The sequence below is a fragment of the Ictidomys tridecemlineatus genome, chromosome X (assembly GCF_052094955.1).
Source record: "Ictidomys tridecemlineatus isolate mIctTri1 chromosome X, mIctTri1.hap1, whole genome shotgun sequence".
Taxonomy (NCBI): Eukaryota; Metazoa; Chordata; class Mammalia; order Rodentia; family Sciuridae; genus Ictidomys; species Ictidomys tridecemlineatus.
Window position 1 is genome coordinate 25,405,813 of NC_135493.1, and position 1,055,348 is coordinate 26,461,160.

A 1,055,348-nucleotide genomic window follows, 5' to 3' on the forward strand; every position below is an offset into this window, starting at 1 on the left:
ATACTGTAAACCACTGAGATATTTAAATTCTGGAAATTGATAAATGGAAGTTAGGAATAAATTATTATCTTTTAAAATATGGAGCTACATTTTCATACTTAGGGAGTTTCTATTCATTCTAACTAAAACAATATGTTCCATTGTTTAACATTCTGGAATCAGAAATATTGCATCAGCCATGCAGATGGAGAAAGCACTAGACTTTACAATGAGATTTTAAAAAGAAAAATTAGTTACCAAAGAGCGGTAGGGATGAATGCACACAGAAGGGGCAGAACATGCCAGATCAGAATTGACATATTGTTAAGAATAAAACTGAGCAATAGCAATACAATGATATTCTTTTTCAATAGTTTTTTCAAGTTATTTGTACTTATAGGCTGTGACATGTTTTACATATATAGTTGGTCAATTTCCAAGTGTATGTCAGGTACCAAAGAACATAGAAACTAGAGTTCTATGTAAAGGTGACCTGACTCTAAAAGCGCCAGACAAAACTTCAAAAGAGCAGGATGCTTGGGAAAATTCACAGGTACTCCAGGCACAGTGGTTTTCTTAGTTTTTTTTTTTTTTTTAAAAAAAAAGGAAAAAATGGGCAGATTATCTCTAGCCAATTCGAAGTAGGCCCATGCAGTTACAGCCTTCTGGGGATATCCTGCCTTGTCCAGGATTTTTCTGTCCAGATAATAATGCACTTTTCTATTGCCTTCATATTTTTGACCAAATGATCTCAATCTTCCCCTGACAGATCCACATCCTGTTTCGGTTCTTGGTGTATTAAGAAGTTCTGAGTGGGATCTGTGGACCCTAAAGATGTACACAGGCAACTTCAGAGGTGTGGCTCTTAAATTCCCTGAAACCATCTGCAAAAGGTTTGCATATATTTCCTTGAAAAAAAAAGATGTGTAACTTTGCCCTAAACCCTAATTATCACTAATTAATTGCATTCCCACATGTATACATGACATACTTGATTTTGGTCATGCAAAATCATATAATAATGATGATTGTAGTATTTTCAATCGTACATACTGTTACACATTACATGCCTTATAAACTACTTTAATACAAAGGTCTAGTCTTGAAAATATTATAGCTCACTTGGGACAAAAAATACTCTTTAATTATTTATTAAATATTACTTTTTTCTACATGCAAAACTGTTCTAAAACACTTAAGGTGTATCAGTTAATTAAACAATGATCTATACCTTAGATTGGCATTAACAAATGAAAAAGTTGGAAAGCAATATAAACTCATATAAAATGAACAACAAAATGCTTATAGGCTGCAGAGTACTTTCATTTAAAGTTTTACTTTTAAGAAGATTACTTGTTTTATAACAGAAATACCCTGTCTTGAACAGTGCTTCCTACTCTCAAATAATGTTATGGAATAGAGTTTAAAACTTGCCTGGCCTTGAATCCTGTTCTAACCTTAATAAATTTTATTTTTGATTTAGGTCCTCTCATTTAAGTTGATCTTAGAATATCTGCTCATTTCAGCACAAAAACATAGAGATGAAATTAATGACAATTTCTTTTTTCTTACCCCTTTCCTGGAATTACATGGTAATTCGTAGTGGTACAAACTTACACCATGTATTGTATGGTCAACCCTTCCTGTTTGGATTTTAGTTGCTGCTGGTCCTGGGCCTTGTACAAGTGGTAACAACACAATATCATTTTTTTCCTTCCAATTAATAAGAGGTAGCAATCTATTTTAGGAGCACAGTAAATAGAATGTTCACATTTATTTGAGTTATGAATAATACCAGGAATAAAAGCATTAGCAGGCAAAGTCTAAGAACTTTGGATGATAATGTATATTAAACAAAGCAGATAAAAGAAATTTCAGTTAAACATAATTATTAAATATGTACTTTCTGTGTTCTTAAAAGAAATTCATGCTAGAGAAGGAAAAGCTCATATGTTAAAATATTATCATAATGTTTCATTTTAAATGTGTATGTAATTGTTTTTTAAAATATTTATATTTTAGTTGTAGTTGGACACAATATCTTTTGTTTTATTTATTTATTTTTATGTGGTGCTGAGGATAGAACCCAGGGCCTCACACACACTAGGCGAGTGCTCTAACACTGAGCCACAACCCCAGCCCTTTAAATGTTCTTACTAGTGGACTTCCTTTCTCTTTGTGTGGACTAGTTATTCTATATTTTGTGAGCTTGAATACAAAATTTCCAGTTTGTTCCTTTTACAGGCTATTTGATAATCATAAAATCACTTCTCCCCTGCTTCAGGCTATACCCATTACCCACTGTGCCAATGTAAGCACTTAAGAGGGTCTGGAGGGCTCAGAACAGAGTATTCCCTGGTCTAGGAGATAAATAATGCTTCTGATAATGAGTCAGAGATGCCATCTTTGTATATGATGGACAGTACATATTGTCTTTGATTCATGCACATGCCTCAAGAATGGCAGAATCTTACAAATTTTATTCTGCCTACCCACTCCTCTTCTACATAAAAGATATATTCATTTATCTCTGAATTCTTAATTCATGATATCACAGAAGGTATTACTTTTTTCTCTAAGGTCAGAATGGGTTCCGGTAAATCATAAAACTGATGTTCTGGGAAGAATTGCTGTAATTGCTGTTCTGACAGAGTTCTTTGTGCTTTTGTATCTATGGAGGGAAGGAAAAAATTTCCCTTTACTAATTGTCTTTCCTTCTCCTTAGAGTGCCAATTTCATTTAGTGGGACTATTTTAAAACTATTATTTAGAAAATGATTTCTGTCATTCTTTATAAAATCTCATTCTTATGGGATTCATTACACAGGTTCTCCACTGCTGCTTTCTATCTATGTGACACACAAACATTTTCTCATTTCCATTTTCACATTCTTAATATGCCTATACTCTCTACTGCAAAAACATCTCTACTTTTCCTTTAATCCTCATCTCTTTATCTGTTGTAACCTTTAGGTCTAACAAGAACTCATTTTAAATCCAATAAATAAAAACTCATTTAAAAAGTGTTCAGTGTCAGAGCAATGCTATTGCTGAGGAAGTAGCTATCAGAACCCACCTAATATAACCTTGAGGCATTTCAGCCCTAATAAACCAGAAAAGCCAGAGGTAAGAGCCCCCAACTCAGCACTTCAGATGAGCTCACCATCAGAATCAATTATCTCTTTGGCTCCTCTCCAACTGCTCAGGTTCATGGATTATGTACTTGTATTAGTCTGCTGGGGCTACCTTAACAATATACCACAGACTGGATGACTTCTGTACCAAAATTTATTTTCTCACACTTCTGGAAGCTAGAAGTCCAAGATCAAGGTGCCAAGACTGATTACTAGTGAGGCTCTCTTCCTGGCTTGCAAATAGTTCCTTTACACTACAGGGTCTTTTCTCTGTATATTCGGAGAGATAGTGGGGTGCGGGAAAAAGAATTTCTTCTTATAAGACTATCAGTCCTGGGCTAGGGTTGTGGCTCAGTGGTAGAGCTCTTGCCTAGCACATCTGAGGCACTGAGTTTGATCCTCAGCACTACATAAAAATGAGTAAACAAAATAAAGGTATTGTATCCATCTATAAATAAAGAATTTAAAAAAGAATATCAGTCCTATCAATCAAATTAGGGCTCCACCCTATGACCTCATTTAACCTTTACATCCTTAAAAGCCCTATTTCCAAATAAATTCACTTTAGGTGTTAGAGATTCAACATCTGAGTTCAGGGGGAACAAAATTCAGTCTATAACAGTAAATCTGTCCTTTCATCTCTATTTTAAGGATTTGGCTCCTATCACTCGTTTTCTCTAAAACCCGATTTACTTTGGCATGCCTCTTAAGTGACTTTAACTGGACTTGATTTTTTACCCTATTGTCTTTGTATTTCTGGTTCTTGGTTCCTCTGCCTCCATGATACAAGTACTATTTTTATATCCAGCTGTGGTGGTGCGTGCTGTAATACCAAAGACTCAGGACACTGAGGCAGGAGGATACAAATTTGAGACCAGCCTGGGAAACTTAGTGAGAATCTGGTTTAAAATAAAAAATAAAAAGGGCTGGTATGTAGCTTAGTGGTAGAGTGCCTCTGAGTTTTATCCCCAGTATCATAAAAAGTACTATTTCTATAGATCAAACTGTATAATCAAATTATCTATCCATTCAGTTGTCTCCCCACCTCTTTCCTCAGATTAAAGCTTTTCCTGAGAAAGGATAGAATGATTTTCCATTTGAAATTCCTTAGATGTTGGTGAACTCACCCACTATATACCTCCTACATACTCACTCCCTCCAAACACACACACACAGATGTATGGCCTGTTCTCCTCTTTACAAGCCACAGTCGGCTGCTGGAGGAATCCAGCAGTGAGCAAACCATTCCCTGTCTTGTCCACAATCTTTAAATCCCACATTAAATTTCAAGAAACCTCATACTCTATAGTTTTGTTTGTTTGATTTTAATAATAATCAAATTACCACTGCCATTTAGTGGTGATCCATAAAAACTACAAGTTCGGGTTTTTTAAGAGATAAAATAATATTTTTTTTTAACATTGAACCTGAACCTAAAGAGCTGAAGTCAATTGCTGACAAAACCTTCATGAGTTTTGTTTATTTTTAGTACAGGGAATTGAACCCAGAGACATTTTACCATTGAGCTGCAAACCCAGTTCTTTTAACTTATTTATATATTTAATTTTGAGACAGGTTCTTGCTAAATTGTCCAAGCTGGCCTTGAACTTGTGATTCTCCTGCTCAGTGTTCTGAGTTGCTGCTATTACAGGTGTATGCCACCACAGTTGGCTACTATGGGATTATTTATGATAATTTTGTTATGTTTTTTCACTAAGTTTCAATATATCATTGTGTCTACCCCCATCAATTACATTTTCTTTAAATTGAGCCATATGTATCACATGGTATATCTCCACACATTAAACTTGAGTGTGACAAAATAAATGTCTCCATGGTTTTATGATATGCTTTCTTCCTTGTCAGTTTTTGAACTCTTTCTGCTATCAAGTATTATGAAAATTTCAATTAAATGTCTTATATATTTTGAGGGATTGCACATGGGTTGGGAAGAGAAGAGAAAAGGGAGAAAAAGAATCCTCTGAAGAACTTTATATACTAGTGAGTCCCAAAGAGAGAATAGAAATTGATGTCTCTGGGGCAAAACAGCTCAAGTAGCCATAGGCAAAATTCTACCAACCTATCTGAGCACATCTAGTTGATGAGAGACTATGTTGCCTGAGATTCTTCTTTACTCCCAAATGTGCTTAACTTAGATTTCTATATCCTTTGTGCTTTCAGTGGAAATGCTCCAGGAAGAGTTGCAGTGATTTAAAAATAGATACATGCCACACTTTCCTTTCCATATTTTGTGGCAACTGACTGCAGATTATTTGAAGAATTCAGATTCCAATATATCTTAAACTTGCTGTGAAAACAAACAAAAATCCCTGAGTTTTGTGTGTTCATTGTTAATGTACATTCTCTGAAACCCAGAATTTCATGTGTCTGTCACAAAATTCAAAGAAAATATCAGTCTTAATTCTTCAGTATCTATATGGCTACCTAATACTGAAAGTTGAATAAAAATTCTCTTCAAATTTATTTCTGCTTTAATCATACTGTTTCTTTAATTGAAAAATGTTTTTTTTAAAGAACATATATGTTGGGCTGGGGGTGTGGCTCAAGCGGTAGCGCGCTGGCCTGGCATGCGTGTGGCCCAGGTTCGATCCTCAGCACCACATACCAACAAAGATGTTGTGTCCGCCGAGAACTAAAAAATAAAAAAATAAATATCTTTTTAAAAAAGAACATATATGTTACATTACAAATACTATAGCAAATGTTTTGTTCATGGACTATTTTATGTTTTTATTTTTATTTTTTATTTTATTTTTGGTACTAGGCATTGAACCAAAGGGCACTTTACCACTGAGCTACATCCTGAGTCCTTTTTATTTTTTATTTTGAGACAGAATCTTGATAAGTCATCAGAGTTGGCCTTGAACTTATGTTATCCTGCTTTAGTAGCTAGGATTACAGGTGTGCTCCACCATGTAAAACATCTTGATACTTAAATTTCTAAGGAAATTTCTCATAATTTCCTGAGGATAAGTTCTTAGAAGTAGAACTATTGGAATAATAAATAATTCTTTTTAAAAACAAGAAAACATAACGCTAAGGTTCCTAACCTCTTTGGATTCTCAAACCCCTCTGAGAATTTGAAATAAATTTTGTATTTTGTATTTCTTTCAGAAAATGCTAACAATTATATTGTTTCCTTCCCATAGTATAATATAAAATAGCATTTTAAAAAAATTATGTGTCTCTTGCTCATAAAATTACAGTTAAATTTGAAAAATAAGAAAAAATTAATCTTGCAGAAAGTTATATTTCAGTAAGGATATATTTGTTTCAAATAAGAGTTTAAAGTTTACAGAGCAACACATGCAATTTGAGATCAGCAAATAACATGACTTTTGATGGCTACAAATAATGAAAACACTTACTAATAAAATTATGTGGTATAACAGATAGAATCAGAGCTCATGCAGCTTTGCCAGATGATAGTAAACTTGTATCAAAATGCCTCAAAATTCGCCAAGTTTTTTCATTTGAAATCATGTCCCAACACGTCCTTTGTTCTCAAATGAAGAAAGCCTTCTTCTGTCAAAATTTTCATTGTTGATGCTATCCGTTTTAGTAAAAGAGTTTTTAAAAATCAATTTTTTAATTTCAAAATCATTTGAGCAAAAAGAAATTTCAAAAGAATTCTGTAATGGTTTTAGGTATGCACAAATTTCTACCTGCAGAAAAATTGACCAAAATTTAGCTATCTTGGCTCCAGTCAGCAGAAAGAATTTTTCTAAGTTTACAGAGTTTATAGAGTTTCTGGCTTCCAGTCTTCTCTTCCAGAATAACAAGCTTGGCCAAAAAAAATAATTTAAGAAAAGTATTGTAAATTATTTCCATGGTAACAACAATGGGTGACTGCAGGGCCTTGAATCAAAAGATTTCTCTTATTGTTATCACCAGAAATCATCAAATAAGCCAACCTATTGTTATGAAAGTAAGCTCTCTCTAAGTAAATATATAAATAAATAAAACTTTTTCATCTATTTCAATCAAGCACTTCAGGACTTGTTTTTTAGAGAGCCAGGAAAACCCTCTGTAGTCAGGAAATTCAAATTCTGTTTCCATTTCTTTTACTACCTCTTTTTTTTAAAAAGGTGATTTAAGGCCAAGCTATCAGAAAGTTGATAAATTTTACCATATCCTAGATGTAGCTAAAAGAGAGCAGTAGGAGACATAAGTTTCCTGTTACCAATACACAAAGGCACAATAAATAACCTAGCTTTTGCCAAAAAGACCTGAATAGACATTTTCCCAAAGAATAGACAAAAATGACCAACAGGTGTATATAAAAGATGCTCAACCTCCTAATCAAGGAAGGGTAATCAAAAACCATAACAAGATATTACCTCTCGTCCATTAGGATTTGCTAGTATTAAAAAGACAAGATATTAGTTTTTGACAAAGGCATGAAGAAAAGGCATCCTTTGGTGGGAATATAAATTAGTGTAGCCATCATGGAAAACAATATGGTGGTTCCTCTAAAAACTAAAAATATAACTACCACATGATTCCGCTATTGTACTACTAGGTATATATCCAAAGGAAATGAAATTAGTATATCAAAGAGATATTTATACTACCATTTGCATTGCAGCATTATTTAAAAAAATAGTTGTAGATGGACACAATACATTTATGTTATTTATTTATTTATTTATTGTGTGCTGAGGATCAAACTCAGTGCCTCACATGTGCTGGGCATGTGCTTTCCCACTGAGGCACAACCCCAGCCCCCACTGCAGCGCTTATTTGTGAATATAGTTAGATAGGGAATCAAACTACATGCCTATAAACAGATTAAGAGATAAAGAAAATGTGGTATATGTACATGACAGAATACTATTCAGCCTGAAAAAAAGAGGAAAATTCTGTCATTGGCAGCAACAAACATGAACCTGGAGGACATTATACTTAGTGAAATAAGGTAAGCACAGAAAGACAAATACTGCATAATCTCACTATGTGTGGAATCTAAAATATTCAAACTCACAGCTGTATAGAATAGACTACTGGTTATCAGAGGTTGGGGAAGGGGAGAAAATGGGACATGTTAGCCAAAAGATAACCATTAAGAAGAAGAAAATCATAGCATTTGCAGGAAAATGGAGCAGGAGATCATCATTTTAAGTCAATTAAGCCTCAGAAAGATGAGTATCATGTTTCTTCTCATATGTGTAATCTTAAAAAAAGGCAGCATGAAAGATGAAAGTAGAAGATGAACTTTTAGGAAATGGAGAAGGGTGATAGGTATGGGAGGGAGTAAAGTAGGAGGGGAGGGTGGATACAGTCAAATACATTATATGCATGTATGAAAATATCACAATGAATCACATTAATTTTTACAATTCATATGCACCAATAATTAAATTAAAAATTATTTTAAAACAGATATTTTTTAAAATGTATAAAATTCCAGTTAGGTATGAAGAATTATTTTTTGAGATCTATCACACAAAAAATGATCAGTATGTGAAGCAATGGATATACTAATTAGGTTCATTTAATCATTCTAAGATGACATCTATGTAAAAATATCCCATTCTACCCTATAAATATGTGCAATTATCATTTTTTGATTAAAAATTTAAAAATTAAAAACTAAAAATATATTTAATCATAAAATAAATAAATATAAATATATGAACATATTGTACATAAATAAAAATAAATATTAAATAAATAGGTAAAGTTTTAAAAGAAGTTGACCTTTGCCAATTTAGCTGCACTATGACCACATATAGAGACAGAGGCTCAGATCCTTTCAGTCCTGAGGCAATCTTTCTCTTCAGGAACCTGGCTGAGCAACAGGTGTTCAGAGCAGTAGACAAGACTTCTTTTTTTAAAAATATTTTTTTAGTTGTAGATGGACACAATAACATTATTTTTTATTTATTTGTTTTTACGTGGCGCTGAGGATCAAGCCACAGCCTCACACATGCAAGGTAAGCATTCTGCCACTGAGCCACAACCCCAGCCCTAGACTTCTTTCAGACTGTTTTCTGACTTTGATTTAGAAAGATTCCTTCTTTACCAAAGTGGAAAACAAGATTTGTGGTAAAGCACAAGAATAACTCCAATTGTATAAAAATGTACCAAGTTTTTTTTTTCCCCGTTGAAGTATTGCTTGGCAAATAATTTCCCATTTTGAAGATACCAGTAACATCTGAGTTTCTAAAAGGGGTTCAAAACACAGAGATTATGTTATTCTAATAGAATATGTATGACATAAATATTAGATGCAGTCTACACTGAAAGATATGAGTGGTTCTATCCAGTCTGTGGCTTACTTAATGAAAAAGAATTTCAGCATGCTCCAGTTAGAGACACAGACAGATTTATGTAAAAAAGCAGTTTCACATTCAAGGGAGAATGTGAGTCATCTTGAGAATGATGAGCTTTGGGGGCAAAGCAAGGAATGATATATTCAAGAGAGAATGCTGGCCATCTCCAGAGGGAGAGACAGCAACACCTTGGTGTGAGGTGTTAATATTTACAGAGGGATAATTACTAGGGGCTAGACTAGAAGTGAAACCAAGGTGGAGCTATACAATTTGGATTTAAGTTTTTCCAATACTTGCACATCGTCCTCATGTTACTTTTTGCAGGCAAGGGTATAGGTCAAGGATACAGGCCAAGGGCACCATGAGTTGGATTACTCAGGAACAACACTCTATTTTATTTTAAAGGTTCATGGGCATTTCCTGCATTCCAGTGGCTCATGGTGCTTCTCTTTTGAGACTCAATCTTTTACTGTATCCCAAAATTCCTATTTCAAGGAAATGAGACAGCCTCTCAACCTTTACTCTCAACATGAAGATATTGCTCTCAATTTTACAGAGGCCTTGTATAGTCAGTTTCAGTAATTTTTTTTCAGAAAATATGGGTGCTTATTTTCTCATTCCATTCAATAAGTTTAGTGGAGGGTACCACAGATTGAACTCAGGGCACTCCACCACTGAGGCACATCCCCAGCCCTATTTTGTATTTTATTTAGAGACAGAGGCTCACTGAGTTGCTTAGCACCTCACCATTGCTGAGGCTGGCTTTAACTGATTCTCCTCTTTCAGCTTCCCACTGGGATTACAACTGTGTGCCACTGTGCCCTGCCCATTCAATAACTTTTTAAATGGTATTAGGCCAAGGAAACAATTTCAGTCAGGATTTTACTTCCTTTACTGACTTTTCTTTATGTAATATGGGTTACCCACAAGAAAAGCAAGGAGTACATGCCAAATATGACTAAAATTTTAAAATAAAAGTAGTTTTTCTACTATCTGAATGCAAAGGGTCCAGATTTTCAGTTAATCGGCGTTATTGGCAGTAGTCTTTCAAACAGTTGCAGATTCCAGGTTTCCATGGGAGAAGAGTGCAGACTTACACGGAAAAGCAGTGATGATAAATAGGAAAGTCTAATGATAATGATAGGTAGCAAATAGACATGAGCAGTAGGAACATGAAGTTAAAGGATTTATTAACTGGGCCTACTGTGCTGGCCCCTGCTACATGCTTTTGTTTTAAAAGTAATTTGCCTAAGGCCACTCTGGCCCTGGGTATATTATATTCCTCCAAACACAACCTGTCATCTGTAGAGCTATTCCCAGGTCTGTGGAATTTAAGGCTCGTCCCTGTACATAATAACACGAATTACAAAGAAGATGGGACTTTTATGACCCTTACTTAGACCAAAGATTCCAAGAATGAGGAAGACAGAATAATTGAAAAGCAAAACCCACCAACCATAAAATCAGTAAAAAGAGCAAGATCCAATTAGAACCAGTCAGGGTGGATCAAGGTGACCAAGAGAGTTGCCTTTAGATATTTAGCATATGATTTTAACCTCATTACAATAGTAAAATTCTCCCCATGAGTTTTGCTTGGGCACCTGTGGGTAAGACCATTTGCAGTAGGTACTTAAAATCTGATGCAATCCTATTGTCCGTCAAAAGTTAACAGTGCTGAGGCTGGTTTTGAACTTGTGATCCTCCTGCCTTAACCTCCCAAATCACTGGGATTACAGGAAAAAAAATCCAGCTTTTCTACCCTCTATAGAATGTTTTCTTTCTTAATAACCTTTGCTTTAATCTTGCTACTTGTTATGATTTAGATATGTGTGAGACAATGCAAGTATCTTCAGAAGTAAATTAATTGTATTATGAGACCTTTAACCTAATCAGTGGATTGCTCCACTGATATGGATTAACTTGGTTGTAATTGTAGGCAGGGAGGGTGTGGCTAGAGGAAGTAAGCCATTGGAGATATGTCTTTGGGGTTTATATTTTGTCCCCGGTGAGTGGAGCTCAGCTCTATTTCCTGATTGCTGTGTCCTGAGCTGCTTTGCTCTGCCATGCCCTTCTTCCATGGTGTTCTGCCTCACCTTAGGCCCAGAGCTATGGAGTCAGCCAACCATGGACAGAACCTCTGAAACCGTGACCCATAATAGACTTTCCCCTCCTCTATGTTATTCTTCTTGGGTCTTTTAGTCACAACAATGCAAAGCTGACTAAAACAATTCTTTTTCTGTCTTGCCTGAAATTTTCTCCTGCAACACAAGACCCAGGAAACAAAATGCAATCCCTGACTAGTGCCATTAACAATAATATGTAAACACATTATTTGGAGTCTCTCAACTATATGAAATATTTGATCTTACTTTTCCCATAATAATCACTTTACTATGGAGTAAAACAGTGACTACTTCAAAAAATACATAGCTATGTGAATGTTGATCCTTCTCATTATCAAAGACCCTCTCTCAACAGAGTAATCAAAGATGGGAGTTTGAAAAGGCACTAGTGAGACATAAGATTAGCATGTGTTACCAAGATTAACTAAAAATGAAGAGAAGGAAGACAGGAAAGAAGTAAATTGATACATACCCTCTGCATGGGGTGAAAAAAAATGAGCAAAAGCTTGATTTTTTTAAAAAAATCTCCAAGTCAATAAGACTATTTGAACAAAAGCCACACTTGAACAAGATGAAATAAAATACCCAGGCAGAACACAAATGGTTAACATTGGAAAGCTGACATTCCCCAAAGAAGAAAACTCCCCAGAAATTCAAAATGAAGATAAAGGCATAGACAATCAAAGTGCACATTAGGAATATTAAATTCTACTAAGTGAACAAAGTGCTTAATTCATAAACAAGTACATCAAGAAAACTCTATATAGGCAGTATATTTTGTCTGAAAACAAACAAGCACACATGCCACCCAGAGATGAACTCCTTACTATGACATTGTCTTTGGGGTTCATTTCATGGGACTGCATTATAAATGAAGTGGTCTTATAATAGGGTTCTTTTAATACCATAAGGAAGTGCATCCCCCACGGTTCAAATCCAGAGACACTAGATGGAGCTCACTTGAGGTGTTTTGTATGTTTTTTGAAAGTTTTGTTGGGTATTATTAATTTTCATATTTCCTTCAATTCAGCAAATATTTACTGAGCACCAATATCTGCCAGGCTCTGTGCTAGTAATAGGGGATATAAAAATAAATAAGGCTTGGTACCTATCTTAAAATACTATAAAACCTAGTAGAGGAGACTGTAAGAAAACCAATAATATTAATATATGGAAAAGATAAAGGTATGATACCAGTGATACAAGTATAAAGCTTGTCCCTCAACTAAGACTGTTAGAAGAAGTCTCCTTACTTTTAACAATTTAAAACCTTTGGCATCTTGGTCATTGACTCTTTCTTTTTATGTACCACTTTTGCTTGGTAAACATATTGCTGTATGTGAAAAAATATATTAAAAAAAACCCTGTTTTGGTCAGCTTTTCATTATTGTGACCAAAAGATCTGGGAAGTACAAATTAGAGGAGGAAAACTTTATTTTGCTCATGGTTTCAGAGGTTCAGTCCATGGTCAGCTGACTCCAAAGCTCTGGGCAGAACATCATGCAAAGGGTGAGATGAATGGTGAAGGAAAGCTGTTCAGGATGTGGCAACCAGGAAGGAAAGAAGAGAGAGAGAGAGAGAGAGAGAGAGAGAGAGAGAGAGAGAGAGAGAGAGAAACACACACTCACTCAAGCACCACTCTCTGCCTACTGCCTACTAGGGTCAAAATATAAACACCAAAGGCACACCTCCAGTGACTTACTTCCACCCTACCTGCCTACAATTACTACCCAGATAATCTATATCAGTGGATGAATCCATTGATTAAAGCTTTCAGAATATAATCCCTTTACCTCCAAATATTCTTGCATTGCTCTGGGGAGGCTCCTCATATTTAAACCACAACACTAATCAAATGGAAACCTTTCTAAAACAAAACAAGAAGAGTGCCTTAGATGGGAAAACTAAAGTAATCTTAATACCCTTGATTCCATGGATAGACAAGATTGGCCTCAAATCACATTTCTAGGCCAATGAAGTTTCTTTTGGCTTCTTGCTGTTTTCAGAATTGTCCATTCAGATTCTAAATTACTTATTGTCCCTCTCAGAATCCAAAATTCCTCCCTAAAAGCAGCTTTTCATTCCTCACCCTGTTCTTTTTAAAAATTGACCATTTGTTGGAGATTACTGTAAATATAACTAGGGCTACCATTTGTTATTTACTACATACATATAATGTCTCATTAATTTTCACAACCTTGGAAAAAGATATTTTCTTCCTCCTCTTCAGACAAGGAAAATGAGGCTCAGTGAAGTTAATTTGGCTGATATTTCATAGCTCCTAAGGGGAACAATAGCATTTCAACCCAGATCTATCTAACTTCAAAGTATCTTCACTCTAAGTGTGCTGAGTCTGTAGACAAATTCCTGTCATTGTGTTAAGGGTTAAGAATAAAAGAAGGCATTATCTTCTCCCTGTGAATCTGCATTTCAATAGGCAGCATTGAAGAATCCAAATCATTCATTCTAAATGAATGAGTCTCAAATTGTTGAGTTGCTAGGACTAAAAAGGGAAAGAGTAAGCACCATTTTTCAGGCCCTTTGAAACATATCACTAAATGTGTAAAGATTGATATCCATTCTCTACCTATCCCATTTTTTCACCAGCATTGTTTCTAGTAAGTATAGTGATTGTTTAGTTAATCCATTCATTTATTCACTTATCCATTCATGCACTCAAGAAGTATTATGAGGCAGGCATTGTGCTAGGCACTGGAAATGCATGGTTAGAAAAAGACAGATATTGTCTTTGCCCTAGGGTTAGAGGATATTTTCTAGAGCACACAGAAATGGCTATTTCTGTGTGCTGATAAGTGTATGGAACTGGAGAATATCAAGATAAGTGAAATAAGCTAATCCTCCCCCCCCAATAAAGGCCCAATGCTTTCTTTTCTTTTAAAATATTTATTTTTTAGCTGTAGTTGGACACAACACCTTTATTTATTTATTTATGATTTATTTATTTTTTGTGGTGCTGAGGATCAAACCCAGGGCCTTGCACGTGCTAGGTGAGCACTCAACCACTGAGCCACAACCCCAGCATCCCCAATGTTTTCTTTGATATGTGGATGCTAATTCACAATAAGGGAGGGGGGCTAGGAAAGAAGAGAGTTATTTTGGGATTAGGTAGAAGGGAGTGAAGGGAGGGGAGTATGTGGGGAGGAAGGATAGTAGAACCAATCAGATATTATCACTCTATGTACATATATGACTACATGACCAGTATGATTCTACATAAGTTACAACCAGAAAAATGAGAAATTATATTCCATTTATGTCTGAAATGTCAAAGTGTATTTTAATGTCATGTATAACTAATTAGAACAAATTAAAAAAGAAATGGCTACTTCTGTCCATATATATAACATAAGCAAAGCAATTCTTATAGCCTTGCTGTAAAATAATTTAAAACATACTGGAGATATGCTTTGTTTTCATAAAGAGGTAGAAACTGATGAAAAAAAAAACCTCTAAAAGGAAGTACTGTGAGTTAGAAAACATTCTTCTACAATGAATTTCTTTTTGAATGAGCAACTTTGGAAAATGTTCACATCAATATGGTCTATTGGGTTCTGTACATGTGAAAAAGAACATTGACTAGATTGTGTAAGAAAAATAAGGAAACTACTTCCCTACTTCTTGATAAACTCTGAAATACACATTTCTTTATTTAAAGATGAGCAAAGGGCCAGGTATTTTCCAACTCATTCAGCCTTTAAATGGATCAATCTTGCTGAAAACCATTGAGATTCAAAGATATTAAATGTTAAAGTAAAGATATCGCTGAATGCAGAGCTTACAGTAACAGATCTGTAGCAACACATTAAGACTACTTCTTTGACATATCACTTTTAGTACATGCCCTTTTCAGAAGACCACTTAACTCTGCCCATTTAACAATCCATTCCTTGCCTTTGCTTCTGAAAGAGCATTGACATTTGCCCTTCTTATTTCTGTAAGCAGTGTCATAAAGCTTAATTTCAATCACAAGGTTCAGCAGCTCAGAAAATTTGTACCCTTCCATTCCTCTTGTGATGAAAAGAAATATTTTTTTCCTAACAGGGAACGGGTAATGAAGTAATGGTTTGGTGTTCATGATTGTCATTGGTTTCTGAGGTTAGTAGCCTTGTCTTTTTAAAGAAGTGCTTTTGTCTATATGTCATAGAATCTCTTACTAGAATTTCTATTAATTTTATAACATTTTTATCATTTGTTAATTAGCATTAACAAAATGAGTTATATGCATTCAACCATAATTCATATTCATTGAAGGCATAATTTAAACTTTTTGCTTTCTCTAAATATTATGTATGGATCTTTCTTTCATCAATGTTCATTATGTTGACATACTATTTTTTAAGTACAAATGGAAAAAAACTATATTTATGGAATGAGCAATTCAAATTAAAGTTGAACACTCTTTGTATTAGTCCCTTATGGTTGTTATAAAAATGTACTATAAATTTAGTGGCTTAAAACAGCATGCACTTACTCTCTTACAATTCTGGAGATCAGAATTCCAAAAACAGTTTCACATCACTGAGGTGAAGGTGTTTACTAGTCTGCCTTCATGGCCACATTGACTTTTCTGTTCCATGTATCAAAATTTCCTCTGCTTCTAAATTATAAAAAATATGTGTGATTACATTTAAGGCCTACCCAGATAATCCAGAATGGTCTCTCCATCTCAAAATTCTTAATTTACCAGGATGATGGAACCCTCATGTAATCCCAGCAGCTCAGAGGCTAAGGCAAGAAGATTGCAAATCCAAAACCAGCCTCTACAATTTAGTGAAGCCCTCAGCAACTTAGTGAGACCCTGTCTCAAAATAAAAAAATTAAAAATGGCTAGCGATGTGGCTCAGTGGTTAAGTGACCCTGGATTCAATCCCCAGTACTCCCCTAAACTCTTAATTTAAGCACACATTCAAAGTCCTTTTTTGCCATATTAAATAATATTTACAGGTTCTAGGAATTAGGACATTTTGATTCCATCATCAAGTCAACCATATCCTTTTATTTTTTAAAATATTTTCCCCTTAATTGTTGATAGATCTTTATTTTATTTATACATGGTGCTAAGAATCGAACCCAGTGCCTCACACATGCAAGACAAGTGCGCTACTGTTGAGCCACAACCCCAGTGCCAACCATACCCTTTTAAAGGGCATACAAGGCCACATTATAATAACTTCTGTGGACCATAAGCACTTTTGCCTTTGTGGTTGTCTCCTGAACAAGATGAAATTAAAAATTACATTTTATGACTACATTGATATAAAGATGGTTATTCCCTGCTATCAGGAATACATATGCATTATTATCATCTATCTTCTGGTTTTAAAATAAATTAAAATGAAAACATTTTTGTGAACCCCTTAAATATTATGGACACAAGGCATTGTGCCTAATGGAAGAGTCAGCCCACATATATAAATTTCTTAATTGCACTTGGATTTTCAAAATTTACAAGATTTCTATTCCTATTCATATAAGTGTTCCATTTTCTAAACTCTTTCATTTTTCTATCATGTGACCTGTAAAAAAGGAAACTAAAACATTTTAAAAGGTCTATTTCCCTCATACCTCATTGAAGAAAAAATACTGTGCAAGATCTTTTAAAATGTGATAAAAATGGTTTCATTCTGTCATCCCACTGCAGATTCTGTAACAATACATAGTCCATTTTGTTGGTTTTTTTAAAAAAATTTAAAGGTTGGAGGTAAGATATAAGTAATACTAATAACATTGAACTAAAGCATACAACTGCAATGTGACCTGGTTGGACACCACCCAATTTATGCTTCTTTCAAATTAGGTTTCTCAACAATAAGGTTGTTCTACTGTCAAATGGTTTATAATTGCTAACACAGTTCATTTGTGGTTTGCAGAACTATATTTCCTTTGGCAATACAAGGAGAGTGAGAAATCATACAGATTTTTATTTTCAGTATGTTTTGAAAGATTATGTTAATCAAAGAAATCACAGCTTGGGTAACTAAGAGCAAATCAAAGTTTGTTTTTTCTCCTTTAGTAGGAAAATGCTATTATTATCATGCCCTGCTTTCTGACTAGTAATTCTACAACCAAACATTCTCTAACATGTAAACTTTGTTTCAAAAGCTCAGTTCATTTGTTTCAATAAACTCCTTATGATTTAGATTATGGAACAGATGATATTTTATTGTATTTTATTATTGCCAGGATAGTTTTAGGTACATCTAGACTAAAAGGCATTATTGCTGTATTCATCCATTGCTTTCTTTGGGAAAACAGAATGTATAACTTTTTAAAATATGAAATAAGATAAAGGAACATATTTTAAAATATACTTATAATTTCAAGTTGAATTAAGTGTCTTGTGTTATTATAATACACTACAGAACATTTTCAGTTTCACATACTTATGAAATCTCATGTACTATCCCATTCACTGCTCATAACAAAAATTTGAGAGAGGATGTGAGGAAGTACTGGGAAATGAAATCAAACAAATTTTTGCTATGTCCATGTAAGAATATGTCACATGAAATCCAACTTTTATATATAATTTTAATGTACTAATTTTAAAATATAATAGAAGGAAAATAAGTTGAATGTAGGCAGGGGATTGAGGGAGAGGGAGGGGAAGAAAAAGTGTATACTGTGGAATGAAATTGATCAAATTATACTGTATGCATGTATGACTATGGCACAATGAATCCCACTATTGTATATAATTATAATACACCAGTACAGATTTTGAAACAAGTAGTTTTATTATTCTGTTTTACAGGTGAGTACACTGGGGTACAGAGCAGTTAATTTGCCCAAGATCATAGAGCTAGTAAGTAATAAATTTGAGACTTAAATCTAAACCAGGTTTGTGTGAATACAATCTACACATGTAATCACCATATTACACTATCTCCACATAGAGTATTTTTAATGTTTGCTTATTCTAATAACCTATTTTTAGGGAAATTCCAATGTTTATAAAACTTTTTTGATTGACTGTAAACTACCAATAAGTTCAACTAAGGACACACAGACATGTCATGCATCAAATACGGAATATATAGGAAATGTTTACAAGAGTTTGCATTGGATAGTGTATATTCAGTTTAGTTGAATGTAGAATGCAAATAAAAAGTAAAAGTTTTGATACCTTTGTGTGTAAAGTTCTTAGTTTAATTCTGTTACAAAGCCACAGTCTTGTCTAGTAATTCCAGTTAATTTCATAAATGTATGAAACACACAAAGAGGATTTGGGTAGAAAGAATGAATAACTCATAGTAAATCTATTCTATCTACTGTGAAGAAAACCAATCAAAGATTATGTCCCATTGAAGAGGTGACAGTAATATCACATATTTGAAGGATAATATTAATGTGTAAAGGAACTATAGACTTCAAATGAAAGCACTGTGTGCTCTGCATTGCTACTTTAAAGCTGGCAGTGTCTCTATTACTATATCATGCCAGAAGAAATAAAACACAACACTAAAAATAAAAATAATAATAATATTTGCAATATCCCAAGCACTCTTTGGCTTCACCTGTCATTGTCCCCATATTCACAAGTTATTTTGATGCTATAAAGTCTAGGAATAGGATGAGACCCTACACCTGACAGGTAAACATACAGTTTCTGTTTAATGCTGCCAATAATGAGAAGCTTATAGAACTACATGAATTGTAATCCATGCCATTATTACACAGTAATAATATTAAGATTTTGTTGCCCTGCTAAACTGTCTGTATTTCCATTTAGTATGTCTATTTGGGCTTTGGAAAGAAAGAAAGATGCTTAATCTCTTCTCTCCATGAAAGTATTTGAAGGTAGCTATTATGTTCTTTCTATTCTTTGCCTGGTCACCCCAAGTGCTGTGGACCATTCGTCATGTGAAATTGTGTTAGTCAGATTTCCATCACTGTCACAAAATGCCTGAGATAAATAAGTTAAAAGAAGAAAAGTTTTATTTTGGGATTATAGTTTCAGAGGTTTTAATTTATGGTCAACTGGCTCCATTGCTTTGAGGTCTATGGTAAGGCAATATATCATGGTGGAAGCAAGTGGCATAAGAAACTGCTTACCTAACAGAAGCCAGGAGGCAAAGAGGAAGAAGCCTGTGTCCCAATATTCTTTTCAAGAGCACACCTCTGGTGACTTAATTCCTTCTACTTGACCCACCTCCTAAAAGTTCCACCACCTCCCAATAGTGCCACAGACTAGGAATGGGGACTTCAACACATGAGCCTATGAGGGACACTCCAAGCCTTAGCAGGAATGTTTTCACAGAAAGAACAAAAAACTTAATTTGCCAGCTAATTTATTATGGGCCAAAGGCCATAAGATGAGCCTTGTAAATTATAAATGGGGAAAGAAGTCACTTGTTTCATCACTGCAGTTTTTCTTCCATCCTGAAGTTATTGTCTGTTCTCCCCCACCCTGATCCAAATTTGATGAGAAAAACATCTTCCTCTGATATCTCACTGTGTTTGTCCTTAAGCAATCTAAAAAGAGAAAACCTTTGCCAAATCATTGCTCAATTCATAGGCATTTGAATTTATTTTATCTGATTGTGCATCCATGCAGTCAAAGGGTTTTCCACCTCATGTATATGCCCAGCCTCATGCATGCTAGGTAAGGGCTCTGTCACATAGCTATATTCCTAGCTCCAGCATGTTCTTTTTTTTTTTTTTTTAACCATTGATTACATTGGCCTTGTGCCTTCTCTACATTCTGGCATCAGCCACAGTCATAAACATGGATGATGTCATAAGCATGAGGTTTTGTTTTTATTGCATGAATCCTACTCTAGACAAGATGGGGAGAAGGCTTCAAAGTCAAGCACTTGAAAATTAAGGACATAACCTATGTATTCTCTTCCATCATTCTTATAGATGCAGTAATGCTGAAATAACCTGAGACCAACATTTTGTTTAGAAAACTGAAATCATTTATTTTTAACTAGTTTCCAATATCTTCATCTTGTATGTTTTCTCATCATTTTTTACCATCTTCTCCCTTTTTCAATGCTTTCTATCATGCCTCTATTTCATGAAATACTCCATCCACTTCTCTTACTTTATTTAATCCTTTGTTCTTTTCCAAGGACCTTCACCAAGGAGTCCCTTAGAAGGAAAGCTACTCATAATTACACCTTGGATGAGTGGAAGGAGAGGGTGTTCCTGGGAAGCAATATTTTTCTAGGTCCCCTTTTTATGTGGTGCTGAGGCTCGAACCCAGGGCCTTGCACATGCTAAGTGAATGCTCTACCACTGAGCCCCAGGCCCAGCCCAATTAAAGTTGATTTTGTCACCACCTAAACTTCTCATTACTGATATACATTGATTTCATCACTATTGGTCATTTTATTACTATTAAGTTTTTAGATGCCAAATAAGATTTAGATTTTTTTCTGGAATATAAGGCTAGTAATAACTGAAAGAATAAAACAAAAAAATTATAAGACTGGCCCAATTCTATTGCTACCTGCTATTGTCTATCCTAATATCTAGCATATATTCACTCATTGTTTCCATATCTGCTTCCTTTCCACATTTTGGTAAACTATATATCCTAGACCACAATCAGGCATTTGTACTACCCTGACAAATAAATGCTTTTCAACAAGGTCTTCTTTGACTACTGGTGGACAAATCCAATTTATTTTACATAACAATAAAAATTGTAGGCTATTCTTCATTCTTAAATGATCTCTTACTTTGTCTCCCATAAACTATTTCTAGGTTCTCCTTTCTCTTATAGACTTCTGACCCTGCCCTACACATTGATGTTCCTCAGGATTCTGTCCCAGTGCCAGGTACAATGACACAGGCCTGTAATCCCAGTGGTTTAGGAGACTGAGACAGAGGATCCTGAGTTCAAAGCCAGCCTCAGCAACTCAGTGAGGCCTTAAGCAACTTAGTAAGATCCTATCTCTAAATTAAAAAAATAAAATAAAAAGGGTTAGGCATGTGGCTCAGTGGTAAATCATTCCTGAGTTCAATCCCCAGTACCAAATTTTATTTTTATTTTTATTTATTTTTTTTCCAAATTTTATTTTTAAAAAGTAAAAAAAAAAATTCCTAGGATCTATTTTATTTTTGCTTTCTTTTAGAAACAAAATCCCGTTTTCCTCATCTCTTTCCATTTACCACTATTTACTCCTAATTCAGGACCTGTCTAATTCTATCTGAGCCTTAAGTTTCAGCCCAAGAAGTCTCTTGACTAATTTCAAAAGGTCTAACTATACATTTTCCTTCCCACTCTGCTTCCAGGGAAAAGGCCCTATAAATGTAATAATCATCCTTAATAAGGAGCCCAGAAGCAGTTCTTGCTTATCCCTGAGTCATGGGTGTCATTTCTCTGGCAGTCCTTAAAGTTATTCAAACAAGCCAACCCCTACTTCCTGTTTGGACTAAGGGAAGCACTTGGACTAACCCTCCCAATACTACAAAGCATGCTTCCCATAGCCCCTGGTCCTTCACTCCATTCCAGAGTGCAACCCTTGTCGGGCTCTGTATGTCCTGTGGTATCCTTCTTCCCTAGGCTGTGAGTATTGTGATTAAACTGCTTCCAATCTCATCTCTTCAATGTGAGGTGTTATATGTTCAACCACATCCATAAACCTAAAATGAAAATCCCTTTCTCATCAATGGAGGTAAAGAGGAGAGAAACAAAATACAAGTGGTGTATAGAGAACCTTATTATCAGAGCTAAATATTAATAAACCATTGATAATCACATAATTCTGGGTAGGAGATGGCAGGAGTTGGAATATAGATAAAACTTTCATTTTTTTCCATTTGAATACCATGATTTTGGAAGAATTAAAGGAATACAGTTGTCTGTCAGGTGGTTCCATAGTTATTGTCAAATATGATTTTTCATTTTTCTGGACCATGGAATAAACCAGGATGTCCAAGTTTAAGATGCACTAAAAGGATTTATTGTTAAACTAGGTATTTTTCCCATAAATACATTTTATTGCAACATAGCCATGTATAGTCATTTATGTGTTGTCCATTAACTTTCATACTACAACTGCATAGTTGAGTAGTTTTAACAGAGACTGTGTGACCTGAAAAGCCACAAATATTTATTATCTGACTCTTTAGGGAAAAAATTTTGTTGAACCCTGACATACAGGAAGGATATAAGAAATAGGTTTCGCTGTATAGAATTGTTATTAGAGCACATGATAGCTTAGTTTAAAGAGCAAAGCACTCAGTTTTATCCAAATATCTTGAATATATATATCATATCTCTGATTCTCCAACATTTATTATGGCACAGAGTAGACAACTCACTAATAGTTGAAAGAAAGGCTGGATACAGATAGGGCCTGGCTTACATACATATAAACACTTTCCTAAAATATCAGAGAGAGGTGGATGGCCATATAAAATTTATTTACCTCTTTCAAAGAATGAAGATCATGAGCTGGGGCTATAGCTCAGTGGCAGAGCACTTGCCTAACACATGTGAAGCACTGGGTTCAATCCTTAGCAAAAGAAAGAAAGAAAGAAAGAAAGAAAGAAAGAAAGAAAGAAAGAAAGAGAGAGAGAGAGAGAGAGAGAGAGAGAGAGAGAAAGAAAGAAAGAAAGAAAGAGAAAGAAAGAAAGAAAGAAAGAAAGAGAGAGAGAGAAAGAGAGAGAGAGAAAGAGAGAAAGAAAGAAAGAAAGAAAGAAAAAAGAAAGGAAGAAAGAAAGAAAGAAAGAAAGAAAGAAAGAAAGAAAGAAAGAAAGAAAGAAAGAAAGAAAGAAAGAAAGAAAGAAAGAAAGAAAGGAGGGAGGGAGGGAGGGAGGGAGAGTCTCCATCTACAACAACAAGAAAAATTGTAAAAAAAAGAATGTAAATCACAACAATCTGGTTTAAAGATCTTAATTGGCTTTGGCTTTCAATTCTAGAATGGAGTAATATTTAATTCCATAAAATAAACATTTCAATAGCTTGAAAAAAAGTTGAACTGAGTATTAGGAAAGTAATTACTAGGCATTGGAAAGGGTGGGGTTGATAAAGGGAGGGCAGATAATGGCTACAGAACACAGATAGAAAGGTGTAAGTTCTGGTGTTCTACAGCACAGTGGGATGAATATAGTTCAGAAAAATCTATTATCTATTTTATTTTAATAAGATCTAGAAGAGAGAAGCTTGAAGACTCCAAAACTAAATAAAAGATAAGAGGGAAATGTTAAATCACCCTGATTTAAATTGTGTATGCTGTATGCATGAGTTGAAATATTGCACTAAACCTCACTAATACACATAATTAATAATGTTCATGAAAAAACAAAACAATAAGTGTTCTAACGGTCCAAATAGAGGAGGCTGGTTTTATAGACAAAGAAGTATTTGAGAAAAACATAGAAAAAAAACAGTTTAGTCATTTCAGAATCGCTTTCCTTTTATGGCAGGGACAAGGTGCCAGGACAATAGAAAAATCACTGATTAATTAGCATCCAATTACACTGTTTATTTATTTATTTATTGTTATTAGTTTTTATTATTTATTTTATTGGCTTATTTTAGTTATACATGACAGTATTATTCATTTTTATATAATTATGCAGGCATGGAATATATCTTATGCAATTAGAACCCCATTCTTTTTTTTAATTTTCATTTTTTTATTGATTGTTCAAAACATTACAGAGCTCATGATATATCATCTTTCATACATTTGACTCAATTGGGTTTTGAACTCCCATTTTTACCCCAAATACAAATTGCAGAATCACTTCTGTTACATACTCAAATTTTTACATAATGGCATATTAGTGACTGTTGTATTCTGCTACCTTTCCTATCCCCTACTATCCCCCCTCATGACTCTATGCTTAAGTGTAGCCATGAGTATGCCTGGAAGCAGAGAAATTGATCACCTCTGCACAATAGTATATAGTATTTCATTTCCCATTCCTCTCGTACTTTTTCTCATACCCTCCTTTTTTCCCTTTCTCTTCTTCCTATCTTATTACTGTTGCAAGTTAATGAAACTTATAGGAAAGACTTCAGCTGCAAGTTATAAAAGATGGCAGTAAGATAATGAATCTTTAAGCCAAAATTCTTGTGTCCTGGAGTTGCAAAAGGGTAAAAGGTAAAGTATTAGAACTTAAAGCTTCTCCAAAATGGCTATAATTCTAAGACACCATTGAGGGTGATATAGGGAGTAGTCTAATCAAAATGATTGAAGTAGCATTAAGGATAAAGTGTCATTTCTGCTAAAGAATTGTGAAATATTCAGAGATTTTCCTCTCCAAAAGCTTACATCATAAATGTAATCTTTACATGTTATATGTTTAAAGCCTGTCAAAATATAGCTTATAAAAATGGGAAAATATATCTGAGACTCAGTGTACATCATTATTGTTTGGTAATGTATTATTATTAATAGTACTTCTGCCAACTGGGAGTAGTTTATTATATTTTTAATAAAAATGATTAAAGAAAAAAAACTTTAATGAGCTGAATTTGCAAACCTCAGGTTTTAAGTAATCGCAAACATCATGTATGTCAATGTAATTGTTGAAAATATGAAAGATGATCTAGTTTAAATCATTTAATCAGAGATGGGCAATGGTTCAGAAATGTAATGTTTCCATTTTAAAGATGTTAAAATTCATTACTATATTAGATTCGTGTTTTTAAAACTTTGTGGACATTGGGATTAGGCCCAGAGGAATTTTAAAAATCAAAATTGACAGTACATATTTAACTATCATAACCACTCAGCAATTATGCTTAGCTGCTATAGTCTCATCCAATAACTCCACAATCTAGGAACTTGTGTGCATATTGAGATTCCTATGGAAGTTATAGCATTAATGAAATTGAGTTTTAAATTTCCCTAGGCTCAACCTAGACATTAAGAATATAAATGTAAATTAACAGAGAAGAACTAGCAGCCATGAATACTAACACTCAAATCACATTCATTTTCATTTAAATTTTACACAGACATCAGGGAAACAATTTCTCCTCCTTTCCTCTAAAGAAATTATATTAATAATTTTGGCAGTCTTCCTGTGATGGAACAACATGCAATGCAACATCTTTACATTACTAAGATAAGAAAAGAGGCATACTGAAAACTAATGCTTGATAGAACATATTTGCTTTGTTTGTGGGATAATTTTAGAGATTGAACCTAAATAGTCTACCCCTGAAATTAAGGATATCCAAAGGCTTAAAAGTATAAATTGAATACACTTATTAACCAACATTCTGTTAATAACATATATCATTATATGTGTTTTGTATCAAGTAGAAGAAAAGGAGGCATAAAATAAGTAGATGAAACAACAACAACTCTATAAAATGATGTAGCTATTAGTTTTCTCCTTATTTTTAATGAGATTCTGCTATGACCAGAGAGGATTATGTGTTATTTATGTGGCTTTATTGCCCCCTTCTTTCTTTCTTCTTTCCTTTTGTTCTTCAAATCATAAGGAAAGAAGGAAACAATAACAAACTGCCAGTTATTCAGTGTTTGGTTTACTTACATTTGCTAAAGGCAAGAGTCCCCTACAGGTGGATAGTCAGGTAAAAAGAGTTTGGGGCTCCTTGGTGGATAAGTGGATAGTGAGGGTCAAACCCTGCTGAAAATTAAAGTTAAAGATGTCTGGTGTGTGACTGTATTCCAAGGCAGTCTCCCCACCTAATTTCTTGTGGATTTCTCTTGTGGATACTCCCCTCTGATATAAGTTTGTTCCTTGGTATTACAGACAACTTTCCTCTAGTAAATACAAATACTTTCTTAAATTTAATTCTCCTTTTATGATAATCTAAATCTACAAACAATTTTCCATTACACCTCTGAAAGAGAAATTATATCAGTAAAAATTATATCAGTAAAAAGTAAATTCTAGGTGGTAGGAAGCTTTTCTTCATATAGGTTCATATGGGTGAGTTGCATGTGGAGGCACAGGCCTGCAATTGTAGATACTTGAAAGGGAGGCTGAGGCAGGAGGATTAATTTTGAGGCCAGCCTGGGCAACTTAGTGAGAACCTGTATCAAAATTAAAAAAAAAATTTAAAAGGGCTGGAGATGTATCTAAGTGGTAAAGCACCCTCAGGTTCAATCCCCACAGTTCATATAGGTGGGAAAGGCATACAAATAACTTTGTAACTACAAATAATTTTTATAAAAAGAGTGAAAGAGAAAGAGGAATGTTTTACTTGAGAGATGTCAAAACATAATATGAAAAGATAATAGAGCATGGTTTTAGTTCAAAGAAAGTCACTCAAATCAGGGGAACATATGCAAGATTTTTTTTTTAAAAAAAGATCACACTTAAAAAGGTGTGCTAATTTTGGTTCATAATGAACTTCAGATCACTGAGAAAAAGATGGGTTTGTCAAAAAAGAACAAGTGACCTATCAAGTGGAGAAAGAAAATAGTCGGCTCCCTAATTAAAACCATGAACAAAAGTTATGATTTTTACAAAGTATTAAAAACAATAGAAGAAAATAATGGATATGTTTAAAATTTGCTGGGTGTTAAGTTCTTCCTAAGCAAAGTATATAACCTAGTCTCCATGAAGAAGACTGAGACAGCTGATAACAATAGGTGATAGAATGAGAGAAAATATATACAAAAGATTATTGAAAATTTAAAAAATAAATACATGTAAATAACACAAAATAAACATGAAATTTATTTTGTGTGATAATTCATTACCAAAATAACATGAAATCTATGAGAAAATAGACACTTTACAAAAGAAAAAGTCATACATAGTAGTATCAGGTTATTTTTAAACGAGGTAGATCTATACTTATTGATGTGGATATACTATAATTTCTTTAACCATTTCTCTATTATTTGGCACTCAGGTTATTTTTAAATGACATAGATCTATACATATTGATGTGCCATCTTGCTGTATTTTGAGTTACAAAAAACAAGTATCAGAATCTTCCATATAAGGTGATCCAATTTAGGCAAGAAAATGCATATGAACATATTAGATACATAAATGTATAGAAATACATAGATTAAAGAAATGCATGCCAAATTATTGTAGGGGAAAACTAAGAGAGCTATAGCAGAGTAGATAAGGGAATAGTTATGTGATCTTTGGCAAGTTATGTAAGTTCTCTGTGAGTCGGTTCATCTACAAAATGCTTATTTCAAAGACTTTTTGTGAGGATAAAATGAAGCAATGTATGTAAAACACTTAAAATGAAGCCTGGCTATCAACTTCCTTAATAAGACTCCCAAAGTGCATGAAGTTAAACCAAAAACAATAAGTGGGACGGCATCAAATTAAAAAGCTTCTGCACAGCGAAGAAATGACTAAAAGTGTAAAGAGATAGCCTACAGAATGGGAGAACATCTTTGCCACCTGCTCTTCAGATAGTCGGTTAATATCCAGAATATATAAATAACGCAAAAACATCAAAAAACCAAATAACCCAAACAATAAAATGAGCAAAAGAGCCAAACAGATACTTCTCAAAAGAAGAAATACAAATGGCCAATAAATATATGAAAAAAAAATCTTCTACATTTCTAGCAATCAGAGACCTATAAATCAAAACCATATTAAGATTTCATATCACTCCAGTCAGAATGGCAATTATAAAAAATACAAGTAATAATAAATGTTGGCAAGAATGTGGGGAAAAATGTGCACTCATACATTGCTGATGGGACTGCAAAGTATTACAACTACTCTGGAAAGTGGTATGGAGATTCTTCAGAAAACTAGGACTGAAACACCCATATGACACAGTAATCCCACTCTGAGGTGTATATCCAAAATATCTAAAATTTGTATACTATAAGGATTCAGCCACATCAATGTTTATCGCAGCACAATTAAAAATAGCCAAATGATGTATCCAAATTAGGTGCCCTTCAACAGATAAATGGATAAGGAAAATGTTATATATATATATATATATATATATATATATATATATATATATATATATATATATATATATATACATACATACATACATACACACACACACACACACACAATGTATACTTATTTCAGAAGAATGAAATTATGGCATTTGCCAGTAAATGGATGAAACTGAAAATGATAACACTAAGTGAAATAAGCCAGACCCAGCAAGTCAAAGGTTGAATGTTTTCTTTGATATGCACAAGCTAGACCAAAATAAGGAAAAAAGAAGAAGAATATGGGGGGGGGGATTCTATGATAATGGAAGAGAGATGAATGGAGTGGAGGAATGTTATTAAAGGGGCGGGAGGAGGGACAGGAAAAGGGAAAATTGGTGGAATGTATCTGATCTAAATTTTCTATGTACATATGTGAATATACCACAGTGAATCTCACCTTTATGTATATCTATGGCATTAATTTAAAAAATACTATAAGTAAATAGAAGAAAGATCAGTAGAGTAGAGGAAAGGGAACAAGGAGAGGGAGGAGGGAAGGGAAAGGGGAAAAATGGGTATTGGATTAGAACAAATTATATTTCATGCTTTTATAATTATGCCAAAATGAATCTTAATGTTATGTGTAACTTAAGTGAACTAATAAAAATGCAGACTGAACATAGTATATGCTTACTATGTAAGAATTTGCTATGATTATGTTACTTAAATATTTTTCAATAAGAATGCATTCATAAATTGCCTATGCAATAAAAAAGAACAAAATGAGAAATGAAAATGAGCATGGAACAGAAATATATCTAAATTCAAAAAGAAAAAAAAGGAAAAATAATTTGCCTATACTGGAATTTAACTATACCCTATCCCAGGAGAACATGAGATTCATGTTACATATCTTTCTTCTCCTCCTCCTCCTCCTCCTCCTCCTCCTCCTCCTCCTCCTCCTCCTCCTCCTCCTCCTCCTCCTCCTCTCTTCTTCTTCTTCTTCTTCTTCTTCTTTTTGTACTTGGATTGAACCTAGGAGTGGTTTACCATTGTGCCACCTCCCCAACCCTTTTTTATGGTTTATTTTTAAACAAGGTCTTGCTAAGTGGCTTAGGGTCTCACTAAATTGCTGAGGCTGGCTTTGGACTTGTGATCGTCCTGCCTCAGCCTCCTGACCTTCTGGGGTTACAGGTGTGCACCACCACGCCTGGCCAATGATATATATCTTAAATTGTTCCTTTGATAGAAAGAAAACCATGGCTACAATATTTTGCAGCACCTTTTATCAAGAGATAAAGGCAATTCTCTACCCTTTGGGTCCAAATTACTCCTGTGATTTTCTTTGAGCAACAGAATATGACAGAAGCAATATATTATGTTCTGGAGCCTAGGCCTTTTGAGGCTTTACATATTCTACCTTTGCTATCATGGGATGCTGCCCTGACTCTGCCATATAAGGCAATTAGTGTGGCCTATTAGGCAGTGAAAGACCATATGGAGGAGAACTGGGATCTAAGACATCCAGGCAACACCCAGAACATCTTGCCAGGCAAGATTGAGTCCACATTGTACATTCCCTGTTCATCTTCCAATTAAATGTAGCTAAACAAATGTATGTGTGGGGAAAAAAAAGTAGACCAAAAGTGTGGTTAACCCACAGAATCATGAGAAATAATAAATTGCTATTGTTTTGAGTCACTAAGTTTTAGGGTCATTTGTTATGCAATAATAATTAACTGATACACATGATATGAGCTGTCACTGAGTGGGACCATATGGAGAGAGAGGTCAAGAAACCTCAGTTATTCCAGCCACTATAGCCGAAGCACTAGACATATAGGTGAGGCTACGTGGGAAGAGCTCAGTTCCAGGATACCTGAAGGCAGCCACTTTCATAAGCCCAAACAAGTCCAACAGAAAGATTCCCACAAAGCTGCGAGAAATGGTAGGTTGCTGTTTTAAACTATACAGTAACTTTTATTAAGCAGCAATATATAAATGACACCATAACCAAGAAGCCTAATTTACTAGATACATAGGAAATACTATAGTTTTGATATGGCTTGTCGCCTAAGGTTTCTTATATTCAAAGCTTGGTCCCCAGTGTGTTAGTGTTGGGAGATGATGATTAGGTCATTGGGTGTGCTGCCTTTGGAAGGAATTGATGTAGTTCTGCTGACACCCTGGTTAGTTCTCATGTGAGTGTTGTGATAAAACAACAAGCCTAACTCCTACGTGACTCTGGTTTCTTGTCTCATCATGTAATCTCTCCACCATGCACATATTCCTTACATGATGACATCTGCCATGAGATCCTCATCAGAGCTGAGCAAATGCCTGCACCATGCAATGTGGACTTTCATCCTTCAAAATTCTTTTAAGTCACCAAGTCCAAAACTGTGTGCTAAATACACTGCTTTTCTTTTTTTTTCTTTATTTTTTTATTGGTTGTTCACAACATTACAAAGCTCTTGACATATCATCTTCCATACATTAGATTGAAGTGAGTTATGAACTCCCAATTTTTACCCCAAATGCAGATTGCAGAATCACATCGGTTACACATCCACATTTTTACATAATGCCCAATTAGTAACTGTTGTATTCTGCTACCTTTCCTATCCCCTACTATCCCCCTCCCCTCCCCTCCCATCTTCTCTCTCTACCCCATCTACTGTAATTCATTTCTCTCCTTGTTTATTTTCCCATTCCCCTCACAACCTCTTATATGTAATTTTGTGTAGCAATGAGGGTCTCCCTTCATTTCCATGCAATTTCCCTTTTCTTTCCCTTTCCCTCCCATCTCATGTATCTGTTTAAAGTTAATCTCTTTTTTTTCCTGCTCTTCCTCCCTACTCTGTTCATAGTTGCTCTCATTATATCAAAGAAGACATTTGGTATTTGTTTTTTAGGGATTGGCTAGCTTCACTAAGCATAATCTGCTCTAGCGCCATCCATTTCCCTGCAAATTCCATGATTTTGTCATTTTTTAGTGCTGCGTAATATTCCATAGTGTATAAATGCCACTTTTTTTTTTATCCATTCATCTATTGAAGGGCATCTGGGTTGGTTCCACAGTCTAGCTATTGTGAATTGTGCTGCTGTGAACATCGATGTGGCAGTATCCCTGTAGCATGTTCTTTTTAGGTCTTCAGGGAATAGTCCAAGAAGGGCAATAGCAGGGTCAAATGGTGGTTCCATTCCCAGCTTTCCCAGGAATCTCCATACTGCTTTCCAAATTGGCCGAACCAATTTGCAGTCCCACCAGCAATGTACAAGTGTACCCTTTTCTCCGCATCCTCGCCAGTACTTGTTGTTGTTTGACTTCATGGTGGCTGCCAATCTTACTGGGGTGAGATGGTATCTTAGGGTGGTTTTGATTTGCATTTCTCTGACTGCTAGAGATAGTGAGCATTTTTTCATGTACTTGTTGATTGATTGGATGTCCTCCTCTGAGAAGTGTCTGTTCAAGTCCTTGGCCCATTTGTTGATTGGGTTATTTGTTTTCTTATTGTCTAATTTTTTGAGTTCTTTGTATACTCTGAATATTAGGGCTCTATCTGAAGTGTGAGGAGTAAAAATTTGTTCCCATGATGTAGGCTCCCTATTTACCTCTCTTATTGTTTCTCTTGCTGAGAAAAAACTTTTTAGTTTAAGTAAGTCCCATTTGTTGATTCTTGTTATTAACTCTTGTGCTATGGGTGTCCTATTGAGGAATTTGGAGCCCGACCCCACAATATGTAGATTGGAGTCAACTTTTTCTTCTATCAGATGCAAAGTCTCTGATTTGATATCAAGCTCCTTGATCCATTTTGAGTTAAGTTTTGTGCATGGTGAGAGAAAGGGACTCAGTTTCATTTTGTTGCATATGGATTTCCAGTTTTCCCAACACCATTTGTTGAAGATGCTATCCTTCCTCCATTGCATGCTTTTAGCCCCTTTATCAAATATAAGATAGTTGTAACTTTGTGGATTAGTCTCTGTGTCCTCTATTCTATACCATTGGTCCACCCGCCTGTTTTGGTACCAGTACCATGCTGTTTTCGTCACTATTGCTCTGTAATATAGTTTGAAATCTGGTATCGCTATACCGCCTGATTCACACTTCCTGCTTAGAATTGCTTTTGCTATTCTGGGTCTTTTATTTTTCCATATGAATTTCATGATTGCTTTATCTATTTCTACAAGAAATGCCGTTGGGATTTTGATTGGCATTGCATTAAACCTATAGAGAACACTGCTTTTCTTTATTAATTACCAGCCTCGGATTATAACAATGAAAAATGGACTAATACAGAACGAATATCTTTTAAATGCAGTATTATCTCTTATATATTCCATCACATAGAACAATGTTCTACTAAGGTACTCGATTTTTCCCCCTGAGGGAAAAAGTATATATAGCTTTATCCCTGAGCTATATCTCTACTCATTTCTATTTTTTTTTTAATTTAGACACAGGTTTTGCTAAGTTGTTTTGGGCTTTGCTAAGTTGCTGAGGCTGGCCTCAAACTTGTGATCCTCTTGCCTCGGCCTCCCAAGTCATTGGGATTACAGGCATATAACACTGTGTTAAACAAGGTATCAGATTTTAAAGAAAATTTCTTATATGGGGTAGGAAACATGATAATTCTAATTATTTAAACTTAATCATTCTATTTCCCCTGAGTTCTTTTCATTACTATTTTAATTCTTTGTCTTAGAAATAAAGATGTTAATTCAAAACTTACCTTTACTTCTTTCTAAATGATGTATGATGTATAACCAAATTATACTAAGGACATAGCCCTACCGTCAAGGAAATAAAAGTACAATAGGATAAATAAGCATGTAAATACCTATGATACAAAAAAAGAATGGAATAAGAGTCCAGAAAGGAAAAGTGTTTTTGAAGTTCAGAAGAGATCATTTCAGGATGGAAGTTCAGGGAGGGCATATTGGAAAACATAGCAAAAGATATGAGACTGACAATTATGGATAGACAGCTAGAAATGAAGAAGGGCATTCCAGGGCAGATGAAAGAGTGCTTTGAACTATGAATTTTTAGGTTTTATTCATAATGATATTTAAACAAAAGGACAGATGGTTCCATTTTACCCAAATATCTGTCTGATGGCCTGTGGTATAAACTATACTTCACATAATTTCAAGACAGGGCAGTAGTAACCTGCAGCATCTAGAACTTCAATTAAGGCATTAAATACCATAAAAAATGGATGAGCCTACTTCTTTAGTGTTAGGTAACTACTGTCTATGCCCATCCTGTGATTGAAATTACTTTGGTGATAAAACATAGTGGTCTTGGAGGAGTCTGCATTACTATAATGATATTAAGTAAAAGTGTGTTTATAGCAAATTTTGAGATAAATAAAGTCTTGCCTTTAAAACAAAAGTCAAGGAGAGGTAAAGATTTTGTGAGGAAGAATAGTTATGTCTTTATTTTTAATGTGTAACTTTCTGAATATGATATGACACATATTATGGAAAATAAAATGCAGAATTATATAAAAAAGAAATTTTAAATCACCAGAAAATTTCTGATACCATTAATACTGTAATTTCTCTCTCCTAGCTCTTTCTCCATTCACCTATTTATAAATATTTTATTATAGTCTACTCATGCAAAGATAGGATTATACACTACTGAAATCTCTCATTTTTTATTTAAAAATACATGGGGAGCCAGGTGCAGTGGTGCACACTTGTAATCTCAGTGGCTTGGGAAGCTGAGACAGGAGAATCCCGAATTCAAAGCCAGACTCAGCAAAGGTGAGGTGCCAAGCAACTCAGTGAGACCCTGTCTCCAAATAAAAAACAAAATAGGGCTGGGGATGTGGCTCAATGGTTGAGTGCCCCTGAGTTCACTCCCTGGTATCTGTGTGTGTGTGTTTGTGTGTGTGTGTGTGTGTGTGATGGACTGGGCAAAGTCCATGCCAACCTCAGCACTTTCTTGAAAACATCAGCAACTCAGAGAGCTATTGTCTCAAAATTAATGAAAAGGTTTGGGGATGTAGCTCAATGAGAGAGCCCGTGGTTTGTATCACCAGTACTATATATATGGTGTGAATATGTATATATATATATATCAGTTCAGTTTTAAACATTGAATTTGAGTTAATTATTAATATTGAAATATTAATAATGGAATATCCAGTTAGCTGTTACAGATGCAACCAAGGAGGAATGTTGGGATAAGGGGTATAATCTGGAAGATGTCAACCTAGAAAAGTAACTGTTGATACCAGGAAATGGGTAAGTTCATCCACATGTTATCAGTTGTGAGTTAGTGGGTCAAGAAAGCAGTTGATTCAGTTGGAATAGAACAAGTAATTTCTGAATGCATCATATGGTTGCTGTAAGTATTCATACTGTATCGCAATATAAAAATCAATTCTTATTGTGAGTCTAATGACTGAACTTTAGGAGCAATAAAGAAACTGACAGGAGGGCAGTCACAATTAGTTTTTCTTTTTTAATCACACTTTTTGTATTTCTGTTTGTATATAAAGTATGTTGACAAATAGTTTTAAGAAAAGAAGATTGACGGTGTCATTGGTCTTTAGACCCCTTGTATGCTTTTTTAATTTAAAAAATTATTTGTTCTTTTTAGTTACACATGTCAGTAGAATGTATTTGGACATAAACATACATGGACTATAACTTCTTCTTAAACTCTTAAAATTTGTTGAGGTACCCAAAACAGTTGTCTTTGTAGATCATACCTACTGATATTTATGTATTAGAAGTTAAAACACAAATTAAAATAACAGTAATAAATCAATAATATGTTAACATAAATATCATTTTCATGAAAATTGCTATATTTTCCAAAACAAAGTGTTATCGAGAAGAGTAGTATTATTATCTTTATTGTCTGGGCTAAAAGGACATAGTTGTGTTCTATCTAATTCTTCTTTTTTTTGTTAATTTTTTCACACTGGGGATTGGAACATTTTCCCACTAAGCTACAACCTCAGCCCTTTTTATTTTTTGTTTTAAGATAGGATCTCACTATGTTGCTGAGGTAGGCCTCAAACTTTCTATCCTCCTGCCTCAAATGTTCCCAGTCACTGGGATTACAGCATGTGTCACTCTATCCAGCTTCTGCTTTAACTTAATTGATGTAGACAGGCAAGACAATGTGAATAAAAGGCAAAGAATAACTTAGTATTATTATGAAAAATAAATTTGACTTCACAGACACCCTAAAAGTCTCTAAAGAAACCTCCCTCAGGAATTTCTGGACCACACTTTGAGAATTATTGGCACATGTTACAAAGAGAAAAGGAAGAATAAGGATAGAAAATGTTTATTGAGAATTAATGAGTAATAAGGATTTGATTGACATGAGTAAAAATTATTCGAACTGTACACCAGATCATATCACACATGCCATGACTTTCCATTGTCTCTAAGGGTAAAACCCAAAATCCTAATCAATGTCCCTAAGGCTCTGGATGATTTAACAATTTTCTGCCTGTCCTTGTCTCATCCTACATCACTGCTTCACTGAGCTACTCATGCTCATGACACTTTACATACATAGGTTGTCCTTGTAGTCTTTAATGTGTCCAGAAATTTCTCATATCAATTAACATTGTTTCTCTTCTCTCTGCCTGGAATGCTAAATACTATACATTCTTCAGGCCTCCAATTAATAGTCACTGTCTCAGGGAATCCTACCTAACCATCTCAAGCCCAATTTAAATCGACTCTGCTCTCTTGGAGATACCTTGTTCTGTTCCTTCAGAACATCCACCAGTTTAGAACTATGTATTTGATTAAAGAAGTGGTTATGTTTATCCTCTGCCAATAGACTGCAATCTCCACAAGAGAAGGAACAGGTGTGTTTTGTTTTCCACTGCTTTCCCAATACATAGTACTGAATATGCACATAGTAGGTGTTCTGAAAAATTTTGCTTAGTGAAAGTAGGAATGAGACAATTAAGACATATAGGGAGACTATTCATCTGAGAAGAAATTATGCACATTTATGTGTTGTATGGAAAATGATGAGATCCTTGTTCTGAATTTCCAAATAAATTTTATTTTAGAATCCAATAAGGTCTGTGATACACTATCCTAATAATTGTTAGCATCTAATAGCAATTGTCAATGTATGTGACTATAAAGTCTTCTTTGGGCCATTATTAAACATGTGTTTTAGAAGCACTAAATGCCTTATTATTGCAGTATAAAGTAATAGTTACCTGTAAGTCAATCATAATAATAATTCACTTAAAAGGTTATGATGATGAGGTCACAAAGTTAGAGAGAAGTTCAAGTGCATATAAATGCCAACAGAACAATCTTAATTGTTCTATACTCTTTTCAAATTCTTTATTCTGGAGTGCAATTTCACCTCTCAAAAACAGAAATCATAGTACATTTTGAAACCAATTTTCCCCTTTTCAACAACTGTGATAGTTAAAAAGTGCCAGAAAGTAATATTCTTGAAAGTATTTTCAATAAAAAGACAAACACTAGCATAAAGCCAGCTTTCAGATCTGCAAGGGAAGACACTATATTAACTTTATGATGGTACAAATTATTGTTATTGCCATATTTGTTTATGTGTATGAATATCAAATATAAGTGAATATTATATAAATTAAAGACCAAGGTACTTTTCTTTTAACTGTCTATAATTTAACATTTAGGCAGTTATTTGAATCAATTATAGCAATAATACAAATGAATTGCCACTGCATCCTATTGAGAAGCCTTGGTTCCTGAAGGTTATGATTAATCTGTATTAGGGATACATTTTATTCTGAGTGTAAAGTACAGCAGCACTGATGGAGCCTTTCCATTGAAGGATATGCTATATGAGTGTACACTTACTTCTTTTAAGTGAGGTTTGCTATAAGGAATACAAAATGACTTGCTAAAGCCCAAAATTAGAACAAAAAGTATTTTGCTTTTCCTTGGTAGTTTAGCCAGAGAAGAGGCTCCACAGGGTCTATTTGGATACTAAATAGGAATAGGTAAAGAGAAGACTTTAATTGGTTTGTCAGTTGTTCTCCTGAGCCTTATTTGGGTGTATAAAAAATAAGTCATCTGATTCTATTGTGAACAGATGGATGCAAAATCCTGGCCACCAACTGTTCCCATCCAAGTGAGCTTCCTCCAAAGTGGCTGCTTTCCCCAGAGGGGCACAGTGGCGGGATATGGGCACTTCCTAGCAGCAAGCTGGTGAATGCAGTTTTAGAGACCTGTTTATGAAGAAGCTGTTTGGATAGAAAATCATTAAGCCACCTTTCCTGCTTCTAATCATTGTAGCCAAAATTTAAAGTGCCAGAACCATTCATAATCTCTGGTAGATGATTTCTGGATGGTATTACCAATTGCAATAGGAAATAATGGCTTGCCACAACAAGTACATATCGAAAGTATGCCTTTGAAAACATCTTTCCATTAGTCAAGCAACCAAACAAAACTTCATTTCAGATGGTACACATTGATTTTTTTATGTAATTGTTATTGACTTTAGTCTTCTAATATTATTGTACTTACACTCTTACTTATGAGGGTACTTAGAAACAAGATTGAAATAAGTGATATTTCCATTATGCATTCTTCTCACAGAATGCAACCTATGTGATTAAACAAATACATTAAAAAACCCCAAAGCCAGAAGATCTAAATATTGTTCTCTAAGACTGAATTGTTCTAGGCACATAGTAATAATTTCTCAATATATATTTGTTGATAATTGAACTGTTCACAAATCATTGAACATCTCTTAGATTCTTTGCCTATTCCCAGTGCTGGCACACTTCCTGGAATACAGTAGATAATCCACATTTGCTGATTTAAATTTATGTAATTACATTTGTTCTGGGATTAAACATATAAAAGTATATAATACAAGTGTTTGTGTGTCTTTGTTAACAAAAAGACATATATCTTGTGAATTCCTAGCACATTATTTAAATAATATAAAATAGGCAACTGGATGACTGTCATATAGAGATTGCATGCTCCATTACAATTAATTACATTGCCCCTTACATTGGCCATTCCAAAACTAGCAATTTAGTGTGCTTCTTCATGATATCCATATTTGAAATGGAAATACTTGATCCCATGAGCAAAACTACTTAAAATTCTGTAATTGTCTGTTGCTGAAATGTGTCTGGGACATCTCTAAAGTTGAATAAATGCTTTAGGAAATCCACCTACAATAGCAGGATATGGATCACTAGAAACAGAAAATCCATTCTTAGGAAAAGGAGAATGTGACACAGCTTTCTGTATTTTAGAATTGGAACAGAAAACAATGTTTTGAAGAAACTTAAGGGAGACCAATACAGAACAAGTGAATGAGGGACATCAGAGAAACTTAGGAGACCAGTAAGTAAAATGAGAGAAAGAATGTGAGAGAAAATATCAAGAGACAGTAGGGGAAAGTTTTTTTTTTTTTTTTAATGATAAAACAGATTGCTAGGGAAGGAGTTGTAGCTCAGTGGTAGAGCACTTGCCTAGCATGTGTGAGGTACTGGGTTTGATCCCCAGCACCACATAAAAATAAATAAATAAAAGGTATTGTGTCCATCTACAACTAAAGAATATCTATTAAAAAATAGGTTGCTGAATTGCCAGGAAAGAAGCAGAGTCTCCTTTCGTGAAATCCCAGGTATTAACTGTCCATTTCCCCAATGTCTTCAAAGAGTAACAAAGAGAATGAAGGTGAAATGATCATAGTTTTAAATCCTGTATTACATTTCCATTGCTGTCATGGGTTGTCTATGTCCCATTCTGCCAGCACCTTCTTTTCCTTAGTAGGAAACCCTTTCCTGAAGTAATGGTTACAGAATTTCCTTAGAATATCTCCAGTTGAAGAAGGGACTGGCCAGATGTTTTTTTTTTTTTTTTTTTAACCTCCTTCTAGAACTTTGAGGTGGGGATAGAGGAGGTAACCTGAAAGTCTTTTCCCTCCACAGTTTAGGGTTTGGGCAGTTCTTAATGTGAAATCTTTCTTTTTTAGGATTTATAAAAGTATGGATATTTATTATATAAAGATCTTGTTTTTATTTTGAAGGAGGGTAGTGGGTTTTAGGAAGGTTCATTTACATACTGGAGACAAGATGTGCTTTATAGTCATCCTTTCCCCCACTGCTTTTTCAACAGCCCAACAGGGAGACCACGGAGGAAGCAGTTGCTACGCCCCATACAGAGTCTGGTTGTCATCTTTTGTTTCTTTGTTGGCAGGGCGGTGGGGCGGGACGGGGTTGGGGGTGGTGGTGTTAGGCCTCAGGGATCCGAATGATTCCCGCCTGAAGCTGAAGGCAGTGTTGGAAAAAGGACGGTGGGAATAAACGTGCTCTTGATTCTCTGATTCTTGCCCGCCTCCCCCCCTCCCCAGTGTTCAGTTCCATGTATTTCCTCCCCTTAGTGGTGTGATGGGCTGACAATGCTCCTTCTCTGCAAATACCTGTTTCAAAAGCCGGGAAGATGGGAACACCGGGTTCCAAGATCTCCCCCTGGCGTCACCCTACACTACCTCTCTTTGGGAAACCGAACCCAGTCCCGCGGTTCAGAAGCGCAGAGACCAATCCAGCCCGGAAGCCTTCTTCTCCGGCAGCTGATGCCACCCAGGGAGGGGGGAACAGCTGGAAGCTTTGGTGCGCGCCGAAAGCAACTCTTCCCGGTAATTAGCGCCAGCCACTGCTCCAAACGCGCTTTATTGCAACCCCTGGCGGGCTCTCAACTGGGCAATAGCTTCATGCTCTCCTTTCTGTTTTTGAGGAGGAAAATTAAAAACGCGCGTGCACACATACACATTCATACACGCCCTTCTTTCTTTACTCAAGAAAAGCATCAGCAAACGTCCTTCGCCCAAAGACGGTTCGATGCTTCGCGCTATTATTTCTTTACTAAGAGGTTAGCGGTCCCTACGAACACAACCAGGGATCTATCTCTGCTCTGCACGCCCCCTACCTGGCTATGGCTGGGGTGGCGCTGGGGGGTAAGGGGCTTGGGAGTCCGCAAGACTCTTGATTTTTTTTTTTTTTTCAGTTGGTCTGTCTCCCCTGGCTTGGCACTTGGTATCTCCCACGGTCTAGCTCTCGCTAGGAAGCCGGGAAGAAGGCTGCTGTGGGCGTCGCCACCACCCTTCCCGGAACAGGAGCCTGCTCCAAGAAGCGGGCGCCAACGCCTCCCACTTCGGTCACATCTGGCCCAGCCATGCAGATGTTAGGGGCTGGAAAGTGCCTCGATTCGAGGTGCCCCCAAGTTCCGAGCATGCCCAGTCGGACTTCTAAGGCTCCTGAAGCGAGTTTCTGGGTGTGCAGATTCCACTTCTCCGCTTTTTCGAGGAAGCTGAGGACAGTGGGAAGGGAGGGATCCAGGGCTTTGGGCCATGCACTGGGTTCTCCGGGGTACGTGCCCTCGTGCCCGAGTGGGTGAGGGGCAGAGCTGTTTGGGGAACCCAAGGACCTGGGCGGCCAGACTGGAAAGAATCCGGAGAGCTGCTATCTTCCCCTACCCCCCTCCATGGGGACTTTCTCGATACTAACCTGACATACCACCAGCAGGCTGCATGCGGCTGGCCTTGGCTCGCTGGGGTCATACTGTTAGCGGGAGGCAGTCGGTGGTGCTCTCTCGCCCTCCGATGCACGAGAGCTTGTGGGTAGCTTCTGCACCGCATTCGCGGGCTTAGCTTTTCTGGAAAGCAGGGAAGACGGGAAAAAGAAGAGGAACACAAACAGTTTCCCTCCTCTTTCCCCTGAACCCCGAAGTTATACTGACAAGACTTCCCATTCTTTCTCAGTCCTGAGGGTTTTACACATCAAAGCAGTGATCGCTGTCGTGTGTGTGTGTGTGTGTGTGTGTGTGTGTGTGTGAGCGCACGCGTGTGTTTGTGTATGTCATGACTAGGAAACACTGTCCCAGATTGATAGTGGATTGAGAAATACTCCTCCAAAATCCCTCATCCCATCTCACCCTCAAGAGAAAATAACGGTAAAAGCTGACCAAGCCAGCCGTCTGGTCAGGAACCTATCCACCGTGGTTCCAAATCTAAATTTTGTTGTTCTTCATTTCCTTCTGTTCCCACAGCCAGCTTTCTCCTTCCCTCTCTCCACCCTCTAATAACACTCTGATCTTTCTCATCTCGACTTCTCTTCTGCCGGCTACCTGCTCCTTCAGCCCTCCACCTCCTCCTCCTGCTCCTCCCCCCACCCCCACCCCCTTCTCAGCTGCGGCTAAAACCTGGAGTCTTGGGGAAAAAGGAAAAAAAAAAAACTCAGCTGTGGAGCTGTCAAACCGGGCATGCTCAGTAGACAGGGCAGGTTTTTTGGTCTCGAGTAGCGGAGAAACATTTTTTGCACCACCGCGACCAGCCTTAGAGCGCGGCGGCGGCGGCCACGGCAACATCAGCACAGCCATTAGCCGTGCAGACGCCCCGCACCCGGGAGCGCGGCGAGCTCCGGCTCAGCCCGGAGTTCACCTCCGAGTGCCCCAGGGGCTGAGCTCACGCTTTTTGCTTACACACACACGCACACACTCTTTCATACATACACGTATACACACTATCTCTTGCACACATAAGACCTAGGCGCAAGCACTCTACTGGCAGCGGTCATCCGCTGGCGCGGTAGTAGCCAGGTTCGGTTCCTGCCTCAGGCGGCCGCCGGCTATCAACACCGCCGCCGCCAGCCAAAAGAGAGCGATGCGGGGGCCAGAGCGGCAGCTCGAACAGTAATGTGGATTTACAGTCGCTTCCCGCAGGAACCAGCCGAGACACCTGAAGTCCTGGACACTAGCAGCACCCAGCGGAGCTGAGCACCTGGCTAGGGGGCGGGCGGACCGCACCTGAGGACACCACCGAAACTTGCACTTGGACTAGGTAGGTGCGTTTCTTCTGGCTCCTACCTCCTTCCCTTTCCCTCCCGCCCACCATCCCCCATCTTCCACCCCGAGGACTCTGGGCGAACTTCGCCCCAAGGCTGCAGCGGCGGACGCCTGCTCCCAGCTGTGAGCGGCGGGTTGCGCCTGCTCTGGGACTCCAGCCCGGGGTAACGCAGCCTCCGCAACCTTCTTCTTGTGATTTCCACCAGCCCAGGGCTCTGGACCACTCGGGGGAGGTGGCCTTGTTCGCAGTTCAAGCTTCCAGCAGGCCCTAGGGACACTGCCCTCCAAGGGTTTGCTGAGCTCTGGCGGCACTTTTACCAACCAACTCCTCCACTTTAGAGAAGGGGGCTCCTCGCTTAGGCTCTCGCGCAGACCAGGCGCTCTAACAAGTGGATTTGGATGCTAGGGGTGGGGGTGAAGGGCTCGATTTGAAAAGAAATAAGGGGACACCACTCTTCCGGCATCCGTCCCACTTGGAATGTCCACCCGGGGTTGAACCACTCAGGTTCGGCTCTGTCATCTCCCCAAGAGAAGATACCTGGGGGCTAGGACGCACTTGAGTACCTGTTTGCTTCTGAATTTCTATTCGAACCTCAAACAGGGAGCTCATGTTCCAAGGGAAACTCCAGGACCCTTCGACCTAAGCCGTCGAGGGCCCCACCCGTAGCATCCTCCCTGTAATCCAATTTTTGTTAAAAGAAACGGTCATTACAGGGCAGTCGGTGCTCCAGGAGCCGTCGGTGTTTGCTTTAACCACGCGCCCAACTGCGCGGGCTCGTATGTTTTCGCATCTTGAGATGTGGTCCCTGGGATCAGCAGCGGCCAGCACATCTGCCGAGAGCCAAGCACCCGCTAGGCATGCCTGGGGAAAATGTAACTTCACTTTCTTCCACTCCACAACGGGCAGATTGCCAATTCAGTTTTAGGATGCTTTGCCTAGAGGTGGAGAAAGGGAGACTGTTAGTGCTACTTGGTGAGTGGATGTGTTTGCAGACAAGAGTGTATTTAAACATTTCAGTGAACCCAGTGCAGTCAGTTGTTTACAATTGCAGAGACAGACTATCTCACTCCACTAGTAGATGTCTTCTCAACGTCTATTTCGCCACTGGGAGAGTAGGGGCGGGGGCGGGGGCTGGTTTGCAGCTCATACTCGCGGTCCGCAGCTTCGGGTTTAGCAGATCTGCATCACTGCTACTGGCAATATGCTAATATGGGTAGGAAACTCTTCATCTTCGATATGAAACAACTGGTCAGGAGACGCCTTGAACTTTATCGTTTTTTCCTTGGATACTAATCTAGAGTTATATTTAAGGTGGCCCCAAGAAATACAAAGAGAAGTTCCCAGTGCCACAGATGGAAAATTAGATGCCATTCGGTTTTACAAACCAAAAGGAAACGAAATACCCCAGTGGACTGTAATAGGTACTGTTAGATTAGTATTTAATTGATTGCGTTTGTGGTAAGTAAGGATCATAGACAGCTTCCTTGAATTTTAGACTGCTATTCTGTGATTATAATTAAAAAGCCAGGTACACTGTACTCGGAGAATCAATTGCTACTCAGCCTGTGTGAGGAAGACATTGCAAATGTCTGCTTTATTATATCTTTTTGCTGAAATATCCTGGTCCACCTTTCTAGTCCAAAGTCTTCCAATCTAGAGCAGAGAGTACTCTAATGTTGCTGAGGAAGAGTACAACCTAAGAGGGAATAGCTTTTAATTAATTTATTTTTTTAATGAAAAGATGATCCACAGCTTTGACTTCTGCTCCACGATTATCCAGCATTTGCTTGCTGGCTCACCCCCACCCCTTGTTCTTTGTATCTGCAATGTGGGGAAAAATGAATTTTCATAAGGCGTAATATGACCCTTAAAGTAAATAACTGGAAAGGCAAAAATCCCAGTTTTGTCAACTTCAAAGACTTTTTTGTGATGTTAAATAATTTTGTATTGCAAAGTTATTTTTTTAAGGGTGAAAGCTTTCAGGTGTGCTAAAATAATGTTGGAAACTTTTGATGATAAGAAAATGAAGTCACAATATGCATTTGAAAGGGGGTTCAGGTTATTTCTAAAATGAATCTATGCTCTAAATGTTATTTGAAAGTTTTCAGGTTGTCCACCAGAATGTTTTTGAAAAACAGGTGTTTCTGGAAGACAACTCCATGAAGAAATGTTTAATATTTTCATCATAGAAGTAATAAATCCCAGCCCCTAAAACAATGCCAAACACATAGTAGAAAAACAATAAATAATTTTTGAATACATGAGGTAGAATTTATCATTAGGTCTAGATCCCAATTAGGAATTAGGATTAGTCATGTCATTGACAAAATATACAGTGAAGAAGAAGAAAAGATTGCTTTGTAGAATCATTGTGTTGTAAGAATGATTAAGTGAGATACCAAATATTCAAACATATTGATAAATTATAAAGAAAAACTATATTAAATGGAACCATCATTTCATTCAAGGCCTAATTTTAAATTTGAATACCATAAAAAATCTCAGTGTTTCAATTCAGCTATCATAAGTATAAATAACACTGACATGATCAGTTTCCCTCATAAGCATTGTACTTTTCTGAGGCCTTTAATACAAAGATTCTTGCTGAAACAGAACAGTCTAGCATTCAAGTTTATACTGTACAATATCATTTTGAATTATCAAACTGCAAAATATTATTTGATGTTACTTCTAAAAGCAGAAGGCTTAGTTGAAATTTATTTTCCAAGACAGTCTTAAAAACTTGAAAGTGGTAAGAAATTTTAGTGTTTATTAACATAACAACATTTTTTTATATTTGCTGTTAGAGATAGGCATTTAGCATTCATGTGATGTTTGCTTGAAGCTTGCTTTTCCTAAAAGTCCATCAGTTTCAAATTTAAGTATTGTTATCAAATGATTGGTATATATTGTGATTAATGAATTTCTTAAGATTTCCCAAACACATTAATTTATTGTTGTTTATGCATTTATTTATTTACTTGTGAATGACCTTGGGTCAAAAGAAGATCAGCACTTTGAATACCTCACTCAATTATTAATTTTTAAATGAAAACAAATATTCATATACTGGTAATATTTGTCCCCCTCCTCACATTTACACACACACACACACACACACACACACACACACACTCCAACATACATACACACAGAAGTAATTTCATGTAAATGCTGTGCATCAGGTATAAAACATGTAGGATAATTTTATTTAAATTATATATGTATTTTTAAATTGCTGTCAACTTTAATCTCAAAAGTTATAATCCGTGCATACTTCAAAAGAGCTTCCCATCATTTACCTTTTGGAAAAAGGTTTGAACTGAATTCCTAGAACAACTGCAGGCAAATGAAATGATGAAAAATATCATAAGATACAGAATTTAGCAATTCTGATTAACAGCATAACTGGAAATATAGCTCCTGATTATGAAAATAAAAGGAATCAAATTTAAATATTGTTCACATATTCAATAGTTGCTTTAAATCATGTGCAGATTCTGAGGATTAGATTAGATCACTATATTGACTGGAGATCATCATTATTTTTTTCTTCCTTTAAAAGGTAAAATTTACTTTTTTAAACATAATTTAAAAATTATGCACTATTTATATAATATAATTAAGGTATTTATCCTGACTTCACATATTATTTCTATTCCTTTCAGTTTTCCATTGATTTTTGTTAGAACAGAGGAAAGTAAATATCAAATAGAACCAGCTAGAACCATGCTTAGATTTGAGCAGGTGAATGCTATAAAAGGCTTCACACAGCTTTTGATTATTCTTAACAACCTTGATGGCTCAACCATAGGCATCTCTCTTCAGTATTGGCATCCTGTTATGACATTTATATAATGTATAGAGATTTTGTAGTTTGCTAGACATGCTGTGGTACAATTTAGCAAGACCAACGATATTGCTTACATTTGGTACTCATGAAAAATAGGGCTGTATAAACTGGAGTATGATGGCATAAACTAAAAATTGTTGTAAAATAAAATATTCATATAATTGCTCTGCTAACATTTCTCTATGTAATTTAAGCAAACTAGTTTTAATTGGAGATGGTAAATATTTTTAAAGTTGATAAAGATTCCAAAAAATAGTAACTTAGAGACTAATAAATGTAGGCTATTAAATTCTTATGTAATTTCAGGACTCATCTCTAGACCTGAAAGTATAACCTTGGATAATTTACAACTTAAAAAAAATATTCTGAATTGTACTTCCTGTCCAAGCCTCTGCTTTAGGTAAACAATAGCATATGGTGAAACTTGGATGATGTTTTTAATGTGATGTAATGATTCTGGAATATTGGGATCTCCACCCCCGCCCTACTCTAACTGTAAGAGTGGAGAAGTTAATTGGCAAATCAACACATGAAAATGTGTTTAAAATCTTTTTTCATGTTAGTGGATCATCCCTGTGAAGCTCCTACTCTGAGTCTTCCTATCTGTGTTTGTGGTAGGTCTGTGCCAAGGTTTGTATTTTTTTTTTCTATACTTATGACTCCTAGACCATATCTGGATGACACCTAAATTTGTGAGTGCAAAGTCCCATCAACCATCCAGGTGTTTGGGATGACACAAATAAATATTTGGTTGATTGATAGAATATTTTACTACACAGGCTGATGATCCTTAAGATCTATGTAAAAAAGTAAAATAAAAGTTTAAAATACATGTAAAGTATCTTAAACATGCTTGGATTACTATAAAATACATAATGAACCAAATGTCATTGTGAATCTTTAGCCTTCTGTTAAACATATATGAAGATGTTGCTTGCATTCCTCAACAGTTACAAAAACAGCAACACACTGGCCTTTTCAACAAACAAACAAACAAACAAACAAAATTTAACTTCACTTCTATACTCTCCTGCCCCTCCCACACTGATTCATCAGTTTAAAGAAATCAACTCAAAGGGTTTGATATATTGGCTTCTTACAATTTCCTGTGCCTCATTTTCCACCAATTCTTGTACTGCCATGGAAACTAGATGGGACAGACAGCTGGGAGTCACTAATTCAGGATGGGAACCTGCTTGTTAATTGAATTTCATGCCAGCCTGTTGGTCCCTGAAAGTAACTGTAAAAGGCTGGGGAATTGAATTTGCTAGAAATAAATGATTAAGCAGAACAAAAATCAGTCATTTTCCTGAAGATCTTTCTGCTATCTTCTTTGTCCCTGCTCAAGCAGTTCTTTAAAAATAGTCACAGAAATAAAGGTTTGATTTGTGTATTCTTATTGGTATTTATGTATTCTACAGTGTTTTCCTTCTAATAGGACATTCACAGCTCTAAAATAGTTTCCTAATAGCTATTACATTGAAAAACTACATTCTTTTAAATTGTGATTTTTGTATATTTTGAAGAACCCTAGTTAGTGATAACAGTAAAAATAAATATAAAATATGCATGAATTTTCCAGTAGGTAGGTTATTTTTTTCTTTCAAATAGAAAAACAGTTTTGTGAAAATATCTACTCTCAACCTTTTTTTTATTAGAGATTACATGGATTTCAATACATTTATTTGAAATCTGTTATACAGTCACTTTCCCCATCACCATAAAGCATACTGATTGTTTTAATTTTAATCAACTAAGTTGTCAGTTGATAAGTAGTCAACAATGAGGAAATTGCCTTTTAATGTTTCTCATATTTTGTTGTACCATTTTTGCAGCTGATTACAACTTATGAAATTGGATTTTGGAATCATAATCCCTAATAGGAGATGCATTGCAACCCGTGTTAAATCTTTTGCAATACCAGCTATAGGTCCTGAGAAATCATTTTTCCCTGTGAATTATAGCGGCAAACGAATTTATTATGTCTAGAAAAAGCAATTCCCAAAAGATTTTGGTAATGAAAATAAGTGTGTGTGTGTGTGTGTGTGTGTGTGTGTGTGTCTTGTGTGTGTTTACATAAAGTGCAAAAGGTCCTTTTCTGTTTTAAAGGGCATATAAATTCAAAATACAAATATTTCAGAATTATTAATGATAGATTGAATCCAATCAAGCAATTATTTAAAGGTCTAAGAAAATAATAGTTTACACTTTCACAATTAGGGAATACTAGGAGTATTCTTATCCAGTTACTGGATGTTGAATTGCATGTATTTTATTCACTGGTTTATTTTGTTACCTGAGCTATATCTGGGTGATACAAAAATATCTGATTAAAACAATAAAACCAATCATTATCAGTAAAATGTGTATTTCTCAATATCTGTATCTTCTTGATTTCATGTGATCTATTCAGCAAATGCTTGGCATTTGGATGCACAATGAAAAAATTCAATCATCTGAAAGGTTCCACATATCTGACCAATAAGTTGTTTTTCACCCAAATGCCCAGTTTTTTATGGAGTAATAGCTTCAGTTTCCCTTCGGAAATTACTATCTTTAGTTTTTGATTGTTGTTTTGTTTATCTGAAATGTTTTACAAATATTTCTCATGTTGATTCTAATATCTATCTATCTGTGTATATATACCTATCTATCTATCTATCTATCTATCTATCTATCTATCTATCTATCTATCTATAATTTGTAACTCTCAGTAGAATTTCAATGTGGTTGTACTAAAGAAAATCCACTCTCATTTGTTTGGAATCAATGTAATGTTTTTAGCTGCTTATATGAATAAGGGTTTGTAAAGCAGCCAAAATAAAAGTACATGGCTATCAGTTTTCATACTTCATGGGAAATCTGATTACCATCTAAGGTCAAAGAGAAAATTTCCCAGTTGCATGGTTTTGCATAATTGGTGTGTGTATTACCTCTAATGCCTCTATCTGGTTTAGACACCTGTTAAAGAGAAGGTGCCAGATTAGATGGACAATTGGTTTATTATATACCACAATCCCTGTGTCCCAGATGCATACACACATTTTAAGAAAACTCTTCAGTTGTTCAGAGAAATTAGAAAAAAAGTTACTGCAGATGGCCTATCTCAATAATTCAGGTTTTTTTCAGGTATATTTAAAATCAAATGTCCTAAGAGATGATTAATTCAGTAAAGTTATTGATAATGAACTCATCTTATGCTACACATCCTTTGCACCTATGATGATGCTTTATTAAAGGTGTCTCAATCTTGCTGATTACCACCTGTGTTTAAATATAGAGGAGTATAAATACACTACAACCACACAGTTTCTGGAAGACTTCTAAACCAAAAATTTTGGCTCTGTTCCTAGCTAACTCAAATTCTATCAACAAAATGTTTCTAATCAACATTTTGAATTTATACTCTCTGCATTATGCCCCCCCCAGCCTTTAACATTAATGATTTTCTTTTTCAAAGCTGTTCTATTTAATTGCAGGCGTTCAAGTGATATTGATGTGTGATATCCTGCTCTATTAACTAGGCCAAAATGTGTTTATGTTTCTGTGTGAATGGAAGTTTTTCTTTTATTTTTTAATTTTGTTTTATTTTTTGGTGCCAGGGATTAAACCTGGGGTGTGTATCCACTGAGCTCAATCCCCAGTCCTTTTTATTTTTATTTTGTTTTGAGACAGGGTCTCACTAAGTGGCTAGGGCCTTGCTAAATTGCTGAGACTAGCCTTGAACTTTTGATCTTCCTGTCTCAGCCTCCTGAGTTGCTAGGATTATAGGTGTATGCCACTGCACCTAACTGTATGGAATTTTTTCTAAAGGGATATTTATTAAATGTATATGTATATTCTGATATGGATTTCACAAGCGTATGTACAGAAACATATAAGTACATCACCTGTTTGCTTACTCTATACTTCAAACAAATGTTTCTGTGAATGTGACTCATTATATGTTTAAAGTTTTAAGCAATGTAGGAAAGCACTGGCAGAATTGCTAAGCAAGTCAAATAAAGAAATTCTGGGAAGACAGTATTATTTTCTGTAATGAGATCTACTGACCTCTAAGTGAGGAGGCTGTGCAGTTGATTGGGCAGTCAATACTTATGACTTAGTCTTGAGAAGACTTTTGTATTTCAAGATATCAGTAAAATCACTCCCCTTCTTCCCTCCCTCCCTCTGTCCTCTTCATGCTCCCTTTCTCCCTCTTCCTTTCCTTCTCCTGCTTTTCTCTTTCTTCTTCTCCTTCTCTCTGCTATTTCCAAGGGTTATGGTGGCATACAAATTTATGAGCTCTAGGTTACTCACTAAAGTATTGGTATTGATTTCTCTTTTTATTATTTTTCTGATTCTGACCAATTCTTTATGTATCTCCTAGAGAATTATAAAGTATAATGTGAGATATAATTATTTATATTGTCTTTGACTCATACATTCTTTCAATTAACTTAGGTAGGTGCTAAAATTAAATTACACAGCAATTTCCTGAGTTGGTGGTGTTTTTTTTTTTTTTTTTTTTTTGGTACCGAGGATTGAACTCAGGGGTACCCATCCCAGCCCTATTTTGTATTTCACTTAGAGACAGGACCTCAGTGAGTTGCTTAGTGCCTTGCTTTTGCTGAGGTGGCTTTGAACTCTGGATCCTCCTGCCTCAGCCTACTGAGCCGCTGGGGTTAAAGGCATGTGCCACTGTGCCTGGCCCTGGGTTGGCACTCTTTGTTACAGTTTTACTCTGTGCATTTGTTCATATGTTATTAGTACATTTGTGATTTATCTTTCATGTTTAGTCTAATAAAACTCCAACACTTAGGTGTGCCACCATTTATTTTTGGTTTGTAAACCATGAAGTGTTAACACAAGGGTGCTACATTTTTTTCATTGTTTTGTTTTCCCCATATTTGAAATATTGCCTAGATGAAACATTGGACAACTTGTGAAAGTGAGGTAATTTTAATGTAAACAATTAGAATTCAGTGCAAGGGAAATATTTTAACGGTTAATTTAACACAGAAGACAGGAAATTTTAACAATATATTTCTGTAAAACATTTAATAAAACCTGTTTATGAAAATGTGTAAAAGAGCAGTAGACATAGTGAGAGAACACTGGTACCATACATTTAGCAAAATATTTGGTGCTACCTTATTATTATTAAGGCAGAAAAATATATTCAACATTTACACAAAGCTTTAGGGCAATGAGTCTTAAAGTCTCAAGTGTTACTCACAAAAGCTCTTGAGGTCACATGTACTGACCTCTTCTTTTATTGAACACTAGTATTACACAGAATTGGTCATACATCATAGAATAGACTTTTTATTTTATTTTTTATATTTATTTCTTATTGGTACATTATAATCATATGCAATAATGGGATTCATTTTGCCATATTTATACATGCAAATAACATAATTTCATCAATCATATTCTCAGTGTCTTTCTTTTTCTCCCTTCCTCCTTCTCCAGATCTGCTTATTCTACTCTACTGATCTTCTTTCTATCATTGTTGTTACTAGTACTACTACTACTATAGGGCATTATAATAATATATAAAAGCTGGATTTATTGTAATAGTTCATACATGAACACAGAATAATTTGGTAGATTTCACTACCCAGTATTTCTTCATGCCCTCCCCTCTTCTTCCTTTTGTATCTTCTTCCTGTACTCTGTTGGTCACTCTCTTCTATATTCATAATATCTCTTATTTTATTCCTTTTTCTGATGTCTCTATTCACACATGAGAGAAAATATTTGACTAACTTATTTCAGACATAATTTCATTCTTCTTTATGACTGACTAAAACTCCATTTTGTATATATGCCACATTTTCTTTATCCTTTCATCTGTTGAAGGGAACCTAGGCTGGTTCCATAGCTTGGCTATTGAGAATTGCACTGCTATAAACATTGGTATGCATATATCACTATAGTGTGCTGATTTTAGTTCTTTTGGATAAATACTAACAAGTGGAAAAGCTGGGTCATATGGGGGTTCCATTCCTAGTCTTTTGAGGAATCTCCATACTGATTTCCATCATAGAACAATCTTTATGAAAAAAAATTTTCATCTGATAATTCTTCTATTCATTCATTCTCTAATTTAACAAACTTTTATTAATTCCTCTGTTCAGGTGAATTCAAAAACATTCAAAAGACTTACATTTAGTGAGGAAGACAGACACAGAAGTATGTTCTGATCATGTAAAAAATGCCCTCGTAGAGAAATAGAGTGCTGTGAAAACTTTAAGGCTTATTTAGTTTTGTAAAGGATAGGTTATTTGAATTCATTCTTAATCAGTAGTAGGATTTTTTTAGTCAGAATAAGAAGTATCTACTTGACATAAAGGGCACAAGGATAAATCAGCAATAGAGAATAGTTATCCAGGACTAGAGTAACATTTTTATTTCCTATCCAGGTATGGGGAAGAGAGGTCAGGGATACATTTTATTTCCTTCTAGGTGCCTCACATATTGAAGATGTTTATTTCGTACTTGTTTAATGAGTGAATGGGTATTATCCTGTATGAAGAGTTAGCCCTTAAATTGGTGAATTTCCTGATGTTTATCCAAAATAATGTAATGTTCTATATTGTAGTAGAGCCTACTGAATTAGATGAGAGGCTTTAAAGTGAGGGAGGGGTGATCAAATTTGAGTTTTAGAAAGGTAATACCAGTAAGAAAGATAGGTTGAAGTGGAATAAGAGTAGAAGTAGTGAGACCAATGAAGAGACTATATTGCAACTGTGAAAAATTATGATGGTACAGACCACGGCAGTAACAGTGACAATAGGGAGAAAGGGACAAATTTGAAAACTATTCTAAGGGTAAAATCAATGAGACTTTGAAATTGATTATTTTTAGGGAGTTAATGGGAAGAAAGAGTGATACTGAGGCTTATTATGTGATACGGAGAACACAAAAGAAAAAGTCAGTTTTGGTGAGGATAATGAGGTCAGGTTTGGACTTTTAAAATGTAAGACACCACCTAGATATAAGATGGAGATGGATTGTGACAGATGGAGATTATATATCTGAAGGTCAAGTCTGGAGGTAAAGGTTTAGGTGTCATCAGTCAATGTAATAGTTGAAATTGTAGGAATAGGTAGGGGAGCTCATCTAGGGAGTATATAGAGAATGAGAAGAGAAGCAAAGATAAAATTTTGAAAAACACTGTACTTAGAGGTTAGTGAAATAAGATGAGCCTTAAAAAGAAGAAGTTGTAATAAAAAAGAGAGGTAGGAGGCAATCAAGAAAATAATGAAATAGAAGCTAAGAAAGGAAAGGATCTTAAACATGCCATCTGGGAAAAGACATGAAAAGATAATTCTCAAGAGAAGAAATAAAAATGGCCAATAAATGTGAAAAATGCGCAGTCTTCAGTAATCAAAATAAATGCTATTCAATGTGCCTAAAGTTTCAATTATGCAAGGTAAAGAAATTCTTGAGATCTGCTGTACATCATGCCTATAGATAATGATACCATATAGTACACTCATACCAGTCAGAATGGCAGCTATTATGAAGACTAACAACAAGTGTTGGTGAGGATGCGGTGAAAAAGGCACACTCATACATTGCTGGTGGGATTGCAAATTAGTTCAGCCAATTTGGAAAGCAGTATGGAGATTCCTTAGAAAGCTGGTTCTAGCTAAACTATGGAACCAACCTAGATGTCCTTCAGTGGATGAATGGATAAAAAAAAAATGTGGCACTTAATCAATAGGATATTACTCAGCAGTAAAAAAGGATAACAAGATCATGGCATTTGCAGGGAAATGGATGGCATTAGAGAGATTATGCTAAGTGAAGTTAGCCAATCCCCAAAAGCAAATGCCGAACGTTTTCTCTGATATAGTGACTCAAAGTGGGGTAGGGAGGGAGAGCATGGGAGGAAAATTACCTCTAGATAGGGAATAGGGGTGAGAGGGAAAGGGAAGGAGAAGGGGAATATGTAGGAAAGTGTAAGGAGACAGTCATCATTATACAAAATACATGTATGAAGATGTGAATTTGGTGTCAACATACCTTATATACAAACAGAGACATGATAAATGGTGGTTTAAAGGTGTATTAAGAATTGTAATGCAAAAAAGATAAGAGAGCTCATGTATGATGGCATAATTTGATGTGAACATACTTTAAAAACAAAGTTATGAAAAATGGTGCTGTGAATGTATAATTATAAATGTAATGCATTCCAATATTGTCATGTATGAAATAAATAATAAATAAATAAACAAATAAATCGATGAAATCTTAAAAAATTTTTGTTAAGAGGGTAGATACATTAAATGTTCTCACTACAATAAAATGCATACACATATACAAGTTAGAAACAATAAATATAAGGATTTTGGGGGATAAGATAATGCTTAGTGTAATTGTTCAAGTTCCAAACCTTGGAGTCATTTGTGATTCTCCTTTTTTAACACTTGACATTGAAGCAATTGGCAAATGGTTAACTCTGTTGACTCTGCCTTCAACCTCTATCCTTTATCTGAGTCGTTTTCTCCTCGCTCATTGTTAAGTCTGTACACCAAACCACATCTGAACTACTGAAATAGTCTTCTCATCCATGCCTCTACATTGAGTTTTTGCTCTCATATATTTTCAACTCAGTAACCAGGGTAATTTTAAAATTTAATTAATATCATGTGATTTGCCTGTTCTTTGTCCTCCAATAGATGGTTTCTTATCACACTTAAAATGCAATTTTAAAAAATATTTTCCATGGCAACTGCCATACATTATTTGGTCACTATTTATTTGACTTCTTGTCTTACTCTCCCCCTCAAACCTTGCTCTGTGAAATGAGTCCTACTTCATTTACTGCTTTTATTTCTTCATATTTCTTATTACTAACTGGTATCACACACCGGGTTTTGTTTATTTACAGTTTGTCACCTCTTCTAGCATATGCACTCCATGAGTGTATGGAATTTTTGCACCTTTTGTTCACCACTACTTCCATATCACTAGAATAGTGCCTGACACATACTAGATCATTAATAAATATTGGTTGCATAAATGAATGAATGATAAAGACATGATAAAATATCAGTATAGGTTTGGCAGTTTGCAGTAAAACCCTTAAAAATGTACATACTAGTAGAGGGAAAGGAACAGGGGGAGAGAGGAGGACAGGAGGGAAAGGTGAAGTACTGGGGATGGAATGAGAGCAAATTATCATTTTGGGGATGTACTGGGGATTGAACTCAGGGGCACTTGACCAATGAGCCACATCCCCAGCCCTATTTTATATTTTATTTAGAGACAGAGTCTCACTGAGTTGCTTAGCACCTCACTTTTGCTGAGGCTGGCTTTGAAATCAGGATCCTCTTGCCTCAGACTCCAGAGTTGCTGGAGTTGGGATTACAGGCATGTGCCTCTGCATTTGGAAAGAGCAAATTATATTCCAGGCTTTTATAATTACATCAAAATAAATAGTAATGTTACACATAAATAAAAGAAACTAACTTAAAAAAAGAAAAGAAAATACTGAAAAAAAATGCTCATACTAGTTGACCCAATGATTCTCTGCCTGGAAATTTGTCCTGAAGAACTGATAAGAAGCATAGAAGTAACTTCATTTGCAAAGATTTTTACCAAGCATTATTTGTAACCATAGAAAAAGTGAAAAAGCAAAATGTTCAACAAGGGAATTTCTATTTAGAAAATGACATATTTTATGGCCATTAGAGATGATGTTTACAAATATTTTATGATAAAAGGAAAATGTTTATGCTATACTATCAAATGATAAAGGTGGATAGAAAATTGTATCTACTCAATATGTAAGAAAGAAAAGAATACTGGAAAATGCCCAAAAGTGCTAAAAATGAAATGGTCTCTGGGGAATATGGATAGTAGGTGATTTCTTTCCTTTATACTTACTGTATTTTCTAGATTTTACATAATAATATTATATAACTTTCATTTTCATACAGAGTATATTTACAAGGCAAAAAGAGGAAACAAAGAACACAAAATAATTACTGTCACGTGAGAAGTGAGGATTTGGTGACAAATAACAAGAATATACCCATTTTTTTTTTGAGAAAATGTACTGGAGGTAAAGGAATACACCAGTTCTGACTGTACCATTGTTCTCTGGCTGCTTTGCTTTGGAAGAGGTTCACAGATAGGGAAATAATTGAGATTCACCAATCCAATCTAGTCTTCATTCACTACAGAACCAAAGAAGGCTGAGTTTATTCTGTCAGGATTTGGACAGCAGGTTCAAGGGAAATTAGACATGTTAAGTCTTCTTCAGATTGCTGTGGAAAGCACTAGCATTTTGCCTCATGTAAAAAAGAAGTGATTACTCACTATATTTCTTCATGTCATGTAGTAAAAACAATTAAGTGAAGTTAGACTATAGATTACTTAGCTATTCAGCCACAGTCACCTCTAATGGAAAAGAAGAAAAATAGCATTGACAACTTTTGGCAGGTCTCATCATTAGAAATGCCCATATTGCCAGAAAGAAAAGAAGCTGCAGCCAATAATATAAACCTAGAAGTTCTTTAGGCCCTGAGGAAGAAAGTGACAATAAAGTGTTACAGCATTAATTGTTTAAGAGCACTGATCATTGTAATGGGAAAACTGCCTCCTTGTTAACAACATTATTTTCTACAAGGTATTTGAGTAAATGTCCCATTAGAAAAAACAGCATTAGGGGTTTCAATATGTAAAGCAATATGTAAAGATATACTCATTAGCAAAATAATGTGTGACCTATGTGCAGCCCAAGGTCCCCTAAAAATAGAGTGTTAATATAGATGTTATAATTAGTATATAATTGAGTAGTTATTGAAAAACAAGTAAGAATTTTATTTCCTAAACCAATAGAAATTATACTTTTAAAATCCATTTGAGAAAGAGAGCTATTCGTACACGTATACACATATTTACATATGTATGCATATATATATTCACACACATATATATTTTCATATCAACATCTTAAAAAAGACATTTAGACTTTCTTCTGCTCACCTGCAATTTATGCATTTCAACTCCATAGTCAACCTTGACTGATAGATCATTTTAAGAGATGGAGAACGAACTTTCTTTTTGAAGGAAGTAGATTTTTCTCTACATAGGACTAAAGCAACAGCAGTGGCACTGTTTAAATGGTGCTGGGCTAAATGATCTCTCATTTTTCTTTTTTCAGTCTTGAGGATCAAAGCCAGGGCCTCAGTGCATACTAGGCAAGCACTCTACCACTGAACTACATCCCTAGCCCTGGGCCAGATACTCTCTTAAGGAGCTGTCTAGATTTAGATTTAATACTCTGCTTGTAGGATCTAGCAAAACCTAGTCAGTTCTGTGAGATACATTTCTAACATTTGTGGCTTCAGTTATTTTTGCCTCTGGAATGCATTATTTGGTTAAGTCCAATGATGGTGCTGTCAAAATTTTTTTCTTAAAGGGTAGTTTAGTCCACATGCTATATTAAGACTGCCAACAGTTCCTTTTTTGGAAATGAACTCTTGAGTGTAATAGAGAGATAAAAGTGAGAGAAGTGGTACATATTGGGAACTGTTAAGTGATGGCAAGTAACCTGGGTATCTGATATAGATCAACTTGTGAACTGGCCTTTTCTAATCATAAATGGGGTGATACACTCCTAAAGGCTCCAAGTTGAAGTCAATTGAGAAGCAAGAAGAGAAGAGCTATATCTTTTTAAAGCACTTTTGCTTCCCAGACCTCTGTGTATCTCACCAAGGCAAAAAGCTACATATAGGGCAGTTTATTTTTTAAAGCATTTTTTGCTAGCCTCCTTGCAGAATCAGCCTGATGGGTACGATGCCAATTTCTACAGACTTGTTCTGGTATATGCAGCACAAGAGCCAGAAATGTTTTTGTAGTCTGGATGTAAGTACTTTCTGAAATTTCTTGCCTTGAAAGATTCTAACTTAGCACAATTATGGAACCACATCAACACTTGAACAGAACTATGTCTTTTCTGAGCAACATTAACAGCGATGAAAAATGCACATCAGGCAATTAGACTGCAACTAATCAAGAGCACCACTTCAGTCTATTATGAATGATTTATATATAGTGCATTGGATCTGGAGATCATTAGTAATAATATGATACTCTATTATAATTATAAGGTCACCTTGGTGATCATTGTCAAAGGTGACAATAATGTTATTGACCTTCATTTTTGAAAAATTGCATTTAAATGTCTTATTCTGCCTCATTTTGCTGGTAGAAAAATTAAATTGTTCTTACTACTGCATTTTTCCTCATATGTAAAAATAATAGATTTGGGGATTACTTGATTGATAAATTGGGGCCACAAGGTTAATTAAGTGTCAATCATACAGTATTGGAATGTTAAAGTTTAAAGTTGTCTTTTTTCTTTTTTTTTTAGCTTTAATTCACTACACTACGTTTTCTAAATTGAGTTTTGAAAAATCCAAAACATGTAACTTTTTTTATATATGGGTAATATATGTTCATTTTAGAAAAGTTAGAAAATATGGATACACAGATAAAAGAGAATCATATACTTTACATACATAACATTTTTCTACACTGGACACACTTCATAATGTACTTTATATTGTACTTTTCCATTTATCAGTATTTTATGAACATCTTTTTGTCAATAAAATGTTAATACACACACACATTTGTAAAGAGTAGAGAGAGACAGAATTGAAAACAAAAACAACCAAATATGTAAGGAAAAAATTATAGTCTCTCTCTCCCTTAACTCTTTCAAAGCATAATTTAGGAGCAGCAAATGAAAGCTATGGGTAGAAATTATATGAAGTGACGATTAAGTTCCCTTAAGTGTTCCCATGTCATATTTAAGGGTTGGTTAGTTAGTAATCATGTGGCTGTTCCTTGATCTGTTTAATCGACTTTTATTTATTGGATATTTAGATAATTTCCAATGTTATTATTAAAAATCATGAAAAATTCTTACACACATTTGTTTACATCTCTGATGATTCCCTTATAAATGTATGGATATAAAATAACTGGATCAAAGGAAGTGCGTATTTTAAAGGTTTGGTCCCTATTGACAAGTTGTCCTCCATAATACTGTACCAATTTTACATTATTGGTGAAAGTTTTTTAGAGTTTGTATGTTAAAATTCTCTGTGACTTCATATAGACACTATAGAAACTACAGGAAGAAGTGTATCTCTTAAGTGGAGTAGATAGTGGGAATCATTATATAACAGCACAACTCCTGCTTCAGACACATGGAAGACATATTTTACATTCATTTTTAAACTGTCAAATAAGAGATATCATGTGGTCCTTTGAAAAAAGGAATGAATCGAAAGTGATAAGATATGAATTTTAATCCTGGCTCTGCCAACCAACCATATATGTGACTTTGTGCAAGTTATTTAACATTTCTGGGTCTCAGTTTCCTAACTGAATAACAGAGTTGTTTTGAGAAATAAATGAAATGTATATGATTGTTTTCTTTAAACTATAAAGGACTATATATTTTAATTTTTTTGTAGTTGTAGAGGGACAGTATGCCTTTATTTTATTTGTTTATTTTTATGAGGGCTAAGGATAGAACCCAGTGCCTCAGGCTAAGCAAACATTTTGCCACTGAGCTAAAGCCCCAGCCTAAAGGACAATATTAATGTAAGAAATTACAATTGGTATGCACTTTACATTGCTATAAACATCTTGAAATCATGGACATTTCATCTCAAAATGAGTAGTATGTTGAATGAATATTGGATAGTGTTTTGTTGGGAGAATGTGGAGCAGGCAAGAGTTCCACACTCTTCAAGGTATACTTTGCTACAAATAAGAAAATCTTTGAGAATGTGGATGTGGTTCAGTGGTAGGTGCTTTCCTAGCATGCCTGAAGCCCTGGGTTTCATTCACCTGCAGAAAAATGGAAATTCTTTAATAGCAGCAAAGTTAATATAATTGTTTGTAGTTACAAGCAGAACTTTTTAAAAAGCCAACTTTTCATCCCTTATGAATCACAAAATGGAATTTTTGTATAGTCAATACACTCATCTCACATGCCCATGCTACATGTATTTCCTCTTCTCCCTTAATATAAGCTTTACTCTGGACTTGTTTGTACATATGTTTGAAGGATAATTTGGCTTAATTTGTTTACAGGATCTACAAGGGTGACCATTATTCAGCTGTCTCCTTTTTGATTACCTTAACTTCTGGATCTATCAAGGTATGTGCATTCTGCACTGAACTTTACTTTGGAAATTGAACATATAGCTATAGAATGTGAAAAGAATAGATAATTCCACTGGTATTATCTTATATATATTGAGTTTTATGTAAATGAAATGCATTGTTTTAAACTTCTTGCCATCTATTTGTACATGTCATAGATAAGATTGTGCCTATACCCCATAATTGTCTTTGCAAAACCAGATATGCAGGCTGTCCTATATGTTTGAATAATTATGTGCCTTTTTCATGTACAGATATTAAAACCAGGACACTCCTTGACTAATGGAACCATTAAGAGTGTGTAGGAATAACAATGGCCAGTGAGAATGTTTGCAAAACTATTTAGTATTTTTCACTGAGTACAAATAAATATGACATTTCTCCATATCAATGGAACAAATGTTTTCACTCAGAAAATTTACCAAGGAAATATCTGTCTTTGATTTTTTAGGAAAGTCACAGTAAAATATTGATATTGACACAGATTTTGCATTAATTTATTTATCCTTTTGTTCTTTCACCTATTCATTTATATGCCCAATAAATATTTATTAAGCAACTATCAGGAAAAAGGTGCTGTGCCTTATCTCTTGGTAAAGTGCCAATGAAGATAGAATTCAACTGCAATATTGGAAATGTGTTTTCTTCTATAGTCAGACTTGTCTCAGATGTAAGATGTAAGAAAACATGGCAAGATGGGGAATCTCTCTCATTGGTTTTAATTCTTATTAAGAATATTTGTCAATATTTAATTGGTAGTAAAGAGGGAATAGAAAACATCATTTTTTCACTATTTGTTTCCTATATTTGGCAGTACTATGCCTCATTGATCAAATATGAATTCACATTCTAAGTTATAATAAAGTCAAAGGATGATCTGAATTTGTGGAAAGTTGGTTGTTGGCATCATTTGATACTTTCTTTAAGTGCGAAATATGGAAGTATATTTAAAAATAAAAATTCTTAGACTTTGCATTGCCTGTTGAAAAATATTCTAAAAATATCTCATTGAGTGGGGCTGGGGCTGTGGCTCAGGAGTAGAGCACTTGCCTAGCACGTGTGAGGCCCTGGGTTCGATCCTCAGCAACACATAAAAATAAATAAATAAAATAAAGTTATTGTGCCCAACTACAACTAACTAAATAAATATTTTAAAAATTTCATTAAGGATTTCATTAATTGAGTTCCAATTCAAATTAGTCTGTAATGGGAATTTAAAATATATGTCTCACTTTTAACTTTACTATACATAGTTTTATTTGTCATTCTTCCAGAGGTTCTGTTTTTAAGAGGATAATAATTCATATCACTTCAAAACAAAAAATAAGATCATAGAAATTTATGGAGGAAGGAAGCCAAGATTTTCAGATATTGAGTCTTTTGTGAAAATAGTTTTCTTAATTTTGGAATTATGAGTTTTTCTGTTGCTTGATACTAACTGCAGGATTTTTTTCAAACTAAGAAAGTTTAAACGTGTCACAGATCTTAGCTAATGTGAATGAATAGAACAGAATGGAGGGGAAAATTCCTGACAGGCCCCAAGAATGCACACTTATAAAAAATAAATGACACTGAATATTTAAAAGGTTCAGACAGCAGCTAGTTTTCCTTCTTTAGAGACAACATGGCATAGTAGAAAAATTCTTGCCTGTCAATCACAAAGCCTGGGCTCTACTCTCAGCCTTATATTTGTAATATGTTACTCCCTTGGCACACTTCTCCTCTCTGAGCCTTAGTTTTCTCCTGTATACACTAAAATCTTTGGGTTGGGTAGTTCCAATTTTCTTCCTGCTCAAATATTCTATAGTTTTTGGAAAATTAAGGATTTATCTCAGGTATGTGATATGGAATCAAGATGGATGATTAAATTGGAACACACGCACTAGTTCTTTTAAAGATTGCAGCTTATTTCAGTGGTTTTCTGAGTTGGTAAAAGGACATTTATTTTTCTTTGACTTAAAGCAATTGTGTATCCTAACACCACTACCACCCACTCTTCCACCCCCTCATATGCCAGTACTGGTATTATACTAAATAGATTGAAGTCTAAGTTTAGCTAGTCATTTCAAGTTTTCTTCCTTGATAAAAATGCTTAACTGGGAGATACTTCCATGCTGCTCCACTTACAGTCTCTTAAAGTTTAGCAAACTCTTTCTACCCTCTTGCAAGGTGGTCATTCAAGGTCAAGCATTTCTCTGTATCTTGGAACTAGCCAAGTGCATAACCCGATGACTTCAGACTCCAGTGCTTTCAATCTGGCACCCTTCATGAGCATTGAATTTGCATTAAAGCATTTAAAATATATTCTCTTTCATCTACATATCACAGCAATAACAACCCGGGCACAGGACAGTGTCTGGGAGCAAATAACCACTTGGAGTTAATGATCTGAGGGGCAGATGAAGGACCATTGACTCTTCCTAGTCAGTCCTTCATCCCTATAAAATGCCTATTCTTGAGGTGCCAAGCTTTCAATAATTTTTTTTTCTGTCTCACATCAGATTAAGTAGAGGCCATAAATAATAGCATTTAATACATAATAATGAGATGTGGCAATGCAATAAAATATCAACAATTCTAGCACTATATAAAGATGGCTATTCTGATCAAACCAAAAGAGAGAGTGGTAAATGAAGTTCATGAATCATAGTATTTTGGAAGTGACTCTCACCTTACTGATTTAATAGGAAATATAAGTAAGAATTCATGTGGTTTGAGGGAGCAGTTCCTTTTCTTTTGCTTCATATTCCACTGATGGATGATCCAATTTGGAAATAATAAAAAATGCCTCTGACATCTATTTTAAGTGGATTTTTAATATAGTGTATGTTGAGATTCCCCCTTTAAAGCCTTAGGTTAATTTTATGAAATCTCCACAGTTCTGAACTAAGTTACAAATACAGCTTGACAAATGTTCTTTTCCAGATGAAGCAGTGTTCGTGTATTTATTACTATGACAGACATTGTCTCTACAAGGTGGCAGACATTGTGCTAGATGTAGGGGAATAAAACCCATTAGGGTACACGGTCCTCACTCCAAAGTTCATGGTAGAAAGTTGAGGATTGACCTATACACAGAGAAATAAAATAATCAATGTTGTAGGTGTGTAGCCATATGAATTCATTTGCTCATGGCATTTATTTTTCTAATGAGAAATATTTAGGGCTGGGAACATAGCTCAGTGCTGGAGTGTTTGCCTAGCATGCATGAGGCCCTAGGATCCATCTCCAGTACCACAGTTGGGAAACAAGGTAAATGAGAAAGATTCATCTATCAAAACCTACTTGGTAGGGCAATGTTATATATAATCTAAAATAGCCCCCCCACTCAAAAAATTTATAGGTATTGTTGGTTATGGTAGGCAGAGTACTTGTGAATATGTTGTATTACATGGAAAAGAGTAATTAATGAGACATATGGAATTAAAGTTACTAATCAGCTGGCCTCAAGATAGGAAGATTATTCTGGTTATCTAGGTGGGACCTATACAATCACAAGGGTCTTAAAGTAGAAGGAGGAAACAGAAAAGAGAGAAACAGAGAGATGGCAACATGAGAAGAACTCGACCTGACATTTTTGCCTTTGAAGATGAAGGAAGGGGACAAGGAGTATGGGTAGCTTTTAGAAGTTTGAAAAGGCAAGAGCACAGATTTTCCCCTGGAGCCTCTGGGAAAGAATTCTACCCTGCTGACATCCTGATTTTGGCTTATCAAGACCCATGTCAGATTTCTGACCTCCAGAACGCTAAGATAAATCTGTGTTGCTTTATGCCATCAAATTTGTGGTAATTTATTACAGCAGCAATAAAAAATTAGTACACTGAAGTTTATCCAGTACAGAAAATTTGAGAAGTGTCTAGTTTTCAGCCAGGCATAATAGCTGAAAGGTATGGTTCAGATCATGGGATATCTGTCCAGTGACCATTTTTTTTTTCTGGATATATGTAACAGGTCCTTCCATATGAATTACAGCCATTTGTGAGGTCCCTGAAAAACTTCAAAACTTCTCTCACTCTTGTTCCCAGTTTCAGAGAGTACTTAGGCTTCTTTTCCTCTCCTGTGGGCCACTTGTGCTTCTTCCTCCCTTCTCCTTTGCCATGCATCTCTTTTGTTTCATGTCTCGGATATAGATGAGAAGTAAAACTTTTCCTTCCTTCTTTCATGAGGTGTCTGCAGTAGTGAAAAAGATACAGGTAGTACTATTACAACAGATCATCCTGACTTATGTTTTATGACAAGCAAAATACTGAGAATTACATATAGTGTGAAACAGAAGTCTCAAGCTACTGGCCTTCTGCTCAGGATTAGTCTAAAGAAATGTTTTGTTTATAACTCAGGATTGTTCCTACCCTCCTCTCTTCCTCTTCTCTCCTTCCTTGTCCTTTGTAATTCCATAGAACCTGCCACTCCTTATTTTCTTATTCCATGCTTACATGACTGACGTGTTACCAGCTTGATCTTTGGGCTACAGAAGTTAAGTGCATATGCTTTGGGGGTTAAGTACATGAGAAGATCTAGTGCTGCTGCATATTGGCTGTATAACTTGGGCAAGTAGATTAAGGAAAATAGTTAAACTTCAGTCTCTCCAGCTCTAAAATGGAGATAAAATTTTTACCTGTTACATCATCGTGTTGTAAGATTTAACGTGGCATATACGTGACCCATAAGGAACTTTGCACAATGCCCGCCATAGAATATAGTATATTCTCATTGAATACTATCTATTACTTCCACTACTATTATTGCTATAGTAATGGCACAAAGGAGTCTATCAATGTTATCTAGTCAGGGAATGAGAAGCACGTATCAGGAAGGCTTCATGGAAGAGGTAATGCTTGTAATATTAGAGCCAGTGTGGACTCTAGGGAAGTAGAAAATGATAGTTTGGTATTATCAGATGAACAAATGATAGAGATAGGAAGATCTTCTAAGGAAAAGAAGCCATGACACAAATATCAAATAGCCTGGTGTCTTAGAGGAATTGCATATTGTTTTATACAGATTGGCATGAGTGGAAGGTAGGCATGAGAAGAGAGAGGTATGCTGAGGATCATGTAGAAGGACTTGTATGGTTTGTGTCCTACTAAACAGCATCTCTCTTTTTTCCTGTTGGCTAGTTTTTTTTTTCTTTTTACTTGTTCTTTTTAGGTCTACATCACAGTACAGTGTATTTTGACATATACATACATGCAGTATAGTTTATTCTAATTAGCATCCCATTCTTGTGGTTATACATGTTGTGGAGTTACACTGATCATATTTTTGTATATGAACATAGGAAAGTTCTGTCTGATTCATTCTACTGTCTTTCCTATACTCAACCCCTCCCTTCCCTTCATTACCCTTTGTATAATCCACTGAACTTCTATTGTTCCCTCTCCCATGGCCAGTGGTTTTTAAAATGTCACTTGTGAAATTCCAAGTTTGGTATATTGCTCGTTAAGTCTCTGTCTTGCCAAAGGACAACCACAGAAACAAGTCCTTCTAGGAACACAGTCTAAAAGCCACTGCTATAGGAAAAGAGGAACAAGGGAAGAATTTTTTTTTTTTAACTGGGGATTGAACTCAGGAATACTCGACCACTGAGCCACATCCCCAGCCCTATTTTGTATTTTATTTAGAGACAGGGTCACACTGAGTTGCTTAGCACTTCATTGTTGCTAAGGCTGGCTTTGAACTCTTAATCCTCCTGTATCAGCCTCCGAAGCTGCTGGGATTACAGGCGTGTATGTGCCACTGCACCTGGCTGGGATTTTAATAATCACTTTTGTGACAAAGAGAGTTCACCCTGGTTGTAGTGTGGAAAATGGATTGGAAGAGTCAAGACCAGAAACCAATCACAAGACTATTGCTATGGGCCACATGGAAGATAAGACTCAGAAGGAAATTAGCAATGTGGATGATGATAAAATGATAGATTTGATTAGTGGTTCTCAAACTTGAGTGTTGTGTCAGAATTACTTGCAGGGCTTATTGAGACATAAATTGCTATATTGTACATCTGACTTTCTGCTTCAGTTGATCTGGGGTGGGACCCAAGAATTCAAATTTCTAACAGATTGCCAGGAGATGCTGATACCACTGGTTCTGGGACTATATTTTGAGGACCAGATGATTTTAGATATGCTAATTATGTAGAGTGACAGACATGGATCAATCATTAGATATGGGGATCAAGGGAAGTGTTTTTTGCTTTGGAAAACTAGATAATGGTGATACAATTCAACATCACTAAGAGTAAATTTAGACTGAGTTGAACTAAAATGTCCATCACCCTAGCAAGGGCAGGGCAGCTAAAAAATCTTTAAACAACATGACTACAGTAACTCTGCATCATGTACAACCCCAAGAATAAAATCCTAATTAGAATATGTTAGACTTCATGTATGTATAATGTGCCAAAATACATTGTACTGTAATGTATATCTAAAAAGATCAATTAAAAAGAAAAAAGATAAAGAAAGATTCATGATCAGATCTTGGGCTGCCTTATGGACAACTTGACCCTGTACTTCTGTACTAGCTTCTCCTATTTCCACTCCACCCCCATTTATCTGCCTTGGTGCCTTTCACATTCAGGAAGTGAAATGATAGGTCTGGGGTAAGGGAGGCTAATGGTTCCATTTTATGCCTGTTAAGTTTGGGGAACCTATGGAACATTTAAATGAGAGAACGTGAAAAAATAATTAGGCTTTAGAGTTTTGTTTTTGTTTTTAGAAAGAGAGAGAGAGAGAGAGAGAGAGAGAGAGAGAGAGAGAGAGAGAGAGAGAATTTTTTAATATTTATTTTTTAGTTATCAGCGGACACAACATCTTTGTTTGTATGTGGTGCTGAGCATAGAACCCGGGCCACATGCATGCCAGGCGAGCGCGCTACTGCTTGAGCCACATCCCCATCTCTAGAGTTTGTTTTTAATTTAACAAAAGTTTATATCCTTGTTTCAGTTTGGTCCTTGACTCCTCTTTATGCAAAACTAAATATAGTCAAGATATATGTCCAAATGTGGTTTGATTGAGATTTAATATAGTAACTTTCTGTATGCTTACAGTCAATCCTATAAAGATTTCTGAGTGTTAAATTTGCTTATAGCTTACAATAATCACTTTTGTAGTATCGATCAATGAATCCAAAACATGTTCATTTTTAAATTCGCCTTGACCCAACCTTTTCTATATTACTGGTTTACCAAAAAGAAAAACCAAAGTATGGAAGAATACCCATTGCTGTTAAGTAAGGGAGAATAAAGGAGTACTATATAAATTGTACTTTTTTCATTTTTCCTAGTTTCATTTTATTTCTATTCTCTCTCTCCCCTCCATCCTTCCCTCCCTCCTTTCCTTCTTTCCTTCCTTCCTTCTTTTCTTCCTTCCTTTCTGGCTTATTTCAATAGTGGTCAGATTTTTCACCAAAGTTATAAGCTACTCTTTAAGGTTTGGTGTAGGCAGAGAAAATATCTTATAAAAACATAAAATACTTATATCCAGTGGTGAATGAGGAATAAAACAGGGGCTATTAGAATTTAGCAAAAAGGATTAGATAGGCTTAAATTTATTTTTAAGAAGCAGTTTTAATGGTAAGTTGATCTTTTCTGGCTCACAGTATATCCTTACAGATGCACACACACATATGTGTGTGTGTGTGTATATATATATATATATATATATATGCATATGTATGTATACACATATGTACACACTTATGTTGATATATGTATGCATATGTGAGTATGTGTGTGTGATTATATATATATTTTCTGATATATTAAATTTCTCAATTCACTTGTCACAGTTCTGTGAAGCTGTGGAGTCATCTTAATGTGGAGAGCAGAAATATGGTAAGCTGGTCAATTACAGCCATTCACTGCCAAAAACTTCCGTGAAAAGATATACTTAACAGTGCCATTCATTTTCCTTTGGAGTCTGCTCATCTTAGAGACTGATTACATACTTGTAATTTGGGGATAGGACAGCCATTCATATGCTTCCATCTGCAAGGCTCATAATGAAACTATCTTGTATATTCAATTCAGTTTCTTATAACATTTAGCTCTGATCTTTCAAGGAAAATAGAAGCATTGCTCAGTTGGTACTTATTCCTCTAGCCCAAACACACACATATACTCACACACACAGAAAGAAGAACAACCACTAAACTGAAAAGAAAGTGTAGGCAGTTTGCTAAATACATACAGATAAGCTATGATCTGAAATGTATCCATATTTACCAGCAAGTCCAATACTAGATACTTAGGAAACGGGATTGGAGTTAATAGAAATGGCTCTTATGGATTTTGGAAAATCTGTCAAGGAGAAGTTCTTCCTTAGGGGTATTATTTTGATCCCATGATATTGCTAACCTGACATCTGAATGCAGCAATGTGTCTTTTGGGTGAGGCAAAGCCTGGCTTTTTAGACACCCATCTCACCGTAATAAATTTGAAATCACTATTTCTTCAGCCTTACAACACTTCCAAAGCATATTGAGAATCGGTTATGTATTTTTTTAAAAAACAAAAGTGCAAATAAGAATTAAAAAACGGCAAAAATTTTTAAATAAGTATAAAGAGGAAATGTAATCCCTTGCCATGTGCTACACAATCTGAAGTAGGGAGGGCCTTCTCTATAGAACGGATGTTGAATTGGTGGCCTTCAAATATTATTCTATTTTCACTGGATACCTGACAAATGTCAGATGAAACTATTCAACTTATATGACTTTAAATGGCTGTTTTCTGAAAACACATCAGCTACTTATTTTGTCCCAGACTCATCTATACTACTGCATATGGACTTCAAAGCACTTTAAGTGACATGGCTTACTGTCATTGTGAGTAATAGATGGCCACTTTTGTTCCTTTTGTTTGGAATATGTTCACCTTGTTAAATGGATTGGGAATAATACATGGTGTGTGAGGTAAACCTTCAGTGATAAGTTCATATAAATAATATGAGCTTTCAATTACCTTAATTTTCTTTAATTTTATACCTTGATTCGTTCAAAAGCACCTTGATTGATGTTTTAATATTTTCATACAGTCTATGAGTACAAAATTAAAGATGTACTTATGCCATACCCTGATCCAAGTTACATCCCTGATGTAGCCTGTGAGTACCATCTATTAGCACTAATTTGCACCAAGATTATAGTTTTAATAATAAAAGAGAACATGAAGTTATTTTTCATTTTATTGCTGATAGTAGTTTGAGGAGGCAGAGGAAGGAGCTCAAAGAAGATTCTTTGGTAATTCTAAGAAAGGCTTATTTTCAGTTAAGTACATTTTTGTAAGTCATTTTGTCATTTGGTAAACATACAATGATCATTCCTTCAGACAGATGAAATATTCATTAGAAAGATAAGTGAGTGAATCACAGTACTATTAAAGAATAGCAATGGAGTGGGAGGCCTGTGAAGAATATTCTGACCCCAGAAAAAGAAATCAGAATTGCCATAGAAAGGGAACATAGAATGCAAACTTTTTAAAAGGTTATTTCCATAAAGTCTGAGAAAACCTTGGCCTCCATTAATATTTTTGTCCCCAAGAGCCTAAACTGTAAGTATGGTAAATGCTTTGTCTGCAAAATAAAAAAGGAGATCCTCCCTTAATCATTATCCTGGGAGCTGAACATCCTGCTACATTTGAATAAAAATGCCTGCTTCATTACTTATGGGAACACAGAGTTTGGTGTACCAAATGATTTACAGTAGAACTTACTAACAGGGCTATCTCATAAATGAATGGTCTGTTTAAAGAATAATACTAGTTGTTAATGTGTATAGTATTGAATAAAGTACATAATGTTCACAAATTCTAAGAAATCTACCAAATGAGTACTGGCTATTAAAAAATTAGTCCTATTATTTATATTTTTAGTTAAAATGGAAAGTGATGACATAGAAAATAGAATTCTGATGTGTTGACAATTCCATCAGTTTTTCCCTCTAGTTAATATCTCTTAAAATAATGTAAAACATAGAACTATGGAATCACTGAGCTGTCAAGGACCTTGAAAAATCATTCACTCTAGGCTTCTTCTTTCAAGTACATGGGTATCTACACAAATGTTGGTAGAATTATGAATACATAATTATTTATCAAAATTTTCAGCAATTAATTTCGTGTTCAGCACATGATAAGTACTTTACAGGTACCTAATGGAGCACATTTGTCATATTACTACTTTTTCCTCCTTCTAGTCCTTCTTTTTTTCCTCTATTTTTTTTTGCTACATATCATTTCCTGTTTTCTTTTCCCATTATTTGATCCTTAGTATTGTTCCAGGTTTGTTGGGGCTCTCCAGTATAATGTGGTTACTAAAATACTGTCTATGCCTCTTTTTTCCTCACTATCTTTGGGACTGTCATGGAATTTATGTAAAAATTTCTTATAGAAATCAAAATTATTTTATCACTTATCCTTTATCTCTGTGACTTCTCATTTTATCATAGAAAGAAATAAAATTGCCCTGGAATAATTTGGTATACCTATAACATTCATTGATGGCTACTCCCAGTATCTTAATAAGATTTGCTCAAATGATAATATCTTTGGATGTGACTAAAATTGTAAAGAGGACTGTATATAGAATATTCTTAATTAATAATTTATCATTTTAAATGTCCAGTTTGCCAAACCACATGAAAATATTCTCTTGTGTCTAATTCCTTAAAAGATATCATGTTTTCTTAATTTTTATTTTTCTCTTCTCATACTTGAGTTTGTTTTTTATGTAATAAACTTAGTAGATATTTAGAAATGAATGCTAACTTTACCCTTTCTACTTTTCAAAATCTTGAGGACATAGATAAACCTATGTGACTGACATATTTTAGACAATAGAAAATTCAATTTCCAACCCACTTTTTCCCTTGTTCATTGACAAGTTGTGTGTGTGTGATCTTGCAAGCCACAAACAATTACTATGTGCCAAGTACTGTGCACCTCATTTTACAAGATTTTATCTCTTTGAATTCCTACAATAACTTTATGATAAATTTGTACAGTTTTCATCTTCAGTTTTCATGTTTAGAAGACTGAGGCTAAGAGAGGTTAAGTAATTTGGCTAAGGTTACAGAGTAAGTAAGTGATATGGTCAGTATTTAGAGTGTTCTTAGCTACTATTCCCTAGGTCTCCATTTGTTACTAAATCCATGAACAGGAGAATTCTGGTTTCTATAAGTACTGATTCATTGTTTTTTGTTGGTTTGTTTACTTGGTTGCTCAAATTGAGGTATTCCTAAGGGCATCCCTAAGATAAAACATCTTAATCTTAAAGTAGACTTCAGATACTGCAGGCAAATATCAGACCCATCCACAGATACTGCTCTTATTGTGGATACCTCAACTAAAGGAGCTAATATGACCCCAGTAAAATTATGAGTCTAGTAGGTATATTTTGCAGTAGCACAAGCTGCCATAAAGTGAACTGAGTAACATCATTTTCTGCTTTGCCATTATCTTTTGCTACTCATAATACCATTCTAAGAAAAACTGTTTGTCTTTTCTGTGTCAGTGTTGGTCATTTCTCATAAAGTTTCTGTGAGTGAAGAACATAGGCATTTCTTCATGGATTGTTTTCTGTTTCCTATGCTCAAATTATGGATATAATCAAGATCCATCGTTAACTTTATGAGTCTAATTGCTATTTTGTGTATAAATGACATTTTAGAATAATTATTCATGGAATGGCACCATATTTCCAACCTCCCATCACACATGTGCACTTGGATATTCTGATCTTTGAAATTCATTGTGTTTCTACAGGTAAGCATGATGTATTTCCAAGGTTAGATCTCCTGTTCACCTTCTTAGTTTCTGTAGGGATACCATCATTCTCCTAGCTACCCAGGCTTATAACCTTAAGATTTTGTTTGCTTCCTTTCTTGTACATTGTGTTCCATATATAATAAGTCATTATGGCCCATCAGTGTTTCTTGATGTCTTTCATCTCTTCTTTTATTTTTGTACTACTGCCATGAGTTTACATATAGTTTTGACAGTTTAACAGCTTGCTTATTAATCCCATGCTAAAGCATACCATATTGCCTTATTCATAGTAGGGATTCAGTCTATTTTGGTTTTTTGATTGATGGAAGTACAGGTTACCTCCTGCTTCCAGCAACAATGAGCTAATCACTTTTGGAAGTAGACTTTTTGGAGTCCATCTTTTCCTGCACGTGTGCTTTATCTCTTTGGTAGTGTGGTGTATATATTTCATCAGGATCAGTATTATATACCTGTAATTCATGAACTAAGTTGATCCTGAATTAATGAGTTCCAATGCTTTAGAAGAATATTTTATCCAGGGAGGGTGGAGATAATAAGTTCATGACAATGGTGATGATATAGGCTCTCTAATTGATGCATACCTAGTATGTTGTATCATACCTCACACTTGTAGGTATTTAACAAATGTATATTGAATGTATGAATGAATAAATGCCAGTGATAGAACTGTGCTATCTCAAAAAGGGAAAATGAAAATCTCATGAATTTTCTTATTTGCTCTAATATATTCTATTGAGGGGTTTGTACCTAACATGTTGAGATTTTTTTTCACACAGTCATATATCTAAGGCAATAATTGAATAAAATTTATGTTCATGCTAAATTATACTTCTTTTGGGACAACATGGCATGATTGTGCTTGGGTACCACAAATTATATTGATGGGGTAACATGTGTTTTCATGTCTGTTTGTAAAATGTGGAATATTATTGAATTACTTTAAGTGTCATGTTTGAGATGAGCTTGGGCTGGTTTCTTTGGGTTTGACACATTTCAGTCTGTCATCCTATCCTTAGAGATGTTGAAAATTAAATGGGGATACTTAAATAATTTAATTTATAAGCTTGCTTACAGCTATGTGGTTTATCAAGCCAGATGTCGGTACCCTCAGTTTCTTGCAGCTCAGATGCTGCCAGAACATAAATTAAAATTGGTGTCTCATATCAAGGATCAGCACATAAAAAAGAAAGAAATCTTTTAGATAGCCATTATCAGTGTAGTCTCTGCTGGGGAATCCAGTTTTTAAACCATTGGTTAATTTTGGGGAAAATGAGTCTATTTCATTCATAAAATAAGCTCAATTATATTTCAGGGGAAATCCTGTTCTCTGTATACATGATGACGTAACTCACATCTCCATAACACAAAGTCTATAATAGATATGTTATTCTAGTTTCACGCCTCCTTCTCCTCAGAAGACATTTTCTGTTGCTTTTCAACTGCAATAGATTTATTCGAATTTTTATGATTATACCGTCAACATTTCCAGTTTCTCTTTTAAAAATTGGTCTAGAGGATGTTTTAACAGGGCGTTTTTTCCTAGTGAGAAATTATGCATCTGAGATCATCTTCCCTGACATAAATGGAAAACAAACAACAGCATCTATGTAATTTAAGCTAGGTTGTGGGAGACAACTGGAGGCGATAGGAGCAATGCAGGATCTCTCCCAGCACTGCACCCATCCACAGTGGGACCGTGGGTAAGTCAATTGCTCTATCAAGGTTCATTTCTTCTCATATAAGATGAGGAGTTTAGGCTGAATCAGCTCTCAGTTTCCTTGCATGCTCTAGAATTCTTTGAGACATTTTAAAGTCTTAAGGCAGCCTCTCTTTCAACTCTTTTTACATTATTAAATTCTATCCACACTTTAACTCCCATGAAATATTCCAAGGTTCATAATTCCAACTTGACATTCACAGATTTTTTAATTCCTACAGCATTTATATAGTCAGAATGCAGTATTTTGCATGTTTATGTAGTCATGTTTACCTTATTCTTTTATGTATTTTTCTCTTTTTCTTTTTATGCCTTAGTAATTGTCTCCCCAAATAGACTGCAAGAGTCTTGAATACAAGCACTATGTCTTATAATTCTCCTATTTTCTTTATGGACTTTGTTACATTATGAAGTGCATAAAATTATCAATTGATTTGGATTAAAGGCTAATCACTTATTACCTAGGTTGAAAGAACTTACTTTGTGAATAAAGGCAACCTTTTTTCATGGGAGGCTGAGTCACACAGTAGATAAAAAAAAAAAAGAGTATAGAGGCCTCTTGTCTTAGTGTCTTTGGGATTCTATAACAAAAGTACCATAAGCTGTCTGGCTTATGAATGGTAGTAATTGAGATTAACATTATCTCTCATAGCTCTTGAAGCTGGGAGGTCCAAGATCAAGGTACTAGCAAACTGTCAGGTAAAGGACCACTTTCTGTTTCACAAAGGTCTACTTTGTGGGCATTGATGGCACCTTCTCACTGTGTCATTCCATGATGGAAGGATAAGGAATCTTTCTGGAGTCTCTTTTATAGGGCATTAGTCCAATTCATGATGGCTATGCTTCATGACCTAGTCACTTCCCAAAATCCACATCTCCTAACATTCAACCTGGGAGAATTTCAACATATAATTTTGGAGGAGGGGACATAAACATTGAGACCATAGCACGTCCTCTGAAATTATTCCTTTAGAGTCCTGAAACTGACTCTTTCTTTAATTACAATAAAACGATTGTTTCTGGTTATTTGGATCTTGGGACACCATTTCTGAAAAGCAAAGTCCTATTTGACGGGAAGGAGTTATTTTGGTAATTTTTCTTTTCTGGACCTTTAATGTCAACTTTCTAATTCAATCTACCCTACATAAATAGAGCACACATTATGTGCCTATTATTGTGATAAACACTGTGGTGGGTTGGAAAGAGATTAGTGTGTATAAAGAATAATTTTTACCCCCAAGGAGTTTACAGTGAAGGAGTTGGGGTATAATGGATATAAAAACACACAAAATAGCTCCTATAATGTAATGCAATAAGAAGAGTAATACAGGTATATATGAAGTGATTTGAAATTATAGACAAACAACATCTATCTTAGGGTTTATGTATCAGAATATACTAGTAAATAATGACAATTTCTTGAGGTCTAGAAAAATTACTAGAAATCTATCTGTCGTAAAAGGTGGGGAAGTGCATTCAAGATGGATGTATTAGAATAAGTAAAATACCAAGGCATGCAATATATGAGGGACCATCTGGTATTATTATGTTGTAAGATATTTAGGGAAAGCAGTTCTGAAGAAGGGACTAGAATGGTAGGTTAGCTTCCCAGCTTATTAAACTTCCAAGTTCATTTGTTTCCCAAGAGGGAATATATTGTTAAGTGTTTTTAAAAAGTAAGAAAGTCCATGGGTTAGGAGAGATGATCCTCAAGAAGAACTTGTGGAATTACTTTCCTTCTCTCCTGAAATTTTCAGAATTAGCTTCTTTGATTTTCCTATATATTCAAGACAGTAATTTATGTCATTTTCTCTTACATATGTATTAGAAATGCTGAGATTGTCTTAACTAATTTTATGACTAATTAAAGCAGGAAAAAATCTAAGTTTTCATCTGAGACAGAGCTATTATAACTCATAACAGTAGACAGCAGTATGGACAACTGACACTATATTGTATTAAGGCTTGAATACAAGAAGTGTATTCAGCCAGTTTGGAATTTAGACTCTTTCTTGTGTACTTTTTCAAGTCCCAGTGGTAGACATCTTCTATTAATTTCAAGCAAACAGGGACTTTACATTTATCGTCTTATTTTGTGCATATTCTCTTCTCCATGAATACAAGTTCTTCTCTAAGACAAGGAACAGACAAACTTAGTCATTTGGACCTTAAGTGACTTTTAGGACTTAGTGGGATAGTCTCCCAAAGCTGTTTGCATTTTAAGAAGGAAATAAAGTCAATGCTTAACTTAAATAATAAGCTTTTCCATTTCTAACATCACCATGGGTTAGTCCACAGAGGGAGGTATTTGGTGTCTAATCCTAATGGGAATGGTTATCTCAACATTAACATCATCAAATCTTTGATAATACCTCCTGTCCTTTTATCTTACTTAGTAATATTAACCTATTTAAGGTTTCATAGTTATTGCAACTGAAATGAAAATATATAGCTAAATTTTCATGGAAAAATAATGTGAAGGATTTGAATTACGACCTTTGCTATTACCTTTTATAATAATGAATAAAAAATTTAGGCATTATCTCAGAGAAATAGAGTAAGTGAAAATGGCACAAAAAAGTAAATTGAAGGAATGACTTTCTGGCCCTTTGGTTTTTTCCTATGCAAACTTAATTTTGATTTCTCTGCTTTCTCTAAGAAAGTGACTTTCAATTGGCAAGGAGATTTTAGCATTTTGAATAGAAGCTTAGCTATTAAAATATTGTATTTTAGATGAGCAAAACAGGATGACCTAAGGGTGTTTAGTTTTGAGATAAAACTAAATCTATTAAAAATATCTGGGGGTCAGATATAAACTAGATATCTCAGTTTCTTTACAAGCAAAGCCAAAGCCGAGTGTGAAGCAAATTAAGAAAGAGGAAAATAACTCTGATTTATACCAGCCATGTGTGGCCACCATAGCCAGTTTGTTAGTCAGTTCATTGTAATTGGATTTCTGAATTATTTTTTTTCATCTTACATTATTGCCATCTTTAAAAGGAATGTGGTCATTTTTCAGCTTCATGCATTGATAAGTAGGTACACAACTCCCACTGTTTTTCATGTGTGTCTAATTTTTGCCACTCTGCTGAAAAATATGTGACAAAACAGAAGTCAGTACATTGCATTTTACTTCCTTAGTAGAAACCAGTTTCAGCAGGAGGGACAGTATAATATCTAGTTCACCCAAGTACAAACAACTCATTTTAGCCTATAAGTATTCTTATGGTTAATTGGCTGGGCACTAGGCACGCACAGGCAAAGCAAAAGACATAGCTTCTTCCCTCAAAATGCTTACCCTCTAGAATGACAAGCATGACCTGTATACAGACAGGGTGTATTGGTTTTCTTTGACTGTGTAACAAACTATCAAATATTGAGTGACTTGAGATGATGCCCATATATTATTTCACAGTTTCTGTAAGTCAGAACTCTGGGCATAGCATAAATGTTTTTTCTACTCATTCCCACAAGGCCACAGTCAAGGTGTCAGCTGGGTTTATTCTCATCTGAAGGTTGGCTAGGGAAAAATCCATGTCCAACTCCCTCAGGTTGGTGGCAAAATGAATTTCTGTGTGGATGTAAAATTTATGACAATTTATTTCTTCAGGGCCAGAAATGGAAAGGGAGTTTCTGCTGCTTCAAATCTCTAACTTTAGGGATTACCTTAACCCTCTTTTAAAGGGCTTTTATGATTAGGTTAGGTCCACTCAGGATAATCTCCCTTTCAATAAAGTCAAAGTTATCTGATTGGGGCCCTAATTACACCTGAAAAGTTATTTTGCTTTTGCCATATTATATCGATTTGAAATAAGTTATATGTTCTGCCTGTACTTAAGAGAACAAGGGCACAACTTATCAAATATTACCCAAGGATGTATTTGCCACCATGGCAAACACTAAATACAAGCAATGATGATACAGGTACCTTGGTATGAATAACTAATCTAAGTGGAAATTATTTATAAGGACTTGAGGGAACACAGGGCAAAGGGTGAACCTTGCATGGGGGTGACATTTATTCAGTGAAAGTTTACTATGTATTTAATCATGTACTAGGCCCTGTGCTAAGTTTTGAGGCTAAAAAAAATGCTGAATGCCAAGTGTTTTAGGCAACTCTTGAAGATATACAATGTCCAACTCCAGAAGACTTCAGAATCCTATTAGATGCTGTTGTCTGAAAAAGAGACTGAAGAAATAGATGATAATAAGTATATAAATATGTTAACTTATAACCATGAGTTCCTTATATTTTGCTGTGTAAGTACAACACACACACACACATAGACACACACACACACACACACACACACACAGTAGCTTGTTTACGCAGGAAGGTAAGTGGGTTTGGCTGAATATAACTGTTGCCAAATATATCCTCTGACACAAAACTGCAATTGCTTTATGCTGGCCTCTTTATCTACTTTGTGTGGAAGGTGGAAAATTCCATAAGCCCAGGGTTTGGAGATCTCACTATTGAACTTATTCAGGTATTGCTCATAGTGAGAAAAGCAGCTTCTTAGTTCAGTCAGGACATTTACATATCTCTTAAATTTGGTTTGAATCTCTGTTTATTACTTTATTGAATTTGGACACTAACCCTATCACATACTTTGACTTTTTGTGTGTGTGTGTGTGTGCAGAGTTTACCACTCTCACGTTATAGAGCAATTATTTTTTTCAGATTTGGATAAGCTGGATAGTGGAAAACAAGGGTTGAAATGTAGGTCTTGTCACTCTAAATTAAGAGTTTTCTATACCACACTTATAGTTAGCAACAGGAAGTACTTGTAAGAAAACAATAATATAGAAAACAAAAGTATCCAACCTCACTAGTTCTATGGTATAATATAAGATATATCATCTCATTCTGTGTTCAGTGGGGCTTTCTCCCCTCCTTGTGGACTTTAAGATCCAGATCACTAAGCCTTATAGACTCAGAGTATTGTACTCAAGAGTTGATGAAAATAAATGTTGTTGAGCCTAAAAAGACCCTCTGACTCACGTGGAGGGACAAATTCCAATGAGTCAGTTCTCTGTGCCCCATTAGTTAGGTGATCTCTCTACTGAGAGTGCAAACAAGCTTCCCATTTCCACAATAATTGTAATGATGTGAACATTTGCCCATTGGGAATGAGAAACTAAAATCAAATCACTTCACATAGGCTATTGCACAACTGACAGTTGGGATAATAAATTTCAGGACACTGCTGACTGGTTGTTCAAATCTACTGGAATGTTTTCACTTCATTCAGTTTCCCCTCAGATTTTATGTTCTTTCTATTATTCCAGCTACTTTAGGCAAATGTTTGGTCAGTTTTTCATTTTGTAGATTCAGTGTTCACATCTATGTTTTTAGGTGTACTGAATAGCTCCATAATGTGAATAGAAAAGTGAGTTGACGCCTGGCATGCGTGCAGCCCGGGTTCAGTCCTCAGCACCACATACAAACAAAGATGTTGTGTCCACCGAGAACTAAAAAAATAAAATAAAATAAAATAAAATTTTCTCTTTCTCAATCTCTCTCTCTTTAAAAAAAATCCATGTTTAAAAAATAAAAAGAAAAGTGAGTTGAGCACTAAATTCCAAAAGGAACAGGCATTTGTTTCATATAGTTATCTCAAAAGCTAATTGCATGGCCTCTCTTAGGAGTCAACTGAAATGTTTGTTTTTTGCAGGTAAAACTCAAAAAACAACCATGTCCTTTCTGACTAAAACTAACATTGCTAAACCAATCTATTTATAGGAATTTGATTATAGGGAAATGGAATATATAGTACCAGCTAATATACAATTTCATCTGATTTAAATTATTTGTAAGTCATTTCACAGACATATTAAAGACACACCAAATTATCTATCCAAGCATTTTAGTACCCTGTTTATCCAAAATTTTCTTCACAGATTAAAATTTTTCTAGCATTTCTGTATTTAATTTGTTATAGCATATAGCTCATGAGCTTCTCTTTTTACCCTTTAAGAACATTACACTAGTAACCTAGGTCCTTGGATTTTAGTTACCTGTTTTGTTACTGATGAGCTATGTGGTGATGAGAAAGTCATTTAATTTTTCTAGGCTTGGTTTTCTAGTCTATCTCCTAAGGCTCCCTGGCAAAAAAAAAAAAAATCAAGAACTATGTATAGAGAAGCTTTTTCAAGTACAATGGACAGAGTAGTTATTAATAATAATTATTATAAGTGTTGGTAACTTGGATGAGGTTGCTGCTTAAATTCAGCACATGGTAAAACTTTTGAAAATAATCACTTCTTATCGTGAACATGGCATTCTTAAATTACTTTTTTTTCATTTGAACTTAAATGTTCTTTTCTTAGGAGGTTGAGATACTTTATGGTTAACAGGTGTAAATCAAAAGGCCTAGTTTTAAAAAATATTCCTAATATATTTTTATATAAAGTACTAAATATAATTAGAGTCTACTCCTTAGCAAAAAGGGTACAAAATAAGGTACAGGTATTGGTTTGTTCTGCTTGTAATGCTATATTATAGGTCCATATGCATTTTCAGAACACACTTTTTCTCTACATATATCACATGCTCAAAACTCAAGTGTCATTGATGCCAAATCATTTGAGTTATTCTTTACTACAATTATTTTTCTCTCCAAAGGAAAGAATTGTGGCTGTTAAAAGCACTCAGAAAGTAACTCAGGCCCACCATGATGATTTTATTAAGTCATGGCAGTGATAAAATATATGATGAACAGGAAGATGGCAAAATGTTTTCCAAAAGAAATGGCCATGAAATTTTCACTACCTGTTAGGTTAAGAAATTAGCAAGGTTAAGAAGTTAGCATAATGTTCTACCTGAATTGTGGGCCTAGTGCCATCAAGCTTTCAAAAGCTGAGCAGAAAAGCAGTTCAGCTTTTGTCTACCTACTGTCATTAAAAGCATCTCTGCTTCTTTCCCCTACCTGAATCCATGGGAATCTCACCACATCAAGGAACATTATCTGTCATTGTGATGCATTTATGATGCAGGTGTCTAGATTTTTCTTTTTCTACTCTCTTATTTCATGCAGTGCAGTAAAGTAAATTTTGACTTCCTATGGAGACGACATCTTATAAATAAAATAATATCTCAGATATACATATACATTTCTTAATGTTAGTGTCTAATGGTTTTGTTTTGAATCATAGGTATATTGACTATTAATAGTGCCAGATAATACAGTGAGAATTCTACTTCTTCCACGTTTCTGTTTAATATGCAAAACTAATTTTTCTCCATCCTGTTCTTTCCTGCCTTCTCCTCCTGTTTCTTCCATACTGATAATGGTGTTAAGAATTGGTATAATTTAATTAACTAGAAGTTGTGCAAATTAATACAGAATGTTTATTTTGATGACCTAGATAATATGAATGAGAATCACTTTTTCACTGAAAACTAATCTGCAATGACAGACACTCAATGCCATTTGTGTTCCTGACAGCTTTTGTGCCAGCTTTAGCAACTCTTGTCCTACTGAATGGGTTTGTTTTCTAGTCATGAACATGATGTTCAGTCATGAACACTTTTTTCTGAAGGAGTCAAGAGAAGGTGATGGTTAGTGTTAGAAGTAAGCCATGCACTAATGACTCCCATATGTGGATGCTAACACACAAGGGTGCGAGGTAATAGTTCAGTGAATTAGACCAAGGGGAAGGAAGAGAAGAGAGGAGAAACAGCAATAGGAAAGACAGTGGAATGATTCTACATTAGTTTTCTATGTTCATATATGAATACACCATGGTGAATCTCTACATTATATATAATCATAAGACTGGGATCCTAATTAGAGTAAGATGTGCTCCATGTTTGTATAAATATGTCAAATTATACTCTACCGTCATGTATAACTAAAAAGAATAACAATAAATAAATAAATTTTTAAAAGATAAAATAAAAAGAAGTAAGCCATGATCCCTTTCCAGAAACTTCCTATACTCAGGATCAATGAAAATTGGCTCCGTTTAGTTCTAGTTAAAACAGTGCCTACAACTATGGTGTACTTGTCAAAGCTAATGAGTCAGAGGAGAATACTAGAGACAGAGGAAAAGACTTTTCCTTGAATTATAATTTGTAAGGTTGTTATGCCTCTGGTACATTCTTGGTCCAATGGTAAGTAAGTAAAATGGTAATTCCATGGGGGAAAGTTTACAAGTGTTTATGAAGTGATTGTGTGCTGGGTGCTCTGCCAAGGGCAAGGTGATAATTTTGACATTTCAAGTACTAAATTTATGTGTTTTAGACTACTAGTACAATATGAATTCAGAGAAGAAAAACTTAATGAAGCCTGTAGTATTTCTGGATGGCTTTATAGAGGAATTGAGACACTGGGGCTTGGGGGAAATCTATAATTTGAAGAGATTAAGGAATGCAAAACATTCCACTTGGGCAGAATGACATAATTAAAGGCTCAGACTTTGTTGCCTAGGCAAGAAGAAATTACCTGAGGATTTTAAGCAGGTATGTGACATTGTAAAATAATATTACAAGAGATATTAAAAGTGACTGAAAGGGGGTGAAGTTTAACATTTAGAAGGGTATTATAGTAAGCTATGCCTGTGACCACTTAAATAAATGATAAGTTCAGGCTTTGTGTACATACATGGTGTACACAAAGTAGTTGTTTGTGAACTAGTTATTTAAAAAATAACTGACTTGGAACTATTTTGAAAATAACCAGTTTCATTGAATTCAGTTGCTTTTCCCCCAAATCAGCTGATTCTTATAGAAGCACTGTGTTAATTACATGCAGAAACATCACTTGAGCTTATTGTTTCACAGTTTATAGGCAAATCAGCTTGTGGATTACCTAAAATTTTGGCTTTTCAGCTGGAATTTTTAGTGGTGTGTCAATAGTGCCTTTTAAGAATTGTATAGATATTGGCAGGTGGTACCTAGATATGTTGGAATCACAAGGTGTTAGGAAACAGATTTAATTTATCACCCATAGGAAAATAAATTCTTTGGCAAGGCAACCAAAATCATATGGTATATTTTATTAAATTATTTTCAGTGATTTAGAATTAAGTAACTTAAAAATTAGAGAATGAATAATGATGAATGAGAAGAAAAAAGTGACCAAAACACACTTTTATATATGTTTAAAATAATCTGCATTGAAGAACATGGCTATTGTTAATAAAAAGGCTCTTTTGAAAAGAGGGAGAACATTTGTCAAAACCACATTTCTGATTGTTAGTGTCAGGCTAAACCTCAAGCAGAGGTCATGGATATTTATTAAACATTTATTGTCTCAGATCTGAATGTTCTTTCAAACTTACCTTTCCTGAAAGAACATGAATCATTCTATTTAAAAAAAAAAAAAAAATATATATATATATATATATATATATATATATATATATAGAGAGAGAGAGAGAGAGAGAGAGAATTTTAATATTTATTTTTTCTTAGTTCTTGGCGGACACAACATCTTTGTTTGTATGTGGTGCTGAGGATCAAACCCGGGCCGCACGCATGCCAGGCGAGCGCGCTACCGCTTGAGCCACATCCCCAGCCCCCATTCTATTCTTAATGATGGATATGTATATTTCTGCCCTTAGAATCAACCTCAATAGAATATTTATATTAACCTCTCTGGATCATTAGTTGTTGATAATTTCTAAATAGTTAGTATGGTGGCACTGGCAATCCCAAGTAAGTTATGTGATAGTGACAACATGGAAAAGGATGGCTCGTTGACTCATTGATCCTAGGGTGAGTGGGGCAATATGAGGCAAGCAAGTCCCTTTGAGAAAAGAGCCACTTCTTTGTGGCAATTCTTGTCCAAGAATTCAACTATATTCTTCTACTATTGATTTTTTTTCATTTTCCAGCTTATAATTATATCAGTAATATGGCATCCAGAGAGACTAGAAGGAGAAATACCATTCAACAGACCACTGGCACAGCCCAGGGGAAAAGTTGATGGCAGCCTGAATTAAGATTGCAGCAGTAAGGGTTGTAAGAGATGGACATATGGAAGAGAAATTGCGACAGTTAAATTTTCAAGTGTTGGTATCTCCAGTAAGATGAAGAGTAAGAGAAGAGTAAGGGTCATAATGATGCTAAATCATTGGGGACTGAGAGTATGGGTACTGTTAAAAGAAAATGGATATTCAGGCGGAAACTGGATTCTAATAGGTTTGTGATGAGGAAAGATGTTCCATTGCAGTCATGTTGTCTTTTAGATGTCCAAGAGGGTGACTTTCAGGATTGTAAGATTGGAGTTTAGGAAAGAGATTGAAGTTATGGATGTAGATATGGGACTTACCAGTTTCATCAGAATTTAAGTGTTAATTGAAACTGTAACAATGGATACAGTTGCCCATGGAGAGAATATAGAAAGCCAACAAATTAAAATGAACTGAGAAAAAGACCTGAAGTGCTGGTGGAGTAAGAGTAGTCAATAAAAGTTTTAGAGAAGGGTTGGTTAAGAGTGACATAATGAGAATAAAGAAAATGTAATGTTTTGGAATCTAAAGGAAGACGAAAAAATTAAGAGCTGTGGTGGTGATTAACATCATCAGCAATTGCAGAAAAGTTAAGAGGCCAAAGATTGGAAAAAGTCACTTCAATTTGGCACATTGGTGAACTATATTTAAGGAACAGTTTCAGTGGAGTTGAAAGAGCGCAGATCAGATTGCAGTGAGTTACTGAAGAAGTAAAAGAGGCAAATATATTCTGTAGTACATATTATCATTGATAGGAGCTATAACAATAAAGCAAAAAGAAATAAGAAATTTGTAATAAATTTTTTTTTGATTCTTTTTTATTATTAGTTGTTCAAAACATTACAAAGCTCTTGACATATCATATTTCATACATTAGATTCAAGTAGATTATGAACTCTCATGTTTACCCTGTATACATATTGCAGATTCACATCGGTTCCACATCCACTTAATTCTGACAGTGCACAAATTCTTCATTAGGTGGCATTCCCAGTCTATATGCTTATCCACCATTAATTCATTGTAGTCCAGTGGAATTCTGTCAACAATCACTATAATTTTCATAGTTAAAATAGTAAGCATGCACTTCCATGTTAATTGCAGCACCTTTCACAGTACCCAAGTTATGGAATCAAACTAAGTTTTGAGCAAAGGATGAATAGATAAAGAAAATGTGGTATATTTATATACAATAGAATACTATTCAGCCTTTGAAAGAAAGAAATCCTGTCATTTAAAAAAGATTTTTTAGTTGCAGATGGACACAATACCTTTATTTATATATGATGCTGAGGATTGAACTCAGTGCCTCACATGTCCAAGGCAAACACTCTGCCACTGAGCCACACCCCAGCCCCAAATCCTGTCATTTTTTACATCACGGATGGAGTTGGAGGATATTATGCTAAGTGAAATAGGCAGACACCAAGTCAAATGCAGCGTGTTCTCATCTATATGTAGAATTTAAAACAGTTGAACTTACAAGATCAGAGAATATAATGTGAATCGTTTTCAGAGGCTGGGGGTTTGAGGGGAATGGAGAGATGATTAGATCAAGGGATACAAAATGTCAGTTACATAGCTGGAGTAAGGATTTTTTTTAATGATCTTGGGGATTTGGGGATTGAACCCAGTACACTCTGTCACTGAACCTTTTTACTTATTTATTTGAGACACTAAATTGCTGAAGTTCTCACTAAGTTGCCAAAGCTGGCCTTGAACATGTGATCCTCATGTCTGACCCTCCTGAGTTGTTGAGATTACAGTTGTGTGTTCCTGTGCCTCACATGAGGAATATGATTTTTGGGGTCCATTGTTTGGTGTGGTGATTATAAATAATCAGTAAGCACTGCAAATTTCAATATCACTTAGAAGGTAAATTTTAAATGATCTCATAAAAATGTTAAGTATTTGAGACAGTCACTAAGTTTGTTTAATCGTTCTGCAATGTATTAAAATTATAACACCATTTTGTATCTCATATGTATGTATATGTATATATGTATATAAGAACTGTAATTTGACAATATATGATAAAGGAGGAAGCAACAGAGATGGAGTCAAGGATGCCAGTCTTTATTGAATTCATCTGTATCTCACAGTACCTAGCACATAGTAAGCACTCAACAACTGTTAGTCAAGTTGATGAAAATCCTTCTAGAATCTCAACCTTAATATGCTGATTACTTTGGGGAAAAACAACTAAATAAGTGCTTTTCTGCTGTCCAGGGCTACACATGCTACTATGTCTTTTGGGAAAGAAGTTTATGTTTTAATTCTTAAGTGCCAGTATTTGGTACTTGGCTTGTGATACAATAGTCCCAGTTTCTTCATTGTCTATTTTTTAAATGAATTTTTGTAGTGCTGGAGATTAAACCCAGCAGTGTTCTACCAAAATATACCCCATTCCTTTTTTTTTTTAGACAGGGTCTTGCTAGGTTGCCAAGTCTGGCCTCAAATTTGTTATCTTCCTTCCTCAGCCTCCCCAGTCAGTACGATTACAGGTGTGCCACCATGCCCAGGCTTCAAAGAAATTTTAATAACCAAGAACTTAATGTGTATCAGCAAATGATCTTAACTAAAACTTCCAGAAATGTCTTCACATAAATACATACACAGAAACATACAGGACCATAAAGTCTAGTATGCAATGACTGATTTTCTGTCTGGAACTTAGTATGATTTAGATATTTTTTCATTAAATATTTGTTGTGATTTCACAGACAAAAGATTGTTGAAGTCATTTTATCTTATTGAATTATCATCTAGCTTTAGGCATCTGTGCCAAATCTACTTAACCTTATTATTATGCTACTTCTCAGCTTACAGTTCTAAAAATTTGTAGTGCATTAACTTCATATTGACTAAGTTTTTTGTGTGTTTCTGTATCATGCTAAGGCTTTCCACATCAGTTTACATACAAGGAAGAATTTTCTGGGAAACCTGTTAAATACTGAAAAGTGATGGAGAGAGACAGAGACTAAGAAAATTACATATTCACGCTCTAGACAGATACTAATGGTTTAAACAGCTATCTCTCTGGTAATGAGATATGAGCATCAGTGGTCAAATAGAGTTGATGGCCATGGTAATATGACCTCATAAGGATTTTTCAAGTTCTTAATTTTAAATGATTATTTACTCATTTCATGTATTTTTAAAATAAGATGGAATGTAAATAAATACATTTTATTATTTAGGATGCTCTTGATAATTAGTTGAAAAAAATTCAACTCAAAATAGCTAAAACAATAAAGAGATTTATTATCTCATATAAGAATTCCTAAGGTAGATTAGCCAATTCTATGGATTAAAGACATCATTTTAGTCCCTGCTGTTCCTTCCCCAGTATTTGGAATAATTTGTCCCACATAATATTAATATGACCACAATAGCTCCAGGCATGACATCCTCCTACAACACTGTAGGAAGGGGCAGGAAAAAGAAATGTTTGTTTCATCTGACCCATTAAATGCTAAACAAAAATGTTCTCATCACAAGAAGCCTTCCCCTTACATCTCATTGGCCAAAATTAGGTCACATGAATCTTCCTTATCCTTTTACTGCCACAAGAGCGTTGAATTACCACAACCTACTTACATTGTTCAATATTAACACTCTGTGATTGAAGTTGAGGCTATAGCTTTAGCTGAGACAAAATCTGGGGCTGGAGATAGACTCTTTTTATGAGCTTTATTTTATTTTTTATTTATTTATATTTGGTTTGGGGGATTGAACCCAAAGGGCCTTTACCACTGAGCAACATCCCCAGCTCTTTTATTTTATTTTAATTTTATTTTGAGACAAGGTCTCATTAAGTTGCATAGTCCCTTGTTTAGGCTGGCTTTGAACTCATTGAGACTGGCTTTGAACTTGGGATCCTCCTGCCTCAGACTCCTGAGTCACTGGTATAATAGATGTACACCACTATGCCTGGCTTAACAGCTTTATTGATATATAATTCACAAACAATAAAATTTACCCTTCAAAATATATAATTCAATGGATTTTGGTCTGTTCACAGAGTTGTGAATCCATTAGCACAGGCAATTATAGAACAATTTTATCACTCCTAAAGGAAATCCATACTCATTAAACAATCACTTTTTTTTCAAATATATTTTTTTTTAGTTGTAGATGGACACAATGCACTTATTTGTTTGTTTTTATGTGTTGTTCAGGATCAAAACTAGCGCCCTATACATGCTGGTCAAGTGCTCTATCACTGAGCCACAACCCCTGCCCTAACAGTCACTCTTCATTGCCCTTGAAAAATGCTAATATACTTTCTATCCCCATGAATTTTTTCTCTGTGGGATATATCATATGAATGGAATCATATAATATGTGATCCTTTAAGTCTGGCCTCCTTTACTTAGTATAATATTTTCAAACTTCCTCCATAGTGTAGTGGGTATTATTAGTCTTCATTTTTTATGGCTCTATAGTATTCCATTGTGTGAATATGCCACATTTTGCTAACCCATTTATCAGTTGATTGGCTTTTGGGTGTTTCTATGTTTGGGTATTGTAAAAAATGCTATTGTAAAGTCAGTGTATAAACTTTGTGTAAACATATGTTTCAATTATTTGTGGCATATAACTCAGAGGAATTGCTGAGTCATATGGGAACTTCACATTTATAATTTTGAGGAACTACTAAACTGTTTTCCATGATGTCTGGATCCAATTTTACATTTCTTTCTTGTGATGAGCAATCATGTGCCCAGAGTGCTGTTTTTTGGACCATCCTGAGCATTTGTGGATCATTATATCAAATTTCTTTTTGACATAACTCAGCTTCCTATTGGTTGGTTGTGTTCCTTTAGAGTCTCAGAATCTCACCCTCATGCACTTATAGACTATTTCTGCCTTTGCTCTCCAACATAGTTTTATCTTCAGAAGCTGATCTACCCTTTCTTATTTAAATAAGCATACAGTATATATTTGGTATTAGACATTCTATTTCCCTATCCAACAACCATTTGTTTTTTCCTTTGTTGTTAGCATGTTGTATTTTTTCAGGTATCTTGGAATCCTAGAGTCATAACCATAGTTTATTTTACAAATGGAAAGGAACTTAGAAGTCATATTTTCCTCATTTTCTGTGGAAATTGCATTTAAGCCTATACCCTCCAGTTGCACCTGGCATGTCAAGCACTCACTCATTAGTACTCATGTCCACAAATTGGAGTTCTTTGGTTCCTTGACATCAGTATGGGCATCAGTGTGGATGACTTTCCTACTAATACTCTTTCTTGCTATCCCTTGGGACCGTATTAAAGCAGAATTTCTAGGTGTAAAACCCAAATACCTCCAAAGAATGTTTAAATGTGCATCTGGTGTTGAAAATCTGTGGGTGAGGCTAACTTCACACACAAAAAAAGATTTTGAGAAGCACGGATATTAATGTCATTGAACCACAATCCTTAGATACAACCCTAAATTTTCTGGTTGATATAATTTAGACAACTGTAAACCCTTATCTCTATTCCGGAATGCTCCTTCCTGTCTCTATAAAGATTATTTTGACTGCCTGAATACCATGATTGACTCAGTTTGATATTTTGCATGATTTTTAAAATGTATACTTATTATCTATGTCAGGGTGTAGGTAAGAACATACCCAAAAATATTCCTTCCCCTTCACAAATTTGGTGGCTCTATTTTCAGTTTAAGGATATGTGTCTTAGAAAGTTAAATACCTTCATTTTGGTGTGATATATACTAGATATTTTGGTTTAAAAGATGGATTCTAGGAATCCTGAAGCAGATCAAATATCCTTTCCTTTTGCCTTTAATCAGTGAGTTTGTTCAAATTATGACACTCCCTGATTTTGGGAGATTATTGTTCAGTTAGCTGTTCAACCAAAGTGTTTCAGGAAACATATTTAAGAAGGTCCAGGGTTTCTTTAATGAATTATAGCCTAATTAAGTTCTGAATAACATATACATTTTTCTACCTTGATGTTGAACTCCTCTCACTTTAGGAATGCATTCTAAACATGACAGTGTTGAATTCATAATGCATTTGTTTGGAAATCAAGGCCTGTTAGTTTCTTCCTATCAAATAGACTTGTTGGGAGGTCAGCCATTCTTGGAAATTGCTGCTGGAGAAACCAATCATCATCAGAGTTTATTACATGTGCTTGTTGTAAAGTGTTCCAAAGATCTATTACCATAACAAAAACATGGTATCAATTGATACATACAAAAGCATGTGTAATATGTGTCTGCCTGCATGCAGCATTGTGCTGAGTACTTGCACTGTGACCTCCTGCTGACATTTATATTTTCAAGCTGTATGGCATATTGGGGTGATTGCTTTAATAATCTAGTTAAACAGAAGCAAAAAACTGTCCCAGAACTTCTAATATTAAGCAAACAACCTACATCATATATGACTATAGAAGCATTTTCCAAGTGATTAAGTAAAAATGATCAGCTAGAGCAGCAGTTCTCAACTCTGACTGCATATTTTAAGGATCAACTAGGGAGATTTTTTAAAAATAATGACAGTCAGTCTCTACTCTCACAGATTCTGATGTATACAGTCTGGAATGGGGCCCAGACATTGGTATTTTAAATCCCCCAGGTGACTCTCCTATGCAACCAAAGTTGAGAATTACTGAACTTGATTATATGCCTTGTGAAGATAGGGACCATTGTGTGTGTTATTTACTACTGTATTCCTTGTGTCCAAGCTAGTGTCTGGCATACAGTAATTCAACAAATATGTGTTTCATGCAAAGTTACCAGATGTAGAATTGGGGGAGAGCTAAACATTTAGACTCTGTTGTTCATGCATTCAAATAGCAACATTTGCTAAATGTTTAGAGTACTCAGAGGCCTGTGGATTGTTACAAAGAATATTTCACAAAACCCACATTAGGAAAGCTTCTTAACTAATCCTGTATTATGCCTGCCTTTTGGGTAAAATGCAAGTATCCAAAACAAAAGTTACCCAGGATCTGACCTTAAATTATTTGTCATCTACACAGACTTCTAATTCACCACATTCTCCTGTGTGGTCTTCTTCCTGCTCTTAAATCCATTCAGAAAGTGGAGAAGGCACAGAAAGACAAGTTGCCATATAATCTTGTTCATATGGAATCTAAAAAAAAGGTGGTCTAATAGAAGCTGAGAGAGGAAGAATGGTGCTGAGAGGCTGAGGAGAGTAATGGTCTGTACATTTCAAAAAGCTAGAATAAAGAATTTTAAATATTTATACTACAAAAATGATAAATGCTTATAGAGATAGATATGCTTAATGTAATTTAAAATTACATAATGCATACATGTATCAGAACATCATGAGACTGGATGTAGTGGCACATGCCTGTAATCCCAGCAATTTGGGAGGCTGGAGGATTGCAAGTTCAAGACCAGCCTCAGTAACTCAGTGAGGACCTGTCTCAGAATAAAACATTTTGAAAAAGGTGTAGGGATATAGCTCAATGGTTAAATGACCCTGGGTTCAATCCAGTAGCAACAAAAACAACAAAAAAAAATCATGTGTTAAATGTTTGTTTTATAGTATCAGTTAAAATACACTTAAGAGACAGCTGGATGTGAGGCACATGCCTGTAATCCCAGCAATTCAGGAGGCCAATGCATGAGGAACACAAGTTGGAGGCCAGCCTCGGAAATGTATCAAGACCCTAAAACAATTGAGTGAGAGTTTGTCTCAAAATAAAAATTAAAAAAACAATAAAGAAAAAGTAAATTTGGACAAATACTATACCAGGTAGTCTTCCTGTTTCTTTTCATAATAATATGAAGGGAAGAAAGGGAAAATTTTGTTGACCTCTGTGTAATTTTCAAGGAAGTTTGCTAGTCTGTTAGCACAGTGAGGTCTTTCAGTTATAATCTTGCTATGTCTTCCTTCTTGGAGATCTGGTATACTCTTAATTGTGTCTGAAAACACTTTTCCAAACAGAAAACTATCAAACTAATTTTCATCTCATACTCTTTTGTCAGGACTTCCATGACTTTGGAGTCTTATCCCAAACCCCAGGGTTATGACTCCAATTTAAATATGTAAATTGAGAAAATGTAATACCAGTGCCCTTTCTTTTTAGTGTAGATATGTTTCCAAACACTGGCATAGCTGGGACTTGATAATTACTCTGGCCTATAGTAAATCTAGTTTCGTAGTGCATCAGGTAACATTTAACTAATTGATTGTATTTTCTTTTTATTAATTCCATGTTTGCAATTGAATTGAGTTATGTATGAAGCAGTAAAAACATCCCGCTGTTCTTCGAAAATGGTGTTATATTTTATAACAGAGTCTTAAGAATACTAATGTTTAGAGATGACTTGAGGATTAGAATGCAGCTTTAGCTGATGGAAGAAGTTCCCCTTAACAATAGTGGATACAACATGCATGTGGTGAAAATGACAATCAACTGATCTATTAAGTGCAGAAACAGATGTCCTGTGTAAAGATTTCTGTGTCAGTGCTGGGAAACGTGTGTGTGCATTATTCATCTTTACTCAGGCACAACATTCAAATCATTTCCAAGTGTTCCCTTTTGAAGCACTTTCATGCTGAATTGCTGTCTGCAAGTTGGTTTCTTATATTTAACACCCAATTGGTCTCTTTGCAGAAGCACAGTAGCAAAGTAGGGCAGAAACTAAGGGTCAAAGAAGAGCTTAATCTGAAAATCCCAGCTTTATACAGTTGGTCTAAAAGGACTCCAGTGAGGAAGTGCTTTGTGAAAGTAAAAGCTCTACACATGTTAGATGGGATTATTTTTACTCAAGTATGCTTGGCATAAAACACCCTCTGTTTTGCTGATTATTAAACTTTCTCTAATTACCCATCAAGAAAGGAGAAAAAAGAAATAACTTTCAATCCTATTTTAGTAGTCTCACCTGAGGAATTTAAGGTAGTTAGGTTTTTGGGTTTTTTCCCCCCTCAGGAGATTAATTCAGTTTATATGCATAAGAGCAAAAGAACTTTTTTTTTCTTAAAAAGCTGAACTTGTGTAGAAAGACCTATAATTAATGTAGTAAGTGATTCTGGAAATTGCTTTTGAATAGAATTGCCCTCCCCATCCCACCAGTCATAAACCCCAAGGGTGTTCTAATGGTTAAAGCTCAAGGAGAGACCTCTGCTTTTTTCCCCCGTTTTTTCTATGTTGAAAGAGAACACATGGTAGCAGTTGTCCTTAAGCACCAAATTTTCTTGATTTAGCTCTTTCGTGGGGGAAACAAAAGAGTCTCCTCAACCTTCTCCTGGACTCCTGACAGATTCCTTTCTCCTTGAAACAGTAAGTGAATATTACTAAGATATTTCCTTCAGCAAAGAAACAGTAGTTGGGGGCTCTAGCCTTATGATTGCTTTTTCATTGGAGACTCAACTTGCTTAGAAAGGAACTACATCTTTTGTATTTAAAGACACACTTCTATTCTTTTATGCCATCACTGATTTAATTGTCCTCTTTTCCTTCTGTCCCTTCTCCTGAGCAACTCTTTGTCAGCTAGTGTGATTTGGATTAGGCTTGTGGTACTACTGCCCTCTTCAATAGCATCTGCCAGCCTTTTGACAGTCTAACATATCTACAATCCAGAAGGTATTTTTTGGAGGCAATAATCTTGGCCCTCACAAGCTTCTTTATTCACAATGTCATAATTTGTACAAACAATTCAGGCAAGTCTAGTTCTGTGTGTTCCAGAATTTATAGCTATGGCTTTCCTCAGAAATTTCCCTATGGAAGTGTGACTCCTGAGTTATACAGAAATGCTTTATCTGAATACTGCAATCAGAGAATCTAGGTATATGTGTTGGTTTTGACCAAATGAACAAAAATCCCTTTTTTTTCTATGATTAACATCTCATTCTTTCAGTGCAAATAAGAGTTACTTTTTCCCCTTTAACTACTCTTCTCTAACCATTTTATACCTGTAGGCATTTATACACATTCCTCTGAACACTCACACTTTATTGCCTTCTGTGGAGGATAATGCTGTACTAGATGAATACCAAATAATTTTATTATAATGCTTTCCAGGAAAACCCATAAATTAAAAGGAAAGTCAATTTATAGGCAAACACCTTTTAATATGTTAAAAGTGCTTGGATATGAGATCCAGGAAGCTTGGACATGACATCTGGGATAATATTCTTTATGGTAATTTTCGGTCCATGTTAATCTAAGGTTGTTGTGAGGTCTTAATATATTCACTTAGGCCAGTTTCTCCACTTCAGCACTGTTGTCATTTGGAGCTAGATAACTCTTTGTTGTGAGGGAACTTTCCAGTGCATTACAGGACATTGGACAGCATTCTTGGCCTCTGTGGCATGCTCATCGCACACTTCTCATTAACATGTGACATTCAAGAATGTCTCCAGCATTGCCAAATGTCCCCAAAGTGGGGAATATAGGACAAACCTGAGAAATACTGGTTTAGGATATATGTGGCCTGATCTTTCATTGAAAAGATAAAATCACTTTTCAATATAAATAATTTATATAATTTTCAATTATTGCAACTTCTTCTGTTTCTTGGTACCAACCCAATGAACCTCCATATACTTCCTATATTTGAAGACTTAACAATAGCATCACATAGCTGGGTGTGGTGACATATACCTGTAATCCCAGTGACTCAGGAGGCTGAGGAAGGAGGATCACAAGTTCAAAGTCAGCCTCAGCAACTTAGTGAGGCCCTAAGAAACTAGCAAGACCCTGTCTCAAAATTAAAAAAGGGCTTGGGATGAGGCTCAGTGGTAAAATGGATTAAATCCCCAGTACCAAAAACAAACAAACAAACAAATAAATAAAATATAAAATATAAAAAATACCATCACCTATTTTTTATGTTTGTGACAAGATTATATAGTAAATGATAATATCCTCACCCAAGCCCCTTTAATGACTATTTTCTCTCACAAAGCAATCATCTATGACATATCACAAATAGTTTGTCTACGTTGTTTTCTGCACTGGTCTCTGATCTATTGTGTTATATTGTTTTTATATTTTTAAAAATTTTTTTAGCTGTAGATGGACACAATACCTTTATTTTATTTTTATGTGGTGCTGAGTATTGAACCCAGTGCCCCCCACATGCAAGGCAAGTACTCTACCACTGAGCTACAACATCATCCCATACTGACTTTATTTTTAAAACAGGGATGTTAAATTGTTTTGCATGAATATTTTCACTGCTTTGCAAATTCGTTAGAAACATTAAGGAACCAAATTATAATATTTTGGGAGATTTATTTTCTACTAAGTATTTTAACTGATACTGATTTTTAAGAGATTTTGTTCTGATGATTTATTTGTTGTTTATCCTTTCAACATAACTGTTGCTAGAAGCTTGAGATACATCATATGTTTTCTTTTTTGGGGGATGAGGGGTATCATGGATTGGATCCAAGGGCACTTAACCACCGAGACACATACTCAACCCTTTTTATATTTTATTTGAGACAGAGTCTCACTAAGTTGCTCAGGGACTCAATAAATTGCTGAGGTTGGCCTTAAACGTGTGATTCTCCTGCTTCAGCCTCCTAAGCCACTGGGATCATAGGCATGTGTCAGCATACTGGATATACATTTTCAAGGCCTGTAGGTACTCTGAAATTTTGATCCCCCCCCCTGACATTCACAGGAATATTACATAGACAGATTTTCTATTTAAAGATAACTTTGATTTTGTATAAACCTCACCGTGCCATTTAAGTAATAAATATTGGTGCATGAACTGGTTTGACTTTCTGCTGAGAACTGCTAAAAGCCTTTTAATAGAAAACAATAGGGAATGTCAAATATTGAATCACGATCTCACTGAAGCAATTTTTCTTAGAAAGACTTTCATCACACAGAAGTTTTATCCTTGCTCATATTTTGCCAGAAATTATGTCTGGTTAAAATCTTTTGTGATGTCTTCTATAGCTTGTTTATCAAGTTTTTTTGTGAAAAAAAAAGGCATGCTTTAAATATGGTGCTAGCCTTAAACTTACTTAATTTTATGTATAGATATATTCTGAGACAAAACAGGTTAGGTGTTCACTAGGAGAGGTGATTAATAGCCACACGTATGCTTAATAATATGGTGACTGCTTGCTTTGAAGCAAATAAACTATAATTCCCCCAAATGAGCCACTAATTTTCACTCTGTCTTCTTGCCAGTCTGTGGCCTCTAACCCAGGCCAGCTGTCTCACAACAGAGATGATGTGAAAGGAATGTAGGCTCATTAGAGTTCAGTCACCACTACAAAAAATTGCTAGAATAACATAAACTACTAAGTTTATTTATTTGGGTATTTTTTAAGCACAATATGCTCTAAGTTTTGACTAAGTCTTAATCTGTCCAACTCATAGATATATATTTAGAACAATTGAGAAGGGGAAACAAAAATAAAAACCAAACAAGTAAGTAAGATTACCCATTCTGACTTCATGTAAGTATGGTCTATATGTCTGAAATGTGCAAAACCCCTTTTCACTGCTAACCACCATTTTGGACTTATCATTTTCTTCCTACTTTCTTTCCTTGCTTCCTTTCTTCTTAGCATTTTTTTTGTGTGTGTGTATACCAGGGATTGAACTTAGGAGCACTTAACAACTGAGCCACATCCCTAGCCCTTTTTTATGTTTTATTAGAGACAAGGTCTCACTGAGTTGCTTAAATCCTCACTAAGTTGTTGAGCCTGGCTTTGAACTTGCAATCCTCCTGACTCAGCCTCCCAAGTCACTGGGATTAAAGGCATGTGCCACCACAACCAGCTCTTCAAAGGAGTTTTTAGCTGGTGGTGATCCTCAACATTTTTTGTTCTTTAATATTATGTCTATGGGCTTGAGTTGTAGCTCGGTGGTAGAGTAGTTGCCTAGCATGTGTGATGTACTTAGTTTGATCCTCAGCGCCACATATAAAGAAATGAATAAAACATAGGTCCATCAACATCTAAAAATATATTTTAAAAAGTATATTATGAATAAAATTTTAGAAAGTATATTATGGGAGTTGTGGTTCAGTGGTAGAGCGCTTGCCTAGCACGTGCAAGGCCCTGGGTTTGATCCTCAGCACCACATAAAAATAAATAAAATAAAGATATTGTGTCCAACTACTATATACAGCTGGGTTTTCAAATGGTGGTTCTATTCCCAATTTTCCAAGAAATCTCCATACTGCTTTCCATATTGGCTGCACCAATTTGCAGTCCCACCATAGTGTATGAGTGTGTCTTTTCCCCCACGTCCTCAACAACACTTATTGTTGTTTGTCTTCAAAATAGCTGACACTCTGGGCTGGGGCTGGGGCTAAAGCAGTATGCGTGGTGCACTGGGTTCGATTCTCAGCACCACATAAAAATAAAATAAAGATGTTGTGTCCACCAAAAACTAAAAAATAAATATTAAAAATTCTCTCTCTCTCTCTCTTTCTCTCTTATAAAAAATAGCTGACATTCTCACTGGAGTGATATGATATCTTAGAGTAGCTTTGATTTGCATTTCTCTAATTACTAGTGATGATGAACATTTTTTCATGTATTTGTTGATTGATCGTACATCATCTTCTGAGAAGTTTCTGTTCCGGTCCTTGGCCCATTTATTGATTAGGTTATTTTTGTTTTGTTTTGTTTTGGTGGTTAGCTTTTTGAGTTCTTTATATACCCTAGAAATTAGCACTCTATCTGATGTGTGAGGGGTAAAAATTTGCTCCCAAGATTTAGGCTGAGATGCTATTCCTATCCTCAGGAACTAACAATCTAGTGGAAGAGAAAAAGACACAAATAACTATGGCTGGTGGAACAAAGGCTATAATATAGACATACACAATGTGCCATGCAAACAGAGAAAATTAATTTTGTTAATGGGGACACAAAATGGGCTATAGAGGGAGAAGGTGACATTCAAGTTGGTTTGGAGAAATGAACACGAGTTTGTCAATTAAAGAAATAATCCTCAGCTGGGGATATAGCTGAGTTGGTAGAGTGCTTGCCTCACATGCACAAGGTTCAATCCCCAGCACCACACACACAAAAAAAAAAAGAAAAAGAAAGCAATAAGAATGTGTGCTAGAGAGGGGATTAGATCCATTCCAAGCTGTTGGAGAGTATAAAATAAAGGCATGGAAGTACATGACCTATTTGATATATGTGTCATGTGACCCACTGTGGTATTGGGACAACTAGAAAGGTAGACCTTGAATACCTATTAGTGAATATGAACCTTATCCTGCAGATGAAGGAGAGCCATTAGTGGGATTTAAACAGGGTTTTGGCATATTCCTGTTTCCAGTTTAAAGAATTGAGTTTGGTAGCAATATTGACAGATAGGAGGGGAAATGGATTGTAAAGCCAGCACGAGTTTACTGCAATTATCCAGACAAGAGAGGGTGAGTGCCTGGATTAGGACAGGAATATTGTAAATGGAAATGAAGAAATATTTTGTAGGGGTGGGGTTGTGATGGAGCACTTGTCTAGCATGTGTGAGGCATTGGGTTTTCCATCCTCAGCACCACATAAAAATAAGTAAAATAAAGGTATTATGTTCACCCAGAACTAAAGTAAATAAATAAAAAGAAACATTTTGCAGTTTTGATAGAAAAATTATGTGTGAAGAATAAGGAGTAATAGAGAATAATGATCCTAAGGCTTCAAGCTTCAGCTTACTATCCAGGAAAATAGAGGAGGATGAAGAACACTGTTGATTGGCAAAGGTGGTTTGGATGTGTTTGTAGTAAGATTACTGTATGATGTTAGGTATTCAGAACATGGAACTTGAATCTGAGAGAATTCAGAATTAGAGATATAGATTTGGGAGTCATTGACATAAATGAGGTTGTTAAAAACATGGGCCTCAGTGAAGTTACTCAGCAAGAATATATAGAAAGGGAAGAGGACATGTCTCAGGAAAAAAAGACAGCTTTTAAGAAACTAGTAGAGAAAGGAAGCAGAGAAAGGAATCAAGTAGTTGGACTGTGAGTGTAACTGGGCTAGAGGTCAATGAGCATACAGTGCTTTTGAGCAACTGAAAGAAGAGAATGAGTGGAAATAGGAGAAAAGAGAGAGAAATTAAGAAATGAAGAAAGACCAACAAGGAAATTGATTTAGAGAGATTAAGAAAGTTTGAGTTTTGGGACAAGAGAGAGAGATTGAATGCTGGGACAAGGAAAACAAGAAAAGATTAAAAAGGAGAGCAAGAGGGATAAAAAGGAAGGATTGTGAGAGGGAATATAATACAAGTCTTCAGAAGCCTTTTCAGGTTAAAAGCAAAGATGAGTGGTAAAAAGCACAGATGAGAAAGATTCTTGGAAAATTAGGACATTTCTTTCTCTGATGCAGAAGACAAAGGAGTAAGAATAAATAAAAATACATTTTGAAAGTATAGTTGAGAAGATGAAAGTTCAGACCTGATGACTTGATTTCCATATGAAAGAGAAAAGTCATGGATAGCCAAGAGCTGAGTTTGTACAAGTGAAGTAGGGTAGAGAAAAAGCATCAATTATAGGTTTTTGAGGAATAACTGGTATTAAAAAACTCATACACCTGCATTGGAACCCATTAGTAAGAAGATATGGGTTTTCTCTTGCTTTCAGCTGCTTGTGAGCAGAAAGAGGAAAAATATAATGGAGGAAGGATGAATGTAGGATTGTGAATTTTCAGGTCAGATATGGTACCAAGTAAGGTGTATAAAGGACCTGTGAATGAGAGTCAGGTAGGTATAGATGTGAAGTCAGGAAGAGGCTAATAGGCTAGGAACACACAGACAGGGATGTTATTGGAGGTCTCGTTGAGGTTGAAGAACAGATTTAGTGGAAGTGAAGAAGTATATTTTAAAGTCTAATTATAAGGTTAGAGTCTTGCAGATTTAAATAGAGACTCTATTATGGCTCAGCTAATTTTTATAACTAAAGAGTAATGTTGAGTAAAACATGAAAAGAATCTTTAAACTCCTGTGAGAATGTCCAGTGATTAGAGCTATGAAAGCTTATAGGAGTAAGATCAGAAAAATTGAAGCTTAAAATGAACTGTATTTCTCTCTCTCTCTCTCTCTCTCTCTCTCTATATATATATATATATATATATATACACACATACACATACACACATGTGTATTTATGAATATACATTTTTACATGTATTTTACATAAAATATTTTTTCTTTCAACTTATTTGAATAAATACATATGTGAAAAAATGGAAGAATCTGTGTTCAAGTGAAAAGTGAAAGATGGTCCTGTGAGGCAATAATGAAATTATCTGAGACTATGCTAATATTGCAGGTGGGTACAGAATTGAAAGTGACTTAATATATTGAAAAATTATTAAAAGGTAATCAAATTCAATTATGGTATGTTTTAGAGAGTTGAGGAAGCAAAAACAAACCATGAGTAGGGGATATCTGGCTTGTTAATTATAAGCCATTTAATTTTTTAAATGCCTCCATAATTATGTGTTATAGTAACTTTAAATGGGAGTCAGTTCAATGGCATTTAAAAATGTATTTCCTTTTTAATAGGAAAAACTACCAATTAACTCTATCCTTCATTCTATTTACCCTTAACTCTCTCTCTCTCTACCTCAGAAATATCTTCTCAAAAATCAATGTCATATCTTCAGTGGCACATGTCAGTGTCTAGTGTATTTACTGGTACCTAATTACAAATATAGGTAAAAACCTCAATAACAACAAAGCATTATACATGCTATAATAAATGTATAAAAATTTCTATGGTATCTGAAATAGGAAATGGCTAATTTTATATGAGCAGGTTAGGGAATATTTACCTTTAATTCCAAAGCTATTGATGTTTTTATTTTGCCTCTCAGATCTTAACCCCTCTCCCTACAACTCTGTTTTCCACTTTGGATTCTTCCTCCTTAATCTTTCATCTTCATCCAAATTTATCACATTTTTGCCCAATTCACAATAATCTGGTAAAGTAATTGGTACCAATGAGATGGTATGTTGAATTATTGATGAGCCTTCTGGAAAGCTTGTTTCAACTCAAATGACAACAGGGGCATAAGTCTCAAATATCATGGCCAACATGTATAAACATTATTTCCTTTGAGTAGACAGGTTTTTCAATGACTCTGTCATCTTATCACATTAATGCTTATGCTACTTATAGGTAGAACTGGCCTTGTGATTGTACACAATTTGCATATAGCACCTAGTAAAATTTTGTAGTCATTTGTGCAAATTAAAAGGTAGTACTCTAGATATAAAAGTTCTCTCTGAATGGGCACAATGTTTTAGTAGTTTTACTATCATGATTTCATAAATCAATAAAGTTTGTCATTAAGAGCATTAGAAAGCAAGTTATAAAAAATTAACTGTGTCCTATGCTAGTGAACTCAACCTCAATCAAACCTAACTCAAGTTCTCAGCTCCAAAAAGGCATTTGTTCTTACTCTGTTTTCTGCTTGATTTCCCTCAGTTGAAGTGAAATGGATGAAGAATTTTAATTTGTCTTTTTTTGCATTCAAATATAAAAAGTCATTGGGTGTTAGTTGAAAATTTATGAAGTGACAGTCTTGTTAATAAAGATAAATGAGATGGCTTGTTTTATTAATATTAATGTTGCACATAATATAGCTTTGCTAAATAAATATAGGGTTACATTTTGCAAACTTTGCAAATTAAGTATCTGTAGCAATTACAGAGCTTAAGGCCAAGTCATAATTTTTCAGGTGTATTTTAATTGTTGGCAATTTTTTAAAAATTGAAGAATAACATGGATTTTATCTGAAATATTTGTGAGGAAATTGAGTAACAACCTTGATGATTTCCAGTATTTGTAATGATGTACCAATCATCATACTTACAATAATGAGAACTAATGGTAATTGAGAAGAGAATTTGGTTGGGTTTAATACAGGTCAATATCATCACTATATACTCCATAGGGAAGCCACATGTTCTGGCTGCAATGAAATTCTTACAGTCTCCCAAAAGAAATCAGCCCCAGCTGTTCTATGGGACATGGGATTAAATTAATTAAATTAATACTTAGGTAGAAGATGGAAAGGGAGAAGGTCTTGGATATGCCTTTACTTCCACTCATTCATTTATTAAATGTTTGTGAACACTTCTCATATGCCAAGACCTGTGCTGGGCTATGAATATGACAGATGAGGTCCTTGCTCTCATAGATATTCATCACTCTACTTCTCAGATGTGAATGCTCCTGTAGTGTTCTGTCAATGGTTGAGGAAAGTTTGTTGGTTCTTTCTGATCTATAACATAGTTTAGTTAAGATGATTAAGATGTGAGGTGCAGAGAGTTGTAGCTGAACAAAAGAGCAGTGAAGAGCTGAGCTGTTTTGTCCTTACCTCTTCCCTTCTTCACTGCCTGCCTAGCTTTCGTAATAGATAGGCTAATGGGAAATTCTCTGTAGGCAGCACATGACTCCACTTAAGTTTTTCATGACCATTTTGGAAAGTAGTAGGAATTAGAAGCCCAGCATAGGCAGGACAGGAGATTGGGGGTAACATTTATCCCAGACCATGCTTTCCCTTTCAGTTTTATGGTGTAATCTATGAGTACAATTATATTACCTAGTATTTAAATTTATATGTCATCAGAACAAGTATTAATGTATAAGACAGGCATGCAATATAAAAATTACATCACCTGAATTTATTGAGAGGTTAGTTTTCCCAACAAATTTATAAATGACTCAAGTTTACTGACAATGCTAATTAATTTGATTAAAAAATTATCATTAGATTGATCCTCAGAACTGTGTATATTTGGACTTGATAACACACCATCAATAGGGGAAAAAATCATTTTTTTTGGTACTGGGTATTGAACCAGGGGTGTTCTATCACTAAGCTACATCCCCATCCCTTTTTATTTCTTTCATTTTGAGACAGAGTCTTATTAAGTTCCCTAGGCCAGTCTTGAACTTGGGTTTCTCCTGTCTCAGCCTCCAGAGTTACTGGGATTATAGGCGTGCACCACCACTTCCAGCTAAAACCAGTTTGTTTGGAGTGATTTTGTTATTTCCTACTTTCTTAAGTGAAGGGTTTTGCTTTAGGACCAAAGTTTCTTTGTGTTGATGAGACATGAAAAATACCTATGAAAAATAAAAATCTATAAGTTATCCAGATTTTTGAAACATCCAGATGTTTAATTAAAGATACCTAAAATTGGTATTTTAAATTTTTTAATATTTATTTTTTAGTTGTACACAATACCTTTATTTTGTTTATTTATATTTATGTGGTGCTGAGGATTGAACCCAGGGCCTCACACGTGCTAGGTGAGCGCTCTACCATTGAGCCACAACCCCAGCCCCAAAATTGATATTTTAGATAATGTAAGGGAGAATAAGTAAATGTTATGTCAATCTCTTTTCCTGGAAGATTTGTAGCTGTTTTTTTCCCTCAGTATTGGAAAAAATCTTATTTCATGATCAAGATCCTGTGCCTTTGCCTTATGCAAAAATTTTAGTTTCTCTTCCACAGGATTTTTAATTTATAACACCCTATGTTAGCATACAGGTATTTGGTGATAGGTCCTTTAAAAGAAAGATCCAAATGGTTGCATTACTTTTACCTGTGGCAAAAGATATGTAAGCTATTGTCAGTCTTGACAATATAAAAGTAGGATCAGCTTTGCTCCAGAAAGTTTTCATTTAGGTTAATAATATTAGAGGAAAATCCCAACTGAGTCTATATCAGGAAATCTTTTATGCTTTGATATCATTACACATTCAAGAATAACAACCTTTCTTTTAAATAAAATTAGAGTGAGTCAGTTTGAGGCTGAATAAAAAATACACAGGAAAACTGTGTATGTTAGAGATACATACTCTTGCTCTGTTGGGAACCCATTTATCTCTGGCTCTGAAACTAATCATATTATTAATAGACATACACACTCTGAGCAACTTGAAAAACAATCAAGATTTTTTTCAGTTTCAGAAGGACTGAGATAACTCCTCTTGCCTGAAAATCCCTCAGTTTAACTCATTTTTTATGAGATTATCAAGTTATTTTTTGCTTTTTCCATTTTGCCTATGTATGCATTCCATGTTGATGTTTCATATTTGAATTGTATCTATTGTTCTTATTATTTTATCTCATGCTCTCCCTGGTAGACACTGTCAAGTATTACTGATCAATAACAGATAATTTCTTGGTGGGCCAGTTCAGGGACCTACATCTTATTTCCAAAGGGCTTTTGCATACTAGCACTGCTATTTCCTTTAGATAAGTTTTTTTTTCTCATGGTAGTGTATAGACAGCATACACTGCATTGATATACTTAAGGTTAGTTATTATATTTGCAGATGGCAGTTTATTAGAATGAGCTGAAACCTTATGGTTTTAGCTGTATTAGTATGAGGTGACTAGCAAGTGAAAGAGTCAGACTTAAGTACAATTGCAGTACAGGCCTGAATGTCTGTGCTAACATAAAGGAGCCATATAATATTGCAGTGGGGTTTTACAGCATCTTTTCTTAAAGAAGTACAACTGTATTTTTAATAAGATCTTAGGGGAATGCCAAAACAATTAAGAAAATAGAGTTGCCTGGATTAGAGAGAGAAGGCCCACTCTCTCATCTGCTCTGTCCTCCTCTTCATCCCACACCATAATCTTTCAAGAACTTCTGTGAAGTCCTAGAGTTCTGAAGATTAACATGCCAATCTCCTATGGTACTAATAACATATTTTTAAAAATATTTTTAATTGTAGATGGACACAATATCTTTATTTTGTTTATTTATCTTTTTGTGGTGCTGAGAATTGAACCCAGTGTCTCATAATACTAGGCACGTGCTCTACCACTGAGCCACAACCCCAGCCCCCAACATTTTTTAAAAAATCATGTATTATTAACAATGGATTTTTTTGCTTTTATATTTTTATATTTCAAAGTTGGGATATTAGTGAGCTAGGCAAATCGTATGAATTCACTTGAAAATGCACCCCCTATACAAACTGGAATCCGGAAGAATTAAAAACCTATTTGTTTTTTATCATCCTAACAAAAGTTAGATAAGCATAAAAATCAATGAATTTTTAAGTAATATGAAAGAGTCCATATTCCACCCCTATATCCATGTGTGCACATAAAGGGATGAGCATCTACTAGATCTGCTAGGTGCTCCACCATGTGCATTATATTCTCTAATATTTAAAAATATCATAATAACTCTGGGAGGTGGAAATTTTTCCTATCTTACAAATAATGTAAATTTTGCTGGTGGAGATAAAAAAGCAAACTTTACCTAAGGTTACACAGATTCCAAATTCTAATCTAGCTACCTTAAATGTTCATTCCCCTTTTCCAATGCTATATTGTCTTTCTAATAATAAAGTGATGGTAGGCAAGGATGCCATGAAAAGGTAAACAAAAGGTTATTCTGAGAAATGTTTACTGATCAGAAATGTTCTTTGATCACAAATACAATGTTTTTCACTCACTACCTATATACCACTATGTCCTCATCTTTTTATTTTATTTGCAATATATTTGATATATTTTACCTTCCTCTTCTCCTATGGCTTTCTTTTCTTTCTCCTTTTTCTTGTCTGTTTCCTATCACTTTCACAGTTGCATAGTCTTGAGAGCTAGGTCCTCCCCTCTTTGAGTCAAAGTTCTTTTGGCTACAAGAATTGAATACTTACTTAATGTAATAAAGTGGAAGTTTCTTAAAAGAATATAGAGACACCTCACAAAATGTAAGGGCAGAATGTAACTGCCATCTCAGGGACTGAAGGGCTCTTTCCATGTCTCTGAGAAGGCATAGCTTTTCTTTTTTCTTCCTCTCTCTCTCATGGCTTCTTTTTGCATATTTTCACTGAATCCCTCTCACTTTGCCCCCTCTGCTTAGTCATCTACAGCATTGCTCACTCAGTATAGATGTCCAAGCCCTAACTCTGAACAAGCTTTCATGTCAAGTACCTGGAAATTTCCTCTATATCTCTAGTTTTAAATTCCTGTGGGTATATAGTTGGTTCATATGATTTATTGATTCATGAGTAGGCTCTGATTTTGTGCTTTTCCCTGATCCAGTCAGCTATTTGTATGGCATCCCGCAGGTTCAAATACGGTCCCTTCAGTAGAGACTAAAGGTAGGGCCTAAACCCTCAAGGTAAATACGCTTTCATTGATACTAGATTTTGCTTCTAAGTATACTCTCCTTTCTTTTACCGTAATTATTCTAGAAAAAGAAAGAAGTAGAGACTATTGTGGCTAGTAGATATTTTCCTGCAAAGGAGGTCAAATTGTTTCATCCAAGACGTGTGGGAGACATTTAGTTTGTCCAGACTGGACATTCCAGAATATAGCAGAGATGCAGAAGCCTTTGTACATAGGAAAAAATGATAGTTTTTACATAGTCAATCTTTTTTAAAAAAGCTTTTTGAATCAGAATGAACAATGTGAAGAGCTTTTATCATTTGTTCCAGTTTCTTTAGACATGGATCAGACTCATAGATATAGAACACCTTGCCTGAAATTTTTTAACCTGTGTAAGAAACCAGATTTCTATGAATCAGATATACTGCATAATTTGTTCTTAATTGATGCATCCATATTCAAAAGAGAAGAACTTATGATGCTACTATAGTTTGAGGCCCAATAATAGAAAATTATTTTTAAAAATAATGTCAAAGATCATCTGCAAACCATTGTGCAGTTCTTTAATACGATGTGTGTGTGTGTGTGTGTGTGTGTGTGTGTGTGTGTGTGTGTGTGTGTGTGTATGTGCTGGGGATGGAGAATTGCAGTACATAACTGGAGTAATGCTTATGTTGCAGGCTAACTGTGTGTCTATGAATCTGATTTCAATAAATTTTAAGGATAATGATATAAAAGGACTTTTAAGATAACACTAGGGTACATTATTCTAGTCTTAATGTATCATTTGAGGTAGCAACACTCAATCTTGACCTTCTTCTTCTTCTTCTTCTTCTTATTATTATTATTATTATTATTATTATTATTATTATTTTAACCATGAATTGAACCCAGGGGTGCTTAAACAATGAGCCACATCCTTTTATTTGAAAAGCCACAACTTTTTAAATTTTTATTTTGAAGCAGAGTCTCAATAAGTTGCTTAGGGCCTTGCTAAGTTGTTGAAACTGGCTTTGAACTCATGATCCTCTTGCCTCAGCCTCCTGAGCTGCTGGGATTACAGACATGCACCACTGAGTTGGCTGCAACTCTCAATTTACTAAAGAAAACTAAAAAATCTTTCCTTGAAATGATTCACCATCTTTTATCCTGAACATTTAGCTAAGGAAGTAAAAAAGGAGTTCAAAGTCAATAAGCCCCCAAATCTGGAAGCATCTCATTTTGAGATTTGAAAGTATTTTCTGGGAATGTTTTCTTCTAGACTCCCCAAATTCCCCTCTTTGCATTCCCCACAATCCTATCAGGTTTCATGATAGCTTAGGAAGGGATAGACACTCTGTGGTTGCTCAAGATTTTCTACTTCAGGATCTTCATATATGGTGATTCTGTAAATTTCATAGATGATGACCTCTCACTTCAAGAAGGTCCTCCCTAACCATCCTATTTAAAGCACACTACCTCATCCTCTGTTCACTCTCACTTTATAATCTATTTTATTTTCTATATTTTACTCATCACAATCTGAATTTATTTTAATCATTTATGTGCTATTGAATGTCGTCCTCATCTGATGGTAAACTCTGAGAGGGCAAGGATCATATATGTGTCAATCACTATTGGTATCCCCAGTGCCTTACACAATGTCTAGCACATAAAAAGTGCTCAATAAATATTTGAGGGATGAATGAATGAAGAAAGCAGTAGAACACTATTTTCCACGAGCATAAGAGCCACTTAAGCCATTGTTTTCACTTTGAAAAACATGTAAGAAACCTAATGCCATATTGGTTGTGTCTCTTATGTTCATGTGGTTAGTATATGGCTCATCCATGGATAAAGGGGTAAGGGATTTGAGCAAGTCATAGGAAATCTGCACATCTACCTTTTTCAAAGAATAATTGCTGATATTTAATATATTTATAGAAAATTACCCTTAGTATGAGTGTGCATGGTGATGATTTTTCATAAACTGAGGATATACAATTAGCTAGCTCCCAGATCAAAAAGCTAAATATTCTCAGTACCCTGGAAGCTTGTATCATTGTAGTTTCTAGTCACTGTTTTGTTGAGATAATCACTATTCTGTCTTCCAACAGTATACATTAGTTTTGTCCATTTTCCCTTTCTATAATGGAATCATTCTAGATTCTACTCTTTCCATTTTATATTTGTGAGATTCATCCATCAACCATATTATTGCTTTACTCACAATATTTTTAAACAGGTAGAAACTAATCCTAAGATACAATAAGAGGACAATGTGGTAGAAAAAGGAGATTGGTCATATAGTGAAGACTGGAGATTTATGTGTTGAAGTGAGCCATTTTCTATAATTCACTTTGCCTTCTCTGCTTCCTCTAGCCTTGCTTCCCAAATCCTAAACATGCAGCTTACAAATATCTGCCCTTGGGAAAACACTTACTGATCCACTGAAAATCCATCTCTGCTCCTGAGGAAAAAAAATCTTTTGAGCCCATGCACTTTCCCTGATGTGTGTCACTAGTGCCATTTCTTTTTACCAGGGGCAGCATTTAATTATTGATTCTTAATGCATATATCCTGAAGGTGTTTATTAAACTGAGTTTAGGGACTTTGTTCTTTCCATCTCAGTGCATGAGTTTATGAGAATACCTACCAGGGAGGGGTGATGAAAAAAAATGATTAAATTTCTGGACTTTACACAGAAACAGATAAAAATAGGAGACTATGCATGATTTAAAATTGGCAAGGACAAACCTTCAGTATGAAAAAAATCTCTTTGAGTTATTAATCATGAGTTATATATTTTTTGTGACAGTGAAAGGGAGAAGCCTTAATTAAACACACCTTAATAACCTTCCCTTAGAAAATCCCTTTTTAAAAATAAATGTGGCATCAATCTATGGAAGCTGTAGAGTAACTCTTCTATAGTCCTATATAATGAGGAAACACTCCCTGACAGAGAAGGTTGCCAAGCACTTGCAAAAATTACTAAAGAAGGCTGGGGAATCGATGGCCATCTGTTCAGCATGGTTCTCATGCAAGTGTGTTTGGAGCCAGGGGGCTGGATGACATGATCTTTTAGAAAGAAAAGATCTTTCCTTTTTCATTTGATGATTATCAGATTTCTTCAAGCTTAAAAAAATGCCTTCAAACTTAAGAAATAAAGTGTTCCTCTGGCTCATGCCATGTGTCTGTCTCCCCCTCCCATGAGGCAATTTTCACACTTTATGCCAGAGACCACTTGGAGGCAAAAGACATCATTAATTTCACCATTTCCACTCCTAGCATCACACATTTTTTAAAATGGAGGAAAAAAGAGAAAAGTATTGTGCTACCATTTGGGTAAAGAGCTATTATTTACTAGGCCTCATTTTAAAATGTTTTTATTGCTTTTTAAAGTGGTCAAAATGACACTTTTAAAACCCACAATTTTGTGTGACCTGCATATTGAAACAGTCCAGACACCACTTGCAAGATCTTTGTAGGACGCTGTGGCTCCATACACAATAATAATCAATACCACTTAGTGTATTTATTGGGTACACACTAGGTGCCGGGAATTGGTAGGCATTTTACATACATTATCTCATTTAATTTACTCAAAAATCTGGCAAGGCAGATATCACTATCATTGCAGCTATACATGACGGAAGTGAGTCTTGGCCAAGACAGACAACTAGCCCTTGGTCACATAGATACTTCATTCAAGTACTGAATAACAAACTCAGGTGTGTCTGACTCCAAGGCTCATATTCCTTCTCTTTGCTGTACTTTCCCAATAATTTGAGAACTTTGGTCTACTTCAAATAGGATTATGAAACAAGTGCAACTTCTGATTTTGACTGTATTTCTAGGTTCATCTGTTTTGTTTACTAGCTACCTTTTTTAAAAAAAAGTTGTATGTGTGTGTTTTAGAATTGTGCGGTCCTCAGGTTGAATGTTGAAACTTGCTTTTGCCACTTAGCACCTATGTGACCTGTAACACGCTACTTAACATCTCTGAATTTCAGGTTCCTCTTTCAAGAAGTTGATCAAATAATAGAAATAACTTCTTAGAGGTGTTTCAGAGATAAAAGAGATGATGAATGTGAAATATCAAAATGATAGAGAGTGTATAGTAGAAGTTCAATAATTATTATTAATAATAACATTGGGAGTTGTTTTTGAACTAGAATCTTGGCTGTCTGTCTTTCCCTGCCCAGGAATTAACTCAGTTACTTCCTACAGAAGCAATCAGGGCCAGAATATATTTCCTTCTATGTTTTCTGGATCATCACTCCAACCTTAAGATAGAGGTAAAGGGCTGGGGATGTGGCTCAAGCGGTAGCGGGCTCATCTGGCATGCGTGCGGCCCGGGTTCGATCCTCAGCACCACATACAAATAAAGATGTGTTTGCCGAAAATGAAAAAATAAATACTAAAAAATTCTCTCTCTCTCTCTCTAAAAAAAAAAAACAGATAGAGGTAAATATGTAAACCTCTGTGTGTACATTGGACAGAGGCTGACATCACAAAAAAACCTGGGTTCTCATATTTAGATTTTTAGTGGCCTTGCCTTTCATCCTTATAATATAAACAATAACCATGAAAATAAAATCTAACTTCAACCAAAGCAAATTATATATACTCTAGCATCTCAGATCATTAAAATATTATAATAGGGAAATTTGGGCCTATTTACCTAGCCCTGTGATTCTCCCAAACAAAAATTGTGATGCATGGTCCAACAATGAATTTATTTTTGCTTGTAATCTGATTTATAGGATAAGATTTATGAAAGAATAAAAATCAAAGTACATTTATCTGTACATTTTATGAATCACCTTCATTGAGAATAATATAGGACTTTGTAATATTGAACTCTCCTAAAACATAGGGACATGGGCTCCTCTGCATTCTTCTTTGTGTAAAAGTATATCATTTGAATATCCTTGAAAAGTACTAGGGTAGAAGGTCATTAGCATCCACTGCATTGTTAATAACTTCAATTCAGAATTTCCTTTGGTATCTTTATTTCACTTTGCTTATAGAACTTCTGTTAATGCTAAGTTTACAGAAACAGATGCTTTATGTAATTTTTGGTGTTGGTAAAAGTGATGCATATTCAGAAGGGGGAAAAGATAATTAGCCCCAGGGTTTGATAGACATCATTTAGTAGTTGTCCTGTTAATCTAAAATACTACACATAACCAATTACCATTGTAATGAGAACTTTAATTTTTAAACCTCCAATCCAATTTCTTTCAATCATTGCTGCAAAACATTTGAAAGCCAGCAATGCAGAATATGCTTTATAGATCTGTTAGAAATGGTCACATCCCCAGGAAGCTAAAATCACACCAGATCACACACATTAGGATGATCTTTTGGGGGGCCACTTTACAATTTTAGCTTTGGAAAAAATTCTGTTTAAGAGGAAATTCAGCAAATTTTAGTCATTAAAATTTTTGTAGCCATTATTCATAGAAGCCATATTCAAGACTATTTCTCTCTGATCTTTTGAAAAAAAATTGTACTATCACAAGTGAATCTAGATATAAGAGATTTAAGGCAGTGAGTGTTACTAAAATTCTTGTCAGGATTCTGCAGGCATCTTTGTGGTTTTTGCTGTTTAGGGTATTCTCTGTTCGCCTCCCCCATTGACTTTCCTCTTCTACCTGTTAGTTGAAGGTGATTAATTTCTACTAGTGGTGAAAAAGCATTTTCATCCACCACTATGGGGTGGTATTAATCTGCTAGCCCTTCATAAATTTCATTGTGAAAGGACTTAATTTGTTTCCATTATGAGAACTTTTGTGCACATTCAGTTATCATAATCAAAAAGCACTTAACTGCATGTGTACTATGCCAAGAGAATTACAAAGATGTTTTCTGCCTTCTGAGTATTCAGGTTTAAGGGTGAACACCAGGTTGTGTGGATCAATGCTGAAGAACAGGATGATGCATGATCTCAGAGAGCAGGCTTGGGGGCAGAAGTGTCAATCCAAGCCAGAGGTCCTTTGTCACAATAGAGAATTTCAGGGAAACTAGTAAAAGTCTAGCCTTGCCAGGGGCAGAAACCATAGCCCAGTTAAGATGTGGATACTGGTGAACTGCTTTGAGACAATCAAGCCCAGTAAGGGTACAAGCAGGAGTGGAGTCCAAACATACAAGCAAACTGGTCAGAATTCATGTTAATCTAGAAGAAATGGAATAGTTTGGACCCAGATTTAAAGTGGTTATGTCTACTAGTTATATAACCATGGGAGGAATCTATATTCCTTCCTTTGCCTTTGATTTTCAAGAGACGTTTTCGTATGTTTTGATCAGGAACATGGGTTTGGGCTATTTCCTCGGTTGAGGCAGGCTGCTATAGATGCTGAATGTTGCAACACAGACTGAAATCCTGCAGTGAACTCTTGTAATCTTGCCTTTGAGACAATATAAATATGAACAAAACATTCAATTGAAGGTCAGATTATATCTAGTGTCTCAGAATTGCAGTGTATCCAAACTTTTATTAAGATTCCCTCTTTTTGGCAATGAGTACAAACTGACTTCCATCAGAGTAGCTTTTAACATTTATAACTGAGGAAACCAATCGCTGTCTGAATAGAACTTTTTCTCCCAATTTTTTTTTCTCCTAAAGGCAATAGACTTCCCAGAAAGGAAATTACTCTTCATGGAATTATACCTCTGTGTGTATGTAAGGATTATCTTGAGGTTGGAGTAATGATCTGGAGAGTATTGTGTGGAATTCTGGGATACAGGTGAGGTGGTGTAGAGATTGTTCTAAAGAACTCTGAGGGCAAACAGTTCAAGAAAAGTTAAGTCTGAGCTTGAGTTTGGGAAAAAAATGTTCTCAGTGGTACCTGGAGAATTGCCAGTTTTCTGGGTTTCTAAGAATAAGGGAGAAATGGAAGAGAAATGATCCTGGTGTTTGTACCTTTGATCTTCATCTAGTACTTTGTTGAATACTACTGTGTACAATATCCATAAGAAACAACATCAAAGGTCATGCAAATTATGTGCAAAAACATTTATGAGTTGGTATGTACCATCAACCTCATTTTATAATTGAGAAAACCAAAGCTTAGAGAGGTGAACTAATTTGTTCAACCACTGTGGTTAAGAAATAGGGCACTTTCAGGGACATGGCTGTGGCTCAGTGGTAGCACACTTGCCTGGCATGTGTGAGGCACTGGGTTTGATTCTCAGCACCATGTTTTAATAAATAAAATAAAGATCTATCAACAACTAAAAAATATTTTTAAAAAGAATTAGGGCACTGGAGGCATAAAGTGAACTTGAATTCTGGCTTCTGCTAATTAAGAGCAGTATGACCTTAAACTAAAAAGATACTTAAATTTCCTCTTTCTTAGTTTCTCCATTGATAAAATGGGAATAATAATACATAGAATCATAGGATTTGTAGCTCTTTGATGAGATAATGTATGTAAAAGATTCACAAGTGTTCTGGATTCTTAGTAAGTGTTCAAAAAAGGGCATCTGTTTTATATTTATTATCATCGTCATCATTACCATCACCTTAATTATCAGAAACCAAAGCTCATACTATTTCCACAACATGATAGTGCCTCCTAGTGGTAGTGAGAATGGTGGAGCCAGAGAAAGTGGATTTGTACAATTGGAAGATGAAATGATAGGGATATGAGGTGAGGGGAAAAAAAAGGAAAGGCAAAATTTAAAATGAAGGATAAAAGGAGTTTTATACTTTGAAATATGGTTATTAGAAGGTCACTGGTCAACAATTGTCTCCGATGCCACATTCAATGTGTCCTGTACTAGAAAAAACTTTGCTTTCTGTTTGACTAAATTCATTAGATTGTGGAGAAAGGAACTTCAGTGTTCAATCAATGAGATTGACGGACAGACTGTCAGTAAGCTATTCTAGAGAAATCCACTAGGTAGAGCCCATCTAATCCTCAGAGTTCTAACTCAAAGAAACTAGTTTTAAGGCCATGCACATATCATGAAAAACATGGTCCACCTGTTATGTTCACTTGACTTAATAAGTTTCCTGACCTGTAAGATACAAAGAATGATTGATCATTAAGATAATAAATTAATTTATTAAATCTATTTAACCCCTCATTCACTCCAGCTGTTAAGTGCTTCATGCTCCACAGATTTCCTGTGTGCCAAAAAAATGTTCAAATCATGCAAATTCTGTGTGAAAAGCATTGTGTTGGCCACTTTGACTCAACTTCACATAATGTGCATGAACTTTGATGTTGTTTCTTATGGATATTCTACACAGTAGTATTCAACAAAGTACTAGATTATGTGCAGCCCTCAGAATAGGAATGGCTATAATATGTCTTGAGGTATAAGGAAGCTAAATTCTTGTAGGCCATGTGGAGTTAAGTTAGCCTGATGAACTCATCTTCCCTGTGATTATTGGTTTGACCTTCATTTCAATATAAGAGTGACAGTAAATAGGACTCTTTTTACTTGTTTCTCTAGTAATTTGGATCACTTTTGGACTGATTAATTCTCAATATCTACCCCATTCTCTCAGGGAAACCACCAGATGCCTTCCACCTGAGAAGTCCCTGGTTCCAAGCTTGAGTTACCTTCATGAGTATTGAACTTTAACATACAAAAGTATCAGACAATAATTGATGAGGATTTAACTCTAACACTCTCTCTCTCTCTCTCTCTCTCTCTCTCTCTCTCTCTCTCTCTCTCTCTATCTCTCTCTCTCTTTTTACCACGAGGGACTTTTAAGTTCTGGATAGAAAACTTCTGCAATTCTGAAATTTGGATACCTGTTGAGGCAGATTTTAACCAAAGCAGTGTTTACTTTGTTCACTAGGAACTTCTTAATATAAAAGGGAGAGATTTCTATAAACACGTTTAGACTAGTGTATCAGTAAAGCTGTCTTTTAGAGAAAGGAGAATATATGAAAATGTGAGTCCATGAAATATTAAAACAGAGCTTGTGAGGAAAAGAATCCTCTCTGTTAAGCACAGCAGTTGAGGATTTAATAGGAGTAGAACAAGATAATTGTTCTTTTAAATAATACCAATTTGAAGAAATTCCAGTAGTAGGTTAGCCAAAAGGGAGTAAATTAATAAAATACTTTATTCTTCTGTGTTTTGCTGTTTGAAAACTTACTCCCTTCATATCTCTGCTAACACGTCATTTTATCAGAAATGCCTTACCCCTTCTGGTACATCCTAACCCCCTGACAATTGCTTTTCCCCCATAGCATTCACTGCTATTCTGACATATTTTATATTTCATTTGCTTATTTATTGTATGTCTCCACTATCCCCTCTAGGACGAAAGTTTCCTGGGAACAGGACTTTTGTTTTATTCATTATTGTACTCCCCATACCTAGAACAGTGACTGGCACATATGGGTGTTTGACATGTTTATTGACTGAATGGATGAGTGACCAAAAAGAAATTAATGTAATGACAAACTGACTTTAAAGTTGAATTTAAAATTATCTTTTAAAAGTTAATTTCATATAATTATAATAAAAAGTTAAGTATAATCAACATAAATTGTTTTATCATATACATGTCCTAATCTTGTTTTTCTATAGCCATAAAAATATAAAATACTATAACCTGAGGGGATAAGTCTTCATGTTAACAGTTGATGGTATCTCAAGTAATTAATTTTAAGTAATTATGCCAAATTTACTTGCTATTCTTTATCATTAATCAAGATAATGAACCTTGCCGCAGATAACATTACAATTTACTAGCATTTTGCTCTTTGATTTCAGTTTGTTTTTCTGTTTTGAGAAGTAGATTAAGATTTTAGGAAAAATAAGAAATTAAAATGGTGGTAAAATTAAATAGGTGAATTTAGAGCATGCACGTCTTACTAATTTTTAAGGATCCAAACTGCCTCTGCAAATTCATCTTTAAAATTTTAGTTGAAGTGTGGTAAAAGGTTTACCAGCCATATGACTCTGGACACAGCACTCTGAACATATGACTCAATCCAAGCCTTGATTTTCTTTTATATAAATTCATGATAATTATTTCTGTCTTTCTCATTCATATGATTGAGAAGTACCAGAAATTTTCTGTGAAATGTAAAATATTATTCAAATATAAGGAGTCATATGATTCTAGTAAATAATTTCAAATTTATATAATGATTTGGCCTTCATTAAGAGATTTTATTTGAAAATGTACAGTATTCTCAAATGATTCTTTAGAATGAAAACAAAATGAATGGAGGAGTATGTTAGTGTTGGAAGAAATGCAGGGGCAAAGAAGGTATTTCCGATTGGGCATGCTTTCTAAGGATATGGTCATCAGATTGTGCTTCATTAGAGAGAGGTAAAGAAAGGTGAAAGCTAAAAAAAAAGCCACTGGGTTTGTCATTGATTTCAATATTGTGGCACTGGAAACTAAATTTCAGAAGGTCAAACATAAGATGGAAATAGAGAAGCAAAAAAAGCAAAAGCACTTTATTTTGTGGTTGGATAATATAAGAAGTCTGATACTTGCTCATGAAGCTGACAATTTCAAACCTGGCTGAAAGATGGGGTAGGAGGGTTTTTGAGTCAGCTTACTGAAAAATGGTCTGAAGTGAGGGGTCAAGTTGCTATTATCTAAAATATCTCTAAGGCAAGGTGGAGAAAGATTATGTAAGCCTAGATGGAAGCCAGAGTCAGAGACTTAAGAAACCAGATCTCAGTCAAAACAGACGGTGACAAGGTTATTAGCCAAAGTCGTTAAGGCAACTGAGAAGGAATACTGGGGAGGGGGGTAGTTGGTGGTGTCATACAGCATATCAGCATGTGGTAGGCAACTGCTTCCATGTGAGTCTAGGTATTTTGCCTGTGGAAAAGCATGTCATGTATCTTTGCGATTTGCTGAACTAGTGTAGATAAGCAGCAGAGATAAGGAGAGGTTTTGGTTTTGCCTAGTCTGTCACAGAGAACTTTGTTAAATTACAAAAGACTAGTATGTGTGATAGCAATAAACTTTGAACTGCATCTCAGGTTCTTATTGAATATTCAGCATAAATGAACCTTACTTAAATTTATCTTCAGTAGTACAAAATCTCTCAAATAACTTTATTTCTTTTTTTCAATTTATTGGTTCTTTTTAGTTATATATGATGGTAGAATCCACTTTGATATAATTATACAAACATGGAATGCATCTTATTCTAGTTAGAACCTGTTTTTGTAGATGTACATGATGGTGCGATGGTGCGATTCACTGTGATGATTTTATATAGTCTGTGGGAAGATTATGTTGGATTCATTCTACTATCTCTTTTTCACACCCTCCCTCCCTCCAATTCATTCTCCTTTGTCTAATCTACTGAATTAGATTACCGTTATCATGGTTTAGCTTCTGCATATTAGAGAAAACATTTGACCTTTGGCTTTTGAGGACTAGCTTATTTCACTTAGCATGATAGTCTCCAGTTCTATCCATTTACTGGCAAATGTCATAAAATCATTCTTTTTATGTGTGAATAACATTCTATTATGTATATATACCATATTTTCTTTATCCATTCATCTGTTGAAGGGCATCTATGATGGTTCCATAGCTTAGCTATTGTGAATTGTGCTTCTATAAACATTGATCACTGTAGTATGCTGATTTTAATCCTTTGTATGTATACCTAGGAGTGGGACAGCTGGGTCAAATGGTGGTTCTATTTCTAGTTTTTTGAGGAATCTCCATGCTGCTTTCCACAGTGATTGCATCAATTTGTAGTTCTACCAGCAATGTATGAGTGTGCTTTTTCCTCACATCCTTGCCAACATTTATTATTACTTGTATTCTTGATAGTTTCCATTTTGGGTGGAGAGAGATGTAATCTCAGTGCTGTTTTAATTTGCATTTCTAATTACTAGAGATGTTGAACATTTTTTCATATACTTTTTAACCATTCATATTTATTCTTCTGTGAAGTATCTATCTGTTCAGTTCCTTTGCTCATTCATTAATTTAGTTTCAAATACTAGAACTCTGTTGTAGGACTTTGAGTATGAATCCTGGTTTATTTCAAGCTACCATAACAAAATACCATAGATGGGTGATTTCAATAGCAGAGATTCATTTTTTCACAGTTCTCGAGTCTGGAAGAACAAGATCAAGGTTTTGGTCAATTCATTTTCTAGAGAGGAAACTTTTCCTGGCTTGTAGGTAGCCTCTTTCTCATTTTTTTTTCACATGGGTTTTATTCTCCTTGGGGCTTGTGCCACTGTCTAACGTCTCGTTTAGTGAAAATATGAATTCTTTTGGATCAGATTTCAACTCTTATGACCCTTTTTAACTTTCATTACTTCTTTAGAGGCCTCATCTGCAAGTATATTCACATTGGGGATTAGGGCTTCAACATGTGAATTTGTTTATAACGAATACCAAGAGCATCACCACAGTGTTTATAGTAATTACTTTTTATTGAGAATTTTTATGTGTATCCCAGGTACAATGATAAGTACTTTTAGTGATTATCTTATTTTATTTGTCAAATATTTCTCAAGATTTAGTCTATCATAATCTCATCAGTACCACTGGTAGGTGCTTTTCTCAGTGTAATTATTTAAGACCCAGCTTCTTTCCATCTTGTGTTCTCTGGCCTCTTCTGAGTCCTAGGAATCACCTCCATTTAGCCAATTAGTGGATAAAGAAAGTGAGGGTTGCATATAGAAGGTTTTTAAGGTCCATGAGTAAAAGAGAAACATGACCACTTTTCATTAGCAATAACTTACTCACATGGCTATACTTAATGGCTGTTCAATGCAGTCAACATGTATGTCAAAGAACAGGGAAATATGAATACTTGTGAATATTAGCAGTGTTCTAGCACACTCATTTAATCTCCATAGTATCCAATGTGGTAGGTATGTATGTTCATAGTTCCTATTTTACAATGAAGAAAGGGTGAAAGATTTGCTCATTATCCCACCACCAGTAATTTGCATTTGAACTCCATCTAGTTCCAGAGGTTTGCTTTTTTCTTTAAATATTTATTTTTTAATTATAGGTGGATGCAATATTTTTATTTTATTTTTATATGGTGCTGAGGATCAAGCCCAGTGCCTCACGCATGCTAGGAGAGCACTGTACCACTGAGTTACAACCCCAGCCCCATCAGAAGTTTGCTTTTAATCCCAGTGCTGTTCTTATGAACTAGGGAAAAAGAGTATCATTTCATTATTATAGTGACTCTTTGAAATGTTTTACCTTTCCTCAAAAATGCTTTAACAAAGCACAACATTTGGCTAGTAGATCAAGGATTTTGTTTTGTTTTGTCTTAATTTGTTTTGTTGTGAAAAGAAAAAGGAAGGGAAGGAGGGAGGAAGAACAAACAAGAGTAATGAGCTTTTCGGCTGGGGATGTGGCTCAAGCAGTAGTATGCTTGCCTGAAATGCGCGGGGCACTGGGTTCGATGCTCAACACCACATATAAAAAATAAAGATGTTGTGACCACCGAAAACTAAAAAATAAATATTAAAATTCTCTCTCTCTCTCTCTCTCTCTCTCTCTCTCTCTCTCTCTCTCTCTCTCTCTCTTAAAAAAAGAGTAATGAGCTTTCATGGGAGAGGCTTGATACCATTAATTCCATATGATCTTATGTATACTTGTTGTTGCTAACTTATTCAAAATTAGGATTGTTTCCTTTATTGATGTGAGTTATAGAGAAACTTTGAATATGTTTAGGGAATAGTGATGATATCAAGGTATGGGTTGTCCTTTGTTTGTCTAAGCATAAGTGCTTTTTCAAAAGGGAGTGTGTACTGTCCAGAGACCATATGAATTTATCTCAGAATTGAAATACTTTTGTCCACATTGAACACACATTGGAAGGTCAAGGACTAGAATACTATTCCCTATTAAACTAAGGGTTACTGAAGTGATCCAGGACAGAAAAGATGGGAGATGTACCTTCTCTTTCATCTAAGTGGTTACAGTGCTGAACATAAATTACATTAGGCTTCCACTTGTTTATTGGGTCTCCCAAGACCTTATAGCTACCTGGACCAGGTTGCCTCTCCATTGTATCCTATTACATGGTGTATTGGTTGGTTTGTAATGTTCAATCAACAAGCATCTATTTTTCTCTATTAATCTTTTCTTGAGAGTTTTTTTTGGTAAATAATACAATACTACTCTAGTTCTAGCTAAGTTACACTAACAAACTACAGAATATAAAATTCTAAGCTTCTAAAAGTTATCTTCCTACCATTCAGATGGTATGTTTCATAAAATGTCAGCATATCCCCAAAACAACATAATTCAGCTTTCCTAAAGTACAAGAAGGAATTATTTCTCTGACAAAGCTGTTCGTCTGCCATATTAAGTCAAATTTCTCCAATATTATAATAGTCCTGGTGGCTTTTGAAGATGGTGTGGTAGTAGGCGGGGGATTGGACTATTTAGAAAGAATGTGAAAGAGCTTAAATGTTTCCTTCCTATATTAAGAAGAGTAGCACTCTGGGATGGTTTCATCTTAAAATAAATTTGCATTCTGTGGTTGATGGTAAAGAGGTAGGGAAATGAACTTGACTGACCTGTTCCTTTATTAAAAGCCAAGTCAGGAGTATTGCATGTGCATGTATATATATATATATATATATATATATATATATATATATAATCTCCAAATGAAAATTCATGGACAATGATATTACATTAGGCTTTCATCTGCCAGTGTTGATAGTCACAATAATATAGATAAAGATTTTCTTACCAATCTGAAACACCCTATAATCTGAGAAAACATTGAAATCAGACTTGGAGAACTGAATTAGAGATGTGTGGGTATTAAAATACTCCATCCAACCCATTTCCACATGTACCATCTGTTGTTTCCAGATGCACTACTTCCTAGAGGCAGTATTCATGGGTGCGGTATTACAACACCAACAAATCGGCATTCCTAGTTCTGGGACCTAATTCCCAGAAATACAAATTTTCATTGGCTGCGCTTCAGGGAATTAGACTCTTCTGTGGCCAGGGATATGCCATTACAACCATGGTAACGGAAATAGACCAATTCAGAGCTTATAAGGCAGCAGGGAGCCTTCAAATTGGGAGCAGTATAAAGTTTCTCTGATGTGTCTGTAACTCAAGATAAGTTGAGTAGCACTATTAATGCTCCCCACCTTGGTGGTTAGGTATGCCTAGCTCATTGCAGATAAGGTATTGGAGGTACCTCATCTATGTTAAGTTTGATAAGGGAAGTTAGAAATTGCTCCAAAGGCTCTAGAGTAGAAGCTTGAAACTATATATATATATATATATATATATTCCAGCACCTTAATCTGGTGCTGTCTGTAAAGCAATGGGCTGTCACCTCCCTCAAGACCACCGCTTGCCTCATTAATACCACTGGAACAAATTATCACTTCACAGCCCAGAAATCTTCTATAGCAGTTGTGGTGATTGATGTAACAAGGCTAAAAAATAATGATGAAATGCATGTTCCAGAAGACAGATTCAAATGGCAGGAGCTTCAAAGGCAATTAAATATGACACAGAAGGAGTCTTCCTGGAATAAAGTATTTTCAAATAAATGGTAAGATAAGTGTGATAATCTCCTAGACTCACATTACACATAAATTAGTTTGCTATGAATAATTATTTCTGAAGGTTTAGTATGCATTGAAGTCAAAGTTTAGAAACAGCCAGTTTGAACCATTTAAGTATGTTTGTGTGTGTGTATGTGTGTGTGTGTGTGTGTGTGTGTGTGTGTGTGTGTGTGTGTGTGTGTATATATATATATATATATATATATATATTTAAGATGGGGGGAAAAGCAATGCTTTGGGACTGGCATATTTGGTCAGGATAGGATTTATTTATTTGAAACCATAGTATTTGAATGACATCTTTTGATATGCTTTAAAGTTTCTTGTTGGTTGGAAAGTAAAGAATCGTGACTGCAGATGTCAAGTTTAACTGCCTTCCTCCAGAGTGAGTCAAACAATTCTTATGATGTATTGATTCTATACCACTAAGTTACTAACTATGTTGTGGGAGGAACCTGCCTACTCAAGAGAGTGCAGTTGTACATTAGATAGGCACATCAAGGTCATTGTGAAGGGAAAATTTAAGACATAGAGGTAACTGGAACAGCTGGGCAAGGTTTAAAGTGCTCTGGCATGCACCAACAAAGGCAGGCCACAAAGTGTGCATCTTTCCAGAGGAGGCGAAAAAACCTAAGCCTTGGATTTATTTCCTGTAGAAAAGGTAAACCTCAAAGTGTCATTTTGGATCTGTAAGTACTATTTCCTTGTTTTTTTGAAATTTGAACACAGGACAGATAAGAGGAGTAACAATTCAACTAAAGCAAGACATAGGTTCTTTTTAATAGGGATTCTTGTCTAAAAGGTTAGTTAATCATAGGATGGCACTCCCAAAGAGAGTTGTAAGAATGAATCCTAGATACTAGTTTTGAAAAACACATGTTTGGGATAGGTGTGAAATGATCAAGAGCTGTAACTGTATTTTTGTTTAAAGTTATTTTATTTCATTAATCTACCATTAGCCAAACCTGATGAAGTTATATGTTCATTTGTTGACAGAATCAAAGGAACACTCTTATTTAAAGTAAAATATGTGTTGATCTCATCGAGAACTCTCTAGATATGACTCAATGTAATTTAAACCCCATTAATTTAATTTCAATAATCTTTTTGACATCTACTTTTTACAATATCTTGACCAGACTCGTCAATGACACGATCAAATGACTCAGAAATTTGGTTCTATTTATACAGACCATCATTAACACAGTTGTTTACTCTGAGCAAGTCATAGTATCCTTTTGAAATACAAATTAAAAGCCATTTTGACCTAGTTATTTAAAACAAGTAACACTTGGTTAATTTTCAGAATGCAGACAGAAATATTCACCAACTGTCAAAAGATGTTGAGAAGTCATTTCCACTCTAAGATGTCTACAATTCATTAGATTAGCCAAAGTGGCATGTTCAAGAATCAAATGATTTTTTTTTAAATAGGTTTGCCCTAATGTCTTAAAAACTTTGAGTTCAGACTTGAAAAATTCTGCCTTTTAACTACCTGTCTTATTAATTAGTTGGAAATACTGAAAATACAAACTTATGCATCATGAATAGCAGAAAACACATATGACTAATATGACAGCTGCTTGAAATAGAAAAGCAATAAAGTAGTGAGTTTGTACTTTTATGACACATTTATAGATTGGTAATAAAGCTCCTTCCTAATCTCATTCTCTCATCACAGCACCCAAGTGATTTTTGTAATTATTATTTTATCTATCTTTTTAAACAACGGAAAAGCCAGAAGATGAACCTAATGACCCAGCATTCATTTTTATTGTTACCATCCTTCAACCACATACACATAGTCATTTTTTTAAGAAAACTGATTTTTTTTTGTCCTGCCCTAAAAGCATGGCACTAAGTTTTTGTATCTTGTCACAACCGATAAATAATAGCTAGCACACATTTTTTTTGCCCTAATTCTGATTTTAAACAATGTTAAGAATTGGTTGCTTATACAGTATACAGTTAAACTTCTAGATAAGCATTTTTAATTGAATACTTGGAACCAATGAATTCCAAGTTAGTGCTGTAGTATTTTAAGAAGGGAAAAGTACTTACACGCACTGAGTGCCTTCTCTGTTACACTGTCATATATGTAAACTTATTTAACAGCAACCTCACAAAAACATTGAGCAGGAGTTATTTTTATCCCCATTTGTATGGAGGAAGAAACCCAGTCTCAGAGACGTTAAGTAGCTTTTCCAGCGTCATACCAGCTACAGAGCCAATATTCAAATGTACATCTGCTTGGTTTTAACTACTACATTACGAAGCTTTTAAATAAATGTGGGAAGTAAGTTTGATAATAATGGCTAAATCAAAATACATTGGAGTAAATTTGTATAATATTGTTCATCAAGGTAAAAGTATGCATTCAGTTTGTTAAATTGTTGTATCCAAGATACTGGAATAAATTAAATGCATGAGTGATATCAAAATTTAGAGAATTGTGCTTATTATGTTAATGCTGTTTTACAAATTTTCATAATGACTTCATCTAGGAACAGTCAACACAAATATTTAATAGGAAAAATAAAGTTAGTTAAGGTTATTTGCACCCATGTTTTCATAAAAGTATGGTTTTCAAAGCCAGTGTTTTTATTTTCTTAACCTCATATATAAAATAAGCCAACTACCAAAAGTGAAAAATGATATGCCTTCAGATTTGAACTATCTGTTGCTAGGTATGAGACTTGTTAAAGATATTCTGATGCAAATTAATCTTTAAAAGAGGGCTTAAGTTAAGTACGTTCAGTTGCATAATACACTTTTGGCTTTAGGTTATAATGCAATCAATTATTTCACTGTGATTCAATATTGACTTATTTCTGTTGGAATAAAAGCCCAATCACTATGGAATGCAATTGTATGATTCTATATGTGTAGAAATATTGAGATATAATTGCATTCTTGTCATTTTATGCTAATCATTTATGAAGATTTAAGACTTTTTTTCAAATTCAGTCTAAATGATATTTTTTGGAGAATGACAGGCTAACTCTAGGAATGTATACTGTTTATTAGAAATAGTAATTATTCCAGAATGAGAAGAAAATAAGTTCCTATTTCCTTACCAAATCAATCAGTGCTAATTACTTACCATGGTCTTCCAAGTTCTTATGACCATCTAGTTCTGGAACTTCCCTGAGCCCAGAGTTTTCTTATCTATGAAATTAGATAGTAACTACTTCTCTAGGTAACTATTGATAATTAAATAACATAAAGTATGGAAAGGGCAATGAATAGTCTAGTGCATGGAAATTAGTAGGTATCACATTGTTATTTAATCAGTTAATATGTTGTGTATGTAATTCAGCATATTTGAAATAGGATTTAGGAACATCTATAATCTGACCCAGAAATTGATTTTAAAAAAGAATGAAATGTCAATTACAGTGCAGCTGCTTATCACATTCCTTTGATTGCTTCCTCAATGTTCATCAAAATGATATAGACCTCTCAATAACACACCTCCTTAGTTAGATCTTACCCTATACTCTCTTCTGTTTCATTAGTTTCACTTTCAAAGTAGAACACTTTGATATGGCTGTTTGACATGACTATTTTGATGGAACCATATTGTCATTACCATATCCAAATAGCTCTACCAAATATAAAATTACTATTTTTCTTCTAAAAATTGTATTGCATATCAAACATTTCTGAACCTAGATCTATCTATAAGTACCACCCACACTTCATAGTTTGCTTTACTCATATATTTAGTTTGATTTTTCATTAAAATGTCATAAAACAGGAATATTTTAAATACATATCAAATTGAAATAACTTTCAAGAGGAAGGATGGCTTTATTCCTCAAAACCATCCCTATAAAAGAATGTTACCTTATTATGCATGTATTCCACCATAGAAATTTTTAGAAACAGTGTTCTCAGACCCCATCCCTAGTGTCTTATGGAGTTAGAAAAATTAAGAAGTCTACTTCAAAAAAGTAACCATTTAGAAAAATATTTTCTACTGAAAAAAGGGACAAAGTACATAATTACATTGCTAAATCTGTATGTAAATAGAGATTACATAGGTATGGTAATTGTAATTTTAAGAGATCAGATCATTTGAAATGATGACCCTTCAGCAAACAAAATGAATAGTGACCAATGCCCCATTATGAGAAAATTAGGTGGAAAAGCATGTGGTTCCTAATTTTATGTCATGAGAATGCCAGATGGTTCTTAATCGCAACCTCATTCTTTACCCCATTTCTGAGCTTCTTGTCATCCTATATTGTTCTGGTCTATAGATCAGGGATAGGGTGAAGTTCAAAGATATGTTGAGGGTGTTGCTTCACATACTATTTATTTAAAATAATATGAATATAAACCTTGTCATATTATCAAAATATCAGTTACCTCCATCTGTTCTTTTCTATGTACTTGTATCTTCTCTATAACAAAATATCAAATGGTAAAGAGATGTACTATAAATCAGGGTATTTTTTCTGTCTGCATATGTCCTGGTGGGTGAAGTGACATGGAGTGTGGAGTAGACAGTTGGTCTGAGGCTGGACATCATTTTTCTTGATTCTTTTCATTTTGGCTCCTTGTTTGTTTGTTACAAAACAAATAAAAATTCAAAAACTTTGTAAAAGAATTGCTTGATATTAATAAATTACAAGTAATAAAGGATGCCTATTGAGAAATGTTCTTTTGAAACTAAACAATAATCCCAATTCAAAGAAAACATTTTAGATAATACAGTGGAAAGGGCAGAACATCTGTAAAGGATAAAATTTACTTAAGTCATTATGGGAAAGATGTGATCAATTCAGAAAGATATTTGCATATAAAACAGGCCATACTTTTGTAAGTGACCTGCCTGAATATACATATATAATATTAGACAAAAATTTGAGTGAGTTGAATGATAATAAAAATGTTCCGGTGTGTGATAAACTGGTGATACATTCTGTAAGGCCACATTCACCACCATATATCCCATACAATGGGCAGATGTTAAGGTTGTGTTGGTAATTATGCATTTGTTGGACATCTGTGAGCAATGTGCTTTTTAAATAAAATTGATGTAGAGATTTTAAACTCCTGTCTTTAGAAGGCTTCCAGCCTAGATAAACCATATGATACACTGACATACTGATCATAAAGAATAATGCATATTTTAAATGTTGTTTAAACAGATATATAATTCATTATTACTATATGGAACTGATGTAGACTCTATTACTTTTGAAAAGTCTCTAACCCAGATGAACCTTAAGGTAAACCTTATTTGGCAGAGGAGAATTCTACCACTGAACCAACAATGCTTCTTTATTTGGAGTCTTATCTTTGAAGTGGAGATGTTAAAAACTGCTCCAGGAACCCTGCATCTGTATTATTTTTCAAGTCAAGAGAGGAGGAATACTGTCATCAGAAAAAGTTTATGAAGAAAGACTGAGGGAAGATTTGGTTGAATTTAGAATATGCTCATATTAAAGTAGCACCATGTCATAAACTAGTTAAAGGCAATTACATACTATCCACAAAATTAGAAGATTCCAATGTGATCATCTTCATTTTTCTAGGATATTCGTAGTTTATAGAGTAGGAAAACCTGATTAAATTTAGTCCTTTGAATCACAAGGAATTCTAGATTATTTCCTTTTTAATTCTGAGAGAACTTAAGCCATCTGTTGCCTTGAAGCAGAGAGATTTAGTAATCAGGCACAGCAGTAAGAAGATATTTGTCTAGGGATGCTATTAATTAACAAACTTGGAAAGCATTTTGCATTTCTTACCTTAAAGTCAAAGCACCCCTCACAAGTACATTGGACAATTAGATTAGAAAACCTGTCTTGGGTCTGATCCTCTTTATGTTCTGCAGAAAACAAATGTGAATAGAAGGTGTTGGGTCCATTACCATAAAAAAGCAGCAAATGACAAAAATGATTTATTTTGAGACCCTAAATAAGTGTGTATTTAAAAAATTACACTAAGCAAGTATTATAATGTTTTACATAATTCTTTTTTAATTTAAAAATAACTGTTCCATGTCTTTTCCACTTAACTTTAAAATTTAAATTGAAAAACATGAACAACAAATTTTGAGGAAACTAGAACAATCTTTTTTAAAAAATCAACTTTATTTAGGCATAATTGGTATGCAATAAAAATGCACTCATTTTAACTTTATACACTGAAGAGTTTTGACAAATACATATATACCCATAGAAACATCACCACTACTCAGGACATAGGTTGTTCCCATCATCATTTTGGATTCTCCTGTGCTTCTTGGAGTTGATTCTCACTATCCCCAGAAGCAGGGAATCGCCAATCTGCTTTCTGTCACTACAGATTATATTTGTCTTTTCTGGAATTTCATACTGACGGAATAGTAAGATATTTACTCTTTTGTGTATGACTTCTTTCACTCAAAAAAGGTCGTTTTGCTTTTTGTTTCCACATCCTTATAACACTGGCATTATCAGGCCTAATGTCAGACCTCAAATGGATGTGTATTTGTATTTCATTGTGATTTTAATTTTCATTTCATTAATGACAAATGATGTTGGGCATCTTTTTATGTTCTTACTGGCCATGTGTGTGGATTTGGGGTCACTTCAAATCTAATGCCTGTTTTTGAAAATTGGGTTATTTCCCTACGTATTATTGAATTTTGAGTCTTTTATGTATTCCAGATATAAGTCCTTTGCCAGCTATGTGTATTATGGACATTTTCTCCCATTACCTTTTTAATTTTCTTAATGTTAACTTTTGAAGACCTAAACATATTAATCTTGATGGAGTTCAACCTAACTTATTTTCATGGATGGTTGTTGCTTTTTTGTGTCTTTGTATATGACAATATCATAACAGTTTTCTCTTGTGTTTGCCTCTGGTAATTTTATAATTTTATAATTTTAGTTTCTACATTTATATCTATAACACACTTGAGGTAATTTTTGTGTGTGATGTGAGGTAAGAATTTAAGTTTAATTTTGCCATATGGCTTTAATGCTAGTATCATTTATTGAAATATTGTGATTGCCTCATTGAAGTTTGCCTTTGATTTTTATTTAAAAAATCATTTGGCCATCTATAGGTGAGTCTATTTTAAAATTCTCTTTTATTTGGGTGGGGGTACATGGGATTGAACTCAGGGGCACTTGAATCCTCCTGCCTTAACTTCCTGAGCTGCTGGGATTTAAGACCTGCGCCATTGTGCCTGCCTTGAGTTCCCTGCTTTCTTCCATCAATCTACATGTGTGTAATTATGCCAGTGCTATGCTGGTCTGATTATTGTAGTTGTAAGTTATTAAATCTGTCCCCCAAATTTGTTCTTTTTTTCAAAACCATTTAAGTTATTCTAGGTCCTTTCTATTCATCATTATTTTTCATTATCTTTCTATTCATCATTATTTAAAAAATCAGCTTGTCGATTTCTAGTACAAGAGTCTAATGGGATTTTGACTGAGTTTGCTTAGAATATATAGACCAATATGAAGAAAATTGATACCTTAACAACTTGAGCCTTGCAATCCTGGATCATGGTACATCTCTCCAGTTTTTATTTAGATCTTTAACTTTTTGACAGCATTTTCTTTTGTTAAATTTATGGCTATGTATGAGAACAAACTTTTGAAATTAAAATATATTCATTATATATATATATGTGTGTGTGTGTGTGTGTGTGTATGTGTGTGTGTTGTGTGTGTGTGTATATATATTTATATGTGTGTGTGTGTATATATATATATATAGAGAGAGAGAGAGAGAGAGAGAGAGAGAGAATGTTCAAGGGGCAAAGGGAAAGAGTAAACAATTTATCCTACATAATTTTGTAAATTTGATTAATCTTTTCTTGACATCAACAACCTTTCTATTTTTTTATTTGTTTTAATTAGTTACACATGACAGTACAATGAACTTCTCTGTTTTGACATTTCAAATGTTCTCATGAATAATCCACATTTGTGTATATATTTATCTTCAAGCTTTTGATAGAATGTCTTTTAAGAAACAGGCATGTGTTTTTCTTAAGGAGAATCTCCAAATGAACCTATCATTCTCTCCTAAAAGGATTTTACTTTTATTTGATTTATGCCTTCTTTATATTATCTGTTCAGTGACCTATCAAAATAAAGACAATAAGAATACTTTCCCCGTCTTCAGAAGTCTCTCTCACACCTTTAGCTGCCAGTAGTTACTGAAAAGCACAAGCCTTCATGTCCAGACCAATATTTTACCAAGCTTAAGTTCTAAATTACCTACTTCTTCCTAGGTCATTTCCACATGTAAGAGTTTGTTAATTTAAGCGTATGTGAAACCAACACCTCATGCCACACACACACACACACACACACACACACACACACACACACATACATTAAATCAACATATTGCTAGTATGTGGTATACAAAGATGAGTTTATATCCTAAAGTGAAAACAAATGTAAACCAAATTTACTTGATAATTTGAAAAAATAAATAATGGAGGTAAAGAGAGATTATAATGAAAGCACCTAACTTTGATGGGATGGTTCAGGCCCTTTACAAACAAGTTTATGTCTAAACTGGCAACTGTTAGATACACTTTTGTCCATCATACGGAATAAATATTAAAATAAATATTTCTGTAATTAGTACTATTAGTCAACTCCATGTTTCCATGTTTGAAAACTCGGAGTCATTCTTGATTCCTTTCTTTCTCTTGTACTTTGTGTTCAATGATCAGATTTTATCAATTTTATGTAGTGTAGCACAGCCATTAAGAAGGCTGATTGGAGCTAGACAGATTGGATTTGAAACCAGATACCATCCTTTAATAGTTATGTCTTTTGGCAAGTTCTTTAACCTCTGTAGGCATCAGCATTTTTATCTGTAAAATGTACCTAATAATGATCTACCTTATAGTGTTATTATTAAGATAAAGTAAGATAGTGAATACTAATACCTCCATACTTAGCACCCAGCAAAACATTCAATAAATATTTGAAATTTTCAGTATAATATCATAAATATTTTCCTTCCTTTCAGGCCCCCTTGAAACTCTGTGGTTACTCTTTATCTTTACTACTGCAGTACTGAATCCATACTAAAAAAATCATATGCATGTGATTGTTTGATACATCACTTAAATTTTGTCATAGAATAGTGTTGTAAATGAAGATGAAATTGTTAGATCAATCCCTAGCTAAAACAATTTAATGCAAAATCTATTAACTATATTTTTATGTTGAGTACTCTATAACCCAGTTATTGCATAATAACTTTATTCAATTATTCAACAAATATTTATTGAGTGCTTACCATGTGTCAGGCATAATTAAATGCTTAGCATATATCAGTAAACAAAGATTTTGCACTTGAAGTGTTAATTTTCTAGAGGGAAAATATAGGCATTCTTTACAACAATTTTACAGTTTCTTACAGTTTTCTGCCTCCACTTTTCAAACTTAAAGCCAGCACACAGATCTTTGGAGGATCCCTAAGGAATTTTCATGGTAAGGTGGTAAGAAAGATAACAAAGATTGAAGGAAGCTCCCTTCCAAACTTTCTTGTTCTCTTCATTAACTTTGTCTCTGGAGAAGCAAGTTGGCACACAAAAACTAGCACTAGATCTTTGGCTACTCAAGATGAAGTTAGTATTAGCTTCATTTTAGAGAGGAAATAGTTTTAGGCTATAATACACAGAACCTGGATAGAGCTTTGGCTGTGGGTGGGAAGAAATGGGGACCTGGACAGAAGTAGCTAAGAGAGTATTCATGAGAGCCTTGCCACTTCAGACCTTTTGGTGGAATGTTCTGAGTAAAAACAGGAGGAAAACATACACATACACACACACACACACACACACAGAGAGAGAGAGAGAGAGAGAGAGAGAGAGAGAGAGAGAGAGAAGAATGAGATTTCAGACTTTCAGGATGCAAAGGGAATAAAAGGAATTTGCAAGAATATACACGACTGAATTAAGGGATTTCCTATTCTCAGGAATGTCCAGGGTATATACATAAGTCAGGAAAAACCATTTTAAACTTTGATATTAAACAGAACAGTGTTTGAATCCTAGCTTGTACATTTTACAACCTTTTTAATTTTGGCAAGTTCCTTAACCCCTCTAAATCCTTCCTTCTTCAATTCAAAGTTAATGAAAGCACGTTATGGACACTGTCCATAGTTGTATCTCATTCAATGAGATAATGTAAATAAAGTGCTTACAAGAATGACTGGCACATAGAAGGTCCTTGCAAATGTTCATTCTTTTCTTCTGGCCCTTTAAGAATTAACTTGATTCTTCAAAAAATGCTTACACACCTTGTCCATTCCTGTTCCAAACTATCTTATATACTATAGCCATAGGAATCTCCTAAAAATCTTTGTATTATGTTATACCATGCCAAACAATTTCCAATGGCTCCCTGTTACCTTCTGGGGAATACTCAAACTTCTTAGGTTAATATTCAAGGTCCTCCATAATCAGTACCTAAATATTTCTTCTCTACCATTCTACATGAACATTTCACTCATGCCCCATTAGTCTACACTAGTATTTCTCTAGTAGGTCTGAAAAGTTGTTTAAGGATAGTGAGAGCATTAATTTGGGGGAAAGGCTGGTGGTGTGTTAGGAAGGCTGCTGATAGCATTTCAGACAATGGAGAGGAGCAGCAGAGAGAAAAATTTTGAAAATATTATCTTAGCCATGAATTGTTTCTTTATAAGACCAGTTCCTGGCCACTGACTCTACGCAAGACATTATTCTTCAAATGAAGACTCTAGTGACATTGTCATCAATGAGTTAATCACAAAGAGGAGAAGATAGACATGAAAACAGTACTTTTTATAAATTGTAGTATGATTTGATACTGCTTTTATAGATATAGATGCAAGTATATGTGTGCACAAGTGTCTCTCTGTCTCTCTCTCTCTATATATATATATATATACACATATATATGTATATATATGTATATATATGTATATATATATTTATGTGCATGTGTATATCTGTAGAAACATAGAGGGAAGTGTGACAAATAGATGTAGGTAATCATACACAAAGGAGGTAACGGTTGAATGTGAGATTGAGGTATGTGACATTTAACAGAGAATAAGAGCATTAAATAATGGTGAGGGGGAAGACATTTGAGACCAGGGGAAGCAGAAGATATAAAGGGATAGGAGCTGTAAGAGGCACTGATGTATTCAGGGAACACAAATGTCTAATGAGGCTTCAGCACAACATTAGGATTAGAAGCATCAAATAATGAGAAATGAGGTTATGAGCATAGGTTGGAGCCAGTTTGGGAATTATACTACAATAATAGTTGTGACTTTTATTTTTATTTATTTAGGTGCCAGGCACTGAAGCCAGGGGTGCTTAACCACTGAGCAAGTACCTAAATATTTCTTCTCTACCATCCTACATGAACATTTCACTCATGCCCCATTAGTCTTTTTAAAATATTTTATTTAGAGACAGGGTCTCACTGAGTTGCTAAGTGCCTCAGTAATCTGCTGAGGCTGGCTTTGAACTCGTGATTCTCTTGCCTCAGCCTCCAGAGTTGCTGGGATTACAAGTGTGTGCCACTGTGCCTGGCTATGATTGTCATTTATTGAGCACCTAATATATTCTGTATTTTACTATGTAAAATGCCATATATTCCTTACCTATTGATGATGACTCTAATGTTTCTAGCTTAGAAGATGTAGTGTGGGAGTATACACTAATCCCATTAGCAGAGATGGGGAATTTAGGAGAAAATAAGTGGCAGGGGTATTAACTAATTTGAGTGTTTCATGAATTTCAAGGTCTGAAATGGAGTAAAAGTAGTTACCAGTTATAATACTGGTCAAAAGGTCTAAACTGGACATATGGGTCTGGAACCACCAATACAAGGAGGTGTGATTATGGATGATTACAGATCAGATTACTCAGGGAAAATGTGTAAAGGTAAATGTAAAAAGAAAAGAGCGTCCAGTATGTAGTAATCCTTTCTCTGAATTTTATTTTAGTGTTTTCCTTGCTAAATAGTATATACTTCCTAGTGTTATATAGGGCTTTTTAAAACTTTTTTTGACATCTATTGGATTATTAGGTGCTGGAGGACAGAGAACTCTATGATTAATTTCTATAAGCTAACCAATGTTTAGCAGAGAACCTTGTATGTAGTGTCAATTCATTTTATTGAATTATCCCAGATCATTGAATGTTGTTAGGGATGGGACCATGAAGGACCTAATCTGGGAGGCTTTAGTTGTTAGCTAGGAGCCAGAGTGCAAGCTATACATTAGGAGTAATACAAATGAGAGGAAAGCACCTACTACTGTTCTAGCCTATTTCCCCCATTCAAATGTGGCAATGTAGTTATGAAAAAGTATAAATGTCATGTTTTATTTTCAGGCTTGGTGTTTGATAGATTTTAGTGGAGGCAGGGAGAAGTCCTTCAACTTCAGCTTCTACATTTTGAAGCAAACTTCCAATTGTAGTAAATAACAAGCTGAGCAAGCTGAGCATTTAATTTTTTTAATTTAACAATTATATTTCAACTATGCATCACAATGTGACAGCTTAAATGAACTAGTCACTGATTATTCTGAGATTTGAGAAGACGCGGGGCACTGAATAAAAGCCAAGTATTGTTATTTCATTGTAGCTAAAAGACAAAATCAATACTTGATTACTCTGAATTAGTATATCCAGCCATGCAAATCTTTAACCTCAGATTAACTAAATGTAGGACCATGACCCAACCCACAATGGTAACATTTAGAAATAGAGAATTAACTGATGCAGAGCCTATTTGTAAATTGTGGAGTTGAGCTGCTGCCCAAGCTACTTTACTATCATTTTGTCTAGAATAGCTGCAGAATTATGTCAGCAGAATTTTAACTAATTGGCATTTCTATGACCCTTTCATTTCTCCTACTTCTAATACTCAATTTATAATACATCTCATAAATGAGGACTTCCTACCCTCAGTGGTACTTTACATTGCATTAAAGGTTGTTTCCTTTGTTAATATTCCAAATAGGTTTTAAAAAATATTTTTTAGTTGTTGATGGACACAATACCTTTATTTTATTTTATTTTGGGGGGAGGAAGGTACTAGGGATTAAACTCAGGGGCACTCAACCACTGAGCCACATCCCCAGCCCTATTTTGTATTTCATTTATAGACAGTGTCTCACTGAGTTGCTTAGCACCTTGCTTTTGCTGAGGCTGGCTTTGAACTTGTGATCCTCCTGCCTCAGCCTCCAAAGCTGCTGGGATTACAGGAATGTGCCACTGTGCTCAGCTTTTTTTTTTTTTTTTTATTGTGGTGTAGAGGATCGAACCCAGTGCCTAACACATACGAGGCAACCATTCTACTACTTAGCTACAACCCCAACCCCTTCGAATAGTTTTACAAATTACTGTTTTTCATATTCCTAAATATTCATTAAATTATTCAAAAATTTTTTAAATTTTTTATTTTATTTTTTTTTAGTTGTTGATGGATCTTTATTTTTAATTTATATGTGGTGCTGAGAATTGAACCCAGTGCTTCACACATTCAAGATAAGCATTCTACCACTGAGCCACAACCCCAGCCCAAATTATTCACAATTTAACAATTATGTATTGGAAATCTGCTATGTGTCATGTAGTATAGTAGGCATTTGGAGCTCTAGCAGTTTACAAAATTGGCAGAGAAATTATCCATACATTGTATAGTGGTGGAGAAAACATGCAAACAGATAAGTAAACTAGAAGAATTCAAATAGTTACTCATACTATGAAGACAATATACCAAGATAATGGGACAGAGTGGTTTGGTGGTGGTGATAAGTGGATTGCTGTGAAAGATTAACTAAACTTATTATCAGAGAGGTTTCTCTGAGGAGGTGACATTTGCATTGAAATGTGAGTGATGGAAGGGACTTGACCAGACAAATATATGAAAGAAGAATGTCCTTCATATAAGGAAAAGCAAGTGCAAGTTCTTCAAGCTTGGAGAATTGTGTAAATGAAGTGTGGTGAGGTAGGAGAGGTGTGAGCATCTCATTTGATATTGGAGAAGCAGGTGGAGTTCAGATCACTCAGCCTCATGGGCCATGATATGAAGGATAGTGGGAAATCCCTGTTAGGTTTACTATACTGGCTTCTGAAATTTGCCTTAGGTCTCTCTTGTTTCCTTACATCCTGCTTCTTTTCTATAGCGAATTATATCTGTTTTTCATTGTCCCAGAGGAGTGACTATATCTCCATACATTTAGAAGCATCCTTTCTCTGTTGTCACCGCCTTTCCCGGGTTTCACCTTTCCCTGTACTGCCTCTGAATGGGGCTTCCTTGTTGTTTTCAACAGATGGGCATGCACAGAATTTGAGAATAAGGTCAGAAAAGGACTTCCCTTGGAATGAAAGGCAACATGAATCTTCCTGATGTAGATAACTGCAGTTTCCTTCAGCAGCCTCCCTCAGACAGATGCATGAAGGGGTACATACCAAGGTCAAGAAATGTCCCCAGGAAGGCCTACATCTTGGAAAGGATTCATGATTTCAACATGTGCTTCAAGGGGAAATGTCAGGATGATAGAAGCTTTTAATATCTAATAAGAATTTTGAAAAAAAAGTGAGCTAGAGATTTGAGATTCCTTCATATCTCCAGCTTGGTCCAAGGACAGAAACTATATCTGTTGGTTTTGTGTCCTTAGAAAGTCAATCTTTGTCATTTGGAATTCTATCAGAGTGGGGAAAATTCACTTATAAAATTCTATAATTCCCCTTGTTCAGATTCTGTGTGCACCAAAGTGCCTTTTTATTGTCAAAATAGTCCCTTCAATTGTGATGTTCTCTCCTGTTCACCAATATTCGAACATATATAACCTAATTTTGTTATCCAAACAATCCTACAATGTATGTTTTACTCTTTGTTAAAGATTATGAAACTGAGGTCTATAAAAAAGACTCCCTACATAAAATGCAGGGACATGAACAAATATGGTAAATACCTTGGAAATAGAATCAACAGGATTTTTTTAATTTAGTGGTGGAAGATTAATAATATAGCATTTTTGTAATTTCTAGAAACAAAAAAATTGAATTAGGTTAAGATTAGCCCAGAATTGTTGCTATAAAGTAACTATTAATTCTTCTAACAGCTTTTTTATGTTCAGATTTTTAGCAGATAAAATTAACTTTACAAAGGGATTTCATTCTTTATATCTTTATTTTATTTATTTACTTTTATGTGGTGCTGAGAATCAAACCCAGGGCCTCACTCATGCTAGGTGAGCGCTCTACTGCTGAGCCACAACCCCTGCCCCTTCCTTTTCTTTATGTATATTTTTCTTTCTAGTTATTTCATCCTTGGTATAGCTCTAGATTAAGTCATCCAATTATACATATTGTTTTCTGATATTGAGTACTCTGTTTAATAACACAGAAACTTTTTGTTTTAATGTGAAGAAATTGGCTATTTCATTTGGTAGGTCAGGAGATGTGGTTGGAATGGAAGTAATGAATCTCAGAATTAATAATGAAGGGTAGACTTCAGTTGTACAATGACAAATGGGACCAAACGAGGCCCAGAATTTGTTTTAGTTGGAGGGATGGAGTTAAAGATAGATCTCAGTTTCCCTAGGTTTCTGTAATCAATGTTGTGCTCTGTGTAAATCATATCCTTTTCATAGAATTTGTGGTTTCAAGGGAGAATATGGGAAGTTACTATGAAAGAGGGATTGAATTCATATTTGTAGACTTCCTACAATGTGACAGGAACTGTGGCAGGATTTTAATTTTTAATGCCATTCTATCTACTTTACACACACACACATACACATACACAAATACTGGGAGGGCACACTAAGCCCAATTTACAGATTAGAGAATGCTACTGACCTGTAAAAAGCTAAGTGCCATGCTTAACAGACAAAGCTGGTAAGCAGAAGATACAATGTTCAAACCAGGGTGACTCCAAAGCCCATCTTCTAGATTTTGGTGACATGAATGGATTTCTTGTTTTATTTTTTATTTGTTTTAATTAGTTACACATGACAGTACAATGATCTTGACATATCATACATTTGAATCAGATGGGATATAATTTTTCATTTTTCTGAGTGTACAGGTTGCAGAATCACATTGGTCATGCAGTCACATATATACACATAGTAATAATAATAGTCTGTTTCATTCTACTATCCTTCCTATCTCCCCAACCCCTCCCCGCCCCTCCCATCACTTCTCTCTACCTAATCTAGGGTAATGCTATTCTTTTTATTCTCACATCTTCATACATGCATTTTGCATAACAATGAGGGTCTTCTTCCAACTTCCATGCAATTCCCTTTCTCCCTCCCTTTCCCTCCCACCCCTCTTCCTTATGTAGATGTAATCTTCTTCCCATGCTCTTCTTCTCTTCCCCATTTTGAGTCACCCCCTTATATCAGACAAGACATTCAGCATTTGTTTTGTGGGGATTAGCTAACTTCTCTTAGCATAATCTGCTCTAATATCATCCATTTCCCTGCAAATGCCATGATCTTATTATTTTTTAGTGCTGAGCAATATTCCATTGTGTATATATGCCACATTTTTTTAATCCATTCATCCACTGAAGGGCATCTAGGTTGGCTCCACAGTCTAGCTATTGTGAATTGTGCTGCTATAAACATTGATGTGGCTGTGTCCCTGTAGTATGCTGTTTTTAAGTCCTTTCGGTATATACCCAGGAGAGGGATAGCTGGGTCAAATGGTGGTTCCATTCCCAGGTTTCCAAGGAATCTCCATATTGCTTTTCAAATTGGCTGCACCAATTTGCAGTCCCACCAGCAGTGATGAATGGATTTCTTAATTGTGACTAATAATTTATTTGTATTTTATATGTATACCATAAAATAACTTTTTTATTCTTTTAGTTTTATTAGTTATTTTTAGTTATGCATGACAATAGAATTCATTTTGACATAATTACAAAAGCCTGGAATATATTTGTTCTAATTTAGTCCCCAGTATTTCCCCTTGCCTTCCCCTTCTCCCACTCCCTGTTCTCTTTTCTCTGTTCTACTGATCTTTCTGCTATTTACTTATATATTTTTAAATTAGTGTCTTGTGGATGTACATGATGGTGAGATTCACTGTGGTGTATTCGTATTCATATATGTTTATGGGAAGGTTAGGTCAGATTCATTCCATTGTCTTTCCCTATCCCATCCTTCCTCACTTCCCTTCATTCCTCTTCATCTACTCTACTGATCTTTCTTCTATTCTCCCTCCCCCTTATTTTGGATTGGCTTCTACTTATCAGAGAAAACATTGGACCTTTAACTTTCTGGGACTGGCTTATTTCACTTAGCATGTTAGTCTCCGGTTCCATCCATTTACCAGCAAATACCATAATTTCATTCTTCTTCGAGTAATACTCCATTGTGTGTGTGTGTGTCTGTGTGTGTGTGTGTGTGTGTGTGTGTGTGTGTGTGTGTGTATATATATATAATCACATTTTCTTGATCCACTCATCTATTTAAAGGCACCTAGGGTCCATAGCTTGGCTCTTGTGAATTGTGCTATGAACTTGGTGAGGCTGTATCAATGCAGTATTCTGACTTTAAATCCTCTGGATATATACTGAGGAGTAGGTTAGCTGGGTCATATGGTGGTTCCATTCTTAGTTTTTTAAGGATTGTCCATACTGCATTGCAGAGTGTTTGCACAAATTTCAGTCCAACCAACAATGTCTTAATGTATCCTTTTCCCCACATCCTTGCCAACATTTATTGTTATTTGTATTCTTTATTTTTGTTATTTGTATTCTTTATTTTTGTCATTTTGACTGGATAAATTAGGTTTTGATTGTAGTTGTCTTAATTGTACATTAAGCAAGTAAAATTGACCTCCCTAATTCTATAAACCAAATATTTGAATTATGGAAAGATGCTTTATGGAACCACTTTATATGATACTTTTAACTGTTAAGTTTAGTAGGATAATCCCCCTTAATACCATGGTTTCTGGATATTTGATTAGTTTTAGGGGGAATTGTCAAACTAAAGTGAAATAGAACCTTAAGATGAATACATTCACACCAGGGGATGTGAGTAAAAACACCCATCAATGTGGGAATCAAGACACCTGATTATGCATTTTAGGTACCATTTAGACCTCAGTGTTAGCTCCAAATGAAAACAAAATAGAACTAGAAATGTGCAGAGCTTTTATGATGAATTTCTAACATTATCACTAGATTAATTTATGAGGCTAGTTTACAATATCTACATCAAAAGAAAAATTACTAGAGCTAGGATAGTCTAGGAAAAGTCAATAAAACCTAAAAAGGCAAATCTTTATGATTTGATTTTTAAAACTAGAAGTATATAAATTCAAAACAAGCACCTGTTTTCTGTGTTATAGTTATAAAAGGTTTTTATTACAAAGGAAAATATATTTGCATTATTACAAAGGAAAATATATTTGCAATGTCAAGTTTGCTACCTCAGGGAGAAAACTTTATTAAGATTCAAACTGGAATTTTAAAATAATTTGAAATTGGAATTATTTTCATCCTTAGCATTTGCTGGTTTGTTTCTTATATTTCCTCACAATTTTGGCTTAAGTTTCCATCTCCAGGACATAACCTTGTAAGATCACCTCTCACCTTTATCTCTTGGTGACTGGGTGCTGAGATGGGACATTATGAACTTGATCTGACAACTTAATAAGATGTAATAAGACCTGAAATAGGGGCAGTGCCCTTTCAACTGAGAAGATCTAGATAGCTACAGAATCTTTTCAAGGGTATGTCTAACTAAATTCCTTTTAAGACTTCCTTTTAAAACATTAAATGTCTTTTCCTGTTTCAAACTAGAATGTGATCAGTTGGAATATTGGCGAGGAACAGGTCATTAGCAAAAACTCCAATGAAGACAATTGGCTTTGGGTTTGATTTTCCTGTTTTTGCGGTTAGCTTAGCACCAGATGGTGCCCTAGTGAGTTCTGTATAAATAATACAATCATAGGGTTGAGTGATTCTCTACCAGTCACAGACTGAAGCAGAAAATAGCACTTGTCTTTCCACACAAGCTCATGTAGATTCTCTTATTGCTGAATTGTTCTTACACAGATCTGACTCTTAAATTGTTGTTATGGTTGAGTTTTTCATTGTTGTTTATTTATTGGGTAGGAGAGCAGCCAGATCCTTACTCTGACCCAGAGGGAGGGGCTGTTGCATTTCAGAATCTTTAGCTGATATATCCACCCATTGCAGAAAAAAAAATATGCAAAGAAGCACAAATGTCTGCATTCCCTCTGTTCTTCATGAAAGAGAAGGGTAGCCCTTACATTCCCTTGACAGTTGGTGCACAACAGGGGGTGATGAAACTGGCTTAGCTTACTGAAGCCCTGTGGCAACCTCTTAAGGCTTTCAAAGTCTAGTTTAAGTGCCAACTCTAGCCCATGATGCTTGATGATCTTCCTCTGGGCTCATATGAGCTCTTCTGTTTGTTATTAGGCCTTTCCTAGACTTCTCCCTTTAGATTTAAGTCTCATCTACAAGATTGTAAATAGCTCAAAACTATTTTTTTCCAACTTGCACTGCTTAACACAGAATTGGCATTTAATAACTATTTGTTGACTTGATAACATATATGTAGGTCACAGTTACCACACATTGGAGCAAAGATTTAATGGTCAGTATCCCATTAAATGAACAGAATTCATACATTGTGACAAAGGATTCTAGTTTCTTAAAACTGGTAAAAATAAATAAATAACTAAAAATCTCCCTGCTCTTCCATTTCTCTTTACTTTCTTGAAGATTTGAACCATATAGTAGCAAATCACAGAAAATATTAAATAACACATTGGGGGAAAATAAACAGAATCACTAAGAAACTTTCTTCTTTTGAAAAAAGTCTCTATTTTTATTTTGGAAGCACAAATAGTCATACAATTTTTCCAACCTTCACATAGATCTATGATAAAATTAACCCATTCTGGTATCTTTTCAAGCAAAGTTGGGGATCCATTTTCAAGTGACTATTATTTCCTATGTATTAAATGTTTCAGGTGACCTCAAAAAGGTCATTAAGGTATTCAGACCAGGTTGTTTAAGCCAGTGATTTAGTAATCATTTCCAAATGACACATTTCACACATTCCCCAAAGCATTTTGTAGTCTGTAGCACGGTTCCCATGGTGTTTCCAATGGAATATTATACAAATAGATGCCACCTGGAAAAATTATTTTTGGTTGTTTAGAGAAATGTTACAAGTTCTTCCTCTTGGGTCATTATGAAGCATATTAAAGGTTCCAAGCAATCCTTCAGTAAAAAGATTTATTCAATTCATTTAACTTGGCATTTAGCAGACATATTTGATCCTAGGAAGAGAAATAACTTTTTGTGGGAACTCTATACCAGGCATATATTAGTGTTATAGTTGGACCTGGAATGTCTCCCAAAGGTGTATGTATTGAAGTCTTGGTCCCTAGTGCAACAGTGTTTAGAATTGGGGACTTCATGGATTCTAAACTAATCAATGGAGTAACCCATTGATGGATTCTAATTTGATGGAATTATTAGAAGGTGGTGGAAACTATAGGAAGTGGGGTCTATTTGGAGGAATAAGTCACTAAGGATATGTCATAGAATGCTATATCTTGTCCCTGGCCCTTTTCCTTTCTCTCTCTCTTTTCTCTATCACCCCCTCCCTCACTCTTTCTTTCTCTCTCTTTCTCTTTCCTGGCTATTCCTCTACCTCTCTGGGTTTCACAAGTTGAGAAACTTTTCTTTGCTATACCCTTCCATCATGATGTTCTGCCTTACCTTGGGCCCAAAGCAATAGAGGGAGCTAACAATGGATTGAAACTTCTGAAACTATGAGCCAAAATAAAATTTAACTCTTTTAAGTTGTTCATGTCAGGTATTTTGGTCACAGCGATAAAAAAGGTAACACAAATAGCTTATTGAATCTTTATGTTAACACTCCAAATTTGGTATTATTATCTATATTTAAAGATGAGAAATTGAATCTTTGCTGCTGAAGGACATTTTCCAAGTCCTACATTGACTGACTTTTGTATAGTGAGTTCTTAGGTGGACTCTGCAGCCAATTAGCTGTATATGATCATTCTGTACAAATAAGTCAAACTTGCTTAATATTCTTGTTAATTACATTTAAATAATAATTGTTATTTTTATATACAGATATGCCACAATGAAATCTAGTATTCTCTATACTTAATATATATATCAATAAAAATTAATAAGTAATAAGGTAGGTTTTAAAATGAAACAAACTTATATTTATATTATTGCATTCTGAAAGAAAAGGTGCCACACAAGTAACAAAATTACCTACTTTGCAAAATTACTAGGAGGAGGAGGGTAAAATATAGTCCTAGGAAACAACATATTCACTCAAAACATTATGCTAAGTGCTAGATTTTCAAGAACAAATGTAATCAAACACATAGTTGTAAGTGCCCCAAATGGTCACCAGAACACATCCAGTTTCATTTCTAAGTATTGTGCACTTTTGGAATAGTCAGATTCATGAACTGATCAAATTGCATAGTGTAGTATTAAGGCACCCAGTGGTGCTGTTTTGAAATGTTAAGACTAGAAATACATTATGACTAGATATTGGAGCTTTGATCCTTAACTGTAACCTCCCTTGCTTCTATGGCTTTAGGCAAGAAGCTGAGCTTCTTGCATTTTATTTTTATCATTCCTTAAATTCATGCAACATAACCCACTTGTGACTATGTCTCACTCTATCAATACCCCTGTAGAGTACCTAATTCTTTGGATTCCATTGTCTCTCTTGGCTTGTCAAAGTCACCATCTGAGGTAAAACAATTTCTACTTTCCCCTTTGTAAGGTTAATTTTTAATGATTTTGCTGTAGATACAGTTTCCCCCTTAATTTTGAGAGTCTTTAAATATCGTTCTACTTATAAATTCTATAAATAAATAAATAACACAATATATAATGTGTGCTAATTCCAGCTCTCTCTAGGCTTATTCTACATACCAGCCTGAATGTGGAGATGGGTTTATGATAAAGACAAAGAGGACTGCTAATTAAACGTCTACCTTTCCAAATTGTAAACTGATTTCCTTGTTACCCAAGTTGAACTAAATCCCATTTTCAATCTAGAAGTAATTACCTAGGCAGTGCACAACTGAACTGAGGCAGACTGCTTTTTGCATTCTGCATCCCTGAACTGTCATTAACTGATATCATAAATATTGATATATAGTATAATACTCCACCAAGTTTATTAAAAGAATAATTTAGAAGTCCATAGTGGTTTTATCATCCAGGGTCCTACCATTCTCAGAAGTGTGATGAGTGCTTCCGTGGTTTTCCTAGATTTTGTTTTTATGAGTTGTTTATGGCTCTGACATTATTTTATGCCAGAATTCATTAACCTTTAAAAAGTTTCTGATATGGTAAAGCACTATTGTCACCTCTGGTTTCTAGACACACAGAATGCATCACTAAAAAGGAGGAGATGGGACTGATAGCATTCAGATTCATTGGAAGCTGCTTTCTTTGGCCGCTGGGTCTCTGAGGGGTACTGCTGGAGAGGGCAGAACTGCTGCCTGGGATGTGATGCCATTCTGATTCCTTTGTTACAGCCCCAAATTACAAGCTTCATTCTCTGATAACTGATGTCTTGAAAGGTATATCCATCTCTTTACTGTAAAAAAGCAGAAGAGAAATAATGTCGTTATTTAAAGAATGGTTTCAATGTATATAAAAGGGGTGATTACTACGCAATCTGTACATTGCCTAAATGAGTTTATACTCTGACAAAAACATTTCTCTAATGGCAACTCCTTGGGTACATTAATGATTCTGTTGGGATCTGCTCAACAGAGCTTAGGGGACTAGATGAGATAGACAATGAAAAACAGGCAAACAAAAACTGCCACTCCTTTCAAAACTCTTTGTTCATCTAAAAAAAAAAAAAGTAAAGCAACTATCAGAAGTACTTATTAAGTACTGAGCCTTCTGCTGCTAAGCAGTGATTTGGAAGGACTGAGGCTGAAACTAGATCTATTTCAATATTGATTCTGGCTTGGAATAAATGTTTATGTCCTTGAAATAATTTGTTGGTGGTTGTTCATTCATTATTGTCTTTATATATTAAATGGGAAGTCCTTTGGTCTCCTTCAAGTTCTGGATAGGCTAATTAGCCATTTTGTAAACCGATATGGAACAGTATTTCATCTGGATAAATTAATTTATAATTTTGCATTGAAATGTAATTAAAATGTTGTTACAACTAGTTTTTAGTCCCTAATCAGCAATCGCTGTTACTCTGTACATGAATTGGATGGTAAATTTCATTAGCTTGTTTTCCTGGGCAAAAGGTAGTGTCTAATAACAATCTCTGATCCACAGAGCTGCAGAACAAACCCTTGACTTCAGTTTGCTAAGCAAAGTTGTCTACACACAATTTTTAGGATATAGGGATGAAGATGCTCCTATTTGTTTTGGATGATGCTTTTCTGTTTCTTGATATTGTGTTTATGATTGAAAGTGTCTACCTTATTAACTTGAAAAGGAGTTGGTTTTGTTGCAGTTTTAGCCAGCATTCACTTATTTTGTTCTTCCTAAATAAATGTGATGACAATCGCAATCAATCCATCAATTTGTCTGCTAATGCTACTTTAAAAGAAATGTCAACATTGAAGCTTATCCATTCATTCATTTATTCTGTCACTCAACAAATATTTATGTATGCCAGTACTCTTTAAAATATTGAGCTAAATAGACCTTAAGGTGTTATTTGAGGTCACAGCAAGAAAAAGACAATATGAAATTAGTCAAATTAAAATTTTTAAATGTCAGATTTTTAGCAGAAGGAAGCTAAGTTGATGACAAAAATCAGTAAATATGATGCATTTTCACAACTATAATAGTAAATAATTGTGACATCACCAACATATTTGTTGAATTAGTGACATTATTGGGAATTTAAATTGCTTGACTGATAGCCCTTAAAAAAACACTGATACATTTTTCTGTAAGGGTCTGTGCAATCATGTGATTCAGATTGCTAAGCTTTTTTTTTCCCCCTGGGAAGTCCATTTCCTCAAAATCAAATAATAAATGTGGGGCTGGGGTTGAGGCTCAGTGGTAGAGCACTTGCCTAGCATGCATTAGGCACTGGGTTCGATCCTCAGCACCACATGAAAATAAAATAAAATAAAATATTGTGTCCACCTATAACTAAAAAAATAAATATTTAAAAGAATAATAAATATGTAGTATGTTTGGGTTACATACCTCAATTTTAACACATTTAGTAGTATGAATTGAAGGCATTAAAATTCAGTGGAATGTTGGGTTGCCAGAAGTTTTCTTCAGGATTTTTTGTAATAGCTCTTTGTGACTTAGGTGAGATTTAATAAAATGTTTTGTGTTTGACAACATTACTTAAATTTGTAGAAATAAGCTTTTGCAACTGTTTTTACATGTACACATGTGAACATGCTTGTGTGCGCGTGCGTGCACACACACACACAAACACACACACACACACTTATTGAAAAACAGAAGATTGGATCTATTTAGGACCAGTAGAGAAAACAAGTTAATGAATGAATATATCTAATTCAGAATATACCTTTCTGATTGATTAAGGTATAGGGTAGCAAAATACTCTGGAGTGTGAACTAGTTTATAGAATGGAGTAAAGAATGGAGTAAAGAAAGAAAAGAAATCACCTTCTCATTAAACTTGTTCTCAGCCATCAGATCACAACTATCACTCAGTACCAAAACCTGGTCTTCAGTAGGTAAGACAAGATGGGTAATAAGCTTCCTAATATGACAGTATAGTGGTGGTAGGTACTGAGAAAAGCAACTGATCAGCACCAGAGAGGCTCCAGAGTTCACTGACCTCCAACACCTTACTGTTGTGTTAAAAACCTGGTCACATATCTGGCTATATGGCATCTGAGTACTCATCACAGAATACCACTGTTTGACTAATTTCTCTGTGTTACCAGGCTCTTGTTTACATACTGCTATCTCTAATGCCTTTTACCAAAGATGAAAATAATTGAAAGGCCAGCCTTCTAAAGTGCTCATCAGAGGAATTCCACCCCCCATCACTCTACTATGGTAGCTCTCTAGAGGAATTTTGGTCACCAGAAACTCACTCAAGTTACCATGGGGAATTAGAACTATTCATCAGATAAAAGTAATCAAGCACTACAGACTCCCAAGGTAGGAGAAAACTTTGTGGTTTATCTGGACACTTGTCTGATGTTCAGATAGCTTCCATTTTTAAACAGAGTCCCACTTATAAAACTGTTGCCCTTATACTGTTTCCTCAAGGGGGTTATCTTTAATGTCATTCCCAATTAGTACTCTGCAAAAAGAAGTGTTTCAAGGTCAAATAAGTTTGAGAAGCAATAGTTACCATATAGGCTCTGAATATTCCTGCCAAAAATAAATCTACTTAAATTAACCTGGATTTTGCACCAACCGATTTGGTTACAGAAACTTTCTTTCACATGTCATGTTTTAGTATTCTATTTACAGAAAATGTTTCAGTGTATGTTTTTTCCAGATAGTACATATTTATTGAAGCAACTTGAAATTTCATTGGACTCATGTCAAGCTCTTATTTGACTTCTTGAGTTTTATTCTATAATACACTTACTATTTAGCCACATCTTCATATTTTACTTTGCTTGACTTCTTGGTCTTAAGTACCAGTTTTCTTTTGTCCCTTTCTTTTAAAAAACTTTATATTGTTGGAGCCAATTCATTTTTCCAGCTTTCCATTTTGGATCCTGACTATATTATATTATACTTTCATTATCAGTTTGAGATCTGTGCTATTTACTGATGTCATGAGCATATTTATTCAAATTACAGAATAGAGATAAGGAGTAGGAATAGGCAATATTGAAACCATTCTATAAACCATCACCCTTTGGTTGTGACTATTGATCTCATTAATTAGTAACAAATCCTTCAGAAGGGAATTTCCCATAGCTCATGCTTCTAGTCTTTGTGATTTGCAAACCTTTTATTCAAGAGGCAAATAAATCATCTTTTTTCTATTTTTTGCTCCCCCCAGTTTTTCCATAGAAAAATTGTTAGCAATCTGGTTTCTAAGGACAATGGATCAGAAACCCTTCAAGATTGATTCCATCTCTTTTAAAGAAGTAGTGTTGGTCAAGATCTTGCTTCTTACTTTGCAGAAAGTATGTCTGGGATGTCTTATAATATCCATTGTCTTTCAGTGCTTAGATAATATAGTTTGTGTGATTTCAATGTATTTGTATTGTAAATTTCTGTCTGAAAGAATTGACACATGAAATTGTATACACTAATTAGTGTAATGTAATTTGTTAAATACTTTTGAATGCGTGGGATGTAAGGCTTTCAAATTAAGCATTTAAATATAATTGCTGTTTAAACATCATTTCACTTAAAAGATGAGTATTAATTAATTTTTCTTGTAACTACAGATTTGGAGTGGTCTGTTGTTAATTTATCTATACACAAAGCAAAAAAAAATCTAATGTGTTGCTTAAATTTGCCCCAAACATCCTATTTTTAATGTAGTTTGTTTATATTTATGTAAGTATATTTGCAAAGGTTTAGCCCCAACTATTCATTTCCACTAACATGAATCCTGGAGAAGGAGTTTTGCTTTTGTGCAAATCACTAGGGTGGTATTACTGAGATTTTGAATCTACTTTTCAATAGCATAGCATCTTTAAATTCTCATTGTTAACATTAATTTAGAAAGGAGTATGTCAGAAGTAGTAGAGAGATAAAAATCTAAGATGGAAAAATCCTGAGTCCATGATTGACATTATGCCATTTCCTGGCTGAGGCATCTTGAATAAGTTATTCCATGTGTTTAAATCTCAGTTCCCTATTTGTAAAATGGGCATCAGGATGGTGATGGATACCTACTTCATGCTATTGCTTTAAAGACTACATGGGATGTATTCAAGTAAAGTGCTTACTACATTGCTAATACACATTAAGAATTGGTTACAGTCAGGCTGGGGTTGTGGCTCAGTAGTAAGCCCTCGCCTAGCATGTGCGAGGCTCTGGGTTCAATCCTCAGCACCACATAAAAATAAATAAATAAATAAACAAATAAATAAATAAGTCTATTAAATAAAAAGAATTGGATAAACTCATTACCAAGCTCTTAAGTTTTATTTGTAAGCAAAATCCCTAAAATGTCCAGAAAATGTTGACATGGCAAAAATTAAACTTTATTTGCATGGGACTCTGGCAATCAAAAGGGACATATTTCTCAAAAGTATTCTATTTGATGATTACTGTGGATTACAGTATCTAATTCATACAACATCAGAGTATATTTTAAATTCAGAATATTCCAAAAGTATTTCATATAGCCACATACCAATAGTATCTAAAACATATTTCAATCATGACACCACATTGGGCTTAATTGTATATTGTAAGTGAGATGATAGAGTCTACTGCCTTTGCATGGCCCACGCATGGCCCAAACAGTTTGTAAGAAAATGAACAAAATAGTGATTCCTTCCCATTGGACACACAACTATCTGAATTTGCCAAGTTGGAAATGAGCTTCTGTAAAATAATTTAAGTTTAGGACATGTTTCTAGATATTTTCTCTTTTAGGGCTAGCTGATTTGATTAAAATTTCATTTGCATGTTTTTCTTTTCTTAAATATAGCAGAAGTTACAAAAATATAATGGGAGGGCTCTGGGTAAAATGTCTTTGGTTGAAACATGCTCCTATCTAATATTACAAAGACAATGAGGTTTAATGATGATCAGTCCTGTAAGGACCCAGATAAGCAGACTAGCCATCAGGCCAAGTCCTGAGAGACAGCCTCAGAGAAAACATCCAGTACATAGGGTCCATACAATCAGCAAGTCCTTGGGGACACGAGTACAGATTGTTTTCTGCACAGGGAAGCATTGTTGAAGGGACATGAGTTTGGACTGAAATATAACTTGCACTTCACTCACTGTGGGTCCTTAGTTATTCTGCCTGAAGGTGGTAATTCTTCTACCCAGAGGGGCTATCTTCTATTTCATGCAAAAGTGCTTCAGGGGGAATGCACACTTACCCTCATCTCTGCTCTGCCTTTAACTCTTCTGCCTTCTGACTGTATCTTAAATGGATAGGACCCTTCAATAGAGAACTTTATGGTAGGGACTAAGATAGGATGACCTGGTTCCTTCTCAAATGTTGCTCTTTGTTTCACAACATTTCTGGAAATGATACAAAGATTACTTTAGTATTCTGATGGAAAGAACTGAGACTTTGTAGTTAGAAAGTCCAGGATTTTCATCCAAATTCTAACACTTACTGGCTTTGTGACCTTGGTTAAATTAATGGGAAAATGTGGAGAACATACATAAATCAGATTGACTATAACATTTTAGATGGTCATATACATTGTAAATTTTATTAAATGAAATTCGGTACCTGAATTGAAAGAAATGAATGATTTATAAATCAAGGAAATGCTTTTTTTTTTGGCTAGTGTAAAACAAAATAGTTATCCCACCTGGAATATTTACCTTAGGTAAAAATCACCTGTGGTCCACATTGACTGATAGAATATATGTATGATTCCTTACAATTGTATGAATTTAGGAATTCTGAGAATCATTTCTTTGGTAATGACTGCCTCTGGGACATAGAGGAAGTAACTATCCATTTTGTAATATGGCCTCTTAGAGTTTGAACTGCAACCAGGAGATATCCCACAGCACTACAGTTTGAATATTTTGAGTTTTGAGTGTAGCAAATGAAATCATAGAAATTAGTTGATGTTATGTGTTAACCCTACAAACACATTTCAGAAGTTGATAGAAGGCCTAAAAACTCCTATTGTGCTAACAAAGTTCTTTTTCTCTCATTTCCCAAGTAGGAATAATTCTAGGGAGAAGAGCCCCTTGCATATAGAATGCACTTGTCAGCAGTAGTATTCTAATGCATTATTTACACAGAAATGGGAAAAGCAATGGGAGGTTCTAAGTAGCTTTCATTAGTAGTATATACACAACATTAATAAATTCTGCCTTGGTTAGCCAGACGTGAATTGTTCTGCTGAAATTCTAAAAAGTAGCCTAAGAATAAATAACTATAAAATCAAGCTCCAGTAATATCCATATAATTCGTATTGGCTCTGAGATTATGAGAAGAAGCCCTATGGAAAGTGATTGCCATAAATTATAAACACTTTTAGTAAAAAATCATATGGATATTCTGTGTGTTGTTTGCTAGTTGTGTTTATAATTTGATCTGTGACTCACATAATTTTGTTCCCTATCTGTTCCTTGTTATTTTCTGGTGGGAGTTGGGTCAAAACCCATATTCATTTATGATTTCCCTGGCTCACAAATTCCTACTTCTGTGGAACACTTTGCTCCCATATTATACCATAGAATTAAGTTTTATCTTTATATTGTTCTTTTGAATACCTACATCCTTTGATATCACATCTGTGATTAGATTTTAGTTCCCTTAAGAGCACTGCTTTTTATATGACTACTTTTAATGTGTCTTTGGGTTTTTGTTACTGTTTTCATTGATATTTATAACATTTTTGGAATAATGTTTAATTAACTCTATACATTTTTTGGCTACTATAAAGTCTTGAAACTTTAACTGCAAAGTAATATCAATAATAATAATAATAATCTTATAATGCATAAAATAAGGAATATTACCATGACATTCTCTCTTTCTTTTCTTGATTGAATAGCTTCCTTCTTTTGGGAATCTTTAATTTGACAACCCTGTGAAACAGGAATATGTTTGTTGGGTAGACTCAGTTTTCACATTTTAGAGAGTTGTAGTTTGACATGTGTTTTGATTAAAAGGAATTTATATACAAGGATAGGATATAATTTTTACAGTTAGTAGAGACTATCTAGAAAAAATAGATTTGCTACTTTTGTGAGGTATATTTCTTTTCAAAACATCACAATGGCAGATAGTGGTGTAAATTTATCCCAAGCCTAAAAGAAAAAAAAGGGGGGAAAAGCTTTAAACCATCTATTGCCTTAATAACCAGAAAATCATCCATTTCTCCCCTAAAATAATATTCATGTTTTAAATTATAGTTCTTTATTAGATACTAAAGAAATTTTTCTCTTCTGTTTAGTTTGGATGGTGGGTATCCCTAGCAAAAAGATTTGCATCTAATAAATGTATATTGTGAATGCACATTGGGCTAGTGCTTCTCATCTCTAAAAGGATTTCTTGGTTTTATATCTACTGAGGGCAGGTTTCTGGGTTCCTTCCTTATACTCCCTCAGGAGTGCTCAACTACTAAGCCACACCCTAGCCCTTTTTTTGTATTTTATCTAGAGAAAGGGTCTTGCTGAGTTGCTAAATGTCTTGCTATGTTGCTGAGGCTGGCATTTAACTCACAATCTTCCTGCCTCAGCCTCCTGAGTCACTGGAATTACAGGCGTGCACCCTGCACCCAGCTAGCGTCATTTTCTTAACACACTCAGCCTACCTGGTTTCCTGTTAGTTGGACATGCTACAATTTAAGGTGTCCAAACTTAGCTGAATCCTTTGGGTTTCCTTATATACCTCCACGATTAAGCTTATTTTCCCTTTCCATCTAATAGCTATCTCTGGCTATGTCTTCCTCCTTTGCAGTAGATGATTAAGCCTTCCAACTTCTCCAAGAGAGTAGAAATCATCAAGCATAAACCTCTTCAACTTTCCTCATCTTTAATTTCAAAATATCATCAAGCATATTTTTCTCATTTCCTCTTGTTTACAAGTAACAAGCCTGTTTTGCCAGTATTTTTTCATCTGTCTTTTACTTTGTTGCTGCAGGTTCCTTAACTCAGGCTGTCATCACCTGTCATTTTTTAACCATCATTGTCTCCCATCTTGCCCCTCAATCTTCCAGTCCATTCTTCACAATGTAGCCAAAGCAATTCACCATTCAAATTATGTCACTCCTCTACTTCCAACTCTTCATTGCCTGCAAATTAAAATCTAAAATATTTAATGTAATGAACAAGATCTTTCATAATCAGGCACATTCTAGAGGGTTGTGCTTTGTGTTTATAATCTTATTTCCCACCACTGTCCTTGAAGCACTCAGTTTCCTGGCCATGTCATGTACTTTTATATCTTTGTTGTTTTCTCTATGCATCTGTCTCTATTCCCTTTACCTAGAGTATTTTGGATATCCTCTGATCACAGTGAGCTCTTGCAAGAAGTACCTAAAATATTTTCTCCATGTGAAGTCTTTTCCAGTTCACACTGAGAAACATTAATTTGTCTATATTTTCATGATCCTCTTTGCATAGTTTTATTACAACATCTCCACCCTACAATTACATGTTTACTAGCCTTTCTGTCCTTACTAGGTGAATAAATATGTGTCAAAATTTTGTTTCTCCAGATTCTAGTGTAGTGCAAAACATACAGTGGACACTCTGTACATATTGGTAAATGAACAAATGGAGAAAGAACAAGTGAGCAGCTTGGGTTTAATTTTGGATAGTCAAACATAGCTTAAAGCCTCAAACTTCAGTTCCTTAAAAGATTAATAGCATTACAGAAAAAAATGGCAAAATTAAAGAGGGAGATAGCATTGATAGTGACAGAGGTGATTACTGGATTTCTAACACTAGCTGAGGATTTTGTGTAGTATGGAGGGAGTAGGGAAGGAAGCAATGGTAAGAGAAGTAGGGAAACAGAATAAGTGACTGGCAGTGATGGGACCCTACACACACACACACAGCACACCACACCACACATCTAGATTATCTATCTGCCACCTTTTTTATCCTCTAAAGCACTAATATAATAAATAGATATAATTATGATAATATGTTTTTGTTATAAATATCATATATGATATAATAACTCAGTGTCTTCCATTTCTCCACAGTAGTATTTTCTCAAAGGGCCATGTTTACCACTTGACTTTCTGATTATCCTTCTTTATGTTCCTCCATGGCAGAAACAACAAAAAGAAGATGGATTAACTTAGTCTCTTTCATAACTACTATTATCTTCCGTCTCCTCCAATTTGACTTTATCTCATACAGCATGCCAAATACTTTTCTTGAATTCTTTGTATCTCAAAAGGCTCTAAATAGATCAGCTGCCAAATACGAGGCATGGCATATGTTTAAATTATGAGCCTTTAAACCAAATCTGTTGAAAGACTGCCCATTTATTCATTTATTTATAAAAGCAACAATTAGATTATGAGTGCCTATTGTTTGCCAAACCACACAGTACTCAGAAATATGTTCATCATATCCTCAGGGGATGATATGTTTTCACATATCAACTGAAATGATGTATACCTTCTGCTTTTTAATTTTTAAGCATATTTTGCAGTTTAGTTACCATCCATGGATAAAGTTAGGTGTTTCTAATCAATAATCTTAAACCCAGAAATCTTAAAATGATTTTATTGTACTTACCTCCAGGAAAATTTGACAAAATGGGGTCTGACAAAATAATTGGTTTCAACAAGCAAACTACAACAGAGGAACTTGAACTTTAGCATGACCTTGAAGGTTTATGAACTTTCTTTGAAGATCTTTATAAGATACCAATACCTCAGTAAAATATTATAGACAATCACAAACTTGGATAAATTGGTCTTCTTGAGTTCCTTTGAACATTTAGACCCTGTGGTTAGAGTCTGTGTCTTGTGTCACAGATTTTAAGTCAAAGCACTAGTCAGTTCTTGGATTTAATTTTCGGCATCCCCTTTAGAAATGTGAACTTAAGTAAGTGGTCTTTGTGCTAATTTGGAGTACATTGAGTTCTCTTTACATCACTGGTGATGGTGAAAGAGGTGTTTCACATCAATATTTAACGGTGTATAGGTACTTTGAAGCTATAATTTGATTTGAGATATCTCATTTCCTATTATAATGAGCTATGCTATTGGATGTTTATATGTAGTAGATTTGTTGTTAAGAAAGACATGCCTGGTGTTGTATGTGTACCCACTTTCCTGCTACAGTTTAATATTTCCTGTTTCTTTGCTTTGGCATCTTAATTTTTCTGTCATCTTTGCCATTTTTATTTTTTATTTTATTTTTAAAATATTTTTTAGTTGGTGATGGACCTTTATTTTATTTATTTCTATATGGTGTTGAGAATCGAACCCAGTGCATCACACATGCTAGGCAGGCACGCTACTACTGAGCCACAACCCCATCCCCAAATCTTTACCATTTTTAAATAAACTTAAGATAAAGACTTTATTTCTAAATTAGCTTTAAGTTTGCAGAAAATTCAACAGTTTAAGCAGAGATTCACTGTGCCATTTGCATGATTTATCTTACTATTAGCACCTTAAATTGATATATTTGTCAAAATTAATGAACAAATATTGATATATTGTTATTGGCTAAATTCCATAGTTTATTCAGTTTTACTTACCCAGCATTCTTTTTTAGTTGTTGCAGGATCCCATCCTGGGTACTGCATTACAATTGGCTGTCTCTTAGGCTTTTATTGGCTGTGACAGTTTCTTGTTTTTAATGAATTTAGCCATTTTGAGGAGTACTGATTGGGAATCTTGTAGAATGCTACTCTGTTGCATATGTTTTGTGTTTTTATGATTAGACTGGGGTCAGAACAGCAATTATCAAGAATATAAGTAACAATAAGTGTTAGTGAGATGTAGGGAAAAAGGTACACTCATACATTGCTGGTGGCATTGAAAATTGTGTAACCATTATGGACAGCAGTATGGAGATTCCTCAGAAAATTTGGAATGGAGCCACCATTTGAACCAGCTATTCCACTCCTCAGTATACACCCAGAAGACATAAAATCAGCATCCTACAGTGACACAGCCATATCAATGTTTATAGCAGCACAATTCACAATAGCTAAGCTATAGAACCAACTGAGGTGCCCTTTGACAGATAAATAGATAAAGAGAATGTGGTACATATACACAATGGAATATTAATCAGCCATAAAGAAGAATGAAATTATGGTATTTGCTGGTAAATGGATGGAACTGGAGACTATCATGATAAGTGAAATAAGCCAATCCCCCAAAAAAAACCCAAAGGCTCAATATTCTCTCTGATATGCGGATGCTGACTCACAGTAGTGGGGGAAGGGGGACTGGGGGAAGAAGGAAAGGTTTATCAGAATGGACAGAGCAGAGTGGGGGACAGGTAGAGGGATGGGAATAGGAAAGGTAGTAGAATGAATCAGCCATAACTTTCCTATGTTCATATATGAATACACAACCAATGTAACTTCATATCATGTACAACCACAAAAATGGAAAGTTTTGCTCCATGTATATATGACATCAAAGTTTATTCTACTATCATGTATAACTAAAAAGAACAAATAAAAATTTTTAAAAAAGAAAAATCACATATAAAAATAATTAGACTGGTGTTCAGATTTTGGGGAGGAAGATCACAGAGGCATGAAATATGCTATTTACTTCATACCATATCCTGATAGAGATGATCTACATGTCAGTATTTTTGATGTTGGCCTTGGATCACCTGGCTTAGGTAGTATGTTTCAGATTTCTCCACTGGAAAGTTATTCTCTTCTTCCTCCTCCCACATTTCTACATAGTATTCTTTGGAAGGAAGGCATTATGTGCAACACAGTTAGAAGGGAGTTATACTCCATCTCTGTGAAGACAAAGTATCTACATAAATCATATGGACTACATCATAGTATATTTGTCTTTTCTCTATTTATTTACTTAACCATGCACTTATATCAGTATGGACCTATGAATATTAATTTTATACTTTGTATTCTAATCCAATACTACTTTATTTTTGTTCCTGCTTTAGCCTTTGGGAGTTCTTTCATTTGGTTCTTGTGTCCCTTTGACATATCTGTGCAATGTAGGGCTTTGAGGTTTTATTTGAGCAATTACTTTCTGTCATAACAGGATGTTCCCAGCTCATTTTGTGTATTTGCTTCTTTGTTTATAATCTCAATGATCATTATAGAAGCTGCTAGATTACAGATGACTAGACAACATTGAATAATGACTTAGAAAACCAGTGTGATCTCATGCCTTTACTAGTTTTTCATCTTTCTTCAGATTATAGACAATAAGAAATTTTCTTGTGTTTTACTTGCCAAATTTATCTGCTTTCTATATTAGAAAACTAAAATTTGTTGTTGATGGCTTTCATAAATTTACAAAGCTTTTAGTGGATTTTAGATTCACTGAATTGATACTTATCTTTAGAGGAAAATAGCTAATATGGTTGCACCCAGATAGCATAGGCATTAGTTATGATTATTGAAAAGTTAGAAGAGAACTAAAATTATTTTAGGAATATTTTATATTTTCTAAATAAATTATTTATGATCCATTTTAAGTAATTAAAAAGTTAAATAGGAGTATGAGCTAATAGTAACTGAAGTAAAGAAAGGCAATGGACACTGAAGATAGTAAATAAGGCAGTTCTTTTTAAAAAGTTTGTGTATTCTCCCTATGAATACAAATATTCTGTTACTTTACAATGATTCACATTAGAGGTGCTCGTGATATTACAATCTTCTCTCGTAAGGTCTGTCAGCATTTTCATTATAAATCTACTTTTCAAAGGCATATAATAGCTCCTCTAAAATTTCATTTGGGATTTAAAGTTGCCAAACACAATTGTAGACTGAAAATTTCTTTTGAAAATTTAATCAGAATCATTGTTTTTGTCTCAGTGCTTTGACTTGTGTGATAGCTGCTTTCTTTCTTCCTGTGTCTTGATAAATGGTCTCTCTCTCATCTGAGAATGATGACTTTTGAATGAGAACATGGCCTTAAATTCTCTGAGTTTGATGGGTAGTGTGTAATATCATAACTCTTTGATTCTGTGGCAGGCAACTTCTAGCAGTGAATGTGTTTCCTAAATGGCAATAAATGTTTCTTTTTCTTTTTTAATGGCCTATTAATATAGTCCCCATGGCTTATACTGTACCTCTCTGCTGATGTGCCAGTGACAGACAGATAGAAATTATAAGAAATTTATAGAGAGAATTTAAAGAATAAATATCTTTAAATTCAAGGAATAATATTATTAAGAAAAATGTAAGGCTTACATTTCATTGAATACTACCAAGATTCCATAAGGAGCATAAAGTAAAATTTCAAGAAAGTGGAAATATACACTGTGATCTTGATTAGGATGTCTGAATATTTTTAAATATGTTAGTTTTTCCAATTTAACTGGTTTATAGGCTGTAGGTATAGGACATTTCATATTAATTCATAGGTTTTATATAGATTCAACAAAAAATCTGTTCTCTTTTTAATTGATGATTCTGAGATTTATTTTGGAAGAATAAACAGATTATAAGAGTTATAATACATAGTAGTATGCTAAAGTGGTAAGAATGGAGAGGTGAATAAAATGAACCAGATTGCCTGGAAAAAATATTTTTTGTAATAAATGAAACAAGATGGGGCTGGGGATGTGGCTCAAGCGGTAGCGCGCTCGCCTGGCATGCGTGTGGTCCGGGTTCGATCCTCAGCACCACATACCAACAAAAATGTTGTGTCCGCCGAGAACTAAAAAATAAATATTAAAAATTCTCTCTCTCTCTCACTCTCTCTTAAAAAAAATTCTCTCTCTTTCTCTCTCTCTCTCTCTCTCTCTCTCTCTTAAAAGAAAAGAAACAAGATGGACAATAAGGAAAAGAAACATTTAATAAATAGTTCTTTGAAAATTTGTTGTTTTGGAGATAGAAATAAACCATAAAATCTCAGATTAAATTATTAAATCACTATGCATATAAATAAAATTTTGAAATATTTAAGAACTAAAGGTCTAAATTTTTAAAATAGAAACAAATAGAGTTGATTGTTGGTTTTTAAGGTGAGAAATCACCCTCAAATCATAAGTATATGGAAAAAATCACAACAAAATGATGCTGGATTTCAGTCAGTAAGAACCAATATTTTTTCTTAGCCAGAAAGCATCATTAGAATAAAAAATGCAAATCATAAACAGGGAAAATATACTAATTCACATAAAAAACCTACGGTCTATAATGTATGAATATCTCTTATAAATCAATTAAGAAAAAGATGAACATTTATACAGGAAAATGGCAAAGATATGACTAGGAAATTGGAAGGAAATACATATAGAAAATAAATATTTGAAAAATATAAATTAAAAGCAATTTTTGGCAAATCATATTCATAGAGATTAGAAATAAATTAAGTTCTTGTGAAGGTGCTGCGAGTCAGGTGTTCTCACAGACTTCCAGAGGAGTATAAATTAGTATAATCTTTCTGGAAAGTAAATAGTAATATGTTCAAGGAGTCTTAAAAGCTATTAAACTTTAACCCAAGAGTCTTCTATAGTGAAAATTATTAAGAAGAAATAACCAGGTTGTGGATGAATATCCATATGCAAAATCATTTTACTAATGATAATCATCTTACTAATGATGTAAGACTGAAAAAATCTAGATGCCAACAATATGGAAACACTAAAAGCATAGTACATCTATTATGATAGAATAATGAGGGTATTTACAATCATCTTGTATACAAGGTTTTAGTTGTCATTAGAGTAGATAACTTTCTTTTCTGCATATTGCATCATTGACTCTGTTCAAATTAAAATGAGAGATAGGAATTTTAATTAACGAGACCTCACAGAATTTCCCAAACTCTAAAGCATCACTATATCATGGTTTCCTATTGGCTCCTTTGGCCTGGGAAAGAATGGTACTTTTTTAAGGTATGAAATTATACTTGCCAATTGCTTAGAGAACCTAACCCTAAAATGACTTCAGAAATTATATGCAAGCAATAAACTCAAGTTCCATTCCAAAATAGTCATATAAAAAGGTTGACCATTCACTTTTCTGAAATTCTCTCCTATTGACTTCTGGGTCAGTACTTACTCTCTCCTGGTCACTTACCAGGAGACGTCATTTGTTTCTAATTGATCCTCCGATATCTTCCTAGTATGATGTGGGAAGTAGCATGTAAGTCTCTCAAACAGCTGTCAACCAATCAAAATGGCTGTGCTTTGGGTTAAGACACCTAATGCTTCATTATGTTAAGACATCTAATTCATCATTATATGGTATAGTGAACTTGGGGTCAGACAGTCTACATCTCTGCTGCTGGTTAGTTGAGTGGCTATGGAAAAATTACTTTACCTCTCTGAGCCTTTGTTGTTGCAGGTTAAGAGGTGAAAACCATATAAAACACTTAGTTATGAAACACTTAGTATATAGTAGGCTGTTAAAATGGTAGCTATTACTATTATTACTATTATGTATTATATGGGAGAGCAGTTGTTTTAGTCAAATTTTTTGCCCATATGACCAAAAGACTTGACAAGAACAGATAGAGGAGGAAAATTTTACTTGGTGCTCATAGTTTCAGAAGTCTCAGCCAACAGACAGTCAACTCAATAACTCTGGCCCAAGGTGAGGCAAAACATCAGGGTAGAAAGTGTGTTGCGGAGAAAGCTACTCAGAATGACCATCAGGAAGCAGAGAGAGGTGTGCTTACCAGGGACAAAATATAAACCCCAAACACATACCCCCAGTGATCCACCTACTCCAGCCATACCCTACCTTCTTACAGTTACCACCCAGTTGATTTCTATTAATGGATTAATGCACTGATTAGGTTAAAACTCTTATAACCCAATCATTTCATCTCTAGACCTTCTTTCATTGTCTCACACATGAACTTTTTGGGGACCCCTCATATATAAACCATAGCACCAGTGAATTTTTAAATAAAATGGTATTGTTTTTAGGGAAACGTATGTTTTAAATGTATCTTTTTTCATTGTAAATGGACACAATACCTTTATTGTATTTATTTATTTTTATGCGGTGCTGAGGATGGAACCCAGGACCTCACATGTACAAGGCAAACACACTACCACTGACCCCCGACCCCAACCCAAGAAAATGTATTAATAGTTAGTGCTACCAGTGGGACACAGTATTAGCCAAACTAAGTATGTAAGGCATAAAGGAAAGAAGTAGTTCTCAGGAGACTCTTTAATCAAGGTTACTCTTATAGACCAAGCTTTATACACTGCTCTATCCCTACCACATAGCACAGGTCCCAGCAGATAGTAGTGCTCAATAGAGATTTATTGAATGGATGGATAAATAGATGAATGGATATCTGAGGTTCAAGGAATCACAACCCTTGGTAGTTGGGAGGCAATGTGAAGAAATCTAGTGCATGTGCATCAAGAAAAGATGTAAGTATGGAGAAGAGAAGGGAGGGGAAGAGTGATATAAAGGGAGCTAGAAAGGCATTAAAAAGACACCTCACAACCCTTTGAGCTACAATCATTTGTGTCTTTTATATTGTTTAGAACCCTGTTTTCACACCCAGCTAAAAAACAGTTGATACCACATGATAAGAAAGTTCCTGTGGTCTTACTTATGGGCTTGAGAATACCCTCTTTTACTTGTATGATCCTAGTAAAACTCAGCAACAAAATGACAAGGTAGTGACTACTCCTGGGAGCTATTTCTGAAGTCTATGGAGATCCAGAATCTAGGCTAGCAGGGCAATGGGACCATGGCTATAGTGACCTATTTTTCTAGCCCTAAATTGGGACACATGATCTGACCAAATTTTTTTCCAATATATGGATGGATTCATGTTAACAATCTCAAGAGATACCTGTATCTCCCTTAAATGATTTTTACCATTATTGGAAATAATAAGTTCTCTGAAATTAGGGCTGTTCTAAAAAAGATAGAAGCATATGGTTGCCATGGTTTTGGGAATCTTTTTAAATATGAGTTGTTTTTTTTTTTAACTTTCAAAATTTTGGTAATCTCATGGATGATAGATGTACTTGTGCACACACACAAATGCATACACACATAGTGTAGGAAGTTTTGTCAGGATTTCAGATTTTTTAAAATTGCTTTTGTTTTTTAAATACATGACAGTGAAATGCATCACAATTCTTTTTACACATATAGAACACAATTTTTCATATTTCTGTTTGTATATAAAGTATGTTCACAGCAATTCATGTCTTCATGCATGTACTTTGGATAATGATGTCTAACTCATTCCACCATCATTCCTAACCCCTTGCCCCCTCCCTTCCCCTTCCACCCCTTTGCCCTATCTAGAGTTCATCTATTCCTCCGATGCTCTCTCTCCCTACCCCACTATGAGTCAGTCACCTTATATCAGAGAAAACATTCACCATTTATTTTGGGAGGATTGGCTAACTTCACTTAGTATTATCTTTTCCAAAGCCATCCATTTACCTGCAAATACCATGATTTTATTCTCTCTTATTGCTGAGTAATATTCCATTGGGTATATATGCCACATTTTTAATCCATTCATATATTTTTTTCCATAGTCATGATCAGGGTACAGAAGTCCTAGTAAAAGAATGGAGGGACATATTGCAGGTTTAGGGATAGTAAAGGAGCAGAGATGAGTAGCTGTGGTTTAGGTATAGTTGGTCAATAAGAGTACAATCTAGAATCTAGAGTCCATGAATTAGGGAATAAAAACAGGACTAGAAAAAAAAGGATTAATCAGCTGGACGCAGTAGCACACATCTGTAATCCCATCAGCTCAGAGACTGAGGCAGGAGGATCATGAGTTCAAAGCCAGCCTGGGCAACAGTGAGGTGCTAAGCAACCTGGTGAGATCCTGTCTCCAAATAAAATACAAAAACTGGCTGGGGATGTGGCTCAGTGCCAAGTTCACCTGAGTTCAATCCCTGGTACAAAAAAAAAAAGAAAGAAAAAAAGAATGATTGAAGTATGACAATTATTTATGCTACATAAATAAGCCACGACATAGATGCGATTTTTTTTTCAGTGGGAAACTGATTTTCGTGGAAAGATTTCAGGAGTTGTTGGGCTTTATGAAAGAGCCAAAGTACACATATTCAGTTGGCTTGAAAGGGAACCAAATATAGGAGGTTACAAAGATAAAATTGGTGTCCAACAACACTATTCATTCAGTCAACAAAGTTTTTGGTGTGTCTACCATGTGCCAGATAGTATTCCAGGCACCAGAATAAATCAGATTGCTCAAGTTTTTGCTGTTATGGAACTTGCATTCTAATGGCAAGATAAACAATAAATGAATAAAAACACATATATAATGTGTTAGATAGTGATACATACTATAAAGAAAAGACAACCAAGACAAGAAGATAAACAATGGTGTAGTACAGCTTGGGCATTATTTTAGCTATGATAGTCAAGAGCCTTCTCTCTGAGGAGATAACACTTAAACAGACTTTAATAAATGCAGGAGCTGGTGATACAAAATCTGTATGGAAGGAGATAGCATTTCAAAGAGATTAATAAGTGAATATCAGTTCCTGAGTTGAAAATAAGTTTTATTATTAAAAGAACAAAGAGCAAGCCAGTGTGGTTGGATCTTAGTAATTTAGGGAGGAAAGTACCAGTTTGTGTGGAGCACTATAGATAGGCCATTTTGAGATATTCATTTTATGTTAAGTATGATGGAATGCCTTTGGAGTCTTTCTTACAGAAGAATCAAGTGACACAATTTATATTTTAACATGATTATGCTGGCTGCTAGGTAAAACAAGATTTTATAGAGTCAGGAATTGAAACAGTGTGGCCATTTAAGAGCTTATTACTAAAATCCAGATGCAGCCCAATGAGGCCGTGGCTGAGGATGGGTGTGGTGGAGGTGGGGAGGAGTGACTACATTCAGAATGCATTTTGAAAGTAAACTGGATATATATTTTGTATTGTAGAGTTATAAGGTTAGGAAGTTGAGAAACAGATTTGTGATATGTTACATTTCAATCTTCTATACTGTGACCAAACATATTAGGAGTAAGCAGCTTATTATCTGAGTATAAAGTTCAGGACATGGTTAGGATTAAAGTAATAATTTGAAGAGTGAACACATATCATTTAAACTATTGAACAAGATAAGGTAATCTAGGGAATGAATGTGGAAAAGAGGTCCAAAAGACACACAGAGAATCCCATAGACATTGCTGTCACCAAGACAGTCGAGAAATAATTTTGAGTGCTTATTATATGCTAAGCATTGTTCTAAGACCTGAGAATATAATAGAGACCAAATAGATAAATTGATGCCCTAATAGAGCTTAGAATACAAAATTACATGACTGATAAGAGGATCAATGCAAAAGTATAGCAGAGAATAATGGGTTAAAATGTTGAGTTTTTCAAATAATAAAAGAACCCTAATAATCATTAAATCAATATGCTCTATTGGAGCCAATAGGACAGAGAAAATGATCATGGGATTAGTGGTTGGAATGGGGAAGCAGGAGAGGATAAGAGCCAGGAATACCTCCAGGGGTGGGGTTAGACGCTACTGTGATACATATATACCAGCAAAATTGGAATCTTGGATAGGCATTTTGAGCCTATTGGGGAAATGTCTTTCTCTGAGTAGATACAGAAGTGGCATAAAAGAAAGCCTAGAGTTACAAGTCAAGGAAATACCAGAAAGGCAGAAAATGATTATCAGCTAATGATGCAGAGGCAGAAATGAATGACTTTATATTTGACACTGTTAGCTGTGTAACTTAGGTAATTTTTTCTTTCTGAATCTCAATTTTCTCACCTGCAAAATTGGGCAGGGGGAAGTATAGGCTATACCTCACAGATATCTGGTATATACAAAACACTAAATAAATGTTAGCTTATAATAATACCAATTCTGATGATGATAATAAAGTTTGAGAATCTTCCACATCTGGGGCACAATGGGTCATGTAAGGTGAATATTTACTCTCAAGGTACAGAGAAAAGAAGTAGGGTTAACGAGGCTCATAAGTAAACTTTGTCAATCAGAAACTTTGATGCATGCTTTTGAACTTTGCATTTGCTATGTAAATATGACTGACTTTCTGTTTGAATTTTGTAAGTTTTGTTAATATCACCCTTTTGTTTTTCATGACATATTGGTTAAGATCTTTTCATATAACCCTCAGATAAGAGATATAAAATATTTAGTTCATCTGGGAATCTTGTCATGTCTAGAGAAGTGCTTCTTGAACCTTAATGAGAACAGAAGCTTCCAGGTGATGCTTCCATACACCAAACGTTGAGTAGCACGGAGCTAGGAGGCCTATCTAGAGAGCACTAGAAAAAAATAGCAGATTTGGGGCAATCAGTGACTTGAGTCACAAAAAAAATGAGACTGACTCCTGCCTCTCATTTTGACCTCAAGGGGTTGTCTTACATTACACCCAGTATAAAGAGAATATTTGGTTAGTGAGTTATAAAGTTAAAAAAGCAGGAGTGCTGCATGTTTCCTCCAGCCTCCATATTGTCCTGAAACAGATGTGAGTGCACATCTGTCTACTACAAAGAGAGCTTCTGAGGAAAGTCTCCATGGAGCAATATATCTTGCTTTTATCATTTTCCTCTTTATGATGTTTTCTTTTCTCAATCCCTTGAAAAATCACATAATGGGATTTTATTGTAGCCTGTTTGAATGGATAGGACAATGGAGAAATAATGTAGTCAAGAAAGTGTTCCCACAACCAGAAGAAGTTTATCTGAGGAATGTTTGTGGCAGAATGTAACAAACATTAGAAATGAAATTTGGACAAGATGAAAAATCATTTGATATCAATCATATATTGTTTATCAGAAATACTTGTAATATACAGAAACATTTTCATTATGATTTATTGAGATTAAAAATGTGGCTTTCAAATATACTGTTCCAATATGACCAGCATATTTTATTGCAAAAATAGTCCTTCCTCAAGACTTTGATAAATGCAGATTGAAACAGACAGTGTATCCAGATGCTACTGAATACCCTCAGATATCTTGCTTTTCAGCAAGTAAACCAGAAATTGATGGTGACAGTGTTTCTGGTTTGTTGACTTTTTCAAAAAACTGTGATCCACCCTTTTTATGAATGAAATGTTCAGTTTCATTTGCTTATTTTAGATGCATTTATTATCTTTATATCTTACTCAGTCTTTCATTGCTGTTTAAATTCATTTAGTATTCAAGCTGCAAGACTTTTTTGGTATTTTGTCTCTATTTGATTGATTAATACCAGAGGCAGTATAGTAAGGTTTTGAGACCATGAGCTTTAGAGACACACTGGTATCCTGACTCTATTACTTGTGTGACTTTGGAGAACTAATTTAAACCCCTGGTGTCAGTTTCTTTATCTGTAAAATAGAATAATAGTAGTCCTTACTTACAGAGTTTGTGTGGATAATAAATGAATCAGTACATGTAAAATAACCAAAATTGTGGCTTGCATAGTTGAGAACACTTACCAAGCATTCAAAATTTATTGACTGATCTTATTAATGATGCATGGTAAACCATTTCCTATCAGTGTCCATGTTTATCTCCTCAGCCAGACTGCAAACACATTTTAAGTATGAGAGCAGTATCTTTATTTTCTGTATATTTTCTTTGAACATTTATTACTTCTCTAAAGTTTGCCATCATCACTATGGATTTGGTTTGCAGATGCAACTACCAAGAGGTGCATTATAAATACAAAAATGGAAGCTGCAATTAAGAAAAACTGCCACCAATAAGCAGTAAGTAATGAGCTAGGGTAAACGGAAAGCATATATTTTACCAATAATTAATACTAATTATAATAACACCTATTTATCAAGCACCTATTTTTCTGTATTGGAGACTTTATATCATCACTTTTATTCTTCACAGCAATTCTATTAGGAAACTGAAACTCAGAGGTTTAGTAACACAAACTGATTCTAATAGCAAACATGAAACTGCTTCATCCTTTTTTAAAAAATATTTTTTAATTGTAGATGGACACAATACCTTTATTTTATTTATTTATTTTTATGTGGTGCTGAGAATCAAACCCAGTGCCTCACACGTGCTAGGCAAGCGCTCTACCACTGAGCCACAACCCCAGTCCCCTTTTTAAAAATTTTTGAAATGGGATTTGTAGTTAAAGCTGATAAATTGTGTTAACATAACAGTTCTGCTTCTCACAAACCATGTGACAACTTTGAATTCAGAGCCCTTATTTTTACAGAAAGATACTTTAAATCTAAAACTAAAGCTTCTTTCTAAGAGACTTCATCCTCTGCCATTTCCCTGCTAGACTGCTTTTCCTTCCTCCAGAACCACATGAGTTGATCACTTCCTCCAAATCCTCTAGTCACTACCAACCTAAGACTGTGCATCCTCTCTTATGCCTCAGGATTTGTCCTCCTTTCCTCTGTAGGTTTGAGTTATGATAATGCATTTCTGATTTTCCATGCAGTGAGAAATAATGCAAATATGAAAGCATTGTCTTTCTCTATCTGTTTAAACACTAGGGCTATCACATTTTAATTAGTAAGTACTACTCTGAAGCAGTGGTGTAGAATAGAAAGAGAATGATCAATACTGCTGGTTCAAGTCCAGATGTACTATAATGAGCATCTTAGACATAAACAAGATAAGTTCACTTGATTTATAGGTTTAGAATTGGCGTATTATTAAGCCACTAATAATCTCCTTGTTCTAGTTTGCCTGGGGACCAATAATGTCAACAGATTCCCCTCTCTCCCCTATCACTTCTGTTTTGTCCTATTGTGAAGTGTGTATGGGAGGAGAAAGTGATTGAGGTAGGAGTAGAAATCGTGTTATGTCAGACAGCAGGAGGATCTATGAATGTCCTTTTTAGTCTGAAGCATTCTTTACATGGGAATACGTGTTGCCTTATATTATCTCAGTCACCTGAATCATAGGGGTCTTTAAGGTTTTGATTACAATTCCTTCATTCTTTGCTTTTCTTCCAATTTGAGTATCATTTGCAAACTAGAAAATGTTTTCAATATCCTCATCCAAATAATTACATTCATATAAAAATCTGGTAATGAAACATTAGAGCTCAGGGCTTAATTGCTGAAAAATCAACCCTTGGAGCTAGAAAATTCAGTTAAGGTTCCATGGCAACAGGATCTATTATTAACTGTATAAATGTTATCTAATAACATTTTGAAATTAAGATGCTAGTTTAGGTACTTTCAGGACTATATATAAGGGAAGGTGCTGTTTAAAAACAAAATATCTTGTTTAAATAGTTTCTCTGGATGAAAATTTTGGAAAACTTCCAGTTTCTTCAATTATTTTATTGCTTATCAAATTTAATGCTCATTTTTCTATCAGTTAATGAGAAAATGCTCCATTGCTTTTGAAATACGACAGCTTAATGTCCATGAGTTGTATTTATGCCTTCCCTATTTTTAAGGAAAAAATCAACAGAAAAGAAAAATGAAATCAAACTTAATGAAGTAGGAAAGCTGTATACTAAGGATGTATCCTAAGGAGGGATCTGGAAGAACAAATTATCCTATGAAGAAAGGAGTTCTAGATACGAAAAATATTCTTGAAACTTTTAAAGTAGGATATGGATTCCAAAGACATTTCAGGACAAGTTAAAGACATTGTACACTTATAACAAAAATATGAAAATTATTTCATATTAATAAAATAAATGTAAAAAGGTGATAAAACAGTTTTTGGTAGGCAAATCATTAATGTCAAGGCAGAAATGATTGTTTATTGAAATCACTAGATGCATTACTGAGAACTTGTAAATGCACTGGGAAGAAGATTCAGGAGTAGGAAGCAGTGATGAGATTTTCTTGGGGAGGGCATGGGAAAAAAATGGAGACATTTTCTCATCTAAACACTGTTCATATTGCTGATAGCAAAACAACGGCTCAGGGTTGGACAGCAACTCCAAGTTCAGATAAAATGCAAAGATATAAAAGACTACATCATGCAGACCATATTCATGTTGCTGGAACAATGCTAAGTAAAGGAGAGGTTGTTATGGGGTGAGGTGATGCTAGAATGTGATGGAGCTACAACTGCTGATGCTATGTTGTTACTAAAGGAAAAGACAAAAATGACCTTTACTAGATTAGAGATTTGTGTTAATCATAAGGAATGATTTTCACTGACTATGAAAACAACATTGAGCTCTTAATTTTTCTGCTGTACTTTTTTTTACTACAGTACTTTTGGGACTGACAAATAGTGAAAGGAAATATACACTCTATGCTGTCCAATAGCTTATACTTTAGTTGAAGAGAGAATATATTCATTTTGAGGTGTAATATAAAAATAAGGAAATTGATTATGTGGAAAAACAGGGATGTAAGCAAAAAATCAAATGAAAATTCTAGAATCATTTCAGTGAAGAGGGACCCAGGATTAGTGACAAGAAAATGTGGAAATTCTGCAAGCTATGGAGTCAAACAGATTAGGTTCTAATGCAGACTTTGATATTTATCGGCTGTGCAGTTTTGCTAAGCCTCTCTTTAACTGTACAACTAGTAAAAGAATAGCTAACCTGTAGGGTTTCTGGGAAAATTGTTAATAATACATGTAAGGATATGGGGTCTCTTTGGGGAGTAGTGTAAATATTCAAAAATTGGTTGTGGTAATGGTTGCACAACTCTGTGAATATATTAAAATCCACTGAATGTTCATTTAAAAAAGATGAATTGTAAGGTTGTATACACATGTATATTTCAATAAATCTGTTATGAAAAAAGTTAAAGAAAATCACTGTATGAAAAATTTACCTTTTGATTGAGCAATTCCTCTCCTATTACAAAAGTAATAACATGCTTCCACACAGAAGTTATAATCCAATGTTAATAGCAGTATTGCTCCTAATAGCTGAAAAATTACCACAATCCATATATCCAACAACTGATGAATGGATAAACAAAATATAGTATATTCAGATAATGGAATATTATTTGGCCACAAAAAAGAATGAAGTTTTGATATGTGCTATAACATGAATGAATCTGCAAGTGATTATTCTACGTAAAAGAAAACAGATACAAAATAGGATCATAAGATCCCATTCATGTGAAAAGTTCTGAAAAGGCAAGCCTAAAGAGACAGAAAATAGGTGAACGATTGCCAAGGGCTGGAGGTTGGAACAGGGACTACAAATGAGCTCAAGGGATGTTTTAGGGCTGGCATTAATATTACATTATTGGTTTGTGGTTTGTTGCAAAACTCAATACATTAAAATTATTAAATTGTAGATTTTAAATGGGTGAATTTTAATGGCATTCTGATTATATCTTAAAGGTATACTGGATTGTAAGCAAGAAGTAATATATACTTAACAAATGGTAGCTTTTTATCATTGTTGAAACAATCATGGAAGGTTTTCTGAAGGAACTGAATTTTTTTAATGATAGGTGATGGGTAGAGTTTGGGTAGATAATGAGGAAATGGGGATAAGAAGAACAAATGATAGGGAAATAATATGACCTCAAGTGAGAAATAAGGATGATGTTAATTTGTGTTGCTATAGAACTTGCTAAAGTAGGTAGTCTGTACTAGGGGATGTTGGGAATATTGGGAGATAATAAATTGTTGGAATCAGACCTGAGACTAGAAAAGTACTAGTAGGACATAGTTGACATGTTGCCATTGATGATTAGGTAGAAATTAGGATGTTTGAGTGATATATGCCTCGGTGATAGAGTTAAAAAATGTATCCTGTGGAGGAGTAATGATGCTAGGAATAGAGCTATTCTGGCTGAAGATGGAAGTCAATAATCCAAATCATTTAGAGGCCAAGTTGGGAAGAACTTGGTTAGTAGGATGTGATGTGCTGTATTATGGCAGGTACCCAAGCAGTAATTTATGTAAGATCAATTTTACATCTGAACAACAACAAAAGGGCCAGCATGAGGAGGAAAAGCCCAGAAGGTCCAGCTTGGGTGTCTGTCAGGTAAATATAGTATTGTGGAGCCATGTATGTGAAAAGAATGGTGATACCACTGGCTATCTTTTTTTCTGATGGTTGGTGGAATCATAAGCTCTGACTAAGCTGCCTTCTAGTCTTATGAGTTATTTAAGTAAGCAGACCTGTCAACATTATGCCCTCCGGCTTTTGAAAAAACTTCAGTGAGGTCAATGGGAGAAATGTTTCTGAATGTGTTCTCGAAGTTGTGTCGAATTTTCAAGATTTCACACCCAACTTGAAACAAATATTTACAGTGCTTAATCTAAGTGTTGTGATAAGATCATGACCTTTTCAGAAATACCTTTGATGTCAATCCTAATTCTGCTAAATTCTATCTGACAGAGTAAGAATGAAACATTATAAGCTAGTTTGTCAAGCATCTCAGTAATCTGTTGTGGCAATAATCTGCTCTAACTCAGCTCTGTAGTGATGGGCCTAGTGAATAATGTAGCTTGACTTGGAAGGAACTTATTAAGTGTTTGACCATTGATAAATGAAGGGAAAACGCACTAGGTAGACCTTGAAGTGATAAACTGGACAGGAACCTTGGCAGACATTAGTGCCTCCTGCCTACTATCATACCATGATTTATTTTGAAAATGATGACTGCTCATTTTCTTACCCACATCCCCATAATGCCACAGGAAAAGCAGTGTTGACAATCAACAGACACAGTAATGAAAAATATTGCAGGTTACTCCTATTTTGAGTTTTAATCACCATTGTAAAAGTGAAAAATGCTCATAAAGGATTAGCCTTGTGAAAGCCCATTTTCCTTAGATAACTTTTCTGATGTATAAATTTTAAAACTATGCTATCATTTTTGATAATATAAGCATAAAAGATCAAGAAAATTGAAATTGCATTTTTATTTTTTCAGGTACACTTTATGATTGGCCATAACGGCAAAGTAAGTATGTGATATTTTTTAGTTGATCATCCATTAAGTTTTAGAATGCTTTTAATCTCTTCTCTATCAATGTATCCTATTTCCCCAAAGATCACAGACACTACAGTTCACAAACTGAAAAAAATGGGATTATTGTGTCTTTATTGCTTTTCTTAAGATTTTCATAAATTATCAGGTTTCTTTCTTTCTGGTAAAATTTACTTCTATGTCCACATAGATTATTGAGTGCTTAGGGGATTGGCAACATGCATCATGCTGATTTTCCTTTCTTATGATTTTGTGCTTCAATGTGATACACAATGTTTGATATGAAATATGTGCTATTTTATAAATTAGTAAATCATAAATTCCTATTGAGACTTGTTTACCACAAGTATCCTTTTTTTTGTCCAGGTTAAATTTTATCTTTTAATCTTTGAAGCCTCTTTTTAAAGATAGCCTCTCAATATAAATAACAAGGCAAATGGATAAGATCTCCCTCTGAAACAACAAAAAAAGACTATACACAATATTGTTATGTGAACAAAACATAGCTTTCATTTTGTTCAAACCCAAATAAAGTAAAAAACCAAGGGGCCATGACAAATTCCATCAGACCCAAAGGGTTTAACAATTGCAATTCTTCCTTGAACTTCTGAAGATTTCCTGTTCACTACAGCCCTCAAAACTTGTAATACTTCTGGGTGTGGTGGAGCATGCCTATAATCCCAGGGGCAGTAGGCTGAAGAGGAGGATTGCACATTCAAGGCCAGCCTCAGGAACTTAGTGAGGTCCTAAGCAACTCAGCGAGACCTTGTCTCAAATTAAAATAAACAAAAAGGCTTGGGATGTATTTCAGTGGTAAAGTGTCCCTGGGTTCAATCCCTAATCCAAAAAAATAAATAAATAAAATAAAACAGAACTCGTAATACTACAAAAAAATACCCCTTAATACTACAATCCTAAACCTTGCCTCATGATAGTCCCTGTGTGATCAATTCGTTTACCAAGAATTACAATTTTTAAAAAATAAAGTGAGAAGTTATTAGTTTGATAACACAAAGCAGCCTTTCATGTCTTGATCCCCAACAGGTACTCTTATAAATTACTGACAAATTACAGTAGATGGCAATTCATGTACTGCTGCCACTGATAGATAAATCTATGTCATATTATTCTGGCTTTTATTGTCTCTTAAAACATCGTCAGATTGATTTTAGAGTAGCAAGAATATAAAATAAATACACAAGATACCTTTCCAATAAAGGAGAGGAAAACCAGCCTTCTTTGTGCCTGAGAATTCTACAATCAAAAGGGAATAACATTTCTGAGTACTTCTTGTTTCAGTACAAAAATTGTGTATCTGTTTCCTACTTGAGTATACAGAATACAGAGCCAATTTTTTGTATAAGAAAAAATCACAGGATCCAGAAAAACTCAATATTTTCATCCAACGATTGTCCTAACAAGGTATACGATCTTAAACATGGCATCTAAGTTCCCTGTGCCTTAGTTTCTACCTCTATGAAATTAGATGGTTGAATTTGATGACCTTCAATATCACTTTTAGTTCTAATATCCTTTAGTTTAAGAGGATAAATGCAGGGCTGGGCCTGTAGCTCAGTGGCAGAGTGCTTGCCTAGCATGTGTGAGGCACAGGATTTGATCCTTAGTATCACATAAAAAAATAAAATAAAATAAAAATAAAGGAATGTTGTTCATCTACAACTACAAAAATATTTTTTAAGAAAAATATGATAAATGCCCACAACCCTCTATGTACCATACAGATAATTATGAATATAATTTATGTGGCTTGACAGCAATGCATGAGTACAGAGATAACAAGTTTTTGAAGATCAAAAGAAGGAATGTGGCTACTGAGGCAGATTAATATAGTAACTAATATTTGTGTTAATACACTCAAATATTATTCATTCAAAAATATTTATGAATACCTGAGTGTCATATCAGTGGTAGGTATTGAGGTGAAGATGAAATATTCTTTTTTTCTTCACACATAGGAGTGCATGACCTGGACACACTTGGATCTGTAAAATAGAAAAGTCTTGATTAATACTCAGGGAAGGGGATGTTAATTGAGACTTTTTAAAATTAAGTGGCACATTTTTTTCAGTCTTTGTGGTTGAAATGTTTTATAAAACTGTAGTCTATTTTGGACTAAGGTTATGGCTCAGTGGTAGAGTGCTTGCCTAGCAGGAGTGAGGCACTGGATTCAGTCATCAGCATCACACAAAAATAAAATAAAGGCATGTGTCCACCTACAACTAAAAATTTTTTTAAATGTAGTCTATTTTATTATCTTAATGACTACAGTTTAGTGAACATAATTGGATTTTACTTTAGTTTTTGGAATATTTTTTCAGAGTCTCAAATTCATTATTCCCAAATCAGTTTTTGTTGTGCTGTAAAAGTAGATTGAAATGAATCTCTTCTGGCAGCAGATCACTTCTTGGGAGATTAATTTGTTTTTCTTTCAGTAAATCCAAGATATCTTCTTGCTTAGTCACGATGTTTCTTTTTCTCATAAAAGTTGAGTATAGCAGCCAGACACGGTGGCACACATCTGTGATCCAAGTGCCTCAGGAGGCTGAGACAGGAGGATAGAGAGTTCAAAGCCAGCCTCAGCAACTTAGCAGGGTCCTTAAGCAACTCAGCAAGACCCTGTCTCTAAATAAAATAGGGCTGGGGACTTGGCTCAGTGGTCAAGGGCCCCTGAGCTCAATCACTGGTACAAAAAAAAATGAGTATAGCACATGAAATACAGTGTCTCATTAGTTGAGCTTCAGTTAATTAAGATTTTGCTGTATGTAAGATCTTAATTAGTAACAGAGATTTAACTTCTTTTTTAGGAAGTATTATGCTCAGTTTTTAATGTGAGAATTGGTTAGGAACATCCACTGGCTACATGATGGTATTTAAAAGAGACCAACCAGTAAGGTGGAGGTGAAGCATTTAATATGAATAATAGTGAAATGAGGTTAAATTATTTGTAATGAAGAAAAAATGATGAAAGGGAAATAATATCTATTTGACAAGCTCTTTTGTAGAAGAATGAATAGAATGCCCAGTTTGGAAATGACCAAAAGTTTATCTGGTCTAATTTTTCTCATTTCATGGATATTCACAGAGTATTTGAATACCTTCTTTTAGGGACTAGGAATATCTGGAGAACTTCTAGAGCAACCATTTCATTCATGACTGCCCTAGTTAGCCTATTTCATATGGAGCTCAAATCTGTCAAATAGTTCGAGATATAAGGGTACATCTAACTCCTTTCCACACCATGATCCTTTAGATATTTAAACACAGTTTATCATGATCTCTTTTGTTATAGTTTTTAAATTCCTGAATCTTGTCCAGAAAGTAGAGCTAGTACCAAGATTACTCTCCTGCTCAAAAACTACTTTCTATAGCCCAAAAGATAATGTGAAAGTCTTTTATCATGGCATTTAAAGCTCTGCCTGCCTTTGACCTTGATTTTCATTATTTCTCCCATGGAGGCTACAATCCACCTACCCTGAACCTTTCTTTTTCATTAATAAGTCATTCATTTTGCCTTCATTCATGCTTTGCTGATGTTTTTCTTCTTCTCTAATACCCTGCTTTTCCTTCTGAGACTAGTGAACTTTTAAGTAATTAAATCTTTAAGGCCCTGGCCAAATGTTCTATCTTTTGTTAAATTTTCATAGAGTTTTCTCCAAACTTATTTCCTCCACACAGAAAAAAATTCCCAATGTTTCTTTAACCCCCCCCCCTTTTTTGGTACCAGGGATTGAACTCAGGGTCACTCAACCACTGAGCCACATCCCCAGCCCTATTTTGTATTTTATTTAGAGGCAGGGTCTCACTGAGTTGCTTAGGGCCTCACCTTTGCTGAGGCTGGCTTTGAATTCACAATCCTCCTGCCTCAATCTCCTGAGGCCCTGGGATTACAGGTGTCTGCCACCATGCCGAGTGTTTCCTTAACTCTTGATTATTATGGCCCATGCCTCTATTAAATCATTTCAAATATTTTATCACATTTCATTTTTGTCTGTTAGCCCAGATAGAAGGCGAACTCTTGATTTTCAGTACCAAATTTGGTTTATATTTTCCCCTAAATTTAACATATTTGAAAAAGTTAATATAGAAATGATATTTATAATACCTTATTCATTGGTCATAAACTCTGTTCATCGATTTCATGGGAGGTTACCTACCTTTACCTGTCTGAAAAGTGATGACCTTTTAAATCTTTCCATCCATAACTTCATTTATTATACTTCCATCATATACCTTTCTTCTTAGCATTCGTCTTTCCAGGTTGAAGAAACATAAATTCTTTTTTTTCTGTTCCTTATTTCACTATTTTTTCCTGGATTTTTTTCCTTATCTATCAAGGAACAGTACCTTAAGCAGATCTAATTGGGGAGCAAGTGGCAACTGGTAGCATAATTCATTCCATCTGAAAAATCCTAGACTTTATCATACCACCATTCCTACTTCTTTTCATTCTGGCCTGCTTTTCCCAGAACAGTTTATAATTCTCACTGAATCACATAACTGTTGTGATTATTTCCAAGTCAGTGGTTTATTATTGATTTGTATTTCTTTGCTCAAAAATGCAAATCAGAGAGTGTTTTACATAAACTATGTGCATTTCAGTGTATGATACTAGAATGTTAGTTCTTACTTCTGCTTTGAACATGTGTCTTTCACAGCATTTCAGGTCAATTCTGAATTAACTTTTTACTGGGATCTTAGAAAATTATAGGATGTTTCAGAGCCAACTCTTATTCTTACAAGAAAAGGAAGGGAAGGGTCAGAAGGAGAATATAAAGGGTTGAATTGTATCTAAAGTAATTTCTTTAGGTAAAAGTTTGAAAATAAAAACAACCCCATTCTGAAACAAAAAGCAAAACCAAGAAGCAATCACTAGGCTGTGATTGTAGTTTAGTGATAGAACATGTGCCTAGCATGTGTGAGGCACTGGCTTCAATTTTCAGCACCACATATAAATGAATAAATAAATAAATAAATAAAATCTCCATTGACAACTAAAAAATATTTTTAAAAATATAACAAAAAGAAGCAATCAGCTACAGAAGCCACTCCATATGGTAGCAGCATTAAGAAAGTTATGTGTGCTATCTAGTTCAGCTACGACAGAAGTTTGCCTGCCTCACCAATATTCTTTTTGAGTTTTCTCTTTGATAACTGAATTTGAGCTACTAAAAGCCCAGAAAGATGACATAATAGATCAATGAAACCCCAAAAAATTATGAGCAGAAATTAATTTTAAAAAATAGAGGGGGGGCTGGGGATGTGGCTCAAGTGGTAGCGCGCTCGCCTGGCATGCATGCGGCCCGGGTTCGATCCTCAGCACCACATACCAACAAAGATGTTGTGTCCGCCAAGAACTAAAAAATAAATATTAAAAATTCTCTCTCTCTCTCTCTCTCTCTCTCTCTCTCTCTCTCTCTCTCTCTCCCTCTCTCCCTCTCTCCCTCTCTCCCTCTCTCCTCTCTCCCTCTCTCTTTAAAAAAAATAGAGGGGAGCAAGAGGAAAAAGTTTCATTACTAAACCATGTACTCACCCTCCCCATCAACAAAGAGCATTTCAAATTCTTTCCCTTGGAGTTTCTGGTGAAATTTCCCTTACCCAAAAGGCTCCAGTATAATAAAGTGAAATCTATTTGAGCACCAATGTTATTTTGGGTGTAAATGGTCTAAAATGCTTGGGAAGCTACTCCTATCATTGGATTTTTGATAAGGTTGGATTTTTCCCAAGATGACTTGATGCAGAATCTAAGGAAAATTAACCCTTTCCTTGGGAGTGTTGAAACAAGAGCGAGCTGTTAATATTTGTTGTTCATCTCTGCAAACCAATATTCTCATATGGTAAAAAGTGAGCAGTGATTCTCTGAGCTACCATTTCTGTTTCTGAGAAAAACTGCATTTGAAAATCACTGAAAATGAAGCATTTGAAGCATTTCAGCCTTAAATTCTATGTGTATAAATAGTATATCTTTGGGTATTTCACTTTTGTCATATGCCAAGTATTTTTGCCTTTAAATAAATGACACATTTTACCTCAAGTATGTAAATTGAATTAAAAAAATTAGAAGGTGCCATTGTGATTTGAAGAATCCTTGCTTGGGGAAGGTCAGAATAGGAGGTCCTAGGCTTCCACTTTCTCTGTAGTCCTCTAGGGCCTTCTTTCCTAAGCACTGAATTGTGGCCAACTTTTTAAAAACTATTTTTTTTTTTAGTTGTAGTTGGTCACAATACCTTTATTTTATTTATTTTTATGTGGTGCTGAGGATCGAACCCAGTGCCTCACATGTGCTAGGCAAGCACTCTACCACTGAGCCACAACCTCAGCCCTGTGGGCACTTTTGTATGATCTGGCATTTATCACATAAGGAGGCAGTTGATTAAAGAATGACTGTGAAATCCCACCAAATTGAGATAATGTTTATAAAAACGCACCTAAGTTGAAACAAACTAAGCGAATAGCAAATAATAAAAATTGAGAAACAATTAAGACTGGAAATAAAGCTGTATTAGCCAGAATCTCTGAACTTAAAGTTTTTAGCTTCCTTTGAACTGAATATATACTATGGAGATATTTCATACAGTTTAATTCATTAAATGAAATGATAGTTGATTTCATGCTTTTACTATTGCCTTATAAAACATTCTTTTAAAGTTAGCACAATATTGACATAATTAAAATACATTTTCAACCTGAAACTGACCTTGGTGACCATTTAATCTGCCTCCTTTTGCATATGAAAAAATTGAGACACAGAAAATGAACAAATAGCATTCTTACATAACCTTGATATTCTCTCAGTTCACTGAACTTCCTAATACTGCATTATGGGTCCCCTATGCAGTCTACTCTTCAGGGATTGTATTGAAGGGAATAACAATGAAGGGAATTAAAAATTGCTACTAAGTCTCTGCTTCTATTCATAGACATAAGTAGCTAGGTTCAGACTCATAATTTTGGGAGAGGGACTCCGAGCTGCAAACTAGTAGGAGGTGGAATTGAAGAAGTAGTCCCAGACCATCTGAGTTTCAGAAAGAAGCTGACCCATACAGAAGTTGTCCATGGAATATCCTTAATTTTGTGGCAATCCTGTGTTTCTTGGTTCCCAGCTCCTGACCAGCTGGGACAGCTTCTTATATAAATTTGCCCTCTTTTAAACATATACTTAGGCTTAAAAGAATCTATAGAAGTAAGTCATCTATTCCTCTTGCTTGAATCCTTGACTATCTCGACAAATAGCCATTGAATTTGTGCAAAGATAACACAACTTCATGCTATTCAACTATCATAGTCACTCTCTTCTGTACACATTGTTTGGTCTTTTGAAGACAAAAAGCTCACAATTGAACAAAAAATTCAGGTCTGTTTTTCACAACAAAAATCAGATCAAAAATCCATTTTTTTCTTTCTAGATTCTACATTTCCATTCATACATCTTATGTTCATATCACCCTCATCATCTTGCTATCTTATCGTGCTTACAGTCTCTATACACAGATATTTTAAATCAGTTTCTACCACCATGTATTTATATAATATAGATATTTTTAATGTAAATGCAAGACTCTAAATATCTGTCGTTGAAATTACAACAAGTTATCTTTGGATCATAGTTCCATTCCTACATGAATTTGGAGTGTCATTATTATGTCATACAATAGGTTAGATGCTCTACTAGTTCTGTTATCTACAAACTTTGCTTCCTCATCTATGGCATGGATGAAAATGTTAAGTGGATCAAGGGAAATCAGATCACTAAAGACAAATTAATTGCGTATCTTGGAATGGTTGTTCATTTAATTATGTGTCAATCTAATTTTACCATCCTTAATCCCATCTGTATATTCTTTTTTTAAATATTATTTTAGTTGTTGATGGACCTTTATTTTTTTCATTTATTTATATTTGGTGCTGAGAACTGAACCCAGTGCCTCACACATGTGAGGTTCAAATCTCAGCACTGCATATAAATAAATAAATAAATACCCATCAACTAAAAATAATAATAAAAAAGTAAGCATTTTTTTTAAAAAAAATCATCCAATAGTACATCATGAAGGACTTTGCAAAATGCCTTATGCAGTATGAAACATATCTACCCATCTCCCTGCCCTGTTAATTTAGTCAATCTGTACAAAAGGGAAGCAAATTAGTCTGTTAAGGCATATTCAGATTATGCCTATGCTAGTTTATGGTGCTAGTTGCTTCCTAGTCTCAGAGATAAATCAATATTCTTAGAAATCTTTCAAAAGGCCCAGAAACATGAATTTTTAACATTCTACTTCATGGTGAATCCCAGTCTTCAATTTATTCTTATTAATGATCCTGTTATTCTGTCTAGTCCAAAAATAAATCTCTTTGACAGAAAAGACAGATGCAAAATAGGGGTTATCCACTTATTGATTGTAGGATTTGTTTGACAACTATCATCATTACATCATTGACTTCAGAAGTGCTCTTATTCACTCATTTTTAATTTAGTCCTATATGTATCTAGAAAAGCCTCCATCCTTGCCTTTTTTGGGCAATACCCATATCTTTTATAATTTGTAATAGGTTTAACTAGTTTAACTAGTCAGGTTATATGCAATTATTTTTATCTTTTAACATCACCTTTTAAAAAAGTTCTCAGTTACAGCTATATCTTAATCCTAATGTAATTTTCCCCTTTATCTCCTGTCAGTGTTACTAGGATAATGATGATGATAATTATGGAGATGTCAATGACAACAACAAAAGTATTATAATAGATAACACCTATTAAGCACTTACAGTGTGCCAGGAACTATACAAAGTGCTTTTATCAAATTCATTGAAATAAATTCTATTATTATCTCCATCTTATATATGAGCATAATAAGACATAAAGAGGTCAAATAACTTGTCCAAAATCTCATGGTTAGTTAGTGTCAGAGCTGGAAGCCCTGCATTCTGATTTGATAGCCTGGGATCTAAACCTTTCACTGTATTGCTTGAGGACACAGGTTAGACACTGAATGTTTGAATTGTTAAGAAAATCATGTTGCAGTCTCAGAATATCTCACAGGCAAACTTGTAGAGTATGCAGAATTCATTTTTTGGCATGCCTCCCTTCTGCTTCTGCACATTTAACTAGGTTCACTGCTTCTTGCTGCCAACCTCAGGGTTTCCTCTACTTGTAGGCTATCTTAGCTTTTCAGCTGAACTGTAAGGTTCTAGAACATATTTTTCTTATAGATATTCATTTGTCTCCCACATACCATAGGCCACCACAATACTAAACACAGGGCATATGTGATATCCTTGTGAAATGAAATAAGTGACAAACTTTGCAATTCATTCCTATAGGAGGTGTGTGTGTGTGTGTGTGTGTGTGTGTGCGTGTGTGTGCATGAACATTTACAAGCTCAAATGCATTCGAAGAACTGTGCATGGTGAGGGAAAACATGGAACCTAAAATAGAACAAGTACTCTGTGTCTGGTAAATGAGTAAATGAATGAGAGGAGGGAGGGAAAGAGGGAGCGGGGAGAGAGAGAGAGAAAGAGAAAGAAAGTTTTCCTGGAATAAAGTCAATACAATTGTCCTCATGCCTTATTTCTACAAAACCTATACTCTTTTGAACCATTAACTATTAGATGCATTGCCCTGGTTGTTTTGCAGCTCTGAGTCATAGTAATTGTGCTAGAAATTTTCAATACTATTTCATTAGAAGTTCAATTAAAATATGAGTGTGGATCTGTGTGAGATACATATCCATGGGATATTTCTGGTTCCTGGGACCTCCCTCCAATGCTAAAATCTGCTGTACTCAGGTACCTCATATAAAATGACATAGTATTTGCAAATAACTGATATACATCAACACATGCATTCTAAATTATCTCTAGATTACTTATAATAACTAAAGCAGTGAAAATGCTATGTAAATAGTTGCTATGCTGTATTATTTAGGAAATAATGATGAGGGAGAAAAGTCTATATATGTTTGATACAGATGCAATTTTGGAGGAATTTTTTATCTGAAGATTGTGGAGGTGTGTGTATATGTGTGTGTATGTGTGTGTGTGTGTGTGTAAATACATGTACACATATGTATATATATATATGTGTGTGTGTGTGTGTGTGTGTGTGTGTGTGTGTATGTATCCAAAGATAGGTATAGATATTATATTTCATAGGTTTTTTGTTTGGGTAAACAGATTGACTCTGGTATTTTTCATCTGGGTGAATATGTTTTATTATTTTAGTATCTGGGTAAATCTTGAGGTACAAATTGACTCAGACCTATTCAAATTTAATATCAGACTTTAGACAAATCCTTTCATAACAAAAAATAAATGGAGAACATATGATGGCTTAGGTCTTTTATATATAATTATATGGTTCCCAGAGGGGAGTTATAATTGAATTATAAGCTGCCTCATGGAGTATTCTAGCTGGTGTTTAGAGAACCGCAAAGCAGAGCTGAACAATTTTTTTTCACCAGCTAGAACGTGAACAAGGCACCCTATAATTCAATTATAACTAGCCTCCAGGAACCATATAATTATATTATAAAGTAGTTTGAGGAAACTAGGAAACTGAATGTTTTTAAACACATTGTATATGTTTTCGATGATAATTTAATAATTTTACTTTACTTCTCCCCTTTCCTAGCCACATAGGCTTGGGGATACCTTTGTGACCTTATTCTCTTTTACTATTCAAAACTTTCAGAACAAATTATCATCCTAGGAGGTCCTTAGATCATTCTCCTTTCACTGTAGTCTGTCTGTACATGCATACTCTCAAACTCTTTGGTCACCAGTTTTCTCAACTATCAAATAATTAGATTTGATTTAGATGATCTGTAAAGTACTTCCTAACACCAACACTCATTGAATCTTGTATTAGTCAGGGTTCTTCAGAGAAACGGAGCCAATGAACTGTGCAGTTATAGATAATATTATAGATATAGATATACAGGGAGAGAGAGAGAACATCAGTCTGAAGAATTGGCTTATGCAGTGATGGGGCTCACAAGTCTAAAATCTGCAGAGTAGGCTGACAGACTGGAGACCAAAGAAAGAGTTGATATTGCAGTGTGAGTGTGAAGCCAATCTGGAGGCAAAATTCTTTGCCTGATTGGATGAAGCCCACCAATATTATGGAGGTAAATATCTACTGACATAAATGTTGGCTACATCTATAATATTTCTTCACAGCAATATTGAGACTAGTGTATGACCAGAAGGTAGGTAGGTACTAGGATTTAGCCAAGTTTATGTAAAAAATTAATAATTATAAGTCCATACAGTGAAAGAATGTGGAATTACTCAGGTCCATTTTTCCAGATGTGGATTATCTTTTAGAGATGTGAATAAAAATCATGAAGGTGAAGCTTTAACTTTGAAACTTTGTTATGTTCTTATCAATACATTACAATGAAAGAGGTTTTTATTTTTAATAAATTGGTCTTAAGAAATCATTTCAGAATCATTTCAGAATAATTATTGTACTTTATGGGATGAGGTGTTGCTCAATTCTAAAATTGAAAATGAAGCCTTTTAAAAAGCTTTCCAAAAATGAAAATGATGTATTTAAATTTATTTTCTATTGAAAACTTCTTCAAACTTTCCATTTCCTAAGTTGACTGATGGCATAGTAAGTCTACAGAGAAAACCCACCTTATCTAATTTTCCACCATCTTACTATCTTACATGTATTTTCTCTGAGCAACTAATAGTTATCATGGCCATATTAATTTTTAAAAACTTTAAACTAGTTTATATTAAAAAGTAATGCATACATAGGTATATGAATGCTAATAACAGCATTATTCATAATAGCCAAAAAGTAGAAACAAACCAAATGCCCATCAACTGATAAATGGATAAGCAAAATGTGGCATATACTTACAAAGGAATATTATTTAGCCAGAGAAGAAATGAAGTTCTGATACATGCTACAACATGTGTTAACCTTGAAAACCTTATACCCAGTGATATATGTCAGACATAAAAGGCCATATATTATATAATTTCAGATATATGAAGTATCAAGAATGTAAAATAAGCTTGTCATAGAAAGCCAAATATCTCATGATCTCATTCAATGCAGAATCTAAGAGTTGATCTCATAAAAATTGAAGGTAGATTGGTGGATACTTGAGGCTGAGACAGTTTGGGAGGATTGGGGGAAATGTTGGTCAAAGGATACAAAATTATGGTTAGATATGAGGTGTAAATTTAAGAGATCTATTATTGTACAGTTGTGACTATAGTCAACACTATATTGTATTCTTAAAAAATGCTAAGAGACTGAGTGTGAAGTGTTCTCACCACAAAATGTTAGCTATGTGAGGTAATGCATATGTTACTTAGCCAGATTTAACCATTCCATAAGGCATATAGACTTTAATACATCATGCATTTGTATGATAAATACATATAGTTTAACTGTCAATTTAAACAAGAATAGGTAATGAAATTGACTGAATTATACTGCATGCATGTATGAATGTGTAACAACAAGTCCCAGTATTTTGTTCCATATAAAAGGGAATAGAAGGAAGGAAAATAGGTAAATCCATAATCCAGAAATTATATTAGTGGTTGTGAGGGTAGGAAATTAGGCGAAGAGCAGGAAATGGGATAAACTAATTGATACAGTTTTCCTTTTGAGATAATAAAAATGTTTTAAATTTGATTATGGTTGTGGTTGCATAATTCTGTGAATATACAAAAAAATTGAATTTTACTCTTTAAATGAATTCTATAGTATGTGAAATATATCTAAATAAAGTATTTAAAGTAACATATGCATAGGAAAAGATTCAAATAACATTGAAGAGTATATATTGGAAAATTAAAGTCTCCATGTCACTACCACCCCAATTTGTACTCACGACACTTGATCCCACTGCTTACTAGAAACCACTGTCAGTATTTCATACTTTTCCCCAAACACTTAAGTCTTCTGATTTTTTCACCCTTGTATGTTTCGGAAACTTCCTGTATCAACATATAAACATCTTTAGCATTTGTACAAACAGCTGTGTAGTATTCCTTTATGTGGATGCATCAAAATCTTTATAAACATTTTCCTCCTGAGGAATTCTTTGTTTTTAAGAGTGCTTGCAAAAATGCTGCATGTACATGCTTTGATTTTTTTCCAAGAAGGTGCAAAAATGTATCTATAGGAAAAATTGTTACACATAGAATTGTCTTATCCAAAGAAATGTACATTTTCGATTTTGATCAATATTGCTACCTTGCTCTATACAATACTGGGACCAATTGATTCTCTCACTGAATGTACTTGAAACTAAATTGTTTCTCCAAATTAATATTGGATATTATCAAATTCTTTAAACATTGTTGATAGGATGGGTAAAAACACTTTCACATTTTAGTTTTTAAATATACTTTTGATTATGAATGAAATTAAACATTTATTTTTATATGCATTTATATGTCAATTTATAGCATGCTTTTGTTCACACTCCTGTTGAGTCATTGGTCTTTTTATATTGAGTCATAAGACCTCTTCAAGCCTTAAGAAATTTATTAGCCCTTTGTCTATTAGAGAAGCTGCCAAAATTCCCTACTTTTCATTTGTCTTATATTGTTTTTATGGTACTTTTTGGGTGGGTACTTTTTGAGGTATTCATTCTGTTGCTTTCAAATGAATTATAATACACAATGGAACATATTGTTCAAACCAAAGTCACAGTTTATATGACTATTTTTTAGTAAGTCTATGGAGGCCCTACTAGAGGAAACTTTGGAATTACCAGTGGTGTCAATGTTTCACTGCACAGACCCTTATCCTCATGAATATCAGATATCCCATAATTTTCATCCTGAAGTTTCCTCTTAGATAAGGGTAATTTTTGTTGTTTATTTTTTAATTTGTAACAGATTGATCAATAAAAACATGATAACATTGAACAGATTTTGGATCTTTTTTTCCCTTTGCCAGGGCATTCTCACTTCATTCAATGTAACAGCTGTCACAGTGCTTACATTATTAGCTAATTTAACTCTGTTACTCCTTTCTCATACCACAGAAGGGTCTTTACAACACATAATTTTAAAATGAAGATGAAATGACATATAAAATGGTTTAATGTAGAAAATGCAATTATAAACATCAAAGACCTGACAACAGGATATTAGCTATTAGGACTAATTTTCATTTCTTTTCCTTCCTTCATTCCTTCCTTTTCCTTTCTTTCCTTCCTAATTTCTACTTTCATTTTTCCTTCCATTTTTCCTTCTCTTCTTCTTTGTTATCATGAAAGCAATACATACTCACTACAAAATATGTATGTGTACATGTGTACATATAGTTATATCATTACAATGTATATAATGTAATAATAAAGGCTCCCTTACTTACCCCCAACTCTCAGTTTATTACAGAAGGTGTAAGTTTTCTTTATGCATATTTTTGAAATTTTTTTTATGGGAATGCAAATGTGCCAACTGTAATATATTATATTGCAAGAATATATGCATACAAATGAGTGTGATTTCCACTAGGAATAATCACGTAAGAATAATTATCTTAGAATGTACACTGATTTCAATGCTGTCTTTACTAACAATTTTCTTGGGACTTTTTTGTGGTATTACTTTTAGATCTTGGATCTTGGGAATTGCCATTAAATATTTTTACTAGGAGGATTTTTTTTCAAGGATGGAAGTGATCTTTGGGAACAACTAAACACAATTTAGAACCAAGTGTGTTGAATATATGTATTCAATATATGTAGTATAACTTCTGATCAAAAACACTAGAATATAAATTCTGATTGTGTTAAGCAACTCATAAACAAACATTACAGATACTCATCAACGAGTAATCCCAAAAATGTTTTGAACAATGACAGCATTGTTTGTATGTTTATAGCATCACAAGGTGACTCACTCAATTAAGGAACTGGAGTTCATTTGAATGTGTGAATTTTGCTGTGCTAGTTTTTGGATGTCAGAATCCTGCTGTTCTGGTTACAAAATTCACCTTAGTTCCCCTCCCTAAAGAGCCTAAGAAGCATCATTCTAGGTCAGCAATATGGTACATCCAGCGCAGACTTTGGCTTCTGACAGTATCCCTGAGGGGTATAATGACAATCTTAGAGATGAGGAAGAGCCCCTGGATTTTTCCACAGGTCTTTAATTACCCATTATGCAATGGCTCCCCACCCACTCTCTCTTTTACTTATCAATGAAAATTCTGAAAAAAGTATTTGTTTCTGGAGCAGCTATATTGTTTTAATTCAACTTCACCTAATTTCTTATCTTTTCAGAAAAGATACACATCTTAAGACATTTTCTATCACCATTCTCATTATTCACATTGAGACACTTTTTTTAAAAGCTTTTCAAAACTGTCACTTAATAAAATTATTATAATGTCCTAATGTTCCAAGAATTCCTTGCTTTCTTAAAGTCAGCCTCTATTTTCATTGGTTTTAATGGCCAGTGTAGAAGTTTACAATTTAAATTAATGAAGGGCCCAGTAATAATCTGATAAATATTGCCTAGTTTAGATAAGATTGTGGCAAATAATTGTTTTTTTAAATTTTTGTAATATATGCAAATGCTAGGTACAAAAAATAGGAAAAACATTACAGTATGATTTGTAAAGAGGATTTGTCATATTGTGTGTAGAGCATAAAAGAAATCTTAAAAAGCTATTCAGAAAAAGTGAACCTTTATTTTTAAACATGATAGGATAGATATGAGAAAGCCGATGTTTCAGACTCTTAGTAGTTCTGAAAATAGTCCCTGATTTCCAAAACGAAGAGTGGTGCTCTAAAATAAAGCAGCAGTGCACGTTTCCTTCCATATTTTTTTCATAAAAGACATTATATGGCAACCAAATGTTGATTAACTTTTGTTTTAAATGCATAATTATTCAGGTCTATAATGAAGACTTTTGTCAGGCAACTTGAGCTTCTTGTCGTTTATGATACCCATGATCCTTTGCACTGATTTGTTCCTTTTTTGAAATGTGGCTTGTCGCTGCAAAGCGATAGGCAAACTGTGGGTAGGAATGTCTTCAAATGATTTTATTGAATTCATATTTACAAAAATGTCGTTCCTTTCTTTACAGAACATGTATTGAATATCTACTGTGTGCAAGACACTGGTAGCAATTGGGAATATAGAAATGAAGAAGGTGGCATCTGTCCTTGAGAAGCTTCTAATCTAAGCATACAGTTGAAGTAGAGATGTGGTAATCAGGGCAAAAACATATAAAACATGCTGGGAAAGAAATATCTCATGGTATTGACTGGATATTTCAAAGGCTTTCTCAATCTCTTCTTTCATTAGAAGAATAAGTAAAGGCAATCCCAATTTAGAATCCCTAACCTTGCCACTTGCTAGTTGCAAAACCTGGTGCAAGTTAAATCAAATTGTTTTTGCCTCAGTTATCTCTTTGTAAAATAGGAATAATTATATATTGAGATTGGTGGAGGATTGTAATTTATATATATACTATGATTAGTTTTTGTGAATAATCAATAAATGACAGCTATAATGATGCTTATTTATACATAATTTGCTTATGTGGATTGCATAATATGTGACTTAGGGTTTTTTTTTTTTGCCTTTTTGGAAACAAGATTTTTACAATTTAAAAAGTGACAGACATTGGAGAAGAAAATGACTGTATTTTCTCAGAGCATTATGAGCACTTGTAGAATACACCAAGCATGCTTTTATGGTGATACATTTTGTATCTGTCTAGCATGGCATGCATATTATGCTTTCCTTAAACACAATAATTTCACTTGCCACTTAACTTCTGTCTCACACATTTTCCCTTCATATTTTCCTTGTAAGGGTCATGCCAGGAATGGCAGTGCACAGAAAAATGGTACCCTCTCCTCTTCTACATGTCTCCTTTCTATTCTCTGACATCTTCCCTGTCAAATTGAAGCCTTAAAATTGGACTCTCTTTATGACATCAAAAGCCAGCATTGAATAAAGAAACAAAAATACTTCAACCTGACTTATTGTAGAAACTCACTTCTCTTTATGTTTTCTTCTTTCTGTCCTTCAGGTTGCTGCTTCCAAGCTTTCTCTATTTAATGTTGAAATGATTAATCATTTGAAAAAAAAATCAGCTGAGTTAGTTGGCCACTTGCAGACAGAATTTTTAGCTGACTGAACTTTCAGAACTTTTTGACTTTATGATATACTTAACTGTGTCTCTCTAGTGAAAGATAATATTTTCCCTGGGGCAGGAGTGTCAACTTAATCACATTTTTTGGTTAACTGAACATAAACCTTAAATTCACTTTTAATTTTCAGTAATTAAAAGTCTAGTAGTACTTTTAATTCTTAAGTTCACTAAAGGATTGGAGAGCATATCATATACTATATGATAAGAAACATGTGTCTATCATGGGTCAACTATAGTGATTCTTAACTGAGTGAACTGATGTTTTCTCCTTTCCTCATCAAGAAGAAGGGGTACTGGGGTTGTGGCTCAGTGGTAGAGTGCTTGATTAGCATGTGTGAGGCACTGGATTTGATCCTCAGCACCATACATAAATAAATAAAATAAAGGTTCATCCACAACTAAAAAAAAAAAAAGAAAGAAGAAAAACCTTTAAAAAAGAAAGAAGGAGGGTCATGGTACAAACAGAAACTTGCTGTAGAAATTTGATGAATGTTAGGAATATAAACAGAAAGGATAGGGTAAATACTTTTGAGCATCTACCATATGCTGCTTACCATGCAAAGAACTATGGACAGAACAATGATATTGATAGACGCAATATCTGCCTTCATGGAATTTAAGGAGACATAGCTATAAAATTAAAATTGTGATAGTACACTAAAGAATAACTATCAGATGCTATGAGAAAATATACAAGGGACATTAAATATAGTCTCATGGGCAAGAAAGGCTTCCCTAAGTAACATTTATGATGAAAGGTGAAAGGAGGGCAGGCAATAGGCTGCATTCAAAGAAGATAGGATAATTATTGGTTGCATTAGAACAGTAATTTTCAACTGAGGGACGATTTTTCCCTTACAGTGCACATTTTTATATTCCTGGAGACAAGTTTGATTGTCACAGCATGGGAAGAGATGCCACCAGAATCCAATAAATAGAAATCAGGGATACTGCTTAACCTATTGCTCCTCCAACAAAGGGACCCCCCCCCAAACAAAAATTTCTTACCCAAAATGTCAAGAGTGCAGAAGTTGAGAAACTGTATTAGATTACAGAAGAAAAGAGGAAGGTCATTGTCCTGAGGGAAAGTAGAGAAATAGTACAAAAAATATATGAGATTATTTCATCAAACCTTATTGAATACCAATTATGTCCTAGATGTGTGTTGTGGGCAAACATCATTCCATTCTTTTTTAAAAAATATTTTTTAGTTGTAGTTGGAAACAATACCTTTATTTTATTTATTTATTTATTTATTTTTATGTGGTGCTGAAGATTGAACCCAGCACATTGCACATGGTAGGTGAGCGCTCTACCACTGAACTCCAACCCCAGCCCCATCACTCTATTCTTTTTTTTTTATTTCAAAACTGCTGAATTGACTTTTATTCATGCTTTCAAGGATTTTTTTTCTTAAATATGTTCATTAACTTACATGCTTACTTTTTTTAAGAGAGAGAGAGAGAGAATTATTTATTTTTCAGTTTTCAGTGGACACAACATCTTTATTTTATTTTTTTATGTGCCCAGCACCCTGAGCATGCCAGGCAAGTGCGTTACCGCTTGAGCCACATCCCCAGCCCTACATGCTTACTGTTAAGGCCATCCCATGGATATCATCCACTCTTAACACAATATCCTTCTGAGGCATTTGTTTTTTAATTTTTTATTCTAATTTGTTATATGACAGCAGTATGTATTATGGTTCATATTATACATATAGAGCATAATTTTTCATATCTCTGCCCTTCATGTCTTTATACCTGTACTTAGGGTAATGACATCGATCTCATTCCACCATCTTTTCTACCCACATCGCCCCTCCCTTCTCCTCCCACCCCTTTGTCCTATCTAAAGTTCGTCTAATCCTCCCATTCTCCTCCTCCCAACCCCACTATGAATCAGCCTCCTTACATCAAAGAAAACATTCAACATTTTGGGGGGGGATTGGCTAACTTCATTTAGCATTATATTCCCCAGCTCCATCCATTTACCTGAAGATGCCATGATTTCATTCTCTTTTATTGCTGAGTAATATTCCATTGTGTATATATACTACATTTTCTTTATTTTTTTATTGTTTGTTCAAAACATTACAAAGCTCTTGACATATATTTCATACATTAGAATCAAGTGGGTTATGAACTCCCATTTTTACCCCAAATACAGATTGCAGAATCACATCGGTTACACATCCACATTTTCTTTAAACATTCATCTACCGAAGGACATCTAGTTTGGTTCCACCGTTTAGCTATTGTGAATTGTGCTGCAGTAAACATTGATGTGGCTGTGTCCCTGTAGTATGCTGTTTTTTTTTTTCTTTTAAGTCCTTTGGGTATATACTGAGGAGTGGGATAGTTAGGTCAAAAGGTAGTTCCATTCCCAGTTTTCCAAGGATCTCCAAGGATTTCCATATTGGCTGCACCATTTTGCAGTCCCACCAACAATGTATGAGTGTGCTTTTCCACCCACATTCTCACCAAATCTTATTGTTGTTTGTATTCTTAATAGCTGCCATTCTAACTGGAACGACATGAAATGTTAGTGTGGTTTTGATTTGCATTTCTCTAATTGCTAGAGATGTTCAAATTTTTTTTTTCATATATTTATTGATTGATTGTATATCCTCTTCTGGGAAGCATCTGTTCAGTTTCTTGGCCCATGTATTGATTGGGTTATTTGTTTTTTTTGGTGTTTACCTTTTTGAGTTCTTTATATATCCTAGATATTAGTGCTCTGATTTGGAAGTGGTAAAAATTTGCTCTCATTCTGTAGGCTTACTATTCACCTTACTGATTGTTTCTTTTCCAAGAAGAAGCTTTTCAGTTTGAATCCGTCCCATTTATTGATTCTTGATTTTACTTCTTATGCTATAGTAGTCTTATTAAGGAAGTAGGGGCCTAATCTGATATCATGTAGATTAGATGCAGGGTCTCTGATTTTATTCTTAAGTCCTTGATCCACTTTGAGTTGAGTTTTGTGTATGGTGAGAGATAGGGGCATAATTTCATTTTGTTACATTTGGATTTCCAGTTTTCCCAGCATCACTTATTGAAGAGGCCATCTGTTCTTCAATGTATGTCTTTGGTGTCTTTGTCTAAAATAAGATAACTGTAATTATGTGGGTTAGTCTCTGTGTTCCCTATTCTGTACCATTGGTCTATTTTGGTGCCAATGCCATGCTGGTTTTTTTTATTATTATTGCTCTGTAGTATAGTGATGCCACATGTTTCACACTTTAGCTATTCTGGGTCTCTTATTTTTTCCAGATGAATTTCATGACTGCTTTTTGGTAGGCTTCTGAGGGTGTCTTCTATTTCATCACTTGAAATTGATCTATTAAAATTATGTGTATCATCCTCACTCAGTTTGGGCAAATCATATGACCCTATAAATTTGTCAGTGCATTTGATATTTTCTATTTTATTGGAATACAGGTTTTCAAAATAATTACTAATTATCTTTTGAATTTCTGTAATGTCTGTTGTGCTATTTCCTTTTTCATCATGTATGTTAGTAATTTGAGTTTTCTCTTTCTCTTTGTTAACATGGCTAAGGGTTTGTCAATTTTGTTTATTTTGTCAAAAGAACCAACTTTTTGTTTTATCAATTTTTTCAATTGTTTCTTTTGTTTCAATTTCATTGATTTCAGCTCTGATTTTAATTATTTGCTGTCTTCTACTGCTTTTGGTGTTGATTTGTTCTTTTACTTGGGCTTTGAGATGTAATGTTAAGTCATTTATTTGTTGATTTTTTTCTTCCTTTAAGGAATGAATTCCATTTAATGATCTTTCCTCTTAGTACTTCATAGTGTTTTTGATGCATTGTATCTGTGTTTGCATTCACTTCTAAGAATTTTTTTATCTCTTCCTTGATGTCTTTTGCAAACCATTTGTTCATTCAGTAGCATATTATTTAGTCTCCAGGTGTTCGAGTAGTTTATTTTTATTTTATCATTGATTTATAATTTCATTCCATTGTGATCTTATAGAATACAAGGTAGTATCTCTACTTTTTAAATATTTGCTATGAGTTGTTTTGTGGCATAATATATGGTCTATTTTAGAGAAGGATCCATGTGCTGCTGAGAAGAAAGTGTATTCATTCATTTAAGGATGAAATATTCTGTATATGTCAGTTAAGTCTATGTTATTGATTGTATTCTTGAGTTCTATAGTTTCTTTGTTCAGCTTTGGTTTGGATGATCTATATAGTGGTGACAGAGGTGTGTTAAAGTCACCAGTATTATTGTGTTGTTGTCTGTTTGACTCTTGAAATTGAGAAGAGTTTGTTTGATGAACATAGCTGCACCATTTGTTTGGAGCATATAAATTTGTTATTGTTATGTCTTGTTGGTGTATGGTTCCCTTAAGCAGTAAGAAATATCCTTCTTTATCCCATTTGATTACCTTTGGCTTGGAGTCTACTTTATTTGATATGAGGATGGGAATCCCTGCTTGCCTCTGTTGTCCATGTGAGTGGTATGATTTTTCCCAGATTTTCACTTTTAGTCTGTGGATGTCTTTTCCTATGAGTCTCTTGGAGTCAGCATATTGTTGGGTCCTTTTTTCTTAATCCAATCTGCCAGTCCATGTCTTTTGATTGGTGAGCTTAGGCCATTGACATTCAGGGTTATTATTGAGACATGATTTATATTTCAAGCCATTTTTGTTTATTTTTGAGATTTAACTTGACTTGGTTTCTCCTTTGAATAGTTTTTCCTTTAGTGTAGTACCTCCCTTAGCTGATTTTCATTGTTGTTTTTCAATTTCTCTCCATAGAATATTTTGTAAAGAATGTTCTATACTGTAGGCTTTCAAGTTGTAAATTCTTTTAACTTTTGTTTTCATGGAAAGTTTTTATTTCATCATCAAATCTAAAGCTTAGTTTTGCTGTATATAAGATTCTTGGTTGGCATCCATTCTCTTTCAGAGCTTGGTATATGTTGTTCCACAATCTCCCGGCTTTCAGGGTCTCCATTGATAAATCTGCTCATAGTATAATTGATTTCCTCCTATATATAATATGATTCCTTTCTCTTATGGATGTTAATATTCTCTCCTTATTCTTTATGCTAGGCATTTTCATTATAATGTGCCTAGGTATGGATCTGTTGTGATTTTGTACATAGTGTCCTGTGAGCCTACTGAATTTGGTTTTCCAATTCATTCTTCATGCTTGGAAAATTTTCTGCAATTATTTCATTGAATAGATTGCTCATTCCTTTGGTTTGGAACTCTATGCCTTTCTCCATTCCAATAAGTCTTAAATTTGGTCTTGTTATGCTATTCCATATTTACTGAATGTTCTGCTCTTTATTTCTTACCATTTTCATTGTGTAGTGGTTTATATTCTTTTTAAGATTATATATTTTCTCTTCATTGTCTGTGGTCCTGTCTTCCAAGTGGTCTAATCTGTTGGTGATGCTTTCAATTGAACTTTTAATTTGATTTATTTTTTCTTTCATTTCAAGGATTTCTGTCTGTGTGTTTGTTTAGAATCTCTGTCTTCCTATTGAAGTAATCTTTTGCTTCCTATATTTTTTATGTAACTCTTTGTCAAAATTAACTCTTGCTACCTGTATTTGCTCTCTTATATCATCCCTTAATTAACAGAACATTTTAATTATGTACATCCTGAACTCCTTCTCTGTCATTTCATGTGCTGTACTGGCCATGGATTCTAATAATGTGGTATTTTTAATTGTTTGGGACACTTTCTTCCTTTGTTTTTTCATTTTGCTTGTGTGTTTTCCCTTCTAGTTCTTTGGATCTGAAGCATTACTGTTTTTACCCTGTAGGCTTATAGTGCCCCTGTTGGTATCTAATACCTCTCCTTTGAATGTATAGATAATATATATCCTAAAAACAAATGTTGGCTCTTAAGATGTTTACAGTTTGATCACAATGTACAGAAATGGTGAATTCAGTCATTATCTACAATATACTCAGTAGGTTTGTAAAAGGGTTTCAGTATCTGATTGTGGACAAAGAACCCAGGGTGAGGAGTGGGATGATATGCTGAGGAGGTAGGAGGTGAGGATATAGAGTTATTATATCTTAGGAGTGTGAAAGAGAAATCTAAAGAGGAAGGTTAGTAGCAGAAGAAGGGAGAGGAAGTAATTTTGGGCAGACAAGTAAGTGAAAAGACAGTAGAGTACATAAACACATATTTTTAAAGAAAAATAAAAATGTTAAAATAGTAGAAATTGGTGGGAAAAAGAAAGAAAGAATATACAACACAACTGTAATATAATATTCAGACATCACAGACTTCAAAATCCTAATTCATGCAAAGTACTTGCTTTCATATATGTTGGGGATGTGAAGGCAGGAGAATAAAGAGAGAGAGGGGAAAAAAATCTTGAAGAAACAGGTATTGTTTGGGGAGATCAGTATCTTTCCTGCTTCCCTTCTCATCTAATAGGTGGGGTCCTCTGTTGTTAGGTGTTATCTCAGCCCTCAGGAATGTGAAGGTAACCAGGGTGACACTATGCTGGGGTAGCAGCTGCTGGAGAGAGGGGGAGTTAGAAACTGTGTACCTGGCCAGCCAGAGTTCCAAACTGAGAGTTGCCCCCACTGAAGATGGTGATGAAGGTAGCCCAAGATAGAGGCACCTGCTTTTAGCGGTTGAGTGTTGGGTCAGGTGGGGGGAACTGAACGATGGTGTTAGATGATGAGTTCACAGAGGAGCTCTGTAGCTTGCAGTGTGTGGCTGTCAGCTGACTTCAGAGCCTGTGTGAAGTTCTTGGGTTTAGGCAGGCTACTGTGAATAGGGAAATATTTCCGCTCCTGCAGAGTCCCAAGATGGTGGTAACTGGGGGAGCCCCATAATGGTAGATGGGGACAGGGGAATAGTGGCTGGAGTTCCTGCTTTTGGGAAGCTGCTAGGTGTCCTGTGTGGGAGTAGTGTTCGTGATTTCTGCTCGGGTGGGTGACTGACAGTTCTTTGCAGGTGCTGCTGCTGCCGCAGATAGTCTCACTTGGATACCGGGTAGTCCTGCGTGGGCGAGTAGTTGGGAGACCTAGTCTGACACTGAGGTCTGGAGCCTGAGAAGGGCACTAAGATTACTGCATGGGGGCAAGAATATCATTCACAGAGAAGTAGTATTCTCAGTTCTTTAATCCCAAGTCACAGAGCAACATAGTACTTCCTCCCTCTGGCCTGCCATTTTGGATCCTGCCATCATTCCATCCTTAGTGAGCTCAATCTAGTAAGGAAACTCCAGGGATAGTACAGTAAGTGATAGAAATAATCACACTGTGCTAAGAAGTATGAAAGAAGGATACTTAACCTATCTCTAAGGTGTCATGAAAAGTTTCCTCATTGACACAACATTTCAATGTATTTTAAATCGTGGATAGGAATTAATCATTCTGAAAATTGTAGAATCATTGGTGGCAGGGAGTTGCAGATATAGAAATTTAGAAACAGACTATGGAGCCAAAATTAAGACTTTGGAACATAAAACAAGAATATGACATGCCTTAATCTAGCAAGCAGGCTCATCCCAATGGGTCCTGGACCAAAACCTTTTATTTGCCATCTCCAGTTCTGTGTGGACCATTTGGGCAGAGAATTGTGCCCACAACCTAGTCAGGATGGAGAGTAACAGCAAACTTGGTGTGGGCATAGCTCCCAGGCTTTGTGGAATTTTCATCCTGTGATCAGGGAAGTGTCCAGATGAAAATGAATTTAGGGTTTTCAAAACAGGAATTCCACAGCAACACAGCTATCAGCCAAGACCCAAAAAATAAAGCTTGATAAACAGGTTAATTTTAGTTAATAGGTGTATTCTGGATTTAGAACAACTTCAGGTTATAATCAGGAAACATTGCTAGCAAGGAAATTATTGTATACTTCTCCTAGCAAAGGAACCAATGCAAAAGTATAAGCAAATAAGTCGGTATGTCTCCAAAATAATTCTGGATTTGAAGTACCTACTATTCACCCTTCTGATTTCTTTCTCTCTCTCTTTTTTTTTTTTTTTGCTGTATAATAATTGTAGCTAGTGCTGATATAGGAGATTAGTTGATCTTGGGCCTATTCTGTGTCTAAATTCTGAAATTAGTTTACTTATATGATTATATAACTATGGAATTTTTAAGCTCTTTATTTACAAGTTTACCTTTCATTTTTGAAGCAAGAAAAACTTTCATTTGGGGACATAGTGTACCATAGTAATTATAAGTATGGATAGTGGAACCAGATTGACTGGATCTCAATTCCATGTATTTCCTAACTTTGCAAACTTTGGTAAGCTATTTGACTTCTCTGTGCCTCAATTCTCATCTAAGAAATGGGGATCATATTAACTCCCACTAGTGGTTTTTGGGGGGTGAAGATTAAATCAACTGATACACAAATTGCACTTAGAATACTGCTCAGCATGAAGAAAGGACCATTTATATGTTTGACATTTCCAAAATAAAAGTATTATTTTATGAAACCCAAACTGATACATGATATACCAGGCATAAGAAAGTATACTCTGGTTCAATCAGAGAGAGGCAGAGGTAAGTAACAGTGTTGGCCTGCCCCAAGCTACACTCTACACTGTAGTCACTACCAGTGGGTTTCCATTCCTTTTTCCATCAGTATAAGCAACCTGGACATACTTGGAAAATCTGAAAATACTTTGATAGTCACTAATCTAAGACAGTCACTTCTTTTTACAAATGAGAAAATTGCTTTAGGCATATTAACTTATTTTGCCTAAACAATAGTTCCCTTTTTGGAGATTAGGCTCAAGATCACTAGCAAACTACAGAGAAAGAATTTGAATCCATGCAGAAAAGCTAGTCAAGGTGTATAAATTTTACATGCTGGATTTCAACTTCAAAGAACATAGGAATTTTCCCTAAAGAAGTATCTGTCAGCCACGGATTAGCTATTTGACTCTGGAGTCATCTGTTAATTTGTTGAATCTCAATTAAATTAAAGCATACTAAACTAGAACAGAATAATGGTTTAGTCATTATTCTTGATGATTTTCACAGTCTCCTACTTTTTTGTCATAGTCTTAGAAAGAGTAATGTCAACATGCTACCTTAAAATTTTTAATTTAAAAAAGGTAGCTATGTGAGATAATGGGTATGTTAATTAGTTTGTGGTAATTATTTCATAATATGTATGTGCATCAAAACATTATGTAAATATATACCTTGAATATATAAAATTTTACTTGGCAGGAGCTGGGGATGTAGCTCAGTGGTAGAATGCCCAGCATGTGCAAAGTTTCAAGTTTCAACAGAATAATAATAATAATAATGATAATAATAATAATTTATCTGTCAGTTATACCTCAATAAAGCTGAAAAAAAGTAATTATTTAATTAAAATTGTGCCACTTTGGAAATTGTGCTTGAGGGAAGAAACATTTTTCTGCATCTGTTTTATGCTGGCAAAGTCTGAAATTTCTCTCTCTTAAACATACTTGGTGCTAGTGGACAAAAGAGTGGGAGTTGTATTATCTGTTTTATTTGAGGGATCTGTCTATTGGGTAAGAGGTTTCTAAAAATATTTTAATAATGTCAGTCTTTACATGAAAAATGAACTGAATATTCTTTTCTGCATTATTACAATTATTAATATTGCACCCTTAAAGGAAGTGAAAAATGTGGTCATTTCTTTCAATTAGATATTTGGGTGTATAGCACTATGGCAGGAGTTGTGTTTCTTCCTATAAGAGAGCAAGCAAGGTTTTGGTAATTTGGGTTGGGCTCCTCCCAGTATAAAGTGCCCCCAGTTAAAACCAAATGCATTAAATTTCTCCACTGCATCCAATTACTTAGTTAATTGAAAAGGACAGCATCCCAGTTTAATTATATGTTCTCGTTTCTGCATTTCTTTTAATTTATGGAACGATAAAAAGTAAAGCAGTGCAGAAAACAACCATTTGAAGAGCCATTTGGTACTGTTCCTGTTTGACCCTGTCCATTTGAGATTTCCAGATTTTCTGTGATTTTGGTCCATCTCCCTATGCATGATTGTTAGCTTCACTTGTTATTTTCAACAGCACATTAAACGTCCCCTGAGATGTTGCTTTCTGGCTGACATTTGATATTGTTTCTGCTGTCGCTTTTAAGATTCTGTATTCTCCAGCTGTTGGGTTCTGGAGTAATCTGCTTGTGTTGCCTACCTCAGAATCATTTAGAAATTACAAGGTTATATGAATAATGATGCCATTGCATTGATAGTTTTAATAAGCACTCTCACTTTCTAGAGATGGTAATAAATTTAATAATAATAAAAAGAAGGTATACAGCATAAAGAAAAAATGTGGATGTGTAACCAGTGTGATTCTGCAATCTGTAATGTTTTGAATAACCAATAAAAAAATAATAAAAAAAGAAAATTAAAAAAATTAAATGACAGTGCACAGAATGGAAGAAAAAAATATTTGTAAACTATAGAGGGGACTTTGTTTCCAGAGTCTATGAAAAACTCATAGAAGTCAATAATAAGAAAATAAATATGACAAAAATGTGGAAAAGACCCTTGAAGAAGATAACACTTCTGACCAGTAAGCACACAACAAAAGGTTCAATATCATTACCCGTCAAGGAAATGCAAATCAAAGCCACAAGGAGATACATATCACTCTCACTAGGATGACTACAATAAAAAAAAGATAGACAATAACATGCCTCATTAAGGATGTGGAGAAATTAGAAATGTCACACATCACTTGTGTAAATGGATGATGGTGTAGCCACTGTGAAAATATTTTTGTTAGTCCTTTACAAATAAAATGTTAAACAAAATTTCTATATGGGCTAGAAATTCCATGAACATGTATATATCCAATTAACAACATGTACACACAAAATTTGTACTCGCATGTACTTATCAGCATTATTCATGATAGACAAGAAGTGTAAATCCACCTAGTAACCATATAATGGAACATTATTCAGCCATCAAAAGGAATGAAACTTGAAACATGCTAAATGTAAGAAACCACAGACAATATTGATAGACAACATGCTGTATGTTTCCATCATTTGAAATATATAGAATAGCTAAACCATAGAGATAGAAAGTGGATTAGTGTTGTCATTGGTGGTTAAGGGGAATGGGAGTGACTGCTTATGAGTATGGGGTTTCTTTTTGTAGTGATGGGAATATTCTGGAATTAGATACTGGTAATGGTTGCACAACTGTGAATACATAAAAACCATTGAATTGTGCACTTTAAAATGGTGAGTTTTATGGTATGTGAATTATATCTCAATAACACTAGATTTTAAAAAAAGAGAGAAGAAAAATACTCAACACTGAGCACTTACTGAGTTTCAGGCATTAAACTAAATATTTTAGCATGCATGCTCATATTTAATGTTCATAACAAGTGCATGTGCATAGGTGCTGTTATTTCTTCGTGTTATAGCTGTGAAAATTGAAGCTTAGTAATGTTATTCAGGTTACTTAAAAATTTACTTGAGATACCAAAGACTAAAAGCCTCCAAACTACAATTTAGAATTTAGGTAGCTATCCTGAAATACATTTACTTCTTGCCTTTATTTTTTTTAAGTTTTTGTTTATTTGTAGATGGTAACAATGCCTTTATTTTATTTATTTGTTTTTATGTGGTGCTGAGAATCAAACCCAGTGCCTCATACATGCTAGGTAAGCACTCTACCACTGAGCTACAACTCCAGCCCCCTGCCTTTATTTTTATGACGGCTTTATTGATATAATTATTATAAATATATATGATAAACATATCATGACAACAATATAATTATTGTTTTTAGTATATTCACAGATATGTGAAACTATCCCCACAGTCACTTTCAGAACATTTTAATTATCTTACAAATAACCCTCATTTAAAACAGGTGAATTGTATGTGAACTATATCTTGATAAAGCTGTTTAAAAAAAAAAACACACCTTGTATTCTTGAAGTATCACCTCCCTATTTCCTCACCTCCTCCAAGCCCTAAAAAAACCCACTAATCTGTCTCCATGGTGGTAGAATGATACTGCTGCCTATAGTTATTTGCATTGTTGTATTCTCTGTTCAAACTGTGTCATTCAATGTAAGATAGAACCAAGGAATTATGAGACAGTGGGATTCCTTTTTAAAAAGGCTTGGAAACATCTGTTCTTAGAAAAGAGAAAAAAATGAATATCGTTTCAATGGACTCCTAAAGGCAAAGGGGGAACATTACAGGTTTTGATTTGTCCTGTTTTTGGAATTACCTGTATTGTTTTACTGAGGAGCTGAGCCTACTCAAGAAAAAGGAAACTTGATTGCACAAATATATTTTGCTCCTGAGAAAGATTGCAGAAATTGTCAGGAACTTTCTTTGCCTTTAAAATTGACACAATGCCCTCTAGCTAAATGGTTCTGCTAAGTGGCTTTGCTTGAAACCTTTCCTACCCTCCTTGTCCTGAAGCTACTGCTTTTCCTCCTGACCCTCTTGACTTCAGTTTGAGTGTATGTCTTCCAGTTAACAAGTAATTTGGGGGAGTGTCAAAAGGTAACTAGTGTCCCCTGGGTTACAATTAACCTAAAAATTAAAAGGTGGAGTTTAAAATCCTCATTAAGTATAACAAAAACATAAAAGGGAGTTCTTGAATTAGAGTTGGATTTAGAAAGTCACCTTCGAATTAATGAAACTGACCGTACTTGACTATGCACCAAGCAAGGTATTTGAGGGAGGATATATATATATATGTTAGTTTAGTGGTGATAAGTGGCTAATGCAAAGTAGAAAAATTCTTTCTAGGAGCATTTTTCTGCGATAATACTCATGTGCACATAATAATGTCCTTCAGTTTTAATTACCACTAATTTCTGAAATATGCTTGTGAGTGTTACATTATTTGAATTAAAAATTATGCTTTCTCATTTAACCTGGTCAGATATTTGGCAACATCATATTTCCATGAGAAAATTCTTTGATGATTTATTTTTAAAGGTGACATAATAAAAGCAGCTGGGGTCTCTAAAAATGATTTATAGTGAACTTTTATAGCCTAGTAGTAAATTCTAACTAATATGTATTTCTGGTAATGGATGCCTACAGCCTGTCAATCTGAACTAAAAGTGGGAAGCAATATTGTTATTGTTCTTATTATGTAAACTTTAAACATTTATGTTGTGCTGGGTAAGTTCAAAGCATGGTGGATGCTTAAAATATTTAAGAATTCAGAACTGTTAATGTTTATCTTTAAATATTTCTAAAAACTGGTCCTAAAAGCAGCAAGGTTCTTGGTCTAAAAATAACATTTAGAATCCCATTTTATCAAAGTCAGTTTGTGGTCTCTAGAAGTAAAGTATTATAAATATCATAAACATCTACTGGATAGAAAGTTTGGGGAAGGGATTGATAAACATCACTGTTCATTTGTGAATATTCAGTATGGAATTGTTCCCACAGTTGTGCATACCCTCTCTCCAAATATTTCTAAATAAGCCTCATTTATTTATTTAAATGTATTCCTCTTGCCCCAACACATACACTTGGATGAGTAAAACTGCTATCTGCTGTTGCTTTCTTAATCTCCTCAGTTGCTTAGATTTTAGAGAAGTTAGTTCTTTGGGGGGTTTAGAGGTGAAGCCATAAAGATCCTGTTGACCCACAGTCAACAGAACATTCCTCTTAGTTGTTTAGAAATGCAGATGGCCTTTTCAGGTCCTTTGTGACCTGTGGCACACATTTCTACAATTGTTGCTTGTAGTTAGGTTTTCTTCTATATCCATGGAACAAAAATAAGTGGTCCATTGGAGTATTGAATCCCAATCTTGGTCACATTAGTGCTAGGCTTTAACCAGCAGTTATATGATTATAATAAAGAGAAGAAGTATCAAAGGACAACTGTAAGAATTTTATGACTATTAACAGAGGCATAGGGTAGGTATCTAGGATATATTATTTCTCGTTAGAAATGCCTATGAAGGATCATACATTTCTTCAGTGAGCCGTCTATGACACCATATGTCTAAGCTCTCGACAGCATTCAGGTTGTAAGATCTTTTTTACTGGAAAAGATTTTAAACTGATGCATGGTTTTGAATTTTTGAAAATGCATGCATGGGAATAAAAATAAAGTAAAAATGAAACCTTTTAAGAAGATAATGTATTTGTACTTATTTTCTTCCTTCTTTAATACATCTGTAAAAAATGAACAGATTTGGCTACTTAGTGGACCACCCCTTGATTTAGTTTATATCGCCATAAATAGATCAGAACTGTTTAAATTTCTTTGGTTTTATGTTTTAACATTGGTTTTTCAATATTTTGTTTTTTTCCAAACTACCGCCTACTATCAGGAGTACAAATGAGGGAACTGGAAGTTTTGCTTGTACAAGAGAGAAAAAAATAGTAGAGTATGCTTCAAGTGCTTTGTAAATGAAAAATGGTGTAGTAATGCATATGTAGGGGGTCTTTTAATTGAAATTAATTGGTGAAACTGTTTTTGGCTTAAGCTGAATGAGTCACTGATGTGTTTTAAACTCTTGCAATAAATTAAGAACTTGATGGTAAAAAAGGATATGGAGCTGACTGAAAATGATAACTCACTATCTTGATTGTTGGGAACAGATAATTTTCTACCTGCATTGATGTCACAATGTATGGTAAGAATATCCATGGGAAAGGATTATGCAGTGTAATTTAGATGAAGCACTATGAATCCAGAACGTAGATTTTACGATTTCTCTGGCATTTAATACAGATGCACAGTAACTACTGGTTGTAAAATACTTTGGAATAAAGGAAAAAAACAAAATGCAAAAATAGTTCCAACTTTCCTTCTAGATATGTGCATAGGAACAGACTATGTCTTAATCTACAATCTATTTTTGCCATTATACATGTATTCTTTTTTGCATTACAATTCTTAATACACATATATACCACAATTTTTAATATCTCTGTTTGTTATAAGGTATGTTGACCCCAAATTCAAATCTTCATACATGTTTTTGTATAATGTTGACCATCACATTTCACCATCCTTGCTAATCCCCTTCCCTCTCCCTTTCCCTCCCATACAATCTAGTCTCCTTGCAATCAGTAATAAAACCAGAGTCTACTCTACAGCTTTGCTATTTAGAATAGCATTAATTTTAGGTATATTTTGGAAACAAAAAAAAATCATTAAGAAATGAATCACTAATGAAATACAAATATAGTGTTAAAATCATAAAATAGCAATTGTCATATCTTCTAACAAATTTCAAATTATTCATTATGATACAAGATTTGATGGTATGTTAGATCTCCATTTCCTCATATAGTTCATTTGCCATTCATAGAAGTATATCTTTGTATAGGATTTAATAGAAAGTGTGACTGTTTCCTAGGATGACAATATGGTACAACCAGGAATTTATATAAACTATGTTGTTGTTATTGATGAATAATACTTATGCTAAAGAGATGCATTCTATTTTTTATTTTTAATTTTTTTAAAAAATATTGGTTTCTTTTAGTTATACTTGGTAATAGAATATACTATGACATAATTATAGAAGCATGGAATATAATTTGTTCTAATTCAGTCCCCAGTATTGCTCCTTCCTCTCCCTTCCTCCCTATCCTTGTTCCATTCCCTCTACTCTCTTGAGCTTTCTGCTGTTTACTTATAGTTTAGTTTTTAATTTGTGTCTTGTGGATGTACATGATGTTGATATTCACTGTGGTGTATTCATATATGTACATAGGAAATCTAGGTCAGATTTATTCCACTGTCTTTCCCTATCCTATCCCCTCTTCCTTCCTTTCATTACACTTTGTTTACTCCTCTGATCTTTTTTTATCCTCCTTTGTTCTGGATTTAATTTGGTTTTATTAAGGAAGATACCATAGAATGTGATGATTGTATATATATATATATATATATATATATATTTAAATCTCTGTAATCTGATAAATACCTATTCACCTTTAAAGGTCAAGGTCAACATCACTTGTTCCTAATATTTCTACCCAGATTCAATTTTCTTGCTGGGAAACACTCTAGTTTACTTACTGTACTGACCAACTCATTGTTCAAGTCTCGGCCTGAATTTCACTTTTGATATTTAAAAATATTTCAGCATCTAGTAACACCTTTGGACTTTGTTATTTGATATTGCCTGATATCCTTTACTAAATGGTGAGTCATATTTATTTTATCAGGCTTGTTTGGTACATACTGTACTACAAAAAAGAAGGATTTGACATTAGTACCCTCCTTTTTGGTATTTGCATCTTTGTCTTGTTTTTTCCCTCCCCAAACAGCTCCCACCTATCCCACTATGATGACTGAAATTCCATTTTTAGAGTTAAGGCATTATTGCTTTGAGAGTCCCATACCAAAATAAAATTACAAATATTGACATATTTTGTCTGATCAGTTCATCAAGGTCATTTTTATCATTCTTACTTAGGCAGGTTCCTAAAGGGAAGGTAAGTTTTGGCTTGGCTCTGGAGTGAGAGATAAAGAAAGGGACATATCTGGAGATTTCACTGTTAACTAAAATGAATGTGTAAAATTACCTACTAAGATTAACAAGTAGAGGGATATGGAGATAGGAAAGAGCACTTAGGAAGGAAAAGCAGAGCTATAGATACCAAAATTACTCACATTTTGTTTTTTCCAAGCCCATCCAAGCACCTAGAAATAACTCAGTTCATCACTGGCATTTACTTCAAGTTATATTGTTCCTTTTAAAGCTAAATTCTGTCTATATTGCTCCTTTTAAACTTAAACTCTAATTCTGTGATGAAGAGAAATTAATGAACAACCTCAGCTTTCAAGTAGTTTTTTTTTTTTCCTCTAAGAGCACTGAAGTCACACTTAAAGCTGTTGAATAAAAGTACCCATTAAGTACAGGATATATCCAGATATGAGAGGTTTATTATCCAGTGAAAAGTACAATGAATACTATGATCTCTAAAAGTTGTTAAAGCACACAGATTCTACTTGACCTGCTGTATTTACATAAGCTTTATTAGCATTTACCCTTGTTATATCCTCTTCAATTTCTTTCGTCCATTTTTGCTCTTTATCTTCCATACTGTTTATCCATGCTTTCTTCAGCTGTGCTCAATACCACTAACTTAAAGGAATATATAATCCTGTGTGTGGTACATTTGAAAGGCTGCTGCAAGATCTACTTACTAGAGAGTCTGTTCTATCTTACACTAGTGCTTTAAATTCCCAGCATTTTAGTTATGATTGTGGTTAAGGCACTAGCTCCAAAAATCATAAGAATAGTACAAATATCCAAATCAGGCACACTCACATTTATTCCTTAGAATGTAGAGAGAAGAAAAAATGTTCTATTTCTTTTTTAAAAAAATATATTTTTTAAAGAGAGAGAGAGAATTTTTTTTAATATTTATTTTTTAGTTTTCGGTGGACACAACATCTTTGTCTGTATGTGGTGCTGAGGATCGAACCTGGACCACATGCATGCCAGGCCAGCGCACTACCACTTGAGCCACATCCCCAGCCCCAAAATTTTGTTAGTTGTTGATGGACCTTTATTTATTTTTATGCAGTGCTGAGAATTGAACCCAGTGCTTCACACATGCTAGGCAAGCGCTCTACCATTGAGCCACAACCCCAGCCCCCAAATGTTCTATTTCCCTATGACTTAAGTAATCTAGAATGTTAGAGTTGGAAAGAATCTTTGAGGTCATCTCCAGTTTTTAGTTAAAGTTGAATTGTTTTGTTTCAGAGGTTTTTTTTTCTTTAAATGATATTTGATGTGAAAGTTCAATGTTTATGAGAGAACATTAGGTCTCACTTTCTATTCTCATTATTGGTTCTATGGAAGATTTGAGTTTCCATAGAATTTGAAATGAACCCACAGTCTGAGCCATTTTGTGAAGAAAGTGTGTGACCAGAATCCCATTTTTATGATTTGTAATCTAGAATTCTTTTTATCCTTTGGATTGGTCCCAATAGTTGCTTTTTTCCCCTAAATTTTGCCCTTTTATTCTGGAAATATTCTTGTTAGCATAGATGAATGATATTATAGCAGTACTAAATAGTGAAATGGTGACCACAAGGAAAATAATCCAAAGGAGAAGAGGACAAGTGATTCTGAAACATAACCCTCCTGGAAGGATCTATACTTTCTAAGAGAATCTCTGAAATACAGCTGAGAATAAAGTTTGGGTAGGGGTATTATATTATTGGTAATTTTTGTTTTGTTTTAATGACTCCCCAATTGACATTAAAGCAATATCCAAGTAAAGTGGCCTTTAATAGAAAAGGGAATGAATTGTAGGTCAGATTCTCCCAACTCCAGAAGATCACTTTCTGAAAACAAATAGCAATATCTGGTGAAAACCAGTTTATTGAGGTCATGAGCCTAAATTTTATTGCAAAGCTCCAAATGATGAATAGTATCAATTTATTTCCTTCAGCTCAGATTTTTAACATCAAAAGGAAGAAAGGAAGGATGTTGTATATGGCAATATATATAATCAGAAAATCCAAATACAATTTTTTCTAGTGAAACACTGTATCAAAATGGAATTTTATTAACCAACATACGTTATATTCATTGGGATGACAGTTGATGGTATAACATACATCTAGAGACATTTTAAAATACTCTGATGAGAGTTGACTATACTAGACTTCTGGATGGGTATTTGTAATGAATGGACATTTTCAATTTCATAGTTTGTGGGGAACTACTCTATGAGTGTTAGAGAGGTACTGACCATGAGACAGAAAAATAAGTTTCACATCATGACATTTTATGGTCCTAACTTTCATAGAGTTCCAATTATTTGATTTTTGTTTTCCTGAGTTCTACAGCTTTTCTTTCAGAAAAACTTTTTTTTCTCTAAGACATGTAGACGGGTGAAGATCCAGGGTTTGCATATGTTTGTATGTTTCCCTGTTTAAGAAAAGAACACAAGATAACAAATGCCAAATTAGATATGAAAGTTAAGTATGTAGAATTGGTGTATGCAAGTGAGGTTTCCTGAGGTTTATTTATACTTCAAGGTAAATCCACCCCTTAATGCAGAACACAGCACTAAATAATTTAGTAGTTGTTCAGTAAAGGAAAGAGAAGTTTCAGAAACCACAACCCTTTGATATTGGAACAGTTTGATATGTTAATGACATGTATAAATATAAGTGACAAGATTGCAATCATTTGGTCAAAGAAAGAGAATTATAATGCACAGTTTGATGAGATCTAAATTAGATCAATTAAACTTTGATGGTGCTGTGACAATCTGGAACGTCTTTATGCAGTGCATCTTGAGAAATTTAGTTACAATTATTTTAAATCACTGATAGTACGTTTTATACCAATTAAATGGGAATTGCCAAGGAATACATTCAATCTGATCAAGGTTAATAAGAAAAGGCTCACTATTTTCATAATGCCCTATAAACAGATGGTCTTCAGTAACATGTAAAGTAAAAACTAGGATTAATGATTCATTTTTAAATTTGTGATATACAGTGCAATTTAATCTAGAATCACTATACTTTTAGGCATCTGATTTTTTTTTGTATGAGTTGGTAGCTAATAACAGCATCTGGTTATCTTCATGCTCACTAAGAATCTTTGTGCACATACATATTTTCTGTTAGGGCTGGGATTACTTATGTCTGTTTTTTTCTTTAACTTATTGGCAGCTTGATTTAAGGTCTATGAACATAATTACTACCAGGACGATTAGAATATATACTGATGGTATATATTCATGCTTTGGAGATTAGCTGATGAAGCATTTGGCTCCCTGAGTAGGTTGCATTTGAGGGCTGCCACAATATCTACCTGCTGAAGAGTATCTTACCCTATGGTCCTGCTCTGGTATCTGAAAATTCTCACCTTTTTAGTTATGGTTTAGATTTAAAACACTGTCCTAAAAATGCAAAACACCAGAAATTAATCCTGCTAAAATGAAAAAAAAAAACATTTGATATCTGTCCATGCCCCAAACTGGTAAGACCTTAGCTATAAATTCAGCAAAATGGGTACAGTCAAAATGAGGACAATGGGTGCTATTGCAATGTATTTATAGGCATACAACTAGAATTTAGGGATATAGTTGTAATAAATTGGCTCATTGGGAAGGAGAAATTGATTCTATTCCTTCCTGATTTGGTTATTGGCTAACTGTATGACTTCAGAAAGTCATTTAATTCTCTGTAACATGAAAAAGTTGATCCCTTCCAGTGGTAAAAGTCTATTTAAATACATATTTAGCATCAAATGTTTTGTAGTTTAGTCTTCTGGGATATTAAATCAGAGTTCTATAAATACAGGTCTGTTAGCCACTTGACACTGATGTCCTTGAACTCACTTTTTGCTGATGTACTACTAAATTTTATTCATTTCCCTTTTTCCAATATTAGCTTTTGATGTTGAGATCTAGGTCAATTATAGTTGTTTTTTGAGATGAAAATAACTGGAAAAATGACAACTTTATAGGCAACATAAAATTTTAATTTGAAAATTACCTACTGTAGATATGTGCATATCATATTAAAGACAGGTTTGGGCATCCATGATACCATGGTATGTATTACATGTAGTTGGGTGTGGATCTCAGGTAAATTAGGAAAGGTGCCAGCTTAAATAGTGGAGTATGCCATGTGCCTATTAATAGCTGTTATAAATATTAACATGTTTTTATGAAGCAAATATATAAATAGCACTCACTGTGAGCCAGGTAGTATTTTCAGTGCTTTAATATATTGACCAATTTGATTTTTATAATTTATTAATGATGTTTGGCACTATTATTATATTCATTTTGTGGATGATGAAATTGAGACACAAAGAGGCTAAGTTATGCCCAAGTTCACAGAACTCATAATGGCAGGTGGGAGATTTGATCTGGGTGCAGAGTCTTACTGAATGGAGTAGGTATGGTAAGGAAGACTAAACTATCAAAGGACATAGAAACATTTCCATAAGTAGCCAAACAAAGCTCTTTCACACCTAGAAAAATAATATGCTAAAATACATACAGTGGTTAGGAGCTATTTATAGTAATAATATTCTAGAGAGCCTGGTATGAGCTAATGTAAGACAAACATGGCTAGGCAAATGTGAATAGCTGTTAAAAGGGAATGAAGTCCTGTCATTTGTGGCAACATGGATGGAACTGGAAGACATTATCTTAAGTGAAGTAAATCATCTTTTGCTCCTGTGTGAAAGCTAAAAAGTTGATTTCACAGAAGAGCATAGATCAGAGAATAATACAGGCTGGGAAGGTTAGTGGGGAGGGAGTATACAGAGAAGTAGATAATGGGTAAAAAAATAAAACAGTTACATAGGAGAAATAAGTTCTAATGTTCACAGGTTAACTGCAAAGTTCACAACAATTTATTATATGTTTCATAAAAAATAAGAGGAGTTAGAAGTTCTCAACACAAAGAAATAATAAATGTTTAAGGAGATGGTAATGCTAATTACCCTGACTTGATATTACACATTGCATATGTGTATTGAATTATCACATTGTCCTCATGAATGTACGCAATTATTATGTTTCAAATAGGAAAATTTTAAATACATAAAAAAATCAAAAATAGTACTATGAGACTTAGTGGTTTTAATGTCTTAGTGCTGGAGTCATGATTACATCTCTTGCGTAAGTACACCTGTGAAGTGCACCATATATGCCAATACGAAATAGATAATTTTTTTTATTCTATTTAAATGACATGTGGAATATAGAGCCCCTTATAACGAAAGTCTGAGAAACTAGGGTAACGCAGTACACCATGCTGAGAGCATTCCATGGGTCTAGAGAGACTAATTTATGAGGAAAGATTAAAAGGATTAATTATATACAACTTGGCTAAGTGATGACTAATGAGGAACATGAGAACTGTCTATAAGTATCTGAAGAACAAATATGCCAAGGAGAAAAGGGATTTACTTAGTGGGCACAGACAGAGGAAACCAGAAACATAGGATGAAATCACAGGGAGGATCATTTTGGCACGATAGCATATAAAACTTCTTGACAGGTAATATCTATTATACTGTAAAATAGATTCAGAACATAAAACAAACCAAAAAGGGCCTAGTGTGGCCTTTAAGAATATGAGCAGGGCTTTCAGGAAGGCACAGTGATGTATAGTAAGAAGATACAGCCTCAATTCAGTACTGTGGTTCTACAGTATGATGGTCCTTACAGCTGGGAAGGTATCTACCCATCCCACCCCATGACAATGTTATAATGTAAGTTAAAGTTATTATGTTTGGTCTTATAGCTCAGAGGCATGTGAAGTAGTTTTATGCCTGGTTCTCTGGATCATTGTTGCTTCAGAAGGAGAAGGGGCATTAATGAGAATCAAAACCTGTTTTCCTAAGGAAAGAAATATTGTTTCAAGTAGAAACCAGATGCTGAAACCCAGGAGATTAGAGAGCACAAATTGGGCATTTTACTTGATATAGTAGGTGTTCAATTATTATTTATAGAATGAATAAGAGGATGAATGAACAAGTATTTTTTTGGAAAAGGTTACCAGAGATTGAACTCAGAGGTGCTTAAGCACTGAGCCACACCCTCAACACTTTTATTTTTAATTTTGTGATCCTACTACTCAGCCTCCTGAGTCACTGGGATTACAGGCATATGCCACCATGTCAAGCTGAAGGAACAAATCTTACTCAAAATATTCTCACCTGTAAAATATAGTTTGTCAAAATACATATCCATAACCAAAGCTTTTAAATTAACTAATGTATGTGAAGCCTGACAAAAAGTATATGATCAATAAATGGTAGCTATCATTATCTGTTGCTTCTCTAGATCAGTGTTTCTTCAGAAGGAGAAGGGCATCAGTGGGAAGCAAAATCTGTTCTCTGGAGGGAAGAAGTATTGTTTGAAGTAAAGACCAGATTCTGAAACCCAGGAGATTAGAGCACAGAGTACTATTTCAACTCTTCCTTTAACTAATTCCTTTCCCTTTGCATTCCTTATTATGTCTACTTCATCAGGAGGGTGTGGATAGGAAGCACAATACTTAAAATACCTGAAAGAATTGAGGAGTGCAGAGTGAGCCACTACTGAAGCATTCACTTTGGGATTCAAATTAGGTCATTTTGCACATAGTGGAAGCCTGATGGTGCTTCTGCAAAGGAAAATAAATTACCATGTTTCATAGCATTGATTTGGTGGAAGAAATAAAGATCATTTTATGCCATAGGTTGCCAAAGAGGTTTCTATCCTTTTGATTCTCTGTCAGTAGAAATCACCCCTGTTCATAAAACTGAAAGCACCAGTTAGCCTCTGGAATAGTCTCATTGATGCTCCAAGTTTTGGAGGGAATTTCAATACATCTGAATACAAATACACAGTGTCCCAACCTTTTGCCAACACCCTGGATTATAGTTAAACTCTACACAGTCATTGTCTTTATGTTTCCCCTTTATAATTCATTGTGGATTTTGATACTTGAATTCACAAGCATCTCAAACTTAAATGTGTTTTAATTATCAGGTGTTAAAAGTCAACACAAATATATTGCAAAACCATGATGCTGTAGAGTGAAAAGAGAATTCTTTTTAAAGATATAGTGTTTGAACTTTCAACCAATATATCCTTAGGATGAATATAACAAAAGCAATACCAAGCATAAGTCACATTTAAGATAAATCAGGTGAAAATAGAAAATTTTGACAAAGTGCCAACTGCTACATAATGTTTCAATGACTTAAAGAATACATTTACATTTATTTAGTGAAGATTAAAGATATCTCTGTTTGTGAAATGTCAATTAATAAGGACCTGCAGTTTCTATTAGAGAGAGCATGCATTTTAATTGTTTCTGTGGAATTTGAATAATGATTTGATTGTCCTTGTAACCAGATTACTAACCCTCAGTCTCCAGAGTATCCTGAGAGATAATACAGAATAGTTCCTGCAGTTTCTTTTTTTTTTTAATAAACTTATCCACTGAGAGTGACATGCTGTTGCTCCTAATAGAGCACCAGAATGGGAAGATAGCATACTTCCATTCACCAGGGATAGGCCCTGGGACCTTCTTGACTCCCCATATCCTCAAATGTCACTCTAGTGTATAATTTCTCTCATAAAATGCAGTAAAGTATAACTGAAAAATTTAACAGACCCTTTTCAGACCATTAATAATTCTATAAATACAAGACTAAAGTCATTTACAAAGCCATTTTTTCTGACTAAGAACTAGCACTTTCTTTTCACTGCTAGCATTAGCACTAGCAGTTGTTTTTCTTTTCAGGGCCATTTTCACATAGAAATACTTGGTAGAGTTGCTACATGTATCCCAACATGTATAGAAAGGTGTAGATTTTTGGTGAAGCCAAGACTTCACCAAACAGTTGGGGAGTTGTCCAACTTGCTCACTAGCTATGTCAACTCTATTATGACAGCCTCTCCAAAGATCCAAATTCAGTGTCAGCAACATTACAAGTTACTAGAGGTCATGGAATATTCATGAATAGTCAAAATTACAAATGTTAAATCCATAAAGTCCAAGAATATGCTGTATTTTCTAGCATCATGAGCTTGGAAGTTGCTTCCCACTGGTTGTTATAGTACAGTATCAAAAGCATTTTAGTCTTAATGTACCTTTGGTGGTCATATCAGCTCTACAAAGAAATCTGGAAAATTAATTTTGCATCACAGTTATTGAAGACCAGCACTGGCTTTGATGCTCTCCAACTTCACTTTTTCATATTCTTGAATGCAGGTACATGCATTTCTACTAAATTTCACCTGCTTAATTTATTATTAAGAATTTAAAGGGTATTCTCTTGATCTGAAAATTAGATGCCAAATAGTATGTGGAAGCATTAACCACCTGCTATACAGGACACCCGTGCTTGCACTGTAGTGAATGAAAATATTAGTATGGAAACATTCATTTGTTGATCACTAATGTTAGGCATTGGTTAGTCACTTTACATCTGTGTCTCATTACTCCTGGTGATAGGCCTATAAGGAATTCTCCTTACTCTTTAAAGAGTTTATAATCTATTTGAAGTGATAAAAAATAAAGTTTAGATTTGGTTGGTTCAGATAAAGGGTTTTATTTCAAAGATGTACTAGACTTTTAATATCCAATTTTCCAAGGTAACTGCATTTACCTTTTTCCATAAACTGATTAACTTAGAATTTCTGTTAATTCAGGTAGATATCTCTGAAGCAAACTTTTATATATGTAATTTTAAGAATTTGCCACAAATATCAATAGTAAGATGTGAGTGAAAATTTAATCTTCATTAAATCAGTCTGCTTTTATGCTGTTTATTCAAATCCATTCTGTTGCATCCCACAAGATCTTTATTGTTTGGTAAAGAAGATTTTGCAGCCCTGTTGGACTAGCATTAGTTTGTGAGTCTGCTATAATCCTATCAGTGATCTTTGATCAAAATTTTCATTATTTCCCCTGGGAATTACAGGCATGAGGCAGTCATAAACTTGTTTCTTTATAGCAAACTCAACTTACTGAGCAAGAATTCGTTGATCAAGAATTCGTTGAGCAGTGCAGATTGATGCCAACTTTTGCAGATGACAATTTTTGGTCTCCTGCCTCCTCTGGTATATAGTTAACTAAAAGGAGTGTAACGTAGAGAATCCTACAAAACTAAACAGATTGCAGAAGTCTAGCATATGTAGATTTGTAGATCTGTTGCTTTTCCTATCTGTGAAACAATCAGGGCAGTCTCCTGAGTAATATATTGTCTAGGGAGTCAAGTGCTCTGGCTTCTGGTCCAGGCCCTGAGACACTATGTGACATCTGGCAAGTTATTTTATCTCTGGGGGCCAAGTTTCTGCAGGTATAAAATGGGATGATGATGCTATCTCACAGTGCTATTGTAAGGACAAATGCAGAAAGGTTATGTTCCCTTCAAAAGGTCAGAACATATATCCAAAGTACTGCCCTTCCATGTGCATGTATGTCTTTTTCACTGTTGACATGTATAATGAAAACTATTTGTCATTTTATGTAATGGTTGCAGCCCAACAAAAGGTGCAGATGAATAAAATTTGGTTATAAACAAAGGGAGAATATTGCATAGATGAGCTGAGTAAATTTTTCTTCTGCAATGTATGCTGTTTATGATTGTTATAGTCAGGAAGAGGATATAAAAAAAGAAAGCAAATCTGCAGCTATTCAGCACCAATCTTTATAAGGTAAAATGTTCCATAGCAAACTCAGGGTTCAACAAAAGGGACTGCGGCTTCTAATGTTTTACCAACCCTCTTTCGTTCCCTTTTTCCTGCTACTTGTGGTCAGAGCTGCTTTTTTTACTCCCAAGATTTTACAGCTGCCCCTTAGGAGGTTTAACAGACTCTATTGTCACAGATTTCTCTTCTTCATTAATGTCTAAATGCAGTGAAGATGACAAGATTATCTGTAGAACCATCTCTCCCCTGGATGACATATTATACATTGAGTTTTAGGATTGTTTTCATATGGTTCAAGTTAGTAAGTCTTTACCTATTACCTACCATGTGTTCAGACTGGTAATATATAACATGAGGGATTAATGGAAAATAACAAACACAGACCTCAGACAAAATTTTTTATATGTTGAAACAAAACATTTTCATGCATAACATGCATATCATCTTCCTTTTGAATCTATAAGGTCTTTGAGGCTATAAGTTATGTCTGGTTCATCATAGGGTCTTTTTTTTGCTACCAGGGATTGAACTCAGGGGCACTTGACCACTGAGCCACATTCTCAGCCCTATTTTGTATTTTATTTAGAGACAGGGTCTCACTCAGTTGCTAAGTGCCTTGCTTTTTGCTGAGGCTGGCTTTGAATTCACAATCCTCCTGCCTCAGCCTTCTGAGCCACTGGGATTACAGGCATATACCACCAGGCCCATCCATCATGGGATCTTAAACATATTTTGGGAAGGAGCACTCTTCACATTGTTAGACTGTCCCATAACACTGAATAATTATTATTCCTACCTACTATTCAATGAATATCATGTCTCAGTCACTGTAACAACCAAAAATAACCCACACTTTTCCAAATTTGGGAGAACTATTGCTTTTAACTAGATGCATTATTTTTATAGCATCATACCTTGCACTTGAAATGAGATGCATCAATATTTTCTATAAGAAGGAATAAATAAAACAGCAATTGTAAAATAATTCAGCAAGGCAAAAAATCACATGCAAGAATCTTTGAGATAGAATAATAGTTCATTAGGGCTTTGGAAAGTGAGACTGTGTTGTGTTAAGCTATATAAGTTGTTGTCTTGGGCTGTGCCTTAATGGATAGGTAGTTTTACAAAAGCAAATGGGACAGCAGCTGCCACAAAAGCAGGGGTAGCAAAATTAATAACAGTATATGTAGGGAACCATGTTCATGGTTGAATAACTGGGGCATGGGACAAGGGATGTTTGGATAGAGAGTGGTGGGTAAGAGTGTAGACAGCTGGACTTGATCCTGTAATCAACAGTATATTTCCAAAGACCTTTGCACAATATTATAACAACATGGAAGTTTTAACTTATGGAGCCAAATTTGGCAATTTAATAGAAGTCAGATTTAGGATGGGACATACTGGAGACTGGTGACTAGTTAGGAAGTTATTGCCATAATTTTGTTGGAAAATAATAAAATTCTTTGTCTTTTCTCACACACATTTTTTTTTATTGTTTCTCTTTTAGGTAGTGGGATAATTTTGGTACCTAAATGCATTAATGCTTTATTTCACTTTTCCTTACCCTTCTAATACCAGTGAAATATATTCTATTACTTGTATAATTTTTTTAATCTGCTTAATTTCATCTTCTAAACTATATAGTTTAAAAACCTTAAAGTACTGGAAGATGGAACTAGAATCAACTCAAGGATTAATTGGTTTTCTTAAAAGTGTGAGAATAAGAGGGAACATTTAATGCTAAATATTCAGGTTCTAAACTATGAATGAATGGCATTTACAGAAGAGAAACATCTGGTTTCTGAAAAGAATAACCTGATTATTACTTGGATTATATTAACTCATGTTTTTCTTCACAGATTCTTCTATTCAAGTGTCAATATTTTAAACTTCAGGTGGGAGTATTACTTAAGATGACCAGAAAACAGGCAATATAGTTAAAACAGTAATATAATATATAACTCATTGATTTATATTGATTTATAAGATTCAAATTAGTACACAAATACAAGATTTCTAGGTTAGTTATTTAAGTTTTTATAGGACCGCTGTTCCAAAACAGTTTTTACCCAAGCACCCATTTATATATAGAATCTAATTTCAAATTTTTCTTATGTACTCATATTAGGTGTCCTAAGGGACCACCACTAGTAATACATTGTAGTCAGGAAGAATCATTTTTTGTGAATTGAAATAATGCAATGATTGCATTAATTACACTATTTTAAAGTTTGGACATTTCCTTTATAATAATTCACAGTTTTCTCGCACCACTAAGATTTTACTCTCTGAATAATATGTGTTAACATATATCATTAAGCAAAACCACTGTTAGACTATTTAGGTAGAGCTAAATCAACTTTTGGCATGTATTATACATTGTTTGAAAGAGTATTCTGGGGAAAAAGAAGGGATGAACTATCGCCATCCAACTGAGCTGGCGACCTCTGCTGGGTTCACAAACTCTGACTATTTCAACAACTAAGAAAATGGCAAAAGAAGCTGCAACACACAGAAGCACCTTTTCAAAATCTGGGATGTCTCTCTGACCTTAGGGGTCGATGGAAAGAGAGAGAGCCACTGGAATTCTTTATTCTTATATAGGGGCACACAAGGGAAGGTTCCATGGAACATTCTATCCCAAAAAGGGCAGTGACACCCACTCCTGGAGCCACACCTCATTATCCAAGTAGGGGTAAAAGTCCAATGTATTGTGGGCTGCAATAACTGTTCAGTACCCCTTTACTTAGGACTTAAAGGTATGTGCATAGCTTCTGTCCAGAGAGGCTCCCAACAATGAACTAGAACTTTTTTTTTTTTTATGAAGAAGTGGTTACCAAAGTCTAGAAGGTTAAATCCTAGATGACATAGAAAGCCTCTTCTGGTTGAAAACTAGAGAAAATTGTAACTTAGCAATTAAATTGCCTTTGACATCTTTTCAAAGTAAAGTTTTCTAGTAGGCCAACTAAAGAACAGTTAGAGTAGATGCATTTAAGGACCAAAGAAAATAACGTGGTAAAGAATGAGAAATGTTTCTTCTACGAGTTCATTTCAGCTTCATGGATTCCTAAATGCCAATCATCTTTAAATCTCTTAGGACTTCAGTTTGATAATGTTTAGCTAATTATGATTATGATTAATTATGATTCTGTTCTTTCAAGAAGGGGAAAAAAGTCCTCATGCCTTGTGTGAACTCTCAAAACATTTCATTAAACAACTGATATGGCACATGAATTTATTTAAAATGCTTGAAATACATATTAGTTAGAAATAACAAATACACTGTAGATAGTCACTTATCAACTTAAATCACTTAGAAAATACAAATGACAAAGATCTAATCTGTGTACATTTCTCTTTCTTTCCCTTGTACCAGTAAATGAATGAGGATAATGATCTCCAATCCTCTTCCAAAAATCTACCATGACCAAAGTTCCTTGCTTGGTACCTTGGTCCTAAATTCTGATCAATGTCCCACCCTGGTTAACTGGGTTGGACCTTTTGTCAACTGAGAGGACTTTTTTTGCCTAGGCCATGGGCCCGTTTCCCTGTACCGGGACACTCAGCTTTACTGTACCAGCTGTATGAGTTTCAAGAAATAAAGAGAACACAGCAATACCACACACATTTGAGGTTAACTAAGTTTTATTAAGTACAGGAAAAAGAATATGGACGTTGCAATCCCTGGTTTGACAAACATGAACTTCTCTGTGTTACTTCAGGTAGATGGCAGCATCACTCTGAGTCTTGGATTCTCTGTAAAATGACAAAAGCATGCCTACAATCCTGCTATGATATGTTAACTTTAAAATGCATTAAGACATGAGAAGAGATGGAATATCTTCTTTTAGTTCTTGGAAGGATTTGATGTACTATAAAATGGTTCCAAGAAAGGATGAAGGATAAATTAGAACTCTTCTTAACAACTGGCTAATGAATAAATTCAAGGAAACTCAAATAGGGCTTACATGAGGATAAAAGTAAGACTTCAAGGGACTGCAGAGTTCCTCAAAAGGTGAAAGAACTACTATAAAGGTCAACTACTATAAAGGCAGCCTGAAGTCCAATCTAAAGGCAGGTACTATGATTACTAAATGTATACTTTTGCAAGGATGGTTCCTAAACTGCAGTGAAATGTTCAGGAACCTTGGATGAAATAGTTTTTACTTATTTTTTTCTTAATGAAGAAATACGTCAAGTGTATAGGGGTTTTATATAGCAAATTTTCACATACCCATCATTTTTTTTTTACCCAGTTCTATCAAATTTAACATGATACCATATATTTTTAAGGTTTGCTTTCAGGAATAAAATATTACACACAAAACTGAGACCTTCTTATGTTATTCCCATCACATTTCCTTTCCTTTCACCCAGATGTAACCAGAATTCTGAATTGGGTATTCATCACTCTGGGTATATTTTTCACAGCATTCATCTAAGTTTTTATTAAATACATATCCATCTTCAACTTTATTTTCTATCTCATAATTTCTTCTGTGATTTAACTATGATAATATCCAAAACTGTTTCCTTGTTAATTTATAAAAGAAGTCTGTTTGTTGAAAATACTAATCTTTCCTTATTGGTGTACATTGAGATTGTTTCCAGAATTTAATTATGCAAACAGTGTCACAGTAAACATTCTTGTGAGATTTTTAGAGAATACATCTATAATTAGAATATCTGAGACAGAAAGCACGAATATCCCCAACTTTACTAAGTATTGCCAAATTGCTTTCCAAAGTGCACAAGATTAGATCACCACTAGCAGAACATGAAATTCCTAATTCTTTATATCCTTATAAATATTTAGTATGGTTAAATTTTTGCCAGTCTACATGTATGCTGTCTTCACAAATTTCATTTATATGCTTGTGCAATAAAGTGTTTATTTCTAAGTCTATGGTACAATGGATTCCTTGTCTAAGAATTAATTGCCTCTTCATATCATTTGTTCATTTTTCTACTTTTTTGCTTGATTGTAGATTTTAAAATTTTTTAAAAATATTTTTCTTTAGTTGTAGATGGACACAATGACTTTATTTTTTATTTATTTATGTTTATGTGGTCCTGAGGATCAAACCCAGTGCCTCACACATGGTAGGTGAGTGCTCTACCACTGAGTCACAACTCCAGCCCTTGATTGTAGACATTTTAATAAATAATCTTTATCAGATATGCTTCTTGAGGTTCTCTTCTCCATGTTTACCACTTATGTTTTCAGTTTGTCTCATACATCTTTGGCATTGCATCAGACTTACAGATTAATTTGAATATAATTCATAATACTGAGACTTCCCATGCATGAGCATATTTTCTCTCTCCTTTCACTCAAATCTTTTATGTCCTTCAATAATTTTTGCTCACTCCACAAAGGTTTTGCACAGATTTTCTTAGATTTATTTTTAGGTTCTTTTCAATTTGTTAATACTATAAATGTAATCTTGTGTTTTTCTCCTAGTAAATGATCTAATTGGTTATTACTTGTATAGGGGTTTGTTATTGATTTTGGTACATTGATTTTTTTTTCTAGCAACCTTGCTAAACTTTCTTGTTAGTTCTAATAGTTTGTACTCTTGGATTTTTCTGTGTAGGCTGTCATTTCCCAGTAATGACAGTTTTGTCTAATCTGTTCCATTTTTATACCTGATTTATTTTCCATGTTTTATTGCATTGTCTAAAACCTCCATTAAATTTTTAAATAGAAATGATGACAGTGTCTTTGTCCTGACTTTAATGGGAACACATCTAAAATTACACCATTGATTATTATGTTTACTGTAAGTTTTTAATAGATACCCTTTAAGAAGTCAGGGGACTACTGCTGTATTCTTAATTTTCAATTAAAATATTTTACATTATGAGTGAATGCTGATTTTTGTTAAATGTTATTTCTAAATGTATTCAAATCACATAGTTTTGTTTTTATTATTTGGTTAATTAGGTTGATTATCTGAATTATTTTTCCTGATGTTGATTCAGCCTTTCATTTCTTGGGTAAACTCAACTTAACCATAATATTTATATTTTATACATAGGTATAGATTTGGTTCACTATTTCTTATAAGAGTTTTTGCATAAAATTAATCTGTAATATTCCTTTTTCAAATTGTCCTTGTCAGGATTTTGTATCAAGTTTATATAAGCCTCATTAAATGAATAGATAGTTTGCCCCTGTATTTTAGTCTCCGAAACAGTTTATATACATAGAAGTTCATTCTTTGTAACTCTGATAAATTTTGCATCAAAAATTGTCTGAGCCCATTGTATCTGAGAGTGGGAGATTTTTTTTACTTTAATTTCAGTTCATTTTATGATTATTACTTATTTTAAATTTCTTTCCTAGAATATTTGGTAATTTATGGTTTTCTTTTCTTGGTTCTGGGGATTGAACTCATGGGTGCTTTACCACTAGCTAGATCCCCAGTGCTTTTTAAATTTTTTTTGAGGCAGGTCTCACTAAATTGTTGAGGCTAGTCTTGAATTTTTGATCCTCCTGCCTCAACCTCTTGAGTAGCTGGGATTAAAGGTGTATGTCACCATGCACAGCTAATTTATATTTTTCTAACAATTAATGTTTTTTGTAAGTTTCAAATATATTTGTATAAAGTTGTTTATAACCTTATTTAATTTAACTTTTTAAAATCTTCTATTTTGTTTTGTCTCCCTATTTATTTATCAGTTTTGCTAGAGCATTGTTTTTTAAATATTTTTAATAAACCATGTTTTAGTTTTATTATACGTTCCCATGCTTTCTTTCTTCTTCTTCTTCTTTTTTTTTTGTATTTTACTAATTGTTATGCTTATTTTTTATTTTTCTTTTTCATCTGTTTTGGTTTAGTGTGAGGTTATTTTTCCAAGTTCTTGAAATAAATATTAATTAACGTATTTTTCATCTTTCTTATTAGTTATTAAGGCATTTAATGTTATATATTTCCCTCAGTTTATACTTTAGGTATATCCTATAAATGTTGGCATGTATTACTTTTGCTGTCCTTAAGTTCTAAATATATATTTTAAACGTTTATTTAGTGAGTTCCTTGTCAACTCATTAGGTATTTAGCAGTGCTTTTAATTCCATATAGGGTTCTGAGACTGTAATTTTAGTGTTGATTTTTTGGTGCTCATAATTGTGTTTTAGGGCTCTCACCAATCCTGCCTCTGAGTGGGTGGGATCCGGAGTGTGAGCCTAGACCTACTGTTCTTTTCTCTCTGAAACAACAGTTTCTTTTGTGTCTAGGGGCCTATTCTGGAGGCTCAACATCAGGGCTTTTTGTTTTTCACCTGGCCTGCCTCTGAGCACTTTTGTTATGGACATTCCTCTGAGTAACACTGCATACTTGTGGATGCAGAGCCCAGCACATCCTTAGAGTCAGAGTGTTTTGCAGATTCCTCTTCATTTCCTGCTTCAAGATGTGAATCTTGTCTTTGAACCTAACTATATCTTGCTGCTTTTCTCTTTTTATCATTTCTATGTAGTTAGAGTGGAAGGATGAGTCATTTTAAATTTAAGTATATTTCATAATTTTAAAACATTAACTCCTCTGTAAAGATGAATAAGTGGAGTATCACCCTCACTTCATACACACTCTCTTTTGCATCTCCCCAAAAAACAACACCTAAAATACTTGGGTACTTATATGGTCTCAAATAATCTTTTGTTTTGACTTACGCTTTTCTTCATGCAATATTGAAAATTAAAATTGCTTTTAGCTTTAGTGGTCATGCAGCACAGTACTTGTTCACAGGAATATTTTCCTTTGTTTTTTGGAACCTCCAAAAATGATTATTCCCAAATGAAATTAATGCTTTTGCTTTCTGTAAAATTTTCTAAATAAAATTATTTTTTTAGAAATTTCAACTTTCAAGTGTAAAACTGAAGGTCACACTGCCTGTTGATAGCTCACTCAAGGAACAGTGAATCATAAGGCCAAACAGAATTGATTGGAAATTGGCAGGCCACTCTGCATTCTCAAGGCTTATCAGGAGATTTAGTGAAAGCTAATCACTTCAGAGTAAAAACAGCTAAAACTGTAAAGATCCTCTTTGCATTTGGTAAAGCATATTGATAGTTACTAGATGGGAATAATAAAGTTAACATACTGCTTTATGTGAAACATATTTTAATGGGTAGTAAGATTCTAGGTCTTGATTTAAGGGAGGCATTGAAGACTAGATTTTCTTTACCAGCATGCATAACTGAGAATAGTGGCTGCACACTTTATACTGATTCACCCAGGAGCATTCTCCATATACTACTGACCCATCCAGAGATTTTTTTTTTAGATTCTTCAGTCTTTATTCATGAAGCACAAGCAACTCATTAAAATTTTATGCATGTCATCATCTATCATCATCCAACATTACTTTCCTAAAGCACTAGTTTCCCTTGTCTTCTCCAGAATCTTACCTGCCTAGTTGATGCAGAGCTATAAGAACTTTGCCAGTTCTTTAAAGTTAGCACATGTCTATGCCAAAAAGGTAACCAAATAGGTGCAGTGGTGCATGCCTCTAATCCCAGCAGTTTGGGAGGCAGAGGAAGGAGGACCAAGAGTTCAAAGCCAGCTTCAGCAAAAGTGAGGCTCTAAGCAACTCAGGGAGACCCTGTCTCTAAATACAATACAAAATAGGGCTGGGGATGTGGCTCCGTGGTCAAGTGCCCCTGAGTTCAATACCCAGTACCCTTCAAAAAGAGGTAGCCAAATAGTGCATTCCACAGCTTCATATGTGTAGTTTTCAAAACTGATATGTCCAAAGCTTAGTGGATGACCTTTTTGTGTGTGTGTGTGTGTGTGTGTGTTTAATATTTTTTAGTTGCCAAAGGATTTTTCACTTTATTTATTTATTCATATGTGGTGCTGAGAATCAAACCCAGGGCCTCACACATGCTAGGTGAGCACTCTACCACTGAGCCACAACCCCAGACCCTGGATGAATGACTTGTTTTAATCCTATATCCTGCATTTTCTTAACTCAATATGCAGTATACATGATTTATAATAAATCTACATTTGCAAATATGATTGCTGAACATAAGAGAAATGGAAAAGGGTTATAAAAGAAAGTTTTATTTCTTGGGGATGCAAAGAGAATATTTCCACAATTAAGGTAGCCCTAAGTTTCTCAAATATAAAATCAGTTGTACCGGAACTCAGACCTCGGAGACATGGATGGTCTGTTTTAGTATGAGCTAACTTGTTCTAAATTAATTAGGCCCCTTGATGCTTGAGATGCCTAAGAAAATTTTTTTAAAAGAAATCCTGTAGTTATAGAAATGCTTTAAAATAGTTCATTATATATCATATTTGAGGCTGGAGCTTTTGGAGCACCAGGCTGCAAAATTCCTAAAAGCAAGAATCAAACTCTATTTATAGTAATAATTTTGCTACTTGACCCCCACATGATAATGCTACCCAAACCCCTGAGGAGTGAACCTAAAATTGGATCACATATTTTATACATTTTGTCCTCGAAGTTTTTATATTGCTTCTAGCCTAATCTTACTGAACCCTGAGCACCAGCCTTTTTTGTTTTGTTTCTTCCCCTTTTATAAAGAGACACTAGTTGAGGTAAACATACAGGACTGAAACCTGTGAGTTCAGATTGAATTATTCCTACACTTTTAGTTACCTTTAAAATTTATATGGATCTTTCAGCCAGCTAACCTAGAGTAACTAAGATCTAAGGCAAGGCTTCTTTTTCATGGAGAAACTCATTGTTTGACCTGTTGGGGTAAAGCGCATATTAATACTTTAATGTTCAAGAGAACCCTTGATGTTATACATGAGGGGTTAACAACATTCAAGTCTAGCCAAATAAGCACACAACAAGTATTTGCTGAATTAATGGACAGTCATAAATTCTTTTAGAACCAGATTCACTTCCTCAACTTCTTAGTGCCATATTTGTCATGACCAGAGGGGGAAAAGGATAATCATCTCTCCCATCTCTAAGTGTCATGGACCATTTAGAACAGGGGTTAGCAAAGTGTGATCCTCAGCTAACTACATCCTGCTATGTATTTTTTCACGGTTCATGAACTTAGAATGGATTTTACCCTTTTAAATGGTTAAAAAATATCAGAAGAAATTTAATATTTTCTGACATGTGAAAATTATATAAAATTCCAATTTCAGTGCCCAGGAAAATAGCTTCACTGAGACATAGCCATGTTCATTTGCTTAAACATGGCTTTTGTGCCACAAAGGCCTAAAACATTTACTCTCGGGCTATTTATAGGAAAAAAAAAGTTTGCCAGGCCTTGACTTATAGGATTGATAAAATGATTTTCATAAAGAAAACTACTAAGGGATAAACAGTGTGACTATTTCGTTTCTAAATCCATTGCTATTATTTCTGAGCTATTTGCTTATAGGCCTTATAATAGTAACAGGTGCTAATGCACAAGAATAGAACAATAACTCCTACCATAATTGTCAACATTCATAGAAAACTACAGGTATAGTTGCAGCCAGATGTTTAAAGAATGGGAACTGAAATGAAAATGCTGAAGTCTTTATGGTAAAAAAAAATGTAGTCCTCATCTAGAAATTGCATCTATGACATGATAAAAAGCACAGACAAAGGAATTATTTATCTTTAATTCATGTGTGTAACCTCTGGGATGGATTTTTAATAGACAGCCTCACAAAAGTCTCAAGAAATTTTACAAGACTATAAAACAATTTTCTCTTTTAAAGCCAAATTCAACCTTAATTTCCTTAAAATTTACATAACATCAACCAGTTCAAGTAAAAGTTACATTTTATTTTATTAATATTGAGTCATATAGAATATGTTGGCAATTTATTTAGAATTATAATATAAAGCTTTAGGGAGCTATTTATATTCCTATGGGATAAGTATGTACAGTCTTAAATCGGTGGTGGAGAAGGGAGAAGAGTTAAATATTGAAGTTTGAATAATGTAAGGAAAATGGAATAGATTTTAGAACTCTAGCCATTTTTTAGGGCTAAAAGCTCACAACATAGGCTGTGTTAAAATAGCACAAATGAAAGTGAAGTTTAACTAATGGACTTCATTTAACTAACATAGACAATAAAACCATATATTTCACTCCCTGAATAGGATTACATTTTGGCAGTTATTTAGTTAATTTGATTCATCGGGATTTGTAAATTGGATCATTCAGAGTCCAAAGTGAAATGGTGATTTAAATGAAGCCCAATGGCCTCTAGAGAAATAATCAATTCTTTACAATTCATCTGAAGAATTAAGTTTTATCCTAATTACTCACCTGGAGAATTAACTTAAATTTTGAAACATTTGAGCAGGAAAAAAATAAATCTCAGCCTTCTATTTAGAAAAACTCTCAAGGAAAAAACTTTATTAAAAATTGTGCCCATTTAGTAAAAACAGGCATGAAGCCTATTTTTATAAAAAATACATATGTAGTCAAATATGTTGTTTTGTGAAGTTGCAGATCCATTCACTTCTTTACTTAGTAATTATTTATGAATCCCTACTGTGTGCCAAATACTTGTGTGGTACTGAGGATTGAACCCAGGGCCTCACTCATGATAGGCAAGTGCTCTAACACTGAGCTGCATGAGTTAGCACCTGTGCCAAATACTTTTTTTAAAAAAAATATGAAAGTTGTGTTTATTTAAAAATCTATATTATTCTCTATTCACTATTTTATTGTTATATGCATACTATTAAATTCAAACCACTGTGAATAGAAAGGTGAACAAGTGAACAGAAGAAGTAGGTTCCCTGCTATTTTGAAGTTTACTTTCTTTTCCTTTCTTTCTTTGTGAAATATGTTTAGTTTTAAATTTAATTTTTAAAATTTGTTTTTAACTGACACATAAAAACATAAAATTTTATATGTTAGTGGGGTACTATGTAATGTTTCAATACATATATACATTGCATAATGTATAAATCAGGATTAAACTTTTGTTTCCTGAAACATTCATCATTTTGTTATGGTGAAAACTTTCAAAATCTTTTCTTTTAGCTTTTTGAAATGTATAGTATATTATTGTTATCTATAGTCACTCTACTGTGCAATAGCATGACAGAATTTATTTTTCCTATCTAATGGTAGCTCAGTACCCACTGATCAACTTCTCCCCATTACTCCCTCCCTGTTACTCTTGCCAACCTCTGGTAACCACTACTGTGCTCTCAACTTCTTTTTTTAATATTTATTTTTTAGTTGTAGTTGGACACAATACCTTTATTTTATTTATTTATTTTTATGTGGTGTTGAGGATTGAACCCAGGGCCTCACACATGCTAGGCAAGTGCTCTACTACTGAGCCACATCTCCAGCCCCAAGTGCTCTCAACTTCTATGTGATCAACTTTTTTAAGATTCTGCATGAGTGACATCATGTGGTACCTGTCTTTCTGTGCCTGGTTTATTTTACTTTACATAATGATTTCCAGTTCCATCCATATTGTGGCAAATAACAGAATGTTTTTTATGGCTGAATATTATTCCATTGTATATGTACTACATTTTCTGTATCCATTCATATACATATTGCTGTCAATACTTGTTATGTTTCATCTTTTTGGAGCTCACATTCTTATAAGGGAAAGATAGACATTAATTATCATTTAAAAATTAATCTCACGTAGGGACACACACCATGTACAAGAATAAAGTGGGAGACTAAAACGAGGGTAAATGTTCCAGTTAGTGTGGACAACAGAAAGCCTTTCTGAGGAGCTAGCTTTGAGCTGAGACCTGAATAATAGAAAGAAACCCAACACAGAGACATCTTACAGAAGATATATCCAAATATGTAAAATTAACCCCAACATGAGGCAGATTTCATCCCAGAGACTATTTCTTTGTGCTCAGCATCCAATTCTAACTTAGGTTTTCCGGTCACTACTAAGAAATACCTGTGAGGGACAAGTATGACACGGGTTTATTACTATCATTATTTTGTTATTTATAATTAATATTTTCATTAACCAAATATGTTAGATGTTGCACACATATCATTTCATTCGAACCTCTTGAAATGGGGTTACTAATGGTAATAAATTTCTCCAGTTTAGGAAGAAGAAGGTTAAGAGTTCAAAGACACTAAGTAGTTTGCCCAAAGCCACCTGGAGGACAGTTTTGTAATTGTGGAGACAGGACCTGGAAGCCACACCTTCCATTACAGATATCCAAACTGATCATTTTATTACACCATTCTACCTTGAGTCACACCTATAATTATCAACCTGTTTATCAACATGTTTCTGTCGAATAAATGATTACTGTTTAATATCTGCTGCTTTAGGAGAAGTAATCAGAATAGAATTTTTAGTCTGAATCCTCATGAAGGCTCATGATCAAAATAAAGGATGTAACTGCCTTTATATAGTATCACATGCTTATTTTTGTGCTCTCTTTTCAAAATAACTCAAATTTGTAAATGTCAACATTGTCACTTGTTTATTTATACTGGACATTGAACACAGAGTTGTGTGTGCTAAGCACATACATACCACTGAGCTGCATCCCTAGCCTTGTGATTGGTTTATTTTTAAAAGGAGAATTATTGCTTGAACATAAAATTTGTCACAGTGTGAAATTGTCATTAAGTAGTGATTTGTTTGCTTTTTGTTTGGTTTTGAGCTGCCCCAGCACTAATGCTAAAATGCCCACCTGAATTGGCCTAGACTTGTGGGGTATTCATTGACTTTATGCCCATAGTAAAGTAGTGCACATCATCTAATGTGCAAAACTCACTTGGCTATGGTTGACGGGATTTTCATTTTCCATACACAGAGGTAAAGCATTTTCAATATAACACAAGTCTCAGCATAACAAAGTCAGCAATTTGTGAGACACACACAACTCTGCTTACCTTTCATTTGTCAAAAGTGATGAGAGACATCTATATTGCTTGTTCAATCTGTTAATTGTATGTTTTCATCCAAGCTAAACTGAGAAGCTAAGATCTGTCCACTCTTATTAGTTTGTAAGGATGTACTTGTCAATAAGGCCTTTAAAATGCTTTACATGTGATCTATAATTCAAATGATTCTTTATAAAACAGTATTCTAAAGGTTATCTACATTTTAACATTGCTTTTGTGTCATGCTAGAAATATAGGATAGAAATTCAAAGAGTACTGTTTCATAATTAAGAAGTTTTATGATTTAACTTTAAATGGGTTAATATTCACTTAGAGGAAGGAGTTAGGAAATTTACCATCAAAAATAGCAATGTTGAGGGCTGGGACTAGGGCTCAGTGGCAGAGCACTTGCCTCGCATGTGAGAGGCACTGGATTTGATCCTTAGCACCACATAAAAATAAACAAATAAAATAAAGGCATTCTGTCCATCTACAACTACAAAAAGATTTTTTAAAAATAGCATGTTTAGCCATGTGCCTATAATCTCAGCAGCTATAGAGGCTGAGGCAGGAGGATCACAAGTTCAAAGCCAGCCTCACCAATTTAGCTAGGCCCCAAACAACTTAGTGAGACCCTGTGTCAAAATAAAACATAAAAATGGCTGTGGATGTGTCTCAGTGGGTAAGTACCCCTGGGTTCAATCCCTGGTACCAAGGGAAAAAAAACAGCATATTTTTAATTAATTTGTAAATTATTCAAACTTTTATCAAGAATTCAAAGAAGTTTGCATAAGTAACAGTGATGTTTTCTCCAAATAGGACCTCAAGATTGTTTCCAAAATAAACAGTTTTAAAATTTTTAAAAATTTTAAAATTTTTAAAAATAATTCAACATGAATAATATGCATAAAATAAAAATAGAAGCAATCATCCTTTTGATGTCAGTTTGGCATTGTAATGAGAAACTGAACAAATGCTCTGGAGCCAAAAAAAGTCCTGGTAAACCTTAGCCTCTGAGTTTTGTCAACCTCTTTCAGGATCATCAAAGTTATCTTGGAGTGATCAAATTCATTGTCCTACTAATGGTAATAATCTAAGTGTCTTCAGCACAATTCACTGCTTTGATTCATTCTAGCTATGACTTAAATATGGAAAACAATATCATGAAACTTAAATTATCTACATTCTCATGGTTTAAAGCAAAAATTTGAGTTTTCTCCTGATTATCTTAAAGTTAACATGTATTAAACTTGCTCCTCACTTTTAAAACCAGGGTGATGCTGATATTTATACAAGCCAGAGAAGTTTCTTTTATGCTTTGCTCTAGATCTAGTCTATAATAGGTGCTCAATAAACAATTCATGAGGAAGTTACTAATTTAAAATTTTTGATTTTACTGTTTTTGTTTTGAACTTAAGGACTAAAGTGAAAAAAATTTACATGGGCACACAACAGGTTAATGGTAGAAGAGGAAAAATCTCTGGTCTCTTACATGCTAATTAATTCATTGCTCCTTCCTCAAAAGTACCATGTTTCTTCTAATTCATTGATCTTGCTCCTTCAATTCTAATTTGAAGAGACTTGGGTTGAGCAGGTGAAAGGCTATGAAGACTTTGTCCCAATGTAAGATTGCACTCTCAAAATAAACAAAATACAGATATTATATTAAAGCATATACATCTACCTTTTAAGATGAATAAGTATACTTCCCAAAACAGATCCGTTTTAATTTTCTCTCCCTGCTGTAGATTGAATCTTAGCAGTAACAAGTGAAACTAATGACAACTAAAGGTTGTCACACAACCTTTTCTCATTAAAGAGCTAGTGGACAACATTGGGAGCATTATCAAGCTGAGTTGCTTGCTCTGATATTTTTACTTATCTGCTGCTGTGACACACTGCATAATCCTTCAGGAAGTGTTATCTCATGGATGTGCTAAGGGTAAGGTTTCACTAAGCTTTGTTAGATAAAATATAAGATGCCAAGTTAAATTTTAACTTCTGAAAAACTATTTTTTTCAGTATAAGTATGTCCCAAATGGGACTTATTTGCTCAAACCTGCAGCCCAAGATTATCGGTCCATCAGAAAAACCCCAGGAGGTCCAGGCTTGCTTTTGGACATCCTGCCCTTCATTGCCTGGTTTCAGTATCTGTGAATTCTTTGCTCACCCTCTCTATTGTGTTAGTGAATCTTCAGAATATTGCTGTGGGCCACTTGCTAATGCTGTCAATTTACATGACCTGTTAACAGATTAGTGATCCAGGCATAACAGAAACCCTTCCCTAGAGCCATCTGGGAACCAGGGCTAAGCCTTTCACAATATTTTTCAGCCTATTCAAACACATATCTCCTTTTGATAAACATAAAAACTTATGTCCCTGAACTCCATTGAGAGTGTTATTTTCTGTAGCTTCTTTATGAAAATATTTTATCTTTTCCATTTTACAAATATAAAATTATATTATGATAGTAAGCGTGCTTTTCTAAGCTACACTCCATATAACACCACTCTAGAGATTTTGAAATCTACCCCTATAGAACAAGGTCTCTGGTTGAAAATCAGCAGTCTATGAGATATCAAAACAAATCAGTGAAAAGTATTCAGTCAAGCTACCCATTGAAAAATATTTAAATAATATCTTTTCTAACTTGGTTGTTTTTCCAAGAGTGACATCAAAACTGGTTAAAAATTTCTTTTAAGGTGTATTCAAAAACACTGGCTTTCTATTCTGTTGTAGTGATAAAAAAAATGTTTCAGTTTGTCCATCACTGGTCCACATAAAAATTAAACAATTGTCTTCCCTTAAAAAGCCTATTAACTTCCCTCCTAAATTGATGAGGTGTATGAGTCTCCTGTAGGTAAGCAGATTGTTGCCTTTAAGCTAGCAGGCCATATAAAATCTGAAAAAATCTTTTGGTTGTTCATACTTGTAACATTATAATATCTTGCATTTTTTTGTTCTTTTTAGTTATACATGACAGTAGAGTATATTTTGACCTATTTATACAAACATGTATATGGAGATTCACTGTGGTGTATTGCATTTATTTTTATTTACCCTTTCAACATGGAGATACAGTTATCTTAGTCCCATTTTGCAGATAAAGTTGATAGAAGTCACAGTGAAGAGATACCTGGTTGTGCTAGTGAGGATCATATTATAATCTTAGTCATAAATCACAAGTTGTTTTAATTTCTGTTGAATTAATTTTAAAACCTACATTATTACACATTTCTGTCCATCAGGTATCTATTGATAGATGAACTATAGATTTAATGGCATACTTTTTTTGTGAGAAGATAAATATTGAGGAAATTAGAGCCCTAGAAAAGAAGCTTATTTATATGTGTTAATTCTCTTTATAGATGTTTGTTTCATTTTTGCACAAATGATAGGTTTAGTATCAGGCAAAGAAATATTTAACAAAACTGTTTTGTACTATATTATTCACTTATGGATTAAGCTTGCTGAGCTGTTGTAGCAGGCCAGGGTTCACATACTTAATCTGGTTAGGCTGTTGCCTGCCGATTAACTAGGATTTATTGATTTTTTTTTTCAACTTGGAAAATAGAATGACTCAGAAATCTTTACCCTCTGATTTAATCAACCTAAAATAAATACCAAACTTAAAGTGATTTCTGAGTTTATCACATAATATCACTCAAGTGGGGACTATCATTTATCATTGTGGCATATCCAGGCTCCCTAAATGAAAGAAAACACAAATTACTCAGTAAAATTTTTTAGTTGAAAAGTAAGAAAACACTATTTTACTATTTTTTTATTTTACTATTTAATTAAACACTCAATATTAGTACTGTATGTTAACAAGCAGAAACAAATAATCAAGATCTCTCCTGGTTAGTGTAATATAAATTATGTTTAAGGTTATTGCAGACTAAAGTATTAAGTTCTGATTATTATTAAAATTAAATACTAAGATATTTATCAGACTCACTTTAAAATGCATAGTCTATCTTGAAGCAAAATTTCTGCAGCAATAAAATTTAGATAAAATGCCAAATATCCTAACCTAAAGCAATCATTTGTAGTTAATCTTCATTTATGATTGCCCATCCCCACTTGGCTAAACATCTTGAGTTTTAACACATTTTAGTCTTCTGTGTATCCTCGTAGAACATTTAAAGGTTTATGTTACAAACTGCTTTAGAAATGAGGACCATGAGATGTAGGAAGAATAAGTAACTTCATAAAGGACCTTTATAAAACATTTTTCCTTAGCCAGCCCTAGATAGAACTACAGATATTGGACGTGTTTTGTAGCAATTTTCCTTAAAGAATAAAACCAACACACACACACACACACACACACACACACACACACACACACACACAGAGCAATAGCAACAGTAATCAACATGTACATCTTTTTATGAATTAGAGAAATATTACATAATTGCCATAGGAAACTGGGCATGGTGGGTGGACACCTATAATCCCAACAGCTTGGGGGACTGAGGCAGAGACAGGAGGATTGAAAGTTTGAGGCCAGCCTCAGCCTCAGCAAATTAGTGAGGCCCTAAGGAATTTATCCAGATCCTGTCTCAAAAAAAAAAAAAAAAAAAAAAAAAAAAAGGCTGGGCCTGTGGCCCAGTGGTTAAACACACCCGAGTTAAATCCAAAGGGTGGGGAAGCCATAGCATGACTTGGGGATTTCCACTGTATGTAAGTTTATTAGAGTCTCTCTTAAAAAAGTTCTTTAATAAAGAAAATTGTCTATTTCCCAGGATTTCCTGAACAGATTTAACCAGAGAACCCTTTGTGGGCATATGTATACCTATTAGCATCCCAAGGAATAAATTATGGGGAATGTACTTTGACTAATGCTGGTCTTTCAATATTCTGTTAGATTGAATTCTGAATAGCAACTTAGTTTTTTGGAAAAAGCATAGAGCTAAGAAGCAGAAGACTATTCACTTTTATATTCCTGATGTCTAGCACAATGTTAGGAATAGAAAAGCACATATTTGGTAAGTAAATAAATTAGTGATGAGAGTGAATTAGTGAGTGATGGCTTTGTTCTGTCACTAACTTGATTTAGTATCTTGAGCCAGTTTTTTGAATATTGTGTTTGGTTCTTAAATTTCCTCATCTTAAAAAACTAAAGTCACTTTCCCTAATTATTTAATAGGTGTTCAGAAAATAAAATAAATGAAAATATTTTGAAAGTAAAAATCCAATTTAAATGTTACTTTCCTTTTGTATACAGAAATACAGAATATTTAGAGAAGAAATATCTAGGAATTATTTTAAAATATATCAGCTAGGGCTGGGGTTATGGCTCAGTGGTAATGCACTTGCCTAGCACTAGTTTTGATTCTCAGCACCACTTAAAGAAATAAAATAAAGATATTGTATCCATTTACAACTTAAAAAAATAATAAAATAAATGAAGCAAATAAGCAAAACATTAATATTAGTAATTATTCAATTTAGGTGATAGGCTTGTTTTGTTTATTCTGTTATCTCTATTTTTATGTATGCTTTAAAATTTTTCAGAACAAGGTTATAAAATTTCAAAAATATACTCTGCACATAAAACTGTAATTACTAATTCAGACATTTTGCATTGAATTCATAAAACAATATATAGGACTGCAAAGAAGTATGACTATTTTGTCATTTTGACTTCCCTTTAACTAAAGGCAGACATTTGTTGAACTGTCGTGTCTGATTAGGGTGATCAAACCATAATTTTCCTCTGAATAAAGTCATCTGGCTGAAATGATATTTGAACTTAAATCCTAAGGCTCATTATGACCATGCTAGAGCACAGTAATTCTCAAAGTATGTTCCATGGACAACAAAAACAAGATTGCTGGGAATTTGCTCAAAATACCAATCTACAGGCATTATTCCACATATCCTGAATCAGAAAGTCTAGAAGTGAGGTTCAATGATCTGCATTATAACAAATCCCCAATACAATTTTGATCCTTGCTGAGCATTGAAAATCTCTTTTCCAACCCATTATGTTGATCTACAATACAAAGTTGAACTGTAATATGAAAGCATTCTGTTTCTATAATTAGCATTGTGCTGTCATACGTGGGGTCAATTCTGTCTTAACTTTGTAATAGAAGACAGTCAACAGGGATTCTATCATTGGTTAACTTAACCTGCTTCTTCTCCATCCTTTGAGCATTTTATACATTGGTTGAGTCCATTAAGCTAGAGTTTGAGAATGCATGTACTGTTTTAATGATCTGAGTGCTACAGTGGCCCCATCTACAAGGTATGCTTACGGGATGGAATGAGAATTTTTCATTGTGCAGGGATGTTTAGTCACAACCCTGCAGTTGTTTTTGATGGCTTATTATCTTGATTTTGTGACAAGGATATTCTCTAGTGGTATTTGCTTATCTGTGGATGGTGGATGACAGCTGTGTCTATGCCTGCAGCAAGTATAAGTGTACACAGGTTATTGGATCAGAGTTGGCTTGGTTGCCATTTAACCAGGAGCTGGTCACCAATGTGGAAATGTCTCTTTCAGTTTTGAAAAGAAGCAAAAATAAAGAAAAAAACAAACAACAACAACAACAACAACAAAACAAAACAACAACAACACAAAAACATAGCCATCAGGTTGAAGTTTACAAAAAATTGTATATATATCACAAACTCTTCCCCCTTAAGCCTTTGTGATATAAATGGCTAACATATCTTTAAAATAATATTATTGATGAAAATTCTTCACAGAAATTTATAAAGCTTTGCCCTGTACTATTGAATTATTGGATTAGAGAAGAGAACAATTATTTCTCAACAGGTGGAAGTTGATGAAGAAATGAAAATTTGGGAACCTTTTTCTAATTGAATTTTGGCATTATGTATGTATTCTAAATTCAAAGTAAAATAGCCCTCTTCGCTTGCATTTTTAAATGAAGTGAAGAATTTTGATAGTTGTATTCATTTTTTGTGCTAACAGTTGGCAAAAGTTCTTCCCTAAATCTTCATGGAAACATGAAATCAGGCATAGCAGCACAGGTAATTTCCTCAAACCTTTTCCCTACTTCTATTGTCTCACCAAAAAAAGGCAAAGGAGTCTGGTTCTGTAGAGACCATAGCTATTTATAATCTGGACAGCTGTAGTGCGAGATTCACTGGCACTGTCCTGCTGGCAAATCAAGGACACATTCTCAGCATTGTACATTGAATCATATTATAATAGGTTTTGCCATTTTCAATGTTTCCTTTCCTACCTACTTTTAGTTTACTTATTATATACTAAATTAAGGACTAAAAATTGTAAATCCAATTTAACAAATCTCTTGAGAAAATTGAGAGTTAAGGCAATTTATGAAGAAGTGAGGAATAAAAACCAGAGGATCTTTTTTTATTTCTATTATTTATCTTTTAGTTTTTGGTGGACACAACATCTTTATTTTATTTGTATGTGGTGCTGAGGATCAAACCCAGCACCCTGCTCATGCCAGGCAAGTGCGTTACCGCTTGAGCCACTTCCTCAGCCTCCAGAGGATCTTTTGATGGTAAAGGCAGCACCCATTCCTGAGTCTTTATCTGGCAGCTGCTACAATAGATTCTAGTGAGGAACAAAAGCTGAAGAAGCAAGCTTTATGGAAATGGTCCATTTTCTTCTTTTGCTTTATTTTCACCTAAATCTATACGAAACATTTTAACTGAATCCCATCTGTCAAGGGCTTGATTTTGTGTGTCAAATATACATCAATGAATGTTGAAGCTATTTTGATTCAGGGACTCTGAGCAGGAAACTGGGCTGTCAGTCTAAGACAGGTTAAATGTACATTTATGGTGAATAAGGATAAGATTCAGGAAATTCGGGAGTACCAAGATACTTTTGAGCTTCCAGTGAAGCAGGAAGTGACTTAAGATAAAACTCAGAGGAAGAGAAAATGACCTAGAGGACAACTATAATCAAGGGTCTTTATGTATACAATGAAAGGACTCTTCTGTTGGCCCTAGATTGTTGCTCACTTACAGTATTTTAAAAATTACCACATTCAGATCTTAATTAAATAGTTATGAGGTAATTTTGCTCTTTAGAGGAGACATATTATATAGCAATTATAATATAAAGTGATAGATATAATGATAGTGCAAGGACATGGTGCTGTAGGAACTAAGTTGAAAAGCTCTATATAACTGAAGTCCCTGTTTATTCATTAAACTAACATTTAATGTACAACTTCTGTGTTCATTAGGTGTCCTATGTACACTAGATGCAGATAATGCAGTGGCAAATAAAAAAGATATTACCCCTGCCTTTCTGAGGCTTACAATCTGGGAAGGAAGAAAGTTAAGTATTTATACTTCCTAGTTGGATCAATTGAGTCATTTCATGACAAGAAGCAGGGCCTCATTTTTTGACCCAACTTTGTTATGTGTGTGTGTATGTATGAGTGTGTACGTGTTTGTGTGTGTTGTGATATATACAACTTAGTCAGGGTAAGTAATACTAACTGCTATAACAAATAACCCTGGCATCATGGTGGCTACACAGAGTGAAACTTCATAGTTCAAAAAGAATTGATGGCAGTCTAGTTAGGGATTGAGGGATTCTGCTCTCTGTATCTTTTCTTCTCATTTTGACACACAGCCTTTTCCTACCCTTCATTGTTATGTATTATTTTAAGGACATATTTTATCTCCATTATTAGGTTACTGCCCTCATTTAAAATCTTAGACATCTTTGTCTTTCCAATGCCTAACATGTATCCATTGAAGATAATTTTGTACATGTTTATAGATTATTAAATAACGAAGCAGTTTCAAAGAAGATGATTCATAAATGGTTAAAGCAAGTTATATTACTCCATTTTTCATTACTATAATGAAATACCATTAGATGGCCAACTTGATAAAGAATAGAGGTTTATCAATCCATGGTTCTGGAGGTTCAAGGTTATGGTGCCAACATTGGCTTGGCTCTGGTAAGGGCCTCATGGTGAACAGTTATCATAATGGGAAGAGCATGTGCATGAAGGAGAAATCACATTGCCAGACATAAAGTCAGAGTGAAGGAGAGGGACCAGTTTTGTGATCTCCAACTAGGCCCTATCTCTTTCAACAGTTCCCACGACCTTTCAACAATATTGCACTGGTAACCAAGCTCCCAAGTATAAATCCTTGGGGGACACATTCAAACCATACCCATACCATAGCATAGGGAAAAGAAGTTAATGATCATTTAATCTTAACTATCTCATTTTACAGATGAGGAAAGTGAGATTCAGAAAATAGTCCTAAAGATAATTATTTATCTCAGTGAGTTTTACCTAAATTAAGTCAGCCAACTGGAAGGCTATCTTATATGAAAAAGGTATTGTGGGACCATAGATGATAACAGATAATTAACTATGATTATGGCCTAGTTTCTATTTGCCTGGACTCCCTCATCCCATAAACGTATCTATCTGTAAAAGGATCATTTCAATAATATATACCAGAATTTGAAAAGAATTGAAGTTAGATAAAAAATGAATAAATAAAAATAAAAAATAAAAACAAAGTCACACATACACTTATGGGATGTCTGAAGTACAGGCTTTTACTATTTAGGGTAAAATCTTGGCAGGCTTGTTATGAGCAAACTCCCCTCTGGAATTTAATCAGGATACTAATTTGAAATGAAACAATTGGGGAGAAAAAAAGAAAGCTCCTTCAACTACAGTAAATTGAATTCTGGAGGAGTCAGTCTCTGGTTGGGATTGGAAGCCTCTGGAGGCCTCAAAAATGACAAAAAGGAACCTCAGCTTTATGGAGAAATCAGTACAAGATGAATTTGGTAAGGGTTTTATTTTGGAAGATATCTCTCAAATGGCTGGGCTTTCTGGCCAGCAAAAAGCCATTTGGTTGCAACAAATCTAGCATATGCATGATCATCTCTCATTTTATGTGAAAAACTAGATTCACACAGGGTTTTGAATTTTCCATGCAGTTTAGCACTCAGTCAAAAAAAGAGACGATTTTTCTGTTAAGGCAGGCATCCTCTGTTCATGCCAGAATGTAACTCAATGTACATTAAGGTGTCTCCTCTCATATTTGTGACATGTGCATTTTGGAAATATGATGCTTTTAAAGGAATTTTGAGAATATAAATCTCCCAAAACAACCTAACCTTCCTTTGTTCATTGATTAGTTTTTCATCTTGACATAAACAAAAAGATGGCCCCAGTGTTCAGGGATTTCTATTATTCTTAGCCATAAGTTTCTGGTGAACTTTGAATTTCAACATATTCCTTGCTGTAGGTCAAATAGTATTTTCAATTATTAAAGCCATAATCTTGAAGACAAGCATAATTTTTGTAGCTTACTTGTAAATTTGTAATTTTAATGACTTAGTTTATGCTGAACATGAATAATAAACTATCACCTATTAAACCTGGAGAGCACCAGAAGTTACTAATATGATTTACAGTACACTGCAAAAATGGGGTTCATTATTATCCTGCATTTTACAAATTTGCAATAGACTATTGCAAACAAGTATTTACTTTAATGAAGGAAACAGCAAGGATTTTTGTAGAGAAGTATTTTATATAGAAAATAATTCTATAATAACCAGAAAGTTCATACTTGGTCTAAAGACTTCTCAGCATTTACTGAGCTCTACCAGAAAATCTGTTCATCCATTTGAGAGAAAATAAGGCATTTCTAAAAGCTTATCTATACACTGCTGATGGTCCTTTACAGTTCTTGCCAGGTTGGCCCTGTCTTTAAAGCAAGGTCAATGGGAGTGCCTTTACTCAAGGGAGAGAGAATTTGAAGTATCCATGTTACTTTTCTTTTCTTAAATTGCCTTTGTAGAGCAAGACATTTATTAGTGGGCCTTGACAGATCCTTGAGACTTACAAAATCACTGGTGAAGGGATAATAGGCTAACTTAAGATCAAGTTCAAACTCCTCAGCTAGTATTCATTCAGCAACATCTCCCCCTGTAATCCGGACCCACCATTCTATCTATGCTTCTCTCTTACTGCTTTCCCATATTGACATCTGCTTTGATTGATGCTTGTTTTAAAAATTGGTTTTGCCAGGTGTGGTGGCACATACCTATAATCCCAGAAGCTTGGGAGGCTGAGGCAAATCTAGTTCAAATCTAGCCTCAGCAAGTTAGTGAGGCCCTAAGCAACTTAGTGAGACCCTGTCACAAAAATAAAAAAAATAAAAAGGGCTGGGGATGTGGCTCAGTGGTTAAGCATTCCTGAGTTCAATCCCTGGTACCAAAAAATAAAAAAATAAATAAGAGTAGAGGAAGAGGATCTAGAGGGAAAGTGTAAGAGAGGGTAGGACTGGGGCATGAAATCTACTCAATTATATTATGTCCATGTGCAAATATACAACAATGAATCTTGCTTTTACATATAATTATAATGTACTAATTAAAAATAATAATAACATTGATATTGCCAATAACAAAAACAGTAATAAAAATAGAAAGAAAGAAGTAGAGCAAGGGGATAAGGAAAAGAGAGGAGTGGAGGGCAAAGAAAGGTATTGGGGAATGAGATTGAGCAAATTATGTTAAGTGCATGTACAAATATGGCATAATGAATCCCACTAGTGTGTATAATTATAATGCACCAATGAAAATATAAGAGTCCTAAAACTGGCTTTTATTTCACTTGGATTAGAACCATTTTTCAAGTCTACTTTTATTAGCTAATCAAATTGTATTCCTCTTCTGTACTTAGTAGTTACGGAAATTTAACTTGTTCTTCAAACCCAGTTCATTTCCATTTTCTTGCATGAAGCACATGACAACTAACGTAATCTTTGTTGATCTCCACATATTTGAATACCTAGAGTACACAGAGTATATCTGTGCTTGACTATCTCATGTAGGAGTATTATTCTCTAACAATTTTACATAAAATGTGAATTAAAATGTATAACCTGTTAATTTTGATATAAATAACATTAAGATTTTAATACGAATACTACTAGAACCAGAATTGATAGTTAAGAAATTTTCTTCTAGAGAAGTTATTACCTATTTGGAAGAGTTGTAACTGTGCCAGCATTTTCATGGTATCCTTTCAGAAGAATCTTCTCTCATTTCTTCATGTCACATCATGTTTCTTAGACCCAAATGAAATTATTTAGCTTAATAACTCATTTCATTGGCCAACTTGATTTTGACTTGTTTTTGAGGCATGTACACAATTTGAATTCAATCTCAAAAAAGAATTTCTGCTAGTGAATTGTATAAAAATATTTTTCAGGTTTAGGACACAAATACTAAAGAAGAATTCCAGAAATGTCTGCAGCAATGTAGTAAGCATATGGTTCCCTAAGGTGACTACTTTAAAGAAGACAATGCCTTCTTAATTTTTTGTATTGTTAAAATAAACCCATGATTAATTTATGACAAGAGGCATAAATTAAAGTATATATCCAAGTCTTGTTGCTTCAACCAGAAGGTAACTTCATGCCTCAAATAGGCATGTAACCTCAGAAAAGTTACTGAAGTTTTCTCTGTGCTTCATTTTCTCCATAATCAAATAATAAAGCTTATCTCATGAGATACTATGCAGGCTAAATGAGAATACATGGAAAGTAGTTATACTGGTTGGCAGTAAGTACTCTCCCAGTAAATGCTATTGTTGTTAATGCTATCATTGGTTCTTTGGAAATATCTGTTCATGTCCATTATCTTTTCTCATCTTGTCATTAAATTTCATATTTTGGACCCAGATGTTATATTTTGATGACCACACAGAACACTCCTTCTGAAATCATCTTTATCTGTTTCTAAGCTTACTCTTTTTCTGAAACCCTGTTAATGGCTTCCTATTCAACCCCTTAAAGCCAGTTTCAAGGCTGATATCCTATTATGCTCCTTGGAGTTAGGGACTAAACTTCTTTATGGTATCAAGTATCATGTATATACTTCATTAATAAGTAATAATGATACTGTAATGAGCTATATAAAAAACTAGCAGCAATCTGAAAGTCAGGTGAAATCCTTGGAAATCCCATTTTTTTCTAAAATGAAACTATATTTCAAAACCACAGGGTGAGTAGACATAATGCAAAATCATATGTGAAGCAATTGGAAAACTTACCTCTTCTAAAATGAACATAGACAAATGTTGCTCTTAATAAACAAACTCAGAGATTACTGCCTTGACCTTGTACATAGATGAAAATAATATTTTAGGTGACGGAAGCTTTCCATTGGTTTAAAAAATGGGCAGACATTGTTCTACTTGAACAACCTTACTATCCATGTTGAAAATGGTACAAGGGAACAATTATATCTAAAGAAGAATACTACAGGCCAGTTTACTTTTAAGTCTCCTCTGGAGCTTCTGCCTCACACCCACACAAAATGTACCAGCAGATGAGAGACTTGGGCATTTGACTGAGCACACTGTCCATGTTCTTGTCATTCACTTGACCTAAATTAACGGCCGTGTTCATGACCAGAGTGTACTAATAATGTTAAAGCACATTCAACTGAGACATTTCATCTCTGCAGAATAATATTCAGTTTTGAGATTTTTCACTACACAAAGTAATGAAACAACCAAATCACTGTGTATATTTATGTTTGTTGATAATTGATTTTGGGTTTTAAAGTGAGTTTAAGGAAGACCAGTATATAATATAGGTTGGACTCTCCTGAGATTCAATTTATTTGCTGCCATTTGGATTTCATTTTTATGGTTGAGCATACAGTTGTCCCAACATGAAATTAAAAGGCCCTCTTCCTTTAATTAATTATACTTACTGTATTCTGCACAATTATTCAGCTCATGTACCTTGAAGAGTTGGAATTAACAGTATCTCAGGGCCATAGACAAATTGTGCTCTCAGCTAAATCTGTGCTTTGGAGGAGTTCTGGAATATAGTTGTAATTGTTATTGGCTCAAATTCAAACTCCTTAATCTAGCATTCAATGGCTCCCATTATCTTTCCCTGATATGTCTTATTGTTTCAAAAAAATACCTTGTATATTCCCTGCATATGGTAGTTGCTTAATAAATCAGTTATATCTGTCCTTCTCCCTGACCTTACCTATTGTGCTTTGATTAGTCAGATGTCTCCACCCATCCTTGAAAGACTACTGAAATCCTATGTCTTTGAAAGTCTTTCTTGGGTATAGACTCTTTACACTGTCTCTCTCTTTTTATTAATTTCTTTGAGGTTAGGTACTAGATACTGTTATTAGTTGATAAATGTTTCACATGGGTAGATCTTCTCAATAAGCTTATGATGACAAAGTGGGCATGGACTGCATTTTGTTATAGACTTATATACCCTCTACAATTTCTGGTACAGGGGCTAAGCTTCTGAACAACACATACTAATCTATGATCAAGAGATTGATTGGCCTACTCCACCTTTGAAATTGTTTATTTGATCATTAGAGTAGAACAGAAAGATCAGCAAGAGGCAGGAGGTGGGGGAAAGGGGAATGAGATTGATCAAATTATGTTATATACATATACATATAAGGGATAATGAATCACAGTCTCATGTATAATTATAATGCACCAAAAAAGTTTTAAAAAGATATTATTTATTTAAAGAATATAAATATCTTACCTATTATGGGGGTTTCTAAGGATGTGGGAATTACATAATAAAATATGGGTTTGAATTTCATTTGAAACTGCAATTATATTATTCTAGGAGAATAAAAGTGTACTTTTGGGGGGGGCAGTTTACTTGCCTTTTAGCTATAATGGAATTAGTAAATCCCCTCCTGATTTAACATGGAATCTGTTGGTAAGTAGCTGTCAGGTTTCAAATCCAGAAAATAAAATTGGACTTTCAACTGGAGTACCTATTTTTAGCATTGCTATATTAGACATATGTTTTACTATGAACTACTCAGAACTCAACTACATCTGTAAGATGGTTGCTAACATAGAATAACCTCAAGAAATTATGGTTTTGTGTCATGAAAATATTTTTAGAACTTAAGAGTGTTTGCAAAAAGCTAGGTCAGAAAGTTAATATGGAGAAGGATTAAAGAATTTGAAATATCAAGTGCCTATTAGATGATTATAGTACTTTAGGATTATAATTTGATTTTCTATGGAATATACACAGTTCTCAGATTCATTATTAAAAGTCCACTTATTCATTTAAAATAAAACCTTCTATAAGTAGCTTTTCCAGAAAAGCATTTCATAATTTTTCTTCATTATTTTACTTAGCTTTAGAGGTATAAAATGCACATATTTCAGCTTATTTTTTCAAGGAAGAACAGTCTTCTATTTGCTTTTTCCATCCAAATAAGTAACAACATTCTGAGAAAGTATATTTGCAAAGTTTCTATAAAAACATTAAATATTTTAAAGAAAAATGAAATTCAGAAACCCAGGTCAGCATATTGAAAGTGTTAGTAATTTTTTTTTAAAGGAACTTAAATATGCTTGTGACAGCACTACATGTTTTTCTTTTTTGGTTAATTCTCAAAAATACTTTCCTTGAGAATTCACATATATACTACTTAAATGATGATAACAACACTCTGTACTTGCCTTCTTTAAAGCATATGATTTATTGTTCTCATGGTGGGACTGGGTTGCTGATGCATTCATATACTCCTTTTGGTGAAAATGTGATGCATTTATGTAGCTGCTGGCAGAAGTTAGGGAGTTAGTTTGTAGCCAAGAAATAGAAGGAGCTAAATGTCCCAAACCTGTATTGTTGACCTAAATAGAAGCAGTATTTTACCATGAAGAGTTCTGCCCTAGCACTCAGAAAACTTGAATTCTAGCTATGTAAACTTCAGGATATTCATGTATTAATTTATTGGGTTACTATTTATTGAATTAAGGATAAGACACTGGGCTGAGTATTGGGGATATAGTCAAATTAAATATATAGAATCCCTACCCTGATATAACTTCCTGTACAGTGGTGAAGATAAACATTATTAAAATAGTTAAACATATAAACTGTAACATTGTTCCTATGATAAGGACATGGAAGGAAATATACAATGCCATATAAAAGCATATAATAGGGTAATTTGATCAAGTCAGGAACGTCAGAACAGGATTCTCTGAGGAAGTGATGATTAACAAATGTCTGAAGACACAACCGTGTCACCAATCTAAGGGGTGACAATCAGGAGAGTATGGCTTTTCCACCAATGCAAAAACCAAAAAAAGCAGATCAGAATTATCATCCTGAAAAAAGATCAAAACTGAGCACTTACTCTCTCAGTAGAAGTCACTGTTATTACTGATGTTGCTTCTGTTCCAGTCATGGATGTTGTTGCTGCCACTGTCATGGGGCATCAGGTATAAATAGTGAGATAGCTTTGCAGTGGAGACACTATATATATATATATATATATATATATATATATATATATATATATATATATATATATATATATATATATATATTTGTATGTGCACATTTGGGTACATACACTTATCTAATAAACACTTATCTGCTTTATTAATTCCAGTGTTTTGGACATTTGTTAAACTTATTAACTTTTTATTGAAATGATACTTATTCTAAATTTTTTGGCAAATCTGTGTTTAATTCCCATTTTCCTTTGTCCTTGCCACCCAATATTTTTCAAAGATAGCTTCCTCTCACTGTCAATTGGTGCACACTTTTTCTGTGGCCACTGCCAATAAGTGTTGTGTATGTGTGTGTGTGGGGGGGTAGAAGCATCATATAATGTACTCCCAAAACTCAATATATTTAAATTTTAGATTAAATGATTTTCTACTCTTTAACATTAGCAAGGATGATCAAGGGTTAACCGTATGGTGACTTATGAAGCAGTTATGCAAAATAAGGCTTCTAAGTATATGGATTATGGCAACTGGGTGAATAATTGACTATCTCAGGAAAAAGTAAAAATTTTAACCCAACCATACCCATAATTCATCCTTATGAAATACTAGTTCATTTCCATTCTTACAGCTTGTTATGAATGAGTATAAGAAAGCTAAGCCTAAAGCCAAAGAAATTTTTCATAAAATTCTTTCAAAGAGCGACAGGAATGTTGACATTTCTATGATTTATTTAATGAGATACCTTCTCTCCTATGCTATATTATTGTTATTTAATATTTATCAAACATTATAACCTAGGATGAGTGGAGGAGAGAAAAAGAGCTTGTCAAGTTTTAGTTTACACGAGTTATGAGCAAAAATTTTAGTTGTAGCATTGAATCAAAGCCACTAGCCCTGCGCATTATGCCTGGAACATGGCCAGCACTAGAGGAGCCTAAATTAAGAGTGGCCAAAATCTGGGAGCCAGGAACACAGGGAAGGAGTAAGCAGAGCACTGCAAAATAAAGGAAGATTTTAGCAGTGCAGAATAAAAGGAAGTCTAGATATATGCTTAATTATACTTAGGGAACCCCAGCAATAAATTAAAAACCTAATAAGCAAGTTGCACATGTATAAAGGAAGGCCAGTAGCAGATACTTAGATATTCTGGTAGTCAGTGAACCTCATATTGGCTCTATCAGGAGATGATGGGACGGGAGATTTGGAGTTAGATTTCTATTCCTTAGAGGAACTGGTATGAAGGAATTGCCCTTGAATTTTGGGAAGCTGTACTTTTAGGTGAGGGAGTTACAAGGTGTTGAGGCAAGACTTGGTTCTTGGAACTGGGATTAATAATGGAGATTGGGGGCTGGGGCTGGGGCTCAGCGGTAGAGCACTTGCCTTGCACGTGCGAGACTCTGGGTTCGATCCTCAGCACCACATAAAAATAAATAAGTGAAATAAAGGTATTGTGTCCAACTACAACTAAAAAAGAAAATGGAGCTTGGGGGCTGGGGTTGTGCTCAGTGGTACAGTGCTTGCCTAGCATGTGTGAGGCACTGGGTTTGATCCTCAGTGCCACATATAAGCAAATAAATAAATAAAGATTCATCAATAACAAGTAAAAACGTCTTTTTTAAAAAAAAGAATGGAGTTTTGACTGGAGTTGTGGCTCAGTGGTAGAGCAGTTGCCTAGCATATGTGAGGCCCTGGGTTCGATTCTCAGCACCACATAAAAATGAATAAATGAAATAAAGGTGGTGTATCCATCTACAAATTAATTTTTTAAAAAAAGAATGGAGCTTAATTTTAAAGGAACAATGCTGAAATATAGAAGTTCACAGAGTTAGAGCAGTTCCAGCAACAAAGCTTATTTGACATCAGAGAATTGAGTCACTTAGAGCTTTTTTTATTTTTCTACTTGCCTAACTTGAGATTGATCCCGGATTTGGGGATGGGGTCACTGGACATAAATGTAATGTCATAGTGACATTGTCTGCTTATATTAGAATAGGAAATCAAGAAACTAAGTTTCCTATCATTATAAGTGGTACAAATTCTTTTTATTTCCATCAATCATTTGACTGAAAATTGATAGAAACATAGTTATAAAAGCTTCTTTGTTAATTGAACTTCAGTTCTCTCTCTCTCTCTCTCTCTCTCTCTCTCTCTCTCTCTCTCTCTCTCTCTCTCTCTCTCTCTTCTCTCACACGTACACATACACACAACTCACACCTTCACAAATATGAAGATCCACAAGGAGATCAGAGCTTACATCCTTTTGGTTTGATATACTTTTCCCCAACCCCACTCCCACAGTGACTGGTCTGAAATCCTCTCCTGGACACTTCCTTGGGAAATAAGAGAGATGGCTTCTGCATGGTTGTTTGAGGTAAAATGTATTCTGGGTATTTCAGGGAAGATGCAGGAGGAGTAGGAAGTATCAGTTTGTACAGGCTGATCCCTATACAAAGTTCTTAAATAAGGGTGGAATCTATCTCTGCCTCTCTCCCACCTTACCTTTAAATAACCTTCTCTCCAAGGCAGCTCTCCCAGATTAAGGTATACTTCCTCTGTTAAACAGTAAAGTTCAAAATCCTATGGCTTCATTTTATCTTTCCAGCCTTACCATGCCTTGCTTTTCTATATTGTCCTTCCACTTTAGGCAAACAAACCTACTCAGTATTCTGTGAATAGTATCACCACATTCCTACTGCCTTGTATTTGTTTATATTATTCCCACTGCCTGAAACCACATTGTAGGGTTTCCATTATTGCCTCCTGAAACCATCCATCCTACAGCACTATATCACAGCGCCTCCACTTACTGTGTGACTATAATTACTTCACTTCCAAACTTTGACTTCCTTATTTATAAAATGGAGATAATACATGCCTTTCTTTTAGGAATCATTGTGAGAATTGGATGAGATAACAAATGAAACTAACAAAATGTAGAAGTAGATCATAATCTTGGCTTTTAAAAAATATATTCATCAAAGCTGAAACAATATGTAAGTAGCGTCACTTGTGATACTCTAGACACATGATGCCTAACATGTAGGAAATGTTCAAGTTATAGTAACTATTTCTATGATCATATCTTAAATATTCTGTCTCTTTCTTGAAAGTTGTCTTGCCATCTTACATGGTTTGTACCTATTTCAATACCTCCCCTCCCCACTTTAAGAAATTCTTTTTTAGTCGTCAGTGATAATAGATAATAATGATAGAAGTAGTTACTTTTTAAGCTCTTGTTTTGTGCCAGAAACTCTATGGAGCATTTCACATGCATTATCTCATTCAGTCCTTAACAATTCTGTGATGGAAGCACTAATAGTTACTCCACTTTATAGAGAGAAAATTTGAGGTTCAGGATCCTGTGCCCCATTCCCTCTCTATCCAAACACCTACTTCTTCTCTATGTCTAGAAGTAAAGTTAAACATTAATTTATTCTTGTCTGTAGCCATAGTGACTAGCACAGTGGCTGTCATAGGCACTCAAGGGGGTTTGCTGGTTGAATGAATCAGTGTTTTTTCCCTGATGCTCAAAGGCCCCAACCACATTGTGCTACCTAAGCTTGAACACCTGAACTCATCTCTGTAGCCCTGCCCATATTAAATTGTATCTTTTCTACATTAAATGCCTTCTGGACTTTATTTCTGCTGGACAATTGATAAATTAATCCTGATAGGATGATAGAAGCAGATAATTACTGTATGTTAATGTGTCACCCCTCCTATATAACTTATTTGCATTTTAATGGAGGAATTCTACAGATAATCCCTTAAGGCAAAAGAATGAATCTTGAGGGTGAGAAATCCAGATTCTGTGCCAAGCTGCAGTTGTGGGGATGGGGAAAGAATGTGGTGATAAGCAGGTCTCAGAAATGTCGCTACTTAAGTATTGTTCCAGCTTTGATGAATATAATTTTTAAAAGCCAACATAATGATCTACTTCTGTATTTTCTTAGTTTTATATTAGAATTGTTGATTCTCTAGAGGAAAACTTCAAGCTCTTTTGGGCAAAGACAAATGGCTAAGTCTAATAAGAAGCATGGTACTGTGAAATTAGATTAATTAACTAGGATTAGAATTTAGGTTGTTTTCAAGACAAAATGTGTCCAAAGTATATGTTTATGAAATATTTTTTGCAGTGTTAACATTGGGACACACTGAATATAATTCTTCTCTTGAAGTTGGCAAGGGGAGCAAATAATGGGACTGCTCAGGAGAAGTGGGGGAAAATATCTCCTTTTATACTCTTAAATGTAGGTCTTAGTTTATCTCACCATGGTATATTCCATTTTGGTCAATAATTTCTTTAAGATGTCTATATGGAATGTGTTACTGAATTTTTAAAATATTTTTGTAAGTTCAGTTTTCTGAGACATGCACATAGTTACCTTTTACACAAATGACGTATTTTTTAGGTCAATTTTTAAGTAACAAGATATTGTCATTTATCACAAAGAATTAATGAAAGAGATACTAAGTGGTTTATTGACATAGTATGAATGCTTAAGATGGTCATTTATTCAACAAATATCTGATGAACACAAACTGTTCCAGAAACTGAAAGGAAAAATGGGAATAAAAGGTTACTAATGTCATATAACTTTGAGCCAGAATCTGGGGTTTTTGACTTCTTTTTCCTGCAGGAGACTTCTTTTAGAAACTGCTTCCATTTGGTTTCATGGATCTATTTATCTATTCTTACATCAAAACCATACTTTCTTGATTATTGTCATTTTGTAATAAGTCTTAAAATCAGGTAGTATGATTCCTTCAACATTGTTCTTTTTCAAGATTGTTTTGGCTGTTCTTAGTCCTTTGTTTTTTCTACCTAAATTTCAATTTTTTTTAATTTCTACAAAAAAAGACATAATTCCATAATATTGATGGAAATTTGGAGAGCATTGAGATCTTAGTGCTGAGTCCTCCAATCAATGAACATAGTATATGGTATTTTATATTTTTAACAGAGTTCTCACAAATATTTGTTAAGTTTTTGTTCTTAAATATTTTGCAGTTTTTGCTACTATTATAATTATTTGGCATTTTAATTTTAATGTTCTAGTTGTTTGTTGTTTCTATGTAAAAATACATTTGATTTTCAAATATTGACCATGAATCCTGTAACCTTCCAAATTTCACTTATTAATTCTAGTAGCTAATTTTTAAAACCTTAGGATTCTCTATATAGGTAGTCATGTCATTCATAAATAGTTTTACTACTCTCTTTAAAAATTTGTTTTCATTTTATTCCTTTGCTGAACTTATAATGTGATCTAGGACTTTCAATACAATATTGAATAGAAGTAGGGAAACCAGACATTATTTCTCTGTTCCTTATCTTAGGAAAAATTTTTTCAGTCTTTCAATATTAAGTATGATTTTAGCAACAGTTTTTAAACAGCACTATATCACAGCTTGATTTACAGATTGAGAATGTTCTCTTTTATTCCTAGTTTGCTGAAAGGTTTCTTTTTGTCCTAAGCAGATATTAAATTTTGTCAAGTATTTCTCTGTACTTATCAAGGTGATTATGATTTTTCTCTTTTATCCTCTCCATGGTATGAGTGACATTGATAGCTTTTTTGAATATTGTACCAACCTTGCAGCCCTAGGGTAAACCCTATTTGATTATGATTTATTACCCTTTTCATATGTTGCTTGATAACACTTGATAATTGTCTTGATTGTGTCTATATTTATAATTTGTTTATATTATATTTGTTTTGACTTAGTTGTAAACTATAGGATATATTTATTTTTCTTTACTTAACATTATATCATAAATAAATATATATATTTATATATATTTTGTTGTAGTTTCCTTATCAAATTTGAGTATTTGGGTTATACTGACCTGGTGAAATGAGTTGCAAATAATTCCTTCTCTCTTTTCTGACATAGTATAAGATTGGTATCGTTTGTTTTCTAAATGTTTGATAGAATTTATCAGTAAAACCATGAAGGTCAAACATTCTATTTTGGGTTTAATTTGAAAATCACAGAATCAATATGTTCAATAGCTATGTGGGTAACTAGACTTTATATTGTTTTTATGTTAGTTTTGTCAATTTTTAAAGGAATTTGTCAATTTAATGTATGATGTTGAATTTTTTATAAAGTTGTTCATAAACATCTACAGGATCTATAGTGATGCCTCCACCTTAATTTCTGATATTTTTATACTTTATTTGGTGGTGGTTAAAAATGTATCAGCTCTGGGCTGGGGATGTGGCTCAAGCGGCAGCGTGCTCTCCTGGCATGCGTGTGGTCCCGGTTCGATCCTCAGCACCACATACAAGCAAAGATGTTGTGTCCGCCGAAAACTAAAAAATAAATATTAAGAATCCCTCCCCCTCAAAAAAAAGTATCAGTTCTGAACAATATATAATTATGAATGTCCTTTGTTTTATTTTTCCTGGCCAATGATACCTAATCTACAGATACTTGTTTCTCTTTCCTTTATAATACACCTACCTATCATTCTCAGAATAATAAAATTGCCCAGGAAAGGGATTTTGCTGTATAAACTACTACAATTTTATCCCAGGGAATATGTTTTTTAATCAAAAAGAAATAATCGAATATCTTAAAACAGTCAAACGATGTAAAGAACAGCAACCACCTTTAACTTTGATGAAATGCAGTAGTTCATTTTGGCATTTTGTTGTATACTAGAGTGACTATACTTAATAATAATGTATATTTCAAAGTAGCTAAAAGAAAATTTTGAATGTTTCACTACAAAGAAATGATAAATGTTTAAGGAAAGGAATATGCTAATTGTTTTGATTTGATCATTACACATTGTGTATGTGCCTATATATATCCATATATATATATATATATATACACTAAAACATGATATTGTACTCCATAAATTTTTACAATTATATATCAATTAAAAATAAAATTGGCCTGGTGTTGTGGCACATGCCTGTAATCGCAGCCACCCAGAAGTCTGAAGCAGGAATGATTACAGTTTCAAGGCCAACCTCAGCAATTTAGCAAGACCCTGTCTCAACAAACAAAAACCCAAAAAGGGTTGGGGATGGGTCTCAGTGGTTAAGCGCCCTTGGGTTCAATCCCGTGTGTGTGTGTGTGTGTGTGTGTGTGTGTGTGTGTGTGTATGTGTGTATATATATATATATACATATATATATATATATTTAGAGAGAGAGAGAAACTAAAATATATATAACATTATATTAATGAAAATGCTTGATTTACTAATAATCTACAGTTCAAAGTTAAGATGTGCTTTTCTAAAGTCATGGGGAGTGAAACACAGAAGTATTAGGAAGTATGAAATCTTAAATAAAAACTATGTAAGTGAGGCTGGGGCTGTAGCTCAGTGGTTGAATGCTTGCCTAGCATGAGTGAGGTACTGGATTCAATCCTTAGCACCACGTAAAAATAAATAAATAAAATAAAGGTATAAAACATATATATATACATATATATACTAGATAAGTGTACTTAAAGGCAATCCCAAACTGCTTTTTAAACCAAAAGGTGTTTGTAATGATACACACACAAACACATAACCCCCCCCACACACACACACACAGATAACACAGAGTATGTGGACCAATATACATGATCCATCATTCCATCATCTTAACTGCTATCATTGTAATGTATTTTAATTTGGTTCTTTCTTATGTGTTTCCATTTGGTGCTTTTAATGCACAGATTTGTTTTGACTTAGTTGTAAACTATAGGGTATATTTATTTTTCTTTACTTAACATTATATCATAAACATGTTTTCAAGTTTTTACATATTTTTCATTGATTTTACTTGTAGTGATGACATAATAGTCAATCAAGCGGCTATAATAGAATATAATTATTTCCATACTTTGGCCCAATGGATTTTTCTAGTTTTTCAATTTCCTTGAACAACTCTGAGATTAATATCTTAATACATGTAATTTTCCTCTGCGTTTGGTATTATTTAATTTAAAAGTGATTCATGGAAGTGAGATTATAATCCAGCATAAAAGAGGAAAGTCACAATTTTGTTTCAATTTCCTAACCACAGAGACTTTTTCATCATGAACATATTATTAGATTTTGTCATATGTTGGAGGGTGGTGATTAGTATTGATACTGTGGGGTCTGTAATTTGGCATACTAAAGAAAAATGCTTGAGAGCATTTTAAGGCATATGGTAATATAGGAAAACTTTAAGCCTCCCAAGATCATAGATTTGTAAGAAATTCAGGGCTAGGAGAAGGATGTGGTGAAGAAATGGTGGGACAGGAATGTATACTTAATTCCAGTGAAAAATGAAAAGTAATATTAGCAGTTCAAAAAGTCCTACTTCTGAAAATTCTGCCATCTGAGATACATCCATTGGGAAAACTCTTATTTCTATAGAAAAGTCATTTTTTAATAACTTTATTTTATTTATTTTTATGTGGTGCTGAGGATCGAACCCAGAGCCTCACACATGCTAGGCAAGCACTCTACTGCTGAGCCACAACTCCAGCCCTTATAGAAAATTATTTTTAAGTACTGAATTATCTATATGAAGTAGCAGCTGCAACAATATGATTACTTCTTAATGTTGTTGGACATTATATTCTCTTATACTCAGAGGGAATGATGGCCAGTATTTCATAAGAATATACCTCAAAGAGAGTGTTGTATGAGCAAGTAACCCCCAAAACAGCAGCTTCCATGCTTGAAAGAGTTAAGGGACCTTTCAACTTCTTCTTCAACATGAAGTTTTGAGTATTACATGGAAGTGACAACTCTATTTCATTTTCTAGTAAGAGGAGAAAGGTCACCCTGACTATCATACTCAGAAAGATTTGTGAAAATAGTTCAAATATATATGATATGATACCATTGGGCTAGCCCTTACCAAAGAAATCACCTACCTTAATATTTCATTTTCACTGACAGAAAGGTCTTAGGATCAAGGAAAAAGGAATACAGAAGATAGAACTGAAATAATTCTTTATTTAAGATATGTCTGGTTTTGAGTAGAGCTATTATTAGTATTATTATTTGAAATAAATAATAGAGGCTACCTCTCCATATGTTCTCTTGTATGTCAGCTTGTGAACTATTCTTTCTAAATTATATCCTGGTTGTCAGAGATTGCAAACTTTTAACAATCTTATTTTCCTCCTCTCCCCCAATCTGGCACTGCAGAGCAATAATTTGATGTGTTACTTTTAATTTTTGTCGCTCTTAAAATAATGTTTGGTTGTGATGTTGTATAGAAATGTCAGTACTACTGACTTGTCAACCTCATTTTGCTGTGCCCCAGTGACTGCTTCCCAAACATTAATTACATTGCATAGAGACCATGTCTATTGTTTCTAGGATTTTTCCCTTAAATTATGAACTTTACATTGCCTTAAAAATTAAATGTAGCTGATTAGTGCTTATAATATTCTCTTAATGAAACACAGGTGGAGGTTCAAGCTATATATCATATAAAACACTGACAATATTGCCAAAAGACAGTCCACACCCAGTTCATTTTTCTGTGACAAGTAGTTTGTAAGTGATTACAGTCCTTGCCACGTTTGTCAACCTCTGTGTATTCTGATGTCAAGTTACCTCAGAAATATAAATGAGTACTTATCACGAGGCATAGTGGATATTATCCATGTGTTAGTCACACTTGCCCATGAGTAAATGCTTAAAACTACCACTGCATCTAAGAAAGTTATAGTGGGCCTATAACTTTGATTCAAAGGTCTAAACTTTGATGGTGGTGTTTTTTTAACAAAATGGTATGATTGAAGAATTAGGTGCCCTATTTAATCAGATGATATGCTTTGTACCACTTCTGAGGAATGGAGAAATAAGTAAACTATATTTAAATTGAAAATTACAAATAATGGATCATAGTCTTTCTGTGAATACTCAGAAGTCATTCTAAATTTATGCTGTTCTTCAGGGTCATCATTGGAAATATCTATTATAATATTGGCTGAAATCTAAATCAGTAGAGATTTCTTGATGATAGAATGTCAGAACACAGAATGTTGACTGTAATTCACATGCTTTATTGAGAAGTAAGGGTAAGATTCAGTTCTGTGGGATTTTAACCTTTGATATTTGAAATAAAAACCAAAGAAGAAACAATGAAAAACAACATTCTAGAAATACCAATTTCAGTAACTTAAAGCCTGGAGCTTCCTTAGCATAGGCAGAGGGGGGAAAAGCCTTAGTTTTGTATCTCTGAATTCTATTAGAGAGATTTTATTTAAGAATATGAATACTAAAATTCATAGGAAATTCCAAATTCTTAACCTACTCATCAGTGTTAATTCATATGTTCAAGCTACCAACAATGTAATACTTATTCCTTTGAGGCTGTGGAGGAGAAAAATTTCACCATTATTATCTTTTATCTAGGGATGAGATCAATTCTCCTCACATAAAATTAAATCCACAGAAAACATTCCATAAAGATTTAGGCCAATCCTTTCTCTGTCCTGAGGGTCAAAGAAAAAGGCCCAATAAGAACTCAGCCCCATAAAATCAGTAGTTGCTGGAATGCTTGACTTTGGGAGCACAAAAGAAAGTACTCTCCAGTGTCAAGATATCTTCCTTAATGGTCTACTATGGGGCCTAACATTTCAAACTAAAAATTAATACCTTTAGACAAAGATGCTGAATTTCCAGATGACCTCTATAAAAATTAACTTCTTCTGGGAGAGATAACCCATTTAGTTCCAATTAGTCATTAATCATTTCAAATAAGTTGTTGACAGGTAGACATCTGGAAAAGACATGAGAGAAAGGGACAGAGACAGATCAAGTAACCTTTGATGAAGGAAGGGAATGATCTGTAGTAGGGACAAAGGAAAAGTGCATAGTAGAATATTTTATTCAGTTTGTTATCAATAAGAAGCCACTGTGATTCTGAAGGAGTGATGGGAAGGGATTCCCTGTGTGTGTGTGTGTGTGTGTGTAAATATGTGCATGCCTGTTTGGGAAAGAGGGAAGATGCTGATTTCAGAGAAAACTTTACCTACTGATTACTGGTTATATCCTATGAAAAATGAGAATCAGTAAGTTGTTAGAGCAGTTATTATTTAATTTTTATTATCAGAAATTTCATCCTTTTCTTGAGGTGATTATGTGTCTCCTTCAAATCTTAATATCACTTCTTGCATTGATTATCTTTTTGTAAAAAATTTGCTTCATTCTAAGCAGACTGATTCAGGGATGGCCTATTATGTTTTGGTCAAATTTGGGTTGTTGACTTTGTCAACCAGATCAACTTACTGATTCATGAAATGGGTCTATATATGTGTACATTTCAAGGAGTGTGTTTGTCATTTGACTTGCTTTTGAGGTTTATGGACTTAAGTTACTTAACCTCTGTAAACCTATAAATATAAGTTTACAGTCATAATAATAGTGATGATGGTGGTAATGGTGATTATGATGTTAGTAGTAACAGTAATGGCAGCCAATAATGAAGAAGTGAGTGCTCATTGAGTATACCACATTAGAGTGGGAACATCATACAGATTATTTTAAAATATTACATATTGTTCCTTTCCCTCATAATATTAGAATGTTTTCATTGCAAAACAAAAAGAAAATATAAAAAATTGCCCTTAGTGCTACTGTCTAATAATCTGAATATTCCACCATCTGACCATTGTTAATACTTTAGTAGTATATGTACTTTAAATTTTTTGCTACAAAGTATGCATAACATAAGCAGTTCCTAATTGTCACATCAACATTGTGAGGTGGGTATTGTTATTCTAAATTTATAGATGAGGAAACATGAGGTTTAGTGAATAGAGGAGCTCTGTAGAACCCAGCACCCTTATTCAACCCAAAAGCTTTCTTCTATAGATTGCACCTCATTTTTTTGTAGTAGAAAGGTTCAAGGTCTGATACCTCTCCCTTTAGCCAGTTAAATCAGCACTTAGAATGAACTCAGATAATTCTTCCCTCGTTACCAACTAAAATCCCAGTAAGAAATACTGTCATTTAAGACAAGGTTTACTAAATGACAAAAGACCAACCATACCAGCTGTAGGACCAAATCATTCAAATTGGCAGCTATATTTTTGTAAAGGCCTCTTATCTCACACAATGCTCCTCCCACTTAAATAGGAGGTCTTCATTTTAAATTGGCATTTTCCCTGAGAGTTTCTATTGAGCTGGTATTAAGGATTCTGGTTTTTTAAAAAATTATTGGCATAGAATAGTGGGTTTCATTGTGGCATATTCATAGATATCATAGCACCAAAGTTAAAACTCTGTTTTTAAAAATCTACAGAGATGTCGTCTTCAAATGTACATTGGTGTCCTGCTCTCCAACATAACCCTTCCCTGATCCACAAGAGGTAGACTGACTGGCAAAGTTTAGATCTTTTGGCCTAAACCAGGGTCTATTTGGGCATTTTATAACCCCCTAGGGAAAATAGGACACATATATTCTGCAATTCCTTTTGCCTTATACTTTTAGTGCACTTGATTGCTTTTTGCTTTAGCTTTTGTTTTCTTTTCCATGGGTTATTTTCATTCTTTGAAATTAAAAAATAAAATAAAGTCTTATTTCCTAGACAGGGATAAACCTAAGACTCATTTGTATTTTTCTGGACTGATAGGGAATCCAGAAGATAATTTACAGTCCTTCTCCACAGTAGATAATCTGGATAGTTTGTACCCACAAATGGGTCAAACATATTGCATTCAGTGTTCCATCAAGTCATGCCAAGTATATGCTCTCATGGGTTTAGGTTTCAAAAGAAAGGGCTAGGAGGTTATGCATTTCCTGGCATGGGGTATACCTCTTAGTGAAATGAAAGACACTTTACAGACAAAAAGCTGGCATGAAACATACCTTTGATTTCACCAGCAAGCATGCCATATGTCACAGAATTCTACTGCTTCCTCTCTGTTATTTCATCTGAATGCCTCTTTCCTGCACAGGGCTTTCGGTTGCAGTTAAGTAAAATGGATAGTACATTTAATTGATGTAAGTAACTTGAATTCAATTGGGCTTGAGTTAATTGCATGATAAATGAATAGTATATTGAGTTTCATACAATTCATGGGAGGCAACATACATAGGGAAAAGAGTACCAGATGAGGAGTAATGAATCCTGGGTTCTTGTCCAAGTTCTGTTACCATCTAGCTATGTGACCTTTGGCAAATATCTGAGCTTCTGTTTTTCTCATCTGAAAGTGGGAGTAATAATATCCTCCTGACATGCAATGTCAGAGAGGTGTCAGGCATATAAATTATAATACTGTTTGTGAATATTTAAAGTTTGTAAAAGTCTAAAGTGCTTTGCAAAATGTAAGGTATTATTAATATATGCTTCCAGAACAGCTACACATCTATATGAATACAGATAAGAATGACAGAAAAGAAAAAAAATTCTAAATTTCACATAAACTTTGTCATCTCTATTTTTATGATGAAAAACAATATATACTCAATGTGCAGAATGGAGGAAATAAAAGGAAAAAAATGATTTATAATCACACAATGCAAAGATAAGTGCCATTAGTATTCTGGTGTTTCTTTATTTTCATTCTTTTAATTTTTTCAAATAATTAGTAATAAATCTGTGTATGTGTGTAAGGGGTGTAGTTTTTCTGATGACAAATTAATAAAGATTTATTATAGAAAATTTGGTAGAAAGTTATCCCCCTCTTCCCATGAAAAAGGATTAACAATTTTTTATTAATTCTAATTTTCATTTATTTTTTCATTTCACATTGTATTCTACTTTTTTTCTACTTGATTACAAACTCTCCAGCCAGGAATGGTGGTGCACACCCATAATCCCAGCAGTTTGGGAGGCTGAGGCAAGAGGATCACAGGTTCAAAGTCTGCCCCATCAACTTAGTGAGGCCCTAAACAATCTAGTGAGAATCTGTCTCAAAAAATAAAAAAGGTGGCTCAGTGGTTAACCGCCCTTAGGTTCAACCCCTAGCACAAAAAAACCCAAAAATTCTCCAAAAGTATTTTAACATTTTATTATCCCCTAAAACCATACAAAAGTAAAGTACATGATTTAATTAACCCAGCACTGAACTATCACACAGCTTCAATAATTTTCAACCTATGGACACTTTTGCCTCATTTATATTCTATCTAATTACTTATTTTTTCTCAACGGATTTTTCTTTTTTTTTTTTTTTGGTGCTTAGGAGGATTGAAACCAGGGCTTTGTGCATGTGAGTCAAGTACTAACTGAGCTGTATCCCCAGCCTCCATGGATTTTTTAAAGTAAATTCAAGATATCATATACTTTCATCCATAAAACTTTAGTATATGTTCACAAGATATATTAACTCTCCTTTATCCTATGTACAACACCATATTGCACCTTAAAAATGAAATTTTTTAAAAGTATGAGATATCTGTTCATTTCTAAATTTCTTAGACTATCTCATATTTATGTTCATTTTTTATTTCTTTGGTCAAATAAGAATTTAAATAAAATGCCCACATCACAATTGGTTGATATGTCTCTTAAAGCCCTAAATTTCCCTTCCCTCTTTTTTTTCTTGAAACTTATCTGTTGAAGAAATGGATCATTTTTTTCCTGTCAATTTTCAGGATACTATATCCAATATTTCCTGTGAGCTGGATAATATATAAAAACTTTAGTTGAGAAGCAAATATAACACTTATGGTAACTTTTGAAATAGTTTTATGTTTTTTAAGTTGTATACTTTTGAGAAAACAAGAGATAAATGATTAGAGCATTTGAAAACATTTCCATATATATATGAAAAAATATATAAAGGATATATAAACTTGAGATTATTATTTCCAACCTATTTTAATGCATCTGTGTAAATTTATTTGAAATATATGCAGAATTGAAAACTTGGGACTTAATAGGTTAGAAACAAATAACAGTGTAAAATTAGTTCTAATATTTTTATTTTACATAATCTAATATATTCAAAATATTAAATCAATATATAATCAATATAATGTTATTAATGAAACATTTTGCGTTTTTTATTGCACTGTTTTTGGAATCCCAGCAAAAAAAAAAAGAAATTCTTAATTTTTTAATAAAATGCAACCTATAAAATCAGTCATTTGGGCAGCACCTCTGGCTGTTCTGCAAATGCATTTCCCCCCAAATAAGTGTAAAGCTAAAAAAATTGACCAAAAGAGCCCTTTAAGCACTGTAGAAGTCAATCAAAAGCCTATAGCAATCCAAGAAGCACTTATAATTGAATGAACTCTTGGGCTTTGAATAATAAAAAATGAGAATCTATATTGTTTTGGACTATGGCTGCTCATGCACTCCACCTCCCATCTCAAGATTGGCCAATGCCAAGGTTCTGCCATTGTTAGATAGGCTGTAAGCATTGTTGCTTCACTGCCACAGTGAGTATCATTCACTTGATATGAAGTGGTGCATGATGCCCATGTGAAGTGGCAATGTTGGCAGAAATGACAATCTCAGAGTTAGGCTAGTGGGGAGAAAGAACAGTTCCACTAACCTATGGTTGTGGTTATGAAAAACATTCCTGGTTGAGACTGTGCCTATGTGCAGTGGACAACAGAGACCCCAAAAGACCCAAGCCAGCCATATACCTACGAGAGTGCTTAGAGGAGATATGATATTTTTCCAGTGCAAAGTGGAAGGTGTGGCAAATTTGAAAATGACATGAATCCTGAATGAGCTCACTTTTGTTTTGTTCATAAAGATGGAATCATCCTATATGTATTTCCTACACACAGATCCACTGGTAGAGGATACAACTCTTATAGGTTCAAAGTGATTAAGTACAGCCTCTGAGTAGTAAATGACAAGTCACAAAGCTACAAGGTCACAGGGGTGACCCTGAGAAAATAGTTTTAAAAAACAAATATAACAAATATAAAAGTGACCAAAGATATCAGCAGTTACACTATAGAGTGATATATTCTGAAGATTTCACTTAACAAAATTATTAAATAAACAAACAAAAATTAACAATAATCTTCAGATGAAAAAAGTCAAGATTTTCTATATATTATCTAAGATACACAGTCTTCAACAGAAAATTAAGATATGTAAAGGAACAGGAGAGTGCCATGCTCATTTAAAAAAATAAACTGGCTTTTAGTGTCTCCAGATGTTGCAATTAGTAGACAAGGTTTCAAAACAGCTATTATAAATATATTTAAAATAGTGTTAGCTTTTCATCACTGTGACAAAATAATTGAGAAAAAACTTAAAGTATAGATTTCTTTTTTAAAAAACTAAAAATCATCATTTATTTCTTATTGCAAAATTTATACATGGGTATTGTAGAAAATACAGACAAGCAAAAATAAGAAAATAAAGGCAGGCTGTGGTGGTGCAGCTGGTAATCCCAGCAGCTTGGGAGGCTGAGGCAGGAGGACTACCAATTCAAAATCAGCCTCAGCAACTTAGCAAGGCCCTCAGCAACTCAGTGAGACCCTGTCTCTAAATAAAATACAAAAAAAAGGGGCTAGGGATATGGCTCTGTGGTTAAGCACCCCTGAATTCAATCCCTAGTATGGGGGAAAATCAAATGTAACCACAATTCCCTTGCAATCAGAATATCATGTTCATTTGTTATTTCTCCTTCACAGCAGGGCATTTTTTCCTTCTATGAATATACATGCTTAGTTTTGTTTCATTCTTAAAGATGGAATCATCCTGTATGTATTGATTTTAATATTTTCACCAACAGTATATCATATAAATTTCCCCTTAATCCAGTGTTATTCCTTAGCATTAGTTGCCTGACTTTTTAAAAATTAGAGCTTTATAGTTATACGTAATAGTGGGTTCATTCTGACAAACTCATACATGCATGGAATTCAATTTCAGTTCATGATCCCTCCTTTTTCCCTCCCCTTTGCCCGTTCTCCTTCCTCTACTCTACTAGACTTCCTTTTGATCATCTATTTATTTGTATTTGATTGGTTCTTTTTACTTACACATAAAGGTGAAATTCCTTGTGGTATATTTATATATGTGCATAACATGATTTTGAAAGAATTCATTGCACATTATGCCTCCCCTCTTTCCCATCCTTCCACTGGCTCACTATTTCAGTCTTTTCAGTCCATGTTGAGCTGACTCCACTGTTTCTGGGCCTGTGGTAAGGTAGAACATCAAGGCAGAAGGTTATGGTGGAGGAAAGCTGCTTACCTCATGGTATGTGGGAAACAGAACAAGACGAAGTGGTTGGGGACAAGAAGTGTTCCTCAAGGACAAGCCACTATAGATCAAGTCCCTTCAAATAGGTCCCACCTCCTACAGTTTCTACTACCTCCCAATTGTGTACTCAGCTATGGATAGAGTAAACCACTGATGAAGGCAGAGTCCTCATGATCCATTCACTTTCCCAAAGCCCCACCTCTGAAAGATATAGTAAGCAAACCAACAACAAAAGTCAGTAATTTCATCTGGTGCTTTAGTTATTCCAGTATGGCCATAACATCCGACATAAAAAACTGACTTCCTAAATAATATTTTCTCAAGACAATAGATAGCCTACTTTTAGTACATTTGTAGTTGTAAAAATCATTAATAATCATAATTGTGTAAATTATAGTACAGTTTACATGGTGCTTTCATATGTATTTTGTTATTAGAGTCATCTTCCTGCACAAGGAATTTGTGCTAAAGGAAGGAAGGTTGAGTGATTTATCCAGTGAGTGATATAATGAGCCCAAACTCAGAGTTCCAGACTCCAAGTTGAGTGCCTTTTTACAATACATTTGCAACTCCATTGCACAACTCCCAGTAGAGGAATGTGAACACTTGCATACTAAAAGAGGGAATCACAATGGTGAAATGACAGTTTCTTCTCTGTGTGTGTTCTTAGTACCCATTTGTTGGTAGGGAGGTTGTGGAAACCTAGCTTGTGGCCTGAAATGGTACAGAGATAGGTATCAAAGTGATCACACATTGACCCAATGACACCAAGTCAATTCTAGCCCTCTTTCATCTGAGCATCTAGTCTAAGTGCAACATATGGTAAGCAGGGGAAATTTTATTGAAAACAGACTTTATGACCTTGCAGACAGTCATTTAAATGAAATCAGATCTAGATTCTTTCTTTCCTGGGTATCTTTATGCCATCCTTGCCTAAGAAGCTTATTCTATCTGTTACATAACTGAGAAGGAATACATCATTCTAAGCTGCAACTGAAAGTCTTGGCTGAGTACTCTGATTCCAGCAGCTTCCTTTGAATATTATTTCAGAAACTTGATGAGTCTCTTATGGAAGAGAGATTGAGTTCAATCTCTGGAGCTGCTCATGTTGGATTTGAATTCCAGTTAGCTGTGTGATCTTGGTGAAATTAGTTAACCTCTCTGTGCCTCTGTTTACTCATCTGTAAAATGGGAAAAACCTATCTCATTATGAAATTTTAAGAATGAAACGTGACAGTAAGATGCTTAAAAGAATATCTAGATCTTTTTTCTAGTCCTTTGACTTCTGTAAAAAATCATTAATATTAATTGTTAATATTAACCAATTACAATATTAAATTTATTATTAGCAGTAATAATATTTAATAAAGCTGACAATATGAATTTATGCCAGGGACTTTCAACTTGTACTTGATATATATGTTTTTTTAGTTGTAGATGGACACAATATCTTTATTTTATTTGTTTATTTTGATGTGGTGCTGAGGATTGAACCCAGTGTCCCTGCATGTGAGGCAAGCGCTCTACCACTGACCTACGACCCCAGACCCCTGTTACTTGCTTTTTAAAATGTTCACTCTTATTTTTTTCAGGTGCCATCCATAATATCTATGGGAGGTTTATGGGATTAATGATATTCAGTATTTCCCCTGTGTTACACATGTGTGGAGACACACTACCTTGTCATAAAGAACCTACGTTTTAGAACTCTTATATAGGACTTTTGCTAGTATTAGCTTGCCACATTTGGCATAGTTATCATTTGCCCATAGCAGCAAGCAACTTAGTGCAAATCCCAGGAATCATTATTAACCCCTGTATCCACCTCTGCAGTTGCTAAAGGGTGTATGTCTTTGTAGTATGTGTTAGTACCCTCTTTTCAGTCTAAACTTTAGCATAATTGAAAACGAAATTCCAGCAGTAAGCAGTAAAAATTCTGCTTCCAATATTTATACATGCAACTTGAGAAGGTTACTGATGAAGTGCCAATTTTGCTAAACTAATGCTGAAGATGGATGGCAATACAAAGCTTTGATTAATACTTGCTGTTGGTAAACTGGAAGAAAGTGATATCTCTGGTTATATAATACCATATTTAAAGCCCATTACTTTTCAAGATACTATATTAAATTTGATGGTACATTTTGGATAAGTATGTTAATGCTGAAATTACTATGAATTTACAAAACCCCAATGGATTTCATTGTATGAAAAATGAATTGAATATGATTGTTTACTTGGGGAAATAAGCAGCTATTGTTCTTCTCTAAAGAGTAAAAAAGCTTTTGTATATTGAGTTACCTTCAATTTTCTTGAAGATTGTTCCCTTTATTAAGTGTTTAGATGATCTACATAATCCACCACAAAGGATATTGAGAAAGTAATAAGAGAAAGATAATTTAAAATTACTTTAGGAGGTTGTTAGAGTTCCAAAGAGATGGTGTGATGGAGATAGATGTCACTGAAACTCAAAGATGTTTTATTATTTGTGAATTACTAAGGGATAGAAATGCACTAGGTTTTTACACAATTACAAAAAAAAAACTGTTTCTTAATGAGATTCTGGGCCATCATTTTGGAACCAGTAAATGTTGCAATGTATCTAATGGCATAATAGGAAGTCCTCAATAAGTCTTGAAAAAGTCATATGTATAAGAACTTTGTTCACGTGTGTGTGTGTGTGTGTGTGTGTGTGTGTGTGTGTGAGAGAGAGAGAGAGAGAGAGAGAGAGAGAGAACCAGAGTGAGCAAGTGTGAAGGTGTGAGACAGTCATTGAAGAGGTTTAACTTCTTTTTTTTTATTGGTTGTTCAAAACATTACAAAGCTCATGATATATCATCTTTCATACATTTGACTCAATTGGGTTTTGAACTCCCCAAATACTTATTGCAGACTCACTTCTGTTACATACTCACATTTTTACATAATGCCTTATTAGTAACTGTTGTATTCTGCTACCTTTCCTATCCCCTACTATCCCCCCTCCCCTCCCCTCCCCTCCCATCTTCCCTCTCTACCTCCTCTGCTGTTGTTCAATTCTCTCCTTGTTTATTTTTCCCCTTTCCCCTCACTTCCTCTTATATGTATTTTTGTGTAACAATGAGGGTCTCCTTCCAGTTCCATACAGTTTCCCTTCTCTCTCCCTTTCTCTCCCACCACTCGTCTCTGTTTAATGAAAGAGATTTAACTTCGAAAATACTAAGTTTAGAGTTAAGTGTTCAGAGTCTGGAGTCTATAGTGACTCTGTCAACTTCCCCATTCAGTGATTTTTTCCCCTCTCTCCACTTGTCTCAGGTGATGCAATATTGGTGTCCATTAAAAGTTTTCAGGTTTTAACAAAAATAAGGAGAAAAAATAGACAAAAACAACCAGAATAGCGAATAATTGACAGAAACACTTGGGAGACCATCACTATTCACTTGCAGAATTAGGCAAATTCCACTTTTCTCTTTCAAAATGGCCTAAACAGGCAGGGGCCAGGGCGCCCGCGCAAACGCCCGGATGGGCCCTAGCTTCCGGCGCACTCCGGGCGGACCCGTAGGGAACGCGCACCGCCGAGTTCTCAGAGTTGGGCGCACAGCGGTATTCAGCCCACCGTGGGCTTCTGTGCACCGCATACCTCCGCGAATTAGTGGCCTGGGCGCACGGCGGACCTAGGTGCACGGTGGACTCTGGCGCATTGGTGACCTGGGCGCTTTGGGGACTTCACCTCACCGCGGACTCCGGCGCACCTCAGACCCCGGCGCATTGGTGAACTCGGCTCACCGCGAGCCCCGGCGCATTGGTGACCCAGGCACACCGCGGAACCCCGGCGCACGGGGGACTCTGGCGCACTGGTGACCTGGGCGCTTTGGTGACTTTGGCGCACCGCACACCACGGCTTCTGAGGGAGTGTGTGCGGCTCTATGTGACTAGAAGACGGAGCTTTAAACCGAGTTTGAGGGGCGGCCCTGACCCCTCGGTCGAGTTCCTGCCGCTTCCGCCGCCGGGGAGCCTCGTTTCTCTTTGGACTTAGTTCGAGCGCCGGTGACTTGGGACTTAGTTCGAGCGCCGGTGACTTGGGACGCGCGAGTAGAGTGGTGGCCGAGGTCCCGGGCGTCGGGCTACCGCGCATCCCGTGAGGGAAACGAAATCTCCCTCCCTCCCCCCCCGAAGCGCGGAAAAATCCCATGTGGTGAGGCGCAGCGGCGTTTACTGGTTATTCGAGACACACCTGTGGTCACCGACGTGAGGTACGTTTTCTTTACTGGTTCAAGCGGTTATTCAATACCAACATGTCTCTGTCTACTGAGGGTGCCATGAGCACCTCACAGACTCCAGCTTCGGAACCAGAGACCCTGTATAGACCAAAGCCATTGTTTATGAAGTTGTTGAAGTCTGTTGGCGCACAAAACGACATTTACACTATCAAAGATATTATATTTTATCTTGGCCAGTATATAATGACTAAACGATTATATGATGAGAAGGAGCAGCATATGGTATATTGTTCAAATGATCTTCTAGGAGATTTGTTTGGAGTGCCAAGCTTCTCTGTGAAGGAACACAGAAAAATATATGCAATGATTTACAAAAACTTGGTAATAGTCAATCCGCAGGAACCACCAGATTCCAGCACATCTGTGAGTGAGAGCAGATGGCACCCTGATGGTGGGAGTGATCAGAAGGACCCTGTGCAAGTGCCACAGGAAGAGAAACCTTCATCTTCCAATTTGGTTTCTAGCCCATCTACCTCAACTAGAAGGAGAACAATTAGTGAGACAGAGGAAAATTCGGATGAATTAGCTGGTGAACAACAGAGAAAGCGCCACAGATCTGATAGTATTTCCCTTTCCTCTGATGAAAGCCTTGGTCTCTGTGAAAGAAGCTGTAGCAGTGAGTTGACAGAGACTCCAGCAAATCCAGATCATGATGGTGGTGTAAGTGAACGTTCAGCTGATTTGTTGGATCAAGAATCCATTTCTGATCAATTTAGTGTAGAATTTGAAGTTGAATCTCTTGATTCAGAAGATTATAACCTTAGTGAAGAAGAACAGGAACTCTCAGAAGACACTGATGAGGAAAGTCTAGTTACTGCACATCAGGCAGTAGAAAGTGATTCAGATTCATTTGAAGAAGATTCTGAAATTTCTTTAGCTGACTATTGGAAATTTACTTCACACAACAAAATGGGTCCTGCTGATGGTGAGAACTGCCTTCCTAAAGATAAAGGGGAAATCCCTGAGAAAACCAAAGTGGAAAACTCAACACAGGAAGAAGAGAACATGGATGTGCCTGATGGTAAAAATTTTACAGTGAAAGATTTTAAAGACTCTTGGGATGAGCAAAATGATAATGAAGCCTCCCAATCACAAGAAAGCAAGGATTATTCTCACCCATCAACTTCCAGTAGCATGATTTGTAGCACCCAAAAAGATGTCAGACGGTTGGAGAGGGAAGAAACACAAGACAAAAAAGAAAGTATGGAGTCCAGTTTTCCCCATAATGCCATTGAACCTTGTGTGATATGCCAAGGTCGGCCTAAAAATGGTTGCATTGTTCATGGCAAAACAGGACATCTTATGTCATGTTTCACTTGTGCAAAGAAACTGAAAAAAAGGAATAAGCCCTGTCCAGTGTGCAGACAACCAATTAAAATGATTGTATTAACTTACTTCAACTAGTTGCATTTTGTTAAAGTAGTATTATACATTTCTAGCTATAACTCTAAAAATTTAGATAACCTGGATTTTATCTTTGCTTACATGTATCAAGAGAAGTATCCCCCTGTAGATTTCCTTGTAGTGTAATTTACCTACTTTGGGAAGAAAAGTAGTGAATATGTTCTTTTCTTTTATGAAAATTTCGCTTCTGTTTATATATTGCATTTGGATTTTAATGTAATTTACATTAGATATATATCTTCCTTTACCTTTATCCCTCATATTCTATATAATTTCTACTTTTTCTTAGGTAAGAAGTATCTGATTTTCTTTTGCTTAAATATAAGTAAGACTTTTAAATGTAACTGATTTAGTACCCTTCACATAAAGAGAAAAAATATGTATATGAGACTTAATATCTAATTTGAGATAATATGAAACTCTCTAATTCTTAAGTTTTTCTGTTCTTTCATAACTTGGTGCTATTTAAGTAAAAATGTACTTCTTATTCCAAAATGTTGTCTTTTTTTAATTTTAATATAAACAATATGTTGTAAGAATTGTCAATTGAGGATAGCCATTATTTACCCTCAAAACTTTTTAAGGCTCCCTTGTAAAATGTAGAATTGTCCTGGAATAATTGCGTATATACAGGCTCTTTTTGACACCTAATTTCAGAATTTCATGTTTCTTGTAAGTTGAAAAACAATTCTTAAGACAATTTGAAGCACCTTCTTGGGCTAGGTTACATGGTTCTTGACAGTTCCCTAGATTTCAGCTCTTGGCTTAAAACCAGTTTTAGGAACCAGTGAATTTAGAATGATTAACTCAGAAGTTTGATAGACAGCATTGTTCATTTTAAAACAAGCTGGAGCTGTGCACATTGGTGCACACCTATAATCCCAGCAATTTGGGAAGCTAAAGCAGGAAAATCCTAAACTCAAGGAAGGCCAGCCTTAGGAACTTAGCAAGATCCTGTTTCAAAATAAAAAATAACAAGGACTGGGGATCTAGCTCAGTGATAAAGCAACTCTGGGTTCAATCCTCTACCAAAAAAACAAAACAAAACAAACAAACAAAAAAAAAAACTGGAAAAGGTTGTAGCTTCTCTTTATCCAAAAATTGTGCATCACTTTTCTTTAAGAAGGACAAGATCAGAGCATAGCATTCTAAAATGATCCTTCAGACTATGTAGATTAACTTCTTAACTAGTATTAAATAAGATTCTTAAACAAAATTGTGAAAATGACCACCTTCATTCAAACGCCCAGTACTTTTCTCCAATGTACGATGATGTACATATTCAGTTGAAGACAGTAAAATCAACTGGATTGTAAGTGTAGAATAGAACAAAAGGATAATTTTGTACAGGCAGGTACTAGTGACAACATTGTTGGTTTCCAAAACAAAAGCAATCATAACCCTATGACTTATGCATCTACACATACCTAAGCAGGAAACAAATGCCTGAAGAAATCAATACTTTGGCAGTTTTCAAAAATTTTAAATCTTTAATAATTGGGAATTTACAGTATTTTGACCAAGGAAGGAAGGATGTACTAAGAAAAATCCATCCTTTCTGAGAAAAGTTGGTAGTAATGAGGTTATAAATGACACACCTTCAGGGTGTATGTATGGAACGAAGGCTATTTACTCAACATTCCACCCTGTAAATGGAGTCATTTTTAATATGTATGTGGATTACTAATGTCGTCTAATTACTAATGTTAGGTTTGTATATATGCATTATTTTTTGATTTCCAAATGAAGGATTTATTAAAAGTTTGATTAAAAAATGGCCTAAACAGCTTTTCAGGGCACCATGAGGATATTGACTGCAGCTATTCTCACAAATGAGTCACATCAGTTTTGGAGGAGTATTTTTCCAAGGGGGCTTTTTATCCTTTAATTGTAAGATTTTTAAAATGCTAATAACACAATTAGCTTACACAAATACATGTGAACCAATACATTAAACAATTTCAGAGTCTTGAATGTGATAAAATATCCAAGTACCATAAAAGCAGTCTACTTCAAAGACACCATTTTCTGGATAAGACCCATATTCAGAACATTTATCAGTCTGTATTTTAAAAACTGGTGATTTATTTCTCTTTTTATTCACCAAAATGTTATGTTGCCTGCATGCAATACCAAAAGAACTGGACAACTGCATGACAAAATCACACTAGTGTGTTGGCTTTATTGTTCATCACAAAAGGACAAAAATTAAAAGTGCCAAAGAAAGTTTCAGCAAATACTATAGACAAAGGGTTAATATTTTTGTTGTGTAACACTAATGTAGTTTATTTTATTTTGAGGGCCGGGGTGGCAGAGATTCAACTCATGGGCACTTGACCACTGAGCCACATCCCCAGCCCTATTTTGTATTTTGAGACAGGGTCTTACCAAGTTGTTGAGTGCCTCGCTTTTGCTGAGGCTGGCTTTAAACTCTGGATCCTCCAGTCTCAGCCTCCTGAGCCACTGGGATTACAGGCATGTACCACCATGCCTAGCCTGCAGTTTAATTTTTTAAAAATTCCCTAATATTCCCAATAGATTAATGTACAAAATTTGTAAATAGTTCACAAGAGGAAATAGAACTAGCAAACATTCAGAAAAAAATAGCCTCACTTATAATCAAGGAAATGCAAATTAAATAAGGCACCATTAATTTACTTATTTTAAAGAGACATTAAAAATAATACTCAAAGTTGACAAGGGTACAATGAAAGGAAATTGTTCACACACATTGCTATTGGCAGTGTATATCATTACAATCCCCCAAAGCCACCAAAATGTTCAAACCTTTTGGCTCATTAATTCAACTTCTTGGAATCTACTCTAAGAAAATAAGATGTTCATGGTATCTTTATATGGCTCTAGTTATGATATAAATGGGGAGGGAGGAATGTAAATATCCTGCAATGTGGGAATGTATATGTAAATTATGGGATATCCACTGTGCACAGCCATTAAAATGTTTGTAGAAATTGTGTAGAAACATGCAAAAAGATCTAAAAATCTGAAATGAAGGAAGCAACATGAAAAATTATGTGTATAGTATGACTATAAGGAAATGGGCCAGAATGATAGCAGTTACCCTTAGAGGCTGGTAGGATTATAAGGGAGATTTCTTATTCATTTTTGTAAAGAATCAAGTGATTCTGTTACATTTGTAGACTACTGCCTCCTAGCAGTTCATTCTTTACATGTTTCCTTAAGAAAAAGAAACATAAGGGAATCAGGATTTCACTTTCCTTTTAAGAATTTTGTAAATTCAGTGTTTTCTGAATCTGTCAATCAGCATTAAGGTAGAAGGTCTTTCTTGAGGAAAAATTATTGTTATATTTCCAAAGAGTACTACTGCCTTTGCTAACTATTCCCTAGGCACTGGTGTGGCCACATTTCTTCAAACCATTGTGCTATATGAAGGCTTGTGCTCCTTAGACAATGCTCTATGTACACACACACACACACATTAATATATATGTTAAGAATGAAAAATATTAAGAAAATAAAAGGATAGAGGAAATGAAGTGATCCCCAATGCATACATCTATACACAGAGACCCATGGGTGTAAAAGCAATAAAGATTGGAGCGTATATGAGAGGGTTGGGGAGAAGAAAGTAGAGGAGGGGAGATGAGGAGGAGTAAGAGATAATGTAACCATGGCCTTGAATATACCCACCATTTTTTTTTTGTCATATCAACCTGAACTTCTCTTCAGTTTCATATGCAATCCTAGAATTCCAGAGCCACAGATTTCTTTGAGTTAATTTGGTCTCCTTACTTTACATTTAAAAACAAGGCCCTGAAGCCAGGTGTAGTGGCACACACCTGTAATCCCAGCTGCTTAGAAGGCTGAGACAGGAGATTGGAGTTCAAAGCCAGTGTCAGCAACTGGTGCTAAGCAACACAGTGAGACCCTGTATCTAAATAAAATACAAAATAGGGCTGGGATGTGGCTTAGTGGTGGAGTGCCCCTGAGTTCAATTCCCAGTACCCCTTGCCAAAAAGGTAGCCAAATAGTGCGTTCCACAGCTTCAAACTTGTGGCTTTCAAAACTAATATGTCTAAAGCTTAGTGGATTCAGCCTCACTTATAATCAAGGAAATTTAAAAGAAATTTTTTTTTAGTTGCCAATGGATTTTTTACTTTGTTTATTCATATGTGGTGCTGAGGATTGAATCCAGGGCTTCACACATGCTACTCAAGTGCTCTACCACCGAGTCACAGCCTCAGTCCTCTTGAGAGAGGAAAGATTATTTACCTAGGATCATTCTACCAGATGTTCCTCTGAAAGACACTGTGAAGGGGGCCAGTGATGTGGCTCAATGGCAATGTGCTCGCCTACCATGTATGAGGTCCTGAGTTTGATCTCCAGCACCGCCCCAAACAAACAAAAAAGACAATGTGGAACACTGGCTAAGGGTATCAAGACAGGGGCTGGGGATGTGGCTCAAGCGGTAGTGCGCTCGCCTGGCATGCGTGCGGCCCGGGTTCGATCCTCAGCACCACATACAGACAAAGATGTTGTGTCCGCCAATAACTTAAAAATAAATATTAAAAATCTCTCTCTTCTCTCTCTCTCTCTTTCTCAAAAAAGAGCATCAAGACAATTGGAGATAAATTGTAGGAGTTGAAATCTCAGCTTTGTAGCTTACTACCCGTGTAGTCTTAGCAAGTCACTTAACTGCTCTGTTCCATGGTTTACTTTATCCATTAAATGGGGGATTAAAACAGCACCTACCTCATAGAGTTCTATAATAATTAAAGGAGTTAATATATGAAATGCACTAGTATAGTGCCTCATGCCTGGTAACTGCCATATTAGGTACTCGCTGCCTCTGCTGCTGCTTAAGGCCAATGATTTCCACATATAAAGTTGTCTCATGAGCATAAACATCTCCATGAGCTTAAATTTTGTGTCAGTGGATTCAAGTGAGGAGGGAAACATCCCGGTTCACTTCTTAAGTTGCTTGCATTTTGTTAGCAAGTATAAAGTGAAAAGCACAAGGGCAAACCACAAGTGGTGACATTTGAATTTATACTATGTGAACTATCTGAATGGATGTGCTGCAGTAGGGAAGATAATTGACTTCTTTGTTTTTCCCTCTGTTCCATAAGAGCATGTGCTTTACAATACTCATATGCTTTGGTTTAAAATTTATCACTATCAAAATAATAGATAAATTTAAAAATTGTTAAAATGAGATTAGTATGATATGATTAGTATGATAGGCTTTTCAAAGCACTATCATCATGACGTCTGAATAACATTTATTTACATTGGACTGCCAGGATGCCATGTTGGGCACTGAATGGAAAAGTCAGTTAAGTGGTTATGAGACCACCTTTACCCAGTCCTTTTTCCTTTTTTAAACAGTGTCTCCTTAAGTTGCCATGACTGTTTGAATTTGCAATTCTTCTGCCTTGGCCTTCCCCCTCCCCCCCAGTTGCTGACATTACAGACCAACACCACCATACTGGGGTTACCCTTATTGTACAATATTTGGAACAACATATTTTCAGAATTATTTTGCTTTCACTCTTGTAGATTTTAAAATAATATTTTTTAATGTTATTTCTTTATTTTCAAAAATATACTGTATGCCAGTGAATTTAAACTCTGCTTCTCAAGGCTTTGACAAATATCACAATTATATAATTTCTTATTTTGAAAAAAAGAAAACAAAACCTTATTTATTTTTATGTGGTGCTGAGGATCAAACCCAGTGCCTCACACATGCTAAGGAAGCACTCTACTACTGAGCTATAACACCATCTCCACAGTTATTTACTTTCAAAGCTCCAGGCACTCAGAACTCTTTGTGCCTCTCTCTATGTGCCTAAAGAGATCTGGAATGTTCGCCTAATCACTGGGGTCCACTGTCACAAATTTTAATTTGAAAAGTTGTGGAGGGGGGTGTGGGGCATGGTGGGATATGCCCATAATCCCTGTGGCTTGGGAGGCTGAGGCAAGAGGGTCATGAGTACAAAGCCAGCCTCAGCAACTTGGCGAGGCGCTAAGCAACTCAGTGAGACCCTGTCTATAAATAAAATACAAAATAGGGCTGGGGATGTGGCTCAGTGGTCAAGTGCCTCTGGGTTCAATTCCTATATCAAAAAAACAAAAACAAAAACAAACAAACAAAAACTTGGGGAGGGTTAGGAATCTCTTAACAGGTTATGTTTGTTTTTTGTTTTATTTTATTTTATTTTATTTTTTTTAAAGAGAGAGAGAGAGAGAGAGAGAGAGAGAGAGAGAGAGAGAGAGAGAGAGAGAGAGAATTTTTTAATATTTATTTTTTAGTTCTCGGCGGACACAACATCTTTGTTGGTATGTGGTGCTGAGGATCGAACCCGGGCCGCACGCATGCCAGGCGAGCGCGCTACCGCTTGAGCCACATCCCCAGCCCCTGTTTTTTGTTTTAAAGAAAGATTGCTTCCAAAGACACTGGATAACCTTGAATAGGTGTGACATTCCTTACTGAATTTGGGATGGGAATAGCTGCAATCAGAAATTTGAAAATGATTAATCATAGCTGAATCTCTCTCTCTCTCTCTCTCTCTCTCTCTCTCTCTCTCTCTAAGAGGATATAAATAAATATACCGAGAGAAAAGAGAATGTTTAGGTTTCCATACATAAAAATAAGTGCAATTTTAACATGATAAATTGTACTTGTCAAAACATATTAGGCAATAGAAATGATTTTTTTCATTTTTAAGTTTAATTTATTAGGTTTGAGTGGCATTAAGATAAATATAGATTTGTAACTCAGGTTTAAAGGGGAGTGTTAATCTGCCCATTCTTATATTATCTTCATCATAATCCTTATCAGTGTGAAGCAGAAACTTGAAAGAATAAGTGAAGAGATGGAAAATGAATTAGAAGATCAAATAGCATTTATTAATTTCTATATTGTGGCAGAAAACATTTTATTAAGCTCTTCCTAGTTATAAGGTCCTTGATTGATTTTTTTGCATTGTCAATGGCCTTATGTAGAAAATAGCTCTCCACTCTCAACTTGTTAAACTCTTTTTCTTTAATGAACAAAAAATGTATATGTTGGTTGAAATGAATTTTGATGAATTTTATTCATACCTCCTTTTTTGGGTCAAAGTTCCAATCCTTGACTGCAAAAATACATCTCTGAAATTCTGCTATTGGTACATTTCTTATGTTGTACTTTTTATAAAAAATCAAGGCCTAAAATTTAGATAACTGTCTGCCTTCTAAAGAGTATGCTATGGGGATCTAAGAAGAAAGAGATTAAAGTTAGCCTGATAACATAAGTGCTCAGTGGAATTTCAGTGGTTGTGGTAATAGTGTTGATGAAGAGGAAACTAAACCAAATGCAGTCTCTTCCCAATACTTTAATCTTTGATGTTCAAGCACTACTTCATTAGTTTCACAAAGTCTTCTCATTCTCCTTTGTACCAGAGTTGTTAATTTTTTGCTTGCCTTAGACTGTGAGTTCCTTGAGGGTAGTGGAGAAACTACAGTTTATTCATTTACACTTTCTTCCTAGGCCCTGTTCAGAGTATTTTTGTTCACTTATTCAAAATATGTTGATTAGGTCTCTATGCCAGACATTGTTCTGATTCAGAGAGATTTAATAATGACTACAACAGATAAAGCCTACCTTAATGGAGCTTACGTTTTAATTGTGGCAGACTATAAATAAATAAAATATGTAGACTATAAATAAATAAAATATGTAATGTACTACTTGGTGATAAGTTCTCTGAAAGAGAAGAGGATTAGCAGTAGAATTTTGGGGTGTTTTTTCAATGGGAAGTTGCAAAGGTCCTGAGGCAGGAACATGCCTAATGTTTTCAGAAATAGCAAGAAGGTTAGTGTAGCTGCAGTACATGAGGTAGGGGGAAGATATAACAGGAGGAGTTTGGAGAGGTTACGCAAGGGCCCTTGTAGACCATTATAAGAATTCTGACTTTTGTTTTGAAGGAAGTAGGGTACTCTTGCTGTTGCTGAGCAAATGGGAGACATGAATGGCTTGTATTTTAAAACTTTCATTCTATTGCAGTGTAAAGAACATGCCATTAGGGAGTAATGGTGTTAGCAGAAGTCAAGTTAGGAGAATGTCATAGATTGGGGTTGTATAGCTCAATGATAGGACAAATACCTAGTATTCAGGAGCCCCTGGGTTTGATCCCTAGCACCACAAAATCAATGAATAAATGAAATTGCATAGGTGACTATCACAATAATCCTGGTGGGAAATGATGGCTTAAACCAATGTGGTAATGAGAATGTGGAAAAGTATGGTTGGATTCTGGATATATTTTAAAGGTAGAGCTAACAGTATTTACAGATGGATCGCATATGGGATTTAAAAAAACAGGACTCTATGCTTGCATAATTATATCAAAATGGATTCTGCTGACATGTATAACTAAAAAGAACTAACAAATTTAAATTAAAACTAGGAGTCAAGGAGGACTTTTCTTTTGTTTGACTTGAGCAAATAGAAGAATGGAGTGACTGTCTACCAAAATAGAAAAGACAATGAAAAGAGCAGTTTGGGGAAGGGGTAGAAATCAGGAATGTGATTTTGAACATACCAGACGTGAGATACATTTTGGATAACCAAGTGGAGATGTAGAATAGGCGGTTGAATATTAAAGCCCATTGTTCAGGGGAGAGTTTAATTCTGGAGCTACAAATTAAGAAGTTCTGAGTATATTGACAACCTATGAACCATGAGATAACATTAGATTTAAATGTTCTTGGATCATCAGATGTAATATTGTATCTTGCTTCTAAGCATCCTCATCTCTGATGTTAATTGAAACCAAACCAGGTATTTACACAAGACTATTTCTTGAATTTATAGGTTTAATAATTAAATAGTTTCTACAGGATGTGCCTATAGTTGTGCTAAGTGCTTTAGAGAATATGAATAGCCATAAGACTCAAATCTGGTCTTCAAGAATCTTAACATTTAGTTAGGGTGATAAGACCTCAACCTGTAACATTTGGTTCACACTACAAAGCAGCATGTACCATTTAATGCATATCAGTCAGTCCATAAAACTTTACTAAGTGATTTCTGTGTTCTATGTGCCTGCAATAAAAGCAATGGAAATTCCAAAAGTGAGATCCTGTACAAGATAGAGAATCCACTATCTAGATATCCTGAGGTTTCATTGAAAATATGTATGCTGAAGAGCTGAAAAAAGATAAAAGAGTCAATTTCACTACAAAATAGAATAATATTCATTTGGTTTCAAACTAGGTTGTTGTTGTTGTAATTATTATTATTATTTTGCATCATACATAAGACCAGATTGCAAAGTTTCAGCAGTGGATGGAAATCATGATAAATAATGTGAAAAAGAAAAATAAGAGCATTTTTACAGGGCTTTTAGCTTTACAGAGGACTTTGACATCTCAGATGGCACTTGATCTTCTCAAACCTCTCAGTGCTAAGTAGGGCAGATAATGCCTCTATTGGTCTTAAGAGCTTCAGTGGTTCCTAGCTCAGCATTCTGTGGGGAAAGGAGGTTCTTTCAGTGATTTATCAAGAAGTTTAATATTGCTATTTCTAAACCCGATTTAGATCCTGCTGTTCCTATACCAGTATTGTCACCAGAAGTGTTGTTTACATCCTCAGTACTATGAAGAACAAAAATTTACCATCACTTATTAAAAATGCTCTGCAGGCCTGAGGCTCAAAAGTCACAATATGAACACAAAGAGCCCAGTACCCCTCAAGGACACTTCATTTCATGAGCTCTGGTTCTGCTTCTCTCACAGAATCCTTCCCTTACTTAGAGCCCCTGCCTTAAATGTGTTTTTAAGGCAAGAATGTGTTTTTTCTGAATGTAGTTCTCTTAGCAGTTTTTATTTCAAGTGTGGATTGTGCTGGGTTAATATTTGCACTCCTGGCCACTTACAAATCTGATAAATAAATAAATAAATAAAGGTCCATCAACAACTTAAAAAATTAAAAAATAAATCTAACTACTGACTTCAGCATTAAAAAACACATGTGCATTACAAAGCAACATTGTCCTTTATTTGCATTCAAATACAACTGTTTTTGAAGGACGCCTGTCTTTTACTTTGAGTATTTTCTGATGCTGCAACTTCCAGCTTCATCCTAAATGCTTGACAATGTATGCATGTAACACAGTGTTATTATTGCCTCCGGCTAGCTTCATGTCATCTAGTTTGTCTTTTGCCTCACTCCTTTGATAGTATTATCAGGACCAATTGTGAATCTGCCAGATGTGTTTCCTTGCAAAAGGACAAATCTAAGAAGGCTTGTGTTTTCCCTATCTCTTTCAGGACTGCTTTCATTAAAGTACTTCTCCCTTTTTTCATGAAACTGAGCTTAATCAGAGATGGAGCAAACAGACTGCAAACCTTATCAACCGCTGTCAAAAGTCAAGCATGAAATGGATCTAGCTTATACCAGTTCTTCGGATGAGAGTGAGGATGGAAGAAAACCAAGACAGTCATACAACTCCAGAGAAACTCTACATGAGTATAACCAAGAGCTGAGGATGAATTACAATAGCCAGAATAGGAAGAGGAAGGAGGTAGAAAAATCTACTCAAGGTATGTTTTTATTGGATTTTTATAACTAATATTACTTCTCATTAGGGAATGTTTGTGTGTTTAAAACTGTTTCAAAACCAAATTTGCTGATGTTACCTGGTTAATAATTTGCACTGCTCAGTGAATCTGTTTCATATGCTAACCCAGCAGAGGTTGTGGGTTACTTGTGCTTTCTAAGGATTATGCATGAATTTGGGTGCAACAATCCTCTTATCAGAGCATTCAAAATTCGTCTAATCCTACAAATAGCCATTTACAGACTAAAGGATAAATAATTTATAGTAAGATGAAAAGTAAACAGCTAAGTGCTTTTCAAGCCATTGCCTATATGGGACAAAAGTCTCAAATAAATATGTGGTTCCTGAAAAAGCTAGCAGGATAGTGGAGACCACCAAACAAAGGTTCAGAATGTCAATCAACATATTGTAGAAACCTTGTGCTGCACAGTCTAAAGGGAAAGTAAGAATTTTTGGAGCCCCATGCCTTTTTAATCATTTTGGAGATTTTTTTGGACAGCCTTGCCTACTCAATTATGAATTGACAAAAAAAGTTTCTAACAAGACAAAACAGGTAGATAGAAATCTGATTTCCTATTTCTTTTCTTTTGATAAACAGTATCAGATACTATTTTAACTATATAGAAAAATGGATAGACATTGGCACAGATCATTTGTTATGAATAAATTATGCTGAGATTTAAAAAAATAGATTTGTTTATCTAGTTTGATGGTTCTGAAAGTGTGAACCCTGACCTAGCAGCATTAGCATAAATTGGGAATTCATTAAAGGTACAAATTCTCAAGCCTCACCCTATACCTATTGAGTCAGAAATGCTGGGTGGAACCTAGCAATCTGTGGTTTAACAAGCCCTCCAGGGGATCTGTTGTACACTCAGGTTGAAAGACCATTCCTTTGAAATCTCTTTTACTCAGGTGTATTGATGATTTCATCTACTTGGGTGATTTCTAAATATTTATTTTTAGCTTAAACTTCTTCCTGAATTCTAGTCCTACGTTTTCAGTTACCTGCTAGACACTACCAAATAAATAACACAGTGACCACTTCATATCAGGAAATCTAAAATGGAAATCATCATCTTAACATCCTCAATCCCAGTCCTCTTTCCATCACCAGACTTCTGATAATGATGCCCCCATATTCCCAGACAACCACCCATTTTTTATATCTTATGAGATGCCTCATCCTTCAGAAGAATTGATCACTACATCTCTCAAATTCACCTTCCCTCCATTCTTATCATCCTTATTGTCATTATACTTTCCTACTTTTTGTTTCCTAATTGATTTGCCTGTATCTCTCTACATCCCTCTTCAATCCCCATGCTGTGTTGTCTCTTTTTTGGAAGAGAAAGATTTGTTTTGGCAGTGCTGGGGATCAAACCCAGGGTCTTGTACATGCTAGGTAAGCGCTATACCTCTGAGCTATATCTCCTTTCCCAAACTCCTTCTTGGATTGTCCTTGCCTGCTATCTCCCTTTATCCACATCCAAACATCTTTCAAGACTTAACTTTAAAAAAAAAGAATCCTCTGCCACAGAACACTTGTTATACCAGCACCCCTATCGCCATCAATATCCCACTAGGTAGGGAATTTCTTCCTCCATGAACTTTAAGTATACTTTATTTGTAACCCTTTCCTATGTCTCATTATGATCATATATATCCTCCTACATTGTATACTCAATGAAGATAAGGATCATGATTTCTTTATTGATATCTATTTTTCTATAAACATTGCATGTAGTATATGCCTCATAATTGTTTTAAGGAATTAGTTGCTATCAAATGAAATGCAAGTGCTTACAATGCTTTAAAAACGGCTTGTCAAATATTACCTTTCAAATGCAGTCATTACAAAGGAAAATTACTGTGTTCTAATTAGTACTGAAATCTTACTTAAATTGAGCTAAAGATTTAAGATACTCATAATAACATTTAAATATATGTTAAATGTTTGTGATATTAACTGTATTATTCATTTTTATCTCAACATAATTGGTAAAGCTTTTATACTTGTCTTTTCAACTAATGTATTTGAATCTCTCCTATTTTTTTCAACTAAAGATTATGTACATTTGTTCTAAAATAACTTTCTTCTACCTACCTGACTGCTGATAAATGTTTTCCTATGGGGATTTTTGGGGCTTTATTATGCCATGAGAAAGGCATAATAAAGGTGTAGTTGTCACTAAACTATTTCTCCATAAATTTGTCCTTATAGAAAATGAACTCCTAATTGTGAATTATGAATGTGAGATGAGGTATAGAGGGTTGACCTACTATTTTGTGAGTTTAAGAAAGAATGCACTCTGGTGACAGTTCTGAAAGTATAAACAACTTTGTGCAATGTCAGTATAAAAAGCTAGCCAGCCCCAGATTTTGTCTGTGCATTGTGATCAAAAGGAATTTGGGGTGAGGGGAGTTTGTCTTCTGTGATACCAGACTATCAAACTATCATTCTGAAGCAATAAACTTTTATTTAGCATTTAATATGTATCAGGGCCCTGAGTCCTATGTTAGGGATGAAGATTTCTGCTTATAGGAAATTCATATGTGTTAGAGAAATAGATGTTCAAATAAATCATTGTAATTAAAAATATAAAAAGTTCTAGCTGGGTGCAGTGGTGCATGCCTGTAATCCTAGTGACTCAGGAGGTTGAGACAGGAGGATGGTGAGTTCAGAGCCAGCCTCAGCAATGGTAAGGCACTAAGCAACTCAGTGAGACCCTGTCTCTAAATAAAATACAAAATAGGGCTGGGAATGTGGCTCAGTGGTTGAGTGTCCCTGTGTTCAATCCTTGTTACCCACACTCAATATATAGTTCTCCTGCTTATTCATGGCTTTAGTTTTGTTTTGCATGATTTCAGTTATCCAGTCAATTGAGGTCCAAAAATATTAACCGAGAAATTCCAGAAATAACAATTCATAAATCGTAAATGTTCAATTGTGTGCCATTCTGAGTAGTATTACGAAATCTCCCACCACACTTCTCTATCTTGCTGAGAATATGAATCATTCCTTTGTCCAGTGTATTCATGCTGTATATGCAACCATCCCTTAGCCATTTTGTAACTGTTATCAGATTGACTGTTGTGGTATTTCTGGGCTTAAGTTCAAGTAATTTTTGTTTTATTCAATAATGATTATAAATCATAGGATTAGTGATGTTGACAATCTTGGTATACCAAAGAGAAGTCACAAAATACCTCATTTAAATGAAAAGGGGAACGTTCTTGACTTAAGGAAAGAAAAAGAATTATATGCTTTGGTTTTTAAAACCTGTGGTAAGAACAAAGCTTCTAACTATAAACTTGTGAAGAAGGAAAGAGAAATTCATGCTAGTTTTCCTTTGCAACTGAAACCATAGAATATGAATATAGAAAATACATTAGATTTGTGGGTGGAAGACATGAACATAAAATGTGTTCCAACCAATGGCAACATTTTCAGCCAGAAGTATTGAGCCTCTATGAAGACTTCAGCAAGGGATCCTTGGAAACAAGTGACACAAAGACATTTGCTGAAAGAAAGGAATAGTTACACAGATTCAGGAATAGGTTTGGATTGAAAAATATATGCATTGCTGGAGAGGTTACTACTGTTGATGTAGAAGCTGCTGTCTTATTTCTAGTAGAATTGAAGGAGTTGATTATGGAGAAAGGAAAACTATTCAAAGCACGTTTTCACTTGTGGTAAAATTGGGCTTTTCTGGAAGAAGCTGCTCAGTAGAACCTATGTTCATGAAAGTGCAAAGGAGGCACCGGGGCATAAAACATGGAAAGACAGATTAACTGTGGTACTGTGTGGCAATGCTGCAGGTCGTGAGATAAATCCAGGCATAGTGTACTTAGGAAGTACTCACACTCTCTCAAAGACAACAACAAAAAAATATATCTGTTCATGATCCAGCAACATAATCAGAAAGTGTGAGTGACAGCCATTTTGTTTATGGAATGATTCCACCTATTCTTTTCCCAGAAGTGAAAAAATATTTGGAGGAGGAATGGTTAAAATTTAAATTCCCATTAATAATAGACTGTGCACCTGGCTAAACCCGTTTGCTATGAAAATGAAAATTTTAAGATTGTGTATTCTCATCCATCAACATTATCTGCTTTGGACATCCAACCATCAGCCTCATCATAACACAATGACACAAGATCACCCAAAGCAAATGATCCTCTTTCTGACATATCATCAGAAGGTTAGTAGCTTAACACTATGGCACAATGTCTGTCGTTCACCTCACTTCATGTCATCAAATAAGCATTGAATCATTTAACATCATCATGAAAGAAGGGTGAGTATATACAATAGGATACTTAGAGTGCACACACACATATTGGCATAATTTCTATTACAGGATATTATATTTTTCCCTTTATTTATTGTTTATCTTATACTGTGCATAATTCATAAATAATGTTTATCATAGGTCTGTATGTTTAGGAAAAATAGTATATATAGGGTTTGGTGTTATTGAAAGTTTCAGGCATCCACTGGGAGTCCTGGAATATATTCCTCACAGATAAGGGGGAGCTACTCTATTGATAAAGTACCATAGAAGTACACAGGATAAAATAGCTAACTTCTTCAGGAGAATCAGTGTCTTTAAAAAGGTGATATTTGATCTAGGTCTTACATTTTGAATGAGCATTTTACCAGGAGGACATTCCAAAAGGGTAGATTAGCAGGTGAAAAGTACAAAGCCATGAAAAGGTCTGGAAAGATGAAACATTCAATATGAATATAGCTAGAGCAAGGTACATTAGAGCCAGATCATGAAGTCTGGCTCATTTGGCATGATTTTTCATTTTTCTTTTCTTTCTTTTTTTTCTTTGCCTTTAAGAATGAAAAAATAAAACCATTCAATTGATGGAGAATTCCATCATGAATTATAATTTTTGGAATAAGAGTTGTACAGGAAATTTGTATAAGTATAGGCAGCAAAACAGAAGACTGACTGCAGTTGGGAATAACCTGAAGCAGGGAGAAGATGTATGAGGCCACTTAATTAACCTGAAATTAAGAATGGCAGTGGAATGGGCTGAGGTTGTAGCTCAGTGGTAGAACACTTGCCTAGCACATATGAGGTACTATGTTGGATTATCAGAACCACATAAAAAAGAATGGCAGTGGAGGCCTAAACAATGGCTAAGGAGGTGAAGAAACATGTTCAAGAGATATTAGTGTGGTCAAGTTGAGAGGACTTGGTAATTGATTTATGTTCAAGGTTGAAAGAGATAAAAGAGTCAAGGATAACTCTAAAGTTTTTTAAGTTTGGGAAGTTGGGAGGATGGTGATCCATTTATCAAGAAAGGAACATAATAGGAGTGGGCCTAGAAGGGAAGATGGTGTGTTTCATTTTGGACATTTTAAGATTCTAATGTGACATCCAGATAGATTTTCCATCAGACAGTTGGGAATGAGTACCTACAGTTCAGGACAGATCTGGGGTATGGGTATAAACAGATTTGATCTCACAAGTGTCTTAGAGTAAGCAGTCTCACCCAGGGAAAGTGTAGAGGGTGAGACTAGAAAAGGTTAACAACAACAACCTGAATCTATCATCCATGAATTGACATGAACACGTATTAAACCTATTTATAATTTTATCCAGCACCATCCTTAAGCACACACATATAAATTAATGTATAAAAAATAGAAGCTGGGCTGGGGATGTGGCTCAAGCGGTAGCGCGCTCGCCTGGCATGCGTGCGGCCCGGGTTCGATCCTCAGCACCACATACCAACAATGATGTTGTGTCCGCCGAGAACTAAAAAATAAATGTTGGAAATTCTCTCTCTCTCTCTCTCTCTCTCCTCTCTCCTCTCACTCTCTCTTTAAAAAAAAAAATTTAAAAAAAAAAAAAATAGAAGCTGAATATCTGGATACTCAGGATGTCATCTGCCACTGATTGACTGATCTGCAAAGATACCTAATAAGGAAAATTTGTTACCATTGTAGGAGAGAAATGAATTACCCTGTTGGCAAAATATGGGCCTGGTTATCATCTTATATCAACTAAGAAATTAGAATAAAACAAAAGAAAATATGAATATATGAATATATAAGCCAAATGACAATAATTTTAGTTATGAATGTTGCCCTATGATTTTTATACAGATAATAATAATTTTGAATGTAACTTTTTAATTGGGAGTAATTGGGACTGAAATGCCACCCATGCATAAAAAGGGGCGATGGTGAGAACTTTTACATATCACATAAGATCATATACCTAGACCCAAACATTTCACTTGTCCCTTCTTTTTTTTTTTTTTTGTAGTGCTGGGGATTGAACCCAGGGCCTTGTGCATGCAAGGAGGCAAGCACTCTACCAACTAAGCTATATCCTCAGCCCCTCACTTGTCCCTTCTTAATCTGCTTTTGTGTGACTTCTTTTTGTCCTAATGCGATTTGTGTTTGGTTGATTGTTTTCCTCTTCACAATTACAATGTAAACCTGTAGCTCACACCATCGCCATCTGGTGGAAAAAATTAAAATTGCTGATTTGTATTTACTGTCATTACATGAAGACAGTTTACCTATCATGCATGCATCCATCCATTTGGTAATTTATTCATTTATGCATCACCATTCATTTAGTGTCAACCATGTTCCAGGTACTGTGCTAGGTGGATGAACTTCACCTTGAAATGAACACACCCTCATGATTGTTATTTTCTCCCTCCTCGCCCCAGGTTAATGAACCACTTCATCCCACAACAAGAAGCTGCTTATGCAGCATTGCCACTTGTGGATATAAAAAGTAGACAGAAGCCTAAACTTGAAACATAAATTTCTTCGTTCTTATTTTAAGCATTTATCAGTATTTTAAACCACCCTTTGCTTTTATCTGGATGATTTGGATAACAGTTCCTGCAAAAAATCTTTTCTTGAAACAACTCTTAATCTCAGGATCTATATTTCTATAAAGATCACAGATCAGATGGCAGGTGTAATATTATGTAGCAAGACCTATAATATGAAAATTTCAATAACATTTGATCAAATATAATGAATTCTCTGCTGTGAACATGTTATTCCTATAGTTGTCCTAAGTTTCTAGCATACAAATGTATAATAACTGCTCTAAAAGAACTTAGACTATAAGAGAAAATTTAACCAAATTATTTAATAATCACTCCAATTGGCTCATGTCTTTCAGCCAGTAACATTTGTTCATAAAAACTTATCCCATAACAATTTTCTCATATATAGCATCTAAAACTGGAATGCAATGTCCATGCCAATTGTGCCATTACTTCCTCTACCTGTCCCACGGAAGATACTCCTAATTATTTATGGTGTTCTTGCCTGTTGAGCCCAGATGCAGGCTGACATGCTCTTCAGTACAACATTCCATTGCAAGCATTGTCAATCAATTAGAATCAATGAAACTCTAGAGTTGGGTGAAACCTATTTCCAATGAATGGTCTGCCTGTGCCTAGTTCTGTGTTAAATTCTGAAGAAACACAGGTGAATAAGAAGCAATTATTTCTCTCAAAGAATTCAGAATACAGTTTGGAAGACATATATATATATATATATATATATATATATATATATATCAACAATACTGATGTAAAGTGATCAATAGTATAATGGTGGTATGTATAAAGTATATACTAAGGGGGGTGTAGAAGCTAGAACCATGTACTCTTTTTAGATAATTGTGCCAATGATTAAGAGAAATAATTTAACAATAATTCAGTATCAGGCACTGAGTAAGGTACTTTTTGATGTATTATGTTGTTTATTCTTCCCAACAGTGCTAGGTGGTTGAGATCATGATTATGCTTATTTTACAAATGAATAAAACTGGGGTTGGGATCAAGGCAATTTGATATTAGAGCCCACTGCCATAACCAGTATGCAAAAATAGACAGCTCTAAATTCACATGGCAGGTGAATTTAGAGCTGTCTATTTTTTTTGTGTGTGTATGTGTGTGTGTGTGTTTGGAGTTAGTTAAAACTGTTAAAATGTCCATACTACCCAAAGTGATCTACAGATTCAATACAATTACTATTAAAATTCTACTGTCATTATTCACAGAAATATAAACAGGTGGTTCTTGAAGTTGTAGGAGTAGGAGATTACATGCAGTGAGAATATGTACAGTAAGAAATAGAGCCACATAAGTTTAAAATAGTGAACAGAAAAGAAGTGGTCTTGAGATTTCAGAGAAGAACCAAAGGAAGGCATATCACATAAGCTAGTAGAGAAGATTTTTTCCAGCAAGAATAAGTGACTACTATTTTCAGATGCTTCAGAATTAACAAGTAGAATGAAAATTGACAAAAGGCAGTAAAATGGGTGGTTTTGCAGATCTTTGCTAACTTTAGATCAGAGAGTTTCTACCTTGACTGGATATTAAAATCACCCAGAGAGTTCTACAAATCCCAGTGTCAAGACTGCTCCTTACATCAATTAAATCAGAATTTCCAGGGGGTAGGACCCATGCATTTAAAAAAAAAAATCTCCTTAGGGGATTCTTGTGTGCATCTGAGATTGGGATCCACTCTTTAGAGTAGGCAGTTTTAGTAGTCTTGGAAAAAGATGGCAAATCACAAGGATTTGAAGAATACATAAAAGTGAATAAAATTGCTGGAATAAGGCTCTATTGGAGAATGTTTCAGGATCTCATTGCAACCCCTGAGAGTGGAAGTAATTCCAAAATAGAGTGACATGAAGTTAAAGAAGTCCATGGGAGGGGGAGCTGGAGTTGTGGCTCAGTGGTAGCACACTCATCTGGCATGTGTGAGGCACTGGGTTAAATCCTTAGTACCATGAAAAAATAAACAAATAAAATAAAGGCATTGTGTCTATCTACAACTAAAAAAATATTTTTAAAAAAGAAGTCCATGTCTTGATGTTCTCAATTTTCCTGGATAAAAAAGAGACAAGATTTCCTGCTCAATGTGTAGTTTGAGTGAAGAGCTTCAGATAAATAGTGAGAAAGGTTTCAGACTAGGCAAAGGGGAAGTTTTACATGCATATCTGGAGCCCACGTGAGGAAAGACTGAACATGGATATGTGGTAACATTAATGAAACCCATTAACTCCTGATGTCAATGTATTAGCAAATGAGTCACTTAGTAGGATTAATTTTTTGGAAATAATTCTCTATGAAGATTCTTTAACTTTATACAATTACTGATAATCATAGACATTTTACAAATTGTGATTATGCCTCTGACCATCAAGTCTCTTGTTGGGTCAGATTCTCAATTATATTTCTGCTTTTGAAGACATGTGTCTTTTTGCTTTCAGTCTGAAAATATTTCTTACCTCTGCACTATATGTCAGCCTACTTTGCTTAATGCTATGTTTAATGTTTTAATATTTCTTTGTAAATCTAGTTTTAAAGCTACCCATAATATGGGGGATGATTCTAGTGTTCTCTTCTTAAATAACCTTACTCAGTGGAATTTTGTATTGTCTTTGAGGATCTTTATATTTTCAGAAGGAAAAGACTAGCTGTCTGGCTAAGTGTCACACAGATGACTATCCCCTGGGAGGCAAAGCAACTATCCTTTTATGGGAATATAATTTGATTCCTCCTCAAAGGGGATATCTGTTTCTGGATTTGTGAAGACTAAGGACACAAGCTTTGTTTTGTTCCTCTTAACCTTTTGGGGCCCATTTACTGTATGGTTAATACAAAGAAAGAGACAAGTGTAAGTTGAATAATTTGAATGACAAACACAATAGATAACATGACTGAAGGAGAGACCTTAGGAGAATGATGAAAAACAGAGGTTGGTGAAATATAGAAGCAAGCAGTTGCTAAACCTGAAAAATAAAGTAAAAAGGAAGAAATTTGGTTCAATAGATAATAAGGAACCTCTACAGTATCTTGAAGGGTTTTAGTTCATAGGGTTGGTTGAGATTTTTTTTCTCTATTACATGCTGATTCTCTTTTATTATAAAGTTCTGAGGAAGAGTTAGAATTGGCATTTTGAAATGTTGCTTTATATTCATTTCAACAGTCAAAAGCAGTTTTAAATATCTGCAAAGGCATAACTATGAGGTATGCCAATGTGTCCTGTCAGGAAATTGTCCTGTCAGAAAACTGTTATTGTGCTTTTTGGTCATCTGTGATGCAGAACTGGCATATGTACAAATAAGTTCTATTTATTTTCAGCACTTTTTCTTTCTCATTATAATGTCTTAGAGGTGACAGAAGATAAATCTTGAATCCCTAGAAACCTTGGAAATATTCTCATTTGAAGCCTTTAAACTAAAAGCTGAGGCTTCTCTTATCTCGTCAGTATAAACTGAACCATATGCAGTGCTATTCTGGTACCAATAACTCCTGTAACACATGAAGTATTTAATTTTATTACTCTTGAGTCTAACTGTTTGAGCAAATGACCCTTTGTGTCTTTTATGTCATGGAAAAAAGCCTTAGAAATGAGCTCAAAGGCAAAAATATTAATAAGGACACGCCCAAACCTTTCATAGAATTTAAAGGTTTGAATTAAGAATCATTTCTCAAGCTTCAACTGAGACAGTTAGAAGACTTCACTACTAAAGTCCAATTATGTCTTCTCATTAATGGTTCAACTCCAGAGTTTCAAGAACACTTAGAAAAATTATCACATTTACATACAAGCAGGCTGAATGCTAATGTGTCTCAAATTAATCAATAAATATGGCCCCAAATCACCTTCTCTAATTGGAAAAAAGCAGTCCATGGCTTTAATAAATGGAGCAGTCACAAGAAATGAAGAATTTTGTTATATATTTTAGTGCTTCATACACATTTCTGTCATATTTTGTAATCACACACACACACACACACACAGAACAATGCAGTGGATCAATTTATAACAGAATTGCACTCTGATTTTTTTCTATTGATTGCCCTTTCTTAAGCAAGACATACTTGTGTATAATACAAACAAATTAGAACAGAAGCAGCATCTCAAATTCATGCATGGATACTTATGCCTCCTGTTGCTCCTGTAGATTCCTATCTCAAGTACTCTATGCTTAGAAAGTGTTGGCAATAGTTGGCAATAGTTTTGCAATGGTTACTCTCAGGTTACCCATCGGATAGACAGCAATAAAGCTGATTTCTGAAGCATCCAAACTGTAGCATGTAGCCAACATGGTCAGTTAGTATGTTCTTTCCAAACCACATTTGAATTGGCAAAGCCAGTACATTTTACTGATCGACCACGGAAGATGTCAGATCACTTTGACTTAAAAATACTAGTGGGCTGGTTGTGTCATATTTCTGCCACCACGTTTTATAGAATTTACTTTAGAGCTTGGGATAATATTTGACACCTACTAGTATTCAATAAATATTTATTGGACAAATACATTTATTAAATGTATATCACTGAGCATCTGGTAAGTAATTGGAAAAAAGGCTCAAATTTGAATATTGTCCACATTGATTGCTAATTACCTTTATTTATTATTTTCAGGGAAAATTACTATAGTTTTATCATATGGTGCTTTCTCTGAATGATTTGTCTGAGAAAAGTATGTGGTAGTTTTAGTATCTGAAGTATTACGACTTGATAAAGATTGTCTAAATAAAGTACACAACTGAATCATGATTTCATAATTTTTTGCAGTTAATAAGATTTAGCCTAAAATTCAGTGACAAATACTTTCTAACATGTATAAATCTGCTTTTTTCCAAATGCCTTCAGTTGGGTTTGGATATAGAATTGGTTTAAGACGTGTGTGTGGTGTGTGTGTGTGTGTGTGTGTGTGTGTGTGTGTGTGTGTGTGTAGAAGGGTGAATTCTGGTCAGTTACTTCTGCTTTTAGCACACTAGATTTTAGACATAGAAGCTATTGAAGAATGGTCACAATGTAGAAATAAAAAGAATCTGAAAGCTTAGAGGTAGCTTTGTATCTTTTTCACTATTATCCATTCCAACTGCCATGGGTAAAGGGAAAAGGAGATACCCTAATTAAATGACACCCTTTATTGTTTTGGTTTTTGTTAGTGGTTGTAATGTACTAATATGATCATCTAACATGTATGTGTATATATATAAGTATATATATATATATATATATATATATATATATCTCATAATTGCATGTTTCTGTGTATTGTGGGATTGATATTTATACTTTAATGTAAACTCTGGGGCTTATGTTGTTAGAATTGTTCCTTCATAAGAATGTTGCAAAGGCTCACACAACAATCTGAATTTAACATGATCCAGAAGTACATTGCTTCTGGATTCAACTAAAATATCATCAAAAGTTACTTTTTTAAATAAACTAAATAGACTTCCTATAAGCCTTTTTTTTTGGTAAAATACTTGCACCTTTGCTAAAATAAAGCTTTAAAACACAGATTCTATAAAAAGAACACAATTAAGCAGTTTTTATTACTCAGGTTCAGAACCAAAGTTCAAAGCACTTAAAATTGAATCACAAATGCTGCCAAGGGCCTTCAGAGAGTATGTCTATCAGGCAGGACCACACTAAGCCTGCTCCCCTAAAAGATGCATAAAATTTGATTCTATTTTGGTCCTATCACCAAACTTTCCTGATAGTATGTTGTGCTGATTTTTCCATCCCTACATAATAAAAAATATAATTTTTCATTCTATATACAATTATCACCAGAGTTCAACATGGCAATTGCTATTTTCCAAAAGAGGCATTCAGTAATTAGTTGATCCTGAAGCCCCAGAGAAATTTCTACCATTTGGCATTGCTAAGCATATTTTATAAAAGTTCCATCAGTAACACTTGTCCTGTCCTTGGAGAATATGCATTATAATCAGCTACCTTTAACCGGTATCTGGACACTTTGACATTGTGCAATACCTTGCACATAATTGTTTATAGACATTTAACAAATATTCAGTAAACTGAGTTTAAAAATTGAGTATCTTTGTTTGATGTAGTTGATGCTGAATTATTCAGGGTGGTATAATAGAAACAATATTGACCTAACAGCAATTTAGGTTCAAATTGATCTTTTACTTAATAGCCTAGTGTCATCACAGAACACGTGCTTAGCAAATATTTCTTGAATGAATGAATTGAATTAAGTGAACGAAACCTTAAATACCTCTTACCCTGCAACCCTTGTAGTTGGTTCCTATCACTTTCCATCCTGCATAAAGCATGGCTTTCCTCTGAGGCCACTGTTTCTCTGTCAGTCATTCCTTTGGAGACTTCACTATTCTACACTCCACAAACCTAAAACTTTACTACAGCACTGAACTCCTTTGTCCTTATGTTAAAAGCCAATCAACCTCAATAAAAAAATAAAACTCCTTATAGATGGTATAGCTCTACCATTATCAACCTTACAGCCATAATCCCTTATTTATTTAATGTTTTGAAATATTTAACATTTTTGGGTACTCATTTCTTTAATGTTTTAAAATGTGCAAAATTCTTCCTATTGATTCCGGTTTGGTACATTCCTGGGTACATTTGTGCCAACTTTCATCTCTGACTGAAGCACTGCTTTTAAACCCATTCTTTCCCTGTCTTCACCTGGTTAGGGCCTTCTCAACCTTCAAGTGTCCACTGAAACACTGTCTGCTCTGAAATGCCTTCCTTGGATTTGTAGAGTCTTGGCTTATGCCACTTCTATGTGCTCCTATACACTCTACTTATTACTACCATGGCTCCAATCACTGTATATTATAATTGACTATTGTTTGTATCTTTGATTTGACTGTAAACTTCTTAAGGTCAGAGATCATGTCTTATCCCCTTTTCTAAACTCTGCTGCATAGTAAGTGCTCAATGAATTAATTGTTTAAGTGAAATTATATTTTTTAAAGTTGTATTTCCACTTATATAAGGTGAAGATAAAATTTCCTTATGGTGGTACAGAAGATCAACTGAGATTGTACAGATAAATCATTCTAAAAACTGCCAGGACACAAATATTATTCATGATTATCAAATAATTTCACAGGTGACTTCAACTCACAGATTGCCAATTACATATATTTTCAGAGAGTGATGTCCTCAGCATTCATACTATCTAGGAAATTGTGTCATTGGAAACAACAGAATCAATTAGAATTTTATACATGGGAGTAAGGGAGCCTCCTATCTCCCCACCAGCTAATTTAATTTCATTGAGGATCACAGGTTCCCAAGCCTGTGCTCTATAGTTTAAGATATGAATGGTGGAAACAAGTTTTACAAGATGTTCAGCCCTATAATGGTGACTAGAGTTGTAACACCTCTGATTAAACTGCTGTGAAACACCAGAGAATAATTTTCAGTTCAGATCTTCTTGAGAATATCTCTGCTAAAAAGTGACATGATGAATATCAGATAATGAAATTTTAAATCATGAAAGAGTATTGATGAAAATGAAATTCCTAAAATCCATCTTTTTCAGTAGTGTAGTCATGCACATTAACCAGTTGGATTAGAAAAGTCTAACTCTGCTACAACTTGCCCAAATCATCATGGCGTTTATAGGTTCTGAAACTCTATGCAAAGTAGTTTGGCTGCAGAACCTGTGTTCCCTCTGATACTTACTGATGGCATTGACCTCAAAAATGGGGTTTTAATGACTCTTCAGCAGCAGATGAGTGTTTCCCTGTCGGGTTTTCATCACCATCTACTGCCTTCATGCCACAAACCTATTTGAAAGAGTTAATGATCCAATCTTATTTCAGTTACTATAATTATATATCCATATTTCCCCCAAATTCTGTGCATTCTAATAGATCCATTATATTTGGAACACTCAGGAACTGAACAAATTAGTCTGAAAAGTTTTCTTCGTTTGTTGACTATAGGAAGCACAATCTATTGATATTGTTGTTTGAATAAATAAAAATACTGCTTTTTAGTTTATAATCCTGATGTCATTCCTAACTAAGCATCCAGTAGATTATTTTACAATTAAGTCTACTTAAAGTGAGAATGGGAGAGTTTCTAATCTTCTAGGGGATTTTTTTTATTCTTCTTTGAAAGGTTATGATAACTAGAATTGGTACCTCATAAAATGCCCAAATCAATATTGCTATTGACTTAATCCACAATAAGAGGCTTAACTTCATAGGTGACTTCTGATCAGCTGAAACAAAACAAAAATCAGTCTCTTGGGAGTTCCCAAGTTTAAAATAAAGTTAAAAGCTGTTGCACAAAAACAAATGTATCCAAACTAAAAGGACAGAATGGAGGGACCTTGTAAACAATTATATTTCAGCAAATATATCCTCATATTTATCCATTGTCAAGAATAAATTAACTAATATTTATTATGTGTCAGACATTATACATGGTCACATCTAATCTTTAAAACAGCCCTATGTCCTAAATATTAGTGCTCTATCTGATGTGCATGTGGTAAAAAATTTCTTCCCAAATTTTAGGCTCTCTATTTACCTCATTGATTGTTTCTTTTGCTGAGAAGAGATTTTTAGTTTGTATCCAACCCTTTATTAATTGTTGATTTTAATTCTTACGGTATAGGAGTCTTATTAAAGAAGTTGGGGCCTAATCCAACATGATGGAGATTTGGGCCTACTTTTTTTTTCTAATACATGCAGTGTTTCTGGTTTAATTCCTAGGTCCTTAATCCACTTTGAGTTGAGTTTTGTGCATGATGAGAGATAGGGGTTTAATTTCATTTTGTTGCATATGGATTTCCAGTTTTCCCATCATCATTTGTTGAAGAGGCTATCTTATTTCCAATGTATGTTTTTGGTGCCTTTGTCTAATGTAAGATAACTGTAATTATATGGGTTAGTCTTTGTGACCTCTATTCTGTACCATTTGTCTAACAGTTTATTTTGGTGCCAATACCATGCTGGTTTTGTCACTATTTCTCTGTAGTATAGTTTAAGGTCTGGTATAGTGATGCCACCTGCTTCACTCTTCTTGCTAAGGATTGCTTTAGCTATTCTGGGCCTCTTATTTTTCTAGAAGAATTTCATAACTGCTTTTTCTATTTCTATGAGGAATATCATTGGGATTTTAATTGGAATTGTATTAAATCTACATAATGCTTTTGATTTGACAATATTATTTTTGCCTATCCAAGAACAAGGTGGATCTTTCCATCATCTAAGGTCTTCTTTAATCTTTCTTTAGTGTTCTATTGTTTTTATTGTAGAGGTCTTTCATCTCTTTAGTTAAGCTGATTCCTAAGTATTTTAATTTTTTTTTTGAGGCTATTGTAAATGGGATACTTTCCCTCATTTTTTTTTCAGAGGATTTGTCACTGATATACAGAAATGCCTTTGATTTATGGGTGTTGATTTTATATTCTGCTACTTTGCTGAATTCATTTACTAGTTCTAGAAGTTTTCTGGTGGAAATTTTTGGGTCTTAGAATCATATCATCAGCAAATACTGCTAATTTGAGTTATTCTTTTCCTATCTGTATTCTTTTAATTTCTTTCATCTGTATAATTGCTGTGGCCAGTGTTTTAACAGACTCTTCTCAGGAGAAGATATACAATCAATCAACAAATACATGAAAAACTGTTCAACATCTCTAGCAATTAGAGAAATGAAAAGCAAAACTACTCTTAAGATTTCATCTTAGTCCAGTCAGAATGGCAGCTTATATTAAGAATACAAACAACAATAAGTATTGGCAAGGATGTGGGGAAAAAGGCACACTCATACACAGCTGGTTGGGACTGCAAATTGGTGCAGCCAATATGGAAAGCAGTATGGAGAATCCTTGGAAATCTGGGAATAGTACGACCGTTTGACCCAGCTATCCCATCCTTGATCTATAAAAACATCATACTATAGGGACACAGCCACATCAATGTTTATAGCAGCACAATTCACAACAGCTAAACTATGGAACCAACCTAGATATCCCTCAGTAGATGAATGGATAAAGAAAATGTGGTATGTATACACAATGGAATATTACTCAGCATTAAAAGAGAATAAAATCATGGCATTTGAAGATAAATGGATGGAGTTGGAGAATATAATTCTAAGTGAAGTTAGTCCCCCCAAAACAAATGCTTAATGTTTTCTCTGATTTAAGGATGATGATTCATTATATGGCTGGGGGGTCTAGCATGGGAGAATCAGATGAACTCTAGACAGTGCAAAGAGGAGGGAGGGGAAGGGAGGGGGCATGGCGGTAGGAAAGATGGTGAAATGAGATGGACACCATCACCCTAAGTATATGTATGAAGAGAAGAATGGTGTGACTCTACTTTGTGTACTACCAGAGATATGAAAAATTGTGGCTCTATATGTGTAATATGTATTGTAATGTATTCTGCTGTCATATATGACAAACTAAAATTAAAAAAAAACGGCCCTATGTCATTTAGATACACTTCTTTTTAATATTCATTTTGTAGTTTTAGATGGACAGAATGCCTTGGTTATTTTTTTGTGGTGCTGAGGATCGAACCCAGTGCCTCACGCATGCGAGGCAAGCACTCTGCCACTGAGCTACAGCCCAGCACCTAGATACACTTCTGATCCCAATTTTGCAGTTACAAAATTGAGGTGTAGGGAAGAAGGTTAATTTTCCCAAGATTGAACGTATGTTTGCTGGCCACTGAAGGTTATGTTCTTAATCAATATACTATATATGTTAAAAGATATTCATAAAATATAGTAGTTGATATTCAGATGGGTCTATAATGGATGATGATGTTTTTTATTCCATTAGAAATATGTGTTTGGGGAGGCTGGTAGAGCACTTGTCTAGCACATGTAAGGTGCTGGGTTCAATCCTCAGCACCACATAAAAATAAGTAAATAAAATAAAGGCATTGTGTCCAACTACAACTAAAAAAGTAAAATAAAATAAAATAAAAAGAAATATGTGTTTGGTTTTGCTAGTGTGATTTTCAAGTATAACTTGAGATGTGTGCACTGTAATATAAAAAATCTAATATGATTTCCATTAGGCCAATATAACTTGCAAGATAACTGTGAAAAACCAAAATATATTCTATAACCAAGGAAAAAAATTGTCATTTTCTTGCCTAGACAGCTATGTAGTATAAAGATCAAATTCTCTATTTTGTTCTAACATTATGCACTAACTACCTAAATTAACTAAGCCAGAGATAGTTTACTCATTGATAACCAATTTATTCCAAGGTCTTAAGTTTAAAAGCCTTGCTTCTTTTGAAGTTCATAACATCTGACTTTTGTTTTCTCCTTTTTACCTCATTAAAATGGTCTATCAATCTTCAGACTGGCAGGCATTTTCAGTATCTTATTGTTGCATTATATTCTTCTTCACTTCATTTCCTAGTATCTGCAGGAAAGCCAATGTTCAGGTAAATATTTTTTCTAATCCCTAAGCCTTATAGTTCCTTGACATCCTCAGCAAATGCTCTTGTCATGATCATCAGTGCCTCCATGGTGCTAAAAGCAATGGTCAATCCTTAGTTTTCATTTTGACTTTTCAGCAGCATTTGATGATCACTCTTTCACTTGGTTTTTAGGATATCATATCCTTCTGAGTTTCCTTCTATCCAATTTAATATTCCTTCTCACTTTCCTTTATTGGATCCTTTTCATCTTTGCAACCATTTAACATTGGAGGGCGTGATGACCTAACCTTCAAACCTCTTCTCTTTCCTTTGCTGCACTTACTCTTGTGATCAGAATATCCTGACTCATGCTATTAATACCATTTAAGTGCTGAAAAAGTTTACCTCTCCCCCCAAATTCATATTCATATATTCAGCTTTCTATATCTCTACTTGGATGTCTAATAAGAATTTCAAAATTAACATATGTATATTGTATATCACTTGATCTCCACCTCAAATTTTCTCATCCCACTTTTGAATTCCAGCTGTTGTTGCAGGTACTAGCTGCATCAGACATAGATGAACAACATCTCTTCTCAGTTATCTGTCTATACCAGATAGCTCTAACTTATTGCGGTTTCTGCTATCCATATGTGAAATGCCTGTTGCATCCCATTCAGCCATTCTGAGGCACGTGTAAATATAGAAATGTGAGAGAGTTAGCACATCTTGGTATAACCATTGACATAGAGGAAAAAGAGAGCCATTCCTTACTACCTCCCTCTTCTGTGTTCCAACAGACAACTTTCCAGCTATTTTACAAGCTCTTCAGAAGGGCCCCAGTAAGATTAAACTTCATACCTAGAGCTGTGACCAGCTCAAAAACTCACCCTTCAGTTGGCTTTTCTTACTTCCCTTTTTCGGTTTTACTTGTCCTCCATTTCTGTTTTGGGAATCACTTCACAGTGCATTGTATCACATTCTGCTTCTGGAGATACCCAGGCTGAAATATATTCAAAATGCCTGACTCTCCATTCAAAACCTCTACCTCCATCCTTCTCTATCTCAAATTCTGACAACACTTTTCTCCAGGTCCTTATTTCAAAACTTTGGCATGGTTCCAGATTTCATCTACTTTATCAACAATACTTTGTTATCTGTACTTATAAAACATACTCAAAATCTGACTACTTCTCATTGTCTTCTTTGCTATTGCTCTGGTCCAAGCCATCATCAGTTTTCATATTGACTTTTGCAATAGTCTTCTAACTGATTTCCTTTCTTCTGTCCTTATTCCCTTACAGTTGACTCAAAATATAATAGACAGAATGATACTTTTTAAACCAGAGACAGATCATGTCGCCCCCCTCACTTAGAACCAATACCTTACTAATGTGACTTCCCTTTCTATTTAAGACACCCATCTCCTACTATCTCTTCCTCATTCATTCTGTTATAACTATTATATGATGTTTCTTAAAAGTAAGAATATTTCTGCCTTTGCAGTCACTATTCCCTGTCTGCCCGAAATGTTCTTCCTCTTATGTCTATCAGTCTTGGTCTCTCACCTGATGCAGATACTTGCTCAGATATTACCATCTCAGTGATGCATTTCCTGACCGTGCTATTGGAAATAGCCATCCTCCCATACATATAATTTTTCTTTCTTTTTTCACTTATCACTTAGATAACCATATAATTTATTACACAAACTGGGAAATATTTTAAGAGTAAATGGGTACTCTAGGAAGAATTACACTAAGACCACAGGTATAAACCAAAACTGAGAAAGACTGGTATTATTATGGTCACCCTACTTATCAGCATCTAATATACTATTTGACTTATTTTTTATTTATACTTTATTTACTTAAACATATATATACTCACACACTATACCTTATGTATGCCTTATCTGGAGTAAACTGTATATTTTGTCATATTTAGTAGTATATTTTTATTTTATTCATTTATTTTCTGTCTTTCTCATTAAAACAAAGTTTTGTGAAAGCGGGAGTTTTTGTTCTCAATCTGATCCCTGTTGTCAGAACTGTGTCTGAATGTACTATGCATGTGGTAAAAATTTATTTAATTAATGCAAACCAATGGAATACTAAAATAGGATCTGGCACATCATTAGCTCTCAATTAATGTTAGTTATTATCAATACTCATTATTATTGTTATTGTTCTTTGTCATCAGCACATAATTAGCTTTCAATGTTAGTTATTATTATCAATGCTTAATATTATTATTCTTTGTCATCAAACAAAAGTGATTGCTTTTAGCTCTGAGAATGATGTTTCTTAGGTGGCATGACTCTATTTTATTTACTCTTCAGTAATATTTTCATAGGCTACCTATATTGAGATGCTTGCAACTGCCAAATAATTTTTATTTAAATGGTTTGCTCTCCTACAGCTTTTTAATCAGAATGCCTAGTAGTTGTGTGATTGCAGTCCTTTGTGATTCATGACATACCAATAAATTGTTATTTTACATATCAGGATAGATAAAAAATTAGCTAGTAAAACCTGGTGTGAGTTTGTATTAAAAATACATTGGATTAATTTATTTAAAGTCCAGTTGTGAACATTTTAAAAGATGCTTGAACTTCTAATTGTAAGAATATATAAAATAATTCTTGTATACCTAATCCAGTTGGGAACTGTGGCTAAAAATAGTTTAGAAGAGTGATTTTGAGTTCTTTCAGTAGAATTCTAGAAATGCAAATTCAGATAATTGTAATGATCAATCATTTACTGGTATGTTAATTTCTTAATGCATTCAATTTATCAGCAGCAGGTTTTTCCTAATTCTAAAGAAGCAATGCTTAATTCTCTTTTTACTGATTAATTGTGGAGAATTATACTTCTGGCAGTTGACAAAGGGACTTACATGGCTTGCTTCAATACCATTCAAGACATAGGTAAATAACAAAAGTAAACAATTCGTGAGAAGTGGAAACATAATTAACAGCATTCTTATGAATATTTGTCTCCTCTCACAAAAATCCTAGCAAGCTGTGGCAAGAGCTTCCAGTTTTCTTTGGATGAGAAGTACTTGTTAACTAATCAATGTATAATCCCAAATGATCCTTAAACATCAAAAAATTGACATTATCCAATTAGCTAATTCAATTGGACAAGCATTAGGGAGCATTTACTATTCAAGTGATTTTCTTTTGGTCACACACACAAATTTAATATAGCAGGACCCCTTCATAAAGTTCATGTTGGAAAGTATAACTGATAGCTTTTTTATTTTGGCTTTTGATTTACTGAGATTATTTATTTCAAGACAGAATTTTCTCTACAGTACATCTGTAGCCTTATAATCGTAGGCTGTGTTATAATAGAATTGTGCTTTATTGAGAGAATGGATGAATTGATACTTGGTAAGTTCTTTCATTTTAATACTGAATTCCATGCTGAGGAGCCTTGTCTTCTAACCTTTTGTACAGACAGTGTCCCTTATTCCCATTTTGCCCCCCTTTTGGATTGCTTCTACTATATGGTCTACCAGAAAGATCACATCACTGGGTCAAGACTCATGCTTTCAATTTTGCTTCATTCACTCACTGAATGACCTGAGGTCTTCTTTTAACTGCCTTTACTAGTATATTAATAGTCACCTGGGGTCTTGTGGCACAGTTAATCAAAGTCCTAAAAATAATTTGAAATGTACAGCCCTCTCTTCTGCCCCTAGAGAGAATCTTTGAACCAAAGAAGAAAAGTAGAATGGAAAGGGAGATTTGCTAGGATAATCAACAATATCTCTGTGTGATGATTTTTCTTTCAGACTTTCCTCTCTGATCCTCCTTAGTCTCCTAAAACTGAAATAATCATTTCATGAAAGTCTTCTTTATAATTTCTCATTTGAAGAACAGACCTTAGAAAGTGACAAGAATGTTATCTATTTGAAATAGAAATAATAAAGATTATGATATTTCTTTATGAGGCTTGTGTTGAGATTTAAAAAAAAATCCAGAAATGACTTCCAAGTTATATGCTTATCATATAACATCAGTTTGATACGCATGTAGAAATGGTTGAGCAGAAGTGATTGAACTCTAGCAATATCTAAATTGTAACAAGGAGTCACCTAGAAATTTAGCTCTCCTCTAAATTACTTTGTTGTCTCTTTTCCCCCCACTCTTTTTATGTCTTTTTCCAATGCCATTACCATTATTCAGTGGCTTTCTGTTACCATTAGTAGACTTTTAACCTTATCAAAATAACTGAAAAATTCAAAGGTTCATCTTTGAGCTATTCATAGTGAGCCCAGTGGAAAATATGCTCAAGGTAGACTTTGGTATGCTTTAAGCACATTAATCTATGGCGGGGTTTGGGGAGGATTTCAGAACTTTTGTGTTTCTATTGGCAGTGAAGTAGATACTGAGGAAAGGTGAAAGATGTGTTGGAACGTGTCCAGGTATGATGATAGTATAATAATCTAGAGAAATAGATGATGAGGTATTTAACTTAGGAATTGAATATCCAAATAAAGAAAATAAGACATACGTGACAGGCAGATTAGTATTACAGACTTAAGTGACTGACTGGATGTGAGACAGAAAGGAAATCAATATTTCTATCTTTGATAAAAATTGGTAAAAGGACAGAAAACTAGTAATCAAGGTACAGGAAGCAATAAATGCAGAATGTTTGAGAAAAACTATTCTCTTTTGAACCTGACTTTTTGGGACTGTGGGTTCTCCATGTAGAAATATCTAGTATGAATTTAGATATACAATACTTGGAGCAGTGGAACCAGAAAATGTATTTAGAAATTGTTAATGTACAACTGATACAGGAGATTGGATGTGATCATAAAGGAAGAGCACTGTCAGTGAGTGGAAAATATAAAAGAAGGGAAAGGACAAAATGCTGGGGCCCATCAATATCTCAAGGGCCACTAAGAAGAGGATTACAGGGAAATGCTGAGAAATAGAGAAATAATGGTGAATCAAGACCATGTGGCATTCCATAAGTCTATGAAGAATCCAGACTCTAAAATCCTTATCAGATTTAGCATTTAGGAGTTCATTGCTGGCTTCAATACTTGAGTATTTAGTGTTGAAGGCAAATTTCAGTAGGTTGAGGAATAAATGGAAAGGAAGGAAGTGAAGACATGAAGTTTAGGCTTCGCTGAAGCTGGATATGGTGTTGTACACCTGTAATTTTAGTGACTCAGGAGGTTGGAGCAGGAGCACAAGTTCAAGGCTAGCTTGGGAGACTTGGGGAGACCCTCAGCAACTTAGTGAGACACTGTCTCTAAATAAAATCTATAAAGGGGACTGGGGTTGCAGCTTAGCTGTGGAGCACTTGCCTCAAACATGTGAGACATTTGGTTTGATCCTCAGCACCATATAAAAAAATTAATACAAAGGTTAAAAAACAAACAAATAAAACCAAAACAAAAATAAATAAATAAAAAGAACTGGGGATGCAGCTCAGTAGTAAAGCAACCCTAGGTTCATACCCTCCCCCAAAATGCTTGGCTGAGAGGGATGGGTTGGTTAAAGAAAGAGGCAATAGCTAAAAGAGAATACAAATTTCAGGAAGGAATTTTTATTGTCTCATTTATTTGTTTCTGTATGGAAAGAAAATTGAGCATATAAGCTGATCTTCTTCTTCCACAGTAGCAATGAACAAATATTTGATGTATGACTGAATGAATACTTGCAGACTGGGAAAGAAAAACAAAGAAAAAAATGAAATGGTAGGAAACAGAGGCAGTACCTGATAGAGCAAGGTCCTAAAGAAAGCCTAAAGGGATTGGGATCCAGAGTACAGATTGAAGGTTTAGTCTCTGAAATATGAGAAGAGGAGAGATAATTGAATGAATTTAGTGTGTCTCATAGCATCTGTTTTTTTTTTTGTTGTTGTTGTTGTTAAGTATAGGAAACAATGTCATCTGTCAAGATTTGCTGAGAGAAGGTCCGGAGTAGAATAAGAAACATTAGCAGAGTGAATAATAATAAAACAGACTAGGAACAAATATACTAAGAGGTAATAGGGTTTCAGGGAATGTTAACATACTCATATGTTAGGATGTTGGTTTTAAGTGACAGAAAGTCAACTCAAACTGGCTTAAACCAAAAGGGGGAAATTATTGGCTCAGGAAATTTTAGAAAAATTTGTATATCAGACTGCAGAAAGGGCAGAGAGACATGACTGACATCAGAAATAACCAGAGCTAGCGAATTTACATACTATCAGCATAGTTTTTAAATATTTCTAGTGGTCTTTGTTTTTAAGCTTATTTATTTTCACATATAGGATTTCTTCACAGTGAGAAACATGGATGGTAAAGGATCTTGAGCTTTTCCTCTTATAGTTCTAGCAACCCTGATAGAGGAGGATTCCATTTGAGCAAGGACTCTGATTAGCCTTGCTTTGTTTGGTTGTCCACTTCTGAGTCAATCAATCATGGCCAGAAGTAGGATCTGTGAAATGTATCTTGATTGATAAAGCTCGGGTCAGATGTTCACACATGAATGAATTGACTATGGCAGTTCGTTTCATCATTCAACTATTATTTGTTTGGTTGTTACAGTGTTCCAAGTCTTATTGTAGATGTTGGAAATATAGCACTGAAAAATATAGAAATGGCCCCCACTTTGCTGAGCTTACACTCTTGTAAAGAGAAATTGATAATAAACAATTTAATTCTGTTTACTGATATATTCCCTAAAGATATTAAAATAGGCGTAACTGATATTAAAAATATAATAAAAAGATATTAAAATAGAGAGTAACTGGTGATGGGGTCTACTGCACACTGAATAGTCAGGGAATTCAGAATATATGACACTATGATCACAAAAAGCAACAAGTTATTTGAAGATTTGGATGAAGATCTTGAGGCAGAGGGAAGAAAAATTGCAAAATCCCTGGGAAAGGAATGAACTTAGCATATTTAATTTACAGAAAGAAGGAAATTGTGAAAAAGTTATGGTGAATGAAAGTATGAGATGGGGTGAGAGAAGTAGGCAGGAGCTATATCCCATAGGTCCTTATAGTTGCTATAAGAAATGGCTGCTGGAGCTGGGGTTGTGGCTCAGTGGTAGAGCACTCTCCTAGCACATGTGGGGCACTGGGTTCAATCCTCAACACCACATAAAAACTATCAGGATAGTTTTTAAATATTTTTAGTGGTCTTTGTAAAATGAAAAAAATAAAGGTGTCTACAAGTAAAAACAATTAAAAAAAGAGAAATGGCTGCTGTTGCTGTTGAGAGTTGACCCAGTTAAAGCAAAGAGCATGGCTTTTTTTTTTTTTTTTTTGGTAACAGGGATTGAACCCAGGGGCGCTTAACCACTGAGCAACATTCCCAGCCCTTTTTATGTTTTATTTTGCCACAGAGTCTCACTAACTTGCTTAGGGCCTTACTAAATTGCTGAGGCTGGCTATGAACTTGTGATCCTCCTGCCTCAGCCTCCTGAGCCACTGAAATTATAGGTGTGTGCCACTGTGCCCAGCCAAAGAACAACTCTTATATCTAGTAACAAGTTAGGTGGAGAGAAATATGCCTAGAAAAGTAATATGAAGCATAGTAACATGAGATTTCTTATCAGCTCAGATATCGGAATATTATGAATTAAGGTAATTTCACTTACAGCATTGACAGGGCAGATCAAACAGAAAGATGAAGGAGAAAGCAAACATCATGTGATTAAGTGACTAGTTGAAACAACTGATCCTGGATTCAAAACACATGGAAAATGGCTGAAGATAGGAGGAAGGCTGGTAGACTGGGAGATTAGAAACAGGTTATTGATCTTGTGGTCTTTGTCAAGGTTGAAGAGTAGGTTTTATGTCCATTGGAAACTTAATATGTAGGAGAGTCAGACTGGCAGAGAGAGATTTCCTAATCAAAGATATTGGAATAGTCTTTCTTATTCAGATGAATATTTCTTTTTTTATATTTATGTATATCCCATCTAAGTCCATGAATATCTTGTTAGTGTACCTAGTTCCAGGAACTTGCTGCCGTGGGTTCAAGTTACTCTCTCTTACCTCCTCCCTTTTTAAATTGTGATCTTTTCCATTATTAAACATTGGCTTTTTTCCCAGGGATGGCACTGAAGAAGAAAATCAATGACATATCTAGCCAGCCGGCTTGGACTGAATGGGCATTCAAATAGACTCCAAGGGCCAAGTACAGATGGTGATTTATTGTGCATACAACTTCTACAGAATGCCTTCATTTGAGCATTGATGTATATACAATTACTCACTGGAATGCTGCAGTTTTACAATTTAACCAGAAATCTATGGAGAGATTATGTTCACCAAGAAATCCACAAATGTATTTTTTACCCTTTTTGGCAATTCTACAAAATCTCGGTAGTCTTCTGCATTAAGAAAAGAGATTTCAAAAACAATTCTCCAATTTTAACATATTTCTCACTATTGTCATCCTTATACAATTCCCATTTCAGAACCAATTCAGATTTATTAAACCATATTCCTCTTCTGACATATAAGTAGATGGAGTTGCTAGAGGCAAATCATTTAGCATGGCTATTATGAAACCTAAAATTGCAGTAGTTATCTACACATATCACAGTATTGCTCATTGTAAAAATTGTTTTTAGACAATGTTTATGTGATACAGAAACAGCCAAATGAAAGTTGAACAGTTTAAATAAACCGGATACTTGACATTGCATGGGCAGGGAAAACAACGAGGGCACTTCAAAATATCTTTTTCTTATTGGAAATAGTTTAGTGACTATTTGCCCTTATAATGTGAACTTCACTTGAAATTGTAAGGAGATTATTACCTTGAGGAGAATCATTTCCCAAACTCTTGCTTTTTCTCTATGGCGAAATATTAGTTAATTGCTGTGCTATTTGGGGAATAGCATTATGTTCAGGCATTTATGGGTTTATATTGTGTTGTGTTTTATGATATTATGGAGAATGGGTGGTTCTGGTTTACAACTGGAATTAAACTATGTTTTTCTTTCCATCAACATATATGGAATTATATCAAAATGCATATTCTTTAATTTTTTGGCTAAATTTCAGTGATAAAGTGTTAATCATTTTAATAGAAACAGTTCAGATCACTGTTTAATGGGAACAATACACAGTCAAGATTAATAGAAGCTATAAATAAAAAGAAGCTGTAATAGTATTGATAAAAATCAGCTCAGCAAATGAAAATGAGGAAATTCAATAACAAATAATATACTGCAATGACATAGTCCATCGAGTTACTATATGAGGCAGCATGAATAATAACCCTTCAAGTTATTTATGCTCCTTGCAATAAAATCAGTATCTTGGATAGTAAGCTACTAGAAGGGATAAACAAATTTGGTTTGTATGGTGCTAAGCCTCGTACCATCCTCATATTAAGTTTGAATATATGCATTGGTACTTTATAACAGTACTTTTTGAAATGTGATTCTGCCCACCATAGACAGACTTTCAACTTCTCATTAGGGTTTTCTTTATCTATATTTTCTATTTCCTTTTTTCAAGGAGTTTCTCTGTATTACTCCATTTTTTAGTTCTATAATAAAATACTTGTGGCAAGCAACTTTACAAATAAAATAAGCTTATTTTGGATTAAGGTTCTAGAGGTGCCAGGTGTAGGGTCCTCATCTGGTGATCACCTTCCTGCTGGCAAAGTCACAAGGTGGTGCTGAGCATCACATGGCATGAGAAAGCAAGCACACATGTGTTCTCATCTCTCTAACTCGTTTTATAAAGTCATCGGAATTCAGTCACAGAGATTCCACCCTAATTATTTTATCCACACATATTCACTTCCCAAAGGACCCACTTCTAAACACCATAGTAAAATTAACTTTCCATGTTTTAATATTATTAGGATATGATTTGGTGTATTAAACTCCTATATGAGTTAAGACAAGGGAGAAGAAGGACAACCCATATTCAAATCACAGCATTTTCCATTCAGATCTTAGTGTGAGTTCTGTACTGGATAAGCTCATGGTCTGTAACTCTTGGTACAGGGAGAAACACTTACAGGAACATCATTTATTTACTGAGCATTGCAATAAGCCCTCTTAACAGTAATAAAAATAAAATTTTGGACTCTTCCTTCCTTACAGAGAGACCAGACAAGAAGAATTAACATGTACTGTGAAAGTGTGTTAAAGAAATTAAATAAAACTTATCAACAAATAAAAATTAGCTGATAGTACCATTTTATTTTAATGGAATTGACTCATTTATGATAGCAGTATTTCTCTATATGGGTGATCATAGTGATTGTCGATTCAGTATTATTGTATCATTTGTTGAATAAATGAATGGCTAAATGAGTGAATGTTTTCAGTGGTCCTTGCCAATATATATGGATATGGTGTGGTTGATAAATGCTTAATAGTTATGTGACATGTTAAGAACTGTGACTATCTACTAAAGACCTATTTATTAAGAGTGCACCTCCATGATTAAACATGTTTTGGGTTTGCACCAAAGATGGCACATCATTGTCATTATTTGTACCCCCAGTCATTACCTATTATGTATTTTCTTAGTATTGCATTCAAAAAATATAGAAAAATATCTATTATGTGCTAAATATAGAATATAGTGGTGAATGAAATAAATATAGACACTGTCTTCATTCAGCTTATGGGGTCTATTTGGAGAGGCATAGTAACCAGCACTATGAAGGTTACCAACAGGGTGTAGTTAGAAAATAACAGGGTAAGGCTAGGGGTCTACTAAATGTGTTCAAGGAAAGTCAATCTAAAGAATATCCTTTCACTGTATATAAGGAGGGGAACAGCATTCATAAAGTTTCTAATGCATGAACGTGTTTGGTGTGCTTTAGCACCTGTAAGGAAGACAATGTGTTGGTATTGTAGAAAGGAAGGGAAAAGATGCTGCTCAGTGACATAGGGAAATCCAGAGAACAGATTTAGAACTCTGTAGGCCTGCTAAAGATTTAGCCTTTTTCTTAATGATAATGGGAATAAATTTCTGGGCTTTGATCAGGGGTAGGAGTGATGTTTATATATTTAGAAGAAATCTTTGGCAGTTTTTTGAATAATGGATGTGAAATATAAAAAGGAATAAAAGTCAATTATAAAGTTATTTGCAAAACTCCATTCAAGAGGTGAAGTGAAAGGGAAATGGAGTAATTTGAAATATATTTTGGAAAGAGAAAGGCAAGAACCAAGAATGAATGAGTAAGGTTTCTGTCTGGAGAGACTGAAGTAAGGAAGATTGAGAAGGGAATGGGTTTCAGTTTGGAGATCAAAAATTCTGTTTTAAACATTTTCATTTTGAGATACCCATGAGATATCTAAAAATATAAATAGGTAGTTACATTTTCCTGCAGCAAGTTTGGATGTTTCTGCAATGAGTATAAGTGGCAATAGTGGTTTGAGTGTCATGCCTTAATTAATTAATTCAACAAACATTTGTTGAGTCTTTAATACTTGGCACATTTTGAGCCAAGCATTGGGAATACAAAGGCATAGTCACTTTTCTTCCTGCTCTTCCTCCCTGCTCTGTTCTTAGTTGCTCTCATTATATCAAAGAAGACATTTGGTATTTGTTTTTTTAGGGATTGGCTAGCTTCACTAAGCATAATCTGCTCTAGTGCCATCCATTTCCCTGCAAATTCCATGATTTTGTCATTTTTTAGTGCTGCGTAATACTCCATGGTGTATAAATGCCACATTTTTTTTATCCATTCATCTATTGAAGGGCATCTAGGTTGGTTCCACAGTCTAGCAATTGTGAGTTGTGCTGCTATGAACATCAATGTAGCAGTATCCCTGTAGTGCGCTCTTTTAAGGTCTTCAGGGAATAGTCCAAGAAGGGCAATAGCTGGGTCAAATGGTGGTTCCATTCCCAGCTTTCCCAGGAATCTCCATACTGCTTTCCAAATTGGCCCCACCCGTTTGCAGTCCCACCAGCAATGTACAAGAGTACCCTTTTTCCCACATCCTCGCCAGCACTCGTTGTTTGACTTCATAATGGCTGCCAATCTTACTGGAGTGAGATGGTATTTTAGGATGATTTTCATTTGCATTTCTCTGACTGCTAGAGATGATGAGCATTTTTTCATGTACTTGTTGATTGATTGTATGTCCTCCTCTGTGAAGTGTTTGTTCATTAAACAGAGACATGAGGTGGGAGGGAAAGGGAGAGAAAAGGGAAATTGCATGGAAATGGAGGGAGACTCTCATTGTTATACAAAATTACATATAAGAGGTTGTGAGGGGAATGGGATAATAAACAAGGAGGGAAATGAATTACAATAGATGAGGTAGAGAGAGAAGATGGGAGGGGAGGGGAGGGGGGATAGTAGAGGATAGGAAAGGTAGCAGAATGCAGCAGTTACTAATATGGCAGTATGTAAAAATGTGGATGTGTAACCAATGTGATTCTGCAATCTGTATTTGGGGTAAAAATAGGAGTTCATAACTCACTTGATTCTAATGTATGAAATATGATATGTCAAGAGCTTTGCAATGTTGTGAACAACCAATAAAAAGAAAAAAAAACAAAGGCATAGTCACTGCCAATAATGAATTTGTTGTAATCAAGTTGGGAGATTAAAAAATAGATTAAAATACGTTGCATTTTAAAAATAGGAGGAACATCTAACTCAAATAGGGGATTAGAAAAGTCTGAGAAGGATTCCTGTAATAAATGACAATGAATTAAGTTCAAAAGTAAAATCTAGCCAGGCACAGAGGGGCAAAAGAAATTTCAGACATATCTTGGTTAGAAAAGGTATACCAATAATGGATGTCAGATGAATCTGAAAACTTGAAACATTTCAGTGTTTCTAACAACAGAATATTTATGTCCATGAGATATTATTATTAAATATGTCTATAATATCAGAATAATAGAAATAAAAGAACTGTTAGAAATTACCTAGTATAGCCACCAAATTTTACAAACGGAGAACTGGACTCAGAGAGAATTTGCCTGCCCAAATCATCAGTTATGTAACTGTCAGTGTCATAAATAATTAAATGATGCCCCAAAGCATTAATTTAATTCTCAAAATTGCCCACTGTAACAAGAAATTATTTTATTCTCAGAGAGATTGCATTATCCTCAACTCTTCTCAGTAATTATTTCCCCCTTAATTCACAATAAACAATGTGAGTCAATTCTTCAATAACTAATAATAAGCAGCCTTATGCTACACATATATATTAAAATATAATGTTTCAAAAGAATAGTTGTAGTCACATTCTTTTTACTTCCAAAATCATTGATAAGTCCCTATTTTCTTCTACGAATCATAGCACTGTTTTGGGATAAAGATGAAAGAGTTGACTACTCAAAATTCAATCATATTTTGATTTTGCTGCTCTTATCCTTTTCCAGACTGATTCCCTAAACCATTGCTTTCCTACCTGTTCTGTCACCATGGTTTCTAGTACTATACACATAAGGAAACAGCAACTCACAAGCCACATAGGCAGTAGTCAAAAGAACATAAGCCATTTTTCTTTCCCTTTCCTTTCTGCAGTGCCAAATTCACAATGTAAGTGAGCAAAAAACTTTAGCAAAGACCACAAATTATTTCATAGCAATAGCAACAATGTCTTTAAAATCAAAGGAAAGGATCCTTTACTAGGACCTAACAAATTTAGACTAGTTAAGAAGAAGCACATCTGTATGTATGAATATATTAGTAAGAACTGAAATTTTATTACTCTGAAATACACTCTCGTGTAATGCAAGTCCATGTGATTTCTTTGGAGGATAATTGTGGTAATGTCTGATGAAAACAAACCTTAATCTCTATCAGCAGGGATTGATTAAAAATCAGTTATTTCATCTATGTAGTCATTAAAAAGGTAGACAGCTATACCCCTAAAATAATATTTTGTTAAACAAATTAAACAGAGCAGTCTGTTAGAAGCTCCCAAAATGCTTTGAAAATGTTAAAATCTATATTCATATATTCACAGATATGCACAAATTACAATTAATACATATATAAAAGGCACATGGACACACTTACAAATATGTGTATGTGTGTGTGTGTGTGTGTGTGTGTATAAGAGATACACAAATATTTTTAATAGTTTCCTCTTGGAGTAGCACTTGGTAACAAGGATAGAAAGAAGTAGCACTTTTTATCATATATATGATGAAAGCTTCATAATTCCAGTAACTCTGGAGGTTGAGACAAGAGGATAGCAAGTTCAAAGCCAGCTTTAGCAACTTAGCCAGACCCTGTCTTAAATAAAATATAAAAAAGACTGGGGAAGTGGCTTGGTGGTAATGTGCCTCTGGGTTCAATCCCCAGTATTCCCCCAAAATAGTATGGAATAACATTTGAAGATATTTATGTGGAAAATAAATTGCACAAAATAACACACACACACACACACACATATATTAAAATGTATAACAATGGTTCTAAATGCATGGCACTTAAATTAGGTAAAGTATGGTCAAGTAAGGATCCTTTGATGCCTGCAATGAAGGGAAGGGAGGGGGTGTAGGAATACAAAATATAGTGGAATGAATCTGACATAATTTTCCTATGTACATGTATGAATACACCACAGTGAATCATATATTCATGTAAGTCCACAAGAATGGGGTACTAAATAGAATACAACTTAGACATATTCCATGCTTCTATAATTATATACAAATGGATTCTACTATCATGTATAATTAAAAAGAACCAATAAAAATAAATAAAAATGTAAAAACAAAAAAAAATTATTACTAACTATTGGAATGTAAATACATGCATTTAAAGTGCTTTTTAAATGTTTATTTTAGATAGTTTAAGCTTTCATTTTCAAATTTTAAATTATTGTATGAACATTGTTTTAGTAGTAGTAAATTTCTAACAATTTGTTGAAATTTTAGAAAATTCTGGACTTGTAGAACATTAATGAGAATTTGAAACATCTTTTTGAAATTCATATTCCTCTTTTTAAAGTATCCTTTGGAAACACTAAATTAAATTTTGTAATATAAGTTGCAAAACACTCAAAACTATTCTATTCACTTTTTTGTAAAATATATATTTTTAGTTGTAGATGGATACAGTTATTTTATTTATTTTTCTGTGGTGCTGAAGATTGAACCCAGTGCCTCACACATTCTAGTCACGTGCTCTACCACTGAGCTACAGCCCAGTCCCCTTTATTCACTCTTGATGAGTCTTTAGATTTGTTTATCCTCTTTGGAGTCATGAACATGTAAGGTTTGACTGGTGGGAGCCAAAGTTTACAACTTTGAGTTTGTGAAGGAGGGTTTTCTCAGTTCTTGCATTTCATGTGCCTTTTGTGTTTGATTTCTGGCCTTTTGGACTTTTCACTGCTCATTAATATCTTCTTGAGAATGCAGCTAGCTGAAAAGAAAGTTAAAATACAAACTGATTAATACTCCTGATCCAGGATAATCCAGGAGTAGGACTCCATGAAAAGCAGAGGCTAATTTTTTCTACTATAACCAGAAGGATAATCAAGAGTTGGAGCTGTAGAGTTGGGAGGATTTGGGTTTAAGATTACTCCTGAGATTATTTTAAAATAGAATTTATGATTGGTTTGAATGAAAATTCACTAAGTTTAGTGACTTTATTATGAAACATGTTTAGAGACACCTCTTGGGATTTTTTTAATTCTAGTACTGATGATGATCTTAAACCTAAGTATGCAAAAAGATGTTGGAAATTTAATTAAGGTTAAAAATTCAAAAATTTATTTTTCTATTTGCATTATATGCAAGTTTAGAAAAACCCCAAATGAATTGTGGTGATTTATTTCACTTTAATCTCTAGGGACTTTAATTTCCATATTAATAAAAATATTTATTCAAATTCTTACACTCAGGATTAAATGTAGTTACTGTGACTCCTACTGAAGGTCATGTTTGGAATCTCATAATTCCCTTATGTCTTAGTTACAAATATTCTTTGTGGAATTTTTTTTTTTTGTATTTCAAATCCTGTCTATACTCAAGGCCTAACTCAAATCTTCCTCTTTGATACAAAGTCTTCCTTCACCACATCTGAATTCCATATATATTGCTCTCTGCCTTCTGTGTACTCTTACAGTTTTTATTATCTGACATTCACAGTCTTGCAGTTAACTGTTTACTGGCTTAAGCATTGGTTGTAAAGATGATCTGCCCAATGAAATGGTAAGTTCCTTAAAGATAGTGACTGCAAATACTTTTAATTGTATTGATATGTCCCTCAAATTCCTATGATATACCTAACAGAGTACTTAGTAGGTGCTCAACACCATTGGATTTTTAAAGTCAATTTTGGGCTATACACATTACATTTAAAATTCTTCCTATCTCACTAGTACCACTGCCTCAATTAGTTCCATCCCTTAATATATCATTTTTTTTTTTACAAGGCAGGACAAAATATTGCCACTGATATTGAACTCTAGTTTGGCTTATCTGCTGGCGGCAGGCTTTCCTGTAGGGCATTGTGAACGTTTTACAAAGCCAGTATAGCTAATCTGTTACAGAGCTATCTTGCCCTTTTGGTCTGATTTATTTTCATGGGGTTGCAATATTCTCTGGGTTCCTGTGGAAGCTTAGAATTCGGTTTTTGCAAGCATCAATGACCAGGTAGCAACATTTTAGAACCAGAAATGATGGCATGTTTATAAGTGACCTTCCATGCTTAAAGGCCACTAGGACATTGTGGGAATTATGCATATGTACATATGAGAGAGGGAGAGGGACAGCGTGTATGTGTGTGTGTGTGTGTGTGTGTGTGTGTGTGTGACTGTCTGTCTGTCTGTCTTTCCTACCCCCGAAACCTCTACCTACCCTATCAGTCCCAAATAAGTCCTAATAGACTTCATGCCATCTGAGATCCAGTAATTTTAAATAATGTTTTAATATAGCACATAATAATTTGCCTCCTTTCCTTGAGGTAGGCAAAGAAAATGTTTGCCTCATTTCCTCTGTGCAGGCCCTTAAAGAATTCCCTTCTATTGGCCAGAAAATCAATTTCAGAGACTATGAAATTTGAGAGTTGAGTGGAATCTTACATGGCTACTGTGCAGCAATTCCTGCCAAGAAAATAACTTAAGAGGAGTCAGGGACAATATTTAAGGGTCGCAAGAGGCATCCTATTCTGCTCTTGGGCGTTTTCTGCTGTTTCAGCCTCATGCTTTCTGTCCCTGAAAAGAACAGGTGTGCCTGACAGCAGGTGTGTTTGTTCTACTTTTCCTATGGCAGCTGTCACTCCCCAGGTAACTCCCTTTTCCAGGTGGTGACTTCTTACAACCCATCATCTTTTTTCCTGGCCACCATTACTTTAAAAAAAGATTTGGCTGTCAACCCTTCCATGTTGGACTTCAGATTCTGTTGAAATTTTATTGTTGTCATTGTTGATTTTGATTTTTTTCTTTCGTGTTTTGAAGATTTTTAAAAAAGGAAAAATATGTCTTCCAATGTATTCTATTTACAATTCAGACAAACTTAACATTTTCCTTTTAAATGCCTTCATGAAAGTCAGCAGCCCTCTTTGATTTGAGTGGAGTTTTGAAGCCTTCTTCTGTGACAGCTTTGGGTTTCTCCATTTTTGCATTTTCTAGTAGATTGTGGGGTCCATCCTCAGTCAAGACACCTGCTGCTGGGACTGCCAGTCACCACATGCTTGGCTTTCATCCTTCCTCGTTTCTATTCATAGCGTGCACTTCTCATAACTCTAAAGGACTGTTTGATGCCCCACGTTGTTTAATATCTACATGATTAAAGCATCTGAGAGAATTAGCACATGTCCCGAGCCTAAGGAAAAATCTAGTCTAAAAGAAATTATATCACAAGCCCAGATCATTTTTTATAAGCTCTGCTGCTCAATCTTACCTATGCGTCTTTTAGGCTCCCTTGGGCATTTTGTAGGTATTTGAGAGTTAGCTTTAAAAGGATTCTTTCAGGCATGTGTTTGACTCTCAATATAACATTTACTGAGCTCCAACAGTGTACAGCACACTTAGAGTGTTCCCATGGTAAGGTACAAAAGAAGCAAGCATGCCATTCTAACAGTTAAGATATCAAGTAATCTGGACCTCATAATGGAGAGGAAGACAAACTGCACACACATAAAAGACCTGGGTGCATTTTGAAAATAAATATTGAACAAACAATAGCAGTTATTATTTTTGTTGTTACATAACTCTATCAAAATATAAACTTTTTTCAGCACTGTACATGGTTTTACTGATATCACTCAGGACCCTCATGATAAAAGCTGTCTGGGAATTAGTTTACACTATAGCTTGATAGTAATATAAGTGAGGAAAGGAATACAAAAAACTGTTCAAAGAGATGGAAAGTTCTAAATCATGGAATTTTTCTGTGTGTGTATGTGTGTGTGTGTGTGTGTGTGTGTGTGTGGTGCTGGGGATTGAACCCAGGGCCTGTGCATTTGGGGGCAAGCACTCTATCAGTTGAGCTATATCCTCAACCCCAATTTAATTTTTTAACTTCTGAATATATTTTTCAATGAAAACTTGATCTTATTTTTCTCATTTATGATAAAACATTGAACTTTGAAAGTAGACTTTTCATAGAAAATAAAGTTTTTTAATGCTAAAATTTTGTTCCCAGAGTGCTGTGGTTTGAATGCTCTCTCCCAAACTTATGTTGAAGGGCTGGGGACATAGCTCAGTTGGTAGAGAGCTTGCTTTGCATGCACAAGGCCTTGGGTTCAATTTCCAGCAACACACACACACACACACAAAAAAAAAAAAAAAAAAAAAAAAAAAAAAAACTTACGTTGAAATTTAATTGCCATTGTGGTGGTATTAAAAGGTGAAACCACTAAGAGTTGATAAGATTATGAGAACTTTGTTCTGAATGTATAAATGTATTTATCATAGGAGTGGTTTTCTGATTAAATCAAATTCAGCTCTATCTTGCTCTGTGTCTCACACTCACTCCTTTTCCACCTTCTACCATGGGATGAAGCAGCAGAAAGTCCCTCCTGAGATGCTAATGCTATGCTCTTAGTTCCCTGCCTCCAGAACAATGAGCCAAACAAACTTCTATTGTTTAAAAATTACCTAGTCTGTGGGATTCCGGTATAGATAAATAAAGTGGACTAAGACACAGAGTATGTCCAACTTTTCCACAAATCTAATCCATGGTAATTATGAGACATAACCTATTGAAAATTAGAATGCCAAAGCCATGTCATAAAATTAATAGGTAGAGGAGATTTATAATGAATTATTTAAAAAAAATTTACACCATCACATTAGCACATTGCTTAGCTGTATTATAACAGTAGAAAACCTGGCATAAGAGCCTGTAAGAGTTCCAAGTAATGTGCCTGAAGTCACTTACCTACAGGTGAATTCTCTAGTGGCAGTTATCACAATTTATGCTAGAGGCTTATTTCTATGCAGACATAATCTCTGGCAGAATTTTTGCAGCCTCTGTTGACAAAATTGACAGTGTCTATAGGCCCAGTCTACTAGGGAACACTAGTAATCAGTTAGATGTTGGAAAATATTTATGTCTTAACCATGTGTCATGTGCCTAGCTAGTTAGAAACTATTGGGATATAAGAGGGATAAATAATTCCCTTGGGTACTTTATAGGGCTGACATACTTAAAGTAACTAAAATAGTGACAAGGTTATATTTAATAAAATACCACCAGGGGAAAGGTGAGTATTTTAGGATGTTAGAAAAGGGAGAGATCAGTTAGAGTAATACAGAAAGTCTTCATAAAGGAATTGAAACTTGAGCTAAACTCAAAAGATAGGTGGAAGAGGCCGAGTGAAAGGGGAAATCTTTTCAAATTGAGAACAATTCAGAGGAAAGCAAAGATGAGACCTGGTATTTTTATAGTACAAATGGAAACCAGCTTGATGGGCATGGAAGATACATTTGAAATCAATAGAAAGTAAGTTAGGTAGGGCCAGATTATTAAAAGACCTTGAAAACCAGGTTAAATACTTTGAATTAAATATATTAGGAAATGAGAGAACTTTGCTAGATATAAAGTAGGGAGGGATACAGCATAATCATTGAATATACATTTTTAAGAAGATGAATACAGTATGGATATATTAGGCTGGAAAGTGGAGAGGAAGATATACAAATATTATCATAGCACATATTTTATTTCAATCTCAACTTTCAATGTCATGAAAGCCATTTCAACAAAATTGTAGATGCCAATGTTACAGTCATGGCCAAGGTTGGGGGGACCTTGTACTTGCCTATGTGGAGAACATCTCTATTTCTCAAATTTGATTCAATTTGAATACAATTATTATTCCTTTTTATTAGACCAATCTTTAAAATTTGGGGGCTGATGCAATATCCCAGAAGCTTCTGTTGTACAAAATGTGGAACATATAAAAAGATGGAATTTTTAGGAGAAAAAATGCATATGAATAAGTAAATCAAAATGATTTATATGGATGATCCAAAACCCAGGTTGTAGATAAAAATAGAGGGACAAACAGGTGTTCTTTCAAATAAAACAAACTAGATAACAAAGAGGCAGAACTTGGGACATAAACCAAGTCTCACTTGAGTTTTATGTAAAAAAATTTACTTATTTCAATTTTGATTCTTTCACTGGGTCACTTCCTTGTCAAACCTTGTAAATACAAATTTGCTCTGATTTATATCTTCATCAAGGGAAACTGATTGTTAAATTTGAGAGAAGCTAATGTTTTTCTTTAAAAAAAATGAAGATTAAAATACAAAAATGCTACTTCTCTAAGAAAAATTTTAAAAATATAATTGATATAAAAAAATTTAACGAAATGACTGACACTATAATGAAAAAGGAAAGTCAATTATATTTTACTTATTAGTCTTTTGCTTCAGTTTTCTTTCCTTTAGACCAGTGGTTCAAACCTGGCTCTCCATTTGGATCACTATGAGAATTTTTAAAACAGTATAATGCCTAGAGTTAGGAGTGTAGCTCAGTGGTACAGTGCTTGCCTACCTAGAATGTGTGACGTCCTAGGTTTATCCCTAGCACACACATACACAGAAGAGGTTGGGAGAGAAGGAAAGGAGAGAGGAGGGGAGTGGGTTGGGGAAAGGAAAGGAGATGTCCACTGCCCAGATGCTACCTTAAATTAATATAACTTTGATATTTTCTAAAGTTCCCTAGAGGGTTCTAACAGGGAGGCAGAGTTGAGAAGTAAATTCCCTCTTTCCTCCTCATATACTCCATTTGAAAGAAATAACACTTCTTGCAAGGGATGGATATTTTAACTATGCCAAAAATTAATGTTGCGCTTATGAATGAAAACTCTTTAAGGCAGGTCCTTGATTTGTTCATTTTTGTATAGACTCATAATACTTTGGCCCATAATGTTTAGAGAATTAATAGTAAATAAAAGTGTAAGTAGTAACCAAGATTGGAAATAGGACCCAAGGCATGTGGGTTATTGTCTAATAGATGAGGGGAAGAAAAAAACCCCAAATTTTGGGAAACAATAGTTGATGCTATAGCAAGAAAATCTTGGATGAGTCCTATGAATATAAAATGATAATTTGGAACTGTAGTTTATTACTAGAAACTACATATGATGAATTTGTTGTTGCTGGGTATCTCATATCTTTGTAAAATGAGGAAAATCTAGCCCTATCTACCTCATAGGATTGAGTTGAGCTTCAACTAAAATTTGTAGTAATGAATGTTCATTTGACAGTATTTTAAAGTACACTCTGTTGTTCTCTGTAACCATATTTTTGTCAGGATGAAAAACTTAGAAGAATTAGTAAAGCATTAGACTACTACAACTGCCATTGACCATCAAATTCAGTAGAAGTGTAAGAAATAGACTGCCTTCATAACCCCAAGAGGGGTTGATGTTCACATAGAACATTGCATAATTTTGGCAGACATTGATAATGCAATGGAAATAATTATAGAAAGGGAAATTGACATGAATTTAATTTCCAGGTACAGCATTAACTTGGTTTATGAACTCAGATTACATGTACATTTTTATACTTGCATTTATTCCTGCATTAAAGAGATAGAATCAATGTATTAGAATTTGTTGAAATCATTAATCAATCTATACAGCATGTATTTATTTGAGCACCTATTGTGTAAGACAGCATTTTTAGGACTGAGAACATAGCAGTGAAGAGAAAAAAATATATTCCCTACCCTAGTAAAGCTTACATTCTAGTAGGAGGTGGGGCCTAACAAAACTCCAAGTACAAGGAATTTCTACTGAAAAAAGAAATAATAAAACCCAGCAGGGGCTGGGTGCAGTAGCTCACACCTGTAATTCCAGTGGCTTGGGAGGCTGAGACAGAAGAGTTGTGAGTTCAAAGCCAGCCTCAATAACAGCAAGGCTCTAAGCAACTCAGTGAGACCCTGTCTCTAAATAAAATACAAAAACAACCTGGGAATGTGGCTCAGTGGTCAAGTGCCCCTGAGATCAATCCCCATATATACACAATGGAATATTACTCAGCAATAAAAGAGAATAAAATCAGGGCATTTTCAGGTAAATGGATGGAATTAGAGAAGATAATGCTAAGTGAAGTTAGCCAATCCCCCCAAAACCAAGGCTGATTGTTTTCTTTGATATAAGGAGGCTGATTCATAATGGGATAGGGAGCAGGAGCATGGGAGGAATAGATGAACTCTAGATAGGGCAGAGGAGTTGGAGGGGAAGGGAGGGGGCATGAGGGTAGGAAAGACTGTGGAATGAGATGGGCATCATTACCCTAAGATTTTTTTTTTTTTGGTGGCGTTCTTTTTTTTTTTTTGTCTTTATTTGGAACTGGGGGTCGAACCCAGGTCTTTGCGAACGCAAGGCAGATGCTTTGCCACTGAGTTACATCCCAGCCCTAAGTACGTGTATGAAGACACGAATGGTATGCATATACTTTGTGTACAATCAGAGATATGAAAATTGTGCTCTATATGTGTAATAAGAATCATAATGCATTCCACTGTCACATATAAATAAAAAGATTAATTAAAATAAAACAAAATGAAAACCAAAGTATAGATACGGAGTAGTGGAAAGAGGCAAAAGTGCTGATTTTTCTATTGCCAAGATCCACCATGTGTACTTTCTACATGTGGCTTTTATTTAATCTTCACAACTATCCTATGAAATAGATATTATCATCTTTATTTTATGGAGAGGGAAACTGTGGCTCAGAGAGTTCAAACAGCTTGCCTAAGGTTACTCACTAGTTGCATAACAGAGTTAGAATTGGAACTCTGATCTTCTTAAGTTCAGATCCCTTGTTATTTCTACTACATGTGGCCAACATTAAAGTGACAAATCTATTTTTCCATATTCCTTTATCCAGAATAGGAGTGTTGAACTTGATCAGAGATTTAAATCTAGCATCCTATCCAGGCTTTATGTCCCAAAGATATATTCTTAAATAGTAACATTTTTAAAAATTGAATTAGTTATCAGCATTTAAAAGGAAGAGAATTCACATAAAATTGTTGATTTCCAACTTGTCTCAAATTATTAGAAAGTCTAACAACCGCAGGCCTGTGTTTCCACATAGCATTGACCAGCTGAAGCTGAGCAGCATCACTTCAGTGAAACAGAACACATACTCTTTGGGTTTCTACAGCCCCTCACCCAGCCCATGGTATCCTATCTTACCCATTTCACTCATTTCTCTTACTTACCAAGCCCATGTGGATATTTGAATTTTTAACTCACTAGACTAGATAGTCTGAAAATCCCCTTCAAATTCTAAAGTAGTGATTCAATACTGAAAATTCAGGCTTAGTAATAAGCTTTTAAAAATAATAATTTGATAATCTGAGCTATATTTTACTGAGTACTTTTTCCTTCATTTGTTACTCTTTAGTTTTTCTAGTTTTGCAACCATATAAATGATAAATCAAAAATACACTCTACTTTCTTTTTTCCATTTTAAAATATGATCCACAGCAACACACACTCACACACACACACACACACACACGCACACACACACACATTTTTTTGAATCTTTATGCAGGAAAAAGTGAAACATACTAAACATGTTAAAAGTCTCAAGTATAAAAAATATGAACAACATAATTAACAAGTAATTCATAATAGCAGTTAAATTCTGCCAATGTGGAAGGATGCAAACCATTTTAGAAGTCTATGTTTTAGTTGAATCTGTAATTCACCATGGCCTTTAAAATCTAAGTAATTTATTAACCTAATATAGGTTGGAAGAGAAAATCTAGTCATAATACTGAAGTGTAGGGAAAGATCTCTTTCATGAAAATCATTCAAAGTATAATTATTCTTAAGCACATTATTAAAATGTATTTCTATAATATAAAAGTTTTTATTAGTATTCTATGATATAAGGTGCCCTATGCAGCATGATGTTAAATTCTTTCTCCATATTTATAAGTTTTATAGAGTTTATTTTATAGAAATAAACAATGGAATTTCTCCTAGACTCAAGAGTGAATTACAGTTGTTTAATGGTGTGGGTACAAGTTGTTTTGTCAGCTCACAGGCCCAATTATCTGTTCATGTGGTTGTCCCAGAGCTGCCCTGAAGCACAATAGCCTCTATGGTCAGGATATCTAGCTTGTTTAGTGTTTCATATTCTGGTGATATTTGTTTGATTTCATACAAGTAAAGTAAAGGTCCATTTACAAAGCACATGGTAAGGTATGACATGGAGTCCTCTTCCTTGTTCCACCCACAAATATCTCCTTTTATAGGTTACCATAATACCTGATTGACATCTTTTATTCCCAGACAGAAGCACCCAGATTTATACATTTAGCTAAGTAAACATATGCAAGAGATAAACAAAGAAAATTATGAAAATATTTCAAATTGAAAGAATGGAGAAAGATAATCCAGGACAGTTTCAATAAACAGAATTGGATAAGGACACCAGTATCAAATAAAGTGGCATTCAAGGCCAAAAGCATTAAAATAGAACCTAGAAGGATTTATTTATTAAACAAATATTTATTGTAAGTACTACTTGGAAGGATACACAAAGCATTTGATAAGATTCTAATGACAGTTGTAGAATACAATTTTCTCAGAATTTGAAAAGCAATTAGGCAAAATGTAACAATACAAAGGATTTGAATAATATAATGATGAAGCTTGACCTAATATTTTGACAAATACATAGAATTATATACTGTGATGCAAAAGAATACATATTCATATCTTGTGCTTCTGAACAATGTACAAGAAATTGATCATGTATTTTGCCATAATGAAAATCTAAATAAATTCTTAAGCAGAGTACATATAGGTCACATTCTCTGCCTATTGTCCCATAAACCTAGAAATCAGCAAAAATCAAGATGATAAAAAGTAAACAGAAAAAAGCTTGGAACCATAAAATACATTTTATAAGTAATTGTTCGATCAAAGAGGGAAACGAATCAAATTTAAAATTACTTAAAAATGAAAGCAAGATTATTTGAAAATCTAGGGATGTAGCTAAAACCATACAAAGGAAAATTTATAGTATTAAGTGAATTTAAAGAAATACTGAAAAAACATTCAAAACCCAGGGAAATAGAAAAAGAACATATATATTCTTATATATATATATATTTTTTTATGTATGTATATACATACGTATCTCACACATACATATCTCACAAAAGTTGCTCTGCAAAACAAATAAAGATACAGGCTAAAATTAATTACAAAATTTAAATTTGGAACTAACAAAGCCAAAAGCTGGTCTACAAAAGGATGTATATAAGTTGGGTACTCATTCTATGGTGAAATATACAGTAATAAACTTTCTGAACTCCAGTGATAAAGAAAAAAAATCTTTCAAGCCTCTTGGCAGAAAGATCAAATTATCTAAAAGAAAAAAAATAATCAAACTGTTATTGGTTTTCTCATCTATATCACAGAAGCTAAATGGCAATGGAATAGCATCTTGACATTTGTAAGAGAAAAAAGGTTCAAAACAAGCAAGCATATTATGCCTAATCAGGGTATCATTTGTCTGTTTGGGTCAGAGAGAGAGATTTGAGAATATGCCAGAATTCTAGAAGTATAACACTCTCATATACCAGTAAAAATTCTAAGAAAAAAATTTAAGCCAAAAAATATATGAATGAGAATATATATACCTCAAAATGAGAGGAAAATAATGTGCAATGAACCTGAATCTCTAGAAAAATAACTAAATGTAAACTAAAAGGAAGGTTACCTCTGATAAAGTAACAAACTAGAATTATTTAATTAGAAGGATATTTTATAAGGGAAATGTAAAAATATTCTATAATAGAGCTGTCCATTACAAATACAGTACTTGCTTAAGCTTATACCTGATTTAACTCTCTACAGTTTCATTTATCCATGGTCAACCATGGTCTAAAGATATTAAATGGATAATTCCAGAAGTAAACAATTCAAATTTCAATTGCACACTGTTCCTAGTAGTATGATAAAATTTCATGCCATCCCTTTCCATCCGGCCAGGGGTATAAATCAACATTTTAACCGACAGATATATCCATGCTATATGCTACTTTACTCATTTGTCACTTAGTAACCTTGGATTTCAGAATGTCTATCTCGTTATCACAGTGTCTGTCTTCAAGTAAGTCTTATTTTACTTAATGGCTCCAAGGCACAAGAGTGAGGATGGCAGTTTGATTATGCCAAAAAGATGCTGTAAATTGCTTCTTGTAAGTAAAAATTTAATGCTTTTATTACAGCATATCACAATATTTTTTTCCATTTAATTATTAAATATTGTTCATCTCTTTTTGTGCTTAATTTATAAATTAAACTTTATGTATAGGAAAAAACAATACATATATAGGGCTTGGTACTAGTCAAGATTGTGAGCATCAATGGAGTTCTTACAATGTATCCTACACAAGATATGCTACATATGTAATTCTAGTTTTTTTTCTAGTAGCCATGTTTTTAAAAGTAAAAAATAAAGTCTATGAAATGAAATTTAATAATATTTTATTTAAGTATTTAAAATGTTATTTCAATGGGTGATGAACATAAATATTTTTGAGAAATTTTATATTTTTATGTTGAGTCTTATAAATCCCCCTTATATTTTATACTTATAAAACATCTCAATTCAAGCTAGCCACATTTCAGATACACAATAGTCACATGTGTCTATTGGCTACCATATTGGATAGAACAAACTGATAACAAAATACATTAAACTATCTCTATTAAACATAGGAATGAGGGCCTGAGTTGTAGCTTAGTGGTGGAGAACTTGCCTAGCACGTGTGAGGCACTGGGTTGGATCCTCAGCACCACATAAAAATAAATAAATAAAGTTTAAAAAAACATAGGAATGGAGTGAGAAGAAAGGGTAAAAGTAAAAGGATCCAGAAGATATCATGGGATTAGAAAGAGGACAACATTTGACAAAATGAGACAACCTGAAAGTCTAACAATAGGGCATCAGTTAAATAATTAATGACATTTATAACAGAGCATTTTCAGATATACAAATAATGATTTAAAACATATATCCTAGAGAAATATCCATGTAATCTTTTTATGTAAAATAAACATATAGGATAATGCAGAAAATATCCATGCATGTTAGGGCTCTCTAAAGGAACAGATATACCTGGAAAAAAAATATATATGTAAAATCTTTTTACCCCCTTTATGTGTTCTGGCTTTCCTGTTTCACTTAGGAATGTCTTTTATATAATGAGATTTTTAAAACATCTCACTTTTTGGGCTGGGGATGTGGCTCAAGCGGTTGCGCGCTCGCCTGGCATGCGTGTGGCCCGGATTTGATCCTCAGCACCACAAACCAACAAAGATGTTGTGTCCGCCGAGAACTAAAAAATAAATATTAAAAATTCTCTCTCTCTCTCTCTCCTCTCTCACTCTCTCTTTAAAAAAAAAATCTCACTTTTACTTTCCTTTAATTCCACTCTCCTTTATTAATGACCAATTGAATATATATATATATATATATATATATATATATACATAGAGAGAGAGAGAATAGATATAATTTATGATTATGAAAAGGAATTTATTAGATTGGCTTACAGAATCAGAAGATGAATCATAACTGCCAACTGCATACCAGAGAGCTGGAGAAACTAGTACCTGCTAAGCCCAAGAAGTTGGAACTTCATAACAAGAGGGACCAATGATATAGACTGAAAGCCTAGCAAGTCCCTGGAGAATCACTAGTCAGCATTTACTATGAATGAGCTGAAATCCATTATCCTCAGCTGACTGCAGCAGCAATCAAAGCACCCACTCAAAAAAGTAAGCCTGCTTCTACCTGGCTTCTTACCTTTCTGCCTTTTGTTCCATCCAGGTCCCTATCTTATTAGACAGTGCTGCCCACATTCAGGGTAGGTCTCCCCACTGTTTGCTGTCCCCCATACCATTCATCTCTGAAAATATCCTCATTGAAACACACTGAAGTCTCTTAATCCTAGGCATCTTTTAATCCTATTAAACTGAAAATGTAAAGTAACCATCATTTCATGTTTATAAAAATAAGGGGAAAGTGTCCTTTACATGTGTTTATATATTTTTGCATATATTTTATGGTCTACATAAAGTTATAGAAAGATACTCTTATCTTTATGACAAGATTGGAAGAGACAGAAGGAATTATTAATTTTGTCTGTATAAACATCTATATTAGTTGAATTGGTATAATGAGAATGTTTTGGTCATTTCTAAAATATATAATATAAAAGAGAGTGTTATGGTTTGAATGTGAGGTGTCCCCCAAAAGCTCAGGTGTGAGACAATGCAAGAGGTTTAGAGGTGAAATGATTGGGTTGTGAGAGCCTTAATCCAATGTCAATTAATCCCCTGATAGGGATTAATTGAGTGGTAACTGAAGTGGTAGGGTGTGGCTGGTGGAGGTGGGACATTGGGGCCGTGGCTTTGGGGTGTATATTTTGATTCTGGCAAATGGGGATCTCTCTCTCTCTCTGCTTTCTGATCGTCATGTGAGCTGCTTCCCTCCATCATACTCTTCCACTATGTTGTTCTTCCTCACCTTGAGCCCCAAGGAATGGAGCCTGCTATCTATGAATTGAGACCTCTGAAACCCTGAGCCCTCAAATAATCTTTTCCTGTCTACAGTTGTGTTTTGATTGGGTCCGTTAGTCAAAGCAGTGGAAAAGCTAACTAAAACAGAGAGAGTGAGAAACATGAGAAATAAAGAACAGTAGCTCTAGATGTGCAAAAAGGACTTCATCTCTCTTGATGGAGTCATACAAAGCTTGAGTTGATAACATCATTTCGTCATTAATAAAGGTGCATGAGATTAAAGGAAAATAGATGTGAGGTTTTTTTAAAAAAATGATTTCTTTATATAAATTGCTTTCCTAAGTGAAGCATGAAACCTAAAACATATAAAGGAGAAAAAACTGGCAGATTTGACAATATGAAAATTGAACACCTATAAACAACAGTAAGGAAAAAGCAATAGGTTGAAAGATAATATTTGGTACATACAAAATACTATGTATATGGATAACATTTCATATAAAAATGAAATATTGACACATTACCAAAAATTATATGAAATGATGTTCAACTAAAAGGAACATGACTATAAATGCATATAAATAAATTACAAATAAAAATGAAATGACTTTTTTCATATTTTGGCAAAAACAAAAATAAAAGATTATTGAGGGTATCCATTATTGATAAGAATATGTGGAAGCTGGTATTTGTGTATACTGTTGGTGGGAATGTGAATTACAACAATTTTTGTATCTTTATTTGTGAAAATCTAACAAAACTCAAAAAACACATGCACTGTGACTCAGCAATCAGATTTTGAGGAATTTATATTACAGAAAAAATAGCATGAATACAGAAAGATATACATACAAGGTTGGTCATTTAACATTGGAAACAAGCAAAATGTGTGAGTCTAGCTAAATAAATCAGGGTAACCTTAGATAATGGCATTATTTGTAAATATTAAAAAGAACAAAGAAGACCTGTATATTCTGACATGGAAAAATATTTATGACATTATTGAGAATGAATTGCAGAGCAATATGTTTAACATAATCCTAGTCTTAAAAAAACAAACAATGTGTGTCTTCATGTGTGTGTGTGTATGTGTTTTTATGCATTTTTCAAATGAATAACACAATATAGTAAAATTTTAGTCATCATTATACTTAAGAAATGAGGAATTCTACTTAACCTGTATATTTGGTCAATTCAATCTTTTATTATTGAAAATATTTCTAAAATTATTCTTTCTACCTGTGTGACATCTAGGAAACATATTTGAACCTTTTTTCTGTGACTGTTGATTTTGAGTCACTTACTATTTTTTTTTAATTTCAGTACAGTTCTTTTAATTTTTGCTCTATCAAGCAGAAAAAGTATCTATGTGGACATTAACCATATATTTGATCTAAGGAATATATATAAAGCATTTCAATGCATAATGTTTTAAATATCTGTTGTCTTTGAATAAATCCCTAACAGTATAATAGACAATTATAGTATTTGTAGAACTAGGATTCAAATCCAGGTCTCTTTGATAACAGGTTGGTTTTTTTCCCCCCAGTATAGCAAAACTCCTGGTAGATACTTTCATTGATTAAATCCCTGAAAGTGTTTATCTTTCATTTACTTCCTCCTCTTCATAGTAGATAGCAAGAAAGGGAGAAGTCATTTAGTTGAAAATATAGATCTTTTGAGTTTTGACAATTAAGGTTCTATGCCTTCACTGCCTCATTTAAAAAACAGATTATGGGGCTGGGGATGTGGCTCAAGCGGTAGCGCGCTCGCCTGGCATGCGTGCAGCCTGGGTTCGATCCTCAGCACCACATACAAACAAAGATGTTGTGTCCGCCGAAAACTAAAAAATAAATATTAAAATTCTCTCTCTCTCTCTCTCTCTCTCTCTCTCTCTCTCTCTCTCTCTCTCTCTCTCTCTCTCTCTCTTTAAAAAAATAAAAAATAAAAAACAGATTATGGGCTGGGGATGTGGCTCAAGTGGTAGCATGCTTGCCTAGCATGCATGAGGCACTGGGTTTGATTCTCAGCACCACATAAAAAATTAAAATAAATATATTGTGTCCACCTAAAACTAAAAAATAAATATTTTAAAAAAATAGATTATAATGAACACCTTTTTGGATTTCCCCTTGGATCCCTCCAAATTCTAAACTTCTTCCCTGTATATGCTACTAATAACCAATATCCTGTAATGTATTTACCATTCTTTTGCTTCTCCTTATCATTTTACCATGGACATATTCACTCTTAAACAATATATTGTTTAGTTTTCCATGTTTGAAAATTTTTATGAATATAATTATGTTTCTCTAAGAATTGGTCTCTTTTGTGAGATCCATCAATGTTCATGAATATAGATAATTCATTCACTTTAATGGTCATACAATATTCCATTGTATATTTATACCATAATTTTTTATTCTGTAATCTTTTTTGAAATTTATCATGGCACAACTTTAAATAAATGGTAATAGCATGGATGTCACAAACTACTGAGTACCTACATAGCCCTAGTCAGATTAAACAAAAAGAAATTTTTTCTGCATTCTTTCTTCTTTCTACACATACTTCCAGGCTTGACTTTAATATCCTAGTTTAGACTGTCTTTGGAGTACAGAAATAGATATTTACATGCAGAAATTAGGAAGAAAAGCACAATGCAAAGAAGATGCTGTGGGTGCATATGTACATGGCAAAACCACAAAAAGAGAAAATGAATGATAACAGGTTTCAGAATAATAGTTACCTACTAGCAGAATGAGGGAAGAAAGTTGAGATCAAAGAGAGAATCCGAAAAGTTATTGATTATAATGTATTTCTCAAACTAGGTGGTGAATATATAGAACCTTCATTATTAGAACCCAACGGACCCAACTTTTACCGTATTTCTATTATTTTTATTTATTTGAAGCATAAAGAAAATTATAGATGATTTTATCTTTCATAGTTATCTGATACCTCAATCTTCTACTGGAAGAAAGAGAGGAACCAAGGTATTATTACCAAGCATTCAATAACTAGCATCACACTAAAAAAATCTAAATATAGGACTGTGCAAATGTGAGGTGGGGCAGATTAACTTTGGCTAATATAAGCCTTTGAAAAGAAATAATTTTAAGTGCCTTGAAGACTGGATATAACTTTCAAGGGACAGATATAAGGAACTAGGACTTTCTATGCCTAGAATCACATGAACACTAAAATTGGAATATAGGGTTAGATTCAGACAATGGTTAGCATAGATATGACTAGAGTGAAGGTACTCTGAAGGTCTAGCTAATCCAGTCTCAGTGGGAGCACATCTGTGATCAAATTCTAGCTGTGTTTTTTTTTTTAAATAACTTGTGATGTTTCTTAACAGGTTATTGACTTGGCCTTGTTCTCTCATCTACAAATTGAAAATGCCTACCTCTCTATGTCATTGTGATGATTGTATCTTTAAATGAGATATATATGTAAAGGGCTTAGCATTAGTGTCTAATACAAAGTAGGAATTAACTGAATTTCGACTCCTTTCTATTTCTCTGTAACATTAATGTGAATAAGGCCTTCTTCAATATTTTTTTTCCTTGGGGGATTGAATGAATAGCCAAAGGATTGAGTAATTTTCTTGAAATTTCCTTCAATTCAGATCCCCATCATCAAACCTTTCTTTGCTTGTTAGAAAGATGGCTACTCTCCATCTAAACTTTTTAGCATCCTCTTTGTGTTATCTTCCTCTCCCTAATTCCCACATGTAAATATCAGTTCCTGTACTTTAAAAGACAGCTTAAACTAGGAAATTAAACTTGGACCTTGGCATTTGTATAGAAGAAAAGAAAGAATATAGGCATGTTTTTGTTTGGTTAACCTGACCTACAAAACCAGCATCAAGAACAGGGCTTGAAACTGAGCCCAAATCATATGAGCTACTTGTTGCTTTTCTATTGTATTCCTAGGGAAACAATTAATGTCAGAGTATAGATAACTCTAAGCCTATAGATTAACTTGGCTATTATGGAAGAATGATGAGCAAATCATGACAAAATGACTTTATTTCACTTGATAAAGGTTAGAAAGCTGGATGAGTCAATGAGTGTACTAGGAAGAAGAAGAAAGTTGAAAAAAAAAGTGAATGAGTTGGACAGGGGTGTCCAGAATCAAATCTTAACAGGAGAAAGCAAAATAGGGAGTTATCAGGCAGCACAACAGTCATACAAATAGTGCATATTGGAGTTGAAAATGTAAGACAATTAAAAATCCACAGAAGGGGTCTATCACAATTCAACTCAATAGGTAGTTAAAAAGCACTGATTATGGACCAGGCTCTGTCTGTGGTGTTGGGAATGTAGAAGTGACATAGAAAAGAACAGTTTAGGGCTGGGGATGTGGCTCAAGGGGTAGCGCGCTCGCCTGGCATGCGTGAAGTACTGGGTTCAATTCTCAGCACCACATAAAAATTAAAAAAATAAAGATTTTAAAAAAGAGAAAAGAAGAGTTTAAAGATCCAAGTTAAAAAAAAATCTACCAAGTCTTTGTGGGGTTAAGGAATGATGTACAAACATCCATTAAAATATTTTCCTAATGCACCTTCACATTATTTCTCTGATTTTTTTTTATTAGTCAAGAATGTAAATGATGGAAAACCAACTCTAACCAGCTTAAGAGAATAAACGTCTTTTCAACTTATATAACCAAACAACAAGTTGGGATAAGGTCTTAATGGAAAACAGGCTGGAACTACAGACTTGAACCTACTGAAGACTCCCTTTTATACCTAGCTGCCTCTGAAGGTCAGCTTCATTATTTTAAAGGTGGACATCTAGTTACTGATGACTGCTGTGGATTGTCATTATTATAGCCTACCTTACTGAAAGGAAAGTGATCCTCTTTCATCTGTTTTCAATAAACATTAAAAAAACTGAGGATAAACCTACATTAGCTTGGCCTATGTCCCATATCAATATCTGGACCAATCCATGTACACAGAGATGGGGGATCTTAGTCTGTTTCTTTTCAGACCTTAAGTCTAAATAGGAGAATGAAGAATGGTTTCTTTAAAAGTATGAAATTTTACTATAGACATACTCAGTGGGGGAAATCACTGTGAGCAAATCATTCTAACATATAGCAGTTCTCTTGGGCAGAAATCTCTCCCAACATAGATAATCTGGATGTATGGAAGATAGGTATTAAGAAGCACTAGAAGGCTGGGGCTGTAGCTTAGTGGTAGAGTACTTGCCTAGCACATATGAAACACCAGGCTCAATCCTCAGCACCACATAAAAGTAAATAAAATAAAGGTATTCTGTCCATCTACAACTAAAAAATATTTTTTAAAAAAGAAGCACTAGTCTGAAATGCAGAATACAAGTACAGCTGGAATAGCAGCATATTCTGATAGGCTGTCGTGTAGAACCTTAAATCTTCACTTGTTCTCTATTGCCAGTAGACTAAATTCTGACATACTGATCTTAGTATTTTAGGTCCTTCAAAACTTCCTTTCTAATATTGTCTTTTTTATTTCCCTCTATATGAACTCTCTGAATCAGCCAGACTAATATATTTAGTGAGCAAAGAACCCTGTTCTAAAGCTACACTCATGCTATAATTAGTTCCCCAGATGGGACATCCTCATTTCTATCTGTGAGCTTATGCTTTCATCTTTGCTTATGGTGCTTTTCAATTCACTTCTTTAGTTACCAACTATTATTTTATACTTCTAAGTGTGAAATGTTGCTTTGTTTACTGAATACATAATGATGAACAAAACAGACATAATTCTTGCCCTCAAAGAATTGTACATTCTGGTAAAATTAGTATGTAATTATGTAAGTGATCTTAAGAATGACTCAGTCTATTCTGGAGGGTCAGATAAGTAAGCCAACATTTGAAAGATAAGAAAGAATTAATCAAGGAAAGAGATGGAAGGGACAGAAAGGAAAAGAGGGGGGAAATGCACAAATGTACTGAGGTGAAAAGAAGGATGGAACATTGGACCAACTGGATGTAAACTGATGCTGGAGAGAAGTTAGAGAAGTTTATTGGGAAGCAGTAATATGGGGTTTGCAGAAGATGCTGAAGATGTCAGTATCTATCCTATATGTAATGGGAAAACATTGAAGGGGTGATATGCTTGACTTATATCATTTCTCTAGTGGTCCTGCAAAGAAGGGATTAAAGGGGGACAAGATTAGATGCGAAGAAACTAGTTAGATTATTTGCAATCATCCAGGTTAAACATTATTGAATATGGAAATGGAAAGAACTGATTAAGTTCAAGGTATAATTAGGAGATAAAAATGATAGGATTTGATGTTGTGCCAAATATGGGGAATGACTCCCAGTTGCTGGCTTATGCAAATAATTAGATGGTATGTTCTATTCACTGAAAAGCAATGCCAAGAGGAAAATCAAAATTGGAGGCAATGATAACAATATTTACAAAATTGAGATACCATTCAAACTTCTAAGTTTTATATCAAAAGAAAGCGGATATACATATCTGGAGCATTGTATCCGACTAAACTGTCACCTTGGTCATTCACATGTTACCTGTTCATTAAATCCTAGCTTAATCCATCACCTCCACAAGATGCCACTGATCCATTTTTCCTATCCTTATCTTCCTCTTCTCCTTTCTGTCTCCTAAGGCTTATTACCCAGATGACTCATTAGGCTCCAGTTATATCCTCTACAACATATATGGGAATGGGTCTTATTTCCATAACTAGAAATGAAGTTCCTTGAATTAAAGATTCTTATGAGATTATCCTATCCCTCACTATTTTCAGCAGCTAAACGTGTAGTAAGAGATGATTTTACATGTAACAAAGTGAATGGATAGCTTTCTGCTACTAAATTGGTATTACAGGCAAAAGGTGTTAGATACAGACAAACATGGATTTGAACTTTCACTTCACCTCTTACTAGCAACAGTGACCATGGTCAAGTATTTTTAGCTCTTTAAAGTCATTTTCCTCCTCTGAAAAATGTCAAATAAGATAATAGTAGTGATACCTGCTCAGAGAATTATTGTTGCTATTACATGCATCATGTATGTAAACACTAGGATAACTGTTAGTTGGTTACTTTTATTATTAAGTTTTTGGGAATCCAAAGATAGCATATAAATGTCATTTGACATTAGTAAATACAAAAGCATATGTCTGTTTCTTCATGCTTTTTACAATAGTAAAATTTTCCATCTCTCCTTCAGAAAGCATCCATCAGTTTGTCCTTTGTATCCCTGGATGGAGTTTGGACTCTGATTTTAGAGGACATTATGCTGTGGAGCCAATCTCCTATATTTTATAAAGTGTAAATTAAGGAATAGTCAAAACTCATACTGTGTAAGTTGTGTGCACATGTCTCTCTGTCTGTCTGTCTATCTATCTATCCATCTATCTATCTCTGTGTGTGTTCAGACACATGTACTTACGAATTATTTTATTAAGAAGACCCATTGCTCATAATGTGTAGCATATATTGGCATTATGCTGCTGGAAAGTTAAAAGTTCTCCTCTTCTCTGTGCACTTTGGGGAGTAGATAGAGTACATTAACTCTTCAAACTAGTAGATGGTACTTTTAGTAATTTACTTCTTCCAGTTGCTTTAATGATGCTCTAGTCACCCCACACTAATGCATTTGTGAACACTAAGTAGCTTTCTGTCACCTCACCAGGAGAACTCAAATATTTCTTTTTTTAACATGAAAAGCTTTGGGAGGGAATGTGGAAAGTTTTTTTCCTTCTTGTTTAATGAAATATTTTCTTATGGATTCACATTGATAGTATACATATGCATATATTGGATATAAGTTGCTATTTTTAAAACACAGTATCTCTTTTAAATGCATGGTAATAATAAGAAAAACTTCTAAGTATTTTTCCAACTTTTAAATACCAATTCATCCTATTTTATACTTCTTTTAATAATTTTTATTATAAAGACCTTTTATTTTTAAATGTGGCCTTGGAACGTAGTGACATTGTTAATATTCCAGCAGGTAATATGTGTTTCAATTTCATATATGAATAATTAGAATTCAAAATGGTCATTTCAGTTAGTTTTCTTTTCACACCTCTCCTAAGACCCATTTGAATTTTATGTAGGTTAAGAAATAACACTGATTTCCTAGGTGAATGAAAGTTATCTTTCTATAATTTTAGCCTAATGCTAAAATTAAACTGTTCACAAGTAGAATGTTTAAAGCAATGCTGTTCAGATTTGGAATTTCCAGAGGAAATATTATTTGGCATTTATATAGGACACCCTATTCAGACTAAACTTTTATTCATTGATTATACTTCATGAAGTGGAACAATGATGTGCTTATAGTTTTATAGATAACCTGTGCAGTATCTAAATTCTTCTTTTCCTTACCCCTACCCAGCCCTACCCCAGGTCCTAATCTCTGAGGGGAAAAAAAAAAACTCTCTCTTCCCATTTTTCAGTCTATCCAAATACCTTTATACCTGCTTCCCTACCCTTATCCCCCCTCCCCCAAGATTTGAAGTTCCCAAATAGATAGCCAAAAAATCTTTCTGGAAACAAAGTGAACACATAATGTAGGGCCAAATGTGGCATATCTCAGCATAGCCACAGGGTCTTCAACTTCCCCTAATGGAAGATACACATGGTTTTCCCCTAGTAGATTTCAGTTAGATGGAGAAACTAAATTCCTATGGATCACTGCTGTTATATAGTACTATTTTCCTGAACTTTGGAAAAAACTCTGAATTAATACCCAGGTGAAATACACAAACAATAATGTAGATTAATATACAGATCAGTGGGATTCCAAAACTAAATTTGGTCTCTACGCCATTATTACAAATTTATCCCCACTAGAAAATGAGATCTGTAGTGGTCTGGATTTTTGTTTTATTCAATGCTTTTCCTCTGGTTTCTCAAACAGTGCCTGCCATATTAAATGGTTAATTTTTTTCTAATTAAATTAACTTGCTTACATTCTGGATTAAAACTCGAAGCTTCAAATTTTCCAGGCTGCTTTGTAGACTTCTGAAAAATTCTTAAAATTCATTTATTTGCTTTTGTATTAATGATTCTGTAGTCCATACATATAGAAACAGTAAGTAGTAGGGGATAAAATTTGAGCCAAATAAGGTTCATTTCCTTTGCATGGCATGGAAGAGCCTTTGTACACTGGCTTCCTTCTGCCTTACTGGATCCTTTATCCCAATACCTATAGTCCAGACACAGAAAATTATTTACTATTCCTTAAATCTATATTCCCTTTCACTTATTTGTTTTTGAACATGTACTTCTCTGTACTAGGAGTGTTAACCCCTATTTAACTATTCGTCCTTTAAGATGTATTTCAAAATATCACCTATTCTCTGGAACCTGTCTCAGTCTTCAAGCAGAGTGAATTCCTCACATCCCTTGGACGCCATAGCCCTCTCTGCATAGGTCTGTCATGGTGCTTATTTCCTTAGCCTGTTATCATTTTCACATCTGCACTGGACTGCCAGCTTCTCTGTTGCAGGGGATATTTTTTCCTTCTTTCTAATCTGCCTGGATCACATCATATCACATCACACAGTAGGTGCTCAATAAGTGCTTATTAAATAACTTATGAACTGAGGGAATGAAAACTAAGGATTGAGGTGCTCTATTAAAATTATATAACTTGGCATGAGTTTGGGAAGAAAAATAAATAAATCTAGATTAGATTGATCAGATTTGTTAACAGTGTTGTGATCTTAGGTATCTATGAAATATTTTAAAATGAAATAGAGAAAAAAATAAATGGAGATGCCATGCAAGTAATGAATGTTGGGTATGGGGCAAGAGCAATGAGCAGTAGATGCACAAAAGGATCAGATCCCCCTTATAATCAGGCCTTGGCTCAAACTTCTGTACTAAACCTGGTTCATTAATTTTCCCCTTACTGTTGTCAGGTTAGGATTTGTCTTAGTTCTTTTATTCTAAGAATTTTGAATCTATAATATTTATCTGTTTGGGGGTTTACCTTTTAAAGCTCATAATTTTTTTCAACTTCATGAATTTTTTTTATAAGTCAGAAGTTACTTCTTCATTTACCATTTTGAACAACTTAAACATGAGCATTTAAAATCCGTTATCAGGCTGAGGCTGTAGCTCAGTGGTAGAGCACTTGCCTAGCACTTGTGAGTCCCTGGGTTCAATCCTCAGCACCACATAAAAAATAAAAAATAAATTGAATAAAGATATTGTGAAAAAAAATTCTTAAAAAAAAATAAAATAAAATCCTTTACCAATTTGTAAATTTAATACTGACTGAATAATGGCTTATGTTAAGGAATTAATGTTAATTTTTAAAATGTGCAATGGTACTTTGATTCTGTTTAAGGAAAATAAAATGTCTCATTATTCAGAGTAATGTATTCAAGTATATAAGCAATAATGAAATGATCTGCTGTAAGAAACTGGGGATATGAGAGGTAGATGATATAGTTGAAAAAAGATTTTAATTTCTAATTGTTGAAGCTTGATGATGATTATCTTGGATTTTAGAATGTTATTTTGCTTTGTTTAAATTTTTACATAATAAAAAGGTTTTTTAAAATTTTTTATTAGTTGCTCAAAACATTACAATGATCTTGACATATCATACATTTGATTAAAATGGGGTACGTAATCTTATTTTTCCACATGTACAGATTGCAGGATCACATTGGTTATACAGCCACGTTTATACATAGGGCCATACTAGTGTCTATTGTATTCTGCTAAAAAGTTCCTTTAAAAAAAAAAAGAATCATGCCTAGCACAAAACTTAGAATCATCAACAGAGCCAAATAACTATTGAAAGTGAAAATTCATCTAGGCAGGTATTTTGTGAATTATCAAGTCAATGTTTGGCTGTTTGTGAGTTTTTGCCCCAAGGTGATGATCTGGGGACCAAATGGAGTCACCATCCAGTCCTAGTGTAAACTCATATTACATCTGTCCTGTATATCATTAACATCCTTGGGCAATCTTCATAGACTGTTTGACCTGAACATCTTTCCAGAATCTGTAAAATGAACAAGCATTCATGTATATAGATTGTCCATTTTTAAAGTGCCAGGAATGTTAATTTGATTGTGCAGGTTAAATGTTTAGGGCAATGTTAATAAGGATTTGGGCTGCATAAGTTTCCAATTCAAAAGTGCTAATGTTATTGTTGCTGTTTGTATTTGCTTTCCAGCTGTAAGAGATTTTAGAAAATGCATTTTGCAGAAATTGCCTGCAGTGTTAGCACTATATGGTAGTATGTGAGCTAAAGAGAAGCATGCCTTTAACCAATTTCATACTTCCTTAATAAATTTAAAATAAAGAAAAATGTTTCTAAACATTTAATGAGAAACCAGAAAATATTTTCAACTCAGAGCCTTTCTCTGAGTGCGGTGATACATGCAAAACTCCAATGTAAATCACAGATTTAGGCTCAATCTATTCAGCCTGTGATTATAATGCTACCTTGTAGACAAGAGGTGCTTCCAAAGTTTGATCTGACTGTCTCCTCTGGCTGGATGATAATGTGCTGAAGTAATACCCAACACACATTTCCCAGTGAATAATATTCCTCTTATCTTTGTTAATGTTGTTAAATAATTTCAAAACTCTCAAGGCAGCTGCTCTGTGCTAGGAAGCTAAACACAGGAGAGGCCAACGTTTTCTTTTATTTGACTGCCTGCAGACACAGATGTTGTTTGTGTTGTCTGGAAGCACAGAATATGCTCTGAAATATCATTGTTGTTTTCAATAAGTCAAAGTGACATGAAGATGGTGAAGTGATTCCATAAGAATTAGGACAAAGTGGAATGTATTTCAAAAGAAGGTATAAAATATATTAAAATCACATAAGAACAATGAGCTAATATATGCATAGTGTAAAGGTCTCTTTTCATAATGTCAGTGACAGAGGAAATGCTCATTGTCTCCTGGCTGCCATATCCCTTAAAGTATTTTGGCGACTGGCTGTGAAAATCCAGATGGAAACAGCAGCAAACTGAATGAAACCTGGGAGGCAAGAAACAGGAAGTTCTAGCATCAGCTAATGCACATTGCACAAATGAGAACTGGGCTGTGAATTTGAATATGCTACTTATAACTTCAGATGCTGTATGAAGTGATTAGGCCTCAGTGTTAAAATTGTTCTGAGTTAGCTTTGCCACTTGGTATCTATGTGTCCTTGGACAATTTACTTATCTCTCTTTGAGCCTCAGTTGCTTTATTTGAAAAATAGGAATAATAATAACTTTTCTCAGAAGGCATGCTGTGAGGATTAAATGAAATAATGTATGCTTCAGAGCTTGGTACATAGAAGATGTTAAATTCACATTTGGATTTACTTTCTTCCATTTTAAATATCTAAAACTGCATGTTCCTTGGCAACTTGACCTCCATTCACTTGTGCCCCAGGACTGTGGAATGTGTACTTTGAAATCAGAACTACTGGCCCCAGTGGTCAAGTTTAAAACCTTATGTTTATTCATTTATAAGTAAGTTTCCTGGTAACTGAGGTAGATTAGTTTCCCATTTTTCACAGCTAATGGAGAATTCCCTTTCATTCTAAATAGAAGTTTATAGTGATAGGACTGTAGTATAAACACAACTATCAAAAATAATTGTATCAATTCAGATCAACTACACTTCAGAAAAGGTCAAGATTGACCCTGATGACATGAGCATTTGACTATTATGCCAGTTTTTCCATATAATTTCATTTCTCTTCAATAAATATTGAAGGGTACAGTAGTTCAATCACATGGCAGGTGTACATCTAGCACATTCTGTCTTTGGCAATGTGTATGCATACTATGCTACTAAAAACCTCTTGTAGAAATTAATGGTAAACAAAGGAAACATTATTAACTTCCATAAACAAGAGGATTTTGTTTAATTTGAAGGATTGTTTATATAGTAGGGCTGCATTTGCATTAAGTTAACCATATCGCCTCCTCTAATCTTCTTTGGAACATAGCATAGAGTTGACAGGAACAAATAGCCAGGATTATGGGCAAAATCTACAGCTATGGAATAGAACAAAAGCACCTAGCATGTTAAGGTGGAAATGGCAAATGTGTTACCAATATTATCAAGTCCACTTAATCTGCTACTGTACTTTATCACTGAGCCCAGAGTGACCCACAAGTCCTTCCTGCCATGGTTAGGATCAAACTTAATTTGGTGGTAATGTTAGCTTCAGTCTATAACAATCTAAGCATTAAAGATTTCAGTGTAGGGACTGGGATTGTGGCTCAGTGGTAGAGTGCTTGCCTAGTACGTGTGAGGCCCTGGGTTCTATCCTCAGCACCACATAAAAATAAATAAATAAAATAAAGATATTGTGTCCAGTTACAACTAAAAAATAAATATTACAAAAAAAAGATTTCAGTGTACACAATTTAAGCCCTTCTGATTCCACTGGAGCAAAGGCAAAATGGCAGAAAAATCAAGAGATGTCTATTATTTCTATTATTCATGGCAGTTTGTGAACACATTTTGGTGTTTTTGTTTTATCAATTTTGCTGCTTTGTTTCATTACTCCAAATGTTCTACTGGGAATTTTTAATTAAGTATGCAGGAAACATTCTTTTCTTCTCCCTGTATATTCTAAAGATGTCTTTGTTGAAATATAATCAACATACAATGAACTTCACATATTTAGGAGTGTGCAATTTGGTAAATTTGATATATGTGTATACCCATGAAAACATCACTGCAATCATAGTGAACCTTTTATTATCCACAAACATTTAGCCCTTTTGTACTGCCTTTCTACCCTCCACCCCCACCTACCCACCCCAAAGCAACTACTGATCTGTTTTCTGTCACTATAAATTATTTTGCATTTTTTAGTGTTTTACCTAAATGAAAGCCTACAGCATGTAGACATTGTGTGTACCTTCTTTAACTCAGCATGATTATTATGATATTTATACAAGTGGGCATATATATTAATAGTTCTTTTTGTCTTCGGGGTATTTCATTGTATGGATGAACCGGAGTGTACATTCCTTCACTTGTAATGGCCTTTTGAGTTGTTTATAACTTTTGGCTCTTACAAATAAAGCTGCTATGAGCATTCACACACAGATCTCTCTTTGGGCACATGACTGCATTTCTCTTTGGTAAAGATTGAGGCATGGGTCAGGCACAATGGCACACACCTGTAATCCCAGCATTTTGGGTGGTTGATGCAGGAGGATCACAAGTCCAGAGCCAGCCTCAGCAACTCAGTGAGGCCCTAAGCAACTTAGTGAGATGTTATCTCAAAATAACTAAAAAAAGGGCTGGTTAAGTGCTCCTGGTTTTAATCCCTGGTACCAAAAAAAAAAAAGATCAAGGGTTGAAATGACTAGATCACAAATCACATGATAGATGTATAGGGCACGAAGGTTTAATTAGCCCAAGAGCCAAGGATGCTCTCAACCCACCTAATAAAGCTTAACAGCAAGACACAAAAGGATAAAATTGTTGCCAGTAATTTATTCACATGCTAGACAAATCTCAATTATATATTTTATGTATATATCTATGTGCACATATGCATGTGTATACATGCATATGTGCACATAGATACATATACACATGGGTATATATGTATGTGTATATACACATGCGTATTTATGTATATATGGATGTGTATATATGTATATAGAGATATATGTATATATGTACATGAGTATGCATATATATGTATATATATTCGTGTGTGTATATATATATATATATATAAATATATATATATATATATAATAGTGTGTATGTATGTGTGTGTATCTGTAGAGAGAGTAGAATAACCGATATATTCTACTCAATTCCCATGAATTTTGAAGTTTTCTCTTCTGGCTATTGAGAACTGTGTCTATTTCCGGCCCTATTTCAGATTTAGAAGTTGTTTTCTTTATTCCCTTTAGGTGATCTTTCTCCAGTCTCAGGTTGTTTTCTTCCCTCTATGTGCTATCCAGAATATAGGGGAAAAACTATGGGGTACTTGTGAAGATCTTTTCCCACATGGTTCTCTCTACCAAGGTATTATGTACTGCAAAATCTAGGTGTCTTGACTTTCCTTGACTACTGTATCTATCTTTTCAACTCAGACCATGAAGATCCACCTCTGTGCCCCACTTTATTCTAAGGCCTAACACTTTGCAGTGAATATCTTGGAGCAATCATAGGACTTACTTCAGTTATTTCCCACAGCTCAGGATTCACTCTCCATTATCTATTGCCTGATGTTTGAAAATGACTTGGTATGATTTGTGTTGTCAGATGAGGAGAATGAGTTTAGGTTCTGTCATCCTATCTTGCCTGAAAGTGGAAGTCTTCTCCATAATTTAATGTTTTCCTGTAAATATAATTCAAATTTAACACTTCCTGATGAGTGTCCAAGGAGTCATTTCCTCAACCTTTTCTCACTTGGAGAGTTTCTTCTTTCCATCTCTGAAAAATATTTTGAGTAACCTTCTCTTAGTTCCTGAAAATAGAAGCTCTCAAGAGTGCTACATAACCATCCCAGGACACTCTACAAATTTACCAAGATGGTAATTATATTGTGCATGGCAGGAAACTGATTGAAGAGAAGGATAAAAGAAAATTCCATTCAAACCAGCCAGCTGAAAGATTGTCTTTTAGTAAAATTTTGTGACTGGTTTCAGTAAAGTCCCCCCACCCCAGTCTTAAAACTCTAGGGTATATTTTTGAATAATTTTAGTAGGGAGTCGTTTTCCAACTCATTAACCCCAAAAGGACAATGGAAAAATCTTCCTTTGTGAGACTATTTTAGTCAAACGTCTATGCAGGGAACTTATTCTCCATTAGTCTAATATTACTATAAACTGCTTTGAGTAGGCTATTGTTTTTTCCCTTCTTGCCAAATATGGGGAGCATCTATTATTTGAAGTGCATAGCTAATTTACCAAAATAACAATTTTCAATTTGCACTAGTGGCATTGTTTTGTTAAGCAAAACTATCTCATTTGTATTAGAATGTATTCAAGAGGTTAATCAATTCAAAAGTGGTTTCATATCACTACTGAGTTTCAAACATTGGTATTAAATGATGACTCTTTGTCTAGAAGTTTTCTATAAACCAGGGTGATCTCAATACTACCTTATATTTATATAGTCCTTCACAGATCATACAATACTTTGCATTTGACTTTTTCTTTTTTCTTATATATATTTAAGGTATACACATGATATTTTGATATTCTTATATTGATATTTATATGCATAGTCAAGTGATTACTAGAGTTAAGAAAATTACCATGACCAACATACCATAGTTACGGTGTGTGTATGTTTGTGTGTGTGTGTGTGTGTGTGTGTGTGTGTGTGTTTTAAGAGTACTTAAAATGCTTTTGATATTGAAAGATGTTAAAAATTGAGAAGACACTATAGGAGCTGGAGGTCTAATGAATATGATAAAAATTGTAAAGCAAAAAAGAAATAAGCAATCAGGCATAAATTATGTACTATGCTTTAGAAATGCTGTAGGAAATGGTAAAAATATTGAGATGAAGAAAAGTTAGAGAAAACTGTGAGACAGTTAGGCTGAATATTAAACATTAGATTATTGAAAAATCAGAGGGAAATATTCTAGCTGTTTGGCATTATATGTTCAAAAATACAGAGGCAAAGGTAAATAGAGCATCTTTGAAAGGTAATAAGAAGCATCCTCAGATAGAGCAGAATATAGTTTATTGAGAAGTTCTTCATGTACACTGACTCTGGTGCACAGCTCTATCTTGGCATCTTTACTCATTCATCACAAAATAAATGCTAACAGGGAAATGTAGGATGTTATAGAAGTCACATTGTTTGCCTTTATGAGTATGTGTGTGAAGCATTCACAAGTATTTTTAATGGTTATTTAACTCTTTAGCTCATTGGTCTCACTCCTCTAGATGGAATTGCACAGCAGATTAATGTAGTTTAAAATTTCAGACACACACACAAACATTGAGCAAACAGCTTCACATGCTTAGTGAGCATAATGGAAATAGACAAGTATACCTGGAAGACCACAGTGGGCAATAAGGATTCAAGCTCCAAAGTGTTATGAACAGCTAGAAAATTGGACCAACACAGGTAAGAAATGAGAAATTTTTAGGGCCATTGAGCACCATGCATTTGCAGTGTTCAGTAGCCCTGAAAATTTCTCATTTAGGCCAGGAAGTTCCTGTCTAGTTCGAAATGTAGAAATAAAGGGAACATGCGCAGGTTCTCATTGCTCTAAATTTCTGTTGTCCAGGACCTCCCACCATCTCTTCTGGTACCTGATTCTTTTTCCAGATTTTTATTACAAAGATTGTAAAGCAGGCATCTACCTTTTTCATTGTAGTGGTAACTACTGTTTGAGTTAGCTTCAAAATAATTCTTCCATCTTATGTGAATATGGTCTAAATGGAATCTAAGGTTAAAATTAGTTCAAGAAAATAGTTAGCAATTCCTTATAACCATATCAAATTTCCTTCCTTTCCTTAGATTGGCAGAGGTTATTTTTAATCTCTCTCTCTAAGTATGATTGAAGTTTGTTTTGATTTGTTCCAGGTTCCTACCTCATCTCCCTTCTTTTGATTTTGTGCTACAATTCTTTGCCCTCTCATTTGGGCCATTTTTACTGATTTGCAATTCACTTTACTTCTGAGAACATTCTTTTTGACATTAACATGGTCTTTTAACTATGTTCTGGGATGTCTCCAGTTAGCCAATATTGGTTCGTCACAAAGCATGAATGTTTATACTCCAGGCTTTTAACTCTGCCCAGATTTGTTGCCATGCTTTTCAGTATACTGACAGATGGAGAAATCTTGAAAATTAAATAAGGCATAATTGGTAGGTCCTGAGTGTCGAGATAATGGGTGTATTTGGAACTGTGAGGGGAAGATTAGACTTCAGAAGGCTTAGTTATTTTATTTAAGTCCTCTGATAATCACAGGCCCCAGTCCTGCACATTAGGAGCACTCTATCTCTCATTGCTGTGCCCCAGAAAAGGCTGATGAGCCCTAAGCAGAAAAATAAAGGGCAGGTTTGTGTGATGTGCCTTTATTACTCAGTCCTGTTAAATCACTGTTTACTACCTAGTATAGTACTGTACATTTGATGAAGCTTTTTCATGAAGAGAAGAAGAAATTAAATTGAACTAATTTTTTTTAAGACATAAGAAAAATCAAAGAAGATGATTTTGTTTTCTTGATTTTAAATTGAGTGGGTGTTCAGCAAACCTTTAAGTAAGCTTACAAAAATCAATTCATTTGACAACTTGATATTATTTTCTTTTCAAAGTCCCCAAACTGAAACATACAAAATGGTACCCAGTAGAGAAAATTGTTTGTTTGTTTCTGTTTCTTGCTTAAGACTCTAATGATACATCCTGTTTTCCCCTGGAACCAGTAATGAATTATTAAGGGGCCAATATTTTAATTGTGTGAATTTTTATCCTTTAGGCCAAAGCTAGAGTACTACTGCTTATAGTAGCCATGTCTGTAAACCAATGAATTTATGTTTGATGAGTAACCATTTACTCAGTTCCTTTTTTACATTTTATATTCATTTAGCAATAATCTTGTAATTCACAGTGTTTACCTAGACTGCATCAATACTTTAATGTAGCAATGCTTGTAATCATGACAAAAGATCATGTTAACTAATATGGTTGATTATCTTTCACAAGAGAAGTATGAATAGCAACTTGATTCACAAAATCACTAATACTTTTCCTATTGAAATATTGACCATTCCACATTTTTGCCATAACAAGCTCAGGTTATAACTACAGAATTTTAGAACAAAGCAGTTACCTAGAGATTTATTTCTACATGGACCTATAGATTGTATAAATGAAGAAACAACACCTCTTAAATGACTTATCCAAAAACTACATGAGTAATTAATAAAACTTGCTTTTGCATATTATCCATAGGGTTGTTATGAGTCATAGTAATTAAAACTGATAGTTTTATCTTTCCTTCCTTATTTTAAAAATAGTCTAAACCCTTTAAAAGTTGTATCCCTGATTTTTCTGGCCATGGCCAAGATTAATCATGCTTCTTGACCTCAAGTTATTTATCTGGAAGTTTATACCTTAAACCTCCCTTTTTAGAGGATTTTAAGAAAAAAAATACAATCTTGATCTTATCAGAAACCCATAAATGGCATTTCTAGAAAAATGCTGATAAAGATAACTATTGCTTTCCCATTCAACTTTTTCTTTTTTTAATTAATTATTTATTGTAATTAGGTATATATGACAGCAGAATGCATTTTTATTTATTGTACACAATTGCAGCACAACTTTTCATTTCTCAGGTTGTACATGATATAGTGTCACTCCACGTGTGCATGTACCTAGGGCAATCATGCCCATCTCATTCCACCATCTTTCCTGCCCCCATGCACCCTCCCTACCCTCCCTATCCTTTGCCCAATCAAAGTCCCTCCATTTTTCTCATGCTTCCATTCAACTTTTGATAAATGACTTCTTCAGGCTGAACACCTGACGATCAACCTTTAGATTCATAGAGAAAATGTGCTAGTATATTTTATTTAGCATTTCACAGCAATTAAATATATTAATTTTATTAACATTAATACAAGGCCTAAGGTGATCCTATGTATCAGAACCATTTAAGTTAGTCTCATCATCCCCAGCTACAGGATGTTCCCCTACCTGCTGGATCAGTTTCAATGTTAATTCCCTCCTAAATTTGGCTTCCAACTGGTAGTGTTCCTAGAACCAAAGTGTTCCCTAGACAATCACTGAGAAATCATCCATCAGTTAGTCTTGATTTCCTCTTTGCTTAGATGTGAGAAAGATAACATTTTGACTGTCTTTTTGTTCTTTTACTAGGAGGGAAAGAGCAGAACCTCCTTCCAGCTCTGAGACTCTTGGTTACACCTGTGAAAATTGACTAATTCAAAATCTCCTCAGTGTTTTAAAGATTGGTGATGTACAGTTCAATAAAAAATAGCTTTAGAGAAGTATAAATGAAAAACTACACTTGTTTAAAGTGTGTAATGTGAACCAGGAGTGGCAGTGCATGCCTGTAATCACAGTGACTCAAGAGACTGAGGCAGGAGGATTGCAAGTTCAAGGCCAGTCAGGCAACTTAGAGCCTGTCTCAAAATTAAAAAAAAAAAAAAAAAAAAAAAGAGCCTTTGGGTTTAACCCTCAGTGCCAGAATTTTCTTAAAAATTAAATATGATAAATTTTGGCAAATATATAACTGTCAAATTATTGTCACAGTCCAGATAACAGACATTTAGATCATCCCCAAATTTTCTCATGTCTCTTTGTTGTTTTTAAAAAATTAATTGATTTTTTTGTTCTAATTTGTTATCCCTTTGTTATTAATGTCTCTGTCCACTCTCTTCCCTTGGGAACCAGTCCCCATATATTTGTTTGTGTTTTCTAGAATTTTACATAAATGGAAACATTGTAATAGACTCCTTGTCTTCTTTCAGTCAGAATAATTATTTTGAAGTCCATCCATGATGTTGTGCATCAACAATTGCTTCTTTTTGAGGAATGACTAATATTTCATTGTGTAAATATAACAGCATTGATTTCTGTTCACCTATTCATAGACACTTGGGTAATTTCTACTTTCTAGCTGTGATGAATAAAGCTGCTATGAACAACCTTGTACAGATTTTTGGGTTTACACAAGTTTTAATTTCTTTGCAAAAAATATCCATGGGTACAATTGCCTTCTAATAAGTGTACCTTTAACTTTTTAGGAAACTGCCAAACTGTTTTCCCAGCACTTACAATGTATGAGAATTCTTGTTGCTCCATATCCTTGTCAACAATTGATGTGATGAAAATTTTTTTCCAGTAGAAACTTTTTTTTTCTAATAGGTGTGTAGTTGTATCTCATTGTGGTTTTAGTATGTATTTTCCTGTAACTAATGATGTTAAGCATCTTTTCATTTGTTTATTGTCTATTCCTGTATCTTCTGTTATAAAATATTTCTTCAAACCGTTTGCCCATTTAAAAAAGTTGGATTTCTACCTTTTATTAATACACTTAGATTTCATCTCCCCAAAAACTGAAAATAGGTTTTCTTCAGAATAAAAATTATATACATGTTTGTGAGACTGCAAATACATCATTAACTTGCCCACGTCTATACCTATTTATTCTTGAATGGTGATTTCTCATGGTACCTTTCTATCTTTTTAAACTTTGGATATTCTAAGATTGTACTTACATCTCTCTTGTGTATAGCCTTTTTGGTAAGAATAGATCTATAATAAATCCAGTTGAACTTTAACTTCTCTAGAGAATATACAGTATTTTAGGTAACAAGGTTATATGTGCAAGGCTAAAAACCAACCACTTAGGGTGTAAGTGCTTTATAGATAATGCATCCTATGGGAATTTTAAGCAACAACAAGACTTTGTGTATTTAAGGAAATATTTTACAAGGGTGACATTGATTTCAAGAAAGGGAAATGAGGCAGTTCAATGAATATCATTTACTATAAATAAGTGAAAGGTTTCCCTTTTCTCTTTACCGTTTTTTTTTTTTTTTAAGAGCAAGTGAGAGCATACTTGGAATGTTACTTTTCTAATTACAGACTGACAAGGTAGTGCACATTTCTCTGACTACATTAATTAGAGAATTTATGACTTAATCTTTGTTTTCAAAACAGGATGCAATTCCAACAGAAAATAAGTTGTTTATCTTATGCAATTTTTAATCATTTTACATAACATTCTTTAAATGGCAACAAAGAATCCATGTTCAAATTTCCTTTTGAATGGGAAAAAATATCTTTAACAAAAAAGGCATCTGCTTATGTCTGTCAGTGCTCCTTAAAAAAAAACAAAAACAACAACAAAAAAAACTTATCTGGTGTTTCATTAATCTGGAAAGACAAATGACCATGCATTTATTTTTATTTGCTCATTTTTTTCCAACAAATGTCATGACTCAGATGTTCATATCAAAATCTTTGGAAAGTCACATCTCATATGCCTCTGTCTCAGTGAAACTAAATGTGAGTATGTGCTTTTGGAAATGAATTTGCTAATTAGCGTCCTGAATTCATGGGACTTATATAGAGGCCCTTCACAGAAATTTGGAGCAAATATTTCCCGCCTCACATCTTCAAGTAGAATTAGAACTGGTGGGGCAAAATTTGTGGTAATCCATGATGAGGTTTTACCATCACTACTCCCTTTTTCCTGGCTCCCATTGACTTCAGAGAAATTTCCAAGGCCCTGCTTTTCAAAGTGGGGTCTTTGCATCAGCAGCTCGGGTGTCACCTGGAGACTCATTTGAAATGCAAATTAGCTGGTCCTCCTCCATGCCTCAATGGAACGAAAGCAGAAACTAGGGGGCAGGGTGGGGTGGGGCATAGCAATCTCTTAACAAGCCTTCCAGGTGAGCCTGCAGCAGCTGAGTTTGAGAACCACTGGTGTAGGTTAATGAAGGAAGTTGTGACTACAAACCTATATAAAATTCATTTCTTACAGCTTCAAGCTGACAGGTTCATTACCAGGTTGCTGTGGCAACAACTGCAGAGTAGGATTGAATAATGAGACATTGTGAAATTAAGAGGCATGAATATTAACCCATCCCCAAATTCTAAATCCCTAAGATTTATATTGGGCAAAATGGATTTTTACTTTCAGCCTTATGGCAAGGAGAAACATAGTTTGATAAGGTTTTATGTTTGATAAGTAAAAACCATGTGTATTTTTTTAAACATCATTCCTTTGGAATTTAGATAAGTTTTTATAGAAAAGTAGAGTTACATTTAAAGACATTCATCACAGAAATCATAACACTCTCAGCAGTGTTTTATAACCCTGAAGAGTTAACTTTTAATTAGATATTTTAACACATCAGAATAGCTTTATTTGTTTACAATATTTGTTTTACAAAGCACAGTGCTAGGCACCTAGTGGTTATTAAATAAATATTAAAAATTTAAGCCCTTATTTGGCCATTTATGTGTCATAGAAATAGTTATTATAACAAATATATTTGTATACTATATTCTTTTCTTTAATATATGGTGTAAGATTCAGCACTTTCTGTATTCAAAGAATTAAATTCATGTTATGGTTTGCATTTTATTGATATGTGCTAAGGATTAGATGCACCCAGTTAAGCTTCTTCCTGGCCAAATGACATACCCTGTCTCTGATGTCAGTCTGAGAAAATCCTATATAGTGTACTACATCTCCGGATTACCTTATCTAAGTAGTACATGGACATTTCAGATGATATGTCTTGGCATGTGGTCATTTTTCATTAACTTATTAGGGATTGTTAAAGCATCTTTTCTCCTTTTTGACACCTTGCCATAATTGAATATAAAATTGACTATAAGACTGGATGCCTGATATTCATGTAGTAAGTTGATGGAGCTTCACTGGTATCTAACAGAAATAATGCCCAGATATTTTAGGGGGAAAATGGGCTCTGTTGCCATCTGATGTGGTCTGTGTACAAATAGCATCTACATTTTGGACTATTTTTTTCCTCAACTATTAGAATGGAGGATTTGTTACATCATCTTTAAGATTATAAGCATTTTAAATTCTAAGATTTGGGTGAAAAGGAGGAAAACATCAAAATAATAAAGCACCACCAAAGTGCAATGTATGACTGAATTTTTTTTATTTATTTGGTAAAAGAATAAATTAAATAATAAGTAGTAAAAAGTAAAAAAAAAAAACTTTGTTGGAGACTATGGGGAATAATATTAGGTACTTTGATTTTAGGGCATGTTTTAGGGAAAATACTTTAGACGAGTATATTTGAAGTTAATGTTTTCCCCTCAGAGTTTTCACATTGAATTATTTGTTCTTAAATCCAATGTATGGGAAATACTTAAAAAAAGTAAATAACTTAAACATTTTAAGCATAGGTGTGCTCTATAGATCATTACTTTCTAGAAGAGGAATATCTTTAAAGGACAGCTCTCTACACTTTATACTTGTCTGCACTCACTTATTTCATTACATTTTGTGCAACCTAAAATTGTAGCTATAAAGCTATTTTGGGCATGCTTTTTCCAGAACTTGTAAGAATCAACAGGAGCATAATTTTAAGCTACAGAAGTGCAAAATAAGCACAGAATCCTAGCTACCATAAATAAAAGGCCAGAATTCTAACTTTGCAAAAACTCATAATTATTAGCAATGGGGGAGGGGAAGTGTGAGCACCAAAAGTGGAGTTTTATGGGATATTTCTCCATACTTCTAAACTTTCCCCCTGAACTTTATTTCTTCTCAGAGATGGAATTCTGTGAAACCCCTCACACTTTGTGCTCTGGCTACCAGACAGACATGCACAGTGTTTCTCGGCATGGCTACCAGCTAGAGATGGGATCTGATGTGGACACAGAGACTGAAGGTGCAGCCTCACCTGATCATGCACTGAGAATGTGGATAAGAGGAATGAAATCAGAGCATAGCTCCTGTTTGTCCAGCCGGGCCAACTCTGCTTTGTCCTTGACTGACACTGACCACGAAAGGAAGTCTGATGGGGAAAATGGTAATAAAATCACTTACACCATTTAAATAAAACACAAAGAGATTTGTTTTACCCTTTGTTTTGTTTTCCTTTCCTATATCTTCCCATCTGTCATTTAACATGCAGAATGTGATTGCAAGTTAGTAGGGTCCCATGGACAAGGCATATCCCTAAGTATCTGGAAAGTAGATATATTTATTTACAATGATAGACAAAATTCTTTTCATTTCTGGGGAACCCCTAGGGAAATAATCTCATTCGGTCAGCAATATTGTGCATGTCTTATTTATTGCTTGCTTTTATTTTCATCTTTATTTTCCAGTGCAATCCTAGTGGGATTTATTATAGAAAATACTCATTTTATGTATTTTGGCTTTATATCAATGTATGAACAATGAGATGAACAGTTGTATAGCAAGCATACTCTTTATATGTTTCCTATTTTGATTCAGATTAACCTGTTGAATGTGCAGATTGATTCAAATTAATCAGGTTAGGCTGAATGGTTTAAATAATAGATGATAAATTAACAGTAGTCATGTTCTAGGAAATAAGTACTGATGATATGATTATTATAATGTAATTATATACTATTTTCTTGTGATTTTTAGAAAAAGAAAAGTTTTATCTTTTTAATTTGTTGAGAAGGGGCTAACTTATTTCTACTCTTCTGTCGCTACCAACAACTAAAATCCTTGCATAAAAATCACATTAATTCTTACTGAACACATTAATCTGTTCATTACTATTCAGTTTTTCCAAATTTCACATGTTTCCATCACCATGACTATGAAGCCTAGTCTGTTAGCAATGGCTAATTGCTATTTTCTTAGGTGGCAGAGGTAGCCAACTGTTCTGAACTGGCAGTTTCTTCTAGTCTATCCCTTTGTGCCTCCTTAAGCCCAACAGAGACACTGGACACAAGAATGTAATCAGGAATGAGTGATTGCCCACCAGAATATAATTTTCTAATAATAGTACATAACATTTCATGATATTACCAAATATCTTTGGGAACTTGACTTTTACGATTATTTTCCTATATGTATGTATATAATGCTGAAATGAGAAGGGAACATATTGATATGTTTATGCATATTCATGTAAGTGAAAAAACATTAAGATGGAAGTTAGGAGACTTTGGAATGGTCACTATATTTGGGGGGCTTCATGTATTTTTGAAGAAAAACAGTGACCAATATTATATGAAATTGAGTGGTATTTGATCTCCTCTATTATCAAGACATCTTGTTCTCCTTCATTCCACTCCTGACATTGGAATTTATGGCAAATTCTCTGGATTAAACCATTAAAATCCAAGAAAGACATTTCTGCACTGTATTCTCCCATACTTCTACTTCTGCAAGACCCTTAGTATGAGGATACTTTTAGGGTGATAAAAATATTCTAGAATTAGATATTAGTGATGGTTGCATAACTCCATGAAAATACTGCAAACTACCGAATTGCATGCTTTAAAAGGGAGGTATTATAGTATGTGAAGTATAGTTCAATAAAGCTTTTTATTTTTTAAAAAATCACTGAAAAAGGTTAAGGTTGAAGATTGAAAAGTTCCAGATGATTTGGACAAGGATTAATTAGTAAAATGTTTGCTATTACAGGTTTCAAATTCTCTCCAGTTTGTTGTGACATGGAGGCTCAAGCTGGGTCTACTCAAGGCAAGTGTTTGCAAATATTTGACTACAAATTGTTTTTACCTCATCTTATCCCTGACACCCATCCCCTCAAAGAGGAACCCTGTTCTTCTGACAAACAACACAATGAACTTGGTAAAATTAGCCCAGTGTCAGTTTTTGTTTTGTTTTCCTCTGTTATCAATTCATGGAAGCATACCTAGCAGGACATGGATTTCATCTATTTGTTTTTACATAGTCATTTTTCAGCAAGGAGGGCATTATTATTTTTACTTTTGCCTTTATTGTGCTCATTGGGTTTTGAACCCCTTTTTAAAAAATATTTTTTAGTTGTCAATGGACCTTCATTTTATGTTTTTATATGTGGTACTAAGAATTGAACCCAGTACTTCATACTGGCTAGGCAAGCACTCTGCCTCTAAGCCACAACCCCAGCCCGGGTTTGGCCCCTTTGGAGAAGAATACTGAAAGCAACTTTTATGAGTCATTTTGTTGACTTAATCTGTATTGAGCCATTTTCAAACATTTTATAGTTAAGGTTCTCATATCTAACCACAGTGATTCAAACACAGAAGACAGATATATAGGGTTTATAACAGTACTTGTAACATACAAGTATGATATGGATACTTATTATTTTTGTATCAGCATTTCAAAATTATTCATAACATTATTCATATCTGTGAGGATATGAAATGAGATAACTCATTTTATATTCATGACTACTCTGTGAAATAGATCTATTATCAACCCTATTTCACACATAAGGAAGTGTTAAAACAACCATTCAGAAAGAAGCTAACCATTTTTTCTTCCTTGTATCACGTATGTATATAATATGAACTTAAACAACTCTCCTCTGCTTACATTAGAGTTCTGAATGTCTTACTCTGACTGTTATTACTATTTTCTTTTTTTTAAGGAGGAGGGGAGAGGGGGAGAGAGTGTATATATATATATATATATATATATATATATATATTGTAGATGGACTTAACACAATGCCTTTATTATTTTTTTATGTGATGCTGAGAATCGAACCCAGGTCCTGCCTGGGCGAACGCTCTACCACTGAGCCACAATCCCAGCCCGCTATTTTCTTTTTTTAAGCATATAAAGCAGGGTTTATTTTAAAAGGAGTACTTCTTATTAAATAATAAATAATAATAAATAATTCTTCTTATTAAAAAGGAGACTTCTCCTGGGAGGGAGAAGGGGGCCATAGCTGGTATCCTGGTATCCCCAGAAGCAGGAGTGTTCTGCCTTTTTTTTTTTTAAAGAGAGAGTGAGAGAGAGAATTTTTTTAATATTTATTTTTTAGTTATTGGCAGACACAACATCTTTGGCATGCCAGGCGAGCGCACTACTGCTTGAGCCACATCCCCAGCCCTGTGTTCTGCCTTTTAATAAGTCCTATGCTTCCCTTGTACTCCTGATCTCTTGCCCCTTATCTCTCTCCTTCCTGTTACATGAGTAGGCTCAGGAAATGCTCAGTGGGGTGGCCAAAAGGTGGGAAACTGGTAGGTTGGAGGGGCCAGGGAGGAGAGATCAGGGCAGGAAGGGTACATAATTAACAACTCCCTGCAGAGAGGGACAATTCCTGGGACAGGTTACCTTAGCAACTGGTTGGAGCAGGGGCAAGTTATCTTGATAAAGGTGGAAGAAGGGCTCCGTCTCTATTTTCAAAAAGAATAGTATAATTTGGGATTTTCCTTTCCTCTACTGTGGAGTAGAGGAAGGGAATCAAGGGGGATGGATGAAGAATGGCAAAAGGGAAAACCAGTGGAATGAATCTGACCTACCTTTCCAGTTTACATATATGAATATGTCACAATGAGTCTTACCTTTATGCATATCCACAAGGCATTGATTTTAAAGATTATAAAGAAATAGCAGAAAAATCAGTAGAGGTAAAGAAACAGGGAAAGGGAACAGTGGGGGGGGGAGGGAAAGGAAAAGGAAAGTATTAGGGTCTGAATTATTATATAATACTAGAAATATATGAAAGTTAAATAATATACAATCTCCAACCTTAAGGAACTTTTCTGATGTTTGTCCTTGAATAGACAAATAAAGCTTTCCCAAGTCTCAGTTTCCTATTCTGTCAAGTGGAGGAAATACCTATTCAAAATTTGGGGCTGCTGGTGGTTATGTATGTATCTCAGCAACTCAGGAGGCCTAGAATAGGGGATCACAAATTCAAAGCCAGCCTCAGCAACTTAGTGAGGCCCTAGGCAAATTAGTGAATCCCTGTCTTAAAACAAACAAACAAACAAACAAACAAACAAACAAAAAAATAAATAAATAAAAGGACTGGGGATGTGGCTCAATGGTGAAGCACCTCTGGGTTCAATCTCTAGTACAAAAAAAATTTTAAGTTTTGGGGGTTTTTGTGAAGAGTATGGATGTATAGCATTTTATGGTATGTCTATTTTAACTAAATGTTTAATAATAAATGTCCTTTGTGGTTTTATCTATCACTGTACATTTACTATGCACATATTATCAGGTGCTATAGTGTAACATTTCTGTTATCAAGGATTAAACAGACATGCATTGTACCTTCTGAAACATCTGGTGTCCTAGGAAACTCTCTAGTCTAGCAGAATTCATCTTACTTTCTGCTTATTTCAAACTAGGTAAAAATCCTTGGACTTGTCTTAGATTAAACAATATATCATTTCAATAGCCAGCAATCTTGTTCTGAGAGGACTGTGATAGGAAATTCACTAAAGTACTTCAGACCTGTGAGGGTTAATTCCTGCTATTATAATTCCTACTGTCATTGTAGTAGTCCTTAAAATAGAGCTGGGATTTCAATTATTCAGAAGCCCTGTTGATTTCCATGCTTATTGGGCAGTTGTGCTCCCTATGTACTGCTCAGGAACTTTACAGGTACAGGAATATCTGGTGCAATCCCATCACAGCTAAGAAATCCATTAGTACTGCTCCCCATTGTTTCTTTACTGCATGCCACAGAACCCTGGTAATATAGCATGTGCTACCAATAAACACCATACCATCATAGCCATGCATATGCTGTTCTCAGACCCTAAATTGCTTCAAGGGAACAGCTGGAGTTGTGAAAAAATGGCCAAACTAACACCTGGGGTTTTTGAATGACACGTGATAGTTATTCCCAAATGAGGAGTTATTCCTTCTGATATTTGACCATATGGGGCCATTCATTGTACATTTAGTGGAGGAAATTTGTTTGTTTGTTTTAGTTTTCTTTCCTTTGCTTTTTGTTTTCCCTTGGTAATGTAAGTTATACAGGACACTTCCATAGCAGTGATAACAGTTCCTGAGGAACTATCTGAATGTCAAAAGAAGTGTGTGAAACAATGCAATGACTTGGTAATAGCTTTGGCAGGAGCCCTGCCATATAACTGACATCCTGATGGCTCTGTTGGACCCATTAGGCATGTATGAGACAGTGCAGTTGACTCTGTAACAGCTCTTTTGGAGATGTTACACTATCAGAGGAAGTGCATAAGTCATTGGGATTACTTTACATGTGGGTGAGACACTTCTGTGGTGAATGTTATGTTTTTACAATTGAAAACCACTTTGATGACCTTGAACTTCAAGCTATTATCATGGTAGATATAACAAAGTCATATTTTTTCAGTAGGTAATTTTAACTAGTATTTTTAGTGTTAAAGTAGTAGCTGATGGTTAAAAATTACAATAATTGAAAACAAGTATAAACTGGAAAAGTGAAATATCCTTCTCTCTACCTTTCAAGTGTCATTTTTGAAAGACAGCTAGTGTTAACAGTGTACAAATGGGATCACATGCTACAGAAAAACCAACAACATTTTCCAGTTCAGATATCTTGGATATATCCCCATATTTGTAACAGAGATCTACCCCATTAATTTTAACGTATGGAATTTTGTTTATGTATATGCCATTTTTGAGGTACTGGGGATTGAACCTAGAAGCATTTTCCACTGAGTTATTTTCCCCCTTTTTTTTATATTTTTTAAAATTTTGAGACAGGGTTTCACTAAATTGCTGAGGCTGACTTTGAACTTACAATCTTTTTGTCTCAGCTTCCTGAGTTGCTGGGACTATAGGCATGTACCAATGTGGCCAATTGTATCAATTTTTTTTTTAAGTCATTTCCTCTTGGTGCACAACTAGTTTTCCAGTGTTTGATCTTAAAAGTAGTACTATATTTAATATCCTTGTATACATCTTTTTGGACACTTCTTGAATAATTTCTTAGTACTAAAAATGATGGGCAAAAGATATATGCGTGTTTGATCTTTTTTTGTATATAATATAAAATTTCCCCCTTAAAAGAGCACTACCTACTAACACTATATGAAGAGTATCTGTTTTCCTATATTCTTACCAACACTGGCAATGAAAAAAAATGATTTCTAATACCCAATCTGCTAGATGAAATTTGAGAGCTCTTTATGGTATTATTTTGTATTTATTTATGAATGAGTTTGGGCATTTTTATATGCAATGGCCCATTTGCATCTCTTCTCTGAATTGCCTGTTGACATCCTTTGCCCAGTTTTCTACTTATAATCAATAAGAAAAATTTCAACAACAAAATAGAAAAAAAAGTGGATATAGTCCATAGAAAAGGAAATGAGAGTGTTTCTTGAACATATGAAAAAAATGTTTAACCTTACTTCTAAGAGAAACTACTATTAAAATTATAATACATTATCATTTATCACCTATAATCTTGGCAGTAATAAAATTTTGATAATGTGCTTTTTTGAAAACTGTGCATAAAACATTGTTTAAAGGAGTATAAGTACAATCTCTATGAAAGAAAATTTAACAATACTTAGGAAAAAAATGTTCTCTTTTGACCCAAAAATTTCAATTCTTGAAATTTATCCTATAGATATTGAATGAGCACTTAATGATATGTATGGGGGGTCACTGTAGCATTGTTGAGATATGAAAAAATCAGAGACACCAATCAAAATGTTTGTCAATAGGAAGATATTTGAATAATTTATGGTTTATTCATGCAGTGGAGTGTTCTGCAGCTTTAAAAATAATGAGACATATATGTTAGGAGGAAAGTTGGAGATGGCCCAGGTAGAATTGCACAGAGGTTTCTACTCCATTGACACTCTATTTTTGTGTTTCTAATATTTTATTACCTAAACTAGGTGATGAGGTATATAGGTAACTATATTATTGCTCTTTATACTCATTTATGATGTCTAAAATGTTGTTTAATAAATTTAGCACAAACAAAATGAGACAACTATATATGTATTGAAGTAGAACAAATTTGAGATGCATCATTAAACAAAAAACATAGGGTTTGAATCATTGCATAAAGGAGTGGATATTTGTCTGTGATCCAGTATAAGAAATACATTTTAGGGGCTAGGGATGTGGCTCAAGTGGTAGCGCGCTCGCCTGGCATGCGTGTGGCCCGGGTTCGATCCTCAGCACCACATACAAACAAAGATGTTGTGTCTGCCAAAAACTAAAATAAAAAAAAAAAAAAAAAAGAAATACATTTTATTGTAACCAAGTTCACAATAAATGTATAAATAAAAATCAGAAACAAAAATTTAACAATACGCCAGCCTTTTTATGAACAATATGCTGTGACATATTCTATTCTATTCATTTCTTTATAATGTTAATTATGAACCAATAAATTAATTGTAACTCACTAATATGTCACAATCTGCACTTTTAAAACCATGATATCTACTATATTACTTTATGTGTGATGTTTAATGAAACTGTATGCACACATGTTTTTATATGCTTAGATTTTTTTCTGGAAGTATTCACAGTAAAATGAATAATTTTAAGTGAATTTGTGGAGAGGAATTAGATGGTTGTGAGACAGAAGTCAGAGGGAGTTTTTTTTTAAAATCTATGTGATTTTTTTGTTCCTTTTGAACTTACTTAGTACCATATGCTATGTATTTTATTTTATTCATCAATTTTATTAATTTATTTTATTTAACATATTTTTTAAAATAAGTGAAGTAAAAATGATGTCACAGAATAATGAATCCAATTCATCTGTTTTCTGGACCAGTTTTTAAGTAGCCAATAATTGCTGTTTACAGAGCTCTTTCAAATGTTTGAAGATAAATTTAAGAAATAAAAATCTTCTATAAAAAATAACAGAACAAGGTTATAAAATAGTACCTTTAGGGCAATTCCCATCTTTAGCTCTTGATTTCTTTCTTTGACATAGTTGTGTGTGTGTGTGTGTATGAGAGAGAGAGAGAGATCCTTTTGAAAATAAAGTGGAAAACAAATCTATTAGATAACATATTAGGTGATATTGTGATGGTTAAGCCTGCTCATTTTGATTATCCTCCCAAAGTTAGAGGGCCATACGTAGAAGGGAAACAATCATTTATTTAAAAAGCTCTGTTTAGTGATCAAGTTTCTGTCTTACAGAGGATGTAAGGCATGGATGTATTGTTATCCAGCAGACAAGCAATTGTGTATTTCTAAGTTATCTGCCAAAATTAACAGTTGTAAAATAAAAAGGTAGCTGAAAATTTCAAGCCTTTCATTTAATATATACCATACCATTTTCCTTTGAAACCAAAACCATATATGTGTCATTTTACAATTTTAGCATTATACACATAATGGTGTTTCCATAAACAAGTGACTGTCATACTAAGTGGTTGATTTTAAATAACATTTCCTTATTCACCAAAGCCATACATTAATTTTCTTCAATGTTATGGCCACTGTCATCTGGAATTTTTCCTTAAATTGTTTTTGTTTATTTTGATGTTTCTGAGTGCAAAACTAGATTTTTTTACACAACTTATTGTTTAATTGTTCCTTGACAGATTTATATTTGCTCAAATAATTTTTCTAAAGCTTGAGAGATTGTGTGGCCTAACAAGAAATCTATATAATTGTTTAATCCTTTTACCATGAGAAAATTGACAGCATTGTGAAATAAATCAAAAATTTCTTTTCTACTTCATGTTTTAAATACTTGATTATTGCTGTTAAAAAAGGACCCAAACAAAAAGTATAAGTCTTGTGGAGTTACCCTTTTCCCTGAAGAACTTGTGTGTTCTCTATACTTGCTTCACATGGCTTCTAGGATTCAAAGTTCTCTTCATTTCCCTCTTATCTCACTGATGATTCTTTTTTTAAAAAAATTATTTGTTATTTTTTGTTAGACATGACAATAGAATGTGTTTCGACATATCATACATATATGGAGTGTAACTTTCCATTCTTGTGGTTGTACATGATTTGTAGTTACACAGGTCGTGTATTCATGAATGAATATAGGAAAGTTATATCCGATTCATTCTACTGTCTTTCCCATTTCCATCTCCCCTGCTCCTTCCTTTCCCCCTTGTCCATCTCATGAACCTCCATTCCTCCCCACAGCTCACCACCTATTGTGAGTCAGTATCTGCATAACAGAGAGAACATTGAGCCTTGGTTTTTTGGAATTGACTTATTTCTTTAGGCATGATAATCTCCATTTCTGTGTACTTACCAGCAAATACCATAATTTTATTCTTCTTTATAGCTGAGTAATAATCCATTGTGTATATATACCACATTTCCTTTATCCATTCATGTGTTGCAGAGCACCTAGTTTGGTTCCATAGCTTAGCTATTGTAAATTCAGCTTCTGTCAACATTGGTGTGACTGTGTCCCTGTAGTATGCTGTTTTTAAGTCCTTTGGGTATAAACTAAGGAATGGGATAGCTGGGTCAATTGGTCATTCCATTCCAAATTTTCTGAGGAATCTCCATACTGCTTTCCAGAGCAGTTGCACCAATTTGCAGTCCCACCAGCAATGTATGAATATACCTTTTCCCCCTACATCCTTGTCAACATTTAGTATTTCTTGTATTCTTGATAATTGCCATTCTGACTGGAGTGAGATGAAATCTCAGTGTAGTTCTAATTTGCATTTCTCTAATTGCTAGAGATATTGAACATTTTTTTCATATATTTTTGGACCATTTGTATTTCTTCTGTAAAGTATCTGGTCAGTTTCTTTACTCATTTTTTGATTAGATTATTTGGTTTTTTGGTGTTAAGTTTTTTGAGTATTTTATATATCCTGGAGATTAATACTCTATCAGAGGTGCAGGTGGCAAAGATTTTCTCCCATTCTGTAGGCTCTCTCTCTTCACATTCTTGATTGTTTCCTTTGCTGTGAAGAAGTATTTAGTATGATACCACCCCATTTCTTGATTCTTGATTTTACTTCTTATGCTTTAGGAGTCTAGTAGAGGAAGTCAGTTCCTAAGCCAACATAAAGGAAATTTGGTCCTAATTTTTCTTCTAGTAGGCACTGGGTCTCTGGTCTAATGCATAGGTCTTTTATCCATTTTGAATTGAGTTTTGTGCAGAGTGAGAGATGGGGGTTCAATTTCATTTTGCTACATATGGATTTCTAGTTTTCCCAGCATCATTTGTTGAAGAAGTTATGTTTTCTCCAATGTATGTTTATGGTGCCTTTGTCTAGTATGAGATAGTTGTATTTATGTGGGTTTGTCTCTGTGTCTTCTATTCTGTTCCATTGGTCTTCTTGTCTGTTTTTGTTCCAATACCATTCCATTTTTGATACTATAGCTCTGTAGTATAATTTAAGGTCTGGTATTGTGATGCTTCATGCTTCACTTTTCTTACCAAGGAATGCTTTGGCTATTCTGGGTTTCTTATTTTCACAAATGAATTTCATGACTGATTTTTCTATTTTTAAGAAGAACATCACTGGGATTTTAACAGGAATTACATTCAATCTGTATAGTGCTTTTGGAAGTATGGCCATTTTGACAATATTAATTCTGCCTATCCAAGAACATGGGAGATCTTTCCATCTTCTAAGGTCTTCTTCAAGTTTTTTTCTTTAGTATTTTGTAGTTTTTATTATAGAGGTGTTTCACCTCTTTTGTTAGATTAATTCCCAAGTATGTTTTTGAGGCTTTTATGAATGGGATAGTTTTCCTAATTTCTCTTTTAATTGGTTCACCTCTGATCTACAAACACAACTGATTTATGGGTGTTAATTATGTATCCTGTTACTTTGCTGAATTTATTTGTGAGTTCTAGAAGTTTTCTGGTGGAGTTTTTTGGTTCTTTTAAATATAGAGTCACATTGTCAACAAACATGGATAGTTTGAGTTGTTCTTTTCATATTCTATCCCTTTAATTTTATTTTTCTAATTGCTCTGGCTAGAGTTTCCAGGACTGTTTTGAACGGAGATCGTGAAAGCGGAATTCCCTGTGTTGTTCCAGTTTTTAGTGGAAATGCTTTCATTTTTTCTCCATTTAAAATGATGTTGACCTTCGGTTTAGCATATATAGTTTTTACAATGTTGAGGTATGTTCCTACTATCCCTAGTTTTCCTAGTGTTTTGAACATGAAGGGATGCTGTATTGTGTCAAATGCTTTTTTCTGCATCTATTGAGATAATCATGATTCTTGTCTTTAAGTCTATTGATGTGATGAATTATGTTTATTGATTTCTGAATGTTGAACCAAACTTGCATCCCTAGGATGAATCCCACTTGATCATGTTGCACTATCTTTTTAATGTCATCAGTGACATCTAATGCTATTTGCTGATTCTTCCTATTCTCTGTGAACTTTGAACATTGGTATATCCGAGGGCTCATGTCTTTACCCATGAATCTTCAAATTTATACTCACTCACTTAGTGATCTCATATGGTTTTGAGGCTGAAACACTATCTTATATCTTGAATAACTCCCAAGTTTACTTATCAACCAAAACCTTACTTCCAACATCCATTTTCAACTACTGCTCAAAATTTTACTTGAATTTTAATAGGAATCTTAAAATCAGATTATGAAAAACTAACCTTCTCATCATGAGTATTTATTTGAACTATTATTCCTTATACAATTGAGCTTTCAAGGGTTTGTCTATATGTGTAAACCAGTTTGGTTTCTAAGTAACGTGGTCAAACAGCTCAATCATGTCAGCAGGTTTTAAATCCCTAAGTTAAAACTTTAATCAGTCAGAGTAATTTTCCTGATTTCCTGGATTTGTTTAGTTTCAGATTATGATGATAGCATTGACATTTATAGGTAAAATATTGAAGTTTGTGGATAGAGAAAGAGTTGTGATTGATGTGTCAAATCAATACATATAGACATAACTATATTCAATCACAATTAGATTTCAAGTCAAATGACTATTGTAGGAAAACTTTTTAGTCAGCATAGTTTAAGACTAAGAAATAGTAAAAACTAATTGATTGAGTGTCCATAAATAAATAAGCATATGCATGTATATTTTTGAGTAATTTATGAAAATAAGTCAATCAAAATTGTCAAATAAGTTGATTTATTTAAGATATTTTCTAAATTGATATGTTGTCTGGCTGAATTGCCTGGGCCTTCCAGTGGAAACTACTGAAACTTTTGTTTATGAAGATATAACCATATATTATCAAATAATGCATTGATTTTTGAAAGCATTCCAATTAGAATTGATCAATCAGTCCAGTCAAGTTGTCAAGAAATATGAATCTATAGGACAATTGCACCTAAAGTAGGACTAGGAAAATAAAAATATAGAAGATGTTAAAGTGAGATTTTACTAATTCCAGGTCATATCAGAGTTTGAGGAAATGTAAAAGTTGAACAAATAGCAGCAAATGAAAGTTCATCATTTCAGCTTTGGAGAAATTGTAAACCTGTCAAATTATGACATTTTTGCCAGTCTTCCCATACTTATTTGGAGTCAAAATAATGCCATTGCTAACACTAGGATACCTCAAGAAGGACCAGGAAACAGAACAAAACAAAAAATTTAAAAAAGAAATTAGACAATATACATCCTTTTATTAAGTACTTAATATGCATTTTTACTTGACCCCAATATATATGCATGAATTATTTTAACCTTTGACTACTTTCATTGTACTCATGGTCCTATAGGATATCATTTGCCAATTTTGATAGCTTTTGTGGGAGTGGTATAGATTTGGAAATTAATTTTATCTTTTGCCATAAGTGTAGTTTTATCCATAAGCTTTGTCATTTGTATGTCAAACTAAATTCTATAAATTTTTATCAGCTTCAGACACAAGAAGGTTTATCAAGATGTTTCTGTTTTACTTTTCATTTCTAAGCAGCTGCCTAGAACTAGAGTCACGAGTCTGCTAAATTGGGCAGGCATTTGGAACATTTTTTTTTTATCACATTCTTCTAAGACCCATAAATTTATAAAAAGAAATTAGCCCAAGGTGAATCTCAGCAGAGAGTGGTTTTCTCTGATAACAATTTGCCTCCAACGAAGAGATTGGTCTTTACCCACAAGAACTAGAAATAATAATTTGGACATATTTTCTTGTACCTTATACCTTGGGCCCAAGAGACTTAAAATAAAGAAATATCTTGCTTTCCAACAAGTGGGGTTTCAGTTGTTCCAGATTGAATTAGTGTAAATAAAATAGAAAGAAGGGTCCTAGCAAATCAATACTGCATTGGTAGTAAACTGGAAAATACTGACAAATTATCCTTTTAGGCCTTAGCGAGGTTTAATCTAAACATCGTTTTCTCCTGACAGTATGAGAGAGAAGAGAGTAATTTATTACTCAGCCCTGATATGGATGAGAAAAGACTGTTGCTTGTTCTCTACTGTTCTTGCTCTTTCCCTCTCTATGCCAGTTCAATTTTTGTTTTGCTCTAGAAAATCATTCCCTAATAATATGTTTATAAGTCTTGTAACTTTAATGCCATAGCACTGCTCCCTTATCATGGTACATTTGAGTACTTGCCAGTTTGTCTAAGAAGAATGTGGATTGTTAAGTGCTCTGTTGAAATTTAGAAGTCTCTCATTACATGCATGGAGCACATTCCTAAAGTGTTGTATGCCCGTCATTTCATTGTTCCCTATGCTATATGAGATCACAGTATAAAGGAGTGTTTTTAGAAAGTCTGATCACGTTTAATATGAATAATGACCCTGAGCCCAAATTTATGACTTTCATAAGTTGCATCTTTTCCCCATTTTGTTTTTTAAGGTAAGCCCTGTCTCTGGTATAATTCAAAGTTACTACCCATTTTTAGGAAAGGGAGGAATGTGTGTTTTTAAAATCAAAATTATTTAGCATTGTTTCTGTTCAAATTTCTTCTGATTTTTAATTGTTTTATCACATGATTGTTATTCCATGTGATAGGTATGAAGTATAAATATGTGACCTATATGGCAGAAATATTAGGTCAACAATTTGTTCATTGTTTTTTATTAAATAAATTAGTCACATTAAATGTTACAATTTTCAACATGGATATGATAAAATATCACTTTTAATTAACCCAAAAGGAATATGGACATAAGAAAACCAAATAATTGCTTCAGGCAGAATCATTTCTCAAGTCACTGCATTATGAACAATATTTAAATTACTGGTCGGATTCCACATATTTTGCAAAACCTAGGGTTTATTATAATTATATCTCAACAGTTATTATCAGTGTAATAAATAAATGAACCTCAAACTTTTTATACATTTTGAGAATAGTATGCATGTTAAATAGTAATAATATCTTCCTACATATTGAACCCCATATCAAATTGAAGCTTAAATAGGTTTAATTGCTCATCTAAACTACAGAAATATTTAAGTTCACTGGGGCTTCTAGTCAAAAGGTAAAAATATTAAGTTATAAATGGTACACATATATTCAAAAGGAGGGGGCTTGGGATATGGCTCAAGCGGTAGCGCACTCACCTGGCATGCTTGCAGCCCAGGTCCGATCCTCAGCACCACATAGAAACAAAGATGTTGTGTCTGCCGAAAACTAAAAAATAAATATTAAAACAATTCTCTCTCTCTCTCTCTCTCTCTCTCTCTCTCTCTCTCTCTCTCTCTCTCTTCTCTCTAAAAAAAAAGGAGGAATTTCAGTAAAAAAAAAAATTCAATTTAATCCTGTTTTATTGTCCCATGGGGAAATAAATTTCTTCTAGAAAACATTTTTTTTCTCAAAGAGCAAAATTTATTACAGATATATGATTGAGACTACTAAATATAAATGTTGCAACTTTACTGTAAACCATGCCATGGTGGCATAATTTTCCTATGTAAATTAGCAGTATGTTGCATATGCCAGTGAATTAAAATGAGAATCGTTTGATGCCTTAAAAACAATTAAATGAAATATATAAACTCACTTTACTTTAGATAGTATATGAAATATCATTATCATTTGTAAGACTTCTTATGTTATTAAACATTTTAACATTCCTTCTGAAAGCAAGTCAGTGTTGTAGGAGAGCAATGTGGAGATATGGGGAAAGCTAAGGATTAAAAACAGATGTGATCACAAGCCTTCTACTTAGCAGTGTGCTTACTTAGACTTAATGGTGCTGATAAAAAATAATTCTGATGTCATTATTAGCCTGTCTCTATACAACTTGGCCAATTGACCAGGATAAGATCAATATTTTTCCCCATTGTCAAGACAGCCAGTCCCCACAGTTTTGATTGGATCATTGCATGGTCGATCCAATTCATTAGTTAAGATTACTGAAATAAACTACACTTGGAGAAATTCAAATACAAGTTAGTGAACAAGTGCCAAGTAGTGGAAGAGTTCTGTAAGAGCAAGCTCATCAAATGATTTTGCAAGTCATTATTTATATACAGAATTGATTCAGTGAGTAAAGGCATTTGAAGGGTCTGGAAGATATAAAGTAGAAAAAAGTGCTTTTTAAAATTTAAAGTGAAAACACTTATTAGCATTTATTAGAATTTCTTTCAACATTGGAATTTATTCAGCAAACATTTGTCAAACACCTACCATGTGCACAGGACTAGGAACCCAGAAATGATAATTAGATGTTTTCCCCGACCTTGAAAAATTCACAATCAGTGAGCAAGGTAGGGAGTAGACATATAAATAGATAATTATGATGCAATATGGCAAGTTTTGTAATAGAAATATATGTAAAATGCATGCAGTGGAAGCACAGAGAAGGAAATAAACTGTCTAGGGAAATCTGGGAAGATTTCACATAAAAGGTGATATTTGAACTATAACTTGAAATATGAATACGAATTCACAAGGCAGAAAAGGACATTTCAGTCATGGTGTACAGAGTGCACGTGAACACAGAAATACTAAAGGGCATAACACATCCTAGAGACTGCAAGAAATAGTGTGGCTAAATGATAGCATGCTAACAGTGACAGGTAAGAGATGATGCTTCAAGGAAATTTAATACCATTTTATAAGCACCTCATATGCCACACTAAAGACTTTGGATATTTTTCTCTTCTAAAAGTGGGGCCAACCACTTGTTTATCAACAAGACAGGTTTTGAACTTCAGAAAGACAACTCTAAGGCATTTAGAGTATGGATTTGGAATTCCTTCACTAGTTCAACAAATATTTATTAAATAACCTACTATTTGTCAAGCAGTGCTGTAGGGGAAAAGAAATCAGTTCTTGGACTCAAAAAACTTAGACTAGGGAAAGACCAAGGTATAAACAATTGCAATTCAATATTATATGGCTATGTCCAAAATACAATGAAAACACAGGAAAAGTATCCAAATTATCTTGAGGAAGTCAGAAAAATCATAGAATATACACCAGTAGAGGTGAGTTTTAAAGGATGAGTATGAATTTGTTGCAGGGGCAGTAAGGATAAAAAACATTTGTGGTGTAAGGAAAATCTAGATGTGATTTTTAGTTTTAAGGTGGCAGAATAAAGTTGTCTCTGCCCTCTCTTCTCTGAAATTACTCAAATAAAATAAGGAGATTAAAAACAATAGCTAAATGTGAACCACAATAGATGAATAGAGGCTGTCAAGTACAGTAATGATCATGAGACATAGGAAGATGCCTAGAGATGATTCCTTTTCAAACAGAGCAGGGAATACTTCTACAAAGAAATTGGCTCACACTGTGGAATTAAACCAAGAATCTTTTATTTTGAAAAATGGGAATAAGATATATAGACTGTTGGTAGAAGTTTGCATGGGCCAAAGGGAATTCAGGTCTGAACAAGGAAACACATATACACATCACCTTTGCAGGAAGAATTTTAAAGAATGGTAGAGGAGAGAGAATGAATTTTGAGTTAACACTGCAGCTTCCAATATTTATTGACTTGAGGTAAATAAAAATAAAACTGCTCTCTTTCTCTCTTCCCCCAGATACACTATCACACATATTCATTCTCTCTCTCTCTCTCTCTCTCTCTCTCTCTCTCTCTCTCTCTGTCAACACACACACACACACACACACACACACACACACACACACTTCATGTCAAAAGAAACTTCACTCTGAATCACAATGCACTGGTTTGTCTCCTGCATGAACCTAGCACTAATATCTAGTCTAGGAAGAACTAACCTCATTGAAAGATGACTAGTAATTGAAAAGGAAAAAGAACAAAATATATACAGAGAAACTGTAATTAAAAAAGGAAATAAATAGGAAAAACAAATGACAGTAAGCATTCATCAGAGAAATGTTATCCCAAAGCTGAAAAAAGTAGAATAAAACATATTGACATGAAAGGACTCAGTATATAAGTCAGAGTGCTCAAAGGAGAATTAATGATTCCCATTAAAGGAGAATGAAACAACATAAAGGAATAAAAGGAACAAGTCACAGAACATACAGAATTCTAAGATGGTCCCTATGATCTCTCCACTCTCATGACTCTTCTGAGATTACATGGCAAATGGGATTTTACAGATGTAATGACGGTTACTAATCAGTTGAATTTCAGATTAAGACAATGTCCTGTGTACTTGTAAAGCACAGAGGAGTTGCTGACAGGAAAAGTCACAGAGATTTGAAGAGTGAGAAGAATTCAATGCAAAAAGGGTTTTCTGTTGCTGAGATAGAGGAGGCCATTGCTGTCTAGTACACACATTATATGTGTTTATATACTATGCAAAAGTTTCACAAAATAATGTTATTCTTATTATAAATGCATTGTGATATACTATTCTACTATGGTATAGTCTATCCTCACCTGTTCTTTTCTATTCTTCTATTCTATTCCACCCTACATTACACCTTACATTTAATTCTGTTGTTTTAAAGTTGCCTTACATGACCCTATGCATGCATATCACAGTGCACTACTGGATCACTAACTGAAGTTTCAAAAATACTGTCCATAAATATACTTCCCAATCTTTCTGAGGTTAAAGAATGATTTTTTATTGGCTGATACTCATCAAATGTTGATGGATAATAGAAAGCTTCTATGTTGATATCTCTGTTCTTAACCCTCTGACCTTTAGAAGTGAAAGATTAATTATTGGTGTAGTTCATCACCTTCAGAACAACTAGAACAATTGTGCTATGTATATTATTTCCTTCTTTTGGCAATTAGCTTCCCTATTATGATCTATAATGTTTCCTTTTTGCTGGGAGTCTAATATTTGACACTTCAGTATAAGACATTTTAAGGCATCTTTCAACATGCAAATGGGACTTTTATGGGTCTTCCCTTTGTATGTTAAAAGATACCTCAGGTGATAAGGTTTCTCTAGAGTGACAAGTGTAAAGGAAACACAGGCAAAATATACCCTGTGGAAAGTGATGGACCAACCTGAAAGACTGTTAAGACTCATTTCTCTAATGACCTGCTTTCACAAAATTTGTCCTTTAATAGCTTACATTCTAGAAGGAAGGATAATTTGCAGTCAAAATTGAAATGGCAGTGGATAAAATGTATCTATAGAACATAATATGCTACCATATTCACTGGTGAACTTAAAAAAAAACAAAAAACTACAAGTCCAACCATCTAACAAAATACCTCTACTTAGTTCCTAAATAGAAACACTCTTATTCTCTTTCTGTGATGACTTCTTTGCCAACTTTACTCTTTCTCCCTCTCCACAGTTCTCTCCAAACACATAAAAGCTGGAAAAATGCCTCCAAAATACTTCCCTACATCCTAAACACAAATCCTCTTTTCCCATTGCCTTTATTTTCCCTTACCTACAATATTCCTTTCCCTCCATCTTGTACTTTAGTGGCCATTTTCAAAAGAATCACAATATAAAATTGACATGAAACACAATCTGAATTAGAGGGAAGGGCAGAAACTTCAACTCCTTTTTTTTTCCTCTTTACCTGTCACCCTGAACTGCCAAAGAACTTAATTGTAAGTTGCAAAATTAAGATTGCAAGGTACCTATGCACACTGAAGTGTTCAAGGAATCTGAAATAGGAAGAAAACAAAAATCATAGAACCCTCCATCTCTTTATAAGTCCCTTACTTCACTTATTCAAACTCTATCATTTTTTAAAAAAATATTTTATTAGTTGTTGATGGACCTTTATTTATTTTTATGTGGTGCTGAGAATTGAACCTAGGGCCTCACACATGCTAGGCAAGTGCTCCACCACTGAGCCACAACCCTGGCCCCAAACTCTATCCTTTTGAAGTCGATATATACAACCTAGTTTATCATACCAGCTCCATCAAGCATTCAATTTAAATATTTTTACATATGAAATTATTATTGCTATGGGTGAAGAATTTCACACAAAGCAGTGCATTTAAGTCTCGCAAAATAGTATCTCAAAACAGTGATTTCATAAATATACTTTCTAAATAGCAGGTAATTCCCAAATCAGGTAAGAAAAGACTGAAAAGCCATAGTTGAAAGTTTAGTATATGTTTCTATAGTTAAGACTTCTGTTGATTTCAATTAAGTATTATAATCTCATAGAAGTAGACAATAAAATAGTGCTTACTAAAGACTAGGAAGGGGTGAAGGGGATGGAGGGAAGATGGGTAAGGGGTACAAGGGTGCAGTTGGATAGAAGTAATAACTTCTGATATTCTATAGTATAGTAGGATAACTATGGTTGACAACAGTTAATTGCATACTTCAAAATAGTTGATAAATATCATTGCAGAAGTTCCAAACATGAAGAAATGATAAATATTTGAGGTAATCAATATGCCAGTTACTCTAATATAATCATTATACATTCTACACATGTATTGAAATATCACACTATAGACAATAACTATGTGCAATTATTATGTGTCAAGTGTTTTTAATTAAATAGGAATAAATTTTAAAAATAATGAAAAAATGGTAAATATAAAAAAGTTTGGATTCCAGTTGGCAAATGCAAAATATATTAATGTCTTGTGGACAATTGAAATACCAAATACATCTGCACTTATTTTGGTACTAATAACTTTAATTAAGCCCAAACATCTCAAAATAACTGTACTGAAAATCACATAGGTTAAAAAAACTCTATAAACTGGATTTGAATTAATGATTTTATTTTCGTTAAGGCTGCTGTCTAATATCCAGTCTTCAAATATGAAATATTTTTAGAAGACCCATTTGCAAAATAGATCATTTTTAACCCACTTCTATTTTATATTTTTATATTTTTTTATTATCTTACCAGGAAAGAGTTTAAAGCAGTATTACTGGACTCATGCTATTTTTATTGAAAGTTCATCCTACTTTAAGAGTTAATGCATTTTACTATTTTGAAAATCATTATTTAAACTTAAATGTGTTTTCTACTATTTTGCCTCACAGTTTGGAGTATTTAGTTGAAGTATGTCTTTATATTTTGAGATTCCTTCCCCAGATAATATTTACAAAACACATTTTGTAGTTTTGCTGCAGGGAGTTTTTTTATAATTGGTGTTTTAATGAGAATGACACTTCATATACTAGATTTACACTCATTCTTTTTTTTCAGTACTGGATATTGAACCCAGAGGAGCTTACCCACTAAGCCACACCCACAGCCATTTTTTATATTTTATTTAAAGACAGGGTCTCTCTGAGTTGCTTAGGGCCTCTCATTTGGCTTTGAACTTGCAATCCTCCTGCCTCAGCCTCCAGAGCTCCTGGGATTACAGGCTTGTGCCACCATGCCTGTCTATACTCATTCTTATTTACAGTTTGTACTGATAAATCTACTCTTCTGATAGGAAAAAACATTTTTCCTGAAGTCATCTGCTTCTTTTTCTGACAGATAACTTATCTGAAACCCAAACTTTATGATTCCTTGACCTTTTTCAGGCCAATGATCATTGCCTTTACTCCACTCCTTCAAATCACTTGCCCATTCCTTCACTCAATCACCTGGGGTCTCATGGAAGCCCTCACACTTCCCTAGCTAATGCCTACTATTCTGGGTTTTTAAATGTATTCTTTCTTTGTAATCCTACTTCAACCATGAACTAGTTGACTCTGTTGTGTTGCACCGTCTTCCCAATGCTCACTTGTGGACCAGTTTTACTTTATGTTTTTTTTCTTCTTTCTCCCACTATGCTAACCATTGCCACAGAAAATCACATACCTGATTATTTGGTGACCCAGCAAATTCATAATATCCAACTTAATCCAGGACCTTAAGACTGCCTACCAGTTCTTCTCTTTTTATCCCTAAAGCAGAGTCTGATTGAGCTCCCTATTCTTTCTACTTTAAAGCCATTCTCTTTGAACTACTTTTTCCACCCCGACCTTCAGAGAAGCAAACATGTTTCCTACGTCACACAAAAAATAGAAGTCATCATTCATGAAGTTTCTTCAACTTTCTTCCACTCCATCTTAAACATATCTGTATTTATATTTAGTCTTACCAAATGCTTCACAGTTAGAAGTGTTCTTCCCCCCTTTTAGTGTTAACACTAATTCTGTGTTTCCTATCGCGTACCATCCCTATCTCCTCTGAAGCTTACATCTTTAGTGCCCTTTAACTTTAATTAGTAATTTCTCCATTGTCTTATACTTTCTCCATTACCATTCAGTCCCCAGTATCCATGAATTGTTCCTTTTTTTCCAGGCCTTTATTCAAATATGACCTACTCTGTGAGACCTTCAATGATCACACTATCTAAAATTATAACTTCAGATAGCCTACCCACACAATTAAAACTTTCCTTCTTTCTTGCTTTATGTTTTCTCTTTATTCATTATCTAATATCTTATGACTTATTTTTTTCTTATTATTTGCATTCCCCAGTAAAATATAAATTCAATAGGGTTGAGATTTGTGTATGCATTCTTATCAAGTAGAAAAATGTTAGGCATGTTGTAAAAGCATAATAAGTACTTATTGACTAAAATGAATAAATTAACTATAACTCATTTCTATTTTCTTTTTTTAAAGAGAGAGAGAGAGAGAGAGAGAGAATTTTAATATTTATTTTTTAGTTTTTGGCAGACACAACATCTTTATTTGTATGTGGTGCTGAGGATCGAACCTGGGCTGCACACATGCCAGGCGAGGGAGCTACCGCTTGAGCCACATCCCCAGCCCTATCAAGTTCTATTTTCTATTACTATATTGTAGGTCTAAAGATCATCATGAGCTGGGGGGCTAGGGGTATAGTTCAATGATATAAAGCTTGCGTAGCATGTATGAGGCACTGGGTTCAATCCTTATCACTGCATAAATAAATAAATAAAGGTATCATATCCATCTACAACTAAACAATTTTTTTAAAAAAAAAGATCATCCTGAGCATTATGACTACATTCTGTCCTCAATGTAATTCTTCTCTTAATATCAGTAGAAGTCAGTGCTATTTTCCAGTTGTTCTCTTGAGGTAAATCATTTGTCTCTAATCTAGTTTCTAGACTCCTTCACTGATGTCTCCTCATCATGCCATTCATTAAAAGTTATCAGCATTCTCTGGGCATCTGTCCTTGGACATTTTTATGCTTTTTATATGATTTTTCTGAGAAATACTATCTATATCCATTTTTCTTAAACTGGATATTCCAGTGGCTTCCCAGTCTAGTTCTCTAGTTGCCACTTTCCTCTAGGATTATGTCTAAATGCCTATGGACAGTTTGTGGATGGCAAATATGTTCTTCAAACAACACAAATAAAACCAAAGCATTATCTTCCTTTTCTCCTGAAAGCCTAGTGATATTAATATCTATTCTCTCTTATAAGGTATACACATTTTTAATTTATTCTAGGCTCTTTCTCTCTCACCTTAACTTCTGCTCCAAATTCTAACAATCTGCTTCCTAATTCCATTTCTAATGTATCTATTTTTCTCCACCTCTACCACCTTGGTCCTTATATCTAGCCCATATAATTTTTCACATGTGACATAACAGTAGTCAGCTGACTAATTTTTTCACCTTCAGGCCTGACCACATCCAATCAAGCTTTTATACTGTCACCAAAAATACCTTCAATAATGCAGCTATCCCAATGCTAGTTCCCTCTTGAAACTTTCAGTGACCATCCATTGCACTATGAGATAAACTCTTCTATGCCATAAAATCTAGCCTCAATCTGCTTCCAACCTCTTGAAGTCTATAGTTACATTCACTTACTCACTTTTCCTCCAAATACACCATACAATTTCTCAAATATAGATATTTACAGTTCCTTTTTTGTGGAATATCAGTTTCCTTATCTAACATCTGGCAAACTTCTAAAGCACTATTTAATAGGCAATTCAGTATCAGCTCTTTAGTAGAATTTCTCCAAAGTCACTTTGCTGTTTGATCTTAGAGCATTCTGTATCATATACTTCTTTTTTAAACATGTTCACATTGTGTGTGAGAAATTTGTTTACATATTTGTCTTTCTCACTGGACTGTGATACCCCAGCTGCCAAGTAAAGATAGCTTAGCTGAGAAGACTAAAGACACATTTGAAAACCTAAAGTCTGTAAGATATGCCTATGATATATATAATGGTCCTCATATGACTGAAATGGACTAAGATCAGAGAAATGGAAGCAATCAGGATTGATTCTTGGGGATGGATGGTCAGGAAAGACTGCACAGATGAAGTAACCAGGGTGTTTTTGTTATTGTTATTATTGTTAAATGATGAACAGGTTTTGATCCAGCATTTCACTTGCTTTGAAACAATATGAAAAGATAGGACTGGAACATAAAACTCAAGTATAAGAATAATGGCGTATACATTGACATAGGAAGATTTGAACTTGACTGTGGGTTGAGTGAATGGCACGAATTTGTTTGTTTGTTTGTTTTTGTATTGTGAATTATGTGTACATGCATGCCCTTAAGATACAAGATATATTTTGAACTATTGCCAACCCTTTTCTACCCATTGTCATCCTAAAACAATTTGATCTAAACTGATAGTTTTTGTGAAGTTTTCAGCGAATCTTATTATTCCTCTCACATTATCCTATATTATTCAAAGATGTTTCAACTCAGTTCCTTTTCATCTCAGGCTCTGATGTCAGGGGCCAAAGTAGATACTGTACTTATTCTGACAGGAAAACAGAAAGAAGAGAAGAGGTCATAATGGGATACAATTTGGTTTGCAGAGATCATTTTGTTGATGTGGCAACAGTTTTCAGCTGATAAGACAAAGATGCAATAAAAACAGCAGTACATGAAGTCATGCAGTTTGAACAGCAAATTGTAGCTATAGCATTGGAAGTCCTTCTTCCTTTCTGGTTGTCTCTTTATTCAGAAGTTTAATTAAACTTGGCTCTCCTAGTGTTCAAGTGCTCATTTTAAATGCCTATGGTAAGAAAAATCATAACCTATAAAATAGTCAAAATGCACATTGTAGAAGAGTCAACACAGTTGATAGTGATATTTCCTAATGTCCCTTTGCCCTAGTGTTCTTCCTTTATTCTATACTGTTTTTTTTTCTAATTATTATCCGCTGAGATTAGTGGTTTGCCCTTTGCTTTCTGGCATGGCACATTGTACAAATGCTTTGTGGTGGGACTTCAATTTGTTCACAATGACATTGTTTCTGCCTTTGCCCATGGGAAAAATAAAATTGAGTCATTCTTCCTCTGGCCTTCTTCAACTACATATCCTGTCAGTATGATGTTTATCTCAACTTGCCTATTGATGATTACATTGATTGTGGTGTATACTAGTATTCAGCTCTATGCTTCTGGCTTTTTAGATTTGTAGAGTTTACTTCTTTTAAAAGAAAGCCTGTGTGAACTTAAAAAGTCACCGATCTTCTGATGGTAAGGAACGGAACTACCAGTTATGGTTATTAGCCATGACTGCATTAGGGTGTAATTCAAAGAGGAAATTATGTGAATGGTAGAAAATGTAAAGCTGTGTAATAATAAGCCACATTCTAACCATGCTCTATGATAATAGTTGAGTTTTTAATGAGCACTAGAAAATGTAACACATTTAAGGGAAGAGAAGTAGGATTAGAGCTACCTTTGGGTCCATGGCCAGACTACTAACTCCTTTAAGTTGTTTATCTTTGTTTTCTGAAAAGGAAGTGAGATTTTAAATATTAGGTTGAAGCTAGATATGGTGGCACACACCTGTAATCCCAGCAACATTGGGAGGCTCAGGCAGGAGGATTGTGAAAACTTAACCAACTTAGTGAGACCTTGTCTCTAAATAAAATATAGAAAATGGGCTCGAAATTTGTCTCAGTAGTTAAGCGCCCCTGGGTTCAATACCTGGTACCTAAATAAACAAATAGATATAAAAATTAGTTTGTTATTTTTTTCATTTTTATGTATTTTTAAACACACTTTGAGTGTGGATCCTGCCCTTAGTTACCTACTAGCCTTGCCACTTTGGGTAAACTCTTAAATTTAGAATTATTATATATAGTCACTTTACAAGAATATTGTGAGGATCATGTAAGACAAGGAATAGTTCAGGTAATGCACTTGATAGTGGTATGGCATGAGAGTTAGTATACAAAATGACTGATTGAGTGCTTTCTCTCATCTTCCACCAGTTAGTATAGCATCAGTATTAGAATAAAGTAATTATATTACATTTTTATTGCTATATAAAATTATCATGAACTTTAAGACTTCAAACAACAAACAGTTATTATTTCCCAGTTACTATGAGACAGGAATCTGGACATACCCAATTGGGTCCCCTGCTTGGGGTCTCACCAGGGTGAAATCATGTTGCCAACTGGGACTGAGGTCTCCTCTGATGATCCCCTTGTGAGGGCATGTGGTTATTTACAAACTTCAATTCCTTTGATTATAGGATATAAGTTCCCAATTTTTTTGGTGGCTGACAGCTGGGGTTCACTCTTAGTTCCTAGACGCAACTCTCTATTCCTTGCTATATGGTCCCCTCTATAGGCCCATTCACAGCATGGCAGCTTCTTCAAAGCCAGCATCTGAGAGAGAGAGAGAGAGAGAGAGAGAGAGAGAGAGAGAGAGAGAGAGAGAGAGAGAGAGAGAGAAGAGAGAGAAAGAGTATGAGAGCCTTTGTGTGCTTTTTACATGCTAATAAAATGAGTCTTGTATGTGTGTATAGTAATATAATTATAGGAATAATGTCCCATCACCTTTGCCATATACTTACTATTGGTTAGAAGCAACTCACAGATTACACCCGAACTCAAAGGGAGGGGATTATATAATGGCATAAACATAGGCACCATTATAGGGTCTATGTGCTGCAGCACTCAAGAAATAATAGATAATTCACTGGCCTAAAAGAAATAATGAGTAGCATCCCTTGATAATAGTTTAATGTGCCTAATAAGAACTAAGTGTCAAATGTCTCACATTACTTTTTCCTGAGTGTATTGTTTTTGAAACTAATGTTTTAGAGATTATAGAAGGACCATTGGTTTTAAAAAATATTAGTAAAACAAGTAATATATGATTATATGCTTATTGTAAAAATTTAAACCATGCAACATTATAAAATGAAAAAATTCTTTATTATTCATTATCCTGTCCCAACACATTTTCCCATGCAAAAATTATCATTAATAATATTTTGTACGTATCCTTTTTTAAATTAAAGAAAACAAATGGGATCATGCTATATCTATTATTCTGTAACCTGTCTTTGCTTTCAAACAATGCTTTTTGAAGATTTTTCTATGTCAATCTATATAGATAGGGCTATTTTCTTGATATTCCTCTATGTGTATGGACAATTAGGCAATTTTGAATTATTTATTTTAATGAGCAATACTACAATGAATTTCATATACATACATATTTATGTATGGGAGTTATCCTATAGGAGTAGATTCCATAAATGTAGAATTGATCAAAGGTTAAACACATTTAATATTTTAATAGAAAAATAAATTGAAGATGTCTGAAATTTAGATATTGGTAAAATATCCTCCAAAGAGACTATATATGTTTACAACCCTTCCAACAGCGTGTGTGTGTGTGTGTGTGTGTGTGTGTGTCATATGTATTGTTGCTCTGCTGTTTTTCCACATTAAAGTATTTTCCAAAATGCATTGCTATTAGCAACACACTAGAGGGTACAATATAAGTTGGCAAAGATGGGAATGGGTAGAAAAGAACCCTGGAAACTGTGGGTAGTGGTATTGACCATTTGGTTGGCCACAGAAAATTTAGCTCCACTAATAGTTTTTAGAAACTATTTCCAAGTTTGTATTATAGCAAGAGATGGTATTTCTCATGGTATATGAAATTAGAGTACTCATCGTAATTCAGCTCACATTATGTACACATACTTACATATTAGGGGAGGAAGGAAAAGAGTGAGAATGAGAACAGCTCATTTAGAGAGTGAACATTTTAGAAGTATAAAAAATATCATGGAATGTTGGTAATGCATATTATTAACTCAACAGCTTTAAGAGACCTTCTTCAAAGCCATTTCCAAATCACCTATGATTACATGATTAGAGACCTCTTAAAACAAGTAAAATAGTTCTGTAAACTAGGTTATCTATCAGAGTACTAAAAAGCCTGCTGAGAGCTATCATGTAAAAATGTCACAATTTGTACCCCCCAAAAAAGAAATGCAATTTCTTTGATAAGATATAATAATATCAAAGGTTATTTTGTAAGGTAGCATTGCTGGGGATGGATAGAAATTTTTCAATTTGCTGATTACAAAACCTACTCAGAATTTCAAGACTCATTTTTAACCATCCTGATTTGTTGAGACCTGCATTTCTTGATCATGCTTGTGAAAGTAATTATGAATGCTGCAGAAATACTCAATTTTATTCAATTTTCAACAGCTACATTCTAACTATTCCCATTTAGTTTTTCTCTTCAAAGGAGAATATATATGAGGAAGACAACAAGGAAATAAACCTTCTTACTCCATGGTTTTTGTTTTACATACACACATTTTCAATTAATTATGTCTACAATTTGTGGATCGATCATGTAAAGTGGTAATCTTGGCTTAGTCCAATTGGTTTAATCACTCTGAATTACATGTCCAATACAGAAGTTATAGACACACTACACTGCCAACACGGAGAGTTGCTGATTACATAACAATACTGATGAGTACTGTTTTGAAAGACTTCCAGATATTTTGTATATGAGCAATTTCAAAATAATGATTAAATAATATATTTACTATTTCTTGAGTTTAGTAATAATTTATTATTTCAAATATGTTCTCATTCCCCAGAATATCTTGTAGTGAAGCCATAGTTAGGAATATACTCTGAAGAAGAAAAGCAGTCAGATTGTTTAAGAAGTGGTGCTTACTCATCCCATTCTTAGTTACTGACAATACATATCAGCATATTAAAGTCTCTGAGATGTCATATAATTATGAAACCTACACAGATATGTTTAACACACAATTACCCAAATTTAATTAGATTGAGAACTCTTTTCTCTAAAAACACTAACATTCTCACATATTTAAGATATTAAGCAATATAATTCTTAGAATAATCTTGAGCTATATAATTTTATTTCAACATTTACCATGCTAATTTCACATCATTACTTCTAATTAACTTGATGAAATTTTAAAATTCCTTTTAAAATACAAATATGCTTCAAAAATATTAAAATAACATACTTGGCAGGCAAATTAATGACAGATTTGTTTATAAAACTCATCATAAAAGGCTTATTAATTAAGACTGTGGAATTAGCCATGAAGTGGGGAAGAAGATAATTCTGCATAACCATACCTCTCTTTTCAAAAGATTATTTGATTCATGTTTTATAAAAATGCAGGCTTCAAAGATGGCATTTGATAAAGCCTCATCTTTGAATTAATTTATTTTTCCTGTTATCATTGTTAACTTTGCTTGTGAAAGATAATCTAAGGGCACCTCAGGAATTAGATAAAGAAGGGACTGCCAGGTCACCTTCATCCAGGTGATGAACTGATAACCATGATTGAAAATTGTAGTCAACTTAAAACAAAACAAAATAAAAAAAGGAAATTACTGTCAAATGGAAGTATAGTTTTAGAAGCTGAGCCCTTATAAATTGTATTGATAGGATACCTGCACCTGAGCCACGGTGAATCACTTCACTTGGATTACATTTAATGGCAACTGGAAATATCCTTGTTCCCTATACTTTTTATCATGTGGCACTTTTTTTGTAGTTTAGCTCAGAAAGTCAAGTTTATTGGGAAATAAATTTTCAGTATTTCATATGTTGTCTTTAAAGAAACAGTGGTCACCACCTGCCGCTTGACACCCACTGATGTCATTTTTCTTCCCAATCAAAAAAAGCAGGTCAGCAATTTCATTGCAGGACAAAAGTACTAAAGTTCCTGTTTTGCCTGCATTGTGTCATGGTTAGGTCTTATATCTACTATGATGTGGGACATATATCTTCCTAATGTCTTTTCAACTACTCTACTGCCCCCAAGAAGAAAAAAAAAGTATACTATTGTCACATGGTCTTAAATTGTCACACTGTCCTTGGGGTCTGAATATATTTTCTGTGGAGTCTACAATTTGACCAAGTATATATTCAAGCAAAATTTTATTACATATTCGCCTTTGCAAGCTTTTTTTCTATGCCTAGAACATTTTACTCTTTTCTCCTTCCCCCATCCACTCATCCCCATTCCTTCCCAGCTGCCAGACTTCTATGTATTCTGTAGGTCTGAATATAGATGCCACTTTCTCCAGGACAGTTACTTTTACTCCCTTCCATAAGCAGCTTGTCACACCCTGTAATTCTGCAACATTATTAAAAAAATAATACCAGTCCCTGTGTGCCAGTGTGTTTTCCTTGTTTGGCTCTGAGGTCCTATGTCTATCTTGTCATCCTTAATCACTCAGGGTATTCAAGGTACAGTTAGCTTTGTGTCACAAAACAAACCAAGGGACTTAGGTGATACTCTGAATATAGGACCTTAATGCAGAAGCTTTTTGTTTACAGGCAATGTTACTACACATTACATATTGCAGAGCTCTTGCAAATTTATATGAACTAAAAGTCAAATAAGTCCTCCTTCAATGCCATAGGATCTTGTTCCTCAAAGTATGATCCACAGACTAGCAGCATCTATATCATCTGAGACTTTGTACAAAATGTAGGGCCCATTCAAGACACAGAATAAGAGTCTGGATTTAACAAGAGTTCAAGATGATTTGTATGCACATTAAAGCTGGAAAACAGTATTCCAGGAAAAATGCTGGTGTTATGCTAGCTGTGTGCTTTTGTTAAAAGCATGGAATATTAAAAGGGAATCTACCTTTTATTTACACAGCATAGCATCACTCTTTTAGACTCTCAGGTTCAAAATTAACCCAAGTGTTGGTTTTGAAAATAAGATTTTTCAACTTTAGAACAAGTAATGAAGTTTGTTTTATTTTTACCCCCTTCCTTTAAGGATGCAGTAAGTCTCCAATAGCAATGGGCCTACTAGTCACGTGAGGTGTTTATTATATGTATAGATTTCCAGAACAGAGCCTCAAAGATTCTTTTTGTTTTAGATTTTTTTTAGTTATAGTTAGAAACAATATCTTTATTGTTTATTTATTTTTATGTGGTGCTGGGGATTGAACCCAGGACCTCACATATGTGAGGCAAGTGCTCTGCCACTGAGCCATAACCTCAGCTCCCTCAGAGATTCTCTATTGTGTGACATGTGTTGCTTCTATGGTTTTGCAGTTTTAGCAAACTGTATAGATGATTCTGATACTTGTGGTTCATGGACTTTATGTTGAGCAACAGTGGATGATTGAACATGATAAGGAGAGACAATGCAATATAAGTATATTAAACACAATCTGCATCAAATCAATTGTAGATACTACACTAAAAATATACCACCAATTGAGAGTCTATTTGCAAGAGATCAGGTTGAGAACATATTTTACCTCCAGCTACTTTTATTCATGTTTACCAAAGCTCCACAATCAGTGACATATCATTTTTCAGCATGAAAATATTAGTTCTGTGAAAGAATCTGTGGTTAGCTATCAGAGCATATATAGTCTTACTGGAAGTATTCAAAATGTGGTGCAATAATGACTACCCCTCCCCTCTATCACTACCACCCCCACCAAACACAAGACTAAGAGACTGCTGCTAGGAACAACAAAGGGAATGTTTTAGAAAGGAAAATCTCTCTTAATTTTTATCTTGATAATCAAATATAGCTCTATAGACTGTAGCCCATGTACTTATAATAACTTGAGAATGACTTGGGTCCATTCTGTGTCTACTTGCCTGACAACAGATTCTGAAACTGAGTAATGAGATACATTGGAAATTATAACCTGAAATGCATATTGACAATAGTTTGTATACCATAAATAGCAAAATATTTCTTTATTTATATGCCCTTAAAATTATTCTCTATATGGCTTAGAAGATCCAGTGCTATAAACTCTAGATACAGCAGTAAAGAAGAAGCTTTGATTAGAGCTAAGATTTCACAGGCACTGAATTAGAGTAAGGTGTCTCTTACATAAACTATACATCTAGAGAGAAAGGTACAGAGAGCCACTGGTGCATAATGTGGTTCCCCTGTGAACAGAAAAAGAAAGCTGGGAAGCAGATAACATGCTTGATAGTAATGAATCATTGAATGCATCTGTCCCTTGTATTTCTTTGGCATCCCAGGAGGAGAAGAACATTAAATATAAAACCTCAAGGAAGTTAAACAACACCACAAAATGAAGAAAACACACTAAAAAAAGTAGGCATCTCAGTGAATGGAGCTACAAGCACCAAGTAATATTGCTTAGTAATATTTCCTTAGTAGGAAAGTCCAGCCAACATTTGCTCCATGACTTTTATGGATTTATATAGAAGAAAGAATAAAGTTTGAACACCTCCTTTTTAAAACAAGAGTGATTATCACTGAAATGAAAGTGCTTATAATGGCTGAATTTTCATCAGATACTGCAGTATTTTATGAAATACCTGAAAAATAAATCCATTAGCTTTATACAACCTCAAGCATTATTCAAATTAGTTGAAGAATTACTATGACATATTTGTGGAGGTGAGGAGTAGATCTCTGAAATGAAGGGGGAACTTGGAGGGGTAAGACAGCAAAGAGGCAACAGGAATCCACTATAGTTAATGTATTTCTAAGTTCACATTGTTTAGCTTTTCAAGTACTGAAGATATTGCAAATAACAGTAAGAATAAGGGATTCTAGATGAACAGAATGCTTGGCAAAACTGCTCAGGAAGTTAATGAAGTTGGCATAGGTCTGGAAAAGTGGATGATAATGCATGTCAGATAAAAATACTATTTCATTTTGAGAGTGAAACAGTGCTTAAAGGGTACAAGTTTTGTTTATCACAAATGCTTTGTTATGTAATTCTAACATGGCTGGTATGACAGTAAGAATACCGAGTACTTGATTGCTACATTCAAGCTTGGGCAAGACAAAGGTGATACCCTAAAAGACAGCATATCTGCATTTGAGTCTTTCATTACCACTGGTATATCCATGCTTGATGAAAGGTCTGAGGTTTAAAAGAAGAGGTGGAACAGTGCAGGAAATGGCATCATTTAATGCAAGGGAACCTGAATGGGATGACTGAGAGTAATGGTGTTAAGAATTCTATGCAGTTTGATGGACTTAAGGAAAAAAGATTTGGTTTCTTTTTTTCAGGAACATGGTCCCCTTGTTCTCTGACCTTCAGCCTAGAAATTCTTGGTAATTAGCCTGAAAATGAAAGCATCATGCAGTGAATTCTATTGCCTATTGTGTCCTCAAAATTTATAAGTGGAAGCCTTAATCCCTGATATAATGGTACTTAGAGATAGCTAATTATGTTTAGATGATGTCATGAGGGTGAGACTCTCATGATGAGAATATTGTACTCATAAGAAGAAACACCAGGGCGTTCTCTCTGACAGCACTGTAAGGAGGTGGCCATCTCAGGTAGGGAAGAGAGCTCTCACCAGGAACCTGTTCATTGCTGGTATCCTCAATCTCAGGCTCCCAGCTCCAAAACTGAGAAAATATCTGTTGTTTAAGACATCCAGTCTATACTATTGTGTTAGAGTAGCCTGAGTAATTGTCATTCGAATTGTACTTTGGTTCCTTTTCATGAAGAAAGTATCAGGAAAAGGAATCTACTGCTTGTGAGTGAAAATGAATGACATTTGTATATTGACCTTGATTGTTTCAAGCTCATGAGTTTGATTTCTCCAGCCATTCAGCAGAGCCCTTGGAAATTCTGTCAGGCCTCAGGGGCCTTTTATAAATTCTTTTATTCATAACTTTATTTTATTTATTTATTTATTTATTTTTATGTAGTATTGAGGATTGAACCCAGGGCCTTGCACATACTAGGCAAGAGCTCTACCGCTGAGCCACAACCCCAGCCCTCTTTTATTCTTTTCACAAATAATTTATTGAGTGTTTATTTTGCATCAGAAGATACACTATGAATTAGGTCATGGTAATTTGTAGTCATAGGCAGTAGATCAAGAGTTCAGAAATCTCAGTGGGTGATGAGGAAGAAATATCACAAGATACATGGAGAACGAGAATGGAGGGATAATGAAAGGGAAACACCTATGTCATTATTTTGTTTGCATTCATTCCTGATAACACTACAAATATGACATTAAATGCTAAAAGCTTGAGAATATTTCTCTAGGGAACCAATTTGACTTTCTAGAAGTCAATTGTTCAATAGTAAATATGACTTCCTATTCCAAAATGGACCACAAAAAAGCCAACCTAATGTGATTATGCATGAGAGACAATTATTGAATATGTCTTTGCTGTAGGCTTTGCTTACAGATATTCCAGAGTTTATATAGTTTCTATCAGGGCCTCTATTTCCTTCAAGAAGACACTGAAGTCATGCTCCTTATTGCTTAGCAGAAGATCTGAAGTGATAGTGCACCTTGACCACAGGTGAAAGGACCAGTAGATGGCGTATTGATTCTGTGTCTATTGAATCCTCTCCAGATCCATTCCTTGTTTTTCTTTTTTCTTTTTATCACTCTCAGAAAGAGGCAGCCAGATTACTCACCTGCTAGTCAGGATGGGTCGTAACCTATGCTCTGCATGCAGAGCTTTTGAGAAGCCCCAGGTTACTGGGAATGGTGCAAAAGCAATTGTTCATGATTGGTCCTCCTCTGTGCTGAGTTTTATCCACTCTTTTCTAATAATAGGGAACACATGTTGCGTGCCGAGGAAGTCTTTTTGCCTTTGCAGGAGTCCTTGCTTTCATTTACAGAATCCAAGCTCCCTCAATATCGTAGCTGGGTTTAGTTTTAGTTTAAATTCTATTGCTTATCTTTTTGCTTCTGTTTTCCCTTTCTTTCTTTAACCAAAAGAACAAAAGATGATGTGTTTATCTAAATGGATGTGCTTTCCATCAAAGGGGAAAGGCATGGGGGAAAATACTTTCTCCACCCAACTGAGGTAATATTGAGACTGCTAACTATTTTTTGACTATTTTTTGTTGCCTATCATTTTACTAAAAAGTATCAAGTTAAATGACAAGGTTTTACTTTTCTGAGCCCTCAGGTACAAATTCTCTGGAGGTAATTTTAGGCATAGAAATATTTTTTCCATGGTAACTATGTCCCTATTTTGATCAACAGAAAAGTGTAAATCACCTTAAAATAAGCACAGAAAATCATATTTTAACTTCATTCCTGTTGTGCCAGGGAAATTGAACTGAAATATAAAAGTAAAGTGGTATATTGGCTTTGCCATAACATATTAATACCTAATTCCAATTATAATATATAAATATATATCATAAAATTATAATATAAATTATATATAAATATTTATCTTCAGGTATTTTAACTTTTCTTTGGAAAATTTCATTATTATTGCACAGCTAGAGCTTTACTTGACAGAATCAAATAGGTTTTTGGGTTCTAATTAGCACATATTTTAAGCTTTTTGGAAGATAGGACATTTCAGAGATGTGCTGTGTGCATTTGCAGATCGATGTCATGTTTTGAGATATATAACAGCCTCTCTTCTTTTTGTGCATTTATATGCAAATGTGCACTTAAAGGGGTAGTCTTAAACTGTTTCTAAAGTTAATCATAATTGTCACTCCAAATTTGTACCAATAATTTGTATGCAAATACTAGAACATAAATTTTAGAAGTTAAATAAATGCTTAAATGTTTTCCATTTTTTTTACTAAGTCTCATGGCAAATTGAAATAGTTGATAATCATATTATGCTCTAAAGATATTCTTTGTGAAGCAGATCAGTCTTGACTCTCTTCCAACATAGTTTAGTTCATGAGGGTACCAAAGAACTTATATAAGTGCTTTGCACCTCTAAGAGAATCATATACTACAAGTACCAATGACATCATTGTCATACTGTTATTGTGTAGCATCTAGACTTTATCTAATGGTGAGCATCTAAGAAAAGAAATATATTTTAGAAGTTATGTCCAGTGGTCGATATTATTATCCTCATTTGAAAGATGGCAGAAGAGAGGTTCCAAGGGGTCAAGCCACATGTCCAACTTCTAAAAAGTCATTGCCAGAGATTGAATTCTCAAGGCTCCAATCCTGTATTCTATCCACTGCTGTCAGTCAACTCTGAGCCATCAAGGATTTACTATAAGCAGAACTAAAAACAGCAGGACCTCCTTCACTTGTGATGTATCAAAGAGATAAGGTCCAATCACTTGACAATGAATTGAGGCTGATTGCATTTGGAGGACCTGGGCCAGATGATTTAAAAGGATCCTTTTCTGTGTCTATGCATAAAATGACCATTGAATTACTTAGAGAAAAATGCTATAAAGATAACACTTCATTAATTTCCCCATTTTGAATGTGGAATGTTTTGATGACTAGTTGGTAAACAGTTTTATTGAATGAACAGATCTAATGATGTTGCTTCTGTCTAATCAACAGCTTTCCATTATTCTTTTATACATTGAGACACTCCATTTTCTGTTCATTGTCCAAACACATACAGAAGAATATGTACAAACAACTCATACATTATTTTCCTGGATGAAAGCTTTTAAACATAGCCCAAAGTGTAGAAAATATGGTATTTATGTGCTTGCAACCAATGTTAAACCTATATTAGCTGGATGTGGTTGGTGGTACACACCTATAATCCCAGTGATTTGGGAGGCTGAGGCAGAAGGATCCAAGTTTGAGACCAGTCTTGGCAACTTAGCCAGACCCTCAGCAACTTAGTGAAACTCTGCCTCAAAACAAAACAAAAAAGGACTGAGGATATAGTTCAGTAGTAAAGAACCTTTGGATTAAATCTTCAGTATGAAAAACAAACAAAACAAAACAAAACCACCTGTATTAGCATCTGCCACTTTTGCTTCATTGCACTTTCTTTTTTTTTTTTTTAAATAAACAAAATGTTAAAGGACTAGTATGTCTGGGGGATATGTCTAAAGTCTCTTTGCTCATGTTTTATCCTGTTTGATTTCATTTTCTTCAAGTGTAAGAGTATGTGTTCTTGTGAATAAGATTAGGGAGCATAATTTTTAAATACATATCTATAAAATGAAAATATTTGGCAACACACTTTTGATTTTCTATACCTAATAGAAAGCAGTTACCTTTAATCTCTGAAATATTGCTGAACTCTTTCTCTACCTGTCTATTCCTGTCTAACATATAATTAAAATATCACCTCATTTAAAATATTTTTCCATTGTCAACATCACGATAAGTTTCCATAATTCTTTTTTGTGTGCCCATATACTCAGAAGACATTTTAGATGTGGTGGAAGCTGTGTCACATTCACCCAAATGTGATTGTTTAAGGTTCCTGGATGGATGGTAATATGATATGTTTAGGGGCAGCATTTATGTGGTTTGAACATAACCCATTTTATACTTCATTGATTTTCACCAAGTAGAGAACATTTCTGCCTTTGTTTCTTGCATCCATGGAGCCATATTCAACTGTTTTTATATAATTGCCTTAAAGTGAAGGAAGTAGTATTTCAAACTCCATTTTATAAAATTCCGTGTCACCAAACCAATTGATCAGGGAATGACAGAGGAAATAAGAATCTATGAGTCATATTTGGATGGAAAAACCTAGGACTCTGTTATGGTTTAGATGTGAGGTGTCCCCCAAAATTTACATGTGAGACAATGCAAGAAGGGTCATAGGAGAAATGATTGGGTGTAAGCGTTTTAACCTACTCAGTGAAATGATCCCTGATGGAATTAACTTAGTGGTAACTGGAAGCAGGTGAGGTGTGACTTGAGGCAGTGGTTCATTGGGGGAGTGGCTATGGTGCATATATTTTGTACCTAGAGTTTGGAGTCTCTCTCTCTGCTTCCTGATCACCATGTAAACTGTTTCCCTCTGCCACCCTCACTCTTCCACCATGATGTCTTGCCTCACCTCAAGCCTCAAGGAATGGAGCCAGCCTTCTATGGATTAAGACCTCTGAAACTGTGAGTCCTCAAACTTTTTTCCATAAAGTTGGCCAGACATTTTCGTCACAGCAGTGAAAAAGCTAAGACAGACTCAGACTAGAATTTAGATTATACCAGGTTGAGGCAGATGAGAAGCACAGAAACATATCCTAATTGAAACTAGAAGTCATGGGATTAACAAACTGGAATGAGCGGAGTAAAAATTGAAACAGACAGAAAGCAAGGACCCCAAACAAATACTGTGAGAGTGACAGATTGAAGAATCAAACTCAGAAAGCCAAAACGGTAGGAGGAAAGCAAAGATCAAGTAGCAGTAAACCAAGAGACAGCACAGAGGCTTATGTTCTGGAGTAAGGAATCAAGGTGAGAGGTTCAGACATGAACAACAAAGAATATTGTATAGGACCTGTAAGGAGATAATAGAAGGCACTTTTATAAAAGAGTGTACTTATTTTCCTGAATACTCATTAATATATTTATCATTCATGCAGATATGTCCTTTTCTATAGAAAGCACTGATACAGACATAGGAAGTGATATACCATACTTTAAACAATGATTCTTTTTTGAGGGGGAGGGTACTAGGGATTGAACTCAGGGGCACTTGACCACTGAGCCTCATCCCCAGCCCTATTTTGTATTTTATTTAGAGACGGGGTCTCACTGAGTTGCTTAGTGTCTTGCTTTTGCTGAGGCTGGCTTTGAACTCACGATCGTTCTGCTTCAGCCTCCCCAGCTGCTGGGATTACAGGTGTGTGCCACTGTGACTGGCTTAAACAATAATTATTAATATTGAATTATGTTGAACATACTTTAATGTTATGACATGGAATTATAACTAAATAGTCACCTAAGTATCCCTTAAACCAATGTCACTAAGCCACCTATGGTCCATAGAAAACCATTTTATTGGTAAAGTCATTATGAGCCTTTCCATACTCCACACTATATATTTTGAATCCAACTTCACCTGTCCCCCAAATTGTTGCTATCAGATAGGCAACAACTATGCCTCTTTCCTATGTCCTTGAATCTACTTTTAATGAATGACTATGTGGGATGATTCCCCTGAGGAGTGATAGTCCAATGATCATTTCTCACTTGTAGGGCCCTATTTTTGCTGTTATTTCTTTAATTTTAATATTCCCATTAACTTGAATCATTTATGAAGGTAACTCTGTGCCAACTCTCAGTGACCAGACAAAGTGAAAACAAATCAGTGACCTCTTAGAAGCTAATGTGGGGAATGTGTCCTATTGCTCCCAATAGGATGGGAAATATTAACACTTAGGGTAAAAGGTTAATAAAAACTAGAGTAGAATGTTGTAATGAATTAATTCATAGAGCAGAAATGTATTTTAACATTTTGTAATATATATATAAAACATTTATAAATATCAACTAATGTATATTTAATGAACATAGCACGGATTATACTGCCTAATATCCAAACATTATATTTCACAATTATGATCTGCTCACTGGGCAACATTTCACAGATGAGAGGTCAAGGCTGGGAAAACAATTTCTAGAAGCATAAGCCTTAAATGTACTTTTTATAGCATTTTAGCAAATCAGATTACTGTATTTACCCATGTTCATATCTATCCCTTAATTTTAAAAAGGAAAGAAAATTTATTATGCTTTTAGTCAGAAGATATTTACTAAGTACCTCTTATGTGCTAATGAGACTTAAAGGATAGACAGGAGTTTGCTAGGTGACCAAATGGGGTCCACCTTTTCAGAAAGTGGGAATAGCATATGCAAAAACCCAGAGGCATAAGAGGCTATGGAATTTGTTGGAAAAACTAAGGTTAATTTTGTTTAATCAGAGAGAAAGGTGCTGGTTGGTGAAGTAAGGCAGAGAAGTAGGCAGGGACTACTTTTCAAAGGGCATCCTATGTCATCTATGGAATTTTGACTTTATCCTGAAGGCAGTGGGGATTGTGCAAATGACATGATTACATTTGCATTTCAGAACTCAAAGACTAACAGCTGCCTGAAATAAAGATTGAGTGAGGGGTGGTTAATCTGGAGACAAGATAGCTGATTAGGAGATTATTTCATTGGTTCAAATGAGAAATATTAGTTTGGCTTAAAACTATGGAAGAAGAAACAAGGTGATAAAGAGAGGCAACATGGTATGAGCACAGGCTTGGAGTTTTCAAGAAATAACTTTTAATTCCTGCAATGTGATTTACTAACTTTGTGGCTTTTGCTAACTTATTAACTTCCTTGATCCTACAGTGATGTGGCACAGTGTCTAGTGTGAGTGCTTGTATAATTATACTATTTGGATGGTACATACAGAACCTAGTAACCAGATATATGCAGGGATTGGAAAAAAGGACATAATCTACAATGACCCCCACAATTTTTCTTAAGATAAAATCATCGATGGCAAAGACTCTGAAAATTAAAAAGTGGCATAAATGGTTCTTAATAATAAGAGAAAAGGTATACCATCTCATTTTTATATTTATATTTGGGGAAATGGTTTTAAAATAGGAACGTGGTTGTGACTGTAGGGTAGAAAACAAAAGCTAAGCAGGAATGAAGCGACAGAGCTGGGGATATAACTCAGTGGGGTAGAGCTCCTGCCTAGCATGCATGAGGCCCTGGGTTCCATCCTCAGCACCAAAATAAATAAATAAATAAATAAACAAATAAATAAATAAGATTTTTAAAAAGTTTGATGAGATATTTGGAGGCATGGAGTTACTCTTCATAGCGATCAGCTAAAAACTAATGTAAGGGATTTTTTTTTTTTGGATGGGGGTAACAGAGATTGAACTCAGGGGAACTCAACCACTGAGCCACATCCTAGTTCTATTTTGTACTTTTATTTAGAGACGGTCTCACGGAGTTGCTTAGCACCTCTCTTAGTTGCTGAGGCTGGCTTTGAATTCACAATCCTCCTGCCTCAGCCTTCTGAGCTGCTGGAATTAGAGACATAATGTAAGGTTTTAAGGATGCAAGTAATAATAAAATTCTGACAAATATTGATTTGTAAAATAATAGTATTTTAAAGCTGAAATGGTCCATCTGGTTCAATCACCCACATTATAGCTCCAAGATCCTACGCATAAAAAGAACCATGTTGTTCATTCATCTCATCTTCGTGGTCATAGATTTTTTTGGAGAGTATGGTGGTGATTTCCCATGAAATGTTTCTCCAAACTCAGAGGAATCATCTGGTAACCACTCAGAAATCTGTCATTGAAAAATGTCAGTTTTTGAGCTGATTCATCCTAGGTTTAGAAAGAAGTTCAAGTTTCTCTCTTACAAACTCACCAATTTAACCTAAAACCCTTTTGCTATTGATTCTTAGTAATTTCCACTTACAGTAAAGGACAAAAATTGCTATTGAACTTGCTTCCAACCCTTTTTATTTTTTGTTTTCCATACAAGATGTGTTTTGATGGCCAAAATACCAAATTTTTATTACATCTAATAAAGATTAACAAAACACCTAGTCTTTTTTACATATTGCCAGACACTGTTTTAAGAGATTTACATATATGAACTCCTATAATCCTTACATGAGATAGTTACTTTATCATTTCCATTTTATAAAAGTGGAAACCAAAGCTAGAAGTCTTAAATAGTTTGTCCAAGGTCACAAAGCTAGTAAATTGCAAGCCTGTATTAAAACCCGGGCAGTGGCAGTCCAACCCAGAGCCCATGCTCTTAGCCACCTCATCATACTGACCAATAACTTTTGCAGGCTAAGAAACTGACACTATATTGGACATTACACAGCACTGGTCTATTCAGGTATAATTATGGACTCCCTTAACATTATTTATTTCTCTCATTTTGCCTCTGCTAAAATTTTTATCCAGGCAATTATTTCTGTTTTGACAATTGCCTTAAGATGCATATGTTTCCATTTGTTCTAATTTTGTTTAAGATTGTTATTATGAATATACACCCAGGGCAATGGCAAGGTTGCATTATAAAAAGGGGAGAGAGAATAAATAAGTAAATAAATAAGGCCTCCCTCATTTCTTGGATCTCAAGGGACTCTGGGATGTGATAAAGCCAAACACTGTTAAAAATTCATACTAGTAACTTGTGTTGTATATTATGCATGGCAACTAAACTTTTTAGTGTCTTGGCAAAGCCCTGGGGCAGCAGAGAGGTACCTTAGAGCACAGAAAGTGCATTTGAAATGGTAATGAGAAGTGAGCTACCTGACACAGTGCTAGTCAGTGAAATATTTCTCTGAGACAAACATATATTTGGAGAGGGTGGAAAGTCTTTGACTGCTGCCATATCATAACCCATTTTAATGTTTCCTCTTTTCCCCCATACTATGCTTAGATGACTTTACAGAAGGTACAATTTTAATAATGCAATAAATGTCCATCCATTTGAAGTTTAATGCTACCTTATTTTATTGTTAATTCTCAAGATGGTGACTCTGGATTTCATTGTTTTAAAATAGCAGTAGGACCTACATGAAAGCCCTTGCAAGGTTTAGTGTCCTTGAATCACTACTTGGTTTTAAAGAAAATTCCAAAGTTCTTTATCATTATTCCTTACTAAATTGTAAATCTGCTTTTTCTCTGGACTATGTGATAAACAGTGAGTAAAGTTCCTTACATAACACATTTTGTTGCTACAAAGTTTGTTTGTCTCAGCCTTCTGTTTGCTGATGAATAAAATATGATAATGAAAAAGAAGTTGCTTCCAATTTTGCAAGAGTCATTGAATACCATTTTTCATCACACACATACATACTGTGATATTCAGTGCAGCCTGTGGATTAGTAGTACAATAAGCTCCCTTAAATCAGGGGAACTTCCAGATGCTCTAGGTTTTGTTCAGAACTTTCAAGTAATACATTAGGAGAGAGAGGATATGTAGGAAAGTTCTCTAGTCTCAGATCCTAAGAAGAAATTTAGACAAGGAGAGTAGGAAGGCTGTAGTGGATTTGTGAAATTAAAGACAACACTCTCCAGAGATAGAGCACTCAGTTGACAGAGAATGAAATTGTGAGAACTATTTGGGGGAAAAAAGGAAAAAAAAAGGCAAGGAGCATACAGATCTTCAAAATTTTTCCTTCACTAAGGCAAATGCAACTTTGTACTTGTCATACCCAAATTCACCACAGCCATTACCCCCAAGAGCTCAAAAAGAAAACACATAAAACTTGAGTCATAAACCAACAAAAGCCAGTATGAAATTCCAGTGTCTTTTGACATACATGTTCTTCTATTTGATCCTCTTGAGACGGTTTATAGAACAAGTTGAAGGTCCACACTTTGTAACCATCCATATGTGTGTGTAAGAAGTGGGAGTGATGGTAGATAGGCTTAACAGCTTTTTTAAAAAAATGCCTTGATCTTTTTTCTTCTTTATATAAATGCCTTAAGCTTTTATCCTTTTGGGAACACAGGTGGGTCACATGAATATCAATACTCAGCCTTCCCAAGCATCCCAACTAACATAGCTTTCCCCTGCAGTTTTCAAGATCATAGGTTTTTCACTTCTTGAGGTTCTCCTAACTATTTCTGGGATGACTGAGTATTTCCCATCCTCAAAGTCAATCCTTTAAAAATCATGTCAGTAGTCACTACATAGCAAGACATGTGGGGGGGCTTACCATTGCTGTTGCCACAATTAACAATAATCTCTGAGTAGACTGTTTCCCATGTGGGGATCCCAAAGCTGTCTGTCTGTCAATGTATGAAATTCTATTAATGCTTCTCAACCTTTACTATGTTGCTAGAGCAACTATGGTCCATGCAGAAATGCAGAGATTGTAACCTCTTCACTTTTCTGAGCTAAGTTGTGTCACCTGATCTCTGAAATAGCACCATTTGGGACCAGTTTTAAATGAACACAGCTCCAACTTTTGTCAGCAGCACTTACCAGTATACAGATATGTAGTCACAGGACAAATGTCATATCACATCATCCTCAGTTCTGCATGTCTATCCTCACGCATCTCCCACTGCAAATTTGCTTATAACATATACTCAGAGATCTTTTCCCTTTACTCCAAATCCAATTACCTAACAAAATATACTCCCCTGGGAGTTTTCATATTTACCATGCTCACTTTCAGTTTATACTAAGCTGGGATCATAGGTATCCCAAATGCCATGGATAATTCAAGTATAGATATACTGGGACTAAATGTTTTTCATGGGTTTTATGTGATATCTGAAGACATGCACAGAATGAATATTTAAGAATATATATAGTATTAGGTAGTTTGGGAGGTGTTGGGTAGAATTATATAGGGTTTGTGATGAATATTGTCCATAGATTATAACATAATTAAGAAACAGCTAGGTCTGGGGTTGCAGCTCAGTGGTAGAGCACTTGCCTAGCATATGTGAGGTGCTGGGTTTGATCCTCAGCACTGCATATAAATAAAGAAAATAAAGGTCCATTGACAACTGAAACAATATTTGAAAAAAACAAATATCTACTGTACCACTGAGTTCAAGCAATTTCAACTTTTCAAGTTTACAAAGCAAGAATATTCACAGGAAACAGTATAAGAATGCCCAAACTGAGCTGTTTTACCCTTCTTTTGAATCCCTCGCACACCAGCTTTTGTTGCCTTCATCCCTTTTAAAATAGAGCCCACTAGTCTTGTATATTATGCCCTTGAAACTAGGAATATGGTGGTTTGAAGAATGTAATATCTTAGAGGACAGTGTCTGTGTCTCATGTGTATCTTTCCATCATCTAGCAGGCGTGTACTCTCAATGAATATTAAACAATAAGGTGTGACCCTCTTAACCATAAGAGATGATTCCTTGTTTTGAGATGATGTGCCCTGGGAATAAAGAATGCTTCCTTCATTTTCCATGGCTGTCAAACTGGCATCTTTCATCAGCACTAAATTCCCTTTTAAGTAGTAGAATGCCTTACACAGTTTTAATAGGAAATCTCTTAGCACCTCTAGCTATTTTTGAAAAGAAAACAACTCTTTTTTTTAGATACATTTTGCAGAGAACCATTTTCCAAATAAAAAGTTTTAAAACGTGGTATCATATTTAGAGGGAAAGAAGTAAGCCCCTGAATCATAGTGCCAGTTTCATGTTTTCCTTAATGTTGCAAAGGTGATTATTTTTGCCATAATCTTCTTCTGGCTGTTAGCCCAGGATGGCAAGCTGCATAGCTGCTTTGTTAAATAAAAGAGAGAGAAGACTTTCTTGAAGTAATTTTTCAGAGGATTTGTACATATGTGTGTGGGAAGAGTGTGGGTGTAATCCTCAGGACAGAAATTTCTTATCTACTACTTTCATAATAATTCGTGAAAAAATTGAGTTCCATCACTTTGTTATTAATTTAAGCCCTGGACATATACTCTAATCATCAATATTGTTTCTAAATAGCATATAAATATTGTACTGTGTTTCAAACTCCTAAAATCTTATGACACATGTTGTGCCTTCTTTCTTTCTTTTTGTTGGAAGTCTGTGTTGCTTCAATAAGAAGTACAGGTACATACAGAATGAGTTAATTTCTTACTCTTGGCCTCTGTGATAATCATTTTTTTAGCATTTTTTGGTTTATTCAAATATATACAGTTCCAAAAAGAGCAGTTTATTTGAAAAGGCCTAATTGGCAGGAGCTGCTGTTGCTGTCACACTGAAGTCCTGCTGACAAGGCTAAGGTTGGCAGAGAAACAAATAAAAGCAACTGATAAATGTCAGGAGTGAATTGTAGTAAAACATACTATTTATTTATGTTGATAAAAAGGGCAGGTGGAAAGTACATCAAATTCTCTTCTTAGAGAGTTATTGACTCATAAATTGCAAATGCTTATCAGAAATTAAATTTATGTCTTATTTAGTTGTGGCTAAAACAATACAACAGCAAGGGTACTAGGAATGTAGCATGTAGTAGTCACTGCTGCTATCCTATGCTTGTTCCTAAAAGACATGAAAATTATGACAAATGTGTTTCAAAAGATGATGTTTTAATGTACTCTTTAGCCATTGCAAATTCTTGTGTATTAACATCAGAGCAGAAGAATTGTAATATTCCAGAAAATAAGCCTAGGGTAAGATATCTCACTGAAATGAAAACATTCTTGGAAAAATGTGTATAAATGGTCATTAATCAAAGCCTATTTTAAAATTGATTTTATTACATTCAATTGCAAGATCTGTTACATTCTTTTCTGATAATTCTTAAATTGGCCATAGCGTCTAATGTTTTATCCTAGGTTTTAATTCTCTTTTTCTTTATGTCAGCTGATGAAACTAGCACAGGAGTCCTTCATATTTTATGGGTAGCCTTCTGTTGAAGTATATATTTAAAGGACTTGCAGTGTGGTAAATAATTTGCTACTTTTGCTTGTGCTTTAAGTCTGTGTTAAATATATTTACTTATAGAGGGAAAACTTGTGAAGTTTTAACTTAGATCTAAGGTGCTTTAAGTTGCATGCTAAGTATTTAAGGCAATAAAGCTAGGAACTTCTGAGTTGTCATTATAACCATCCTCCTTGTGTGATAATAAGAGCACATGAAGTTTATCTGATTGACACTCCTTTAAGAAGCAGAAGATACTTTTATTGACTTCGGTGTAAATTCAATAGCCAGGGCTTCCTTCATATAAAAAACAATAATGTGAATGTTGGCTGCTGGGAAGGTCATAGACCTTGGATCTAAGCCAAAGATCTGAGTTTTATTTGGGATCCTCAAACAATATTTTCACACAGGATCTCCTCTCATTCACACCAGTACAAAATGAAAGCATTTTCACTCCCTTCCATGTATAGTGTGAGAAACCTCTGTGTTATATATGGCTGCTTGGGCAGCATTTACACTTCCTTATTGAGTATCTGCAAACTTCTCAGCTCAAAGGTTAAAATAACCCTGATATGTTTGATAAAAATGAGGAAACCTATGTAAAAGTTTTAGCAAATAAACCTTTCTTGGCTTGCTTACTCTCATAAAGATTCTGCAACTCAGAGAAATAATACTTTCTTTGCTGTGGAAAATATTTGTTTTGTTCTGTTTTTAACACCAGAAATGTAAGAAACAACCAAGGGATAAGCCAATGAGCAAAAAGTGTGACCTTCAGAAATGTTAGTTCTGTTTGCAAGACCCAGTAATACATGCCTGTAATCCCAGCTGCTCAGGAGGCTGAGGCACGAGGATGGCAAGTTTGAGGCCAGTATGGGCAACTTAGCAAGACCCTGTCTCAAAATAAAAATAATAAAAGTGCTGGGCTCTGTGGTAGATCAACCCTGGGTTCACAATCCCCGGTAGTAAAAAGGCGTGTGTGTGTGTATGTGTATGTATGTATGTATATATATATATATATCCTATTTGTAAAACTTTGATTCCAAGCACCTCTTAGTTTTTTCCCCTATTTTTGAGAAAATAGATAATCTTTGTAAAAAAAATTAGAAAGTACAGATCAGTAAATTTTGAAAGTACTGAAAAGTATGACAATGCAAGGGGGAAATTATTCTGCCACAACCCTGAAGTACTGATAACATTTTGGTTTATTTTCTTAAGCCTTTTTAAACATAATTTGTATCATATTATTAATGTAGCATTACATTTTGCGTTTTGTTTTACACTAATCACATGTAAGTTAGAGCAACAGTAAATAGTTTTGTTTTTTTTTTGGTAATCATTTAATGACTCTATTATGGACCATAATTTACTTAGATGCTTTCCTAATGATGGATATTTAGGGTGTCTTCTATTTTTTCAGCACTGTAATTAATTCTACATTGAGAACTTTTTGCATGAATATTTTCCCACATTTCATATTATCTCCTCAGTAGAGCTTTCAGCAATAAATAAGTCAAACAGAATGAGTAGTTTTCAAATGTCTGTTGTATGGTTTCAAATTAATTTCCAGAAAAAAAAACCACCTAAATTATGTTACAATCAACAGTGTATGAGAAGACCTGCCTATTACACACTTTCACCAGTACTAAATTTCTTTCTTTTTAATTTTTTGGCTGTATTAAATTTAGTTGGTAAAGGGTGGTTTTGTGTTTTACCATTTCTGTCTTTGAATAGTTTACAAACAAGTGTAAACTCAAGGCAAACTTGTGAGCCATATTCTGCCCTACAGGCCCTTCAACAGGAGACAAGACTCTTTCTTTACACTAAGAATGACTTATTGGGGCTGTGGTTGTGGCTTAATGGTAGAGCGCTTGCCTGGCACATGTGGGGCCCTGGGTTCCATCCTCAGCACCACATATAAAGAAAATAAAGGTATCATGTCCAACTACAACTAAAACTAAATATATAAAAAAGAATGACTTATTAAGCATTGATGCATGATTGATATATTGAAATGGTATATAAAAAGTATACCATGTGGGGCTAGGGATGTGGCTCAAGTGGTAGCGTGCTCGCCTGGCATGCATGTGGCCCAGGTTCGATCCTCAGCACCACATACAAACAAAAATGTTGTGTCCGCCAAAAACTAAAAAAAATAAATATTAAAAAATTCTTTCTCTCTCTTTTTTTTTTAAAAAGTATACCATGTAAACATTGTGTACAATGCAAATAATAAAGGCTCAAAATGAAAAACACTTCCACAATTTATACTTGATACTTTTTAAAATTTAATCATTGATATTATATCCCATAGGCTTAAAACTAAAATAATGTGCAAAAGTAGTAAACCTGAATTCCTTGGATTTTTTGGTGAATATTTTCTGCCCAGTTTTCTACCTAGAAGTCTACAAAATCAGTAAGCTCTTTCATGAAAAAGAAACTTGTCAGTTTCTACTAACAGAATATCATTCAATCCAAAATCAATCTATAGGATAATAATATTTTCCTTACTTCCCCGTTTCATCACCTTCCCATTTCATCATTTTTACTTCAGGGAAAGTAACATTTCTATAATGAGAAAGGAATCTCTGTCCATTTTTCAATTTCATTTTTGGAAATGCAAGAGTTGGGATGTGAGATTAATTTATTTCTAGAAATTTTCAAGTTGGAAAAAGTGTTGCCCTTAAGAAGAACATGACTCTGACCTTAAAGTGTGAAAAGTTAAAAGGTATTATATCATATTAGGAGTATAACACAGAAAGTGGCTTATATTTTTAATGTTTGAGGTTTCATCGTCTCTTCTTATTTTATCTAGACATGTTAAGAAAAACTTTATAATTGTTAAGAGCATAGACTTGACACAAACTGAAGTGTTTTCAGTTCAGGTGCTGCCCATTACCACCTGACCAACTGTATGATGTTAGACAGTTTAATGTCTAATTTCATGGAAACTAAGCCTTCCTTCCTTTCATTGTTGTTGCTATTGTTTGAGGTGCTGAGGAATGAACCCAGATCATCTCCCATGCTAAATGTGCTCTACCACTGAACTACATCCTCAGCTCCAGGAACTAAGATTTTTTTTTTTAATCTCTAAAATAGTAGCACCTCTCAGGCTGGTAATTAGGTACAGTATACTTTTGGTCATAGTCTGCCCAATACAAGCATGTGTGTGGCACTCTTTATACTTTCCTGTTTGTTTCTTTCTTCCATCAGGTGGCTACTAATCACGCTTAATGTTGAGTTTCTTTTGTGATTGTCCATGAAGTACATTAAAAAAAATGTGTCAAGTGGAAATAGCAGCTAAGAAAAAGAGAGGCTGACAGGTACAGAAAAACATATTCCTATGAGATTTGCCTCCTTACATTTATTTAATCAGCTGAGTTAAATACACAGCAATTTTCTTTTAAACATTTTGATAGAAATATTTGCCAAAAAATTTTCTCATAACATGTTTCATTAAATAATTGACAAATATTTTTACACCTGCATTTCTGGCAATTAGGTATAAGTGAAATAAATATAAAGGCATGAAGATAAAGAAAGAAGGGAAGTCCTATAATGTAGATCTGTTTAAATAAAATATGGTGTATAAATATGGTATAACATTATGTAGCATTAACCGTAATGCTTTAGAAGACTGACATAGTACATTTTTCATTATATGTTAAGTGGAAAAAAAAACTAATAATACTACAGTACCCATGTGATGATCATCATTTCTTGGAAAACATATCTTTTAAATCCACCAGAAGAATGTCTACTATAGTTTTATGATGGTTATCTCTGGTGATGAGAATTTTTTCATTCATTATGGAGATTTACCTATAGTATAATAGCATTTAAATATTTTTCTAATTTTTCATGTGAAACCTGTATTAATTTGTAAATTTAAAATCATGTTTTCAGGCTAAGAAGAAAAATTTAACTCCATAAGGTAGTATATTCACATACTACAATCTTGCCCTCACAGATAAAAGCTACCTTTTAGTGTTTTATACTTTTGTCTCTTAATTTTCTCCCTTGCATAGCACAAGAAATTGGGAAATGTTAATATACACTGATATATCAAAGTAGAAAAAACAAACAAATTTGATAGGCTGCTTTGCTCCAGTCATTTTTTTAACATTGATTTTAAATGGTAGTAATAAATAAATAAATCTCAGCACAAGATCCTATGTGAAAATTTGTAAGCATTTTTATTTCCAAATAATATATTTGTAGATTGCTTTAGCTGAAATAGTTACATCTTCATGCTGGGTTTCTCATCTGTCTAAGTAATTTCAAATATATTTTCATTTTTACCAATGTCTATTGATCTTTAGTACGAAATACAGCATGTACGTCTCTACCTAATTATAGAAGTAGTGGTGAGATGTGAAGACAAGTAAAAGAAATACAGCTTAATGTAACAATATAAGTGTTGAATTCAAATGGTACTTGGCCTATTAGTTCTTGACTCCAGTAAGCCTTATATTAGGACAAAAGCTGTTAACAGTAGGTACTTTCCCACAATTGAGTTAGGACTTGACCACTAGTAGAATGTAAGCTTTTTTTATGTTAACTACCATTCACTGTTGTCCTGTACCTTCTTTGGGGCTATGAAATTTTAGAAATGGAAGGCAGCAGCTTAAGACATCAGATAACAGAGTTGCAGGTAAAAGATGTTTTGAGTTCAACTTGTTATCAATTCTGGCACCTAGATTCTTTTTTTTTTGCTTTTGTTGCTCATGACAAATGTGTACTTGCTGAAGTCTTATTCAGCTACAGCAGTAGATTATAGACAAACAGAGTGAAGCTCAAATGTTTCAGTCCTTCATTCAGTCAATAAGTACTTCATGAGAGAGGCACAGTACTGGCACTTTAGAGGTTACACAGGAGAATAAGATTGAACTCAAGCTCGTGATGCTTGCTCTGGTAGAAGAAATAAGACATATACAAACAGAACTTACAATGTGAGGTTAGAAAATGGGAAGTCCTGTGAGAAAGGGGCAAACAAAGTTATGTTCAGCTGGTGGAAGCTTAGGGGTCCATCAGGTAACAGTGTGAAGTTGTGTTTCATTTATGACCTAAAGTATAGGAATACTTCAGCACAAGTGGATGGATGCAATGGGAACATGTTATAATAAACTCTTTAAACTGTCTCTAGTATATAATAACCATTATCTATATTTACTATGGTAAAGGCTTAGTCATTGTAACAAAATGGCCCAACAAAGAATATTATCACATTCTTGTACAGAGGGTGAGCAGACATCCCCACTGAATATAGTCTGTGGCTATGTAGGAACTCAAATTCATCTTTTTATGTTGTTACATCATCTGTTAAAGCCATTGTTATCAGATTGAGGATTGAAACTTTTCTGACTACATCCTGATTCCAATAGGTAGGAAGGGGAAAGAGTGCAGGAGTATATTTGTGATGCATTAAGACTTCCATTAGTGATCACATGGTTCCCTAACCCAACTGGGACCAGAAAATGTGTTTTCTCACTGAGCAACCATATTTTTATAAGCCTATTACTAAGGAAGAAAGAGAGAACAGGGTTGGTGGTTAGCTAATTTTCTTCTCCAGCTATTATTATTGCATAGTATGTTGTTATCACTATGCTGTAAGTGTACCCTGGTAATCTGAGATTGGAAGTTCAATTCCCTAAGAAGTGAATTTTCTACTGTACAAGTGCCTTAAGCCCAAAATATTATTGTGACTGTTACTATGGAATAGAATCCAAATGATTCCCGAGGCCTACCTCATACTATCAATGAGTAAACTTCCTCAACTGCTTAAGGCTCATATTTTTGTCCCTAAGTGTCCCAGGCTGTGAAGAAACAGGTGATAAAACAGTGAATTGTAAAACCAGTTCATCCACTGGTACAGAATTATCAGCTGTTTTTATCTTTTACAAGTTATTAAGATTGGGGGTATAACTCAGTGAGCAGAGTGCTTGCCTAGTTATGAATGAGGTCCTGAGTTCAATACTCAGCAGTACAAAGCATTATAATTATTAATGCATATCAATTGTACAAACTAATAGAAATTTCACTGAGACATTTCCATACATGTACGTACCATGCTTTGATCTGGTCCATCCTCCCTTCTATGAATACCTGTCACGAAGGAAGATTGGTGGAACTGCCTTATTTTATACTCAGTTACTTTCTTTTGCCTTTTTTTAGGGGGGGGGAGAGAGAGAGAGAGAGAGAGAGAGAGAGAGAGAGAGAGAGAGAGAGAATTTTAATATTTATTTTTTTTTTAGTTTTCGGTGGACACAACATCTTTGTTTGTATGTGGTGCTGAGGATCGAACCAGGGCCGCATGCCAGGCGAGCGCGCTACCACTTGAGCCACATCCCCAGACCACTTTCTTTTGCCTTTTAAAAGTTCTTACTGGGGAAAAATACTTCAGCATGTCTATTATGGAATGCTCAAATAGTAGTTCTCTTGTAGTGGAATGTTTGATAGAAAATTACATGGGTAATAATGCCATAGGAAGTGCATACATTCACAAAATGTTTTTCTAATTATTTTAATTTTTCTTGGTGATCTGAAGTGGCATATTATCTTAACCAAGCTCAGGGATTTTGCCAGCTGGGGATTTTGAGTGTTGTGCAGAACTGTTTATTTTTACACAACTTTTTATTCTGTATCTTGTTGACATAATGATTTATTTGTGACTCAGATATGGAGGGACAAGCCTCCTGTGATTACCTGTCTTATTGACTCTTAATTGCAATACTAATTTAGTCCTGGAGTTAGTGGTATACTCAACTAAATGATAAGTACAAGATATTGATAAATAACAAATAAGGGAAGTGTTTTGTAAGCCATTGGTCAATCTGTTTTATCTTCATGTGTTGATTAATTTGAAAATTAGAATGAAATAAAGGCATACTTATAAAATTTTATAAATGAATTTTCTGTTGTCCCCCAGATTTTATTCTAAATGTGTGAAGGGTTACATAAAAAGAAAGATTGAATTTAGCTTTTGGTTGATCTTTGCCTTTATCTAATAGAAGAAAACATGTACTCACAAAAGGGGAAGCATTACTGACAAGGCAATATGTTAAGTATATGTTACATCAGAAGACAAGAGCTAGCCTGCAAGGCAGGAGATGCAGCTTTCAGAACATCCACCAGCAGGATATGTGACCCTGAGCAGGTTTCTCCTCTCTAGGCCTGTTTCCCCACCTGCAATTTGAGGAGGTTAAATTAAATGAATTATGGTTCTTAATAGATTGATTATTCAAATTTTGTAACTGCATACATAGTACAAATTGTTGACTTATCTTGTGAAAGTATCTTATGCAGAGTATTGAGAAAAAACAATACAGTACTGGGAGAAATGTATGAGAAGTTCACATGCCCAGTGATGACAAGTTTTAGTGGGTAAAGACTATCTAAATTTTTTGAATGATTGATTTCACTGAATTTCTAGTAAAATTCTAATACTGGGACTTTATGATTATTGGTAGGCAAAAAAGATCTGTCTTTTTCTCAAAATCCCTGGAAGATTTAAGTTGGATGCTGTTTTCATATCTGTGTCTCTACTCAGCAGATTAATTAGAACACAAATGAAACAAATAAAAAATTAAGGTATTAGGGCCAACTTTTTCTTCTATCAGATGCAGAGTCTCTGATTTGATATCAAGCTCCTTGATCCATTTTGAGTTAACTTTTGTGCATGGTGAGAGAAAGGGATTCAGTTTCATTTTGTTGTATATGGATTTCCAGTTTTCCCAGCACCATTTGTTGAAGATGCTATCCTTTCTCCATTGCATGCTTTTAGCACCTTTGTCTAATATAAGATAGTTGTGATTTCTTGGGTTGGTCTCTGTGTCCTCTATTCTGTACCATTGGTCTACCAGCCTGATTTGGTGCCAGCACCATGCTGTTTTCATTACTATTGCTCTGTAGTATAGTTTCAGATATTTGTATAGTGATGCCACCTATTTCACTCTTCCTGCTTAGAATTGCTTTAGCTATTCTGGGTCTCTTATTTATCCAGATGAATTTCATAATTGCTTTTTCTATTTCTTTGAGGAATGCCATTGGGATTTTGATTGGAATCACATTGAATCTGTAAAGGCCCTAATCTCCATCACATGGGGTCAGGCCCCAGATTCCTTAATAAGACACCTATAGCACAAGATTTAAAACCAAGAATCAACAAATGGGATGAATTCAAACTAAAAAGCTTTTTCTCAGCAAGAGAAATAATATGTGAGGTGAATAGGGAGCCTACATCCTGGGAACAAATTTTTACCCCTCACACATCAGATAGAGCTCTAATCTCTAGGGTATAAAAAGAACTCAAAAAGTTAAACAACTAAAAATCAAATAACCCAATCAACAAATAGACCAAGGATCTAATCAGACACTTCTCAAAAGAGGATATACAATCAATCAACAAATACACACACACAAAAAAAAATGCTCACCATCTCTAGCAATCAGAGAAATGCAAATTAAAACTTCTCTAAGATACCATCTCACTCCAGTCAGAATGGCAGCCATTATGAAGTCAAACAACAATAAGTGTTGGTGAGGATGTGGGGAAAAAGGTACACTCATACACTGCTGGTGGGACTGCAAATTGGTGCAGCCAATTTGGAAAGCAGTATGGAGATTCCTTGGAAAGCTGGGAATGGAACCACCATTTGATCCAGCTATTCCTCTTCTTGGACTATAACCAAAAGACCTAAAAACAGCATCCTACAGGGACACAGCCACATAATGTTTATAGCAGCACAATTCACAATAGCTAGACTGTGGAACCAACCTAGATGTCTTTCAATGGATGAATGGATTTAAAAACAATGAAGCATATATACACAATGGAATATTACTCAGCACTAAAAAATAACAAGATCATGGCATTTGCAGGCAAGTGGATGGCATTAGAGCAGATTATGCTAAGTGAAGTTAGCCAATCCCTAAAAAACAAATGCCAAATGTCTTCTCTGATATAAGGGGGGTGACTCAAAATGGGGTAGGGAGGAAGAGCATGAGAAGAAGATTATCACTAAATAGGGAAGAGAGGTCGGAGGGAAAGAGAGGGAGAAGGGGAATTGCACAGAAGATGGAAGGAGACCCTCATTGTTATACAGAATACATGTATGATGTGAGGAGAAAAAAAAAGTGTGTCACATTAGATTGGGTAGAGAAGTGATGGGAGGGGAGGGAGAGGAAGGGGGAATGGACGGGCAGCAGAATAAAATAGACATTATTATTATTGTATGTATATACGTGACTGCATGACCAATGTGATTCTGCAACCTGTACACTCAGAAAAATGAGAAATTATTCCCATCTGATTCAAATGTATGATATGTCAAGGTCATTGTACTGTCATGTGAAACTAATAAAAAACATTAAGGTATGTGGAGAAGGGAGAGCATCTTTGACTTTAGGTAAGATTAAAAACTTTAATTTACATAATCAATATAATGAAAGATATAAAAGTTATGTATGACTTACTGAGAAGTTTAAGTAAATGGCAGGCAGGAAGAGAAATGGGTTGTCTGATACAGAAAAGACTTAGAATGAAAGTTATGGGCTACATGTGGAATATTTTAAAATCATATGACCAAATACCATTTATATTAATTAGAAACTTGGAGCTTGAAAATTTATGGCACTGGAAAGAAAAATCTAAAATTAGCAATAACTTAAAAAGGTGGGAGTTTCCCACAATTATGTAGGCCACAAACATTCCCCTCAACCATCTCATGCCTGTGTTCTCTTGAATGAAGAGAAGCCTGTATTTATAAAGTTTTACTTACATAACTTTGTAGTAAGGAAAAAATTAGCATTTTAAGACTGTAAATATTAAACCATTGAGACCATATGATGTATTGTCAATTCTAGATTCTAGTCTATACCCTAGCAATAACATGTCAAATGACTTTAGCTATGTCACTAAGTCTTTCTATATAAATGTTCTCCTATAACCAATAGAGATAATCACTTGGTAGGGGTAAAATCACCTTCAAATTTTAAAGTGCTAAACAAATTTACTAATTCCTATAGCTTTTTCTTTGCTGTTCTATTTTATATTTTAGGTGACTTGTTTCAGAAGGCTGTGTGTGGTCTTAGGACCAGTTGAAACACCTTGAAATTCATGTGAATTTCTAGAACTATTTTCATCATTTGCTATTGATGAAATAACATATAATACGTTTAATCCAAGGACAGACACAGAAATATGTCATTGAATTTTTAATATTTGTTAGATTTTATGAATATATGAAATTTACATTTCACCTCAGAATCATGCCATCATTGTTTTATATTGTCTGGCACTGGCTTGGGTGCCTACCCTTGCAATAACCTTACTCTACTGTACTTACTCTTAGGAAAATTATTTTGTTCTTTTTTTTTTCAAAGCCTGTTGATACAATTTATTTTATTTTTTTATATTTTTTATTGGTTGTTCAAAACATTACAAAGTTCATGATATATCATCTTTCATACATTTAACTCAATTGGGTTATGAACTCCCATTTTTACCCCAAATGCAGATTGCAGAATCACATCGGTTACACATTCACAATTTTTACATAATGGCATATTAGTAACTGTTGTATTCTGCTGCCTTTCCTATCCCCTACTATCCCCCCACCCCTCCCCTCCCATCATCCCTCTCTACCTCGTCTGCTGTTGTTCAATTCTCTCCCTTGTTTCCCCACCCCCCTTTCTTTGTTCTTTTTTTGTTCTTAGGAATATTGCAGGTTTTTTTCCCTTATACAATTCAGTGGCCTTTTATTGTGGAATGACCTCAATCAACTTGATCATGCAAAAATTTTAGGTTCTTTTTGGTAAATAAGGGGAGGGGCAGCCTCTAAAAATGTCTTAATGTCCTTGAGATAGTTTGGAGAGGGTTATTCTCTCCAAATTCTCAATATGGGTATAATTAAACACAATCTCAAACAAAATCTTACCATGCACATACTTATAATTTAAACATTTTTAGCATTTCAGAATATAAAACAACTCATTCAACCTATTCTGTAAGCTTAAGAAAATCTCAGATCATATCCTTTCAGATGCTCTAGAGATTCAGAGAAACAGCTTCCCTGAAGGAGAAGAACTATAAAGACTGCATGCTCATTAAGGAAATGTAAATCAAAACTACACTGAGATTTTATCTCACTCCAGTTAGAATGACAATCATCAAGAATACAAATAATAAATGCTGGCAAGTATGTGGGGGAAAAGGAACACTTATATGCTCTCAGTGAAATTGTAAATTAGTATGACCACAGTAGAAGGCAAGTTGGAGGTTCTTCAAAAGACCATGAATGGATCCACCATATGGTTCATTTATACCACTCTTTGGTATTTGTCCAAAAGAATTAAAGTTAGCATACTATAGTGATACATGAATACCAATGTTTTACCAATTAAAGTTAGCATACTATAGTGATACATGAATACCAATGTTTATAGCAGTGCAATTCACAATAGCCAACTTATGGAATGGTCTAGGTGCCTGTTAATAGAAGAATGGATAAAGAAAATGTTATATAAACATATTTCATATATGTGATACACACATATAATTATATATAATGAAGTTTTACTCAACCATAAAGAAGAATGAAATTATGGTATTTACTGATGAATGGATGAAACTGGAGAACATCTTGCCAAGTGAAATAAGACAGACTCAGAAAGTCAAGGATTTTAAGTTTTCTCTCATATGTGGATACTAGAGAGAAAGAAAAATGGGATCTCATGGAAATAGAAGGGAGAACACTAGAATAGAAGCAGGGGAGGGAGGAAGGAAGAGAAAGGGAGGATACTAGGGAATGAAATTGAACCAAATTACATCATGTGCAGGTACAAATATATTGCAATGAGTTCCAATATTATTTGTAATTATAATACAACAATAAAATTATTTGAAGAGTTCATGCTCTAATCTTGTCACATAAATACTAATAGTGAGAAAACATGTATGTAGTCATGGCATTAAGTTCAGAGATGGTGTATCCTTGGATGTTGGTTGGTTGATAAATGCTATTGATAATGATGGTTATCAAGGATACAAATGACAACAAAATAGCCACTGTATTGTTACATCACATTTATGTCTCAAAAAGTTGAATTGCATAAGGGCAGGAACTTTGTTTTATTCACAACTGCATCTCTCCCATGAAGACTCATTCCTAGAGCATAGTAGGCACTTAATAAACTTTTTTGTGTGAACAAATAAATAATTAGTACAATTTGAGAAACTGATGAGTCAAGTGTTGTTTTAAACTCTCATGTGTATTATCTCATTTGCTCTTAGTATAAATCTATGAAAAGGCAAATTAAATAGAATAAAACTTTTATTAATATAAATGTTAAGAAAACAAAATGTAGTAATTGAGTTTTCTAGTTAACAGAACATTATACTTCAATTTCTTTTTATTTTACCCCTTTTAATTCCAAATTTTAAAAAATATCAGTGGCTTTGGCTTCCCTGCCTCAAGAAATAAAATTTAAAAGACATTCTTGAATTTTTGTTTAGCTGGTTGAAGATTGTCTTCAAGTTTTTCTATGTGAAACTCCAAGCATGAGTTCAGAATCATAAATGGAGATGTTATACATTAGATAAATGTGTAAAATAATACCATAACTTCTCTAGAAGTTTTTATCTTTGTCTTTGGGAATGTGGATGGAGTTATATTGTTAAAGCTTTAGCACATATAATCTTGTTATTCTCTGCCAATTCCCTCATTCACTTGCAGATATTTCATGGACAGGTGATAAGTAGAACATAGAGGAGAAAGCACAGGCTTTGGAGTGTTAAATAACATTAGAATCTTCATTTTATATCCTGTAACTGCTGTGTGATTTGAGCAAGTTTCTTAATATCACAGAGTTTTAATTTCCTCTTCTATGAAAGGGGGTTTAAAAAAGCTTAGTGTAAGATTTGTTGTGATAACTGAATAAGGTCATATATGTAAAACTCTCCTCACATGGCTGCTACCACTGCTTTAAGAAGCTGTGAAACATGATTTGAAGGCAACATAAAAAAAATGTAAGTTCTTTCAGAAATACATGAAGTATGATACACAGATAAGAGAACATTCTTTTAAAACTGGCAAAATTTATATGGGATGTATAAAATAATCAATTTCACAGGTACTTTGTTCTGTTTGTTAGAAATGACAATAATAAATTTGTGATCCTAAATAACTTAGATAGTTTTGGAGTCTAAGAGCAAATGGCCCATTTTATAAATTTTCTATATCTGTTCATCCTGAAACCATTAATTATTTATGATTATGAATACACTGGCTGGGCTACATCCCCTTGCTTTGTTTAAGTATGTATTGATAAGCAAATTTAGACATGAAGTAAGATAGCAGAGAGCATAAAATACTTGAAAAAAATTAAAGAGTTTTCAAACATTTTATCAGCATTCATTTACATATAAATAACTGACATACAAATTATAATGCATTCTTCTATATTTCTAAAAACAAGTGCTTATAGATATTTCATTAGCATATGTTGAACTATTGTGTACCTTTAATATGGTGTGTTCATACACACAGATGCATGCATTCACACATATATACATATATGCGTATATTATGCATTTCTTTTTTAATGATATGTAATTCACATTTTTTTGCTAATTTCTCTAAAGAACTCCTTATTTTATTGTATTTCATCAAAACCTTTTTTATCACCCTCCTTTTTTCCAGTGTTGCTGACATAACTATCCTTTTATGCCCAAAAGTTGATTATATCTTTATGATAGCTGTATGATTTTCATCTTTGTAATTATCTCTTGAGTATATTCACAAATAGAATAATTCCCTAAATATACGGGGAGAAACAGAAATCATGTCCTGTTCATTTTCAAACTTCAAACCCAATTCTTTTTTACTAACATAGTTGAAAATATTGTAATTTACTCATATTCAAATGTATTTAACCCCTCAGTAAACTAATTTTCTATAAAATTACTCAAAATTTGATACATACACCATATTCATACAGAAGAATTCTCTTCTCAGCTATTTTCTGTTTATTGCATAGAGGTCTTTCTAGTCAATCTAATGTTTAAAAACATAGTTACCAAGTCTCTGCAGATTGTTTCATTCAGTGATTCTGTTTCATTGAAGCAGAATTCACATCTTAAATCAGCTTTATTTCCCTGAGTACAGTATTTAGATAAAATTTTCCTTATTCACCTAAAGTACTCTTTTTTAATTAACAAAGATTCTTTTATTATTGAAAATTATCTCTAAAATATAAAATGCTATGTACATACTGATGGTATTTTAAAGAAAAAAAATAGAAACTATTTAGCTTCTGCCCATAATTTTTCTGGCAACTATTTCAAAGGACAATAGTCATTTAAATTTTAATATTGTCTAGTGTTTTGGAAAGTCCCAATTAGAGCATTATCATTTGCTGTATAATGAAATCAATGTTGGAATAAAAGTCCCTAGCATTAACATAGCAAATCAGTTGTGTTTTGGTTTTAGGAAAGTTTCTTTAATGCATTGTTTCATGCCACTAAACTCAAAATTGTCTTTATGAATATTGAAGAACAATATAGCTTCCATGGTTTTGTTTATAATGTATTTGCAATCAGGCAACAGCATGTGATTTGATGGAGTATAAGTAGAGAGCAAAGCTTTTATTCTATGCACATTGGCTTCATGAAGTGTATAAATAAGCATTTCTAAAACCCTGAGCTGACATTGACAGACCCAAGGTATTGATGTAGTAGCTTGCCAGCCATCTACAGCCATGCATAGCTTCTTGAATTCCTCATTAGGTAATAATGAGGGAACAGTCATAAATACATTCAATTGATTATGCTTTACTACTGATGCTTGCATTCACTTTCAGTACTGGTTAGGCCTACTCTGGACTTTTAATTAATAGCTTGAAGCATTTGCTGATGGAAACATTGAATATACACCATAAAGACAAAAATAACTTCTTTGTTTGATTTAGTGAAAATGTTAAATCCTGCTAAGGCTTTGTTACCACAATCCTGATACTGTAAGTTACTTAGTTTCAGCACGCCCTCATAGGATTCAATTAAGAAAGGCAGGTCAGGAACTGAAATCATTCTTCTCCATCAGTGGCAATCATATCTTCCTTTTCCTCAATTTTTGATCATACCTCTTTTTGTTTCCCTGTTGTATCACTTAAGGTCTATCCAAGAAAAGGTAAATACAAATTAAAACAAAAATATGTAATATTAGAACTTAGTTGTGCAGATCATTGAAGAACTGAGAAGCTGAATACGGTAAATTGCAGCCATACATTGATAAACGACAGTAGGAAGCCATCACTGTTTCTAGGGTGGAAGGACAGGAAAATAATCCATTGACATTTTAACCTAGGAATGAGAGACAGGGATAAGACCCAAAGGAAGAGAAATGTCATGGATCTGAGAAAAATAGACTTCAAACAAGATAGTTGTGGTGGAGGTTTGAAAGAAAAATGAGAAATTAAAAGGATGAAAGTCAGTGGAAACCTTGACAAGTGAATAAGCCATGTTAATGATAATAATAACCTTAATAATAGTTATGATAATAATGATAATGATGATAGCAGCAAACATTTGTGGAGCACTATGAGTCAGACATTATTCCAAGCACATTGTGCACGCTGTATTTTATTCCAACAATATCTTTCTCTGTTAGACTCCATTATTTTCTCTGTACAGATGAAGGTGGGTATAGTTACTTGCCTAAGACCATATAGCCGGGATTCAAACTTCTCAGCAATCTGACCCAAGAAATGCAGCTCTTAAACTCTACAACTACCTCCTAAAAATAAAACTATGCTGTTATTTTCTTGGTTGTTCCATTTTCTATCCATGTACACAATTGACCAGATTGTTTTTTGATGGAGTAATGGTTATTTTAAGAAACAACAAAATCTGGGGCTGATGTTGTAGGTCAGTGATGGAGCACTTATCTAGCATGTGTAAGGCCCTGGGCTCAATCCTCCACAACACATAAAAATAAATAAATAAATAAACAAACAAACAAACAAACAAATAAATAAATAAATAAAGGTATAACTGCAGGAGGTCAAGCCTGGTGGCCCAGATTTGCCCACATCAGGCTCTGCGGGACCCAGGCTCACAGTAGGCCTGGGTCCACCCCTCCACTGGTGGGGCAGACACCCGCCAGAGCCCCCAGAGCCCAGCTTCCTCAGGCACAGGACCATCTCTTCCAACCAGCAGACTACTGGGAGGCCAGGCCCAGACCAGATCCACCCACACCAGCCTGTGTGGGACCCAGGCTCACAGTAGGCCTGGGTCCACCCCTCTACCAGAAGGCATCCGCCCAAGTCCAGCCTCTAGCAGAGGACTGCCCCTTCCGGCCAGCAGACAACAACAACAAGAGCCCAGGCCCAGCCCAGATTCACCCACACTGACTTGCTCAGGACCCAGGCCCAGGGTGGGGCCTAGTTCACACCCACTACATGGGAGCCTAAGGCTAAACCACTTCCATCTTGGGACACTGCAGTCACCACCATAACCTTCCCTACGCAGTAGCCCCGAACTTTTTGACAACAGACAGGGCCTAGAAGTATCTGTATCTCAGAGCAGGCATCCCAAAGAAAGTGTGAGGCCCACCCTTTCAGCCCCATCTCTGTAAGACATTGCTTTCCATCTTGGGGCACCTCAACTATTATCTCAAGTTACCTCAGCTATTGCCACCACCACTTTTAGATGAAGTAGCATACATTGAGGGACACCAGCAGGGTCTGGAAGCCCAACATCAAGGTAAGGTATATACAATCTGCACAGGTACTACAAGAATAAGGGTAGAAACTGTAATATCTCAGATCCACACTGTGAGAAAGGAAGACACATAGACAACATGAAAAACAAGGGAGGAAAGTGCCCCCAAACAAACCAGAACACTATAATAAGAGAACCCATGGACAACAAAGTTGATGAAATGTCAGAGAAGTAGTTTAAAAGGTTCATAATTAAAATGATCTGTGAATTAAAGAATGACCTAAATGAGCAAATACAGGCAAAATTGATCACTCCAACAATGAGATAAGAGAGCAAATACAGGTAGCAAAAAACCTTTAAGAAAGAGAGAGACTCTGAAAAAAATAGTGAGAAATCCTTGAAATAAAGGATTCACTAAACCAAATAAAAAACTCAATAGAAAGCATAACCAACAGATTAGATTACTTGGAAGAAAGAATGTCAGATAATGAAGACAAAGTATACAATATGGAAAATAAAGTTGATCACACAGAGAAGATAGTAAGAAACCATGAACAGAACATCCAAGAATTATGGGCAGCATCAAAAGACCAAATCTAAGAGTTATGGGTATAGAGAGGAAGGCACAGAGTTTCAAACCAAAGGAATGCACAGTCTCTTCAATGAGTTAATATCAGAAAATTTCCCAAGCATGAAGAACAAATTAGAAAACCAAATAAAAGAGGCTTACAGGACACCAAATGTACAAAATTACAACAGATCCATACCATGGCACCTTATAATGAAAATGACTAGCATACAGCATAAGGACAGAATCTTAAAAGCTGCAAGAGAGAGGAATCTGATCACACATAGGGGGAGACCAATTTGTGTATCAGCAGATTTTTCAACCCAGACCCTCAAAGCCAGGAGATCATGAAACAATATAGACCAAGCTCTGAAAGAAAATGGATGCCAATCAAGAATCTTATATCCAGCAAAACTTAAGTTTTAGATTTGATGATGAAATAAAAACCTTCCATAATAAAATAAAGGTATAACAATACAATAACATTATTTATTTATTTATTTTAATTTATTCTAATTTGTTATGTATGACAACAGAATGCATTTCAATTCATGTTACACATATATAGCAAGATTTTTCTTTTCTCTGGTTGTACACAAAGTAGAGTCACACCATTCATGTCTTCATACATGTACTTAGGGTAATGATGTCCATCTCATTTCACTGCCTTTCCTACCCCCATGTCACCTCCCATCCTTTCCCTCCCCTTTGCCCTATCTAAAGTTCATCTAGTCCTCCCATGCTCCCCCTCATCCCCATTATGAATCAGCCTCCTTATATCAGAGAAAATATTTGGCATTTGGTTTTGGGGGATTGGCTTACTTATCATTATATTCTCCAAACTGAAAGCATTCCCTCTAAAACTGGGAACAAGAAAGGGATGCCCTTTTTCACCTCTTCTATTCAACATCATTCTTGAAACACTAGCCAGAGCAATTAGACTGATGAAAGAAATTAAAGGGATACACATAGGAAAAGAAGAACACAAATTAGCAGTATTTGCCAACGATATGATCTCTATACCTAGAAAACCCAAAAAATTCCAGCAGAAGACTTCTAAAACTAGTAAATGAATTCAGCAAACTAGCAGGATACATAAATTAAAGGCATTTCTGTATATCAGTAAAAAACCCTCTAAAAAGGAAATGAGGAAAACGACCCCATTTACAGTAGACTCAAAAAAATTGTGAATCAAGTCAACAAAAGAGGTGAAAGACCTCTACAATGAAAACTACAGAATGCTAAAGAAAGAAATTAAAGAAGACCTTTGAAGATGGAAAGATCTCCCTTGTTCTTGGATAGGCAGAAATAATATTGTCAAAATGACCATACTACCAAAAGCACTATACAGATTTAGTGCAATTCCAATCAAAATTCCAATGACACTCCTCATAGAAATAGAAAAAGCAGTCATGAAATCCATCTGGAAAAATAAGAGACCATAATAGCTAAAGCAATCCTTAGCAGGAAGAATGAAGCAGATGGCATCACTATACCAGACCTTAAACTATACTACAGAGCAATAGTAACAAAAACAGCATGGTATTGGCACCAAATCAGACTGGTAGACCAATGGTATAGAATAGAAGACACAGAGACTAACCCACATAATTATAGTTATCTTACATTAGACAAAGGTGCCAAATACATATATTGGAGAAAAGAGCCTTTCAACAAATGGTGCTGGAAAAACTGGAAATCCATATGCAACATAATGAAATTGAGCCCCTATCCTCACCATACCCAAAACTCAACTCAAAGTGGATCAAGGACATAGGAATTAAACCAGAGACTCTGCACCTAATAGAAAAAGAAGTAGGCCCAAATCTCCATTATGTCAGATTAAGCCCTGACTTCCTTAATAAGACTCCTATAGCATAAGAATAACATTATTAAAAAAATCTTTTACATGCAAAGTAGCTTTCATAAAACACTTTCTCTGTAGTAATATGTAACATATCTGTGTCATACAAATTGTAATAGTATTTTTTAGGCTATATGAAATTGCTAGGTTTGCATGTCAAAAAAGTTGAATATTGGCAATTTCTTATAGTTTAACAATGTGGAGGGTATACAGTAAAGGTAAATATCTTCCTCATCCCAGTTTCTCTGAAATCAACCACTCCCTCTAGTTTCATAGGTACCTTTCCAGAGTTATTTTGTGAGTATACAATTATATATGCAGATATATATCTTACCTTTGGGGCAAATAGAAGCACTTAGTACCCACAGATTAGTACTCTATGTTTTGTCCCTTAATAGAGTATCTTAGATGTCATTATTTTCAACAGCTTATAAGTTTCCAATTGTACAAATATAACATATTTAGCAGGATCATGGTGTCAGTTTTTTCTCACTAAAAAGTACCTGCAATAATTAACTTATAAAAAGAGAAGGTTTATTTTGGATCATAGTTTTAGAGGTTCCAGTCTATGATTTATTAGCGCTATTGCTTTGGATCCTGCAGTGAGGCAGTATATCATAGCCACAGCATGTGGCAGAGTAAAACTACTGACCTCATTACTGGAGAACAAAAGAGAGAGAGGAAGGGCCAGGGTCTTACTATCCCATTTAAGGGCCTGCTCCCAGTGATCCAAAGGCCTCCTATTAGATCCTCTTAAATGCTTTACCACCTCCCAGTAGCACCTCACTGGTGACTGAGCCTCCAACACATGGAACTTTGGGAGGCATTTAAGACCTAAACTGTGATAACCACATGATGAAGACTAAAGTTAGTTTCATTCATCTGACATTACAAAAGCATAATTAAGTTAATTTTTTTTTGTTTTCTTTATGCACATAAAATATAAGAAGTAGAATTTGTTCCACAGCATTTGTGCCTTTTTAATAAATTTGTGCCTTTTTAATAAATTTGTGCCTTTTTTGATAAATATTCATAATACTTGACCAACAATGTCAAATTATTTCCTGAAGAAGTTGCACCAACTTAAATTCCCATTATCAGTGTTTGAGAATGCCTGTTTCACCAACTTTGGAAGACACTGGGTGTTGTAAAACTTTTTGTGTTATGCCAATTTGATGGGCCCTATATCCCATGTTACTATATTTTTGTTTTTGTGTTTCTCTTATGAATGAAAATGGGCAATTTTCATGTTAAAAAGTCATTAATATTACATTATCTGTAAACTATTCACATTGTTTACTACATTGATTTTTTTAATTAATCATTTACCAATACTTTTATATATTAAATAAATTAGTCATTTATTTGGGATTTGATTTTCAATTACTTTTCCCAGTTTCTTATTTATCTTGGGTGGTCCTTTTTATGGTGTGTATATATGGACTTATTTGTATAATTGTTTTTTAAAATATTCTGTGATCTTTAAAATTGCCTTTGCTGGCAAAAGCAGACTATACCTACTAATCAACAATTCTGAAGGAAAAACTTAAATTATTAAGAGTTTCAAAATTGGTGGGAATATTTTGGATATATTTGGAAAAGTTGCAGTATTTTTTTCTTATTTTAGGCTTGACTGCTTATATCCTGTATTCAAATGTTCTATTTGGATTTTTAAGTCTAACTATGATTTAATGTACATGTTTATTAAGGTAATCTGTCACGTAAAAGTAAAAATAAAATAAGAAAAACAAAGTCCTTCAGCATTTTTTGTTATGAAACCCATTCCTGATTTTTAAAGACATTTTGGAAGTCTTTTCCCAGAAGCAATAATAAAAAGTCATCAAATTTTATGATACTAATGCTATCACTTATTCTACTAACAAAGTTATAGTATTCATTAGGCAGATGTTAGAACTGTATATATCTGAAAAAATGTAAAATAAAATTTTCATATTTAGCAGTGATTGACATTACCTATATATTTTCATTCCCACCAAATATCTCTATTTTAATAAATTATTGATAATGATGCTTCAAATATTGCATTACTTTAGTTTAAATTTTGAAATACTATTTTGTGTACTCATTATTACTCAGCCTATTTAAAACTTTAAACTAATGTACATGCATTATTTACCTTCTTAATTTCATTTGCATTCCAAAATGTCTCCTTAGTGCCAAGCTAAATTTCAGTCTGGTATATATCAATAATGTCACAAAAGTCTCTTATAACTATTTCTTCATTATGTTACTTTGACATTTTATTGAACATTTAATACATAAGCACTCTACTAGGGGCTAGGGATGCAAGTTCATTGAAGAGCTTATATTCTGACTTAGTGAAAATGCCTTCTTTATCATCACACTGCATTCCCAATCAATAATACAGCGCTGACTCCATTCCTCTCTTACCTCTTTTTACCCCATGAACCTCTGAAAACTAGTATGCCACTTCACCAAGTAACCCATTTGATTCTTCTTCTATGCTCTCAAGGTTAGAAATATCATCTGTCACTTCCCTTAGTGTCTATATTTGATGTTATTTCTTATGACTCCTCAACATATTTGCTATTGCAATAATTTCCTCAACACAGCACACTTCAAAATAATTCCTCTCATTACTTGTATTATTCTTTTCACCTTATCTTTTTTTTCTCCATCCTTCAGGGCTGGCATTTGGCTGAGTTAGAAAGGCACATAATGGCATGTCTGAGTTCCTGTCCCAGCTCTCACCCACTCTTAATAACTGTGACCTTGAGTAAGGTAAATGAGATAAAACAGCTAGCATGTATCTTGGCACATAGAAGACACTGACTTTTTCTGTCTCATTCCACCAGGTTTTCCATGAAGACTTCCCTGAACACACTTTCCTCTCAACTAATCTCTTTCTTCTTAATTAAAAATACTCCCTATGTTATGCTAATGATATCTTACAATGATGTTATTTTCAATCTTTTTCTTCCTGACTAGATTATAAACATATTTATTTAAAACTTTGATCTTCATTCATCCACTACTCCCCTCAAAATGCACCTGCCATAATATGTCTATCAGGCACTCAATAAATACTTGGTATGTTTTTCTATATTTGGAAAGAAAACAGAACTAGAATTATTTCTGTTGTTAAAATATAATTCTAGGAACACATGTAATTTATGGACTTGGTTCTCTTCTTCATCCTGTTGTGGTCCTTGCTAATGCCTATTGGTTGAGGGATGATGATATACCAACATTTAGCAAGAAGCATTTTATGACTCAAAAAATCTTGGTTATTGGTAGTCACTTTTCAATACCTCTTAATTGGCTTTCGGCTTGTAGGGGGAAATGGAATCAAAACTGGAGTGATTCAAATATCATAGAATAGAGGAAGCAGGAAATTAACATATTTAATTATAGATTTTGAATGACTTCAAAGGAAACTCAGTTATTTCAAGGGATTAAGCCAGGAACTGGGCCCTTATTACAGGAGGCCACTTGGGCTTCTATTTAGCCAGTTTCTGGCACATTCATTGACAGGCATAATTTAATGATTGTGAATAATCACCAAGTGTAGGAAATAAGGTCCTCTTTGAGTCATAAAGCTTTTAAACATGAAAAATATTATGCATTTGTTTGAGAATGGTGAAACGTGTGAACTAATTTCATATTGTCCTACCAATTATGAATGTGTTATTTCTGGCAAGCAGGTCTCTTTAAAATTGCATATGCTTAGTTCCTTGCCAGGGAGGTGAGAGAAAAACATTGTCAGCCTCTTTATACCCAGCTGGGGCCAGGTGTTGTTCATTAACATGTAAATAGTGTAATTACTGCCAATTAAGTTTTTTTAAAACATTAAAATCTGTGGGAACACAGTTATATCACCTATAAAAAATTTAAAAAATATATACATCTTAGTGCTTTAGGTTCCTAAAAGGCATATAGCATAACTTGTGATCTTAATTCCACAGTGCTTCAAGTTGCTTTCCTTTGCAGAATGCCACATATGTTGTTAGAATGGCAAGTAAAAGTATGTTGCTGGGTTTATGATCATAGCCAAATATTAAGTTTTTATTATGGGGTTGCATTGATTGTAAGATTATATTGATTTTTCCTTAAGCAAATATGTGTTGAGCTCTTACTGTGTGTAAGGAATTGTGTTCAGTGCAGAAAATTCATTGATGAACAGAGCAGAGTGGCCTCTGCCTCCAGGGAGGTTAGTCAGATTGGCCATCACAAGTAAACACACAAATAAGCACACAAATTGTTAGATGCAATATTGTGTAAAATGAAAATGTGTCATTAAAAAGCATGATGGGGTGGGGTACACAAGTTTGAGTAGAGAGAGTTTAGAAGTTATCTATAAATAAGCAACATTTCAGCTCAAACCTGAAGGGAAAGCAGATGATATACCTAAAGAGTAGAGAAGAGTATACCAGCAAGAGATAACAGCACTTAGGAGGGCTGAAAACAAGAAAGAGCTCCATGTCGTTAAGAAATTGACAAAAGAATATATACCTACTTCAAGATAGTGGTTACCTCTAGGGAGCAAGGGAGCAAAAAATAAAAACACTTATTAGTGAACCCTACAATCTATTGATGACATAATACTTTGTTATCATTAGATATAACTAGGCAGCAAGCACATCATTTGGCTGCATCTACTTTGGGGTTACAGTAGTTTATTTTTATAGTAATAGAGCCACCTGGGGGTTAAAACAGTGGAGCTTAGAATGATACCTTTATAGCTAACTTTATCAGGAAATTAAATCCTTTTATTAAAAAAATTAAATAATCCGATCCTACATTAAACACTATTATCACTTAGCTAGCTCTGTTACAGTGTTAATGCTTTAATTATGTATCCAGGGAAAAATAAGTCATGATACCATGTCTGAAATCTGCAACCAAGTAAATAGGGGGCTTTGGAAAGAAAGTTTTTGAATTGTAGTGTTTTAAACCTCCAGCCTTATTCAGGTAATATTATTTCTGGATTGACAATTCTCTAGCAATACCCAGTGACAAAAATAGTCAGGGGACAAAAGGATCCTAAAACCCTCTTGGGCACTGCCAAGTAATTAGATGATATGGAAAACCTCTCAAGAATAATCAGTGGACAGTATCCTTGTCCTACTCACTAAAGTCAGGAAGCTGGACCCACCCAATTCACTAATTTCAGTAAAACAGATATTTGGGTCAATATAACATACAGGGCATTTATGGGCACAAATTGGGTAAGCTACAACTCTAATATATGCAGAGTTTAATGTCTACTTTTGTGAATAAATTCAAATCTAATATATATTAGAGTGGAAATAAGAATGGAAATGTACTTGTGGCCGGGGAATGGGAAATGACTGACTCTTCTTTCACAGATAAAGTGATTCAAATTAAATTGATTCTCTGCATTCTTATGATATTCTCATGGAAAAGAAATTAGTAGAAATCTAGAAATATTCACTGTAGTCAAATGACTGTTTTAAATATCAAGGCAAAATTCACCTATATAATAATCATCATTTACAATATAGGAAATGGTTTCTTTTGTCATAAAATGTCCAATTAGCAATGAATGTCTAAATTCCTTAAGTATAAATCTTACAGTTGAGCCTTCAGCAACTAAGGCTGTATTTGGCACTCCAACAAAACATAGGTTGATACATTGTATAGAAATGTTATCCTGTCTGATTTACTGTATCTTCTATATTTAGTATAATAATGAGCTCTTCCCAGCAGAGCACAATATTCTTGAAATCTAATATTTGATGCAGGTCTCAAGAGTGGTACTCAAGGTACTTGTTTTAGAAAGAACAAAACAGGAAGATTACCCTGTATTTTAAAGTTGAGAAGTCCTGAGTTTTATAAATTGACTTGGATATAAAGTGCATAAAATATAATACAGAGGTCATATGGGTCTGTTATCTGTTCCAAAATAGTGATCCCTGGTGGAAAAGCAAAGTAGTGCATATTGCCATGTGCTGCAAAATGAAAATGTGTTGTACCACCATTTGTAAGCAGGACCTGCTGAACTGAATAAGCACAGATGTACTTCAAATTAATATTTAATCTGATACCAAAAGCACTTAAAGGAGTTAGGGATATGAGTTCTTCATAAGAAATTACTTCTTTCTCACAGAGAGCAATTATGGTACTGCAAAGATAACACAAATAAGATTGTCATATTCTCTTTAGGCTTAAACAGTAATTCTAGAGGTGAAAGTTTATTGTTGGATCTTTTTTGAATTTTCTTGATATTATTTCTTGAAATAATGAAAAGAAAAATGATTCTCTTTGAATGTAGTGCATGAATCAAAATTAAAGCTAATGAAATCATTTTGATTAAGAGACTATCACGGTCCTTGAGAGAAGATGAGAGTGACTTTTAATTGACATCATTACAGTATTATTAGAATAAAATAGAACCAAGTAAACATTGTTAATCTTTAAAAAGGATGGTGCATACAATCAAGTTATCATCATGATTTCTTTCTGTTACTTTTGGAGTTTAGCTTCTGAAGCAGATCCACAAAATAAGTTTGAGTTGAGAGCTATCTCATACCTATCATTTTAAACTTTTGTTTCCAATTTAGGCTGTGAAAAATTTTGTCTTTAGTTGGCATGCTAAGTACATAGAGACTATCACCTAAAAATAAGGAAGAAAGAAAAAAATCTATCATCTTAGATTAAAATGACACTTTATCTCCATTTTTAAAAAATTTTCTGTAAAAGAAATGATTGAACCTACTACTTCATAGGATGTTTAAAACAGACATTCTTTCAAGTATGGTGGAAATTATCTGGAACACAGTATAACATAGAAAAATAAACTCAATTACAATTAGTTGTGTTTACCCCTAAACTATTAGCTCCCTTTGCAGTATAGTTAGCTCTTATATTATCAAAATGCCACTGGGATTGTGACAATATTGTAATAACAAGTTTTAGGTGATAGTTTACTTATATGAGGTGGAAATTAGAAGCTATTTACATATATAAAAGGCAGACATTTATAATCATCCATTCGACAAAAAATAAAACTGCTCTTTATTCATGAATTTAGTATGTATTTGTTGAGCACCAGGTACTGTGCTCCATGTACAGATAAGACATTCAACAATGTTGCTTTTGGAGCTTATATTCTAGTGGAAGAAAGAGGAGAAAAATTACAAAAGCAGAAAATTTTAAATTGAAGATATACATGTGTATAATGGAATATACAAGATGTGCTGATATTTAATAATATTATTAAATATCAGCATATACAAGATGTGCTGATATTTAATAATATTACACGATGTGCTGGGCATTTTAATAATATTAGTTTTTCTGATTAACGAATGAGGAAAATCTTCGTATTTTTTTGTGTGTGCATCTTCTTCAGTTTCTTTCATCAGTGATTTGTAATTTTTATTGTAGTAATCATTTACTTCTTTGGTTAATTTTTTACTAAGTATTTTATTTTATTTTTTAAATATCAAAAATGGGATTGCTTTCATGGTTTCTTCCTTAGCAAGTTCCCCATTTTTATATAAAATTGTTACTGATTTTTGTATGTTGGTTCTATATACTGTAACTTTCCTGATTTCATTTATCATTTCTAATAACATTTTGGTACAGTGTTTAGTTTTTTCTATAAATAAAAACATATTATTTACAAATAGACGTGATTTGACTTCTTCCCTTTCTTTTCATATGCCTTGTATTTCTTTCTCTGGATAAACTACTCTGGCTAAGATTTCCAATACTATGTTAAATAAGAGTGGTGAAAGTGGACTTTCTTCTTGCCTTCCACATCTTACAGAAAAGATTTTCAACTTTCCCCTATTTAATATGATGTTGGCCTTAGGTTGTCATATGTTGACTTTATTATGTTGAGGTATATGCCTTCTGGATCTAGTTTGTTCAGAGTTTTTTTTTTTTTTCATCATGAAGGGATGTTGAATTTTATTGAATGCTTTCTATGCATTGAGATGATCATCTGAGTTTTGTCCTTCATTCCATTGCTGTGATGTATCACATTTATTGATTTGTGCATGTTGTACCATCGTTTCATCTGTAGGATAAATCCCACTTGATCCTGATGAGCAACCTATTTGATGTGCTATTGGATTTTATTTGTACCCCTTTGTTGAGAAGTTTTGCATCTAAGTTAACTAGGGACATTTGTAGTTTTATTATTTTCTTATTTGGGTATCAGTATAATGCTGGGCTCATAGATGAATTTGGACAAGTTCCTCCCTTTCAGTTTTCTGGAATGGTTTGAGAAGAATTTATTTGGTTCTCCTATAAAAGGTTGGTAACATTCAGCTGTGAAGCTACTTAGTTCTAGGCTTTTCTTTGTTGGGAGACAGTTTGTTAATGACTCACTCTCATTAATTGTTATTGTTCCATTTTATGGTTTTCTGTATCTTTATGGTTCAATTTTGTTAGGTTATATGTGTCCAGAAATTTGTCAGTTTCTTCTAGGCTTCCCAATTTGTTGATGTATCATTGTCCATAATGGTCCCTAAATATCCTTTATATTTCTATGGTATCAATTGTAATGTTTCCTTTTCCATCTCTGATTTTATTTATTTGGGTCTTCTCTGTTTTTCTTGGTTAGTCTAGCTAAAACTTTATTGATTTTGATTTTCTTTCAAAAACCAACTCCTCATTTCATTGATCTGTCTCCATGTCATTTATTCCTTCTCTGATCTTTATTTCTTCTATTTGTTTTGGATTTTGCTTATATTTGCTGTTCTGGTTTGCTGAGATAAATTGTTAGGTTATTTATTTGAAATTTTTCTATTTTTGATGCAGTTGTTCATTGCTATAAACTTCCCTCTTACTACTTATTTTGCTGTGCCCTGTAAATTTTAGTATGTTTTCTTTTCATTTTCATTTGTTTCAAGAAATTTAATTTCCCTTTTTATTTCTTCAATAACTCATTGTTCAAGAACATGTTTTTTAAACTTCCATGTATGCATTTAATTTCTAAAGTTTCCATTGCTGTTTACTTCTAGTTTTAGTCCACTATGATCAGAGAAGATACATTATGTAATTTTTTTTATAAATTTGAAAAGGCCTGCTTTGTGGACAGTGTTATACTCTGCATTCAAGATTCCATGTTCTTTTTTTTAAAAGAGAGAGTGAGAGAGAGGTAGAGAAAGAGAGAATTTTAATATTTATTTTTTAGTATTTGGTGGACACAACATCTTTGTTTGTATGTGGTGCTGAGGATCGAACCCAGGCTGCATGCATGCTAGGCGAGCGCGCTACCACTTGAGCCACATCCCCATCCCAAGATTACATGTTCTAATGAGAAGGATATGCATTATGAAGCTCTTGGATAAAATGTTCTGATGAGAACATTTTGTTTTCTGATGAGAAGAATGGTCCATGTTCCATGTTCTGATAAGAGTAAAGTGTATTTCATATTTCCCAAGTTCAAACCAGTCCAGACTGGGGTAATGTGGCAGTTGATGCAAGGCACTTCACTCCTTTCTTTACCAGTCCATTTGGAGTCTCCATGTCCCACTATTTCTCTGGATTCATTTGCTCTGTCTTCCAGTGCTCTCTCCCAAATATACTAGCTGCATAGTAGCTATTGGTTCTTTGTTTTTGATTCTTCTTTTTCAGGAACACTGCATCTAGAACCTCTACTCAGCTATCTTGTTAAAATTCCAGGAGTTTTTTTTAAAAGATTACTCTAGTGCTGGTTGTTATATAGGAAATAGCCTGGAGGGGGTAAGACTGGAAGTGAGGAGACCAGGAAGAGGACTATTGCAGTTGTGCAAATGAAAGATCAGAGTGGAAACAGGGAAAAGTGCATAAAGACAAGATATATTTCTGAAGGAAAGCAATAGAATCTGGTGATGGATTGAATGTGAAAGGCAAGGAAAAAGAAATCTGGTATGATTGCATTTTCTTGTTTAAGAAAGTAAATACCTTATGATGTCTCCTAAGTTATGAAAGGAAAAGAACATACAGTATGGGAAACAAGAGTTAAGTTTTAAGTATATTAAATGCATGTCTATGAGATATCCAAAGTATATGTGGAGTTTAAACTGGATATATGAACCTGGGCTCAAGGAACACTAGAGTTAGCCTTCAACTAAGTGAGAGGATAATACAGCCTGTAAAATCATCACAGTTCTTGATAATCCCTGAATAATTAGTCTTTTGGATTCAGGCATTAGTGGCTCTACTAAAAATATCAGCACTACCTCAATGGTGGTTTGAGATATTAGATACTGTCTCATTACACTGCCTTGAGAGAATATGTTAAAAGATGAGTAATATTTGTTGAGATACAGGTTTTATAAAAGAGATCACAATTACATGGTTCTGTTTAAGACAGAAGCTTTGAGTGGAGTGGAATTTCACACTGTAGAGTTGAAGGGGGCACTTGGGAGAAGAAGCTGTGAAGGGAGGGGGAATGTGCTATAAAAGAAGCTTTGAGTCATTTCACAACTTTGCAGAGCTAAGCCATGCTACTAAATATTTATCTCTAAAAATTTCTGAGTTCCTTTTTATTAATAAAAATTTCAACACATAGTGAACACTTACTATGTTCTAGGTACTGTTCTAACTACATTACATGTACTAACTCATTTAGATCTTTGCCAAAAGGTATGGAATGTTATTTGACCACTTGCGTGGATAAAGAAACAGGCGCATAGAGGTTAAGTAATTTCTCAATCAACCAAGGTATTAAGTGTTTCGTTTTGATTTTAGCCTTAGTGGTCAGTTTCCAGAGCCCATGGTCTTAATCACTATATTATGCATTAGAGTATAATATAAAATGTGATGAGATATGGTGTTTGGCCTCTTTGATAAGTACGTCTTTTGCCAATTGTTATTGACATCTTAATGTTCATTATTTTTTTCCATGAGCTCCAAATATTCTGACTTAGAGAATAATTATAATGATGTTTCAATAATACTGAGATATCTGTTTCTAATCTACATATTCTGTGATTTTGTCTTATGAATTATATTTTTGCTATCTTCTCATATTATCCTTTTGTTATTTAAAAACAGTGCTAAGAGTAGTATTTACTTATCATATAAACCATATCCAATTCTAAAACCCTGTTATATTGATCATAATTTATTGATGAGATTTGCCATCTCAAACTCTTTATCCATAGTTCTTCCCATGAGGGAAAGGTTGTAACATTATTTTCTTGCTTGGCACATTTAATTCCAGAAGCTTATATGTAACCATTGTGGTGAACAACTCCAGCAGCTGTTTCAGATTCATTGCCATTTTACTACAGAGAGCAAAATGAAGTGTATTAATTGGCTAATCTGTATGTATGATAATCTTTATTTTTTTAATGATGTGGTTTTAAGTTAGTGTAGCCATATGTGAGAGCCCATGTATACACACCAGTCTATTTTCAAATCAGTATTCAAGAACTTCCCAAGTATAAAGCAAAAGCTTGATTGAAGTGGGTAAGATGAAACAAAAATTAACTTTTATTGAGTTTAAAATAATGTTAACTATCAGTTATTTTTTAACTTCAAAATATTTACAAATTATTGAAATTTTAATAAATGATTGATGTTCAAATTATTAATTTGAATGTATTTTGCCTTTTGAATTTTTTTTTAATCCTACGGAATTTTTTTTCTCATGGCTAGGTCCCATCTGTCATTGTGCATATGGGCTTGCCCTTTTCCTTTTGCAAATGGTCTATTTCCTTTTTAACAAATATGTACCAGATTTTCAGAGCAAATATGAAACAATGTTTGCTCTTATTCTCTGGCTGAAAAATGGCATAAACTTATGACTCTAATGAGTTTATTACTGAGAACATCTGTCTTAAAGAGATATAGTTGAACCTTTGAAAAAAGAATAAGAGAATTTTCTTTTTTCTGATCATCATTAACATTTCAGTTGAAGGTGGGTTTAGAGGTGGCATTCCTATGTTACTGACATGCTTTTATAATGCCCTGACCCAGTAATAGACACAATTTTAAAACAAAATGAAGTATAGGTACTGGTAGTTGATGGGCTGTATAGACTCTGGAAATTTACAACTGAATACCTAGCCATGATCTTTATTCAGCATTTGATAGAGAAAGAAAACGCGAATTTTTTCAAGAAAAAAATCCATCAGGGAAAGTGTTGAGGAATTGAAGGAATATAGGATGGGGGGGCAATGGTAATAAGATTACTTGAGTTATTGAAATGATTCTGGCTGGCAAGTTTCTAGAAGTACTCCCAGTTTCCCTCTGAAATAATTCAGTCCTCCCAAAGATAAGTCGGGAGTTTCCCAGAGAGAGGAAATATTATACTATCTGAAAGAAATAAAATCCTTGCCTGGATCCATCCTTCATAGGGAAGTTAATATCTCCCTGAAGACCTTCTATCACCTCTGGAGACACAGTGTGGTGTGTCTGGGAGTGTATTTTTGAGACACACACACACACAATTATTCACATACATGCAAACCATTAAAATAAGATAGACAAATAATGACTGTACTTATTGCTAGCTTCTGACTGAAGTGTGCCAATCCCATTGCTCTCATAAGGGAGAAAATTAATATATCCTGTCAGGACCACATGATATGAATAGTGAAATGCTGTGAAGTGACTGCGTATAGAAGAGTTGGGAAATCCACTTTGATCTACATTTTTGATGTTTGATAATTGCACTTATTATCAGGTCCTCTCTGCTCGTTTTCTTTGACACAAGATCCATTATCAGTGACAGCATGAGTGTGAGTATGGGTTTGATTTGAAAAACTACTTAAGATGAAGTAATGGAAAAGAAGCAATTTTTGTCCATGCATATTAAGAGAATGAAAGCAAATTAAATCTCACCATACAGTGACACATTTGAATTATTTCTCTTTTATGTATGGTATTGTCTGAGTAGCTCATGAAGTTACTTTTTTAAAAAAGAAGTCATTCCCTAGTGAAATATTTTGTGTATACATGGACTTCCATCCAAATTTGCTTTGATGCTTTCGTTTTTATGAGAAAGCATTGAGTGAAGAAAATAGGATGTGTCATGTAGATAACCTTTCTGTCTTCAGAAATCATGATAAATAGAATGAATAGTCATATGTGAGTAATATGACTAAAAAAGAACAAGAACTTATATTTATAGCAAGGAAGATAATTGGTAAATTCATTAATTAGTATTCCTTCTCTATTCATTAATTTATTTTAAATAACACAAGTTACCTTGATGCAAGTCATTATTGGCAATTAATGTATGATAATGTATTTGAACTTTTCTGCTTGCCTAAATTTTACAACAAGGGCTAAGGCTAATTTAGCACTTTAATGCGGCTCCTTGCACATTAACAAATTAGTATTCTTCACAGTGGAAGCCTAAGTAAAATGCTGATTAATTCATTTACTAATTCTTTATCTCTGCTATGGGCATTACCTACTGTTTGGCCTTTGGTTGTCAATATTATATGTATAGGTCCATATTGAGTAAATAATACATGTTAAATGTTGAATAATGAAATGCTTTCAGTCCAAACTACTTTCTCATCTTATATTTTGATTTTGAATTTTTCTTCTTTGCTGAATGAAGGACAAAAAGAAACATCTTTATTCAACCAAGTTAACTTGTATTCGATTTAGGGGAGCTAATAAAAATTAATAATCATTCAGGTTCCTCTTTCCCATTAACTTTTCTTTTTTTCAGATATATTCACAATGAAAAGGTACTACAGAAATAGTATCCCTTACAGCTTTCAGAGAAAAGGGCATCACATTTGGAAGTGGTTTATGAAGTAGTTTTTGTAGCCTCTGACATCCTCTGAGTGAGTTTATACACAAACATAATCAGGTGAAAGCATTTTGTAAAATATAAAACACTATACAAATGTTATCAAGAGTTAGGAGAAATGGGAATGTGGTAAAGTATGATGAAATGTAAAAACACACTTACAAATTAAACCTTTAGTGATATTTGAACTACATTTGTGCTACCTTTAAATCACTAGTGGATTTGCTACTGTTGAAGTGCACATGCTATCTTTTGTAATCCATTTCCTTATTTCATTGTTCTCCAGAATTCTGAATCATTGTAAATCATTTATAACATTTAGTATTTTTTATTGAAAAAGTGTAAAAATAATATTAAAATATTTTTCCCAACCAATTTGAGAAAATAATAGAAAAGCTTACATCATTGTCAGAACATTTTTAGCCTCAGACAGACAAAGTCTGTTGCTATTATTGGAGTATGATCTCTAGGGATGAGAGAGAGCCTATTGAAACTGGTGTCCCTCCAGTACCTTTTTGAGGGAGGTTGACCCAAGTTCTAAACAATATATATCTGTCTGCAATCACTAAATATAGGGCTTGAAGTTACAGGATTAAAGAACAAGAAAAGGGTACAAAAGGAAACTCATCTGATTCTAAATTCTATCTATAACCAATATCAAAGAAAGATTTATAAGGGGGCAAATTTTTCCAAAAGTTTGTGAAGTCCTTTAACTAAATCCATTTCATACTGTGAAAGCATGCCCAAAATATTTGTAGAGATGTATTAATAGTGTGAATACAGTTCCCATATATTTTCACAGAATATTAACTTCAATGCCTAATCAATACCATAACTGATGATCTCAGATCAGTTCTAACTAATATGTATCTGCTTTATTATATAGAAAAATGTTACCAGTTAGCTCTGTAATGAAATTCTGCACAATATTTTGAGAGTTGTGATGGGTGGGCAATGTCAGTTTTATTTAAATGACAGAACATATTATTGAATGAAATTACTATTGTTTTCAGTAATACTGAGAGATTCCTATATATACAAGTCCTATGATTACAGAACTATATGCTCCTTTTGAAATGACATTTTGGTATCATTTTCATGTTGGTTACATTATTTTTAAAAGAATAGAGGTAAGGGGCTGGGGCTGTAGCTCAGTGGTAGAGCACCTGCCTTGCACATGTGAGGTACTGGGTCCAATCCTCAGCACCACATAAAAATAAATAAAGAAATATATTGTTTCCAACTACAACAAGAAAGAAAGAAAGAAAGAAAGAGAGAGAGAGAGAGAGAGAGAAAGAAAGAAAGAAAGAAAAAGAGAAAGAAAGAAAAAGAAAGAAAGAAAGAAAGAAAGAAAGAAAGAAAGAAAGAAAGAAAGAAAGAAAGAAAGAAAGAAAGAAAGAAAGAAAGAAAGAAAGAACAGAGGGAAGTCTCTCTATCACTTGTTTTCATTGAGTTGTTAGGTCATCCTCATTCCTTTGCTTTGTCTTGATGGCTTGCTTTTTGCCTTGTCATGGATAAGAACAGAAAAGGTAAGCCTTCTGAAATAACTTTCCTTCTTATATAAACATTGACTTAAATGAAAAACTAACCAGTAGTTGAGCCATGATAATTTTGTATTTCATGTTAAAACTCAGCCACAGAAACAGCAAGCCCCCACTGGTTTTCCAGTTTTCCATTGTAATACACACACACACACACACACACACACACACACACACACACACACACACATTCCTGTTAAGATCTTTCACTTGGATATAGTTGATTTATAGAGATGTTAAATTTGTGCATACTGTTCACTAAAGAATTTCATGAATGTTAGAGAAAATAATTTGCATGTTTTCCAATAATAATAAAATAATTTATGTTGTCCAATAAATCCTTTGAAGTTGAACAAGTAGTCCTCTTCATAACACAAACCTATATTGACATCAGTAGGAATTAGAAGGGGGCAATCTATATATATATATAAAAAAGAGACTCTTTGTTTTATAGAAGGAATTACTAAAGTTCATTTTAAATCATGTGGTTAAAATATAATTCAACAGGATGCTGATTATGAATATACATTTAGCAGAATATATAGTTAGTAATGGAAGAGATCTGAAAACTCAATGGCAGAAGCAAATAACCATTTATTCATTTGTCTTCATGTACAAATATTGACTGCTTCCCACTTTGAAACAAGGTTATGGTAGAGAATATAGAGCATCTTTTTCTTCCTGCTTCTGAAAAAAATATCATAGTGAATATATATTATACTTCATATTTTAAATTCTTACAATATGCAGTTTTCATCTTTACTTGGAAATGCTCCAGTAAATTCGTATATGTGTAGATTTTTTTTGTATCCAAGAGTAACATTGATCTGTTATACATAATAAAATAAATTAGCCCTATGAAGTTACTACTTGAGACATATGTATTTACCATATGAAAATATTATGAGATGTTACAAATATTCACGGACTATTCAAAACCAAAGTAAACACACTTGTACAAACTACAATATTTGCAAATAATTTGAAATTTTACCATATTAGATATTCATTATAGAAAATGATAAAATATCCCAGTCTAGAAGACTGGGCTGGTAAATTGGGGTCTCTTGGAGGAAATACTGTCCTGTTCCACTATTTGGGTAATCCATTCTGTTTTGCTATATCATCTAGAGTTATTTGACCACCAGGGATCTGCCTTATCTTAACCAAACTCATAAGAGACAGATATTAAATCTGTAGTTCAACTGATTGATTTATAATATGAAACACAGTTGACCCTAGAGCAACATGAGTTTGAATTGCATACTCATACTCAGATTTTTTTGTTTATTTTTTGGAGACTTATAACAATTTGAAAAAAAATTGCAGATCAACCACATAACCTAGAAATATCAAAAATTAAGAAAAAGTTATGTATGTCATGAATCCAGAAAATACACATAAATAATAGCTTATTTTATCATTTACTGCCATAAAATATATGCAAATCTATTATAAAAGTTCAATTATATTAAAAGATTCACAAATCCTTACAGACCATATATGGCACTATTCATACAGTAATATAAGTGAATGTAAAGATTCAGTCTTAAATCATAACTGCATATAACTGTAGTACATGTTCTATTTTAATAATTTCATAGCCACCTCCTATTGCTTTGCCTTGAGCTCAAATGCTGGGAGTATCTGTTTAAAACACAGTTTGACTTTAAACATCTCTGCATGAGCAGTTCATCTCCCTAGTAAATTGTGTATCATAATGAAAAGTGATCTCTTGTAGTTCTCATATATTTTTCACTGTATATAATACATAGCCCATATAAAATATGATTCAATTGTTTATTTTATCAGTATGGCTTCTGGTCAACAACAGTCTATGCATGATTATATCCAAATGAACCACAATGTTATGTATAACTATAATGCACTAATAAAAATATTAAAAACTTTGGGGTCAAAATTATAGACAGATATGCCACTGTGTGTGTGTGTGTGTGTGTGTATGAGTGTGTGTGTGTGTGTGTGTGTGTGTGTGTTTGTGTTGGGGGGGAATCTGTGCACCTAAACCCAGTATTGTTCAAGGATCAAGTGTATAACTTTCAAGCAGATCAAGCTATTGTTGCCACTGTATTTATTTCCTATTGGGAATCTACATCGGAAATCAAATATTAACCAGTAGGTTCCTTGCCAAGGATGGATATGAAAGAGTTAGTTAGAAGAGCAAATTTTGAATATCCCAGTATGGGGTATGCCTGACCCAACACCAGATATGCTCAGATTCCTGAATCAGAGGACCCTTTTAACTAGACAAAATGGGAAAGAGTAACAATAATAGAGTCTTTCTGTGATTCCCCTTTACCCATGTTCCATGTTTCTGATAGCACACTTCTTCAGACAAACTAATGTAACTATTAAAAATATCAATTTGATCACTCCTGGCTGTCCCTAAAATTCTTAGCCACTCATTTGCAGATTGTTGTGTAGGAAATAACTGATCTCACTTATTACATTTCCCCCCCATTTTATTCTCAATTAGCAGCCTTTACTTTTGAATTTGTAAGGATGTTCTATTTTCATGTCCATTCTACTTCTAATATTCAGCCTTGAGCCACTGCCTTATCCAACTCTTCCTAAGTAGGTGAATGGCCAATGGATAAAAATGTACATTGTCATGTAATGAAGACCCTTCATGGTAACCTACAGAAATATAAAACAAAACTGTGGGGAGCTGAATTTGCTACAAGATTATGGAATTATCTGAGAACTCAAGCACAGAAATCAGTATAGGGCCTAAGAAGGGACTGGAACCAGGAATTGGAAAAAATCTTAGTAGCTCCCAAAGTCTCAGTTTATCTGTGCAATTTTCTTTGCACATTTGTTTATTTCTCTTTTTAGACATGATCTATCAGCTTCCCTTTGTACATTCCCAGAAAGTGCCACACCTTTGATCTTGAATATACACAACATCTAATTTTTAAAACCTGAGTCTAAGGTTCTCTTGCACTTCTCTAGTCTCAGGAAAGATCTTATTAGTAAAGTTTAGATCAGGGACCTACTGACAGAATATTTGGTCTCAGATTATTAGAGGAATAATCACAAACCTGGTAGAGAAGCTTTATCTCTGTGGGTTGTGGGCAATTTTTAGAGAAGCAGGAGGGTGAACTTAGTGAATACCCCTAAGTTGGGTACCATATATGAAGAAGGTAATGAAAATTGAGCATGGACATATTCGTGGCTTGGATTTAGTTACTTTTCATTTCAAATACTGTGATTTTCAATTTAGAATTTCTACTTTTTTAAATGTTTTTTTCTTTCTCTAGTAAGATTTTTTCCATATTTTACTGAGTATATTTTCCTTCATATCTATGAGAATAGTTATTTTCCATATTTTATGAGTATATTTTCCTTCATATCTATGAGAATAGTTAATAGTTAAAATCCTGGTCTTATAATTTTAATATCTGAATTATTTTAGGATTAGTCTGTACAGATAATCATTTTATCTTGGGAATCAGTCACATTTTTCTTTTATCATATGAAATAATTTTGGGTTATATCTTGGACATTGTAATTATTTTGTGGAAATTCTGGATTCTATTATATTATTCTAAAAAGTTTTGATTTTTCTTTTTGGTTTGGAAGGTGATTAAAATTTTTGACTCAAATGGCAGACTCCATCTCTTGAGTTTCAACTCAAATCTCAGTTCATTTCTTCATTCTCGGTTGGAGTCTGCCCCCCAACTACATGGTTTTCAGGTAAACCAGAGATTTGGGCAGAGTTCATACACAGAACGTGGGTTACATCCTCTCTCTTTATATTCTTTTAGGGTTATCACTTTGATTTTAGGTAGACTTCAATTGCTTAAACTCTGTGCCCTGGTCCTTTAAGCTGCATATACTTATTTGCCACCTTATACAGCTTTGATTGTTTTCCATCCTTAGGTTAAGATAAAAACAGATATGAAAACTAGAAACTCACCTTTGCCTTTCCTTTTTCCAAGTGTTGATTCCCCAACAGAATCTGCTTCTTTTGTTCATTCTCCAGAGCCTGCATGTCATTGATTTTTTTTTATGGAAATATGTCTAGTAGTTATTATCAGTAGAAGGGTAGGTAGCAGTGGAAACTTACTCAAGTAAACCCTTTTAATCATTTATTGGACATTTCCCACTGCTCTTATAAGATTTTTAAAGTAATTAATATAATACATGCTCACTCCATTATAATAAAAATCATTAACATGTATATAATGCTTCACATATGCTAGGCCTGTTCTAAGCAATATAATAACTATCTCATGAAACAAAATAGCATAGAATTATGTAAAATACATTTATTTATTTTTTTTAAAGAGAGAATGTGTGTGTGTGCGTGAGAGAGAGAGAGAGAGAGAGAATTTTTAATATTTATTTTTTTTTAGTTCTCAGCAGACACAACATCTTTGTTGGTATGTGGTGCTGAGGATCGAACCTGGGCCGCACGCATGCCAGGCGAGCGCGCTACCGCTTGAGCCACATCCCCAGCCCCTAAAATACATTTAAAAGTTCTACCTCTCTCACCAATCTACCCGTTGAGACAGTTACATATTTTCCCCAATATTTCTTGCACACATGAGATTTATCTGTATAACATCTTTCTGCAATATGCTTTTTTCATACTCACAACATATCACAGGTATCTTTCCAAGTCATCTTAAATCTGGAATTAGCTAATATAAATCAGTTACAATTACTACAACTCTCTCACACACATACACACACTTACAAATTGGGTACTTCCAAAGAGAAAGTTGCAGTCATTTTTAAAATATATTGTTTAGTTGTAGATGGACACAATACCTTTATTTTATTTATATGTGGTGCTGAGGATCGAACCCAGCACCTCACACATGCTAGGTAAGCACTCTACCACTAAGCCACATCCCCAGCCATCCCCCCCCCACCCAGGGTCATTTTTATGAATGAAGTTTTGAGAATGAATAAAGTAGTTTTACCTAATTTTCTTTTTCTTCTCCCTTAATTGGTAAAACGTGCCTATTCCTAGTGTCGGAACAATTGCTGTTTGTCCTTATTTAAATTAAGTCATTTCAATGTATATAAACATTAGGAGGCTAAAAATGAAATAATATTATATAGGAAAAATACCTTAGACTAAATTGTTAAATAAGTAATATCAACATTATATTTTTTATGTTTTCTATATATAAAAGTGTGAGCTACTTTTTGGGGGGATCATAAGGCTGAATGAGATGAAATCCCTGTCTTTCAGATGATGAAAATCTAGTTTTACAATAGACATATAAACAGCTAAAGTATATTTTTAATTTAGAAATATAGTTAATGCTGAGACATATATTTTAAAAACATGTTATGAGAGTGTCAATGGGAGGACAATTCATTTCGACAAAGTGGATCAAGAAAATGTAGTAGCAGTATCGATGATGTGAATTGTTACATGTGTTTTTTTTAATTTTGTTATTTTTTATACATGATGGTAGAGTGTATTCTGACATGGAATAGAACTTATTCTAATTAGAATCCCATTCTTGTGGTTGAACATGTTGTGGATTTCACTGGTCATGTATTCATATATAAACATAGGAAAGTTATGTCCAATTCCTTCTACTTGTCTTCCCATTCCCATCCCCCTTCCTTCCTTTCATTCCTGTTTGTGTTTCACGTATGTTAAAAGAATTTAGGCATGAGACAGAAGATATAGAATAAATTGTAGGATGAAAAAACAGCATAGATGTAGATATGAAAGTATGTTTTTCTGGTAATGACAAATAATGCATTGTAGTTGAAGTGCAAGGTATGATTTATATGGTCATGTGAAAGGGTGAGTCAAGGATTGAATGTAGAATAAGAATATAGAGTGAGTCACATATAGATCATGAAGGTGTCATTCTAATTAATTTGCTTAGAATATAATGGTCAATGGTAAGGGATTTTAACTAGAGAAATAACATGGTGTATTAGTTAAGACAATGCTAGTTTCTATTATAAATAAGCCTAAAATTGTACAGTGGTTCAAATATACTAGTTGATTTTTCACTCATCTAAATGCCACATGAGTTTCCTGACAAGTAGGCAGTTCTCCCAGGTTTGACTCAAGGACCAAGTTTTTTTTTCATCCTTATACCACCACTATCTTCAGCACATGGCTTGAAAAGTTCCCATGTTTGTCTCCATCAAACTAGAGAAAGGAAGAAGAACAAAGATTATCATGAATGAAAGGTTTTTATGGGCCAGATCTGGAAGATGGTACTCAACACTTACTTTCTAGACTCATCATTTGTCTACACCTGTATGCAGAAAAGGCTGGCAAATATGGTCTATGTTCCTTGAAAAAAGTGGGAAAGGGTTTAATAAATAGCAACATAGTCTTTGACATTCATAGTTAAGATTTAGTTTTTAGAAAGCACATTTTGGTTGCAGTGTTGATGATTGAACGAATGGGGAGATACTGAAGGGCAAAATAGTAGTCAAGATATTTTAATAGTTTAAGTGAGAGATAATGAGGTGCCAAAGACAATGTTTAAGGCATTTGCTGGATAAGACAGAGATACATTTCAGAAATAGGATTTGGCGACTGTGAATTTGAGGGTAGGGAAGTTGTTGACTTAAACAACAGACTGATAATATAGACTAATGATTTTTTCTCTATTTAATGCTTACAACACATATCCCAAGGTTAATGGTTGCTTTCTTAGATTCATAACTATTTAGTATTTGATAGATCAGAGCCCGTTATTAAGAAACATAAGAGGGGCTGGGGTTGTAGCTCAGTGGAAAAGTGTTTGCCTGGCATGTGTGAGGCCCTGGGTTTGATCCTCAGCACCACATAAAAATAAATAAATAAAATAAAGGTTATTGTGTCCAACTACAACTGTTATATACATATATATCTCTATATATCTTATAGAAATATTTTCTAAAGAAGTATAGGAGGGCCAGGGGTGTTGCATAGTGGTAAAGTGCTTGCCTAGCATGTGTGAGATTCTGGGTTCCATTCCTAGCATGTTTGTACACACACATGGAAGGGAATGAGGGAAGAAGAGAGAATGAAAAGAAAAGAAAGAAAGATAACTATGGGAAAATACAATAGAAATACTTGAAATTTCCCTTTTCTTTAAGGAAATTTTTAATCTACCTTTGGAGGGAGAATATATCTAAAGGGCAACTTGAGAATATATATATATATATATATATATATATATATATATATCAGTAAATGCAAATTAATTCAACACAAACTAAATCCAAAGTAGCTAAGATTTGGGGGCTGGGGAGAATTGTGATCAGGAGTGCATGGAATCATTTGCACATAGGTTTGAAGTTTGGATTTCATTCTTCTTTTGACAAATATGTTAAGCATGTAGGATATGAGATAATTGTACTGTCTTTTTGATACAAAAGTTAAAATAATATTTGTTCAGTGAAATATTAGTGGTTTACTGAGTCAAATAAACACAGCCTTTGCTTTTGAGGGGTTTACTGGAAAGAAATAATATGGTCCAGTATGTCTAACATGAAGGCAAACAAGCTACTATGATAAAATTTAACAGGTACCATGATACAATAGTCTGGTTGGGGCAAAAAAGAAATGTTCAGAGAAGTAATTGTAGAGGAAGAGGACCTTTAGTTTGTCTTGGAATAAGAGTGTAAATGCCCATACAAACTAAAAGTAAAACCTGAGCTAAGAAAGGTCTTTCCAATGCGGAGACAAGTAAAGAGGGAAAGGAGCAGGTCATGTTCATATCTGTACTTTCATGTATTATTCTTGGCCCTTTGCAGATGCTCAGAAAATATTGAATTCTATTCTTGTATGCCTTCCCCATAGTCCTTGCTAGTATGTCTAGTTTACTTGTCTCCAACTTCAGACATCTAACTAATTAACAGAGGTGGTGAAATAATGATTTTTCCATCAGTGGTTGAAGGCTCTGCTTGTCCCTGCTGGTGACCTCACTTTGCATTCCCCTAAGGGTACACAGTCATTTGCAGATGTATGTGGATGCTTTAAATCACAGTTGCAAACCATCACTGATATAAGCCATCTAACTCCCAATTTCTGTACAAAGTGAAATGCCTAACTGAAATAATAGTGTCACCAAATATCAACTTGAATTCAAAATCAGATTGAGGCAACAAATAAAGTTTTATGTGATGTGAATCACCAAAGGTTTGAATTTCTCTTACTGTAGCAGAACTATATTTCTTAAAAGCTAACAACCATATTTTCTTAGTGAAATTTACAGTTTGAAGTGTGTAAGTACATTTTGGTCCTTGAAGGGTAGTAATTTTAACCTGAAATATTTCAGAACAAGATAATAAGTTAAGAAATGAATACTTGGGCAAGAAGTTTGAAAAATGCAATTCTATTTCATTGGCATTTTTTGTGTCTATCCTCATTTGTGTGTTTATGCATAAAATAAATATCTATTATAATTTAGACCTTTTGGTCTAATTTTGCTTGAGCCCAGTCTCTAATCTACATGGAGCAGAATGATATGCTTTTAAATATAGGAATATCTAGAAACTCTTTTGTGCTTTCCTGCTAATAAATGCCTTACATCAAAATAAAAATAGGGGAGGGTAGATATTTGAGGTCAGACTGATTTAAATTCACTTCCCAGATTTGCTACTTCCAAACAGTGTGGCCTTAAACAACTTACTGAATTCTCTGAGCCTTGAATTTTTCATCTCTAAAATAGGAATAGTATCAACTACCTCCTTACAGATTATTAGTGAGAATTAGCAATAATATTTAGAGAATTACCAAGGTATTTAAAGAATGAAAACTCTTGTCACCAATGTTGTTGTTAGCATCTTTCAATTAAAGTCATACTTTTGGGAGAACAAGTACATTTGGAACTACCCTTTGTATATACACTATCCCCCTGCCTTATCCATAGGGAATATCTTCCAAGATCCCCAGGGGACTTCTGAAACTGTAGACAGTACTAAACCCTATAGTCTATTTTTTTCTGTATATACATTCTTATGATAAAGTTTAATTTATAAATTAAGCACAGTAAAAGATAAAGAACAATAACAAATAAAAATAGAAGAATTATAATAAAATAATGTAATAAAATTTCCTGCATCAGTATTCTTGTACTTTTGGGCCATTACTAAATAAAATAAGTGCTACCTGAACATATAACATCACCTTAACAGCTGACCTGATAACTAAGACAGCTACTAAATGACTAATGGGCAGGTAATATCCACAGTGCAGATATGCTGGACAAAGAGAGGATGAATGTCTGGGGCAGGATGGCATGAGATTTTCTCATACTACTCAGAATGGCACACAATTTAAAACTGAGGAGTTATCTATTTCTGAACATTTCTCTTTTATGTTTTCAAACCTCAGTTGACCATGATTAGCTAAAAACATGGAAAGTGAAAACAAGGATGGGAGGGACTACTATAAAAGTTTTAAAAAATTCTCCTTTGCATCATAATGTCTAGCTTCCAGGAATGTTAGGAACTGTAACTCTAGCCCCCATCTTAGTCCCTAAGACATGTTCTTGAAACTCAATTTGAAAACCATTCCCCCAGTGGGCACACATTTAAAAGTATTAGGGAAAATTAACACATGATTAAGAAAATATTTTATAGTTTCAGGTAAATCCCTATATGACCTAAATATTTCTTTTATGGTAAGTATGGTAAAAAGCACTGCAATAGAGACTTATGAGAAAATTGTGTACCATGCCTTCTGACCTCTATTCCCATATATTTCTTCTGAGAAAGAAATATATGGGAATAGAGAAGAACTATAAACTTTTCATGATATTTTAAATTTCCTACAGTCTTCCTAAAGAGGTGAGCTATAACCTGTGCCCAAAATTATTGAGCAACGCCCTTTCTTCCAAACACTTCACTGTATTCCATCAGAAAATCACTGCAAAATGCTGGTTGTTTGAATAATACTGTGTCTAGCCATCTTCCAGAGAACTGTTCTAATACATTTGTCAATTTTCAGTATGAATGGCATGCTCTAGGATGGAGCACTCTTATGTAGTGTGCAGTCTGCATTCATTATGCCATGACCCTGCCACTATCCATATTTTTTTAATGAAGATGAGTTGTTTGGGTAATAATAAATGGCAGCTAATTAAAAAATATAATGGTTTCTTAAAATTTTATGCAGATGCTTTTGAAATTGAGTTTAACTAGAGCAGTAAACTACAGAGATTCTTGAATTTCAAGGGCTTTTCTGTAGGTAGACAAAATAGCAGAAATTCAGCTGTCAACAAAATTATAAGTAGATTAGGCACTATCTATGAATTTAAATGTAAAATTTGTAAATAATCTTCCTCAAGATGATTGAATTGAATATGATTTACTCAAATTGACAGATGCAACTCCTTCTTTTACGTTTTTTATGGCTTAAGAATATATTGCAAATATAAATGAATCCCCTTGACTCTGAAGCTGAAGTACCTTTAGAATATTGAAAAGCTAAGGCAACATTCTTTTATTTCAGTCCTCAAAAACAAATTTTTAACAAAAGTTCCATTCATTGAAACAAATGTAGTTTGTGATTTAAGAGGCCGATTAAGTAATACTGGTATTAAACTCTGTTTTGTGAAATTAATCCACTGGGTAATGGAAACCAAGCCAATACAACCAGAGGTCAGCTAACTATGACCCATGGACCAAATCTGGCCTATTGCCTGTTTTTGTAAATGATGTTTTATTGGAACACAGCCATACTTGTTCATTCACCTACTGTCTATGACCATATGACCTTCAAAGCCTAAAATATATACTATTCAGCCTTTCACAAAAAAATGTTTGCTGACTTATGTATTATACAATTATTTCCTATGACAAATAAAACACTATATATGTTTATATGAGCAAAATCATAAATATAAGAAAGGCTATCCCACACTTTACTCTAAATGTTAAGTATTATCTGGAAATATTAGAAATTAAATAGGATATTTTCCTCCATTTTATATAACTCTAATGCAACCAAACTCTCAGTCACCACACCTCAAGGTATAGAAAATGGATCTGAATAAAATTTAGAGAAGCATAATGAATTTAGACTTTTTCCCCTTATATTTAGGGAAATAAAGCATGTATTTATTATAATATTTTTCACATTCAGATGATTTTAAAATATATTTGAAGTTAGAAAGGCCATTGGTTAGATGAGCATCAACTTTTTTGTTGGGGGGACGCACTGAGCCACATCCTCAGCCCATTTTATTTATTTAATTTTGACACAGGATCTGGCTAAGTTGCTCCGGGCCTCACTAAGTTGGTAAGGCTGGCTTGGAACTTGAGATCCTCCTGTCTCAGCCTCCCAAGTTGCTGGGATTGCAAATGTGTACCACCAAACCTAGCAAGCCCCAACTTTTTAACAGAATCCTTGAATACCTGATAAAGGGAAAAAACAAACAAAAAATGCCAACACAGATCTCAGGCCATCCCACAGAGGGAGCTATCATGACAGAATTTGAGTCAATAAGCAGAATGTGGGTTTCATTAGACTAGAGCTCATGGTCAGGAAGACATGATAAAGGAGAAATTATTTACTCATAGACAGATGAAACACTTTCTTTCATTTTTTATGGCTTAAAATATATTGGAAATATAAAGAGATCCTCTTGATTCTTAAGCTGAAGTGTCTTTAGATTCCATTTGATGAACCTTTTATTTAAACAATATTTTAAGTAGAAGCCCAAGATATGAAAAATTAAAAAACCTGAAGGTGCTGATGAAGCTCGGGTGGAGGAATCTTAAAGTTTTACTAGCTTAGAATAAAATTCTACGTAATTGGATTCGTCTCCCTGTCTATGATTGTCTCTTCTATGGAAAAAAAGCTATATACTTTAAAATAGCTGAATATTACTGAAAGTGGATCAGAAAGTTTACTCAAAGAGAAGGAGTATTTTTGTGCTCAGCCATCTAACTTCCAACATGTCCTGACACATTTCTTATGCACTTTTCCTATCTTCTACTTCTTTTGACCTTTATTTTTCTGATATGAAATTATTGATGACATACTGAAAAAAGTTAATAATTACTCTTAAACTTTAAAAAAAAACAGTTTAAAGCTAAGGAGTATACATAGACAGAAAAATCATCTTTGGTATGCTTTTCAGTGAACATTCACTGAAAAGTTTTGTTACTTGTATTATTCTAGCAGATACCTTTGATTTTTCATCATCCCTACTTAAAACTTAAAATTAATCATTATCTTATCATTTCTAGGAACAATAGGTGGAGCTTAGAATGCTTTAATCTTGATCATTCCCTTTCACTTATATGTAAAGATTATCCAGTATTCTTATTCTACTTTTTCTTAACATGCTGAAATTATTTATTATAATATTTTTCACATTCAGTACTTGTTTAGATGTACCTATGTGTTCGCCAATTATTTTACTCACCATTCCTTCTTGCAACTCATGCTTTCCTTCTGAGTTCAGTTTCCTCATATAATTTTTAACTGGATTGTGTTCTCATTTGCATTTCCCTCTACCAGGACTCCAGATAGTTTTATATTAATTTCTCTTGTTAGTAGTTTCTAGATCATACACTCTAAATCCATGCTTAGTATAGTCCCATGATTATATATTTTACAGAAATATTTTTATTCTTTTCATCTAGAGCTCAGTCTAGGAAAGACAAGTTGCTTTGTTGTCACCTTGTGCAAGTGGGAAGATGTCTTCAAATATACCCTTTATTTTTTGAAGTGTAGCATTCCAAGAGTTTATATTCATATAGATGTATATAACAACATATGAGAACTCATTTGCAAATCCCTGCCCTTTGAAAACCCTAGACCTCCTCTCCCAACTCTCTGACCTTAGCTTTTAAACCCATGTCCTTAGATAACCCACTAGCACAAGAGCTACAGCACAAACTTTTGGGCATACCACTATTGTTCCCACCTTGGATTTAGATCTTGGGTTTTTTTCTCTTTTGAGCCCCATTCTCCCCTTAAAAGGATGCATGTTATGTTTATCCAGCATTTCTATGGGTTTTATAGTGTGCAAATGTTTAGGTTTTCTAGACCATCATATGGCCAGAAACTTCATTCCTAATTCCTTTTCTCTACTGCTGCCCTGTAGTTTGCTTTCCAAACAGAAAAGTTTGATTGCCACCAGCAAAACCTTCTCTTTATAGCATAAGAAATCATGATGTTAGAAAAAAGTCTTGATACATCCAGTTTCAGAGAAAACTGCAGTGCTTCAAGGGCAACTAGAAAAGGTCATGGACATGCTAGACAGAGGGATGCTAGAAAATGTTTTGACCAAGCTTACTATTGTGTCACTGAAGTAAGAGCAGAGGTCCTGTTTCAAGAGAGTACTAGAAAGGAATATGGTTCCTTTTTTAATGTAGGTCATTGTTTGTTTCAAGGAAATTGCTCTAAATGTTATCTGTTTTCTATCATCTACTAAGAAACAGTGAGGAAATAATCCTACAGTGACCCAGCTGGCTAGTTGTGTAAGTTGTAAAGTTTTATTTTGTCCATAAAGACTTAGTTTTCTTAAGAAGGTTTGTGTTACTGAGTCCTATAAAAGCTGAATGAAAAGAAGTCAGCTTGTAGATTATTATCACAGATGCAAGGTCCCATCTAGTGGCAAATGTCATGCAATCTCAGGTCAGTACAATCGATGAACATTTAAAAAGTTTGATTTTTTGATACAATTTACAAAGAAAGACATATTAGCCCTTCTGACATCAACTTTTTAAATGAAAATCTCATTTATGGTTTGTTGTAATATTGTTTTAGAATTCTTATTAAGGTAACTTCAAATTATTATGTACTAAGTATCTATTGTAAATTAGAGATTGACTTTTTAAAATGTTAACACCTTTTATATGCCATTTAAGGGTAAGTTTTTAGTGAATTTAATATATCATAGTGTCATAATTTTAAAACTTACTATCATTTTGACAGGGCTAAGCTGAACTTAATCTGTACCATCCCATGGAAAGGGTACTATGAAGAATAAAGAAGATTTGTTTTACTTCCTTAATGGAACAAACTATATGAAACACTTTGAAACCAATAGTAAGAATACAATTGTAATATTTATTGTTTTTCTTTAAATCAGTGAGCCTTTATAGGACATTGGTAATAGTAACATTCATGCAATTTGCTTAAACATAGCTATGACATACTTGGATTTTCAATTTCACTTGGATCTAACTATTTATAAAACCTGCCTTTCTAAATTAGTTTGAATTAAGAGTTTAAAATTTTTTCTACCTATTTTCTTAAATGCAAATATTTTATATGCTGAAGGAAAACAGTTTTTTAAGCTGTTTTCTTGAAGAAATGTTAATTTCCATGACTCACACCTTTGAATTCCATTTTTACTTACAATTCCAAATTGAGCTGTTCATGGTTTTTTTTTTTTTAATTTTATTTTAAGCAATTCTTTGCCCCACTCATTTTGAAGATGTGGTCAGACGGGGGTGTGTGAATAATATTCAATTCAAACAACATGACTACACATAATTTAAAACATTTGCTGCATTCTAAACTGACTTTTAAGGATTGCTCTGGACTAATTTATCCTGCCTTCTTCAGCCTGCATATTTCTTCTGCGCATAATTCCTTCCTGAAGTTAATGGGAATTTGGCATGTGGCAAAAGTACATGTTTCATGAAATGAGAATCTGGGATCTGTCACTTAATAAAAAATCTGCTTCTACCTTAATTGGTCTATCTCCCTAATGCCTTTCACTATACTACAGCAGCGTAGGCAGGTCTTCCATTCTAATGTGAAATGAAACTATTTTAAAATGCAGGAGATATATATGAGTTACCGTGAATAGAAAGCAAGTAGTATGATCTATTGGACTGAAGATGGAAAGATTCTGAAATGTTGTGCTTACTGGATATTGCATAAAAGTAAAAAGTTCTATGTGCTTCAATTGTAAACATTTTAAATAATAACATATAGTTACACCTACCCAGGACAGTAAAATCTGGAAACCGTCTTTCTTATTCAATGAGCTTTAGAGGTAGAACTTTAATTCAAAGAGAAAGTAACAGTTTTTCTAATTGTTCCTCAGTGCTGTGCAGAGTGCACTGGACTTTAGTCTTCACTTTGATATCCATATGTTCAAAATTTTTGTTATGCAAATAAGTATTTCTTATATATGAAGGGTGAAATATATTTTAGTATCTAAAACATTTTCAAATATTTATTAATAATTTGCCAACACATTGAATAAATTGTAGTATCCATGCAAGGGAATATGTTGCAGTTTGCAGGAAAAAAAAGATTTCTGTACACTGATATGGAGATATCTTAACACTTACTAGAAAGATGAAAAAAACTAGTAAAATGGTTACTTACAGGGAGATAAGGAAGAAATGGATGGATGGGGAAAAAGGAGAAAGTGAAGCTTTCTCAGTGTATACCTTTCTAAGTATCTTTGTTTGTTATACTGTGGAGAAATAGTAATTTAATGAAATGAGGAAAAAAGTAATTAACCAATACACAAGGACTTCAGCTGCTAATTCTCCCTGCCAGGAATACATAAGTTTAAATGTTGGACCTGAATCTTTCTTTTGGCTCTGGCACTAATTAGCTGTATGACTTTAGGTAAATCATTTAACCCATTTGGACTTATGTATTTGTAAAATAAGGAAGTTAAAATGAATGGTTTCCAATGTCCCTCATAGCTCTAACATCCTGTGACATGGAAACAGCATAGTATGATGTATATAGGCAACTTCCTGAGGACTAGAATCATGTGTGATGATAAGAATATTTATTGTTACTCCAGGCTTATTCTGTTTTAGATAATTTTCCCCAAAACTAAATGGTAGTTAAAATGAATTTTCTCACTCAGGCAGATAGGTACACATTAGATATAAATTACCCTTCGAAAACCCAATTTTACTGCCATTCTAAAAAGAATTTCTGTCATTTAACCTTAGGCAAAAACTTTATACAAATATTTGCTAAAGTATCATAAATGTACTAACACCAGATGAACTCAAAACATTGACTTTTAATTGCTAATCAGTATTTTGATAAGCTTCTGAGTCTTTATTAAATATGTGCTCATGTTTGATATCCATTCTGTTTAGGCTTCAATTATTTAATTACAGGTCTTGATATGAAACTAATCATGCATATATCCATACGAAGCTTGCATACTGACAGGATAAAATCATTAAACAATCATTACTGTAAACTGACATTGGCCTGAAATTTTTGCAGTTAACGGGGGAGTTGATGCTTGATGAACAATCCAATTAAAACTGGCAACAAAAGACCTAAAATGTCAGCCAAATTGCTTTTTAATAGTCAATGCAGCCGTCACAAAACATAAACATTAAAGTCCCCATAGAAGCATAAAGCTTCATGGTGAAACAATTCTAGAAAATGAATAATAATTATAGCATCTTGAGGATTCTTTTAATAGATGTGCACTCATTAAAAATATTTTGTTGGTTAGAATCAGATGACAAAGTATGTTTCCCCGCATAGTTACTTTTATTTGTTATAATAACTGTTTTATTTCACATCAGATAGGTATGTCTTCTATTATTATCCAAAAAAGTTAATTAAAAGCATTTCAACAACCCAGAAGATAAGGTTTTATAAAAAAAGAAGAAAAATATACAATATGACCTGCTAACATCTTAAAATAGAAAACCATAGTGAATCATCAGTCACACTGACATTTTTACAAAACAAATTTTATTGTGTATATTTAAGGTATATAATATGTTGTTTTAAGGTGAATATAAATGTAAAGGTAGGAAAACAAATTTTGATTCCACAAGTAACCTGAAAACAGTTAGCCAACAATTTAGACTCTTGAGGCCCTGAATGTGTAACACTGAATATGAGAATGGATTAATCACCCAGATATGCCTTACTATTTTGCAGTTTGATTTTGGAGATACAAATTCCAATATTTTTGTTGCATTTTCACCATTGGTTCGTATGTTTTGTACATGGAGACCAAAGTACCAGATTGCTATGAAAGATTATCTTGTGAACTATGAATAATCCAACTTCTTTCTCTATGATTATTGACATGTGTTTCAATAGGCAGAGAAAAAATTGTGGAGTTTTCATCTTTGTGGCATAGTAACACAAGAGAAAACATCAAATGAATCCTAGGGGAAATATTTTAAAAGCAAGGGTTTCATAGTGTATTCATTTATTTTCTCAATAAACATTTGCTGAACACTTATAATGTGCCAACAAAATGTTGACCACTCTGGGAATCTGGAAATGAGTAAGATTTGGAAACCATCCTAAGCTTATTATTTAACTGAAGGTTAGACATGTAAACAATCAATGATAATATATGGGAAAACTGTATGAAAAATTCAAGCCAGGAAAATTTTTAAAAAACACTTGTCTCCCAAACTCACATAGGATTCTCCTTACCCTGCCATATATTTTTTTTGAAAAATGCTTTATAGCATAGATATCCACAGTAGAACTCTCAAACAGATGGTGTCCTAATACATTTATGTATTAAAATATCCGTCAATTAAATATAGCCTTTCTCTACTCATGGAGTGTAATTTTATGTGCTATGAAGGGTAAATTGACGTTCACACTTCTCCAGCTGTGGTTCCTCTGTTTTATCTGTTGAGGAAGTTAGTGCTATGTTTTCAGAACAACAATTTTAAAAATCCCTCAAAGGAGTGATAGACACATTGGGACTTCAAACTCTATTAGCTGAAACAGTGAGGAGAAAACCCTATAGGAATATAAATGAAATTTTAATGGCACCATATCAGAAAATATTAAATGACCCAACTATCCATAAAAAATTGCTTATCTTTTAGTTTTTCTTTTTTTCATAATACAATAATGACTAAAACATATACAGAAAATTCTAACATTTATGTTATATCTCTAAGTCACCATTTCAGCCTGTGGGAAATAAACATGCCTTGGTCTAGCTTATACACATAACCATATAAAATCATATCAGTAATTTTGTAGGGGGTACTTGAGATTTAACCCAAGGGTGAGCCACAGCCCCAACTTTTTTTGTACTTTGTTTTGAGACAGGGTGTCACTGAGTTGCTTTAGGCCCTCACTAAATTGTTGAGGCTGATCTCGAACTTGTGATCCTCCCTGCTCAGCCTCCTGAGCTGCTTTGTATCAGTAATTTGATTGCTTTTGTTGGGGGGATGATTGAACCAAGTGATACTCAACCACTGAACCACATCCCCAGCCACATTTATATTTTTTTATTTAGAGACAGGGTCTCCCTAAGTTGCTTAGAGCTTCACTAAGTTGCTGAGGCTAGGTTTGAACTTGCAATCCTCTTTCATCAGTCTCCTGATTTGCTGGGATTACAGGCATATACCATAGTGCTCAGCTAGTAATTTGATTTTGATCAGGTGTTGGCTTTAAGCAAATCAGCCAGCTCTTTTGTACTGTATGGATGTAGAATAATAGGTTTAAACAGTTCCTATGCCCAAATTAATATTTTAATATTTAGAAAAGAATGATAAAGCCTTCACTGTGAAAAAGAATAGATGATAGACAGATAGATAGATAGGTAGATAGATAGATAGATAGATGATAGATCAATCTAAAAATCTATTGACCACATATAGCATGGATTTATGTCTTTTTGGTATAGTTAGCATATTCATGCTAAACAATATTTGTTCCCATATTTAACAAAGAATTGGGTTCTAATATGACCTAGGAATTATGCTAGGCACCAGGGACTCAAAGATGAATAATAAATAGACCTCACCCTCAAGCATCACACTGCCTAGCTGAAGAAACACACATGAGTAAAGAATTATAGTAATATTGTGAAGTTTCTGATAGATAACTGTGAGAATACAAAAACAGGAATGGATAGAGGCATCAAAGGAGGTAATATTTCCTAAAAGCCTTTGAAACCCAGCTCCACTGAATATGGGGGGAACCAGTAGCATCCAAGCAAGGACAGCATATACAGTATTGTGGAGACAAAGAAGTCTAGGGTCTATATATGGTGAAGGAACAGGAGATAAGACTGCTGTTCTTACATGCCCTAAGGATTTTATGCTATATTTGTAAGCAATGTAGATACATTGCCTTCATTATTATTAAGAAAACAGTTGGGCTGGCGTTGTGGCTCAGTGGTAGCATGCACGCCTAGCAAGTGTGAGGCCCTGGGTTTGATCCTCAGTACCACATAAAAACAAATAAAGGTATTGTGTCCAGCTACAACTAAAATAAATATTAAAAAAGAAAACAGTTGTATATTCATTCATTTTGATTATTCATTGATAATACATATAATCAAATAAGTTGTTAATACATTTCAGAAATATCAGATATCTTTTCTTTATTTTGATAAGAATAAAATGTGTGAATAGGAGAGTGTCATGTACAGTCAATGGTTTTCATATTCCCTGGAATAGATTTAAATAAGGTAAAGAAATTATAATATGATTTTTTCATAAAGCACAATTAGCACTTTTTCCCCAAAAGAACAGGAGTAAAACCAGTATCATGACTATATAGAAAGCCTAATGTTAAAAATATAATATTCAAGTGGAATTCTTAAATTTTTCTAATTGTAGTTGCACACAATACCTTTATTTAATTTATTTATTTTTTTATGTGGAGCTGAGGATCGAACCCAGTGCCTCACAAATGCTAAGCAAGCACTCTACCACTGAGCCACAACCAAGTCTCTCAAGTAAAACCCTTAAAGAGTCAAGCAATGAAAATACCCCCACATAATTAATACCCAACTCAAGGGCTACCAAAAATATATTTTTATCCACAATTATTTTAATGTTAAAACCAATGACAAGTGAATTTTGCCATCATAAATTACTTTTCAGCAACTTAATGATTATAATATGTGACATGATATAAACCAGAGACTTTGAATTTATTTTCTGCACCATTTCCTACACATAGAAATATATTTTACATTATAATATATAAAACTGAAGCAAAAGTCTCATGGAAAAAATTCATACCTTTAGTAAGTGTGATGCTATATGATATATTCTATTCTCTTTCATTTTTTATTGCTGGTCAAATCTGATTTCATAACCCATCAATTGATCATAGCCAGACATCTGAAAAAACAGTGTTATAAATAGAAGAGTTGAAAGAAAAGTAGATTCAAAGTCAAAAGAATACTGGATTAGAAGTTGAAAGACTTGGGTTCTTTTCCTGATTTCTTTTCACTTCTTATTATCTCTATGACCTTGGTAAAGTCAGTTAACTTCTCTGGTTTTTTATATACAAAATGGAATGATGCCTTCCTTGTCTATCTCACAGACTCCTGTTGTAAGGAGCAAACGAGATAATATATTTCAAAGTGCTTTGCAAACCATAAAACACTATGTAAGTATAAGGAGGTGATATCCATAAAATGAGACTATACTTCATAGTTATGTATTTCATGTGACTTTGGTGAATCTTTTAATCCTTCAAATTCATTCTTGAAAAATAATTTCCTTGAAGGTATATAGTCACGCCAGATATATATGAAAATAAGGTTGACAAAGTACTTCTCATTCTGAGTAAGAGAAAACAGTGACATCAGTTCAACTACAGTTTACATTTTTAGCCTCTGAGGAAAGAATCTAATACAGATCACCACCCTTTAAACTAAAAAGATGCTTGTTAAAATAATGGGAGAAATGCATGGCTTTCTATTATATAATTTGCTTATATGACACATCCTTTTTGATACATGGTGCTACTGCTAAAGTTAGCCTTTGGCAAAGATATGTCATAAACACATTTGCAGAACTCTAATAGAAAGAAATCTATAACAGTAAAGAGGAAGGCAGGCAAGCCATTCATTTGAAAAAGCAATGTTTAGTAAAATATTATTATGAACTACCTGTGTTCGGTTCTTGCCTCACTAAAAATGACCTGAAATTCAATATGATTTGAAGGTGAGTTGTCAAGTTTTTTCCATTCATTCTTTCAATGAGCATTTGTTGAGTACCAACTGTGTGCCACCCTGGAAGTGCTATCTATGGTAGTCACTACCTTTCACAGAGCTTTAGCCTGTTTTAGGAGAGGGATAATAATTATAAAAGTATAAGGCACCATACCAGGTCACTTGAGTTGCATGAAACAGAGACTTACTCGGACTAGCTTAAGTGATAACAATTTTTTTTAATTGTGCATGCCCAAAAGCTGAAAATGAATCCATTTCAGGAATTTATGTATCTTCATCCTACAGTTCTGCTATTCATATGACACATTGACTGGCCTCATGTCTGCTTTTTTCTTTATCTGTCTGTTCTCTTCCTTCTGCCATCTGGCTTCATGTATCTTAGGAGTTTGGTGGGCATAAGAGGAATACAGTCCTCTAGGAGATAGGAACAGAAAACAGTTGCTTCTTTCTTTAATTTTCAAAGAATGCTTAATGAAAGGGACAGCATTGATATTGGTCCTTGAAGAATTGTGATGTAGACAAAATTTGGGATGTAAAGAACATTCAAAGTGGCAAGTCAAGTGTTATTGTAAAAGTTCAATTGTGACTGTTCAGTGGCAGACATTGCAATTTGACAGGATGGAAAAGAAGGCTGGTCTCAAACTATGCTTTTCTGATCTCTTAAAGAAAAAACATTTTTAAACCTTTGCATTGAATTATAATATAATCATTCTGTATGTACATATTTTTAAATATCTGGTACTTTCTGATTTAAGAAATATTTCAAACAAAGCATTTCTCAAAATTGTCTTCCATTGTCCTTTGCTTCAGTTTATTTTGCAGAAACTGGAGCACATTTGTCACTCCATTGACAAGCTTATCTAGTGAGGCATGGCAGTGGGCAGTGTGTGGATTGGCAAAATAAAAACGTCCCTGTCCTTAGAATTTGCCAATAGTTTAGGGTACCAGAGGCAGTACATGTGTACAACTCTAACCAATTGCTTTTTGGATAATCTCTAACCTTTGTACACAGTAGCACTACCCATTGTCCCTCATTATTTTTCTTGCTACTTTATCTTTTTAAAGATCACTTCTTAGTCTGCTCTATTCCATACAGCTTCACAGACCCCTAATTGGTACTGGAATGGAAAAATCTAGTGCCAGGTTTGAAAATCTAGTGCCACCTACTATTTGCTGTCCCCACTCTAGTACTCATCTGACTATATTCATTTCTCATTTTTACCTAGCCATTCTCTTTTTTCCAGGGAGGCAAACTTATTTGTCTCTGGAAAATATTGTCTTTTGAGAACCTCAGTGTCTTAAGTCAGGAGAGAAAACAATGAATCACTGGTAAAATTTGAACACCTTTGATAAAGTAACATGAACAAAGGTTTAAAACATAATATCCTTAATAAATGTTGGGCCAAAGCTTAGCCAAACCCTCAAAATAACAGCTTTATGATAAATAAGATGTACCCTGTCTCCACTAATTCTCCAGGTGATAGAGAATAACTAATCCAAGGTGATATGGTTAAAATAGGATTCAACTAGTCTCAGTGTGCTCCAGGTAGAAAAGTATCTTCTTGTTTGTTTTGAGTGCCCTCAAGACAGACAAGGACACATGTAAAAAGAATATTCCAACTTAATTTCAAATCCAAGACATAACTGTGCCTATTACCAAATACAGCTATTGAAATATTAGCACAGCACTGATCACCTTGTAAAGCATGTATGTAAATAGTTCTAAAAATAGACAACTGTCCTCACATGAAACCTAGACTATTTGTAAAATGATAATCAATTTTGTAACAGTAGTAGTAACTCTACTGAAAATTGTAGGTGGGCTCCTGATGACACAAGAAAACCTTATCTCATCATGTCTTCCTCCTGACTTCAAGCTTTTTAAAGATGTGTGTGTGTGTGTTACATACACATGATAATAGAATTTGACTTTGTCATGTATTTTGAATATTTAAAAATATTAAATATTTTTAAAATTTTTCTGTTGAAATTCATTCTAGAACTTTGTGTTAAGAACACTTACAAGATAGCAAAACAAGATAATTCTAGTTCAGTATAACACATCATAATAGGTTCTTGGTGGACAATAATGTGCAATGATAAAGCAAAATTTCTAAAACAAGTAGAATTGGCACCTGAAAATGTGACTCCAATTAGGGTCAGATAATGTATTTAATGGTATGTATAACTTTCCTCATGTCCATGTCTGTACCTCACCATGAGATTTTGAGAGGGGTAAAATTTACTTTTATCCTTATATCTTGGGAACATTATAAACCTAATACTTAATAGGAAGTCTAAAAATTCTTATCTGGGATGTGGAATATATTAAATCACCACTAGCATGTCTATTGTTTTTATTCATGTCTTTATTTCTTTATTTCCTTCTGCTCCCCTACCACTCCCCTATGTCATGCATTCCCCAAACCACCAAAGTACTCTGCTTCCCTGTTCAATTGTGGCATTTCCCTTCCCTGTGTACCATTCGCCTTTTCTGTGCAACCTTTTAGACTGGTTCATTCTCCTTTTTCTTTTCAACTCTGCCACTGTTTACTATTTCCTGTTCTTTCAGTCAATTGCATTAAAATGTATGTGCTTACCCTCTCCCCATGTCACCTTGTATGACCTCCTATTTTGATAATCACCCACTATTTCTTGTGGTGATTTTGCAGGCAGATATATCTGTTAGAGAAAGAGGAGGAAGGGCTGAATGGAAGATAGATTTTTATGTTTGGGATGAGCTTATTTAGTAAAAAAAAAACCAAAAAAACAAAAAAACACAACTGTTTCTTTTGCTTTTCTAGCTCCAACATATAGGGTATTTTCTGAAAGACATATGATGCTGACCATTTAGTGTAAAGGTAGAAAGTAGTTATGATTTGGCATGCTCATCTCAAATGCTACCACAGGTTAACCATGTGATCTTGGGCAAATAATATAAATTTCCCAAGCCTTATTCTCCTCGTCATATATTTAAATGCATTTATTTATTGCTCCAGCAACTTTATAATCACAATAATTTACCACATCTTATAATGAGAATGATCATGGGAAGGATAAATAAATGCAATGATATTTGCACCTCTCTGTCAGAGAACGGAAAGTAATTAAATCAGTAGAAAACCACTTAGTTAGAATGTCTGAGATCTGATATGTTCCAGATTAATTATATTAGAATTTAGATATCCTAATTCCAAATGAGCATAACAATTTTAAAGGCATGTTAGCTCATAAATTATGCTATGTGGTGTGGGATGCAAAGTATAGTGAGAAATGTTTTAAAATCTCCCATGTCTTAGAAAGTATAATATGTAATATAGAATCAAGATAATGGAAAATGAACAAGATTTTAAGTATACATCTTAGAAAATGTTTATCTCCTGTTAATATACTATCCAGATTAGTTAGTGCTATGTACCAAATTGTGTTTCCGCCAAAATTCATGGTTGAAGCCCTGGCAGAGAAAATAACCATGATCATAAAGCCAGAACCAACCAATGTAATAGTATTTGGAGATGGGCCTCTGAGGGATGATTCCATTTAGATAAGGCCACAAGAGTGGGGCCCTCATGAAATTAGTGCCCTTATAAGAAGAGACTCACTCTGTCTTCACTGTGTGAGAATACAGCAAGAAGGCCATCATCTACAAGCTAGGGATGGAGCCCTCAGGAGAAGTTGACAATTCTAGCACTTTGAATTTGGACTTCTAGCCTCCAGTCTGTGAAAAACCAGTTTTTGTTGTTTAAGACACTCAGTCTGTGGTATTTTGTTATGGCAACCTGAACCAAGACAACTGGCTAGTTATCATGCCATTTATATAAATACATACATTGATATCTCCAGGTTTTGGTGCCTACTAAGTACATGTCTTTTCATTTTATCATCACTTGAAACTTCCCAAATTTTCCAAATGCAAAAACTTGCTTTCTTTTTCAATTAAACATCTTAAATAATAGGCTGTATAATATATATTTGCACAGTTCAACTAATTAAAGCCTCTATTACCCATTAAAATATTGTCATTTTAAAAATACATAAAATTTACCATATTAATAATTTTCAATGTACAATAGTGTTAATTATGTCTGTAGTATTGTGCAACAATATTTATAGAACTTTTTCATCTAGCAAAATTAAAATCTAGGCCTTTTGACCAATTTTCTTGTTCCCCCTTCCCTCAGCCTTGGAAGCAACAATTTACTTTCTAAGAGATTGACTATTTTAGATTATTCATTTAAGTGGCATCATGTAGTATTTGTCCTTTTGTGTCTGGCTTATATCACAGCATAAAATCCTCCAAGTTTATCCACATTATTGCAAATGCCAGGATACCTTTTTAAAGCTTAATAATATTCCATAGTATGTATATACCCCCTTTTGTTTATCCATTCATCTGTTGATTGACATTTTGGGTTATTTTCACCTCTTGGCTATTGTAACTAATGTTGCAGTGAATATGGGAGTACAAGTAACTCTTTGGGATTTTCAATTTTTAAAAAATATATTCTCTGAAGTGAAACTAGATCATATGGTAATTATATTTTTAACTTTTTAGAAACTGTCATATTGTTTTCCATAGCAGGTGCACTATTTTACATTCTCACACATGGTGCATAAGTCTTCCAATTTCTCTACATTCTCACCAAAACTTAATTTCTGATTTTTATATACTAGTCAGCCTAGTGGATATGAGTTTAGATTTGTGGTTTTGATTTGCAGTTCTCTGATTCTTAGTGATACTGAGCATCCATTTTTATACCCATTGGCCATTTATATGTCTTCTTTGAAAAAATGTCTGTTCATGTCTTTGCCCATTTCTTAATCAGGTTATTTATTTTTGCCATTGTTGTATGAGTTCCTCATATATTATGGATATTAACACCTTATCAGATATATGGATTACAAATGGTTTCTCCCATTCCATAAGAATTTTTACTCTATTGTTTGCTACACAAATGAACAATCACTTTTAAAATCATTTTTTAAAAAATTCTGTTGTGTGGCTATTTCTACTCATTAGACTTCTTTATAAACAAATGTTTGTTGTTCAGGGCTCTAGGATATGTTTGTTTTACATTTTCAGTTCTTTCAAATTGAGGTGCTATACAAATTGATTGCATTAGTTGCATTAGCTTATTGTTTTGTGAAAATATAGTAACTTATGTATAACAAGTTACCAAAAATCCATAAAATGTAAAATAACAATTCATGTTTTTTAAAAGCTAGATATAACCTCCATAGGATTTTTTATTTTTCCCCATAGAATTATTCCATTTTAGAATTTGTCATATCCATGAAACATTACACTATGAATTTGTGTGAGATAGCCTATCATTAGAACTATTTTATTTAGTGACATATGTAATGTAGGATTACAATTTGAATTAGCATAATCTTAAACCATCCTCATAATCACTCATTATTGTAATTCTAACATTTATTTAGGGGAGGAAAATCCCTATGTGTGATTCATAGTTTAAGAAAATTAATTTTATTTAAATAGCATTTATTTGAGATTGATTTGGTCCTCTCCATAAATAGAGATGGTTATCATGAATGCCAGTTGCTATATAAAATAATTCTTATTTCATTAGTAAATATAGTAAATATACCTAGACTTTAATGTACATAAAGAAAAATAGCATAAATAAATTGCTCAGTTGTCTTTTTAAAGCAGATCTATTAAGCAGTCTTTTCTGGTATTTTGAGAATCAGCTTGGGATAAAATCACATACCAAATAAGTTAAAGACTATTGCTGTGGCTCACATAAATTATATAGGTACTATTGAAATCAGGATATTTGTTACTGAAAATTTAAAAAAAGCATTTAATAATGTGTGCACACTAAATTGGATTAACAAAGTAATCCATTATATAGATTTAATTAGTTATTACATAGCAGATTCTAGTTCTACATGGTATCTTCGTTGATTGCAATAAAGATGATTGTCAAGTGTGGTATAAGCACAGTTGATGTGGTTTGCTCTGAAGCCCAGCGTAGATACCTGAGTGGCAGAAAATTGAGTCAGTTTGATGTTGTAATACCCAAGACCCTGGACTAGCTTATTCACTTCTCTGAGCCTCATATTCTCCATCTCCATCACAGCATATGACTTTAAAATACTGTGTTTTCATCAGGAAAGTAAAATGTATTCATATCCTCAGAAGACTTTAAAAATCCCACATTCTTAATAATGATATTTTTTCATAATAGTCCAGTTTTACCATACAATAATTAGGTAAGCAAGAAGGTATAATAAGAGACAATAGAGGACCCAAAATAATCATACTAAGAAGTAGTAAATGAAGCTACTGGTACTCTGTAGTAAGTGTGTATAGATTAATGTTGTGTTTTCATGACATCAGTAGAATTGATTACAAATTTTTAAGTCAATTATTTCATTTGAGTCATTAAAAAAACCTAATTTGATTCTGCCTCCCCCCAAAAGTAATTAGTACATGTTTTAATGACATATTCATAGTCATAAGTCTCCACGACAACAAAACTGTATAAACGACTTCAGTTGGAAAGTGGAAAGAGGTCTTAACATCTGAGTTGCCTTACTTCTCCTCATCTTGAGTGACTGCTCCTAGAGAGAAAAACAAGGGGTTATTTTCTGGTTTTTACTTTACAGGTACATATCTTAACAGGATATAGAAAAATTCTAGTAGCATCAGCAGCAGCAGCAGCAGCAACAACAACAATAAATGCAAATATATGTTAGTCTTCACTGAATTCTTTGGAAAAAAACCTGGTTTCCTAATCTAAATTCATAGTGGTAACAATTACAATAGTAAGTATATTGGTAACTAGCATTAACTGAGTTTGTCACATGTGCCAGGCACTATGCTTAGCACTTAGCATAAAATCCTGGTCCTATGCCCTTTACATATAATATAGACTATTATTAATACACAATGCTTTACTAAATGATTTGGATACATTGTGAGACAAATCGTCTGCCCCAAATTAGGTTGACATATAAGTACAAAATTGATCAAATATCATTAGCTTATAATGTGGTTATTGGTCTTGATGAGTGTATGATAAAATTTGTTTATTTATTCACTATGAAAGTTCTACCTATGGAACACCATAGTTCTAAGGAGCAATCGTTGTAGTCTGTTAAGTAGTATTTTGTATATACTATTTTCAAATGTCTCTGAACATTCTGATGCTTTATAACCAGCCATCCACAACTCCTTTCCTCATGGGGTTTGCAGCACTTTGAGGGAACTCTTTGAAAGATAGTTTTGCTTGCAGCTGCGCCAGGTGAATAAAGCATCAGATAATATTTGTGCAAGTCTTTGAGGGATGTAGATGAAAGGTGCTTTCCCAATACAAAGCACTAATGCCATATTCATAGAAATGCTTTTTCTTCACATCCTTTGCCTTAATGTCTGAGTCCTGGGGTGTTATTGCAATAGGTATTTTGGAAATGTATGTATACCCCCAAATCATTTAATATAATGGAAAATGGAAGTGAACACATTCAGAGCTCTTAAAGGAAATTCATGAAACACAGATTGTTATCTGAAGTGAAAGGAACTGAGAAAACTGAGAACATAATAAGAAAGCTAATCAATAGATGGTGTTTGGTTTAGCTTGGAAGAGTAAAGGATAGAAGTCAACTGTTCTTATATTGACTAATGACTTCAATAATAGCTACTTAGGCCTGTTGGGAAAGAATGAAAAATGTGAAAATTATACATTTTTGAACTATAATGGAGAAGTTTCAAATAACCAAGTATTTTGGATCCAGATAGGTTTTCTCTTAGCTTATTTATCAGATTGTACCTGAATTTTATGGATTTTGTTGGGCTCCTTAAGTTGTCCTTCATTTAATATTATTATTTAATATTTAGTCTGTACCAAGCACTCTAAATGTTGTATACAGATAACCTCATTTAATTTTCATAAACATTAAAAGATTTTTATTATTATCCCAATTTTACAGATGAGGAAATAGGCTTGAAAAGATTTGATTGCTCAAAATCAAACTGAATGTAAATGGCAGAACTGTGATTTAAACCCATATTGGTCTGATTCTAATGTCTGTGACTTACCTACTATATCATTTGGAAATGTTATGATGTACTTACTAATATAAACAAGTTATGTACAGATGCCATCTGTAAGTAAGTAAACTAATGAAGGAGAAAGTACTTGATTTACCTTATTAAAAAAAAAACAAATGAAAGACATTCCTCTCTTTGTCTTCTGCTTCTAACTTAAGTGTTTTCGTAACTTTTTAGGTTCTCTTTTCTTTTGCTTCTCTCATCATTTGTTTTGAAAGTAATAAGTAATAAAAACATATTAGCAAGGCATGAGTTCAACTTTAAAGAAGATAATGCAGTAATTCAATAGTAGATGGTATTTGGCCTTTTATTTTGTACATCTGTACACCTTGACCTACAAGTGACTTTTTATGATCACCACTAGAAGGCCTTGTGATGGAACAGTGATAAGATCTATCCATTGTCATCCCTAAGTAAGAATGAATGGGAAACACCTAGGCCCTGCATTGTGAGTAATGACTAAAGAAAATTGCCCTAGAGCTGCCATAGAAAGAATTTGCACATCAGTGAGCTCCACATTAAGCCTGGGTGACATGACTTCCTGAATAACAGAATCATGTTTTACATATCAGTTTCTGAGTACACATGGTCTGGGAATATAAAAAACAGCAATCCCATAATACTAGGTTGTTTTACACTGAGTTAGTGTCATCTCATTGTGTGGTTTACCAAAACCAACAAACAAGAGCTTTTCTTCATGAAATACAAGGGAAACACAACAGAGCCATGTACATACACCTACATACTAATTTTATTTGTATCCTTTTTTTGGTGCTTATTTACCATTCAAGAGTAAACCAACATAAAAGCAAAGTTGAATCAAATCCAGATTGTCATCATGCCCATCCATGAACCCAAATCACATTCTGTGGTCTGGGCTGGTGTAAACCTCCAATATTAATACACAGAAAGGAGAGCCTGTGCACTCAATCATCGGTTTCAGTTTCTACAAGTGACTTCTCTGAGAAAATGTTTCACATAGGCAATATGTGGTTAATCCTCTGTCCCTCTCAGCATCCCACCTATCAAACATAAAATGTTTCCCCTGGGTACCTTTTGAAAATTTTATTTAAATTAGCTTAACCAAAAATCCACTTGTTTAAGATACTTGCTTAAAGGAAATAGTCACCAATTACTACCTATGAAATATTTTCTTAATTTCTAGAATCACCATTTATATTTATTACTATATTCTCATAATTTCCTCAGTGCATATTCTCATTTTTTCCTTGTGTTTATGCAGGCTGATTTTCTTCCTCTTGAGACAAGCTAATTTTTCAGCTTTCTTAAGGCATCTATACATTACATTAATTTCAGTGTGGGAGCAGTCTCTGAAATCACCATTGTTCAGCTAATCCTAGCTTTGTTATACTATATTCCACTAATTTGTTTATTTTGATGGACATTTTTCATTTGATCCACTAGCAGACACATCTATATCAATATATCAGTACATTTCCTAACTGAGCTACTTTCTCATGACTTCATTAGCCATATTCTAGTTAATGAAGTCTCAAGTGCAATCTATATGTAATTCAAGGCTACATGTGAAAACACATCATTACAAAAGAATTTATCAGATAACTTTTTGTATTCTAGGTGATGTTCATCCAGAATGCTACATTTTGTTTGGGGAACCATAAAGACCTAGTTAAATTGGAGAGAGTCCAGGGAGATAAGCAGTAATGTAATTGAGGGAATTAATCAGATTTTAAAGGAAAAATAAAATAAATTAAATATGCATAGCTTAGCATAAGCAAAATTTATAAAGTAGGCTTAGTCATAGGCCTTTGTGTTGGCAACTCTCCAAAAAATAGGTCTATTTAATATCTCACTAAAATACCATGTTGAAAAACAAGAAAATGAAAATTTGTAATAATGAGAACAATTCAATGAACATTTCAAGAAGAAACCTTTTCAGGCACAGGCTGTGCCCACACAATGCCAAAACAGCTGGTAGGAAAGTGAAGAATTCAATCAAATAAGTTATTTGCAACCATAAAACACTCTCCCACCATAGTACCTGTATTTTTTATAAAATAAAACTTCAATTAATTCAAACTTTAAGCTTTTTAAATTCACTCAAATTAGTTAAATTTGACAATAAGCAAAATAATAAATGTACTGAGTAAAATTATGGGCTATGTGTGGGAGATATAAAGGTGATTCAGACACAGATCCTAATACAAGACTTGTACTTGCATAGCTTGAATGCAAAACGGGAAATAAAACTTTTTCCTTTATACAGAACTGTTACTTTCCTGCATATATTTCTTAATAGATTCCCTCAGTAACTCAAAAGATGTCAGGCAGAAAGATTGGTGGCAACCAGTATTGTTTTACCAATAGCCATCAAGATCACAATTCTCAACTTTTGGGCCCCAAGACATTTGAATAACATGTATATGTGCAAAACATTCCTGTGAGAATATCAGAACTTTTTTTCAATCCTCTAATTTTCAGTTTTTGGGGGAGGTAGGGTAGGAGTAGAGACAGGAAAAAGCAAACCATCATTCCCATAATATGCACTGAATCATTTTACAACCATATCGATATGGCAATCACCTATTGAAATGGCTTATAAGATCAGATTTTTAGCTGGGTGTGGTGAGACGTACCTATAATCCCAGCAGCACAGGTGGCTGAGGCAGGAGGACTTCAAAGCCAGCCTCAGCAAAATCGAGGCACTAAACAACTCGATGAGACTCTGTCTCTACTAAAATACAAAATAGGGCTGGGAATGTGGCTCCGTACTCAAGTGCCCCTCCCTGAGTTCATTCCCTGGTGCCAAAAAAAATCAATCAATCAATCAGGGTTTTACCCAATTCCTGTCACAAGGTATAAGCTCACCTCTTTCATTCCTATCTGGGCAAGCATTCAAATACAACTTTGTGAGAGTGGCGCTATTAGAGATACTGCCTTGAAACCACTCTTACCTATTATTTTAAAAATAAATAGTTTGTAAATTGCCTTCATTGTAGTAATAAGTTATCAAAAATTGGTACGTCTTAATCTTGTAGCTGAGAACTGTTGAGCTAGAGCAATAGGCCAAAATATGGGTGAAATTTGAGAAGCATCTGGGTCTTATGAATACTGCTGTAATAGTGCCATCTCTTCCCATTGTCCCAGATGGGAGGTCTTATTTACAAGTACAAAAACTGAAACTCCTTTTCACCACTCCACTGGATGTCTACGGGGCCCCTGTATCTCTAAAGTTGTCCGGCAGGGAGGAACTAGAATATAAGGCACCTTTCTCACCAAACAACCAGCCAATCATGGTTGGGTTGTTGTATTAATAATAAGCAGCAGTTTTTCTCCAGAATTCATTTGCAAAGTTTGGGCAGCGGGTGAAACCTTTCCGGGCTGCCCTAATCTTCATGTTTTGTCTTAATCCTCTGGGACCTGTCTTCTGCTTTATGTTTTCTATTACTCTTCATCTAGCCTACCCTCATTATTTAGCATATGTTTGAAAAATATTTTTCTTAGAACTTTAGACACAGTCATAATGTCTTCTTGATTTGTGCCTCAAAAATTCAGAGTTTCATTTTCATAAATAATATTAGAATGATTTTCATCCTTTGCTTTTTGAACAAACATAGGGCGACCATTTGTAATAGAATAATAAAAATGAAGTCCTGAAAATGAAAACTTTGTAAAACTCCAGAATATCTCTTATAGCTATTTATTAAATAATTCACTGTCAATTAATTCATAACTTTCCATTACCTACTTGCAAATAAATAATGAACTTGGGGATTGAAAATAATTGAAATACCTACATACAACTTTAGTTTGAGTATAAACTAAATATGAAACTTTTAAGGATCATTACTTTTTTATATTTTCTTTTTGATATACTTCACTGGCTAATAATGGAAGCCACAGCATCATTGTCAGCATAAGATAAAACAGGGCAATTATCTATTTCATGTTTCATGGTACATAATGGATAATAGAGTTTCCTTCAAGACTGTGGTGAAAAGGCTTTGGTCAACCACTAATTTTAATTGCTAATTAGTATCATATATTAATATTTAAGATTTGACATTTTTAATTCCAAATTTTACCATGAAGTAAAGCCTTTATCATTCTACTTAGAAAAATGATAATATTTGTAAGGTAACAAATGTATTGTTCCCATTTTTCTCTTCTTTTTAACATTGCCAAACTACTCTGAAAATATAAGCAAGATGTACACATCCTTTATTTTCACAGTATAGAAAATTACTTTGAGGACTTACTTTAACTTTAGCAAAATAGCATTTGCCACAGTGAGAGCACACACATGCACACTCTCTCATGTGCTCTCTCTTTCTCTGTTTCTTGATTTGAAAGTCCTAGTTTGTTTGTCTTAATCTATATCTGAGATTGAATTAACACACCAGCCACTTATTAGCATAATATTAACTACTATGCCAAAGACTGGCTAATTTCGGTATGTAAAGCTGATATAGTATACAGAACAGGTATATTCCCCCTATAACAGAGACAGATAGATGGACCTGGGGAGGACTGTTTGGGAATCTTTGGCTCATCATTATGCTTGTATCACACATTAGAAAACAGGAAAACCGATGAATTAGCCCTAAAAAATAGAAAGCTTAGACTTTCTGGAGGTAGACCAGCACATACTTTGAAAATAAACATCAGATTATGAAAAGACTGAAGTGCAAATACTGGTATCAGCACAAACATGTAAAAGGATTCTTAAGTGCTTCAGTATTGACCTTTATTTCTAGTGGCTGTAACAAAGACCAACCCAGAAATTTACAGAGCATATTATGTAACTTGTTTGCTTTAGAAGAGGACCATTCAAAGTCTTCAAAGAGATGTACTTTAAATCTCAAAGTGTGCATGGTGTCTCAGGGTAGTGGGAGCCATACAGAATGTAATACTCCAAAACCAGATTGAACCCATTTAAATTATAAATTATCATAATTTATTGTTAGCCTTCCCTCAAAGCTTCTGTGACTCCTGTCATTCAGTCATCTGCTTTAATTGTGAATTCTCCTGTTTCTCCCTCTCTCTTTTTCCTGTTATTGTCTGTGGTTTGCTCATATACCTGCCCCCTACACACAAGTATTTATTAAACATTAGCTCTTTTAATATATTTTATTTCTAGTCTCAGTATAAGGGTTTGTTTAACTGATGAATCTACTTTTATTAAAAACTCTTGGTAGGTACATTAATATTAAAGCAGTATTATTTCAGCCAAAGAAGTGATAAACTATACTTGTTTACTCTGTTTTCTTCTGACAACCAATTTACTTTATTTTCTTTAAGCCTTTAATAATAATTATATTATTATTATAATTATTATAATAATCATAAGCTTCAGAATAGAAGTGTCCACAGCCAGATACACTTAAGATTAATTTAATAATCCTTGAGCACTATGAAGTTAATGGATATTAGCCATAACATGCACATTTATAAAGCACCTCCTTACAGGATATGAAAACTCCTGTAAGTAAAGTACTGTAAATTAGAAATATGTGTTTAGAACTGAGTAGTAATAGTTAATACTAATAACAAATCTCTCATTTCCTTAAGCCTGATTCCTTTTATTCCCTCTCCTACCTAGGAGGACAGCTCTGAAAAGCAACCCAAAGAGCCACAGGCATAATTGGTCTTTGAGATACTTGACATAGTAATTATGGCAATAACCCTTGGTGTTCTGATGTTTTTTGCACGTGTAGATTACTATATTCTTCATAGGCATTAATTAATATTGCCTTATAAGAGTTAAGGAAGGTAGTTAAAACTAATATAGGCCCATAATTCCATATCAAAAAACCCTTTGGAGTTCACTTTTCTCAGAATTTAGAATTTTTCAGATTTTGCAAAGGCAATACTCTGTATGTACTGAATATTATATAACACCAAGTGGGGTATTGGCTAGCACCTCTTAATAAAATGCATTAGTATATTCACAGTTAAGGGTATATAAATTCACTAAATGAGGTAAAGATAATATGTGTCCATTCAGGTCACAATTTTCCTCCAAAAGAACTGGAAAAATAAAACAACAGTTTTCAGGGATTTCCTTATTCCAGGATTACAAATAAAGAATTGGAAAGCTACTTTTCTCTTGGCCAATGAGATAATAAAATATAAACTAAGGCCAGGAAGTGCAGACATGGCTTCTGACCATTACAGGAACATATGTGCCCCTTTTGGCAACATATACTGCATGATAACTTTTGAAAAAAAAAAGCATATTTGAGGGAATACTATCATTGAATTCCTAAAGAAAAGAATTATCAGTTTATTACATAGATCTTGGGAAAACTGGGCATATGTTATATGGGTCAAATTTTCAAGGAAAATGATCTCTTTGTCATTACTGTAATGCTAGCAATATTTATTTTTAATACCTACAAAAATTACTTTGCATGTTCAGTCAGTTCTGCTACAATGATTGTTTTTAAAACGTTAATTTGTTCCCTTGCTATTGGTATATATATATATATATATATATATATATATATATATATATATATATATATATATATCTGAGAACAGTTTGAACTTAAGGCAAATTTTGTGTCTTTTTCCATCTGTTAAAACACTAGATAAATGCAGAAAACTGCATACAACAGAATGAGCTGTAAGAAGACAAAAATGAACACTTGCATACACCTGAAATATTCACCAGCTACCTCAGTTCACCACTTGTGCTGAGAGCTTCACTCTTCCACATCTGGTGTTAGAACTTTTGGTCCTAGTCAGATAACTCTCATTCCAACAATTTACAATAACTCACTATTTGTAACCTTTACAACATCCAGTTTCAATAGCAAGCTTCAGATCATTTTAAAGGTAAATTATCATATTTGGTATGACATTCATGTATTTCTTAACTACTAATATGTATAAAACTGCCAGAATTTCTAATAGGTTCCTTTTTTAAAAATGTGTCACTCATAGTGTTTTATAGTGTAGTGCCCAACACCATTTTTCTCATCAAGTTTTTTTCCCATGTGTGATTTTGCACAGTGCAGTGAATTTTAGAAATGCAGGCATCACCTTATAACAGAACTGACTATACGTGTTAATGAAATGTAAGGGTCAAAACACCCTGATAGTTTGCCACATGGTGTTTCTGAGCAGAGATACTCTAATTTCTGGTGAAAATGTTCTCTAACACATGATCCAAATTAAGGTTTACTTGCAAGAGGAGAAAAAAAAAAGATATGTTTAAGCACTTTCCCAGTTACCTTTTGGAGATAAGGAGAGTGTTGTTTCTGAAGGCTCAAACTTCTACTGACAGTTCTCTCACACCAAAAAATGTCTCAGATCTACAGTTTGGAGGACGTTTTCCTCTGAGAAATTATCTTTCCAAGTTTTTTTTTTTTAGGAACTCAAACCTGAAACTGGTTCCTCTCCAAGTATTAGACCTTTCCATCTGAAAACTTAATTTACTTTCAGAAAGCTCTATAAGTATGTCTGGGTATCTACATTTGCATAATCACCACTCTGTCCCTTCTCCCTTGCTTCTTTCTTTCTCTTGAGCACACAAGTATACATTTTCCAGATTATTTTGGAAATGAGTGCATGTGACTCTTAACCCCCCGGAATTGGTGTTCCAGAGCTCCTGACAATGAACACTAATGTATTTTTCATTAGTGTTTAATGTTGGGAAATCCTATTTCATGGAGCCCAAGGATTAAATTACTTCATTTGGGAGGGAACAAGTGCATTCCCCATCTTTTCCCTGAGGTTAAAAAAAAAAAAAAAAGAATGAATTTGAGATCATTTGCATTTCATAAGGGCTTAAGGTCTGGATATATTCCACTCAGTGTAACAATCCAATATTGTGCAAGTGTTTAAAGACAGTATTAACTAGTAAAGAAAACGTAAGCATATGAAATATGGGAATAAAAATACATAGTAAAAGAGATAAAATATGCATATATATTTATACATATACATGTATAAACATATATATACACATATATAATCAGAGTGACTATACAAAGCAATTCTTCCTGCAGCAGAAATATTATAATACCATGATTGCAATTTTCAATGAAATTTTTTTTGTCATTTTTCATAAAAATAAGAGAGTTGCAAAGTTTTGAAACAGTAAATCCAGGTGATCATGAGTGTGTTTCTTTCTTTTGAATAACTATACTGAATAGAAACTTTATTTTGAACAACTATGCTGATAGAAGTGTGTACCAATTAGGAGAGTAGATGTCATATGTGTTGTTTCAAGGTTTCTAAGCCTAACATCTAAAAAGAATTCTTCCTCTGACGCTGGATCTTACACTTTGCTTCCATTTCCTTAGGTCATTAAATCATTTCCCATAAGTGGCTTTAGATAGCAAATCTGTGGTGTGTCACTAGTACTCTTTTGACATCATGGAGGAGTATTATTTTACAGACCCTCTTCAGGGTATTGTTGTTCTTCCCCATGGCTCTGGGAGAGATTCCAAATAGACCTCCAAGGGAGAAACCTACTTTTCAGTGAACAGTTGAATATATATCCAGTGACTGCATTAGAATGAGAGCCTAAGGGAACACTAAAATGGGGTTCACTAGATTCCCTCAACCAGTCAAATCCTTTTCAATGAGTAAAAAGTTTTAGGGATCTTGCTCTCCACCCAGGACTGTGCTCAATGCTATGCAGTGTATAAGACAAGTAAAAGTTGACTTTGCTTTAAGAAATGTGTAGTCAATTATGGGTGATAAGATAAAATACATAGGACATCAAGAGAATGCCATAATATTGCATACTCAGGGATCAAATTTATGGTAAGAACAGTGTTAGTCAGAGAAGAGTATTATTTACTTACCAAAATAGCATAATAGAAAGAGTACTGGGCTGGGAATATCAGACATAGGCAGGCAAATTCATATAAGATGAATAAATGAACAAGTTACTTCACCTCTCGGAGCTTTAGGTTCTTCATGTGTAGCTGAACTATATGACCTTATATTTCTACTACATTTAAAAAAACAAATAACCATTGACATACTGTTCAAACACATTTTACATGAATAAATTTAATCATTAAGAAAAAAGGATTGTTATCTCCATTTTATAAATGAGAGGTTAAGCTTCTATGTGATGGGCAGAACTTAAACCCAGATTTGTCATACCTCCAAATCCTATGCTCCTTCAGTATGCATAGCATTACATAACTCTGCCTTCTGGCCTACATTTCATGAGTTATGGTCTAAGAGGAAAACAGACACGTAAACATAAATAAAAATGCCAGAAAACTTAGGGATTCAGTGTCTCTCTATCTTAAGAAGGAAAAGAGAACTTGTATTCAGAAATCTGCAGTACAGGGAATAGATCATTGACCAGAGAGTCAGGAGATATGGGTCCTAGTCTGAGCCACACCACTAACTTGTCAAGTGTTCCTGGACAAGTTTTCTCATCTGCAAAATGAAAGGATCTCTGTGCTTCTCTGAGTCCCAAGATTGGAGAGCATACATCTAGTTATGGTTATGAGTATGAGCACGGAGACTTAAAAAATTAATGAGATATTAAGTACTGGTGATGACATTTTAGTGGATATGGGATTTGGGCTGAGCCTGGAATAATGGGGGTGATTTAGAAAATTCATGAAGCATTTTAAATACACAAAGAGTGCTGACCACCTAAAAGAATCCTTTATGAATGAATGATCATCACTCCCTTCCTTATCCACCTTTGATACAATTCAAATTGTCATATAGCAAGTTTATTTAAAAGGGTGCCACCTGTACTAGAAAATTCAGCTAAGAATTTGTCATGCTTTGAGGAAAGTAATATTGTTTTATAATATGAAAAACCATGCCAATGTCTTTCAAATTGTGTCTGAGATGGAAGAATTTAAAGAAGTATTTTTTTTTTCTGTGATCAGTCACTGCATAGTGTGCCTCAGCACAAACCAGCTGAGCCCTTTGCTAGGCATCGAAAGCCTCTAGCATTTTTCTGCTTTTCAGCTCTCAGTCATTGGGGAGGTGGGACAAAGCCATTCTGTCTACAAAGTTTATCCAGAATATGCTGGTGTTACAAGCAATCACTTGACATCTATTATGTTTCTCCTGTGGAAGAGAGGTGGCTATCAACTACTATAGTGATTTCTTTTCAAAGGGGTTTAATTGGGGTATTTCTCATTGGGCCAAATCTAACTCACTGTCTTTATGTGTGCCTGCCAGGAAAGCAGTGGAAAAATACCAAACAATAGCAAAAACAGAAGTCTGAGGACGGCTGTCCCAGGCTGCCCCCTCCACAAACAAGCAGAAAAAAAAAAAAATTAAAACAGTCTCCCTGCTGCCTAAACTGCTGCTAATATGGCAGAGCTCCTAGAAAGGTGAGGGGGGGGGGTTCAGATTGCACCTTGAATGGCCCTGGAAATACGAATTTTAACTGGAACAAACTCCTTTTAGCCTACCTTTTACAAGTAGCACTCTAAAGTAGGGGGCTGAGGAAAAGATCAGTTTCACGCAGATGAGTTACACACTTGTGAGCTGCTTTTCTGAAGTATGGATTTGCTCTTTTTTCTGAGGTAAGCCAGAAGGTGGCCTTATATTTTTATTTGAAGTGCCAAATGGTTTTCCTTGCAATGAATTTGTGCCTTTCACTGGTATTTTCCAAAGTGAGATTTTTGCAACCGATGGAAATCAGCTCACTTCTGTTCTGTAACTTAATGTCTTGTTGATGATTTATTTGTTCAGTAGCAGAAACTATGACAAATTGTGTGAGGCGACCTCATTTACTTTTTAGTTGCTGCAGCCCTGAAGAATTTACATGGAAATGCAACTGTGAATGTTTTACATTTCATGAGCATGCTGCACGTGCTTTTGTAAGTTAAGTGGCATTTTTACAGATATACTGAACTTAAAACTCTTCCCCCACACCACAGGTTATATTATCTGAAATCCTGGTAAGTCTGTCATGCTGCATTTCTCAGACTGCCAAGAAGGAGAGTAAATCTCTATTTTGTGTTTTTCTTCATTCTTTTTTAGAAATGCAGAGCAGCCCACACAACCAGTTCACCTTCAGACCCCTCCCACCGCCACCTCCGCCTCCGCATGCCTGCACCTGTGCCAGGAAGCCACCCCCTACAGCGGACTCTCTGCAGAGGAGATCAATGACTACCCGCAGCCAGCCCAGCCCAGCTGCTCCAGCTCCCCCAACCAGTACACAGGATTCGGTTCATCTGCATAACAGCTGGGTCTTGAATAGCAACATACCATTGGAGACCAGGTACTTGAACTATTACTGATCACACTAACTTAAATATTGGCAGAGGATGATTCCACTGATTGTAGAAACTCATCTTACCATAGTTATCTGCCGAGATATACAAATTCACATCTAGATACACATCCAGATGCATGGGCAAAAGGGCAGGGCCCTCCAAAGCACTCAAGCACTTACATCTAGATCTGGGCACACTCACAGTCAGGGATCAAATCAGATACACATGTAAAGATGAAAATGCAGATGCATAAACACCTCACTGTCAGATACCCACAAAAACATGAAATGACATAATTATCTAAGCTGTCAGTGCAGCTTCAAAGTGAAATGCATTTGTCCCTTGTTTGAATATGGTAAATTGTCCTGCACTATTACAGGAAAATCCAAACAATCAGAGGAAGAGTGATAGTTTCCATTTTTATTTATTATAAGATTATTTGAACAAGTAAATTGCCTTTAAATATTTTTTTTGAAAAGTATTTATTTGCCTCATGAAGAGGGAGTATAAGTGTTTCTAAAAAAAACTGGATTCTGACTTTGGGATGAAGTTTGGTCTTTTGAGTAAAAAAGAAATGCTATTGTTTTTCTGTCAGTTCACATATTTAGGTTTCCAGATTAAGTCCTGAAGTGTTTGTCATATGATTAAAATTCTATTCCTCCACAATTCTAGGTCCCTTAATCATGATAGACTTTAGGACTAAGTGGGATTAATTGAGAAATTAACCATCATTTCTAATCACTTGTTCTTAAATCCAAAATTACAGCTTTCAGGACTGGAGGTGTGGTTCAGTGATAGAGCAAGTCCTGGTATGCATAAGGCCCTAGGTTCAATCCGCAGCATCACCAACAAATTTCAACTTTCTGGTAGCATAGAAAAACATGAACTAAGAAAACTCAGAATTCTGTTCTCTTTCAAATTCAAGAAGTTTACATTCTCTTCTGTATGTTTTAACTTTTCCTAAAGACATTTATATGTTAGCAATGGGTATAATATACTACTTGATAAACAGTGTCTGGTATCAACTTCTAATAACTTCTGAGAATCAGAACAGAAAAGGAAGCACTAATAAAATCAAATTATAAAACTTTTTTTCTTAGCAGCATATTAAATTAAATGCCAGCTGTGGCATCAGAATGTCACCATCAACAATTGGAAAGTACTATAGATCAAGTCAGATAAACTCTGTATCATCTATCATTTATCAGATTAAATGGGCTCATGAATATTTTTTTTCCTGTCATTTCCTGAGAGAAAATATGGCAGCATCTATGGGGAAGATAACACAAATGGAACAGTACTAATTACTAATGGCAAGTTTTTTTGGTTTTTTTTTCCAATTAAAAGAGGAGAGTAAAGAGAAAAACAGAATAATGTATATTGTCTTCAAAGAGTTTTCAAACAGTGGTGATTTCTTCATTCTTCTTTTGATTTCATTTGCAAAGCTTAGTGATAGAGTACTGAGGAAACAGTGGTCAAATATGGTTAACTAGCAATTCTGACAGACAAACGTACTCCTTTCCTCTATGAAGCCAAATAACAGGAAATCTGGAAGGAGGGTGGGCATGGGCTCAGGCAAATGGAGAGAAAAAACTATTCTTATTTGAAATGTACATCTAGGCGTGTTTGTACAAACTGCACCCACGGACCTTCTGTATCTATGCAAGGAATGTATTAATTGGTCTCAGTTTCATAAGACGCAGAGAAGAACATAAGTTTTCATGTAAGATTGAGCCGAGAACCTTTTTAGTGCATTTGAAAATATATTCAGCATCACAAAAAATGAGTTAAAAATACCTAGAAGACATATCAGGTTGATCAACTAGAATTTTCCAAATATATCCTTTAAAATGTTCATTTCAGATTCATTCAATAAAAAGGTTACTGTGGGTACACAGGAAGTTGTGTATGAGCTGTGTAGCAGAACCTCTCCAATTCTCAGATTCCTCATCTGTAAAAAATAATATAAAAATGCCTGCTAGGGCTGGAACTCTAGCACAGTGGTGAAGTGTGTGGTTGGTCTATACAAGGCCCTGTGTTTGTTTATTCCTCCACCTCGACCCCCACCAAAACTGCCTTCTATAGCCAGTTGTTAGGAAGGTCCAATTAGTGGAGACACTTCATACAGTGGCTCATAAACTGTAAAGCACTACCCAATTGGAAAGTAATGTTATTACGACTCAAACAACTATTAGAAGGGTTTTTTCCCCATTTTTTTTGTCTTTTAAAAATGTTTTTATTAGTACATTCTAGTTATACATACTAGGGGTTCATTTTGACATAACTTTACATGAATGGAATATAATTTGCTTTTTTTAGTCCCCAATGCTTCTCCTTTCTATTTTTATCCTTCCCTTGTTCCCGTTCCTCTACTCTCATGGTTGAAAAGTTCTTTTTGAACCAAAATCTTGCTCTTCTTACTTGTGCCCATTTTCCCTTGATCTAGGTCTAATAGAATAAATAAAATTCCTCTCACACTTGATACCCCTTCACTATTCCTGAGTCTGCTCTTTGGGTGAAAAGGGTTCCCCAGTTCCTTTACCTATTCTTCACATTTACTGGTTTCAAACCAGCCTTCTTGGTCTCCTTTAGAACACACTCCAGTCTGTCCAAACAGTTCTTGAAAAATAATGTTCAAAGCTGAATTCAGGTGTGGGTTATTCAGTTCTCTGGTTGTAGGGAGCAGAGCGCATACTGATTGCCTTGAGTAATTTAGAATATCTTTTTAGTTTTTGATATTAATCCCTGGGAACCCAGAAAGCAGTGGTCACTGCCCAAAGGAAGACCACAGCCTAGAGATCTCTGACATTAATAAGACCCAGAAACGCTCTGCATTTTTGTTCTGATCCCTTCTTTGCCTAATAGCATATTCTTTCCATTGGCTCAATCTTTCTTTTTTCTACTGCATAGTTTCTATTTTATCATAGAAATGTATGGTTTCACTGTACCACATAACTCCAAGTGTACCCTCTGACATCTCTAACCTTATTCCTTTAGCTGTATTATGTCTCATTGCTATATTTCTAGGTTCAGAAATCCAAGAAAGGGAATTAGATTAATCCTGTTCATCTCTTTTGTACTACACTGTTTTTAAGTGTCTTAGTAAATCCTGTCAGTTATTCTTTCAGTCAGCTGAGACTAAGGGAGACAAAAATGATATGTTTTAACAAAGTAACATGGCCACCTATGGATGGATGTCTCTTGAGCAAGAACTGGGAACAGATCTGATGCCCCTTAAATAGGACTGTTACTAGTCACCTCTTCCAATTCATTCAGAGTTATGGGCTATGACCAACAATCAGTCACCTCCCTTGTTTAATGATTATTTCTTTGTTTGGCCATATGACACTACTGATATACATCAAGAATACATGTAAATAAACTCCTAAAAGTTTTAAACAAGTTCCAAGGCTAAGCCATATTTTATTCTACAATAATATAACTGAAACTTTTAAAATTGTATGTTTAAGAAAGAGAGTCTAGGAAGATGTTTAGATCCTTGATTTGGCCTAATTCAATTTCATGTTGTTAGCATGTGGAGATATAGCCAAATTCTGATTCTGCCATGCCAAGTGTTTGCTTTACTCCAATATTTGTGCAGTATGTCAGTTGTGTTTGATATACATTTCATTATTATCTAAGTCATTAATAAAAATTTTACATAGAACTAGATCAAAATCAGAGCACTGTAGCATGCCACTAGAAACCTCTCTGCAAGTTGACCTTTACTTGTCAGGCAGTATTCTTTTACTAGCATATAACTTACACTTTTCCATCTTGTTCATAGGAATAGCAAGGAACTTTGACAGATGATTTGCTAATATTTAGATACTGTATGCCTACATTTTTACTGATTTGATAATCTAATAACCAATTCAAAAATAGAAATGAAACATTTATTTAATATGACTTCTTCTTAGAGAATTTATTCTATGTTGTCATGATTACTATTTTATCCTAGGTGCTCACAAGCCATTCTTTTAATAACCTGTTCTAAAATTTTTCACTTATTCTCCATGAGGTTTCATGGTGTAGTCTAAGGAGCCTATAAGCTTCTTATCCCTTTTGAAAACTAAAGCCAATGTTTGCCATCTCCAGTCTATTGCCACATTTTACCCATACCATAGTCTCTGAAACATTAACAACTGTGACTAAGTGATAAAATCTATAAGAGCTTTCACCATTCTAGGATAGAATTTTAATTCATTTAGAACAGTCAGATGCCTTTTAATGAACAACTACTTCATAAGGCTGTTGTGAGGATTAAATGAGTTAATATTTGCAATGTGCTTAGAGCAGCAATGAACATAGTAAGCACTTGGTAAATAGTAGTGATAATAATATCAATAATAATAATACATAATGCTTCTACTTTTTTGTCCCATTCTATTTCTTTCTTCATCTAATTAAAGGTGTTTTTATCCTTATGTTCACAGTCTCCCCCAAGTAAATACATACAACATCATTCCACTTCATTTCTTGGCGAGCTTTTAAATAGAATATACTCTTTCATCACTATATTTCACTCTGTAGCACCAACCCACTTCCCCATGTTTTGATGATACATACTTGTGAGGCTTTGTAAGACTGTGCTGTGATCAATCTCCAAAACAACTCTGGATTGCTGCCTGCTTACTGTCATTCAGAGAATCAAGGTTGTGACTACCTAGTTCATTCAGGGCTGTGCCCTGCCCTGAACCTTCCCTTTCTCAGAGATCATTAGTTGATTGACCTCTATCTCCAAACCTTCTTTTAGTATATTCAATACCTGGATTATCTTTTTTTGTGTGAGGGGTCTTTTGCAACCTAGGAAGATGGGCATATTGCCAAATCTGGAGAGGCTGACTAATTTGATTGTGCTCCAATGTCTCAGGACTAAGCTACCTATATTGTTGTCAACCTAGACATATTACCTAACTTCTGTGGACCTCAGTTATGCCATCTTTTATGTGGAGAAAATGAAAGCCCTTCCTTGCGGGGTTATTTCAAGAACTGAATAAGAAAATACATATGAAATATCTATTTCAAGCCAGACTCCTAGATAGTGTACAATAAATATTATTAATTCAATATAAAGGCCTGGCACTGACCTGCTGGCAAAGGAGACGAATTCAGAGTCCTACCATTCAGAGGGCCACATTAGCTTTAAATGTTGTTTGAACATCCAGTATTCACATATATCTCCCAGTCTGTGGGTTATTGAGTGCATCCAGCCCAGTAAGGCACTTATTGGTAATTCCTTGTGCACTGAGGCTACTATAAGGACTAAGAATCCCTGAACTTCAAAAACTTATGGTCTAGTATTCATCACAATGATAATAGCTAAAAATATAGCGTTACTACATGTGAAGCACTGCTCTAAGCCCCTTATGAATCAATTGCTTTAATCCTTACACTAGTGCCCTTTGTGGTAGGTACTATTTTTTAAAATTTTTATTTTTAGTTGTAGATGGACATAATACCTTTATTTAATTTATTTATTTTGATGCAGTGCTCAGGATCAAACCTAGTGCCTCATACATGCTAGGCAAATGCTTCACCACTGAGGCGTACTTCCAACCCCTGTGGTAGATATTATTAGTGCCACCATCCTCAACTGACAGAGATGAAGAAACTGAGGTACTAAGAAGTTAAGGAGCTTTGCAAGATCCCATAATTACAACATACAGGAACCACACCAGGTTTTGAATGCAGGTTATAAATCTAAGGTCTTCACATTTAACCTCTATGCATTAATGCCTTTCTATAGTAGTGGGAAAAAGTGAGATAAAGAACAATACAAGGATATATGCTTTGTTATATTTAAGTAGTCCCAAAGTAGAAACACTTGGAGGTAGTGGACCTAACCAAAGTGGAAATAATGATGGCCAAGGAAGTGTCGAAGTAGGTAAAAGAGGAAAAGTGGAAATTTCCTTGAGAAAATTGCCTAAAATTCTTTTTATAAACTTAGGAGAAATTAGATGAAAGTAGAGGAAAGGGCATTTTGGTAAGAGCATATCAAACTCAAAGTCATACCTTTTCAAAGTTATTCATTTAAGTGATATTAAGTACTATTCTTTCTATGGTTCCTCTCCCTTCTCCTCCACTGCCACTTAAACCCTCTTGAGTAGGTTAATTATTCTATGAGAAAGTATTTTTTCTAGTACTAATGAGAGATAATGATTGTAGAACCAAAGAACTATTATTCTTAAGCTATGAGCCAAAAATTGAAACTTCATGCTGAAATCCATATTATTAAACTTCTGTGTTCTCCTTCCTAGTTCAGGGTTCCATCTATGGATATAACAGAGTTTAAAGATCCTCTCATGCTTTAATTCTCCAGAAAGCTTCTTTTCCTCCCTGCCAAGTGAGTCTCAGTTCCAACACTTATCATTTAGCATTGATGGCACAGCTTTGTACCTTCTTAATAAAAGCTGTTTAAGAGTAGTTAAGAGTTTGGATTTAGAAGTCAACAGATATGGCTTTAAGGTTTAGTTCTGCTCCTAATTAGCAGTAGGAACTTAGGCAAATTACAGGACCTTTCTTAATCTGTTTTTCTGATCTTAAAAAATAGGTTAATAGCATTCACGTCACATAGTTATTGCAAGGAGTATTTTAATTCAAATCATTTCTGATTTGCACTCTCATTTCAGTTTCATTCTCTCTTGTTTTTCTTCCCCTGTGTCACATCCCTCCCTTCTTCATCCCCTTGATTTCGGTTTTATTCCTTGTGGCTTTTCAGAATCCTATTTAACTGCTTTCCTTTCTGTATCTGTTTCTCGATTCAGTCCAAGCACTTTCAGTACAAGTGGTCTGGCCTGCCTTTAACACTTGGTTAAGTGGAGTGGTGCTTATTTTAATCAGGAGTCAAACCTAACCCACTCCCTGCAGAGTGCTGGAACAGTTCCCTTAGCTTCTCATCCCCTTAGTCTGGATTCACTTTTAAGTGGAATTGTAGCCATTTTTGGTTTGCCTACATTATTCTCTTTGCTGTCCCTCAGTTCACATCCCTAACTCAAAGTTTACTTGATAATCTGTTACTCATTAGAATTTTTGGCCAAGCATTGTTTCAATTCCCCAACTAATTTTGCTTGACCTACTCTTAGATGGTATTTTTTGTGAGAATGATGTGGATAGATATTAGCCATGATCTATTCACCCAAATGAATTTTAAAGATTTTGCTGCAACTTTTAAAACCTGGATTTCAGATTAATATGGCCACTCCAGCTCACAAAGACAAATCAGAATCATGTGGAGCAGTCACATCTGGCCAGAAAAATGGGTAGCAACCACCTTTATTGATTTTCAGCATATTCTGACAGATGGCTATAGCTTGGTATGAGGCTAACTGTCCTTGCTGGCTTTAGGCTAATGTGACAATTAAGTGGAGTCCACAGGGTTATTTTTATGAAAGAAGAGCAAAGGCCATTGGTGGAGGAGATGTGGGCAAGAAGTGAAAAGAGAAATGAAATCTATATGAGTAATGCTTGTTTCCACACTTGTAGATCTAGTGTCTGTCCTGGGGAAATAAGAACCATTTGGAAGAAATATTCATTAATAGTGATGGTAGTGATTTAAATATCTATGGAATAATATAGCCTTTACACGTTAACCCATAAATGTAAGTTCTCTAGCACCAGTTATAATTCTTTATTATATAGTAGTACTAAAATCTACCTAATATTTATAAGTAGCATTTTTCTTAGGACATTTGCAATGAAAAAATAGATTTACAGGCATAATTTTTTCCTTCAATAATGACTATCGGGGAAAAAACTCAGAATGCACATATGCAGAGCTTAGATCCAACAATATCTCATGCTTTAATCCTTTAACAGCACTGGGGTTAGCAAAATCTATCTTCAGCCACAGATTTAAAGATTCTTTTTAAGACAGGAAAAGACTTCTTAGAACTAATCTATGACCTATAAATCCTGTTTACTACACATGAACAGGAATCAACCAACCTTTTCAGCCTACACCAAATGATGGATGTAGACTGTGTTAAATTTACATGAAAAAGAATTCTGCAGTCTCAAAAATATATTTTACATATTGAGAATAAAAATATATCTATAATAGTTAATGTGCTTAGGCATTGAGGAACAATATTTTGGAGATCATTATGATGCAGTCACTAGTGTTTTTTGTGGTGGTATTATTTTTGTGTTGTTGTTGGTATTATTTTTAAATATGTTTTTAATTGACTATTCTTAAGTTCATTTCAAAATAAAACCATAAGCAAACATAATTTGTTTCATTTTAAAAGAAAATTTCACCATAAGTGAAATAAAATCTGATTTTAATAAGGAAAATATTTATTTAGCAATCTAAATGTGAACATAAACAGATATTTTAGAGAATTTTTTAAGTGAGTTAGTTGATGTACTATACATCAATCAAAAATTAAAATTTAAAGGGATCTCTGTATCTAATTTTTGCTTTCCATCCCATTATACTCAAAGACTTTCCTACCCCAGATTATATATTTAAAACAGAAATGTGGAGTTTTTTTTAGAGAGAGAGATAGAGAAATTTTAATATCTATTTTTTAGTTTTCGGCGTACACAACATCTTTGTTGGTATGTGGTGCTGAGGATCGAACCCGGGCCGCACGTATGCCAGGCGAGCGCGCTACCACTGAGCCACATCCCCAGCCCCAGAAATGTGGAGTTTTGAGAAGAGACTTGTTTTGAGAAGGAAACAAGTTTTTAACAACCTCATTAACTACAAAGTTACTTATCTAGTTAATCATAATATATATTTTCATTACCATGTCAAGTAAACAGACTGTTATACTTTACTGAAAGTATGAAATATCTTTGAAGTAGCAGAAAGTAATTTTTCCTGTTCATTATTCTTCTGATTTTCAACAGGTATGAGTGTGTATGTATGTGTGTGTGTGTGTGTGTGTGTGCGTGTATCAAAGACATAACATAACACTAAGCCTCTCCCTTTGGGAGAATCCAGCTGGTTCTTTATTAATTCCACAACACAGAAATTTTTGTAGCTTTAAACGCAGAAGATAAGATCAGGTTAATCTTGGGGTCTTTGAAATGTCTCTGCAAGAGTTGTGAAAATGTGGTACTGAGTATTCCATTTAAAGAACAAGAAAGCTCAAAAAGAATTGCTCCCTTTGGCAAACAGATAAGCAAATAAACAGTAACATCTGTGTCTCCATTCTGTCAAATTTTTTTTGTATGTGCAAAGGTATAAGAAAGTATATAATGAAAATACCTTAAGTGAAAACTGGTTTTTGATAAATACTATGATGAATTAATTTTAGTGTAGATAAGTTTCAACAAATATGAACAAATATTTATTATGCTTCTACCGTGTGCCATCTCTGTCCTATTTGCTGAGACTACAACAAAGAAAAAAAAACAGTCAAAAACCCTGCCTTTGATGAGCTTACATTCTAGTGGGGGAAAGAGCTACCTTTCCTCTAAAATGTTAATCTTTTTAATGTTTATATTAGTGCATTATATTTATGCATGACAGTGTGGTTCATTTTGCCACATTCATAAATACATATAACATAGGTTGCTCCGTTTTAATCCCCAGTACTTCCTCTTTCCTTCTCCATTTCCCTCCCCATGATGCCCTTCCTCTACTCTATTTGTCTTCCTTCTATTTTTTAATTGGTGCATTATAATTATATATAGAATTGGAATGCATTGTGATATATTCCTGCATGCATATAGCATAATTTTGTTAACTTCATTCCCTAGTTCTTCTCCCCACCATTGGTTACCACCTTTACTTTACTGATCTCTCTTCTATTTTTGTGAGATACCTCTTTTTATTTCTTCTTTTCCTTGTAGCTTCCACATATAAGAGAAAATATTTGACCCTCGGTTCTGATTCTGGCTTATTTCAGTTAGCATGATGTTCTTCAGTTTCATCCATTTACCAGCAAATGACAATTTCATCCTTCCTTAGGGATGAATAGAGCTCCATTGTGTATATATACCACATTTTCTAATTCCATTCATCTATCAACTGGCACTAGGGATGGTTTCATTACTTGACTATTGTGAATTGTGCTGCTATAAACATTGATATATTTTCATCACTATAGTATTCTAATTTTAATTCTTTTTAAAAATTTGTTTAGACATTGATGGACCTTTATTTATTCATTTATTTGTATGTGGTGCTGAGAATTGAACCCAGTACCTTACATGTGCTAGTCAAGTACTCTACCACTGAGTCACAACCCAGCCCTCTAATTTTAATTCTTTAAGATAAATACCAAGGAGTGGAATAGCTGGGTCATATGATTGTTCTATTCCTACTTTGAGGAATTTCTATACTGCTTTCCAAAGTGGTTGATCTAATTTGCAGTTTCACCAACAATGTATAAATGTACATTTTTCCTCAAATCCTTACCAGTGATTATTGTTATTTGTATTATTGATGATATTATTAGCCTCAAAAAGATTAACATTTTAGTTGTTGAAGCCAAAATTTCAATCTTATTGAGGCTAATTATAAGATTTGGCTGAATAGAATTTGGAAGATGGGAGAGAAGATTCAAAGAGAAGGCAGAGAGAAGTTAAAGATACCTCTGAGATGTCTTACTTTACATGCCTTTCCCTCTCTCTTAGTTTGAGTACTTTAACAAAATACTTCAAACCAGGTAATCTATGAACAATATAAATTATTCCTAATAGTTCTGAAGGCTGGGAAGTCTTAGATCAAAGCCCCAGAAGATTTAATTTCTGGTGAGGGTCCATTCCTCATAGATGGCCCCTTCTTATAGTGTCCTTACATGGCAGAAGGGGCCAATAAGTTCTTTTAAGTCTATTTTATGAGAATATTAATCCCATACACAAATGTGGAGCCTTGATGACCTAATCACTTCTCAAAAGCACCACCTGAGAGATTAGATTTTATCTGATGAATTCTAGAGGGACACAAATAATCAGAATTTAGTGACCTCCCCACCTCAACTTCACGTAGAAATTCTTGATGTGTGGTCCATAGTTACCTGTGCATATATCTGTCATAACCTTTAGTTCATTGTATATTTATTTGCACCACAAATCTTTTGTTTTTATTCTCCATTGCAACTTGAATAAAGAATTATGTCCTTTCTTACTAAGATTCTTTAGTACTTGGCTCAGACTTTTCAACAAAAATTTTATAGGATGCATAGACAGACTATCTTAGCAGGAAACTATAGATGGAGTAAATATTTTAAATCAATAACAGAAGTTGGTAGAAGCAGTTACTGAGTTTTCCTTTAGAAATATTAGAACATCTGTGTGGGATATCCAGGTCAAAGTGTTCAATGTCCAATAAATTGTTGAAAATATGGATCCAGGTGCAGAGAGGAAGGGGAAAAAAAACATTTCTTTTCCTGCTTACTGAATGTTTACCATGTACAAAGCATTTTGCCAAGGAATTATATTATTTATTCCAACTTACATTTTTAAAACAGAAGTGTAAAAAAAAATTGAACAACATGCCACAAGGTCACCAGTTAGTAAGTAGTAGAACCAGTCCAAACCTAGGTGTATCTGATTCTAGAGCTCATGATAGACATGGATAATTAAGAGTTTCATTGGTAGACATAGTAATTGAACTTCTGTGAATAATGGAGGAAATCTTTGAGATCAATGCAAAATAAAAGAAGGCCATAAACTATACCATGAAAACACTTTTATCTTAGCAGTCCAAGAAGGAGAAAAAGACTAATTATGCAAGAGCACAAACAAGAGATGAAAAAATTTCAAGGAAATGGTGATCATGATTTTCAAATGTCACAAAGGAGTCAAATAAAACATGAATGAGAAGAGATCATTGATTGGATCTGTCAATTACAAACTTCTAAGCAGCCAAATTTCAGTAATGTGGTAAGGATGAAGCTACACTCCTTGGGTTTGAAGAATTGGTAAAAGATAAGAGAATGGAAACAAAAGATAGACTTCTCTTTTGAAATGGGTGAGCAGACTGAAAGGAAACTGAATCTGGGTAAAAATTTCATACAGATGGGAAGGGGAATAAAACAGGAACTACGTTCCATGAAGAGGTACACAGTGGTCATCAGGATGGTGATGTTATGAACAGGAAGAACAGGAAGAAATTGACATGTTAGAGAGCAAGTTTCTTAATGGTAAAGGACATAGAAATGTGCAGGCGCCATTACGGTGCTAAAGAAATCATGGGATCCCACATAGCAGTCGAGGCTTCTTAAGTTGCCAAGTCATAACAAGAGCAAACTTCATGAATTACTAAATATAGTATGTGCAAAAATTTGCCTCAGTTACTCTCATAGTAGAAAGTGATATTTTATCCTCCCACCCTTACTTAAAATTGTCTTTCAAATTAAGTCATATTCCCAAAAGCAAGTAACTGTCATTGGCCAAGCTATGATCATAACTCAAACTTCTCATCCACATCAGACATACACAATATACTAGGTAGTGACTTGTTATTGATAAAAATACTTAATAGTGACATGGACTCTCAAGGCTTATATTAAAAAATAGATGGTAATGTAAATTACTATTATAAGTTCTAATACAGATGACTGTTTCTAATTTAACTGTGAAAATATCAACTATGATATTAGCTTCTTAAGTAAATTGAGTTTCTTTTGGCATAAAATATTTACAATCTTTTATTTCCCCTAATCTTCAACTAAAATAATTATCTTTTATCTATGACAGTCTAATATTTCAAATTTTGTCATTAACATAGTCAGTGGTATCATTTACTTAGAAAACTTTATGGCAGCATGGCTGGTTCCTTTTTGGTAGCTGAATATATTTGGTTAAAATTAAAAAGTCAGATTTTAGGTAATGTATACATGTAACTATGCATGTGTGTATGCACATATAGGCTTGTGCATATGTAAGTATGTATGGATAATTCTCAATTGTCCAAAATATCTTCCTCATTATATCATCTCAAGGTCTCAGAAAATTTTACTAATGTATCCTATTGGTATTTGGAGTAAGAGTTGGAGCTGAAATGAAAGTTTCCATACAACTATTCTAATAATTGAACTCTTAACAATTCATCTCTGGTATGTAAAGAATCACAAGTTTCCCTTTTTATCTTCTGGTGAATATTTATGGTTTGGTTAAATTTCCCTGCCTGGAGACATCAACTAGTTTTTATTCTATTTATATTAAAATCTTGATGACCCTAAATGCCTAGAAAACTGGAAAGATCTGGTTAATTGGATTTGGTGATTAGCTTAAGGTTAAATAGAACTTTTAAAAAATTGTCATTCTTGTTTAAAACCATTCTTAATTATGAATGTACTTTCCATTTTAATCCACATGAACATAATTTAATCTTTTATAATTGAAAATACTATAATATGCCAGAGTTGTCATTTCAAATATGAAATTTTATTGTACAGTGCTCTAGATATAGAGGTAATTATAGATGAGCAAACCATCTAGTGGTCCCAGAGTATCCTCTTCCACTTTTGAATGGCCTCCTGTGATAGGTGAAAAAGCACTGGGTTTAGAGTTAGAAATCTTGAAAGAACACATACAGTCTCAAAGAAAAATAACTATAATTTCTGTCACTCAAAGATCATTACCACTAATATTTCCAAATGTTCTACTCTAAATTAAGTTTCTGTAGAATAGGTATTTGATTTTTATTTATTTTTAGTTTGGGGTGGGAGAGGATAGCACAGGGCCATGTTGAAAATATACACTATATAAATTCTGATTTTTTCCCAACATGGAAAATTACTATTGCCTTAGGAATTTTATGGTAACTGAGAGCAGAAAACATTTCAAACTAAGTCAAATATAAAGGAGGTTTTAAAAAAATGATAATGAGGGTGCTGAGGCTATGCGTAGCATGTGTGAGGCACTGGGTTCAATCCTCAGCACCACATAAAAAATAAACTAAAGGCATCCTTTCCATCTAAAACTACAAAAATATTTTTTAAATGATAATGGGTATGCTATTCTCACAGTGCAAAAAACACAGTAAAAACCTAATAGAAGATACAACTCTTTCCATCATTCTTTGTCTTTCTAGGGCCACATGTATCATTTCTGTTTCTCTCTATGTATTTGTTCTATTTTCAGGCTTTACTTTAGATGGGATTTCATTCTCTCTTCCTCTATTATATTTTATCTCCATCCCTATGTCTAGATTTCTGAGGACTACAATTTCCTGTCAAGTTGGCCATCTAATTCTTGATCAATTAACTATGGCTGCATGGAGTGGGAATTGGAGGATGGGAAAATTGTGCATAGGAATGCCTTGTCAATGGCTCTGTGCTGAAAGACAATAATTAGCATGTCTAATATGTTTATGTGGTTGCAAATTCTTTGTATTTTCTATGATTGCATAATATTCCATGAAATGAATTATTAGTTTCCTTTCTGTCTTGGGTCTGTTTACTTCCAGTCAGTTAATGAGGAAGGAGACTGAGGACCCTGAGTTTAGAAGTTTTTATGCCTTGAAGTATCAAAACATCACTTTGCGCACACACTTTACATTTCTTCATCTAGAACTCAGTCACATGACCACACCTAAGAAAAATGGGAAATGTTTTCTACCTCTGTGTCCTGGAAGAGAAAATAGAGATGTTTATTAGGAGCAGACATTCTTTGCTTCAGACCACCTCTTTGATTTTGTGGCTAATATTTCAAATGACAGCCAATCCTTTTGCGTGCTTGTCCTTTAGAAAAAAATTTATGCTGGATAGATTAGGAGACTGAATTGAGTGGCATTTCTTGATATTTTATGGCATTATAAAGCATTTTTACCTTTTAATTGCATGTATGAATAAGACTGTCAAAGAAATAAGAACTGGTATAAGGCAAATGTTGATAAACATCCTTTAAAAGTTGCATTAGAGGCTGAGTACAGTGATGCACACCTATAATCCTAGCAACTCAAGAGGCTGATGCAGGAGGATCACAAATTTGAGGCTAGCCTCAGAAACTTAATGAGACCCTGTCTCAAAAAAAAAAAAAAAAAAATGAAAAGGGCTGGGGATATAGCTCAATGGTAAAGCAGCGCCCTCCTGGGTTCAATCTCTAGAACTGCAAAAAAAAAAAGGAAAATAAAGATTACGTTAGAACAGCAATCTAGATTTTCAACTTGAAGAGTTTAATGGGAAACTCTTAGGCTCTGTTCTTCTTGCACTACTTTGTATTTAATTTTAAACATTCTTTCTTTAAAATAAGATGCCCTTGGTAATGTAGATTACAATTCAATAAAAACAAATGATACAGAAAAGTATACTATGTCAACTGGCTCATAAAATAAACGAGGAAAATACATGTCTGTAGAAAATTAGGATGAATAAAAAGGTAATCAAATATACTACTCTGCCTACTACCCCCTCCTTTAAAAAGAAAAGAAACAACCAAAGTAAATAGCCAGTAAAGACAATTCTATAAAATCAGCAGGTTGCTCTGATGAGTTAAATTGGGAGCTGGTTTTCAGCATTTGCAAAGGGAAATAGAATTGAATTTCTTTACACAATGAAAAGTTTTTTAAAGAAGTCCCAGAAAATTTAGAATCCACTTTAGTTTCAAAGGTGTGGTCCCAAATTTGACCCAGGTCACAAGTTTGTTCTGCTTTTTTTTTTTTTTTAAATATTGTTTAGTTGTCAATGGACCTTTATTTTACTTATTTACATGTGGTGCTGAGGATCCAACACAGTGCCTCACACATCCTAGGCAAGCACTCTACCACTGAAACACAAGCCCAGACCCTTGTTCTGCTTTTAAGTAGTCCCTGTTAGGAAGTGAACTACTAAAAACTGTTATTTCTTCATGGGAACCATGTATAATATGAAAAGACTGAAAATGTAATCTTCAATAGCTTTCTAAATGTTTCTACTTTAAAAGGATTATACCTTTCACATCACATCTCAAGCCCTAAATTATTATTAAATGAAAATGAATTAAGCTTACTTATCTAAGTAAATAATTTTATATATTGGCCTGAGCCTTTTAATATCGGAACATTTGCATTGATAGAAAATATTAATTTGATATTTACCTTTCAACTGGTGTAGAGTTTTTAAATATCAATTTTTAAATTAAAGTCAAATCCACAGAGCATAACTTGAAGAAAGAAAATGAGAGGTAGACTTAAAGGACATTATTATGAAATAGTGTAGAATTGTTTATTTTAATTTATTTTGGGGTCTACTGAAGCAGCTTGGTCAAATATTGTGAAATATGCAGTATTTTCATTCTGTAGGATTTATATTTCTACACTAGCACACCTGATTTCATTTTACCTACAAATATCCTCTACCAAAAATGTTTATTTTCTATAGGAAAGTCCAATGTACTATTGTTTGAAAATTTCCTGATGTCTTTCACATTCTAAACAAGGAGACATGACAATTAGCTCACTTTCATAACGGTTATAAGTATATACTACTCTCCTAATATCATCTTCTTATTTCTGTAATTTTAAGAGGTGAAAGAAATATTTCCATAAAGACATATTCAGGGAAATATTTAGCTTAAATATATGTTCATCTTTGAGAAAAACCAGATGGTCCTTTGACTTAAGAATACTGTATTACCTTAATGATTAATATTATGACTGATATTGTGAACTAATATGTGCTTGGTGGTTAAGTAAATAGGTTTTATAATTCATGCTTTGGTTTTTAAAATATTTATTGAGTACCTGTTGGCTGTGCATCATTTTAGATGCTAGGAATATAGCAGTAAGTAAGATATCTCTACTGTCATGTGGCTTGCATTTTATTAAACAACAAAACTGAAGGTAGTTTCCAACTCAGTTGTTGGTTGTGTGATATTACAAAATTATATATCTTGATACCTGATTCTTGGCTACATCACCTATAAAAGGCAGATAATCTATCTAAGAGTGATATTTTGAGAATTCAGTGACATGAAGTACTTTATCAGAGTGTTTAGTACATATGTTCAGTAAATAGCAATTATTTTAAAATTATTACTATTTCTATCAATAGTAATTCTTTTTTTATTGGTTGTTTAAAACATTACAAAGCTCTTGACATATCATATTTCATACATTAGATTCAAGTGGGTTATGAACTCCCATTTTTACCCCAAATACAGATTGCAGAATCACATCGGTTACACATCCACATTTTTACATAATGGCATATTAGTGACTGTTGTATTCTGCTACCTTTCCTATCCCCTACTATCCCCCCTCCCCTCCCCTCCCATCTTCCCTCTCTACCTCATCTGCTGTTGTTCAATTCTCTCCCTTGTGTTTCCCCCCCCCTTTCCCCTCACAACCTCTTATATGTAATTTTGTGTAACATTGAGGGTCTCCTTCCATTTCCATACAATTTCCCTTCTCTCTCCCTTTCCCTCCCACCATTCATCTCTGTTTAATGTTAATCTTTTCCTCTTGCTTTTCCTCCCCGCTCTGTTCTTAGTTGCTCTCATTATACCAAAGAAGACATTTGGCATTTGTTTTTTAGGGACTGGCTAGCTTCACTTAGCATAATCTGCTCTAATGCCATCCATTTCCCTGCAAATTCCATGATTTTTGTCATTTTTAGTGCTGCGTAATACTCCATTGTGTATAAATGCCACATTTTTTTATCCATTCATCTATTGAAGGGCATCTGGGTTGGTTCCACAGTCTTGCTATTGTGAATTGTGCTGCTATGAACATTGATGTGGCAGTATCCCTGTAGTACGTTCTTTTAAGGTCTTCAGGGAATAGTCCAAGAAGGGCAATAGCTGGGTCAAATGGTGGTTCCATTCCCAGCTTTCCCAGGAATCTCCATACTGCTTTCCAAATTGGCCACACCAATTTGCAGTCCCACCAGCAATGTACAAGAGTACCCTTTTCCCCACATCCTCTCCAGCACTTGTTGTTGTTTGACTTCATAATGGCTGCCAATCTTACTGGAGTGAGATGGTATCTTAGGATGATTTTCATTTGCATTTCTCTGACTGCTAGAGATGGTGAGCATTTTTTCATGTACTTGTTGATTGATTGTATGTCCTCCTCTGAGAAGTGTCTCTTCAGGTCCTTGGCCCATTTGTTGATTGGGTTATTTGTTATCTTATTGTCTAATTTTTTGAGTTCTTTGTATACTCTGGATATTAGGGCTCTATCTGAAGTGTGAGGAGTAAAGATTTGTTCCCATGATGTAGGCTCCCTATTTACCGCTCTTATTGTTTCTCTTGCTGAGAAAAAACTTTTTAGTTTGAGTAAGTCCCATTTGTTGATTCTAGTTATTAACACTTGGGCTATGGGCGTCCTATTAAAGAATTTGAAGCCTGACCCCACAATATGTAGATCGGAGCCAACTTTTTCTTCTATCAGGTGCAGAGTCTCTGATTTGATATCAAGCTCCTTGATCCATTTTGAATGAACTTTTGTGCATGGCGAGAGAAAGAGGTTCAGCTTCATTTTGTTGCATATGGATTTCCAATTTTCCCAGCACCATTTGTTGAAGATGCTATCCTTCCTCCATTGCATTCTTTTAGCCCCTTTATCAAATATAAGATAGTTGTAGTTTTGTGGATTGGTCTCTGTGTCCTCTATTCTGTACCATTGGTCCACCTGCGTGTTTTGGTACCAGTACCATGCTGTTTTTGTTACTATTGCTCTGTAGGATAGTTTGAAGTCTGGTATCGCTATACCTCCAGATTCACACTTCTTGCTTAGAATTGCTTTTGCTATTCTGGGTCTTTTGTTTTTCCATATGAATTTCATGATTGCTTTATCTATTTCTACAAGAAATGCCATTGGGATTTTGATTGGCATTGCATTAAACCTGTAGAGAACTTTGGGTAATATCGCCATTTTGATGATGTTAGTTCTGCCTATCCATGAACAGGTATATTTTTCCATCTTCTAAGATCTACTTCTATTTCTCTCTTTAGGGTTTTGTAGTTTTCATTGTGTAAATCATTCACCTCTTTTGTTAGGTTGATTCCCAAGTATTTTATTTTATTTTATTTTATTTTGAGGATATTGTGAATGGAGTGGTTTTCCTCATTTCCATTTCAGAAGTTTTGTCGCTGATATACAGAAATGCCTTTGATTTATGCGTGTTGATTTTATATCCTGCCACTTTGCTGAATTCATTTATTAACTCTAGCAGTTTCTTTGTAGACCCTTTTGTGTCTTCTAAGTATAGGATCATATCACTCGCAAATAGTGATAATTTAAGTTCTTCTTTTCCTATTTTTATGCCTTTAATTTCTTTTGTCTGTCTAATTGCTCTGGCCAGTGTTTTGAGAACTATGTTGAACAGAAGTGGTGATAGAGGGCATCCCTGTCTTTTTCCAGATTTTAGCGGGAATGCCTTCAGTTTTTCTCCATTTAGAATGATGCTAGCCTGAGGCTTAGCATATATACATTTTACCATGTTGAGGTAAGTTCCTGTTATCCCTAGTTTTTGTAGTGTTTTGAACATAAAGAGATGCTGTACTTTGTCAAATGCTTTTTCTGCATCTATTGAGATGATCATATGGTTCTTATCTTTAAGTCTGTTGATGTGGTGAATAACATTTATTGATTTCCGTATATTGAACCATCCTTGCATCCCAGGGATGAATCCTACTTGATCATGATGCACCATTTTTTTGATATGCTTTTGAGTCCAATTCGCCAGAATTTTATTGAGGATTTTTGCGTCCAAGTTCATTAGAGATATTGGTCTGTAGTTTTCTTTCTTTGAAGTGCCTTTGTCTGGTTTCGGGATCAGGATGATGTTGGCCTCATAGAATGAATTTGGAAGAGTTCCTTCTTTTTCTATTTCTTGAAATAGCTTGAAAAGTATTGGTATTAATTCTTCTTTGAAGGTTTTGTAAAACTCCGCTATATACCCATCCGGTCCAGGGCTTTTTTTGGTTGGTAGTCTTTTGATGGCTTCTTCTATTTCTTCTTTTGTTATTGGTCTGTTTAAATTGTGTGTGTCTTCCTGACTCAATCTGGGCAGATCATATGACTTAAGAAATTTATCGATATCTTCACTATCTTCTATTTTATTGTAATATAGTGTTTCAAAATACTTTCTAATTATCTTCTGTATTTCTGTAGTGTCTGTTGTGATATTGCCTTTTTCATCCCGTATGTTAGTAATCTCTTCTCTTTGTTAGCATGGCAAAGGTTCTGTCAATCTTATTTATTTTTTCAAAGAACGAACTTTTAGTTTTATCAATTTTTTCAATGTTTTTTTTTTTTGTTTCAATTTCATTGATTTCCACTCTGATTTTCATTATTTCTTGTCTTCTACTACATTTGCTGTTGTTTTGCTCTTCCTTTTCTAGGGTTTTGAGATGTAGTTTGAGTTCATTTATTTGTTGTTTTTTTCTTTTTTTGAGTAATGAATTCCAGGAAATGAATTTCCCTCTTAAAACTGCTTTCATTGTGTCCCATAGATTCTGGTATGTTGTGTCTGTATTGTCCTTTATCTCTAAGAATTTTTTGATTTCCTCCTTTATGTCTTCTGTAACCCATTGATCATTCAGTAACATATTGTTCATTTTCCAGGTGATGCAGGATTTTTCCTTCCTTCTTTTATCATTGATTTCCAGTTTCATTCCATTATGATCAGATATGGTGCATGGTATTATCTCCACACCTTTATATTTACTAAGAGTTGCCCTATGGCATAATATATGGTTTATCTTTGAGGAGGATCCATGTGCTCCTGAGAAGAACGTGTATCCACTTAATGATGGTTGATATATTCTATATATGTTGGTTAAGTCTAGGTTATTGATTGTGTTACTGAGTTCTATAGTTTCTTTATTCAGCTTTTGTCTGGAGGATCTGTCTAATGGTGAGAGTGGTGTGTTGAAGTCACCCATATTTATTGTGTTGTAGTCTATTTGACTCTTGAACTTGAGGAGAGTTTGTTTTATGAACGTTGCAGCACCATTGTTTGGTGCATACAAATTGATAATTGTTATGTCTTGTTGGTGGATGGTTCCTTTTAACAGTATATAGTGTCCTTCTTTATCCCATTTGATTAACTTAAGTTTGAAGTTGATTTTATTCGATATGAGTATGGCCACTCCTGCTTGCTTCCAAGGGCCATGTGAGTGGTATGATTTTTCCCAACCTTTCACCTTCAGCCTGTGTATGTCTTTTCCTATCATATGAGTCTCCTGAAGGCAGCATCTTGTTGGATTTGTTTTTTAAATCCAAGTTACTAGCCTATGTCTCTTGATTGGTGAATTTAAGCCATTAACATTTAAGGTTACAACTGAAATATGGTTTGTACTTCTAGTCATGTTTATTTATTTATTTATTTTAGTTTGGCTAGTTTTTCCTCTTTGGTTATTTTCCTCCCCCTTTACTGAGATACCTCCCACTGTTAGTTTTGGGTGCTATTTTTCAATTCCTCTTCTTGTAGTATTTTGCTCAAAATGCTTTTAAGTGCTGGTTTTCTGGCTGTGAATTCTTTTATCTTTTGTTTATCATGAAATATTTTAATTTCATTGTCAAATCTGAAGCTTAATTTTGCTGGATACAGTATTCTTGGTTGGAATCCATTATTTTTCAGTGTTTGAAATACGTTGTTCCAGGATCTTCTCGCTTTCAAAGTCTGTGATGAAAAATCAGCCGTTAACCTAATTGGTTTACCCCTGAATGTAATCTGCCTCCTTTCTCTCGTAGCTTTTAATATTCCCTCCTTGTCCTGTATGTTTGCTATCTTCATAATTATGTGTCTTGGAGTTGGTCTATTACAGTTTTGAATTTTTGGGGTCCTGTAGGCTTCCAGGATTTGGCAATCCATTCCATCTTTCATATCTGGGAAGTTTTCTAGGATTATTTCATTCAACAGATTCTTCATTCCTTTGGTTTGAACCTCTATGCCCTCTTCTATCCCAATGACTCTCAAGTTTGTTTTTTTTTTTTTTGACATCCCATATCTCTTGGATAGATTGCTTATGAATTTTAAGCATCTTTTCTGTGTTTACTATATTCTTTTTGAGTTGATAAACTTTGTCTTCATTATCTGATGTTCTGGCTTCTACTTGATCTAGTCTATTTGTAATATTCTCGTTTGAGTTTTTAATTTTGTTTATGGTTTCCTGCATTTCTAGGATTACTGTTTGATTTTTTTAAGGATCTTTATCTCCTGGTAGAGTTCCTTCTTTGCAATTTGAATTTGCTTATTGAATTCGTTTTCAAAGTATTCAACTTGCTGTCTCATGGCTTCTCTAAGATTCCATTCCATCTGAGTCAGGTATGCCTTGAGTTCTTTCTCTGTCCATGTTTCTGATGCCTCTAGATTCTCCTGTAGATTAAGGTTGTCCTGCATTGCTTGTATTCCTTTTTTCCCTTGTTTTTTCATGTTGTTCACATTACTTTCCAGCTCTGTTTAACTGCTGTGTTTCTGTTTTCTCCTATAAATTTGTTTTGGTTTTGTATATCTCTGTGGTCTCTCCTTTGTGTTGGGAGACTATGCCTAGAAATGTTGGGCTTTATTGTACTTTAAAGCTGATTCATTCAATTCATAAAAGGTTTCCGAATTCTGTATGCATATAGTGATTTGTTGTTTGGTCTTAGGACTTTACGTTTAGGTTAGGTGCTATGATGGTATGAGGGTTAGTATGTCTTGGTTACTTTGGAAGATTGCTCTACTGAAGGGGGATATTAACAGGTGATTGGATCAGGGTGTTTGGTAGTAGCTAGGTATTTAGGAGCCCTATAGACAGCCTCGAAACATTCACCTATTTGCATTTAGACAATTACAGGTGATGGAAGATGTAATGCTAGGGATGAAAGTTGGGGAGTAGGGGAAGGAAGGTGCTCTTAAAAAGAAAGAAGGAGAGAGAGAGAGAGAGATTAGAGGAGAATGGAAAGAACAATAAAACTTTAAATTGGAAAGAAAGAAAGAAGGAAAAGGGGAGAAAAGAAAAAAGAGAGAATTAAAAAAAATTGAAGTCTTAGAGACCCATTTTCTTCTCTTCCAGTAGGTGGAGCTGTGCCCTCCGAGCCGAGCTTCTGCCCTCTATGTGCCGACAGCAATCCCTGTAGGCAGCTCCTGGGAGTCTCTCAATCCTGTTAGTCCAGAGCCGTTTCACTTCTCTGGCCCCTCCCCCGCTTCCTCTTGCCAGCCAGCCAGGTCCTGCTCACCGGAGGCAATTCCCCAAGAATTTGGTTACACTTTCAGCCCCACCACGTGTCCTCTTTCCCAAATGACTTAGCACTCTCTCTGTCATTCATCTAAGCCCCAGTGCTGTGGAGCGGTGATCTGGGAACCAACAGTTTAATTTTTCCAGACCCCTTTGGTGGGCACGCCCCTGGAAACTGGCAGCTAAGACCTTGGGTGTCGCCACTTGTGGTAAGGAAAGTTGGGGTTCGGGAATCCCCTCTGCTTCCCTACAGACATGCCCCTGGAGAGATTCCCGAGGTTTCCTGGCTGCTTGTATCTGGAGGGGGTGGGAGTCACACACCTGCTAAAGTGGATTCTGCTAGGAAGGAATCTCATCTGCCGAACTCCGGTGACATCACCTCTCTGTTATGGCGGGCCCCAGGTTCCTTGCCGGAGTGTTGGAAGGGAGGGGTGGGACTGGTCTGTCTCTGGTTGGTTTCAGTTCCCTGTTCGCTATTTCATGAAGGCTTGGCTAGAGACCTCTTCCTAGAGTCCCTGCGCCGCTCCTGCTGAGCTGTGCCTCGGAGGCTAGCCGTCCAGTCCTGGGGGCCGCGGGTGGGGAGCCGATGGTTGCCGAGTCGCGTGGGCATCGGCTGGCGGGTCTGTACCTCTGCGCCGCGTTGCAGAGATTCACTCGTCTGGGGCAAGCTGTCACCTCCAAAAATCCTACTAATTCCTGGACGGTCTCTCTTCAGTGGAATTTTGCTAGTAGTTTCTCAGCAGGTAGAATCTAAGCGTATCAATATGTCTCCCTGACCCCATTATTGAGGAAGTACTGAAAGCGCTGCCTCCCCGCCCGCTGCCATGTTGGATCTCCTTCAATAGTAATTCTTTTACTACCAAAATGTCTCACAAAAATGGTTGAGAGGAGCTGGGATTGTGGCTCAGCGGTAGAGTACTTTCCTAGCATGTGTGAGGCCCTAGGCTTGATTCTCAGCACCACATATAAATAAATAAAATAAAGGTTCATTGACAACTAAAACTTATTTTAAAAAGTTGTGATATGAATGAATAATATCTTTCATATTTTTTGTTTGTTTTAATTTTAATTTTTTGAATTTTGTAAAGATTTTTATTATTTTTAAAATTTATATATGACAGCAGAATGTATTACAATTCTTATTACACATCTGGAGCACAATTTTTCATATCTTTGGTTGTATGCACAGTATATTCACACCAATTAGTGACTTCATACATGTACTTTGGATAATAATGATCATCACATTTCACCATCATTTTTAACCCCATGCCCCTCCCTTCCCCTCCAACCCCTCTGCTCTATCTAGAGTTCCTCTATTCCTCCCCATGCTCCCTCTCCCTATCACACTATGGATCAGCCTCCTTATATCAAATAAAATATTCAGCATTTGTTTTTTGGGGATTGGCTAACTTAGCATTATCATCTCTAACTGTATCAATTTACCTGCAAATGTCATGATTTTATTCTCTTTTATTGCTGAGTAAGATTCCATTGTGAATATATTCCACATTTTAAAATCCATTCATCTATTGAAGGTAATATAGGTTGTTTCCAAAGTTTAGCTATTGTGGATTGTGCTGCTATAACATTGATGTGGCTGTGTCCCTGTAGTATGCTGTTCTTAAATCCTTTGGGTATAGACCGAGGAGAGAAATAGCTGGATCAAATGGTGGTTCCATTTCCAATTTTGCAAGAAATCTCCATACTGCTTTCCATATTGGCTGCATCAATTTTCAGTCCCACCAGCAGTGTATGAGTGTACCTTTCCCCCCCACATCCTCGCCAACACTTATGTTGTTTGTGTGTTCATAATAGCTGCCATTCTGACTGAAATGAGATGAAATCTTAGAGTAGTTTTGATTTGCATTTCTCTAATTGATAGTGATGATGAACATTTTTCATATATTTGTTGATTGATTGTATATCCTCTTCTGAGAAGTGTCTCTTAAGGTCCTTGGCCCATTTATTCATTGAGTTATTTGTTTTTTTGGTGTTGAGCTTTTTGAGTTCTTTATACACCCTAGAGATTAGTGCTATATCTGATGTGTGAGGGCTAAAGATTTGATCCCAAGATGTGGGCTCTCTATTCACCTCACAGATTGTTTCTGTTGCTGAGAAGAAACTTTTTTTTTTAAAGTCCCCAGCTTCATTAATTCTGCACAGTGAAACAAGAGCCTTTGAAAAGAAGGAAAACTATCACACAAATTAATAAATATTTCTTCTAGACTTTCTTTTCTGTTCTAATAAGTTATACATAGCAGTAGAATGCATTTTGCACATCATACATAAATGGAGTATAACTTTTCATGCCTTCTGGTTGTACATGATGTAGAATTACATTGGCCATGTTGTCATATATGCACACAAGGTAATAGTGTCTGATTAATTCTACTGTCATTCCTACCTCCATACCCCCTCCCCTCCTTTTACTCCCCTCTATTTAATCCAAAGTACTTCTATTATCTCAACTAATATGAATTAGCATCCTCATCTCAGAGAAAGCAGTCAACCTTTGGTTTTTTGAGATTGGCTTATTTGACTTAGCGTAATATTCTCCAGTTCCATCCATTTCCTGGCAAATGCCATAATTTCATTCTTCTTTAAGGCTGAGTAATATTCCATTGTGTGTATATACCCCATTTTCTTTATCCATTCATCTGTTGAAGGGCATCTAGGTTGGTTCCATAGTTATTGTGAGTTGAACTGCCATAAACATTGATGTCTCCTATACCTTTAAAGTAAATGATACCATACTAGAAATTAAAACCTGTTTCTGGCCTTCAAGACATATGAAACTTAGGGGAAGTTGATGAAGTAGTGCAGATATTGCTTCTGCTATTGAATAACACACTTGTAAAATTACATGAACACTAATAAAGACTATAGAGTATTTCCATTTGAGAACAGATTAGAAAGCTAAGACTTAATACTCAGAAAATTAAACCATCAATAGGTACATTAAAACTCTTTTTATCTTAAAATAATGAATGACAAAGTATATATTTTTATTGGTTCATTTTAGTTATACATGACAATAGAATTTATTTTGACATAATCATAAGAACATGGAATAAAATTTGCTCTAATTCATCCCCGGTAGTTTCCCTTTACTTCCCTTCCTCCCTTCTGCTGTTTGTTTCCCTCTATTATACTGATCTTTTTGCATATATGTATGTAGGAAAGTTGTATCACATTCATTCTACTGTCTTTCCTTTTCCTAACCCCTCCTTTCTCTTCATCCCCCTCTATGTACTCTACTAATCGTTCTTGTATTCTTTTTTTAATCCCCCACATTTGACATATAAGGTTTAGAGAAGATGTGCAGATAAAGGTAGAATCCTAGAACAAATCAAAATCCTCCCCTATGATTCTGTTAGTAGAGGAGTACAATTTGATAATTCAGGGTGTTTTCTAAACTGATAATACAGTTAAGCTCAAGAAGAATTTAGATAAATACTCTTTTTAAAAAATATTTATTCTTAAATTTTAGGTGGACACAATATCTTTATTTTTATGTGGTGCTGAGGATAGAACCCAGTGCCTCATGCATGCTAGGTGAGCACTGTACCACTGAGCCACAGCCACAGCCCCTAGATAAATGCTCTTTAGGAATATTTTTTCTTAAAAGGAGTATCAGGAATGGAAAAATTATGGATGTTGAGGTTGATAATTGGCTAGGAATCATCCTTTTCCACAAAACAACACTAGATATCCTTGTCAGAGAAGAAAATGTAGCAGATCCCAAATAATATTTTCTTTATTTGCATGTGTTATTTGAAGGCATTATAATAAATACCTATGAATAGACATTTCTCCAAAGATATTGTACAAATGGCCAACAAATATATGAAGATGGTCAACACTACTAGTCAGATAAGTACAAATTGAAACCACAATGAGATGTTGCCTTACCCATTAGGATGGTACACTACAAAAAACATAATAATAATAATAATAATAATAATAATAATAATAATAATGGACATTAAAGAAGATGTGGAGAAATGGAACCTTTTTACACAGTTGGTGGGATTAAAAAATAGCAATCACTGAGGAAAATGGCATGAAAGTTTCTCAGAAATATGAAAACAGTACTGCCATATGATCTAGCAATCCCACTTCTGTGTATTTATCCCAACGAATTAAAAGCAGACCCTGAAGAGATATCCATGCCACTATATTCATAGAAACACTGTTCTCAAAAGCCAAGAGGCACAAGCAACCTAAGTGTCCATCAGTGGATGAACAGATAAACAGAATGTGATACAGACCCATGGTGGAATATTATTTGGCCTTACAAAGGGAAAAAAATCTGTCATGTGTTATTATCTTAAGTGAAATAAACAGAGCACAGAAATATAAATACAGTATGATTCCAATTATATGAAATATGTAAAGTAGTCAAATAATTTTTTAAAAGAGTGGAATGGTGGTTGCCAGGGGAAAGGAAAAAGGAGTTTTTAATGGGTATAGTGTTTCAGATTTGTAAGAAAGTTCCAGAGATCTATTGCACAACAATGTGAATATCCTTAACATTACTGGAGTATATGCTTGAAATGCTTAAGATGGTAAATTTTGTGTCACATGGTTTTTTATCATATTAAAATGCATTTAATAATTTAAAAAAATAAGCAAATATCCAAATTCTACTACCTTATCCAAATGTGATTTGGACCTTTATATCTTTTTTTAAAAATCAAGTTCAGCTTCTTCTAAAAACAAATTGAATTCCTTCCTCTGGGTATAACAATGAGTCAAATGCTTATAACTACAGGAATATAGGTTTAGCTTTGTGTTACACAAGAATGTTTGTGAAATGTGAAAGAAAAAATACAGGGCTGGATGGTTCAGTGGTAGAATGCTTTTCTTGCATGTATGAGGCACTGAGTTTGATTCTCAGCACCACATATAAATAAATGAATAAAATAAAGGTTCATCAACATCTAAAAAAATTTTAAAAAAAGAAAAAAATACTGGTTATTTATGCATCTGTTGTTAAAAAGCTGTAGATTTCTGCTTCTGTATAATTTTAAGTGCCACATTAAATCACATTATTTAATGCTAACAGATACCCTCATAATTATGTAGTATGAGGGATTTATGTTGTATGAGGGGTTTAAAAAGAGATAGTATGTTTCCCCTTTTTAATAGAAGATTTTAAAATCCTTACAAGAACATTTATTATATCCCCATTTACCACCACTGGGTCTCATCAGTTTTGAAGATTTTTTTTTCAATTTCCTTATATGCCCATTTCCTTTTGGCAATATCTTGCTTTTCCTTTTTAAATTTGAAGTTGAATATTAAAACAGATGCAAAGAAGAGTACTACTTACACATAAACTCTTGAACTGCATTTTTATCATTTGGTCTGTGGAAAAAACCCAATTGTATGAAATTGATAGCAACATTTTAGTATATCTTCAGATCTCCAGGGAAAAGCAATGTGCTTAGATAGATGATCTGATTTTATGAGCACATAGCTGAAGTCTAGCACTGAACATTTGTCTTTATGCTCCTACTTTTTTCAAGGACTAGGAAAGCATATTAGGCACTGATTTCACTTTCCAACAATGGACCGCAAAGCCTATGACACTACCTAGCATTTTCATTGCTATTTTTCATGATGAACATCAAAGTATATAGATCACTTTCAGCATAGAATCTTAATCTGAGCTTGTTAATAAGAAAATAAGGATCATACTATATGAATTCACTTTATTATCTACCCTCACCAAGGACTGTAATTTGGATTCCACTCAAATATGAATTAGTTTAAATGTTGCTCTGCTGTGACCAGTGTTGAATTTATTCATTATGTTGTAATATTTTACTTATGAAACTGCATTTGGAAATCCTTTAGTGTACATCAGATGAAATTACAGTGCTCAGGGATATTGATTATTGCTTGTAATTGCCATCATAATAGCCAACAATTCTTTCTTTCTTTGTCTTTCTTCTACCTCTTAATTATATACCAAACCAAATCAATATCGACACATTGGACCACTTACATTTTCTCAAAAATCCAATTGTTTGCTTTCATAAATATGCAAAGAATTGAAGATTTTGTCTCCAAACATTGAGTAAAACATCCTCATACTGTTAAACTTCCCATATGAACATATCAGAGTGTTGCTTTATAGGATTAACTATATGTAAGTGACATTTTGTCACCTCTAAAGTAACCATGGGCAGGGGCAGGGAGTTAGGAAGGCGACTCCACTATGCTGCCTGCAAAGTACTACACTTCTTGCTTACTAGTAAATCAGATGGCCAGAGGGGAAAACACAGGCTGGGATTGCTAAGCAGACATTAAAGAAGAAATCTTCCTCTTTATGGCACAGATGAGATTATTTCAAAGCCTGAAAAAGGAAGCACAATCAAATGAAAAGAGCACAATGTTATGAGTCACTTCTTCAATAAAATATAGTTATTCTTATTACTATTTATATATTATTTCTTCATCCTGGGGATAATTTAGGTGCCTTTAGAAGTAGCAATAACTCTTTTAGCTTCTCATTAACTAAAAGGTAGCTTCTTTGTAATACTTACCCATGCATCCAAAATAATTAGGATGGTCTTTAAATCTTACTGCAAGAACATGTCACAAACAAAAGAATAGGCATATGTTATATAGTACTGTTTAAATCAATAATATTTGTTGATCCTGGTCAGTTAACCCAGGTGAATAGAACCTGGTACTAATCTGTTGAAGATTCTGCAGGACAAGTAATAATAGAGCAACAGAAAAATACCATTTTGGAAATTCCAGATAACCAATTTTATCCATGTGCTTAACAAACTATGTCATTTTTAGGTAAATCACTTTGATCTTCTGGGTCTAAGGTACTCTAACTGAAAAGGGAAGGAATTGGGTTTCTGGATGGTTTCTAAGATGTTTCTTCCAATTCTGATTCTGTAAGCCCTTATTATCACAGTCTTGCCATTAGTCCCAAAGGGAACAAGGTAATAATGTGGCTCAATTCAATAAAACCTAAATGCCAAATTCTATACAAGGCATGCTTTTCCTGTGCCTTGACAGGCCTGGATTCAAGTCTTAATGTACTCTCTACCTGCACAACCTAGCAGAAGTATTGTAGTGTATTAGTTGAAAACAATGCCTCTGGAGCCAGTTTGTCTGGGTTTGAATTTTGGTTCTACCAGTTACTAGATGCAGAACCATGGGAAAGATACTTAATTTCTTTGTGTTTTGTTTGTCCCTCCAGAAAATGAAGACACTAACTGTAATAAAGTTGTTGAAAAGATTAAATGATAAAATGTTTTGTGGAATATTTAAAACAATGTGTGGCACAAGCAAGCACTCAAATGTCATCTCTCATCAGTATTACGATAATTATTATTACTTCCACTCTACTTCTATTAAACCTCTTTGAGTCTCAGATTAATCATCTGTAAGATTAGGATAATAGTATCAATTTTTCAGACATATGAGTATCAAAATAATGCATATAAATTGCATAAGCTGATGCCTGACCTTTCTAGGTGCTCAATAAATCATGTCCACTTAAATAGAAGCAACTATTGGGTAGTTGGTGCTGTCCAGCAGATTTTCCACTTCCCTCCCCACCAATCTTTTTTATCTTAGTTACAAAATCAATACAAGTTCAAGACAGAAAAGTTCAGGAAACAACCCTCCCATCCAAACATAACACAAAATATTATTTTTCCATAAACACATAGACTTTTTTGTTTGAAAGATTATGGCCTGACTTCCTTCACTAGGCAATATTTATAAACATTCCTCCTAGTGAACAGATATTCTTTTACAACATGATCTCAAATAGTTGTATAGAATTCTGTGTTTGTAAAATAATTGATTTAATAAAATACCAATCATTATTAGGTGGGGATTTTTGTTATTATAAATAACACTGCAATGAATGATTTTTATGTACATTGCCATACATGTTTTTTCCTGAAAATAAATGCCTATACGCATAGTTACTGTGTAAACTAATGAATATATATTTAAAATCTTTGGTACATAATGCCAAATTCCCTTCCAGAATGACTTGTGAATCTCAATTCCCCCCTGCTACTCAGCCCTTTAAAATTTTTTTTAATCTAGGAATACAAAATCAAAATTCTCTATCGTGGATATTTCTCATTAACTGGCATGTAGAGTTGTGTTTTTCCCCTTTGAATGCCTATGCTCTTGTTCTTTAAATATTGGAATCTAGAAATCATTCTTAAAATCACTCAGTGATTTATGCTTTGGGGCATAGGTTACATGTACAGAGTAATGTTGGCTTTTTACTTAGCAAGGAGGTTATTTTTTCATTTTTATTTACTTTTTCACTCTAATTTGTTATATAGGAGAGCAGAATGTATTACAATTCATATTACACATATATAGCATAATTTTTCATATCTCTGGTTGTACACAAAGCAGAGTCCCACCATTCATGTGTTCATAAATGTACTTAGGGTAATAATGTCCATCTGATTTCACTGCCTTTCCCACCCCTGTGTTCCTTCCTTTCCCCTCCCACCCCTCTGCCCTATCTAGAGTTCATCTATTCCTCCCATGCTTCCCCTCCCTACCCCACTATAAATCAGCCTCCTATATCAGAGAAAACATTTAGCATTTGTTTTTTGGGGATTGGCTAACTTCACTTAACAATATCTTCTCCAACGTCTTCTATTTATCTGCAAATGCCATCATTTTATTATCTTTTAATGCTGACTAATATTCCATTGTGTATATATACCACATTTTCTTTATCCATTCATCCACTGAAGGGCATCTAGGTTGGTTCCACAGTATAGCTATTGTGAATTGAGCTGCTATAAACATTGATGTGGCTGTGTCCCTGTAGTATGCAGTTTTTAAGTCCTTTGGGTGTAGACCTAGGAAATGGTGGTTCCATTTCCAGCTTTCCAAGGAATCTCCATACTGCTTTCCATATTTGGTGCACCAATTTGCAGTCCCACCAGCAATGTATGAGTGTGCCTTTCCCCCACATCCTCACCAACATTTATTGTTCTTGTATTCTTAATAGCTGCTATTCTGACTGGAGTGAGATGAAATCTTAGAGTAGTTTTGATTTGCATTTCTCTAATTGCTAGAGATGTTGAGCATTTTTTCCTATCTTTGTTGATTAATTGTATATCCTCTTCTGAGAAGTGTCTATTCAAGTCCTTGGCCCATTTATTGATTGGGTGATTTGTTTTTCTTTTTTTTTCCTGGTGCTTAGCTTTTTCTAACCAGCTGAGCTAACCGGCCTCTGGGGCTGGTGCTTAGCTTTTTGAGTTCTTTATATACCCTAGAGATTAGTGCTCTATCTGATGTGTGAGGGGTAAAGATTTTATCCCAAGTTGAAAACTCTCTATTTACCTCATAGATTGTTTCTCTTGCTGAGGAGATACTATGGAGATTTGGTCCTACTTTTTCTTCTATTAGACACAAGGTCTCTGGTTGTATTCTGAAGTATTTGATCCACTTTGAGTTGAGTTTTGTGCATGGTGAGAGTTAAGCGTTTAATTTCATTTTGTTGCATATGGATTTCCAGTTTTCCCAGCACCATTTGTTGAAGATGCTATCTTTTCTCCAGTGCATGTTTTTGGCACCTTTGTCTAATACAAGATAGTTGTGATTTTGTGGGTTAGTCTCTTATGTCCTCTATTCTGTATCATTGGTCTACCAGTCTATTTTTTATGGATAACTTTAAATTTTAGTGTTTTCTAGAAAATAAAATATCTATTGGAATATTTTTCTTCCATAAGATTTTAGAAACACAACATTCTATATTTAGTGATTTTTCCTGTAATCTATATTTTAATGTAGTGACAAGGACCTATTTTTCATCTTGGGTAATTAATGAGATGGCTGATTTTTTCATGTTTACCCTTCTTTTTTTTAATTGTTTTTTTATTAGCTACACATGACATTACAATGATCTTGGCAATTCATACATTTGAATCATTGGGGTATAATTTCTCATTTTTCTAATTGTACAGATTGCAGAATCACATTAGTCATACAGTCACCTATATACATACATCAATCATATTGTCTATTCTATTCTGCTGCCCTTCCTATCCCACCTACTCCTCCCCTCCCCTCCCATCCTTTCTCTCTATCAAATCTAATGTGACACACTTTTTTTTCTTTTTCTCATCACTACATCATACATGTATTCTGTATAACAATGAGGTTCTCCTTCCATCTTCTGTGCAACTCCCCTTCTCCCTCTTTTTCCCTCTCACCTCTCTTCTCTATTTAGTGGTAGTCTTCTTCTCATGCTCTTCCTCCCTATCCCATTTTGAGTCACCCCCCTCATATCAGAGAAGACATTTGGCATTTGTTTTTTAGGGATTGGCTAACTTCACTTAGCATAATCTGCTCTAATGCCATCCATTTCCCTGCAAATGCCATGATCTTGTTATTTTTTAGTGCTGAGTAATATTCCATTGAAGATAAAGTTGGCCCTAATCTTCATCACGTGGGAGCAGGCCCAAATTCCTTAATAAGACACCTATAGCACAAGAGTTAAAACCAAGAATCAAAAAATGGGATGAATTCAAACTAAAAAGGTTTTTCTCAGCAAGAGAAATAATATGTGAGGTGAATAGGGAGCCTACATCCTGGGAACAAGTTTTTACCCCTCAAACATCAGATAGAGCTCTAATCTCTAGAGTATACAAAGAACTCAAAAAGTTAAACAATAAAAAAAAAACAAATAACCCAATCAACAAATGGGCCAAGGACTTGAACACACACTTCTCAGAAGAGGATATACAGTCAATCAACAAATACGTGAAAAAATACTCACCATCTCTAGCAGTCAGAGAAATGAAAATTAAAACCACCCTAAGATACCATCTCACTCCAGTAAGATTAGCAGTCATAATGAAGTCCAACAACAACAAGTGCTGGAGAGAATGTGGGGAAAAGGGTACTCTTGTACATTGCTTGTGGGACTGCAAACTGGTGCGGCCAATTTGGAAAGCAGTATGGAGATTTCTTGGAAAGCTGGGAATGGAATCACCATTTGACACAGCTATTCCCCTTCTCAGACTATACCCAAAAGACCTAAAAAGAGCATACTACAGGGTCACAGCCACATCAATGTTTATAGCAGCACAATTCACAATAGCTGGAATGTGGAACCAACCTAGATGTCCTTCAATAGATGAATGGATTAAAAAAAGGTGGCATTTATTTCTACCAGTCTAGTTTGGTGCCAGTATCAGGCTGTTTTTGTTATTCTTGCTCTGCAGTATAATAGTTTAAGGTCTGGCATAGTGATGCTACCTGCTTCACTGTTCTTGCTAAGGATTGCTTTAGCTATTTCAGGTCTCTTATTTTTCCAGACGAATTTCATGACTGCTTTTTCTATTTATATGAAGAACACCATTGGGATTTTGATTGGGATGGCATTGAATCTGTATAGTGCTTTTGGTAGTATGGTCATTTTGACAATATTTTTTCTGCCTATCCAAGAACAAGGGAGATCTTTCCATCTTCTAAGGACTTCTTTAATTTCTTTCCTTAGCGTTCTGTAGTTTTCATTGTAGAGGTCTTTCACCTCTTTTGCTGGGTTGATTCCCAAGTATTTTTTTTTTGAGGCTATTGTAAATGAGTAGTTTTCCTAGTTTCTCTTTCTGAGGATTTGTCACTGATGGAAAGAATTGCCATTGATTTATGGGTGTTGATTTTGTATCCTACTACTTTGCTGAATTCATTTACTAGTTTTAGAAATTTTCTGGTGGAATTTTTTGGGTCTTCTAGGAATAGAATTATATCATTGGCAAATAGTGCTAATTTGAGTCCTTCTGTTTCTCTCTGTATCCCTTTAATTTCTTTCATCTGTCTAATTGTTCTGGCCAGTGTTTCAAGAACTATGTTAAATAGAAGTGGTAAAAGATGGCATCCCTGTCTTGTTCCAGTTTTTAGAGGGAATGCTTTCAATTTTTCTGCATTTAGAATGATGTTGGCCTGGAGCTTGACATAGGTAGCTTTTACAATGTTGAGACATGTTTCTGTCATCCCTAGTTTTTGTAGTGTTTTGAACATGAAGGGGTGCTATATTTTGTCAATTGTTTTTCTGCATCTATTGAGATAATCATATGTTTCTTATCTTTAACTCTATTGATATGATGTATTACATTTATTGATTTTCATATGTTGAACTAAGCTTGCATCTCTGAGATGAACCCCACTTGATCATGGTGCACTATCTTTTTGATATGTTTTTAATTAAATTTGCCAGAATTTGCCAGAATATTTTTTAGAGGAGAGAGAGAGAGGAGAGAGAGAGAGAGAGAGAGAGAGAGAGAGAGAGAGAGAGAGAGAGAGAGAGAGAGAGAGAATTTCTTAATATTTATTTTTTAGTTTTCAGTGGACACAACATCTTTATTTTATTTTTATGTGATGCTCAGGATCGAACCCAGCGCCCCGCGCATGCCAGGCAAACACGTTACCGCTTGAGCCACATCCCCAGCCCCTAAATTTGCCAGAATTTTATTGAGAATTTTTGCATCTGTGTTCATTAGTGATATTGTTCTGAAGTTTTCTTTCTTTGATGTGTCTTTGTCTAGTTTTGGCATCAGGGTAATATTGGCCTCATACAATGAGTTTGGAAGTGCCTACTCTTTTTCCATTTCACAAAATAATTTGTAGCGTATAGGTATTAGTTCTTCTTTATAGGTTTTTTTTTTTTTAGAACTCAGCTGTCTTGGGCTTTTCTTGGTTGGTAGGCTTCTGATGGCATGTTCTATTTCCTTGGTTGAAATTGATCTGTTTAAATTGTGTATATCATCCTGATTCAATTTAGGCAACTCATATGCCTCTAGAAATTTGTCAATGCCTTTGAAATTGTTTTTTTATTTTACTGGAGTACAAGTTTTCAAAATAATTTCTAATGATCTTCTGTATGTCTGAAGTGTCTGGTATTTCCTTTTTCATCACGTATGTTAGTAGTTTGAGTTTTCTCTCTCCTTCTCTTTGTTAGGATAACTAAGGATTTGTCAATTTTATTTATTTATTTATTTTTGAAGAACCAGCTTTTTGTTTTATCAATTTTTTCAATCATTTCTTTTGTTTTAATTTCATTGATTTCATCTCTGATTTTAATTATTTCCTGTCTTCTATTGTTTTGGTGTTGATTTCTTCTTTTCCTAGGGTTTTGAAATGTAATGTTCGGTCATTTATTTGTTGACTTTTTCTTCTTTTAAGGAATTAACTCTATGCGATGTACTTTCCTCTTAATACTGCCTTCATAGTGTGCCAGAGATTTTGATATGTTGTATTTGTGTCCTCATTGGCCTCTAAGAATTTTTTAATTTCCTCATTGATTTCTTTTGCAACCCATTATTCATTCAGTAGCATACTGTTTAGTCTCCAGGTATTGAAGTAGTTTTTTTTAATTTTATTTTATCATTGATTTCTAATTTCATTAAGCTGTGTTCTGATAGAATGCAGCGTAGTATCTGTACTGTTTTGTATTTGTTAAGAGTTGCTTTGTGGCATAACATGTGGTCTATTTTAGAGAAGGATCTATGTGCTGCTGAGAAGATAGTATATTCACTTGTTTAAGGATGAAATATCCTATTTATCTCAGTTAAGTGTAAGTTATTGATTGTATTATTGAGTTGTATAGTTTCTTTCTTCAGTTTTTGTTTGGAAGATCTATCCAGTGGTGAAAGAGGTGTGTTAAAGTCACTCAGAATTATTGTGTTGTGGTCAGTTTGACTCTTGAACTTGAGAAGAATTTGTTTGATGAACATAGATGCTCAGCAAGGAGGTTTTGTTTTGTACATTTAATTGTAGCAACATAATGTGCTTTGCCCCAGATGGCACTGTAGAGTAGTTAATATTAAGGACTTTTGAGCCCAAATGACTTGAGTTCCAATTCTGCCATTCACCTGCCAGATAAATTTATGCAAGTTGCTTAACATCTATAGGGCTTCATTTCCTTAAATAAACAATGAAGACAATAACATGACCTATTTCATATGAATGAAGACTAAGTGAGATAATGACTTCAACACAACACATAGCACCTTGCCTTCAGTTGGCATAAAGTATATGCAGAAAGAAACATATTTTCCATGCTAGTCGGGTTTGTGTCACTATGACTAAACATGCCTGACAAGAACAACTTAGATGAAGAAAAATTTACTTTTGGGTTCATGGTTTTAGAGGTTCAGTCCATGGTTGGCTGACTCCATTGCTCTGGGCCTGAAGTGAGACAGAACATCATGACAGAAGGGTTTGAAAGAGGAATGCTGCTCACATCATGGCATGCAGGAAGCAAAGGGAAGGAAGGGTTGAGGAGACCTACTTCTTTCAGCCATGTCCCATCTGTGTACAATTACCACCCAGTACAGTGGCCTTTTCAAGTTTATGGCTGTCATCACCTAATCACTTCACCTCTGAACTTTGCTACATTGGATAACTCATGAGCTTCTGGAGGGGAGGCACCTCTTATCCAAACCGTAACACTTCCACTTATTTGTTTTTGGCAACTCCTTCCAGGTGAATATATCACTAAAATTTATGAAAGACCTACATTACAATATTTACAAAACAGTCAATGATCATCCTGCAGTAATTCAAATATGACAGCAGCATGACCCCATTTGTATGAAGTTCTATGAGAATCAATATGAATGTTCAGTGGAAAAAATAAAGAATAATGATTGTATATGGTAATGGAGATAGCAATGTACTTAGAAAAGATGAGAGGGAACTTCCCAGTAAAATGAGAATGTTCTGGATCTTGATAGGGGTTTAGTTTGCAAAGGTGATTGCATTTGTCAAATTTCAGCAAATGTCCACTTTAAATTGTTCATTTGATCATGTAAAAAATAGCATTGAAAAAACTGTAAAAGTATCAAATTCTAGATAATAATGTGGAAGCTGAAATATGTAAAGAGAAGTATACTGATGTCTGCAGTATGCTTCAAATTGCTCAAATACCTGAGAGGAACTGATGGGTAGAAGAGTGAAGTGACGTGTAGATGGTTGATAAAGTGAATATGGTCAAATCTTAACTGTAGAATCTAGTTGGTGAGGATATGGGTGTTTATTATAAAATTCTTTGTCTTGACTCTGTGCTTGATAATTTTTTAAGATGAAATTTTGGGTGAAAGGATGAGAAAAAGCTAGTCTACAAGGTTTGATATTGAGGAACACTGGTGTTCATCCCATTCTAATTATCAAAATGCCTGATGATATTCTTTCTGTATTGAATGGAAGACAGGGATATATTGAATAATATCAAATGTTGATTGTTCGTGCTCACTAGCCAGGAAGTCAGGAAATGCAAGACTTCTTTTTAAAAATATTTTTAGTTGTAGATGGGCCCAGTATCTTTATTTGTTTATTTTTAATGTGATACTGAGGATTAAACCCAGTGCCTCAACATGCTAGGCAAGAGCTCTACCACTGAGCTACAAACCCAGCCCTGCAAGACTTCTTTGTTCCTCTTAAAGGTTTAAATGAGGAAAGCTGTAAATGAGAAAAGAACCAGAGACCACTGGAGGCACTTTACAGTTCCCTCTTGGGTATATGAGACTTTTGCTGTGCTCCTCTGATTCCTCTGAGCTTTGTCATAGTATTATTTGAAATTAGTGGAGCTTATGTTTTTATGGCAGTGGGATTTGGTATTATAGCCCAAACTTTTTTGTTTTCTCCCCCACAGGCATTTTCTGTTCAAACATGGATCCGGTTCATCTGCTATCTTCAGTGCTGCCAGTCAGAACTACCCTCTGACGTCCAACACCGTGTACTCGCCCCCTCCCAGACCACTTCCTCGAAGCACCTTTTCTCGGCCTGCCTTTACCTTTAACAAACCTTACAGGTGCTGTAATTGGAAGTGCACAGCCTTGAGCGCCACTGCAATTACAGTGACTTTGGCCTTGTTACTAGCCTATGTGATTGGTAAGCCCTTTCTTCACATGCCTACATTTTCTTCTTAATCAAAGTCTTATTTTACTTGTGGTGAGGGCTGGGGGATTTCTCTCTCCACTTTGGGATGTACAAATTTGGACCACAGCTTAGTATTATAAATAACAAATGGCTTTCTAATTAGTTTTTTTTTAATTTCTTAACCTTAAATACTGCTGCAGAGAGTAAGGAATGGTCTTTGAGAAGAAATATTTATACTACTAACACAGTCTTATTGATTGCAATTACTGTAGTTAACCATTTTCCTTTCAATTAAAAGGTTGTTATGGTTTTCTCATTAGAAGTCATAAGTACTAATCTACAATAGCTTCTTAAATTACAGTTAAACAATAATACTGCCACTGAATTTTCAGGTAGCAATTTCATTAAAGCAGTAGTTATTTGCAAGCTATCAGAAAATCCAGTGCATAATTTTTCCTAAGAATTCAGATTTTTACACTGAGATAAAAAATGTATCCTTATTTTCATTAGGTAATTGAAAATTGTGTGGTTACTATGTTTGGGAAAGTAAAAAAAAAAAACAGTTGTAAGACACTCTTTATACTTAAAGGAAAAATATTGCTGCTGTTCTTGAGTAACCCTGATTAAAGTTACCCTCATTTAATAGCAAATTGTATTGATTTTTCTGGGTGGAATTTTATTTTGACTTAATATTAATTTCCTTGCTTGAGTGGTTCTGAAGTCTAAAATGTAAATTAAGAAACATGTATTTTGTGAAAGTACTATTCTTAGAATGCATAAAATGTCATGATAGAAAAAATATTCTATCCAGATATCTCACTAGTAACTTATTTTCAGGTTTAATCCAGTTTGCTAATTGGAGAAGAATTACCCACTAAGACACAGTGAATATGATTCTGAGAAGTAGTTAAAAAGGGATTTGGCCTTTATTATAAATAACAAACTATATTTGGTTGGTATCCATTTATCTAGAGAGTGAACAATAAGAGAGTTCACATAATTATTTTCTGTTGGACTCATAAAATAGGCAATAGTAAGTAAAAGAAACAGATACGTTTCATAGGAAAGTTACTGAAGATGTCAATAGTATAGGATCATAGCCTATGCTGATGTTCAGGTCTCTCTCTTTTATATTTCCATCACACATTCTAGATATATTTAAATAATGTTTGTATTAAATGTGGATATTAACCTATGATATCAAAATATATCTTTTATCTCAGGTATTTCAGGATAACCCAACATGTATGTTTATTTGGTTTGTAATAACCTGTAATATGAAATACTGCTTAAGGGATGAGGGTGGGGGATGAGAAAGTATTGCAACTCAAAATGATTTTAATATGAAATCATTTAATATAAGAAATAATTTGAGAAATTTAAAGACAATTAAAGACCATTTAAAATGTTCTCATTCAATTATGAGACCAACTTTTGCATTATGGATTCATTTCCATTACCTTTTTTTCCAAAAATTTTGCTTTATTTGATCCACTTTCTATTCTAATTTGTTATTTATGACAGCAGAATGCATTACAATTCATATTACACATATAGAGCACAATTTTTCATATCTCTGGTTGTACACAAAGTAGAGTCACATCCTTCTTGTCTTCACACATGTACTTAGGTAATAATGTCCATCGCATTCCACTGTCTTTCCTACCCCTGTCCAGCCTCCCTTCCCCTGCCTCCCCTTTTCTCCTTTGCCCTATCTAGAGTTCATTTAATCCTCCCATCCCCCCCCCGCCTGACAGAATATTATGGATCAGCAGCCTTAATTAGAGAAATCATTTGACATTTGTTTTTTTCATTTCCACTACCTTTTAGTGCACAGAGAGATAATGTTTTAGATATAAGAATGAACCCCTGGTATAACAAATCCAAGTAATAGCAAACTCATCATTTATGCGTTTATACTACATTCATAACTGTATTTCTGCTTAAGTATATTATGATGGCTATTTCTGGATCAAAATTTTCATTATGTATTGTGAGACATGTTTAATTAGGATGTGTATTTATTCATTTAATAAGTGAATGTAGAATTCATTCATTTAAGGACTGCCTTTTTGAATAGGTAAACAATGGTATATCAACTTGGCATGACAGTAAGGCAGTGTAGATTACAAGTAAGGTTAAGAGCATAGATTTTCAAGCCTCTGCCACTTAAATATGTTACCTTGAGCAAATTATGTAACCTTTTCAAGCCTCCAATTTCTCATCTGTAGAATAATTATTAAATAGTACCTATAAGATAGGACTGTGATGAGCATGAAATGAGTTAATATAAACAAAGCACTTGGCATAGGGCCTAAAATATTGCAAGTAGCCTACAATGTTAAATATTATTATTATTACCATTATAATTATTATTGAGTACCACAATTCACTAGTCCTGAGAATTATCCATGACTGTTTTACTGAAAAGGCCTAGCACATAACATCCCTATCAATAATATCTGTTGAAAATGAATTATACTGATTTATTTACATGTATTAGCTCACTTAATTCTCTCAATATTCCTTAAGAGTATCAGTTTTATGAGGAAACTAAGGCACAACAAATTAAAGAGGTCACATTACTAAGAAGTGAATATCCTGAGATTTAAGAAAGAGCAGACTGATTCCAGAGCACACACTCTTGAGCACTAGGCCTACCTGCCCCCCCCCCACTTTTTTAGCACTCTAGCAAATGTTATACTTCATTTACTTCTTGGACTACTAAATAAATCCACCAGATTTTTTGCTTTAAGTTACAAATTCAATTAGACGTACCATGTCTTCAATTGCAATGGTGAGTGCAACTGATAGGTTGATGGTAAGAATTATCTTCTGAAATTATTTAGCGTGAAATTTTCTAGATGCAGAAATATCAGGCTAAATGCTAGTACAGGAGGGTTAGTGAATGAAAAAATGAGGAGATGTTTATGGCAAACACTAACTTTCTTCCCGTTTCTGTCACAATATGGACATTATGTGACTTTGGATAAATCAGTAAAAATCTCTTCCTTGATTTATCCCATCAGTGCTATATTGCTGACCATCTCAGGAGGGTAGAGTAAGAATTCATAAATACACATTCAAGTGAAAGATGCCCCATAAGAACTGTAATATATAAAATGATTTTTAAATGGCTTTCTGTGGTTGAAATAAAATAGTATTATATTTCAAAATATAAAACCATTTCACTTTTGACTCTTGTTGAATCTGTAAGAGTCATCATTTTTTTCAACCCCTTTTGCAGTTGCTATATAACCCAAGTAAAATCTTTCATTGAAACTATTTACTGTTTCTATTTCCCATGCAAATTCCTTTCTGCTATTTCATTTTCCTCTATTATCCATTACATATAACCTTTAGATAGTAATGGCTCTATGCTGTGCTGCCCTCAATCCCCTAGAGGAAATCACACCAATATCAATGGGATATTAATAGATGTTCTATGCATCATGGCTATGTAAGTGGTCATTGGAAAGCAAAGGAATTCCAGTATAAGAAAAGAGTGGCAACCAACCCCATCCCCATATCTACCCACTATACTTTTTGGGTCAGCATGAAAATAATTTCTTTGAATTAAGTTTTGAGGTCATAAAATTTGGTAAAGAAAGATATGGAGTGGTACTGATTATCTGAAGATATCATGGAATGACTATTGTCATCACTTCCCCATAAATCTGTAATATTTTCCATCTGAATCAAAAAATATGTCCCTATGCTTCATCCTCTCTGATATTTTGGCATCAGTGATGTATCAGTGCCAGTCAGAAACACATTTGCTTGAATTTACAAATCAGCCATATGCAGTGGTAGTCAGGAAGACAGATGACAATATGCAAGGCATCAAGAAAAGGCGAGGTTAAGACACTTCATCAGTGATTGTGAAGGGCACAAACAGAGCTCCTCTGGCAATCTCTGATGTTTCGATCAAGTTTCTCCACAGTCAGCAGTTTATATAAGAGGCAATAGAAACTTACAAGAATACATTGTGCCTGGGGTCAAATGGACTCTTGCATCAAATCAGTTGGGGAGTAGGAGTTTCTGGCTCTCAGACCCAATATCATCAGTTAATGACATAGATGATCTTTTTCCTTTGTCATGAAATTAGCAGTGATTCCTACCACCTTCAGGGGCTGCAGGTAGTGTACAAACTGTTCAGATGAAATAATTTAATTCCATGAATCTTGCCATGATATGCTATATGATCCATGTGTTAAAAGTTGATCAAAATGGGTATTAACAATACAGAATTGGGAAAGATAGAATATAGAATCCAGTTCTCTGATTCAAAGTTTAGGAATTAGACTATCCAAAAGGGAAAAGGGCCTGCTTTGCATTATTGTCTGTATCACTGATTTTAGTGCTTTCTTCTGTCTCCTTTATACTAGCCCAAATTGTCTTACTTTCTGTGGCTATTATTACAGTAGAGTAGGAAAGGTGAAAATGTTAGAGTCAAAGGAGTGCAGTTTGTTCATTTTTCCCATCTCACAACGAAAGTGCAAAAACTTCCCTACTGAGGGAAGCAAAATAATAGAATGAGGCATGTTCTAATTTTGGAATATTCAAGATTTTTAATAAGAAAATAGAAATGAAGGTTCTTCCCATTCAATCAAAATCCCAGTGTCCCCTCATATAATGTTTACTAAATGTAGATAAGTATGCTTACCAAAAATATCTTTTAATTGCTAGCCACTTCATCAGGGTCTCTCTACCTACATTTCCTCATCTTTAAAATGGGAATGTTGATAATACCTTCCTCCAGGTTTTCTATAATTAAATGAAACAAAAGCATGTAAAACACTCAGAGTATTGCTTGGCAGATCTAAATAAAGATTAATGATATTATCAGTGGAACAGGATTTTTATGAAGATTATTAATTTGAGCTAAGCAAAATCAGCATACAATTTATCCTAACATGAACTGCTCTTGTTTCCTTTCTTTCCAAAGTCATCTAAAACAATTTTCAGAGCCTGAATGTATGTCTCACAATAATCCTCTAATGAGTTTGTTATTTACTTCTGCCTATTTGAAAATAGCCATCACTTTTCCTTCATTTTACTTATTTTCCTCTCTGTGGTGTTTCACCTTTTAAATGGTTTTATATTTTTTATCTAGAGGCCATGTCTAGGTTGAAACATTTTTATTAGAACTTATTATAGCTCATAATATTCAACAAGTAACTCAGCATAAAATGGTAAAAACAAAACCATTTTACATTATTGTATAGAAAATTATCAATCCTTTTGATGTCATGCTTAATACCCAATTACTTCTTGCAGTAATGATGATCATAATGACAGATTCAGTCTTACCACTGACTTTTTCTCCAATTCACAAATCTACCAACTTTCTAGCAGTCCATCTAAGCAAAAATCTGGAAAATGGTGGTGTAACTTCAGTCTAATAACAAATCTGCCATTCGTGCATTTTTCACAGCCTTTCTTTAAAATAATTTATATATTCATCATACAGTACCTTTTGATATAATATGTTCCATAAGTTTTATCTCCACCATTTTAAGTGGCAGTTTACCTATCATAAATAAGAATATTAATTAAATCCAAATTAAACATACTAAAATGACAGGATGCACCCATGTCACATACAACAAATTTATAGGACCATAGTTAGCTCTTCTTGCTCAGAATGAAGGCATTTTGATGAAAGACAAATATGATATTTATTTTCACTTGGAATTCCAGAATGCTGTGTACTTGATATATAGTATGAGACATTATTTCATAAGCCAATTACAAGTGGACATCAAATATATATCTTGCATCAAGAGAGATTTTCTCAAGAAGAGGAAGTAACTTTTCTAAGCTCTTTTCATACTGGAATTTCTTAGCTCTCTTAGGGTAGGAAAATTAAAATGAAATACCTGAAAAAAATATATAAATATATACTGTAAAGCATAGTAAAAGGAGCATGGAGAGCAGGTTAGTAATTTGGGAGATTCATATGCTTAACAAATTTTTACAAGAGCAAGAATCAATCTTGAAAATTCAGGAAAAAAATCAAGAAATGTATGTCTTTTTAGTAAACAGTTTTAATTCTACCACATAAAGAAGTTTTGCTCTAGTTTTACCCAATTTCTACCTCACCCATGTATATATAATGTACATATATATATAGATATAGATATGTTATGTGAATATTTTAGACCCATACTACGTAAGTTGTTAAGCTATACTTATTCCAAACTGAATAAGAATAAACTAAATTAGAGCAATGGCTTTTAAACAGATATCAGGTTAACCCATTTTAAACTTCAGAAATATGACTAAATTCCCATATAGGAAATTTATAAATGGGGAGAACTATCACCAATAAAATATATAATTTGTTGTTAGTGAGCACCAAGAGGTAGCATCTTAAATGGCAGGGTTGTATCCATTTGAAGTTCAGCAGTATTCCCTGCATAGAGAGGTGAAAACATACCAAATGTTGCAAAAAAATGAAGGATACAGGAGCCTGGAAGGAAATGAAGATAGTAAGCAGAAACAGATCATGAAAGGTATTTTAAGTCATGAAGGAGCTTGAAATTTATTCCTAGAACAAATAGGAGGGTTTTTAAATGGTTTTTTATTAGGGCAAGAAAATTATTTGCTCCAATTTACATTTAGAAAAATCACCCTAATAGCAATTCTGAAGTTGGGTTTGGCAGGGAGTGTGATAGAACTTGTAAAATTGAAGCCATGAAGACAAATTGGGAAACTATAATAGTAATACAGGTGAGTGATAGTGAGAGCATAAACTTCTGGGAATGGAAAAGGCGACAGAATTAAGAAGTACTTAGAAGAAAAAACACACTTGACTTACTGACTTATTAGATGTGGCAGGAAAGAGAAGAATTGTTGTCTGATGTAGGGACTAGGTAGATGGTGATACTGTTAGCCAATGTAGGAAATTGAAGGAAGAGATACAATAGAAATAAAAAGGATCATAAAAGACTATTATGAACAGTTGTGCATCAACAAATTGGATAACTTAGAAGAAATGAATAAACTTCCTTATGCATATCACCTATCAAGAGTGAATTATAAAGAAATAGAAAATTTTAGCAAATCAATAATGAATAAGAAGATTGAATTAGTAATAAAAAGCCTCCTGACAATGAGAAGCCCAGGACCAGATGGCTTTACTGATGAATTCCACCAAACGTGAAGAAGAATGAATTCCAATTCTTCTTAAACTATTTTAAAAAAAGAAAAATAGAGAATACTTCCAAACTGATTTTATAAGGCCTGCATCACCCTAATACCAAGGCCAGAAAAAAGCACTAGAAAAAAGAAAGAAAGAAAGAAAGAAAGAAAGAAGAAAGAAAGAAAGAAAGAAAGAAAGAAAGAAAGAAAGAAAGAAAGAAAGAAAGAAAGAAAGAAAGAAAGAAAGAAAAGAAAAAACTTCAGGCAATATCCCCAATGCACATAGATATCTCAACAAGATAGTAGGAAACTGAATTCAACAGCACACTGAAAATTTCACCAGCCATGATCAAATAGGATTCACCTCAATGATGCAAGGATATTTCAATGTACATAAATCAGTAGGTTATACATTACATTAACAAAATGAAGGACAAAAATGTGATCATTTCAAGGCATGCATAAAAAGCATTTTCACAATTCAGTATCTCTGATTAAGAGATTTCAACAAATTAGGTATGGAAGGAATGATTCTAAACAGAGTAAAAACCATGAGACAAAACCATAGCTAACATCATACTCAATAGGGAAAATTTGAGAGCTTTTCCTGTAAGATCCAGAGTTAAGATAAGTATGCCAACTCTTACAAATTCTATTCAATACAATACTGGATTTCCCGGCCATAGAAATGAGACAAAAGAAATAAATGCCATCCAAATTGGAAATGAGAAAGTCAAATCATCACCATTTTCAGATAGCATGATCTTTTTTTCATATTTATGTTTAAATGACACATAAAATAGAAATTATACTTATTTAGGAGGTTTCAATACTTACATATATTATGTGTTTAAATGAGGTTGAATATATGTATGTTTATTTATCATTCATGGCAAAAATCTTTCAAAATCCTTTCTTCTAGCTTTTTAAAGTGTACAGTACATTATTGTCATATATAGTTACCCTACTCTACAATAGCGCACCAGAGCTTCTTGCTCCTAAGTGTATCTTAGCATCCTTTCCCAGTCTCTCCTTCTCTCCTACTCTCCCTAAGCTCTAGTGATCATCATTCTACTATTATCCTCTAGGAGATCAACTTTTTTAGATTCCACATGAGTAACATCATGTGATACTTATTCTTCTGTGCTTGGTTTATTTCACTTAGCATAACGATCTCTTGTTCCTTCTGTGTTGTTGTAAATAATGGGATTCCATTTGTTTTATTGCTGAATAGCATTCCATTGTATTCCTGTATCACATTTTCTTTCAACGTAATCTTATATATAGTAGTTTCACCTTATTTATGGGGGACACATCCAGGACCTCCAGCAGATGCTTGAAATTATGGATAGTACTGAACCCTATATATACCATGTTTTTTCCTATATACACATGTCTATGATAAAATTTAATTTATAAATGAGGCACAGTAAGAAATTAACAATAACTAGTTGCACAATAGAAAAATGACAATAGTATATTATAATAAAAGTTGTGAGCATGTGCTGTCTCTTTCTCTCTCTCCAAATATCTTAACTTCTCATTACACTACCAGTAATATTTTCAGGAAACAGTTGACTGCAAGTACCTAAAACCATAGAAAGGGAACCATAGAAAGTACAGGGGGCACTTATGTATAAAAAACCCTAGACTCCATGAAAAAAAGCTGTTAGAACTAATAAATGCATTCATCAAAGTTGCAGAATACAAAAATCAACACACAAAAATTTGTGGCATTGCTCTACCTCAACAGTGAATTACCTGAAAAAGAATTTGATTGCCACCCAATCCATGTCTTCATACATGTACTTTGGATAATGATGTCCATCACATTCCACCATCCTTGCTAATCCCCTGCCCCCTCCTTTTCCCTCCCACCTCTCTTCCCTATCTAGAATTCATCTATTTCTCCCATGCTCCCCCCACTTACCCACTATGAGTCAGCCTCCTTATATCAGAGAAAACATTTGGCATTTGTTTTGGGGGGGATTAGCTGACTTCACTTAGCATTATCTTCTCCAATACCATCCATTTACCTGCAAATGCCATGATTTTATTCTCTTTTACTGCTGAGTAAAGTTCCTTTGTGTATATATGCCACATTTTTTTAATCCATTCATCTACTGAAGGGCTTCTAGGTTGGCTCCACAGATTAGCTATTGTGAATTGTGCTGCTATAAACATTGATGTGGCTGTGTCCCTGTAGTATGCTGTTCTTAAGTCCTTTGGGTATAAACCAAGGAGTGGGATAGCTGGGTCAAATGGTGGTTACATTCCCAGATTTCCAAGGAACCTCCATACAGCTTTCCATATTGGCTGCAACAATTTGCAGTCCCACCAGCAATGTGTGAGTGTACCTTTTCCCCCATATCCTCACTAACACTTATTGTTGTTTGTCTTCATAATTGCTGCCATTCTGACTGGAGTGAGGTGAAATCTTAGAGTAATTTTGATTTACATTTCTCTAATGTCTAGAGATGATGAGAATTTTTCATATATTTGTTGATTGATTGTAAATCCTCTTCTGAGAAGTGTCTGTTCAGGTTCTTGGCCCATTTTGATTGTTTTTTTTTTGCGGGGGGAGTTTAGCTATGATATTATAAGGGAATTATGACTGTGAGTGAATGGAAAAGCTTAAGATGGTCATGGTAACATATGAGAATATTAGATTTCAGACTTAGAGCATGAAATATGATTTCCTATTTATTTTGGACCTAGTTAAGGAAGAGGTATGAAGAGTTCTTTCCAGATGAAATCATTTGTTCTGAGAAGGCTAGATTCTTGGCCAAGAATGATCTCACAAGGTAGTCTTCCCTTTTTGGATTCATAGGTACATTAACAAGTTACACAGAAGTATAGACAGCATATAAACCAGAACACAATACTGTATTAGAACCTCCATGCACAGAAGACCCACCTTGATATCTACATCAGATAATGGCTTCTCAAGAACTCCTCCCTTGGGGAACATAAATAAGTACAGTCACTATGGAGAACAGTATGGAGATTCCACACACAAAAAAATACAAATCTACCATATGATTCAGCTGTCCCACTCTAGGTATATATTCAAAGGAAATAAAGCCAGCATATTAAGGAGATAGCTGCATGCCCATGTTTATTGCAGCATTACTCACAATAGTTAAGATATGGAATCAGTCTAGGTATCTATCAAAAGATGAATGCATAAAGAAAATGTGTACATATATACAATGAAATATTATTTGATAATAATAATGTGTGGGTATGTGTGGCAGGGTTGGGGGTAAAAGGTAGGAAAAGGTGGTTGGATTTGGGGATTTTTTGCAGTGCATACTCTATACATGTATGAAATATTACACTGAGTCCCATTAATGTGTAAATCAATATATGTTAATAAAAATACAATTAAAAATAAAGACATACTCTCCCTTGGGGGTCCTATTGCTCTCTATGGGACAATAATGGACAAATTAAGAGGGATCAATGACCCACTATAATTTTCTGCTGATCAAAATCTCATCAAAGTATTGCCAATCTAGTAAATGTAAACCTTACATAGCATAGTTAACTTTTGAAGTAATTGCCACCATGAGAGTTTCTAAGGATGGGCTTCAAAATAATCTGGTAGTTGATTGAATATGATAACAGGAAATTCTTAACTGAAAGAAAACACACATGATCTGATGCCTTATAAAGAACCATTGATTCTATTTCATTTCTTTTTCATTAAAGGAGCTTGGTGTTCTGATGAAATGATCAGAAAACTTCAGACTAGCATATGTACATATAACTTCAGAGAAGGTTTTTGAGCTCTCAGATAAATTAGTTGTGGTTCTGACCTCAAATCAACACAAATACAATTTTGACAGCAACCAATCTATACTGTTTTACTGCTTCCTACAGATGAGACAAGATTTTACTCATTAATAGTCGTAAGTTTTATTAAATCAACTTGTTCCATTGTTGTTTTAGACAAACTGCTTAATTCAGTTTTGCCCTTTGTTCATTTAAAAAAGAACCTAGATTCCCTTTGATCTTGAATCTGAATTTTAATTATACAGATATTAAATATGAAAAATAACAGTAACACATAATTGTCTTTTTATGTGGTACTGGAGATTGAACCTAGGGTCTTATACATGTAGGCAAGCTCTCTATCACTGAGCTACAGTCCCAGTTCCATTATTGTCTTTTGTATACAGCATATCTACAAATGCTTTGCAGAATTGACAAAAATAGTTATGGGTTTAAATGAAAATAATATTTTCATTTAAATAAATAGAGCAAAGATTTTGGTGTTTACTCATAATAAGCAGCCAAATTAATACTAATTATATAAATCTTTAGAGAGAGATTCCAGCTGTCAAGAAGTGAGAAATAAGTATACAGCTGTCCCTTAGTGTCCATGGGAGATTGGTTCCAGGACCTGCTACAGATGCCAAAATCTGTAGATGCTCAAGTGCTTTATATAGAATGCCATAGTACTCGCATATGAACTATGTCCATCCTCGTATATATTTTAAATCTTCTCCAGATCATTTGTAAATACAAATACAAATCATATGTAAATGCTCTGTATATAGTTGCCATGCTGTGTTATTTATGGGAAAATGACAAGAAAAAGTCTGTACATGTTCAGTATGGATATAATTTTTTTCCAAATATTTTCCATCTGTGGTTGGTTGAATCTACAGATGCAGAACTCATGGATATGAAGGACCAATTAGTATTATACTAGCAAAGAAAATGGAAAGTTTTGAAATGGAGTGGTTTTGTTAAAAATAATGTGCTTCATTCAGTCATAGAATCATTATGAACCAAATACTTTGAAACTAACAGCATAGTGATTTCCCCACCAAGTAGCAGAGAGTTAAGATGATTTCAAAAATATACTTTGTCTATCATGGTGGTAAAGCTAGCCTTAGTCTGGCAGTCCTTAAGTAGTTGAGGGACAGATGACTTTTTTTTTGTTGTTGTTACCAGGGATTAAACCCAGGGGCATTTAACCATTGAGCCACACATTCCCAGCCCTTTTTATTTTTTATTTTGAGACAGAAACTTGCTAAATTGCTTAGGGCCTCGCTAAGCACCTGGGGCTGGCCTTGAACCTGCAATCTTTCTCCCTCACCCTCCTACATTGCTGGGGTTATAGGTGTGCACAACCACACCGAGTGGATCAGATGACTTTTGAGCCTAGTTGAACTGTTTAGATTTTTGGAAATGAAAGTTTTTATGCCAGTGGGAAAATGTGGTAAAGCTGTGCACTTCAGTGCTGTTCAAGGCTACATATCACATGCTCAAACATTATCATGTAGAATGTTACAGAAATGGCACTAGTTAAGATTTACCAACATAAGAAGCTGTGAGTGTATTGGAAAGCCAGATGGAACAAATAGATCCTTTCTTTGTCATTGCTAAAACACAGCCTGTTCCAAGAGTGAATAAAACCCAAACAAATCATTAGTATCTTTGGTTTCGCTTCCAGCCTATGGAATGTTTCTAGATTAGTTCCCTGACCATATCCTACCCTTGTATTATTCAACATGAAACTCTTCTTGCTGATAGGCAACGTTGAGTCTTTTGAATCAGTGAAATAGTAAATGTAGAACATAAGAATGGGGGTAATTTAAAGAATAAGAAATTTAATGTACAGTCAACAATTAACTATACTTTGAAAAAAATGATAAAATAAAGAATATGGAGTCCAGCGATAGGGATATCTTTTGACCTTAAAGGAAACATTATTCATCATTAGCATACATAACAAGGTGAATACTATATTGCTATTTTTATAGGCAGCAATAATGTACATGCTTTTGTGATTTGAGTACATAGGAATGACATAAAAATATTTAGATTACTCACTATCTCAATAGCATCCTGGCTAATGAGGCCAAGGTCATGGGCTGAGTTACTATTTCAGCCTGTTAGCTTTGTTCTGCTTCATTACCAAAACCCATAGTCTTAATTTCCCTTTGTGTTTTACTCCCCAAATCAGGAACCTAGTCTTGCCTTCTATTTTCTAACAAAAACTGAATTCAGAGATTAATCTGATAAAATAGTCAGGTTTTACATGATACAAATAGAATTTGTTAAATGCTATTAAAATTTTCAAATTTAAGTCAAGAGATTTTACTTAAAACCTGTGGTTTACATAAAATTTTTTGTCTTCTCTTGAAAAAATAAAAATATCTGACACCCCTAGACCTGGATTCATCCATTTAACTACACATTTATTGAGTACCTACTATGTGCTAAGCATTACTTCAGGCCTTGGTGTGGTGAAGATAATATGACAATCATTAACTGGGACCAAATAGGGGCTGCTTCCTACAGGATCATGAACTCACCAGTCCATCAGAATACTCATCCCACCTCTTCATTCTATTATGTGACCTGCCTTCATTCTAGACAGACATATAAGATTGCAACCATGTAATAAGTAAGTTAACTCACACTGAAGTATAAGTGGCTATGACAAAAATAAATGTATTATATATCCCTTAGTTTATTTTCATTTTGTTAGAAGACAGTCTTAAACCACGAATGGCAAATCCCTGACATTGATGTCATTACTTCCTTGTCCCACACCCTTGGAATATATAAGTAATCAAATGCAAACAAACATTCTTTTCTGCTGAGTCTAGTTTCTGTAATTAGAGTTGGCTCAGAAGTTGATATATGTTAAGCCATCAGTACTTTAAGCCAAAAAAATGAGATATTCATGAATTTCCAAGCCTTGGAAATATTGGAAAGTATTATGTGAAAGGCAGGAAAATATGGCCTGAAAGTACAACACATTCACCCTATTAGTAAATCTGGCCCCTTTCATATTTAAAAGTGATAGCCCAAACCAAGGCCAAATATTTTATGGAATTGAGCAAAAAGGCACCAGGTAGGGCTGGGGTTGTAGCTCAGTGGTAGAGCTCTTGCCTTGCACATGTGAGAAACTAGGTTCAATCTTGAGCACTACATAAAAATAAATAAATAAAATAAAGGTATTGTGTCCATCTACAACTAAAAAATATTTTTTAAAAGAGCACCAGATAGATAAAAATTTTATTACATTCCTATTACTAGAGATTCTTTTCAAATGGATGGGCTATAGATATTGAGTATGTATTGTTCAGGTGTATGTATTTTCATATGTATTATATAAATAAAAATTTATATTAACAGTGAATTCGGAGTTCCTACAGGGCAGCATTAGCCTCTTAAATCCAAATATCTCCACTGTCCTTCAAAAAGCAATTCAAATCAACAAGGAAAGGAAACAAAACCACACATAACCTACACCAATAAAATAACCAGTAAACAGAGAATTCTTCAAACTTTAAATTACACATAAGTAGAAAAATTAACATCCAAATCAAGCAGAGTTAGCTCTGTAGCCCATGTCAGACCCGAGAGTCAGAAAAATTAAATGGAAAAGAAGGTATAAGACTTGGGGCCTAGCTGTACCAGAATTGATCAAAATACTCCCATTAAAAAGAAGTCTCATCCTTGATAGGCTGATGCTGAGAACAGTTTTCATACCTGGTATATGAGGACACTGGCTACTTTAATTGAAAGGAATATACTTTAAAGTGCACAGAACTAGAGTTGATGTCCTTGGGAAGGCAATCTAAAGTGGCGGGATCACTAATTTCTCCTCTGTTGGAGGCTTAATGGTGAAAGAAGGAAGCAAAAGGTAGAATTTTAAGATACTACATAAATAAAAGCAAATCACAAAATTAAGACATATATCTAACCCCTATCCAAAAGGCATCATCAATTTTAAAAACTGCACTTTAATAAGAACTAGAAAATTGAGTAACCTAGCAAGTCACCAAAACTCCAGACTTCCATCTGCATACAACTCATACTGCTGGCCTAGCAAAATAAAATATTTCAGAATGAACATAAAAAGAAGATAACATTCCTACAAAGCTCTATTATAAGAGAGTAGAAAATAAGAATGCCATTTCACCAGATGAAAAACCTCCCCAAGTAACCAATCCAAAACAGAATAAAACAGAAATAAAACATTTCAATCTCAATAAAGCATCTTTAAACAAACACTTGAAGATATTAAAAAGGCTCAAATAATAAATCTTGCAACTCAGAGCAGAAATGTGCAAAATGAGAGTTAACTGAATGCAGAAAATGAATTGAAGAATAAGATAAAATCATCTTGAAAATGAAGACTACACTGAATGGTGACCAAGGGAGAAAATATTTTAAACTATAAAGAAACACAATGATAAAAGGCCCTAAAATAGCGAAAAGAATGAATTGAAATGAAGAAAAAGTTTAGAGAAAATTATTGATACAGGAGGTAGGCAAAGAAACCTAAACTACATATCACTATAATTCCCAAAGAAAAACAAAACAATGAACTAAAACTAATACTAAAAATTATAATCAAAGAAAACTTTCCAGAAGTAAAAGACCTGATGGTAAGTAATAGAGGAAACAACCTAAAATAGCCTCAAATGCATTGGAAAACTGTCAAACAGTCGATTTCAGGACTTATCCTATTAAAAATATTGAGCTTTAACGATAAAGAAAAAATAATAATCCTTTGGATCTTGGAGTGGAAGGGGTCATTTATAAAAGAAAGAAAATCAGATTGGCATCAGGCATCTTAACAACAAAGTGATGCAAGGGTAAAGCAGCATTTTCAAATGTCCCAAGAAAGAGAGTATGAGCTAAGAACTTTACTCAAACCGGTTGTCCTTTCATTATTAGGGGCATAGAAAAACAATGTTAGAACTGTGGCTGTGGCTCAGTGGTTGAGTGCTTGCCTGGCATTTGTGAGACACTGGGTTCAATTCTCAGCACCACATGTAAACAAATAAACAAAATAAAAATATTGCATCCATTTACAACTAAAAATAGTAAAAGAAAGAAGAAAAATAATGTTAACATGCAAGAATTTAGGGAATACTCTGGTCACAAGCCCTACTATGAGTCAGTGAACTTTTTCTATGAAGAACCAGATGGTAATATTGTTAAGCTTTGGATGTCTCTGTCACAACTACTCAACTTATAACCTAAAACAGCCAGAGATAATATGTAAGCAAATGAGTTTGACTGTGTTCAGATAAAATTTTATTTATAAACACAGAAATATGAAATCCACAAAATTTTCATGTATTCTGAAATATTATTGCTCTTTTGAAATTATTCAATCATGTAAAAATCTAAAATATGTTCTTAGCTTTCATACCAGACAATGGGCCATATTTGGCAAAGAATTGTAATTAATTGAACTGTTCTATAAGACAAGCTTTACCCAATTAAGACATGAGGAACTATGGTAAATAGTCTGATGGTGAATGCTAGACTTCCTTAATTGTATATTTAAGATTAAAACAAAGGTGGGGACAAGAGAGGAAAACTAGTAAGTAAAGTTTTTTTTTCTATACAGTAGTAATAATGCAGCTAAAAATGAGAAAAGAAGAAAAAAGGGAAAGTAGATTGTCACATAGAGAATCAAGGTGAGAAACCAAATAATATGAAGTCAAGCAAGTGAAAAGTGGACTAAAGGAATTAGAAAAGATAATAGTACAAAGGTAATCAGTAGACAATAAGCACAAACCTCAAATAGCCAGTTTTTAAAATGTAAAAAAAACTATAAAAATACAATAGAATTAGTATAATGCTATAAATATAGCAAAAAATAATTATACAATTGAGTTGAAACCAAATTTGTCTGTCCCATCAATGAATGTAAATGATTTAAGTCATGTATTAAATGTAAAGATTTAAAAATAGCTCAAAAAATAAAACCTAATTTGGTTTGCAAGAGTCACGCCTGAGATCAAGGGAGTCAGAAACAGCATAAAATTAAAGAGTAAGCAAAGGATTTACTAAGCAAATGGAAACAGTAAGAAAGACTATGAGCTTCATATCAGGCAAAGTAGAACTCTGGTTTATGAAAACCATTCAAGACAACAAAAAGGATACTTAACAACAAACTATGATTATGTATAACCACCTATATAACACACAAACTAAGAAGAAATGCAAAGAAACTATAAGGTGAAATAAACAAAATACATGAGTAACAGGAAATTTTATCCCACTCTGAGCAATTCATGTCACATGAACCAAAAATAAATATGCAGAAGAACTAAAAATAAGCAAAATTAATAAGGCAGATCTTAAGGCAATGTGTTGATTATAACACCCTGTTAATAAAGAATATAGCTTCTTTTTAAAGTTTCATAGAACATCTACAAAATTTGATCATGTATTATGTCACAAAGGGAACCTCAGTGAATTTCCTAAATTAGAAATAATGCAAATATCTTTCCAGATAATGGTGAAATTGCAAAATAATAAGAAAATTTTAAAAACAAGAAACATTGTTCCACTTGAAAAACTTTAAAAATTTTAGCAACTCTTATATAAATGGGGAAATAAAATGTAAAAATTACAAAATTTCCAAGAAGTAATGTTAATAAGCACACCCTATGTCAAAATTTATGGAATACAAGTAAGCCATTTAAATAGGAAAAAATTCATATGAATAAAATGAGGCAAGCGGAGGCGGCGGGGCCTTGGATGCCGAGGTGAAATTTTGATCTTGCATCTATCACAAGAACTTTCTTTGTTCATGGCCGCTGCGTACCCAGGGTTGCTGAAGTGCTGAGCGTAGTGCTCAGAGCAGCGGCTTTAAGCGAGATTTCGGGCAGCTTGTTAGAGCTCCTTTCACCGTTAATCTGTAGCGGATCACTTTGCCAAGCAGCAGGAAGAACAAAGAGATCGAAAAAGAGACGTTTGGCTCCCGGACGCTTTGCTGCTCAGAGCCGGGGGCGCTTTGCTCCCATCTGCTTCCTCTTTCGCTTCGCTCAGGGCAGAGAAGCTGAATGTGTAATCAGCAGTGGTTTGTAAGTACCCAAGGCAAAGAAAGCTCACTGTGTCCCGCTTTTTGAATATTTTTTATTCCGGGAGAGTTTGTGGATTGGGATTGTTTACTGGGCCTTGGTTTCTGTGCCGAAAATCCACTCCGCGGGAGCCGCCATTTGCTTTTTGCTTGCTGTCTTGCTTGCTCTGTCTGCATTGTCCGGCAGCAGCATCTAGAGGTTGGAACTTGGCATTGCATCTAATAGACTTAAGAACTTTGTGAATAAGCCAAAGCGTCAATAACAACCCGTCCTCTTATCACCTTAGAGAAAAGACTTGTGGCTTATTAAGTCAACTTAGATGCTTACTTGCTATTCTGGATTGCCCCACGAGACGCAGAGGTTCAGATCCGCCAGCCACAGTCGCGCGCCCGCAGCAAACGTGAGTGGGTCCCGCTAGCCTCCAAGACGCAGCTTGGCAGGAAGAAGTCTTTAGCCAAGCCTTCATGAATTAGCAAGCTGGGAGCTGAATCCAACCAGGGATGAACCAGTCCTACCCCTCCCTTCGGACACTCTGACCCGCCATAGCAGAGAGGTGACGTCATCAGAGTTGGACAACGGAATTCCTTCCCAGCAGAATCCACTTTAGCAGGTGTGTGACTCCCTCCCCATCCAGATACAAGCAGCCAGGAAACTTCATGGACCTCTCAGGGGTCGTGTCTGTAGGGAAGCAGAGGGGATCCCCGACCCCCAACCCCCCATATCACCAGCGGTGACTCCCAAGGTCTTAGCCGCCAGTTTACCACAGCACTGGGGCTTAAATGGGACACACAGTGGGGCTGCAAGTGTAACTAGATCTCTGGGGAACCGCTTCTGGTGAACAGGACCTGGCTGACTGGCTGACAGGAGGAAGGGGGGTAAGGGCCAGAGAAGTGAAACGGCTCTGGACTGACAAGTCTGAGAGACTCCCAGGAGACACCTTACAGGCATTGCTATGGGCAGGTAGAGAGCAGAAACTCCGCTCGGAGGGCACAGCTCCGCCTACTGGAAGAGAAGAAAATGGATCTCTAAGACTTCAATATTATTTTTTCTTCTTCTTCTCTCTCTATTCCTTTCTCCCCTTTTCCTTCTCTCTTTCCTGTTTCAAATTTTATTGTTCTTTTCATTCTCCTCTAATCTATCTCTCTCCCCTTCTTTCTTTTTAAGAGCACCTTCATTCCCCTATCCCCCACCTTTCATCCCAAGCATTACGTCTTCTATTACGTGTAATTGTCTAAATGCAAATAGGAGAAGGTCTTGAGGCTGTCTATAGGGCTCCTAAATACCTAGCTACTACCAACACCCTGATCCAATTGCCTGTTAGTATCCACCTTCAGTAGAGCAATCTTCGAAAGTAGCCAAGACATACTAACCCTCGTACCATCATAGCACCTAACCTAAACATATAGTCCTAAGAACAAATAACAAATCACTATATGCATACAGAACCTGGAAGCCTTTTATGAATTGAATGAATCAGCTTTAAAGTACAATAAAGCCCAACATTTCTAGGCATAATCTCTCACCATAAAGGAGAGACAACAGAGATATACAAAGCCAAAACAAATGTATAGGAGAAAGCAGATACAAAGCACTCAGAGCTGGAAAGTAACATGAACAACATGAAAAAAGCAAGGGAAAAAAAGGACTACAAACAATGTAAGACAACTTAAATCTACAGGAGGACCTAGAAGCATCAGAATCATGGACAGGGAAAGAAATCAAGGCATACCTAACTCAGATAGAATGGAATATTAAAGAAGACATGAGACAGCAAGTCCAAGCATTGAAAATATATTTATATTATTTGAAAATGAACTAAACAAACAAATTCAAACTGCAAAGAAGGAGCTTTACCAGGAGATAGAGATTTTTAAAAAAATCAAAGAGTAATCCTAGAAATGCAAGAAACCATAAACCAGATTAAAAACTCTAACGAGAACATTACAAATAGACTAGATCAAGTAGAAGTCAGAATATCAGATAATGAAGACAAAGTTTATCAACTTGAAAAGAATATAGTCAACACAGAAAAGATGCTTAAATCTCACGAGCAATCTATCCAAGAGATATGGGATCTCATAAAAAAGCCAAATTTGAGAGTCATTGGGATAGAAGAAGGCACAGAGGTTCAAACCAAAGGAATGGACAACTTATTAAATGAAATAATCCTAGAAAACTTCCCAGATATGAAAGATGGAATGAATTGCCAAATCCTGGAAGCCTACAGGACCCCAAACATCCAAAACCATAATAGACCAACTCCAAGACATATAATTATGAAGATAGCCAACATACAGAACAAGGAGAGAATATTAAAAGCTACAAGAGAAAGGAGGCAGATTACATTCAGGGGTAAACCAATTTGGTTAACGGCTGATTTTTCATCACAGACTTTGAAAGCGAGAAGATCCTGGAACAACGTATTTCAAACACTGAAAAATAATGGATTCCAACCAAGAATACTGTATCTAGCAAAATTAAGCTTCAGATTTGACAATGAAATTAAAATATTTCATGATAAACAAAAGATAAAAGAATTTGCAGCCAGAAAACCAGCACTGCAAAGCATTTTGAGCAAAATACTACAAGAAGAGGAAGTGAAAAATAGTGCCCAAAACTAACAGCGGGAGGTATCTCAGTAAAGGGGGAGGAAAATAACCAAAAATTAAAAACTAGCCAAACTAAAATAAATAAATAAATAAACATGACTGGAAGTACAAACCATATTTCAATTGTAACCTTAAATGTTAATGGCTTAAATTCACCGATCAAGAGACATAGGCTAGTAACCTGGATTTAAAAAACAAATCGAACAATATTTTGCTGCCTTCAGGAGACTCATATGATAGGAAAAGACATACACAGGCTGAAGGTGAAATGTTGGGAAAAATCATACCACTCACATGGCCTTTGGAAGCAAGCAGGAGTGGCCATACTCATATCGAATAAAATCAACTTCAAACTTAAGTTAATCAAATGGGATAAAGAAGGACACTATATACTGTTAAAAGGAACCATCCACCATCAAGACATAAAAATTATCAATTTGTATGCACCAAACAATGGTGCTGCAACGTTCATAAAACAAACTCTCCTCAAGTTCAAGAGTCAAATAGACTACAACACAATAATTACAGGGGACTTCAACACACCGCTCTCGCCAGTGGATAGATCCTCTAGACAAAAGTGAATAAAGAAACCATAGAACTCAATGACACAATCAATAACCTAGACTTAACCGACATATATAGAATATATCAACCATCATCAAGTGGATACACGTTCTTCTCAGCAGCACATGGATCTTACTCAAAGATAGACCATATATTATGCCATAGGGCGACTCTCAGTAAATATAAAGGTGTGGAGATAATACTGTGCACCATATCTGATCATAATGGAATGAAACTGGAAATCAATGATAAAAGAAGGAAGGAAAAATCCTGCATCACCTGGAAAATGAACAATATGTTACTGAATGATCAATAGGTTACAGAAGACATAAAGGAGGAGATAAAAAAATTCTTAGAGACAAATGACAATAAAGACACAACATACCAGAATCTATGGGACACAATGAAAGCAGTTTTAAGAGGGAAATTCATTTCTTAGAGTTCTTTCCTCAAAAAAACAAAAAACCAACAAATAAATGAACTCACACTACACCTCAAAAACCTAGAAAAGGAAGAGCAAAACAACAACAAATGTAGTAGAAGACAAGAAATAATTAAAATTAGAGCAGAAATCAACAAAATTGAAACCAAAAAAAAACATTGAAAAAATTGAAAAAACTAAAAGTTGGTTCTTTGAAAAAATAAATAAGATCGACAGGCCCTTAGCCATGCTAACGAAGAGAAGAAGAGAGAAAACTCAAATTACTAACATACGAGATGAAAAAGGCAATATCACAACAGACACTACAGAAATACAGAAGATAATTAGAAAGTATTTTGAAACCCTATATTACAATAAAATAGAAGATAGTGAAGATATCGATAAATTTCTTAAGTCATATGATCTGCCCAGATTGAGTCAGGAAGACACACACAATTTAAACAGACCAATAACAAAAGAAGAAATAGAAGAAGCCATCAAAAGACTACCAACCAAAAAAAGCCCTGGACCGGATGGGTATATAGCGGAGTTTTACAAAACCTTCAAAGAAGAATTAATACCAATACTTTTCAAGCTATTTCAAGAAATAGAAAAAGAAGGAGTTCTTCCAAACTCATTCTATGAGGCCAACATCACCCTGATCCCGAAACCAGACAAAGACACTTCAAAGAAAGAAAACTACAGACCAATATCTCTAATGAGCTTGGATGCAAAAATTCTCAATAAAATCCTGGCGAATCGAATACAAAAGCATATCAAAAAAATTGTGAACCATGATCAAGTAGGATTCATCCCTGGGATGCAAGGCTGGTTCAATATAAGGAAATCAATAAATGTAATCCACCACAACAATAGACTTAAAGACAAGAACCATATGATCATCTCGATAGATGCAGAAAAAGCATTCGACAAAGTACAGCATCCCTTTATGTTCAAAACTCTAGAAAAACTAGGGATAACAGGAACTTACCTCAACATGGTAAAAGCTATATATGCTAAGCATCATACTAAATGGAGAAAAACTGAAGGCATTCCCTCTAAAATCTGGAACAAGACAGGGATGCCCTCTATCACCACTTCTATTTAATTCAGTTCTTGAAAAACTAGCCAGAGCAATTAGACAGACAAAAGAAATTAAAGGCATAAAAATAGGAAAAGAAGAATTTAAATTATCACTATTTGTGGATGACATGATAATATATTTAACAGACCCAAAAGGGTCTACAAAGAAACTTCTAGAGTTAATAAATGAATTCAGCAAAGTGGCAGGATATAAAATCAACATGCATAAATCAAAGGCAGGAGTATATCAGCAACAAAACTTCTGAAATGGAAATGAGGGAAACCACTCCATTCACAATATCCTTAAAGAAAATAAGATATTGGGAATCAACCTAACAAAAGACGTGAAAGATTTACACAATGAAAACTACAGAACCCTAAAGAGAGAGATAGAAAAAGATCTTAGAAGATGGAAAAATATACCCTGTTCATGGATAGGCAGAAGTAACATCATCAAAATGGCAATATTACCCAAAGTTCTCTACAGGTTTAATGCTATGCCAATCAAAATCCCAACGGCATTTCTTGTAGAAATAGATAAAGCAATCATGAAATTCATATGGAAAAACAAAAGACCCAGAATAGCAAAAGCAATTCTAAGCAAGAAGTGTGAATCTGGAGGTATAGCGATACCAGACTTCAGACTATACTACAGAGCAATAGTAACAAAAACAGCATGGTACTGGTACCAAAACACGCAGGTGGACCAATGGTACAGAATAGAGGACACAGAGACCAATCCACAAAACTACAACTATCTTATATTTGATAAAGGGGCTAAAAGAATTCAATGGTGGAAGGATAGCATCTTCAACAAATGGTGCTGGGAAAATTGGAAATCCATATCTAACAAAATGAAGCTGAACCCCTTTCTCTCGCCATGCACAAAAGTTAACTCAAAATGGATCAAGGACCTAGATATCAAATCAGAGACTCTGCGTCTGAAAGAAGAAAAAGTTGGCTACGATCTACATACTGTGGGGTCGGGCTCCAAATTCCTTAAAGAACGCCCATAGCCCAAGAGTTAATAACAAGATGAACAAATGGGACTTACTTAAACTAAAAAGGTTTTTCTCAGCAAGAGAAACAATAAGAGAGGTAAATAGAGAGCCTACATCCTGGGAACAAACTTTTACCCCTCACACTTCAGATAGAGCCCTAATATCCAGAATATACAAAGAACTCAAAAAATTAAACAATAAGATAACAAATAACCCAATCAACAAATGGGCCAAGGACCTGAACAGACACTTCACAGAGTAGGACATACAATCAACCCACAAGTACATGAGAAAATGCTCACCATCTCTAGCAATCAGAGAAATGCAAATCAAAACCACCCTAAGATACCATCTCACTCCAGTAAGATTGGCAGCCATTATGAAGTCAAACAACAATAAGTGTTGGCGAGGATGTGGGGAAAAGGGTACACTTGTACACTGCTGGTGGGACTGCAAATTGGTGAGGCCAATTTGGAAAGCAGTATGGAGATTCCTGGGAAAGCTGGGAATGGATCCACCATTTGACCCAGCTATCACCCTTCTCGGACTATTCCCTGAGGATCTTAAAAGACGTACTATAGCGATACTGCCACATGAATGATCATAGCAGCATAATTCACAATAGCTAGACTGTGGAACTAACCCAGATGCCCTTCAATAGATGCATGGATAAAAAAAATGTGGCATCTATACACAAAGGAGTATTGCGCAGCACTAAAAAATGACAAAATCATAGGATTTGCAGGGAAATGGATGGCATTAGAGCAGATTATGGTAAGTGAAGCTAGCCAATCCTTAAAAAACAAATGCCAAATGTCTTCTTTGATATAAAGAGAGCAACTAAGAGGAAGAGCATGAGGAAAAGATTAACACTAAACAGAGATGAGTGGAGGGAGAGAAAGGGAGAGAGAAGGGAAAGCATATGGAAATGGTAGGAGACCCTCAATGTTACACAAAATTACATATAAGAGGTTGTGAGGGGAAAGGGGGGAAAACAAGGGAGAGAACTGAACAATAGCAGATGGGGTAGAGAGGAATGATGGGAGGGGAGGGGAGGGGGGATAGTAGGGGATAGGAAAGGCAGCAGAATACAACAGTCACTAATATGGCATTATGTAAAAATGTGGATGTGTAACTGATGTGATTCTGCAATTTGTATTTGGGGTAAAAATGGGAGTTTATAACTCACTTGAATCAAATGGATGAAAGATGATATGTCATGAGCTTTGTAATGTTTTGAACAACCAATAAAAAAAAGAAAAGAAAATCTCATGTTGAGGAAATAGTTTCATTAAAGTTTAACAGAACATCTAAAAAATGAATAAAATGAAAGAAAATAAAATTTTAAAATCAATAAAATAAACCAGGATCTCAAGAAGTAAATAATAAAGATAAAACACAAGTTGATGGTGTGATAAACAGAAAAATAAGGAAAAAATAAATAAAATGATATTAAAATCAATGAAAAGAACAAACAACCTTAAATCAAAAGAAAAGGGGAAATATATGAAAAATAAGAAATAAAGAGGAATAAATAATAGAAACTTTCAAATAACTTTGTGTACTTTGCATAAGCCTTCTGCATTGTGGTTATACTATTTTCTATATTCACCAGCAATTTTTGAAAGTGTCTAAATCTCTATGGACTTGGCTACCAAACTGTGTTGTAAGCTTTTGAATCATTGTCAGTTTAACATATTAGAGATGGTATCTCCATGCAGTTTTATTTTGTATTTATCTATTTTGCGTGAAATTTAATCTTTTTATGTTATTTAAGGATATTTTTGTGAATTGTATATTCATATCTCTTGTCTTCTTTTCTAATTTTTGTACTCCATTACAAGATTTAAGAGTTTTTAGGGGATACATTCTAATGAAAAATCCCCACCAACTTTGAAATTACTTTGTAGGCTTATTTGTAGTAGTAGTTTTGGTATAATAATTCTAATACTATTTTGTATGTCTTTTAGGACAAGCAAATTAATAAGTATACTGATCCAATTGGAAACAAGGTTTACTGTGTGAAAAAGGAAATAATTATAAATAATGGAATGAGGACTGGGAATGTAGCTCAGCAGTAGAGCACTTCCCTAATATGTGCAAAGCTGTGGGTTCAGATACTAGCACATGGAATGAGGGAGAGGAAGAACTGTGATTTGGAAGTACAGTTGAAATTTTCAAACTGAACGTGTGCTTTTTAAAAATATACATGTGTACAGATTTGTGTGTATATATGTACATATTTACAAAGTTGATTACTAAACCTAAAAGCTTTTTTCTATGTATGTATTCCTGCTCCATCCCCTGAAAGGACTTAAAAGCAATGGCACTAAGTAGTAATGAGCATACCTCATATCTAACCTTTGGTTTCTTAATATATTCCTTCTGAAATATACTTGAAGAAATACCTATTCCTAGATCTTTTACAGGAAAAGAAGTACAAAGTAAACCTGGAATATTTTGTTCTAGAAAGCAAGATGTGTTCAGGCATCTCATAATGACATAAAAGACAATTGAAGGCATTCCCCTTGGCTAAATATGATCATCGAAAAGAACAATGATGAGCAACAACCAAAATAAGGATACAATATTGTAGTATTTAAAAAATCAAGTGCTTAATTTCTCAAAATAGACATGAATTATTCTTTAACTTATGTAGGTCCCTATTTGAATAATTATTGTTTCTAATTTCCATACAAACAAACTGAGTTTCAGAGAGTTTAAGTAATTTACCCCATAATGTAGAACTAGTGATTGGAAGAGACAGGTCTGACTTTTTTATTTTTAGTGATGGGGATCCAACCCAGTGCCTTGCACATGCTAGGCCACCATACTACCATTTTGCTATGCTCCTGGTCCCCTGTCTGACTTAAAGAGTCTATGCCTTCACTTATTATACTAAATAGCCTCTAAAATAAACCATTTATTACCTAATTTGTGAATATCTTTCTATGTTATGAAATGTTTTCTACATTATTTTTAATGGCAGCACCCTTCTATATGGTATATAGTTATTACTTTAATCAATCCCATTTATTGGACATTTGAGTAATTTTTCAATATCTTGCTATTATATAAAATATTCTGTTGGATATCAATGTTTTATATCTGTTCAGTCTTTTATTAGTATAAATTTTTAAAAGTTCAATTTCTGGATAAAAATATTTTAAAGCTTTTCCCAAGTTGTGGATATATTACCAATTTGTCCCAAATATTTCTAACATTTTACACTACCAGCAGTATGTGGAAGTACTTATTTTCTCTGAATGCTTAAAACCTTTTTGATATCATAATTTATTCAAAAAACAAAAAGAAACCATTTTGATAGGCAAAAGGCTATTTTAATGTTTTAGCATACATTCCCCCCACCCATGTTTATTGAGATAAGATGAAAAATAAAAATTATATTTATTTTAGGTACATATCATGATGTTTTGATGCATGTATACACAGTGAAATGATGACCATAATCAAATTAACTAACATATCTATCACTTCACATAGTTAAAAAAAATTGGGGGGGGGTTGGGGGGTTGTAAAGCATTTAAGATCTACTCTAAGAAAACTCAAGCATACAGTTCAGAGGTAAAGTGCACAGTTAGCATGCCTGAAATCATAGGTTCAATCCCCAGCATTGCAAAAACAGAAAATTTCAAGTATCTAATGCAATATTAATTATAACCACCAAGCTATACATATTAGATCTCCAAAACATACTCATCCTGTATAACTGAAACTGTATATTTTGACCATTATCTTCCCATTTCTCCTGCTCCTAGTCCCTACCACCTTCCATTTTTCTCTCTGCTTCTGTTGGTTTGATTTGTTCAGAATCTACATATAAGTGAGATCATGCAATATTTATCTTTCTGTCTCTGGTTTATTTCACTCAGCATAATGTCTTATAGGTCCATCCATCATTTGCAAGTCAAATGATTTTCTTATTTATCAATTATGATATTGTTGATTGGAAGTTTTACCCCTTTTCAAAACTTTGAATGTATCATCCCGCCCTCATTGCTTGCAAGGTTTCTGCTGAAAAATCCACTGATATTTTTATGGAAGTTCTCTTGATGTAATCAGTTGCTTTTCTGTTTGTGCTTTTAAAATTTTCTCTTTTTCTTTGAATTTTCATAATTTTATAATAATATGTCACAGTGCACCTTTCTTTATGTTTAATCTATTTGGAGTTCTTTAGGCTTTGTTAATCTGGATGCTCATTTCCCTCTCCAGATTTTTTTAAAAAATAATATTCTTATACCTTTCTCGTTCTTTGCTCCTCCTGTGAATTCCACAATGTATATGTTGGTGAATTTAATGGTGTTCTGTGTTTACCATGGACTTTATTCATTCTTATTTCATTTTTAAAATTTTTGTTCCTCTTCCAGAGTAAATTTAAAGGAGATTGTCTTTGAGCTCACTTATTCATTCCACTTTATAAGGACTGCTTTTGAAGCTCTTGATGGAATTTTTCAGTTAATACATTGTGTTTTCCAGCACTAGAATTTGTTTGATTTGTTTGTTTCTTTGTTGAGCTTCTCATAGTCTTTATGTATTTTTATCCTGATTTTATTTAGTTTTCTGTGTTCTCTTATATATATCCCACTGAGCTTCCTTAAGTTGATTACTTTCAGTCTCTTTGAGGAAGTACATAGATTCCAATTTCTTTAGGGTTAGTTATAAGTACTTTATCTAGTTTCTTTAGAGGTGTCATATTTTCTTGATTATTCATGATCTTTATGTCTATATCCCCTATTTCAGTCTTTATAAATCAGCTTTAGCAAGGAAAGTGCTCCACTGGTCAGCTCCTCCACAGATTCTATGTGGGCCATCTTGGAGGATCTGCAGGCAAGCTTGTTTACTGGATTGCTTGAGGCAGGTGGGTCTGATGCTTGAGGCAGGCAGACCTGGAGCCTGAAGCAACAGGTGTCACACTGGTACCTTGGGCCACAAGGGATAGCATGGTAAAGGTCTAGAGCCTGGAGCCACAGAGGTGAGCCTAGAGCTTGGGGCTCTGAGTTCCAGCCTGGTGCTAATTTAGGCCTGGAGCCTAGATCTGTAGTAGCCAGACTGGAGGCCAAATCCTTGTGAACCTACCTGGTAATAAGTCAGGCTGAGAGCCTGGGTTAGTAGGATCAGGCCTTAAGCCTGGAGCCATAGAGGTCATCTAAACCCAGTGATAGACCTAGAACCTGGGTCTCTGAGGGCCAGCCTGGAGCCTTAAGCTATAAAAGTTTACCTAGAACTGGACAATTCCAGGATCTTTGATCCATGGGAGCCAACTTAGTAGTGAGACTTACTGCAGTGGGTCTGATGCTGGGGTCCAAATGAAGATGGGGACTCATTTTCCTCTTCCACCTCCACATGAAAAGTAACTCTCTCCGTACTATGCTACATGGGCTTGTAGGTGGGGTGATACAGGTAATGTAAAACTGTCCTTCACATTCCTTAATGCATTTGTTTATCCCTGTGCTCTATGCAGGTGCCATAATCTTCCAATTTGATTCTTAAGCTATTGTGAAGGAATCTTTCAGCATGGATGATTGTTAAAATTGATGTTTCTGTGAGAAATGAGCACTAGAAATTCCTATTCCATCATCTTATTGAAATCACTCCTCTAGGTTGTATGATTAAATTATCACCATGGTTGAACATATTAAGTTTATAACTGTTAATTTACTTTTCTTTTTTGTGAATTGCCTCTTGATATCTTTTGCCTGTGTTTCTATTGAAGGGTGTAGCTGATATTTATTAATTTATAAGGAATTTTTATACATTAAAAATTTTAACATTAATTGCCTCTTTTAATGTTATATAAAAATGAAAATTAAAGTTTTAACCCATAGGAAAATAAGAGACTGCCATATTCATTTCCTGTATCTACTAATATCGTGCCAAGTCATTTACAAAAACATAAAGAATAAATTTAGATCCATTTTCAGGTATCATATGAAGTTGAGTAAACTTCCTACTAACTACCTTTTCTTTATTAAAAAACCTTGAATCTAGTTTAAAAATAGACAATAAGAATTTGGACAACAAAGTGATCAGTTTTAACAAAAATCCTAAGATTGAGACTGTAGATCCAATGGAATATATGACTTTGGTTACATAGGCCCAGTAATGCAATAAAATCATCAAAGTATTTTATAAAATGATTATTTTATTGATATATGTGTATTTTTAATTAAACTGATTTTAAAAAATAGAGCAGTGAAGTTGGGGATTCAGACTGTCCTATGCAATTACCTGAGATGAATGGACAAAATGAGTTTGAATAATCAGTCTGTGGCAAAGTCCAGAGTTTTATTCTATGCAAAGGCAACTGGATGGCATAAAAATTTAACCTATACCATTGGCCTCATTAACTCAATATTTCAACCAAATTATTTTAGTACTAAAAATCATTGAATAGAAGAAATTGATTCTATCTTCTCTTGGCCTTGAACATGGCAGAAGCAGTGTGGTTTAGTAGAATGAAACTGAGGGCTAAGTTTTACTTTCCTCTTCTCTAAAATGAAGAGATTGAACTACATGGTTTGTCTGTGGTGTTTTATTTCCAAAACAAGTTGTTAATTTTAGAACACTTTTAGACTTACATTGAAGTTGCAAATATAGTACAGAGAATTACCATAAACTCCTCATTTGCTTTCTACTATTGTTAATATCCTATATAAGCATAGTACATTTATCACAACTAAGAAACCAACAATGATAATTATTATTAACTGAACTCAATCTTTGATTTAGGTATTGACAGTTTTCCCCAATATGGCTTTTCCATTCCAGGATAGGGTATTAAATTTCATGCCTCCTTATCTTCCTCTGGCCTGTAACAATTTTCTTTACAAGATAACTTTGCCAGTTTTGACTTGTCTGATTTTTTTCAGTGCTGGGAATTGAACCTGGGGTCTTGCTCATGCTAAGCAAGTAAGTACTCTACCACTGAGTCACATCCACATCCCTGGTCTGAATTTTTACAGAATGTCCCTCAATTTGGATTTTGCTAATGTTGCTATAATGTTTATACTGGAATTATGAATTTTTGAAGGAAGATCTCAGAGGTGCAATTATCATTGCATCATATCAAGTATACATGCTATCATAAGTGATGGTAACTTTAATCACCAAGATGAAGTAGTATTAGCCAAGTCTCTTTAAGATTATTTTCCTGCCTCCTTTCTAAACTCTACTCAACTAGTTTCTGGGTTTTTTTGTTCTTATTTTTTGCTGCTGGAGCTAGAGATGGAACCCAGGGCTTCGCAAACACTAAGGAAGTGCACTTTCACTGAGTCACATCCCTAGCCAACTGATTTGTGGTCTTTTTGAACTCTAACATACAATAATCTTATTGTGTTGCAGACAGATTTCCTTACCTGCACAAGTCAATTTTAGAGTTGAACTCATCATTCAGGATTGCATATTTGTGCTGGGTAACTCAGCAGAAATTTCCTTGGAACCCACTTCTAACTATGTGGCTATGTGAGAATCTTCAGTTATGTTTCATAAAGTGAGACTATAACTGGTTTATGCTAACCTTTGTAAAATTTTATTCCAATAAAATGATGGCATTTTTAAAACATTAAGAATTGTTCTAATTTCTGAAAACTTTTACCAAAATAATCCAAAATTTACAATTTTTAGGCCCAGGGACCATAATGGTAGAGAAAAGGAAATAAGCAGCTTTGGGAGATGTTAATGATGGAAGAGATATGAATGTCTGCTCTAAATTTGGAATTAGAAAATTAGGCAAAAGTTTTTTTTTTTTTAATCTGCTGTACTGCTGTGTGAAAATGGCACCTGAAGTTCCCTCAAAGATTTGAGTTCCTCTATTCTCTCAAGAAAAAATATAACTGTGCAATCCTCTCATAGAGTAGAAAAGCAGAGAATTCAATGAGAAGATGACCTTCTGCCTTTATCTGCTTCCAGATGGTTTGGAAAGGTTTGCCTAAAAGTGGAATTAACCAGAGTTAATAATAATGGCTAACAATTACTGGGCATCGAGTGTGTACCAGGCACTTTTAGGTATCTTACATGACTGACTCATTTTGTCCTCATAAGAACTTTATAGAGAAGATGCAGTTATCATGTACATTTTATGGTGAGGTATTGAGACACAGAAATTAACTATTTGCCCAGGCCACATAGCTACTTAGTAGCAGAATTTGGATTTGAATTAAGGAAACTTGGCTCCAGAGTCCCTGGTCTTTACTGCACCACATGACAACTGCCCCACTATATAGATGATAAGCTCTAAGAGGGGAAAGATGATTTTTGTAATCAAACAGTTACTATTGTATCCTTATCACCTAAAACAATGTCTAATACATAGTCAACCAACAAATAATAATTTCATGAAAGAGGAAAAGGCTTGAGGATCCTGATCCTGATCCTCATTTCAATAATATATTGGTGACTCTTTTAGAAGAACACTATTATGGTGGCACCTTAGAATACCCTGAACAAACTGAATCATTATGCTCACCACCACTTCATTTTCTGTACCTCCCTATTGGATCACATCTTAAAAGCAACTAAGAAGGTTCAGTAGTTTTCTATCACTTCTCCACTTTCCATCTTCTTTATTATATCTCTTGCCTCCACAGCCTCATATAGTCCCTGTTCTTTAATATTAATTATGAATAATCAAGGATTGGAAAGAGTTTGATAGTCTCAATACTCAAATGTTGGCATAAAAATACATACATATAGGGGCTGGGGTTGTGACTCAGTAGTAGCACACTTGCCTATCATGCATGAGGCACTGGGTTCGATTCTCAGCACCACATACAAATAAATAAAGATCCATCAACAACTAAAAAATATTTTAAAATATGTACATATAACTATGGCAATGACTATATGATCTTTAATCAGAAAAATGAGTTTCAGAACTTTGAGTGACCAGGAAGTGTGGACATGAATCAATTAATACATTTCCCTTTTCAAAACATAAACGTACATAGGGAAAATGAGTAAGAAGTGGGAAGAACTGCATAGGTCTATTTCTTACTTTCCATAGTCACAAATTTTATTTCAATCTTTTAAATAACCCAGATAATATCATTAATAGGTACTTAAGCCAGGAAAGAGGTGATGCATTTTTCAGGAAACTAAGAGATTTCCTATCATCTTAACAATGAATAGTGATTTGTTTGACAATGAAAGGAAGAATTAGTTGAATAAAAGGTGAAGTAAAATAGGAAAGTAAAAGAAAAAAAATTAAAGAATCCAAGTGTTGATTTCTAGCTAAATTGATATTTTGCTACATTATTTATTAAACTGTTTTAAATTTATCCATCATTATGCTGCTTATTTATCCTGACTTCACAAAGCAAATACTAATACAAAAATAAATAAGATTTGAGTTATGGAGAACACTTATTGGTGCTGTGACTTGAGATGAAACCACTAAATAATTGTGTCTGCTGATAAGGAATCCACAGATGGGCCTGTTATGCAACTACAAATGGAGATCATATATTAAACCTATGATAAGGTACCCAAATAGACATGTTATTTATAAATATTGCTGCAGTCTTGGAATGGAAAATATAAAATACATAGTAAATGAAAGTTTTAAGATAATATAGAACTGGAACATTAAAATGATTTATTACTTTGATAGAATCTTCTCTAGCCTGGGTATTGGATAAAACTAGGACCATACTAAGGCAAAAAAAAGTGTGCTGCAATAGATAGTAATTCATTTCATTTAGAAGAAAGTAGGAATTCAAACATGGAGCAATAATAAAGATGCACTCATTGCCTCTGTTGTATTGTCTCAATCTTAGCGTTTAATTTTACTTTTTCATTATGGCAGACTTGCAAAATATGTTCTGTAAAATTGTTCAAGTTAACATGCTTTTTCTCTCTTTCTTCCTTTTGGTTGTTTTTGTTTAACTTAGTAAAGCCCTTTCTTCCAAAAGAAATTCTACCCATACCCAACACAACAGCCTTCTGGGCTTTCAAAAATGTTTGAAAGGGATCGCAAAGACATATTGACTACCTTCAAATTCCTTTGAAAAGGAACATTTAAGTATGTTTTATTTATGTTCATGATGTAGGGCAAGGAGAGATAATATTTTTAGTAGAAAATGTATATGTATAACCCTAGGAAAAAAAAAGAAAACTTGAATGAAATTGCTGAGGCAAAAGTAAGGTACTATAAATAAATATTCATTGCTTCCTTTATTTAGTTCTTGAAAAATGCTTTGCTGAAAACTAATGGTTTTCAATTCTGCATGTAATCTAGTTATTACCAGGATAAAACTGAGATCTAAAGGGCCATAGTTCACCCATATACCAATTTGATGTTTAATGTAATACAAATGGGATTTATTTTAAAATGGAATGATAACCTGGTTTCTGTAATGTTTGCAGTCACTGCATTTAATTCAAGTAGCATTTATATTTGCAGTGATATTTCTTATTGCAGAAACATCTAGTCCCATATGATGTCCACAAAGTATCTGTCTGGTGAAATTGTTTCCCCTAAGAGATAAGTTGAAAGCCTAAACTCATCAGGGATCAGCATCTGGGTAATATATTTGGTGTGTTTTTCAGAAAGGAGATTGTCCAGCATACAAGTAGATATGTATCTTTGACAAGCTTTGGAAGTAAAGTACAAAATCTGTAACATTCCCTAGCCTTAAAGAACATGAAGCAAGATATGTAAAGGAACTGGTAAGGGGAAAATGCTGGCAAAAATAGAAAATAAATTACCTCAAAAAGTATTGCATGCTTTTATCTGAACATGATTAAAATTTATAACATCAACTGTAGTAGTCACACTTTATTTGTGAGACAGATTTCAAACTTTCTACATAGGTTTATTTGGTAGAATTAGAAAATAGTCTCCAAAATTCTTGCAACAAATAAATAAAATATTCTGAGCTAAATATGTATGCATTTTAAGATGCAAGATGTATTTCTTGGAAGCTCAGTTATATTTGTCTTAAAAATCTTACTTATTATCAAAGTACTATTTTGTTATTAAATGGATTTCAATATTGTCTGTAAGACAGTTGACCCAAAGTACTAAAAGATACAGAATAGCACAAAATAGTAATCCTATTTCTTGACACTAGCACTATAATGTCATTTCATAAGTATAAATGCATAAAAAGAATTCTTCCTAGCATCCAAATTTTTCTTATTCATATATATATATATATATATAAAATACATATGTTTATATATATGTTTTATATATAAATATGTGTGTGTGTGTGTGTGTGTGTGAAAACAAGACTCTTTATATTTAAAGACTCTAAGAATCCAAAAGCTTTTACCAAAACCTCTATAGAATACAGTTTGAAATTTGTGGCCTAAAGGCTAAGGCAGGAGGATCAGGAGTTCAAAGCCAGCCTCAGCAACAGTGAGGCACTAAGCAACTTATTGAGACCCTGTCTCTAAATAAAATACAAAATAGGGCTGGGGATGTGACTTAGTGGTAGAGTACACCTGAGTTCAGTCCCCAGTACCAATATATATGTACACACACACACACATATGTATATATATGATATATCATATATATTATATATATCATATATATTATATATCAGTTATTTTTTGAAGTTTCTCATGTTTTTTAATATATATTTTTAGTTGTGGATGGACACAATACCTTTATTTTACTTATTTATTTATTTTTATGCAGTGCTGAGGATCAAACCCAATGCCTCACATGTGCTAAGCAAACATTCTACTACTAAGCTACAACCCCAGCCCCCAAAAGATTTTAACAATAATATGAAAATGTTAAAGTATTCTTCCAGTTCCCCAAGCTCCCCCACTGAAAAACATCAATATTTTAGTATGAATCCTTTCAATTCTCTTTATGTATTTTCATATATAAAATATGCTTTAACAGGATATTAGAATATGTATTGTTCTACAACATTTTTCATTGAACTATCTTTCTATGTCAGTTCTTGTAGGTCATTCCATGGTGTACTGATAAAAGTATGACGACCAGCTCTATGGACAAACGTGCAGTATTTTCTGATTCCCAGAGTGTAAAGACACACACCACGGTCTATTTCAACTGCCAACATAAAGTCACTGAAGGTGAAATTAGGAACAGATGCACATAGATGGCACTTATAAACCAGTATAAGATGACTTTGGCACATCACTGGAGTAGTCTTTTTCTCTCTCTTTTTTGGATTTTTTTAAAAAATAATTTTAGACTTAAGAGAAAGTTTGCAAATGTAACACAGAATTCTTGTATACCTGTCACTGAGCTTCTCCCAATGTTAACATCTTACAATAACCACAGTACAGTTTTCAAAATTAAGACATTAACCTTGGTATCATGCCATTAACTAAGCTCTATTTAATTCTGATTTCTTTTTTTCTGTTCTAATATCCAATCTAGAATCCTATATTGCATTTAATTGACATGTCTCTTTAATTTCCTTCAATATAGCAGTTTCTCAGTATCAATTCTTTCAATCCTTATACAGATTTTTTTTCCAGGAATTTGAAATTTAAATTTATTTTAACTGAAACATAAAAGTAGTAATATTAGTAGGTTGCCATATGATGTTTTGATACACATATACATTATGTAATGTTTAAATCAGCTTTACATAAGATTTCATAGTATAGATACATCAATCTCTCCCATAATTTGATATATTATCCCTTCTGATTTTTTAATATATTAACAAAGCCAATGTCTTAATAACAGTGTAATAAATTTCCTTATATGTTCTTTATGACATATGACACATGACATAATTATTTCTTTAGTATAGACTCCCAGAAATAGAATTCCTGTTCAAGGAACATTCACAATTTAATTTGTGATAGGTATCAAAATTTCCTTGCAAGGCCACTTTATCACATTACATTCCTATGAGCAGTGTGTAAAGGTAGTACTTGCTATACCCAAGTGCTGAGTTAGGTATCCAGGGCAGAAAAATGAAGAAGACATGATTCTCATCTTTTAAGTGCTTATTATTGATGAGGCAAATATGTAAACAAGTATCTGCAATTTAATTTGGTAGATTCTATGAAGAGAAACATCTTGTGAAATGTTCTAGACAAAATCTTCACTGTCCAATAAAAATGTAATATGAACCACACATATAATTTAAGGTTTTATAGTAGCCATATTAAAAAAGTAAAAAGAAACAGATGAAATTTAATTTCATAAAATTTTTATTTAATCCAATATATCTACAACATTATCATTTCAATATGTAATCAGTATAAAAGTATTAATGTGATATTTTACATTCTTTCTTTCATACTGCCTTGACTAGTCAAATTTCAAGAGCTCAGTAGACATGTGTGGTGCATGGCTGCCGTATTGGATAGCACAAACCTAAGTCATTCAAGTTGTATTTCCCACAAGCATTCTTGTGGTCTCCTTATAAGTGAATACTTTTTGAAGGGAGTAGAATAGGGAAGTATTATTTGTTATATATGTTAGTAAACACCACCAGTCTAACATTAGAGAAAGGAAGTCCAACATCCTGAGTGCAGAGATATAACTGCAGCTTGAGTTGGAAGTTTCTATAGATATGTGCAAGCTAAGAAGAGCTTCAGTTTGTGGAGTCAGCCTGCCTTGAGATCCAAGGTGCTTGGTTGAGTTTGGCAATTGAAAACAGCAATATAATCCATTTGTTACCTTAACGTTGTAATGAATGTATAATTTTGGAACATAGTTCTTTGCAATTGGATAGAACAAGAAAAATAGTAATTATAAAATGTACAGGGTTCATCAGCAGGAAACATTTGTTAAAAGACCATTAAGGGATTGTCATTCTTAATCAACTGAAAAAAACATTACTCCTGGAATATCTAAATAGTCATACACATTTTTTCCCAGCTATTGGATTTCAGTAAAATACAAATAATTAGACCGATATTCCCTGAGAGAGCTTGATAGTTTCCATCTCTACTTACTGAGTTTAAATATGTGTGTGTGTGTGTGTGTGTGTGCGCGCGCGCGCACATATGTATGTATATATACATATTGGTACTGGGAATTGATCCCAGGGTGTTCAACCATTGAGTCACATTCTCCAGCCCTTTTTTAAAATTTTTTATTTTGAGATAGGTTCTCACTAAGTTGCATAGTACCTATTCTGTTTTGACAATTAACTATTTTTGATATTATATTCCCTGTATTCACCTGTATAAAATATGGAAAGTACATTACCAGTGTGCTTGGCATGTGCTTTGAATATATATGTTGAATAAATCAATAAATAATCCCCATAGGTGAAGTACTACCATATCTTTTTAGTTATCCATTGACATATTCCACAGGTCAACATAATTTTATTTATTTGCTTAGTATAGAAAAACTATTCTTTATTTTTAATAAAACTCAGACACTGTAGTTGTTTAGTAACCACATTCTACCCTGCACATAAATGTACTTTTGGCTTTCTTTCATGCCTCAGCAATATGGAAGTTCAATTAGGAAGAGAGAAAAGGCCAGGAGCCTTTCTATGGTACTCCAGATCTGTAGCAAGTAATTAACTTTCATTATATATTCAAATATACATTCCACACAGTTTTTCCCCAGGATATATTAAACTTAAGGAATTATAAAGCTTTACTACTCTCAAAGAGTATTCACTAAATGTGCCCATACCTCTGTATCTGCCTTGATTGGCTGCAAGCAGTCTATTAATTTGATAGTAAAAAAATTAATCCTTACCTTATATATTTTGAAGTGAATCTCTCCACCACATGAATTTTTCTAACATTTTCTAGTGCCCTCAGGAAACTGGCTTAACTTAAAGTACATAAAATAGGTCTTCAAAATGAGAGCCACTATGCCTTTTGTTACATATGGTCCATCTAATTTCATAGAAAGTAATTGAACCAAGGAAATGAAACACATTTTTAATATAGTTAGTAATATCCATTATATACAAATTATTGGGGGGCACAGAAAATACTAAATTTTCTGTAATACTGATAAATGCCTTTAACTGGGACAAGTATGTTAAACCAAACTTTGAGTCCTTTGGCAAGGAAATTTCAATAATGTCACCAGTATAGCTTTATTAACATGCCATACCATACCTTACTCAGAACCAGTGTCGTTTCCTTTTAGTTGTTTCCAATAATTGCGCGAGAAATTCATCAGACAGTATTGGCCTTAATCCAAAGAAAAGGATAGAAACCAATTAAATGCTTAAAAAGTTTTAAGGATAAATTAAAAAGTAGGTGCTAGAAATCTCTTTAGTTCCAACTAAAAGTGGATGAATGATTTTTAAATAGGTTATCTGCCTAGCTTCTCAGTTTTCAGTCACTAGTTCATACACTAAATAAGTATATTAAATTAGCTCCTTTCAGATTGCCTGAGAACACAAAGAAAAATATGAGATGACATATAAGTGGCTTCCTGTTTTTTAGTTTTTTTTTTTTTTTGCCTTTTGGTAGAATTTAGTTGAAGTTGAAAAATATAATGAGAAAAATAAATTAAAAATATGTCTGTAGCTTCTGGCCCAGGCACTATTCTCTCCTAAATTCTCTCCCTTCAATTACCTCATTCACTCTCACATCTTAAACTGTTGCTTCTTTGCATGTATACCATTGTAGTCTTGTTCTAGTTTAAAATTTTCCCCAGAACTTCAACCCTTTTGTGGTTAATATAGCTATGTACATGTTCTACCAGTCCTTGGAACCCAACATCCCCAAAGTTGAATTCATTGCATTCCTTTAATCACCTCAAAGCATATGTTCAACTACTCATTATTCAATAAAACATATGTGATACCAACTATTCAGAGGCTAAGTGAAGAATTCCCTAAATTTATTAAAAATCCCACCATTTTTCAGTTACTATGGCTGAAAAACTTTATCATTTTAAATTACAATTTTACCCACACTTTTTCTTATGCCTCACCTAGTATACCTACATACCTATATAAGATATGTATATACATACACACACACATACATACACACACACATGCACACACACAGACACACACACAATGAACACATATAGAGCTTGTTGCCAAATTCTAAGCTGCCATTTATGAAATTTCTTCTTAAGGAATTCTCTTTTTTGCCTTCTCACTCTAAAAACTCGAGACATTCTTTGGACACCACCTTAATTGAGACACTAATTATTTCTCACCTATGTTATTGCAATGCCATTCCAATTGGTTTCCTTGAATTATCTTTAGGCCTCCAGTTCATCCTTCTCCACACTATTACTGGGTTTATCTTTATACAAAAGGTATTCTGATGATATCATTTGTTTGCCTAAAACACTCATTTTCTCTGCATTGCTACTTAATTAATCTTTTTAAAGAAAATTCTGATAATCTCCCATCTGCTCAGAAAATAACAATGTTGCACTGTTACTTAAGATATTAACTCCAGTTATTCAAGGGTGGTATTCACTCATTGTCTTTCTACAATGTGACCCTAATCTACCTTTCTGGCTTTAACTTCCACAACTACCTCCACAAAACTAAGCTCTAATGGATCCCAGAAACTTAATTGTTTCAGTCAGCTTTTTTCACTGCTATGACCAAAAGACCTAACAATAACAATTACAGTAGGAAAATTTTATTTGTGGGCTCACAGTTTCAGAGATCTCAGTCCATAGATGGCCAGCTCCATTGCTCTGGGTCCAAGGTATGGCAGAACATCATGGTAGAGGGGTGTGGTAGAGGAAAGTGTCTCAGGACATTGCACCAAGAAGTAGAGAGAAAGAAAGCTCTGCTCAAGAAAGAATACACATACACACACACACACACACACTATATATGTGTGTGTGTGTGTGTATGCACACACATACACACACAATACATACATACATATATACATACATACACACACACACATATTCACATATACACTAAAGACAGGACCCCAGGGACCCACCTCCTCCAGCCACATTCTACCTGTCTACAATTACAATCCAATTAATTCCTATCAATGAATTCATGCACTGATTAGGTTAAAACTTTTATAACTCATTCATTTTACCTCTAAACTTTCTTGCATTGTCTCATACTTAAACTTTTGGGGGGACAACTCACATCTGAACATTTCTTTTGCCTCAAGTACATCCTATACTTGACAAATTCATAATTGTTCAACCAGCCTCTTCTTCCCTCTCAATTGTCACCCATCAAAGTCCTACACATTTTTCAAAGTTCATCTCTAAAATTATTCATTCATAAAATCATTCTTGATCAGTCTAGCCAAATTTAAGATATCATTCCTTTAAACAGTTTCTCTTCAAATAAAATCTTCTTGTTCTCTAGGTGGCAAATATCACATGTTCACTGTAAAATATACAGAAAATATAGAAACCATAAGGAGGAAAATAAAAATCCTTTGTAAGCTCCCTGTACTATATACTTCAGCATATTCTTGCTCCAGAAATGAACACACACACACCACATACACATTTCAGATCATACTATTCATACTGTTTAGGAACCTGATATTTTTTCATTTGATGCATCATGAATATTTCCCATTTCATTGCTTGATATTCTGCAACATGATTTCAGTAGCCACAGTCTTTTATAATTTACTATATTTAGCCAGTTATTTGATGAAACCTCACTTAGTGAATATTTAGCTTTATCAGAACTTTTTAGTATTATTTTCAAATGTTATGATGGATAGTCATAGTCTGCCACATTCGTAGTTAATTCATAGACATTGAATTATTGGCTCAAAGGATCAACCAGATTTTAAAGGTTTTGTTTATTTTTTTGGTGGGGGGGATGGTGCCACATTTCCCTCCATAAAGCTCACTGTATTTTTATATTTCTATCAAGATTAAGTGTGCCATTTCCCTGCATAATGACCAATTACATATACTTTTTAATCTTCTTTCAAAAATCTGAACTTCTTGTGTCAATTCTTCCATATACTATTATGGTTATTTTATACTTACAATACTACCAAATCCCATGCCGTTCGTCATCTAGACTTAAACACCTGTAGCAGCTATCATAGGGTCTTATGCACATGAGGAGATATTTTCTGAATTGAATTGAATTGAATTGAATCAGAACCACTGGGAAGATTTCCCATGTTCTCTTGATAGTCTATTAACATTACTCTGCAGTAGTTTCCTTGTGCAAACGAAAGTTAGGTAAGTGGAGAGGGAACAGGTGGGTCACAGCACTGAAGAACTGAGTTAAATCCCACTGTTACTGCTAATGCTCCCATCTCTAACCCTATTTCTGGGATATCTGTAGCTTCAGAGCTTTAACAACGGCTAATTGGAAAAGTAGTGTAGTAAAGTAAAAGTATGGTGTAGATGTATACTCCTAGTTGCTCAACCTAACTAAAAGATAACTGGTTATAGTGTTTCTAGGTACAAAAGGATAGCTGGTTTTGGAGGCCTTGTCAGTGAGTTGGAATAAGTTAATATATAACTTGTTTTCTTGCAGCAGTACATTTGTTTGGCCTGACTTGGCAATTGCAACCAGTTGAAGGACAGCTCTATGAAAATGGAATTAGCAAAGGGAACAGAGGGACGGAATCCATGGATACTACTTACTCTCCAATTGGAGGAAAAGTTTCTGACAAATCAGAGAAAAAAGGTACAGTGATCAAAATGATTGATTGATTATTGATTAATTTTCTTCTAAATTAGTCATTAAGACCATATGTAGGATGGTTTCACTTCACATTAAATTTCATGATCACTTGAAAGAAGTACTCTAACGTGAACTGAATAAATACATGTAAATGTATTGTCAAAACAAATTTTTCTTTTCTCCAGTGCCTTGAGTATAAACCAATTAAACTTTTCAAATATGTTGGCAATTTTGAAAATAGATAAATATTTACTGAGTGGAACTTTCAATACAATGGAAATTACATTTCACATATAGCTACCCTGAAGCAACATGGGATTTTGATTAAGTTCTCTTGTGTCCAAGCCCAACATTTTTATATAACATTTTACAAAGGGCATACAGAAATTTCTTTTGTTTACAGTAAAAAGGGCTTTTTTTCTGCTTAATATGAGGGTGAATGCTTATGTCAAAATAGGAGAACATAGCATTTTTTTCTAGCTGGAGACCTTGAATCATTTCTAGTTGGGGAAATGTCATATTACTTTGAGTCCTGATTTGATAACTTTAACCAACATGGGTTTCAACTAACTATCTGACTGATTTACAATAAATATCATAATATGAGCACTCCCAACTTCTTATTCACATTGAATGGTGTTAGTTTTAATATATAAGCATTAAAAACAACTGGATGTTTGTATTATGGCTGCTTTTCAAATAAGACTCAGTACAAAGGACCCAAGCTGTGTTAAATTTCAGGAAGACAATTTGAAAAACAGAAATTGATAACATGTATAGCCAGAACTATCATAAGTATTTTTAGGAGATCAAAAATAAACAAATAAGTGAGTGATCCAAACCTTACACTCAAGAAGCTTATGATTTTATAGAGGTAACAAGATAGTTGTGTTTTGGTTCATCATTTCCAAATAGGATATGTTGTTTTTTGATTGCTTGAGCTAGTACTCTTGATGTGTGTGTTTAATTCCTTTTGGAGGGTTGTTTGTAGGTTTCATTTTTCTTTGCTTTTGAAATAATTAACTTTGCTATGGTCCATGCTTCAATGAAAAATAATACTCATGGGGTTATAGCTCAGTGGTAGAGCGCTTGCCTAGCATGTGTGAGGCACTGGGTTCAATTCTCAGCACTGCATATAAATAAATAAAATAAAGATCCATTAACAACTAAAAATTATTTTTTAAAAATAATACTTATAGTTCAGGAGAAGATAATAGCTTTGTTGTAGTTTTCAGTAATGATACAAGTTTTCTTTACATATTGTTTGAAAATATGTTTCTAGGTTGGACTCATCAACAATTTCATTGTTATTGCTGAGAGGAGTTGAGGGGCGTAAAGGATTCAGAGATGACAGAAGAAGGGGTTTGAGTACACACAGATTTTTCTTCCTAATTTCCTTTACCTGATTTTTCTCATTCCTCTATGTCTGAAGAAATATCTATCTGCTCAGGGTTTCTTGTCATTGATATTGAGATTCAGAAATATCTGAAGGAAATGAAAAATATAAGATAGGAATAGGTTATCACATAGGTATCATCAGGGTATATTTAATTTTGTATTCTCTCTCAGATATCTTATGATACATTTCTAAAAAGTAGGTTGATGATGATGGCCAAAATTGCTTTAACAATTATCAGGGGTCAAGAATTGTTGCAAACACTTTACTTGTATTATATCATGAAGGAAACATATTATGATTGCCATTTTCCAATTGAGAAACAGAAGCACAGAGAGAGTAAGTAATTTTCCCCAGATAACAGAGCTAGAAACTGGTGGACTGATTACAGAGCCCTGTTTCTTAACTTCTGTGCTATAATTAATCCTTGAATAACAGATATTTGAACTCTTAGGGTCCTTTACATGCCAGTTATTATTTGAAGATGTGTTGCAATTTGAAAAAAAATCACAATCAACCATATAGCCTATAAGTAGCCAGAAAAAAATTAAGCCAGGCACAGTAGCGCACACCTATAATCCCAGTGCTTAGGAGACTTAGGCAAGGAGAATCGTGAGTTCATAGCCAATTTCAGCAAAAGCAAGGCACTAAGCAACTCAATGAGACCCTGTCTCTAAATGAAATACAAAAATTAGGGCTGAGGATGTGACTCAGTGGTCGAGGGCCCCTGAATTCAATCCCTGGTACCCCCCCCCCAAAAAAAAACAGGTAAGTCATGAATGCAGAAAAATATATGATATATATAGATAATAGCTTATTTATCATTTACTATCATAAAATTTATGCAAAACTTTTTAAAAGTTAAAATTTATCAAAACATATGCACACAAATACTTATAGACCATTCATGGCACTATTCACAGTCAAGAGTAATGTAAACCTGAAGATGCAGTATTAGATTGTAATTACATAAAATTAACTGTAGTGCATACAGTGCATACAGTAGTAGTATAATAACTTTATTGCCACCTCCTGTACCTATTGTGGTAAGCTCACGTTTGAGAATATCTGCTTCAAACACCATGTGACACTGATCATCTCAAGGTCAGCAGTTTTTTTCCTCTAGTAAATTGTGTATCACAGTAAAAAAAAAGTGATCTCTTGCAATTCTTGCATATTTTCACTGTTTATAATACATATAGCATACAAAATATGGGCTGATCAATTGATTATATTATTGGTAGGGCTTCTGATCAATGGCAGGCTACTAGCAGTTAGGTTTTTGGGGAGTCATAAGTTTTACATGAATTTTTTACCATGCAGGAATCAGTGCCCCTAACCTCCACATGGTTCCAGGGTCAACTGTGTACTGAATATACACATGAAATGTATACGAAGACCACAAAATTTTTTTACATAATAAAACAAAACTCCAGAATCTATTCATGATAGAATTTGGAGAAATTCTATTCACTTATATTTTTAAAGTATTGTGACAAATTTCATAAATTAAAAAACCAATTTGTATTCTGCTCAAGTATAACAACACAGAAGGAAAAACAATTTCAATTTAATACTTTAGTAAGAAAAATCATTATAGATTGTTAGTATATAAACAAAGTATTAGCTTAAACTGATTTTTTATGAATCCTGGACAAAAAAAGTAGAAACATCATGTTTCTACTCTATTTGGTCTTTACTTCTAATTACTTATCGAATAAAAAAAGAGCTCTATTTTTTATAATGCCATGTGTATAGTAAAGCAAACCTTGCAGAAGATGTAATACAATATAGGGATATTTTCAAGTGGTCAACTGAATCCTTTTATAATTTTCTAGATAGCACATACCCTGTAAATACAGTTCTGGAAGGTTGTATTGATGCTTTATACCCTAAATTATGAAACTGACAACCACATAATATTTTTTACATTATTTTCTTTACTATCTTGGAGGAGTGAGCATTGTAGCACTGTGGTTAAGAGCCTGGACTCTGGAGTCAGGCACATGTGGAATAGAATACTGACTGTGTCATTTACTGACTTTCCAACCTTAAGTAATTGACACAACCTTGCTGAACCAATGTCCTTATCTGTAATATAAGGATGACAATAACAGTACCTGTCTCATATGGTTGTAGTGAGGAGTAAATGAGACAATGGCTCTAAAGTATATATCATAATTTCTGGCACAGTGTTTAACAATAAATAATATTAGGCCAGAAGACTGGAAAATTACCTTGAGTTTTTAAAACATTCATTTACATTCAATTGGGTCCTACAACACTGGTAGCAACTTTTCTATATATGATGACCTCCTTGCGATATGATGTTTTCTTTTCTTAAAATTTGGGCTATTTTTATTTAACCAATTTAACATCTATTGTTTTAAAATTATCACTATCATCAGATGATGGATAAGTTGAAAGGCACTTTAAAAAATCAAATTTACTAGAATTGGTGCCTCATGAACATTTATTATATGTGTCTCATTAGGAAATAGAATTATTTTTTCAGCACTTAATTATCTAAATGAAAGGGAAAAGGGGCATTTGATTATAGACATTTAGTATGCTAAAATTTTTAAAACATTCTAGAATTTAAGATGTCACACTCTCACACTGGCATATGCCAAAATAAAAATTTAAAGAAACCATAAGTTGTCCTTGTTCAATAAACACTTATAGAATTTAAGGCATCATACTAATATAATCCTTAAGTATCTTTGAAGCATGCAAACTAGTCACAACTCTTTCCATTTAACTAGCAAACGTTATATAACAACTACTTCAAACAAAGCAAAGGAAGATAGGAATAAGGCTTACTTCTAAATCTGCATCATGTAACATTCATAAATAATTAAAATAATTGCAAAATAATTTATCAACAAGTTTATAATATTAAAATCTTCATGCTTATCCAGTCCAACAACTTTATTTAAAGGTGAAGAAAATTAATTCCCCAAAGTTCAAGATCACTCAGAAAGAACTGGGACTAAAACTGAGGACACTGGTTCCACATTTTATGTTTTTTCAACTCCGTTATCATAATGATGTAACACAAATTAAATATGTAAATTGCTGAAGAACTTCTCAATCACGAAGTGTCAAACACAAAAACTGAGCAAGTAAGGAAATTGATTTTATTCATGCTATTGCAATATAGAGGTTTAGCTTAGTCTTTTATAGAGAGGAGTAGATAAGTTTCATGTGGGGTAATCCACAGAGGGATTGTTTTGTTCTTGAGGGTAGTCTCCATCAGTTAACTGTGCAGAAAATGTTTAGCTCTGTACCTAGCTAGTTTGGGGGTACAATTTTAATGTCAGGTAATTATTAATGAGACAAATAATGAGGATTTGGAGAATCTGTGTCTGGGACTAAAAATGAGGACATCTGATTCCACATCTTGTTTTTCATATATTATTGTAATACTGGAACATGAATATATAAATTGCAGCAGTCATACAAAGAATGGACAGAGAGATTTAGCTAATGAGACATGTAGGGAAAGTATGTCATGTGTATTCGTGTATTCGTGTGTGTGTGTGTGTGTGTGTGTGTGTGTGTGTGTGTGTGTGTGTAGCTTTCCAGTAAGCCATTTTTCAGAACACAAAAGAGTACGGGGATTTTTTAGCCAGTACTGTTTTCCAGGAGCATAGGGCTCAGGTAAAGCCCAACATTTTCAGTAGCTGTCTCAATGAGATAAAATTTATTGAGTCCAAGAGTACCGAATTCCTGCAGGTTGATGCAAAAACAGAACACCAGGAACTAAGAAGGGTGGCGGGGAGAGAGAACTGAAGGATACTAAAGGTAGATTTTGTTTCCTTAACAATTTTGCAAAAGATTGGCCTTGAGGGGGAGTGGCATTTCATTGAAATTCATCCTACAAGATCAATCACCACAAAGCTGAAGAAAAAAAAATGACACTTTCTAGTCAGTGTCTGCTGAATATATGACCATGTAAACAACACTCATTTGATTGATACGACACAATTTATATCCTGTCGTGAAGATGCTTTAGCCAAGACACAATAGTGACTACAGTTTCACCTCTCTATACTCCACTTTCTCATCTGAAAAATAAAGGAGCTTGGCTTTCAACCCTTTCAGGGGCTAGAGAACAGGACTAATGGGTCAGTGAATCCCTTTTTGCAAATTAAATCTTACTTGAAAATTAGAAATTTAAATATAAAACAAAGAAGGTGATGGAAGGATGCACATCTTTGTCAAACCTCGCACTCCCTTTTCTTTTCTTTTCTATGCTATCCATTCTCTTGGCAGTTTCTAAGGCTTTGACTAACATGCGGTGATGCTCAGCAGGATGAGTTTATCTCTAAGGTCCAATCCAGATGTGCATGTCATGAGTCAATGAATTCAAATTCTGCAGTTAAGGAAGAACAATTAGTCAATCCAAATAAAAATGGACTTACCTTTACAAAAGGGATACACTCTGGGAAATGGTTGAAGAGTATGATTGTAAACCATATTTTCCATTTAAAGTACTTGCTGCAAGTTTTGTTGTAATTTGAATAATTAATCCCATTTCTGCAGTACAAGTTTGGATTTCTGACATGTATATAACAATAATAGAGGGCACTTAGAAACCATTTACAATTTCAAAATATTTTATAAAACAGCTATGTATTTTACCACATAACCATTTTATGCTATGGCAGCTATTGTTACCCTGTTTTATAGTTGAAAATGAAACACAAGAAGTTAAGTAACTTGCTTTGCATAATCAACATAATGATTATAAGCAGAGCTGAGATTGGGATCTAGTTTTTCCTGTTAGTTTATTACACTACTTTGGGGCCCTTTTTTTTATAAAATTGTTTTCTCAAGGCTAATTATTTACAGCTATCCAGATTTCAGATCTCAAACCATCCAGTCCAAATGTATATCCCTAAGAGTACTTTGCAATTTTAAATTTCATATCAAAGACCTCTCTGTTCAGATGCTCTGCCCACTCCTCCTCAATCTAAAAGATATATGTACACAAACACACACAGACAGTGCTTTTTGAACTTTGAACTTTGAAATTTTACTGACAGTGTAAAATGTGCCTTTAACAACTACATTTCATTGTATACCTGGAGGAAGGATTGTGTCTGTGTGTGTCTGTGTGTGTCTGTGTGTGTGTTTGCCTTTTTACCTTTGTTTTGTCGAACCTGAGACACAGAGAGATTAAAACAATCTATGCAATGATAGTTGTGGCCTTTGAAAAACAGGTTAACCAATAAAAAAAATAAAGGATTTATATAATCTATCTAAAGAATTCTACAGTAAAAAAAAATTAAAAAAATAAATTTTAAATTTGCTTAGAATTTTGCAGATATTTTTTCACAGACCCAATCAGCAGGTCAGTATTCATTTTGTGGTACAAAACTAAAGAACTGCACCAACCCTACCCAGGTAATCATTGTGCATTCAGATGGAACACAGTCCTGCAGCATAATGCTGTGGTTCTTCAGTATTGGTTCAAAGGACATGTGGATATTAAAATGTACTCAGCTGCCCTTTGAGTCAACCCACAGTTGCAGTATCTTACTTAAAGGATATCATAGCCCAGCACATTGTGGTAGAATTGAGAATAATTCATATAAGCACAACAAACCACATGAATAAAATAGTAGTAATGCACTAACAAAGACAACATTGTTGGGAGCTTAACATTATTATTTTTAAAGATTGATGGCAAATTACAGTAAATGCTTCCTATAATGCTATATAGATGTTTCTCTAACACAAGGTTTCAGAGGGCCCAGCTAGAGTGCTGCAGCTTGTTTTCAACTATATTAAATCACTTTATCAATATACTTCAGTTTTAACAAAGGCTTTTCTAAAGCATACTGGAGACCTGACTTCTAAAACAGATTTATGGAAAGGATTCCCTATGCTAAAAGGCAAACTTATTTATTGTATAAAAAATTCATGTTAAATGTTCTTGGTCATATATGTTTAATGTTTCATTCTTATTTCATTGTAATTCTATTTTATTTATTTTTTAATTTTTTTAATTTTATTTATTTTTTAAAAAACAAAATACACACCTTTCCTATGATGCCAGAAAAAATGGACCTAACTTGTGGTCCTTATAGTCAATAGGCTCCATCTAACAAGGACACTAAGTGGACTTGTGCTTCCAAGTAAGGGGATCCTCCCTTAGCATCTTTACAACATCTTAGTTTTCTGGAGGAGCCAGGCCATTGTAGAAATTTATCAGCCATGTGTATATCTGGTTCTGTAAGGATGTATTTATATCCATTTTAGCCTATGTTACTTTTGGAGGAAGTTCAAAACATTACTAGCTTTTTTGTGAAGTCAACTGTAGTTCTAGTTTATGTGAAATTTACTATTGAAAATGAAGTCCTAAAGTTCAGGTATTTAATGCACAAGTCTGCATTTTCACACTGTGTAACTTTTGTAATCCTACACATAATAATCATATCTCCTTTCTCTGCCTCCACCTAGTATTAAGAGTCTTTGGGTTAACTTAGTCATTGGAGTTGCCTTTTTATTTCCATTGTATGTCCTCCTGAAAGTGTCTTGACCAGAAGACAAATACCATCTTCTTCTGGAAGAGGGAAGAATAAAAGTAGAAAGTTGGGTTGACAAAGACATGCTTAACCAATTCAAACCCTTCATTAAAACAATAACAAGAGAAGAAAAATTTAAATAGTACTATTCAGAAACACAGAAACTCATGATCTTTAATGCTCTATGGATCAACGTGGTAATTTAACTGTACTAAAGAAGTTAACAAATGGGGCTGGGGTTGTAGCTCAGTGGTAGCGCATTTGCCTGGCATGTATGAGGTACTGGGTTCCATCCTAAGCACCACGTAAAAATAACATAAAGATATCGTGTTTACCTACAACTAAAAAATATGTAAAATAAATTAAAAGGTATTATATCCATCTATAACTAAAAAAATTTAAGTTAACAAATGACGCAGAAGACACAGTTTGCCCTTGAGAAGATTCCTATTAAATAAGAGAACTAGAAGAAACTTGGATACATATAGGCACAATGCAAAAATAACATACAATCTGTTGTACAGAAATGAAATAAGGTATTTAAAGGATTAAAAGAAAGATGAAAAGGTCACTATTTTTTAGAAATAATGCGACTTTTTAATTTTTTTTTCTTAGGGAAACAAGAAAAATCAGTCCTGGTGACCTTAAGGAGTATATAATTAGGAGAATGAAATAATAGAGTGATAAGAGAAAATATAGATGATAATAGACTAAGAGATAAGTGCATAGTGAAACAGATGAAGGCACTTTGGCAAGGAAAGGAAGGAGATAAATAGTATGATAACTAGAAAAGGGGGCATTGGGTTATTTTATTCTCTTTTTTTCTAAAACAAGAGAGATTTGGGTTTATTGAAAGACAAAGAATAAAAAGTGAATAGAGGGAGAGATGGAGGATGCTAGTAAGAAAGGAGATTGGGAAGGGAACCAAAGTCCCAGAGGAAGCCGAGCAAGAGCAGGGAGGAGCCTTGGAAATAAACTGGGACATCAAATTATATGGTAAACTGAATATGAAAGAGACTACATATATAAATTCAAAAAGAGGACACAGTAAGTGTTCAATAAATATTAACATCTATTTTTATCCATATTGTTAATGTTACTCTGCAATGAGTTTTGTCTTTCAGAAATTTTCATTTGATATTATGAAGATTTTTCTGGGTTCTTAAAAGGTAGACATTAAAGACTACAATAATATGGTACCTATGAAAACTGGTGCTTATGCCAGATGCTTCTCTGTCTGAAGGTCAAATACAAAATGTTGTACAACTCCTTTATTACTCTCAACTATATGATAAGTAGATCATCATATAATTGTTTTTAATTAAATGCCCAGGGAGTAGATATGAGTACCCTGTACTTAGGAGATTTTTATTCTAAATTAAAGGGAAATCTGGATAAACTGATCTATGATTAGCCCCCCTACCAACATTCTAAAGTCCAAAATGATGTGAACTTAATATCTTACATACCTATATACAATAATATTTAGCATTGTATAAAATATAGAAAATAGGCATCTCTTCTGCTTACTACTAAATACATTGTTTTCTTTGGTTTGGTTTGGTACCAGGGATTGAACCCAGAGGCGCTTAACTACTGAGCCACATCCCAGCCCCTTTTATATTTGTATTTTGAGACAGGGTCTCACTGAATTGTTAGGGCTTTGCTAAGTTGCTGAGGCTGGCTTTGAACTTGTGATTCTCCTGCCTCAGTCTCCTAAGCTGCTGAGATTACAGGTGTGAACCACCTTGTCCAGTCCTGTCACATGTTTTAAAAGACCTGTCCGAGGAACAGTTCAAATTCTAGGTAATAAGCAACATTCTAAAACCACTTAGAAATGTCTCAGATCTCTTTTGACAGTGCACTATAGTTTGTATGTGTATGTGTTAGTGTGCTATGTCAATTTATGCTTTATAACCATATTTTGTAAGAGATTTGTTGAGCTATAATTTAATTGTTGACTTAAAATGCACAATTCACTAAATTTAGTATATTCACAGAGTTGTGTAGCTATCACTACTACTTATTTTTAAGTCATTTTCATCATACCAAAAGGAAACCTCACAGACATTGCCCGTCACTCCATATGCCACATCCCCACCTCCCTCTCACCCCTGGAAATCATGTTGTATCATGATTGTTGTAATTTGCACGTTGTATCCTTAGATTTGAATACTTCCACATTTCATATAAATAGAATCATATAATATGTAACTTTTGGCTCTGATTTCTTATATGTTTTCAAGGTTAATAAATGTCACAGCATATATCAATATTTCATTTTTAATGGGTGAACAGCACTCCATTGAGTGAATATACCACATTTTTTAATGCATTCATCAATTGATAGAACTTTTGTGGATTTTCACTTTTTGGCTACTATGAATGATGCTGCTATGAACATTTGTGTACAAGTTTTTGATAGCACCTGTTTTCATTTTGTCAGGGGCAGGGGGATATTCCAAGTAGTAGAATAGCTGGGTCATGTGGTATATGTTTAATTCTTTGAGGAACTGGTGAACAGTTTTCCAAAGTAGCTTCATAATTTGCCATTGCTACCAGCAATTTATGAGAATGTGAATTGCTCCACATCTTTGCCAACACTTGTTATTTTCTGTTTTTTTTAATGTTAACCACCCTTATAGGTATAAAGTGGCATCTCAATGTGGTTTTGATTTGCATATCCCTGCTAACTAACGATGTTGAACTTCTATTTTTGTGCTTACTGGCCATCTATATATCTTCTTTGAATAAATATCTATTCAAGCAACTTGCCCATTTTCAATTATGTGTCTTTTTACTGTTGAAGTATATATCTTCTAAATGTATTCTACATTAAAGTCCCTTATTCAATATATGATTGGCAAATATTTTCTCCCATTCTATAGACTGTCTTTCCATTTTCTTGATAGTGTCCTTTGAAGCTCAAAAGTTTTAAATTTTGATGAAGTCCAGTTTGTCTACCATTTCTTTTGTTATTTATTGTTGTCAAATCCAAGGTTGAAAAAATTTATGTGTAGGTCTTCATCTGAGAATTTTATAGTTTTAGCCCTTACTATCAGGGTCAGGCTGGCTGTTTCTGCAAAATGAGAATTGGAATTTTGATAAGGATTACATTGAATCTGTAAATCAGTTTGGGAAGTACTGCCATCTTAATAGTAAGATGGCAGTACATGAACATGGAATATCTTTCCACTTATTTAGGAACTGTAATTCCTTTCAATGATGATATATTTGGGTTTATATCAATTCTAGCTTTCACCTAGGAAATTCCAGGAGACCGGCTACTTCATATACTATTAGTAATAAGCATACAGAAATCCTACAATTTGTATTATACTCTGAGATTGTATAATAACTCCAAACAACCTTATATTTGGAAACTAACTTCAGCGAATGCCACTTAATGGTCAGTAGACCCATGATAAGAACTGTGGAACTTTATTTATTTTTTTTAGGGAATTGCACATTTTAACAACAAAATTTAAGGAAATCCTTTTAAAAAGAGAATTATGACTTTTATATTATACATGTTCAATAAAATATATATGGAGTCAAAATAAGTCTTTAATTAAGGATAAAATTTTAGCAATGATATTTCACTTCTTCATGAAAAGAAATATGTAATACCAAATAACCTGTTGTACTCAAATATGAAGTCTTTCAGGTTCTGGACATATTGTTTATACTCATATAGTAATATGTCTCTCAAGATTAGTTAATGAAATTTTTAACAGAGTCAGCAATTTATTTTCAGTGTCAGTAAGCTAGAGGGATTTTATTTATATTATAAGCACATTTTATTCACAATGAATTCCCAAAAGCCTATGTGTGTAGATACTTTCAGTTCTTCCTCTCTCCAAACCTTGCACTGAAATGTCAAAATAGATTCTCAAAGTTACTGTGAACGAAGTAAATGATCAATAATACTATTTTATTTATTCATTTGTATAATTATTAAATAAATGCCTGCTATGTTCAAGGTTCATTCTTCATTTTCTTTATCTTGACTGCTCTTGGGTTATATAATGGATATAAAAACATGATATATAATATGGATATTATCCATGATATATAATATGGATAATCTTCCTCTGAAGAACTGAAAATTCAATACATATTTTTCTTCAATATAAAAATCATATGAGCCTACGTAGATGGAAATGGTAAAGCTTATGCTGTATCCTCTTTATCTCTTCGTATTTTTTTTCTTTTGGGTGCCAGGGATTCAACTCAGGGCACTCGACCACTGAGCCACATCCTCAGCCCTATTTTGTATTCTATTAGAGACAAGGTCTCACTGAGTTGCTTAGCACCTTGCTTTTGCTGAAGCTGGTTTTGTATTCCTGATGCTCCTGCCTCAGCTTCCCAAACTTCTGGGATTACAAGTGTGTGCCATCACACTCAGCTCTTCATAGCTTTTGATCACAGGGAACAGAGACTGGTTTTACCTCCCCGTTTTGCTCCAAGAACCGATATTCTAAATTTTAAAGAGACTTGTTACTATGAAACTGATACTATATTTGTAGGACCATAATGAACTGTAAATCATGAGACATACACTAGGACTAATTCAGCTAAAAACCATACCAAAGTCTTTTCAAAAATTTGAACATGCTAGAGGATGAAATAAATGTTTTCTTAATGCCTATTTATTTTTCTTTTCTTTGGACAGGCTTAGATACTTCTCATGGAATTTACAAATGTCTCTATAAGACTGCTCAGATTACTATTGTGGGCAAGAGCATATAGCCTTTAATCTAGTCATCTTCACATAAAGAACTAATAGTGGATACTTTTTAATAACCACATGTCAAAATCTTCTACCAATGTTTGATTGTTTGACATAAAATCATTGAAGCATATCTAGCTATATTAAGTAGAAATATATATCCAGAATATAGTTATTTACCCCCTATTTTAGAACAATGTTGTTATTATTTTGTTACTATCCAGGTATGTGTCTGGATCTCAATGTATGAAACCTTGGTTTAAGTGATGCAGACATTGCACATAGTGTCTGACATAAATTCCAGCTACCCTTCCTTTTTTTTTTTTTTTTTTTTGCCTTCCAGGAAGCTTGACCTCTTCTTTTTGAACTAAGCTACCATCACTTAATGTGCCATGCTTCAACACAACCTATCTGCCATTGGCTTTTCCTGCTCAGCAGTTGATGCCTGTGTTGCAACCTATAAAGAGGGTGTTTACCTCAAACTAAATTGGGGGATATTGGTGAAACTGTGATAACTATAGTACTGCACAGTGTGATATGATTTGTGGCTCTCTGCATTTCATTCTGAATTTGTACAAGGAAAAGTTTTCTGTTACTGGTGAATATGGTCTCCTTGGGCCTTTTGATATGCTTCAGCAAAACAAGTGATTAAATGATAAGTGAAATATGAACATTACACAAACTCTACCTTAGTGTTCTGCTATTAACAATTTGCAAAGGATCACAGTCAGTGTTAAGTTTGACCATATCTATTTCTTATGTATGTTAAAGCAGAATTTCTTCAAAAAAATCAAATTTTGTAGTTTTTCTGCATATAATTTTTTTCTTTTTAGTTTGCTCCATCTTTGAGAAGATACTGAAATAATAAATGAGCTCATAATCACTATATTGTAGTCCATAACTTATTTTGAGATTGATAAAAATGGAGCAGGCTACTTAGTGGTATAGATTACTAAAAGGGAGATATCTTCCTTTCTGATTCACAAAGCTCTGAAAGGTTAGAGGCTGAGAAATTTTTCATCTACACACTATGAGAACTTCTCTAATACTAAGTCACTGCAACTACCTTGCTTTATTATCTTTATTTAAATCATGGTCCACATGCTCATTACTATATTGTCATCTCTGTTCACTGGTCTTAAATGTAAGCTCTCAAAGGGTAAGATCATCATCTTTTAAAATTCTTTTCATAAATAACCTATGCAGATGTGCTCTAAATATACAGTACTGTTAATGATGAGGAAACTCCAACAACACAACTTTATGAGTTTCTTTTGATTTAGTGAATAACATTTAAGTAGCCTCATTATGTAATATATCATGCCATAAAGTGCAGAAGGAGGAGATTTTCTAGCATTTGATGAGTTGATATGGAAAGATTAATATCCATCAACCAGTTTTGACTAGAATTTTAAAAATTACATCGAGTCATTAAAAGTAGGTTTTTAGCACCTAAAAAAACAGTATTTGTTGACCCTAGAACATTTATAATTGTTTTAGATTTATACAAGCTTGCTTGGCCAAGTGATGCACTTTAAGAAGTGATAAAAGCCTCTAATGAGGAGAGCAGTCCAATAAACTAAACAATTAGTTGAGAACAGAAGTGTCCACATAAACATGGTCTGTTAATCATTTGCTCATTGAAGACATTTGTCAGTTCTAGGACCTTAAGAGTTAAATGTTTAATCAACCCTTTGGGAACCAAATTGCTCTGTCTCAAATGGAAAAATGTAACTTTCAGTGAAAAATAAGGTCCTCAGTTGGTCATTTATTATCTCAAAGGGTGTATTTTATTATAAATGTCAATTCCACAAAATTATGTGTCCTGTAATACATAATTATGTTCAAAATTGCATTTGAAATCTATTATTAACAGTTAACAGTGAACATTCTTAAAATAGTTATTACTCTTGGCCTTAACACAAAAAGCAATAATGGAAGTATTTTAGGGAGTTAAGAGCTGCAAGGCATTGGCCTCTGAATAAAGCCACCGCAGGTGTGTTTCTTAATGGGCTGTTAATTTTATAGCTGGTGAACACAAAGGACAGAGACCATGTGTGTTTTTAAACTGTTTGGTGTGGAGATGGAGTTGATGGCTGAAAAATATAAAGGTAGTATGAAATGAGGCCAAATTGAACTTTCCTCTCCTGAGGTGTCATCTTCCTTGCTTAAGATCAAGTCAAACTAATTCCCTTTCCTCTTCTTGTATCCCTTCCCTCCCTACTACCAGATGACAAAGGAATGCATATTAAACTACAACATCAGAAATAATTAGAAAATATGACAATGTCCTCTCTCACAAAACAGTTCCTTCTATTTTTCTTATTTTTGTTATCAGCACTGTCTAAATCACCAAAAACTCAGAATCATGGGGTCAGTTTTGACCCTCTCTTAGCCTTCACACGTGAGAACTTTGCTTCTCAGGGTGTGAATTGTGAACCATGCAGCATGAGTATCAGCTGAGAAATTACAAAAACTGAACATGAATTTGCATTTTGACAAGACCCCCCTTTCTTATACAATTAAAGTTTGAGAAGCTCTGCTGTAGAATTTTCCTTTGCATTGTTTGGCATTCCTCCTTCTTTCCATTCACATTAAATTATTTTTCACTGGAAATGTATCTTTTCTACATGAGTCATTTGGGTTGACACTAAATGTAGATCTTCATGTCATTTCACCTGAGTCATTGCCCTATAAATTCTATATTATTCTTGTATCTCCGTTCTCTAATTCATTCTAACTTCTGCCCCAAGATTAGTCTATCTAATGTCCCCTAACCTCTTTTTTTAAATTTTTTTTTAGTGTTGGGTATCAAACCAGGGCCACATGAATGCTAAGCAAACAATCTACCACTGAGCTACATCCACAGCCTTTCCCTCTTCTTAAAAATATTTAATGGCTTTCCATCCTTTACTAAATAAATCTGTTCAACTGGCATTCAAGGCCTTATAGAATTTGATGTCATTATTTCCCTCCACTTCTTTTTCTAACTACTCCTTTATTATACACATACTCTATACCATACCTTTACAGTTTCCTTCCTCTTTTCACTTTCTTATTCCCTAATACCCTTTCCAGTAGCTGTGTTGAAATCTTTTACCTCATCTAAGACTCATCTTCAATGTCACCTCTCACAAGAGTCCTATTATCATTCATTCACTCATTAATTTAATATGTATTATCACATACATTCTTGGCCTACATTTACCTACATTATTTGATGTACTGGTGATATATCAATGAACAAAGCAGCAACAGATTTTTCCTTCCCAGAGGAAAAAAAAAAACAGGCAATAAACAATAAATAAGTAAAATGTGTGGTATGTTGCATGGTGATAGATGCTAAAAATAAATAAAAGAGGATAAAGACAGAATTGAGAAGTATTCCTTAGCCAAATACTTTTCCATCCTTTGAATGCCCAGAGCACTTATTTCCCTTTACAATATGTTAATTTGTGCACTTGTCCTATTTCCTCTGTTATTTTCAAAGTTCCTTGAGAGCAACAACTGCATCTTATTCATCTTTGTAACTCTTGCAGCTACTAAGGTGGCACTTGGTAAATAATGGTTAAAATGAATCAAGTTGATTGAAATAAATGCAATAGAAGTTTAACAAAATGGAGACTGACATAGTGATTGGTAAAGGAAGGCTCCTTAGAAGATATTTAATTTGTATAAGGCTTTGAAAGATGGGAGAGGGTAGGGATGAAGAAAAAGCTGATTAAGTTATTTTGATATGCCTATTCTTGAAATGCTAAAAACACTGCATTGCAAATTAAGATTAATATGTATGTAATTTTCTCTACCTTCAGTGTTTCAGAAGGGACGAGCAATTGATACTGGAGAAGTTGACATTGGTGCACAGGTCATGCAAACCATTCCACCTGGCTTATTCTGGCGTTTTCAGATTACTATCCACCATCCTATATACCTGAAATTCAATATTTCACTAGCCAAGGACTCTCTGCTGGGAATTTATGGCAGAAGGAACATTCCACCTACACATACTCAGGTATTTGATATTATGTGTATTCTCTTGAACCCTTTTAGAGGATTGTAGGTTAAGCAGTTTAAAGGTTATGGTTTTTTTTAATTGTGTAAATATCAAAGGTAAGGGCAGAAAATTATACAAAGAAATATCCAGAATAATCACACTCTGATGAAAAAAATGGCATGGAGAAATAAGGAATAGCATTTACTGGGGCAGACTCAGAAAAAAAGCATTTTAAAAAATATTCATTAAATTTGATCTCTGGTTTCTGGAACAGGTTGATTATGAGCTTCCCAGCCCTGTCATCTTAGAGTTAGTGCCCTTGGTTCTTTCACTGGTTTGTGCATCCTTACCCCCTTACCCTGATGAAGGAAGGAATGAATATCAGTAAAGAGTTGATTGCAAATAAGTTAAAAAGGCACAGTTTTTTATGCCTTACAGGTAAATATGGTTCTTTTTTATTGTGAATAATAATTCAAATATGTAAATCCTCTACAGTTTACATAGCTTTTCCATAAACCTTAGCCACCACATTGATTTTGTTTTCTTTCCCTTATTTTTTCCCTTCAGTAGTCCATTTGGAACCCTACTCTATCTGAGAAGTAGCAAAAAGAATAAATATCTTGGCCTTGCTTTTTTTCCCCAACAGATGTGACCAGAATCAAAACTTTACCTTCTTGGCCAGAATAGACAGGGAATCAAAATGCTATCAATGGTGACTCTTATAAAATATTCAAAGAAACATGTGCTATGTGCTTTTGTAATGATAGTGGGGGAAGGATTTTGAATATTCTAAATGTGTTACCTCAAAGGTATTAAATTATGATGAATGTTCTCAAATTTTTGTCTGTTCATTTATTTGTTTTAAAAACCATAAAAAAGTTTTTAATTTGTAGAGAAGGTCACAGTAACATTTCTAAGCAGAATGTATTTTCAAGTATCTTCTATCAGATACTTTAGCAAAATGTCAAGATTCTCTTGCATAATACTCAAGATTTTTTCTATTTCTTAGTTTATGGCTTTTAAACAATTATTTTGAATGCTCTAAATCTGAACTGTTTTTATAACACTTATAAATATCATGATAATTTTTTCAAAATTAATAAGTTTTTGAGTTCAAATATACTTCAGAATTAATAACCTTGGTCTTCTACTTTGCCCACATCCAAAGCAAAGAAATATGGAATAGATCAAGTGAAGTTAGAGATGTTTGCCAGTCTAGAAGTAAAATTAGTGCTCATATTTGTGTCTGTATTTGTTCCAGTTTGATTTTGTAAAACTAATGGATGGCAAACAACTGATGAAGCAGGACTCCAAGAGCTCTGATGATACCCAGCACTCCCCTCGGAACCTTATCTTAACTTCACTTCAGGAGACAGGTTTCATAGAGTATATGGACCAAGGACCTTGGTATATGGCATTTTACAATGATGGAAAAAAGGTGGAGCAAGTATTTGTGTTAACTACAGCAATCGGTAAGCTGCCTTGGCTATAATTTGGATTTACAGTATAATTCTAGAAGATAAGTGATGAAAGCCATACAGGTGCTATGTAAGCTTATTGCTCATTCTACCCTAAAGTCATTATTCAGAATAGGTCACTATGAGAAAAATTTATATTGTTGTTATTGATGTTGTGTCAATGCTGGTTAAGATTTTTTAAAATTCCCATTCTTTGCTGCTTTTCCAGGATACTTACTGTTTGCTTCTTTTTAACATGTTCTCAACAAAAAATAATTACCTGGCTAATATTACCAAGGCTACATAGGTGAACAACAACTTCAGTGAAGAAGGGAACAAGCAACAGAAGCCTTGTTATTTCAAGTTTGAATAATAAAAGAAAAGGCAAATAATACCTTTTAAAATAGACAAACTGGCATCAATACAGTTCTTTAGAACAACTGATTCTAGAACCATTAAGCCTTCAAAATACAACATAAGAGTATTTAGAGAAGGATATTAAGGATAATAACTTGAGTCATTCAAAGTCCTTACTTTCAGAATTTTTTTTAGTTTGAAAATCATCACAATGGCCCTTTCAGTGTGTTCAGGGCCTTTTAAAACATGTTCTTTTTAAATACAATGCCTATACACACTCTTATTCACTGTCACCCTAGTTAGTCAGAGACATCTCACTCTTCTGTCATTTTTTGCCAAATTCATTCCCCATGACCCTTTATGTGAATAAGGCTGAGCTCTTTAGCAATTGTAGAGTCCTGAGGGTAAACAACTCATAGACACCATACAGTATTGTGTGAATTTTCCTAAGACACGTGTCTTTTAAAAAAAGAAAAAATATTTTACAGCTGTCAGTTTTCTATACAAATCTCACCACTTTATCCTTTAGTTAACCTGTTCAGCCATATGTTTAGGAAGATGTGTTGACTGTTAATAGATATACCATCTGCTCTTTGTAACAATTATGTTCTATTTTTACTTGATGTTGAAGACCTTCAGTGAGTAGAAAATGGCATTACAGCCATACAATTATTAAAATTTTCCTCTAAAGTAATCAGAAAGGCAATAAAATTGCAATGATGATTTTTCTCCTAGAGAAAACCTCTACTGCTCTTACATCTTCCAAAACAAAGTGTTTGTTAAAAATAATACATATTTTGAATATATATAAATATTAAAAATACATATATAAATCACATCACTATTTTGCTCAGACTCAGTGTGGAAAGTTAAATAGATGGACTTTTCATATTTGTCTATGCAGCCTTATTTTGAATTATTATAGGTCAAGTTACTACTTCTAAGAAATTAGAAGACATGAAATATTTGTAAAGATTTTCTCTCTTCCTGTTATTTTAATACATGAACTTTTAAAAAACACTGACCAAGTGATTAACCTTTCAAAAATCAGTAGACCCAGAAATATATTTGGAGCTTTTTTCTGTATCTTACTTCACCCACTAAGAACCTAATACTTGAGATCCAATTTTTATATTTGCCTTTTGCTTATGCAAGAAAGCTTCTTTACCTTTCTGTTGTCTTTTTAAGAATAGAGGCAACAAAAACATTTCTGCTACTGTTTATTTTTTAAAATTCAAGTAAATTTCCAAAAACAATTAAAGACATAAAAGTCATTTACCTTGAATTCCCTCTATTGATTTTTATATGTGTATAGTATATCTTAATCAGAATAAAAAGAGGCTATTATATTTCATTAAACAAAGTGAGATTTGTGTGAATTTGTTCTTAATGATGCTCATTCATCTATTTCATAACATTAGAGTCACTTGATCCTGACTACATTTGGTCCACTACTAACAAAGATCAAGACAGAATTAATAATTAACATTCATTGAATGTTAAATTGCCTATATTAATATATATTATTTTCTGGTAGTATAGGAAGAGTTGTTGATATTACTTAATCTCAGGCAACTTGCTCTATAACATGATAATATATACCACTCATGGAGTGCCACTCTTCTCCAAGAACTATACTAGATGCTTTACATTCAGTTAGCTTGTTGGATTCTCATCACAACTCTGATAGCTCAGGTACAGTGATACATATATTACAAATAAGTAAACAGAAACTTGGAAAGAGTAAATCATTTGGCAAGGTCTCTAAGAGGCAAAATGGAGATTTGAGACCCACTATGTCTGATTCCAAAGCCCATGCCCTTTAGACTGTACTCATTCCATAAGATTATTTATTACGTGAAATTTCTCCCATGAGAAAAACTGCCAGAAGCAAATCCTATCATCAGTATAGATAGGAATACTAAGGGGATTTTTACTGTAGCATATGAATGAGGGTTTAAACATATAGCTTCAAAATTATTCTTAACTCTAATAAACTGCAGTCTGAGAAATGATTCTGAAATAAGATTTTAAAGATAGAAGGCAAAGTTTACTGGAGGCCAACATAAATAGAAAAACACTTTCTTTTTTTTAATCAATAGTTGTTTATATTTTCCTGCTAAAGTTACCACCTTCTTGGAGTCCCTAGACTATCCCACTATCCCTTTCATACCTAGTGAAGATGGCAACTTCAAAATCCTCCTTTATTGCCTTCTTTTCTCATTTACATTGCTGGGGTTAAGCTCTGTGCAGCAGTGTGAGCCCTGGGATAGTTCTTATATAAATCAATAAGATGTAGGGATTTTTATTTATTTTGATAGCAAACTTTATCATATATTTTTCAGAAGAGCTACATTCCCACAAGGCTGCTTCCATAAAATTGTCAATGGGATCTTGTGTGAAATTAAATTCAACTATATTTACTTTTGAAAGCTTCCTCCATGGCCTCCTATTAACCATCTAAGCTAGGAGAAATCCAAATGTGGATTTAAGAATTGCTACTACTGCTTGGTAAAATAAATTCAGATAAGTAGAAAATACAGAAATAATTTCTCATCTCTGAATGAAAAAAGACTCTCTATTTTTTTTCATAATTGCTTGTTAAATGCATTAATAATTTTCTGGAAATAGCTAATGTTTTATTGAGTTAACCATGACTGGCTCTTTGCTGGATATTACATTCTAGCCAGCTCAATTGTAATTCAGTTAATGTCATGTGTGACTTGCTTATTGAGTTCAGAGAATGAACTATCATAAACCTGGGAAGGGCAATCTGATATATTCACATGTGGGTGAGAAGAATAATCCCTTCTAATAATATGGTAGCTAAAAACACAGCTATTGGGTTCATTCTCAGCTTTCTAAGAATCGCTCAGATGGACCAGATACAACTTTCTTTTTCATCTTTATACTGCCCAAGGCAAAACTCCAACATCTGGGCCACAAGTTTTCTAACTAGGAACTATAACTATTTAAAGCATTGGTTCTCAATTGTGAACACATGCACATTCAACTGTGGTGTTTGTTAGAATGTTGATTACTGGGCTACATCCTTCAGAGAATGATTCAGTAGATCTGGAGCTGAAGCCCAGATATCTGTCTCGTAAATGCTCCTGGTGATCCTACTGATACAAATGGTTCACAGGCCACAATTATAGAAAGTCTATTTTTCAACCCTCATTGTGAATTCTCACTTTCATTGTTCAAAGGAAGGTGCTAGGATCACTTCCTAGAACTCTCCTTGTAATTAGAAATATCTTATCCAACTGAAAATTGGATTGAAAAAGGAAAAATTGGTACATATGAGAAGTATGAGTTTAACATGCCACAACATAAAACATTGAATTCGAGAGTGCTATGAAAAAATTATAAAAAGGACTAATGGGAAGAGGATAACACACACACACACACACACACACACACACACACCACACACACACACACCATATACACACAAACTGAAAGAGTAAAACATAGAAACCATCATAGTTCATAGACTTAGAATTTGATCATTATTATATATGAATACAATTTTAAACTACAATTTAAAAGTCATTGTCAGAGACTATACTTTTCCAGATAAGTTACATAAGATTTATCACAGTTCTGTACTATCATAGTTCTACACATCTTTATGTCACCAGATCTACCTATGGACACCTTCAAAGGCTTCCCAATTCCCCTGAAGACTATTCCCTGAGAATGGATTGAAAGAAAATTAGTGGCAAAGAACTAATAAGCATTTATAGCCAAGAAGGCATTTCTCAACAAATACTTAGGTTCTAATGCTTTTAGTGGTGGTGAATTTAATATGAACACTTACTTTAAAAGCCTTCCATTGTCACTTATTAATGAAAATGAAATACTGATTGTCATATTTAAGCTGTCAAGATAGTAGATTAGATCTTCTAAGTTGCTAGAGAAGAAGCTTTATTTGAAAGAACCTAAGATTGAAAAATAAACAGTCGTCTTTGTCTTAGGGGTTGCATTTTTTAAGCCTGTTTTGCTTTGGAGAAATGTCCTATAATCCTCAGACATTTTTAGCTTTATAATGAAAGTCTCTTAAGAATACAATTAATCTATATCCTTTATGCACTTTAGAAGTAAGGTTGGTTTTTAGTTCTGCTCTCAAATAGCCAATTCAGCAAATATAAGACCCTTTTAATAAAAATATACTGCATGTGACATCTTACAGAAGTTCTTTGGCATCTGATTTTGAGCAGTAAATGCTCTGTATATAGCATAGAGCAAGATTGTCATAGGCCCTGAATTCTTCCAACTTAAAAAAATTAAAGACCCTATGGTTGAGAGATTTGTTCATTTTTTTCTTTTTCTTTATGTTAATAGAAATAATGGATGACTGTTCAACTAATTGCAATGGAAATGGAGAGTGTATCTCTGGCCATTGTCATTGTTTCCCAGGATTCCTTGGACCTGACTGTGCTAGAGGTAATGTTGCTCTGTGATTCTGATTGGTTTAGGGAAATAGATATCATTTGGGAACTCAGAATTAGTAATAATAGTAATAATAGAAGAGGCAGAAGCAACAGCAGCCGTGCCCCACCACTACCACCAAATGCCAACACCTACTATACCAGGCACTGTTCTAAATACTTTGCAATGAACTGTGTCCTACCTTATGCCTTATGAGGTAGTTCTTTATAATCCCAGTTTTATGAGCAAAGAAAGACTTCAGAGAGACTAAAAAACATCAAAAGTTACCTAATAGCTGGAATGTATACCCAGATTGTCAACCAAACCACTTTATCATGCTTATATTTTCTTCATAAATTCATTCACAATAGTCTGAGTTTAAAAGTGGGCAAAGTTATTTTGTGTTTATGCACACCAGTGTAACTGAAAGGGGTGGGTAATCATAATTCGGTAAGTAGCCTAGAAAGTAAAGGTTGGAAAATTAAATTTAAGAAACTACCATTTCCTAGACTTGCCCATAGTTTAATTATTGGAAAGCCTATGGTAAATCACACTATGTTTTCACATAGCCTTGCAGTTATTATTTTAGAGGTGCTTTTCTGATCATTTTTAATGTATTAATAAGGTTCCCAGTGTGCTAATCTCAGGTTTCTCAGACACTCAGTTTCTTTAGATTAAATTTCGTTCACCACAGAGTTCTAAACCACCAGCTAGATTCCAGAACCATGATAGATCTCAAAGATAGGGGGGTAGGGAGAGTGCTGATAGTTGGCATTCAAAAGCAGAATGAAATAGAAGATATAGGCTTTTCATTTAAAAAGTCCCATAGTTTTCATAGGGAAACAAACAATGACAAAACAGAATAAGTGTTTCAATAAGATTCTGCACAATGTGTTACAGAGTAGACATGTGTCCATTATAAATTTAACCAAATAACTTTTTTAAAAAAATTATTTATTTTTTGTTTGTTTTTATGTGGTGTAAGGATTGAACCCAGTGCCTCATACATGCTATGCAAGCGCTCTGCCACTGAGCCACAACCCCAGCCCTAACTGCATAGCTTTTTAAAGATGATATTTTATAATATGAATAACTCACTATTTATTAGTTCTGAATTTTCAGGTTTTGCTTCCTAAAAGCAATATACATCTGCTTGAGGAAGAAAAACCATAAAAGAGAAAACTCCTAGATGATGATGATGATGATGATGATGATGATGATGATGATGATGATGATTGAAGAATATGGTAGGATCAACAGCAAATACTTGATATAATTTCTTCATTCAGGGTATCTTTATAATTGAACGCACTTCAGGAAGAGGAAAATTCTATGTAATCATGAACATATGCCCATTTATTTAATAAAGGGTAACACAGAAATAGTAGTTTATTTGGCCTGAAATATTATGCCAGAATCAATAGAGAATTGCTCTTTGGTTATTTTGAGAGTATTATGAAGAACATCACAAGTTCATTTGCCAACCTTCAGATTCATGCCCTGTTCTGTGTGGTGGAAATGGAGAATATGAGAAAGGACACTGTGTGTGCAGGAATGGCTGGAAGGGGCCAGAGTGCGATGTTCCAGAAGAGCAATGCATTGACCCAACATGCTTTGGTCATGGCACCTGCATCATGGGAGTCTGCATCTGTGTGCCAGGATACAAAGGAGAAATATGCGAGGAAGGTGAGAGACTCATTTTAATCTACTGCTTCAGCCTTTTCTTTCTGAATTTTCCAGGTGTCATTCTATGCTTCTAATAGAGTGCAAGTAGCCTTTGCAAACAATAAATGCTAACATGTCCTTAGTATGTGTGCAGAGGGGTGGGATCAGGGAAGTTCATATATCTTCTGACAGTATCTAATATTATATATGAGACTATATCTATGACAACTACTAAGAAATAATGAAAAATGGTGTTTTCCTTCTCATTTATAATACTGTTTAATAAACTTGAGAATTTAGAATTTCCATGGATGATTTTTAGCTGTTAGTTCATATTGCTGTCCTTATTACAGAGTACATTACGCTACATCTCACTTTAAAGAAAGCAATAAAAATAATGATATATGCACATTTGGAGGCATTTTGCAAATGTTTTCTTTGGGAGTAATTTGTAATTACCATTATTATTATTGCTTTAGATTTTTTATTTTTACATACCTTATGCTGAAACTTGACCTCTGTGCCTAAGGAAGCAGGCTTACCACTAATGAGTTTCAAACCAGTGCCTTTATATTAAATTTACCCCAAAGGAGTCTTTGCAAAAATATTTTGATATGGCAATAGTTTCATCATTTAAAGAGATACTTTGGAAAATAAGATTACTAGTAATCAGACCTTTTTCATGCCACATTCCTCAAACAAGACTGATTTCAGAAATAATATTAATATTATTATATTACCATGGGAGATGGTCTCATCACAACTGTTGTTCAGGAAAGAGGCTGCTGAAAATACACTATAATTGCTTTTTAAAGATGGCTCATTAAGACTATTACACAGCATTCTAAAGGGTTTAATCTCATTCTACTCTATGAACAAGCAAGACTTTAGCTTTCCACCTCCCGTTAGCAATAGTAGAATTTGGGTTTGAAGATTATATGTGTTCCAGTGAATGGCATTGGGTCTATACAAGGCACTGGAGTTTCTAAGTTACTTTTGGAAGTTGTTTTAATGCTAACCTAACTATAGTAATTATATTTAACTTGTAAATTAAAGTACTAAATGCACACACACACCACTAACAAAAAAAAATGGTGTCTAGGGCTACGGCTGTAGCTCAGTTGGAGAGCACCTGCTTTGCGCATGTGAGGTACTGGGTTGAATCCTCAACACCACATAAAAATAAAGATTTTAAAAAATGGTGTCTATCTCAACATCTACACCTTGCCATGAAAAATCATGTAACCTAATTATTTTAGACTCATCTAATTTAAATTTTGTAAGCACTTGAAAAGGATTTAGCTTAAATTTACCTTCTCTGAGGTCACTAACCAAATTCTTTTTTTTATTCTTTTTTTATTATTAGTTGTTCAAAACATTACAAAGCTCTTGACATATCATATTTCATACATTTGATTCAAGCAGATTATGAACTCCCATTTTTACCCTGTATACATATTGCAGATTCACATCAGTTCCACTTTTTTACCTACTGCCATACTAGTGTCTGTTATATTCTGCTACCTTTCCTATCCTCTACTATCCCCCCTCCCCTCCCCTCCCCTCTTCTCTCTCTATCCCATCTACTGTAATTCATTTCTCTCTCTTGTTTTTTCCCCTTTCTCCTCACTTCCTCTTATATGTAATTTTGTATAACAATGAGGGTCTCCTTCCTTTACCATGCAATTTTCCTTCTCTCTCTCTTTCCCTCCCCCCTCTCGACCCTGTTTAATGGTGATCTTTTACTCATGCTCTTCCTCCCTATTCTGTTCTTAGTTGCTCTCCTTATATCAAAGATGACATTTGGCATTTGTTTTTTAGGGATTGACTAGCTTCACTTAGCATAATCTGCTCTAGTACCATCCATTTCCCTGCAAATTCCATGATTTTGTCATTTTTTAGTGCAGAGTAATACTCCATTGGGTATAAATGCCACATATTTTTATCCATTCATCTATTGAAGGTCATCTGGGTTGGTTCCACAGTCTAGCTACTGTGAATTGTGCTGCTATGAATATCGATGTAGCAGTATCCCTATAGTACGTTCTTTTAAGGTCTTCAGGGAATAGTCCGAGAAGGGCAATAGCTGGGTCAAATGGTGGTTCCATTCCCAGCTTTCCCAGGTATCTCCATACTGCTTTCACAATATCCTCAAAAAAAAAATACTTGGGAATCAACCTAACAAAAGAGGTGAAAGATTTATACAATGAAAACTACAGAACCCTAAAGAGAGAAATAGAAGAAGATCTTAGAAGATGGAAAAATATACCCTGTTCATGGATAGGCAGAACTAACATCATCAAAATGGCAATATTACCCAAAGTTCTCTACAGGTTTAATGCAATGCCAATCAAAATCCCAATGGCATTTCTTGTAGAAATAGAGAAAGCAATCATGAAATTCATATGGAAAAATAAAAGACTCAGAATAGCAAAAGCAACTCTAAGCAGGAAGTGTGAATCAGGCGGTATAGCGATACCAGATTTCAAACTGTACTACAGAGCAATAGTAACAAAAACAGCATGGTACTGGTACCAAAACAGGCAGGTGGACCAATGGTACAGAATAGAGGACACAGAGACCAATCCACAAAATTACAACTTTCTTATATTCGATAAAGGGGCTAAAAGCATGCAATGGAGGAAGGATAGCATCTTCAACAAATGGTGCTGGGAAAACTGGAAATCCATATGCAACAAAATGAAACTAACCAAATTCTTAGTACAACCAAAACAGCAAGGAACAATGCTCAACAGATTTAATGATATGCACATTTCAAAAACAATAGAAAAAAATTTTACTTCAGACATGACTGAGCAGAAACCCACGGGCTGAACTGGGCCTGGAGATGGATTTTGTTTATCTCACATGTGCCATGTTGTTTTTTTGTTGTCCAATGTGACTATAGGCCCAATACCATTCATTGGAACACATATAATCTTCAAACCCAAATTCTACTATTGCTAACAGGAGGTGGAAAGCTAAAGTCTTCCTTGTTTATAGACTAGAATGAGATTAAACACTTTAGAATGCTTTTACCAAAATTTAAAAGTAGAGGAGTGTCATATAGAAATTGCTATTTCTGGCCACTCTTGACCACTATAAAATCTGATGACATTGAGCCCACATTGCAACATGATGGTAATCTACTAGAGCCAAGTAACAGCAGTTCCCTTTAACCCAGACATTTGGTTTCAGTTTGCTCCCAATACACCCTGTTTTCTTATATCCAGCCCATTTCATCCATGTTTGGCCCCTTTAACTCCATGACTTTGTGCCTCTGATTTAAATATAACTTACATGATGATTTACATAAATACAATAGAGCAGCCCTCTTAAGGAAATAACATATTAAGTTAAATATTATTTTGTTTATTAAGATTTTTGTACTTCAATATAATAAAATGGACTCCTTCTAAAAAAGATCTATACTTCATACTTTATCCCTTCAAATGATGAATCAAATTAGATGTGCCTTTGTGTGTTAATTTACTGATTAGCTCAGGTATTAAAGTATTGTGCTAATGACCTTGAGATCTTGGGTTAATTATAATGGCAATAACACTAATTATAATAGTGCTTAGTTAGACTTAGTCTGTTCCATGTCCACAAGTCACACCTTACAACTAAGCCAGTCTTTCAAATGCAAACAGTTTGTATCGGACAGTCTATTTCTATTTCTGCAAAAGTAATTCAAAACATGCATCTTCTTTATAATAGTTTGGTTCCATTTGTATACAAAGACTAGAAATTTGAAAGTTAACCTTTCCATTTTGCTGTAAAAAGGTTACTTGGTTAAAAGCCCAAAACAATTTCCCCCAAGGAATGTACAGGAACCTACCTCCAGAATGGCTCATACTTTTGTTAAGATGTAGAAAATTTTCCAGAATCACAAAAACAGAGATAAATGGAATCGAGTCTGTTATATTCTCAGACACTAGAAACTATGTCACAGTGTCCTGATATTGGAATTAGGCATAAAATGTCACATTTTAGTGCTTCTAAGGAATAAATGAGAGGTTAAAATAAATTATTGTAAATTCTATTATTTCATACAAACAGCAGTCACCTTGCCTAATAACTTGAATAATCAAGCTTAATTTTTTGTGTGTTGACTCCTCTAGACACATCAAGTTAAAGTCATTTCTGGCATTCTAATTCCAATTTCAGAAAAGATAAGGAATGACTTACCAGAAATTCTTAGGCCTTTGTTCAAAACAGGAATTCCTGTTGAAGGCCCAGAGAGGAGTCCACCCACCCGTTTTTGTAGGGTTGCTACAGACTATTCACAATTTCACATAGCATGTGTGATTTTCTTCTCCTAATTTTGGGTTGTAACCTCTATGATACTCCACCATATTTTTAAGTGTTAATAATCTTATGGTTTGAACACAATGTTTGCATGAGTCATTTTATTGCCCAATTAAAGCAACATTAATGATATAATACTAGGAAATCAATGTAAGTATCTCAGTTTCATTATCCTGCACCTGTTGCCTATTAACCTTCCCTCTTCCCTTCTTTGGACCTTCAGAGGACTGCTTAGATCCAATGTGTTCCAGCCATGGCATCTGTGTAAAAGGAGAATGTCACTGCTCAACTGGCTGGGGAGGAGTCAACTGTGAAACTCCACTTCCTATATGTCAAGAGCAGTGCTCAGGACATGGGACTTTTCTTCTGGACTCTGGAGTATGCAACTGTGATCCCAAGTGGACAGGATCTGACTGCTCAACAGGTACATTGGAGTTATTTCCTTTTATTTCTTCTTCTGCTCCTAAGTTCTAAATGATCCTTTATCTAAGAGAGAGAACTATCTTACTCTTTAAATTCTGATATGCCTTGATATATGATTTTTTAGTTTTATTATTCCTGAAATATATTGAACTTTGTATAAGTATACATTCGTGAGTCATAAGATGCTTTCCAGTATGAGGTTTAGTGTTTACTGCATTTCATTTACAACAGGATGCTACTGTTTGTTTTTTCATCTTGTTTTTCATTGTGGTAGGTCTGTGTCTTTAAGTTTTTGTTCTTCTGTATTCTTCTCTGGTTATTTCGTTCATTCTCAAGTCTCCTACTATCAGTGCTATGCAGATTGTTTCAAAACTCTATCTCCCCAAACTTGAGAAATCAGGCATTTGCACTTGATGTCCCATCACCTGAAAACACAACCAAGAACTCCACTCCATTTTATATACTGCCATATTGCTTCACAATTCCTATTTCTATAACATTGCTTTACTTTTGCCTTTCCCTGCCCCTAAATTTTCCATACCTCTCCACTGTCTGCAGATAAGCTTTAAGTATCTTAGCCTGTTGTCAAAAGTTCACCATAAACTATTCAAAATCTCTTGTGTCTAGCCTACACTCTACTTCTGCTTCCTGTATAAATTCCTTCTTCTGGGGCTGGGGTTGTGGCTCAGTGGCAGAGCAGTCACTTAGCACGTATGAGGCCCAGGGTTTGGTCCTCAGCACCACATAAAAATAAATAAATAAAATAAAGATATTGACAACTACAACTAAAAAGATTTAAAATGTTTTTAAAAAAATCCTCCTTCTGCCCAAATAATCTGTATGCTCTCCTTACTCCCAAGATATCTTATTTTCACACTTGTTTTCCATGTCTTTTTCTCAGCATTGAATGTTATTATTGTTCCCCCTAGGAAAATCCACCAAGACCAATTACAATTTTAGTCATCCCATAAAACCGTTCCTGATCACGTCAAGGAGAATCCCTGAAATACATCCTATCTGTATTGCTAGAAAGCACAGAATACATTGTGATGTAGATATTTGTGCACATGGCTTGTTTTCCACCTGAATTATAAACACTGTAAAGAATGGGCCATTCTATATACAATTTTTCTTATCTCTGGATTTCATGCTCATTAAATGAGCAGAATTAATAAATGGTGATTTCTAAAAAGCCTTTGCCTATAAATTTTGTCGAGGATGTAAAATGACATGTGGTAAGCAGAAAAAAATTAGTATACTGTGGAACTGTTGGTACCACTGAATTAGCTCATGATCTACAATAAGGAAACAGCAGGAGAATATTCAAAGAATTAATTCTAACATAACATTTTACCATAATTCTAACCAAACTTCACTAAAATTTTGTTGCCTCACATAGAAATAATATGAGAGATAATATTGCAATTTAAAACTTAAGGAAATTATCAAAATGTTAAGATAATCTAATAATAAAGAAATGCAAATCTTAAAAACCATTCATTTATATATCTAACAAATACACATATCCTTGTTATGTGCTTGGCACAGTGTTTGGTACCAGGAATCTAGTGGTAAATGAGATGGATGAAATTTTGCACAGATGATTTTTTATAGTCTAGTAGGAGAGACACATTGAACAAAATGTTACTGAACATCTTCCATCTTTCCATGTTTCAGATATAGAATTCCAGCCTAGAACTTCAGGTAAAATAATATTAATGTTAGCATTATTATTATTATTGTACACACAGTAGTCACTATTCTAAGTGTACTTTGTGTATGAATTCACTTTGAATTAAGTATAATAGTAATGCCCAATTTACAGATGAGAAAACTGAGGCACAGAGAGGTGAGTGAAATAACTTGCCCAAAGTTACCCATATAACAAGTATTAGAATCAGAATTTGGACTAAGGTATTTTGGCTTTACAGTCCCTGCATTAACCACAATACTGTGCTGACCTCTAGGAGTCCTGATCTAATTAATCACATATAAAAACATCATTGTCGGGCCATGTCCAGGGCCATGAGCCACAGAATCACGAACGAGGGAGGAGTAAGTTATTTCTGTGAGAAAAGACCTTATAGTCAGATAAGACATTGCAGAAGTCTTCACACTCAAATTAACTCTAGAAAGATGATTCATGTTTCTCAGATGGACATGAGAGATAAGAACATTTTAAACAGAAGGAGTAGCTTAACTAAAGAAACAATGTTAAGAATCTAAACGAAACACTTGAATATTTGCAAGCCATTGGGTTAATTGCAACCTAGGAGTGAGGAAGGACATTAAACTTGTGAGAAAGCAGGGACCAGAATGTAGAGAACTTGACAAAGTATGCTAAGACTTTACATTTCCTGTTGACACAACATGAAAACATTGAGTGCTTTAAAACACACTGCAGTTAAGATTGTCCAATCTTATGGCAACTGAAAAGACCAGTTGGAGATGAATGGGATAGGGAACTAAGAGGCAAGAACAGTGTGTTTATTGGTGTAGTGCAAGAACATTATGGTGGGAATGGTCTGAACTGAAACTGTTGTTATGAGAAAGGTTAGGTGGAGACAAATCAGTGAATTTCCATGAGAGATGGGAGGGGGATCCAGGTGACTGGGTAAAAGGAAGTACCAACAACTGGGAAAGAAAGAGTATATAGGCAGAAACCCTTGCTTGAGGCAGGTGGGCCAGGTAAGGTGCTAATTTATGGATATTAGAGGTATCCACGGAAGATCCAGAAAGATATGTCCAGTGAGGGACTGATAGTCAAGAAAGAAATTTATAGAAGAATCCTGAGCTGGAAGCAAACATTTTTACATAGTTCAGATCATAGGCATGTGGCATGTCCTTGATTTTCCAGGGAGAATACAGAAAATGAGAATAAAGAGAGTCAGAATCCTGGAGAACACCAACATGTGTTTATCATGATCATGTTCTTCACACTGAGTCAAACATTTACCTCTTTGTGACTACTTAAGCATGTATTGATTGAATAGTGATTCCATGTCATATAATTGTTCCTTCAGACCATTCAAATTTCCTTCCTGATACCTCAAAATTGAGTAAATTTTCTGGTAAAGCACCACCTGACAGTTAAGTAAATTCAAATATTTATATTTACAATGAATTAATATTAAGTTCAATGTATAGAGAGTTTTTTTCCCCTTCTCACCCATACTCCCTAACATGCAAAGCCATGCACCAATTCTGTTGGCAAAGAAAATCACAGAAGGAGAGAAAAATGGCTAGATGTGAACATTCTTCTCCAATTCCCCTCTTTCCTTCTTTCACATTTGGTACCCTAAACACCACCCTACTCTTCCCTCACTCCAAACAACCCTTAACTCACAAAAATTATGAAAGAAAATGGTAGCTTCTATTTTAGTTCAGATATGTATTGTCTCCCAAAGGCTCGTGTGATAAAGGTTTGTTCCCAGCCCACGGCACTATTGTAAGGTAGTGGAACCTAAAAGAATTAAGACTTAATAGGAGGAAGTTAGGTCACTGAATACATGCCTTCAGAGGGGTACTGGTTTCTCCCTTCTCTCTCCTTTGCTTCCTGGTCAGCATGAGGTGAGCAATTTCCTCTGCCACACACTCCCATCATGAAGTACTCCCTCTTCACACACCCAAAAGCAACAGAGCCACAAACCATGATAGAAACCTCTGAAGCTGTGAGAAAAAATAAACCTTTCTTCCTTGAAGGTTGATTATCTCAGATATTTGCTATAATTACAGAGAGCTACACGGGCCCATAGAAGATTGGATCTAGAAGGAAGTATAGAGATATTCTGGTTCAGTGCTCCTCAAGTATGGTGGTGTCTAGTCTACTTGCCTCAGCATCCTTGAGAATTCTAATGCACCACAGAAAAGAGGCTAGGTGGTTTTCCTCAAGGCACATGAGAACTGTTTCACTAGCCTAACCTCTTCCTTTCATTTGGCAAATGTTTATTGAGCCACTGTTATATCTCCATCAGTATTTGAGGTAATATATAAAGAAGAATAAAGCATAATAAATATGATTTAGAAAACAAATGTGGAAAACATGAAAAATCTTGCACTAAGTGCTAAAAGAGAGAGACACAATGTACAAGGAGTGTTTAACATTTTCTGAAGGTATATGAAGTGATCACAAAAAACTTTGTAGATTGTGAATGTCCGTGTATGTCGTGCATAAGAGTTTATGTGGTCCTGAGGATTATGAGAAGACCATAGGAGGAGTTTAAAGAGGTTGACCATTTAAAATTACCCTGGAAAGAGTTTGAAGAGAATAATAAAAAATAGTGGAAAATTTGATATAAAGTAATTTAAGTGCATGTGAAAAAGAAAGAACAGCTGTGATAGAGGTTAAAAAATAGGACTTGGTGACTCTATGGTTGTAAAGGGAGACAGGGAATTCAACTAACTCTGATGTCTACATTGAGAGATTACATGTATAGCTAACACCACTGATTGAGACATGAAATGTCCATCTATTTTAAAAAAATTCATTGAGCAACTACTTTGTGCCATGTCTTGTGCTCTTGGGATGCATCAGTAAGGAAAACAGATTTCTCCACTAGTGGAGGTTGCAGTCTGGCACGGAGGGATAGCAAACAATGAAAAAGAAATACGTGAGTATTTGAAACACAAGGGAACTGAATCATAGAGGTTAAATAACTGGTCTAACATCAAAGACCTGGCTAGTTACAAAGCTGAGAGTAAAAACCAGGTCTGCAGATTTCATGCTATGTCTAGCATTCTTTTCACCCTGCTATCTCCACTCCTGCCCGTGCAAGACAGAAGTGAGACAAGGAGATAGAACTCAGGTGAGTAAATTAGCTTACTGAAAAAGGACATGAAGGACCTCAAATACCAAGGGCATGAATGGCACATTTTTGTACAGAGATCCTGAACCAAAGCTGCATTCATCTATTCTGGGCCCAATAGAAAAGCTCACTAGAAACATCTTGCTCACAGAAGCAAAAGGGTGAATAGGTATGATCTCAAACTCAGCAGCCTCTCAGGCAAAAAGGCTTCCTAATAAAACTACCAAATTGAAAAATAGGAAAAGGAAATGCCTTCCAAATCTCCAGTGTCATGGTAGGAATGGTCCTTCTGTGATTTTTAAGCTCCATAAAGGTTGTTCCCACAGAGCATATTTAACCATCTAGATGATCTCACTGTGCAGACTTTTAATTGAGTGCGCTCAGTACAGGAAGCAATTTAACATCTGATTCTTATAATGGATTGTGTCATTTCAAAGGTGGATATGCTCTTTGCCATTGATCATTTTCTTCCTCTAAGCACATGAAGCTTAGCTGTTAGCATGTTAACTGTGCTGCTCTGATACCAATGGGACTTCAGTGAATGGTTTACTGATTATTTTCAGTCTGTTTTTCTAGGTATGAATATTGTTAGAAGCCCTAAACTGATACTTGATATAGACTTCTTAAACTGATAGTCTCATGGTACTTCACAAAGGTTAACTCATTAGTCTTTAAAAATATCTCAAGAGGAATACAATAGAAGCTTGTTAGATCATAGTTTGGATTTGGATATACCACAGGTCAAATCGTGCTCCCTTAAAACGTAACCCCTTGCTGTAAAAATCACAGTAATACATTTAGCCTTTTCTAAGTGTACTGGCCCTAACATCTGAGATCAGCATTGTAAAACAATTTTGTAAAATCTGGCTTCTCCTGATTGCATGGTCTTTGAGGAAGAGCATAAAATAAAACTTTACAATCCTCTCTCTCTTAATGAAACTTCCTATGAGACATTTCCTCTATTGTTGAAAATAACAGAAAAATTCATGAGAGGTAAGCACTTACAAAAAGAAGACAACTCTTGCTCTTTCTCCACCACAATATCTTCTTATTCTTGTGTGTCTTAGAAAATAATTAATCAGCTGCATATATAGCATTAGGCCCTGAGATCTTTGTAAACATTCTATAGGTTATGAGAAAAATATCATACAAAGGACTATCATTATGTACCTCATTCAAACAGTATTAGTTCTTGAAAATGTTAAAAGGGTCTCTTATAAAGATACTTGTTATTAAGCCATTCTATGACATGTATTTATCTTGTCCATCAGAGAGATAACACAGTATGTGTGTGCATGCATGTATGCACATAACAGGAACTTTTAGTATCTCACTTAATTTTATTGAAACTTAGCTGCCTCATTTGTGAAATGGTGCATCAGCCAAAAGGTCCTGGAGGTCTTTTTCAACATTGAGATCTATGATTCTTGATCCTGTATATTAGACTATTGACACTGATTATTAATTTTTCACAGAGACAGTCTATAAACTCCTTTAACCTCATAATGTTTATGGTGAGGAAATAATAATTGAAAATGTTTTTGTTCTCATTATAAGGATATCCACATTTTGATATATAGACCATATTGTTTGAGGATTTGCCTATGTATATGGAGATTCACATACATACAAATATAAATGTGTGTATATATATATATATATGTATGGGTGTATGTGTGTGTATATATATATATATATCTTCATTATAACAATGTCTCATTATGTTTTTAAGTGTTCCCTAATGGATAATGATATGCATCTACTAATAAAACAGATAATTAGAGGAGGAAGTTGTAAGAAGCTCATATAATTATTATTGCTAGGGAAACTTTCCTTGATTATACAAGGGCCATATGCTTTAAAAACATTATTAGTTTCCTCCTGTATTTAAAGTGCCAATAATCAAAAGATTTTCATCTGACTGTATGTCTAGCACATGTAATGCATCACTTTCTCACAATTTCCAGAAATTGCTAATGCCCTGTGTCTACACAAGTATTATTTTCTTCCAAATATTACACTTACGGAAGGTTCATACATGCTATTTGATAAAGAGGCTTTGTTAAAAATGTAATGCAGGTGCTGTCTCTAGGAATGAGTGAGTAGCATTCATTCATCATGCCACTAAAGGGTGTGCCCACTCAAATATAAAGTAGCTAGAATTCGGCATCTTCAATAGAAAAGAAATGATTAATGTAACCAGAATTGGAACTCCAGGATTTCAGGTACTTTTCCTTCTGTGTTCTGGAAACACACCCATATTTCTTAGGAATAGAAGCTAAATTCTCAGGGAAAAAACTCTCTTTTTATTAGTGAGCAACAGTGTTAATATATCATAACGCTACAGATTCCCTGGGATTAAAGAAAAGTTCAGATATAGACAACTCATCACTGAAACATGATAGGAAAAAGAGGGTTATAGTGCTTTTTTAGTGTAAAAAGATAAAAGGCTTATGACTTGCATATGGCTTAATTATCTTTAACTTGATATGCAAGGTATAATAGCCTGTGCTCAAATTTATTTAAAAGTAATTATTTTTCTACTCAGTAAAGAAAAAGATAAAATTTAAGGTGACTTTGATTTGATTGATTAAATAAAACAACCCTCTATTTGAAACATGGCAGCTATGCCATTAACACTAAAGTGAGGTCAAAACATTAACTCCAGTTTATTGAAGTAAATGAAGTTCATTGGTGACATTAGAAATGCAACCCAAAAGCATCCTTAAGAGCATTACAAGTTAAATTAAGTGTGTAAGACTGAATCCACAGAAATATCTTTGGGAGGTAGATATGAAATAGGAAAAAAAATCACACTATTTTAATGATTTCCTAGCAACACATCCTACTCAGTCATGGTTTGCCACCCCCAAGCCTTTTTTTGGCTCAAGTGAAAATAGAAATTGAACCCAAAAATATTCTCAGATTTTAAAATTTCTGTTTTTTAAAACAGCTCATTTAATGGCCCTAACATTATATATATTGTGAGGTAATTTAAAGCACTTCAAATATCTAATATTTTCAAAAGAATGCTTTTACATTTTACTCTGAGACAATAAAAACCACATCTGTTATGCCATTCATTAGCAGGCAGCAATGTAAAACTGCAGTGAAACTTTTGACAATTTGACAAGTTTGAAGTAAGAGGTAAATTTGCAGATGCTTCTCTGTAAATCTGAGCTAACTCTACTATTTCAGGACATTAAAGCTTTAAATTTGCTTTTCAAACCAGGGACATATTTAAATAAGTTGGCAATTGTGAAGAAAAATATCTAAGTAAACCTGAGTGTGAGGGTGTGTGCTTATTTACGTGGTGGTTAAAGTACAGTATAATAAGGAATGCATTTGGATAGACCAATAAGAACATCAAAGAAAAACATGCATGTGCTGTGTTTCACTATTAAATGTATTCCTCTCATTTACTCAAACTCTTATTCTGGAGTCCAAGTACATTAGCTATTTGCCATTTTTAAAATTAATATTTAGCTACATGAAGTGAAAATAGACTCAGAAAAGGATGAATCCAAAAGGTGTAATTTTCCCTGTGCATGAGATCCTGTGGAGAAAGTGGCCACCTGGATGCCTACTTTCACAGTTCACCAGGCTTTCATAGCAGTCTTGTAATGGCAGGAAGATGTAGAAACATTTCACTGTAGAGATGGTTAAGAGAGAGAGTAGGAAACCAGGATCCAATTGTGCAAAATCAGTGACCAGGATTTAGGAATGAATCATAGTTAATTGTCTCAGTCCTGTGTGCCAAAATCAGTTGTTTGGAGCACCCTATATATCTCCCCAAAATAAGCTGAATGATATTATTTCTGTAATAAAATATACTGCATTTAACTGATAGTTTTAATTTTTCTCCAAATATTTATTGACCCATTTTCTCTGCTTCATCATCATGGCCATAATCCAAGGTTGTTGATAGAATTGGGATTTTATATTGAACTCTAATGATACAAAATACCTACAAGACTGCTTCAGATAATTGGTTTATGTACCTATTCCTTTGAATGGGTACATAAACCAATAGAAGGACAAGAAGAATAGGAATAACAGAGATTAGTTCTTTAGTAAAGAAAGAGGCCAATAGTTTTCACTTAGAAACCTAATAAAGTTGAGTTCATAAAGACTCTAAATGGATGGTTGAGTGTATTGTAAAGAAATTGACTTTGGGGCTGGGATTGTGGCTCAGTGGTAGAGCACCCGCCTATCATGGGCAGGACCCAGATTTGATCCTCAGCACCACATTAAAAAAATTAAAGGCATTGTGTTGTGTCCATCTACACCTAAAAAATAAATATTTAAAAAAAAAGAAAAAGAAATTGACTTTTGCCCTTGCTACCAAGTCTCCAATAACCTAGCAAAAAGGTTTTTCTTAATGTCAAATGCTTATGAGGTGTAAGTAAGGTAGATAAGAGTTTTTTTCATCTTACAGGTGAAAAAAAAAAACAAATTCACATCATTGGCAAAGCAAATTACTTTTTCCTGTATGCTTTAGAGTTGAAGCAGAGCTATTCACACCCCAATGTCCTTCCTTAAAGTTCAGTGTACATTAATTTTTTATCCTGTTCAGGATTTACTGAGCTTCTTGAATCTAAGGACCCATGACTTTCATGAATTATAGAAAATTTTCAGTCATTGTCTTTGTGAATCTTTATTGTCCTGCATTTGTTGTGATCTGTTTTTAGAAGTTCCCTTTGTCTCATCTAGCCTCCATCTCTTTTACTTCTTTTTTTTTCATTTCTTTCCTTTTCTAGGTCACCTTGTAAATAATTTCTTCATATTGGTCTTCAAGCTCACTAAACCTCTCTTTGGCTATGTTAAAGCTTCCATTAAATTCTTAATTTCAGTAATTTTTGTTTTTAAAATATATGTTTTTCCTTTTTTTCAAGTATGCCTCATTATTTTTGGATAATTCTTAGCTCTTTAATCCTGTTTTTGGTTATTTTTCTCTAAAATATAGTAAATATGACTATTTTATATACTGTATCTGGTAAATTATAACATAGAAGTTTTTTTGGGTCTGAGTTTATTGCTTGTTGTTTCTCTCAATCAACCCTTGTATATGAATTGCTTTTTGTGTTTTTTTTTAATTGTGAGCCTAAATGTACCAGAATTCTTTCTTTGTCATATGTTAACAAAGTATTCCTTTGGAGAGGATTTACATTTGTTTCTGTCAAAAACTTGCCTGCAATGTAAGATTTTTGTAACTAAATATCTCACTTTATAGTTAGCTTTTTTACTAGGGGGTTGCAAACATATCATACATTCAGACCCAAATCCACATTGAACTTGGCTAGTGGCCATTAAGTTTTAGAATAGGTTTGTTATTTAACATCCTCATAGACCCAAAGCTGAAGTGGACCATTTTCTTCTAGTCTGACTGTACATTGAACTTTTTCTTCTAGATTGATTCCCACATTTGGTACCTACTCTGGACCCTCATCAAAACTCTAGATCACCCAGATAAGCAGATGGCCCCAACTGTTCTGAAAAGTCTTTGATTTACCATGGAGTCTTAGACACATTGACCACTATAGGTCTCAATTTACACATGTGCAAATTGTGCTTTTAAGCTAAATTCACATTTCAATTTATTTTTAGTAATTAGCATTTTTCCACTCTAAGAAGAGAACTATTTTTGTTAAGTTCCAGTTATATCAAAAGTTTATTCTAATGAGGTATAGGTAAACATTAAACAATACCAGAAGATGTCACTCTGCTAGCAAAACAGTTCTGTTAGTGTGGAATGGAAGAAAGTTTTGAAAAGTATTTTTCAAAAGATAATTTGGAAACCATAGCATTCAAAAGCAGTAAGGTTAACAATGGAGTCAAGAGTAGGAAGTTTCAACAATCAGAGCAAGCCACCCACACTTCTTTGCTAGGTTCATTCATTCTTAAGATTGAATTCTGCATGTCAAGTAATATGACTTCAGGCACTCTAAATACTATTGCCTGTTTTATTTTCCAACAGTCTTCCTTTTGTTCATTTCTTCTTTCATAGACTCATTGGAATAATTGTAGAATGTTGACACTAGATGAGATTTTAGACACCACCTAATTCTGCATCCTACTTTTATAGATTAAGAAACAGTCCTCAGAATGTTAAAAAACTATGTATGGTCACTAGGTACATTGTTAATATGACAAGTCTCATGATATTTGGTTTAGACATTTTGACCAATATACCATTCAGAGAAATTTATTAAAATTCAGCATATGTTACCTTTCCATTGTAAACACTTCCACTGAATATCTAGAAATTTGGCAATGAACATATGCAGGGGAAGATCTCAGGATCTTTTTCTTAACACTCAGAATGTTATGAAAATTTTCAGATATTCAGCATAGAAAAATTCAGACAGAAATGAATTCAAATCTCAGCTGTGCTTATATGTTACTGTGTGACCTTCAGTATGTTATTTGGCTTATCTGAGCTTCTCCTGTAGAATAGGGAAATTATTCATATTTTCTAAGGTAGTTGCAAGGGTTAAATAACATAATGTTTGAACATCAGCCAGTATAGTGCTACTCCCATAGTAGGCACTAAATTATAATAAAAATGGTAGCTATTATTGTCATTATATTTCAATTCTCATTGTAAAGACACATTTCAAAGACAAATCTATTATAAGTAGGAGATAAATTAGTAGCTGTCTCAAAGAAATTCATTTTCAGACATTATAAAGCTGAATTAATTTAAAGGAGTATGAAAATTCTTTCTATTCCACAGTCATTACATTCTTTTGTACATACCCAAATGGTGATGTTTTCTGTGTTTGTAGAACACAGATAGATGTATTATTGAAAATCTGGCTGTAAAGTAGTTGTTCTCTTTTTCCATTGCCTTTACTTCGAGCTCTGCTATTCATTACAAAATCACATTCAAGGAAAATTTATATTCCTTGTGTGTCAGCTAAGATTAGAGTTCAGTGACAGGAGTTACCCCACCCCCCAAGAAAAAAAAAGAGTGGCTTAAATAAGATACAAATGTGATTTTCTCTCAGACAACAGAAATTTAGAAGTAGGCAGTACAGAGCTTATCTGTAACTCCATGAAGAAAGCTTCTTTCAGTTAACCACTGTACTATCCCTAGAATGGAGCCCTTGTCCTAATAGTTCACATTGTCAGTCAGTACTCCAGCTATCATGACATCTTCATTTTAAGAATGAAGCAATGGGGAAGGGAGTATTTTTCTACCCTCTGTAAAGAGGACTTCACTGAAGCTACTGCTAAAAACATGCACTTATAAAGCTCATTGACCAATAACTTGGTCATGTCAATGCACCTAATTCCAAAGAAAGCTGGAAAATGTAATATTTAAGGAAGCCATATGCACAGTTAATTAACATGTAATTTCAACATAGGTTTCTAGCTCCCTCCCTACCAACACAAAAGGGCATGATCAGTTATGTGAATCATTGCTCTCCAGACAGAGATGAATGGGGATAAAACTTATTTGCAATGAAATCAGTAAGACACTTTGCCTGCAAACCTCTTCAATATTTACTCAAAGTTAATTAACATATCTCTTAATTAATTTTATGTTGAACACAGGCTTAAATGATATCTTAGATACATTGGATTAAACAAAATATGTAATTAAAATTAATTTCATTTGATTTGTTTTTTACTCTTTAATGTGGATACTAAAGAATTTTAAATATAAAATATATGTGGTTCATATTGACGTTTATGTTGCACTTCATTTGACAGCACTGCTTTAGCATGTGCCAGTACTAAGTTTACCCTGAAAAATACAACCAAATTAAACCAATTATTTTCAAATGCCACACAAAGTCAATTAAATGTGGAGACTGTCCACCAAAAATGATGATTTGATTTTTAATATAATTATGCATCAATCTTCTTTGGCAATAATAAGACATCAAGAGCCCCCATTACTAAATCTACTTCTAGTTTGACAATAAAATTGTATCAGTGAAGTATATAAGAATTCTTATATTTACATTTTTTAAGGCAGGAGAAGCATCAATTCAATTCAATTCAGAGAGTTTTGCACAAGATGATAAAGAGTACAAATGTGTAACAATAGTAGCATAATTAAATCCTTACCATTAGTTTACTTCTTATATAAAACAGACCAGAAAAACCTTGTCTTTCAACTTCTCAAGATGGAAATCAACATATGCTTTAAACTAAACATATATTAATAATAGGTAACATATTAAACATATATTAGTAATAGGTCTATAACTTGAATGGAATAAACTGAGTTAGACACAACGTGGGTTCACCCAGACTGAAGACGCGTAGAGACAATAACAGTAAACAAACTGACAAGGATTAGACCTCATCATTCAGGGTTTTCCTTGGATGATTCTCAGGCCAAGAAATCTTCCTCCAATGTTTTATTTAGCTGGAACTTTACAAAAATCAAGTGTGTTCTATAAGAAGAAATTACTAGAAAATAGAGACAGCATGGGATCACCAAGTTGTCAGTTGACATCTGAGCTGCCATGGCCTCATTCTCCAAATTCATATCTTGTAACTGCCATAGTGCCTGGCCTATTTATGGAATAAAACAACCAAATTCAGATCTTCTCACAAGGTTATATTAAAGGTGAGTTTTCACTTAGCAAAAAAAGCTTTTCATCAATAGACTTGACTATGAAAAAGCCACATATCTTTTTCTATTTTTTTTTTATTTTTGCAGGTCAGCACATTAACCTTACTAGAATTTTTTTCTGTTTTTTTTTTTTGCTACATTCCTATCAAGCCAGATACTGAGACAATAAGACAGAGAATGAACATATTCATTTAAACTATTGTCAGTCCATCCATAATGAACCCATGTCCCTAATGTGAGATATATGAAGGCAGGGTTGAAATGGTTTCTGAGAGTCAATGTATTCCCAATAGAGTGTGAAAACCTCTCACTCCATCTCAACCTTTCAGACCTCTTACATCATTGCTCAAATCATAAATGCAGACAAGCTCTGGAACTACTATACCAGAGGTTAAAATAGTAAAGAAATTGTTATTTTCTTCTTTTTCTCGGATATCCATCTTAAGGATGTTAGTTGGACAGGAGACTATAACCCTAGTCAATAATCTTATACAGCAAACACAATCTATAGTTTGCCCCTAGGCTGGATATAGACAAATTTGTTTGCAGATTCATCCCACATCTTATCTTTTTCAGGACCAGCAAGTTCGATGCAGAAATACATTTTTTATTTGTGTGAGGAATTTTCCTTTTGGGTTAATATATCTTTTTCTAAAAGATTGGTTCATGGGGAAACAACCCCCACAGTCCCTGAAGACTTCTGCCGAAAGCAATAGGATCCACCACCATCCTGGAATTCAGCTCCTAAGATATGATTAACTCTACCACAAGGAGCAGAGAATGGATAAAAGTTTAAAGATGATTTTAAAAGGACCATATATCTAAGCAAACTGTGTGTACCCTTGACAGGAGATATACAAGGGCAAAAGCAAATTACTTCCAGATAGCCAGGGAACTGAATCAGGATGAAAAGGAAGAAAGTCCAGTTGTATAAGTCAGACATTCAACAGAAGTCCACCTTATACCTGCCATGTTTTTGGTTGTTTCTCTTTCTTAGATAAGTGGAGAGGAAAGGAGGTAAAACTCTGATACATACGATGATAGTGGTGCTAAATACAAAATCTCATGAGTACAATAAAACCAATCAGAAAATGCAGTGTAAGAACAGGGTGCTTACCTGGAATTCCAACCTAGGATGTTGCAAAAAAAAAAATCTTAGTCATCATAGAAACATTTGGTGACTCTTATGTAATCTAAATAAATACTTTAAATAGAATTATTATATAGTATATTTTCTACAGAAGCTTCTGCCTCTATTGTACCAGCTCACCCCAATCTAACAAACAGAATCCTCTGGTGTGGAGCCTGTAGATCTTTATTTGTAGGAGTCTATTAGACTTACATTTTCTGGTCCAGATCATCTGCACCATGGTGGAACTTTATTTTTAATTGAATTAGTTTTTTAAATGATAAGTAGAAATCTATTTATGTTATGCAACATGATATTGTGACATATGTATACATCATGGAATGGCCAAATCAAACTGTTTGAACTGTGCATCACCTCACATATTGTTTTTGTTGTTGTTGTGAGAATACTTCAAATCTACTCTCTAAGCAATTTTTAGTTGTCTGACATTGTTATTAATAGTAGTCAGCATACTATATAATAAATCTCTTGAATCTATTTCTCCTATCTTATTCTTTCTTTGTGGTTATAATGATGATTATGCTAAGGATAACAATAATGTTGTTGAATTTATTGAGATGTTACTATATTCATGCTTTTAAAAATAGTATATATGTAAACTTTATGACATGTCAATATTTCCAATGTATTTTCTATATAACCATTTTACCACAAAATAGAATAGGAAAATATAAAACATTCTGCAATGGGGAGGGGAAGGAAAAATACTACATGTGTTACCCCCAACTTGGAAATTCACAAAGCACATTACAGATTCTAAAAATGCTCTTCATAAGGAAATCTACTCACCTAAGTTTCCCACAAATCTTTGATCAGGAAACACAATGTTGCCTCACATTTCATTTCTTTATATCTTACAGAGTTAGTAGTGCTCTTTGGAACACAGTTGGTGCTATAAAATGCTATTTTTGTTTTTAAAATAAGGAATTAACTCCTAGAGATGTTCAACAGCCTTGAAACACCTAGTCAGTAGGAGACAGGGCCTTTTAACTTAAGTTTATTTAACCTAGTTTGTCCCATTGTCCCAGAAGTGGAACACCTATAAAAACTAATAGTATATAATATATAATGTAATTATGTAATATACAACATAACTAATTATATAATTATAATATAATAATTATTATATACTATTAATATAATATATAAGCTCTAAATTATGATTACCAGCATATTTAATCATCTTTGTCAATTTCATAGCAATATTGGCAGAATTGAAAAAATTAGAACTTCATGGGTTAATGACAATGCCCACAGTTATCATTAACTTTAATGGCTCAGATAAAAGCTGTTATGTATCAACTAGCTGTTATCTTCAAGGTGCTTTTGTATACTGTCTCTCATCCTAGAACTCTTGCAATAAGAATACCATTGTTCCCATTTTATAAATGGAAAAACAAGCTTTGTTAGATCCACAGACTTACCCAGGTCTTGGCAAAGAAGATTATCTAGGACTGTCAGCAGGGATGTAGAGTTGGTTGGTTCTGGTTATAAATCCTTAAGCAAATTATTTAATATCTTGAAATTTCAATATCCATATCTATAAAATGGGTATAATGTGTGTAAAACCTCTGGCACATAGCAGTTTAACAATGAAATCAATCCAACCAGTATACTTTAAAATAATGAAATCAATCCAGCCAGTATATTTTAAAATGAGTACAAAGGGAGGCTTCAAATTGAAAGTATGGTTCATTAATTTATTTATTGCCTTGAAGGTAGATATTAAGTTGATGTCAATCAAGTTTTTAGGCATCATTAGAGAAGACAATTGAGAGTCAGAGAGTAGTAGGCATCCAATAAACCCCATGCCCAGTAAGAGAAGATATAAATTCTGGAAGGGTCATCCCTTCACATTCATTCAAAAAGATTGAATCTGGTGTAATACAAAAACAGATCTGAATTTGAAGACAGCTTCACCCCTAATTAGCCACATGACCCTAGACAACTTACTTAACCTCTCTGAACCACAGCACCTCATCTGAAAAACAGAACTAACACAACCTTGCATGGTTGTGGAGAAGATTAAATGAGATAATGTATGTAGCGATTCTATTCCTGAACCTGAGACTCATTACATGTTTGTGTTAGCTCCTAGGGCTTTCCCTTCTACTTTCTAGAGCAGTATGCTTTAATCAACAGAAGAGAAATATGTCAACGAATGAGCATTAATTTGGTCTCAGAAATGTGGCTGGTGCCCTCTGCAACTTCAAGGGTGGTCTGGGATAAAAATGGATGATAATTACAGTCTTCTAAGTATTAATTCCAAAGTACCCTCAATTGCTTTAAGAATGGCAAGTGTCACTGTGAGTGAAGAATCCTCAGAGAATAAGGTAATAAAATAAATTTTAAATCGATGAAGAAGGAATGTTTTCCTACTTTGGCAGCTGATTTACATCTATTAAACTGATATGACCAGGTGCAAAATCCTGGGGACAAATTTGAATATAGATATTTTCCCTCCAAATTTCAAATGAGGTATAAATTGTGTGCATGTCTAATGCAAATATCTTATAATATGCTATAGGCAGTTAGAGAAGTATTCCCCCCATTCTATACTGAATTTAGTGAAGTTATTCCTATAGTGACTGCCTATATAAAAATGCAAGTGATATTTAATCTCCAAGCCTTTATGTATCCAGAAAGACACACTCTTGCATATTCAAACTGTCAGTTATATGAATACACAAACATACATACATCCAAACATACTCATACAATACTCTTAAGCACACTTAGGTACATGCATACAATCAACCCTCACACCCTCATGTGCACACATACACTTTTGCACACAGGTGCACACTTTCACACAGTTACTCATATACTTAAACAGGTTTGCACACTTATTCATGATTCAAACACGTGCTTGCCCACTCCTATATACTCAAACACATTTGCCATGAATTCACATACACATTGCTGTACTTACATATATACACAATGAGTTTTTGTCTATAAAGAATATTATTATTAGTTTGTGTAGAAGAAATTATTTTATAATAATTTCCTCATTCTCAGCTGATTTTATATGCCCATTGAACACTTAAGTTTTTGTTTACTTAAGTTATATTATCCATCAAAGAGGGAAGGCAATTTTAAAGGTTCTAAATTGTATTCATGCCCTTTTAAAAGTTGATTCTCATTCTGTCTTGAAATACAGAACATCTTTAAAACTGAAGTGCTGTGAGAAAAAAAATGTAAAATTTTGTAATAGTTGTAAATTGGTATGTGCACTGTAGAGTAATTTTAAATCATTAGAATGATGCATTTTTTAAAGTAAGTGCTTCGTTAGAAAATGAGTGAAGCAATATCACAGTGTATTAATGGAGCTTGAGACATCTTAAATTGATTTTGAAATTAAACATCAAAAATTGCAACTTGAAAAAAATAATTAGGTAAACCATTATGTAGCAATCAAAAAGCAAAAACCTCTTGAAATTTAGGAAATTGCAAATTAACAGTGTCAGTCATCCTGATTTGGCAAGGGCAAGGATTGTCAATGAAAAGAAAACATACGCTACTTAAAATATTCTTGAAAACTGAATTGTGCCTAAGGTTTGCTACTCTGTTTTGGTTTCTAGTTTGGGTCTTTGTTTCACTTGTGTTTGTTTCACTTGTATCAGTATGAGAGCTTTATTCAGCAAAGGACTTGCAAACCTCTTATCATTGGAAAACTTGACCCTGGGAGCCTTGTGCAAAGGAAGCTCATGACCCTAGACTGGAAGAAATGGTCAGGCTATGCATCTCCTCCTCTTTTTCCACTCCTAATATTAGACTGAACTGTATTAAATTGCTGATGTTCAACCTATTAATATCTTCGTATAACTCAATCTAATATTTTCAGTTTAACTAGATTTAGGAGGGAAGGTAGTTGTAATTATCTAGGAAGTGGCCTTCCAGTTCTGATCCCAGCAGCAGAGAGAAAAGTTATCTAAAAATCATTTAAGAGACATGTAGCTAGTTGCTTGACTAGCTACAAGATATTAGCTCATTCATTTAAAAAACGGGAATAATCTCAGCCTAGCATGTATAACTCAAAAGTTAGTAGGATAAAATGAAACAACAGGTGTGTTTTTAATTGGTGCATAATAATTACACATAATAGTAGGATTCATTATGACATATTTGTACATGAACATAACATAATCTGATCAATCTCATTCCCCAATACTTTCCTTCTCTCTCTCCTCTTTCTTCCCCAACTTGCTTGTTCTACTTTACTGACCTCCCTTCTATTATTATTATTATTAGGTTTTAATTACATATACAGTAAAGATTGATTGTGGTATACATGGATATAGCATAAATTGGTAGATTTAATTCCCCAGTACTTTTCCACAGGTATGTTTTTAAATAGTCCATATTCCAGCACAAATAAACTTAAGTGATCTGCCTTGATTTTTTTCATTTGTTTAGACTATTCTCAGGTGAAAATTAGCTTATGCAAAGTGTTTCCCTATTTGTAGTATCAAGACCAAATACTTTAAAAATTGAGATATCTCCATGTTAAAAACATTCCTCTTCAGCTACTCCTGCCTGCATGAGAAGGATTTATGAAATCTTCAACATTATCTGTACTTCTCTATTATATGTACTGAACCTATAGGTGTCTATAATTCTGTTGTTATTTTTCTCCTATCTACTTCAGTCTCTAGCAACTCCTTGTCAATGGAGTGACAGAATGTACTCCAGCCTCCCTCTAGTTAACTCCTTGTGTTATTTATTCTTCAGTGAGATTATGAAGATATTTCATACTTACTTTGGTTATGGTCTTAATCATTAATAATAGTAATAATAATAGTTGTTGTTATTGTTATTATTATTATTTCATCCCTTGGAGAGAATTTGACTTAGGCTCTGCATAAGAAAACTAGCATATATTAAGTACCTACTATGTGTTGAATCCCATGGCTTCTGGGAACAAGATATACAAACATAATAGTAACCCATATAGTCTTCCCAGGCAGCAATCTGGCAATTTGGCTATTCACAGCAATTATTCAGAAGAGAAAAAAATCAGCCACAACTTAAATAATAACAGTATCAGACTGGGTATGTAAATTAGGGTGCATTTTGGAATGCTCTGTAACCATTATAAATGTTTGTGAATGATTTTTAATTTATAATAGAAAGTTCTTAATATAGGAAGTCTAAAACTAAGCTAAAATGTGTATCTGATGTCAGAACAAAGTGTACAAAGTACAGAACTGAAAGAAAGATGGCAAAAATACAGCAGTCTCTGCTAAATTGGGAAATTTTTTTGCTTTGATTTTGTATTAAGGGACTCAGGATTTAGAATATACAAACAACAGGATTTTAAAACCTGAATAAAAAGATCCCTGAGGGTAGATTAGCCCTTGTTTGTTCAGAGAATAGAGGATTCAGAAGAGACTTAACAATAGAATTCAAGTATTTGAAAAGTTTTGGGTAGTGTATGGTAACCAGGTCTTCTCCACTTCCTTAAAAATTAGAATAAGAGGAAGTAAGCAAAATACAAAGAAATAAATTTGGCTAGGTAGAAGCATTTCACTGGGGAAGACAATACTTTAAATACGATAGTTTATGATGGTAAATATGGCATTTCCTTTTTGGAAGTTATGATCAGCAACTTTTTATTTACTTAAAGATTCAGGAACAATCCAGGCAGAATTTTTGCAGAAATGTTAGCTGAATGTACTCTTGAAGTCACTTACAGTCTTTTGATTGCATCATTTGTTCTGTACCTACAGAGTACATGGTACATCTCTGGCCTTTAAACATTGTACCTTTTCCTACAAGACATTCTGAAATATGTTCAAACTTATTTTGATAATCTTTAGGAATGCAACAGGAAAAGATACCCAATTCATTAGTTGTCAAGGACATACAAATGAAAAAGAGACTTTTTTAACTCTTCATATTGACATATAGGTCAAGGATATGGAGAAAGTAGTGTTCTCTTACTCTGACTCTGGGTATTTAAATAGATATAGCCTTTTATCAGTCAGTATCTACCAAAATTTAAAATGCATACAACCTTTAGCCTCCCGTTAATTTCATTTCTAAGAAATAGCCCAGAGAAATATTGGCATAAGTGCACAAAGTGGCATTGTATATAATAGGAAAGGTTTAAAAATAATCTAATGTCTGTTTGAAAAGGGTTAAATTATAGAATATATCTAGACTATAATGACATGTATGAGTTTAAAGGAATGGGTTAATGCCATCTAGACTTAATATGTCTTGGATATATTTCCCAGTTCTAAGAAAATATATATGAATCATATTATTTAGACCAAAATATACCCACAACCTAGTTATATATATCTATGTACATATATTCATGTAAATGTCGGGAAAGGCATCTACAAAGAATATCTGACAAACAGATTTAGTGGTTACCCTCTTGAGAAGGAACTATAATTGGCAGCTCAAAGTGGATTATTGCTTCATCCATAGAGGAAAGTTTTACAATATGAATGTTATTTCTAATTACTTATAATAGCATGTAATTAAAGACAAACATAAGAAAAATGAAGAAGCAGATACATAATATGCAAATGAAAACAAGTGATTAAAATAGATGTTTGTGGCATTTGACAAGGAAAAAGGATTAGGCCAAAGCTTTTAGAAAGTGTGGTGGCAACAGGGTTGCAGAGGGAGGTAGAAAATATAATGGGAAAAAAAAAACACACACACAAAAGCAAAAATAATCTTAGGATTAAATAGTACAAAATGTGCAGAACTCTGAAGAAAAATATAAAACTCTAATGAGTAATGAATGAGGACTTGCACTACCAGGTATCAAAAACATGTTATCAAGCTTAAGTGAATAATACAAGTTGTTACTGAAAAGACAGACTATGGAACAGGATAAAAAAAGTGTGGAAAGCATCTGAGTGGAGATAAGAATTTCAGGCATGATAAATCAGTAAAGATAGGATAGATAAACCAATACAATCCAGAAAGCTTCATCCTAGCTCAAAAAGCATGAAAGCCTGACAATACCTCTCTAAGTAGGAAAATGATGGATGGAATAGGTAAATCACAGAAATCCCCAGAATAGGAGTAGTTCCACAGGATAAAAAAGTGTGGGTCTATGTTTTTACTTAAAGACCTTACTTTTTTGTGATGACACAAAAAGGGAAGGGGAGGTTTTTAAGGACCATTGTGGTTATGAATGGAGTCAAGGTTTTCCTTTCCCTTAATTTTTGAATCCTCTCTTCAGTCTCATTAACAGCCTCTTGTCTCTTCCAGAGACTCTTTCTTTCCAGGAACCTAGTATTTCTTATATATTCTAAAAGAACTCAAGGGAAAAACTAACTGGTGAACTAGTTTCCTTTCTGGGAAAAAAATAGAAAACATCATCATCATAACAGGAAGAAAAGCTTAATTCAAGTCCCAGAGGAATTTAAAGTAAAAATCATAGAGCAGCAGGATGGAAACCCCTAGGTTTTTGGAACTAAGCCAAGCTGTACCAGAAGGGCCTAATGCAGTCATTCATTGATTTGAGAGATAGGATATGTCAAAGGTATTAGAGTTACAACGAGGCAACCTACAAGGCAGAGGCTAGCCTGCCAACCTTTACTTGATCATTTGCTGCTTGATATTACTGGCAGGAGGGTTAGAAATATTACCCCTTCCCTGCCCCCTTTCCTCTCTGTGTTGTAGCTAGTCAATTCTCAATTCCCCTCTGCTTCAGCTCCAGTTACCTCAAAAATAAACCTTCTCTGGAAAGTCTGCCTTTATTACACATATATCATTTTTCTCATACTTGCTACTTTTCAATTTAGTCAGCTATGAAAATTTGGGAGCAATTAGAAATCCATTAGTATTCTGTAGTCTCCAGCCACTTTGTCATTCCGATTTAGTGATACCTATTCAGGGACACTTATTAAGGTATATGGCAAGATAGAAAGCATCTTAATTTTTACTTAAAAGAAGAAACTTATTTAACAACATCAGTAGTAATAACACTGCAAACTGGTACTTCCAACAATAAACCTAAAAATGTAAGAATAGCCTAAGACTACGGATTTTATTAACGGTGATATTTCATGTCTTAGGGTTCTTGTCTTTCTAAAGAACACTTACCCTCATTAGAGGCTTTTCTTTCCTTAACACAAAGAGACAAAATAGGTGAGGACCCTCAACATATCACTTTATAGCCTGTCCCATTTAGATAGGAATATTTTAGGTAGTTTTCTTTTTCCCTCCTGGGTTCCTATGCATACATGTGAAGTCACTTGCCTATTTAAGGTCTTCCACTTATCCATCCTTTAGATACTTACCAAGTGCTCACTATGTGCCTAGCACTGTGCCTAGACCACATATATAATAGTGGGAAAGGAAAACTCTAAACCAATTTCCTTTATAAAACTGATACCCTGGGTGATGCAGTATGTAGAGACCATGTGTTCTATTTTCATTATAATATTCTCACAAAGAATAAACACTCATATAGTTGTTAAATGTGTTTCTTAAAGCTCTACAAGGGAACAGACTCTGCGGCAGTGTTTCTCTTTCTTTCTTTCTTTAATTCATTCATTCTTTTTTAAGTACTGGGGATTAAACTCGGGGCGCTCAACCACTAAGCCACATCCCCAGCCCAATTTTGTATTTTATTTAGAGTCAGGGTCTCACTGAGTTGCTTAGCACCTGATTTTTGCTGAGGCTGGCTCTAATTTGTGAGCCTCCTGCCTCAGCCTCCTGAGCTACTGGGATTACAGGTACATGCGACCATGCCTGGCTGCAGCAGTGTTTCTTAAGTATCACAAATAACTGGAGTGCTTATGGCACATGCAGATTTCTACTTCCCTCCCCACCCCAAGATTCTAACATACGGGGTCTAGAATGAGGATCAGATATCAGCAAGCTTACCAAACTACCTATATTGTTGTAATACAGGCAATACAAGGAGACATGTGTTGAAAACGTTGCTTCTACTCTTCATTTTATAGCTAATTAGTATTTCACATATTTTATTTTAAGGCTATTGACTTTTGTCTCTGACACAGAAAACAGATGCTCAACATCTTCTTTGTATAAGAAGGCTAGACATAGCCTGAAATTGACCATATTGTGGTTAATTTGGGGCTTTTTGCCATATTAATAGCCAATTGTTGTGCCATCACTCAGAATGGATATGTGGTCAATTCAACCATTAAGATGGTCAGTAAAATGAGATGGCTGTGCCATGCTAACAAGATTTAGACATAACCAAAGGCAGTTTTGTTTAATTCTTTCCTTATCATAGTGACAAGGATTAAATAATATTTTAAGTAATTTCCATTAAAATAGTTCATCTTTATGACCTAACAAAGGCTGGTTCAGATCTGAGTTCTGGCAGCTAGTCACTGAAAGGAATGTTTATGTCCTCATTCCTAAAGGAATATGCTAATATTAACTTGTTTGAGGATGAAATGACATAATATGTAAAGATACATGGGCAGCCACCCAATTTCAGTTTAGTTTTTATTTTATATGCATAAGCTGGGCATGGTAGCACACACCTGTGATCCCAGTGACTTGGAAGCCTGAAGCAGGAGGATTGCAAGTTTAAGGCCAGCCTCAGCAATGTAGCAAGACCCTAAGCAAGTTAGTGAAATCCTTTCTCAAAAAAATAAAATAAAAAGCACTGAGGATATGGTTCAGTAGTAAAGCACTCCTAGGTTAAAGCCCTAGTCCCCCCCTCCAAAATTTAAAATACTTGTTATAGGGCTCCACATGTATCTTTTCCTTATAGGATTTACCCACATTTCATAGAAGTTAATTGATATCCAAAAGATATCAAGTAACTGATAGAACTATGCATGCCACTACTAAAACTAAAATAAAAATGGAGGAATAGGAATAACAACAACAACAAAAAAAATCACACTCAGGTAATTCCTGCATTACCATTTTTAATTGGTGCATTATAATTATCACAATAGTAGGATATATTATGATATGGCATTATTATTTTCTCACTTCTTCCTAGAAACTGTTGATTTTTGAAAAAAGGTTTTGGCCAGATATGGTAATACCTTACCTTGCATGGCATTACACTTTCAAAGCTCTTTCCCAACCATTATTCCATATGACAAAACCCTGTGGAAAAAATATTATTATTAGACAAATTAGCAAACCAAGGCACAGAGAGGATAAGTAGTTTGTTCCAACTCACCCAATCATAAAGTGCCCAGAATATCTGATCTATATGCATGAAATGATATCTCAACCAACATTGACTCTGTTAACAGTGGTCTCTTCACCTTCTAACAGTGGTCCCTTCACCTTTGGAATATAGCTCATGTTGCTCTAAGGCTTATATATTTTTAGAAAAATTTTTACTCTCTCCTTCCTGTCCCCCTCCCCAACAAGATTAGGGAGACAGTGTTATCTTTTCTTCTCCTAGTTAACTGACCACAAACATACCCACTACAGGAAGGAGATGCCTGCTGAGGATCTGGGAGGTGAATATCTCCCAAATTAACAAGAGAATCCTAACTTGTCACCAGGGCACCCTGAGATCCCCTACCAGAGCACACCTTGACTGTAACCCTTGAAGAGTTCCTTTAAAAACACCCTTGTGGGGCTGGGGATGTGGCTCAACTGGTAGCGTGATTGCCTGGCATGCATGCGGTCCTGGTTCAATCCTCAGCACCACATACCAAGATGTTGTGTCCACCGAAAACTAAAAAATAAATATTAAAAAATTCTCTCTCTCTCTCTCTCTCTCTCTCTCTCTCTCCTCTCTCTCTCTCTCTTTAAAAAAAAACAAACACCCTTGTCCCTCCTGATCAGGAGAGCCCCAGTCTTTGGGACAGGAATCCCCTCTGTTTCTCCTTTGCTAGCAAAGAAATAAACCTTCTTTTTCCTTTTTCTCAAAACCATGTCCTCATTATTAAATTAGCATTGATTGGCATTAAGGACAGGGACCTAGCTTTTGGTTAAAACTTGATTGCTTTGCTTGTCCTTCTATACCTAAAGCTACATTTAAAAAAAAAAAGAGTAAGCATTAGTCTTTGTATTATCATCATGACATATTTTTTTCTTTTTCCTTTTTGGTTTTTTTTTGGGGGGGGGGAGGAGGGTACTGGGGATTAAACCCAGGGTCAATAAACCACTGAGCCAACTCCACAGCTCTTTTTTCTTTTGTATTTTTATTTTGAGATAGGGTCTTGCCAAGTCCTTAGGGCCTTGATAATTTGCTGAAACTGGTCTTGAACTTACAAACCTCCCGCCTTAGCCTCCTGAGTCCTTGGGATTATAGGCATGAGCCATCACACCTGGCTCTTTCTTCTTTTGTTCTTAATATTTTTTTAGTTATCGATGGAACTTTATTTTATTTATTTCTATGTGATGCTGAGAATTGAACTCAGGCCTCAAACATGCTAGGCAAGTGCTCTACCACTGAGCCACAACCCCAGTCCCTCTTTTTTTGTTGTTTATTTTTTAGTTATAGGTGGACACAATATCTTTATTTTATATTTATGTGGTGCTGAGGATTGAACTCAGTGCCTCACACATGCTAGGCGAGCGCTCTACCACTGAGCAACAACCCCAGCCCAAGCCCCTCTTCTTTTAAATGAAGGAACAAAAATTAAGAATGCTGTTAGGAAGATGGCTTCTAGACACAGTATTTGATACTTAATAGTTATTGTCCTGATATTAAATCTTGGGCCTCTTCCTAGCAAAGGTACCATGTTTTCTCTTGAAAATAACTTTATTATAACTTACCAGATTGGGGCATTTGGTCTAATGCGTTACACAAGCCAAGACACACAAATTATCCACCTTGTGCTAAAATTTTATAGATTTAGACCCTGAAACATATATTTTTGTCCATCTCATGCCTCTGTTCTTGCTTCTTTCCTCTTAGCTTCTTTAATTATGACATTTATAACCCTTCTATATATTTTTGACCAAATCCCCTCCAGTTTGAAGCAAGGTCAATTTCTCTTAGTCTCTATCCTTTGTTCTGCCTTCAAATTACTGTTTAGTATTTCTAAAGTGCTACCTGTTTAACATCCCTTCTAGCTTACATAAACTCTACATCCTCTCCTCCTATATGCCATCCCATGGGCAGCCACCCCATTTCTGTTTAGTTTTGTTTTATATGCATGACCTATAAGTGGAAAGAATGGGATATTGCTTTCATGGACCAGCAAGCATAGCATGGAACTTCTTGGGAGGTAGATATATTAACTTCTTAGGTGCAATGATGGATGTTATGGATAATTTTACTAGCTTATGTTGATATTCCACATACTGGGTAATCAAGAGAGAATTTTGTGTGGGGCCGAACTTATCTAGGCCTATCCCTAACATTTGTGAAGCTGGGGCAAGAATACAAATGGATACCTTCTACCTGTGTCCTGACCCCTTTCTCCTCCCAATCCTGACTTTGTTCTACATTATGAGTGGCTTCGTACACATCAACTTGGCCACACCAGGCAAACTCTCAACACATGCCATGTTCCATCTCCAGAAACTGCTGTCCTTTGACATCCCTCAAACCTATGGATACATACATTAGCAACACATTCATCAGACCAGGTGGAGTTCTTCATAGGCCCTGGAAATAGTCTCCAGATTAAATAGATGAGAAATTTTGTGTACTCAGCTGCCCAGGGAGACGTCTAATTGGGGGCCAGTGTACAAATTCCAGGTATCCATACACCACTGGCCCAGTGAACTTCTTACTCCAAGAGAGGTAAGATAGGGCCATTTTATATGAACTCAAAAAGGAGACTCTAGTGGCCCAGATCTAGGAGTAACACAAGGGTCAGAAATAATATATAGTCCTGAAGTTTTTAGTATTATTGATTCAATCCCAGCCACCTAGCACCATAGAAAAACACTGGGGAAAAGATTCTCATAATATTATCTGGTGAAATAGTATCAGACAAAGAGGATGAGATGGGCAGATTTAAAAGTTACAAGAACAATTTAAAGAAGTAAATACTTTATCACCACCTGACCCATGTTACAGTTACATCTCCTGTTTCCCAGTGTCTCTTTATTCCATGCCCAAGATCTATCTGAATTTTCAAGCACATGTGAAATGTGCTTGAAATAGGTCTTCCACTTCCTTCAACCTCCCAATCTGGAGGTCTTAAACAAAAATATTCTTATTCTGTGTATAATTCTGTGACCAGTTGTCATTTCAAACACATAGCACAATAATAAATCTCTTCTCTCTCCAGAACTTATTGTGGGGTAAAAAAATGTTAGCATACTTTTTATCACTATGGGGATGGATGACACTGCTGGAAGGAGAATAACTCTGTGTTTAATTAATTTAATGGTTTGTTGATGTAAGAGAACCTAAGAAACTCCGTTCTTCCTTTGCATTACTTTCAGAAAAAGTTCAGCTTACATATACATTAAAACCAAGCACATTGGAATCAGCAGGTGTCCATTTCCCAGATTTTCTCAACTTAAATTCTTATCCTGGTCACTTCTATTTTTTTCCTTATAATGACTCAGGCCTAGGAAGCAGTGAACGTTTAAGGTGATACACAAACTTGAGTCATTATAATAATGGATCTGAAAGTGCTTCGCAAAGGGTAAGGTTCTATACAAATCTCAGTTGTTGATCATCTCAGCAGGTAGCACCTTTCTTTGGCAATCTTATTTCAAATAGTACCTCTCACTCAACACCAAAAGGGAACTTTGAGCTAGGGCCTTTATTCCATACAGATCATAGAAGGCAAAGACAGATAATATTCAGTCAGTAGGATGGAATATGGATTTAATTTTCTTTCGGGCTTTGGGAATAAAATAGATTGCAGGCCTGGTAAATTGTTTTAGTAAGCACCAGGATGATTAACTGCATGTATGTTATACTTCAAAAGTATTTGGATTCATATGTAAACATGAAATTGATGTGGGAATGTACTTTGATAGATAGTAATAGGTAGGCAGGTAGGTAGGTAGGTAGGTAGGTAGACAGATGAGTGGGTAGTCAGATACATAGAAGGGAATATAAAAGCGGAGGTTAATAGGTCTTCCACTTCCTTCAACCTCGCAATCTGGAGGTCTTAAACAAAAGTATTCATATTCTGTGTATAATTATGTGATCAGTTGTCCTTTCAAACACATAGAACAATAAATCTCTTCTCTCTCAAGAACTTACTGTGGGGTAAAAATATTAGCATACTTTTTATCACCACAGGGATGGATGACACTGCTGGAAGGAGAAAAATTCTGTTTTTAATTCCTAGGAAAAAATGTTGCCACAGATGTTTGCAGTGCAAAATGTTGTCTAACCTAGTAGATTTCAATCTTTTTATGTTATCCAACCTAGTAAGGACTGTGACCAGCTCCTCCTATCAGTAAGGGTGACTTCTGGCAGTACCATATCGATTCTCAATTTGGGAAAATTATCAGAATGGGAGATGAAGTGTATATAATTTGAATAGCCTCCTCCAGATTATTTTTATATGCCCCCAACACACACACACACACACACACACACACACACGTACATATACATACATACCCCTACCCTGAGTTCAGTGTTCTAACCATTTTTATTCCATGCCTAAACTAGCATCCCTGAAAAATACATGCAATTTGATTTTCCTGTCTTGATTGAAAACGTTCTTTGTAAAAGCCAGTGACACTGAATGACCTTTGTCACATTCAAAGGGATCATTTTCCTTACAACCATAATCCAATAAAAGAATTTTTGTTTTCTGAACAAATCATATTTTAAAATTCAGCAAAGCTGAAAACTTACAGGCATATTATATTAAAACATTTACTCTTGCAATGCAAGTCAGGTTGCTTAGTGCTAAGAAACAGCTGCAGAGTTCAAAATGAATCTAAAAATGTGTACCTCCTTTAGAAATTAGTTTCTAAAGCATGCTGTGCACTTGAGACTTAGCATTCATTACAGGTAACATTTTGTGCACCTAATACATTGTGACATGAAAAGTCACAATATTCTTGAGGATTTTCTATATCACAATGGGAGAACCAAAGTCTAGTGAGTAGAACAAGAGATAGTGGATCATTCTATGTGATATTCCAAATTTAACTTCTATTTTACCTCATGACCCTGAAAGAGATTATTGGTCTTCTTTTCTTTGGTATAAAGATACTTATTCCATATGCCTCTTCCTCTGTATATCAGAGATAGTTGGTATTGAATTATATTCATTAAATCATGAGGTTCCTTGAAAGTGCCTTAGAAACTTCCAAAGAAGCAAGCGGCAATATAAGTGCGTTTGGATCTCCCTATCACTTTGTATATATTCTATATAATGAAATTCTGAGTAAGATTTCATTTGAACAAAGGGTGTTATGGTATAAATATAAGTGTTCAGCAATATTCTCATTGTTTTCTCCTTTGGATTACAGTGCCCTTTCTGTTGTTAGGCATAACCATGTGAGTTGCTCTGGCCCATGAAAGGTGAACAGAGGTATAATTAGCATTTCTGAGTGAAGCATTCAAGAGCATTGCATAATTCTCCATAATCTTTTAGCCTGATTTGGAAGACCCTGAAAGTCTTTTGTTGAGATGAGATTGTCCTAAATGTTGGTCAGAGCATCACCTTCAGAACCATGTTGGACACATAACATAAATGAAAAATAAATGTTTGTTGTATCCAGGACTGTTATTTGCTAAGGGTGGGTATCATTTGTTACCTAATCCATCCTATACTGACTAGTACAAGCGTCCTTTCAAAGCCATTGCTATATTATAATCTAAAATTGAGTCAGTTGTCCTAGATCTAGTTCCAGCTCTGCTACTGACAAGCCCTAAGACTTTAGTAGGTAACTCATTTGTTTGAGCCTCATTTAAGGCAGAAATAAACATTTTGAATGCTTCTTAGAGGTGATTAAGTGATATATCTGAAAGGACTAATTTAATTATTATATTATTTTAGGAAGTCTTTTCAGTATAAATGTTGGCAAACAAATATAATCTTCAAAAATTCTAGGAAGAGGAAAACAAAAAAACAAATTCCTAAATTTTCTCTCTCAAACACCTAAGTCACTCCTTGACAAAAAAAAAAAAAAGATCTTGGGCAAAGGACATATCATCCTTATTTAAGCCACTCTTAATACCTAAATCTGGCTGATTGATTTTACTGAGTAAGGATCCACCAAGAAATATTTCCTGTTGAAATTTGATTACACACACTTAAAATAAACAACTGCAATACTTATTTTAATCAAAGAGTTTATATGATAGTAAACTTTACAAAGTTTGTTAAAGATTACACTAAGGTACAATTCATAGCTTTTCTGTATTATGAATTTACTACAAAATAGATTCTCAAGGCAGTGAAGTCTGGACATTAACAGTACATATTCCTCTTACAGTGACTCCATATGTTGAAAGAGAGTGAATACTCTCCAGATTATATTAATTTGTATTACATGGGAGGCAGTCTTTTTTTGTACTCATTTCTGAAGTATGGCCTCCTATTATTACACAATAAGCAGAATCTAAAGATTATTTGAGCTTATATATCCTCAGATTTCTGAAGGTTTAAAGTAGTACAACCAAAGTGCTATAGGATTTTGGACAAATTATTTTGGGCTTCTGTTTCCCAATTATCAAAATGAAAATAGCTACTTTTATCTCCTCTCTGTCTCATGGAGTGACTCTGTTCCCATGTTAACTTGACCCAGTCAATTAGAAAACATTTTGAGCTATTGTGAGAAAAGGCCTCCCCCTTATAAATTGATTATAGAAAGTATTGATTATTACCTTCTGTTCAACCACAGTGATTACAACATGGTACTTGCTGGCATTATCTTTATTGCCTAGACTTCCCTTGACTGATTTCAGAGTAAAAATCTATATCTGAATTTTCAGTATCCACTTCCCTATGGTGAAAACTATATATCTACAGCAATAGGTATACTTTCTCTTACCTTCATGCTTCCTTGGCTTCAGGCATCAATCTTATATTCAAGGGTCATAATCCTTAGGGACAGTGTTGCTTTTTTCTGTACACTAACTAAATTATTTCTCCCAATATCAACCCTTTGTTTTCTCACACACAGTAGGTTTTCATTACATTTTACTCCAGTAAGGAGTAAAGTTACATGGGCATGAGGCAGAAGCAGGGCCAGTTTATATCTTTGGATTAATTTTATCTCCCCCTCTAAGTCCACCAGAAATAATGAAACATAGTTCCTTTGGTATTGCTGCAACTTTGATTAAACATGTTAAAAGGCTTGTTGGCTGCAATTTGAAACTTAGGCAACTACTGTCTTACAGTTTTCACTTGTAGCATGCCTTGCTCAAGACCAAATGCTTTAGACACATATAAAAGAGAAAGAGCAGCCCTGATTCAAGAATCTGCAAATCTATCTACTCTAAATGGTTAATTTTTAACGAGTTGATCCTAGAGACTTTTATTTCTTCAATGACTGTGTCAGTCTAATTTTCTACCCTATCACATGAAGTGTTTTTTTCATTTATTGTAAACGATTTCCCACAATATCCTTATTTGATCTGCCAGCTTGTACAATCTATGGCCCTTAGAGGGAATAGGGAAGGCAAGTTCTACCATTCAAAAACCCCTTGTGTGTTGGCCACAGCATAATTGTATTTCTGCTTTACACCTATATCATGGTTGGGTAAACAAAGTTATACCCAATGGTGAATGAGTAATCCTTTTCAGTAGTATCAATTTCCAGAGCTTTGGTCCCATGAAATGAAATATCTGTTAGTATGTTTACCATTACCAGTCCAACTCATAAGATTGTATTGATTAGATTTTTGCACTGCAAAAATACCATTTTAAACCAGAGTGAAATCAATATGGGTGTGTACTTTTTATATACAAATTGGATTTAGCTCAAAAAGAATATTCTTCTTTGGAGCAGAAATAAATCCGGAAAGAAAATCTGATAAAACATCCTAAATGAAAAAAAAAAAAAAAGTTTAACCTTCCCGGTGCTTCGGTCCTTTTCCCTATTAATCTGAGCTCAATCCTGGCTGTCTGAGTAGAGATTTCTTTTCTGCTCAAAGCAGATCAATGTTCACACAAATTAGGACTTCAGATAACATCATCAGCGTGCAAATGCCTTCTTTAGATTTAAATGACACAATAGCATTCCATTCAGCTCTTTGGGAAGCAGCACAAACTTGATATACAAAACAGCCAGTGAGGCTCCTGACGGCAGTGTGCTTACTGTAAAGCACAGAAGCTCTTTTTCCTGGAGCACTTAATGCTTCAGAAACATCCCACCAGATGGGGTAGGATTATTTCCAGAAAGCAATTAAGGCAGTTACTGGAGCGATGGTAAGGCATCACTGTGAGTAAGCAAATAGCAAAGTTGGAGCCCCTCTACTTGTACTAGTTTTCATTTGATTTGGTTAAAGCTGAAGTTCAGAGATAATGAATATGGCTTTGGAAAGCTGAAAAGTGATGTATATTAACTCTGAATGTGGACTTGCCATGCATGAGAAGGACTGCAGCTTATTCCCAAAATAATTTGATAAGCACTAGACTAAAACTAAAGACAGTGTTCCCTGGCTCCCTTATGATACTAACAAAAGCTATTCAGTAACAAATATCAGAGGACCTGTTACAGGGCTCCTCACAGAGGAAATACTCACCAAATGTTAGTTGACTGATGCTTCCTACTGTCTCACCTGAGTCATACATAAACTTATCCTCCCTCCACGTGCTACTGCCCTAGCCCCTGCCCCCATCTAAGGAAATGCATCTCCATTCTTACATTGCTCAGGCCCAAAACCACAAGGTCATCATTATTTCTCACATTTACATATTATACATTTACATATTTACTCAGTCAGCAAATCTTACTAGCTCCAACCTCAAAATATATCCAGAATCTGACTACTTCTCACCACCTAACCTGCTACTATCATAGACCCAGAACACTATCACCTCTTGCCTCCTGTTTTTTTCTTGTTCCCCTAGAGTCTGCTCTCAACACACTAGCAAGAGTGATTCTTTGTAAATTAGATGATATCATTCCTCTGCTCAGAACCTTCTATGGTCTCCCAATTTCATTCAGAATAAAAACTGGTGTTCTTACCATGGTCTACAAGGTCCTACCCAATCTGCTCCCTCTCATCCACATGACCTCCCTCACACAGTCTCCTATTTCTATCACACTCTCTTTCCCTCTTTTACTCTGCTCCATCTATATATTCTGGATTCTGACATCCTGTTTTATTCCTCATCACTCTGGCAGGCTCTCATTTCAGGGCCTTTCTACCCACTATTTCTTCTGCCTTTCCCCTCAAGTAGTGATAAGACTCTCAGGTATCTGTTAAACTAATTTACTATTAGAAAGGCCAGTAACTACCCAATGTAAGATAGCAACTCCTCATCCTCCTTCACTCTGTGTTCCACTTACTCTGCTTTAGTTTTCTTCATAACTATTATCACCACCTGAAATATCCCATATTCATTTATGGTTGTCTGCCACACCCATACCTCCTCTGCATATACATGCACAATATGAGACCCCCCCAAAGGTAGACCACCACTTTATCTCCACTGCCTGGGTCAGTACCTGGTACATCAAACATTTCCAACAATATTTGTTTTCAAATAAATCCACTAAGGGGCTGGGGATGTGGCTCAAGCGGTAGCGCGCTCGCCTGGCATGCGTGCGGCCCGGGTTCGATCCTCAGCACCACATACCAACAAAGATGTTGTGTCCGCCGAGAACTAAAAAAAATAAATATTAAAAATTCTCTCTCTATCTCTCTCTCTCCTCTATCACTCTCTCTTTTAAAAAAAATCCACTAAGGTATTATGTGCCAACTATTTTTGTCTCATTCTCTGTCATTTCCTCCATCCCTTCCTTCATTCCTCCCTCCCTCCTTCTCCTCCTCCTCAGCCTCTTCTTCTTTTCTACATCATGTCTATTTATTACTTATTAGGCACATGTTGCTGGCTCCTGATATGCATACTATGCTATCTCTTTTAATTATTTTAAGAATTCTTTGAGGTGTATATTATCCCCATGCTAATAAATAAAGAAACTACAGCTCAGAGGGTGATAAAATTTGCTCAAGATAGCATAAATAGTACATAAGAGCTATGATCTAAACCCTGGTCAGTCTGACTCTAAAATCCATGATAATTCTATTCTTTCAAATGTACCAATGTCTTTGGCTTATCTTCCTGTATTTTTTTGTCTTTGCTACTCTCCCTCTAATAGCTAGAAGATTCATAATATCCAAGAATGATGGATCCTAAAAAGTCTTAGGCATTAAATCACTAACTATCTTGCTTCCTCCACGTTCTTTCATATTTTATACTATAATGCAGTTTGTGAAACTAAAGCTTAGAAATATTAAGACTTTTCCAATGTCACATAGGTGATAATTGGAAAATGAGAACTAGAACTTTCTTATTCACAGTCCTGTGTTCTACATGGAACTCCTAGAGATATTTATTTAGTTGGCAATTGTTTTGAGTATATAGAAACTCAGTAAAAAATTGAAGTAATCTTTTTTGTCTTCTGTATTTTTTAATTGGCATACTATAATTACACATAAAGGTATTTAAGTAGTCAAAAAAACAGCATAAGTTTACTGGAAAGTATTCAGATTGAAACAATAATAAAGATTCTTAGGCAAAGAAAAGAGAAATGAAAAATTGCCTGCTTTCTCTGAATCAAATCAGTGATTCTAAAATTTTAGAAATACATGAAAATGACATAGATTATTGTTAAAAGGAAAATTCACTCTTACATTTCCTTCAGTAGTTTTGAGGTGAGGCCCAAGAATCTATATTTATAACTGAATTACCAGCAGACATTCTGTGGGCCATTCTTGGCAAAACCCTATATAATTCAAATATGCAAGGTTTAGATTAACAACATATAATCTTTTAGTGAAAGTGCCATAGCAATAATTTTTAAGATGAAAAATGATCACATTGTTCCTTTTAGAAAGCTTGGAGAAATCAAATTGTCATTTTGATACCAAAAATCATTTCGAGTAGTTTGCAAAGTTCAAGCTTTAATATACACTGCTATAGTAAGAATTAAACTTTTCTTTTTTTAATTTTTTTATTCTTCATTGAAGAATTAAACTTTTCAAGCTAGGAAAGAAAAAACACAAGATGATAAAAAGTCAGCCTGGTTTGATATATGATGACAAATGTATGGTAATTAAAAGCTTCACACTTAATGGGAACTTTGCATTTATTAATGATGCATGACATTGGCATTCCAGTGGAATAGTAGATCATGTTCCATATTATCCAATGCATTGTAGTGCAGTAAATACCCCAAGGATTAATAATGTTTCATTATGAAAAATCAAGTTTATAATCACTGTTAGGTTACTGGACAAGTGACATCAGTCCTCAGAGACTGAAAATACTGACAGACAACACTGAAAAAACAAACGTTACTGAAGAAGAAATTGGCAAAGCAAAACCAGAAGGGTATTTGTAAATGTTAGCTAGCTGTGCTTTCAATATTAGGAAAAGATAACTGGAGATTAGAAAATAGAATTTGCTCCCAAAGCTTGCCAACAATTCTCTTGCCCCTTGACTCCATATATAACAGGAGTTCCTATAGATCACACCTGGAGTTATTTGAGGGAATAGACCAAAGGAGAAAAAAAGTATTTTATGTGTGATTTTTTAAGGTAAAACTTTCTGCTGGACCTAGGAAGGACAAAACTGTTCTTATACACATCAAGTAAAGCCACCTAGTCAAAAGTAGTAAAATTCATACCTTTTATTATCATTACTGAAAGAAAAGCCCATCTAGTATGGTGAAAGTGGTATTGAACTTTAGAGAACACTTTGAAAACTTGTATTCTAGATATTAAAGGCCAATTTTCTGAAATGCAGCCTCCTTTTTGGTTGAACTCAAATTGATTTTTCTTAGAAAATTTGGGACCTGACGCTTTGACTTTACAGCAGTCCCTGGTGCTTTGTCTTCAGGGCTTTTTTTGAAGAGGTCCATGTAAGGGAAACTTACCATTGGTCCTAAATGGAATACCATATTTTCCCTAGACCTAGAGATATTCTTCAGAAATAGAAAGGGCATAAGAGGAAGGAATAGAGGAAGGAAATAATATGTGCCAGTCAAGGTACTAAAAATTCAGATAAATGTCATCTATTAAAAACAACCCTTCCAAATAGGTAGCTCATTTGATAGTTCAAGAAACAGTTATCTGACAAATTGAAATGTTAATCTTAAAGCATTTACCCAAGTCCACTCAGCTATTGGTGGCAGATGGAGGATTCAAATTCATGTCTCTATGAAAGCTCATGCTTTCCTATAGTAATGATCACTTTGGTTTACTGCTTGAGTTTTGAAAGCATTCTCACACATTTACACTCTATTTTCAGCACATCTGTAAGTTAGGATGGGTGATAGCATCCTCATTTTGCAAATGAAGACACAGACTCAGAGAAACTAAACAATACATTCAGGTTCACATGGCTAATAATTAGCCCATCTGGGACTCCTAGTTAGGTCTGTTGATTCTACATCACACATCAATGACTTTGTATCTGCAGATGAGAAGCTGTCCCTAACAGCTTCAAACTGATCATTCTGGGCATTTTGGTTTAAGAAAAGTAAATGACTCTATCCCCTAAAGGAATGAAAGTTTGGGGGGAAAAACAATGCAATTTCTATTTGAAGAAAACATTTTAAGATATCTCAAACATACAGAGATGTTTAAAATATGAGAACATACAACACTGTAATACTCTTTTATATCATTGATAGCTTCTAAAATAAAAATATGAAGAAATAATGCCAATAGAGTGAAAGGTGTCTTGGTGGAAGGGTTTCCTATTACAGCTGACTAATTCAAATGTCAAGGCAGAGCAGAAAACCTTTATTTTAGCAGAGTAGCTACTCATTTTAAGATTGCTCCATTATTACTAGGTCTTTTATTCCATTATACTGATTAATTTATGTAGAATAACTAAATTTACAACAAGAGTTAGTACAAAGGTGTGAGAAGAAAGAAAGCCTATGGTCAAATTAAAGGGTGAAATGTTATTATGATAAAAAAGAAACAACTCCTTCACAAGGTGTAATGATTTCATTAAAATACTCTTTGCATATATTATAAAGAAAATAGCTTAAATATATGAAAGAAACATTTTGCTTTTTAATAGAATAACATCTCAAGGTAATGCTGGCTGAGTTAACTTTGCTATTATAGATGTTATTATTCTTGTAGTCAACTCTGGTCACTGAAAGTAAATGACAAGAAGTGTCTTGAAAAGCTTTCATTTTGCTGTGATACGCACTTGTATTTATTGTATAGGAATGACTGTCTGAATTTGAATTTGATTGAACTTGAAAACAAAATTCCATTTATTTTCTATCTATTCAGACTTATCTAGTCCATAAGCTTTTACCAACTACTGTACATATCCAAACTATCTTGAAAGCATTCCAGCATAGGGGTTCAAAATGTGGGCTGTAGAGCTATGCTGTGTGGGTTTAAATCCCTCAAAAATCATTTACACTATATTATATAATACCTAGTATCTAAAATTTTCCCCCGGATTGGGACTTTTATATATTTAAGAGGACTTAGATACTGCCTCAGATTCAAGGTCCCTCTAACCTTGTCTTGTTTCTCTCCCCCCAAGCACAAAAAGAGGCTGTCTCTGTAATTCTTTTATCTACATTAATATTAGGTTTACAAAAGGGAGAATGATTGCCTTCCATCTCCAACTGGGAGTCATATTATCTATCTCAGAAGACTGAGGACTGTAACCATACCTGGACAGGCATTACAAATCCCTTCTAGCATTATATTTTGTCAGTCTTTTGGGGCTCATTCAAATTCCAAAGAGAATCCCTGTATATATCAGTTAATTTCTGTGTCTGGGTCTATTCATTTCCCTAATAATCATTTAAGATCCCTCAAAATCTAACTACCCCCATGAAGAAGAATATATAAGCTTCAACTATATAGTTCTTCTTTGAGTCTCATACTTTGTATATGACTCCCATGCTGTGATTTTTCCCCAGCCCATTAATAAATGTGTGCTTTTTCTTTAAAAAAATAAAATACAATTCTCAATAAATGTAAGAAGTGTCTAGTGCTACTATTATTGCAGAGTTTGAAAAGACCTGAAGATTCAGAATGTGCTATGTTTTTCGTAACTACAGTAGAACATGTTTAAATGACATGTTCAGTATGTCAGTTTTCTATGGCTACCATAACAAATTACCCCAAATTGAGTGGATCAAAACCACAGAAATATACTCTTTCACAGTTCTGAACCTGAAAAGTATGAAATCAAGGTATCAGCAGACCCTCTGGAGGCTTAGGGGAAAAAACCCTACTTGACTCCTCCACCTTTTGGTAGCTGTCAGTATTCCTTGGCTTGTGATTAACTATGTGACTCCAATTTCTGCCTCTGTCTTCATATGACTTTCTCTACTTCTATTCTCCTTTCCTGTCTCTTAAAAGAACACTGGACATTGGATTTAGTGTCCACTAGGTTAATCCAACATGATCTCAAGATTCTTTATCACATCTGCAAAGACCATTTTTCAAAATAGGGTGTCATACACAGGTTCCAGGGGTTATGACACAGACATATTGTTCAACCCATTAACATTTGGCAAGACATCTTTAGTTTCATTTCCTCTTTCTTCATCATCTCTTAAATTGATACATCCTGGAAAAGATTTATATCATTTTATATCAGATTTTACCATATCAGGAACCAAATATCATCAAAATTGTGAAAATAGCAAGTTCATCTTCAGTGGCTTGTTACCTCCATCTAGGCTCCCAGCCTTCCCCTATGTGGCTCATCACTCCTTGTTCTTCTCTCTTGTCTTATTCTATATAAGACCCCCAACTGCCACCTCAACCAACTCTTAACTCACCATGAGTGGTGCCTCAAACTCTAAACTTACATTTTTTCTTCAACTTCCCAATTATCTTATCATAAATTTTAATGATGCTTCATTAGCTCATTCTCCCAGAAATCTGGTAAGAACAATAATGTAGATATTATCATGGAAATTTTTGAAAAAGCTGACACACTGCCTAAAAATTCATTTAAATAGACTTGTCAATATTTTTGAACTTCATTTTTTGACAACAAAAAATTCAGTTAAGTCTTCTGCAGAACACCAATTGAAGAATGAAACTGATCACGTAGGCATGCAAGTATCTGCATTGTGATGGGATAATATCTTGTTGGTATTTCAGGCACTGTGGACTAACTATAATCTGACTCTAGAATTTTTGTCTTTAACCCAGTTCTCATGCCAATGAACAGATAGGACTGTCTCATCCTGAAATCGCTAATATATGCCAGCACTTCAAATTTCTAATTAATGATTCAAAATGATAAGGAAATTAGAAACTATTATTGTAATTTATTGGGAAGGCTGAGATTTTCAGTGTGGATAATATTCAATTTTGGATTTATTCTGACACCTTAGAATTTTACTAAGCTTTAGTTTTGGTGTTTTTTTCTATCAGTAAATAGTCTCAGGACATACATACATACACACACACACACACACACACATATATATACATATATATATACACACATATGTGTATATATATGTATTATACACACATGTATATGCACACACACATATATGCATTCCTTTAAGAGAGAATGTAGAAAAATATATTTCTAACATTCTAACACAAATAGTCTATTGTTTCAATTTATCTTGCAAATGCCCTAAAATGCCTTGACCCACTGGGTCTCCCTGGCAAAACTCAAACAATGAATAATATCTACACTAAACCTTATCCTTGACTATACCCAGCAACAAAGCTGTATTGGAGAAAAATACAGTTTGGATATATGGGTACCAATAAAACTTCATGGTAACTGAGTTAGTTAACTCTACATTACTATGATAAAATATCTGAGATAATTAACTTAAAAAGAGGAAAGGTTTAATTTGGCTCATAGTTTTACAGATTTCAGTCCATGGTCAGTTGGTCCCATTGCTTCTAGGCCTGTGGTGAGTATACCATGGTGGGAGCTTGTGACAGAAAAAAGCCTTTCATCTCAAGTATAGAAAAGAAGAGGCCAGGGTCCCAATATCCCCTTCAAATATATACTCCTATATGACTAGAAAACTTCCAATTAGGGCCCACCTCTTAAGCATTCCTCCATCTCCCAATAACACAATGGGCTGTGAACCAATCCTTTAACACGAGCCATTGGGAGACACTCATTCTAATCATGAAAGTCACTAGTCTCAACTGGGCCATTAACACTAGCCAGCAATATTACTGTATTCCTTGGATTACCTCATTCTATGATCTTCATAATTACTTTTTCAGAACTTGTCTATTTTTCTCAAACTTCCAACATTACCTATCTATTCATTCTTAATGAATGCCCATCCATCAATTATCATGTATTTTATGATTATACATGAGAATTCCCTCAGTTTCCTGTCATAACCATATTGTGTCTGCACCCAGACTTTCTTTCTTTCTTCCTCTGGTTATAATGCAGCAAGTATTCTCTTAAAAGTCAGTTTCTCCTCCCATGCTCTGGATCACACCATTGTCCCACTGTCTCTCAAATGTAAAGTTTAATCCTCCAAGTTTCTACTAGATCTTTCTCAAGGGCTTTTAAACATGATCTTGTCTCTCTCACTTAAAAATCCCTCTTTTAATCCTACATTCACCTCTAGCACCTAATTATCTCTTTCCTCCATTTAATGCTTCAACTTCTTTTTTAAAAAACTTACTTACCTTACAATTACAAGCTTACTGAAAAGTAAGAGTATAAAGATTTTTTTCCTGTAGCATTTAAGAAAAAGTTATGGTCCCACTAGTTGTGTATCTCCTAGAAACAAGGACATTATTCTGCATAATCATAATATATTTTCAAAATCAGGGAAGTATCATTCATACATTACTACCATCTAATACTCAGACTCCATGTTTTTCTGATTATTTCAGTAATGTCCTTCATAGCAAAACAATCTGATTCAAAACCAAGTTTGCATTTTAGTTGTCATGTCCCTCTAGTCTTCTTCAGCTTAAAATATTGTCCCAATATTTCTTTAACTATCATGAATGGCACTCTTAAAGGTTGTACATCAGTTATTTTATAGAATGCCTTCAAATTGAGGTTTTCTAATGTTTCCTCCTAATTAGATTCAAGATATGCATCTTTGGCAAGAATATCATACAACACTATATTCTTTTTATTTGACCCTCTCAGGTACTGCCCATTATTGATTTGTCCCACTACCAATGATGTTAACTTTGATTGTTTAATTAAGATGGTATTTGCCAGACTTCTCCCCTGTACTCTCCTCCTTTCCATTTACAATTAACAAGTGTTTTGTAAGGAGAAACTTTGAAACTCTGTAAATGTTCAATTACTCATTAATTTATTAATTTATTTATTCATTTATTTATTTATTTATTCATTTATTTATTTATTTATCATTAATTTATTTATTCATTTATTTATATCTGTGTGATCTCATGGTTTCTCATATTGTTCAATAGATTATATTTTTCTCCCTGTTTATTTTGATGCTCATGTTGTTTTTTTTTTTTTTTTGGTCTGTGACCACTCCTTCATGGCTTTTTTGCCCCTTTTTCACATGTCTTCATCATTCTTTGAGCACTTCATTACCTTCCACCACAAGAAGATGCTCCAGTTTCATCTTGTCATTTCTCTGCCATGTCCCTGGAATCAGGCATTTCCCCAAAGAGCCTTATTCTTTTTGGTGGAATGGTATTTAGAAGCCAAGTTTGAGGTATAAGTATTTATTTTGCTATTGGGATGCTGCTATTTCCAGGCCTCGTGGTGAACAGAGATAGGAAATATGAATGTATATTTGCATGCAGAGCATACTAATTTATATATATATATATATATATATATATATATATATATTGAAAACCATGACTCACCATGGTTACTCAAATTTCAATTCAACATCACGAGGTCAATCCTTATGCTGTTCTTTATCATATTTGTAACATTCTTTTCTAACAGTGTGAAATCTGGATCCCATTGTCCTAAATATACTTGTTACAGTCATTTGTCAATTTATTTTATTCTACCTTTTATCCCCATCACTTCACTAAAACAATGGTCACTAAATTACCAGTGATCACTATTTTACTAAATAAAATGAACATTTTTGATCTTCATCTTACTTGACTTCCAATAGCATCTTAGAAAGTAACTGCTTCATATTTATGTAAAACTCTCTTCTATTGGTTTCTATGATGGTACATTCTCTTGATTTTCCTCTTATATCTGGGGGAAATCCCTCTCAGTCTGCTTAATATTCTCCTCTGTGTGACCTTTAAATGTTAAAGTTCCTCAGTCTTAAGCCATATTTTTTACTCATCTTATTCAACAATTATCCCTTAGCTTCAATTATTATTTTTACTGAAGAATCAAAATTTTAATAGCTAGTTCTAACCTCTCTTCTTAAATGCAGATTCATGGATGTTTCATCTGCCTACTTCATACTTTTACTTAGGTTTTTTACAGACACCTCAGGTCAAGATGTCTAAAGTTGAACTCATCATCATGCCCCTGCTCTCTTTCAGTAGTTCTATATTGATAATAAGAGCATAACCTCTCACACAGTTGCCCCTGCCAAACCTAGATGGCACTCATGTCACCTCCATAGCCTTTACTCACTTCATCTAATCAATCACAAAGTCTTGTAATTCTGTTTCCTAAAAATATTTTTAATATATACATTCCTCTCTCTCTCTCTACCCCCACTCCCTGCTCTTGTCTCCACTCTAACTCTAATGACCACTGTCTTTCAGCTAGTAGTCTTCTTTCAGTAAATTCTTACAGTAGTCTACTAAATGATCTCATTGAATATCTTCTTCCTTTTACACCATTCTCTATATTATATTCAAAGAAAGCTCTAATACAAATATTTTTATTACTCTCTATGACTGTTCAATGTTTTCCCATTGCTAATACAATAAAATCCAAAATTTTTTAGCAAAGTCTATAAGACATGGAATTCACTGATGTCTGACTCCTTCTCCAGTGCCATGTCATACCATTCTACCTCTCTCTTTTATGTTGTGGGAGACATATTATCCATTGCATTTCCTTCATCACTACATACAGAACATACCCACTCATCCTGTAGCTTTGAATTTAAATGTCAATGTCTAAAAGAGGTCAAAATCCTGACATGCCCCAATTAAACTAGGTCACCCTGTTAAAATCTCCCATTTCACTCTACCTTGTTCTTTCATAGTATTTTTTTAGTTTGTATGTACATATTTTTGAGTGTTTATGCTGTAGATTTCATGCTCCAATAAGGTTTGGGCTATATCTCTCTTTGTTTTTATATTCTACCAGTTAGCATAATGCTTAACTCATGGTACACACCTAGCAAATATTTGTGAGATGTGTAAGTGAATGTTTAAAGGCAGGAAAGAAGGATGAGTTACTGATCCGCATATTGGGTAAAAAATATTTCAGTCAAATATTCAGATGTGCTAGGTGTGGTGGCACACGCCTGTAATGCCAGCAGCTCAAGACACTGAGGCAGGAGGATCATGAGTTCAAAACCAGCCTCAACAAAAGCAAGATCTAAGCAACTCACTGAGACCCTGTCTCTAAATAAAATACAAACCAGGGCTGGGGATGTGGCTCAGTGGTTGAGTGCCCCTGAGTTCAATCCCTGTACACCTCCCCCCCAAAAAAACAAATTCAAATGTATCTGAACAGACACATATTCTAGGTTTACATAAATATAAACATTTTTTCTTTTATGTTAGGCAGTAGAGTGATCTGATTGGCTAGCTTCTAATCATTTCACCTTGTGTCATTCAGAAATCACGTTGTGATTTTGAAAGCTTTTCTTAACTCAGTTGCTCAAAAATGAAATTGGATTGTATCCTGGGCACAGCAGGAAGGCAATTTAAAGAACCCATGAACATTGTTGAAATTATCATGCAAGCTTATTAAATGCAATGTATATTTAAATTGAAAAACTTTCTTTATTAAACCTAGATAGGTGAATTTTTACAGCTTCCAGCACTAAACTATATTAAGTTTGAGAGTCAGGTTAGATTAATTTCTAATCTTTATGGAAATCATTTTTATTAAAAAATGGAAAGTTAAGATTTTGACAGTTACAGGGTTTGGATAACTCTAAAAGGGTCATCATTTAAATATGCAGGGGAAGTAAAATCAGAGTGCTTTCATGATAAAGATGATTTGTTTATTTTATGTGCTCATTTTTAAAAGGTGTTTTAATATTTAAGCTTGTTAAGGAAAATCTGAAATGTGGTTGAATATATTAAAACCTAAATAAGAGATTTGATTTTCATTATTTTTTGTAAGAGCTAACCAAATAAACCTCAGCCCAGACTTAGATAATAAAATTAAAAATATTAAGGGGATATTTTCATTTCTAATATAAATGATCAACATATTTGTTTTTTGTGAATTTTCAAGTCCATGTTTTCTATTTTGTAAAAGGATATTTCACATCACTGAAAATTATTAGTTAATCATTTACATTCTGAATTTTTTTTTGTTCTAGCTTTATTGAAGTGTAATTCACAAATAAGATTGTATATATTTAAGGTATATAATGTGATGATTTTATATACTGATACATTGTGAAATTATCACTGCAATCAAGTTAGTTAACATTCCATCACCTCACAGTTACCTTTGTGTATGTGGTGAGAGCACTTAAGATTTACTCTCTCAGCAAATTTGAAGTGTACTCATATTATTTCAATTTAAAGGACACCTTGGTTTCTTGGGGTGGTTAACTTAGAGGTATGTAAAAACACTTGGAAAACTATTTCCCAAGGACATAGCTAACAAAGAGGGGAAAGAAGCTGCTTGTCTTTGAGTTTAGAAGGCTCTTGGTGTTTTTAAAAGTTGGAAACCAAATCTCAAAGGAGTACACTTTTTTTCCCACAAAACAGCAAGGATATTTGTCTAATGTATTTATTGGTAGTTTACAAGTACTGGGAGGTTGTAACTTGTGATAATAGGCCTTTGAAATCTCCACAGAAATTGACTATCTATCTTCACATTCACTTTTCCATTCTGCCTCTCAGCTGTTCAGGAGCTCTGTGCAGTTTTCTGTGTGCTACCCAAGGTTGGGGGATAGGTGATGGGGGGTAATCCACTGACCAACTGGCCAATGAGGGTCCAGAGGCTCAGTCTCTGGGCACTGGCATGGGGACAGGGACCTTGGGTCTCTACCCAAAACTGGGGTTCACTGTGGTCATCATGGTACTTGGTGTCAAATTTAAGGCCTGAACTTAATTCCCTCTTCCTTCCTTAAGCAGAAGGCATTTCTCTTTGCACTAAGTTTCTTGGAGTTGAGGGAAGGGATGGTTCAGTCAACTTTTTCCCTCCAACTTTCTTCATTGTGTCTTTTCTTATTGTGCTATGCCGCAGTCTGGCTGGGCACAATTCAGGAGCCACTTGTCAAAACAAATGAACTTTATTTTTAGAACCACACACCAAACAAAACAGCTCCTCAGGAAAAAGCTTCAGAGCCCAACAGCCACTACCGGCTTCCCACAAGCCTCTCAACCTCCCCCACTCCTCCTGTTCTTGAGGCCGATTGGCTGGGTCCCGTGGGCAGAGCCAAAAAAGTCCCCCAATGAGCAGCTCCGTGGTCTGAAAGGGCGGGGAAACAGCCCAATGAGCATCACCGCAGAGGAGCCAATCAGTTGGCAGCTAGAAGTTTGCTGGGGCCACTGTGAGCCAATCATCAACTGGCAGCTGGAAGTTTGCTGGGGTCCCTTTGGCTGTGGCTCTCAACAGTGCTAAAACCCAGTACTGTTATTTCTTGCCTGTTTTCCTCAGCTCTTATGAAGATAATTTGCTGCATGAGTAGCTGTTCAAATTGATGTTTATGTGGACATGGTTGTTGGAGAATGGTTCTCCACTTCCATCTTACTCTACTACCTCTTTTGCCATCTTTTATATCCATAACAGCAGCACCTAGTATGGTTATTTCCCATATACAACTGTAAACTAGAAGAATAGAATCTTAGCTTAGTAAATACCAAATGTAGCTCTCATTCCAATCACTGCCTTTCCTATATCTCCTTATACATAAGAATCAAAGTACAGAGAGATTTAGTGACTTGCCCAAGGTCATGTACCTAAGCTGAGATAGGATTTCAGTTCAGGAAATCAGGTTCCAAAGGCCAGACTCTGAACCACCAAGTTATACACACTCTACATGTCGGGGAGAAATAACACTTTCAAAAAATTTTGAAAACAGAATAATTGAAAGACCTAGCAAGATATGAGTATAAATGCAAAAAGAAGATGAAAGCATAATGCCAGGTTTCTTGCCTTGGAAACCAGGAATATCCTTGTGGTGTTAACAAAAATACTGAAATCAGGAGAAAGAACTGGTTTGTGAGTAGATTTAATATTGATTATAAAAGTGTTGATTTAAAGATTCTAGTGGCCTACTCAGGTAGAAAAATGTAGCATACTCTTTGGCAAATAAAGAGTTAGTCAAGGATTTTAACTTTGACTAAATATAGCTAGATTAGTATACTACCTATGCATAGTTTTCCTACACTATGGTATAACATCACTAGAATGTTGATATTAGTGGATAGGCTAGATGTAATATCAAATTAATAATCCTTAGAGAAATGGGTGTGGTAACTTTAGGAAATGTACAAAATATATCTCTAATAGTTCAAATGGCAATAATAACCAGCCACATAGCCTTTCAAACTTTTTAGTGATTGCTATAGAGTAAAAGAATAATTAAAAAAAACTAAATGTATCAAATGACACGAAATTAAACTTTCAAATGCCATAAACAAGCATTTATATGCCTTTGTCTTTATCATGCTGAGGATTTTGTTGACTCTGGGTTCTTTATATTTCTTTTTTTTCTGGTCATATTTATTTATAGGGGTAAAAATAAATTGTAGATCATGCTCTGCTGGGCAATGATGGCAGCATTGTAAATATGTATGCAGCCTTTGCCCAAGCCTTTGACAGAAAGCTGCTTTCCTTGCCTTTGGAATGCCTTGAACTCACCTTCTGCATTAAGCTTACAGAAGCCTACCACAGTTACAGAGATTACCTGATGATTGCTAGTATGGTATCTCTCATAGATTCCATTTAGACTTCATTTTCTAAAGCATGGAGAGCCCTTACCAAGAGTATTGAATAGTGGGAGCCTGGGGACAACTGAGTTCTTTTTATTCAGAGTAAAGTTTTTCAGTCTGCATGGAGTGTCCTTCCAAAAAACTGCTTTGGCTTCTCCACTGAAGTACACATCAGATATGTTTGGGAGCTTAGAAGACTTGTTCAGGGAATATGGGCACTTATTGTCTTAGAATAACACCATGCAAGAAAATTTAGATGTGCCTCAAGAGGTCTGATGAAAATCCATTTTGCAGAGAGGAGAGCTAATATCAGAAATTTGTGAAAGAAGAACACATGAAATATCAGTCAGAGAAGGGAGAGAAACTTCTCCTTATTGCATTTTTAACATTATACCAAATCATGACAAAAAGTATGCTAAACCTTATATATAAAGAGTATATTTTAAGCTTATCAAGTCATACATTTTAAATAGCCACTCTGAGCCAAGATGTAGCAATAATTATTCTATTAGTAGTTGTACATAGAAAAGCTTGCTTTTTTCGGTAGTCACAAAGTACAAATAGGTAGCAATGGTGTCAAGAAAGTCTGGAAAGCTGTGGGTAGACCAAAATAAATTTTCTTATAGCTAAGCAATCAGTTCAAAACATGGCCTACCTCAAATAATTAAGCTCTTCCAAAATTAACATTTGCTCCTTAAGAGTGATGATTTTACCCAGACGTTCTGCAACCTATTGGGTCGAGTGATAAGCATTTGTGAGATAGTGTCTAGATTTCAACGTTCTATTTTGGCATTGAGAATGCTATTGTGTAGGTAAAAGTGTCAGGTTTACAATCAAAGGATTGAGACACTGTCTTACAATCTGTAGCCATGAATGAGTAAAAGTTTGCCTCATCCTCCAAAGTTTCAGAAGATTGACCAAATGAAGGAAAATGTGACGTGTAGAGTTAGAGGAGAACATGTTATTTAGCAAACAAGAAATCAGGATTTATTCCAAAGGAAAGATTCTACATAGTGAAAAAGCCAGCTAACTATTTTACTATTTTATTGAATTCAAAAATGGAGAACCAGGCTCGGATACTTCTGCCTTTCAGGTTTTTCATATCTACCAAAACAGTGAGCCACGTTATAAAGGCCATATGTGATAACCAAGATCCAAGAAACCTTAAGCTAAAAGTCATTACGGTTCTTGGTCTTCAAAAAGTAAATTGTTTGGAATTTCTGTTCTTATCCATCAAGAATTTGAGACTCAAAACTGTGGGGTCAGAATGTGTTGTTGTTGTTGTTCTTGTTACTGCTACTTGTATGCTGTTCTTTGTGCAAATAGAAGTAGCTAATATTTTGTTGTATTTTCAGTTAGATTGTTGTTCTTGTGTAAGAAAACATTGACTATTAAAAATATGGGACTGGGGTTGTGGCTCAGTGGTAGAATGCTCGCCTAATACATGGGAGGACCTGGGTTCAATCCTCAGCACTACATAAAAATAAATAAATAAAAATTAAAGTTTTAAAAATACCATTAAAATATATTGTAATGTTGAGGCTGAGGGTCAAGTATTATGCTTATTCCATAGATTTTCTGTATTCAAATGAGATATACTGTCATGCCTCAAACACATTATGTTAGCTTTCTCTTACTATAACAAATACCTGAGATAATCAACATATAAAGAATAAAAGGTTTATTTAAGCTCACAGGTTTAGAATTCTCTCAACAATCAATTGCCCTGTTGCTTTTGGGCCTGTTGTGATGTAGCACATCACGGCAGAAGAATGTGGCAGAGGAAAGCAGTTGGGAGCATGACACCAGGAAGGAGAGAGAGAGAGAGAGAGAGAGAAAGAGAGAGAGAGAGAGAGAGAGAGAGAGAGAGAGAGAGAGAGAGAGAGAGAGAGAGAGAGAACTCTGCTCAACAAGGACAAAGTATATACTTCAAAAGCAAGCTTAGAGACCCACCTCCTCTAACTACACCCCACCTGCTTATAGTTACCACCCAGATAATTCCTATCAATGGATTAATGGACTGGTTAGGTTACAGCTCTCAAAACTCAATCATTGTACCTCTAAACCTTCTTGCATTGTCTCACACATGAGCTTTTGGGGGAAACCACATATCTAAATCATAGCAGGTTGGTACTGCCCATAGTCACCAGTATCACCTTACTTTTTTCCAGATATTACCCACATTAACCACATAAAAAATGAAAAAATCTTCAGTTTCCCCAACAAAATTGTAGCAGAGCTTAACAAAGAGAAGGACTCCACTTTTCTCATTTTTGTTCATTTCCCATTTTCCCTCCCTGCCTGATGTCATTCAACTGATTCCTCTAGGTGCTGGGCAAATAAATAACTAATAATATCTTAATTTTAAGAAATATTTAAATCAGAGGTATCCCTTCCTTGTTTAGAATGCCATGTTGTAGTATTGAAAGTTTTACATAAAAGTATATTTTAGAATTATATAACCAGATTCAATTTTGAGGAGATCCAATATTATTGTTGCCCAATGTTAGAAACAGCTGAAGTGCCAAAAATAACAGAATTTACTTTACTAGAAACTTTTTTCTAAAAAGTAAATCTTGGAAAAATTGTTCTAAGGGAGGCTCTGAAGGATTTACTATTTAATCAAGTTGTTCTTTTGTCAGCATGCAACAAAGAAGTATTCCAGTTGTATCCTAGTTCAATTTATACAAGTGTTGTTCATTGTTGACATGCATAAACAAACTTATTAAAAATGAAATGTCTCAATAGAACTTGAAATGGTCTGCCTATATTTTTCATGTTCTTTCCCAATATATTTTCATGGAAAAATGTTTATATTTTGTGATTCTTTTGTCATATTTTGTGGCCTGTAATGTTAATGTATTTTCAACCAGATAAAAAATATTATACATGGAATAGAACTATTCATGAGAAAATATATTACAGAAAAATATCATTTCTATCATGTTTATAAATTATACAATTGCCAGCATCTGGTTTCTGATAGTCTTTCCCCCACACCAACCACACTACTGATTATACAAAGGTTGAGATTGAAAAACCTCTTAGAATTAGTACAGATACTCCCTCTGAAACTGGATACAATTGAAGGAATGTTGATGCCATTCAAAATGAGAAATGCTTATTGTTTAAGATCTGCTGCTCCATTTGTAGTAATTTATTTGTTAGGATTCCCTTACTCATGAGAATATTGCTTCCCACCTGGATACTGGCAGTGCTGAAACTGTAAATCATACTAGTGGTTGTGGCTTCTATCTGTGAAGGGCTTTGTGTTGAGAAGTGCCAAGAATCAGGTTAAGCCATATCTGTGCTTATTTATTCTTTAAAGCAGTCCCTAAAGATAGTTGTTTCTTACTGATTTTTAAAATTTTTTTTCTTTTGTAAATTATTTTTAAATATTTCAGGCATTTTAAATACAATAAAGAATAGCTATAAAACTACTACTTTATTTTAAAAATTAACAAATACAAAATCCCTATGTATCCTTTATTTAATGAATTATTTCTTAATATATATTTTAATGATACATATTTATGGGGAATAGTGTGGTAATCTGATGCATTTATACAGTGTATAATGATTAGGGTAGTTGTCATGTGATCTCATCATCTGCCCTTTTCTGCACAAGAAACACTGTCCTAAGTGTAATCATTTTCACACACATTTTTTGGCTTGTCTAAATATGCATATACCTATGAAATGTATTGTATTATTCTCCTTGTGTTTAAATTTTATAGGAATGATTTGGTTTCTTCCCTCATTATCATGTGTTTAAGGTTTACTCATATAGAGGCTTGTGTCTCTGCATTTTTCAAGTTAACCTGCATGTTTTTTTTTATTATATGAATACACTAAAATGTATTATCCATTTTCCCAATGTTGGACATTTAGGTTAGGATACACACAATTTATATACTTCAAAATGTTCTTGGGTATTCTTAGTCTTTTCTGTTCCATATGGATATTAGAATCAGATTTGCGAGCTCTATGAAAAATGTTGGAATATTAACTGGAATTACATTGAATTTATATAACTAGCAGAGGAAAGTTAGTACCCTAATGATATTGAGGCTTGTGAATCATGAACACAATACAGTATATCTCTCCATTGATTTGGTCCTTTGTGTATGTTCTTCAACAAAGTTTAAAAATTTGGATTTAAAGAATGTCAAACACTTTTCTGTAGATTTGCTATTATTGTGGATGGGATATTTTAAAAAATTACATGTTCTAATTGGTTTTCCCAGATATATAGGCATGTTGTTGGTCATTTTCTTTTGATCTTGTATATAGCATCCTTCTTATCCTCTTTTCCGGTTTTCATAGTTTACCTTTGTATTCAATTTTGTCTTTCTCTCTCTGGGTACTACACATTTTATATTTTTGGTTGTCTCATTGTGCTGACAAAGATCTACAATATAACACAAAATTAGAAATAGCAGTTGATTCTAGTACTTCTGATATTAAGGGGAATATCTCTATTTTTCACTACTAAGTATAATGCTTACTATAAGATTTTGGTAAATCACCCTTATCATATTCACTAAATTCCTTTGTAGTCTTATTTTGCTAGGAGATTCTATCACACATAGTATCTAAATTTTAGTGCACTTTATATATATGATAATAATTTTTCTTTTATTATTATGAAATGAATTAAAGTAGAATGAATTAATTCAATGATAAACTACATTGATAGATTTTTCTAAAGTTAAACCATCTTGGAATTTGTGTTTACTTGGTTTTGATTTTTATACTAGGGAGTATGTGTATATTATTTGCTTGATTTTCAGATATTTTATTGGAGGTTTTGTAGCCATATTTATAAGTGAGATTCTATTTTTTGAAAAGTCTTTCTCTTTTTCTTACTCTATTTTTGAACTATAATATATAATCTCATAAGATGATCCAGGAAGCTTCCTCCTGCCTTTCCCTATTCTCTGGTATACTTTAAATGGAGATATCTATCCTCTGAAAATTTGATGAGACACCCAAAAAGCTGACCCATTTGCATTATCTGTCATATATAATATATATATTAGTTTATTATATATAACACATATATAAATTATATATATTATATATAACATAATATATTAGATATAAAACATATACGTAAATTTTGTATTTCTTCACAAGTTTGTTTTCTTAAAAAATATTTACTTCATTTAAAGTTTCAGATTTCCTAGAATAAAGTTGTTAGTAGCATTTCTCATTTATTTTTAAATTTTAATTTATTGTGTTTATTTATATCTTCATTTTTTTTCCTTGCTCTACTTTGTTTCTCTATTTTGGTATTCATTTCAAAGGCCTGAATTTTGGTTTCAATGATCTTTTCTATTATTTCTAATTCTGTTGACTTCTGTTGTTGCCTTCCATTGTTCCCTTCATCTTTTTATATGTAGTTCTTTTCAGAAATCCTTGAATTAGGCACTTTGCATACTACATTTTAATTTTTGTTTTCTGCTAAATACATTTCAGGCTATAAATTTCTTCTAAGTTACTTTCTAAGCCGCATCACACAAGTTTTTATAAGTAGTATTTTCACTGTTATTTAGTTTCTAATTTCCAATATAATTTTTAACTGTAACCCACAAATTATTTTAAAGTGTGTTGTTAATAAACAATTTTCTTGGGTTTCTCATTATCTTTTTATGATTTCTAATTTTACTTCATTTTGATAAAACAGCTTAATCTGTATGATATGGTATCTTTGCATTTGTTGAACCTATTCTATATATGTCCATTATATTAAAGTTCTTAAGTGTGCTACTCAAATTTTCAACATACTCACTAATTTTTTACCTTCTTCTTACTGATTATGAAATCATCTGTATGACTTACTGCAAGTCTGTGAGGTTTTGCTTTATAAATTTTTAAGCTACATATTCTTACAGTGTCTGGATTGTTAAATCTTCTTGCTGGATTATTTCTTTTGTCATTATATAATAGCTGTCTTTATCCATAATAATGCTTTATGCCTTGAAATCTATTTTCTCTTATTATGGTGACCTCAAGTTTCTCTAGGTTGCTATTCTTCTATTGTGCTTCTTGCTTCTATTAGTAACTTTTCTATGTTTGCATGTTTTTAGCACATTTGTTCTTAATACAAAGAACATACTAAATTTTCTTTTTCATTCAGTTTCAGATTTTTCTCTTTTAAATTGTGTGTTCAATTGGTTTTTATTTACTAGGATTACTGATGTGTTTGGATTTAGATCCTACCACCTTCTTTTGCGTCTCTTATTTACAGTATTTACTTTTTTCTTTCACCTGCCCCCCTTTCAGCCTTTTCTTTGATTGAATGAATTATCTTTATTTCCACCTTCTTATAGTTAGATGGCTATATATTCTGTTGCTGTTCTTTGAGTGGTCATTTTTAATGTTTTAACATTTTATTAAAATATAACACACATACAGAAAAAGTATGAGCACATAAGTGTACAGCTCAATAAATGATCCAAGTATGAAATACCTTTTAACCACTACCCCAGTGAAAATACAGGATGCTACCCTCAGAAGTTCCCTTTGGTTCCTTTCCCCAATTTTCATCTTCTTTCTCTCCTTCCCAAGGTTACTACTCTGCTTCTAATACTTGCCTGCTTTTAGGTAACTTTTAATGGAATCTTGATTTGGGGTATGATTTATTTTACCTAACATTATTTTTTGAGATGGCATTTTGCTATAGATCACTCATTTCTACTTTTATATGTCATTGTTTCACAATTAATTATTCATTCTCTTGCTAGTAGATACTTGAGGTGTTTCCAATATTTTTGTACATATAATTCTGCTAAGAGTACTTATACACATCTTTTCATGAAAACTTGCTTGCTTAGTTGAGAAAGTCTAAGAAATTGGAGTACTGAGTAACAAAGCATACTTATAACCAACTTCAGCAGACAATTTCAAATTTTTCACTAAAGGGGTTGTAGCAATTTAGACAAGTACATATGGTGAGATTCTCTGTTACCTCTCATTGTCAACAATACTTATTGCTATTACTATGGGTCTTTTAAATTCTTGTGGATGTGCAGTGGTATTTCATTATTACTTTAATTAGTATTTCCCTGATATGTGGTGATGCTAAGCACCTTTTCATCTGTATTAGGCCATTTAGATGACCTCTTTTATGTAGTGCCTGGTTAGTTCTGTTGCTCATTTTTCCAATAGGCCATATGTCTTTTAATTATTAATTTGAAGAAGTTGTGTATTCTGAATGTAAGCTCTTTTTCAGTTTTGTTTTCTGTGAATGTATTCTTCCAATTGTAGCATGTTTTCTCTTTTAATAAGCTCTTAATTCTGATGTAATTTATTTTATTATTTCTTACCTTTATGATCAGTATTTTTAGTACTCTTTAGAATTTTCTTTCTCCCTAAGATCATGAAATTATTTTCTAATGTTGGGTTCTAGAATCTTTGTCCATTGAGGTTTTCCACATTCATTTAGAATTGATTTCATATATAAGGTGAGATAGGGATGATTTTTTTTCTACTGGATATTCAGTTCCTCAAAACCATATAATTTTACATAACAGTCTTTTCCAATTTGTAGTGTCATCTTTACTATAAATCAGGTGTTCTTATGTGTTGCTCTTTGGTCTGTTTGCTAATGTGCCAATACCCACTGTCTAGTCTTTTTATTAACTACAGAACATCTTCTTGTTTTACTTTATTCTTTAGTTGATCAGTGTTCACACACACACACACACACACACACACACACACACACACACACAAAGGTACTGAGATATTAATTGGAATTACATTACATATACATAATAATTGGGGGAAAACTATCATCTTTCAAAATTGAGCTTTTTTAATCCATAAATAAAACTTCTAATTTATCTATTATTCCTTAATTTCACCCTAAAGATTTATAGTTTTCAGTATAGATTTTATACTTTTAAAAATGTTTTACTAGGTACATGGTATCATGATGCAGTTCTAAATAGTACTTAATACTTTTTCATTGTCTGCTGTTGACATATAGAAATATTTATTAACCTAGTTAGTATCTAGATGTCTTCTTAAATTTCATATGAATTAAAATTATGTAGATTATTTAGGGGTGTAAGCATAATGCTACTTTAAACAATTACAACATTATTCCTTTTCAATTTTTATATATTTTTTTATTTTTCTTACACTACTTCACTGGCTAGGACCTTTAAAATTATGTTGTATGGAAGTGATCATAGGTATCTTTTCTCAGTTTCAATAATATAAAAATATTTTAACATATCACTATTAAATATGATATTTTCTGTAGGTTTCTTGTGACTTTACCAGATTTAAAGTTCCTTTTAGTCTTAGTTTTTATCACAAATATATGTTTTGTTATTCCATTGATTTATTTTTCAAATATTAAACTGATCTTCTGTTCCTAGAAAAAAAAAACATGAATCGATCATGATATTGTTTCTTCTTATCTAATGCTTGATTTGCTGTTTTAATTTGTGTTTAGGATTTTTGCACTCATACACGTGGATTGTCCAGTGTTTTTCATTATCTCCTTGTTGAACTTTTATATTCGGGTTATACTGACCTCATAAAAGTACATTGTGAAGTATCTCCTGTTTTTCTATTCTTTGGAAAAGTATATTTAAGATTAGCATTTTTCTTCCTTACAATTTTGGCATATTTACAAGTTATCTGTGACTGAAGTTTTCTTTACAGGAATTACCTTCACTGTGGGTTATTCCTGTAAAGAAACTATTCAGTTCCCATTTTTTCTTGTGTTGTTGTCATTGTAAATTGAGTTTTCTGGGAATTGTTCATTTCATCAGAATTTTCAAGTATATTATCAAAAAAAATGTAATATCTGTACCAATATTATAGTTTTCATTTCTGATACAGGATATTAGGATCTTTTGTATTTTCTTCCTAATCAGTCCCCAACAGGGATTAATGAATTTTTTGGTCTACGCAAATCAAGTATTAGCTTTGTTTATCCTTTCTAGAGTATGTTTCTTTTTTACCACTTTCAGCTCTTATAATTATTATTTTTTTTCTACCTTCTTTTAGTTTAGTTTTTAGTTTTCATTTTTTTTGCTCTTCTTATAATTTCATAGAATGACTGCTTAGTTCATTGCTTTTCCACTGGTTTTCCTTTTAACCTTATACATTTTCCTATACACATGTATTTAGTTACATTATACAAGTTTTGATATGAGATACATTTCATTCATTTAAAACTGTTTTCTTATTTTCATGATTTTCTACTTGTTTCCATAGTTTATTCAGAAGTGCATTCTTGTTTTTCTAACATATGTGAATTTTATAGTCATCTTTTTTTACTAAAGTTTTATGTCTTAGTAGGTAGAAAATATCCTATATATAATTTCAATACTTTGAAATATGTTGAGATTTGGTTTAGAGCCCAGCATATGGTTAATATTTATAAATGTCCCATGTGCATTTGAAAATTATGTGTATTTTGGGCTGGGGATGTGGCTCAAGCAGTAGCGCGCTCGCCTGGCATGCGTGCAGCCCGGGTTCGATCCTCAGCACCACATACAAACAAAGATGTTGTGTCCGCCGAAAACTAAGAAATAAATATTCTCTCTCTCTCTCTCTCTCTCTCTCTCTCTCTCTCTCTCTCTCTCTCTCTCTCTCTTTTAAAAAAAAGAAAAAAAAAGAAAATTATGTGTATTTTGTAGTCATTTATTGCAATGTTCTATATATGTCAATTAGATCAAATCTGTTAATCATGTTGTTCAAATATTTCATGTTTTTCTAATCTGTGTGTTTATTCAGTTAATGAGCAAGGGAGACAGAAAGTATTTTGCTGCATTTACAAATTTTTCCTTTTTTCTTTTATATTCCTTTAACTTTACTTCATATATTTGTATTAATGTTTTCTTCAATATTGGAGATTTCTTAGTCATTATCTATTAAAATATTTTTTCTGCACCCATGAGACTGACAAAGCTGGACCCAGCTTCTAAGCCTTTTTTAACTTCTTCTACCATAACTGACAGACTCATCTACAGGAAAAATATTCATAAATGTCAGGCTCACCACTCTGGGTTTACTTTTCTCCTGGAACTTGACACAGTAATTCTTTACTGTTTTGTGAAATCCAGTATCTTCCAAAGGATTTTAAAATATTTTTTTTTACAGATTTTCTGGTTCTTATCAGGAAGGAATAGTAAAAATTACTTTGTCCTCTATTACTAGAAAGAGAATTCCACCTTTAAGTTTTCATATGCATAGTTGACAAAGTATCTCATGTAACTCCTGAACAATACAAGACTTTACAAATATTTCACTCAGGACATTCCAACTTACATATTATTATTTCATGGTATTTTATTCCCACATTGTTTTCTAACTCTCAAGCTTATTGCTGTTATCATTATCATCATTTTTACCATATCATCAATGCTTCCTGTCCATCTCTCTGAGATAGTGGGTGGAGTTTATCAGTCACCATTTCACTGAAATTGCAGATTTTCAAGAGTCCTGGCTTTCTGCAGGAGTTTCAGTCTGACTCTTCAACTTCAATGAACCCGAAGCTGCATCTCTTTTCCCTCTGTGGGCATAAATACACAAGCCTGTAGTCATTATTTTGTCTGATAATCCTCAAGGGTGCCAGAGAATGGACTCATGAGCTTAGTGCTTTGACTCATAGCATCTTCTTTGCCTATGGCACTTAAAGATTTCTCTTTCTTGTGAGTTATGATTTGAAAATTGTTCCATTATATCTAATTTTTCAGAGAGTTTACATTGAGAATAGCCTAGTCTACCATCTTGCTGATACTATTCATCTATTCCTTTTAGTTTTCAAGCAAAAACTAGAAATGATATGTTTCTTGTGCCTAAGATTTGTAACTGTCTCTATTTTTTTGAGTCAGTTCTGACTTGATTAGCTTTGGCCAATTAGTTCTTTAATCTTAGAATGACACTTTCAGTTCAAATTTTTAGTGTCTTGAAGGAGACTATTTAGGGAACAGAATTATAATCTCAGATTTACTACAAAAATGAAATTATAATCCCATATTATCAATCAGATTCAGAACTAAGATATAAGGACTAAAGACTATTTCAGGATAATTTTATCTAAGCTATCACTTATTAGACCAAGGCTGAACTTTTTTTAATTAATTTTTAGTGGTCAATGGATCTTTATTTTATTTATTTATATGCAGTGCTGAGAATGGAACCCAGTGTCTCACACATGCTAGGCAAGTGCTCTACCACTGAGCCACAGTCCCAACCCCAAGCCTGAACTTTTTAAAATATATTTTTCTGTGGTCTAGACTTTTCTTACAACCTGGTGATTCCCTGAACAACTTCCTGTTCACTCTTTCACCTCTTCCAGTCCACCTTAGATACAATTCTTCCTATAGTCATCCACAATTTTCATATTGATAAACCAAATGGGCCCATCCCTGCCTATGTCTTACTTGACCTCTCAGCATTGTTGATTACATGTAACCTCTCCTTTCTTGAAATAGTGCCCTCTTTGGGCTTTGTTTAGTTATACCACAGTTTTGCTGAATTTCCTCCTATCACTCCTATCCCTCTCCTTCACAGATTCCTTTGTTTGGTATTCCTTTTTCAACCTGATCTTTTTAATTTTAAATGAAAAATAATAATTGTATGTATTATAACAATCTATCCATTCAATAAATCTTTGATTATTTCATGGATCATTCCTGAGACTCTTCTGTTTTCTTTCTTTAGGGATATCAACAAGATCCATGCTTTTAAATACTACCTATAGACTAAAGATTTTATATCTCAGTCCTAATCTGTCAGAATAATGTATCTTACTGATTAATTGACATTTTTACTTGGCTCTCTATATGTATTCTAAGGTTTATTGGGTGGTCTTACACCCTTATTCCTCCCCTAACTTTTCCCATTCCATTAATAGTAGCATTATCCATTTATTTGTTTAAGACAAACTTTTATTTTCCCTTTTCTTTATCACCCATATGTAACAATTGAGGAAGTCCTGATGGTTCTGCCTCTAAAATATATCTCAAAGCTCCCCATTCTACCTTTGAGGTGTATATATTTACTTTCATTGTATACTTATACAAGCAGAGATTAAGAGAGCATGTTGGTAAGTTGTCCAAGGGTACATAGCTATTAAGCAGAGTTAACAGGTATGTAGGTTTCTTTATTTCAAATCTACTAGTCTTTCCATTATTTCCTCACCTTCAAAAATATTTGTGAATAATTTAATGAACAAAATGATACAAATTATAATAATATCCACAACCAAAGCTTTATCAGAAAAATATTGGCGCTCACTGAAAAAGTACTCTACTACCTATGAAGTCTATTAATATCATTGCATCTCTATACCTCTTAACATATAAAACCAGTTTCAGAGGTGGGCATGGTAGCACACGCCTGTAATCCCAGCAGCTCAGGAGGCTGAAACAAGAGGATCATGAGTTCCAAGCCAGCCAGCCTCAGCAAAAGTGAGGCACTAAGCAGCCCAGTGAGACCCTGTCTCTAAATAAAATACAAAACAAGGCTGGGGATGTGGCTCAGTGGTCAAGTACCCTCGAGTTCAATCCCTTGTACCAAAAAAAAAAAAAAAGCCACAGTTTCAGAATTGAAGTCTATGAAACAGACAACTTAGCTTCTGCAAACCTTTTTGTTCTTTGTGGCCATTAAATCCAACTCCATTGCATTCTTTCAGTATTGGACTTCTCATCTAACAAGTGAATTTACATCAAGAAAAGACTTGGGCGAGCTTTTATTTGGTCTCTCTATTGATATTCAACATTTTTCATCAAACAGTCGAGGGGATAAAGGAGGAACTTCAGCAGAGCCAATACACACCATCATTATATTGCCTAATATTGAACACATGTCAGAATAAGAAGACTATGTACTTTGATCCACCAGGAGTCATTTTGTATGATTGTATGATCAGAGAAACCAGTTGATTACTGTCATTGGAAGTTTTACCTTTTGTATATTATTCATGGTACTAGAAAGTTATCTTTCCAATTATTGAAGTTGTCTTCCTGAATGAAGTTAGCGAACTATTTTATTGTTTTTTCCCCCAGTGATTTCTTGTAGTATCATAAAATTCCTGCAACATTATCTGTCATCTTAATGAATTTTTAGGGAAAACTCCTTGGCATTTGTTGGACATTCATTGCATTTCTCAGCCTTGAATGTCATTATCATGCTATAGAATTCTCAAAATCAATTTGGGTTAGGGTTTATTTTGTACTGGATACTTAACTACCTTTCTTACAGAATTTCTTGTATGTTCACCAAGATGCTAGGGATTTTTGTGACATTTTATTTACATACAGTGTTCATTACCACTTTGTTTAAAATAAGTGTGGACTAGGATAGTTATTAATTCTCATGTTTTTAGAAAGAATGAATGTTATATTTAACAAAATATGTTAATATATGTTCTTTGAATTCCCCACAGAGCTCTGTACCATGGAGTGTGGTAGCCATGGGGTCTGCTCAAGGGGAATTTGCCAATGTGAAGAAGGCTGGGTAGGACCAACATGTGAAGAACGCTCCTGTCATTCTCACTGTGCTGAACATGGCCAATGCAAAGATGGAAAATGTGAGTGCAGCCCTGGATGGGAGGGCGACCACTGCACAATTGGTAAGTACCACCATACTTTGACCAAAGTAAATTGGGCTAATGAGAAGTAAAGCTGTCTAGTGAGTCAGTGGCCAGAATTTTAGTAGAACTTGAAGTTGGAAAAGAGGAGGACATGGAGGGTTGGCTAAAAGTTTCCAACTTTTGTGAACTGGAAGGGTTCTTATTTTGTTGATAATATTCTACTTATTCCTTATGTCATTTTTCTTACTCATTACCTCAGTATTCCTTATATTTTCTGTTTCAAGTGCTGTGAGTATACTCAAAGAAAAGATGATACATTGGAATAAAGTGTCATTAGTTAATAAGAGAAGTGCTTTTGTTGTGAAGGTAACATTCACTGCCCATTTTTTCCCTTTGAAAAGTATAGGTTGTTTCGGTTGAAAGCACTTAGAGGCAATTTCATTAAATGGGACTACTTTAACAGAGGCCATTTGATATCATTAGAGGCTGTCTTTAATGTATATGAGGAAGACACTCCTAACCTATCATCAATAGAACATCTGTGTCAAATTGTTTATCCTTATTTGGTAGTACAGAGTTAGTACTGAAGTATCTACCCTCTTTCACCCTTGTCACCAATTTCATGAATTTTCAGGATACTGCCTATAAGAACATTCAGTAGGCATGGGAATGACTACATAATAATTTATTTTGTGATATTTGTGTTATAAAATACAATGATAATAATTAAGATTTCCATAATAAAACACTTCCCCCCCCAAAAATAAAGCCCTTGACACATACACATGCCTGCCACAAAGGTTTCTTGCATAGAAAGAGGGACATGTACAATTCCCATTGTTCAGCTAGGGAAAGTAGGTCATAGTGTTCCAGTGGCACTCCATGACTAGACAAAAAATTCACACAGCAAAGGCAAGGGAGGAGGTTTCTAGATATATAATTCATTATTTGTGTGCTTTTCTCCCCAGTAGGCTACACTTTAGCTTTCATTTTTAGGTGAAAGTATTTTGTTATAATGGTTCGAACCTGCCAAAGTAATGTATAATATATATAACATATAATCTTAATAAACTACATTACTACCATCCTAAAAGTACAGTAAGTCTTTTTCTGTGACTATGAAAAATATTTAAGATTCATTAAAAAGGTGGTGAGGGGTGAGATTCAGATGCAGCTTAAGTAATTGCATTCCTGCACTACAGTAAGTTTATTGCCTTCACATAAGAGGATTTAAATATTGTGATGATTACCAAAGATGGCTACTCCAGAATTCCCTTCTAAAGATATTACTAATAAGAAGTTGAAGCTAGTGCTCTTTCACAGCAGTTATTACTGAAATGTAAAAATGCAGTTCTTATACTTTTAGTGAAATATGACACTTTTTTAGGAAGCCTAATAGAGTTTCTTGTAGAAAAGCCATTAATATTTTTCCCACAGAAAATATTATTCACAAACGTCACAGGCCAGTGTACCAACTTTTGAGCTGCAGGCATTTCATCAGTTCAGAGTTTGCTGTTCTCCTCCCAGGCCACAGATGGTAAACCATTAGTACATGTTGTATAGTTTTGGTCTCCCAGAAATTCATTCAATCACTCTTTTCCCTCCTTTTTTTAGCACACTACTTAGATGCTGTTCGAGGTAAGACTTTTCTCATCAGTTTTATAGCAGAAATAAACTTTAAGCAGAAAATATGCATGTGGGCAATGAAGGGTGGTGTTTTGGTTGTTTTTTTGTTTGTTTGTTTTATGTTTTATTTGGTTTGTTTTTGCTTTTGGCAACTTTATATAAGAGTAATATTGTCAGATTCAGACCATAATAGTTGAACTAAAAGGTAATTTGTTTTACCAACTTCCAAAAGTCACTTATTCACATAGAATAGAATGGACCGACAAGAAGATTTTTTTTTTAAGTTATTGATGGACCTTTATTTTATTTATTTATTTTTATGTGGTGCTGAGAATCAAACCCACTGGCACACACACACTAGACAAACGCTCTACCACTGAGCTACATTAGGGCCTCTGACGAGAAGTTTTAAGGACTAATTTTCTTTGTCTTTTTATTGGGTTTGTGTGTGTGTGTGATGTGTGAGTGGGTAGGTGGGTGGATGTGTACAACACACACAGACGTAATTATTAAGTAAACTAGGTTTAGTTAGGTAAACTACTTTTTTAGCATACGAAATATCTCTAAATCCATATACAAGGACTCTAAAGTCCTAACAAGGGCAGAATTATCCCCTTAGAAGTACCCCATTATCCATCCCTGCAGGGATCTGCCTTTGACAGACAAAGGGATTTTCTGTCAAATATGCTAGTATCTTTCATCACTTCAGCTTCAGAAGTTGAATATATCCAAAATTATCCCCAATTTCTCCTTATCCATTAAATATCCATTAGAATGGATCTGGATACATTACTTTCTCAAGTTTATGTATGTTCAGCCTGTGCCATGACTTGAGGATATATATATATAACTTTTCATATTTTCCAACAGCCATCTGTCATTTTATTTTAAAGATTCTTTTTTTCCTCTGGTCTGTTGATAATTGCATAGAAAACTGTTTGAAAAGAACACTGGATTACTTCTACAAATTTTTTAATTTATTTTTTGTTCTTCAAAATTATGAGATTCTCTGTCAAAGGCAGAAAATAAAACGAATTTTGACTGTATTATCTCAATAAAATCCAAGTCTCTGACCTTGTATTGCTACTGGGAAAATATCCAAAAGATATATGCTATTATTGCTGTCTCTGTTCATCTGCCACTGATCACTTGGCACATGCAGTTACCTTTTAATAGAGCCTATCTCTGAACTACTGGTAGAAAGAATAGGGCATTTGAAAAAAGAAAATTAAGAAAAGTCTAAAGAGGGACCTTTATTGGTGTTGATGCTTTATCAATGGATAAAGGCCATTTAAACATTACACTTTCATATTAAATATATTTTCCACTTACTCTCTAGAATTCTAAAAGTCTAAATCAGACATGGATTAATTCCATAAACATTTGCTGAGCATGTAATATTATCGTTACAGGCATACTATTATGCTAGCTTCTGTGGGAGACATGAGAGAAGCAAATATTCCAATTGGCACTCAAATCAATAATAATCTTAAAAGTAGATACAAATCAATTGCAGCATATTTCTAAGGCACCATATGAACAAATAGTTAATGGTATGGTCTGAACTGTATATCCACATACCTAAGTCCTGAAACAATACATCACAAGGGAAAAATCAGCATAGACTAGAAGTAGTCAGGGAAAGTTGCTCTTCACAGAAACTACTATATTTTTCCAACTTATTGACCATACAGCATTATCTTTCCTATTTTGATTGAGATGAGGAGACACGTTTTTCGAAAAGAAACAAAAAACATTTCTTATTCCCACCATAGTTTTCATCCTGTCCAAACTAGAGGTTGGGAATTGGGGTTAGCATTAATAATGCTTAATTGGCTCTCTAAGGAAAAGCACTGCAAAGTAAGGGATAACAAGTTCCCTGGGAAGGTTTTGCAAGTAAGCAAGCTCCTCTTCCATTTATTCAACACCTCATCTGAATGGGGCCCAGATGATTAGGTGTTTCCCTGTAGGCAGATACATCATCGTTGGCCAAGCCCATTCTGATGTCTCTGTGATTGTTACTCTCTGCTTTCTTTTCAGATGGCTGCCCAGGGCTCTGCTTTGGAAATGGACGATGTACCCTGGATCAAAATGGTTGGCACTGTGTGTGTCAGGTGGGATGGAGTGGGACAGGTTGCAATGTTGTCATGGAAATGCTTTGTGGAGACAACTTGGACAATGATGGAGGTCAGTAATTTATAAAATGCTCATGTAAAAAAGGATTAGCAAAGCTTTGAGCACAGTGGTAACCAACCTGGACAAGGGTGAAAATTATTCTCAGTATAAATGATATTGAAGTTATACTACTTCTTAATCTCAATAATATTAAAAAGATATCATTTATTGAAGATTTGCTATGACCAAGCAATAATCTAAACTCATTGTGTACGTTAAATCTCCTTTAATTCCCCCAATATCTTTATGAGATATGGGAAATATTATTTTCCCTATTTGTAAATGGGAAAACTAAGGCTCAAGGTAGAGTAGTAAATGACTTATCCAAGGTCACGCATCTAGAAAGTAGCAGAGGCAAGTTTTCAATTCACAACTTCAGAGTTGTTTTTTTAACATGCTGCCACCATAACTATGGCATTTATTATACTAAATTTAATTAATGTACCACAGTGCAAGCTGTCAGATGTTAGTGTACTTGGCACTATATACACTGCAAAATATTACTTGGTCTTAATTCTCTACAGCTCTCTCGTTTCTCTACCTCTTGGTAACACTTAATATCTTTCAGAGGGAACAGCATGGAGACAATTCACAATAGATTTTTTTGTGTATTTAATTCAAGATCTACACTTTTTAAAGTTTTATTATTTTTATTGAGATATAATATTTTACGTATTTAGAGTTTTCAGTACAATAATTTGATATACATATATAATGTATAATAAATAATCAAATCAAGATAAAGTGTATTCTCATCTTCTCAATCATCAATCATTTCTGTGAGTTGGGAATTGTCATACTCTTCTACTTATATTAAATATTTCATAGATCAGTGTAACTAGTAGATATCCTGCTGTGGTATAGAAAATCAAAACTAAATTCTCCTATCCAACTGTATTTTGGTACTCTTTTATTTAACTTCTTTCCATCCTCCTCCCTCCCATTCTTCTCAGTGTCTAGTGGCCACTATTCCATCCCATTCTTCTACGAAATCAACTTTTAGATTGTGTGCACATGGCACGTTAAAAAGCTACACATGACCCCTAGGCTACAAGGCAACCACTTCTATTTGAGTCAAGTTGATAAAAATATCTAATGCATTGTAAAATCAGACTTCAAAGCTGCCCAAACCACCTCTGAGTACACTTAAAATAACAATTCTTCGCTTTCCCCATACTTCCTTCCCAAGAAAACATGAAATATCAACAAATTCTAATTTCTGTCTATTAAAAATGAAATAGATTATTTAATTTGACTCTGTAGTTTTCTGTATTACTTAGACAATTGAATTCCTTGTCATTTGAATTCAAATATGGAGCTTAAATCAATGTTGTGATCATCTTTTTCACTGCTGTGACTAAAGGACATTACCAGCACAATTATAGAATAGGAAAAGTTTATCTGAGGACTCACAATTTCAGGGGGTCTTAGTCCATAGAAGGCTGGCTCCATTCCTTGGGACTCTAGGTGAGGCAAAACATCATGGCAGAGTGTGTGGCAGAGGGAAGCAGCTCATGTCATGATGATCAAGAAACAGAGACTTCACTCTCCAGATACAAATATATACCCCTAAACCAGGCCCTAATTTCCACCTCCTCCAGCTACACACTACCACTTCAGTTGCCATTCAGTTAATCCCATCAGGTGAGTAATTCACTGATTGGTTAAGACTCTTAAAACTCAATTATTTATCCTCTGAACCTTCTCATATTGTCCCACATGTGAGCTTTTGGGGGACATCTCCCATCCAAACCATAACAATCAATGATTCAGCAATCATGACCTAAGTACTAAACTGGAGTTTTTTCCATTCACTTATTCTGGCTAGAACAAAACGAAAATGGGTTGATAATAACATTAACTGTCTATATGGTGGTTGTAATTATTAAATGAAATAATTCAACTGAAACAGTGAAAGGACAATAAACAACACCCACCCCCCCCCCCACACACACATATATATACACATCCCTTAGAACAGACCATTTCTAAAGAGACTATTTACTACACATATAAATGAAAGCCTTGTTTTGGAAGCCAGAATAAGATTTAAAATTAAATGATAAACTGATCAACTACTTAGCTGACTTTTATGGCCCTTCAAAACTCATCTTCACCTTCATTTTCTTTCTTTTCATTAATATTCCTCTTACTTGGTAGCCTTTATATTAGTCAGATTTCCATCACCATGACAAAACACCTAAGAAAATCAATTTAAAGGAATTAAAATTTATTTTTGGCTTACAGTTTCAGAGGTTTGAGTTCATAGTCACGTGACTCCATTGTTTCTGGCCTGTGATGAGACAATACATTATGTTAGAAGGGCATGGCAAAATGGAGCTGCTCACCTTTGTCTTTCCTGCTCATGGTGGCCAGAAAGCAGAGAAGGAAAGGGAAAAGGAAAGGAAAGGAGAAAGAAAGAAAATGATTCAGGGTTCAAATATTCCCTTCAAAGGCACACACCCAGTAACCTTCCTCCTCCAAGTAGCCCCTAACTCCTAACTACCCCCAACTCACTAGCTCCCAATAGCACCACCAGCTGGGGACAAGCCTTTGACACCTGAGTCTTCAGGGGACATTCCAGATTCAAACTATCATAGCCTTCTCCTCTATTCAGAGAATGCTCTGTCTACTATTTAAGTCTCAATTCAAGCCACAGCTCCCATGAATACTCTTGACATTCACCACCTCAATCTGCCCTAGTACTTATAATATACATTACATATAATCAAATGCCTAATTATATTCTATCTTTATGTTTTTCTTGCTATACATGTAGCATGACCCATAGCCCATAATATATTAGTCAGATATTCATCTCTGTAGCCAAAATACCTAACCAAAAAAACAACTTACAGAAGGAAAAATTTTAATTGGGTGCTAGCAGTTTCAGAGATTCTGTCTATGGTCCTTGTACTCCATTGCTCTGGGCCTAAAGTGAAGCAGAACAACCTAGCAGAGAGCATGGCAAAGGAAAACTGCTCAACTCTTGCCAGCAGGGAAGCAGAGAGAACAAGTAGGGCACCAGGAACAAAATATAAACCCCAAAGACATGTCCCCAGTGACCTACTTCTTCAAGCCATACCCTATCTACCTACAGTTACCACTCCTTTAGTCCATTCAGATTATTAATCCAGAAATAGATTAATCTATTGGTTAAGTTACAGCTCTCATAATCTAATCACTTCAAGCTTTTTTTTTTTTTTGAGTAACACCTCATATCCAAACCATAACACATAGGTGTATGCCCAATATAATTAAAAATAATGCACCTCACTTGTATTCAGGGATTACTATGTACCAGTCAGTGTGCTGAACCCTTTATTTGAATAATTTCATTTAATCCCATGATGTACGAACTACCATGGATGCTATGTTACAAATTAGGTAACTGAAACACAGAGAAATTAAGAAAGTTACTGAATATCATACAGCAAGCAAGTGATAGATCCAAGATGTAAAAGTGGGTGATCTGCCTCACTAGTACAATTATAGAGATTTCTCAGTTAATATATTAATTAAAAGGTTATGTTCACAAAATACATTAAAAACCTATGCAATTATAATTTCTGACTCAGTTAAGGTTGAGCCAAAATAAGTTTCCTGTCTTAGTCAAGTAATAAAAATAATTGAATATTTAATTATCAAGCATTTTTATGGCCTCAAGGTCACCTCAAGGCAGACAAAAATGTTTAATGAATGGATCAATTAAATATTAATGAATTAATGGATTATCAATTTTCAATGTCTGTGGTATATGTGAATACAGAAATTATAGAAATTTTTTTTCTGAATGTGTATTGACCTCTGAACATTTCTTAAAAACTGTGTATCTATATGCAAATTAAAAATCAAAGACCCTGATATGAGCTTAGTGTATTTTTATGATTGTCTCTTTAGGGAGCAGGGGTGGAAGGCTCCTTGAGAGTTTCAATTACCATTTTATTCCTTTAGTAAGATTAAGATGATATTGATGATAAATATAGATTCAATTCTACTTTGAGATAGAAAGATAGATTGAATAACCTCTGAAAGCACCATGACTAAGCTTTTAGACCAATAATTCCACTTTCATAATGTCTAAGTATTACCCCTAAGAATACATTAAATACCCTTCACTTGATGATCTCAGTTTATCAGAAAAGCTCGATTCATTTAGTTGAATATGACTAATGATTAACATTTGAATACTTGTTTGTATATGTGTATGTATATTTTAATTAAATCAGAAAGTGTCAATTGAATCTTTTCTTAAAGTAGTCCTAATTTTTAAAATGTAATTCTTGAGAAATTTTCCAATCAAAAACATCACTTTCAAGCAGTTGCTTCAAGTAGTTGCTACTTGATTACTTCATATTATAGCTGATATTTAAAGCATGGTGGGATTTTTTTTTTTTGCATCGTGATCAGCTTTGAATATTCATTAGTGTTGCTGCTACTTCCTACAGCTTTGACTTTAGTTACACTCTGATTCAATGCATTGTGACTCTTAGTAACTAATTGGGCTGCATTGAATATGTGGGTGACAGCTTCACTATAAGCCATCTAAGAGCTCCTTGAACAGTAAAAACAAAACAGAGAAAATAACCTTTGCATTTTTTTCTTAACATGCAAAAAGGAAATTTATCTTACTATAAAAGCTAATTACTGTAGAAATCACACACCTATCAAATGTTTTGACCTCATTTATCCTGTTAGTTAACAAGCATTTAACATGTACACAAACCTATGCTTGGAGGAGGAGACTTAACATTGATATTATGGTGAACACATTTTCATGGTTAATCGTGGTCTAATTTGGACGTTAGGAAATATGATCACCATATATTACATGCACATATGAATTGACATGAAAAAAGTATTTAAATATTATATTGACTGAATCGCAGTAGCTAAAACAAAGAATAATGAAGGGAACCATCAGACATTAAAGTATAATTCAAAGATATGATAATTAAAATAAAGTGGTACTGATATTATAACAGACAGATCAAGAAAACCAAAGCTCTAGAACACACCCAATCACAAATAAAACTTTGTTATATCATAAATCCAGGATCAAACAGTGCGGAAAAGAAGCATTATGAAATAAATGGTGCTAGGACAACTATTAAAAGAAAAAAAAAACCTTAGATTCAGCTCATAGCATATGCCAAAAGAATAAGATAAATAAAAACACTCCAGCTAGATTATTGAGTTAAAGGTAAACTTCAAATACCATGAAAAGAAAATAAAGGTGACAGATACTACATTGGAAAAGAGATCTTCAAATTAAAAGCAAAGAAAGAAACTACAATAGGAAAAAATGATAATTATTTTTGAGAGAGAGAATTTTTAATGTTTTTTTTTAGTTTTCGGTGGACACAGCATCTTTGTTTGTATGTGGTGCTGAGGATCGAACCCGAGCCGCACGCACGCCAGGCGAGCACGCTACAGCTTGAGCCACATCCCCAGCCCCCAAAATGATAAATTTGACAGTAAAAATTTAAAACAATGTTACAATTTTTGCCTTAATTAAAAACCATCCAATATCTAAATATTTGGATCAATCAAATTCTGCATTGGCTGGTCACCAGCCGTATGTCAGTATTTTAATTTTATTTAAAATTTGGGTTTTTTTTTTTAAATTTTCACTAGGTACATGTGAAGTGCAGTAGCCACATAAGACTTGTGACAGTATTAGCTCAGTGGTACAGCATCCCCTACTTTGAAAACGGTTTTACTGTGTTTCACTGCATAACCATCACTGATTCAATGGAATATATCTATTATATGAAGCTACTATTACTTAAAAGTCATGTATTACTAAACTGTCTTTGTTACAAGGTTAGGATGCAAGGAATACTTGGTAATATGTTAATGTGGTGGTCATGATTATGCAGTAAAATATGGTACTGGATACAGCTGATTCAAATATTTGACTCCAATGTTTACCACTCAGCCAAACATTTCCCATAGGGTACTGTTTTCCATTCATAACCACTTCTTGCCTTGTATTGTGCTTGGCACTTGGAAAAATGATAAGCATGACAAGGTTCTGCTTCCATTGAGCTTATGGTCTAGCAAGGAAGACAGATATTAAGCAAGAATCCACATAAATGGTTATATATTTAAAATTCTGAAGAGTGCTATAAAAACCTGAGGGTGACACAAATATGTATGGAGGACCTAACCAAGACTGAGTGGTAAGACAAGCCTCATCTGACTCCAGGGAAAATGTTTCAGGTAGAGGAAACAGCATGTACAAATGCCCTGGGTAGAAATGTACTAGGCTCTTTTAGGAAGTGGAAGGCAAGTCATTATTGCTGGAACACAGTAAGTCAGAGAGGTATTAGTTTATAACAGTGAGCAGAAGCCAGATCATATAAAGCATTGTGAGTTTTATAAGCTTTTCAGTCATCAAATAATCTATTTTACACAGTGAGAAAATTGTGATGTTGTAGGAAGATTGTCAAGGAGGTTAAAAAGATGTACAATAAGAGGATTTAATCAAATGGCCTTCCCCCCCAATCCTTTGAGTATTTGTCACATGTTTGCCCAAGCTTCTCTTGTACAAATTCTTCTAGAGGTCTATATTCATATTCATTGGCAAAATCAATAAGTTAATTGCCTAAAAGAGAATGATCTTCCAGGAATCATTCTTCATAACAAGTCACCATTCATTAAAAGCAATAGCTATTTGCAAGCCTTTTATAGTATAGTGTTTCTAGATCTAGACAACAGCACCATGGCTGAGTTATGAACACATATAAGCTCATGGATCAATGAACCTCCTGTTCTGAATGTCACCAGAATAATGCAGTGTTTAATAAGTAGGAAAATAAAAGAGTAGCAATGAACTGATAATATTAGCTCTATTTAAGGGCCAGACACCCTCTCCCCATTTACTTTTGAGGTTTAGTTGGAGACAAAAGACCTGACAACAGAAAGCATATTCCAAATTATTCTCTTCTTATCATAATCCCTGCATTTCCAAGAAACCTATTTATTAAAGGATCTGCACTTAGGAGTGAGAGCCTAAATTTCTAAGTGCTTCCAGAGGCACATGGTAGATAGAAAATTCACACTGTGACTGAATTCACTACTCTATGAGTAAACCTAACATGTTATTTGTCAACTAAAACTAATACTACTTGATATCCATCTGCATACTTTATATTTGAAAATTAATGAGATAATTCTTGAAATAAAGTACTTTAAAGTGGGTAATAAACATGTGGCATCAATGAAGAATCTATTAATATATATATTTGTACTAGGGATTGAACCCATAGACACTTAACCCTTGAGCCACATCCCCAGCATTTTTTATATTTTATTTTGAGACAGTCTTGCTGAGTTGCTAAAGTCCTCACTAAGTTGCTAAGCGTGTCTGAACTTGCAATCTTCCTGCCTCAGCCTCCTAAACTGCTGGGATTACAGGTGTGGGCCACTATGCCTGGTTTAGCATATGTTTTGATGAATTAGTTGTGTATTAATTAATCTCAAAGCAAATTTACAGATGTCATAGAAATAGGATTTTTTTCAGCCTTAGCAGACCCTCTACCCTATAGGTTATAGAAAGGCTATACTTTATTCCAGCCCCTAGCCAAATGGTGACAAGTTCTGAATCAGTGAAATTCAACCAATGAGAAGTTTCTGTAGTATGACCGTCTACTCAGAATCACATAGGATTCTACCTAAATGAAAACATAACCAAATGTAGTTTGTAAAACACTATAATGAACTAAATGTGCTACAAAGAAGTAAATTGTCCTCTGGCCAGTGTTAAGGCAACTTTAATAAAAGTTAGGCTGAGCACTTAAAGCTGTGATTACAGGTCATTGTCACCTACCAATAGGATTCTATCCCTAGCCACCCTGAAGTCTGTATGTTCCAGAATTTAAGCTAGCTAAGCTCTTTGACTTTTGTATAACTTTATTGAGTTTATAAAAGGTATAAAATACATAATAAATATAAATAGTGAGTTTAGACATATGTATACATTTGTGTTACCATGACCACAATCAAAATAATAAACTTATCCCTCATCTCCAAAAGTTTCCTTGTGTTTCTTTAGGTTTGGGGGTTACAGGTGATTTTGTGTGTGTGTGGTAAGAGCAATTATTGTTAACTATAAGTACTATGTTGTACAGGAATTTGCACATCTTGTATAATGGTGACTTACTACCCATTGAATGACAACTATCCATATCCTCTTCCCCATCCCCCTGGGAACCTGCTATCTATTATTTACTTCTATATATTTGACTATTTTAGATGCCTCATATAAGAGGAATCATGGAATATTTGTCCGTCTGTGGCTTACTTATTTCATTGACCTTCAATCTATGGCCATATCACCCTGAATACATTCAATATCATCTGCATGATTTTTATAGCATGTAATTCTTACAACTCTAGTGGGTAGGTAATATTGTTATCCACATCTTATATATGAAGAAACTGAAAATCCATGAGTTGAACCAATTTGTCCATAATCATATAGATTGTAAGTGGCAAAGTCAAAAGTAGAACCAAAGTAGTCTGGATATTTTAACTTTAACCACTTTGTGTAATCTAAATACCTATTCATATTCAGGCACTTAGAGGTCCTACAGTATAGATCAGTGCTGCTTAAATGATGATATTGAATGTATGATTTGTAGTCAGAATGCTATGTGTTAATATGACTCTCACATTACTGAAAGGTACGCAATCACATTTAGCCCCCCCTTTATTTGTAAGATGAAGATGAGAATATCTACTAAACAGGGTTATTGTGGGAATTAGCTAAGATAATATATCTGGAAGTACCTATTACTTGGCAAATATTAACTAATGTATTTATGTGGCTCCACATCCTTTGGGGTCTCCTATCATGAATTAGCTATCCATTTTTATGAAGATGATAATATGGGTATTATCTCCAAAGTATATATATAAAGTACATTGATTTATAGAATTAGGAAAATATGGGTTTTGCCTAAATCGCTTATATTCCCTTCTCCATTCTCTTTTTCAACCAAAGGCAGACATCTAGTAGGGAATAGTTTGATCAAGTGATCACTTAGCCAAAAAACTACTGTCCTTGATCTTCATCAGCACAATTGAGCCAACTGGCATAGCCCCAAATTTATTGGCAAAGGTAGGATCAATGAATGACATGTTTAGTCCTTCAAGACAATGTAACCTCCCTCTTCTAAGCTAAGATGTGCTTTATTAACTTAAACGGGAAAAGCCCCAAAAGTAAAATTAGTTAGCATTTGATATGCCTATATCTAACACCCTGATCTTAGCTGTTAGTAGGGTGCCACATCTTCCAATTTAGAACAATAAAAGAACCATTATTAGCCCAAAAGAAGGGAGAAGAGAGAGAGAGAGAGAACACACACATCCAGTGTGACTATCATTTGCACTTCTTTGTAACAGTCTAAACATACTGTATGGAGTGTTATCTAATGTGATAATTGGTAAGTAGATCTTCACCCTTCTGGTTTGCCTATGAATTATAATTTAGAGGTTGTGTGCCATTATTAGTCTGCTTGCCTGTGGCCTTTTATATTCAACAGAAGCCTTGCTGTTTTCTCAGAAAAACAGAGGTCTTAGAGGGTCAGCTCTGTATAATAGGCAATTACTAATATGAAACATTAGCTTGGAATCTATAATATATAACTAGATGAGAATGTGAGTCCTGATTTTGAATTGGTTCTATGTTTAGTTTTAGAGTCCAACTTTAAAGATGATTTTGGCATTAGTGTATATTTAAAATCTATTTCGTTTCCATAATGAGTTAGAATCCTGTGGTTGATAGGATGAAGCCTGTGAATGCCCAATCTGATTATTACTAGTGCATTTGTTAATGTTTGCCAGGCATGACATTTGTGCTTCCACATATATTATCTCAATAATAACAAATTCACTATTCAATAAAATTGCAAGATAAAGGTGCTTGCCCATTTGAAATGAAGTTTTCATTGTTTAGTGTATCGTGCGCCAATTCCAGATATCAAAGAGCTCTTTTAATCAGTCTGATATTTTTGCCAGCTTTTCAGTGCATCCAGATGTTTAATTAGCAGAGTAAGGAGATAATGTGCTAATAAGAGGCTGAGAACAATATATTGGAAGGAGAGGTGGCAGTGGCATCTAAAGTCTATAGAAAAATCTGTTAATGTAATTTGCTGAATTGAGTGAGGAGGGGAATTTCTTTTTGAAACAGATCCACACTTAAAAGTTAGTCATCAGTGAATAAGAAATATGTGTATAGAGAAATAGAAATCAGGAACAAAAATATACTGAACAAACAGGAAAAGCAAGAAAGAAGCAAACTGCATTTTAAATCAAAGTAGTGTCTGTGGTACAGGGAATTTGAAAAGACCACATGTGGGGAAAAATATTTCCTGGGTGCCCTAGGGCTACTGTTCCAACCGCCTACTCTCTTGGTGGTTCTGGCTTTCATTGCCCCTAGCTGTGGTACACCCTCCTCTTGCTCAACAGGAGCAACCAAGTGGGGGGAGAGAGAGCAAGCATAGAGCTGCAGGAAACCGGTGTCAGTAACTTTCATCAGCAGCCTTAAGGAGCCAGGGATCCATCTGAACATCCCTATTCCACTGCAAGTCAAGAAGATTAGCATCTTTATATTTACCCTTGTTAAACAATTGAATTAAAGCCACTTCCTTCTTTAAGACCTTGGAAGGACTTTAAATTATTATTATTATTATTATTATTATTATTATTATTATTATTATTATTATTATTTTGCTTATTGGGTATGGCGTGAAGTGCTCATATGCTCAATTTATCTCTGCAAACCCTTCTCTTTGCACAGAACTCATAGCACTTCTTACATTTCACTACTTTAAGAGTCAGCTGTTTACACACCTATTTTGCCTACTAAGCTCTGAGTTCACAGAAACAAGAAAAGGATTTCTTTCTCTTTTTTACCTCCCCAAACACCTACCGGTGTTTTTCACCCATTAGATTCTCAATAGTCTCTCCACCTCATGTAACCCCTGTGTTTCCCATTATCTATCGACTGAAGAGAGGAGCCTTTATATGATTTTCTTCTTATTGGTACAATGATGGGTTTAGGAGTTGGGAGCAAATGGTGAAGGCTCAGAAAATGAAAGAGAGCAACTCACTACATTCATATATCTCAGGTTTAGCAGTAATTGTATCAGAAAACTGCTGTTAGGTATAAGTAAGCTCTAGTTGCTTCTACAGATTCCTAAAAGAGTGCTTCTGCAATTTCACTATGCTTCAGAATCAGATTAACCAAGCATAATCCTGTGCTCTGTAGAAATTATAATTCAGTAGGTAGACCTCCATCATATGCATGTTTAAAAAGCTCCTCAGGTAATTGCACATTTGAAAATCACTGCCCTAAATATTTTGTTACCATGAAAATTTCAATTTCTGTTTGGGGAAATATCAGTAGACAACAATATTTGGAGAATTTTTTTAAAAAAATACAAACCAAATTCAGGTTGGCAAGTACTTGTTATTTGTGTGCTCATAGATGTAGAAGGTATGAAGAATTCAGGAGAACTACAAGAAGTACTTGCTATTCTGAAGGAATGGTCTCATTGAAGAAGAAGGACACTTCTAAAGAGTGAGACCTAACAGAATATTCTACCCCAAAGTACACTTAACTATATAAACTATTCCTTGACTGAAAAATGCTGGAGAATTCCAAAAAGAGAGACTTATGCACAAAATTTTTTGAATTTCTCTGATGCACATATAAGCTCAGTGAATGATAATTCATGAAATACATGCACATTTAGCAGACTCTGAACTCAAATATGGTTACCTTTATATCTAGATTCTTCCCTATTTTGCATATTTTAAATATGTTGTTTCTCTTGAAACTAAACGTCAGTTTTGGGTTTTTTTTTTTTTCCAGATGGTTTGACCGACTGTGTGGACCCTGATTGTTGTCAACAAAGCAACTGTTATGCAAGTCCTCTCTGTCAGGGATCACCAGATCCTCTTGACCTCATTCAGCAAAGCCAACCCCTCTTCTCTCAGCACACTTCAAGACTCTTCTATGATCGAATCAAATTTCTCATTGGCAAGGACAGTACTCATGTCATTCCCCCAGAGATCTCATTTGACAGCAGGTACATATGTATTTATTTTATTTCTTAATGAACTCTAGACATGTTTTTCTCCAACTGTGAAAGGAAGATATCTTCTAAATACCAGGTTAATTTCTCATTCCATACAATTCATATTGTTATCTTTCTTTAGACTTCTCTAGAATGCCTAAGTTCTTACCAACTACTGAGAGAGAAATTCACTTCTAGAGATTCTGTTTCACAAAAGTTTGTGTATTGGGCTGGGGATGTGGCTCAGGCGGTAGCGTGCTTGCCTCGCATGCATGCAGCCCGGGTTCGATCCTCAGCACCACATACTAACAAAGATGTTGTGTCTGCCGAGAACTAAAAAATAAATATTAAAATTCTCTCTCTCTTTTTTAAAAAAAGGGTTTTTTTTGTGTGTACATGCATATAAACACCCACACAACTTTTAATGACAAAAAAGAAGGGAAGTACAATTTACAAATTTATTCTGTTGACTCCTTGAAACTCTTGAATTTGAAAAGCTAATTTTAAGTTTTGTTCCATGATGAAAAATGTTTCCGTATTAAAGGGTTGGGTGAATCTGACATCCTAATGTGAGATGCAAGACTTGTAAAAAATTGTCTTCTAGGAAAGCTCAAATGCATCAATTGTCACTAAGGACCTGAGACCAAATTCAATCTCTTAGGCAAAGAAATTTTAAAACTTGACTGAGTTATTTGACGTGCAATAACATGAATTTGCTCATTAATATTCATTGCTTCATGTTCATCAATGATATAATTTATTGATTAGTACTACATTTTGGTAATTCACTGAAGTCAACATTTCCATCTTAAAAATTTCCTCCTCTCTTCATTCTGTAAGTTTTTATGGCTTCCTAGACTATGGCAAACAGAAACTTTTTGTAAAACAAGGAAAATATTTGTCTAGGAGTACATAGCTACACCCTACTCACTTAGTTGAAGCCTGATGAGCATTATCAGTGCCCAAGAATAATTTGGTAAAGTTTGTACTGATATCAGTGATATTCTAAGAATACTGAAACTCAATCTTAAGTGAGAGGAATAATAAGCTCCATAACATGGATGTGCATGCAGATGTATTAAATGACACACTGAACTCAAGTAAGGTGAGAAAGTCAGGACCTGAGAGAGAAAAGAAATAAGTCACAGACAAGTACACTTGCAGAAAATGGAATAATGAAGATATGTATGGAAATTTGAAACACTCAATACCCTTCCCTTCAATTATCTACTAGAACTCTTATTGAAACTAAAATATTTTTCATTATTTTTATTTTTGTGCAGTTTTGACCTTTTAGGTCTCTGACAGAAATTAAAACCCAAATGCCAATATATCACAAGAAAGGACCTTTCTGCCAGGGGATCTTGTCAAAGTTTCCCTCCTTCCAAGAGATTCAGTGAGCCTTATTTTGAAATGTTTCTCCCAGCTCAATAACAATGTAATATAACTTTCAGATGAGGTATAGTCATAATAATTATTTAGATAGTGAAGATTTATTTACTGTACACCAGAGGAACAAAAAAAACAAAAATCAGCATTGTCCACATTTTCCTATTTAAAGTAGAGGTAAGTCATCAACGTTGTAGTTTTCTCTACACTTAAAAGACAAAGTCAGTTTTTTAAAAAGTGAGAGAAATAACAACAACCTCCATGACATGGAGATTCATGGAAATGTGTTAAATGACACTGAACCCAAGTAAGGGGAGGAAGTCAGAACCTGAGAGAGACAAGAGACAAGTCATTGTTACCCAGAGCAGGACATTTGAGCAATAAACTTTGAAAAGTCAGGACAAACTTAAACCCCTGCGGTTCAGCTTCATGCTTCAACAGAGCTTGCCTGCAGCTCACAGAGTGAACAAACCTATTACTTGTGGTGGTTAATGCCCTTCTCCTCCTCCTGGTTTGATTGAGTTTTCCCATTCTTTTGTAAAATGCTCCAAGTTATCATTTGGCTGTGCAAGTCACATTTAAATTCAGAGCGATGGGTCTCCTTCATCCAGTGGTCTCAGCTATTACAGATTTATCCATTCTGTCAGAATAGGTGCAGGCCTATTCCAAGGAAAGTAGTTGAAAACAAACAATCTATTTTCTCAAAAAAAAATTTTACTTGGGGTATCTCTGGATAGAATAAGTCCAATTCTGATCACATATATGAATAATAATTGTTACAATCTCTTAAATCTATATAGTACTTTTTCTTTGGATTTCTTTGATACAAGGGAGGATTCATTATTTGAATAAACACACATGGTTCTCCATGTTTGGTCCTCCTAGGTTCAAGAGCTCACAGATTGGAGCAGTTTGAATTTTCAGGTTTCAGTTCATTTTGTTCCATACAGATAGATCAAAATAGAGCTCCAAATCAAACATGGTTTGTGGTAGATGCTTCAAACTTTAGTTTTCAAAGGCTTCAAGCAAACATTATTTAATTTTATCCTCACAGTACCCCATGAAGTAGGAAATTGTACTAGATATATTTTATATATGAATAAACTTAAGTTCAGAGAGGTTAAATAAATTGCTCAAAATCACACAGACCACAAATTGGCATTGTAGCAACTCCTGTAACCTTTCCACTATGCCACAGCTGCCCCGTTTTAGCTTGTCCTTAAAAAAGTCTGATGACATGGTTCAGATCTATCCCAGGTAAATGACATCTGGGTCAACAGAAGAAACTTAGAAACCAAGTGTGTGTTTTTTTTTAATCCAGTTCATTTTAATACACTTCAATGATATCATCTGCAAACTTTTAATCAGTGCCAATGAACTACTTTGTAGAAGACAAATTAATTATATGAAATGGGAGTTTTACTATATGTAAATTGTTAAATTGTTATATGTCAGGCCTCATACTGTGCTTTTACATGTGCTATTTCACAAAAACTCTGTATAGCAGGCACTTTTAGTAGCTGTACTTTTTAGGCATGGAAACAAGAATTGAGATGTTAAGTAAGTGACTTGTTCAGGGAAAATCAGAGGGTCAAAGGCAGGATTTGAACCCAGACAGACCAGACAAATGGTAAAAGTCTGGTCTATAAACTACTGTTCTGAGCCACTTTGACTACTTAAAAAGCTGGGGTGACCATCTCCAAAATGGCTTAATAACATACATTCCTGACTATGGGGTTGCTCTCCTCCGACAGATCTAGGACAGTTACATGTCATAATCAGATGAACCACTTTGCTTTTTTTTTTGTCACTTTTGCTGTATAACTGAGAGATAGCTGGGGAGGCAGGTGAAGAAAGCATTGCCACAGGGATGATTTGCCTACTGGCAAAATATGACCCACACAACTGACTTGCTGCCTAGCACTATCAGAATCAGAAACCTCTGGAACTAAAGATAGTGGCATACAGTTGACAAAGAGTTGCAAGGACACACAAATGTTAAATAACTGTTCATCCTTGTGCATCCAAGGGAGACTAAACTTTCTTATTCTGAATTTACTGCACTGGCATGTGAGAGCACATAGAACATGTACCTTTTATGCCCTATGATTGGTATAATGTCAGTGTGAACATGCAGCTTGCCCACAGTGAAGTCTCTAGCAAACTCGATTCACTGTTTTTATTTTTTTAATTCAATTTACCCTGTAGCCTTTGTTGCTTTCTTTTCTTCAATCTATGTGTTTTCTTCAAATATAACTACAAAGTAAACCACATATTCTATGTGCTCTGGATGACTTATTACTTTTTAATAATGTAAATAGGTGAACAGAAGCATTATTGATCTTCAGTGTCTAAGCATTTAATCACTATTAATAATGTAAAAGGTTTTTATAAATATGTAAAAACAAGAGTACATTAAACTAAATGACAGCAGTAATTTGCAAAGCCAGACATTTCACTCGCCATCACTAATGGAGAAGTACATTTAAAAAACAAAATCCTACCAAGATTAGTGCAACCACTGACAGCAAGGTCTGGCCAAACTCATTTGTCTATTTTGTAACCATGAAAGAATGATCCCCACATCAATCTACATCAAATGTCTACATCAGAGGTTGCTTAAAATCAGCCTACAGATGGTCTGACATTTAGAAATCAGGAGATCTAACATAAAAATTGGAATACATTCCTTCTCTAGAATTTTTGTCAACCCTAGGCCCATGGACATGACGTAAGTAGTCTGGAGGTGAGGGCCAAGTATCACTCAGAATTAGACATAACACGCCCCTCTAAATCACTATCCACTGTTTCCCTTATACCTGATTCACTTCACTCACTTCCACTGTCATGCCTGGCCCTGCTCTTTGAGCTTCTGACCCCTGCTCTGTACAGTTTCAATAGCTTTCCTTGGAAAGAACTCAAGTATGTATGTATGTATGAGCATGGATGTGTGTGCATTCTGATATTTTTCCCTGAGATATAAATCTCATCATTTTTAAATATTATCATTTTTTCTTAATTTTTGAATGATTATTAATGAGTTTTTTAAAAAGATGACCGAACATGAAATAGAAATCACATTAGTGGAAAAATAGGCCTACCCTTAGTTCACAGAGTACTTTTGTACACCTCATGAATAAGTTGGTATATACTCTGCCTCATGAGGCTAATAAACTCCTCTGGGGCCAGGGGTCTTAATATATGGCCCACATATCATGGTGTCAATCCAGGTTCCACCACAATAACAAAAAGTGCACTTTTTATGAGAAGAATGTGTGTGTTGACAAGCATTCGGTAACTGTTTATCACTTAGAGTAAGTTTTCTGAACAGTTTAAAGATGCAAAACTTCACAGCAGCGCTTAAAAACGAAATTGTGGTGACTTTTCTACCCACCACTTATGGAACACCTATCCTTAGTTGAAAAGTTCTAGAATTGGGACCAAACTTAGTACAACAGTAAGAACCTAAAAGCACTCTTAACAGTCTAAAAAAATTAAGAAGTTAAACAAGTTGATGACTTTCTTCTAGTTCTAACTTTTTGTGGAGTTGTTACATTTCAGTTTCTTGATTCATACTGGGATGTACATTGTTAGCTTTTAATTGTTCTCTTACTTAATATTAAGTTTTGTAAGGACAAGAAAGAAGTCTGATTTGTTCTCTCATTATTTGGATATCTGTTGCTATGTTAGTCAGATTTTCATCACTATGACCAAAATACCTAACAAGGACAACTTAAAGGAAGTAAAATTTATTTTGGCTCATAGTTTCAGAAGTCTCAGTTCATGGTCAGCCAGATCCATTGCCCTGGGCCTGAGGTAAGGCAGAAATCATGGCATAGGGTGTGGCAGAGGAAAGCTGCTCAGTTCATTTTAACCAGGAAGGAGAGGGAGACGGATAAGGAGAGGGAGAAGGAGAGGAAGGGAGAGGGAGAGAAAGAAAGAGAGAAAACAAGAAGAAAAAAAGAAAGAGAAAGAGGAGGAGGAGGAGGGGGAAGAGGAAGAAGAAGAGCAGCAGCAGCAGCAGCCAGGGACACAATATAGTCCCCAGTGACCTACTTCCTCCAGCCATGCCCCACCTTCCTAAAATTACCACCCAGTAGTCCATTCATATTATTAACCATCAAATTGTTTAATCTACAGATGAGGCTTTTATAATCCAATCTTTTCTGCTCTGAACATTGCTTCATTGCCTAACACACAAGCTTTTGGTGGGACATTTCAGATCTAAACCATAACAGTTGCTCTATGGCAAGCTCCTCAAAGTAATATATTAAAATAATGTGTTGTTATTAAATCTCATGATTCTATGGGTCAGAAATACAGACAGACATGGCACAATGGCTCATTTCTGCTCTATGATATTTGGATGCTCAGCTGGAATGACTCAAGTATCTGAGGACTAAAATAACTGGACAAAAGCTAGGAATCTTTTCACATACAGTCCTGTTGGCTACATGGGATTCCTATTAGCATAGTAGCAAGCCTTGAATTTGTGAGAACTCATACATGGTGGCTCAGAGCTACAAGAGTGACTGTTACAAAAGACCGGAAATGGAAGATGCCAGTCTCTTAAGTATTGGGTCTAAAAATTGTCATGGTGTCATTTGTGTCATATACTATTAGTCAAAGCAGTCAATTATCTTCCCCAGATTCAAGGGGAAGGACATACGTCCCACCTCTTGAAGAGACAAGGATCAAAGAATTTTTTACCATCTTTAATCTAGATCCTAACTAGTACCCAGCATATAACAAGTAAAAACTGAATGAAAAATTAAGTGGCTAAGTGGTTTGTTTAGTTATAGTAATTTTGAAGTGCAAGTGCTCTTCTCACATTTGCTAATGAAAAAAACTCATTTTGGTTGCCGAGAACACACAGATGATATCAGGACCTTAAATAAACCAATTCCCAAATGTAGAATCAGCCTAAATGCAAGATTACATATCTCCAAATAGCACAAGAACTAAATTCGTAAAAGATGAAGTTATTATGTAACAGTGCCAAAGTGATGACTTTTTTTAAACTTAAAAGACCTTCCACCACTGTCATAGCCTGCCAATAACTAATATCATTTATGATTTTGTATAAGCATCTACCTTCAATGGGATATATAATCAAAATGTAGTACCAAGAATAAATTAGGAAATAAGGAGCATTATTAAAAAGTCAGTAGGAAGACTACTGTCAGTTGACTCAATTTGGTATGCATCATTATTGTTTCTCACTAGAAAACCAAAGAGAAGTGCCACCAAGCAATTTGAAGTACTACAGATGCCTTAAGTATGGAATTCCTGGCAAACTCCACTTATCCAAGCTCTTCTCTTCTTTTACTACACCCCACTCAATAATAAAATCTTGATTTTTGCTCCTGATTAGCCATAATACCTGGTAATAGCCATAATTGCTTATCATAACTTGTTTAATAAAACATGCTTTTCTGCACTTGGTTGAGCTGGGAATAAATACAATTTGAAATTCCGTGAATAACAAAACAAGTTATTGACCCAAGACTGAGGTCAAAGGAAGCTTTCAGGAATGTGGTCATTTCTGTAAAAGCTGTTTATTGTGAATAAATACTAAGAATTAAGAATAACTATACTTGAAAAATACTAATTATAGACTTAAGTAAAGTATATTTTATCAAAATTTTAGTACTTCCAGAGTAACTGATGATTTCATAAGTCCTCAGAAGGAGATAACAGAGATATCAGACTCCTCTGTCATTCTCAATGTAATATTGTACCCTGATATCAGTTTATTTTTCAAAAGAGTGATGAGGATATGTATTCATTCATTCATTTAAGAAATATTTTTTTAGAGCCTACTCTGTACCAAGAATTATGTGAATGAAGATAAACAAATGAAACACAATCCCCTTTTCACAGAATTTACATTCTAGTGAAAGAGGCAGTGAAACGTCAATATTTGATCATTGCACATTGTCCATATATATATGCAAATTACCATACTGTACAACATAAACATGTACAAATGTTATCTCAGTTAAAATAAAAATAAGAAAAATACATAAATAATTAAAATACTTGCACGTGAAATAAGTTCAGTGAACCTGGGACAGAATGTAAAGAAAGCAATGAGCCTGGCACAGGCTGGACAGGAATTTCAGGGAATGATGGAGACCGCATGACATAAAAAAACAGGTTTTTAAAGAAGCTTGAAGTTCATTAACTCAGAGGATCTCAAATTCAACTGATTTTTTGGGGTACACATGTACCCTAAATTGATGCAAGATAAGAGGTATTCTAGCAAATAAGACAAAGTCATTAAACAGTAACAGAAATGAAGCTAACCTGGATATTTTCAGCTATAACATAGAAATGGAAATAATTTATTCAGGTGAGCACAAAGAGCTGTTAAAATTGATACACACAGAAGACTATTGATGACTTGCAAGAAAAATACAAAGCTTATTTAGGCAGGGAACAGCTTAACTATGCACAAGTAGTTTCATCCTTTGACATTTAAAGCTATATTTTTTTCTACAATTTAAAGTGTTTGTATTAAAAAATTCTGGGAGAAAACAGATCAATCATCAAAAAATTTCCATTTAGCACAATAAAGCATTCCTATTAACTATGCTTTGGATTCATTTTATAATAACAGATTCTGTAGTTTGAAGATAATCTATATTAGAGAAGACTGATAATCATCTCTTGAGATTTATGTATATTAGAATGTTTTCATTTTTTCTTTTCTTCATTCAGTGATAGGTACTCTACTAGGCTCTGACCTCTCTTCATTATAATGAAGATCACATACAATAATGAAAAATGTAAATATCAGGAAGGTATAAGTACTGTCAAATGAGATAAAGGGAATTTAGGGACAGAGAATGACCATTATAGACAGAGTGGTTCAGAGAAGCTACTCTGGGTGTAACACTAGGGCAGACCCTCATAGTATTCATCTATATGCTAGGTGATTTGGGCATGAATATTTTTTACCACCTGGACCCATATAAAATAGATTTTCACACAAGCAAGAGCCTGACATTGACCTTTAAGAGTCTATTGAATTAAGATTCTGTGCCATTATGTGCAATAGGAAGGTAAAACAAATCTTTCTCAAGAAATTACTACCTATTGTTACTGTACTAGGATTTATTGATAAATGCTTGGAGTGCCTGCCCACCCAGAGAATTTGAATAACTCAGTCAAACTGAATATGCCTCTAAGAACTCAACAATAGCTCTAGACCGTTTCATCATGAAAGGGGAAAAAATAGCAGTTCTTCAATGATTACTTAAACCTAGAAAAAAATCCAATATTTAGAAACCACTTACTGATTTTAAGTTATAAACAAAGAAAAGATAAAAGACAGCCTAAATCTTAGAATATTTAAAAGGAAATACAATGTTGTTACAGTATTAAAGCATTCACAGAATTAGTATTCATAGTTTTGTGTATCTATGAGTAACCCCAGAAGATCCATAACATAATCATTCATAATTTTGCTGAGGTACACATTTGGATCCATATGCATTTTGTTTAACTTTTTCATGAATCTGTTTGTTAAAGAACTCTAAGTCTATTTGCTAATAGCAGGTTTTGTGTATTTTTAATCTAGGAACATGAAAAACATTATACCAGGTACACAACTGAGAGTAGATAAACACACAAAGCAACAATTGCTGAATAAATTAAATAGACTAAGGACTGGAGGAAGCCCTTCACAGAGCATCAACATACTCAAATCTACTTTCTAGTCACCTTTTTTTTCCTAAAAAGAGACACTGCACATAACCTGCCCACATTTGGGAAAGGTATCCAAGCATGGTTTGGCTTGGACATATTTCCTTGTGTTCTGCTTTGTCATTGCACCTTGATTTCCCTGAGCAACCTCCTTTCTTCATAGCTTCTGCAGTTGTTGTCCTAAGTGGGGAGAAAAGTTGTTGATAGTTGCTAATAAAGCACTTTGATCTCGTTTATGTGAAAGGTGTTACTCGTGTGAAAACAGGATCTCCTGATTTTCAGACAATGATTTTGTCTAATGCTATAATTCATGAAACACATGTTCAAGACACATTTTAAAAATTACAAAGTGCTGAAGGTTCCCAGATTTAAAGTGTTGGCTAGCTTCTGAAATCATCAGTCAACACCTAAAGGTACCAAAAAGAAAGAATGTGCAACTTTCACTTCTTTGCAAATGCTCTTAGAAAAAAGTCTGAAAAGAAACCAGAAAGTAAGTCTTCAAAATGTTATTCAATCTGATTATTTATGATATTTTGAAACTTAGGTATTTTGAGATGCTTAAAAATTAGTAATACCAGTAGCTATCTACAACTTACCTCAGTGTGATAGTTATTTTCTAATATTTTATCTTTCCCACTTTCTGCTCAATTAAAATCAAAAGTCAAAAGGCTCAAATCCTTATTACCTACTTCTCAGCCACGATACGTGTTTGCAGTGACTCTAGCTAATTAAATCATCTCATCTTGTCCCTACAGAGGGAAGAACCAGTGCAAGTTTGGGGATAAAGAATGAATAGCATTCTGTAGTTCCTTTCCACTACACACCCTGCACAAAGAAAGTGCTCAGCAGTTGGTAGATTTCTGTAGGTAATGATTTCCTAGGGATATCACCATGTTTGTAGGTGAGCACTTTTAATTGTAGCCACATTATTTACATCTTGACAGAAAGATCTGAAGTACAACTCAGGCTCTTTGGAGTCCAGATCAAGAGACCTCCACCACTCCACCACTTATTACTGTAACAACATTGTGCTTCCTTTTAAATATTCTAAGTTATAGGCTGTCTTTATCTTTTCTTTGTTTATAAATTCAAATCAGTAAGTGGTTTCTAAATAATGGATTTTTCTATGTTTAAGTAATTGTTAAAGACCTTGTTATCTTGAGTTTTTTTTTTAATCCTAAATAAGTTTCTTCATATTTAAAACAGACCTAACAGTTGTTCCCACTCAGGGTTATATGGACATTAAGTGAAATAAAGTAAGGAAAGTGTCTTGCATAGTAGCTGGCTCATAGTAAGTCTGTAATGTTTTTTTAAAAAATATTTATTTATTTTAGTTGTAATTGGACACAATACCTTTATTTTAATTATTTTATATGTGGTGCTGAGGATTGAACCCAGGGCCCTGCATGTGCTAGGCAAGCACTCTACCACTGAGCCACCACCCAGCCCTGTAATGTTTTATATATACAATTACATCATAATTATCAGCATTCAGAAAATAATTTTCAGGATTAGAAAACAATTTGGAAGGTTCAGTTGTAAATATGGTCATTTCACTGGGTAATTTATGATATCTTTGTGTGGTGATAGAGGACAGAAATAAAGTGTGATAGTTATTTTCTAATATTTTATCTTATTCCCATTTTACATAAGGTACAAATGAAGCTGAGAGTAATTATGTTTTGTAGGAAAAGTAAGAGTGGTGATGCTAGCAAGACAGAGCTAGAACACAGTGGCTACAGCTAGGCCAGACATTTTTCTCATGGCAGAAAAAATAATTCATGCTCAGGAAATAGCCAACAAGAAGGACCTGGCCTATATTTAATGACTCTCCATTATTTGAAAGGCAGATCAACAGAGAAGTGTCAGGAGAGGTTAATGAGGTTAACAAAACCTCATAAAGCTGATTACAAAGATAAACCAATTGAGTAATGTGTAGAACAAGCAAAACACAAACAAAAAAAAATTAACTTCAGACTATTCAAGAGTTGCAAGGGCTTACAGGACAAATATTTCAGATTCAAATTCTGGACAAAAGTAATCATGTGTCTAAATGAAGCAAACTGGCACTTATGCAGTCCTGAAAATGTGACTGTGTCGTCAGTTTTCTTATTGCTTCAAAACACTTGATCTTTTTCCCATTACTTTGGGGATCTCAGGCATCCAAAGCAAGCCTACTTTTGACAAGCAATTACCAGGGCAGATGGGAAAATAGCCACCCTACCTCAGGGTGAGTGCCCCCATTTTGTTTTACTTGAAACATCACTAGCCATGAGGAAAATAATTCTGCTTAAAAAGCTATCTGCATTTTCAATAGCACCACCTTTCCCTGAGCCCTAGAATGTTGATGGATAATGCTCCCAGCTGCTTTTAGTGTTACCTATTAGGTAGGTGTTATTTATTTGGGCTAGTGATCAAAGGAGTAGGATTAAATCAGCCTGCTATATTTAAGTAAAAACTAATGAGATTTTGTTGGGTTTGCATATGAACTTTCACTGCATTCACATTTTTAGAACATGAAAACTAGTTCATGCTAGAACATTAGGTGTTTTCATGGTGCTGCACCAGCTTAGATAATGTGTATAAAAAACAGCATGTGTTCTGTGGGAACCCCTCCCAAAATATGGATATTAGAAACCTCAAATATATTTAAATTATAAAATACCAAATAGTAATTTTGTGATGATATATAAAGACATAATGAAGTTAGTGTGCATAAATTAAGCATTTGAGGAGAGCTATTCATTCATTTCTCCCAATAACACAGGTGCTATTTAATTCCCTGAAGTAGTCAATTATCAAACAAAACTCTCATGATGAGATTGTCATAATATAAAATCCAGAATGTTGGCTTCTAATAAATGAACTGGTAAGGCATCTGTCACACTGGAGCCTCACAGTAGTCCCTGAAACCCTGAAAGAAGTGTCATGAGAATGGGTTGCAAGTACATTATAACTTTATTCAAAAATAAAATTTGAGTTGAAATCCTATGAATCTTTCTTAAGCCCATGTCGGGTACTCCAGGCACTGGGAAGGAAACAAAGAAAACCACACAGTCCTTATCATAGAGTGACTAATAGGAAAGACAGATCTATAACTGTCATCCAAGATAGGCTGTGACAAGTGTAATAACATGGGTACAAGCACTGTATAATGAGAATAATAGGAGTGAGGGAGAAATTGGCATTTTTTAGGACAGATAAATTGGGTTAAAACATATTTCCATTTCATGATCTCTGGATTTGAAGGGTCCCCACAGTTCATTTTATAGTTCAGCCAGCACTTTGTGGTGACAGTTTTACTATGGCTCCCCAAATTACAGTTGTTGCAAACCTTTTTCCAAAGGTTAATGTGGAGGAGTTAAAATTCATGTCACAGATTTTGTATGGTAAGATTGTGAATCAGTTGTTGATTTGCCTTCCTCTATGTGGTTTATGCTTCCTGCCTTCTTCCCCAGGAGTTCATACACCTTAATTGGCTGATTATGCTATGATCTTGCTTTTACTAAAGCAGTGATTCTCAAAGTTTGGCCTTTTGACCAGCAGGATCAACATCACTTAGGAACTTATTAGAAATGCAAATTCTCAGGTCCTATACCAGACCTATTGCATCAGAAACTCTGGGGATAAGGCCCAACAATCTGCATGTTAACAAGCCCTCCAAGGAATTCTGGCACATGGCCCGCAGGATCAAGCTTGAGAATCACTGGTCTGTAGGAAAGATTACCAAGAAGGACTGTCAGAGTCCCACAATGGCACTTTAAAGAATAGGCCTTTTTAGTCATTACATGAGGACACTGGATAATAGAAACCTCATAAGCCTTTTGTCCTGAACATCAGGGTCCCTAGAAGCAGTGCTTTAACCCAAATGATACAATCAATGACTGTGGGATTTTAGTTATAATAAACCCAGGGAGCAACTCTCCAACCACATCTCATATACAGTAGGTTTCTGTCCCTTGAAGAATCAAGCCAGCTGACAGCTCCTCAAGGAATATAAAGGGCAGGATTCAAACACTAGCGAGCAGAGAATTCTTATGGCTTCTCCCAGTCCAGGCCTTCTCAATGCTATCTCTTGACCAGAGCTGTCAGCTTTTGAAAAGGATTTCATCTGTTCCTATTGAGAAAACAGCCTAACCTGCCCACCTGCTGCTAGGTCCCCTGCTGGCTAGGTCCTTGATTTTGAATGTTACCCTTCAAAAGTAGCTTATGCTCATGTTTTCAACAAAGCAAATAGCTGTAACTTCCCTAGCCCTGAGCCTCATTTTCCTTACAAAAGATTCTAATCAGAAATACAATGCAGTAAATTACATCTTCTTTCAGCAATTTAGTTTTCAGCCTTGTTTTCAAACCAACTTTTGTGCTTCAGGTTAAAGTTGTTGCCTGAGGTGTTGAATGAATATTGGAAATTTGACACAGAAGACAAAAGACAACAAATAAGGGAAAAGGAGAATGGAACCAAGAGATGATTGAAGGCTAGGGATAATTTGACTATACCTTGAAAATAGCAAATACAGAATGAATTAGACCTTTTGCATCAGGGCTGTCTAACAAGCAGCTTGTTAGTTAAATAAGGCTCTCAGTAAAGTGCATTCTGACTTGCCTCAAATTGCCCTGTTCTTCATACCAAGTTCCAAAGACTTGGAAGATTTAGCGTTTAGTTAAAGTGGAGAAGCAATTCCTTTGGGGTACTGCTTTAGCATAGTGACAGCAGGTAGACAGTTTGGCAGCAGCCTGTATTCTCCAGAGAATAGGGAAACAGACACTTGTGAGGGATGATCTTCCCCACACATGGTTTTTAAGTCACATTGGACATGCCCATCTAAGTTCAAGTTATTTTGCTATGACCAACAACATCAGGGAGAAGTTCTTGTTTTTAAAGGTTCAAGGAAGCAAAGCATTCCATCCATGTCTGTGAATCAAAGGAGAGCTCCAGGCAAAGAAGAAAAGCATGCAATGTGGGCACACATGTATACACGTGTGCACACACATGAACACACACATACATACATACATACAACCAACACAAAAGACAGTTACAGCTGGGCATGGTGGCGCACTCCTGTAATCCCAGCAGTTTGTGGGGCTGAGGCAGGAGGATTGCAAGTTCAAAGCCAGCCTCAGCAAAAGTGCTATGCTAAGCAACTCAGTAAGACCCTGTCTCTAAATAAAATACAAAATAGGGCTGGGAATGTAGCTAAGGGGTCGAGTGCCCCTGGGTTCAATCCCCAGTAACACCCCCCCTCAAAAAAAAAGGCAATTAAAGTGGACAGATACCTGCTGTACAAATGTGTTTGCCCATCCTCATGGCAGTCTAGACAGCAGCTCCTGTCATCTGACTTGAAAGATTCTGAAGATTTCTCTATATTATTGAATTGAAAAAGTCTCAGAAAAACATGGGCCCTTGAATAGGATTCAGATTGTGTTAGTTTTGATATGGCAAAACTTTAAGAGTTCAATGTTTTTGAGATAGGCAATGGATGGGCCAAGTCAGACTGTTTAATTTAGATGTGATGCAAGGAAGCAAGGACTCTCCAGAATAGGAAATTGGGAGGAATGCCAATGAGGATAAAGAAAAACACAGGAATCAGAATTGTGGTACTATCAAAGACAGACCCCTGCCATATACACCTCACTATTCAGCTAGGGTTTGTCCGTATTATAGAGGTTTCCCTGGATCTGAGAAGGATAATTAGAACAGGTTGTATAAATGGGGAGAAATTACATTTAATGCTGGTGTGAATCAGAAAACACAAGCTAGAGACATAGCTACTTGTCCACAATTAGGAAGAAAATTGAGTTTAGAAGCTGGAAGTTCATAAAATGGTGGTTGAGCTGAACAAAGTGGCATAACATACCATGTTAAGCAAGAATACATACAAATTCTCCCTATGGATCATTTGGAGTTGGTATAGCCCCAGGAAGTGAGTAGACTCAAGAGCTTTCTTTTAGAGATAGAGTTTGCCTGAGAAGTAAATTTTCCCCTGGGTTTCTACATGGAGTGTCAGTCAAAATTATTGCAAATTAACAAGAATACTTTAATACTGTCCCCAAATTTAGACAATTTATACTGACATTGGATGACTGATATTGGTCAAAGATTACAGTAAGAACTAGTAATCCAGGAATGAAAAGAGCTAAGAGTTATTCTTGTGAAAAATGGATGACATGAAGTGTGTAAATAATGGGAGCAAATGCAGCAAGATACAAGGAATCTTAGAACATTTAAAGTCTAATACATTACAAAGAGAGTTCAATACTGATAAATGTGGAATAATAAGTTTTATGGGGCTTTATCATATGCTGTAAGTTAATGTGGATCATAAAATATGAGGAATAAAAAAGTAGGGGAGTTGAAAGACAAGTCTGTGCACATTATTTATGAATGATGAAGAGTGAAATGAATGAAAAGAAGAGCAAGTAGACAATGTCTTGAATAATGATGACTTTGATGAGTCATTATCACACAAATCTCTATGCTTCATAAAATATGAGGAATATTAAGAAGCAGAAGAGTCAAAAGACAAGTCTACTCAGAGTGAGATACAGAATGAAGGAAGAGAAGAATACAAGGGAAATGCACAGAATAAGGATGATTTTTATGAGACTTTCACTCACCAGCCTGGATCCTTCATAAATATAAGCCATATAGAAAATAAAAAAGCAGCAAAACGAAGAGACAGATCTGTGTCTGTCATAAAATACGAGGAAATAATGCCAACTAGGCTTGACAAAATAAAAACAAAAATAATTGAACCTACTACAGCTGTGGAAAGACACAATGTCTAGATTAATGTGAACAAATAAAATGAGCAAGTGTAGAATTGTCTTGCCAATAGGGAATCAGCAAGCACCTAGGTAGGTGTTACTATCGCAAAGTCCACCTTGTTAGCTAGTAGTGAGGTTTGGCAAGTTCATAATCAATCCCTGCCAAACCCCCAAAACCACCATAGAGACATAGCTACTTGTCCACAATTAGGAAGAAAATTGAGTTTAGAAGCTGGAATTTCATAAAATGGCAGTTGAGCTGAACAAAGTGGCATAACATACCATATTAAGCAAGAATACTTACAAATTCTCCCTACGGATTGGGGTTCAGGAAACAATGTTTAATTTTTAAATGATTTGGCCTTCCAAACACAGTTTCTTCTCAGTCTTTCCAAATCTAGTCCCTGTGTAGTTCATAGGAGATTTTCACAGCTTATTTCCACTTAATATATATCCCTCTTGTCCAATATTGCTTTGTAAACACCTCTACAAGTTTACTATATAAAACCAGAAATGTGGGGCTTGTGTTGTAGTTCAGTGAGCACTCACCTAGCATATGCAGGGCCCCAGGTTCAATCCTCAACACCACATAAAAAGAAATAAATAAAATAAAGGCATTATGTCCAACTACACCTAAAAAATAAATTAAAAAAAAAGAAATGGCCTTTATTTTTATTTCTTCTCACATTGAACTTGGAAACTGGGATCAAATTTGTCAGGATTAGTTCAAATACTAAAACTGGAGGACTTCAAATATCTTTACTATTAGAACAAATGGGATTTCAAAATGATACAGAGATTGGAAAAATCAAACATGGAAATAAAGCAAGTGTCCATATGCCATTTACATGCCATTCAGAACCATGATTTGCATAATTCATGGGAAGAAGAAAGCCACTGATCTATATCACTAAACAAAGAATGTTGGTCTGAGAGCTCAGATATATACACAAACACTAATAGCAACAATTATACTAGCTTACCTTTGTGTAATACTTAATGGTTTATAATTTGTGTTAGGGAAAAGCCTTAGGTAATTCAGGATAAATCCTATTAGCATAATTTATAACCAATTCCTCTGATTGCAGTAGAACTTAGTAATGAGGTTTATTGGCTGAAATATATAAAACAGACTTTGTTAACTGTCTTTTGCTTATTTGGAGGAGTTTGGGTTTTTCTGCTTTGTTTTGTTTTTCCTCAAGTGATCCTTGTGTCCTTGAGACTTTAAATACTTCCCTTGGCTTTCTGATTCTGTTAGATAAATATATAATCCCAGGGTGAAATTATTAGCATTATTCTGGAAAGCCATGTTGGCCAAAATAACATGGCCCCTTTTAATCCAAGATTGAGCTGCCCAGGATACCCCAAATCCCAGTTGGAGAAAAAAATGACATTTGTGCCCTAGAAAAAAAACATTGACCTTGTTCAACCTTCTTCAACCCTGCCAACTCCAACTATAAAATGCATAGCCAAGAGCTAAGAGCTGCCAAGACTAGGATTGGACTCTAGTGAAAAAGCTATCTCCTCCCCCACCCCAAATAATGGTAGACCAGTGAAAAATCTTTGCTTGGAATTTGTCCCAGGGCCCTCTTCTTAACTGCCAGACTCCAGGAATTTGTTACAGCTTGTCAGCCAGGCCAGAGTTGAAAGTAATGGACATTTTAGTGGACTGTCCCTGAGGAACAGCCCTATTTCGGGGTTAGTTTAATGGAATCCCATCCTTTGGCAAGGATGAAACTCATTTGCTTAAAGAGGAAATGCCCTGATATATTTTATTAAATTGGGCAAGAATAATAGGATATCATGGTCAGGATTTTGTCTCTTTTGCAGGCTTTAATTTAAGGTTCACCATCTATGTTTGTTTGGTTGTGTTTTTTTTCCCCCAGACAAAGTTATGAGGCAGTGTGCATCATGAATATTAAAAATTTTCATACCTTTGTATGTAAATGCACAGAAAATGCACATAACAAATTGATACTGCCTATTACTACTGGTGAAAACACTAGAACAAGGAAGTGGGGGAGAGGTGGTCAATACGACTTTTGTCATATTTATAATGTATTTATGTATTAACTAATGTAATTAATTTTGATTTTGATGAAAGGAAAGTATCCTTCCACAACTAGGGCTCTTTCCCAAAGAAATAAGAAATTCCATGTAGAAAAAAATAAGAAACAACTAAACATCCTAAAACAAGGGGTGAGATAAACATGTTTTGAGGTACCATTTTAAAGGTACATTATATAATAACAAAATTGTATATTGATGAACTTCTAATTACATTGGTTGATGTTGCTAACCATTCAGAGATCTACCTTTTCTATGATCCCAACTTCGATGGCTAAAAAAAGGTACACATAACCTCCTCAAAATGTTATTAGTACTTATTATTGATTGGCAAAATTATTGGTTTTCTTGGTTTTACTTGACTGTTTTCAAAAGTTTCAATATCTTGGCTTCTAGATTTAGCTTTAATGTGCTTTGTTATTTGCCTTTGGTCTTGTGTTTCAGGCGTGCCTGTGTGATTCGAGGCCAAGTGGTGGCTGTAGATGGAACCCCTCTTGTGGGGGTGAATGTCAGCTTCTTGCACCACAGTGATTATGGGTTTACCATCAGCCGGCAGGATGGAAGGTATGACATTATTGCTTCTGACCATTGTGGGAACCAAGTACTGACTTCTACCCATGAGTAAATGCAGGGCTGAAGATGATACAATGGTAGTAAGTCCATCTCCCATTTATATCTAGAGAAGTCATTGGTGATATTTATTTCCTCCGTATCTCTTTGTAAGTCAAACCAAACTACTCTTCTAACTTTTCATGGTTATTCTCAAGTTTTCTTGAAACTCAGGCTATGTGAAAACTTTTTTATCTTTAATCTATTTCCATTTATAATTCCAACTTAAGTTCAGTGAGTTGATGGAGATAATAAATAGGGAACTGAGAACACTCTGGCTAGTCTTCCAAAATAGGCCCAAAATATTTCAGAAATAAACATGTCCAAAAAGTTTCTTCTAAAAGTTCAAAATTTAACCATACTAAAAGGATTTTTTTCCATGATCTTAAACTTTTTATGAAAAAGTTATAGATTTACAAGAAGCTGCAAAAGTAGTACATAGAGGTCCCACATACCCTTTGACTAGTTTTTTCAAAAGTTAAAAGGATTTTTTAATGTGTCCTAATTGCCTAGTTACTGCAACTGATTGACAAGCATGGCCAGCCTATATAACTGTAATGAGTTAAACTTGATCATCAACCAGCCAATGACTCTCTAAGGGCTTCTCTAGGTTCTCTGAGACCTGGGAAGTGAGACCTCCAAGTAAAACATTTCTTCCTGGAAAATGATTTACTCACAAAAACGTTTTTGTTGCTGTCATGTAGATAGACACTTATTCAGAATATTTGAGTCAATAGTCCATGTGTCCATCTTGAAGGTACCTATTTATAACTCCAGGGAATATTGTAATAATGGTCTTGAGGTTCCCTGTTCTTCAGGTGGCTACCATTAAAGTGTCCTACTTATAACAAGGCACTTCAGTACTTATAAAAAAGACCTGATGGCTAGGAACTTTATCACAATATGAGAGACTATCTCATATTAAGAACCCATAGACATACCTTATTAGTCCTAACCATTTCAGAAATGCTAATTTTTCAGCTTGGGCTGCACTGAATTTACTTTTTCAATTACCTGTCAAGAAAGTGCTTATAAAAAATTAGTTAAAGAAGATAAGGAAGTTTTAACCTACTTAAGAAAACAAACCATTTTTAAAGAATTTAGTGAATTATTTGAATATAAATTGCATTGCTAATAGTAACTAGCCATCTATTCATTATAACAAGCTCAGCAAAACCACTTTGGTAGCAGATAGTACTACACACACACACACACACACACACACACACACACACACACACACACCACTATATTTCCTGTCAAATATTCGATAATTGGGACTCTTTATAAATTCAAATGGACCTTTCTCCCAATTAGATTGAATGATGGGATTTTATAGTTCACTTACTGGTAACTGGTACACAAAACTAGCCTCTCCCTTGTGAGCATCTTTAATCATCTGGCATAAATTGAGAAATAGATTACTTTTATAATAGAATATGCTGTCTAAGACATTTGACTTCTCATGACTTTAGTTTTTTTTGTTTTGTTTTTTTAAGCTTAGATACAAAGGTTTTAGTGAATTATTTGATATTTACAAAAGTATCTTAATGTCCAAAAAAATAAGAATTTGTTTTCAGATTACAGAGAATATTAAAAGGGTAATTTTGTTGTTATTTTTGTGTTTTTATTTTTAAGTTAAATATCAAGACCCTCCTCTGCTGAGCTGTCTGTGAGAACTAGGTTTATGTAGATGACAGCTACTAGCCAGAGTCCCCTGTGGCAATAACTCTCCTCTCAGGCACAATAAAGGGTGTAAGTGTTCAAAAAATGTACCCCAAATGCCAACCAGATTGTCCCACTGTCAGTTCTTGAATATAAAATGACAGCATGATGAAAGTTTCCATTTATATGTCTCTGCTTATTACTACCTCAGATTAAGTACACTTCAAAAATAGAAAATCATAAGGAAAATATACCTGAGGGTGAAAGGTTTTAGAAAGGCTGAGGTTAGCATTTTGATACCTAGTAGAGACAGTATGATATGTGAAATGCTGAAAGAGGCCTCTGTCTCCCAATATCAAGCCCACCAATCTGCTGCAGTGATGACACTGCATTGGGTTAAGCTATTGGCTTTTTCAAAGTCCACCTTAAATGCAAATATCTTGTGTGGGATATAGAACTACTTACCCCATTATCAACACCTTAATAATTGACAGCTTCCCTGGGAGAACTAGAAAATATATATATTTCACACATACACTGACACATACTTGTATATATGTCATGGAAACAAAATGAAGAAGATAAAACAAAAAGATGGATGGTAGTAGAAGACTGAGCCATTTGAAAGTATGAAGAACAGAGATTCAGATAGAGAGGGACCAGCAGAGCAGAAAAAAACAAGTCTGAAATAAGAACATTTATGAGTGTCTCCTATGTGACATATACTTTCATTAATGTCCTTCTATCTTCATCCTCACAACCCTATGAAGTCAACATTATTTTTGTCTGCCCTATTTGGCAAATGAGAAAACATCTCCATATTAACCCAGCTAATAAGGGTAGAGACCAAGATTTGAACCCAGGTAATCTGGATTGTATCTACTATGATTTACCACCTTCCACCTGAGATATAACAACTGGTACTCAATAAAGTGCTGAAAGGTAACTGTTCATAAATAATTCAGTTAATGATAATCAAAATAGGTGAAGTGATGGCTTTCTTAAAAAGTTGCTTGAGAAACATTAAATGCCTCAAGAACTTTGTACGAAAGACTGGAAGACAAAGAGAGTGTTCCCTCTGATGGCCCTCAAGATAAAAGTTTATTAATTTAAGGGTACCATAAGGCATTGAATAGGCTTCAACCATCTTCCATCCATGGATAAGACCAATTTGACATATTATGGACTGACAACAATCTGCAAACAAATACTCTCCCTTGGGTCTTTTATATCCACTCTCATATGACTTAGAAACCTGTTTCTTTAATGATCCATGCAAATGGAGAGGATTTATGGTAGGGAGAAATCCCAAAGAATTAATCATTCAGAGAGCATTCTATTTGGTCTATTTAGCATTGTAATGGTTTAGATAGATTTTTTTGGCCATAGATCCTGCTTCTACCTTCATGTCCACTAATGAGTAAGTTGGACAGTATGTACAATGTATAACAGCTAGGTGGGAAGAAAATAAGTATATCAGGGCTTTCCAGGGAAATATATATATATGTGTGTATGTATGTATTATTATATAGAGAGAGACAGAGGTAAGAGGAGATTTCAAGGAATTGGTTTACTTGATTGTGGGTCTGGCAAAGCTATAGAACAGGATGGCAGAATGAAAACCCTCAGAAAGGAGGTGAAACATCAGTCTTGAGACAGAATTTCTTCTCCCTCATAGAAATATCAGTTATATAACTGATTGGATGAGACCCACCCACGTTATCAAGAACAATCTCCTTAAAAGTCAACTTTAAGATTTGAACCACATCTGTAAACCACATTTACCGCACCACCTAGTTTGGTGTTTGGTTGAATAACTTGATACTATAACCTAGCCAAGTTGATACATAAAAGTGTTGTCATATGAAACCTAGATGAAGTTCTAAGAATTTAAAAATCAAATATGTTCATGGAGATAATCAAGAGTAGGCCTAGGGGCTGGAGTTATAGCTCTGTGGTAGAGCACTTGCCTAGTACATATAAGGCACAGGGTTCGATTCTCAACACCACATAAAAAAGAAATAAACAAAATAAAGATATTGTTTCCATTTACAACTAAAAATATTTTTTAAAGATTTGGCCTATTGTTCAACTACAAGAAAAGAAAATAAATGGTAAATTTAGTAGGGCATATGATTTAATTTGAGAAAGTCAACATTGGTTGAGTCCTTACTATATGCTTGAACCTAAGTCTTATCTCATTTATTTATTTGTAGTAGTATCTAAGAGATATACCACATTGCTTCTATTTTATTAATAAGAAAACTTGGGTAGTGGCTCAGTGGTAGAGCACTTGCCTTGCATGTGTGAGGTACGGGTTTGATTCTCAGCATCAAATATAAATAAATGAATAAAATAAAGGTCCGTAAACATCTAAAAGAAAATTTTAAAAATAGAAAGAAAACTGCAGTTTATGGAGGTTAAATAATTAATCCAAAGACACAAAGTTAATATGATAGAGCTGAGATTTGAACTCTGATATATATGAAGCCAAATAATACATGATGCCCACAAAACAAATGACTGCCCAGCCTAGATAATCTTTCTACAAGTAGAGAATAATTCTCAGATACAGATGTTCTTGTTTGAATAGTTTAGTTTTGTGTTTGTGTTTGGTTTTTTGTTTTTAAATAAATAAACCCTTTAGTTTTAAGAACTCAAGAGTGAATGTTTGGGCAAAGCCAATAAACTTGCCCAAGGACACAATTAAATCTATGTAGAAGGTGAACTAAAGGAAAGGCTTCCTGACAAGCAGTGTTGGATTTTCCCCACTACACTTGTCTTAAACTGCTCCCTTATTGTAATGAATTCAGCTTCTTTGTCTTAAACAATAAGCCATTTGGTTTTTCTTTTTTAGTTCAAACCTAGATTGTTTTCTGAAGCTAACGCATTTCTTGAAATCCTCTTTTTGGAAACTGCCTTAATATTGCTGCTACTTCACTGAAAAAGCAACAATAAAAAATACAGTGTTATCCATCCTTTGTTACTGTCCATTTATCTTTACCTGGAAGATTTCTGCAACAAGAGATGATGTGTAATACTATAATAAATATAATAAATGTCATAGAAAGGGAGTGATGAGATGTCCATAATTAAGTCTGATTCCCTATCAGAGCTTTTTATCATTGAAGAAGTGTTTTACTGAAAGATCTTTTTTAATGCAGGGAAATGCTTACATCGCTCTCCTGTGGATTTACGTTGCTTTGAATTTTAAGGAGCATCATATTGCCCTTTATCCATTTTTAAGATATAAATGATAATAATTTATCATTATCTTACTTTCATATAGTATTTTATCTTTTTGAATGCTCTCAAGTACATTATCTCAAAGACATCATTATACTTAAAAGAGAAGGAAGGTAGAACCATCTAGTGTAGAATGAACTAAAATCTGAGTCTTTTATGCTCCAATACAATAGTCTTGTCAGAGACCACTTCTACAAATGGACAGAGATGGCTTACAGGAGAGGTAGACTTGCTTTGTCAGTTACAGAAAGAGTCGTTGGCAGAGATAAGCAGGGTCCATTATAGGCTGTCTTACAAAAGGAAGCTTAGAGTCATACTGGAGCAAACCAGAAATCCTAAATATGGGATTCGGGGATTCAGGCAGAATAGCAAGCCAAAGGGGGTTGTCAGATGTGGCTGGTTCATGCATGCTATAGTTCAAGCAAATTTCACTAAATAATTTTCCTCTGCTGGTGTCTTTCTCCAAAAGTTATCTCAAAGACACTGTCTGGTTTCTGACACCACGTTTGTGACCCTGAACAAGATATTTAACCTTTTGCCTCTTTACTTTTCTTATGTTCATTATAATTTTTTTGAGGATGAATAATGCATTATATTAAAGATGCTGCTGAATATTAAATGGTCATCTTTCTGTTAATTTTAGCACAAGGGAGAGCAGCAATGTCAGTTTTGGCTTTTTAGAAATGCATGCAGTTATTTTAAGATAGTATTAAAATTGGTTTATGAATTCTGGGTGGATATCAACTGGTGGTAAGGAATTTCTTCTCAGAGGTCTACTGGATAATGAAAAGAAGTCATCCATGGAATTAATATTTAGCTGGAAGGAATTTGTAAGATAGAAAATACAAATGGACATAATTGAGTCTCAAAAGAAGGAAAGGGCACTAAAATTAACCTATTTTAACTTTAATTTTGTTTTTTACTTTTAAACAGCTTTATTGAGGTGTAATTGATATGCAATAAACTACACATATTTGAACTATATAATTTGATAAGTTTTGATATATATAAACTGTCATTAAACCTTTACCACAATCAACACAAGGGAAGCATGCTCCCAACTTTAATTTTATTTTGTTTATTCATTTGGTTGACATTGTCTTGTATTTTTTCCTTCTCAGCTTTGACCTTGTGGCCATTGGTGGCATTTCTGTCATCTTAATCTTTGACCGTTCACCATTCCTGTCTGAAAAGAGGACACTCTGGTTACCTTGGAATCAGTTTGTTGTGGTAGAGAAAGTAATCATGCAGAGAGTTGTTCCAGATCCACCATCCTGTGATATCTCCAATTTTGTGAGCCCAAACCCTATAGTTCTTCCTTCACCGCTAACATCATTTGGAGGGTCCTGTCCAGAAAGGGGAACAATTGTTCCTGAGCTACAGGTGAGTATATTGGCCTTGGATGTGTAAAGCCACAGTATCATGGAATGGTCAACATTATATAATTGCTTAATTTATTTTCCTTTGGTTCCTGCTAGCCCTATAACATGTAGCCCTTCATTTTTCAAGAAAGACCTCCAAATGCAGTTTCTCCAATACACATTTGCAAGGTGATTGGCCAGGGCCTTAGGGTACTATCTATGTCCATGAAACAGCAAGGTAAATTAGCTGTTATGAGAATTAAACCCTCGACTTTGACTTAATGAATACTATACTCTAAAGAATCACCAATGGGGGAAAAAAAAAGAACAAAAGTATTTTCACTCTGAGACTAATGTTTAGTATAAAATTTGAAGAGGAAGTAATGGGAGTTATTTGCTTCTCGCTCACAAGTACCAACTTAAAGAAATATGTTCCCAAAAGATTTTTTTTAAATTTTATTTGTTCTTTTTAGTTATACATGACAGAAGAATGTATTCTGACATCTTATGCATACATGGAGTATAACTTCCCATTGTTGTGGTTGTACAAAAATATGTTTGATTAAAAAAAGTTTACCTCAGAAACATAACAGAGTTCCAAAAATAAATAAATAAATTTGATGACATCAATAAAGATTAATTCTAGGGATACTACAATCTCTGTCACAAAATATCACTTGCTGGGCCTGCTTCTGGAGTCTTTCCTCTTAGAGAGCCTAGCCTGGGTAAGGATTATGACAATGGGTTTGTGATATATGATTTAACACCAAACAAGATTTTGAGTATGTATATGTAAGTAAAGAGACTCTCTTTAATGGAACTCATAGCACTGAATTGCTTGACATTCGGCAGTATGATCTTTTCCAACTCCTACCAAGCAATTTTTGGAACACTGTCAAAATTTTAAAAAACTGAAATTGTTCTTTACATAGTCTTCCCTGGAAGGAGAAAAGTGAGAGCAGTCCCTAAGTTTTGCTGAATGTCTTTTCCCGTGTAGATTTGGTACAAAATTTGAAACCATGGTCACATGATCTGGGAAAAAGTGGCTTGCCATCCATAGATCCCATTAGGCTCTATCTCTTAGCATGTTTCAGATAACAAAGCATGCAACATCTTCATCCACCTGTGACCATTCATTAAAGCCATCTGGACATTTTTTTTTCTTTCAGGTTGTACAGGAGGAAATCCCCATTCCTTCCAGTTTTGTGAGGCTAAGTTACCTGAGCAGCCGAACTCCTGGGTATAAAACTCTGCTACGGATCCTTCTGACACATTCAACAATTCCTGTGGGGATGATTAAAGTACACCTCACAGTGGCTGTAGAAGGGAGACTCACACAGAAGTGGTTCCCTGCTGCAATTAATCTTGTCTACACATTTGCCTGGAATAAGACCGACATCTATGGACAGAAAGTTTGGGGCCTGGCAGAAGCTTTGGGTATGTTGAACTTATTCTAATGTAAATAGCAGTGTTATGCTTATAACAGAAAATACTAGTTGCATATTAATTTGTATTTGGAATAATTATTGATTTTCTTCTTTTTAAATTATCTAAGACTTTTTTTATTTAAATACTCCCTTTGGGCCTGTTTAGTGTTCCCTTTTGATACATTTTTACTTCAAAATGATTTTAGTTCACCTTTCATGGTGGCTACAAACTGTGGAATCACACAATTTCTGACTTGTAACTGTCTCTAGAGCTGAATGTTGCCTTCTAACTGTGACCTTTGGTGTGGCGTTCTTTAGGCCATGTTTTTAGATTTGACATTTAGACTGTCATTTCCACTTAGAAACTACAAAATTCTAACTTATAGGCATCTTCACATATTATCTTTTATGTTGAAGATGGTAGACTCCATTAACTTGTTACTTCAATAGGTTAAATAAAAAATCATCCTGCCTTTCTTTTCCTTTTGATTTTCTATAATCTCAAGACTTCAAAACCTAGAATCTTATAGACAGCAGGGATCTTAACAGGTCCTTTGGGCCCACAGGTTTTAGATACTTAATTCTCTCAAACAAATGACATTTTTATAAAAATGAGTCTGAAACAGATTTGCCAGTTTTTCTTACATTGCTAAATAAGACTATTTTTTAAATTAAGAAACATCACTATAATCTACTGTGTCCTATGACTTCTATAATTTCATAAAGGAAGTATATCTTAACACTAAAAACAAAGCAAAACAGTCTGTCTTAAGAAATGATGGTAGCAATCTAACACGGACACAGAGAGAGGCAGAAAGGTTGACACCAAAGTGTTTATTTCTTTTACTCTGTAGAAGGCAGTGAAAACTTCCTGAAGGACTGGATACAGGTCTGTGGACCTGCAGTTGGGAGCCATTGATCCTCGTACCTTCAGGCAGTAACTCATGGAAACCACCCTTGGACAGATGATAAGCCTATTTTAAAGCTCTCCAGAGGAGCTGTTTTCACATCTTCCCTTGGAAGTGTCTATCATGATACAACTCCCATTTAACTGACCTATGTTTCCTAGAGTACAGTATGTCAATTTCCTCTCTGTTTCAGAGGAAAATGTGGAGAGACAAAAAAAGACAGGTGATCTTTCTCTGCCTTGAAGACCTTCATATATTTAAATAACTCATCTCTCTTGGACTTTATTGGATTGCAGGGAACATAGACAGGTTCAGATTTCCTCACTTAATGGAGAGTTAATGTAAATACATAAGGAAAAGTAAGAAATATCAACAGCAGCTTCCCAGGCAAATGTCTAGAATTATAGCCTTGTTCAGGATACATTGTTCTTCTAGTAGACCAGCAGCTGCTCTGTCATCCCAGTAACAGTTCTAGTTGTCCCTTCTATAGTAAAAGTCTACTGCTTCCCAGGGTAATTACTCAGTCATATGATGGCGCATCTCTTCTGTCATACAACTACCCCTTTTTTTTCTCTCAGCTCTTCACTGACTTAAGTTAGCTGATGTGCTCTTATATTCATATTCTTTTTAGAGAGAATATAGCAGTGTGTCAACATACAGCGTGGAATAACTCTGTAAGGCAGAACTCTACCATTAAACCAACTACCAATGAGGTTGCAGGCCACCCAACAGAGCCCTGTTTAGTCCCTATGCAAGTAAATGTAATAGTTAAGAGAACAATTTGGGAACTAAGCTTCATCCCAGGGTTCAAATATTCCCTTCTCTACTTACTAGCTATGTAACATTAGGAAAATTGCCTCAACTCTGAAGTGCCACATTTTATCCACTATAAGATGGGTATCATAAAGATAATGCTATTCATAATACCATTATTATATGACAATTAGATAACTAATTTAAAGTACCTGGCATCTTGTAAGCACTCAACAGATGTTGGCTGCTAGTATTGTTTTCATCAATGTTGCTATGGCCAGGGTATTGCAATAACATGATACAAAGCATGGAGCCTATGCAAGTGTTTTTTAGCTCACTTGCTGTATGAAGATGGCCACTGATATAGTGGCAGGCACTCTGTGCTACTCATTTCCTGTTTCCCCTCTGCACTGCCTCACAACACACACACACAGCTGTTATTTGCCCCTTCCCGGGTGCTGAGATGTTGGCTTCTATGCACTACACTGCCTAGATGCCTTTGCTCTCTGACTTTCCATATGATTTGGTCAATGGGTGGCACCATTTGGATTCTGCAGAGTAGAAGAGCAAAGTCAGGGTATTTATCTTTTCTCCTGCTTTACTGTACTTCTGCCATTGATGACATTAGCAGACAGCAGCTCATACTGTACATCTCCATGCTCTCTTAATTCTTCTATACCATCATCCCTCCTCTTGCTCCTGCAAGCACAGAAGGCCTCCCAGTGGATTCCCTTAACTGTGCCCACACCTTCATTCAAAATCTGTGCAGCAAATACTGATATGGGACTCTGATGTACATTCAGCCTCATGTTCTTCTTTCCAGGATATTATTTTGTAGCATTTGCTTCACTAGGCAGAATAAGCCCAATTCCTCTCAGTTCTCCTCTATAAGTCTTTGTCTTCTAATTCTTTATGAGCCTCCTTAGAATCTTGCTAGCACGGGGGAAGTGTTTCTGTTTGGTTTACTTTTTTTCTTAAGTTATAACACTTACAAAGTTACCCAATGTCCTTGTGAAAAGTTGAGTAGTACATATCTAGCAGTCATTTCTTGCTAAAGCTTACATAAATGCAATGGAACTTTTTAATATAATAGCATTATTGAGATATAATTTGCATACCACAAAGTTCACCTATTCAATGTGTACAATTTGGTACAATTCACAAGGTTGTACAGCCATCACCAATATCTGATTCTGGAACATTTTCTCCACCACTCTACAGAGTAACCCCATACATATTAGCAGTCACTCCTTTGCCACCCCTCAGCCCTAGAATCTACTAATATCCTTTCTATCTTTATAGATTTACATATTCTGGATTTCCTAAACAAACAGTATCATAATATATGGGGTATATTTCTGTGTATCTGGCTTCTTTCACTTGACTAAGCATTCCCAAGGCTTATCCATCTGATAGCATATTCTATATTTCATTCTTTTTTGAGATTGAACAACAACTGTTTTGTATGGATGTGCCATTTGTTTGCCCATTTATCAACTCTTGGACATTGAGACTTTTTTTTTAACCTTTTGGCTATTTTGAATAGTGCTACCACAAACATTTGTATCAAAGTATTTATTTCAGGGACTGGGGTTGTGGCTCAGTGGTAGAGCACTTGCCTAGCATGTGTGAAGCACTGGGTTTGATTCTTAGCACCACATATAAATGAATGAACAAAATAAAGGCCCATAAATGTCTAAAAAAATATTTTTTTAAAAAAAGTATTTCAATACCTGTTTTCAGTTCTTTGGAGTATATATTTAGAAGTGAAACTACTGGGTTATATGGTAATTCTATGTTTAAATTACTGAAGAACTACCAAACTGTTCTCCCAAAGTGGCTGCACTCTTTAATCAAGCTCACTTTATACATAAGATGTATTACATCTCTTCTTATAAATACCTCCAGTGCTAAAGATTCTAAATCTTCCTCCTTATTCTAGATAACCACCCTCAATGACTTAGTCTCTAATATGTTTATGGATAATTGAGTAAACTTCTAAACTACAGACATAAACAAAGACTTTCTGGTATGGACATGGGATAGTGAAAACTCCATTCCTATTGTTTGCCTATGGGTGTTCATTTACTTCTTATTTCTAAAATTATGTTCCTGCTCAAAATGTTCTCAAGCATTCTGACTATAAAATGGCCTTGATTAAAATGTTAAAATATATGTTGCTGGTTTTCTTTTTAAAGCTAATAACGTAATAAAAGCAAAATATAATGGATCCACTCAGAAATAGCCAAAGCAGGAGTTTAAAATATTTTTCTATACACTTGATAGACATATTTTTAGGGTATAAAAAGAAAACTGGCAAAGTTCCTGAGTAAAACAGACAAAATAATTGCACAAGTACTACCTAGGCTGAAATATAGATTATTTGCCTTGTAGAAAATGTCCCTGGTACCTTAATCATGAATTAATGAATTAATGGTTAAATGGATTTTATTTACTACCTAGTCTTCATCACCATCTCCATGGAGACTAAGAGAATTTTCTGACAATGGTAAAGCATTTTGAACAGGTGGCAAGATGAATTTACCATTCTGAAGATGGCAATAGAAATTTCAAGTGATAAATAGCTAGAGACAAACGTATCAAATATGTGACCATTAAGTTGATATCTTAATATCTATGATTGACTCTGAACAAATAAGCAAACATGTATTTGTACTCCTCGAAATGTTTTATAGTCACTTAACTGATATAGGTAGAGATAGACTAAATTTTCCACCAGATATTAACAATGGTGCTATACATGACACTTCTCAGATTGTTTTAAGTTCAAAATCTAAGTGTAGCTATTCAGTAGGAAAAATAGTAGCCCACTGCCCTAAAAATGTCCATCCTTGTAACCTATGAATAAGTTATGTTGCATGCCAAAAGAGAATTAAGATTGCAGATGAGCTGGAGATATAGCTCAGTGGTTGAGTACTTACCTAGCATGTGTGAAGCCCTGGGCTCCATCCCCAATACTAAAGAAAAAGAAAACAAAACAAACAAAAAAAGATTGCATGAGCAGCTTCAAAAAGCAAGGAAGAAAAGGAGTACAAACAATGCAGGACAGCCTAAATATTCAGGAGGACTTAGAGTCATCAGAAAAATGGTCATATAAAGAACTCAAGGAACACCTTAGACAGATGGAATGGAACCTTAAAGAGGATACGAGACAGCAAATTCAAGCAGCGAAAGAACACATTGAGAATGTATTACACAAACAGATAAAAGAAGAAGTTAAGCACCTTTATCAGGAGATAGAGATTATAAAAAAGAATCAAACCATAATCTTAGAAATGAAGGAAACTATAAACCAAATTAAAAACTCAATTGAGAGTATCACTAACAGAGTGGAGCAAGTAGAAGCCAGAACGTCAGATAATGAAGACAAATTATTTCATCTTGAAAAGAGTCTAGCCAACTCAGAAAGGCAGGTAAAAAATCACGAGAAAAACATCCAAAAGTTATGGGATAACATAAAAAAGCCAAACTTACGAGTCATTGGGATAGAAGAAGGTACAGAGATTCAAACCAAGGGAATGAGTAACCTGCTGAATGAAATAATTACAGAAAACTTTCCAGAAATAAAAAAGGAAACAGATATACAAATTGAAGATGCATACAGGACACCGAGCACACAAAATCACAGTAGACCAACGCCAAGACACATTGTTATGAAGATATCCAATATACAGAACAAAGAGAAAATATTAAAAGCTACAAGAGAAAGGAGACAGATTACATTCAGGGGTAAACCAATAAGGTTAACAACGGATTTTTCATCTCAGACACTGAAAGCAAGAAGGTCATGGAACAATGTATTTCAAACACTGAAAGACAATGGATGCCAACCAAGAATTCTGTATCCAGCAAAATTAAGCTTCAGGTATGACAACGAAATAAAAATCTTTCATGATAAACAAAAGTTAAAAGAATTTGCAGCCAGAAAACCAGCATTGCAAAGCATTTTGAGCAAAACACTACACGAGGAAGAAATGAAAAACAATAACCAAAACCACCAGAGGGAAGTGCCTCGGTAAAGACAGAGGGCGAGGGGAAAAATAATCATGGAGAAACAAACTAAATTTTTTTTTAAAAAAAGGATAAATAATCAAACATGGATGGAAGTACAAACCATATATCAATAGTAACTCTGAATGTTAATGGCTTAAACTCTCGAATAAAGCGACATAGGCTGTTATCATGGATTAAAAAAACAAATCCAACAATATGCTGCCTCCAGGAGACACATCTGATTGGAAAAGACATACACAGGCTGAAGGTGAAAGGATGGGAAAAAATATACCACGCACACGGTCCTCGTAAGCAAGCAGGGGTGGCCATCCTCATATCGAATAAAATCGACTTCAAGACTAAGTTAATCAAAAGGGATAAAGAAGGACATTATATACTGTTAAAAGGAACCATTCACCAACAAGACATAACAATTATCAATATTTATGCACCTAATAATGGCGCTGCGACATTCATAAAACAAATTCTCCTCAAGTTCAAGAATCAAATAGACCACAACACAATAATTATGGGTGACTTCAACACACCTCTCTCACCATTGGACAGATCCTCCAAACAAAAGTTGAATAAGGAAACTATAGAACTCAATACCGCAATCAATAACCTAGACTTAACTGACATATATAGAATATATCAACCATCATCAAATGGATATACTTTTTTCTCAGCAGCACATGGATCCTTCTCAAAAATAGACCATATATTATGCCACAGGGCAACCCTCAATAAATATAAAGGGGTGGAGATAATACCATGCATTTTATCTGATCATAATGGAATGAAACTGGAAATCAATGATAAAAGAAGGAAGGAAAAATCCTACATCACATGGAAAATGAACAATATGTTAACAGTGACAAGTGCACATGGATACAATCATTTGATACTTGACAAAGGTGTGAAAAACATTTACTGACTAAAATATATCATTTTAAACAAATGGTGTTGGAAAAACTAAAAATCCATATGTAAAAGAATGAAATTTGACCCTTCTCACTCTAAACAAAAGTCAATTCAAAGTGGATAAAAGACATAGGAATTAGACCAGAACACTGCAGCTGCTAGAAGAAAACAAAGGCTTAACATTCCAACATGTTGGTGCAGGCCCTGTCTTCCTTAACAACACCCCTAAAGCATAAGAAATGAAACCAAAGATCAATAAGCAGGATGTCATCAAATTAAAAAGCTTCCCCATAGCAAAGTAAACAAGAGCATGAAGAGAAAGCCTACAGAATTGGAGAAAATTTTGCCATCTTCTCCTCCAGCAGGGGAATAATAATATCCAGAATATGTCAAGAACTCAAAGAGTTAACATTAAAAAACACCACAAATACTCAGATGAAAAATCAGCAAATAAAAATTTTCACTGATGTGGTGAATTAGGTATTCCAACAGAGAATATTCATGTAGAACAAGATGCATTATTAAGTCCCCAATCCTTAAAACATTTATGTTGCAATTCGTGACTATTCCTTTATGATGATGGTTCAATTGTTTAGTTGTTACATTTTCCTGCTCATAAAATAATTAAATAAAGCTAATTTTATATTTGCTATATTTCTCCTTGGATTTCAAATGAATCACTTTTTATATTTAAAAAATTAGCAAATAAACTAAACAGACATTTCTCAAAAGAAGAAATACATATGGCCAATAAATATATGAAAAAATGTTCAACTTCTCTAGCAATTTGGAAATGCAAATCAAAACTACATTGAGATTTTGATCCCATTCCAGTTAGAAAGGCAATCCTCAAGAATACACATAACAATAAATGCTGGCAATGATATGGGAGGGAAAAGGTGCATTTTTGGTGGGACTGCAAATTAGTTCAACCACTTTGGAAAACTGTGTGAAGATTCATCAAAAGTCTACAAATGGAACCACCTTATGGCCCAGCTATCCAACACCTTGATATTTATCCTAAAGAATTAAAATGAGTGTACTAGAGAGATATAGGCACATCTAAATAAAATACAAAATAGGGCTGGGGATGTGGCTCAGTGGCTGAGTGCCCCTGAGTTCAATCCCCCAAACCCCCGAAAAAAGCTTGCAATTACACAGGAAGTGGGTTGGGCTATCAGATCATTCAGTGTAAAAATTCATTTATTGCCAATCAAAATCCCAATGGCATTTCTTGAAGAAATAGATAAAGCAATCATGAAATTCATATGGAAAAATAAAAGACCCAGAATAGCAAAAGCAATTTTAAGCAGGAAGTGTGAATCAGGCGGTATAGCGATACCAGATTTCATACTATATTACAGAGCAATAGTGACAAAAACAGCATGGTACTGGTACCAAAACAGGCGAGTGGACCAATGGTATAGAATAGAGGACACAGAGACTAATCCACAAAGTTACAACTATCTTATATTTGATAAAGGGGCTAAAAGCATGCAATGGAGGAAGGATAGCATCTTCAACAAATGGTGTTGGGAAAACTGGAAATCCATATGCAAAAAAAATGAAACTGAATCCCTTCCTCTCGCCATGCACAAAAGTTAACTCTAAATGGATCAAGGAGCTTGATATCAAATCAGAGACTCTGCGTCTGATAGAAGAAAAAGTTGGCTCCGATCTACATATTGTGGGGTCGGGCTCCAAATTCCTTAATAGGACACCCATAGCACAAGAGTTAATAACAAGAATCAACAAATGGGACTTACTTAAACTAAAAAGTTTTTTCTCAGCAAGAGAAACAATAAGAGAGGTAAATAGGGAGCCTACATCCTGGGAACAAATTTTTACTCCTCACACTTCAGATAGAGCCCTAATATCCAGAGTATACAAAGAACTCAAAAAATTAGACAGTGATAACAAATAACCCAATCAACAAATGGGCCAAGGATCTGAACAGACACTTCTCAGAGGAGGATATACAATCAATCAACAAGTACATGAAAAAATGCTCATCATTTCTAGCAGTCAGAGAAATGCAAATCAAAACCACCCTAAGATACCATCTCACTCCAGTAAGATTGGCAGCCACTATGAAGTCAAACAACAACAAGTGCTGGCGAGGATGTGGAGAAAAGGGTACTCTTGTACATTGCTGGTGGGACTGCAAATTGGTGCGGCCAATTTGGAAAGCAGTTTGGAGATTCCTGGGAAAGCTGGGAATGGAACCACCATTTGACCCTGCTATTGCCCTTCTCTGACTATTCCCTGAAGACCTTAAAAGAGCATGCTACAGGGATGCTGCCACATCGATGTTCATAGCAGCACAATTCACAATAGCTAGACTGTGGAACCAACCCAGATGCCCTTCAATGGATGAATGGATAAAAAAAATGTGGCATCTATACACAATGGAGTACTATGCAGCAATAAAAAATGACAAAATCATAGAATTTGCAGGGAAATGGATGGCACTAGAGCAGATTATGCTTAGTGAAGCTAGTCAATCCCTAAAAAACAAATACCAAATGTCTTCTTTGATATAATGAGAGCAACTATGAACAGAGCAAGGAGGAAGAGCAGGAAGAAAAGACTAACATTTAACAGAGTCATGAGATGGGAGGGAAAGGGAGAGAAAAGGGAAATTGCATGGAAATGAAGGGAGACCCTCATTGCTATTCAAAATTCCATATAAGAGGTTGTGAGGGGAATGGGAAAATAAACAAGGAGAGTAATGAATTACAGTAGATGGGGTAGAGAGAGAAGAAGGGAGGGGAGGGGAGGGGAGGGGGGATAGTAGGGGATAGGAAAGTTAGCAGAATACAACAATTACTAATTGGGCATTATGTAAAATTGTGGATGTATAACCAACGTGATTCTGCAATCTGCATTTGGGGTAAAATTGGGAGTTCATAACCCACTTCAATCTAATGTATGAAATATGATATGTCAAGAGCTTTGTAATGTTGTGAACAACCAATAAAAAAAAAGTATATAAAACAATAAAAAAAAAGATTGCAGATGAAATTAAGATTGCTAATCAGCATTAGATTTGAGATTGGAGATTATCCTAGTTTATCTAAGTAGGCACCAAATCATCCCAAGACTCCTTTAAAGTGGAAGAGAGAGACAGAAGAGGAGATCAGATTTACAAGAGGATATAACTATGGAAGAAAAGCAGAGACATACAACACTGCTGGCTTTAAAAATAGGGGATGGGAGCCACAAAACAAGGAATATGGGTGGCCACTAGAAACTGGAAAAGGCAAAGAAATATTTTTTTTTCTCTTAAAGACTCTGGAAAAAAAAACAGCCCTACTGACATCTTCGTTTTTGCTTTTATTTATTTATTTATTTTTTTGTGGACACAATACCTTTATTTTGTTTGTTTATTTTTATGTGGTGCTGAAGATTAAAGCTAGTGCCTCACACATGCTAGGCAAGTGCTCTACCACTGAGCTACAGCCCTGGCCCTTGATTTTTGCTTATTGACACCCCTTTGAAACTTCTGACCTCCTCAACTTAAGATAGTGTGAAGCCTTTCAGCAGCAATAGGAAACTAATACAAACATCAACTTAATCCCAGTTATAGCAAGGATTTTGGTTAAGATTATGGTAGAAAAGTTTCCACTATTCTTTTTTCTCATAACATTTAAATATGAATCTTGACCCATCCATTTCTAGGTGATGAGGTTCAAATTTAAAGAAGCTGAATTTGAAATGATGGCAAATATCTAAGTTGAAATGTCTGTTTAGTTTGAAATGTGGGAATATTGTTTCCCACATAGCTCAGCTGTGGAGAATTGGTGTGATTTCTAAGGACTAGAATGTTACAAAAGAAGAATGAAGTGTTGAAGGACAGCCAAAATGAGAAAAGGAGTGCTTGAGATCCTAGAATATCCCATAGTTTTGTTTTTTTTTTTGTACTGAAACAGACTATGCAGTTGGGATATTACCAGAGTGAGTAAATTATCAACAGGGGTTGTGTGAACTCCTTCCATGGTAAAGTATCAATGGCAACTGATAAGATTGATTAATTCAAGTACAATATCGATCAAGTAGAAGAAGAGTAAAATCACCCCAGGGTTCCAGTACAAAAGCCACAATCACTAGTTCATCCAGCTTAAAGATTTTGTTGTCTAATACACAAATGAGGTTCCCCTGCTAAAAACTCCATGTGAGCATTTAAAATCATTTGGCCTTAGTGTTTTATTCTGTGGCTCTAAACAAGGTACAGTGTCTGGAAATCATTGTATTTTATTTAGTTTCTTTCCCAACTCTGCTGCTTGCAAAACAATGTAAAAAAGTCATTATTGTTAAGTTCATGGTGCTGTTAAAATTCTAGAGATGGCTTATTTAATTTGACAAACTGGCTTGTTCAGGGCCTCTGATCTGCATCCATTATGTGAATTTTGTCAAAATAATTCCCTATGTCCGCCTGTGTCTGCATACATTATCAATGTGTAATAATGCATTCTGCCTGGTCTTCATTTTAATTAAATTAAATTGCAGTGGTTTGGAGTCCTGGAAGTTCAGGAAATCAGCCATTCGCCTTTAGCAGCACTGCTATAAACAATTCTATTTTTCTTCAAGGTTATTGGCAACAACAATTGCATAATTATTTAGTACAGTAGTTTGGCAAGAAGAGTGGTGTTTCTGGGAGAACTAGACTTCCTAAAGGTTCACAACACATAGGAGTCTGTCTAAATCGTGTTAGAGAGAAACAGGGGAACATTAATAGTAATAGGTGCTAAGCTACGGTTGCTTTGTGCACACAAAACATTCCTGAGAATGATGTTTTAGTGTTCATAAATTTCCCTTCAGTAAAACCTAAGCAGGCTGGGCAGCCACAAAAATAGCATTCATTGAATATTTTAATAATAAATGGGTAGTGCTTTACAATTTACAAAGTACTTTCACATACATTATCTCACTTTAATCCATATAACATTCCTGCCTTGTAGGCAAGGCAGGATTAATATGGTCTTCATTTTACAGAGGGGAAAACTGAGGTTCAGAAAGAGCAAGTGACATGCCTCAAGTCTTAAACAGAACAGGGATTTCAAGTCAATTCTCTCATGCCTTTTACTACTGCCTCTCCTCACCAAAATGACCAACCCACCTTATCAAATATTCAATTCAACACCCCAGTGGCTTTCTGTCAGTGAAGCTAGCAGAGAAAATAATCTTTCATCATTTTTCTTCACTCACAAATTCATAATTGTTAGCTGAGAGCGGGGCTATTTTATCCACTCAACTTTATAGGCACAGGACCAAGGATATGAGTATTTCAAGGACCTACTAAATGTTTGCAACCTAAAAAACAAATTTATTGGTACCAAAATATAAAAGGAAAACTAGAAAACCAATGTTAATAAATGGTAAGTGTGCAAAATTGAATATTATGTCAGGTTGGTAACTGCAACTAAGTTTTCATACTTACATAAGAAATATGTTTAATGTGAGATGTGAGTTGTATCCATTTTAACATTTCTGATAAGTTATACTAGGACTTCCAAAAGCCTGGGTCCTGCTAACATTTTCAAACGGGCCTGACAAATACTGATAAACAAGTGGTCTCTGCCCATTTCGAACTGCAGTTCACACTCATTAGTAGATTGCTAGTTGACTCAATAAATAGGTTTCACATTTTTTTACATAATGGAATAGAATGTAATGGAACAAAAATGAACAGAACAGAATAGAATGGAGAATATCTGAAAGTGCTTCCATCAAGAGAGTATTGTTTTGGAAAACATTGTTTAATTATCTATGTATATACTGGACCACAATTAACAAATTGTGTTTCATATCATGACTTTCTTTTTTTATTGGTTGTTCAAAACATTACAAAGTTCTTGACATATCATATTTCATACATTTGATTCAAGTGGGTTATGAACTCCCATTTTTACCACGTATACAGATTGCAGATTCACACTGGTTACACATCCACGTTTATACTACTGCTATACTAGTGTCTGTTGTATTAGACATGAAACATTGAAAGCCATTGGTAAGATGCTAGAACAAAGAGAAAAAATTAAATGATTTATCATACCATATAACTTATTTTCCACTTCAGCATCGAAGTCCCTTCCACCTACCCATCCGAGAGGGTATTATGGAGATAACCCTTCAGGATTGGGTAACCATATATTATCATTCAAACCAGATATTTTTTAAGAGTAAATGGAGATGCTGTTAACTCAACAAGACAACATCATGTCGAGTCATTTAGTAGCAGCACTATTCTTTCTTCTATAACACTGCATCCCTTTCATCAATCACATCATTTCTAAATATAGCCAGTCCATTTTTGAAGTGAGCTTATTTCCTAAACCCCTATCCAAAGAAAAATGCCTAAATACTGCTAGAGGGCAGTGATCTTTTGTTGTATTTTTTATTTTTCATGAATGGAGGTAGGGTGAATTATTGTTTTTCACTTATTTTTGAAGCAGTAGAAAGAAACTGATGCTCTAGCCACCCTGACTTTGTTTAAATTTCCCAAAGATACCAAGTATCAAGACCTTCACACATGCTGCTCTTAGCCAACAATGCTCTTCCCCAATTCATGAATTTGACTTACAATTTTTCAACTTTACAATGGTGTAAAAGCAATATGTATTCAGTAGGATCTTTATTTTGAATTTTGAGGTTTTATCTTTTCCCAGGCTACTAATACACTACATAGCACAAAGTGTCAGAGTAATAATGCAAAGGAGATACCAAGGCATAAAACATGGAAGGACAGATTAACTACTCCTGTGTGGCAGCACTGCAGGGTACACAGGAAAATACACTGTATATAGAGTTCAATACTATGCACCATTTCAGGAATCCTGTGGGGGTTCTTGGAACATTTCCCTTGCAGGTGATGCAGTATTGCTATACTTCATGAGGTAAGCCCCTTCTCCCATAAAAAGATTTTCCCTCACCCCCCATCCAATCTAAATCCCTTTGTTAAGCTGTCGTATAATACTCTACATTTTTCCATATAACATTCATCACAATTTATTTGTATATGTGTGCATGGGTTTTTTTTTAAATTTTTTCCACTAGAATGTAAATTCCACCTGGGATATTGCTGTCCTACTATATCTTGACCATCCTCACATCCCCAATGCCCCACACAGTGCCTATCAATAGTAGATACTCAGTAAATATTGTACTTTTACTGAATGACTGAATAAACAAATAAATACAGTCAGAGGCCCAAGGTGACCCCTTTGCTTTGCCTGACAATGGGGTAGTAAGCCTGCCAGGAAGAAAGTACACAGGTACGCAAGGGCACTTAGAAATGTATACATGAGCCAGCACATCACTCTACCTTCCATGGCAAATTGGCCATCCAGGTTGGCTTTTATCCAGACAGGTTTGGACAAAGCATCCAGAAAACAATTTCATGATATTTGGTTTCTGTGTGCAGGATCTCTTGGCAAAAATGTTGCTACTCTCCTGAATGATTTTTATTTTTTTCCCATGTATACTTTCTTTTCATTCAACTCTCTTACTCTTGACAATATCCTGTTTAACCCTTATTTTTGTAATTGGTTAGGGTAGAGATCTGTGGAAGTCATTTTTTAATCACAAATACCTGAAAAGAAAAACTTAGAGGAAGAAAAGGGTTTGGGGTCTCACAGAGGTTCATTCCATCATTGGCCAATTTCACTGCTCTGGACCCAAGATGAGGGAGAACATCATGACAGAGCTGTGTGGCAGAGGAGAAGGCAGAGGAGGAAGCAGAGCAAACACAGGAAGAGCCAGGGACAAAATATATAATCCTCAAGGCATGCTTCTAGTGCCCCACCTCCTCTAGCCATGCCCCTCCTTCCCAGAGTTATCATCCAGTTAGTCCATTCAAACTAGGATGGACTGTTTAAATTATAGCTCTTGTAATCCAATCATTTAACCTCTGAACATTTCTGCATTAACACAGGAGCTTTTAGAGGACACCTCATATCCAAACCATAACAAAATCCTAAGTAAAGGATTACCAAATCAAATCCAGTGATTCACTGAAAGGATAATACATCAGAAGAAGGTAGAGTTTAATTTAAGACCACAAAAATGGTACAACATCCAGAAATCTATTGCTATAACTCACCATTTTAATACATGAAAGGAGAAAACTATGTGAATATCTTCATAAATGCTAAAAAGGTACTTGATAAAAATTTAACACCTGATGCTGACACTCTTAGTAAGCTAGGAATAATAGATAAACAAAGTATTTCAGTCACTGTGTCAAATTAAAGAGCCTCTAGGATCATCCTAGCCTATGAAAATCACAAGAGAATAGGAAAAAAATAGAAAAAAAACTTTGACACTTGTTTTTAATAGATAGCATTTTATGTACATAACTTGGTCTATTATTGCCTTGTCTTTTGTTTGGTTCTTTAGGTCTTTTTCTTCTGTTGTTGTTTTTGTTTTTGTATTAATCTTGTATTTTCAAAGAATGGGAAATATTTATTGCCCTATTCAATGACTCCTTTTGGAGAAAAAGATTTTCACCTTGTTACTTACCCTTTCAATGTCGTGGAATTATTTTTAAATGTACCTCCAGTTCATGAAGGTAACATGTAAATTTCTCACACTATCAGACTACTTTTAATTATATGTTGCCTTCATAAATGCAACCATTATGAATTCTGAAACCTTAGCCTGAAGCTATTGAAAATCATCTGCTTAATCATGTCATATTTCACACATCAGCTTTTCATTGCATGGCATCTTTACCTTGGCAACTTAATGTCAATCTCTTATCCAAGCCCTTATACATAAACTGGTTGTTAGGACACTGTGGCCCTCAGCCTTCTTGCAGTCCCCATGCCATACAATTGCTGCTATTCTGATAAGTAGAATGCACATTCAGAGTTATTTTTCCCATGTCAGATGGCTTTTGGGAACAACCTACACAGTATTTCACTCAGTTTTCTTTGTAAACAAGCATAATGCTTGCAAAGTGACTAATAGTGAAGTGAGATGTGCAGTTCTCTGACCAGATGACAAAGCCTCTGAAAAAATGATATGTGTGGGCTGGGGTTGTAGCTCAGTGGCAGAACGCTTGCCTTGCATGTATTAGGCACTGGGTTCGATCCTCAACACCACATAAAAATAAATAAAATACAGGCATGTTGTCCGTCTATGGCTGCAATTTTTTAATGATATATTAAGGAACATTTCATTAGTATCTGTGTGGAGGTGAGGAAGAGAATACAGGAAGATAGAAATCTAGATGAAATTATCCATATCACAAGAGACGTGGTTACATGGCTCAGAGAAAGTGTTCTTCCATATTAATGACTCTTTCTCAACTTCCTTCCCAATATATGCACACCAGCATGACTCCCTATGCCAGCCCCTGGGCTGTATTGCCCAGGACTCCTTCTTCCCTACCCCTGCTAACTGACAGTCTATTCAGTTTCCACAGTTCTTCTGAAATGTTGATGAATCATTTTTCCTTCCTATTACACTAGTCTTATTTGTCCCCACTCCAAAGTATCAGGGACTAAGTTCATGCCCTATACTATGCTATGTTGATTATCAGATGTGATAGACAACAGGCTGCCTGAGAAATGGTACTGGTCCACTCTGCTTACTTAGCTGAAACTCAGCTATCACAGTATCTGAGTGTAGTATCAAGGCTCAGCTCACCAACCCCAGTATAACCCTTTTTCCCCCATATTTAATTATATGAAAAAAGAGTAGGCGTTTAGTACATTGCAGTCAGCCTCCGTGAGAGGAAGTCTAGGATTAGTTGCTACTGTATTTGCCAGTTCCTTTGCATTTGGAGAGCAGCTCAGCTCTGTGGGGTGAAACTTCTGCCTTCTCATAAGCCAAATGTACGTTCCAGGATTATGTTAAAGTGGGCTGCTGTCAGAAAGAAACCTTGCCTTGTTACTCTGAGCAAGGAGCCACATACAAAAATACTCCAACACACTGCCATTCTCATTAAAGTCAGTTGGAATTTTGGACAAGTCTTAAGTATAAATTATAACTTTATTAGTTCATAGAGTTTTCTCAGGAGAAAGTAAATCTAATAAAAATTAGAGGGAACTTATTAAGTGGATGCCTTGTTGCTGTTTGCTGTGACTGGGGAGAAAAAAGTAATATAAGTGTGGGGTTTGCAGCCAATGCACTTTTTTGTTGTGGACTAGAGAGCAATTCAGAGAGCAAATAGGAGGAGGTGAAAAGGCTATGTATGTCTCATTATCATTTCATTGAGAACTCTTTAATTGATGCTTTATGTAAGCATTTCCTGCTGCAGAGTTGGAATGATCTTTAACTATTACTGAGAGGGAGAAAGCAGGCTCCAAACCACCATCAGAGGTCACCAGGGCACACTACTTATTTGCAAAACTGTGCAATCACCTTCCGGAGAAGGAATTCTAGGGGAGCTCACCAGGCTTACAGCATATAGAAGGCAGATCCCGTAATTGCCAGGCATACTGTGGGGAAGGAGATGATGGCTTTAAGGGAACTTGTAATTGTTGTTGTGATTATTTATTAATCAAGACTTTTAAATGTTGGCAAGAGAAGCAGAAATCATGTTATTCTACACACCAACGTGGCCATTGGTATGCTCTCTAACCACCTGACTTTTCCAACACAAGCTACCATGTTCTACTTGGATTTGGAGTTTGATTCTCAACTTGAACTTACCAAACATTATTTAAAAGGAATGCAGCTTAGAATCATAGAGTATTAGGGCTACATGGGGGATAAAAACATTATTAGTACAGAGGTCTTTAATATGAGATTTTTATTTGGATTTCAGGAAGTCAGTGAGCCCCCCCAGAATTACACACATAATTTTGTGTGCATTTGCTGTTTTCAAGGAAGATTGGCTATTTCTTTCACCAGATTCAGAATGAAGTGCTTCCTGACCCAAAAGTGTCAAAGAACCACCAATTCTAGCCACTCTGTCCTTACTTTCCTACCAAATGAGAAAAAATTCCAAGAGATGAAGAATAATTTTCCTCAGCCCACAATGGGTAATTAATGGCAGATCTAAAAGTTGAAGCCTTCTCTGTCTCTTAGCCTAAAACCAATTATTTTGAGCTGTTTTAGAAAGTAGAGGGGCTATGATGATATATTGGGGAGATTGTAAATGGCATTTATTTGTTCCACAAGTGTGACCTGAACTAGATTATCTTTGAGATTATTTTTACCTCTGAGATCCTCTTTCCACCCACACTAATGAAGAACAGCATTTCATGGATGATCTCAAAATAATTTCCACTTAGAATTTTTTCCCATTTTATGATCAGTATTATCCCTCTCCTCACTGATCTTCTTTGCTAATAATGCTTGGTTGAGAATAATATTCAAATGAGTTTTCATTCCATAAGTCTTCATCAGTTGATGGTTGATAGAAATACATCTCCATAAGGACTGACTGGCTACATAATTTATAGGCCCCAGTGAAATGGAAATGAAAATATAGAACCTTTTGTCTAAAAAGTATTAAGGGTTTCAAGATGGTGACAGCAGAGCATTAAGCCACTTGTGGAGCTCTTCTACACATGGGCCACCTCTCTGAAGACCACCCTGATCCATCCTATAAATTTGGAAGGAGTAAAGAGCAAAAAGAAGTCAATCTGTGATTTAAAATTGGCCTCATATGGTCCACAAAGTTGGAGAGTTGTGTATTCACACTCATAAAGATTTTTGGCTTATCTGTGCATGTAACCTCATGCACACACATGCACATACACACACAAATCATTTTGACTAAAATTACCATTGTTCCCTTCACCTCATGCCAAAACCCACAACTAATTTGCTTCATTCTTTTTCATTTTTTGGACTTATTGTGCTGGCATTGTTTAAGCACCTGTTTTCATTATCAGTTTTCATAATTAAATGACAAAAGAAGTACTGATCTCTCCAGGGGCATTTAAAGAGTCAGGTAAAGGCAGGTACTCAAAAGCAGTGGCAGATGACAGACCAATTGAGACCATTTTAAGCTGCCAGAAAGGGGTAAGCAGCTTTGGGATAGGCAGTGAAATGAGCCAGTACATTCAGGCTTAGAATATTATGAGGATAGAAAGCATTATAAATTCAAGAAACAGAAATCTGGGAGTCCAACAGGTAAGCAGGTTTACCAACTGGGGAAATGGGTAGGACTTGGTATATTTTGGCTATACATATTTCAGTGGAGCAGAGATACCCAAGATACCACATTCTGCACTTCCCATTTTAGTGGCATACCAGGGTTCCAAGTTTAATGCACAACATCTGTGCTTCATAGGAATTGATGCCAAATGTTGGGTGATGTCCCATTGGTTAGCTATATGCAGAAACCAAAACATAATGCACACCAAGTGAAATTTATGCTTGCAGAACTCTAAGCAAACTCAGTCTTCTCAGCAAACTAACAGTCAGTTAGCACAGGAAAAATATAAATTTGGCAAATCAATTTTTATTAGTTGTATGTGTAGTCAGTTATTGTATAAGTGACCCAATACATTTTGTACTCTAGAGAGGTAAGAAAACAGCTTTCCCTGCACTTCTTCTACAAAGGTAGAAAGAAATTATACTACCACAGCTTAATACTGCAGAGAGCTTCTCTTCAGTTTTATAAGCACAGATCCAACCCAAAGTCCAGAATAAAACTTAATATCCATAAACTTATGTATGTGCCTAATGACAGCATCCATTCACTTTTGCCTCCATATACTTATCCAGTGTACACTGACTGATCACTTTTGAGTAACTAATACTATGCTAGGTGTACCATGCTAGTTGAAAGGCATTTGCCATCAACATCAGAATTCAGTACTAAATGCAATAACCACAAAATTATCAGCCAGTGTGAACATGAATCAAATATTTTACAATTTTCTAATGTGCTCTTAACTCTTTGTTTGCAGTGTCTGTTGGATATGAATATGAGACGTGCCCTGACTTTATTCTCTGGGAGCAAAGGACAGTCATTTTACAGGGTTTTGAAATGGATGCTTCTAACCTAGGTGGCTGGTCCTTGAATAAGCATCACATTTTGAATCCTCAAAGTGGTAAGCAGCTTTTTCAACTTGTAGTAATACTGTTTTTCTAATGTTATTTAATATATATTAATATATATTAATTGCACAAAACTTGGAAAACTACAAAAGAAAGAATACCTTAAGAACACCCCATACAGATGACCAAGTTAGTAAATTTCCTTTCAAGTCCTATAATTTGATTTTGAATTAGTGTTATTATGCAGGAATCAGAATACTCTCATCTTCAGTCTCTCCTTTCTTTGGACTACTTTTCCTGCTGTTACTTCCTCCTACTTTATAATCTAAATGTTAAATGAATCAGGAGAAGGGACCACATGCAGTCCCTGAGCCCCTGCTTCTCCCAAGCAGAATGATTTTGTTACCCTGGCTTTAACTCCTTCATCCAAATTACTTTTGCATCCTACTAAGAAAGCAGTCATTGGTATTTCCATCCAGCTTTTCTAAGAACATCTATTTAGAAGTTTTCACATGGAGTCATATTCCTTTCCATCTGAAGAGACAGATTCTGAGCAAACATGTACTGTAGTAAGATGTGTATATTAGGTTATTTTTCCAGAAAGTGAGAATAAGAATGTTTTCAGTTAGCTACACTCTTCCTCCCAGTCATCCTTGTATTCATTTTACCCTTATAAAACAGCTTAGTTATCTTGTAAGGCTAAGAGATCCTTTTTGCAATCATGCCCATGATTTTACCTTCATTTGCACCATAGTCAAATTGACCACGCTATCCAGCCACATAGGTTGGGAAAGTTTGATTGGCAAAGCTAACCAGACTTGCTTCAAGATATAATGAGACCACTGGTCATAGCCCCAGTGTGAGACATTGAAGGTGAACGAGACCATTGCTGTATGCTTCCATTGTACCTCCTTCCCCTCCTCAAAGAAGAGTCCAAATTCCATTTCCAAATGTTTATTATTTTTTAACAGCAAAGATTCAGGCAGATAGAAAATGTCAACTTTTTTGTTGTCAAAAGGAGAGCCACAGTTCTAAAAGTACAAAAACGAAAGGGCAGATGCCACTTATTAAATTATTAGTTTTTTTGTTTTGATTTGAAAGAGTTTGACATTTTAAGCAGCCGTTTCTTTTCCACTCACTTTTATTGGCATATATGGATTGTCTCTTTCAAATGCCTGTCATTGACATTAAACACAAAGTGGGAAATGACCTCAATCGAGCTAGCCCCCAGCTGTGTGCTCCCCGTCCTGTATCTTCTTATCATTTGTTTCACACAGACTCTAGAACAGAGGGAAGCCATTCTGAAAGTCGGCTTTAGGGGCCACCTGATTTCAGCCCATGTGTTCCCTCCACCCCTAATTAGTTTTTAGGTAACAGGTACCAGATTACTTCTGAGAGATTTCTAGCAGCTTTATTGAAATATGGTTTATACACCATAAATTTCACCCATTTTAAGTGTACAGATTTTTAGTAAATCTGTAATTTTGCTACCAGCACCAAAACCCAGTTTTAGAATATTTTATCTCATCAAACAGCTCTCTTGTGCTTACCTACATCCCCACTGAATCTGATTTCTATCTCTACCTTTCTGATAATTTTTCCTGAGAAAGAAACTTTGCTTTTGATAGTTTTTTTTAAAAGGAACATTTGTTCTTTTTATCATCTCATTTGTAAAGGTATTGTGTTTCTAACCAAGAACTGGTCACACTTGCCAGAAACAGATCTGAAGCCAGCTCTGACACTGCTTTTCAGTCTGACCTTGGACATGAACACCCCTTTTAGTATGTTTCTGAAGTCTAAATCCCACCCACAAAGGCAGTCTTAGAAGCAGGAATGATAAGTGTGAGGGAGCAGCTTTGGGAACATCAATTTAGAAAGCAATGCTCTTTCCCCCTCAGGTCAGATGGTCTTTTCTGACTGATTAAGGCAAAGCACTATCTTTCCAAATCCCCCCACTCTCTGTAAAAAGCCTAACTCTTTAGGCACCCTGCTTTTTTGATCTGAGACAGATAGTAGATTAGAAACAAGAATCTATCTTCCTCCAATTTCCTCTCACTGGTTAAAAAGACACCTATAATTAGATTGGATGTCTGCTGCCATTCTATTCTCCAATTTTTCTTTGGCTCCCAAATCATTATGCAGTGGGTAGTTTCCAGTAGGCAGTGTTTTCAGACCATTTGTCATTTCAGTTGCAGCAATTATATTTACCTGACAATTAACCATTGGTTGTGGAGAATTGTTTCCAAATATTATGCCCAATAGATAGATAGATCCTACTTTCACTGAGATAAAAACACTAAGAACATGTGTTTTTCAACATCATTCCCTCAAAATATACCCTGTTAGTGATTATAGAGAATGCATATTCATTCCCTTCAAGAATACTTAGTTTTTTTTTGAATTCTGAGAAAATGTGCACATGAAACATCTACTTACAGAGCTTAGCTACTTGTTTAGTATTTTTTAATCAAGCATATTCCCCAGTGTTTCCTACAAACTGAGTGTTAAAAATGATTAGAAAGAACAATTCAGGGTACTTAACTGGGCATTGTCATCTGTCTGAAATGGGTAAAGAATTTCCTTTAACTTAGTCTCCAAGATAGACCAGTAGTTTGTCGACAAATGCTTTTACTGGGAGAGGAAGTAAACTCCCATTGATCACACTGGCATATCTCTCAGTTTGTGTTTATATCCTCTCAGTCAAGTAGTAGGAAAAATATGTATTGTGTCCCTTGTTGTTCATAAGTCTGAAAAATGGTTTTTTCTTTGAAATCAGCATAAAGCACCACCCACTGGCTTCCAAGGGGAATTTTTATTTCAGACTTATTTATAAGCTTCAAAAGAAGTTCTGAGCAAGGTAGCGGGAGGGTATGAATAGTGTGTTTAAAAGTGTGCTTACCTTATTACACAACACACTTAGCTTTTAGGCAAAGAAAAGGAAAGCTTAGGAGGGGAAATGTGCAGTAGGCCCCATCCAGTGGAGTTTCATTGTTGACTATAAACAAGACACCCAATCCTTAGCAGGAAGTTGGCCTTCATATAAATAATGTGTGTTGTACTAGGATCATTTGATTCTGTTTTCAAAATGAGCATGTGTGGCAGAAGAAACTGGAAGGGAGGCAGCAGTAATTGATCAAGATTTCAAGGAACATAAACAAAATATTTTCAGAGCAACCTTTTGCAGAAGAATTGGTGTTAAATCATTGTTGCTAGATGGTATGGCCTGGTTCTATGTAATGGAAGGTTAAACAGATTCTTGAAACAACAAAAACACCCTTCAAAATGATCTATTTTTCCAGGGCAATACAAAAGGGGTTTGCCCATTTTCGTTTTGATTGCTTCAGCTTTAAACAAGAATGGTAATTTCAGTACATGGGCACTTTAGTACCTTGCATGAAAGCAAGACATCAATTGTTCAGATGTAATCAGAAAGTACATTGCCTTATGTTTTATTTCCTTTAATCATTCTTCTTTTTTGATGGAGTACTAGGCTTTCTAATCGAAAAGGGGAGTTTTAGAATTGCAGGCTTAGAAGAATGTGTTAGAATAGCCATCTTTAGTTTTTAAATTGCCAGGAGCCTGGTAATAACATGTCATTTTGAGGGTAATTGTTAACTATACCGTTATATTGATATAAAAAATGGAGATCTACCTGTGAAAATAGATGTTAATAGCAAATCTGGTATTTCCAAGCCAATAATTGAAAATATTTTTGAATAATATACCTTATAGTGCATTGCTAAAATACTAAAATACTAAACAGTGGTTTCCTCATTTATTAAAGAACATATCATAGTCTCATTGGTAGGATATTCAGTTAGCAATCATTAGGAGATTTCAACAGTGTTGTGCATCTGTCATTCCAATTCTCATTCACTTACTCCTGTTCATTTAAATTGCAATATTGATCACAATGCAATTAAATGTTTTTTGGGGAAATGAAATTCAATCCTATTAGTCTTACTTAATTAACTGTTTTTAGTGAGAAGTTTCCTTAGTAACTAAAAAGTTATTAATAAAATAATAAGAAATTAATGGTCTTCGAGATATCTCATAGTTCTGTAATAAAAGAGCAGTTTGTTAGGGTATAAATTCACAGCTGCTTTTGCCAATCAGATGTTGAAAAGTAGCTAGAAATCACCCTGGGAGGGAGAGTAAAGTTACCGAAATTTGAAATACAAAGACCATAGGATAGACAGGATTTCTGTTTCCTGGAAGGCCCCTTCCAAGTATATATTGGTGCCATGGTACGCATGTTTTGCCCTCTTATTTTTACCAGCAATGTTTCTACTTCACAGTGATCAACAGCTTCTGTCATAGGTCTGTGGAACAAAAAAAGTTGGGGGGAAAACTGAGGAAGAAATTTCAGGAAATGTTTAGGGAGAGTAACAGGCACTCTGAGGAGATAGATAGCAGGGGGCAAGGGAGAAAAAATAGGGCTATACAGTATAACTGCATTCATTTATTTGCTGTCAGTTACGTTGGTCTGACACATTGGCATGCCTTCTCACAACATGGATGTTTTACCTGCCCTGGCTCATTCTGGGCTGACTTAAGCTATTTAGCACAGCAGTACTTGTTCCTTGGATTTTCTGCCCAGGCTCAGCGGGTTTGCAAAATCATTGGGATTTGGACAAGGAAACTACAAGAGACTCAAAGCCTATTTTCAACATTTACTGAGCACTTATAATGACTTGGCCACAGGGATTGGCACTAAAATACAGAAAGGAGTAAGACAGAGGGTCTGCCTTCAAGGAGCTCATTCATGTTCTAATGGGGAAGATAGAGAAGTAATGAAAACTGTATCATACAATATGGTAAGTGTTATAATAGAGCAACAGAAAACAACCTATGGGCGCACAGAGAAGGGAGTGACTATCTCTGCCTGGATAGAGCACTGGGGCAGATTTGAGCTGAGCTTTGAAGGAAGTAGAAGTTCCCGCAAGCAGCCAGGCATGATGGCCCATGCCTGTAATTCCAGTGGCATGGCAGGCTGAGGCAGAAAAATTGCGAGTTCAAGGTCAGCCTCAGCAACTTAGCAAGGCCCCAAGCAACTCAGTGAGACCCTGTCTCTAAATAAAATACAAAATAGGGCTGGGGATGTGGCTCGGTGGTTGAGTGCCTCTGAGTTCAATCCCTGGTACAAAAAAAAAAAAGTTTCCCAAGCAGAGAAGATGAGGGGGACATTCAGGATAAAGGGATAAAGGGAATGACATGTACGAAAGCAGGAAGGAAATGAAATGTATGGATGTAAATGTAAATAGTTTTCTATGGCTGAATCTGAAGATACAAATGAGAATGTAATGAGAGAAGAGCCTGAAGAAGTAGACAAGGGCCAAACCATGAAAGACTTTGTATGCCTTAACAGTAAGGACTGTGGCCCTTATCCTGGAGGGGATATGAAAATATTGAAAGATTTGTAGCCACAGACTGAAATAATCTCTATGACAGTAGTGTAAAGAATGGTTTGGAAATGGAGACCAGGAGACCAAGAAGTTAAGAAAAATTGAACTAAAGCCCTAATAGTAGTAATAGGGAAGAAAAAAATAACTTTAATACATTTTAGATGATAGGCTCCACGGGAGTTAGTAATTAATTAGGTTTGGAGAATGAGAGGAAAAAATGAGTCATGGTGATGCTCAGATTTCCAATTTAAGTAACTACATGACAGAAATACCACTCATAGATTTGTAAGGAACATGAGAAGAAAAGCAGGATTTGGTAGGGGCTACAGAAAAATAATGAGTTCAGTTTGAAACTTTTCAAGTTTGAGGTACCTGTGGGGCATCCAAATAAAGAGATCTAGTAGGAAATTGCATTCCAGGTAATAATTCTGGACAAGAGAAATTTGGGACATACAGAGATGAGAGTTAAAACTCTGGGTATGGATGAGATTGCCCAAACAAAATGACTGCAAAGCATTTTCATAAGTCAGTATCTCTATTTCCTGCACTGATGATAGTGAGATATGGTCCAAAAGAGTGGAAAATTCAAGTCCCTTTCATGTATCTTTGAAGTGCATTCTAGCAGTAGAATTTCTTTACTTTTTCACAAAAGTAGATTACCTTCCTGATTGTGTTTTGCTGAGGTTAATATTAAAATTGACTGATATTCTCCTTTCAAAAACCAGTTGCGTAGTGAAGGTAATTTGAAATCAGACAGGTGTGTGCCAGCATCAGTAGAAAGCTGGCCAGAGATGAAAAATTAGCCATAAATGATGCACAAAGCCCACAGTGAACAGGCAATCACTAAAAGTTAGTCATTGAATGCCTTATTGAGGTATTCAGAATCAGCATTAAAGGGTCTCATTGTATTTCTCCACTTCACAGATAGGCAAACTGAGATGGATTGTTGTAGTTATGCAGTTAAACAAAACCAAGGCAATTTGTTTCACTCTCAGATTTTTTTTTTATGCCAGGCCAAAGCTCCTTCCTGTTTTGAACAATGAGAGAGGAGTTTAAATGTAGCTGAGGAATTTAAATGTAGCTGAAATTATTTTGTGGTAATTGTTTTTTTTATTTTAATTTTTTTCCTTGTGTCTAGGAATCATACATAAAGGAAATGGAGAAAATATGTTCATTTCCCAGCAGCCCCCAGTCATATCAACCATAATGGGTAATGGACACCAAAGGAGTGTAGCTTGCACCAACTGCAATGGTCCAGCCCACAACAACAAACTCTTTGCTCCTGTTGCCTTAGCTTCTGGCCCTGATGGCAGTGTGTATGTTGGTGACTTCAATTTTGTAAGGCGAATATTTCCCTCGGGAAACTCCGTTAGTATTTTGGAATTAAGGTAAGTCTCCTCTAATCTCTATGTTTGCTTAGCGGATAAAGGAAAAGCAAGAATAAGATAACATGAAGAGACAAAATATTGCCAGAAGGAGGAGAAAATGCAGTTGCCTGTATTGTAGCACTGAGTTAAGATGCAGGAATAGGAACAATAGACAACGTGCCCACTCCTCCTATTTGAAGGAACCTTTGAGCACTGCTTTGAAGAACCAGGAAGTGTTGACATACCTGTATGTGGTGCCTTTCCTATGTACTCTGCTGTCACTGACATTGATCTCAATACTTTCAAGTGCTCAGGTAAGTCACCGACCCACATTGATGGTTCCTATGAAGACTAATAAAAATATCTATTCCATTTTGGCAAGTAGAAGTATCACCATGTCCAAAAGCTAAACTTTCTAAATTCTCTGGGTCCAATCTTTTGAAGTGGTCCTTTAATAAAGAATGAAATGGTAGTCTGTTTTTTTCATGGCCTGATAAGGAAAGAACTAGGTTTTTATCTTTAAAAGCTCAACTCCACGATGAGCAAAGCATTCACCCTTAGATTTCTCGAGACTAAAAAGAATTTTGACACCTTTTGTAAGGAATTCATATCTTTTGATGTTCTGTATCCTCAAGTTTACATAAAGATTACAACTAAGTAGACCGTGGCCTAATCATCTTATTTTTAACCTTTCTGAGGCTATAAGACACAATATATATCTTTTAGAGTCTAAGAAAAGAGAAGCATATACCCCCATCTTGTTAGGGATAGACAAATATGATTCCTCTCCCTGGGTAAATTGGTAGAGCTTTCCTTCTAATTGATTATGACTGCTCTATCACTGATTTATGCCTCTGGAAATTTAAACTAACAGTTTCTCGATATTCCAGAAGATTTTGATGCTATCCTACAAACTATACCATCAAACAATTTTTACCTCAGACATCTCCTCAATTACCTCCAAAATAGTGACTGGGAAAGCAGACCCTTCAATAGAGCAACTTGTATGTACAGAGAACTGTGAAGGCCTGTCAAAATACATGAGAAGCCTCCGGTCATTTTCATTTAATACTTATGTTCACGCTAGCATGGAAATTTGGATTTATAAGGATATTTCTTGATATTTTTCAGATTCTTATGCTTGCTAAGAAACCTACCTCCCTTTTCTCAGACTGAGTTATTCCTTCACACCTAGCTGGGGAAATCTTCTAGTCCCAAGCCCCCATCCATTTTTCACATTAATTCACTCCAGTTTTAATACATTTCTTAATTATAATTGCAAACGCTGTCATAGGGAAGAAAGCTGTTAAATCCCTTGGCTAATAAAAATAGACTGTAAAGTTAAGACTTTATAAAGACAAAGCACATCCAGAGAGTATAGAGAAGTACTAATTCATAGTGCCCTACCCTAATCAAGGGTTCAAGTACCTCAAGATGTCCTAGGGACTTGTCATTTCCAATTCTTTGGGCACCTATTTACTGGAAAGTCAACAGGAAGGCCAAAATAATTGTATGCCTGGATATGGAAATGATTTGTACAACATTCTACATTGTTTTGAAAACCCGGTGGGTGTTCTGTCTACATGATTCCAAACATGGATGGGAGCACTGAACAATTCATTCAACATCTGAACATTTCCAGTCATGCAGATATTGGTTGTCAGGTAGACAAAGACTTTGTCTTACTGAGCTTAAATAGCTCACCCTACAAAGCCTTTATATCTAGTCCTTATGTAGCTAACTCCTCAAAGGAAAGATATTAAAATTAAAGATAGTAAAATATAAAAAAAATATAAAAAAGCCCCAGCTAACTTTAGTCTTTTCCTTTGTAATTTAAATGTAAATTTATATAAGGTGGAGCAATTGTCATTCATTGATGAGATTCTCTCTTGGTCAAGGATCCTTAACAGTTCACAAATTTGCATTTTAGTCCAAAGTACCTTATGACCTTCAACACAAAGTCATTTAAAGTATGAAATAGAATATCTTGAACCTTAATTGTAAAGTTATTTCCTCAGTATAAAGAAAAATTAGTTTCTGACTGAAGTCTTGTCCAATGCCTCTATGCATTCTTACTCTACAACACTGTTTTCTCTCATTGTCACAGATCTTCAAATACATAGGCATGTACACACCACAAACTCCTACATGAAAGATCTCTCACTGAGCATAAGTCTCATTAGCTGGTTTTTTGAATTAGGATCTTTTAAAGAAGTTTATTTTGTTGTTGTTGTTGGTCTCAGACTTCTTTGAGAATCTATTTAAGGATATAGGCCCTTTCAGAAAATACACATCACCCAAAGTCGCACATAATGATTTAGAGGGTTGTGTTTTTCCCTCCCTTGAATCCCCACCCAAGTGCTGTCATAGTTAAGATCTCCTGCAGTAAGTTCAAAGAGAAAAGCAATTCTCCCTTCTCTATTCCAACATTCCTGTGATTGGCCATGAGAGAAAAAAACTGATTGAATATGTGTGATCATTTTGACCTAATTGACAGGTAACTCCCTATTTGACTGTAATCAAAACCATCAAACTAGTTTATGTCAGCATACATTAGTTGTCATGTTTACCCAGAAACTAATATAGTTCTTATTAGATTCACTGTTTTTTTAAAGCATGTATCCTGATCAGTAGCTTATATGTGTACACTGAATCTTTCATATATTGGTGGATTTATATATTTGCTTTATAATATTTTCAGATTTGTTTCCTAGGGAGAAATAAGTTGATTTAATAAGACCATGATATCTTAAGAACCTTAATACTTATTTAGTTTCTATTGTGTTTAGGTAGAAACTTCATTCTGTACCAGTTTTGTTGTTGTTATTAAAATCAGTTAATTTAAATGCTCCCTGCCCCATGCACATTAGTCATTTTACTTGGTTGAATCATCTGTTTCCTTGGAAACACATACTAATAGAGTCATTGTATTGTTGCTTATATTCAAAGTTGTAAATGGAAGGACAATATTATTAACAGGTTATAACCAAAAAAGGATAGAGAACTTTCTAGATCTTGACCCTTGTCAGATTATATATTATGAAACTTAATTACTCTGTCTTCTATTTCCTTATCCATAAAATTGAATTCAGGTTTATATTTCATTGTCTTCTTACATGTCTCATATGGTTTCACTTGTATCGGTTTCACTTGTATTGAGATGCACAGATGGGTAGTTCTCAACCCAATGATATTTTGGAAGGACATAAAGTTTGGTTCTAATGGATTCCCTGTCATATTTCCTTCTCTGCTATCTTTTTATTCAATATTTTGGCCACATTGAACAATTACAGATGCCCCTTGACATTTCAAAAATTAGAAGACTGTAGATTCTTCCATCCTCAACCCTGTCAATTCAAAGTATCCCCAATTAAGTTCTTTCACCTGACCTAAGAAATAATTTAATATTTGTTGGTTGCCATTCATTTATTTCCTCTGGTTGGTCACTCACTAGCTGAACAAGGAAGAAAATGAAAAGTCAATGATATAATTGTCATTAGAAATCTGCCTAGAGAAACAATATTTTATGTTATTTAAGCCTATAATAACCCTTTGGCTGTTTCCAGCAGATTTTATCCATAAATATACAACTTAGTGCTTTAATACACATCTTAATGCTTCCTTTAAGTGTAGGTGTTTCAGCCAGCTTTTTTTTTTTTTTTTTTTTTTTTTTTTGCTGCTGTTGACCAAAAGATCTGACAAGAACAATTTTAAGGAGGAAAAACTTATTTGAGGGTTCACAATTTAGAGGTCTCATTCCATAGGTGGCTGACTCTATACCTTAGGGCCAGGGATGAAACAGAACATCATGGCAGAATAGTGTGACAAGGGAAGCAGCTCACATGAAGATCAGAAAGTAGAAAGAGAGTTGACTCACCAGATAGAAAATATATCCTCCAGAGGCACTCTTCCAGCGACCCACTTTCCCCTGCCACACCCTACCAGACTTCAGTCACCACCTAGTCAATACCTATTAGGGGATTAATTCATTGATTAGGCTAAGGCTCTTATAACCCAATCATTTCACCTCTAAACCATCCTGTATTGTTTCAAATGTGAGCTTTTCGGGGACACCTCATGTCCAAACCATAACAGTGGGATATAGAATAAGATAATAAAGAAGCTTATAAAATCATGCAATTAAACCTAAGGAAGTTTCAAAAACACATTTTCTGAAGACTTTTAAAGACAGATTCTTTATTCTGTGCAATAGTTCAGGTCTTGGTTTCCCTAAGGGATTTGCTTCTCATGTTAAAATTTTACACACACACACACACACACACACACACACACACACACACACATTTCTCTAGCACAAAAGTGATAGTAGTTTGTCATCTCTACTTTGTTTAGTCCCTTTCAATAAAAAGAAGCTAAAATACCTCTCAAGAAAACCAACCCATTTCATCTTTGGATTGCTCCATTAATAATTTCTTCCTTATATTCAACTTAAATCTGCCTTCATGAAACATCCACTTAGTAGAGGCAAATGTTAGCATCTGAAGCAGCACAGAAGTCACTTCACAAACTTTCACAAGTGTGAAGGGAGCTGCCATAGTTTTCTGAGCTTTCTCTTCTTTAGTTCAAACATCCCTAAGTCTTTCAACTATTTCTCATCATTTATGACTGCTTGCTTTTTCTTTGATCATGGCCTCAGGGCCACTTCTTGGTTTTCTAAAACTAACAGGGATAATTATATAAGTAAAAATAGGAGACACCATAATAGTGCTTTGCAAGAATTCAAATATGTAACATCCCTTTGCTCCCCTCTCATCTTCTAATTTCACAATTCTATTAGAAAACCTATTAAGCATGACTAGAAGTGATTTATTCTTTATAAAAACCTCATGCTGCTATTGTTCAGTATTATGTTAGTCTCTAGATATTTATTTTGTCCTTCCTTAAAAATGAAAGAGAAAAAATAAGAGACTGCTTCTTGGTACCTTGAGTAATTTGGACTCGACAAATGTCAATGTGACATGAAAATTTCTCCTGAGATTTTACTATTTCTTTTCCAGTGACTGGTTAATATTTCTTATATTGTTCTCAGTGTTTGACTCCTGTCATTGACTAGAAATGGAGTAGACCTGGAATAGCACCCATTTAGGGCCAGTTAGTATGCTGAGGGGCAGTGAAACTTGTAGAGCACTCTGCTGCAGGAACAAATAGAACCTGGGCTTTGTAGAGCTCTGCAAATAGCTGAGAAATGTCCAAGAACCATTCTCTTATCCACAGCACTGAAGCTACAAATAGTAGAAATACTACATTTAGATGACACAAGTGGTTCCTTCCCCAGCTTGATCTGTGTTAACTGTAGCACTCAAAGGCTCCTTCTGTCTCACCCAAAAAGATCTTTGCAGGTCTTCCACAGTGTCCCAAATTTCCACTCTAACAACTGGGATCTTTTGAGTTGATACACTATGTTTCTAAGAGTTCCCAAAATAATAACTTATTTTAGAGTGGCCCCTCAAACTAAACTCATCCACTAGTCCTTCAATATTCATTCATTTATCAGTTTACTTTTCAAAGGGACTGTTAGCTGAAAACAGGACTCTAAAACACAAGACAGGTAAGTTGTGATAAGGGTGAGGGATAGAGCCAAATCATAGGGGAAGGTAGTCTTAGATAAAAGTTGATTGACTAGGGAGTGCTGTGAAATCAGTGACAAGAAGAGTGGACACCAGCTATTCAAAGAAAACCATGGAAAGATGAACAGGGAAGGCAGTCCATTCTTCAACACCAAATATTTGTGGCCAAGAATGAGGAAAGAAATCAAGAACATCATGAAGAACAAGTAAAGGACTATAGCTACCACAGAGCAGGCCATTCAAACTCTTCTGATGCCAACTAACTAGACAGAAGCACCAAAGTTGGTATATCTCCTCTTTTCTGTAACTTGCCTCACAAAAAAATATAAAAAGAATAAATGGGACATTGTGTTAAGTGAGAGAAGCCAGACACAAAAGGGCAAATATTGTATGATTCTATTTATGTTAAATACCCAAAATAGGCAGATCCATGGAGACAGAAATCAGTTTTTTTGGTTGCCTAGAACTTAGGGAAGGGTGAATGGGAAGAAGTAATTATCAGCAAATAGGTACAGAATTTCTTCACAGGGTGATGAAAATGCTCTGGAATTAGATAATGGTAGCAGTTGCACAACTCTCTGGATATACTGGAAATTGTTGAATTGTATATTTTAGAAAGGTGAATTTCATGGTACATAAATCATGACTAATTTTCTTTTTAAATTAAAAAGAAGTGTAGATGGCCCTTTCCATCACTTGGATTCTGAGAAAGTCAAAGACCAACTCAGAGACCCTATCATTAGGAGCATTGTTTGCTCTAAAAAGATTTGTGATTCCACTCCTTTCTCCTCCTAACTCATAGCAAGCTTCAAGTCAGTCAGTTGCCAGGTGGTAATGCCCACTGATGGGCCTAGGCTTTTGTGAAGAGCTCACACACTGGCACCTCAGTATGTAATCAGTTGCTAGCTGCACAGCAGGCTGACTTTGGTTGTGGCTCTCAATCCTAAATCCTTAACTAAAAGTAATTCTGAGACAGAACAAGGTCACACACTGGAAATAAATTCTGTCATTTTCACTTCCTCCCTCTGAGATGTTAATGAGAGAAGCTGCTCTGCATAATATGGGACATCTTTCCAAATTCACAATGACATTATTGGCAGGATCAGAAGCAGCTGCAAGAAAATCAAACCATCCCCCTCCCTACTCCTTGCCATCACCTAAGAATTTCAAAACCCTTTGTAGCCACACAAATGGTTCTGTGTCGTAAAAATCTATTGCAGATGAAACCATGTTTTAATGAGGTCCTTCTAGTATTTTCACAACTACACTTCCTTCAGAAGGATCAACTATGTTATAATGAAGAGAACCAGCCTTGAATACTCTCACCTTATAATTTAGAGGCCTAGAAAACAAGCAAGTGCCTAAGAGACAAAGAAAATAGAAAGAGGTGCAAATGCCTGAGGCTGAGTTTCTAATCAGAGCTCTGTATCCTTACAGCTTGACCTTCCTGTCAACCCACAGGATACTACCCTTTTGAGATGGGCCAGAGAAACAGAAAAGTCAGTGGACCCTGACCTGTGGCCCAGCTAGTAAAAATCCCAGAAAGGTTCTTTTTCAAAAGAGTTGAATTCATTTTAGCAGATAATTTCAAATGAAATAATTTTGGATCTTTTCTTTTTCTTTAATGTTCCAAAGAACAAGAATGTTTTCTACTTTAGATTAAAAGATTTGTTATCTTCACATTTTCAAAATGACATAAGGGCCAGATTTAAAAGGATTTTAAAATTAAAATGCCTGTATTTCACAGATGATTATAGCCTTTTCATTCCAAGCAGACTTGACCCAAAGTCAGGCCTGTAAAGTCTATGTCCCCTATGTAAGAAGCCTCATACCATGTCCCAGAGTGAAATGCCCTAGGCAATACCATATGCCAAGAGGTTCATGGATCAGGGACCTCCAAAGGGTTCAGCTTAGTTTGGGCTGACAATTCTGGTTTTCCCACCCCAATTACCCCTTTGAGCATGGATGACTGAAAGACACAAAATTTTAGTAGTTGATATACATGATGTACCAAGGATTGAACTCTGGGACACTCAACCACTGAGCCACATCCCCAGCCCTATGTTGTATTTTATTTAGAGACAGGGTCTCACTGAGTTGCTTAGCATCTTGCTGTTGCCGAGTCTGGCTTTGAATTTGGGATCCTCCTGCCTCAGCCTCCCGAGCTGCTGGGATTATAGGTGTGCACCACCATTCCCAGCTTATTGATGCAGCAGTTTTGATACTAAGGACATCCTGTCATGGTTTAAGAGAAAACCCTCATACTTTCAACTTATTAATAGTGTGTGTGTGTGTGTGTGTGTGTGTGTGTGTGTGTCTGGGGAATGAACCCAGGGCCTTGTACATGCCAGGCAAGCAGTCTACACCTAAACTACATCCTCAACTCTTTTTATTCTGTTTTATTTAAGACAAGGTCTCACTAAGTTACCCAGACTAGCCTCAAACTTGGGATCTAACTGCCTCAGCCTTCTAAGTAACTGGAATTACAGGCATATGCCATCATGTCTGGCCCATTAAGAAGTTTTTTTAATATTAAGGAAGATGCACACAGATATTCATATTTCTACCTCTAAAATTTAATAAGGGGTTTTTGCCTGTCCAGCACTTGACTTGATTATAAAACACAATGATTTCACATTTTGATAGGGTTATTTTGGCCATCAAAGCAGAGCCTAGAATGGTTAGATCCTTTGCAGTCACTGATTTTTCAGCTCCTAGCTGAGTGGTTCTTTTTTTTTTTATTGATTTTTAAAAAAAAAAATAAATGACAGCAGAATGCATTACAATTCTTGTTACACATATAGAGCACAATTTTTCACATCTCTGTATATAAAGTATGCTCACATCAATTCATGTCTTCATACATGTACAGTGGTTCTTAAGACTAACTATGTATCAGAATCACCAGCTGAGTTTGTGAAAAATAAAATTCCCAGGCTCATACCCACATATCAGAATTCTGATATGGTAAGACTAGGAAGAGCACCATGAAACTACACATGGATAAGAACTCAAGTGATTCTAATGCAGGTGGTCCAGGGAGAACTTTTTGAGAAACTTGCCTTAGAAGTTGGTACAATCACCTTGACACCATGTCAGGAAAAGAAGCCTGGAAGATTGGGTCAACTTTGGGTTGCACACCTGACTAAATGATGCCTGTGGAGTCTCCCTAATTATAACAAACTGAATTAGGAGTTTGTGTGTGGTTAGATTTGAATTGTTGAACAATACTGATGACTCTCTATTTTCTTTTACTTGCCACTCGTGGATACCTTGTGCACCCTAGAAACAGAGATACCAGACATAGGTAAGCAAATGACATGGGCAGCTACCTATTAACCCCCCTTGCCTAAGAGGCCACCTCCCAATAATGTGATAATGGAAAATTTGCTTCTTAAATAAGGTTAAAGAAATTATGTGAAAGTGAATTTATGGAAATTATGATGCAGGTAAGTGTCTTCCAAAAGAACAGGACTCCACCACTAAGTAGAAATTTGCTAGAAGAAGAGAACATATTGAACAGAAAACAAGATAAGTGAAATCTGTAGTTCAGTACTTCATGGTAAAGCAAGGTCATAAGTCTCATCATATTTCCCTAAGGTGATATCACAAATTAGTCTGTAAGTTCAAACAGATTGGCTGTTTTCAAGTTGCAGGTAGAGACAGGAATAATACAGCAATCTCCCTAGATCCAGAAATGGAGTTGTCAAGTGTATGATGACCTTATTTAATAAGAGTTTTTCTTTCTTTCTTTGGTATAACCTTATGGTTTCTATTTCTTCCCACCACAAAGAATAGGAAAATTCTGAAATAACTGTTTACCATTTACCATCATTGTCACATAGCTCTGGAATTAATCATAATGAGTATTTATTCAATTTGTTTCTTTATTAAACTTGTTAAAACTATTCTAAATTCCTGAAATTGTAAAAGAGAAAACTGAATTTATTCACTCCCAAATGCCAATTGTCATCAAAATGGCACCAATAGGGTTTATAATTTGGATTTCGTTTGAGAGATGCCACTTGCTAAATGCCAATGCATGAGATCAGCCTCACTACTTTGGCATAATTGATTCCTTACGCAAATTAAGTTGGTTGTCAAATTGCTTACTGGTAAAGTGTTGCACAGTATTAATTGTAAGCATTAATTGCCCATTTAACAATCTATGTGATTTTAACTAGCATGGATGAAGTGATCTTTGCTAAGTTGAAGGACACTGGTTGAATGTAAAACTAACCAGAAGGTGACAGTAAGTCTAACACCCTAATTATAAAAGTAATCTTCACATTTCTCAAATTGCAATATGTATTTAGACATGAGGGATTATAGCAAATTGGAATGTAACACAGTGGCTTTTCTTTCTAAGGTATGGCATGTTTTCAGAAAGTAGAAAGTAATCAGTTTTAAAAGAGCTGAAGTGCACTTGGGCAATGGCATGAAATGGCAAGAAATTACATACCAATATAGGGAATGTTCCTGACTGTTGGCTGTCAAGAAAATAACATTAATCAGATTTGAATTTGGTATGGTGGGCTATTGCATTTTCTAAATGCTAGTACATAAGTTAGAGAAAATCCTCACTGAGCAAAATAAGACATGTTACTCAGAAAGCAAGAGCACTGATTTTTGTTCCAATTTCAGAACAATTTCTGATGGCATATTACACACATAGTCACACATGATCCAATCTAATCTAATCTTACTACAGGCCCAGTCTTGTTAGTGACCCTGGGCAAGCCCCCCTATGTGTCTGGGTTTCCCCAGCTGAGGTTTGAGGGGAATGCTAATTCTAACTTCCCTCAGAGGCACATTGGAGATATTCAATAATGAATGAATGTAATGCATTCCAAAGTACTTTTGTGTGGATAACATTTCTCTTAGAGAAATAGCTTATGGGCTTTTTCTAAACAAAGCATGATTAATCTGGCTTAGCTGAAACTCCATAAACTGGCTACCAAAGTATTGACAGTTGTTTCGGGGAATGGTTGTGACTCTTTCTTTATTCTAGAAAGATCTAAGCACATGGGAGAAATTTTATTCTGCAGGTAAAAATTCAACTAATGTAAAAACTTCCACTCAAACCCCTATTTAAGAAGTCTCTGCTACAGAGATTCCTTGTCTGATAAAATTGCCAAATCAGCCTGGAGTCTGTTGGATCTTTTTTCAGTGTATTTACAGCACCTGTCATGGTGGTTCCAGGGTTGAAGATATTCCTGGAATCTACCAGATTATCTTACTTGATGAAGGTAGTTGGATAAAAATCAAGTATTCCAACTGAACCTGATTTTTTTTCCAATAGAAACTGTAACCTGAATCCCATTAGTATTTTCCAGGCTTATTATTATTAACATACATAAATATGCTTGAGAGGGCAAATGCAATTTTGAATACAATTAAGAACAAATCAGTCTTTAAAGGTACCTTTGACCCTCTCTCCTCCATATTGCTGGTTAACTATCCAAGGCCTAAACTTACTTATGTCTTAGTTTCACGTCCCACAGTCCAGTTTAGTTCAACACTTACCAAACACAAATCTGTCAGGCACTCTATTTGGCACTAAGAATAGAAAGGTGAATATGGTACCTGCCTGCAAAGAGCTCACAGTGTAGTTGGAGAGAATGAGAGATGTGTGGCAAAAATAGTGCTTACATATGCCTCCAGATATTGGCTTCTAATACTATTCTCCAATACAAGGAACCAGGGATTCTTGGAGAAATAACTGATTCTAGGATTGGGGCAGGAAGTGTATAAGATGACTTGGTAGAACATTTTATAGTGCCAGAATGTAAAGTGCTATCAAAAAAATCAACACTTATACAAGTTTGGCAAAAGGGCACATGAGCCAACAGAAGAGCTTTAAATGGCTAAAGCTGGAACAATTTGAGCAACAAAATAAAGTAGCATTAGATTTAACGCAAAGTATAAAATAAATATCCATGAGTCCATACTGATATAAATAAACTGGTGAATTTTCTTTTTTTAGAGAGAGAGAGAGAGAGAGACAGAGAGAGAGAGAGAGAGAGAGATTTTTTAATATTTATCTTTTAGTTTTCGGTGGACACAACATCTTTATTTTATTTGTATGTGGTATTTAGGATCGAACCCAGCGCCCCGCGCATGCCAGGCAAGCGCACTACTGCTTGAGTTACATCCCCAGCCCCACTGGTGAATTCTTAAATAAATGAAAATGGGATAAAGCTCCCATTCAGAAGAATTCAAAATAATTTATGTAGATGTTCCACCCTCAAGAAAGTAGAATATAACTCCCTATACTTCAAATATTGGGTGTACACGGTTACTTCCTTCCAAAGCAAAAAATACAGAAAGTGGGAGAGAAAGAATACCTTTACAGTGGAGAAATACTGTCTCAGCCAGGAGGTGAATGTCAACCCCATCAGTGATAAGTCATGTTGGTAGGTTTGTACCCTTTATATGATTTGATCAAAATAGCACTTGACCTTTGTGGTCTTCCTCCAAGAGCCCACAACTCCTGTCTAGCCATGAGAAAAAGTCACACAAATTCCAATAGAGGGTCATCCTACAAAATACTCCTCAAAACTGGTAAGGTCATCAAAAACAAGAAAATTCTGAAACTGTGACAGCCCAGAAGAGCATAAGGAAACATGATGATTAAATATAATTTGATATCCTGAATGGAGTCCTGAAACAAAAAAAAAAAAAGGGCATTAGGTAAAAACTAAGGAAACCTCAATAAAGTATTAACTTCAGTTAATAATTTTTTAAAATAATGCTAATACAACACAATAGATGCTATTAGGTCATAATTCCCTTCTTTCTGCTCATTTCTGTCTTTCTACCTCTTTTGTCATAATATTTGGATTTATGACAGTCAGACCCTGATTACTTGTCTTTCTCCTCTACTAAACTGTGAGTTTCATGAAGAAAGGGATTGTATCTTACACAAAGGTAGGTCTCCAGATCATAGCACAGATTTTGGGCACATTTTAGGCACTTAGTAAATGATTTTAATAAATTAATAAACAAACACACAATATAGAAATGGTGCCAAGTAAATATTTCAGATGAAAGGAGTGATGGAGACTTCAACTAATGACAGCAGAGATAGAGCAGGCAGACTAGAGAATTTACAAGGTAGAACTTAAAAAAAACATGATGTTTTGCTGGTTTTGAGTAATGGTGAAGAGAAAGAATTGGAGAAGAGTGGCTTCTACTTTCTCACTTAGTCAACTAGGTGCTAGGCAGAGTTCTGGGTATTGAACATTTTAGAGATAAACAAGAAAAGGTTGCTCTTCTCCAAGCTCTCATGGTTTATTTGGGGGGATACTGACACATAAATAATTTAACATAATATATAATCCCCTTAAGCACAGTGCAAATAACCCAAGCTGGAGATTTAGGGAAGGCTTCCTTAAGGAGTAAAGCCTCAAAAGGCATATGAGAATGAATCGAGTGGAGAAACCTTGTATACCACACAAGAGCATTTAAAAGTTTTAAAAGATGAGAGCCAAATCATCAGAATACTCCTGAAGGCAGTGTAGGAGAAAATGGACTTAAATAATCAAAAACTTCTATATGCCACACTATAGAAAATACTTCAGGCCAGAGATGATGAAAGTTAGAACTAATGCAATGGCAGGAGGCATGAAAGAAGAGGATGCTTCTGAAAGCTACTTTAAAGACACAATTGCCTGTAGAGAGAAAAAGAAGAATCAGGGATGACTTCCAGGTTTGCAGCTTGAGTGATGCCAGTCACACATGAACCTTAGGTTCAAGTAAAATATCCCCAAACCAAAAGTTACTGCAGCAATTAAAACACTGAAATTAACAAGACTAAAAAATATTGAGCTTAATCATCGATACAGACAAAAATAACATAAGATTCTATGGGCATATGTGATTGAAGAGTTTAAAAATGTCAAAATAGTCAAGGTAAGTTGTCTTTAGGAGAGATGGCATGTGATTACACAATCCTGTGATCAGGATTATACCTTAAATAAAGTTAAATATAATCAATTGTATGATGTCCTGAAAGAAGAAAAATGGATAAGGGAATTGATCATCAGCTTAAAAAAAAAAAAAGAACTTTGGAGAAGAAAATTTTGACTGCAGATCTACAGCACAGTCCTCCTAGCAATGCTTCTCTACCTTTGGCCATGCTATTTAACTGACAGCAAGAGCCTTAGGAGGATGGCAGTGTCCCCAAGTAAGGCAGAAAGCACAGAAAAAGAGCATGTTTTTGAGGAATGGGGAAGGTAAAAAAATAAAATAACTTCTGTTTCAGATTTTTGAGTTTGAAGTGACTGTGAGATATTCAGGCAGTCTCCCAATTGGTAATTGGATAACAGGGTATGAAAAGTATCAGAAAAGTGATCTCCTGGGATTTTTTTCTCCTCTGTTTCTTTCTACCCTCAAAATTGATGATATTAAAATGCTAGCATCATTTCAAGTTAGCAGTACACATTGGACATTTTTTTTCATACCTAGACCCATGAGAAGAAAAAGAAGTATCTGTCCCCTCCTTATATAAGCAGGAAGATTCGTGAATTCTTTCACCTAAGAGATTTTTCAATTTGTGACACACAGCAGACCCCAGGGGGTGCATGTTGGACAAATTGCTTTGAATAACTTTATTTTTCTCTTTCTTAGCACAAGTCCTGCTCACAAATACTATCTGGCCATGGACCCAGTGTCTGAATTGCTATATCTATCAGACACCAATACTCGAAAAGTCTACAAATTGAAGTCTCTTGTGGAAACAAAAGATCTGTCCAAGAATTTTGAAGTGGTAGCAGGAACAGGTGACCAGTGCCTTCCCTTTGACCAGAGTCACTGCGGAGATGGTGGGAGAGCATCAGAAGCTTCTTTGAACAGCCCTCGAGGTAAACAACAACAACAACAAAATCTTCCTTTCATCAACTAAAGATTTCATTTGGCTTCACAAAATCCAAAGACTGCCATACTGCCATATTGTACTTCATCCATCCATCTCAATATTCTGCCTCTGACAGACAACTCTGAAGTCTATCCCAGAAGATAGGCATATACATGGTGAAATTTTAGCCAATATGTATTAGTATGGTCATAATTGATAGCAAAAGATTGAAACACTCCCCTTCTGATTGATAAATAATTATTGGCCAAAGCCCTCTGAGTACCTCCTGTCTCCTAATTTCTCCCAGGGACTACCTCCTGAAACCTCCCCACAGTCCAGCAACTAAAGGGTTAAACTAGCCCAGAAGAGAGCCTTCAGGCCCCTCCTTTAGGTCTGTGGTTTGCATTGAGTGGGACCAGGTCTGTGCCCACCTTCTACCACTGTCAAGTGTGTTGTATATCTATCCTTAAAGACCTTTACCATTCCTACTTTTTGCTTCACAACCATTAACATACCTTTTTTCCACCAATTTATCTAGATCTTTTTTTTTTTTTTTTGAGGGGGAGAGTACTGGGGATTAAACTCAGGGGCATTCAACCACTGAGCTGCATCCCTACCAGCCCTTTTTTTTAATCATTTTATTTAGAGATAGGTCTCACTGAGTTGCTGAGGCTGGCTTTGAACTCTTCATCCTCCTGCCTCAAACTCCAAAACCACTGGGATTACAGGTGTGCACCACCACGACCAGCTCTAGATCATTCTTGAAGCTACTTGTATTTCACTTGTATTCTCCTCTAGGATAACAAATTCTATTTTTTGTTTGCCTTCTGTGGTAGGTCGGTCTTACTCTTATTTGTCCTAAATTTTATTCTCAGTCTTCAAGGACCAAGTTTGGTTGCCTGGAAGTTAGTGAACAAATGTGAACTTCATGATTTTGTAGACTTGGATTATATTTCCAGTCTAGGCCACTAAAATGAAGGATGCTCAACTTTTAAGTTTGTCTATCCCATCTGCTTAATTATTTAATCATTTTTCTGTGTTCCTTCTCCAAGATGTATGAGTGTACATATGTACATTTATTTTAGTGAGTTTTGCAAATTAGTCATTTTGGGTCATATGAAACCATTTTTTTTAAAATTGCTACACAAATAATATACATTTGTTGCACAAAACTTAGAAAAGAGATAATGAAAAACAAAATAGTCACACATAAACCTACTACCTATAGAAAACAACCATTAAAGTTTTAGTATTTATCCATTTTTATTCTTTTCCATGTACATCATATATTTTAATTCTTTTAGAATCATATTATGCAATGCTATTCTGTAACTTGATTTTCACACTTAACGTATTATAAATATCTTCCCATGCCAATAAATATAGTGAGGTTAATGTGTTTGATTTGTTAGATGGTCACTTATTATTTCAAATATTAAGAGGTTACTTTTTAGCCTTTTGACATTAGCCATGTTGGGATTAGGTTCCAACAACTAAAGTTTAAAGACTTTTTGTGTGTGTGTTGGGGATTGAATCCATGGCCTTGTGCATGCAAGGCAAGCACTCTACCAAGTGAGTTATATCCCCAGCCCAAAGACTTTACTTTCTTTAAGGCTTTGTCTTTCATAAATTCCTTCTAGCTAACCCCAGTCGATTATATCTGAATTTCTTTTTTTTTCTATTTTATTTATTTATTTTTTTATATTGTTGGTCATTCAAAACAATACATAGTTCTTAATATATCATATTTCAGTTTGATTCAAGTGGGTTATGAACTCCCAATTATACCCCGTATACAGATTGCTGTATCACATCAGTTACCCTTCCATTGATTTACATATTAACAGTGTCTACACTATCAAATTAGTACTTGATTATATTTTTCCTTCTTTTGTTTTCCATTTCTTTCATGAGTGGGAGATTTTTTTTCCAAAAGAAATTGTTTGAGATGAAAAACTATACCTCATATTTTTTAATTTTTCCCACTTCTCCAATTTTTAGCACAGTATATTCTTTAGGTGCTTATTGTGTTAATCAATTAAGTAACTAGTATTTATGCCAGGTATTCCTAAAAGGAATTTCAATGATGTTTATGATGGGAGGGAATGATGTTTAAAGGGAATGAATTTTACCTTGAAGAACATAAGCCCCCCAAGTACTATAGTAAAGTGTTCTTTCTTCCCTGTGCCAGCTCTCATTTCTTATACATAGTAGGTCCACAATAAATATTTAATGAGTGAATAAATAATTCAGCTCATCGTCAAAGGAAATACATCAGGCTAGGTCCCACCTTTTTCACAGGTTTAAAACTTTGTGGGTATTATAATGATTTCTGCATAAGAAATAGGGAGGAATCAAGGCTGTATTGTGCCTGAAATTGACATCCTCCTGTACTGCAGTCCGGCTGCAGCAAAATAACCAGGGGGTGACAAACAACTTGTGTAGATTGATACAGCAGGAGTAGGAGCCATTTATTGTAGGACAGGAGCGGTATTTATACATTCCACACAGCTTATCTTAATACATAAACTAGATACAGCAATCAACCAATAAAGAATCTCCACACCTAATGGCTCGCTGGCGTAACTTCACAAACCACTCCCTCTGGCATTTTGCCAGGCACCATCCTGACTTGTTTACAGACTCTAACATTCCCTTGGCAAAATGCCAGGCACCATCCAGACTTGTTTACAGACTCTAACACTCCTGAGTTGCTTCTAGTATGAAAACCACTCATCTCACCTACCACATTCAACCTGCCACATAGAGAATGAATATCTCAGCTTTTCCAAATAAAGCAAATAATTGGTTCACTGCAGCTTTTTTTTGCTTGGAAAGCAGCAATAATAGAGTCCTGATGAACAGGATTTACATGAACTCTTGAAGCATCAGTAATGAGAATGCCAAAATTTATACATCTATTAAAGCTAATATTAAACTACATTTTTCTTCTTGTCATAGCCAGTGGTATATTTTCCTTTGGCCTGATTTATTCATCTATCTTTCCAAAAGTGGCCTTTACCATATAATCTGATACACTTTATTCATCCAAAGCAGCAAAGGGTCCTAAGAACACCTAGCTTAGACTTCACTATCTTAATCCAGCAAGTGAACAAGAATATTTAACAGAATGGGATGTATGACTTACACTAAATATCCACCACATCACCTTTAACCATGCTGACAGTGTTTAAAAACCCTGAAAATGCCAGAAGCTCAGGAGGCTGAGACAGGAGGATTGTGAGTTCAAAGCCAGCCTCAGCAATGGCAAGTCACTTAGTAACTCAGTGAGACCCTGTCTCTAAAAAAAAATACAAAATAGGACCTGGGATGTGGCTCAATGATTGAGTGTCCCTGAGTTCAATCCCTGGTACAAAAAAAAAATTCATAGTGCTCTATAAAATCATTCACATGGCAGAACCTATGTTCAGACATAAGTTTCTCTAAAAATGCTGGTCAGAAACTTAGGTGCCTAGCTATGACACCTATCTCTATGCTGAATATAGACAGTACTCACCCCTGTCAGTGAATCAGAAGTGAGATTCTCATTATATGGAATGCTGCAGGGCAATTTCATGGACTTCCATAGAAGGAAAAAAATCATGCAAGAAGTTATTAAAGCTCAGTGTGAAAATTGAGAGAAGAGTATGGCTAATTGCTAATTTCATCTTTGAAGTTCTCCTGCAGGTTCTTTGTCTCTCAAGAAAGCCCAATTTGGTTTTTGCTTTAGAACTACCATGCACATCAGCTTCTTCCTTCCCCCTTAAAAGACAGCAACTGTTTAATGGATATCTTTAAAGAAAGGTTTGAATTTTCCCTCTCTATTCAGAAGCTCATAAAGAAAAAGTGTAGATCAGTAGAAAATGGAAATGTACATCTAGGGAGTACAAATTCTAGGTTAGCAAAGAGAGCTTGCTCTAAGACTTTAACAAGCAACATATTGCAGGTATAGGGAGACTCTCCAACATGTCCTTAATTATGCAAGGTAAGTCAAGTAAATGTTAATCTGCAAGACAGCTAATTTACTTTCCAAATATATTCTAAAAATAGATGAAACAAAATTTGCTTTTGAGATCACTCATCCTAAAGTCAGAGTCAATTACCAAATGGGATTAAAAAACAGCAAAACATAAAAAGTCAGAAGCCATGGGGTGTTTTGTTTATTGGGGACTTTTTGTTTGTTTTTGTTTCTGAAAAATGGCAGCAAATTGTAGTGAATACCCAGTGGGGGAGATTGGACTTTCTTATTCAATCCATGTAATTCCCATGCTTCTTTAAATGATTCTGTGCAAGTCACTGTACCTCACTGTGATCTTCTGAACATAATTTAATGATGCCATGGCTGGTTTTGTGACATTAGCCATTCTAACACTGGGTCCTGAGATTCCTCAGTTGTAAACTGAGGGCTCATAATGATCTTTCCCTAAGCTTTAAAGTATTACAATAACCATAGATAATTACTGGGTCCCTATTTTGTGCCATACACTGTACTAGATATATTATACACAGTATCTCTTATCTTCACAACAATGCACAAGTCTATATTGTAATATTATTCCCATCATGCAAACAAGGAAACTGATAAGTTAAAAAATTTACCCAGGGTCAGACAGTTTATAGCATACTCCTGGAATTCAAGCCAGTTCTGCTTGATTAGAAGAAAATATTCATGATACCTCCACTATCTCACACTGCTTCCCTATCTGCTAAAATCTAAATGGGCAGATATATAGTGTAAAACTCAAATAACAAAATCTATGATCTCTGGGAAGGATAGAAATATTGGGAAATAGTTTTCATCTAATGACATGTATTCAATGGAAACAATAGTTTTATTTACAAGATAAAGAACTTTTAGTCTAGTTTCCTTTTCTATTAAACTCATTTCTCTGATTTTTCTAACTTAAGAGTGTATGCATAGTGCACTACGTAGCATTTACATAGTCTATAAATGTAATTATTCAAATAAATCTCCAGGAAACCTTGTCACTTCTCTTTGGAAGATTCTGCAATTAGGAACTTCACCAAATTTTCCTTAAGGGACCAAGGCAGGAAACCTTCATTTTATTAAATTTCTTGACTACAGTAGTAACTACAAATTTTGTTTGAAGGAAAAATGGAAGCATCTCCAAATAGAATTTCATATGATAGCCCCTGGCTGCTTCTCCTGGGAAGAAGTCTTTATCTGACCCAGTTTTATGCATTTTGATTTGAATCCCAATAAAGAGAAACATTTGCCATTTTACTCATCAATACTTCAATGTAATGGGGCAAAGAAAAAAGTTTAGCAAAGAGGTTGACAGAGTGCTAATCCCTGGCATTGTATATGAGTTTGAATTGACTTTGAAAGATGCTTTTAAAACATGCATGGATGATGTAGTTGAAACTTAGGTTCCATTTATTATTTTTACTGCAACTTTCTTTAATTCTACAGAGAACTCAAACTAATGAGTCATGTAATAGATGACCAAGTACTTAAGCAGAATGTGAAATGGTACTAGGTGGGGATATAAAAATAAAATTTGTGACAAGCTTGAATGCATTTATTTTTTTAAGTACATACAGAGGGTGAAGGAGTGACTGGACAGGATGAAATTAATCAATGACTTAACTTGGTTTTCTTGGATCTCACGAAGGATTATATCTCTGTTTTCATGTACATCTTTAAGCAAAATGACCTGAGAAGTCAGCAGGACTTAGGCAATACCAGGTGACTGCCGATGATTGTTCCATATGAGAAGGACGATTCTTAAATCTTAGCAGCTTCCAAAAGTGGTTTCAGGTATTCATGACACTAGCCATACATAATATATTTTAACTTTATTGTCAATTATTAAATCTGAGTCTTAAAAAGTCTAGATACTAACAGTTTTCATACCTTCCTAGATCTAGCTGAGATATATCCTGAAGCTCTATTCCTTCCTCGGGCATGTGCATGCTATTCTGAAAAGCTATGTTTAAGATTAATGAAAAGATGCTGACTATGATCAGTGATGTCTTATTGATGTCACAGGTCTCTATGAGGGAGAGAATAAAGTACAGAAACAAGAATTAGACTGTTCTTTTGGTTCTCCTGTGTGATGAGAACAGCAAGGTTTTCTTAAATTCCTTTAACATATGATCTACCTTGGTGATCTCATCATTTGGATTGACTTGAAGGATAGCTCTCAACAAAATTACAGAGGAACCACAACATGAATAAAAATAATAATATATTTAGGAATCACGAATAATTCCATTAGAATAAAAATATTTAAGGGTAATATAAAAGTCAGGGATATGAAAAGAAAGAAAATTTTCCTGTTGGCAAAGGATCTGAAGCAGCTGAGTAACAGCATCATTTGATGCATGTATTTTGAATCATTTTGGTGATTGGATAATTAAATGTACTGGCGCAAGGTTGGGTCCAAGAAACCATAGGCAGTTCTGATAATTTTAAGGTAGGCAATGGAAGTTAATATAATAAGAGGCAGAATAATCCTTCAGAAAAAGGGAAGGCTAGCCAAGAAAGCATGGTGTCCAGGGAGCCAAGGGAGTAGGTCATTTTAAGAAGGTATGGAAACCAATATTAAATGTCGCCTATTTCTAGCCATTGCATTAGAGAATGAGTTCATCAAAGACACTACCATTGGTGGTTTGAATGGTGGTAGAGGCAGAAACTAAATTTTAGTCATTACATGAGCCAATGAGAAATGAAAGAATAAATATCACTAATGAAGATCACTCTTCTGAGGAGCAAGGAAAGGGAAGAAATGCCAAAACAAGATCTGTAGGAAACTGGAAGGGGGTAGACATTGACTAGGAGGGGAGAATGAAAAGACCATCCAAGGTTATGTGTAATATAAGGATAAGGATAAGTTTGTTGGTAGAAGGAGCTAGAAGGTTGATGGTTTTCTATCTGATAGCCTCAGTGTTCTCAAAAAAATGGAGTATTTATTCTGAAAAATGAGGAAGTGAGGTCAGACCTTGAGGGCATGAGAAATTGTGGTGCTAGGTATCTGGTAGAATAGTATCAAAGTGAGGAGAGGTGGGGGAATAACAATGAAGTACAGTCATCCCTCAGAATCCACAGAAAATGCTCAGGTCTCTTATATGAATGGCATAGTATTTGCATATAATCTACGAACATCCTTTAATATGCTTTACATCATCTCTACATTACCTATAATATCTAATAAAATATAGATGCTATGTAAACAGTTGTTATACCATATTATTTAGGTGGGTGCTGACAAGGAAAATAGTCTGTACATGTTCAGTACTGATACAATTTCTTTTTAATATTTTCAATATGTGGTTGATTGATCCAAGAGTGTGGAACCTTTAGATGCAGAGGGATGACTATACCTCACCTCACAATTTTGTCTAGAATGAAACTTGGATCCCTGTATGTAAGGACTGACAGCATAGAATGATGATTCTTTTTTTTTTCTTTAAGATCACTAGCCAAAATAACTTTGCTTTCTTATCACAGCTCCTCAATGTCACACCTTTCTTTTCTGTCCACTTAAGAATTGCCTCCACAGATTGAAAATAAGAGTCTCTGGCCAAAACAAAAAAAATGACAGAGATCACACACTAACAGGCTGCAAATCACTTAAATCATATTTTGAGTGGTGTATTATGGTAACCTATAAATAACTAATTGCGTAAAATTGCTTTAGTAGTTTCTAGATGGCAGCTTTAATTAAAAGCACCAGAGACATTTAGAAGTTTAGAAATGGATGGCATGTAATTTGCCCTTTTACCAACCATAAAATGGTAATTAAGGAATTTGATTCACTCTTCCTATTAAAAGTTTTATGAGAATAGCAAGTTCCTTCTAAATACAGTTTCTCCTCAGCAGAAGGTAGTGCATTTGCTTTATCAGTCTTCTCCAGCAGGGTAAGATGTTTTAATGTACAAATTCTTCAGAAGTTAATTAGGAAATCTCTTTCAGTGCAAAATGTTTGTTTTTAAGGTTCTAAAACATGAAACTGTACTAGTGTTAAAACTTTGATCATGGCCCCATATTGCTCCATCATCAATATAAGATGGCCCCACAATTCCAAGTTTACCAAATGCACAGAGCTCACTATAAAATCAGAGAAACAGAATAGTAATTTCCTGATAAGTGTAGCATGCTTTGCTGATTTTTAAAGGCATCTGTAGTCTACGGTGCATTGACTTCTCAGGGAATCCAAAACATCCACTCAGCAATGGAGGAGTTACCAGAAGATGCTTTTAGCTTTCTTGATCCTTCAGAAATACTGGATAAATGAGCAGATATATAGTGCAAAACTCAAATAACATATAGTAAGCCAAGATGTCTTTGGAAATCCATGAATTTAACATCATCATGGAGTAAAACAGAAATGGAGTCAGGAAGTTTATTTTTGTTTTATAATTGAACAATTTATTGTATTTTTGACCACTTCAGCACAAGGATTATAGATGGCATCACACAGAACATTTACACCAGCATCACTAATGACTTAAGTTATATGCATGTAAGAAGGACACTGCTGCTTCTTTTTAATCAAGAAAAAAGCAGATTTTTACAGGGTATCTAAGTTAGTTGGATCTAAGCAGCAAACTGGTAAAGTGGAAGATGTTTGAAATGCCTTCTCTTACTTTTGTCTTCCATGATTCCCTGCAACTCGTACCCTGTCTCTCCTAGATAGAAATATACCCTTTCCTTTTCTATAACACCTAGTCAGAACTGGGTGGGAATACAATAGTATGTTAAAGGAGAATGGGGCCATGGGAGAAGTATTTTATCACTGGTATTGTTTAGAATTTCCAATGGATGATGTTAGTAAAAACAGAGCTACTATTCATCAGGCTCCTTATAATTTTAATGTTTCTACAAGAAGTACAAAGTGTGCCCCGCAGCCCACAAACCTTGGTACACCACTGTAGGTAGAAAGAAAAATACAAAATAATGTTCATTGAAAAGTTCAGGACACAAATCTGTATGTTCTGTGTGGTGCTACATCTGTAAGGGTGCAAGTATATATTTACATAAAGAGAAAAATGTTTGGAAGCAAATATATCTACATGTTAGCAATGATAATTTCTGAAGAATGAATGATAATTGATTTTATTTTCTCTTTCATTTTCTGACCATTTATTTTTATAAGTCAACAAAAGACAATAATGCTATTTTTCAAATGATCAAATGCTTAGTTATGAAATAAAATATAGCTTTGTGTTATTCTTTAAAAATAGGTTGTTAGGGCTGGGGTTATGGCTCAGTAGTAGAGCACTCGCCTAGCATGTGTGAGGCCTTAGGTTTGATCTCAGCACCATATAAAAGTAAATAAGTAAAATAAAGCTATTGTGTCCAACTACAACTAAAAAATAAATATTTTTTTTAAATAGGTTATTATTATTCTTTGGGGGGGGTACTGGGGATTTAAATCAGGGAAGCTTAACCACTGAGCCACATTCCCAGCCCTTTTTATTTTGAAACAAAACAAGGTCTAAATTGATGAGGCTGGTCTTGAACTTCAGATCCTTCTGCCTCAGCCTCCCAAATTGCTGAATACAGGCATGTGCCACCAAGCCCAGCCTCAAAAATAGGTTATTCTCTGTCTCTCTCTCTCTCTGTCTCTCTCTCTCTGTCTCTCTCTCTCTCTCTCTCTCTCTCTCTCTCTCTCTCTCTCTCTCTCTCTCTCACACACACACACACACACACACACACACACACACACACAGTCCTGTCCTGTGGCCTGATCTCTGAGGACTCAGGTCTCTGCTTTCATGGGTGATAGCATTCCAAAGGAGTGGCATAGTTCTGATGGTTGACAATGGGTTATTCTCATCTGAATATGTTACTGGACACCTGCTGAAGGGATAATACCATAAGTCAAAAAAGAAACCTAAATGGAAAACCTTGGAATCCTGATACATCAATAGTAAAAGATATTAATTGCACCTATTTTTAAAAGAGTAGTATAAAGAAAAAATTTAAATGATCCATAATCTCATCATCTAGATAAGCCCTCCTTGTATTGAGAAATAAAAAATATTTAATTTTTGAACTGTATAGAAAAATGCAAAAAGAAACTTTTAAGCTTATTTACCACAAACACACTCCAGTCCCTCTCTCCAGATGTAAGTTATTTTAACAGTTTCTTGAGATTCTTCTAGACCTTTATATTTACTTTTTCTTATGTGTAAAGAATCATACCATATGGATTACTCTTCACCATGCTTCTTTCATTTAATAATATATCTTGAAGATCTTTCCATAAAAGCATGTACATAATTACCTCTTTGTTTTTAAGATCTGCTTAATATTATAACATATGGAATTATCATAATTTATTAAGCTGGTTGCATCTTGATGAACTTTTTCATTTTAATCTTTTATTATTACAGTTCCACAGTGAACAACCTAGTTCATGTATTTTGGAGAACATTTGTGAATATATGGCATTAAATTTTAACAGTAGTGCATATTACCAAATCATCCTCACAAAAGATGAATATATTTGTACTTTCACTCATAGTATTTAAGAGTACTTGTTTGCCATACCTTCAGTGGTTCTGAATATAAACTTTCTATTGAATGCATGTGCATCTGATCAGTGGGAAATAGTATCTTGTAGCTTCAATTTGTATTCTATTAATTATCAATGAAGTTGAGTGCCATTTTCACATATTTTGTGACCATTTTTACTTTCCTTTTGGTAATCTTGCTTTCATATCCTTTGCTAACTTTTCTATCAAGGTCATTCAGGTTTTGAAAAATAAGAAAAACATCCCTTTGTTTCTCATATGTATTACAAGTATTTTTTCCAATTTGATATCCTTCCCCCTCCTTTTTTCATTTTTCATGCTGGGGATAAATTCGAGATCTTGCACATTGGAGGCAGCTACTCTACCTCTGAGGCCCATCCCCAGCCACTAAACATTCTATAGAGATTTTCAAACTTGATAGCATTAGATTATCAATATATTTCCTTAATGTCTCTACAGTTTGTGTCCTGATAGAAAAGGCCTCCAATGATTGTTATTTTTAAGGCAGGCTTTTCAGTGAACCTTAAATCATTTTATGTGTTTTTCCCATTTAAGCCCTTTGAAATTTGGAAAATTTAGGAACTATTTTAAAAAGTTAAAACCAGAAACTTCAGAATCACATATATAAAATTATCTTTGAATCTATTTTGAATCCATCTCTGAGTTGCTGTTTTCTCATCTGTAAAATGGAAATAGCACCTACCTTTTTTATAGGGTTATATAGGATGAAATTACACAAAGATGAATTCAACTATTACTTTGCACAGATAAATTATGATGATGAGAAAAAGGATAAAATTTGAAATATATTTTAGAATACTTAGTATATATATTATTAACTAGATTATTTTCAAGATTAGTAATTAATGTTTTGTTTTCAAAGTTGTTTGTATTCATATTCTCTTCTTTCAAACTTCATTGACTGGATATACACAGCTGCAATTTAATTCTAAACCTTTCAAAACTAACTATCCAACTAAAGAGCAAAAATGCAACCATGTCAGAGAGAGTTACTGGAAAGTACTTGGCTGAAAAAAATTGTATGGAAAGTCACAAGTCCACACGGGGTAAGGAGACAAGTGCTAAAAATATTCATTAAAGTATAAAAATAGAAACCATCTAATAATAAGTGCTTAGTCAAATGATGGAACATTATACAACAGAAAAAAAGAAAGAAGTAGGTCTCCGTGCAAAAGCATCCATAGGCACAAAAACATATCATTGGATGAATAAAAGAGAAAATTGCAAAAGGATATATAAAATATTATATAATTTACATATTATAGTAAAATAAACAGTTAATAATATAATTTTAACCATTTTTAAATTTACAGTTTTGAAACATTAAGTACATTCATATTACCGTGCAACCATTATGACATCTATTTCCTACATCTTTTTTGGTTCTGGAGGTGGAACCCTGGGCTTCATGCATGCTAAACACATGCACTACCATTGAGCTATACTCTAAGCCCACCTACACAAATTTTTGAAGCAGAAAAACAATACCATATATTATTTGTGGATGTACACATTAGAAAATTTATAAAAGCATGTATAGGAAGATACTAATTTCAAGATAGTGGTTACCTCAAGGGAAGGAAGGAAAAAGGGTAAAGGGATAAGGAGATGTGGTTTTATCTCTATCAATAACATTTCCTTTTTGTAAAAGATATGTGAACAAAATGTCAGTACTTATTAAATCCTGGTGATGGATAAATGGCAGTCTATAGTATCATTTTCCAACGTGTATTCATTTTAAATGTTTCATAATTTTGAAACACAAAAAAAAAGAAGTTTGAGAAAGCAACTTAAAGTTTTATGTCTGGCCATTCTATTTCAAAAATTGATTTGTTTTGTTTCAAATAAGGTTTTCATTCATAAAGAGATGATAGAGTATTTAATGACCTGTAAGGTATATGTATCTACATGAGACCAGTCTTCAAGGCCTCCTATAATGACTGATATTAATCTCTTATTTTTTTTAACTGACTGAATTTAAGGCTCTTCCATTAGTGAATCAGCACGTTTAGTTATGTGTCATGTGGAATTCCCTAAACGTCTGATCATGAAGAGCCTGGATATAGTCAATTTTATCATTGAACAACAACAAAAAAAGTCACTGTTTCCTTGGGAGTGAGTTCTGGCCCATTTAAAGTTTTTCCCTGAGGAGTTACAGGCTTAGTAACTCAAAAGTGAGGTTATCTTCAAGCCTCAACTATCAAAGCCCAGCCAGGAAGCCCCAGTGTTATTTGCTCTATTTTTCTTCCAGTTTTATTTGCTAGCTATTCCATTTGGTTTTTCAAAAATCTTGTTAGACTGTGTAATGGGTTTTGGGGAAAAGGAAGGTGGGTAGGTGCCCCATTTTACCAGTATTTACTCAGGAAGGGAAGCTGATTACAGTGGTAATTTCCCTGAGTGGGCAGGAATCATTTCTCATTTTGGAAGGCATCTCTAACCCAAGGAAATTGAAGCCATAGTAGTAGATTGATGAGTCTGTTTTGTCTTTCCCCAAGCCAAAATTCATCAGAATGTATTCTGCCAGGACTACCTACGTTGGTTTCCACAATCCTTTCTCTGTGTTCTCTTAAAAAAAGTAAAATCCGAACTGCAGAAAAGCTCCTGCTCCAGCCCTGCTTTAGGACTTTGAATCTTGTACAGGATACCTTCTCATCTTTCCCAGAGTAGTAAAACTGGGGGCATTTCTGAGGAAACTGAACCGAGAAAAGACTATATCTTAATGTCTTCTGATTTTAGCTCATTAAACTTGGAATTTTAAAAAAAACAGAGCAACAGTTAAAACCCTCTTTTTTTACTAATGCTGGGCACTGTTTTATTTCCCAAGTATATCTGGTCCAGTTTTAATAGTATAGCTTTATTCAAATAATCAATTTGAATGTTTTAAAAGAAAATAGTCAATTAAGAGATGACCAAAACTACTGGCTCTTGAATTAGCCATAAATTATATGTTCCTAGTTCCTGGAAATTCTGGAGGTGTTTGAACTATTGGATTAATAACCATTGCAGTTGCAAAAATGGTATGTGACATTATTTTAATATGCCTCCATTTGGTTTTTTTTACTTCCTTTATAAAACTCACTGGCTATTATTAATTACTTTTTTAATTGCTCAAATTGTTCTGTTTCTAATAAAGATCTTAGTCATTAATTCTATAAACATAAAAAGTACTCCCGCAATGCAAGAACTATGTTAATACTGTAGTTCAACACTGTGACCATTGATTGTTACATAAAATCCTCCTGGTTATTCGACAGGTATCAAGAGATGCTGTCATCTTAATTAATAGTTCCAAAGTATTTAACTGATGTCAATAAGACACCAGTGCCAATGGTCTTGCTTTCCTATTCATAAGACTCCCACTGGTTTTAGCTATTCTGTCAAACAACCCACATCATGATCCCAGTATATCTTGTTAGAAAAAGAACAATGTTCCCTGAGATCAACTGTTTTGTTAAGCTTTTCAAGCAGCAAATTCAAGATTTTTAAGTGAAGTAAAATGATATGGCCCCTGCCATGGAGTGGAATATAAGGTGGTTGGGGAGGCAAGAGAGAGACTCATTAAAGAATATCATAATCCAGCATTAAGTTTTGTGATATAAACTTTAAACATTACAAGGGTTCAGGGAATGGAAAATGGATTGGGATTTGGATAGAAAGGGAGAGGGAAATAAGCAGAAAAAGGAAGATGTGGAGGAAAAGAAATGAAATTGAAAAAAAGCTGGACACAAGGGTAAAGAAAAACTGGGAAATGGATTTTAACCTCTATTCCTAATAAGTCAAGTGAACTCCAAAAGAAATAAGAAAGATTAAGGTACATTCATAAGACACTAATTTTAAAAAATCTATAAGTAAATAGCAGAAAAATCAGTCGAGAGAAGGGAATGGGGTGGGAAGAAGGGAAGGAAAGGGGAAGTACTGGGGACTTAATTAGACAAATTATATTCCATAATTATGTCAGAGTATATTCTATTGTCATGTATAACTAAAACCCAGTTTAAAAAAGAATAAGGTAAAGGAGAGAAGGTAGGGCAGTGGAAAATAAAGTAGTGACAAGACCAATGAAATTGCTTGATATAATTGACAAGGAAATACTTCCATCAAGATATTTGAAAGCGCTTGAATCAGTTTGTGTATCAAAATTCTTGAGGCTTGTTCTATGCCTTGAAAGATGAACCAATTTGAATCCTAGGGAAAAAAGATCATTTCAGGCTCAGGGTGTAGTGCAGGCAAAGCTATGATGAAGGGAAAGAGAGTGGTGTATTATACAGGATCATATACAAACAGATCATCACTATCAGCCTAGAGGAGATACTAACAGAATTGCACACAGGGCTCCTGGCATCTAAGTCGAACCATGTTGAAGCAGGTAATCATATAACAGATAAACCAGAGCATGATACTAGAAAACTGTTAATCAAAAACATAAATAATTGTTAACAACACTTGTGTTAACCTTTTGGAAAGATTTCACAGACAGAACAGCTGTTATTTGATTTGGCCTTTACTGTAATCCACTGATATGGGCAACTCGGCTTTTATTCTCACCATAGACAAAGGCAAAAACCTGAACTGTGGGAGATTATGTAAATTCATTTGAATCACAGTCTCACAAGCAGATCTTCCATCTTCTACCACCAGCCTCTACACTCTTTCCTTCTCCTCTCATGTCTCTCATGAACTTATGTTTGTGGTTGAAAAGCTTAGAGGTAAAAGGTAAAGAGATAGCCTCAGAAAGTCCAGTCTCATGAAGACAAGGCTAAGGAAGTTGTCAACCCCTTTGAACAAGGTATTCAGCATTTTCCATAACTTTGGGTATAACCTTCTCATGCCCACAGATTGTCAAACTTGTAGGTCAGAGCGTGGAAAAGAGAAAACAGTACAATGAGTTGTTTGTTCATAAAAACTAATTCAACTATCTTTTGCTTTTACTCAGCTGTTGTGTGTGTGTGCATACGTGCATGCTGTTGTTGCATTCGTGTATTATTGATTGAGCCCAAATCAGCCCTCCTACATGTCCCTTGAACTTCCATTAGAAAGGCTAAAAAATTGTATTTACACCGTGCCTTCCCTTTCACAAATGACTCTACCACTCCTGACTGGGTGAACTTCTGTTTGCATTAGCTTCATTAGTCAAGATGTACAGATATTTGAAGAATTTAAAATGGGCCTTCTGTGTTGTTTTGAATGAGCAAATAATTATTCTATAGAAATTTTAATTCTTCTTGAGTTTGCCTACTTTGTGAATAGTAAGCACTGTTGGATTGGTTCCTCATATCCTGCTTTTATTGAGTATTCAGGACAAGGTATTCTACTTAGTTTGCTTTTTTATTAGAACCTCTTGGATGCTCACATACCTTGAGAGAGACTTATTTTCCCTAGAGTGGAACAACTGCAATTAGTTTTTTGCTGGTCCATGGGCAATAAATGAACTTTACTTCCTTGGGCTAATTGTTCACATAAGGATCTTGTGAGGTGGTTTGTTTTCTTAAAATGATAGAGGCATTACTTCAAAGTGTATCTGAGTTGTGTCCTATATACAGTTGCTTGATGTTTGAAGAATTTTTAAGGGGGGCAATAAAATTTTCAGCTCAGATTTAGTAAACCTCATTTATCTTAGACCATACTAAGTACTGTGTACTGAATTCCCTTAAATCTCACTCTCCACGAATCTTTTGGGCAGGAATTGTAGCATAAAAAATAAAACAAAATGTATACATTTTGATCTGAACTAGAACATTCTACTTACCCAAGTCTCTCTTACAGACACACACACACACACACACACACACACACACACACACACACACACACACACCCTCTATAAAGCCAGGAAAACTAATTCATATCATTATTAGTGTCTGGTTTCACTTTTAAATGTTGAAATGCCACTATGACCCTTGGCCCAGAATCTTCCTTAGCCAATTGCAAAGCATGGAGCTTGATTTATTTCATTCTCTATATGAAAACTTTAACCATCTTATAAAAGCTTGAAGGTTTTTACATCAATAGTTCAATAGTACAGTATTTCCCCTGAGCTAACAAAATTGTTTTCAACTACTGCCTTGTCTCTGTGGTGAATTCAACATAGGGCACTGTGCTGGCAAAGGTTACATAAGACTTTATGGACTAACATCTTATTCTGTTTATCTCTCCAACATAGAAAAGCTTAAAATGTTGAAACAGGGCCTGCATAGAAATCTTTGTCTATGGGGCCAGGGTTGTGGCTCAGTGGTAGAGTACTTGCCTAGCATGCATGAGGCACTGGGTTCGATCCTCAGCACCACATGAAAATAAAATAAAATAAAGGTCTAAAAAATCTTTGTCTATCATTCTAGGCTTTGAAAAGTCACTTTCAGAAAGAAAACAGCAATGACTATGCAATTCGGACACTACTTAGCACTCCCATACTTTATCCTCTTCAAAGTCTTTTCATTCCATTGGCTCCTGTGAGCTTCATAGAATTTTTCCCTGTGTAATAAGTAATAATGTATGGGCTAGGAAACCACTATGCTGAGTGGTTAAATGCCTTATCCAAAGTCCTACAGCTGATGTTTAGAATAAGACAGACTGAAACACAGATCCCCAAACTAACCTTAGAGCCAGTGTTCTCTCTGCTTTTCCTTATAAAGTATGTAGTGAAACAAATTAAGGTAAAATCTTGAGACATTTCTGTTTCTTTATAACTTTTGACATATACTAAGGTTGAACAAGATTACAAGATCACAACAACAAGGCTGTGTTGAGAGAGCAAAATGGATTTGGTGTGGTGAGGGAGCACTGTTATTCAGTATAGCTACCCATATAGATCACATTTATTTGCAGTTAATTTAATCTATGGTCCTTCATCTATTTCCTGATTGTCAACCCCCCTCTTTCCATTACTATAATCATCACTAATTGTTAGGTGCTATACTCTTCTTAAAGGTCTTGGGAGAAGGAGATTATCATTGCATCCTTTCTAAACACATTTTTAGAGACATTTGTATGTACTTTTGACCTCCTGGCATGCTTTACTTTATTCAAGTTAGATGTATTTCAACATAAACATGTGGAAATTTAGTCTATAATTCAGGAAGATTTATTGAACATTTTTGTCCAAGTCTGGATTTGTTGAGATATAAAAAGAAGTCACAAAATCAAGTTCTTGCCCTCGAGGAGCTTAGCTTAGATAGCAGGATTGGAAAATTCACATTAAAAATGCATAAATAAGCGGAGTAAAGAGAGAAGAGCTGTGGTATAAAGCTGACTAAATTATGTTGTGTACATATATTAATATCACAATGCATTCCAATTATATGTATAACAATAATGTACCAATTTAAAAAAATAAATAAATAGAAGGAAGAACAATAGAGTAGAAGAAGGGGATAAGGGTAGGGAGGAGTGAAGGAAAGAGGGTAGAACTAACTAGGAATTGAAATGGGGCAAATAATTGTGTGTATTCATGAATACATCAAAATGAACTCCACTATTATGTATAACTATAGTACACTAAAAAGAAAAAGTCTTCAAAAATCTCAAAAAAAATATGTAAACAACAGCTTCTATGGTTTAAAAACAAGAGAGACAATGATGAATTGGGGTTTTCAGAGAAGACTTCATGAAAAAGAAGCATATTGATGTTACAGAAGCTGAGTGTACACTAGAGGTTTCCAGGGGCTGAGGAGAATATGGGACAGGGGTGAAAGTTGGTCACCAGGTACTAAATCACAGATGGAAGGAATAAGTTCTGATGTTTTGTTACAGAGAAGGGTAACTAATAATTTACTATACATTCCAAAAGGCTAGAAGATAGGATCTTAAGTGTTTTTACCACAAGGAAATAGCAAATGTTTGAGGAGATAGGTTTACTCTAATTTGAACATTACATAATGGGTACATTATTGAAATATTATATGGCATCCCATTATAAGAATCATCTTATAAAAGCCTTTAAATGTGAATATGATTTTGGGCTGATGAATTTTGGGCTGCTAAAAACTATATTAAACATATGTACATAATTTTGGAGTCTTAACAAACCAATAATGTGTTTCTTATTCACATCACAGTCCAATATGCATTGCCAGGTGGTGGGAGGTAGACTCTTTGCTCCAAACAGTTATTCAGGGAACCAGTCTTCTTCCATCTAGTGGATCCTAAATACCTTAGGCCTTGGAATCTTCCACTAGCCAGCCTACAGAAGAAGGGGGAGATTTATAGAGGAACTCAACAGAGTTTTTGTTAGGGGTCAGGTCTAGAAGTGACATACATCACTTCTGCCTACACGTAACTGTAGAAGAAGCTAGGAAATGCAATCTAACTTTATTCTCAGAAGGAAAAAAAAATGAATGACCTGAGTATATAGCACTATCTGAACCATACTGAAGAGGAAATGACTTTCTAAAAGAGAAGTGAAGAAGAGAAATGGGGCCAGAGCAAAAGCAAGATGAATTCAACTTGGACACCTACTTTTCTGGCTGATTTGACTAAATCTGATGAGGTAACTTGTCACAAACTATGGGATTTCGTCTTGGTGGGAACAAAAGAGAGTGTGTTCTTAAAAAGAATTACATCAACATTTATCCAAGTATTTCATTTTCCAGTGCTGAGAATCACAACTAGCTTTGATTGTCTTTGGTTTCATGGTTCTTTTACCAAGACATAACTTTTTTAAAAGATATTTTTAGCTGTAGATGAACACAATACCTTTATTTTATTTATTTATTTTTATGTGGTGCTGAGGATCAAACCCAGTGCCTCACATGTGCCAGGCAAGTGCTCTACCACTGAGCCACAACCCCAGCTCCAAGACATAACTTTTAACAGCAGTGCTCAATTAATTATTTAGAACTCTAAATTAATAGATCTGCTCTGATTACAGCAGCCTCTTCAGTGTTGATATATCCTTCCTGATTATCCTATAGCAAGCATCATGAGCTGGAAAGTCAAGGATCAAATCCAGTTCATATAATATATATTATATATATATAATTCATTTGGTTTCATTTTTTTAAAAATGAAACATTTAGGTGGGAAATGCTCTCTTTTAGTTAACCTTCATTTCCCCTATAACCTATATGGTCTAATTCCTGGCTTAGCTTTTACATTTATATCACCTACCAGACCACTGACAGCATATGAGTTTCTGGGACCTCCTCTTTAAGTGTGAGTTCATATAATAATAACTAAGTTATTAAACTCCTCACCATATGGGAACTCTCAATACTTCCACCAAGTTCATCAACTTTGTGGGGATGAAGCTACAGAATATATTTGAAGAATAATTCCAAAGAAGTCTAGGTCATGTACAGGAATACAAAGATACTTAACAATATTTTGCATGGATCCCTTTGACAATCTAACATAACCAATGGACCCTCTTCCTATGACAGTACCCTTAAACCAAATATTTTTCAGGTAATCTCATGGAGTTTCTGAACCTTCTTAAACTAGTTTTATATGGTACTCCTATGTGTAAAGCAATTGGTAGCCTATTTGAACTAAACAATATAGTAAGTGATTAAGAGAACTATCATTGAACTCAGAAAAACATGAACTAGTATGTAACCTAGAGTTAGTCACTTTACTTCTCTGCATTTCCATTTTTTCACCAAAAAAAGGAAAATAATATCTACTCCCAAGTCTATTATGAAGATTAAGTAAGAAAATACATGTAAAGAATTCAGCACAGCACCTGAAATATCACAGTACCCTCAGCAAATGGAAATAGTTATCATCTAACAATATCAGTCATACTTCATGAATTTTCAGTGTTGTTTATCTGGATTTCATAGTAGAATCATAAGAAATTGAACGCTTCCTTTAGATTTTAGCTTACACATCACTCAACACAGATATCACTCACAACCTTAATATCCCCAGCCCAGTCCCCAAGGCTGCTCCCATAGCACCTTGAACTTGCCCCAAACTAGTGCTTATCCAATGGCTTTGTGCCTGATTATTTGTCCATCCCTCTGACATTTCTGAGCTCCTCAAGGGCAATTTTTATCTGTTTTACATTGTCCTGTACTCCCAGTGTCTAGCACAGTGCCTGACATATAATAGATTTAGAATAAATTTTAAATAAATTAGTAAGTAAAGGAAAAACATCTTCCTCAGTAAGCTCTTAGAAAGTAGTGGTTGATAGAGGTAGAAAAACTGCTCATACACTTTGCCTTGCAGCAAAGCTGAAGTCTAAAACTTTGAGAGTTGAAGAAGAATACAGACCTTGTCTATGTTTCTCTCAGACAGAATTCTTGGTTAACTAGTCCACAAATCTATTGTTCCTTATGACGAAAGCCTTTTAAAGTATTTTCTGAGTCATCAAGGAAAGGATATTTTAGCCAGTAGAACATTAGTTTGAATGTTTATCATTTTAAATTTGCATTTAAATACTTTAGAAAATTACTTTTATTGGTTAAAATATACTTTCACTTTTTCATTAAACAGAATATCTAATTAAATACTTACTTGCTAATCATACAATATTATAATAAGTTTATTAAAGCCTCCTACTGGAAAAATTCTGATCTCATTGTTAACCACTCAGTGAAATCACCTCAACTGTTCATTAAATTCTTCCTCTTTCGACTCCTAGTTAACACACTTGTATCTATAAGCCCTCTGAGTTCTAGAAGCTTCATTTAGTTACTTAACAGGAGAACTTAACAGGCTTATGGTGCGGAAGTAAGTTGGCCCTTTCCGATCCCAGTGGGTAATTAAGTTGACACTAGTCAGATCAGTTGGAGAAAATACTATTCTGTCTAGTAGAGTTTCCATATATACCACATATATGATACCAATTTTCAGAGAATTGGAATGCACACAAACAAAGCAAAATATCTCTGACTTAAAAAACACTGCAGGATCAACTGGCTAATGTCAGTTACACAGTTCACCACTCTCAGTATTGGAGATTGAGCAGACACTATATTGAGCTTGGGACATTCCCTAGAAGTTGATTTTCACCATTTATCTCTGTCTCATAAAATTAAAGAGCAGATTCTTGCAGAAAAAAAATCCAGTATTTCAGTTTTGTGGTTGCCAGGGCCATAGATGAAGAGAATTTTATGACAATTTTCCAAAGCTTATATCCTGAAAGAAGCTTCATTTTTCATATAGAAATAATAAAAATGTACGTAACCTCAGCAGGTGTAATTTTTTAAAATTAAGTATACAGATGCCTTCTGCCAACATTTGAAATTGGCATTGTGCACAGTCCAAAACTCATCTTTGCTGTTATCTAATTTGGGATTTTACCTACTATTTTCAGGCTATTAAGTTCCACATCTGGACATGTGGTGATCACATCACCATGCCCCTGTTTCTTTAATATTGATCAGCAGCATCCTCTTCCCCAACAGGTGATAAATTTATTAGTAACTCCCCTGGCTGCCCAAGCTTTAGGCAATTGTCTTCTTAAGAATTACAGCATTTATTCATTGTAGGATAATAAGACAAGGAAGGAAGTCAAATAATTTCACCTGTAATTTGCAGCCATTTCATACAGAGAGATGCTTCACAGAGAAAAGAACCTACAGCTCAGATATTATATAATGTCCCCTACTTTGCATAAGACACTGTGAATAATTTTTTTACAAGATGCACTTTATTTATGAGCAGGTCCCTCCATAGAGGAGCTTGTTAGGGCTTAATGCTGATGAATGGAGACAGCACCATTCACACATCCAGGTTATGGTCTGTCAGTGCTTTCATTATGTGCACTAATTTACAAGGATTTATTTATTTTCTCACAAATGTAAAAATGTGCTCCAAGCTAAACATGCTGCATGGGCGTCTGATCCTGGATATTTTCCTTGGTGGGGGTGGATGGGTATGGGGACTCAAGCTGTTGTGTGTTGTTCTTCCCACCTCCACGCCCACCCTTCCAGCGTCACTGCCTAAACTTGTAGTAATATCAGAGATATATCTTTTCTTTTTATTATTTATTTATTCTAATTTGTTATACATGATGGCAGAATGTGATTCATTTCGTATTACACATATAGAGCACAATTTTTCAAGTCACTGATTGTACACAAATATTTTCACACCATTCGTTATTTCATACATGTAACTTAGGGTAATAATGTCTAACTCATTAGACCATCATTTCTACCCCCTTGCCCCCTCCCTTCCCCTCCCTCCCCTTTGCCCTATCTAAAGTTCCTCCATTCCTCCCATGCTCCCCACCATCACCATTATGGATCAGCATCCTCACATCAAAGAAAACATCTGGCCTTTGGATTTTGGGGATTGGCTAACTTTACTTAGCATTATATTCTCCATCTCCATCCATTTACCTGAAAATGCCATGATTTTATTCTCTTTTAATTCTAAATAGTGTTCCACATTGTGTGTGTGTGTGTGTGTGTGTGTGTATGTGTGTGTGTGTGTGTAGTCAAAGTTTCCCTATCCATTCATCTAACAAAGGGTATCTGGATTCCACAATTTAGCTATTGTGAATTGTGCTGCTATAAACACTGATATGGCTGTGTCCCTGTAGGATGAAGTTTTTAAGTCCTTTGGGTATAAGCCAAGGAGTGGGATAGCTGGGTCAAATGGTGGTTCCAGTCCAAGTTTTCCAAGGAATCTCCATACAGCTTTCCAAATTGGGTGCCCCAATTTGCAATCCCACCAGCAATGTATGAGTGTATGTATGACTGTACATTTTTCCCCACATCCTTGCCAATACATATTGTTGTTTGTATTCTTGATAACTGCCATTCTGACTGGAGTGAGATGAAATCTTAGAGTAGTTTTGATTTGTATTTCTCTAATTGCTAGAGAGGTCAAACATTTTTTCATATGTTTGTTGATTGATTGTATATCTTCTTCAGAAGTGTCTGTTCAGTTCCTTGGCCCATTTATTGATTAGGTTTTTTGGTTTTGTTTTTGGTTTTGTTTTGTTTTTTGTTTTGTTTTTTTGGTGTTAAGGTTTTTGAGTGTTCTATATATCCTAGAGATTAGTGCTCTATCTGATGTGCTCATGGTAAAGATTTGCTCCCATTCTGTAGGTTCTCTATTCACCTCATTGATTGTTGCTTTTGCTAAGAAGCTTTTTAGTTTGAAACCATCCAATTTATTGATTCTTGGTTTTAATTCTTGTGCTATAAGAGTCTTATTAAGAAAATTTGGGCCTAATCTGACAAGATTGAGATTTGAGCCTATTTTTTATTCCATTAGGCACAAGGTCTCTGTTCTAGTACCTAAGTCTTTGATCCACTTTGAGTTGATTTTTGGATAGGGTGAGAGATAGAGGTTTAATTTCTTTTTGCTACATATGAATTACCAGTTTTCCAAACACCATTTGTTTAAGAGGCTATCTTTTCTCCAGTGCATGTTTTTGGTGCTTTTATCTAATAGAAGATAACTGTAATTATGTGGGTTAGTCTGTGTGTCCTCTATTCTGTACCATTGGTATACCAGTCTGTTTTGGTGCCAATACCATGCTGTTTTTGTAACTGTTACTCTGTAGTATAGTTTAATATCTGGAATAGTAATGCCATCAGCTTCACTCTTCTTGCTAAATATTGCCTTGGCTCTTCTGGGTCTCTTATTTTTCCAGATGAATTTCATGATTGCTTTTTCTATTTCTATGAGGAATGTCATTGGGATTTTGATTGGGATTGCATTAATCTGTATAGTCCTTTTGTCAGTAACGTCATTTTGACAATATTAATTCTGCCTATCCAAGAACAAGTTAGATCTTTCCATCTTCTAAGGTCTTCTTTAATTTCTTTTTTAGCATGATGTAGTTTTCATTGTAAAGGTCTTTTACCTCTTTCATTAAGTTTATTCTCTTTTTTTGAGGCTATTGTAAATGGGATGTTTTTTTCCTAATTTCTCTTTCAGTGGATTTGTCACCAATGTACATAAATGCCTTTGATTTATGGGTGTTGATTTTATATCTAGCTACTTTGCTGAATTAATTTATTAGTTCTAGGAGATTCCTGGTGGAATGTTTTGTGTCTTCTATGTATAGAATCATATCATCTGCAAATAGTGATAGTTTAAGTTCTTCTTTTCCTACCCACATCTTTTTAATTTATTTCATCTATCTGATTATTCTGGCTAGACTTTCAAGAACTATGTTAAATAGAAGTGGTGAAAGAGGGCATCCCTGTCATGTTCCAATTTTTAGAGGGGATGCTTTTAATTTTTCCCATTTAGAATGATGTTGACCTGGGGCTTAGTATAGATAGCCTTTACAATGTTGAGGTATGTTCCTGATATCCCTAGTTTTTCTAGTGTTTGGAATACATCACATCAATAGACTCAAAGATAAAAATCATATGATCATCTCAAGAGATGCAGGGAAAGCATTTGATATTATTTTCTTGCTTGCTTTAAACATGAATACTGATTAAAACTTTAAACCCTGGAAATTGTTTCCTTAATGCAGATTAAATATTTCCTTATCCAAAAGCTGTGCCTTCAATCATATTTTAAGTGCTAATGAAAACACTGTCATCACATCAATGAACATGGCTATTGGTACAAACTATGTCTACAACATTGGATAACTAGTTTTAGAGATCCAGATACAACTAGATCAAAATATGAAAGTAAATTTAATCTGAATATCCTGCTAGCCCCAGATGGCTTTATGTTATCTGAAATCACATCCTCACCTCTAAAGAATAAAGCTTAAATATACTGGGTATGTGTTAACTCCTCCCACTCAGTCTAACAAGCAGTAATAGATCAAACTACATCACTATTCCTGGGTTATAGCCATATTCATTATAAGAAGGAAAACCTCTCCAAATAATGGACAAAAATAATTATGTTTTTCCTGCCTGGAATTTCCAATTTGATTTTTATCCTCAGTGAAAATTAAACACCCCTTAAATTCCACCAGCAAAGAGTTTGTAAAACTAGTTTTTTGGGGAAATAGTTTGGGTGTTGGATGGTTGCTTGTCTTATAACAGAAGGAAAATATGTACATTTAAAATGTGCCCAGGTGCATTTATAAAGCACATATCCCCCAGTTTTCTCAAAGTCCGTGGTACTATTTCTTTTTCAACCCCAAGTCTTAAGTATAACCCAATTGAAGTTAACTAGAGAGTCTCAAGGAAAAAGGAGTATGTTTGGAATTTGGACCATGATAAAATAAGTTGCTACACAAATATATAAAAGGAGAATATTCTACAAACTGTCAGTGGAATAAGCCCTGAAGGCAAATACAATAGTGAGTATTTAATAAACCCAGACTTATTTCAAAGGGCACTCATCTGTGGAACTCAGCTGACATGAACAGAGAGAGATAAGTTCACAGTGTTTAAAACTTCACAAAGGTTAAAGGTAAGAAAACCATGTATAGTCCAAGATTATTCTTCCTGGGTCATTCCAAATCCTGAACCCTGATGGGGATATTAAGTGTAGTAGTTAAGGAATAGAATTGTCCTTCTCTGTTGTCAGTATAAATATACTGACAGTTACAGTTAGAATCTGAAATGTCCTGCAAAATTCCCATGTGTTAAAGATTCTATGCGTTGCTCTTTCACGTAGCACTATTGACACATAGTGGAAACTTTAAGAATTGGGAATTATTGGGAGGTCTTCTGGTCATTGAAGTTATGCCCTTGAGTGGGACCTCACTCCTTCCTCTTTTTTACTTCTAGCTGTAAAGGTCTTCATGAATCCTACCCTCCCACCATGATGAGATACTTCACCACAGGCCCAAAAGCAATGGGGCCAACTAACCATGGGCTACAATTCTGACCTAAGCCAAAATAAACCTATCCTCTCTTTATGTATATTATCTCAGATTTTTTGTTACAATAACAGAAAGCTGATTAATGTATCTCCACAAATACTTTAATTAAATATACATTCATTTTCTAAACCTTTCATGAACCTGCTTAAATTTTAGAGGATCAGATTCTCTAAGTTTACCACTTTCTAATAAGAGCAACACTTAATTTTATCTTTAATACCTTACTAAAGTTTCAGAGTATTCCTCTTACTCTTGGTTTCATATACCTAGAATCTTCATCCTTTGGCTCTTAAAGGATCTAGTATAGTGGCATTCACTAAATGTTTAATAAGTGATTCACAATTTCATACACTTCAAATGCATTTACTGTCACCCTTCTCTAGGCTTGAATCTTAATCCTTCAGTCCTTCCTCTTCTGATGACCAATTTTTAAATTTCACACTTAGTGCTATTTAATATAGAGGTCAGCTCATAGAAGATAGTCCTATAGCATAGGCCTGTCACAAAACAGACCAATTTTAAGTAGTTAAAAATTTATTGTGCCAAAACACATACAAAAATAAAAGGCAAATGTTCCTCTTGATTCATCCTCAACTGAAATGTTCTGGAGAAGAAATAAATGTTCATGTGCCTCTATTGTTTGACCTGCCTCATTCTTAAAAGTCTGCTTATAAACCTTAAAGGTCCTTATTGCCTCTAAAAAATGATAATGGGATTTATTGGTATAGAATTTACTTGTTTGAAAATGCTGGTTTTCTTGGAGAATTCACAAAGGCTGATGACTTTATAGGTATTCAGGGGAAGCTGAAATGAATAAGTTTTAATAAGTAAGTTTTATAGATGTTAAGGACTAGTTCTTTATAAGGAAGATAGGATTAATCAAAGCATATGATATATCTAGGTTCTAATATTAACCTTCTGTCAATAAATTTGCTCATGTAAAAATAATTTATTGTGTTTCTAAATTATCTTAGATGAGTTTATGTTTACCCAGAAAAATTAATACACGTGTATATATGCATGTAAAATCTTATATTATAAGAAGATGCTTATTTAGCACAGAAATTTCTAACTTTTACATGTGCCTAGTGAGTTTTACCAGATCTCAATAAAGGGGAGATGGAAAATGACAAATTATATACTAGTTTGAAAGTACAGTAGTCTCCTCCTTATCCACAGTTTTACTTTATACAGTTTTGGTTATCTGTGGTCAAACATGGTTCAAAAATATTAAATGGAAAATGTAATATTAACAATCAAAAGTTTTAAGTTCCACATCATTCCAAGTATCATGTTATAATCCCACACCATCCTGCTCTGTCCAGCTGGAATGTGAATCATCCCCTCTGTCCAGAATATCCACACTGTATGTTATCTACTCATCAGTCACTTAGTAACTATTTAGTTATCAGATCAACTTTTGGAGTATCACAGCATTTGTGTTCAAGTAACCCTGATGTAGAAACCTAATGCTGTGTTACAATGCTTATTTACATCATTCACTTCACTTCAGCTCATTATATAGGCATTGTATCATTTACATCATCACAAGAAGAAGGGTAAGTACAATGCAATAAGATACTTTGAGAGAGATCACATTCACATAACTTTTGTTGCAGTATACGATTATAATTATTCCCTTTTCATTAAATAGTTGTGGTTAATCTCTTACTATGCCTAATTTATAAATTAAACTTTAATCCAGTTTGTTAAGGACTGCCTAGGTTTTAAAACTGAGCCCTGCCTTAGTCCTGGCAAAACAGAGAAGTTGATTAGTTAGGTAATACAGATCATGTTTTTCCTATTTTACCAAAGAGGAGGCTGAAATTTGGAGACAATAACTCAAAATAACATATCAGTTGTAAGTGGTATATTCAATATTAGAACCCAAGCCTTCTAGCTGCTATTATACTTTCCAAGAAAAAAGACTGTAATTAACACAGTGTGCAAAAACTACTGTGAAATTTTTATTGACTTATTTTTTCTAGAAGCTTAGCCATTCCCTGTGTAATGCCATAATTTTGCTCTCCAACCCCCTCTTAATAGATAATATAGAGGGTAAAAACTCAAGCCAGTCTATCAGAATTATTACAAACTCCCTGTTAACTGAGTATGAATTGATAAACATAATTCTAATATTTTTAAAGACAGTTACTTTCTAATATAACCATGAAATAAGTAGTGGCTTAGTATGCATACCCAAGAAGAAATGTAACATATAATGCCTCTCCTGGCTTTTTCCATTTATTTTAAAGAGAATATTTTTCTGCTTGTGGAGGGAAGCAAGTATCAGGGTGATGAAAATGTAAACTGGATACAACAAAATGTTTAGACCTGGCTTTATCTCTTTATGTTATTTTTATTGTTTCTTTTTAAAATACAAAGTATGGAGTGTGTGTCCCAACAAGCCTCTCCCATTACTGTCCTGTATATGCTGAGCAAAATTGAATCCATATGTCTTTAAAATGCCTTCCCATTTCTATGGCTTCTTTCAAAATACTGATCATAGTACAAATATGACCCACCAGACTACTAATGCTCATTTGCTCTTTCCCAACAGGCATCACAGTTGATAAGCATGGATTCATTTACTTTGTGGATGGGACTATGATTCGGAGAATTAATGAGAATGCTGTGATCACAACTGTAATCGGCTCAAACGGTCTGACTTCCACACAGCCACTGAGCTGTGACTCAGGAATGGACATCACTCAGGTAGGCACCACTGGTTTTCAAGTGTTATCACTTTTTGGCATCATGGAAATGGATAACAATTTTCTCATACAGAAATTAGGTAGAAAGGAAGCCTGGTGTATTTGTTATAATGCCAGATAGCAGAAGTTGCTGTTTATATGTTACTTTTTGCCTCCTCAGAAAAACTTAGTTGGGAGAAAATGGTAATGCTAGGTGGAATGTTGACATAAAAAAAGTCTCCCAAATTGGAATCAATTAGAGAATAAGGCTAATCTTGTTTACTGAAAAAGATATATAATTTTATTGTTTTTAAATGAAACAATAGCTCAAATTTGGAAAAGTAGTGACTACTAAATGTCTTTAAAATATTTTTTAATGAATATAAGCATGATTTGTTGTTCACATGTGTATAAACACCTAGGATGTTCTAAAGTTTACTTGAGTAAAAGCAATATCCTCTGAGTTCTGTTTTATATTTGTTTAGCAAAATTTTTTAGCCAATAAGAAAAAATTGAGTGTGGCTATCATTTGAGTCCCAAATTCTGATATTATCACCATTATGTATATATGGGGACACTATGGAACATACCACATAGTCCCAGCACTGTGTGGATGCTTAGTCTGCACACAGAACAGGTTGGTATGTGAAATAAAGGAAATAGACTAGACGATCCTCAGAGGGACTTACATTGTTCTAACATTTCATAAATCTGTGACTCTGCTAAAGTAGATTATTAGAGAATCTTTTCAAAGGAATTAGAGTAGATATTGAGAGTTTGGGGATTGGTTAGTGTCTCAGAGAGGATGGTTTGGCTGCAAATAATAAAACACTTGCCTGAAAGTAGTTTAAACAATAAGGTTTCATTATCTCACATAATAATATGACTAAAGACACTAGTAGATTTCCTTCTTGTGTCACATTGGCCAGAATTCAGTCATATGCCCTTTGCTTTCACTAGTCACTGACAAAGGGGAAATAGGATTTTTGTAGTGGATTAAGATCTTCTAGAACTAGGGAGCATTCCTTATGTGTATTGTTGTGTGATTCTTGAACCAGTATCAGTGTTCTGTTAAGCAAGGAGTTTTAAGGTTGCTGTTGCATAGGCAACTAGTGGTGTCCTCCACAGTTAGGATATTCCTGTTGCTCCATTGTCATATCACCTGAAACCTAGGATAAGAAGGAAAAATAAAATGAATGCATCATTCAGAAACCTTACTTTAGTCATTAGTTCTAATATCTCCTCCCACCTATACCCAGCATGACTAATCTATAAAACACTAGAGATGTGCCTATTTGGGGTTTCTTATTCTGTGTGTGCCGCCTGCCTCATCCCAGAAACTCAGAAAATAGTCAAATATTGTCAATAATAAAATGGGGAGTTGGAAAACAGACAAAATTCACAAATCATTCTTAATACAGATATGAGTGGATCAGACTGTCAAGTCCTAGAATAGTCTCAAGTTTTCTGTGATTCAAATCCTGCAAGAAGGCAAAGAAAAGGAGCTTTATTTATGACAATAAAGAAGGGCATGAATATATTGGGGGGAGGGGGAAAAAGATGCATATATATGATTCACTTGTGGGGTGTTTTTAACTTAAAATATGACACTTTGTACTGTGATCAGTCGACTCTAAACAACTTATCTGTTTCTGTGTGCAAAAGTTATGCTAAAAAGAAAATCCTTTGGCTAAATAGAGCAAACATGATCCTCATCACCATAATTGCCAACATAAAAACTACCTCATCTCTTTTGGTTTGAGATGTAGACTATATGTGTAGTAAGTACTCAGCAGACATAGTTAACATATATGCCTGTACCAAAAAGAACACTGTGGTGAAAAAAATATGGAGGAGTGGTCAGAGATGAAACTAAGGTGGTTTGCATGGGTGAAATGGTGAAGGACCTTATAAACATGATAGAGTTGTGATTTTATCCAGTGGACAATGGGAAGCCAAAAACATCATTAAGCAGGGAAATTAATTTTTAAAAGATAATTCTAGATATAATATGGAGAATAAGATGAAGCAAATCAGTGCTAGAGGCAGGGAGATCACTTAAAAGACAATTGAAGTAATGAGTGTGATGGAAATGTAGCAATGATTAGGACCTTTTGAAAAATGCCATACAAATTAAGTTGCTTTCCACTGCTTTTTGAATGTTCAGCTGATACTTCTTTGGAATACAACTCTATGGTGAGACTATGATGCTGCTCAGGTTTATGACATTACATAGGCAAGCAAGGGTAATGGCTGAGTTTAAAGGATCACAGTTTTGGCTGAGGAAGCTATACAGATTCTGGAAATGTTGAAACTAAAATCAAAAAAGTTTTTTTTTAATTGTAGATGGACACAATATATTCATTTATTTATTTTTATGTGGTGCTGAGGATCGGACCCAGTGCCTTGCATGTGCGAGGCAAGCACTCTACCACTGAGCCACAGCCCCAGCACCTTCAAAGAAGTTTTGACGGATTTAATTTCAGACATTAAAAAGCACACAGGTGGTAGTATCATTCACTCAGAGACAAGAGAAGAAGGTTTGAGCAAGGGTTGGAAGATGGGTTCTACTGGGGACATGTTGGATTTGAGGTGCCTTTTTGGCATCCAAGTAAAAATACCTGGATGTAGATCTAAATCTCAAGGTCTGAAATGCAGACTAGATTTGTCATTGTTGTTTTACATATAACTATGGCAAATAGGGAAGTGGACAAGTCCTCCTAGAGAGGGTACATAACATAAAAAGAAGAGAAGGCTTAGCTGGGTGCAGTGACACATGCTTGTAATCCCAGCAGCTCAGGAGTCTGAGGCACAAGGATCACAGGTTTGAAGCCACTCCCAGCAATTTAGAAAGACTGTAAGCAACCTAATGAGACCTTTACTCAAAAAAAAAAAAAAGCCTAGGGATGTGGCTCAGTGGTTAAGTGCCCCTGCATTCATAACCTGTCAAATTAGAGGGAAACCAAAAATTTTTGTGAATCAAAAAAGCCAAGGGAAGCAAGATTTTCAAGGTCACTATCAAATGCTGCTTAGAAGTCATTGAAAATATGGTGTGTGTGTGTTTTTTTTTTCTAGAAGCCATTTGGTTTTACACCATTAGGGACTGTAATTAGAGTACCTTTTGTACAGTACTAATTAATGGGAGCTGGAGCGAGTGATAGAATGAGAAGTGAGGAAATAGATAAAGTGAAAACAGATCACTTATTTTTGAGTTGTTTGCCTGGGAAAGGTAGTCTTTGGGTTTGAAAGAAATCAGAGCTCCCATGTGTAAGCAAATCAGCACCCAGGTAGAGCACAAATGGACAAAAACTGGAGAACACTGAATGAAATCCTATGGGTGAGTGAATAGTGTTTACCAGGGGGAGGCTTGTGTGTGGCACAGCTGCCTAGATGCTCAGCCATTATGGCCAAAGCTTCCTGTCTGTTTAGACAACCATGGCAGGTTGGCGACCGATGTTTCCCATGACTGTACTTAAGAACTGGGACTATCTTCAATTTGAAAGAAGAAAGCTGAGTAGAGAGCTTCACAACACCTTCCAAGAGCAAAGACACAGTTGTTTATAGTAGTACTTACAGTGATCCAGCCGAGCTTACGCAGCGTTCAGTTTCATATTTCAGTAAATCAAAATATATTGATGGATGAGGGCAGAGACAAATGTCTAAATGAGAGTGCATGGTTTTTGCTGACAGGAACAGACAGGGAAGAAAATAGAGGCTTGTGATGCAGCATGAAGATTTTGAATCAGACTTTAAGAAGAGCTTACTGTTTTCTGAGACTGTGTGGTAGCACCATATATTATCAAAATATTCTGTAGAGTTCCCGCTTCTTGGAACTTTTCATGCAAAGGTTGGATAGCAATAATCTATAAATGCTTGGCATTCAGGACTTTCTGGAGTCAGGAAGATGAACCAACTAGTCTCACTTCATGAAGCCTTTTCTACAGAAGTATAACCATATTCCTAAAGTTCCTTCTTACCTTCCCATCATTTTGAAACCAAAAAGTCACCAACAAGGAAAGTCCTATCCATGCCAGTATAATATTTGTGGAGGTTGGGAAATCATGCAACAAAATGGTCCTCTTTCTCATATTTATTTTGTCTTCTGCACTTTCTGAGACCAACTAGAGCCTCAGAAAGAAGCAATCCTCCATAGCCTGTCCTAATCTTCAGCAGATCTTGATGTCCTTTAGTAGTTCAAAGAATAACTTCTGTCACTTATTGAGAGCCTACTATAGGCCAGGAACTATGCTGAGCATCTTACTCATATTGCTGCATTTTATCTCAAACACCCAACCACCCTTGAACTAGTATATATTGTGTTGCGATCATGGAGTTAATCATTGATACAAGCAAAATTTGAGCACAAGCTTTCTGACCTCAAGCATGCATTTTTCCAGCTTCCATATTTTCAATGACAATTGGAGTGGACCAAATGTCATTGTATTTAGCTGAGTGAAAAATAGTGCTTGGTTGAGGAATATGCTGTTTATTCACAGAATGTGTGTTTAGTGGCACTTAGGAAATAGTTTAATAAAATCTAATCATCTCAAGAAATGAAATTTGCTTTGACAATAAAATCAGCCATTTGTTCAAAATCAATATCTTTTCTTTTTTATTTACTGAAATATGAAACTGAATTCTCAGTATAAACTCTGCAACATAACTTCCCTTTCTAAGCACTGCTATAAACAACCAGGCCTTTCACTTCGGGAGATGAGTTGATTATAAAGAGATTGGCTCTTTATTTCTGTTGTTGCATTTGAATCTTTCTGCTCTGTACTTCCATCTCATGCCTGACTAGAATGGAATTGGGAATTACATCAAGTCTCTTGGAAGGATGGCAAATCTAAACACTGGATTTGCTTCTTGAAGCCACTCTAATGCCCATTCAAAAATCAGCCTAATAGCAAATACACAAGCAACATGGATCTTTTGCATGCACAGATAATCCTGTTGACCCACTTCCCATAAGGTGCCCACTTTGATTTATTTGTCTGGAGAGCCCAATACATAATCAAGCCTACACAAATGCTTCTTGGATGATCTGTATACTCTTCACTGGTTCCCAATAATACCCATTTCTCAGATAGGCCTAATGAAGGGCAGGGGGATCATCCATGTTTAAGAAGGAAGGAAGGTAATTGGTTCTTCCGAGGAAGAAACTATCCCAATACATTTAGTCTATCAAGCTAGTCTACTAGGAACCCTGCTCCTATCCCTAGTTGTTTCATGCTGGACTCCCCTCCTGAATATTTTCACCATATGGAAACCATCCGGCTTCTTTTCATGTGCTTTCTGTGATAAGGAACTTACTACCTTCCCCCAAGCAGTTCATTCCATCTTTGAATTTTTCTGATTGATAGAAAGTTCTTCTGGGATCCCTTTAACTGTAATGTTTTGTTCCTGTAACTTTTGCCACCTAGTCTTACTGAAACTCTTCAGACTATAGTTATAAATTTAATCTTTTTTCCTATTAAATTCATATACCAGTGAATCAAGTACTATAGTGGATACTTTCATACATATTTTCTTATTTAATTCTCCTGACAATCCTCCAAGATAGATATTATATTCCCCCATTTTTAATAACTGTGAAGAAAGATTCAGGAGAATTGAATAATTTGGTCAAGACCATACAACCAATAAAATGGACAGTGTTGGAATTTGAACCTTTTCAACCTGATGCCAAAATCCACATTATTTTCAGCAAACTATCAAACTGCATCCTCCACAATCAAATCCCAAATTAATTTAACTGTGTCTCACTTGGCATGGTTTTGAGTTCCTTCATCACTCTTCTCACTCATCTCTGGACATATTTCCATTTACCCATATCTCTTTGAAAGTGTGGCTTCTAGAAATGAATAAAGTAATCCCAGTGTGCTCTGACTACTTGGAAATAGAATGGAGACTATCACAACTCTTTACATCCTTTGTTTCTATTCCTTTTTCCCAGTACCTTTCAAAAGTACTGTAGACACAGAATATTTACTTCAAACAAAATAGGTACCAATTTATTAAAAAGATTAAAAACAGCAAATTCAAATAAATTCTCTATTCAGGCTTACTCTCATTCAACAGTAGTTCTTATGGGGACTCCCAAGTCACTTTTGCAAAATGCTAAAAAGAGTACAGGTTAAAAAAACATAGCTAACATTTATTTGGGTTTTCTTACAACTATATCACACTTTTGGTATATGATATAATTGCTGTGAACTAAAAAGTCATTTTTCTCATCCCTGTGTCCTCATCTTGTACTTGCACAGTTGGTTATCTGCATAAAACAACAGGGTCTATTATTAGTATGCCTCCAATTCCATGTCATTTGATTCAGTGCATTTTGTTTTTATATTTTTCTACTATTATCCAATATTTCTACCATCCATGCCAGCCTTGTGTCACCAATAGGCTTGATGAATGTCTTTTATGTCTTCATTCATGATAAAATTGATAAGTAGATGAGCCTAAATATAATTGTAGCATCACTGGACCCGTTATCTGTTAGATTATGGACCCATCTAACTGAACTATCACTCATGGCCTCTGATTCATAATAGATCATGATGAGCCTTTTTTTAAAAAATGAAACAAAAAATCAGAATGTGTTATGTGTAATAAGGGTAAACATTATTTCATTTTTTTAATTTTAACTGGATAATAGTGTAAAAAATAATTCTGAGAGTCACAACCAAAACAGGTCTGAAAGCTGTTCTCACTGATTATTTCCCCAACTTATCTGCAAAGGTGTCATGCAACTCAGATTCCTTACCACATTGGTAACTCTGCTTAAAAGGAAATAAGAACTACTTGACAAAAATCTGTTTCCAGTCATATTAGCTATCAACACCACTTTCTCTTCTAAGAACTGTAGATCAACTGTTCAGTAACACATTTGAGAATCTTTTCCAAATCAAGCTCCTTCTATGAAGTTTGTGGGACTTAAGTGATTCTACTTGAAGTCAAATCTATGTTCCTCTGATCTTTCATCATGTCTTTGATTGCCCACTACTTCATAATAATCAAAACACACACACACACACACACACACACACACACACACACACACACACACCTGATTCTTAAATCTCATTTGTAAGTTTTATGAGGTAAATCTTCTTGGAAAAAAATTATTCAAACTCAGTTAAAATTCTGTCACCCATCTTGGGGTTTAGTAACTTTGAATCAATATTCTTTGTGGTATTTTTCCTTAACAGAGAAAACAATACCTTCCCTTTCTCTCTCATCCATCAGCATTATATCACCTGCCCCAAGCAGCAGACCTGTGCCTTCCCTGGTTGTCTTCCACTCTCAATATAACAGAAAAATCCATTTCTATTGTCCTTAGAATTTTTTGCAAGCTTCAACTAAACTAACCACAACTGGATAGAAGGGGAAATATAAAGCCTCCTTTTCAAAATCTACATGTCAATTTGACTTTATACAACTAGATTCAGCACTTTCTGTTGTTTTCAAAAATATATATAATAATATCCAAGCATGAAAAGTCACAGCAATCTGGGAAGAAAAAAAGAAAAGAAACAGTAGTTTAAAAGGAGAAAAAGCACCTTCTTTTCTCCTTCTTAAACTCTTGCCTAATGTTTCTCATTGTCTCTCTCTCTCTCTCTCCCCTGCCAGCCCTTTCATGTCTATAGAATGTCCTCCATCACCCTGAGTGATATGGATGATATTGAAACTGGAGTTTTTCAAGGGTTACTTGCCTTTCTTTGTGCACTTCCATCACTCTCCCATGTGCACACTAAAAGAGAACAGAATTAGATCTTTCAAATGGAGGCCCATTATAAGTGAAATTCCCTGCAGGGACAGACTTCTGAGTTTTGTGAAGCTCTGTAGGGAATCAAGAAAATCTGAATTATAATAAGTTTGCTTGAATAAAGGGATCTCCCAAGGGAAAAAAGAAAGTTTATTTTAAAAGTTCTTGCCACTAGAGATGAAAATCTCACCACCTCCACCCCTACCACACCCTCTCAATGCTTCAGTGACTATGGAGCCAATCTCACTGTCAACACAAAGGAAACGTCTCTGGTCATACTCCAGATAATTCAGGTACAGACATATGAGGTAAAAGGAAAGAGTAAGTTTCAAGGCAACACCTAGACTAGGAAGATGAAACCAAGGTATGTGAAATATCTAAATATATGGAAACACATCTCTTAGGGGCCAGCAATACCAATGGACAACAGGCTCAGCTACATGGGAGAAAAGGAGAGATGACAAAAAGGATAAGAGAACGGAGTAGAGAGAGCATAAAACAGAAGATTAATGAGGCCCAGGGAGTAGCAGAATAGAACCAAAATAGTTATTCCATAGCCCTTGTGCCAAACTGCACTTAATTCCATCCTAATCAGCCATAGTTTGTTTAACCAAGTGAACCAACCATCTTCATAGTAACTATCAAATAATGGATGAGATGCCATTAAGTCATAACAACCAAACTTCCAATGGATTTTCATATTTTTCCACTATTCTCATACCTGGACAAAATCAAAAGTACAGCAATATAACTGCTTAGCAATTCGTTATTGCAATAGTCCAAACATATGCATCTTAATCAGCAAAGTTCAGCTCTATTCATTTGTGCCGCACACACTCAGCCAAAACACATATGAAAGAACTTTCTTTTTTGAAAGGTGCTTGCAACTGTAAATTGTTGAACTGAAACAAGGGACCATATGGCATTACATATAACCTTGACTTTTATGTGTTCATTTGCCACACCAGTTAGATGGGCATGTGAAAGGGAAGTGGCACAAACCTCAATCTACACAGCAATTAAATCATCCTGTCACAGAGTATAAGACGGCAGTGTTGTTTAGATTCTGATTTGATAGTATCACCAAAAACCATTTGGAAAGTTTTCCTTCAAAGTTCCTAGTAGCTTTCCATGTTACTTGCCTTTAAATGAAAGATATGTTAGATATCATTGCTAAAAAAAATTGCATAATGTCAAATAACATTTAACACTTTCAGTTGTCATTTCTGTATTTTAGTAAAAGAGTACTCCTTTTTCATTTATTCTGTTCTCATCTGAAATTTAGTAATACAGAAAAAAATTCAATCATTTTTGTCTACTTCCTGACCTAGAAGAGAGTTCTCTGGAATTTTAGATTAAGCAATACTCTTGGAAAACTGACACTAGAATTTTATAACTGGCTAATTATTCTTCCTTATGAAGGCTAATTCGATAAATTACCCAATTGTTGATTAAGTGGCCTCTCTTTTTTAATGTGAAAGCACTTGGAAAAGTATGAAGTGCTTTACAAATATAAGGGATGATGTAAGATGCTAATTGGCATCTTCAGGAAATATTTTCTGTTGATTCATCATACACTTGCTAAAATGGGAGGACACAAGAACAAAATAAGTCTGCAAGGTGGTTATTCTGATTTTGTAATATCTGTCACTGTCAGTCTCCAATTTAAATGCATTCATGGATAATGTTATTTATTGCTCATGCAGCCCAGACCTAGTCTCCTGGTTCTGTCAAATGCAGAAAAAGCACCTTCTGTAACTGCAAAGGAGAGCCAAACCTTTCTCTAATTCTTTAATAGAGGATACAAGAGACAAAGTCAGGTCTTGAAGGTAGACACTCCTTCATAATTGTATCAATACAGAAAGTTACTAAGCATAGTAGTTGGGAACAAAGACTGCCTGGGTTTGAATCCTGGATCCACACTCATCCTGTGCTTCTCAGGGACAAGTTCTTTATTTATTATGGGGATGATAATGTTACCTTCCCCATACTGAGGTTGTGAAGATTCAATGAAACAATGTGTATAAACCACTTAGCAAAGTGTTTGGCTGTAAGTGCTCAATAAATCGTTATTACTACTACTAGTATTTGTCCTTCTGTTCTCAAAACAGAGTTAAACTGATAAGTTACAAAACTGGGATAAAAAGGACCAGAAGAAATTTGGAACTGATAAATTATGTAATCTTCCCTTCTGTCCTTTTCACAGAGGTGTACCTTTTACAGATAGCTAGAATCTATAAATGTGTTTGATGGGTTATAGCAAACATACTCCAGAGACTAGTCTTAACCTCCTTTGACCTTCACAGAATGTTTTATCCGCCTTGTGCTGATGTGAAGTTCTATGTAGATCACTTAATGAATGTTCGCAATAGTCATTGAATCGCGCCACAAATCCTTCATTTTTTTCTACTTTAAGAAGTAATATGATGATTATAGAGTTAATGCTGGAATGCAGTGTGAGTTTCATATGTCTGTGAATTTGAGATTTTAGATCATCTTCCATCTCTTTGAAATCAAGAGGTAAAGAGCAGCTTATGCAGTGAGTAGCCTGCAGCCATTCTAGGTGGGTCAATTTCACCAAAAAAATAAATAAATAAATATTAGATTAGATAATAAAGAAGTCAGTTTATTTGGGTCAACATGAAAAAATATGACTCTCTCAAGAGAAAACAAAAGGGCTCCCAGCTTAGTATAAAACCAAAAGGAAAGAAGTTGTGAAGCTGATGTATCATAAGAAGAAAGCAGTGTCATAGGATTTTTGAAGCAATTTAGTCTATGAGTTCCTTCATCTATCCAATGACTCTTCTTTTTTAATCAAGATATTCAGGGGGCTTGGGATATAGCTCAGTTGGTAGAGTGCTTGCCTTGTATACACAAGGCCCTGGGTTCAATCCACAGCACCACAAAAAAAAATATTCAGGTTCCAAGCATGTCTATCAGTTTTAAAAATTTTTAATACATAAAAAAACAAAGTAAACAAACTGATATACTAGGAGAAATGTCACAATAAGATCATCCAGAATTCCTTTAAATATTGTTTCCTTTCTTCACATTCACTTAAACTCTTTTTTAACTGCACTTTTAAGGCCAGCATCTCTAGGTAAAATCACAGTCAATAAAATCTAATATACTAAACTTTGATCAGAGATATTTGCTTTGTTTCCTCCAAAATGACAACTCAGGTTGTTTGTATAAGAAGTAGAGGATAGCAGGCCAACATCTTCAACTCCAGCATATCCAAATTCTGCTGAAATGTCTGCACAGAAGCAAAAAGCCAGAGTTGTCAGGGGCCTTAAAATAAAAGTCAAGTACCGTGCTCAATGCTATATTGAAAATGTAATTTATCACATAAATAAAACTCCCTCAGCAGTGTCCTCTTTTCACACAAAGGACAATGGCACGTTAGTTCTTATTAAAACATTAAGCACCAGAGGAAAAGCATCTTCAAAGTTCAGGGAGAGTCACAAGATGCAAAGCTTGCAAACTACTTTTGAGCCACTCAGTCTTCCACACATTTTGCTTGGCATGCTCCAGGACCTGAGGTGAACCTGAAGCTCTCTAAGATACAGAAATGTCTGGTTGGTAAATTCAGTGGTTAATGTCTAGAGGTTTTAGGTCCAACATTGTAGGCTAAGTCACAACTCAAACCAGTTGGCATAGCTATCTTTCAGACTATATCTTTAGGCATAGCCCCAGTCTCTATTGACTATGGGAGGGAAAAGTACACAAATCAATACCAACTCTTCTGTATCAAATGTAAATATAACTCAGAAGTAGCACTCCATCTAGCAGAAGTGCCATCTTTTTTTTCCTTTTTTTTTATTGGTTGTTCACAACATTACAAAGCTCTTGACATATCATATTTCATACATTAGATTCAAGTGGGTTGTGAACTCCCATTTTTACCCCAAATACAGATTGCAGAATCACATCGGTTACACATCCACATTTTTACATAATGCCCTATTAGTAACTGTTGTATTCTGCTACCTTTCCTATCCTCTACTATCCCCCCTCCCCTCCCCTCCCATCTTCTCTCTCTACCCCATCTACTGTAATTCATTTCTCTCCTTGTTTTTTTTCCATTCCCCTCACAACCTCTTATATGTAATTTTGTATAACAATGAGGGTCTCCTTCCATTTCCATGCGATTTCCCTTTTTTTCATGCAAAAATTATGTGTTTGGAAAAGTGAACAAGACAACATATAAATCATTTATCAACAGGCCATTTTGTTGAGAAGCGTTTATCCTGAGTTATATAAGAAGAAGAAGTATTCATTTGGTCTACCTCAGAGAATACTCCCAACAGAAAACCAAGGAGATGATTCTGAAGGAGCAATCCTGATGACTGACAAGGAGACTAGCAAGTGGGAATATAAAAGAAATTTAGTGATAAATACCCAATGTATTATTATTATTTATAAATTTCAAACACATAGAAAATGTTGGTTTAGGCCAGCCTCATGAACCATTTAATACATAACTGTGTCTTTAAAAGGCATATGGGAGAATCACATGATACATACCATGAAATTATCCTCAAAAAATCACAAAAATGAGAAGTTTCTAGAAAATATTGACATGAACATGGCATTTCCAGAGAAGCTCTATTTAAAGTCAATCACAAACAACTTCATAACCTACAAGAACAGTTATTTATTTTTATGGGTATTTTCTGGATTTTCATGGCAATTTCAGTACCTATTACTTAGGAAGTACATGGGTAAAAGATGTTATTGACTAATAACAAGATAGTCCTTTCTGGTTCCTATTCACCTTTACTAGTTTTACTAGTTTATTGTTACCCTTGGCCTACAATAGCATATTATTCTTCTTCTATACTTGTGTATGGGTTCATGTTATGAATCTAGTCAAGATCCAGTCATAAAAGCAGAAACCAGCTGGGCACAGTGGTGCACACCTGTAATCCCAGCAGCTCAGGAGGCTGAGATAGGAGGATCATGAGTTCAAAGCCAGCCTCAGCAACTCAATGAGGCCCTAAGCAACTCAGTGAGACCCTGTCACTAAATAAAATACAAAATAGGGCTGGGGTTGTGGCTCAGTGGTTAAGCACCACTGAGTTCAATCCCGGGTATCAAAAAAATAAAAATTAAAAATAACTATATTAGTTATTCTAACTGGATTTAATATAGGGGATAGGCTGCACAGTTGTTAAAGGGTTAAAATAAAGAGAAGGAATATCTGCAGGAAGTGGCCACCACCTCTAGGACTAAAGAAATATAGAGAAGAGTTTGGAGTTGTCAGAACCTAGTAATGGGGGGGCGGGTTGCTCCAGGGAGATAGGACCTAGTCTTTGAGAAGAGGATGGCAGCCTTCTTATAATAACAATGTTCTTCTTACAGTAACAATTAAGTTTGTCTCTGGTACCTCTGAGAGGGCATCATGAAACTGATTCTCAGAATACACAAAGAATCTAAAAAGTGCTGCCAGCTACTGCTGCCAAGATGAAGGGCTACTGTTGGGACAATGCTGACAGGAATAGAAAGCAAGCAGGAAGGAACAAGTCCCTTCTCACTCCTCTAGCTTCCCAAGATCCCGTTATTTCCCATATTGTCAGGATCTATCAGAAATCCAGCTGGCAATATAAAAATGTAGATTGCAGTGTCTCAACCCCAGCATCACAAAGTAACATCTTTAAAGGAGTGAGTTTGGAGCTGTGAGACAGTAGCTTAATAACTAGCATACTGTGCAATGAGGTGTTAGATTCATGTCATTGTTGCTTCTGCTGGAGTCACTCAGATATGCTTACAGTTTGGATGAAACATTAATTAGAGTGGACTGTTTGCCACAGAGGATTTCATCATTACTGACTATGTAAGAAGCTCTTATCAGTAGACCTCAACCAGAGCTGCTCAATGTGTTTGTGAGGGTGATTTTGACTCCCCTCTTATTGAAACTCAGGTATTTAATATTCATCACCAGTTTTTCTATTGTTCAGGCTCAAGTCTATAGCCTGCGTGCTTCCTTAAATAATTCTTTACACATGATAAGTGGTCATGTGTACAATCTCCAGAGTTCTAGAAGCATGAAGCTTGAGCTGGACCATCTGTTGAGTGCATGCAGTTCTGTATTAACACACAGGGAAGTGATGGGCAAAACCTGGAAGCACACTAAAGGGCTAATGAAAATTCGACCAGTTAAATCCTCCCTCTAAATGTTTATTAGGCCATCTGCTCTTATTAGTGTCCTTATCATTTGGAAACATTACAGAGTTAAGATGAGAGAGACAATCTGTGGAATTCTGGTCTAACTTGAAATGAACTTCTGAGTAGAACAATCATGAATTGTGATGTTTCACTTCCCATTCAGAGCCATGCCCATTTCTATCTTAACATCTCCATGGTGAAACTTTTTAATAGTTTCTTCCTGAAATATTATACCAGAAAGAAGGGTTAGCAGTAGCTACAGAGATGAAAACATAATCTCAGAGTGGCTGATCAATGAAATCAGACCATTTCATAAAAGCTATGCAGTCATACTTCTGGCCTGTAAATTGCTTTAGGAGCCAAAGGGAATTGGAAGCTTAGTCTATCCTGTTGAGCCAATACTATAATATTAACAACCTGCAACAGACAAGTTTCTGCAACTTATCAGCAGGAAGAAACTGCAGAATGATTTCAAGGGCTTCTTTATAAGTCCCTGGATCTGATGTGGCCAAAGCCTTGGTTCTCAAGAGCACAAGAATCCCACCTCCTACTGCATGAAGACCCATAGCAGTCCTTACTCCAAATTGTCCTAGAATCACAGTCTCATCACCCAGCCTCACTTAGGATTTCATATTACCGTGAACTGTTCTCCAGTTGCCTTGCCCTCTGTATCTGTATTCCCCACAGTGCTGAATATACAGTAGGCACTTAAAAACATTTGTACAGTTAAATTGAAACAGAAACTTGAAAGAGAAAATGATAGATTTCCTTTTTCCTATTCTTGTCCCTACCCCCCAAAGTGCTGAAATGGTTAAGTTCTCTAGCTCTAATGATAAAACCGAAAATACAGAGATACAAATAGTAAATTGGCAAGTAGCATCATGTAAGTAGCATCATGTACAATATGTTCTTCTTACAATAACAATCAAATTTACAAACAAATTAGCTGTGCAGTCTGAAGGACATTCTGTAGTTTTCACACTGGGCCTTCATCTCCTGCTGATAGATGACTTTGGCTGTAAATTGAAAACTGGAAGTAGTTAAACATTCTGTGTATTCACAAGTGCCATTTCCAAAATTGAAGTTTCAGAAAGAAGATGCAAGAAAGGGTTGACGGAAACTCAGAGCAATTATGCCTGTTATTAAGATGAGGTAGTGGCAATTATACAGCAGACTCACAGGGAGTGTGTACATGCTGATTGTTCTGAGGGAGCATGTAAGAACAAACTTTTATAGCACCCATCAGGCCTTGAGTCTTCAGAGGAAGTGAAAATTTTCAGGCACTCCATCAGTATGCTTTTGGACAGGGCTTAGAGCTTCAGCAACCATCTTGGAAAGAATATGTGCTTTTTTTTCTTAATGACCTTGAATGAAATCTTTATATAAAAGGATGGCTTCTTTCACTGTTTTTTTCCTCTAGAATAACCACTCTCAAGTTTTGGGTTCATGTGCCTTTTGCATTCGTAAAATTTGGGGGGATCCTCAAAGAGCTTTTCTTTGGATTTTATGATGTTTATATTTACTGTATTCGAAATTATGAATGTGAAGTTAAAAAAAAAACTAAGGGTATACTAGCCTGAAGTAGTCTCCAGAAAACTCCACCATATACATATGATCAAATAGAAAAGGTCAATTAGTATTATTAGAAAGTAATTTTGACCTCACAGACCTACTGAAAGAGTCTCAGGACTCTCCAAATCTCCAGACCATTTTGGAAATATCATATTTCCTCAATTCTAAGATACCATGGATTGGAAGACATAGCATTAGTCTGATAACTGTGGGTGGTGGTGATAAGTGTTCCAATTAAACATATGCATCAATTATAAGACACATTATCACTTTATAAATGTTAAAATATCAAAGGAGTGGAAAATGTACTTCTTAAAATTAAGGAACTATGGCAATTCCCACTAAGCTCAGTGAGTTTCTAGAAACCCACATATACTACCTCAACCACACTGATGAAAAGTAGTTTTTTAGAGGGTTTTTTATATTTTATTGGGTCTTTTTAGTTATATATGATAGTAGAATCTATTTTGATATATTTATATAAGCATGTAATGTTTCTTATTCTAATTAGGATCCCAGTCTTTCGGATGTACACAATGGTAAGAGGCTGTTTACATGTCATAATTTTACAATGCTTACATGGACTGAAATTGTTAGTCAATGAAGCACTTGTGTTTTCACTCAAAAAACATTTGCCAACTATAATACTGGATACTTGGAACACAAAAATGAACGAGTATTCATCCTTGTCTTTAAGGTCCCAGACCAGGTAAAAGGCAAAGGAAGACTAACAAGCATTTACAGCATAATGAAGAAGCACTGGTTCTGATTGAGTTAGTCATGGAGCTGGAAGAACAGCTTGAAGGGCCCATAAATGGACCCTTGTGTAAACAAGAATGCTTGAGGTTAATCACTAAATTTAAGCAATTAGTCATCCTCCTAGCAAACGGCCAACCTTCAGCATGGATAGAACTGAACATCATTACATTAAGTAAAATAAGTCATGCCTACAAAGACAAGTATAGTCTCACTCACATGTGGAACCACTCACATAGTCTCACTCACATGTGGAATCTAAAAAAGTCAATGTTATAGAAACTGGAAATAGAATGATGGTTATCAGAGGCCAGGGGGATTAGGGGAGAGGAAGGGATGGGAAAGCTAATGAATGGGTACTAAGTTACAGTTAGATAGGAGCAAGAAATCCTGGTGTGCTATATTACACATTAGTGTGAGTATAGATGATAATAACATACTTGTTTTTATAATAAAGAAATGATAAATGTTTGAGGAGATAAAATGTTTAATTTCATTTAAATATTACACAATATACACATCTCAAAACTTTACATGTACCAAGCATGATGGCGCACTCCTGTAATCCCAGAGATTCGGGAGTCTAAGACAGGAGGATTGCAAGTTCAAGACCAGTCCAAGCAACTTCATGATGCCCAAAGCCACTTATCAAGACCCTGCATAAAAATAAAAAATAAAAAGGACTGGGGATGTGGCTCAGTGCTTAAGTGCCTCTGAATTCAATCCCTGGCACCAAAACAAAACAAAACCAACCTTTACATGGTACTTTATTAATATGTACAATTTTTGTTTTTATATATCATTCAACAAATAAAAGAGAAAATTAAAAGGGCTGTCTGAATGCACTTGCTACATGTGTCAGTCACTTTCAGATATTAATTTATTTCAGTTTAATTTACTTTAATTTTTCATACATGGGTGATTTATCCAAAAGTGTAAAACTAGAAATATGTTGGAACAATTTGACTATAATGATATAGTCAGTAGAGTATTGTCTTTATTGTAATTAGATTCAACTGAGAATAACAGAAAACCTCATAATAACACTCACGTAAGCAAGATAGCAGCCTGACTAGATATATAGTTAAGAACTGAGAGGGCAGCTCCACAGTATCATTTGGGACCTAGTCTCCTGTATTTCTAACCTGCCATCCTAGCATGCAACTTCCATGTTCTGGGCCTCCTCATGGTCCAAGATATCTGCTAAAACTCTCACCAGTATATTTATATTGTAGAATGGAAGCAAGGGCAAAAAGAGGTTCCTTTCAGGGATCAGCTTTTCTTAATCAGTATTTTAAAGCATCCATATGAAAGTGTCGATGCTTCCATGCTTCCTCCTGCATGGGGTTGCCTGGAACTTCACCACATTGCAAATAAGACTCCATTGTCTTTTTTTTCTAGACAGCAGTGTGCCCAGATAAAATATCAGGAGTCTAGTATTGAGGAAAGAGTGAATTAATGATGGGGTAGGCCTAGAACTAGTAGTCTCTGCCACAGGAATCTTAGCAACCACAAATTTAACATTTTGTTTTGACCCTGATACTGCCTGAACTTCTTCAGATTTATAAAGAGAGAGAAAAGCCATCTAGAGAACATTTGGTTTTCTGCAAGCAGAAAGCACGATGACACCTGGAAGAGTGATGGCCCTTACTGATATTGCTTATAACAAGTGGAAATTATTAGAAGATAAAATACACCAGGACTACTTTGGAGTTTTTATATTGTTGTGGGGCTTTTTTCTGCTTTGTTTCCTCCACTTCCAAAATGTCTTAGGGACATTGAGGTAGATGCAATTTAATCTAAATCCTCTCTAGTAAAAGAATTCTAAAGATCTGTCCTATTATAAATTTTGATTACATTGGTACTAGCTATTCATTTGCAATGCATAATGCAATTTAAGTGTCAGGTTTTTTTCCCCCCCATTGGACAGCCATGGAGACAGACTATGCAGATGCATTTGGCCAAAGGTCGAGAGGTTCTTCACACTCTCCAGCCATTATGTGAAGATATACAAGAGTGTGAATCTGGGATAATGGGAAATAATGTACCTGTTGACAAGGCCACATAATCTTTCTGTATTTCATCTTCTAATAATTTCCACTTTTTAAAGCAAGATCAATAGGGGCCATCACTCTGAAAGGTGACATCATGCTTTCCAAGTGCAAAAACCAAACTTTCTCCAGACATTTTTTTCTTTTTTTTTTTTTTTTTTTTTTTGTAAATTTGAAGAAGCTCAGGCAGTATCAGTGTCAAGAAATGAGAAGGCCATTTGAAAACTGACAAAAAAGTGATGCTAACAATCTGGAGTTGTCAGCTTTTAGAAGCATGGGGAAATCTAATGTGGAGCTGGCAGAATACCTGGCAGAGAGCATTCAGTCCCATCACTGTATCTTCCCCAGGGCAGTCACACTGCAGAAGAGATAATCATACACTTACTGGAAAGTCCTACTGAAGAGGCCTCAGAGATCAAACTCAAGCAGAGTTACTTTTAAATGAGCTATAAGGCTCCAAATATATAGTAAAAGAGAAAGATTAGAGGTGTCATGTTTGGGATGGGGACACAAGACCTTTGGGGGAATGACTGGTTTCTTCAACATAGTTGAACTTTGGGAAAAGGAGTTATTAGCACTTGGTAGAAATTATAAGATATTAACAGTCATGTTATGTTTTACAGGCTCTTCATGAAAATTAGTTTCTTAAAATGAGTGTAATGGAACAGTAATAATCTGTTGTTCTATGCCACTGGCAGCCCCTTGGACATACTGAAAAATAAAGGAAAAGAAGTTAGCAAAAGACTGTAAACTCCATGAGGGAAGTAATTCATTCTGTCTTTATTAGAGACAATTTTTTTGAGTGCCTAGTATAGTGTGTAACATGGGACAAATAAACTTTATTGATAGAAAAAAGGAAATTAAAATAGTATGGACTATGCTTGGAAGTGTACCAAGAGTACTATTACAAATAATAGGGGGAATCCAAGTAATAAGCTAAAATATTAGCCATGAAATTGAAATTGGCAGACAAATGTGAGATAACATATCCTAATATAAGCTAAATATTTCTTGGAGGACATATAGATTAGAAAGATCCCCAAGGAATAAAATAAATGAGCCAGGAGGAAATGGCTAGTGATGTGTAATCGAGGAAAACCTTAAAAGAGCATGACTACAGAATTAAACTTAAGAGTTTATAAGATCGCCAAGGAAGAAACATTGTAATAATCAGAAAGGAACCTGAGGAAATACAGGCATGTTCCATAATAAATAAATAGCCTTTGTGAAGCTTTCTGTGTGCCAGGCACTGTGCTTGGTGGTTTGTATAGATTTTTTTCACCTAATTCCTATAATAGTTTTTGAGAATTTTACTCAATTTCTAGATGAGGAAACTGAAGTTTAGGTATGTTCATTCATTTGCTCCAAGGTCACAGAAACAGCAAATAATATATTCAGAATTTTTTTTTAAAGAGAGAGTGAGAGAGGAGAGAGAGAGAGAGAGAGAGAGAGAGAGAGAGAGAGAGAGAGAGAGAGAGAGAGAGAGGAGAGAGAGAGAATTTTTAATATTTATTTTTTAGTTCTCGGCGGACACAACATCTTTGTTGGTATGTGGTGCTGAGGATCGAACCCGGGCCGCACGCATGCTAGGCGAGCGCGCTACCGCTTGAGCCACATCCCCAGCATATATTCAGAATTTTTGACCCTGGAAGTCTTACCTTCAGAGCCTGAGCTCCTAACTACTTCATTGTACTATATCTGAAAATTTTTTTCTAGAGAGAGAATACATAGCTTTTACCAGATTCTCAAACATCTCTATAAATCAAAAATGTATGAGAAGCAGTATTTCAGACTCTGAGTACCAAGAAGGCAGAGACTATGTCTACCTGGATCCACACTTAATATTACACATGGTTGGATGGAATTATATATTCATGGATGGATGTACTAATGAATGGCTGGCCTCCAAATTGGTTTTCTCACATCTAGTCTGGTTTCCCTCCAGCCTATCTTCCAGACTGCAGTCTAAGAAATCTTTCTAAAATACTAACCTGACCATGTCAGCTCTCTATTTTAAAGATCTTCATAGATGCCTCAACACCTACAGTTTAAGTCTAGAGGTCTTAGCATACACAGCTCTCCATGACTTAATCCAGTGCTTCTCAACAAGGGATAAGGTTTTTCCCCTCAGGGAACATTCTCCAATGCCTAGAGACATTTTGGGTCATCATGATTGGAGACAAAATATTACTGGCATAAAGAATAAGGACCAGGGCTAGGGCTGTAGCTCAGTAGCAGAGCGCTTGCCTAGCATCTGTGAGACACTGAATTCAATCCTTAGCACCAAATAAAAATAAATAAATACAATAATTTTTATAAAAACACTCATGTTAAAAACTAATAAAGACCAGTAATGCTGCTAAGCATCCTACAATGCACAGTACTAACCATACCCAAAAGTAGTGTCTTAATGGTGATACCTGGACATAGTGTCCCTGAAAATATTTAGAACTGTGTCTACAACTCATAGCTACCCCATTTTATGCTTCTGTGCTTTTTTTCATTTCTATTCCTCTGCTTAGATCACTCTTCCCACCTTGCTTTAGACACCTTAGCTTTAACCTTCATGTTAAGTTTACATTTCTCTCCTAGGTAGCTCACCCAAACTCCCTCCTCTGTGTTCCCATGTCCCCCAGGCATCTATCATAATACTTAACCACACTATATTAAATGACCTATTTCTGTATCTGCCTTCTAGCACTTGTGAATGAACGAACAGCAGAAACCCATTTTGTTCACCTTCATAACCATGTCTGGCACATAGTAGGAACCCACAAGGCAATGAACTAAAAGATAACAGACTGCAAACAGAAACACAAATCACTTGATTCCTAATAAATTTTTGACCTTCTTAGCCAGAGAGCAATTTTTAGATTGATCCAAAAGAGGTAAAGGGGAGGCCAGACTTGGTAAGAAAAGAGTAAAGATTGTGACCATTCTTCTGAATGAGGAAATCAGATGATATAGGATCTACAAACATATCTAAAAATTTGGAATGTAATATTTTTTCAAGTGATTTTTTTTCTCAAGTATATAAAATAATAATCCATGTAAAATGTCTGACACCTAAGAAGCACTTAATAAATAGTAGTTACTTTTATTAACAGCCTATATTAGTGGTTATGTAATTTTATAGGTGCTATAAATTAGGACCAGTTAAAAGAAAAGGGCAGCACCTATTCATGTTTAAAAAGTAGGTCAATTTAAAGAAAAATATTAAGTCAATTATAGTGCACTTGGCATAGGAGTAAGGCAAAATTCATAAAAGTGGTATGTGGACAACCAAAATCTAAGAAACAGTCAAAAAGGAACTACATTGAATGGTAACTGGTTTAGGTTTCTTCTAGTTCTAAAGATATGTAACAATGAAACTGTTATTTATATTAATGCCACTTACCATCCCTTACTATGTGCCAGACACTGAGTTGAACACCCTATATCACTGTATCATTTAATCCACATAAATAGATAGTACTATTTCTATTCTATAGAAATACTATATGCTATCATTAGCCCTTTTTTCCTTATTATAGTTAGGAAACCAGAGATGCAAAGAGGATAATTCAATTTCCAGAGGGTTACATACTAGTGGAAAGAGTGAATCTGAAGTCAAACTGTTCAAGAGAGCCCAAGTACACAAATGATAGTTTGTGTCTATGGAGTGAAGTTAGGTTTCTAATTGAGGGATTTTCTAACCTAGTCTAATCAAAAGTCCATTTTTAGATATTGATTTTACACTTAGATTTTTTCCCATAGTATTCTGCTACTATAAACTTTTACTTAAGTCAAAATTAGCTCGATCTCTAAACCAACCAGGGAACTGGTTGACCTAAGAGTCAGCTCCCTTCAAGGCAAGTTTTCAATTAGCAGCGGAAGACATAGTGCTGTCAAGGGTTGACATCAGGACCAAGAGCCCCTTCCTGCTCGGGGTTATTTCCCGGGGAAGATTGTTGGGAGATGGGCACATTCCACCAGCTAGCGGCTATGCCAGTGACCTTTAATTCAAGTTTAGCTTAAATACATTTTGACATTTCAAACAAATTAATGTATTTTTACAAGGTGGGGCAAGCATCACAAATTAGGCCAAATGGCTTGCCTGTGGGCCACGTCACTAGGCAGAGTTTATAGAGCTTCACTGCTGCTTTTCGATCTCTTTCTGTTCTCCACCCCAAAAGAAATCTGTTCTGCGCCCTCCCCCTGAGAAACCACTAGGACAAACGCCAACAGCTCTCAGGAGTTAACCTTAGCCCGATTTTAGTAGCATGTAATTCCAGGCTCTCATTGCAACTAATAGACATTAATTCTGACTGCCAGAATCAGTTCAAAGACCCCATCCCATATGTTAGGTCGTATGTTATAGAAATGCCTTGATAGTAAATACTTTGTTTCTATTGTGTGGGTGTAAGGCACCAGTTTCTTGAAAAATTACCTGGAGATGGAAGTATTTAATGAGAGAAGGTTATAAAAGAAACTGACAATCTAAAAAAGGTAAAAAGGTCCATCTTCTGAAAAGGCAGCCCCTCGATTACTAAGTAGCCACACATCCTTCATCTGAGCAGATTTCATAGACAAGCTGCGCAGCCAAATCAAATGGGAATTAAAGGGATTCTGTGTCGTTGGTATAGAAAGTGTCTCAGAAGCACAAAGGCCACTTTAGTCACAGGAAACTGCCAGAGGGTGGCTTATTTGATGGAGAAGAAAACAAACAGACACAATAGCTGGTGTATTTTGAAGCAATATTAAATCTAATAAACATGACACTGATAGTATTGGCCTAAATCAGGTTGGCTGAGTTGGAGAATTCAACAGCTTATTTTCCAACTACCAGCCTTTATCTCAGAAGCAGCCTTGATAGCTTAGAATAGAATCCAAAACATGCTCCTTTTCTTGCTCCTGCCAGGTGTGTTCCATCCCCGGCCTCTGCCCTGGCCTTGGCTCCCAGAGTGGGGATAATTAGAATGTCATTTCTGCCAGGTTTGTTTTTTCTGGGTCACTGACTTCAGACTCCATCAAAATAGGAGTGTTGTACTGAAATAAATTTATTTCCTCTTCCTCAGCCAGCCCTGGCTTATTTCCTGGGGGACCATGCTCCATAGGACTAGTGCACACAGACAGTTTCTGTACAAGCACGATAGTGTATATAGAGGTCCAAGGCAGGGGCACATGGTGGAGGAAGAGTCAGTGCCCTCAGAAGCAGCAGGCCTCACTGCCTCTCTCCGTGGCAGGGCACTGACACGCAAAGGCCTCAGACAGACGTGCTGAGGAACACATAACCGCAAACTGCTCTGGGAGCTGTTAAGGCTGGTATTTAATGTTTATCCAATGGCCTCAGTCTGAAAGGCACTGTAGAACATGCATAACACAAGCTGAGCTTTATACCCCATTAGCACTCAAATTCCTAGCTGCCCAGAGGCATATGGTACTGACCAGAGAAGGCCAGTGTGGATGTGGAGGTGGAGGGCATGCAGAGATGTAGGAACAGAATGAGGTTTGCTGGGTGTCTGGGAAACACCCAGAGGCAGAGGCAAAGAGCCCCAGGTGGTCCAATAGAGAAGGTCAAAGGCAACCTTTGTCCTCCTCACAACATCACCAGTTGCCCTCCCTTTTGAGACACAAGCAGAGGAAGAACCATATCTTACTACCTGGGCTTGCTTACTAAATACATATCAGACCTCTTCCAGCTGGGGAAGCTGTGGGCCCCAGAATGCAATGAGAACATATCTTGTTTTCAGACTTTCAGCTTCTATGAGGAAAGCAAAGCCTTCTTGGGGTTTTTACTTAAAGCCAAAAAAAAAAAAAGGCTACATTATAGTTACTATTTTGGCCACAAATGGAATATTTTTTTCTGCCTTTGTCTAGCCTAAAAGGAGACAAAGAGAAACTAGAGTGGTGAGGTGGAGAGGGGCATGGAACATAGTTCTCTTAGAAGTACCCAGGGATAAATATTCACTCTCAAGAAGATGTCAGGGCAGGCATTGCACCAACTCCTATGTCCAGAAAGGAACTCAAGTGCAGACCAGTACCTAGGACAGCACTTAGCACAAGGCAACACACACACACACACACACAGTCCTTTTACTTCTTTCTCTTTAACATGTCTCAAATTCATCTACTCTCCATGCCCTCCATTGTCATTCTAGTTCAGGTACCATAATCCCTTACTTGGGCCACTGCCTGCCTTCATCTTGCCTCCACCTCCAATATAATCTCAATAGCAGCTAAAACCCAAATATGATCCATCTAAAACCCAAATGTGACCATGTCACACCCCTACTTAAAGCCCTTCAGTAGCTTCCCCTGGTCATCAGAATTAAATTGGACATGCACTTCCCTATTTTGCCTGGTATATTAGTTTGCTTGGGCAAAAAAATGTCACAAACTGGGTGGCTTAAACAATAGAAACCTATTTTCTCACACTTCCAGGGGCTAGAAATTCAAGATCAAGGTGTTGACATGTTTGATTTCTCCTGAGGCCTCTCTCCTTGGCATGCAGATGGCCAGCTTTGTGCTATATCCCTCTGTGTATATACAGCCCTGGCATCTCTTCCTCTTATTATAGAGACACCTGTCCTTTGGATTAAGACCCCACCCTTATAGCCTCAATTAAACTGAATTTACTATTTGAAGGTTCTGTCTCCAAATACAGTCACATTGGGGAGGACACAATTCATACCACATGGCTACTGAATTATTTGTAGTAACCTAAATGGGCCATTCTGTCTCTAACCTCTGCGCCTTCACTCTGCTGTTCCTTCTACCCAGATTGACCTCAACTCTACTCTCCTCAACTTCCACCCCATTCCTCTCCTACTGGTCATCTCAGCCCCTACTTAGCAATCGCGTTCTTTGGTAATATCTTGCCTCCTGACTCCCAGTTCAGGTGAAGTACTCTCATACCCACTCTGCTGTCTCCTTCTCATAACGTAGAGAATAATTGCTAAAGGTTCCTCCAAGGGCTCTACCAGACCATAAGTCACTTGAGGGTTGAAGCTGTGTCATGATAATTTTTCAAGCCCCAAAACCTAGCATAAGGCTTAGCCCAGAGATTCTCAACAAACATTCAATGAAAAAAAATGTTTCTTTCTGAGGGAGGGGGCACATGGGTGAACCAGGCCACACTGAGCAAGCAGTATGATACAACCTAGGGTTCCAAACCAATAGCTGATGAACTATACATAAGTAATCCACAATATGGATATTACGTCTATGCTAACAACTGCTAAGTAAAATCAGTTTTCTGTTGTCCAAAAGACTATGACTGTTTTCAATGCATCTACCACACAATGAGAAAGAATTGTGTTTATAGCAATCCAGAAGCCCTAGGGCGATGGTTCTCAGAATCACCTAGAAGGCTTGTTAAAGCATAGGTGACTGGGTCCCCATCCCCAGGGCTTCTGATTCAATAGAACTAGTGTAGAGCCTGAGAATTTGCATTTCTAACAAGTTCCCAAGTGATACCATTGCTGCTGGTCCAGAGACTACACTCTGAAAACTGCTATTCAGAGGATCCTTCTGGAATTGAAAAAAAAAGAGAAAACTTTGCATTATGTTGGCAATAGCATAAATCATAAATATGTTTATCAGAAATATCCCCCCTTCACTGTCAGACATCACCAACATTTGCTGAAATTCTTAAGAGGGGAAAATCAACAAACCAATGTTTCTTTCAAGGTAAAATTGCCTCTGGAAAGATATGGTAACCTAACGGTGTGTGTTCTGTTCTGTTTGCAGGTGCGATTAGAGTGGCCAACAGACCTTGCAGTCAATCCCATGGACAATTCATTGTATGTCTTGGATAACAACATTGTGCTGCAAATTTCTGAGAACAGGCGTGTGCGGATCATTGCAGGGCGCCCCATTCACTGCCAGGTGCCAGGCATCGATCATTTCTTGGTCAGCAAGGTAGCAATTCACTCTACTCTGGAGTCGGCTAGGGCCATCAGCGTCTCCCACAGCGGGCTGCTCTTCATAGCTGAAACAGACGAGAGGAAAGTAAACCGCATTCAGCAAGTGACCACCAATGGGGAGATCTCCATCATCGCTGGTGCCCCCACTGACTGTGACTGCAAAATTGATCCTAACTGTGACTGTTTTTCAGGTATGACCTTTTCAGCAATTCACCAGCTCCCCCTCTCTGTTTTTAAAAGAAAAGCATGCTTCAGAAAAGTCAAAAGGGTTCCTTGTAAACATTGGTGTGGGCTAGCAAAGAAAGGAATGGGTTGGCAGTCAGATCACCTAGCTGTTCTGACAACTGAATCACTGAATGACCCTAGGAAAGCCACAAAACCTCTTCATGACTCATTTGCCTTATTTGTTAAAGACAAGCACTTGTCTCAATTTTATTACCTTGCTATACTGAGGATAAACTAGTTAAAGGAAAAATGTTATACTCTTTTCAAAAGTTAAGATCATTGTGCCAATGTAAGAATATGACATTATTTGTACTTTCAAGAAAGGGAAAATTAGTACAACCCACATCTACTGATTTGGCTATGGAAAAAATAATTCCCCTAGGTGACTGGTTTCCAGATTAAAAACATTTACTATTCGAGATTCAGAGGGTTCAAGAACAGAATGCCTTGGGGGATAGAATAGCAAAATTAAATCCCACAATGGAGGCTCCTAAGGACATCACTCTGCTATCTACCTTGTTTCATAAAAACCTAAAATTCTCTCCAAAACTAATAGGGTCCTTTACTTTAATTGAAATGGGAGAAAAAGAGTCTTTTCCTCCAAAACATGCAATGGATATTCCAGATAGCTAACAGACCTCTAAATGTCAACAGATGCATTATATAGAAACCCCTCCTTGCTACATGTAGCCCTATTAAACTACTCATCCAAGCCCAAATGGTCCTCTTACCTTTTGCCTTTTCTTATACCACAGCAATCAGGAGCCAGCAATTTGGTCAAAAGGACTTTTGATCAATATTTCCAATGATTTCCTGGACAATAAGTTTTATAGATATTTGGCTAATTTGTATCTTTCATTCAAGGCAAATCTAATGTTTAGTCTATTTATCAAATTTGATGCACCGAATCATTGTTACATTTATAGACTTAGCATACTTTAACAGTGGAACAATGGGAATTAACAGAAGAAAGGGCTCTAGGCATGGTAGGACTGGAAAATCATGAAACAGATCCTACAAGCATTGACGGGCATAGTTCTCATGGATTTCTAGCCAAATTTTGTGTAGCTATCATTATTTGCTGTTCTTCTGTCTTACAATACAATAGATTCTGAACAGCAGGATTGAGGATTTCACAAAATTGGTGTAACTGAGATAATTACATCTTACTGTTCATCTTTAGTGGTACTGACTCAAGAATTACAATTTTTTGAATAATGGGTTTCAGAATCATCAAGGGGACCATGCAGAGAATGTTGGTTCACTGATTATTCCTTTTAAAATGATTCCTGATGCACAGTGCTTTCTGCCTATAAATGCTCATGATGCCAATTACTAAAATCTAGATCTTTCTCCCATAGGTGATGGGGGCTATGCCAAAGATGCAAAGATGAAAGCACCTTCCTCCTTAGCAGTGTCGCCTGATGGTACCCTCTATGTAGCAGATCTTGGAAATGTTCGAATTCGTACCATCAGCAGGAACCAAGCCCATCTGAATGACATGAATCTTTATGAGATTGCCTCACCTGCTGATCAGGAACTCTATCAGTTCACTGTCAATGGAACCCACCTGCACACCCTGAACTTGATAACAAGGGATTATGTGTACAACTTCACCTACAATGCTGAAGGTGATTTGGGTGCCATTACTAGCAGCAATGGCAATTCAGTGCATATTCGCCGTGATGCAGGGGGGATGCCCCTTTGGCTTGTGGTGCCTGGCGGGCAGGTGTACTGGCTGACTATAAGCAGCAATGGAGTCCTAAAAAGAGTTTCAGCCCAAGGCTATAATCTGGCCTTGATGACCTATCCAGGAAACACGGGACTTCTAGCTACCAAAAGTAATGAAAATGGATGGACAACTGTTTATGAGTAAGTTTCTAATTCTCAACATAGTCTTTGTTGGATTTTTATTTGCAATTGTATTACAGTAGAAAAATGGCTTAGTAATTGCTGGGTATTGTATGCTATTTTCTCCTAACAATCACAATAAAACGTAAATAGTCGAGAAGAAAATTTTACCCAACTCCTAGGGTTTGGACCCATTTTCCCAGAGCAGTTTGTAGAGCATAATAATAAAATGAATGAAGGAGGAATCAAGTATAGCACTGCAGGAGTCAGGAATGCGGTAAAAGTCCATGTACTCAAACAATTTACAGCATACCTGGGAAGACAAGGTAAAACTGCATTTAAATAACAAAGCTAGAGGATAGTTCTAAAGCAGTAAAGAAGCAGTGTGATTTAACAAGTATTTCTTGATCCCTGTGGGGTTTAATGAATGAATACATGAATATGTGCCCAGCCCAGTCCAACTAAGTATAAGTTGTGGTGGGAGGTAAGAGAGAAGTTAGAATATAAGAAATGGACCCTGAAAAGCAAGTGTAAAATTATGTGGATCAAATGCTGAATAGCAGCACCACTCCATTGACTGCTTTCATGAAATGCAGAGCCAAATGCTCCAATGTGGGCTTGGGTTTCCTCAGTGTCCCTGCACAAGTCAAAGAATTCAGCACATATTGGCAGTTACAGACCAGATCTGTGACAACTTTGTTTAACTTGGAACAAACACAAAATGTGTCTGACAGCAAGCTACTAGGAGATGTCAAGGCATGGAAATACAGACCATTGTCCTTGCCTTTTAAAGCATGGACAACCTTGTTTGCACATCAATGCAGTTAGCAAGCTGGTCTGCCAGCACTCACAAAGCATTTTCCCCACAAAGGGAATTGCTGTACTTTGGGCCAGTATACTGAGGGAGGGTAATCTGTGGAATCTGAACCCAGAGCCAGGAATGGTGTTAAAGTTGAAGACTGTGAGAAGTAGAGATATTAAGTATGAGAGTTTCCAAGTGTGACTACTCTTGTGAGGATGTAGATAATACGGTCAGTCCCATGAGAGCTTCCTGAAGAAAGGGACAAAAGACTTGGCCTTCAAGCTTTGGATCATGTCCCAAAGAAGTGCCATTTATATAAAAGAGCTGGATAGCTGTTCTAGTTTCACTTAGAAAAAATGTATTCAGTTGTTTCTGTTGCAAGTGTTCCTTATTTTTGAAAAATTCTCTTATATCTTAATGAAGAGTAATAAACGCTAGTGTTCGCTAAGGATTTGCTAAGTGATAGGTGCTAGAGTAGGCGATTTACACTGTTTTTTAATTGACTCCTTTAATAGTAACATGGGATGGGTGCCCCTAGTATGTCCATTTTTTTTTAATTTTTATGTAGTGCTGAGGATCGAACCCAGGGCCTTGCACATTCTAGGCAAGCACTCTACCAGGAGCCACAACCCCAGCCCCTAGTATGTCCATTCTCTGAATTAGTATTTCATGCCACAGTATTTCAAGTCCACAGTTCAAACCCCAAAATTCTGTCTCAAAAACATACAGTTCAGACTGGTGTTGTGGCTCAGTGGTAGAGCAATTGCCTCACACATGTGAGACACTGGGTTAAATCCTCAGCACCAAATAAAAATAAATAAAGATTTTTTAAAGCCGCATTTTAAAATATACTACCTTTAGGAATGTTAGCTTCTAATGAGAAATTTTAATGTCTTTTTTAAAGCCTATACCAGATCACATTGTGGCTGACCTTAGGCAAACAACTATTTTTTAATATTTATTTTTAGTTGTAGATGGACACAATACCTTTATTTTGTTCATTTTTATGTGATGTTGAAGTTGAAATCAGGGCCCCATACATGCTGGGCAAGCACTATATCATTGAGCTACAACTCCAGCCCCAAATAACTACTTTGAAAGCTATTGGTTGAACTCAGTCCCCCAACAAGAAAGGGCCAAAGTATTAACTCATTTTCAAAATAACCAGTTCAACCATTTATTTATTCAACAAATATTTCCTGAGCATCTACTCTGTGCCACTCAATTTTCTAAGGGCTGGGGATATAGTCATGAACAGAAAAGATAAACATGGAGCTTAAATGTCATTGAAGGGAGACAAGTAAGATATGTAGAAATTATATTCTAACTTCTCCAATACAATAGGGTAAAGGAGATCAAATGTGTGAGACAAAAGGTGACACTGGAGCAAAGACCTGTAGAAGATAAATGAGTAAGTCATATGCATATCCAGCAGGAAGGAGGTATTAGAGGAAGAGGGAACAGCAAGTACAAAGGCCCTGAGTAGGAATAATCCTAACATGTTCAAGAAACAGTAAGGCAATTATGTATGTATGGAGCTGAATGTGTAAGAGTAGTAGAGGAGAAAGGAGGGAAGGGAGAAAGGAGGCACTGGGGAGTATTATATATAATTATAAGGCACAAATGAAAACATTAAACAAACAAAAGAGTAATGGGGAGATTAAATCCTTTAAGTGGCCAGAGTTACTTCATTTTTTTTCTTGGTAGAGGGATTTGTACCTAGGGTGCTTTACCACTGAGTCACATCCCCAGCCCCCCCCCACCTTTTTTTTTGAGGCAGGGTCTCACTAAGTTCTTTAGGGCCTTGCTGTTTCTGAGTCTGGCCTCAAACTTGTGATCCTCCTGCCTTAGCCTCCCAAATTGCAGGGATTACAGGCATGTACCACCAACCCTGGCCAGAGTTACTTCATATAGGGCCTTAGGGGCCACTATAAAAATTTTGCCTTTTATTCTAAGAGGTGCAGCCACTGGAGAGTTTTGAGTAAAGGCTTGATGTGCCTAGCTTACATTTTCCAATTCATTCTGAATTGAAAACAGTATATGAAACAGGAAAAACTAAGAGGTTTGGGAGGTTTTGTTGCAATAAGCCAAGCAAAAGATGGTGACTTGGACTAGTGGAGGGACAATAAGAAGTATTAAAATTCAGAATATATTTTGACAATAGAACTATAGATTACATATGTTATTTGTGAGAAAGAGACGTCAAAGACAATAGCAAAGTTTTTGGCCTAAACAAGTAGATATTGGGGTTTCAATTTCTCAGAAAAGATGACTATGCAGGGAGTGCATTATAGTGGATGGTTGTAAGGTGGGAGATCAGGAATTCAACTGGGATATGAGCAATTTAGGTAAACAACTAAGTGTAAATATCACATAGGCTAGTGAATAGATGAGTCTAGAAATGAGTAGAGAAGGGTGACATTTGGCATCCACTAGTGTTTATATTGTATTTAGATTGATATGGGATGAGATCTCCGTGAAATTGAGTGTAGACAATGAAGAAAACAGATCTGAAAACATTCTGGAGCACTTCAAAGATTAGAGTTGGTGGTATGAAGAGGAAGCAGCAAGAGGGTGAAAAGGAAAGACCAGCGAAGTAGGAAGAAAACTGGGAAAGTGGACTATTCTAGAAGCCAATTGTCTTAGTCTGATTGTGCTATTATAAGTAAAACTTCAGACTGGGTAATTTATAAACAGTAGGAATTGATTTCTCCAGTTCTGCAGGTAGGGAAGTCCCAGACCAAGGTGCCAGCAGTCAGTGTCTAGTGAGAGTTGCTCTCTGCTTCCAAGAAGATACCTCAAACTGTTTCTACACATGGCAGAAGAGAAGAGCTGAAAGGGACCAAGCTACTTCCCTGCAGCTCTTTTATAAGGTCACTAATCCTATGCACGAAGTCTGAGCCCCCATTATCTAATTGCTTCCTAAAGGCTTCACCTCTTCACAATATCACATTGGCAATTAGTTTTCAGCATATAAATTTGAGGGACACATTCAGATTCTATCACCAAATAAACCAGTAATTCAAGGAGAAAAGTCTGAACAGCTGTGTCAGATACTTCCAATGAGATGGGGCTGAGAACTGACTATTGAATTTTGAACTATGGAGATCATTGTTTACCTAGAGAAGAGCAGGTGCTATGACACAGTAGGGGACTGCAGACCAAGTAGAAAAGGTTTAAGAGAGAATGGATACACAAATGTTCATAGCACTATTATTCATAATATCCAAAAGTACAAACCACCCAAGTCTTCATCAATTGATGAAAGCAAGCAAAATGAGGTATATACATACCATGGAATATATTCAGCCATAAAGAGAAATAAAGTTCTGATACATGTTACCCATGGATGAACCTCAAAATGATAATAATCAATGAAAGAAACCAGACAGAAGAAGACAGAACTAGGCATGGTGGTGCAAGCCTATAATCCCAGTGGCTCAGGAGCCTGAGGCAGGAGAATCGCAAGTTCAAAGCCAGCCTCAGCAAAAGTGAGACACTAAGCAACTGAGTGAGACCCTGTCTCTAAATAAAATACAAAATAGGGCTGGGGACGTGGCTCAGTGATTGAGTGCCCCTGAGTTCAATCCCCAGTACCCAAACACAAAACAACAAATATCATATTATTTTATTTATGTGCAATGTTCAGAAAAGTCAAATCTATAAAGACAAAAATCACATTAGTCATTGTCAAGAGATGGAGAGAAAGGTGTATGGGGAGTAACTGTTAGAACAGGGTTTGTTTGAGGGATGATGGAAATATTCTAGAAGTAGTGATTATGGTTGCTTAACATCATGAATGTGCTGAAAGTCATTGGATTGTACCCTTTAAAACTGTGAATTTCATGGTATATGAATTATAGCTCAATAATAATAAAAAGAAAGTGACTAGGAAGAAATTGGAGACAGTGAGTAAAGAATTATTTGGAGGAGCTTAGCTGTAAAGAGGAGCAAAGAATTTGGAGCTAGAGGGGAATGGAATAAACAGAAGGAATCCTTTCAGTGAGAGAAATCTATTTGTTTACTAATGAAGATGATGCAGGACATAGGGTACAATTGACAATGCCAGATAGAGAAAAGGATGTTATTGTCAGTTCAGTTTGTGTGTCTGTATCCCACTGGCAGCACATCAACATAGGCACTGTGTGGTAAGCAGAATCATCCCAGTGAGTGGAGTCCAGGTGGGTTACCAGGACTTGGTCAGTACTGAGTGAAAAGCTAACATCATTGTTGAATAACCAATCTTGAGCCACTAAGAGATAAGAAACACAGACATGCATATGGGGGTAGTAATGGAATTTTATGGCCACAAAAAAAAATAAAAAACATTAGAAGTCATGCAGGGGATATAGCTCAGTTGGTAGAAGGCATTTCATAAATAAGGAAATGGAGCCCAGAAAGAAACTTGCCCATTCACATGGCTCATTGGCTGGATCTAGAGTCAGGTCTTTAAGGTTCTGTTCCAATACAATTTCCACTACTACCACCTTACCACTACTACCTTCCAGAAAAAGAAGGAACATTGGAGAGTGCATTAGTGACTATACAAAGTCTGGAATGCTAGAAGAATGTAGCAGGAAAAGAAAACTATGGAAGCACTACTAGGTAAAATAAAGGAGACTGAGCAAACATTTGTTTTTTCCTCTCACCTTAACTCCAGCCAGAATCATTCTGAAACCCTCATGGCCATACAGCATCTGTTGAGAGGAGAAGGTCTCACTTCCTTCTGAAGCAATCCATTCTGCTGCTAAACAGCTTTTCCTCCTGAAACACTGCCCCTGTCCCTTCTTGCCCATACACATAGGAATGAATAACTTCCCAACCTTTATAACATGACTAATTCTTCCTACAGTCTTCTAGGCACAAAATATGACATTTTACAAATTAAAAAATTAAATGATTTCTTTCACTTATATCTTCCACTACTTTAGCCAGTTGTGAGCATTCCAACTTTTTTTTTCCTTATCCTTCTGAAACTGAAGAACAGAGCAGGACTAAGGTTGGTAGAAGGTTGCCAGGCCACAAATACCAGGCCCTCCTAACAACACTTGACTATTTGTCTGAAGCTTCTTTCTGTGGCCAAAGGAGGCAGATTATTTGCCAAGGTGGAAGCAAAAAATCTGTTCTAAGATGAGAGAGAGGGAGAGAGAAATGAAACAAAATTTGGCAGGATGGAGAACTACTATGTAAAGGTAGCCAAACCAGTAATGCATTCAACTTTTTATTATCTGCAGTTATGAGAGGACAAATGACACACATGACCCTGAACAATGGATATTCCGAATGGGATTTTGAAAAGCATCTTGTACAGTGGTAGTGTGTTGCCTTTATTGTGTAGTGTGATTTTGTTTAAATAGTTTGTTCATTCCCATAATCCCATTTGACTTGAACCAGAATTGAAATTGCACACCCAAAGTATCAGTACTCTATGCCTCCACTACCTATAAGCATTCTGAGTATCAGGGGGAAAGCTGACCCCAGAGAAATAGCTAACAAGGAGGTGATTGTCAAAATATGAATATTGGCAAAATAAAAGCAGGCATTCCCACCTGAGGGACTAGTGAGTTTTAATAAATCTGCCACAGTTGGGATCCAAGGGATAGGTTCCACAACTCACACAACAGACAAGCCCTCTTCCCCCCAAGATTTGTAAGAGTAGCCATGATGTATTTGGTTGTGACTCTGACAAAGGTGTCTGCTCTACTAAATGAAAAAGGCCCCAGACTAAAGTCAGAGCATCAGTTGTGTCACTATTGTAGGTCCAGGTTGAGTTGACAGTTCCTCAGACCCCTTTCCCTTTGTGGCAAGCTCCTCCAACTTTAAGGAGACTCTTTATTTACAAGATCTCTTGATGGGGTTGGAGGTATGGCTCAGTGGTAGTGTGTTTGCCTAGCTTGCCCAAGGCCCTACATCCCCAGCACCACAATAGACAATTAAAATTATTTTTGATCCTTGATATTCTGCATTCTCTATGTTATTGAACTTTGTTAGTTCATCTCCTCCTTACACACACACACACCAGCCCCTGAAAAGTTGGAAAACCCTTTATAATATCTCTAGGTATCTTCTAGGCTCTTTTACAAATGCTCAGTTTTATCAAATATGGCTAATAAATAATTTCCTGTTCTCCCCATAAGATTACAAAGGAAGGAGGGGCTAGATAAATAAGCCACATCTCTGGGGAGGATATTTGCCTGGGGATAGGATGTGATTCCCATGTAGAAGTGCTTATGTAATGATCAGTCAGTCCAAATATATGAAATGTTTCCAATGCCTTCTAGAATTCCAGAGTAGAAAGGGAACTAAGACACCATAAGGTCTAGCCCTCTGCCTCTAGGTAGTTAAATTATCTCACTTAAATAAGAATAGAGAATCATTGAGTGTTCCTTCAGGTCTCAACAGACAGGACTCAATACCTTTGCTCAGACACTATTCTCTTTGTGCTTTATGCCCTTGATAAGGATCCAGAATGAGGCAAAGAATAGTCATGGGTACTGTTAGGAAGAACTGAAATAAAGAAAGGGAGCAAACAGAAGTAACAAGGAGCGGGTGGCAGAAAAAGCTTTCAGAAGCTGCTAAGGAAGTTTAGCTACACTGCACAAGACATCTAAGTGAGCTAAGTGTAGTTCCCAAGCCCTTTATAGATGGTTATGTCTGTTCTATAAACACTTTGGCTCTCACATTCACCCCATCCTTTCCATTTCCACTGACAGCATCATATTTACACTCACTCAGCAAGGGTATGCAGTGAGAATCCACTCTTTGCCAGACACTGAGAATACAAAGATTAATGAGACATTGGTACTCTCACTTGGAAGATGTGAGAGTTGGCGGACTAGTGAGGAAGACAAGTCCCAATGATAGGCACTCACAATACATTTGGTAGAGGCAAGAGGCCACCATCTTCTCTTATATCAGCTGAGGCTGCAGCCTCCTAACAGTTCTCCCGGCCCCATGTCACCCCTTCCATGAGTCATTGCCACCAAAGCACTGCTCAGATGATCCTATCTTCCCCGTGAAAAGCTTTCCATGCCTCTCCATTGTCTACTAACTATATGCTTACCTCCAAAGCCAGTATGCCAGTTCCCCCAAGCTCTGTCCAGCATGCCTCTCCTAGAATTCTAGAGTAGAAAGGGAACTAAGGCACCATAGGGTCTAGCTCTCTGCCTCTAGGTAGACACACCTCTTACCACCGTTCAGGTGGATCTTGTGCTCCACCCACCTGTATGCTTTCCACAATCTTGCCTGTTTTCCATGCCTTCCTTCATTCTTTCATCTCTACCTACCTTCCAGGATTCAAACCCTACCCTCTTCTCTTCCTCCTCCTTTTCTGCTCACCGAGTTGGAAATGACCTCTGCCTCTTCTGAGCATCTACAGTTCTTTCTTTACATAAGTACTTGGAAATATTATTCCATTAAACTTATTTGTGTGTTTTACCTGCCCTAATAGACTCTGAATTTCATTCAATACTATATCCCCAGTTCCTAGCATGAGACTCTCATATTTAAAGAATGAAAGACAAATGAAGACAAAATGGCATTATAGACTTGGAAGTGAATCATAGGAAGTCATATGAAATTCTTGATGAGGAAAGAGAATCTGTTATTTCTTTAAAAATGCTTATTAGGTTGGCCAGTTTTCTGACATGAAAATGTAAAGAGGATCTAACACCTTTGTATTTCCTTTAAAAAATAAGTAATGGATTTTGCTTTTATAATTTGCAATATTTTCTTAAAAGCAAAGGTGGAGGAGCATCTAGTTTCTACTCTGCATAGTTTAGCTCTGTGTTAAATAGTCATCAAGGGAAAGAGCAAGCTATTGTTTCTGAGAAAATATGAAACCAAATATACTTTAATAATATATAAATATAATTTTCCCAACTAAACTATATGCCCCTCAAGGACAAGAATGAATTCTCAATTTCCTGTACAAATGTTTTCTTTGCTCCATTGGGACGTAAACACGTGCACATGAACACCTAAGATTTGCATGCCTGGCTAGGCAAATGTTGTACCCTGCCAGGTGGAAGGAGGGGGTTGCTCCCATGTTGTAGCCTGAAGGGATCCTTTGGAGCATATTGGCTTGTGCTTTACACCAAAGGATGCAGGCACCAAAGGGAAACACACAACATGAGAGATTTTGATTAAACGTGTTTCTTTCAGTCTGGAAAGATGCATTCCCCTGTGATGGTGGGGGGCTCGAGCAAGCCATAGGAAATCAAAGGCTCCCTTTCTTTCTCATCTACTTTGAGCAATTTTCCAAAGTTTTGGGAATTATTCACTGATTATACATCTGCCTGTCACTCTTCCTTTGGAAATGACCCCACAGAACAGAAGTGGGACTATATGTTTTGATCCAGGGCCATATAAATGATTGAGCACATGAGAGATGCCAGGCTGCAGACACCATCAAATGTGACTGGTTTGACTGTAACTAGCCAAATTTGGGGTGCATGAGTGTGTTGGGGTGGGGTGCTTTGTTTATGATAGAGTGACAGCCAAACATACACTCTGAAATAAGGATGCCTATGTAGCCACAGAAAGGAAATGAGGCAGTAAAACTTTTCAACCTTTTAGCTACTCAGCAACTGTACAGGCCTGTAGGAAATGATACCTTATTCCCCAAACATTGACTCTTTCACCAGAAAAGCTGCATCCTCCCCAGTGGTCTTAACTCAATAATGATAGTCTTGTCTAAGACTCTTTAGCTGCCTTCTCCAAATGTACAACAGTCAGTTGGAAAGTAGGAATGAGATCAGAATATGTGGGAACATGTCTGCAATATTGGGAATAAGCCTTAAAACTAAAATATATCTCAGACAAGGAGTAGCAGTAACTTGACTTAAAAGTTGGTTGGTAGGTGTGTTAGGAAACCAGATTTATACACAGGTCTTTACTAATGCTCACTGGGACTTTTGACCCTTGTTCCTCTGCTCAGTGAATGGCCTTGTCATCTTGCTCTAAGGAGTAAACACAACCATTGATCCCTCATTTGCATGAAATGTTGATTTAAAACAAAGGGGGGGGCTAGGAGTGTAGGTCAGTGGCTGTCTGCTTGCCTAGAACATGTGAGGCCCTGGGTTCTGTTCCCAGCACTTCAAATCAACAAATGTTTTTTGTTGTTGCTTTGTTTTGTTTTTTAATAAAATAAGGCAAGGAACTGTGCGACTGAGAAAGAAGGAAACTAACCCCAAGCTCCAAAGCCTGTTGACAACCTGTATCCATAGCACCCTAAGTCAGATTTTGTGGAAGCATGGTAAAGAGCCACATTGACCAAGGGTTGAGGAAACCCCTTGGACATCAGGAAAGGGAAACAAATGAGGGACAGTTGCAGGTGCTGAGTGAACAGAGAGGAGCTGCCTGCATTATACAGACTCCCTTGTGAGGAAGACATAAGGCAGCTGCCTTCTATTTGCTAGCTGAAAACTCCTCCCTGCAGGGAAAAGCAGGTTGATATCTTGGGAGAATAAAGGCCGGACATTGTTTTCCTCCCCTGGAAGGAACACCAGGCAGAAAAGGTTGGAGCAGGACAGGATTTGCAAGCTTTTCTGTGCTCCTTTCTCATCAGGGGCCTGCTTCTTAGCCACAGAGCCCCAAAGCAAGCCAGGAACAAACAGGCTAGGTATAGGAAGTATTTTGCCTTTAACCCTAGGCGCAAATAGCACCACTCGGCTTTTTTTTTTTTTTTTTAATAATGAATCCTTAAGTGCATAGAAGCAACACACAACCATTTTGACCAAAATCCTTTTAAAGAAAGGAGACACCCAGTTAAACAACTAACATTTGGTATATCCGTGATGTCAAATGACCAGTTTGGTTAATTTTTTTCCTTTACATGACTTTTAATTGATAGCCTGTGTGCATATATACAAACACAATAAAGCATTGCCTATAGCCCCAAGTTCAGTTCTGTCCTACAAATTATGGGCTAGCCCCCTTTCCCAAGCCTACCACAGGCTGGTATAGGTTTTAAAATTTCAGCAACTACCCAGGCTGAGTCCTTTAAAACCTAGTGGATTAACACTGAATTACTATGGCTTTTTTGCATAATTGTAGGGGGAAGGGATAGTAGAGCCAGACTACACCATTGTGTCAAGGCTGTATCCTGCTCACTTTGGGTAAAAAGAATATAATTGTTTAACATTTTAAAAGCAAATAAACGTGCTTAAATATTTTGCAATTTGCAACTTGAAAAGAAAACAGTAATGGGTTTCCAAGTGCATGTCTTTACTTTTAATGAAGTGTTTATTTTTCATGGTTCTATTGGCAATAAAAGAACAGCTCCACATCAAAAGCCTTCAGGGAAGCAGTTTCCATTTGGAGGACAGTGAGATTGCCAATAATTCGGATCTTTTTTTCAAAAAAGTAAACTCACTAGGCTATATTCCTAGATATGGGGTATTGCTTATTATCCCAGGTAATTATTATTTTTTGTCTCTTACTCATATAGGCAAATTACAAAACATTATACACCATACTCCAAAAAGATAAAAAGAATGTGACACCAAGATCAGGGGGTTCCAGAATGTTTTAATGAACATGTTTCCATTATCCTCTGTGCTTGTTCATTTTGTTGGAAGAATGATTCATTCATTTCAAATTTGGCAACTTAAACAGCAGCAAATTATAATTTTCTCATCACAATGCAAAGGCAGTTTATTGGCCTGCTCAGGCTTTGCGGGCCCTTTTTTTTGTGCCTTCTTTTCCTTTGACAATGGCACCCTCTGCTGGTTTTTGTAATCCATCACATCTAATGGGATCGACCCAAATTGCAAACGGAGGCCTCCTTGCAACATTGCACACAGCAGGACATGATTCATAAATCAGTTTTCCACCCTGGTGATTCATTACCAGATATATTTTTTCTGTAAAACAGCACAGCTCAAGGAAGTCATCAGGAATTCAGAAGCTGCAAAAAATACCTTCGTTTGATTAATCATCTCTCTGACCTTTTTCTTCTTATTGAACAAGGTTAATAATACTTGTTATCACTCAAAGTTAAACTGTATTAGCTGCCAAGTGATTTTTACTTTGCAAAGGCCTGTTATCACTGCCAAGAGGCTTCAGAGTTGGGATTGGTTATATTCCTCAGGTATGACCCCGAGGGACATTTGACCAATGCAACATTTCCTACTGGAGAAGTCAGCAGCTTCCACAGTGACCTGGAGAAGCTGACAAAAGTGGAGCTAGATACTTCCAATCGTGAGAATGTCCTCATGTCAACCAACCTGACAGCAACTAGTACCATATATATTTTAAAACAAGGTAAGAATATTTACAATTTCACCTGACTATAACAGCACCTATTTCTGTGTACCCTCAAACCTCTGCATGCCATTAATAAATACAACTCACCTTTGACTGAGAAGATGGAGTCTTCTCCCTATTTTTCAGCTAAGACCCAGACAAATTCACATCTTTCACAATTTCACATATCAACTTTGGATCACATCTCTGAGGGATTAATGAGGCAAAATCCCTGCCAAGTCTACTCTTTTATCAAGTCAGTTCCCAACGCCCAGCTGTTTGTAAAGTTCTTTTAGGGTCTGACTAGGTTACATGAAAGTAATGGAGTCTTATTACTGAACTTAACATTCTAGATCAACATTGACATGGGTGAATAAAAAGGAAAAAATTAGGATACACACCAGGGAAAAATATAAGTGAAATGAGAATTTAAAAGTCATTCTCTGCAAAGAGAAGAAAGAATGGAAGAAAAATGAAGTAAGGATAATTTGGAAAAAATGTCCTGGAAGCTAAAGGGGAAGTGAACAAAGAGAAAGTGCTTTCCCCCTTCCCAGTAATTCAGGACTCATTCTGTTGTGGGGCCAGATGCTCTAAGAAGAACAATATTGACTTTTATCAGTGTTAGTATTTTCTGGGGTACAGCAACTGTGATGGTGTTCCAGGTGGTAAGAATGCTAAATTGAACTTCATACTCTTCTCATTCTAGCTCCCAGCATATCAAACTGAGGTGGCTGATCCAACAAGTCAGGGAATTTATAAAGCAATGTTTTAAAAATGAAATAAAAAATAAACACAAACCAGCCTGTGGTGTTAGATAGCAGTCTTTGATCCTAGAAACAAGATACCCCAGCTGTGAAAATAACAAGACCCAAATGGACAAAAAGCACATCTACCTGTCAGAGAGGTGGTCTGCCTGGAAGGCACTTAGCTCCTCAGCACCCCACCTGCCCATCCCTTCCTGAATGTGCTTCCTAAAGCTAAACATGTCTCTGTCTGGCTTCCTGCTCTTCCCTTTCTTCATCCTCGTCTTCCTTTTCTCTACTGTCTACAGAAAATACTCAAAGTACCTATCGAGTGAGTCCAGATGGTTCTCTACGTGTAACTTTTGCCAGTGGGATGGAGATCAGCCTCAGCTCAGAGCCCCATATCCTGGCTGGGGCTGTCAATCCCACCCTGGGCAAATGCAACATCTCATTGCCTGGAGAGCACAATGCAAACCTCATCGAGTGGCGGCAGAGGAAGGAGCAAAGCAAAGGCAACATTTCAGCTTTTGAAAGAAGATTGAGGGTAAGGCTTGACCTTCTTAAACTGTATGGGTTTCTTTAGAAACTGCAGAGCCTTCCTGATTGGGAGTCCCATTTCTCCAAAGCTTTTCTAGGTGACTGACTAGCTTATATGATATACTAATTCAAGAGAGGGTGCTAATGGCTGATAATGGTTCAGTATCCTTAAATGAGCATTCTAATGGGAGCTTTCTTTGTCATTAGCCAGCTAAAGTGCTCTAATAGTAGCAATTTCAAGCACCAGGAAAGTCTGGCTGGAGAAATATGTTTAGTCAGGAGACCCTCCAGTACCCATCCCAGCATGCCCTGGAGATGCTTATCAGGTCCTACAGGTTGACCCAGATCCCTGCTTTTGGGTAGTTATTGGAAAGACCAGGTAGGTACGCACAGAAGAATGAGAGATATAAGGCAAGCTAGGAGGAAATTGTATACTATCTCATTGCCATCAATACATATTCAGGACCAGATTGGGGAAAAAAAAAAAAAAAACCTAGGACTGAAATCAGGCTGAAGCACTCAGAGAGAGCTGCCCGAAGGAAATTAAAGATTTGGGAGTTTTCAAGTTTTAACCTGGCACAATTCACTGCAGTAATCAGAGATTTGTGTCAAAATTTCTTTTCTGCAGCACATGAAGCCTATAAACACCACAGCACTGTCTACCTTTCCCTTCTTCAATACTAACTTATGTTAGGATGGCCAGCTTTCCAAATATAGTAACATTCAGTATCAGCCCTATGGCAACTGCCAGCCTGCAGGAAAGACTCAATCACTATTGAGGCCAGGCCTGCATTGAGCAACCTGTGTCACATCTAGGGTACTAGAAATGCTTGCACTTTCTTCATTCGTGATAAAAACTTAGTAACCTTAAGGCTGTAGAAATGCAACTGCCAAGCAATAATGCAATTCTAGGGAGAAGCAGTCAAAATAGTCATAATGGTTTGATATGGACAAAAGAATCTGCAACTGAACCCACTTTTCTTTCAGCTCTGTTGGTGACACAGAGACACAGATGTCAGTGGGTGTTTTTTATAATAGCTGCTGAAGTTGTAATTTGTAAGTTTTGATTCTATTTTTATGCTCTAACAGAGCATTTATCAAATATGCCACTGAATTGAGAGTTGAAACCAGTCCAAATAGTCAAACCTCTATGTGTGTGTGTGTGTGTGTGTGTGTGTGTGTGTGTGTGTGTGTGTTTCATTAAGGGTTTCCATCAAAGTTCTTCAAGAATTGAGATCTCCTGGACACAAAAGCTCACATGGGAAAGTTAGATTACATGGTCTTCATACTGGTTTTAAAATTATTTTATATTTTTACCTGTAAGAATTATCTACAAACGGCTTTTCAACCTCATGGATTGCACAGAAAGATTGCAAGAAATAAGTGATCTCTTAGTGCTTCCCCTAGTGTATGGCCTTGGTAAAGCATTAAAAAGCAAATCATATGCTAAGTGACCTTGGGATTTTCAGTTCTTTAGGACAACCACCCTGTTCTATGTTACCTTGGGATTTTCCATTTTCTAGGATAACTCACCCTGTGTTCTCCCCTCCATATGCACAACGAAGAAAAACTGTAAACTAATGTATAGCCTATATCCCAAATTGTTCTTTTTTCCCTGCAAGGATTTTATTTTTTATTTGTTCTTATTTAGACATACATGACAGTAGAGTATATTTTGACATATCATACATACAATATTGAGAAGCCAATGGCCATAAAACATTCCAGAGCTCTTGGTGTCGAGGAGTGAAGTGTTTAGTTTCATACTAATTGTAATTTGACCCATTTCACATCTTATTGTAGAGTTGAACAGATTTGTGAACTGGGTTATAAAAGCATCAAATTCAAGGCCTCCTACTCTGTATGACCTCTAGGGTACTCCTTAAGGTCCTTGAATTGAAGAATTGGAGCTCCTTATTGACTAGGTGATGTTACTGTGCATTTCCCTAGACATCTAATAACAAGAACTATACTTTACACATATTTAGTGCATTAGAATTAACAAAATGCTGTCATAGCCATAATTTCATTTGATCCCTGTATACATCAATTTTTATTCCCAATTTATAGATAAGGAGACTGAGACCCAGAGAGGTTAAGTGATTTGCCCAAAGTCAAACAGCTATTAAAGGGTCACAGCCAGAGCCAAAATGCAGGTCTTCACCTAGTGCAGCATCTTTCCACTGCATCATGCTTGGCTGCCTTGTTCCTTCCAATAATTAATCTATAAATCATTGTCCCATTCAGTACAGCCACCTTGGCAGGGCCTGACTCCTCATTTCAATACTGACAAAGAGACAAATAATCAACTCTAATGTACTGGCAATTGTGTGTGGTATAGGGCATCTGGCTGGCCTCCAGGCAGAGAAAGCATGAAGGAGACAAAAGGAGGAAGCAGGCTGTTTAACTTAGTTCTTACCTGCCCTCCCCCTTTATGGGAATTTTTTTTTTATGCTGCCACTTCAGTTTCCCCATATTAGGCATATATCCAATTTAATGGAATGAATATGCTCCCAAAAGATAGGCATGGATCCATTTTGACAAAGCAAATTCTCTTTTCCCACTGATCACATTATTTCAGAGGAGATGGTCCTTCCCTTACAAGGGACAAGCTGATGATAACTTTCTCTTTTCATGAACCAAATATGCAGTGACCCCATTTTTAAGTATACCTGTAAAGAATAAGCTTCTCGGATGCCCTCAAGTACCTGGATACTTCAACTGAATTATACATTTCTCCTGCTGAAGATTCCACTCCAGAGCATGGACAGATGAGGCTCACCAAACAAAGCCTTTGGGACACAATTTCAGGTAGATAGTCACGCAACATATAAAGCCCTGCTGTACTATGGGAAATGTGGCTCCTCTGAAAACCCACACAAAGGTGTGGTTGTAATCTATAAATGTGTTTAGGCAGCAGGTCATAAAGCACTAATTGTTCAGGCACAAAGTAACAGGTTCATTTAAAGGCCCATTTGGTAAGATGATGGGCATCATATGTTACAAAAAGCTACCAATCATACTTACACTAGACCTTCTAGCTGGAAAGAAAAAAATCATAAAGTGATAGACCCCTCCTTGTAGATAAAGCAATATGAGTTGTTTTTCTCCAATGATCAGTGATTTTTTTCTTCACATAAAGTCAGGATCCCCTTCCACGTGAGGGAAGCAAACTATTGGGAAATGTGATATTCTGCACAGCCTGAGCAGGCAAGGGATTTGTTTCCTCTGGGCCATCCTTCACCAGCACCATTAAGGGAAATAAATCACATTAACATCCTGAAATTTCATTTATTTAAAAAATCCATTTCCCCCAACCTGAGTTGTGTTTGAATCATCTTCCTTGCAAAGTATTTTTGCATCTAACCCATGTATCTTCTCATCTGCTGCATCAGTCTGTCCCCATAAATACATTTCCCTGGACAATAGAAAAATTAGAGTGCAGATAACAATACAGGCAATTGTAAAAGAATTGGACATTCACCAAAGGCAAACTGGTTTAGGAACTACAACCAGATTGCACCTTGCTGTGTCTGTGGATAATAATGTTGTCATATGATACTTATCCCAGCATTGAATCCCAGTGTTCTTTATAAGATTTTGCAGTCTGAGTTGTAACAGCAAAACCCCAGAACTTCAGCCTACTTTAGTTTTCAAAAATGGAAAAAGCTTAGCACTTAAAACGAAAGTCATGAAATCAAGGACCATGATTATTGTACTTACAGGCAAAATGAAGCAAAGACTAAAATTCACAACTGATTTTTCTTCCACTAAAAGACAAGTGAAAATGACACCGGAGATACACACACACACACACACACACACACACACACACACACATACACACACACACACACACACACACACATTTTTTTAAGTTGCTGATGGACCTTTTATTTTATTTATTTTTATGTGGAGCTGAGAATCGAACCCACTGCCTCACATAGTGCAAGGCAAGTGTTCACTCACTGAGCCACAACCCCAGCCCAACACAGGTTACTTTTTAAATGCACATGTGAATGTTCATATATAAGCTGAGCTCTGAAAGGGAAAGTAAGCCCAGTTGAAACACAGGGTCCCATACTGAAAAATGATGGGGAAATGGGAGGTAGCTAAGAGGGTTCTAGCTTCTTCCTTGGTTCTCAGAGATTACCTTTGCTGACAGGACACTCAGCTACAGGGTTCTCTAAGCTGGAGTTCTCACTTCCTACTATTATAACTTCTCTCTCTTCAAGTTTGGTGAAGGCACTTGTTTTGTGATAATTTATATAAGGATCTGCTTAGGGATAGATTAATACATTTAAAAAGTTGTGAATTTTAGTCTTTGCTTTTCTAGCCTTAATGGGTCATCTGGAGACAAAAGATTTCAGGCATCAAAACTACTAAGCAATATTTTGGTTTTGGGGGGACTTCAAATCATAAAACTTCTATTATTTTAATCTTGGGTGAACCCTTCTAATGTAACTAGAAATAATTTTTTCACATACACCTTCACCTATATGTAAGCATTAATATTTGATATAATTTTTAAATGTGTTTATGGTTACACAGGTGAATTAATCAATAGTAAACTATTTAAATAAGAGAAAATTGCAAAAAAGTGTCCTAGTTCAATGATCTTATCAAATTTCAGGTGAGAAGAATGTGCATGTATTTGAGAAAGAACTGGCATGCCCATAATTTTGTCATTTTCCCATCTATAAAATGAGAGGTATGGATTATACAGTCTCTTATAACAGCAACTAACGTTCCTTCAGATATTCCTTCTTTGTATTGCCAGTGGTAACTCATTTACTACTCAGCAATTTATTAAATGGGTCTTTAAATTACCACTCCCATTTAACAGATGAAAAAACTGAAGCACAGAGAGGTCACACAGTTTACTTGTAGTGATTACAAGAGTGAAACCCGGGCAGTCTGGACCAATAAATCTGAATCAACTAAGATCCCTTTTAGCACTAAGATTTTGTGGGCTGGCAAAGTGGGGAAGTATTTTGAGAGTAAAATAGGAAAAAAAAAGAAAGAAAAGGGAAATTCCAAGTAAAATATTAGAGGCTGATTAACTAACACTGAATATATGCTCTGTGCATTTGTAGGCACCTCTGTGAAATAAAAGCAGGCCTAACTAAGATTTTGATTGTCAAACAAAAGATATCAATAAAAAATAAAATCTGTGGAATTAATGTACTAATTAATTTTTAAATCCAGTACTAATCACCTTAAAACTAGTGGGAAGAAAGCCTGCTACTTTAAAATCAGCTGTGACTTTTCTATCCATTTGTATAACTTCATTGGAATTAAATGCAATGTATCTTCCAAATTCTGATGTGGCTATTTGGTCCATCCCACTTATTCACTTTCTGACTTCTTCAGCAAAAATGGTAACTCAGTTGTGTTGTGACTAAATGTTAGACAGTGTCCTTGAAAATCAGCCTTTTCATTCTTATAAAGGAAAGAAAATCAGTTGCCATGCTTATAGTTCAGAATTCTCTCTCTCTCTCTCTCTCTCTCTCTCTCTCTCTCTCTCTCTCTCTCTCTCTGTGTGTGTGTGTGTGTGTGTGTGTGTGTGTGTGTTGGTTTGAAGCATGGTGAATTTCCCTTTGTGAAGGCCAAAACAGCAATTGCCTATATATCAACCAAATATATGATCTAAAACCACCTAATAAAATGTTACAAGTAGTATATTCAATTCAACTAACCAAATGAGTCTCAAACTAGAAGAGTTGAGGAGCTTTCTCTGGAGCAATTAGAACACAAAATCCTAAAAAGAGAAGGAATAGGAAGCAAAGAATACATGCTTTGGAGCTTTTCTCTACCCACCATTCACAGGCACTTTTGCTTCTGCTGTCAGTGCTATTCAGAGTTTTCCAGAACACATTCTTTCCTCTTTCCTCTTTGATGCAAATACAAAAATCAAACCCTTCTTCTTCTTAGATTAAAAAATATTTAAGGGAAACCAAAGGATAAACTATAGCATAGAAACACATTCCCCTGATTTTTAAAAAGAGTACAGTCCAGCTTTCTTACCACAACATAACAGCTCATCAGTTGCCAAACTCAGAGATCATGCTCAACATGAAGAGAGCCTTGTAACTTGGGCTGTTGCCAAATTTTAATCCTTCCCCTTCTCCTCCCCACCCCCACCTCTTTACCCACCCCCAGCTTTTTACAGGGAAGGATTGATGTAGAATGTTTGGAGAAAGAGTGAAAATAAGGCTTGTTCACCTATGCTTAGGTCAAGGGCTATTGTCTTTCAGAAAAGTGAGCACATACATGAATATGAAGCTTTCCCAGCCTTGCCCACAATGGCAGCAGTCAGCAGCAATCAGCCCAGTTCTGATTTCTGCCTTGGAGGCTAGTAGCACATAAGCACTCCAGAGGGAGGTTGGGAGGGCTCACCGAGAAAAGCATTCACCTTCCCAGGCTTCTCACACAAGATTTCCACAGGAGAATTGGCAGGGGGTGGCTGGGAGCCTATGGCATCTTTGAGCCCTTCATCCCCTTTCAACTCTTGTTGAATTTTACATTAACTTCCAAACCTGACTTTGAAACTAGTGTTTCAGCAGCATCCTAATATAAGGGTGCATTATCTAGAAACAGAGGATCATGGTTGCAGAAGTCCTGACAAGCAGAAAAAGAACATCACACTGTCTTCCTCTGCTTTCTTTCTAGTGGATTTTCAACAGTGATCCCTGCTTGTGTAGCAGTAATGACTTTATTAAGAAATGTGTTCTTGAGTAGTAAACTTAATCTATCAGACAAATAAAACCACAAATTTAGTTGAACTGGAAATCACTTGTTACTTTGGCTCTTTAACTATCATTATAACATAAATTGTAACAGTTACAACCGTCTCCAGGAGTACATGGATATTTTACAGCTATTGTAAATGAACGGCATTACAGTTGGAGATATGTGGCTATAAAACCACAGGAAAGGTAGTTGAAGAAAGAACACCTGGTTTCCTAAAGGCTTCCAAGAGCTGCGTATCAAAAGACAGGAAATATGCGCTTCTCTATCACCTTTTAGGTGATCACAGCAGGTTACTATATATTTATGCAGTCTATGTATTTATGACACTGCATGCATTTGCTCCAGATGGTTTAAATAGTCATGATTCCTGATCTGTGGCTCTATTTACTGAATTAAATCTACCCCTGAGACTAACAGCACTTTCCTCAAATAATTTGAGTATCTTACCCCTAATCTTTAGATGGAATTCATGGCATTTAACATTTGATAGGTGCTTATTTTGCAGAAGTTCAAAACTAGAAAAAAAAACTGGGGCAAATATCATTAGCCCCAGCCTGCTGCTGAATAAATTGAAACCAAAAGAGACGAGTGCCACAACCCTATGGAGTAATGGTCAAATGTCATGAGCAGACAATTCATGGAAGACATGTATATGGCCAATAAAGGGATTCAATCTCACTAGTAATAAAATTAATGCAAATTTTAAAAATTTTTTGTAGTTGTAGATGGACAGAATGCCTTTATTTTATTTGTTTATTCTTATGTAGTGCTGAGGATCGAACCCAGTGCCCCACATATGCTAGGCAACTGCTCTGCCACTGAGCCACAGCCCCAGCCCAAAATTAATGCAAATTTAAGTCATAGTAATGTACCCTTTCCCCCTCATGTTGAGAAACATTCATGAACAATAATACTGAATGCTAATAAAGAAAAGAGATGGGCTATCCTACTAATAGTCAATGGGAGTATGAATTTGTAGAGCCTTGGGGCTGAATAACCTTTCAAGTTGTATCAGGAATCATTTAATATGCTCTTCTCATTTGACCTAGGATTTCCTCTCATTTGACCCAGTAATTTAGCCCCTAGGATTGTATATTACGGAAATATTTATATACAAAAAATGTTCAACAGCACATAAGATATGAAAAAATGGAAAACAGGAACTCTAATTTCCAATTGTGGTAACATGAATATATAAATGTTTATTATATTATAAAATATTATGCAGCCATTAAAAGTCATATTTTTAGATTACTTGATAACATGAAAAATGCTAAAGTTAAAATATTGGCTGAAAAAAATAAGGCACAAAACTTTCAGTATAGCCCTAGTCATGTATTTTAAATGTCTGGACAAAGATTATACAAAAAAGTAAGATAAATGGAATGAAATGCAGCCCAGTATTAACAATAATTCTCATTGGAAAGTGGGATTGCATTGGGGCTAGATTACAAATTATCATAGCCATCATCATTATCTTCATCATCATCATCTTCAGATTTTCTTTTCAATGCATTTGATGATTCATTCGCAGTGTTTGGCGATGATACCATATTAGTGGTAATAAGAATGTTTCTGGATGATCCAATTAATGATTGATTAATTAGAACATTCTGACAGCTAATGTTGCAGAAACTGATGCTTTTGTGGCAAGGGACTGTGAAGCAGGCATCTCTACTGTAATATTTTGCTCTGTGAGAGACATCAGAGTCCCCACTTTAGTTGAAATAGACATGGTTTGTGGAGTTGGTGTAAGATGATATCAAAAATATTCATGAATGTGCTTATGTGCATTTTTCCAAGGACATAGTGTATACCGTTCAGATATGTAAAGGAATTCTTGACCACAAATGTTAAAAATTAACATTAAGTTTAGTTGACTAGCTAGTGGATCAGTTTAGTCTAACTATAATTAATATAGTGAAACCCTAGCACAGGTAACCCCCAACTCCTACCTCATTAACCAGAAATTTAACATTCTATTTAGGATTGTGCTGACAGTTCCCACAGATATAAATCTAATAAACTGAGCTTAAATCATGGATATGTGACACATGGGCCTATTCACAAGCTGTAATAAAATGAGAAAAGTAATCATTACATATTTTAAAAATAACAATTACTAATGATATTTAACAGTTTACCAAGAACCTGTGTGATTCACTTATATCTTGACACAATTCTGTGACATAAAGTGGTAATATCATTCCCATTTCACATATAGGAAAACTAAAGCCCTGAGAGAAGAAATGATGGGTACATTCATATAACTGGCAGCTCATCAACTATCTCCTGACTCCATTAACCACTACTTACACTTCTCAAAGTCTCTCCTTTTTTTTTAATTCTTGGCTTTGTTTCTGCCAAATGTGCTTGACTTTCCTCCACTCAAATCAAAAGGTGTTCCTTCAAACTGTGTGAAGGGTACATGGTGACTCTACTATTTCACAACTTTTTATAAGTCAGATTGTTGCAAAATAAAAAGTTATGATAAAACAAAAAAGCAATAAAAGTAAAAATTAATGAAACTAAAATAAAATGAATTGAATTGAATTGATTTTAGAAGCCCTCCTTTAGCCTCCTACCTACCCCTCCTTCAGAGATGTCTTTCCATAGAGCCTTCTTCAGCACACTGACCAGCAGGTACTGAACTCTCTTAATGACTAAAATCAAGAAGAGCAACTTTTTTCACATAGCATGATATTCTCCAGTTCTATCCACTTAACAGATAATGACATAATTTCATTCTTCTTTATGCCCAAGAACTTTTCTGTATAATTATAAAACACAAATATTTAAAAAAAGGAGGAAAACCATTAAAGTAGAAAAAGGGGACTAAGAGAAGGAGGAGGAGAGGGATAGGGGAAGTACTAGGAAATTAAATGGAACAAACTATGTTATTTGAATATACAAACACATAACAATGAATCTCACTGTTGTGTATAATTATAATGCACCAATAAAAGCACAAAGAGAACAGCAACATCTTTCTGAAAGACAAAATAACTGTTTGAGTATTGTATTTTCTAAGTGGTTGTGCTACAATCAGCTAGCTGTAACAGAAGGTACTGGTAGAATTACCAAACACTCACATGACTAGCTGAAAAATGGAAAAAAAAATAGATCATTTGTCAGGTTGCTTTGAGACTTCATTAAAAGTCTTTTTGCTGAGTTTTAATGTTTTTTTAACCAAGTCATTTAGTTACTTGGTCATCTCATGTAGATCTAGCTGAATTTCATCACAGTTAGGTGCCACTGAGTGCTGTCTTTCATAGACTCTAACTTGAGGTTCCTTGAATCAGCCTCACTATCGATCAACTGCCAGGTTTTGAGATAACCAGACAGAATACTAGCATGCAGTAGAAGACTAAGATCAGAACCAAAGCAAATAATGAATTATTTTTATTTATTTGTTAGTGCATTATAATTATATATATGATGGGGTTCATTTTGCATATAACATAGTGTTTCTCATTTCAATCCTCAATATCATCCCCTTCCCTTCCCTCCTCCTTCCCCATGATATTTTCCCCTACTCCATTGATCTTCCTCCTATGTATTTATTATTATAATTGATGCATTTTTAGTTATATATAAAATTGGAATGCATTGTAATATATTCGTGGATGCACAAAACATAATTTGGCCAACTTCATTCCCCAGTTTGTCCCCTTTCCCTCCCATCTTTCCTCCCCTTGGTTCCCTGCTTCTACTCTACTGATCTCCCTTCTATTTTCATGAGATCCTATTTTTATTTTTATTTTCTCTAGCTTCTGTGTATGAGAAAAAAAAAACACTTGACACTTTACTTTCTGAGTCTGGCTTATTTTACTTAGCAAGATGTACTCCAGTTCCATCCATTTACTAGGAAAAGACATAATTTAATTCTTCATGGCTGAGTATAACTCCATTGTGTATATATACCACCTTTCTTTGTCTATTGATGGGCATGTAGCCTGGTTCCATAACTTGGCTTTTGTAGATTGTGCTGCTATAAACATTGATGTGCTCTTTATCACTATACTATGCTGATTTTAGTTCTTTTGAGTACATACCAAGGAGTGGGATAGCTGAGTCATATAGTGGTTCCATTTCTAGTATTTTGAGGGATCTCCATGCTGCTTTACAAAGTGGTTATACTAAGTTGCTTAACTTGGAATTCAAATTTAACCAGTCAATTGAACCACCCTTGCAAATGTCAGGGTACCTACCAGGTTTACTTAACAGCTTCAATGGAAATATTGTTGGGTGGGGTTCCATCTTTAGAGAATCTGAGTTCCCCTGTGATAGAAGTGAAGTTCACTATTCCCAGGTGTAAAGGAAGTCAGAGAAGATAATCTCTGTATAAATTAGGACTCACTGTATTCCTTTTTTCTGATTTCTAATTGCATAAATAATTTACCACTTTATGTTCTAGCCTCTTGAATGGAAAAAGGGGAGAAGCAAATCAGGAACCCCTACTCCTGAGTAGGTACCTGACTCACATAAAATAATGTCACATAATTATTAAAAATTGTGGTAGTCCACTTGAAGCTTGAGCTACAGAAAAAACAACAACCAAATATCAAATGTGGAGAGTACACCCAGAACTATCCCAGGAGTTCAGACATAGTGTTGGCCCTCCAAGAGTGTACACACTGTGAGGAAATAAAGATAACTGACATCTGGGGAATGTGAAGCCATAAAGTTTCAGAAGTGAAGAGAGACTGATGGTTGGAGAATCAGAAAAAGCTTCAGGATTGTGAAAACAGTAAATTAGGAATCAAAGCAGTGCTTAAAATGTTACTTCATATCTCTTTTTTTGTAGGCTCATAACAGAAACCTGCTCTCCATAGATTTTGATCATATTACCCGTACTGGAAAAATCTATGATGACCATCGAAAATTCACCCTTCGAATTCTTTATGACCAGACTGGGCGACCTATTCTTTGGTCTCCTGTAAGCAGATATAATGAAGTTAACATCACATATTCACCTTCAGGATTGGTTACATTTATTCAAAGAGGGACATGGAATGAAAAAATGGAATATGACCAGAGTGGAAAAATAATTTCAAGAACTTGGGCTGATGGGAAAATTTGGAGCTATACCTATTTAGAAAAGGTAAGTATGTAGGGGATAAAACTAGTTTCAAGACTCCTGAATGAGAATATTGATAGCAGCCCTAATTACCCACCTTGGTGAGGGCCTACAGAGAAAAATCTGTTTTAGCTGTTCTGTAGAAATAACAGCAAAAAATGGTGAGCCTATGAGGATAAGCTATTTTTCAGCTGAAATCTTTCCCTAGTCCCATCCTCTACCAAGTACTGTTTCAAACTGAAGTCGGGATAATGGCTTAGCTTTTTCCTCATTTGAGCATATTTGTTCATGCTCTTGAAAAGGTATCTTTATTATTATGAAAGCTCATACTGGGTGAAAATGGCTAGAAAATTATAAAACTGTGTGTTAATGTATCTCAGCTCTGGTAAAGGGCCTCTTACCCAGCAGATAAGGAATTCTAATTTTGTTAGCAAAGTCAGTGAAACTTTAGTTCTATACATTTGAGGATTAATTTTCAAAAATAATCAGCCTGAGGGAATGGTGGCAGGGAGGCCTCATTGGTAATAGTCTTTTGTGTAGACTAAGTCCCCAGTAGCATCCATAATGGGAGCTTGTGACTTGTTTCTGGAAAAAGAGAAAAAGATTTTAATCCTACTATAGGAGCCATTTGCAATCATCAGTTCCCTATAACAGCAAAATGGTTTCTGGTCAGATCAGTACAATGAGAACAATGGACTTCTCTCTGCCGTTTTTCACTTCCCATCTCCTAGGCCAGTGCTTCTTCTTTACCCACTCAGCTGAATTAGTTAGTCATGAATTATTTGCTGGGAAAATTTTAAAATATTTTCCCTTGAGGATTCAAGGGAAATCAGTGCATGGAACTTATAGAAGTTCATAGATATAAGCTCATATCTCACATAGCAAAATGTCACTGTTTGTGCACAATGATGCTAGGCTTTTCTGATACACCCATCAAAGTAATAATAATAACAATAATGTCAGTTTCTCTGTATCATAAAACTCCTTACTACTTCCCAGAGTGTGTTACTGAGGAATTTATCAAGCTGGAAATGCCCAGGAGATAATCTAAGCAGAGTTCACTTGGGAGCCAGAATAAAAGAAGGGAGCCTTTTGCTCTATCAACCCTGTGTCCTTTTCTTCTGATGAAATTTATAATCCATCATCTGCACTGGGAAAATCTGAATCTTATAAAGCAAGACTTTCATTTTTTTGAATTTCTATAACAAGAATTACTGGTAAATCACCTAGACTTAGTTTTACAAAGTGTCAAACTTGTTAAAACATTAATTGAACCCAAATATTTGGTGGTATGTACACATAGGCAAAGTACTTCTTAAGACATGTATTGATGACCTTCATTTAAAAAAAAAAAGATGCCTCTGACCATTAACATAATATTGGCATGACCTAGTCTTCCAGGAATGATCCTTACACAGGTTCTCCATGTGACTAGTGAAAAAGCCAAAACTCCTTAGGAGCATATGCAGGTTTGAACTCTTAACCCAAACCTCAATAGCACCAAAGTGTGACCAACAGAGCTAATTGCCTACAGACAGTCACATCTCAGCTCTCCTAAGACTTTCCCTTTAGGCTGTCTGTACAATGACAAAAGAGCCTATTGAAAATTTAAGCTTCTAACTCTACATGCACTCTTCTCAAACACCAATGAGGAGATCTTATTATTTCTCTTTTCTGAATTAGCTGATTATTTCATCAAATTTGCTTGAGCAAAGAATCTTTTGAAGCAGACTTTGCATGAATTCTCTTTGCTATAGAAACTTAGTGAGCAATAATTATTTTTTAAAAACACCAAACAAAAAGCTTTGTGAAATTGTCAGTGTTTCCAGTGGATAGAAATAAGACCTTATTGACCTAGAATAATGTATCAAGAAAAACCCTAGTGACTTCCAAAAACTAATTTACTGACCAGTGAGATAAGCCGATTCATTTGGCCTTTTATTTGACTTTTGTCCCTTTCTTTATTTCCTGTTTAACTTGTCCTCTAATTAAAAGGGCAGCCCCTTATTTAAGCAATCCTATTATGCAAAACTTACAATCTATAAAACACATAATTATGGAATATTTCCTTACTTTCCAAAAGTAATTTATCATAAAACTAGTTTTATCAATACTGCTATTACTAGTGATAATAACTGATTCACTGGATTGATATGGTGATTAAATGAAATAACATAAAGTACCAAACTAGAGAATTTAAATGTTAGTAAGCATTCACTGTCACTTGGGGGTGGGGGAGAAAGGGAGAGAGGTAGAAAAGAAAGAAGGAAAGAAATTAAAGCATCTTTTAAAGTGTTATTCAAGGAGAAAAGGAAAGGACATTGAATTTACTAAAATTCAATTTACATGTAATTTTTTCAGTGATTTGATGAGGCTTTGAGACTCCTTGTATTCTTTCTGGTTCTTTGTTTAACATGGCCTTTGCTGACACATCCTTTCATCAAGACAGGGTTAGAGAAGGGACAAAGAGGCTTATCTTTGTGGTATGCTTTAAAATAAGAATCCCAAAACTTTAAAATGTAATTCTCTTTTTCACCCCAAAATATTTCTGGTATCACCTCTGCAAATTTGCTTTCCATACTTTTGCCTTTATATATTTAAAAAGAAGCAGCAGATTGTTAACCTTAACGTACAGAAAATTTTGTAAAACTAGTTTGACTTCCTCCAGAGTAAGTCAAAGTTATACATATCGTTTTTGTGCACAATGGTTCGTAGCTATTAGGAGAAAAATAATTATTTGGGTAATGGCTGCAGTTGCTTAAATGATCTCTCCTCTATTAAAAAATCAATTATTGTTTCTTAAATTTTTTCTATGTAGTCATTAATTCTCTGTCTTGATTTATGACACTTCTCTGAGTTAATTATATTTTGGAAGACTTGTGGAGCTAAAATTTTGTATTACTGTAAATGTAAATCTTTCAGTTTCCCAAAATCATTCTTATGAGCTTCATTTTTAAATGTATTTAAATAAAATTTATAATAATTTAATAAGATGCTTTAGTCTTACACATTTATACAAAATTGCCTCTTTGGAACTGACGTTTTCAAAGGCTGCCTGCCTATAGGGACAAAACGCAGTCTTTGGCTTGAGCTTCCAGATGGCCCCACACTGCCATCTGGTGGTCATTCAAGTGCTTTAACTTTTCAAATTTCTGCTCTCATTTCTATTTTTGTTCAAATAAGTATATGACCCTGATTGTTCTTTATTTTTTTTTTCTTTACAAGGATCTCTTTTTAGGATATAACAATCAATTAAAGGAATAAAAGCCTCCCACTCTATTATTTGAACTAATAAAAAATGGCCTTTTATCCTTCAACAGCACTGTGGACATTGGATAGATTCATAAGCATTGTTTTTGAACAAACTGATAATAATGTCTAAAGTGAAAAAGCAGCCAAATGAGAACTAAATGGTATTCTGGCAACACGACAGTTACATTCACGAGATTGCTAATCACGTCATCCACATTCTTGCCATTGGCAGGAAGCTTTAAAAAAGACTAGAGAGCTTTTGAGACAGTTCAACATCAGCACCACCTAAGAACAGGGTTCAGGCAGTGTTTTACTGCATGCTGGAGAGTGAGAACAGAGGAGAGAATACAATAATGATGTGCTATAAATTTTTGGCAAGGTTGGTACAGCTACTGGAAAAGGCATGGCCCAAGCAGGCTGGTACTAGATAATATGAAGAGGCCATATGGTGGTTGTCCCTGGCCAGCATCACAGGTGACAGATGTCATTTGTCCATGGCAAATTGACAGAAGAGAGTGCAGAGGAGCTTGAAATTATGACTTTCAGCATAAAAATAATCTAAAGGCATTTTCCATCAATTCCTGTATAAGGCCCCTCTGCCCCCATCCCCTGCCACATGCTGCTCCATTCATAGGGGAAAAAATCCCTGCTGGTTTTACTAAGTTCCACCTTGATCAAGGGAAGCAGTTCTGCCTTCCTGTCCTCAAGGCCCATACAGGATTTCCAGGTCTCCTCCCTTTTGTTCAGGAGGTTTTTCAGAGGTCACAATGGTGGAAATACAGGCTGTGGAGAGCTACAGGTTGTCAACACATAACAAGCTGACAAGATTTCTGCCCTTACCCCTGGATCCCCAGGCATAGTGTTGGTGGGAAAGAAAGACTGAATGAACAAGCAAATCACCACTGACTTTTACTTCATGGTACTGACATGCAACTCAAAATCAATAATTCTCAAAGGATAGGAAGGATATGTAGTTTCAAAAAGCACATTCAGTATTAGAATATAATTTCATATTTAGAAGATGCAAATGTATATTATATGTTTATATACTTCACTTTTATAAATATTTATGTAATTTGTATCTAGAAAATGAAAACTACTTATTTTCATAACACAAAGTTCAGAAAATAAATCTCGACTAAATCCTTTTGCTTGATAAAGTGGTTCTCAAGAGGGGAGGGTAAAGCTCCCTTAAGGAGCTATATCAGAAATATTTATTAAAAGATGAGATTTCAATGCTAGTGAATTAAAGTCCTCCCTAAAACAGTGCTTTTTCATGTCTATATTTTAAATTAAAATGAGATCAACCAATATTTATGAAACACCTATTACATGCAAGGCACTATACCTCAACAAATGCTTGTTCCTGAAATACAAATCAGTTTGGGGAAGAGGGATTACATAACCAGAGAATTCTTTACTTTTAATACAAATACTAAATCATGACTAGTTGAAACATGAATTATAAAACAAAAGTAATATTCAATGTGCAACTTTTCAGGAAAACATCTACTACATGAAATCAATACTTTTTGGTGACTATAAGTTAATATTTGACATCCCCTAACCTCTATTTACCTCCCTCCAATTCATCTCCACGTTGAAACAACAATGACCTTTCTAAAATACCAACTTGGCTATTTCTTCCAGCTCTGCAAGCACTCATCCTTCAGCTTGCTTGAAACCTCTTAATGGTTCCTGGTTGCTGATATGCTTAAGTCCAAACCTCTTTGCATGGCTTAAAAAGCCCAGTGTGATGTAGACCCATCTGTACTCACCTCTTGCCATTCACCACCTCGACCCCCAGCACACCCATGCTTTGACCACACAAAATTACTCTCTGTGTTCTCTTCTATATTCAGACCTTCACAATATTGTATCCTTTAACTGGAGTAATCTCTCCTTACTTCCCAAACCCCTCTCTGCCTTTACCTGGCCAACCTCTAGTCATCCTTTAAGTCCTCATTTAAATGTTTCTTTTTCCAAGAAGCTTTTTCTGGGCTAACTGTTACTCCTCTACCTCCCATAAGTACTCAATACTTTCCTTGTCATAACATGTTTCACACTCTATTTTGCTTGGTTACTTGTCTTTAGCCTCCATTAAACTGTAAGTTACCTGAGGGTGGGAACCATTATTGTGCACTACTGCATCTGCTAGGGTCTACCATCTACAGTGCCTGGCACATAGCAGATGCTTAATAAATTTGTGTTGAATGGATGAATGAGTATTTTCTTTAACCTCCTCAACTTTAATGATACATATTATGCTATTTGCTTTTGTCTCGTTTCAGTCTGTCATGCTTCTCTTACATAGCCAGCGACGTTACATCTTTGAGTATGACCAATCAGATTGTCTGCTGTCAGTCACCATGCCTAGTATGGTGCGCCACAGCTTACAAACCATGCTTTCAGTGGGGTACTACCGGAACATCTACACCCCACCAGACAGCAGCACTTCTTTCATCCAAGACTATAGTCGAGATGGCAGATTACTACAGACTCTGCATCTGGGGACAGGGCGCAGAGTTTTATACAAGTACACCAAGCAAGCAAGGCTATCTGAGATTCTCTATGATACCACTCAGGTTACATTAACATATGAAGAGTCTTCTGGAGTGATCAAGACAATCCACCTGATGCACGATGGATTCATCTGCACAATCAGATATAGGCAAACAGGTTTGTTATGAAAGGGCAGTGATGTGTATGTCAGTATTTTATACAATTTTAGCTGACCACATTTGGAAATAGAAGTGTTAACCTATGCACATTCAATTCAAAAAAATTGCTTTACTTTTCAAATTATCTTTCATTGAAAATTAAGACATGTTGTTGGGGCTGGGGATGTGGCTCAAGCGGTAGCGCGCTCACCTGGCATGCGTGCGGCTCGGGTTCGATCCTCAGCACCACATACAAACAAAGATGTTGTGTCCGCCGAGAACTAAAAAATAAATATTAAAACTCTCTCTCTCTCTGTCTCTCTCTTTAAAAAAAAAAAACATGTTATAGTTTGCCTTAAAGCAGATTCCTTACAAACATGTAGTACATTTCTCTTTCTTTCTCTCAGTTCTCAAGAAAGTTGAGATCTAAGTGTTTAGTCTAACCGTATACCTATTCCTTCTCACCACCAAATCTTCCCAAAGGTGCAGCTGCAAGATATGAATCTCAGTGAAACTAGCTCAAGCCCTGTGTAACCTGTATAAGCTTCAGTTGATGACAGAAGTCACAACTTTCTAATGTATTTCATCCTTTGGGTTTATAACATGCCCAAATCCACTTACTTTGATGTGGACATTGGGAAAACCTCACCATCTGATTTTGTAGCAAAAGTTAAATGAAATGTAAGCATTCATCACAGAGATTATAGCAGGAATGCATAGTCATGACACCAGTTTCACCACTGAGGCTCCTGGATGTTGTTACTTCTGTAGCTTTTATAATTAAATTATTCTATAACTATGCTATACAGTATTTTCCCATATATGGATATCACCACATAAGAATATGATATGATATGCTCAGGCCTCAGACATCAGAGGTCAGTCTATACTATTTCATTTTGAAAATACAATTGTCAGTACTGAGTAATACTAGACCTTCCTGATTGTTCTACATTTATCACCAGCTTTTGTTCTCATTATTTTTATTCCCACAGGGCCTCTTATTGGGCGCCAGATTTTCAGATTCAGTGAAGAAGGTCTTGTGAATGCACGATTTGACTACAGCTACAACAACTTCCGTGTCACCAGCATGCAAGCTGTGATCAATGAAACCCCTTTGCCCATAGATCTGTACCGATATGTTGATGTCTCTGGTAGAACAGAGCAGTTTGGAAAATTCAGTGTAATTAATTATGACTTAAATCAGGTCATAACTACTACAGTGATGAAGCACACCAAGATCTTTAGTGCCAATGGACAAGTCATTGAGGTCCAATATGAAATCCTAAAGGCTATTGCCTACTGGATGACTATTCAATATGATAGTATGGGTCGCATGGTAATATGTGATATAAGAGTGGGAGTAGATGCCAATATAACTAGATACTTCTATGAATACGATGCTGATGGACAACTTCAAACTGTTTCTGTAAATGACAAAACCCAGTGGCGTTATAGTTATGATCTGAATGGAAACATCAACCTTCTGAGCCATGGGAATAGTGCTCGTCTCACTCCTCTCCGATATGACCTCCGAGACCGCATCACCAGATTAGGAGAAATTCAGTATAAAATGGATGAGGATGGCTTTCTCAGGCAGAGGGGAAATGACATATTTGAATATAATTCTAATGGTCTGCTGCAGAAAGCCTACAATAAGGTTTCTGGCTGGACTGTGCAGTATTACTATGATGGGCTTGGGCGACGTGTTGCCAGTAAGTCCAGCCTAGGGCAGCACCTCCAATTCTTTTACGCAGACCTTGCCAACCCCATAAGAGTTACTCATCTGTATAACCACACCAGCTCGGAAATTACATCCCTGTATTATGATCTCCAAGGTCACCTTATTGCCATGGAGTTAAGCAGTGGTGAAGAATATTATGTAGCCTGTGATAATACAGGTACCCCACTAGCTGTGTTCAGCAGTCGAGGTCAGGTCATAAAAGAGATATTGTACACGCCTTACGGTGATATCTATCATGATACTTACCCTGACTTTCAGGTCATCATAGGTTTTCATGGAGGACTCTATGATTTCCTTACTAAATTAGTGCACCTGGGGCAAAGGGATTATGATGTTGTCGCTGGTAGATGGACCACACCTAATCATCACATATGGAAACAGCTGAACCTCCTTCCTAAGCCATTCAACCTCTACTCCTTTGAAAATAACTACCCAGTTGGCAAAATTCAAGATGTTGCAAAGTATACCACAGGTATTTAAATGGTGTAAAACTTTAAGCTAAACTCGAGAAAACTCAGTGCTGTTTATCATGGAATCCCAATGCCTTTGTAATGTTTCCTCTTCCTGCCAATTAGCCCACAAGTATTGTGCATTCACTCTCTTCCTTAGTTTCCTAGAGTGAACAAAATGTGCAAGATAACTTCAGACTGATGCTTTTGCTTCCCAGTATATTTTTTCCCTTTAAATTGTTTCTGTTTCTATGTTTCCCTCTTAAAAGTTTATGCAAAAAATTTCTTAAGAGAAAAATTCAGGATTATGTTGCATGAAATATACCTAATATCACAGTCCATATGGTCTTAGGTCACTACCACATTGAGAGTTTCAATGCAGTAAACATAGCCTATCTCTGGGATTCTGCACAAGTCAAAAGGTTTCCTTGTAGAGAAATTATCTGTTTTAAAGTGAGTCATACCAAGGGGAAGTTTTATCTCTATCTTCCAATTTTCTAAATACATTGAAGACAGGAAGGGCATGCCTCGAGTTTTCAACAAAAGTTTTAAAGTAGGAGCTTTTTGAATGTTGTTTTCTTTCAAATGTTGTATCTTACAGATATTGGAAGTTGGTTGGAGCTATTTGGTTTCCAGTTACACAATGTACTACCTGGATTTCCCAAACCAGAATTAGAAAATCTGGAATTAACCTATGAGCTTCTACAGCTTCAGACAAAAACTCAAGAGTGGGATCCTGGAAAGGTTAGTAAAAGTGTTACCATCTCTGCTTAGCTGGGAAAAAAAGAGAGAGAAGCACACGTAACACCAGGAAATATATTTACATATATTTGCTTATTTATTTTTGAGTCTTTTTGAATAATCACTAAAATTTGTATGATTTAGGAGGAGGCTTCCATGAGGAAAAGACCAGGGAATTGGAGCTTTTGAAATATGAAAAACTAAAAGGTTACTTGATGTCTGCTGCAATAGATAAACAAGAAGAAGGAATTAAACTTTTAAAATTCTGAAATGGGATGCCAGGGGAATTATGAATTTTGTACAGAGAAAAGTGTTCACTAAGAGACATGAAAACATCAGACTTGACTGTGAAATAATTTAAAGGATAGTGCCTTAAGAGCATAAGAATAACAGAATAATATTATTCTGATAAATAAAAAGTATATAAACACAATAAACAAAAATAATAAATATTACAGGGATAAAGTCTGAAAAAAATAGGAAAACTAAAAACATTCAAGATTCAGCAGGGTATTTCTTTGGGAATATGAGGTACAAATAAAACCAAGAAGAAACTAGGAATGCCTGTGTATGCAAAAAAAAAATCTTTAACAAAATAAAACTGAAATTTAGGTAGAAAGACTTGAAATTTAAGTCAAAAAATTATAAAGGAAAAGAAAGCTTAAGGTGATACTAAAGGCTTATCCCTTTTTGTAAACACATAAAGTATGTGAATGCTTTTTTATAATTAAAAGCCCTTCTTTCTTCCTCCCAGTGCTGAGGATTGAACCCAGGGCCTTGTGCATGCTAGGCAAGCACTATGCCACTGAGCTAAATCCCAAACTGTTCAAAAATCCTTCTTAACAAATTTTAGCAAAATGTTGAAAATTGCTGAAGCTTCCTAATTGATACTGGCAGGTTCATTAGTCTTTTCTCTTTATTTCTTGGCATTTTTTAAAGTGCCCAAATGAAAAGGTTTTTTGAAAGTACACATAAAAAGAGCTGTGAATGTCTTGCTGTTTGCCATAGTTGTTTATAAGGTCATAAGCTGTTGAAAGCAGGAACTAAGCCTTATGCATTTCTTTATACCTCCCAGTGCCTAATGTATTATTCTACATGCAGTAATAACATCTAGCCAGTATCAATTAAATTGGTGAAAGTAAAATATGTGCATTTGAGGGGAGCTGGACCCACTTAAAAAGTGCATTCTAGCTCTGAACATATTTTCTTAACACTCTTAAACTCGACCAAGATATAAGAATGCTAGGTAATCCATCTTTTCCTTTCTCTGACTCTGTCAAAGAGATTCCAGACTTAGCTTGTTTGTCATACCAACAAATTAGAGAAGGAAGTGAGCTTGCAGCCTTTCCTTTTGACAATCACCAAGCATAAGGCAGGCATCTAACCCTGGCTGCATTTGCACTGTCTTTTTCTTTCTCAGACGATCCTGGGCATTCAGTGTGAGCTCCAGAAACAGCTCAGGAATTTCATTTCCTTGGATCAACTTCCTATGACTCCCCGGTACAATGAGGGACGGTGCCTTGAAGGAGGGAAGCAACCCAGGTTTGCTGCTGTCCCTTCTGTCTTTGGAAAAGGTATAAAATTTGCCATCAAAGATGGCATAGTAACAGCTGATATTATAGGAGTAGCCAATGAAGATAGCAGGCGACTTGCTGCCATTCTAAATAATGCTCATTATCTGGAAAACCTACATTTTACCATAGAGGGGAGGGACACTCACTACTTCATTAAGCTTGGGTCTCTGGAGGAAGACCTGGTGCTCATTGGTAACACTGGGGGGAGGAGGATTCTGGAGAATGGTGTCAATGTCACTGTGTCTCAGATGACTTCAGTGTTGAATGGGAGGACTAGACGGTTTGCAGATATTCAGCTCCAGCATGGGGCCCTGTGCTTCAACATCCGGTATGGGACAACTGTCGAAGAAGAAAAGAATCACGTGTTGGAGATTGCCAGACAGCGCGCTGTGGCTCAGGCCTGGACTAAGGAACAGAGAAGGCTGCAGGAAGGGGAAGAGGGAATTCGGGCATGGACAGAGGGGGAAAAGCAGCAGCTTTTGAGCACTGGGAGGGTACAAGGTTATGATGGGTACTTTGTTTTGTCTGTTGAGCAGTATTTAGAACTTTCTGACAGTGCCAACAATATTCACTTTATGAGACAGAGCGAAATAGGCAGGAGGTAACAAACAAAACCTCTGCCTTTGCGTCACCAAAGACTGCCTGTTTTTAAAACATAAAATGGTTTATTGTATTGGTTTTCTAGATCAGAACTCTGTATATGTAAATATGGAGGAAAAACATATCCAACTGCCTTTCAATGTGACGGAAGATGGTATTTTAATATTGTTTGTTTAAACTCTTTAAGAAATGACAGAGATTTTTAGTTCTAGTGTGGCAGTATTCAAAATAACACGAGCAGAACTCAAACAGCTAAAAATGTTTTCAGAAAGTACCACTTAAAATTTGTTAAGCCATGCATACGTTCAACTATACAGAAAGAACCCAAGGTTCTCTATCTCGATTGTGACACCAAGTTTCATATTTAACTGTTGGCAGAACTTGCGGGCTATTTGAAAAAGTGGTGCAATAGTATCTGAATCTTGCATCTCAAAGACTGCCTGCCCTTTCACATTTCCCAGATCTGTTATAAGGAACTTAAAAAGAAGTGTAAAATGTCCTCAGCCACCATCTCCTAGAATCAGGACCCATTTCCCTCCCTCCCTGATTATTCCTCCTTGCTTGTTCAAGTAAATGCCATGTTGTTGTGCTGTGTTTGGGCGTGTGGTGGCTGCATCTGTCTACCATGCCTCCCTGTGGGTGGGGTAAGCAGACTGAATAGCCACTATTGCTTGTGTGAACATGATACCAAAGCAGCTGGCCAATGTGACTTCTCTCACATAACCTGTTTTGACTCCATTTTCTACCAAATTGTCCAGCTGTATTGGTGTCATGTGAACATAGCTTTTATTAACCTGGGTAGGAATCTCATTTATATATAGGGTGTGTTTTGGTCATAGTTTCACATTAGTGACTCAGTATTTATACACTAATCCAATGGTTTTGTGCACATGAAAGGTAATTTACTAAAAAGTATGATTCTGGTACAAAAATAACGAGGCTTAACAGGCATATGTGCCTGGGATGCCCATAAATACATTAATAATACATTAACTACTAGTGCAGAGATTCACAAGAGCCAAAACCTTAAAAAATAGACCTAGTACTAAAGTCAAAGGGAAGTACCAAAGGGAGGACCAAAAGAAACATCACAGTAGTTCATGCCATATTGTTTCATCTCACTTAGATTTATCTTTCAAATGTACAATTTTGTATTGAACCTCTCCCAGACATATTCAGAAAATTGAATTAAGTGAACCTTTTCCAACCTAAAACATTTTTGACTAATTATAGAGAGGCAGACTAGTTTTTACTAATAAAATTTATATGGTTATTTTAGTTCTCTGTCTTTACCTATTTATTTTGATTTAATCTTCTCTTCTGCCTAAGAAAATAACTATTTTCTAGGATGGGTTATTTGTTCCATGATCATTAAAATTTGGAGAAAGGTCAGGATTAGTGTTAATAGCAGCTGCAGTTTCTCAATCTCTATGAACCCTGCAGTAAAAGAAGCCTCTTGGTGAGCTGGGAGATTTGTGCCCAGTGACAAAAAGACAGTTTGTAAAATGCTGTGTGATTGTAAGTTACCACAAATGAAAATACATGACAGCGCAGTGTGGCCTATACAAAATTTCCTGAGCCAGCTTCTGCACTTTTATCACCAAGCCTGAACATTTGTTATGTCTGAAGGAGAATTTATGATGGAATGTTTGTTTGGATTCTTTCCAGCTACTATCTAAATGCAGTTTGGGGTCATTGCCTTGCTTTGCTTTTCTTTGAAAATATGCAAAGTCAGAATCTCAGCTCATGTTAAGGTTTTTAAAGAGTCTGCCTCTTATTACACAAAGGAGATCAAAAAGGAGAGGAAAGACCCCAGCAGACAGTAGGGGAGGGTATATTCAAATATTTCATTTTCAAAGCCTTCAGGTTGGGATTACCACATTCTTACACATGTATTGAGACAGAGTCAGAAAATTCATGATGAACTCATCTCTGCAATTGGAAGCACACCAACTCAAGATATTGCTAATCCAGACTAAAATCATATTATTGGATTTTCCCTGAATCAGGCTTGTATTATTGGTGCAATATTTTTTCAGGATAGAATTCTAAAATGACTCACACACTTGTAGAAAATTTGAATACCTCCACACCAACCTAAAAATAAACCTTAAGTTCCTAGAACCTCTGATGTTATTTTAAATCAATGGAAAAATAATTTGTGAACTGTATATAAAGAGTGCATTCTTAAATGTGATGATGTATTTTATCACTAATCCAAGATGTCAATATTAGAGTCTATTTTGCTTATATTTTAAGTGATTATACGTTTTTGCAATTCACTGATGATGTATCATTTTCAAACTCCTTTAAATATTCATTAGAAACAAATATTTGAAGATTTTACTTAATAGTAATTACCTTGAACTGTGCATTTCTAGTTTGTAATACATATTTAGTTAGTTTGTGCCTTTAGTTTCTTAATGTTGTATTTGTATTATATTCGGGAAATGCACTTTTTATCACTTACTGCTGTGGTTTTAATACTGCCTTGAACTATTATTGTTCTCTTTACAACTCCTAAAGTTTTGGGGAGAAAAGAAGAAAAAAACCAAAAGGTTAGCACTAATAAGTAGTAAATCTAAGAGAAACATTTTGGCATTTCTCAATAAGAACATGGAGATATTGAGTACACTGCTTCCTATTCAACTGAATAGAAAAAATGCCTTCATTGACTTGTACTTCTGAAGTTTAAATTAATGAAAGAATAACTCAGTTGCATTTCCTGATAAAAGTTAAAGCACTGTTAAGAGAAATATATGAATTTCTCACACCCAGAAGACAGGTGGCTGACACTGCATGGCCACATATCATTCACATAAGTTAAAGTGAGAGCACAGTAGTTGGACTCTCCTGTGAAGAACATTCTGGGCTGGAGGCAGGGAATACTCTATGCTTGTTTCTTTTTCTAAGTTAGGGCCATTTATTTGTGTTTTTTTGTTTTGTTTTTGACTCTTGCACTAAAGTCTAGAGATCCAAATGAGCTGAAAAGTTCAGTTTAAGAGATCTTTAAGTATGTTTATTTTTGTTATCATTCTAATCATTATTGATTAGAAGCATGACTCCCAAAGGAAAGGGAAATAAAGCTCAGTTCATACTAACTTTCAACAAAACACATACCATAGAAATAAGTATGTTTTATTTTTAACCCAACAAAATACTGTATAAAATAAACACATCATGTATTGTCAATTTATCTAAAAGATCTATAATATATAGAGTACACACATATAATATAATATATATGCAACATACCCAAATGTATGAAAACTTGACAATGTATAATTTGGAATTCATGTACTACCTCCATAGAGAGGTATAAAATTAAGACTTCTTATTAATCACTGTTGACACAATTTCTGACATTCCATCATGTTTTTCTTCTTTCTCTCTTTCTTCCTTTCTTTTTTCAAGCTATATTTTTAACTATACCAGGCCCCATTGTAATATCACCTGAGAGTCAGGGCAAAGTTGTTGCATTTATAAAGATATGTTCATGCTAAAGGCAATTTAATAGAGTTCGGGGGTAATGGAAGCAAAAGTACAGTAGTCAAATATTAAAAGAAATTTTCAGAGAGATTGAAACATATTCTAGCTTTTGGGGAAACATAAGGCTACAGATTGGATGCAACATTCTTGCTTTCTTGGAGGAAGTCACGTATACATAGCTGACCTGACTAGTGCTTCAGATCCCAGACTGCTCTTCCACAGCCTTCTGTATGGTTATTTATTCTGAAAAGAAAACAAAAACAAAACAAAACAAACAAAAAAAAAAAGCAAAACACGAAAAAGCAAAGCAAAACAAAAAAAAAACAAAACAGAAAACAAGAACAAAAAAATCAACACAAAATAGTGACTATTATTTCAGTGTGTCCTTCATGTGAAAGCTATTGAGGACCAAATATATAACTATGTGTAAGAAGAAATTACTTCCTAAACAGTAACTGAAAATACTTAGTTAAACTTGCTGTGGATGTTGTCTTGGCAGTTGTCACCTTACATTATTTGTCAAAGGAAGTGTGTTTGGCAGTTAAAAATCTTTCCTTAGATTTAGTGGTGGACTTTAACCTCTTAAATACATGTTAGTATATCAGATTGTGTCCTTGAAAAATATTTTACTTGTATGAATCATGACAATGTCTAAATCTTTACTATTCTTCTGGCAAAAGCATCAGTAAGAGAGAAGGTGAAAAAGAGAAGTATAGCCTTTACGTCAGAAAAATATTCTTTTTAGCTGCTTACTTTCTCATGAAAAGTAAAGATGTTTACAGTGTATGCCAAGATTTTCAGTTTCTATATAACAACAGTTAGAGGTTCTAATCATACTGAAAATTGTGTTATAATGGCCTGAGCCATGTTGCTAGGAAACAATAGGTTCCAATTTTGTATTCCTGCTCTCACTCCTGTGCTGAAAAGTGACTGGATACTGTACGGTTCATGTTCTCTGGCTGCAGTTAAATGGTCTTTTGCATTTTGCTCTGGCTTTCAGGCCAGAAGCATGCATTTTTCTACAAGAGCATCACAACAACATGCTGTAAATATTTAAAGTTAAACATTATGTGTCGATATTTGAAAGAAAAGTACTTTGAATATTTCATTTTTAAAAAATAAAATTGCAAACGAACACCGTGTCCCAGTTTATTCATGCGCCAAACTGCATTCTCAAGTCAGTCTGGTCACCTGAGATAGGAAAAGTAACTCCCTGATGGGGAATAATAAAAACCACATCATCTCGAAAATGTAGGTGCAGAAATCAAAAAGGCACTAATCCTAGCCAGGTGTCTCTTCATTTTTATTATTCATACAAATAGGATCTCTGACACAAATGACCACTTAATAAACAAAGAAGAGTAGATGCTGTGAATTTAAATGCCTCTAGGCTATGACTTTTTCAAAGGTTTTACTCTATCCCTTTGATGCTTTTCTCAGTGATAGAAAGAAAATTAAAAATAGCAGAAAAAGCTAGGGAAGGATAGTTAGAAGACCAGGATGCCCAAATGCATTTGGCAAAAAAAACAGATGTTTGACATAGAGGGGTTTCACTCATAATAGACTAAAAACCACAACAGCTTTTCCAAGGCACTAGGCCATAAACAATTATAATTGCCATTTGTCGCTTGTTTTTCACAAGAAGATATTTCCAAGTGACACTGGGGAAACTGGCCAAAAGAAAAAATTCAACTTGACACTACAGGGGCAAAGAGAGTTCAACTATCCTGTGCTGAAATGTACACCACTTCAAAATGCCCTGATATATATATATATATATATATATATATATATATATATATATATATATATATATATATATATATATATCACATGTATAAACATATATCTACATACTTACATATATATACATGTATATATGTATGTATGTATAAGTGTATATATCTATTATATGTACCGGTTCATGTTAGCATGGTACACACACACATATACACAGAGTGAGAAGATTCACAACCTATCAACAAAAGGGAGTTGACATTAGCATCACCTGGGGTTTTTCTTCAACATATACAACATACCAAACTCTTGAGTATTTAAAAGAAGAAGAAGAAGAAGAAGAAGAAGAAGACAGGCATAGTGGCACATGCCTTTAATCTCAGCAGCTTGGCAAGATGAGTCAGGAGGATTTCAAGTTCAAAGCCAGTCTCTGCAACTTAGTGAAGCCCTGTCTCAAAATTTAAAAAAGAAGGGCTAGAAATGTGGTGCAGTGTTTAAGCATCCTTGGGTTCAATCTTTGGTGCCAAAAATATAACAATAAATAATAAAAAGGCAGGAACTCCTACATTGGCAGAATTATTAAAGGAAATGAGGGCTTTCTCCTTTTTTTTTCTTCTCTATTCACCTCACTTTTAGAGATCTTTGAATATCAATGTAATCAAACATTTTGCAATGTTACTACCTTGAAGTTATATAATTCTAGTACCTCAATAATTCTATGAGGTAAGTAGGATTTAATTATTCCCACTTAGCAAATGCAGTAACAGTCACAAACTCTTGCCTAAGTTCACATAGGTTTTCGGTAACTGAGGTGAAAGAAAAATTCAGGTCTTATGTATTACTGCTTTCGTTCTCTGTCCAATACTGAGTGTGGCATCACCTTCTGTCGTCTTGTGAGAACAATTTCTTTTTTGTGCATAGTGGGGCATGTAGTCAAGATACATATGTGTATGGATGGATGTGTGTGTATGTTAATATGCTCTATCCAGTTTGTCACGTTTGTTTTATCTTCATACATTAAGAATATCTTCATTTAAGAAACAAACAACAAAAAAAACCCTGCTGAGTATGAAGGGACATGCCCATAATCACAGAGGCTTGGGAAGTTAAGGCAAGAGGATAGGAAGTTCAAACCAGCCTCAGCAATTAACAAGGAAAAATTAAGCAACTCATTGAAACCCTATCTCTAATGAAATACCCAAAAAAAGGCTAAAAAACAAACCAAATAACCCAATGATAAGAATTCAACCTTTTATTACAAGTTTAGCCAGTGATCCCAAATTATAAAAAAAAGTTCAAAGTAGATATTTTAACTTCATTCTTAGCTGCAAACAGTAAAACAATGGTATCCCATTTACTGTAAGGGCAAACACAGATGGGAAAGTTGAATTTATGATACCATCACAGGAAAACTAGACATCCTGCAACCTTGAAATACTCAAGGGAAAATCTGCGTTTTATTATCAATAGACTTTAGATTCTGAGCTCAATAAAATAAATAAAACATGAGCTGATGTCAAAATATTCTTAATAGATTTGAAAGCACTTCTCACATTTTAAAATTTTCTATCCATTCTATCACAAAGAATACCTTAAATCCAACACATTATTTATACCAAAGGACTTGATCTTAGGTAGACTTATTCTACCTATGCACTGCCACAAGTTTCCCTGCCTGTAACAAACAATTACCTAAGCTTGTCTCCCAGCTGACCTTATCTCTTAAGAACAAATTTCAGAGGAAATAAACTAGTATTTGATAAGCTGTCATGTTCCTTGTGGGCTTGCTGACACTTTTTTTTTTCCTAAAGAGAGGTGTATGCTTGGAACTAGTCTGCATTTTTCTACCTCGACTCAGCATCTTACCAGTTCATGTTAACATGGCAATATTTTAGATACAGCAAGAATATGACCTTTCTGTATAGGTGCAACCTATTACATACTGAGAAATAATAATGATGCTCATGTTGGTAATGAAAAAGTAAAAAAAAACCTTGATGAATAAAAGATCAAGCAAAGAAGATAGGATAGGCTCATCAACTGGAAAGTTTGACAATAGTAAAAAAGATTTTATCTTTTCTAGGGAATCAGTCCAGTAAGATAAGTAAGGTAGCCTACATGAGTGCTTTATTTAGTTTATTAATTAGCATCTGTCTCTGAATATTTTTAAGGGAATATTTTAAGACAAATTAGGTAAATAAAGCATTTGAATACTTTTGATTTTACATTAGAATGTAAAAAACTAATAATTCCAGAAAACTTTTTCCAAAATAGACCCTCATAAAAGCAAACATCATTCATATATTTAAAATTATTCCAGAATTAACAAGTTAGGAAAAGTAAAAAAAAAAATGGTTACATGTATTAAATATTTAAATGCAAGCTACAAATATTTAAAGTTCATTTAATCATATAAATTTTATTTTAAAAGTAGGTTTTCTGAATTCCTTTACAAGTTAAAGCAAGGCTCTTCAAGAAATGATGAACTGCCACCATGCATTCCTACGGCCATACTCCACCTTTGCATTCTCATAGCATTCATGTTAAATGCTCAGAAATCAGATCTAACCAGCTCTCTAAGCAGTTCATTAATTATTAACCAAACTCATAACATTCATGCATAACCCAGAATTCCAATATATTAGCTTACAATGAAACAGCCTTTTCCTATGAAACACGGACCAAAGTATTTGTGGTGATTCATTCTGACTCTAAAGACAGGTCTACCTACACACTGAGAACCTCACTTAAGTATGTAGGGACTTTTATTGTGGTTGTTTTCTTGTCATTTTTAGTTTCCTTTATTGTCTTTTATTATATTGTCTTCTTATCCAGTGAACTTTGTGAAGGTAGGGAACAAATGTTTTTACTCCTCTACCCCCAGTGCACTATTATTTTGTTAAGTGAGTGAATTCTGGGAGCCCTGAAGCAACATGGCATATAATCAAACACAAAAATATTGAATAGATAAATGTGAGAAGAAAATACTGCATACAAGTTTGACTCTCACTCAGGTTTCAATCACTCAGAATTGTTAAAAATTAATATGTCATAAGCTTTCCGATGGTTTGTAAGGGTTACCTAATAGGGAGACTGCTCACAAATCAATCATGAGCCACAGCTACTGAAGAGTTCCTTCAAATGAGTCTTTACGTGTAGTAGAGAGACAGAAGAAAATGAAAATAAAAATATGGTTCATCAGATTTCAAATATAATTTCAAAACCTATAGCATCAAATACAATAAACATGTAAGGCATAAGATTTTAAATTCCAAAATGGTCTGTGAAATTTACTACCCAACATCAGAACATGGCAAGAAGGTTTCTTTGAGATTTAAACAAAATTCTTTACTCTTTAGTACTTATTTTAGCATACTTCTTCATAACTCCCAAAAGAGCCTATTACACCATAGCGAGTGAAGAACTGTATGCGACAAAGACAAGGAACACCAACCACCTTTCCATCATACAATCAAGCAAGAATTTAAAAATAGGTAACTATCAAATAACATTTCACTAAAAATGGTGCTTTTTATAAAAAAAAGAGAATTATTTTTATTTATACTTGGCAAGAACTGACATTAATCTATAAAGTATTCATTATGCTTTAAATTGTCTCCTATTTGTAAATATAATAACTAAAAATAACCTAAGGAATTATTTTTTCCCAATCCTCATTTCAAAACTTCTCATTATCTACAATATCCATTTCAACTTTAACATCAGACTACATACTTCCAGTACAGGACTATGATGATGTTAGAAATGCATTTATAGCTCACTGAACTATATTATCTACAATATACAAGACTTAGCATATATTTAAATTATTGAAAATAAAGTACAAGGTGTATTATTTTTCTTCATGGTGCTTTCAGGCAGACATCAGAATCTCTTCTCCCTAATGAAAAAGAATAACAAAAATCAAGAAAAGATCAACTTACAAAGGATTACGATTACAGGTTAAGTTGTAAAATTTCCAACAGCCTGAAATTCACAATGATGCAGTGCATTGATAGACTTCAAGCAACTATTATTTAAAACTGAGTTATAAAGCCTGGCATATTGGGCAGAAAAGAACAATTAGCCAACTTGTGGCAGTGGAACAAAAACGTTTAGCAATTGAATTTCATTTGTGGTAGTAAAATATAATTCATTCAAGCACCACCAATTCAGAAATCAAAATCACGTGGACTGGGCTAACATTAGCCTTTATATTCCTAAACAAAAAAACTAGTTTACCAGACAAAGGTAAAGGACAGCCCAGGAGTTCTCTGAATTAGCCCATCTTTCAATCATTAATGTCTAGATTAGCAAAGTGAAATGGTACTTATATAGCTACAAAAGGGAACCGCTTCTCAGTCTTTTGGCTTAGATCAAGTGTTTATCTATATTTTAAAAAGACTGAAAGCACAAGATGGGACAAAGGAGATTAAAATGTCATATCACCTCAGGGCTGGGAATATAGTGCAGTGGTCAAGTGCTTGCCTGGTATATACAAGGCCCTAGGTTCAATCCCCAGTACTGCAAAAAATAAAATATAAAGAAGTTGTGACTTCGTGGAACTTTTTATATTTTTGCAGTTTTATGACAAGCTTATAGTATAGCAGACTGAAATTATGGCACATAAATAGTCACCTCTCTTTCTTGATTTGCTGGCTGTATCTATTCATTATATTTTTCTTACAGAACTTGCAATTGATTATATGCTTATGAATAGGCTGATTCCTTAACACTCAGCTTCCAAACCCTGTCAAAAATCAACACTGAACCATACCTGTAGTACCTTGTGTGCTTCTAGCAGAGGACTTCTCAACCGGATACTGCAGAGGTATTACGATGCCTTGATCTGGCTTCTGAAATGCTGAAATGAGATTTTTTATTTTCCGGAAAAATCTTTTATGTACCCCAGGTGCTGTCTGGAAAATAAAAGGCCAAGCAAATTATTTACCTACCTCATAATACTACAAAAAGGCCTACAAAATGTGGGAGGGATGCTTAGAGAAGTAACATTTGTATAACTTCTTCAAATATTTGAAAACATAAGGAAGAAAAAAAAAACATCCCAGAAGAGCTTACTTTGGTTGGCTGAATTTCCCTGCAAGAAGAGCTAATGAGCTGTCATTTCAGTTCTCCCAAGGGTGGTATTAGTTTGTACAAGCTCTTGTTCATTGCCCTGCCCTTCCTGCCTGCTATCCATTATACATCCTGAACCTCTAAGGGTATACAGGCCATTACCCACAATGAATTTAGCAACAGAGGGATGCAGTTAAACATAGAAAAAGCACAGATCCTACAGGTCATTAATAAAAAGACTGAGGAACCCAAAAACAACCAACAATCCCTCCTCCCTGACATCATTTCACAATACAAAATACTACACAGGAAATTAAAAATTGACTGTTAGGATATACACAATGCATGGCTAGTTAGTCCTCATCTCTTTCACCTTCTGTGTCCTGCTTCATCCCTCACATTAAATTTTTTCTTCTTTGGGAAATTTCCCTATCCTCCCCCAAATTTCTCACTCCATCAGCATTGTATTGTGACAAGATTTTCCCTGTGACATGAAAATGAAAAGCTATATAAGGTCACCTTTATTTATTTGTTTTTAAGGAGATCATTATTTGCAGGTGACTATTAAAATGTTTTGCTTCCCTAACATCAGTTCCCTTGCAAAAACACTGCCTGAATTCAATAACAATTTCCCACAGAAGTTTATGAGCCAAGCTTTAGGCATCAGCTCAAAACTGTCATTTTACATAAAATAAATTAGTATTGCTTGAGCAATTGAACAATGACTAGTTTTTTTTCTTTTAAAAAGTTACTTTTCAGCTATTCTATATTGAAAATTTTTGAGGTGGAAGCTGCTTGTTTTTTAACATTTAATGAGAAAACATGAAGATTGGCATGCAGACTTCTATCAAATAGACAATATGCTAGAAATAACTAGTCTGTCCATGCTAACTCTTGGTCATTTTCTACATTGGGGTAAGTAATTTTCCATCAAAAACACTGCAAAAGTTCTTTTAGCTCCCAATTAATGGCCATTCATATGCTTCTAGTGATGTAGAACAGTCTCCCACCCAGCTCAATCTCTGTGTTCCAGACACCTTCCTAAAACTCTATTGAGACTTCATCCAAAACAGCATGGTTCTAATAAAGTCAGAGTCACCACCAAGAGGAGAAACTATACCCTCCCCTCTGTGGAAAGACTTCAAACCACACATCTTTTTAACTATTCCTGTGGTTCATAAAACCATTTATCAACAGAAGCATCATTTTGCTGGGTACTGATTATCCATGCCGACAGAGAAAAATGACAGCACTGGATGTGTAGAAATAATTTCAATTTGGAATGTAATATTTTCTTAGCACATGATTGACCTAATTTATAGCGTTTTGTTTGCATGAATAAGTAAAATTATTTAGTATCTACTGATCTTGTGATAAAAAAAGACCCAGAAAAGCACAAAGGCACTAAAGTTGGCAGGGAGAGGTCAGTGCATTCTTTACAAATGTACTGCTGACAATTCACATTTTAAGAAATGATAGTTAGCTATATGTAGAATTTTCTAAATTAATAATTCAGCAAAATTTTACCCTGAGTCACAGGAGCTAAGTTAATAGCTTAGACTAAAGGTCTACTTAAAATGAAAAATACACATAATATTTGTCTTTTGTAATTAATTGGATCCAAGGTTCAATTTCATCCCACTCCTTAAAACAAATCTCAGACTTGCCTAGATTTCTAATATAATCTTTTCACAAAAGATGGAGTATTACTGCCATGATTTTGTCTTACAGTGTGGCAAACTAAAATGTTATTCCAAAAAGCAGTATAAATATCTATCATTTACCCAATTTTGAAAATACATTTACCACAAGAATAGTACCACTGACAACTCTCATCCTGTCACTGAACTCAGCTGTTATTCAAATCTGTACATTTCCCATACTGTCACCTCTTAGCTATCCATGGAAACATGTTTTGGATCACAGCTGGTCTTCAATATGCTCTAGAAAATTTTTCTAGTCAGGTGATATGAGATCCAAGAATACATACTAGTTTAATATTCACCTTAGAAAAACATAACTAAGAAGGCAAATTCAGCAGACAGAAAAAAAATGCAATATGTATTTCAAAAATAAACAATTTTGAACTGTTTTGTATTGGGGGATAATCCATGCCAATCTTCTGCTCTCTTGGTGCAGATAATTGCAATATCATTATATAAACAGGGTCAGATTAAACAGATGGAAGAGGGGGCATTTATGTTCAATAAGCCCTCTCTTTAACTTGGTCACAAGAGTGTAACAATCTGCATATGATGCTATGTTTGAAATGGAGGAAAACACGTTTAAAAACAATGTTGTTAAACTCTAAGAATCTGAGATCCCATTCATAGAAAATATTTTTCAGCAACAAAGGATACTTCCCTAGAGACAAGAACTATTTCTGGACACACACACACACACACACACACACACACATATTTGTAACTATCCTTCATGATAAATGAAGTTTAATTTTTTATTTAATATCTCTTCAGTGATAGAGTATTTTAAAAAATAATCAGGAACAGTTTTGATTAGAAATGATATTGCTTTTCCTTTAGTTAGTATTATAGTATTAATTATCCCGGTATAAAGTAATAATGTGTTTGAAAACTTGCCCTAATACATCTAAGTAGTTCAAAATGTTTGTACTCTATAATTAGTACTTTCAAGTTTACTGATGAATTTGTAAAGCTTCGAGCTTTTAATTTTTTAAATGTACACTTTAGAGTTTCCTAAATGCATAAACTAAGTTTTTAATAAATGTTGATGTTAGCATTTAGATTTCCAAAATTTCATAATAAATTTTCATTATATTTTATTATATATGTTATGTATAAACTGCATTTATACTTTCATTATAAAGATGGACAGCTGTAAGGAGAACCCATAGAAAGCATATGTAGTTAAAAGTTTCAGTAGAGGCCTCAATGATTGATAAGAAGTGATATACCATACAACTCTAGTCCATGGAAATGGATTTCACTCTATAGGCCTTTCTTAGAATGGTACAGTGAGTTTCAAACATTTTCAAAGTCACAAGAACCCTTTGTTGTAAAGAACTATTACTCTGAGCCCTAGATTATAATTAAAATAAAAAAGGAACTGCTCAGATTGAATCCAAGGTGTAGATACTGAGAAATATACCCACTTACCTCCTCTTCTCCTGCACCACCCCCCACCTGCTGCAAGAAGCCCCAGTGTTCCAGACAGAACACTAGGATTTTGCAGAGCATATCATAAAAACACAAGAATGTATCCTCTCCTCTATTCCAACTCTCCATAGGCTTCCAATCATGGCTCAGCCGGGCCTACTGCCTCCTCACACACAGCAGCATTGACCACCCTAATACTTGGAAATTCTCTGTTCTTTGAACTCCTGTTCTAGATAACACAGCACTGGACTATATACAATCACTTTGTTCAACAATTTTCAAGAGTTCACATTTTTACTAGGTGCCAGGCCCTATGACTAAAAGATTCTTTTCATGCATTATTTCAATTAGTCCTCGAAATGAGCCCTGTGAGTAAAGAACTATTTTCAGACTCATTTTACAAATGAAGAAACTGGTTCACATAACAGTGAAGTAACCTATCTAAAGTCTCAGGCCTATTGGGGAAAAACAGGGACCAGACCTGAAACCTGGTGCACTTGACAATGAAGCCCACTACTGTTTAATTTCATGTTATATCTCTGAAGGATTTTATAAACTCTTAGAAAACAGTAATTATGTTTTTTTTTTAAATTCCCAACAGCACCAAACTTCTATTGGGGCCACTTAGAAATATATCTGATTTAATTATCCTCCCCCACTTTTTGTGTACCAGGGATTGAACCCAGTGGCACTTACCCACAGAACTGCATCCCTAGTCATTTGATTTATTTATTTTTCGATTTTTAATTTTGAGACAGGGCTAGGTTGCGTAGGCTGACTTTGAACTTGAGATCCTCCAGTCTCAGCCTACTGAATTGCTTGGATTACAGGCATGCCCTACTGCGTCCAGCTATTTTATTGGCTTTTATAGGCTTTCTGAAACTTCATTTATGCACAAAAAGTTTGACATAATCTTTCAACTTTTTTATCTTTCCCCAAAGTGAGACCACTCCACACATGGTGGCTGAACAGGACTGGGACCAAAATTCTCCAAAGATTACTTAATAACCCATGAAAATTTTTTGATACGAGCTTTAGTGATTTAAATTTGATGAATACTTTGATAATGTTTAATGTGACTTCTCGTTTATAAAACCAACCTAAATATCAAACACCTCCCTGATACCCACAGAAGCAAAAATAAATAAAAGAGCTATACCTCAGCACTCCAAGAACCTGTTTCTGTCTGGGACACTCGGTATGTATAAATGTAACCTTGGTACCTGTGAAAGAATAAATTTCCATTACTAAAAATTCCAAAAGAGCAATGGATGTTCTAAATTTGAGTTTACTGTTACATATGTTATTTATACTAGGATGCACAAGTATGGTGCGATTGCATTCATAGGAAGTGAAGGCCAGCGAGTCTTTGTATCTGCCTAGGTGCAGCTCACAGAGAGCCCTCCTTATCTTTTCATGTTTTTTAAAAGTGGGAATTCACATTATAAGGATTTTTCTAGTAGAAAGACTGCTTAGATGGAAATATACTAGGCACCTATTGTCATTGATAAAAATAATGAATTATTAAATAGTTCTAACAAATGATAGGCTTATTATTTTTACACAGAGGGCCATAAGGTGAAAAATTTTCACTAGGATAAGAACCCCGAGGCCCACTTAAGTTAACAGTAATATTAATATTATTAATTATGATATTACCATCATATAATAAGTATATAATTATGTAAGAATATAACCCTTCTTATGATATTACAATTGTTTCTAATATAGAGTAACAATATTACTTTATTACTCCATAACATATTATAATATAGTAGTAATAGTAATTGGAATTTTAAGAGAATCCTGTACTGTGGAATATTATTCAGCCTTAACAAAGAATGAAACTGTCATTTGCAGCAAATGGATAGAACTGGAGGACATTACATTAACTGAAATAAGTGAGGCACAGAATGACAAACATCACATATTCTCACTTATATGTGGAAGCAAAAAAAGTTTATTTCAAAGAAGTACAGAATATAATAGTGGTTACCAGATCCTGGAAAGGGTGTGGAGGAGGGAAAGAGGTGAAGAAGATAGATAATTAGTACAAGGGTGCCTTTGGATAGAAAGAATTAATTCTAACATTATATAGCATGGCAGAATAACCATGGTTGAAAATGACTATAATTGTATATTTCAAAATAGCTAGTAGAGATGGTTTCAAATATTCTCAACATAAGAAATGAAAAATGTATGAGGTGATGGATGTGCCAGTTACCCTGATCTGATCATTACACATATTGTATACATATACTAAAATCTCACTGTATCCCATAAATATGGACAATTATTTTGATTCAAATAAAATAAAAATTTGTCAATGAGAAAAAAGGAATGCTGCTAATGTACTTAAAAAAGCTTGTCATTTGAAATACGGTAAACAGTCTCCTCCATTATTTAGTTTACATGCATTTTACAATCTGTACAATCGATTTCTACTATATGCCAAGATTTTTACATGTTGTATTAGTCTCCTCAGCTACCATAAAATGCCATAGACTGGATGGCTTAAGCAATGTAAATGTATTTCTCATAGTTTTGGAGGTTAGAAGTCCAGGATCAAGTTACCACCAAGAAAGGTTTTCATACTGAGGTCTTGTTTCTTGACTTGTTGACAGTTGACTTCTGCCTGTGTGCTCACATGGTCTTTCCTTAGTGCATGAGTACAGGGAAAGAGTAAAAGACGTCTCTCTCTTCCTCTTATTACAAGGCCACCAATCCTATCAGACTAGGGCCCTACTCTTATGATTACATTTAACCTAATTACCTTCTAGAGAGCCTATCTCCAACTACAGTCACATTGAGGGGAACTGATTGAAACATATTTTAGGGACACACAATCAGTCTATAGAATTTCATCCCTAGCCCCTCAAAAATACATGAAAAATACATTCATTCCATCCCCCAAACCTGAAAAGCCTTAATGCATTCCAGCATCAACTCTAAAGTCTGCAACCCAAAGTCTCATCTAAATATCATCTAATCATATATGGATGAGATTCAAGGTACCATTCACCTCAAGGCAAAATTTCTCTTCTATGCAACCAGACAAGTTACATGTTTCCAAAATACAATGGTAGGATAGATATTTCCATTCCAATAGATGGAAATTGGAATCAAAGGTATCAGGTATCAAGCAAGCCCAAAATATAGCAAGAAAATTTCCATTAGAAATTAAGGTTACTGAATAATCTTTTTTTTTTTTTAAAGAGAGAGTGAGAGAGGAGAGAGAGAGAGAGAGAGAGAGAGAGAGAGAGAGAGAGAGAGAGAGAATTTTTTTTTAATATTTATTTTTTAGTTCTCGGCGGACACAACATCTTTGTTGGTATGTGGTGCTGAGGATCGAACCCGGGCCGCACGCATGCCAGGCGAGCGCGCTACCGCTTGAGCCACATCTCCAGCCCCTGAATAATCTTTAGTTCAACATTCTGCCCTTCAAGCCCCCAGGGATAGCAGACTCACCATCACATCTCTGTGGAGGAGCCCCTGCCCTCTTTTGTTGGAGAGCTAGCCCTGTCCATACAGCTGTTTTGTCCTCAGTACTGCCCTTTGGCACAACAACCTTGACCCTTAGGCCTATGCACTCTGGGTTTGTGGTGGGAATGACAGCCCTGGTGACTTCTGAATTTCCTTCATGTCATCCTTTCCTTTTCGTGCCAGATAAAGCATATTTGAAGCCAAATAAATCTACCCTGCTGTCTTGTTCCCTTTGCTACAAACTGTCAGTGTCTCTGTTACTTGGTTCAAACTTATTCATGGATTCTGCTGAGATAAACAGTTAACGTCATGGGTAATCTCCTTAAGGAGAGAGTACAGTCACACCCTTGATGTTCTCTTTAGAACAATTTTCCTCCATTTTTGCAATACAAGCTGAGAAGCTGGGCACAGTGGTGCACACTTGTAATCCCAGGTACTTGGGAGGCTGAGGCAGGAGGATCTTAAGTTTGAGGTCAGCCTCAGCAAGTTAGTGAGACCCTATCTCAAAAAATAAAAAGGGCTAGAGATGTGGTCCAGTGGTTATGGGCCCCTGGCTTCACTCTCCAGAGGTCCTTAAGTATTTAATTTTTGGTTAACAATTTCTTCCTCAACTCATCTTTCTTCTTTGGCAAGCTGAAGGAACCAAGTCACCCCTTAAAAACTTTGGTTAGGAATCTCAGTTCAGGGAGCTGGGGGTGTAGTTCAGTGGTAGAGCTCTTGCCTAGCATATATGAGCCTTGGGTTTGTTTCCCAGCATGAAAGAAGGGAAGAAAGGAAGGAAAGGAGAGAGGGAGGCCTCAACTAAATATCCAATTTCTTTTCTCACAATTTTATTTTCCACAAAATATCAGAACACAGTTCAGTCACGTTCTTTCCAGTTTATAACAAAGACTATCATTCTTCCAATTTCCAATGATATGTTCTTCAATTCTATTTAAGACCTCATCAGAATGAACTTTAGTTCTACCGAAAATCTATACATGGTAATAGGCTTTTCTAGCATGCACCCAAAAATTCTTCCTGCCTCTACCCATTAACTAGTTCCAAAGCCACTTCCACATTTTTAGGTATATGTTACAGCAGCACCTTATTCCACAGTACCAACATCTGTGGTAGTAAGCTTGGATGCCATAACAAAATACCATAGACTAGGTGGCTTAAACAATTTCTTTCTTATAGTTGTAGAAGCTGGAAAGTCTACCATCAAGGTGCCAGCAAGGTAGGTTTCATTCTGAGGACACTTTCTTGGCTTGTAAGCAGTCACTTTCTTGCAGTGTGCTCGTATGACCTCTTAGTGTGTGTGTTTCCCTCTTCTTATATCCTATACTTATAGACTCATTTAATCTTTATTACCTCCTAGATTTCCTAACTCAAAATACAGGCAAATTGGCATAAGAATTTAAACATATGAATTTGGGAGAAAACAAGTCCATAGTAATGCATTATCTCCTTTGAATCCCACAAAAATTCTATAAGCTTTATATTATGAAATTCATTTGAGATAAAGAAACTGAAATTTTGAAAAGTTAAGCAACTAAAGCCAGAGCAGAGATCAAGTAACAAAGATGGGACTTCAGTTGGGCGCAGTGGTGCATGCCTGTAATGCCAACAGCTCAGGAGGCTGAGGCAGGAAGTTCATGAGTTCAAAGCCAACCTCAGCAAAAGCAAGGCACTAAGCAACTGAGTGAGACCCTGTCTCTAAATAAAATACAAAATAGGGCTGGGGATGTGGCTCAGTGGTCGAGTGGCCCTGAATTCAACTCCAGTACTCCAAAAAAATGGGGCTTGAATCAGGTCCATTTGATTCTAGAACTTGGATTCTTGATCCCTCCTGCAACAGATAAAAATTTATTTTAGGATACATGGTAATGCTACTGAATTTGCCTAATGAATTTCTTTTAAATTTTTAATATTTAAATTCATTTTAACTGGCAAATAAGAACATAAAATTCATGTGTATTAGACTGGGGCCGTAGCTCAGTGGTAGAATGCTTGCCTAGCACGTGTGAGGCACTGGGTTCAGTCAGCAGCACCACATAAAGATAAACAAATAAAATAAAAGTATTGTGTTCATCTACAACTAAAAAAAGTTTTAAAATAATAAATTACATTAGTGGGATAATGTGATGATTTGATATATGTGTACATTGTATAATGCCTAAATCAGGTTAAACATATCTCCTCAAATATTTAGCATTTCTTTATGTCAAAAACCTTCGAAATCCTTTCTTCTAGCTTTTAGAAAAGTACAGCACATTATTGTTATCTATAATCATCCTACTGTGCAACAGCAGGCCACAACTTGTTCCTATCTAATTGTAACTTAGTGTGATCAACCTCTGATCAACCTCCCCCCATCTCTCTCTCTCCCCGACACGTGTTCCCCAGTCTCTGGTAACCACCATTCTAGCTTCAACCTCTATAAGATCAACTTTTTTAGATTCCTATATGAGTGAGATCATGCAGTACTTGTCTTGCTGTACCTTGCTTATTTCACTTAACATAATAATCTCCAGTTCCATCCATGTTGTCCCAAATGACAAGATCCCATTCTTTTTATGACTGACTAGTATTCCATACATATGTGTACCATATTTTCTTTATCTTGCCATCTTGGCTACTGTGAATCATGTTGCAATGAACACAGGAATGCAGATGTCTCTTCAACACATTAATTTCATTTTCTTTAGATAGATATCTAGTAGTTTGATTGCTGGATCATATAGTATTTCTATTTTTAATTTTTGGGGAGAGGTACTGGGGAGTGAACTCAGGGGCACTCAACCACTGAGCCACATCCCCAGCCCTATTTTGTATTTTATTTAAAGACAGGATCTCACTGAGTTGCTTTGTGCCTCGCAGTTTCTGAGACTGGCTTTGAACTCATGATCCTCCTACCTCAGCCCCCTGAGCTGCTGGGATTACAGGCATGCACCACAGCACTCAGTTACCTATTTTTTAATTTTTGAGGAATTTTTTCCATAATGGCTGTACTAATTTATATCCACATCAACAATGTGCAAGTGTTGTTTTTTCTCCACATCCTCGCCATCACTTGTTATCTTTAGTCATTTTGATTATAGCCATTCTTATTGAGTGAAGTAATATCTCATTTGGTTTTGATTAGTGGTGTTGAGCATTTTTTCATAATTTGCCTAGTAAATTTTTAATTCATTGAAAGGTAAGTAAACTTCATACTGAATTATTTTAAATTTTGAAGCTGAATGTTAATCAACAGGGGTTTATTTAATACATTTTCTACTTGTTATTTATAAATATTTTTGTTTTGGTTTTATGGGGGGGGTGTTTTTTATGGTTTTGGTACATGGGGATTGAACCAGGGGCTCTTAACTACTAAGTCACATCCCCAGCCTATTTTTTTTTTTATTTTGAAATAGGGCCTCACTAAGTTGCCGAGGCTGACTTCAAACTCACAATCCTCTTGCCTCACCTTCCCAAGCCACTTGGGTTACAGGTATGCACCACCATGCCCAGCTCTACTTGTTATTCTTGGGCACAAGTTCGAATCAATAGAGATCTTCCGTTAAGACACTAAAATCTGGTTAAAAATCAGTGTTTTTAAAGTTATAAAAAGATAATGCTAAAGTATTACAAAGACAAGGTCATGTTTGAGTCAATGACCACATTTGCCTTAACTCCCTTTAAAAGTAAAAGTCTTTAAAATGTGGATTAAATGACTGTACCTTTAACCAATATTAATCAGTAAGGATTACCTAAAGAACAAAGAAATACATCTAAAACACTCTAATCAGGTTCATTTGATTCCTGACATTGAACAAAATGTCAATTTAACTGCTTGTGTTATCACATGAAATGTTTCGTTTTTGTTATGAAGATTTGCCAGAATATTTAGATCATATATAATATGCTCAATAAATATAAAATATTACACTGTTAAAGTCTTTTTGTTTTGTTTTGTTTGTAGCCATTGAAATCTACCATACAGTCCACTGATTTTAGTAAATCCTAGACAAGGAACAAGTAAAGAAATTCAATTATCGTTTTTCGCCATTGAATTTGAAACATAAGCTTTGAGTTACTTTCTTAAAGCCACACAGCAAAATGAAGATGAAAGCAGGGAATCAAGATAGGTCTTTACTTCCATTTTCCTATGGGAAGCAATTAATAGAAAAAATTCAGCAACATGAAGGGTGGCATGGAAATACTTTGTTTAAAATCTCAACAACAATGCAAGTAAAACGGTAAGCAACTGGTTTCCCACATTCTAAAGTGGTCTCTAAAACATACAATGAATCTATCTTCCTGCCATCATTCAGCCTCATTTAGTCAAAATAAATGACTCTGTTTTGAAAATTGTTTCCTAACGAATCTGATCTTATCTCACTTTCAGTTAAGCAGCAGGAACCTAAGTGCCACTTCAAAAGTTCTTACCTCCTTCAGACTCTGAACAACTTGGTATCAATGGCACACAAAATTTCTCATGATTAATGCATCTAATATTAACAATTTCCTCCTCCACCCACCACCACAAATCTCTCAAATTTCTGAATGAACAAAATTGTTTTGCCCCTCAAATAAGCCAGCAAGTCAAGACTTCCATTTTAAAGTAACTGACCAAGGATCTCCAGCAGCCAACTTTCATTATGTCATGGATGGAAGAGATCTAAAACAGTGAAACTCAGATTGTGTACCTAGTGTAATAGTATTGGCATCACCTAGAGCTTGTGAAAAATGTAGTCTCTCAGACCCTAGCCCAGACTTGCTGAATTAGAATCTGTATTTGAACGTTTTCAGGGGAATTGTATAAACATTAAAGTCACAGAAGTCCTGATTAAAGTGCAAAGAGAATGTCCATGCCTTACTGGGAATATTGATGATAACTTCCCCAAAGTCAAACTGGCCTATTTCATCTACCCAGGGCACTTCTATACCATCTCTCCTACAATCACTTAGTGTATGCTTTAATGTAATTTTATTTTAATATAAGCTAAAGTTTTGTCAATTGTTTCAGTCTTCATAGAGACATGTTACTGAACCATTTACTTCCTTCTTCCCCAACCAAATTTTATAGTTTTATTTTCTATAGCTTATAGTACAAAACAGTAATATTTATTTATTTACTGTACTGGAGCACTCTACCACTGAGCTATATCCATAGCTCTTTTAAAATTTTTATTTTGAGGCAGGGTCACATTAAATTGCTGAGGAACTCACTAAGTTTCTGAGCCCTCAAACTGGCCATCTTCTTGCATCAGCCTCTAGAGTCACTGGGATTATAGACATGCATCATTGTGTTTGGCTCCCTATAAGGTCAAGTAACTAAAACAAATTTTTAAACAAAAAAATTCCTAGGATTATGACTTTGAGATTGACAAAGGACAAATCAGAAACATAAAATTTATTTTTAAAAATTATTATATCCCTTCCAGGATTATCTTTATTCTGACTCTATTAATACAGATGAATCAAGAATGTAATATAAACCAGGTGCAGGGGTGCACACTTGTAATTCCCGTGGCTCAGGAGGCTGAGGCAGGAGGATTGCAAGTTAAAAACCAACCTCAGCAATTTATCAAGGCCCTAAGCAACTTAGTAAGACACTGTCTCAAATAAAATATAAAAAGGGGTGGGGATGAATTGGGGTTGTAGCTCAGTGGTAGAGCCTAGCACACATGAGGCACTGGGTTCAATCCTTAGCACCACATAAAAATAAAATAAAGGTATTGTGTTCATCTACAACAGGAAAAAATATAAATATATATGGGGTGGGAATGTGGCTCAGTGGTTAAGCAAACTTGGGTTCAATCCCTGGTACCAAAGAGGGGGGAATGTAGTGTAATTTTAACATTATGTCCCCATTAAGCTGTTTTTTGGACTGGCTGATAAGTCTGGAATTTAAAATTTATCATAAAAAAATCCAGGAAATGAATAATTGGTAGAGAACCATGGAGTTTTAAAAAATTGTTAGCAATATTTTATTTTCATAACTAATATTTTGCATTTTAATGACCACATGCATGTGTTTATCCTGTCTTTGCTGATATTAATTTTTTTCTTTATTTCATCAAAAGCTGTCCCTAAGCCTTTAAAAGTGTTCAAATTAGATATGCAGAAGAAGAAAACCACTCAACTTATTTCTTATTTTCTCAATGGGTCAGTGTGGGGTCAGATCTTGGTTTCGAACTGACAAAACCACATCAATTCCTTCCTAGTTACCACTTCAAGAACTACACAAAAGAAAAAGTTTAGTTACATCTGACTTCTTCGTGACACTGCAAATAAAACAAGCTAGCTCCCTTACTGTGTATGCCTATACAAAGTAATAGTAGTAGATGGAAAATCCAAGGCACAATCATGTGACTGATTTTTTTAAACAAATGTTTTATATTCAGAGGAATAACAACCTATATAAAACCATTATTTTTGAGACTCTGTTCTGATTCAAGAGGTTTATGAATTTCCTATGGTCAAAATTTCTTTTGTTCAGATCAAATCTGAATTTCTGGAATAGTCAAAAGTCTTTCATCTTCAAAACTAATGGTAAAACTGTGTAATATCAATTTTGAAAAGTCATAAAAATAAATTATTCTCTTCTCCCACTGAACTTCCACTAAAGTTTTATTTATTTTGATGGTCTAACTTTGTATTGAAATTATTTATAGATATTTTACTTATATTAGCAAACATATATTTGGTGGTAACCTCATACATATGAACTCATGTAATAATCCTTGTAACGACACTATGAGATAGCTACTATTATTATCACCATCCCTTGTTTTATAGATGAGAAACCTGAGGCACAATAAGTTCAACCTGCTTAAGGTAAAATATCTAGTTCAGGGTCAGAGCTGGGATATGTATTCAGAGGATCTGGCTGGGAGATTTGGGATCTTAACTGGCAATATATGATGCAGCTATGATATTAGAAGGAATGTATTAATATATGGGTCTTAAAAGAAAATTTCAGAAGCATAATTCTCAAAAAGAAAGGGAGTTTTATAGGACATAGGGCTGGAGCTATGCACTGAGGGAGAGAGCAAGGAAGTGAGCTGGAGAAGCCAGGTGAAGAGTCCAGAAGAGGTCAACCCAGAACACCTCCTTTGCTGAAAATAATGACATCTTCATACTAATTTTGCAAATTTACATTATCAACCAGAACCAGCATTTGGTTTAATTGCCTAGGAATTGCCCTTTGGTTGTCTATATGGGGTAAATGTGAATCCTAGGCTGGTCTTCAAGTTTACTCTGCCATTAATGAACTGTGCTCAGATAATTCCAATTTTGGTAACCCAAGTTATCATGAGGATGTGGCCTCAATATATAGATATACAACAAAATTCAAAAACTAAATGTAACTTAAGTTGTAATTTCTCACTAAATGAAGTTAAGTTATAATGTCAAGTTTTTTGCCACACTGTTCCTCTCTACGTATTATAATTGAGAAGCTAGAATTTCTTTTCATCACTGCTCCTCCTCCACTTCTCCAGTTCTGTTATTTGATAGGTGCTTTGCTCCTGGTCATCCTTTAAAATCTTCTTCTTCTTCTTCTCCTTCTCCTTCTTCTTCTTCTTTTTTTTTTGTTGTTGTTTGTTACTAGAATTGAACCCAGGGGCATTTGACCAGTGAGCTACATTCTCAGCCCTTTTTTACTTTTTATTTTGAGACAGGGTCTCACTAAGTTACTTAGGTCCTCAATAAATTGTTTAAGTCCTCAATAAGTTGCTGAGGCTGGCCTCAAATTTGCAATCCTCCTACCTCAGCCTCCCAAAGTGCTGGGATTACAGGCATGTATCACCATGCCTGGCTCCCTTTAAAATCTTAAAAGATAGAAGGATAATTGTGTTTTTATGTAAAGATACATATTTCAAATGATTTTATTATGAGTCCATGAGGCTAAAGAATCATAATAGCATTTTTTTCTCTTTCATCAGATAAGCAGCAAAGTCAGATATGTACAGAAGGATGTTCATCATGAAAGTAAGCTGTTTTTTCAAGCTAATATATAAAATATTTTAAATTAGTTTTCCTCTTTATACCATCAGTCAATCCAAGTTGGCAGTCAGGACTTTCCCAATGGCTGTATCTACACTGAGGATAAGAAGGGAATAAATATGCACCTCGATGAAAATAAACTTGATGTACCTAGAAAACCAAAGAAAATGAAGTACAAAAAAATTTACGAGGGCTGGGATTGTAGCTCAATGGTAGAGTGCTTGACTTGCACATGTGAGGCACTGGGTTCAATCCTCAGCACCACATAAAATAAATAAAATAAAAGTATTGTGTCCATCTGCAACTAAAAATATTTTAAAAACTATTCTCATTAATAAGTGCATTTAATATACTGGATTAAATACAAGAAAAAATATAAAATACCTTTCCTATGCAAATTAAAATATAGTAGAAATAGATTCCATTTATGATAAAAATTACCACATTCACTAAAACAATAACTACAAATAAACTTAACAAAAATGATCAAAACCTACAGGGAGAAAACTACAAAACTCTAGGAGCTCCAGTGGCGCAATCGATTAGCGCGCGGGACTTATAAGAAAACTACAAAACTATATTGATAGTTATAAATGGAAAAAAAATAGAAATGGAATGACATCATGTATTTGAAAAGGAAGAGTAAATCCTTTAAAGATGAGAATTTTTTTCTTAATTTATTAATGAGTTAATGTAATCCTAATAGGACTTTTAAAAATTTAACAAACTTATTTTAGATTTCATCTCTAAGAATGAATAGGTAAGAATAACAAATAATTTAAAAAATATATAAAAACAGTATGGTACTACAGTAATATTGGTACAAGAATAAGTAGATCACTTGAGCCAAATAAATAGTTCAGAAAAAATAACAGATAGATAGATAGATAGAGATAGCAAAATCTTTTAATAGATGGTAAAATAAGCAGAAAAAAACAATGAAAAAATGGAAGTTCTAGTAATAAAATTATATTGGGACAATTGCTAGCTATCAGCCAACAAAATCAAATCAGATCCTTTATTCACAGAGTTAAAAATAAACTAAGAAAACCATAACTTTAAAACAGCCCAACATGGTGGCATATGCCTGTAATCCAAACAACTTGGGGGATGGGGTGCAGGCTGAGGCAAGAGGATCCTAAATTCAAGGCTAGCCTCAGCAACTTAGTGAGACCCTGTCTCAAAATTTTAAAAAATAAAATAAAAAAGACTGGGGATGTGACTCAGTGTTTAAGCATCCCCAGGTTCAATCCCCTGTACCAAAGGGAAAAAATTAAAGAAAAACAAACACTAAAAAGTTTTACAACATCTCTGGAGGAGAAAGGACTTTTTTTGGGGGGTGGGGGTACCAGTGATTGAACCCAAGGGTGCTTAACCGCTGAGCAACATCCCCGGCCCTTTTTAGGGACTCACTAAGTTGCTGAGGCTGGGTTTGAACTTGCAATCCTCCAGCTTCAGCCTCCTGAGCTGAGAAAGGACTTTCTAAGCTATGAAACAAAGGAAGAAATCAAAAACAAAGAAAATTAGTAATAGATTTTGTTACTATAAATGTTAATTTTCATGCATCAAAAAAGTGATGGCAAGGCTGGGGTTGTGGCTCAGTGGCAGAGTGCTTGCCTAGACTGGGTTTGATTGTCAGCACACATATAAATAAAACAAATTCCTGTTGACAACTAAGAAAATATTTTTTAAAAAAGTAATGGCAAACACCAAACTGACAAAGGATATCTGTAATAGATTAAGGATGTGTATGTATGGATAAGTGTATATAGACATAGATATAGGTATAGATACATATATAGATATAGATTGTATAGTATATATACATATGTATACGTATAGATACTTATATTTATACTGTATTAAGAATAACAGCAGTCAATTTTATTATATTTTTGGTCAAATAAGTACCCAGGTGTTCAATAGGATTCCCAAAATAAGCATCTTGCATTCTAAGTGGCAACTTTCTTAATAATTTAGTTTGAAAAGTTGTGCTAGAACCTAAATACAGTAAGTTAAAGAAAAGTACACAAACTGCCAATTCACAAACGAAGAAATACAGCTGCTTAACCATCATATAAAAAGACACTCAATTGCTAATCAAAGAAATCTAAAAAGTGAAAAACAGAGTGTAAATATAAAATAAAGAATGAGACACCAAATTTCAAGGGGAATTATTTTTTAACAAGGGTACCCATTTTTAGGAAGGGTGCAGTAAAATAGACACTCTCATTTATTACTAGTGAGTATATAAACTGGAATAAAACACTTAGGAAAAATATGTATGTAAAGAATCCCAAACTGTTCATGTTTTCTGACTTCAAAATTCCATATCTGAAAATCACACAAGGAAATAATCATAAAACAAGGAAAACTTATGCTCTCAAATATTAATCATGATAAATTTTATAATTTAAAAAGAGAATAATTCAAATCTCCAAAAATAGGTTCCTGGTTAAGAAAAACACAATATGTTCAGTAGCTAGCTGGACTATCGTGGAGCCATTAAAAATAATGCCTTAAAATATGAGCGGAATTTTTTCATTTTAAGTGGGAAATGCTGCAGAATACAATATCATAAAAGCATATCCATGCTCAGAATTGCAATTCACCTTATTAAAATAAATCAGAAAACTCAATTTTCAATGACAGTTGTCATTAGGTTATAAACGTTAGATGATTTTCCCTCAGTTCCATTAATCTATGTTTTTCAAATTTTCCATCATCAATAAGTATTTTAACAGACTTATGCAAAAATCAAGATTTATTTAGAGAAAATACTTGGAAAACTTCTCACTTAAAATGAAGGTGAGCAATCCTATAAATAGAAAACTTCTTTAGTGTTTTAAGAGACTCTATTTTCTAAAACTGAAGAGAAAAAAAAAATTCCACATATGAGAGCCAGGATTGGAGGGTTCAGAACTGGACAAAGGGGCAAGAATAGTTTGAAAGTACAGTGTAAATGACAATTTGAAAGACACTTGAAATTTGTATCTCATCAATAAAAATACAGAAAGTAAAGTTCAACCAAACTTTCTAGATTAGATGGGAATAAACAGCAGAGAATGAGAAAACATTCTGGGTAAGCTCTGCAATCAATACATGTTTATGAGCTATACCTTGTTGTTCATGCATATACATATGACACCATTTACATTGTTACTTCTACTGTATATCACAGGCATAAGTGTTTTGATTTTAAATGAGTTCAGTTTATTCCAAAAATAAAATTTGACTTTGTAATGACAGTGCCATACGCAAAAAAGGGGAAGGAAATATTTATGTTTATTTAAAGGGACAGCTAGCTCAAATAAGTTGAGAAACTGTGATAAAGGCATTGTATCACTGTGTCTTCCTTCTCTAGCAGTCTGGCTTTTGCAATAAAGCCCCATTAGACTTTTTTTTTTTTTTTGGTACCAGGGATTGAACTCAGGGGCACTTAAACATTGAACCATATCCCCAGCCCTTTTTTGTATTTTATTTAGAGACAGGGTCTCACTGAGTTGCTTAGGGACTTCCTAAGTTGCTGAGGCTGGCTTTGAACTCAAAATCCTCCTGTTTCAGCCTCCTGAGCTGCTGGGCCCTATTAGACTTTGATGCCCCTGTATGCCTACCATTCTGAAGCACAGTAAAGGAACTCCCAACTTCCCTATTATTTTCTGCTCCTTCATAAGGAGGATTTCATGGAGAACTTGAGTTCTCTTTAGGTAGAAACTTGAATGTCTGAGAATTTTCTCCCAGCCTAAGTTAATTCCTATGTGGTTCTGTCCTACATGGTCAAAAAACTAAAGGCCTCCTCTTGGATATGTCACTTATGGCAATCCTTTGCAGAAGTTAAGACATAAATTACTATTCCTGTTTTATAAATATGGAAACTAAGGCCCAGAAAAGTTGAGTAACTTCCTCAGGGCCCACACCCTAGCCTCCTAATATCAGTCCAAAGCTCTTTCCCCAAAGACTAGAACTTGCCTTAACAGTTCATTCATTTAATTCAAAAACATTTGCTGAGCTCCTATTAGGAACTAGTAATGTGCTTCTGGTACCAGAGATGATGTTTCTGCTCTTATGAAGATTACATTTTTGCAGGGGAGGCCTACAATAAATAAGTAAACAAGTGAATGTCAGACAATTTGAAGCCCCTTGGAGAAAAAAATAAGAGTGTGACAGTGACAAGATGAGGGCATTTATTCTAGATAGAGTGGTCATGAAAGTACTCTCTCTCAGAGGGAAGAGCCAGTTAAACTAAATGTATATTTGGCAGAAGGAACAATAAGCACAAAAACCCTAAGTGAGAACCATGCCTAATGAGTTTAAGAAATGGCCTGATGACCGGTGAGGCTGAAGCCTTAGGTTTATCTTGTCACACACTGCCTTTGCCTGCTCATACTTGCTCAGGCTTCTTCTGAACCTTCACTTTTCCTCTAGGTTAAGGGGTTAAGGAACACATTACCTCTTTTGTCAGCTTCTCTAAAACAGCCTATTTTGCCAGCCATTCACTCCTTCTTTTTTTTTTTTTTTTTTTTTTTTTTTTTTTTTTTTTTTTTAGCACCAGGTATTGAACCCCAGGCCCCTTAACCACAGTGTAATATCCCGAGCTCTTCTTATTTTTAATTTTGAGACAGGGCCTCACTAAGTTTCTGAGGCTGGCCTCAAACTTGCAATTCACCTGCCTCAGCCTTCTGAGTTGCTGTAATTACAGGCATTTGCCACCATTCCTGGCTTCCTTCATCTTCTTTTGATAAAAAAAAAAAACATAAGAATTATAGTTGGCCTTCATCACCCTTCCTTGGGTTCTCCTTAAGGAAAACAATCATATAAGCAAACATAAAGATCCAAGCCCATCTACATGTACACCTTGAAGACTTTATGCAAATATACTTAAGCATGACCTAAGAACTACCACAAACAAGGCCTGACTATTTTTCAAAACCAACATACAAGGAAAATCCTCTATATAGAAAGTTTCTTCACTGTAGAAAGTATCTCAAAAATTTTGCTGTGTATCATCAGATACTGAACTCACTACCAAACATTTTTCTTCGTTTTATTTCTGTCTAAATCCTTGGTGCAAGACTGGTGTTTTCATATGTATTCTTATCCTACTGACAGCAATGCTTGTCCTAGGTCCTTCCATTGAAATACACCCATGATAACAAAGTAAAATCAACTAAAGAGAGAAGGATATAATAATAATAATATCAAGAGCTTATATTCACCAAACATTTATTATGTCTCAAGTCCTATGCTCATTCTTATGTGCATTATGGCACTTAATCTTTACAATCCTATGATATAGGTTATAATATGGTACCTACTTAATAGATGAGAAAACTGAGGGGCTAAGAAATTAATTTGCTGAAGTCACAAGCCTAGCATCTAACTAGTGCAAGATTAGGTCTAAGATCTGCCCACTTCAGGAGCACTGGAGCAAAGAGGTAGGTGCATCTGGTTCAAAATGGGCCTTAGACTGAGACATGCCTAGACAAAGAACAAAGCTGAATCATAACAAAGGTGTTTTCCCCTCCGCACTCTTTACAAAACTATCGTCAGTCCTAGCTTTTATCAAGAAGGGTCCTGTTTCTGAAAGCTCCTGCCCCCCTCCCATAGCTCCTCTAAAGGAAGCAAAATAAGAAGATCTGGAGAGGCAGTTTACACACACACACACACACACACACACACACACACACACACACACACACTGCCCCTCAGCATTCTGATTTAACTGATATTGCATTCTTAAAATAATGGACTCCATTTCTTAGTCTGCCTCTTCTCCCTGAATTTGATGCTCTTCCTTTGAGATAACACTTTCAAACCCATTTATAGAAAGCTGAAAAGCTGGAGAGAAGCCTTTACTTCTCTCAGAAGCTGGTGGCCACAAATCCAAACAGTGTAACATCCCAGGGCTTTACCTTTCTGACTTCTACTGGAAGTCAAAACACAAGTTGAAAGCCCAGTTCTTTCTCATAGTGAAGGTAAATTTTGGACCATGTTTTCCAACTATAAAGGGTGTGTAATACACCCACCACAAAAAGCCCTGGTGAAGCCCGTCTGGAGAGCAGGAAGCTCGGGTAACAAAATCCACAGAGAGGAACCTAGGCCAAAGCACACCGATCATTTCCCTGGGCCAAACCTGAGGCATTCCTGAGGCCATGAGATGGGCCTTGGAAAAGACCTCTATGAGCTTGGCTTTAGCCCACTGCTACCTGTGCCCTTGGCAGGCTCAGGCCGCCATCGTGACATACTTACAGCACACACAAGCAGTACACGCCTGGGACACTCTCGCTGTCCCTCAGCAAATAGCTGCCATCCAGCCCCGTGGCAAGCAGGAGCTTCTCTCCAGTCTCCCTGCTTATTTTCCCATGATACACAGTCACTGCATCCATGGCCTGGTAGATTCTGGGTGGGTCTAGGCAGAGGACTGTAAAAGGGACTCTGTCGCTGCTGCTACAGCCAGGCACAAATCAGCCACCTGACTCCCAGTTCAGCCAGATGTGCAAAAAAGAGACAAGCACCCAAACAACAGGATGTTGTGTATCTGCCTTAAAACCTCCTTTTCACACTTCAATTAAAACCAGCTCAGCAACTTAGCAGCTAAGTTCCTTCAAACTTGCCACAAACTTTGATGTGCTGCTCTCCAACACAGGGTTCATGTGGAGAGGAGGGGAACATTGGAAAAAGGAACTTGCAAGAATTGGACTGTACTGCTCCCCATGTAGCCTTTGTACACAGAAAGGAGTGCTTGGTAACACTTCTATGCTTGCATTTTCCTCCAGGGCCACTGGGGATGATTTGTCCCCAAAGGGGTTGATGATAGAGGCAGGTTATTCATGTCATTGTGTGTGACAGAAACAGAATGACAAAATGAAAGGCCCCAAAGCTCTAAAACCAAAACTATAAGTATACAATTACTACTGTACATGGCCATGGGGCCTCTTTCTGCAAGGTTAAAAGTCATAGATGAACAGCAGACTTTGAGGAATCTTCCCCCTCCTCCTTCTACCTCATGAACAGGTTATTTATTTTTTTATTGTTCTGGGGATAAGACGAAGAGCCTCACACATGCTAAGCACTGAGCTATACTCCTGGTCCCTTAAACAATCTTGGTCCTGAACACATACTGATTTTTCCTGACACCTTGTCTAAGATCCCAAAATACTGGCTGAGGTACAAAAATCAAAATGCATGTGCAGAGTCAGGCACAGTGGTGCGTGCCTGTAATCTCAGCAACTCAACAGGCTGAGGCAGGAAGATCACAGGTTCAAAGCCAGCCTCAGCAACTCAGCAAGACAGTGGGGGGCGGGGGGGGGGGAAAGCATGTCAAATATGTTTCAAATTTATCTATGTAATAGGTCTTAGATGAAAGAATGAATCATTTAACTGGTTCTTTGTCTTTACGTGGATACGTATGTACACTTTGGTGTACAGGGCTCAGATTTCAGCATTTTAGCCACATAATTTGTTATGTATCATTTTGCAAGTGTTGATGACTGTGTTGTAACTTTTATTCTCTGTCATTTCTGGAGAATGTTTCTTCTACAATTAAACCTAAACTGTCATTAATTTTTAAAAAAACCTTCCAACCTCATTTCCTTCTCTTATATAGTGTGGCTTCTATTTCAAAATATGCTAAGTAACATCTCCCAAAAACGTCCTCCACTTATCACCAGAATAAGACTTTATTTAATGCTGAAAGCTGAACAACCTTATATGTGTATCTTTAGATTATGTAAAAGATTTTTTAAATTGGAGTTTGAAGAGCTAAAGCTATGTTGTCTGTTGTATTGCTTCTACTGCTTCAGAGGCTAGTTCCTTAAGAGTAAGGCAAAGCTGGGATCACAGTAGAGAAAATGATATTAAATCCTCAATGAATCTCAACATCTGCCTTTGGTGCAAGGCACAAAGTTTGCACCAAAGGCAGATATTTATGCCCTACCTACTAGAGTTAATAACAACCCTCTAAATTTTGGCAGTAGCCAGTAGTAACTCCTTGATTGAAGAGAGACCAGCCTTAGTAGCTAACCCATCAACAAAAGCCTCCTACAGTCATTTTCAACACTACAAAAATTTTGTTTAAAAACAGCATTCAAGGTGACATTTGGGGATGCCTCTAGGAAACTGATGATCTTATCATCTTCCAAACTCATGTGTTTTTTAACCAACTCCCTGCTACATCTTTTCACAGCTTGGGTCAAGGAAGAAATCGGAGTGATATGTAAATGCATACATACTCCAATGTTAAGGACTTGAGAAATGAGTCCACCAAGGGCTCTGCATTTTGAGCAAGCAAATTGTAAGCCCAAAGAAATTAATTACAATGATGATATTTCAGATATGAAAAAAAGACAAGGAAGAGGATCCTCTTATATTGGTCATTATGGATAACACCCTGTCAGATGAACTGTGAAAATATTTAGTGTCACATAGGTTAAAAACTAAACCTAACCGGTTTTGGTGTTGGTTGTTGTTTTTCTTTTCTCCTTCTTCTTTTTTTTTTTTCATCTCTGAACAACTCTGAACAAATCGTCTACAAACTTAGGAACACAGCAACCTGGATCTGACAGCACAAGCATACCATACATTCTTCTTTTCTTTCTGTGTTTTGTTCCGTGTTGCTAAAATAGCACACCTGTCAAAGCAGCCAGGTACAGCGGGGTTCAGCACAACTAAAATTGTATAAAAAAAGGAACAGATAAATTATAAGGTAATAGTACAACTCTCACATCCAGTACCTCATTGTCATCTCACAAGCAAGCTGACAGCTGAGCCAGCCCACTAGTACAGTGTTGATGAAAAATACTGACATCTTCACTCGAGAGCTACACTGGTACTAAACCTGACTTTAGCAAATTCAAACCTTCATGCTGAGCTTGAAGTATGAGAAAATTGGAATTGAAATGGCTGTCTTCCTCTACTCTCTTCATACCCATGAGAGAGGAAAGGGAGGGAAATGAGACAAGAGAACAAAGGCCATAATAGAGGTACTCTTAGACAATTGGTTAGGGAAAGAGCCCCAAGAACAAATATAAATCACTTAGGAGCAGAATAATCTAATTATTTATCTGTCTCCTCAACTTAACTTTAAGGTCTATTACGGCAGGATTTTGTGTGCTTTGTTCAATATTGTATCCCAGTGTCTGGCACATAGTAGATGCTAAGTATATTTTCTGAGTGAGTGAATAAAATTAACACTCAAGACAATAAAAATCACTGAAATAGTCTTTTACACACACACACACACACACACACACAATTCAATCTACATACCTTGGGCCCACCTTTAAAACATCAAGATGAAATAGAAGGACCCTAGTCTAACAATTATGAAAGTTGAATTATACTCCATGTTTTACCACTAAATCTCAATATCTCTCTCTCTCTCTCTCTCTCTCTCTCTCTCTCTCTCTCTCTCTCTCTCTCTCTCTCTCTCTCTCTCCTCATTTTGTCTGTCTGTCAGATGAAGTTGGACCAGATGACCCCAAATGTCATTTCCAGCCTGTGCTCTAAATGAAAGCTGAAGGTGCTTTTTTAGAGAGAAACAGAGGGGAAATGAACTGTTTCTCATTTGTGTGCAAAAAACATCTGTTTCCTCAAGCCTTGCTCAATAAGGGAAAGATTTTGTTCTTGTTTTCAAATAACCTATGAAGTGAAAATCATAGGGTGGAAGAATAAAGATACACAGTTTAAAGAAAACTACAATCTTTTAGAATATAGATGCCATTTAAATCAAATATAAAAGCCTTAAAAGTTAGAAAAACCATCATCCAAGGTTGAAAGTGTCTTCTTATCTAAACTTGTCACCTCCTAAGGTCTCCGAGAGGTGATAGAATTTTGCATGTGGATGCCCTGTCTGAGGTGCTAATTGTCTTCATTTCAAAAGCCCTAGGCTGTTCTCAAGTCCAGGTAGATTAAAAGAACCATGCCAAGGGTGGTCAGTTTTATAGAGTGGATCTGACATTTCAAAAATTTTTTCCCTAACCTTTCTAAGCTAACTTTCTTCTTCCACTAGCTTATCTATAGGTGTGAATTCTCCAGTGACAATGTTATGATATTGTCACCTGTGATAAGTTTACACATTCTCTCAGCACTTACTAAAATTCACTTCCTCTACAAAAAAAAAAATGTGAAAAGAAAAAAATTTTAAATGTCTCTTTTTTTAAAAAAAAAAAAAAAGCACCTCCTTTAGATAATATCTGGCTATAGGAGGCTGTTTTTCTCTAAAAGCCCTTTTGAAAGTGAGAAGCCAAAGATAGGATTGTTGCATTTATTAAGCCTGCTTTAATATTTATTCTTTAAACCATTTATGAGAACCTACTACATACCAGATAATACAGTAGGTACTTAGGATAGAGAGAATAAAAGCATATGACCTGCACTCAAGTATGTTACAGGCTAGTAAAGAAGACAAGCAAACAGACTATTACAATTCACTTAAGAGACGTTGACAGAGGAAAGGATAGGGCTCTATAGTGGGACATCTAGCTCAACTGATATTCTGAACCTGCATGATTTCTTCAAGATGGCAAGTTGTTTATACTTCTGTGTTCTATGCAAAACCCTTTTACTTATCCTAAAAGAAAGCCCCTTAATGCTAGCTGAAACTGCCTGCTTCTGAGGTTTTATTCTTGGGGGTAACAGTAACACAACACATCTGATATGGGTTATTAGATCAGACACACTGTTTTGGTCTGGATCTCATTTGTTACTATGTCGTGGAAAGTTCTTGAGTGTCAAGGTCTGTTTTCCAGGCTTATAAGCCTAGAATCTAGATCATCAGTTTATCTATTCAAGGTCACAGAACACTGAATAATTTTGGGTTTGTTTTTAAAGTGATCTAGACAGGTACAGCAGCATGCACCTGTAGTCCCACCTACTCAGGAGGATTGCTTGAGCCCAGGAGTTTGGTGTCAGCCTGGGAAACAAACCAAGACTCCATTTCTTAAAAAAAAAAAATTAAGTGATCTAGGCATCTTATATTCTGGGACAAAGTGGATATACAAATGTCTTATTGACCCACTGTTCTTTTTGTTCCTTTCTAGACCAAATGAAGGCAATTCCTGGGCCGTTTTTTCTTACCTTTCCCTTGAGGATAAATGAAAGTGAGTATGCAATGTCCCTTGAACCTAACAGATACTTTATACTGTTCTTTCTACAGTTTGTAAACCTCTGGAAGATCTTAGCCTAGATCTTAGCATAGTATCTGGAATCTAGTTAGCACCCTCCCTTTCCCCTTCCTCTTTCCCTTATAGTGAGAACTTTCTGCAAGTAGAGAAGCTTCTAATTTGCCTCCTTTACATCATTTCTGACATTGACTATTTTGACATTTATCATTTAACAACAGTTACCCTGTGGTCTGCCTCACTTTGGTAGAAACAATTCTTCACATTCCAAACCTCAGCACTTGACAGAGAAATAAATCATCCTGTAGCTCTTTTGGCCTTATCAATCCAGGTACCTTTGGACTGTAACTGAATCATCTTTCTGCCTCCCTTGACCCTGGGTGGGGGCCCTCAGAGTATGACATCATCACAAGCAAATATCACTTCTTTATAAATGAGGCTCCAACTTGCCATCTAAAAATCTGTTCTGAAAGTTGAATTATACTCCATGTTTTATCAGGTACATTTTTTTGGGGGGAAGCTCAAAAATAAAGTTCCACCACTGGTACTTAATCTATAAGATTAAGTCCAAAGTCCAAAAGACTGTTATTCTGTCAATGTATTTTTGTCTAAACATTTATAAAAAAAAAACTTTTGATGTTTTAAAACATGAATTATTACTTTGGTCTATACATCACAAACACCAAAATTTGGAAAAGGAATAAAATGAAATGGACTGTAAACATCCCCTAAACAGGTTTGGAAATACAAATTAACTATTATCATCTGGTAAACAAAACAGCTAATGATGGATTTTTAAATGCATTGTGTAGTTACATAAGGCAACATTGGCAGTGTTTTTCTTTTCCTTCTCAGTTATAAGGATTTCATGAAAAAATGAAATCTTTGATCAATTGGGAATTCACTAGTATGAGTCTTTTACAAAGCAGGTCAACTGTATTCTAAAATTTCAAAACTATGCAATTTTGGGAATTTTAGTAATAATAGTATGAAATTTTCAATATTTTCTCACTCCTTTTCTGGAGCCAATGTTGTTCATCAAAATGATCAAAATAAATATATATCAAGCAAAAAATAAATGATATTAAATCCCCTAAAACTTTTACTTATAGACAAAACCCTGAGAGAGTGCTTTGTCATCATTTAATAAACACTAGGATATGGTTTAATGCTGCTTACCACAAAAGTAATCATAGGTTTCTGCCTTGTGTGCAATAATTTTAGTAATGTAGTGCAGAATGAAGAATAAAACCTAAAATAGTAGATACAGACATAAAAATCAAAGACCTGGACAATGTCTCAAGTGAAGTTGTAATACTGCACATTACTTTGAAATAAAGCAAAGCCAACTTTCTTAGCAATTTTGTAGTTCACTGGGGGCACAATTTGAAACCATCTAGCTACCATGGAAGCTTTACAACCCAAAATGGTACATACTGACTTTGGATACTTCTAAAATCCTTTAGCAAATACTAGGATTTAGTATGCATTTACAGAGGTTTCTCATAACTTGTGTTCCCAAACTTTATAAATTTTTTTTGGTCCCAGGGATTACCCCAGAGGTGTTTAACCACTCAGCCACATCCCCAGCCCTTTTTTTTTAGTTTTTATTTAGAGACAGATTCTTGCTAAGTTGTTTAGGGCTTCCCTAAGTTGCTCATGCTAGTTTTGAACTTAAAATCCTTCTGCCTCAGCCTCTCAAGGCAGTAGGTAGACTTTTAAGATGGTAGTATTAGGGCTGGGGATGTGGCTCAAGCGGTAGCGCTATCGTCTGGCATGCGTGGGGTGCTGGGTCCGATCCTCGGCACCACATAAAAATAAAATAAGGATGCTGTGTCCACCGAAAACTAAAAAGTAAATATTAAAAAAACTCTCTCTCAAAAAAGATGGTAGTATTGAATAGATTCTGAGGTAGTTTCACTCTTAAAAAGAGCCTACAAAAAATGGTCCATTTGCCTGTGTTTCAGCTGCATGTAACAATAATAGTAATAACACAATTCAATGGATCATCACAAAAATCCTATACTCAAATGGTAAAAGACTGCTTCTTGTTAGAAGTATATTGACTGTGAGAGGGACATTTATAGAGGTATTCTTAATTTTAAATGAGAAAATAATCATTTACTAATTGATGCCCTTTGCTATATAGAATCTTTCAAAAAATGACATCTACAGGTCAATAGATGATGTTAACAATTGAGGAAAAGGCTGAAAACTACAGTCTGTTGAATACTTACCTTATTTTTTTCTAACGGAACACAAGGTCATTGAAGCCAATAACAATTACTTCCACAGAGTACATTACCCAACTGATAACAACACTTCCTGAATACTTGCCGTTTACCTGATCTGCAAAGTAATAAAAAAAAAAAAAAGATCTTAAGGGCATTGCTTACCTCTAAAATTGACATTTGGGATGACAAAATGTTTATCAACAATTGCTTTATACCCCAGAGAAGTTAGACCAGACAGGTCAGAATTTAATTGACTGGAGGAATTCCTAGGTCCACTGAAGAGAATGCTTCCAACAGTGAACAAAATAGGGTGTTATACTCAAAGAATTGTATGAGGTATTCTGGGTTATAGATATCTAGTGCAGCAACACTTCCTATACTTATTTCAATGTGTTTCTGAATATTTTTATTAAATATAAAAAATAAACATTAGTCAATGAGGAAACTTGGGGAGTCCTCATGATTAAGATTATAAATGGTCCTACTCACTAGCAGCCTAGATAGTCTCACATCCTAAAATTTGGAGATGTTACTCAGAATGGGTAAAAGGTTAAGATAGTGTGATATGATATAATGGGAAGAATACATATCGGGGTTTTTAGTTCTCCCCCTTCCCTCCTGACCTGCAGGAGAGATTGGGAGAGAGCACACCCCACCCCAACCAGGACAACCAAGAAAGGAAAGGCCCACTGATGGCCGGAACCCAGCCTCCCCTGCCAAAGGACAATCAGGGAGGCCAGTCAAAGCCGGATCTCAGTTTATTGAAAAAACACACACAGCTAATATAAGGCACTGGAGCCAATCAGGGTAAAGGTCAGTAGGGTGGGGCGAGTTCACGTGTATACCCATCCTACAGGCAGTAATAGGAGACATGAGCTGTCCGTGAGGGCTGAAGGGTTCTGAGCCTATCCCAGAGGTGGTCTGATTTTTCCTCACCGCAATGCCTTCTGGCTGATCGCACCAGGCGCTATCTTAGCCACATGTGGCCCCAGGACAGGGAAGCGGATAGCAAGTTAGGTTTCCTCCTTTCTGATGCAACATGCCCCACATGTTACATTATGCCCTACAAATACAGACATACGGAGCCAGTCAAATTTCATTTTGTAGCCAGGCTTCACCAATCACCAAATTTGGGTATTGACTTAACACATTTGTAAAATGGTATGATAGTGCCCATTTTGAAGAAATATTAATATAGATACTTATCATAACTACAGTCAACAAAAGGCATAATATGCTTAGAGAGTCTGGCACACAGTTAGCACTCAATGGTAGGTCTCACCGTTAGCCCCTAATAAAACCTATACTAATTACCCTAGCATCAAGATCAGAGCTCCAATGGTAGGGAATGGGAACTAAAATTTGTTGGAGCCCAGAGAAATTTAGTAAGTCTTTGAGGTCACATGGCTAGTGAGTAATGGAGCAAGTTTCTGAACTCAGGTCTTTCCGGCTTCAAAGCCCACACTCTTGTCATAGAAACTTGCTGCCCTTTCTTTTGTGTACCCAGCCTAAAAGAAAATAGTGATTTGGCAGCCTCAATGAATTCAGGTTGCTTTGAAAAAGGTCAGCCCTGGAAGACTGTATAATCATATTAAAATACATAAAAGCTACGCATAGAGGGAATCTATTTTCATATAGACCTAAATGTGCCAATGAATAGCAGAGTCTGTTTTGAAGCCATAAAAGCAGCAATTATAGTGAGATCTAGAATGACCTGCTGGTACATGAAAATAGATTATGCTGGAACATTCCCAAGTCTCATCTGTGTCCTATATTCCAAAAATTTCAAGGAACTATCGGCAAACATGAATATCACAAAGTCTGCCCCAACCCAGGCAACATAGCTTTGGGTTTGATGTCTGTGATGAATCCCTTCCTTTCTAATACTCCCCTCCCAAGTAACCAAGGCACCCCAATAAATCATTAACTTTGGGTTTGATGTCCATATTGAATCCCTTCCACTCCAATGCTCCCCTTCCAATTTCAAAGCTCTCCCCCCATAATCATTAGCTCTTAGAGAAATGGAAATTCTAGTGAGGCAAGATCACTTTTGTTCTCTGTTCCCATTCCTGTCCCTAAGTCAAGCAGGTAACCAGCCTCTATTCCCCTTAACCTCATGGAATATTTGTTCTGAACAGCCTACAGCATGGCTACTTCCCAGAATCATGAGCACTTTGAAGATACAGTGTGTAGGAGGGGACAGTACCTTGGAGAGCAGAAAGGCAGGAGGAAAATTTTTGCTCATAGGACATCAGGGGGCCTGGAGGAGACAAGACTTCAGGGAAACAGCTTCTCCATACACGGAAGGAAGCTTTAGGACTCTAGCCTAGGCAGAAGCATCCTCCTACCTAAGCCCCCTTTCTGCATGTCCCACCAGTTTTAGAACAGCAGATATGCCCACCTTCAAGGGACCATGTGGACCTGGATAGTGAAGGCACCAAAGGTAACTCTAATTCTTGGATGAATGGAAAGAAGAGAAGGAGTCCTCCAATAGGGAATGAGGTTGAAATTCCCTTCATCTCACTGAGATAGAGAAAAGGATTTAATCTGCCGCCTCTAAGCAAATCTGCCTCCCACCCCCAATCCCACCTCCACACCATACACACTACACAGGATACATATGAGAAGTGCAAACTCTTTATTGCTAATTAGGATCAGAAAACCCCCTCATTAACATCATTGAGGTGGGCAGGATCTCCAAGGAAACTTTGGGAAACCTTTTGTTCAGACTAGAAGTGGATCTCACCTCTCACCTCCCATCCCCTGGGCTCTATCCTGGCTCCTCCTTGCCTTGAAGAAACAGAGAGCCTGCATAACACATCCAGTGGAAGAAAAGGGACCCAAGAGCACTCTGAAGTGCTAGCCCTGATTCCATTCTATTTTAACCCAATTAATTCTCCTAAGAGAAGCACTGGCCATACAAAGAGCATTGCCCCATGTCTGTCTTTGGAATCCATTTTGTTATTCACTATTAGATGGAAAGGTACTTGAGATAGGGGCAGCCGGGAGAGTTAGAATGTATAGTCAACATTCCCCAAACACTACCTTTTTTCATGACAGTTCAGTGATCTTTCTGGTGGGCTGCAGGGCAGCTAGGATAATAGTTGATCCACACTTTCATGAGGACACCTTGCTGGTATTTGCCACTGCTCATTTGTCTCCCTTGTGACCAAGGAGATGAGTAGTTTGGTCACTCAATTACTTTGCCCCCAGAATACAAAAATGATCTGAATGTTATCTCAATTGGTTTTACCCAAGGCCATACTACATGCAAGGCAAAAAAGACATTCCTGACGTACACTGTATCTCAAATTATGCTCTTTTCTATCATTTAAACAACAGAAAAAGATTATGCTATAGGCACCAGATAATACCATGTAGTTCAGTTAATAACATTTTTTATAATTAAATGAAATTAATCAATTTGCTATCATATATAGAATTTAACAGTTCAACCCCTGCCAAACTCTTCCAAGTTAATTCCTTGTCCCAGTGGAAAAATTAATTGCTAACAAAGCAATTTAGTTTTTCATTGTCCACCTGAAGAGTACCAAGGTATCTCTTCTTCATTGATTTCCTCTCTTCTCAGCTCCAGTCAGTGGTGATGAGGGGTCTCAGTAAAGTATGGGTCCATCAAAACCAAGGTGTAATTTCTTTCAGCTCTGATGAGATCTTTTAGTGGGCAAGATTCAGCTTCTTCAGCAACAAAGTGGGATTAAGACAAAAAAAAAAAACAGGACCTCACCTATAAAACTTAAGAACCAAAAAGAATCAACATGAACACTATAGTAGTTTCCAAAGGGACAAGAGTGTTTTCAAGAAAAAGTGCTTTTTAAAATTCAACATAGCTCATAACTCTATAACCATATGGCTGTTCCCAAATACATAGCATTTTCAGGAAAAGGGGGTTAAGAAGAAAATAGAAAAGAGGGGTTGCATGGGGAAAGTCTTCATAATCAGATTCTCCAGGGTATAAACCACTCCATAACAGCCATCAAGAATCCTCCACCTGCAAAATTTAAATGCAATTAGGAGAAATTTCCAATTTAAAGAGTGTTTTTCAATAGCCTCTCTTTGTTGAAGTAAATGAATGAAATAATATAAATAATTACATTTGTATTCACAATAGTAAAAAGTAGTTAATCTGAGTAATGAGATAATAGGTTATTTTACTTGATTTTCTGAATAATTTTGGTATCATATTTTCTGTTAAGTTACCTTTTGGTCAGAAGGTGGCCGGGGGACTTAGGAAATTGGTTTCTCTTTAAAGTGTTTCCATTCTTACTTACCTTCCTGAAATCAGTGAGTTTGTCCTGTGTTGACACCTCCACCCTCAACTGGCACAGAGGCTTTCTTGCATTTGTAACAAGCTGTGCGCCATGAAAAATTCATGGCTTTACACCATAGGCAGACCCAATTCTCTTGATTGTAGCGTGAGGCATACTTCTCTTGATGTTGGGAACCCAGTGTTCTTTTCCCTTGTGGTTGCTTGGCCTTCTGCCACTGAGGCTGCTGTTTCTTTGGGCTTTCTCTCACAGCTTGGCTCCAGCTCTCCCACATAGGGGTTGTCTGGGGCCTCTCTGCACCTTCTTCCAGATCATGACTTCTGTTCAACCCTGAGAAAGTTATCCCCAGAGCTCTCTGTAAATGTTCTTCTTCCTGGCTGTTGCTCCCACTGAACTCAAGGGGTGCCATTCCCTGGGCCCTCTCTGGACCTTCTTCCTGGCAGTGGCTTCTGCTGTGCTCCAGGGAATACATTCCCTCAGGCCTCTGATGAACTTCTTCTTGGCTATGGTGCCCACTTTCTTCAAGAAGGTGTGTTTCCTGGGGCATCTGTGGACTCTCTTCCTGGCTGTGGTTACCCAGGTCAACCATCCCCTGAACACTCTGTAGACCTTCTTCTTCACTATGGGTCCCTGTGTCTCCCAGGGAGACCATCCCCTGGGGTATTTCTGGACCTTCTTCCTTGGTTTGACTCCCTATGTCAACTAGGGAAGTCATCCCTTGAGACTGCTCAGGTTCTTCCTGTTGGATATGACACACACTGTCCTCAGGGGGGAGCATTCCCTGGGACCTCTGTGGACCTACTTCTTGGCCACAGGTCCCCATGTTGACTAGGGAAGCTATCACCTGGGGTTTCTCTAGACCTTCCTGGCTGAGGCTTCTGTTGTCCCCTAGGACAGACCCCTGAAGGTTCGCAGGACCTTCAGCCTGGACATAGTATCTCTGGTCCCACAGAGGGATTGTCTCATTCTGGAAGTTCCCTGCAACCCAGGAGCCAGGTGGACAGAACCCCACAGGTGGCATCTGAAGTGGGACTACTCCTGCTTCTGCTTCCATGACTCCTGCAGGTGGTGGAGGTGGCAAGTACGGGAATCCCACTGGTAATGGTGGTGGAATTGGAACTGACTGTGGCACCGGGACTTGCACAGGGGGTTGCACAGGAGAGGCCCAAGGAGTCGGGGGTCCTGGCATATAAAGGACAGCTGTCGGGGCTGGTGTTGGAGCCTCGAAATACAGCCTGTCATTTCTCCCTACGGCTCCCACTTCTCGCTGCTGCTCTGCATTCTGGGGCCAAACTGCAGGCCCTGATTGATCGGCTCTCAGACTAGGGACTATATCATGGGCTGGGGGGGCAACCTGTGCCACCCCTTCAACCTGGAACAGCCTCCCACGCAGCATATCACTTTCATTCACTGCCTGTTGCAAGGCAGATCGGGTGAAGAGCAACTGTGTAACCACCTCATCGCGCTCCTCACGAAGCTGCTGCAATTCGGAAGCCAGCGCCCAGCAAGTTGCCTCGCGCTCCTCCACCTGATCCTGCAGCCTACGGACCCGACGCCCCTGCTGCTCCCGCTGCCTGGCCACCACTCGCACGCCCAGGGCCAGGGCGCTCCAAGTGCACGCCCTCTTGAGGGCCCGAGGCACCTGCGGGTCCACCACCACAGAGCGAAGCCGGTCCTCCACCTCGTTCCAGGGACGAGAGCGAAAGGCCATGTAGAACTCCGGGCCACCACCGTTCATGAGAACTTCATTATTAATGAACCGGACCACCTCATTGTGGCGAAAGCCACTGGCGTGGTCGCCAAATTCCACCGCCATGGCTGCTGCGGCCTAGGAAGTAGAGCGACGGCTTCGCCGCTGCTACTTCCGCCCGGGCCCGGGGAGTCTGCAGCCACAACTCAATCCCCACAGCCCTCGCTCAGTGCCCTTTCAGTCTTTGCTCAGTCCTGGCCCAGGCCTGGCCTCCTCCTCCCCCAACCTCCTCAGTCTCCTCACAAGAACAAAGCCGCTCCTCTCACCACCTCGCCAACCTCTGCGCCGCACGACGTGAAGCGTCACAGAGAGAAGCTCTGACTCATGCCGCAAAGTTTGCTGGGACCAACCTCCCTCAGCACAGCACCAACTACTGGGAGAACAGGCAAGGTGGCTGAGGTAGGAACTGCAGTGAGCCAATAGACGCTTTGTTCATAGGAACTCGGAAAAGAAAATATCCTGCACAGCGGAATGAATTCCTAGGCAGGTGTCAAAGTCAAATAGATGATTGTAGGAAGACTGCTCTAGTCTCAGCTCCATCTCTTGTTTTCTTGTTATTACTTCAAACCTCTTATTGGGTCAGTCATGCTGTCTGCACACTTCCCTCCTCATCCTGAGCAGACGAACTGAGAATCCCTGTCATCAAAAAAACCAAGTGATTGAGCCATGACATCCTTGAGCACTTGTGTGGAAATTCACTCCCATCTTTATCTGGTCAACCCTGATCTCAGATGGTATTTGTATTCTTTTTAGACTAAACGTTCTTCCTATGAACTGGACCTTCCCTAGTAGAAATACAAAAGGGAAACTTCCAGCCTATATTGGGCTGGAATCCAAGCCAAAAAACAAAGCACATGGTAAAGGTAACTATATAGGATAACACAAAAGAAGTATTAGTTTATTTTTGGAATGTAACTCGTCTTTAATATATGACTTTTAAAACTACTGTATAAAAATATAAATCTATGTTGGGTATATAATATATAAATATGAAATTTATATAACAATGTTGAAGGGGTGGAGCTACATTAGAGCAAATGTTTTGGTAGAGTTTTCAAATACAATTGGTATTACGCTGCACTATATTGTTATAATTAACATTATAATTGTAATCCCCTGGGTTACTATTAAGAAAATGTATAATTTATATATATGATTGAGAAGGGAATCAACATTGTATAATAAAAAAATAATGAAACAAAAAAGTCAGTAATAAAGAAAATGGGGAGAAGACATGATATATTAAAATTCAAATAGCAAAATGTCAGAAGTTGTTCCCTATCAGTAAGTATATTAAATGTGAATGAATTTTAAAAGGCAAAGATCAGAAGGATAGATAACTGGAAAAAAACATCATCCAAATATATTGTGTCCACAAGAGACTCATTTTAGACCCAAAGACACAAATACATTTAAAGTAAATGGGTGGAAAAGGTTAGTATTCCAAGTAAATAATCAATTGAGATCTATAGTAGCTTTACAAATAAAGCAGGCTTTAAGACAAAAATTGTTTGAGAAAAGGAGGTTTAAAATGTTTGTTCTATCTATAAAATATCAGTTATAAACAGAAGATATTATATAATGTTTAAAATGGTAATCTATCAATAAGATATATCAGTTATAAACATATATGCATCTAACAGCAAAGTCCCAAAATACTTGCATAAATGGACAGACAATGGGGAGATATAGAAATTCTACATAATAGATGGTGACTCCATTTTCCCACTTTTAATAATAGAAGAACTTACCAAAATATCAGGAAGGAAATATAAGACTTGAACAACACTGTTACAGTTTGGATCTGTGAATGTCTTCCAGAAGTTCATGTGTTGAAGGCTTGTTCCCCATTTTAGCAATGTCTAGAGGTGGGGCTTTTGGGAACTGATAAGAACTCTGGCATCATTGATAGCTGAATGACCTACTGGGAGGTGGTGGAAACTATAGGCAGGTGGGGCATGGTTGGGAGAAATAGGTCTCTGGGAACATGCCCATGGAGCATATGCATGGCTCCTTCCTTTCTCTGCTTCCCAGCTGCCATAAGCTGAGTAGCTTTCTTCTACCATGCTCCTTAATTGAAAGGGTAAAGTTTCTAAGCTGCAAAGCCTGAGTTAAAATGTAAAGGACTAGGTATTGTAAAGTTTCTGAACTGCACACAGAACCTGAAATTCCTGAGGCAGTTAAGACAATGCCCGGTACTGACCATTTAGTTGTTAAATAACCTGGACCCTGTGCAGTTAGGCATTCAGGACCCAAACCAATCAGTTTGAATGTATCCCCTCCTTAGGATTGACCTATCACTCCCTCCCGACCTGTTCCCGCCAATGAATGTACTAATCATGTTTAAGAATTGTTGTTTGATTTTCCCGCGGTGTATGGTGATTTGTTAAAGGAGACTGTGATGTATGTAAAGTCCCTGCCCTCCCTAAAAAAGTGTACTTAAGCACTGCTCAACCCCTGCTCAGGGCTCTTGGCTCTTGGCTGCTCTCCCGTCTTGAGTGAGCCTGGAGTCCCAGCGCACTGGATTGGATCCTCAATAAACTCCCTTTTGCTGTTGCATGAGTCAGTCTCTTGGTGGTCTCTCCCTCCCACGTTCGCCGGACGCTTACATCACCATATCATGCCTTACCTCAGGTCCCAAGAACTGGAGCCCCTGACCATTGAGTGAAATCTCTGAAACCATGGGGCAAAATACATCTTTCCTCCTTTATGTTGTTTTTCTTGGGTATTTGTCATAGCAACAAAAAGCTCACAAACACAGAAATGGATACAGATAAGTTATAGTGCTGTGACTGTACCTGACCATGTGGTTCAGAAGACTTTGGAAATGTTTTAAAGGAGGAATTTAGAAAAGTTTAGAGATTCAGGCTAGATAAGCCAGAGAATGTTGGAAACAGAATTTAATGGGCAATTCTGGCATGATTTTAGAAGAACAGAATGGTGATAGGAATGTAAATAGCAAATACTGTACTCATAGGATTTTAGATGGGAACAAGGACTCTTATAGGAATTGGACAAGAGGCCATTTGTGTTACATTCTGGCAAAGAGTTTGTCTTAATTTTGTCTATGCCCTAAGACTATGCAATGATGAATTTAAACATGACAGAACACTCCACCTGGCAGAGGAAATATCAAGGCAGTACAGCAATCAGCTGGTTGCATAGGTATTGATGGCTGCCTTCAGTCAGGTTTACTGTGATTTCTGAGAGCCACAGCCGAGTCAGAATGGCCCCTGGCATTTTACCAGAAGTATGGTTGAGAGGCGAGCCATTAAGATGATGTTGGATTGAAACAGGTTGTGTATTCAATTGTATATTAGACCCCTTTACTGTCTGGTAATAGAATGGCTCTTGCTGCCTCGGGCAGCTACTACTTTGGAGTTTGGAGTTCCCGTTGATTTCTTGTGGGGTTCCTAGAGTGAGTGGGAGCTCGTAGCCCAGGGGAGGGAGTTCCGGTTGGTGTGTGGTGTGTGCCTGGAGGAGCCACGTGGGTGGTGTTCGGGAGAGTTCCCGGGGAGTGTGCGTGGAATGCTGTGGGAGTTCAGAAATAAAGTTTATTCCTGCTTGAGTGGCTCATGATTTGTGCCCAGCCAGACTGCAGCAGTGATAATCATGAGTAAAAAGCATAGAAGAAAGATTTGAAGATGCTTTTCTGCAGATTGCCCAAAAACTGCACTAAAATTGGAGCCAAGGAAAGTGTGTGGTAGCTGAGGAGATTAGCACCATTAAACAGAAATGAGCACTTTGCACAAGAAATAGGAAATATGGCTTAAGGGCATCTCAGGAGTAAGCAAGACCCCACCCATCTCAGACACAAAGGTATAAAGGTGAGAACTTGTTTAAAAGATTTTTGCTTTGAGAAAAAAATGTTGAAGTGCCTTGCTCCCATAGGACTGCCTAGGAAGCTGCCTCCCCAGGATTCATTTTACCATGCTCAGGTCCCCAGGCACTCTGAGGCCACTGCAGCCATAGTCCAAGAGGGCCCAGTTATTGCTCTGCTGGTGGCAGGCCTTGGCATCAACATGGCACTGATTTTGCAGGCATGAGGAATACAAGAGTCAAGGATCAGGGAGGCTTCCATCAAGATTTCAAAGGAAGGTATTCTAGGCCAGGCAGCATGTCCCAGGGTTAGAATACCTGCAAGCAGCCCCTGAGAGGGTGATGTGTAAAACAATGAGAGTGAAGCCAAAATTGCATTGGAGACCCCCAAGAAGTTAGAGATGCCAGGAATGTGGAAACATCTGCCGAAGAAAGCTGTGGGCAGCAAGTAGTCATCCCAAGAAAGAGGACATGTGGACTGCAACCCAAAAGGCCATAGGGGTGGGACTTTCCAAGCCCTTTAGGACCCATATCCTGCCATCATGTGCCTTGGATGCTGGACATGTGGCTATAGGACTTAATGTTTACCCTGATGCATTTCAATCTTGCTTTGGTCCATCCTTCCTTTCTATACCACTATTCCTCCCTTCTGTAATGAGAATGTTTTCCCCAGGCCATTGTACATTTGCAAGCATATAATTTGCTTTTTGATAGCTACCAGAACTCAGAACTTAAAGTAACCTAAGTCTCAGAGGAGACTCTGGACTACAAGATTTGAGCAATGCTGGAACTATTAAGACTGCAGGGACTCTTGGAGATGGACTGAATTTTGCATTATGAGATGGGCATGATCTTTTGGAGTATGGAGGAGAATGTTACGATTTGGATCTGGAATGTTCCTCAGAAGGTCATGTGTTGAAGATTTATTCCACAGGCAGCAATATTTAGAGGTTTTTGAGAATTGATTGGATCATGAGGTTTTAACCTCATCAATAGATTAATTCATTGATTGCTGAATGGATTACTGAAAGGTAGTAAAAACTACTAGCAGCTGGAGCATGCTTGGAGGAAGTAGGTCACTGGGGGCATGCTCCTAGGAACATATCTTATCCTTGGCTCCTCATCCCTCTCTGTTTCTTGGCTACCACAAGCTGAGCAGATTTCCTATGCCATGTGGTTCCAACATGATGTTTCTGCCTTGGAGCCAGCTTACTATAGACTGAAACCATGAGCCAAAAAATAGATCTTTCCTCCTCTATATTGTTTTTCTCAGGAATTTATCACAGTGGGATGAAAAGCTGACTAACACAAACATCATAAAACAAATAGACATAATAGACATCTATAAAACAGTCAAACCCAAACAGGAAGCTACATATTCTTTTCAAGGGCATATGAAAGATTCCAGGATGGACCAAAAATTGGGACACAAAACGAGCCTCAATTTTTAAACTTAAAGAGATTGAAACCATACTATGTCCACAACAGAATAAAACTGGAAATCAGTAACAGAAGGAAATTTGCCAAATATAAACTATGTGAAAATTAAGCAACACAGTCTGAAATAACCACTGGGTCAACGAAAAAGTCACAAGAGAAATTTTAAAACATGTTGAGATGAATGAAAGCAAAAACACTGAAAGGGTAAAGTTTCTAAGCTGCAAAGCCTGAGTTAAAATGTAAAGGACTAGGTATTGTAAAGTTTCTGAACTGCACACAGAACCTGAAATTCCTGAGGCAGTTAAGACAATGCCCGGTACTGACCATTTAGTTGTTAAATAACCTGGACCCTGTGCAGTTTAGCACATAGGCATTCAGGGCCCAAACCAATCAGTTTGAATGTATCCCCTCCTTAGGATTGACCTGTCACTCCCTCCCGACCTGTTCCCACCAATGAATGTACTAATCATGTTTAGGAATTGTTGTTCGATTCTCCCACGGTGTATGGTGATTTGTTAAAGGAGACTGTGATGTATGCAAAGCCCCCGCCCTCCCCAAAAAGTATACTTAAGCACTGCTCAACCCTTGCTCAGGGCTCTTGGCTGCTCTCCCTTGTTGAGTGAGCACAGAGCCCCAGCGCGCTGGATTCTCAATAAACCCCCTTCTGCTGTTGCATGAGTTGGTCTCTTGATGGTCTCTTCCTCCGACGTTCACCGGACCCTTACAACACAATATGCCAAAACTAATGGAATTCAGCAAAAGTATTGTTTCAATGAAAATTTATAGTTATGAATATCTTTTTTTGAAAAAGCTTATAACATTATTTTTCATATTGTCACTGTACTGTGATACAGTGCATATTCATAGAGTCATCCATGTAAGTTCTATAATTCAAAGTTTTAAAAATATATTGAGTTATATCATTACAATCAATCTTAGAATATTGTCATCACCTTAGGAAAAAACCTGTACCCATTGGCAGTAATGTTTTTTCCTTCCTTTCTCAGTCCCTAGCAAGCATTACTCTACTTTGTCTCTATGGACTTGCCACTTCTGAACATTCCATGTGAGTAGAATCATAAAACATGTGGCCTTTGTTGTCTGTCATCTTTCATTTAGCATAATGTTTTCAAGGCTCATTTATGTTAAAGCATCAATCAGTACAGTACTTCTTTTCTTCTGCCCATTTATTGGATGTTAGGTTGTTTCCTCTTCATTTTTTTTTTTTTGGTACTGGGAATTTTCATGGGTGCTTAACCACTGACCACACCCCCAGCCCCTTTTTTTAATTTTTTATTTAGAGATTGGGCCTTGCTAAGTTTGAACTCATGACCGCTGGCCTAAGACTCCTAAACTGTTGGGATTACAGGCATGTGACACCGAGCCTAGCTGTTTCCACTTTTTGGCTATTATTATTTTTGTTAAAGTATTTATGCTGTGAACAGTGAATTTTGTCAGTGAATGGATTTGTGTGCATTACAATTTTGATATCCACACAATAATATAATCTGAAAGAATGCATGCAAGCTGGGCACAGTGGTGCATGGCTGTAATCCTAGCAGCTCAGGAGGCTAAGACAGAAGGGTCGTGAGTTCAAAGCCAGCCTTAGCAACAGCGAGGTGCTACGCAACTCAGTGAGACCCTGTTTCTAAATAAAATACAAAATAGGACTGGAGATATGGCTCAGTGGTTGAGTACCCCTGAGTTCAATTCCCAGTACACCCCCAAAATGGCTAAAGTATTTTGTTGCATAAATTTAAGTTGTGTAATAGTATTTTTAGCAATACATAAAAAGAGAAAAAATTAGTTCCATAGGTAAGCGATATGTTATGTATTCACAATGGTGTTTTATTATTCAGCCATAACAAAAATGAGATCCTGTAATTTCCAGAAAAATAAATGGAGCTGGATGGTGTAATGCTAAGAGAAAAAAAGAGACACAGAAAGAAAAGTATCACATGTTGTCTATTATACGTGGCAGCTAAAATAAAATTGATGTGAAAGTAGAGTATTGATTCTGGCTGGGAAGAGTTCTGGACCATCAAGGGTGGAAGAAGGTTGGTTGGATATTATCAGTGCATATGTATGTATATATGAAAATATCATACCAAATCTCATAATAATTACAGTAGGTATGTGTTAATAATATCCATCATGTCACATAATATTCATTCTGCAATAAGAATACCTCAAATTCTACTCTTTGTAATTTCTAGTATATGATATAGTATTATTAACTATCGTCCTCTAGTAACCACTGTTCTCAATACATTCAACATTTTTTTTTCCAGATTTCCACACATAGAGTATGCAATGTATTTTTTTTTCTATGTCGGGATCATTTCACTTAATGTGAAGTCTTTCACCTTCATCCATGTTATTTTAAATGGCAGCATATTCTTTGCTTTTATTAGTAGGGTTTGAACCTAGCTTTGCTTTGCCACTGAGATGTATCCCCAGTCATTTTAATTTTTACTGTTAAGATAGCATCTTGCTAAATTGCTGAGATTGACCTTGAACTTTTGCCACCACTTCCACCTATAACATCCTTTATAAAAGGTGAATGATAAGCCAGGTGTGGTGGTACATGTCTGTAACCCCAGGTACTCAAGAGGCTAAGGCAGGAGGATCACAAATTTGAAGCCAGTCTCAGCATCATAGTGAGACCCTCTGTGTCTAAAAGAGATGCTGTCTCAAAATAATCTTAAAAAATGAAAAATTTTTATATATGTATGCATTTTTATATATTTGACAGGAGAGCAGAGAATAATCACCAGATACCTGGATGTTAAATTAAACATCTTTGTACCTCTTCTCCATTTATCTTCCATAGGCACAGTTACCATATTAGAATGTCATTTTGTCATGTCTCCCCTTAGGAAACTTGACAGGGTAATATGTCCTCAATCACTGCAATATCTTTTCCTCATCCTGCATTTATGACTTGCGTGAGACTGACACCAGGTACTCACAGGTACTTTGCCTCTTAAGAGTTCCTAGAGAATATCAGCCTCTGTGTACAACTCTCCTCCTACAGAGCAGCTTGAGTTTTGGGGGTGGAGACTCTTGTGGGAGCAGCTGTACACCCTTGAACCTGACCACAACTTCTCCAAGGACATTTGGAATGGGGATTCTGGCATTTTCAAAAAGGACTTCCCAATTTATAAAAATAAGCAGGCTTCCTTCCTCCTCCAGGAAGGACCAGATGGAATCTCCAGTCAATTGACCTTGAAACTGATAGCCCACTGGGCTATCATGATCAAGGTGATGGATCCATCCAAGCTGATGATCTGCTTCAGCCACTTGTACTTGGTGCTGGAAAGACCCAGGCAACAACAGGAATTGGTGATGACAAAGCAAACCACAGATACTCTCTTCAGTGAAGAACTTTTCCTTAGGTCTCACAAATTGATTGATTTCATTAAGTTCACCTTTGCTAGGTTCTTCTCAAATCTGCCCAGGAAGAGCTCTGTGGCACAAGTTCAGCTATCTAGTGTGCAGAGGCCCCTCGCCTTGAAGTCCACACAAGCCCAGCACCATTGTGCAGTCAGTGGTGGATGCAGAGCCCCTGCAGCCCTTTATAGAAGACAGGCTCAAAAGGCCCCAAGAGAGCCCCTCCCCTCCCACTGCACGCTTTTTTCTTTTTTTTTTTTTATTGTACCAGGAAGATTGAACGCAGGGGCACTTAACAACTGAGCCCCATTCCCAGCCCTTTTTAAATTTTTTTTATTTTGAGACAGGCTCTCACTAAATAGAGCCTCCCTAAATTGCTGAGGCTGGCTTTGAATTTGATCCCCTAGTCTCAGCCTGCCAAGCTGCTGGGATTACAGGTATGCACCACTGTGCCCCACCTCCATTTCTCTCTTTCATAATTGAGGGTAAATACATGGCCCTTGACTTTCTGAGTCTGGCTTATTTTGCTTAATATGATGCTCTCAAATTCCATCCATTTTCCTGCAAATAACACAATTTTATTCTTTTTTTAAGGTGGAATAAAACTCTATTGTGTGTATATCACATTTTCTTTATTCATTCTTTTTTTGACAGAAACCTAGGCTGATTCTGATTTGACTATTGTGAAGTGTGCTATTATAAATATGGATATGCATGTATCAATACACTATGCTTACTTTATTTTAGATAATACCAGGAATGGTATAGGAAGTTCATATGGTGCTTCCACTCCTAGTCTTTTGAGGAATATTCGTACTAATTTCTATAGTGGTTGTACTAATTTGCAATCCCATTGACAGAGTATAAGTGTTCCTTTTCCCCTCTCCTTGGTTAGATTTATTCTTTAGCATTATTTTTGTGAGATTATTATGGTGAAATTCTTTTCCAGATTTCTTTTTCAAAGAATTTATCAGTGTATAGAAAAGCTATTCATTTTTTCATATTGATTTTTGTATCCTGCTACTTTTCTGAATTGATTTATTAGTTCTACAAGTCTTCTGGCAGAACTTTTGGGATCTTCTAAGTAGAGGATCATATAATCTTCAAAGAGTGATAATTTGACTTCTTTATTATTTATATTCATTTTATTTCCTTCATAAAAGTGAAAATTTGAAAAAAAATTTGATCTGGCTAAAATTTCAATAGCCATATTAAATAGAGTGGGGGGACTGGACATCCTTGTCTTATTCCTGACTTTACAGGAAATGCTTTCATCCCCCCCCACCCTTCAGTATAATGTTGATTTGGGGTTTATCATATATAACCTTTATGATGTTGAGGTAGGTTCCTTCTATCCATAGTTTCTTCAGGGCTTTTAAACATGAATGGCTGCTGAATTTTGTCAAAGGCTTCGTCTGCATCATTTGAAGTGATCATGTGATTTTTTTCTTGTTCTATTTATGTTGATTTATATTGATATTGATTATATGTATATTGATTTGTGCATGTTGAACCAACCTTCATCCCTGAGCCTTTTTGTCAAGTACTATTGTACTTGACAAGTACTGCTTTATCATATTAATTCTTTATCATATTAAGTCTGCTTTATCATATATGAAAATAGCTGTCAGCAAAAATATGGAACCAGCCTAAATGTCCATCAACTGATGAATGGATAAAGAAAATGTGATATATATGTGTGTGTGTGTGTGTGTGTGTGTGTGTATTTAATTTTATTTAGCCAGAAAGAAAAACATGAAATTATGTCATTTACAAGAAAGTGGATGGAACTTGAGAATTATGTTAAACAAAATAAGCCAAACTCAAAGCCAAGGGTCATAATTTTCTCTCATATGTGGAAGCTATAGAGGAAAAAAGAAAAGAAAGGTGGGGGATCAGAGATCTCATGAAAATCAAAGAGAAATAAATAGGAAAAAAAGGAATAGGAGGTATGAGGAGGAGAGGGAAGGGGAAGTATTGGGGAGTGATATTGGCCAGATTATACTATTATATTCTGTGCATGTATGAAAATGTAACAACAAATCCCATCACTATGTACCACTATAATTCACCAATTTAAAAATGTGGAAAGAGGAAAAAAGTAGTTTCATATCTTTCTTGCTTTTAGGCTCCATTTACATCGAATATCATTTTCCATCCTTTCATTTTTAGCCTATGGGTGTCATTATCTCTAAAGTGTATCAGTGTGTTTTAGTTATTAAAGGGTTATAAATTTTGGAGGCATTTTGTTGGCTTGTTTCCTCATGTTTTTGGGAAGGTCTGTTTTGTTTGCGCATCTGTTATGATGATGATGAGTTCCACTTCTATTATGTTAGTCTTTTAGTAAAAAGTTATGTCTTTACAATCTTCCCTGATCTGGGGGTTTATCTTCAAAACATCCAGCTGGCATAATCAAGGTCTTAAGTTCAACCGCCAGTACCACTTTGAAAGGGAAAATTAACTGACAATAACAGTGATAGCTTAACAGCAAACCATATATCAATGTGTATTTAAAAACTTATTACTAATGATCGCTACAAATCTGTTAACCAATGATAAAAGTAGATGAAAAAAGAATATGGTATAAGCTGAAAGGGTAAGCATTAATGATAATATATTTAATAGGCTGAAATGTTAAGCATTAATCATAGTTTACTAAATACTAAGTTGCATTGGGGAAAGGGACAAAAAATAAAGAAGAAAAAGGGAAAAGGAAAAACAAAGGTGAGGGAGGGAAGATAGAAGATAAAATGAGGAGAGAAACAAAGATGAAGGGAATGGAAATGAGAAAGAAAAAGGTACTGAGAAAGAATCCAATTAGTTGAAAAAATACATAAAATTAGAACTCTGAAAAAACAGATAATGAAGGAAGACAGTAGAAATCTCTTTACAGAGGGCAGCTACTATAACAGTAACCTTAAAACTATTCTGATTTCTTCTTTATTTTTATTTTTTTAATTGGTTGTTCACAACATTACAAAGCTCTTGACATATCATATTTCATACATTAGATTGAAGTGGGTTATGAACTCCCAATTTTTACCCCAAATGCAGATTGCAGATTTCTTCTTTAAATGGAGACACTTCTGCCATGCAAGGTGGCACATAGCTGTAATCCCAAAGGTTCTGGAAGCTGAAGCAGGAAGATCACAAGTTCAAAGCAGCCTAAGCAACTTAGCAAGACCCTGTCTCAAAATTAAAAATTAAAAAGTGCTGGAGATGAGGCCCAGTGGTTATGTGCCCCTGGGTTTAATCCCTGGTATGAAAGAAAGAGAGAGAGAGAGAGAGAGAGAGAGAGAGAGAGAGAGAGAGAGAGAGAGAGAGAAGGAGACCTTTCTTTCTGGGGTTTCAATTTTAGAATCCTGCTGCTAGGAAGACGGTTGTGTAGCACAATTATACTATTTGTTCATTTTCAGCTCTGACCAAAAGCAGCAAAGTTGTTAGGGGATCTATATGATGAGCTCTATCCTCTTCTTGCCTTGCAGCAAACATTGGGGGGACATTGACAATTTCAAAGCAGAATTTACCTTCCATATGGATATGTTGTTATAACCAGGGATGAGATTGCAATTCTGGCAGGTGCTGCAGTCTCACCCAGGTAAACCATAGACTTTTCCAGATGGTGCCATGACACTCATTCTGAAAGTCTTAGCTCATGAACTGGGACAAGGTACATGAAAGGTGCCCAAGTTACATAGGCAGATCTTCTATTCCCTTCTGGGCTTAGAAGAGGTTGTGAGGGGGGGGCCTTCAGGAAGATGCTTCAGGTTGGTACTTTTCACCCTGATCTGTCCTAGTTTCACCTCATGTCAATTTAGCTCCTCATCACAAAGTTCAAACCACTAATTTCAAGTGAAGGTGCCATTTGCTCTTCTCTACTTTGCTGACTTACCAGATAGTATCTGAAGACCTGTTACCACTCAGAGTGTCCCACAAGTCCATGCCACATTCTCATTCCTGTGCCCAGATTGACCTATGACTTGGGTACCCACTGCTCCAGTGAAAAGTAAAGCACAATTGGCCATTAGATCCTGGGTACTCAAATATACAGCATACCAAGAATAAGATTAAAAAAAGAATAAAAATACAGAGAAAAATTAAAGTGGGTGTGGGCAGGGGGACCTGCATGGATTTCTAACCTCCTGCTCAAGAAGCCTAAACAAAGCCTTTATAAACTGGCACTGCTTACCCACTTTCACTAACTCTGCTAGGAAGTGCCAAGACTCTCCCACACTGGGTCATTTCGCAGTATCTGAGCATCATTTCGGTTCAGATTGTGAATTTTCTGGACAGTGGGGCCTATTTTTCTCAAACTCTCTGGGGAAATTTCTTTCAGGTTGTTGAAAGGGAGCTTCCACTTGCTTATTGAGCCAACATGTACCCAGCATTGCCATAGTCTGTTCCTTTTATTAATTCTCTTTCTAATCTAAAAAAATGATATTTCTAGTTTTTAGCTGGTTGCTAGCTCTCTAAGTTGCCTTCCATCATTTCCCGCACAGCATTCCTACCTCAACATGCCATCACAGGACTCTTGTTTTGATTCAGTTTCAGAAGCTACCATATGGCATGTTCCTCCAATCCACTAATTCCCTCTTCTATATCAAATCATTAACCCAACCACCTACCTACCTTACGGAATTAGAAAAATAAAACTAAACCTAATGCAAGCAAAAGAAAGGAAATGATGAAGATTAGAGTGAAGAGAAACTAAATAGAGCAGAGATAAACAAAAGGAAATTAAGAAAACTGAACTTAGTACTTCAGAAATATCAACAGAATTGATAGACATTTACATGGATCATTGAACAAAAAGAGAGAAGTTTCAAATTACTAAAATCTGGAATGAAAGCAATGCATTTACTACTGATCTTACAGAAATAAGAATGATCATAAGAGAATACAATTATATGCCAATAAATTAGATACTTCGATGAAATGGACAAATTCCTAGAAAAACACAAACTATCAAAACTTACTCAAGAAGAAATAGAAAGTCTGCATAGACCCTTCAGAATAAAAAGACTGAATCAGTAATCAAAAATCCCACAACATACACACATACACAAAGTCCAGGACCAGATGGCCTCCAAATATTTACAGAATGGTGAACAGAAATTCATCTCAAACACTTCTAAAAATATAAGCAAAGGGAAAATTTTTTAGCTCATTCTATGAGGCTGGTATTGCCCTGATACCAAAGCCAGACAAAAACATCATAAGAAAACTACAGACCAATACCATCATAAATAAGATGCACAACTCCTTAACAAAATACAAGCAACCCAACACAAGCATATCAAAAGGATCATAAAACATGACCAGATGAGATTTATCTCAGAAATATAACAGCGGTTCAATATATGAAAATCAGTCAATGCAATGCATCATTCTACTAGAATGAAAGGGGGAAACCTACCTGATAATCTATGGATGTAGAAAAAGTGTTTGACAAAATCCAATACCCTTTCATTAAGAGATAACATAAATGAACTAGAAATAGAAAAAGAAGAAACCTTCTAGAATGCCTCCTCAAGCTGTGTGCAGTGACACACACCAACAATACCAGTGGATCAGGAGGCTGAGGCAGGAGGATCACAAGTTCAAAACCAGCCTCAGCAACTTACTGAAGCCCTAAGCAACTTAGTGAAACTCAATCTCAAAATTAAAAAAAAAATTACAGGCTGGAGATATGGCTCAGTGGTAAAGTGCTTCTGGGTTCAATAAAAAAAAAAAAAAAAAAAGATTGCCTCCTCAACTCAAAGGAGAGCATTTATGAAAATTCCATAGCTGATGTTAGACTTAATTAGTGAAAGACTAAAAAGTTCCCCTCTAAGGGCAGGAGTAGACAAGAAATTTTACTTTCATAATTGTTATTGAACAATGTCATGGTACTTCCCTTGAGAGTAGTTATTAAAAAAAAAAGAAATAAAAGGCATCAAAATTAAAAAGAAATAAATTATTTCTGTGGAGGATAAAGCTAATAAACATATTCACCAAAGTGCCAGAATACAGTATCAACACACAGAAATTAATGGTATTTCTGTGCACTAGTAGTGGACGATTTCATTTCCAGAAAATAATTCCATTTATAACAGCCTCAAAATAATAAATAATAAAATATTTAGGAATAATTTATCCAAAGAAGAGAAATACTTACATGCTGAAACACTTATACAATAAAACGCTGCTAAAATTAAAGAAATCCTAAAAAACAGAAAGATATCTTATATTCATAGATTGGAAGATTTTATATTTTTAAGATATCTATAGTGCCTAAACACTTATACAATAAAATACTGCTAAAATTAAAGAAATACTGAAAAATAGATTCAATGCAATCCTTTTCAAAATCCTAATTGCCTTTTGGACAGAAATGTCAAAATGATAATAAAATTTACATGCAATTGTAAGGTACCCTGAATAACCAAAACAAACTTTAAAAAGAACAAATATCTGTTTTGAATAATTCAGTATTCACACTTCCTGCTTTTAAACTTTTTACTCCAAAGCAAGAGTATACAAACAAAATGGTACTGGAATAATGGTAGACATGTATGTTAATAGGATAAAATTGGGTGTTCAGAAATAAACTCATGCATCTATGACAAATTGATTTATGACATGGGTCCCAAGAGAATTCAGTGGAAAAGAATAATATCTTAATTAAATGGTTCTAGGATAGCTGAATATCCACATTTGAAAGATTGAATCCACATACAAAAATATAAAAATTAACTCAATTTTGCTTTGTTTTCTTTGTTGCTATTTGCGGGTGGTGGTTGTTATTTTATTACTTTCCTAAACTATTTTTGTAGTTTCTTTTTTTTTGAAGAGAGACAGAGAAGTTTTTTTTTTATTGGTTGTTCACAACATTGCAAAGCTCTTGACATATCATATTTCATACATTAGATTCAAGTGGGTTATGAACTCCCAAGTTTTACCCCAAATGCAGATTGCAGAATCACGTCGGTTACACATCCACAATTTTACATAATGCCATATTAGTGACTGTTGTATTCTGCTACCTTTCCTATCCTCTACTATCCCCCCAAGTTTTTTTAATATTTATTTTTCAGTTTTTGGTGGACACAATATCTTTATTTTATCTTTATGTGTTGCTGAGGATTGAACCCAGCACCCCGCGCATGCCAGGAGAGCACTTTACTACTTGAGCCACATCCCCAGACCTATTTTTGTAGTTTCTACTTGTCTTATGTGACCACTGATATATCTGTATTCCATTAGCTAAGTGGTCAGATAATATACATGATGGAGTTTTTATTAACATGTAGAGCCCAAAACACTTTCTTTAAAAGACAATTTTTAAAACTTTCCCAGTTTTTGAAGATTGGCTCTTTTAGGACACTCCTTCAGTGTTTACCTGATCAATTATTACATTGCCTTCACCCTTCCTGCTTCTGCACAACCTAAAATCAGTGGGACATGGTAGCTTAGGGTCTTCTCAGGCCTTTTCTAAATATGTGCCCAATTTATTGCATGTGCATGGCTTTCTCGAGTTCCTAATTTACTCAAGGGCTTTTAATAGCCCTCATTTCTTCACCTAGTTTCATTCCCAGGCTTATTGGTCTATCTGTTGCTTGTTCTGACTGCTATGCATTACCAGGCTGCTGCAGCCAACACTATCACCTTTAAATGCTTTTGACAAATGTCATCTGGAAAGCTGCCCCAGTTCTGAGAATGCTCTGACCTGGACAGGCAAAACAAAAGCAAGCCCTTGTACAAGTCCTTCAGGGAGCTACAGGAGAAATTGAAACACATAACCACAGTTCTTTAAGAATAAGGTCCGCATTGCTCCCTCTGGCACTTGGCAACCTGCACTAGAAGTTCAAGCTGCTATCTTCATAGCTGCCTGGGATCTGATGTGTGGGAGAATAATAGGCAGGCAATTTAAAGCACTAGAGAACTCCCATCCTGCAATATAGCAGTTTCTTTCTTCATTAGACTTTCCTATAATTGTTGTGAGTTTTTTACTAGATCTGAGTTCCACACGTTGATTCTGACATTTTTTAAAATATATATTTTTAGTTGTAGTTGGACACAATTCCTTTATTTTATTTTTACGTGGTGCTGAGGATCAAACCCAGTGCCTCACGTGTGCTAGGCAAGCGCTCTATCACTGAGCTACAGCCCTGGCCCCAATTCTGACATTTTTAACAGTTCATTAGCTGCATTTATGTATTGAGGGATGGGACCCTGGTGTCCCCAACTCTGCCATGTTTTGTATAGAGAGCTGTCATACCTTAAAACCATTAATATCCCAAATAAGATTAATTTCCTCTCCTTGTCAGCCATCTCTGATCCTTTCAGCTCAATGACTACCTCCTCCAGGAAGCCTTTCATAACCATTCAATCACCAATACTGTAATTACTTTTTATTCTTCTTTTCACCAACTTGTCTTAGTCCATTGAGAACAGAAATTGTATCCTTTCACCTCTAAATTCCTAGCACCTAACAGGGTTTCTGTTACATGTAATGCTTATAAATGCCAAAATGAGGGAACAAAAAAAATATTAGAAGATGGAGGAAAAAAAAGAAGGAGAATCAGAGATTATTTCGTGATTCCTATAATCCTGGTTAAAATTCAGACTGAAGCATAAGGGCATATCCATGTTATGGTTTCAGTCCAGAGAAAAAACTAATTTCCTTAAAGACATACACACTCCTAAAAAAATTCACTGTATTCAAACTGATGCATCTATCTTTTGGGAAAGTGCATTCATATACTGTTAAACTTCATAACAACTTCAAGCTATTTCCAAATTAATGTAACAACACTTCATAAATGCCAAGGTATTTTAAAAGTATTAAGTTTAAAATACATTTGGCCTTTGAGACCTTTATAGAATCTATTTATACTGCATTGAAACAGGAAGGTAATATATAATGGCCTATAAAGTGAGATTTAAAAGGTAACTTGACTAAGTTATCATTCTTGGTGAAACAATGATAATATCACAAATACCACCTCACTTTACTTTGCAGGTGAGCAAATTTGCAAAATGTGGATGTATGTTTACAGGAGAGTAAAACAATTCGATTGCATAAATTAATCAATCTGAGAAACCACATTAAAAACATACCTAATTTTTACATGATTTTCAGTAAGTTCATATACTTTCAATTTTAGTGTAACCTCTGTCACAAAGCCTTCATAACAACTTTAAATGATAATCATTGGTGATAAAGAAAGGAAAAAACATTTAAAAGTTCATCATATTAGTATGTATCTACGCTTGTGCAGATTTAATCTCCTAGGAGTCAAAGGTGGTAAATAGAATAGAGAAAAGGCATATACAGTAAATATAAGCTATATATGCTGAGTACTGAGGAACAGTTTTTCATACTGCTATAGGAAAATTTACACCTTTTATAACATATGATTTCTTTCCTTGTATTTTGCACCCATGGTGACCTCTTCAATACAGCTGCCCAACAGATGCCAAGAAATGGAGGCAGCTAGACAGTTAATCTAAAAAATACCAGAGCAGCATTCCCTGAATTTTATTCTATGTGAGCATAAAACACATGCAGAAGCCCATAGTACATAGTCAACCCAAGTGTTAGTAGAGCTGAACACAACGTCACATTGTAAGCAAATAAATGGTTCATCTGACCCATATTGAGTATACATGATTATTATTGTGTATATGGTAAATTTAATCGTAAAGAGTAAGAAGACATACATTTACTTTATTCAAACTGGATATTCATATTTATTTTCTCCTTTTTAGATCTCCAATATCTGTGAAATATCACTATTGAACATTTTCACAGAAACCTTTCACAAATTTAAGTCTTCTCACCTCCACTCACCCCCTACCAACACACTCATACTCATAACCTAGTATATCTCCTGACATTGCAAGTTGCATGGAAGACTCAAAGAAGTAGGGACTCTGGACTACACAGCACTAGTTTATTGACTAGCTAGCAAGTCATGCTTGGATCATCACACTTGGAGGGGAAATCAGGGAAACAAGAGGATGGATCCTGAGTCCCCAAGGGGTAGAGTGTCTTAAGGTTGAGACACCTTAAGACACTATCAGAATGGGAAGAACCAACTAGGTTGCAGTTCTATGAACAGTTAATAATCCCAGGACAAGCATAGACTGAATTTACCTAATAATGGGGATAGGCACAGTTTTAAGAAAACTTCCTGGGCCAGAAATGGAGGAAATTGACAAGTTTCAACAATTCTTTGAAACTACCTATCAATAATGCCACATCAAAGGACATTTGTATTGTTAATATAAATGAATTTATACTAGAGGGTAGAAGGACTATTACTGTTTTTCTAATCTGATGGCAAGAGGAAGACTTTTGAGAGCACTGTATACCTGAAGGTCAATAGGCTATATCTGATGGCTAAATAAACAGGAAGAGGTGACTATTTTTCACTAGTGAGAGTAGAACCAACAAGCCCAGTCATAAAAACAGTCTCTTTTAAAAATGCCACTTAAGCTATGCTTCTGATTTTTACATCACTCTCTTGAGCCTTGAAAAGTGAGCTACAGATTACTACTAGAAAGGGATAGGCAATGTGAGAGCCACTGGACTTTATCCAAATTTTTCTGAGAGTAAGACGCCCAAAAAGCCATTAATAGAAGAAATTGGTTTTCCTTCCATATTTGGCTGGATGAGAAGAAAGGGTGGCTTTACTAACTCTACCAGCACCTGGGTCCTGCATTCCACTACTAAAAACCTGCTTTTCCCAAGGTAATGGCTAAGAAAACTGCAGACTTCTCCCTTAGCATTCCATGTCATTCTCTGGAAATTTGGAAATGATTAGCACTTAGAAGAATCCAGATCATGCAATGCCTTATTCTAGGTAAGGGCACTCATAACCTACCATTCAAATAAACAAACTCACACATACATGCATTTCAGGGGTGACAGACCCTGTACTCAGCAGAGCAGAACAATAAAAAGACAATATTTCAATCCTGCTCTGTCTGTTCAAGGGCATACTCAGAACCCAGTACCCTCATCGGAAATCCTTCTGCTCTGAAGCACCAGATGCCATTACTCTCTAGAATGTACCTTACTGACCCACAGTTGAATAACTTCTTGTCACAATAACAGTTATGGTTTCGGGAATGCATATTATGTAGTTACACACACACACTCATATATATAGTTACATATATATGTTATATATATATATATTATATTACATATACATAGTTACATATGTATGTGTTTATTTCATTTGAACCTCAAAACAACTCAATGAATTAGAGATATAATTACTAGATTGTTTTGCAGACAGGAAAACTGGGGTTCATGAAGGCTAAGTAATTTGCCCACATCACATATCTAAGAAACAAACTTAGCCCTTTTATAAAAATTTTTTAAAAGAAATTTATTGTTAGTGATACAACTAAAGCTCTCCTCCATCACATTTTCTTCTTTCCTTCCTTCTCCTTCCCTGTCCAAAAGCAATCCAAGGTTGGAACATATATTCCTCTGTGTTTTTACAGATATATATGTATCTATAAACAATATGCAGTATTACCTCTATGATAAACAGTTATCAACTTTCTTCAAACTTCCATTTTTCACTTTGCATGATGCTTTCTAGGACTTCCTACATTGATACTTACAGATTAGTTCATTCATTTTTAGTTGCTGTTTAAGAGTTCACCCTTTCAATGTACATTTAGCTTATTTAACAGTTTTTCCACTAATAGCAACAGTTGCAATTAAAACAATATTGTCCATGTCTGATGGCATAAACCTATTTAAAAGTGGAATTTCCCCCATGAAAGCATCTACAGTTTTACTAGATAATGTTTTTGTTCTCCAGAATGGTCTCATGAGTTTATTTGCAAATACAGAGTTTCTGTGTTCCAGGAAATTAGTGAAGAGTGTCACCTTAAACGTGATGGCACAGCTAAGACTAATACTTAAGAAAGATAGTATAAGATACTAAACTTAAATGTTCATGATAATTGCCCAATGAGCTTATAGAATGCAGATTTCCAGGCCTGGGCCCAAACCTTCTGGATTGGATTCTCTAAGGATAATATGTCAAAGGTTCACCAGTTGATCCTGATGCAGATGTTCTGTAAACTAGACTTTGTAGACCACTATCTCAGCTATATTCTGACCACACTGTATACTAGATATTTTTTCTTTAACCATATATTACACATTAGAAAGCAAAACATGTGGCTGCATTAACTTCTCCCCTTTGTCCATTACCATAGAATAAGTGCTTGGATTTTATGAAGGGCTATTATAGAAAAGACATACAAGATTTGAGAGGGTTGAAGTTGTGTAATTGTTTCACTCTGTTGTATTCTGTGTTAAGATTCCTAATGAAATTAAGAAAATACCTTTTTAAGCTGTTTAATTAACTAAAAGCAGCCAGACATGGAAAGGGAAATAACTTTATGCTATAAACTTTCAAAAGAAAAAAACCCATTCCCATAATTAATACTAAGAATAAGAAGGAGTATTTACAAAAGTCTGACAACTTTCACTAATTTCAGTTTATGACGATTTGGCCTATAATGGTGTTTAAGAGTAAAATTTCCTAATTTTTCTTGGCACAGTTTGGTAAATAATACTTTCTAGGAAATTCTCAACTTCATCTAGATTTTCTGGTACAGTCTTTTATATTCTACTCTTATTATGTAGTGTCCACAGCACATGCAGTGATATTCCATTTTTTATTTTCAATATTGATTATTTAGACCTTTTTTCCTTTGATAAGTCTTCTTGGAGATTTATCAATTTGACTGATTTTTTGAAGGAGCAAATTTGGCATTGATGGTCCACTGCATTATTATTTTGTGTTCTAGTTCATTAATTTCTGTTCTTACTGACAATATTGGACATTATCTTAGCCCTTTGCTCCCACCCTTTTGTGCTATGGCTAACTTTGAAAACACTATCCTGCTCTTATGTATCCCAAGAAAACACCTATCTCAATTCTCCTTCAAGGCAGATAAGTTCAATATCCATTCTTCATATTCCATAAGGCTTATCTATAATTCCATTGTTTTCCTGCCTCTGTTGAAGCCCTAGGTCCCTTCCACTAGAAATATTTCCTTTTTTTTTTTTTTTGATACTAGGGATTGAACCTGGGGGTGTTTAACCGCTTAGCCACATCCCCAGCCATTTTTAATTTTTATCTAGAGATAGGGTCTTGCTGAGTTGCTTAGGAACTCACTAAATTGCTGAGGCTGGCTTTGAATTTGCAATCCCCCTTCTCAGCCTCCTGAGCTGCCGGGATTATAGGTGTGCACTTCCGTAACTAGCCAAGAATATTTCCCTTTCACTAGGAATATTTACTTGATTATAATAACCTGAATAAAACCATCTCCTTAATTGATCAGTGCATTTTATCTTTTATATTTTTACTGTTTTCTTATTTCTACTATCTTTGGAATTTTTTTAACTTTGTGAATTTAGTACATTCAATTTCAACCATGTGTTCCACATATTGAAGCTAAAAAAAGGTGGAAATAAAAGTAAAGAGTAGAATAGTAGTTACCAGTGTCTAGGAAAAGTGAGGGATAGGAGTAGATGGAGAGAGAATGGTTATTGGGAACAGGGGTGCAGGTGGATATTGTATAGCACAGTAGACTATTTATGGTCAAGAACACTTAATTGTATATCTCAAAATAGCTAGTAGAGAAGATTCTGAATGTTCACAACACAAAGAAATGATAAATGTTTGAGGTGATATGGATATGCCAATTACTGAGATCTGATTACTATACATTATATACATGTATTGAAATATCACACTATACCCCATATGCGTGTACAATTATCTGTCAATTAAAATTTTAAAAATTGAAAAATAAAAAATAGTTAATCTGCTGAAAGTAATTTGGCTTTATTGCAAGTGGTTCACGTAAGAGATACAAAATAAAATTGTTCAAGAAAATTGACCTTTCTTCTTTTTAATATGGACATTTAAGACTATACCATTCCCTGCAGGTAGCAGTTTAGTTGCACCCCACAAGTTTTGATATGTGATATATTCATTGTGATATCTTCTTTGATCCAAGGGTTATTTCAAAATCTATTTCTTAATAACAAAATGTGTGGATTTTTATATATATTTTGTTATTGATATCAATGGCATTAAAGTTAGAAAACAAACTATGATTTCAATGTGTTCTAGTCATTATGACTCAATTCATAGTCAAGTTCATATATATTTGATAACATCTATTTTACAGCTTTTAGCATAGTATTCTATACCTTTTTATTAGTTCAAATTTGTTCATTGTACAATTTGAACAAAAAATTATAATATTGGATTATAATAAAATAAATACTATTAAGCAAATGATTGAATAAATTTATAAATGGAGGGAAAGAGACAAATCTCCCATGCAAAAGAATTTGAAATAAATTATGAAGATACCCCACTCCAAAATAAAAGGACCATAACCCTTCACTCCTTGCATGCAGACTGGGCTTGATGACAATTTCAAAGAATAAAGTATAGGCCAGATGCAGTGGCACACACCTGTAATCCCAGAAACTCAGGAGTCTGAGAGAGGAGGATTGTGCGTTCAAAGCCAGCCTCAGCAAAAGTGAGGCACTAAGCAACTCAGTGAGACCCTGTCTCTAAATAAAATACAAAATAGGGCTGGGGATGTAGCTCAGTTGAGTACCCCTGAGGTCAATTCCTGGTACCGAAAGAGAGAGGGGGGGGAGAATAGAAAGGGAAAAGTAGTACCTTCACAGTGGAGAACTTGGAAGATGCTATGTTAACCAAATGATTTGAGTTAACATCACCAATGACAAGTCATGTTGAAATCATATACCTCCTGACCTGATGGAATGAGATGTGTAATTTACCACTATGGTAGTCTTTCCAAAATTCCATAACCCCAGTCTAATCATGAGAAAGTATCACATCAAAAATTCCAAACTGAGGGACAGTCTACAAAATACTTGACCATTCAAAATCAATAATAATAAAAAACAAGGAAAGACTGAGAAATTCTGACAGGTCAGAGTAGATAAAGAAGACAGGACAAATGCAATGTGCTGTCCTTGACTGAATACTGGAAAAAGGATATTAGTGGAAAAACTGAAATATGAATAAAGTCTATACAATCATTAATAGTAATGAATCAATGTTAAGTTCTTAGTTTTATTAATGTACAATGGTCACTTAAGATTAGCTTTACTTATAATAGCCACAAACTAGAAACAAGTCAAATGTTCATCAGTGATGGAATGTGTAAGTATGTTGTGATATATTCAGACAATAGAATTGGAATAGTAGCATTAATAAAAATAACTATTGCCACACACGAAAACATGAATGAATCTCACATAATGTTGAATGAAACAAGACAGTTCCAAGAGTACTGTCCCTATTTGATTTATATGACATTCAAGAACAGGCCATTAACATGGTGTTAATGAAGTGACCATTAAAGTTCCTACCATCAAGAAGTAGAATTTATTTTCCACCCCTAAAGTTTGAGATGGTTTTTTGACTTGTTTGAACAATGGAATGTAGCAGCCTATGTGATATTGTATGACTTCGGAGTGCTCTGCTATTGCCCTTTTGCTGCCCTCTTGCTGCCCTCTTGCAGCCCAGTCTAACCTCTTTGAAGATTAGACCAACATGGAGAGGCAGGCCCACCTGATCACCAGCACCAACCACCATACCATGAGGTGCATGAAACCACCAAGAACACCCCAATCAAGATACCAAATGAATACAACCACATAAATGAACCCAAATGATACCAGCAGAATTGCCCAACTGAGCTCAGCCTAAATTTCTGACTCATATAATCATAAGCAACTAAAATAGTTGTTATTTTAAATCACCAAGTTTTGAAACAGTTTGATAACTGAAACAAAGCTAGAAGACAGAAAAATAGTCACCACTAGGGTGTGGATATTCACTGAGAAGGAGCACATGAGAGCCTTTAGAGGTACTGTATATATTTCATATCTTGATCTGAATTGTGCTTCATAAAAGTATATGTTTACAAGCTAAACATGTAAGTATTTGTTATGGTTTGGATGTGAGTTCTTCCCCAAAGGCTCATGTCTTAAACAATGCAAGAACATTCAGAGGTGAAATGACTATGTTATGAGAGCCTTAACACAATCAGTGGATTAATCCTCTGATAGGGATTAACTGAGTGGTAACTGAAGGTGGGTAGGATGTGGCTAAAGGAAGTGAGTCACTGGGAACGTGCACTTGGGGTATATATTTTGTATCTGGAGAGTGGACTCTCTCTGTCTGCTTCCTTATCATCATGTGAGCCACTTCCCCCTGCCATACTCTTCTGCCACAATGTTGAGCCTCACCTAGAGCCCTGAGGAATGGAGCTGGCCTTCTATGGACTCAGACCTCTGAAACTGTGAGCTTTCAAATAAAGTTTTCCTCCTCTACAATTGTTCTGGTCAGGTCTTTTAGTCATGACAGAAAAAAAAACGACTAAAACAGTATTTACAAAAAATTCATCAAGTTGTATACTTAAGATTTAAGCATGTTTTGAATATTATATTCCAATAATCTGTTTTAAAGGTAAGGCCCATATTGGTTTGTCTCTAAGTTTGGTAGGCACCCAATAATGTCCTAATATTTGGAACATGTGAATATGTTAGGTTACATGGAAAGGGGAAATTAATATTACAGATGAAATTAAGCTTGCTTGTCATCATATACAAGGGTTAACATGGATTAACCAGGTGGACCCAATAACCTTAAAAATAAAAGCAAGAGGCAAAAGAGTAGAATCAGAGATGTGACTACAAAACCAGAGAAACACAACATTACTGGCCTTGAAGATGGGAGACTATGAGTAGCTAAGGAATGCAGATGGCCTCTTGAAGCAAGAAAAGTAAAAAAGATTCTCCTCTAGAGTAAGCCCTACCAACACCTTGATTTTAGCCCACAAAATCCATTTCAAACTACTGAACTAAAGAACTACAAGATAATAAATTTATATTAAGCCACCAAGTTTGTGGTAATTTGTTATAACAGCAATAGAGAGAAAAATGGGTCACTGCTGCAAAGAAACTGACATTGATGCATCTTATTGCAGTTTATTTTTTAAAATTTGTTCTTATCAGTTATACATGATAGTAGAATGTATTTTGACATATTATATATACATGAAGTATAACTTCCCATTCTTATGGTTGTACAGGATGTGGAGTTATATTGGTAATGTATTAATATATGAACATAGCAAAGTTATGTCCCATTCATTCTACTGTAGTTCCTATTCCAATCACCCCTCTCTTCCCCACTTGTTCCCCTTTGCCTAATCCAATGAACTTCTATTCTTCCCCTCCCTACCTTCCCTTGTTTTGTGATAGCATCCACATATCAGGGATAACCTTTGGCCTTTAGTTTTGTGGGACTGGCTTATTTCACTGAGCATAATATTAACTTCCACCCATTTACTAGCAAATGTCATAATTTCATTAAGGCTGAGTAATATTTTGTTGTGTAATATACCACAATTTCTTTATCCACTCTCTGTTGAAGGGCACCTAGGTTGGCTCCATAGCTTACTATTATGAATGACCTGCTTTTAAACATTGATGTGGCTATGTTACTATAGTATGCTGATTTTAAGTCCTTTGGGTATACACAAAGGAGGGGGATAACTGGGTCAAATGATGGTTCCACTCCAAGTTTTCTGAGGAATCTCCATAGTATTTTCCAGAGTGGTTGCACCAATTTGCAGTCTCATCAGCAATGTCTGAGTGTACCTTTTCTCCACATCCTCACCAACATTTGTTACTTTTATTCTTGATAATTGCCATTCTGACTAAAGTGAGAAGAAATCTCAGTGTAGTTTTAATCTGAATTTCTCTAATTGCTAGATAGATTGAACATTTTTTTTCATATATTTTTTGACCAATTTTATTTCTTCTTCTGTAAAGTGCCTGTTCAGTTCCTTTGTCCATTTATTGATTGGGTTGTTTTTTTATGTTACATTTTTTTGAGTTATTTATATATTCTAGAGATTAATGCTCTGAGGTGCATGTGGTAAAGATTTTCTCCCATTCTGTAGGTTCTCTCTTCACATTCTTGATTGTTTCCTTTGCTGTGAAGCAGCTTTTTAATTTGATACTATCCCATTTATTGATTCTTGAGTTTACTAATTATGCTTTAGGAGTCTTGTTGAGGAAGTCAGTTCCTAAGCCAACATAATGAATATTTGGGCCTAATTTTTCTTCCAGTAGGCTCAGGGTCTCTGATATAATTCTTAGGTCCTTGATCCACTTTGAGTTAAGTTTTGTGCATGCTGAGAGATAGGGGATTAATTTCATTTTGCTACATATGGATTTCCAGTTTTCCCAGAACCATTTTTTGATGAGAATATCTTTTCTCCAATGTATGATTATGGCACCTTTTTCTAGTATGCAACTATTTATGTGGGTTTGTCTCTGTGTCTACTATTCTGTACCATTGGTCTTCATGTACTTTTTGGTGCCCAAATAATACTGTTTTTGTTACTATAGCTCTGTAGTATAATATAATGTCTGGTGTTGTGATGCCTCCCGCTTCAATTTTCACACTAAGTATTGCTTTGGCTATTCTGGGCCTCTTATTTTTCCAAGTGAATTTTATGACTGCTTTTTCTATTTCTATGAAGAACATCATTGGAATTTTAACAGGAATTGCATTAAATCTGCATATTGCTTTTGGTAATATGGCCATTTTGAGAATATTAATTCCGCCTATGCAAAAATATGGGAGATCTTTCCATCTTCTAAGGTCTTCTCCAATTTCTTTCTTTAGTGTTCTGTAGTTTTCATTGTAGAGGTCATTCACCTATTTTATTAGATTGATTCTCAAAATTTATTTGAAACTATTGAGAATGGGATAGTTTTCCTAATTTCTCTTTCAGCGAATTCATCATTGGTGCATAGGAATGCAAATGATTTGCAGGTTTTTATTTCCTTGATGAGTCTATTTTTTGTATCAGGGTGATACTAGCTTCATAAAATGAGTTTGGAAGTATTTCCTCATTTTTTATTTCATAGAATAATATGAGGAGGATTTGTGTTAGTTCTACTTTGAAAGTCTGGTAGAACTTGGCTGAGAATCTGTCTTGTCCTGGGCTTTATTTGTTGGTAGCCTTTTGATGGTGTCTTTAATTTCATTGCTTGAAATTAATCTGTTTAAATTTTCTATGTTCCCCTGATTCAATTTGAGAAGGTCATATGTCTCTAGAAATTTGTCAATGTCTTCAGATTTTCTATTTTGTTTGTGTATAAATTTTCAAAATAGTTTCAGATTATTATCTTATTTCCCCAGTGTCCATCATGATACTTCCCTTTTCAGCATGAATTTTAGGAATTTGAGTATTTTTTTTCTCTTCATTACTTTGGCTAAGGATTTATCAATTTTATTTACTTTTTCAAAAAACCATATTTTCATGGACTGGAGTTGTGGCTCAGTGGTAGAGCCTAGCAGGTATGAGGCGCTGGTGTTTGATTCTCATCACCACATATAAATAAATAAAATTGGGCTGGGGATGTGGTTCAAGTGGTAGTGTGCTCACCTGGCATGTGCGGGGCGCTGGGTTCAATCCTCAGCACCACATAAAAATAAAAATAAAGATGTTGTGTCCACCGAAAACTAAAAAATAAATATTAAAAAAAATTCTCTCTAAAAAAATAAACATATTGAAGGTCCATTGAAAACTAAAAAAAAAAAAGAAAACTTTTTGTTTCACTGATTTTTTGAATTGTTTTTTGGTTTTAATTTCATTGATTTTTGGCTCTGATCTTAATTATTTGCTCTCTTCTGCTTTTGGTGTTGATTTGTTCTTTTTCTAGGGCTTTGAAATATACTGTTAGGTTATTCATTTGGGAGTCACTAAATATTTTTTTCATGAAGGATCTCAATGCAATGAACTTTCCTCTTAGAACCATCCTCATAGCGTCCCACAGATTTTGATACATTGTGTCACTCCTCTCATTTACTTCTAAGTTTTTTTTTATTTCATTCCTGATTTCTTGTGCTATCCATTGATCATTCAAAAGTGTATTATTTAGTCTCCAGGTGTTAGAGTAGTTTCTATTTTTTATTTTATTGTTGAATTCTAATTTCATTTTATTATGATCTGATAGAATGCAAGGTATTATCTCTATCTTTTTTTTATTTACTAGAGTTGCTTTGTGGCCTAAGATATGGTTTATTTTAGAGAAGGATCCATGTGCTGCTGAGCAGAAAGTGTATTCAGCCATTTATGGATGAAAGATTGTGTTTGTGTTTCTTAAGTCTTGCCGCAGTCTGGCTGGGCACAAATCACGAGCCACTCAAGCAGGAACAAACTTTATTTCCGAACTCTCCCGAACGCCACCCACGCAGCCCTTTCAGGAACACCACACACCAACCGGAACTCCCTCCACCAGAACTTCATCAACCAACCAAAGAGAACTCTCCCAGATTCCCCTCGAGAACTCCAAAGTAGCGGGCACCCCAGGTAGCAGGAGCCACCCTATACACAGCCTATTTCAATCCAGCAATCATACACAGCTTAACTTAATTATCATCATCTTAATGGCTCACCTCTCAACCATTACTTCTGGCAAAATGCTAGGGGCCATTCCAACTCGCTGTGGCTTTCAACAAAGTCTAAATTATTGTGTTTTTCTGTTCTATGGCTTCATTATTTAGTTTTTGTTTGGAGTATCTATCAAGGGGTTATGTAGGGCATGATATAACATGTGGGGCATGTTGCATCAGAAAGGAGAAACTTGATGTAGGGCAAGCAACATGTGGGGCATGTTGCATCAGAGAAGAGGAAACCTAACTTGCTATCCACTTCCGGGTTCTGGAGCCACATGTGGCCGTGGGTTGTGACTAAAAATCGGACCACCTCTAGGATAGGCTCAGAACCCTTCTGCCCTCCTGAACAGCTCTCCCATTACTGCCTGTAGGATGGGTACACACGTGAACTCTCCCCACCCTACTGACCTTTACCCTGATTGGCTCCTGTGCCTTATATTAGCTGTGTGTGTTTTCTCAGTAAACTGAAATCCTGCTTGGACTGGTCTCCCTGACAGCCTGATTGTTCTCTGTCGGGGGAGGGCTGAGTGTGGGTGGTCAGTCGGCCTTTCCTTTCTTGGTTCATCCTGGTCTGGGCGGGTGGTGCTCTCCCAATCTCTCCTGCACTGCAGGTCAGGAGGGAAGGGGGGGGCTAAAAACCCCCGACAGGGTTGTTAAAGTCACCCAGTATTATTCTGCTGTGCTCTATTTGATTCTTGAAATTGAGAAGGGTTGGTTTGATGTACATAGATGCTCCATTGTTTGGGGCATAAATATTTATGATTGTTATATCTTGTTGATGCATAATTCCATTAAGCAGTATAAAATGTCCTTCTTTGTCCCTTCTGATTAGCTTTGGCTTCAAGTCCCCTTTAATATGGGGATAGAAGCTCCTGCTTGTTTACAAGATCCATGTGAATGATAAGTTTTTTCCTATCCTTTTACCTTCAGTCTGTGGATGTTTTGCCTGTGAAGTGAGTCTCCTGGAGACAGCATATTGTTTGGCCTTTTTTTAAAAAAAAGTCTAATCTGCCCTCTGTTTTTTGATTGATGAGTTTAGGTCATTTACATTCAATGTTATTTTCAAGAAATGATTTTTATTCCCTATCATTTTGATTTATTTCTAGTTTTTAATTTGAATTAGTTTCTCCTTTGATTGACTATTCTTTTAGTGTGGTTCCTGCCTTTGTGTTTTTACTTTTATTTTTCATTTATTCTTCATGAAACATTTATTGGTATGTTTTGTAGTACAGGCTTTCTAGTTATGAATTCTTTTAATTTTTGTTCATCATGGAAGGTTTTATTTCATTGTCAATTCTGAAGCTTAACTTTGCTGGGTATAGTATTCTTCGATGGCATACATATTCTTTCAAAGCTTGGTTTATATTATTTCAAGAAATCCTAGCCTTATGGATCTGGGTTAGGAAATCAGATCAGATCCAGATTATGCCCTGTCATTTTTCTCTGGCAGTCTTTAAAATTCCATTCTTATTCTATATGTCAGGCATTTTTATAACAATGTGTCTTGGTGTGTGTCTGTTGTAATTTTGTTTATCTGGGTTCTATATGACTCCTGTATTTGATTTTTCATTTCATTTTTTTTATATTTGAGATTTTTTCTGATATTATTTCATTAAAAAGATTTTGCATTATTTTGGTTTGTATCTCTGAGCCTTCATCTATCCCTATAAATCTTCAGTTTGGTCTTTTCATGTTACCCCATATTTCCTGGAAGTTGTGTTCATGATCTCTTAACATCTTTTCTCCATGGTCAACTTTATATTCAAGATTATGTATTTTGTCTTCATTGCCTGAGGTTCTGTCTTCCAAGTCATCTAGTCTATTGGTGATGCTTTCCATTAAATTTTTAATTTGGTTTATTGATTTCTTCATTTCAAGGAGTTTTTTTTTTTTCAAAATCTCTCTTTATTGAAGTGATTTTTAACTTCCTATATTTTTCTCTCTGATTTCACACCTTACATGGTCTTTATGTCAGAGATCAGTTTAACTATGTATATTCTAAACTCTTTCTCTGACATTTCTTCAACTGAGGTGTCAATGGACTGTATCATTGAAATATCTTGGATTATTTGGGGTAATTTGTTCCCTTGCTTTTTCGGGTTGTTTATGTATCTACCTATATAATAGTATGGATCTGAGGAAGTAGACATATAGTGTCCCTGAATGTTTCCAGTATGTCACCATTTAGACAAATAATAAAAACAACCAATGCAAACAATTTACGGCATTAAACCAAATAGTTACTGCTATGACATTTAAAAATGTTAATTGTCACAATAAACAGAACTGATGTGATCTCTTATTGCATACAGTAAAAACAGTAGGTTTGCAAAAATGTTTACTATTTCAAATGGTGGACAGGGAGTGAACAGAAATGATGTAGAATGTGATGATTATGAGGAAGTGGAGAGAAGATAGAAATAAAAAATAAAGGAAGAGTGAAATGGAGAACAATAGAGATTGGCTATTAGCAGAAGAAAAGAAGGAAAGAAATCAAGGGAAACAGGTGAGAGAAAATATATATATATATATATATATATATATATATAATTTTTTTAAAAAAATTGTTACAGTTTAGTGACCAGCAATATTAGTTCACACCCAATTACCTTCTCAGGCCTTGAGGCAGTTCTAGATGAGCCAGGACCACAACAGTTATTTTGTGCACAGCCTCATAACCAAGACCACAATCCAGGGCAGGCTTAAAGCGTGCAAATTTGTGCAGCTTCACCCTTGGTTTAATGCTCCATTGTTGCTGTCTTAAATTCTTTATTAAGGTTTTTCTTTAATAAAAGACCACAAATTTTCATTTTGCACTGGGTCCTACAAATTATATAGTCAATACTATCATTATCCCCTTCCTTCCTCTTTACTGAGCACCAGGGCCAGCTCACCAGGCAAACCTCTCTAATTTTTTTATAATGTTGATACTAGTCTCTACATTTTTAAAAATGTTTTTTAGTTGTAGATGAACACACAGTATCTTTATATATTTTCATGTGATGGTAAGGATCAAACCCAGCGCCTCATACATGCAAGTGCTTTACCACTGAGCTAAAGCCCCAGCCCCTCTCTAAATTTTTTATTTAAATTATTTCCTGAAACTAGGCCTTGAAAAGTGCCACCCTCTCTACTTTAATCAGGCCCCCTAACTTTGAATCTCAGGACAAAGCAGTTGGAAGTTCCTTCCTTGGACTTCTCACATTCTCATTCTCTGTCCAGATTTCTGCATATGTAACTGGTAAACACCCACATAACTTAAATCATCTCTCAAAGACCTTGTTATGATTGGATATGAGGTGTCTCCCAAAAGTTCATGTGTGGGACAAGATGATATGATTTGATTATGGGAGTCATAATCAATGAATTAATCCATTTGCTGAATTAATTTCAATGGTTAAGTGGTTGCTATAGCAGGTAGGGCATAGATGGAGGAAGTAGGTCATTGGAGGCATGACTTTTGGGATTATGTTATTCCTGGCTCCTAACACTTGAGCTGTCTCTGCTTTCTGGCTGCCATGAACTAATCAACTTTCTTCCACCACACTATTCCACCATAATGTTCTACCCCACCTCAGGCCCAGAGCTATGAGTTGGCCAACTATGAACTGAACCTGTGAAACCATGAGCCAAAATAAACGTTTCCTCCTCTAAATTGCTCTTGTTGGGTATATTATTCAAAGCATTGAAAAGTTGACCTAAACAGATTTACTCCAGGATACCTGTTCATTTCTGCCTGTATGGAAATTAACTGGCAGCTCCCTTCTCAAAAGAGGAAAAAAATATCTCTGATAGGATATCCTACTGCATGCAGAACACTAGTGCTGAGAGTATTAAGATGGGTTATATGAAAAAGAGCTATTATCAAGGAAGTTTGTCAAACTTAGTTTTTAAAATTAAATATCTTTTCTGAGGGACTACTCACTCACCTTGCTTAATTTACTAAATGACATATGCCCCTCTAAGGTGAGGTAAAGAGAGAACTTCATAAATATATTTGACATAGTATCCCTTTTCTCCTAAGAACCTTGCAGGGCTCATTTTAACAGAAAGGGGTTTGAGGAATGCTTTTCTATACAAATTAAACACTTACCAAGCTAACTGAGTCATTAGTTTATCTCCTTTGCCATTGAAATTTACAACCATGAAAGCTGGCACACAAAGTATGAAGATTTTCTTTGTCTCCATAATTTTTCCCTTTCCTTGCTCCTTTGCTCACATATATACTCTATACAGAAGGACAGCAGCTTAGGGTGTTATAATCAAATCTACACTTATTGGGTGAAATGTGATGGTGATTAAGATATCTAGCAGTTATCAAGCACTCACCCTGTGCCAACAAGCACTGGTCTAGGCATCTGTCACATACCATTCCATTTCAAACCATGGTCTACTTTAAATAATACTCTACATTTATAATACAAAAAACTTTAATTTATGATTAGTAAATTTCAACAGACACAACTGATGGTAAATTCAACATCTTTTGTCATAGGATAAAAGCATTTCCAGTGGCACGTCTCCACCCAAGGGATTATGGATATACTTTTCTATATACAAAGTAAACAAACCAAAAAAAAAAAAGCTTAATTGTAACATGTTGAGGATAAGTTCAAACACCTGGAAGTTTTTCCATTCAAATATACATCAGTGAATGACTGATAATACTACAGTTCAAGAAAACTAAGATTTTTGTGGGAGGAAGCTGGAAGCTGATTACTTAAGTGAGCTCTAAAGCAAATGCTAGGGGAAATATGCTCTCAACATCTGAGGGTATTCTCATGGCATAAAATATTTCTATAAACACATGTAGAGGATGTTTAACTATTGGAATATTGAACATGGAAAGAACTCACTTTTATCCTTTATACAGAAAAGTAATAATAAAACCATTATGATAGCTATTACTCCCATCAAAAATAACTTTGACACTCAAATTTCTTTAAGCTTCTCCAACCTGTGGATATTATAAGAGTTCAATTAAATATAATCACCAATTTTACCAGTTCTTGCATTCAGTACATCAAACTACAGCTTTCTTTCATTAAGGTGATTCCAGAGTGTTTCTAGGTGCTCATAGAGAATGAATGCAACCATAAGCACAAACTAATCTAACTAGCTATCCAAACAGCTACTATGAGGTTTTGGAGGATCTTTATCCTATTGATAAGTTCCCACTTCACTCTCTTAGCTAAACTTCATAGCATAAGCTATGAAGTTTAGCTAAGAGAGTCTCCCACCCCCTGCCACTGGTCATCTCCCACTCCATTTTACCAGGCTCCTCAATATCTCACTGCAACTGAAGCACTAAAGTCCAGAGATGTCAAATCGTCATGTGGCTTTGCTGAAAATTAGGGAAAAAGATTGCTTGTATCCTATTATCTTTTTCAGTGAAAGGAGAAAAAAAATTGGGAGTATAAATAAACTAAAGTCTCTTTCTTAATGGGAGCATATAAACATGACTTTTCATGATCAACTACTCAGTCTCAAATGGACAAGATAACAAACTTTGATGCTGTTTTCCTTAAAAGTAGTTCTATCAAGAGATGGGGAAACATGGTGGAATAGAGGCACACAGCATTTGTCTAAACATCCACAAGGAAGAACCAAAGCAACAGGTGTTTAGCTACATGTTGAGGTCAGTGACTACAGAAGAACACTGGAATTCAACAGTAGAAATGCAGAAACCTGGGGAAATACAGAGTCCTGAGATAACAGCATGCCAAAAAAGACAAAATAATCCTGCATCTGTCATCTGGCCCCAGGGCTGGAGAGAAGGGAGAATCTCCTCTCCCTGGGGATAAAGGTGAGGCAGAATCCTGCAAGCTTTGTGGGCACAGGTGCTGGCAATTTGCAGACTTGAGCCTAAATGGATAAGAGTCCTGGGATCTATGGCAAATTGGGTCTGGACATGGAATTCACTAAGTTTTGTGCCAAACTCTCAGGATGCTGTAGCCAGGAGTCATCTTGAAATAGTACCTGTTATATGTGCATAGACTTCTCTAGACCCCACAGACATTCCACTATACTGCTTCAGTGAGTAGCTGCCTCAAGAGACAGATATGACTTGGTGTAGTAATTCAGAGAAACCTGCTAAAAGTACTATGCTGTGTGGAATAGAAGGTGTAACATGGAGAGGAGAGGAGAGAAAAATCCCTATAGAATCAAGAGACTGCAGAACCTGCTCTTTTAAGTCCTGGGAAGTACCCATCTTTTATGTTCTTGGACAAATGCCAGGACTGAGGTGCCAGGATCAAGAGTGGTAGCTGACATGGTTTCTGCCACCCCTCTCTCAGCACAGAACTTGATGGTTACACAGATACCCTACCCACAGACGCATCCTAGGACAGTAATAAACAAACTGCCATGACTCCAGATTTCACCCCCTCCCTCAGGGCACACAGTTACTTGATACATATCAGATACATAACAACTGAAATACTCAAGGGGAAGAAAAATTCCTGGCCAAAGCTCTTCCCCTGGAGTGCAGAGCCTAAGAAAGTCCAGAAAGAAATTTTGCTCAGCATAGTCTATATTACATTCTTTTTCAAAAAAATTTTTAATAGTAAATGGACACAATATCTTTACTTTGTTTATTTGTTTTTATGTGGTGCTGAGGATCAAAACCAGTGCCTCACATTTGTGAGGCAAGCACTCTGCCACTGAGCCACAACTCCAGCCCTTGCATTACATTCTTGCTCACCTCAGAACACCTCAGCTGAAAAGGAATTTATCTTTTCTATTCTGTTGTTTTTGCAAGGCTGGTAATCCAGCCCAGGGCCTCATGCATGCTGAGTTGGAATACAGCTGAGGGGAACTTTGCCTAGCTCCAGTCACAACCTACTCCTACTCAAACCCCGGAAGGCACTTCAGCTTTAAAAATTAGGAGTAGAAAAGCCAGTGGCCATTGATTTTTCCACAGGTATGGACAGTGGTGGATGCTAGGATTCTGAGGTCCCACTCCTGGGCAGATAGCCCCAGTTTCAGCTGAGAGGAATAACACAACTTTTGTGGACACCACAGCTCTGTGTGTCTTTTGCACCAGTCACACCTGCATCCTGTCATATTGCACATTGATGACAAGACTGGGTGTGAGTGCCATAGATGATGTGCTGTGATTCCTGCCTTTTTCTCTTCCCCATGAAGCACATGGACCTGCATCAATTAGATGAATAATTCAGAACAAATAATTAGAGAACAAATACTTCTGTTCCATTACCACTACTAGAGCAGCCAATAACAGAAACATTTTCACATAACAGCCAATTTCAATATTATCAGTGTCTGTAGGAATCTTCATCACCTTATAGGGTCTACCACTTCCATTATAGGAGTAAAAACCGAATGTGTTCCCCATATACTTTGCTGTCTATACCACACATGCCTGAATTGCTAGACTATTTCACTCTTGCATGAACTATAGAAACAGTGGTTCTCTACAAGTCAATCTCACTAATCACAGTCAAAGAAGTTACAAGGAGATTACACAGTGGTGCCAAACTAGAAACTGAGGGCTGGAGTTGTAGCTCAGGGGTAGAGCATTTGCCTGGCACATGTGAGGCACTGGATTCAATCATCGGCACCACATAAAAATAAATTAATAAAACAAAGATATTTTTAAAAAACTAGAAAATGATACCCCAAGACACATCATCCAGACAAAGTTGCTCACTAAGAAATTTATCCTGTAAAAGCAGTAGACATTCATCCCAACAGATACACAAATCTCAACATAGAAACAAGTAATATGAAAAACAAAGTAATATAATAACTCCTGACATTGATAACTCTCTAGTAGCAGATTCTGAAGATATGGAAGTAGAAGTAATACCTGATAAAAAAAAGAATCGTTTTTAAAAGTACAATGAGATCCAAGAGAATAAACAGTTAAATGAAATAAAAAGACAATGTAGGATATGAATGAGAAATTCAGCAAAAACAGAGATTTTGTTTTAAAAAATTCAATCAAAAATCTTGGAAATGAAAAGCTCAGTAAGTCAGAAAAAAAAATCAGTTGAAAGCCTCAATAGATTACATCAAGCAGAAGAAAGATTAGAGCTTCAAATCAGGTATTTTGAAATATGACATTCAGACATAAATAAAGATATAAAAAATGAGAAGAACATCCAAGATCTTTGGGACAAAGAACAAACATTTGTATTATTGTCATGGCGAAAGAAGAAGAAATAAAGGATAAAAGCATAGAAAACCTATTCAATTAAATAATAGCAGAAAATTCCTAAATCTTGGGAAAGACATGGATATCCAGGTTCAGGAGGCCTTTAGAACCCAAAGTTGACATTAACAAAAAGGAGCCTCACAAAGACACATTATAATCAAACTATCAACATTTATGTACAAAGAAAGAACTTTCAGAACTTCAAGAAATGCAAAGTCATATTTAAAGGTAAAGCCATTAGACTAACAGCAAATTTTCCAGCAGAAACCTCAAAGGCCAAGAGAGCATGGAATAATGTATTTCAAGTCCTGAAAGAAATTATCTGTTAATATTAATATGCCTAGCAAGGCTACCCTTCAAAATCAAAGAATAAATAAACACTTTCCAAGATAAACATAAATGAAGGTAATTCATGATCACCAGACATCTTACTAAACATCTTACTAAAGATGTTTAATGGAGTCCTATACCCAGAAGTAGAAGAAAGATAACTATTACCATTGTGGAAACATAAATTCCACTAGAATAGATACACAAATGAGAAATGGAAAAGAATCAAATGTTATCAATAAAACAAACCATCAAGCCTCAAAGATGAATAAAAGGGAAACAAAGAAAAAACTAAAAGAAAATGAACAAAATGACAAAAAGAGGTTCATACCTTTCAAAAATAACTCTAATGTAAATTGGCTTGATTTTACCAATTAAAAGATACAGACTAGCTTAACAGATTTTAAAAAAAAAAAAGACCCAACAATAAGTTGCCTATAAGAAATTCATCTCATGTATGTTTTTTAAAGACTTAAAATGAAAGGATAGAATATAATATTTGAAGCAAATGAAATCCAAAAGCAAGCAGTAGTAGCTATGCTTACACCCAAAAAAATATATTTTAAAATGAAAACAGGAGATACCAAGTTTGTCACTATATAATGATCAAACAATCAATTCATTAAGAAGACATAATGATAATAAATCTATGTACACCAAATGTCAGAGCACCAAATGTTATAACACACTATTTTGACCTAACGGGAGAAAGACGTTTCAATACAATAAAGGTGGGGAATTTCAATACTCCGTTTTCACCAACAGATACATCATCCAGACATAAAATCAATAAGGAAACTTCAGATTTAAATTATACTATAGATTAAGTGGACTTAACAGACATTTACAGAAATTCCATCCAACAGCTGCAGAACAAACATTCTTTACTTCAATTTGTGTAACTTTTTCTACAATACAACACACATTAGGCCATAAAACAAGTCTTAGCAAATTTTATTTTATTTTTTTTTTATTGGTTGTTCACAACTTATCAAAATAATATCCTACATCTTTTCTGATAACAGTAGAATGAAACTAGAAGTCAATAGCAAGAGAAATCTTAAAAATTATACAACTACATTGAGACTAGATAATATCCCTTTGAACAGTGGGATATTGAAGTCAGAAGGGAAAATTTAAAATTTCATGAAACAAAAGATGATGGAAATATAACTTACTAAAACCTGTAGAATATAGAAAAAGCAGTAGTAAAAAGAAAGTTTGTAACATGAGTGCCTACATCAAATCAGTAGAAAGATCTCAAATAAATAACCTAATAATTCATGTCAAGGTCTTAGAAAGGCAATATCAAACTAACCAAAATCAGTATAAGGAAAGAATTGATAAAGATCAGAGATGAAATAGAGACTAAAAAACAAGGCAAAGGATCAGTGAAAGTGTTATTTCTTTGAAAAGAAAAACAAATTGACAACTCTTTTGCTAGACTAACCAAAAAGGAGAGAGAACCCAAAGAAATAAAACCAGAAGTTAAAAAAAAAAAAAAGACATTACAAGTGATACCAGAGAAATTCAAAGGATCATTAGGGATTATTTTTAGAAACTACATGGTAACAAATTGAAAATCTAAGAATTGTTTCTGTGATCTACCAAAATTGAAGCAAGAGAATACACAAAACCTGACCAGACCAATAAAAAGCAATGAGATTAAACTAGTTAACAAAGATTCCTAACAAACTAAAGCTCAGGACCAGATGGATTTTGCCAAACTTTTAAAGAATTAATACCACTGCTTGTTAAACTATTCCATGGAATTGAAAGGAAAACACATTGAAATTTGTTCTGTATGGCCAGCATCCTCTGCTACTAAAACCTGACAAGAGCATGGCAAAAAAATAAAAACAAAATTATGGACCAGTATCCTGATGAACATAGACATAAAAATCCTCAACAAACCAAATTTAACAGCACATTCACATGATTACCATGACCAAGTTAGTTTCACTCCATGGATGCAAGGATGGTTCAATATACACAAATCAATTAAATGTAATACAGTACATAAATAGAAACAAGAATTAAAATCTTATGATCATCTCCATAGATGCAGAAAAGTATTTGATAAAATTCAACATCCCCTCATGGTAACAGCTTTGAAAATAATAGGTATAAAGGACTCATATCTTAACATAATAAAGGTTATGTATGACAAATTCATATCCAACATAATATTGAATGGGGAAGAGCTGAAAGTATTTCTTATACATTCAGAAACAAGACAAGAGTATCTAACTAATATGACCCTTATTCATTATAGTCTAGAAATTTTAGCCATAGAAGGCAAGAGAAGGAAATCAAACATATACAAATAGGAAAGAATGAAGTAAAATTATCACTGATTGCTGATAATATGATCATAGCAGGATACCAAAACAATATGTAAAAGTCAGTAGCTTTTCTACATGCCAATAACAAATTTTCTGAAAAAGAAACCATAAAGGAAATTTCATTCACAATAGTCTGTCTCTCTCTCTCTCTCTCTCTCTCTCTCTCTCTCTCTCACACACACACACACACACACACAGAGAGAGAGAGAGAGAGAGAGAGAGAGAGAGAGAGAGAGAGAGAGAGAAATCCTAGGAATAAGCTCATTGAGAATGTGAAAGCCCTCTATAATAAAAATTTTAAAACACTGAAGAAAGAAATTAAAGATGACACTAAACAGTAGAAAGATTTCCCATGTTCACAGTTTGGGAGAATATTGTTTAAAAAATTCAAATGTAAATGCTATGATTTTATTCTCTTTTATTGCTGAGTAAAATTCCATTGTGTATATATGCCACATTGTGAATTGAGCTGCTATAAACATTGATGTGGCTGTGTCCCTGTAGTATGCTGTTTTTAAGTCCTTTGGGTATAGTCTGAGGAGAGGGATAGCTGGGTCAAATGGTGGTTCCATTTCCCAGATTTCCAAGGAATCTCCATACTGCTTTCCATATTGGCTGCACCAATTTGCAGTCCCACCAGCAATGTATGAGTGTACCTTTTTCTCCACATCCTCGCCAACATTTATTGTTGTTTGTCTTCATAATAGCTGCCATTCTGACTGGAGTGAGATGATATCTTAGGGTAGTTTTGGTTTGCATTTCTCTGATTGCTATTCAGCAATAAAAGAGAATAAAATCATGGCATTTGTAGGTAAATGGATGGCATTAGTGCAGGTTATGCTAAATGAAGTTAGGCAATCCCAAAAAAAACAAATGTCGAATGTTTTCTCTGATATATGGTGGCTGACTTATAGTGGGATATGGAGGGGGAGCATGGGAGAAATAGATGAATTCTAGATAGGACAGAGGGGTGGGATGGAAGGGAAGGGAGCAGGGGAGTAGCAAGGATGGTGGAATGTGATGGACATAGACGTCATTATCCAAATTACATGTATGAAGACACGAATTGGGTGTCAACATACTTTATATACAACCAGAGATATGAAAGTTGTGCTGTGTACATGTAATAAGAATTGTAATGCATTCTTCTGTCATTTATTTTTTAAAAATCAATAGATTAAAAAAATCAAATGTAAAAACATAATAATAACAAATGCTGGTGAGAATTTAGAGAAAAGGAAACCCTTATATACTGTTGATGGGAATATAAACTAGTACAGCCCCTATGGAAATCAGCATAGAGGTTCTTCAAAAACCTAAAAGTAAAATTGCCATATGATCCCACCATCCCATTCCTGGTTATACATCCAAATAAGTGAAGGCAGTATGCAAAAGAGATACACACATGCCCATGTTTATTGCAACATTATTCACTGTTGCCAAGATATAGAATAAGATTAGGTGCCTAGCCACAGAGGAATGAATTTTAAAATATGGTATATACTTATATAATGGACAATTATTTGGCCATAAAGAAGATTGAAATATTCTCTTCTGTAGTAAAATGGATGTAACTGTAGAATAACATCTTGAGCAAAATAAGCTATACACAGAAAGAGAAGTATCATGTGTTTTCTCTCATATGTGGAAACTAAAAACAAAACAAAACAAAAATAAATAAATATTGACAAGAAAGTAGAAGAAGGATTACTAGGGTCTTAGAAGGATGTAGGGGAGGCATGAAGGTAGGCAAAGGTAGACAAGTAGATGGACATGATTGTTATGGTTTGGATATGAACTATCCCCCAAAAGATCAGTTTAAACAATGCAAGAATGTTCAGAGATGAATGATTAGATCATGAGAGCTATAATCTAATCAGTGGGTTAATCCATTTGATGGGTTAATAATTTGAATGAATTAATGGATGGTAAATGTAAGCAAGTAAGATATAGCTAAAGGCAGTCTCTGGGGGTGTGCCCTTGGGGATTATATGATCCATGGCTCCCTGCACCCAAGCTCTGTTTCCTGGCTGTCATGAACTGAGAAGCTTTCCTCTGCCATACCCTTCTGCCATGATGTTCATGAATATAACCTCTGAAACCATGAGCTCAAAATAAACTTTGCTTCTCTAAGTTGTTCTGGTCAGATACTTGGGGCCCAGTTATAAAAGCTGACTAATATTCAGTAAACTATGAATGCCTACAAGGGAATCACAATAAATCCCATTAATTAATACAAAAATAAACTTAAAATAAAAATATTAACAGTATCTACTCAAAAAGTAATAGCAGTTCCTGACCTTTTTTGTTTGTTTGGTTTGGTACTCAGGATTAATCACAGGAGTGCTTAACCACTGAGCCACATCCCCAGCCTTTTAAAAATTTTATTTAGAGACAGGATTTCACTAAGTTTATTAGGGCCTTGCTAAGTTTCTGAGTCTGGATTTGAACTTGGGATCCTCTTGCCTCAGCCTCCAGAGCCACTGGGATTACAGGTATGTGCCCATGCCCTGCACCTGAACTTTTTGTGCCAGGCACCCAACTTTGGCAGTCTGGTGAACCTTGTAGGCTCTTATTCACAATAATGTTCTTAAATGCATAAAACAAAATAACTAGGATTTCAAAAGAAACCAGTTTAATTGAAATAGAATGATCATGCTATTTTTAAAACAACTTCTATCTGATAATGTAAATGTCTTTTTTTAACTGTGAGAAATAGAAAGCCCGATGGTCTGTTTTCAGAACATAGCCTTAATTGGATCCAATTATATTTTTAATTATAGCCCTTACCTTTGCCTGCCCCAATTTTTTTTGGGGGGGTGGTTACCAGGGATTGAACTCAGGGGCACTCGACCACTAAGCCACATCCCCAGCCCTATTTTGTATTTTAGTTAGAGACAGGGTCTCATTGTGTTGTTTAGTGCCTCACCATTGCTAAGGCTGGCATTGAATTCACTATCTTCATGTCTTAGCTTCCTGAGCAGCTGGGATTATATCTGCTCTAATTTTTAAAATTAGGTAATTGTGGAGATTATCCCCCAAGCTCCTCCAATCAGGGTGAAGGGCAGCACTACATTAGGGATATGAGCAGGTGGACTGCCCTCCCAGGGGCACTTGCTTACAGATTCTAGTAGCGCACCCTTCTGGCAGGAGTAAATGCCTTGCCCACCCACTTCTGAGCACGTTTGATTTCCTGAGGAACCTCAGTATTTCTAATGTTAACACATTGAATAAATGATCCAGGTCTCATACCAGAATTCAAAGTAGTACACAAACTATACTGGGGATTAAACTCAGAGGCTCTGTACACTTGAGCTACATATCCCCACACCATTTAAAAAATTTCTGAGACAGATAGGACACAATGGCACACACCTTTAGTCCCAGAGACTCAGGAAACTGAAGCAGGAGGATCACAAGTTCAAGGCCAGCCTCAGCAACTTGGTGAAGCCCTATCTCAAATTAAAAAAATAAAAAGGTCTGGGGATGTGGTTTAGCAATAAAGGACCCCTGCATTCAATCTCTAGTACCAAAAAATAAAACAAAACAAAAACAATAGTGCACTGAATAGAATATTTTGAGAAATCTGAAAATATTGTAATCTGATATGAAAATATCTGATTTCTGTCCACAACAGAATCACAGATATGGCTAACATTATTGTTGTTTGTTGCCTATGTTCATAATTAGGGGAAAATTAAGTTTCAATGGTGTACTTGTTTTCCCTTCCAAGCTCACAGACCCCATGAATTTTATTCATGGACCTCAGATAAAGAACCACGGCCTTAGAATAAGTTTTCTTTGGGGAATCCTTACAGGGACTAGTGCTAAAATATTTACAGCTGCCTATGTCTGCAGCTCATTGCATACACCCAGCCAGGACTCAAGCTGGGAACCCTACTATATTTAAATAAAATATTTTTAAAAAATACATTAGTCTCATTAGGATATTTCTAGATAATCATGTGTTCTCCTCAACTGGGTCAATTTTTTACCTGGCATTACCTCCCAGTCTCTAAATTACTACCCCATCCTTCCACCACACTGTGCATACAATGATCTTTTAAAATGAAACTATGATTTGTAACTCCCCTACTTAAAATTCTTGGCACTTTTAGCCCTCTGTCACTTTCAGAAAAAAAAAATAATTTCGTAAGCAGTGTCCTAAATATTATCCCACCTCCTCCCCAACCCAAAATCAATTTACCCCACAATGTTTGAGGATCACTAAACCACATGCTTTTGCCCGAATACATCTCCTACCTTTGCACATGCTGCTACCTCTTCCCTGGAAGGTTTTCCCACCCCATCCTCCTCTGGAAAATTCTTTCTTGTGCTTTAAGATGCAGCTCAGGTACTAACTCCTCTCAGAGAATGTTATCAGGCCTTCCCTGGCCTCCCTGGGAAGAGTTTATTACTTTCTCCTATGTGCTACCCACTCACTGAACCTTGACTATACATATAGTGTGGCCTTATATAAAGTAGTTTATTGAATGAGCTAGACACAGTAGGGTGTAAGCAAAAAGCAATATAATTCTTTCACACCACTGCTTTACACCACAAACTCTGGGGAATCATTTTTCCCACCCCTGCATGAAATTTCAGACAGAACTCATACCTTTTTCAGTCATTCTCAGATATTAAAAAATGGTTCTTGTTTTTTAGGCATTAAAAATTCCAGTCAAGTCTAATACAGTACAGCTCCAATCTATTGCCCATTTCTGAGCATCACTCCTCCCCGAGCTCAGGTCTAATTTAGCCAGGAAACTTGTAGTGCAGGAAGTATAGGGGAGCATGGTCAGCTTTCCCCAGTGGTCCATTTCTCACACACACACACACACACACACACACATACACACACACACACACACACACACACACAAACACACAGTGTTGCCTCCAATCCTGCCTCTGGGATTAGGAAACCAGGAAGGACTAGAAAGCAAGGAACAACAACAAAAAAAAATCTTTCCTTGACTGGCATTGATTGAACAGTATGTAAATGTCCAAAGCTGATACTTTTTCTTTAGGTGGTTCCTTTGAACCTCCTACCACAGAAGATCTCTCTAATGCAGTTTCCTTGATCTGGGAAACACTTCTGCTGGTCAGCCAATTTCAAATCCTCTGTCCTGGGTTTCCATCAATTCATACCTCTGAGCAATCCTTTTAGGGGAGATCCCTTATAACTTGATACAACTTTAACTTCCTATGATGGGGACTATAGTTGGCTTGCAAGAAACAAAGGTTTACCCACACATTGGCAGATATACAGCTCCCTGAAAATACAGCCCTCTTTCTCTTTTTTTCCTGTGGTATCAGAGAGACTGCTTTTGTTTCTTTCTTTTTTTCTTTCTTTCATTCATTCTTTCGTGTCAAGCTTTTGGAGTGGTTCTGATATACCACCACTTCATTTAATGTATAAGAAACACTTCCTTCACTCTTCCACGAGGAGGAAAAACTTCTTAGCATTCCCATACCTCTCTTCAAAATTATCCATTTTAGCACTTTCCTTTCAATTAATCCCCATATACCTTTAAGGTAAGTAATGGACTAAAGAGTCACAGACCACATTTTGGAAAATCATCTTTTTGCAAATTCTATACAGATGGTATGTCACATTTCTTTAGTATGAACAAGTCCTTAATACCCTTTGTTTTAAGCTTTACATCCTCATCCAAAACTGAACCAGCAGAAAAAGTTCCATTCTAACATCCATTCCATGGGATTGTATCTACTCCTATTTTATATGCCCCCTGATAGAAGGAAATAAGTTTCATTCATGTTTATACTCCCAGCACCTAGCATAGCACTTAGTAGAGTACAGGTGCTCAAAACTATTGATCTTAGTTGAAGACAGTGGGAAAAGTACATCTGTTACTTCAAGATTGATCGAATTTGAGTTTTGTGGAGGGTGAGAGATATGGGTTCAATTTCATTCTACTACATATGAATTTCTAGTTTTCCCAGCACCATTTATCAAAGAGGCTACCTTTCTCCAATGTATGATTTTATGGCTCCTTTGTGTAGTACAAGATAACTGTATTTATGTGGGTTTGTCTCTGTGTCTTCTATTCTGTTCCATTGCTATTCATGTCTGTTTTTGTGCCAACTCCATGTCATTTTTGTTGCTATAGCTCTGTAGTATAAGTTAATGTCCACTATTGCAAGTCTTCCTGCATCACTTTTCTTGTTAAGGATTGCTTTGGCTATTCTGGGGCTCTTATTTTTCCAAATGAATTTAATGATTGCTTTTTCTATTTCTATGAAGAACATCATTGAAATTTTAATGGGAATTACTTTAAATCTATATGACACTTTTGGTAGTATGGCCATTTTGACAATATTAATTCTGCCTATCCAAGAGCATGGGAGATCTTTTCATCTTCTAAGGTGTTCTTCAATTTCTTTCTTTAGTGTTCTGTAGTTTTCATTGTAGAGGTCTTTCACCTCTTTTGTTACATTGATTCCCCAAAATTTTATATTTTTGAGTCTATTGTGAATGGATAGTTGTCCTGATTTTTCTTTCAGCTGATTTGCCATTGTTTTATAGGAACACAATTGATTTATGGGTGTTAATTTTATGTCCTGCTACTTTATTAAATTCATTTATGAATTCTAGAAGTTTTCTGATGGAGTTTTTTGGGTCTTCTAAATATATACTCATGTTGTTGGCAAATAGGGATAATTTGAGCTCTTCTTTTCCTATTCATATCATTTTTATAAATTACTTTTATAGACAGGGCATTTTTTTGTTGCATGCAAATCACTGAAGTACATGATCCATTAACTTGGTGGTAGCTAGTGTTTTGAAAGATTTCATAAATGGTTGGAGCTGGAGAAAGAAAAAAAATCTACTCTCAGTGTTGACACATTGCCTTTGCATTGGGAATACTTTTAAAGTTCAGCTTACAAAGCATTAGACAAAACATTTTTAAGAAAATAAACATCAATACTATAAGCCACCTAGAACTAACAGACCTATACAGAACATTTCATGCAATAATAGCATAATTCATATGTTTCTCAAGGCCATGTGGAATATTCTTTGGGATAAACCATATAGTAGGCTACAAAACAAATTTCAATGAACTAAATTCCCTTAGATGTTTCCAAGTGAATTTGTAATTATATTTAATTTTCTTTTAAAATACTTTAAATGCCCTTAGCAAGCACTGAACAATTAAGCATTTCTAGTAAAATAATAAATGAATAATAAAATAATAAATCAATCTTGTCTGTGTGGATATCCTACTATTGTTTAGAAACTTAGAATTTTATTATTCCTTTCAGGCCAATACTGCAAGTCTAAAAATCAATTACTCAATAGAAATCATAAAGCTAATCTGATACTTTTATGTGTCCAAATGCATTAAACATTACAAATTCTTAAAATACCATATGTACAAATTTCCTCAGTGATTTAAAAACTACCATTCCTGAACTGAACATGAACTGGTTTTATTTAGTGATTTAGTTGGTAATGGGACACTTTATCACTAAACTACATCCCCAGCCCTTATTGAGACAGGCTCTCACCTTGAACTTGAAATCCTCCTGCCTCAGCCTCCCAAATTGCTGGGATTGGGCCACCAGGTCTGGCTGGTTTTATCTGTTTCATGATTTCTGTACTCAATCTTAAAGTTTAGAAAGTTAAAAAGATAAACATATGGAAGTAAGAAATATTTTCCTAAAGTCGGGGTCTCCTTCACAAAGGATTTAAGTTGTTTACTGACAAAAGTTGGGGGAAGGGACCTGAGATTCTGCTACTTTTCACATCATCAAGGGACAAATTGAACAGTTTTTCTAATGCCATCATGAGGGCAAGATGGGGAATAGGAGTTCATGGGCAAGACCAAAGGAGCATGGAGAGGGTCTTCCAATAAGGTAATTTTGAAGTTCATAAAAGTGCTTGTGGACACAGCAGGGAACCCAATCAGACACTCTCAGACTAGTGCTTCTAAGTGGGGATCCAACAGGAAAATGAAAATAGATGTGTGGACACAGGATGGGCAGGATGGTGGAAAATATAAACTAGCAAGGAGACCCTGGATAGGAGAGGAGATAAGGAAAGGAGGAAGTTCCAGGGATCATAAAAAGAACAAGCCAAAACTTTCCCCCACCAGAGTCCTGGCTCCAAGACTGTTTCTCTTTAGAGAAGTCTGTTGCTGTTACTTTTGCTTGCTTGCTATCTGTTTTTCAATTGTTTACTGAATGGAGAAAAAAAAAACAAGACCCCCTAGGCAGGAACAATTATGCAAGAAGAAACCATCGAGCCTAGACTTTCCAAATGGAATGCTCTTACAGCCCAAATATACCAAATTCAGTTTACACATTACCTAATTTTTCTAATTTAAGTCTGTACCCCCACATTTGGGTTATTTCACCATGTGATTATTTGATTCTATCATCTCAATTTTACTCTCCTGATAAACACCTAAAATGTTATAGACCTAAGTGACAACAAATTGGATTTTGTGTTTTCTTTGAGGCTTCATCTGACTCTCTGGTCAACATTCTAATCACAAAAAAGGAAAGGAGGAATGATGGGAGACAGGGAAGGAGGAAGGGAAGTAAATAAAGGAAATTTAAAATTCTAGAAAAAAATTTTCAAAGTACAGGAAAATCATGATCCAAACATAACAAACTAAAATAGGATAGGTTTTACTCATTTGACAGAGTATAAGAAAATACATTCAGTAGCATATTGTTTAGTCTCCAGGTGTTGAAGTAATTTTTATTTTTTATTTTGTCATTGATTTTCAATTTCATTCCATATGATCTGATAAAATGCATGATAGTAGCTCTACTTTTTTGTATCTGCTAAGAGTTGCTTTGTGGCATAGTATATGGTCTATTTTACAGAAGGATCCTTGTGGTGCTGAGAAGAAAAGTGTATCTGCTTGATGCAGGTTGAAATATTCTATATATGTCAGTTAAGTCTAAGTTATTGATTGTATTATTGAGCTCTATAGTTTCTTTATTCAACTTTTGTTTGGAAGACCTATCCAGTGGTGAGAAAAGTGGGACTGCAAATTGGTGCTGCCAATATGGCAAGCAGAATCTCCATACTGCTTTTTTCCTTGGAAAACTGAGAATGGAACCATCATTTGACCCAGCTATCCCACTCCTCAGTCTATACCAAAAGGACTTAAAAACAGCATACTACAGGGACACAGCCACATCAATGTTTATAGCAACACAATTCACAATAGCTAAACTGTAGAACCAACCTAGATGCCCTTCAGTGGATGAATGGATAAAAATATGTAGCATATATACACAATGGAATATTATTCAGCAATAAAAGAGAATAAAATCATGGCATTTGCAGGTAAATGGACAGAGTTGGAGAAAATAATGTTAAGTGAAGTTAGCCAATTCCCCCCCCCCAAAAAAATGCCGAATGTTTTCTCTGATATAAGGTGAGTGACCCATAGTGGGGTACGGAGGGGGAGCATGGGAGGAATAGATGATAGGGCAGAGGAGTGGGAGGGGAAGGGAGAGGGCAGGAGGTTAGCAAGGATGGTGGAAGGTGATAGACATCATTATCCAAAGTACATGTATGAAGACATGAATTGGTGTGAACATACTTTATGTACAGAGATATGAAAAATTGTGTTCTATATGTGTAATAAGAATTGTAATGCATTCCGCTGTCATGTATTTAAAAAATAAAATCAATTAAATATTTTAAAAAAGAAAATACAAAATACTCACAGACCCAAAATCCATTTCACTTTGATACTAGAATTCATAGAAGATATGAATTAATTTTAGCACACTGACTGGCTTGACATTTCTTGGCCCAACATTACATGTTTCAGCACTGAAGAATCATTATGCATATATATATGCAATTTTACTTGGTCCTCAAATTTTGGAATCATCCTATAGACAGAGTAGGAAAACCTTGGTTATATTGGCAGAGTATTGGTTAGGATTTGATTATGAAAAATGAATCATTTGAAGTATTACAGAATAAGAAAATTGTTATAAGAATAAAATTGCATAATTATAAAAGAAGCTGGGAAGGTAGGATCACACAGAGTTGGAAGATTAGAGGTATGTCACTAAAGAACCAGGCATGTTCAGCTGCCAGAGTCAAAATGGAAAGCATTGATGATGGAGACACCTACAGAAGACGATTTTGTCTGCATCTAGTAGTGATCTGGTATAGAGTTATCATATTTAGTGAATATGAAGGTATACACACATGTACATACAATTTAATATCATATAATATATACATTCATATATGCTATATGTATACATATGTTATGAATTTATCTATAGATATGTATAGGACATGTAAAATTCATGTGAGAAATCAAATATATGTAAAGTGGATATATATATATTCATATGTGTATATATAGCATGGGGCATGGGCCATAGTGAACACTAAAAAAGTTGAAATTCAGACTTAATTGGATATCCTACATTTTATTTGGGAACCCATAGCACTTGCCCCAGATTGCTCACTCTTAGTCAGCAAGGTTGGCAGTTTAGAAGAGCTAGACTCTGAGTGGCAGAAATCAAGGATAAGCTGGAACCCACCTGTGCATCTATCTGGCATTCAGTGTGTGTTACAGCAACTCTCAGGGAGTGAAATAGCTGCTGTAATCCTGCCTTCTAAATCTTGCACAAATGTGTCTTTTGGCAAACTTTAACCTGATACCATCAAGGGAAGGGGTCCTAGAAAACATATCTCTAGCTTAGCCAAACTGATGAAAATTTTGAAGCATTGAATCTCATGTAATCATTTAAATCATATGAACTGTAGCACTGGGTAACCCAATAGCAAATGAGGCAAATTGCTCTTTATGAAACTATAGAAACTAATGAAAGAAACAATTAAAACATCACAATTTTGCGACCTCTATTACTGAATAAATATAGGCATTAAGCAATCAGTACCTGCTAACATCTCAAAAAGAGAGATGAACAGATACCATATGCCTCCCATAGTCTTCTCAAACATCACCTACAATTTTGCCAAAAGAATCAAACTAGCGTTTGATCTAGTCTCTGAATCTAACTGCCAATTTACCAGAAACAGAGAACAGAGAAACGTGTTGGACTCCACCATAAGTGTGAAATTAGCAAAGCCCAGACTATAGGAAACTACAAATTTTATGAGTTCATCCAGAGTTAAATTTTCAAGAAAAGAGATGGATAAAGGGTAAACCACAGATTAAAATATACTTTAAAAGATATATCAAAATATGAGCATCTCATTAAACTCTTTTTAAAACACAAGAAAATGATTACACTAAAAGTTAGGTGGTAACTCAGAATGGGAATGTGGGGAAATATGAAAGGGCTTCTGTGGTGACTGGCTTCTTCTGGGTTTCTTGATCTGGGTAACAATAAGCAGGTTCTCTTCACAATAGTTCATTGAGCTATGTTTGTTTTATTTTTCTCTGCATCGGTTTTTATTTTCAATTATATAAAAAGTAACTTGGAGGAAACAGAGTATTCTGGAGAGATCTTTTCAATATCATTAGCATCTTTTTTTTTCAGTGCTGGGGATCAAACCCAGGGTCTCATGCATTCTAGGGAAGCACTCTACTACTGAGCTATATCTCCAGCACATGTAATTAATATGCCAATAAAGAAAAGAGATTACATCCATGAAAGAAAACAGGGTTTAATTTTAAAAGGAACATTCAAAGAACAACGAAACAAATCAAGAGCCCTTGGAAACTAAAAACTGCAATATGTCAAAATATTCAGTCATGTGTATCTAACAACACAAATAAATAAACTAAAAACTAGATAGCAGTAATGAGAATGAGTGTGTGTGTGGTGTATAATAAAAATACAGCTGGAAAATATGTTTAAAGAAATTAGAGCAACAATGAGATATGGCCAATGAGTTATGAGTGAATTATATCCTTAGGAATGGAAATTAGCTATCATCTACTCCTCATTTCTCCTTCTTGTGGCTAGAAAGAAGTTATGACCAATTAAAAAAATTTAAATACTTGAAGCATCTAAACAATAAAATGTGTGACAAAATAAACATTAAGAAACAAAAGAAAGAAGTGGTGATTATCTATCTTAAATCATGAGGCATGAATAGGATCTTAATGTAAGGGTAAATGAACTTTTTCTGTAAAAAAAAAAGATAAAAATATTCTAAGTTTTGTGGGCAACATTACCTCTACTCCATCAACTCCCAGCTACTTGGAGGCAGGAGGATCACAAGTTTGAGGCCAACCTGGGAAACTCCATCTCAAAATTAACAATAAAAAGGGTTGGGGACATATCTCAGTAGTAGAACACCCCTGGCTTCAATTCACAAAAAAAGAAAAAATAATGACCTTATATAACATGGAAATAAGCAGGTATGGCAATGTTCCAATTAAACTTTATGGACACTGAAATTTATCTTTCATGTATCATGTAATATTCTTTTTTTCAACCATTTAAAAATACAAAAACCACTCTTAGTTCACAGCCATATAAACAGCAAGTGGATAGCCAGGCACAGTGGTATACACCTGTAGTCTCGGTAGCACAGGCCTACAGTCCCAGCTATTTGGGAGGATCAGGCCAGAGAATCACTTGAGCCCATGAGTTCAAGACCAGCCTGGGCAACATAGTGAGATCCTGTCTCAAAAAAAAAAAAAAAAAAAAAAAAAAAATCAACCCTGCCCAAGGGAATGTTAGAGAAATGAGACAGAACCTGAGTTTATGGAGCAGAGCCACCTACCTGAACAGGACTTCAGACTGCTACCCAAGAGAAATATACTTCTATTTTGTTTGGCCCAGTGTGTTTTGTATATATTATATTATTTAGTCTAAATCCTAAGTATCACTTATAAATTCTCAGTTAAACTGAAGTTAAATAATTGTTAATAAGATTCTAAAGCATTTGATTGGGAGGATGCACATTTCCTACAACCTACTAAAAACCCTAGAGAATCTCTTCTATATACACATTAAGAGACTAGCATAAGAATGCTGTTTTCTAATAACAAAATCTGGGAGTCATTAAATGACAACCAACAGGAGAATGAATAATTGTGGTATATTCAAATACTACAGAAAATTAAGATGAATGAACTAGAGCTGTATTAACATGAAAACGTTCACAAACATGAGCTTGAGCAAAAAAGAAATTACAAAATAAAAGAAGATGCCACTTACATAAATTTTTTTAAGAGAGAGAATTTTTTTATATTTATTTTTCAGTTTTCGTCAAACACAACACCTTTGTTTGTATGTGGTGCTGAGGATGGAACCCGGGCCGCACGCATGGCAGGCGAGCGCGCTACCGCTTGAGCCACATCCCTAGCCCCACTTACATAAAATTTTAAAAATGAAAAGCAACAATAAATATTACTACTTATGGGCATGTGTATGTTAAAAAGTCTACTCATATATGAAGGAATGTTAAATAGCAAATTCAGGATAGTGGTTATCGCTGGGGAGAAAGAGAAAAAATTAGGATCATGGAATGGTATAGAAGATGCTTCAACTCTAATGTGTTACTAATATTTGAAAAACCAGAACAAATAAAACAAAATTAAATGGTATCGAAGGTTGAATTCACAAATGTTTATATCAAATATCCTGATATTTGATATATTTCCATTTCATCTCAAGGTTTACATTCACAGAGATTCCCTGGCTAAAATTGTTCAAGGCTAGCTAACATCAGAGCAATAAAAAAATTCACTCATTATACTGTTTATACTTCAAACAGTGTTTTTAGCCTGACTATCTAGAATGGAAAACAGGTATTTCTCCTACCAGTTAGGTTCCCTAACACAACTAGATAATGAGCACTGCCATCAGGAACTAGTAACCCAAATGAGAGGTAAGATATTGCTAGGATCACAGGTGTTCTGTTTGTGGTAAACTCTGGTAGTTTTAATTAAGACACTAATGGATGATGAGTGAATAAATATAAGGATGTGAAAGAAACTCAAGCTAAAGAAAATGACAGAGTGTAACACTATGGCCACTTACTTTGAAACAAAAGCTAACTCTAAAAGTTAGATTCACTCACTGATGTCTAGGTTTATTAAGTGTACATTTATAGTTATGTTTTTAATATGTACTCTTATTTAAAATTCCTATAGGAAGCCACCCCAAAACATCCATCAACAGGAAGCTAGATAGACAAATTGCAATATATTTATAACATGCAATACTACACGTCAATAAAATGAATATACTACTAAGATGAAGAACATGAATGAATCTCAAAAATGAGCTGAATTAAAGAAGCCAGACATAGAAGAGTACATACTGTTTGATTCCATTTTTATTAACTTCTAAAACAGGCAAAATTAAACCATAGTAGCATAAATCAAGAAATCAAGCTGTAGGTAGGAAAGGATTTACCAAAAAGGAACAAAAAGGATTAGTAGTTATACAGATATATGCATTTCTTAAAATGAAAACTTTGTTGACTTGTAGATTTGAACTACATACATTATTTTAATATTTTGGTTTTAGTTGTAGATGGACAAAATATTTTATTTTTATGTGGTGTTGAGGACCAAACCCAGGGCCCTGCAGGTGATAGGCGAGTGCTCCACTGCAGAGCTACAACTGCAACCCACATTTTTTAATTTGTTCTAATCAGTTACACATGACAGTATAATGCATTTTGACACATCATAGATAAATGGAGTATAACTTCTCATTCTTCTGGTTGTACATGATGTAGAATCACATGGGTCATGAAATCATATATGCATATAGAATAATAATGTCAGATTAATTCTACTTTCCTTCCTACCCCCATGCCTCCTCCCATATGGCTGATTATTTAAAATATCTTGAAGAAATATAGCATTGTAACTATGAGTCTGAGAACTCTCTGGCCCAGAGATTACAAACTGATGCCCACAGGTCAAAAGCAGACCACATATGTATTTCATTTGCACTCAATTTTTTCAAACCAAATTAGTTATAAACATTTAAGAATTGGCATTGAAGTTTTTTTTAAAAAAAAAAAAAGCCCAACTTTTCCAAAAGAAAAATCATAAAATTTTGCATATTGAGCCAACATATTTAAATGGCAATAATTTCTTGTATACCTACCCTATTAAATAAGTCATGTACTCTTCATTCTCCACAGTTTCCATCATGGAACAAATAGTAATAGGCAAATCTAGACCTGGATTTGAAGCTCAAATTGAAATAACTTTTTTTTTTGTACCTGGTATTAAACCTGGGACAGGGGCAGGGGATTACCACTGAGCTACAATCCCAGCCCCTCTCTCTTTTTTTTTTTTTTTTTAAATTTTGAGACAGGGATCATTAAATTTCTTAGGGCCTTGCTACATTGCTGAGGCTGGCTTCAAATTTGTGATCCTCCTCCTATCCACCCTCCTAAATTGCTGGGATTATAGGCATGTGCCCCTCCATGCCTAGCTGAAATAACACTTCTTGATCACATAACATATGGTAGTCACCATATTAGTAATGTTCACATATGCCATTTACATAGTTGAAGACACAGAAGTGGATTCAATTATTAAGGACATATAAAGAGAAAAGGTTAAAGACGAGACCTGGTGGAAGGAAAGTTCACATTTAAAGTGTTTTAGAAAAGATGGGAATTAAAGGAACAGGAGACAGGAGTGGCTGAAGATGGTAGAGCAAGAAAGGATAATGCACAGTACCAGAAACCAAGAAGAGAAATTTTAAATATATCTACAGTATCAACTACCAGAGAGAACAAGAAACATGAGATTTGAGAAAAGGTCACCCAGGCAAGGAAAAGATCACTGGCAAATGCAGAATTGAATGGTTCCAGTGGAGTACAAGAATGGAGGTAATGTTACAGAAGTATCGAAAAGGGGTAATTAATGACAAGCACATGGGAAAATATAATAGAACATAAAGAAATAACCAATTCTAATATCTAAAGACAATTACCAAAGTTTTCTGGGTTGTGATATAGATCATTTCCATGTTAATCTTCTTATACCTCTGCTTAGGAGCCAGGGATCGAAATGAAAGCAAAATTAGACCCTGTCCCCCACCCTCTTAGAGCTCACAGTTGAGTAAAATGGCAGGTAACAGTCATGTTGAGAGTGGGATAAAGAAACACAAAACAAAAGGATAACAGAAACGGGAAAAAGAAGAAGAAATCAAAATGACAGTTATAAATTTAAATGCAAGGATAAAAATGGAAACCCTCCCCATTTATTTTTCGAAGCTACCATAATCCTTATTCTAAGGTGACAAAGATAGTACATACACACACAAAACCAATTTTAGTTGAGTGTAAGTGCAAAAAATCCCATATAAAGTACATGCAAAATGAATCCAACAGCATATAAAAATAACAATACATCATTACTAAATGTAATTTATTTTAGGACTATAGCATAGTTCAATATAATGAAAAGTATTCATGTTATTCATCGTATTAGAGCAAAGGAAGGAAATACATTTATAAACACAAATGGCAGAAATTCAGTTGATTAGACTTAATTTTCAAAAACAGAAGAAAAACTCTTAATAATCTTGAGGTACAAGGATGTGTCTTTATTAATGTAAAAAATATATTTCTTAATACAAATGTTAATATCTTACATAAGGGTAAAACAATAGAAGCCCATTTTCTTTAAAGTCAGGGACAAAACAAGAATACTTCCTAGAGCTAACATCATGTATATTTTTCTAAAAGTGCTATTAATAAAACATGAAAAACAAATTCAAAGCATAACTAGTTAGAAAGGATATGTAATCATAATTCTTATAGATTATATGTTTATCTCTATAGAAACCCCAGTAGAATTGATCAACTGAAAATCTAAGAGAACTAATAATTGACTATATGCAAAATAAGCCTAAAAATATAATAGCTTTCCTATATAACAGCAACAATCTGTGAGAAAATACAATGGCAGGGACCCCATTCATCTTACCAATATATTTTATGAAATCACTGGGAACAATGTAAGAAGAAAGCAGCACCTGCTTGAAGAGAACAACATGAACAAAGTTTTAAAAAGAGAAAAAAGAAAAAAGACAGGAATAAATGGAGAAACAATATGCCTTATAACAAGCACAGGCAGATAATCATAACGATGTCAATTTGTCCCTGAAATTGTGGTGTGAGGCAATTTCAATCAAGTTGATACAGGAAAAATTGTTTAACTATTGGAAAACAAAATAAAGTGACATTTATTCCAAGTTCATACCATAATGAATTCCAGATATAATCAAGAATTTTTAAAATAATAATAAAAATAAACAACTAACCAGGGGCAGTAGCTCAAGCCTTGTAGTCACATCTACTCAAGGAGGCAAAGGCAGAACTATCACTTGAGTTGAGGAGATGGATACCAGCTAATAGCAAATCCAATCTCAAACAAAACAAGCAAACAAACTTAAAAGGCTAGAGGAAAATTTAAGGTAGTCTATAAATATAAGGTGGAATATCAGTCTAATTCCAGGATGATGGTAGATTTTCCTAGTATTAAAGCAATGGAAAATGACCCAAAAAACTATTTCTTATATATATACTTTTTTAGTCACCAATGGATTCTTTATTTATTTATTTATATGTGATGCTGAGGATTGAACTCAGGGCCTCACACATGACAGGCAAGAGCTCTACCACTGAGGCACAACCCCAGTCCCCCCCAAAAAAGTATTTCTAGATAATAAAAATATAGACTTTATAAATTTCATTATTATTTATTTACTTAGGTACAGGGAATTGAAACCAGTGGCACTCTACCAGTGAGCTACATATCCAGTCCTTTTAATTTTGCTTTTGAGACAGGGACTCACTTAGTTGCTGAGCCTGGCCTCCAATTTCAAATCCTGTTGCCTGAGCCTCCCTAATCTCTGGGATTACAGATGTCTACTACCACACTTGACCACAGTCTGTAATTTTATCAAAATCCCAACAAACAAAATGAAAACAAGAAAAAAAACTGTTTCAACAAATATGGTGACCACAAATAGGATACACAAACAAAAAGCTCAAGGAACAAATGACATAAACAAGAAAAATAAGATTTATAAATCGTCACTAGCATGTGAAGGCTAGGGTTTTGGCTTAGTTGTAGAGCACTTGCCTAGCATGTGTGAGCCACTGGGTTCAATTCTCAGCACTGCATATAAATAAATTAATAAAATAAAGGTTCATCAACATCATATATATACATATTAACCAAAAAACATGTGAAAACAATGTTCAGGCTCACCAACAACTAAAGAGCTACTAAACAGATTAACAGAGTCTTTTTCTCTTTTCAAACTGGTGAATTATAAAAAAAGAAAAACTAATAGAAAAAGGTAACATTCAGTGCTAGCAAGAGTTTTATGAGATGGCCTATCTCATGCAATGCTGGTTGGAGTGTAAAATGGCAAAATTTCTGAAAAGAACAACCTTGTCAACATGTATCAGGAACTTTAATTACATTTCTGCTCTTTGATCCAGAAATTCTTATTGCCAAGAATCTATCTTAAGGAAATGCTCAGATAAATGGACAAATATTTGAGGGCTAGGGCTATAGCTCAGTTGGTAGAGTGCTTCTCTCACATACACAAGACCCTGAGTTCAATCCCCAGCACCGCAAAAAAAAAAAAAAAAAAATTATGTTTAAAGTAGGATGGTTATAAAATTTATCCTCCAGACTAGGATACTTTTGAGAATTGAATATATCATTATTTATTTATTTATTTGATTGAACTCAGGGGCACTCCACCACTGAGCCACATCCTCAGCCCTTTTGGTATTATATTTAGAGACAGGGTCTCACTGAGTTGCTTAGGGACCTCTCTAAGTTGCTGAGACTGACTTTGAACTCTGGATCCTCCTGTTTCAGCCTTCTTGCCACTGGGATTACAGGTGTGCAACATTGCACCTGGCATGAATAGGTCATTATTAATAATTATTTTAGTCCTGGATTAGCCCCCTGAATAGCTGCAATTACAGGCATGCTCCACCATAATCACCAACTTCAAGTATTTCCTATGCGCTGGATCAAACAGCATATACAATGTTAAATATAAGAAGCCAATTGAGAAATTACAAGGCAATGAAAATCTTCCTTATATAAGAGAAAATATGTGATTCTTGAGTCTGAGTCTGGCTCATTTCATGATAGTCTCTATTTCATCCATTTACTAAACACCAAGATTTCATTCTTCTTTATGGCTCTATAATACTCCATTGTGTACATAAATCACATTTTCTTTATCCTTTCATCTTTTGATGGACACCTTGGCTGGTTCCACAACTTGGCTCTTGTGAATTGTGCTGCTATAAACATGGGTATACATATATTACTATTATATGGAGTCTAATTCTTTTAGATGAATACTGAGGAGCTGTAGAGCTGATACACCACATGCATTCTTGTCAGGGTTTCAAAACTATATGTTTAAAAAGAATCTCTTAACTGAGAGTAAGAAATAGATTTGAGCAAATAATCTTCCTAAAGTAATGATTATTGAACCTAATCTCAAAACATACAATGACAAAAATCTTATAATTTAATCAAAAATTTAGACTATTCCTTGGGCCTTACTTTCAGATGGGTTCTATTTTCCATACATTTATGAGTAAACACAATTCTCTCGATCACAACACTCAGCATAAAATGCCATGGCAATTTTCACTGCTATTAGTTTCTCTGAATGAATATATTATGTGAGCAGAAGAAGTTCAAGTATTAAAAGAACATAAACCATTTCCTAATTCTTACTAACAAGAGGTAACTGAAAGTTCATCTAGCTCATGAAGTCTATTTAAGTAATCATTTTGTAAATGTATATTTCCAGTATAGACTATTTTAAGTAACAACTTTGAAATCCAATTTTTTTATCATTTCACCCTTTAAATGGGTCCTTTACCCTATTATTCATCTCATATAATCTGCTTATAGTTTATAACAGTATTTTGTTTGATTTAACATTTACTTTCAATCACTGAACTAAAGTTTAAAATATCCAATTTTCTATCCAACTGATATACAAAAGAGGATTTATAAGGAAGACCCATATTCTTTAATAAAATTTCCTTTCTACATTCAAACACACACACATGAAAATATGAAAATACATACAGAAGCATATTTAAAATGAGGCATATCTTCATGCTAACTAATCTCATAGCACCCTGTTGGTTTGGATCATTAATCACAATTAAATAGTAAATTAAATCAACTATGTAAATATTGGTTTAATGACTGACTTTCCTAGTAAAGTATGCTATTTTTGATGTTTTATTTTTCCTTTTTTGGTTTTTTTTCTTTTCTTTTTTTCTTTTTTGGTACCAGGGATTGACCTCAGGGGCACTGGACCACTGAGCCACATCCCCAGCCCTATTTTGTATTTTATTTAGAGACAGGGTCTGAGTTGCTTAGTGCCTTGTCATTTCTGAGGCTGGCTTTGAACTTGCAATCCTCCTGTCTAAGCCTCCCAAGCCGCTGGGATTACAGGCATGCACTGCCATACCTGGATAAAGTATGCTTTTTGAGAACAGGAACTTTATCTTCCTCATTCATTCCTCTGTTCCAAGTACCTAGCACCATGTTCAATATATGTTTATTAAATAAATGAAGTAAATATAAAGTAAATCACAACTCAAAAAATTATTTTTATTATTATTATTATTGGACCACAGACATTGACAAATATGGTCCCAAGCAAAATGAAGTCATATGGTCATAACTAGTTGAAGACTACTGATTGCTCCATTGGAAATAACTTAAAATAAGCCAGGTGTGGTAGCACATGCCTGCAATCCCAGTGACTCAGGAAGCTGAGAAAGGATTGTGAGTTCAAATTCAGTCTCAGCAAATTACTGATGCTCTAAGCAACTCAGTGAGACTCTATCTCTAATAAAATATTTTAAAAGGTCTGGGGATGTGGCTGGGTGGTTAAGTGCCCCTGGGTTCAATCCCTGGAGAGAGAGAGGAGAGAGGGGAGGAGAGAGAGAGAGAGAGAGAGAGAGAGAGAGAGAGAGAGAGAGAGAGAGAGAGAGAGAGAGAGAAATAACTTAAAATATACTAAGAGGTAACAGTTAAATTAATAGTACATTCACATGATACAGTATTAGGTAATTAAAAGTATTTGTCAAAATGTATTAAAATACAATATTGTATGAGTATTTTAAAATATTTTTTAGTTGTAGGTGGACACAATACCTTTATTTATTTTTTTATTTATTCATATGTGGTGCTGAGAATCAAACCCAGTGCCTCACATACACTATGCGGGCGCTATACTTCTAAGCCACAACCCAGTCCCTGTATGAGTATTTTAAAATCAGGATAATAAAATACATATGTACATATGCATATATATGCATATGTATGTATATATATGTGTGTGTGTGTGTGTGTGTGTGTGGTAGTATGATCCGAAGTGGCTAAATCCCTATATAATGAACATCCCTTGATGACCTACTCATCCTGAAATCATGTGGATTTTCCTGTTTCACAGTTCATGGATGGGCATCATTAAGCCTATGTCAAAGATCCACAGCAGTTAACTGGATACAGTTATTAGTACATATTGGCACAACCAGAATAGAAGGTAGGACTTTTATTCAGAGCTTCTAGAAGTAATGGGAAATTGTGCTCCTTTTTCCTTCTTAATTTGAACCACAAGAGAATTTGGAGCATTGAGGAGAGCAGTGAAAAGAATTACAGAGAAATTTAGCTGGAGTACCAATCACACAGTGCCAGAGACTCTCATTACCTCTAGACTTTTCAATTAACAGGAACCACAAAGCACTCTGTTTTCTTAACCAGTTTCTGTGATGTTTCTGTTCCTTACAAACAAAAAAATCCAAAGAGATATGATGTATAGATACAGTATAGTTGTATTCAACCTGAACTACGCACTAAAATTACCTTCTAAAAATAACCATGCCTGGATCTTCCACTAAACATTTTTTATTCAAATGATCTAGGTGTGGGATCCAGCACTGGTATTTAAAAAAAACAAAAAACCTTCCCCTGGTGATTTTAACATTGAAAAGTTTAAAGAATAATATGTGTGCGTGTGTGTGTGTGTGTGTATGTATGTATGTGTAAAAGACCAGAAGGAAAACAGCAAAAAGTTAAGAATGATAATCCTTGGCTATTGGAATTGCAGAATGTTTTGGGGTTTTGCTTTTTAATCAATGAAACAAGTTTTTAAATTTGTTACTAAGTTTAACTCCTCTTTGGATCACCTAGTGAGAGAATATCAAAATATGTGTATTCTTCTTTATTGGTTTTAAATACAAATAATAAATTCAAGGACAGAAGTATAAAATACAAACAGGGAAAGTTTCTCTAAAATAAATAAATAGATTTCTCTAAAAAGCAAAATTCTCTCTTTACTTTTCTATTTCTCTGTTTCCTATGAAGAGTATATGTAACTTTTATCTTTAGAAACAAAGTTTGTTATTTATTTAAATAAATAAATATATATTGGTGTAACAGGAATTAAACTCAGGGGCTCTTTACCATTGAATGGCATCCCCAGATCTTTTTATTTTTTTATTTTGAGGCAGGGCCTCACTAAACTGCTTGGGGCCTTGCCAAATTGCTGAGGCTGGCCTCGAATTTGCAATCCTCCTGCCTCAGCCTCCTGAGCTGCTAGGAGTACAGGCATGCACCACTGTGCCCAGCAAGGAGCAAAGTATTTAATAATGACAACATATAGAAAATAAGCAGTAGCCATGCCAAATGATTGCATGAGAAATAATTTCCACTGATCTTTCCAATTTGAAGATTAAGAAGCATAGGCTGCATTAAAGATAAGAAAATACAACTTTTTCAGTGTCATATGCTAAGTGAGGGATTAAATCTCAATCAGGAACATGAATAAATCTTAATACAATAATCTTAGATCTATGAGAGGATCATCTATTTAAAACATATGCTATAAATCTGGGTGCCATGGTGCAACTTGTAATCCCACTGGTTTGGGAGGCTGAAGCAGGAAGATCATGAGTTCAAACCCAGCAACTTAGAGAGGCCCTTATGCAACTCAGGGAGACCTTGTCTCTAAATAAAATATAAAAAAGGGCTGGGGATGTGGCTCAGTGATTCAGCACTCCTGGGTTAAATCCACAGTACCAAAAAAAATTAAAATGCATGCTACATAGGCTAGATAGTCAAGAATATGCAATGTTTGTACGGCACTTTTTTGTGAGCAGTAAGGTTGTACTTATAGTATTTGGTTTTATATAAGTATTTTTTTTAAGAGAGAGAGAGAGAGAATTTTTTAATATTTATTTTTTAGTTTTTGGTTGACACAACATCTTTATTTTTTTATGTTTATGTGGTGCTGAGGATCGAACCCAACGCCCTGCGCATGCCAGACAGCACATTACCACATCCCCAGCTCCTATATAAGTATTTATTATAATAGGGCTTAATTACAATTGTCACAGCAAGTGATACTTTATATCTAAATCAAAACAGATTTCCTCGATATCCAATTTATTCCAGTGTTACTTATGAAATATGTTAAATTTATAAAATTTATAATTATAAATCTAAAAACAAATTATTTGTATAATGTACATCTTACTAATCTATATTTCTTTTTAAATTGCTTTTTAGTTGTAAGTGGATGCAATACCTTTATTTTATTTATTTATTTTTATGTGATGCCAAGGATCGAACCCAGTGCCTCACACATGCTAGGCAAGTGCTCCACCACTGAGCTACATCCCCAGCCCCTGCTAATCTAAATTTCTAATTTACTCTATAAGTTTATAATTTTAGGAGTATGATTTATAATACTATAAGTACAATTGACACAAAATATTGTTTAAATCTAAATATATTTCTTAATATAGGAATAGCATAATTTATGTAATTAATTTCTCAATATTATTTGATTTCTAAAATATCCTATAAATGTTTGAGAGAAAGGGGAGAAAGGTATTTTGAAATACTCTTGTTTTCTCATTTTCATCTCCAACAAGATACCTTGAATAAAAAAAATGATAGCTTCCTCAATGTATTTGCTTCCGTAGATTACTCTAAATTTATAGGAAATAGGTTCATTCCAGGAACTCAGTAACAGATGAACAGGGAACTGAGGAAATTGTTATTACATTTAACTGCTCTGTTCCTTTCACAGTAATAGTTGAGCCTCCTTCAGTTGTGGGAACAGAAAGCTGTAACAGCGTATATACAGTAGGAAGTATCATCACTTCTCCAAGACTTTGAAGCTCGTTAAAAAATATATTGTCCAAACAATCTAGCAGTTGTTTTTATGGAGTACCAATGGAGTGAAACTGATTCTGATAGCATGTCAACAAAGTGTCAGGCCCTGTAAGAGATATTTGGGGATTATTTAAACTGTTTTGTTCACTTAGCTGAGATTGTTGTCATACAAGGAATTTTTTATTGGATAACAAATGTTAGTAATTTCTGAAGGCTTTGCCTGGTTTATAATAATACGTGACCAGCAAAGAGAAAAATACTTGACATGCATTTATTCAATATATCCAATAAGTATGAAGTTATTTAATGTAAATATAAGGAAAGGTATCTAGGACAAAGCCCTGGTTTATACCACTTCCAATTAGAATTTACTCTTTTAGGTATGTTTACCCACGCTGCTTCTTAGTTTCTTTCTTCCCAGTAACTTAATAGATGCATAAACTTCAAAGGACAATATAACATGCCTGAAGTTCTAGTGTAAAAAACTGAGGATTTTTAATATTGTCATCAATGCTTCAATTTATACACGCACACAGAATATTGTGCTGCAGCCAGCTCTTACTTATTCTTGATAGTCATCTGTGAAATTTTTAGGAATTTTGCCAGCTGGTTGCTCAACCTTTGGTGGCTTGAAATTGGCCATGGTGGAAGTATATTATACCATGGAAATCCTCACATGCTATAAATCAGGGGTTTTGTTAAATTTCTGGAGAGCCAGTTGCTAAACATTTATTAGTGCATTACTTTTCATGTATAAAGAAAGAAATCTGGGCTGGGGGTATAGTTCAGTGGTCAAGTGCTTTCCTAGCATGCATGAAAGAAAGAAAAAGGAAAGGAAACCTTATAGATAAAGGCAGATCATCTTGGACCTACACTCAAAATCCCATTTTTCTTCCCCCTTCTCAAAGGCAATCATCATCATGAATGTAGTTTGCATTTTCCACAACAGTATCTTTTATACTTTAAATGCACTCCCATATATCCATTAACAAAATAGAATTTCTCTTTTGTGTGTTATAAAATGTACATATGTCTACATACTCTGCAACTTTCTTTTCTCACCCAACATTTTGTTGCATATGGATCTGGATGATTTCTTTTATCTGCCATATAGAAGCATCTTATAGATAAAATATACCTTTACCTATCCATTCTATTCATGGACATCTAGAGTGTTTCCAAGTGTTTATCATTAGAAACAATGCCAAGATGAATGGCCTTTGCCCTTATGTACAAGAGTATATCTAAATACGTACCCAGACAGTGAATAATAACTCATTACTCCCCATTCTAGCCAATATTTGGTACTGTCAGGCTTTGCTATTTGTCAATCTGATAAGTGTAAAATGATATTTCATTGTGGCAAATTTGCATTTCCTCGAGTACTAGAGAGTTTTGAATATTTTTTCTCATATGTATTTGTCATTTGTATCTTCTACTCTCTCTTTCCTTTTCCCGTTCTTCTACTCGGTCATTTACCACTTTCTTCTCAATTTATAGGCGTTCTCAACATAGTCTACAAATAATACTTGTCTTTTCACTTTGTTTATGGTAATTTTATTTGCTTTGTGTGTGTCATTGTACATAAAAGCAGGTGGATTGAGTTTCTGTGGGCTCTCTGAAGAGTTTTTTGTTGTCTGTGGGGCTAGTGGTCAGAGAGCTTCTCTCATTTCCAGAGGTGGTGGCCAACCCAGAAGATAAAATTTCCAAGGCCACAAGTTCTGGCTAAAACTCAAGATTTAATGCTCTGCTCCAGCCAGACTGATTTTTTTTTTCAATTGCTCCGTATTGTCTCACCTCTAAGCCTTTGCTCATGCTGTTTCCTCTGCCTGAAAAACTCTTCAGGTCCCTGTCTTTGCCCCCAATGAACCTTTCACTTTCCCTCTCTTAATACTTAATCATGCTATAAAACAATAACCTTTTAGCTTATGTTCTCTTCCACCAGATGATGAGTCCTACAAGGGAAGAAAAGGGTCTTTCACTGCCTATGTAGGCCCCATAGGTAGCAGAAACCTTGACACATAGTAGTTGCTCAAAAAATATGTGTTTTCAGGCACAGTGGTGCACTCCTATAATCCCAGTGACTTGAGAGGCAGAGGTAGGAGGATTGCAAGTTGTAGGCCAGCCTCAGCAACTTAGTGAGATTTTGTCTCAAAATGAAAATTTATATATATATATATATATATATATATATATATATATATATATATATATATACACACACACACACACACCACACACACACACACACACACACACACACACACTGGGTATGTGGCTCAGTGTAAAAGAACCTCTGGATTCAATCCCCAGCATCAAAAATGTGTGTGTGTGTTGAAGCTGGGCATTGTGGTGTATACCTATAATCCGAGCTACTCAGGAAGAAGAAGCAGGTTTGAGAATAGCCTCAGTGACTTAGCAAGATCCTGTCTCCAAATAAAATTTTAGAAAGGGGATGCTGGGAATGTAGCTTAATAGTAGAACACTTGCCTGCCATGTGCAAGGCCCTAGGTTCAAGTTTCAGTTCCATACAAAAAAAAAGTGTGTTGTGGTGTATATTGAATGAAGAATAGTGAGTGAGTATAGTTAAGACACAGGACAGCCATACTGAAAGTCAGAAGACATTTCAATCATTCATCCAATAACTTATAGTTACCTGCTTGTGATACGGTACCACCCTTCACTGAGCTCCCAGACAAGTAGGGAGAAAGACTCATATCTGCCCAGGACAATATAGACATTACTGCCTTTGTAGAGAGAAGCACAGAGCATTGTGAGCATGCAGAGGAGGGGTATCTATTCCATCCAAGGGTGGGAAAGAATATCAAGAAATAAATACCCCTTTTACAGATGAAGGGAATCCAAAAAGAAATAAAGCTTTCAATCATCAGTCCCTTGATTTAAAATATAAGTAAAAATCTCCCTAGCACTCCCAGCAGCTGCTATTTGGTTTGGGTTTTTTTTTTTCAGATTATGACAATAAATTAGTTTGACCAGGTATTTTCCCCATTCATTCACATTAGAGCAACACCTATCAATAAAGTCTCAATAACCAAGCTAAGCCCCTTGGATACCAGATGAAACCCAAGGATTACCCACTGCCCCTCCTGTGCTCTCTCTGCTCTACATTTGTTCCTTTTAGCTACAAAATTCTTCTCATCATCACCTTTATCTTCATCTCCATCCCCAAACCTGATCTCTCCACCAACCTCTGTAGGCCAATAAAATAGTTACCCCATATTAATCTGCTCTATTTCTCAGGGTTAGGTATGTACTAGGCCCTGAGAACTGAATAATAATTAGGAGCCATCCTTCAAGTATCTTAGGCAAAGAGCTTTCCAAGTAGAGGGAAGAGCTAGTGTCAAATGCCTACTATATGACAAGAATGGGAATATTATAGAAACTGATAGACAGGGAGACAAACACATAACAAGAGGGAATAGAGGAGTACAAGATGAAGCTAAAGAGATGGATCACAGAAGGCTACCAGAACATTTTTTAAAAAGGTAATGATAGGTTTTCTACAATTTTTTGTGGTGCTAGGGATTGAACCCAGGGTCTTGTGCATGCAAGGCAAGCACTCTACCAACTGAGCTATAGCCCCAACCCTGGTTTTCTATAATTTTTAGGATTCCATGACATCTGCCAGTTCTCACCATAAGGTCAGGGTTGAGTAAAGTGTATATTTCATCCCTCAGGACAAGTTTTTCAGGAGAAACCTACATATAAGTTCTGGGATCTCATTAAAGGGAATCTTCACCCAAAGAAAGTCTGAAAAAGTTCAAGGCTGGGAAAGCTATAAACATGTTGCCCAAACTCTTATCACCATCTTGTCTCTGACTCCAGTGTAATGCTCTTCCTGAATCACATTTCATTCTCTATCCTCAGAGTAATCATCATCTAGGAATGAAGGCCCAGACTGGACCAAAGAGATATACACAGATTAAAACAAGCACAAGTTTATCTGTGACTAGCTGTCTGGGCCTCTAGTGCCTGCACCTGCATGGGAACACTCTTCTCTCCGAGGGCCAGGGACAGCCCACACATCTCTAGTTAGGAGTCATTTTGTTTTTTTTTTTTTTTTTTTTTTTTTATCTTTCTACATTAATTAATTCTCTCTGTAATAGAATCTTTGTACATAACTTAATCCAAAGTTAGGAGTCATTTTGATTCAGCATTACATCACTGACACAGCATAACAGCCTCCTGGGTGTCTTTGCTATTACTCAAACATCTGTTTCCTCCTCCCTCCCCTGCCTCCTTCTGGGGTCAGGAGCCCTCTTTTGCACATGGCTCCCTTCCTGAAAAAATCAATCATTCTTATTTATTTTCCTGGAACTGGAGAAGAATCGCAGGGTCTGGCCCTCTCCCTCCTGAGATCTGCATCTGAACTATACAGGCCTCTGACACTAGAAAGCTGTTGGAAACAGTGATGTCTTCTCCTTTCTTCCTGGGGACAAGAAACACTGTCAGAGATTTGGTTTTGCTTCTGCTGTGCTCATGATGCCTTACTGTTTGTTTAAACACAGGGGTCCTTGCCCAGGGTCTAATTTCTTGATCTTTGGTCTGTTTAAAGATATAAGAGCACATGTCTCTGGTGGCCACATATGTTGCAACCAGCTGAAGTCTCTGCTAGACTGAGGTAGGCAGGCTGCCACAAGGCAGAGCACTCCAGGTTGACCAGCACAAAGAATCAAGTCTCCTCTACAAAGGAGCTGTTTTGACATAAGAGAATGTGCCAGAGGCCTCTCTAAGACCTCTTTCTCAGAATAACAAAATTTGCACAATTTACCAATGAGATGCAATTTTCAAATCAAAAACTAAAAACTGTTTATCTATATTCAATTTTATATTTCCTCAAGAACAGGGATTATATTTTCATTAGGTGATTTTTAAAGTCAGTGCACAGCTGCCTCCAAGTCTGTCTGGATCTGATACAAAGCCAATACTTTTCAATACTACTAGAGAAAGACCAAGAAAGAAGAAGTCTAAGGGGTAGCAATGGATCAAGTCAGCATTTTTTTGTGAGTCAATGTGTCTAAAATTCTACTTCATCTCTCCCTGGGTCTCCTCCTGAATCTACTGGGAGTAAAGCATTAGAAGGGAAAAAATATAATCTCCTCCCTAAAAAAATAAAGCACCCCATATTTGTCACTTTCATCCTTCGATAAAATAACTGCATCTAATGCTAAAGGAGAGGATGCACTCCAAAGCCTTCCCACCACACACACAAAGAACAGAAAGAACCACATACTTCCCAGCTGAGAATCTAAGATAACTCAACATACATTTCATTTCAAAGCCCCCTCAGCCCATGTTTTCCTCTTCACAAGCAGATTTCTCTATATCCTACAAATTCACACATACTCATAGTTCATTTTTCTGAAACATGTCACACAAAAGAAAAAAATGTTCTTAAATGTTAAAGAAACAGAGGGGCAATACTGTGTTAACCCTGAACTACTTGGATTCCTCATATATTTTCTACATTTCCTCCAAATTTTCACCAAAAGAGGAACTCATTTCTTTGAGAATCCCTTTAATGCCTAGGATACTGAAGAAGTTATTCTCCTGATTAATCACTTCCTTGTGCTAGCTCCTTCCATGTGATTGGAACACTGGGTGTCATGATCAAGTCTGAACTTCAGCTGGTCTCAAAGGTGAACCATGGTCAGAGACACAACTGGTTTTTTGTCTGTTTTGTTGTTGTTGTTGTTGTTGTTGTTGTTGTTTGTTTGTGTATGTGTTTATGTGTGGTACTGGGGATTTGACCCAGGGATACTTTACCATTGAGCTACATCCCTAGCATTTTTTTTTGAGACAGGGTCTCACTGAGCTGCTTAAGGCCTTGCTAATTTGCTGAGGCTTGCTTATGAACTTGGAATCCTCCTGCACTCCAAAGTCACTGGGATTATGGTGTGTGCCTAGCCACAACTGGTTTTGATATAAACAACTAGAATAGTAGATTCTGACTTACCCAGGATAAGGAGAAGAAGCAAGCCAGTCACAATGGCCAACAATTATAATCCCAGAGACATGGGAGGCTAAGGCAGGAAAATCACAGGTTTGAGGCCAATTTCAGAAATTTAGCAAGATGCTCAGCAATTTAGGATCACCTGTCTCAAAATTTAAAATAATAATAAAAGGACTGGGGGTGTAGCTCAATGGTAAAGCACCCTTAGGATCAATCCCCAGTATGTTCCCCCCAAAAAGGAGAGGGAGCATTGGTAGCAAAAAGCCCAAATTAGATAGTCATGGTAGTGCATGCCTATAATCCCAGCAGCTTGAGAGGCTGAAGCAGGAGAATCACAAGTTTAAAGCCAACCTCAGCAATTTAACAAGACCCTGTCTCAATATAAAAGATAAAAAGGGCTAAGGATGTAGCTCAGTGGTTAAGCACCTCTGGATTCAATCCTCAGAACCAAAAAAAAAAAAAAAAGAACAAACTATAGTTGTATATAAGACATCCACAGGTTCAACATACATGTATTCAGCACTTATGAATGGGCAAGACTCTGGCACCTCAAAGTATTCAAAAGCCAAGCATACACACACACACAAAAAAGAAAGACACTTATTTAAGTAATGTATAGTATACATACGATGTTATAAAACTAACAAATTTGCTTCCTAATGGTGTGTGGCTTTTGCTGTTAGCTCTTTAAACTGTGGAAACACTGAGAAACTAATTACTACATCTACAGTACACTGTGTTAGTATCATTTCAACACCATAACCATCTTATTTAATTTGGCATCCCTGTATTTACCCATTCCCATTCCTGAGGCTTGATGCCCCAGGCCTCAGATAATTGTATAAGGAATTTCTCAATGGATTCAATAAACCTTAACTCCCATCTTTTTAGATGGAGTGGATTATTTCATTTATTTTTAAAAGTCAGAAAAGCAGCCAGGTGCGGTGGCACACACCTGTAATCTCGGAGGCTCAGAAGGCTGAAGCAGGAGGATCACAAGTTCAAAGCCAACCCCAGCAATGACAAGACACTAAACAACTCAGTGTAGACCCTGTCTCTAAATAAAAATACAAAATGGGGCTGGGGATGTGGCTCAGTGACAGAGTATCCCTGAGATCAATCCCCAGTATCAAATAAAATAAAATAAAAGTCAGAAAAGCCATGCTTCTCTTGCCTTTATTTTATCATGCCAGTTGTTTTGTGTGCTTTGAGCTTTCTTGGGTTTAATTTTGGTGTTGTCATTGTTTTAATGGCAAAAGGGAGAGATTCAATAGCAAAGAACAATGTATTATATTAAAATCCAAACTGTTAGCACAAGATGTGTCAAAATTGCCTCTTTACTTTCTACCCGTTTTGAAAGACTATTACATAAACAGGTCCCTAGAAATGTCAACAACAATCTATACCCTCTCTTTGCCCAGACCCATGCCACATCAGTTTATGATTAAGAGAAATTCTTGCCGGTTCAGGCCATACTCAAAGTGTTATTGCAAAGAGACAGTTTGTCCTATTGAGATTTATATCATTTGTTTTACTGCTGTCATGGGAGATTAAAAATTAAATCATAATTTTAAATATTTTCATAAAGGTTAGGTAGGCATGTTTGATTTCTTTATTGCTTCACTGAATGTCAGAGGCTAGAGTGTTCACAGAGGACTGACAGTGAGGAATGATGGTATTTATGAAACAAATGTCATTAAGTTTACCTTTGAAGAAGATGCATTCTGGACTTCACCTAGAAAATTATGCACAAATTAATTCCTATGATAATGGAGTGTTTTACCACACCGAGATTGTTGTCCACTACTTGAAAAACCATGACAGCAAAATATGTCTAAAACAATGAACTAGTCCCCTTACAGTGTTTCTTCAAAGCTGGGCAGACGTGCAAGCAAGACCCTGAACCTCAGAAGGCTCCAGAACAGTTCTGGCTTGCTCACACAGCTGACAATAACCAGTGAGGCTCCAGCAAGACTATGAAATTTTTCTTCAGGGTCCAATTCTCAGGTTTCTGTATTTTTCTTCCCCAAAGGGAAAATGGAAAGTCAGCCAGTACAGAACCCTTCAATGATAGAGTCCAGTATTCAGTAGGGCTGGTCACATGAGGTGAGGATGGAAATCTCAGAGGAGATAATTTATTTAGAGACTATGGAGCCTCAAAACACAAGCAAATTTGGGGGATAGTGTGTGTGTGTGTGTGTGTGTGTGTGTGTGTGTGTGTGTGTGTGCACACACAGTTGGCATCTTTAATATCCTAATGTGCACTGTAACTATCTGTAAATACATTTGACAATTTATCGAGGTATGTTCACATCTTGTGGGGCCCCATAGTTTCATGGAACATGGTTTGGGAAATGCTGTTATAGACAAATTATGTCTAGTACAAGACATCTGATATAATTCTTATGATATCCCTGTGACTAATATAGACTAATGAGAACTGGATGAAAACACTCTTGTAGAGTTGCCAGATGAAATACAGAACACCAAATATTGCATGAGACATATTATACTAAAAATTATCCATTGTTTATCTGAAATTCAAAATTCAAATTTAAATGGTCATCTGGTTTTTGTTTTTGTTAAATCCAGCAACTCTATGTTCTTGATGCAGTTCATGAGTCTCCTGACAATTTTTTTGTCTTCCCAAGATACAGTTCATCCTTTACCAACAACCTATTGTTCTATTGCCATGGAGTATAGTCCAAAAAATTAAGTCCAACATTATGAATGTGATCAAGTATTAATTCCTGTATCTTACAATCTCTACCCAACTCATTCCTTTTACCCTATGAATGAAATCAACATTCTACCTCTACTCTCAAACCCTTCAAGTTTCACATCCAAATTTAGAATCACTAAAGAGACAGTTCCATCTCTTCTGATTATATCATTTGTTCCCACATAAATTAGCAGATGTGGGTAGAGGTCATTGAGCTTGACAAATCTTGGCAGACTCTGTTCTGTAGCTGAACACTCCAGAAAGATGTCACATTGTGGTAGTCCTGGATTGACCTCTGCCCTACTCATTCATTCATTTATTGAATAAATAGCTTCTAATCACCTAGAATGCACCAGGCACTATGTTAAGAATTTGGGTGTATGCACCAGTGATACAAGATAAACATGATTCCTGCCTGCAATTAAGTTACATTCTAGTAGGCAGTGGGAAAGAGGGAAAAATCAAGTAAATAAGATAGATCATTTCAGTTAGTTAAGATAAGTAACAATGAAAGAAACCAGAAGCCAGGAGCAGCGGTGCACACCTGTAATCTCAGAGACTCCAGAGACTAAGGCAGAAGGGTTCCAAGTTTGAGATCAACATAGATAAATTAGTGAAACCCTATCTTAAAATAAAAAGGATTTGAGATGTAGCTTAGTGGTAAAACATTTTTTAACTCAATTCCCAGCACAAAGGAGGAGGAGGAGGAGGAGGAGGAGGGAAAGAAAGAAAGAAACTAGAGGAATATAGTACAATGATGACTGGACCAATGAATATGGTAGCTACATTCAATAGCATGATTACGGTAGGTCTCTTTATTAAGCAATACATAGGCGGAAGCATGAAGAACTAGAAGTTTAAAATGCCAAGATTCAAGGGAAGAGCAATCTAGGCAGAACACAGGCCACAATGCTTGTTCCTAGAATCGGTAGAGTCAGTAACAGAATCAACATTGATATGGCTTAGTAAATATGTTCAGTAACCTCCAAGATATCCGACCCCACCCCATGCTTGCTTCCACACTCTTTCCACTAAAGGATATAAACTTAAAGCTAGAAGTGTGTCATACATGATGGTATACACCTATAATGCCAGCAACTCGGGAGGCTGAGGCAGGAGGATCACAAGTTAGAGACCAACCTCAGTAACTTAGCAAGATCCTGAGCAACATAGTGAGAACCTGTCTCAAAATAAAAAAAAAATAAAAAGGGCTATAGATGCAGCTTAGTGGTTAAGCCCCTTGGTTCAATCCCCAGACCAAAAAAAAAAAAAAAAAAAAAAAGCCTGAAGTGGAGAAAATAATGCTAAAAATGGGTCATGAAGCAACAGAAAGGTAAATGTCATTTGACCTCTACTGTCATAATATGTGAGAGAAAACACAGAGGTGGTAGTTGGAGGGCAGTACTTTTCACCATATATAACCTTTCTTTTTAAGGAAGTTCTTTCCTGGAAGATTTTCTCACCTAAAATCTACTGTGATCTTTCATATTCAATTTCTCTGGTTTGTTCCTTGGGGAAAATATGCAGCAGTGTTTTTAGACTCAGCACACAGACCAGATGATTTGGCTCTGTGGCGTAGAATCATCTTGGAATTTTTCCCTCCCTAGAATGAGTAGCAATAACAGCAACAGCAATTAATCCTCAAGACGCTTTTAAGCCCATTTGGGGTTTGAGTTTTTCTATTTATTTTTAAATGACTCCCAAATTACCTGCTTTCTGAGGTGGCAGAAGGAGCAACTGTTTTCTCAGTTTTTGTGTGGTTTACTATGAAGTTGCTAAAAGTGAAGAAGGTGGCCAACTGAAAACTTGAGTGTCAAATACCACAAGTAAGAGACACAGACTGACTAACGTAGGTTGTTTCACAGTGATATTTACAAAATGTAACACAGTGAATGTAGGCCAGATGTGGAAAAGGAGATAAACCAAGACTTGGTGTTTTAACTAGTATGAAAAATGCATAAAGTTACTTTAGCTTTCAGATAAGAGGAAAAGGTGTTATAACTGCCAAAAGGGGCTTTTACAGAAGTTTCAAATAGAAAAAGACAAGATTGAGGGAACTTCAAGAGCCCAGCTGGGTGTTTTCCAAGGGCACTTTTGGGGTAGCAGCAGCTTAGAATTTACCATTGTCTGACCTCCGGGTCTAAGGTTCCAGGACCCTTATTTTGTTAGCACATCCACAGTAAATGCAATTTCCTCAGAAGTCTCACTGTTCATTCAAGAGTGTTTGTTAAAATTATATGAGTCAGACCTTGTGTTCTAGGCATTAAAATGGAATGGTGAGCAATATAAATATTAAGTCTCTCCTGATACGCACATTCTGCCTTCAATTAGGTTAGTACACTTACAACCTAAATATCTGATTTTTCAGATTTGTGAGGTCACACAATCCCAAACAACCAAATTTGACCATTCATGCTACTTAAGAAAACCTAAGGCTGGGGTTGTGGCTCAGTGGTAGAGTGCTTGCCTAGCACATGTGATGCACTGGGTTTGATCCTCAGCACCACATATAAATAAATAAATAGATAGATAGATAGATAGATAGATAGTGTCCATCTACATCTAAAAAATATTTTAGGAAAGAAAGAAAATCTAGTCATTTACCAAATTCTTCTCCCAAGGAAAGTTTGAGAGTCCTTAAAGAATACTTACACAGCACTTAGATCCATCCTAGTTACCCAGCACACAGTAGGTACTCAGTAAATGATTTTTATGTACATGAATGAATTTTTAAAATCCCTTACATTTCGATTTGCAAAGCACTTTCATGGTCCTTCCATTGTAATTAATCACTTTACTGTGTGCTCTGCAGAATCTATAGCATTGTGGGGAATAACTAAGAAACAAGACCCTCTCCCTGCCTTCTGGTGGGTCATATCTCATTTGTGGAAAACATGAATATATACATTTGACACTAAAATGAGTGAGCAATCTAGAAAAACTCAATGGGTCATTTATCATCCAGGTAAAGCCTCACATTTGGAAATGAGAAATCCTAACATAGCAAAGGACAAGTTTAATTTGAATTATGCATAGTGCTTAGAGCCCACATTCAGACCCCCCTGACTGGAGCAGAGACTTGATGGAAAACATTTGGATTGGCCAGATGGAGCCAAATTCAGGAATTTGGGCTTCACTGGCAGATAGAAAGGAGCCATTTATGAATGGTTGTACAGAGAAGCATAATGATATTGCTAACATTTATTATGACTGAAGGGAAGAAAAAGTCAAATATTTCAAACTTCACTAAACAGAACAGAGATATTACTAATGGAATCAAGATGATTTTTATTTTCACCTCAAAGGGATGAATGTTGAATAAATATATAAAAAGAGTTGTTGCAATAAGATTGGAGGGTTGGAGAATAATCAGAATTCCTTTCAAAAATAAACTATTTCAGTCAGGTGCAGTGGCACATCTCTGTAATCCCAGCAACTCGAGAGGCTGAGGCAGGTGGATCGATTGCAAGTTCAAAGGCATCCTCAGTCATTTAGTGAGGCCCTAAGCAACTTGGAGCATGTCTCAAAAAAAAAAAAATCAAAAGGTGTGGGGATGCAACTCAGTGGTTATGTGCCCTGGGTTCAATATTTGGTACCAATAAGTAAATAAACAAACTATTTCAGCAGAGAAAAAGAAAGTAAATTGGTTGAAAGTCTCTAATCTCAGGTTGTACTAGATTTCTAAATCAACTTTGCCCTAATATGTCTCTCTCGCTACTTCTATTCAATTCAACAAGTACTAACTGATCACCAAGTATATGGTAGGTCTTTGTTAGGCACTGTAAGTATAGAAAAGAAGCATAGGAAGGTGACAGTTTGATGAATTATGCTACTGTTGAGTGCTTGCTATACATCAGATTCCTAGCTTTCCATGAATTTAATCCTTTTAACCACCCTGAAAGCTAGATAGGACTATCTTCATTTTGTAAGAAATTAAGATTCAAAAAAGACTGAATTAACCCCAAAACTTAGTAAGTTACTTGCCCTAATGTCACAGAGCCAGCAAGCAACCAATGGAACCAGGATTCACATTAAGGTCTGACTGATGTTCTTACTTTTAACTACCACTCCATTACCTAGGGCTTACATGCATAAAACAATTAAGGAACAATACAAGCTAATACCATTCAGCATTTCTCATTTGTGATTTTAGTGACTTTGTGATTCTGTAGGCTCTGTGTGACTGGAAGCTGGTAGAAGGGGACTGAAACATGCTGTAGAATATTATCTTCAGATAACCTTTCTGAGGCCTATAGGTAGGTCAAGCAAGAGAGGGAGAATGTCACAAAATTTCAATCCCTCAACACCTTGACTTATTTTTCCCTCTCCAATTATTGAACCACACACACACTTTCTAGCACCTTTCCAGCTCTATGCTTTCACCTTGACCCAATCTTACACAACCCAGATACGTGCCTTGCAGTGCTCTAACTTGAGACAAAACTAGAACACATAATAACTATATGAGATGGGGGATAGAATGTCCCTCATCTAAATAACACTTCTCTCAGCTGGGCTATTGATAGGAGACACAGAAGACAAGTCAATGTTATTATATTCACTGTCAAGTATCTGGAGCATCTAATCTAGTTCAGAGGTCTCTACATTATTTAAAAAGATATATGCACCCAAAATTATATATGAATTTATTTACAAATTACATACACATAAGTATATTAATATATTACATACTAATGATACAAACATACACAGAAATGTTTAAAGGATGGGAAAATAAAACTAGTGGTATTTAAAACATGAATATACTTTGCATAAATGATACCTAAGTAATTTTATCCTTTCCTAAAACTATTACTCAACAGAGTTTATTGAGAGCAATATGAGTTAACATTGGCCCTTAATTTTAAAATCCTATCATACAGCAATTCGAAAGACTTGTTCCAGATTAGGTGGAAATTTATTTGTTTTGGTTTGATTTGGTTGTTTGGTACTGGGAACTGAACCCAGGAGCACTGAGCTTTATCCCCAGTCCTTTTTATTTTTAGACAGGGTCTCACTAAGTTACTGAGGCTGGCCTTGAATTTGCAATTCTCCTGCCTCAGCCTCCCAGTTACCTGGGATTACAGCTGTGCACCACTGCACCACTGCACCTGGCTCTAAATTAGGTTATTTTGATACCAGGTTTTAATGGATCTTGGTTGAAAAAGAGCTCAAAGATACAAAGATAGAAACAGAAGAAATAAATCATTGTCTGTGCTTAATAGATCATAATGCATTTTTAAATATTTATTTTTTAGTTTTAGGTAGACACAATAACTTTATTTTTCTTTCATGTGGTGTTGAGGATTGAACCCAGCACCCCCGCGCATGCCAGGCAAGTGCGCTACTGCTTGAGCCACATCCCCAGCCCTCATAATGCATTTTTTTTAATTTCATCCTCCAATTATTTAAGAACATTTGTTGTAATTTATCTACTAAACTTCCTTATTTCCTGATGGCAATCACCTATGCTTACAAAAAATCAGAAGGTATGGTATCTTAACATTCTTACCATAGGGTTTACAAAAATTCTTCATTTGGAAGAATTTTAAAGAGGTTAGCAATATTTCTTTCTAGACAGGTGCAGTGGCACACACCCATAATCCCAGAAATTTGGGAGATTGGATCATGAGGATCAAAAATTCAAGGCCAGCCTTGGCAATTAGTTAGTGAGACCCTGGCTCATTGGCAAAGCTCCTGTAGGTTAGTCCCTAGTACAGAAAGAGAAGAGAAGATAATTTGATCAATTTCTGATTTTTAAATATACAGATACCGACACGCCACCACTCTGCTTCCGCCATGTCTCTAGTGATTCCTGAAAAGTTCCAGCACATTTTGCGAGTACGCAACACAAACATGGATGGGCGGCAGAAAATAGCCTTTGCCATCACTGCCATTAAGGGTGTGGAGCGAAGGTATGCTCATGTGGTGTTGAGGAAAGCAGACATTGACCTCACCAAGAGGGCTGGAGAACTCACTGAAGATGAGGATGAACGTGTGATCACCATTATACAGAATCCACAACAGTACAAGATCCCAGACTGGTTCTTGAACAGACAGAAGGATGAAAAGGATGGAAAATACAGCCAGGTTCTGGCCAATGGTCTAGACAATAAACTCCGGGAGGACCTGGAGCAACTGAAGAAGATTAGGGCCCACAGGGGACTGCGCCACTTCTGAGGCCTTCGTGTCCAAGGCCAGCACACTAAGACCACTGGGCACCACGGCCGAACCATGGGTGTATCTAAGAAGAAATGAGTCTGTAGGCCTTTTCTGTTAATAAATAGTTTATATACCAAAAAATATATATTATACAGATACCAAGAGGTTTATTTTAGGTGATAAAGCAATGAAATCACATTAAAAAATTAAAAAGAAGGATGGTGGAATATGTTTCTAAGATGGGAGTCTGTAAGTTGCTGAGGCTGCCTAGAACTCACATTCCTTCCAACTCAGCCTCCATATAGCAGGGATTATAGGTGCAAGCCACCACACCAGGCTCTTCATTTTTGAAATACACTCATTTTTAGGAGTTAATTTTTATTTATTGCTAAAAATCACCTTGAATGGATAGGTTAAGTCTTTTTAATAGTATCCTCTGGATATCATACTACTACCAACTACTTAGCAAGAAAAGGTCAGCTAATTTGGAATATTTCTCTGTGTTCAAAAGAAAAAGTGTGATTTATCTCTAAGTTCAAGTTTTTAAAATATTTCCCCCAAGTTTACTAGTGAGCCCTCTGGGTTGTACAAAAGAGTTCCATGGTCATTCTCCATCTTCTTGCAAACTACTGAATATTTGATTATTTAAGATCATATAAGCCAGAACCTTCTCCCTACACAGGTAAACCATAGTTTCTTGCAGTGCCTTGAAAACAAAAAATACAGTGAGGACTTTGCTGAAAACTGCTTTAAATTATGAAACACCCACCCACTCTTTCTTCAAGGTGCTGGCAGACATGTGTGACATGTCTATCAGAGATCCAAGTGAGCAGGCAATGCCAATCCAAAGATGAAGAATTAGCAAGGCTTGGGGCTGGGGTTGTGGCTCAGTGGTAGAGTGTCCCTGAGTTCAATCCCCAGTACCAAAAAAATAAATTAAAATTTTATTGTTTTCCCCATACCCAAAGAGATCATCTTGCGTATTCTCTAGGAGTCCAAATATCCCCCACTTTGGAGACCACTGGCCTAAGATAAACCACCACTAAATGTAAGCCATGAATTTTAAAATCAAATGAGTAGCTGGGTGGTAAAGTCTAAATGAGTAAATGGGTGATTTAAGAGAGTTGAGAAGCTCTCTCACTCTGTCAAGCAGGAGAAGACCATCCTAGGTCTATTCAGAAGTGAGCTAGAGAAGTCAAAATGGGATCAGTGGCTAAACTTAATATTATTGTATGCTAAAAACAGTATTTTTAATTCTATACTGAGAAACATACTTGTAAGAATTCCAAGAAAATAATAAGCAAAGAAATTGTATTTAAATGTGTTGTATTCTATATGCAATCTTTAGTGATTGTTAACATTCCCTTGGGTAGTGACAGTACTGGGCATTGAACCTGGGGTGCTCTACCACTGAGCTATATCTGCAGCTCTTATCATTTTTTTTTGTTTTGAGACAGGGTCTTGATAAATTACCCAGGCTGCCTTTGAACCTGGGTTCCTTCTGCCTCAGCCTCCCAATTATCTGGGATTACAGGTGTGCACCATTTAAAACATTTTCTATTGACTCAAAACAGTCTCCCATTTATTAACCATCACAACAAGTCAATGAGATAAAGACTGATCCCTACTTTACAAGTGAGGAAACTGAAGCCCAGAGGGAAGACAATTTTCCCAAAGACACGCTCTGACAAAGTGGCAAACTAAACCTAAAATGCAAGTGTTGCTGTCTTCATCCTGTCCCCAGCCTAACATGACACTCAGTAGTGCCCATTCTGGGAACATCAGCTCAATTGGAAAATAAAATGAATGAATTTCACTTGAGGAACTCCTGTATTCTTCTTCAGTTCCTTGCCTTCAAATCCTAAATCAAGCAATATATCCTGCTTCCCCGACTTTCCAGACATTATTAAACCCCTGAAAATGTACAATTCACTGTCTGCATTCCTCAGTCCTCCAAGGGCCAGGAGCAACTCTGGAAATGCACTTAGGGCACAAACAACATGTGAAGCCTGGTTTATTTTCATCTACAATGTATGCTTACATTTATTCCTCCTACTGGACCATACAGGACTAGTAAGTGGCTTGAAGGCCATTTTAGGGGATATGCAGTGCTTCCTCTTAGCTACCACCTAACAGCCCCTAAGTCTGAGAGGCAATGCACAGAGTAAAAACTGCTGTAAAATTTTATCATCTACCACATATGTGGATAGAATAAAGGTGAAAATATTCAAATTCCTTTGGCTTTAGCACTTTGAAACTTAATGTAGCATCCTTCATAGAACTAATTTGTTCTTCAAGGCAGCTTATTAATGGAAAAGAGAAATGAAATATTCCTAAGGGAGTCATTTCAGTATAGATGAAGGTCAGCTAGTCTTTGCTTTAAAAAGTATTAATACCTCAGCATGGAAAAAGCAGCATTGCACACATTCAACAAATTTATTTCCACTTATTTTCTGGTGTATATACAAACATATGCATAGATGTATATGCATATGTGTGTATATGCACAAAAAATAAACATACAAGAAAAAGTAGTCTTAATGATCAGGGAAGCTATACAGCATCACACAAAGATACACATTAAACTGACAGTGTGAACCTGGGCAAATTAATTGTTTTAGCTTCCTAATCTTTAAAGTGTCAAAAATAACTCCTACCACCATTGGATTATCAGAAGGATAATATGAACCAATACAAGTTAAATGCTTAGCACACTTCCTGGCAATTGGCACTCAATAAATGTTAAATTTTTTTAAATGATGACTATTAGTTATCATAATCATTAATAATATTGATACTACTACTATCATCATCATTATTATTGCACAAGCAAGAAGCTTAAAGACTCATTTCTTCTGGAATGAAGTGAGAAAAGCCTATGTTGTCACTACAAAAAATTATTAGCCTGGAGAAGACTTGAGGAGCATGGTCCAGTAGTCCATGAAGGGATTTAACAAGAACAATGCTGAGAAATTGTTCTCAATGTAAATGAAACAGTGGCCAAGGAGAAATGGGCAAATCTAAGTAGGAGAGACATAGTTGGAAAAAAAGAAACTTTCTTAACTTCTCTGGAAATTGAACAGACAACCAAGAAAGCTGACTGGGTCCCTAGATACTACCTAAAAGTTACAAATACAGCATTTGTCCAGCATAAGTTAGTTCTAAAGGCCCAAGAATTCTATTTATGAATCTCTAATACATCATATACCCACAAGCTATAATGGGAAATTTTCATTATCAATCTACAGGAAAATCATACCTGAACCCTGGTTTCTGCCCTTTGACCAAAGCCAGTTCACATAACCACAGCAGCAGCTCTTTGCCCCAGTACCATAAAGAGCACGATCTCCAGTACATCTTCCCAGCACCATTATCACTTTCACCTTTAAATGTCATCATCTGAAGAAATTAATGGGCACATTAAATTTTCCACCTGCAAATGAGAAAATCCAATTTTTTTCAGATGACTCAGGCTGAGAAGTAGTATGAATTTTCCATCTAACAATGAACTCAGAAAAGTCACCACCACACCCACATGAAGTTTTATTGATTTTCTTTACCCCAAGCCAATCTAAAAAGTACATTGCTCTCTTAATACAAAAGGCTCAGTTACAGAATCACCAAAATGAGTGTTGTGAGCTAAACTGGCACTTTAATGTCAAAGAGGTATGGCCCTAGATTTTAACATCTGTGAGCTCTTTCTATATAGCTCCAATGTTCTTGTATAGTCTAAGGATTGGACAAGCCTCTGAACTGATTTTCCTTGTGTATTTCAAATAGCCAAGCCCAAATTTACTGGAATCCTACCCATCTTTATAGCTTCTTAAAGTATATTTTCCTCCATTTTCAAAACAAAATGTATATGTTTCCCCCAACTCAGTGAGGTTGGACTGATTGCTAAAAATAACTTGGAAAGAAGACTCAACAATTTTGAGAAGGTCAATTTTTAAGATACAAGGCAGGACCATACCCAGAGTACAAGACATAGATGGCATAATCAGAAAGCTCACAATCATCATGTCATTTCCTTGTAAAGGTGGTTTTTATCACATGCACCAGACAGCCCTGCTTCTACCAAGATTATTTCTAGAGAAGTGACACTCCTCTAACAGCTAATCTGTCTGTTCCCATCAATGGGATTCACACCCCTGACTTTTCCCCCACTTTCTGTAAGGGCTGTCTGGAGAATTTTTGGAAAGCTCTTTGAGATGCTTAGGCCAAGGATGCCTCAGGTGCCATACTCTTGAGACCAAGCAAATCTCCACAGTCAACCTGTACCCCAGCTGATACTATGGAGTCCTGCCACTTTAGGGAATAAACTATTATAGGCACCCAGCATGTAGTCAATGAGCTGGAATATGTACATATGTACAAAATATTACGATTCTGATCTGTATTGGGCTAGCTTTTTGCAAACACTGACTCCCAGCATGCATGCACATGAACACACATACACACATCCACAGTCACAGAGACCTATTCCTGGATCCTACTGTTCCTCCAGTTCTGCCAGGCTAAGTAGATAAAATGTTCCACACTAAGAATCTTATAGCTGTTTCCAGCTTAATGGGCTGGTGTCCCTTCCCCCTGCTCAGCTCCCTATATTTTAAAGAGGGTCTCTGGGAATAAAACAATATTTTCTTTCTCTAATGGAAAGTTCAGGCTTTGAGGCCTGACTGTAGGGGAAGAATTTGGCAAAGGAAGATCTTTCCCCACACCCTACAAATCACAAGTCTTGGGTGACTGCCTACTCCCTCGACATAAAGCTGGCTCCAAGTGTAAACACACACATATGGTGTCCAGCTGCCTCTCACTTTAGAGTCAGAGACTTGGCCTTCCTCTTGTCTTCCCCAACCTACATTCCATCACCTCCTCATAGATCACTGATGGGAGCCATATGTTCAGAATTTACATGCACTGTATTCATAATGGAAAATTCTAGTCAGACTTCTGCAATAGATATTTGGATGTCAACTTTGTTAAATTTCTCTGGACACAGAGCAAAACCATTTGGCAGCCGTCTGTCTCTCCACATCTTATAAAAGTAAAATAATTTTTTTTGCACTTACATAGACTGCCTTCACTAGAGATTCTGAAGACTTTCACAAGTATGTGATTTCCTTTGATCGGTTTAGACGAATAGATCACTTTCAGAGGTGAAACTTAAATCTACTTTTCTAAATACATTCCAGTTTGTCTTCACACAAAAAAATATATACTACACATACAAGTAATGTGTCATTCAGTTGCAGAAGTCTATACTTTATATAGACAACTATTTCCCCATGTCCTGATCTGTGCCAGTTTAGCACCTGTTAGGAGAGTATCTTATGTGGTTCTCCAATTGTTTCCAATATGTTAAGCTGATCTTGCTGACCATATTGTAACAAGCTTGAAACCCTGGTCCACATATGATATTCTTTATATAACCTACCACAGTGGAAGGCAGACAGAAGGAACTCTATAAAGTGAATGGGTTGGATCAAATTATCTTTTTAATCTATTTCTATAAAATGTTATGTTAGGGAGGCCATTTTAAAATAAATAAAATGAAGGCATGTAGCTAGGGAAAGAGTAGAGACAGGGGGACTTTTATGGAGGGAAAGAGCTGTTCCGTGTCCACATAGTGGTAGCTACATGGATCTATATGTATGTTAAAACTCATAACTGTACACGCATCAGAAAACTGATTTTACTAAATTGTAATCTTTAGGATTAAAAAAATTAAAATAAAAGCAAATGAATGAATAAATTCTACTTTTATATCCTGTTCTCTCACTAAACTTAAAACAATCTAATTACTTTGGTTTCTTACTCAGAATTGAGTGAAGTGCTCCTTTCAAATCACCCTGAATTTCTCAATTTAAAGTTACATAAAACACCTTTTATATCAGGGACAATCTTCACATGAGTTCAGATATCTCTATACTCTTTAGTAAAGGCTATCTTCAGAATCATGCCAGAGGTTACAATATCCAAGCTGATCAAATGAAAATGAAGGTCAAAGAAGTCTATAAAAATGGCAGCCTAGAACTGGGGATGCAGTCGGGGGAGGTGTTGTTGGTTTTTTTGTTGTTTTGTTTTGTTTTGTTTTGTATGTTTTTTGGTACTGGGAATTGAACCCATTATCACTTTACACCACTGAGCCACATCCGCAGCCCTTATTTATTTTTAATTTTCAGAAAGGGTCTCACTAAGTTACTAAGGCCCTTGCTAAATTGCTGATTCTCCTGCCTCAGCTTCCAAGGTCTCTAGGATTACAGCCACTGGGCCCCAGTGCTTAAGGGGCCCAGAGTTAAATCTTCAGCACTTCACACACACAAATAATAATAAAATAACATTTAAAAATAATTGGGGACAGTGGTGCATGCCTGTAATCCCAGCAGCTCAGAGGACTAAGGCAGAAGGATTGCAAGTTGAAAACCAGCCTCAGCAAAAGCAAGGTGCTAAGCAACTCAGTAAGACCCTGTCTCTCAATAAAATACAAAATAGGGCTGGGGATGTGGCTCAGTGGTCAAGTGCCCCTGAGTTCAAACCTCAGTACCCCCCAAAAGTAAAAGTAAAAATAAAAAGATAAAGGCAGAGGCAGGGCTAGAATGTGACTAGTGCATTTTAACTATATCATAAAAGTAAAAAAAAAAAAATAGGAGTTTTCTATTTATCACAAAGGATTTGAGACTATATATATATATATATATATATATATATATATATATATATACACACACACATATATATATATATATATATACATACATATACATATAATTATGTTAACTAAAATTTTTTTAAAAAGCAACAAAGCCACAGGAAAGGGTAGGAGATACTGAAGCCATAGAGTCTTACATAATTAATATAGTTGGAGCTACAAATTTGGCTCTGAACAATCTGGCAGCCAAAGCCAAATGATCATGTTTCCACATGCTCATTTACCAGATTTGTATTATCCGTAAGGAATAAAAGCATACCAGTTCCTCAGAATAAACAAAGATTTTCATGGCACTTAGTTCTAAAATTTCTCATGTGAAGATGTCATATAGAGGACACTGAAAAATAAAGTAGATGAAGTCTTTAACAATATCCTTATACTATATTTAACTAGTTCCTCAGGATTCTAAAAATGAATTCTATAAAAATATTACTGAATCAAAGAAGTTATGACTTTAGGTAATTTACCTCTCTTAGTCTTCTCCGCCTTCTCTACCTACTGAATTAGATGTTGAATTTATTGACCACCTTCTAGGTCCCTATTAGTTCTGACAGTCTTTGATTCTGACTTCATAAACTAAATTTTATTCTTCCACTAACTTGTATAATTTCTTCAAATCTTTTTTTGTTGGGTATATGTATATATGCATGCATGCACATATCTTCAATGGCTGGAACATTCAGTTTTCTTTCACATCTTCAAATGGAGCCAACTTCAGATATAGATATAACAGACAGCTTAAAATCAGATATAATTATTTAATGATTAAAAATTCCTCCTCACCAGACACAGTGGTGCATACCTGTAATTGCAAAAACCCAGAAGGCTGAAGCAGGAGGATCACAAGTTCAACTTAATGAGATCCTGTCTCAAAATAAAAAATCAGGGACTGGGGTTGTGGCTCATTGGAAGACTGCCTGCCTAGTGCATGTGAGGTGCTAGGTTTGATCCTTAGCACCACATATGAATAAATAAAAAATAAAGGTATTGTGTCTATCTACAGCTAAAAATATATTTTTTAATTAAAAAATAAATTTTAAAAAATAAAAAGGGCTGAGGATGTAGCTCATTGGTAAAGTGTCCCTGGGTTCAATTCCCAGTACAAAGGAAAAAAAAAAGTCTCAAAGACCATACATCATTACTTCCCCAAATATAAACCATAAAACCTTTTCCTCAGACCGAAATGCCTGAAATTGTGCCATACTTTGGAGAAGGAAAGAAAAAATATCTATTGACTACCTACTATGTGCTAGTACTTTTACATGGATTGGCTAATTTATTCTTTACAACAATCCAATGAGTCAAGTATTACTACCCCATTAAGAAATAGGCTTCTTGTAAATTTGTACTCTGTCAACTTGCTAAACTGGAACTAGATCTCCAGGATTCCCTGTCCTATTCTCAATAGTTCAGCATGGGCCACAGAGATATATTGCATAAGACTTGGAAGAAGGAAGTGAAGCACTAGCAATTTTTTTTCTATACCCAGAAGATCATTGGAGGGCAACCAGGTGCTGTTGCGGCTTAGGCGTGTTGTCTCTTCTCTCCTGGCTCTCAGTTTTGGCATAGGGCATTTTTCAGCCCACATCAACTAGTAAACTTCCTCCTTCAGCTTCTCTGGCTCAGAAGCCAGGTGACTGGGTCTGCAATGAAGTATACCAGCTTCTTCTTCAGAACGTACCCAGCTTTGAAGTTGTTTGGCTTAGAGGCTATGAGAGATTGATGTGGGTTCCAGTTTGTGTTCTTGGGTTCCCACAGATCCTCATAAGTTCTAGTTTGGCCTTGCTCTCCCCCATTTCACATCCATTCCTCCCATCTGCCATACTGACTTCAGGCCCAGCACCAGATGCAGAACAACACCCTTATGTGAACTGTTAAATCAGCTCCCACAATTGCATAAGATCAGACCCCATAATAAATCCTTTGTGTTTGATATCATTCTTAATGGTTCTGCTTCTCTGATTGAACACTGGATGATATGAGGCCCAATGAAGTAAAATTATTTTCCCAAGGTCACAAAGCTGGGATGCACAGTTACAAATCAAAATATGTCTGACTCCAAGTTTTACCTAAGTAAAAAACTCCCTGTCACCTAAGCTCTGATGAGAAGTAGCATGAATTTTCCCAGGGAGCTAGTAAATAATTGTATCAAGACTCTCAAGCTCCTGCACCCCCCGCCCCACACCAACATGCTTTATTTTCTCCCACTTAATATACTATATATATTGAACTACTATATTTTACTGATTGCCTGACCACCCCACCAAAATATAGCTCCATGAGGGCAAAAGGGCATGCCTGTTCTATTCACTGATATATCCCTGGTACCTAGAAAAATATTTTGCTCATAGCAGATGCTCAATATTTATTGTTGAATGAGTGGAAGTAAATCATAATGGCCAACAGGGACATCACTTTGAGATAATAAGAAATGCTAAAATAATCCAAATTTAGTCAAGGAAAATTATAATAAATGTTCTGGACTTCAGTCTCTCTCTTCTCTCTTTTTATTTATTTTGGTATTGGGGATTGAACTCAGAGGTGCTCAACCCCTGAGCCACATCCCCAGCCCTTTTTATTTTTTTTTATTTTTGAGACAGGATCTTGCTAAGTTGCATAGGGTCTCACTAGATTGCTGAGGCTGGCCTTGAATTGTGATCCTCCAACCTCAGCCTTCCAAGTCACTGGGATTGCAGGAGTGTGTCACCATTCCTGGTTTCCTGTCTGTCTTATAGCAAAAGCTAATGGTGAGAATGAAATGATTAGATAGTGTCAAGAACTCAGATCACTGAAATGAAAAACTAACAGCATCACCACAAAAAAAAAAAAATAATAATGTCTACGTGCAAAGGAGACATTTTTTACCTCTGGCCTTTCTTTATCTGCTCAGGAATCAAAACCCATAGGCCATAGGAAACAGCTCAGACATAGAATCAGACTGTCATGGCCAGAAGTACTTTAAAAATACATTTCATTTTACAGATGAGGACACTAAAGTCCAGAGAAAAGAGAATTTCCTAAGGTCACACAACTAGATCTGCATATTCTGCTACCTAGGAACAAGAGATTTCCACTCTACTGTGACCTTGAGCAATTACTTAACCTTTCTAAGTGGTTAAGGGAGAATAATAATATCTACCTCAGAAATGACATGAGAATTAAATAATACATGTGAAGGATTTAGCACTGTGCCTGACACTAGTAAATATCAGTAAGTGTTAGTTATTTTTCCCTGCCAGACACAAAAAAGGTGAACATACTATAACCCATCAATACAAATCTCCTTATCTTCTCCTTTGTCCATATATACATACAACTTATATAATCTAAATCAGACTTTCTACTTGCTAAAAAATTTTTAAGATAAAAATTTCTGAAACTACTTTAAGAATCTAAGAAACTCCAATAAAAATGCAAACTTCAAAACCAGAGACACTTATTTGCTGAATAAACAGATTCATTGCTGGATTTCTTTAGCTAGTATATTCCATTGGCACATTTAAAATTGGAATTGTTTACCAGAAGTGCACTTACTGACTACCATTTCATAATAAGGAGCAATGGCAGAGTTCCAGGCACACCTGCATTCATTTCAAGCCATCTGGAAAGTTCCTGACATCCTCATTTCCCCCAGTGTAAGTTTGATAGTCCCCAGGCTGTTGTCTGTCCTCTAAAAGTTGAAAGGAAGGAAAGGAAGTCACTTTTGAGAGGGGGTCTACTCTGAAAAGACTTTAGTAGAACTCCTATCAAATTTGGCATTTTGTTAGGAGTTTCTTAAAGACACAAAGAAATTGTGAAATTGTGGAATGACTGGCAATGAACTTGACAAAAGTAGTGCACCACCAGCTGCATTTTCAAATCTCATTCTATAGAGGATCACATCTTCTACCACCTCTTAAAGCTTACCCTGTTGTACTTAACTTGAAGATGTTACAAGAAAGTGGAATATAATTTCCATAATCTAAAAAATATGCCCATAGAGCCATGTTATAAGCAGATACCTATCTTATACTGCAAGGGAAAAATTGAATTCATGTTTGCAACTACAGTCACACATTGCTTAAAGACAAGTATATATTCTGAGAAAAAATTTGTTTTTATGCAATCATATAATATACTTATATAAACTAAGATGGCTACAGTGTCAATGGGCAATATGTGCTACCATCATGTATGCAGTCCACTGTTGACAAAAACATCATTATGTAGCAAGTTACTATATGTCCAGTAACTCTACTGTCCTCTACTTGTATCAAATGCAAGTGCATCCCATCCTGACTATTCCTAGGGTCTTATGACACACAATAATTAAAATTCTTAGCAGGTACTGCTGAACTCCAGTAGGTGGGAAGAAAAATAGAGCAATTCGAGTCTAATTTTTGGCTGCCATTACAACCATGACCAGGGCCTCCTAGATATCCTGAATAGATACTACTGCTGTTATTTCCCATAATCTCTCTCTGGACTTGAGATTTGCTATATGGCAGGCAGTGAATCATCCAACTACATTCTACCTCCAACAACAAAGAACATGTAATACAGGGGCAAAGAATATAGCTCAGTGATAAGGTGCTATCTAGTATGTACAAAGCCTTGGATTCAATTCCCAGCACTGCAAAAAAAAAAAAAAATGTTAGGGATCAGAAATTCTCTTAAAAGAAGTATTCACATGACAAAAAATACCATAAAGCAGATAATTTGGGTCACAAAGTAAGGCGTAGAAGATGTGGAGATTCAAAAAGTTGGCATGGAATCTAAGCTCTACCACTTACTAGCTGGGTACACCTAAACCAATAACAATCTCCCTGAATTTCAGTTTCATTGTTTATAGCATGGACATAATTAAAATCCTACTTCATGGGATTGTTGCATTAAATGATATATGCGTTACAGTGTCTGCCAGTTACCTTATGGTTCTTCAGCATAAACAGTGTGATATTATGTCTTTGCCAGTTTATTTTGAGTTGACCTTTAGAGTCAGTTAGCTACTCTCATAAGGATGTACAGACAGGAACAGAGAGCATGATGCCAGAAAGGCTCACACTATGGATGTGATGACAATTGCTTTTGTTACCTTTATCTCAGACACAGGACTACCTCCTCTTTGCTAATTAGTTTAAAAAATGCAAAAAGTGGTTTTCTAATTGACTGGTCTGTTAATTTGCATAATATTAAAAATGGATTCTCACTGGTTTAAAAATGGCTAAAGTAAAAGAATGGAATCCTATTGAGAATAAGTTATATTCCATGTATGTATAACATGCCCAAACACAATCTACTGGGCTAGGTTTGTGGCTCAGTGGTAGAGCGTTTGCCTAGCACGTGTGAGGCACCAGCTTCAATCCTCAGCACCACATAAAAATAATGTATAAAAATACATTCTACTGTCATGTATATCTAAAAAGAACAAATTAAAAACTGACTAAAATGCCAGGTGCAGTGGTGCATGCTTGTAATACCAGCAGCTCAGGTGGCTGAGGCAGGAGGATCATGAGTTCAAAGCCAGCATCAACAATAGCAAGGCCCCAAGCAACTCAGTGAGACCCTGTCTCTAAATAAAATCAAAATAGTGCTGGGGATGTGGCTCACTGGCCTAGTTTCCCTAGGTTCAATCCCTGGTACCCCCCCCCCAAAAAAAAAACATGGCTAAAATATTTTAGAGACTTCCCTACCCTTGTATTAACAGGTATAAGTATCCAAAGAATCTTGTAATTTGTCCATACACTTAAGAAAAGCACTTGAAGGTAAATACCTAAAGAGACCTTTTCAACCCATCAGTTTTAAAATTTGGCTTGGTTGTTTAATGTCTACTATAAAGCATAAAAACTCGGATTTGGGGAATGATATCCCTAAAAATACAGGAGTAGGGAACTACAGAGCTCTGTCCCACCTTAAAAGCAACTGATGAGCTAGGTTTTTTGTTTGTTTATTAAAAAAAAACTGTAAGAATCAACTTTTGAAGAGCTCTTAAATTACAAAATAGAAAACCCAACAACAACTAGAGAAAGACTTGAAGAAAGAAGTGGCAGCTTTGGGTATGAGACCACAATGCTATTTTAAATTGCCCACCCACCACATCCAGCCTACATGGGAGCTTTTAAAAGCCCTTATTCCCACATGTAGCTCTTTTCCCAAGCTCCTCCTTCCCAGGATTATTGGTCTGTCTATTGCTTGTCCCAAGTATTTTGCCCTTGTCCTGACTGCAATAGCCAGTACCTGTGCCTTTATAAGCTTTTTATGAAGCTAACTGCTATAAAACTTGGAACTCCTAGTTGGGTAAAATGAAAGGTATCATTTGCTCTCTTCCCTGAGAAAAGTGATAGAATAGATCAAGATCCACCTTCCATTCTCCCAATAGGCAGTGATCCTATGAACTACAGCCTATACCTTTGACACAGATTGCCAGTGCCAGAGAGAGGAATATGTGTCTTATTCTCAAAGAATTGGGTCTTGACTTGTTCTGCCATTTTCCTCAAGGAACAAAGCATGTACTCCTAGCTACTTGGGAGGCTGAGATAGAAAGATTCCTTGAGACCAGGAGGTCAAAGCCAGCTCAGGCAATATAGTGAGACCCCCATTACAAAAATAAATAATTCTAAAAGGTCCTGTGTATACTGAGGAATAGATGAATGCATACACATGCCCTGTGAGGAACAGATACTCAGGAAAGGACTGAGAAGGGCTAGGGGTATAGTTCAGTAGTAGAATCTTGCTTAGCATGTGCGAGATCCTAGGTTCCATCCCCAATACTACAAAAACAGAAAAGGCTGAGAAGATCCTGAGCTTTAATTTCCATCTAGCCTTCAAGCCCCATGAAAGTAGAAAGTGAAAGCTAAGACAGAGTTGTAAACAGCTCAGATAAGCAGTGAGGGAGCACTCCAACACAGAACCTATTTACAAACACTGGGAATTAGTCCTTTTCCTTTATTTTATTCTGCCTTTTATCTTTTGTTGACTCCAGGCATTTAAGGTCATTCTGCCAAAACACCAAGTGATCACCATGCTAATAGAACAGAGTTCAGAGCTGGGTGCTATGGCACACACGTTAATCCCAGCAGCTCAGGAGGCTGAACAGGAGGATCATGAGTTCAAAGCCAGCCTCAGCAATTTACCAAGGCTCTAAGAAACTCAGTGAGACCCTGTCTCTAAATAAAATACAAAATGGGGCTGGGGGTGTGGCTCAGTGGTTGAGTGCCCCTGAGTTCAATCCCCAGTACCAAAAAGAAAAAAAAAAAAAAAACAGAGACTTCAGGGACCACATATGACAAAAGTACAAACAAAAATGGTTTAGAGAAGCCACTAAATAAACACCAGCAGCCCACACAGCTAACAAGAACAAATTCTGGTTAGGATGGAGAATCTCATTTCCAGAATTATCACACTGTAATATTCCAAATACAGTTTTCAACAAAAAATATTAAAAGGAATGCAAACATAAAAGCATATGGCCTATCTACAGGAATAAATAAATAATAAAAAGTGTTCCTTAGGAAGTCCTGGCACTGGACTTACTAGACAAAGGCTTTAAATGAACTATGAGATATGCTCAAAGACTTAAAGAAAACCATGGACAAAAACTAAAGTAAAACAATGTCAACAAATAGAGAATATCAAGGAGAGATAGGAATCATTTTAAAAAATAGAAACAGTAATGAAAATTCACTACAGGGGCTTAACAGCTAATTGAGCAGACACAAGAAAGAACTGGCAAATTTACAGATTGGTCAGTTGAGATCATTCAGAGAAGCAGAAAGAGAAAAGAAAGAAAAAAAGAACACAGCTGGCCTCAGTGGCGCCAATCTCTCATCCCGGGAACTCGGGAGGACCACAAGTTTGAGACCAGACTCAGCAACTTAGCAAGGTCCTAAGCAACATAGTGAGATTATATCTCAAAATAAAAAAAATAAAAAAGGCTGAGGATGTGGCTCAGTGGTTAAGCCCCCCTGGGTTCAATTCAAGCACCACCATCACCACCACCACCACCCAAAAAAAACCCAAGCCTAAGAGACCTGTGAAATGTCATCAATTATACTAACATATGTATGCAGAAATAGATTCCTGGAAGTAAAAGACAGAAAAGAGCAAAGAATATTGGAAGATATAACGACCAAAACCTTTCCAATTAGATGAAAATCATAGATCTATGTATGCGTCCAAGAAGGACAACAAAATCCAGGCATGATCAAATCAAAGATATCCACACCAAGATGCATAATAGTCAAAAGACTGACAAAGAAATCACCTTAAGAAAACTGAGAAAAGTAACCTGTCCTATGAGGGATGTTCAATAAGATGAACAGGCAATTTATCCTTGGAAACCATGAGGGCAATAGGATGGCATAGTCAAATTTTTAAGCCAGGCTTGGTGATACATGCCTGTAATCCCAGAAACTCAGGAGGTTGAGGCAGGAGGATCGAAAGTTCAAAGCCAGCCTCTGCAACTTAGTGAATCCTTAAGCAACTTAGCAAGACCCTGTCTCAAAATATTAAAAAGGGCTGGGGTTGTAGCTCAGTAGGCAAGTACCTCTGGGTTCAATGCCCAGTACAAAACAAACAAACCAACATAGGATAGGATTTTTGTAACCATCAAAAGGCAATGTGCAGGTGCTAGGGGTATGGCTCAGTAGAAGAAAAAGTGCTTAGTATGCATGAGGCCCTGGGATCAATTTCCAACACCAAGAAAAAAAAAAGAAAAGAAAAAAGCATTGGATAGCCAGACGAAGTAGCAAACACCTATAATCTACTGTTTAGGAAATTGAGGCAAAATGATCACAAGTTTGAGGACAGCCTGGGCAACTGAGTAAGACCCTGTCTCAAATTTTTCAAAAAAAATTTAAAAGGGATATAGATGTAACCTACTGTGGAGCACTTGCCTATTATGCTTGAGGAGGGTTTAATCCTCAGCACCACAATAAATAAATAAATAAATACGATGTGTAAAATAACATAATAAAAGCTGTATCATATAGAAATACAATTCTCAGTGATATGCAGGATGACCTGAAAGAATTTAAGGCTAGATTCAGAAAAATACCAAGAAAACTATTACAAAATACACATGTACAATACTGCAGGGCAGCCTGAACGAGGATTAAAGGGGATATAATAGAGTAGAATGAAAACATCTCAGAGGGGACAAACAAATTCAGAGTGAGGTGACTTCTAAAATAAGGTAAAGGAGATAAAGATTTCAATAATTTGATCCTGAAATACCCTGAAAAATGATGGTACCATATGATGAAAATAATGTTGCTTAGAGGGGGAAAAGCAGAAACACTTAGTTTGGAACAAATTGATACTGAGGTACAAACAAAAACTCCAAATAGCAATGCCAGGTGGCAGTTGAAGCCCAGATGAAGTCAGAACCATATCATAAGTCTCCTCATAGAAGTGGTAGCTGAATTATGAATGTTGATTCATGACTGTAACAGACATCATAATTTGCTTACCAAAAACCTATTCCTCATTTCTTTCCTGCTTAGAAAATCCCAGTTTTGTCCTATTTCAAGCACCCATGTTCTTAAGGGAGGTTGGGAGCTCTCCCCTCTCCAAAAGGACAAATTAGAGGGTTTGGTCCAAACCAGTAGCTCAACCTTGCCTGTACAGGAAAAACACCTGGAGAACTTTTTAAATGTTGATGCCTGGGTCCCACAATCAGCAATTTGTATTTAATTGCTCTAGGACCTGCCTGGGCAGGCAATTGTCAAGTGCAGCCAAATTGAGATGCACTGGTCTAAGCTAACCAAGGCATTTTCACTCCATTGGCAGTAATTGATTTTGGCAATCCTGTCCATGGGTTCTGGAGGGACGTCGGGTGGAAGCTTCAAAAAAGAAAGTTTTTCTTATTTGTAAAATTAACTGCACTGTAGGCAACACTTTTTTTTAAGTGAAGGTAACCATTTCTACGTGCAATGCCTGGAACTGCCACAGCCTTCTTGCAATCCTGAAAGAGATATGCTAAAGATAGAAGATGAAAAAGTGGAAAACACCTGCCTTCTGAATGCGGCTCTTGAGCTACTGAATTGACCAACTCTGGAACCTCTTTGCCTTCAGATGTCTTGTTAAAAGAAACAAATTTGTCCTAGTTGCTTAAGTCACCTTGAGTTTTCTGTTACTTGTAGCTGAAAGTGTTCCAGTTGAAAACATATATAGCTGTCCCTGCCATGGAGTTCCATAAAACATGTCATATATTTCATATTAAATATTACACTACATTGTTTTCATTGATTTCCTGTCTCCTTCCCCAATTTTTGAGTTCCCAGAAGACAAACATCATGTCCAACATATTTTTGCATTACCAGTGCACAATACAGGTCTCCAAACATAAATAAATATTTAAATATTTTTTAAATGTTTGATGGATGGATGAATGATAGAGTACATAAAGGAAAGAGGAAATTGTCAAAGGACTGTATCTGTATAAGAATCCACAAACTGAAGATTTGAAAAGAGGAACTGGGAAATAATACTTAGGTATGGTCAAAGTGATAGAAGGGAAACTAGTATGACACTGCGTTGCTGAAGCTAAAATTAAAAAACAAAAATTAAGAAGTTGGAGTGGTTATGCCTGTAATCCCAGTGACTCAGGAGGCTGAGGCAGGAGGATCCTGAGCTCAAAGCCAGCGTCAGCAAAAGTAAGGCCCTAAGCAACTCAGTGAGACCCTGTCTCTAAATAAAATACAAAATAGGGCTGGGTATATGGCTCAGTGGTTGAGTGCCCCTGAGTTCAATCCCTGGTACCAAAAACAAAAAAGAAGTTGGAGTAGTTAATGTCAATGAAGACAAAAAGGATACCAAAAGGAGGAAAATACTAATGAGATTTGGTAAGAATAAGACACCTGGGAACCTCTGATACGTATTTTCCCAAGCAGACTCAAAGCCACATAAGAAATTATTTCTCAACAATCTTAATTTCTCGTCTTCTGTGTGGCATAGTCATGTGCTTAAACTGAAATTGCTATGCTTAGTCAATGCAGTATTTAATGGAATGTCAATTATCCCCTCTCTGTTCTTCAGTTTAACTTTTGATGACATAGTCAGCTCTGGGGACCCCATACCTAGAGGAGACTAGATCAAAGTCAAGATTTATCATCGCCAACATGAAATAGGTATATCCTTAGAGGAAGAAAGAAGAGATCACATTTTTTCTGCAGGAAACCCAAGAACTTTGAGTATCAACTTCTTCAAATACAGCATAACACCTGTCACAAAGAAATCGGGTGGCATGGAAAGATTACCTGCTTGCAGCCTTACTTTCTTGCTCATAAGTCAACAGGGGGTTTCCCAAGATGGTAACACTCTCATTTAAGACATTCTGGAGCCCTACTTTCCATTTTAAATGATGGGTTATCTCTACTTTCCATTAAACAAGTCACTCTAACCCACTACCATGAAATTCTTCTGCATGATTCTGGTCTGAGAATGGTGTATTTCTGAGAAGGGGACTTAGGGAAAATCCCCCTTCATCAGTGCACAAACCCCCCTTCTTTCTCCAAGAGCCTTTGTCACGGCACAACCAGTAGACAGCATTAGATCTTTTAAGTAGCAAGCACCCTCTGAGAATTCCATGAGAGCTATACGAGTCCATTATAGCCTGTACACAATTGGCTGAGTAATGTCAGCAACTCCCCAAATTTGAGGAAGCTTGACCCTGGATTAATCTCAAAAGAATACAATTGTATTAGCATGTTTAATTATATATATATATAATTATACACACATGTGACCTCACATGGCAAAAAATGTTATTTTTGTGATAAAGATCTTGAGGTGGGGAGATTACCCTGGATTATCCAAGTGCACACCTACGAGAGGTCTACTAGTAGAAAGCAGGAGTGCCCGAGTCAGAAGATGTGATGGGGGGAGGGGAATATGAAGATGCTGTGCTGCTGGTTTGAAAAGAGTGGTTGGGACCCAAGAATGTGAGTGATAACTAGAAGCTGGAAGAACAAGTAAATAGATTCTCCCATAGAACCTCCAAAAGGAATGCAGCTGTGCTGATATCTTGATTTTAGGACTTCTGAACTATAGAACCACGAGAATAAATTTGTATGCTTTAGAACCATTGAGTTTGTGGTAATTTGTTTTGACAGCAATGGGAAAATAATAAAGTCTCCTTCATAACTAATTTTCTAAATTTTTAATTGACAATAATTATATATATATATTAAAATGTGATGCTTTCCCATAAATATACACATTGTAGAATGATTGTATCAAGCCAATTAACATTTCCATCATAGTTTGCAATACTTTATTATTGACTATGCTCATTATGTTGTATAATAGATCTTAAAATGTATTCCTATTGATTAACAAACTTTGTGCCCTTTGGTTATGATCTCTCTACTCCCCCTACTTCCCACCCACTAGTAACCACCATTTCACACTGCTTCTGTAAGTTTGATTTAAAAAAAAAAAATTCACGTGGGTGATCATGTGGTATTTGTATTTCTGTGCCTCCTTTATTTCTCAGCATAACTTCTTCTATATTTGGGGGTGGGGCACCAGGGATAAAACTCAGGGGTGCTCAATCACTGAGCCACATGCCCAGTCCTATTTTTGTATTTTATTTAGAGACAGGGCCTCACTGAGTTGCTTAGTGCCTCATTTTTGCCGAGGCTGGCTTTGAACTCACAATCCTCCTGCCTTAGCCTCCTGAGCTGCTGGGATTACATGTGTGCATCACCACAACCAGCTAGCATAACTTCTTTTTAAAAGTAATAAGTACCCAAATAAATTTGCAGTCTCTCTAGCTTTTCTTTTTCTGTTTTTTGTTTGTTTTTTGTTGTTTTTGTTTTTTGTTGTTTGGTAGAGGGATTGAACCTAGGGACTCTTAACCATTGAGCCACATCCCCAACCATTTTTATTTTTTTGACACAGGATCTCACTAAATTGCTGAGTCTAGCCTCAGACTTGCCATCCTCCTGCCTCAGCTTCCCAATCCTCTGGGATTACAGGTGTGTGCCACTGTGCCCAGCTTTTAGCCTTCTTTTGGAAATTCATTGTGTACATTGGTTCACTAAGGCTCAAAAGTCCTGTGGGAAAGAAGCACATTAACTATGAACAAAACATTTTTAACTGCAAAGTATCAATCATCATCCTGCAGTATAGTGTTCCTTTCTCAGAATACTGGTTTGGGGTAATGCTGCTAACTCATTGTGTCGAAATTTGAAGCTGAAGATAGATGTGTTAACCAAAAGGAAAGGTTGGTGTAGAGATCTAGAAAGTGAGACAAACAAGATCTTAGTGTGGTCCCAGGAGAGCTCATTCTCACCTACAAATATGAGTATTTAGTCCCTGCTCTCTGATCTATCTGTAGGGTGGGATTGTCAAGGTGAATGAAAGATGTATTCATGATAATCCAAGGAGTTCCCCTAGTTCTAACAGAAGGTTGTTTGGAAAGTGTTGAATGAGAACTAGGGGAACTCCTTGAATAATTGTAATGTGTACTCATCAATTTTTTAAAATAAAAAAATAAAGCACATTATAAAGCTACTATCAAAAAAAAAAGAAAAAAAAGATTAAGTTGGGTGCAGTGGTACACACCTGTAACCCCAGTGTCTCAGGAGGCTGAGGCTACAAAATCATGAGTTCAAGGCCAGCCTCAACTTAGTGAGATGACCCTGTCTCAAAAAGGGCCTAGGAATATAGCTCAGTGGTCAAGTGTCCCTGGGTTCAATGCCAAGTACAAAAAAAAATTAGTTTCTTACTGGGCGTATTGGTACATGCCCATAATTCCAGTGAATCAGGAGGCTGAGGCAGGAGGATCACAAATTCAAGACCAGGCTCAGCAATTTGCAAGACCCTGTCTTAAAATAAAAATGAAAGACTGGAGATGTAGCTCAGTGGTAAATTGTCCCAGTACCAAAAAAAAAAAAAAAAAGACTTTAGAACTTTGTTAGAACATAGTTCTAGATTTATTTAAGTTTGTTTTCTGTCAGTTGCAATCAAGAATGTGCTAATAACAGGAGGCTTTAAAGAGCACACCCAGACTCAGTGAGAAAGAAAGCTGTGATCAAATGACGGTATCTTGCCATGATGGCAAAAAGTGAAGACTATGCCACACCTATATCACATGTAAGTGCAGATCCACTCCACCAAATCAGGATACAAGTTTTAATACTCTGTTTAATGTTCAAATTTTTATAACTGAGTTTTTATGTCTGCATATTGACAGAAAGTTCAGGCTTTATCTTGGAGTGCCTGAGAACATCAGGTATCAGATATATTGCTTGACACCAGTATGCAGCCTTGGCCCCAAGGTTATTATCACCCACAAGAACTCTGGGTCATGGTTGTCATAGACAAATGTTTCAAGATAAGAGGTGGAGTCTTCTAATTCTTTCATGCACATGGATGAGGGCTTTGACTTAAACCTGCCCCACTGAAGTGACTGTGTTAAGGCACATACTGGTCTCAGCAGCTTCAGAGACTTCGCAGAAACTTCCCCCAATATTTCCTATACCTTAGGAACCCCAGTGAAGGGTTAACCATTTAGCCCTGTATCCTCTCTGAGGAATTGTATTGCCCTTGCCAGATTCCTGGAATTGACTGGGACCACCCTAGTCCATCCCAATATGTTATAACTTTGGATCTTAAATATGAAAAATTGTTCTATATATGTGTAATAAGAATTGTAATGCATTCTGCTGTCATATATAAATAAATAAAAAACAACAACAACCTTTGGATCTTAAATAGAAATTCAGGACCTCAATGTCAGTGTCAAATAGAAGCCCTGGTGCTCCTTATGCAAATCTCCCTCATTCCCTACTGACAATGGTAGGTCAGTATCCCAAGTCAGTGGGGGATGTAGTGCTTATATTTATGTAATTACAAGGCCATTCTGGCAACTCACCGGGAACAAAAGGAAAAAAGCTTCAAAGGGAACCAATGTCTTTACTAAAAATTGCCAGCAACTTCCTAACAGTTGCTTTTCTGATTAGAAAATACTCTTTCTCCACCAGTACCTACAACACATAAATTTGACATTCCCTAAGTTAGAGAATAAAAAGTTACTGCCACCTAAAAAAGGGAGGGCGGGGGTTAAGATGTAGGTGAAAACAAGATTGGAAGTAACAAATGTGAACAACTTTGCTTATTGCTGAGTGAATGCAGTCAAGAGACTCTGTGCAGGGAGGTAGCTGAGGTCAGCAGAACTGCATAGATGCACACCTGGAGGGAGCATTGTCGGGGAACCCCCAGCCCCAGATGCAAGAGATCCCTGAAGCTTTCCATTTATTATCAACTTAGCCACAGGAGTTTCATTCCTATTGGACTTATTTACTGAGGTTGTTCTCAAACTGGAGTCCCTAGACCAGCTGCAACATCACCTGGGAACTTGTTAGAAATGCTGAATCAGAAAATCTGGGGATGGGGTCCAGCAATCTGGGTCTTCATTACCTCCAGGTGATTCTGATTGCATCCACAAGTGTGAGAACAACTGGCCTAGATCTATTTTAATCACCAAGCTCTGTGCTTTGTGCTAAGGTGGAGTTAGAGTTGCCAGATAAAGTACAGAACACCCAGTTAAACTTGAATTTCTGATAAACAACTTTTTATTTTTTTTTTTAGTAAAATAGTGTCCAAAATATTGCACGGGGTGTACTTACATTTAAAAGCATTTGTTATAGCTGAAATTCAAATTTAACATTCTGTATTTTTATTTGCCAAATCTGACAACCCTAGGTGGGGGAACCCTAGAGAGAATACTGGCACAAGCCTAACCTTCAGAGGGTCCCTCAGATCAGGTGGGTGTGCAAAGCTTTGACATAAAACAGATACAGGACAATTCCAAAAAGCATGTAAAAATGTGGATCAAGGTGCCTCAAGAGTACCTTGAACTGCAAGCAATTCTAAGCAATCAGAGCACCAGGAGATAGGCTAAGCCAACACAGACTTTAGGAATTGAATTTGAGTTCCCAGTTCAGACTCAAGGGGTCCCAGCTGCTATTGTTTCTAGCAATGGTACTTGTAATTTTTTTTTCCCCTGTGACCGAACTCCTGCCTTGTACCCATAAGGCACCATTGTGTGAATTAGAAAAAGGCGCTCTTTCCATTGGATCGGATGCAACGCTGCACCTGGGTGCACAGCTTGGCGCATGGATCTGGGGCTGGAGTTCAGCCCCTACTCACCCCCTCCGCTGAGCACAAGCTGCACAACCCTTTGTGGCAGCTCTGAGCCCACTGCCCTTGTGACAGGTCCTCTCAGCGCTGGCTACTTGGACCCACTCCAATTGCTTACACTCTGCCTGCTTTGTTTCAGGGTCCTTGCCATCCGTTGGGGGAGGGCTTGCTCCCACCACCCAAGGCTCGGTTTTCTAAAGCCATGTTTGTCAAAAGCATCCGTGTGCAAATTCCTTTGTTCATAATGGTGGCATTCAAGTTGAATTGCGCATGAAATTGTCTTGCTAAAGAAGCGGCTTTCTCTATATAAAAGGGGGCAAGAGAAATTGAAGGATCTGATTAGTTAATAAGAATTCTGAGTAGTGAAATTCCAAATTAGCATAAAACAATTTCTTGTTCAGAGCACGTGCAGCACCAGAGCAAAAGAATTCTTTTCTTCCCCTTATTTTTTGTTAAAGCATTTAGTTCTAAAATAGTATAATCACAATAAGACATTCCAATGTGTGAATTATAGTATATTAAGTCATGACTAATTGCATTGATTTGCATTCAGAGTTTTTTAACATCTGTGTGCTAATTATCCTAATCCAATTTGTTATGCAGAATACAATCAATGTTATGTATGTTAGTGTTTAGGGCTCGACACAATTTCCTGCAATAAAAAGGAATGAAATACAAAGGTAGCTCAGGTGGAAAGACAAGCACATTTTTTATAGATATCAAGCTCCCTTTCTTGATCTCCAAAATTAGCTGGGGGAGGGGGAGTGGCGATCAAGCAAATTTAATTAGCATTTTAAAAGGAGGCCCAAGAAAAGAGAGAAAGAGAGCTATCTAGCAAGAGTGCTCCTGAGAACAAGTGAGAGCAAGCAGTATTAAACTCTCAGGAAGGAGATTTTTTTTTTTTTTTCTAACAGGCTGTGGCTTTCAGAAGCTGCCAGAAATAATGTCCTGACCTCACCTGATAATGAGCCAATGAGACTGTGTTCTGCTGACATAGTGCTATTTCAGTAAGGGTTGCATCTTACCTGGGAGTCAGGGTTTAGCTTTAAACCTTTCATTTTTTCGTCCTTTTAGGAAAAAGATAGAACTCTGCCTAATATCTCTCAGAAAGTCCTACAAAACTGGGGCATAGCCAAAGCATCTGAGCCGACTTTAGACAAAGGCAAAGAAAACAGCAATCCCACACACAAACATACTGGAAACCTGGTTGCCCCCTCTCTAACGTTTGAATTTCCTACTTTGGGACATTTACTCTTTTAATGCCTGCATTTGTGCCTTTTTAAATAGGTCAATTTTCCCTCTCAACAATGCAAACCTTAGTGAGCAATGCTTAACCAGCCTCTCAAGAAAACAGATTTTATATAATTCAGAAGAGTAGAGACAAAGGGACAGTAAGTACCAAGTGTCCAAGCAGCAGCAGAGGTTCCAAAGGCGTTAAAAAAAAAAAAAAAGTTTGGAAAGTAAAGTTAGCCATTTTACAATGTTAACTTGACATTTTGATGAATACACAAGTCCTGGTGCCCTCCTAGGGTGGCAGTGAAACCAGAGTTTTGAGATGAGACTGGAGTCCCCACTTCACCAATTTCCTTCTGGGTTCTTGTCTCACAAATCTGAAGAATAAAATCCATGGACAATAATGGAAGGGAAGACTAAACTCAGCAGTGAGATATGCAGGAGGGGGCCTGATAGCAGGAAAACTGTTTTTGGTGTGTCAGCTTAAGGGCTTATATGGGTTTGGGGTGTGAGCACTGATCAAAATCCATGTAAAACGGGCACTGAAAAAGTATTGGCTGTGTACTTTTTCATGAATTTTAATCCTTCTGTAACTGCTATCTACGTTCACTTCCACCTTCCATTTTCCTGCCTCTCTGGAACAAAGGAATTGACTGGAGTGATTCCCACAGGTGAGCCTCATGGTCTGTTATATTTGAAATAGGCCTTGATAGTGCACATTAATATTTCTACCAGTTAGCCTCCTGGTGTGGTCTCTGCCTTTGATTAAGACCTTAATTGGGGTCTGTTGCCAGATCATTGTCTATTCTTATTCAGCAGGAACCCATATCTGGGGAAACAGAGCAAAGTAGGCACCAGATCCCCTCCAATCTCCCCTTCTCCTCCCCAAACTTATCCCTTTTCCAACAGCCAGTTCTCATTCCATATTTATTGTCCTCTTGGCCAATCCAAATCTTCCTTACCATAGTGTAAACCTATGGCTCCAAACCTAGCTGATGATGAGAATCACCAGGAAAGCTTGTTAAGCATGTAGTCACCTCATCCCCTTCTCATTAATAAGGATTTAGTAGGTATGGGCTAGGGGCCAGGCATGGGTATTTTTAGGATTGTTTCCCAGGTGAGTGTAATCAGTAGCTCCATTTGGCAGGCACTGGCATCAGCTTTGGTTTGCTACCAGGTGTGCCTGCCAGACAATGGAATAAAACTATGCATCAGCAGACTAAGCCTCCCAAAGGTTCCCTTCTTGACCAAAGTTTGATCAGGCTCCTCTCTCTAAACCCTTTTACCAACCAGGCCTTATCCTCAGCCCTGTCCTTGGCCTACCTTTAGCAAAGAATCCTGCTAAGGGTTAGGGTTATAGCTCAGTGGCAGAGCACTTGCCTAGTATGTGTGAGGCACTTGGTTCAATCCTCAGCACCATGTAAAAGTAAAAAACAAATAAGGGCTGGGGTTGTGGCTCAGCAATAGAACGCTTGCCTGGCACGTGCGAGGCCCTGGGTTTGATCCTCAGCACCATATAAAAATAAATAAATAAAGGTATTGTGTTCAACTAAAAAATAAATATTTTTTTAAAAAAACAAAATAAAGGCCTTCTGTCCATCTACAACTACAAAAAAAGTTTTTTTAAAAAGAATCCTGTTAAGTTTGTGAGAAATACGAAGTCTGGTGGTCCATTTTCAGCATATAGTATTTAGCCTTAATTAGGATGTGAGATCCTTTAATTATAGACTTTCTCTTTGCCCACCCCAATTTTAAAATTAGTTAATTAAGTAGATTGTACTTCCAAGCTCCTCCTATCAGAGCAAGGGGGAGCTCTGCATTAAGGATAAAAGTGGGTGGACTGCCTGCCCAGATATGCTTGCTAGCCAGGTTTAGTAGCAGGCCCTTCTGGCAGAAGTAAAGTTTACCTTGCCCACCGACTTCTGAGCACATGTTTCCATTTCTTGTGGTACCTCGGTATTTCTTTCTTTTTTAGTTGTAGATGGACAAATACCTTTATTTTGTTTATTTTTATGTGGTGCTGAGCATCAAACCCAGGGCCCTACATGTGCTAGGCAAGTGCTCTGCTGCTGAGCCACAACCTCAGTCCCTGCACCTCAGTATTTCTAACAAGTTGGCTTAGAAAAATACCCCCAAGCTTAGATATCTGATCATCCTTGATATCTGATAAAATTCCTCATCTCCCACCCTTGACATCCAAGTCCCCAAGCCTGCATTTAGTAAGAATCCTGCTAAGCCAGTTTAACATGAATCCCCTACCCTCCACTTCTTTTTTTTTTTTTTAATTTTAAGTACTGGAGATGAGCCCAGGGGTACTTTACCACTAAGCTACACCCCTAGCCCTTTTTATTTTTTGAGACAGGGCCTCATTTAGTTGCTGAAACTGGCCTCATAGTGGTGATCCTCTTGCCTCAGCATCCTGAGTAGCCAGGATTACAGGCATGCACCACCACACCAATCCCTACCTTGATATATAATCCAACTCCTCTTAGAAATTTTCTATCTACTGACCCCCTTCTCTTTTCTTTGGCTCTAAATATCCACTTGTTCTTGTATTCAGAGATGACTTCAGTCTCTATCCCCTTTCACAACCACCTTGAATAAAATCTTCCTTACCATTTTAACAACTTTCAGAATATTTTTTCTCTAATAGGCATCTACTAAACACCAGGGCTACTTTTAGTCAACTACTTGATAGTTCAGTGAAGACATACTCCAGCACACTACTAAATGCTTCTAGAAGCAGGATAACCTGCTGTCTGGGATTCCAGTCGGGTGCTAAACACTTCCTTGCAAAGAAACCTTGAGGTCCCCCTCAGCCTCCATTACCTCATCATTAAAATAGAGGTGAAATGCTGTCCTTCCTACTGCAGAGAAAATGGGTGAAATGAAGTGAGATCAAGGATCTGAAAATGCTCTGAAAACTGCAGCTGGCCATTCAGAAGAGCTCATGATTAATATTCTGAAGGGCCCTGCAAGGCATATTGAAAAGGTTTTATAACAACACACATGAGGGTAACAGGTTGCCACCAGAATAGGAACAAGAGAGGAGCAACATTGACTCACCCATGGGCTGTCCAAGTTTCCTCTCACCCAGGGCCTGGGTGCTTGGTGGGATAAATAGCTTCTGCCACCGCCCTCCCACCCTCCCACCCTCTGTCAATGTGGCAGCAAAGCACCTGCTATATCAACCCCAGATGCCAAGACTTAACTACAAATAACCACTCAATGGCCTCCCCTTCTTCTTTTGAAAGCTTGTTATTATCATTCTTGAAGTCCTGGTCCTGGTATGCCCTGAGAAACATCTATCTAGGGGAAACCCTATAATGATGAAGAGTCTTTGCAAACCCTCCTTCCTGAATTTGAACCTTCATACAGGTGCACAGGCCAAAGAGAAATTGAAGTGAAGTATGTCTGGCATATCTACAACTTTTCTGCAAATGACTCCCCCTTCATCCAAATGTCCCCACACTGCCCTTGTCTTGAACCCAGATGGAAGTTATAGGAATGTGATAGCCTTGCAGCTTTTTCAATCCCCGTTTTACACAGATTTGATTAATGATTTTGATGCTGTTTCCAATTCCTGTTTAACATAGATTTTGCTCCATGCTCTACCCAGAACCATATATAAACTCCTAAATTAGCACACACCAAAATGGGTTTTTCTGCTATCTGGCCCCCCTCCTGCATGTCAGGGGTTCTAGCACTTTTGCTTAAATAAATTCTGTTCCATTTGCTCTTCTCTTCCATTGTTGTCCATGGATTTTATTCTTCAAAATTTGCAAGACAAGAACCCAGAAGGAAATTGGCAAAGCGGAGAATCTAGTCTCATCTCAAAACTCTGGTTTCAATATGATATGTTAGCTAACAAGTAAATACCATGACCTCCCTCTGCAGGGGAGAAGGCAACATGGACTTCCAGGAAGGCCCAGAGGGAGATTTATTTTAAGGGTAGAAGATTGGAAAACCTTGTCAATTTCCCCCCAATCCCCCCCACACATAGATAGCCACCTGCTGGTAAGGAGGACCCTGCTTCCTTAGGCTTCTGAAAACCCACAAAAAAATCTCTTTTAGTAATCGTTGTCAATCACTTGTCTGCTTGTCCCAGCCCTGGGGAATTTTGTGGCAATGCCTATAAATCAGTATAGCAGAGAACTGCTGCAGACTTTGATGACACTTATTTGGAAACTCCTTTATTGTTTTCCTCCCTCTCCAGGCAACATATCAGATTGATCTGATAAAGGCCAAAGTCTGGAGAAAGAAATCGCAAATGGGCTAACAGCCAACACCCCTTGGCATCTTTCCTTTCCCGGCCATGACCTGGAGCTATCCAGAAGGGACCTGCAGACCTAACACAAAATCCTGAGCAGAAGCTATAGCTGTTCAAACATTAAAGCCTCAGTAGGGGCCTGAGGTCAGAGTGGTGGAGGTAAGGTGTTTAGTACATGAAGCTTAGGTCAGATTTTAAAGCTTGGTGTTTAAAGGGCCGGAAATGCTGCCCTGTCCATCAAACAAGCTAAAAAAAAAAAAAAAAAGGAAAGAACAAAAAATTGGAAAGAAAGATAAGCAGAGACCAACCCAAGAACATAGTAAGACATACTCAGATGGCCTTCTGAGTGAGCCACACCACATAATTGATTTTTAACTTTTTTTTAAAGGAATCTAGTTTAACACTATGCAATAGAGTTCTCTGTGATGATGAAAGTATTGTATATATGCACCATCCACATGCTAACCACTAGCCACAAGGAGTTATTGAGTGCTTGAAATGTAGCTGATATGATTGAGAAATTGAATTATGAATCTTGATTCATTTGAATCCATTTGAATTTAAATAGCCACATGTAGTTACTGGCTACCTTATGAACCAGCACAGGTCTAGAGTTACTACACTTTCTGCATTCAAATCCCAACTCTGCTTCAGACTGTTGTGATGACTCTGTGTGTGTGTATGCAGATAGTGATTAGAAAATGGTAAATAATAAGCACTCTCTGTCCCTCTCTCTCTTAATCTCTCTCTCTCTCTCTCTCTCTCTCTCTATATATATATATATATATATATATATACACATACATATATATGTATATACATATATGTGTGTGTGTGTATATTTTTTTCAATTAGAAACAGTAGAGCAACATTTACTAGCCATTGTGAAGCCTCTGCAGAGGAATTGGAGCCCCTCACTGCTATAGGGATAGCAGGTGGATGTCATGCAGTTTTCTTAAGCCAGACTTCAAATCACTATCCTTTGCATGGAAGGCTGAGAGCAGTATGTGTATATTTGGCAGGGTACTGAAGAAAGTGCTGAACTTTAGCTGCTGTCTGCATCTAGCTCTTCACCACAGACAAACAGAACACTTCTCATCTTTCCAAGCTCATTTGGTTGCATGTAAGTGAGATAATTCTTGCAGATAGATGTCACCATCTTTGGCAGTGAGAGAGACCTTGCAGTGACATGATAAGAGCTTGGGGTCAATAACCATGGAGATCTGAATTTGAATCCCTGCCTAGCCACTAACTAAAAGATGAAGTTAAGCAAGGGACTTCCCCTTCTCTGAGCCTCAGTTTATCCTTCTGTAATGCAAGCATATGTCAATTCCTATCTTCCAAGATTGGTGTGATGATTGAAGGAAATAATATAAGCAAAACACTCATCACAGTGCCTGGTATCTGCTTTTTTAATGTCCATATGATATGTTGGAAAGGGAACCAATCCTAGGTATATGGGTGAGTGGAGTTATTTCGCAATCCCTCATCAACAACTCTCTGAGATCAGATGAGGATAAAGAATTCTATTCCCTAGTGCCCAAAGAAGCAGAAACCAATTGCAAAACCAGAGCTAAAACCCATTCCCATTGCCTCCTAGCCCCAGGCCAGGCAGCATCACAGAGTTCTTTCAATGGGCCTGCTGGCTGCTAGTTTTGAATAGGGTTGTAAAGTATTTTTCATCAATCACTCTCAATGTAGGAAACAGAAGTGCAAGTTACTTCATTAAAAGCACTCACACATAACTGGATACATTTACATATTAAACAGGCAACCGAGACTCTAATCTTTCTATTTTATGTACAGCTGTAATCATTACTCAGCATCAGAATGCTTGTTAAATACCCAGGGTACTACAGAGAACTCTCAAATCTTTGCTAAGTACAGGTGACAATTTAAAAGTGCTCCCATTCACAAGCTGGATTCAATCCCCCCCTTATGCCTTGAACCCTTGGTGACAGTGTGTACAGATGCCCTGGAGTCATTCAAATCAACCCTATTCCTAGACTGTAGGTTGTTCTGTCAGACATTTGCCTTATTTGATTAACTATCACATACAGGAATACAGGTCTCTATTGTGTTATGCATTGTGTTGTTGGTTTGGAACTGGGGCAAAGAAGGGAGACAAAATTCCAGAGTGCTGAGTAGCAGGGCAACGATTTGAGGGTCCAGCGCCATCTTCAGTTGGGAGAAGATCAGTAATGTGATTTTGCAAAGTAAAGGAAAGCAAAGTCAAGTCTCAGAGAAGAAACTTGGCCTTCTTATAGCATTGTTGCCTCAGACCAGCACTAAATTCAATTCCACTACTTGAAAAATAAATACCAGACCGATAACATTATAAGAAAACTATGGATCAATATCATTCATGAACATAAACATATATATCCACCCAAATATTAAAAAAATAACATCTTGCAATATATAAAAAATGATAACATCGCATGGCCAAGTAGAGTTTATCCTAGGAATGTCAGACTGGTTAAAATATGAAAAACAGTCAGTGTAATTTACCATATCAACAGACTGGAAAACAAAAAACATATGATCATCTCAGTAGATGCAGGAAAGATATTTGACAGAAATGAAGAACCATTTACAATTTTTTAAGGACTCACGAGGAAACAGGAACAAAAGGAAATATCCTCAACCTGATAAAAGGCATCTATGAAAAACCTACAGCTAACATTATACTTAATAATAAAAGACTGAGCCAGGTGTGGTGGTGCATGCCTGTAATCCCAGCAACTCAGGAGGCTAAAGCAGGAGTTATCACAAGTTCAAAGCCAGCCTCAGAAATTTAGCAAGGCCCTAAGCAACATAGTGAGACCCTGTCTCTAAGTAAAAAATATAAAAATGGCTGGGGATGTTGCTCAGTGGTTAAGCACCTGGGTGCAATCCCTAATATCCCCCTAAAAAATTATTAATAATAATAATACACTGAAAACTTTCCCCCTAAGTTTGGGAACAAGGAAGGACATCTGCTTGACCACTTCTATTCAATATTGTTCTAGAAGTTCTAGCTAGGACAATTAAGGAAGGAACAAGAAATAAAAGATATAAATATTAACAAGGAATAAATAAACCTGTCTTTATTCACAGATAATCATAATCATCTACATAGAAAATCCCAACTAGGTACAAAAAAGTTACTAGAGGACCGTAGGTATGGCTCCATGGTAGTGTGCTTGCCCACCATACTTGTGGACCTGTAACAGTGGTCCACTTCACCTCTTGAATATAAGCTCTGAATATATGCTCTGAGGCTATTTTTTTTAAAAGACGTGTTCTTTTCCTCATCTCCCTCTCCCCCTCCCTAAACTGGGAGTGGGGAACAAGATTACCTTGAGTTATCTGTGCTCCATAGGAAAGACATATGTGCCAGAGGATCTAGGAAGTGAATATCTCCCAAGTTAACAAGTGAATGCTAAGACACCGTCAGGGTACCCTGAGACCCCCTGTCAGGGTACACCTGGAATTGTAGCCTTAGAAGAGCTCCTTTAAAAGCCCCCTATTCCTCCCAATGGGCAGAATCACAGCCTTTGGGACAGGAGTTCCCTGTTTATCCTTTGCTAGCAAAGCAATAAATTTCTTTTTCTTTTTCTCAAAACCATGCCCTCATTATGAAATTGGCATTCATTGTCATTGGGGACAAGAACCAAGCTTTCAGTTACAGACTCAGATTTGATCCCCAGCACTAAAAAGAGAAAATGCTACTAGAACTAATGAATGACTTTAACACAGTCATAAGATACAAAATCAACATATAAAAATCAATTACAAAAAAATCAATCACATACCAATTAGAAATTGAAATTTAACAAACAATACCATTTACAATAACATATAAAAATTAAATACTTAGGGATAAATCTCACAAAATATGTGCAAGAAATCACTAATAAAAGAAAAAATGAAAAATCCAAAACAAATACAAATACATGCAAGATGTGAATGCTGAAAAGTACAAGACAAAGATGAAATTAATAGGACTTATATAAATAGAGAGCCACACCTTGTTCATAGGGCAGAGATTCAATAGGGTTAAGTTGTCAGTTCCTTAATACCAAAACTCCTCAAATTATTCCATGAGATAGAAAAGGAGGCAATCCTTCCAAACTCATTCTACGAGGCTAGTATCACCCTGATACAAAAACCAAAGACACATCAAGGAAATAAAACTTTAGACCAATATCCCTGATGAACATAGATGCAAAAATTCTCAATAAAATTCTGGCAAATCACAAGCAAAAACACATTAAAAAGATAATGCACCCTGATCAAGTGGAGTTTATCCCAGGGATGAAAGATTCATTCAACATATGAAAATCAATAAACATAATACATCATATCAATAGACTTAAAGATAAGAATTATATAATTATCTCAATAGACAAAGAAAAATCATTTGACAAAATATAGCACCTCTTCATGTTCAAAACACTAGAAAAACTAGGGATAACAGGAACATACTTCATCAATGTAAAAGCTATCTATGTCAAGCCCCAGGCCAACATCATTCTAAATGGAGAAAAATTAGAAATGTTCCCTTTAAAACCTGGAACAAGACAGGGATGTCCTCTTTCACCACTTCTATTCAACATAGTCCTTGAAAATCTAGCAAGAGCAATCAGACAGATGAAAGAAATTAAAGGGATACAAATAGGAAAAGAAGAACTCAAACTATTACTATTTGCCAAGGACATGATTCTATATTTAGAAGATCCAAAAACTTCCACCAGAAAACTTCTAGAACTAATAAATGAATTTAGCAAAGAAGCAGATATAAAATCAATACTCATAAATCAAATGCATTTCTATACATAAATGATAAATGCACTGCAAGAGAAATTAGGCAAACTACCCCATTCACAATAGCCCCCCAAAAATAAAATACTTGGGAATCAATCTAACAAAAGAGATGAAAGACCTCTACAATGGAAACTACAGAACACTAAAGAAAGAAATTGAGGAAGACCTTAGAAGGTGGAAAGATCTCCCATGCTCTTGGATAGACAGAACTAATATTATCAAAATGGCCATACTACCAAATCTGTTAAACAGATTTAATGCACTCCTATTAAAATCCCAATGACATTCTTCATAGACCTAGAAAAAGTAATCATGAAATTAATTTGGAAAAATAAGAGGCCCAGAATAGCCAAAGCAATCCTTAGCAAGAAGAGTAAAGCAGGTAGCATCACTATACCAGACCTTAAACTATACTACAGAGCTATAGTAACAAAAACAGCATGGCATTGGCACCAAAACAGACTGGTAGACCAATGATACAGGATAGAGGACACAGAGGCAAACCCACATAAATTCAGAGATCTCATACTAGACAAATGTGCCAAAAACATGCACTGGAGAAAAGATAGCCTCTTCAACAAATGGTGCTGGGGAAACTGGAAATCCATATGTAGCAAAATGAAATTAAACCTCCATCTCTCACCCTATCCAAAAATCAACTCAAAGTGAACCAAAGATTAGGCACTAGAACAGAGACCCTACACCTAACAGAAGAAAAAGTGCACCCAAATCTTCATCATGACAGCTTAGGATCTGGCTTCCTTAACAAGACTCCTAAAGCACAAGAAGTAAAATTAAAAATCAATAAATGGGATGGATTCAAACTAAAAAGTTTCTTCTCAGCAAAGGAAACAATCAATAATGTGAAGAGAGAGACTACAGAATGGGAAAAATGTTTACTGTACGCATCTCAAATAGAGCACTAATCTCCAGGATATATAAAGAACTCAAAAAATTTAACACCCCCCCCCATAACCCAATCAATAAATGGGGCTAAGGAACTAAACAGACACTTCACAGAAGAAGAAATACAATTGATCAACAAGCATATGGAAAAAATGTTCATCAACTCTAGCAATTAGAGAAATGCAAATCAAAACAACTCTAAGATTTCATCTCACTCCTGTCAAAATGGCAATTCAAAAATGCAAGCAATAAGTGTTGGCAAGAATGTGGGGAAAAAGGTACACTCATACATTGCTGATGAAACTGCAAATTGGTACAACCACTTTGAAAAGCAATATGGAGATTCCTCAGAAAATTGGGAATGGAACCACCATGTGACCTAGCTATCCCATGTCTCAGTTTATACCCAAAGGACTTAAAATCAGCATACTACAGTGACATAGCCACATCAATGTTTATAGCAGTTCAATTCACAGTAGTTAAACTATGGAACCAACCTAGTGCCCTTCAACAGATGAATGGATAAAGAAATTGTGATACTTATACACAATGGAGCCTTAAAGAAGAATGAAATTATGGCATTTGCAGGTAAATGGATGGAACCAGAGAATATCATCTTAAGTGAAATAAACAGATCCCCAGGTGATGAAATGTCAGAGAAGCAGTTCAGAATGTACATAATTAAAATAATCTATTAATTAAAGAATGACCTAAGTGAGCAAATATAGGCAAAAATTGATCACTCCAACAAAGAGATAAGAGAGCAAATACAGGCAACCATTGATCACACCAACAAAGAGATAAAGAAGCAAATAGAAACAACCACTGATCACACCAAGAAAGAGATAAGGGAGGAAATACAGGTAGAAAAATACTACTTCAAGAAAGAGATAGAGATTCTGAAAGAAAAAATACTCAGAAATCCTTGAAATGAAAGAAACAATAAACAAATAAAAAAACTTTATAGAAAGCATCACAAACAGACTAGATCACTTGGAAGACAGAACATCAGATAATGAAGACAAAGTATACAATCTGGAAAATAAACCACACACAGTGAAGATAGTAAGAAACCATGAACAAAATATCCAAGAATTATGTGATAGCATCAAATAACCAAATCTAAGAATAATTGGGATAGAGGAAGGCATAGAGATTCAAACCAAAGAAATGCACAATCTCTTTAATAAAATAATATCAGAAGCCGGGCATGATGGGTGCACACTTGTAATTCCAATGGCTTGGGAGGCTAAGGCAGGAGGATCATGAGTTCACAGGCAGCCCCCGAAAAAGTGAAGTGCTAAGCAACTCAGTGAGACCCTGTCTTTAGATAATTACAAAATGGGGCTGGGGATGTGGTTCAGTGGTTGAGTGCCCCTGAGTTCAATCCCCAGTAGAAAAGGAAGGGAGGGAGGGAGGGAGGGAGGGAGGGAGGGAGGGAGGAAAGGAGGGAAGAAAATCAGAAAATTTCCCAAGTATAAAGAATGAATTGGAAAATCAAATACAAGAGGCTTACAGGACACCAATGTGTAAAATCACAACAGATCTACACCAACATATTATAATGAATATGTCTAGCATATAGAATAAGGATAGAATATTAAAGAGAAAGGAATCAGATCACATATAGGGAGAAATCAATTAGGATCTCTGCAGATTTTTCAACCCAGACCCTGAAAACTATAAGACCCTGGAAAAATATATACCAAACTCTGAAAGAAAATGGATGCCAACCAAGAATCTTATATCCAGCAAAATTAAGCTTTAGATTTGGTGATAAAATACAAACCTTCCATGATAAACAAAAGTTAAAAGAATTTGCAACTAGAAAGCCTGCACTACATAACATCCTTGGCAAAATATTCCATGAGGAGGAAATGAAAATCAGCAAAGGGAGGTATTACTCTAAAGGAAAACCCAATCAAAAGAGAAACCAAGTCAAGTTACTACCCTGCATTCTATCAGATCATAATGGAATGAAATAGAAATCAATAATAAAATAAAAAACAGAAGATACTCCAACACCTGAAGACTAAATAATATGCTATTTAATGAACAATGGGTCACAAAAGACATCAAAGAGAAGATTAAAAAATTCCTAGAGGTAAATGAGAACACTGATACAACATATCAAAATCTCTGGGACACTATGAAGGCAGTACTAAGAGGAAAGTTCATTGCATGGAGTTAATTCTTTAAGAGAAGAAAAAGTCAACAAATAAATGACCTAATATTACATCTCAAAGCCCTAGAAAAAGAAGAACAAATCAACACCAAAAGCAGTAGAAGACAGGAAATAATTAAAGTCAGAGCTGAAATCAATGAAATTGAAACAATTGAAAAAAATTGACAAAACAAAAAGTTGGTTCTTTGAAAAAAATAAATAAAATTGATAAACCTTTAGCCATGCTAATGAAGAGAAGGGGAGAAAAAACTCAGATTACTAACATCTATGATTTCTAAAAAAAGGAAATATGGTGACAGACACTACAGAAATACAGAAGATAGTTAGAAACTATTTGGAAAATTGGTACTCTGATAAAATAGAAAATATCAAATGCATCAACAAATTTCTAGAGTCATATGATTTGCCCAAACTAAATCAGGATGATATACCCAAGTCAAACAGATCAATTTCAAGAAAGGAAATAGAAGATGCCATCAAAGTGTATGAACCAAGAAAAGCCCAGGACCAGACTAATACACAGCTGAGTTCTACAAGATCTTCAAAGAAGAACTAACAAGAATACTCCTCAAATTGTTTCATGAAATAGAAAAAAGGGGGAACACTTTCAACCTCATTCTATGAGACCAATATCACGCTGATTCCAAAACCAAAGACACATCAATATCTCTAATGAACATAGATGCAAAAATTATCAATAAAATTCTGGAAAATCAAATATAAAAACATATCAAAAATGTAGTCCACCATTATCAAGTGGGGTTCATCCTAGGGATGCAAGGTTGATTCAATACACGGAAATCAATAAATGTAATTAATCACATCAATAGACTTAAAGATAAGAATCATATGATCATCTAAATAGATGCAGAAAAATCATTCGACAAAATACAGCACCCCTTCATATTCAAAACCCTAGAAAAACTAGGGATAACAAGAACATATCTCAACATTGTAAAAGCTATCTATGCTAAGTCCCAGGCCAACATCATTCTGCATCATTCTAAATGGAGACAAATTGAAAGAATTCCCTCTAAAAATTGGAACAAGACAGGGATGCCCTCTTTCAGCATGTTTATTTAACATAGTTCTTGCAACTCTAGCCAGAGCAACTAGACAAATGAAAGAAATTAAAGGGATACAAAATAGGAAAAAAAGAACTCAAACTATCAACATGATTCTATACCTAGAGGATCCAAAAACTCCCACCAGAAACCTTCTAGAACTAATAAACGAATTCAGCAAAGTAGCTGGATATAAAATTAATACCCATAAATCAAAGTTATTTCTGTACATCAGTGACAAATCCTCTGAAAGAGAAACTAGGAAAACACCCTGTTTACAATAGCCTTAAAAAAATAAAATGAAATATTTGGGAATCAACTTAATGAAAGACGTGAAAAACCTCTACAATAAGAACTGCAGAATGCCAAAGAAAGAAATTAAAGAAGACCTTAGAAGATGGAAAGATCTCCCTTGTTCTTGGATAAGCAGAATTAATATTGTCAAAATGACCATACTACCAAAAGCACTATACAGATATAATGCAATTCTAATCAAATCCCAATGACATTCTTTATGAAAATAGAAAAAGCAATCATGAAATTCATCTTGAAAAATAAGAGACCTAGAATAGCCAAAGCAATCCTTAGAAGAAGAGTGAAGCAGGGGCTGGGGTTGTGGCTCAGTGTTAGAGCACTCACCTAACACATGTGAGGCCCTGGTTTCGATCCTCAGCACCATATAAATAAATAAAATAAAGGCCCTGGGTTCAATTCTCAGCACCACATAAATAAATAAAATAAAGGTATTATGTCCAACTACAACTAAAAAATAAATATATAAAAAAAGAGTGAAGCAGGTGGCATCACTATACCAGAATTTAAACTACACTACAGAGCAATAGTAACAAAAACAGCATGGTATTGGCATCAAAATAGACTTGTAGACCAATGGTACAAAATAGAGGACACAAAGAGTAACCCATATAAATACAGTTATCTCATACTAGACAAAGGTGCCAAAAACATAATAGAGAAAAGACAGCTGCTCCAACAATGGTGCTGGGAAAACTGGAAATCCATATGTAGCAAAATGAAATTAAACCCCTATCTCTCACCATGCACAAAACCCAACTCAAAGTGGATTAAGCACCTAGGAATTAAAGAAGAGACCCTGCACCTAATAGAAGAAAAAGTAGGCCCTAATCTTCATCATGTTGAGTAGGCCCCAATTTCCTTAATAAGACTCCTATAGTGAAAGAATTAAAACCAAGAATCAATAAATATTATGGATTCAAACTGAAAAGCTTCTTCTCCAAAAAAGAAACATCAGTGAGGTGAATAGGGAGCCTATAGAATGGGAGCAAATTTTTACCACATGCACATCAGATAGAGCACTAATCTCTAGGATATATAAAGAACTCAAAAAACGTAACACCAAAAAAAAAAAAAAAAAAAAAAAAAAAACCCAATCAGTAAATGGGCCAAGGAACTGAATAGACACTTCTCAGAAGATGATATGTAATCAACAAATAGATGAAAAAAGTTCAACATCTCTAGCAATTAGAGAAATGCAAATAAAAACTACTCTCAGATTTCATTTCATTTCAGTCAGAATGGCAGCTATCAAGAATATAAACAACAGTAAGTGTCAGCAAGGATGTGGGGGGAAAGGCACACTCATACATTGCTTGTGGGACTGCAAATTGGTGCAACCACTCTGGAAAACAGTATGGAAATTCCTTGGAAAACTTGACATGAAACCACCATTTGACCCAGCTATCCCACTCCTCAGTCTATACCCAAAGGACTTAAATATAGCATACTAGGGACACAGCCCTAAATAAATGTATTGAGATATGAATGGTGTAAATATACTTTGTATACAAGCAGGGATATGAAAAATCATGCTCTATATATGTAATATGAATTGTAATGCATTCTGCTGTCATGTATAACAAATTAGAATTTAAAAATAAAGAAAGAAAGAAACTGTGAGATATATATATATACACACACACACACACACACACACACACACAATGAAATATTACTCAGTATTAAAAGAGAATAAAATCATGGCATTTGCAGGTAAATGGATGGAGTTGGAGAATATTATGCTAAGTGAAGTTAGCCAATCCCCCCCCAAAAAAACCCCAAAGACTGAATGTTTTATTTGATATGTGGATGCTGATCCATAATGGTGGTGGTGGTGGTGGGGGGAACATGGGAGGAATGGAGGATTTAGATAGGGCAAAGGGGAAGGAGGGAAAGAAAGGAGGCATGGGGGTAAGAAAGATGATGGACATCATTACCCTAGGTACATGTATGAAGACACAAATTGTGTGACTCTCTGAACAACCAGAGACACGAAAAATTGTGCTCTGTATGTGTACTATCAATTGAAACGCATTCTGCTGTCATGTATAACAAATTAGAGTAAATAAATAATTTTTTAAAAATTTGCCTCCTTGAAAAACAATATGCATTCTACTGTCATGTATAACTAATTTGAACACAATTTTAAAAAATAGAAGGAATACCTGTAGAATGGATGAAAGGGATCAGGGGGAAGGGGAGGGAAAGAGGAGGTACTGGGGAACAAAATTGATCAATTATACTGTTTTACTGTGTGCATGCATGAATACAGTATAACAAATACCACTGTTATGTATAATTATAATGCACCTATAAAAAGGGAGAAAAGAAGATGTCATTTCTTCCCCAGTTGGTATGTAGATTCAACATAATCTCAATCAAAATATCAGGGAAGAGGTAGGGAATGGGGGAAATACTGGTGTAACAGTGGTACCTTCACCTTCTGAATATAGCCCTCATTGCTCTAAGATTTATATTTTTTAGTATTTTTGTCTCTCTTCTCTCTCCCTCTCCCTAATAAGATTAGGGAGACAGTGTTATCTTTTCTTCCCCTAGTTAATTATCCTTGAACATACCCAGTACAGGCAGGAGATGCCTGCTGAGTATCTGGGAAGTGAATGTCTCCCAAATTAACAAGTGAGTCCTAAACTACCATCAGGGTGCACTGGGGACCCCCTACCAGAGCCTTTAAAAGCTGGGTCCCTCCAGATCAAGAGAGTCACAGGTTTGGGACAGGAGTCCCCTGTGTTCCTCATTTGCTAGCAAAGCAATAAACATCTTTTTACTTTTTCTCAAAACTGTGTCTTCATTATTAAATTGCCATTGATTGTCATTGGGGACAGGGACCAAGCTTTTGGTTACACCAGGGAACAATATTAAACAAATTTTATTTTTATATCATGTGTATGTATGAATATGTAACCATGAATCCCACTATTATATATAATGATAATGCACCAATAAAATGTATGGAAAAAAGTTTTGATAACAACAACATAAAAAAAAACACAGCTAACAAAACGCCAAAAATATATTTTTTTTAAATTCCAGCAGGTTTCTTTGTAGAAATTGACTAGGTGATTCTAAAATTTCTATGGAAAACCAAAGGATATAAAATAGCCAAGACAAATTTTAAAAAGAACAAAGTCAGATGACCTACACTCTGAATTTAAGACCTACAGTGAATCTACTGTAAACAAGGCAGTGCGTTGTTGTAAGGCTAGTCATATAAATCAATGAAAGAGAATAGAGTCCACAAGTAGATGGTCAATTGGTTCTTTTACAAAGATGCAAGGTAATACAGTAGAGAAAGGATAGTCTTTTGAACAAATGGTACTGAGACAATTTGGCATCTCTATATAAAAAAATGAACTTCAATCCTTACCTCATATTGTAACAGTGGCTCCTGTCACCTTCTGAATACAGCCCTCCTTACTCTAAAGCTTATTTTTTAAAAGAACATGTTTTTTTTTTTTTTGTCTCAGCAAGAGAGAGAAAAATCTCTAATGAGATTGGGGAGACAGTGTTATCTTTTCTTTCCATAGTTAATTGCCCTTGAACACACCCCCTACAAGAAGGAGAGGCCTGCTGAGGATCTGGGAGATGAATATCTCCCAAATTAACAAGTGCATCCTATGTTACCATCAGGGTGTCCTGGGGTCCCCTACCAGAGCACACCTGGAATGTAACCTTTGAAGACTTCCTTTAAAACCACACTGTACTTCCTTCCATGGGCTTGTCATCCAAGCCCATGACCATTTCTATGCTAATGACATTACCACTTGGATAACTAATAAATCTCCCTAACTTCCTATGTCTAAAACCAAACGAATTCCTCCTACAAACCTATCCATAACTGCTGTAAAAGTAACTAACATAAATATTCAGGCAAAAGAAACATTTTCCTTCATTCAATACTCAATAAATCCCTTTGGTTCTACTCCAAACGTATCCACTTTTTTCCATCGCCACTGCTAAGTCAGTGTCCCTGAAATAGTTTTCTGATTTCCCCACTTCTACTCTTGTTTCCTTAGAATTCATTATCTACTCAGCAACCAGTGTAAAATAAATCACAAGATATCCCTGCTTAAAACTCTCCTCAAAACAAAACACCATTACTAAATGACTACAAGGCCTTTAATGATTGAATGTCCACATAAAGTCCAAAGACCATGCCACACACTGGAATCTCACACAAGAGATTTATTGTCAGTAGCACAAGGTAAACTGACAAGGCTGTCCCTCCAAGGAGAGCAGCAGTGTGCTGGCCCTCCCAGAGCAGCTTTATAGCCCTCAAAAGGAATTTCATAAGCTACTTAGGAGTTTCATCATAAGCTGGGGTGGAGTTGATCATTCAGCAGGCACATGTTCTTACAGGGAAGCTAAGCACCATTTCCTCAGAACCAAAACTTTATAGCCTTTACATAAAATGGCTCCTGACCTAAAATGTTGAACCTGATGCCAATAATGATCTGAACCTCATTTGCCTCTTAATCTTCATCTCACACCACCCTTTCTCTTTCTCTCTCTAATCCAGAGTGCCCCCAATGCATCCCACAGTGTCAGGGACAGGAGTCTCCTATGTTTCTCCTTTGCTAGTAAAGCAATAAAGCTTATTTTTCTTTTTTTCTCAAAGTCATGTCCTCATTAATAAATTGGCATTAATTGGCATTGGGGACAAGGACTGAGCTTTCAGTTACAAATTCAAATACAAATATTTATTCAAAATGAATCAGGTGGGCTGGGGTTGTGGCTCAGCGGTAGCAAACTTGCCTGGCATGTGTGAGGCACTGAGTTCGATTCTCAGCACCACATATAAATAAATAAAATAAAAATCTATCAATAACTAAAAAAAAGTTTTTAAAAAAATGAATTAACAAACTTGTAGAATAAAAACATAAGAGAAAACTCTTTGTAATTGAGTCAAAGATTTCTTAGATATGATCTAAAAAAGAATGAATAACAGAAAAATAAAAGCAATAAATTGAGCTTCATTAATATTATAAACTTCAGCTGGGCATGGTGGCACATGCCTGTTATCCCAGCAGCTTGGGAGGCTGAGACAGGAGAATCATGAGTTCAAAGCCAGCCTCAGCAATGGTGAGGCACTAAGCAACTCAGTGAGACACTGTCTCTAGATAAATACAAAATAGGGCTGGGGTTGTGGCTCAGTCGTTGAGTGTCCCTCAGTTCAATCCCCAGTCCCCCCCCCCCCAAATATCATTAAAATTATAAACTTCTGCTCTTCAAAAGATAGGGTTAGGGGCTGGGGATATAGCTCAGTTGGTAGAGTGCTTGTGTAATACCAGATTTGTGGGACCCCAATAGAGCTCCAGGAGCCAAATCTGATGCAATCTCACAAGAGTCTTTATTGCAAGCTCGAGCCTGGACTCACAACAGGTTTCCATCACAGCGGTTCCAGGGAGTGAGGTTTTATAGGTTTTGGGGGGTACTCTATGCGTCACAACATCACATAGCAAATCATTCCATACCACAGGAAGTCAAACAACAACTCTTAACATTGATTAGCACATTCAATGGCTGGAACAAGTTGGGTAGGGGTGATTGGTTAGTACAAGAGGGGGATTGTTTGAACTGATTGGTTTAAGCCACAAGGGGAGTACGTGATGAACTACATGGTTTCCCAACATGTTATCAACCACCATAAACTACTAGGGGGTCATCTGGCATCCCAGGTATTTTCCCTGTCTCATGCTGATTGGTGGTTGCTAGGGGGTTGCTATGGGTCCCCACCTAGCCTGACTGAGTCAGGGACACCTGGTGCTGTAGATCTCTCTAGTTATTTATAGATAAACAACTTAGGAGAGCTCTGTGGGTCTTTCCAAGGACAAGGGTCACGCCCCCTCCCTCTGGACAGGCCTTGAGGTAGGAGCTGTTTAAAAAATGGAGTCACATCAGTTTCACACTTACCTCACATATACCAGGCCCTTGCTCAATCCCCAGTCTCTCTCTCTCTCTCTCTCTCTCTCTCTCTCTCTCACACACACACACACACACACACACACACACACAGAGTGAGAGTTAGAAAATCAATATTTGGACTAGGGATAAAGCTCAGTGGTAGAGTTCTTGCCTAGCATGTAATAGGCCCTGGGTTCAACCCAGCATCACACACATACACACACATACACACACACACACACACACACACACACACACACACGGTGAACCACAGATGACTGGGAGAAAACTTTTATAAAACATATGCAAAAAGAGGTATGCATCCAGAATATATTTTAAGAACTTTAAAAATTCAATCATAACAAACAACCCAATTTAAAAATGAGCAGTAAAATGAATGAGTTCTAGAGATCTGCCATACAATGTAGTGCCTATAGTTGACAACATGGCATGGTACACATAAAAAGATGTTAAAAGGGTAGATTTTGTGTTAAGTGTTCTTACCACAAGAAAAGGGGGAGAAATAAAGAAACTTTGGAGGCAAGAAATATGCTTATTACTTTGATTGTGGTGATAGTTTCGTGGGTGTATGCATATGTCTAAATGTATAAACACATACAGGGTTTTTTTGTATGTCAACTGTATCTCAATAAAGCCTTTTGAGCGAGGCCTGGTGGCTTATTTTTATAATCCCAGCAGTGCAGGAGGCTAAGGCAGGAGGACTGCAAGTCCAAAGCCAGCCTCAGCAACTTGGTAAGGCCCTAAGCAACTCAGTGAGACGCTGTCTGAAAGTGAAAAATAAAAAAAAAAAGGGTTGGGAATGTGGTTCAGTGGTTAAGTGCCCTGGATTAAATCCCCAGTCCCCCCCCCCCACAAAAAAGTGCCTTTTGAAAATGGGCAAAAGATTAGAACAGATTTTTCACGGGGGGGGGGGGAGATATAGATGGCAAATAAGCACACAAAAGGGCACTCTACATCATTCTTTATTAGGAAAATGTAAAGTGAAACTACACAATGACATAAAATAAACATCTATTAGAATTGCTAAAATTAAAAAAGTGACCTTATTCAAGGATTGGCAAGGATGCAGAACAACTAGAATTTTATGCATTGCTGATGGGAATTCATAATGGTATAGCCATGTTGAAAATTTTTCATCAGTACAGGGAAGGAAAAATATCTTTTTCTCTGCTGAGGCATCAGTAACAAAACATAGAATTAATAAGAAAAAACAAAAGTACAAGTTTATTTAATATAGCCTTTATGTGACAAGGAAGACTTTCTTAGGAAAACAAGACCCAAAGAAAAAATTAAACCTGATCATATTTTATAGCTTAATAGTAAAAACTAGGGTTTCACTTAGCAAAGCCTAAGATTCTTTTCTGCATCCCTTTGTCTTCAGAGATAAGGATATTCTTTTTTGCCAGGTATAAGGAAGACCACTCTCACTTGAGGGTCTTATGTCCTTCTTCAGGGGAAGTTCAGAAAATTTTCCTGGGTTTTCTAATCAGCTTCAGAGGAGAAGGGAAGAGGGAAAGTGATGGTGACCTTCCTGCTTCTATTGTTTTCTCAAATGCAAAGATGTAATATTTGGGGGTAGCATATCCTGAACCCCATTTGTAATTTTTTTTTTGGTACCATGGATTGAACTCAGGGCACTCAAGCACTGAGCCAAAATCCCAGACATTTTTGTATTTTATTATTTAGAGACAGGGTCTCACTGGGTGCTTAGGACCTCATTAGATTGCTGAGGCTGGCTTTGAACTTGTGATCCTCCTGCCTCAGCCTCCCAAGCTGCTGGGATTATAGGTGTTTGCCACCACACCTGGCCCATTTGAATTTTTTTTTACAAAGATAGGCATACACTTATCATATAACCCAGAAATCCAACACCTAGGTAATTTATACAAAAGAAATTAAAATATCTATTTACACAAAGACCTATACATAAATTTCTATAGCAGCTTGGTTAACTACCATTCAAAGCTAGTTACAACACAAATCTCAATCAGTTGATGAATGGATAAACAAATCATGGCACATCCACCAACGAAATATTACTTGGGGATAAAAAATGAATGAATTACCAGGCCCAGTGGCACATGCCTGTAATCCCAGTGGCTCAGGAGGCTAAGAAAGGAAGATCACTAATTCAAAGCCAGCCTTAGCAAAATTGAGGCAGTAAGCAACTCAATGAGACCTTGTCTCTAAATAAAATTCAAAATAGGGCTGGGGATGTGGCTCAGTAGCCAAGTGTCCCTGAGTTCAATCCCCAGTAGCAGCCCCCCAAGAAAATGAATGAAATGACATGTATGAATCTCAAAAACATGCTAATAAAAGAAGTTAAATCCTTTTAAAGGCAAAGTTATGGCAATAGAAAATCAGCATTCTCCAAAGATTGGGTATGGAAGAAGAGGATTGACTGCAAAGGAGCAAAGGAGAACTTATTTGGAATTATGAAACTATTCTATATCTTAATTGTGTTGGGGATGACATATAGTCCATGATTGTCAAACTCATTGAACTGCATTTTAAAAATGAAAATGTAAGTTGGGCAAGATGGCACATACCTGTAATCCAGGCTGAGACAGGAAGATCTCAAGGCAGAGGCTAGCCTGAGCAATTTAGTGGACCCTGTCTCAAAACAAAAATTAAAGCAGGAATACTGGGGAATGATATTGACCAAATTATATTATTATATTATATTATATTATGTGCATGTGTGAATAAGTGACAAATTTCACTTATTATGTATAATTATAATGCACCAATAAAATATGAAAAAAGGAACTCAGTCTCAGTGATAGCCTTGCATGGGTGAAGCCTTAGGTTCTATGGGCCAGTAGCTAAATATATATATATAAGCTAAAATATATATATTAAAATTATACCTCAGTAAACCTCACCTTTTATAAATCTAATCATCTTAATCATCTTAGTGAGCCTAGGTACAGAAGAGATCTACTGGGCCTGTCTTCCAAAACCATGGTTTGCATGGTTGTGGGGAGTATCTGACATTCATAAGGAGCCTCTATCATTGCCTGCTTGCCACAATGCCAGCCTCCACCAGGTAACAACTGGGCAAAGGTGAGGTAGGGAAGAACAGGGAGAAAGTGAGGAGAATAAGAATAAAGTATAGATTTTGACATCAAGACCCACATGTACTCAAATCCTAGCTTTGCTATTTTTGAACTGTGTGACTTTGGGAACCCACTTAATGTCTCTGAAATGAGTTTCCTCATTTCTACAACAGGACCAATAATCCCTGGTTATCTCCTAGGATAGAATTTTTCAAACAAACTTATCTATTTGAAAGTGCCTGACACACATGTTTAACATATATGAGGAGACAATTTAAGAGGTAATGCATATCAAAGTACTTGATAAATGATAACCATTCTTATTCCTAAAATCAAAAGATGATGGAGGGTAGGAGAGTGATCTGTCTGGTAGGAAAGATATGTGGGTGGCATTGATGCCTCCCACCTACAACCACTTGTTCAGCCCTAGTCTCCACTTATGGCATTACCCACTTAGTGGGTGACCTACATTCTGGAATTTCCAGGACAGCCACGGTTCTAGTCCTTCCCCTCAGGGGGGTATATGTCAGAGTTGGGGAAGTAGAGGGAGTACAGTCAAAGGACATGTTTCTGGTCCCTTCCCACGCCAGCTGCCTCTTCATTTCTCTCCTCTCTTCCCCATCAGTGGGGGATTTGCTCTGACTTCTTTCACTTGAAATCAAACAGAACTGGGCAGGTAAATCTCCAGGGTGGAAAAAAAAGGCAACAAAAAACCACCACCTCTGTACAATACATTTAAATGCCAAATAGAAATGGTTGAGAGATCACTGCTGTTCTACTTGTCTGTGACTGCTCTCTCCTCCCCACTCTATGCCATCTCTGTTCCCATCCTCCCCTCCTTTCTCCAAAGGTAACTAGGGTTGAAAAAACATTTGTCTCTCAGCTGATCAACTAGGCCTGAGGGGAAGGCAAATGAATTATTTCAGTTCTGCAGCAAGTGGGAGCGTGGGTTTTTCAGTGCCTGCCTCCCCCCTTTTTAATTAATGAACAATCTGGCCCATTGCTGCTCCCATGGGTATGCAAAATAGCTTCCTCGTTTGAAATCCCTGTTGTTGAATGTACTCCGGCACAATCACATTGCCACCCCCTGTTTTGCATAAGAAACCGCTGTTTCCAAGATAAGAATCTTTTCATTTAGCTGTCATGAGCTCATCCTTTTTCCTGTGCATTGTGGCTCCAGCTCCTTTGAGTCAATACCCAAACAATGACTGCCTGCCTTAGGGCACCCTCCTGCCCCCAACCAGAGGCTGTGGCTTCCGGAAGCCTGCCTAGGCAGGCAACCCAAGCTCTTTTCAGACCTCAGATGTCAAGAGGGTGAGAAATAAGAAGATCTGAGACCTCTGAAAATCTTCCACTGACTTTAAAGCAGACCCTGGGAAAGAAACCCTGAATAGGATGGTGTATGGTAGGGGGCGGACAGGCAGTGCCATGGGATCATGAACTTAAACAGTCTGGAAAATCTAAGGACTGGGAGTGGAGACCCACAAATGTGCAAAGCTGCTGGACCACTCCTCCTCTGTCCCTGATCATCAGACTGCATCCTGTCCTTGCCCTTTGGTTTGGAACAACCACACCCACAGCAGAAACCACACAATGGCTCTGCACTCCAATTAGAAAGTAGAAGGGGCCCTCAGAGTCTGTGGAATCCTCCTGAGTATGGGTAAATTGAGGCCCAGAGAGGAGAATGGGCCTGCCTAAGAGCACTTGGATTGTTAGTTGAAGAGGTAGGTGCTAAAACTCCAGTCTCAGGCTATTTATCCTAACACACACACACACACACACACACACACACACACACACACACACACACACACACACGGCTACCTCTGGAGGGAATCAATAACATTTGTGTGCAAAGCAGTAAGGAAAAAGACAAGATACGAGATTAAACAGAGATCAAGGTAAACTGCAAAGCCTATACAAACAGTAGGGGTTTTATTGTTAGCTTCCTCATTTGTAGAAGATATTTTGAAAAGATCCAGAAGAAAAGCAAAATTTAACCTTTACCAGTATGAAAGAATTCTGCAGAAGAAAGTAAGTTTCCAGACAAAATGTATCTAGTCATTTTATGGGGTTACATAGTTACATCAACTCAGCACTTGCTCATTATTTCCACTTTGGGGACAGAAAATAATGCAACAAAGAAGAAAGCATTAGTCAAACCATAGATAAACTTTTGTCCAGCAGGAGGCCAGGTGCACTGAAGTTCACGAGGAATGGGGAAAACAAAGGCCCTTCTTTTAAAGAGGCTACAGGCAGGTGCTTAGGCTGTTTGTTGTGTAATTTGATCTTAAGCCTCTTCAGGGCCAAGCCCATGTGTCTCAGGTAACTTCCAGCATAGAGCCAAGCTCATGACAAGAGCCTACTGTATCCTTGCGGACTGGTTAACTAAGATCCCATACTGATTCCACAATGTTCCCAGCACTGATTTTTCTCCACCTTTGGCATAATGGAAACTTTATTACATTTTAAACAAACAGTTCCCCTGCTGTACCCCTGAAAAGGCTCTGCAATTCCCAGAATGTTTGGCCTTCTGTGGCCCTCAAGGTGGGAGGGAGGCATTGGCCTCCCAGGCGGCAGAAATGAATGTTTTGATGCTACTAGTGAAGTTGCTGAGGAAAACCACAGCCTGAAGTCAGAAGGAAAGTTTCTTCCCCTGCCCATAAGTTTGGTAGGTCAGAAATCTCATATTCCAGATCTAAAAGCATCAGTTCTGCAGGAGTTGGGAGACCTGGGTGCCCATCCTAATCTGGCCCCTCAATAGTGTGAGACATTAGTAGCAAAACACCTTTCTTCTCTGGACCTCAGTCTCCTCATCTGTAAAATAAAATATTTTAATAAAATAAAATATTAAATAAAATAAAATATTGACTTGATAAGTTCCCCAAACCAAGGTTCAGAAGTCCAAATCTTTTCAAATATGGGATTAGGGGTGAGGAGGAGGAGATATATATATATATATATATATATGAAGAGTTTTCTGATAATTAAAGAAAAGGACACCTGGAATGGATGCAAATTTGCAGTTACATTTCATGCTTCTATAAAATCTAATTTCTAGTTAAGGAATCAGCTTTAAAATGAACCAGGTGTTTGTTATTTAAAATAATTCCACTTCTAGTTAAATCTGGCAAATTGAGCACATGTACTAATCTAAGTTCCTTGCTAAGATCTTACAAAAAATAGTAAAGGGTTTAAAAGGTTAAACTTTGGGAGTACAAAAGAAGCAGGAGAGCCTGCAACAGGTAGGGCAATACATATAAACACACACACACACACACACACACACACACACACACTTGCATACACACATGTGCAAAATATAGAAACTAGAAAATGGATACACAAGTTGTAACTGGCTTAACAGATAGGAAAAAGTTGAACCTAAGGAAGCTTTAATAATGTAATCTCCAACTGGCCCAGCAATTGAAGGAGCCAGGTATTTCTGAGAGAGGGTGTCCTTGTGTGGGGTTGAAAACAGAATGATTGATTGAACATTTTAATAAGGAGCAGTTAGTTCCCAGATCCCCTCTTCCATCACAGCAGGCGATGGGACACTTAAACCAAACACAAGTGAGGGCCAAATGAGATGCCATGCTGAAAATGGGGATTAAGTTGAAGTCTGCATTTTGAACACTGAGACCTCTAGTCCCCTTCCTTGGCTCGGTTCCCAAAATACTGACAGCCACGTTTACACATGCCAAGCAGGAGATGGGAAAATTCTGCTTTGGGAAATTGACTAAACTCAAAGAAATAAACCAGATATGATACTGGAGAAGCAGGTAGGGTGCCAAATTATATAGGGTTTATAGGACTTATTAGAGGGTTTGGGATTTTAACCTAATGACCAGAAAGTCTTCTCAGGGTTTTAAGCAGGGAACAAGATGATCAAGTTTGCATTAAAAAAAAATGATCTAAAAGGAGCATGTGTGGTTGTTCAGAGGCAAAGGACTCTAAATCACATTTTAGCCAGTTGTAATCACATTAAAATAGAATAGTTTCTCTCTCCTTTCTCCTCCAAGTTTAGAGGAGTCAGTGTCAGTGAAGAAGGCAGCTATATACATACCATAAGTAATGTTCCTGCTGCTGCTTGGGAATATGTGGAAAGCTGGGGAGGCAGTGCTATATGAAGGGATGTCAGTGGCATGCCCACTGGCACCCTTGGACACAAGATAGTAAGAGGGACATGGGGTGCTGAAGCAGTGTAGGACACCACATGGAAGTGCATTGGCAATGTGCAGACTCATGTACAAGAATATACAGTACTGGTGGAGTGCAGAAGTGGCAGATGAAGGAAAAGATTAATGCTACTAGGAGACTGGTTACATAGATTGAGCTAATAGCCAGGTGTGGTGGCATATGCCTGTAATCCTAGACACTCAGCAGTCTGAGGCAGGAGGAACCCAAGTTCAAAGCTACCCTCAGCAACTTAGTGAGGCCTGTCTCAAAATAAAAAAATGAAAAAGAAGGGCTGGGGATGTGGCTCAACGGTAGCGCGCTCGCCTGGCATGTGTGCGGCCCGGGTTCGATCCTCAGCACCATATACAAACAAAGATGTTGTGTCCGCCGATTACTAAAAAAATAAATATTAACATTCTCTAGTGAGGCGGAACTGCGACCACCGACAGAATAGGCCCAGTGGCCCGCGGAGGGGCAGAGCTGCTGCCTACAATATGCTGCCTACAGGAGACGTATTTGATAGGAAAAGACATACATAGACTGAAGGTGAAAGGTTGGGAAAAATCATATGACTCATATGGACTTCGGAAACAAGCAGGAGTGTCCATACTCATATCAAATAAAATAGATTTCAAGCCAAAGTTAATCAAAAAGGATAAAGAGGGACACTACATACTGCTCAAGGGAACCATACACCAACAAGACATAACTATCATAAATATATATGCCCCAAACAATGGTGCAGCTATGTTCATCAAACAAACTCTTCTCAAGTTCAAGAGTCTAATAGACCAACATACAATAATCATGGGAGACTTCAACACACCTCTCTCACCACTGGACAGATCTTCCAAACAAAAGTTGAATAAGGAAACTATAGAACTCAATAGCACAATTAATAACCTAGACTTAATTGACATATATAGAATATACCACCCAACATCAAGCAGTTACACTTTTTTCTCAGCAGCACATGGATCCTTCTCAAAAATAGATCATATATTATGTCACAGGGCAACTCTTAGACAATATAAAGGAGTAGAGATAATACCATCCATCTTATCTGATCATAATGGAATGAAACTGAAAATCAACAATAAAAGAAGGAAGGAAAAATCATGCATCACTTGGAGAATGAACAATAGGTTACTGAATGATCAATGGGTTATAGAAGACATCAAGGAGGAAATTAAAAAATTCTTAGAGATAAATGAAAACACAAGCACAACATATCGGAATCTATGGGACACATTGAAAGCAATTCTAAGAGGAAAATTCATTGCTTGGAGTTCATTTCTTAAAAAAAGAAAAAACCAACCAATAAATGATCTCATACTTCATCTCAAAATCCTAGAAAAAGAAGAGCAAAATAACAGCAAAAGAAGTAGAAGGCAAGAAATAATTAAAATCAGAGCTGAAATTAATGAAATTGAAACAAAAGAAACAATTGAAAAAATTGACAAAACTAAAAGTTGGTTCTTTGAAAAAATAAATAAAATCGACAGACCCTTAGCCATACTAACGAAGAGAAGAAGAGAGAGAACCCAAATTACTAGCATACGGGATGAAAAAGGCAATATCACAACAGACACTTCAGAAATACAGAAGATAATCAGAAATTATTTTGAATCCTTATACTCCAATAAAATAGAAGATAGTGAAGGCATCCATAAATTTCTTAAGTTATATGATCTGCCCAGATTGAGTCAGGAGGATATAGACAACCTAAACAGACCAATATCAATTGAGGAAATAGAAGAAGCCATCAAAAGACTACCAACTAAGAAAAGCCCAGGACCGAATGATATACAGCAGAGTTTTACAAAACCTTTAAAGAGGAACTAATACCAATACTTTTCAAGCTATTTCAGGAAATAGAAAAAGAGGGAGAACTTCTAAATTCATTCTACAAGGCCAACATCACCCTGATTCCTAGACCAGACAAAGACACTTCAAAGAAAGAAAACTACAGACCAATATCTCTAATGAACCCAGATGCAAAAACCCTCAATAAAATTCTGGCGAATCGGATACAAAAACATATCAAAAAAAAATTGTGCACCATGATCAAGTAGGATTCATCCCTGGGATGCAAGGCTGGTTCAATATACGGAAATCAATAAATGTTATTCACCACATCAATAGACTTAAAAATAAGAACTATATGATCATCTCGATAGATGCAGAAAAAGCATTCGACAAAGTACAGCATCCCTTTATGTTCAAAACTCTAGAAAAACTAGGGATAACAGGAACATACCTCAATATTGTAAAAGCAATCTATGCTAAGCCTCCGGCTAGCATCATTCTGAATGGAGAAAAATTGAAGGCATTCCCTCTAAAATCTGGAACAAGACAGAGATGCCCTCTCTCACCACTTCTGTTTAACATAGTTCTCGAAACACTGGCTAGAGCAATTAGACAGACGAAAGAAATTAAAGGCATAAAAATAGGAAAAGAAGAACTTAAATTATCACTATTTGCAGCTGACATGATTCTATACCTAGCAGACCCAAAAGGGTCTACAAAGAAACTATTAGAGCTAATAAATGAATTCAGCAAAGTGGCAGGATATAAAATCAACATGCATAAATCAAAGGAATTCCTGTAAATCAGTGACAAATCCTCTGAAATGGAAATGAGGACAACCACTCCATTCACAATATCCTCAAAAAAAAAATGAAATACTTGGGAATCAACCTAACAAAAGAGGTGAAAGGCTTATACAATGAAAACTACAGAACCCTAAAGAGAGAAATAGAAGAAGATCTTAGAAGATGGAAAAATATAACCTGTTCATGGATAGGCAGAACTAACATCATCAAAATGGCGATATTACCAAAAGTTCTCTATAGGTTTAATGCAATGCCAATCAAAATCCCAACGGCATTTCTTGTAGAAATAAATAAAGCAATTATGAAATTCATATGAAAAAAATATAAGACCCAGAATAGCAAAAACCACTCTAAGCAGGAAGTGTGAATCAGGAGGTATAGCGATACCAGACCTCAAACTATACTATAGAGCAATAGTAACAAAAACAGCATGGTACTGGTACCAAAACAGGCGAGTGGACCAATGGTACAGAATACAGGACACAGAAACCAATCCACAAAACTACAACTATCTTATATTTGATAAAGGGGCTAAAAGCATGAAATGGAGGAAGGATAGCATCTTCAACAAATGGTGCTGGGAAAACTGGAAATCCATATGCAACAAAATGAAACTGAGTCCCTTTCTCTCGCCATGCACAAAAGTTAACTCAAAATGGATCAAGGAGCTTGATATTAAATCAGAGACCCCTCTCCTGATAGAAGAAAAACTTGGCTCCGATCTACATATTGTGGGGTCAGGCTCCAAATTCCTCAATAGGACACCCATAGTACAAGAGTTAATAACTTGAATCAACAAATGAGACTTATTCAAACTAAAAAGTTTTTTCTCAGCAAGAGAAACAATAAGAGAGGTAAATAGGGAGCCTACATCCTGGGAACAAATCTTTACTCCTCACACTTCAGATAGAGCCCTAATATCCAGAGTATCCAAAGAACTCAAAAAATTAAACAATAAGAAAACGAATAACCCAATCAACAAATGGTCAAGGACCTGAACAGACACTTCTCAGAGGAGTACATACAATCAATCATCAAGTACATGAAAAAATGCTCACCATCTCTAGCTGTTGAGAGCCACAGCCAAAGGAGCCCCAGCAAACTTCCAGCTGCCAGCAAACTTCCAGCTGCCGGCTGATGATTGGCTCACAGCGGCCCCAGCAACATCTAGCTGATTGGCTCCTCTGTGGTGATGTTCATTGGGCTGTTTCCCTGCCCTTCAGACTGCCAGCTGATGATTGGCTCACAGCGGCCCCAGCAACATCTAGCTGATTGGCTCCTCCACGGAGCTGCTCATTGGGCTGTTTCCCTGCCCTTTCAGACCACGGAGCTGCTCATTGGGGGACTTCTTTGGCTCCGCCCACACGACCCAGCCAATCAGCCTCAAGAGCAGGAGGATTGTGGGAGGTGGTGAGGTTGGTGTGGGTGAGAGGCTTGTGGAAGCCGGTGGTGGCAGTTGGGCTCTGAGGGTTGTTTTTTTTTTTTCTGCTCACCATCTCTAGCTATTAGAGAAATGCAAATCAAAACCACCCTAAGATACCATCTCACTCCAGTAAGCTTGGCAGCCATTATGAAGTCAAACAACAACAAGTGCTGGCAAGGATGTGGGGAAAAGGGTACACTTGTACATTGCTGGTGGGACTTCAAATTGGTGCAGCCAATTTGGAAAGCAGTACGGAGATTTCTTGGAAAACTGGGAATGGAACCACCATTTGACCCAGCTATTCCCCTTCTCGGTCTATTCCCTAAAGACCTAAAAAGAGCATGCTACAGGGACACTGCTACATCGATGTTCATAGCAGCACAATTCACAATAGCAAGACTGTGGAACCAACCTAGATGCCCTTCAATAGACGAATGGATAAAAAAAAAATGTGGCATTTATACACAATGGAGTATTACTCTGCATTAAAAAATGACAAAATCATAGAATTTGCAGGGAAATGGATGGCGTTAGAGCAGATTATGCTAAGTGAAGCTAGCCAATCCCAAATAAACAAATGCTGAATGTTTTCTTTGATATAAGGAGAGTAACTAAAAACAGAGTTGGGAGGAAGAGCATGAGAAGAAGATTAACATTAAACAGGGGTGAGAGGTGGGAGGGAAAAGGAAAGAGAAGGGAAATTGCACGGTAAAGGAAGGAGACTCATGGTTATACAAAATTACATACAAGAGGAAGTGAGGGGAAAGGAGAAAAAAAACAAGGGTGAGAAATGAATTACAGTAGAGGGGTTAGAGAGAGAAGATGGGAGGGGAGGGGATGGGGGATCGTAGAGGACAGGAAAGGCAGCAGAATACAACAGACACTAGTATGGCAGTGTGTAAAACAGTGGATGTGTAACCGATGTGATGCTGCAATCTGTATTTGGGGTAAAAATGGGAGTTCATAACCCACTTGAATCAAAGTGTGAAATATGATATGTCAAGAACTATGTAATGTTTTGAACACCAACAATAAAAATTAAAGAAAAAAACATTCTCTAGTGGCACACACCTATAATCCTAGTAGCTCGGGAGGATGAGACAGGAGAATCAGTGAGTTCAGAGCCAATCTCAGCAAAGGTGAGGCACTAAGCAACTCAGTGAGACCCTGTCTCTAAATAAATACAAAATAAGGCTGGGGATGTGGCTCAGTGGTTGAGTGCCCCTGAGTTCAATCCCCAATGCCAAAAAAAAAAAAAGAAAAAGAAAAAGAAAAGAAAAGAAAAGAGAAGAAAGAAAGAAAAAAGAAAGAAAGAAAGAGGCTTGGAGATATAGCTTAGTAGTAAAGTGCCCTTGAATTCAATTCTACAATTCTAATAACAAAAAAATAAATTTGAAAATAATCAAAATGCATTCTACTGTTATATATAACTAATTAGAACAAATAAAAATTATTATTTTAATAAATAAATAAATAATAAAAATTTTAAAAGGACTAGGGATGTACTCAGTAGCAAAGCACCCTTGTGTTTAATCCCCCGTTCAAAAAGAAAGGAAGGAAGGAAGGAAGGAAGGAAGGAAGGAAGGAAGGAAGGAAGGAAGGAAGGAAAGAAGGAAGGAAAGAAAGAAAAAAAATGAGCAAATAAGTAGAATAAAGGTCAGGTAAATGCCAGGTTTCTCATAATGGAGAAGATACTAAAAACATGGAGAGTATGAAAAGCAGACTGAATGTTGAGATTAGGGGGTTGGGATGGAAGTTTTGTTATAGACTCATATTTTAAAATATATATATACATATATATGTGTATGTGTATGTATGTATGTATATATATATATATATATATACACACATATATATATACACTCATGGAGATGTAGAAACAGTTATATGTATGTGGATAGAGATACAGGTGCTCTTCAACTTATGATAGGTTACATCTTGATAAATTAGTCTTCAGTTGGAAATATAAGTTGAGAAGGCCTCTAATACACCTAACCTTCCAAGCATACTAGCTTAGCAATACAGTACACTGTAGAATATTGGTTATTTACCCTTATGACTCCATGACTGACTGGGAGCTGTGTCTTACTGTCAATTCCCAGCAACTCAATAGAATATTATCCAGCAGATTCTGGGAAAAGATCAAAATTCCAGGTGTGGTTTCTATTGAATGTATATTGCTTTTGTTTCATGGTAAAGTTGAAAAATTATGAGTGGAACCATTATAAGTCAAGGATTATCTGTATATACATATACTTCCTAACTCTGAATACCAAAACAGCCTAGATGTAGTGATAGCCCTTTAGCAAAGAGCACACCAATGACTCATGTCATGTCATAGTTTCTACAAATCATCCTCCATTAAAAGAAGTGCTCAAAAATTAATGGGAAAATGTCAAAAGGACACAGATATCACCTTGAAAAAGGCTCTTAGTGGTAACATCTGTGACACTAAGGATACAAAAATAAATAGATAGTAATCAATTGTTGCTAATCATATAAAATAAGAATCCATTAGTACATATTGATACAAACAAATGAATAATTATATGGGGGAAAAATCAGATTGTATTCTGCAAAGTTGCTCAGCGCAACATATTCAATCCTACAAGCTATTCTCATAATATGATATTAACAATCTTATTCCATCAATATTCCCTCCCTTTGAACCTATGTAGATAATTGTGACTGCATCAACCAGCAACATAGAGTGGAAATAAAAGTTATGTCATTTCTGAGGTTGTATATTTTTAATTTTTTAATTTATATTTTTACTTATTTATTTTTCAGGGGTACTGGGGATTGAACTCAGGGTCACTCAGCCACTGAGCCACATCCCCAGCCCTATTTTGTATTTTATTTAGAGACAGGGTCTCACTGAGTTGCTTAGCACCTTGCTTTTGCTGAGGCTGGCTTTGAACTCGTGATCCTCCTACCTCAGCCTCTTGAGCTGCTGGGATTACAGGGGTGCACCACCACACCAGGCAGGTTATATATTTTTAAAATTTATTTTTTAGTTTTAGTTGTATTTGGACACAATACCTTTATTTTATTTATTTTATATGGTGCTGAGGGTCAAACCCAGGGCCTTTGCACATAATAGGCTCGCACTCTATCACTAAGCCACATTCCCAGCCTCAGGTTGTATATTTTTAAAAAGGCCACAAATTTCCACCTTGCTGTCTTGCAATGCTTGCTGTGGAATCTCAGTCACAATGCTGGGATGAAACCAAGCAGCCATACGGAAAGGTCCCATGTAGGGGTTTTGACAGCTAGCTCCAGGTGAGGTACCAATCATAAGCCAGTACCAACTATTCAGCCATGTGAGTAAGCCATCTCAGAAGAGGATCTTCCAGTCCAGTTGCCTGCCCCAGCTGATATATCACTTGCCTAGATTGCAGATTTATGAGCTAGATAAATGATTCTTGTTTTTAGCCAATTAATTTGGGGTTAGTTTGATATACAGCAATAGATAGCTGGAACAGAGTAGAATCCCTCCTCTTCCATACAGTAGAATGCCAACTAATAAATGTAGAAAGATTGGGGCTGGGATTGTGGCTCAGTAGTAGAGTGCTTGCCTAGCATGTATGAGGCACTGGATTCAATTCTCAGCACCACATACAAATAAATAAAATTAAGTTAAAAATTTCATCGACAACTAATAAAAATAGTTTAAAAAGCTGAAGTTTTAAAAAAATGTAGAAAGACTGATGGAAATACAGAATCAACCATGATAGAAATGGTTGATTAAGGAAGAAAAAAGGTAGAAGGTTGAAGATTGATGAGGAACAGATTGTAGGCAAAATCTGGAATGTCTCCCCACAATGTACTTATTAATTACAAAGAGAAAAATTGTCAACTTTATGGTGGAGAAACCCGCAGACATCAACATACTTGGTGATCAAGGTTAACTAACTAGACAGTTGGGTGCTATGTAGACAATTAATTGCTGACAACTGAATGTTCCTGGATGGAATCCTGGACCAGAAAAAAATCATTGTTAGGTCTGGGATTGTAGCTCAATGGTAGAGCCCTTGCCTAATATTCACAAGGCCCTGGGTTGGATCTCTAGCACTGCAAAAACAAAACAAAACCTCAGAAAAGAGACATTGTTGGCAAGGTTGTTATGGGGTGTGCAGATTAAAGGGCACTCTTGTACCAGTGTGGATTTTCTGAGTTGGAGAATTGTATGCTGGCAGGTTAGTATTCTTGACTTCTTTGTAGATACATATACTGGAATATTTAGGAATGATGGAGCATCATGTCTTCGACTTACCTTCAATGGGTTCAGAAAAAGAACTAATGTGTACATATAAAAGGAAAGAGAGAAAGTGCAGTAAAATATTTATAATTGGGAATCTAGGTGAAAGGGATATGGAAGGTTTTGGTACTACACTTGTAACTTTTCTGTAGGTTTGAAAATATTTCAAAATGTATTGTTTTTTAAAAAAACACACGATTGGTCTGGGGATATGGCTCAGTGGTAGAGCACTTGCTTAGCATGCTCACACCCCAGGGTTCAATCACTTAAAAAAATGCCATCACTTATTTTACCAAATCATTTCAGATTAACAGCTCAACCAGTTTTATTCTTCAAGGCAAAGGAGTAAAGGTATGGCAGGCATAACCCCAAACCACAGGTATGCAAATCACATTGCAAACTAGACCCTGATTCATACAAACTCATCAAAATTTCCATGCCCAGTGCTACATCAGCATTCTCAAATCCACCAAGACACCAGGGTTTGCAATGCCACAGGTGCTGGTTGCACAAAACAGCCCCCACCCTGTTGTGATGTAACAAAGAGGCACTCCTTTGTGGTAAAACTCTTTAACTATCTCAGTTTGGCAAAAACTGTAACATCTGTCTTCAGTGCCCCTCCTTTTTATTTTCTGAATCACTCGTCCTTCTGTCACCTCATTCTCTGCACCTGATGTCCTCATGGCTCAGGCAGGTTTTTTTTTTTTTTCTTTTTGTTGTTGGTGTTGTTTTCTGCCCTCCCAGTAAGCATCCTACATGGAAAGGCTTCCCTGTCCTTCCTCCAAATTGTCCTAGATCACTCCTTTTATATTAGTTCCAATCTTCACAGCAGCATGATGATAATATAGACTGAAAATTATGAAAGCATCGATGCCTCATATCATGTATTTTGACACAATAATCCTACTTTTAGAACTTTTACCAGAAACATTATTCACAAGATAAAAAGTGTTATTTGTAATGAAAATAAGAATGTGTGGGGCTGGGGATATGGCTCAGCAGTAAAGTACTTGGCTGGCATGTCCATGAGGCCCTGGGTTCAAATGTCCATGCACCAAAAAAAAAAAAAACCCAAAAAAATGTGTGATATCCATGCATCCTTTCAACAGGTACTTACTAAGAACCTACTATCAACAAAGTATACATTAGAATGAAGGAATGTTTAAGTATTATGATAAATTGACACAATGAAATGTTACATAACCATTAAAATACTGAGTAGAAACACTCATAGGAAAGTGCTATGAAATGATGTCAAGCAGAATACAAAACTTTATAGGCACTATGTAGTAGTACATACAGGCTATAAATTATAATAAACAATATAATAAATAAATAAAATTATATATGGACTATAAAATGTAATAACATGAAAATTTTATAGGCACTATGTAAAACTGGGTATAGGATGTAAATTAAAGTATAATAAACTCTGTTAGGTGCTTAAGTATCCCATTTAAATGCTCACAGAAACTTCAGAGTTATTGTCCTCACAGTACAAATAAGGAAACTGAGGCTCATGGGGATTATAAAACAACACTAAAATCTTAGTTTCACAAGCTAATGTTCTTGCCTATTGTGTTCACTGCTGTTTCCTGAGTGTCTAGAGCGATGCCTCACATATAGCAGACACTCAATAGTTAACTATGTAAGATGGCCAAGTCATGTTTTGGATCCAGTGTCATTATCTGAGTTAACCATTGTGATTCATATAAACAAGGTCCCCCAGGACCTCAGGAGAATGAGTTCAGGGATGTGTTGAGGTAGCTTTGAGTTCTTTGTTGGGTTGCAAGAGCCTCACTTCTTTCCTCTGCTTTCCTTTCTCTTTTACCTCCTGCCCTCTGGTGGAAGCCCTAATGAGTGACATGAGTCAAGGAGGAAAGGGTCAGGGTTATCACTGACTGCACAATTCACCCAGGTCTTATCTATGTGTAATTAATGCCCAGTTTTGTCCCTTTCTCCACTGTATGGAATCAGCTAGATAGATTTTTGCCAAATTTGGAGGTTACATTTGAGATGATAGTCTCATTTAAAATACATTATATTGGCAAATTTTACTTTGGGACTCTATATAGGGCAATTTAGTTACTTTCTTTCATTCTGAGTTTTGAGGCCCATCATTTTACAGATTTGTATGAGTTATAAAATGTACATTTTTTTGAGGGGGAATGCTCTGGGAGGAACAAACACAGGACCCTGCCCTGTAGCACTGAGTTATACCTCCAGCTCTAAGAAATGTACTTTTTTTTTAATAAATCAAAGAAGATCTTCAATAACTTCAATAATTTTTCAAAATAATATTTATATTTTCCCACACAATGATGAAATTAAATGCCACAAAATTCCAGAGATGAATAAATTTTAGTTTCAAATCATCAAGAGCATTGGGGGGGGGTACTGGGGATTAAACTCAGGGACACTTGACCACTGAGCCACATCCCCAGCCCTATTTTGTATTTTATTTAGAGACAGGGTCTCACCGAGTTGCTTAGTGTCTTGCCATTGCTGAGGCTGGCTTTGAACTTGTGATCCTCCTGGTTTAGCCTCCCAAACCACTGGAATTTCAGGTATGCACCACCATGCCCAGCACCAAAAGTATTTTTAAATGAGAAGTTTTATAGAGATGGAAACCCTATTTGAAAGACACACCAATGCAAGGGCCAATGGAAAAGACAGACTGTTTCAAGGGCAAATGAAATTGCAATGAGAAGAATGCTTGGTGGAAGATTAGGAAGCTTGTTTTCTTCCACAGGCAATTGAAACCAAAGTCCAGATCAAAGAGACACTTGGCTGCTGATCAAGAGATATGTGAGCTATAAATTCAGATGGTTCTGCTCAAGAAAGTAGTGCTTTTAAATTTGAGCTCCAAATTAACTGTGCCAAAGAATCTACACCAGTTCTATGTCTGGAATCTGAAAGGAGAGCCTAAGTGTTCCAATGATAAGGTCATGTTGGAACCAATTACTGTCTCCATTAATTATTCTCCATTACAGAATCATTGTTAATGGAGTGGCATCCACAATTCCAGCATCTTTATGATAATATTGAAACTGGAGTTTTGAGATGAGACTAGAGTCCTCACTTTGCCAATTTTCTTCTGGGATCTTGTCTCACAAATTTTGAAGGATAAAGTCCACCAACAATAATGGAAGGAAGGAGTAAACAGAGCAGGATTTATTTAAGCAAGAAGAGATAGAATTCCTGCCATGAAAGATGGGGGCCAAATAGCAGTGTGCTAATTTAGGAATTTATACGTGGTTCTAGGTAGAGCATGGAGCAAAATCTGTTAAACAGGCATTGGAAATAGCATCAAGGCTATCGTCTTACTATAACTTCCATCTGAGTTCATTTTCACCTTCACCTTGTTTTTCCCACCTCTGGGACCAAAGAGTTGGTTGAATGGGTTCCCACAGGTGAGCCTCATGGCCTTTTACATTTGATATAGGCCTTGCTGGAGCTCATTAATATGTCTACAGGTTAACCCCACGTTTGAATAAGACTGACCATTGATATTCGATATAACGGCTTAAGCTGTATATTTCAATGTAGTGCAATAGAAAGAAATCAGAATTTAACTCCCCCAAACTGCTGGCCCACTCAGACTACCCCTTCATCTTTTTTTTTTTTTTTTAATATTTATTTTTAGTTCTCGGCGGACACAACATCTTTGTTGGTATGTGGTGCTGAGGATCGAACCCGGGCCGCACGCATGCCAGGCGAGCGCGCTACCGCTTGAGCCACATCTCCAGCCCCCCCTTCATCTTTTAAATGCTTAAAATACCCAAGGAGAAGTGGCTATTAATATATCTCAAGGGCAGATGCCTCAAATAATTGGCATGGGTTTGTGATAGAGCTGCCTCTCAGATAGGCAACACTGTGTAATGTGTTGCTGAGTGGAGAGCAACAGGAATTTACTCAAAGTGCTCCAGAACATGACAATAAATATAGCTTCTAAAGACACTTATTACAGAGTTGAAAAAATATCACAGTTCTGAATTAATTCTTTCAACTACAGAAAATCATTACAGTTTCAACATTAATGTTTTTATTGTTTCTATTAAACCATTTAATGATTGTTACTTATTCTCTTGTGAAATTCTAGGAGTTTCTTAAAGTCTCTTTTGTTGGCACTTACACTAAAGGACTATAAAGTTAACTTTCAGTTTTCTATTTTATTGACAAAAGAGCCTTTTAAGCACTTGGAAAACCCTCCCCAGTGACTAGCACAGCCCTTGGCAAATAGTAAATATTTAATAAATATTTTCTGAATGACTTAATGAATCACCCTTATGACTTGAGGTTTTGGGAATGTGAGTACCAAAATCTAACTCTGGCTAACTTAGAAGAAAGTTATTTGAAACTTACTTGAAGGATACAGGAGAGCAAGAAAGACTAGAGAACCTGGCTCTTCAGAAGCCAGAGCATAAACAAGGCAGCTCCAGAAGGCACCACTAAAAACCGCTTAACATCTCCCTGAAACTTTTCATCATTTCACTTATGAATCAAACTCAGACAAAAGCTTTCAATTAATCTATCATGAGTACATATGATTGCTTCTAAACTGGGAGGGGACAAGGTATCTTAATTAATATTCTACCATATTTTATCCAGTGTGTAGAGAGAGAATTTTCAAGAATCAAATTGGGAGGCTATAACCAAAACAAGGTGAAATGGATGTAGAATAGGAAGGAAGGAAAAAAGGAAGGGGGTAGTATTTTTCTACGTATTAAATAAGAATGTACTGGACTGGTGTCTGGAGCACCCTAAGCCTTGAGCGATGGAGGTGTGAGACTGGTTTCTGCTGCGCATGGAAGCAGGTGGATCTCACCTCCATTTGTCAGGGGAATGAAGCTCTGGGAGTGGGTATCACCCAGTGAGATTGGGCTACACCCCACTGAAACCCAATCCATTGCATCATTTGGGTGGAACTTTCTTGAGTGTCTTCCCCTCAATAAATAGGGCTTCAGGTGTCTCTCTCTCTCTCTCTCTCTCTCTCTCTCTCTCTCTCTCTCTCTCTCTCTCTCTCTCTCTCTCTCTCTCTCTCTCTCCTGCTTCTTTTGCTTCCCTTGTGGGATCTAGGGCTGAGGAGCTGTTGCTGAACCCTAAGAAAAAGGTATTTTCTCTGTCTCTGTGTGATTATTTAGTGCCAACCCAATTCACCTGGAGTGACCCTGACTGATTTAGTCACTGGGGTTGTAGCTCACTGGAAGTGTGTGCTTAACATGTACAAGGCCCCAGGTTCAATGCCCAGCACACAAAAAAGAAAAAGAGACAAAGAGAAGGAAGGAAGAAAAGAAAAGAAGGAAAGAGAGTGAGAGATATTAAAAGTAAGCACATTGTAAGAAAAATTATTAAGTAATAATTTAAAGTTTTGCCTTAACTTCCCTCATATTAGAGAAAACATTTGACCTTTGGTTTTGTGGGATTGGCTTATTTCACTTAGCATGACATTTTCCAACTCCATCCATTTACTGAAAAATGCCATAATTTCTCTCTTCTTTAAAGCTGAGTAATATTCTATTGCGTATATACACCATGTTTTCTTTATCCATTCATCTATTGAAGGATACCTATGTTGGTTCCATACTTTAGCTATTGTGAATTGAGCTGCTATAAACATTGATGTGGCTGTGTCTCTGTAGTATGCTGAGTTTAAGGCCTTTGGGTATAAACCGAGGAGTGGAATAGCTGGGTCAAATTGTGGTTCAATTTCAAGTTTTCTGAGAAATGACCATACTGTTTTCCAGAGTGGTTGCACCAATTTGCAGTCCCACCAGCAATGTATAAGTGTACCTTTTCCCCCAAATGCTCACCAACATTTATTGTTGCCTGTATTCTTGATGATTGCCATTCTGACCGGAGTGAGATGAAATCTTAGAGCAGTTTTGATTTGGATTTCTCTAATTGCTAGAGATAATAAAAACCTTTTCATATATGGGAGGGGAGGGGATGTGAAGATAGGCATACCACCTTTTATTGGTGAGGAGTTCTGCTCCCTCACATGTTGAAATTTAAACATTAGAGAAGCAAGCCAAGGCAAGCATATAAAGTAGGGTTTATTTTAAAAAGGGGGTAACATAGACTTCTCCAGGGAAAGAAAAGGGGGCCATAGCTGGTATCCTGGTATCCCAAGAAGTGAGGTGTTCTGCCCTTATTATATGTCCTAGGATTCCTTTGTTCTCCCTAACCCTAACCCCTTATCTCCCTCCTTCCTGCATAAGTGACTAGGCCCAGGAATGCTCGGTGGGATGGCCAAAAGGTGGGAAACAGGTGGGCTGAAGGGGGAAGGGCAGGGTGAAGTAGACAAGGACACATTAATTAACATTAATTCCCTGTAGGGAGGGGCGATTCCTGGGACAGGTTACCTTAGCAACAGGTTGGAGCAGGGGGGAGGTTCTCCGTAAGGGTAGAAGAAGGATTCTGAAGGAATTAACATTTCAATCCTTCAGAGAGCAGTCTCACCCCTATCTATTAGATGGTATTTAGATGAGAATTTGGACTTCAGAATTTAGAGTTGATGCTGGAATGAGTTAAACGTTGAGAGGCTGTTGGGATGGAGTGAATGCATTTTGCATATAAGAAGAATATGAATTTTGTAGGTCAAGGTCTGAATATTATGCACTGAATATTGTGTTCCCCCCATAATTCATATATTGAGCCTCAACAACCAGTGTGGCATTATTTGGAGATGAGGCCTCTAAGGAAGTAAATAAGGTTAAAGTAGGTCATAAGAGTGGAGCTTAAACCCAATCAGATTAGCATCCTCCTAAGAAAAGATGCCAAAACACATAAACTAATTCCCTCTCTCTCAACCCCCCTTCTCTCCTACCTCTCTCACTTTTTCTATACAAACACACACACACACACACACAAAAAAAAAAAAAAAAGATCATATGAGCACACACAGAGAAGGCAGCTGTCTGCAACCCAAGGGAAGAGCCTTCACCAGACATCAAACCTGCTGACAATTTGATCTTAGATTTCCAGTCTCTGTGAGAAAATAAATGTGTGTTGTTCAAGCCGCTCAGTCTACGGTATTTTGTTATGGCAGCTTGAGCAGATGAATCCTCCCACCATACAAAATTGTTGAGATGATCAAATAATTTAAGAGGCATAAAATTATCTCATGAGGAAGAACAGCTGCCTAGGTATCTGTATTTTAGTACATCTATAATTAAAATAAAATACACTGCACTGACCATAAATCATTACATAGGAATCTCTGGAATACCTAAGTGTGAAGAACAAGGAACTTTTCAATGTAATTATCAAAATATGATACTGGCAATATTTCAAATCAGTGGGGAAATCATGAATTATTCAATAAATTGTGTGATGCCATTTGGAAAAAATAAAGATAAATTCTCACTTTATACTAAAGACACTGACAAAATTCCAGATGCTTTTAAACTCACATTTAAAAATAAAAGCTCAAGAGCATTACAGAAAAAAGTTGAAAACATTTTTTATAATCTTAGGATGGGAACTAAGTTCTTAAGTTTCAAATTCAAAAGCTATAAGGGAAAAGATTAACAGATCACATCATGTAAAAATTTTCAGCTTCTGTACATTGAAAGATAACACAAATTTGGTGGACAAGCAAAAGACTGGGAGAAAATATTTGTAGCATATAAAACAAAGGACTAATATCCACCATATATAAAGAATTCCTATAAATTAATAAAATACAAACTGCACAATAAAATATATATATATTCACAATACTGTCCAACCATTACCACCACCTAATTTTAGAACATTTCATCACTCCAAAATGCATATATGTATATATTAAGCAGTCTCTCTAATTCTCCCCATACCCCAGCCTATGACAACCGTTATTCTACATTCCACATAAATTTGGAATATATATATATATATATATATATATATATATATATATATATATATAAAACATTGTGGTAAGTGAGAGTAGACAGATACAAAAGGTTACATGTTATATAATTCCACTTAGATGAAGTATAATGTATATCTGTATATTATTCATTTTTATAAAAACTAATAATGTTAGGGAACAGACAGTTGACAACGGTGGGAACATGACATTAAGAGAATAATTCTATAAAATGGGCCCACAGTGCTGACCTGGACTCAGTGGACAGGATATATCACATTCCTCAGCAAACCTATTAACTGCAGGAGAAATGCAGGCTCAGGATAACGTTGATGGGAGGCACCCAGAGATTTTTGTGACCAGAACCTGAAACTCTGGGAAATAAGAATATTTCCTCTTAAACATAAAATCTGTAACAATACATGGTTAAGAATCCAATTAGAACTGCTCAGCGTGGGCCAAGGTGACCTAGAGTTAACATGACATTGGGGACTTGAAAGTCCAATGTCATCCTGCTATCAGTCAAAAGTAAAGAGGTGGGTTCTTTATACACCCTAGAGATTAGTGCTCTCTCTAATGTGCAAGTGGTAAAAATTTGCTCCCAAGATGTAGGCTCTCTATTCACCTCACTGATTGTCTCTTTTGTTGAAAAGAAGCTTTTTAGTTTGAATCCATCTCATTTATTAATTTTTGATTTTAATTCTTCTGCTAGAGGAGTCTTGTTAAGAAAGTAGGGGTCTAATCCGATATGATGAAGACTTAGGCCTACTTTTTCTTCTATTAGACACAGGGTCTCTGGTTTAATTCCTAGGTCCTTGATCCACTTTGAGTTGAGTTTTGTGCATGGTGAGATATAGGGATTTAATTTCATTTTGTTGCATACAGATTTCCAGTTTCCCAGCACTATTTGTTGAAAAAGCTATCTTTTCTCCCATATATGTTTTTAACACCTTTGTCTAATATAATATAACTGTAATTTTGTGGGTTAGTCTCTGTGTCCTCTATTCTGTACCATTGGTCTACCAGTCTGTTTTGGTGCCAATACCATGCTGTTTTTGTTACTATTGCTCTGTAGTATAGTTTAAGGTCTGGTATAGTGATGCTACCTGCTTCACTCTTCTTGGTAAGGATTGTTTTAGCTTTTCTGGGTCTCTAATTTTTCCAGATAAATTTCAGGACTGCATTTTCTATTTCTATAAGGAATATCATTGGGATTTTGATTGGAATTGCATTAAATCTGTATAATACTTTTGGTAGTATACTCATTTTTTTCAATATTAATTCAGCCTATTCAAGAACAAGGGAGATCTTTCATCTTCTAAGGTCTTCTTTAATTTCTTTCTTTAGCATTCTATAGTTCTTATTGTAGATGTCTTTCACCTCTTTCATTAAGTGGATTCCCTAATATTTTATTTTATTTTTGTTGAGGCTATTGTAAACAGGGTGGTTTTCCTAGTTTCTCTTTCAGAGGATTTATCACTGATGTACAGAAATGCCATTGATTTATGGGTGTTGATTTTATATCCTGCTACTTTTCTGAATTCATTTTACTAGTTCTAGAAGTTTTCTGGTGGAATTTTTTTGGTCTTCTAGGTATAGAACCATATCGTCGGCAAATAGTGCTAATTTGAGCTCTTCTTTTCTTATACACATCCCTTTAAGTTCTTTCATCTGTCTAATTGCTCTGGCTAGAGTTTCAAGAACTATGTTAAATAGAAGTGATGAAAGAGAGCATCCCTGTCTTGTTCTAGTTTTTAGAGGAAATTCTTTCAATTTGTCTCCATTTAGAATGATGCAAAATGATGTTGGCCTGGGACTTAGCATAGATAGCTTTTACAATGTTGAGATATGTTCCTGTTATCCCTAGTTTTTCTAGCATTTTGAACATGAAAGGGTGCTGTATTAACTCAAAAAATACAAATAACCCAATCAATAAATTGGCCAAGGAACTGAACAGGCACTTCTTAGAAGAGGATGTACAATCAATCAACAGATATATGAAAAAATGTTCAGCATCTCTAGCAATTAGAGAAATACAAATCAAAACTACTGCAAGATTTCATCTCACTCCAGTCAGAATGTCAGCTATTAAGAATACAAACAACAATAATTGTTGGTGAGGATGTGGGGAAAAGGGTACACTCATACATTGCTGGTGCGACTGCAAAATGATGTAGCCAATATGGAAAGCAGTATGGAGGTTCCTTGGAAAACTGGGAATGGAACCACCTTTTGACTCAGCTATCCCTCTCCTTGGTCTATACCCAAAGGACTTAAAAACAGCATACTACAGGGACACAGCCACATCAATGTTTATTGCAGCACAATCCACAATAGCTAAACTGTGGAACTAACCTAGATGCCCTTCAGTAGATGAAAAGATAAAGAAAACGTGGTATATATACACAATGGAATATTACTCAGCAATAAAAGAGAATAAAATCATGGCATTTGCAGGTAAATGGATGGAGTTGGAGAATATAATGCTAAGTGAATTAAGCTAATACCAAAAAAACAAAGGTCAAATGTTTTATCTGATATACGGAGGCTGATTCATAGTGGGGTTGGGAGGGGGAGCATGGGAAGATTAGACAAAGTCTAGATAGGGCAAAGGGGAGGAAGGGGGAGGGAGGGGGCAAGGGTATAAAAAATATGGTGAGATGAGATGGACATAACTACCCTAAGTACATGTATGAAGAAGACACAAATGGTATGAATATACTTTGTATACAGAGATATGAAAAATTGTGCTCTATATATGTAATAGGAATTGTGATACATTCTGCTGTCATATATAGCAAATTAGAATAAAAAAAAATTAAAGTCAAGAGGTGGACCTTGGCGGAACTCTCTGGAAAATTCTCTGGGATCACCAATAAAACTGGAGTGAAAGAGAGGTATACTGTCCTCTGAGAGGACCCACTCTCTCCCTTGAGAGTGTTCCTTGCCACTTTCCTATCACTTCAATAAACTCATTCCTATTACTCTGAGCAATGTGTTTGAAATTTTTCTGACTTGATCACAAGAATTGGGGTTTGAAGAGGGAGTCTTCACACTGCCTCAGTTTCTAGGAAGGCCCCAACTCCATAACATTTGGGTTATTTCCATTTTTTGGATGCTGTGAGTAATGCTGCTGCTATTTGTGTCCAAGATCTTTTGTGTGAACATATATTTTCAGTTCTCTCAAGTATATATCTAGGAGTGGAATTGCTGTGCAGTAATTCTATTTTTAACTTATTGAGGAAATTGTACACTTTTCAGCAGCAGCTAAACTATTTTTTAAAAATTTTTAAATTATTGTTTATTTATATATGACAGCAGACAGCATTATAATTCTTATTACACATATGTAGCGTAATTTTTCATGTCTCTGGTTGTATACAAAGTATATTAGCAGCTAAACTATTTTTTATTTGCATCAACAATGTATGAGGGTTCTCATTTCTCCAAATCCTTGCCAAAACTTATTTTTCCTTATTTTTAAATTACAGTCATCCTAGAAAAATGGTGTCTCACAGTGGTTTGAATTTGCATTCTTTATGATGTTGAGCATCTGTTCATATGCTTATTGGCTATTTGCATATATTCTTTGGGAAAATGTCTACTTCCTTGTCCATTTTAATTAGATGTTTTTCTTTTGTTGTTGAAATGTAATAGATTGTAATTTTGTATGTATGTGGTATTTGGAATCAAATCCAGGGTTTGGATTTTATAGTTGTAGCTCTTTTATTTGTTGTCAAATCCATTTTGGATTAATTTTTATATATGGGATAAGGTTGGGGTCCAATTCTTCTTCTTCTTTTTTTTTTTTTTTTGCATGCAGGTATCTTGTTGTCCCAGCACCATTCATTGAAGACTATTTACTTCCTATTTGAAGGTCTTGGCATCGTTATCAAAATACAATTGACCACAGTTGTATACATTTATTATGAATTCTCAATTTTGTTCTTTGGTCTTTATGTATATTCTTATTCATTTACCACCTAGCTCAATTACAGTAGCTTTGAAGTAAGTTTTGACATTGGGAAGTGTGCATTCTCCAAATTTGTTCTTCCTTCTTCAGATTTTTTTTTTTGTGATCCCTTGCAACTCCATATGAATTTTTTTAAAATCTTTTTTTAGTTGATGGACACAATGCCCTTTGTTTAATTTATTTATTTTTATGTGGTGCTGAGGATTGAACCCAGTGCCTCATACATGCTAGGAAAGTGCTCTACCACTGAACTAAAACCCTAACCCCTCCATATGAATTTTAAGAATGATTTTTCTATTTCTGCCATTATCACCATTGGGATTTTGATAAGGATTTTATTAGATCTGAATATCACTTTGGATAGTATTGCCTGCATTACAAATTAAGACTGTGAGTCCATAAACACAGACTATCTTTCCATTTAGACTTTTATGTCTTTCAGCAACAATTTTTAGTTTTCAGTATACCTTATACTTCAGGGAATTTATTCCTAAATATTTTATTTCTTTTCTGCTATTGTTAACGTGATTGTTGTCTTAATTTCATTTTCAGATTATTCATTGCTTGTTCAGAAAAATACAAGTGGATTTTGTATGTTGATCCTGTACCTTGCAAATTTGCTGAAATTTTTTTTATTAGCTTTGATTGATTGTGTGTGTATGTTTCTTTAGGGTTACTGTATATGAGATCATGTCATCTATAAATAGAGATAGTTTTAATTCTTTCTTTCTGATTTAGATGACCATTTTTCTTGCATAATCAATCTGGAAATGCTAATGAACAAAGCAGACACCCTTGTCTTCTTGATCTTAAGGTAGGAGCTATCAGTCTTTCGTCACTGAATATGATGTTAGCTGTGGGTTTTTCATTTATGCTCTTTATTATACTTAGAAATTATCCTTTTCCCCTAGTTTTCTGGCATTTTTCTCATGAAAGTGTGCTGTATTTTATCAGATCCTTTTTCTGCATCAATTGATAGGAGTATGTGGGCTTTTTCCTTCATCCTATTAACATAGTATATTACCTTATTCAATTTTCATATGTTGGAATCACTTTTGTATTCACTGATAAATTGTACCTGGTAAATATCTTTTTTTAAAAAATAAATGGACACAATACATTTTATTTGTTTATTTATTTATATGTGGTGCTGAGGATCAAACCCAGTGCCTCACGTGCTAGGCAAGTACACTACTACTGAGCCACAACCCCAGCCCAATATCTTTTTAATGTTGTAGGATCAAGTTTGCTGGTATTTTGTTGATGATTTTGACATCCATATTCATAAAGAATATTGGTATGTATTTTCCTTTCTCATTAGATATCTTTGCCTTGTTTTGCTATCAGGATAATGCTGACCTCACTAGAGTTAGGAAGTGTTCCTTCCTGCTCTGTATTTTAGAAGAACTTGAGAAGGATTAATGTTAATTCTTCTTTAAACATGCGTTGTGCTTTGGCCTGAATATGTCCTCACAAAATTCATACCTGGAGACAGAATCAACAATATAATGGCATTAGAAGATGTTAGAAGATGGTATTAGAAGATGTTAGAAGATGGTATTAGAAAATGTTAGAAGGATTAGAAGATGTTAGATCATAAAAGTAGAGGCTTTGTGAATGGGATTAATGACTATAAAGTCTCCAGAGAGCTGCCTTGCCCCTTCCAGGATGTAAGGACACAGAAAGAAGACACCAAATCAGCCAGTGTCTTGATCTTAGATTTCCTAGCTTCCAGAATTGTGAGAAATAGATTTCTGTTATTTCTAAGCTAACCAGTTTATAGTATTTTGTTATCACAGCCTGAACATACTAAGACAGTTAATTCTTTAAACATTTGGTAGAATTCATCATGAAGTCATCTGCTTCTAGGCTTTTCTTTGTTGGAAGTTTTTTTTTTTTTATTACTAATTCATTCTCTCTAATACTAGCATTCTATTTGGATTTTCCATTATTTCTTGCATTATTTTGGTAGTTTGTAAGTTTCTAGGAATTTGTTCTTTTTACCCAGGTTATCTAATTTATTGCACAAACTATTCATAGCATTATAATCCATTTTATTTCTCTAAGGACTGTATCAATGTTCCCATTTTTATTTTTTTTAAATATGAGGTATTCAGTGGTAAAGTTTTAATTTTTTTTTTAGTTATAGATGGACACAATACCTCTATTTTGTTTATTTTATGTGTTGCTGAGAATTAATCCCAGTGCCTCACAGGTGCTAGGTAAGTGCTCTGTCGCTGAGCTACAGCCCCAGCACGTCCCCATCATTATTTTAAATTATACAAGTGTGAATCTTCTAGTTTTTCTTTATGTAGCTATTTAAATATTCATCAATTTTGTTGATTTTTTCCTAAAAACCAATTTTGATGATTATTCTAATGTTTTTTTTCTTCTCTGTTTATCTCCACTCATTTTTCCCGCTCTGTTTGCTTTAGATGTAGTTTGCTCTTTCCTTCTTTCTTTCTTTCTTTCTTTCTTTCTTTCTTTCTTTCTTTCTTTCTTTTTTGGTTCCTTTGGTGTTGATCAAGTCACCTATTTCCATATTGATCTTCTGTCTAGTTGTTTTTATCCAATACTGAGAGTGGGTCTTAATGTCTCCAATTGTGATTTTTGAACTATTTCTTTCATCAATTCTGTCAGTTTTGTTTCATGTATTTTCAACCTCTGTTATTAGGTGCATATTTTCAGGCTCTCTTATCAGGCTATAATACATAAGTATTATAGGTCTATAATTTATATATATACATCTTCTCTCTCTCTCTCTCTCTCTCTCTCTCTCTCTCTCTCTCTCTCTCTCGTACTGGGTATTGAACTCAGGGTCACTCAAACACTGAACCTCATCCCCAGCCCTATTTTGTATTTTTTTTTAGAGACAGGGTCTCACTGAGTTGCTAAGGGCCTCACCTTTGCTGAGGCTGGTTTTGAACTCATGATCTTCCTGTCTCAGCCTCTTGATCTGTTGGGATTACAGATGTGGGCCACCATGCCTGGCTATATCTTTTTCTCTTGTGTTGATTTTTGTTTTACAGCCTATTCTATTAGTCTGAAGTCTATTAATATTACCACAGTAGCAATATTTTGGTTATTTTTGGCATAGACTATGTTATTCCACTATTTTAAATTTAATGTATTTCTGTCTTTAAATCTAAAGTGGATCTTTTGTAGACAGCATAAATTTGGATCATCTTTTTTAATCCATCTGTCTTTTATACATAAATTCTTTTTTGAGAGAGAGAGAGAGAGAGAGAGAGAGAGAGAGAGAGAGAGAGAGAAATTTTAATATTTATTTTTTAGTTCTTGGTGGACACAACATCTTTGTTTGTATGTGGTGCTAAGGATCGAACCCAGGCCGCACACATGCCAGGCGAGTGCCCAGGCGAGCGCGCTGCTGCTTGAGCCACATCCCCAGCCCTTTATTTTTATTTTAACATAGGATCTCACTGTTTCTGAGGCTGGCCTTCCAATCCTCCTGCCTCAGCCTCCTTAGTAGCTGGGGTTACAGGGATGTACCACTGTGCCTGGCTCCCTCTATTTTGAAGAACATCAATTTTTCTGGGAATTTCTTAATTTTTAAAGTTTCTGAGAATGTCTTACTTTTCCCCTTTTAAAGAAGTTATTTTGCTGAATGTAGAATTCTTGGTTGGCAAATTAATTTTTTTTCTTTTTATACTCTAAATATGTCATTCTGTTTTCTTCTATCCTCCATTGTTTCTGATGAGAAATTAACTGTTAATCTTTATTGAGGATACCTTGTGGATGATTTGTTTTTCTTGCTTCTTTTTTTTAAAATTTTGTTTGTAGTTGTAGATGGACAGAATGCCTTTATTTTATTTATTTATATTTATGTGGTGCTGAGGATTAAACCCAGTGCCTCGTGCATGCTGGACAAGAGCTATACCACTGAGCTATAGCCACAGCCCTCTTGCTACTTTCAATATTATGTCTTTGGCTTTGACTTTATGAAGTTTTATTATGTCTTAATGTGAATGTGTTGAATCCGACGCAAAGAAAAGACCACCAACTCCAATTTTAGATCAAATTAAAGCAAGCTTGTATTTGTGTACTCCCCTAACACAGGCTAGAGACCATCATCCCAGTTCTCCAAGAACAGGATTTTATAGCACAAAAAGTTGCAAAGGGGGTTGTCTTGAGAACTTAACAGCTAACAGGATTTTGACAACCAGAATACCAAGGCAGATAGTAGGTTAATGATCGACATGGCATGATATTTCAAGGTAGGGAGTAAATTAAGATCCCAACATCAGAATTTGAGGCATTGCTGAGGTTTCAAAGAGGGTTGTTATCTGGTCAGGGAAAGCCAGGCATGGGTGAATTCAAGGCCAGGAATTCCAAACAAGTTTAGAAATTGCAGTAATTTATAATAAAACAGAAATTAACTTTTCATGATTTTGTGATGAAGAGGCTCCCAATCTTGAGATGGAATTAGGCTGGGTTCATCAATGTCTTTGAGTTTATTCTTCATAAAATTCATTGAGCTCTTTGAATATGAAGTCTAATGTCTTTCATCAAATTTGGAAAAAATTTTGGCCATTATGTCTTCAAATATTCTTTCCATGTCTTTCTCTCACTCTCTTTTACTGGAACATAAATTGTGCTTATTTTGGTTCTCTAAACAGTATCCAATAAGTCACTTGGAAACTGTTTTTCTTCACTCTTTTTTTCTTTCTGGTCCTTGGACTGGTTTATCTCAATTGAACTATGTTTAAGTTTGCTATATATTTCTTCTGCCTTCTCAAATCTATTGTTAAACCCCTGTAATTTATACTTTTTAAACTATTTTAATCATTATTTTAATACATTTATTTATTTTTATGTGTTGCTGAGGATGGAACCCAGTGCCTTACACATACTAGACAAGTGCTGTACCTCTGAGCTACAACCCTAGTCCCACAATTATACTTTTTGACTGCAGAATTTCTGCTTGGTTCCTCTTTTTATCCAGTGCTGAGGATATAACCCAGGGCCTTTTTGTAATTTTTATGGGATGTTCTCCCTTTGGTGAGATACCACTATCATAGTCTCTTGTAGGTTTTCACATATTGTTTCCTTTAGAACTTTGATCATATTTAAAATGGTCAATTGAAAGGTGTTGTTGAATAAATTAAATGTCTGGGCTTCCTCATGGATCATTTCTATTAATTCATCTTTACTACCCTGAACATATGCTATACTTTCTTATTTGTTTGCATGCCTCATATTTTTGCTGAAAACTGAACATTTAAAAATATTTTAGTTGTATATGGACATAATATCTTTATTTTATTATTTTTCATGTGATGCTGAGGATGAAACCCAGTGCCTCACACATGCTAGGTGAGCACTCTACCACTGAGCCATAACTCCAGTCCCTGAAACTGAACATTTTGAATGTGTTAATGTAACAACTCTGTAATTCAAACACCCTTGCTTCATGAGTTTTGTTTGGGGTTTTTTGTGACTTTTCTGAGCTAATTTGGCAAAGACTCTATTCTTTATAACATGTGGTCACTTAAATCCTTGTTCCATACACTTGGTGGTCAGTGATCAGTGACTCAACAGAGTTCCTAAAATTCCAAGAATATTTTAAAAATCAACAACCTCCCAGTATTTACTGAGGAGTTCTATGTAGTTTGAGGTATACTTTTTTTTTTTTTTTTTGTACTGAGGATTGAACACAGGGGTATTTAACCACTGAGCTATATCCCAACTACATCCCAATTTTTTTCTTTGTTATTTTTAGGGGATCTAACTAAATTGCTTAGAACCTTGCTACATTGCTGAGGCTGGCCTCAAACTTGTGATCCTCCTACCTCAGCCTCCTAAATCACTGGGATTACAGGTATGCACTATCACACCTGGCCTGAGGTATACTTTTAATACTCATATGGCTTTCTACTCTGCCTGATCTTTTACTACCAGATTTTGAAGAGCCTAGAGGTGAGTTAGAAGGGATATCTTATGGCCTTCTCAGATCTCTCCTGAGTGTGTGCACAGCCTTGATCATATATGTGGTCATCTAGATTCCCAAAAATGTGAAAAAGCTTTTCAAAGCCTTTAATCCTCAAAGCATCTCACCTCTCAGCCTCTTCTCCCAAACTTTTCAGTTTTCTATGGTTTGCCTCCACTGTTATCTCCTGCTTTATGTGAGGAAAATATAAATATTTTTAAATGTTTAAATTTTTAAATGTTTTCACCCAACACCCCAGTATAGCCATCTCATCTCTGGGAGAATTTCAAGTTAGGTAAAATGAAGACAAAACCTTTTAGTCAGTCTTCAAGGGAGTCACCAGTCAGGTCAAAATGATCAACCAAAATTCTTTGAGAGTAAGGTCTATTCTACTCCCTCCAGTATTTGGTATCTGTACCTGGAATGAGGTCTATACTCTTCAAAGCCACTGCCAATCAAGGGGGTGGGGGACAATACCACAGTAAGTTTAAGTGCTACAAAGCTCTCTTACTTTCAGGGTATTCAGATATATTTTCTTAATTAAGCATTCCCCTTGTTGCTATAAGCTTTTTTAAAAAACTCTTTTTTAATATTTATTTTTTAGGGGTAGATGGACACAATACTGCCTTTATTTTTATGTGGTGCTGAGGATCGAACCTGGGTCCTGCCCATACTAGGGGAGCACTCTACCACTGAGCCACAATCCCAGCCCAAGCTTTTTATTAGTTTTAAGAGTTCTGAAAAAGTTGATACTGGGCTGGGGTTGTGGCTCAGCAGTAGGTACAGCGCTCGCCTAGCACTTGTGAGGCCCTGGGTTCCATCCTCAGCACCACATTAAAGAATAAATAAATAAAACAAAGGTATTGTGTCTGACTACATTTAAAAAATTATTTTAAAAAAGTTGATACTGGCAGTTTCGGTCACTTTATTGTTTTTGTGGAGAGAGGACTTTTAGAGTTTTCCATTCTGTCATTTCATTGATGATTCAGGCTGTTCCTAAAAAAAAAAAAAAAAAGTTACTAGGTGTGGTGGTGTATGCCAGTCATCCCAGCTACTCAGGAGACTGAGTCAGGAAGACTTCAAGTTTAAAGCAGTCTGGGCAATTTCTAAGAGTTGTGAATACAGCTCACTGACAGAATGCTTGCTTAACATGTGTAAGGCCCTAGGTTCTATCCCTAGAACCACAAAGGAAAAAGAAAGAAAAAAAGGTGATCAATTGTCAAAAATAGCTCTTTAACCTACCAGTTTTTAGTGAAATACCGACTGAAATGATATTACTCTTAATCCATCAGATTAGCAAAAATTAAAAAGATTGAGAATATCTAGTATCAATAATGTGTGAGAAAATAGGCACTCAAGCTATTGTTGGTAAAGTAAGCACTTTGAACAATTGTTCAATTTGCAGAGTTCCTCAAATTTTTCAGTGTGAATTCCTTTCAAGTCTATCTACTATAAGGAAATTGACTTTGGACACATACATACATGCATAAGGGTATACTTACAGGAATGTCCTTTGCAAAATTTTATAATGAAAATCTGAAAACAATCGGGGTATAGGGAGTAAATAAATTATGGTACCACAAAACCCTGCAATGTATATCCTATGTCAACAGAAATTTCAGCCTTCTGTTGTGGGAAACTGGCTTTTCCTCTACTCAAATCTGAGATGGGGAGAACAAATATTCTTATAATGTTGGGGGGGGGTGTTTCAGACTTGGAGGGAGGGTATAATCAGACATAAATATTTCTGGCAACCACATAGAAGGAAGTGGGAAGTTGGAGATGAATTCCCCACCTCCAGTATTCTTTGGCTCATTTTCCTCAGATTTAGCCTAAGAGAGCAAGTCATGAGCAAATACACAAGAATGATCCCATTTATACATGTGTATGTGTGTGTGTGTGTGTGTGTGTGTGTAGTATATTCATGTATATGTATTTATGAATAAATGTATAAGTATATTTTAAAATAACTGGAAGGGAACACACAAACTAATAACTATAGCTAACTCTGGGAAGAGAAATAGGAATGGGGAAGGGATGAGGGATTCTACAATTTTTACTATGTATTTTTTGTTTGTTTGTTTTGTTTTGTTTTGTACCAGGGATTGAACCCAGGGGCACTCAACCACTGAACCACATCCCCAGCCCTAGTTTGTATTTATTTAGAGACAGGGTCTCACTGAGTTGCTTAGTTCCTCGCTTTTGCTGAGGCTGACTTTGAACTCACAATCTTCCTGTCTCAGCCTCCTGAGCTGCTGGGATTACAGGTATGCATCACTATGCCTATTTTACTTTGTGTTTTTTGAAGCTTTGGAACAAGAGTAAATTCCTCTAGCTAAAAAAAGAAAGTCAACTAATTAAAAAAGTGTTGTTTAATAAAAGTGTTTTTTTAAAAAGAAAATTTGGATAGAACAGTAGTAGCCCCCTCACTCACTCCAGCAACAATAATGATTAAAAACAAGCATAGTTAGAGAATTGCAGAGCCTGACTAAATTTAGATCACAATTTTAAGAGGTGAGACTTGCCCAAGCTGATGTAGTAAGTTAGTCACAGAGTTAAAGGTACAATCTAGGTTTCTTTAATGCTACAGGAAAAGGGAGTTCCAAAACTAGAGGAAACTTTTAAAATGACAGTGGAAATCAATGAACTACTAACTCTGAGGAATCTGTAAGAGGTCAGTTGTGGCTCATCCAGGCCTCCATATCAGTAAACAGTTGAGAAGAGAAGTCTTGTTATGAGACCCTGACATGTGTCAGGTTGTAAGTGTTCAGGAAGATGCTGTGGCAGCTTTTGTCTTCTCTGAGACCTCCAGTACTGGTACCTGTCACTTAGAATTCCCCAAAAAGCTGCTTGACAATTAGAAAAGAAATTAAGCACTTTATTGGTATCTGTGGAGTCATTGACTTAAAAAGAGTCCCATGCCACATTTAGCACTTAGAACCAACAGCAGCTACAATCTGTCTTTCTCTGCAAGGTATACTTATTACTAATTGTTTTATTTGAAGAAGCTACAACAAAGGTAGTGGAGTCCAACTCTTGCTAATAAGAATAAAGAGGGAATTTTTCAGAATGATATGGTCAGTGGTGCACTGGTAAATATTTAATAACCAGCTCTTCAGAACAAAATAATATCTGATTTATAGTTTTTGTGTATTTAAGACATATAAATATATCACAGCATATTGTAAGTTCTTAGTGTGGCTGTGTTAGTCATCTTCTGTCACTGTGACAACATATCTGAGAAAATCAACTTAAAATAAAGAAAGGTTTATTTTGGCTCATGATTTCAGAGGTTTCAATCCATGATTGTTTAGCCCTATTGCATTGAGCTGCAGCACAATGCATAGTGGAAACAAATGGCAGAGCATGCCTGTTCACCTCACAGTGGCTAGAAAACAAAGAGAGACAGGAAGGGGCCCAAAATTCCCTCCAAAGGCATATCCCCAGTGACTTAATTTCATTCCACGGGACCCACCTCTTAAATATTCCACAACTTCTTGATAGTGCCACTCTGGGGGAAAATCTCTTAACACATGGTTCTTTGGGGGACATTCCAGATCCAAACCATAGCAGTGATGTCATCTGGCTCACACATTCTTGAAAAGTTAAAAATTGACTCTCATAAGCTGGTAGACAGAAGCTCACAGGATGAAACAGAGGCAGAATATCAGCAAAGGTAGTACCTGAGGGTTTTCATCCCAAGAACTACTCAAGTGTTGTCAGGTCATTACCACATTAGCTTCTCTGTGCAGACTTCTGTATTGCTCCCACCATGTCCCATAGGTTTTATGACACTGAAGGGCAAAGGCATTCATTCACTTCATTGTCCACAAACTGTGTGACCCCAAACTAATGACTCATGTCACATAGTTGCATCTCAAAATGCCATTACTAATGGGCCCCACAATATACTTTCAAGCCCAACCTGAAAGTTCCCAAATTGTAGAAACCAAGTTTATGTCAAGAGATTGGGGAAAATATGAATCTAGGGTTTCTTTTTTTTTTAATAGTTGTAGATGGACAGCATGCCTTTATGCAGTGTTAAGGATCAAACCCAGTGCCTTACACATGGTAGGTAAGAGCTCTACCACTGAGCCATAGCCCCAGCCCTGAATCTAGGATTTCTTTCCTCCTCCCCCTCCTTCTTCTCCTCTGTCTCTCCCCACCCCTTTTTTTTTTTTTTTTTTTTTTTTTTTTTTTTTTTTACAAACATGTAATCATGGCTGGATGCAATAGCCCATGCCTGTAATCTCAGTGACTGGGGAGGCTAAGGCAGGAGAATTGCAAGTTCAAAGCCAGCCTCAGCAACTTAGCAAGACCCTAAGTAACTTAGTAAGACCCTGTCTCAAAATAATAAATAAAAATTCTGGGGATGTGGCTCAGTGGTTGAGCACACCTAGGTTCTGTCACTAGTGTCAAAAACAAATTATCATAGAAAATTCACAAACACACACACACACACACACAATAGTACAATTAACCCACATTCACAATAACCATCAACTGTGGCCTTCTTGTTCCAACTATAAGCCCATTCATTTTTTTCATATTTTCAAAAACACTTATTTTGGAATGATTTTAATTTCTAGAAAAGTTGCAAACATAGTACAGAGTTGTGTATACCTTTTGGAGAGGGGAAAACAGGAACTTTACCAAGGTGAAACCAATTGGCCAAGATTAAAATCACCAGTCACAAGTTATATGGTTATCATGCACATTTAATATGAAGTGATGAGAGGGCACTTTACCTCTGTGCTAGTTATTCTTCTCCAAATATCAATTCATTTTTGTAAGAAGGAAAGCATCATAAAAAGATCAGAAGAGTGCTTAGGGCTGTTATTTGGAAATGGAATAACCTAGCAAAATAATAATAGTTATAATTTTGAGAGGAACTATGGGCAAAGTGCTTCACATAGATGATCTTGTCAGATCTCCTCTACACCCTGGCTAGACTGGCATTATTATTTTTGTAATTTAGATAGGAAAACTGAGGCCAGGAAAAGTTAGACTTGCCCAAGGTCCAAGCATTGGCAGAGTCAGCATTCAAACTTGGAAGGATATAAACTATTATAAACAAGGGATTAGGCATTAACAGTGGTTTCCTCTGAATGGTGGAACTGTGGGGTTTTGTTATCTTCTTAATCATTTTTTCCAAGTTCTCTATAACCAACATCCCCCCTTGACAGCATATCCATGCAGATATGCTGATGAAGGCTACGGTATTTTTCTTCAAAGACTCTACTGGTTTGCTGCTAGTACATCCTCCTGAAACAGCTTCATGAAAATCCACTCACAGGAGCTTTTAGACTATTTTGTAGAGTTAGTGAAGCTCTAGGTAGAAGTGAGCTCAGCAGTCATCATAGAACTATTGCTACCACATTCCTAAAAGTGGTCTGAGTTCACTACGCTGAATCCAGTCAAGCATAGTACCCTGGCCAAAGAAGTGATCAGCCTTATCTCTTCTGCACCAGTTCGTTTATACTAATGCACACAGTGCCAAACTGACTGCATTCCTAAGGCTGACAAGGATGGTGATTCATTTAGAAATCGTGTAAATGGGTAAATTACTAAACATCTATTCTGTGTCATGACCCCAGATACAGTTCCTGTCCTCAAAGAGCTGACTCAAGTGGAACATGAAACACAAGAAACAACTGAGGAAAGTGGGAAATATTGTTTAGCCTGAAAAAGAGATGGTTTTGAGATGGCTCCAAGATAGAGGGAAAGGAAGAGGTCAAGCAGAGTTTGAAGCTTGTTTTAAATTCTTGAAATGAGTTATGTGTAGAAGGATTGACTTATTCTATGTCACTCCAAATGGCAGAATACCTTAGAACCCAGCAGAACATAATCCACAAACAGCACTGGGAAGGGCCACACTAGGGAATTTGCTAGACCCTCCTGTGGTAGGATAGAAATAATTGGGAAAAAGTGAAATTGTGGGTTGTGTTGAAGCTACTGTGGATAAAGTTAAGCTGTCAGGCATGTGGTGAGCATCTCACTCTTGTTCACCCAGAACCTTCCTCCCCTGAATTTCTTATGATCCTATGGTACTTTCAATCACTAGCCCCCACCTCCTTAAACACAAGAATGAGCAAGTGACTGAAGATACACCAATTGGACTTCCTCTCCTATGAATCTGACTCACATGAAGACACTCAAGGACTGAAGATGGGAGTTATGTAATCTAATGATAGTCCTTTGAAGAGGTGACTTATGAATTCTTGCTTAGAAGTTTCTCTGGTTTCTGGCTTCCCAGTTTTTTATGTGAGAACATACAAGCAAAACTGTTCATTACTCAGGCCCCAGTGATCAGAACAGGAGCTTGCGGGAGACTACACCTCAAGAAGGCAGCTACCTTGTTATCAGAATTAAGACCTGAACTCAAGGATGGCCTAGCTGTTAGGGTGACCTGAGAAAGAGTCTCAATGTACTGACTTCCTTATGACCTGAGGAAAGGGCAAGTCCTGGAGCCTAGACACACTGAGGCTGTACCTAAGGGACTGAATAATGCCCTGGCAAATGACCCAGCTAGGAGAGTATATCAGTGAAAGTTTAATTAAAAGAAAGCAGACATAATAAGTTTTATCACAAACCTTCCTTTTGGGGGAGGTAGGAGGGATAGTGGGGATTGAACCCAGGGGTGCTTTCCCACTGAGCCACATCCCTAGCCCTTTTTATTTTTTATCTTGAGACAAAGTCTCACTAAGTTGCTGAGGCCTATGTTGCTGAAGCTGACATCAAATTTGTGATCCTCCTGCCTCAGCCTCTTGAATAGCTGGGATTACCAGCATAACCACCACCCCCAGTTATCACAAACTTATTTCTAAATCTTTTACTTTTTTATATAAATGTCATATTTATATATAATAAAGTATTGGTGGCAGAGATTTAACATTATGCAATTGTGGGCACCAGTTAAACAATGTCTGTTTCTCTACAAAATTTTTATCTTTGCATCTGATTTTCAAGCTTGAAGTCTACAGAGCAGGCAGTGGCAAGGGAAGAATTGTAGAACAAGGACAAATTAGAAACCATAAGTCTGGACCAAAATCTATATCAATTCTTGTTGCCTCTGGTTTTAATTCATTTTCTAATTTAAATCCTTTTTAACTAATATATAAAAACATAAAACCTGTATATATTAGTGGAGTATCATGCATGTTTCAGTCCACATGTATATTGTGTAATGCTTAAATCAAGTTGAACATATTTACCTCTTCAAACATTTATCATTTCTTTATGCCAAAAACTTTCAAAACCCTTTCTTCTCCTTTTTGAAAATTATAGCACTTACTGTTACCTATGGTCACCCTACTGTGCAATAGCACACCAGAATCTCTTAACCCTAACTGTAACTTAGTACTCATTGATCAACCCATTCCTTTGCCCATTCCTCCCTTCCTGCTATACTCCCCAGCCTCTAGTAACCACTATTCTTCTCTCAACGTCTATGAGATCAACTTTTTTAGATTCTACATATGAGTGAGGTCATGCAGTACTTTTCTATGACCAACTTGCTCTACTTAACCTAAATATCTTCAGTTCCATCCATGTTGTCACAAATGACAGGATTTCATTATTTTCATGACTGAATAGTAAGTATTCCATTGTGTATATGGATTTCTTTTTTTAATTTTTGTTATATATGACAGCACAATGCATTACAATTCACATTACACATAGAGAGCACAATTTTTCATATCTCTGGTTGTACACAAAATTGAGTCACATCCTTTGTGTCTTCATATGTGTATTTAGGGTAATGATGACCATCACATGCCACTGTCTTTCCTACCCCTATACCTCCTCCCTGCCCTTTTCCCCTTTGCTGTAGCTAAAGTTCATTTAATCCTCACCCCACCATGCCCCCGTCCCCACAGCATATTATGGATCAGCATCCTTAAATCCGAGAAATCATTTGGCAATTGGTTTTTGTTCATCCGTTCATCAGTTGATGGATACTTAGGTTGTTTCCATTTCTTGGCTATTATAAATAGTACAGAAAGGGATATGGGAGTGCAGATATGTTTTCCACATACTGATTTCATTTCCTTTGGACATGTACACAGGAGTGGGATTACTGGATTTTATGGTAGTTTTATTTCTATTTTTTTTGGGGGGGGTGAATACCAGGGATTGAACTCAGGGGCACTTGACCACTGAGCCACATCCCAGCCCTATTTTGTATTTTATTTAGAGACAGGATCCCATTGAGTTGCTTAGCATCTCGCTTTTTGCTGGGGCTGGCCTTGAACTCACAACCCTCCCAAGCTACTGGGATCACAGGCATTCGCCACTGCACCCAGCTATTTTTAATTTTTAAAGGAAGCCCCATACTGTTTTCTATAATTACTATACTAATTTACATTCTTACCAATATTTTGCAAAGATTCCCCTTTCTCCACATTCCTGCCAGCAATTATTATTTTGTCTTTTTGATAATAGCCATTCTTATTGGGGTAAAGTAATATCTCACAATCACTCTGGTATGTGAATTGGAGAAGTAACTGAAGACACGGAGATTCCCTAAGAAACTATTTTTAATGCTACTCCATAAAGTGATGAAATCTTGAACTAGGGCAGTAGTGGCAGAGATGGTGAGGGGAGAATGATTTTGGAAGAAATTATGGTGATAGACATAAAAGTATCTAGCAACTCTGAGGTAGGAGAATATATTAGATTCCTCTTGCTACTATAATAAATAATCATAAGGTTAGAGGCTTAAAACAATACAAATTTATTCCCCTACAGTTCCAGGGGCCAGGTGTCCAAAATGAGATTTACAGGACTAAAATTAAGCATCATGTCTGGCACATAGTAGATGCTCAAAAAATGTTTATAGAATGAATGGATGATGAAAGATTTCAGAGATCAGAGGGGAGAGGAAGGGAGGGAGTTGGATGGAAGGGTGAGCTTTGAATGGAAGGGAAAATTTTCTTTGGAAAAAGAAGTAGTATACAGTAGATGAGGTAGCTCTGCAAAATAATTTAGAAATGGACAGGATATATCACAAAATCCCACTTTGGGCAGTTTTGTTATCATCAAAGTGAAAGGTGATGTCATCTATGAGAAATGTTACTGGGAATGGGATTGAGGTTTGAGGAAAGTAAACCACAAAATGTCAGAACTTAAAGAATCTTGAAAGGGTGGTTTATAATTAATAATGTTGTATTGTATTGGGCATGGTGGCACACACTATAATCACTGTAATCCCAGTGATTCAGGAGGCTGAGGCAGGAGGATTACAAGTTCAAGGCCAGCTTTAGCAACTTAGTGAGGACCTAAGCAACTTAGCAAAACCATGTCTCTAAATATGAAAAAAAAAAAAAAAGGCTGGGGATGTTGGCTCAGCAGTTGAGTGTCCCTAGTTTCAATCCATGGTACCAAAAAAATGTATATTTCAAAATAGGTAGAAGAGAGGAATTTCAATATTCTTACTACAAAGAAAGGATAAATGTTTGATATGATGAATAACTTAAATATCCTTATTTGATCATTGCACAATATATACATGTATTAAAACATCATACTGTACTCCATAAATATATACAATTATGTGTTAATTAAAAATGTGCTTAAAAAGTACCTTGGTAAATGAATATATATGTGTGTTTATGTATATATACATATACACATGTGTGTCTGTGTGTGTGTGTATCCCTCAGTTCATAGATAGGAAACTAGAACTTAGGAAAAAGAAAAAGTGCTCAGGTCATGAATGCAAATAGTTTGCTTCATTCATGCAATAAATATTTATTGATACTGACTCTATACCAGTCAGATGGTGGGTAAGGTGTTGGAGATTACAGTGGAAAACAGGCGGACATAGGCTGTATCCTCATGGAGTTTTTAGTATGGTGGGAAAGATAGAAGTAACCAGGATCATCTGTGCTTTGGTACCTACAATGCTTAAGGAAGCATAGAAGAGGAAGTATGAGAGTTAAAAAGAAATGAATAAGGAGATTGATCAGCTGAAATGCCAGGACAGCTGATGGTAGACAGTAACTTGGCTGTTAACCCAGGCAGCAGTTACATGACCTAACTGATATTTATAATTCTACAGAGAAGAAAAGTAGGCAACTCCCAGGGCCTTGACCTTGGTTGCAACATTCTTTTGTACTTGAATTCTTTTCTTCATGTTGCCCAAGCAGACCAGACACACAGGAAAAGGAACACCAGCAAATTTAGTGATCAACTGGTGGATATAAATTCTATAAATTTGAATGTATATGAGAAAACTTGGGAATTTTGTTCTACTTTGCCAAAGGCATTCAGGATTGAAGAAGCTGCCAGAACAGGGATTAGTAGAGGACTTCCTGAGGAAAGTGAGGTTTGCAATGGCAGGATTAATGGTAAAGTTCATAACAGACAAGATTAATAGAGAGGACAGCCCACATTGGTTCACTACTTCAATATGTCATCACATCTATCTTAAGGGTAGTGGTACTAGAAGCCAATAACATCTTGAGGCTATTATGTTTTGGAAAAGAACAAATGTGAAGTACAAAACTGTATACATATATCATATACATACATATATTTTATATATATTTATATATATTATATATATATATATATATATATATATATATATATATATATTCATGCACACACACACGCACACCACTTATCTAGCTTGAAGTAAAGTAATTAAATTTTGATTATTTTATTCCTAGCCCCTCATGTGACGTATCATTAGAATATGCTTCCCTTCCCAGGGTGCTCCATCTCACAAGAGTTATATGAGTCTCGGGGCAAATACCCAGTTGAAAGGGTCAGTACAGCCTTCTGTTGCCTTGAGGAGAGAAAAGTGGAAGCCTGCTCAGTCCACACAGGAATTCTATTTTCCTCAGCTGTTGTTGCTGTTGCTACAACATGGCATTGCTAGGAGTCCAGCAATCCAGCCTCATTCCTGAAGCTGATGGGTGACTAGCATAGCAGAAGCTTCTTGAGGTATCAAGGGCAGCTGCAGAAGGAATGGCAAGCCACATCAACCACAAGCCTCAGCCCCAAAGCCTGCCAAGCCTGGGTAGTGGCAAGCTTCCATCGGCATCCGGATAAAGAAAAAAGAACACTCTGGAAATAATCAATCTCTCTCTCTCTCTCTCTCTCTCTCTCTCTCTCTCTCTCTCTCACACACACACACACACACACACACACACACACACACACACACACACATATAATTTTCCAAGGAAGAGGGTGGAAATGGAGGGTGGGTGGGGAGACTACAGAATCAATATTGGAAGGACTTTGGAAAGAGTGTGAGTGCAAGTGCAACACCCCAATTATAAAGGCTGAGAATGATGAGACCTTACCCCATCCCCTTGTGTACTTCTAGTGAAAGACTGAATTTTAAAACAGAGCTTCCCAAATGATGGACTTTGACCCACTTGAGTGCTGCCAATGGATTTTAAGTAGAGCATTGATTCTCCCAGGATTTGGGACAGTCAGGCAGAGGTCCAGAAAGCCAGAGTTCCCATGTGAGTCACCAACAGCTGCTAACAACCTAGTCAGGCATTTTTCAGAGGGCAGACTCTGTAGAACAGAAATATAGAATTTGACCCTCCAGTCTCCACAGCCAGCCAACACTGAAGGCACTCCTGGTCCTGGGTGCTCCACTGTTTCATGCTGAATATATACTAGGAAGTGACCAGCCAGCAGGACATATATTTGAGGCTAAGGGAGGGAGTGAAGAAAGAAACAGCTGTGAGTCCCAGCCCCAAATGTGTACTTTCATATATGTCATATACTTACATCAGTTTGTTGCTGATATGCCCTTTAAGCAGCATCCAAGTTAGCTACATGGTCACTACATGTGTGTTCTGCAAATTATAGCATAATGATTACTTTAAAATATGTGCTTGATGTAAAAATTCAATTAGATTTGGAATCTATCTGTATCACCACAAGATAAGTCATCATAATACTCACCAAGGAGAGATAATGAAGAGCTATTAGACTTATTTATTTTTTGCAGTGCTGGGGATGGGACCCAGGGCCTTGTGTATGCTAGGCATGTGCTCTACCATTGACTTACACCCTGGCCTTAGACATTTTAAATATAATTTCAAGTTGAGCATTTAGCTCAATGGTCTTGCATTTGCCTAGCATGTGCAAGGTCCTGGGTTCTATCCTTAGTACTACAAAAAAATGAATAAATATAATTTCAACTATTGTAAATTTTGAAATGATTATAAACATGGTTTAATTTTTTTCATCACCTACTTGTAGGAATCAAGTTTTCTTTAAAAAAAACAATAGTGACAATGAAGGATTCAGAGTCATCATTACAATATCAGTAGGGAGTAGTTTATAATCAATTCAATCACACCACCTGATTAATGAAAAACTTTAGCTTATTTCCTTTAAACATTTTTGAAGATATTTATAAGCTTAACATATATTTTAACTTCTTTAAAATATTTAATATTTATTTTTAAGCATTTATTTTTTAGTTGTAGTTTATTTTTATGTGGCACTCAGAATCCAACCCAGGGTCTTGCACATGCGAGGCGAGTGCTCTACTGCTGAGCCACAACCCCAGCCCCAATCTTTATTTTTTATTGTAGTTATATGATACAAAAAACAATGAATATTGTCAATGAGTCCCATATACACACTCATAAGTCCTCTCCAGCTTACTACCACATGACATACAAATATTATCATTTTCTATTTGTGTCATGAGTTGGGAAACACTGAAATAAAAATCACAAAAAACCTGTAATTCCAGCTGCTTGAGAGGCTGAGGCAGGAGGATCACAAGTTTCAGGCCAGCCTTAGCAACTTAGCAAGACCCTATCTCAAAATACAAAGTAAAAAAGGACTAGAGATATAACTGATTGGGGAAGTGTCCCTGGGTTCAATCCTTAGTACCATGAAAAAAAAATTTTTAAATCACAATAAGATAATAATAAGAAAAATAGTTGCTGGGGCTGGGGTTGTGGCTCAGTGGTAGAGCACTTACCTAACATGTGAGGCACTGGGGTTGATTCTCAGCAACACATAAAAATAAATAAAATAAAGGCTTATAAAAAAGAGTTGCTTAAATCACTTTATTAATTAGGATTCACTTAGTTGTAAGTGGCTGAAATTCAAATAGAGCTAGTTCAAGCCAAATAAATGGTGAGGATGGGAGAGTCCTTTCACTGATCCAAGAAACAAAAATGTAAAAATGTCAGCAATGCAGTTGGTCTCAGTGACAACTGGATGGAGGGACACAAATACCACTAGCTCACTCTCATTTGCCATCTCTAGACCTTCATTTCTCATTGCTCTTGCCATCCATTTCTGACATAGGGCAAAGAAGAAGGCTTTCAACAAATCTGGGATTATGTCTCTATATATTGTGTCCTATATTAATAGGAAAAAATCTGGAGAATTCTGATTAGGTCACCTTGAGTTAGGTGGTCACCCATTGACCAAGGGTTCAGTTTCTGTTAGCAGAATAGTCACCAAGAAAAGCATATCTCTGGTAACCCTCAAATTTTTGTTTCCTAAAACCTACATGCAATATGCCTTTGGTCTGAAAGAGACCTGATTGGAAGGTTTCTGGAAGGGAATACTATCAGCTTTCAGGTTACCTTCTAGGACTCTAGTTACAGGATTGAGGGAACACCACTCCTTCCCAACTAAATTATTACAGGAAGTCATCACTTAGCCTTAGAGGGAAACTTGAGATTAACGGATGCCTCCTCTAGCATAACAGACTTTAAGATTAACATCGTGATTTCTCCTTTGTATGGAAACAAGGAACCCCTTGTGGGACAAAAAGAATGACCAATATACCTAGTATATCAATCTGGATTATCTAGGGTCTGCTGGAGTAATAACCTTCAAGTCTAAGTGACTTAAAAATAATAAAGATTTATTTCTTAATCATGCAAGTGCATCACACATTACAATAGGTATAGCTCATCATGATCAAGCATGGATCCAACCATACAAAGATAAAAAGAAAAAGCAATGTGAAATCAAACCAATGGAAGGTTTCACGTTGGTAGCTAAATTATCTGCCTTAAAAGTGACATATCATTACCACTCACAATTTATATCGTCACACCCAACCTCAAAGAGGCAAGGAAGCGAAATCTTAACATATGTCCAAGAAGAACCAGAAAAATGTGGTGAATAGCACTAATGTCTACATCATTGGTTTATAACAGTATATATTGGAGAATGGATGGATGGGCCTACAAAAAAATCACACGGAGAAGTGATCACTCAATATTATTGTGCTTGATCTTAGAAAGGTCCAATATGAAGAATGCAAATTATTAAATCAGACCAAGTGCATGTTAATTATTCATCAGTGCATAAATTATTTATAATTTATAAAGGATTCAGCTCACTATCTCTTTACAACTTTGACTTTTCTTAATACATCTAAATGTTTATTTACAGATAATTTAACTGAGAATTCTGCAACCTTTGTGTTGAACCATAGGTTAAGTCTTATCACTTATACCTTTGAATTTTTACCATACCTTGTCTATCTCTGTGTTTCTCAGATATGACATATAAATCAATCCATGGGATCAGTAGACAGAGATGTAAGAAGTTCATGGTAGGTCAAACCCCCAAAAGAGAAAACTAAAATAGTTAAATAAAAACTGTGACATTAATTATACAGATTTATAAATTTTCCCTTAAGGATAAGACACAAGTAATTTCTTCTCCCAGATATAAAACTGTACATTTGCCTTTTAGAAGTGGCTGGTTTGATTTTCCAACAAAACTCAGTAGTTGCCATATTTACATATTAAAACAAGTAATAAAGGCCTGAGAAGAAATGTTATTCTCACAGCAATATTGTGATAAAAAATCCAGTATTGGGCTGTGGTTGTAGCTCAGTGTAGCACTTGCCTAGCACTTGTGAGGCCCTGGATTCATTCCTCAGCACTACATAAAAATAAACAAATTGTGCTGGGGTTGTGGCTCAGTGGTAGAGTGCTTGCCTTGCATGCATGAGGCACTGGGTTCAATCCCCAGCAACACATAAAAATAAATAAATAAAATAAAGATATTGTATCCATCTACAACTAAAGAAATTCTAAAAAATAAACAAATAAAATAAAGGTATTGTGTCCATGTATAACTAAAAAAACCATTTTTTAAAAATCCAGTATTAGTGTATAGGGATGCCTTCACTCAATGGTACATTGCACATTTTGATAAACCAAAGGTCAGAGCATACTTCTAGTCCTGTTAGCTTTACCAATAAGCCTCAAAATAATCTGCAACAATGCACAGCCAAACTTTGCCACCTCTGAAAAGATGAGCTATAAAATGCCTTTAATCTCAGCCTGGCACAGTGGCTCACACTGTAATCCCAGCAACTTGGGAGGCTAAGGCAGGAGGATGGCAAGTTCAAGATCAGTCTCATCAACTTGGTGAGACCCTGTCTCTAAATAAAAAAATGAAAAAGGGCTGGGATATCATTCAATGGTAGAGGGCCCTGGGTTCAATCCCCAGACCACAAAACAAAAAAGCAAACAGCACCTTCCATCTTCCTGCACACAAACTGTCAAGCCATCCCTGGGGTAGCTGCTTACAATGATCCAGAAAAAAGCCAAAAAAACTGATGCTCTCCAAATGTGGTAGAAAACATGACACAGATTCTCAGGAAATTTATACTTCACTTGAGAAAGAGATGATATAAAGAACAATTGCAATTACAAATATGAAATAAAACAGCCTTCAAGTCAGGCTGATGCAGGAGAATCACTTGAATCCAAGAGTTCAAGGTCAGCCTGGGCAGTGAGAATCCACCTCTTAAAAAGAAAAGGCAGCCTTCAACTATTCAGGCAAATCACTAATCCATCAGGAAAAACTGCCCCATCCTTCAACATCTTCACTTGGCTACTTTGTCCTGGTTGTATATGGAAAGTTGGGCTGCATGTCTGGGGCAAATCAAACAAGATAGGTAAAAGTTCCTTCCCAAGAAAAAAACAGGCATTTCATTAGAGGTCTAGGCATCAGGAGAATCCTGACACCAGGAAATACCAATATCTGACATTCATTCATTACTTACTTAGGCATTCATTCACAAATGTTTTGCTAAATCATGTGCTGGGTATTGGACAAGACAGATAAGTTCCTTGCCTTTATAGAGTTCATGTTCTAGTAAGGGAGACAACTGTTAATTATGATACCATGAAGTTAGTCTAACAACAGGAGAAATACAGAGGGCTATGGGAGCACAAAGGTGGTGATCCCAGCACAATTTAGGAGGCTCAGGAAGAGATTTCGGTGACATATAAGCTGAAGCTTGAAGGTGGTGGGATTTTTCCTGATGAATGAGTTGGAGAAAGAATATTGGGACAGATTAAACAGAATGTGCAAAAGCATGGAGATAAAAACCACAATTGAACAACTGGAAAAATAATGCACAGCAGGATCTTAAGGATGCAATAGCGCAATGAGAAATAACTTAAAAATAGGAAAGGTTTATTTTGGCTCATAGTTTCCACCCATGGTCAGTTGGCCCATTGCTTTAGGGCCTGTAGTGAGACAGCACATCATGGTGGAAGTGCTTGTGGTAGAGAAATCTCATGGCTGAGGCAAGAAAGAAAGAGGAAAAGGGGCTCAAGTCCCACAATCCCCTTTGAGGGCATGCCCCCAATGACCAAATACCTCCTACTAGGCCCCACCCCTTAAAGGTTCCACCACCTCCTAATAGCACCAACCTGAGTACCAAGCTTTTAACACACAGGCCTTTGGGGGACATTCTAAATCCCAACCATCATGAATCAGAATTTGGACTTTATCCTAACGGCAGTAGGAATTGTAAGCCGAGTGTATCTTGCAGAGTTTTACATCTTAGAAAGATAAATCTGGTTGCACTGAGAAGAAGGAATTGGAAAAGGGCAAGAATAGAAGGGAACCTAGGTAAAGGATGGCATGTGGTGACACAGACAAAAGATAATGGTGACTTGGAAGAGGATAACAGATGTTATAACTTACTGAGAAAAACTGATGAATTTCTGAGGTATTTTAGAAGTAGATTTGACAAGAGAGGTCATGGGTGACTTTCAGGTCTCTGACTTAAGCAATGGATAGTGCTATTTACTAAGCTGGAAACAGCAAGGAACTTAAAAAAAAACAGAGAATTCAATAGAAAAATAGAGAGGTGGAAGTTGTCAGCATAAGTGGTGATTGGAATCAAAAGCATAGAGGAAACCACCAAGACTCACTGCTCAAAGTGTGGTTCAGGGCCTCACAGAATGGGCATCACTTGAGAGCTTTTTCAAAATAATGTGTTGTCGAGGATGTAGGGAAAAGGCACACTCATACATTGCTGATGGGACTGCAAATTAGTGCAACCACTCTGGAAAGCAGTATGGAGATTCCTAAGAAAACTGGGAATGGAACCACCGTGTGACCCAGCTATCCCATTCCTCACTTTATACCCAAAAGACTTGAAATCAGCATACTGCAGTTATGCAGCCACATCAATATTTATAGCAGCTCAATTCACAATAGCTAAAACTATAGAACCGACCTAGATGCCCTTCAACAGAGGAATGCATAAAGAAAATGTGGTATGTATACACAATGGAGTATTACGGAGCCTTAAAGAAGAATGAAATTATGGCATTTGTAGGTAAATGGATAGAACTAGAGACAATTGTGTTAAGTGAAATAAGTCAAACTCAGAAGATCAAGGGACATGTGTTTTCTGTCATATGTGGAAGCTAGAGTAGAGAAAGGAAAACAAAGGTAGAAATCTAAGGGAGAAATCAAAGGGAGGAAATCAAAGGGAGATGAGTAAAGGAAAGGGACCAAGGGGTGGAAGGAAGGAAGTGCTAGGGAGTGATATTGGCCAAATTACATTGTTATATTTTGTGCATGTATGAATATGTAACAACAAATTCATCATTGATGCCCAATTAAATGCAGCAATAAAAAATGTGGAAAATTTTCATTAAAAAACATTGTTCTTAAGGCTGAGGTTGTGGCTTAGTGGCACTTGCTTAGTGCAGGTGAGGTACTGGGTTCAGTCCTCAGTACCACATAAAAATAAATAAGTAAAAATAAAGGCATTGTGTTCACCTACAACTAAAAAAAAACTGAAAAAAAACCATTGTTCTCAGTAAAAGCTATAATATATATATATATATATATAAAGCTATAATATATATTATATATATAGTAAAAGCTATAATATATATATCTTTTAATGTTTAGTTGTAGATGGACACAATACCTTTATTTTACTTATTTATGTGGTGCTGAGGAGGATGGAACCCAGTGCCAAGCATGCAAGGCAAGTGCTCTACCACTGAGCCACAACCCCAGCCCTATAAAATATATTTTTGTTCTATCAAGACATCAAGACATAGTGCATTTTTATTCTTAATAAAAATTTTCACTCATCATCAAAAAGAAAGAAAGAAAGAAATAAAGGAATCCAGTCCCACCCCAGTTCTGCTGAATCCAAATCTGCATTTTCTCACACACACACACACACACACACACACACACACACACACACACACATACACACACACGCCATCTGCAAGCATGTTAAATTCTGAGAATCATTGTTCAACATGGGCTCTAGATGAGAACTGCCTATAAAACAATTTTTTCTTCTCTCAAATGAAGTTGTTAATTTGCAATAAACAAAATTTTGAAAGGCAATACCATTTCCACATACAAACTTTTTTATGTTACATATTATAGAGAAAAGACTTAGAGGTCATTAATAAATCAAAATATGTGTGCCTTACTAAGAAAAAGATATAGATATATTTTTATGAAGAAATAAGCCCCCATGACAGAGTTACATGTCATACAATCTTCTAATAAGATAAAGAAAGTTATTGTCTCAATGAACTGGTAGATCCTTAATCTTTTGCCAGACAAATTTTGTGATTCTACTTAAATGCATGCACTCAATATCCTTTACAAATAGCCTTTAGAAGTGTTAACCTATGATTATAACATTCATAAATCTCCTCTCTCCCTACCAAGGTTCCAGCAATCTTTCCCCCTGGCTCTTTCTGGAGTTGTCCCTGAGAACCTACACAGGATGTCAGACTAAAAATGGATTTTACCATTTTTCAAAATATCCCATAGTGCTGGGCACTAAGAAACTCAGTGAGACCCACTCTCCAAGTAAAATACAAAATAGGGCTGGGGATGTGGCTCAGTGCTCAAGTGCCCCTGAGTTCAATCTTCAGTAACCCCCCCCTCAAAAAAAATACCTCATAGCATGATTATTAGTTACAGACATTTTTTGATAACTTATATACATGAAAACTTAACTAAAAAGAATAAAAATTTTAAAAAATAATAGATACTGTTTGTATTGGTCAAGATTCTTCAGGGAAACGGAACTGAAAGCTGAGAGACAGATGAAAGAAAGAGAGAGTTTTGTTTTTGTTTTTGGAGTACCAGGGATTGAACTCAGGGACACTCAACCACTGAGCCACAACCCCAGCCCTATTTTGTATTTTATTTAGAGACAGGGTCTCACTGGGTTGTTTAGAGCTTCGCTGTTGCTGAGGCTGGCTTTGAACTCGTGATCCTCCTTTCTTCCACTTCCTGAGGATCTGGGATTAAAGGTGTGTGCCACCACGCCCAGCTAGAGAGAGAGTTTTAAGGAATTGATTCATGCAATTGTGGTGACTGAGAAGTTTGAACTTCTTACAGCAGGCCAGCAGATTGGAAATTCAGGTATGAGTTGTTGTTCCAAAGTCTGCAGAGAAAGCCAGCAGGCTGGAAACTCAGGCAGAATGTCTATGTCATAGTCTTGAGGCAGAATTCTTTTCTTCTTCAGGAAACAGTCTCTGTGCTTAATGCTAATTACTTGAAAGTGATTGGATGAGGTCCATCCACATTATAGAGTGAACTGATTGTAAATGTTAATCACATCTAAAATATACCTTCATAGCAACATCTAGATTAGTTTTTGACCAGATGACTATATACCATAGCCAGCCAAGTTGACCATCACAATATTATTCACTTCATCACAATATCATAATAGTTTGTGAAAACCTAAAAGGATTGTGTTATTCCACATGTCCTTCTTTCAGAAGTAATAGTAGGTTGGGCCCAAGATAAATGATTCCTTCCTCTCTATGATGTAACACAGCCATACATCTGACAGGTTTGTGTTCTGTGATTAGAAATCACACACTCACTTATTCTTTATGACACATCTTGCACAAAAGGAAAGAATCTGAGGCACACAACCATGTAGTACAAACTTTTAGTGCTCATCTGTGGCTGGTTCTCTTCTCCTTCGAAACACATGGACAAATATACTTCTCTAACCATCATGAAGCTGAGCAGCTCCATTTGGCAAGTCTGGCCAATGACCTATGGGTTGAAGAGATAAGTATCACTTCTAGGATGGAATATTAAATTGCTTTTGCAAGATCCTCAAATTCTTTTGTCCCATGTTACATTAATCAAGTTTGAAACAACCATGTGTTTAAGATGGTACAATTACTAGTTGGTGAAGCCTTCCTCACCCTGGACAGATCAGCTGCCTCATAGAAATAGATTTATGTTAGAATTTTCAGCCCACAGGTGTATGATGGTTTTGAGGGATAAATCTTTGCTGTGTTAAACCAGTAAGATTTTGAATTATTAGTTACTATGTCATAACCTACCACAATCTCAACTAATTGTCCTTACAAACTTGGAGGACAGAAGGAGGCAGGTGGCCATCGTTAACCAAATTGTTTCTTTTTTGTCCAAGAAGTAGCTGTCTCCTTTCCTCCCTTTGTCGCTCTTTCTGGTATACTTTCTACTATTATAGATACTCTTCCTCCATTTCACATCCATACTCAACATTCAAATTGCCATGTTTAATGCAGATTGTTCAAAAAGTCATTATTTTGAGATGTCTCCTGTACTTCTATCAAATAATAAATGAATACATGCTGGATAGTGAGTAGTGATTTTCAATTTTAAAAACCAAAAGTTTCTTCAAGTACTACCCTCTTTCTTATTCATAAGAAATTCAGTGTGTCAATGATGTATTCAAACAACCTCAGCTTGAGGGTTCTTAGCCAGTTGAAATACAACTTCAAATGTTAAAGCTAGGGCTGGGGGTATAGCTCAGTGGTAGAGTGCTTGTCTAGCATATGTGAGGCCCTGGATTCCATTCCTAGTACCACAAACACAAAAAAATGTTAAAGCTTAATATTTACTCTATTGTACTAAGGGCTATCCACCAAAATGATTGCATTTCTGGTAGAATAGGAAAAACATCATTAGAGTAAAATATTGCTATGAATGTGCCCATTTCATAAACAAATATGTTGGAAAGAACTACCTAGTAGCAGGCAGCTTTTATGAAAAGCAGCATTGTAAGTCATTAATATTTGTTCTATTGAAACTACCCAAGGTTGAGAAGAGGAAATATGGAGGAAAGAGGCCACTGGAATCTGCTGTTTTGATGGGAAAATAGCAGATATAACAAAGTGTCAAGGATAAATTGTGAGGCTTAAGAATGTTTTTGAAAATACTGTGAGGGGATAGGGATGCAGCTCAATGTTGGAATACTTGCCTAGCCTGAGCAGGGTTCTGAGTTCCATTCCCAGCACCATAAAAAAAAATAAGAAGAAAAAAGAAAGGGGAGGAGGAGAAGAAGAGTTGAGAAAGCTTATTTAAAAACTACAATCACTGAGATTAGAAAGTGGAAATGTGACTTCATCTTCAATTCTAACTAATCCTTTAGTGGAAGACCACTGGAGAGAACCCTTAAAAGAATCCTTTAGTTCCATACAAGCAAAGAAGACAGTTGGGTGCACTGGCGCATACCTGTAATTCCAGCAACTTGGGAGGCTGAGGTAGGAGGATTGCAAGTTTGAGGCCAGCCTCAGCAACTTAGCAAGACACTGTCTCAAAAATTAAAAAAAAAAACAAAAACAAAAACAAAAAAACGGGTGGGGATGTGATTCAGTGGTAAAGTGCCCTTGGGTTCAGTTCTTGGTACCAAAGTAAGCACCTTTCCTTTGTTCTTGAAACTATGAAGCAATTTGAATGAGATTCCTTATATTCCTTAGATTGATGAACTGAGTTCTCCTTGGTAATATAAATTTTTGTCAAATTCATTTTGTGTAGTTGAACTAGACTTACTTTATGTTTCTGAAGAACATTTTGCCCTGACTATTCAGTGTCTTATAACTACTGCTTATTCTTGTGGAGATAAGTCTTCTCCCATGTGAGTAATCACACTCAGATGAGGAATTGAGCCAGGCAGAAGAGACAGAAGGCACTGAATTAAATACTGGCTTCCTAATTATTCAGACTACCCTCCTACTTAAAAAAAAAACTAAAAAGCCTGAATAAAATATAAAAACCACTATCTTAAAAGCATAAAAGTCCTAACAAAAACAGTACAGAATTACAAAGCCAAAATGCAGGGGAAATATTTACCAGAAAGGTGAATGAGATCAAAGAAACTTTTCCTCTGAGGTTTTTTGACAATGCTAAATTACTGAATTTTCACTTTGAACAATTCACAGAATAAGTGGCAGTGGAACAGAAGTCAAAGCCCAGAGCCCTCACAAATAGGAGACTCTCCTCCCAATACACCAGGACCCTCAAAGTGCTACACCCTCAGGAAAAGAATTAGCCAGAATTGGGACAATACTCATGGAATTCACACCCAAACCTGATTCTCTGGGTTGTTCAGGGAACTTCAAACCTTGAACTAATTTTTTAAAATATTTATTTATTTATGTATCTCTAGTTTTAGGTGGACACATTATTTTGTTTTTATGTGGTGCTGAGGATCGAACCCAGTGCCTCATACACGCTAGGCAAGCACTCTACCACTGAGGCACAACCCTAAGTTTAAGGTAGGGCCAAATTGTTGATGCCTTCAAGTGCCTAAAAAGCAAATACATAGCCTCTTTGGAGGAAGATAATATTATCCTTGATCTCGAATTTTTTTCTAAATAATATCTATCTCTCTATCTATGTCCCTATCTCCCTATCTATCTATCTTTGCAGTACCGAGGATTGAACCCAGTGGCACTCTATTACTCAACTACATACCCAGTCCTTGTTACTTCTTATTTTGAGACAGGATCTTGCTAAGTTGTTGAGGGTATTTGCTTCTAACTTGGAATCCAGTCATCCAAATCATGCAAATTACCAGTGGGTGCCACCACATCCAGTTTACAAATAATTTTTAAATACAGCGAGCAGCCAGGCATGGTGGCTCACACTGATAATCCCAGAGACTCTAGAGGCTGAGGCATGAGGACTGCAACTTCAAGGTCAGCCTGGGCAATTTAGCATGAAAATTACAAAAGATTGGAGATATATCTCAGCTGTAAAACATACCTGGGTTCAATTCCCAGTACCTCAAAATAAATAAATAAGAAAATTAATTCAAGGAGCAACACACAAAGATGACCATGGACTCAAGGAAACTAGACTCCAAGAGCAAGAAACAGTAACAATAACCAATAACAAAAATAGACCCTTAAATATTTCAGATATTAAAATTAACAGATGCAGAATATGAAATAACTATGAACTAAACCATACATAACAATATAAAAAGTGAGCTTGATGAAATCTACAAATAGGAAACTATAAGAAGCGCCACAGAAGATTTTTAAAGGAACCAAATAAAACATAGAAAAACAGAAAGAAAAAAAAACCCTGAAGTTTAAAATTCGATGTCTTAGTAATCACATGGTACTCCTGGAGGGTAAATTGGTGAGCTGATAGTTAGGTGAGAATAAATTATCAGGCTGCACACACAGACAAAGAAATGGAAAAAATACAAAATAAAAAAATAAAAAAATTAAAAGATAACTCTTGCTGATACCTCTTGTTATCAGCAAGTGTTTTCTATAAATATAACTGGATATAGTTTGTCTTATAAAATAATGCCCATTTGGGTCCAAAGAGACCTTTATTTGCATAAACTAAGTGTCTAAAAAATAACAAAAATGTCAATAGCAAATATAAGCTTTAAAGCCTTCTCAAAACTTAACTAAAAATATGGCTAACATATAAAAGTACTTTCGCATTCAAATCCCTTTTCTCCAGGTTAGTCATTTCAATGGTTTTCCACATATATTCCTTGGGGTCAGTTATATTAGCAATGACACAAGTTGGCTTGAGTTTTGTCAAATTATTCTCAAGTTATCAGTGAAACTTTTAATTTATTTTACTTTTATTTATTTATTTATTTTTGGTACTGGGGATTGAATCAAGGGGTTCTTTACCGCTGAGTCACATCCCCAACCCATTTTAAAGTTTTTTATTTTGACAGGGTCTTGCTAAGTTGCCTGGGGCCTCACAAATTTGCTGAGTCTGGCTTTGAATTTGTGATCTTCCTGCCTCAGCCTCCTGAGCCTCTGGGATTATAGGCATGCTCTACCGCACGCCTATAATTCCTTTTTTTTTTTTTTGGTACTGGGGATTGAACTCAGGGGCACTTGGCCACTGAGTCATATCCCAGCCCTATTTTGTATTTTATTTAGAGAAAGGGTCTTAGTGAGCTGCTTAGCACTTCGCTTTTGCTGAGGCTGGCTTTGAACTGGAAATCCTCCTGCATCAGCCTCCCCAGCGCTGGGATTACAGGCATGTGCCACCATACCTGGCCCAACGAAATGTTTTAATCAATATTTCATTTAATATTTTTTCCTTTTAGCATATTCTCTACCATCTTCAACTATCATCTAATTTTATAGGAGCAAAAGAGAAGGTGAAGCTATTACCAATGATGACGATGTGATTGGTTTATGTCTAGGCTAGCAATAATAACTCCATAATCCATTTTTTAATTTAAACTGATTTCTCAGAAGTGAAATCTATAGAGAGTTCATTAAACTTTGTATATTTATTTTGTACAATTTTTGTGATAGAATTTTTCCAGAATGATAGAGAAAAAAAAGAAATGCTTGTCTGGATGAGTTGCTTTTAACAGAGTAAATCCAGGAAATCTAGCTAGTGAGTTATTTTCATCCTCTGACGATTTGTTGAGAGCAGCTGAAGAGAAATGAGCAGTAACTTTGTATATTTTACTTTAGCAGAGTGATGCAGCTCCAACCACTGGTCTTATCAGTAGACATCAACTGTCTGTTGGCTGGGAATGTCATGAAGGAAAGGGGAAGCTATGTGATAATGGTAGTGGTAAGCCTCTCAATAACATGTTGTTTACAGTTTCTTTTTATTTACTATCTTGTGCTTTTGAAACGTGCTAGTTTACACTGTCTCAGAGTAAACAGAACCATGACCTATATATTTTACAGTATCCCCCAAAAGTCCTTTATATGGTTAACCTGATCTCATTAGACAGAAATATATTCCCATTAATCCCTGATGTCCTCACTGTATCTTAAAACAAACACTACTGAACACCATCAACATGCCAGGATCAGTTGATAATACCCAATATCTCAAGGTCTCAAAGAGGAAATTTCCTGGCACCAGGCCAACCAGAGAGCTATTTGGGGGTGGGAGAAAGAGGCTACTCAGATGACTGGCCCTTCTGACAGAGTTAGAGTATCTTGAAGCTCCTGTTTTCTTCAATATATCCGCTAATCCTAATGCTTCACTCAACTGGAGATTTACAGAATTCCACAAGAATGAGGAAAGTCAGTATGAGGACAATCATTTCTAGGAGTTTAAAGAGTAAAGAGAACCTAATCTTTACCTTTAAAATTTTATAGAAGCTTTCTAGGGGTCAAAATTGCTAGAGGAGCTTTCAGAACTCTAGGCCTGAAGAAACCGAGGCTACTTTTAAAGGTCTCTCACCATCTTGTCTGTAACTCATGTTTCACTTTCATAGTCCCCTGAAGAAGATATAGCCTACCCTCTGTATTTGAGGTCGGCTTTGAACTCACGATCGATCCTCCTGCCTCAACTTCCCCAGCCGCTGGGATTACAGGCTAGTGCGACTGCATCCGGCTATTTCTAGTATTTTTAAGGAAACTTCATACTATTTTCCATAATGACTGTTACTAATTTACATTCCTACCAATAAATGTACAAGATTTTCCTTTCTTCCACACCCTCTTCAATGTTTATCTTTTGTCTTTATGATAATAGCCATCTTAACAAATGTGAGGTGACATTTTGTGTTTTGATTTGCATTTCCCTGATGTTTTTTAGTCAGCTTTTTTGCTGCTGTGACTAAAAGTACCCAACCAGAAATAACTAGAAGAGGAAAAGTTAAATGGGGGCTCACAGTTTCAGGTGTCTCAATCCACAGGTAGCAGGCTCCATTCCCTTGGGATCCAGGAGAGGCAGAAAATCATCGCAGAAGAGTGTGGCAGAGGGAAATAGCTCAAATGATGACCAGAAAGCAGAGATAAAGGCTCCACTTGCCAGATAAAAATATATGCCCCAAAGCCATGCCCCAAATTCCCACCTCCTCCAGCCACACACCACTTGCCTCCAGTTACCACTCAGTTAATCCCATCAGGATTACTGATTAGGCTAAGGCTATAACCCCATTATTTCTCCTCTTAACCTCCTTGCGCTGGCTCACACATAAACTTTTGGGGAATACCTCACATCCACACCGTAACACCTGATGATTAGCAACGTTGAACACCATTTCATGTTCTTGTTGGCCATTTGTAAGTCTTCTGAGAAATATCTATTCAAGTCCTTTGCCTATGTTTAAATGAGGTCATTTGTTTTTCTGGTATTCAATTGTATGAGTTCCTTGTTGTTCTGAGGAAATCTGGCGTAAAATAGCCAACTATAAGGTGCTGTGAGGTCAAAGTAAGAGGCAGACAGATCCAGGATTGCATAGAGTGCAGTTTATTGGGGTCTTACTAACAGAAGTATGGTCGAAGGGCAGTAGCAACACCAGTAGCTCCTTGGAATTTGGGTCAGAAGGATGGGCTTATATAGTGGTCACAACAAAACCTATGAAACATGTTAAGAAAGAAAAAAAAATGAAACATCTCACTCAAAAACTATACATTAACCACAGTTTATACCTACATAGAGGAAGGAAAAATATATCTGGTTTCTTGTAACTCTAACCAAAGGTGGCAGATGTCAATTCCACGTAAACATTGAAAAAAGACAAAAGGATAATCTGTGTTAGAGAATGAGTTTGTATTCCATCATTGCTGTTTCATTGTAACATACATATTACTAGTGAGATAATTTCCCCGAAATTTATACTCAGTATCCTGAAGTGATTCTCCACCCCCCCTTCATATTTACAGCAGTCTTTATATCTTTCCCATCTGACCTTCTCTGTTGGCTCCACCTTGTCCTGAGGGCAACACCTCCCAACAAAACACCAATAGCTTGCTTTCAAATCCAGTCCTTATTCCTTGAGTTTTAGGTGTTTTTAATTTTGGAAAAATTTTAGATTTATAGAAAAATCTCAAAGGTAATACAGAGAATTCTCATATAACCTTACCTGCAGTTGTCTCCAAATTCAACACCTTATATGACCTGATCCATTTGTCAAAACCAAGAAACCAACATTGATACATTACTCTTACTTAAACTGCAGGCCTAGTTTTCACCAGTTTTTTTCATTAGCATCTTTTTCCTGTTCTAGGATCTAATCTAGGATACCGTATTACACATAGCTGGCCTTCCTTTTAATTAGCAACAGACAACCAGACGTTTGAGGGAAACCTATCTCTTGTTTAGGTTGATATGGAAGATCTGTTCTTGTTTTTCAGAAAACCACAAAAAGCATTAAATCTGGAAAGTCTGCCTAATAAGTATGTTTTCTGGTTTCAGAGGACATCACTGGTTTATTGGTTCTTCCTCTCCATTCTTGAAATCCTGCCTCAGCAACTTTCTCCAACATTTAATGTGGCTTCTTCCATCACAGAATGTTTTCCTTAAAACCTGCTATTCTCACATCCATACCTAGGGGAAATTAGAAACAGCGAGTAAACCCCAACAATTATTTAATGACTCCAATTATGCTTTACCTCCAGTCTCTTCTTTAAAGAAAACAGCCCTCTTTGAATCTTCTCATTGGTACCTCTCTTTTCTCCCTATACTCTACTCATTCTATCTCCTACTCAAGTTGTTTCATCTTCTCATTGGTACCTCTCTTTTCTCCCTATACTCTACTCATTCTGCTTACTTGCCCACCATAAGGATCCATCTTACAAAAGGAAGAGATTGCTGGGGACATAGCTCAGTTGAACACTTGCCTTGTTTGCACAAGGCCCTGGATTCAATCTCCAGCACCACCATCAGAGAGAGAGAGAGAGAGAGAGAGAGAGAGAGAGAGAGAGAGAGAAGAGATTTCTGTCTCCTGGAGCAGTGGTGGGGGAGTAGCAATATTGAAGGAACATGATGCCATGTGGAAGTAGATCTGAATGAAAGATGATATTATGATGTTCCTCTGTGTGCTATGATGTATTAAAATTATCCCAGAATTTTTCCAAGTCATATCATCCAGGACAGTTCTAGAGCAGAGCAAAAAGTCAGGATTAAATATAGGGACACAATGAAATTTAGCTTTGGCCTCAAAATTTAGCCAAAATCTGTTTTCAGTTTTGCTCATATACTTTGGGGGACCAAATGTCTACCTTATTATCACTTCTGCCATCTTAGAACCTGTGCAGGATGTGATCATGTATGTTACCATCATATATAATCAGTACCAAAATGTCAGTAATACAAAGAATATAATTTAGATTTATTTTAATATCTGAATATTTTCTAATATAGGAATTGCATTCTAGATATTAATTACCTCACATGCTTTATATGTTGATATCTTTCAGTCATTCTAAGTATAAACACATTTTTATGGCAGGAGCAAAAAAGCTATAATAATGATTGTGTAAGCTTTTTTATTTTAGGTATAAACATAATTTTGGGGAATAGAAGAACAGCCAATACAAATGTTAAGATAATATGCAATGGCCAAATAAATTTAAGTTCATCATAATCTTTTTTTTGTGTGTGTACTAGGTATTGAACCCAGGGGTACTCTACCATTGAGCCGTGTCCCAGCCCTTTTTGTTTTAATTTTGAGGGTCTCACTAAATTGCCAAGGCTGACCTCAAACTTGTGATCTTCCTGTCTCAACCTACTCAGTAACTGGGATTGCAGGCATTCCACCACTATGCCCAGTTCTCATAATCTTTCTGAGCCAATAATTTTTAAATTTAACAAAAGTCCAATATTAAAATTATATATATTTCTAATTTTGTAGAATTTTGTATTAGTCTTCACAAAAAATAAACAAAATAAACTTTAGGGACTGTATTTAATATTTAATTAAAATTAACTTTTAATTTTAATTAAATTTTAATTTTTAATTATTTAATTTATAATAAGGCCATGACTGTCTCCAAAGAATCTGGTGGCAAAAGATTGTAATCCCAGCTACTTGGGAAGCTGAGGCAGGAGGACTGTAAATTGGAGGCTAGTGGGGGCAACTTAGTGAGTCCCTATCTCAAAGTAAAAAATAAAAAGGGCTGGGGATGTGGCTCCATGGAGAGTATCCCTGGGTTCAATTCCCAGGAGAGGAGAGGAGGGAAGGGGCGAAGAGAAGAAGGGGAGATTAGGGATGAGAGGAAAGACAGGACAGGAGAAGGCAGGGCTGGAGTGGGGAGGAAAGGAGGGAGAAACTCTTACTTGAAAATCCTTGATTGCTTTGAAGATCAAATAAAAGCTAAATATCAACTTTTCTACCTCAGAATTCCATAAGGAGGAAAATCGCACACAATAGCCATGATAAATCATGTTCCTCCACTTCTCCTAATAAGAAATGTAATGACTATAAATCATGGGGTAATCATATGGGGTATTAGAGACATTAGAGACAGGTGAGGTAGCCAAAGTTTGATTGTCATTAAGGAAACTTCAAAACAATAGACTTTACAGGAATCTGTTAAAATAGTTATTGTTTGGAGCCTATTGAGTGTAAAAATATAAACAAAACTAGTTGAAAATGATGTTATACACTACCAACTATTTTAAGTAGTGGAAATTGAAGGACTCTTGAGATTTACTCAAGCTATGAATCCCAGCTACAAAGTCCCTTCTGTAAATTATTGGAAAACATTTTATTTTATATATAAAACTGATTTATATTGCACAGGACTCTAAACAATTAGTGATATTATTGGATGGTGTTACTTCAAAATTTTTGTGTATTGTATACTTTGACATGCAGAAACAACCATATATATATATGTTTTTAATTAGACTGCATATCTGGTTATGGTGGCACACACCTATAATCTCAGCAATTTGGGAGGTTGAGGCATGAGGATTACAAGGTCAAAGCCAGCTTCAGCAACTTAGCAAGGCCCTAAGCAATTTAGCATGACCCTGTCTCAAAATAAAATATAAAAAGGGCTGGGGATGTGGCTCAATGGTTGAGCACCTGTGGGTTCAATACTCAGTACCAAAAAAAACAAAAAGACATGAAAAAAATCAGATAGCAGAATGGATTAATGCCCTTGTTTTATTTGCTTACAGTATCATTTAGCTATTGCTAGGTTAAAAACCAACCCAAGGGCTGGGGATGTGGCTCAAGTGGTAGCGCGCTCGCCTGGCATGCGTGCTGCCCGGGTTTGATCCTCAGCACCACATACAAACAAAGATGCTGTGTCTGCCGAAAACTAAAAAAAATTAAATAAATAAATATTAAAAATAAGAAAAAAACCCCACAAATCTTCATGGTTTAAGGGAGCAATTATTTCTTTGGCTCACAGTTCTGCAAGTTGGCAATTTATTGTGGACTCAGCTGGGATCCTCCATGTGTCTATGGACAATTGTGAGTCAGTGTCTATGGTCCACCAAGGGTCAGCTAGGAAAATATATTTCTGGGGGTTCAATTTTTTTTTTGGTACCAGGGATTGAACCCAGGGCACTTAACCACTGAACCACATCCTCAGCCCCTTTAAAATATTTTATAAGAGACAGAGTCTCTCTGTGTTGCTTAGGGCCTCACTAAATTGCTGAAACTGGACTCAGCCTCCTGAGCCTCTGGGATTACAGGTGTGTGCCATTGCACCTGAAGGGAGTTCAGTTTAAATATACATGCAATTAATGGTAAGATGCAGGTGGAAATGCATACATGATTTTCATATCTTAAGAGTCTATTACAGGGGCTGGAGTTGTGGCTCAGTGGTAGAGCACTTGCCTACCACCTGTGAGGCAATGGATTTGATCCTCAGTACCACATAAAAATAAATAAAATAAAAATCAAGGTATTGTGTCCATCTACAACTAAAATATATATATTTTAAAAAAGAGTATATTATAGGAGCTGGGGTTATAACTTAGTAGTAGAGCACTTGCCTAGAACATATGAAGCCCTAGGTTTGATCCTTGGCACAGCATAAAAATAAATAAATAAAATATAGGTATTGTGTCCATCTACAACTTAAAAACAAAGTACATCATAGCTGAGCACACTCTCCTAAGATTGTAATCCCAGCTACTCAGGAGGCTGAGGCAGGAGGATCACCAGTTCAAGGTCAGCCTCAGCAACTTAGCAAGGCCTTAAGCAACTTGGTAAGATCCTGTCTCAAAAAATAAATAAAAAGACATGGGGATGTGGTTCAGTGGTTAAGTGCACTCTGAGTTCAATCTCTAGTACCAAAAAGAAAAAGAAAAGTAAGTAAAAAATAATAAGAAAAAATTAAAAGGACTGAAAAAGTAATTAGTTAGTGGTAGAGCACTTGCCTTGCATGCTCAAGACCCGGGGGGGGGGGCGGGAGGGAGAGAAAGAGAGAAAGAGAGAAAGAAAGAAAGAAAGAAAGAGAGAAAGGAAGGAAGGAAGGAACGTATGTGGCAGAATGGGGCAACTATAGTCCCATCTTTCTGACAGAGGAATGAATATGGGAGCTCTAGAAATGAAAAGAAGTAATAGGGAGATGCAGACAAGGAAGGGTTCAGGAAAATGATCCCATAAAGTTGCTTTTTGAGCTCCTTAGAGAACTGTAGATTAAAATTTGGTCAAACTTGAGCGACCTCGGCCCACTATGTGGTAGGAGGAGAGCAACCATGCTGTGGCCTCATCTACAAATGGTGGGATGCCTCTGCTGGCTAACTTCCATCTAGTGACAACAGCCAGGACCTACAAGACCATCATCTATGTTCCTGCAGGCAAGGTATTGGTAACCTGCAGGGACAGTGCAAGATTATAAGGTAGAAACTGAAATACCTCGAATCCACACTGCTAGAGAGGAAGACACACAGACAACATGAAGATACAAGGGAAGAAAGTGCCCAAAACAAACCAAGCTGATACAATAATAGAATCCATTGACAGCACAGTAGATAAAATGTCAGAGGAGTTCAGAATGTATATAATTAAAATGTGCAAACCAAAGAATGAATTAAGAGAGCAAATACAGGCAACAATTGAACGTTTCAACAAAGAAAAGGGAATACAGGTAGCAAAAGATTACTTTAAGAAAGAGATAGAGGGGCTGGGATTGTGGCTCAGCAGTAGAGCGCTCGCCTAGCACGGGCAGGACCTGGGTTAGATTCTCAGCACCACATAAAAATAAAGGCATTGTGTTGTGTCCATCTACAAAAAAGATTCATATTCTCTCTCTCTCTCTCTCTCTCTCTCTCTCTCTCTAAAAAAAGAAAGAGATAGAGACTCTGAAGAGAAAACAGCACAAATACTTGAAATGAAGGAAACAATAAACCAAATAAAAAATTCAATAGAAAGCATCAACAACAGACTAGATTATGTGGAAGACAGAACCTCAGGCAATGAAAACAAAATATATAATCTTGGAAATAAAGTTGGCCACATAATAAAGATGGTGAGAAACCATGATCAGAACCTCCAAGAATTATGGGACAACATAAAAAGACCAAATCTAAGAATTATTGAGATAGAGGAAGGCACAGAGATACAAACCAAAGGAATGCACAATCTCGTTAATGAAATAATATCAGAAAATTTCCCAAACATGAAGAATGAATTGGAAAATCAAATACAAGAGGCTTACAGGACACCAAATGTACAAAATTACAACAGATCTACATCAAGTCACATTATAATGAAAATGCCTAGCATACAGAATAAGGATAGAATTTTAAAGGCCACAAGAGAAAAGTTTCAGATTACATTTAGGGGGAAACCAATTTGGATCTCAGCAGATTTCTCAACCCAGAACATAAACCTAGGAGATCCTGAAACAACATATACCAAGCTCTGAAAGAAAATGGGTACCAACCAAGAATCTAATATCCAGCAAAATTAAGCTTCAGATTTGATGACAAAATAAAAACCTTCCATGATAAACAAAAATTAAAAAGAATTTACAGTGAAAAATCCCGCACTATAGAATATTCTTGGCAACATATTTTATGAAGAGGAAACGAAAAACAGCAATGAAAATCAGCAAAGGGGGGAACTACACTTAAAGAAAATCCAATCAAAGGAGAAACCAAGTCAAGTTAAAAACCAAAATGACCAGGAATACAAACCAGGTCTCAATAATAACCCTGAATGTTAATGGCCTAAACTCATCACTTAGAAGACGTAGACTGGCAGATTGGATTAAAAAAAGAGAGATCCAACAATATGCTGCCTTCAAGAGACTCATCTCACAGGAAAAGACACCCATAGACTTAAGGTGAAAGGATGGGAAAAAACACATCACTAACACGGGCCACATAAACAAGCAGGGGTTTCCATCGTAATATCAGATAAAATGGACTTCAAACAAAAGTTAGAAGAGATAAAGAAGGACATTTCATACTGCTTAAGAGAATAAAAATCAACAAGATATAACAATCATAAATACCTATGCTCAAACAATGGAGCATCTCCATAAATCTAACAAATCCTTCTCAATTTCAAGAAACAAATAGATCACAACATAATAATACTGGGTGACTTTAACGCACATCTGTCAACACTGGATATATCTTTCAAACAAAAACTAAACAAAGAAACTATAGAACTCAACAATACAACCAATGATTTAGACTTAACACACATATATAGAGTATTCATCCATCAACAAGTGAATACACTTTCTTTTCAGCAGCACGTGGATCCTTCTCTAAAACAAACAATATATTATGCCACAAAGCAACTCTTAGTTGCTACCTTATATTCTATTAGATCATAATGGAATAAAACTAGAAATCAATGATAAAATAAAAAATAGAAGCCACTCCAGCACCTGGAGACTAAATAATATAATATTAAATGAGCAATGAATAGCAAAAGACATCAGGAAGGAGATAAAAAGAATTCTTAGAGTTAAATGAGAACACTGATACAACATACCAAAATCTCTGGGACACTATGAGGCAGTGCTAAGAGGAAAGTTCATTGCCTTGAGCTCATTCATTAAAAGAATAAAAGTCAACAAATGACCTAACATTACATCTCAAAGCCCTAGAAAAAGAAGTACAAATCAACACTAAAAGTAGTAGAAGATAGGAAATAATTAAAATCAGAGCTAAAAATCAATGAAATTCAAACAAAAAAATTTCAAAAATTGACAAAATATAAAGTTGGTTCTTTGAAAAAATAAATAAAATTGATAAATCCTTAGCATGCTAATGAAGAGAAGGAGAGAAAACTCGAATTACTAAAGTTCATGATGAAAAAGGAAATATCACGATGGATACTATTGAAATACAGAAGATAGTTAGAAACTATTTTGAAAATTTATACTCCAATAAAATAGAAAATATTGATGACACTGACAAATTTCTAGAAACATATGATCTACCCAAACTGATTCAGTAGGACATACACAATTTAAACAGATCAATTTAAAGCAAGGGCAAAGAACACATCATCAAAAGCCTAACAATCAAGAAAAGCCCAGGACCAGACAGATTCTCAGACAAGCTATACAAGACCTTTAAAGAAGAACTAATAGCAATATTCCTCAAATTATTCCATGAAATAGAAAAGGAGAGAACCCTCCAAACTCATTTTATAACACTAGCATCACCCTGATACCAAAACCAGACAAAGACACATCAAGGAACAAAACCTCAGACCAATATCCCTGCTGAATCCACTGAAAGAGAAATTAGGAAAACTACCCATCCAAAATAATCAATCTAACAAAAGAGGTGAAAGACCTTTATAATGAAAACTACAGGACACTAGAGAAGAAAATTGAAGAAGACATTAGAAGATGGAAAGCTCTCCCATGCTCTTGGACAGGCAGAACTAATATTGTCAAAATGGCCATACTACCAAAACTGTTATACAAATTTAATGCACTTACTATTAAAATCCAAATAAAATTATTTGTAATATTGGAAAAAGCAATCATGAAATTCCATTTGGAAAAATTAGAGACCCAGAATAGCTAAAGCAATCCTTAGCAAGAAAAGTGAAGCAGGAGGCATCACAATACCAGACATTAAACTATACTACAGAGCAATAGTAACAAAATGGCATGGTATTGGCACCAAAATAGACATATAGACCAATGGTACAGAATAGAAGACACAGAGACCAACCCACATAAATATAGTTATCTCATGCTAGATAAAGGTGCCAAAAACATACATTGGAGAAGAGATGGCCTCTTCAACAAATGGTGCTGGGAAAACTGGAAATCCATATATAGCAAAATGAAATTAAAACTCTATCTCTAATTATGCACAAAATTCAACTCAGAGTAGATCTATAAATTAAACCAGAGACTCTGCACCTAGTAGAAAAAAAAGTGGACCCAAATCTTCATCATATCAAATTAGGCCCCAACTTCCTTAACAAGACTCTTATAGCACAAGAATTAGAATCAAGAATCAATAAATGGGATGGATTCAAACTAAAAAAATCTTCTTCTCAGAAAAGAAACAATCATTGAGGTGAAGAGAGAGCCCACAATATGGAAGCAAATTTTTACCACACGCACATTAGATAGAGCACTAATCTCTAGGATATATAAAGAACTCAAAAGAACTTAATAAAAAAAAAAAACGATCCAATCAATAAATGGGCTAAGGAACTGAACAGACACTCCTCAGAAGAAGATATATAGGCAATCAACAAAAATATAAAAAAGTGTTCAACATCTTTAGTAATTAGAGAAATGCAAATCAAAACTACTCTAAGATTTCATCTCACTCAGTCAAAATGGCAGTTATCAAGAATACAAGCAATAATAAGTGTTGAAGAGGACATGGGGGAAAAAAACTACACTCATACATTGTTAGAGGGACTGCAGATTGGTGCAACCACTTTGGAAAGCAGTGTGGCAATCCTCAGAAAACTTGGAATTGAAGCACCATTTGACTGTTATCCCACTCTTTAGTCTATACCCTAAAGACTTAAAAGAGAATAAAATCATGGCATTTGCAGTTAAATGAATGGAGTTGCAGAATATTAAGCTAAGTAAAGTAAGCCAATCCTAAAAAACTAAAGGCCGAATGTTTTCTCTAATTAATGGATCCTGATCTATTATGGGAGGCAAGGCATGGGAATAATGGAGGAACTTTGGATTGGGCAAAGGGGAGAGTGGGAAGGGGGTTGTGAGGGTGGGAAAGATGGGAATGGTATGGACATCATTACCCTAGGTACATGTATGATTGCATGAATGGTGCATCTCTACCCCATGTACAACCAGAGAATTGAAATATTGCACTCCATTTGTGTATGATGAATTGAAATGCATTCTGCTGTATGTACAACTAAGTAGAACAAATAAAAAAATAATAATTTTAAAATGGTCAAATGCACTGTATGTTAAATTAAAAATAATGCAGTTTAAAATTAAATTTAATCAAAAGAAAAATTTTATCATCAATAAAAATATTAACAAGGGCAATGATTTTAAAACTGCTTCTGAAAACATTCAGAAAGCATTTTCTTCAAGCAGTGCACAAAATTGACAGTGCAAAGAAATCAATGTTCCTGAATTGTGATTTTAATTGGTTTGATTTAATCATTCTATATTGTATACATATAGCAAAATATCACATTATTTCTCAGAAATAAATACAATTATAATTTGTCAATTTAAAATATTAACAGTTTTGCATCAGAAAACCTAATTTTTGGAAAGTTTTTTTGGTGTAATTTTGGATTTACTGTTGTATTGCAAAGAAATTTTCTAAGATGAGCATTATTTTGGCCTTGGTTTCAGGTAGATATTGACTTTAACACTTGACCATTTTAATGTTTTACTATATGTGTTTTCAGACATTTCTAGTCACCAATTAAATAAGAACAACAGAATCCATCTAACCTGCTGTAAATTTTTTGATTCATCCAACAGGCATAGTTGTGGCTCTTCAATTTCAGCTGTTTTTTTTTTTTTTTTTTTTTTAAGTACCAGGGATTGAACCCAGGGTTGCTTAACTACTGAGCCATATCCCCATCCCTTTTTATTATTATTTCTTTTATCATGAGACAGAGTCTCACTCAGTTGCTTAGGCCCTCACTAAATTGCTGAGGCTGGGTTTGAACTTTGTGATCCTCCTGCCTCAACCTCCAGAGTCTCTGGAATTACAGGCACATGTTACCATGCCCAGCTCAGCAGTATCTTTTTTTTTTCATATTTCAACATTTTTTTATTGAACATTTGATATGTGCCAAACATTGTGCAGGTCCCCGGAATTCAATTGCAAACCAAGATAGAAAATAACAGCAAGACATATTAAGTCTCTATAGCTCCCAAAGAATTTACAATTGAATGGAAGAGAGAGACAGGAATCATAAATACAAAATTAAATCTGTG

The 1,055,348-nt window shown here is 35.3% G+C and overlaps 6 protein-coding genes and 1 non-coding gene across 12 annotated transcripts; 4 read left to right on the forward strand and 3 right to left on the reverse strand.

Moving 5' to 3' along the window:
• Positions 1 to 38,068: 38,068 nt before the first annotated feature.
• LOC120889690 (uncharacterized) lies at positions 38,069 to 41,540 on the reverse strand. Of its 2 annotated transcripts, XM_078034302.1 has the most exons (3): positions 41,330 to 41,540; positions 40,903 to 41,050; positions 38,069 to 40,705 (listed from the first exon to the last, which is right to left on the reverse strand). In XM_078034302.1, the coding sequence occupies exons 2-3, from the start codon at positions 41,031 to 41,033 to the stop codon at positions 40,456 to 40,458; spliced, it is 381 nt and encodes a 126-aa protein (XP_077890428.1). In that variant the 5' UTR covers positions 41,034 to 41,050; positions 41,330 to 41,540; the 3' UTR covers positions 38,069 to 40,455. The 2 variants fall into 2 exon arrangements, with proteins under 2 accessions (XP_077890428.1, XP_077890427.1); XM_078034301.1 differs by having other exon boundaries at positions 40,903 to 41,540.
• Positions 41,541 to 41,664: 124 nt separating this feature from the next.
• Tenm1 (teneurin transmembrane protein 1) lies at positions 41,665 to 822,086 on the forward strand. Of its 5 annotated transcripts, none has more exons than XM_040285140.2 (35): positions 41,665 to 42,237; positions 60,214 to 60,280; positions 170,936 to 170,965; positions 277,514 to 277,786; positions 349,228 to 349,488; positions 351,090 to 351,146; positions 469,258 to 469,498; positions 508,219 to 508,457; positions 550,533 to 550,685; positions 567,159 to 567,358; positions 568,602 to 568,812; positions 573,502 to 573,603; positions 575,080 to 575,274; positions 579,788 to 579,988; positions 640,996 to 641,181; positions 642,757 to 642,780; positions 644,809 to 644,955; positions 656,828 to 657,044; positions 675,411 to 675,530; positions 681,608 to 681,869; positions 683,017 to 683,284; positions 702,749 to 702,892; positions 709,383 to 709,632; positions 718,486 to 718,506; positions 723,831 to 724,063; positions 752,847 to 753,001; positions 779,029 to 779,395; positions 780,791 to 781,301; positions 793,175 to 793,347; positions 794,381 to 794,616; positions 806,170 to 806,466; positions 811,986 to 812,373; positions 813,350 to 814,570; positions 815,149 to 815,291; positions 816,709 to 822,086. In XM_040285140.2, the coding sequence occupies exons 4-35, from the start codon at positions 277,570 to 277,572 to the stop codon at positions 817,465 to 817,467; spliced, it is 8,199 nt and encodes a 2,732-aa protein (XP_040141074.2). In that variant the 5' UTR covers positions 41,665 to 42,237; positions 60,214 to 60,280; positions 170,936 to 170,965; positions 277,514 to 277,569; the 3' UTR covers positions 817,468 to 822,086. The 5 variants fall into 5 exon arrangements, with proteins under 5 accessions (XP_040141074.2, XP_005319387.2, XP_040141080.2 ...); XM_005319330.4 differs by having other exon boundaries at positions 41,665 to 42,233; XM_040285146.2 differs by having other exon boundaries at positions 41,665 to 42,233; positions 550,536 to 550,685.
• LOC101971676 (E3 ubiquitin-protein ligase Mdm2) lies at positions 265,098 to 267,465 on the forward strand. The gene has a single exon (XM_040285160.2). It carries the CDS (start codon positions 265,826 to 265,828, stop codon positions 267,212 to 267,214), a length of 1,389 nt encoding a protein of 462 aa, XP_040141094.1. The 5' UTR covers positions 265,098 to 265,825; the 3' UTR covers positions 267,215 to 267,465.
• A 2,858-nt stretch (positions 822,087 to 824,944) lies between the features above and the next one.
• Positions 824,945 to 848,862, reverse strand: Sh2d1a (SH2 domain containing 1A). Its single transcript, XM_005319333.3, has 4 exons — positions 848,611 to 848,862; positions 832,061 to 832,124; positions 827,466 to 827,607; positions 824,945 to 826,589 (listed from the first exon to the last, which is right to left on the reverse strand). Exons 1-4 carry the CDS (start codon positions 848,745 to 848,747, stop codon positions 826,552 to 826,554), a joined length of 381 nt encoding a protein of 126 aa, XP_005319390.1. The 5' UTR covers positions 848,748 to 848,862; the 3' UTR covers positions 824,945 to 826,551.
• A 9,476-nt stretch (positions 848,863 to 858,338) lies between these two features.
• Positions 858,339 to 862,089, reverse strand: Tex13d (TEX13 family member D). The gene is made up of 2 exons (XM_005319504.3): positions 860,005 to 862,089; positions 858,339 to 859,724 (listed from the first exon to the last, which is right to left on the reverse strand). Exon 1 carries the CDS (start codon positions 861,815 to 861,817, stop codon positions 860,015 to 860,017), a length of 1,803 nt encoding a protein of 600 aa, XP_005319561.1. The 5' UTR covers positions 861,818 to 862,089; the 3' UTR covers positions 858,339 to 859,724; positions 860,005 to 860,014.
• Positions 862,090 to 940,459: 78,370 nt separating this feature from the next.
• LOC101973307 (small ribosomal subunit protein uS13) lies at positions 940,460 to 940,981 on the forward strand. Its single transcript, XM_040288955.2, has one exon. The coding sequence runs from the start codon at positions 940,478 to 940,480 to the stop codon at positions 940,856 to 940,858; it is 381 nt and encodes a 126-aa protein (XP_040144889.1). The 5' UTR covers positions 940,460 to 940,477; the 3' UTR covers positions 940,859 to 940,981.
• Positions 940,982 to 1,032,638: 91,657 nt separating this feature from the next.
• On the forward strand, positions 1,032,639 to 1,032,716 carry Trnaa-ugc (transfer RNA alanine (anticodon UGC)). Its single transcript has one exon. It is a non-coding gene; the product is annotated as a tRNA-Ala (tRNA).
• The last annotated feature ends 22,632 nt before the right edge of the window (positions 1,032,717 to 1,055,348 follow it).

Coding starts and splice junctions, on each gene's coding strand:
- LOC120889690 (XM_078034302.1), bottom strand. CDS start 41,033: ATGCGGTGCAGAAGCTACCCACAAGCTCTCGTGCATCGGAGGGCGAGA. Junction 40,706..40,902: donor GCCTGCTGGTGGTATGTCAG/GTTAGTATCGAG, acceptor CACTGTCCTCAG/CTTCCTCGAAAAAGCGGAGA.
- LOC101971676 (XM_040285160.2), top strand. CDS start 265,826: ATGTCTCTGTCTACTGAGGGTGCCATGAGCACCTCACAGACTCCAGCT.
- Tenm1 (XM_040285140.2), top strand. CDS start 277,570: ATGGAGCAAACAGACTGCAAACCTTATCAACCGCTGTCAAAAGTCAAG. Junction 793,348..794,380: donor CATATATATTTTAAAACAAG/GTAAGAATATTT, acceptor TACTGTCTACAG/AAAATACTCAAAGTACCTAT. Junction 815,292..816,708: donor AAGAGTGGGATCCTGGAAAG/GTTAGTAAAAGT, acceptor TTTCTTTCTCAG/ACGATCCTGGGCATTCAGTG.
- Sh2d1a (XM_005319333.3), bottom strand. CDS start 848,747: ATGGATGCAGTGACTGTGTATCATGGGAAAATAAGCAGGGAGACTGGA. Junction 832,125..848,610: donor GTGTACTGCTTGTGTGTGCT/GTAAGTATGTCA, acceptor ATTCTTTCACAG/GTACCAAGGTTACATTTATA. Junction 826,590..827,465: donor AAGCACACAAGGTACTACAG/GTATGGTTCAGT, acceptor CTTTTTCATTAG/GGAGAAGAGATTCTGATGTC.
- Tex13d (XM_005319504.3), bottom strand. CDS start 861,817: ATGGCGGTGGAATTTGGCGACCACGCCAGTGGCTTTCGCCACAATGAG.
- LOC101973307 (XM_040288955.2), top strand. CDS start 940,478: ATGTCTCTAGTGATTCCTGAAAAGTTCCAGCACATTTTGCGAGTACGC.